Source organism: Planococcus citri, chromosome 4, assembly GCF_950023065.1.
Source record: "Planococcus citri chromosome 4, ihPlaCitr1.1, whole genome shotgun sequence".
Lineage (NCBI taxonomy): Eukaryota > Metazoa > Arthropoda > Insecta > Hemiptera > Pseudococcidae > Planococcus > Planococcus citri.
Window position 1 is genome coordinate 63,379,897 of NC_088680.1, and position 1,153,433 is coordinate 64,533,329.

General features: G+C 33.9%; 29 protein-coding genes and 6 long non-coding RNA genes across 77 annotated transcripts; 12 read left to right on the plus strand and 23 right to left on the minus strand.

Annotated features, from left to right (window-relative positions):
* Window positions 1–8,308: 8,308 nt before the first annotated feature.
* LOC135842824 (uncharacterized) lies at window positions 8,309–10,649 on the plus strand. Its single transcript, XM_065360473.1, has one exon. The coding sequence runs from the start codon at window positions 8,328–8,330 to the stop codon at window positions 10,404–10,406; it is 2,079 nt and encodes a 692-aa protein (XP_065216545.1). The 5' UTR covers window positions 8,309–8,327; the 3' UTR covers window positions 10,407–10,649.
* Window positions 10,650–34,314: 23,665 nt separating this feature from the next.
* On the plus strand, window positions 34,315–143,792 carry LOC135842772 (serine proteinase stubble-like). Of its 2 annotated transcripts, none has more exons than XM_065360399.1 (10): window positions 34,315–34,677; window positions 99,183–99,261; window positions 125,868–126,002; window positions 132,010–132,763; window positions 132,864–133,255; window positions 136,713–136,801; window positions 136,883–136,989; window positions 137,079–137,376; window positions 138,420–138,545; window positions 142,982–143,792. In XM_065360399.1, the coding sequence occupies exons 3-10, from the start codon at window positions 125,885–125,887 to the stop codon at window positions 143,138–143,140; spliced, it is 2,043 nt and encodes a 680-aa protein (XP_065216471.1). In that variant the 5' UTR covers window positions 34,315–34,677; window positions 99,183–99,261; window positions 125,868–125,884; the 3' UTR covers window positions 143,141–143,792. The 2 variants fall into 2 exon arrangements, with proteins under 2 accessions (XP_065216471.1, XP_065216472.1); XM_065360400.1 differs by having other exon boundaries at window positions 125,868–125,996.
* Window positions 143,580–153,018, minus strand: LOC135842774 (collagen alpha-1(III) chain-like). 3 transcript variants are annotated; one of them, XM_065360404.1, is made up of 12 exons: window positions 152,870–153,018; window positions 151,807–151,960; window positions 151,406–151,459; window positions 150,737–150,844; window positions 150,308–150,433; window positions 148,078–148,221; window positions 145,112–145,171; window positions 144,951–145,013; window positions 144,739–144,856; window positions 144,454–144,626; window positions 144,134–144,355; window positions 143,580–144,037 (listed from the first exon to the last, which is right to left on the minus strand). In XM_065360404.1, the coding sequence occupies exons 2-12, from the start codon at window positions 151,873–151,875 to the stop codon at window positions 143,891–143,893; spliced, it is 1,284 nt and encodes a 427-aa protein (XP_065216476.1). In that variant the 5' UTR covers window positions 151,876–151,960; window positions 152,870–153,018; the 3' UTR covers window positions 143,580–143,890. The 3 variants fall into 3 exon arrangements, with proteins under 3 accessions (XP_065216476.1, XP_065216475.1, XP_065216477.1); XM_065360403.1 differs by having other exon boundaries at window positions 152,823–152,980; XM_065360405.1 differs by having other exon boundaries at window positions 152,837–152,977.
* A 4,424-nt stretch (window positions 153,019–157,442) lies between these two features.
* Window positions 157,443–166,064, minus strand: LOC135846011 (collagen alpha-2(I) chain-like). Of its 2 annotated transcripts, none has more exons than XM_065364939.1 (10): window positions 165,924–166,064; window positions 161,358–161,493; window positions 160,994–161,086; window positions 159,207–159,332; window positions 158,968–159,039; window positions 158,803–158,865; window positions 158,594–158,711; window positions 158,340–158,512; window positions 157,951–158,172; window positions 157,443–157,856 (listed from the first exon to the last, which is right to left on the minus strand). In XM_065364939.1, exons 2-10 carry the CDS (start codon window positions 161,457–161,459, stop codon window positions 157,710–157,712), a joined length of 1,116 nt encoding a protein of 371 aa, XP_065221011.1. In that variant the 5' UTR covers window positions 161,460–161,493; window positions 165,924–166,064; the 3' UTR covers window positions 157,443–157,709. The 2 variants fall into 2 exon arrangements, with proteins under 2 accessions (XP_065221011.1, XP_065221012.1); XM_065364940.1 differs by having other exon boundaries at window positions 165,785–165,925.
* Window positions 166,065–179,912: 13,848 nt separating this feature from the next.
* On the minus strand, window positions 179,913–189,344 carry LOC135846012 (collagen alpha-2(I) chain-like). 5 transcript variants are annotated; one of them, XM_065364943.1, is made up of 13 exons: window positions 189,154–189,344; window positions 185,514–185,595; window positions 185,277–185,437; window positions 185,044–185,179; window positions 184,710–184,784; window positions 183,141–183,233; window positions 182,170–182,214; window positions 181,712–181,747; window positions 181,556–181,618; window positions 181,347–181,464; window positions 181,090–181,262; window positions 180,613–180,834; window positions 179,913–180,527 (listed from the first exon to the last, which is right to left on the minus strand). In XM_065364943.1, exons 4-13 carry the CDS (start codon window positions 185,143–185,145, stop codon window positions 180,381–180,383), a joined length of 1,074 nt encoding a protein of 357 aa, XP_065221015.1. In that variant the 5' UTR covers window positions 185,146–185,179; window positions 185,277–185,437; window positions 185,514–185,595; window positions 189,154–189,344; the 3' UTR covers window positions 179,913–180,380. The 5 variants fall into 5 exon arrangements, with proteins under 5 accessions (XP_065221015.1, XP_065221017.1, XP_065221016.1 ...); XM_065364945.1 differs by lacking the exons at window positions 185,277–185,437; window positions 185,514–185,595 and having other exon boundaries at window positions 189,172–189,344; XM_065364944.1 differs by lacking the exons at window positions 185,277–185,437; window positions 185,514–185,595 and having other exon boundaries at window positions 189,210–189,342.
* Window positions 189,345–189,971: 627 nt separating this feature from the next.
* LOC135846013 (collagen alpha-1(II) chain-like) lies at window positions 189,972–197,498 on the minus strand. Of its 11 annotated transcripts, none has more exons than XM_065364950.1 (12): window positions 197,300–197,435; window positions 195,650–195,808; window positions 195,223–195,368; window positions 194,904–194,978; window positions 192,532–192,621; window positions 192,173–192,217; window positions 191,536–191,571; window positions 191,380–191,442; window positions 191,171–191,288; window positions 190,922–191,094; window positions 190,415–190,636; window positions 189,972–190,309 (listed from the first exon to the last, which is right to left on the minus strand). In XM_065364950.1, the coding sequence occupies exons 3-12, from the start codon at window positions 195,340–195,342 to the stop codon at window positions 190,163–190,165; spliced, it is 1,089 nt and encodes a 362-aa protein (XP_065221022.1). In that variant the 5' UTR covers window positions 195,343–195,368; window positions 195,650–195,808; window positions 197,300–197,435; the 3' UTR covers window positions 189,972–190,162. The 11 variants fall into 11 exon arrangements, with proteins under 11 accessions (XP_065221022.1, XP_065221021.1, XP_065221025.1 ...); XM_065364949.1 differs by having other exon boundaries at window positions 195,223–195,454; XM_065364953.1 differs by lacking the exons at window positions 195,650–195,808; window positions 197,300–197,435 and adding an exon at window positions 197,470–197,498 and having other exon boundaries at window positions 195,223–195,302.
* A 10,756-nt stretch (window positions 197,499–208,254) lies between these two features.
* On the plus strand, window positions 208,255–241,313 carry LOC135845225 (uncharacterized). The gene is made up of 8 exons (XM_065363689.1): window positions 208,255–208,637; window positions 237,058–237,216; window positions 237,833–237,925; window positions 240,159–240,229; window positions 240,326–240,427; window positions 240,507–240,744; window positions 240,829–241,044; window positions 241,138–241,313. Exons 1-8 carry the CDS (start codon window positions 208,583–208,585, stop codon window positions 241,311–241,313), a joined length of 1,110 nt encoding a protein of 369 aa, XP_065219761.1. The 5' UTR covers window positions 208,255–208,582.
* LOC135844088 (collagen alpha-2(I) chain-like) lies at window positions 212,609–217,610 on the minus strand. Its single transcript, XM_065362196.1, has 5 exons — window positions 217,381–217,610; window positions 216,576–216,648; window positions 213,825–214,003; window positions 213,498–213,719; window positions 212,609–213,398 (listed from the first exon to the last, which is right to left on the minus strand). Exons 1-5 carry the CDS (start codon window positions 217,441–217,443, stop codon window positions 213,252–213,254), a joined length of 684 nt encoding a protein of 227 aa, XP_065218268.1. The 5' UTR covers window positions 217,444–217,610; the 3' UTR covers window positions 212,609–213,251.
* Window positions 220,672–226,949, minus strand: LOC135844543 (collagen alpha-2(I) chain-like). The gene is made up of 5 exons (XM_065362762.1): window positions 226,582–226,949; window positions 222,499–222,568; window positions 222,225–222,397; window positions 221,250–221,471; window positions 220,672–221,168 (listed from the first exon to the last, which is right to left on the minus strand). The coding sequence occupies exons 1-5, from the start codon at window positions 226,639–226,641 to the stop codon at window positions 221,019–221,021; spliced, it is 675 nt and encodes a 224-aa protein (XP_065218834.1). The 5' UTR covers window positions 226,642–226,949; the 3' UTR covers window positions 220,672–221,018.
* Window positions 227,533–229,752, minus strand: LOC135843730 (collagen alpha-2(I) chain-like). 3 transcript variants are annotated; one of them, XM_065361701.1, is made up of 6 exons: window positions 229,636–229,752; window positions 229,224–229,358; window positions 228,840–228,948; window positions 228,561–228,745; window positions 228,245–228,466; window positions 227,533–227,914 (listed from the first exon to the last, which is right to left on the minus strand). In XM_065361701.1, exons 2-6 carry the CDS (start codon window positions 229,284–229,286, stop codon window positions 227,756–227,758), a joined length of 738 nt encoding a protein of 245 aa, XP_065217773.1. In that variant the 5' UTR covers window positions 229,287–229,358; window positions 229,636–229,752; the 3' UTR covers window positions 227,533–227,755. The 3 variants fall into 3 exon arrangements, with proteins under 3 accessions (XP_065217773.1, XP_065217775.1, XP_065217774.1); XM_065361703.1 differs by having other exon boundaries at window positions 229,224–229,272; window positions 229,636–229,746; XM_065361702.1 differs by having other exon boundaries at window positions 229,647–229,743.
* Window positions 241,314–248,861: 7,548 nt separating the features above from the next.
* Window positions 248,862–251,548, plus strand: LOC135844172 (uncharacterized). The gene is made up of 3 exons (XR_010558463.1): window positions 248,862–249,029; window positions 249,114–249,272; window positions 249,384–251,548. It is a non-coding gene; the product is annotated as an uncharacterized LOC135844172 (long non-coding RNA).
* A 2,601-nt stretch (window positions 251,549–254,149) lies between these two features.
* Window positions 254,150–283,096, plus strand: LOC135844742 (fibroblast growth factor receptor 1-like). The gene is made up of 11 exons (XM_065363075.1): window positions 254,150–255,496; window positions 274,277–274,429; window positions 275,026–275,112; window positions 276,895–276,959; window positions 277,060–277,164; window positions 277,248–277,485; window positions 277,642–277,821; window positions 277,930–278,051; window positions 280,558–280,731; window positions 280,816–280,974; window positions 281,055–283,096. The coding sequence occupies exons 1-11, from the start codon at window positions 255,442–255,444 to the stop codon at window positions 281,235–281,237; spliced, it is 1,521 nt and encodes a 506-aa protein (XP_065219147.1). The 5' UTR covers window positions 254,150–255,441; the 3' UTR covers window positions 281,238–283,096.
* Window positions 258,921–262,284, plus strand: LOC135844094 (collagen alpha-2(I) chain-like). Its single transcript, XM_065362204.1, has 6 exons — window positions 258,921–259,134; window positions 260,082–260,172; window positions 260,509–260,584; window positions 260,685–260,860; window positions 261,412–261,633; window positions 261,718–262,284. The coding sequence occupies exons 2-6, from the start codon at window positions 260,113–260,115 to the stop codon at window positions 261,862–261,864; spliced, it is 681 nt and encodes a 226-aa protein (XP_065218276.1). The 5' UTR covers window positions 258,921–259,134; window positions 260,082–260,112; the 3' UTR covers window positions 261,865–262,284.
* On the minus strand, window positions 265,501–267,587 carry LOC135843647 (collagen alpha-2(I) chain-like). Of its 2 annotated transcripts, none has more exons than XM_065361599.1 (5): window positions 267,308–267,587; window positions 266,991–267,099; window positions 266,705–266,895; window positions 266,418–266,574; window positions 265,501–265,868 (listed from the first exon to the last, which is right to left on the minus strand). In XM_065361599.1, the coding sequence occupies exons 1-5, from the start codon at window positions 267,365–267,367 to the stop codon at window positions 265,864–265,866; spliced, it is 522 nt and encodes a 173-aa protein (XP_065217671.1). In that variant the 5' UTR covers window positions 267,368–267,587; the 3' UTR covers window positions 265,501–265,863. The 2 variants fall into 2 exon arrangements, with proteins under 2 accessions (XP_065217671.1, XP_065217670.1); XM_065361598.1 differs by having other exon boundaries at window positions 266,353–266,574; window positions 267,308–267,580.
* A 5,788-nt stretch (window positions 283,097–288,884) lies between the features above and the next one.
* Window positions 288,885–292,977, minus strand: LOC135845034 (collagen alpha-2(I) chain-like). The gene is made up of 5 exons (XM_065363478.1): window positions 292,594–292,977; window positions 292,214–292,283; window positions 291,972–292,144; window positions 289,290–289,511; window positions 288,885–289,207 (listed from the first exon to the last, which is right to left on the minus strand). Exons 1-5 carry the CDS (start codon window positions 292,654–292,656, stop codon window positions 289,058–289,060), a joined length of 678 nt encoding a protein of 225 aa, XP_065219550.1. The 5' UTR covers window positions 292,657–292,977; the 3' UTR covers window positions 288,885–289,057.
* A 1,433-nt stretch (window positions 292,978–294,410) lies between these two features.
* LOC135844162 (collagen alpha-2(I) chain-like) lies at window positions 294,411–296,145 on the minus strand. Its single transcript, XM_065362293.1, has 5 exons — window positions 295,932–296,145; window positions 295,673–295,742; window positions 295,397–295,569; window positions 295,056–295,277; window positions 294,411–294,967 (listed from the first exon to the last, which is right to left on the minus strand). Exons 1-5 carry the CDS (start codon window positions 295,989–295,991, stop codon window positions 294,821–294,823), a joined length of 672 nt encoding a protein of 223 aa, XP_065218365.1. The 5' UTR covers window positions 295,992–296,145; the 3' UTR covers window positions 294,411–294,820.
* Window positions 296,146–299,151: 3,006 nt separating this feature from the next.
* LOC135844428 (collagen alpha-2(I) chain-like) lies at window positions 299,152–301,277 on the minus strand. The gene is made up of 6 exons (XM_065362632.1): window positions 301,052–301,277; window positions 300,830–300,920; window positions 300,507–300,576; window positions 300,257–300,429; window positions 299,925–300,149; window positions 299,152–299,830 (listed from the first exon to the last, which is right to left on the minus strand). The coding sequence occupies exons 2-6, from the start codon at window positions 300,887–300,889 to the stop codon at window positions 299,684–299,686; spliced, it is 675 nt and encodes a 224-aa protein (XP_065218704.1). The 5' UTR covers window positions 300,890–300,920; window positions 301,052–301,277; the 3' UTR covers window positions 299,152–299,683.
* Window positions 301,278–303,377: 2,100 nt separating this feature from the next.
* Window positions 303,378–307,221, minus strand: LOC135845252 (collagen alpha-2(I) chain-like). Of its 4 annotated transcripts, none has more exons than XR_010558712.1 (5): window positions 306,994–307,221; window positions 306,510–306,621; window positions 305,011–305,113; window positions 304,706–304,927; window positions 303,378–303,796 (listed from the first exon to the last, which is right to left on the minus strand). XR_010558712.1 is itself a non-coding variant. In XM_065363716.1 (5 exons), exons 1-5 carry the CDS (start codon window positions 307,069–307,071, stop codon window positions 303,635–303,637), a joined length of 744 nt encoding a protein of 247 aa, XP_065219788.1. In that variant the 5' UTR covers window positions 307,072–307,221; the 3' UTR covers window positions 303,378–303,634. The 4 variants fall into 4 exon arrangements, 1 of the variants encoding a protein (XP_065219788.1); XR_010558711.1 differs by having other exon boundaries at window positions 305,011–305,162; XR_010558710.1 differs by having other exon boundaries at window positions 305,011–305,183.
* Window positions 307,222–312,078: 4,857 nt separating this feature from the next.
* Window positions 312,079–693,063, plus strand: LOC135842355 (uncharacterized). Its single transcript, XM_065359776.1, has 15 exons — window positions 312,079–312,235; window positions 338,363–338,828; window positions 497,064–497,263; window positions 611,078–611,218; window positions 616,297–616,499; window positions 651,625–651,803; window positions 667,023–667,146; window positions 667,268–667,485; window positions 668,246–668,379; window positions 671,141–671,437; window positions 686,604–686,816; window positions 687,234–687,419; window positions 687,797–687,892; window positions 687,968–688,160; window positions 688,263–693,063. Exons 2-15 carry the CDS (start codon window positions 338,467–338,469, stop codon window positions 688,462–688,464), a joined length of 2,748 nt encoding a protein of 915 aa, XP_065215848.1. The 5' UTR covers window positions 312,079–312,235; window positions 338,363–338,466; the 3' UTR covers window positions 688,465–693,063.
* On the minus strand, window positions 525,862–527,115 carry LOC135842649 (uncharacterized). Its single transcript, XR_010558165.1, has 3 exons — window positions 526,671–527,115; window positions 526,459–526,572; window positions 525,862–526,310 (listed from the first exon to the last, which is right to left on the minus strand). It is a non-coding gene; the product is annotated as an uncharacterized LOC135842649 (long non-coding RNA).
* On the minus strand, window positions 529,408–540,733 carry LOC135842650 (uncharacterized). The gene is made up of 3 exons (XR_010558166.1): window positions 531,037–540,733; window positions 530,833–530,943; window positions 529,408–530,676 (listed from the first exon to the last, which is right to left on the minus strand). It is a non-coding gene; the product is annotated as an uncharacterized LOC135842650 (long non-coding RNA).
* Window positions 557,974–560,788, minus strand: LOC135844329 (uncharacterized). Its single transcript, XR_010558496.1, has 3 exons — window positions 560,577–560,788; window positions 560,331–560,490; window positions 557,974–560,219 (listed from the first exon to the last, which is right to left on the minus strand). It is a non-coding gene; the product is annotated as an uncharacterized LOC135844329 (long non-coding RNA).
* A 242-nt stretch (window positions 693,064–693,305) lies between the features above and the next one.
* Window positions 693,306–694,297, minus strand: LOC135842356 (protein FMC1 homolog). 2 transcript variants are annotated; one of them, XM_065359777.1, is made up of 2 exons: window positions 694,148–694,297; window positions 693,306–693,912 (listed from the first exon to the last, which is right to left on the minus strand). In XM_065359777.1, exon 2 carries the CDS (start codon window positions 693,906–693,908, stop codon window positions 693,600–693,602), a length of 309 nt encoding a protein of 102 aa, XP_065215849.1. In that variant the 5' UTR covers window positions 693,909–693,912; window positions 694,148–694,297; the 3' UTR covers window positions 693,306–693,599. The 2 variants fall into 2 exon arrangements, with proteins under 2 accessions (XP_065215849.1, XP_065215850.1); XM_065359778.1 differs by lacking the exon at window positions 694,148–694,297 and adding an exon at window positions 693,985–694,131.
* A 3,581-nt stretch (window positions 694,298–697,878) lies between these two features.
* Window positions 697,879–861,814, plus strand: rols (rolling pebbles). 6 transcript variants are annotated; one of them, XM_065364256.1, is made up of 27 exons: window positions 715,311–715,562; window positions 721,062–721,482; window positions 843,317–843,514; window positions 843,881–844,041; window positions 844,332–844,458; window positions 848,632–848,745; window positions 849,338–849,466; window positions 850,370–850,606; window positions 850,679–850,807; window positions 850,903–851,010; window positions 851,179–851,448; window positions 854,347–854,480; window positions 854,566–854,685; window positions 854,778–855,070; window positions 855,159–855,471; window positions 855,552–855,680; window positions 855,754–855,875; window positions 855,956–856,184; window positions 856,274–856,536; window positions 856,621–856,777; window positions 858,808–858,966; window positions 859,100–859,268; window positions 859,360–859,541; window positions 859,937–860,106; window positions 860,183–860,372; window positions 860,478–860,578; window positions 860,656–861,814. In XM_065364256.1, exons 2-27 carry the CDS (start codon window positions 721,419–721,421, stop codon window positions 860,822–860,824), a joined length of 4,437 nt encoding a protein of 1,478 aa, XP_065220328.1. In that variant the 5' UTR covers window positions 715,311–715,562; window positions 721,062–721,418; the 3' UTR covers window positions 860,825–861,814. The 6 variants fall into 6 exon arrangements, with proteins under 6 accessions (XP_065220334.1, XP_065220328.1, XP_065220332.1 ...); XM_065364262.1 differs by lacking the exons at window positions 715,311–715,562; window positions 721,062–721,482 and adding an exon at window positions 697,879–698,052; XM_065364260.1 differs by lacking the exon at window positions 850,903–851,010.
* Window positions 793,354–795,695, plus strand: LOC135843327 (uncharacterized). Its single transcript, XM_065361164.1, has one exon. The coding sequence runs from the start codon at window positions 793,513–793,515 to the stop codon at window positions 795,031–795,033; it is 1,521 nt and encodes a 506-aa protein (XP_065217236.1). The 5' UTR covers window positions 793,354–793,512; the 3' UTR covers window positions 795,034–795,695.
* On the minus strand, window positions 795,422–797,119 carry LOC135843328 (uncharacterized). The gene has a single exon (XM_065361165.1). It carries the CDS (start codon window positions 796,874–796,876, stop codon window positions 795,443–795,445), a length of 1,434 nt encoding a protein of 477 aa, XP_065217237.1. The 5' UTR covers window positions 796,877–797,119; the 3' UTR covers window positions 795,422–795,442.
* Window positions 799,730–806,703, minus strand: LOC135844034 (uncharacterized). 3 transcript variants are annotated; one of them, XM_065362117.1, is made up of 2 exons: window positions 806,288–806,703; window positions 799,730–801,844 (listed from the first exon to the last, which is right to left on the minus strand). In XM_065362117.1, the coding sequence occupies exon 2, from the start codon at window positions 801,692–801,694 to the stop codon at window positions 800,147–800,149; it is 1,548 nt and encodes a 515-aa protein (XP_065218189.1). In that variant the 5' UTR covers window positions 801,695–801,844; window positions 806,288–806,703; the 3' UTR covers window positions 799,730–800,146. The 3 variants fall into 3 exon arrangements, with proteins under 3 accessions (XP_065218189.1, XP_065218188.1, XP_065218190.1); XM_065362116.1 differs by having other exon boundaries at window positions 806,276–806,703; XM_065362118.1 differs by lacking the exon at window positions 806,288–806,703 and adding an exon at window positions 802,405–802,433.
* A 21,885-nt stretch (window positions 861,815–883,699) lies between the features above and the next one.
* LOC135844623 (uncharacterized) lies at window positions 883,700–885,423 on the minus strand. Of its 2 annotated transcripts, none has more exons than XM_065362864.1 (5): window positions 885,203–885,423; window positions 885,071–885,125; window positions 884,848–884,942; window positions 884,679–884,726; window positions 883,700–884,438 (listed from the first exon to the last, which is right to left on the minus strand). In XM_065362864.1, the coding sequence occupies exons 1-5, from the start codon at window positions 885,245–885,247 to the stop codon at window positions 884,229–884,231; spliced, it is 453 nt and encodes a 150-aa protein (XP_065218936.1). In that variant the 5' UTR covers window positions 885,248–885,423; the 3' UTR covers window positions 883,700–884,228. The 2 variants fall into 2 exon arrangements, with proteins under 2 accessions (XP_065218936.1, XP_065218935.1); XM_065362863.1 differs by having other exon boundaries at window positions 883,707–884,438; window positions 885,044–885,125; window positions 885,203–885,409.
* A 27,602-nt stretch (window positions 885,424–913,025) lies between these two features.
* On the plus strand, window positions 913,026–982,929 carry Hex-A (Hexokinase A). 5 transcript variants are annotated; one of them, XM_065363099.1, is made up of 9 exons: window positions 913,026–913,279; window positions 950,656–950,818; window positions 956,359–956,498; window positions 956,908–957,123; window positions 973,110–973,209; window positions 977,606–977,795; window positions 981,611–981,766; window positions 981,865–982,141; window positions 982,287–982,929. In XM_065363099.1, the coding sequence occupies exons 1-9, from the start codon at window positions 913,166–913,168 to the stop codon at window positions 982,356–982,358; spliced, it is 1,428 nt and encodes a 475-aa protein (XP_065219171.1). In that variant the 5' UTR covers window positions 913,026–913,165; the 3' UTR covers window positions 982,359–982,929. The 5 variants fall into 5 exon arrangements, with proteins under 5 accessions (XP_065219171.1, XP_065219172.1, XP_065219170.1 ...); XM_065363100.1 differs by lacking the exon at window positions 913,026–913,279 and adding an exon at window positions 940,491–940,887; XM_065363098.1 differs by lacking the exons at window positions 913,026–913,279; window positions 973,110–973,209 and adding exons at window positions 945,878–946,030; window positions 963,445–963,544.
* A 10,701-nt stretch (window positions 982,930–993,630) lies between these two features.
* LOC135844475 (uncharacterized) lies at window positions 993,631–995,405 on the minus strand. Its single transcript, XR_010558540.1, has 2 exons — window positions 994,476–995,405; window positions 993,631–993,833 (listed from the first exon to the last, which is right to left on the minus strand). It is a non-coding gene; the product is annotated as an uncharacterized LOC135844475 (long non-coding RNA).
* A 2,980-nt stretch (window positions 995,406–998,385) lies between these two features.
* Window positions 998,386–1,000,743, minus strand: LOC135845388 (uncharacterized). Its single transcript, XR_010558749.1, has 2 exons — window positions 999,531–1,000,743; window positions 998,386–998,889 (listed from the first exon to the last, which is right to left on the minus strand). It is a non-coding gene; the product is annotated as an uncharacterized LOC135845388 (long non-coding RNA).
* Window positions 1,000,744–1,000,814: 71 nt separating this feature from the next.
* Alg12 (Alg12 alpha-1,6-mannosyltransferase) lies at window positions 1,000,815–1,014,068 on the minus strand. The gene is made up of 8 exons (XM_065363896.1): window positions 1,013,469–1,014,068; window positions 1,013,203–1,013,335; window positions 1,012,832–1,013,005; window positions 1,012,503–1,012,656; window positions 1,012,279–1,012,423; window positions 1,011,961–1,012,187; window positions 1,011,467–1,011,715; window positions 1,000,815–1,001,213 (listed from the first exon to the last, which is right to left on the minus strand). Exons 1-8 carry the CDS (start codon window positions 1,013,616–1,013,618, stop codon window positions 1,000,949–1,000,951), a joined length of 1,497 nt encoding a protein of 498 aa, XP_065219968.1. The 5' UTR covers window positions 1,013,619–1,014,068; the 3' UTR covers window positions 1,000,815–1,000,948.
* Window positions 1,014,069–1,014,282: 214 nt separating this feature from the next.
* On the plus strand, window positions 1,014,283–1,037,326 carry LOC135845385 (zinc finger protein 888-like). 3 transcript variants are annotated; one of them, XM_065363895.1, is made up of 7 exons: window positions 1,014,284–1,014,831; window positions 1,015,005–1,015,201; window positions 1,015,305–1,015,439; window positions 1,015,523–1,015,566; window positions 1,029,761–1,030,536; window positions 1,030,699–1,030,925; window positions 1,036,020–1,037,326. In XM_065363895.1, exons 1-7 carry the CDS (start codon window positions 1,014,822–1,014,824, stop codon window positions 1,037,028–1,037,030), a joined length of 2,400 nt encoding a protein of 799 aa, XP_065219967.1. In that variant the 5' UTR covers window positions 1,014,284–1,014,821; the 3' UTR covers window positions 1,037,031–1,037,326. The 3 variants fall into 3 exon arrangements, with proteins under 3 accessions (XP_065219965.1, XP_065219967.1, XP_065219966.1); XM_065363893.1 differs by having other exon boundaries at window positions 1,014,283–1,014,831; window positions 1,029,761–1,030,925; XM_065363894.1 differs by having other exon boundaries at window positions 1,015,021–1,015,201; window positions 1,029,761–1,030,925.
* Window positions 1,037,327–1,046,501: 9,175 nt separating this feature from the next.
* pasilla (RNA-binding protein Nova-1-like protein passilla) lies at window positions 1,046,502–1,079,188 on the plus strand. 4 transcript variants are annotated; one of them, XM_065363229.1, is made up of 9 exons: window positions 1,046,507–1,047,149; window positions 1,053,033–1,053,198; window positions 1,053,271–1,053,452; window positions 1,061,077–1,061,226; window positions 1,061,351–1,061,496; window positions 1,061,968–1,062,121; window positions 1,064,987–1,065,142; window positions 1,065,439–1,065,721; window positions 1,069,018–1,079,188. In XM_065363229.1, exons 3-9 carry the CDS (start codon window positions 1,053,305–1,053,307, stop codon window positions 1,069,628–1,069,630), a joined length of 1,650 nt encoding a protein of 549 aa, XP_065219301.1. In that variant the 5' UTR covers window positions 1,046,507–1,047,149; window positions 1,053,033–1,053,198; window positions 1,053,271–1,053,304; the 3' UTR covers window positions 1,069,631–1,079,188. The 4 variants fall into 4 exon arrangements, with proteins under 4 accessions (XP_065219300.1, XP_065219301.1, XP_065219298.1 ...); XM_065363228.1 differs by having other exon boundaries at window positions 1,046,502–1,047,149; window positions 1,053,033–1,053,452; window positions 1,065,463–1,065,721; XM_065363226.1 differs by having other exon boundaries at window positions 1,046,508–1,047,149; window positions 1,053,033–1,053,452.
* Window positions 1,079,189–1,079,499: 311 nt separating this feature from the next.
* LOC135845226 (regulator of G-protein signaling 7-binding protein-like) lies at window positions 1,079,500–1,120,282 on the minus strand. Its single transcript, XM_065363690.1, has 6 exons — window positions 1,120,228–1,120,282; window positions 1,115,429–1,115,628; window positions 1,104,367–1,104,533; window positions 1,091,461–1,091,597; window positions 1,091,190–1,091,366; window positions 1,079,500–1,091,081 (listed from the first exon to the last, which is right to left on the minus strand). Exons 1-6 carry the CDS (start codon window positions 1,120,280–1,120,282, stop codon window positions 1,090,960–1,090,962), a joined length of 858 nt encoding a protein of 285 aa, XP_065219762.1. The 3' UTR covers window positions 1,079,500–1,090,959.
* Between the last annotated feature and the right edge of the window lie 33,151 nt (window positions 1,120,283–1,153,433).

Here is a 1,153,433-nt window from a genome sequence, read left to right on the forward strand (position 1 = left end):
CCGTGTGGCCATGAGATACTTAGGTATTTTACCTCAGCTAGAAGAGGGGCACGATTATGCTTTATGTAAACCACGAAATGGACAACCGTTCAAAATACCTTACCTACGTGAGGACGAATATAGGGACGCCTTGTCCGTCTACCATTGTGAAGTTGAACCACAATACATGCACGAAATGGTGCACAACTTACACAGAAAATCGGGATACCTCGACCAAGAGCTATTCGATGAGCAATTCAAGGCTCAACAGCTCTATAAAAAGAATATGAAGAATGACTTAAACAACCTCGTTCTCAAGGGTAAAATTACCGCGAAAGAGGCAGACGATGCCTATAAAGAAGTTGAAGGCTACTGTGACATTTTCAGCAACTCGCCAGGTCGCTATGTTGGCGAAAGAGTCAACTTCAAGTTTGACATTGACCCAAAACTGGGTCCTTGGAGAGGTGAAAAATTCCGTCCTTCGCAGAAGATCATGGAAGCCTTGAGAAAGACGATCGCAAAAATGTTGCGAGAAGGTATAATAAGGCCCTCACGGTCAAAATACATTAATACGATGGCGCCGGTCATAAAAAAGAACGGTGACATTCGGTTGTGTTTAGATGCCGACGAACTCAATAAAAAACTACAACAAGTGCTTACAGAACCGAACCCGGTTGAATGGATCATCTTTGAAAACAAAGGTGATGAATTATTTTGCACTCTCGATTTTACTGCCGGTTTCTGGCAGCTGGTTCTCGACGAGGCATCGCGTCAATACACCGCATTCCAAGTATGCGGACAAGTTTATGAGTTTTGTCGATTACCGTACGGTTTGAAAATATCAAGTGGCGAGTTCGTTCACATGATAAATCAGGTGATTCCTGACATGAAAGGAGTGACTAAGTTTGTTGACGACGTCAAGGTGTCTGGTGCAACATTTAGAGAGACTTTAGATCGTCTGAAAGAAGTATTCGAAGCAATTCGAAAGAATGGTTTAAAATTAAACCCTAACAAGACGCAATTTTTCCGCGAATACGCGGAACATTTGGGCTTCATTATTTCAAAAGATGAAGTTGCCAAACAGAGTGAGAAAATAAAGAAATTTATGGAATTTGTTGAAAAACACACGAAGAAAGGGAAATTTGCACTAAAAACGGTGAAAGAAATTCTCACTCTGGTAGGACTGACCGGTCTTTATAGGAATTTTATTCCTAATTATATGCAAATTTTGCGACCTATCTATGACCTTACCAAGGGTAATGAAGACAAGGTCGTTTGGGGCAAGGAGCAAGAAAAAGCTTTTGAGCAATTGAAAGCTGAGTACTGCAAAGATTTCAAACTGAAACCACCGCCTCAAGATGGTGATTTGTATCTTGATACGTACGTATCCGAAGATGCAATGAACGCTGTGTTATTCTACATAGATAAGGTATCGAAAGAGAAGCATATCTGCTTATTTGTATCGAAACTTTTCGAAACACATCAGAAGAATTTCACGCTTTTCGACCGTGAAATGATGACACTGGTGCAAGTTTTGAAGAAAGTTCAAATGTGGGTCATTGGACGAAAAATTCACGTTCGGAAAAATTTATTGGCGATCGCTAATAGGTATAGAGAGATGGCGCAAACACATCGTAAAGCTGCTCATTGGATTACTTGGTTCAATTGTTTCGATCTACAATGGACTATGGATAAATCCAATAAGCACTTGTACAGTGTAAAAGCGCCAGAATTGGAATTAAAGAATTTTTCGACCGAAATACCACCTTTGGAAGTGTTATTTGTTGAAGAAAATATCACGATACTTCATAATCGTCTGAACGATATTCCTAAGTTCCAAAACGGAGATGAAAAATGTGAAGCGATCATGAAGATTTTAACTACGCATTATCCGGAAACGGACAAAAAAGAAATTGAAATAAAAAAGCGTAAAGCTAAGAAATTCGCGATTAAAGATACGCTCGTATATGAAAATTCAGGAGAAGAAATGGACTTGGATGATGAGGAGGTCAACGACCTCACACCTATCAAGAAACCTATGTTAATGAAAAGGCTAGATAACGGCTCGCTGGTACCCTACCTACCAGACACCCTATTCTACGATACGGTAGACTACCTGCATTATGCATATGGCCATTTGGGCGCAGCTAAGTTGGAAATGATATTTCGTCGTATGTATTATCATCCCAACTCTATGCACTACATACGCGAAATATGTAATACGTGCATTGTGTGCAAAGTAAATAAAAATTACACCAACCACAAGGTCTTAGAATACGGACAAATAGAGGCGTACGCCATAGGCGATGTTTTGTCAGTTGACATTTTTGGACCAATTCCGGCAATCGAAGGATACCCTAAATTTTTACTGGTGGTAAAAGACATTTTTACCGGTAAAACTTGGATCCAAACAATGTGTCATACGCGACAAAAGGATGTCTGCAACGCAATGCAAACCGTCCTTGCGGACATCGAACGTCGTGACGTAACCGTCAAAAAAGTAATTACCGATAATGGTACTCAATTCATAAGTGAATCTTGGTACAAGCTACTTGAGCATAATGACATCAAGGTAGCCCATACCAATGCCTACAACCCGCAATCGTCTTCGGTCGAACGTACGATGCGAGTAATCGGTGATAAGCTGAGGGTGAAATTGAATAAAATTCATAACCCTCATAAACCCCATACGGGATGGCAAGGCTTTATTGGAGAAATCCAAATTGAAATAAATAATACACCTACGTCATTCGGATTCACCCCGAACGAGGCATGGGGCATGGTAGATGCTATAAATGCGAAAATGCCTCATAAACGAAAGAAATTCGATTTTACCCATAAATTAATCGAATTGAAAGAGAATTTGAGCAAAATTAAAGCTCCTTCAATCCCTTTATCGGAATGCTTTACGAAGAAATTAGACCCTACGGTCGACTTAATTTTAGATCCAGACGGATACGCCCGCGTAACCGCCGACGGCGCGTGTTCGAAGAATGGAGACGCGGACGCGGTAGCGGGGATTGGAATCTGCTTTGCACCAGATTCATTGAGAAATGTATCCGATCGGATATCACCTACTGAAGATTTCCAACTGTCGAATAATTTTGCTGAATTGTCAGCCATTATTCAAGCATTGGAAATTTTAAAATTTAATGACGTGAAAAAAGTTAAACTTTTTTCAGATTCGAATTACGTCATTAAGGCTCTGAACCATACGGTTAACGTGTGGTTGAAAAACAAGTGGCTTAACGCCAGGAAAAAACCTGTCCACCACAAGAAGCTTTTTGAGCAAATTTTGGAATTGAAAAAATCGTTCGATTTCATTGAATTTCACCACGTCTACGCACGTAAATACGAATACACGAACGTGATAGCGGATCACTTGGCCAAAAAAGCTGTCTACACGATTGAACTGGCGAAATTCCAAATCGATAAAATGACTGACCGTCAAATAATTGAAACTTATATTCGGGAAAGAAGACGATTAAAAAAGATCGAAGAGGAGTACAAGTTCAACAAGGAGCACAAGGATCCAGACACGCTTAAGGAAGGAGATATGGTTTTGCTCACAAATCATAAATTGTCTAGTTCGGACAAGCAAACCGCGAAAAAATTGTACCAAAAGCGTATTGGTCCATTTAAGATTCTCAAACGAGCAGGTACCAACTCGTACCTACTTGAACCAACCGACGGTTCAAACGTGAATCGCATTGCGAACGTTAGACAACTGACGTTGTTTTTAAAAAAGGCTGAAATTTCAGAAATGGAAAAAGATCCCTGCCTACGTTCGTGGCTTGATAAACGTACGTTAGAGAAGAAAATTTCTGATTTTTTGAATGACCATAAAATTGAAACCAACAACGACGAATCATCGGAGGAGGATGAATTAGAAATGGTCGAAAAAATTCAAAAAATCAAGGTTCCAAGATCGGACAAAAATGATGAAAATACCAAAAACGCCACGAAGGTAATTTTGTCAAAATTAGAAAAAATCGCGCGAGATCAAAGACAAGCCGCTCGAGCTAAGAAACGTTCGGAGTACCTAGCTAGTAAAGCTGGCACTAGTAGTGAAGAGCCAATATACGAAGAATTGGACACACCTGTGAAGAAGAAGAAGAAAAAGAAGAAAAAGAAAAAGGAAAATACTTCGAACGAAGTACCTGTCATAGATCTAACCACGGATGACAAGGAGAAAGATGCTGCGAATGAAGAACCAAAGGAAAAGAAAACTCGAAGATCTGAACGTCTCGCAGCTACCGCCCTTCGAATGGGACAACGGTTAATTTTGAAAAAGAATGCCAAAACGGTAAACCAAATTAAAATACTTGATAATGAACAAAAATTCTACGGCAAGTATTACGGTACTGATCCAGATCCAAAAACTGAATACGAAGATGACCATTCGGTATCAGTTAGCGAAAGCGAAAGTGACTCGTCTGAATTGTCTTCGGACGAAGAAAACTCACTGGAATTCATATTAAATAATTCGCCAAACAACTCTGATACGGAGAAAAATGATAAGAAAGGTAAAAAAGCAAAATCGAAGATTAAAAAATTGGCGCTTTGGTTGATGGGTTCGAACAAAAAAGATTAGAATTAGCCAATTCAGCGACGCTCGTCGTTCTATCATTCGTATTCACCCGCACCCTCTCGCTACTTTTCGTACCGATCTCGTAAAATTCCAGGAAATTTTGCGAGAATCAGCCGTTCAGTTTTGGAAACATCACGCGTCATCTATCGATTGAAAGGCTATTATGTTGTGTAGATCAGTATCGAAAGGACGTAATTGTGCGTAACCAGAGCTAACGTGGCTATTTTTATTATTTAGCGCCTGATGCGGTGAAGTATAAGTTCGCGAGAAACCAGTACATGTGCGGTAATATAGTTTAATGTAAGATAAGTGCGTACGTATAATTATACAAGTACCTTACGGTGATAAAAAAACAGTGCTATTGGCAATTTCAACGATCGCAATGGATAACAATCGACCATTCCCATACCTGGCTCCCGCATTACGCAGACGTCGACCCTGGAACCTACGATTTGGGTATGTTACCGTTCGGATACGATTAAACGGAATGGTCCATGATCATATTATACCGGATGCGATTAGCGTTAACGTACGAGCTAGAGGACGAGCATGCACAAGAAGATTTTCCCGAATTGATCTACGAAACATGATCCGCGAGCTGTTCCATCAAGATCTATTGTTCGATTTTGACTATAATCCAATAGAGCTAATCATCATGGAGATTCACAATTTCTACTTCGCGAATGGTGATCGATTATTGGTAATTCGCAGAGAAAGCCGTACGGCACGGGTACGCATACCCATAACAGTCGTCGATGACTTCCTCGATACTTTCGGCTTTATCCCGGCGGAATTTATGTAAGTTTTAAGATGTTTAGATTAAGTAGGATACGTACGTACCACCTAGTATTAAGTCAAGATGTACCTGATTTCTGATTTTTTTCGATTTTTCGTTTCGAATAAAATAATTAATGTACACACGTATAGACTTCTTTATTTTACTTAAAGTACAATAAATGAACAAATTGACACACGTACAAAGCCAGAGAATAACTACTGTAACAGGTAAGTGAAATTGATTCTCTTGAATATCGCAATCGTGAAATATCACATCACTCTAGATCGGAGAATATTTTGCTAAGCAAAATTCGAATGTGCGTTCGTACGATTATCAAACCAAAATTTTGATAAATCAACCAATGTGCCAGTAGTTCGATTAAGTGCGTTCTCGCAAAGCATAATATTTCGAGCGTATAAGGGAGGCAGCGTGCGTATATCGAGTACTGTAAATTGATGTAAAGTGATCGCGTTTATAATATTACCGTACGGTTAATTTACGAGTGTTTTGCTACGCAATCTTTCTACGTTCGTGCGATGGCTCAGGAGCCGATTTTCCCCGGATTAGATCCGGCGCTTGCGGCCATTCGACCGCCAGAAATGCGACCACCGTTCCGATCGATCTTCTTACAATTCCAGCGACCTCGACACGCAGTACAACGACGCCCGCGTATCGTAGTAACAGTCGCTGCCAATGAGCGGAATATAATACGCTTCCTCCATATCAACGACTTCGACCAACGGCTAAATGAGCTAATTTTTCAAAATCTAACAGATTTCGCGTACGGAAACTCAGCAATCGTTATCGAATTTCACCAACATTTTAATGAAGAAGGTGCGCAGCTGATCATTGCGAGGCGAAGAGATCGTACGACAAGGGTCTATCGACCAATGGCGATCATAGACGAGTTCCTGCAGCTATTAAGATTAAATTACGCGGATTTTGCGTAAAATTTGAAGTTTTATACACTCGAAAAAGTAAGAACTCGTCCGGTAACTGTTTATAGGTAACTTGTACCTCGGTATTTAATTTTAAGATGTAAAATTTCTCAACGAATAAAACTGTACGGATAGTCCAGCGATATACGTATACGTATTACTTGTCCATGCCTACCAGGGCAAAACAAATAGGAACTATGTTCGAACAAATAGGTAAAAGCTTACATAAGAATCAACAAAATTATAGGAAGGGCAAACGTGGCAACAGGGGATAAAATTAACAGACTCAAAAATGAGTAAAAATTTAACGAAATGCTTCGAATAGAATATCACCAACGTGATAAGAGTTTAAAAATAAACTTGGTAACTATTATCTGAACAGATATGGGTAAGTATCAATTGTATTGAAACATTTTTCTCTACAGGTGGTATTACAGTTATGATACGAACGCAAGATGCACCTATGTGCAAATAACCGAAAGGTAAGTACTTTACAATTATACCTAGCTCGGGAAAATACGTAGAAACGAATGATTGAAAAATCTAAACATGTACGAAAACGTACACATTTTTTTGATTTACTATTTTAAAAACCTGAAACGCTCGTTCCGCCTCACACTAACCTACTCACACCTCACTCAAATTACTCGTACAGTTTCACTCCTGAAAACACATAAAAAACATCGTATATTTGAGACAGAAATAGGTGAGTTGAATAGAGAAGGCGAAGAAATAGGTAGGTACCTACTTGCCTTGAAATAATACATAAGAAATGCCAGTTAGAAACGTACGTTTCTTTTTTCTAACTCCACGCCCACCAAAGTGACTAATTACCATAAAAAGGTTCATTTTTTGCTGCAAATTACTCAAACACTCATCGTACGATGAATACAAACCTTTTTCGGTAACAATTCATCGACCATTAAAATGGTAATTAATGCATCGTTCGATGCCCTGCTCAGCGAAAAACAACCACGTGCGTTGACCCAAACATGTTTTCTACACACGTGATGACAGCGAATAGGTTCGTACGAACAATATAACACATCTCAGGGGTCGGTTTCAAGGCTAAAATTACAATCAAATTCCTTTCAAAGGACCAAATATTCACTAGCGTGACAACTACGGATTTATTACCTATAAAAAATCAACTTGAAACCGAATAAGATATCCAAAAGACCGCTTCCTAGTGCGTAATAAAATGAAACAATACGCACATTGCACGAACGTGCTTCTTCTGCTTTTCGTAGAAATTTGACTACGCCGCTTGGTCGCCACCAACCAGTCACCTAAGGGAGGGAGAAGGGCAGTTTTTGCGTTAGCAGCTCATTTCTGTCTACTGATATGATTATTCTCTTCTAGTCGCTCGTGTTATCATCATGCTTACGCTGGAAGAATGCGAAACGTTATCGCGCATTTTACTGATAATCAAAGAAATACTTGCTCTCGTTCGAGAGATGCTTTCCACCCTCCTCTAAATTATATTTATACAAAAAAGGCATCGAGCGACGCGCGCAGACGGATTCGAATTACTATCTATTGCACATATTGTAATCGGTTCCATTATATTCCTGTCTACCGCCCGGCTACAGTTCGATCTTTACGTTTTTAAAATTATCATTGTATTTTTTATGTATGTTATTATCGTGTGTGAACGTTTTGCGAAGTATCAGTGTTCGATGAATCGAGTATTTTATTACCATTCTTGTAAATTGCGCGAATAATATGAATTTTTTGTGCGTACATTACGTGTTATATGTGTAAATACTGCGAGTACGATAATCCTCTAGTGTCGGTGTGTCGCGAATTATATATCTACGAACTCAGAGTGTTCGACATCTCGGGTACGTGTGTACGATTCGTGGAAAAACTTTACCGATCGCGAGTGAATTCAACCATGGCCGACGACCAAATTACGGTAATCTTGTGCTCCAAATGTCACAAACCGATTTTCGACCCAAACCAACGAGTAAATCATGATAATTTACCGACGCTGGCCGCCACGCGCTGCCACGCTTTTCACCCGTTTTGCCTTAGCCAAATGCGAGGTGAGTCGATGGCTTCCGACGAAAATGGCAATTTTGTATTATGCCCAGAGCTGAATTGTAACCGAGCGATAAGGCCACTCGACGCGAACTTCATTAGTCCGGCAACCGATCAAATCGCCGCAGCTCCAATTGCCCGTCCGGACCCACAAATTGAACTCGACGCGGCCCGCCAACGAATTTCGAGGTATGAATACATCATGGAAAATTATCGCGAATCGGTGCAAGATAGAGATGCGACGATTCGCCGCTTACAAAATCAATTGCAGCACCAGCGAGAAGTCAATCGCCAACTACGTAACGAGAACGCTACGCTCGTAAATCGTAACCAAGCTACCAGGCCGCCGCGAGTCAATGTAGCCAGTCGCAATATGCCTAATCGTAACGCAGCTGTTACTAGTACCACCGATCAGCGACGTGTATCCACGACTTCGACGACTTCGACGAATACCGATACGACTCCGGCAAATACCGCCACAAACGCGGTGACGACTTCGACGACCAACGCCACGAACGTGACATCGCCGACACCTGGTATGTCTTCTGGAAACGTAGCGACCGTACGGCCTTTCGATAATGCTACGTCTCACCGCCGACCTACGAATTCGCACGCTGCTGCCGCATTGTCCAACTACGAATACGATACGCCGATGCGAGATCTACCCCAATATAATGCAGATGGATCGATCGCAACCATGGGCTTCCGACCCCTTCGATCTGGTCCAGCGCCAAGCAACGACAGATACGAGGCGATTCCACCTACCGCACGCAATCCAACGAGCAAATTCATCACCGAGCCTGCGAAACCTGCCGAGAAACAAAGACCGCATTGCATGGCAAATCTTTCGAAAAGCCACAATCGTTTCTACAAAAAATTCAAGATCGACTCCAAAATGCTCAAGCCATTCTATCCGCTCAACGCCCTACCTCACGAGTTTACGACACTTGGCGTATTCGTCGGCGAAAATGACGCGAGATCGGCGGTCGCCGCACAAGACGTGTTATTGGCTGGTGATGGATTTGTGCTAGGTGTAGCTGAATGGATTATGTACCAACGCGATATACGCGAATACATGCATCCCGGTCTGTATGGACGCGAGATTCGTATTCGAGAATTCATCAGCACGCTCGCAAGTTTCAAACGGCTACCGCCTCGCCTCATCATCTCCATTGGTAATCTTGATGCGTTCGATAATTTCGACAGCGAAGAATTCAAAGAACTATTTCGCAGATTAATCAAGATTTGCCGCGACCGCGGAGTGCGTGAAATTTACGCTGTGCCAATTATTCAACACGCGGAGCAAGATGAAACTGTATACGCTTCGGTCATGTCAGTGTTTGAGGTGAACTACAGCACCATGCTCGGCGGACGCTACGCATTGATCGACCCTTATCCGTGGTTCGTGAACTACACCCCGACAGTAGGTGAACGACCTCCCATGTACACGATACAGGAACATGAGGAGTTCGCGGTATGGATACGGCACACGTTCATTCCGCCAACCAACGATGCCAGCGAGGCAATACGTCAACGGTATCGAGAACCCGAAAATCTTCTTCGCAACCCGACGGCAGAATCGCAGTCCGAAAATGAATCTTCGTCGACGACTGACAACCGCCAGCTGACGCATGGCCCAGCTTCGACGTCGCGCGACGCTCAGCCGCACCAGGCCGTCAACGATTTGACTGAAGACGATGCCCAACCTGGCCCATCGACGAAAGCCGCACACACCGAGAGTTGGGTAAACCTTACCGCCGGCCAAGACTCCGAAAACCATACCAACGACGACGTTTCAACGGCCGAAGAAAAAATTGACGAAAGCGAAGGTTTTTCGGGCGTTCGAGCGAACGAACAGGAAGCACGGCCACCAACGCCTCAACCGGATAACAACGACGATGCCGATAACGATTCTGTCGATTCCAAACTCCATATTGACGAGGACATGAAATCGCTATCTACCACGGTCTCAGAGCTGAGCGACGATGAAAATCAGCAAGCTGAAAATACTGGAAAAACCGACGGCGATGCGACAACCGCTCCAAATCTAACCACGGACGAAGAAATGCTCGAATAAGGTTCGTTTGTACAATTTATCAATTTCAAACTAACAGCATGATATTGACGTACGTCATTGTTATTGCTTACGTTTGCATGGTACTATGAAGCTCATGCTGGAAAAATGTAGACCAGAAACAAAATTGAAAAAGAGGAATTGTCCCATCTCTATTCAAAATCAATACTCGTACGAGTAATTTTGCATCGATCTTTTGGTAATAAATTTTAAAAATTTGGCAAATAATAACTCTTATCGATGCGACATGTCCTATTAATTAATCAAAATCTCTATCGTTCAGTTTGAAATTGATAAATTCATCGTCGTGTTCGTGAATAACCCCAATTATGACGTATAGACTTTGTCTAAAATTCTCTCGATTCGTGACCTATGTAAATATTTTATACCGATCCATGACATATGCTTAATAAGCAAATTATTCATTAATTTTTACTTTGTTATGTAGTTGTTTGAGTTAAAATTAAGCAAAATCAAGATTTTTTTTTTTTTTGGAGAGGTTATTACTTTGGCATTAGTTGTAAGGCGTACGTATGTACCACATTTAGAGTCTTAGGACTAAATATAACCTCGAAGATTTGTTTATTGTTTTTCAACAAGTAGTACCCATTTTTATATTTTTTTTATATTTTTTTTTTTTTTTTCTTTCTTTTTAGTATCATGTTATGTTTGTACTTTACGTTATAATTTTTCTACACGTTCGAGGTGGTATAACAGTTCGTGTATGAATTCAGTGATTTTTTTTTTTACGCTATGTCTACGTAAGTAGCATTTCTTTGTCTTAACGACCTTATTTTTTATCGTTGATTATTTTCCCTATGTTTAATTTCAAAGACTGAAATTTTAAGACTGAGTGTCTAAATTAGTTAACGAAATAGTATTGATATTTATTTTTATTTTTTCTCAATAAACAATAATCAGTATTGACAGTGCATGTTGTAATAGTACAATAAATAAAGAAGTACAAACTTATTTTTAATTCGCACATTTTTTCTTCCTAAACGTTGCACTTAATCGTAAGAATGAATACGAACGTAAATACAAACCGGCTCGGAGGCATTAATGACCCATAAACCTGAAACATAAAAATAGAAACAATTGTGTTAGTATACAAGGTGTATAATTACGAGCCTAGTTTAAATCCAAATTTAATATTTTTTTTTTTTGATTATTATTCACAGTAGTTATATCGAAATAATAGCAATAGTTGGTAACCGGTTCTCACCTGTTTTGGACATGTTGACTTGGACATCGAACTCGCAGCTACGTACGTAGCTCTTATTCGCTTCATCGTTCAGAGCTCAGACGGCTTATCTTCAATCGATCCATATTCTCACCTTTTTGGACGGATATCTGAAACAAAAAAGGATCGTATTATTGCTAACTGGCAACCTTTTCGATGTCGTGTATTCTAGGCTAGAGCTAGGTAGTTACGTGTATTTGTTGAGTACATTGGATTTCGAGTAATCGATCTCTGGTGGCTCAGTGGGTCACGTACGTGCCTGCGTCGACACCTAGGGTGCACTGTGGTTCCAAATTTGAGAATTTTCTTTTTTCTTCTCTGCTCACCAATTTCTCATCCGAGAAACTCATGGGGGGCAGCAGGGTCCGTACGGACAGTGTTATCATTAAGTCATGTCTATGTCTCACACCGTGATTTCCTCTGCTGGGAACTTAGCTCGCTGAGTCATAGCTGAGTAAACCTCGGAGGGCATATGTTAGACGGATATGCCTTAATGGTAACACGTATGTGTATAAACAGGTAATTTAACCCTTCCAGCACCGTTCGGTGATGTGGTTGGTAACAATGAGTGGTCAAGGTGTCAAATGAGCCTTCCAGCTTCTTTGGCAACTGGACCAACTTGTAGTTCGAATCCGCGAGTATACGAGTTGCCAAGTTAATATGTCCTTAATTCTTTAGAGCTCCGGCCCTAGGTTTAAAGTGTTTTTGTATATTTTATAATTTAGTAATAATTTAGTAGTGTTAACGTAATTTGTAATTCCCCCCGAATAATCGTTGTGTTGAACCCTTTGAAGTGCTCCGAGTCGGTTTTAAGTTGTCTTTATTGACAAATACATTCGTTTACACGAACTTTGCGTATGATAATTTATTGTGTTCGGTAGTGTACTGTAAAACCCATAGCCGAGGTAAGTAATTAGCTTTATTACAATTACACTAGTACATCTCCGTATCCGATTACCTGCTTATTCGAGTAGGTAATTAGTCAGTAGGTATCGAATATACGAACGTATATTTAGTAGGTACCTACGACACAATATTATTTTATCAAAATCATGACCACATTTCGGCCTTACATATTATTATTGATCAAAAAACTCAAAAAAAAATTGAAAAAAATGTTTGTTTTTCCCTCCTAACATAATCCATATTTTTTGACACTTGTCGATCGTGACCTAATTTCAGGCGCAAAAGTCTTGAACAATGTTTAAAAACATCTTGCGCAGTTCGCAAGATCAACCGACTTTGCTCTAAATATACCCCAGTAATTTACCAACATTTATCTCAGTAATTTACCAGACATTACTTAAAAATTTACCAATTTATCAAAATGCGCGGAAGTACCCAAATTTACCGATTTAATGAATACGAAAAGTCGAAAACATCGACAAAATAAAATAGTCAATCATAAGTAGCCATCATATTACACTTTTATGAAATTGATTTTCAAATAAAAATTAGCGTACTTATGAAGACGTAACCGTCATATTACAAGTGGAATAATATATCAGGAAAATTGTTGACAAAAAACAAAATTATTACCGAAATTTACCAATTTACCAAAATTTAGCTATTTACCAAAATTTACCAATTTACCAAAATTTACCAATTTACCTATTTACCGAAATTTACCCATTTACTGAAATTTACCTATTTACTGAAATTTACCTATTAACCAAAATTTACCTATTTACCGAAATTTACCAATTTACCAATTTACCAAAATTTACCAATTTACCAAAATTTACCGATTTACCAAAATTTACCTATTTACCAAAATTTACCAATTTACCAAAATTTACCAATTTACCTAAATTTACCGATTTACCAAAATTTAGAGGTTTTTAATGGCTTAATTTTTATCCAGAATTGAAATTTAGCTATTTACTGAAATTTACCTTACCAAAATTTACCAATTTACCAAAATTTACCAATTTACTAAAATTTACGAATTTATCAAAATTTATCAATTTACCAAAATTTACCATTTTACCAAAATCTACCAATTTACTAAATTACCAAAATTTACCAATTTACCAAAATTTACCAATTTACCTAAATTTACCGATTTACCAAAATTTAGAGGTTTTTAATGGCTTAATTTTTATCCAGAATTGAAATTTAGCTATTTACTGAAATTTACCTTACCAAAATTTACCAATTTACCAAAATTCACCAATTTACCAAAATTTACCAATTTACTAAAATTTACGAATTTATCAATTTACCAAAATTTACCATTTTACCAAAATTTACCAATTTACTAAAATTTACCAATTTACCAAAATTTACCGATTTACCAAAATTTACCGATTTACCAAAATTTACAAATTTACCAAAACTTACGAATTTACCCAAATTTATCAATTTACCAAAATTTACCACTTTACCAAAATTTACGAATTTACCAAAAATTACCCCAGCAATTTACTAACATTTACCTCAGTAATTTACCAGACATTACCCACTAATTTACCAATTTTCCATTTTACCAAAAATTACCCCAGCAATTTACCAACATTCACCTCAGTAATTTACGAGACATTTCCTCACTAATTTACCAATTTTTTACCGAATTTTAATTACCCCAGTAATTTACTGTCAAAGGTTTTTACCAATTTACCAAACTTTACCAATTTACCAAAAATTACCCAAGCAATTTACCAAAATTTTCGACCAACTTTAATTACGAGTAATTCACCAAAAATAACTAATCATTTTATTTACTAAAAATTACTATTAACAAAAAAAAAAAATTATCAAAATTTACTGGCTATTTACCAAAAACTTAATGTTTTTTGTTAAAACAAAAATTACACTAGAAATTTTTGAAAAATTTTGATTTTTTATGGCAAAAAAATTTTGGACGGATAAAATTAACAAAAAAATTAACAAAAAAATCAACAAAAAATTTTCTCCTCTTGACTCGCGCGGGATTCGAACACCCGACCTTCGGCGTACCAATCTGCAACCTACACACCCTAACCACCCCATCTGTTTGTTGGGGGTGAGCCGTTTGCGAGATATAAGGGTTTACACAAATTTCTGCTTATCCATAACGTTGAAACACACTTAAACGTTCATATCTCGTAAACGGCTGAACCGATTTCGACCAAATTAAAAATCCTGCTTATCAGTTTAAAAGTGAATTTTCAATCAAATTGCAAATCCCTCCCCCCCCCAACCCCACGAAAAAAAATGAAACCAAATTTAGATTTATGAAAAAATGTTCAATTTGCTATTAGTTGATTTTTCGTCAATTTAATGCAATTTTTGAACTGTTTTGGGAACTTTAAATTCTGGGAGAACCTTCAATTTTAGGTATGCTTAGGCTTAGGTTGTTGGATAGATTTTTAAAAAATGAGCAAAATGTTTGACCAGGGGACCGAGAGCTTCCCTCGTCCGTTTTATAAAATCAGAACTTAAATAAATATCCCAATTCCCCAAGTAATACCTAGACCTACAATAGTCAATGAATCCAGCACAACTATTCGTTTACTTACTTAATCGATTAACCGCTATGTGAACCTACTATAGGTACTATTGTAAACACAGTATACAACGCAATGCTGCAACGTTTAAAACTTTCGAATATTGACCACTTTAACACGATCTACAGATCTGACGAGTTGAGAAAAAAATAAAACAAACCGATAAATCGTATCAGCTTGACAAGATTACATTGTAAATCTTGCCATAGATACTCATCAACATGTAAAATTTTCGCACGATTAAACACCATCATCGCGCGGAGCAGCATCAAATTAGTCGTCATTTACCTACAGCTACAGAAGAAAAGTGAAACGTACAGACTCGAAAATTTCAACCAACCTCTTGTGAACTGGCCACAAAGCTATGGAAAAAAGCCGAATTAAAATATATGACATTGTAAGTTTTATAAAACAAGAAAGCAAATTGTTCCATGTTCCATGTTGCTTAAAAATGATACCGCGAATAAAAATCATACCAGAATTAGCGTCAGTAGATATACGAGAAATTGTTATTAGAATGTTGCGGCCAAGGATCGTTATCAATGTAAGTATATGCATTGATAACCGGATATAATCAACGCGCCAAACTAGTTTTTATTTTATAACATTTGTACATGTTGGAGATAATTTTATTTTTTTTAGGTAAATTCTGCATTTGTGATTTCATCCAAAAAAATAAAAAATAAAACCGTGAGACAATATATTTCACTACCTATTAAATACTGGATTATAGACCGTTCTCGATGAAAGTATACCTACACGTTGTTATAGAAGTCCATACTTGTAGATCTAGCTCTATAGCTGGTGAGTATATTGGTACGTACAATTTCACCAGCAACACAACGACCACCAAAATTCAATAGCTCAGTGGAGAATTTCGCTAATTATCACCAATCGAGGATATAGCACGATTTAGACAAGTCTTGCCTTACCTACCATAGAGAAATACGTATACACGAAATCCACATTATTATTAGGTTATCTTTTTTTATTTTATTTTATTGTTACGACCAGAGAGTAAAATTCTTCAACAAATTAATTGCTGTAGGTACAATACGATGCTCTAATTGAGAACCAGGCGTATAAAAGCGTCGCTAATTAACGCCGTATATACTTTCGCAAGTTTTTATCGAATATTTTCATCGGCTGGCGTCTATAAATGTCGTTTACCTACCTATTCTAAAATCGAATAAAATAAATTTTGTTTATCGTTTGTTTTCATTATAGACAAGAGTGATAAAGTAATAGAAATGATGCCGACACCGATGTTGATGATGAAGGTAAAATTATACCTGAATATGTGGTGTAGAAAAAATGGTAGCTAGGATAGACTATACCTAGGTATAGGTAGGTATACGAAGACTTTCAATGAATCACGTGAGTTGGAGCTTTCTCGATAATTTTTTCTCGTTATCGTTGAAAAAATAGCATAAATCGTGGTTTTCTGTACACCTTCGAGACACATTCTTGGATGTTGCGGCGGTTCGATGTGTATTCACACAGTATTAAATATTTTTCTAATTAATCATCGTCATCGTCGCTCGTCGGCGTCTTCGCAGTCGTCGTCGTCGTCGTAGTCGGTGGCAGCCAGCATAACGTTGCAAAACTCAACAATGCCTCTTCAAACTGGTTAAAAGCAGAGGTTCAATGGATCGCGACCAGTTTGCAATGGACGAGTGTAGATATAGGATTCGATTTTCAATTATTTCGCCGGAGTTTAAAATCTTCCCATGAGTGAAAAGGAAGGTAGGTACGTAGGTAGGTATACAGGTAACTATATAATGAGGGAATGGTCAGAAGTCATGGTTGCTGATTGGAATACAATTCTGTTGATCGATTATGGATGGAAGAAATGGGATGATTTTTAAAATAAATATACTCTGAAATAGAAGGAAATTCTTTCGTGATTCTCAATTCTGAGGCAACACCCACCAAGCAAACGAAAATTGATTCCTCCCCCCCCCCCGATCTTCTGAGACAACTTTTTCACAAAAATGACTTCCTACTAAGAACATTTTAAAGCAAACTTGCCGAAAAATTGATCTTACTAGCGAAATGGCGACCATTTTGATTGACAGGTCAACCGAAATCGCAAAATTTTGCTTTGCAACATCGACATTTTTTTGATTTTTGGGGAATTTCTGAAAATCAAGGAAATTCAAGTCAAAAATGAGAAAAAAATCAAAATTTTTCTAAATTGACTTGGAAAGCTGAAATTTGAAATATAACCTATTTTCAACCAGCCAAATCGATTGGAAACAGTTTCAACCAGTTTTCAGCAGTTCTGGAGCCTCCAGCATGACCTTGAAAATCCGAAATTCGGAGAATTTCAACTTACACACGCTATTAAATCGACTGCTGGTAAGTTTAAGTCATTTTGGAGGCTCCAGCAACTATTTAAAAATTCTTGGAGCCTCCAGGAGATTTTTGAAACTTGAAATTTCCACTAAATAAAGCTGAAATTCATTTCGTGAACTAATTTCAAAACCCTATGAAGTCTACTGCAGGTGAATTTTAAATCGTTTTGAAGCTTCCAGCGACTTTTTGAAAATTACTGGAGTCTCCAGCAGATTTTTCAATGCTCGAAACTTCCATAAAATTTTATCAACTGAAATTTATTCCGTGAACTAATTTCAGTACCCTGTGAAGTCGACTGCAGGTGAATTTCAAATCTTTTTGGAGCTTCCAGCGACTTTTTGGAAATTACTGGGCCTCCAGCAGGTTTTTTGATGCTTGAAACTTCCATAAAATTTTACCAACAGAAATTTATTTCGTAAACTAATTTCAATACGCTATGATGTCGACTGCAGGTGAATTTCAAATCGTTTTTGAGCTTCCAGCGACTTTTTGGAAATTACTGGAGTCTTCAACAGATTTTTCAATGCTAGAAACTTCCATACAATTTTACCAATCTAAATTTATTTCGTGAACTAATTTCAGTACCCTGCGAAGTCGACTGCAGGTGAATTTCAAATCGTTTTGGAGCTTCCAGCGACGTTTTTGGAAATTATTGGAGCCTCCAGCAGGTTTTTCGATGCTTGAAACTTTCATAAAACTTTACCAACCGAAATTTATTTCATGAACTAATTTCAATACCCTGTGAAGTCGACTTCAGGTCAATTTCAAGTCATTTTGGAGCCTCCAGCGACTTTTTGGAAATTACTGGAGTCTCCAGCAGATTTTTCAATGCTCGAAACTTCTATAAAATTTTACCAACCGAAATTTATTTCGTGAACTAATTTCAATACGCTATGATGTCGACTGCAGGTGAATTTCAAATCGTTTTTGAGCTTCCAGCGAATTTTTGGAAATTACTGGAGCCTCCAGCAGATTTTTCAATGCTCGAAACTTCCATAAAATTGTACCAACCGAAATTTATTTCGTGAAATAATTTTAGTACCCTATGAAGTCGACTGCAGGTGAATTTCAAATCGTTTTTGAGCTTCCAGCGACTTTTTGGAAATTACTGGAGTCTTCAGCAGATTTTTCATTGCTAGAAACTTCCATACAATTTTACCAATCTAAATTTATTTCGTGAACTAATTTCAATACCCTATGAAGTCGACTGCAGATGAATTTCAAATCGTTTTGGAGCTTCCAGCGACGTTTTTGGAAATTATTGGAGCCTCCAGCAGGTTTTTCGATGCTTGAAACTTTCATAAAACTTTATCAACCGAAATTTATTTCATGAACTAATTTCAATACCCTGTGAAGTCGACTTCAGGTCAATTTCAAGTCATTTTGGAGCCTCCAGCGACTTTTTGGAAATTACTGGAGTCTCCAGCAGATTTTTCAATGCTCGAAACTTCTATAAAATTTTACCAACCGAAATCTATTTCGTGAACTAATTTCAATACGCTATGATGTCGACTGCAGGTGAATTTCAAATCGTTTTTGAGCTTCCAGCGACTTTTTGGAAATTACTGGAGCCTCCAGCAGATTTTTCAATGCTCGAAACTTCCATAAAATTGTACCAACCGAAATTTATTTCGTGAAATAATTTTAGTACCCTATGAAGTCGACTGCAGGTGAATTTCAAATCGTTTTGGAGCTTCCAGCGACCTTTTGGAAATCACTGGAGCCTCCAGCTGGTTTTTCGTTGCTCGAAAATTCCACAAAATTTTACCAACAGAAATTTATTTCGTAAACTAATTTCAATACGCTATGATATCGACTGCAGGTGAATTTCAAATCGTTTTGTAGCTTCCAGCGACTTTTTAGAAATTACTGGAAGATTTTTCAATGCTGAAAACTTCCATAAAATTTCACCAAACACAGTCAGATATCCAAAATTCACACTGCATTTCATTTTCAACACGCTATCGAGTCGATTGCAAGTAGGTACAAGTAATTTTGGAGCATCCAGCAGATTTTTGAAACTTGTAAGGAGGAGTCGCGATAAGGCCATTTTTCGGCACCAGACTTAAAATGTTGTAATAAATGTGCCAAATACGAATCCGTGGTTATTTGATCCAAAATTACCCTTTTTAGGGCTCCAGGGGTTCCCAAATTTGTGAATAATTTTTTTTTTAGGAACCACTGAGTATTATTTTTAAAAACGTTCTTAGCGTAAGTAGGACATCCGTTTAAATCCTATAAACGTTATGCAAGGCGATTTCTATATATTCGACCCTTGGGGCACAAATGGGGAGGGGGGGGTTAGTTTTTGGAAAATTTTGGAACCACTATTTTGAGCCTATCAGTTTATTATTATCTAAAAGACCTCCATCTTACCAAATTTTGAGCTCAATAAAATTTTGCACTGGTACTCAAAAATCCAATTTTCCAATTTTTTGTAATTTATCGATATTTGGGAACCCCTGGAAAACTAGAGAAACCTGCGATTTGCGCCAAACGTAACTTTTTGAGGTATATATTCAATTATCTAGACGAAAAAGTTTAATTAAGTTCCCTGTATTTGTAATTTTCAACCCTTTAATAGAGCCCTCCACTTTAGGCACCCCTAAAAAAGACATTTATGAAGTATTTATTCAAATAAATTGAAGAATTCACATATTTTGAAACACACTAGCAAGTGCTCGATAATTTTTCATTTGGTTTTTTCTGTAACATTCATATTGAGCTTTTTTGGGTCAAATTCTGAGATTTTAATTCATTGAAATCGTGAAAACATGATTTTAACGTTTTTTCGAAGAGTAAAATCTCAGAATGGTAAAATTTTATGGAAATTTTGACCATTGAAAAACCTGCTGGAGGCTACAGTAATTTCCAAAAAGTCGCTGGAGGCTTCAAAACGACTTGAAATCTACCTGCATTAGACTTCATAGCGTATTAAAATTATTTTGGCTTTCCAACTGCATTTTGATGAAATTTTGGCGAAATTTCTAGTTTTAAAAATCTACTGGAGTCTCCAAGAATTTCCAAAAAGTCGATGGAGGCTCAAAAATGACTTAAACTCACCAGCAGTCGATTTAATAGCGTGTTCGAGTTGGAGTGCAGCGTGTATTTCAGATTTACAACTTCATTGGATAAAATTTTGTGGAAATTTCAAATTTCAAAAATCTGCTGGAGGCTCCAGAACTGCTCAAAACGGTTTGAATCCGTTCTCAATCAATTTTTCAGGTCGAAAATAGGACATATCTCAATTTTTAGCTTTCTAGGTCAATTTGGTAAATTTTCGATTTTTTCTCATTTTTGACTTGAATTTGATTTTCAAAAATTCACCAAAAATCGAAAAATGCATCTTAGACTTGAAATTTTGACTGATGATGAATTTTTGTTTGCTTTTTCGATCTAGCTTTGTCCAGTTCAAAAAATTTCGTGCAAGTCCTATGTTGGAAAGCAAAATTTGCGATTTCAGCTGACCTGTCAATCAAAATGGCTGCCATCCTGTTTGTAAAGTCAAATTATTTTGACTAGTTTGTGCCTTAAAATATTCCTTAAGATGTCATATTTATGAAAAAAGTTATTCCAGAGGATCGAGGGGGGATGCAATTATTCCTGTTGTCATATGCCGGACTATCAAGATTACTTTCGTTTAAGAAAAACACTCGTATTATATGTACTATTCAATGTTGCATCTCAGCGATCGTATCTCTTTGATTCAAACACGGGTACCTACAGGTCAGTAAGGTGTACTTATAGGTAAGAAAAGTAGTTATTCTAGATCTCATACAACGTACCTCTACTCCTAATAGTAACCTAATTGACTCTATTCAAATTTCGATTAAACGATAAATTAAAATGTTTCTAATCTTGTCTCATTTTCCATCTGTCCATTGGCTGACATATAAATACGTTTCCATTTTGCTGGAGACTTTTTCAACAACAACAACAACGACAACGCATTCAGCATGCACTATCGCGTAATTAACATCTTTATTCGTCTTCTACGTATACGCAATCTGTTTTTAACATACATTACTTCGTTTCTCTCTGTTAAACCCATTGTCACCAAAAAAAACCATTAAATTATCATTTCTCAAAGATATTTTGGCAATTATAGTCACGAATAAGCAACGATAATTTTTTGCCTTCTTTTTACCATTACCATCCAGCGTACTGGCGTACTTTCGGTTTTACATTTTTACTTTCTTATTTTACGGCAGTTAGGGAAAATGGGTCGAACATACGGGTATAGAACAGAACGTGTAGGACACGTGCTTTTTTGACCGATCAACGATAATTAGTCAATTTTCTATTATTCGCGGTGTGGCTCTTCGGTGTTAATTAGTGATTTTTGTTTTAACGCTTCGCGTTGGTATGCGCATTGCACATCTCACCTGAAGGCTCAAGTCCCGTCATAACCGATGGATACGGTTGATACGATGCCAATTAGAGAAGAAAGTTTTGGATTTACCTACCCAGTGTTGCAGTTGGGAGGGTTGTTTGGTTTGGAGATGTTGTATTTGTTTTGATCTTTTGAAATTTTGACGTTTGAAAAAAGATCTTGCTGGAGATTGATTTTTTGGAGTATTTTAAAATCAACTTGGGCCATTCCATTCCAAATTGGGTCGGTTTATAGGGTTGGTAGGTATTCGGATTTTGCTCAACATTTTTTTATAAGTTTCCTACACTTAATGAAAAGGATGAAAAATGTTCATCTTTGGCTCCCCCCCCCAGAAAGTAGGAGGGAGGCTATTCTTTTTCAGAAATTGAAATTTGTTGTCAGAATGTCCAACATTGGAGTCTAAATTGATTTTAAACTAGAAAATTCAATCCGTTGTTTTCAGATTCGAATTCAGTGAGTTTAACAAGATTGATTTAGATTCATCAGACCATAATTTCTTCTGAAATATCAAATTTCAGTATTAACTTATTATTTTCAGTTTTTTTTTTCATGGAAGATAGAGGAGCTTGAGGCATCTTCGAGCACCACATTCAAGGTGAGAAGAAAATGTTGAATTATTCCGGTTCAAAAAATGAGAAAAATAGATTTAAGGGAGAAAGGGAGGTTTCCCACCAAGCCTAAGCTTTTTTTTGAGTGCCTGCAAAGGACTCGCCATCGTGTTAAAAAAAGCAAACAAGGAAACAAAAAAATAAGTTTTTATTAGTAACGGATTCTAAAAAAATTAAGTCAATTATTTGTACTCATATTGTTTATTTTACGGCCGTAATTTGTCGCTGAGACATTTTTTTTATGATCGCATTTTTCTTCAAAAAGGTGATTTTTTGAGAGAAAAAACTACAATTTTTTGAGATTTTGATCAAAAATTGTTTTGAAAAAAACAGGCTCCTTTGTAACAAAAATGGGTCTTTTTTACAGTTTTTACATAAAAGTAGAATTTTTAGCATTTTTTGCAAAAAAAATTAAGATCTTTTATGTACTTACCCAAGTTTGGTACCTAAAAAAAGTAATTTTTTAAGAATTCTGGCCACAAGACAGATTTTTTTTTGACAATTTTGACAAAAACTGACTCTTATTTTTTACAGTTTTTACAAAGAAGTATGATTTTTTAAAAATTGATTTTGGGTGCCCATTTTTTTCAATTTTCACCAAAAAAGCAGATTTTTTGCGAGCGAAACTTTCTGCAAAGCTTGACCCAAAAAATGGTGAATTTTTTGGAATTTTGACAAAAACAAGATGATTTGGTTTTTTTTTTGATAATTTTGATAAGGAATAAGGGTCTTTTTTGTAGCTTTTATATGAAAGTTGAATTTTTTGCGGTATAAAAGCAAATAAACTTTCGGTAATTCTTATTTGAAAAAAAGAACTTGAAAAAAGTATTTAATTTGCGCCAAAAGCAAGACTTAATTTTAGAACATTTGACAAAAAAAAGGGATTTATTTCTGCAATTTTGGCCAAAAACGAGACTTTTTGACAATTTTATTGAAAAAATAGTACAATTTCGAAAAAAATTGTTGTTTTTTTACAGTTTTTACAGAGATATACATAGGTAGGATTGTTTGTACAGGGTGAACAGAAATATTGTTGTAGCGGTAGAAATGATCACTTTTTCCATTATAGGCGGTAGAAAATGAACGTTCCTACATAATTCTACAAGGTAGTTGTGACGTCATACTCATTTTATTTAAAGTATTTGTGATGTCAGTTGCCGGAAATATTAGCGACTCATCAACCCTTCCACAATATCGCCACCAACTTGCTGCCGCCGTCATGTCCCTACTTTCACACCAAATATCCGTCATCCCTGCTACTTTTACATTGAACTTTCGCACTTATAAGCTCCTACACAAGCGTTTTTTCCTCAGTTGTTAGTTCCAACAACTCACCACGGACGCTTTCGACTTCTTGCTGCCCAGTGGAATACCTTGGTGACCAAGACTTACGAAATACCAATTTATGCTGTGGGTACGCTTTCTAAGGATGCTGGGACCAACATATCGAGTCACACCTTACGCGTTCTTATATCTCCACTGTATCATGGGATATAAGTCATGAAGGATCATAAATGAGGAATCGTGGAATGTAACTAGCACTCGGGCGTCGGGGTTAAAAGCTCGTCAGTAGACACGGCACTCCAGAGAACACGATGTCCTTAACCAAGACCCCAACATGGGGTTGCATATAAGCTTTTCAGTTTTGGGCTCAAGTCAATATGCAACTAAAAACGTTGAAAGCCTACCACCAAATTACGCATTCGATTTAAGTTATTACATTTTCTACCAGAAGTTTATAATTATCATTTAATTATAGAAGTCTCATTCATGTATACAATTTGAGCAACCTGTGATATTACGTGTTTACGCTATCAATACATGAATTTATCATTTGGCTAATTGAGATATCATAATTTCCTTTGTACGATTTAACCCTGAGAAGATCTATTATCAGGGCTTCCTACCTGAACAACTTATGATGTTTTCTACTATTTTATGACTTCGCACTTCACAATATCAAGTTCCCCGTTAAATCGTGTAGGTATCTGTTTTGGTTCATGAGGCTCCTTAGGAAAGAGTCAGAGGACAGAATGTTGGTGGATAATTGCATTTATGCGAAGAAATGCAATTATATCGAGAATCAACAAAAGTAATGCGTTCAAATATGCAATCCACCCCCTCTACATTGCGGACGAGGACCAGATAATTACTTTCTCCCCCTACATCGTGAACCCCTAAAAAAGATTTTCTGCTAAATACATATTTTGGGTGTTCACCCTGAATAATGATTGCGTCACGATTGGTTGTTGGACTGAAATGACAACCATATGCATCTATTTCACGTTGCCAACATTTATATTTTTAATGAAAAACTTTCTGTGGGGTTCACGTTATTTCTGTCTACCCTGTATATCAATCTTATCATAATTTTGATTTTAAAAAATTCATTTTTCCTCCGAAATGTTTGCCATAAAAATCAAATTTTTGCGATTGGACTTTCTGAAAATTTTAACCCAAAAAAAGAGGCGCCTCTGCAATTTTAGAAGAAACTAAACTTTCTAGACTTTTTTGATAATTTTATGTAGGTAGAAAATGTGTTAATTTTTCAAACAGTTTTTTTTTTTGCATAAAAATAAAATTCTTTGCAATTTTGACAAAAAAGTAGAATTTTTTGATAATTTGGATTCAAAAAAAATTGTTTTTTTTTCAAAGTTTATCAAAAAAACTGATTTTTGGTGGCAACTAAAATTAGAGCCGCCTCTGCAATTTTAGAAGAAACTAAACTTTCTAGACTTTTTTGATAATTTTATGTAGGTAGAAAATGTGTTAATTTTTCAAACAGTTTTTTTTTTTGCATAAAAATAAAATTCTTTGCAATTTTGACAAAAAAGTAGAATTTTTTGATAATTTGGATTCAAAAAAAATTGTTTTTTTTTCAAAGTTTATCAAAAAAACTGATTTTTGGTGGCAACTAAAATTAGAGCCGCCTCTGCAATTTTAGAAGAAACTAAACTTTCTAGACTTTTTTGATAATTTTATGTAGGTAGAAAATGTGTTAATTTTTCAAACAGTTTTTTTTTGCATAAAAATAAAATTCTTTGCAATTTTGACAAAAAAGTAGAATTTTTTGATAATTTGGATTCAAAAAAAATTGTTTTTTTTCAAAGTTTATCAAAAAAACTGATTTTTGGTGGCAACTAAAATTGTTTTGGCAATGAGGGTATTTTTTTACATTTTTTTAATAAGGTGGGCACTGAGAGTGCAATTTTTAAAATGTTGGCAAAAAATTGAGATTTTTTGGTTGATTTTGATAGAAAACTGATTTTTTTTTTTTGCAATTGACAGACCAGCACATTTTTTGCGAGCGAAACTTTCTGGATATTTTGATCCCGAAAAAGGGCGTTTTTCTGCAATTTCTGATTCACACTGGCCAAAGAAAATACATTTTAGTAAAACTGCAAGTACCAACACCTTAAATGAACGTCGATTTCTTCACACTTGCACTCTCCTATAAACAGAATAATCCAAAACAATTATACAATTATCTATCAGTTTCCATTTGGTGGGTGTTCACCTAACACGAAGAAAAGGCACATAAACCCATACGAGTAGATAACGGAGAGATTTATGGAAGTATGTATCTAACCTATACACATGTACCATGTACTCGTGGATGCACCTCGTCCTCGTTTTTTTATTATCAAAAAAATCGCCAGCTCCACGAAGCTGGAAGATTCAATGAAGACGTCGATTTTTCCATTGAATCTCTTAGGTAGGTACGCGCTGATTTCTTGGCAACTTTCCTGCTCGTCGTCGAATGATATACGCTGGAAGGTCGATTCGATTCGTTTGAAAGAGAGAAAAAATACCGCCGAGCTTCGCAGACGTTTTCAAAGTATGGTATCTGGACGTGGTTGGAGGCGATGTGCAAAATTTGAATAATAACCTCGTCTGTTGTGGTAGTACGAGTATAAGTATTTTTTGATAAATGCGAGATTTAACGCGGGGTATTCAAATGAGCGAGATCAAGTGCGCCATCGTTTAGACTTGATTCGTCGATAATGTATCAATTAATCGATACACGATTTGACCTATTCACCTGGCGAGTGTATAGGTACACAGAAAACGTGCGTAAACATTATAGCGTATACCTATACAAATGATAGATATGCCCGAAAGGAGATTTTCTTTTTTTGGATGTCACCTTTCTCGCTGTAAACCAATGTGTACATAGTTTTCGAAACGACGCTTTCAGGTTATGTGTGTCTGAGGAAAAGGAGATGAAGAAAAAAAAATTATCGGCGATTCGTCTATACAGCTATCGTCCAGTATAGGTACACGAAGAGATGTACACACTGTACACAGGTATACAAGAATACCAATTGTTGCTAAGTCGGTCATTGTTCTGGTCGTATAATCGTATTCACGATCGCTGCGCAGAAATTTCAGCGAGAAAATCTTTCGTAACTTTACTACCGTTCGAGATAGATTTCCTATTAAAATACGCCAAGTTACTTTTATTACGCTATGAACGTGGAATACAAATTAGCATCAGTACTCGTCAACTCACGAAGGTTCGCAGCCAGAGAGACCATCGAGAGCCGGCTAAGGAAACAACTTGACAAACGGCTTATAGCGAGGTTTTGGCCTAAAATTTGCCACTGGTGAGATTTTTTCCAATGTGAGAGCTTCCATGGTACGCATATATCTACGATACCAACTCGGAAGCTCGCTTACTTATATCGTTGTAGAAAACTGCTGCTGTGGCCAGATGTAGGTAGACCATTGGTTTTATAGTAGGTATAGAAGTAGGTAGAGGTATAACTAGGCCTATTATTATAATGTCCTCGCGTTTATACACCGGAACGCGAGGCGATCGTCGAACTTAATCGATAAGTTGATAAAAGCAATTAATACGTGTTCGTGGATGTTTACAAGTGTACGCTTATATTTATACGACCGTGCTTATCAGTTGAGGAAAAAAAGTCAATGACTGGTTTTATTACGAAATATACTCGCAGGCGCGGCTTTTAAAACCATCGTTCGACGAGATTTTTGCATGCACTTGCACCGTTTCGAGTGTTTATTAGTGACTCTTGGATTAATTTTTTTATTGACGAGGAAGGTCGTTTTCGTTTAGGTACCATATCGAACCTATCGTAGGTACTAACGATACGAAGGATCATTTCGAGAACTAATTTTTAAAACGTTTAAAGACTTAGATAAGTAAGTAGAAGTACGTGTCATTCACACGTGTTGTTTTGTTTGGTATTTTTTTCAATCTGCGTTACCTAGCTAACCTGTAGAAAACGTTTCAACTCAAAACCTCCATCTACTGCAGTCCTCTCAATCGACAAAAAAATTCAGCAATTTGAGGATCTCGAAGTAATTTCATGTCAAATCAATCACGTTTTGGGCCGAGGTCGTCCGAATTTTGCTCAAAAAGTTATTTTAAATGTTTCTTATGTTTGGAAAGAAGGAAAATTGTAATCATTGGTCTCCAAACATGATAGATCAGAGTTTTTTTTTTGACATGGATATGTTTTTCAGACCGAGAGGCCTGTCCAAAATTTTATCACGCTGACCTGCGATTACTTGATAAAAAAATTGCTCAATTTTTTCGTATCGTGTCTGACTTTTAAAAACTTGAAAAAAATATGCGATGGATTCTCATTGTAATTTTAGATCTTTAAAATGAAAAATAACTAATTTCTGCTGGAATTTTAAGATGATGTCACGATAATATTCTCGTTTTTTTTTTTTTTTTTTTTATTATGTAGTCAATATTAGCATCAGACTTTTAAAATTACCTTTAACAACTTGAAAAAAATTGAGTTCAATTCCAAACATTAGGTACCTATACAAAACTTTAAAAAATTTGAAAAAAAATTACCATTCTTTGAAATTTTTACTTATAGTCCGGCATATGACAATAGAAGTAATTGCACCCTCCCCCCCCGCCGATCCTCCGGGACAACTTTTTTCTTAAAGGGGACATCCCAAGGAACATTTTAAAGCAAACTTGCCAAAAAAAAAGTTGGCCTTACTTACAAAATGGCGGCCATTTTGATTGACAGGTCAGCCGAAATCGCAGATTTTGCGTTTTAATATAGGACTTGAACGAATTTTTTCAAACTTTACAAAGATAGATCGAAAGATCATACAAAAATTTATCACCTGTCAAAATTTCAAGTGCTAAAGTGCGTTTTTCGATTTTTGGTGAATTTTTGAAAATCGAATTTAGGCCAAAAATGAGGGAAAAAATCAAAATTTTACCAAATTGACCAAGAAAGCTGAAATTTGGGATATACCCTATTTTCGACATGCCAAATCGATTGGAAACGGTTTCAACTCGTTTTGAGCAGTTCTGGAGCCTCTAGCAGATTTTTGAAACTCGAAATTCCCACAAAATTCCATCGAATTGGAGTTGTAAAGCTAAAATTTATTCTAAAAACTAATTTCAATACGCTACGAAGTACTGCAGGTGAATTTCAAGTCGTTTTGGATCCTCCAGTGACTTTTTGAAAATTCCTGAATCCTCCAGAAAATTTTTGAAACTTTAAATTTTCATAAGATTTTATCAAATGGAGATGGAAAGCTGAAATTTACTCTACACTCCAATTTTAACACCCTCTGAAGACGACTTCAGGTGGGCACAAGTCATTTTAGGGCCTCCAGCGACTTTTTTAAAAAAATTACTGGAGCCTCCAGCAGATTTTTGAAATTTTAAATTTTCACAAAATTTCATCAAATGGAGATGGAAATCTGAAATTTACTCTACACTCCAATTTTAACACCCTCTGAAGACGACTTCAGGTGGGTTCAAGTCATTTTAGGGCCTCCAGCGACTTTTTTGAAAATTACTGGAGCCTCTAGTAGATTTTTGAAACTTGAAATTTCCCCAACATTAATTTATCAAATGGAGTTGGCAAGCTGAAATTTACTTCGCAGACTACATGGTGGTTTCAAATGGTTTTGAAGCTTCCAGCTACTTTTAGGAAATTTTAATTTTCCAAAAAAACGTCATACAACCTTTCAAAAAGTTGCTGGAGGCTCCAAAACGACTTGAAATTCACCAGCAGTCAACTTCGTAGCGTATTGAAATTAGTTTGCAGAATAAATTTCGACTCTCTATCTTAGTTTGATGATATTTTGGGGAAATTTCAAGTTTCAAAAATCTACTGGAGGCTCCAGTAATTTTCAAAGAAGTCGTTGGATGCTCTAAAATGACTTGAAATCCACCAGAAGTCGTTTTCAGAGGGTGTTAAAAATGGAGTGTAGATTTCCATCTCCATTTGATGAAATTTTGTGAAAATTTAAAGTTTCAAAAATCTGCTGGGGCTTCAGAAATTTTCTAAAAGTCACTGGAGGATCCAAAACGACTTGAAATTCACCTGCAGTACTTCGTAGCGTATTGAAATTAGTTTTTAGAATAAATTTTAGCTTTACAACTCCAATTCGATGGAATTTTGTGGGAATTTCGAGTTTCAAAAATCTGCTAGAGGCTCCAGAACTGCTCAAAACGAGTTGAAACCGTTTCCAATCGATTTGGCATGTCGAAAATAGGGTATATCCCAAATTTCAGCTTTCTTGGTCAATTTGGTAAAATTTTGATTTTTTCCCTCATTTTTGGCCTTAATTCGATTTTCAAAAATTCACCAAAAATTGAAAAACGCACTTTAGCACTTGAAATTTTGACAGGTGATAAATTTTTGTATGATCTTTCGATCTACCTTTGTAAGTAAGGCCAACTTTTTTTTTGGCAAGTTTGCTTTAAAATGTTCCTTAGGATGTCCCCTTTAAGAAAAAAGTTGTCCCGGAGGATCGGCGAGGGGGGGGTGCAATTACTCCTATTGTCATATGCCGGACTATTACTTGTATTGAAGTGGACTAGATATTGTAATGACAACATATAAAAGCTACTGCATTTCTGTTTCATCACTTCTTTCCAATAATTTTAATATATGTGTAAGTACATACAGGGTGCCCAGAAATATCGAGCACCCCTAAAGAAGTTTTCTACTAAAATACTTTGGTTGGTCACAGTGAATGATAATAATGATAGCATATAGAGATAACATTCCACCAACCATATGCATCTATTTCACGTTGCCAACCTATATTTTTAATGAAAAACTTTCTTTGGGGTGCTCGATATTTCTGGGCATCCTGTATAAACAAGAGCTGCCTCTTATTATACCATTCCTTCATAAACTGAGTTATCTGTGTCACCACTTTTTTCCAATATGTACTTTATTCCTCCTTATAAAAACAAGCTGCTTGAAAAGTACATTTCTATACAAATAAAGAGCTGCTTGTTATAAATACACATCCGTTGATTTACCTAAAAAAAGGGAGCTGCTTCTTAAATCCATATCCATAAGATTCTATACTAAAAAATAAGTGCATGTTAGATTTCCCTATACCTTCCTATACCTAAAAACAAGCGACCACTAAAGTTCTCCTTTGGAATTCAATTCATAAAAAGTGAAGCGGTCTCAAACTGTGAAATTCCATAATCTTACAATGCAACCTTTTCCCAATAAATACTGAGCTTTGAGTAAGCTAATTCATCAGTTCAACTTCAGCTCTTACCTTGCTGACTTATTTTACTTGTACCTATTTATTGTTCTACCTAAAAGTACTTAACTTATGAATTATTCCATAACTTTATCAAACTTTGTGAATCGTGTTGAACTTACTTATTTGTGCTTAACTTTTTACTGAAACTTTTATACAATTGTGTATTTTTCAATAATAAAAACATTATAAAAAGTGAATATTTCAGAGTTCTCAATTTTTAAATAAATCTGACTTACAATAAATTATAAGAACTTGAAACGAAATTACTGAATTACCTACTGAGAGGCCGGACAGGTAGACAGACAACCGTCTTCTTGTTTGCCAAAATTTCTAAAAAATCTTGCCCCTTGCTGCAAAAAAATGACTTTTTTTGCCAACTGCAAAAAACAATTTATGTTTTCTATCAAAATTAACAAAAAATTTCACCTTTTTGTCAAAATTTTGAAAAATCCAACTTCCAGTTTCCTTTGAAAAACTCTAAAAAAATCCATTCTTTTCACCGAAATCGTGAAAAAAAACTCATTTTTTAAATCAAAATTGCCATAGGTAAGGTCTTGTTGTTCGCCAAAATTTCAGAAAATCCTTTTTTTTCGTTGTCAAAATTCCCAGAAAATCTTGCCTCTTATTGCTGCAAAAAAATTGAGTTTTTTTTTGGCCAATTGCAAAAAAAATTAATTTTCTATCAAAGTTAACAAAAAATTTCGCCAACATTTCAAAAAATTCTACTTCTAGTTTCCTTTGGAAAACTGTAAAAAGACCTGCTTTTTTGTCAAAATCGTCAAAAAAAACTTATCTACACCTAAAATAAAAATTGTCTCAAGTCATGTTGTTGGTCAAAATTTCAGAAACTCTTTTTTTGGTCAAAATTTCTAGAGAATTTTGCCCCCATTTCCGCAAAAAAATGAGTTTAAATTTTAATTTCTTGCCATTTGCAAAGAATTTTATTTTTACTTAAAAACTATTAAAAAAATAACCCATTTTTATCAAAATTACCAAAAAAGCCTAGAAAGTCTAGTTTATACACTAAAGTTGCAGGGAACCCTTGCTTTTTTTAGGTTAGGTAAAGTTTTCAAAAAAACCAATCGCAAAAATATGTTCTTTTTGGTGAAAATTTAAAAAAAAACAGTGCTTCTTTCAAAATTATCTGCACAAAAAAAAAACAGTTTTCGAAAGATCCTACCTTTCTCTTTCTAAAAACTGTAAAAAGGCCCATTTTTTGGGTGGGGGGGCAATTGCACTATTTTTCATCAAAAATGCCAAAAAGTCATGTTTTTGGCCAAAATGGCAGAAAATTCCTATTACTAAAAAAGCCCAAAAAGTTTAGTTTGGTTCTTCTAAAATTGCAGAGAACCCATCTTTTCTTGGGTTAAAATTTTTAGAAAGTTCAATCGCAAAAAATCTGTTTTTTTGGAAAAAATTTTGGATAAAAAATAGTTTTTTTTAAAAAAATCAAAATTATCAAAAAATCGATTTACAAAAAATCCTACCCATCTCTCTGTAAAAACTGTAAAAAAGAACTATTTTTTGTCAAAATTGCACTATTTTTTCATCAAAGTTGCCAAAAAGTATCGTTTTTGGCCAGAATTGCAGAAAATTTCTTTTTTTATCGAAAGCTCTGTAATGTCTTGCTTTTGGCGCAAATTGGGTATTTTTTTTTTAAATTGAAAAAAATAAGTTAAAAAAAAAAGTAATAACCGAAAGCTTTTGGTTATACCGCGAAAAATAATCCACTCTCATATAAAAACTAAAAAAGAGACCCTTCCTTGTCAAAATTACCAAAAAAAGTCCAAAAAGTCTTGTTGTTATGAAAATTGCAGAAAATTACTCATAATCACTGTTTAAAGTCAAAATTACCAATCATTCAAAAAGCCTACTTTTTTGTAAAAATCATTCATTTTTTGTTAAAATTTGAAAAAAATCAAATCCCTCATATCCAAAATTTTAGCTATTCAAAATTGATTTTCTTTTATTTTTGAAGATTCAAAATTGAAGATATATTTCCAGCGATTTATATTATGCTTTCTTTTTTTCTTTAAAAAAAAATCATTTTGATAAGCACAGAAAAAATGACTGAAATTGGTCCTGAAATTGATACATACTCATCAATTCCCCCCCCCCCCCAAAACGAATTCCACCACTTTCATCCATTCTGGAGCCTCCAGCGCAATTTTCGATTTCTCCAGTATTTGTGATATTTTTTCAAACGAGAGTAGCTCGACCCAGCAATTGTCATTTGGGCCGTCGAGTGAGCTTTTTTGACCATCACACGTTTGAATAAAGGAAAAAAATGTTTAAAAACCAAAAACTTCCTGTTCGAAGGGAAATTTTTGAAAGTCAGATAATCACCATTTTTTGTCCAAGACCAACACCTACGAATCCGAATTTCATCATTTCGAGTCATTCTGGAGCCCTCAGCAAGATTTTCGATCCCTTCCTGCAGAAATTTTGAATTTCGCCTCAGAAAGGAATGGGACATCTACAAATTGAGTTGTGGCTTACCCTAGATCTGATATTAACGAGTTTATCCACATTTGGGTCAATTTCCTGGCGAACATCTGAAGTGTTGGGGTCTCGATCGTACTCTTTTCAAAAATCGTGATTTCTCTCAAATCGAAGATGGACTTCTTCGTTGATCTAATCAAAAAAATACATCAGTATTTTGAACTTGGGAAAAATCGCGTAAAATCGATCATTTTTGGCGGGATGCCAAACCAATACAAACGTGTTGAAAATTATCATACCACTAATGAAATGATAATCATTACACACATTTTTTGATTAATTTTCGCGAAAACATTTACCGATCGAGTCGCAGTCTCACTTTTACCCGACGAAATGCAGATACTAGTAATTAATTACACCGTAATATGATAATTGATAATCGTCAGATATAGCGATTTTCTTGAATAAATTAACACCTCTCGACTCGATTACGCGTTGATCGAAAACAATCGCAAGATGCGGATATTGAATAATACTCGTAGAGGTACATGAGACCACCTAGAGATAATTATCGTCGACATTTGAGCAGACGAGACGTCCCTGGTCGCCCGTCGCGTCGCACGCTACGAACTTTCACGTTCATTTGAGCACAGTTGGCGTACTGTTCATCTCATAAACGGTACCTAACAAACTGAATACTTTTTTATAAAAAGTTTGTACGAATTTTTTTCATGTTATTCTTCATTACTTACGTATAATATTCTGTCAAATAAGTACATCCTGCAGTTCATTCTGATACCATTAGGAGCGCTGCCTTCCATCTCCAGTCAGGCTTTCTTCAATACCAGTCTTTCTTCGGACGAGAAAATGGTTCAGTTCTGGTCTCGCAGTTGCCGTTAACGGTGCAAATATTTATTGCATGGTGTCGGCGTTTTTGCGTTTTTTTTCCTCCGTTAATTAATTACGTACTTTGGAGTTGAATATTTTTTTTACCTCGGTTTTTCTCCTATATATGCTAACTCGTGTGTTGGGTTTATCGCGTTGATTTTTTTTTCTCATTATTTTGTTTCCATTTGTTTGTTTTGCGATAAATGTGTCCGAAATATTGTGCGTTTTTTATATCGTCATTTATGCGGTCCAGTTGACGTGTTTTGAAGCATTAATGCGAAAATATTATGCTGGATACCGGACCGACCTGATACGTGGTTTTTATCAGGTGAGTTTTGCCACGCCATGGTTTTCACTTTTTTGGGTAATTTTTAGACGAATATGGGGGGTTTAGATTATTCAATGATTGAAAAACGAAATTTTAAAATATTTCTCAAGACATTTCAGAATTTTTAAATTTAATTAGACGTACCTATTTATAGCAAATGAATCGTGTTGAAGGGAATATTGACGAAAATTGAAGAAAAAATTGATGAAAAATTAGTTACTGAAAATACTGCTACTGCTGGTCTTGAATTGATCAAAATTAAACTACAACAGCCGCTAAAATCGAAAATATGACTATTAGAAAAATTCGAAAATTGTTGAAAAAAGTCGAATTTTCACTAAAATGTCACACATTCTAAAATTCCGCAGAAAATACCAAATTTTCAAAATTTTCGCTAAATAAAAGAGCGAAATTTCACAATTTTTTTATTGATTTTTGCCTCAAAAATAATCATGGATGAATTTTCACAAATTTTACAGAAATCTCATAAAATAAACTTCGATGGTGAAAATTGTTGTTTTAGGATTCTCTTTTTTGAAAAGTGATCTTCGTTGAAATTCGAAATCAAGACTTTTAAAATCAAAAATTCTACCAAAATCTCAAAAAATGAACTTCGATATGTAAACATTTTTATTTCGGGATTCTCTTTTTTGAGAAATGATCTTTGTTGAAATTTGAAATTACATTTTTAAAATCAAATAAATTCTACAAAAATCTCAAAAAATGAACTTCAATGGTGAAAATTAATCTTTTGGGATTCTTTTTTTTAAAAAAATGATCTTCGTTCGATTTCGAAATTACACTTTTAAAATCAACAACTCTACAGAAATCTCAAAAAATGAACTTCAATGGTGAAAATTTCCATTTCGGGATTCTCTTTTTTGAAAAAAGATCTTCGTTGAAATTCGAAATCACACTTTTAAAACAAAAGTAGGTACTTACTTACCCACTTTATCAGAAAATTTTCTGTAAAACAAAATATCTACTTAATACGAATTTGAATTCGTATAGATCATTCTAAAAATAAGAATTTACCTCAAAAATTGATTTTTTTCGACACGTTTTCCTCAAAGAAAATAAACAAAAAACTGATTAAAATGATAATAATTTCTGAAGGGGATAAATGCCAAACCTATTTAATTCAATTATTAGAATCGATCTTTTCTCACATTTTTTTAAACGCTGATTTGGGTCAAAAGTGCATTAAAATGTTACACATTGACCAGAAAAAACAAGTTATTCATCAACTTCAGCTCTTGAATATTTTCAAAATATATTATTTGCAGGAACATTTGCCTACCCATTACACAAACTTGGTACTTTTATCAAAAAAATCATCTGCCCTGATATTTTAGGTAGGTACTTTTAGTTCTGCTTCCTTTTTGTATTTTGAAACAAAACAAAAATTAGAATTTTTTCAATTTGAATTTTATTAAATCTCAAACGTATTTTTTTGCTTTCACAAAAATATTAAGTAAGTATTTTTAAATACATATATTTTTTATGAAAATTGAGGTAGGGGGGGGGGGTTCAAAAACGTCATAGAGGGTCGTCTGTCAAAATGTTTGCAGGTCTGAATTTCATAAATACTTACTCATCATGATTATTTTGTGACCTGCAAGAGAGAGAAATTGAGGTTTCAACAAATTCTCAGGAACTCTTATAGGAGGGTCCATTGTGGGCATGTTGAACAAAATCTCAGTACCTACCTAAACTTTTATTGAAAAACAATACTTTTTTACACAAAATGGAGTACTTCAGAAATTTTTTTTGTGTTTAATCTAATTTTTTGCTCTATTGAAAAGTTTACAGGAGGTAAAAATTTATTGAGGAACCTCATAAACTTTTTTGCCCTGACACCAACGCTAGTTCTCGCCCTCTCTGATCATGTTTCAGATGAGTATAGAGTATTTGGGTGTATCAATTTTGGAAAAATATTTAGATACACGAAACTGACTTCTTATTCTATGTAGATCAAATTTGGCAATTGAGATATCTTTAGATTACCTTTGTGGTAGTTCATTTTATTACTCATTTGATCAAACTACAAATATAATAAATATTGATTAAAAATGAAAAAAATTGTTAAATTTGTAGGATACACTCTAAAAATGTGTCAACAAACCAGAAAACGAAAATCATAAAATAATAGCCCAATTTCTCAAAAGTCTGAAATGATAATGAATTGATAAAACTGAATTATTAGATAGGTGCCTAGGTAAATAAATCAATTTGAAGGGTTTCAACTTTTTCAAACAGAAAAATGATCAGATTTTCCGTGAAATAAGTACTCATAATTTTTATTATTTTTTTTTTAAGTTGAAGTTGAGCCTTTTCCCAAGCTCTAGATTTATAATTTTGGTTTTGTCATTTTCATTCTATTGTAAATATTTGTAAATTGAACTCATCTGCCTAAAATCATGAATTAAATTATATTTTCTCTTTCAGAATTTATTCAATTTTTATCAGAGGAGGAGAGGGGAGGGAGGGAGGGAGGGAGGGAAGGAAGGAAGAATAAAATAGAACCTAATTGACAAAATTCCATTTTCGTTGGGAATAAATTTTAGTTCTATTTAGGCTGGGAAAACTATTGCCAAGAGAGATGAACTTCTGTCAAAATTTCCACGAAGGATGAAATTGAGATTACCAGATTTTCAGTACCTGGGCATTTTTGTTTCTTTGACCCACATATCTAAACATTTTATCATCTCCTTGAGTCACCAAAAACTCCAATCTATCATAAAGTCCCTACTACCTCAAACCAAAATGACAGTTCAACCTTGAATTTTTTTTTCATTTATTAATGTCTACTCAGCCATCTACTTTTGAAATCCAGACACATTTATTGTTATTACTGTTGTTTTTTCTAACAACCTAACCGTTAGTTTTCTTAAATTATCAAACTTTTACTTTCTCCAAAGATACTTACCTATCCACCTATACCATTATGAAAGCAAAAATTACGAAATCTCGTTAAAGTTACCGGATTTAAAATATTGTTACTCAGACATACACTATAGGTACAGACATTATTATGTTCAAACTCGAGAATAAAAAAAAAAACATCAACGTGTGATGAGACACTTTTTAACACGTTGGAAATTTTTGTCATTTTACCTATAAACAGTTTGTTTACCGTTGGTCTTGGTATGGTAAAAGTAAAAGTACATGTTTTGCAAGTATGGACAGAGGTACCTCTACCTGCAGGTACATAAACCTCACAGGTGATAATAGAATTTGCGAGCTTTAATGTGTCAGTGTGTATAGATGACGAGTACATACACGATTGTTGGGACAGGGCAGGGCAGGGCAGGGAAGAAAGAAGCGATACGTGGAAATGAAGGATTAATGATTAAATATAACATAATTTCTGCTACATTAATGGAATAATGTAGTCCTATATAGGTAAGCCGTAGTGACGGTTTCAAGTTCGAATGACATCAAAATTACTCGTGGATTATCTATAAACTACATGGACATTTTTCTGTTAGGTACTACGTTATTCGTTTTTCTTCAAACAAGAGAGGTATCTCAACCAGTACTTGACATTTTTGAATCGAATAAAGCTAAATTAAAATAGCTGGGAAAAATACATCGCCAGTCAAAGTTTCAGATGCTGAGGTGCATTTTTCGATTTTTGGTAAATTTTTAAAAATCGAATTTGGGTTAAATTTTCAAAAAAAAAAAAAACAATAAAATATCACTAATGACCTAGAAAGCTGAAGATTTGAATGCATCTAGGTATTCTATTTTTGAACCCCTTCCTAGTCTTCACCCAATTTTATTGGAAACGGTTTCAAATTATTTTGAGCAGTTTTGGGTCTCCAAAAATTGTTTGAAAGTTGAGATGGCAGAAATTGAATTTGTAAAAATATGTTTGATCAAATAGATCACATATACACGTTCTAAAATTAATTTGGGCATTTTTTATGACACTTTTTGAAAATCTGGAATTTCCAAATATGGCTGGAGGTTCCAGAATAGCGTGAAAGAACCTCCAATCGACACAATAACGTGTTGAGATTAGGAGATGAAGTAAATTTTAGATTTTCAACATCGAATCCTGGATTTACATTTCAACTTTTGAAAATTTGCCAGAGGTTTCATGAACTGCTCAAGTGGTTTTCCGAAACAGTTTTGAATCGGTTCAGAAGTTCAAAAAGTAAGACGAATGATTAATTTCTGCTTTCTAGGTCATTATAGCAATATGATTTTTTTCTGCATTTTTGGCCAAAGTTTGATTTTCAAAAAATTACCATAAATCTAAAAATGCACTTTTGTGCCTGAAACATCTTTTCTCAGTTCAAAAATTTTTCTATCTTTGAAATTTTTGTCCAGTTTCCTATGTTTAGTACCTATTCAAAGATAGGTACCTAGTTTTGAAGCTCATCATGACATTTCACCTCTTTCCAGGAGGGGGATGTGACCATATGTAGATGTACATATTTAAAATTTTCACACTTTTATAGCTCAATCTGGGACGCTTCTTGGTCATTACTGCGAGATTCAACAAGTAAACAAAACTTTCTAGAGCAAACACCACCAAATTTTTTCTCCACATTTTTTGATCTCATGCGAATCATTATGGAAGCTTCTGAGTCGATTACGCTTTCAATTTTTTTAAAAATATTTCTCATTCACGAATAAAAATCACCTGACAAAATCCATCTCCATACTTGATAAAATTTATAAACAATTAAAACCTTGTGGAGCATGACTTTATTTTCTTTCAGTCGTTCTACATAAATGAACTCTCAAAATCCAATTGTTGAAAAAATATAATTTTTGTAAAATGGTTATTTTTTTGCAAATTTTTAAAAATTCAAAAATCAATCATTTCATTTATTTTGGCAAGTTGAGCTGTTTTTTTTTGTTTTTTTGTTTAAAAAAATGTATTCTTAATCATTAAAAATGTAATTCTCAAAAAAAATTTAAAAACCATGTAACAGGTGGGGTTTACTTGAATACTATTGACAATTGAAATTTTTTTCAGTGGTATTGTGTAGATACCAACTCGGGCATCACGTGCATATAGTTTAACGACCCCCAACCCCCCTCCACTATGGGTCAAGTCCCCCCAAACCCTGAAAACTTCATCGTCGTGGCCTGTAACCTCTTAAATTTTTCAACTTCATCTTCAAAAATAAATTACACCAAGTATCACTTTTTCTGAAAAAAAAAAAAAAAAGAAATGGTACATATTATTGTATATGATATGAGAGTAAATGACAGAACTGATATAAATTTTTGGAATGATGCTTATACCCTGAAACCGAGGTCATAAAGTGATGTAACCAGTTTTTTGTCCATCGCCGTGGCCAATTTTTGTTTATTTTTTCCTGGCTCTCCTATTCAACTTTTTTTGCGGTGAAATGGCTACACTGTATTGTTTCAGTGATAGCAGTACAGTGCCCATTTCACATTGTACAGATTACCATTTTCCAGATCCATCGCCGTGGCTTATCATTCTCACGTTTAAAAGAGACATTTTTTTTCTTGAAAAAAAAGAAAATATTCAAATAGTAAGTACTTGATGACCACAACTTTGAAAATTGAAAAATTATTGATTCTATTACCGGTAAAACAAATTCTAGTTCTTTTTTTCTTACGTCGTGGATAGTACAGTTTGGTATTTCGTCGTGGCTATCATGATTTTTTTGTCCACGACGAAGGAAAGTACCTACCTTATCATGTTTGAATACTCCCATTAAAATGTACCTGGTACCTACTTGATGAACTTTTTGTGAGCTAAAGCTACTAATAACTGCTCCAGTTATATGTACCTATACCTACCCAAAAGTAGTGAACAGCCTTTTTTTTTCAACATGTGACACCAATTTTTTTAAAGCCCCTCCCCCCGCCCCTATTGAAGATGACTTGGGCCTGAAGTCATTTTTGGGGTGCTGGGTATGCCTAGAATCAAGTCCCTTTTGAAAAAAAATCAAAATAAAGGTTTTCATTTTCGAAAAATTTTAGTACAGAAATTTAAACTTTTTTTGAGAATTACCCAAAAATGATATGATGAGAATTAGTCCTGAAACTAAAATCAACTCTTCTGAACCGAATGTCACCATTTTTGACAATTCTGGTTCTGGAGGCTCCATCAGCGTGATTTTCAATTTGTCTAGAATTTTAAATTGGAAAATTTTTAAAATTTGTTAGAGACTCTAGAATGGTTAAAAAATCATCAAAAATGTTTGTGAGAAAAGAATTTGGAACTTGTTCTCTTAATCTAACTTGATCTTGTTCAATTCAAATTTCAAAGAGTATCAGTTCAAGTGCGGTCCTTATTGAAAGTTTTGGTTGTAGAAGTTGGAGTATCGAAGACTTTTGTAGATTTGGATGAATAGTGCAAGGTTCATTGATAATTTTTTTGTCGCAAAGATCTCTCAAATCGAGATGAAATTTGACTCACTGAAAAAGTAGGTATAGTCACTCTCACTTCACATAGGAAGAACTCAAAGCATCCGCCTTCCATTTGAGCAGTACTGCAATTTCTGAGAAAAACATGGTCTGAGACCCTCCCCCCTCCATAACCCTAATTTCACATATACCTAAATTTATTTTTAGATTTTTTTTTCAATTTTTGAAAATATAAAAATAATTATCATGTGCCAATTTTTGCCTTAAAAAATGATTAAAATCGATTTGAGAATGACCCAAAATTCGATTTTCAGATACCCAATTTGATTTTACCACCTTCGAAAGAAATTTAAAATCCAGTCCTAAAAAATCTAAAATCGAGTTGAAGGGTCTAGAACGTCCGGAAATGGCGGAATTTTATTTCGGAAGTGATTTTCAGTCACCCTTTCTATTCAAATGTGTCCAGAGTCAAATTATGTTTTATGATTTTTGGAACACCCTATATGTAAATCTTGATGTCTTTCTCATCGGCCTCCGAAAATTAATCTCAGAAGAAGTCTTATAATAACACCGTGTCCTGCTCAAAAGATTATTAGAATTTCTATTCGACTTTTGAGACACACTATACCTTCCATTATACCCTGTAGGACAATTGGTGAAAATATTTAACACTCGCGGATCTATTTTGACTGAGGCATCGCCTCGTAGATGGATATTCGGTTACCTTTACGACCTTGCCACTACTTTCTTGCATCTCGATATTTATTACAGGATTAAAAGGTCAACTCTCGATCAGACGGATACCTCAGTTCGTAACGTAATGTGCAACGTTCATTGTCCGAAAGTTTTACCCAAGCAATTATTCGTCGTCAGTCACTCGGTCGAGGCGATCATTATAAACGCCAGCCGTGCCTCACGAATTACTAAATTCGCTGTGTAGAAAAATAGCTAGTAGACTGACAGCAGGGAAAAAGTGAGGGGGAGGGGGAAGGGGGAATACGAATACGACAGTAACACATTGAATTTCACTGTACATACCGGTGCGTAACTTTGAAAATACTGACGCCACCATAAACGGTCAGGTTCATGAACCTTGGCTATTAAAAAAATTTATTTTTGAAAATTCTTCTCGCTCTAATGATCGAGAAAGCATTAATGGTAATGGAAATTTTGAAATAATCATGATGAGGGCATCGTCGCTCGCAACCATTACGAATAGTTACTTAACTTACTTACATGCACGTCGGTTTAATATTTATTATAAGATTGCATTTCCGACAACCGCACTTCACCTGTTGGACTGTTGGGTTTGCAAGGGTGTCGAAGATGAGGCGGAAAAAAAAAAGTATAAAACGAGCTTATTTAGTACTTTTGCTTATTGCTTTGGTTCGTGTGTATCGAACGATAGGTAAGTAATTTATAAAATATTTGCCAAGAGTAGTTCGATGGCGACGATCTACCGCGCATTAATCGTCGTATGTAACTTAAAAATCTTCGTTTTAATCGTTCTCGTCGTTCGATGTTGGCATTTGATTTATAATCGTTGAAATTAAATTCAGCCCGTACCCCACCTTTCTCTAACAAGTGGTTGGAGCGGGAAAGAAACTAATCGCTCGGATGTCTTCGTTATCATTCGAGTGGCAAGTGCTTGACCAGATAACCTTTCTAAGTATTTGGTCTCGTTAGGTAACGGTCCAATAAAAAAATGTCAGGTACGAGGATAAGGTCACTCAGCGATGTATTCATTCTTCATACGATACTTTGTACTTTTCAGCTCAAAATGTACTTAGTACTTCTAAGTCTAGGTATTCATTTTTACTCAAAATAAACAACGTTTAAATCGCTGGTTGCTGCCACGGCGTAGGTACTCTATTATATGGGTCATTGAAGCGATAAGAACATTTAAATGAATTTCATAAATGAGCAAATAGCCGAGTTATAATGCATAATTATGCGTGAAGTGGTTAATTAACGTGCGCTACAAAACGCCACCTTATGGGCCGAATAAATGCAGACGCCGACATCGCCACAACGTCGTACTCGTATTTTACTTCCTTCCATCTTTGTTTCCTTTGCTTCCTCGTACAAAGTAGCGAATTCGAACCTGCTGTAAATGTACCTAGTCGTACGAAAGGTGAAATTTATTTCTTTGCAAATAATACTTACCAACGTATGCATATAAAACTTGGTGTAATTGAATACGAGAATAGGTATAACTCGCAAGTAGTTGGGTATACCGTGTGTTTTTCAATTAAGTCGTATTTCATTTCATGTCGACTTCTTCAAACACTGGTGGTTACAGATTTTACAACATGTAAGTATCAGTTTGAGTGGATATTTCTTACTTTCCAACAACAGCATACGCATATTGTGATGATTGAGCAACAAAATTACAAGTGTCATTAAATCTAAATCTAAAAACAATATAAGCAGCGGAAGATTATTGAAAAGGCCAGTGTCCAGTTCGATTTTTCTTTTTGAGTGAGTTTTTTTTTGGGCGAGGGGAGCGAGTTTAGTTCTATTTGGATTAGGAAAGGAAGGATGAGGGAGAGGGGTCGTTGAGAGAACAAGTAGCACTTTGTGCAATCTAGCTGAGAATCTGTGGGAAAAGAAAGATGAAAAAAAATTTTGAAGTTGAAGGACTTTTTTCATCAATTCAAGTGCACAAATAAAGGCTCACAGAATTGCAATGCTTTTGAAGCTCAATTTTTTTATAATTTCAAGTTTCATCCTAAATTTGTGAGAAAGCAGAGTAATCGAAAATTTGATAAGCACATTATTGGCTCTCGTGTTCTTCGAAAAAAATAAGGAATTCCGCGAAGAATTAGAAATTTTGCTTTAAAATCAGGAAAAACCAAGAAGGGAAATTGGCTTTCTGGAAGAAAACTTTAAAATAGGTACTAGAAACATTGAGAATTGCGTCGATTGAGCGTCCAAAAGTGCCCCCAAATGGTGACATTCGGTTTTACGGAGTTTATAATATAGTCACAAGACTTGTTTCCATCATTTTCACTGATTAAGTACGAAGTAAAAAAACAAAAAAAAAACGCTTTAATCGCCAAAATATGTAAGGTAAAGTGGGGTAATTCCGATAGCAAGCCCTAGCTTTGTTGCAAAACACATTTTGGCACAAATGACGAAGAAAGTAGGTAGTTTTAGTGCCAACCTACGCCCACTAATGATCAGATGGTCCATCTGTTCCGTTTTGTCAAGTCTGTGCAGTGTTCAAAATCTGAATGCCCAAAACCTTTGCTGCAAAAAGCAGTGCATTTTTGAAACTACATAGTTTTTATCATTCAAAACTTGTTGAAAAATTCTGTTTAGAAGTTGAAATTTGATGGATACGTGATAAAGTGTCAGTACCTCTTTTGATTTTGCTTTTATAATTATTTGTTTGGTGGTATTGAATTATTAAACATGTCGATCATTTTTCATGCTGTGGGGTAATTCCGATAGCCCCAGCAAAATTGCCCTGCAATGTTTTTTTCTCTGTTTTGATTAGGGTGGTCCTTAACTACATGGCAAAAAAAAGTGCGATTTTTTTTCGCTCCCATCCTCTAAAGTGGTGACCTCGGGTGAGAAAATGATTACCCATTTTTTATTTTTTCCATTTTCGAAAAATTCGGGCTGCGGTGGGCCCCTCAATTTTCAAAAATTTGAAAAAAACCTAATTCAAAGAAAAATTTTTGAAATTTCAAAATTTTGAGTTCCATCATCTCTAGAAGGTCCTTTTTGAGTAAAGAAACCTCTCATGGCGATTTTAGCCCCCTCCCATGAAAACCAAGCTGACCCCCCCCCAGAATGGCTGAAATTCATAGGCCTATATTATGTGAGATGTCCTAAAATTGGTTGTTTTTGGCCTTTCCTCCTTCCAAAACCACAAAGTGGCGTCCTTTTTGGTGAGAAAATAATTCCCTATTTTTTATTTTTTCCATTTTCAAAAAATTCGGGTTGCTTGCGGTGGGCCCCTCAATTTTCAAAAATTTGAAAAAAAAACAATTCAAAGAAAAATTTTTAAAATTTCAAAATTTCGAGTTCCATCTTCTCTAAAAGGTCCCTTTTGAGTAAAATAGACTCTCATGACGATTTTAGCCCCCTCCCATGAAAACCAAGCTGACCCCACCAGAATAGCTGAAATTTGTATTTTAGCTTTTCTGGTGGGGTCAGCTTGGTTTTCATGGGAGGGGGCTAAAATCGTCATGAGAGTCTATTTTACTTAAAAGGGACCTTTTAGAGACGATGGAACTCGAAATTTTGAAATTTTGAACATTTTTCTTTGAATTAGTTTTTTTTTAAATTTTTGAAAATTGAGAGGCCCACCACAGCTTGAATTTTTCGAAAATGGAAAAAATAAAAAATAGGGAATTATTTTCTCACCCGAGGTCACTACTTTAGGGGGTGGGAGCGGAAAAAATCCCAATTTCAAAAATAAGGACCACCCTTGTTTTGATGTAGTATTTTTTGGGAGGGGGGGGGGTCGAAATTTTCAAAGAAACCCCTCAAAAGGGGGCTTTTTTCTCTAGTTAGTCTAGTTTTCAAAAATTATGCCTCAAAAATGCATATTTGTAAAAAAAATTAATTTTTGTTCTACCCGCGTAGCACTGGGCCTCGACAAAAGTATCGACATGATTTTACATGATTGTTGATTAAAAAAAGTCCAAACATTATCCACAAAGGGGTTAATCTAACTACGTTTAAGATGATTAATTAAAAATTGACACTTTTTTCAAAAATTATGATGAAAATGCTGATGGTCGTCATTGCTGTCTACATTTGTATCTACAGTCATGTGCAAGATTTTGATACATTGTAGATATCTTTGTAGACCCATGATCGATATCGAAATTCAGATTGTCTTGTCGATCCGAAGTTGATGTCGACTATAAGATCGACAAAAGCATCTACAAAAATTTTGATTATGTATAGTTACTTTTGTCGATCTAATAATTGTCATCAACTTTGGTATCAGCAAGACGACCTGAATTTCGATATCGATTATAGGGTCTACAAAAGTATCTACAAAATGTCGTCATCGAGTAGATACTTCTGTAGATCTTGTAATCGACATCAAACATCTGGTTAATATTGATGAGGAAGTTGATGTCGATTACAAGATCTATAAATTTTTTTTAGAAATTTCGAAGTGTTGCCGACTCATTTGTCGATGTCAGAGTCGACAATACAATAAGAAACATTTTCTAAGTCCAGAATAAGATGGACTGAATATTCTTTTGAGGCTATTCCACTCAACATCGGCAATGGTCTAGTGGTTAGAGAACGTGACAGCAGTGATGGCAACCTAGGTTCAATCCCTACTGAGGGCAACTTTTTTTCTTTCAAAAAAAATATTTTGGGGGAAATACTTTTGAGAATAATTTTACTTGAATCAAAAAAAGAGGTTTGGGCACATTTCGCACATTTTTCAATCAAAATTTGCTTACGTTAGACTCAAAAAAATTACACCAATGTCGAGACCTCGTCGAGACAAAAAATGAAGGGAGACGACAGTCGATTTTGATATCAACTTCTCACTCGTCATTTATCGACATTGGTGTCAACAAATGTCGTGTCAACAAGTGACGGATTAGAGATCTCGTCTTTTCCATCGACTTTGGCATCGCTTGTGCTACGCGGGTAATGATTCAATTTACATGAAATAAAAACCTAAGTATGCAATAAATGGTATATTTCAACATTACTGGCTCGGAATTACTCCAGGAGAATTACTTATAAAATTCGTTATCGGAATTACCCCAAAAATGGGGTGCATCCGATAACTTGACCTTCCAAAATGTTTTTTCAATTACGTATGTATGAAGCCTCCGCACAAATCACTCTTCGATATAGTCAATGTGTAGCTGAAGGATGTAGGAATAAAGTTGTTTCATCATTTTTGCCCCAAAATGTACAAGAAATCCAAAAAATGAGAAATTGCTAAAATTTTGAATTTTGCCATCAGAATTACCCCACTTTACCATCATAAATTATGGAATTTTCAAAAATTTTCAAAAAATAGCCATTTTTGTCAAAATTTTATTTTTTTAAAAATACTTACTCTGCTTTTCATGTTTTGGATTCTTACGAATTTTAAAAGTTCAAATTTGGCTGATTTTTCATGAAAAAAATCAAAATTTAATCAAATTGAAGTAAAAAGCTGAAACTGTTGGTGAGATGGTAACTTCATATACTCAGCTGTTTTGGACCCTCCAGTGAATGTTTCGATTTCTCAGTTTTGAAAAATTTAAAAGGGGGGGGGGGACTTCTGGTGAATCTTTTACCAAGAAATTCACCAAAATGTCACCAGATATTCAAAATAATTTTCAAGGGCCATTGGAATATTCTGCTGATTACTTGAAAATCAATTCAACATCTGGAATAAAATTTTGTAAAATTCAACATTAAAAGCACCTCCTTTAATGACTGAAAATTTGCATTTAAATCACCCTGATTCACCATAAAATCTGATGGAAAAGTTTTTTTTTTTAAAATTAGTGACATGCCAACTATAAAATTGCTTAAAATTTGTTAAAATCTCATGAAACGATGAAAACAGTAAAAAATGAGCTAAGCATAATATGTTGAAATTTTGACAAAATATCTCAAAAAATGTCTGAAATTCTTGAAAAATTATAAAAAATTGGTAATAAATAAGATGAAAAAATCATAAGAATCGCATAAAATTGGCATGAAAATAACCGAAAATTGCCCAGACATCCGTGAAATTGTACAAAATTTATCAAAAACTTCATAAAAGATTGTTCTAAGAAAATGATAAAAATCGTAAGTTGGAGAAAATTTTGTCCAAAATTGCTCGAGTCATAAAAAAATTGGAAACAAGCGTGAGCTAAGAGTCATTGAAAATCGCCAAAAATTGAGAGGAATATTTATGCTAAATTGAAAAACTTCGGCCCAAATTAATTTTCTACGAAGTTTAGCAAAAAATTGTGGCCAAATTATCTCAACAAGATGTGGAAAAAATTCCAAATTTTCGTGTAGGTGAATTAAACATTTTTCGAAATATTTCAAACTTTTTTTTTCATTTTTTGAACTTTGACTTTCAGTCTTTGTTCAGATGGTCTCTTGGTGTTTTTACCTCGCAAGTTCATTTTGGTAACGTTTGGAAGGCCTCAAAATAATAGCCCTTCCTTTCAATATGGTAATCATTTTTACGTCTTGTTGACTTGTTGAGATCATTTGACCGTGTTTTTTTTTTTTTTTGTTTTTTGGTAAGAACCACTCAAATTTTTAACAAAAAAAAAAAAATAAGTGACAAATGACTTTTTTTTAAAGGTGATACAAAATCAAAATTTTGAAACTGCGTGTAAAATATGTAACATTCAAGATGTCAAACAGGATTTTGAAGTCGAAATAAAAAATCTATTTTTGAAATTTATTTCATCTACTACGTCCAAAGCAAAGGGTCAAATCCAAATTTCGAATTTTTACATAAAAAAAATAAATTAAATTTCAAAATTTTACAGTCACTTTTCTACTCATTACATCGAGGATGAGTGACAACAGAACCAAATTTAGAATTTGATGCGAATAATGCAGTATATGTGGCATATAAAACTCTAAATAAACTTTTTTTTTTCAAGATTATTTCGCTAGACAAAGTTGCAAAATAAGCCAGTGTACGATATCGAGTACCTATGCTAATGTTTATACGCTAGACTCTTTTCATTCGCTTGAAACCCGATGATTTTCTTGTTCTTGTTCGCATCTTGCGACCCTGGCACCTGAATTTTTGTTGGTACGTCAAACGTCTGGATTTTTCACCAAACCTTTCAGAAGCCGTCAAAATCACCTTCAAACAATTACTTTCATCTGGACGAAGCGTCTAAATGGACACTCCTGACCCACATTTAAATATTCCCTCAAATGTATGTCACCGAATATACAACTAGGAAAAAATTTATACACTATGACAGCAAAACTGCCTAGTTACTCTACGCATCTAAAAGTGATTAGGTATATGATTATTAAATATGTAGCTAATAATAAATTACATGCTTCGAATATGTACGAGAGGTACCTCTACCTGCCTATTCTAAAGGCATATGTGGTAGGTAAGTACTTTTCCCTACACTCGAAATCGTCGACCTGTTTCTCTATTCCGTCAAAATATTGCGTAAATTTTGCCTAGATATGCCTTTGCCCATCACCAAACACGTAGAAAGTTACACCGATCAAAGCTTCCAAAAGATTGATTCGCTCAGCGTGAAAAATACCAACTCCAGCTGCGAATTTTGTACATTCAAGAATAACCAATGAGCCTTACGTAGCAGTAATTAAAAACAAATACGTTATCAGTGCATGTATTCCAGACATCTGTGAGTATATATATTTATCATTCGACCAATCCTCAATCCTCATTTCAAGGCATGAAACAGTAAGAATAAGAAACTAGTCCGCGATAGAGAAATGATTTTAGCGCCGAGCCAAATTCAAATAAAACGTGGAAATTATTTCTGTGCTCGTATCAGAAAAGAAAAACCTATACGCACGTAAATTAGCAATCAGTCACAGTCTTAATGCGTTCGATACAGAAGAGAATTTCCGAGCTAGAAATGACATAAGGTACTGGCAACGTGTACAATACATTCGTATAAAACCAAGTCACCCAGTTCTCGTCCACATTTGATGATTCTTTCTAATGCTCTATGACCATATCGTCAAAGATCACTTGGTTATGATTCCATTTGTGAGCTTGGGAGTTTTGATGAGATTATCACAGGATTGGATAAGTATATTAAGCTTATACGATAGAACATCACATCCATCAAATGTGTGTTAAGATATACCTATACATAGACCTGCTTCTCATTGGCACCATTTTTTTCAATTCTGGACTCTATGTTCGTTGATTGTTCAGATGACTCATTCATCTTCTGTACGGATACCTAATCAACGAAGAAGATGACACACTAATGAAGAAATTAGGCAGTCAGTGAGATAAATTAGCATGAAAATCGACTCGGCAGGTTTTCCATTTGTCGATTCAACGTAAACGGAATCATTCCAGTTCAATTTCAAGTGCAACGTTGTTGTTGTTGTGATGTCGATTGTCGATGGTTAAACATGCACGTTGGAAATTCTCTCCTCATCGTAGTATTAATCCGCTACGAGCAATTTACCTCGCCGGTTGTAATTTTCTTTACACATCGAGTGGAAAGTCCAACTACCTGTTGTATAATTGAATACCCTCCGCCATCGTTCATCGTTGCAGCCTGTGCAAATGGAGACACGATGCCATATACAAAGAAAGCATTCGGCACGTGCTACAATGAAAGGACACGACATCGCGCCATTGCCGTTAGAAAATTATCTGTTGTGTTCGTCTTCGATTAGGTATATATCCTACAAAACGACGAATCGATTTATCGAAATGCGTAACATCTGCTCTCGTAATGTTCGCGCCGATGGTCGTGGCCGTTTCGCATAGGAATGAGGTTCGACTTGGTATAGGTAATCTGCGAACTGGATTGAAAGATGGAAACCCACATAAATTGATACATCAATCGCCGATTATCATTAGTAATTTGCTGCTATAATCGAAGGAAGTATAGATAGATAGGTATTCTTTCCTGAACTAGTTCTTCGCTGTTCTGTTGCTTGCTGATGTGACACTCCTTTTACTTGTATGTACGTGTATATCGGGCCCTGAATAATTGATACACTGTAGAAGAGCAATTTGTTCTTTTTACTGAAAGCGATATTGAATCGTTTCCATTTATAGTAGAAAAAATCTTCATACACATAATAATTCATCAGATAATGAAATAGGTATATCGAGATTTAATAAAACAGATACGCGTATTATATTAGGTATCTATATACTTATTACTATTCGTTTACAAATGTATACCTTTACCTTTACTTTGCCACAATAACAAGCAAACTAGACTCGAAGTTGTTATTTACTATCTACACGTATACACAGTGGTATATCTACCTTATTAGAGGTAGATACCTGTGTATAACAACTGATACTTAATTACGTGTAAAGTGACTTCATGTTGATTCTTATGTGTTCGCTATATAAATGCAGTTTACTTAATGCGAAACTGTGCTTGAACAATGCACAGTGGCTGTAATAGTCATATATGTTCGATAATTCAGATTTTTTTTCAATGGTGTTAAATATACCTATCTACTGTTTAGTAGAGGCACAGAGACTCAGAAATGTTGATTATAGAAGTTCATGGGAAGACTGAAATAATACTCAATTAACATGGAAGTGCAAAGAACGGAATGCACTGAAAAATCCTGTGATAAATTCAACATTCTTAATCGATTATGGCAGGTGAATCTTGAATCCAAAGCGAGAGTAGAAACGCACATTTCTTTACAAATTTAAAATCTGAAATTGAAAAAAATATATTCGATCCTGAGAGGAGGGCAGAGGGAGGGGGGTGAGACTGGAATTTTCCAACTTTTTACTCTAATTCTTTGATTTTTCCTGCACACACAATTTCTTCATTTTTTCCCCAAATTTCCTATTTTCCAACGCACTCAGTTGTTCCCAAAAAGTCTCAACTTTTCTCCTAAACTTTCCTGTCTTGGTGGGGGGGGGGAGGGACATCCTTATTTCCCGTTTTACACGATATCAGTTACATACAGCGTACTGTTCCTGGCGAGATTCATAAAATCATGAATCATTTTGTTTAAAGTGTGAAAAAATTGAATTTCTGGAAAATGGACAAAATCACGTGACAAAAGCCATCTCCTTACTCGATAAAATTTATACATGACTAAAGCCTCATAGATCATAATTTTATTTGCTTTTCGTCGTTCTATGAACTCTCAAAAATCCAATTTTTGTAATTTAAAATTTTAAGCCGAGTGGCTATTTTTTGCGAATTTTTGAAATTTTAAAAATTGTTCATTCATTTTGGCGATTTAAGGTGTTTTGTTTTTTCATTTGTTTCTTTTAAAATATCTACTTGATCGGTAAGATAATGTGAATTAGTCCTGAAACTATAATATCAACTCTTTAGTACCGAATTTCAACATTTTTGGCCATTCTGGAGGCTCCATCGGCGTGATTTTCAATTTTTCTAGAATTTTAACATTTATCCAGAAAGTATAAAAATTAATTTGAGCAGTTGAAAATCGAATTGTTACTCATCCTCGACCTGTTCAAAGAATTTATCGGAATTGGAGTCGATTTACAAGTTGACAGGGACACCTCAAGTGAATTTTTTTCACCAAAATATGATTTAAGTACATTTATCTAAAGAAAAAATTCAAAAAATCAATTTTAAACAATGTCTGTCGCAAACACCGATTCTATGTAGTGTCTGTCACTACCGCTGATTTTAATTAGTGCCTGTCACTACCACTGTTTTTAAACAGCGTCTGTCACAAACACTGATTTCAATTAGTGTCTGTCACTACCACTGTTTTTAAACAGTGTCTGTCACTACCACTGGTTTCTGGTTTCAAACAGTGTCTGTCACAAACACTGATTTTGAACAGTGTTGGCCATTATCACTGATTTCAAACAGTGTCTGTCACTACCCCTGGTTTCAAACAGTGTCTGTCACTACCACTGGTTTTAACAGTGTCTGTCACAAACACTGGTTTTGAGCAGTGTCCGTCACTACTACTGGTTTTAAGCAGTGTCTGTCACTATGACTAGCACTGTTTTTAAACAGTGTCTGTCGTTACCACTGCTTTTAAACAGTGTCTGTCACTACCACTGGTTTCAAACAGTATCTGTCAGAAACACTGGTTTTGAACAGTGTCTGGCACTACCACTGGTTTTAAGCAGTGTCTGTCACTATCACTGGTTTCAAACAGTGTCTGTCACTACCACTGTTTTTAAACAGTGTCTGTCACAAACACTGATTTTAAACAGTGTGTGTCACAAACACTGATTTTGAACAGTGTCTGTCACTACCACTGGTTTTAAACAGTGTCTGTCACTACCACTGGTTTAAAACGGTGTCTTCCACTACCCCTGGTTTCAAACAGTGTTGGTCACAAACACTGGTTTTGAACAGTGTCTGTCGCTACCACTGGTTTCAAACAGTATCTGTCACTACCACTGGTTTTAAAAAGTGTCTTGTCACTACCACTAGTTTTGAAAAGTGTCTGTCACAAACACGGGTTTTTGAACAGTATCCATATCTACCACCGGTTTTAAGCAGTGTCTGTCACTATGACTACCACTGTTTTTAAACAGTGTCTGTTGTTACCACTGCTTTTAAACAGTGTCTGTCACTACCACTGCTTTTAAACAGTGTCTGTCACTACCACTGGTTTCAAACAGTATCTGTCACAAACACTGGTTTTGAACAGTGTCTGTCACTACCACTGGTTTTAAGCAGTGTCTGTCACTACCACTGGTTTCAAACAGTGTCTGTCACTACCACTGTTTTTAAACAGTGTCTGTCACAAACACTGATTTTAAACGGTGTCTGTCACAAACACTGATTTTAAACAGTGTGTGTCACAAACACTAATTTTGAACAGTGTCTGTCACTACCACTGTTTTTAAACAGTGTCTGTCACAAACACTGATTTTAAACAGTGTGTGTCACAAACACTGATTTTGAACAGTGTCTGTCACTACCACTGGTTTTAAACAGTGTCTGTCACTACCACTCGTTTAAAACGGTGTCTTCCACTACCCCTGGTTTCAAACAGTGTTGGTCACAAACACTGGTTTTGAACAGTGTCTGTCGCTACCACTGGTTTCAAACAGTATCTGTCACTACCACTGGTTTTGAACAGTGTCTGTCACTACCACTGGTTTTAAACAGTGTCTGTCACTACTACTGGTTTCAAACAGTGTCTGTCACTGCCACTAGTTTGAAAAGTGTCTGTAACAAACACTGGTTTTGAGCAGTGTCCGACACTACCACTGGTTTTAAGCAGTGTCTGTCACTAACACTGGTTTTAAAATGTGTCTGTCACAATCACTAGTTTTGAACAGTGTCTATCACTACCACTGGTTTTGAACAGTGTCTGTCACAAACACTGATTTTGAACAGTGTCTGTCACTACCACTGGTTTTAAACAGTTTCTGTCACAAACACTGGTTTTGAGCAGTGTCCGTCACTACTACTGGTTTTAAGCAGTGTTTGTCACTACCACAGGTTTTAAAAAGTGTCTGTCACAAACACTGGTTTGTAACAGTGTCTGTCACTACCACTAGTTTTGAAAAGTGTCTGTCACTACCACTGGTTTTAAACAGTGTCTGTCAAAAACACTGATTTTAAACAGTGTGTGTCACAAACACTGATTTTGAACAGTGTCTGTCACTACCACGGGTTTTAAACAGTGTCTGTCGCTATCACTGTTTTTAAACAGTGTCTTCCACTACCCCTGGTTTCATACAGTGTTGGTCACAAACACTGGTTTTGAACAGTGTCTTTTGCTACCACTGGTTTCAAACAGTATCTGTCACAAACACTGGTTTTGAACAGTGTCTGTCACTACCACTGGTTTCAAACAGTATCTGTCACAAACACTGGTGTTGAACAGTGTCTGTCACTACCACTGGTTTTAAAAGGTGTCTGTCACGATCACTAGTTTTGAACAGTATCTGTCACTGCCACTGGTTTTGAAGAGTGTCTGTCACTGCCACTGGTTTTGAACAGTGTCTGTCACAAACACTGATTTTGAACATTGTCTGTCACTACCACTGGTTTTAAACAGTGTCTGTCACAAACACCGGTTTTGAGCAGTGTCTGTCACTACTACTGGTATTAAGCAGTGTTTTTCACTACCACTGGTTTTAAAAAGTGTCTGTCACAAACACTGATTTGTAACAGTGTCTGACACTACCACTAGTTTTGAAAAGTGTCTGTCACTACCCCAGGTTTTAAACAGTGTCTGTCAAAAACAGTGATTTTAAACAGTTTATGTCACAAACACTGATTTTAAACAGTGTCTGTCATTACCACTGCTTTTAAACAGTGTCTGTCACTACCACTGGTTTTAAAAGGTGTCTGTCACTACCACTAGTTTTGAACAGTGTCTGTCACTACCACTGGTGTTGAACATTGTCTGCCACCACCACTGGTTTTGAACAGTGTCTGTCACAAACACTGATTTTGAACAGGGCCACTGGTTTCAAACAGTATCTGTCACAAACACTGGTTTTGAATAGTGTCTGTCACCACCACTGGTTGTAAGCAGTGTCTGTCACTACCACTGGTTGTAAGCAGTGTCTGTCACTACCACTGGTTTCAAACAGTGTCTGTCACAAACACTGATTTTGAACAGTGTCTGTCACTACCACTGGTTTTAAAGAGTGTCTGTCACTACCATTGGTTTTAAAAAGTGTCTGTCACTACCACTGGTTTTAAACAGTGTCTGTCACTATCACTGTTTTTAAACAGTGTCTTCCACTACCCCTGGTTTCAAACAGTGTTGGTCACAAACACTGGTTTTGAACAGTGTCTGTCGCTACCACTGTTTTCAAACAATATCTGTCACAAACACTGGTTTTGAACAGTGTCTGTCACCACCACCGGTTGTAAGCAGTGTCTGTCACTACCACTGGTTTTAAAAAGTGTCTGTCACCACCACGGGTTTTAAAAAGTGTCTGTCACAAACACTGATTTGTAACAGTGTCTGTCACTAACACTAGTTTTGAAAAGTGTCTGTCACTACCACTGGTTTTAAACAGTTTATGTCACAAACACTGATTTTAAACAGTGTCTGTCATTACCACTGCTTTTAAACAGTGTCTGTCACTACCACTGGTTTTAAAAGGTGTCTGTCACTACCACTAGTTTTGAACAGTGTCTGTCACTACCACTGGTGTTGAACATTGTCTGCCACCACCACTGGTTTTGAACAGTGTCTGTCACAAACACTGATTTTGAACAGGGCCACTGGTTTCAAACAGTATCTGTCACAAACACTGGTTTTGAATAGTGTCTGTCACCACCACTGGTTGTAAGCAGTGTCTGTCACTACCACTGGTTGTAAGCAGTGTCTGTCACTACCACTGGTTTCAAACAGTGTCTGTCACAAACACTGATTTTGAACAGTGTCTGTCACTACCACTGGTTTTAAAGAGTGTCTGTCACTACCATTGGTTTTAAAAAGTGTCTGTCACTACCACTGGTTTTAAACAGTGTCTGTCACTATCACTGTTTTTAAACAGTGTCTTCCACTACCCCTGGTTTCAAACAGTGTTGGTCACAAACACTGGTTTTGAACAGTGTCTGTCGCTACCACTGTTTTCAAACAATATCTGTCACAAACACTGGTTTTGAACAGTGTCTGTCACCACCACCGGTTGTAAGCAGTGTCTGTCACTACCACTGGTTTTAAAAAGTGTCTGTCACCACCACGGGTTTTAAAAAGTGTCTGTCACAAACACTGATTTGTAACAGTGTCTGTCACTAACACTAGTTTTGAAAAGTGTCTGTCACTACCACTGGTTTTAAACAGTTTATGTCACAAACACTGATTTTAAACAGTGTCTGTCATTACCACTGCTTTTAAACAGTGTCTGTCACTACCACTGGTTTTAAAAGGTGTCTGTCACTACCACTAGTTTTGAACAGTGTCTGTCACTACCACTGGTTTTGAACATTGTCTGCCACTACCACTGGTTTTAAACAGTGTCTGTCACTACCACTGTTTTCAAACAGTGTCTGTCACTACCACTGTTTTTAAACGGTGTCTGTCACTACCACGGTTTTTAAACAGTGTCTGTCGTCTAGGGATCGGCGCTTTCCAGTGTTACCTTCATATCGTTTCAAACGAGTCGTTCGCAAACGACTAGGTAGTCATTTCGTTCATGGCTGATTTGCTCACATTTGATCATTAGTTCGCGAACGATTTATGTGTGAATCACTCTCAACATTGGATCGTTCGTGAATGATTTTTTCAAGCTCGTACTCCAATGAATCGTTCGCGAACGATTGGGCAGTCATTTCGTTTACGACTGATTCATTCACATTTGATTACAAATTCGCGAACGATCTATAAATGAATTACTCTCAAGATTCAATCGTTCGAGAATGATTTTCTTAAGTTCATTCAAATGAATCGTTCGAAAACAACTGCTCATGCACTTCATTCACGATTGATTAATAATTCACAATTGATCATCAATTCGCCATCAAGACCATATCGTTCGCGAACGACCGATTTTTCACCATTTAACTTAAATTCATTCAAAATTCATCACAAGTTCGCGAACGATCTGTGAAATGTAAATGACTCAATTCACGATTAAAATTGTTCAAAAATTATTATACCTTAAGTCGAATCAGATTGAATAATATTCTAGCACGACTACTCATTTCGTTCGCGATCGATTCATTAATGTTTGATTATCGGTTCACAAACGAGTTTTTACTGACTTTCCCAGGATAAACTCGTTCGCAAACGATTTTCTCATGTCTTACTTTGTGTAGTCAGGTCTTCCCGTTTAAAACATTTATCTGATCTGATCACTGATCAGATTAGATTATATCTGGTCAGTTGTGATCAGGCCAAATTAGATCCAAGAAATCCAATTACCAATTTTTTGCCCTGGGACTCTGAATCATTTTGATTGCAAATGATTCATCTACACGATCTATCATTCTGAAAGCATTCTCTCAAAAATAAATAATATAATTCGCCAACTTTCCATACAAAAAGCTGCTCAATACGAGTCGAATCATCCGTACGAAGCTGACCACATACAAAATAAACCAATCGCATCCATCTCGTATCCTAATCGCGAATAAAATGTTATTTGTTTACACTTGAAACGACTCGTCGATCATTCACAACGACGTGTCTATGTACAAACGATACCCAGGTACCTAAGTAATAAGTACACCACGACTTTCAAGATCTCGCGTTAAATGAAACAGTTAACACTTTCACCAAAAACACCCGTTTGCGGTTTTGCGAGAAGTTTGTTTAAAGATTAACTCTAACGAGCGGGTCAGATGATGATAATAACTAAAGGCAATGACTCGATAGGCTATACGTCTCACCAGCCATTGGTAGGCAGGTTGAGGTATCGAATATCGATGATTTTATGACTGGTGCGTAACAACGCCAGAGATGCCTCTTGCGTCTCTTTCGACGTCGACGGGTAAAATGCATTGAGACGAAGGAGACCTACGATAGGCTCCATTTCATCGGCTAACATGTTCTTACGCGTATAATCCGCGCGCCTAAAATGAAACGTGACGCTAGTGAAATCTGCTCGCGATTATGGATTATCTTGGAAAAATCATCTCGAGCAAAAAATTGGCTTGTTTGTTAATGAAATGAACAATCGAAAAGGATAGACGCGGATAGGTCTATAGGTAAATAGGTCGTGATCGTAGCAAAAGCTCCTATTATGACTCGAATGCAAATTATAGCCATTTATTTTGTCATAGATTGATTTAGAACGTATCCGAATAAGGATCTAAATAGTTCGATGTTTCCAATAAGTAAATATTTCGTAGTGAAGGGATTAACAAAACCAATATTTTTACACAGAATCGTGAGATGTTGCGAAAATTATGGCGAAAAAGAAATAGGTACTTAGGTATGGTGGGAAAATACGTCATGTTCGTAGAATATTTTTGTGCAGCTATTTTCTATACTTAAGTACATTGATTAGAATATACTTTTTAGATTTCTTATTGCCACTTGTCCGCGTGTACGCCGATTTCATGGTTCATAAATTACGAACCATCGTACATCTACATAGGTACTGGGTAGGTATATAAACTATAAAGTAGTGATACGTTGCGAGTATAGCGAGAATTAAAGTGTAGTGTTACAAATCGCCCGGCGAAAAAAATAAATAAATAAATCAACTTTCACGAAAAACTAACTCACGGCGTTAATGAATTATTAAAAAATATTAAAAAAAATACCTAGTAGCCGGGCCGCCCAAAGCGGAACTTTTTTCTAAATAAATTGCCTTATACGAGTGTACCATAACTACGTATGTTGCTGATTTCAATGTTTATTTATTGTTGTTGCTTCTTGAATGCTCCATCGCCATGTGAAGCTGTGCCGGATTCGATGCTCGTTTTGTGACACGACACGCGATGCGAATGTCATAAATTGACGAGATGAGCCGCCGGATGAGGTGCATGATGCGGAGAGTAAACGTGATTTATACAGGTGTAGGGTAAATTTTCACTTTTTTAATTTGAATATGTTGACCAAGTTTTTGCAATTGATTGATTCGAGAAGTTACTGAAACGTAGTTGTGAAAAGCTCCATGATTTTGATAGGTTTTTAGAGTATGAATTTTCTTGTGATTTTGCTCTATAAATTGATGGGTTGCATTAGGTGTTTGCTTAATCATAGGGTAAAAATTAACCAGATACATTAATTCGATTTTTAGTTTCCCTAATTGAATTTCATGCTTTCTGGCGAAATTTTAAAATTCTAGAAGAATTGAAAATTGCGCCGATGGAGTCTCCAGAACGGCCAAAAATGGTGAAATTCGGTTCTAAGGAGTTGAAATTAGTTTCAATTACCTACTTAATTAAGCATGTAAGTAAGTAGGTATGTATATATTTTAAAAAATAAAATGAAAAAATAAAACGGTAGCAGCTTAAATAATAACTGTCCAAATAAATGATCAATTTTTTAATTTTCATGCGAGTTCGCGAAAAATCGCCATTTTCCCAAAAGTTGGATTTTGAGAGCCCGTAGAACGGCGAAAAACAAATAAAATTATGCTCATCCACGAGGTTTTAGTCGTTTATGAATTTTTTATCAAGTAGGAAGATCGCTTTTAACTCGTGATTTTTTCAATTCGAAATTCGATTTTATTACTAACACTTTTTGCCAAAATTATGGAGACTTCTAGTAAATCTGTCACCAAGGAGTCACCAGACATTCAAAAAAAAATTTCAAGGGCCATGAGAACATTCTGGTGATTTCTTCACCAACAATTCACCATAAGAAGGAAGAAACCCCTCGGCCCTCATGGTGGCTTCTGGTGAATTTGTCAACAAGAAGTCGCCAGAGTTCAACAATGAGACACATGATATTCAAAAAAAATTTTCAAGGGTCATGAGGATATTCCAGAGATTACTGAAAATCAATTCACCACAGAAAAGACAAAAACCCTCATGGTGACTTCTGATGAATTTGTCAACAAGGATTCACCAGAATTCATCAAGGAGTCACCAGATATTCAGAAAAATTTTCAAGGACCATAGGGGCATTCTGGTGATTTCTTCACCGACAATTCACCATAAGAAGGAAGAAACTCCTAAAGTGACTTCTGGTTGATCTGTCAACCAGAACTCACCCGAATTCACCAAGGAGTCACCTGATATTCAAAATAATTTTCAAGGGCCAAGAGGACATTCTGGTGATTTCTTTAATGACAATTCACCATAGGAAGAAATCCCTCATGATGACTTCTGGTGAATCTGTCACCAAGAAGTCACCAGAATTCACCAAGAAATCACCAGATCATCAAAATAATTTTCAAGGGTCATGAGAACATTCTGGTGATTTCTTCACTGACAATTCACCATAAGAAGGAAAAAACCTCCCATGGTGATTCTGGTGAATCTGTCACCAAGGAGTCACCAGAATTCACCAAGAAATCACCAGATCATCAAAATAATTTTCAAGGGTCATGAGAACATCTGGCGATTTCTTCACTGACAATTCACCATAAGAAGGAAAAAACCTCCCATGGTGATTCTGGTGAATCTGTCACCAAGGAGTCACCAGAATTCACCCAGGAGCCACCAGACATTTAAAAAAATTTCAAGGGACATGAGGACATTCTGGTAATTACTTGAAAATCAATTCACCATAAGAAAGACAAAAACCCTCATGGTGACTTCTGGTGAATCTGTCACAAGAAGTCACCAGAATTCACCAAGAAATCACCAGATCATCAAAATAATTTTCAAGGTCTATGAGAACATTCTGGCGATTTCTTCACTGACAATTCACGATAAGAAGGAAAAATCTGCCATGGTGAATTCTGGTGAATCTGTCACTGAGGAGTCACCAAAATTCACCCAGGAGTCACCAGCCATTCAAAATAATTTTCAAGGGCCATGAGGATATTCTAATGGTTACTTGAAAATCAATTCACCATAAGAAAGACAAAAACCCTCGTGGTGACTTCTGATGAATCAGTCATGTCACCAAGAAGTCACAAGAATTCACCAGGGAGTCACTAGACCATCAAAATTTTTTTTAAGAGCCATGATGATATCCTGGTGATTACTAAAAAATCTTTCGTGCAATTATCAACATTACATGCCAAGTACCGTGGGACTACCAGTTTAGCCGAGCTAACAGATAATGCACGCCATCTGTTAGCAGAATCAAAAAGCTGAAACTGGTTCGAGCGTCTATAGAGGTCAACACTGAGGAGCTCAGGGTCTCTAAACTACCCGGCTGGCTCCAAGGTGCTTGTGTAGATGTCACTAGAAAGCAACGGGAAACTACTAGTGGAAGCTCGAAACAACGTCGATTCCCTAGAATAATGGCAGTGGCAATAGGCATACGCCTCACCCTGATAGGGTACCACAAAAATGCGATTTCCAATGTCCTGTAAAGGATAAGGAACCACGACGACGACGACTAAAACTCAGTTCACCATAGAAAAGGCAAAAACCCTCACGGTGACTTCTGGTGAATCTGTCATCAAGAAGTCCTCAGAATTCACCAAGGCGTCTCCAGACATTCAAAATTTTTTTCAAGGACCATGGGGACATTCTGGCGATTTCTTCATCGACAATTCACCATAAGAAGGAAGAAACCCTTCATGATGACTTCTGGCGAATCTGCCACCAAAAGAGTCACCAGAATTCACCAAGAAATCACCAGACTGTCAAAATAATTTTCAAGGGCCATGAGGACATTCTGGTGATTTTTTCACTAAGAATTCCCCATAAGAAAGAATATACCCTTCATGGTGACTTCTGATAAATTTGTCACCAAGAAGTCACCAGAATTCACCAGGGAGTCACCGGACATCCAAAAAATTTCTCAAGGACCATGGCGACATTCTGGTGATTACTGAAAATCAATTCACCATAGGAAAGACAAAAACCTTCATGGTGACTTCTGATAAATCTGTCACCAGAATTCACCAAGGAGTCACCAGACCATCAAAATAATTTTGAAGGGCTATGAGAACATTCTGGTGATTTCTTCACTGACAATTCACCACAAGAAGGAAGAAACCTACCATGGTGACTTCTTATGAATCTGTCACCAAGGAGCCACCAGAATTCACCCAGGAGTCACCAGACATTCAAAAAAATTTCATGGGCCATGCGGACAGTGGTGATTACTTGAAAATCAATTCACCATAAGAAAGACAAAAACCCTCATGGTGACGACTTCTGGTGAATCTGTCACCATGAAGTCACCAGAATTCACCAAGGAGTCACCAGATCATCAAAATAATTTTCAAGGACCATGAGAACATTCTGCTGACTTCTTCACCAAAAATTCACCATTTTAAGGAATAAACCCTTCATAATGACTTCTTGTGAATCTTTCACCAAGAAGTCACCCGAATTCACCAGAGAGTCACCAGCCATTCAAAACAATTTTCAAGGGCCATGAGAACATTTTGGTGATTTCTTCACCAACAATTCTCAATAAGAAGGAAGAAACCCTTCATGGTGACTTCTGGTGAATCTGTCACCGAGAAGTCACAGAAATTCACCATGGAGTCACAAGACCATCAAAAATTTTTACAAAGGGCCATGATGATATTCTTGTGATTACTGAAAATCAATTCAACATAGATAAGACAAAACCCCTCATGGTGACTTGTGCTGAATTTGTCAGTGAGAAGTCACAAGAATTCACCAAGGAGGCACTAGATATTCAAAAAAGTTTTCAAGGACCATAGGGACATTCATGGTGTCTTCTGGTGAATCTGTTACCAAGGAGTCACCAGAATTCACCAAGAAATCACCAGACAGTCAAAAAGGTTTTCAAAGACAAAACCCCTCATGGTGACTTCTGGTGAATTTGTCACTCAGAAGTCACCAGACATTCAAAAAAAAATTTCAAGGGCCATGAGAACATTCTGGTAATTTCTTCACCAACAATTCACTACCTATAAGAAGAAAGCAACCCTTCATGGTGACTTCTGGTGAATCTGTCACCAAGGAGTCGCCAGATATTCAAAAAAAGTTTCAAGTGCCATGAGGACAGTCTGGTGGTTTCTTGAAAATCAATTCTCGACAAGAAAGACAAAAACTCACATGGTGACTTCTGGCGAATCTGTCACCAAGAATTTCATGGGAAATGGGCCATACTTGAATTCTCAACAATTCGCCAGAAATCAATAAAGTCTGACTTTGACAGCTGAGCATTTCATATTCTTCAAAGTAGTAGGACTCCTACTAGACTTGAAAATATATATTTATCATCCATTCGACATTTTCTGGTCGAATTTCTTCGAATATCCTCAATCACAATACCTATTTGTAAAGTTTTAGCATTTTTTTTGGACGATTGTTCCATTTTTTCTCTGACAATTTTTGCCAAAATTATTTCAGTCATTTTCTAATGATTACAGCTAACTTCACAAAAAAAAAATTGTAAAATTAAAGAGACCAAAAATACCTAATTGACCATTAAAGCTATGATAGGTAGGTATGATATAAAAAATAAATGTAAACAAAATATACTTAGTTCCTTTACCTACCTTATTTGATATAAGGCATGAGCAATACATGGATATCTATGTATTATACTCTTATTCCAATATAATAATTCATCACGTTTTTATTTTCAACCGGTTACATATAACTACGCGTACATCTGTGGTAAATAACTATGGTACGCGTGTAACGTTATGCTCTGTTATAGTTATTATAACATCTGGTTATATTTGCATGGGATTTTCTTGTTTTGATAAATTTATTGCTATAAAACCGATGCTCGATACAGCAAGTACATTACAAATCACTTTCACTATGACCGTTTATTTTTCATCGGTCGGCTAATTCGTAAAATCGTTCGTTGACCGTCTAATTAACGGAAAGTTTTTGATAATGATCGTATATGTTAACATTTTAATGCCACAAGTGCAATAATAATCTTTCACAAGTCCAATTAAGTTGCTGTATTACCTATAGGTGCACATCTCTATAAGTATAGTGAAAGGTGGGTAAATATATACGAGTGCTGCAATGCACGTTGTATGTAGGTATAAACTAGAGCTATACTATATAAAGCAGACCCTGATTCTGGCAATTTTGTATCAAAAGACACGACTGCAGACGCCGACATGGCACACAGGACCCTAACCATCTCACACAGATCTATGACCCGAGTCCATCAACCCCACAGTCGTGAATATTTCCAAGTACCTCGTAAAAATGAACTCCAATTAAATAACAATTTTCACCAAATACCGTTTAATATACTCTATATGCTATCTTATCGTAATTAACATCTGATTCCGCGCATCACCGACACACAAAGACAATAAAAAACCGTATCTCGTAATACCTATACTATATGTATATTTAATTACAACTATCCGCATATATATACGATTAACAATCTGCATTCTTTGTAAATTCACACTCCTTTTTCATGTTCTCTGTCCTTATTCATCGCTGCAGCTCGCACCACACCACGCAGTGCCATCTAATTTCTGATCTCGTTTATGCATATATAGGTACGAGTATTCTGTGTATCTGCACTCTGCAGCGATGATTCCCAAACAAGCCCCCATCATAATCGAGTCATCATCATTGATCGAGCTCTCCTCTCTCTCGAGATAATGCAGCAGCGGGCGCTATGTATCAATCAGTTCGCCAACATCGTTCAATATACCAATACCTATATCTAGCCGACGTTTTATCATTAATAATCACAAGTCGGTCAAACATGATCGACGATAGATAATCAATTTGTTACATTTATGCTTCTTACACTACTTATAGATGATCGTACCTATAACTTTTACTCTTTGCCAGCATCTCAATCGCCTTCGTTGGCAAATAATTATGATTTTTATATGATGGATAGGTCGTCTTGGTTTTTTTCTTCTTTTTCTTTTCAGCAGACGATAAATTATTTTTGAAATTAGGTATCCCTACTTACCTATGTCTAGTATTTCTCGCACCTGGTTGTAAGATACGAACAAGATGTGGAAAAGTAGGAAGAAATTAATTTACCTATAATTATGTCAGTGTTGATTGGAAAATGCACTTGGATTGTAACATTTCCCAGAATATTGACAGCTCTGGCATATTTTCCGATTTTTTGATACCGGAGGGGGGAGGGGTGAATTGGGAACATTTTATTAAATTTTTGAGATTTTATGAAAATAAATTACATACCCTACACTACTTTTCAAGAATGGGTCTAAAAACGATACAAATCATGAAGAAAAAATTCAACTTTATTCCTCCACTTTTTTCCCAATTTGCCATAGACAGCCAAATAAAACATTTTCTTTTAATTTTGTTCTATTTTCAACCATTTCTGTTGCATTAGGTATGTTTTCAATCAAAATGAAATTTGTCCTTTGAGCTATGAGAATTATGATGTGATTGTCAATTCACTAATCGATAATTAATTTTGTTTTTTGTTTCAGGTGAGTTCAAAGTTCTGTCATAAGAAGAATGAGAGAAGAATTACAAATTTGTGAGTAAGCCAATCTTTGGCAATTTATTCAATAATCTATACCTGAAAATAATCCATAAATTGAAATGAGTACCTACAGTTTTATCAAAAACACAATTTCAGAACAGTGGCCAGAAATGTGTACAAAATGGCATTTGGAGGACTTGAGAAGCATTAAAATTATACCCATTCAAAATGACCAACAATTGACGAATTATTGACAAAATCTAGCAAAATTTGCATAATTACTACATCACGAAAAAATGTTGAAAACAAAATAAAAAAATTCTAAAAAAAAAATTCTAAAAAAAAACACATCAAAATCAATGATAAAATAATTATTAAATGACGAAATGTCTGTGAAATTTGTCAAAACATAGCAAAAAATGGAATAAAACGATGATATCAAAACCGATTAAAATCATGCAAAAACCCAGAAATGTCATTAAAGTTATTAAAAATCACAAAAAACTGATGAAATTTCATCAAAATTTGAATAAAAATACATAGAACATGGTTAAAATACTCGTATGTCCACATGGCATGAACAAATTTTCAAAAGCATCAAAATTCATCAAAAATTGATGAAGATTATGCAGAATTCTGTAAAAATTTCGTGAAAAACTTGAGAAAAATTGCCAAAATTAGTTGAAAATTATTAGTGAAAAAAGCAAAAAAGATTTATAAAAGGTGTGGAAAAATTAACAAAAAACCCCCAAAATAACATAAAAACACGAAAAAAGCAATAAAGTTACTGAAATCAGGTATAATTACTACATCAATAATACCTATTGACGAAATTCAAGTGAGTTCTTTCAAACTTTTGTAAAAAAAAACTGCACAGCTTAAAACAAGAACTATTTTGTAGGTATGTTTTTGTATAACTTGAATCAGTTTTTCATTAATTTTTATCCAATTTTTGCCAACTTTTACCAAATGTTACTGAATTTTTGTCATTTTTTGATAATTTTATTGATTTTAATGCATTTTTACACATTGTTTCAAAATATTGTTTCACGTAATTTTATGCAATTTTCAAGTTTTCATCTTTTAGTGACTTTTAATATTTACGCACTTTTGATGTACCTACCTAATTTTAATGGGTTTTCAACTTCGACATTTTTTTTTTTGCAATTTTTATCAAATTTTGCCACCATTTTTTGATAATTTTTGTTGATTTTTATGCGTTGTGAATTTTGAAAGTTGTGATAAACGAGGTAAAATGATTTAAATGGTTTTTAAAATGGTAGGAAAGCACTTAAAAACCCATTTAAATATTTAAAAATAGATAATACTTTAGTAGAAATATAGACAGAACCATTTGATAATTTTCTTGGTATCATCTTTGAAATTTCCATTTTTTCTACAAGCTTAATTTTGCATTTTGGTTTCAATAAAAAAAAAAAAAAAAATTCAGCAGGGTCAAAAAGTGTAAAAAGTATCATTTCACACTTTTGGAGTATAATAAGAAAAACTCAAAAACTATGCATTCTAAAAAAAAAAACTAAGAACATTTTGACGATTTGAAATTTAATTCTCTACAATTTTGCTCCGATCTAATTTTTTTGTAGGATGCTTCGTTTTATGTACCTCTCCAGATTGATTTCAATGAAACGTTAAAATTCGAAATATTTTCCAAACATTGAAATATTGTTTTCTCTTTAAGAACTTATTATTTTTCAAAGTATGAAGGTACGATATTCAATCTTTAAAATGAGGTACCCCATCTACAAAATCTTTCTCCCACTGTTTTTTTCTCTGGCTCAGGTATATTTAAATGCAAGTTGTACATACAATAGTTTTTTTTTTAATTTTTGTAATTCAATTTTGCAAAAAATATAAGTCAACCTCATAAGAAAAAAAGCCTGGATTTTTTGGAGGGGGGGACTTATAGGTACGAGAAAAAAATACCTACCAATTCTGTCGATTGAAAATACAAGTTTTTAAGATGAAATATGTACAAAATATAAAAAATGAAATGACAATTTTGCCAATTGATAATTACATATGTAGGTACCTACTTTCATTAAGTTAGGTTCATTAAAAAATTATTATTTTCTATTTTTGAATTCATGGAAGTTTTAAACTGGGATTTTTTTTAGTAGAGATAAGAATTGGCCCGAGTGTAGCAAAGGCAAAAGCTTTCAAAAATTCGGGTTTCGAGAGGTGAAAAACAATGTTTTAAAAATTTATTTATTTCTTTGATCCAAAATTTCAGAATTATGAATAATGAGTTTTTAAAAATTTCAATGTTGAAAATGAAAAGAAGCGAGGGGCAAAAGCTTGTTTCGAGAAGTACCTAAAATGTTTTCTGGTGAAAATTGCGTTTTTGGGCTTACACATTAATTTCCTAAAATTTGAATAATACATTTTTTCAAAAGTTCAATTTGAAATAGAACATAAAGGACCTACGTCAATGAAGCGAGGGCAAAAGCTTTCAAAAATTCATATTTTGTCGGATTAAAAGTGATGTCTTTTTAAATGATGGGTCTATTTTTTGACTCCATAATTTTAGAATTTTAATATTGAGTACCTAACTAAAAATTTCAATATTGAAAGAAAAGAAAACACTATAGACTACTATTCTGAACTTTTCTTTGAGACTTGGGTTGAAAATGAGCTTAATCGATAGTTTAGACCCTAAAACAAAAAACAGAGTGAATTTTTAAAGAGTTGTTTTTGTGATCAGGAAAGACTGTCAAAAAGTTGCAAAAATGGCCGTTTCTGTCCTACTTCAGGAGTTCGTAGCGACATCTGTATTGTTTTGCGAAAAAACCAAGGTCATTTTCGGATTCTACGTACTTTTCTAAGTAAACTACTTTCCCCGATTTTTGATTTTCAAAGTTTCAAGCGCGTAAGACTAATTTTTCTAAATAGGAAAAATTCAATTTGAACTCCGGGTGAACACAGTTCCGCGCCACGATTACGTCGTGGAGTAACGCCAGCGTCGCGCGCTCCGAAATACAAAATATTTGTACAAATAAAAATCTTTTGTGTGCGCTTGAAACTTCAAAAATCAAAAATCGGGGAAAGTAGTTTACTTAAAAAAGTACGTAGAATTCGAAAATAACCTTGGTTTTTTTCGAAAAACAATACTGATGTCGCTACAAACTCGTGAAGAGGGCAAAAATAACCATTTTTGCAACTTTGACAGCCTCCCTGACCCAAATCGACTAAAATTGAAAAATCCCACTCTGTTTTTTGTTTTAGGGTCTAAAGTATCGATTGAGCCCATTTTCAACCCGAACACAAGTATGCAGTTGCCTAGTGTTATTTTGAAAAGGTATATGCGAGTAGATCTAGGTACTTGGAGATTTTGTTCACAAAATTTCTGCCAGCTCTAGGGGTTCCTTTCTTTTTGTATAACGTGTTTGTACTCAACTCATTTTTCCCAATTCTTTTTCATTCATTGTAGATCATTCGACCAGAAATGGCGCTCGTCTATTAGTACGTTTATTTTGTTATATTTTCACAAGAAATTATACCCCAGAAAGGTTTAATTTTTTCCGTAAACATACCCATAAGACTCGGTTAAGTTAAAAAATAATGCCACACATCTGACGACATACAGACTGCATTACTCTGTTACAACGTGTAGATATGCGTGGTTCGGTATTCGGTAAACGTCTATAGTAGAGAGGATTTAAAAAGTGGTTGAACTTAAAAGTCAATTACATCTTGTAGCCGGCGAGTGTGTGCGGTAGTCACTTGTCAGCACGATTACCATAAAGTCGACGAATGCGGTAAGGCACGCGGCGGCGCGCCGTAAACAGGTACTTGTCAGGAATATTTACATCTCTTTGATACCTACCGATCGAAACATACTCGTATAATATGCTACAGACATACACCGATGAAATATATTTCGCCATTATTGCCATGTGTAATTAGCTTGTCAAAAAATACGCGCAACAAATTAGAAAAAAAGCAGCGGAAATTCGCATACACATATACGAAGAGTAAGCTCGTTCACCACCTTTAAACCGGTTCCCCTGTTCCGACTTGGAGTCGCGATGCATGCTGCGTCGTCGTACGCTACTCACTCAATAAATCGTGTATGAATTTTAAATTTGGCAGATTCAGATTTGCGTACCTATATATACGCGAATCAAATGCTCGCTTCTGACTCTGCGAGCGCCAGTTGCTGACTTGCTAGTGTTATCGTCAACGCACACGCGATGTGCGAGATTTTTAATTTTAACGCGGAGCTCTCAGATTGAGCCCCGAGGATCAATTTTTGTAATTAGGTCGGATTTAATGAAAAAAAAAATTCACTTAGGAGGCAATCATTGCAGCTGGAAATAGTACATACCTCTGTACATATAGCTAGATCGAGTTATATGTATGTGTGCCTTTACGCGCGCATTTTTCCCATCGACTAAATCACTGCAGCGATGGCGATGGCGCATTTGTTAAACTTTGCCAGCAGTCACATACGAGTACGAATGTGCAAAAATCCAGTTCTCATTAATCTGTACACTTGTAAATTACCTACGTTTTGAATTAACAGAAAAAAAATTAACCTCGAATCATTTCTCTAGTATTTTTTTGCTCTCGTCCCCTCTTTCGTTATGTTAACTCCGCTATCATTCCGATTTAATAAATCAAAGTAGGTGATAGGATGAAAATGTAAAAAGGAGCACGAGTAATGAGGAATTAGCTGAATTGAAACATTATCCGAACAAATTTCATATTTTATAATATCTTCTGTAGACAAGTCGATTGGTATTTTCAACCTGTTTGGAGTTTTTTTTTCTCGAATTACGTACTTGTATTTGTGTGAATTTCTAGAGAGTTTCATTCGTATTTTGATATTTTCAAAATCGATTTATCTAGAGATTAAAATGAATGTATGAGCAACGTCAACGCTGCGGTGAACTTTTAATCTCATTAAAATTCGCACAGTGGATGGTTGAGTTTATTTCAGAGAATGCCAATAATTCCAAGAAATTTGTCTGAATTACTACAAAATCATCAATTAAGAAGGTACCTACTACCTATTTATGAAGATTACAATTTTGAAATTTTTTGATGATCATACAATAAAAAATTCAAAATTCTCAGACATTTCGAGGATTTTTGAAGAATAATACTGACACCAAAAAAGGTTGTTTAGAAAACTGGAATTTTCAAAACATCGATGTGGGTTTCAAAACGACTTAAAATCACCTCTAATTGATTCAGCAGACTGAAAAAAACGAAATTTTTTAAATTTCTCCTTGATGAAATTGTTGGAGAAATACGTAATCGTATTTTTGAGACCTCCAAATTACTTATTTAACCACTAGACTTCCAATCGATCTGAAAGTTTGAAAATCTGATATCTACATGCCAAATTTCAGCTTTCCAACTTGTTTGAATTAAATTTCATTTCACAAGAAATGAAATTTTTATAAATTTGCTGGAGGCTCCAGAACTACTCCAAACCTGTTCCATCGAACTTTTTGAGAAAGGGCAACCTCAGCACACCTACGTTTGAAATCCCAGCTTATGTCTAGCTCTATTAGGTCAAATTTTGGTTTTTCTCCTTTTGGCTTTTTGATTTTCAAAATTTTCTCAAAATTTTGGCTGATGGAGGAAAATTTGTTTACTTACCAAACAAATGTTGGATCTTATGGAAAAATTATCTCTCATTTTTTTTTTCTAGAAAATCTGAAAACTTTGTTCCACAAGGCGTCTAGAGTTTAAGAAAGCAAAGTTCTTCTAAAAAATCGATTTTTCTAGATAATCCCTCGTCAGTTTCCAAGATTTTTGGGTGTACAAAGCCCTACCTACAATTTGAAAAAAAAATCAAAAAAAGTGAAAAATTTTCATTTCTGATCCAGGGGTACGTTCCTGACCCTCTGCCTCCCCCCCTGAGAAACGCAAAACCAAAAAAAAAAAAACGAGTAATTTATTTTAAATTTAATGAGACAGCTGGTCTTACAATAAATTCTTGATGTTGATTTTTAAGGGAGAACGCTGAAAATTTGGTTGAGAAAGGGCTGTTTTCCAGATCATATCGTTATAGGGTACGTTTTATTCTGGAAATTTTGAAACAATTTGTTTTATGTGCAAAACAATTCAAATTAAAGTCGTCCTTGCGTCATTTTTCTCCAACCGAACACACGTTTTGCGTCGGCAAAGGAAGCCGCGGGGAGAGGGAAGGACTGAATTTTTTCGGAGATTTTTTTTAGGGGTTAGAATTGAAAACTTCATTCAAGAAATGAATAATGCAACCTTCAGTGTTGAAAAAAAAATTGATTTTCAAGATAGGAAAATGAAAACTTCATTTGATTTTTGGAAAGAAAAAACTGACCTAGGCATATTTCGGGGGGGGGGGGGGATATAAAAACTTCGTTTTTGAAGATGAAAAAGCATAAAATATTCAAAAAAATTTCATAAATCTTAATTTATTATTAATTCAGGAATTTCTGATGATGTCACATTGTTACAACAAAAAAAATACAACTGACCTAAATTAGCGCGTTAACGTTACGAAAAAAAAACTTTTTAAAACTTTGAGCAACTTCGAGGATACAGGTATATCAATAGTGAGATCGCATTTTCTTGGCACACTAACATTACAAAAAAAAAGTTTTAAAATTTAGAGATCAAGGTGGCGCGTTAACGTTAAGAATTTTTTTTTTTAATTTTGAGCTACCACGAAGATATAGATAGATCAAGTGAGTTCGCCTCTTTTGGCACATTGACATTACAAAAAAAAGTTTTAAAATTTGAAGATCGAGGTGGCGCGTTAACGTTAAGAATTTTTTTAAAAAGTTTTGAGCTACCACGAGGATACAGATAGATCAAGTGAGTTCGCCTCTTTTGGCACATTGACATTACAAAAAAAAAGTTTTAAAATTTGGAGATCGAGATGGCGCATTAACGTTAGGAGAAAAAGCTTTTTACATTTTGAGCTACCACGAGGATATAGATAGATCAAGTGAGTTCGCCTCTATTTGGCACATTGACATTACAAAAAAAAGTTTTAAAATTTGAAGATCGAGATGGCGCGTTAACGTTAGGAAAAAAAGCTTTTTAAATTTTGAGCTACGACGAGGATATAGATAGATCAAGTGAGTTCGCCTCTTTTGGCACACTGACATTAAAAAAAAAAAGTTTTAAAATTTAGAGATCAAATTGAATGGATTGAGGGAAGTTTGGTTGCGGAAGGTCAAGAATTTACAACCCATCTCTAACCAGCTCAATCGAAGCATTTTGATTGAAAAATATACCATTGAACCAGGACAGGGACTGGTACGATTCGAATCAAAAATGTTGTGATTTGATTCTTGTCTATTGAAATCATTTTTTCAGAAATGATCCATGATCCACGATTAGAATCATTTTTTAGTCATGATTCGTGATAAAGACGAATAGGTACGTCGAATAGCAAAAAAAACACTTATGTTGTTTTTTTGGTTGTTTGAGGGACAGAGGGAAACTTTCTATTGGAAAAGAGGCTTATCTATGTAGAATTCTGGCATTCGAATTGTAAAATTTTCAAAAAACATTTACCGACCATGATTTATTTAATTTTTCTTGATTTTCCATACAAAACCAACTCACCAGAAGCATTCTGAAGCAGAAACGAAAAATGTTTTGTTAAATGAAAATTTTTCAATCTGTTCAATGTTTTTTTTTTTTTTTTTTTTTTCTTAATTTAGGAGCTTCTTAGCACTATTAAGTACGAGTATCTAACTTTCAAGTTGAAAGACCCAAATTTTCAGAGTTTTTTTTTTTCCATAAAAGCTAACATTATAGATTTTGTGAACAAAGGTGTAAAATTTTTCACTAGCACAAAAGTAGGCCCACTGTCCACATTTTTCCGACTTTTTTCAAAAAGGTGGGGTGAATTGAAACATTTTGAATAAAAAGTTGAAAATAGTAATAAAAGTAGGTACCTACCTATGGAATCAAATTACGAAGGCACTGATCTGATCTGAAGATCGCTTGTCTAAAAAAGGAAGAAGTGTTTATTTTTTTATTTTTATATTCAAAAATGCCCTCCAAAACAAGAGATTTATTACAAAAATTAAGTACGAATTTCCCCCCTGGATTTTCCAATTAGACATCGTGAAGAGTTTCATTGATTTTAGATCAGTCATGAAAAAAGTTCTCAATTTTTGTGACAATTTTTTTCAGGTGTTTAAAGGGTTGACTTTAGTGAAAAGTCTTATGAAAAATCAAACTGGTGGGTACAATAATAATTGAAATATACACGTATATATTTTTTTGGAAATGTAAGTATTTTGGATGTTTCTGTTCTTTTGATGTCCCAGTCCCTTAATTAACTTTTGGCCAAAAATTTAAAAACCAGCTAGCTCAAAACTGATTTTTTGTGAAAGTTCCTAATTTTTTTCTGGGCTCTGTATGCACTTTTTTGGGTGAATAGGGAAAAAAAGTCAGCGGATTTTGACCAAATTGAACAGAAACCTTAATTTCAAGTTGAAAGTTACCCTGAAAATTTTTAGCTCCGGAGGTGCCTCTGGAGGAGAAAGATAAGGTCTCAAAGAGGGGGGATTTTCGAAAAAATTGTGATGTTTTTCGCTCATGTTACTACTCAACCTATTTTAGGAACATTGGCTCAGTCCCAAATGAAAGTATGTTCATGAGGTTCAGAATCGATCTATGCTATTGTTGTCAAAATCCAAGACCACTTCCATGGTTCTATTGAGAGGCTGAAAATTTGCAAATCGCTCACTATTTTTGGATGAATTCGACCCAGTCCACGTCTGATCAAAACCCTCATTTTTCGAACACTTTCCCAATAAACCAAAACTAAACAGCTGATAGATTCAGGGGAGGGGAGTTGAAGGAAAAGAAATCAGAGTCTAATAAAGAGCAATCATCGCTCACCATCATTCTAATTACTCATCCTGCCCTATACGACGAATCGTATACGCTCGCAGAACCACATACAAGCTGGCAGAGCACGAAAATTATCGCATTAAGGATCATAAATCACAACAAAAAATCTAATTTTCAGACCACATGCGAGAAAAGTGAAAATACTGACGGGTAATATAGCATAGGTGGATAACTTTTAATGAATAATGCAAACAACCGGTGCAGTGGTAATTAAAACCAGCGATTTATTTTTTTTTTCGCGAATTTATTCGCACCGCCAGTAACTTATAACTTATACCTACACTTATAATTATATCAGTAAATGTTTGGCAAAAAGATCATCGCGTCGCCTGCTTTCACTCTTTAAGAGTCCAGATTGAAAAATTACAGCTTTGAAGCTCTCCTACCTACCTACCTAGGCATACAGTTATGTCAAATGACAAATCTGTGACAATGTCAACGATTAGGTCTACTTATCTGTGCAGACAAACGTAATCGATACACTAGGAAATTACTCGCATCTTGGAACTGGTTTCAACAAAAAAAAAAGTTCAAGTTTGAAATGCCAAACCAACATTAATAGAGGTTCGATTCATATAAAGACAGCTTGTAATTGACGGTTTTATTTTTAATTACAAGTTAGTTATATCGCATTCGCAAGATTCGGTTATTCGATATGTGCAGCGTAAAAATATACATAACACGAGTGCTGTTTTAACACCGAACACTTTAATTTTTACGTATAGGCTCGTCTATATGTATTCTATATACCTACTATACTCATCGGTAAGTAGATATATTTTTTTCTATCCAAATAACGGTAAATACTTGTAATGATTGTAATTTTTCATCTGTGACTTGGTCTATACGGTAGACAACTTTTAATAAGTTAATTACACCGCCTGACGGTAGGCAAGGTATATATCAGAAGAAACAGATACCTACACTACGAAGAGGGAAGAGACGATATGTTTCCTCTGTGTGTATAAAATAACCACGTTCACGTTCGTAGAACTGGTTTTTTTGCGTTATTTTTAAACTTTTTTTCCTGCTTCGAGTTTATAAATAGGTATGAATTTGATGTAGAGCTTGTATTCGCGAGGCGACGACCCGATTTATTCGCGTAGATTTGCAATTGACGATAGCTACACGATTAATGATGATGGCGCCGGCATCGGCAACGCGAATTTGCGAAGAAAAAAATTATTTAAAAGAGAAACTGATTTAGAGTCGGACCTGTATAGGTAGGTTAGGTTAGGTACTGGTTTTTTTACGTGAAAATGTCAACTCGTGGAAGGAATGCGATATATTTTTTCGGTGGATAAAGACTACCTACCTAAAGAGAGTTCACCACTGACACAGAATTTGCATCGAGTTCGTTCGAGTGGAACATACGAGTACGATGAGTAACCCGCGTATTAGTTTGATTTTCAGAATTCACCTATCTTTACTCGATAGGTACTACTAAACCTAAGAGTAAGATAGAGAGATATAATATATATAGCACCTTATGTGTATATCTATTAATTTGATAATAGTGTATACTTAGGCCCACCTCTCTGCTCCTCTTCTTGGCATCTAGTATATGAGTATATCCACCTTCTTATATTCGGAAACATCTTGAAGAAATAATAAACACTGTCTGACGTGTTTTCAACTAAAATTCCTTTAACAGCTTAATTTTCTATAGCTCTATGTATGTAGCTTAGCAACGCCTCTAATTACACAAATATCCATCATACTCTTCCGCATTAGCTGCACTAATCCGAAACATCGGTAAATGCGCCACGAGTTTGGAGATTTCCTCGAAAAAATCAAATACGAGTATAATGTTCACAGGCGTATAGGTAGGTACTACAGGTGTATATACTTACCTATGACATACGTGAGAATTATTACAGGTTGATACCTATGCGGTTTCGTACTTGCCCATTTAACGTATACCTACGTATAAAGTTTGTACAAGAGTTGTAAAAAAAGCATAAAGGTTACCTGTGGGCTACCTATGCTAATATTATACCTATGCTTTGATATAGGTGCATTTATTAGACGATTTCAGACTCGAATTAGGACTTGAAAATTTGAAAGAGACTTGATTGGGTAGGTATAAGACTACACGTCGAAAAAAACACCGAATTCAAAATGATATAAGGTAAAGTGGGGTAATTCCGATATGGGGTAATTCCGATAGCAAGCTCTAGCTTTGTTGCAAAACACATTTTAGCACAAATGATGAAGAAAGTAGGTAGTTTTAGTGCCAACCTACACCCATTAATGATCAGATGGTCCATCTGCTTCGTTTTGTCAAGTCTGTGCAGTGTTCAAAATCTGAATGCCCAAAACCTTTGCAGCAAAAAACAGTGCATTTTTGAAACTTGTTTTTATCGTTCAAAACTTGTTGAAAAATTCTGTTTAGAAGTTGAAATTTGATGGATATGTGTTAAAGTGTCAGTACCTCTTTTGATTCTGCTTTTATAATTATTTGTTTGGTAGTATTGAATTATCAAACATGTTGATCATTTTTCATGCCGTGGGGTAATTCCGATAGCTCTAGCAAAATTGCCCAGCAATGTTTTTTTCTCAGTTTTGATGTAGTATTTTTTGGGGGGGTCGAAATTATCAAAGAAAAACCTCAAAAGGGGGCTTTTTTCTCTAGTTAGTCTAGTTTTCAAAAATTATGCCTCAAATGCATATTTGTAAAAAAAAAATAATTTTTTTTCTAATGATTCAATTTACATGAAATAAAAACCTAAGTATGCAATAAATGGTATATTTCAACATTACTGGCTCGGAATTACCCCAGAAGAATTACTTTCCTTATAAAACTTGTTATCGGAATTACCCCAAAAATGGGGTAATTCCGATAGCTCAACCTACCAAAATGTTTTTTCGATTACATGTATGAAGCCTCCGCACAAAATCACTCTTCAATATAGTCAATGTGTAGCTGAAGGATGTAGGAATAAAGTTGTTTTATCGTTTTTGCCCCAAAATGTACAGGAAATCCAAAAAATGAGAAACTGCTAAAATTTTGAATTTTGCCATCGGAATTACCCCACTTTACCTTAGTGAGATTAGGAATTACTGAGATAGGGAGATATTATCATTTGAATTGGGTTAAGGGGCGAAGTCAAGAATATTATTCCCTAGAGAGTGAATAATTACTTAGTCCTGGATAGCTCTGAGAGAAAAGACCTTACCTATGTAAAACCAATCCACCATAATATACACAAAAATCATAATAAAATACCAAGAAAGTACTCAAGATCGCAGAAATATTCTTAAAAGCAATATATTAATATTTTAGCACAACAAAATACACATAAGGATTTAGGAAAATGTAACATAACAAGCATTATTTTATGTTCGATAAAGGACTTAACCTCTATTTGACATCTCGCATAAAATAGAGACTCGTAATCTAATTAAGTTTAAGCTTAATTAACACTACTTGGCGATGCAGTTATGTATTATTTAATTAGACTAGGTGTGTTACATCCCTCGAAAATATTATTAAGTATTTAACTAATAAGTCTATTTCACAACTTAAGACGCTATGCTTATTTTCTGCCTCTCCTGTGATCCACTCATACTAAGATCGGCGACAGAATTGGGTTATTTTATTTCATATTTCCCGATAGGTACCAGATCAGAGAAATATCCGTGAAATGGTTAATTTAAATGACCGTATTTAATTAATTTACAATAATAAACAAATTATCCACAGTGATAGTGGGCAAAAACAGTTAAGAGGGATGAAGGTTTTAAGGCCTTCATTGCCTATACGTCGTTCAGGGCATATTTCCTCATATCAAAAATATGTGGTACTTATTGCCCACTTGACAATAGATTCGCCGGTTGAAAAGCCGGTGAAAAAGCCGGCCCAAAAATGACAGTAAATTTGCTGGTAAAAAAACGCCGGCCGTTTAAAGTGGCTGTTTATTTCATTAAAACGCCGAAAAATCTACCAAACTACAAAAAATTTTGAACCCAAGCGGGGATCGAACCCACGACTCCTGCGTGGAAGTCCAGAGCGCTCACCATTCAGCTATCACAGCAACGTTGAAATGTTTGTTTTCAAGCGGTATACATGTACCGCACTTCGTACTTTCCTTTAAATTTTGTGAAAATGAGTAGTGAAACATACGTTGCGCATGTGCATTGTAATCAGCGAATCAACACGCGGCTGTTTCTATAAAAGTAGCCGGCGACTTTTTACTAGGGCTAACCGGCGATTCGGCAAATAAAAAAAAACTGCAATTCGCTGGCTGTTTAAGTAGCTGTTTTCTTAAAAGTAGCCGGCGTTTTTTTCACCGGCAAATTCACTGTCGTTTTTGAGCGCATTTTAAGTGGCAGTTATGCAAAAACAACCGGCGTTTCGGCTGAAAGCGGCGAATTTATTGTCAAGTGGGTGGTTTGCTTACATTTTTAAATTTTTGAGCAATTTTTAAAAATTTGGAAATAATTGAAGAAAAATTTTTCAGATGGTTCTTTATACATTTTGAAAATATTTTTTGAATTTTTTTCTCTCCAATGTGGAGAAGTGGCTTGGGTTTTATGGGAAAAAAGGCCCTGAAAATTTTAATGTCCAAAAATTTGATGTTGAGTCGTTCCAAACTCCTCTCCTCCAGGCTTAAGTTTTAGAAAACGAAAAAAAGAAAAAAAAAAAAAAAAAATTAGAAAAAATCGATTATTTCTATGTGTTAATTCTTTTGAATCTGTTTTGGTTTCTTTGGCGCAGGGCAAAAGATTACAAAAAATTGAGATAGGTAAATCTGAGAGAAATTTCTGAAAATTTTCCATTTCCATGCCAGAATTTCTCTAAATAACACATTTTTTTTTGAAAAAAGAAAACCTTCTTCGTTGCTGCAAAACATTGTCGGTTTCTTTGCATGAAGTCCCCCCCCCCTCCCTCAACACCGCTTTGGAGATCAAGTGAGTTTTTTTAAAGGTATTGTGTGAAGAAAAAACTTGGTACAGAAATTTAAAATAATAATAAATTTGAAATTTCATCAGTCTTTGATAATTTTTTATGGTTTAGGTAACTACCTATGATGTATGTTTATTTTTAGCCTTAAAGGCTTGAACCAAACTAGAAGTGATCCGAAAAAATGCTTTCAATTTATTTAATAGGGCTTACATGAATCTCATTTTAATGTGTTGTATGCCCCCCGCCACTCAAAAATATTTCGTAAATGAGGGGTCAATTTTTTCAATTTTTTATAAATTACCTACGAAAAAGAAAACTACCTAATTGGCCCAAATTTGAGGTAATCTTATACGTATAATCACTTTCCATACACCTGATTATTGAAAGCAAATCCTTGATGAGCCCTGCCCTATTTTTGGTGGGGCATGAATTGGAAAACGTTGAGGTAAAATATGGACCAATGTCCTCTATTTTCAATTTTATGAATTTGTTAATATGCTTTAACAAAAAATATTTCGCACTGGACAAAGATAGATCGAAAGAGCATGCAAATGTTCATCATCAGCCAAAATTTCAAATGCTGAAATCAAATTTAACCCCAAATTGAGAAAAAAAAACAGAATATGACCAAATTGATATGGAAAGCTAAAATTTGTGACTATTTTCAAGCTGCCATATCGATTGGAGACGGTTTAAAATCGTATTGAGCAGTGGAACCTCCGGCAGATTTTTGAAACTTGAATTTTACACAAAATTTCATCTAATGAGCTTGGAAATCATAAATTCAGGCTGCACTTCAACTAAAAACACGCCATCATGTCAACTGCGGGTGAGTTTGAGTCGTTTCGAAGCCTCCAGCGACTTTTTGAAAATTTCTAGAGCCTTCATCAAATTTTTGAAACTTGGAATTTCCACAAAATTTTACCAAATGGACTTAGAAATCCGAAACATACTCTGCAAACTAATTTCAATGAACTATGAAGCCGGTTGCAGGTGAATTTCAAGTAGTTTTGGTGCCTTCCAGCGACTTTTTGGAAACTACTGGAGCCTCCAGTAGATTTTTTAAACTTGCAATTTCTACAAAATTTCATCAAAATGGAGTTGAAAAACCAAAATTTACTCTACACAGTACGTGCTAAAGTTGATTTAGACAGATTTTGTAGCATTTTTTGAAAAAAATGAAGTTTCTAAAAATATACTGGAGGCTCCAAAACGGATTGAAATTGTCTGCAATCCACTTTGAAATTTATGTCAAAAGTAGGGTGTAAACTGAATTTATTTCACCTTTCTACCTCAAACGGATGCGGTAGATGGAAACTTTAAAATGATTTGAAATCACCCGCAGTCGACTTCATAGCGTATTGAAATTATAATTGCAGTGTAAATTTCGGCTTTCTAAGTCCATTTGATGAAATTTTGTGACAATTTCAAGTTTCAAAAATCTGCTGGAGGCTCCAGAACTGCTCAAAACAGATTGAGATCGTTTTAAATCAATTTGACAGGTTCAAAATAAGGTATATTCCAAATTTCAGCTTTTTAAGTCAGTTTGGTAAAATTTTGATTTTTTTGGCATAGATTTTGATTTTTAAAAATTCATCAAAAATTGAAAAATACGCTTCATTTTTTGAAATTCTGGCTGATGGTGATAATTTTTGCATGCTGTTTCGATCTAGGTTTGCCGAGTTCTTAAGTTTCAAAAATCTGCCGGGAGCTCTAGGAATCTGAATTTGATCAAAATCCGTCGACTTTTTTTCTAGATCTATCCTAATAAGCCTAAATCAATCGAAATGGTAAAAAAGATAATAAATTCGAGTTCATAGGGGCTCAATTTCATTTTCCTCCTATTTACTTACATCATTTTTTCGAAAACTGGAGTTTCCAAAAATCCACTAGATGCTCCAAAAGAGCTCGAAACCACCAAAAATGTATTACAGAGGTAGAAAATGGGGTACCTACAAACAAAATTTCGGTTTTCTAGGACAATTTGGTAAAATTTTGATTTTTTCCAATTTTTTACCAAAATCTGAATTTTAAAAAATTCACCAAAAATCAAAAAATGAATTTCAGCATCTGAAATTTTTACTAATGGTATATTTTGTAGTCCTTTATTGATTCCATTCTGTCCGATTTAAGAAATTTTCTGCCAACTGGAATACGTCCCTTGTCTGGTAAAAAAATTCGAAGTTTGTTTGAGACAATTTTACAAAGATCAAAGTAATCTTTCAATATTTTTCCATTTTCCCTCCACCAAAGCTAACGTCTCAAATAAACTTACAAAAGCTCAACTGAGCTGGGTTTTTCCACCACGAATTACACACATTATCAACAAACCGATCAACATTTCACCATACAAATTAACGCAGTCACGCCCCACGTGCCTCAGTACTACATAGTAAAAACCCCAGAAATCTACTCGTATAGTATCCGTACAACAAATCGAAAAAGAAAAAAAGAAAAAAAACCATACCTCGAAACGAAACTAGGTAATATTTACGATCAATTAAATATCAATTTTTCACCCATCGCTCTGTATAGGTGTAATTTATTATTGCCGAAAATATTCGGAATATTTATTTTTTACCTCTCTTTAATAATCGGTTCCTTAACATTGTACATACGTATACTTAATTTGTTCACAAACATATACCCAACCGGTTTACCGATGCCTATAAAAATCCAATTAATGACACCAGATTCTTATCGAAGAAGAAAAACGAAAGGCGCTATTTAAGTAATCAAATTATGTTAATTTTTATATCGAAGGTGTATATTTTTCAGTCACATTGATCTGATTTATTGAAGCAGACATTGTATTTAAAAAATAAAGAAAACTAGGTACCTTCGTGTGAGGTTGGTGGGTTTGAAATTACTCGCTATATTTTCTCCATACCTACCTAAAAGCAGTTGGATTTCTATGTATGTGTGTTTGTGCGATCAGCGGAGTAGGTAGGCATATAATATGATATGATTTTCGATTTCAATTCAACCGCAATATATGCACGTGTGTTCGCATATATAGTGCACCTTTCACTTAAATAAAGAGTTGTATATCTCATTCATTGTCTCAGGCAGTTAGTGACCAATAGAATAAATTTCATTTTCGTTTGCGTGATTTATTACGCGTCTATTTAGAAGATTTCAACGTATCGTACTAAGCCCATGAGATGATTAATCACACGCTCTCGCGGGATGAATGAACGTGAAAATGAAAATTTTTGTCGTTTTTTTTCGCACCGAGTACAAATATATTGTCGTGCTCGCACATTCTATGTACTTAGAATTTCTCGCAGTGTATGAAAAACTGGTTTAATTTGAATTAAATTTTCGTCTCCGAGTAAATTATTCGAGTACACGTAAATCGTACTATGTGTATGTGGTTTGATGATCCTATAAGCATTTATACAAAAGGACAGTTGCACGAGAGTATATATTTGGGGAATTCAATTTCACTTTTAAAATGTCTCAGTTTGGGGTCAACATTGTAACGATTTTATGACTTTACAGTTATTCTCTCGCTCGTCTTTCCCATTATAGAGATGGAAAGTCCAATGACGTCAGGGACTTTTACAAAATGCCGTATCTCGGCCTCGGCGTTGTAAATACCGATCGAGCTGTGCCGCATCGCTAGTCATGTCAACATTGACAATGAATAAAATCTTCGATGCGCAAGGTGACACAGTTTTCGATGCGTTATTTTGCCGCTACCTGTACTACAGAAGAAGCGGCAAAAAAAAAAAAAAATGCACCACGTAACATCCATCCTCGTTGTTGGTCATAGAGAAAAAGTACCTAGGTACCTATAGTGAGATGAGAGAAAAGATGCTTAACCAAGCATGACGCGTCGAAGCGTAAATAAATCAATAGTCGTAAAAACAAAACGTTACCGAGCTCGTACACCTGTTTTATTTATTTTTAATCTCGCCAATTATGTCTATCGACGCTAGGTTAGGTAGGTACTTTCAACTGGTTACGTAACCTCTGTGGAACGCGTGTACCTGCGTCAAATTGCGGCCAACTTGACCCTTTGGAAACCCTTCACCGCGGAGAAAGTCTTTCGAATTACAAGTTCAAAGCAGCGGAAAAATTTCGCTCAAGATTACCTAGTTATTGTAGATGGTATTTTACCACAAAGTCGAGAGAGGCTTAATCGGTTAAACCGCCAGACTGCAACGTTTGCAGCCAACACTCCGTAGCCCTGCGGTTATATAGTTGATCAATAAAATACTTGAGTATGTGTATACGAGTGTGGTATAGGCAAATAGTAAGTACTGAATCGTAATTCACCGTATCGTCTTCATCGTCAATGAATGTTACCGAGAACGAATGAACGAGTCGCAAAGTACAGCTTTATGTTCGCCGTATATGTGTACTTTTGATGTGTGTGCGATGATCGTAATTTACCTATAAGTAAGAGTCTCTGAGGTACACTTGGTTAATCTCTTTCGTCTTTTACGTATGTACTAGCTTGATAATAATGGCAAATATTGGGATATTTGTAAAATTACGCCGGATAAATTTACTTAATCGAGCCGGCGGAGAAGAAATTGTTCGACTCGACTTCGAGGTGAAAATAGTTTCTATCCAATGATGGAATGTTACGGTATATGTCAATTAAAAGTTGCATAGGTAGGTAGATATATTTGTACCTTGAAGATGGGCGTGACGAGTTAAATGACCAGGTTCATGATTAAATTTAATCACGTGTCAGTTATCTATGAGTTGTTAGGAGTAAATATACGTAGTTACATCGAATTATAGTGAACGTGGATACGTTTTGTTAAGGTGGATTTTTCCAGGTAGGTATGCTGATCCACACGTGAACATTTTTGGAAAACTCCAGCGAATGTTTTCTTTTTGGCACAAAATCAGGATCTGCACGTGGATCTGAGCAAAGAATTGAAAATGATTGAAATCGCATGATTCGAGGTCCTACTTATTGTTAGTTTAGGGATTGGAATTTTTTTCAAGGTCCTCGGCCTTTTTTATTTTTTATATCACTTCAAAGTGAGATTTTACAAATTGAAAACTCGTAACAAAAAATTTCAAGAAAATCATAATATTTTCAAAAATGGCGCACCTATGTGGGCAATTTTTTATATGGAAGGTAATGGTATGATTGAACTCTCCCACCTCTCCCCCCTATCTCCTCGGATCTTCTGGGACAATTTTTTTCTGAAAAAGGACGTCCTAAGGAACATTTTAAAGCAAACTTGCCAAAAAAAAGTTGGCCCTACTACCAAAATGGTAGCCATTTTGATTGACAGGTCAGCCGAAATCACCGATTTGCTTTCCAACATAGAAGTGGCACGAAATTTTTTGAACTGGACAAAGCTAGATGGAAACAGCGTGTAAAAATTCATCAACAGCCAAAATTTCAAGTGTTAAGGTGGATTTTTAAATTTTTGGTGAATTTTTGAAAATCAAATTTCAGTCAAAAATGAGAAAAAAAATCAAAATTTTACCAAATCGACCTAGAAAGCTGAAATTTGAGATCTACCTAATTTTCGACCTGCTAAATCGACTGGAAACAGTTTTGAACCGTTTTGAGCAGCTCTGGAGCCTCCAGCAGATTTTTAAAACTTGAAAGTTACACAAAATTTCATTTAATGAACTTGGAAATCAGAAATTCACGCTGCACTCCAACTTAAAGAAAATGAAAGAAGTTCCTTGGGCAAGCGCGTGAGTCAGAATTTTCCCACGATAACACCGTGGGAAAAACTTGAGCATCGGGGTAGTGATTTTTGAAAATTAGAAAATTCAAAATTTTACTTGATTGTTTCAAAATATTGAAAGATATCATTCCATCATTCCTGAAACTGGAGAAATATTTTGCAATGGTGCCAATTTTTTGATCATTTTCGCCCAGTTTTAAAAAAAACCGAAAAAATAGCTAAAAACTGATGTAGGTACCTACTTACTTAATTTTTAATTTTTTAAAATAGACATAGGTCTCTGCTGAATTTGGTCAAAATCTGTCAATTTTTTTCACAATCTACATGATGGCTCATATTTTTAATTTTTTTTTGTACCAGTTCAAGTTCAACTTTTTTTTACCTACTCATTTTCGAAAAAAAAGTGAAAATGATCAAAGTCCGCTGGAGGTTTTACAATGGTTTGAAATCATCAATCGACATAAATCATTTCAGATTTTTTTCTTTGCTCCTTTGCGATTGATGAATTTCTCATTTATTTTTTCAAAAATAGGCGAATATTTACCTGGGGTGGTTAATATCTACCTAGTTATAGAAAATTTTGAATTTGAAGAGGAACAATTTTTTTTTGTTGAAAATATGAGCCCAACTCAATCAAAAGAGACACAAAGATGATAAACACAACTTTATGGGGACTGAATTTCGTTTTCCATCTACTAATAGAATTTTTTCATTTGAAAATCCGCTGGAGGCTCCAGAACAGTTAAAAAACATCATCGATCAACTTGGGACGAGGTCAAAAACTGCATACAAACCAAATTTTAGCTTTATACTCGTAGGTTAATTTTGTAAAATTCTGATTTTTTCCTATTTTTAGCCAAAATTGAATTATTTCAAAAATTCGTCAAAATAGAAAAATTAATTTCAGCTGGTGATGTGTTTTGTGGTCTTCTTTGGCTTTCCTTTTGTTCGGTTCACAAATTTTTGAATAACTAATTATTGCAATTTCTTGTTTATATTTGGCCCGTTTTTTTGTTTTTTCTTTCTGTAACAAAAAAAGATAAAATCTCCTTGATTTCAGGTCACAACTTGTGATTTTTTGGATGAATAAAATTTCTTTAGAAATTTCAAGTTGTTCTGGAAAAGCCAAAAATAAACTTCAGTGCCTATAACTTTGGATTCGAAAATTCGCTGGAGGCTCCAAAAAATCAAATTGCGATTATTTTTGAACAGGTAGAGTGATTTTTTCACATTTTTTGGAATTTACCAATTGGTTAAAAATTCATTTTTGAGGCATCCCCGGAATTTCTTATTGGTAACCACTTAAAACTGCCAAGAATGAGCCTATTACCACTGACCAAAGTTGTAGGTCCTAAAGTTCATTTTTAGCCCATCCAGAGAAATTTGAAATTTCTGGAGGTAGATATTTGAAAAATCACTGGAGGCTCCGAAAATGTCAAATTGCGATTGTTTTCGAGTCGGGTGATCTCATAAACTCACCACTCACCACACGATATGTTCCTGGAAAAATTGCTTAGGTATTTTGAAATTTATAGAGAAAAATGAAAAATTGCTGGAGGCTCCAAAATGGTCGAAAATCAGGAGTTGTTGATATGTAAGAAATTAAGAATTGAATCGAAGAAGTTATTAGGTACGACTTCAAAAAATTTATTCTTCTTGAAAACGTTTACAAATCGCCTTTAAAACAGTTTTTTTTTTGCATTTTTTAAATGTTCATAAATTTGCTAAAAATCCAAAATTTAGTTTCTGTTTTCTGTTATTTTGAAATTCGAGGTTCCCAGTTTTCCAAAATAGGCTATTTCCGCCATTTTTGAAAATTCTCAAAAAATCCAGTTTAGCAGCAAAAATTAATCAAACATTATTTGCGTTGCCTTCATCGTCCCTATCAGCATCTTTCTTTCCAACAATAAAAATTTCTTCTTCTGTAAAAATGCATCACAAATCTTCGCTCACTATAGAGCAATAAATCATTCATTTATTCACGTGCTGCGCGTTCCGCATCTATATTAAGTGCCAGTAGTGAGCGCGTGTTTACATTGTGACATTATCCTAATAAAGAATCGACTGATTAATTGTCATTGTTCCAGTCTAGTAAATTCATTATATCCATCGATCGGCTCCGTTTTATTTACTCAGATATGAAGCAAAGGGCAAATGTATCTACGAGTAAAATGCAAATCGATTACAATGATTAACCGTGCAATTATTCAAATTCGAATAACGGTTTACACGGATTTAATCAACGTATATTTCGTCGAACACAGATGTAAAAATACCTTCTTCTTACCCCATTGCGCAATCCCAATTATCATTATACGATTGCGAATTTGTTGCTGTGTCAATTTGTTAGTCTTAGTGTAGGTATCGTGTTTATTTACTTATGTACCGAGGTACCGTAGAGATACCCGATACTTATTAAACTGCAACGTTGCACGATGACTCGGGTTTGCACAAATTAGGCTAGAAGTGCATTCCATGAGCGAATTTGTTTATAGCTTTTTTTTGTGCATCGTGGAGCGCGTGCTCGCTCATTCTGTGCTATTAAGTAACGGAGTAAGTTGAGCTGATCGGATGTAATTCTAATTTTCTATTACTATTATTACCGTTACCATTGGTATGTGTAAGTAATAAGTATCACTCGGTTAATGTCATCAAGTGATCGTCGGCGTGTGTGACAAGTTGACTCGAAGTACTAATAATTGCCGAATAATTGGGCGAATATTATTATGGATGACCAAATGTACCATATTCTTGTTTGGTGCTTTATTTTATTTTTTTCATAGTTAATGGTTTTTTATTTCGGTGGAACTAACGAGAAAATCCACTTAGTTGGGTTAGGAACAAAACTGAAGGTTTTGTTGGGGGGATGAGGGTGAGAAATGAATTCGTGTTCCGATAAATTTTGTCCTCTTGAGTTGTATTTTGCATTAATTAGGAAATAGCATCGAAAAATGTCATTTCTGAAACTGGATTGTCGATCTTTTCACTCATTATGCGAGAGAAGATCGACTTTCTGTCAAATTAAAGTGATATACGTCAAATATATTTTACAAACGAATCGACCAATTTTTTGTGATGCATCCTAATCAGATCCGATCATTCTCTCCTGAGTGATCAAATAGGTACAATGGGAACGATCTGATTGGATTTGGTCAAATCTAAGTGGATCTGATCAGATTTGGAGACTCCACGGATTTTGAAGGAGACTTGACCTGATTTCAGTAGATCTGCATAGATCAGATCAGACCTTACCAATGTAGACCAGACCTAATCAGATCCGAACATTCACTTGTTCCAATCACATCTGACCAGATATAATCAGATCGGAGTTGGGAGTTCTGATCAAATCAGATCTGTTCAGACCGGATTACGTACAATAATTTTCTTCTTGAATGATTTAAAACAATAGGAACGATCTGATTGTATTTGCCAAAATTTGAATGGATCTGATCAGATTTGGGAGATTCCATAGATTTTGAAGCAGACTTGACCTGATTTGAGTAGATCTGCATAGATCAGATCAGACCTGACCAATTTAGACCTTTTAGATTTTGATCAGATCGGGACATTCCCCGGCTCCAATCACATCTGACCACATATCCACTCAATTAGATTAGAGTTTTGATCGGATTGGATCAGTTCAGACGAAATTAGATCTAGTAGAGGAGATCAAACTGGATTTACTTGAAATCAGATCCAGACACTACTGGGATCTAATTCTGATCTGGGATTTGACCTGAAGGTACAATCTTTTCCCTTGGGTATTAAAAAATTAAAAAACTTTTAAAAAATAGAAAAGGGTATAGGAGGATAAGGTACAGTTTTGGGCCCAGAAATGGATTTCGACGAAATTCACACCAAAGGTTACCCATGATGAGAAGATACGCTCAAAAAATTTTCAGACCCCCAGACCTTTTTTTCAGGGGGGGGAGGGGCCAAAATGTGTTTTTTAAACTTTATTTTCCAGTGTTTCGCCAAAAGTAGATAAAAATTTCGCGTTTTTTTGTTTCGATTCTTAAGGGTGAGAGGAAGCCCCTGAAATTTTTTCAAAATTTTTCGGACCATTTTTCACCAAATTGTGGCGTTTTGAAAATTTTGAGCGGCCATTTTGTAAAGAAGTTGCGGAGGTACAGTCACCATTTTTTTTCCTAAAATACGTTATTTAGTCAAGATTATACCATAAAAGTTTCAACGAGTTTGAGTTGGTGCAACATTGTCAAAAAAAATAAAAACTGACCACGCGCCATATTTGCCGGGGGTTGGGCATGATAGTCCACGGCGCTATCGTGGGAAGTTACGTAGCGTTCGCGCGCGTTACTGTCGTTCGTGGTTGTCTCATAGTCCAGTCAAATAGGGGGAAAAATGGGTGAACCACATACTCGTTATTCCGATCAAATATTTTTTGGTGAATATTGTCAGAAATGTCAACCCCCTCCCTTCATATATACCCCTCGAAATGGCGTTTTTTCGTCTTATTTCATGTTTTTTAACAATGAAAATTGCGAGGAACAATTTTCTAAACATGTTTTTTGGATGTATTTACGACCCCTCAATATCATATATTTTTTCGAAATTTTTGTTTTGGCAGGTCCGTCATGGTGAAAATTTGAAAAAACGAGTCATAGAGGGGGTAAAATGAGTATTTTGGAAGAATCAACTATTAATGAGTGAGGTGTCGTTTCCGCATGATTCGATACCACTAAGCACGAATATGACGTCAGATTTTCTGCTGCACTCATCAAGCCCCCCCCCCAAGTGTCTTCACTCCTTCAGCCTCCTCCTCAATTTTTAATATTTTTGAAATATAGTTATTTTGATGATATTGGTGTTTTCATATGTTTCAAACCTACGGAGCACAAATTTTATGTCAGATTTTGTTTTGCACCTACCTGGCCTCTCCAGGGTCTCAGTCCCCTCCTCAATTTCTACTGTTTTTTAAACGGAAGTACTTTTATAATATTGGTGTAGTTTTCAAGTGAACCGAACTACCCGAATGGAAATACAAACGTCAGATTTCGTTTTACTCGCACCCAGCCTCTCCGGAGCTTCTACAGGGGCCGGGTAAGTGTAAAACAAAATCTGACGCAACATTTGCGCTTGGGAGGTTCGAACGACACCAGTATCATAACGTCATTATGAGGGGGTAAATATGAAAGGAGGGGGTTGAAATTTCTTATGGGTACACCCCTTACAAATGTTTACAACGTACTTAAAAATGAGAAAAATCGGTTCACATGGGGCTGAGAAAATAATTTTTATTCCATTCCAGAAAAAGGGTGTTTTTCAAAAATGGGATGAGGGGGTCTGGAGATCTGAAACTTTCAATGCGGAAGTTCCTCGTTAAGTACCTTTACCTACCTAGTACCTACCTACCTAACATGCAAATATCAATCCAAAAGCTCACGGAGCCCATTTCTAAAAATTACGTCACTTCGAGGGATCGTAGCGCCACCCCCTTGGGGCTAGGGAGTTGGTTGATAGATCATTCGATAGGTATTTGAGAGGACATAAAATGATCGCAAAGCTCATTCTACTCGAAAGTTGATATTTTAGAAGTTTTTAACGAAAATCTGATTTTGAAGGGGTGTGATCCACTGTGGGAGGGGTCGGGGGGGATTTTAATATGTTGTTCACCACACTACTCTTGACAATATTCACCAAAAAATATTTGATCGGAATAACGAGTATGTGGTTCACCCATTTTTCCCCCCTATTTGACTGGACTATGAGACAACCACGAACGACAGTAACGCGCGCGAACGCTACGTAACTTCCCACGATAGCGCCGTGGACTATCATGCCCAACCCCCGGCAAATATGGCGCGTGGTCAGTTTTTATTTTTTTTGACAATGTTGCACCAACTCAAACTCGTTGAAACTTTTATGGTATAATCTTGACTAAATAACGTATTTTAGGAAAAAAAATGGTGACTGTACCTCCGCAACTTCTTTACAAAATGGCCGCTCAAAATTTTCAAAACGCCACAATTTGGTGAAAAATGGTCCGAAAAATTTTGAAAAAATTTCAGGGGCTTCCTCTCACCCTTAAGAATCGAAACAAAAAAACGCGAAATTTTTATCTACTTTTGGCGAAACACTGGAAAATAAAGTTTAAAAAACACATTTTGGCCCCTCCCCCCCCTGAAAAAAAGGTCTGGGGGTCTGAAAATTTTTTGAGCGTATCTTCTCATCATGGGTAACCTTTGGTGTGAATTTCGTCGAAATTCATTTCTGGGCCCAAAACCGTACCTTATCCTCCTATACCCTTTAAAAAATTAAAAAATAAGTTAACAAATGAAAAAAATACCAAAAGAAACTGAGAAACAAGCTTATACGATTTAATTCGTTCGTGAATGATTCACCAAAAATTGAGTAAATAAATCGATTTGTTCGCGAACGAGTCACTTATACGAACCAATTTGTTCGTGAATGATTTGATTTACCTAAAATTGAGTAAATGAATCGATTCGTTCGCGAACGAGTCACTTATACGAATCAATTCGTTCGCGAATGATTCACCTAGAAATCAATCACTTTGTTCAATCACCAATCACTAATCGGTTGTAAATGACTCGATTCGATTCGATTTGATTCGATTTGGTTCACTATCGCTTGAAAACAGGTCAATTCCTAATCCTATACAATAGTTTCACAAAAATCGAATCAATCGTAAATTAGTTGATCCGTTTGCGAATGATTCGCCTAGATTAATCAATTTTTTTAATCGCCAATCGTTCGTTAATGATTCGATTCGATTGTAAACCGATCAACTGCTATACAAATATTTAAAAAAAAGTGAATTAGGTAATTCGTTCTTAAACGATTTTTATTTGAAGAAAATAGCGTGAGAGGTTTTTTTTTCAATAACATTTTAACAATTTTTAAGCATTTCTTCCTTTTACTCAATTTTGCTGATTTTTCATTATTTTTGCTCATTTTAACAACTTCTAACAAGGGAAACTCTTGAGGTGTCACACTCCGATTTGAACAGGTCCGCGTTTTTTGGAAAAAGCATAGTCTAAACCCCCCAAAACCAAATTTTCAGCTGCCCAAGTTCATTTTTCGATTTTTGGCAAATTTTTGAAAATTCAAAATTGACTGTTTTTGACAATTTATGCGTTTTTTTCAAAAAAGTACGTACTTGCTCAATAAAAATGGCCAAATAAGTCCCAAAACTAATATTAATTACCCAAATCCAAATTTCGCGCAAATTTCAAAAATTTCCTCACCAACGGTGATCTTTTGATTTTTTGGATTTTTTAATTTTGAAAAAAGCTGGTCAAAAAGCCACTTTTGAGGTGTCACTCTCAAAATCGGCTCAAATGTGGATAAACTTGTTAAACAGGTCGAGTGTAATATACAACTCGATTTTTAGCTGCCCAACTTCATATTCACGCCTTCTGGAGCAAATTCAAAATTCTGGAGAAATGGAAAAATCGCGCTGGAGGCTCCAGAATGGCTGGAAATGGTGAAATTTTAATTTGGGTAATTAATATTAGTTTTGGAACTTATTTTGACCATTTTTATTGATCAAGTACGCACTTTTTAAAAAAAAGCATAAATCGCCAAAAAACAGACAATTTTGAATTTTCAAAAATTCGCCAAAAATCGAAAAACGAACTTGGGCAGCTGAAAATTTGGTTTTGGGTGTTTTAGAATGCGCGCTTTCCAAAAATCGCGGTCCCGTTCAAATCGGAGTGTGACACCTCAAGAGGTTGCCTTGTAAGTATAATGTAAGCAGTTAATGCAATTTTAACAAAATTTCATCCGGATTTGATAATTTTTGATCAATTTTTGGCCATTTTCAACAAATTTAGTAGACTTTTGCAGGATTATTCGCTCAAATTCTGAAACATTGACCGTTTTATAGTCATTTTAAACTATTTTAAAGGAATTTCAAGAAACTTTAATGATAAATTTTATACCTACCGAAATTTCATAAATTCTCATATTTGTTTGGCATACCCAAAAATTGAACATTCGAAAAAACTGATGCCAATTCATAACACGATAGACTGAAATTAGCAAGTAAGTAGGTATTCTTTTAAAACAAAAGTCGAATTGTAAAAAAAATGCACCGACCATTCCATTCAACAATCGTACTTTCTCAAAATACCATCACACATGAAGCTTTTTTCAACACAAGTATCCCAAGTTGTTGTTTCCCCTTGAAATCCTCACCATTTAAAGTGAAAAAAAATCATTATTCTCGCAATCACGTCCATCACCAGCCAGTTAAAAAGTGAAACCAAACATCGTTAGAATAAAGTACTCGTATCATCGACTCATAAAAGCCTGAAGAAATCCACAGCACTCAAACAGCTTCGCACAGTACGAGAGTGCATGTATCGCACAGCGAGGCTGTAATAACAAATTAAATACTACTCAACAACTTCATCGTATAATTCAGAACTACCCCATTAATAATTTTATTGTATACCTATTAAATCTCTCAATCCAGTCTCCATAGGATACGAAATCTTTCGAATTCGTTCGGATAAAATTTCCGCCTCCTAAACCGGAATTTTTTCGCACGTAGATCATTGTACATTAGTCTCCTCGTTGAAACCAGGTTACTGGGTAGTAGTTTTTTTTTTATCACTATTATGGATTTTTTTCTCCAAAACCAAATACAAATACACGAGGATTTCGTATACAACTATAAACATTTATACACGATTTTTTGATAAGTTTAACTTTCAGAAGTACGAGTATATAAAGTCTGGGTACCTACTCTAAGAAGTCCGTTTATAGATAACGCACGTAATTCGCTGTCATATATTAAATTTTACTACGTGAGAAAATATTAAACTGGAATAACGTTATAGCCTATGGTTTTTTTTCCACTTTGTCCAAATCATCGGTTAAAACTTGTTTTTAATTAAAATCAAATAACAATAAAACGACCACCCGTATTTGGGCTTGAAAAAGTGCGACTAATAAATTATCGTAAACGAATTTTTTTTACCATCTTAAGATCTGCATAGATTTGGATTCAGTACTCGAAACTAGTTTTTTAGACGAAAATATCTACAGTGGTCATTTTGCTTCTGTGTTAATTCGGCAGCTTCTTTTAAATACCCCTATTTGACTATTATAGATAGCAAATCATAGGTAATAATTTTCTTAATGAAATTCTTCCGCAAACGTCACACAAAGCAGCCGCGATACCTTATTTGTTATAAAGCAGCTGACAATATAGAATCGCTAAGTAAGTCGTGATCACGTACTCGCCTTAACAATTGCTACTGCTCTTTAAATACCTGCTCGTTACGAAAAAAAAAATATCATATACCGTTTAATTAACATTCCGTCATATTAACGACGATTACGTTAATTAGATAATCGCCGGTATAGTATTTAAAATATATAACCATTTGTTCTATGTATTATAGAGAATTCCTTTCCTTTGAAAGCCAGTTTTTTCACACGCGTGTATTTACTTTACTATACCTAGACCTACCGCACACCGCACTTCATCCTTATCGTTGTAATATGTTGCCATTTAACACGCGACAACTTTTGCTATTCTTGTACAATATATGAGAGGAACTTTATTTTATACTAAGTTGTAAAATGATGCTATAGCTCGGGTTTAATTTGTATTAAATCGTGTACAAATATGTAAATTTTTATCTGCCAAAAGCAATCGAAATGATCGTAAAATTCCCGTTAACGATGTTTTATTATACTTAATACCTAATGTTCCTAAAATCTAACAAACCGTGATGTGATTAATTAATAGCCATAATTCCTTTTTTTAATTGCGTTTAAAATGATTTTTTTTCTACTCGTAAAACATACGAGTATACAAGAAAGTATAATCGTATAATGGGAGATTTGTTTGGTTATTTTTTTTTTATTGGCCATCTTTTCTAATATATTAAGTAGAGACAATTTTTCAACTTGATTCGCTTATGCCAGGCTGAAGATACACGCTACTGAAGATTAGCACCTACTACATAAACTGTGTCTGAAGGGCATGTTTTTATTTTTAATATTTTTCAACTTGATGTAGGACAAACAGAAGCTAGAAATTTTAAAAATAAAATCGTGATATGTATTACTTTTTCTGAAGTAGTAAAACTTGAAATTCACAGAGTAGATGGGTTCTTTTAGGTTTGAATTTGTGCAATGATCGAAGCTTTTTCTTTGATAAAAGAATAAGAAAAGTAGTTGATAGTTGAAACATGGTTCAATCCAAATGAAATGTTGAAGATCCTGCGAGAAATTATATTCTGTAAAATAATCCAAAAATTGCACAAATCGGTGAAAAATAAATTTTCAAAAGGGAAACCTTTATTTCTAGCCACTTTTAAATCGAATCGTGATTAGAAGTTCCATTTTGACTTGAAAACTTCGGAAAAACAAATTATTCTAGGACCTCAAATTGAAAAAAAAATGAATTGTGAAATATGTACGTATATCGAACAGGCATACTCAAAATGTGTTATTAGTGTTTGAAATGACCCCAGAAATAAGGTTATCAAGATTGCAGGTACTCAAATGCGCATTTCGAGAATTTAGGAAATTGTTTTGAAAAAATTTGGACTAAACAAAAAAGTAAAAAAGGTATTTCTATTCACTCATGTCGAAACGTGGATCTCAACAAATTAATTAGTTTTTTAAAAGAACCATTCACGAATGAATACGAGTACTTATATAATTCACCAAGAATTATTCAATTTGTTCGAGAATATTTCACCAAAAACTATTCAATTCGTTCGTGAGCGAATCACCCAAAATTATTCAATTCGTTCGGGAATGATTCACCAACAATTGATTAATTCGTTCGCGATTGATTCATCAACAATTATTCAATCTGTCCGCAGATGATTCACCAAAAATTATTCGATTCGTTCGCGAACAATTCACCTGAAATTATTTAGTTTGTTCGCGAATGATTCATCAACAATTGATCAGTTTCGTTCGCATATTAATAGTAATTCACCAAAAAATTTTCAATTCGTTCGCGAACGATTCAACTAGAATTATTCAAATTCGTTCGTGAATGATTCATCAAAAATTGTTTAATTCATTTGAGAATGATTCGTCCAAAATTATTCAATTTGTTCGCAAATGATTCACCAAAAATTATTCAATTCGTTCGCGAACGATTCACCTAAAATTATTCAATTCGTTCGAGAACGATTCACCTAAAATTGTTCAGTTCGTTTGCGAATGATTCACCTGAAATTGTTCAATTCGTTAGCGAATGATACATCAACAATTGATCAATTTGTTCGCGAATTAATAATAATTCACCAAAAATTATTCAATTCGTTCACGAATGATTCACCAAAAATTATACAATTCGTTCGGGAACGATTCACATCAAATTATTCAATTCGTTTGGTAACGATTCATCTAAAATGATTCAGTTTGTTCGCGAATGATTCACCAACACTTGATCAATTCGTTCGCGAACGATTCACCTAAAATTACTCCATTCATTCGCGGATGATTCATCAAAAATTGATCAATTCGTTCGCGAACGATTCACCTAGAATTATTCAAATTCGTTCGTGAATGATTCATCAAAAATTGTTCAATTCATTTGAGAATGATTCACCTAAAATTATTCAGTTTGTTTGCTAACGATTCACCTAAAATTATTCAGTTTGTTCGTGAATGATTCACCAACAGTTGATCAATTTGTTCGCGAACGATTCAGCTAAAATTATTCAGTTTGTTCGTGAATGATTCACCAACAGTTGATCAATTCGTTTGCGAATGATTCACCTGAAATTGTTCAATTCGTTCGCGAATGATTCATCAACAATTGATCAGTTTGTTCGCGAATTAATAATAATTCACCAAAAATTATTCAATTCGTTCACGAATGATTCACCAAAAATTATACGGGAACAATTCACAACAAATTATTCCATTCGTTTGGTAACGATTCATCTAAAATTATTCAGTTTGTTCGCGAATGACTCACCAACAGTTGATCAATTCGTTCGCGAACGATTCACCTAAAATTGTTTAGTTCATTCGCGATCTAAAATTGTTCAATTCGTTCGCGAATGATTCATCAACAATTAATCAATTTGTTCACGATTTAATAATAATTCACCAAAGTTATTCAATTCATTCGCGAATGGTTCACCTAGAATTATTCAGTTCGTTCACGAATGATTCACCGACAATGATCAATTCGTTCACGAACGATTCACCTAAAATTGTTCAGTTCGTTTGCGAATGATTCAGCTGAAATTGTTCAATTCGTTCGCGAATGATTCATCAACAATTGATCAGTTTGTTCGCGAATTAATAATAATTCACCAAAAATTATTCAATTCGTTCACGAATGATTCACCAAAAATTATACAATTCGTTCGGGAACGATTCACATCAAATTATTCAATTCGTTTGGTAACAATTCATCTAAAAGTATTCAGTTTGTTCGCGAATGATTCGCGTAAAGTGTTCAATTCGTTCGCGAATGATTCACCTAAAATTATTCAAATTCCTTCGTGAATGATTGATCAAAAATTGTTCAATTCGTTCACGAATGATTCACCAACAATTGATCAATTCGTTCGCGAACGATTTTCTAAAAGTTATTCAATTTGTTCGTGAATGATTCACCAAAGATTATTCAATTCGTTCGCGAATGATTCACCTAAAATTACTCAATTCATTCGCGGATGATTCATCAAAAATTAATCAATTCGTTCGCGAATGATTCATGAAAGTCCAGAAATTATTCAATTCGTTTGCGAATGATTTGCCAAAAATTGTGCAATTCATTCACGAATGATTCAACAACAGTTGATTAATTCGTTCGCGAATGATTTACTAAAAATTAGTCAATTTGTTCGTGAATAGTTCACCAAAAATCATTTAATTCGTTCGCGGATGATTCACCAAAAATGACTGAATTCGTTTGCGAATTAATAATACGTACCTAATTCTCCAAAAATTATTCAATTCGGTAGCGAATGATTCGCCAATAATTACTGAATTCGTTCGCGAATGATTCATGAAAGTCCAAAAAGTATTCAATTCGTTCGCGAATGATTTACCAAAAATCATTCAAGGCGTTCGCGAATGATTCACCTAGAAATCAAACAATCGCTTCGTTTGCAAACTAATCAATTCCTATACATGTTTCGCAAAAAGTGAATCGATTCGTTCGTAAAAGATTTATATTTGACGAAATGTCGGTCTTCTCACGCATAATGCGCGATGCGTGAGTGTTTTTTTTTTCAGGAATTGTGCCTTTAAGCGCCATTGAAATTTAAATGTGACCATTTATGAAATTTTCCATGATCATAATTGACTATTCAAATTTTTAGCAGGTTCGCTCGCGCTTTTTTTGAAAATGGGTAACTGGTAAGGGGATATAAAAAACCTCGAAAGAGCACTTAATTTTCCGTCTGGACTACGGATGATGATTTTTTTTTTTTTGAATCTAGCAAAAAATGAACAAAATTCCCTTTGTTAGTTTTCCTCAAAAGTCGATGTATTGAGAACAACTGTGAGCTCTGGAGTGAGGGAGTATGAGTGAGTTGAGTGAGAGGATATGTGGTATGAATAATTCGAAATTCTTACGCTTGATTTTTGTTCAAATAAAGATGATACACAACAACGAACCCTCTTTTTTAAAATTTTGTAACAAAGTATTAGGAATGGTATACCTATCAAACCTACTTACTTACGTATCTCATATTTGCAAAAATTTCATAAATTACCACCCTAGCTGACTTATTTGTCATTAAAATTAGGTACCTACCAAAAATATCGGAAAAATCAGCAATATTTTGCTGAAAACTAACTGAAATTCTATGGAAACACTTTGAAAGTGGGCGATTGAAACAATTGAAGTAACATTGCAAAATTTTAGCAACTCTCCCTCTCTTACAAAATATGTAGTGTAACTCCTCCAAGTAAAAAATATTGCATTTTGTGATCGTACACTTCTCATCATTCAAGAAATTCTCAAAATTCAATAAAAATGAAATAGTCCAGAATTCTAGCCCTCTTCTGCCTATAATTGATAACAAAAGACATCTCTTTAGAAATTTCAAAAATTTTGGCTCATCTCTTCATCAATAGGTACATCTGTATTGCTTATAGATAGGTACTGGTATTACTTTATACTTGACCTAATGAACTATTTACTTATGTTACAGATCTGAGGCATAGAAAATGAATAAAATCTACCTAGACGTATACGACAGATTAAAGAAAACAAACGGTTGAACATAATCGGTAAGTTAGAGACTTTCTTATAAGCCCATTACATTCATATTGGTTAGCACATTTTATGTATACCTTTACTTCACCTATTACTATACTATACGTTGGTAGGTATAATAGAAAAACTTGACAGTCGGCGCAACGTCATAGTAAATACCATATACCCATAGTCTCGTATATTATACGTAGCATAGGCTATAGGCTTATAGGTATATATGCGATGCCGACGTATAATTCCATTAAATATGACCCGTGGCTACTTTTACTTTGTTCCACTCTAATTACAGTCGTAAACAATATACGATGCATAAGTTGGTGCGTGTCTTTTTCCGGTAATGCACCTGCATCGGACGTTAGATGATGGATTTTATAGCAAACAACGACAGTAGCTGGTATATTATTTCATTATTTGTACGATATAGACGACATGTTAGAGTCTTAATTCTGAAGTGATCGAGTCGTTTGAAGAAATCAACATCAGCTTTGGTGCTTATATTTTGTTCAATTTTTAGCATTTTTTTTTCATTCGCATAGGTATAAATCGGATCTTTTTTTTCATAGACTAAAAAGATGAATTTTTATTGCATTGGTATAGACTGGACACACTTCATATCATTTATGAAGTAACCTACAGTATACTTATAGAGAACCTATCTATAATAATATATTGATGTATCACAGAGAAAGTACCTACAATATATTCTTTGCCGAAAACCTTGTCCAGCAGATAACAGACAACCTACATCTTTTTACCATTTTTATAATAATCCGTGAAATTACAATATTTTATGCATCAGAAACCTATAAACGGTCTTATTAACCTAAGTCTATCATCATATCGAATATATTTTTTTCGATGCGTTTTTTTTTCTCCCTCCAGCACTTGTACACATATGTGTTCGAATTATGATCCACGATTGTCCAGATCGAACGATAAGTTTGGATACAAATTACTCACTTACTCGTACATAATGGGTATTCTCGTTCACACACAATTTGGCGACATAAGTGTGCCCGATTGCATTTTGTTGTAGCCATAAAATTACTGTCGATTTCACGATCGAGCTTTCGGATGTGGATTTTTAGGTCGTGTGGGGAAAGATGAAGAGTACAAGCAGGAGTTCTCGGTGAGCTGGGATGGACGTAACTATTCAAGGTCAGGTTTTTTGAATGAGTAAAAATAGATAAAAAGTTCTTGGTTTTGAAATTTTTATTTTTATTTTTTTACTCAAATTTTTTGAAGCAGAAAAGCTATTTTAACGCTACAAGAAAATGAATTAAAACTCATTTATTGAAATTCTATAGAAATTTATTGTAATATGGACAACGATTCTAAATTTGAACTCATTGAAATGAAGTACTTACCCAATCGCAATTCTTCAAAAATTGTTTAGGAATCTATTCCAAATTTCGAACACGTGATTAGTATCAAAAATTATTTTAAAATAAATTGTTTAAAAATCCACTCAAAGTAGTAAAAATTTGTTCAAATGTCAGAATTTGAAACTAAAAGTGAAAATTAAGTTTTTGATAAAGTAAGAGTAAAAATTGATTTTCAATCGTGTAGGTTGGTAGTAGGTACCTGACTACTTATTTGTATTTACCTACATTATTTACATTAAAAAAAAGAAAATATCCCTGCATGACTTTTGATCTAATCTTGAAAAATTAAAAGAGCCATGAACAATTTTGAGAAACTAAAAATCGCGCTAAAAAGTACTCATCAAGAGAAGTTTATCATTATTTAGAACTTTTTTTACTCAGAGCTGAAACTTTCCATCTTTGTGAATTACAATTTTTTTGATTTTTTAAACAATGTTGAGCATATAAACAATTTTTTGAACTTCAATTTTAGACAAACCTCCCAGGAATGTTCGAATTCTATGTTATTTTAACTGAAATAATGTCAAAATAATGTTATTTTTGTCTACTGGCACTTTTAAAATTTTTTTTTCATGTTTACATTATGTAGGTATACTTTGGAGGAATAGAGATTTTCGCCTTATTTTGGAACCGGGGCTTGATTTTTGTAAATAGAATGGTCTATGAAACCATCACTAACAAAATTTAAGCTGCCAAAATTCATTTTTAAATTTTTGGAGAATTAAAAAAAATTCAAAATTAATCACTTTTGGCAATTTTTCTTTTTTTTAATGCATGAAAGTTTTAGCCTTTAAACTAATGTTGTGTGTTTCCTGAAATGAATTTCACTTTTTTCGAGGACTTCGGATTCTTTAGCACGATTTGGGATTTCTCCAGAATTTTAAAATTTCGCCAAAAAACAAGTTATGATTAATTATTCGAGCCAATTTCCTGACGAATAAGTGAGTGATTATTTTTTTTCTTTTTGATCAGCACATTCATGACAAAGAATTCAAAAAATCAAGATCTCTCAATTTTGGATTTTAAAAAAATCGCCCAAAAATCGAAAAATGAATCTAGGCAGCTGAAATGTTTGATCATATGAGAGCTTTTGCCAATTTTGTCATATTGTTTTTGAGAAATGACACAAATACTTGATTTTTTCTCCAATTTTCTGTTTTCACTTGTTCCAGATTCGAGTTTTTCCAAGTCTAATTCGATTTTTTTTTTCAATTATTAAAATTTGATCTCGTCATCCACATTATATTGCAAATTGAAATAGGTACTTACTTTATTTTTCGAAAATGTAGAAATAATTGTATCAACAAATCATCAAAAATAGTTTTTTTTTAGAGTTTCAATGCATTTTTACATATGATTTAAAATAAAATAATAATAAACCCATTTTTTTGCAATAATTCAGAGGGGAGGGCGCAAAGAGGGCAATTCGTCTCGAGCTCTATAATTAGGTACGTATCATGAAGGGCCAAAGAAACGAAGAAAATGAAGTAAATTGTCAAATCTTTAAATGATGATCTTTCAAAAAAAAAAAAAAAAAAAAAAAAAAATTATAGGTACATATTAAAAAAATGAATCATTTTTCGTGGAGTTGATTTTCATGCAAAGGGAGAGGAGAGGGGAGCTCTAAATTAAATTTTTTCTGTAGGCCTATCTTCCGCGGCTGGTCGATGTTTTTTCAAATTTTCATAACCACATTTCAAGTTTTTTTTTTCAATTTTTTCGAAAATGAGTTTTTATTAATTCTTTTTGTTCATTATTTTTATTTTTAAAAAAAGCAATGGTGAATGAGTTCCAAAATTCATCTTTATTAACTCCAGAGCTGGAAAATTCGAGAGTCTGTGTTGCAAAATAAGTTGAAAAATAATCTCAAAATAATAAACTTTGTTCCTTCAATGATGAATCAATCCAAAAATGCAGCCAGATTTTCTAATATTGGTAAATTGTTTGAATCAATTATAAAATTTCCAAAATTATGGAGGCAGTGCGTAATTTTCTTCTCAGAATAATAATTTTCAAAATAACATCCAAATTACCTTAGATTTTTGAGACAAAAAGATCTTTAGTTTAATTTGATCGAAAAAAAAATCTTGAAGTAACGTGAACGCATTGATTGTTTCCAACTTCAAAGTGTCAAGTTCAAAAATGGTCTCTTTTTATCGATCTGTTCTTTCTGTGACTTTCTTCATCTTCTTCCCCTTAATTGGCTCAATTAAGGTAGTATTTTAACTGATAGAAACATTTTTGAACTCGATAAAACTGAAGTACTGAGCAGTTTTCGATTTTCGATGAACTTTTTAAAAATCAAGTTTGAATCAAAATTCCAAAAAACTCAAAATTTTATAAAATTGACCTAAAAAGCTGAAATTTGGCTTGCAGACTATTTTCAACTTCCCAAATCGATTGAAAACAGCTTCATACCCATTTTGAGGAGTTCTGGAGTCTTCAGCAGATTTCTGACAAATTGAAATTTTCTCAAAATTTTACACAATCAAATTCTAAAACTAAAATTCACATTTTCAAGCTGTTGTGAAGCCTTTAATCATATTTTGGAAATTCCAGATTCCCAAAATCAGCATAAAACGTTGCAGAAATTGTACATAATGGTTCCGAATTGGCAGCAATCGATTTTGGAAAAATTGAATGTAGTTAGTCAATGGGGTCATCAAAACAAGCACAAATCACATTTATGGGTGTCAAAGTTAATTTGGACAGATTTTATGATACCTACTTTTTCAAAAATTTGAAATTTCCAAAATATGTCTGGAGGCTCCAGAAAAGCTTGAAACTTTCACAATTGAATTAGTGCATTGAAATTAGTGAATATAACAAATTTTACCTCTTCGACTTTATTTGATGGTAAAATTTTTAGAAAACCTCAATTTTCAAAAATTTTCTTGAGGTTTCAGAATTGCTCCAAATGGTTTAGAGCAGCATCCAATCAATTCAGAGGATTAATCTTAGAGTAGATTCCAATAAATTTCATCGTTCCAAGATAATTTGGTAAAATTTTGATTTTTTCCCATTTTTGGCCCAATTTGATTTTCAAAAATTTTTCGAAAATTTTCTTATGGTTTCTGAGATTGATCAAAATGGTTCAAAGCGGCATCCAATCGATTTACGAGATCGCAAATAGGGTACCCAAATGTCAAATTTCAGCTTTACAAGTTGGTTTGGCAAGATTGCTTTTTTTACACTTTTGGCCCAAATTTGATTTTCAAAAATTTTCCAAAAATCAAAAAATGCGCTTTTTGATACCTGGAATTTTGGTCAATGATGTATTTTGGATTATCCTTCAATTTAGTTTCGTCCGATTCAAAAATTTTTTCTGTCGTTTGGTACAGCTACTTTCTCAAGGTCTGTGAATTTTGTCAAGATTCCAAAAAAATTTAAAAGACTGTGTGACGTGGGTATTGTTTGTTTAGTTTTAGTGGGCATCCAGTTCGAATGTTGGCTTATATTTTTTGTACAGAATTCCTCAATTTCCTTCCATAATCCTCTCAAAAAAAAAAAAAAAACTTGAAAAACTAGAAAACCCATGAAAATTTATAGAGATACAAGTTGGTTCCTTCTGATTCAAAGTCGCCGAAGTGAAATACCCACTGAATTTTCCAATTCGACCCCTCCAATCTCTTTCCAGTCCCCTTTGTCCATTTTGAAAAATCTGGTCAACTCTGCGATGGACACCCTGAGGAGTCAACGAAGTTCTTCCAACTTCTTCAATCACTTCAAAAAAAATCTCCACCACAGACACCTTGACCTATTACCATCTAACTTCCGTAACCCATCACGTTAACCATTTAGGGGCGTATTATTCACAGTTCCCGAAGGCGTAGGTGTCTTAATCTCATATAGACGAACGTATCCAAAGTGAAATACACCGAAACGAAACGAGAAACGCGAACGTTTAGGTAGGTACTTCGCTTCTTCTAATTACACACGTTAAAAAAAACATCCAATGATTGACATTTCGAGTAGATAATTCGCAACAGGAGTACTTCAGACAGCTTACTGCGAGTTTCGGTTGCAGAAATATTAGCAAATTGGTTCAATTTCATTGGCAGGCATGAGGCATTAGCTGACACGTGGGCGAAAATCCACGTCAGCTTAAATATATAGGTGGCTGGAAATCTGCCTATATACTTATATACGATTAACCTTTGCCACATACAGAGACGTATATTTTAATAATAAAATCTACTATAGCCCAAGAGGTAAAAAAAAATTCAATTTACCAATTTACTAAATTCGTGCGTGGAATTACAACGTTTCGTATATCGCCAGGCACGCGGTTCCATGTACCTACTCATCGTGTATGTATTTTAATACGTTTAAATTCACTATCACGAATTCACAAGTTAAAAAGAAAGATTAACTTTATGACCGCTTGTCATATCTTAATCACCTGTCCATTGCAGGGAACCTGCGATGAAAAGAAGTAACAAAAAAAAAAAATCCCCGAATACGAATGAAATTCTAAAACAAATAATTAATTTTCAGCGCAACGATCATTTAAAACACCATTATAGTAACTTTCTACACGCGGTTTTTTGAAACGTTCCGCAGACGAAGGTACACCTTCATGACGGAGCATTTACACGCTTTTAATTTAGGATAAAATCAATAAAGTCGACGATTTAATTGCATTTTACGAGTTGTTAATTTCGTTGCGTTCGCGTCGGATTTTTTTCACTGTGCGAGGCTTCAACTTTCATCATTATAAATCAAAAAGAGAAGAAATTTTATAGCCTAACGAATTCTCGCTAAAGGCGAAAACCAATAACGAGACTAATAAAAAAGGTATTAATTTCCGATAAATAAAGCGCCGGTCGCAGGCGCAGCGTCTTCGAATTGAAATTTCATCGAATCTATAACACATCCCGATGGGTATTTGATCCACCTTACGAGGTGCAGGCAGACACGATCGAGGTGTTCAATTACATCATGAGCGTGCTTAACTAGTTCTTAATTACACGTGGGTAGGTATAGATTCATCGTCGTCGTATCGATCAAAAAGAACGCAGCTATAAAAAAAAAATGCTTTCCTTCGACGAATTATTCGTAGAATAGCTCGACGTGTAATTGTATAGGTATTTGTAAGTTTGAAACTAGTCTTACATTACAGTATGCTCGTAGCTAGGTCTACTACTAGGTCTATAGGTACATCCTCCGTGATCCGAGAGTAATTCATTATGCAAGGAATTGCGAGAGGAAGAGAGGAAGAGAGCAGAGAAACTTGCATCTTTATCATGGTATCGTAGAATAAGATGCATCTCGTCTTATCTATTTCATTCTGCGTCCACTGTCGAGCTACCAGTGTTAAAATTAGCAAACCGAGGTAATAACTGGACGTGGAAGTTGCCAGTGATTAGAAGTAGAAAAAAATCCGTTAGCTAATTGCGGTCACTAGTGCTACGTTTGTAATTCACGAGTAGATATACGAGTATTAGGTACATTTCAAATAAACACTGCGAACATCGAAAAAAAAACAATGCTGTGGTTTTTGATCTTGATTTATATATATGCATCAATTTGAAAGTACGAGTATATATCTGGATTCTGGATAGGTAAGGTATATCTATCGAAATCAATTGGTGGTTAATTTAGAGTGAATTTAATCCGACGTATAATTATTAGACTAGGTTGGTCTCGGCCAAATTTCATTTCGCCTCGAGCTTTTTTCGTATGTTTACTATTTTTAATTCTTAATTCAGTTAATCGAATGTCGATGAACGTGTATAGATATTAATATAAGATATAACCGGACAATGTAGAGACGTTGGCGGCGGCCAATTTCATTATACAATATATAATCAAAGCTAAGAAGTCTATGATTAATGTGTTACTGAAGTTTGATTGATGGAGATGGGTTAATATTTGTATTTGCTTGAACGTTGTGTTAGGTATGTGTGTGGTTACTTGCTTACCAGGTTGAGGTTTCAGTAAAAGTCCAGATGTGTCATGTGATTTTCAAATTTTTGGAATTGGTGTCCCCCCCCCTGATTGAAATTTCAGCCACTCTACTTGAGTTCGATTTCTGATTGTTGGTGAGTTTTTGAGAACATTTAAATTGAAAATGGCAAAATGGCAATTGCTCAGGAGTCCAGTTTTCAGTAAAAATAAGATAATTATTTTTGAAGCAGAGCTTGAGATAAAAATTTGTTATATTCCTCAAGTTTTAATTAAATAAAATTCGAAAATTCAGTTTTCAAAATTTAACTTGATAAATTCAAGATTGAAATTTACAAAATTTTGGATTAAAATATAAAATTTTAATAATTATATTAAAATCTAAATTTATGATTGAATTTGGAAAATGTTTAAATCGTTATTCACATAAAAATACAAAAATTTGAACTTAAGTTTAAGCGAAGTAAGAAAAAACTTGATAAACTAAAATTTAAATAAATAAAATAAAACTCCAAAAGGAGACTTACCAATTGTTGAATAAATTGAACTAGTAAAATATACAGGAAATCTCTAGTGCCTTAAATGGATTCGCAAACCAAAATCAAAATTCTCAAATGATCTCATGAAAAATTATAAGATGCGCGATAAAAAATATTCTTTGACTCGAGAGTGAAAAATAATTGACCAATAAATTGATTTGGGAATAAATTCGATAAATCTCCGAAAAAAACGATACTTGAAAATTAGTGAACAAATGAATAAAAACCATGAACTCGAAAATTCAATAATGTAAGTAAGTAAGAACTTGGAAATTCAGTAGTCGAGAAACGAACCATTAAACAGAACTCGAAGTATCTATTTTGGTAGTCCAAAACAACTGAGGATTTGTAAACTCACCCTAATTGTATTTATATTAAAATTTGGTTTGTTTTGAGAGGGAGGGCTGCGAATTGGGCAAATTGGTAAGACAGTTTGATTTAAATTTATTTTGGGAAAGGATCAAAAAGGATGCGCGATTTCAAAATGTGGGCGACATTTATAACATTGTAAAGTTGCAATCTGGAGGGTAAGTACACGCGGCAAATGAAAAAGGGTTACAATTCTGAATAATTAGTAAGTGATAAAAAAGTCGTAAATGTCATGCATGTCAATGTTTTGAATGTACTTGTGGTTTATTTTAAAGGGGTTTAAAAAGTACTTAGAGCTCATTAGCTCTTGTACAAATTGTTACAAGTGTCGACTTTTGGTATGAGAAAATATTAACGTATTCAGATTTCGGTTTTTTTCATATTGAAAATGGTCACGGGTGTGAGGTGGAAAAGGTGAGCCCTGAGACATAAAAATTTCAAAGTTTTGACATTTATGAGAACCGAATTATTGTGTGAATCGGGGGTGGCTGTGGGAATCAAAGAACCCACAGCTATAAAATTTTACTGTTTATTAATTGACTCAAAAACCGTGGGTAAGTATTTGAATTTTGATTTTAAATTTATAACGCTTAATGAATTTTGAAAGCGTGAGCAAGTATTTTGATTTAGAGTTTTAATTGAGTTAGGGGATGAATGAGTTGAACCGATTAGTGACAAGATTAAAGTTAGAGGGTGAAAATACTGATGAAATCTAGCCAGAATATTAAAAATTATTGATGATTGATGAAGGTATTATTAACCACTCAAAAGTCAAAACCAAATTTCATTATTTCCAAGCAATTTGGACTCTGTAGTTATCAGCATATTTTCTGATAATTATTTCTTCATCATTTTCAAATTGTTCTTAAAAACGTGAAAATTGATAGGTACTGTCATGTCATTTGGAAAATTTTGAGCATCCTCAACTTGAAAGTTTTTTTTTTCGTCCATTTATACAAAATAAGGCTTATTTATGGTGAAAAATGGACGCATTAAATTAATATCACCTATACATACACGACCATTTTTTGAGATGAGCTTTTCAAAAAATGACGAGTTTGCTGAAAAATAATGTTCCTCAAGGTTTCTTGTGTAAGTTTTTGTATCGACCACCATTTTTTTTCATGACCTCGCCCTGTCCTTCAAAAAAAGTGAACTTTTTGATTATGTTCAACCCATTAACCACTCAGAATTCAAAAACCAAATTCCATCATCTGATTACTTTTTCATTATTTTCAAACTTCTCTCAACAACGTGAAAATTTATACATAGATACCTGTCATTTGGAAAATTTGGAGCATTCTCAATCCCAATTTGAAAGTTTTTTTGTTTTTTTTTCAAGCCCACTTCAACAAAATGAGGCTTATTTTTGGTGAAAAATAGACACGTTAAATATCACCCTATACACGACCCTTTTTTGAGATGTGGTCTTTAAAAAATTATGAGTTTTCTGAAATAATGTTCCTCAAGCCTTCTTGTGTAAGTTTTTGTAACGACCACTATCGCCATTTTTTTCAAAACCTCCCTTTCCTTCAAAAAAAGTGAACTTTTTGATTATACATATATGTTCACCTCAAAACCCTTTCAGTCACAGCGGTCACTGTAGTGGACGCCACTTTGAATGCTTCTAGGTAGACTATAAATTAGCGTACAGTGGTGACTGACATATCGTTGGAAAGAGGAAAGAAAGGAGAAGCAGAATAACGAAGAAAAACGACTCTATCGTCACAATAATGAATTAGTTGACGTGTATGAAACCATCCAGGTTGGAGAAAACGCCAAAAATGAAATCAGCCAACTTCAAATGTTCATAGCACTTCTATCGGTGACTTTAGGAAGCTGGAAATAATTTTCCCGTATTCTACACGGTTTCCTCTTTCCAGCGATATGCTACATGCCTATGTTTACTTTTGTTATCACTTCAGAGCAAAGTGGAGAAAATATGTCCACCTGAGTGGACGCTGTGACTTCAGGATACCCAAAGTGTTACACTCAAAATCTATTTTTGAGGAGTTTTATGTAGTTTTGAGGCGTATATGCTATTTCAATTCAAATATTGATGAATTGTAATAGTTATGGTGATGTATCAACGTGAAATGTCCCAAAATTATTGTTAAAACCCCCTTACAGATAGTAAAGTGTATGCATTCTGAGATAAAACCTCAGACTCAAAATTATTGAGCAGTGACAAAGATGATATAATTAATGGTCTAGATCACGAGAATGAGAGTGATTATGTGAAATAATCATGGTTCATGAGAAGTGAATGCTTTGTGAACATATGTTATCAGCAAGTGATTATAATAGAAAAATGTACATGTATAATACAAAAACTCAAGTTCATCTGTGTTCAACTCATGAAAATAATGGTTTTGGTTCATTTTATTTCAAGTGAACATCATTTTTGTTGTTTTAAAACATTAAACGCCGAATAAATTAATGAATCATTTTTCAAAAAAATGAAAAAAGAGCTCCCATAGTCACAGTGTCCACTCCAGTGGACATGCTGTATCTCGGTACATAATTGAGCTAGAGAGTCCGGGAAAAAGCTAAAATGATCAGGATGATGCCCTGAATTCAAATCCATCATGAAAAAATTTTTATATAGCGAATCAAAAATTCGTGACTGAAAGGGTGTCATAATTCTTGAATAGTCAAAATTATGCTAAGACGATTCAGTTGGATACATTTTTTTGAAAAAAGGCAATCGATACCTACTCTTTTGCAAAATTTAGACTCATTTTTGTGAAAAAAAAATAGACATAATTTGAGATGGTCAACAAAGCTGCATTTTAAGCTACTTTGGATTCGCATTTTTCCCTCTTTCAAAACCTTCTCTTCAGACAAAGTAACATTTTGGTGATTTTCTACGTCTATTTTCCACTGAATTTGACCCATACGATTTTCTGAAGTGTGCGCTTCCAATTTTCAAATATTTTTTTCTACTTAGGTACCTATATAATTAGGAAGGCGGATATTGCCTTGTTTTAAAGTTTCGCTTTTCTACACTGTCATCCTCGAGAGTTGCTGGATTTTATTAGAAAAAATAATTGCATGTTTTCTGAATTTCCTCGAGTTTGGAAAAAAGTTGTGCTAATCCTCCCCTTCTCTCCCCCCCTCCGTTTGAAGAAAATCATAAAAAATCCGGTTTGTCCAAAAAAATTATTCTTGAGCCTAGAATTTTTCCAAGTACTCAATCCTTTTTTAGGGAAAAAAGTTTTTACCTTTAACGTTGGAAAAACATCAGAAAAAAAAATGGAATACTCAAATCACAACTTGTCAACATTTTATTGAAAATTTCTCATTTTTGATCCGAATCCTTCTAGGTACGAGTCGAAATGAATTTTCCTTCAAGAAAAAACCTTCGTCGACCATCAAGCAAAATTTTGGTCTTTTCAAACCTTTACCTTTAAGACTCTTCAAAATTAAAAAAACGAAAATTGTAGTAAGTATGATTTTTTTTAAAATTTTAATTCCCAGTTAAAACACTTCCAAAAATCCAAATTTTTTAAAAGGAAAAACCTACCTAGGCCTCACTAACAACGCTAGTCTTCTATTAAAAAATTATATTACTTAATAAATTAAAATTTGTAACAATTTTTAAAATTTTTAAATTTTTGTGTCAAAACTCTTCTTGTGCATGTACTTAGATAACTCCCTTTTCAAGAAAAACCCTCTCACGGGCTTCCAATCAATCAGTGTTGATCGCCCAGTATAGGAGCTGATAAATAGAGTAGAGAAGGAGCCTCCATTCAAGAAAAGCAAAATATAGTTCAGGGGGAGGGGGAAAGTTTCTCCCTGAAATCTGGGATCAATTTAGAAAAATTTCGTCGCAAAAGTAGGTATAAATTTTTTTGGGTATTTTTTTTGTATTTTTTCAAGGGAGGGAGGGATTTTGAGCATGATTTATTTTACTGCCAAAAATGCGAAAATTTTCAGTTTTTTCCCAATATACATTTTATAAAAACCAAAAAATATGGAATAGGCGTTCAAATATTTCGTAAAAAATAAAAACTTTTCAAGTAGGCAGGTACCTTCTTGACTTTATTTTCAAATTTTTAGAAATTTTGAAAATTTCAATTGGCCCAATTTCTATTTCCGACCTTCCTTATAAGTTATAAAGCAATGGATTGTGGTCTCATGCAATTCTGAAGCCTCCTTCGTTCTACTTTTGAATCAAGTCCAAAAAACAAATTTCAGCTTTTTACTTCAATTTTATCAAATTTTGATTTTTTCATAAAGAACGAGCCAAATTCAAAAATTTTTAAAATTTGATTAAAATCAAAAAATGATTTTTTGGTACCTAGTTGTTTACAAATCATACTTTTGAACTGAAACCAGACTATTTGTAAGAATTTTCAAACTTTTGACCCATAAACTCCCTTCAGTTATAAAATTCAAGGAAGACTAATAAAGTAACCACTCAAAATATCCTCTGAATTTTTTTTCAAAGTTTTCCCAAAGTCAGATTTGAAAGGTGCAAGTTGAAAACTCTCGAAATATTTGTGAATCGAGAATATTGACCAATTTTTTAAAATTTATTGGAAGATCTAACACAATCAGGGAACTTTCCGCCAGATTGGTCATCATTTTTTCCAAGTTTCAAAAGCCATGCAAAGGATTGTAAAAACATAGACTACAAGTGAGTTGATGTAGATGATTTTGTATCAATATGGAATAATAGCACGAAGGTGTCAATTTACTCGTATTCATGGGAATGAAGATCATTTATGTGTGTTTTTTTTTTTGCATTAGCCACATTCTCTCAATATTCTGTTTTTTTTTTTTTTTTTTTTTTTCAAATACTAAAATGCTACCACAATATACTGATGATTGGGGGGGGGGGAGTGGAATCGATGTAGGAAGCAATGACCCTATGAACATTTTTAAAAGACCAAGAGTATATAAATATTGGACATGTTTCATTGCTGTTTCTAACTTTTTGGTAGAACGTGAATCTGTTCAAAATTCTTAAAAAAGTAAAAAATATGAAAATTTTAATAAATTTCAAGGGAAAAAAATCAGAGCAATTTGGGAAGTGAGAGAAAAACTGTATGAACAAAAGGGAGTGTGCTGTCTACGTTCACTTTTCCTGCCACAACTCTCATAAGTCATAAACTTTCTGCTCTTTCAATGGGATTAAACTGGGACACCCTGTATAACATATTAATCTCCTTGCGTAGGTAATTGCTCATTCAATTTTAAGCAGTTTGAAAATTTCAAAACCAATTAACAAGTAGCGAAAATTGGAGAAACTTTGAAACACACCTGGCACACCCTAGGCAATGCTGTAGGTACCTACTGCACTATTACATTCACCATACATCTGGTTACATTCGCAAACGTTCAGATGAAATGTGCAAAAAAATCGTTAATTTCACTAATAGCCCATTGCTTCAACATCCATGGTATTAAAATCGAGCTTGAAAAAATTCCCTTGAAAGGAAAAGTCACTTGCAAATTGAACTTCTATTCATTTATATTTCAGTAAAGTGAGAGAACACTCAATTTATGTAATTCTTGAAGACTTTATTCGATATTTGAGTAGCATTTTTAATTTTTTACCAATTTAGCTGAAAAGTGCTATTGAAATATCTCAATAACCCCATCCTTCGAACATTTTTGAAACACCAGGTACTCGAATTAATTTTTTTAATAATGGTATCGACATTTTAATGACACCCTGTATGCGTAAAGGTCCGCAAAATGAAGTCGTCTCCCAGCATCTACAGACATATCCTTTCAATGTGCAAAAATTAGTTCAACAACATTTCACAAATGGGAAAAAAACACACCCAGCTGTACCCATACAGACTTATAGTACGCGAGATGGTCCTTAAGCGCCATTCTTGACGAGGTGTACCTGCAAAGAAACTCTCATTTAATCTGATATTCAAAACCACTGGGAGTGTCTAACCTATAACCCTTTTTTTTTGCAGCTGATTACCGCACGTCTCGAGTTTCTGCAAAATAAAAATTATACCTAACAATTCTCTTCTACACCAAGCTGGTATTTCGGATACATTGGGCGATAATTTGATAATTTGGTGTAAAGCACGCCCCTTTGGCCTCGTTCAAACTCGTATGATTTTTCGCGGCTGGCCAAGTTTCACCGCGTGTCACTAATGCTAAATTCGGTCGTCAGCGAATCTGCAAAAAAATTTCTCTGTATTGGTACGCGATGTGTCCTCCAGCTCCGGCCCATACTTTCGATTCGTTTCCCGCAGCGGTGCAAGGTTCTTAATGCCCGAATCCGGCGATCCGACAGAATGTATTTTTTTTATTGCGAATCGTCTACGTCTGTCTTGTTCGTGTGTTGTGATGAGATTGAGCCTGAGGTTATATTTAGGTATCCTACCTATGCCAATGGACGATGGACGGATGGCCATAGTTATAGTTAGAACGTATTAGCAAATTCTCTATATGTGTAACCTTGTTGTATAGGTAGGTATCTCATTGTGAGTGCATCGAGTTTGTATAAAATGAAAGAGAAAATTTTTTCAGTTTCGATTTTTCAACTGTACAAATATTTCGCTACACAGCAACAATTATCATTAACGTCAATATAAAATCATATATCATAGATTATAATGTTGAAAAAAATTGCACGAGTGAGGCGGTAGCGAAGGGAGTTAATAAAAGTCACGATTGCTGGAAATGATGACGAAGCGGCCAGCTCCAGGTACCTAATTCGCATCAGAATAATGCATTGTTGCTTTCGAATGCCCAGTACAGTTCGGGATTACTTTCAAATTCGAAACGAATACCTATATGTAGCTGTAGCTACGCGAGTAAGTAATTTGTAAGCGGATAGACTTTCTTTCATTAAAGCGAGGTTTTTTTTTTTTCTCTTTATTCTTACAATGCAAATGGTACATAGCTAAATGAATACGAGAGGGTTTCTCACAGAATAAAGTCGCAATATCTCGAGTATTTCTTTTGCCAACTTGTAGAGAGTATGATATGCCATGTTTGAAGACAAATTCTTTGAATTGGATTTAAAAAGAAAAAGAAGTGCTCTGCACCAGCTTACCTGTCTGTAGAGCTGCGTATTATTATGCTAACTTATGCAAAGCGATCGTTTAAGAGTTATTTACATTATTGAGATTTGAATAAGATTTTGCGACGAGTTATTGTGATCATGTAGTATAAGTGTATTTTATTTTCGACTTGGAGAAGTTAACAAAGTATTTGAAGAGGTTGAATCAATAAAACTGATTTTTTCTCAATTCGGTTCCATCATTGATTTAAATTTCAACTTGGAATAATCAGAAGTGATGGTTGCCAATAATTTTGCTCCTCATCATTAGCAGAAGGGTCATTCCATGTCAATTCGACCAAGAAGTGGTGAAGGGGAAAGGGGGGAGGGGGTTCAACGATTTTTTTGAAATTTTTCCTGTGGAAGGCTTCCCGAAGAGATGACTAATGGCGCAAATTGCAGCCTCCTAGCCCTTTTTTAAAGGCTGCCAGGGGGTGTCAAAGTTTTCAGTGAATTTGAAATATTACTTGTCCATTTCAGCAGTGAATTACTCGATAACCGCGATACCTACCAAAATGGATTTTTTTCCAATAGGTAGGGGGTTTGAAAGGCTTTTTGGTGATGTCATAAAAATCAGTGTTGCCACTTTTTTTTGTACGAAAAATTGGCTGAAAAATTCAAAACGTAGTTTTCATATCGTTCCGACTCTCAAAAATTCTGAAAAATTATATTACAGACAACTTTCCATGCTGAATAACATATTAGAAAATTGGGATGACATTATGTCGTTAAGTCAATTTTAAAAAATTGAAAGTTTGTGAAAAAATACAATTTTTTTGAAAATAAGTTTTGATGGGTGAAATTGGCCCATTTGGCCCCTATTTTTACATATCCGTTGAAAAAGTTGAAAACCCCCTTTCACTCAATGGATTAAACTCATCACAAAAAATCAAAATTCAAAAAAATTCCAAAAAAAGAATTTAAATTTTTTTGCTATGAGTGTGATTTTTATCAACTTTTTTTATGATTGAAATACCTACGTCAGAAAGAGACCAAGATAAGTCAACAGAATGAATTTGTAGCGGTAGAAATGATCACTTTTTCCACTATAGGCGGTAGAAAATGAATGTTTCTACGTAATTCTAAAGTAGTCGTGACGTCATACGCATTTTATTTATGGTATTTGTGACGTCAGTCACCGGAAATACTTGCGACTCATCAACCCTTCCGCAATACCACCACCAATTTATTATGCCAATAAGACCTACTCGACGCGCGCCGTTATGTCCCTACTTTCGCATTGAATATCTGTCATCCCTGCTACTTTTACGTTGAACTTTCGCCCTTATAAGCTCCTGCGCAAGCGTTTTTTCCTCAGTTGTTAGTTCCAACAGTTCATCATGCTAGCTGTTCCAGTTGTTGTACGCATTCCTCCTCACGCTTTCGACTTCTTGCTGCCCAGTGGAATACCTCGGTGACCAATACTTCGAAATACCAATTTATGCTGCGGATACGCTTTCTAAGGACGCTTGGAACTTATCCCATTCATCATGGACCAACATATCGAGTCACGCCTTACGCATTCTTATATCTCAACAGTACCGTGGGATATAAGTCATGAGGATCATAAATGAGGAACCGTGGAATGTAACTAGCACTCGGGTGTCAGGGTTAAAAGCTCGTCAGTAGACACAGCAATCCAGAGAATGCGATGTCCTTAACCAAGACCCCAACAGGGGGTTGTATATGAGCTTTTCGGTTTTTGGCTCAATATGCAACTAAAAACGTTGAAAGCCTACCACCAAATTACGCGTTCAATTTATTATGTTTTCTACTAGAAGTTTATAATTATTATTTAATTATAGAAGTCACATTCATGTATACGATTTGAGCAACCTATGATATTACGAGTTTACGTTATCAATACATGAATTTATCATTTGGCTAATTGAGATGTCATAATTTCCTTCGTACGCTTTAACCCTGAGAAGATCTACCATCAGGGCTTCCTACCTGAACAATTTATGATGTTTTCTACTTATTTATGACTTCGCACTTCACGATATCAAGTTCCCTGTTGAATCGTGTATCTGTTCAGTTCATGAGGCTCCTTAGGAAAGAGTCAGAGGACATAATGTTGGTGGATAATTGCATTTATGCGAAGAAATGCAATTATATCGAGAATCAACAAAAGTAATGTGTTTGATTTTGACATGTGCCCCCCACATTTTGGACCCGGATGTGTGCATTTTACAAGTAGGTACAACCATAGACAAAGAAAGAAAATGTACCTAATTACTTTCTCCCCCTACTTTAAACTTTTTTTTTGATGTTTGGAATTGAAAACTGGGTTTTTTTGAATTTTGATTTTTTTGTGATGAGTTTGTTTCATCAAATTCATCGAGTGAAAGGGGGTTTTCAACTTTTTCAACGGATATGGGAAAATAGGGGTCAAATGGGTCAACTTCACCACTCAAAACTTTTTTTCATGTTTTAAACCAAAAAAATCACATTTTTTCCCGCAAACTTTTAATTTTTTAAAATTGACTTTACGAGATAATGCCATCCCAATTTTTTAACTATGTTGTTTAGCGTGAAAAGTTGTCCATAATTTATTTTTTTCAGAATTTTTGAGAGTATAGGAACGATATGAAAGCCTTTCAAAACCCTTATCTATTGGAAAAAACTCCATTTTGGTAGGTATTGCGGTTATTGAGTAATCCATTGCTGACAAAATTGTAGGGGTATGTGTGATCGTGTGGACAAGCAAGAGCCTTTTGTGTTATGTTTGACTCGACCTAATGGAACTCCAGGTATCTGAAAGCAGCTCTTGCAGAGTCCGACACATTCCACATCCACCCCCATATTGTACAGTGATACATATGCATTTCAAACTCGCTCTTTTTGTATTTGTATCACGATGTAATACCTTAGTGAAGAACACTGGCCAGTATACCTAAACTGAACCTTTTTCTTATACAGTTTTCTGTAATGTGATTGGTTTAACCATCTGCATTAGAAAACAGCATTATTGAAAAAGGTTGCAGGCTAGCTTCTTCCCTATTGGTCTATAGAAATAAGGGTTTTTGTATATATATAAGCTGTATCCAGCTTAGAAATTAGTCTATGATGGAAACTTAGTGGAATAAACTTCACTGTTATAGTACTCTCATTTCTTTCGTGACTCAGTCTCTCTTGTCAGTCATTTAGTTAACCATTACAAGGAAGTCTGTAAGACCATTCAGTTGGTCACCACAGAAGATAGGCATTAAGCATAGCAGCCTGTGTTTGGCCATTCAGTTGGCCACTACACAGAAGTCTGTACAGACATTTAGTTGGCCACAATGGAGATAGGACCGCAGCCTGTGTATAGCCATTAAGTTAGCCACAATGCAGAAGCCTGCACGGCTCTTCAGTGAGCCACCACAGGGACAGGGGTACATATCATCACGGCCGCAAATCCATATAATTTGCGACCAAATAGGTGCATAAGAAGGTCTATCTCGCTCTCCCCTCCACGACCTCGTACCAAACCTACAAAATTGATGATATTTTAAGTTCACTGAAAACTTTGACACTCCCTGACAGCCTTGAAAAAGGACTAGAGGGCTGTGATTTACAGAAAAAATGTCAAAAAAATCGTCAACCCCTCCTTACCACTTCTTGGTTTGAATTGACGTGGAATGACCCTGTAACCAAAATTTCAGCTGCTCAAATTGACTCTCAAATTTTTACTTGGAGAAGTTTTTGAGAATTTGCAAATGGCAATTTTCTGAAATTTGTTTTTTCTCTTTTTTAAAATATGCATTAACTTTTTTTAGTGAAAATAATGGAAATTAGTTCTAAAGTGAATATCGACTCTCCCCCAAGTCTAATTTCTCCATTTCCAGGTGCTTTTTGAAGTCTTTGGCAAGAATATTGATTTTTTCAGATTTTTGAACTTTTTCAGAAAGCACAAAAATTAAACCGGATGGTCAAAATTGAATTCTGGCGTATTCTCAACTATATGTTTAACTAGGCTAAACGAGACCATTTTTTGTTCAGTTCTATGGTCAATTGGTCATCAACGGATTTGTGTTGGGTTCAACCTGGTTTGGTGCTCTGGAGCCTCTTATATGTATATTTCTGGATGAGCTTTTGAGCAACTTTGGCTCTTGAGCATGGCGTGTCAACGTGCTGGAAATGATTTCTTTTTACAATCTTTTAGAAACTGGAAAATTCAAAAATCTGCTGGAGTCTCCAGAACAGCTGAGAATAGCCAACGATCGATTTGAGAGCTTGAAAACCAGTTGTAAACTTAATTTTACCTCTCTATCCCAATTTATTAAATCTTGTTATTTTTTTTTTAAATAGAAAAAACGCAAATTTGAAAGAAATAATTGAAAAAACCAGAAAATTAAATTCAGTAGATATAAAACAGAAATTTGAGTCGATCGTTTACATTTGAATACCACTTCAATTTTTCTACTGGCTGGGAGTGGTTTAGATGAAAAGTTCATCATGATCGATTATCTATTGATCTAAGCCCCAAAAATAATCATCAAAAATGCATAAATCTGGAAAAACTGTTCTAAAATATCAAAAAATATATACCAAAATTTAATGATTTGTACCAAAAATTGGAAATCTATCGAAATATCACCAAAGTGACGTAGAAGCTGTAAGACCTTCCCTCCTCCATTAGTCAGAAAAGGGATTTTGAACCATTTTGAACGATCTTGAAGCTTTAAGCAAATTTTTCAAAGTTGAAGTGAAAGAAAATGATTTTGAAAAAATATTAGCCTGTATAAACTTATGATCGGCCTATAGTGGGTCAGTAACAAACACTTTTCGTGTTCATACATTGTCTCCAAATTTATTCAGGCAGTTTTTATGGCTTTTTGTGAAAATCTGGAATTTTCAAAATAATGCTTGGAAGTTCCAGAATGGCTTGAAACCGCCTCCAATCAACTCAACATGCTACCCTTGTAGGATTAAAATTGAGACAAACTCGGGGGAAAATCACCAAAAATTCGTGAAAATTGCCTGATTTATGTTTTGACGATTTTTTAAACATTTGACTTAGACAAAACTAACTTACGTTCGTTTGTACTTACGTTCTATAAATTACACAATGATTACCACTAACCTCATCTTCTACTCGTGCATTCCAATTTACTGCATCGCTTAATACGTATTAAGTCAGAAATCCGTAGTTTCTGTACCGAACTTTTAAAAAAATAATACGTACCTAATAATTTAAATGAGATTTTCATCAAAACAGTATCAATCATCTAGATTTATGATCCTAGACTAGATTAGTCCATACTGCATACGTGATTTAGAACAAAAATGAGATATACTTTTACTTTTCCTCAATTGATTTACATTCTACGAAGGTTCGTTCATCGGTTTGTGTAGTTTTTAGATAGGTAGGTATAGGTATAGGTAAGTACAAATATGAGCCGCACACGAACGCGAACAAAGTTTTAGAAATTTCGCCAATATTCTCATCGTTAGATCCGCTTATCCATAGATTTAATGAGATTCTGGAGTTATGAATTCGTAATACGAGTATACCTGAGATACAGATAATTTAAGTACAAGAATTCAATTACGTTGGCCCGAGTGTAACAAATTATAAAATCGATTTATAATTATAGTTTTTACACGAGGCGGTGAAGTAGTAAAACGAAATATCGATTATTAGCGAGTTAAAGGTGGTGTTAAATAGTAGTCGGATGATTTATTAATGTGCAGAGATGTAGATTTTTTGCATGGGCATATACATTATAATTGTAACTTTTTAGCATACGAGTAGGTACCTTGTAGTATGTGTATAAGAGAATCCTAGACTGGATTTGCAACTGTGTGTATTATACCACGATACTCGTAGATGTAGTATGGATATTAATTATGGAACTGGCTTCCGATAATATCTATAATATTGTTGCGCATGTGATTGAAATTCATTAAAAGAAAAGAGTATTATGCGAAGCGTGTGGTGTGTTATTGCGAGTTCTGCGAAGAGGTTACGGTGGCAACTGGCAAGTGAAGAAGCCTAGGTCCCTTGGCGCGTATAAAAGAGAAAAGAAACGCACGTGACTGGTTTGAGTTGTACCTACGAGTATGTACTATGTGGTGTAAATAAGCCTGAAGGTGTAATGTTGCAAATAATTATTTCAGTATGGAAGAGAGAACTTGGAGATCAATCTGTATTGGTGACTTCCAAAAAATCAGCTGCAGAAAGTTTTCGAAGCAAAAGAAACTCAAGTTGGTATAATGACTTCGTATAAAGTTTTCAGCCTTTGGCATCACGTAACTCTCGTATCCAGCTATGGAAGGTATATTACGAGTTTTTGGTAATTTCCCCCTGAGTTTGCCTCAATTTTAATCCTACAATGAAGATATTACAACCTGTAGTATGCTGAGTTGATTGGAAGCGGTTTCAAGCCATTCTGAAACATTCCAAACATATTTTTAAAATTCCAGATTTTCACAAAAAGCCATAACTTAAAAATTTCCCAAATCAATTTTAGCATGGATAAACACGAATAATATTTGTTACTGACCCGCTAGGCTGATCATAAACCATTTTTTCAAAATCGTTTCCTTTAAATTCAACTTTGAAATCTGAAATCTCTAGAATAGCTCAGAACTGTTCAAATACTCTTTTCCAAATAATGGAGTAGGGGGAGGGTCCTACAGCTTTCTACGTCAATTTGGCGGTATTTTAATTTATTTCGAATTTTTGGTCCAAATCATGAAATCTTGGCCATTTTTTGATATTTAGAACAATTTCTCAAATTTTAAGCATTTTTGATACCTATCTAAGTAATTATTTTTGAAGGTTTGATGAAAGGTCATTCCACGTCAATTCGACCAAGATGTGGTAAGAGGGGTCGGCGATTTTCTTGAAATTTTTCCTGTAGAAAGACCTTCCGAAGAGATTAACAATGGCGCAAATCGCAGCACTCTAGCCCTTTTTTAAAGGCTGCTAGGGGGTGTCAAAGTTTTCAGTGAACTTGAAATATCATCCATTTCAGCAGTGGATTACTCAATAACCGCAATACCTACCAAAATGGTTTTTTTTCCAATAGATAGGGGTTTTGAAAGGCTTTTTGATGATATCATGAAAATCAGTGTTGCCACTTTTTTTTTCGCACGAAAAATTAGTTTGAAAAATTTCAAATGATTTTTTTGTGATGAGTTCATTTCATTGAGTGAAAGGGGTTTTTCAACTTTTTCAACGGATACGTAAAAATAGGGGTCGAATGGGTCAACTTCGCCACTCAAAACTTTTTTTCATGTTTTACATAAAAAAATCGCATTTTTTCGCAAACTTCATAATGCCATCCCAATTTTTTGATATGTTGTTCAGCATAAAAAGTTGTCTATAATATATTTTTTCAGAATTTTTGAGAGTCGGAACGGTATGAAAATTACGTTTTGAAACTTTTCAAGCTAATTTTTTGTACGAAAAAAAGTATAGCAACACTGATTTTTATGATATCACCAAATAGGCTTTTAAACCCCTTACCTATTGGAAAAAAAATCATTTTGATAGGTATCGCGGTTATCGAGTAATCCACTGCTGAAATAGATGATATTTCAAGTTCACTGAAAACTGACACCCCCTAGCAGCCTTTAAAAAAGGGCTAGAAGGCTACGATTTGCGCCATTGGTCATTCCTGCGGAACGTCTTTCCATAGAAAAAATCTCAAAAAAATCGCCGACACCCTCCCCCCACCCCCATTACCACTTCTTGGTCGAATTGACGTGGAATGGCCCGGTTTCAAGTCATTCTGGAACTTCCAAACAATTTTTAAAATTCCAGATTTTCACAAAAAGCCATACAAACTGTCTAAATAAATTTTAGGACGTATAAACACGAACAGTGTTTATTATTGACCCGCTATAGGCTGATCATTATGTACCTACTATTTTTTCAAATCACTAAAAACCACCCAAAATAGATGAAATTTTATTGAAGCCGAGCAAAAGTTGGCAAAAACGTTGCATTAATCTCCATTAAAATTTATTAAAGTGATATGAAAAGGCAAGAAATCTGGAGACCTTACTTAAAATGACAAAACTTGGATATTTTTAGACAAGAAATTTTGAACCAATGAAATCTTGAGGCATAAATATTGAGACCAAAGAATCTCAAACCCAGAAAATTTCGAGACAAGAAATCTTGGAGCCAAAAAATCTGAGACCAAGAAAACTCAGGATCAGGAAATCTTGATCCCATCACAAAACTTGAAAATCTTGAGACAAGAAACTTTTAGACCAAAAAATTTTGAGGCCAAAAAAATCTTAATAGTGATGAAACATCTCAGAATTTGAGCTTGTAAATTTATCATTACTGGAGCTTTTTCAAATTAATTTATGTAATCTAAGAATCGAAAAGGGCAAGTGTCCAAATTTGAGGATTTTGAAACTTTTGAACATGGTTTTTTGACTTGGCTTTTCAAGATAACGTTATTTAAACTGAGGGATAGTTTATCAACATTTTCAAAATCGAGAAAATTCATTAGCATTCAAGTACCTAATTAAAATTTCATGCAGCTTTCAAAAGTCATTTACTGGAGTGCCTAATTTTGAAGATACGTCTAATAAGACGTTGAATTGACTTGTTTTTCATTTTTTTTATTCAAATTTAATGCAGCCTTGCGAAATGGCCAGGCGAGAGTTCAGAGTTTAGGACTTTGAATTTTAAAATTTTCAAATGTTCCCAATTTTATTTAATTTTATTTTTGTTCAAACGATCTCTTGATATTTTTGGCACTTCCATATCATATAATTTAAAACATTACAGAAAAGTTCAAAGTTCATTTTTGGTAAATTTAAGAACTCTCAAAATAATTCCTTCTCTCAAAATATAATTTTGTGACTTTCTCCTTAAAGATGACACAAATTGAACAATCAATTTATAATTATTATTCGCGATAGTGGGCATCAAAATGTTCCAATTTTTCAAATTTTTGTGATCTCGCGGGGAGGAGGAAAGTAAGATATTGATTTTCAAATTTGAAATTATTTCTACGTCTTTTTGAGGTCATCTGACCATTATTTTTTGCAAGGCTTTATCGAATTATTCGAATTTAAAAAAAAAGAAAAGTGAAAAACAAAACACCCTAAAGCTCACTTTTTGCAGGGAAGAGGGGGGGGCGGGGGAAGACTTGATGAAATACACATTATATAATATTAGGTGAAACTAAAAAAGAACCACTTACCCTTTGCTCCCTTGATATAAAACATGGTTTTGAAAGTTTTCTGGTCCAAAAATGGATAAAAATAATCATTTTTGTAAAATTCAGAAAAAGGGGCTAGGAAATTAAAAAAATTATCTCTAACATTTAAATTTATACAAGAAGAAAATTTTATTTTCAAATTTTTCAAGAGAAAAAGAGTCAAGTTGAAAAAAAATTAAGTAAATTAAAATTAAAAAGTAGATACCTACTTTGTGATGATATCTGAAAAAATGCTCAATTTTAGAAAATTGGTCATCAACTTCATTTTCAGTTCCTCAAATAAAAGTTAGAAATTCGCTATTTTTATTCACAAAATTTAACTAGAGGGGCTCTGAAAAACACTATGGGAGAGGATTTTTTTTCTTAGCACCCCTCCGGCCGAACTGGGCTGTTTCTTTCAAAAAGCTGTGGCAGAAACGTGATCAGAAATTTGGTTTATGGGAATTCAGATACTCTTATTTGTCCAGAAGAGAGCTTCAAAGAAATAAACCACTTGAACGAAGAGATGGCAAATATTACATGAAATATCATAAAAAATGCTTAAATGGGTTTGAAAATAACTGAAAATTGCCAAAAATTGAATTTTTTAAAAGTCAAATTGAGATAAATTTGACAATAGTTGTTTGAAACATCGTTTAAATTTGATGAACTATCTCAAAATTTTACTAAAATGTTGCAAAAATCAGAAGTAATATAGCAGATGAATTCGTGAAGGTGATTAATGGCTCAAACCAACTTAATAATTATTGTTGTATCAAGAATCTCGAGAATCGCATCAAAAAAAAACAAAAATTATTCGAATCTTGGATTATGATTTATGCCTAAAAAACCTTGCCATTCTATGCTCCCAATCAACTTCTGGAGCAGGAATCGTGGTCCCTTTTAAACACATACCTATTTACCAGATTACCTAAAAATGTTGAACATCGATAGTTGAAAATGTAATTACTAATAATGTTTGAAGAAATCATCAATTTAGGGCAAAAATGCACAAATGCAAGAATTTTAATGAAATAAGAGAGATGCGGGTTTTCCAAGAACCGGGAGCCTCGAAAAAGATCAAAGTATGTAGGTGAAATGCATACCTAACTACTTTCGGCATCAAAGAAATTAAAAATCAAATTTTTCTAATTTCGTGGATTATTGATGAGGAATTTTCTAATTTCTTCGATGAACATCGCTTGTGAAAAAAACGACACTAAAACGAAAATTTTATGGGTTGCCAAAGTATCTGGGTAGGTACCTACCTGAGAATGTGGGCAGATATTTGAAAATTGACGTAAAAATGACCTTGAAGGTTGAACATAGGTACCAAGAAATGCTTTCAAATTCTAATCATAACGTTGAAAGTGTATTCTTTATATACAAGAATCCATCAACTTAATGGGCATTTTTTTCTTCTATTCCATTCACTTCTAATTTATTTTAAATGTTGATACGTAGTATGAACTAAAAACTTCTACTGCGAACGAGTATAAAGTTAATAGACTCGCGTTTGCAAAACGATTAAGTCGCTGAGAATATTTGCATCGGTTATTTTTTATGTATAGGTTTAGATATTCTGTAGTCAAACCAGATGAACATATAAGCACCTAGAAGCAATAAAGGAGGAAATGCTTTGCATTTGCATAATAATACAGGGCAGCAACTATATGATTTCATCAGAAAAAATGTTAATATGTATACTTCGTCCTAATCGATAAAAAGAATCTTCTGATTGATTCATCAAACGATTAAACAGAAAAGATGATAGGTGTCTACCTCTTTCGTTATGCAAATAAACAACAGTCTGTTAAACGATCGGATTATCGTAAAATTCGCAGAAGAAAGCATTTTTCGAACCCAATTACCTACCTACCTACTACGAAAGAATGCTTTCACAAACAAAAAACAAACTAGAAAGAATGAACAATTACACATCTGCGATATTTTACTCCTATAGTGTATAGTTAAGTGTAAAATGCCAAACAGAAGTCGCCTGACAGTTGGTCGCATGTCTGCAGCATTCTCTAACAAATAAATAGATGCGGCTTTAGAGCCATCACGCCGCGCTGCGCCGGCCCCGGTCGCTGTCGTTTTTCACACAGAATCGTTTTCGCCATTTCGCGTATTTGTACACTTATTGAATTAGGTCAATACGAATGACTCATCTGTCTAGATCATCCAGTTTTAGGTGAAAATTTTCAATATTTATATCGATTTCAGGGAAGCGGTACTAAAGAATGCCGTCATGGTTCACGGTGGTCTACGCCATGTTTCCTCTTCTGTGGATGTTGTTCAATAATTTTGGATTCACCGCTGCCGTCAGTCATTCCAGAAATTCAGCTTCCTCTGGTAACCGTGCGTATATGTTTAATTAGCGGGTATCTCTTTCCCTTTCACGAAAGGGAGAGATGGTTTGATGATGAGGAGGTGCTTTGTGAAAATGGCTCAGGTTCCTAGGATCAGTCAGATTCTTGGGGAATATGAGAAATATGATGTTTTCGTTAGTTTTATTTGAAATAAGGTATAGAGCTTCTTAAAAAATTTTAAATACACAGAACAGTGGAAAAATTTGTCATGGGTAGCTAATTATCTCAAAATTTGACAGATATACTTACCTAATAAATACATTGTATTTGAAAAAAAAAACGGCTGTCAAGAATTGACGTCCATATTAATTAACACTTTTTGTAGTAGGTATCTAAAACAAATGAAGGAGGAGGCTCAACTTTGACTAGCATTAAAGCAATGATGGAAATGTACAACGTTATGTTCAAATCTTGACAAATTATACAGAGGGAAGGAAAAAAATTGAGGGATTGTTTTGGTTCAAATGGAGACTATTGGGAGGGAACAGAACGAAACAAATCAAAAATGGATGAATTTTGCTTCATTTTCCATTTTTTTTACTTGGAGGTTGAAATTTTATAGAATTTATTTTTTCATCAAATGGAACCACTTGAAGGGGGGGGGGAGTAGAAAAAAATTGAAAAAAATCTCCATCAAGTATAAATAAGAACCACCCTAATGATCAGTTCTTTGAAAATTATTGCTTTCAATTTTCTTTGATTTTGGTTTTATTAAACGTTTTTTTCAATTTTAGAGTTTTGAAATTTTTTTGACTTTGTTGAATTTGAAAAATTTGTCAGTAAGTATCTTAAATTTTCAATAATTCTGTCAAGTTTGTTTATTTTTTCTATCACTCAGTTTTTTTCAAGTGATAACTTTTCACATTTTTTGATCTCTTTTTTTGAAGAAGAATTTTCATTCAAAATTTTAGAGTGTTTTGAATTTTGTCTTTTAATAATTTTTCAATTTTTCAGTTTTAAAAATTTCTCTAGTGAACTTATTTTTAAAAAAACTAGGTACATAGGTACCTGTAATTTTAATGTTTTCCCTTACTTTTTAGTCTTAAAAATTTGATACTGTTTTCAGTTTTCAATTTTTCCCCTTATTTTCTTGAGTTATCTGACATTGAAAACATTTTGAATTTTCAAAAATTGCAATCAAAATACAACAATAATTTTGTAAGATATGTTCATCTTCTAATATTGTACAGGTTTTCAGCAATAATTTTTCAATCTTTCTTAATTTTTTAATTTCATTTTTTGTGAATTGTTTTAAATTTTTAAATACCTATTTTCAATTTTTTGAAATAATTTTTCAAAACTGGAAATGTTTTAATCTGTTGGACTTAATTTTTTATCCTGATTCATAGATAGGTATGTATCAAAACGTTGCATTGAGGAGACGCGTTTTCTTTGTAATTTTGATTTTACAAATGCCAAAAATGACAAGAAAATACATTTTTTTCTTTCAGAGATTCAACTGCATCAGTTGACTCATTTTCATCAAGTTTTCATCACACTCTAAAGAAAAAGTCGCAGAAATCAATTCAACTTAAGGATACAATGTAGGCTATCACACATACTATTTTTTTTTTTTTGGTAGTCATTTCTTAAATATTATGCCATAAACTAAATCCACAGAGAAAAAAATTAATGATAACCAAAGTTGTATGGAAAACTATAAATTTAGACTTGTTAACTTTTTAAAATAGTTTTTCTGTTGTATTGTCTGCTCTTTGACCAGTTTTTTGTGGTGAAGATATTTATTTTACTCCATAATCTGTAGCTGACAAGCAATAACCTAAGTGTGAGAACAACGATAACATTTGATTTCTTCTCACTTTGAAAACTAAGAATACTTAAATTTTATCATTCTAATCTTCATTTAGAACGTTTTTAATGATTTTTGAACTGTGTTACACTGATAATTTATGGGTCAAAGATCCTACAAATGGTGCGATGGGTTTTGAAGGGAGAACATTTTTATCTGGATTTATCACTGTTATCAATGAAATCATCCTTGTTGTTAACCTAATTTCAGAATGAATGTACTTACATATGAGTATGGATGAGAGAAACAGATGCCCTGTGAATAGGTATTATGTATGTGTATAATGCCCGTCACATATCTACAGGTCCCTGTAACTCTTGAAAATGATTTAAAATTTGCTAGTGCCAATTAACCATGGTTGTTCAAGGCACTTTCCTTTAATTTTGTGATTGTGGAGGCCTACGTATTCAGTGTTTTTGATCACCTACCTACTTATACTTTTTTTCTTACTTCTCATCACTTACAATTTTCAAACAAGTTTTTCAAACTTTTTACCTTCAAGTACTTACCTAATATTGTTTTTTGGTCATCTAAATTTAGTACTATGAGTATAATGGATGAGAACCCTTTTTTCACGTTGCATAACATCTTTGTAGAAGTGTATCATCTCATGAGTGAGGCAAATTTGCAAAAGTGAAAACTTGAAGAATAAGTTGAAGAAGAATGAGAACACAACAAAAATGCCATCTTACACTTATTCAACAAACCTGTATCTGATGTCCAAGTAATAAATGAGGTAAATCAATTCCTAATGCTGGAAAACAACGTGTTGAAAGAAACCACGAAGAAGCAGAATTCAGAAATCCAGTCTATAAGAAAGCACAATGAAGAAACAAACACCAGTTTAGTTAGAACTGCTGAAGACACATTAAAGAAATTCTGAGAAACGAACAAGATCACCGACCTGCAGAAATGGATGAAATAAGAGAAGCACTGAGTATATTATTCAGAATACTCAACTACAGAGAAAGACTTCCTCAGTCCCCGACTGTGGTTTTTTTTGTTGAGTATCATCGGCAGATTAAAGATTTTCATCTAAAGGGGCGAGTTCAATAGAGGAGAACCCTTTTTTCACATTGCATAACAACATCTTTGTGGAAGTTCATCATCTCATGAGTGAGGCAAATTTGCAAAAGTGAAAACTCAAAGAACAAGTTGAAGAAGAATGAGAACACAACAAAAATGCCATCTTACACTTATTCAACAAACCTGTATCTGATGTCCAAGTAATAAATGAGGTAAATCAATCCCTAATGCTGGAAACACAACATGTTGAAAGAAACCATAAAGAAGCAGAATTCAGAAATCAAGTCTATAAGAAAGCATAGGTAATTAAGAAACAAACACCAATTTTGTTCAAACTTCTGAAGAAGCATTCAAGAAATTATTCTGAGAAAAGAACGAGATCATTAACCTGCAGAAAAGGATGAAATAAGAGAAGCGCTGAGTCTATTATTCAGAATATTCCACTATAGAGAAGACCATTTTCCTCAGTTGGTAAAAGGAGAATTAGAGATGGAAGATAAAGTGAACAAATTGATGAGTTTGAAGGAAAAAAGACGATTGCACTAAATATTGCTAAACTTCAAAATTTATGGAAATAAGTAGGGTAAAAGCATGTAATATGGGGTTGCTAGTAATATGGGGTACCCGCTTTTTTCGTATTCTGTGGGTGCTATCCAACAGGAAAAAATTTAAGGAGTGTTTTTAAATGATTCTAAAATGATCTGATCAGACCCGGAGGCGATTGGTCACGTGTACTCTTTTTTATTCGTCGGTGGTGACTTTTTCATGCAACCCCAAAACAGATACGTCAAGTTTTTTGAACGTTTTCGTGAAAAATACATATTTTTTTGAAATTTCAAGTAGAGTGTCGGAAAGAGCCATGATTTTACTATCTATTTCATACTTTACTTTTTCAATGAGTCGTTTTTCTGAATTGAAAAAAAAATAGAACATTTTTGGCGTTAAAATTTTCACATGCTGGTAATATGGGGTACCTTGTTTTTTTGCAGATTTTTGACATATTCTGAACCAAAACACTAACAAATGTAAAAATTATGAATAAAAATAATTTTTCCTGTTTGTTTTATTCGTTTATTTTCATTTTTACAAATACTTCATGTTATCTGCCATTTTTTGGTGAATTTTCAACAATTTTTTCAAAAAATCAAAAAATTATGAAAAAAATCATGGGAAACCATGTTTTGTGCGTGAAATAAATGTAAAACTGGAAAACATTTTTGTTTGGCTTTTCAAAGGTCATTTCATTGTTGTTGTTATTGGTACCCCATATTACCTGCACTTTTTCAAAAATGTCGATTTTGAACTTTTTTTTCAAAAAAAAATTAAAAATAGTAAACATGATTTTTAGTGACCACAATTTTTATCACAGATGGGTAAATGTTTGAATTTTCGAATGTCGCAAAAATTTTCATTTTTCATCAATTTCTCTCCATTCAGGAAGAGTTTGAACTTATGTACCCCATATTACCTGCACTTACCCTATGTTTAGAATAGATGGTAATAGGTACTACAAGTCGGGTATTTTATAATGTTGGTCATCATTTTCATTTCCTAATAACTAATAAGTATTGGTAGCTCTCAAGTTATTTTTCATTTTTTAACCATTGAATCAAGTCATCTACTTACATATATAGGTATTACGTTGTTTTTAAATATCCAAAACTGGGAAATACAAATAAACACACTTTAGAAAAAAAATTGAGAGAAATGAAATGGCCAGAGCAGAGAATTCCCCACAGAAACTGATAAATTTCATTTCTGGTCAGATTCTTTTAAATGCGATAAAAATGGTTCAAACTTGAGAAACCAATTTGTTCATGGATGATTAAAATGGACCATCCTCTGCTAATTAGGAAGTTGGGTAATTAATCTTAAAAGTTGTGATGTACCCCCTAGAAAAAAATGTTATGTTGATAGCCCAGTTCAAGCATTTGTAGAGTTTTCATGCAATGTCAGTGCAATCAACTCATTTTCCCATTGTATTCTTACATTTTCTTGAAGATTGAAGATAGAAGGAGAAGTCTTGAAGATTTTTTCCAAATTTTTCATATGTTTTAAATTAAATTTTTTTCTGGGTAATTTATTAATTTTGAATTTTTATACCTAAGTTTTTCTTTAGCATTCCAATCAAACATTCATTATTTTGTTCTGTTTTTCCATTTTCTTTGAATTTTTTTTTACCTTTTTACATTTAATAATTCTCCAATTTCCAAAATTCTTTACAAAATACAAAAACTTTGTCAAATAAGAAAGTTCATTTTTTATTGCTTGCAGGTTTTCTAGCACCAATAGGGTGTTTCTATAGTTTTCTTCATTTTTACAATTATTCACCTTCCTACCTACTTGTTTTCAAATTTTCAAATGTGGGTAGATAAGTATTTTATTGAGTGATTTTTCAAACTTGGCAATTTTTTTCAACTGTTGAAATAAAATGAAACTTCATGATTTAACTATATTATAAGGAATTAAAGATAGAGGAGTGTGAAATGAAATTTTAATATTTTTTTCAAATTTTCAAATTTAGCTTTTTGTATACCTACTTACTTGGTTTTCAATTTTTAAAAGGTTTTTTATTATTCTAATTTCAATGTACATACCCACTTTCAAGTTTTGATGATTTCTATTCAAGTGATGATTGCCGAAAGATAGATTTTTTTTAAAAATTTTGCTTTGAACTGTTGGTTTTAAAAATTCCATACCTATTTTTCTGGGTTTTCATTTTTTTTTCTTAAAAAATATCAACAAAATCTCTTTTTTTTCATTTTTTGTGATACCTATTTTTCTAGTTTTAAAACCTTTTCAAATTTTCAAAAAAAGTCCACAAAATACATTTTTTTTTCATTTTTTGATATGGAAAAATGTGAGAAAGAATTCATAACTTTAAATTTATTTTTCAAGGAAGTTCTCTTTTAAAATAATACTTTAAAAGTCTTCATAGCATCATTTTTGGTCTTATTTTGAGTAGAATTTCATTCAGTCCAAGATTTTGTTTGTCTTGGTGGCATTGTGAGTGAATTCACAAATTTCAAAAAATTAATAACTTTCAGCCAACAGTAGGTAATACAATGTGCACCTCCTCAAAAGCCATTTTACCTAAACTTTACAAATATCACTAAAATCGAACTTGAACTAATCAACTTACCCGTTGTATACTTTGCAGATCATAAAATAAATCCAAAACCGTGCTCAGTGAATGGTCTTGAAGGAACTTGCATGTTCGTGTGGGAGTGCATAAACACGGAAGGCCATCATATTGGAATGTGTGTCGACACATTCATGTTCGGTAGCTGTTGCGCGCATAATTTAACCACTAGCCAAATCTTGCAAATACCAGATTCTTCGGAGCCGGCGATCCTGTACACGCAACCGGCATCCGGTCAACGTCCGTCAGCCAGCAACAGGCCATCACGACCGCGACCAAAGCCATCGACGACGGCTCGTCCAGCTCTATATTTACCAAACCATAACGATATCGATCGCGTATCGTCGTCTAATGGACGCCCTGTACATAATCAAATCAGGCCGAATGTAAATTACAACGATGTAAATAATATGTACAATAGTATCGATAAGTCAGATGTGAATAATTGGAGCTCTTCTCAAAAACCCTCTCATGCGCCTTTCCCCACACCTAGTCAACATTTTCAAAACTCCTTACCAGACCGTGTTAATGTATATTCGAAGCCCAATCAATCAACTAGTCAACCGTCAACCAAATTACCAACATTGAGTTGGATTACGACCAATTCAACCGAAGCCACTTTACAAACAGCTGCTTCAAATTTGAGACCGAATTTCGTCTCGAGACCGACGATCTTGTCGACGGTATTGCCCGTACAGCATCGTCAAAATTCTAGTCATTTTTCTTCTACTAATACTCCTACTAGTACTGCATCTTCCACTACTGTTGATAAGTAAGCATTTGTTTTTGGTATATACTTTGTCAACAATTTTCCATACTTGAATCCGTCACTCTATATTTACCTTTTTGTTTTTTTTTGCATTTGTCTACAGCTGGAATAATCAAAACTGGGAATCAAACGAAATCGATGATGTTTCGAATCATATTGATTCGAACAACAACTACCAATATCGACCGCACTGGCACAGTTCTACCCAACAACCATTTATGACATGGACCAAACCATCCTCAAAACCGCCACCATTTGTTACTAAACCAAAACCATGGTATTTATTGACGAATAAATACCCTCAGACTGAATCTACCACTACCCACAAATACCATCCGCATAGGCCATTTACATCCAGCACATCATCAACCACCACAACGACGACTACGACGCCAGCGCCAACTACCACTCCTATGATTACCACTTCTACGATGAAAACCACGTCGCATTCGACCATGACTTTGGTTTCAGCTTCAACTTCTGATAAAAAAACACGTAAGTTGGCTCTTGCTTTAGATACAAAATGTGTTTGGATGTGGCCACGATGAACATAACAAGCGTGTTCAAAAAGTGAGAAACAAAAATGAAAATTTGGATGTAGGGTGCACAACTGACAGTTTTATCACTCAGTTTCCAACTCTGCTCGGCCTTTTCTTGAACTAGAGCATAAAAACAGATAGGGTAGCTCACCAAAAGTATTCAGCTGCTCAAAACGGAAAATTGAAAGTGAGTTTTTGAATTTTTCAAAATTATTAACCCAACGTAAAATTCATGAAAAAATTTAATGGTGGGATTATCCTGGAAAACTTCATTTATGGACACATTATTTTGAGTTGCTAATCACGTTCAAATTTCAAAATTTCGTATAAGAAAAATATTATTGCATTTCTAAAGTCTAAAAATACATCGTTCATGCTGGATTAGCTGATCAAACGTCGATTATTATTGATAATCGATTAATCGAATCTCGAAAATCGATTTCACACGATTAGTCATGTTTTGAAATGAAACATCAATTTTCACCCCAAAAAAAAAGATTTCTTGATCAAAAATTGACTACAATTAAAAATCGATTCATGTTCGGATTGGAAATAAAAAATCAATTGTAACCACAAAAATAGATTTCCTCGTCAAAATTGATCATGATCAAATTTCAGCTAATCGAGTCTTGAAAATCGATTCATTTTACGATTTTTGATGGCATGTGATCGATGAAGTTTGTAATGGAAAATTAATTTTAGCCTCGGAAATGGACGATTTCCTGTCTAAAAAATTGATCTTAAGGTACCGAAAATCGATTCATCGAATTCCAAAAATCGATTTATTTGTGATTTTCGATTCCATATGATCGATTATGTTTCATGTTATCATGTTCGAAAGGGAAAATTAATTTTGGACTCAAAAATATATTTTCTAATGACGAAAAATTATTCAGGGTAGAAAATCGATCTCTAAAAATCGAATAAATTCCGATTGTTGATTCTGTTCAATCGATCATGTTCGAAATGAAGAAATCAATTTGAACGTCGAAAAAAATTTTGGGATCGAAAATTGATTATTTCGAATTCCAAAAATCGAATCATTTGCGATTTTCGATGTCGTATGATCGATCATGTTCCAAAAAGGGAAAATAAATTTTACTCTCAAAAATATATTTCCAGATCACTGAAAATTATTCATGATCGAAAATCGATTAATCGAACTCCCGAACTCCTAAAATCGATTCATTTGCGATTTTCGATTCTGTATAGTCACTTATGATCAAAATGGAAAATCAATTTGTGCCTCAAAAAATTTGGAGATAAAAAATTGAGCTTAATAGAAAAATCGGTTTATTTGCGATTTTCGATTTCATATGATCGATCATGTTCCAAAATGGAAAATAAATTTGAGCTTAAAAAAATTTTTCGAGATCAAAAATTGAATTTGATTGAAAAATTGATTAATCGAATTCCAAAAATCGATTTATTTGCGATTTTCGATCTCATATGATCGATCATGTTCCAAAATTGAAAATCGATTTGAGCTTCAAAAAAATTTCGAGATCAGAAATTGAATTTGATTGAAAAATTGATTAATCGAATTTCAAAAATCGATTCATTTGCGATTTTCGATCTGATGATCGATCATGTTCTAAAATATAAAATCCAATTTTTCCCTCAAAAATAAATTTCCTGATGACTAAAAATGATTCATATTCGAAAATCGATTAATCGAATTCTCAAACTCCAAAAATCGATTTATTTGGGATTTTCGATTTTGTGTAATCGATTATGGTCGAAATGAAAAATCAATTTCAGTTTCAAAAGTAAACTTCCAGATCAAAAATTGAGCTTGATTCGAAAGTCGATTAATCGAATTTCAAAAATCGATTCATTTGCGATTTTCGATTCCGTATGATCGATTATGTTTGAAAAAAAATCCAATTGTAGCATGCATATCAGACTTATTGGGGCCTTCTGATCTAAAATCAGATTGTCACTTTTAATACCTGATAATGTAATGCTCATTGTGACGTTGAACAAACCATAAATATAAAAAAACCGAATAATTTCCGATTTTTCATGTAATATGATCGATCAATTTGAAAATTACCTATTTGGCCCGGTTTTGTTTTGTATTGTTTCGTTTCATTTGTGTTTTTGTTTGGTAAAAATTGACCAGCATTACGTTTTTATTCTCCAAGCAATCTTTTGATAATCGTTTTTTTAATCGATCTATTCAAAAATGATCGAGGGGCCCAGTCCATGTGGTAAGTGGCCCGTGGCTCTAAAATCTCGTTGAGAGGTGAAATGTGATCTGGAAAAAAGAATATTTATAATTGTAACTGCCCACAATATCTCACATTTTGGATATCTTGAAAGTTTTTTTTTTTTGAAAAATTGGGCTTAAAATTTATTTTTTATTCTATATTGTTAGAAGAGACCCTCAAATACATAATTCAACTTCAGAATTGTAATCGCTCAATCGCACTTTCAGATATTTTGAGATATTTTTTTGAAAAAATTGAGACCCAAAATTTGTTTTTATCTAAATCTGAACAATTTAGTGAAATTGTGTAAAATTGAATTGAAAAATTTTGTACCTACTTACCTACCCACATTCTGGATTATTGTTATTTTCACATTTTCCAATTATTAAAATACCTATTTATTTAAGTCCAAAAAAAAAAAAAAAAAATTGAAAATGAAAATTTCCAACGGAGTTTAAATGATTATCCCTGATGGAAATTCTAATCATTAGAAAATAATTCACTTTTATAATCAAAAGCCAGAGGAGTTCAATCATGGAAGAAGGTTGTACTTTGCGTAATCGTTAATTTTCCAACATTTTAATATTTATGTTCTTGCCCCTGACGCGTTCAAAGAGTAGGCAACCCATATCACATAAACGTTGCTCAAACAACTTCGTTTAATAAAATGTTGTTAGTAATTCTTATCAATATCTAGTTTATTTCGTTAGATCTAACATTTCGGTCTGAAATCAATTTACATTTTTCAATTATGACCCATCTTGAAAATTTCAAGCAGATGCTATAAAAATAGAAAAAAAAAAGGTAAATCATTTTATTTAAAATTTGGGTATTTTTTGATGAATTGGCATAATCTGCTTCTGCGATCGAAATTTTGATGAAATGAAACACAAATTCAAGGTTCAAAAATCTGTAAAAGAAGGTCTAATTATTTATGGGGGGGGGGAGAGGGCAAAACCCAAAATATCCGACCTCAAGATTTAAAATAAAAAGAAAACTGAATTTAGATTTCGAAAAAAAGAAAACTGCAGCAAATTTTTTGAAAGTTTTGACATTTCAAGGCAATATAAATCGTTCAATGTATTAAAATTTCCATAAACCTTTGATTTCAAGAAAATTGATCTTCCTTTTTTCTTGCGTCTATAAATAAAGTGCCTTCAACGTTGACATTTTCATAATAGATTCTCTAATTTTTTGCAGAATGTGGCGTATCACCTCTAACACCACCTAGACACGATATTCGAATAGTAGGTGGACGAAATGCCCAATTCGGTGTATGGGCATGGCAAGTGAGTATAATTCTCCTTCATCTTTCCCCTTTTTTCTCTGTATAATCATCGAACCTACCTATTTCATTTCTTATTCCACAGGTTTCTGTCAGAAGAACATCATTTTTCGGATTCTCTAGCACTCATCGATGTGGTGGAGCTCTGTTGAATGAAAATTGGATAGCAACAGCAGGCCATTGCGTTGATGAGTACGAACCATTCATTTGCTATTTTCTCTCCTTTATGTATTTTAATCAAAATAAACCCGAATTTTAATAAATTATTCGATTTTCCGCAGCTTGCTAACATCTCAAATCAAAATACGAGTCGGCGAGTACGACTTTTCAAGCATCCAGGAACCGTATCCGTTCGCCGAACGAGGAGTTGCTCGAAAAGTAGTGCACCCAAAATACAACTTTTTCACTTACGAATACGATCTCGCAATGGTCCGATTAGACTCACCTTTGGAATACGCGCCGCATATCGTACCAATATGTCTACCAGGATCAGACGATTTACTCATCGGTGAAAATGCCACCGTTACCGGATGGGGAAGGCTTAGCGAAGGAGGCACATTACCATCAGTTTTACAAGAGGTAGGCCTACACACACAACCTATCGACAAAATGTAATAAAAACTGCAACATTCCCACTTTCAAAAAGTCTTAAACAATAGCGCAGAAATAATAACTGATTCGAAGAACATAATAGAGAAGAAAAAAAAACCTATGCCGTACTAGTTAATCCGGTCCGATTGATATACTGGTTCAATGCTATAACGGAATGTTATTTATAATGAGACTGACCTGCCATTACATATTTCATTACCTGCTTTATTATATGTACAGACAATAATAACCGGATTATTTTGATATTTGAACAGAAAAAGAAAACATTTATTACGTGTATATGAACTTACTTACCTATTCTTCCCAATATATAATATTTTTTTTAATAAAAAAAACTAGGTACCTAAATAACCACATTCGAAAAAATATTCCATACAAAGTTTCAATTAAAAATACTACCAGCTAATTCAACACGTATCCTATCGATCATTTTTACTCGATTAAAATTTACGACAGATTTTCATTCTTTATTGGCCCAATAACACCTTTGAACTGGTTTTTTTGCTGCTCAAGAATCGACACTTTCCAAAATTACACTCTTGACTATTTTTTCAGCCTGAGGCATCGATATCAAAAATTCATCGAGCCTATTTGCCATTGCCCATTGGCAGTATATTTAATGTACAAGTTGCTCGCTCTTTTTTTTTCCACCGATGATATTTGTTGATCGATTTGCTACTCTCATTGTAGTGCAGTTAATTGGATTGATATCTGTATAGTGTCGAATTTAATTGAACCGTGAAATAGCATTGCTTTAGAATCAAGATTTGTTTTCACGATTCAATCAACATTTTTCCATTATCAACCTATAAATTACTTAGGTATTACTCGTATTTGAGAAAAAAACAGCCCGGCGATTAGGTTTCTAAAATATTGGCCCCGATTCGATAGTGTTCTAATTTTTATTTTTTTTGATCGATTAAATTGGTGTGATTGATTTTTTTTCTCAATGTAGTTAGAAGTACTGTTTCAAATGCTGGAATAACTATAACTAATTTTTTTCCCAACAGGTTTCAGTTCCCATAGTCAGCAACGACAAATGTAAAAATATGTTCTTAAGAGCTGGAAGACACGAGTATATTCCTGATATATTCATGTGTGCTGGATTCGATAGTGGCGGTAGAGACTCGTGTCAGGTACTTGGAAATTTTTTTTCACAAGATATTTTCAAGATTTGTTATTTTTATGTGACATACCTATTTAGTGAATTTATGTGTAGTGTGAGACCATTTCCTTCTCTTTTAGATAAATTAACAAATCTAACCAACCCACATTAACTGAATCCAAAAATCTATCCGAACCCTCCAAAATCGGTCAAATTTTTAACTATTCTGATAGTCCGGCATATGACAATAGGAGTAATTGCACCCCCCCCCCCGCCGATCCTCCGAGACAACTTTTTTCTTAAAGGGGACATCCTAAGGAACATTTTAAAGCAAACTTGCCAAAAAAAAGTTGGCCTTACTTACAAAATGGCGGCCATTTTGAATGACAGGTCAGCCGAGAAATCGCAGATTTTGCGTCTTAATATAGGACTTGAACGAATTTTTTCAAACTTTACAAAGGTAGATCGAAAGATCATACAAAAATTTATCACCTGTCAAAATTTCAAGGGCTAAAGTGCGTTTTTCGATTTTTGGTGAATTTTTGAAAATCGAATTTAGGCCAAATATGAGGGAAAAAATCAAAATTTTACCAAATTGACCAAGAAAGCTAAAATTTGGGATATACCCTATTTTCGACATGCCAAATCGATTGGAAACGGTTTCAACTCATTTTGAGCAGTTCTGGAGCCTCCAGCAGATTTTTGAAACTCGAAATTCCCACAAAATTCCATCAAATTGGAGTTGTAAAGCTAAAATTTATTCTAAAAACTAATTTCAATACGCTACGAAGTACTGCAGGTGAATTTCAAGTCGTTTTGGATCCTACAGCGACTTTTTGAAAATTCCTGAAGCCTCCAGAAAATTTTTGAAACTTTAAATTTTCACAAGATTTTATCAAATGGAGATGGAAAGCTGAAATTTACTCTACACTCCAATTTTAACACCCTCTGAAGACGACTTCAGGTGGGCACAAGTCATTTTAGAGCCTCCAGCGACTTTTTAAAAAAATTACTGGAGCCTCCAGCAGATTTTTACAACTCCAATTTGATGGAATTTTGTGGGAATTTCGAGTTTCAAAAATCTGCTGGAGGCTTCAGAACTGCTCAAAACGAGTTGAAACCGTTTCCAATCGATTTGGCATGTCGAAAATAGGGTATATCCCAAATTTTAGCTTTCTTGGTCAATTTGGTAAAATTTTGATTTTTTCCCTCATATTTGGCCTAAATTCGATTTTAAAAAATTCACCAAAAATCGAAAAACGCACTTTAGCACTTGAAATTTTGACAGGTGATAAATTTTTGTATGACCTTTCGATCTACCTTTGTAAAGTTTGAAAAAATTCGTTCAAGTCCTATATTAAAATGCAAAATCTGCGATTTCGGCTGACCTGTCAATCAAAATGGCCGCCATTTTGTAAGTAAGGCCAACTTTTTTTTTTTGGCAAGTTTGCTTTAAAATGTTCCTCAGGATGTCCCCTTTAAGAAAAAAGTTGTCCCGGAGGATCGGCGGGGGGGGGGGTGCAATTTCTCCTATTGTCATATGCCGGACTATTAATTTTGGGGAGAAAGATAATTTTTCCAAAACTGGAAAATTTAGGGAAATATTCTTTCAATTTTTAGTAGTTTTTCTAAAGTTTTTTTTTGAAAATTTCAACTATGATAATTTTAACAAGTTTTAACATTGTTTATCACTTTTTAATTATTTCCATACTTTTATTAATTGGCTAATCTTTATTTGAGTTTTTCTTGGTGTTTTTCAAAATTAATTTTTGACATTTTTTTTGTGATGTTTCATACTTACCTACCAATTTCACTGTACGAAAAAAATTTTGCTTTTTCTGTTATTTTAAACATCATTTCTTTTACAAAATTTTACCAACAAGTTTTAATGATTTTTATATATTTTTTTGGCGCTTTTATGTAATTTTTAACATGTTTATTGTTTTCAAAATGTTTTGTGAAACATTTGCCAAATTTCTTCATTTTGTTAAAATATTATCAAAATTTTGTCGTTATTGATAATTTTTATGATTTTTTGAAAAATGTTTTATATTCATCTTCATCATTATCAGAATATGTTGTGCAATTTTGCAAAAATTAACTTTGACCAAATTTTAGCAGTTTTTAAGAATTTTTAATGATTTTAATTTTCTGAAAATTTACCACTTTTTTGTCATTTACAATAATAATTTTTTAATGCTTTGTTAGTGTGCTTATGTCATTTTAAACACGTTTTATCGATGTTTTATGCAAGTTTTGCTAAATGTCACCTCATTTCAACCATTTTTTAAAAAAAATTTGGCTGTGATACTTTTTTAGATTTTTTTTTTGTTATCATTCCAACATTTTTTTGAGATTTTTGTGCAATTTTCATTAAAATTTCATCAGTTTTTTCATTTTTGTCATTTTAAATAATTTAAATGATTGTTAGAAATGTTCTTCTGTCATTTTAAATATGTTTTTACGATGTTTTGTGAAATTTCGCTAAATATTACAACATTTTCTGCAGTTTTTGAAATTTTAAAACTATTTAGATGCATTTTTATGTCATTTTGACACCTTTTTTGTCATTCTTATGATTTTAATGCTTATCAATGTTTTTATTAAATATGTTGTGCAATTTCGCTAAATTTTACAACATTTTCTGCAGTTTTTGAAATTTCAAAACTATTTTTATGTATTTTCATGTCATTTTGACACCTTTTTTTGGTCATTTTTATTATTTTAATGCTCTTTTAAATTCATTTTTATTTTGTTTTTGATCTGATTTTTATCATTATTTGTGATTTTAATGCTTTTCAATGTTTTTATTAAATATGTTTTTATGATGCTTTGTGCAATTTCACTGAATTTTAATCCATTTTCTGCGGTTTTGGAAATTTTTAAACAATTTAGATGTATTTTTATGTCGTTTTGACACATTTTTTTTTGTCATTTTTATGATTTTAATGCTATTTTAAATCAATTTTTATTTTGTTTTTGATCTGATTTTTATCATTCGTAATTTTAATGCTTTTCAATGTATTTATGTTGTATTGAACATGTTTTCTCAGCGAGATTTGGCTAAATTTAGCAGTTTTTTGAATATTTGTAATGATTTAAGAGCTTTTTTTTTCAAGTGTTTTTATGCAATTTGCAACATGGTTTTAGGAATTTTGTACAGTTTGCTCTAAATTTTACCAAATTTTGCAAAAATTTAATCACTTAATTATATTTTTTGAAATTATTTTAATGGTTTTTTAAGATTTTTTTTAAAAAAAAAACATGTTTTCTCAATGTTTTTGCAACTTTGGTGTGTTTAAAAAAAGATTTTAACAATTTTTTTAAATTCCTAATAATTTTATTGCTTCTTTGAAATTTTTTAAATTCCATTTTAAATTTTTTTATGACGTTTTATGCAATTTTCACTCAATTTTATAAAATTTCGTTAACATTTTTTCATTTTTATCATTGTTGGTGATTTAGTGCCATTTTTTTCAGTGTTTTTATGTCATTTTGAACATCACATTCTCAGAATGTTTTACTCAAAATTTTGGAAAGATTTTATCAGTTTTGAATAATTTTGAATTTTTATGATTTCAAGTGTTCTGATGTAATTTCCAACAGAATGTTTTACTCAAAATTTGAAAAATGTTGCAAAATTTTGGAAAGATTTTATCAGTTTTAAATAATTTAGAATTTTTATGATTTTTCAAGCGTTCTGATGTAATTTTCAACAAGTTTTAATTAGGTACCTATGTTTTGTGCAGTTTTTTAGCCAAATTTTTGTTGAAAAATGATCGCTATTTTTTCTTATGTTATAAAATTTTATCATAATTTCATTTGATTTTTTAAATTTTTGATGATTTTGATGCGTTTTTAAAAGTAGTTTTGTGACATTCAAGATTCTGTATCGATTTTTATGCAATTTTTCCTAAATTTTTCTCAACTTTTTTCTGAAGCTTCATGTTGTTCGAATTGCATAAATTCACAACTCACTGATTTATCAAAATGAGTCAAAACTCAAATCACTTTTTTGAGCAGTGATTCGTGATCTGAGATTTGTATCACATTTTTCGTGATTTTACTCAACCCTGGCACTTGGACTGAACCTAATGTCAGAATTTTTCCTGTGATCAAATTTTAGTCATTTTTGAAAATATAGAAATATGCTACATTCAAATTTGTGAACATTTTCAAAAAGTCAAATTCAGCACTTAAAGCTTAATCCAATTAAATCTTCCGATTTTCTTCAATACCTATGGGAAATGATAATTTAATTACTTACCTCTGGAAGCTGGTAAAAAAATTAATTGTAAAAAAAGGATTGTTCATCTTATCACCATTACATTGATTTCCTCCATTTTATTCAATATTTTTGTTTTTGAGCAGGATTAATATTATTATTGCTTACCCGCTTGAACTGAATAATTATAAATAATATTACCTATGTAATATGATAATTAATTTTCTTATGAAAAATTACAGGGAGATTCCGGCGGACCACTTCAAGTAAAAGGCAAAGATGGCAGATATTTCCTAGCAGGTATAATCAGCTGGGGCATCGGCTGCGCTGAAGCCAATCTACCCGGAGTGTGTACCCGTATATCAAAATTTGTTCCCTGGATCCTCCAAACTGTCACTTAATTTATTAGTAACCTATCAAAGGGAATATATCGTTTGCCACATTTTTAAATTTAATTTACTTACTATTTTGTATGGTAATGTGAAAAAAATGTGCCAAAGCGAACTCTTCCCTATCTTATTTATAATTTTGTACCTACCTACCAAAATGGAGATTCACCTAATATTATGCCAAGCATAATAATAGATCAAAAGTTAATTCCAAGTGCAATTTTATCTACTTAATTTGTATTTTATTATTAATGTTATATTTTTTTTTCTTTTTATATGTTGCCATCATACTTACTAATATTTGTTTTGTGTTGTAAATTTTGCATATTTTCAACCTTGTTAGTTGTTTTCAAAAGTTATACCAATATTTTGGTATTTTTTTAAATGTTTGTACAATTTTTTTTATTAATAAGTCAACCATTCTCCTCGTAATAATTATTGAATTTACTCATTGTTACGTATGTGAATAATTTATTAAGCAGTATTAACTCGAGCATTTACAACATTTGTAGGGTGCTACCAGTTTAACTGAAAATACTTGTAATATAATTTTTATATGCATATTCTGTGTTATAGTATAAAATACTACCTACTTCGTATAAATACCTGTATATTTTTGTCAAATAATGTAGCCAACAATATAAACAAATGTTCTTTTTCGTTATTTTTATACTTATCAATTTTATTATTCTATTTTCGAAAAATAATTTTAAATGCAGAAATAAAAGGTTAGTAGTGAAGCAGAATATACTCGTATCCAATTTAAATGAAACACACAGGTCCCATTTCAACAAAAATGCTCTGTTCAGGTTGACCAACATCTCGAACTGCAATATCAGTGATAGGAAGTCGAGATGGGTTATCAGTTGTATAACGAAGGATTGTAGATGACCATTCTTTGCGTTTGTACTACAAAATGACAAATATATTTTACAATTCATGCAAGAAAATTCAAGAGTAAGACGGCAATAAAATGAAAAAATCAATTATGGAATTGGAATTTACTTGGCATTCATCTTGGTCAGATATAAACTGTAATTTTGGATGACTTTGTGGAGATATTTCTGCATCATTCCATCCCAGTAATTTCACACTTTTTTCATAGCTCTTGCTGGAATTATCATAATGAGCGATAGCATTTTTGCAATGATACGTGATATTCTGTGTAGATGAAATGGAAAGTTTTTGCAAAAAAAGGAGCTGAAGATGATTTATTTTGTATGTTATCTGAAAAAATAAAAATCAATTGGTACAAAATTAAAATTAAAGGACTGGTTTTTTGTTGCAATAACTGCGTGAATTGTGATGTTTATTGGATATTTCACCTTAAACTCAGAATTGTTACTTCCTAACCATACTTCTGAGGTGGCAGAAGAAATATCAAAAATTTCAGAAAGATTCTTTCGTGGGTAAATGCAAGTCGTGCGTTTTTGAATATCACAATGGACTAAAATAGCATTCTTTATGTCACCTTCGCTTGGATTAATCCAATAATCTCCTATATTGAAAAAAATAAAGAAAAATTATTTTTTCTTCCCGGAAAATTGATACCCCACAAGCATAGATTATCAACTCATTTTCTTGGTACCTAAGTAAAAACTTTTACGCACCATTTGGGGAAGTTGGATCATTGATAGCGATTTCTCGACACGTTAGGGCAGGATTTTTTTTACGTCCAATTTCTTCTCGAGATATCACTTGCGGCATTGGTGAATCATTCTGTTGTGGCTAAAAGAATTCGTGGCAATTTTCCTCATAAAATTAGGTTTTAAAATAAAGTAGGTACCTACTTTTTTATGGCATTTCAAGTTATAATTATTACCTTACAATCACAGGTCCCTGGTAATCCAGGTTCACCTTTTGGTCCTTGGAACCCCGGATCACCCTGATAGAGAAAAATTGGAGAAATTGAGCGACGTCATTAATGTTTTGTACTTACATATAAATATTATTAGCAAGTATAGCAGTCACTGAAAAAATTACCGGGACACCAACTAATCCGATTCCTGGGAGTCCAGGAACTCCTTGATCTCCTTTAGCACCCTGCAATTCATTTAAACATAGGTACAATTTAGTGTTAGCATTAATCTACTAGTTTATACGAGTACGGTACATTATGTAGACATGTGTGCCGATACTGATCAATTATTCACGCCAAAATGTGAATGAACGGCGGTGCGCCGCTGCGTGAGAAACGCGCACTATGATTCAGATGAAAAATTTAGCCAACAACCAGGTTTTGCGCATTAATAGTGGAATATTTGGTTTCGAGGGTTCTGGAGGACGTCGATTTCATTTTCGATGACTTCTAAAAGCCAAAATACACCGAAAAATGAGGAGGAAAATTGATACGTCTAGGTTCCTATTAAGTATGAAAAAATACCACAAATGGTATTAAAGTCAGTCTAGTTGACGTCAAACTCCAAAACACGCCTTGAAGGACAGACTCAAATTGAGAATTTTCAAAAATACATCATGTATAAGTATGAAAATATTTGTTTTTGAATTTATTTGTGGTCAATGAATGTTTCAAAATCGTTTACACACAACTTTTATAGTTTTGGCAAGCATATAGATGAAATTTTGTAGGTACCTAATTACCTATTGTAATATTTTTTACTGCTTTTGGCATCTAAGTAGAGAATTTTTACAATTTTTGATGAGTTCACAAGTTGAATTTTCAAATTTTAACAACGTTAATTTTTTGAAAAATTGTGCTTACGTCAATGGCACGCCGGTAAAGTTATTGACGGTGGAGCGCCCGAGTGGCTGGTGTGAAATCAACGGCGGGCAACATCGGACAACATTTAAAAATCAATTCTGGTGGTAGGTATGTAATATTATAATACGAGTACATAATATGATATAGTTAGGATCGGATAGATTACTTGAGGGAGAGAAGGAAATGTTTGATTTTGTACTCAGTGAAGATAAGAATTATTCCTTACGTGGGGAATAATTGCCTATTGCCAGCTAGCTCAGAAGGCTGTAACCTATCAATTCAACTTGTGCAATTGAAGGGCGGTTTTCCAAAAGTGGATAAGTCAACTTTTTTGAAAATTGAGTTTTTCACGTCATTGTGTTCTATAGGTCGTATCTCACCTATTTAATGCCTAACCTACCCACAATACCTATTTATCTACGCACAATCCAACTTTTCTGTAAGTTGCGGATTGCAATCGTTTTTCCAAAACGCGATAAGTCATAATTACTTCGTTTTTGTTACTTTTATAGCCAAAATAGAGCTGCCAATATGGTTTTTTAATAGGTAGTACTGTAATATGTACTATATTTTCGTTTTTATTTCATTGCCAAAATGCAGATACATTTTTTTAAAATGATAGTGCTGTAGATAAATACTTAATTTTTGTCAATTTTATCGCCAAAATGGAGGTAAACATTTTTTTTTTCAATCAAAAATTTTTTTTTTCGTAAATTTATTGCTAAAATAGTGGTAAGATTTTTTTAAAACCAAAAATCTTTTTTTTCAATTTATAGTGTTGTAATAGGTACTTAATTTTTGTTTAAAATACTGGTAAAATTTTTTGTAATCATTTTTTTTTGGTCATATCCTTTTGTATTGTGAATTAGAGTTGACTTACATCGATTTGCAACACTGGTTCTATCATATAAATGAAAACATGAAAAATCGTTTTTCCAAAAAGCGATAAGTCAGTTTACTTTTTCTGCCGCAGAAGCGCTGCAAACTTGAGTTACACCACAAAACCAACACGTATGTGTTGAGGTAGATCCAATACAACATGTAGGATAGGTGGCATACTCCAAGTGCATCGCACCTTGGAATGGGCACTAAAAACATCATTTATCTCGAAATCATAATTTTTGACTTATCGCTTTTTGGAAAACCGCCCTTCAATTATGTTTTCACATAGCATTTGAATGAATGATATTTGGAGATGTAAATGACTTGACTCTACCTATAGTGAGAAAGCCTGCAGAGAGATATGTAATTTTACGAGTATTACTACTTCGTCCATGCCACTCGCAGGTGGAATATGACGTGCAAATTATATACCTATTAGGCACCTGATAATATAACTAAGGTATTCATCTAATTAAGGTCGTGGGACTAGACATTTTAGTCAGACGTACTATGACGAAAAAGCTTATAATTAAATAATATACATATTTCACAACTTACAGAACACTATACGCTTTTTTCCATCTCTATTGGTGGCCTCCCCAATACTAAAGGCATCGATGGAACCTAACTAAACGAGACTGCACATAGCACTTTGCATAATCCGAATATGCCGCAGAACATAACAAACTACCAAAAAAGATACTATTTATCGATCACTGGATCGATCAATATAATAAAACAAATTGAATTACCTCGCTAGAAGAGGGTACAAATAACCATCACTCAACTGTGGCCTCCCCTGGGGGCGCATCCACAGTCTGTTATATTAACAGGCGACAAGGAACCAGCTAATGTGTATTTGCCAAACCAAATGAGGATTTTTCTCAAGAAATCTCTAATATGAAGACGTACATAGCAGCAAAATCCCAACCCCTAAAGAGTGGTGGTATATGCGCAATGCGCGAGAATTGCTATGTACAAGTACAGAGCTAATAGATAATTTTCTTAAACCCTATCTTCGATCATAAATGTCATCACGACGCGAGCCGCGAGATCATTGATTAATTGACCTGTCACAGGGGGTGGAATGCCGCCACATACGTTGCTAAATAGAGATCTCATAAATCTGTCATTCTATCATCCTTGTTGCGAACTCTTTAATAAAGGGGGTTTGGACAACGACCTGACATCGTGTATGTGAAGTACAGAAGAATGCGAGATTTTTTACATTTCTTAATAATTTACACACGTTCCCAATATTTTCAATATAAGGGGTCAGTAAAATAAGCACTACCTTCGGCAGTGGGGCCAATCTGCCCTATGTCAAATATTTTGGAAAAATTACCGGATATCCAGTTAGTCCAATTCTTCCGGGTGGTCCGACGATTCCAGGTTCTCCAGGATATCCACCTGGTCCGGGCAACCCAGGTTCTCCTGATGGTCCAATAGGTCCAGGTGGTCCAGGATATCCTGGGTTTCCTTTCTGACCCTGCAATTTATTCAAGCATATTTCAGTAGTGGACCCTCTGAACTACCAGAAAAAACTCGACCCTCCTCCCCCTGGAGCTAATTTATTTATGGGGCTAAATCCGGTTCCGATTTAGGTTTTTTGTGATTTACTCCGAAAATATTAGGTTTACGAGAAAAACTATCAGAACTAAAAACGTTCCCCTTCCAATTCTCGACAATAAGACGACAATTTGATACGACGCTCAACACCCATCCCTCAAGAGGGGTGTCTAAAAAAAGGGATGGAAAGAGTAGGTGTTTCAAAAAAAGTCAGTCCAATGAATTGATCAAAGTTACCACTTAATATCATTCGTTTTCTCTCAATTTTTTTTTACAAAGTGTAATCACCCAACTACTAAACATCACCATTGATAGGTCTTCAACCCTCTCCGGGTGTTGTGGGGGGGGGGGTGCTTGATTTTTCAAATAACATACAACTGAATCATACATTTGAAAAACGAATCCGAAAGTGCGATTTATCGAATGTTATGTTTTCCAGATCGCTGAATACGAATATGAACCTATTTTCTGAGTCCAACTCCTCAGAGCACCTTTGTGCCCCGAAATACATTTTTAAAAATCATGAGAAGTCGAGTGATATATCGAATGTTATGTTTTCGAAGTCGATGAGTACGAATATGAACTTATTTTTTGGGTCCCACCTTCAATGTCCCTCTGTGCCCCGAAAAGGGGGCCAAAATTTCAAAAAATCATAAAAAAGTCGAGTGATGTATATCGAATGGAATGCTTTATCTTTTTAAATTTTTCCCAGGTAGTTGGTACGTGCCACTGGAATTGTTTTTTTTTATGGAGACATCATTTCTTTATAAGACTCCATCTCCATTCCGAAAAAAATAAAAATAAAAAATAAATGAAAATCTCAAGACCTGGTGAAGATACTCGTTACTTAGGCCCACCTACTAATCAATAAATCACTTCGGGAAAAAACGTTGGTCTTTCATCATAAAGAACAAAAAACTCAATTGATTAAAATTTCAATAAAATTAATTACCTATTTATAATTTTTTTTCTGCTGGAAAACTCAAAAATTGATGAAATATTTCAAAATAGAATCTCCAAAACGTACCATTTGATATATCACAAGATTTTTCATGATTTTTCGAAATATTGACCCATTTTTTGGGGGCAAAGAGGGACATTGGTGGTGGGACCCAAAAAACAAGTTCAGATTCATACTCAGCGACCTCGAAAACATAACATTCGATATATACATATATCACTCGACTATTCACGATTTTTAAAAATGTTTAACCCCCTTTTTGGGGCACAGAGGAGCTCTGAGGAGTTGGACCCAGAAAATAAGTTCGTATTTATATTCAGGGACCTCGAAAACATAACATTCGATATATCGCACGTTTGGATTCAATGTTAATCTTTCGCGTGAAAAAACGTAAACCGCTGAACCGCAAGATGTGCAAATAAATTTTTCAAATCATACTCGTATATGATTCAGTTGTGTGTTACTTGAAAAATCAAGCACCCCCCCACCAACCCCTGGCGAGGGTTGAAGACCAATCAATGGTGGTGTGATTAGTAGTTGGGTGATTAGGCTTTGTAAAAAAATTTTGAGCGAAAACGAATGATATTAAGTGGTAACATTGATCAATTTATTGAGCTGACTTTTTTTGAAACACCTACTCTTTCCACCCCTTTATTCAGACACCCTTCTTGAGGGATGGGTATCGAGCGTATATAAGCAAATCGTCGAGAATTTGAAAGGGAACATTTTTACTTATGGTAGTTTTTTTTCGTAAACCTACGTAATAATTTCGGAGTAAATCGCAAAAAATGTAAATCGGAACCGGTTTTAGCCCTCTAAAAAATAGCTCCAGGGCTAGGAGGGTCGGGTTTTTTCCTGGTAATTCAGAATTTCCCGAAGAAAAAATTGATGTGCCAATTTTTTTCTTTTCGCTCTCGCTTTTTTACGTTATTTTCCCGCTCTTTAGTGCATTATTTAACCTACTACACTTCCTATGTATATCCGCAACTGGTATGTACTTTACTTCAGGTAAGTATACCTTTAGCTAATAACAATAAAAAATTACCGGAAACCCATGTGTTCCATCAAGTCCGGGTGGTCCAATAGGCCCAACAGCCCCAACAGGTCCCTGTTCTCCTTTCTGGTCAATTGGTCCGGGTGATCCAGGATATCCTGTGTTTCCTTTAGCACCCTGCAATTTATTTAAACATAATTTGATAATGATAACAGTCCAACGCTACATCTTGTTTGAGGGATGAAAAGTTGATATTTTCATAATTTGTACCGGTATAATTATGAAGACAAGAAACCATTGTGGTCAATTTGGTGAAATATTATAGGTTTTTTTATTTCAAAAGTTCATATACTTACTTATATTCAACAAAAATGCACTTTTGGAAATAATGTAAGTAGGTATACAAGATACCTAAGTAATACTCCACAAGTGCCACGTTATTATTGAGTGCTAGAAATCAATATAGGGTAGTAGGATTACCGGAAATCCAGGTATTCCATCAATTCCAGGTGGTCCAACGAGTCCAGGTTCTCCTTTTTCTCCACTAGGTCCAGGTGGTCCAGAATGTCCAGTAAATCCTCGTGGTCCCTTGAAATAACAATAGGGAAAAATCGATTAGAGCGCAGGGAGCATGAAAAAAATTGTAGAAAGGGAAACTGAAAATAGCTTATTGGTTTATTAAATTTCTATAAAAGAGTAGATACAGGTACATGTCGAGACAAAAATCCGAAATTCTGGGTTTAAGTAAGTAGTAAATATACCTACGTAAAGATTTCACCCTACCCCTTCTAAAATCAATTCTGACCACTTTCAAGTCGATCTGAAGCCTCTAGAAAAAGTTGGCCATTCTTCAGCGTACTAGAATCACTCCAAAAGATGAACTGTACTCAACATCACCAGCTCTAAATTACTCTTAGACATGGGAAATTACGAACTACAGCAAATCAATTATTGAAAAAGTAAAAAATCAACTTTTTCTAGAAGTTTCACATTGCTTTGAAAGTAATCGTAATCGATTTAGAGGATCAAATTCAGTGAGTGGTGACTTTTCGATTTATTTTTCACTTTGACATTTTCATATAGTTTTATGCAAAGCTTTTACTAAGTAAGCTAAGTGTTGAAAATATGCACGTAGGTAGGTAGTATTACCGGTCCTCCTCTTTCTCCAGGAAGTCCAGGTTCACCTTTTGAACCAGCTAGCCCCTATAACGAAAACAAAAAATATCATGTAACGTTCATCAAATGATAGGTATTCGTAATCTAACAAACCCATTAATTATAATGTCACATCATACGCAATTGAATCTAATATGAAAAACACAATAGGTATTGCTACAGTGTGTTACTAGGATTGCAAAATTTTTTTTTCAACGACATCAGTTCACCTCTTTCATAATGAGAAAAGTAAAATAAGAATCAATATACTTACTTACCTACATCGCTATATAGGAAAATTATTGGTTAAAATATTGATAATCAGCATATACTTATCATCAGTAGAGATATTGCATTGTGTATGAATGATATATGTAGGTAGTCATAACACTTACTCGCTCGGGTTGAGCACTTGATGCGCCATAGAATATTGGAATAATTACGAATAACCAGAACAGTAACATTTTATTTTTGGTACTTTATGGACTGGAAATTCGTTTCTTATTGTGAAATTTAATTCATCAATGCAATTGCAGCAGAAGGCAAGACCTGGAAATTTGCATAGATCAATGGACTATGGTTGTAGTACACTTTTGAAGTGATGGGATAGGTTTTATTTTGATTTGAAAGTTACTATCAAAAAATTTTATCTCAGGAGGTGCCCTTGGAAGGGAGATTTGTGTTTTCAAAGAGAGGGCAGATCCATGCTATTGCAGTTAACATCCAAGACCAACTGTAGGGTGTTACTGAGCTTGAGCTATTTAAAATTTTCAAATCGCTTATTTTTGGATAAATCCGTGTTTTGAAAATTTTTCCTTATCAAATATTTCGCATTAATTTTATGGCAAAATATTGAAAAGTACAATATCAATCCTGAAACCGGGAAAATATTTTAGAACGCAGAGGAGGTACTTTTTCGATTACCTTGTTGAAATTGGTAAAAAAATGACCAAAAAATTGGCACCACTGCGTTCCAAAATATTTCCCCAGTTTCAGGAATAACATCTATTTATGTGAAATATTATAATTTGCCCAGAAAAAATTTTCAAAACACGAATCTATCCAATAATAAGCGATTTGTAAATTTTCAACCGCTCAATAGAACCCTAAAAGTGGGTTGACGCAGAATCTCAAATACTTTTATTTGAAAATGAACCATTTTCCCCAAAACAGGTTGTGCAGCGACAGGAGTGAAAAGTCACGACTTGTTTCGAAATGTTCCCTCTCTGAGAGTCCAAATCTCCTCTCTAGGGACATCTTCTGAGCTATAATTTTTGGTCGTAATTTTTCTATTTACTGCTTATAGGGATAAGTTAGTTAGTAAAAAAATGATAACATAAATAAAATCGAACTGGTTGAAGCAAAATGCAGAATTTATCAAACATACTCGTACATGCAAATAGATACCTACCTTCCCAAACTTACATGCAAAAACCAATAATAGGTAAGTAATATCACCTGTGCATTAGATGCAACGAAGAAGTACGTTTTCACTATCAGCATTACCACTAAACTGCATCACAAGCAACTAATTGTCTAAATACTTATTTAGGTACTCGTCGTCTTACATGTGGGTAATTATGAGTTTTTCGTATTTATTTATAAGCGCCTTGACCTACGATGTTTAAAAATAATCGCTATTTTATATGAAATCCCTTTCAATTTCTTTGGCAAATTTTTTCAAACAAACTGCATATTATTATTATTGTGCAGTTGCCCACTCATCTCATGATGACATTGTCGACATTTGAGTTTTTCTACTAATGTATACACGTGTAGTCGCTTGATTCATCTGAACATCTTATAATTAGAATGGTGTCTGTTCAAACACATAGTACCTATTTCAACGTTAACACTTTCAGTATTTAAATGAAACGTAACATATTTTTGTATCGTTGAAAAGATACTTGGACAGTATTTCAGCAGTTCGTGCTCATTTTAATCAAGTTTTTCTATAATTTTATGCGTTTTTTGCAATTTTCAAGAATTTATCTGTACTTCTTGTTAAGTATTTGTATTCAATTTTTTGTAACGTGTTTTATTTGATGTTTTATACATTTTTTGCCAACTTTTTAAAAATGTTAAAATTTCATTAGTTTTAAGGTCATTTGAAATGACTTTAATGCTTTTAAGTGTTTGTGTTTTCATATTATAATTTTTCATAAGTCGAATTGATTTTGATGCAATGTTTCCTGAATTTTGTCAAATTTTACTGAAGTTTCATGTTGTTTGAATAGCATAAATTTACGACTCACTGATTCGTTGAGTCGAATCACTTTTTTGACAGGGATTTGTGATCATGAGATTTAAATTACATATTTCGTGATTTTACCAACTCTTGGCAATTACCTAGCACTAACCAAATTTCAGCATTTTTCCTTAAGTGGCCAAATTTTGATCGTTTTTAAATTAGAAATAGCTAGATCAAATTCTAATTTGTAAATTTTTCCAAAGATGTTATTGGATTATCTTCTGATTTTAGGTAGGTACATAAATAAGGAAGTTTGTAACACATAACTAATTTATTAAGCAATTAACTCGAGCACATACAACATCTGTATAGGGTGCTACCAGTTTATTGAAAATACTTGTAATATAATTGTTATATGCATTATTCTGTGTTATAGTATAAAGTACTCGTACTACCTACTTCGTATAAATATCTGTACATATATTTTTGTCAAATAATGTAGCCAACAATATAAACAAATGTTCTTTTTCGTTATTCTTATACTTATCAATTTAATAGGTACCTATAATCTATTTTTGAAAAACCATTTTACGTGTTTGTTTGCAATCATGTTCGTTGAGTCAAATCATACCATGACATGTAATGACGATATTGAGTTCTTAGGTCCTGCAACTTTGAAATAAATTGAACTCGACGTGGAAAAGACGAATCTTCCATCAGCGATCTTATACCGGCCTGAAAATATTCAATATTTTAATTATTACAAATAGGAAAAGATGTACCTTTTGATGCTTTTTCAAAATATTTCATTTTCAAGATGGGATCTTTTGATGGAAGTGGAGCACCCCCTCTTCCAAATGTGGGCAAAACATTAAAAAAAATCTGGTGCTTGTGATACATCAAAGTAAATTTTGTAAAAAAAATTTGTGCCACAATTGAAGGACAGGACTCGAATACATTTGTCAAATTGATGTGTAATGACCCACTGGAAATTTTAAGAATAGCGGAGGTAATTAAAAAATTCCCTATCCATCTGTGCACACAAAAAATATGCTCAAGCCTAAATATCTGAGTCCTGTTATATGCTTGATGAGTTGCAAAAAACGAGTAGGGTATACTTTTTTCATTTCTGATCACTCATTATGCTTAATATAGGTAGATACATTACTTACTGGTACTCGTTTTGTAGATGAACTGAATTTTAAATATGCATTAAGGCTATCTTCATCTTCATGGAAGTCTAGGTCTACATTATACCCAGCCACAATTTCCATCGCAGTCCTTATCTTCTCATCTAAAAATTGGTTTTTCACAAACTCCTCTTTGGAAAAATCTATTTGTATCTGGTTTTCATTGAAGGCAATCTGATCAAGATTGGTATGCACTTCACTTAATGTGGCATTCAATAAGTTTTTCAGATCAGTCATTATCTGTTGTGCCAATTTGAAGTCTTTCAACGATTTACTAGTTGAATGCTGAGCTTGACTCAATACCCCGAGAATAAATAACCAAATGAATTCCTTGTCATTCCTTATCACATCTTGTTCATATGTAGGAATTACTATAAAATTGAGCAAATGATCAACCGACTTACAGCAATCGTACATTTTGTCAATACAGCTCTTGTATGCACCTCGAGCAGCCATGCTCAACGGATATAATTGGCGGATATTATTTTCAATTGTGTGCTTGTAATCAAATTCTGAAGGGTGAATTTCATGCATGGTATTTGTTAACGCAGAAAAATTCACTTTTGCACTGAATTCGTTTTCATATCTCTTAGCAATATTAAGCAAACTTGAAAATACATTGTCAAATACATCCAATTCTTGTTCTTGACAGTGACACGAAATGAACAATGTGCAAAAAAGCATTAAAAACACAGAAATTGTCATTTTCTTCATGATGAAAATAAAGTAGGTAACAGCCACCAATATCTACACTTCACTAAGCACAAACAAACTACCTATTGCTAAACTCTAGTGGACAAAACCACTTTGAATTGCTATTTGTTTTACATGTGAGAATATACCCAATGCAGATATTTCAGTTTCTAAATTTGAAGGTTATGCGGAAGCGGCAGTTCTGGCTATTGCGTTGAAAATAAACAATGTTTATTTGACAACTCGCCCACAAAGTTATAGGTCTACTATGTACTGTAATATTTTTTTTACTGCGTATAACAAATATGCCTACCTACTGGATTATGGTGCCAAAAATTTCTGGTTAGTTTTCATTACTTGAAATAATAAATTTAGAGAATCTTTAATCAAAATATTTCTGAATCAAATTAATCAAAGAGTGTTTCATTATAGTGGACAACGAATAGGTAAGGTACATACCTATCTATGGAGTACAGGGTGCCCAGAAATATCGAGTACCCTGAAGAAAGTTTTTCATTAAAAATAAAGGTTGGCAACGTGAAATAGATGCATATGATTGGTGGAATGTTATCTCTCCAGTCCAACAACCAATCATGTGCTATCATTATTATCATTCACTGTGACCAATCAAAGTATTTTAGTAGAAATGAAACTTTTTTAGGGGTACTCGATATTTCTGGGCACCCTGTATGAGGGTGTAGGAACTTGATACCCATCAAGAGTATAGGGAAGTATTTTGACCAATGGGTGATTCCATGTCAATTCGACAAAAAAAAAGCAATTTTGAAAGTAATGTCTTTTGCTCAAATTTTATTACAATGTCTACCCACCAAAAGTAAGAAACCCGCAATCTGTTTGGTCTGAGCCTCCTCTGCGAGCAGCTGGAGGAGGGTTTCAATTATTTTCACATTGTCTCAAGGTACTCCACTTCAGCAGCGCAAATGCCTCCGAAGCTGTGACACTTTAATCAAAACTGAATTCACAGTTCCAAAGGGCATTGCATTTTGAACTTTTTAAGCATTTTGAAATTTTAAAAGTTGAAAGTTGGACTTTCAAATTGAAAGTTCGAACTTCAAAATGGCGCTGCAAGTGAAAGCTACCATTTAAAATTCTGAAAAAATTTCCATATATGTACCTTTTGGTGCTTTTTTCAAATATTCAATTTTCAAAATGGGATTTTAATGGAGGGGAAGGATCCCCTCCTCTAAATTAGGGCAAAACTCAAAAAAAAAATCCGGGGCATGTGAATTATCAATTAATTATTGTGTTGCACAAACAAACAATTTTGAACTTTTACCCTGTTGGGGTGTTGCTGATGGATGTGGATGGGGCCCAAATAATGATATATCACATGCCCCAGATTTTTTTTTGAAAGTTTTACCCAAATTTGGAGACCTTTAAGTATTTTTGTGACCTTCAAGATTTTTCAAGGAGTTCTTACTCACTTTCATCAAATTTTCCTGAATTTTTGTGCATTTTTTTTGTTGTAATTTTTAAGAATTTATCTACTATTTTAATACCTATTTGTATTCAATTTTTAATGTGCTTTTAGCGATGTTTCAAGCAATTTTACCCTTTTTTTTTTCAAAATGTTACAACTTTATTAGTTTTTGTTCGTTTGAAATAAAATTCATGATTCATTGATTCGTCAAAATGAGTAGGATCACTTTTTTTGAGCAGTGATTCGTGATCTGAGATTTGAATCACATTTTTCGTGATTTTGTTCAACCCTGGAAATTGGCATGAACCAAATTTCAACACTTTTCCTTCAAGTGATCAAATTTGGATCACTTTTGAATTAGAAATCGACCGAATTCAAATTTGTAAAAATGTTCCAAAAATTAAGAAATCAAATTCAGCACCTGAAATTTAATCCAAAGATCTATTGGATTGTCTTTTGATTTTAAGGAAGTGCAATAGCTACATACATACCTACTTATCTATTACATATAATGAGTTTTTGACTCAAAAATAATTTATTAAGCAATATTACTCGAGCATTTACAACAGTTGTAGGGTGCTACCAGTTTATTGAAAATATATAGGTGGCAGTACAACCTTCAGATTTGGATATAACAGCCAAAAGTAACTTATAAACAAAATATATTCTTTATCGTTGCCTATATTTATCAATTTAATACCTATTCTATGTTTGAAATATCATTTTAAATGCAGAAATAGATGTTATTAGTGAAGCAGATATATTCGTAGGTATCAATCCAATTTAGATGAAACAAACAGGCCCCATTTCCACAAAAACGCTCTGTTCGCTTCGTCCAACATCTCGAACTGCAATATCAGCGATAGGAAGTCGTGATGGTTTATCAGTTCTATAATTCAGGATTGCAGATGACCACTCGTTGCGTTTGTACTACAAAATAACAAATATATTTTTCAATTCATAACAGAAAATATGTACCATAGAAAATGAAAAAATCAAGTCTATGTGTGGGTTTGGCATTTACTTGGCATCCATCTTGGTCAGATGTGAACTGCAAATTTGGGTGACTTTGTGGAGTAATTTCTACATCATTCCATCCCAGTAATTTGACACTTTTTTCATAGTTCTTGCTGGCATTATCGTAATAAGCAATAGCATTTTTGCAATGATAAGTTATATTCTGTGTTGATAAAATGGAAAGTTTTTGCAGTGCAGTGAGTTGAAGATCGTTTATTTTGTAAGCAATCTGTAAAAAAAAATGGTTGTAAAGTTTCCTCTCTAAGGATAGTTTTAAATCATGCACATAATTATATGTTTTTTGATCAAATAAAAATCAATGTTTAGAACAACTTCCTTTCCTGCGTCTGTGATTATAAATTATGAGTAGGTAGGTAAATAAAATGAATTTTTTACCTTAAAATCAGAATTATTACTTCCTAACCATACTTCCGACTTGGCAGAAGAAATATCAAAAGTCTTGGAACGAATGTTTCGAGGGTAAATGCACGTCATACGTTTTTCAATATCACAATGGACTAAAATAGCATTCCTTATGTCACCTTCGCTTGGATTTATCCAATAATCCCCTGTACATGGAAGAAAATAGTTTCAATTTATTTTTTTTCCTAGTAAATATTGGTAAGTAATTATTTCTACGGTGTAGGTACCATTCGGAGAACTTGGATCCTTGGCAGCGATTTCACGACACGTTAGAGCAGGATTTTTTGCAACACCGATTTCTTCCTTAGATATCACCTGAGGCATTGGTGCATCATTCTGTGGAGGCTAAAATGAATCGTGGAGTTTTCTACATTAAATTATCAGATTTAAATAAACATAATACTTCATTTTTACATCGCAATGTAAACGTAATTACCGGACAACCACAGGTTCCTGGTGATCCTGGTTCACCCTTTAGACCTGGAAATCCCACCGGGCCCTAAGGGGAAAAAATTGGAAAACATTGCAGAGCATAATTAATACACTTGTGCAATATCAATGGCAGTGATATGCAGCAGGGACAGGGACATTAAAAAATTACCGTTTCTCCAGGAAATCCAGGTGCTCCAGGGAATCCAGGTAATCCAGACTCTCCCTTTGAACCCTTTTCACCCTGCAATTTATTCAAAATATCTAATGAATCTAAAAGTAGGTAATGTATGAAAAGTTAAATTTCAAAAAATGAAAAAACTTTTGAATCTCTCACCACTTAGGAATTGAATTTTACATTTTAGGTACTTATGAACAATGATAATACGTAAGATAGGACTGAAAAATTACCGGATATCCAGGAAATCCAGAAGGTCCGATTTTTCCGATTTGTCCGGATGGTCCGATTGGTCCGGGTAGTCCGGGTAGTCCAGAAGATCCCTTTAGTCCGGGTAATCCTGGAACTCCATCTTGTCCCTTGAGACAGCATAAATAGGAATCAATAAAAGCAGGCCCCGTAGGTTGATATTGAAAATAATTTTACTCATTTGCTCACTTGGACCCACATTTACGAGTATTTGTGTAATAATTGATCAAATTTCCAAAAAATATTAATAACTTGTAGGGAAAAGCGTTAAAATCGTATTTAAAAGAAGGTATCTCAATTGGTAAAAAAATTCCCGAAATGTAGCTACAAAACTGTAGATCGAAAGAGCATGCAAAAAAAATAATATACAAATATCATCAGCTAAAATTCAAGATGCTAATGTGAATTTTTTGATTTTTGGTAAATTTTCGAAAATAAAATTTGAACTGAAATTAGGGGCGAAAGAAAAATGAATAATACTTAGTGCTGAGCACGTTCAAGGAATAACTTTTACGTCATGATTTTTCTTGTAGAAATAATATTTAAGATGGTGGGGATGAATTTTTCCGATCTACCTGATATTTTTGACCCTCCGAGAATCGATTGAAAACTGTTTAGAACTATATATATTGAGCAATTTTGAAGCCTCGTTATTTTGCCTAAAATCGATGCTTTTTGACATTTCTCCCCCCTCCACCCCCCCCCAAAAATGCACACTTTTCAACTTGGGTAAGTAAATTTCGTAAAAAAAAAAAAAAAAAAAAAAAACAGAACCTTGCAAGTTGGGCAAAAAACAGGACTTTTGTTTGGGAATAATTTTTTAACAAAAAGAGGATATTTTTTAAACAGATGAAGCAAAAATCAATTTTTTGGATGTTTGGAGTGGGAAAGGGGTACAAAAAAGAATTAGCGTGCCATCAAAAAATAACTGACTGAATATATACCTACTTGATAAGCCTTGTCAAAAAGTTTCCATTTTTGTCAACATTTTCTTAAAAAAGTGCCCATTCCTCGTAAAATCACTTACGTATGTATTAAAATAGAGGCCCAATTTTTGTCAAAATTGTCAAAAAATTTCCGTTTTTGCCAAAATTGTCCAAGATTACCAATTTTTGGCGATTTGACGTCAAGTTTTGGTAAATTTTTTTCTCGTAAAAATCCTCAGGACGTAGTTTTTAAAAAAAATAGTGTATTGGTCGTAATTTTTACCAAAATTTTGAAGAAAGTTTGTGTGTGTGTTTTTTTTTAACCAAAACGTCCAAACAGCATCAATTTTTGCCTTGTTTGCCAAAAAACTCCTGTCTTAAATTCTTTCACTTTTTTCAGTTTTCAAGGCAATTTTTCGATATTTCTGAAATTTTTTTTTGGGAGCGTCTCCATGAAAAAACTGAGTCTAATTAATTTTCAGCAAAAAAAAAAAGTGAATCTTGAGATGAAACTTCAAAAATCAACGTGTAGGTATGCTCAAGATGATCCTCTCTTCCTAAATAATTGTTTTTTTCCAGCATAAACCTATTGAACTGGCTCCAGAAAGTGCTGTAATCAATTTCGCCAGTTGTAATTTCATCATAAGTTTAAGATTTTGAATCAATTGACATTAAGACAGATGAATTGCGAATCCAAGGAGACGAATGGAAAAGTATATTCTTCTATTCAGAAAAGTGAGCTTTTGCTGGAGGTTCCAGATTGTAATCGACTTCAGTGAGTGCTTTAAAATTAAATATCGTTTTTTCAAAACTTTTGATAGGCTACGAGTTGAAAATGGTATTACCGGTGGCCTAATCTCTCCCCTTTCTCCTTTCATTCCAGGTATACCGGGTACACCGGGTACACCAGGTGGACCACGTAAGCCAGGTTCTCCGCGCTGTCATGAAAAGCAAAAAGAAATATATTAAAAACGGTGGTTATAAATTAAATAAGTATCTTAATCAAATGAATTTTATTTAACAAAAAAAAAACACAAACAAACAAACAAACAAACGAAGTATTAGGTACCTAGGTAGCTATTTACCTTTAAAATTATGATTACTAGGATTATAAATAAATTTTTCAAAGTGATCACTGATCATTTCAGTATTGCGTCCTCAATGAATATGTAAGATTAAAGGTAGGTAGGTAGGTAGGTATATACTTACTGGAACAGTGTCAGCATTTGATACGCTACAGAATAATGGAATAATAGCGAATAACCAGAGCAGTAACATTCTATTAGGTCCTGGAAATGTATTTCTCAACATAATTGCATCAATGTGATCGCATCAGGTCGTAGATCTAGAGATTTGCACAGATGATTTAGAAATCAGCCGTAGAAAATATTTTGAGTGATGGGGTATATATGCGAACACGTCTCACTGATTTTGGAGTCATTCCATGTCAACTCAACCAAAAAAACGCGATTTTGAAAGTCATGTCTTTCGATTTCGCTCAAATTATATAGACATCCAGTAAGTAAGAACCACGCAATTAGTTTGGTCCCAGCTCCCTCAGGGGGCAGGTGGGGGGCTACCATTATTTTCACATTGTCTCGAGGTACTCAACTTCAGCAGCCCATTCCTCCAAAACTATGATACTTTGATCAAAACTGATTTCACAGTTCGAAAGGGCATTGCATTTGAAACTTTTTAAGCATTTTAAAATTTTCGAAAGTTGAAAGTTGAACTTTCAAATTTCAAATTCAAATTTCAAAATGGCACTGTAAGTGGGAGCTACCATTTAAAATTTTGAAAAAATTTGCATAGATATACCTTTTGATGCTTTTTCGAAATATTTAAGTTTCGAGATGGGATCTTTTAATGGAGGGGGAGCACCCCACCCCCAATTTTGGGCGAAACTCTCGAAAAAAAATCTGGGGCATGTGATATATCGAATTCTATGTTTTTGGTGACGCTGAACACGGATCTGACGTCAGATTTTTGATAGGACCCCATTCATGACCCCCAGCGCCTCCCCAAAAAGGGTAAAAGTTCAAAAAAGTGTTTTGTTCGTGCGACACATGGAATAGTATGTTTTTGGTGACGCTGGAACACGAATATGACGTCAAATTTTTGATTGGATCCCATCCATGGCCCCCAATAGTTTTTTTGGACTTTTACCTGTTGGGGGACGTTCTGGGGGCCATGGGTGAGGTCGATTTAAAAAACGATGGCTATATATTCGTGTTCAGCGATATCGAAAACATACTAAATTAATGTGTCACACAAATGTAATCCTTTTTTGGGGGGTTATCCCCTATGGGGTTGGTGCTGGGGGCCGAGGATGGGTCCAATTAAAAATCTGACGTCATATTCGTGTTCAGCGTTACTAAAAACATTCTATCTCATGTGTCGCACGAACAAAACACTTTTTTGAACTTTTAGCCCCTTCAGGGAGGCGCTAGGGGCCATGGATGGGGTCCTATCAAAAATCTGACGTCATATTCGTGTTCAGCGCCACCAAAAACATAGAATTCTATGTATCACATGCCCCAGATTTTCTTTCGAAAGTTTCGCCCAAAATTGGGGGTGAGGTGCTCCTCCTCCATCAAGAGATCCCATCTCGAAACTTAAATATTTCGAAAAAACATCAAAAGTTATATCTATGGAAATTTTTTCAAAATTTTAAATGGTAGCTCCCAGTTACAGCGCCATTTTGAAATTTGAACATTCAATTTGAAAGTTCAATTTTCAACTTTCGAAAATTTCAAATTCTTAAAAAGTTTCGAATGCAATGCCCTTTTGAACTGTGAAATCAGTTTTGATCAAAGTATCATAGTTTTGGAGGAATGGGCTGCTGAAGTTGAGTACCTCGAGACAATGTGAAAATAATGGAAGCCCCGCACCCGCCCCCTCAGGGGGCTGGGACCAAACTAATTGTGTGGTTCTTACTTACTGGATGGGTATATATATATTGTAAAAAAAATTTGAGCGAAATCGAAAGACATGACTCAATAACGTTGGTTGAGTTGACATGGAATGACCCTTTTGAGCAAAAGTGGCAATACCACCATTACTAGTTGTCTCAGCATGATGAAATCAATCTGCAGAGTGAATTCCTACTTTACAATTTTATTTGGTAAAATCTTGTGGAAATTTCAACTAGGTTTCGAAAATCTGCTGGAGCTTCTGGAGCTGCTATAAATTATTCAAATCTGTTTCAGATCGATTCAGAAAATTTTGGGATGTTATAGTAGGTACCTATCTAAATGGTACCCCGCCTGTATGGAAATGATTAGCTCTTTAAATTCAAAACAAGAAAAGAAAAATCGAAAAAATTAGGTTTTCAGTTCCCATTAAATTTTTTGAACATAAAGACGTGATAATGACTGCAACTTTTGCTCAATTTCAATGGCAGTGCTCTCCATCAAAGATTCTTTATTGCTTGGTTGTGTGAATCACTGAAACAAATTTGTTAAACAAATTCAGTGCAATAGGTACATAGATCATCAAAATCAGTTTTTACAAAATATGAAACCGTTTTATGCACCTGAAAATGTACAATTAAAGTTCATTTTCGGATTTTTTAAAAATTTTTAAAAATTTTAAAAATTCAAAAAAGGTGTTTCAAGGGCAATTATTTTAAAGTTTCAAATTAGTACATAATTTTTTTTTTTTTGGGGGGGGGGGGTGTTTATAATTACAAGATTATTACACCCGTAAGGGGGGGGGGTTAGATTTGGTTTGTGAGGCCGATGTTTTCTACTAGGGAGATGAATTTTTGTATTTCTGAGGGTTCGTCAGGGATAGTAGGTGGGTTTTCTTTTATCTGTAGTGTAAGTCTGTTTTGTTTTAGTTGGGGACAGTTGAAAAGTATGTGTTGGATGGATATGGGTTCGTTTCTGCAAAATTGGCATGAGGGTTTTGGTTCTTTTTGGTATAAGTGGTTATGAGTAATTTTTGTGTGGCCTATTCTTAGTCTGGTAATCAGGATTTCTTCTTTTCTGTTCAGGTGGCCTAGATTTTTCCAGGGGAGAGTAGTTTTTTTATGTTGGAAGAGTTTGTTTGAAGTTTGTTGTGACCAGAAGTTCTGCCAGTTAGAAAATGTGTTGTGAGTGATTAGAGATTTAATATCATCAGGAGTGAGAGTAGTAAGAGGGGAGGGGGTAGCGGCTGTTTTTGCTAATCTATCAACAGTTTCGTTTCCAGTGATACCTATGTGGCTGGGAACATACATGAAGCTAATTGAGTAATCATAATATTGGAGGTTAAAAAGGGACTTATGTATGTCTTGGACTATGGGATGGTCAGAAAAATGTTTTGAATGGATAGCAGTGAACTTAGTGAGTCGCTTTGGATTAAGAATTTTTTATTTTCTGATTGAATGGAAATTATATCTATTAGGCAATGATTTATGGCAGTGAGTTCAGCAGTAAAAATTGAGGCACAGTAGTGAATTTTGAAACTGAGAACTTTGTCATTAATTGAGTAAGCATAACCAGTATGAATATTAGAAATTTTTGAACCATCTGTGAAGCATAAGTTATATTCAGTATAGTTTGATAACAATTCTAAGTAATGACTCTTGATTAATAATGGGGAGTGATCATGTTTTGGGTAGTTTCTTAAGTAAAATTCCATCTGTATAGGTTTGAGAGACCAAGGGGGATAAGATATTGGTTGATGTATTAAGTTTTTTAGGTCAATTTGTAGGTTGTTCATATTTTTGATAAATTCTGGGATTGGGCCTGAAGAATGGAGGAAATGCTGAGAGCTGTAGACATTGAGTGACCTTTGAAGAGGGTGAGATGGATTATTTGCAACAGTTGTTAAGAATTTGTTTGTCATGAGAATTTTCCTAAAATCAGGAGGAAGCTCTGCAGCTTCACAATAAATACTATCAATTGGAGACGAATAGAGAGCACCTATGCAGATGCGCAAGGAGGAATTTTGAACAGTTTTGAGAATGTTAGTAGTTTTAATTGACAGGTTTGTAAAGCATGGACTTCCATATTCAATTAGGCACCTAGGTTGATGTGCGGAAGTCGAATCGAGTGAATCATTCTGATTGGTTCACTTTCCTCTGAAAAATGTACCTATATACCTGAGTATTTTAAGAAAAAGTTTCAAAATCACCCTTAAAACAGTTTTTTTTAAATTTTTAAAATTTTCAAAAATTTTCAAAAATCTAATAATGAACTTGGGATCTAGAATTTTGGTTACAGAGATGTTATAGGACAATATTCTTTTGATCTAGCTTAGTTTTGTTCGGATCGGAAGAGCATGAGTTGAAAAGGAGACGGAAATTGGAATTTCAAAAAAAAAAAAATTGAAAATCCTCGAAATTGTGGCTATCTATCTACATATTTATCGTCCAGATTCACAAATTTGAATAAGTATCGCAAAAAACAATTGGTAGAAATATTCTTTGAATCAAAATTATCGAGGTATAGGTAAGTATGGTATACTAGCCAAAAAATAAACTACCTAAAAACATATTTTCAAAAAAAAAACAACAACATTTTTCATCAAAATTTAAAAAAAAACTTTGGATGAAAAATGAAATTAATATGCAGGATTGCAGGTAGACACTCATTGAATGGGTAAGCCCATTTTAAAATTAGTGGGATAACTAACGTAAGTAAACTCACCACTGAGAAGTAAGTATATAAACTGGTAGGTACTTAATTTTTTAAAAAAATAGGTAGCATCAAAGATATTCATATATTATTCGTTTTCACAAAACTGATATTGTTTAATAAACACAGAAACACTTAAACATGTACCTACCTATCCAAAATCACACACAAAAACAATTCTCTAAAGGCAACGAAGAACTGTGTTTATTTTTTATTTTTATATTAATTTTGTTATCACGATAACTTCGTGTTTTTTACTATACCATCAAGTATGTACATATGTAGTAGGTACCTAATAACTTAACTGCATCATCACAAGCAACGAATTTTTCGAATACTTACTCGTTGTTTATTTTGTAATCGTGGGTTTTTCATATTTATTTATATGCGCCTTGAACTACCATCGTATGAAAATAATCTTCATTTTATACGAAATAACTTTCTTTTTCTTCGGCCAATTTGTATCAGTTTACTAAAAATTTATTTTGCATTTGCCCACTCATTTTTAATATGGCACTCGATGCATAAAATGTTTTGCATGATCATTCCTACGATTTGACAACTTAATTACGGTACCTACTTGATTCATCGCGACTGTTTATAATTAGAATAACGGCTAATAATAATAAAACCCACGTGGAGTTAACACGATTAGCAGTGAAATTAAACGGAATGTATTTTCGTCTCATCGTAGAACACAAATTATTCGTATGTTCGCAAGAATTTTTATATAGGTACCTACTCAAGTTTTTTTTTGATTGAATTGAAGATTTAATTTAAACGACATCGACATCGACATACACAATTCGATGACAAATATTTCAACATTTTTCAATAATTTTCATCAGGCATAAACCACATTCTTGTAAATAAAACTTAAATTCAATTTATTATCTAATACTCATGGATGGTGGAACTATTTATCAACTAGAAGAAAAAAAAGAAATAGAAAAACTGCCTTCTAAAAATTATTACGATTTAAGATAGGCACATCGAAGATTGATAATTAAAAATGGATTTTTTCAAAAAAAATAAAATAAGAAGTAAGGTATAGAATTTATAGTTAATTTCTCAGCAAACGGCTGAATCAATTTTGATCAAATTTGAAATTTCACAACCAGGCAACTTACCGGACATTTCTCCATCATCATCAAGTTCCAAAAGCTCAAAGATTTCAAATTTATCGAGCGACAAAATTTTTTTTCGATATTTTTCACTTGAAAATGATTACCCTGATGAACGACTGAACCAATTTTTATGAAACTTGAAGCATGCGAATGATTCGCCAAGAAATCAATCAATCGCCAATCGTTTGTAAATGATTCGATTCGATTGTAAACAGATCAATTGCTGTACAAATATTTCAACCAACTTTTACTATCGCAAAAAATACAGTGCTCCACTTTTCTAAAGAAAAGTCGGTAAAAGGGAAGCTATAAGTTTTTCAAAAAAAAAATCATTGATGAGTCAGCTTCCCATCATCTAATTTGTTTTTTTGCAAGTAAATAAATAGGTATCAAAAAAAAAAAAAGGAAACTCAACAAATGTTACCTTTTTACAGTTTTAAATGATGAGATTTAAAAATAACAGCATTTGATATTATAATATTTATTTTAATAAAAAACCACAATTCCGAAAAAAACAAAATGAAATAATTATAGGTAATTGGTAAAATGGTAAAAATAACGTAAACCGTCTCAAAAAAAAATATATCACCTTAGATACCTACACAAAGTATGTACTCAATTTGTTGAAATTTATTCTCTTATAAAAAATTAAATAATTCTCCACTCAGTACTTATACTTACCTATCAATAAAAAAGATAAATGTACGAGTAGCTAAGGTACCTAGGTATAAGACACAGATTATGTTTTCAGTCATCATTTTCTAAAAATATTCCCAAAAATGATTTTTTTTCATTACCAACCTAGAAGCTATAAGAATTAAGTAGGTGATCTACGATAAAAATTAAACTAAAAAAAAAACAAAAAAAAAACAATAAAAAGTAGGTAAGTAGGTAATTATTATTTGTTTGCGGTACCATGGTAAATAGGTATATATACGAGTACAAAAAAGGTGGGTAGGTATCTCAATCAGTAGAAGAATTGTTGAACTAATGTAGATACCTTATGCAGAAATATTCCATTAAGTCACACTTCCAGCGTTTAATTTTATTTTTTTTTATTTTTTGGTAAATTTTTGAAAATTCAAAATCCATTTTTGAGGTAGAAAGCTAACATTTGGTTTATATCTGCACTATTTTTCGACCTACTGAATTGATTTTGATGATTTACAGATCCGTTTTGGAGCCTTCAATGAATATTGACATAAAAAAGGGTTGAAATAAAATTCAACGCCTGTAAACTCGGATACATCGTCTTCGTGGAGCTATTAACTGTTTGCGTTTTTTGTAAATCATTTGCGCTTTTATACATCGATAATTCGATATACATCGATGTGCTTTTGGAAAGCAAAATCAGGGGTTTCCAAACTTGTCACTTCTAGACACCTACTGGAATGGTATACAGTCTTACAGATTCATGCGGAAGCATTTCTTGAGTGAATTGCCAAAAAAAAAACAGGCTTTCATGCATGTTATTCTGCTCGAAAAATGCATTCTTTAGACATTCATGTTGATTGTATGTACATACATACGTTTGCATTTGAAGAGTGATATTCCAAAACTCGCTTTGTCCATTTTCACAACTTTTCAGGAGAGAGGAAAAACAGTTTCCCTTTAAACGGGTAAATTGGCTTTTTAGGCGAGTTTAGCACTTTATTTGGGTGGATTTATGATGTAGGAGTGTAGGTATACATTTCATCCACTAAATACTGCTGAAAAAAATTTCAATAAAAGTGGACAAAACGCGTTTTGGAACATTATTTTTTTTTAAATTTTTAGTGAATTGGCTATTTAGGTGAGCTTAACACCTCATTTTGGTAGGTTGATGATGTAGGAATGTGAGTTAATACTTCATCTACCAGGTACCACTGAAAACCCAACTTTGATAAAAATGGACAAAGCGAGTTTTGGAATATCACTCTTCATTTCTTGAAAATAGATGCAAAATATATTTACAGCTTATTTCAGCCACAATAAATGGGGGACCGGCAAATTGCACGTATGAAATTGCACGTAAGAAAATTGCACGTGCGAAATTGCACGTATACAATTGAACGTGTGTGATAATTGCACGCATGTGAAAATAGAACGTCTGCAAATTTAACGTCTGAGAATGATTTAATAATGTGAGATTTTCACCAACCCAAATTACAGTTTCGAAACGTTCTGAGCAGTTCTGGAGCCTCCAGCGGATTTTTGAAAGTTGAAATTTTCGCAAAATGTTACTCAAAGAAGGTGGAAAGCTAAAATTTACTTCAACATGCTGAGTCAATTGAAGACGGTTTCAAGGCGTTCTGGAACTGGTACAACCGGTTGTATTTTGGAAATTTCAGATTTTCACAAAGTTCCATAAAAACCGTCTAAATTAACTTTTGAATGTTCGAAATATGGCTACCAGCTCCTTGAACAGGTTGAAACCATCTGAAATCGACCACATGTTAAATTTATGGTATTACTTGAAATTTTTTCATTTTTTCTGGAATTTATGAGCAGATAAAAAATTTACTTTTGAAAAATTGAACTCATGGAATTTCGCGACAACTCCCTAAAACGGTCGAGAGGGTGCTCAATGTGCACTGACCAAAATTATAGCGGCTGAACTTCATTTTTAGCCTTTTCAGAACAATACAGATAGTTGAACGTAATAATTGAACGCTGTAAACGTTCTATTTTCACATGCGTGCAATTATCACACACGTTCAATTGTATACGTGCAATTTTTCACGTGCAATTTGAAACGTTCAATTTTCACCAACCCCAATAAATGCATCTTTAATGAGTATATTTTCAAGTTTTTCGCGCATAAAAATCCGTAGGTAGGTATTTTACTAATAATTAAAGAATCAAGTGTTTAACGTTATTAATGCTGTTTTTGGAACCCCTGCTACACTGATGGAATTTTAGTCAAAAGCGAAAACGATGATTTTCCCTTCGTGGTCCCTCTGAACAATCGTTTTTGCCAGTTCAAAATTCAGTGTTTTTTTAGGTGATTTTTTTGAGGATGGGGTGTAAAAAACTCATCGTTTTCATTCTGTTTGGAACAAAAAGTGGAAATTCGATTCAAATGTATTTATGACTTTCAAAATTGATTAGGTGCTAGGGGGTTATTTTGAAACCTCCAGTGGATTTTACAATGTTTTATATCTTGAAAAAAAAACCTGGTATGGATTTCAACTGGCAAGGGAACCTCTTGAGGTGTCCGCCTTCGATTTGAACGGGACCGCGATTTTTTGAAAGAGCATGTTCTAAAACCCCCAAAACCAAATGTTCAGCTGCCCAACTTCATATCTCGATATTTGGCGAACGTTTGAAAATTCAAAATTGACTGTTTTTGGTGATTTATACTTTTTTCAAAAAAGTACGTATATTATCAGTAAAAATCATCAAAATAAATCCTAAAACTGATATTAATTCCCCAAATCCAAGTTTCACAATTTCCAGCCATTCTGGAGCCTCCAGCGCGACTTTTTAATTTCTCCAGAATTTTTAATTTGCTCCAGAAGACGTTAATATAAAGTTGGGGAGCTGAAAATCGAGTTGTGTGTTATACTCGACCTGTTGAACGAATTTATCCACATTTGAGCAGATTCCGGAGGGGACACCTCAAGAGTAATTTTTTGACCAGCATTTTTTCAAAATAAAAATATCCAAAAATTAAAGGGAGGCCCCAGAAAGGCTAGAAATGGCGAAATTCGCTTTCGTGGGGTTAATTAATGACGAAATACAGCGATTCGCGCAAATTTCAAAAATTTTCTCTCAAACGGGAAATTTTTGATTTTTGAATATTTTTATTTTGAAAAAAAAACTGGTAAAAAAACCACTCTTGAGGTGTCCCCTCCAGAATCGGCTCAAATGTAGATAAACTCGTTAAACAGGTCGAGTGTAATACACAACTCGATTTTTAGCTGCCTAACTTCATATTAACGTCTTCTGGAGCAAATTAAAAATTCTGGAGAAATTGAAAAATTGCGCTGGAGGCTCCAGAATGGCTGGAAATGGCGAAATTTGGATTTGGGGAATTAACATCAGTTTCAGGATTAATTTTGATGATTTTTACTGATCATGTACGTACTTTTTTGAAAAAGGTATAAATCACCAAAAACAGTCAATTTTGAATTTTCAAACGTTCGCCAAATATCGAGATATGAAGTTGGGCAGCTGAAAATTTGGTTTTGGGGTTTTTAGAACATGCTCTTTCAAAAAATCGCGGTCCCATTCAAATCGGAGGCGGACACCTCAAGAGGTTTCTTTGTGAGAGATATAATTTTCGAAAAAATATACCTAAGGGTAAGGGCACCAATTATGGACCAGTCCACAATATGGACCAGCACCCGTTCTCGTTGGTAATTAGCGCAATCTGTCAGGAAAAAATGTTTTCCGATGTATTTTTCACCAAAAAAACGAATGAGACAAAAATTACAACTGTAAAGTCAAAACTCGCTAAGAAATTTTCAAAAAACTGTTTTGAGACACTGAAAAATTTTTTTAGTGTGATTTTCAACTTTTATTAAAATATACATGTGGTGTAATTTTCCAAGTGTTATAGACCTTTATAATATCAAAAAAGGATGTAGTTTCTGCTGGAGTGATCAGTTTTTGCTGAAAATGAGGGTATGAACAGAAATTTTTGGTGCAAAGTTTCTTTCAATAGGGTGTGCTATTATGGACCACCTGTGATATTGATTTTTTTTACTCATTTTCATAATTTCTTACAACAGCTGAAAAGAGAAATGCTTGAAATACTTTTTAGTGTGCGTAGCACACTATTGGTTTCGCTTTGAGAAATTGAAATCTCAATTGCAATGAATGTTCTCTTAAGCTATCCAACCATTTTTTGTACCTATTGGACACCATTTGAGAATCATTAAGGCGGAGGGTATAGATTTATTTTCATTCAATTCGGATGGGTAATTGCTGAGTAATTGCAATTTTAGTTCATTATTTTAATGCATAAATTCCTAAAAAAGGAGAAAGGGGACTTGTAAACCACCTGCCGCTCATTGTACCCTGCTATACCCCCAGCCTTATCCTTTCATCATTTTATAAACAGCTGCATTGCATTGTACCCTGTTACACCCCCAGTCTGCCAGCTGTGTATTTCAAGTGGGAGTGGCTTGGTGGGGTGTTTACCAAACAAATATATTATTTTAATGCCGTAACCCTCGTAGTGAAGTGGTGGCTGAGTGGATAGGGCATGTAGGTAGGAATAGGAAATTTAGGGACCCAGGTTCGAATCCCCGTGAGGTAAGTAGGTAGGTGACAGATTTTTCATAGGAAAATTGGATAGGTAAATGCTTTGGAGTTTACTACCTACGTAGTATATGATAATGGGGCAAAAATAATGCTGAAATTGAGTTATGAATTATTATATCATTTGCTAACTAAAAATTCATTTCATTAATTTTCTGCCTACCTATAGCCATAAGTATAGTAAGAATTACCTTGACATGAATAATTTTTAACTTTTTACTTATAATTTAAAAATTACTTCAAAATGAGTAATTAAACTAATTTTTGTACAATTGAAACATGAAATTTTTATTATCATGATTTAGTAAAAATTATTAAAACAGAATGATTTTTACTATTGGTACCTATAGCAAAATTTATTAAAATGATAATTTTTACTAAATGATTACAGTAAAAATTATTAAATGGGATCTGGTACTTGATTGTGCTAAATACCAGTATTTAGTTAAATTTTTTTGTAAAAATTACCCATATTTTTTTCCGTGTAATTTAGAGGCAATTCAAATTCTTAACATATTTTATAAGATTTAATTCTTAATTTAGAATAAAAAGCAAGTTCTGAAAGTTGGTTTGAAAATTTATAAATTTGAAGACAATGGAAATTCTAAAAAAAATAGTATGAAAATTTGTATTTAGAGACGCTGAGAATTCCAAAAATTGAGCAAAAGTTCTGTAAGTTGCAGATAATGTGAACTTGAAAATTATATAAAATAAGTATTGTAATATTTATGAACAAGATGAGAATTCTGAAAAATTGGAGGCAATGTAAATTCCAAAAATTGAGTAAACGTTTTACAATTTGTGAACAATATGAACTTGAAAATTGAATTTGAAATTTTTTAATTTAAAGACAATACGAATTCTGAAAAATTATTCAAAATTTGACTATTTAGAGGCAGTGTGAATTCTAAAAATTGATTGCAAATTTCCTAACTCAGCAGCAATGCAAAATTCTGAAAATTTATTGAAAACTTTATGAAATTGTAGCGATGGGGAATTCGGGAAATTGATTTGAAATTTTGTAAATTTTAAAACAATGCAAACTATGAAAAACAACTAGAAATTTCTTAATTTAGAAGCAATACAAGCTTATAAATTATTCTGAAATACCTATTGTAATTTGGAAAATATGAAAACACCGAAAAACAATTATTATTTTGAAGCAGTGAGAGTTTCAAAAATTCTCATTACTGTGACATGGTTGATTCACTTATGCACTACCTAGATGTAATAACGGTTATAGCTGTAGAAAAGGCAGCTAGCTACGCACACTTTGGAGCTAAGCTTTGCTTAGCTGTCTAGTTTTGTTCATTTCTACAGATAAATATGATGTTTTGAAACGTAAAAATACATTTATTTTGAAATTCTTAAGGTGGTCCATATTAGGCATCCAAAATTTTGAACTGTCATTTTGACACTCATCAGTCAACAATTTTTTTAAAAATATTCAAAATTAACCTGCACTGCTTAGAACATATTTTTTTGTTTATTTCTACAAATAAATATGACGTTTTGAAGAATGTGAAAGTATGTTTATTTTAAAATTTTATAGGTGGTCCATATTAGGCGTTCAAAATTTTGAACTGTCGTTTTGACACTCCTCACTCAACAATAAAAAAAAAGCATACTTAAAGTTGACCTTCACCCCTGAAGTTTTGTACCTACAGTGTTAGTGGAAGGATGGAACTTCATTTTAAGCCTTTGTGGAGGTTTCTACCCCCTATAGTTTTCAACTGGTAATCCTCCAAAAAAAGTGGTCCATATTAGGTGCCTCTACCCTTATCATACAACCGATCAGATGAAGGGCCACAAAGTCGATGTACCCAACCTTCTCCTCTGAAACCTCCAACAATTGTTTTTGAGGTAACAAATAAGTAGGTAGTGTAACAATTTTTCCGTTTTCTACCTCAATTTCACCCTGGTGAGATATCTACCAACCTTTTTTGCTTATAAACATTACCTATATATAATAAATTAAGTAACTGAACTCTGACAATAAGCATGAAATATGTAAATTAAAACATACCCAAAACTGGTTAGTTGAAGAATATCAGAAAATTTGCTTTCTTGTGAATATACGCGTTTCTATCCTCAGCATCAAAGACAAATCTACCGTCACGAATCGACTCACGTTCCTTCTCATTGGGCAGAGGAGCAGCGCACATATGTGCACCAGATAACGACGATGACACTACATTGTTTTCTGTATTCAAAGTCCATTTATCTACGCTGTTCTCAAATTCATCCAAAGGTAATATTGTCTTCCCTGCATCAAAATCTGGCCACATTGGATTACGCTGAAGTTTTTCTTCCAGAATTGTCCTGATTGTACAATTATCCAAGTTGATAATATGCTGCAATCGCGCAATTTCCCCTGTTGGAATTTTCAAAACTTGCAGTTCGTGTTTAGTTTGTTCAATTTCATGAGGGTTTACATCAACCAAACTGTATCGAATACCCAATTCTTTGTCTCCTTTGCGATTATCAATTTCTAAATCTATGACCACGTATGTTCTATTACGATGTGAGTAACGAATGTACTCGTATACACGATATTTGCCATACTGTGGTATTTCATAGTTTTGTAGCAGAAAATATTGCCGAGTTTCCTCTGTGAGACCTAAACTACCAACAATGCTCCACGAATCTTCGGTGGGATAATTAATATAAGGTTTGTTGACGTAATATTTCAGTTCAGTGTAATCATCGTAACTTGTGAAAAATATCAAACCATAGGCGTATTTAAAATTCGGAATTTGAAAATTGGATTCGGCACTGTAAGGTATACGGGATTGAACCCAATACTGGGAATACAAGTTGATATTGGGCTCTCCCATATGGAATCCAAGACCTGCTGTCACACCTCGCACAAAAAATCTGCACTTGGGTGTATTGATGCGCAAAATTCGAGCTAGTGGCATGATTTTACCACCCAATGGTGCTTCCGGATCACTATCAGAGTAAAAATCATCACGAATATTTAGTATACCAGGAGGACCACGATTAATATTGGGATGAAGTAGAAGTGATGAGATTCTCTTCCAGTGCACTGGTGGTGGAGACTTATTGGCCAAGTTTTTGTCAAATGAGTAAGCGTACATGGCATGAAACGAGCACATCAGTTTCAAGTTTCCAAAGTCAAGAATCGTATTCTGAGATATATATGTTCCATCACGATGGAGTCCTAAACCAAAATGAACCTCACTATAAGGTAATACTATCTCCTTCATCATTTTTCCATACACTTCACCATCGATTATGTTTTTCTTATACATTGTTTCGTCACAATCTACGTCGTAGATCTGAGCTATGAGCCATGGTCCAAATATTCTTACTGCATTTGCACCATCAAGTTTATATGGAAAACTTTTAAATGGTGTTGGAATGATTTTCAATATGTTCGTTGTAATTTTTGTAGATGGTATTTCACGTAATTGATAAGGAACCATCATATAATGAGCCAATAAGCTAGAAAACGTGAATAACAATTGATACATATTGTCCCACGTGTTATACCACGTCTCGTGATTCATCTCATACTGGTTGGTTTCCTGATTAAACGGTATCGTTTCTTTGACAAATTCAATTACCAGATTGATGAAGACCTCTGCACGATTCATGTACGTTTTAATTTTCATGTCAAAGTCTGGGTCTTTTTTTGTCACATCTGCAACAACTGACCAATTTCCATATTTGAGCGTTTTAGCCAACTCTTTGATGACTACACGTAAGTCATTTGCTGCTAGGCATAAACAGCTATCAAAATCATTAACATTTTCTCTCCAATTATATATTTTAATTTGTGTTTCATCAGTAGTCTTATAAGTATCACTTTCAAATTCATAAGATCCAGCCTTCATAATTTTTTCCAGCAGAAATCCGTAGTCCCAATCTTGTTTTATTATAGCTTCACGTGCTTTGCTAACCGACCAATACTTATTCGATTCTTTTTCAAATTTTTCATCTAGTTTTCTGTTCAACAAGAATGCATCGCTTGATGAAGTAGTTGTACTCAAGTATGGCCACTGACTGGAATCCGGCGCGTTGACAGATTGGAAAACAATCACGAATAACAACGATAAAGATTTTGCTGAATTTTTCAACATTTTTCCTGGATTCGGATAATTAAGGCCACTGAGTTGAATTCTGAGCAGATATTTCCTGATTGAAAAAAAATCAGTATCAAAAGCTGTGGAAATTTCCTTGAATTTTCCTACATTTTCAACTTTGGTTTTTGTAATGCATTATTAATTGTTGCATAAAAAAATTACATCTAGGCAGGTCTGTTTTTGTGGGAGAGAGAGTTCCAAAATGTCAAAAGATTGCCACAAAAACTAAAAAAAATGAAAGAATTTTTTAAAAAAAATAAATAAATAAATTTATCCAAATACGAAATATGTCAAGATTGTCACTTGTCACATTGAAATTTTTGAATTATGGAACATCATTACTTGAAGAGCAAAAAAAGTAGGTAATCAAAATTTTTCATTTAAAAAAAGTTAGAATTTTTTCAGAAAATAAAAAAATAATTTAGGTACCTACTTTGATTTTTTTTCTGAGAACGCAGTGGGGGCGAGGCGTATGTTAAAATTATGGACTTGAAGCTTCAATTCAGCGTCCCCCTCCCAGGAAGGAAATACAAAAAAAGGCCTGCATCTAGGTACATATAATGTGTGAGTTTGGGCCCACTGATTTCAAATTTGAACCATTCCTTCAGGACAGCCTTACTAAATAGGCATAGGTAATTGATTAAAGATGTAAGTACCTACACAATTTTATTTTTGCAATAACTCACACTGGATGATTTTTGAACAAAAAAAATCAAGATTGAACTTGAAAACGTAGGTCTATATGCATTTTACATTTATATCAATATGAGTGAATCATCCTTTCACGATTTTTTCTTAGAAATTTCCACATTGATTGGTTCTGAAAACGAAAAGAAAACAAGCCCGAGTGAAGCGAGGGCAGAAGCTTTCGAAAATTTGTGTTTCGAGAAGTGAAAAAACGGTGTTTTCTTTTATCACAGACCCATTTCCAAAGTCTTGCCGAATGTTACCCAATTTGCCGAATTGCCGAATAAAATTAGCCTGGGGAGGGGGATTATCACCCCCATCCCCCATTAGCGACGCATCTGCTGGTGACTTGAGGAGTCATTTTCAACATTTAAAAATCGGTTCTAAATTTCAGGAAAAATAAAAGAAAGAATCAAAGGAAGTGGCATTTGTTCTGGGAATCTTCACCCATAGTCATAAGGTTATCCCAAGATACTACTTAGAAAATGTATTGATTCGTAAATCTATCTATACCTACTTACCTAGTTACATCTACTACCATGAAAAACCCAGATAATTCTTCAAACGATAATTTACCTAAATTTATAAAAAGTTGAAATGTGCTTACTTACAATATATAGGTACCGGAAAAATCAGATGGTCACCTCGAAAATTAAATATCATGTACTAACTTCAACACTTCATTAAATTTGAAACGAATTGAATGCATTAGCAAAGGTATCCCATCACTGTAGATAAACGACGTATCAGATCAGAAATATGTGGGGACAATTATGACTAACACTAGATAACAAAAAAAAAAAAAAAAAAAAAAAACGGAGATTTACTTGTGAAATTATTTGCATTTAAAAATGAGCGTTTTCAGGAAGAAGATAAATTGAAAGAGTGATATGGTTACGAGTAGGTACACAACATAGTTTTTAAAATTTTAATTACATTGAGTAGCTACACGGAGGGGGAGGGAAGAAGGTATCAGACAAACTGGATCAAAAAAATAAGTCAACATTTCTTTATCTATAAAAAAAAAATCTAATAAAAAGAACATCGATCATTTTTTCAAAAAAATCGTTGCCCAATAGGCAAGGTAAATCAAATGGGTGGGGAGGGGAGACTGAGGATTTGTAACTAAAAAAATAAGTCTATACCCGTTTGAAATGTTTCAGAGCCCTGATCAGGGAACATCAGAAGGGTTTAGATTGAAAACATTTAGCCAACATTATAACTCAGTGCTTCAAAATATAAGTAAGGTAAACCCGGGTAAGATGACCATGTTTTGCCAAAACCGCTCTGGAGTCAACAGAAATTGTCCGATTCTACTTTTTTTTTTTTTTTTTTTTAATAAACCTAAGTTATCCCTCTACAACTTCCCTTAATTGAAAAGTGGTTTGGTGAACTTATTCATATAAAAAAAAAAAGAAATTGGAAAAGTTGATTTTTGGGCTCTCAAAAAGATGGCCATCCCATAAAAGTGATTAAAAATGGAAATAAATTAACAAAATCAAGTTTCGGGGGTTTTTATTACCTATATTTAAATTTAATAACTTGAGAAACTTGCATTTTGTTAATTTATTTGCAATTTTTAATCATTTTTACAGCGAGGTGGAAATTTTACCCCAAATGGGGTACAGATTCCAACTACCCATTTATCATAATCTATCTTATTTTTATAGGATTTTCTAACACAGAGACATGTATTACGATCACAGAGACATGTACTAGATCGATTAATTTATTTTCAGCGTGAATTTAACAGGTAAAGCATATGGCCATCTTCCCCTGGCCATCTTTCCCAAATGACACAGTCACGTATTTTTGATTCTGGTTACTCTGTGAAGTCTTGAAATGACTAAAACTTTATATGAAAATGAAGCTGAGAGTTCTAGGTTTCGAATGATATATGAAATATTTACTTATTACTTCGTTAAATACGTTTTGGCAACGATAATAAAAATCCGAAATTCTTCTTTTGGCAAAAAAAATAGCCTTAAAATGTTATTAACACTTCTCACACAGACACAAATGAAGTACTGAAAATGTTTTTATGTCTGGTATGTTCTTTTGTTATGAGGAATAAAATATATTTTTTGCAGCGCGATCCGCCGTCCCATATTCGAGTAATGGCCCCCTGGCCATCTTACCCCGTTGGCCATCTTACCCGGGTTTACCTTATCAATCAATGCGCTGGGTCACTCCACCTTAATTCGACCAACGTTTTTGACCCATGTCCTTCGACTTCGCTCAATTTTTTTTACAATGTTTACCCATCCAATTTCAAGTCTTTGCTGTCCTGCACACTCAGTTTCAATGTATGTAGGTACATCTTCACCAGCGCATCACATTCTACTCACTACAAATCGACTGTAGACCCTGCGTTCATCCTCTCGCCTTCATTTCCTGACAGAGTTGGGCATCTTCGTGTAGAATAGCCTATTCTACATTTTGGTGTAGAATACGTAACATTTGATGTAGAATGCGTAAAATGCGTAGAGTGCGTAGAATGCGTAAAATATGGTGTAAAATGGGTAGAATGCAGCAAAATCACCCATCTGAAAACCAAAAAATTGTTTATTCAGCGAAAATGCGCCGGGTCATCCCATGCCAAATCGGCGTATTTTTGCACGAGGGGTCTTCGATTTTTTTGAAAATCATATCATTTGCAGAGGTCATCAAACGATGATGAATGACGCGAACCGGGCATTTTTTCAATTTTTTTGAAGGAACTGTGGCGCTTCAAAGTTCTCCAAAATGGCTGAAAATGGCCGAAAATGGAAAATTTCAGTTGCAAATTGCTCCGGTTGTACGCGGTATAGAATTTTGAAATTTTTTCAAATTGTAGTACTTTGAGAGGGTAATTGACGAATGATGTCAAAATCAGTGGTGCCACTTTCAAAAACCTAAAAAATTCGATTTGAAAACTTATATTTTAAATATAACCATGATGTCCCCCAGAAAAAATTCTGAAAAAATACTCAGTTTTAGTCCTTTTCATGTTTAATAACATATCAAAAAATTAGACTGGCATTTTTTTTCATTTTCGAGAAAAAAAATTACAAGTTTTACAGTTGTTGTAAAAGTACAATCAGAAACCTAAAAAATGAAATTTTTTGCATTTTTGAAATATTTTACCAATGTGTAGACGAATATGTGAAAAAATTCCACTCTCCTCCAATTTGTCAACGAATTGACGAAAAATGTCATTTTTCATGCTATGTATAATTGTATTTCAAGAGTGACATGTAGGCTACTTATGCATTTTTCGTCAATTCGTTGACAATGGTGGAGAGGGGATTTTTTTTATATTTCAAGGTTTTTCTGCAAAGTTCTTTTAATAGAAGATTCTTATTTATCAATTTAATATTCTATATTTGAAAAATCATTTTAAATGCAGAAATAGATGTTATTAGTGAAGAAAAATATACTCGTAGGCATCTATCTAATTTAAATGAAACAAATGGGCCCCATTTCCACAAAAACGCTCTGTTCGCTTCGTCCAACATCTCGAACTGCAATATCAGTGATAGGAAGTCGAGATGGGTTATCAGTTCTATAATTAAGGATTGCAGATAACCACTCGTTGCGTTTGTACTACAAAATAACAAATATTTTTTAAAATTCATGGTACATAGAAAATTACAACAAAAAATGAAAAATGTGAAGGTTTAGCATTTACTTGGCATCCATCTTGGTCAGATGTGAACTGCAAATTTGGGTGACTTTGTGGAGTTATTTCTATATCATTCCATCCCATTAATTTGACACTTTTTTCATAGCTCTTGCTGGCGTTATCATAATAAGCAATGGAATTTTTGCAATGATAAGTAATATTCTGCGTTGATAAAATGGAAAGTTTTTGTAATGCAGCGAGTTGAAGACGATTTATTTTGTAAGCAATCTGTAAAAAAATGATTACCTACCTACATAAAATTGCCTCTTCAAGGAAAGTTTTAAATCATTGATATGATTTTTGATCAAATTAAAATCAATGTTTAAAATTCCTACAAAATGAATTCTTAAAAATTATGAGGAAGTCTTTTTTTATAACTTCAGTTCAAAAAACATACCTATCCATGTTAATAAACTCGAGTATAAAATTACAAGTTTCTTGCTTCTGTGATTATCTAAATGATGAGTTGAATGAATTTTTTACCTTGAAATCAGAATTATTACTTCCTAACCATACTTCTGACTTGGCAGAAGAAATATCAAAAGTCTTAGAACGAATGTCTCGTGGGTAAATGCACGTCATATGTTTTTCAATATCACAATGGACTAAAATAGCATTCCTTATGTCACCTTCGCTTGGATTTATCCAATAATCACCTATACATGGAAGAAATCATTCTCAAATTACTTATTATTTTTTTCCTAATAAATTTGTTAAGTTATAATATTTTTACAGTCTACCATTCGGAGAATTTGGATCATTGGCAGCGATTTCACGACACGTTAGAGCAGGATTTTTTGCAACACCGATTTCTTCCTGAGATATCACGTGAGGCATTGGTGCATCATTCTGTGGAGACTAAAATGAATCGTGGAGTTTTCTACATTAAATCATCAGATTTAAATAAACAGATAGGTACTTCATTTTTACTCAATGTAAACGTAATTACCGGACAACCACAGGTTCCTGGTGATCCTGGTTCACCCTTTAGACCTGGAAATCCCACCGGGCCCTAAGGGGAAAAATAGGAAAACATTGAGGAGCATCGATTAATACACTTGTGCAATATCAATGACAATAATAGCAGAGGCATTGAAAAAGTTACCGGATATCCAGCTACTCCAGGAGATCCCATTATACCCTGCAATTTATTCAAATATACATATTTAGAAAATAGGTAAGTAACTATAGTATTTTCCAACGGGATGTCGATCTTTTCAATTTTTTAATATTACACTAGCATCCTATTTGAGGGATGAGAATTTTATTTTATTCTACAATGATAGTGACAAAAAATCCTTTAAGAAATGCATAAATCTAAAAGCAATGTATGAAAAGTTGAATTTCAAAAAATGAAAAAACTTTGAATCTCTCACCACTTAAGATTTAAATTTTGCATTTTACTTATCACAATATCAATGAACAATGATAATGAGCAATGGAGAAGCGTGCATTTTACTGGTAGGGAAGCAAAGTTGCAGTGAAAATTTTCAATAAATGAAGTAAGTACTTAAACTTTCATCAATTTTAAATCAAGGTGATAAAAGGCATTGAAAAAATTACCGGCAATCCTTTAATTCCTTTTGGTCCAGTTTCTCCTTTTTGGCCCTGCAATTTATTCAGACACAGGTCTGTTAAATTACTGTAATTTATTTGCTGGTAAAATACATCGGTAAAATACCTGTATGGTATTTTACTGTAGGTATTTTACCAATTTGGATATGCAGAATTATTTGTAGTTTGACTTCGAAGTCCTGAACTTCTGACCTGCACCTCATCAGTTAGGTGTTATTACAGAATATAGGCAATTTTCCATGGAATTTTTTTGGAAATTCACTGGGAAAATTCTTTTTAATTAACTTTCAAATTATAAATTTCCCTGGAAATTTGGAAATTTATGACGGAAATTTGGAAAAAAAGTGTTCCGTTTTGCTTTTTGGAAAATTATGGTAAAATATGGTAATAAACTTTTGGTAAAATACCGTAAAATTAGGAAATAGTTAAGTAACTAGTATTTTTCTAGGAGATGTCGACCGTTTTAATTTTTTAATACATTACATTACTATGGCTAGGATTTTTAAGCGCTATCAAACACGTTTTAATAGCGCTATAAAAAAGCATTAAAAATGTAAGAAAAAAGCAAAAAAAAAGCGCTATCAAATCCGACCATGTTACATATCAAAATGAAGGTTTTTTCAAACCAGCAAGATACCTTCCTTAAACATATGTACAACATGAACCAAAATGAACGAAAATAAGAAAATGAATTTAAAAAAAGGAAAAAACTGAGACTAAAAAAATCCTAGCCCTATACATTACACTAGCAGCCTATTTGCGGGTGAGAATTTTATTTTATTCTACAATGATGGTGACAAAAAATCATTTGAAAAATGAAGAAATCTAAAAGCAATGTACGAAAAAGTAAATTTCAAAAATTGAAAAAATTTCGAATTTTTCACCACCTAGGATTTAAATTTTGCATTCTACTTATCACAATATCAATGAGCAATGATAATAAGATACTAAAAAACTACCTTATAATATCCAGGAAATCCAACAGGTCCGGGTTGTCCAGGTGGTCCGATCGGTCCGAGTGATCCGGATAGTCCAGGAACTCCAGTTAATCCCTGGAGATAGCATGAATAAGAATCAATAAAAGCAGGGAGCATATGATGCCCAGTATTCAGTAAGTTGATACATATTAAAAATAATTAAGCTTATTTGCTTACTTGGATCCACATTTCGGTATATTTTGTAATAATTAATCAAATTTCCAAAAAATGTTCATAACTTGTAGGGAAACCCGTTAAAATTGATTTTAAAAGAAGGCATCTCATAAAAAAAATATACAAGCATCATCAGCCATTTAAGATGCTAAAGTGAATTTTTTGAGTTTTGGTGAATTTTTGAAAATCAAATTTGGGCCAAAATAAGGGGAGACAGCATTCAAAATTTCATAGAATTAAACTACAAAATATGAAAGCTGAAAGTCGGGATACATAGATTTAGATAGTCTATTTTTGACCCATCGAATTTCGATTGAAAATGGTTTGGAACGATTGGATCCTCGGTATTTTCCCAAAAATTGACGTTTTTTGACATTCCTCCAGAAAAATCAACACTTTTTGGCTTGGGCAAGTTCGAAAAAAAACAGAACTTTGCAAGTTGGGAAAAAACAAGACTTTGTTTCACAATTTCGGAACAAAAAGAGGACTTTTTAAACAGATAAGACAAAAATCAATTCTTTTTTAACGTTTGGAGTGGGGAGGTGGTACAAAAAATTGTCGACTTACATCTTTAAATCCTATACGTACTTAAGTGTCCATCTTTGGCATGATTGTCAAAAATTGTTCATTCTTGATAAAATCATCAGAAAGGGTCGATTTTTGCCGAAATTGTTAAATATGTAGTAAATGTTTTTTGGTCAAAATTCTCAGGAAGTAAGTATAGGCATAGTATTTTTAAAAAATAGTCAAATGGTTGTAATTTTTATCAAAATTGCTAGAAAATTTGTGCTTTTTCTGCCAAAACTTTCAAAAAAGCATTGTTTTTTGTATTGTCTACCTAAAAAGTACCCTTCTTGTTTCAAAGTTTGTCAAACAAAAATTCTGTTTTTTTTTTTTTTTTTTTTTTTTACAAAACTGCTTTAGAGTCTCCTTGTTTGCTGAAAGAAGCTTTGAGCCTGATTAATTTTTGGCAAAATAAAAAGTAAAACTTGAGATAAAACTTCAAAAATAACCGTGCGGCGTGTATTATGCTCCAAATGATCCCCTCTCCTCCTAAATCAATTGTGACCACTTTTGAGTCAATCTAGAGTCTCCTGCAAAAGTTGGATTTTTTCCATAATATTGAAATCGGTCAAGAAGGTGCCGTAATCAATAATTTCCTCATAAGTTTGAGATTTTTAATCAATTGGATTGGGACAGGTAAGCTGCGAATTCAAGGAAACGAGTTTAAAAGTGTATTGTTCTGTCCAGAAAAGTGAGCTTCTGCTGAAGGTTCTAGATTGTAATCAATTTCTGTGAGTGCATTAAAAGTATGTAGGTAAATAGGTATCATTTTTTCGAAGGTTTTGATGGGCTACAAGTTAAAAATTGTATTACCGGTGGTCCCATCTCTCCCCCATCTCCTTTTGTTCCCGGTAGACCAGGTGGACCATGTAAGCCAGGTTCTCCATGCTGGTATGAAAAGCAAAAAAAAAAAAAAAAAAACATATTAAAACGGCGCGGTGGATTTATTTGTTATAAATTAAGTAGGTACCTACTTATATCGAATCAAATGTTTAGTTGAAAAAACAGAGTATCTTTGTACGCTTATAATCTCCAAGATTATAGATAAATTTTTCAAAGTGATCAAGTGATCACGTATTGCTTCAGTATTGCAACCTCAATGAATAGGTAGGATCAAACGTTGGTATATATGTACTATTGTACTTACTGGAACAGTATCAGCATTTGATACGCTACAGAATATCGGAATAATAGCGAATAACCAGAGCAGTAACATTTTATTAGATCCTGGAAACGTATTGCTCAACATAATTGCATCAATGTGATCGCATCAGGTGATAGATCTGGAGATTTGCACAGATGAGTTAGATATCAGCCAAAGAAAGATTGGGTATCTTTATGCGAGCATGTTTCACTGATATTGAGCAAAAGTTGCAATACCACGAATAATCAGTCGACTCAGCGATCTGCAGAGTGAATTCCTGCTTTGAAATTTCGTTTAGTAAAATTTGGTGGGAATTAAATTTGCCAAAAATCTCTTGGAGATTCCAAAACTGCAAAAGGACATTTCGTGTAGGTAGGTATCCCACGAGCACCTGTATCTTTAAAATTGAAAACAAGAAATGAAAAGTCGAAAAAAATTAGGTTTTCAATTTAAATTAAAACTTTCGGCCATACTGATAATGAGTGCGACTTTTGCTCAATTTCGATGGTAGTGCTCTCCATCAAAGATCCTTTGCTTGGTTGCACGTGAGAATCGCTGAAACAATTTATAAAACAAATGCAGTGCAATAGGTACTTAGATCATTAAAATACGTGTTTACAAAATATGAAACTGTCTTAGGCACCTGAAAATGTTCAATTAAAGTTCATTTTCGGATTTCTGGTGAATTTTTAAAAATTTGAAAAATTCAAAAAAGGTGTTTCAAGGACAATTTTTTTAAAGTTTCAAATACAGTGGAACCGCGATAAGTGCAACCTCAATAAGTGAAAATTCACGTTAAGTGCAACCAAAATTAATCCCCGGTCCCTACAGTCGATTTACCATGTAAATTCACCTCCATAACTGCAACAGTACCTCGATAACTGCAATGAATTTGACGAATTTTTTTGTGAAAATCATCCAAACTAAAGTAAAAATTTGAAAAATACAGTAAAAAATGTAGAAAATATTCAGAAAATTGTCCAACATTGACACTAAAATAGAACAATGTCCAAAAAAATTGTATAAAATTGAAAAATGGGTAAAGTTGGCATAAAATGGATGTATAGGTAACGTAAAATCAAATGAAAAATCATCGAAATTGAGTCAAAAAAAGGAGGTACTTGTCGCGTAATTTATTCACCTTGATAAGTGCAAATTGCAAAGAAATAACCTTGCTTAGTGCAAACCCTTCTAAGTGAAAAACTCAATAAGTGCACTAATTTTTCCGGTCCCTTGAGTTTGCACTTATCAAGGTTTCACTGTAGTACATAATTGTAGGCACCTATGTTCATGTCACCGCCATGTGCAGATGTTGAATCGAAGGAATTGAGGAGCTCATTGCAAAAGTAGCCCTTGTCACATGAACTTTTAGACACGTTTTACTCGATTGCACCTATTGCCAACTGCGGAGATCATGTTGTAATGATGAAATGACCGTCAAGTTAGTCTACCCTGAGTAGCCCTGAGAGGAATTGCTTTATAGAGTTTACATTCGTGATACTGGGTACGCTCAAGGGAGAGCTTTGGAGATTGCATAGGTTCATGTGACAAGGGCTACTTTTGCAATGAGCTCCTCAATTATTCAATTTGGTTCACTTTCCTCTAAAAAATGTATACCTGAGTATTTTAAGAAAGAGTTACAAAAAACAAGTTTTTAAAAATTTTCAAAATTCTAAAGAAATTTAATAATGAACTCGGGACCCAAAATTTTGATTACAGAGATCTTATTGGACGTGTTCTTTTGATCCAGCTTAGTTTCGTTCTGATTGGAAGAGCATGAGTTGAAAAGGTTTCCTCGTTTTTAAGAAAGAAATTGGAATTTCAAAAAAAAAGTTGAAAATCCCTGAAATTGTGGCTATTTATTTTTTTGTCCGGATTCACAAATTTTAATATTGCAAGAAACAATTGGTAGAAATTGATCTATCTTGCAAAAGCAAAATCGATCTAAGAATTTTTTGAATCAAAATTACCGAGGTATAGTAAAGTAAGGGTATACTAGACAAAAATAAACTAAAAACATATTTTCAAAAAAAAAAAAATGTTGGGGGGAAAACCAACTATGTATCACCATTGAGGGGTGCCACTCCCTGCTCTATCCGATCCCGGGGGCACCACTAACTTGGTGATTCTACGTCAGACCCAACAGATATTTGGGGACCCTTATACCCAATAACCAATAAGGAGCTATATAGTTGCTTATGTAACGTTTATTAGGTATAATGGTAAATGGTCACCCGGTCATACAGGTGACACGGTACAATACAATGTATTATTCTGCTGAGCGTTGTATACTAGTAGTAGAGGCCAGCGTTAAAGCTCTGCTACGTCAAACGAATGATATACAACTGCACGGAGGCAGGTACCATCGGCTGTGGCTAGCTCTGGTGGAACCAGTCCACCAGAGGGCGCTAATCCAGTTAGCCTACCCCCAGCCTGGGCATCAAGTTCCCTCCTTAGGTGGGTAACTTGGAGTCCCAAGTCCCCACTACAAAAACAAAAAACAAAAAACAATAACAATAATTTTTTTATCAAAATTGAAAAAAAAACTAACGATGAAAAAAAAATCAATAATGCAGGTAGATACCTATTGAATTGGTAAGCCCATATTAAAACTGAAGATCTCATACCAGCAGACTTGATCAAACATTTAACACCAGAGTATGAAAAGGAGCTGCTGAAGATAATAAACAAAATATAGGATGAAGGCACTCTGCTTAAGGACTTCAAAGCAGTAAATTTTGTACCAATACCAAAAAAGAACAACTCGCAAAAATGCTCTGAATATAGAACCATCCCACTGATGAGCCACACACTGAAGCTACTACTCTCCATCATAAATGCCAGAATTGAAAAGAAGATAGATGAAAATCTAAGTGAAACACAATATGGCTTTGTAGCAAAAAAAGGGACGAGAGATGCAATTGCCCTGCTGAAAGTGATCATTCAAAGAGCACTGAATGCAAATAGGGAAATCATTGCTTGCTTCGTCGATTATGAAAAAGCATTTGATCGTGTCAACCATGAGAAGATGTTGGAGATCCTGGGAAAATACAATATCGATAACGAAGACCTGAAAATAATCAAGAACCTGTACTGGGAGCAAACCGCTAACATCAAGATTGGAACAGAGTACTCGGAGAATGGATGTGGCAGAAAGAAAGGTGTGAGGGCAAGGATGCCCCCTCTCACCCAGGTTGTTCAATGTGTATGCAGAAGAAATAATGAGAGAAGCGCGAATCGAACGAATGGGATTCAAGATCAACGGCAAGAGAATAAACAAAATAAGTTATGCAGATGACAAAGTGATCCTTGCTGAGACAGAGGCGCAGATGCAGAAAAATCAACCAAATCAACAGTGCTGGATTAAAATATGGAATGAAAATAAATGCAGGCAAGACCAAGGTGATGAGATTTATGAAAGGAGATGATAAAGAGGTCAAAATCAACATCGGATCACAAGAAATTGACAACGTAAAGCAATTCAGGTACCTTGGAGCGCTGATAAACAACGATGGTAGAGATCATAAAAAAATTAAATCACGGATTGGAATGGCAAAGACCGCTTTCAACAACCTTGCCAATGTGCTGGGAAATCGAACGATGAGTATAGATCTGAGGAAGAGAATTATGCGATGCTACGTATGGACCGTTCTGAAGTATTCCTGTGAAACATGGACCATGAGTGCAGAATGCGAGAAGAAAGTATCCGCTTTTGAGATGTGGTGCTATCAAAGGCTACTACGGATCTCATGGAAGGACTTCATTACCAACAAGGAAGTACTAGCAAGAATAGGAAGAGGAGCGGAAAGTCGTAGTTGAAGACATCAAAATCAGAAAGCTAAAGTATTTAGCTCATAAAATACGAGAAAACAGTGTTTTCATGCTAGTGGTACAGGGGAAAATCCAAGGAAGATCGACGCGAGGGAGGAAACGATCGGAACTGTTAACAACAAACTCACCGGCCAACTCTCCCTGCAAGACCCTGAAAGAAACGATTAGATACGCTAGATACCGGCTAATATAGATGGACATATACGCTATCTCCTGTAAAGGAGCGCGACCACTACCACAAAGATATTAAAACTAGTGGGATAACAAACTAAGTAAACTCACCATTGAGAATAAACTGACACTCAATTTTTCAAAAAATAACATATTCAAAATCGTACACATTAGCAATTCTCTAAAGTATACTCTAAAGGCATAGAAGAACTGTATTTATTTTGTATTTTTAAATTTATGTTGTTATCACGATAACTTCGCGCTTTTACTATACCAAGTGATAGATACCTAACAAATTAACAGCATTACAAGCAACGAATTTTTCGAATACTTACTCGTTGTTTATATTTGTAATAGTGGTTTTTTCACATTTATTTATACCTACGCGCCTTGACCTACCACGTATAAAAATAACCGTCATAAGATTAAATTTGTGCAGTTGCTCACTCATTTTTAATATGACACTCGATGCATACTATGTTTTGCATGATCATACCTACTATTTGACAACTTAATTAGGTACCTACTTACTTGATTCATCGCGATTTTTTATAATTAGAACAACGGCTAATAATAATGAAACCCACATAAAGTTAACACCATCAGCAGTGAAATTAAACAGGATGTATTTTCGTCTCGCAGAACAACTGTTTTTGAGCTTCAAAAACTTTTTTGAATTTTAGAGTAAGAATACAATGACCATAACAAAATTTGTTTATTTTTTCGTATTAATTTCCGCATTTATTTTTTTCATTGCGATTTTTTGAAATTAAAAATCTTGGACTTTGAAAACGTATCTACTTTTTTCACTCCTTCAATTTTGAAGATAGGCAACACCTTCACATGACCTTTTTTCTTAGCAGTAGGTACCCGGTTGTATTCAAATCTAATTCTGTGTTATAGGTAGGTATACATGTAAAATACATACCTAATTTGTATGAATATATTGTATATTTTTGACAAATGAGTTATAGCTAACAATATAAACAAATGGGTGTTCTTTTTCGTTATTCTTATACTTCATCAATTTAATATTTTACTTTTGAAAAATCAATTAAAATGCAGAAATGGATACGGTATCATTAGTGAAGCAGAGTATAGGTACTCGTATTTATCCAATTCAAATGAAACAAACAGGCCCCATTTCCACAAAAATGCTCTGTTCGCTTCGTCCAACATCTCGAACTGCGATATCAGTAATAGGAAGTCGAGATGGGTTATCAGTTCTATAACTAAGGATTGCAGATGACCATTCTTTGCGTTTGAACTATAAAATAACAAGTACATACATAATAAATATGTATTTTTAAAAATTCATGATAGATAAATTATTACAATAAAAAATGAAAAAGTGAAAAATGTGTGCATTTACTTGGCATCCATCTTGATCAGATGTGAACTGCAAATTTGGGTAACTTTGTGGAGTTATTTCTATATCATTCCATGCCAGTAATTTGACACTTTTTTCATAGCTTTTGCTGGCATTATCATAGTAAGCAATAGAATTTTTGCAATGATAAGTAATATTCTGTGTTGATAAAATGGAAAGTTTTTGCAAAGCATCGAGCTGAAGACGATTTATTTTGTAAACAATCTGAAAATAATGGTCGTAAAGTTTCCGCTCTAAAAAAAAGTCTTGAATCATGAATAGATATGTTTTTTGATTAAATTAATAAATGTTTGGAATTTCAAATTTGAAAAAATTATTGAAAAATTTCAAAAAGTCTGTTTTTGAAATTTGATAAGTAGGTATGCAGCGAAAAAAACATATCCGTGTTGATGAATTCAAGTGGGTACAATACTAAATATGTACAAAATTACATAGTTTCTATGTACTTCTGTGGTTATAAATTAGGCATGAATTTAATCAATTTTTTACCTTAAAATCAGAATTATTACTTCCTAACCATACTTCCGATTTGGCAGAAGAAATATCAAAATTCTTTGAACGAATGTTTCGAGGGTAAATGCACGTCATATGTTTTTCAATATCACAATGGACTAAAATAGCATTCCTTATGTCACCTTCGCTTGGATTTATCCAATAATCCCCTATACATGGAAGAAAATAGTTTCAAATTATTTTTTTTCCTGGTACATTTGGTAAGTTATAATTTCTACGATCTACCATTCGGAGAACTTGGATCCTTGGCAGCGATTTCACGACACGTTAGAGCAGGATTTTTTGCAACACCGATTTCTTCCTGAGATATCACCTGAGGCATTGGTGCATCATTCTGTGGAGGCTAAAATGAATCGTAGAGTTTTCTACATTGAAATTATCAGATTTAAATAAACGGATGCTTCATTTTTACATCTCAATGTAAACGTAATTACCGGACAACCACAGGTTCCTGGTGGTCCTGGTTCACCCTTTTGTCCTGGAAATCCATCCAAGCCCTAATGGAAGAAAATCAGAAAAGATTGCGGAGGATAATTAATAAACTTGTGCAATATCAATGGCAATAATAGCAGAAGCATTGAAAAAGTTACCGGAAATCCAGGTAGTCCAGGTATTCCCTGTAGACCCTGCAATTTATTCAAACATATTTATAAAATAGGTAAGTAACTATAGTACTTTCCAACGGGATGTCGACCTTTTTAATTTTCTAATGTTAGGTACACTAGCAGCTTATTTGAAGGATGAGAATATTATTTTATTCCAAAATGGTGGGAACAAAAAATCCTTTGAGAATTGAATAAATCTAAATGCAGTGTAAGTATGAAAAGTTATAATTTCAAAAATGAAAAATTTTTGAATCTCTCATTACTTAAGATTTAAATTTTGCATTTTACTAATCACAATAAAGCGTGAATTTTACTGGTAAGGAAGCAAAGTTGCAGGGAAAATTTTCAATTAATGAAGTACTCGAACTTCCATAAATTTTAAATCAAGGTAATTCGTATAACAACAGAGCTATGAACATGCGCATGCGCAAGAAACGCAGGAGGCAGGACCATAAATAAGAGCTAGCAAACAACTAGAAGCAACTAACGAATTGCTTCCAAAGAATCACCGTTCGACACTCCAAAACCGGTTTTTTGGAAGCAAGGTACAGTTTGCTTCCACCACACAGAATTATGATTTTTATAGGTAGGTAATAGAAAAGAGAGGCATTGAAAAAATTACCTCAAATCCTTGCTCTCCATAAAATCCTTGTTCTCCAGGTTCTCCCTGCAATTTATTCAAACATATTTATGATATATCTACTTAGGTAACTAGTATTTTCCTACCGGATGTTGATCTTTTCAATTTTTTAATACATTACACTAGCAGCCTATTAGAGGGATGAGAATTTTATTTTATTCTACAATGATGGTGACAAAAAATCATTTGAGAAATGAAGAAATCTAAAAGCAATGTATGAAAAAGTAAATACTTATCAAAAATTGAAAAAATTTCGAATCTTTCACCACCTAGGATTTAAATTTTGCATTCTACTTATCACAACATCAATGAACAATGACAATGAGGTACTAAAAAATTACCTTCTGTCCAGGATATCCAACACGTCCGGGTTGTCCAGGTGGTCCAATCGGTCCGAATGATCCGGATAGTCCAGGAGCTCCAGTTTGTCCCTTGATATAGCATGAATAGGAATCAATAAAAGCACGGAGCATTTAATGCCCAGTAAGTTGATACTATATTAAAAATAATTAAACTCATTTGCTTACTTAGATCCACATTTATTTTTGTGATAATTGATCAAATTTCCAAAAAATATTGATAAATTGTAGTGAAAAGCGTTCAAATTGGCTTTAAATGAAAGTATGTATCTTATAAAAAAATTGCTGAACTTGATAAAACAGTAGATCGAATATGCAGGCAAAAATATACTTACAAGCACCATCAGCTAAAATTTGAGATGCCAAAGTGAATTTTTTGATTTTTGGTAAATTTTTGAAAATCAGATTTGGGCCAAAATGAGAGGAGAAAAAGTTCAAAATTTTGTAGAATTAAACTAGGTACTCTTATGAAAGCTGAAAGTTGGGATAGAGTCATTCCATGTCAACTCAACCAAAAAAAGGCGATTTTGAAAGTCATGTCTTTCGATTTCGCTCAAATTTTTTTTACAATATCTACCCACCCAGTAAGTAAGAAAGCCGCAATCAGTTTGGTGTCAGCCCCCTCAGGGGGTGAGTGGGGGGCTTCCATTATTTTCACATTGTCTTGAGGTACTCAACTTCAGTAGCCCATTCCTCCAAAACTATGATACTTTGATCAAAACTGATTTCACAGTTCGAAAGTGCATTGCATTTTGAACTTTTTAAGCATTTTGAAATTTTCAAAAGTTGAAAGTTCAAATTTCAAAATGGCGCTGTAAGTGGGAGCTACCATTTAAAATTTTGAAAAAATGTCCATAGATGTTCATTTTGATACTTTTTTAAAATATTTAGGTTTCGAGATGGGACTCTTGACGGAGGGGGAGCACCCCCACCCCCAATTTTGGGTGAAACTTTCAAAAGAAAATCTAAGGCATGTGATAAAAATGGTTACATTCGTGTGACACATGCAATAGTATGTTTTCGATATCGCTGAACACGAATATTGCCTTAGTTTTTCGAATCGACTTCACCTATGGCCCCCAGAACCTCCCCCAATAGGTAAAAGTCAAAAAAAATTGTTGGGGGCCGTGGATGAGGTCCAATCACAAATCTGACGTCATATTTGTGTTCAGCGTCACCAAAAACATGCTATTCCATGTGTCACACGAACAAAACGCTTTTTTGAACTTTAACCCGGGGGGTCACCCCCTTTGGAGAGGTGCTGGGGGCCGTGGACGGGTCCAATCACAAATCTGACGTCATATTCGTGTTCAGCGTTACCAAAAACATGCTATTCCATGTGTCACACGAACAAAACGCTTTTTTGAACTTTAACCCCCTTTGAGGAGGTGCTGGGAGCAGTGGATGGGGTCCAATCAAAAATCTGACGTCATATTCGTGTTCAGCGTTGCCGAAAACATCAAATTCGATATATCACATGCCTTAGATTCTCTTTTGAAAGTTTCACCCAAAATTGGGGGTGGGGGTGCTCCCCCTCCGTCAAGAGTCCCATCTCGAAACCTAAATATTTCGAAAAAGTATCAAAATGTACATCTATGGAAATTTTTTCAAAGTTTTAAATGGTAGCTCCCAATTACAGCGCCATTTTGAAATTTAAATTTTCAAATTGAAAGTTCAACTTTCAACTTTTAAAAATTTCAAAATACTTAAAAACGTTTAAAATTTAATGCCCTTTTGAACTGTGAAATCAGTTTTGATCAAAATATCATAGTTTTGGAGTAATGGGCTGCTGAATTTGAGTACCTTAAGACAATGTGAAAATAATGGAAGCCCCCGACTCGCCCCCTGAGGGGGCTGGGACCAAACTGATTGCGGCTTTCTTACTTGCTGGGTGGGTAGATATTGTAAAAAAAAATTGAGCAAAATCGAAGGACATGACCCAAAAACGTTGGTTGAGTTGACATGGAATGACCCGATTTGACCCATCGAATCGATTGAAAATGGTTTAGAATGGTATTGAGCAATTTTGAATCCTCGGTATTTTGCCAAAAATTGACGCTTTTTGACATCCCTCCCAAAAAAAAAATCAATCGCTCTAGAAGGTGTGGTGATCAGTAATTCCACCAGCTGTAAATTATTCAATTTCCTCATAAGTTTGAGATTTTTAATCAATTGGATTGGGACAGGTAATCTGCGAATTCAAGGAGACAAGTTTGAAAGCGTATTGTTCTATACAGAAAAGTGAGCTTTTGCTGGAGGTTCTAGATTGTAATCAACCTCGGTGAGTGCTTAAAAAGTAGTCAGATGAATAGGTATAGTTTTTTCGGGCTACGAGTAGTTAAAAATTGTATTACCGGTGGTCCCATCTCTCCCCTATCTCCTTTTGGTCCAGGTAGACCAGGTGGACCACGTAAGTCAGGTTCTCCATGCTGTTATGAAAAGCAAAAAAAAAAAAAAACAACATTAAAACGGTGGGCTTATTCTTTAGAAATTGAGTACCTACCTACGCATCTAATCAAATGTTTCATTATAAAAAAAATAGTATCTTTACGCTTATGATTACCTACCTACTAGGATTAGATACAAATAAATTTTTCAAAGTGATCACTATAATCACTCCAGTATTTCATCCTCAATGAACAGCTAGAAATAAAGGTAGGTATTTATACTTACTGGAATGGTATCCGCATTTGACACGCTCCAGAATAAAGGAATAATAGCGAATAACCAGATTAGTAACATTTTATTAGGTCCTGGAAACGTATTGCTCAGCATAATTACAAATATGTACATCAATGTGATCGCATCAGGTGGTGGATCTAAGATGTGCACAGATGTGTTATGAAATCAGCCGAAGAAGGTATACTTTTTGAGTGGCGGGGTAACTTTATGCGAGTATGTCTCCCTGATATTGAGCAAAAGTTGCAATACCATCTATTAACAAGTCGCCTCAGTATGTTGAAGTCAATCTAATCTGCAGAGTAAATTCTTGCTTTACAACTTCGTTCGATAAAATTTGGTGGGAATTTTTGCCAAAAATCTCCTGGAGATTACAAAACTGCTGAAAGACATTTCGTGTAGGTATCCTACGAGTACCTACCTGTATCTTTTAAATTCAAAACAAGAAATGAAAAGTCGAAAAAAATAGGTTTTTAATTTTAATTAAAAGTCTTGGCCATGCTGACAATGACTGCAACTTTTGCTCAATTTCAATGACAGTGCTCTCCATCAAAGATCCTTTGCTTCGTTGTGTGAATCACTGAAACAATTTATAAAACAAATGCAGTGCAATAGGTAGATCATTAAAATACGTTTTTACAAAATACATATAAAACTGTCTTAGGCACATGAAAATGTACAATTAAAGTTCATTTTCGGATTTCTGTCGAATTTTTGAAAATTTGAATAATTCAAAAAAGGTGTTTTAAGGCCAATTTTTAAACAATTTCAAATACAGTGGAACCTCGATAACTCGAAGCTGAAGGGATAGGAGTTGACTTCGAGTTATCGGAGTTTTCGAGATAACGAGATGAATTTTACATTGAGTCTTATGGGGAGTTGAAGAAACAGACCTTCGAGTTATAGGGGTTTTCGAGTTAACGGAGTTCGAGTGTAGTAGGTACTTAGTTTTAGGCACCCACGTCGATGTGCAGAAGTCGAATCGAAGGAATTATTTAAATTGGTTCACTTTTCTCTAAAAAATTTATAGATACTGTATTTTTAGAAAAAGTTTTAAAATCGTCCTTAAAACAAGTTTTTAAAATTTTTAAAATTTTCAAAAATTCTAAAAAATTCTAAAATATGTAAATGTCTTAGGCACCTGAAAATATACAATTAAAGTTCATTTTCGGACTCCTGGAGAAGTTTTAATTCGAAAAATTCAAAAAAGCGAAGGGCAATTTTCTTCAAGTTTTAAATACATAGTACGTAATTTTAGGCCCCTAGGTTGATGTGCAGAAGTCGAATCGAAGGAATTATTCGAATTGGTTCATCTTTTTTCTAAAAAATGTATACCTGAGTAGTGAATATTTTAAGGAAAAGTTTCAAAATCGTCCTAAAAACAGTTGTATTAAATTTTTAAAATTTTCGAAAATTCTGAAAAAATAGAATAATGAACTTGGGACCTGAAATGTTGGTTACAGAGATCTTATAGGACGTGTTCTTTTGATCTTGCATTAATTTCGTTCTGATCGGGAAAGCATGATTTGAGGTTCCCTCGTTCAAGTTAGAAATTGGAATTTCAAAAAAAAGAGTTGGAAATTCTCAAAATTGCGGCTACCTACATATATTTATCGTCCAGATTCACAATTTGAAAATCGCAAAAAACAATTAGTAGCAATTAATTTATCTTGCAAAAGCAAAATCATTCTAAAAATTCTTTGAATCAAAATTACCGAGATATAGGTAAGTATATGTTGTACTATCTAGCAGAAAAATAAACTAAAAACACATTTTCAAGGAAAAAAGAACAATAACAACATTTTTCACCACAATTGAAAAAGAAACTTAATATGAAAAAAGAAATTACCTTATGCAGGTAGATAGGCACCTACTCGTATTGAATTGGTAAGCCCATATTAAAACTAGTGGGATTATCAACGTGAGTAAACTCACCATTGAGAAAAAGTATCAACTGGCACTTAATTTTTCAAAAAATAGCATCAAAGATATTCACATAGATTTAATATTATTCATTTTCACAAAACGCATATTGTTTAATAAACACAAAAACATTCAAACATACACCTACCTATCCAAAATCACAAACAGAAACAATTCTCTAAATGCAAAGAAGAACTGTGTTTATTTTTTTTTAAAATTGATTTTGTTATCACGATAACTTCGCGTTTTTACTCGTACATATATAATTATGTATGTATACCAAGTAGTGCAAGTAGTACTACCGACCTAACAACTTACTTAACATCATCACAAGCAACGAATTTTTCGAATACTTACTCGTTGTTTATTTGTAATTGTGGGTTTCTTATATTTTTTTATACGCGCCTTGAACTACCATCGTATAAAAATAATCGTCATTCTGTACAAAATATCTTTATTTTTCTTCGACCAATTTGTATCAGTTTACTAAAAATTTGTGCAATTGCCCACTCATTTTTAATATGGCACTCGATGCATACAATCTTTTGCAGGATCATACCTACTATTTGAAAACTTGATTACTTACTTGATTCATCGCAATTTTTTATAATTAGAACAACAGCTAATATCGCACCTCGGGAGTAATATGGTCATATCTCAAAAAAGTGAAATTTTACAGGAGAGTGATTTTCTTTTTTTTAAAACTTGATTCATTATTTTTATCAACTTATAATTAATTGTGAGGAATGAATAGCACCTCATTATAAAGATCTGGTATCCTACCTTCATTTAGCATAAGAACACTTTGAAAAATAAAATCTTAAAGAGATAATATTTCAATGTTTGGAAAACATTTTGAGTTATAACCTTTCATTAAAGTTGATGTGGAGGCGAAAGGAAGCGTCCAAAAAAAATTTCATCGTAACAAAGTTGTAGAGGATTAAATTTCCAATCGACTTAATGTCGTTAGTTTTTTTCTAGAGTGCTTAGTTTTTGAGTTTTTCTCAAAAAACTAAAATTTCATGATATGTGCAAATTCATTTTTCTGAAAAGTGATCAATTAAAAAAAAAAATTCCATTTGGTACAAACCAATAAAAAATGCACTCCTTGTGACTATTTCTAACTGACATACATTCAAAACAATCAAAACTATTTGTTAACACTTTGTATGTACGAAATTTGCTCAAAAAAGGTGGAGTTTTTTGAGATGTACCCTTATAACTCCAAACAACTTGCAATGTTGTTGAGATTTTGAGTTAGGCCATTTGCGTTTTTTACAAGATCTTGATAATGTACCCAACTCAAAACGTAATTTTTGGTTGAGGAGGGTCATACAAACCCCAAACATGCAAAAACGTCAAAATCAATTTTTTTTTGAGATGTGACTTTATTACTCCCGAGGTGCGATATGTACTTTTAGTAAAACCCACGTAAAGTTAACATGATCAGCAGTATTTTTCAATCAAATTCGCTAATGGTATTCGAACGATGATCACTTCTCGAAATTTAATAATTGTGCTGATTAATGCAGGTTCATTGAAAATTACGTTCGTGTTTGAAAACCACGATTTCTTTGTTTAATAGGCCTAGGTATGTGCTTTTTTGCGAAAATGCCTATATTGACAGGAGAGCGTTATTTCGCGATCAATCTCAGCTATACTTATTGATTCAGAGCTATATCGATGTTATCGTAATTTTTTATCCACACAGGGACAGATTATGAATACCTACCTATCGCATTGTTCGTTTATCACGAATCATTTATTTTATAAACGAGATTAATCCGCGTTTTCAAACTTTCAAAGGAAATGAGGAAATCAACTATCGCATAATTTTCATGAACCATGATGGTATTTCAGGAATGCAGTTGATAATATGTGTATCATTTTGCATAGTTTCAAAATTACCTACCTTATTAGCGTCGCATAAATGTTGATAAAGCTGAAGTGAACTTTTATTTGAAAAAAATAATAATAATAAAAATCGGAGAATGAGTGTTCAAAAAACTTGAAAATTTTTTAAATTTTTTTTCATTTATACAATGTAGGTTTCTCCTGTTTCCAATTCTCCATAACATTCCACCAATCATATTATGCATCTTCTAGTTGTGGTAAAAAATTTAAGAAACAGGATATTTTTTGTCTCTCGTTTCCCAATCGATTATTTATCAAGACGAATGAATTCTACACTTTAAGCTACTTTTGATTAACGCAGCTCCTTTTCGTGATATATATCTAGGTACTTATATCCTTCAGCCATTTCTTAAGATAAATTGAGAACTGGTTATGAAACAAGCCAGTTTCACAAATTCATATCCGTTTTTAATCATTTGTCATTAGTCGCCGCTTGATTCATTTCGCATCTTCAAAAATTAAAGAAAGCAAACAGGTCCAATGTGCACTTTAAGGAGTTGTCCAGGTCTCCCGACATCTCGAATTGCTATATCAGTGATGGGAAGCTGGGAAGGTATGTTAGTTGAGTATGCGATGTCCGTATATGTATACCAATTGTGCTTATGCTGTTTGAACAAGACATCGATGAATTTTAAAAAATGAAAAAAAAAACCTTGGTACATACTTATAGATTGAGTATGTATTCACCTACCCGACAATCGTCAAAACCGGACATGAATTGTAAATTTGAAAGGTTTTGCAGGGTAATTTCTTCATTATTCCATCCCAGTAATTTTACGCTTTTCTCAAAATTGTTGTTGATACTGTCGTAATAGGCAATGACATTCTTGCAATGGTAACGAATACTTTGTTTTGCTGATTCGGACATTTCTTGCAACGTTTTCAGCTGATTATTATCTGATCGGTAAGTGATCTAGAACATCAAACGTAAAATTACTCATGGGCCTTTCCACGTAAATTCGACCAAAAAGTGGTAAGGGGAGTCAGCGATTTTTTAAAAAAAATTTTGTTGAAAGATTTTTCGAAGGGATGACCAATGGCGCAAATCGCAGCCCTCTAGCTCTTTTTTAGAGGCTGCTAGGGGGTGCAGTCAAAGTTTTCAGTCAACTTGAAATATCCTCCATTTCAGCAGTGGATTATCGATAGGTAACCGCGATACTTACCAAAATGGATTTTTTCCAATAGGTAGGGGTTTTAAAAGGCTTTTTGATGATAATCATAAAAATCAGTGTTGCCACTTTTTTTGTACGAAAAATCAGCTTGAAAAGTTTCAAAACGTTATAGTTTTCATATCGCTCCGACTCTCAAAAATTCTGAAAAAATATATTATGGACAACTTTTTATGCTGAACAACATATTCAAAAATTGAAATGGCATTATGTTGTAAAGTCGATTTAAAAAAATTGAAAGTTTGCGAGAAAATGCTATTTTTTAATTTAAAACATGAAAAAAAGTTTTGAGTGATGAAGTTCACCGATTTGACCCCTATTTTTACGTAGGTATCCGTTGCGAAAATGTTGAAAAAACTCTTTCGCTCAATGAAATGAACCCATCACAAAAAAATCAAAATTCTAAAAAATTCAATTTTCAATTCCCAACATTAAAAAAAGTTTAAATTCATTCAATTGTCTTATTTTGACCTTTTTCTGACGTATTTCGTGGAGAAGTTGATAAAAATCACACTTATGGCAAAAAAATTAAAATTCGTTCATTTTTTGAATTTTTTCGAATTTTGATTTTTTTGTGATGAGTTTCTTTTCATCAAGTGAGAGAATTTTTCAACTTTTTCAACTGATACGTAAAAATAGAGGTCAAATGGGTAAACTTCACCTATCAAAAACTTTTTTTCATGTTTTAAATCAAAAAATTGTATTTTTTCTCAAAGTTTAAATTTTTTAAAATCAACTTTGCAACATGGTACCATCCCAATTTTTTAATACGTTGTTCAGCATGAAAAGTTGTCCATAATATATTTTTTTCAGAATTTTTGAGAGTCGGAACGATATGAAAACTACGTTTCGAAACTTTTCGAGCTAATTTTTCGTACGAAAAAAGTGGCAACGCTGATTTTTATGATATCACCAAAAAGCCTTTCAAAACACTTAGCTATTGGAAAATGTTCCATTTTGGTAGGTACCGCAGTTATCGAGAAATCCACTGCTGAAATGGATGATATTTTAGGTTCACTGAAAACTTTGACACCCCCTGGCTGCCTTTAAAAATGGGCTAGAGGGCTGCGATTTGCGCCATTGGTCATCTCTTCAAAAGGTCTTTCCACAGGAAAAATTTCAAAAAAATCGCCGAATTCCCCTACCACTTCTTGGTCGAATTGACGTGGAATGACCCCCATGTTTTTTAAGTGTATACTTAAATACCTACTCGGGAGTTAGAGGTAGACTTCTCGATCAGAAACTAGACAAAGTTGTTTTTTTGTGGTTATGTTTCAAAAAAACAGAAAATTCCTTTACAGTACCTATAGGTGGGTTTTTCAGAGGCATCCAAAGTTGATACAGGTACTTGCCAATGAAAGTAAGTTTTTTAAACGAATAACAAAACACTAAAATTTTTACGCATGCTCTTTTGATTACTTTGTCCATCGATTATGATTCCTGTTCATTAGGGTGGATCGGAAAAAAAAAAAAAAAAAAAAACATGGCGTAGGTACTCAATCTTTCACAACTAATTTTGGTCAAAATCAAGGATTCTTATGACAGCAAATAAACACATTTAAAAAAAAAAGAAGACAAAATGAACATTGATAATCACACGCTGGTTCTAAAAAATCTCAACTTGATCTACTATCCCTGTAACTTGAAGGTTATGTGAACATACACACACATATGTGAAAGTGGGTAGTCTAGTTTTCAGTTCGAAAGTCTCATTTTATCCTTAGCTCCACTTTGTGAGTGTATAAGTAAAGTAAGCTGTTTAGGTAGAGGTACCAGGTACCTACTTGATTGGTCGACTACTCACCTTGTAACTGGGACCACTTTTTACTAACCAAACTTCTGATTTAACCGCAGAAATATTAAAAGTTTTCGATTGAGCTAATACCGGATATACACATGTTTCGCGTGTATTATATATACAACGAGCGAATATAGCATTTCCACTTTGGCTGGGATTTATCCAATGGAAATCTACATAGGAAAAAAATGATTGAATTAGATATCAATTTCTATCAAAAGTAAATGATACGAAGGTATTAAATCAACTTTTCAACGTGATGTTTACCGTCTCGTATCCCTCCCATAGAACTGTCGAATATTTCTCGGCATGTTTTTGGTAGCTCTATACCTGAGAAGTTCTATAAAAAATATGATAGATAATTATTAATTACCGTGGTTCGCAAAAGAAGAAAATGGTCAGAGATTTTTTAAAAAATTAGTGGAGATTTTCATTTTGAGTTGAAAGTTATTCAGAACGTTCCCCCACTCCGATCTCCGTCCAACCTGTTTCGGGAAATGGTTCTGCAGTTCCTTAATATAAATTATGCTACGAAACATACGCTAAATGTCTTCAAAATCCAAGAACAAGATTTTAGGGCTCCACTGAGCGGTTGAATTGTACGAAAATATGTTAACTATGGTACATTAAAACATCAAAAAATATCATTTTTGAAACTGGCGGAATATCTTGGAATATAGGTACAGCGGTGTCAATTTTTTATTGTCATTGTTGCCAATTTCAAAAAATCGAGAAAAATGTCCTAACAATTATCAAATTTTTTCATGTTTTCAAAACACGAATTCACCAAGAAATATCTAGGTAAGTAAGCGATTTTCAAATTTTCAAATACTTACTGGAATCTTCAGAGTAGTTTTGGATTTTGACGACAGTGGCCTTAGTTTTGCCACAGAATTTCGATTACATACTATTTCTTTGAACTGGTCCATTTTTTCCAAAAGAAATGAGATGGACGGAGACTTGAGAGTAAGTAAGTATACTCTTATTATTTATGATCAAATGCACTCACTTGACATCTTGATACTCCATGGAATGTTGTAATGATAATGAATGTCAAAAAGAGAAACATCACGAGTCGAACTATCACTGCCAGTTGTTTGCTTTTCACACAATATTCTAATTTGAAAAAAAAAAAATTGAAACAGACATCGTTAAGCATGTTATGTGACTTTGGGTGTATACCTTATTTTGCAATGTTAAAATTTTCCACTTTCCACCCCTCCCTCAAAAGTTGTACCCCCTGTTTCGGAAATAATTCTCTAATTTTCATTTTCACCCTATCTAGAAAAGAAGAGGTGCCGGAAGTCCCCCGCTCCCGGCGAAAATATTTTTAAAAAGTTCAATTCACCAAAATATGTAGGTACAGGTACTTCGTTTAGCTGTTTCAGAATAAATTATTCTTCAGAAAAAATGAGTGTAATTAGGTACATACCTAAATTAAAATCAGGGATTTTTTTTGTTGAAAATATCGCATTCTCACATTAGAATTGTTTTACATACATATGTAGGTAATCCTGTTTTCAAGAAAAAACTTTTGTTAGACTTCCAAATGATGTTGGATCTCTTGTGTGAAGCCAACCAAATTTGGGAAAAGGGGCTATAATTGGTATATTGTGTATGGCTAGGTACGTTGATTTTACACAAGTAGAGACTTGACTGAGGTGTTGGAACTAGAAAGTTCACAAGTTTAGATATTTGATCTGATTCTTCGATTTTTCGATATTTTGTAAAATTGTGGGAAGCTCACCAGCACCATTTATTTCTCACCGAGGGGACTAAAAATTTCATGGCGTTATTTTCTCAACTAAGGTAACAACTTTTGGGAATGTGAGCGGAATAAGGCGAAAAAATTACCATTATACTCGTACATATATAAATAAGGTACACCCTAATCGCGACTAATCAGTACTGACGTAAAACGCATGCAACTTGACATTCGTTAAAAAATAAATTACTACCTACCTGCTATAGTTAAGAGTTACCTACCAGAAGGCAATTTTTAGTGAAATGCAGAATCCTGCTCTCTTAATTAATTGTATCAGTGAATTCGAAAAAAGCGTAATTGATCCACAATCAAGCAAGGAAAATACAAAAATGAACAACTGCACAAATGTATAGGTACGTACTGTCCGCGAGCAATTGAAAGAGCACTGGAAGGAACGCAAACTCGAACCCTTTTAGGTGTACGAGTACCTATATGCAGATGCTTGGAACATCGCCGAGATTTTAGTTGCAGATGTTCCCAACTTGGTGGTTTAAGTTGTGTGGAATCTTCTCTCGTGTGAACGCATAGCTTGATCAATTAACATAGCTTCCGCTAAAGCTAGGTAATTTTTTTATTTCTTGATTATTGCAAGTGGAGAATATTTGTTAAAATTATTTAAAATCACAAAGATTAGATAGGTAATTGACTTTTTGTAAAAAAAAAGTGATACCTATTACTTCTTGAATTACGAATTTTTGAAATTAAAAATTAGAAAATGTTTAAGGAAGCCAAAAAATGAACTCGTATAAAAAACTTTTTTTTTCTCACGTACAGAAGAGTGAATTTTTAAAAAGTTTAGCCCTCACTGCGTTCAGGCCGCCCATTCGTTTCTAAGTATTTCCTGGTGAAATATATGTATAGCTTCAAATGATTGGTGAAATGTTAAATTAATTGTTAATCAATTCGTTCGCGAATGATTCATTTAAAATTATTCAATTTGTTCGTGAATGATCCACCAGAAATTAATCAAATGAATCGATTCGTTTGCGAACGAGTCACTTATACGAATCAAATCGTTCGCGACTGATTCACCAACAATTAATTGATCAATTCGTTCGCGAATGATTCGCCAAAAACTATTTCGTTTACGAATGATTCACTAAAAAAATATTCAATTCGTTCTCGAATGATTCACCAACAATTAAATATTAATCATTTTATTCGTAAATGATTCACTAAAAATCGATTCGTTTACGAATGATTTACATAGAAATCAATCAATTTGTTCAATTGATTCGCCAAAAAAAATATTCAATTCGTTCTCGAATGATTCACCAAACATTATTCAATTCGTTCGTGAATGATCCACCAGAAATTAAATAAATGAATCGATTCGTATGCGAACGAGTCACTTATACGAATCAAATCGTTCGCAAATGATTCACCAACAATTAATCAAATCGTTCGCGAATGATTCACCAACCATTAACCAGTTCGTTCGCGAATGATTCACCAACAATTAATCAACTCGTGCGAACGATTCACCAAAAATACTCAATTCGTTCTCGAATGATTCACCAACAATTGAATATTAATCAAATCAATTCGTTCGTAAATGAGTCATTGAAAATTGATTATTTCGTTCACGAATGATTCGCTTAGAAATCAATCAATTTGTTCAATTGATTCACCAAGAATTAATTAAATATACTTACCTACGTAAATCGATTAGTTAGCGAACGAGTCACTTATACAAATCAATTCGTTCGGCTCGTTTTTTCTGCGAAATTCTAGCACTAACTTATCGAAAATTGCAAAATCTTGTGCTTTGAACTTTTGCAACTTTTGATTGATTTCTTATTATTTCAAAAAAAAGTTGAAATCGTCAGAAAAAATGGAACTTTCCGTCATGACGATTTGTCAAAAAATGTGATTTTAAAAAAACGATATGGGTCGGTAACAAAAAATTAGAACTTTTTCCTGACAATTTTGATAAATGGGTGCTTCTGTGAATTTTGACAAAATTATGACAATTTTGTCAAAAAATGTGATTTTCTTACGATGTTTCAAAAAGTTAGCACTTAATGGGCAATTAGGTAAAGTAAAAATCAGGACAGTCAAAAAGCCTCAATTTTACCGAAATCGTCACAAAAAGTACAACATTTTTTTGACAGAATTGTAAAAAAAGTTTTTTTTTGCCCAAAATTGGCGGAAAGTTCTATTTTTAACTAAAACTGTCAAAAAATATCATTTTTCATTAAATTACCAAAAAAAACCTAAATTTAATGTTTTTCAAAATTGCGAAATATCACATTTTTTGACAAAATTATTGTCAACCGGCCGTTTCATTTCACTCAAAATTCAATTTTTCGCCAATTTTGACAAGAAAAGGACATTTTCTAACATTATTTGTCAAAAAGGGCGAATTTTTTTAAAAACAATTAAGTCAAATTAGACTTCGTGACAATTTTAGTAAAAACTGATACCTACTTTTTGACGGTTTTGGTAAAAATGAAGCCATCTTGACAAAAAAAAATGAATAAATAAAAATTAAACAGGACTTTTTTATGGCAATTTTGTCAAAAAATGTTATTTTTTTACAATTTTGGAAAAAATTGGATTGCAACTGACTCAAGAAAAAGAATTGAGTGACTGGACAACAGATGCTTTAGTTGGTACACCTGCTGATAAAGCAGATGGTCCTGAGTATGTGAAAGTGAAAGTGAGAAGGAAAATATGTGCGTAAATGAGTTCTTTTGTTCCTATGCATCGCTAACCTAAGTTTCCTATGCGCAAACAAGTCTCAAGTTGATGCGCAAACGATCAGTTACGATGTTTAGGAATGTGCGCGAACCACTTCCGCATATAGCAGGCTTCTAAAAGAGAATTACCTTCTCTGTCCCTATTGTTTGTTTCCAGTTAAAGTTGATAAAGGATCTCCCTGTATATTATATTGCATATACGCCATACGGATTGCCAATCCTCATCAATTTCCACGTAATTATGCATAGGCCATGTTTGTCCTCGCGAAGTCATACCTACCTACGAAAAGTATGTACGTACCTTTTCAAAAAAGGTACCTACCACTGGAAACGTCAACCAATCACAATGCTCCTTGTGTGCGTCAGGTTAATGAATGTATTCAGAATTCAGATATTTTTTATCATAAATGGTGGCTTATAATATGTATGTAAATGGTCGAACTCTAAAATTCGAAGAGATCTCATCCTATTATCTCCAATAATATCGAGCCAAGCTAACAGGAATTTCCACAACAAAAAATAGGTTGGCAGCATTGAACCGATGTATTCTGATCAAATTCAGTGCTACCAACCCACATTTCGTCGCAAAAATTCTCGCCTTGCTCGTTATTATTGATGACCTGTACCTAATCAGGTAATCATACCTTGGGTAGGAGGGTTGGAGGGAAAGAAGATGGAATGGTAGTTCTGAGATCATGGGGGAAAAGTGTTCTTCATTGACGTAATATTACGTAGGTAGTTTATTCTTTTTATTTTTTAGTTGTTTACCATTTTATGGAAAAAATCAACTCTTATTCCCAGCTCCCACACTACTGAAGAAAAGTTAGAAAAATTGAAACTGATGAGTGATGAGACAAAAATTTGCGATTAAAAATTTATGATTGGCTTACAAGATCATGATTTCAGAAAAATCGATTTAATACGACGACATTCGCCATTTTTATACGTTTGTTTACACATAAACACGTATTAGAATGATATTATAGATACTTCCATAAATATCATCGGTGGTGGAATCACAATTTTTCCATCAATAGACACTCTTCAAACAATAATTTTTTCCCTGGAATTACCCTAGATGAATTTTATTTGCGAATTGCAAGTAAGTAAAGTAAACTCCTCGAAGATTGTTTTGGTTGAAATACCTTACCATAATGTTTAAGAATCAGGATTATCAGGTAGGTATACACATGAATAGATAGGTACCTACGTGATACTTTCGATTGGTTTCATCTTGTATGTAACTGTAAGTATGTCCATCATGACTTGAAACCAAAAAATAATAAACCAAATCAACATTAGCAATAGCATAGCATGCCTACAACACACACGTAATTATTCTCCCAATTTTAAAACGAAAATTTGAACAAAAAAACTAACAGGATGAACTGAGATAACGATTCAAGTAAAAAAATTCTCGTATGTATAGATAAGAAATAGCTGAAAACGGTGCGATGTGGTTAGGGTGATACAGAATCTATCTATGGTTGCAGGTGTATTGTGGGAGACTGCGGAAGATAAAACAATAGATGAATGTTGCTTGGAAAGAGATAAAGAATGAAAAGAGATCTCAATGAATGCATAATTCTGTGAAAATCAGGATTGAAACTGTAAACGGATGGAAATGAAGGCAGATGTTCAAAAATACAAGTTAGATAAGAAAATTGAAAGAATTTTTTTGGACAATAGGCAGCTTGGTTTGGGGGTTTCTAATTTTTGTGGCTGTGGCATGTCCTTCTGTCAGTTGCGATTCGTCCTAGGTACAGTGTACATACGAGTAGTAGAAAAATTTCGCGTGAGTGTATTGGTGTATGTATACCTAATTGGTGTTATATCGTAATTAATATTTTTGCATTGTGTTATAATTAATAATGTTGTGTTGTCGTTTGTCGGTGTACTATTTAGTTTTAGCATTTTAATGCAATTTTTACTCCTCTAAATTTGACATTTAGTGGCACATATTCCCAATAATTAATATTTTTGGGTCCGTCGTCGTGTATATACTTCTTCGTGGTTCCTCCTGGTGTACTATATTTAAAGTTATAATTAGGTACCTACCTAATTCTTCGTTTCAACTCTCAAGATGGCAGGAGTAAAGAAATCGCGTTTAGAAGTGCTGATTGGAATCATAATTCTATGTAAGTACATCTTTTGTTAATTTTATTAACATTTTTCAAATAAGTTACATTTTAAATGTAGGTACTATTACATTATTTTATATCTCTTTAAATACCTACATAAATACTTGGGATGCTGAGGTAGACTTTTTGCTCAGAAACTAGACAAATTGCACTTTTTTTTTGGGAATATCACACGTTGGATTTGAAAACATTACTTAAACTTGATATCTTGTCCCTCTAACTCGAAGGGTATGTGAACATACACATTTACGTGCGTAGGTGGGTGGTCTATATAGTTTTCAGTTCAAAAGCCTCATTATTACCTTAAGCTACACCGTGAGAGTGTAAGTAAGCTGTCCAAGTGTTTAATTAGTTGCCTACCTCGTAACTGGGGTCATTTTTTACTAACATAATATTCTGATTTAACCGTCGAAAAATTAAAAATTTTCAAATTCTATCAATATCTAGTAAATGGTACGGAGCTAATAAATCAACTTTTCACCGTGATACTTACAGTCTCAATCCTCTAAAGTATCGTCGAACATTTCTCAGTATGTTTTGGCTCGTTGTATTTTTGGAAGATTCTACAAAAATATGATACTTAGATCTTACTAAGGATGGTTCGCTAAAACAAAATGTCAGAGAGTTTTGAACGAATTTAGATGGTGACGATTTTCATTTTACGAGTTGAAAGATTTTTAGCGTCGGAGGGACCCTACAGGAGGGATGGGTCTTCGATTTTTTTCGAAATCAAATGAATGTCACGAAAAGAAACATAATGAGTCAGGTGATCACTGTCAGTTGTTTGCTCTTTACACAATAATGTATTTCAATTTAAAAAAAAAAAAAAAATGAATTCGAAAAAAGTGTTAGTAATTGATCCACAATCGTACAAGTATGAATAAAATTCAAAAACGTACAAACTGTACAAATGTATGAGTTATTTATGTACTATCTGCGAGGAGTCGAATGAGAACTGAAAAGAATGCAAACTCGAGCTCTTTTTGCAAATTGGAGGATGATTCGTGGACTACGAGTACCTACCTATATTATTGAGTAAGTCCTGTAAGAATGCGACATCGAGCATGTTCAGTCCCAAATTAGATCCAAGACGGTCCGGATATGATTAAGGTTTGATCTGATTACATCAATCAGATCTGCGAAGATCTGTTCAAATTTACACCCAATCGTTTCTCCTTCGGGAAAAATTTTGAAAAAAAAAAAAACTTGAAAAAGTGTTAAAAAGTGTGTTCAACATTTTCAATTTTCAGTGATTTTAATGAATTTGACATTTTTCCATCATTTCAACACTTTTTTATGATTTTTGGACAACTTTTATTGAAATTTCATCGCCGTTTTTAAAATTTTCATCTTTTAGTAATAGGTACATAATTTAATGTTTTTTTTTTCAATATGTTTACTTCTTTGGTTTTTGGTATTTTCAATGCTTTTATGCTTTTTTTCAACATTTTCACGTAATTTTAAGAAAAATATATAGTCGGTAACATATACGTGAAGATGACTCAAAAACGCTCAAAAATAACATTAAAATCACTAAAAATGACTGAAACTATTGAAATTTTGCTAAAAGTTGCCTGATGAAATGCATAAAAAAGGATCGAAAATGTGTTGAAAAAGTGTGAAAGCACTCAAAAAAAGCTTTAAAATAACTGAGAGTGACCTGAACAATGGTAAAGTATTGAAAAACTTTGCCAAAAATGCGTCAACAAATGTCAAAAACCTCTTAAAATGGTTGGCGAATGCAACGCTATTTGATATTTCACGAGAGGAAGAAAGAAGTTGCCTAATTCAATTTATGAAGGCAGCACGACAGTTGAGGAATAGGTACTTGGTAGTTATAAAGAAAACAAAATAATGTTTGTTTGACTACGCCTACCTGAAAACAAGTACTTACAAGTATTCACCTTAAGGTGGCGTTATTGTATGAAGTCTTATAGACACGATCTGCTCCTAACGCCTTATGATAAATATTTTTCAATTCGTTCTCCCTCAAAAATCACCTTTGTGACCAATCAAAGGGAGTTAAAATTTCCTGAGAACAACAAAAATGGCACTGGTTTTTTGTGTTTACCACCTCCAAAAAAATGTTGGTCCAAAACTTCATGCAGAGCATCGAGGAGCTGCGATTCTCCATAAGGGAATTGGATTCTTGCAGTGCACGATTCTTTCATAGCAGGGAATCGCGATTCGAATCGGGTTCTTTCTTGGTTCTTTTCGATGATTCGAATAGCCCCAACTCTGCTCGCACACTTTAAATAATAGTTGGATTGGGTCAAGGGACAAGGGTGAGCTGATGTTTTCTCAGTTAGGTAAACATGGGAGTGAAACCAGCACACAACCTCCCCCCCATCCGACCACGCTTGCGTTCTCCCCTATTGTGGATCTTGCCCCCCCCCCCAAATTCAGTGGAAGAGTGCGAAGAGTGGCATTGAATATTGGATTCAATTAAACCGTTAAGAATGTTTCGAAACTCATCAAATTGCAATTTTTGAGGTTAAACACCGAAGAACTGCACAGGTTATATCCCGAAAAAGTCAGACACGATATTTTCTAAAATGACCCCAATTTGAGGACCACTGGCTTGATCGCATGAACCGCTGCGCCACTCAAAAATTTTTCTGGATAATCTCCCACTCAAAGTAAACTTCTCCACTAATTTTCGTCAAAATCTAGAATATGTTTTTTTTTTGATGCACCCAAATAAACAGGATTGACAGTCGATAGGCGGATCAAAAGAGCTTTTGTGTGAAAATTTTCGATTTCACGTGTGCCAGATAGTTTACCCAGTATTTGATACTAATCAGATGAGAATATTGCAACAAATATCCAAATTTGGATAGTAAAAAGCAATCCCAGACGGTACCAGGTATGCAACTATTTAAACACCTAGATACGAGTAGCTTACTTACACTCCCAAGGTGGAGTATTTTTTAAAGCGATAGAAAATGTCAATAATTTCACCTGTTCCAACTTTCAGTTCGCTTACGAAGTAGATGCTAATCAGCTAAGAATTTTGCAACAAATATCCAAATCAGCTTCACAAACTATTATTTATCTTTGTAAAAATGCCATCGTCTATTACGACAGTAGGTATCGACAAAAATTTTGAGAAATGCGTGAAATAACTGGGATGGAATAATTAAGAAATTATTCCGCAAAACCTTTCAAATTTACAATTTATTTCCGGTTATGACAGTTGTCAGGTAAATACTAAATCTATGAGTACCTACCAAGTTTTTTTTGGGGCTTCTTCAGGGGTCAAAAACGCGTATCATATACTGAACTAACGTACCTTCCCAACTTCCCATCATTGATATAGCAGCTTTAGATGTCGGAAGACCTAGACAATTCTTTGTTTAATTTTCGAAATCAAAGTGGATTGAGTAGCCCATGATGAGGGTTATGGATGTGAATTCATCATAGTGATCAGCTCTCAATGTATCCTGAACCAAAATTTCATGCAGGGCATCGAAGAAGCTGTGATTCTCCATTAATAGGGAATCAGATTCATGCAGTGCACGATTCAATTTCATTGCAAAGGAATCACGATCCGAATCAGGTTCTTTCTACCCATCAACATTCAATTTTTTTTTTTATTGCATACCTAGAGTCAAAATTGAAGATTAAGCTAAAACAAAATTTTTCGAATGCAGTGAGATCTGTCAAGCAGAACTTTCGATAAGTAATCGGGATTTTTAAAATTATCTTTCTACGACATTATTGTAATTGGAGCCAGAGACTTTCCAAAAAAATCAGTTACAGCTTTCAGATCATTCCCATGCTAAATCAGCTTGGTTTTGAGTTTAAATTCTTCGATTTTGATCAAAATTCTTTCTTATGTTAATATCGCTATCTTTAGCTTCTTAATTCTTTTTGAAGCAGGTGTGGTGGGGTCCAAGTTCGAAGTTATAAATATTTAATCTGAAAATTACGAGTAGAGAAAAAATTAAGGAAGCATAAATTTTCGTAATATTAGAAAATTTTTTATTTCATAAATTGTTACATTTCGAAACAGTTCAAACGAATGCTTTTATAAAATCCTGAAAATCTAGTTGTGGAAAAAACTTTCAAATGCAAATTAATTTCGGAAACAGAAAAGTTGCCTCTCGAAATTTTTTTTTCATTCTCTCAATAGAGATACATAATTTTATTATACCCCTTCTGAATTATTATTCTATATTATGCAAGTACACATTTTGTTAATTTTATTAACATTTTTCAAATGGTAGCTTAAGTACTGTTAACTCTTAATGCTACACCTATAGCTTACAGGTATCTAATTTGAAAATTTAAGCAACAATAATTCAGGATGCATAAATTGTTGTGATATTATCTAACATTTTCTATTTCATAAATTATTACATTTCGAAGCATTTCAAACGAATATTTTTTTCAATCAGTTGTCAATAAAATTCTGAAAATCTATTCGTGGTAAAAATTCAACAAACCGAATATTTTTTGTCTCTCGAAATTTTTTTCCTTCTACGAATAGAGTTGCATAATTATACCCAATCAATTAACCAATTCTGATCAACGCAGCTCCTTTTCGTTGACTTACTCAAGCGTCTTGATTCATTTCGCATTTCCACCAATCACTCCATTCTTCGAAAATTAAAGAAAGCAAACTCGTCCAATGTGCACATCAATAAATTGTCCAGGTCTCCCGACATCTCGAATTGCAATATCAGTGATGGGAAGTTGGGAAGGTATGTTAGTTGAGTACAGGATGCGTGTATTTGACCACCAATCGTTTTTATGCTGTTTGAACAAGACATCGAGAACATTAAAAATGAAAAAAGCCGACCCCCCCCCCCCCAAAAAAACACTCTGTACCTACTTCTAGATTTAGTAAATTACCTGACAACCATCATGACCGGACATAAATTGTAAATTTGAAAGGTTTTGCGGAGTGATTTCGTCATTATTCCATCCCAGTAGTTTTACACTTTTATCGAAATTTTTGTTGATACTGTCGTAATAGACGATGGTATTCTTACAAAGATAAATAATAGTTTGTGAAGCTGATTTGGATATTTGTTGCAAAATTCTTAGCTGATTAGCATCTACTTCGTAAGTGAACTGAAAGTTAGAACAGGTGAAATTATTCACATTTTTTATCGCTTTAAAAAATACTCCACCTTGGGAGTGTAAGTAAGCTATCTAGCTGTTTAAATAGTTGCATACCTGGTACCGTCTGGGATTGCTTTTTACTATCCAAACATCTGATTTAACCGTAGAAGCATCAAACAAAAGTTTACTCGTGGGTGATTTCAAATGTAAGCATGTTTCACGTGTTTCAAATATACAATAAACATAGATGGAATTTTTTGGATCGCCTTGGCTGGGATTTATCAAATAGAAACCTAATTGCATTTGAAAAAATGATTAATTGAGGAGCTGAGAATCAAAACTCACATTTGCCAAAAAAAAACCGTTTTATGGCAGATTTGGATACACCGTTTTACACTCTATAATGTGACATATTCGTTTTTTTTGGATCAAAGTCATTTTGGTGTGAAATTCACTTTCAAAACCAAGGGTTAGAATCAAAACTTAGTTTTGTTTGCAAAATTCCATAGGGAAAAGTTTGATAACAAGCTGAATTTTGGTACACGGGGGTTTTTTGATACGCTGAACACGAATTTGGGGTGTCCAGGTCCAGGTGAATCCGGTGTACGCTTCCCCCTTTTTTGTGGACCTTAAGCCCACAAATTTGTTTTTATGCGTTCAGGTCCGAAAATATGCAATTTTATGCAAAATGCTTCTCATCGATTTCGTTTTACTATTCCACGTCGAATGAAGAGTCAGCGAAGTTTCCCACCCCAAAGGGGTGGACCTATGGTCACTCAAAGTAGGGGTGCACAGTGGACTGTGAGCACCCCCAAAACGGGCGTAATTAAAAAACATACAATGAACCCTAAAAAAAAAGTACAATGGTATCCTCCCTTATGTTTATTGGGTCGCAGAATACGAATTTGACAATATTTTTTTTGTAGGGGTGGGAGATGAGGAGTGAGAGGGCGAGAAATTCAAAATTTCACTGTAATGATGTGTGATATGTCGAAATGTATGTTTTTGAGGGTGTAGATCACGAATTTGACAATATTTTTTTCGTAGGGGTCAATGGTGGGGGCTGAGGGGTGAAAATGGTTAAAAATTCAAAATTTGACTATAATGATGTGTGATATGTCAAAATGTATGTTTTCGTGGTTGTAGATCACGAATTTGACAATATTTATTTCGTAAGGGTTGATGGTGGGGGATGAAGGGGTGAAAAATTCAAAATGTGACCATAATGATGTGTGATATGTCAAAATGTATGTTTTCGAGGTTGTAGATCACGAATTTGACAATATTTTTTTCGAAGGGGTAATGGTGGGGGATGAAGGGGGTGAAAAATTCAAAATTTGACCATAATGATGTGTGATATGTCGAAATGTATGTTTTTGAGGGTGTAGATCACGAATTTGACAATTTTTTTTTTCGTAGGGGTGAATTGTGGGGGATGAAGGGGGTGAAAACGGCGGACAATTCAAAATTTGACTATAATGATGTGTGATATGTCGAAATGTCCCAAGTATGAATAATTCAACTGAAAGTGAGTAATTTTCATCAATTTATTCGATTTTAGTTGTTATAAAGTCATTATAGAGGTTTAATTTACGTTAAAACTCCGTTTTTTGCCTACTCTGCCACATAAATAGGAATAGAACAAATTTTTGCACGTAGATGCACGGGAAATCCCAGGGGCTAGTACTTAAGGTAGTGTATTTCAAGATGTCATTTGCCATTTTTGCCCCCGAATGCCCCGGAGACCACAACAGTCAATTATAGTGAAAAATCATGGTAAATTTTGTTTAAATGTTACAAATTTTTTCTTCCAGGAACTTTGACGGCTCTCCAATAGAAAATTCTACATCGCCCACCCTTCACCTTTTCTACACCTTCAAAAACATACATTTTGACATATCACACATCATTATGGTCAAATTTTGAATTTTTCACCGTTTTCACCCCTTCATCCCCCACAATTCACCCGTACGGAAAAAATATTGTCAAATTCGTGATCTACACCTTCAAAAACATACATTTCGACATATCACACATCATTATGGTCAAATTTTGAATTTTTCACCCTCTTCATTCCCCACCATTCACCCTTACGAAAAAAATATTGTCAAATTCGCGATCTACAACCTCGAAAACATACATTTCGACATATCACACATCATTATAGTCAAATTTTGAATTTTCAACCATTTTCACCCCTCAGCCCCCACCATTGACCCCTACGAAAAAAATATTGTCAAATTCGTGATCTACACTCTCAAAAACATACATTTCAACATATCACACATCATTAATAGTCAAATTTTGAATTTCTCGCCCCCTCACCCTCTCATCCCCCACCCCTACAAAAAAATATTGTCAAATTCGTATTCTGCGACCCAAAAAACATAAATTTTGCATAAAATTGCATATTTTCGGACTTAAACGCAAAAAAACAAATTTTGGGGGCCTAAGGTCCACAAAAAAAGGGGGAAGCGTACACTGGATTCACCTGGACACTCCAAATTCGTGTTCAGCGTATCAAAAAACCCCCAGTACCAAAATTCAGCTTGTTATCAAACTTTTCCCTATCATCGTAATTAAAACAGTGAAAAAAAATTTGATCGCAAATCTTGGAGTCAAAACTCACATTTGCCATTCTTTGTCTGGATATTAAAGCAGAAGGGAGCTAGGTGAAAATCAGCCAACACACGGAATCGTGTGCTAGTAGCGCTATCTAATGATTCATTTTGGTATTATAAGTTTTTTCAACTGGCAACACTACTAACTCAGTTTTTCGCGTTTTTCTCAAAATCGTTTATGGTGGCAAATGTGAGTTTTGATTCTCAGCTCCTCAATTAGATAAGTACCAAACGTGATGTTTACCGTCTCGATGCTTTCCGAAAGGACCGTCGAACATTTCTCGGCATGTTTTTGCGTGATATATGGTTGGTGGTTTCTATAAAAAATATAATAGATAATTAGAGCGAATGTCGGAGTTTTGAACGAATTTAGATGGTAGAGATTTTCATTTTGGTTTGAAAGATTTTCAGCACCAGAGGTGACCGTGGAGGTGGCCCCGGAAGGGAGTTGGGTCTTCGAGGAGGGGGCATTTCCCAGAAAATCGTGTTTTTCCCACTCTAATCTTTACCTAACCTGTGGGAAATGGTCCATTTCCTTGATACATCTTGCTTCGAAACATTTCAGTTGTCCTTAAAATCCAAGACAAATTTTAGGTTTCTACCGAACCGATCGGTTGAATCGGACTCTTAACTATCTTTTCGAATAGCCCTCGTTAATTATGGGTACTTATTTCAAATCATCAAAAGATATCATTCTTGAAACTGGTGGAATATTTAGGAGTACAATGGTGACAACTTTTTTGTCATTATTGTCAATTTCAAAAAATCGAAAAAAAGTCCAAACAATTATCAAATTTTTTTCACCTATTTTCGAAACACAAATTTGCCGAAAAACATTTAAGTGATTTGCAAATTTTCAAACACACGTTAGAACCTTGAGAGTACGAGTAGTCTTGAATTTTGAAGACAGTGGCCTAGGTTTCGGCAAAGAATTTCAATTACATAGAAGATACGTACTATTTTGTGGAAATTGCCCATTTTTTTCAAAACAAGTGAGATGGAGAATGGGGGTAGGTATATTACAAATATTTATAATTAAATGCACTTACTTCACTTCTCGATGCTCCATGGAGTATTGTAATAATTATTAATGTCAAGAAAAGAAACATCATGAGTCAGGTGGTTTGCTTTTTACATAATAATATAGGTATTTCAATTAAAAAAAAAAGAATTTGAAAAAAGTGTTGGTGAAAATACATACAAAAACGTACAACTGTACAAATGTACGAGTACCTATACTGTCTGCGAGCAATCGAATGAGAACTGGAAATAATGCGAACTCGAGCCCTTTTTGCAAGTTGGAGGATATAATTTGTGGACTACGAATATGATTGAATATAAGTCCTGAAAGAATGCGACATCGAGCCTGTTTAGTCGCAAGTGTTCCTAACTTTGTGGTTTAAGTTGTGTGCAATGTTCTAATGTAATTTTCGTCCTTACTTTAGTGGTCGTCTTTTTCACATAAGATTTAAATACTTACAATGTCATGTATGGTGATGTTGGCATTAATTCCATCTTCTCCTTTTTAATTATACTCACTCCTATAATTTGAATGATCATTCGAATAAAAAGAATACTACCAAGGTGGCTTCAAAAAACCTTTGACGTTTTGATGACCACTCGTCGAAGACCAAGCGAGATCATCGAGTGGCTGGTAAATGGAGCACCTAAACATGGTTTCGGTGAATGAATAGTAGGTAGACATTAATATTTGTCAATAATCACAGAGATGCGTAGACGGTTGCGCAGCATGCATTGACTGAAATGTTTTTCAATAGGTATTTGTATTTAGATATCTACAGGTCCATGGTGATATAGAGCATAGTACCTAGGCGAGTCTGGAAATGTTTTTTTTTTTTAGAGTGGTATCCAGGTACAAATTGCGTGCTGTGGCCCTTCGAATGCATTTTCTTGGCGAATTCCCTTTATTTTCGGTACAATACACCCCAACTTTTATGGGGGGGGGGTTCACATGTACACCACTTTATCCTACATCGATTAAGCCAAATGAAAATATTCATCAAAAAACGCGGGCACAACAGGCCGCAGTGAATTTCTGAAGTTCTACATACAGAGCATTTCAACAGAAAAAGTGGTTGTTTATCTATAAGTTTCAAAAATCACCCTTGTGACCAATCAAAGGGAGTTAAAAATTTTCCGAGAACAACGAAAATGGCACTGATTATTTGTGTTGACCACTTCCAAAAAAATGTTGGTCCAAAATTTCATGTAGGGCATCGAGGAGCTGCGATTCTCCATAAGGGAATTTGATTCTTGCAGTGTACGATACTTTCATTGCAGGGAATCGCGATTCGAATCGGGTTCTTTCTTGATTCTTTTCGGCGATTCAAATCGCCCCAACTCTGCTCGCACACTTTCAACAATAGTGGGATTGGGTCAAGGAACAAGGGTGAGCAGATGTTTTTTCAGTTATTAGGTAAACATGGGAGTGAAACCACACCTCCCCCTGACCACGCTTGCGTTCTTCCCTATTGTGGATCTTGGCCCCCCCTCCCCAAATTCAGTGGAAGAGTGCGAAGAGTGGCATTGAATTTTGGATTCAGTTGGGCCGTTATAAGAATGTTTCGAAACTCAAATTGCAATTTTTGAGGTTAAACACCGAAGAACTGCACAGGTTATATCCCGAAAAAGTCAGACACGATATTTTCTAAAATGACCCCCATTTGAGGACCACTGGCTTGATCAACCTCAACTGCGCATTCCTCCAAAGCTGTGATATGTACTTTCATCAAAACTGATTTCACTGTTCGAAAGGGCATTGCATTCTGAACTTTTTAAGAATTTTTAAATTTTCAGAAGTTGATAGTTGAACTTTCAAATTGAATGTTCAAATTCAAAAATGAAGCTGTAAGTGGGAGCTACCATTTAAAATTCTGAAAAATTTCCATAGATGTACCTTTTAATGATTTTTTTCAAAATATTCAATTTTCGAGATGAGATCTTTCACTGGTGGGAGAGCACCCTCTGCCCCAAATTTGGGTGAAACTGTCAAAGAGAAATCTGAGGCATGTGATATATCGAATTGTATGTTTTTGGTGACGCTGAACACGAATATGACGTCAGATTTTTGATTGGACCCCATCCACGGCCCCCAGCACCCCCTCAAATGGGGTAAATATTCTAAATGGGGGGTTTGTTCGTGCGACACATAAAATAGTACGTTTTTAGTGACGTTGAACACGAATAAGACGTCATATTTTTTGTTTAGACCCAGTAAAATGGCCCCCAGAACTTTCCCAAGAGGGGTAATTAACCTAAAAAAATATGGGTTCATTCGTGTGACACATAAACCGTGTTTCTGGATAATCCCCCACTAAAAGTAAGATTTTCACTAATTTTCGTCAAAATCTAGGATACCTACCTATGTTGTTGTTTTTTTTTCTATGTACCCAAATAAACAGGATTGACAGTCGATGGGCTGACCAAAAGAGTTTGTGTGAAAATGTTAGATTGTTGTTGTTGAATTTTCTGCTGTTTTGAAGCATTATAGGAAATGCACTATTTTGTTTAAGTACCTAGTGTCAGATTGAGAATTTAGAATTATCTAGTCTAGCTCTAAATTCCGACGAGTACCTACTTATTTATAGCGATAAAAAACTTCATTAATTTCACATGTTCCAACTTTCAGATCGCTTATCGAGCAGATGCTAATCAGCTGAGAATGTTGCAACAGATGTCCAAATATGCAACACAAAGTATTACTTATCATTGTAAGAATGTTATTGTGTACTACGACAGTATCAACAAAAATGTTGAGAAAAGCGTAAAATTACTGGAATGGAATAATGATGAAATCACTCCGCAAAACCTTTCAAATTTACAATTTATATATGGACCACATCCACGGCCCCCATCCCCTCCCCAAATGGGATAAAAGTTTTAAAAAAAGTGTTTTTGTTACTGCGACACACGAAATAGTATGTTTTTGGTAACGCTGAACACAAATATGACGTCAGATTTATATTTTTCATTTTCATATTTTTATTTATTTTTTTAATAGGTACTTACCTACTTACTTTATACCTTTTCAAATTAAAAGAAAAATTATCAGAATGACATCATTAGATCATTCCATGCAAAATCAGCTTGGTTTTGAGTTTAAATTCTTCGATCATGCTCAATTTTTTTTTTTTTTTTTTTTGTTGTAAATATCGCCATCATTGGTTTCTTAATTCTTTTCGAAGCATATGTGGTGGGATCCGTCTTTTTCAGAATATTATTTGTCAAAATTTTTTGAAAGTTTCAAGTTGTTATATACCTACCTAATCTGAAAATTACGAGTAGAAAAAAAATTCAGGAAGCATACATTTTCGTAATATTAGGACATTTTTTATTTCATAAATTTTACATTTCGAAAAAATTCAAACGAAAGTTTTTTACAGCCAGTTGTCAATAAATCTTGAAAATCTAGTTGTGGTAAAAAACTTTGAAATGCAGATAATTTCGGAAACAGAAGTTTGTCTCTCGAAATTTTTTTCAGGATATATTGATAGCTGGTCGTGGAAACCGTATGATGAATTCACATCCATTTTTAATCGTTTGTCACCAGTTGTTTGTTGTTCTCTCCGAAAAAACTGCTTGAATTTTATGCATACAACTAGAAATTTTCAATCTAACTTTCGGAAACCCTCATCATGGGCTACTCAAGCCGCTTTGATTTCGAAAATTAATGAAAGCAAACAGGTTCAATGTCCACGTAAATATATTGTCTAGGTCTTCCGATATCTCGAACTGCTATATCAGTGATGGGAAGTTGGGAAGGTACGTTAGTTGAGTATGTGATGCGCGTTTCTGAGCTATGAGGATGGTTTATATGCTGTTACAACAAGACATCGATGAATTTTAAAAATTAAAAAAGCTCCCAAAAAAACTCGGTACTTATAGATATAGTATTTACCTGACAATTGTCGTAACCGGACATAAATTGTAAATTTGAAAGGTTTTGCGGGGTGATTTCATCATTATTCCATCCCCGTAATTTTACGCTTCTCTCAAAATTTTTGTTGATACTGTCGTAGTACACAATAACATTCTTACAATGATAAGTAATACTTTGTGTTGCATATTTGGACATCTGTTGCAACATTCTCAGCTGATTAGCATCTGCTCGGTAATCGATCTGAAAGTTGGAACATGTGAAATTAATTATATGTTTTCTATTGCTATAATATAAGTACTCAGAATTTAGAGCTAGATAGACTAATTCTCAATCTGAAACTACCTAGGTACTTAGGCAAAATGGTGCATTTCCTATAATGCTTCAAAACAGCAGAAAATTCAACAACAACAATCTAACATTTTCACACAAGCTCTTTTGGTCAGCCCATCGACTGTCAATCCTGTTTATTTGGGTACATCGAAAATGGTATTTTATCCAAACGTGGGAAGAAAACGCATATTTGATCACTCGAGCGACTAGCGAGAGTGAATAAAGTAGTGTTTTATTGTACTAGTAGGATAAAAAAACATATCCTAGATTTTGACGAAAATTAGTGAAAAAGCTTACGTTGAGTGGGAGATTATCCAGAAAAATGTTGAGTGCCACAGCTGTTTAGGGGACTAAGCCATTGCCAAAAAACTACAATTTTTTCAAAAATAACCCTGCATTGAGGATCCCTGGCTCCGCTTCCTGAATAGCTATGGGGTTTATAATTTTTCTGAGTTGTCTCCCATTTAAAATAAGCTTCCCCATTCATGTTTGTCAAGATCCAGCCGATTCAGGACTTTTTTTCATTTTTTTGAGAAACCTCACTCTTACTTGCACAGGTGCAGGGTATAGTCCAGTTTCTAGTTCGAAAATCTCATTTATATACCCTAAACTCCATCTTGAGGGTGTAATTAAGCTATCTAGGTGTTTATATTGGTTGCTTACCTGGTAACTGGGATGTCGTTTTCCTAACCAAACTTCTGATTTAGCCCCAGAAATATCAAACTTTTTCGAACGATATGGGTACGAGGATATACACGTTTCACGTGTTTTGAGTTTACAATCAGCTAAGATCATATATTTTTCATCACCTTGGCTGGGATTTATCCAATAGGAACCTACATTTGGAAAAATAATTGAATTAGATTTCAAATTCTATCAACAGTAGGTACGTAAATGGTATGGAGGTAATAATTCCACTTTTCAACGTGATATTTACGGTCTTCATTTCCGAAACCACCGTCAAACACTTCTCGGCATGTTTTTGGTCGATGTATTTTTGAAGGATTCTACAAAAATATGATAGATAATTAGGAAGGATCATTGTTTATGTTTTCAAAACGCCAAGTCATCGAGTACCAAAAAATATTTAAGCGATTTGCAAATTTTCTAACAGTCAATAGAATCTTATAGAGCAGGCAAATAGCGGGTTTAAAAAGGAAAAAATTGGCACATTAATTTTTTCTTCGGGAATGTGTTCAGATGAACCCCCTGAACTACCAAAAAAAAACAGAACCTCCTATAACCCTGGAGCTAATTTTTTTATGGGGCTAAAACCGGTTCCGATTTACGTTTTTTGCGATTTACTCCGAAAATATTGGGTTTACGAGAAAAACTACCAGGACTAAAAATGTTCTCCTTCAAATTCTCGACAATTTGATACTACGCTCGATACCCATTCCTCAAGCGGGGTGCCTAAAAAAAGGGGTGGAAAGAGTAGGTGTTTGAAAAAAAATCAGTCCAATAAATTGATCAAAGTCGCCACTTAATATCATTCGTTTTCACTCAAATTTTTTTTAACAAAGTCTACTCACTCAACTATTGATCACACCACCATTGATTGGTCTTCAACCCTCCCAAGGGGTTGGTGGGGGATGCTTGGTTTTTCAAGTAACACACAACTGAATCATATATTTGAAAAACGAATCTCATGCGATATATTGAATGATATGTTTTCGAAGTCGTTGAATACGAATATCAACTTATTTTCTAGGTTCAACGCCTCAAAGCCCCTCTGTGCCCCAAAAAGGTGGTTGAAATTTTGAAAAATCGTGAACAGTCGAGTGATATATCGAATGTTATGTTTTCGAGGTCGCTGAGTACGAATATGAACTTATTTTTTGTGTCCCCCCCCCCAATGTCCCTCTGTGCTCCAACAAGGGGACCGAAATTTCAAAAAATCATTAAAAAGTCGAGTGATATATCAAATAGAATGTTTTTGAGGTCACCAAGCACAAATATGAACATATTTTTTAGGTCCAACCCCACAATGTCCCTCTTCGCTCCAAAAAAGAGGCCAAATTTCTAAAAATCTTGGAAAGTCGAGTGATGTATCGAATGGTATGTTTTCGAGGTTGCTGAGTCCGAATATGAACTTATTTTTCGGATCCAATCTCACAATGTCCCTCTTCGCTCCAAAAATGGGCCAAATTTTGAAAAATCATGAAAAGTCCAGTGATAAATATATCGAATGGTGTGTTTTCGGGATTCTATTTTGAAATATGTTATCAATTTATGAGTTTTTCCAGCAAAAAAAGAAACATTATAAATGATTAATTTCATTTAAAGGAGGAGTTGCGATAAGGCCATTTTTTGGCCCCACCTAGTTTTCAACTAGATCACTCTAAAAATGTTGTAATAAATGTCCGAAATACGAACCCGTGGTTAGTTAACCCAAAATGACCATTTTTTGGGCTCCAGGGGTTCCCAAAGTTGCGAATAAAAAAATAATTTTAGGAACCACTAAGTATTATTTTCAAAAACTTTCTTGGCGTAAAATATCTGTTTAAACCTGATAAACATTATGTGAGGTGATTTTCCTACTTTCGACCCTCAGGGGCAGAAATTGGGGGGTTTTGATATTTGAAAAATTTTGGAACCACCGTTGTGAACCTACCCCTTTGATCCTCGCTAAAAAGCTTTTCACAGTTTATTATTAGTATCTGAGAGACCTCCATGCTACCAAATTTTGAGCTCAATAAAAATTTTCGCTGGCACTCAAAAATCCAATTTTCCAATTTTTCGTAATTTCGATATTTTGGGAACCCCTGGAAAGCTAGAAACTTGGGATTTGCGCCAAACGTAACGTTTTGAGGTATATAATCGATTCTGTATGAAAAAGTTGAATTTAGCTCCCTGTGTATTCGTAATTTTGAACCCTTTTTTCAGAGCCCCCCATTTTAGGCACCCCTAAGAAAGGCGTTTATGCATATTTTTTGAAATACATTGAAGAATTTACATTTGAAGTACACTAGCAAGTGCTCGATAATTTTTCGAATGATTTTTCCACTAACTTTCAAAATTGAGCTATTTTGGGTCAAATTCTGAGATTTAACTCTTCGAAAAGATGTTAAAATCACGTTTTCACGATTTCATCAAAGTAAAAATCTCAGGATTTGACCCAAAATAGCTCAATTTTGAAAGTTAGTGGAAAAATCATTCGAAAAATTATCGAGCACTTGCTAGTGTACTTCAAAGGTAAATTCTTCAATTTATTTCAAAAAATATGCATAAACGCCTTTTTTAGGGGTGCCTAAAATGGGGGGCTCTGAAAAAAGGGTTCAAAATTACGAATACACAGGGAGCTAAATTCAACTTTTTCATATAGATAATCGATTATATACCTCAAAACGTTACGTTTGGCGCAAATCGCAGGTTTCTAGTTTTCCAGGGGTTCCCAAAATATCGAAATTACAAAAAAATGAAAAATTGGATTTTTGAGTACCAGCGAAAATTTTTATTGAGCTCAAAATTTGGTAGCATGGAGGTCTCTCAGATACTAATAAACTGTGAAAAGCTTTTTAGCGAGGTTCAAAGGGGTAAGATCAAAATGGGGGTTCCAAAATTTTCAAAAAATCAAACCCCCCCCCCAATTTCTGCCTCCGAGGGTCGAAAATAAAAAAATCTCCTCTCATAACGTTTATCGGCTTCTAACAAATATTTTACGCTAAGAAAGTTTTTGAAAATAATACTCAGTGGTTCCTAAAATCATTTTCTTATTCGCAACTTTGAGAACCCCTGCGGCCCAAAAAATGGTGATTTTGGGTTAACTAACCACGGATTCGTATTTCGGACATTTATTACAACATTTTTAGAATGATCGAGTCGAAAACTAGGTGGGGCCAAAAAATGGCCTTATCGCAACTCCTCCTTTCCCATAAAAATATAATTCGAGTGGCACGTAAGTACATACCTAGACAAAATTTAAAAATATAAATTAGTTGGATGATTATACATGTCGAATTTCATTGAAATAACATATATTTGTGCTTGGCGACCTCAAAAACACTCTATTTAATATATCACTCGGGTTTTTTGATGATTTTTTGAAATTTCGGCCCCCTTGTTGGAGCTCAGAGGGACATTGGGGGATGGGACCTAAAAAATATGTTCATATTTGTGCTTGGCGATCTCAAAAACATTCCATTTGATATATCACTAGACTTTTTAATGATTTTTTGAAATTTCGGCCTCCTTGTTGGAGCACAGAGGGACATTGGGGGGTGGGACACAAAAAATAAGTTCATATTCGTACTCAGCGACCTCGAAAACATAACATTCGATATATCACTCGACTTTTCACAATTTTTCAAAATTATAACCCCCTTTTTGGGGCACAGAGGGGCTTTCAGCAGTTGGACCCAGAAAATAACTTTGAATTCGTATTCAGTTGTGTGTTACTTGAAAAACCAAGCATCCCCCACCAACCCCTTGGGAGGGTTGAAGACCAATCAATGGTGGTGTGATCAATAGTTGGGCGAGTAGACTTTGTAAAAAAAAATTGAGTGAAAACGAATGATATTCAGTGGTAACCTTGATCAATTTATTGGACTGACTTTTTTTCAAACACCTACTCTTTCTACCCCTTTTTTTAGGCACCCCTCTTGAGGGATGAGTATCGAGCGTGGTATCAAATTGTCGAGAATTTGAAGGGGAACATTTTTAGTCCTGGTAGTTTTTCTCGTAAACCCAATATTTTCGGAGTAAATCGCAAAAAACGTAAATCGGAACCGGTTTTAGCCCCTTAAAAAAAATTAGCTCCAGGGTTAGGAGGTTCGGTTTTTTTTTGGTAGTTCAGGGGGTTCATCTGAACACATTCCCGAAGAAAAAATTATTGTGCCAATTTTTTTCCTTTTTGCCCTCGCTTTTCTACGTTATTTTCCTGCTCTATTAAGAGTACCTAGTCTTGGATTTTGATGACAGTGGCCTAGGTTTTGCCACAACATTTCAATTAGATATTATTTTTTCGTAACTGGTCAATTTTTTCCAATTATTTATAGGTAGGTAGTCAAAATGCACTTACTACACTTCTTGATGCCCCATGGAATATTGTAATAATAATGAATGTCAAAAAAAGATACATCTTGAGTCACTGCCAGTTGCTTGATTTTTACAAATAAATTATTTCAATTCGAAAAAAAAGTAAATTAAAACGGGCAATGTGACCAGTCACCACTGAGAAGCATAAAACTTGGCATTCAATGAAAAGAAATGAGTACTTAGGTTAAAGTAACCCTGCTCTCTTAATTAATTGTATCAATGAATTCAAAAAAAGCGTAATCGATTCACAATATTGTACAGAAAAATCATACAACTGCACAAACGTATACTATCCGCGAGCAATCGAATAAGCACTGGAAGGAATCCAAACTCGAGCCCCTTTAGTTGTATGTACATATAATGTACTTGTTTATAGATCAGATGTTTACAACTTGGTGGATGATTCGTGGACTACATTGAATGAGTCCTGAAAGAATGCGACTTGGAGCCTGTTTGGTCGCAAGTGTTCCTAACTTGGTGGTTTAAGCAGTGTAAGTAAAGGGTTCTAATGTAATTTTCGTGCTTTAGTTTGGTGGTCGTATTTATAATGTAAACTTTCATGTATGGTGATTATGGCATCATTCCCCTCTTCTCCTTTTTAAGTATACTCACCCCTATATAAATCTTAATGATCATTCGAATACAAAAAATACTATACCGAGGTGACTGCAAAACACCTTTCGCATTTTGAAGACCACTCATGGGAGACCAAGCGAGATCATTGAGTGGGTGGTAAATGGAATACCTAAACATGGTTTCGATGAACAAAATAGATGATGTTTTTTAGTCATTAATATTTGTCAACTACTACGGAAACGCGTAGCACGCATTTACTCAGGTATTTTTCATGATTTAGGTAGCTATAGGTACCTGTACTACACAATGTATGTAGGATTGTAGGTATAGGTACACTATTTATAAAAAATGGGCAATGCGTAGATAAAAAATTATAATAAAACATGAATTTAGATGAAATTGAAGATTAAACATCAGTCAACACAAAATAATACAAAATTCAGATTACAAAAACAAATGCAATGAGAATAATTATATATATACATATGTATGTACATGGTAAGAAGTAGGTTGAAAAAAAAACAAAAAAAAAATCAAAACAAGTTGACTACACATTTAAGTAATATTTGTGGATACATATATTACCATGAAAAACGAACCGGTCCCATCTCTACATTGAACCACTGGCCATGTCCTCTCCCCCCGTCTCGTATGGCGACGTCTGCGAAGGGGAGTCTCTCACATCTTGTAGTGGAGTATTCAATAACAGTTTCTTTCCATTCATTCGAATTGTCCCTATACTGAAAAAATAAAAATGAAAAATAGATTTAAAAAAATTAGGAGCAATAGGTAATTTACGGTATTTTGTTGTAGCAAGAGACACATTCATGAAAATTTGTTTTTAAAAAAATTCAAAAACAAGTTGAACTTGAAAAAAAAAATTGAACTAACTTTTTCGAAAAAATGTTGCTTACTCATAAAATAAATGGGTAATATGGGAGGATTTTCAGAAAATTTTCTCGAATTTTACATTTTTCAAACTTATAAATCTTGTTTCGCATTACTCATCTTGAATGGGTCCTTTGCTAGCCACAGAAAAATATAGATATCCAGATTCAAAATTTACCTACCTTACAATCATCTTTAGCCGATTCCAGTTTTAAATCTAATGGACCCAGTGGGGTCAGCTCTTTATCGTTCCATGCGAGAATCTTGATACTTTTGTCTAAAGTGTTTTGGACAGCGTCATAAAACGCCACCAGATTTTTACACTTAATAGTGATGTTTTGGTAACACCATCTCGAAGTTTCTTGAAGTATTTTTATCTGGCTGTTATCGAATGGATAATATATCTGTAATCACGATTAAATACATACTATAAAGTGACGAGTTCTCAGTAGAATATGGCGGGTATGCACAAATCGCACATGTGGTAAATTTACTAACCTCCATACCGATGTTTTCTATCCATACTTCGCCTCGTGCAGTTGACACATCAGTCGGTACTCTTATTTTTGAGTCTTTTAATAGAGGATAGACCACGGTTTCATTTCTACTGAAGTCGCACCACACTGGGAACTCGGAGTATTCGTCGTCTTCGTATTTGGTCATGGGGTTTATCATAAATAAGCCTACACAAAAATGGAAATAATTTTTAAAAATGGGTACCTACATACAAGTAATTTACATGAATAAGTTACATGGAAGATAAATAACTATGCTCACCGTCTTTAACATTCGGATCCTTCTTCAGAATATCCAGACAAGTGGAATTACGAGTATTTTCGCTAGAACTTATATTTTTTGCTGCTACTGTTGGTGTTGATGGTTCTTCCTGCATAAAAAAAAACAAAGCTTCATGAAATGTCTGCATTTTAATGATAGGTGCCTATGTACATATTACGTAGGTAGGTACATTGTACCTTTCTAGTATGCAAACCTAGCTGCTATGATACTTTAAAGATACCTATCAAATTGTTTCTTTCAATCTACCTTTTTTAAAATTATTATTAAATTGAAATTTAATGAAATTTGGAAGCTAAAGCTTGTGTGGTATTTATATTATAGAAATTCGATATCTAACTCATTTTTAGCTGATGGAGTTCTTACCTGTGCGAACACAATTTTACCGATTACAACACTAATGATCATTATTATACTGTTTATAAACATTGTAAAAAAAATTACTTTACGAACAGCTTTAGGTAAAAATTAGAAGTAACTCCAAGCAGAACTACGTACGGTCTGATGGAAAAAAACTTAATTACTTAAGTATAGATTTAAACTTAGTCATTGTGGTGCCCGTTTTAAGTATACGTAGTCATTGTGGTGCCCGGTTTTGGTCTTGAGGTGCCCAAATCGGGCACCACAAGGTCTTTCTATATAAAACGATGTAGAATCTCATGAAATGCACTCTAAGGTGAAAAAAAAATTTTTGAGGCAGGCACCGCAAGTACCAAGTTTATATAACGGGCACCACTATGACTAAAAATACCAAAAAAACTAAACTGCTCCAAAACACCTTTATCATACATATATATGTGATCCTCTATGTACGCGGGCACCACAATTACCATAAAAGACCCGGGCACCACAAGGTACTAGGTACGTGTATTTATATATAGTATGGTTAGTGTTGGCTGGAGCACATGCTCGATGCGCAAAAATGCGCAAACGTGCGCATTCGCGACTCACCAAACATGAGAAATTCCTTTCAACTGGATTACTTATCTACACATGAATAGATACCTACGTGATATTTTCGATCGTTTTCAGTTTAAGTCTATTTTGGCTTGAAAACGAAAGATAAACTAAATCAAGATAAAAATTACTGTATACTAGCTGATAGCAATACTTAGGTATACCTCAGACACGCACGTACTTATTTTTTAAATTTCAAAACGAAAATTCGTACAAAACAAAAAAAAATAAAATAACGATTTGTGCAAAATTCTTTACCTATAGAATTTTAGGTAAGGTTAGGTTAGGTATATGTAGAAAAAAGAGAGCTGAAGACGCTATGGTTGCAGTCGTGTTGAGAGAAACTGCAGTGAAATATAGTGGGTCATTCCATGTGAAGCTTCAAAGTTCTCTAAAACGTATGAAAATGGAAAATAGTTGGAAAATGCTCCGGTTGTACGTGATATAGAATTTTGAACCTAATTTTTTTCAAATTGTGGTACCTACTTTGGGAGGATAATCGACAAATAATGTCAAAATCAGTGTTGCCACTTTCAAAAACTTAAAAAAAATCGATTAAAAAATTATAATTTGAAATATATTACTACGATGTTCACATTGTCCACGAGTTAAAATTCTGAAAAAATTCTTAGCTTTACGTACTTAGTTCTTTTTACGTACGAGTAGAATAACGTAGGTATCAAAAAATTAGACAGACATTTTTTTTCTTTTCCGAGAAAAAAATTGTAAATGTGGCGCTTATTGAAAAATACCATCGGAAACCTAAAAAATGAATATTTTTGCATTTTTGAGATATTTTTACCAATTTGTAGACGAACATGTGAAAAAATCCCCTACCCCCCCCCCAAATTGTCAACGAATTGACGAGAAACGCAATTTTTCATGCTATAATTTTATCAGTGAAACATTGAAAACATTTTCCCGCTGTTTTAAACAAAAACACAAACTTAAAAAATGAATAAGTATTTCTGAATTTTTGAAATATTTCACCTGCAATAGTCGGGGAGCCTGCATCAGGATCTACTGCACCCCCCTTCCCGGGTCGATCCTCTGGTACAACTTTTTTCTTAAAGGGGGAGTCCTTAGGAACATTTCTAGCCCTTTTACTAAAAAAAAAAGTGGTCCTACTTACAAAATGGCGCCAATTTGATTGACAGATCAGCCGAAATCGCAGATTTTGCGTTCCAACAAAGGACTTGCACGAAATTTTTTCAACCCCACAGAGGTAGATCGAAATATCAGGCAAAATTTTATCACCTGTCAAAATTTTAAATGCTGAAGTGCCTTTTTCGATTTTTAGTGAATTTTTGAAAATCTTTGAGCCAAAAATGAGGGAAAAAATCAAAATTTTACCAAATTGTTCGAGAAAGCTGCAATACGCCAAATCGATTGAAAACTTTTTCAAACCGTTTTGAGCAGTTCTGGAGCCTCCAGCAGATTTTTGAAACTCGAAATTCCCACAAAATTGCATCAAATGGATTTGGAAAGCCGAAATTTACCCTGCGAACTAATCTCAATACATCACGAAAACAACTTCAGTTGGATTTCAAGTCATTTTGGAGCCTCCAGCGACTTTTTGAAAATTGCTATAGCCTCCAGTAGATTTTTGAAACTTGAAATTTCCCAAAACTTCATCAATTGGAGATGAAAAGCCGAAATTCATTCTGCGAACTAATTTCAATTCGCTAGGAAGTCGACTGCTGGTGGATTTCAAGACGTTTTGGAGCCTCCAGCGACTATTTGAAAGGTTGTATGGCGTTTTTTGGTAAATATAAATTTCCAAAAAGTAGCCGGAAGCTTCAAAAGCTTCAAAACCATTTGAAATCACCATGCAGTCGACTTCATATTGTATTGAAATTAGTTCGCGAAGTAAATGTCAGCTTGCTAACTCTATTTGATAAAATGTAGTGGGAATTTCAAGTTTCAAAAATCTGGTGAAGACTCCAGTAATTTTCAAAAAGTCGCTGGAGGCTCCAAAACGGTTTGAAATCCACCAGCAGTAGACTTCGTAGCGTATTGAAATTAGTTTGCAGAATGAATTTCGGCTTTCCATCTCCGTTTGATGAAATTTTGGGAAATTTCAAGTTTCAAAAATCTACTGGAGGCTCCAGTATATTTCAAAAACTCGCTGGAGGCTCCAAAATAACGTGAACCCATTCGAAGTCGTGTTCAGAGGGTGTTAAAATTGAAGTGAAGAGTGAATTTCGGCTTTTCAGAGGAAATTTCAAGTTTTAGAAATCCACTAGGGCTCCAAAATGACTTGAAATCCACCTGCAGTTGTTTCCGTAGCGAATTGAAATTTGTTTGCAGAATAGATTTCGGCTTTCCATTTCCATTTGATAAAATTTTGAGGAAATTTCAAATTTTAAAAATCTACTGGAGGCTCTAGTAATTTTCAAAAAGTCGCTGGAGGCTCCAAAACGACTTGAAATCCACCTGCAGTTGTTTTCGTGGTGTATTGAAATTAATTCGCACCGTAAATTTCGGCTTTCCAACTCCATTTGATGAAATTTTGTGGGAATTTCGAGTTTCAAAAATCTGCTGGAGGCTCCAGAACTGCTCAAAACGGTTTGAAACTGTTTTCAATCAATTTGGCATGTCGAAAATAAGGCATATCCAAAATTTCAGCTTTTTTGGTCAATTTGGTAAAATTTTGATATTTTCTCTCATTTTTGACCTGAAATTGATTTTCAAAAATTCACCAAAAATCGAAAAAGGCACTTTAGCACTTGAAATTTTGCTTGATATTTCGATCTACCTTTGTAAGGTTGAAAAAATTTCGTGCAAGTTCGTTGTTGGAACGCAAAATCTGCGATTTCGGCTGACCTGTCAATCAAATGGCCGCCATTTTGTAAGTAGGACCACTTTTTTTTTGAGTACAAGGGCTAGAAATGTTCCTCAGTTGTACCGTTGCGTATACTTATCCAGTTACCCACGTATACTCGTAGGTAGCTAATTCATGCATGGTGTACAGTGTATACTTTTTTTGATGCGAGCTTATGTCAACAATTCGTTGCGTCGATATAACCTCAATTACACAGTTCATTTTTATAGGTATCTAGGTACGTGTTGTTTATCAACAATCAATAATAATCAACATTACCTACTTATAATATGTATGAGCGGCAATATGTTGTACTTGTATCACGTACGATCTTAGACATGTATACATATTTACCAAGGGAAAACTATCTCAATTCACACGCTTCAATCTGAATGAAACCAAGAGAAAAGTGAAAATCAGCTTGAAGTTCTAGAATGATTGGAGGGTTGGTACGTTATTCACACGGGTTCGTGTTGTTCATACTTACAATGTAGGAATTATATTTTAGGGAAAAACTAATAACTTCTTTGTTGTACTTATTTTTCAATTTTTAAATGCGTTTTTTTCATGTCCATGTAAATTACATTGGTAGAGGGTCATCCCATGTCAATTCGACCAAGAAGTGGTAAGGGGGTCGGCGATTGTTTTGAAATTTTTCCTGTGGAAAGACCTTCCGAAGGAATCATGGTAATGGCGCAAATCGCAGCCCTCTAGCCGTGTTTTAAAGGCTGCCAGGGGGCGTCAAAATTTTCAGTGAGCCTAAAACATCATCCATTTCAGCAGTGGATTACTCGTTAACCGCGATACCCACCAAAATGGAACTTTTCCCCTTAGTTGGGGGTTTTGAGAGGCTTTTTGGATAAGTAAAAATAGGTATCAAATGGGTCAACTTCACCAATCAAAACTTTTTTTCATGTTTTAAATCAAAAAATCGAATTTTTTCGCAAACATTAAATTTTTTCAAATCCTCTCAAAACCCCCAACTATGGGGAAAAGTTTTTTTTTGCGAGATCTTGTAGTGAAAGGGCGGAGCTTTTGAAAATGTATGATTTGAAAACTATAAAATGACATGGTTTTTATCACCCCATTTTTTTCTTCGCCTGTGTAAAAGTCTTGGTGAACATTTTCAAAAGAGAATTGCTAAAATGAGAATAGGTCAGCCCATTCAAAAAATCGAATGAGAGGGGGCAAACACTGCATACTGCATAGTGCATAGCCATGAAATTGTGGGCTTCTGTTATCAGTAGGTATGTACCTACTTGAAGTGTTAGTGATAACTCTGAATGATGAAGAAAACAAATGGATTGTATGTTGTCAGTCCAACTTTGTCTTACAACAATGTATCCAAAAAGTATGGAGAACCCACAGTTTTTTGTTTTGTAAGCCCAATTGTTACTTATTTTAAAAATTCTTTCCAATTAAAAAATGTCCTATCGTTTTATCGGGTTATTGCTGCCCTTTATTTGGTAATCTACACTGCTTACTCTTCTCGAAAAATGTTTACACATAAGTATTAAGTAAACATACACTTAGGCCTAATAGTCTACAATCCACGAGGCAAAAAGTGCTCTAGAAATCGATGTTATCGAGATTTTTTTGGGGACAAAAAGTTTACCTTGCTTGACGTTAGTATCACTTCAGCATTTACGAAAATCACAAAAAAAAATTTTCGCTTGCACATAAGGTGGGGGGAGGTGGAAAAGGGGTATTTTTTGACCTAGAAGGGGGACAAAAAATTCGACCGGGGATGGATAGGCTGGCTGGTGTCTTGGGATGTTGAAAATACAAAATTTTCTATTATCAGCCTCCTGCACAATCAAAAGTTATGCAACCCTAAACGCAATTTTTGCCCATTTTTTGAGGTTTTTCCGCCCTAGTGCCTGTTGTATTCGGAGGGGACAATTTTTTCTCTCATATCCCGTTACATCTCACCTCTACCTTTCCAAAATCACCACATTCACGAAATTCGACCGGCACATTTCGTTGTAATTAATTTTCAAAGTTGGGTAAGTACGACTTTTCATAAAATACAAACTTCACAATTTTATTTCAAAAGTGGCCGAGTGACCTATCAAAATGGGTTAAAATTTTGCGCTGAACTCAAAAATATCAACAGTTTTTGTGTTACCCCCCTTCCCCCTGTACTAACCCCCTAAAACTTGAAAAAAAAGTCAAAATCACGTTTTTCCTATTTTTATGGGAAAATATCGAAAAAATGAAAAACTGATAATCACTAAAAGTGTCCAGAATTAAATTTCCTTTCACATGAGCTATATCAGAATAGATTTCACCCTCCCTCTCCTCCTTGAGAATCTACCCCCCCCCTTTCCGACCATCAATTGGTTGTACGTGAAAATTTTTCAAACAAAAGTTGTTCCTTGATCATTTTTCTATAACTTGTTATTTGCAAATTGTGTTTGAAGCAATCTTTGCGCCTCAAAAAATCCAGAAACTCAAAAAGTCAACAATTATAATTTTTGCATTTTTGATGAACAATATCGACCAATACTTAATGAAAAATTTGTAATCGGCATAATTGTTCAAAATTGGATTTCCTTTCAAGTGAACTATCACACTGTAGATTTCATTGCTCTTTTCTCACTTTGTGAAGTGCGTTCTCGACACAAAATTTATTCATATTTGCTCATTCTGATAAAATAGGAGTACAGTAGGTGTTTGTACTATAAGACCGAAAAATGGGATGGGGAAGGTGAAGATGAAGAACCATCAGAAAACATCGAACATCTTGTTGAATGTTTTTCATACCAGTGTAAAATGATCAAAAATGGGTGAAAACCCCCTCAAAAGGTCAGTTTTTTTGGATTTTTTACTTATTGAAGATAATGAATGGCTCAAGATCAACATGTAGGCAACAAATTACCTAGGTGTATGTGAATGTGTTTGTATAGTTCAGAGCCTGATACAGCAGTTTGATCTTTTATTGTGAGCTTTCTGACTAGAATGTACCTAGTTCAAAAAAAAAAAAAAACATTGAAAAAACATCCATAAATTGGTCCTTATTGAATCTAAATTCCACATAAATTTTAAAACTTTCACTCAACTTGATATAATGAATGACAATTTTTTATACTAAAATCACAATTTTTCAAATTGTGAAATTTTTCGGCTTTTCAATTTTTTAAGCCTTCGTTCGTGAATACATACACCTTAATCAAAATTTTATTCAAGTAATATCAAACTTGAAACAAAAATCTGGTTTTGGCCGGTTTGCAACATTCTTTTCACACCATAAAATCGATTGAAAAAGCTTCCAAAGCCTTTTCAGTACCTCCAAAGAATTTTAAAAATTTCCCATCTCTATTTTTTTGCAAGTTTTTCATGAATCCCTCTGTTTTGGGTCGGAAAAGAGGGGGGGGGGGTAGGTTCTCAAGGAGGAGGGAGAGGGTGAAATATATTCTGATATAGCTCATGTGAAAGGAAATTGGATTCTGAACACTTTTAGTGATTATCAGATTTTCATTTTTTCGATATTTTCTCATAAAAATAGGAAAAACGTGATTTTGACTTTTTTTCAGGTTTTAGGGGGTTAGTACAGGGGGAAGGGGGTAACACAAAAACTGTTGATATTTTTGAGTTCAGCGCAAAATTTTAACCCATTTTGATAGGTCACACGGCCACTTTTGAAATAAAATTGTGAAGTTTGTATTTTATGAAAAGTCGTACTACCCAACTTTGAAAATTAATTACAACGAAATGTGCCGGTCGAATTTCGTGAATGTGGTGATTTTGGGAAGGTAGAGGTGAGATGTAACGGGATATGAGAGAAAAAATTGTCCCTTCCGAATACAACAGGCACTAGGGCGGAAAAACCTCAAAAAATGGGCAAAAATTGCGTTTAGGGTTGCATAACTTTTGATTGTGCAGGAGGCTGATAGAAAATTTTGTATTTTCAACATCCCAAGACACCAGCCTATCCATCCCCGGTCGAATTTTTTGTCCCCCTTCTAGGTCAAAAAATACCCCTTTTTCACCTCCCCCCACCCTATGTGCAAGCGAAATTTTTTTTTGTGACTTTCGTAAATGCTGAAGTGATACTAACGTCAAGCAAGGTAAACTTTTTGTCCCCAAAAAAATTCCGGTAGGAGAACACTTTCCTATTTTTTGAGACGAATTAAAGGTATTGATTACCACGTTTTTTTGCGACTCTCCGTGCCACATCTTCCAATACTATTTTCGCCTGCTGGTGCAGGTACTGCTAAATTTATCTTGGTCATGTTGCTTTTTGAAATATAGCAGCTGAAATACAACCTAATAAGCTCCTTTATGTATTCATGATGACGTGTATTACCTATACTCAACATTGAACTTTCCATATTTTTTACTTCGCTAACGACGATTTGATGGTATACATATAAATCAAAGGAGACTAAATAATTGTTGATGCATTTTATGTTTCAGGCGAGATTGTTCTTCCAACAACAGCAATTGCTCCTTGCTCACTGGAGCCAAGCGAAGATAATTGTAAGATCGTAGGAGTGAAATGTAATCGAGAATTAAAAGTATGCGAATGCTGGGACAATCGCATTTTTACTGCAACCGGCACTTGCTCTAACAATAGTAAGTTGGAAATTGATTTCTACAGTACTGTTATCGAGTTTACAAATTTCACGAATTGACAGAAAAAGCTGTCTGTTTTTTATAATCAGACAAACAGCTATGTTTTCTCACTCAGAAATTTGTGACAAGATTAAATTGATATTGTTAGAGGCGATTCAAAGCCATGTTAATATAGAGGGACGTTCATCGCACGGGATTTTACCATCAAAAAATTGTAATTTTGCCGACAAAAATAAGAATTTTAACGTGCTAAGCACAATGGTAGATGACAAAAATTTCGAAAAAATTAGTAGTTCCAGTCAAAAAAAAAAAAGAATGAAAAATTATTATTTTTCAAAATTTTTTGGGTATTAGGTGCCTATTTATTTAAGAAATAAGTGCAAAAACTTCGCATAATTCATAATTCGAAAAATGAAATTTATCAATTTTAATCAAAAAAATAAGTAGGTATGTAAGTAGTTGATTTTTCGGATCTCAAAACTTTTCAAATTTGATCAATTTTTTCTTAAAATCCCTAGATGACTACAGGCAATGGAGAAGCATACTGTAAATACCTAGGTACTTGCCTACATTTATAACATTCATTCAAGTAAGATTTTTTTGTATTCTCTTTCAGCTTCCGCCAAAAACAGAACCGTCGCGTGTAAATTTTACAAGGATTGCCGTGATGCATGTATGGAAAGTCCGTGTGGGTCCGAAACAGAAACAGGTACGTGATAAAAAATTTCATAACCTTATTAGAGTAGTTCATACATTAATTTGGGTGAATCAATTTTTGACAATTTTCCACTTTTTGATATTTGTCTTGAGCAACTCATTGCCTAAGAATGCACCAATCAGCTGAGAAATTTTCATATAGATTATGTTTTAATGATAATACCTATTTTCACTACTAAAACGCTAAAATCTTGTTTTTAAAATTTGTATTGGATTTTTCTCCCTCTCTTCAGAGAGTTTTTACGAGCAACGTTGAACAAAAAACGAAAAATATGATTTCTGAATCAAACCATAAATTACCAGTCATTGATTCTAAAAAATCATTCAAATCCATTTTTTATTCAACGCGTCTTTTGTTAGTGGCAAATGCTGAAAATTGATTAATTCTATACTGCTTTATATAGTCGGGGGGCCCGCATAAGGATCACCTGCACCCACCTGCCGATTCTCCGGGACAACTTTTTTCTTAAAGGGGAAGTCCTAAGGAACATTTCTTGCCCTTGTCCTCAAAAAAAAAAAGTGGCCCTACTTACAAAATGGCGGCCATTTTGATTGACAGGTCGTCAGCCGAAATCGCAGGTTTTGCGTTCCAACATAGGACTTTCACGGAATTTTTTAAACCGCACAAAGGTAGATCGGAAGAGCAGGCAAAAATTCATCGCCTGTCAAAATTTCAAGTGCCAAAGTGCCTTTTTCGATTTTTGGTGAATTTTCAAAAATCAAATTTTGGTCAAAATGTGAGAAGAAAATAAAAATTTTACCAAATTGACCTAGAAATCTGAAATTTGGGATATGTCCTATTTTCGACCTGCCAAATCGATTGGAAACTGTTTCAAGCCGTTTTGAGCAGTTCTGGAGCCTCCAGCAGATTTTTGAAACTCGAAATTCTCACAAAATTTCATTAAATGGAGTTGGAAAGCCGAAATTCATTCTGCAAACTAATTTCAATACGCTATGAAGTTGACTGCAGGTGGATTTCAAGTCGTTTTGGAGCCTACAGCGATTTTTTGAAAATTACTGGAACCTCCAGTAGATTTTTGAAACTTGAAATTTCCCCAAAATTTCATCAAATAGGGCTAGCAAGCTGAAATTAATTCTGATCTTTAATTTTAACACCCGAAGACGACTTCAGGCGAGTGCAAGTACTTTTGCAGCCACCAGTGACTTTTTGAAAAGTTTCATCGCGTTTTTAGGAGAATTGAAATTTCGAAAAAGTAGCTGGAAGTTTCAAAACCACTTGAAACCACCATGCAGTCGACTTCATATTGTATTGAAATTGGTTTGCAGAGTAAATTTTGGCTTTCCACCTCCATTTGATGAAATTTTGGGGAAATTTCAAGTTTCAAAAATCTACTGGAGGCTCCAGTAATTTTCAAAAAATTGCTGTAGACTCCAAAACGACTTGAAAATCACCTGCAGTCAACTTCATAGCGTATTGAAATTAGTTTGCAGAATGAATTTCGGCTTTCCAACTCCATTTGATGAAATTTTGTGAGAATTTCGAGTTTCAAAAATCTGCTGGAGGCTCCAGAACTGCTCAAAACGGTTTGAAACAGTTTACAATCGATTTGGCAGGTCGAAAATAGGATATATCCCAAATTTCAGATTTCTAAGTCAATTTGGTGAAATTTTGATTTTTTTCTCACATTTTGGCCAAAATTTGATTTTTGAAAATTCACCAAAAATCGAAAAATGCACTTTGGCACTTGAAATTTTGACGGGTGATGAATTTTTGCCTGCTATTTCGATCTACCTTTGTACGGTTTAAAAAATTCCGTGAAAGTCCTATGTTGGAACGCCAAACCGGCGATTTCGGCTGACCTGTCAATCAAAATGGCCGCCATTTTGTAAGTAGGGCCACTTTTTTTTTGAGGACAAGGGCAAGAAATGTTCCTTAGGACTTCCCCTCTAAGAAAAAAGTTGTCCCGGAGAATCGGCAGGGGGTGCAGGTGATCCTTAAGCGGGCCCCCTTGTATTCGTGTCGTGAGTTACAAGCTTCAAAAAATGTGCATTTTCTTCCTTCATCTTACTATTCGCATATACTCGTACTTTGAAAACTTTCATATGAATATAGAATTTTTTGATTTTTTTTCTCTATTATGCTGGCCAAGAAGTTTCGAAAAAGATTCACCCATTTATGCAAATTTCAAAAATCCCTATCTAATTCCCATTTGGGAGATGTACAATATTTCGTGTAACTATAAGTAACTAATAGTTTTTTTTAGTTTCAGAAAATTCGTCTAAAGCACCGGAAAAAGTATATGTAAATCGTGGCGGATTGGGGTTCTCTGAATGGGTAAGTTATCTAGGTACCGATATGTTATTGCTTGATTGTCATTGGTTGTGTATTATGCTTACCTAATGTTTTTGAATGTGTGCTATTTTCTACCAGGTTATCATCGCAGTTATAGCTGCAATTGTGACCTGTGCAACAATTACGAGCTTAATAGTTTCCTACCGGTTTTATTTTTCAAGAATCGTGGATTGTAGGAGGGTGAGTAAATATTGCTACTTTTGAACTGAGCTCGCTATTACTCATGTCAATAATTTTTTTACTCGATTTTTTCCTATAGTTTGTGGAGGGCAGTGAGGATATGGAAATGAACAATCAGAATCCTGAAGCAGTCGTCTCTCCACCTGGCGACATCCTGACCAGAGAGGATATGGGAACTGTTCGTGATGCAGTTATTGCTGCAAATGTGACGACTACGATTTCATTTCTGAGGGCATCGGAGATTGAAGACATGTCATCTTCCATCATAACAAATATTCATAAAGTCTCGGAAGGCAAATTTAGCAATGTCCATATAGGTAAGAGCATTACAAAGTTTTCCCATAATCTTCTATGAAATGCCTATTAGCATTATAAATAATTTTTGATATTATGTATGATAGGTGAGCTACAGCTACATTCAGAAACTGACGAAACTACGAATGAGCTACAGCTACATTCAGAAACTGACGAAACTACGAAAACACGAGTATTAGCACTGAAAGAAATCAAATGTGATTATGATTCGGAGTCAGTAAAATGTACATTACGGGAAGTTGAATGCATGAGAATGGTTAACCATGTAAATCTCATACGTTTAACTGGTTTTTTTAATAGAGGTACGTAACTTCACTTATTCCTCGATATTATTAATCAATATATTAAAAATTTGATTACCTAGAACTCTATTGATTTGAATTTATATTCCACAGGTGTTTCTAAACTACCATGGATCGTTTTTGATTACGTTAAATATGGCAGCTTAAAAGATGTATTACTTGACAGCAATACGCGTTTTCCACAGCTTAAAAGAGAGGAGCCCCATGTTATAACCGAGGTAAGAGATGACTTAGTTGATAATGAACATGTCCAATTGTCTACCAATTAGAAACATAATATAGGTAGCTGCTCAATTTCAAAACATTCCCACACAACTTGAAAAAAAAAATGAATTTTGGAACAAAGCTTCAATTGAGAATATTTTTTCAATAAGGTTTACCTATTTCGAGTTGATATAAAATACGAATTTCATATTTGAAAAAAATTAAAGAATTTCTACGAATGGCCGTTCGTTGTTTTATTCACGTTCAGGTGCTCTCCCACTGAACTTTCTTTGAAGCTCTCTGCTCCTTTCCCTCAAGTCGTTGCAATTTATATTGGGGTGCTTTCCATTATTTTTCAAAACTTTGCTCAACCCATCTCCCACCCACAAGAAAATTTTTAAAAGTTTTGCTAAAAAAAAAAATCTCTGCTGATTGCACTTATAGTTTTACTTCACCTAGAAATTGTGTTTCAAGATAATTACGTAACATTGGTACCTACTCTAAAATGTTGTTATTTATGTTTATATTCAACATATAAGGTTTTTTAAAAAATATGGAAAGAAAATGATGGAGATTGAAAAGCATCATTTTTTATGATGGAAAATGATGTTACTGACCTTTGAATTTTTCTAATTTTGGAAAATTTTCGTGAAAAAAGAGCACAGCAGGTTGTGTGGGATGATGATGAATCATCCTCCACTGGGATTTTAAAATTAATTTACATACTTACTTACTTGGAAGTGTGATCTTATGATCCAGAATTCCTGCAAATGAAATTTCAAGTCACTAGATCATCATTTTGATGCCTTTAAAAGCGGTAAAATTGACGTATCTTTCAAAAATTTCTATCTTTGGTGGTTTTCTATTGGGGGGGGGGGGGGGGGGTCGGTCATTCCATGTCAATTCGACCAAAAAAAATGCGATTTTGAAAGTCACGTCTTTCGATTTCGCTCAAATTTTTTTTACAATATCTACTCACCCAGTAGATATGAAACCTGCAATTAGTTTGGTCTTAGCCCCCTCAAGGAGCGGGGGAGTGGGCTTCCATTATTTTCACATTGTCTTGAGGTACTCAACTTCAGCAGTCCATTCCTCCAGAACTATGATGCTTTGATAAAAACTGATTTCATAGTTCGAAAGCGTATTGGATTTTGAACTTTAAAAGCATTTGGATATTTTCAAAATTTGAAAGTTGAACTTTCAAATTGAAAGTTCAAATTTCAAAATGGCGCTGTAAGTGGGAGCTACCATTTAAAATTCTGAAAAAATTTCCATATATGTACCTTTTGATGCTTTTTCGAAATATTTATGTTTCGAGATGGAATATTTTAATCGAAGGGGAGGCCCCCCACCACCAATTTGGGGCAAAACTTTCGGAAAAAAATCTGGGGCATGTGATATATCGAATTGTATGTTTTTGGTAACGTTGAACACGAATATAACATTAGATTTTTGATTCGACCTCATCCACGGCCCCCAGCACCTCCCCAAATGGGGTAAAAGTTCAAAATACGTTTTTTTTTTTGGTGCGACACGTCAAATTGCATGTTTTTGGTGACGTTGAACACGAATATGACGTTAGATTTTTGATTCGACCCCATCCACGGTCCCCAGCACCTCCCCAAGGGGGGAAACCCAAAAAAATGGTTTCGATCGCGTGACAAATGAGATAGTATGTTTTCGATATCGCTGAACACGAATATAGCCGTAGTTTTTCAAATTGACCTCACTCATGGCTGCCAGAACCTCCCCAATTAGTAAAAGTCTAAAAAATTTGGGTGGAGGGCGTAGATGGGGTCCAACCAAAAAGCTGACATCATATTCGTGTTCAGCGTCACCAAAAACATGCTATTTGACGTGTCGCACAAAAAAACCCTATTTTGAACTTTTACCCCATTTGGGGAGGTGCTGGGGGCCATAGAGGGGTCGAATCAAAAATCTAATGTCATATTCGTGTTCAGCGTTGGGTCATTCCATGTCAACTCAACCAAAAAAAGGCAATTTTGAAAGTCATGTCTTTCGATTCCGCTCACATTTTTTTTACAATATCTACTCACCCAGTAAGTAAGAAAGCCGCAATCAGTTTGGTCCCAGCCCCCTCAGGGGGCGGGTGGGGGGGCTTCCATCATTTTCACATTGTACTCAACTTCAGCAGCCCATTCCTTCAAAACTATGATACTTTGATCAAAACTGATTTCACAGTTCGAAAGGGCATTGAATTTTGAACTTTTTATTTTTTTTGAAATTTTCAAAAGTTGAAAGTTGAACTTTCAATTTGAAAGTTCAAATTTCAAAATGGCGCTGTAAGTGGGAACTACCATTTAAAATTTTGAAAAAATTTCCGTAGATGTACATTTTGATACTTTTTCGAAATATTCAGGTTTCGAGATGGCACTTGTTGATGGAGGGGGAGCACCCCCACCCTCAATTTTGGGTGAAACTTTCAAAAGAAAATCTGGGGCATGTGGTATATCGAATTGTATGTTTTCAGCGACGCTGAACACGAATATGACGTCAGATTTTTGATAAGACCCCATCCACGGCCCTCAGCACCTCCTCAAAGGGGGTAAAAGTTCAAAAAAGCGTTTTGTTCGTGTGACACATGGAATAGCATGTTTTTGGTGACGCTGAACACGAATATGACGTCAAATTTGTGATTGGACTCGTCCACGGCCCCCAGCACCTCTCCAAAGGGGGTGACCCCCCCAAAAATGGTTACATTCGTGTGACGCATGCAGTAGTATATTTCGATATCGCTGAACACGAATATTGCCTTAGTTTTTCGAATCGACTTCACCCATGGCCCCCAGAACCTCCCCCAATAGGTAAAAGTCCAAAAAAATTGTTGGGGGCCGTGGATGGGGTCCAATCACAAATCTGACGTCATATTCGTGTTCAGCGTCACCAAAAACATACTATTCCATGTGTCACACGAACAAAACGCTTTTTTGAACTTTTACCCCCTTTGAGGAGGTGCTGGGGGCCGTGGATGGGATGCTATCAAAAATCTGATGTCATATTCGTGTTCAGCGTCGCTGAAAACATACAATTCGATATATCACATGCCCCAGAGTTTCTTTTGAAAGTTTCACCCAAAATTGGGGGTGGGGGTGCTCCCCCTCTGTTAAGAGTCCCATCTCGAAACCTAAATATTTTTAAAAAGTACCAAAATGTACATCTATGGAAATTTTTTCAAATTTTTAAATGGTAGCTCCCACTTACAGTGCAATTTTGAAATTTGAACTTTCAAATTGAAAGTTCAACTTTCAACTTTTGAAAATTTCAAAAAAATTAAAAAGTTCAAAATTCAATGCCCTTTTGAACTGTGAAATCAGTTTTGATCAAAGTATCATAGTTTTGGAGGAATGGGCTGCTGAAGTTGAGTACCTCGAGATAATGTGAAAATAATGAAGCCCCCCCACCCGCCCCCTGAGGGGGCTGGGACCAAACTGATTGCGGCTTTCTTACTTACTGGGTGGGTAGATATTGTAAAAAAAAAATTGAGCGAAATCGAAGGACATGACCCAAAAACGTTGGTTGAGTTGACATGGAATGACCCCGTTACCAAAAACATACAATTCGATATATCACACGTCCCAGATTTTTTACCGAAAGTTTTGCCCCAAATTGGTGGTGGGGGCCTTCCTTTCGATCAAGAGATCCCATCTCGAAACATGAATATTTCAAAAGAACATTAAAAGGTACCCCTATGGAAACGTTTTCAGAATTTTAAATGGTAGCTCCCACTTACAGCGCAATTTTGAAATTTGAACTTTCAAATTTTGAAAATATAAAAATGCTTATAAAGATCAAAATTCAATATCCTTTCGAACTGTGAAATCAGTTTTGATAAAAGTATCATAGTTCTGGAGGAATGCGCTGCTGATGTCGAGTACCACGAGACAATGTGAAAATAATGGTAGCCCATCCACCCACCCCCTCAGGGGGCTAGGACCAGTGGGGGCTGGGACCAAACTGATTGCAGGTTTCATATCCACTGGGTGGATAGATATTGTGAAAAAAAGTTGAGCGAAATCGAAAGACATGACTCAAAAACGTTGGTTGAATTTACATGGAATGACCCATGGGATTTTTTCAAACTTGTGGAGATTTAAAGAAGTAAAAATTCGCATTTTACATTCGAGAAAAATTAAAGAAATTTCCACGAACAGCCGTTAGTAGTTTCTGGCATCTCCGCAAGTTTGAAAAAATCCAATAGAAAAGCACCAAAGATAGCAATTTTTTAAAGATACGTCAATTTTACCCATTTGAAAGGCGTAAAAGAGTGATCTACCGATCTTGAAAGTTTATTTGCAGGAATTCTGGATCACAAGGTCAAACTTACAAGTAGGTATGTAGTTCATTTTAAAATTCCAGTGGAAGATGATTCATCCCACACAACCCGCTGTGTCTTTTTTCATAAAAATATTTCCAAAATTTGAAAAATTCGAAGTGCAGTAATATTGTTTTTCATCATAAAAAATGATGCTTTTCCGCTATCACTTCGCTCACGGGTCATTCCACGTCAATTGGACCAAAAAGTGGTAGGTGGGTTCGGCGATTTTTTTGAAATTTTTCCTGTGGAAAGACCTTCCGAAGGGATGATCAATGGCGCAAATCGCAGCCCTCTAGACCATTTTTAACGGCAGCCAGGGGGTGTCAAAGTTTTCAGTGAACCTAAAATATCATCCATTTCTGCAGTGGATTGCACGATAACCGCGATACCTACCGAAATGGAACTTTTCCCAATAGTTAGGGGTTTTGAAAGGCTTTTTGGTGATATCATAAAAATCAGTGTTGCCACTTTTTTTCGTTCAAAAAATTAGCTCAAAAAGTTTCAAAACGTAGTTTTCATATCGTTCTGACTCTAAAAAATTCTAATAAAAATATATTATGGACAACTGTTCATGCTGAACAACATATTAAAAAATGGGGTGGTAACTTGTAACAAATTTGATTTAAAAAAATTTAAACTTTGCGAAAAATGCGATTTTTTGGTTTAAAACATGAAAAAATGTTTTGATTGGTAAAGTTGACCCATTTGACCCCTATTATTACATACAGAGTGGGCCAAAAGTCAGTACCCCGATTTTCACGTTTTTGTTTTTCTTAAAAAAATCAAAAACTAAGCATCCTAGAAAAAAACTAACGACATTGTGTCGATTGGAAATTTAATTCTCTGCAACTTTGGTAACATGAAATTTTTTTTGGACGCGTCCTTTCGTCTCCAGATCAATTTTTATGAAGCTCAGTTGGCAAATTTTTCGAAAATTTTAGTTTTTTGTAAAAAAAATCAAAAACTAAGCATCCTAGAAAAAAACTAACAACATTATGTCGATTGGAAATTTAATTCTCTACAATTTTCTTCCATGTATTTCGTAGGATGCTTCTTTTCATCTCCAGATCAATTTTAATGAAACTTTGCTTGCAAATTTTTCAAAAATTTTAGTTTTCTGTAAAAAAAAATCAAAAACTAAGCATCCTAGAAAAAAACTAACTGCATTATGTCGATTGGAAATTTGATTCTCCACTACTTTGTGATCATGCAATTTGTTTTGGACGCTTCCTTTTACCTCCAGATTGATTTTAATGAAACTCAGTTTGCAAATTTTTCAAATGTTCATCACAAAAAATTTTAGACTCTTGGTTTTTTGACAAAAATCAAAAACTAAGCATCATAGAAAAAACTAATGACATTCTAGCAATTGGAAATTTTGAAATGAACTTTTGAAAAATTCAATTTTTTTACTTTCTTATTTCCATTTGGCAATTTGCCAAAAATTCAAAATCTTCATTTAAAGTTTTTTTAAAATTATAACAATGGTAAAAAAATGGTAAAAAAGTAACAAAGTTGTAGAGAATCAAATTTCCAATCGACATATTGCAGTTAGTTTTTTTCTAGGATGCTTAGTTTTTGATTTTTTTTACAAAAAACTAAAATTTTTGAAAAATTTGCAAGCAAAGTTTTATTAAAACTGATCTGGAGATGAAAAGAAGCATCCTTCAAAAAAATTAGATAATAGAAAATTGTAGAGAATTAAATTTCCAATCGACATAATGTTGTTAGTTTTTTTCTAGGATGCTTAATTTTTGATTTTTTTTACAAAAAACTAAAATTTTTGAAAAATTTGCCGCAACTGAGCTTCATAAAAATTGATCTGGAGACGAAAGGAAGCGTCCAAAAGAAATTGCATGTTTTCAAAGTTGTAGAGAATTAAATTTCCAATCGACATAATGTCGTTAGTTTTTTTCTAGGATGCTTAGTTTTTGATTTTTTAAAGAAAAACTAAAACTCTTTGAAATGAACTTTTGAAAATTTTTTCATAAAAATCATCAAGTCACAAAAATCTATCTGGTGGCGAAAGGAAGCGTCCAAAAAAAAATTTCATGAAAACAAAGTTGTAGAGAATTAAATTTCGAATCGACATGATCTTGTTAGTTTTTATCTAGGATGCTTAGTTTTTGATTTTATTAAGAAAAACAAAAACGTGAAAATCGGGGTACTGACTTTTGGCCCACTCTGTATATGTTGAAAAAGTTGAAAACCCCCCTTCACTCGGTGACATTAACTCATCACAAAACAATCAAAATTCAAAAAAAAAGCAAATTTCATTTTTTTTTGATGTGAGTGAGATTTTTATCAACTTTTTCATGAAGTACGTCAGAAAGTGGTCAAAATAAGACAACTGAATAAATTTAAACTTTTTTTGATGTTTGAAATTGAAAATTGAATTTTTTCGAATTTTGATTCTTTTGTGATGAGTTCATTTTATTGAGTGAAAGGGGTTTTTTCAACTTTTTCAACAGATATGTAATAATAGGAGTCAAATGGGTCAATTTTACCAATCAAAACTTTTGTCCGTGTTTCAAACCAAAAAATCGCATTTTTTCGCAAAGTCTAAATTTTTTTAAATCGACTTTGTTACAAGTTACCATCCCAATTTTTTAATATGTTGTTCAGCATGAACAGTTGTCCATAATATATTTTTTAGAATTTTTGAGAGTCGGAACGATATGAAAACTACGTTTTGAAACTTTTTGAGCTAATTTTTTGTACAAAAAAAAGTGGCAACACTGATTTTTATGATATCACCTGAGAGCCTTTTAAAACCTCTAACTATGGGAAAAAGTTCCATTTTGGTAGGTATCGCAGTTGTCGAGCAATCCACTGCTGAAATGGATGATATTTTAGGTTCACTGAAAACTTTGACACCTCCTGGCTGCCTTTAAAAATGGGCTAGAGGGCTGCGATTTGCGCCATTGGTCATCCCTTCGGAAGGTCTTTCCACAGGAAAAATTTCAAAAAAATCGCCGAACCCACCTACCACTTCTTGGTCCAATTGACGTGGAATGACCCTCACACGCCAATTAAATACATAAGTACCTATTTATGTATCCCAAAAAATACAAAAAAAATCATTACTTCAATTTTTAAAATGTTTTCCCCGTTTACTTTGAAATATTGAAAAACATAGGTACCCACCTAATATTTTTGAAACTACCTACAATTTTCTTAAACTTTAGGAGAAAAATTCCCATTTCGAATTTTTGATTTATTGTAGATACATACCTATATCATATCTAATAAAGAACTGGTTACGTTACACGACGATTTCCCAGCTATTCTTCATCAAATAGCGTGCGGAATGGAGCACCTCCATGCCAACCAGATCGTCCATGGTGATTTGGCTACGCGGAATGTTTTGATCGGAGAGGAAAACCAAGTTAAAATAGCAGATTTCGGATTAAGTAGAGTCTTGCATGCTCAAGACCACTATGAAGTAAGTCCATTCTCAACTTTTTAGTTTTAAAATAGGTATACTTACGTAACTACATACGAGTATTTTATTTTGCTCTTTGAACAGACTAATGATAAAACACGTTTTGCATTTCCTTGGATGGCTCGTGAAGTTCTGGTAGACCAAAAGCTAATGTTGGCATCCGACGTGTGGTCGTTCGGAGTTCTTTTGTGGGAGATGGCCACATTCGGAGGGGATCCATTTATCCACCTCAACGGCATCGAGGTAAGTTCCAGCAGCTTAACATGGAAAAAGCTGTATTTAAAATTATTATACTTTTAGGGTATTTTAATTTCAACTTGTTATAAATTGATCATGATGTTTTAAAATTTTTAGTTTAAGAAGCGTGTACAGACCAGAAGAGATGATCAAGAACTACTGATATTTTATGATTACATTTCGGAAACCATGAGGGAGATGATGATGAAATGTTGGCGAACGGACCCTCTTCAGCGGGAGACGTTCACCGACATTAAAACATTCTATTCCAACCAGTTGCCTGGAGGATTGAGGGAGGTCTAGCCGAATTTCATGGGGTATACGGTGCTCTATTTTAATGTATTGTAGGTATTCTATGAAAGTCTTCAATTGCTATTCTCTCTTTTGGAACTACTTTTAGAGGTTTGAGCTGTATTGGACTTCGAAAATACGCAATATTCTGCACCTTTAAAATCTATATATAACAGTTTCAAAAATCTTTAAAAACTACAGATTTTCATGCTAATATTGAATTTTTAAAAAGAGAATTTTCAATTTTGAATCTACCTTTTGGGGTTAATTTTGATACTCATGTGTGATATAAGTACCTAAAGGTAGCAACAATTCACCCACAGGTTTTTAAAATTGCGAGGGTAGAAATTTTGAATCACACGAATACTTAATGTTTTTTTTTTTTTTTTTTGGTTTCTTGAATTACGAATTTCCGATATGCTCTGGCCTTGTCTTGCTAGACCCAGCTTGGTTTTCTTTTTTAAAATTAAAATTTCTGAAAAGTTCGTATTCAAATTCGAAGTGTTTAATTTTAATACAGTAATCAGTTATATTAGGTACGTTATTTATCTTATTGTTAGTGTGCCAAACAATGGTCCAAAATTCGAAAAATCCTCAGAATATAAAAGTCTCAAGTTTTTTTACATTATATCCATTCCATTTCCCTTTCTGTGATTTCAAACTATTGAATTGGGGCATACCTACCTCTAAAAAGTAGAAAAAAACTGAAATTTCAAAATGCTGTAAAACATGCCAATTTTAATTTTTTTCAAAACTTTATGGGGTGTTATATCAAAATATGGATATTTTTGAGTATAAAAATCGTTGACTGCATTTTTTCAGAAATATTTTGGTTTCTATCAGCTGCTCGTCACAAAAAAACTCAATTGGAGGGGGATGGGGTATTTTTGAAAAAAGCATTCGAGAGAATTTGAAAATATCATATTCCATGGAGTACTAAGTAACTAAGGTACCTATGTAAAGAAAAATATCCACAAAAAATTTTCTACCTTAACTTGCCTCATTCGCAAAATGAAAAATTCCATGTTTTGCACCCCCTCTTTCCTTTAAAAGAGCTCATTTCGAAGTTAAGGGGGAAAATGTATGGCAAAATGGACTTCTGCGATTGAAAAAAACCTATTTTGATACCCATATCAATTTTTTTTTAAATTTCATGTTTTGCACCCCCCCTCCCTCCCTTACTCGATGGCTCATTTCGAGGTCAAAGGAAAAATGTATGGCAAAATCGACTTCTGCGATTTAAAAAAAATCCTATTTCAATACTCAAGTCGAATTTTTTTGAAATTTCATGTTTTTCACCCTCCTCCTCCTCCTCCTTCTCCTCCCCTGTTGGAGAGCTTATTTCAATATTAAGGCGAATAGAAATACTAAAATCGACTTCAGCGACTCAAAAAATTCCTATTACACTACCCATGTCGAATTTTTCGAAAAATTTCATGTTTTGCATTCCCCCCCCCCCACCCCCCTCATTTTGAGGGTCATTTTGAGGTTCCCCTTTGAGAGCTCATTTCAAAGTTGAGGTGAATATGAATACTGAAATCGACTTCAGCAACTCGAAAAATCCCTATTACAATACCCAAGTCGAATTTTTCGAAACTCCATGTTTTGAACCACCTCCCCCTTTTTCTTTAGAGCTTGTTACGAAGTTGATAATGAATGCCGAAATCGACTTCGGTGATCTAAAAAAAACCTCGTATGCGAAATTTTACCGATTTACCTTAAAATTACATTTTTGGTACTTAGCTACTTTTTCATTTCAGATCTCTGCGCCACCACCTCTGTCAAAAATTCATTGGCTACTCTCAGCCATAAAATTTTGTAAATGTGATCAATATTATTGATGTTTTTATTGTAAAGCATAGTTTATTGCTCTTTTGACTGTCTTATTGTAATGTCATGTAAATAGTTTGTCAAAGTTACTTAATCAAAGTTTAGTTTTTTTATTGTAAAATATTTTCGAATTTTTAATTCGTTAAAAATAAAAATTAATATTATAGAATTGTGTGGAGTTTTTTATTGTGCTGTACTCGGTAACCGTGATACCTACCAAAATTAAAAATTTTCCAATAGGTAAGTGTTTTGAAAGGCTTTTTTTGATATCATAAAAATCAGTGTTGCCACTTTTTTCGTACGAAAAATTAGCTCGAAAAGTTTCAAAACGTAGTTTTCATATCGTTCTGACTCCCAAAAATTATGAAAAAAAGATATCATGGACAACTTTTTATGCTGAACAACATAGGTATTAAAAAATTGGGATGGCATTATGTCGTGAAGTCGATTTAAAAAAATTGAAAGTTTGCGAAAAAATGCGATTTTTTGATTTAAAACATGATAAAAAGTTTTGACTGGTGAAGTTGATCCATTTCACCCCTATTTTCACGTATCCGTTGAAAAAGTTGAAAAAAAACCTTTACTCAATGAAATGAACTCCTCACAAAAAATCAAAATTCGAAAAAATTCAATTTTCAATTCCAAACATCAAAAAAAGTTTGAATTTATTCAGTTGTCTTATTTTGACCTCTTTGTGACGTGTATCTCATGAAAAAGTTGATAAAAATCACACTCATGGCAAAACTATTGAAATTCGGTTATTTTTTCTATTTTTCGAAAGTTTGCATGTACAGCATTATTCGCAAGATTATTCAACTATTCATTGTACATATTTACCACTTTTTTTTGTCATAATAGTAGGTACAAAAAATGATATTTCTCGTCAAATGGTTGATAAATGGAGGGGAGGGGGATTTTTTTCATATGCTCGATAATGTATAGGTAATTAAATGCACTTACTTCACTTCTCGATGCTCCATGAAGTATTGAAATAATAATGAATGTCAAGAAAAGAAACATCATGAGTCAGGTGGTCATTGCATAGTTGTTTGATTTTTACACAATACATATATATATTTCAATTAAAAAAAAAAAAAAATGAATTCTCTGCGAGCAATCAAATGAGAACTGGAAAGAATGCAACTCGAGCCCTTTTTGCTAATTGGAGGATGATTCTGGACAACGATGAGTAGGTACCTATGCTGTTAGAACAGATCTCCTATCATCTCCAATAATATCGAGCAAAGCTAGCAGGAATTTCCACAACAAATAGGTTGGCAGCATTGAATCGATGTATACTGATCAAATTCAGTGCTATCAACCCACATTTCGTCGCAAAAATTCTCGCCTTGTTCGTTATTATTGATGACCTGTACCTAATCAAGTAATCATATCTTGGGTAGGAGGGTTGGAGGAAAAGAAGATGGAGTGGTAGTTCTTAGATCATCGAGGGAAAAGTGTTCTACATTGACGTAATATTACGTACCTACTTCATTCTTTTTCTTTTTTTACTCGTTTACCATTTTATGGAAAAAACCAACTCCTATCCCTACACTACTGAAGAAAAGTTGGAAAAATTGAAACTGATGAGACAAAAATTTGCGAAAAAAATTTCCGATTGGCTTATATAAGTAGATTATGATTTCAGAAAAATCGATTTAATACGACGACATTCACCATTTTTATACGTTTGTTTACATACAAACACGTATTAGATATCTCCATAAGTATCATTCGCGATGGAATCACCATTTTTTCCATCAATAGCTACACACGCTTCAAACAAGAATTTTCCCCCTGGAACCCTCAATGAATTTTATATGCAAGTAATATAAGTGAAGTAAACTCCTCAAAGATCGTTCTAGCTAGTTGAGATCCATAATGTTTAAGAATCAGGATTATCAGGTAGGTACACATGAATAGATAGGTAGGTACCTACGTGATACTTTCGATTGGTTTCATCTAATGTAAGTACATATGTCCATCATGACTTGAACCCAAAAAATAAAACCAAATCAACATTAGCAATAGCATGCTTACAACACACACGTAGGCAATTATTCCCCCAATTTTAAAACGAAAATTTTAACAAAAAAACTAACAGGATGAACGTAAGAGAACGATTCAAGTATACAAAAAAAAATTCTCGTAGGCGTAGATAAGAAAGGTGCGATGTATGTAGTTGGGATGATACAGGACTATCTATGGTTGCAGGTGTATTGTGGGAGACTGCGGAAGATAAAACAATAGGTGAATGTTGCTTGGAAAGAGATAAAGAATGAAGAGAGATGTCAATGAATGCATAATTCTGTGAAAATCAGGATTGAAACTGTAAACGGATGGAAATGAAGGCAGATGTTCAAAAATACATTACAAGCGAGATAAGAAAATTGTAAGAATTTTTTTGGACAATAGGCAGCTTGATTTGGGGGTTTCTGATTTTTGTGGCATGTCCTTCTGTCAGTTGCGATTCGTCCTAGGTACAGTGTACATACATACCCGATTCGCGCAAATGGCAAAATATTTTGCCAATGCCACTAGGTGTACTAATGGCAAAAAAAAGGCAATATAATGGCAAAGCTCCAACCAATGAGAAGACAGCATTTTAACTTTGCCAATGTGGCAAAAGATTAAATTTTGCCAATAAGATTGCCACTGGTGGCAATCTCATTGGTAAATGTTTTGCCACCATTCTGCCACTAGTGACAATTTAATTGGCAATTATTTTGCCTCTGTTTTACCACTGCTGGCAATTTCATTGGCAATTATTTTGCCAATGATTTTGCCACTCAGTGGCAATCCTATGGCAATTGATTTAGGTACCTGTAAAGAACACATTTGAAATTTGAAAATCGTTTATTTTAACGGTCAAAGTTGCAGGGAATGATGCAATTAATGTCTGAAGTCGAAAATCAATCTGTACCTAATTATATGTACCTGTATACATTCATTGTAGCATTAGTACCATGTGCTTTGTTTTATCTTGTTGTAAGTAGGTACACGCATATTATGTAATTTGGTTTTCAAGTGATTCAGACGTTGTTACAGTATTGTTTTCATTAGACTATCATTATGGAAACTGCATAATCTAAAGACTTGGCTGGTACATGGTGAGCATAAATACACCCAAGTTATGATACCAGATGATGTGATTTCCTCAACGATCACTGTAACATAACGTCTGAATCACTTGCAATCAATTCGCAAAATACATACGTGCATAGGTATAGGAAGTTACAGATACCCACAACAAGATAAAACAAAAGTCATGGTACCTATCCCATGATAGATGTATACAGATATATGGTACTTACCGATTCATCTTCGACTTCCAGACGACATTTTCACGCATCAATTATAACCAAATTTCTATACAACGTGTTCACTACTTCACCATCAACTGAAAACTGAACCAAAGTATGAAGTAAGTGTAACCAACGAGGCAGAGTGGAACATGCGCTCGACTCTGCCTAATCTCATCTTATCTTCCCCACTTCTGCGAATAGATTATTTTTTGAAATTTAACGGACAAAGTTTTGTCACTATTGGCAAAATGTTGTAAACGTTGGCAAAATTTTGTCAAAACTAGCATAAACAGAGTGTAATCTGTATTGTAGCAAGTTTTCAAAATTGCCATCACTGGCATTTTCGTCTGGTTTTCATTTCAATTTGAGCTTTACCACTCTTTTGCCAAGAATGGCAAAAAAAAGTGCCAATCAAATTGCCACTGCGCGAATCGGGTAGTAGAAAAATTTCGCGTGAGTGTATTGGTGTATGTATACCTATCTATTGGTGTTATATCGTAATTAATATTTTTGCATCGTGTTATAATTAATAATGTTGTGTTGTCGTTTGTCGGTGTACTATTTAGTTTTAGCATTTTAATACAATTTTTACTCCTCTAAATTTGACATTCTAGTGGCACATATTTCCAATAATTAATATTTTTGCGTTCGTCGTCGTGTATATACTTCTTCGTGGTCCCTCCTGGTGTACTACATATATTTAAAGTTATAATTAGGTACCTACCTAATTCTTCGTTTCAACTCTCAAGATGGCAGGAGTAAAGAAATCGCGTTTAGAAGTGCTGATTGGAATCATAATTCTATGTAAGTACACATTTTGTTAATTTTATTACCATTTTTCAAATAGTAAATAATATAGGTACTACATATTACGAGAGTACATTGGTATCATTTACTTCGTAAGCTATCTCTGGAATAACATGTGAATTTATTGATATTTTAAATTTTCATTTATCGCTATAAATACCTACATAAATATTTGGGATGCAGAGGTAGACTTTTTGCTCAGAAACTAGGCAAATTGCACTTTTTTGGGGGAATATCACACGTTGGAATTGAAAACATTACTAAAACTTGATCTCTTGTCCCTCCAACTCGAAAGGTATGTGAACATACACATCTACGTGCGTAGGTGGGTAGTCTATAGTTTCCAGTTCGAAAGTCTCATTATTACCCTATACTACACCGTGAGAGTGTAAGTAAGCTGTCTAAGTGTTTAATTGGTTGCCTACCTCGTAACTGGGATCATTTTTTGCTAACCAAATTCTGATTTAACCGTTGAAAAATCAAAAATTTTGGAACGAGTTGATTCTGAATATAAACATATTTTACGTGTTTTGAGTAATGTATATTTGTACAATAAACAAAGATGGACTTTCCTACATCACCTTGGCTGGGATTTATCCAATAGAAAGCTACATTTGAAAAAATGATTGAATTAGATTTCAAATTCTATCAATAGTAAATGATATAACGGAGCTAATAAATCAACTGTTCAACGTGATATTTACCATCTCAATCCTCTAAAGTATCGTCGAACAATTCTCGGTATGTTTTTGCTCGTGGTATTTTTGGAAGATTCTACAAAAATATGATAGTTAATTCTTATTAAGGTGGTTCGCTAAAACAAAATGTCGCAAAGTTTTGAACGAATTTCGATGGTGAAGATTTTCATTTTTTTATGAGTTGAAAGATTTTTAACCCCGGAGGGATGGGTCTTCAAAGAGGGCATACTCCCGAAAAAATCGTGTATTTTACCACTCCAGTCTCTACTCGCCTTTAAAGTTCTCTAAAATGACTGAAAATGTAAAATTCCATTTGCAAATTGCTACAGTTGTACGAGGAAAAGAATTTTGAACTTTTTTTCAAATTGTAGTACTTTGAGAGGGTAATCGACCAAAGATGTCAAAATCAGTGTTTCCACTTTCAAAAATCTAAAAAAATTGATTTCAAAACTTTTAATTTAAATATAACTACGATGTCTGCGAGTAAAAATTCTGAAAAATTCTCATTTTTAGTCCTTTTTATGTAGAATAGCATCAAAAAATTGGACTGGCATTTTTTTTCATTTTTTATAAAAAAAATTACAAGTTTGGCACTTATTGCAAAAATACTGGCCATCACGAACCTGAAAAATTAAAATTGCTGCATTTTTGAGATAGTTTTACCGATGTGTAAAGTGCATTCAAAAATGTGTTTATCTTTTTTCCTGATTGCCATTGTGGAAAAGGTCGTTGACAAAATGGGGGGGGGGGTTCTTATGTTCATCTACACATTAGTAAAATATCTCGAAAATACAAAAATTTAAAATTTTTAGGTTTCTGATGATATTTTTGCAATAAGTGCCAAACTTGTAATTTTTTTTCTCGAAAATGAAAGAAATTGGCAGTCCAATTTTTTGATATGATATTCTATGTACTTACATGGAAATGACTAAAACAAAGAATTTTTACAGAACTTTTACTGGGGGACATTACGGTTATATTTAAATTATAAGTTTGTAAATCGATTTTTTTTTAGGTTTTTGAAAGTGGCAACACTGATTTTGACATCATTCGTCGATTACCCTCTCAAAGTACTACAATTTTTAAGAAATTTCAAAACTCTGTACCACGTACATACAATCGGAGCAATTTGCAACTGAAATTTACCATTTTCAGCCATTTTGGAAAACTTTGAAGCTCCACAGCTCCGCCAAAAAAATTCCAGATACTATTTTTTGGAACGAGTCCATTTGTTTTCAAAACAAGTGAGATGGACACTGAGAGAAGGTAGGTCTAGGTATATAATTTATTTCAATTTTTTAAAATCAAGTGATCAAACGAATAAATTTGCGATCAAAAAACAATTCCAATAAAAAGTATTCAGAATGTCATGAGTCATGAGGATTCTAAAGATTTACTCGTATCATAGTTTTTGATCTAACATCGATACCAACCCAAATAAAGGGTATTGAACTTGAAAAAACGTGATGTGGCAGATGAAGTATACATTTTAACTTGAAAAATTGCTTTTATTATGAGATGTAGCGGATCTGTAGGTGAGATTATGGCATTGTGTTGCGTAAATTAAACCTGGGATGGTACATACTAGATACCTACACGCAGCGACATAGCCTCCTACCCCTCTTTCATTGACTGAACATTGTCTTTGAGGGGGTTAGACCTCCCCAGTCCCCACCCCGAAACACTTTTTGGCGTTTTTCTCCTAAAATTAGGAATTTTCGATCGTATATAAATGACAATTACAAAAGTATTCTTTTATTGTTTTTAAAATTTGCAACAAAACAGGTTTCTGTCATTTTTTTTTACCTTGTTATGTGGGTAAAAGTTCCTGAATCCTGAAAATCAAGATAAATAAAATGTCAACATTCTTCCCCCTTTCTAAAACTGTCCACTGTTTTCAGTTTCTAAGCCACTTTTGAAGAAAAATGATACAGGTGTCAAAAGATGGTTATACCTATTTGAGATTTTTTGTCAACTTAGGCCATTCCGTTAAAATTTAAGACCACTTTGAGAGTTCTACCGAGTGGTTGAAAATTCACAGATCGCTTATTTTTGTGGGAATTCGTGTTTCAAAAACATTTTTTCCCTAATGCATATCACCTAATACTCAAACATCGAACTACCTAGGTACATATATCATTTTTCAAACTGGTGCCAACTTTTACCTACCTATACCTACCTACATATTTTTTATTGTAAACTACCATGCTCTATTCCTCCGTCTTACCTGTAGGTACCTAAACCTTGAAAAATATCTCAGTAAATATAATGCTACGCAGTCGTCTACACATCTCCATGATTGTTGACAAATTCATATTATTAATGACTAAAACGTCATCTAGATATTTTGTTCATCGAAAACATGTTTAGTTGCTCCATTTACCACCCACTCGATGATCTCGCTTGATGTCCTATGAGTGGTCATCAAAATGTGAAAAGTTTTTTTGGAGCCACCTTGGTAGCATTTTTTTTATTCGAATGATCATTCAAATTATAGATAATGGAGCAATAAGAAAATTGACTTGTTGTCCATACAAGTCGAAGAGAAAGTTGACCATTTCTAGCTTTGACACGAGAGAAGATTCTACTCGTACATAAGACGAATCCTCATGTTAGGAACACTTGCGACTAAATAGGCTCGATTTCGCATCCTTTCAGGATGCATTCATTATTTATGCAGTTCACAAATCATCCTTCAAGTTGCAAACATTTACATTTATGTACAGCTAAAAGGGCTCGAGTTTGCCTTTTTTTTTTCAGCACTCATTCAATTGCTCGTATGGGCAGTATACATTTGTGCAATTGCACGTTATTTTTTCTTTGTGTGATTGTGGATTAATTAGACTACATATTTTTCGAATTCATTGATACCTACAATTAATTGAGAGAGCAGCATCACTATAAACATTGTCCACGGATAACTCTTAACAATAGCAGGTAAGTACTCATTTCTTTTTATTGAATGTCAAGTTGCATGCGTCTCCCATCAGTGGTGACTAGTCGCAATTACATAGAGTGTACCTTATTTATGTATACCTACTTAATGGCAATTTTTTTTCGTATTTTTCCGCTCACATCCCCTAAAGTTGTTATCTCGGGTGAGAAAATCACGTCATGAAATTTTCAGTCTCCTCGGTAAAAACTAATTGATGCCGGTGAGCCCCCCCCCATCTTACAAAATATCAAAAAATTAAAGAATCAGGCCAAATGTCTAAAATTGTGAACTTTCCAGTTCCTACACCTTAAAACAAGTCTCCACTTGGGTAAAATTAACTTAAACCTATACATAATATTATGTACTAATTATAGCCCCCCTTTTTCTAAATTTGCTTGGCTTCATACGAGAGATCCTACATCATTTGGGGCTCCAACAAAAGTTTTTCTTGAAAAGAGGATTACCTTAAAATAATTCTAATGTGGAAATGAGATATTTTCAAAACATTTTCCCTGATTTTGATTTAAGTAGGTACCTACCTAGTAACTATATACTCTCATTTTTCTGATTTTTCCAATCTTGAGGGGCTCGTTATAGGAGGTCAATAGGGTTTGAAGGACCGGGCAAGTTTTTTTCTTGAAAAGGGGATTATATTATGAAAAATTCTGAAACAAAAACAAAAGCACATAGGTATTTTGATAAATTGATTTTTTTACCTATTCTTTTCAACTGAGGGGAGGGGACTTCCGGCACCACTTCTTTTACATATAAGATGAAAATAAAAATTAGAAAAATATTTCATAACTCGAGGTTACAACTTTTGAGGGAAGGGATGAGAAATGAGAAATTTCAACTTTGTAAAATAAGGTACACCCAAAGTCACGTAGCCTGCTTGACAACGTCCGTTTTAATTTACTTTTTTTTTTTAAATTGAAATATGTGTAAAAAGCAAGCAACCGGCAGTGATCGCCTAACTCAGGATGTTTCTTTTTTTGGCATTCATTATTATTACAACATTGCATGGAGCATCAAGATGTCAAGTGAGTGCATTTGATCATAAATACATAATTACCTACCTACTTAGTACTTGCTTACTCCCAGTCTCTGTCCATCTCATTTGTTTTGGAAAAAATGAGCCAGTTCTAAGAAATAGTATCTATACGACGTACGTATGTTTCGAAGCAGAATAAATAAGTTTCAAGGAACTGAATCATTTTCCCCATATTTTCTGAAACAGGTTGGGCAGAGATCGGAGTGGGAAAAACACGTTCTGAATGACTTTCAACGCAAAATTAAAATTTACACTAAACTTGTTCAAAAACCCCGACTTTTTTTTGTGAACCGCCCTAATTATTAATCATTATGTATTTTTATAGCACCTCCCACGCATAGACGAGCATCTAGCAAAAACATGCCAAGAAATGTTCAACAATACTTGGGATGCACGAGACGGTAAACATTACGTTGAAAAATTTATTTATTACTTTCATATAATTTATGTAGGTACATTTGATAGAATTTAGTATCTAATTAATCAATTTTTCAAATGTAGGTTTCTATTGGATAAATCCCAGCCAAGGCGATATGAAAAAAGCTATCTTCGTTCATTGTGTATTTAAAACACGTGAAACATGTATATATACGAAATCAGCTCGACGTTTGAAAATTTTTGATATTTCTGCATTTGAATCAGAAGTTTGGTTAGTGAAAAATGATTCCAGTTACGAGGTAAGCAGTCAACCCTTAAGACATTCACAAAATGGAGTTTGGAGTAAAAATGAGACTATCGAACTGGAAACTAGACAACCCCAAAGTACATTTTTTTTCTTTTTTTTTGATCAGGTGTTTATTCGTTTTTTTTTTTTTTTTTTTTTTTTTTGAAAAAGGGGTCTTTTAGTTGGAGGCACAACATATAAAGTTGAAATTGGTCTTCAAAGTGCAGTTTGTCTCCTTTTTTTGATGTGTTAATTTGCTCTCATAAAAATGAACAGCAGAGTTGCTCGGAAAAATAAAAAATGTCCTGGATTTTGATCGAAATTAACTGGGGAAAGTGTATTTTTAGTTGGAGACTATACAGAAAAATTTTGAGCCCCCTTCCCTGTTATTCAGTGGGCTGAGCCAGTGGTCCTAAAAGTAGGGTTATTTTCGAAAAAAATTGTTTTTTTTTTAGCACTCAACAACGTTGCCTAGTTTCTGATCGAAAAGTCCGCTTCCAAATCTCAAGTAGGCAAGTAGGTATTTTTAATGACCGAAAATACGAGTAATTTCACATGTGCCAGATCGCTTACCGAGCAGATGCTAATCAGCTGAGAATGTTGCAACAAATGTCCAAATCGGCAACACAAGCTATTACTTACCGTTGTAAGAATTCAATTGTCTACTACGACAGTATCAACAAAAATTTTGAGAAAAGCATGAAATTACTGGGATGGAATAATGAAGAAATTACTCCACAAAACCTTTCAAATTTACAATTTATGTCCGGTCATGACAACTGTCAGGTGAATACTAAATCTATATAAGTATACCGAGTTTTTTCGTTTTTTTTGTTATTTTTTAAATTCATTGATGTCTTGTTCAAACAGCATAAAAACGACGAATGGTCACATACGGACATCACCTACTCGACTAACATACCTTCCCAACTTCCCATCACTGATATAGCAATTCGAGATGTTGGGAGACCTGGACAACTTCTTGAAGTTCACATTGGACCTGTTTGTTTTCTTTAATTCTCGAAATCAAAGCGGCTTGAGAAGTCCATGATGATGGTTTCCGAAAGTTAAGTTAAAAAATTTCTAGTCGCATGCACAAAACTCGAGCAGTTTTTCCGGAGGGAGCAACAAACTGGTGACAAACGATTGAAAATGGATGTGATTCATCATAAGACTGGCTTATTGTTTCCACGACCAGCTTTCAATATAGGTATCCTGAAAAATGGGTGAAGGATATGATCATAGTTATATAGGTAAATTTTCATGAAGAATTTTGAATCAACGCGAAAAGGAGCTTCGTTGATCAGAAGTAGCTGAAAGTGAAGAATTGATTCTGTTCCTCATTCTGTTTCCGAAATTATATTTATATATATTCGAAAAATGTTTACCACAACTTTCGAAATGTAACAATATAATGAAATAAAAAATGTTCTAACATCACGAAAATTTATGTTTCCTGAATTTTTCCCCCATTTTTACTTAGTTTAGGAACACAGCAGGAAAAAGTGTTCATTGAGTGAGCAGTTTTGGAGGGGGAGGGGGAAAGAGTTGGCATTTTGTAGAGTTCAGTTGTCCACGTGAAAAAACGCGTATTTTCAATTAAATTATCGGGGAGATTAAAAATGGGGCCGGATGAGCCTCAACCCCCCCTCTCCGAGGTTGATGGAGGAGCAGAGTTGGGGTGATCCAAATCGCCGAAAAGAAACAAGGAAGATTCCAATTCGAATAGAATCGCGGCCTCTTGATGCCTGCATGAAATTTTGGATCAACAATTTTTTGGAAGTGGTCAAAATAAAAAATCAGTGCCATTTTCGTTGTTCTCGGAAAATTTTAACTTTGTTTGATTGGTCACAAGGGTTATAGATAAGCAACCACTTTTTCTGTTGAAATACTCTTAGTATTGGGGGAGGGGGGCGCATAAAGATCACCTGCACGTGCAGGTATCACCTGTCAAAATTTCAAGTGCTAAAGTGCGTTTTTCGATTTTTGGTGAATTTTTGAAAATCAAATTTAGGTCAAAAATGAGGGGAAAAACAAAATTTTATCAAAATGACAATCAATTTGGCATTGGAAACTGTTTCAACCCGTTTTGAGCAGTTCTGGAGCCTCCAGCAGGTTTTTGAAACTCGAAATTCCCACAAAATTTCATCAAACGGAGATGGAAACTGAAATTTACTCTGCAAACTAATTTCAATACGGTACAAAGTCAACAGCAGGTGCATTTCAAGTCGTTTTGGAGCCTCCAGCGACTTTTTGAAAATTACTGAAGTCTCCAGTAGATTTTTGAAACTTGGAATTTCTCCAAAATTTCATCAAATGGAGATGGAAAGCCGAAATTTACTTCGCAAACCAATTTCAATACAACATGAAGTCGACTACATGGTGGTTTTAAATATTTTTGAAGCTTCTAGCTACTTTTTAAATTTAAATTTTTCAAAAAACGCAATACAACCTTTCAAAAAGTCGCTAGAGGCTCCAAAACGACTTGAAATCCACCAGCAGTCGACTTCGTAGCGTATTGAAATTAGTTCGCAGAATGAATTTCTTCTCTCCATTTCCATTAATTTGATGAAATTTTGGGAGATATCAAGTTTAAAAAATCTACTGGAGGCTCCAGTAATTTTCAAAAAGTTGCTGGTGGCTCCAAAACTACTTGAAATCCACCTGCAGTTGGCATCGTAGCGTAATGAAATTAGTTTGCAGATTAAATTTTTGCTTTCCAACTACATTTCATAAAATGTTGTGGGAATCTCAAGTTTCAAAAATCGGGTAGACTCCAGTAATTTTCAAAAAGTTGCTGAAGGCTCCAAAATAACTTGAACCCACCTGAAGTGGTCTTCAGAGGGTGTCAAAGTTGGAGTGCGGAGTAAATTTCGGCTTTCCATCTCCGTTTGATGAAATTTTGGAAAGATTTCAAGTTTCAAAAATTTACTAGAGGCTCCAGTAATTTTCAAAATGTCACTGGAGGCTTCAAAACGACTTGAAATCCACCTGCAGTTGACTTCGTAGCGTCTTGAAATCAGTTTGCGAAGTAAATTTCGGCTTTTCCATCACCGTTAGATGAAATTTTGTGGGAATTTCGAGTTTCAAAAATCTGCTGGAGGCCCCAGAACTGCTCAAAACGGGTTGAAACAGTTTCCAATCGATTTGGCATGCCGACAATAGGGCATTATTCAAAATTTCGGCCTTCTTGATCCCTCATTTTTCAAATTTTTGTCCTAAATTTGATTTTCAAAAATTCACCAAAAATCGAAAAAGGCACTTTAGCACTTGAAATTTTGACTGGTGATGAATTGTTGCCTGATCTTTCGATCTACGTCTGTACGGTTTAAAAAATTGCGTTCAAGTCCTATGTTGGAACGCAAAATCTGCGATTTCGGCTGACCTGTCAATCAAAATGGCCACCATTTTGTAAGTAGGGCCACGTTTTTTTAAAAGACAAGGGCTAGAAATGTTCCTTAGGACTCCCATTCTAAGAAAAAGTTGTGCCGGAGGATCGTATCTGGATGCGGAACTTCAGAAATTCACTACTGCCTGCTGAGCCAACAATTTTTGATGAATTTTGCCATTATTTGGCTTTATTGATGTAGGATAAAGTGGTGTCCATGGGAAGAACCCCCCCTCCCCGCGCAGAAGTTGAGATCATTTGTACGGAAAATGAAGGGAATTCGCTAAGAAAATGCATTCGAAGAGCCGTTGCACGCAATTTGTGCCTGTATACCACTCTAAAAAATACATTTCTAGACTTGCAAATTTTTACGTATTTTTTCTTTTCAACTGGGTATCATGCTTTATGTCTCCATGTACCGTAGATATCTAAAATAATATTGAAAATATCTTAATGAATGCATGCTGCACATCCGTCTACACGTCGTCGAGATTGTTGACAAATATTAATGACTACCTACTATTTATTCATCGAAACCATGTTTAGGTGTTCCATTTACCACCCACTCGATGATCTCGCTTGGTCTTCCACGAGTGGTTATCAAAATGTCAAGTTTTTAGGAACCACCTTGGTAGTACATATTTTTTTAAAAATTCGAATCATCATTCGAATTATAGGGGTGAGTATTGAAAAATTCAACTTTGAAAAGGACTGAAATATTGAAGATAACTGAATATGAATGGTTACAGGTTAATATTTTAAGAGCGGTCCAATATGAGTAATTTGAGACTACAATCACTTCTCTAGGTACCTCTTTTTGGTGAGGACGTATTGGCCAAAATAGATGATCGAATTTTAAAAAATCCTTTCTTCCATCTATTTCAAAAAATTCGGGTTTTAAGGTTCCGGCTCTGTTGATTAGCCACCCCGAAAATTTAATTACTTACTTAAAAATATACCAGTTTTCACATGGCCATCAACTTGACCCTACGAAATGCCATCTACATTTCCTATTCCTTCCTCCTCCTCCAAAACTTCTCAAGTGAACAACTATACGAGTATGATTTTTTCGAAAACGTCTTTTTTTGAAGCCCACATCCCCCGCCATGAGCATCTCCTCAGATGAAAATTTTTCTAAATGACTTTTGAACTCATAATGAAGGTTCCCACTGAACTTGGTCAAAATCCTTTGACATTTTTTTTTTCTTGATCCACCTTAGGTACATAATGTAGGTACACTATTTATAAAAAAAATGGGCAATGCGTAGATAAAAAATTATAATAAAGTATAAAAGATCAAATCAAAGATTAAGCACCAGTGAACACAAAATAATACAAAATTCAGATTAAGTACAGAAACAAAAATGCAATGAGAATAATTATAAATATTATACATATAAGTACGTTGAAAAAAAATCAAAACAAGTTAACTATACATTTACTCGTACATAGATATGTCTCTACTCCAAGAAAAACAAACTGGCCCAACTTTCACATAGAACCACTGGCCATGGCCACGGCCATGTCCTCTCCATACATCTCGGATCGCGACGTCTGTGAAGGGTAGCCTGTCACATCTGTCAGTGGTGTATTCAATAATAGTTTCTTTCCACTCATTAGGATTGTCCCTATACTGAAAAAAATAAACGAAAAATCGATTTAAAAAATTAGGAGCAATAAGTAAGTAATTTAAATGTAGCAAAATACACATTCGGTCAACGCTGAAAAGGGTGTATTGGTTCAACTCTTGAAAAATTAAAATAGCCAAGAGGAGGTACCATGGGCAATCGCGTAATCACCCCCCCCCCCATACAAAAATACGAGGTTGAATATTTTTTTTTTTTTTAATTTGAACCAAATTTTTCGAAAAATGTTCACTCACTCTTCGTTTAAGCATATTATGTACTTACATAAATCCCCATTTTCATAAGATAAATGCGTAATATGGAGGATTTTCAGAACATTGTTTTTCGAATTTCGCATTTTTTAAACGTATAAATTTTGTTTCGCCTTGCTCTTGAATGGGTCTTTTGCTAGCCGAATGCCACATGAGTATACCTGGATAAAGCAGTAGGTAAAATATAGGTACCCACTACCCAGATTCAAAATTTACCTACCCTACAATCGTCTTTATCCGATCTAAGTTTTAAATCTAATGGACCCAGTGGGGTCAGCTGTATACCGTTCCATGCGAGAGTCTTGATGCTTTTGTCGAAAGTGTTCAGGGTCTCGTCATAAAATGCCACCAGATTCTTACAATTTACAGTGATGTTTTGGTGACACGTTCTCGAAGTTTTCTGAAGTATTGTTATCTGGCTGTTATCAAATGGATATGAAATCTGTAATCACGAATACCCAAGTACATAAGTAGGTACACATACATACCTTACCTATACTATAAAATGACGAGTTTTCAGTAAAATATTGAGTAGGTATATGCAAAATTGCACGTGTGATAGATCTACTCACCTCCTTACCGAGGTTAGCTATCCATACTTCCCCTGGTACAGTTGACACATCAATCGGTTTTGATAGTGATGAGTCGTCTGGTAATTGAGGATAGATGCAGGTTTCATTGCTGTAGAAGTCGCACCATACTTCAAATCCTAACGCGTATTCGGAGTTTTCGTATTCGCTTTTGGGCTTTATCCTAAACCAGCCTACACAAAAATGTAAATAATTTTTAAAAATGGGTAAGTACCTACAAGTAATTTACAAAGATAAGTTACATTGGAAGATAAATAACTATGCACACCGTTTCGAACACTCGGATTCCTCTTCAGAATATCCAGACAAGTGGAAAATTGATTATCATTTTCGCCAGAACTTGTATTTTTTGCTGATACTGTTGGCACTGGTTCTCCCTGCAGACAAAATCAAAACATGAAATTTATGCAGTGCTGCATGATGTACTTACTGAAAAATCCAGATGTGTAGATTTTGCTCTGTCCCGTTAAAAAACTCAAAATTCGGAGCATTGATTCGAAATTTAAAAAAAATGCACAGTACCTAGGCACTGGGTACAAATAGCTAGGTGGTATTTTTATAGAAATTCGACATCTAACTTCTTACCTGTGCTAATACAATTTTACCGATTACAACACTAATGATCGTTATTATGTTTATAAACATTGTAAAAAAATTCGCGAACAGCTGTAGGTAAATAAAAAGTGGCTCGACGCAGATTTATGTACGGTGTGATGAGACTAAAAACTAATCACTTAGATACGTATAGTACAATATGGCTATAGTGTTGGCTGGAGCACATGCTAGATGCGCAAAACTGCGCAAAAATGTGCGCATTCGCCCCTCGCTAAACGTGAGAAATTCCTTCCAACTGGTTTACTTATTTACACACATGAATAGATATCTACGTAGGTGATATTTTCGATTGTTTTCATTTTATGTCCTTTGTGGCTTTAAACCAAAAGATAAACTGAATCGAGATAAACAATCACTGATACTGATAGTAATTAGGTACTTATTATAATTATTGTATATGAGAGGCAATATGTTTTGTACTTTGTATCTCGTACGATCTTAGATACATATGTTTATGTAGTATATAGGTATACTTATTTATCAAGGGAAAACTATCTCAAATTCACACGGTTCAATCTGAATGGAACCAAGAGAAAAGTGAAAACCAATTTGAAGCTCTTAGCCCAGTCAAAGTACATACGATTTGACCCGGACATAATTGGGATCAAAGGTGTTTTTTTTTTTTGCGAATATTGTCTAGGATGGTGTGGTGAACAACATACTAAAAGCCCCCGCCCCTACCCCTAGAGCTAATCACCCCACAGTGGATCAAAGCCCCCCCAATCAGTTTAAGTAAAATGAGCACTGATTATTTAATCTCCTCTCAAATACCTATCAAATGAACTGTTCGCAAATGAGTGAATGAGAAAAGCAGAAATTGGTTTGCACCCTCAGCATGAAATTTTGCTTGATGCACATTACAAGGACTCCAAAACAAAATTTTCAAACAAGGAAGACATTCGCTAAACCTCATGGAAGGGGTGCGGTGAGGGACGGGTCAAAGAGAGGGGGCACAGTGGGCTCGTGAGCACCCTCAAGACACCTGAAATTCAAAAACTTACAATGAATCCTGGAACAATGGTACAGGGATATCCTTCCTTATGTTTATGGGGTCGCAGAATACGAATTTGACAATATTTTTTGTGGGGGTGGGGGGTGAGGGGGTGAGGGGGGTGGAAACTTCAAAATTTGACAATATTGATGTGTGATATGTCGAAATGTATGTTTTTGAGGGTGTAGATCACGAATATGACAATATTTTTTTCGTAGGGTTGAATGGTGGTGGGTGAAGGAAGGTAAAACGGGGAAAATTCAAAATTTGACTATAATGACGTGTGATATGTCGAAATGTAGGCATGTTTTCGAGGTTGTAGATCACGAATTTGGCAATATTTTTTTCGTAGAGGGTAATAGTGTAGGATGGAGGGGGTGAAAAATTCAAAATTTGACAATAATGAAGTGTGATATGTCTAAATGAATGTTTTTCAGGATGTAGATCACGAATCTGACAATATTTTTTTCGTATGGGCGAATGGTGGGGGGTGAAGGGGGTAAAACGGCGCAAATTCAAAATTTGACTACATATAATGATGTGTGATATGTCAAAATGTACGTTTTCTAAGGTGTAGAAGGGGTGAAGGGTGGGAGATGAAGAATTTTCTGTTGGGAAGCTGTTAAAGTCCCAGTAAGAGAAAATTTGTTACATTTTTACGAAATCTAAGATTTTTCATTGTAATCGACTGTGGAGGTCGCCGGGGCACTTTGGAGCAAAAATGGCAATTAACATCTTGAAATACACTATCTTAAGTATTACCAGCCACTGGAATTTCCCGTGCATCTACGTCCAAAAATTTGTTCTATTCCAATTTATGCAACAGAGTTGGCAAAAAACGGGATTTCAACATAAATTATACCTTTATAATTACTTTATAAAAACTAAAATTGAGTAAATTGATGAAAAGTACTTACTTTCTGTTGAATTATTCATACTTGGTACATTTCGACATATCACACATCATTATAGTCAAATTTTGAATTTTTCACAGTTTTTACCCCCTTCACCTCCCACCATTCGACCCTACGAAAAAAATATTGTCATATTCGTGATCTACACCCTCAAAAACATACATTTCGACATATCACACATCAATATTGTCAAATTTTGAAGTTTCCACCCCCTCACCCCCCACCCTTACAAAAAAATATTGTCAAATTCGTATTATGCGACCCCAAAAACATAAGGGAGGATATCACTGTACCATTGTTTTAGGATTCATTGTAAGTTTTTGAATTTCAGGCGTTTTGAGGGTGCTCACAGCCCACTGTGGGGGGTCAGCTCCCTATTTATATAAATTGTATTTTTCTGACTTTTCTTCGTCAGTTTTTTAACTTGAACAATATTTTCTCAAAGTCGAGCTAAAAAATAAAATGGAAATGGCCCAAGTACTTTGTTTTACAAAATCTACCCAAAAAGTATAGGGGACCCATTTTTTTTGTAAGCCCAATCGTTACTTGTTGTCAGGCCTTTTTTTGTATTTCTTTTCTGAGGGGAACGCTAAATTGAAGTTGCAAGCCCCTAATTTTCATACCACCCCCCCCCCCCCCCGGCCAATGGAGATGGAAAGCAGGTTAACACCTTCTGAAGCCGACTTCAGGTGGGTTCAAGTCATTTTGGAGCCTCCAGCGACTTTTTGAAAATTACTGGAGCCTCTAGTAGATTTTTTTGAAACTCGAAATTTCCACAAAATTTCATCAAAATGGAGTTGGAAATAAGCTGAGAATTATTCTGCAAAACTAATTTCAATACGCTACGAAGTCAACTGCAGGGGGATTTCAAGTCATTTTGGAGCCTCCGGGGATTTTTTGAAAATTACTGGAGCCATCCAGCAAATATTTGAAACTTGAAATTTCCCCACAATTTATTTTATTTATTTATTTTTTTATTTTACAATTTAGGTCTCTCCAACAGCTAGAGCCAATTACAGGAGAGACCATTTATAATTATAGAGATAAGACTAAGATTTACTCCAGAGAAACAAGTTTGAGAAATACAAACATACAAAAGAAAGCAAAAAGGAGAAAAAAAACAAACAAAAACAAAAAAAAAGTAATATCTATAAAAGTAGTTCTTCCTATCTAAAAGAGAATGTAAGAAGTAAGCAAAAAAGTATAACACCAAACAGAAGAAATACTTATTAAAAAAAGAAAAGAAAAAAAAACATAGAGAACTAAAAAGAATAAGATACAGAATATGAAATGGTTCACAAACAGCTCCCACTGCACCCCCACTCCTACTCCCATGCCACCCCCACCACACGCTTGAAAGCAGACCTACCCATACTAAAAATATCAGCATCTGCACACCTACAGAGGAAATTGTCAGAGATACCCATGACGTTGTTCATAGGAGATACCTTCATCCTAAATGTGTTGTAATTGTTTAAGGAGAATATTTTTTTCTGCCTGGAGTGGATTTTTGGGGCCCAGAAATTGATTTTTCCCAAAAGGTTACTGTCATTTATGTTGCAGTGGATAAGGTCATACAGAAACATTAATGCAATTGTTTCTCTTCTTTTTTCTAATGGATCCACTTCAAACCCTTCCAAAAGTTCTTTTTGTGATAAGTCATAAGGATAATATTCAAAAGTCCTCAAATATAGGTACTTTAAAAATCTAGTTTGAATTTTTTCAAGCTCTTTTATAAATTTTCTAGTATGAGGGAACCAAACTAGTACACCAAACTCCAGAATTGACCTTATGAAGGAGAAGTATAGGACTTTAAGTGTACTTATTCTCTTGAAGTGCACAGAATTTCTGACAACAAAATAGGCCATCCTCCTTGCCTTTGCTACCACAATGTTAGTGTGATACTTGAAAGTAAGTCCCACATCAAGGTATATACCCAGGTCCCGAACAGTAGTTAAACGACAGAGTTCTTCCCCACAAACTGTGTACTTATACTCTAAGAGAGTTTTTTTCCTAGTAAATGTCATTGTTGCACATTTAGAAACATTAAGGGGCAGTTTGTTCTCATTACTCCATTTTATGAACATATCCAAATCTGCTTGAAGACCCTCACAATCCTTTATATCTTGGATTTTCTTGTATATCTTAGCATCATCAGCAAATAGCTCTATTTCAGAATTACTTATCACAGATGGAAGGTCATTTACGAATAAAAGAAAGAAAAGGGGACCCAAGTTGGAACCCTGGGGAACACCTGATGGACAGGAGTAAATACTAGATGCTTTATTTCTGTAAGAGACATATTGGGTTCTACCGATGAGATAAGACCAGAACAAATTACACAATTCACTGGAGAAACCAAGTCTGGCTAGTTTTTGGATCAGTACTCTATGGCTGACACTATCAAATGCCTTTTTAAAATCTGTATATACTGCATCTACTTGAGCACCACCATCTAGGGAGCTTAGACTATATTCGACAAAGTTCATTAAATTTGTGCTAATTGATCTACCCTCAACAAAGCCATGCTGGTTTGCTGAAATAATATTCTTAATTTTAGGATATATTCTGCTGTATATCACCATTTCAAACAGCTTTGCCGGTATAGGAATTAATGAGATAGGCCTATAATTGATAACATTTCCTGATGCCTCTTTTTTAGGAACAGGAATGACTTTTGAGCATTTCCATCCAGTTGGGAACTTGCTCCTCTGGATTATCAAATTGAATATATAGGTAAGGGGCTCAATCAGAAACTCTCCCACTCCTTTGTAGACATACGAGGGTACATTGTCTGGTCCTAGTGAGTGTTTAATTTTGAGCTTTGAGACGGCAAGATCAACTTCTTTAGCACTTATGTTTTTGATAAATACTGAGGCATCTACTCCTGGGAGGGTTGAATCACACACTATGTTGTCAATATTATCATCATCATCTTTTATATAGACTGACTGAAAGAATTCGGCAAATGAGTTAGCAACATCGTCTCCCCGTCTCTCTATTCCATGAATATCAACCATAATATCAACAGAGTTATTTTTTGAGATTCTTTTTGAATTTACTTCTTTCCAAAAATTTTGAGGATTAGCATTATAATTCTGTTCAAGTCTAGAATTATAGTCATCAAGAGCAACTCTAGTCATATTTTTTGTTTCCTTTCTTAGGCTTTTAAACTTCTCCTGGTGCTCCAGCAGGCCAGTTTTGATAAACAACTGTCTGGACCTCTCCTTATCTTTCAATTTTTTAATAATCTCCCGACTGAACCAGGGGGGATATTTTGGCCCATTTCCTTTTTTCTTTTCCCTAAAACACGGTACATGACAGGAAATTATTTCGCCTATAACATTTGAGTAGAATTTCTCTGCCTGATCTACCTCAGTTAATTTGTATAAGTCATCCCACTTAAAGTCCCTAAATGCACAGTACAACCCCAAAAAGTCAGCCTTGGCAAAATTTAGCCTATAAAAATCCCTGTAGTAATGCTTCTTAGCTTTTGGAACTCTGAGGTGGGGTATTTTAACCAACAGGGGAGGATGGTGTGAATCTTCTCTTTCTAAGAGGGACTCTCCTCTCTGTACAGAGACCAGGGGTAGACTGGTGATGACAATATCCAAAAATTTGCCATGAGCATTTGGGACTGTGTTCACTTGTTCAAGTTGACCCACCCGAATGAATTCTAGCATGTCTCGGACTTTTCTGTCATAGGTGTGCAGCTGAGATTGCCTATACTCTGATATGTTAAAATCGCCTAGTATAATTTTGTTGCACTGGCAGAGAGTTGGGGAGAAGGAAATCAAACGGAGATGGAAAGTCGAAATTCATTCTGCAAACTAGTTTCAATACGCTACGAAGTCGACTGCTGGTGGATTTCAAGTCGTTTTGGAGCCTCCAGCGACTTTTTGAAAGGTCGTATGGCGTTTTTTTTGGAAAATTGAAGTTTCCAAAAAGTAGTTTGAAGCTTCAAAACCATTTGAAACCACCATGTAGTCGACTTCATATCGCATTGAAATTAGTCTGCGAAATAAATTTCAGCTTTCCATCTCCATTGATAAAATTTTATAAAAGTTTAAAGTTTAAAAAATCTCTTGGAGCCTACAGTAATTTTCAAAAAGTCGCTGGAGGCTTCAAAACGACTTGAAATTTACCTGTAATACTTTGTAGCGCATTGAAATTAGTTCGCAGAGTAAATTTTGGCTTTCCAACTTCATTTGATGAAATTTTGTGGAAATTTCGAGTTTTAAAAATTTTCTGGAGGCTTCAAAACTGCTCAAAACGGTTTGAAACAGTTTCCAATCGATTTGGCATGTCGAAAATAGGGTATATCCCAAATTTAAGCTTTTTTGGTCAATTAGGTAAAATTTTGATTTTTTCCCTCATTTTTGGCCTGAATTTTATTTTTAAAAATTCACCAAAAATCGAAAAATGCACTTTAGAACTTGAAATTTTGACAGGTGAAAAATTTTTGCCTGATCTTTCGATCTACTTTTGTAAGGTATAAAAAATTTCTTGAAAGGTCTATGTTGGAACGCAAAATCTGCGATTTCGGCTGATCTGTCAATCAAAATGGCCGCCATTTTGTAAGTAGGGCCACTTTTTTTTTGAGTACAAGGGCTAGAAATGTTCCTCAGGACTCCCCCTTCAAGAAAAAAGTTGTCCGACAGGGTCGACGGGGGGGGGGATGCAATAATTCTTGAGCGGGCTCCTCGACGTGCAAGATAAGTACTGAGGTACAAACTTGAATGCTAAATTTTAGATTTACGAATTTTCATCATAATTCAAAATTTATTCATTTTTTCATTTTTTTCTAATTCGTTTATTTTTTTTAGTTTTTATGGAAATTTTTTGATAATTTCGAACTTTCCTTTGGGGTCCCCCTGCGTCCCTCCACAATAAAAGCCCTGCTTATTGTTAAGATTATTTCATAATGACGTATTACTTTGTATTGAATTATCAATATTTTTACCTCCCTTACGGCGATTTGATGGTACATAATCAAGGGACACTATATAATTGTTGATGCATTTTGTGTTTCAGGTGAGATTGTTCTTCAGACAACAGCAATTTCTCCTTGCTTACAGCCAGGCAATAATTGTAAGTTCATAGGAGTGGAATGTCATCCAAAATTAAAAATATGCCAATGCTCCAACAATCGCTCATTGACTACAATCGGCATCTGCTCTAATAGAAGTAAGTTGGAAATTGTTTTCTACATTACCTTAAGTAGGTATACCGTTGTCGAGTTTACAAGTTTCACCAATTGACAGAATCTGTCTGTTTTTTATAATTAGACGAACACAGTTATTGTTTTCTCACTCAGAAATTTTGTGACGAGATTAAATTCATTTATGTACTTAGGCAGAGCCAGCAGAGGCGGTTCGAAGCCATGTTAACATAGAGGGGCGTTCATCACGATACTTTACCAACAAAAAATTGTAACATTGTCGACAAAAATGAGAATTTTAACGTGCTGAGCACAATGACAGATGACAAAAATTTCGAAAAAATTAGTACCTACTACCTACTTCTAGTAAAAAAAATAAATAAAAAAATTAGCACTATTCAAAATGATTTGGGTAGGTATTTATTCTGGAATTTTTCTGCTTGATTATTGAAAGTTTGAATTATCTTGAATAGGTACTTCGACAAGGGAAAAAACTTCGGATGATTCATAATTCGAAAAATGAAATTATATCAATTTTAATCAAAGAAATAGTTGGTTTTCCCTACCTTTATAATACTCATTCAAGTAAGATTTTTTATTTTTTTTTGTATTCTCTTTTCAGTTTCCGCCCAAAGCAGTACCATCGCTTGTGACTCTCACAATACTTGCCATGATGCATGTAACGATAGTCAGTGTGCGTTCGAAATAGGTACGTGTTAAAAAATTGCATAACCTTTTATTAGCGTAGTTCATACATTAATTTAGTTGAATCAATTTTTGACAATTCTCCACTTTTTGATATTTGTCTTGAGCAACTCATTACCTAAAAATGCACATATCAGCTGAGAAATTCGCATAAATACTTGTGTACGTTCATATGTTTTAATGATAATACTTATTTTCACTGCTAAAACGCTAAAATCTTGTTTTTAAAATTTTTATTGGATTTTTCTCCCTTTTTTCAAAGAGTTTTTACGAGCAACGTTGAACAAAAAACGAGAAATATGATTTTAAAAAAAAGTGATTCGACTCATTTCAACGAAGTAATGATTTATGATTCACACTATGAATTACGAGTCATTGATTCTGAAAAATGATTCGAATCAATTTTTCATTCAACGTGTTTTTTTTAAGGGCAAATGCTGAAAATTGATTAATTGTGATCTGTCACGAGAAAACCAACTTAGTGTCCAAAAAATCGATATTTTTTTATGGTGGATATTGGTAGTGCTCAGGGTGCTGAATCTACCTGCGGTGCTAAAAACGTTCGCGAACGATTCTTTTGACCCTAAATTTAAGGCCAAAAAAATTGAGCAACTACAAAAAAAATGAAAAAATTTTTTTTTTTGATTTTCTCGAAATGTATGTCCGGGGGAGTCAACATACAAATTTTTGTGGATATCGGCTCACATTTGTAGGATTTAGGCCGTTTTTTTGAAATTTGAATGAGGTTCACTCTGGAAAAATCAACTCTTTTCACCTTGAACAAATTTGTTAAGAAACGTGATAAATTTAATAATAATAACTTATTCTTCATTATTTCATACTCGGGTAGTTTTTGCAACATTTTTGGCAAAAAAATTCAAAAAAATCGAAAAAATCGATTTTGGGAAATTTCGATTATTGGACTTGGCAACCTTGAATGTGATGATTCTGAAAAAAAAAAAATATCGGGTTATGTTGGCACTCATGGGGGCCAAAAGTGGTGCAAGTTTCACGGACCTCCAAATTTTAGATCGCCTGATACATAGACTCAAAACTTCAAATGCCCTTCCTGTAAAATTTACGTTTTGGACACTAGGTTGGTTTTCTCGTGACAGATCACAATTTTATACTGCTTTATCTTGTATTCGTGAGTTACAAGCTTCAAAAAATGTCCATTTTCTTCCTTCATCTTCCTATTCTTCTATACTCGTACTTTGAAAACTTCCTTATGAATTAGGTATAGAATTTTCTGATTTTTTTCTCTATTATGCTGGCCAAGATGTTTCGAAAAAGATACACCCTAGGGTGACAATGAAATACACGGGGAAAAATTTTTTCCAATATTTTTTTTACAGCACACCTGAAAAATGTGCTATGAGGTGTCAAAAAATGATCCCCAAAGTTTCATCCCTCTAAGTTGATTTTAACCCGTGCCTCAAGGGCCCCAAAGTTTTGAACATAACGTCCGAGCGCGACCTTACGAGTTCCACCACGCGTCGCGGTGGAACTCGTAAGGTCGCGCTCGGACGTTATGTTCAAAACTTTGGGGCCCTTGAGGCACGGGTTAAAATCAACTTAGAGGGATGAAACTTTGGGGATCATTTTTTGACACCTCATAGCACATTTTTTAGGTGTGCTGTATTCAAAAATCCGAAATTTTAATTTCATTGTCACCCTAATACACCCATTTATGCAAATTTCAAAAATTCCTATTATAATTCCCATTTAGGAGATGTACAATATTTCATTTAACTATCAGTAGGTAACTAGTTTCGTTTATTTTCAGAAAATTCGTCAAAAGGATCGGAAAAAGTTAATGAAAATCGTGTCGGATTGACGTTCTTTCAATTGGTATGTTATCTAGGAACCTACATGTTATTGCTTGATTGTCATTAGTTGTGTATTATGCTTACCTACCTAATGTTTTCGAATGTGTGCTATTTTCTACCAGGTTATTATCATCGCGATTATAGCTGTAATGGTGACCATTACAGTAAATGCGGCCTTATTAGCATCGTACCGGTTTTATTTTTCTAAGAACTTGAATTGTAAGAGGGTGAGTAAATATACCTAGCTACTTTTGAACTGACCTCACTATTACTCATGTCAATAATTTTTTTACTCGATTTTTTCCTATAGTTTGTGGAGGGCGGTCCGGCTATGGAATTGTCCACTCGGAATGCTGAAGGAGTCGCCTCTCTATTTGAAGATATTCTAAGCAGAGAGGAAATGACGACGGTTCGTGAAGCAATTATTGCTTCAAATGTGACGAGTGTCATTTCATTTTTGAGAGTATCGCAGATTACAGACTTGTCATCTTCCATCATCATAAATACTAAAAAAATCTCGTCAGGGCATTTTAGCAATGTCCTTATAGGTAAGAGCATTATAATAAGTGTTTTGCTTTTTTTTTTTGGCTCCAAAAGACTTGGGTGCCTACATTCCAGTACTAGTAAATTTCCTTCCCAATTTTCACAATAATCTTCTAGAAATGACTAGAATAATTATAAATAATTTTTGATACGTATGTTAGGTGAGCTACATTCAGAGTCGGGCAACACTTCAAAGAAGGACAGAACTAGTACAGTAGTACTGAAAGAAATCAAACGTGAATATGATTCGGACTCAGTAAAATGTGCCATACGAGAAGTTGAATGTATGAGAATGGTTAACCACACGAATCTCTTAAGTTTAACTGGCTTTTATAGTAGAGGTAACTTCATTTATTCCTCTTTTATTGATAAATATATTGAAAATTTGATTAATGATTACCTAGAATTCTATTGATTTAAATTTATGTTCCATAATCATATATTTTCAGGTATTTCCAAGCTACCATGGATTATTCTGGATTTCGTTATTCATGGCAGCTTATTAGAAGGATTACTTGACAACAATGTACTATGGAGCCCTAAAAGAGACCCGCCCCACGTTATAACCGAGGTAAGAGATGACTTAGTTGATAACTAATTATAAGTACCTACTTACCTATGAAGGCATGAACATGTCCACTGAGCTTCATTTTTCAATATTCTGCTGGAAAATGGCGAAATTCGCATCCATTTGTGTATCGAATTGCGAAAAATTTGAGATTTTTTTCCAAACTTTGAAATATTATATTGTAAATTGTCACGTGAGAGTCGTTTTTTCCATCCTTATTCGCTTAGGAATCATTTTAACGAAAAAATAATACCACCATCGCGATCAGCGACCTTGAAAACCATGGAATCGATATGCATGATGATATTTTACCTCGATAGCTCCCCTCTCCCCCCTTGCTCACCACCTATCCTCATCCCCACTTTTTCCTCTGGAACCCAAATTATCACAGATAACTGAGAAAATGAGTTGAGAATTTTGAAAATGTCTCGATTCTCACTAAGTTGGCTCCCCACTACAGCTATATCAATAGAAGCATGGAAGGAGGGAGAGTATATGTACCTATCCCCACCTAATTGGCTCCCCACCTACTATGAATTGAATGGAGTACGGGACAGGAAAGGAGATTTTCCACGCCACTCCCACATTATCTTCAATTCAACGTTCACATAATAGGGCAAAGCAGTTGATCATGAGATTTTGGTCTTATTGTGGAGAGAAGGGGTAGGGGGTGAGGAGGGAGATTTCAAAAAATGATAAATCGATTGTTAGGTTTTCGAGGGCGTAGAAACCGAATATGAAATCAATTTTGGGCTACTATCCCTTCTACTTCGATTAAACGCCAATTTCAACTCATTTAATCAGATTTGATGAGATATTTTTTTCCAAACTTTGAAATATAATTGCAAATTCCCGCATAAGAGTCGTTTTTTTCCATCATTATTCGCTTAGGAATCATTTAAACGAAAAAATATCACCATCGTGATCAGCGACCTTGAAAACCATGGAATCAATATGCATGATGATATTTTACCTCAAAGCTCCCCTCTCCCCCACCCCTTGCTCCCCACCAATCCTCATCCCCACTTTTTCCTCTGGAATTCAAATTATCACAGATAACTGAGAACACATGTCGAGAATTTCGAGGATATCTCGATTCTCACTAATATGACTCCCCACAACTGATATTAATCAATAGAAGCATGGAAGGAGGGAGAAAAGCTGTATATCCCCATCTAAGCGGCTCCCCAGTCACCACCATAATTACGAATTGAATGGAGTATGGTACAGGAAAGGAAATTTTCCTCAACAATGTTCAAATCGCATGTTTAACCGATTTGCTCTATTTCGGGAACATTGGATTGAGGATAATGTGGGAGTGATATGGTGAGAAGGGGGGAGGGGGATGGGAGGGGATTTCAAAAAAATGATAAAAAATGATGTGACATATCGATTGTTAGGTTTTTGAGGGTGTAAAATCCGAATATGAAATCAATTTTGGGCTACCATCACTTCCACTTCGATTAAACGCTAATTTAAACTCATCAAATCAGACTTGGTGATCTTATACATCATCAAAATCCATTTACACACATTTTTTTCTCAATTTACAATCTCAAAACTCAGTTTTAATCCCAAATTGAGCGGAAAACTTTTACAATCGCGTCTCAAATTTCAAATTTTTTCACCTCATCGCAGAAAATTCCACCTCTTATAGGTAGCTGCTCATTTTCAAAACATTCCCACACAATTTGAAAAAAAATGAATTTTAATAATTGTAGAGCGTGAATAATTGAACCATTTTTGCTGATCAGATTTTGAAACCGGTTCATTAAATCGCAGCAAGCCATCAAAAGTTACCTGGTTGCAAGTTGATTAGCCATTTTCAAAATCCGATCAGCAAAAATGGTTCAATTTTTCAAGCTCTACAACTTTTGTTCGAGCTTGTTTCTCTGTCTTAAATTTTTAGGTGATTGTCGAAAACTAGTTGCTAAATGCAAACCAATGAACCGGTTTCAAAATCGAACAGAATTGTGTAATTTTTCAAGCCCCACAACTTTTGTTGCGAGCTTTTTTCTCGATCTTCAATTTTTAGGTAATTTTCGATGACTGGTTGCAAATTAATGAACCGGTTCCAAAATCCGATCAGCGAAAGTGGTTCAATTTTACATGCTCCACAACTTTTGTTGCAAGCTTTTTTCTCGATCTCCAATTTTTAGGTGATTGTCAATAAAAACTGGTTGCTAAATGCGAACCAATGGACTGGTTTCAAAATGTGATTATTTGTGTCATACTGTACCTATAGCCAGCTAATTGTTTGGACATTATGACCCCAGAAGGTGGTAGAATCACAGAAATATCATTTACATTGACTTTCTTTCTTTTTTCTTATTACAACCCTTCTGAAAAATTATTTATTTCAACATTAAAATGAGTGTCTTCACTCTCCACCCCAAAATACTTGCTTTAGGGGTCCAAAATATTCACCACAGTTTTTTCTCATCAATCCTATCTCCAATTTTTGATTTACCTACTGAATGTATCTAATGAAAAATTGGTAATGTTACAGGATGATTTTCCAAACATTTGTTCCCAAATTGCGTGTGGAATGCAGCATCTCCACGAGAACAGAATTATTCATGGAGATTTGGCCGCCCGTAACGTTTTGATCGGAGACAATAACACTGTGAAAATAGCAGATTTTGGGCTCAGCAGAAACTTGCATTCCAAAGGCTACTATCCAGTAAGTTTATCATTAACTTTTTAGTTCTGAAATAGGTATACTCACTTGACTAAATACCTATTCTATTTTTTTCTCTTTGAACAGACCACTCCTAGAACACGTTTTGCATTTCCTTGGATGGCTTATGAAGTTCTGGTATTCAATCAGCTGTTGTTACAGTCGGATGTTTGGTCCTTCGGAGTTCTCCTGTGGGAGATGTCCACTTTTGGATCTATTCCATTTAACTTCATCGATCAAAATGTGGTATGTTTCAGCTTGAGAAAACCGGTATTTTCAATTAATATGTACTTAGGTAATTTTAATTTCAACTTGTTTATTTTTAGGTCGTGGAAAATATGAAAAAAAGGACCGACGAACAAGAACTCTTGGCAATTGGACAGGACTGCCCTGAAATGATGAGAGATATGATGATGAGATGTTGGAGGAACAACCCTGAAGAGCGAGTGAGGTTTCCAGAGATCAAAACTTTTTTCCTTAGTCATATGGCCGGAGGATCAGGAGTGTAGCCTTTTATTATTTCAATTTACGTATCAAATCACAGGAATAGAGGAATAGGTAATGTTTTTTTTTTTTTTTTTTTTTAAATTGCTATGCAAAGTTGCATAACTGCTATTCTTTGATTTTTTTTAGTATTTTCTACATGAAAAGTTCGTATTAAGGTAAATGAAAAATACAAGGGAATAAGAAAATACCACGTCGTGTCCTTGGTACCTTTGCTTAAAAAGAAAAATATTTTTAAAAAATTTAATTTCATAAATCGCTCTTCAGAATACTTAATATGGAGGGCTAGGAATCCAACTTTCCAGAAAATTCAATTTAGCATCCTAAAAAAACCATACCTATGTTGGTACCCATGGTAAATTTTTCGAAATTTCACGTCTTGCACCCCCCCCCCCTTTGAGGGTTCATTTCGAGGTTAAGACGAATACGAATGCTAAAATCGACTTCAGAGATTAGAAAAATCCTATTTCGATGCCCATGTCGAGTTTTTCGAAAAATTTCATGGTTTGCACCTCCCTCCCTTTTTAAGGGCCCATTTCGAAGTTGAAGGTAAACTTATATTATGCCAAAATCGACTCCAGCAACCCAAAAAAGCCTATTTCGATTCTCATGTGGAATTTTTCTTTGAAATTTTATGTTTTGCACACCCTTCTTCCCTTACTTGAGGGCTTATTTCGAGGTCAAAGGGGAAAATACATGGCAAAATCGACCTGCTATTTTAAAAAAAAAAAAACCTATTTGGATACCTGAGTCGAATTTTTTTGTAATTTCATGTTTTGCACACCCTTCCCCCTCCCTTACGTGAGAGCTCACTTCGCGGTCAATGGGAAATATATGGCAAAATCGACTTCTGCGATTAAAAAACCGATTTTGATACCATGTCGATTTTTTTAAAATCCACCCCCCCCCCTCTTGAGGAGCTCATTTCAATATTGAGGCGAATAGAAATACTAAAATCGACTTCAGCTACTCAAAAATCCATATTACACTACCCATGTCGAATTTTTCGAAAAATTTCATGTGTTGCCCCCCTCTTCTGAGGGTCGTTTTGAGGTTCCCCTTTGAGAGCTCTTTTCAAAGTTATAAGACGAATATGAATTCTGGAATCGACTTCAGTGACTCGAAAAATCTCTGTATTACAATACCCAAGTCAAATTTTTCAAAACTTCATGTTTTGAATCCCCTCCTCCTTCTTCTTAGAGCTCAGTACGAAGTTAAATGTTTGGTAGCCACGTTTTCATTTCAGACCTGTGTGCGCCACCGCCTCTGTTATAATTGATTGATCTCTGTTAGTCTGTTAGTCTTAAAATTTTGTTAATGTGATCAATAGTAATATTGATGTTTTTATTGTGAAACGTATGTAGTTTATTGCTCTTTTGACTGTCTAATTGTAATGTCATGTATGTAAATAATTTGTCAAAGTTAATCAAAGTTTTGGTTACTTAGTTTATTTTTTGTAAAATATTTTCGAATTTTCAATTTGTTAAGAATGAAAATTAATAGGTACCTATTATTGAATTGTGTGGAGTTTCGTATTATGTTGTAACATTCCATAATCTAAGTTTTGTATAGCAAAAAAATATTATTTATAACTTTCGTTGAAGAGACGACGTAAGTTTTGGTTGGTTTATTTTTTGTAAAATATTTTCGAATTTTTAATTCGTTAAGAATGAAAATTAATAGGTACCTATTGAATTGTGTGGAGTTTTTTATTATGCTGTAACATTCCATAATCTAGTTTTGTAGCAAACAAATATGTTTTATAACTTTCGTTGAAGAGACGATTTAAGTTTTTTTTAGTTTATTTTTTGTAAAATATTTTCGAATTTTTAATTCGTTGAAAATAAAAATTAATGTTATTGAATTGTGTGGAGTTTCTTATTATGCTGTAACATTCCATAATCTAGTTTTGTAGCAAAAAAATATGATGTATGTACAACTTTCGTTGAAGAGAAGACTTATTCTCCATTTTGATTTTCTATTCGAAATTTTCCACAAAAATGAAATTCATAAAGACTAGAAAACCCGTTAAAACCGCGCATACTGCGCGGTTCTCCTAGGGCGTGGAAGTATAAAATTTGAAAATTATGAGAAATGTAATTGTGTGTTTAGCAATATCAAGCTGATTGAGCATTTTGATATTCTTTTAAAAAGTAGTACTTACCAAAAAATTAAAACTTTGGGATTTAAAATGTTGTTTAGAGATCAACAATTAATAAAAGTAGTGTCAAGCTTTTTGAGCTGGTAAAATTAGGAGTTGAACTCGAGATCAATAATTTGTCCGTCGCCTTAACCTGTTCGGCCACCAACGCTGATGGACTACTTGCTAAATGCCGCGTTGTGATTGGCCGCATTGTTTCTCGGCCTTTTTGAGTGTTTTGACCAACTTTTAAAACTTTCAAGAATACCCAGCAAATCAATGCTTCACAAGCTTTCTATTGAGTGATCTTTTATGAAAATCGGTTGAGTACTTACTGAAATCTCATAGAATCAAAAAAAACTTTGATGAATGCAGCGCTGTAATTGGCCGAAATAGTTTCTTGAGCTTTTTGAACTTTTGACCTTTTTCGAACTTTTAATAATAGCCTGAATATCTAACTACACATTCGCAAGCTTCGTATATTGAGGGGTCTTTTATGAAAATTGGTTGAGTACTTACAGGGTATCTAACAAGTAGTGAAAGTGGTGAAAAAGTAGTAAATTTTGTTGAAAAGGTGTGAAAAAATGAAAAATTTAAATGCGTTCCTTTTTCTCAATCTTCATTCTGTAGAAAAGATCTCATTTGTTGACTTTTTTAGAGCTTGAATTACACACTTTTGAGAGCTATTTGCTCTTCTCCCTGCATGAAGAAACTTTTATTATTACTCGTACTTCTCAAAACGTGAATTTTTGAAAGCTTTTTGCCCTCGCTTTGCTCAGGCTCGTTTTTTTTTCAATTTTGAGTTTTTCAAAATACCTCTCAAAATACTGATTTTTGAGAGCTTTTGCCCTCGCTTCGTCAGGGCCGGTTTGTTTTTCTTTTCCGCAATTGAAAAATTCCAGACTTGAAGGAGAAATCAAAATTTTTATACCTACGTTCGTTGTATGAATAGGTATTAGGCAAAATTGTACCTTTCAAATGACAGAATTGTTATTTCATCTCCTACTTATTTTACTTTAAAACTCGCCGTTTCATTTCGAATAATTGGTATATTTTCCCCCCTCAATATCGTTCAAGTTTTCCATAAAATTTTTGTAAGTATGCATGTATATTTTTTGAAAAATTTTTATATTGAAAAAAGTTTTTTATTCGCCCCGTTTCATTACATTAGCACGAACCTTGAAGTTGAAAATAATTTGGATTTTCATAGCAGATAAGGTTCCAGTTATTTGTTTCAAAATTGGTGTATTCCAGTCTCAAATATATTTTTGTCCATCGATTTCATACTTCTTTGAAAATTTGAAATATTATCCTTCAGCCTCTGCTTGAGGAAAGACAAAAATTTGTTATTTCATCTCCTACTTATTTTACTTTAAAACTCGCCGTTTCATTTCGAATAATTGGTATATTTTCCCCCCTCAATATCGTTCAAGTTTTCCATAAAATTTTTGTAAGTATGCATGTATATTTTTTGAAAAATTTTTATATTGAAAAAAGTTTTTTATTCGCCCCGTTTCATTACATTAGCACGAACCTTGAAGTTGAAAATAATTTGGATTTTCATAGCAGATAAGGTTCCAGTTATTTGTTTCAAAATTGGTGTATTCCAGTCTCAAATATATTTTTGTCCATCGATTTCATACTTCTTTGAAAATTTGAAATATTATCCTTCAGCCTCTGCTTGAGGAAAGACAAAAATTCAGTTAACATTCCATTTTTAACATTATTCCGAAGTGAACTGCAGGCCATTTCAATCCGCTTTGCTTCGGTTTTTTGAAAAACGTCACAAAAATTTGTCCGAAATATTTTTTGATTTCATTTTGCATCAAAACTTAATTTCTAGTCAGCAGTAGGTAGCAAAAATAACAAAAACTGAATCGCGAATCACGATTTTTCGGGAGAATTGCCCCAATTGAACTCAATTAATTTTTTTTGTTAATCACCCCTGCACTGGTCTCGTGGAATCAAAAAAACTTTGCTGAATGCTGCGTTGTGATTGGCCAAAATGGTTTCTTGAGCTTTTTGAACATTTAGTCAAATTTTTTGAACTTTTAATAATAGCCTGCATATCTACACTTCACAAGCTTTCTATTGAGGGGTCTTTTATGAAAATCGGTATCTCTGGTCTCGTGGAATCAAAAAAACTTTGCTGAATGCTGCGCGTTGTGATTGGCCGAAATGGTTTCTCAAGCTTTTTGAACATTTAGACAAATTTTTTGAACTTTCAATAATAGCCGCCTGCACATCTACACTTCACAAGCTTTCTATTGAGGGGTCTTTTATGAAAATCCTTTTATTTTATTTATTTTGTTTGTAATGTATCTCCTGGGAATTATAATTGCCAAATGCTACGTTGTGATTGGCCGAAATGATTTCTCAAGCTTTTTGAGCTTTTGGCTAAACCTTTCGAACTTTCAAGAATAACCAGCATACCTACATTTCACAAGCTTTCTATTGAGGGGCCTTTTATGAAAATTGGTTGAGTACATACTGAGGTCTCATCGGAACAAAAAAACCAACATCATTCTAATCGCCAAATGCTGCGTTATGATTGGCTGAAATGGTTTCTCGAGGTTTTTGAGCTTTTGGCCAAACTTTTCAAACTTTTAAGAGTAGCCTGAAAATCTACACTTCACAAGCTTTCTATTGAGGGGTCTTTTATGAAAATTGGTCAAGTATTTACTGAGATCTCATGGGAATAAAAAAACTGACATCGAATGCTGCGTTGTGATTGGCCGAAATGATTTCTCGAGCTTTTTGAACTTTTGGCCACACTTTTCTAACTTTCAAGAGTAGCCTGCAAATCTACACTTCACAGGCTTTCTATTGAGGGGTCATTTATGAAAATCGGTTGAGTACTTGCTGAGATCTCGTGGGAACAAAAAAACCGACATCATTTTAGTATATAGGATGTACAGGGTCATTCTACGTCAATTCGACCAAGAAGTGGAACGAGGGGAGGGGTCGGCGAATTTTTTGAAAAATTTTCTGGGGAAAGACTTTCCGAAGGGATGACCAATGGCGCAAATCGCAGCCCTCTAGCTCTTTTTCAAAAGCTGCCAGGGAGTGTCAAAGTTTTCAGTGAACTTGAAATGTCATCCATTTCAGCAGTGGATTACTCGGTAACCGTGATACCTACCAAAATTAAACTTTTTCCAATAGGTAAGTGTTTTGAAAGGCTTTTTGGTGATACAATAAAAATCAGTGTTGCCACTTTTTTTCGTACGAAAAATTAGCTCGAAAAGTTTCAAAACGTAGTTTCCATACCGGTCCGACTCCCAAAAATTTTGAAAAAAATATAATATCATGGACAACTTTTTACGCTGAACAATATATTAAAAAATTGGGATGACATTATGTCGTAAAGTCGATTTGAAAAAATTGAAAGTTTGCGAAAAAATGCGATTTTTTGATTTAAAACATGATAAAAAGTTTTGACTTGTGAAGTTGATCCATTTCACCCCTATTTTCACGTATCCGTTGAAAAAGTTGAAAAAACTCTTTCACTCGATGAAATAAACTCCTCACAAAAAGATCAAAATTCGAAAAAATTCAATTTTCAATTTCAAACATCAAAAAAAGTTTGAATTTATTCAGTTGACTTATTTTGACCTCTTTGTGACATATTTTATGAAAAAGTTGATAAAAATCACACTCATGGCAAAAAAAATTGTAATTCGATATTTTTTCTATTTTTTCGAATGGGTAAGTATGTCAAGAAAAGTTTGCATGTACAACAATTTGCAAGACTACTCAACTAATCATTGTACATATTTACCACTTTGTTTGTCATAATAGTAGGTACGAAAAATTAGATTTTTCGTCAAATCATTGACAAATGAAGGGAGGGGGATTTTTTTCACATGCTCGATAATATACATATAGGTAATATTAAATGCACGTAGGTACTTCACTTCTCGGTGCTCCATGAAGTATTGTAATAATAATGAATGTCAAGAAAAGAAACATCATGAGTCAGGTGGTCACTGCCAGTTGTTTGATTTTTACACAATATATTTCAATAGATGATAAAAAAAAATATGAATTCGAAAAAAGTGTTGGTAATTGATTCACAATCGTACAGAGAAAATACGAAAACGCACAACGGCATGAATGTAAGGTAGAGTGGGGTAATTGCAAAGCACTTTTTGATTAGTGACACTTTGAGAGGGCTCTGAGAGAAGACTATTGCACGGATGAAGCTGAAATTTGTACCACTTATACTTCAGGGGGTTCTCTATCAATGGTAAAATTATGATACAATTTGGTCCACAAATCGTAGAGAAAATTTTAATTTGAAAATTTGAAAACCGACTTTTGCATTTACCCCATGTTGGGGTAAATGCAAAAGTGGGCGATATTTTTTTGATTTTTTGCATTTTCAACACACTCACTGTATTCTACGTGTCATTTGCTAACTTTTGATGTATTCGTGGTCTTGATTCAGTAAAAACTTCGATAACTTTTCCACTTCCCAAAAAAATGTTTGGGGGAGTGAAAAAATGTCGAAAAATTATTTTTTTTAACTCGCTAAAAAGAACAAAACATCAACTATTGATCATTTCTGATGTTTTTTATGTAAAAAAACTCGTCATAGAAACACATTTTTTGTCAAATAAGTATATTAGTAAAACATTAAAAAGGAGCAATAATTTTAAAATTCAGTAAAACTGTTAATCACTTCTCTAACGTGTAACTCATCATGTGACCGTGGAAGTTTATTTTTTTTGTAATTTCGAACCATTTTCAAGTCATTTAGTACAAAAAAATATTTGTGGTAAATGCAAAAATGAAAAAAAAAATCGTCTAAAAAAATACTACCAAGGTGGCTCCGAAAAAACTTTCACATTTTGATGACTACTCATGGAAGACCAAGATTTGTAGATGTCGTTTTAGTCATTAGATAATATTTGTCAACAATTACGGTGATGCGTAGACGATTGTGTAGCATTTATTGACTGAGATATTCTTCAAGATTTAGACATTTAGGTACTGGTACATGGAGACTTGGAGCATGGTAGTTGGCAACAATTGGCAAGCCTACAAATAGAAATGTATTTTTTTCAGGTACATACGTATCTACTAAATTTGTATGCAGAGAATTGAAAAAGCGCGATAATTTCTCAATTATTTTCGGCGATTTGATTCGGTCCAACTGTGTGCTCCCCTATCAATTTCAGAAGGGGAGAAGGTTAAGGCTCCAGCCGCCTGTTTGGTCATCCCCTAAAACGTTAATTTAAAAATAGGTTTTTGAAAATTTGTTCACATGGACAACCGATCCCTACGAAATCTTAACTCCATCTCTACCCTAAAAAACTGCTCACTCAACGAACACTTTACCTAATTGAGCTGTAAACTACATAGTAGTGTAAAGGTCACAGTGAGCATATGATTTGTCAAAAATGCGTCTAATTTTACGACCCATATCTCCCTAACTAGAGATGCATCTCCACGGATGAAAAATTTTCTCAGTGACTTTCAACTCAGAATGAAGGTTCTCACTGAATTTGATCAACATTGTTTGACATTTATTTTTTCTCAGTAAATCTTACATAATGAAAGTAGGTACTAGGTAGCTACACTATTTCTGAAAAGTGAGCGATAAAGATCATTCCATGCTTAATCAGCTAGGTTTTGGGTATAAATTCTTCAATTTTGCTCAAAATTCTTGATGGAAAATCGCTATTAAAGATAGCAAACAGGTTCAATGTCCACGTAAATATATTGTCTAGGCCTTCCGACATCTCGAACTGCTATATCAGTGATTGGGAGTTGGGAAGGTACGTTAGTTGAGTACGTGATGCGCGTTTCTGAGCTATGAAGATGGTTTATATGCTGTTACAAAAAGACATCGATGAATTTTAAAAATTAAAAAAGCCCCAAAAAAAAACTCGGTACTTATAGATTTAGTATTTACCTGACAATTGTCGTAACCGGACATAAATTGTAAATTTGAAAGGTTTTGCGGGGTGATTTCATCGTTATTCCATCCCAGTAATTTTACGCTTTTCTCAAAATTTTTGTTGATACTGTCGTAGTACACAATAACATTCTTACAATGATAAGTAATAGTTTGTGTTGCATATTTGGACATCTGTTGCAACATTCTCAGCTGATTATCATCTGCTCGGTAAGCGATCTGAAAGTTGGGTCATTCCATGTCAACTCAATCAAAAAAAGGCGATTTTGAAAGTCATGTCTTTCGATTTCGCTCAATTTTTTTTTTTACAATATCTACCCACCAAGTAAGTAGGAAAGCCGCAGTCAGTTTCGTCCCAGCCCCCTCAGGGGGTGGTCGGGGAGTCTTCCATTCTTTTCACATTGTCTCGAGGTACTCAACTTCAGCAGCCCATTCCTCCAAAACTATGATACTTTGGTCAAAACTGATTTCACAGTTCAAATGGACATTGAATTGTAAACTTTTTCAGTATTTTGAAATTTTCAAAAGTTGAAAGTTGAACTTTCAATTTGAAAGTTCAAATTTCAAAATGGCTCTGTAAATGGGAACTACCATTTAAAATTTTGAAAAAATTTCCATAGATGTACATTTTGATACTTTTTTGAAATATTTAGGTTTCGAGATGAAGCTCTTGACGGATGGGGAGCACCCCCACCCCCAATTTTGGGTGAAACTTTCGAAAGAAAATCTGGGGCATGTGATATATCGAATTGTATGTTTTCAGTGACGCTGAACACGAATATGACGTTAGATTTTTGATAGGACCCCATCCACGGCCCCCAGCACCTCCCCAAAGGGGGTAAAAGTTCAAAAAAGTGTTTTGTTCGTGCGACACATGGAATAATATGTTTTTGATGACGCTGAACACGAATATGACGTCAGATTTTTGATTGAACCTCATCCACGGCCCCCAGCAATTTTTTTGGACTTTTACCCATTGGGAGAGGTTCTGGGGGCCATGGGTGAGGTCGATTTAAAAAACTTTGGCTATATTCGTGTTCAGCGATATCGAAAAAATACTATTTCATGTGTCACACGAATGTTACCATTTTTTTTTGGGTTACCCCCTTTGGGGTGGTGTAGGGAGCCGTGAACGGGTCAAATCAAAAATCTGACGTCATATTCGTGTTCAGCGTCATCAAAAACATATTAATCCATGTGTCGCACGGACAAAACACTTTTTTGAACTTTTACCCCCTTTGGGGAGGCCCAAAATTGGGGGTGGGGGTGCTCCCCCTTCGTCAAGAGTTCCATCTCGAAACCTAAATATTTCAAAAAAGTATTAAAATGTACATCTATGCAAATTTTTTCAAAATTTTAAATGGTAGTTCCCATTTACAGAGCCATTTTGAAATTTGAACTTTCAAATTGAAAGTTCAACTTTCAACTTTTGAAAATTTCAAAATACTTCAAAAGTTCAAAATTCAATGCCCATTTGAACTGCGAAATCAGTTTTGATCAAAGGATCATAGTTTTTGAGGAATGGGCTGCTGAAATTGAGTACCTCGAGACAACGTGAAAAGAATGGAATTGAAAGTTCAACTTTCAACTTTTGAAAATTTCAAAATACTCAAAAAGTTCAAAATTCAATGCTCATTCGAACTGTGAAATCAGTTTTGATCAAAGTATCATAGTTTTGGAGGAATGGGCTGCTGAAGTTGAGTACCTCGAGACAATGTGAAAAGAATGGAAGACTCCCCACCCACCCCCTGAGGGGGCTGGGACCAAACTTATTGCGGCTTTCTTACTTACTGGGTTGGTAGATATTGTAAAAAAAAAATTGAGCGAAATCGAGGGACATGACCCCAAAACGTTGGTTGAGTTGACATGGAATGACCCAGTTGGAACATGTGAAATTAATGATGTTTTCTATATTGCTACCTATATAGGTAAGTACTCAGAATTTAGAGCTAGACTAATTCTCAATCTGAAACTACCTAGGTACTTAGGCAAAATGGTGCATTTCCTATAATGCTTCAAAACAGCAGAAAATTCAACAACAACAATATAACATTTTCACACAAGCTCTTTTGGTCAGCCCATCAACTGTCAATCCTGTTTATTTGGGTACATCGAAAAAAAAAACATATCCTAGATTTTGACGAAAATTAGTGGAAAAGCTTACTTTGAGTGGGAGATTATCCAGAAAAATTTCGAGTGCCACAGCTGTTTAGGGGACTAAGCCATTGCCAAAAAACTACAATTTTTTCAAAAAGAACCCCGCATTGAGGATCCCTGGCTCAGCTTCCTGAATAGCTATGGGGTTTATAATTTTTCTGGGTTGTCTCCCATTTAAAATAAGCTTCCCCATTCATGTTTGTCAAGATCCAGCCGATCCAGGACTTTTTTTCATTTTTTTGAGAAACCTCACTGTTTATATACTTGCACGAGAGCTGATGAACACACTTATCAAAAAAAAAAAAGAGAAAATGTACCTACTTTCAAGGTCACACGCTGGTTTCGAAAACATTTCAACTTGATCTGCTATCCTTCTAACTCGAACGTTATGTGAAAATACACACTTACTTGCACAGGTGCAGAGTATATAGTCTAGTTTCTAGTTTGAAAATCTCATTTATACCCTAAACTCCATCTTTGGGGGTATAATTAAGCTATCTAGGTGTTTAATTGGTTGCTTACCTGGTAACTGGGATGTCGTTTTCCTAACCAAACTTCTGATTTAGCCCCAGAAATATCAAACTTTTTCGAACTATATGGGTGCGAGGATACACACGTTTCACGTGTTTTGAGTTTACAATCAGCTAAGATCATATATTTTTCATCACCTTGACTGGGATTTATCCAATAGGAACCTACATTTGAAAAAATAATTAAATTAGATTTCAAGTGGTAATAATTCAACTTTTCAACGTGATATTTACCGTCTTCATCTCCTAAACCACTGTCGAACACTTCTCGGCAAGTTTTTGGTCGATGTATTTTTGAAGGATTCTACAAAAATATGATAGATAGTTAGGAAGGATCGCAAAAAATAAAATTCTGTTTATATTTTTCAAAACACGAATTCGAGTAGGTACCTACTACCAAAAATACTCGAGCGATTTACAAAATTTTAAAACACTCAATAGAACCTGAAGAGTAGATACCAGGTCTTGGATTTTGATGACAGTGGCCTAGGTTTCGTCACAAAATTTCAATTAGATATTGTTTTTCGTAACTGGCCAATTTTTTCCAAAACAAGTGAGATGGCGACCGGAAGTAGGTAGGTATAATTTATACGTAGGTAATCAAATGCACTTACTACACTTCTTGATGCTCCATGGAATATTACAATAATAATGAATGACAGGAAAAGATTCATCATGAGTCACTGCCAGTTGCTTGATTTTTACACATAAATTATTTCAATTTGAAAAAAAGACTTATTGTGAATTAAAACAGACAATGTGACTAGTCACCTCTGAGAAGCATACCACTTCACATTAAGAGTTGTCCTTAGACAATTTTTATGGTAATCCTGCTATCTTAATTACAAGTAATTTTATTTTATTAATGAATTCGAAAAAAGTGTAATTGATCCACAATCGTACAGAAAAAATACGAAAACAACTCATACAACTGCACAAATGTACACTGTCCGCGAGCAATTGAATAAGCACTACAGGGAATGCAAGACTCGAACATATTCAGCTGTATGCAGGTGTTTGCAACTTGGTGGACTATACATTGAATGAGTCCTGAAAAAATGCGACATCGTGCCTGTTTATAGTCGCAAGTGTTCCTAACTTAGTGCATAGTTTAAGTTGTGTAGAATCTTCTCTCGTGTGAACGGGTTTGATCTGATTTGTATGGGCAATAAATCAATTTTCTTATTGCTCCCTAATCGGATTGTTCAGTTCACCGTATCTACCTACCTGTACTTATTTTTTCCCCTTTCATTTTCATAATTAAGAAGATTACCTAATGATAATTTGTTTTCTACTATCCTTTTGATGTCTTAAATCGCTTACTCTGTCAAACATTAAAAAAACTCATTTTTTTAGTTTAAAAATATTAATTCAAGAAGTTATTTGACGATAAAATATGGAGAGTCACATTGAAAAAAATCTGAAAAAAATGTAATTTTCGTGCTTACTTTGGTGATCGTCTTTTTCATGTACCTACTTAAATATCATAATAGGTACATATGTCAGGTATGGTGATGATGACATGAATCCCCTCTCCTTTTTATTATATGTAGCATGTACTCACCCCTATGATTCGAATGATCATTCAAATACTTTTTAAAAAAGACTACCAAGGTGGATTCAAAAAAATGTTTCACATTTTGATAACCACTACCTAATTAATTGAAGATCAAGCGAGATCATCGAGTGGGTGGCAAATGGAGCATCTAAACATGTTTTCTATGAACAAATATGTATAATGACAAATGTAAAGAACAATAACACTGTGCATTAGTCACTTCGACAACACACAAAGAAATAATTTCATAAGTAGATACGAATCTTAGCATTTTAAGCACACGAATCCAAAAGGATGGGAAAATATATTTAAAATCGCGAACAGCTATAAATCAAAACTAATGAATCAATGCCGAACTACCTACGGTGTAATGACAAAAAGATCGATGACTTACTTACTTATGCAGGTACCTACTAATAATGTAGTAAGTAGACGATGATTTTTTCGTTCTTTGAAAGATTTGGATCAATAAACAACACGTCAATTTTACTTAAGGAAACAAAAATATTGTTGGTTGTCTCAACTGTTGACAAATGAAATAATTATTTTCGGAGCTGGTGTGGTAGGGTCCGTTTCAATTTCGGAAGTTTAAAGTTGCTGTGTTCCTAAGCTAAAAACTGGAAAAAAATTCAGGAACCATGATATTCGTGATGATTTTTAATCATATCTTTCATCAGTTTGTGGTTCTCCTCAGAACACCAGTTAGAATCACTCAATGAAATAAACTCGTCACAAAAAAATCAAAATTCGAAAAAATTCAATTTTCAATTCCAAACATCAAAAAAGGTTTGAATTTATTCAGTTGTCTTATTTTGACCTCTTTGTGACGTATTTCATAAAAAAGTTGATAAAAATCACACTCATGGCAAAAAAAATTGAAATTCGGTTATTTTTTCTATTTTTTGGAATGGGTACTTACGTCAAGAAAAGTTTGCATCTACAACATTTATTCGTAAGATTATTCAATTGGGCCACAGTGAGCATTATGATTTTTCAAAAATGCGTCTTCTTTTACGACCCATATCTCCCGGACTAGAGAGCATCTCCACAGAGGAAAATTTTTCTCAGTGACTCTCAACTCACAATGCAGGTTCTCGCTGAATTTGATCAATATTCTTCGACATATTTTATTTTTTCTCAGTAGACCCTTACATAATGAAAGTAGGTACTAGATACACTATTTCTGAAAAGTGAGCAATACAGATCATTCTATGCTAAATCAGCTATAGGTTTTGGGCTTAAATTCTTCGATTTTGCTCAAAATTCTTGATGAAAAATTGCTATTAAAGAAAACAGACAGGTTCAATGTCCACGTAAATGAATTGTCTAGGTCTTCCGACATCTCGAACTGCTATATCAGCGATGGGGAGTTGGGAAGGTACGTTAGTTGAGTATGTGATGCGCGTTATTGACCACTGATTGTTTTTATGCTGTTACAACAATAGGTACATCAATGAATTTTTAAAAATTAAAAAAGCCCCCAATAAAGAATTCGGTACTTATAGATTTAGTATTTACCTGACAATTGTCGTAACCGGACATAAATTGTAAATTTGAAAGGTTTTGCGGAGTGATTTCTTCATTATTCCATCCCAGTAATTTTACGCTTTTATCAAAATTTTTGTTGATACTGTCGTAATAGATAACGGAATTCTTACAATGGTAAGTAATATTTTGTGTTGCTGATTTGGACATCTGTTGCAACGTTCTCAGCTGATTAGCATCTGCTCGGTAGGCGATCTGCAAGTATGGAACATATAGTCTAGTTTCTGGTTCGAAAGTCTCATTTATACCCTAAACTCCATCTGTGGGGGGAGGGGGTGTAATTCAGCTATCTAGGTGTTTAATTGGTTGCTTACCTGGTAACTGGGATCTTTTTTTGCTAACCAAACTTCTGATTTAGCACCAGAAATATCAAAAATTATCGAACGATATGGGTCCGAGGATACACACGTTTCGCGTGTTTTGAGTTTACAATAAGCCAAGATGGAATATTTTTCAGCACCTTGGCTGGGATTTATCCAATAGGAACCTACATTTGAGAAAATAATTCAATTAGATTTCAAATTCTATCAACAGTACCTACGTAAATGGTATGGAGGTAATAATTCCACTTTTCAACGTGATATATTTACCGTCATGATCCCCTAAACCACCGTCGAATACTTCTCGGCATGTTTTTGGTCGATGTACTTTTGAAGGATTCTACAAAAATATGATAGATAATTAGGAAGGATCGCAAAAAACAAAACTCTGTTTATATTTTCAAAACACGCGAATTCGAGAACCAAAAAATATTTAAGCGATTTGCAAATTTTCAAACAGTCAATAGAATCTTAAGAGCAGGTTGAATTTTGACATGATTAATAGGTACCTATAATCAAATGCACTCACCACACTTCTTGATGCTCCATAGAATATTGTAACAATAATGACTGCCAAGAAAAGATACATCACGAGTCAGTGCCAGTTTCTTGATTTTTACACATTAGAACGTACAACTGCATAATAAATGTACCTAACACTATCCGCGAGCAATTGAATAAGCTTTGGAAGGAATCTAAACTAGAGACCCTTTAGTAGTGTGTACGTAGATGTGGTGGACGATTCGTGGACTGCATTGAATGAGTCCTGAAAGAATGCGACATGTAGCCTGTTTAGCCGCAAGTGTTCCTAACTTGGTGACTTAAGTAGAGTGTAGAATGTTCTAATGTACTTTTTGTACTTAATTTGGTGGTCGTATTTATAATGTAAGATTTAAAATGTCATGTATTATGGTGATGATGCCATCTTTCTCCTTTTCAATTATTACTTCCACTCCTATTTTGAATGATCATTCGAATAAAAAAAAATATTATCAATGTGGCTTCAAAAAACCTTCCATATTTTGATGACCACTCCTGAAAGACCAAGCGAGATCATCGAGTGGGAGGTATAAATGGAGCACCTAAACATGGTTTCGATGAACAAAATAGATGACGTTTTAGTCATTAATATTTGCCAACAATTACGGAGATGCGTAGATGGCTGTGTAGTATACATTTCGCTGAGATGTTGTTCAAGAATTAGATTAGATATCTACAGGTACATGGAGACTTAAAGCATGGTAGTTAACAAGAAAAAATACGTAAAAATTGGCGAGTGTACAAATATAGAGATGTATTTTTTTTAGAGTGGTATCCAGACACAATTGCGTGATGCTGTGTCCTTCGAATGCATTTTCTTGGCGAATTAAGTACCTTTATTTTCCCTTAAAAAAACCTCAAGAAATTAGCTGCTTCACATGTAGGTACACTATTAGTCCGGAATATGACAATAGGAGTAATTGCACCCCCCCCCCCCCCGCCGATCCTCCGGGACAACTTTTTTCTTAAAGGGGACATCCTAAGGAACATTTTAAAGCAAATTTGCCAAAAAAAAAGTTGGCCTTACTTACAAAATGGCCGCCATTTTGATTGACAGGTCAGCCGAAATCGAAGATTTTGCGTTTTAACATAGGATTTGCACGAACTTTTTCAAACTTTACAAAGGTAAATCGAAAGATCATGCAAAAATTTATCACCTGTCAAAATTTCAAGTGCTAAAGTGCGTTTTTCGATTTTTGGTGAATTTTTGAAAATCGAATTTAGTCCAAAAATGAGGGAAAAAATCAAAATTTCACCAAATTGACCAAGAAAGCTGAAATTTGGGATACACCCTATTTTCGTCATGCCAAATCGATTGGAAACGGTTTCGACTCGTTTTGAGCAGTTCTGGAGCCTCCAGCAAATTTTTGAAACTTTAAATTTTCACAAAACTTCATCAAAATAGAGATGGAATGCTGAAATTTACTATACGCTCCAATTTTAACACCCTCTGAAGACGACTTCGGGTGAGTTCAAGTAATTTTAGGGCCTTCGGCGACTTTTTTTGAAAATTATTGGAGCCTCCAGCAGATTTTTGAAACTTTAAATTTTGACAAAATTTCATCGAATGGAGATGGAAAGCTGAAATTTACTCTACACTCTAATTTTAACACCCTCTGAAGACGACTTCGGGTGAGTTCAAGTCATTTTATGGCCTCCACCGACTTTTTTGAAAATTACTGGAGCCTCCAGTAGATTTTTGAAACTTGGAATTTTCCCAACATTAATTTATGAAATGGAGTTGGCAAGCTGAAATTTATTTCGCAGACTACATGGTGGTTTCAAATGGTTTTGAAGCTTCCAGCTACTTTTAGGAAATTTCAATTTTCCAAAAAAAGTCATACAACCTTTCAAAAAGTTGCTGGAGGGACCAAAACGACTTGAAATTCACCAGCAGTCAACTTCGTAGCGTATTGAAATTAGTTTGCAGAATAAATTTCAACTCTCCATGTTGGTTTGATGAAATTTTGGGGAAATTTCAAGTTTCAAAAATCTACTGGAGGCTCCAGTAATGTTCAAAAAAGTCGTTGGAGGCTCTAAAATGACTTGAAATCAACCAGAAGTCGTTTTCAGAGGGTGTTAAATCTGGAGTGTATAGTAAATTTCAGCATTCCATCTCTATTTGATGAAGTTTTGTGAAAATTTAAAGCTTCAAAAATCTGCTGGAGGCTCCAGTAATTTTCAAAAAAAGTCGCTGGAGGCCCTAAAGTTACTTGAACCCACCTGAAGTCGTCTTCAGAGGGTGTTGAAATTGAATTGTAGAGTAAATTTCAGCTTTCCATCTCCATTTGATGAAATTTCGTGAAAATTTAAAGTTTCAAAAATTTGCTGAAGGCTCCAGAACTGCTCAAAACGAGTCGAAACCGTTTCCAATCGATTTTGCATGACGAAAATAGGGTGTATCCCAAATTTCAGCTTTCTTGGTCAATTTGGTGAAATTTTGATTTTTTCCCTCATTTTTGGACTAAATTCGATTTTCAAAAATTCACCAAAAATCGAAAAACGCACTTTAGCACTTGAAATTTTGACAGGTGATAAATTTTTGCATGATCTTTCGATTTACCTTTGTAAAGTTTGAAAAAGTTCGTGCAAATCCTATGTTAAAACGCAAAATCTTCGATTTCGGCTGACCTGTCAATCAAAATGGCGGCCATTTTGTAAGTAAGGCCAACTTTTTTTTGGCAAATTTGCTTTAAAATGTTCCTTAGGATGTCCCCTTTAAGAAAAAAGTTGTCCCGGAGGATCGGCAGGGGGGGTGCAATTACTCCTATTGTCATATGCCGGACTATATACTTCATCCTACATCGATAAAGCAAAAATTCATCAAAAGTCGTTGGCACAATAGGTGAACTTTTGAAGTTTCAAATCCAGAGCATTTCAACAAAAAAAGTCGTTGTCTGTATAGTTAAGTTTTAAAAAGCTGCCTTGAGAGTTTGAGACCTATCAAAAAGAGTTAAAATTTTGCGAGAATAAACGGAAATGTTGGTTTTGACCACAATCAAAAAATTTCAGGTCCAAAATTTTTAGAATGCCATTCAGATCATTTCATACAAAATAAGTATGGTTTTGGATTCAAATTCTTCAATTTGGCTCAAAATCCTTTTTTTATTTTTTGTAAATAATCTCGTAAGTTCAAAGTTTTGCTGTGTTCCTAAACTAAAAATTGGAAAAAAAATCAGGAAACATAAATTTTCGTAATATTAGAACATTTTTTATTTCATAAATTTGTTACATTTCGAAGCAGTTCAAACGAATATTTTTTCAGCCAGTTGTCAACAAATCCTGAAAATGTAGTTATGGTAAAATTTTTCAAATGCAAATAATTTCGCAAACAGAACGAGAACCAGAATAGAATTTTTTATCTCTCGAAATTTTTTTCTATCTTTGAATGGAGATGCATAATTTAGTATGTAGGTACCCCACTAATTAATTTTATCAATAAGACGCATCAATTCTTCATTTTTCAGCAAAGTACATCTGATCATCACAGCTCATTTTCCCGTTAGTTCAAAATTCTCCATGAAAAAATGATCATATCTTTCATTTCAGCCATTTTTCAGTATATATGTATTGAGAGTTGGTCGTGTAAATAAGCCAGTTTCATGAATTCACATCCATTTTTAATCATCTTACATCAGTTTGTGGTTCTCCTCAGAATAACAGTTTGAAATTGAATAGGTATAAAAATAACAACCTATCGTTTGGAAATCCTCGTCATGGACTAACGCTTGATTTCGAAAATTAAAGAAAGCAAACAGGTCCAATATCCACATAAATGAGTTGTCCAGGTCTTCCAACATCTCGAACTGCTATATCAGTGATGGGAAGTTGGGAAGGTACGTCAGTTGAGTATGTGATGTCCGTATATGACCACGAATTGTTTTTATGCTGTTTGAACAAGATATCGATGAATTTTAAAAATTAAAAAAGCCAAACAAAAACTCGATAGGTACTTATAGATTTAGTAGGTATACCTATTTACCTGACAATCATCGAAACCGGACATAAACTGTAAATATGTGAGGTTTTGTGGAATGATTTCTTCATTATTCCATCCCAGTAATTTTACACTTTTATCGAAATTTTTGTTGATACTGTCGTAATATGCAATGGAATTCTTACAATGGTAAGTAATAGTTTGTGTTGCTGATTTGGACATTTCTTGCAATATTCTCATCTGATTAGTATCATTTACTTGGTAAGCTATCTGGAACACGTAGTTTATTGTTCAAAAGTCTCATTTTTACCTCAAACTCTACCTTGGAAGCGTAAAAGTAAGCTATCTAGGCTAGGTGTTTAATTGGTTGCCTATACCTGGTAATTGGGATTATTTTTTGCTAACCAAGCTTCTGATTTGACCGCAGAAATATCAAAAATTTCCGAAGGAGTTGATTCCGAATATATACATGTTTCGCGTGTTTTGAGTATACAATAAACGAAGATGGACTTGTCTACATCACCCTGGCTGGGATTTATCCAATAGAAACCTACATTTGAAAAAATAATTGAATTTTAGATACCTAATACATCAAATTCTATCAAAAGTAAATAAATCAACGTTTACCGTCTCGATCCTCTAAAGTACCGTTGAACATTTCTTGACATGTTCTTGCTCGTGGTATTTTTGGAGAATTCTACAAAAATATGATAGATCCTTATTAAGGCGGTTCGCTACACATTTTTTGGATAGTTTTGGAAAAATTTGTAGGGAATTGATTTTCAAATTTCCAAATACCCAGGTAGGTTTCTTTGATGTTTATCACAGTAACTTAGATTTCGCCTCAGAATTTCAATTGGATATAATGTTTTGGAACTGGGCCATTTTTTTCAAAACAAGTTAGATGAAAACTGGAAGTAAATCTATTATGTATGATCAGGTGCACTTACGTAACTTCCTGATGCTCCATGCAATGTTGTAATAATAGCGAATGTCCAAAAAAGAAACATCTTGAATTAGGTGATCACTGCCAGTTGCTTGCTTTTTACACATGTTTCAATTTGAAAAAAGAAACAAAAAACAACGTGAATTAGAACGACAATGTGACTAGTCACCAGTGCTGAGAAACATACAACTTCACATACAATAGAAAGGAATGAGTATATAGCTACCTGCTGTTGTTAAGAGTTATCCGCAAACAATTTTAAAATTAATCCTGCTCTCTTAATTAATTGTAGGTAGGTGTCAATGAATTCGAAAAAGTGTAATTGATCCACAATCATGAAGGGAAAATAGAAAAATGAACAACTGCACAGAAGTGTACCATCCGCTAGCAATTAAATGAGCACTGGAAGGAATCCAAACCCGAGCCCTTTTAGTTGTACCTATGAAGATGTTTACAACTTGGTGGACGATTCGTGGACTATAAGTACATATTGAATGAGTCCTAAAAGAATGCGATATCGAGCCTGTTTAGTCGCAAGTGTTCCTAACTTGGTTTGATAAACTTTCTGATCTATATTTGTACATGGATAATAAATCCATTTTCTTATTGCTTCCAAGTTGGATTGTTTAGTTCAAGCGTATTTTTCCCTCTCCTCTTTTTTAATTGTAGTTATCTAGGTACTCCCCCCTGTGATTCGAATGATCATTTAAATACTTTTTAAAAAATACTACCAAGGTGGGTTCAAAAAATCGTTTCACATTTTGATAACCACTTAAGAAAGATCAAGCGAGATCATCGAGTGGGTGGTAAATGGAACACTTTGGTCATTAATATTTGTCAACAATTACATAGATACGTAGATGGCTGTATTGGCATACATCCTAACGAGATGTTTTTCAAGATTTAGGCACAATATGTACCTATTGTAGGTAGTGCATGGAGAGATGGAGCATGGTAACTGGTAAAAAAAAAAAAAATACGTAAAAAATTAGCACAAGTTTCAAAATGATTTCGTTCGATATTTGGGTGTTATTAATTTGAATAGGGTGTCCTAAGGAACATTTCTAACCCTTGTACTAAAAAAAAAAGAGGCCCTATACTTTCAAAATGGTTGCCATTTTGATTGGCAGGTCAGCCGAAACCGCAGATTTTGCATTCCAATCGCATAGAACTTGCACGAAATTTTTTAAAACGTACAAACATAAATCGAAAGATTAGGAAAAAATTTATCACCTGTCAAAATTTCAAGTGCTAAAGTGCCTTTTTCGATTTTTGGTGAATTTTTGAAAATCTGAATTCAGGCCAAAAATGAGAGAAAAAATCAAAATTTTACTAAATTGACCAAGAAATCTGAAATTTGGGATATACCCTATTTTCGACATACTAAATCGATTGGAAACTGTTGCATACCGTTTTGAGCAGTTCTAGAGCCTCCAGCATATTTTTGAAAATCGAAATTCCCTCAAAATTTCATCAAATGGAGTTGGAAAGTCGAAATTTATTCTGAAAACTGATTTCAATACGCTACGAAGTCAACTGCAGGTGGATTTCAAATCGTTTCAAAGTCTCCAGCAACTTTTTAAAAATTACTGGCGCCTCCAGTAGATTTTTGAAACTTGAAATTCCCACACCATTTTATCAAATAGAGTTAGCAAGCTGAAATTTACATCGTAAACTAATTTTAATACGATATGAAGTCGACTGCATGGTGGTTTCAAATGGTTTTGAAGCTTCCAGCTACTTTTTGGAAATTTAAATTTTCCAAAAACACCACATAACCAATGAATTTGGAAATTTTGGGAAATTTCAAGTTTTAAAAATCTACTGGAGGCTCCAGTAATTTTCAAAAAGTTGCTGGAGGCTTCAAAACGACTTGAAATCTACCTGCAGTTGACTTCGTAGCGTATTTAAAGTAGTTTGCAGAGTAAATTTCGGCTATCTAACTCCATTTTATGAAATTGTGTAGGAATTTCGAGTTTAAAAAATCTACTGGAGGCTCCAATAATTTTCAAAAAGTCGCTGGAGGCTCCAAAACGACTTGAAATCTACCTGAAGTTGACTTCGTAGCGTATTCAAAGTAGTTTGAAGAGTAAATTTCGGCTATCCAACTCCTTATGAAATTTTGTAGGAATTTCGAGTTTCAAAAATCTACTGGAGGCTCCAGAATTGCTCAAAATGGTTTGAAACCGTTTCCAAACGATTTGGCATGTCGAAAATAGGGTATACCTCAAATTTCAGCTTTCTTGATCAATTTGGTAAATTTTGATTTTTCCCTCATTTTTGGCCTAAATTTGATTTTCAAAAATTCACCGAAAATCGGAAGAGGCACTTTAGCACTTGACATTTTGACAGGTGGCCCCAACTCTGCTCCTCAATCAACTTTGGAAAAGAGGAGTGTGGGGCTATAGTAAGCAACTACGAATATGATTTTTTCAAAAATTCCTCTTCTTTTACGACCCATGTCTCCCCGACAAGAGCATCTCCAGTTCTCCACAGACTTGTAAAAAATGGTCATTAAGCAATATGTAGAATGATAAAGAATTACTAACGAGTACTATGGATAAAGCATAGATTTGCATACAAATAAAAATGGTATTAAAGATTGAACACCAGTGAACACAATAAATACAAAATTCAGATCAAGTAGGTACAAGAATCAATACAACGAGAATAATTATAAATATTATAAATAAGTACTTGGTTGAGAAAAAAATAGTGATTACTCCAAAAAAAACTCTTCACTAGCCAACAGTACGTGCCTAGTGATCATCCATAGCGACAAATCATAACAAGATGGACTGTAGATAGATCACCAAGAAAAACAAACTGGTGCAACTTGTACATAGAACCACTGGCCAAGTCCTCTCCTCCCTCCGTCTCGTATCGCGACATCTGTGAAGGGGAGCCTGTCACATCTGTTTGTAGAGTATTTAATAACAGTCTTTTTCCACTCATTAGAATTGTCCCTATACTGAAAAAATAAAAATTGATCATAAAATTGGCATTTTGCTGTAGCAAAAGAAACATTCGGTCAGGGCTGAAGCTTGAAAAATTTTAATTTATCTCAGTTCCAGTTACGTAGCCAAGAGGGGACACCGGAGGCAATCGTCAAATCTCCCTCACAGAGGAAAATTTGTTCAAAAAGACATCCAAAAATAAGCTGAATCCAAAAAAAAAACTGAATTAACTTTTTCAAAAAAATTTTGCTCATTCTTCGCTTAAGGGGATATTCTCAATACACCAAATTTTCTCATAGCATAACCAAAATGCCTTAATTTTACATTGGTCTTATGGGACGGAATGGGACAAACTTCAATGTTATAATTTAGAGCCGCGGATGCATGGAATGGGCTCAAATTTGAAATACATGTTTTTCAAGACATTTTGAACAATCCTGTGCATGCATTTGTCAATACGTTGAATAGTTTTTCAATAAATACAGTTTCAAGAAATGTTGGATTTTTCTCAAGAAGTCCAACATTCCATTAAATCGTATTTTTTCGAAAACTACTCAACGTATCGACAAATGCATGCACAGGATTGTTATAGGGATCTTAAAAAACATGTATTTCAAATTTGAGCCCATTCCATGCACAAATGGCTTTGAATTATGTGTTTGAAGTTTGGCAGGCGGACAGATATACTACCATGTATTGAGAATATCCCCTTAAGCATATTACTTATATCGGTATTTTCATGAATTAAATGCGTATCTACTTAATAATAAGGAGTATTTTCGGAAAATTGTTTCGAATTTCATATTATCTAATCTGATAAATCTTATGTCGCCCTGATTTTGATTGGGTCCTTTGCTAGCCGAAGGTCACATGAATACGCCTAGTATATGAAACAGTAAAATATACCCAAATTTAAAATTTACCTTACAATCATCTCTAACTGCCTTGAGTCTTAAAGTATATGGACCCAGTGGGGTCAGCTCAACATCGTTCCATGCGAGAATCTTGACACTTTTGTCGAAAGTGCGTTGGGTAGCATCATGGAATGCCACCAGATTTTTACAATAAATACTGATGTTTTGGTGACAAAGTCGGGAAGTTTCCTGGAGTACTCTTTTCTGGCTGTTATCAAATGGATATGAAATCTGTAATCACGAATAAGTACGAAGTGATGAATTTTCTATAGAATGGCAAGTATGCACTATGCACAAATTGCGCATTGTCTCACCTTCTGACCCATAGTTCCCATCCATATTTCCTCTGGTGAACATGCCACATTAACCGGTACTGATACTAATGAGCTTAGTTGAGGAAAGACGCAGGTTTCGTTTCTGTGGAAGTCACACCACACTTTAAATGGCTTGTCTTCGTAATCATTTCCTGGGTTTATCCAAAACCATCCTACACAAAAATGTATGGGTCATTCCATGCCAAATCGGCGGATTTTTGCACGAGGGGTCTTCGATTTTTTTCAAAATCAGATCATTTGTAGAGGTCATCAAACGATGGCGAATGACGCAAACCGGACATTTTTTCGATTTTTTTTGACGGAGCTGTGGCGCTTCAAAGTTCTCCAAAATGGCCGAAAATGGAAAATTTCAGTTGCAAATTGCTCCGGTTGTACGTGGTATAGAATTTTGAACTTTTTTTTAAATTGTAGTACTTTGAGAGGGTAATCGACGAGTGATGTCAAAATCAGTGTTGCCACTTTCAAAAACCTAAAAAAATCGATTTTAAAACTTATAATTTAAATGTAACCACGATGTCCACCAGTAAAAATTCTGAAAAAATTCTCAGTTTTAGTCCTTATTATGTAGAATAACATATCAAAAAATTAGACTGGCATCTTTTTTCATTTTCGAGAAAAAAAAATTACAAGTTTTACAATTGCTGCAAAAGTACCATCCGAAACCTAAAAAATGAAAATTTTTGCATTTTTGAAATATTTTACCAATGTGTAGACGATAATGTGAAAAAAATCCCCCTCCCCCCATTTGTCAACGAATTGACATTTTTCGTGCTATAAATTTTTATTTCAAGAGTGAAATTAATGCATTTTTCGTCAATTTGTCGACAAATTGGGGGGAGGGGGATTTTTTTCACATTATCGTCTACACATTGGTAAAATATTTCAAAAATGCAAACATTTTCATTTTTTAGGTTTCGGATGGTACTTTTGCAGCAATTGTAAAACTTGTAATTTTTTTTTCTCGAAAATGAAAAAAGATGCCAGTCTAATTTTTTGATATGTTATTCTACATAATAAGGACTAAAACTGAGAATTTTTTCAGAATTTTTACTCGCCGAGATCGTGGTTATATTTAAATTATAAGTTTTAAAATCGATTTTTTTAGGTTTTTGAAAGTGGCAACACTGATTTTGACATCACTCGTCGATTACCCTCTCAATGTACTACAATTTGAAAAAAAGTTCAAAATTCTATACCACGTACAACCGGAGCAATTTGCAACTGAAATTTTCCATTTTCGGCCATTTTGGAGAACTTTGAAGCGCCACAGCTCCGTCAAAAAAAATCGAAAAAATGTCCGGTTTGCGTCATTCGCCATCGTTTGATGACCTCTACAAATGATCTGATTTTGAAAAAAAATCGAAGACCCCTCGTGCAAAAATCCGCCGATTTGGCATGGAATGACCCTATATCATTTTTGAAAATAGACACTTACGAGTAATTTATAAGTTACATGAAAATAGAATATAAGTGCTAACCGTTTTTAATAGTCGTGTCTTTCTTCAGAATATCCACACAAGTGGAAAATTGAGTACTATTTTTGCCAGAATTTAGATTTTTCGCTGATGCTGTTGGCGTTGGTTCTTCCTGCTGACAAAAACAAAACAGTATAAGCACGAGCCATATGATTTATGTAGGTATTTGGTTTTCCAAAGGGGTAATTATTTTGCTCATTCGACCTCTCCAACTCCCTTCCTTGCGGAAATCGAAAATTCACTGAAAAACTGATAGGTACCTACTTTTCAAATTATAGAGTCAAAATCAAGTATTTTCCCAATTTTCTAACATACTTTTTGAGGGAATACTATTTTTTGAAGTTGGCACTACCTAGTTTTTGGAACCACTACCTAGCGATTTTTCTTCAAAAAAAAGTGATAAATACTATTTTGGGTCTTTACTGTTGCCTGAATAGGTAGGTACCTCCCTGACTTATTTTTTGTTTATGAATAATTCTGTTCTTACCTGCGCTAATAAGATTATATTGATTTGAACACTAATGATTATTAATTTTACAAACACTATATTAAAAAACGTATGCATATTTTTGATAAAATAGAATAATTGTCGATTTATAAGTCACGACTTTAAAATTCCACCCACTGCTACGGCCGACATTAATAATTTATTTAAAATCGCGAACTGAAATTAGAACTGAATCAATGCCGAACTATACCTATGGTACATAGTTAATCATATGTACATTTTATTCTCCATGTAAAATGAATCTTTACTATCTTTTTCGATACCTTATCTTTTGTCAACAATTCATAGCGTCGATATAACATCAAGTACACAGTTCATTTCTACAGATATGTACCTGATATTTTCAATAAATAGATAGAAATAATCAACATCACTTGTGTGACTGGCAAACTTTGTATCAAATATCTACTTTTTACTCTCTAAATTTGAAACAGTGAAATTTCACTGCATTAGCAGTCACAACTGTAAGAAGTCATTTTTATTACAACTATATTTTGTGCATTCTCACGCTATTTTCGTCATCTTGGTGCGTTTGGCGTTTCCAACACCTCCTAAGGTATCAGCTCGCAGAGCCATTCGTGACTATGTGTTTGCTATGTATTTTTATGATGCACAAATATGCAGTTGCATTGCAACTGCATAGAGTTGCATTTATTATGAGGGGTTATCTTAGCGGCCATGGGTGACGGGGACAAAGGTTCACCCCCTTATTGGGCTGAGCACAGAGATCTCAGTCGATGTAAGACTGTGCTGTAAGTAAAGTGCCTGTGCTCGTTGCTGCTACTCGCACAACAATTGTCGACGTCGACATTTACATTGACTACGTTTTTTTTTTTCAACATAATGATGGAAAAGTGATCAATTAATTATTTAGTAGGAATCTTCTGTCCGTACAAAAGCCACTAGGTAAATGAAGAATTTCGAAATTTTCTCATTATTTCTGATATCTTGACATGTAGATGTAAAATTTGATGCTCAAAATTTACATCTACAACTATGTCAATGTCAACCAATTTTTCAGAATTAAAATTTCTGTTTTAGTGTTTAAAAGTTTAGTAAACATTCAAAAATATGATCTTGTTCAATGAGGAAAACAAATTTTTTAGGGCATTGGTGAAAATATTCATTTTTCCACAGTTTGGAGTTGTAGATGATATGATGTTGATATTGTGGATGTATTTGTTGATGTCGAATTTCACATCAACATTAACATCGACATGTCAACATGAAAAATGGATTAGTTTCCCATACAACAATGACCATGCTAATTTTGATGTGAATGTCGACCCATCCACATCCATCACTTTTGGATGCCACGTGTCGATGTGAATTTTGACCCTGTGTCGAGCTAATTGTCGATGTAATTGTCGACTGATGTTGATCTGCATTCGTTTCAACAATTGGCTCGACACAGGGTAGAAAATCACTTCGACATGGGGCATCCAAAAGTGACGGATGAGGATGGATCGACATTCACATTGAAATTTATGTCGACCTCCTGCTTTGTAAAGTTATAAGATTTGAGTTTAAAAATTTTAAATTTTTTTCCCCAAAAATGATTTCCTCTGATGTGGCTATTGCTCGTGCTGAAAACAGCATTGATGCAAACTCCACTTCCGAAGAAGTACAGACAAAAAGTCTGTATAGTCAAGAAGTTAAACAGAAATTCCTTATATCAAAGATGGTGCAATACTTTATCTGCGAGTACTATACTAATCCATTTTCATGTCGACATGTTGATGTTAATGTTGATGTGAAATTCGACATCAAAAAATACATCCACAATATCAACATCATATCATCTACAACTCCAAACTGTAGAAAAGTGAATAATTTCATCAATTCCCTAAAAAATTTGTTTTCCTCATTGAACAAGATCATACTTCTGAATGTTTACTAAAATTTTAAACAGTAAAACAGAAATTTTAATTCTGAAAAATTGGTCGACATTGTTGTAGATGTAAATTTTGAGCATTGAATTTTACATCTACATGTCGAGATTGCATGTCGAGGTATCAGAAATAATGAGAAAATTTCAAAAATTTTCATTTACGTGGCTTTTGTATGGACAGAAGATTCCTACTAAATAATTAATTGATCACTTTTCCATCATATGTTGGAAAAAAACATAGTCAATGTAAATGTCGACATCGACAATTGTTGTGCGGGTTAGTACTCTAAGATAAAGTATTGCACCATATTTGATATAAGGTGCACCGGGGGAAGTTGGAATTCGGGGTAAGTAAGTTTGAAAACTTGCTCTAGCGCCTAGAGGTTTATATCTGGCGAAGTGCCACTAAAGGTGACTTGATGGTACTACCCCTACTTCATCACGGCATAAAAATTTTCGCGATTCAGTTTCATTTTAGATGTCTTTGGTTCAATTGTATTTTGTTGTTGTTTTGAACTTGTTTTGAATTTGGTCTAAAATACAGACTTTCTATTTCTTAGTTTTTCGCATATAGCGGACAAACCGTGCGTCCTAGTGAAAATCTGATGAGAGTGATCTCAAAGAGAATTAAATTCTCTACAATTTTGTTAGAAAGCAATTTTTCCAGGATGCTCCGTTTGTGATCTACGCCTCTGCAAAGTTTAGCCTGTTCAGACTTCCCCCAATTGGGGGAAGTCAGAACAGTTTATATTTTATTCCACTGAGCGAAAGCTACTGTGTCAATCGCGCTCAAATTTTCACCATAGGTCAAGAACCCTTATGGGAACCTACATAATAAATTTGATCCATATTGGTTCATTAGAAGGGGAGTAACAGCTGGTCAAAGTTGAAATTGCAGAAAAACATTCTGACTTGCCCTGGTGCACCTTAAGGAATTTCTTTTCAACTATTTGATTGTACAGACTTTTCGTCTGTAGTTCCTCAGAAGTGGACTTTGCATTAATGCTGTTTTTAGCACGAGCAATAGCCACATCAGAGGAAATAATTTCTGGAAAAAAAATTTTTAATTTTTAAACTCAAGTAGAATTTTACAAAGCAGGAGGTCAACATAAATTTTGATGCAAATGTTGATCCATCCACATCCGTCACTTTTGAATGCCCCATGTCGATGTTAATTTCGACCCTGTGTTGAGCCAATTGTCGACACAAATACAGATGAACATCAGTTGACAATTACATTGACAATTAGCTCGACAGTGGGTCTAAATTCACATCGACATGTGGCATCCAAAAGTGATGGATGTGGATGGGTCGACATTCACATCGAAATTAGCATGGTCATTGTTGTACGGGTATTTTCCGTATTCACCTAAGAGATACCTGCTTCATTGACGCTGTATTGATGATTATGAATACAATACCAATTATGCAAATACTTAAGTTATCTTACTGAGCGCACTGATACATGAATACTTGTTTAGAATATGCTTTGCTTTGGTTGTTTGAATGATATTGTGGTGCATTGCACATGCAATTTGTCACACATACTGCATAGTGGTACACCTTTGAGTCTCCTGCAGGATCCTGACTCACTGACAAGATGTCCCAATAATTGGGACAGTGATTGTGATTAGTACGGTGGTCACCATTTGATACGCGCATTGTACATCTTGTCAGTGAGTCAGGATCCTGCAGGAGACTCAAAGGTGTACCACTATGCAGTATGTGTGACAAGCCATACAGGCGACGATGTGGTCCTCTCGGATAAATCTGTGTTTGGTGCCAACGTGTTGCTGTTACCAAGCGGCTAGTTGGCAATTGAAGATCATTCCATTATACTAACACTGATGGGTCTGAAGCATCCCCACAGTTGGCTGTGGCTGAGACTGTGCGGCCTGAGACATAGGTCTTTCAGAATTGATTGAGATTATTTACGAGTTATCCACAAGTTATGTACTTACAAGCCTTGCATGATCTATGAGTAGTACATGTGTGTACTCAAAAGTGATTATTTTTATTATAGATTGCTTATCATCCATCCGAATTCCAGCTAAGCCAGAACTCCGGACCTGACAACCTCAATTGATTGATTGCTTATTGATATTGATTTAGATAATTGACATACGTTCATACTCTTCTGATGATGTTTTATTTACCTGACAATTGCGTACATTTAATAAATTAATAAATAGTCGAATGGTTTGTAATGGCTGTTTCCTGATGTATTTTTGAGCTACTTTTCGAAACACTCTTTTACAGGACATTTTGCCTTTTTAAAAGCAGTAGTTTTTTACTGCAAAACAGTGAAAAATCTATACTGAATCCTTATATGCGGGGGCACATACAAAAAGGGTTCAAATGACCAAAAAAAAAAAAATGTAACAATTTCAGGGAATTTGAACCGATTTTGCTTCAAGTTTCTGGTTTAAAAACACCAAACTCTGATCATATTAAACTCAATCTCCACTCTCAAAAATAACAAAACGAAAGGCTTTCTAGCCATCTAAATTATACCCACCGAACCACACACACATCTCATTAAACGCATCAATTCGCGAATAAATTCCACTCAGATCGCGAAAACCACATCGTGGCTCGAATAAATCACTCATTACTTTAGTTCGGGATAAACGACGATACATCATCGTATCACCCTCGACAATGCAATAACGCGAAAACCGAGTCGGCAATAAAAACTATACGCGCGAATCAACCACCATAAAAAAAAGTTTTAGTCCATCTTCGAAAGCTATAACAAACGCCATAAAATTCAAATCAATTTTTACCAATACTTATGGCCGAAAATTGTAAAACATTGAAAAACTTATTAAATACGTTTTATTAGATTTCCAAGGCGTATTTTGCCAAACACGCTCGTAAATTCGCTTTTATCGTCCATTTATCCCAGTTTGCAACTTTTATCCGCATTTTCGCGCGAAATTTTTCGCTTCTGAAAACAAATACACCTGTATACTTATATAAAGACGATGTATCGCTAACCTCCCTTCTTTTTTCTCACAATCACCTTCATCACCACCCTGTAGGTACTCCTCTCTTACCCCCGATGTAGACGAAAACATTACGAAAAGTTGGCTTAATTCGCACACGTTATCGTAGACCTATCCTGTAATACCTATGCCGAGTAATTTGCTCAACTTTGTCGGACACGTTGACGAAGACCTTTTTATTTATACCGCGCAAATGCAAGATATTTCTTGCCTTTGGTCTTTTGCCGGCGAAATTTCGACGTTCGTTTCAGTAGTCTCGCGTCTTTGTGGTTTACGAGTTGCTTGTCGAGTTACGCCAATTGTGGGCTGGATTTTCATACACGTGAGTATATTTTATTAAATGTTTATTTATTTATTAGTCATTCGACCCCTCCTCTCTCTTTCTGTATCGAGACGTGCTTTCTTTTTCGATAAAATATCGGTGATTTTAACTAGTTCGTGAATTTTACTCGAATTTATGTACGAATATCGAACGTATTTTGTACGAGATGCAAATGTACACGTACCTTTTTCCTGTCAAATTTACTCAGCTGGTTGTCTAAAAATTGCTCAAGAGATTCATTTTTTATAGCAAAAATCCTTCTTCAACTCATCTGTCATAATTTTATTGACACGTTTTTTCCCTTATTTTTTCCACTTCGGTATTTCCAGAGCATTTCTCTCTTATTAAAGTCGAAATCGTTGTATCCCATCAGTCGATTTTTTTCCATTATTCAATTTGAAATAAATTGATCAGCTTTTTTTTTCTGTTGCTAATTTTTCAAGCGCAGATTGAAACGTTTTGGTGAAAGTTTTCAATAAAAAAATAATCCTTTTCGTTGAATTTTTTCGAGTAATTGTTTCAGAATATTGTATAAAAAATTACAAATTAAAAAAAATCCTAGTTTCAGAATTTTTTTTGTAGGTAAGTATTTTTTTTTTAAATTTTTAACTGAATTTTAAAAATTTTTCTCAATGATACTGGAAAAAAGCTTCATCCTTTTCTAAAGAAAAAAAATTATTTCAGGATTAGTTCATTCAAATTTTCTCAATTCGAAAGTACCTAAACAACAAAAGTTCTATAATTTTTTTGTTTTCAAGAAGCACACCTCATGGTCAAAAATAGAATTTTGGTAAAAAAACAAAAAATTACATTTTATTTCTCTATACTTAGTTCCTCAAAAAAATCACTCTGAAAAAAATCCAACTCGATAAAAAAAAGTCCATCTTGTTCAGCCTAAGTTAATTAAACGAACTCGAGAATTCCCAGTGACCTTTTTTTTTTCTTTCTGTGTGTTTTTTTGCGCTATTTTTCTAATCCTTATTATCACTTTTTCGCATCAACTAACCTATAAATTCGTCACAAAGACTCGCTCACAACACAAGCACAATGCAGCGAAGAAGAAGAAAAAAAAAAGCCAGATACCTAAATGCTTTTTTTCCCTTCTGCTAGAAACTCCATTATTTATAGAAGAATATCCAAAAAGAGACTATACAAAGTGAAAAGAGTGTAAAATAAGAACAGTTTTTAATTACGTTACAATCAACGTCTTCGATGCTACGAGAATTAGCTGAGAGTTTGAATTACTTAACGTAGTATTTCGCACTGGCTGTAAAAACGAAAAATATTTCACGAAACGAAATTTTGTGACGTTGTTTGTGGGGTGAAAAAACCCATGTAGTACTTGGAATGTAAATATCTCGCAACGAGGAAAAAAAATTCCGAATAGGGCAATTAAATATTAGAAAATCTTAGGTAAATAGAAAGCTTCTCGTAAAAGAAAAAAAACTCCTTATTTCTGAAGAGTGAAAAAAATGATTTTAAATTGAAGTAAATATTGAAAGATGGCAGCATTCATTTAACAATATTGTAGTCGAAAATGGATGTAGGAGGGATGCGTAGTTTTCCATCATGACTGGAGGACTTGAAAGGGAATTATACAACTCGTTCCATGTTCATCGTCTGTGCTTTCGCAAGTTATCATTATCATCACCATTAGTCTCTCTCATTTCGATGTCGTACAACTTAATTATCGAAATCGATTTTCCAGTTGGAATTTCATTTGAAAGTTAAATTCGAGTTGTCTGGTAATCAAAGATTTCGCGATGGTTATTATAAAGTTTCGAATTGATTCGTTATCTGTTTTGTTGTTGCGATTTTTGGAGGAGGTGAGTATCTTAAATGTGTTTGAGAATTGTAAATTTTGCCATAGTTTGGTGCAAACTAAAATTACGAGTAGGTGCACGAAAAAAAGAAAAAAAATGAAAAATTTAAATTTTCAAAACACTGGGATTGTTTGGGAATATTCTATCAGTAATTTTCTATGTTTACTTACCTCTTTTTATCTATTATCGTGAGACTAGACTTTTTTTAAAATCAATGTTTAATATTTTGGCAATAAAAAAGTACATACGACATTATAATCGGGGGGTTAATTTAAAGAATGAAAGAATGAAGCATTCGAAATTTTGAGATGCTCTGGAGCTTTGAACCATGTTTTTTACCTACTATCAATGTAATGAGGGCAAAATTTGCAAAAAATAATATTCTGCACCCTTAAAATCTCAAATTGTGAACATATACAAACGGTTTTAAAAAATTTTCAATTTTGAAGCATCCCTTTGGGGTTTATTTGGGGGTTTGAGGTAAAATAACTAGCTTTTAAAAATAAATTATGTGCCATGAAAAACTTCAGATTTTGTTGCCAATAATTATTGTATTTTTTAAAAAGAATTTTCAATTTTGAATCTGCCCTTTGGGGGTTATTTTTAGCTTTTGGTCGAAATGGTGCTTAAAAATGAATTATTGCGCATTCAATCACCCCCCCCCCCACCCATTTTGATGCGCATAGTGTATTTTTTTTTAGAAATTTCAAATTTCGAACCTCTTCTTTTGGGTCAATTCTAGAATTTTGCGTCGAATCTTCTTCAGAAATGAATTTTTTGCCCCCAAAAACTCAAATTATGATACCCACGAATTGTGTTGTTTCATTTTTAATTTTGGACCTCCCCATGGGACAATTTCAAGAGATTTGAGGGGTAAAGTGTTCTTCAATAATGAATTTTGCGCCCCCAGGATCCCAAATTTTGATACCCAATTGTATTTTTTGAAAATTTTTCGGTTTTGAATCTCCTCTTTTGGGATCATTTCAGAGTTTGCAGTCAATTAGTTCGCAAAAAAAAATTTTGCGCCCTCAAACACTCCAAATTTTTTTTTATCCATGTTTTTTTTTTGAAAATGTCCACTTTAGACCCTCCTCTTTATGCCTCATATCGAGGTTTGGCATTACCTGGCCTTTAGAAATTAATTCTATGCCCTTATAAATCCAAGTTTTGACATCCGCGACATTTTTTGGAAATATTTTGATTTTGAACCTTCGCTTTTGAGGCTTGTTTTAGAGTTTTGGGTGAAATGGTTTTCTAAAAGAGAGCCAGATATTTCGCCATCATCATCATCATGTTCCAAAAGCTCAAAGCTTTCAAGTTTACCGAGCGAAATAATTTTTCTTCAACATTTTATAAAACTCATTAGGTACCCTGAAAACGGCTGAACCGATTTCGATGAAACTTGAAATCTCAGTAGCCCTGCACGATTCTTATACGAAGAACTAATACGACCATCAATTTTTGGTGAATCATTCATGAACGAATTGATCAATTTTTTGAATGCAGCATTCACCAACGAATCGATCAATTCTTTAATTTATGAATCAATTTTTTCGCGAATAATTCATCAAAAATTGAGTAAATGAGTCAATTCGTTCGGGAACGAGTCACTTACACGAATCAATTCGTTCGCGAATGATTTACAAAAATAATTCAATTCGTTCGTGATTGATTCACCAAAAATTGAGTAAATGAATCGATTCGTTCGCGAACGAGTCACTTACACGAATCAATTCGTTCGCGAATGATTCACAAAAAAATTAATTCGTTCGTGAATGATTTACCAAAAATTGAGTAAATGAATCGATTTGTTCGTGAACGAGTCACTTGAACGAATTAATTTGTTCGCGAATGATTCACAAAAAATAATTCAATTCGTTCGTGAATGATTTACCAAAAATTGAGTCAATGAATCGATTCGTTCGTGAACGAGTCACTTATACACGAATCGATTCGTTCACAAACGAGTCACTTGCACAAATAAATTCGTTCGTGAATGATTCACAAAAAATTGAGTAAATGAGTCGATTCGTTCGCGAATGATTCACTAAAAATAATTAAATTCGTTCGTGAATGATTTACAAAAAATTGAGTAAGTGAATCGATTATTTGCGAACGAGTCACTTACACGAATCAATTCGTTCGCGAATGATTCACCAAAAATTGAGTAAATGAATCGATTCGTTCGCAAACGAGTTACTTAAACAAATTAATTCGTTCGCGAATGATTCACAAAAAATAATTCAATTCTTTTGTGAATGATTCACTAAAAATAATTCAATTCGTTCGTGAATGATTTACCAAAAATTGAGTCAATGAATTGATTCGTTCGTGAACGAGTCACTTAAACAAATTAATTCGTTCGCGAATGATTCACCAAAAATTATTTAATTTATTCACGAATGATTCATCAAAAATTGAGTATATGAATCGATTCGTTCGTGAACGAGTCACTTATACGAATCGATTCGTTCGCAAACGAGTCACTTATAAGAATCGATTCGTTCGCGAATGATTCACAAAAAATACCTAATTGAATTTGTTCGTGAATGATTCGCCAAAAATTGAGTAAATGAATCGATTCGTTCTCGAATGATTCACTGAAAATTATTCAATTCATTCGCGAATGATTCATCAAAAATTGAGCAAATGAATCGATTTGTTCGTGAACGAGTCACTTATACGAATCAATTCAGTCGCGAATGATTCAGTAACTATTGATCAACTCGTTCGCGAATGATTCACCTATAAATCAATCACTTTGTCCAATCGCTAATCGGTTGTGAATAATTCGATTTGATTCATTTCGCTTGAAAAGAGATCAATTTCTATACAACAGTTTCACAAAAACCGAATCAATCGTGAATTAATTGACCTGTTTGCGAATGATTCGCCAAGAAATCAATCAATTTATTTAATCGCCAATCGTTCGAAAATGATTCGATTCGATTATAAACAGATCAATTACTGTACAAAATATGCTTCAAAAAAAGTGAATCAATTCGTTCGTAAAAGATTTTTATTTGAAGAAAAGTCGGTCTTCTCATGCACGCTAAATGCGTGAGTGTTTTTTCGGTTCTTTTTTAAGTCCTTAAAACATACTGGTATTTTTTTCAGTCAAGTCAATTAAGTACTTACCTAAAGAAAAACTGCAAAAAATTCTCCTCTTTTTTTGAACAAACCCATAAAGTAGATTACTAAAATTTTTCACCAGTGAATTTTCATATTCAATGGACCAACTTCCAATTCATGCCTTGAAAAACTCTAGCAGAAGACTAAATCAACTCCCCTTCTCTTAACTCGAATCTATTCTTTTTAAAGTAAAATACAATTGAAATAAAAATAAACTTCGCCTGAGCTGCGTATATTTTCGATGACACGTTTTTTTCATCATTTTATTCGACAAATTGGCATAATTTTTAGGCATCCGCAAAGTTATCATGGCAAATTGCCTTTATACATATGTGTGCTTCATATACTTCGGCAACTTTATTAAGTTACAAGACTACACACGACCACGAAACGAAATCTAAATATTCGAAATTTCCTGCGCCTACATCGACGAAAATACAATATATCTTAATTCAATTTCACTCGTACGTACAACTTTTCAAGTCGAATGCAATTCGTATACTGTACAAGTCGCGGATTTTTCCAACAACGTGGTCAATTTTTTCTTCTTCCTTACTGACAAAACACTCGTTGAAGTTTATTTTGTAGGAAAAAAATTGACGGAGTTTGAGCCATTCGATATACTTTTTTTTTTAAGAAAGAAAGAAAAAAGAATGAAAACGTCAAGTTTGTGCGGTTCGTACGATTGCCATCTATAAAACGTTACACTTTCGCCACGACCAATTACTTTAATCTTATAAATGGAAAAATAAACAGTAAAAGTTTTAGATAAAAATCAAGTTTTAACTTTGAACTTTAAAGTAAACTTGCTAACCTAGATTGGCCAGATAAATTTATACCCATTTTGAAAATTTCATAAGAGTTTCCTGAACTATACGTTTGTGAAATAAAGCGTTGCGGTTTGCGGCGATGAGTTCCTTTGTTACCAGCTGCAGCTCGTATGGAGTGGAAAATTGCAACCATTTTTTTTCTTTTATGCAATGATTTTTTTGGTCAAGGTAATCGGTGATGAAACTAAAGGTTGGGGTGGGGAGGGGGGCAAATGCTTTTGAAAATTCGAGTTTCGAGAAATACGATTAAAAAATTATTCATTTTTTATGTGAGTTTTTTTTTGATTTAATCATTTTTTGGCTCTAAGTTAGAAATGGAGCTACGAGTACAATAAGATGATATTTTATTTCAGATCAAAACCGAATATTTTATGCAAGTAGGTACCTATTTCATAAGAACATCAGTACGTATTTATTTCGGTCACACGACATCGTATTATAGGGTTACCAAAAACCCATGCACTCGAGGAGGGTTAATTAAGTACCTATTTAATTATTCGACGCATCAGCATTTAAATTTGCAAACCAGTCATGTTGAACTTTACCAAGTTGTTCATTTAAAATAGAATTAATTTCGATGGAATTTTCTCGTCATCTCGGTAACAAGCGGATTAAAACCATTGAAAATGTATTTGTCGAATTTATATTCAAAATCAACATCAACAACATTTCGCGATGAGGTTAAGAAATACTCCACGTAGTACGTACCTCATCTTGCTCTCTAAAACCGCACATACAACTCGGAATTTATCAATTGTGCTCAACAGAAAAAAAAACTACTATACGAACCAAGATGCTTTTAAAAGATAACACTGCATTTTGAATTTTCGCATCGACGCTTCGAGTAAAATTATTTTTATTTTGTTGTAGGTAGTACCACGCGAATTCCCTTCTGTAAAGTACCATTGTAAATTTATCTCTTTTTTTCGCTCTCTCTCTCTCGCACTCTTTCCATTCTATTCGTGTAGAGAGTAAAGTTGTAATCAAGTCTGTTAGGTATAGAGATCAATGAAACGATGGAAGTGTATGGTGCTTTTTAGCTCATAATGAGGGTACCAGTGAGTCGTTTTCGAGCTGTCTAGATGTTGTAATGAGTTTTACCTTTTTCGCATTGCCCGCTGGGATTTACCAAAGTTATAGGAATTGTTTGATCGAGCGAATAAATTTCAAATAATCTTAACGCTATTGTGTAGTAAGTTTCTTATGAAAAATCCATCGCCGGAAATTTGTTGTCGTATACGTCAATGAACCTAAAATAAGAAAACGAATTAAAATGTCTCAGCATTCGTGAGACTCGAGTTTCGTATCTATATTTATCGACTCGAGAGAGTTTTTTTTTACGTATATACTTTTGGTTTTAAATGCATAATTGGTATAAAAAATTTACACCGAAATAAAGCCTGTGTTTTTTTTTTTATAGCATATTGAGAGAAGATGCAGTAAAATACTCTACATAGGTATAAAGTACTTATACCTACGTTGGGTATCTAGGAAAAAAAAAGAGAAAAAAGAGGAAAAAAATGTTTTTACGGTGGCTAATATTATATTCAAGGTAATAATGTTTAGCTGCGATAGGTCTCCGGAGACATTTTTCAAACAGCAGTTACCGCGTTAATTGGGTTCTGTTTCGTTAATAATAGAATAGCATAGAAAAAAACAGCCAACTCTTTGGTTTTAATAAATTATAAATTCTTTTTAAAAACTTTGTACGTGAAGCGATAGTAGGTAGGTAGGTACCAGGAGGTGTAGGTACGTAGTATTACGCGTAATGTTTGTACTTTGTACAGACCAGTTAAACGTTTATCCGTATACGAGATCCATGATTTAAAAACTTTTCCCGTTACACAGGAACCGAGTTTAATTGTATTCTGCACTATAATGAACATACTTGGTTGCATAATTGATAAACTGATACACCTCGTCGGTTCTGAAATTGCTCTTTATTTTAGATTATTTAGATTCATCTGACTGCTGAATACGTAGGTACTTTAGCTGAAATTTCATACTGGCGGGGAGATTAGGTGGATCTTATTTTGAAAGTTCGGTTATTTGTGCTCCAATTTCTTGAAGTTGTCGAATGATTCTTTGTTCTTTGATTTCCTTCCCAGTTCCTCTGAAGTCTCAAGTGAGTCTGGAACTTTCTAAAGTTGAAAAAAAAATCAATTTAGGTACTCGAAAAATTTTAATTTTTACGTCAACATTTTAAAAAATTTTTCTCATTTTGAGAAAAAACATGCCTCCAGTCTCTAGGGAAGTCATTGCTACTGACGATGAGCATCCTTCAAGCAGACTGGCCCTGTTCTCACTCCAGATGACTTTTTGATGATCTATGATCCCACGAGAGTGTTTCACGCTCTATAATTTTTCCATAGGACTCGTACTTTATTTCTACAAAATCAACTTTTAGTGATAGAAAAGAAAAATTGGAAAAATTTCAAATTTTTTATCACTATAACAATTGAAGACGTCATAACAAAAAGGGGTATATATGACACATATGTCCTTTTTGAGACGAATCCATATTGTTATTCTTCAGACCTTCCTCTATCATATGAGACCACCCCCACTTCACAAAGTCAAAAAACCAGCGAGATATTGCCATTTTAAAACTGCGAAGTCGATTAAAAATTTATTTTTTCAGAGATAATGGGTTACTCATGGTCGATTTTGTGTTGTCAACCATTATTTACCTGGTTTAAATCCAAAAATTTGCTCAAAAACATTTTTAAATCAATAAAAAAAAATTGGCCAAAAAAACTTGTCTTTTTTGTTTTTTTTTTTTTACTCAACATAGCGATCTTTTTTCAGAGATAATGGGTTACTCATGGTCGATTTTGTGTTATCAACCATTATTTACCTGGTTTAAATCCAAAAATTTGCTCAAAAACATTTTTAAATCAAAAAAAAATTGGCCAATTTTTCGCTTCAAAAAAGACATATAATTCGAAATGTTTGAGCGCTTACCGCTAACACGCAGTTTCCTCCAGGCTGATGATGCACAGCATTTCATATAGTTAGATAGTGGGAAAATAAGATAAAATCGTCACCATGTTCAAATATGCACATTTCTAAACTTCACAAGCACTCAAACTTTCAAACAGTTCTTTCTCAAAATACAACTTTCACACATATGTCCTTTTTGCTATGACGTCTTCAATTGATTTAAATTTTACTTTCTGAATTCAGCTTAAAATATCTCAAAAACAAAACCTTGATATAGTTAGATAGGGAATTACCTAGATGGTGGGAATAGTGTTATGTTATTCCTACTGGATCGGGACAATAATTATTCCTTAAATGGGGAATAATTACCTACCACTTACCTGGATAGTTATAGAGATGATATGGGGTAGATAATCCGTCCTAATAATCACATATGTACTCTAATAATAATAAAACACATTAGTGGTGACTACTAAAATGTTTTTATTAAATATTAGTTACATTTGAGAAGGTATGTAGAGGGCAATTACAAAGTACACGGTTGAACATAATGAAATGGTCATGCGCGTTATCTGCCACTTATGACCTGGATAAATATAATAATTCTAACCAGTTACGTATTAAGTGAGTACCTAATACGTAACTAGCCAGAATGTCACAAATAATTGAGATGTAGTTACAATTATTACGAGTTAATTTGGGTAGGTCTCATAAATATAATATTCCTACTTCAACTAACTCAATTAATTAATACTAAACTATAATTAATTGAGGGAACCATCAGGCCCAAATAAGTATTTCTCAATACTTACCAAAGACACTGTACACATTACCTATCCAATCGATGTACTCACTAAATCCTGGTACTTGATAGGTACTTACTACACAAGGTTTGATATATTGCGAGAAATGCCTTTGATGCCCGGGTTGATCATATGCATCCAAAAGAGCCACATTGATTAAGTGGAATCAATCAATGTGTTCAGGGAAACACTAATTACCATGTTAGAAGTGGGTTAAACACGATAAATAGGACATTGTTGTAAGGACAATGCACTGTCACATTTTCCAGTGCCAAAGCGAGAATACATATTTACAACATTGACTTAGCTCCAGAGAGCTTGAGATTCCAGTGCTAACTGAAGAGCCTTGCTTGTGATCTTGCAACAGTTGTCGGATCCACGAGCAGAGAATCGCCCACGTTCCCCATACTTCCAGTATAGATATAATTTTAGAGAGAGCAAGTAACGAAGTCTCTCTTTATAAATAGATCGAGTAATATTGTGCAAAAAGATGAGTTATACTAATAATCGCCAAGGCGGTTATGGGCATCCTGCTACTCACAACCTTGCAGAAATAAAAATCAATCATAGTGGTTCATTCATGATTCACGAGAAATTTCATGCTTTAAAATTTTGTTCCTCTTCATTTTTTTCATAGAATCCATGTTAGGGAAGTATAGTACTTCAATTAATAAAAAGGTGTTGGATATCCAATAAAGAAAAGTCGAGTAAACATCCTAAAATATTAAGCAGGTATCTATGTACACTGCCAGAAAATTTCAAATGCTAAATTTTATTTTAGGTTCCGTGCTCTGATTTTTGGGAAGAGAATGATGTGAAAGCCCCATAATCAAAATTCCAGATTCTCAAATTAACCTTTAAAAAAAAATTCAAAATTGATCATTTTTGGCGAATGCTTTTTTAAAAAAATAGTTGATGGATTTTGATCAAATTCAGCAGAAACCATCATTTCGAGTTGAAAGTTACTCAAAATTTTTTTTTAGCTCCGAAGGTGCCCCTGGAAGGGAGAAATTGGCCCTCCAAGAGAGAAAATTTTTCAGTCATTGCAGCCAATTTCAAAAAATTGAAAAAATTGTGAGTGAGATGATAATGAGATGATGAATTCTTAACACTATAATAGATTTTAAAAACTTTTTTTGAAATTTGAATTAATGACCAAAAAACTGGCACCACTGCGTTTCAAAATATTCCCCCAGCTTCGGGAATGACATCCTTCAATATTTTGGCCAAATTAATTAATGTGAAATATTTGTGATTTTTTTTTTCAAAACACAAACTATTTATCCTAGAAATAAGCGATTTTCAAATTTTCAACCACTCAGTAGAACCCTAAAAATGGTCTTGGATTTATTTGAGACGGGGCCATTTTTTCCATAACAGGTTGAGTATAGCGACAAGAGCAAAAAAAAACATTTTTTTCGAAAATCCCCCCTCCTCCAGTTGAGAGATCCATTTCTCACCTCCAGGGGCACTTCCGGAGCTATAATTTTTTTCTGAGTAACTTTCAACTCAAAGTGAAAGTCTCTGCTGAATTTGGTCAAAATCGGTCGACTTTTTTTTATTATCTATGATGAAAAAGTTATACTTGTCAATTGTCAAACTCCCTCGGACCGGATTTCGCCATTTCTGACCATTCTTGAGCCTCCAGCGCGATTTTTGTTTTTTCTAGAATTTTAAAATTTTTCCAAAAGGCGTGGAAATCAATTTTCAGCTGTCTAAATTTACTTCTACGTCTCCTGATTATTTTTTTTGAAATTGTGAAGAAATGGAAAATCCAATTTGGATGGAGGGGGGGGTGTAGTTTTAGAAAAGCCACGCCCATTCGTACAAATTTCAATAATTTCCCCACAAACATAAATGTTTTGGTTTTTTGAATTTTTTTTTTGAATAATTTTCTGTCCAAAAAAACGCTAATGAGGCGTCCATTGTCTGGAAATCGGCTCAAATGTGGATCAATCCTTTAAGCAGGTCGAGCGAATCAGCGAATTTCAAAAATTTCCTCACAAACAGAAAAGTTTTGATTTTTTAAATTTTCATCTGATGAATTTGTTGGTCAAAAACATACTTGAGGTGTCGGTGTCCGCCTGGAAATTGGTTCAAAAATGAAGAAAGCCTTTAAAGAGGTTGAGGATAATCCTGCACAATTCAATTTTTAGCTGCTGAAATAATTTTTCGAGTGTCTTAAAGAAATTTTTAAATTCTGGAGGAATCGAAAATTGCGCTAGAGGCTCCAAATAGCTCAGAAATGGTGAAATTCGGTTTAAGGGAGCTAATATAACATTCAGAACTAATTTCCATGAATAAGTAATGTAAGTTGATTTTTTTTTTAAAAAGCAAATTCGCCAAAAATAAAATTTTAATAAGTCTCTAAAAATCTATTTGACCACCTGAAATTGGGAGTGTAAAGGTTTCTAATCATGTTCTTTCCAAAAATCACAGTCTTGTTTAAATTGAAGCCGGACACCTTGAGTTCTTGCGAGTTACAAAGACAAAAATTGAGTGAAAGGGAAGGCATCATAACTGGCCAAAGAATTTTTGAACCGGACAAAGCTGGATCGAAAAAGCATGCAAAAATATACCACCAGCCAAAATTTCTCTGAAAATCAAATTTGAGCCCAAAATGGAGAAGGAATCATAATTTCACTAAATTGATATAGAATACTGAAATTTGCTTTAACTTTTTTCGTTCGCGCGTTCGCAAACGACAATCATTTTATTTATTTTTTTTCAAAAATGATCCACGCTTTTTCGAAAACTGAAAAAATCGAAAATTTGCTGGAGGCTCTACCAAATTCCAGCTTTCTAGGTTCATAAGATAAAATTTTGATCACCAAAATTCGATTCTCCAAAAATTTTACAAAAATCGAAAAATGGATTTCAGTGCCTGAAATTTCAGCTGGTGAACATGTTGAGGTTCTCTTTCGATTTCTGTTTGTCCAGCTTGAAAATTTTTATGTCGATTGGGATACTTTCATTATTAGGTAGGTAGGTAAGTAAGTAGGTACATTTTTTAGTCGATTTTTGTTTTGAGAGAAAAAATATATCTAGGTATAGAAGCATAAAATTTCTCAGAGCTCAGCAAAGTTAAATGTGATGCATTTAGCTGGAAAAATTAATTTAATTATCATCTGTGGTAGGTACTAAAAAATGTTGAAAGTGAGAAAGTGACAGCAAAAAATTAGAAGCCTGTAAAAAAAGATACCTACAAATTTCCAAAATTTATCTAATAAAAAAATTACCTACCACGTAGAACGCACATTTACATTGAACACATATTCCATTACGTTAATTCCACGAATTCCGCAGTCTCTCTTGCTGCATTTTATTGCGTATAAACTGCTGGTAGGTACCTACTACCTAGTTAAGAGTTACTTAAGAAAATAGCTTGTGCTTTGCGCTATTCAGACTCCAACAACGCTGTCTTGCTTGACGTGCGATGCAATAAATCTTAACGTTCCCAAAGTCTGTTACACTATTCTTGAGAGTCAAGAAGAAAAGGCTTACACAGGGTGTCCGGTAAATAGCTCTATGAATTGAGTGTCAAATCTCAAAATTTAGCAAAAAGTTAACATTTTCAACAAAATTTTCCTCCATGAATATACTCGTAGCAAAAAATAAAATAATATATTTTTTTTAGAGTTATTAAATAGGTATTATTTGCGGTGAGAGGAATGGGGTCGTCCTAAAAATCCTCATGAGCAATATTTTTTAACGTTTCGAGAAAAAAAAAAAAAAAACATTGGAAGTTTGAAAAAAAAATGACGACCACCTTATCAAATTAAAATATAAACCCGAAGTGAAATTTACTCATCTTCAATTTCATTTCACTCGAAATTACGTGTACATGACGTGAAAATGTATATACCTACCTCGCCATACAACCTCGCAAGACGATACCTATTTACTTATTCATTTGAAAAAAATTTCAAACACTGAGTTTAAAAAAAACGACTCGTAACAGTCTTTTATTTATAAATAACGCTAAAAAATTTAGAATTCATCGAGTAAAATTTCAAACTAGGTACCTACTATGTACTACCTACCTAAAGATGCAAACGTCGTAATAGATTTTCGGGTTTCAAACGTCTTCATCTATTACATTTCGTATTTCGTTGGCAAACTTTTTAAACTGCTTTTTTCTCTTGCTTTGAAAATTTTCAGCTACGGTTCTGCAGCTTTTTCGATGAATAATTTACTTTTTCACATTCGTTCGATTAGGTTTGTTAGACGTTCGCGTGGCGTTGATTTGAAGACGACTGCAATTTACATTTTCGTGATGCCAGCGTGGTGTTCATTATTGGACATGATGAAGTAGGTGAAGGAGGGGAAAAAAGGTGCAGTTGATGCAACGTGCGTTGTTTGAATTGGATTTAAATTATCTTTAATTCGTAATCTAACTAAATCGTGAGGAGATTTTACGAAGAAATTTTTCTTTGGATTTATTGAAAATTTTTATCATTTTCTTCGATGTTAAGTTCAACAATTTTTTCCTCCAGGTTGAAATATGTATCTTTTTTTTGGCTTTTTTCAAAAATTAATTTTCTGTAATTTTTGGAAAAAATTGAGACATTTGAAAAATATTGATTTTCGAGTAAATTCAGGGATGCTTCAAATTAAAATAAAATTTCAATTCCTCTGTTCAGAATTTAGATTAAGGCACACAATCAATTACCTATATGAATCTGAATCCAGATTTAAAAATATAGAAATACATCTCGTCGTGTTTAAACTTCTCAACGTATAATATTTCCACAACTATCTACACAAAATCCGAATAAACTTCGCCAATAATAATTCGTGCTCCGAACTCCAGAAAGGAAAATGAGAAAAGAAGGCATATCTACAGCTAACCCACTCAACACAAGGATTTCAACCATATGGACATATCCTGGAAAAAAAATAATAACACGAGGGGAGATTCGAATCGAATTCCAGTCGACAAAATTGGCGCGCTGATAAGAAGTGCAGAGAAAAAATATTTATGTTTTTTTGCGGCCGTTGTGAAATCCTCGGAGAGTAAACATCGGTGGTGGTATTTTTCGCAAATATCGTAACTATGAAGGTATTCATAAAATTTAAACGCGCGCATATTCAACGTTCTTGCTTATACTACAGTTCACTTAAGGGTTGCTTGGTTATATGTACTTGGTTTGCATGGATAGGATGGCGCAGCATTTTGACCGGATATTTTTCCCGCAGTGTGATGGGTATAATTTGTACGATTTTGGTGGTGTGTTTTTTTTTGGCTGCAAAATTTTGGCGCAGAGTAATATGTATATGCCTGAGGAGAAAAATTACCACAGGGTGTGGATTAGTGTGTAGGTTTTACATACAATGGTGTATCCACATTTGGTATTCTATTCGCGATGGTAATATGTCGAGAGTGTGCAATCTTGATGGAAGCGATGCCAACCTCGACCCATGACCCCTACAACCATGTGGTTTTATTGCATACACGATTCATATAGGTATGAGAAGTTATTGACCGATGTTTGTTCGAGTTTTTTGATCGATATGGCCCTTTTGTAAATATTATGCGAGAAGGAAGTAAAATATCTTTCGAATTCTTGGTTATAGGTATTTGATTTTCAGAATGATGTTTTCTTGTATGAAATGAAAAATAAATATGTATTAAACGATTAATATGTGCGTGAATGAAATATATATAGGCTACATACGTTTTGAAATTTGGAAAATATTTGCGGATGTTTCTTTTTCCTTTTTTTCCATGGAAGTAAATTGAGCGAAACGTACGAATTTTTTCGCTACGTTAAATTTGTATTTTACAACGAATGTTATGTTTTGACCTAAAATTGAATTCGTATGACGTAAAATTTGTTTGGGTTTTTTCCTTGATTCTACATATACGTCAAGGAATGTAGGTATGTACTACATATAAACGCAAAATATACGCATTTCTACTGTTATGAAAATCGACTAGAAATATATTTATGATATTATGACGTCACTATATTGTATAATAAAATAACAGTTTGTTTTTCTTTGGTGAGAAATTTTTTTGTGATTGGGATGCCTTGATTTTCATGTAGTTGATTTTGAATTTTGATGATGAAAATGAAGGAAAAATTAGGTACTGCTCGAGCGATGGGAGAGCGAAATTTTTTAGAAAAAATAGGTCCGAACAACAAAAAAAAAAAACGTTCATTTTTGCATGTTTTATTTCAAGTCAACGCTAGCAAGGGGGCAATGGCTCCCTCGCCCCCCCCCTCGGCGACGTCATGGCGCAAAAAGATTAATTAATTTATGATTGATTCGGTTTTTGTGAAACTAGGTATTTAAGTACCATAGCTTCAAATAGCGGGAAAAAATGGGTGAACCCAGACATAATTGGGATTAAAAGTTTTTTTTGCGGATATTGTCTAGGATGGTGTGGTGAACAACATACTAAAAGCCCCCGCCCCTACTTCTAGAGCTAATCCCCCCACAGTGGATCAAAGCCCCCTAAAATCAGTTTTTTGTCAAAAAATTCTGAAATGTCAACTTTTGAGTAAAATGAGCACTGATTATTTAATCTCCTCTCAAATACCTATCAAATGAGCTATCAACTAACTCCGTAGCCCCAAGGGGGGTGGCGCTACCACCCCTCAAAGTGATGTGATTTCAATAAGTTCACATTTCATGACTTTGGGACTTGGAACCGGTTCTAATCGATCAAATAAAGCCAAACTTGGGGAATGAGATTCTTTTGGGACATAAAGTCGACCCCTAGGGTGGGGAGGGTCAAATTCGAAAATTACGGTAAGGTCATTTTTTTGGAGGGGCATAATATGGCCCCAAATGGATGAAAATGGTCCAAATTTGTATCATTGGTGGGTAATTCTCAAAAAAAGTTTAAATTTCAACACTAAAATTTTTCAAAAATGAAAACCTTTTTTTGATTTTTTTTCAAAAGGGACTTGATTCTAGGCATACCCAGGACCCCTAAAATGACTTCAGGCCCAAGTCATTCTCAATAGGGGCGGGGGCAGGGGCTTCAAAAAATTCGGTGTCACATGTTGGAAAAAAAGGCTGTTCACTACTTTTGGGTAGGTATAGGTATAATTGGAGCAGTTATTGGTAGCTTTAGCTCACAAAAAGGTCATCAAGTAGGTACCAGGTACCTTTTGATGGAAGCATTCGAACATGATAGGGTAAGTGTTTTCCTACGCCGTGGTCAAAAAATCACGATAGCCACGACGCAATACCAAATTGTACTATCCACTACGTAAGAAAAAAAAACTAAAATCAGTTTTATTGGCAATTGAATCATTAATTTTTCAATATTCAAAATTGTAGTCATTAAATACTTACCATTCAAAACATATTTCCTTTTTATTCAGCAAAAAATATCTCATTGGAACCGAGGAATGATAAGGCACGGCGTTGGATCCGAAAAAAGGAAATCAGTACAATTTTCACTGATTATAATTTGCAGACTGGTTCACTGCATTTGCTTGATGGATTTGAAATGGGCGCAGCACTACTATCACTAAAACGATACAGTGTAGCCATTTCACCGCAAAAAAAATCGAATAGGAGTGCCAGAAAAAAATTAACAAAAAATGGCCACGGCGCTGGACACAAAACTGGTTACATCACTTTATGACCTCGGTTTCAGGGTATAAAGTATCATTCCAAAAATTTATATCAGTTCTGCCATTTACTCTCATATCATATAATAATATGTACCATTTTTTTTTTCAGAAAAAAAGATGGTGTACTTCATTTTTGAAGATGAAGTTGAAAAATTTAAGTGGTTACAGGCCACGACGTTGGAATTTTCAGGGTTTGGGGGGACTTGACCCATAGTGGAGGGGGGGTTGGGGGCTGTTAAACTACATGCACGTGATGCCCGAGTTGGTATCTACACAATACCACCGAAAAAAAATTTCAATTGTCAATAGTATTCAAGTTAACCACCGGTTACATGATTTTTAAACTTTTTTTGAGAATTACCCTGGTCAGTACTCCCATTGTGATCAACATATCCAAATTTGAGATTCCTAGGTCATCCCCACTTCTTTTAAGGAGGAAAAACCCGAAAATAGGGGTAAAATGAGGGGTTTTCCACCTTAATTCCGCCTTAAATGGGGCGGGGATGACCTAGGAAACTCAAATTTGGATATGTTGATCACAATGGGAGTACTGGCCAATGATATAATTTTGGACTATTTTCATCCATTTGGGACCATATTATGCCCCTTCAAAAAAATGACCATTCCGTAATTTTCGAATTTGACCCTCCCAACTCTAGGGGTGGACTTCATGTCCCAAAAGAATCTCATTCCCCAAGTTTGACTTTATTTGATCGATTAGAACAGGTTCCAAATCCCAAAGTCATGAAATGTGAATTTATTGAAATCACATCACTGAGGGATTGTAGCGCCACGCCCTTGGGGCTAGGGAGTTGGTTGATAGCTCATTTGATAGGTATTTGAGAGGAGATTAAATAAATCAGTGCTCATTTTACTCAAAAGAATTTGTTGACAAAAACTGATTTTGGGGGGCTTTGATCCACTGTGGGGGGGGGGAGGGTTAGCTCGAGGGGTAGGGACGGGGGCTTTTAGTATGTTGTTCACCACACTATCCTAGACAATATTCACCAAAAAAACCTTTGATCCCAATTATGTCCGGGTCAAATTGCATTTTGCCTAGGCTATAGGAATTGATCAGGATCTGTTTTCAAGCGAAGTGAATCGAATCGAATCGAATCGAATCATTCACAACCGCCAAGGTGGATCATTCGCGAACGAATTGAATAATTTTTGGTGAATCATTCGCAACCGAATTGATTCGTATAAATGACTCATTCGCGAACAAATCGATTCAATTACCTATTTTTAGTGAATCATTCGCGAACGAGTTGAATAATTTTTGGTGAATCATTCGCAAACGAATTAATATAAGTGATTCGTTCGCGAACCAATCAATTCATTTACTCAATTTTTGATGAATCATTCGCGAATGAATTGAATAATTTTTAGTGAATCATTCACGAACGAATTAATTTGTGTAAGTGAATCGTTCGCGAACGAATTGATTCGTATAAGTGACTCGTTCGCGAACGAATAGGTTCATTTGGTCAATTTTTGGTGAATCATTCACGAAAAAATTTAATCATTTTTATGAATCATTCGCGAACGAATTGATTCGTGTAAGTGACTCGTTCACGAACGAATCAATCCATTTACTCAATTTTTGATGAATCATTCGCGAATGAATTAATTTTTATGAATCATTCGCGAACGAATTGATTCGTGTAAGTGACTCGTTTACGAACAAATCGATTCATTTACTCAATTTTCGTTGAATCATTCGCGAACGAAAGGAATAATTTTTGGTGAATCATTCGCGACTGAATTGATTCGTATGAGTGACTCGTTCGCGAACGAATCGATTCATTTACTCAATTTTAAGTGAATCATTCACGAACGCATTGAATAATTTTTGGTGAATCATTTACGAACGAATTGAATTTTTTAGTGAATCATTCTCGAACGAATTGAATTTTTTAGTGAATCACTCGTGAACGAATTAAATGATTTTTGGTGAATCATTCGGGACCGAATTGATTCGTATAAATGACTCGTTTGCGAACGAATTGATTTGTACAAATGACTCGTTCGCGAACGAATCGATTCATTTACTCAATTTTAGGTGAATAATTCTCATTCACGAACGAATTGAATAATTTTTAGTGAATCATTCGCGAACGAATTAATTCGTATGAGTGACTCGTTCGCGAACGAATCGATTCATTTGCTCAATTTTTGGTGAATCATTTACAAACAAATTGAATCATTTCTATGAATCATTCGCGAACGAATGATTCGTGTAAGTGACTCGTTCACGAACGAATCGATTTATTTACTCAATTTTTGTTGGATCATTCGCGAACGAAATGAATCATTTTTAGTGAATCATTCGTGAACGAATTAATTTGTATAAGTGACTCGTTCGCGAACGAATCGATTCATTCACTCAATTTTTAATGAATCATTCACGAATGAATTGAATAATTTTTGGCGAATCTGTTGTGTACGAACTGGATTTTTTAGTGAATAATTCTCAAACGATTTACGAATTGAATCTTTTAGTGAGTCACTCGTGAACGAATTGAATAATTTTTGGTGAATCATTCGCAACCGAGTTGATTTGTACAAATAATTTGTTCGTGAACGAGTCAATTCATATACCTAATTTTCAGTGAATCATTCACGAACAAATTGAATAATTTTTGGTGAATCATTCGCGACCGAATTGATTTGTATAAGTGACTCGTTCGCGAACGAATCGATTCATTCACTCAATTTTAAATGAATCATTCACGAACGAATTGAATAATTTTTGGCGAATCTCTTGTCAACGAACTGGATTTTTTAGTGAATAATTCTCAAACGAATTGAATCTTTTAGTGGTGAGTCACTCGTGAAGTCGTGAACGAATTGAATAATTTTTGGTGAATCATTCGCAACCGAGTTGATTTGTATGAATAACTTGTTCGTGAACGAATCAATTCATATACCTAATTTTCAGTGAATCATTCACGAACGAATTGAATAATTTTTGGTGAATCATTCGCGACCGAATGGATTCGTATAAGTGACTTTTTTGCGAACGAATTGATTCGTACAAATGACTCGTTCGCGAACGAATCCATTCGTTCACTTAATTTTTAGTAAATCATTCACAAACGAATTGAATACTTTTTGGTGAATCGTTCGCGAACGAATTGAATAATTTTTGGTGAATCGTATTCACGATGGAATTGAATAACTTTTGGTGAATCATTCGAACGAATTGATTCAGAAATTGAATAATTGATCAATTCGTTCGCGAATTGTTCTTTCAAAGAATTAATCAATTCGTTCCTGAATGACAATTCACTGAGAATTGAAATTTGAAAACATAATTTTTTTTTATATTCGTCAATTTTCCTCAAGTAAGTAAGTAATTGTCAGAGTTATTCTTTTATTTTTGATTTTACCTATTCATTTTCTATTTTTTGACATTTCTTTTGTAACTTTTTTCAAGATGGATAAAAAATTTCTAATTTTGAAAATGGTTATACAGAAGGTCACAAAAATGAAAACAATAAAAATAAATTCAAAAATCTTGATAAAATCTAAAAATTGAAGAAAGTTGATTGGATTTAAGAAGATGAACGATAATTGCATGAAAATATTTGTTAATATGCCATCGGTACTTATTAATAATTAGAATTGAAATAGCTGAAAGAAAAACGATAAAAAATTTGAAAAATTAAAAACAAATTAAAAATTTAGAAAACTTTTGAAATTAGAAAATATTGACGAAAATAAGACTTAAGTAGCTAGGTAAATTGAAGTTATACCTATACCTATTCGTATGCAAAAGAATTTTATTGCAGAATCGCCAAGTTTTTAGCAATTTTTGTTGCGATTTTGACATTTCTTGTTTTTTATTTTGGTCAGTTTCCTTCTCATACCTTTCATTTTTGATAATTTTTTGTTTCTAGAGAATCAGATGATTTTCTATCAAGATTCAAGTAGTGAAATTTGTACCATGCACCCCTATAATTACCTATAGACGAAACATGCCCAATTTTGCTGCTTTACTTTAGCCCTATTATTATCCGAAATTTAAACGAAAAGTGATCACATGAAATGAGTTTGCAATTTAACCTTCCACCTTTGTATTAGTGCATTGTGGGCTTATTCCATGCATAATAATACCTACGTGTAAGAATGAAGGTAACATTCGGTATAGCTTAAGGATACCGTTTAAAATTTCAGAATCGGCAATCTTGCACACACTACTGCTAAAATGTAGCTTATACCTAATCCTCAAGTTGCAGCATCATCATCATCATCAGATGAAAGCCAGTGAACCGCGACCAAAATTCCCAATCAAGGTTCAGCCTTACGTATATCTCTTTCGGGTGCACATATGTTGTTAAAGGGTATAAGAATATGCATAAGGTGGATTCGCCCAACCCGTTGAGAACGATTTTCGAATATAAAAGTAGTAGCCCTTCGAGGTGACGTGGCACATCGTATAAAGTGGCAAGTCGAGCTTTAATTTTAACCGCTTCATTATTATGTTCGGCTCATTTTATCAGCCCTCTATTTAAACTTAAAAGGTGCCTGGTAGGTACAACTACTACTTCTACTGTGTATACTTGTCTTCGTTAGAAATAATCTTCCTTTTAGGTGAACTTTTCGTTCGGTCTTGTGATCCCTTTCTTGTGTCTTTATTATTGGAGCGTGCTAAAATGTGTACGAAAAAGCGTTCAAAGGTGTGAACATCGCATCAATACAGATTACAACGATTGTGTATTGCTCCGGCTCGTGAAAGAGCCAACGTACTGCGCCATTTTGTAACAAAATTAAATTCTACCACACAACAGTGGATTTTATTCGGCTAATACTCGTTAGAAAAATTATTTCCAAGAGTATTTTCTTCTCGATCACTTCTCTGTGCAGTGTTTACCTGTTGAGTGTGTGAGCAAAGATTGGAGAAAAATCTTCCAACGATGGTGTCGTCGAGGCGTGAAATTACATAATTTAATTAATAAAATATGAGCAGCGAATGCCCGAAGAATTGACGTGGAAATTCGAGCATTCATTGCGAAAATTAAAGACTCGAGTGTACTTTTGACTTACCTATTTCGAGCGAAATTTCAAACTCGTGTGAAAATAAGTACACCAGAAGTAGAAAAAAAAATAGAAAGATATCTTAAATCTGAAAACATTTCCACAATCCGAACATATTTTACCTAATTCGTTTTGATAAAATAATCCGCGACCAAATTGTTTCATTTCGGATTGAAAAATGTGCGGCGAGGAAAACTTGTACGCTGGTTTCCGTAAACATACACGAATACAAACGAAACAAGTGTCTTTCTCGTTTCTCCATAAGCTGAAAACTTTTCGATTACTGTTTTTAGAATTCAACCAACGTGGTGCTAAAATTAGGTTAAAACTTTGGTAATATTTTTCACGGTCCTTTTGCTGTTCACATCACCTGGTCTTTTAATTAAGAACACTCTCGGTTCTCCCAAAATAAAGTTTTTCTTCAATTCGATTTTATGTCAATGCGATCACAAAACGAATGCATAACTCTCAAAGACCAACGAATATGGGAAGTAATATTAAGTACAATATGGAAATGGAAATGGTCAGAATTATAATGCAAAATGAATTTCGATTAGGGTTCCTGCGGACTTGGGTGAGATGGGTAGAATTTATGTGTTATACAAATGAGAAATATGCTAAATTAACTCTTGACAAGCGGACTTGTGAATAGAAACGTGAGATGTCTTATTTCAAAATACGTGGGCGTAACTTTAAAATCGTGATGTATATTCATATCGTTGTTTCTTGCATTTATTGTTGAGATAGAGCCAGATGTGCAAGCTGAAGACTCGAATAGATTTTTAAAAATGCTAAAATACCCCCTCCCCTACCCAAAAAATCAAATAAATTTTCCTCAATTTTTGAATTTTATCAACATTTTTAAAATTTATTTTTGATTTTTGGACCATTTTAGTAACTTTTTTCAAAAATTGAAAATTTTCATCAATTTTGAAAAAAATTACAAAAAAAAGTAAAAAAGTACAAAATAAATTCAAAAATTAAAAAAAAAGTAAAAAGTTGAAAATTACCTACCCGAAGAAAATTAATGAAACTTAAAAAAAATCACATTTAAATGAAATATTTGTTAAAATGCCATGAAACTTTTTGAAACAACTAAATGAAAATTGAAAAGAAAGTTGCGTCAAATTAAAGGGAAAAGGCGCAAAAAATCTTTGAAACTGTTTCAAATGTCTCTATAGTATTTGAAATGTCAGACAGAAGTGGGTGAAAAATTTTAAACTTTGATAAAAAGTTACAGAAAATGTCAAAAATGTCAAAAATGTCGAAAATTACAAAAAAAATTTCTTAAGATGTCATAATGATGTTGGAAACGATCAAAATAGCTATCGAAAAGATTCAAAGTTTGAAGAAAAAAAATGGTCACAAACAAGAAGGCCAAAAAAATTGAAAAATTACAAAAATTACAAAAAATTGAACAAAAGCTGTTTCTTAAATTATCATAATAATGTTCAAAATGACTAGAAAATTTGACTGAAAATTTCAACATTTCATAAAAAGTCACAGAATAAGGTCGGAACATTTGGGAAAATTCCGAAAAACAATCGAATATTGCCAAAATACATGTTGAATGACATTTCAAAGAAAAAAAAATACAAAGAATTGACAATTCCGCAAAACATTATCTTTGAAATTTGATAAAAAGCCACAATAAAATTTGAAATGATGGAAAAGGTTGGTGAAAAATTTGTAAGTTTGAAAAAAGGTCACAAAAATGATAAAAAATTTCCAAACATTCAAAAATTGGAAAAATTTAGCAATTGTTGTCAAAACGTACCTAATTGGAATTTTGAAGAAAAAAAATGCACGAATCATTACTCTTTAAAGTATGTAAAAATGAGCATAAAAATTGCTGTAAATTATAAAAAATTGACGAAATTTGGAAAAATTAGCGTGAAATTGCATGAAACATTTTTTAAACTTGTTGAAATATCGTGTTAAAATTTTAAATGGTTGAAAATTTTTTGAATATTGCAATATTTAAGAAAAAAAAAACATGAAAAGGGCTTGAATAATATATTTTGAAAAATCACAAAACTCTAATCAAAGTATTCAAAATCAAAAGAAATTTTGAAATAATAAATATAAATGCCTGGAAAAAGCGAAAAATTGACAAATAGGTAATCTCAGAAATTTAAAACGTCATAGAAATTTGAATAATTCCAAAAATTGATTGCCCACATAATCAGATATTTTTTCCAAATGAGACGAAATTTGGCAAAAACTGCACAAGTGTTACAAAAAGTTGAAAAAACTTCAAAAAGTTCAAAATCGATTAACAAATCTCAGCACAATGAGCAACAAAAAATTGATGATTTTTTCTTGTGGTCCAAAAATGCATGAAATATTGCAAAATTCTGGGAAAAAAATCATTTAAAGTGCCAAAAATATCAGAAAAATTTTAAAATTTGCCAAAAAAAAAAAAGATGAAAATGACCAAAATTAGGTGAATAAAATTCGCTAAAATTGCAAGAAATATCACGAATCAATTTTAAAATCAACATGAAAATTATAATAAGTTACCAAACATAGCTGATGAAATTATAGAAAAATTGAGTGAAATTCAGCAATAATTACAAAAACACCTTTAAAATGTGTTATACTTAATGGCATAAAAAGGTTTAAAATTATGTATAAGTTAATTAAAAATTGTAAAACTTCAGAGAAAACACACATTTAAAAACTTTAAGAAATTCGAAACATTTAGAAAAATAAAAAACTGATTAAATATTATTAAACAGAAGAAATATTGCAAAAATTGTGCGAAATGTGGTAAAAATTGACTCATAAATCAACATAAAAACTACTTCAAGTCGGTAAAAATTGGACAAAATATTTTATAAATGTGTTGTTAATGTGATAAAAATGTTTAAAGTAATGAAAAGTTTATGAAAAATTGTAAAACTTCAACGAAAAAACGTTTAAGAGGTATAAAAATCCAGATAAATTTGGAAAATTGCAATAAGTTAATGATCAAATGTTTTAAAAAATTAGATGAAATTTCGCAATAATTTCATAGAATGTAATGAAAATTGATGAAACTCCAGGAAAGTGGATACCTAAATGAAATTGGTCAAAAATGGCATAAGACATAAAAAATACTTACATACATATTTAAAATTTGTTACATTGTCATAACTGTTTAAAATGACCAAAAGTTCATGACAATTTACAAAATTTGAGCAAAATTTCATGAAAAAAGTCTGATGTAGAAAAAATAATGCATGCAGCATGAAATTTCGCTAAAATTTCATAATAATGAAAAACTTGTACGTAAGATCTGTAAATAAAATCATTTTTTAGATTATTGAAATTTAACATCACCTTTTAAAGAAATCAATCAAAATTGAGCAAAAAATATGTTTTATAATTTTATTTTTTTGGGAGGGTGGAGAAAGAAAGGAAGGAACGAAGGAAGGAAGGAAGGGTAGGAAAAGGGAGGGAGGGGTGGAAATTTAATTTAGTACATAGGTATGTTCCAGATTGGTCTTTGTTAGACTTGGTAGGTAGGTAGTACAAAAATCCCATGACTTCATCAAGTCTAGAGAATCTTGCATTTAATAAATCTGTATTTACCCTTCCAGCCCTTTCAGTCATCAAACACGATCTTATACTCACCCGCAACGGTCGAACAGATTATAGTACGAGTATAAGTACTATTCGAGTCTCTCGAGTGAAATGCTTTGAATTGCAATCAAAAGAGCCATTACCTGTAACCAATTAATTCGCACATCGTCGTGTGAAATGTTATACCATACACTACATCCTACTCGTATAGAATGGCATTGCGTGTAAAAAATAAATTTACCGCACTGATGTATGAAAAACTGCGGATACACATTTTATACCTATACCTACCTACCTATGTATAGTAAAGAGAGAGGTGTAATTTATTCTATTGAAATCACAATTACCATTGAAACGAGATTACGATTATAATTCGTATTTTATGTTTTTGCAGGGGTCGCGCGCGAGCCAACATCACATTCGTCGGAAGCCATTCCGTTAATTACTTATTGAGCGGACTATGAAAATCAGCAGTTAGGATACGTTTTTAAATCGAAGATGATATCTGGTAAAGGGTTGAACACGATAATGGTTGGTTTTATGGCGATTGCGGTGTTTATATTGTTCGACATTTCGCGAACCACCGGTACGGTCACAGTGTTCGGTAAAGAGGTGAATTGTAATTTGCAGAAAAGTCACGAGATAACGGTCGAGGATAAAGCTAAATTATCCCCTCTTGTGTTACATACTTTGGCTGTCTATACTAATCCTTTGAATTTAACCGCTCAACAATCCTCCGCCTCGTTTTCCTATTCGGCGCATTTCTGGTTAATCAGTGTCTACAAAGGAGCTGAAGACGTTGCGAGGTATTTTCAAATTCCGGACGTCGACGATGTCGCTATTTACAACGTACACGACAGGTGAGTGTTTCACTATTCACTATATAAAGATATACCTATACTATGGTTCCTTTCACGCTTATGTAATCGCGAGCCAGCCTACAATGTACGTTGGAGAAATAATAAACATTGATACGAAAAGCGTCGAGAATGGATTATTCGTAGGATGGAATCTTCGCTTTTCTATTTTCTTATAAACGAATCGATGATTTATTCGATGGAGGGAGTAATATTTTTTTTTTCAGTACCCATTATACGAAACATGCAACCAATGTAGTTATGTACATTGATTAAAAAATTGAAGAATGTTCAAAATATTTTGATGATGCTTAATTGAAATTGAAAATACTGTTTTGAATCTCTCAAGGGAGGCACTTCCAACTGGCAAAATCAAAGTTACATCTCCAGCCAAAATGTGTGAGGTGTTGAAGTGCATTTTTCAATTTTTTATAAATTTTTAAAAATCTTAAACCAAAAAATGTGAAAAAATCAAAATTTTGCCTTTGATGCGCATTCTATTTTAGAGTATCTGAATTAAATAGAAACGGTTTTGAACCATTTTGAGCAGTCCACGGAAGCTCCAGCAGATTTTTGAAAGTTGAAATTGACACAAAATTTAACGCAATGAAGTTAAAGAGCTAAAATTCACTTTGAACGCTAATTTCAACGTGTTGAGTTGATTGAAGTTGATTTCCAGCCATTTTGAAGTCTACAGTAATGTTTGGAAATTCTAGTTTCCCAAAATCTAGTCTACAAATGCCCCAGAGGGAATTTTCATACCCATGACTCGGGTCGTACAAACACTCTATAGGAGAACGTTTTTATACTCGAGACTGCATGGGGTTCAAAAATGCCTCAGGGGGACTTTTCATACCTTGTGGCTTGGATCTCTATACAAATGCCCCAAGGCCAGGGTACTTTTCATACTCGAGACTTAGGATTCACAATTTCATTCCTGAGGCTCGGGCTTAGGGAGAAGAAAAGGGGGACTAGATAAAAGTGTGAAAAAATTGGGTATAACTTGATTCAGAAAGCAAGATAGAAATTGCAGATCTCAGACTTGACCCCCCCCTCCCCTCATTTGGTAATTCAAATTCAAATTCAAAATTTTGACTAATTTCGAGAAAAAATTGAGAAAGTTTCGGATTGAGATTAATATACCTAGTTGATGTAATTACATTCAAAGACAATTTGAAATGATTTAAAAGGGGATTGAAAGGAGTGGGGGTTGAATACACATTTTTTTGCGTTTCTGAACGAAGAAACATTTCAATTCAAGGGATGATGAAACAACTACTTACATCAAATAGAACCGAAATTTATAATTTAATTTCAACTCTTTGATTTTAATTTCAAATTTATCTGTTTATTTCTTTTACAGATTTTGATTTTCAGAAATTAAAGTTTCACTTTCGGAATTTTCAACTTGACCTCAGTTTTTAATTTCATTTTCAAAATTTGTTTGCAAAATTAATTTAAGAGTTTTCGGAATATTTTCAGTTTTTGATTTCACTTTGAGAGTCGCCAATTTTGTTCAGTTTTAGGTTTTACTCGTATGTTCAGAATTTTCAGTTTAATTTTAGTTTTAGATTTCATCATCAATGTTTGATTTTATTTTCTGGGGTTTTGATTTCATTTTCATAAATTTTGCTCAATTGATCATTTTTTTTGGGGGGGGGGGTAGAAATTAGCCAAGAATTCACTTTTCAATCAAAACTCCTGGAATTTTCCTGTAGAATTTTCAGTTTGATTCTAGTTTTTGATTTCATCATCAGTGTTCGATTTTATTTTCTGAGTTTTTGATAATTCATTTTTAGAAATTTTGCTTAGCTGACTAGTTTTTTTTGTGTGAGGGGGGGAGGGGTAGAAATTGGCCGAAAATTGACTTTTGAATCAAAACTCCTGGAATTTTCTTGTTAACCACCTCACATGGCCGATCTTACAGATTAATTTTTCAAAAAAAAAAAAAAATGATAATGATAAATGCAAATAACTTAATTTTAAAAAAAGAAAAAAGAAAAAAATAGAAGTAGGTAGACGAAAAATTGAAAAAAAAAACGAAATTCCAACGATATTCTGCTAAAACAATGAAGAAATAACGCTTCAAGAAAAAACCTTTGGCTCAAGAGGTCGAGACCTGGCCTCTTTAATTAGGAGGTGAAGCTTCAAAATGTTGGTTTTAATTAATTTTTCGCACTTTTGAAGAGTTTCAGTGATTGAAACTGAAAGAAGGAAGCATCAAGAGTGTTTAATGTGTAATGGCCTGCAGAAATTTGCAATTTTGAGCTTTTTACTTATTCCATTTTCATTGAAATCTGGTGATCTTCATCCTCTAAAGATTCAATCAATCAGCAGCGAGTATTTGCCGAATTTCGGCGATACGAGTTTTTGATTTTGTGTATTAGTCGAGGAGCCCGCATAAGGATCTATTGCACCCTCCGTCGATCCTCCGGGACAACTTTTTTCTCAAAGGGGGAGTCCTAAGGAACATTTCTGGCCCTTGTCCTCAAAAAAAAAAGTGGCCCTACTTACAAAATGGCGACCATTTTGATTGGCAGGTCAGCCAAAATCGCAGATTTTGCGTTCCAACATAGAACTTGCACGACATTTTTTAAACCGTACAAAGGTAGATCGAAAGATTAAGCAAAAATTCAACATCTGTCAACATTTCAAGTGCTAATAAAGTGCCTCTCTAGATTTTTAACGAATTTTTGAAAATCAAATTTATAGGCCAAAAATAAGGAAAAAAATCAAAATTTTACCAAATTGACCAAGAAAGGTGAAATTTTGGATATACTCTATGTTCGATATGCCAAATCGATTGAAAACGGTTTCAACCCGTTTTGAGCAGTTCTGGAGCCTCCAGCAGATTTTTGAAACTTGAAATTTCCACAAAATTCCATCAAATTGGAGCTGTAAAGCTAAAATTTATTCTAAAAACTAATTTCAATATGCTACGAAGTACTGCAGGTGGATTTCAAGTCACTTTGAAGCCTCCAGCGACGTTTTGAAAATTACTGGAGCCTCCAGTAAATTTTTAAAACTTGAAATTTCCCCAAAATTTCATTAAACGGAGATGAAAAACAGATATTTATGCTGCACTCCTTTAAAGTCGACTTCAGGTGGGTTCAAGTCATTTTGAAGCCTCCAGCAACTTTTTGAAAATTACTGGGGCCTCCTCCAAAATTTTTAAACTTGAAATTTCGACAACGTTTTAGCCATTGGAGATAGCAAGGTGAAAATTACTTCGCAAACTAATTTCAATGCGATATGAAGTCGACTGCATGGTGGTTTAAAATGGTTTTGAAACTTCCAGCTACTTTTTGGAAATTTCAATTTTTCAAAAAACGCCATACAACCTTTCTAAAAAATCGCTGGTGGCTCCAAAACGACTTGAAATCCGCCATGCAGCCGACTTCGTAGCGTATTGAAATTAGTTTGCAGAATGAATTTCGGCTTTCCATCTCCATTTGTTGGGATTTTGGGAAATTTCAAGTTTCAAACATTTACTGGAGGCTCCAGTAATTTTCAAAAAGTCGCTGGAGGCTCCAAAACGGCTTGAACCCATTTGAAGTCGTCTTCAGAGGGTGTTAAAATTGGAGCGCAGGGTAAATTTCGGCTTTCCATCCCCGTTTGATGAAATTTTGGGGAAATTTCAAGTTTAAAAAATTTACTGGAGGCTCCAGTAATTTTCAAAAAGTGGCTGGAGGCTCCAAAACGACTTGATATCCACCTGCAGTCGACTTCGTAGCGTAATGAAATTAGTTTGCAGAATAAATTTCGGCTTTCCAACTTCCTTTTGATGAAATTTTGTGGGAATTTCGAGTTTAAAAAATCTTCTGGAGGCTCCATAACTGCTTAAAACGGTTTGAAATAGTTTCCAATCAATTTGGCATGTCGAAAATAGGGTGTATTCCAAATTTCAGCTTTTTTGGTCAATTTGGTAAAATTTTGATTTTTTCCCCTTATTTTTGGCCTAAATTTGATTTTCAAAAATTCGCCAAAAATCTAAAAAGGCATTTTAGCACTTGAAATTTGGACAGATGATGAATTTTTGCCTGATCTTTCGAGCTACTTTTGTAAGGTTTGAAAAAATTCGTGCAAATTCTATGTTGGAACGCAAAATCACTGTGATTTTGGCTGACCTGTCAATCAAAATGGCCACCATTTTGTAAGTAGGGCCACTTTTTTTTTGAGGACAAGGGCTAGAAATGTTCCTCAGGGCTCCCCCTTTAGGAAAAAAGTTGTCCCGGTGGGTCAACGGGGGGAAGGATGCAATAGATCCTTATGCGGGCTCCCCGACTATATGTAATATCTACCACTATACCTGTGGCTGAATGAATACCTTCCATGGTAAGTGTGGATCGGAAGTGCGGATTTACGGCAAACTGGTTATGCAATTTAATTAACACCTATACCTAGAATGATGCGTTAATTTGTTGTAACTCCACATTCATACTTGCTACCTACGTCCTTCATGAGGCTTATTCTTTCGATAAGTTTAAAAATGATGTTTTTAAGGCGGCTCTAGTAATTTCCAAAAAGTCGCTGGAGGCTCCAAAATGGCTGGAAATCTACCTGCAGTTGACTTCATAGCTTATTAAAATTAGTTTACAGAAAAAAAAAATCGGCGTTGCAAGTTGCAACCTCATTTGATGAAAATTTGTGGAAATTGCAAGTTTAAAAAACTTACAGGAGGCTCCAAAGTGACTTCAACTCGCCATCAGTCCACTATATAGCGCGTTTGAGTTGACGTGCAGCTTGAATTTCGGATTCATAACTTCATTTTAATGGCATTTTTTGGAAATTTCAAGTTTCAAAAATCTGCTGGAAGCTCCAGAACTGTTCAAAGCGATTTGATACCGTTCACAGTGGATTTGCCAGATTGAAAATAGGGTACATCCCAAGTTTCAGCATTCGAGGTCAATTTGGTAAAATTTTGATTTTTTCACCTCATTTTTGGCTGACATTTGATTTTTTTAAATTTACCAAAAATTGAAAAATGCACTTTAGTACTTGAAATTTTGGCTGGTGATAAATTTTTGCATGCTCTTTGATCTAGTTTTGCCCAGTTCAAAAAATGTCGTGCAAATTAGCAGAGCCAACTTCTTTTTTTGGCAAGTTTGATTCATTTTAAAAATAAATGTTCTTTAGGATGTCTCCTTTGAGAAAAAAGTTGTTCCAGAGGATCGGGGGGGGGGGTACAATTATTCCTATTATCATATTATGCAAGACTATATAGTCTCATGTTCATGTACAATCTTTTGAGGATGAGTAATTTTTCCTAAAACAGGATGAGTGAAGACTGGAGCAAAAAAATCAACACTTTTTCAAAAATGCCTCCTCTTTAAGGACCCAAATCTCACTTCAGGTCAACAGGTGCACCTCCGGAGATGAAATTTTCTTAGGTGATAACTCAAAATGAAGGTCTTCACTAAATTTATTCAAAATCCTTTAACTTTTTTTTCGCAATACCCCCTCAATATAAGTCGAAAAAATACAACAATTTTCGAAAGAAAATACAAAATTTTCCTCTCCTCTTAAATTTATGCCTTCAACAACGGATCAACAAATTGATGCAATTTTCACAAATACGAACGAACAATACGAACGTACAAATACACCAAATTCAATAATACCACTAGATTCGTTGATTATTCTTTCCTATACCCAAAATCACGTCCAACTTGATAAAACACATAGTGAGAGAGAGAGAAAGCGAGAAAGAAAAAAAACACCTCGCGTACACACGGTTTCAATAAGGTATAAAAGACGATAAAAAAATTACCTACACCGTCAAACCTATCGCAGCAGCAATTTCTCCACATCAAGTATTATCGTTGTCGCATACGCCTACATACGTACCGCAAAATTACAACCATCACAAACGACATCCGAAATACACCCCAATTGCCTGAACAATTCAAAAGTCACGTATCAAAGTATCCTAAACTTCGCCTCTCGCCACCACTCGCACCGCATCCCTGATCCCGGCGCGTTTAAATTGAATTACGCGCGTAAAATTATGCCCATTGTGAAAAGTAAATGAAATTCGAAAACATTATTAACATATTGGCATGGTAGAATAAAAAAAAACCACGCACCCTCGCACTCGCGTAACCTCGATGGTATTTTTTTTTCATCGTTATGCTCGCGGGGTATGTGTAGGAAATACCCGTCGAATAAATAACAAACGAATAACGCGCGCGACGCTTATTCCTTGGAAATTCTATTTTTACAAAATGAAAAAGTAAACTGCGGATGATTATGCGAAAAAATTGTTATATATAAATGAAAATTTACGACGAATTCGGCGCGTATTGCGCACACAGACCGAGAGGTAAACGTATATACGACGGGGCGCTGTCAATTCAAGTTTTCTTGTAATATATGAAAACTCGGTAGGATTTTTATTTCCATTCGCAGGTGTACCGACCGCGAAATGCGAAAAAATACGGAAAAGAATTTCGCGAAAAGTAATAACATAAGGTATCATTTATAGTTTTAATATGAAAGTCTCGCGTTTACCTTTGGGGTTTTATAAAACTTAGCGTGGCAATTTGAAAAAAAATGGATATTAAATTTAAAAGTGGTAATATTTTTTTTTTACCCTCTTACTCCTCGATAAGGTTAGCTTTACACTATTGACGTTATTTTTGCGAATGCGTACTGTTTTGTTTTTATCGTACCTATATACCTACTTCTTTTCTAGTTCGAATTTTTTTTTTTTTACATTTTCCGGCGTGTTTTTTTGTTTTTTTGCACGTGTAATAATATTCGCTTCAAACGGGCTTTGGCGCGAATGGAAACAAAAAAAAAAGGATACGAGGACTATAATTTCCAGGTGACATAGACACAATTTCATATGCGAGGTTTTTTTCAATTCGTGTTTGTAGGAGTGTGCTACGCTAACGCAGCTCGGAGCTGTAATTTCGAATTCTATTCGCTTCGTTTTAACGAACAAATTAAGCCGTTCGCGGTTTTCGTCGCATATATCAACGTTAATTTTATTCTTGACTGCAGTTTTGCCTATATATTGATGACGTATAATCGTATGATGAAAAAAAATTCAGAGGTGTTCGTTGTTTGAATTTTTATGATTTTTTTGCACGTACCTTAGTGGAGTAATTTCGTCGATCGTGCAGTTTGCCAGATTGGTTGGTGGAAATTTCCTTTGATAATCGATGCTCTAAAAAAGTCATGCAATGTACTCCTGATATAGCTCTTGTAGTTTTGAGTCATTTGTTTCTATTTTTTTTTTGAAAATTTTTAAAAAATTTCAAGAATTAAAAACAGTTTTTATGTACTTGGTAATTTTCTGTCTTACCATTGAAAAAAAACAAACAAAAAAAAACGAACTGAATAAAGCCCCAACTTGACTTTTAGCTGCTCAAAATAATTTCCAAGTGTTCTAGAGAAATCAAAAATCGCGCTGGAGGCTCCCGAGTACGTAAGCAGTATCTGTAATAATTTTTTGAAAGAACCATTCGCGAACGAATTGATCAATCCTGCAATTTATGAATCAATTATTTGATCGCAAATGATTCACTAAAAATTAAGTAAATGAATAGATTCGATCGCGAACAAGTCATTTGTACAAATCAATTCGTTCGCGAATGATTCACCGAAAATTAAGTAAATGAATCGATTCATTCTCGAATGAGTCACTTATACGAATCAACTCGTTCGGGAACGATTCACCAAACATTAGGTAAATGAATAGATTTGTTCGTGAACGAGTCATTTATATGTATGTTCGCGAATGAGTCATTTATACAAATCAATTCGTTCACGAATGATTCACCGAAAATTATTCAGTTTGTTTGTAAATTATTCACCAAAATTTAGTGAATGAATCGATTCGTTCCCGTACGAGTCACATATACGAATCAAATCATTCGCGAACGATTCACCAAAAACTAGGAAAATGAATTGATTCGTTAGCGAACGAGTAACTTATAAAAATTAATTCGTTCGCGAATGATTCACCGAAAATTAATTCGTTCCCGAAAGATTCACTAAAAATTATACAATTCGTTCGTGAATGATTCACCAAATATTAAGTAAATGAATCGCAGCACGAGTCACTAATACGAATCAACTCGTTCGCGAACGATTCACCAAACATTAGGTAAATGAATAGATTCGTTCGCGAATGATTCACCAAAAATTATTCAATTTGTTCGTGAATGATTCACCAAAAATTAAGTAAATGAATCGATTCGTTCGCGAACGAGTCACTCATATGAATCAACTCGTTCGCGAACGATTCACCAAAAATCAGGTAAATGAATAGATTCGTTCGCGAACGAGTCATTTATACAAATCAATTCGTTCGCGAATGATTCACCACAAATTATTCAATTTGTTTGTGAATTATTCACCAAAATTTAGTAAATGAATCGATTCGTTCACGAACGAGTCACACATACAAATCAATTCGTTCGCGAATGATTCATCGAAAATTATTCAAATCGTTCGTGAATGATTCACCAAAAATTAAGTACATGAATCGATTCGTTCGCGAACGAGTCACTCATATGAATCAACTCGTTCGCGAACGATTCACCAAAAATCAGATAAATGAACAGATTCGTTCGCGAACGAGTCATTTATACAAATCAATTCGTTCGCGAATAATTCACTGAAAATTATACAGTTTGTTCGTGAATAATTCACGAAAAAATTAAGTAAATGAATCGAACAAGTCATTTATACAAATCAATTCGTTCGCGAATGATTCACCAAAAATTATTCAATTTGTTTGTGAATTATTCACCAAAATTTAGTAAATGAATCGATTCGTTCACGAACGAGTCACACATACAAATCAATTCGTTCGCGAATGATTCATCGAAAATTATTCAATTCGTTCGTGAATGATTCACCAAAAATTAAGTAAATGAATCGATTCGTTCGCGAACGAGTCACTCATATGAATCAACTCGTTCGCGAACGATTCACCAAAAATCAGATAAATGAACAGATTCGTTCACGAACGAGTCATTTATACAAATCAATTTGTTCGCGAATGATTCACTGAAAATTATACAGTTTGTTCGTGAATAATTCACGAAAAAATTAAGTAAATGAATCGAACAAGTCATTTATACAAATCAATTCGTTCGCGAATGATTCACTAAAAATTATACAATTCGTTCGTGAATGATTCAATAAAAATTAAGTAAATGAATCGATTCGTTCGCGAACGAGTCACTCATATGAATCAACTCGTTCGCGAACGCTTCACCAAAAATCAGGTAGATGAATAGAGTCGTTCGCGAACGAGTCATTTATACAAATCAATTCTTTCGAGAATGATTCACCGAAAATTATTCAATTCGTTCACTAATGATTCATCAAAAATTAGGTAAATGAATCGATTCGTTCGCGAACGAGTCATTTATACAAACCAGTTCGTTCGCGAATGATTCACTAAAAATTATTCAATTCGTTCGTGAATGATTCACCAAAAATTAAGTAAATGAATCGATTCGTTCGCGAACGAGTCACTCATATGAATCAACTCGTTCGCGAACGATTCGCCAAAAATCAGGTAAACGAATAGATTCGTTCGCGAACGAGTCATTTATACAAATCAATTCGTTCGCGAATGATTCATCGAAAATTATTCAATTCGTTCGTGAATGATTCACCAAAAATTAAGTAAATGAATCGATTTGTTCGCAAACGAGTCATTTCTACAAATCAATTCGTTCGCGAATGATTCACTAAAAATTATACAATTCGTTCGTGAATGATTCAATAAAAATTAAGTAAATGAATCGATTCGTTCGCGAACGAGTCACTCATATGAATCAACTCGTTCAGGAAAGATTCACCAAAAATCAGGTAAATGAATAGAGTCGTTCGCGAACGAGTCATTTATACAAATCAATTCGTTCGAGAATGATTCACCGTAAATTATTTAATTCATTCACTAATGATTCATCAAAAATTAAGTAAATGAATCGATTTGTTCGCAAACGAGTCGTTCATACAAATTAATTCGTTCGCGACTGATTCACCGAAAATTGTTCTATTCGTTCGTGAATGATTCACCAAAAATCAGGTAAATGAATAGATTCGTTCGCGAAAGAGTCACTTATACAAATCAATTCGTTCGCGAGCGATTCACCAAAAATAATTCATTTCGTTCGCGAGTGATTCACCTAGAAATCAATCGATTTGTTCAATTCAATCACCAATCGGTTGTTAATAATTCGATTCGATTCACTTCGCTTGAAAACAGATCAATTCCTGTGCAATAGTTTCACAAAAACCGAATCAATCGTAAACTGAATTGATCTGTTCGCGAATGATTCACCAAGAAATTAATCAATTTATTTATTCACCAATCGTTCGTAAAAGATTCAAAATAAGAATTTTCAGGGAAAAATAAACCACTTAATTTGGAGTTGGGAAATTCGAGTTTTCAGCCTCTCTAGGTGAGAGAGTCAAATGTGAAGGTTCAAAATCTCGCCATAAGACTCGCTCACTAATATTGTCAGACGATTCTTTTTAGAACCGATATTCCATAATTTTCACCAGACGAATTTGCCTTGTCGAAAAAATCTTTTTATTTCCTCATATCTACTCCACCTACACTTACAATAGTAATTTTTAAAAGAAAAACGCGTATTTCCGAAGGGTGTTTCATTCTGTAAGAATATAATATAAAGGTAGCTCGCACGCACGCACACCGAACGTATTTCAAAATCAACAGGCATCGCGTCGTAACTTGGGAAAAAATCCAATAAAAAGTCACCACCTTTTCGGCGAAATATTGGCGAAAGCGTCAACTTGGAAATTAATAACGAACTCGATATTGCAAAGGTTTTAAGAATGAGCGAAAGAAATAAAAGAAAAAAAAAGAACGATAATGCTGTCTGATTTTTAACCCTCTTACGAGTAGGTAGGTACGTTTATTCGTACGAAGAAGAAATATGTCTCGCAGCAACATCAACTTTTAGGTCAAGTGAGAAGACCTTATATCTGTCAACAACCGAAACGGCCGGTCAATCGTTTAAAATGATAAAGTACCTATGTGACGAGACCCTTAAATTCTGCAAGCAATGGCGAAATAATACATTGATATACTCGTTCAAAAGTTAATTATGATACGACGAACGACGAACCGAGAGTCACAAAAAATCAAGTAGGTACAATATAAGTACGTTACCTACCATACTCTGTACCTACGTAGTATACATCTCAACAACCAATTATCTTTTTCCTTCTGTGCGAAGTATAGGTACTCGTAGTAGTCGTCGTACGCTGAGCTAAATAGAGAATAAGTATGTGTAATGTACAGTCGATCGAATGTGTTTAAAGTTTCTTCGACAATTAAAAGTTTTTCATGTGTGCCAAGCTACCTCTATCTACTCGTTAAGGATTCCAATGATTGTCATTTTGACGTGATGCACTATTCGAAATTCTAAAATGGTACGTGCGCGAAAAATGCTTACTGACCTGTTTTAATTTGCGGATCGAGAATCGAGTGCTATAAAGTAAAGAGTATAAATCTATATAGCTACCTACCTAACGTACCTTTTACGTATTCTATATACCTATAAAGCGAATAGCTATAGAATATCTTTTATAAATAATTCAAGTCTGATAGAATAAATTAAATTCATGAAAGCTTTGTCAAATTTTTCGCATTATCGATTTGCTTTTTTCTTATGCTGCACCTATCTGAAACGTTTCTCGTGTATAAATCAAGAAAATATAACCTCCCAGTGGTCATTTTAGTAGATTGACATGGCGTAGGTATCGAAGTGTTACGATTTCGAGACATCTTCAGGTTTTCGTTGTTTTGTATTATTTTAAGTGGTTGTTATCGTGATAGAAAAGTGACGTAGGATAGGGTCTGATTTTGAATTTTTATTATTCGTTGAGTCAGCAAATATTATTAGTAAACCCAAAGATACAATTTGCGTTCCAAAAACAAAAAAAAAACAAAACCCACATTTTTTAAGACCAAAAAACACCCCTAAGTTCAATTACCATGGCACCTAAACCTCTATTAATCCGGCACCATCTCTAAATCAACTTAGATAGAGTTATTTGGAGTAGATTTTGGCGCAGCTTGCTGCCTACATCTACTCATTCAACGTGTCGTAAAATTACCGCAATCTCGTTTAGGGGAACAACGTTTCTTTAAAGTTCAACTTTCATATAAGGAACTAAATTCGCTTTTCGTACTTACTCGTATACGTTTCGATGTCATCGGTGAAACCGCACACCAACGAATTACACGTTTTTATATCGTGGACACAATACCTTCCTACGTCTACTGTTATAAACTGTTTAGCAACACTTTACAAGCACATGTACCCACCTATAATAGTATAACTTGTTGGAAGGAAAATTAAGTTAGGTACCTACACGTAGGTATTTTTCTTTCTTTTTTTATATACTTAGGTGGATATTTTATTTTTATTTGGAGAGTCGCGTGTTTTGTGTTTAAATTACAAACACACTTTTGTAAATTGAAGTGGCGAGTGGTGTGAAATTTTTTGCAATTTTATGATCCCTAAGATTTCATAATAAGAACACCAAGGTGTTTTAAAGTAGACACAGAACCGTCCTGCTGTAGTGTAACATTTCTCAATTCGACCATTTAAAAATATAAAAGTAAAAAAAAATCGACAACTTATGTGTTGAACAGGTACGACAGTTATTTTACATTTTAAATTGAGAGGGGTGTCTATGTCCGGAAGGTCAGGTAAACAAAATTTTAAACAATCAACAAAATGAATTATTTTATGGAAAAGTGACACATACACCTCAAAATATAGACTTTCTACTATTTCTCGACCTAATCACTTCCCCACCATATGACCCATTTTTCTCACCATATTTTCAATTTCAAAATTCCATCTTCAAAAAACTGTAGAAACACGCTGATTTTAGACGAATTCCGTGACCACTAAGTATCTGCAGCTTCTCATCATCTATCAAACTTCTGACCACTCAGATGTTGCCTTAGTAGATCCAGATTTCATCTCCCATTATGATTTGCTCCAACAAATTATCCTCATTCGTCCACAATATTGAAGATTTTGTGGAGGGAGAAATATTCGCAAAAACCCAAAAACTACCATAAAATAAAAAATTAAATTTTTTGATTTTGAAGTTTTTGATTTTTCACCAAGAGTTCAAAAATGGAAATTTTTGAATCTTGATTTCTTCGAAGATAAGAAAATATAGACTAATTCAAATCCTCTTTGGCCATCTGGATATCGGATTCATGCACTCTCGTTCTGTTGGAAAAATAGTGATGGAAATATTGGTGATGTCAAAATAATATCTCTCGCGATTCTATAACTAGCTCATTGAGATCTCAGGATCGGACGAATCGCGGATGTAATATGGGTTCTCTCCCCAATATTTACATATTTATAATATGTGGGGTTAAAGTTTGATTAATTGAAGCTTGAGCTAAGATATGATTGAACTTTCGATGGAATGATATATTTATGGTAAAGTTGGAAATATTCATTGAATTCTCAAAGTCACGAAAGTTGAATAAAAGTCCAAGACAAATTCACATTTAGGACATTTATTCTTATACTTAAGGGATAAAACAAAGACAAATAAAAAGGATCGCAACCCTGCGGAATTTTGGGAATACTTAAACTAGGAGCAACAAAAAGGAAAATAAATATTAAAAAAAAGAAAAAAGAAAGGAAGACACCCCGAGCGATGCATCTGTACTTAAAACTAAAATGCACGTCCTGAGCGATATGTCATTTTCAAACAAAAAAGAAAATAAAGAAAGACAATGTGAGCCAAGGTCTTAAAACTTAAATCTAAAGTTGGAATGTGAACCAAGGCAACTTGTTATTAAAACCTATCTCTGTGCATTTCAAAGAGTGATCCGAGACAGCTGAAGATTCACTAATTGACCCATAGGGACTTAACTTGAGAAACAATGTCATCGCAGATGATGACAAAGTCTGAGGCTGCAGACGCCAAAATTCATCAAAGTCCAATAAATCACGAACTGAAGGAAGCTAAAGCTGGAAACAGTAGGAACTACAGTTGGAAATATTGAGCTAAAGATGGATTTATTGGTCTCTTCTGGCAAATGGGCTCCAGCCCATCCGCCACTGAGTAGGAAGTTTAAATTGTCGAGGCTTGGTCACTGACGTCATAATTGGTCACTAAAATGATCGAAAATCTGTCGCTTAGGGGGTAGAAAAATATTCTGCTGCTATGGCGAATGAGAATTTTCCTCCCAATTAGGAGACAGGAAAATTTTCTCCCATTAAGGTGACTGAACTTTTTGTATGTAAATTTCTCCCAGTGTAGGTGACGGATAAAAATATTTTTCTCTCACATAAGTGGGAGAACTGCGTGTATTTTTCTCCCACTACAATTTCTTTGTGCGCATTTGAGCCTCCAGCGCTTGCGGTCAACCATTAGCTGTTTACGCGCAATTTCACACAAATTTTTAAAAAATTTCAAGTCACCTTGCCCAATTTTATGAACTACAGACTTCAAAATACCTACTTACTTTATTGGCAATTTCTCGGATTTCGATTTGGCGATTGTAAGGACAGTCATGGATCAACTTTATCCTCCAAATCTGCCTCTCCACAAACAAATTTTGTACACTAGATTGATATTTGTTTAGTGGACATCGCATTACCACCATGCAAACACATGAATTTTTTTTGAAATTTTGTAGGGGATCATTTTTTTGCATGATGTACACTCAGACTACACTACACACATACCGCATCAGCGTGTACAGTGGTATCAGCAGCAATATGTATACTCAAAAGGGGATAGAAAAAATACGAGTACTACTGCATGCATCAACAAACATTTTTCAGCAGCTAAAAGTGGAACCCCCTAGTCTATCACCATACAAAATTTCAAGTCGCTGGCGCAATTCCTTCCCAGTTCCCAGTAAAAAAAATGTGTACCTGACTTTCTAGACACCCCTATTTATCAATTTTTTCAAAGCTTTTGCTCTCCCTTTGCTATGGCAAATTTGAATTATGGCGTTGAAACTTCTTATACAGTGGAACCTCAATAACTCAAAACTCTTCAACTTGAAAACCTGTATTAGCCAAACCAACCTGCATTCCCCTTGAAATCTCCATAACACTCAATGTTAATTTTACTTCAGATAAATCAAAATTGACTACACAAACCAGTCGTACCTTGAAGCCAAAATTTTGCTGAAATAGCGAGAAAGCCTCTATAAGTCATACGTTGTCAGGTGTTTACTTCTATAACTCGAATATTTCAATTCATACTTCTATGCACTTACCTATCACAGTTGTAACTTGAAGCTAAACTTTTGACAAACATAGTGAGAAAGCCTCTATAAGTTGTACGTTCTCTGGCATTTACCTCTATAATTCAAATATTTCAATTCATACTTCTATCTTTTATGCACTCACACATCTCTCAATCCATTCATTTTGTAAGACCTCCATAACTCGAACACACTCAAAATCTTACCGCCATAACTCGAAACTGATTATCTCGAAAACCTCTATAAGTCAAATGAATGACCATTCCCCTTGGATTTCGAGTTATCGAGGTTTCACTGCATTGAAAATTATTTTTTGCACCTTGTAAATTTTCTGGAGCTTTTACCCACGCTTCCCTGGGACAAAATCAGAAATATTATTCTCTTCTATTTTTAAATTTGATTTTAAATGCCAAAAGGCAAAAAAAAACATGAAAAAATTGTGAATTTGATATGGTGCAATATGCCTTCATGAACCACACCATTGCACAGTATTACCTGGAAAGGAGTATATCTGAAACACTTTGACATACTTATTTATTAGTTTCAAGCATGGTAGATAATAGATATACAACATAAAATAGTAATATAGCACAACAATATAAATAGCATAAGATGGATTCACAGGCTTGGTTAGGCAAGGCACTCTTGTATTTGTTGTAGTCTGATTCACATACGCTCAGTAAGTTTGATCACGTGATTGGAGCTATTCTCGTGATAATGATTGCAAGGAAACGGGAATTGCCCGTTTCCCTGCATATGGCCAAGTTTTGACTTCAATTATGAACGATCTACGGTAAATTTTTGTAGTGTCAGAGTTTTAAATTGTTATTTGTGTCGTCCTGAAGAACAATGAACTGAATTGTACGAGCTAAGTACTTACGGAAGGATTTTACGATCGTTTTAGTGTCTCTGAGAGGTCAAAATTTGGTAAAAACTCACCAAATAATAGTGTAAATGCTTTCATTTCTTGTGATATTGAATCCTTTCGTTTCAGAAAACATTATTTTAAAACACGAGTTCACAAAAGTTGATCAATTGCAAAAATTACGCTCAAATTCACTTGTAAAATACGAGTTCCCATTTACCTGTTATCATTATCATGAGAATAGCTCCAAAAAGTGGGAGTCACGTGATCAAACTTACTGAGCATATTTATAAGTAAATCAATGGGTTGTCAAAAATTGAGATAGAATAGATGGATGGTGAGTTCCAGCACCCTGAACCCCTGTTGGAGATCAGCTACTCATTTGGCATAAAGATACACGTATCCCACAAGTAAAGGCAACACGCGTGGATGTGAACACCTATCAATGTGTGGTCAAAACAGCCTGAGTATAACTGTAGCAGTACCAGACACCATCCGGATAATAAAGATGGTAAGGAAGGATGTAAGCCCCACTATGACATCACGGTTGTAGTATGTGTGACAGCGTACCTATATCAAAATTGAGCCACATCATGAAGCTAAACTCTCATCTGATCTCACCCTCATCTTCCCAATCATAAAACCTAACTTAGTTAGTCTTAGCCAGACTCACAAAGGAAAACTAAGTAGAATCAATGAGGTATACAGAAGGAAGGGTATCAACAAACATGGTTGATGCAAATGTTGATCCATCCACATCTGTCACATTTGGATCCCACATATCAATGCAAATTTTGACCCTACGAGTATGTCGAACCAATTGTCGATATGAATGTTGATCAACATTAGTCGACAATTACATTGACCATTTTGGGTCAAAATAGGGTTGAAATTCACATCGACATGTGGTATCCAAAAGTGACGGAGGATGTGGATGGATCAACATTTACATCGAGATTAGCATGGTCATTGTTGAACAGGCACTTTGTCACATCTCTGCCCATACAACATGGTCGACATCGACATTTACATCAACTATATTTTTTTTTTCATCATAATGACAGAAAATGATCAATTACCTAGTTATTTAGTAGAAATCTTCTGTCTATAAAAACAAACCCTGATTAATAAAAATATCCAAAATTTTCTCATTATTTCTGATACCTCAACATACCACATTGACAAGTTGATGTAAAATTCAATGCTCAAAATTTACATCTACAACTGTATCAAATAGTACGGGTACCACGGCGAAAATTTCAAAAAGAGTTCAACCCAAAAGATATAGAATTTTCGTGATATTCCCTCGAAAGGGGACCATTTCCCGACCCCGAAACCACCATTACATTTTTGAGATCGAATTGCAAAACCGATTCAGGGGTTCCCAAAGTAGTGAAAATTGAGCACCTCTGTTGTCATCTGTTTCAGCCAATAAATCCTGACGAAATGGGAGTAGGGGGCTGGTTGTGGTCTCAAATGACTCGTATTGGATCACTCTTGAAATATCTACCCACGACCTTTCTCATTGAGTGATACTCAACATTTCAGTGGTTCCCAATGTTGAACTTTTAAATTTCAAGTTTCTCAAGTAACGCATTCAAACGAATATTGTCGGTAAATAACTTTTGCAATTGAAAAATATTTCAAATACAAAAGTTGCGGAATTTCATGACGATTTCAAAAATGTGTCATTTTTATTTTTACTTTTTAGCATCGATAGGGGTTGTGATAAGGGGGGTGGAACGTCAAAAAATTCGATGTAGCAAAATTTAATTTGAACCTGAATTTGCAGCTTTGAGCTATCGAACTGTTGACTTCAACCGAACTAAAGATTGTTGAGATTGTTCTCGATACATGCCGCCACCACCCACTTCCCCCACGCCCCACCCCCCTCACGAAAACTGGAGAAATGCGCTCTTGAACCGGAAATTTTTTTTCCAATGAGGTTATGCTGTGACATTGTTGACTCCAAATGAACTTTCAAGATAGTTCACTATGTATGTAGCCACAATCCACGTCCCCCTCCCCCCTCCCCCCTCTAAAGCTTTAATAACCACTCTTTAACCTGAAATTGTTCTTCTTATGAAGTTATGCTGTTAAATTGTGCCCTCCAAGTGAACTTTGAAAGATTCTTTATACGTGTAGTCACAATCCACCCCCTCCCCCTCCACCTACGCCACCATTATCGTGGAAAGTACATTGTGGTTGTGTCGTTGAATTTTATCCCAAAAATCGCCTAAAAGCCTTGCTTTTTAGCAAGACGTTGCCTGGTGGTGATGCTACTTTATTTCGTTTTGTACCCCAAGAGGAACTTGAGCTGAAATTTTCAAAAATTTTCTATGCATAGGAGGGAGGAACAGCATTTAAAGTCGAAAAATGGCAATTTTGAACGAAAAATCACCACATTTCGACTTTAAACGTCCCTCTCTCTCCTCCTATGCATAGAAAATTTCTGAAAATTTTATGGTAGGTTCCTATCGAGGTATACTACATATAACGCAGCATCGCCACCTTCACTTTTTGCCGAAAATCAACAAAAATTCTCGCTTTTTACTCAATTGTTAGGAAATTTTTCTAAAATCGAAAAATTGCAAAATAAATTTATCATTTGACTAGAAATTGCTATAAACTTTCACTTAAGAGCTGTCGCTATATTGCAAAAATTAATCGCTTGCCTATTACGAGTTTTGTTTTTCTGCCAAAAAAAGCTCTACATTTCACCTAAATTGTGGAAGTCATATGCTTTAATACCAAAAAGTTGCAACAGTCTTACTTTTTTCGCAAAAATTGGAAACAAGTGAAATTTGTTGCCTAATAATGCCCAGAAAATGCCTTTTATCTTATTTTTTTAAACGAAAAGTTCTACCTTTTTGTGATTTGAAAAAAAAAATGTTTTCCTCGCATCATTGTAACTTTTTTCCTTAGGTATTTTTCAATAGTTCATTTTTGTGGAAAAAAGTAGGGTTTGATCCTTACCAGAGGGGTTTCTCACGGAAAAGGAGAAGCGTCGAACCAAAATTTGCCGATAAACATGTGAAAAAAATGTCAATTTTTTTTGTAAAAATATTACAATTTCCAGAATGCTTTAGTGCAATATATTATTTTTTCATCTTACGTGTAAAAGGAGTGAAGGGATGGGAGAAAGAACAGTGGCTACATGCATTACTTACTATCACAAGTTGAAGCCGAATTCAACAATTCGAAGACACAGCCTCGTAAAAAAACAATTTTCAAGTTCAAGAATGGGTGAAGTTTTTTTGTAATTTTTCGATTTTAGAAAAATTTTCCAACAGTTGAGTAAAAGCGAGAATTTTCGTTGATTTTCGGCAAAAAGTAAGACTTTTTGTAAATAAGTGGCAAATACGATTTTTATAGAAAAAATGAGGCTACTCTGCAGCTTTTTAGTTGAAAAGTGACATTTTTTGGGTAAATGTTGAAAACATTTCAAGGCAATGTCTTGCTTAAAAAGTAAGGCTTTTAGGCGATTTTTGGGATAAAATTCAACGACACAACCACAATGTACTTTCCACGATAATGGTGGCGTAGGTGGAGGGGGAGGGGGTGGATTGTGACTACACGTATAAAGAATCTTTCAAAGTTCACTTGGAGGGCACAATTTAACAGCATAACTTCATAAGAAGAACAATTTCAGGTTAAAGAGTGGTTATTAAAGCTTTAGAGGGGGGAGGGGGGAGGGGGACGTGGATTGTGGCTACATACATAGTGAACTATCTTGAAAGTTCATTTGGAGTCAACAATGTCACAGCATAACCTCATTGGAAAAAAAATTTCCGGTTCAAGAGCGCATTTCTCCAGTTTTCGTGAGGGGGGTGGGGCGTGGGGGAAGTGGGTGGTGGCGGCATGTATCGAGAACAATCTCAACAATCTTTAGTTCGGTTGAAGTCAACAGTTCGATAGCTCAAAGCTGCAAATTCAGGTTCAAATTAAATTTTGCTACATCGAATTTTTTGACGTTCCACCCCCCTTATCACAACCCCTATCGATGCTAAAAAGTAAAAATAAAAATGACACATTTTTGAAATCGTCATGAAATTCCGCAACTTTTGTATTTGAAATATTTTTCAATTGCAAAAGTTATTTACCGACAATATTCGTTTGAATGCGTTACTTGAGAAACTTGAAATTTAAAAGTTCAACATTGGGAACCACTGAAATGTTGAGTATCACTCAATGAGAAAGGTCGTGGGTAGATATTTCAAGAGTGATCCAATACGAGTCATTTGAGACCACAACCAGCCCCCTACTCCCATTTCGTCAGGATTTATTGGCTGAAACAGATGACAACAGAGGTGCTCAATTTTCACTACTTTGGGAACCCCTGAATCGGTTTTGCAATTCGATCTCAAAAATGTAATGGTGGTTTCGGGGTCGGGAAATGGTCCCCTTTCGAGGGAATATCACGAAAATTCTATATCTTTTGGGTTGCACTCTTTTGCGATTTTGAAACGATAGACCGACTTGGTACCCGTACTAAAACAATTTTTCATGATCAAAATTTCTGTTTTAGTGTTAAAAATTTCAGTGAAACATTCAAAAACATGAGTTTGTTCAATGAAGAAAACAAATTTTTTATGGAATTGATAAAAAAATGATCTATGTTTTCCTTGATTGGAGTTTTGATGCTATGATGTTGATTGTCCACAAATACGAGTAGGTACCTACATCAACACCAAAGTCAACCAAATCAAAGATCTCTCAAATTTAGAGAATGACATGCTGCTCATTAAGTATGAAAATATTGAATTGTTGGTTCACTTTTGGTCAACATTTAGCCATTTTGAAATATAAAAACCGCTTACATATCTGACACCTTTACAGTTTTATTACAACTATTTTGCTACCTTTTGAATCTTGTTGACCCTTTTAAAGCAATTAAGTCAAGTATAAAAAAAATATCCTCTGAAATGCTTTGATTCATCATCCTCCATACTTTTGAAAAAGTTACTATAGGTAGGTATACACTTCTGCTTAATTTAAATTCTAGTATAAAATTCTTCAAATTGAACAGGTATCCTCTCGTTCAAGAATTTTGCTGAAAAAAGTATTCGAATTTTCTCGAGTAGATAGAGTGAAAGAAAAATGCAATCAGGCGTTTGACATTTGATATTATTGTTTTTCACTACACCTTACTTGCCTTATTTTTCTCCTACTTCAAATTCGTTATATGTACATCCAAGCAAAAAACATTTTCATTCGTTTGCAAGATTTACGCCTGGGGGTTTGATTTATTTAAATTTTCGTTCGAATTATGCCCTCCTGGCTCCTTTGGTCCGATTTCTTCACAAAAATATCAGTGGGCATGTTCAATGTGGTTATTACACAATGAGAAAAGGGTAGGAACCCCTCAATGTCAAGTTTGGTTTTCCCTAGAGCCTCGAAAATTTATATTTCGATATCTATCTCATATCTACTCGTACATGCAAAGCTCATACCAAAAAAATTGTATGTACCTATATTTCGTCTCAAATATTTAGAATGTGGAGTAGGAATAGACCTTTTCAAAGTATCCTCAAAAAAATCATAAGGTTTTTCATTTTTATTTTCATACATAAAATACTTACTTGCAATAAAAACAAGTTTATGTAAAAGAAAATATAGCTTAGTAAATGGTAAAAGGAACCACACGACACAGGATATCTCATTAGCTTCAGTATACGTAGCATTGGTTAAAACGTTCTATTGTCCATTTGGCTACGGATTTACCTTAATTACGAAAATGGGGTAGATTTTTGGGGCAGCGTCTCGCATTTTGTAAATTATCGCCAAATTATACTCGATTTTAGTTAATTCGCTGTAAATGAGGGTTACCATTGTTGTGGTGTATGCAAAAACTGATACGTATTCCGAATGATTCCGGAAACGACGCCACTCCTGCCCACAAAACAGATTCGCAAAATTGGCGATTTTTAAGTCGAAGCAAAAAAAAATTATTTTATCCGATTACCTGGCTTTAGTTAACTTGGTCGTATTTTGTTTTTAAACGATTTAGTAATTGGATGAAGGGGCTGAGCAGGGTACAACTCGGCGAGATAATTTGGTGATTTGGATTAACACAGGTTTGTAATTTTCTTCTCGAGGGAGCTTTTTTTTTCCTAGACATTTAATTTGATAGGTTGACACTTTTTGGAAATTGTGTGTGGTTATGTTGGTGGATACCTGGGACGAGAATTTGAAAAGGATACAGCCTGGTTTATTTTATCGAAGTCGAGCGCGAATTTCCGCATCGAATGAGTAAAAAAGTGGTCGAAAAATCGATCTTGTAGCAACTTCCATCGAACAATTTTAAACCTTTAACATCTTAACACTCAATGTAAACTTTCGCTATTGATAGAAATTAACCGAGCTCGAGGTAAAAAGTTTTAAAGCTTTATCGTTCGATGGCCAGCACATTTATATAAATGACAACGGCCGCGTGTGTAGTACTATAAGTTTTACTACAAAACGTTTACTATGTAGTGGGCGCCTCCGTCGGTCCAGTGTATTGTGGACTTTACTCTAACACTCTGGCAAAAGATTAAACAATTGGTTAAATTTTAAACGTTGTTCGCGACACTGCTCGGAATTTATGTGTTTAGGTGAACGAGTATAATACTGCGACAGCGTGCTAATAACCAAACCTCTTATGGCACGTAGACACGTATTGTTTACTTGTATTGCTGTAAGTTCTTTTGCAACGACCTTTTTCCGGTCCGCTTGATGGAGTTTGGTTTCTTCAAAATTGTACACAGGGTGTGTTTCAGAGTAAAAGGAAGTCTTTCCAACCATGTAATAGTGAGTTTTATGTGGGTATGTTTGTCAAACCTTCACACTACACAGAGAATATAGGTTGATCAGAAAATGCTTGTCGTCAATTTCAACGTATATTTTTTTCAACCTCAAAAAATTGATAAAATTTTACTATTTTTACACCCAAAGTAACAACTGAAGGGAGGAGGGGGTGGGGGGGGGTGGAAAATTCCAATTCTGCAAAATATGTAAGGTACATTCTATACTTAGTAGGTAGAGGTACTTGAAGGTGATTTTTCAAACGTCGTTCGAAATTATGAAAATTTTCACTTTCGTTTCCCAAAATTACCTTCTCATCTGTCATTACAGTTTTAGCTACCTATACACGTTTCAAACAACTAGTAAAACCTGACAAAGCCAAATGGCTCGATAAAAATACACTTTCGTCATCGTTATATTCGTGCACTATGATTAGTTTTCAATTCTTTTTCCATTTTGAAAATATTTTTCAATTTTGCACACTCGTATACTTACCTACATCCATATCCCATGCGCTCGAATCCATCAACGATGTTTTTTCCTCCGCCAAGTAAAAAATTCGCGCGCCAAGGAAATATCCTCGCGAGATTCGCCATTTTAAACGTCAAATATTAATTCTACTCAAGACGATAAGCAGAGAGAGCGCAGATGAAACAGCTACGTGATGCTGAAATAAATTTTAATATCAGAATTTTATACGAGTAAACATGAAATTTAATGTAAACAAAGAAGAGAGAGAGAAAAAAAAGGCCAGCTTTATCCTAAATATGTACAATCCACAACGTAGGTATACTTCTCGCCCTGTTTACTCTTATTTATACAAAATCTCTCAGCCTCTCGTAGTAATTTTTTCTACTCGCAGGGATGCAAACGCGCTTATTTATAGATAGGAATTTAATGATTTTAGTTTTTTTTTTACTCCAGTTTTTTCCTCTGCATTGGTAACTACGTCACGAGCGAGTTATGTGTACTGATTTAATATAAACATAACCTAACCTACCCTAATTTCGATAATTTTTTTACCCGAAGTGAATTTACTGCATCTCATCTCATCTGTATGCAATGGTGATTTTTTTATATTAATAAAATGATTGACTTTGAATACGTACGTATTAGGGCCAGTTTAGTCTGTTAACATGGTTGATTTTTTTTTACCACTGGTATATGAAAAATAATTGGTTAAATGTTGAATTTTTCGATGAGCTGGTCGCGGTTAAAATCGTGTTAATGCGAAAACGAACGTTCGGAAATTACAACCGTATAAATTAATTTTACTCGAATTTTTTCAATTGGATAGAATGATCAGAGATTCCATTTTTGACCTCTCTAATTTATTGGTGGTAATTTTAAAGCCATTATAAAACCTACCATGATTTTTTGGATTTTCTCATTTTGAAAAATTTTCCATGAAAAGGAATTCATTAGAAAATATTCTTCTCAAGATTGGTCATATTTTCATTTTTATGAACCATTGTTGTGATGATGTTTTGGAAGTTAATCCATGTGCCTTGTACACCGTTGAACTTTGGAAAATCAGATTGTGGAAGTCGAATTGACAAAGTATGTTGATTTTGATTCTTTTTTAGCAAAGTGTGATGAGCAGTTAGTCGATTACAAAGATATTTATATATTTGCAGAAATTCATTTCATTCTTCCAGGTCAACGTTGTTATCCAATTCGCAGTCTATTGAGTTCGCTTGGTACTTCTCTTTTAAATTCTGCAGTTCTTTCAACTCTTTTGTCAATAATTTCAGGTAGTTCAGAGAGGGGCTGGTTGTTGGTTTTAATCTTTTTCAACCTATTGAATATTATCTTACAGTGGCACCAATTGCCATCTGCAGTCCTTGTCAAACTGGTATTGCCCATACAACAATGACCATGCTAATTTCGATGTGAATGTAGACCCATCCACATCCGTCACTTTGGATGCCACATGTTGATGTGAATTTTGACCCTGTGTCGAGCTAATTGTCGATGTAATTGTTGACTGATGTTGATCTGCATTTGTGTCAACAATGACATCGACATTTGGCTCTACATAGGGTCGAAATTCACATCAACATGGGGCATCCAAAAGTGACGGATGTGGATGGATCGACATTCACATTAAAATTTATGTCGACCTCTTGCTTCGTAAAGTTATAAAATTTGAGTTTAAAAATTAAATTTTTTCCCAAAAATGATTTCCTCTGATGTGGCTATTCCTCATACTGAAAACAGCATCGATGCAAAGTCCATTTCCAAAGAAGTACTGTTATAAGGGGGATTGGAATTATTGCTATAGGGGAATAGGGTCGACATCCCCCTATATGGTGTGTAGGTTAAGAATTATTCCTTACATGGGGAATAATTACATGGTCCAGACTAGCTCAAATTCGGACACTGGGATAACTCCAACCCTCCATATACATCATACTAGAGAGTGTAACACAAGAAATAAATCATACTCGTAAGGTGTACTGAATATGTTTAATTGTCGTAATACACGGTATTTATAAAGCAGAGTCTTTCGGTAATCACACAAATATGTGATTCCAAGGTTAAGCATAATTAAAATGGCACGAACATTAGGGTGACAATGAAATACACAGGGAAAATTTTTTTTCATTATTTTTTTTACAGCACACCTGAAAAATGTGCTATGAGGTGTCAAAAAATGATCCCCAAAGTTTCATCCCTCTGAGTTGATTTTAACCCGTGCCTCAAGGGCCCCAAAGTTTTGAATGTAATGTCCGAGCGCGACCTTACGAGTTCCACCGCGACGCGTGGTGGAGAAATCGTTGAATGCGCGCTACATGTACAAAGTGAAATGGAGTAACAATATACTGTATTTTTTGATCGCTTTTTTTTTCTCAGTCACAAGTTGACTTGAAAACAATTTATAAATTATATTTTCTATGAAAAAACACAACTTTTTTATTTTATTCTGCTATGAAAAAAAATTGCGCTTTCAACACACTTCTTCATCACCTGCATAAAATTCAAAACGTTACAAGGATATGAAATTCACTTATTCTACTAATTCAATATTTTTTCACTCACTATCATGTTCAATGGCCATCAATTACCTTATGAAAATCTCGTTTTCATTAATAAAGTCATGTTCATTCAGTGGAAGTAGTTTTTAGCAAGAATATGAGGTAAATATTGGACAATGGACATGGATAGTGAGTAAAAAAATATTCAATAAGCATAATAAGTGAAATTTATATCCATTTAACCTTTCGAATTTATTGCCGGTGTTGAAGAAGTACTGAGAAACGTACAAAAACGAAAACAGAAGTGCATTGAACACTCAATTTTTTCCATAGTGGAGTAAAATTAAAAAATTGTGTATTTTCATACAAAATATAATTTATAAATTGTTTTCAAGTCAACTTGTAACTGAGAAAAAAAAATCGATCAAAAAATACAGTATATTGTTTACTCCATTTCACTTCGTACATGTAGCGCGCATTCAACGATTTCTCCACCACGCGTCGCGGTGGAACTCGTAAGGTCGCGCTCGGACGTTACGTTCAAAACTTTGGGGCCCTTGAGGCACGTGTTAAAATCAACTTGAAGAGATGAAACTTTGGGGATCATTTTTTGACACCTCATAGCACATTTTTCAAGTGTGCTGTATTCAAAAATCCAAAATTTTTATTTCATTGTCACCCTAACGAACATATTAAATGGGAGATATAACATATTCATGTTATTCACTGGGGTCAAAGCATTATTATTAAACCAACACAAATAGATCATATGAGACATGTAAAATATTCATGCAGACTTACTGAGATTTGTTAATTGCAACTCATTGCAATTAACTGGGGAATATGCAATATTTACTGACACTGTCTCTGTCCAGCCGTCTCTCTGTTGCACTCCTAATACTTGAGGCATACGACGACAATTAAGAGTTGTTCGCGATATTTAATCTAAGTGATAATTTTATTCAGCATCGTTTAGCAGAGATATTTAAATTACGTTAATGCGTTATTTGAATGAATTTCAGAGTTATTTATTTAGTTTTCACAAGTTATTTATGAGAGTTATTTTCACGAATTCACAAGTTATTTATAGAGAGTTAACTATTTAGATGGATTTTACAATCAATACCGCGAATATCGAGAATAAAAACCAATGGCACGAACCAATAATAGATATTTTAAATAGCTATTGTCATGGTTAAATTTCCACGCTAGAAGTGGTACAGACAGTAAAAAGAAAGACACAGGCAAGATGCCTGTGCGTTTGTGCATCTGATATGCCAACAGATTGACACACCAATCGAAGGTGACTTAGCTCCAGAGAGCTCGAGATTCCGATGCTAAGTAAAGATCTTATTTTTTGCGATGTACCTGGTAGCTACCAGAAAACATCGCATCTATTAGAAACGCCCACTTTACCATACTTCCAGTATAAGGGTTGTTCTTTCGGAAGAAGGAGAACAGATCGCACTTTCTCCTTACAGGGATGCTTCTCATCATTTCCCATACTGTGATGATTACGAGAATAACTGCTAGGAGGTTGGGCCATACTTGTACCCTACATAACAGAGAAAAAATCTGTATAAACAAAAAGTTGAACAGAAATTCCTTATATCAAAGATGGTGCAATACTTTATCTAAGAGTACTAAACTAATCCATTTTCATGTCAACATTAATGTTGATGTAAAATTTGTCATCAACAAATACATCCACAATATCAACATCATATCATCTACAACTCCAAACTGTGAAAAAGTGAATAATTTCATCAATTCCCTAAAAAAATTGTTTTCCTCATTGAACAAGATCATATTTTTGAATGTTTACCAAACTTTTAAACACTGAAACAGAAATTTTAATGCTGAAAAATTGGTCGACATAGTTGTAGATGTAAATTTTAAGCATCGAATTTTACATCTACATGTTGAGATGGCATGTCGAGGTATCAGAAATAATGAAAAAATTTCAAAAATTGTCATTTACCTGGCTTTTGTACGGACAGAAGGTTCCTACTAAATCATTAATTGATCACTTTTCCATCATTATGTTGAAAAAAAAATGTAGTCGATGTAAATGTCGACGTCGACAATTGTTGTGCGGGTGGTATCATTGTCGCTATCGTTGCTGATTTCATTTGCTTGGAGATGGTCTCCATTTTTGGATGGTGGTGGTAAGGGTAAAGACATCTAGCCCCAAGGACCAATTTGTTACATAAGAAGGAATAACTTTTAGAAGTGGATTGTATTGATTTTGAAAACATTATGATGGCATTTTACAAATACATCTCACTATCATACATAAGCTTATTTAATTTTGCTCAGAAATACAATATTTAAGTAGTATTTTACCACATGTTTTTATGTACTTTTTCCAATCCATAATCTCGTTCAGGGACCATTTTTGAAAAATTCCTCTTTTAAGAGCATGTTCATGAAAAACATTGAAATTCAATTTATAATCCATTTAGAGACTCTGAAAATGGATTGATGTCAGTTTCAAGTCATTTAGCACCCTCCAGCGAATGTTGAAGGTGCCAGGACTGCCTCAAATAGTTTTCAACTGATTCTGATTGATTCAAGAGCTTGAAAATGAGATAGGTACATGCCAAAATACTACGATTTTACAGGTGAATTTAGTGACTTTTTTTTTAAATTCAAATTTAGACCAAAAATGAAAAGAACCAAAATTTTACCAAATTGACCTACACTGCTTAAATTTGGTTTATATTCTATTTTCGACCTCCTGAGTCGATTTGTGATATTTTCGAAACGTTCTGGAGCCTCCAGCGGATTTTTGGATTCTCCAGTTTTCGAGAAAACGCTTTATAGTGGAGCAAAAACGAAATCCAGAACTTATAAACTTGGCTTTAAAATGTTTGTGACCATAACGATCAATTTTGGCACATTAAAAAAAAATAATTTTATGACAGTTCAAATCCAAAAGTTTCTCCAGTCATTTGGTAGGTACCTATTTTTGAGAAAAATTAAAAAAATAATAATCCGAAGGAGGCTCCTGAACAGTTTGAAACCATCACCAATCGACCCATGTGAGGGAGGGGAGGGTCATAAATAGGATGCAAACCAAATTTCAGCTTATTTTGTCAACGCGAGTTCACGAATGATTTTTTTGGTTGACAAACAATAAGTGTTGCACTCTGATGGTGGAATGCATGAAATATGTACATGTTGACATGCTGAAAGGGGAACGCACGCTTCCACACGCACACACTGGACTTGTCAAGATGCCATTTTCTACAAAATTTCCCCCTCAAAAGTAACTTTAGCAACCAAAACGTTAGAAAAAGTACCTACCTAATCAAAAGTTACCTTTAGTAGGTAATTTTAGTATTAACTTCGTTACTTAAAAAGTGACAAAGTACAAGCCCTGAGCGAGGGCAAAAGACTAGGTACCTATTTGGAGAAGTAGAGTTCTTTCAGGAGAAAATTGCGTTTTTTGAGATTTTTTTTTTTGCCAAAGCAAAAACAAAGTCAAGTTTACAACTCGCATTCAAGTACATATCTTAATCTGGAAAAAATAGGGTAAAATTTGAGAAGCCCCATTCGGTGCATCCGCCAAGGTCCCCAAAACCAACCCAGTCCACACTAGGAATTGAGAAAACCATGTTGACTATTTTTAACGAAATTAATTCGGGTATACTCGTAAATTGGCATTCGAGCTCGGCTCAAAATTCGAACATTGACAGAACACAGAAATAAGATGCGGAAATTGCTGCTCTTGCGTTACTCACCGCAAAAGGTATGAATAAAATTAAATCCCAACAAAGGGTTCATCGAGCTATAAAAGCCTTTTCAGGTGCTTTCACTTGAGTAAGTTATTCGTTATATTTGAATTCTTCGTGTTTGTGAACCTTCAAAAAGTATTATTAGATATATTTGACTCAGACTTACATAGCTACGGTACGCCAACTATGTAGTTATACAATTTTTCAATCACCCTTGTCATAAAATTTTTTTCTTTCAAAAGAAAAGTGAAATTTTTCATTCGAGTACACAGCTTTATAGCGAGTTCATCTTTGGAGTACCTCTACCTTGCTATAGATATACATTTTTAAAATATCTCTTGTGACGACGACGACGACGAGGACGTTGTGTTGGTTCAACATGTACAGTAAAAATGATCGCTTATGTTACAGAGAGAGAAAGAGAGAGTGTGTGCGAGCGTACCTATGCTATAAATAATTTTTATACTTTTCTACGCCTTCTTTTTAGTAGCCGAATTTTAGATAATGTTTACCGGAAATGTGATGAATTTTTTATACGAGAAAACTCGCGCTAAGACGCGTTGAAATTGAGATTTAGTACGTTTTTCCCCTGCAGTTTAAAACGTTGAAGCGAAATTCTCGCCAAAATTACATTTTCTCAAATTACCCACCTACTTGTAGTATATAATTTCTCAACTTAAAACTAAAACACATCTAATACCGGTGTTTTTATGTAGGTATTTTAAAATTTAATAGTTTGATGTTATACCTATCCTATCATGAAACGATGAAGGTTTGCTTTATACCATTGATTTGGAAAGCATGGTTAAAAATTAACCCTCGAAGGCGTCTATTTGAAAAGAAATTAATTAGGAAAGAGAAATTAATTTCAGAAATACCGAACCGAGTTTGTTTTCGCTTTGATTTTCAAACGTAGTAATAAGCACTTTAGGGTTTTTATAGTTTTTTATTCGCTCTCTCGAGGAAAATCACGTTTGGCTTTGTTTTTCCACTTTTCTATGGTATTTTCACTCAAGTTGAAATGTTCATCGCAAACGGATTGTGTTAACAACGTTTAGGCTGCGGAATAAACATGGAAAATTTACGCCGTAATTTATGGTCTAGAAATTTCGTGTAAATTTTTGGTAATTTACTTATGGAAATTTATGGTAATTTTACCGATGTGTTGAGGCCGAAAGCGTGTGGTTTTAATTTACAAACGGTGAAATTTGTCGAAATTTTCGTCGTACTTTGGAACTGCTAGTGTAAGGTGTAGAATGTAGGTATAGATAAGGGATTGAACATGGTTTATCACTTAATAATACCTACAGTTTTGCTGAGGAAAAAATGAAATTACTTACTGATAAATCAAACAAATCAGAGTGAATTTCGATGGTTATATTCCTCCAGTGAAAACTGCATCTCAGTATTTCAATTTATAGGGAGCGAATTGGCAAATATATTTTCTGAATATCACAGAAAAAGATCAAAATTGAAAGCTGCTTTTTGAATATTTTTTTTTTTGGGGGGGGGGGAGGAATGTTGTCTGAGATCGTCCCAGATAACCAAAATCTCAACTGCCAAATTGATTTTTCAATTTTTTGACGAGTTTTTGAAAATTCAAAAGTGACTATTTTTGAAGATTTATGGTTTTTTGAAAAAAACGTAAGTAGGAAAAACTTTTTCATGAAAACTTATGAAAATTAGTCCCAAAACTGATATCAACTTTCTGGAACCGAATTTCATCATTTCTGACCATTCTGGAGGCCCCAGTGCGATTATAGATTTGTTCAAAATTTTAAAATTTCTTCAGAAGCCATGGAAATTAATGTGGATAGGTAAAAACCGAATTTTAACTTGGGCTTGAACACATTTGAAATGACCAACTGGAAATCAAATAAAATGCACATAAACTCGTTTGAATAGATCGAAAATGATCCACAACTAGACTTTTAGCTGCCCAAATTGATTTTCATGCTTTCTGGAGAAATTTTAAAATTCCGGAGGAACCTAAAATTGTGCTGGAGGCTGCAAGATGGCCAAAAATGGTGAAATTGGAATAATAGGAGCTGATAGTAGTCTTGGAACTAATTTCCATCATTTTTACTGAAAAAAATATGTACCTATAAGTCTTTAAAAAAAATAAAATAAATCGTCAAAAATGATTAATTCTAAATTTATTTTCAAAAATTCATCTAAAATAGGAAGATCAATTTTGGCTTCTGAAATTTTAGTGGCGGGGGTTTCAGACCATGCTCTTTCCAAAAATCGCGGTCCTGTTCAAATCTGAGACCTGAGGCAGTCGCCTTGAGAGGTTTCATTGTCAATGTAAAATTCTGGAATTGAAAAAATTTTGATTGAAAAGTGAGACTTTTCAAGACGAGTGCTTCTTTTCGAATGGGAAACTTCCTAAAAATGCTTAAAAACTGATCCCTCACTCGCAGTTATAACTTTCAAATTTTTTTCTCTCAAAGATGTGGAATATTTCAAAAGCCCTCTCTCCATTTGCAGAAATGCATTTTTAACAATTATTGCTTCAATTGAAAATCTCACAAGTTTTTTGAAAAAGAGTACAAAATCTGTTTCTACTTTAATTGCTGCTTTTAAAAGCAATTCCCCCGAAAATTCGTAACAAGGGAAGTAACAGAACACAGAGGAATCGATAAGGGATCCCAAACTACACCACAAGCCAAAATTTCAGGGACTGAAATTCATTTTCCAATCGTTGGCGAATTTTTGAACATTCATATTTGGACCAATAATGGGGAAAAAATTGAAATTTCACCAAATTGGCCTGAAATGGTGAAATTTGCTTTGTACCTTATTTTTACCACGATCAAGTCGATTGCTGATAGGATCAATTCGAACTGTTCTGAAACCATTTTCTAGCCTCTAAAATTGATTGGCACCAGTTTAAAGTCATCAGCACGCCAAGACTGCATCAAAATGGTTTGCAACTGATTCTGATGGATTCGAGGAGTTGAAAATGAAATACATGCCAAATTACTACAAATTTTCAAGTGAATTTGATGATTTTTTTTTCAAAATTCAAATTTAGACCAAAAATGAAAAGAACTAAAATTTTACCAAATTGACCTACACTGCTTAAATTTGGTTTGTAGTAAATTTTCGACCTCCTGAGACGGTTGGTGATATTTTCGAAGCTTTCTGGAGCCTACAGTGGATTTTCAGATTCTTCAGTTTCCGAAAAAATACTCTCAGAGATACGTAAATGAGGTTAAAATAATGAAACTCAGTACCTACAAACTCGAATTATTTTTAACATGATGGTGACCCCTTCGATCGATAATTAAAAATTGTCTCCACTAATTATTTTTCAATTTTTCTCAAAAATAGGTACCTAAGTACCTAACGACTTGAGAAAATTTTGGATTTGAACTGTCACAAAATTATTATCAAAAAATGTGCCAAAATTGATCGTTATGGTCACAAAGATTTTAAACCCAAGTTTATATGTTCTGAATTTCATTTATGTCTCACTATAAAGCATTTTTAAAAAACTGGAGAATCCAAAAATCTGCTGGAGGCTCCAGAACGTTTCGAAAATATCACAAATCGACTCAGGAGGTCGAAAATAGAATATAAACCAAATTTAAGCAGTGTAGGTCAATTTGGTAAAATTTTGGTTGTTTTCATTTTCGGTCTAAATTTGAAGTTTGAAAAAAAAAGTCACCAAATTCACCTGTAAACTTGTAGTATTTTGGCATGTATCTCATTTTACAAGCTCTTGAATCAATCAGAATCAGTTGAAAACTATTTTGAGGCAGTTCTAGCACCTTCAACATTCGCTGGAGGGTGCTAAATGACTTGAAACTGGCATCAATCCATTTTCAGAGTCTTTAAATGGATTATAAATTGAATTTCAATGTTTTTCATGAACATGCTCTTAAAAAAGAATTTTTTCAAAAATGGTCCCTGAAAGAGATTATGGATTCTAAAACGTAAAAACATGTGGTAAAATACTAGGTACCTAAATATTGTATTTCTAGGCAAAATTAAATAAGCTTATGTATGAGATGTATTTGTAAAATGTCACCATAATGTTTTCAAAATCAATACAGTCCACTTCTAAAAGTTATATTTATTTTCCTTGTTATGTAACAAATCGGTCCTTGGGGCCAGATGCCTTTACCCTTACCACCACCATCCAAAAATGGAGACCATCTCCAAGCAAATGAAATCAGCAACGATAGCGACAATGATACCATTCGTGTGATTTGCACTCTGCTTCTTATCTCAGCTTCACTCCTTTGTTATTTACAATGGATTCCAAATATATAAATTGATTCACCACTTCTATTTCCTCAATCTCCTGGATTTCAGGCGAGTTGTTCTCTGGCTGATTCACAATCATGATCTTCATCTTGGCTTTATTTATCAGCAGGTCATATTTTTGATACTTAATTGAGGCGATGAGGGTTGTGTCATCAGTGCCGATTCACCCATTAGTTCCAATAGTTCCGAAACTTGGACCCACAAAGGTTTAGGAGCCCACGAAGGTTTAGGGGCCCACGAAGCTGACGAGCTTTTTTTGGCTCTCTCTCTAAAAAAAAAAATGAAAAAAAAAAGACGCGAAGTATAAGTATTTTTATTCCAGCACCACTTTTGTAATTACACATATAACTATCTTTTTTCACTTATTTATTAACTTTCTGACCAGTACTACTTGGTTTCACTTTTTTAGTTTTTGGTGGAGACATTTCGTATTTTGTAGATCATAGAGTTCTAAAAATTTAGTACCTGAATGAACTAAATTAACATTACGTTACGTTTATATAACTATTAAATAATAACATCATGATTTCAGCTTTCAGGAAAAATAATTCACAATAAAATTTTTGGAAAATGATAGCGTTGAAACCACAAAATCAAATTTAAAGGCCAGACCAGAACGACGATGATTTTACAATGATTGTAGTGTTACTCTGTTACATATTTGCCCGAGTTGAGCACTAAATACTCTTTTTTCTAGTATTGCCAAAAAAATTGAGTTGAAATTTGTTTGTTGGATTGTTTCTTTTGTGGGAGGGGGCACAAAATTTTTGGAATTAGGAGTCAGGGCATAGGGCCAACCATCGGTTAGGAACTAGGGCCCACGAAACCCTTAATGCGGCACTGTGTGTCATCACTCATCAGAGTAGTGAAGGTTTGCCATTCGTACACCTCCAATTGATACTCCTCCCTGCCACTCGCCCGAGACATCGTCAAAAAATTGGTAACAATTGTTGAATGATTTTCAAAAAGGATCAGATGACATGGCCCAATTTGGAATGAGAAGAATGGAACCAGACAGTAAAATGATAGAGATGATCACATAAATTTTATTTCAGTTAAATTATTATAATATTTTTTTCTTTAAAGGCTCGACAACAATATCCCAAATTAAATCGTACATTTCAATTCAATAAAACTTTGAGAGGAGTAGGATTGCCCTCACAGCCTAGGTGATTATTCGCATAATTTCCCCTTATAAGAAGCTTCTGTATATATTTCTATAATAGAGTCTGCGCTTTATTCCATATACTGTAAGTAGGGTAACGTGATAAATTCTTCTAAACTTATACGTGCGCTCATAGGATCCCTAAATAACTGGAAGGATCCCCCTAACAATCGTACGATAATATGATAAGATCATTCGTTCCCGCCAAATGATCTATTCTTTTGATGAAAATCTGCTAAGCAAACTTGCTTTGGCGAGCCACGAACTTTACTTGGTCTCGTAACTCCGCGGTAACTTGTTCCTCATCAAAACGATGATGTGTTAACTATATTGATGCAATGAATATGTGAGAACAAATGGGGTTCTCCCCTGCTTGTCCTTTTTTACGTTTTACCCACCTTTAGTGTGGTAATTAGTGTTTCTCTGAACCTTTTAATTAATTGTTATTAAAAAATACGGTTCTTTTGAATACACTTCGATTTTCCGGACATTTGAAAGTATTTCTCGTCTATACATCGAGCCTATAATTAGACGTTCCTACCAACGCACCTAGTTTTGGTTAGTGCATCGGAAGAGGTAGGAAAAATGCATAGTGTCCACGTAAGTGTAAGGTAATTAATTATAGTTAGATCATAATTAATTAAGATGGATAAAATGAATAATTATACACCTAGTATTAGTGGCTGTATAGGAGGTATTTATTTTAGACATAATTTCACCATGTTTTAGTTAGAGTAGGATAGCAAAGCTAGCACATAATTATTTGAGCTAACACTTAAATGGTTACATGTACTTTACTCGATACGAGTGTGCACTCGTATTGAATTACATAATAATAGTCTTAATTACCCTTTTATTATTTTGTATAGAACTCGTTCGGTATATCATTCAATAAACATATCGATTAGCATGAATATATGTTTTTATTTGGTGAAGAACTGGACAATGTGCTTATAGTGTATTGGTTAATGCCGAAGTCTCCTATCTGAGCTAGTCAGGGACAAGGAGTAAATATTCACTGCCTAGGGAATATTTCTTAGCCAACTTCAGGGATAGATCATGCTGATATCTACTATCTCGCCGGATTAAGACCAATCCCACTATATCAACTTTCTCATAATTTTATCGAGATCATTCAAGTTTGAAATTCGCCAAAGAAGTTCATTTAAACGAACGGAAAAATACTTGCGAAGTATACCAATTCGAATCCTTCCACGACAAAGAATCAAAACCACGCTTTATACATAGGTACCTATATTGGCTTGTTATACGAATTGTGAATTCATATATGAAAATTTCTTCGCCAATTCGATAAGCACGATATAAAAATTTAATACACGAGCTTTCAGATGTATAAACGTAGCTTGATATTATTATAATTCCGTGGAAAAGCGAATTTTCCAAGTAATACTCGTTCATTGCGTTGGTAACACTTTATTTTTCGAGTGAAAAAATAAGATTAACTTTTAATGCGATGATTTTCACGCGTATCGACAATCAAATATAATGAAAATATTTTCAATCGTAACAGGTGAAAAGTTGTGTCAATGTAAAAAAAACAAACCTCATTTTATTTCTTTAGATTTTTGTTCGTAATTTTTTCATTGAATGAGTATGTGTTCAAATTTCGTCACACTTACGTTATACATATTTTTCCACTTTTGATACAAAGAATTATTACAATCTCAAGTCAAATTTTTATCGCTCACTTCCGCCCCTCTCCCGCTTCTTACTCCTGAAGAGAAGGTGAAACCAGGGAATTTTAATACTCACACATTTTTAGTCACCCATAATTGATTTTTCGATTTTTGACTAATTTTTAAAAATTCAAAGTTGACCATTTTTGATAATTTATGGTTTATCAAAAAATTATGGAAATTAGTCTGGAAATCAAAACCAACTCCTTCGAATTGAATTTCAGGGTTGTTATCCTTCCCACTGTTCACTTTTAAAAATTCAAAATCAAAATTGTGGTGGTTTGAACAATACTATGCCCCTGCAATTTGATGGATAGGTAACGACATAATATTATCTACCTATCGTATTAATTAACTTTTATATCAAAATTTCTCCTCTCTAGGCATTCAATTACCAAACAAAGACACCCTGTATGCGCGTTATGCGCTCAACGAAGCGAACATTTATGCATTTTGAGAATCACTGATTGGAAAACTGCATGCTTTATTGGGCGGATTAGGTGTATAGTCGATTCTGGGCAGACTAACGGAGCATTATGTTGCAACGAAATTATATATTGGAAGGTGGGCTGCTGCCACGGCAATATAATAATTTGAGGATATGAAATTAATGGATCCAAAATTGACTCGCTCGTACCGGTACATTAGTGTTAATATGAATACACGAGTGTACTTTACGCGCTCCATCATCATTCTATTAATTAATAAATTAACCGCCCGAAAGCTTTTAAACGAATTAACCAAAATATACGACAATTTTTTTTGTTCGCTTCGTCGGTTTCCGAACCGCACTGTATTATAATTTAATTTCGCGTAAGATTTATAAACGAGAGTCTGCTGCCGTTCTGCGAACGTAAACAGGGTGATATCGAGACACGTAGGAGGGCCGAAGAGGGGTTTAAATTTCGGTAAATTGAAAAAAGGGAAGTTTATTGCGACGATTCGAAGAATTCGTTATGTAGTTCGAGCCTGGAAATAGCCGACGGCTCTTGCCAACCAATAACAACACGAAGGCACAAAAAACATGGAAATTAAAGCCGGCCTGGCGCAAAAATATCACGAATACGTTTCCTTATTAGAAAATTTTTGAAATTTATAACCGCTCGTGTTGCTCTCTCTCTCTTGCTCTCTCTATAGGCCTATTTTTACAGGATGGCAAAAAATTACTATATATTTTGAATCGTAGAGGGCTCGCGATACTCGACCTGTCTGTAGTACGCACAATATTTTACGAAATTTTCGTTTTCACGCACCGATATGGTAGAAATTAAAATGATGGCGAAAATTTCGTCGACGAGGGCATTTTCATTTTAAAAATTTAATATATTGTTCTTTTCGTCAAAAGACGTACATTCTCGAAATTTTTAGCTATTTTATGGTATTTTTGCTGTAAATATCGTTAATTACGGACGCTATTAGTATGGTTTACGAATTTCGCCAACTTCTAAAACATTCCGTATTAATTGAAAATAACTTCTAAGCGTTTGAAGAATGCGATTACAAATTTACCGGGTATAGGAAAAAAGGCCCTTTTATTGTAAAGTAACGTGGAATAGTTGAGTGCTTATCGATTAACACGTTAATTAAAAGTTATGAGCGAGCGAAAAGTTGGTAATTTATTTTCTGTGGCAATTATTTGTGAAAGCGGTTTGGCACTTTGATTAGATTATATTTTCATGGAGCAGTTTACCTTTTTTTTAAATGCTGGGTACGATTTTGATACCTGTGAGAATTAGATGATGAGGTTTCAATTTTATGGTATAGGTAATAAGTAGGAGTATTTCTGCAGAACTTTTTGCATTTTTGAACACAATCAAAATTTTATATGCTGATTTTAATTTTTTGATTTCTGGTGAATTTTAAAAAATTTGAGAACTCAACTTGAAATTAAAATTTTAGAAAAGTATACCATATTAGGGCGACCCTTATTTTAGAATTTGGGATTCACCCACTTCCAACCCCCAAAGCAGGGCTGTATACCGATATAAATACCAAAATACCAATACCGGCAATACCGACAAATCGCATCTCGGGAGTAACAAGGTTACATCTCAAAAAAGTGAAATTTTACAGGAGAGCAATTTTCTTTTTAGTGTGCGTAGCACACTATTAGTTTCGGTCTGAAAGTGGAAAAATTCTTTGGAACGAATGTTCTCTTAGATGGATGGGCCGATTTTTTTGAAATTTTCGCACGTTGATGTGGTCTAACGTGAGGCATGGAACGCCGTAATTATAATTGCAATTACTCAATTAGCTTCTTGAGTAATTGCAATTAATTACGAAAATTTGTACCAAAAAAAGAATAAAAAGGGGAAAAGGGCCATATCAAAAGGGAAGCCGACAAACCCGAAGCCGACGTCAGTTAAATTTTGAAATTTATTAACACCACAGGGGTTCTAAAAAAGATTTTATCAAAAGCGAGGCCGACACCCTTTGTGTTCGCTTATCTGCCGGCTTTTATTGCATTGAGCGAACACAATGGGTGGTAAAAATTCAATTTTGAAGGGCATGTTGGGGCTCCACATGGAGCTGAATTTTAAACTTTCAAAATTGAACAATGAGAAAGGGTATTAAAAGCGGCGCCGACAGTCAGTTGAATTTCCAAATTTATGTAACTCCACAGGGGTTATAAAAAAGATTTTATCAAAAGCGAGGCCGACACCCTTTGTGTTCGCTTATCTGCCGGCTTTTATTGAATTGAGCGAACACAATGGGTGGTAAAAATTTAATTTTGAAGAGCATGTTGGGGCTCCACGTGGAGCTAAATTTTAAATTTTAAAAATTGAACAATGAGAAAGGGTATCAAAAGCGGTGCCGACAGTTAGTTGAATTTCCAAATTTATGTAACACCGCATGGGGTTGTAAGAACATTTCCCATTGTTTAAATTTTGATCTTAGGAAACTTAAACAATGGCTGAAATGTTTTAGAACCCCTGCGGTGTTACATTTACACAAGTTTGATACCTAAACCTATACAACAAAAGCAGGTGGCTACCCTTTGTAATCAAATCTCCACAGTCATTTGCGCTTTGGCTGTGCTCCAGAGAAGTTCTATCCGTGTCGCCTTATACTTTGGAGCTTTCGTATTTGCATAGTGCTTTCAATATCGCGTAGTGCTTTTTTAATCGTGTTGTGCTTTTGAGCTTTTGAACTTTCAATATTGCATTGTGCTTTTTTTCAAAATCGCGGTGCTTTTTTTTCGAAAGTGCATGGTGCTTTTTTTTTTGAAATTGCGTTGTGCTTTTTTTTCAGAAATCGTGTTGTGCTTTTTTTTTCAAAATCGTGTTGTGCTTTTTTTTCAAAATTGCAGTGTGCTTTTTTTTGAAATCGCGTTGTGCTTTTTTCTCAAAATCGCGTTGTGCTTTTTTTCCGAGATTGCGCGGTGCTTATTTTGAAATCGTGTTGTGCTTTTTTTTTCAAAATCGCGTTGTGCTTTTTTTTTCAAAATTGCAGTGTGCTTTTTTTTGAAATCGCGTTGTGCTTTTTTCTCAAAATCGCGTTGTGCTTTTTTTCCGAGATTGCGCGGTGCTTATTTTGAAATCGTGTTGTGCTTTTTTTTTCAAAATCGCGTTGTGCTTTTTTTTCAAAATTGCAGTGTGCTTTTTTTTGAAATCGCGTTGTGCTTTTTTCTCAAAATCGCGTTGTGCTTTTTTTCCGAGATTGCGCGGTGCTTATTTTGAAATCGTGTTGTGTTTTTTTTTTCAAAATCGCGTTGTGCTTTTTTTTTCAAAATCGCATTCTTTTAAAATCACGTTGTTTTTATTTTTCATAATCGTGTTGTGCTTTTTTTTTCAAAATCCCGGTGTGCTTTTTTTTGAAATCACCTTGTGCTTTTTTTTTCAAAATTGCATGGTGCTTTTTTTTGTTTTTTCCGAAATCGCGTTGTGCTTTTTTTCAAAATCGCGTTGTGCTTTTTTTTGAAAATTGCGGTGTGCTTTTATTTGAAATCGCGTTGTGCCTTTTTTCTCAAAACCGCGGTGTGCTTTTTTTTTCAAAATTGCGGTGTGCTTTTATTTGAAATCGCGTTGTGCTTTTTTTTCCGAAATTGCGTTGTGCTTTTTTTTCCGAAATCGTGTTGTGCTTTTTTTCAAAATCGTGTTGTGCTTTTTTTTTAAAATTGCGGTGTGATTTTTTTTGAAATCGCGTTGTGCATTTTTTCCAAAATCGCGTTGTGCCTTTTTTCCAAAATCGCGTTGTGCTTTCCCCCCCCCCCCCCAAAATCGCGTTGTGCTTTATTTATTTTGATTTTTTTTGAAATCGCATTGTGCTTTTTTTTACCAAAATCACGTGCTTTTTTTTACCAAAATCACGTGCTTTTTTCCCCAAAATCGCGTTGTGCTTCATTTTGTTTTTTTCAGAAATCGCGTTGTGCTTTTTTTGCTTTTTCTTCGAAGTCGTGTTGTGATTTTTTTTACCAAAATCGAGTTGTGCTTTTTTACCAAAATCGCGTTGTGCTTTTTTCCGAGATCACGTTGTGCTTTTTTTTTACTGAAATCACGTTGTGCTTTTTTTCGAAATCGCGTTGTGTTTTATTTTGATTTTTTTCAAAATCGCGTTGTGCTTCATTTTGCTTTTTTCCGAAATCGCGTTGTGCTTTTTTTTGCTTTTTTACTAAATCGCATTGCGCTTTTTTTTGTACTGAAATCTCGTTGTGCTTTTTTTCTGTAATCCCGTTGTGCTTTTTTTTTCAAAATTGCGTTGTGCTTTATTTTGCTTTGTTTTGAAGTCGTGTTGTGCTTTTTTTTTGAAATCGCGTTGTGCTTCATTTTGATTTTTTTAGAAATCGCGTTGTGCTTTTTTCCGAAATTGTGCTGTGCTTTTTTCTTTACTGAAATCGCGTTGTGCATTTTTTTTTTGTAATCGCGTTGTGCTTTTTTTTCGAGATCATGTTGTGCTTTATTTTGCTTTTTTTACCAAAATCGCGTTGTGCTTTATTTTGATTTTTGTACAAATCACGTTGTGCTTTTTTTTCGAAATAGTGTTGTGCTTTTTTACGAAATCGCGTTGTGCTTTTTTTCAGAAATCATGTGGTGCTTTTTTTTGAAGTTGTGTTGTGCTTTTTTCCAAAATCGCGTTGTGCTTTTTTCCAAATTCACATTGTGCTTTTTTCCAAATTTGCGTTCTTTTTTTTCGAAATTGCGTTTTAATTTCAAATTTGCGTTGTGCTTTTTTTAAAACAAGATGTGTTTTTTTCCAAAATCATGTTGTGCTTATTTTTTCGAAATTACGTTTTTATTTTCGAAATTGCTTTGTTTTTTTTTTTGAAATTGCGCTATGTGTGCTTTTTTTAAGAATCGTGTTGTGCTTTGTTTGGAAGTCGTGTTTTTTTAAGAATCGCGTTGTGCTTTCAAAATCAAAATCGTGTTCTGCTTTTGAAATCCCAATTGCGTTTTTTCAAAACAGCGTTGTGCTTTCAAAATCAAAATTGCGTTCTGCTTTCGAAATCCAAAATTGCGTTGTTCTTTTTGAAATTGGGTTGTACTTTCGTAACAAAATAAGCTAGGCACACTGTTACAGCGCAGCGCAGCTGTCTAGTTTTTTTTAAAACTTGATTCATTATTTTTATCAACTTATAATTAATTGTGAGGAATGAATAGCACCTCATTTTAAAGATTTGGTATCCTACCTTCGCATAAGAACACTTTGAAAAATAAAATCTTAAAGAGGAAATATTTCAATGTTTGGAAAACATTTTGAGTTAAAACCTTTCATTAAAGTTGATGTGGAGGCGAAAGGAAGCGTCCAAAAAAATTTCATGACTACAAAGTTGTAGAGAATTAAATTTGCAATCGACCTAATGTCGTTAGTTTTTTTCTAAAGTGTTTAGTTTTTGAGTTTTTCTCAAAAAACTAAAATTTTATGATATGTGCAAATTCATTTTTCTAAAAAGTGATCAATTTAAAAAATTTTTCTATTTGGTACAAACCGATAAAAAATGCACTCCTTGTGACTATTTCTAACTGACAAACATTCAAAACAATCAAAACTATTTGTTAACACTTTGTATGTACGAGATTTGCTCAAAAAAGGTGGAGTTTTTTGAGATGTGCCCTTATAACTCCAAACAACTTGCAATGTTGTTGAGATTTTGAGTTAGGCCATTTGCGTTTTTTACAAGATCTAGATGATGTACCCAACTCAAAGTGTAATTTTTGGTTGAGGGGGGTCATACAATCCCCAAAAATGCAAAAACATCAAAATCAATTTTTTTTAGATGTGACCTTATTACTCCCGAGATGCGATATTTATCCTCAATTTTCCCCTTTAAGAAACCTGTTTTCCCCTCTCGGAGGTGACTTCTTCAAAATTTGAGTGGAGGTCCTTCAATCATCCTCAAAAATGCGAAGGATGTTAATTTTCAGGTAAAAACCATCTGAGAACGAAGTAAAGATCCCTGGCAATCGAATCTGGGGAGTAGAAATGGTGAGGAGACACTAAGATGTCTTAAAAACCATCTGAGAACGAAGTAAAGATCCCTGGGAATCGAATCTGGGGAGTAGAAATGGTGAGGAGACACTAAGATGTCTTGAGGAGGTGAATATTCCTCAAAGAAGTTATTTTCAACTTTCATTTTTGCGACGTGGTTCTGTAAAACTTGCAAAATTCACCCGATCGACTTGAAATTTTGCATAGTACTAGAGAATCCACTCCTCTTTCGAACGAGACCGCGTTCGTTGTTCTGGTGTTACCACAACCCAATCTATGGCCAAGTCTCGTTTTCAAATTGCCACACCTCGTATGTAGGTACTAGAGCTGAAAACGGTTACGCTACCCGCTAACCAGTATCTGGTTAAAATACCAACTAAACCTGCTAGTGGTTGTATCGGGTTGATTCGGATATAGATAGTAGCGTATAGCGAGTACAACCCGAATGTTTTTGCACTTAGTCTGTGCACGCACCCCAAAATTTGATGATGCATAAGTGGGAGGAGTTACACTTCGACACCTGTTGTTCGTATGTGTGATTGACGTTTGACATGATTGATGACAATGATGATGTCATGCCAGTACACCAGCTACACATTCAATGCGCTACGAGTTATATCGTGAACCTGTGTGACATTTTTTCAACTCGTTACCCGCTACTAGCAAGAAGCGAGAATTTACAATATGGGTACAGTAGTTACCCTCTGTCAGCGAGTACCGTTTTCAGCTCTAGTAGGTACAATATGCAAGTCCAATAACTCATCTTTTTTTAATTTTTTGCTTAATGAAATAATTTGGTTAATAAGAGAACATCCACTCCGTCCCAATCCAAAGACATTAAGAGGCACCTAGGTACTGTAATTAGATATAAAGGATCAAGGTCGATGGATTTTAATAACATTTTGAGCAATTGATAACATTAACCATGATAATAATAAGCAGCTTTCACTATAGTATGTTGTCAATTTTAATATCACTGAGCACAAATATAGCCTCAGGTTTTCAAATTGACCTCACCCATGGCCCTCAGAACCTCTTCTAATTAGTAAATGTCCAAAAAATTTGTTTCAATCAAGAATGACAAATCTGAACATGTAGGTAATAATATGTATTTGCTAATGGAACCATCAATTACACACCTGTATTCCTAAATGGGCAAATAATACCAGTAAAACCGAGCACAAAGTACCTGGGTATGCATCTAAACAGAAAACTTACATGGAGAATCCATATTGAAAAGAAACCAGATGAAGTCAACCTAAAGATGCCTAATACATCCTAGCTACTGAGTAAGAAAACATCACTTCAGAATAAGCTATTGATTTATAAAACAATCATTGAACCAATTTGAGGGATAAAAGCATTGACTTTTTTGATATGGACTGCTAGCAGCCCATAAGCTTAACATATGGCTATTGTCTTGAACATAGTAAGTCAAGGGTTGCAATCTACGCATGTGCCACTTGCGCCAGCTCTGTAATGACATTATACCACCCAGGTATGGTTACACGGAGGTGCGGGAGATGTAATGTTGTCACCTAGTACGACATCATTTTTCAGATTCCAGCATGTGCAAAAGCCAAACCTCGACTAACTGATGAACTATGTTCAAGACCATTGGCTTATGTACCGCTAGTAAGAAACTAAATACCAGGTATGGAAATACACCATTTTTGGTTATACATTTTGTAGTTTTGACAGTGATGTGATTTTTTTATTTCAGTTGTATAATGAAATGGAATTTAAAAAATGGTGGGAAAATGTTTATTTTGTGTATTAAAATGAATATGAAGTAAAAAAATAACGTAAATGGGCGGTATTATTAATAAATCTAGTCCTTAAAATTTGTTTCCTATAGGTAACCAAAGATGGTGTATTTCCATACCTGGTATTTAGTTCCTTACCGCTAGCAGTCCATGTCTAAAAAGTCAATGGATAAAAGAGAGATTCTACTGTCCAGTTGGGCCAGCTGCTGTGGGTTGTCTACTGCCATACAGTGATTACCTACAGATGGGCCAAATAACCCCGGCTGGGGTGGCGAAAGTTCTCAAACAAGCTGAGAAGGAACTAGAAAAGAAAATCCAACACTCCAACTGGGGAAAGATAGAGACCAAATCAAATGGGATCTTCACCCTTGAGGAATAGATAGAGGAATCAACAATGGAAATTTTTCTGACCAAACACCGGAATCAGATGGCTCTTGCTCAAGTGTCAGTAACTTATGCATACTCATATATGCGGTCACTTGCCACTTTTATCATTTTTCTGTGAAAAATTTGAATGTTTTGGCCAGCTGAGACATGCGCATTCAAATTCTGGTCTCTCTATTTAGATCCACCTTCAATTAGGTATTCCTATACTTTGATTCCTCTATATAAGTTAGTATAGCTACATGCTCTAAGGGAATATCTAAAAAAAAGTAACATTGAAAAAATACAGCGATGCCAAAATAAATGTCTGTTTAAAGTTATCTGTGCACCCTGGTATGTTCACAATGATCAAATTCATCAAGACCTCCAGGCACCTAGCGTGATAGAAGAAATTTGTTGCCATAAGATACCACTAGTTACTACCTGGCCCTACCTGGCCATCCAAATGCCGAAGCAAGACAGCTAGTGGATGCTCCACAAATTTTACGATTAATACAATGTAAAACACATGACCTAATACGATACTATAAATTTAAAAGGACTACTACTACTTTAGATAGCAATCGCTAGGAAAAGTGATAAAAATGTTGTTGATGATGATGATTTGTGCTGAGGGCCGTGGATGGGGTTCAATCAAAAATCTGACATATTTGTGTTAAGCGTCACCAAAAACATACTACGTACATACCTACTCGTACTTCATGTGCCGCACAAAAAAAAACACTTTTTTGAACTTTTACCACATATAGGGAGGTTCAGGGGGGCCTGGATGAGGTCCAATCAAAAATATAACATCATATTCGTATTCAGCGTCAATAAAAACGTACAATTCGATATATCACATGCCCCAAGTGTTTTTGAAAGTTTTGCCCGAATTTGAGTAGGTACCTACTCGACTTTTTGATATTTTTTTTTCTCGAAGCACAAAAAAACAATCTTTGCGAATTCGAAAAAAAACCTGTAGGTATCCTAAATTCTGCATTTGAGAATTAAAATTTGAAAAAAAAAACTCCCATCAACTATACGAGTCTGAATCTCGAGGCTAAAAATCTACCTATTCATTATGACGCTTTGTACGGATTACAAGATTATACAAAGTCGAATAATATAACCTTGAAAATCTTCAATATCAATACGTACCACACAGCGTGTATCGTTGACTCGGCAGAAATCCTTTCGTAATAGTTTTGCACTGCAAACATTATTTGCTAATTCGATGTTACACAATTCGCTCGTTCGCTAGCCAGGTTTCAGGTCGTTTGGTTCAAAAAATAAATCGAATTTGCTAAGAATTTCTTATCTTTTGCAAGTTAGCTGGTACTTTTTTGCGCCCATCACTCGGGGGCGTACGGGTACCCTACCTACGTCGGTACCTAGCGTAGAATAATTCGTGTTTCGCAAGTTGGAACGAAAATTTCTGTAAACAAAACTCGTTCAATTTGTCCCACAGATTAAATCTTGTTTGTAAAGGATGCTTAGAAAGCCTGTTGCGGTGTAGGCATTAGGATGTACCTTCGTTACGTTCGATGTTTTCTTTCAAACTACCTATAGTAGGTACATATAATTTTCAACAATCGAGTTTTTGTTCAACTTTGCAAACTATACCTACACACATATAACGATGCGATGCCAGCCAGAGAAACCTTGTACTGTTCGATGAACTGTTGCTTTCTATTAAACAGTTTTTTTCTTCTTTTTTTCCCCCCTATTATTATATTATATGTTCGGTACATTCTGTATAGGTACTCGTAGTATCTGTATAGAAAATTATTCTCACACCTCGAGAGAACTGCTGCTAAGTACCTAAATCTATTATATGTACTCGTACAATACGGGCGTAGGTATATTTTAGACAGCACTGCATTACACGCCTTTATTAGGCTGTCTGGTATTTGTAAATTATGCTAAAAGCTCCAAGTATATCGAGGCTTGTCAGCGATAATATATACCGATAACAGCTTTATACACGCTGCTCAGGCTGATTTAGCTAAATTTGTTGCCAACTTGTCGATAGCGAGATTCGACGCTAAAAGGGTTGGGTCCTTTGATGCAGTTGCAGTGTTACCATTGTATACATTTTTTCGTGTTTATTTAATCAACCTTTAATTTTTTTTCTTTTGGAGTAATGTACTCGTATTTTTGTCAATGGATGCTTCGGAGGTCTTCGTTCTTTTTTTCATGCAGTTTGTGAGGTCTTTTTTTTTTTGGTGAGAGAGGAGTCTTTTTGAAAGACCTCTGAAGTAAGCAAACCATATTATGCAGAGTTTATTTTTTCTATCACCAATAATCAATCGACCATCTGTACAGGAGGCACGTTTGTGTTCGAGCAAAGAATGAAATATATCGAGTTGCATTTTCAACGCTTTTCATCAAAGCAAATTGCAAATTGCGAATAATAAAGTACAGGATTTGCGTTACCCATACCAAAGTATTTCAGTCGCGGTGAACAAACTGTTCCACGTGGTGATACTGAAATTCAAACCGAGTGTGTGTTTATTATCAGATTTGAAGGGATGAAAATAACGAAGTGTATCGTGTATTTTTTTTCTATAACATGCGAAGCCTAACTTCATCTTAAGTTATTACAGGATGGAAAGAATTCTCATTGGGGGAAAAAATTGTCGAATTTTTTTCGTCGGATCTTCGATGATAAGTTGCCTCGAGTTATATGAAAAAATGCTTACAAAGGGTGCTTTAGATTTTACAAAATAAAAACAAAAAAAAAATTTAAAAATGAAAAACGAAACGTTACCTTGAAAATCTATTAATTTTTTGCTAAATTTGAGTTTTTATTCTTCGAGAGAAAATCTTACACTCATCGATAGATATCCTTGACTTGAAATGCAAATAAATTAGCTTAATTTCGATTCGTAACAATGTGAGGGTCTCCTTGATACCTTTAATTGACCCCAAAATCCAAAATTTGTTCTTTTTTCGGAATGTTTTCTTCGAAAAGCTCCAATTTTTCCCTCTGATTTCAATTAGTCACTGAGAAAAATTTCAATTTTTTTCCTCCTCCAAGATTCATAAGGAATGCCTAATTTCAAGTGTCGAATGATTTGCGTAATGATGCAGCGATTCAAACTTTTAGTCGTAAAAAATTTGAAAAGACAAAGTCATAAGGTATTTTTTTTTCAAAGTAGCTCAACTCCTTGAGCTTTACATGATTTCAAATTGAATATAATTTCACTATACGTACCGTTTAAGAGCTGTAAAATGAGCCCCAGAATTATTAGATATCACTTGACAGTTCATTTTGTTTTTTTTTTTGTTTCAGGTAAGCGTGAATTTTCCGTAGGTATAAGAAGGTGCAAACGTGTAAGTAAATCCATTTTTTGTAACTTGCCAACATTATGCATATTTTTACCAGATCCCTAATTTAAATACTACCATGTTTCAAGTGCATCAAGCATTACACCTTGAACTGACCCCTCTACCAATTTTCCAAATTATATGCCCACTTTAGCCTGCAGTTGATTTTATGTTTGGTATATTAAATTAGGTAAACAATGGGAAAATTTTCAGACCTTATCTAAAGAAAAATACAATTTCAATTTTTTTTCCTCATCTATGTTCTCAAGAACATCTGAAAATGGATCATTAGATCAAATATTAGAAGTTGCATTTCATTTTCCAGTTTTAGAATACTTTTTTAAAAATTTAGACTTTGCCAATTTTTGATGAAAAACTCGAAATTTTACTAATAAATGAGATAGAAGGCTGAAATTTTTGCTTATCTTTTATTTTCGACTTTCCTATAAGATTTATGGTAGTTTTGAACTGATCTAAAACTTTAAAATGACTTTGAAATTTCGCAATACTTTCAAAACATTGCATGAACAGCAGGCTCTATTGCTAGAGTTATGAAAAATGGAGTTTTGCCTTCATTTAATATTCCTCATCCTCACGATTGATTTAAACATAAAACAGCATTTTACAGAGGAAAAAACAATCATCTTCCCCTACCGTCTCCCTCATCCCCCCCCCCCATTTGTAATGTTAGGAACTTTTTCCATCCAAACTCCAATAATAGGGCTGCATCAGTTCATAATCCAATAACTTGATTTTGATTTTCCATGTTTTACGATTTTTCTGGATGCTGACGAGCACCCCAAAATAGACCACCAGCATAAACAGCTGCTGAAATTCATTTGTCGATTTTTGACGAATTCTTAAAACACCAAATTTAGCCCATTTTCCGTAAACAAAAATCAAAATGTTACCAAATTGACCTATACTGCTTGAATTTGGTTTATATCCTGTTTTTGATCCTCCGAGTTGATTCATACGAGTATGTAGTTTCATGCCATTCTGAGGGCTCAGACAAATTTTTGAATTCTCCTGTTTTCAAAAAAAAAAAACAAAAAAAAAATGCAGTAAATAGGATCAAAATGAAATTCAGCTTCTGTGAACTCATATTTACTGTATTTGTGACCCTTTTGATCAATTTTGTCACATATTTGTATTTTCAAATTCCTTTGGAGTATGCCGATTGAAATTTAAAAATTATCTTTAATTTATTTTTGAAAAAAGAAAAAAAATGAAAAATTCACGATTTGCAAACGCGTGAACAAAAAAATATAAAATTTAGTTTGATCCTATTTTTGGCCTTCCCAAGTCAATTGGCGATGGTTCCAATTCGTTTTGGAGCCTCAAGCAGATTTTTGGATTCTCCAGTTTTCAAAAATGATATCATCCATCAAAATCTGCATGTACCAATTCAAATTCAGTATTTTCTCCAGCAAATATTTTTTTAAAAAGTCAAAGTTTTGAAAAAATATGCCTTGATCAGGGTTAAAATAAAATTCAGCTACTGTAAACTCAAATTTTTAGGACCATTTTGACTGATTTTGGCACTTAAAAATCAGTTTATGTCGGTTCGAACCCAAAATTTTCTCTATCGAAATTTTTTTCATCAATTACCTATTTTTTAAAAGATAAAAAGTTCAGAATTTACAAACGTGAGAATCATCCGGAGTTGAGTAAATCCGCAGGAGTTGAATTTTTCCATTTGTATCTATACCCTGATCATGGAGGCTCCAAGATGACTCAAAATCATCACAATCGACTCGGGAGTGGACAAAAATCGCAGGCTATCCCAATATCAGCATTTTACGTTAACTTTGTAATAGTGAGGGCTAGAATTATTCGGATAATAGGATAGTTATCTTAATTATTGTCCTAAAAGTGAGGTTGAAAAATACTTCTAAGGAAAGGAGATTTTTCCTTAGAAGTGCTAGCTTGAGAGAATGAATCAGAATGGAATCCTACTACAACTACACTATTCACCAGATATCAAAATAGGTGTGTAAATAAAAACAATGTGAAGACTATATACCTACACCTATTTTAATGAAATAATTTACAATTTCTACAGATTATACTCATAAGAATGAAATAGTATATTCACAAGCGCTTATGGACATTTTGTCCATCTAATATTAGAAAGTGTATCTTAAAAATATAGGGACACTCTGATGGAGTTAGGCCCTTCGTCGGTGTGTTACCAATCAGGGTTCACACTAAATCCCCCAGTTTGGTAGCACTTCACGTTAGTATGCGATGTATTAGATTAGTATCTAACTAAAAGGCAAAGGAGGAAAGTACCTTTTGATACTTTCATCAAGGCACTGTTCACTTTCACATCCCTTCTGCACGGCTCACTAATACTAGGCCTTAATGGTGTGTCTGATTAGATAAATACCTTTTTTCCTGGGTATGTACTTGTGTGTCCGGATTCACAATGACAATCCTGCGGTACCTCACCCCTCAATGATATAACTGAGGGTGAGTTGTTATAAAATTACGTTAAACATCTTTTAGTGGTACACTAATGAAAAAAAGACAAGTTGCAGCATATCCTTAATTACACAAAAGTCACTGTTACTTGACGAGGATCTTGCCATCGCAAATAGCTAGAGCCAAGTAATTTGGCTTGATCGCACGATCCTTGACGGAGCGCCCGATTGTCATAGAAGATTACACGTTGACCTTGACCATGAAGGAGGTGGATCTTATATGTAGTTCCTCCTACGAGGGGAATACCTACATTAGAACCGCCGGAGGGAAATTATGACAATTCCCTCCTTAGGCAGTTGTGTCATACCTGTACCTTACAACTTGATGGAATTTTGATTTTTTTTGTAAAAAATAAGCTAAGTTTGAATTTTTTTTAATTCGTCAATAATCAGGAAATTAATTTCAGCTACCTATTGAAATTTGTTATGCATATTTTAGGGTCCTCTTTTGATTCTTTCTTGTTCGTTTCGAATAAATTTTTCATGGCAGTTTAGGTAGATACCTCCCTTATTAAGCTATAGGGGGTTCCAATTTTCCAAAAAAAAAAAAGTTCAAATACTTACCTAATTTTCTATGTTTACTCGTAGAACAACATGGCTGGCTCATAAGTAAAAAAAAATTAAAATTTTCGAATTATTCTCCTACATTGAACTTTGAATATTTATGTATAATCCAGTACACTGAAAGAAATGATTTTCAAAACACATTCTTAAAAAATATTCAAAATCCATTTTCATCGCGATATTTGAATTTGTCGCCGTTTCAAACCATTTTGATACGTGTAGCAATGAAGGCAAATCCATCTCACTCGTTCGATGATGTGCAATTTTAACCATTCCCTCGTAATTTAATCTCACACATGTAAGCATTAAACACTAAACCAATTTTGAAAACGCGTCCAATAGTGCAACAGGAAATTAAAATTCGCAAGATGAATTGCGTGCATTAGAAAACGTCGTCGCGATACGTCCAGACGAGCACATTAATATTTCACAGCCTTATTCAAGCTACATGCACCAGCACAAAATACCTACGTAAGTAGATACACTGTAAAAATACACAGATATTCTTCGTTATTCTATAAATTCTCGGGTGTTTTTTCCCTGTTGATTCCAATCATAAATTTTTTAAAGTGTTCGTTCGTTTCGTTTACAATTGGTCATATGTATGTACTTTAAATGGTTTTTATATTTTCGTTTTACCCTATTTTTCTCAACTTTCACAATACACGAATATTCGCCAATATGCTTTTTGAAAGCAGCTAATAAATTTTTATCTCAATTTATGCCTTTGGTAATAGTTATGCAGATTTTTTTCGTCGCGTAATTTCGACAGACAATGTAAACTTACAAGGTCACCAAGAGTTTCCCATTTTCCGCGTTCAGGGATTGCTGCGTCGTTGGAATAATTTTAAAAAATAATAGAAAGCAAAACGGAACAATCGACGAAAAATTTTCCTCATCGCCATTTTGGTTTCTTTTTTTTCTCTTTATTCAATTTGAGCTCGGCCTTGACAGTAAAAGGCTACCTAGTTTTTTTTTGCCAATGGTTGAAAGCACCATTACATAAGGCTTCCAAAGAGAGAGATAGAGAGAGGGGAGTTATTTTAAACGATTGCTGGCATTTTGTGTGTCGGTTTCTTCTTCTTCTGCGAGAGTCTTGAGAATTTGATCAAGCTCGTTTATTTTTCGTTTATTTGCTCGGTTTAATTTTAATAATGAATAGGTAGGTGCATGAAAAACCCTCGTTTCTCTTTGAAAATCTTCTTCATCTGTATATATTAAAATGTTGAATGCTGATTTCTCATCAGACTTCTAAAACCTTTAGAACGAAATGGTGTATAAAAAATTCACACTCGAGCCTACTCGATGAAATTTTCCTTCACCAGACATAGCAAACATTTTACCCAAATTGTCAACGAGTTTGGAACATTTGCATATAAAAATTTAAAAAATTCAACTTTGAAATCAGAAATTCCAATGCGAAAGGGAAAAGTAAAAATTCCCACAGCAACAAAGGTATTCGCCATTCTCTTTGGATAGAATTTCGCGTTAATTACATAAATATTATGACAACGAACGAATACCTCATCGTATCTAAATTCGAACACGATAAATCCAAAATGGCGGGAATTCCTCCCGCGGCAAATTAATTCCATCGGTTGGAATCTGATTGCAGTTCGTCGCCAAAAAGACACAGTCTGCAAAATAACCCACACCGAAAACTTTTTTTTTTTGTTACGAGGGGAAAAAACCAGGCAAAATGTCGCTGCCATTTGCGGTGCTTTTTTATACAACCCATCATAAAAGGCTTAAAATTATTATTTGGTACATTTTAAAAACGCAACTACTCGTTTATAATTTTTATACTGGCGACGCGAAGTGGAGATTTTACAAGCGGAAAATAATTTTTAATGTAATTAATCATCGGATTCGTAAAATATTACAATTTCGCTGCAGTCGTACATGGCGCTGACAGTTGAATAACAAAAGTGCTATATAAACGCAAACAATGAAGCTCTTTTAAGAATATTGTTTCGTTGTGGAGAAATTTTTTCGGTGTTTTGTGAATGCTTTTTGTTCCACGCGAATGTTAAGGAAATGTTTAATTTGATACGAGCTTTTGTATTACTGGTACACTTACACTTTACAGTTTAATTTTATTTTTCATTTTTTTTTTTTTTTAATGCAACGTCACTCAACGAGTAAAATTACGAGTGAAATTTTTAATTAACAAAAAAACGATTAATTGCGATACTTGAATAATAGTCGACGATTAATTCGGAATGAAGAATTGAAAAAATTTATTCGCGAGATGATTTGTTAAAGCAGGCGTGTTCGGATTTATACTTTACATAATCGATAAAAAGCACGTATCCGCGTGTTCGAAATTTATTATTACGAATTATTTTTTTGCATAGATATAAAAATATGTATCGAGAAATGGATTCGTTTTTAGCCAGTTTGCGTTTTACTTTACCTACCTAACTTGAATATTATCGAAATGGAGTTTACTTTAGGTGTACTAGGGGTAGAATGCCGGCGTTTATTTGTAATTTGAAGGGTGCGATATTTCCACTCGATTGAGTAACACTGGATTGAAATTGGTGGAATTTTCGGAATATATTTTTTCTACTCGAGAATTTTCATTTTTTTTTTCGGCTGGAGGTCAATTTAAAAGTAAAGTGGGGAAAAAGCTGTTCCAATTGCTGTTTAAATTTGTGTTGTGGGCATATTTTTGAATTAGAGGGTAGGTATTCATGCACTATTATGATGGTTGACGAAATATTTTAGGAAAATTTTGTAAGACTTTTTCATTTTAGGACAATCTTGTGATTATTTTTTTATCCATAAGCACACATGCTGGGGTCATTCATTAACCTTTATGATAGTGGATTCAAATTTCACGAGAAACTCATTAGTAGGTAGGTACCTATAATAAAATACGTTGCACAATTCGAAATAGAAGATGTATTCTAACATATTAATAAATACAAAAATATGTACATTAATCGAACGAAAAGAAAATCGCCATAATGCGATCGAAAAACGTAATAATAAACGAATGAAAATCGGATATTTGAATAGAAAAAAAATCTCAAGGTCACGATTGATGTTTGTTGACTTTACACATATGTACATTGTATCTTGATAATACAAAGTAAATAAACAATTACAATGTTGACACAAATTTTTACTTTATTTTCAACATTTTCCCTAATTCAAGAATTATCGAGCAATAAATTGTCAGCAAAAACTGCTCTGTACAAACATGAAGAACGTTGATCATGTTTCCTCGAATTTGGTGGATGTTAAAGATGCTTCATAAGCGGCGATGAATGCGGATAAGCAACTTGATCAGCTACCTGGATCCACAAATCGCCGCATCAGCATTTCTGAAGAAGATATGCCAGTTGTCAAGTGAAACATACTCAGACATCCGGCGAGCTGGAACACTAGAGCTGTCTTCAATTACTTGATGTAGACAGCTGACGTTTTCGGTGGTAGGATTTTCCAGAGAGATTTCGACCTGTCTCTGGCAATGTAACAGCAGCTCGTCTACTGCTGATCAATGATTGATTGAAAATATCAGACTTATCGATGTCTGATGACTTTCCTGGAGATCTAGAGCTCAAATCTGGTGCATTGTTAGCGACTATGGATTTCTTCAAATTATCCATAGATTTGGAATGGACTTGGTTTCAAACAGCTTCTGCATACAAATTCGGAGAAGCTTCTAATTCAGCCACAAAAATCTCAATCTCAACACAATTAGTGAGATTGTTGACATCTTGCGACTTCAAACAACTTTTGCAGCGTAATAATCGCCATTTAGTCAAGTCTGTATCTCCATCGACCTTTTATTCCCTATCTGGACAGCGATTCCAATCGGAATTCAAGCAAATATTTGAAGCAAACCTCCCAAATCGAGTCTGTAAAGAATGCCTCTATGCATTGCGCGAACTCGTCTCTTACCTTACCCCACTTCCCAAGTGTACAATCATAACGCGTGTGGACGGTGGTTATCTCCTTCCACACGCGATTATGATTGTACGCTTGGGAAGTGGGGTAAGGTAAGAGACAAGTTCGCGCAATGCGCAGAGGCATTCTTTACAAACTCAATTTGGGAGGTTTGCATCAAAATGAACCCTTGGAATTGCGGTCCAGATGAGGAGAATAAATGGTTGATGTGTATCTCTCACAGAATTGTCTCGACTGTCATCGTTGATATTGTTGTTGATATTATCATTAGCATCATTGAATTAGTCATTCCCAAGCCAGGAACTATTCGATGATTTTGGTGAACTTTTCAGTGTTGATTTGGTTGAAGATTTCAGCGTAACAGGCAATGACTTCGACATAGAAGGTTCACTTTTATTTGGCCTTGACGTAGTGCTTTTAGTTTCCTTCGCATCCCTGATTTCGGTATCAATCGGATCTAACATGTAACGAAGTCTTCTTCGTCATTTCAAACACGCATTTAAAAGAACTTTCAATTTAATCGGAACAATTTAATTTCAATTTAATTTGAACACGTTTTATCATAAGGTTTTACAAACTTAAAATTTACATAAAATTTCCTTTTTTGGCTTTTTCCGAGCGCGCTCTCGCGACACTCCCACAACAATAATTTGAGAAAACACTAAGCATAAGGGAAAAAAGCTACGCAAACTTAAATTTTAGACAATAAATTTCTAATTTACTTCAATGGGGTGTAATAAATTGATCGGCCTTTCGAAATGTTTCCCATTTCAGTCCCAAAACAGACACGATTTCATCTTTATTCCATTCAACATTCGGATATTTCGAAATAAGGGTCTTATTATTTGTCTGCCATTGACATAACTTCATCGATGCTGCGGCCAAAATTTTGATAGCGTTCTCCAGTAACAGTTCCAGTTGTTCGAATAATTTCGCACCTGATACCAAGTTATCAGCGTAGAATTCTTCCAATAATTTCAGAATTATCTCCACAGGTACGTTTGGATAGTTCTGTATATGATAACGAAGTGTTGCTGCGAGTACATATGGACATGCATTTACTCCAAAAGGTATACGTTTACTTCGAAGAATACGAATGTTGTTTTTAGTCGTCTTGCATGTAACATCTTTTATCCATACAAAACGTACTACATCGCGGTCCTTTTTGACAAGTCCGATTTGAAGAAACGCTCTACTGATATCTCCAATAATACCATCGTCATACGAACGGAAGTTGATTAATAACTTACTGAGATTGGCATACAAGTTGGTTCCTTTGTAAATAAAGTCATTCAAACTCTTATCACATTTGTTTACTTTTGCGGACCCATCGAATACAATACGCAGTGGAGTTGTTTTTGACTCTGATTCAACGCCATGATGTGGAATATAGTGAATTAAATTTTCCGTTGGTTCGAACTCATCGACTACTTCGAAGATATCAGCTTTTATAAATTCTTCGATGATGCTGTTATATTTGTTCAGGTACTCTGGAGTCGATTTTTTTAACAAACTTTCTAATCGGCCGACGGCTAGCCCATAGTTTGGTTTTAGATTGATATCTTCTTCAGGTTCTTTCCAGGGCCAGGATATCTGATAACGATTGTCTTCAAACTTTATATTTTCATTGAACGCTTGAAGTACTTGATCTTCTTTGAAATTTGGAGGAATTTTTATACCGATTGTATCCAGTTCCCATAGCATTTTTAGATCATCGTTTGTGTCAGTACGTATTGCATTGAGAAGTAAACACTTCGTCTGTTTTTTGGTATTCTTCGGATGTTGAACATTTACTTTTCCTGCAAATAACCAACCAAGTTTACTATTCAGCAGGTACTGGTGCTTGTTTATTTGAACTATTTCGGAAGTGAGGAAATCGAAGAGATAATCTAGCCCAACTAAGATATCAACATCAGTTCGTTTTGTGTTATCAGCTAATTGTTTCCCTTGTAGCACTGATTTATCATCGAGTTGATTTGGATCGAACGTTTCAATATTATCAATTATAGTCGAAATTGTGTTGGCTTGGATTGCAATTGGATCTCCCTTAATGGGATGTACTCGGAGATTTACCACCTTTGACATAGTTTCTTGTTTGTTATCACCAAATGTACCGATGAGCAACGTCTCTTCATGCTGAACTGGTAATTTCAATTCGTGTGATAGCTTTGACGTGATGTAGGATCGCTTGCTACCGGCATCTAACACCAACCTGGCTTTGTAAGTTTTATTATTCGAGGTGCTGGAGATTGTAGTAACAGCTGTAAGTAACCAGTTATTTTCTGACTCTGATAATAAACAGCTGTGCGTCGTTTCTGGTTTTTGCTGCGTTGTGGAGGGTGATTCCTTCGAGACATCTCCGTCGCCGGACTTCGTCGTATTTTCATTCAATAATTTTGAGCATAAACTCCGGTGGTGGTTTTGCCGTTTTCCACAATGCACGCACGCACGGTCACTTTTACATTCTTTAAAGGAATGATTTTTTCGTAGACAAATAAAACATCTACCCTTGATTTTTTCCTTTCGTGTCTCGATAGTTTTATACTTGTCACATTCATCGGACCAGTGTGCTTCTGAACTACAAAAAATGCATTGCATTTTCACTGGCTTGAATTGTTTATCGTTATTTGTCGTATTACTCACAGCTAGTGCTTCGGTTGTAGTGGGTTGTTCTTCTTCATCAGCTGGGTCGAAGTTCAATTCTTCTCTTTGAAGAATGAGTTTCTGTAGATTGTTACGTAGTTCGAGTAAAGTCAGTCCAGACTTATCTTTGTGAACCTCAAAGATAATATCTTTAGAAAATTTTGCAGCAACGGTGTTGAACAGTATGGTGTTGTTTGAGAATGATTCGCCAAAGGATTCTAAGTTTCGAAGGATTACTTCAATTTGATCGTATTTTTCGCGTAGTTTTTTGGTACTTTTGCTCGTTGTTTTTGGTAGTTGTTCAAGATTATTATATAAAACTCGTATGACGCGATTTTTATTTCCGTATTTTTCATCCAACATCTTAAGAGCGACTTGGTAGTTTTCATCGGTGGCTGGCATACCTTTCAAATCGTTTTCGGCGTCGTCAATCAACATTCTCTTTAAGTAGGTGAGTTTCTTATTATCTGGTAAGTCTGTGCAGTCAATCGTTGCATTAAAACTCTGTTTGAATTCGTGGTACATAGTTATATCCCCGTCGAATGTTAATTCTGGTAATTTCGGCAGCTTGATGGTAGAAGAGTTTAAAAATGATCCCTCACCACCACCGCTTGTGCGTTTGTAGGTTTTCTCCTCGTTTCTTTTCTTTTCGCGATGTTCGCATTTTACGGTTATTTCAGCTAAAGCTTCTTCGACATCACAGTAAAGTTGCTCGTATTCGGGTATTTCTTTCTCAAATTTTTCGTTTATGGATTTCGGAGAAGCGGCATCGGTTACAGCAATTTCTAAGTCATTTCGTAAGCTAGTTACACGTTCGTGATAAACTTTCAACTTTCGCGCATTTACCTCTAAGGCCAGAATATCGCAGTCTTCGTTTTGGAGTTGAGCTTGCACAACTTTTAGTTTTGGAATCAGTCGATCTTTGGCAGTCTGAAGTTTGGTGTCAATAGTTTTACTTGCCATTTTTCGAATATCTTTCGGCCTCGGACATGAAGAATAAGAAATTCAAAGTGGATGCTGTCACTTTCTGCTACCATGTAACGAAGTCTTCTTCGTCATTTCAAACACGCATTTAAAAGAACTTTCAATTTAATCGGAACAATTTAATTTCAATTTAATTTGAACACGTTTTATCATAAGGTTTTACAAACTTAAAATTTACATAAAATTTCCTTTTTTGGCTTTTTCCGAGCGCGCTCTCGCGACATAACAAATCTCGATTGATTGGTATGGTAACTTATTGGTCACAATAATCTCAAGTTTCTCATTGAAAGTGACATCTTTCGAAATAACAATGTAACATTTCTGCGGAATGTAAACTTTGTATTGCTCATCACCTTCGTATCTGATGAGGTAACCTTCAGGTACCAACCTTTTTATCCAGATTTTGACGTGACTGGATCAGAACGTTAATGTAACACTTTGAACTAACAATTTGAAGGTGCTTTATTTGCAGTGGTATACCAAACCACAACTCATAAGGAGTCAAACCATCGATCGATGATTTGCCTACTCGATTCAGCAAATACATAGTGGTGGTAACGTGTTCAGCCCAGATTTCGACCAGATACAAACTATATGGATTTTGAGATTATTTTGAGAATTAATCAATCTGTCCGACATTCCTGTGTTATTGGAGGATAATGAGAATACCATTGGAATAGCTGAGAATGTCGAATTTCATAGCAGAACAAAGCATATCCACAGGAAGTACTTATTCATCCATAACCTAATAAAATATGTTGCAGGATTCGAAATAAAAGATGTATTCTAACATATTAATAAATATAAAAATATGTAAGTACATTAATCGAACCAAAAGAAAATCGTCATAATGCGATCGAAAAACGTAATAGGTAATAAATGAATGAAAATCGGATATTCAAAATAGAAAAAAATCTCAAGGTCACGATTGATGTTTGTTGACTTTACACATACATTGTATCTCAATAATACGACGAATTACGAGTAATTATGAAGTAAATAAAAGATTACAATGTTGATACAAATTTTTACTTTATTTTCAACAGTACCTAATTCAAATTTAGGTAATGTACTTAACGAAACTAATTTTTTTATAACGTCCTCTGATCATTGTCCTAATTTTTTCTAATTCTAATGATTCATAATCGTGATATTATATCAAAAACATTTTGTAATATATTGACACCATATTAAGATATCACATATTACCTACACTGTGTAATGAAATTTTCACACCATGTGATCTATTATTCCATCTCAATATCATCTTGCATGATATCATTTGGGCATTGAATATAATATTCGTATTGGCGGATATTGGCTACACATCGACATCCAGCCTATATTTCGAATATTACACCGCTTGAGAGGGAGTGAGCAAGAGAACTATACGTCAACACAATACCACTATTACCGAGCTACATTTACAGGAAGGTTTTTTTTACAGCTGCAAAATTACAACGATGACGCGAATGCTTGTAAATTATGCCTTATACGCGACAGCCTCGCCTCGGTCTCGTTGAATAAATAAAATATGAAAATGATTGCACATTTCGAACATCGCGTCGTCGGTCGAGTTGAGTTGACATTGTTTAACGACACCCAGTCAAAAACACAGGCAAGGTGTGCAGTGTGTACCAGGGGTACATTTACGACCGTCAGGCGAAAAACACGGTCTGGCGCAAATTTTAAAATCTCACGTTTAATTTAGCGCATTTAGCGCGCCGAGCGAGTGGTTTTCTACCAAGTTATAGTACAATGCGAAGAAAACCACTGGAGAAATTACCAAGGCATCCTTTAATTTAAGGTTTTCTTCGTCAGTAGCTACGTAAACGATTAATACTATTAATTTTGATCTTAAGGGCTTAATTTAGACTTTCGTAGTAGCTAATCTTTCAGAAGCCGCAAACCCACCACTGCTCTACCTACTGCGTCTAGAATCTACCAGATATCCGGTCGTCGTCGCGAGAGCATATTTGTCGTATACGAGAAGAAAGGCACGCAAGGTATGGTGTAGGTTAAGGTGACTTCGCATATTGTACAAATTTCAGTTCGATGTTTACACACCGCAACGATCCTTTTGACTCGAATTAAAAATCATACTGGTTGACATGTGTAGGTATAATACGATGACAGCTTTATCGATATATTAATTACTAGCATTCTTCACCTAGTTTTAGAGACCATATTTTGTACCTGCGAGTAAAATATAGGTCGTTCTCTTAAAAACGCAATATGATGTGAACGTTTTGTACTATTTTTTTCGGAGGGGAAGGGAAGAATTTTAGTTGAAATTATCACAGACGATATTTTAGAGTTGAAGCTACCTATTAGAAGTCAAGCTGCTCAAAATTTTTCCAACTACTTTTCAACTGTACCTGCCAATGGCAGTCAGAGATTTTAAAATCAATTATTGTTGCTAAGCTAAAAAAAAAAAAAAAAAAAAAACTTTCGTGATATCACTAGGGATGTATCTAATTTTCAGGGGAAAAATAATTTGGTCAACATTTTTATTGGAAAATTGGACGACAAAAATTCAAAGAAATTTCCGGCTAAAAGCACGATGCACGTAGTCATAATCCACCCACCTCCCCCCTCGAGCCGCTATAATCATTCGAAGTTCACTTTTGGCCTCAAAATTGCATTTCACACAAGATAGTGAAGTCCCAGATTTCGTGAAAACTGCCAAAACGTGTTTGTGTCTAGTCAAAAATTGCTAAGAGTTGTTGTTTCTTTGCGAACTATCTAAAATCTTTCTCTTTTTTTACTTTAAAAATCGTTCAAAAGTACCTATTGCTTTTTAGCTAGAAATTGTCTCGAATTTTTGTCATCAATTTCCAAAAAAGAGACACATTTTAATCAAAAAATTGAAAAGCAGGTTCATTTTTTCGAAAAAAATTGCAAAAAAGTTTCACGTTTGTTTGCCAAAAGTATTACTTAGTATCACAACTTGAAGCCAAAGCCCCAAGAAGTCACCAAGATTCACCAAAGAGTCACTGGACATTCAAAAAAATGTTCAGAGGCCTTGAGGACATCCTGGTGGTATTTTCACCCACAATTCACCATAAAAAAGACTATAAATCCACTTGGTGACTTCTGGTGAATCTGCCACCAAGAAGTCAACAAGATTCACCAAGGAGTCATCAGGCACTCGAAAAAATATCTGGGGTCATGAGAACATTCTGGTGATTTCTTCACCAACAATTTGCCATAAAAACCCCACTTTGTGACTTCTGGTGAATCCGTCACCAATAAGTCACCAGGATTCATCGAAGAGTCACCTGACATTCAAAAAAATCCAAGGGTCATGAGGACATTCTGGCGATTTCTTCACCAAACATTCGTCATAAGCCATAACAAAGGCGAAAATTCACATGGTGACCTCGGGTGAATCTGTCACCAAAAGCCATCAGAATTCACCAAGGATTCACCAGACATTCAACAAAATTCCAAGGGCCATGAGGACATTCTGGCGATTTCTTCATCAAAAATTCACCATAAAAAAGTCAAAAACTCACTTGGTGACTTCTGGTGAATGTGTCACCAAAAATCACCAGAATTCACCAGGGATCACCAGACATTCAAAAAAAATGTTCAAGGGCAATGAGGACATTCTGATGATTCTTCTCCAAACCTTTGCCATAAAAAATACGAAAAACCCACTTGTGACTTCCTGGTGAATCTGTAATCAAGAAGTCACCAGAATTCCCCAAGGAGTCATCAGACATTCAAAAAAAAATTTCCAGGGCCTTGAGCCTTGAGGACATTCTGGCGATTTCTTCACCAACAATTTGCCATAAAAAACCCACTTGGTGACGTCTGGTGAATCTGTCCCCAAAAAGCCACCAGGATTCATCAAGGAGTCACCAGGAATTAAACAAAAATATCTGAGGTCATGAAGATATTCTGGTGGTTTTTTCGCCAACAAATTTCACGTAAAAAAGACTATAAATCCACTCGATGACTTCTGGTGAATCTGGCGTCATGAGGACATTCTGGTGATTTCTTTACCAACAATATGCCATGAAAAAGACTATAAATCCACTTGGTGATTCCTGGTAAATCTGTCACCAAACAGTCACCAGAATTCACCAAGGAGTCTCCAAGCATTCAAAAAAATTTCAAGGGGCATGAGAACATTCTGGAGATTTCTTCCCCAACAATTTGCCATAAAGAAACCACTTGGTGACTTCTGGTGAATCTGTCATCAAAAAGTCACCAGGATTCACTAAGGAGTCTCTTGGAACTTAAAAAAATTTCTGGGGTCATATTTTTTTTGAATGCTTGGAGGCTCCTTGGTGAATTCTGGTGACTGTTTGGTGACAGATTTACCAGGAGTCACCAAGTGGATTTATAGTCTTTTTCATGGCATATTGTTGGTGAAAAATCACCAGAATGTCTTCATGACTCCAGAAATTTTTTTAAATCCTGGGTGACTCCTGGTGACTTTTTGGTGACAGATTCGCCAGAAGTCACCAAGTGGATTTAGAGTCTTTCTATGGTAACTTGTTGGTAACAAAATCACCAGAATGTCCTCATGGCCCCAGAAATTTTTTTGAATTCCAGGTGACTCCTTGGTGAATCCTGGTGACTTTTTGATGACAGATTCACCAGAAGTCACCAAGCGGTTTCTTTATGGAAAATTGTTGGGGAAGAAATCTCCAGAATGTCCTCATGCCCCTTGAAATTTTTTTGAATGCTTGGAGACTCCTTGGTGAATTCTGGTGACTGTTTGGTGACAGATTTATCAGGAGTCACCAAGTGGATTTATAGTCTTTTTCATGGCATATTGTTGGTAAAGAAATCACCAGAATGTCCTCATGACCCCAGAAATTTTTTTGAATTCCTGGTGACTTTTTGGGGACAGATTCACCAGAAGTCACCAAGTGGGTTTTGTGTCATCTAATTGGCGAACTGTTGGTGAAGAAATCACCAGAATGTCCTCATGATCCCCAAGAATTTTTTAAAAGTCCAGGTGACTCCTTGGTGAATCCTGGTGACTTTTTGGTGCCAGATTCACCAGAAGTCATCAAGTGGATTTATAGTCTTTTTTATGTGAAATTGATGGTGAAGAAATCACTAGAATGTCCTCATGACTCATGAGGGTATTCTAGTGACTCTAGATCCACGTGGTGACTTCTGGTGAATCTGTTACAAAAAAGTCACCCGGATTCTCCAAGAAGTCATCAGACATCCAAAAAAAAATGCCCAGGGTTTTGAGGACATTCTGGTGAGTTTTTCACCATAAATACACCCAAATACAGTCGTAAACTTACTTGGTGACTTCTGGTGAATCTGTCACCAAGAAGTCACCACACATTCAAGAAAAATATGTATCTAGTGTCATAAGGATATCCTCGTGACTTTTTCATCATGAACTCACCTGAAAAAAATTCAAAAACTCACTTGGAGACTTCTGGTGAATCGATCACCGGGCTTGTCACCAGGATTCACCAAGGAGTCACCAGACATTCAAAAAACATTTCTAGTATCATGAGGACATTCTGGTGTTTTTTTCATCCACAATTCGTTGACTTATCAGCTCTTTTGCGATTTTGAAACGATAGACTGACTTGGTACCCCTACCAATGACAACGACCTAGCAAAAATTATACCTCGGGTTAGTCAAACATTAAACCTTTTTGATGCGATTATTTTTCAAGTTCTTTTTTTTCAACTAACATAAGGATTATTTCGAATTGAATATTTCGCTCACAATACCTATAGTAGGCATTTTACCTACCACAAAACGTTTTCTGTCTCATTTAAATCGTAATACATTGCCATTTTTCTCTCTGTTGTTCTCCGTTGTTTACCATGCAGCGAAATGACAAAAAGACTTTTCCTCAGCAGCGACGATGTAAGCTTCGAATCCCTCATATTACATATTATAGCCGTCGGTTAATGTATCAACTTTCAAAACGTACCTGACACATGTTTGTACGGTATCGTATTCTAAAAAGCCGAATGTTTTTATTTCAGACGCTCTAAATTAAAAGGTAACATTATCATAATAAGCTTTTGCGCGAGTTTTTATGATAATTTTATTCGCAGTACCTACGTACGTATGAAAACTAGGTCATAATTTTCTCGGTGTCTTTTCTCTTCTTCACCTCTTCTTCATTGTGCTCGTCGTCGCGGCTAACAGCCTATAGAGAATCTCGCTATGAATTTTTTCCCCTTCTTTTTTATAGTATGCATAAAAATGGCGAAATTGTTGATACAGAAGGATGAGACGCATTATTGAACAGGCCAAAAGTGTGGTGACATAATTTCACCTTTTATAATTATCTCGCTATATTACAATAGAGATTTCCGTACATTTAGTAGTACCGCAAAATGGGTATTCGCGTGGCGATGAGTGAATTGATTTGAGTAAATCGGATTATCGATATTATCAGAAATTATTACTAATCCGGGTTTATAAAATAAGTGGAGAGTGAAGCGAAGATATATAGGGTGTCCTATATGAGTGGATAGAGGCATTTCAGATATGTATCCTTCAAGAGTGATTTAGGCACACATAACATTTTGCAGTGAAATAAGGCAATCATTGAATCTTATATTTACTCTCTTAAAAACTCTACAAACGAATTTTCTCCATGCTCAAACAGTCTTGAAATATGAGCCCTCAAAGTTAAGCAGCTTTTTGTAAAAAATTGCGAAACTCCTTCCTCTCTCCCCTCAGAGGAATAGGTCGAGAATGACAGTGATCATTTCACTGGACCATTAAAGAGAAATCGTGAAAAAATTGAGGGATGAGAACGTTAGGGAGAATGAACTTGTTTATTTACAGCAAACTGGTTATGCAATTTTATTAACATCCATGAAATTGATAGATTTGAAGGCAGAACGATACCACACTGTTTAATTGTCGAAGTGGCTTCGATTTTGATCCAGAGAGAGATTATCTTACTGAACAACATACTAAAGAGTCCGCACCCCTAGGTGTCATTTGATGAAATTTTGAATTTGCTCAAAATGATTCGACGTCGTTTCCAATCAACTTGTGAGGTTAGAATTAGGGTATAATTCCAAATTCCAGCTTTCTACAAGTAGATCAACTTAGTAAAATTTTAATTGAATGAAATTTCGTACTAATTTAACTTAAAAAAATTTGGCTGGAGGCTTTCAAACCTCTCCAAGTGGCTTGAAAACATTTTCAATCGATGTGGGGGGAGAGGGGGTAAGGAGATACCTTTCAGCTTTCTAAGACAATTGAATAAAATTTAAAAAACATTTTTGGCAAAAATTTCATCGTTAAAAATTTGCCAATAATCAAAAAATGTGGGTTGGCACCATAAATTTGGCTGGTGATGTACATTCAAATACTTTTTTCTTTTTTTATGGCTCAACATAGTAACGCACCTTGTTTTATTTTCAATTGTTAACTATGGATCATCGCTGGTCACTTATAATTAACTTTAACTTAATACAGTAAAAGCTCGTTATAACACTTTTGGATATAACGCTGATTTTGTTATAACGCTGATTTCTTTCAGTCCCTTGACATCCCCATTTAAACCATTGTAAAATTAATCTCGACATAACGCTCATGAGCGATTATAAATCGCGTTCTAACGCTCTAAAATTTAGGAAAAATCACATTTTTTCACAATTTCAACAACAAGAACCCAATTTTTTGTGAAAAAAATCTTACTCATGTGTAAAAAATCATCACTTTCTAACAATTTTGGCAGTAGCAACAGTTTTTTTTTGCAATTTTTGTAGTTTTGATTTTTAAAAAAGCACAAAAAAACTTTTATGGCAAAATTTTTCCAAAAAATAATTGATATTATTATAGCAGACCTCAAAATCAAAGTCAAATTTCAGATTTTTCCATTTCCAACTGGAACAGTGGATTAAAATTCAAAATAAAGTTCACGTTTCCGCTTCCTTTACTTATAACGCTTTTTTCGCTTTAAAAAAGAATTCGCGATATAACGCTAATCAGTGTTAAAATGAGAATAGGTTATAATGTGCTTCAGCTTATAATGCTCTTTTTCTTCAGCCCCTTCCCTGTTGACAAAAGAGCGCTAAAAAAGTTTGGCGAAAACGATGGCGACATTTTGACACTGTTTTTGAGCGCGTAGGAAGGCGCATCCAATTTTACGTCAAGGGAGCGCGCATCAAAATTTTCGCTCTGCACGCACGTATTTTTGATGCGCTCTCTTGTTTTTGATACGCCCGCGCGCGCCCTGTTGGCGTAAAATTGGATGCGCTCTCGTACGCACTCAAAAACTGTGTCAAAATGTCACCATCGTTTTCGCCCTGCTGTTTTTGAAGGAGTTTTTCGCCTATTTTTCCGTTACAGTGATTCATTATTTAAATAATGACCCGCATTTTGACTATGTTTTGAACAATACAAATGAACTTTTTTATAAATCGAAAAAGAAACGCATCATTCAATAAAATCCCCTCACACTCGCTGCAATCTCTCACACTCAACACACTAACCTTATTTCGTACCTCAGCCCACTACACACTCGCTTTTTTTTTAGCCAAAGATATCCAAAATCCCAACCTGCCCAAAAACTAAAAACTGAATTCAGCCAATTCCATAAAATTTGGAGAACCTCACATAGGAGAGCAGTCACGCCACCGGCCCTAGGAGAAGGTGCCGGAGCAAAACATTTACTTAAATGGAAATAATCTTAAAGTATCACACGATCACATATCAAAAAATCACTTTGGGCACACTCAACATTGAATTTACACTTTTTTTATTCAAAAAATAAAATCAATCCCACACTGCACTGATTGGAAAACATATTACCCATAATACTGACACATTTAAAAAATTCATTTCTAGTACACAGCACAAACACACAACACACGTTTATATTATGTAATTTCAATGGACAACTATTAAGTCTCGTAAGCAGTTGATCAGTTTAGAAATGCGAAGTTATCAGTAGATAATCGGTAATGCTAACAAACAACCGGATATTGACGTCACCACACATTTCTAATTTTAGCGAATATTTGTCACGAATACACTGATAACCGCATAAGTATACACAAGTCATTCACAAATGAAAATATACGATCAAATATCCGCACATTCACAAAAAATACATTCAAAAAACATAAAATATTTTGAACTGTCCCTACACAAATGCGTAACACGTGTAAGCATATGCATGGTACATCAAACACTGATTTAAACGTAACGGAAAAAATTCCATAAAATCTGAGTACAAATAAAAAAATTCGCCCACTTCATGGCGCTAAAACAAACGATCGCCCAATAATGGACGCAAACTTTGAAAATTCGCCCTGCAGATTGGCGTAGGCGACAGAGAAATGCCCAACAATTTATTATAGCGCCAAGTGTAGGGCGAATTTTCATAATTTTCGCCCTTATGTTGCGCGATAATTTATTAAAGCGCCAAATGCAGAGCAAATTTTTACAATTTGCGCCTATGTGTTGGGCGATATTTTGTTCAAGCGCCATGAAGAGTGCGAACTATCTTGACTTGCGTCATATGTTGGGCGAAAGTTCATTTTAACGCCATAATGAGGGCGAATTCGCAACATTTCGCCCAGATTTCCTTGTAAACGGACTTAGGAGAGCGACCATTTTGTCAATTGGGTTGAAGAGCGTTATAAAGAGCTTTCACTGTAATTCTAACAAAATCAAAAATTTACAATCTTTTTCAAAACTTTAACAAAAATAGGTAAGTAAGTAACTTCTTTTACTTTCTGGTGGTTAGCAGCTTGGTTTCCTCTCCCTCCACTTTGCTGCTTGAATCCGCTTCAATGGGTGGTGATTGACTGGATCAGTGTTTCTGCGATCTCGGCTTCCTCTTCATCCACTTTGCTGCTGGTGTCGTCTTCGGCTTCGATAATGTTGATTGCTAGCTCAGCTTCCTCTTTGTCCTCTTCACTGGGTTCGTCTTCAATGGTGCATTGATTTGCAAGTCAGGGGTAGCATGCCTGGCCCACGCGCACCTATTAGACACTATGAGTCCTTGATAGGCCAGATCTCACTACTAGCTAGCTCCTGCTGCGTTTGGATACTTGATCATGCAGCATCGCTTTCACTTTGCTGATGTGTTTTCACAGTTAATGCTTTGCTGGCAAAGACTGAAAATGATCTGCCTCCCTGTCCGAGCTAGTCGGGCAGTTTGCAGGGCCATTCATCCAACATCAGGGCCTGCTTGAGCCAGTCTCAAGCTTCGTTATGTCTGGGACATCTCCACACGATGTGAGGAGTATCTTCAGCTTCTCTGGTGTCGCATCTCTTTATTAAAGACTCTTTTTTTAAGGTACATTTTGTGAAGAAAAAACAGAGAAATTCTCTGGAATTGTACAACAATATAATGCTTACCATATTCTAAAAAGCAAATTGAAAATTTCAAAATTTAATAGCCCACGCAAAATTGCACGGAAAAAACAATTTCTTTCGTTTCCGGTTTCGTGGTATATCTGGCCATGTTTTTTCTTCTGAAAAACAAGCATATTTCTCATTTTAAACAGGCCAATGTAATAGTACCTAACGTAAACATAACTCGGCATTTTAAAAATTAAAAGTAAGCAAAAAATACGCGGATGTATTCCGTGCAATTTTTTTTCACTCGTATTTTTTGTAATACGAAGCATCCGTCCGCCCAATTCACGCATAATATTACAAATAGGTATAATGTTGGAAAATGTGAATACCTATCAGATAAAATACCTGTTATATGTATACCTAAGTAAGCTATTTTTTTCATTTTTGCAAAATGTTGTTTCAGAACCTGCTCCTAAGTATAGTATAGGTTGAGTGTGAGAGTAAATTAATTGAAACATTATTTAAATAACTTTGTTTTAACAATTCATCACGGTAGAATTAGACTAAAGATAAGGTGCAACTGGGTACCTCTACCTACAGAATATGGATAGCGTGTTGAAAAACGTTGTTGGCGCAGTCGTATCAATCATTTTTGCCTTAAAATTGACGTGTTTCAAGGTGGCAGCATGGTAAAGAGTAATACTTGAAATTACATTCGAAGCGTCCCCGCCACACTTCGCCATTCCCTATCGTAAAATAAAATCAACAACTGGCCTGTTGCTAGTGGTATTTTTCGCGGATTATGCTCGGATGTTTGGCGTAGGTGACGTTTCATGTTTCAAGTTTTCTAACCGTTTAACAAATTGCTTTTCGCATGGTATTTTCCAAACACCGAACGAAATTCGACATGGTATACAGTACACACGTCAATGTTATTAACATATAAACAAGATATACCTACTACCAGTTACATTTCAGTTATTGCCAGAAAAATAAAATCTCAAACGTCATTTACGTAGGTACCTAGGCAAACTTAATAAAATGTAAAACGCACATATTGATTAGAATTCGCCAAGCTGAAACCTCTGCGTATACTTTAACAACAAATTGCCCAAATTGATTTATTCGCAGATTGTTGTTTTCGTCTCTGCACGATTCGCAGATGCTGAAATGGAAAAAAAATTGAAAGGTTTTACTATACTTACCGTAGTAGCAGATGAGATAAACGTGGCAAGGAATTATTTTTCTTTAATTTTATTTTCGTCGCTTCAACAAATTCTCTTCGTGATGGCGAAAAAATTGGTAAACGCGTAAACGAAAATAACTTTAACGTGTGCCAAAACACGAGCTAGGAAGCGGTTCAAATTAAATGTAAATATTCCATAACGTTATCGTTCTGAATACAGAAAGCTACAGTTTGGATGAAACTGAAAAAAAAAATAATAATAATAACCTTGAATATTGCTGGAGAAAAAAAGTATACCCAGAACGTGGTTTCATTTTTTTTTTTCAAATTTAATTTTTTGTTTTTTAGGCGGTTGTGTATCAAAATAAACCTACTCTACTTATATACGAGTGTATATCCTGCTATTTAATATGTAATGTTGAATGTTGTATAGCATGAAATATTTCCAAGATGCCTAATAATGATTTGGATTTGTTAGGGAGGCCCTTCTGTACGTAACGTACTGTGTAGGTAGAGGTAGACTATAATGATGATAAATTCATCAAGAATTCCATCGGTAAGTGGTCATTTTTCATGTACCCTTTGCCAATAAATATTTAAACGGGTGGTTGGCCCGTTCAAGATATGTAACAGGGATTTATTCGTTCCGTGTACGAATTTACACAGCAGGCAACAGATTAATGAATATTTTAGGTATAGGTCAGTAGTAGTTATAACTTTGAACGCGTAATATGCAAGTTTAAATACCTCGTTGGATAATATTACGAGAACGAAATGTGATATTCCGGAGAATATCTTTTTGAAATTAGTTTATAAATGTTAAAAAGTTATACATGAGTTGAACCGACATCGCTCGGACTTGATGGTCTTTCAGCTGGGTGATTCTAACGTTGAAATAAACAAATATGAACACGTGTACGAAGTGTGCAAATTACTTGGAGTAAATTTTTGATGATTTTTGTTTCATTTTGTGCTGATCTTTTTTGTGATTACAAGAGACAAGCTATTTGTTCAAATAATAAAAAAATAAGATACCTGCTTACCTTAATTTTAAAATCTTTGAAAATATTTTTGTTCGCATGCAATTTGAATTTTTCTGTTCAAGATTTAGATTTTTTTTCTTTTTTACACAGTTTTTTGAAAATGGAAAAATGTTGAAGCTTCTTTCCCTCTCCCCCTCCATTGAGATATTCGGGGGAAAAGCTTCAAAAATGTAATTTTTTTCAATCAAATCCAAGAATTTTTCATTGCTTTTTTTCGTTGTTTATTAATAGTTCTCTTTGAAAATGGAAATATTTTCACTAGAAGCGAATTTTCACCTCCCCTCTCCCTCTTCGCCTTCATGGAAGAAAATGTATACTCTTCCTCGGCAGAAATTCGTTCTTTTTTGCCATGATTGCAGAAAAACTTCATTTTTTATTCCCTCTTTTTTTCAATAAAAACAGTCAAAAATTCCCATTTATTTCTTTATTTTTGAGATGTTTGAATTTTTTTACTAATTTTTTATAATCAACTAATAAAGATAAATTTTGACTACGAATAAATTCTGCCACCACCTTCTCCACCCCTTCATTTCTCTCTCGGAATTTTTATTATTCAGGCCTTCAAAACTGAAGTAATAAACTTTGATCTCCCTCCTTCCCCTCCACAGCCCAAATCGAAATGTTTGAAAAAATTCACCATCAAGAATGTTTGCTTTTTTGCCAAAAAAAAAAAGGAAAGAAATGGTAGCACTGGATTTTTTCTATTAGGTATGTTTCATTTTCTAGAAAACGGAAAACATTTTCCTGGAACAGACGGTGACCCCCCACAGTGGGACGAATTCATTTTTTAGGTTATCATAAATCATATTTCAGAAATGAATGCAAATTTTGACGTCAATCTATTTGCTACTGGGATACTTTGTGACGCCAAATTCATTTTTGACGTCATTTTGGTTCGAACCCCAAATGGAGTCAAAAAATGAAGGCGAAGGGGGGTGCAAAAAAGCAAATTTTTGAAAAAGTCGAGTGAGAAATGAATATGTACTCTTTTTGGGTTCCAGAATTTATATTTGACGTTATTTTGGTTCGAAATTGGAATGGGGTTCCAGGAGGGGGGGTGCAAAGGAGTAAATTTTTGAAAAAATCGAGCGGGGGTATCATATGATATGTACGTTTTTTGGGTTCCGGAATTCATTTCTGACGTTATTTTGGTTCGAAACCCGAAGGGGTCTTCAGGAGGGTGGGGGAGGGGTGGTGCAAAAAGGACAAATTTTTGAAAAAGTTCAGTGGGGTATCGATAAGTAGGTAGGTAGGTACGTATTTTGGGCTCCAGAATCCATTTGCCAAATTAAGAAAATTGATGAAGAATAATATTCATATTTTACATTTCAGAAGTATGTACTTAGAGCAATTTTCACCATAAAACGGGTAAAAAATGAAATTTTTGATAATTTCATTGAAAATCTGTGATTTTTCCAAGTCTATCATTTGTACATGTATTTTAGTAGGGGTACTTTACCTATCATACTTTTCATTTAACTCTGACGACTCTATTTTTTTGATGTTTGATACCCTATAAAAATATGAATCCATCCGAGTGTGCGTCTCTCCCCCTTCTCCAAAAATTCCAGCTAAAAAAGTTTTTTGCCAAAATTTCCAAAAAAAATTTAATTTTCTTTGATGTTTTTTTTTTCTAATCAAGCTTTACAAATTTTCCTTCAAGTTTTATGTTCTTGAAAAATTTTCAATTTTCTTTTTTCAAAAATAAAACAATATTTGATATCTATTTATTTAAAAAAAACTTTCAGCTCCTCCCTTCTGCAAACCCAAATTGAACTATACATATTTGAAAAAATTTCCTGCCAAAAATTGTATATTCGGTTCGAAATTTTCTAAAAGGTTCTGATTTTTCGTTTTCATCTGAGTTGATTGGACTTTTTTCAGAGCCTTTGTGAAGAACTTTCTTCTGCTGTAACATCAGTTATGGTTAAAGTTGGTTTTTGACTCAAATCTGTTGGTTGTAGATTGGTTTCTTGAACTTGAGTGGAAGGAGCCACATAAAATTCACATGATTGTGAGGTATGTCCAGATTGATGACAGACAAAGCATTTAATAATTGAATCATTGTAGAACACCCTATACTTTTCATCATTATGTTTTATAAGCTCAGAGGAAGGTAATTTAACAACATCTTCTGCTGGTACAGTAGACTACCAATTATCCGATGTCAATTGGGGTGGAGAGGCATCAGATAACCGATAAAGTCGGATAATCGATTTTTGATTTTTTGCAGAAATTAAATGAATAAATTTTGGGACACGAAAAGAGGATAATTGAAAACTTTGAAATTACATGTCTAGGTAACAGAAAAAATTTATACTCATGTTAGGTATGAAAAAATGAGGAACTCAATACATCAGATTCATCAATTTTTTATCAAAAAGAATGTGTGTTGGTGTTACTGTAATTTGCATTGCAATAAAAATGACTGTTCATGCTGGGTACGAGAAAAAAAAACTGTAATTTGACATGAATTTGGTCAAAAATTCAGCATTAGTCGGATAAAAACCGTTATCTGACCATTTTGGTCGGTTAATCGGGAGACTTTGGATGCACTTTTTTGATCGGATAATCAGAGGTCGGATAATCGGGAGTCTACTGTACATACACAAATCTGCATTCAGAGATGTCAGTAAGATTGTCTTCTTGAGACAAATGTAAGAACTTTATTTTGGATGAGGGTGTAATACCATGAGAGGTAATGATGTTTATAATCTCATTGTGAGGCACATGGGGAGGCACATTGGAGATGATGATTTTTCTATCATTTCTTTCTTGTTTATACCACCATCCCTTGATAAGTTTTCTGTCAATTTCAATTTCACCTCCAGATTTGAGAAACTTGTCAGCAATTTCTCTGCTTCTGAGATACATACGGACACGATTGTTTGAGATTTTAGCACAATGAAGAATATTGTTACCTATTATTCCAATCATTTTTTGAGCATAATACTGGATTGGTACTCCTTCAATGAAGGGGAAGATGATAGCTTGGTCGGCAGATGGAAAGATTTCATTTTTTGCAGCTGATGAGTATGACATGTCTGGTCTGTTCTCAGTACCAGTTGTCCTTTGGTTGTTTGTTGATAGATAAACCAGCTCAGCTGAGCTGAGACTGGTACACTTTAGTTGTGATAAAAATAGTTCACTAGTAGGTTTTATCTGAAGATGTTAGAAAATTAAACACACTAACAGATAAGATAAGTAATATATAAAATATACCACAATAAAAGCAATTCTTTGCAACGCAAGCAACAGACGACTGTTCGGAACACGTTGGTCACAGGCGTCAAAATTGCTAAAATGAAAAAAAGTCCTTCTTTTGGAATTTTTTAATCATGATTTTGAAATTTTCCACTTATTATTTTTTATATTAAAAATATCCAAATTGAATTTCATTAACTCTGGTTCTTTTAGAAAACACAGCTCGCTAGTATTAGACATTAAAATGACTATCTCAATTGTCATTCCTACAAGATGCTCATCAAGGAGTTCATTAATGAATTGTATGTAATTGACGAATTAGGTAGGTAGTTTTAAAATTTCAAAATATGTAATTGTGATGAATAGGTACATACCTATATATTTGTTTAAGTATTTATTTTTTCAATTTTTTTTCCAATTTTTGGATCTAATGCTGTGTTAAATCATCAATTGTTCTGTTCTAATTTAGAAACTTGTCAAAATTGTGCGAAGGTGAAGGAGTCGATTATGAAAATATGCCAGAAAGTAAAGTAAAATTCGTATTCAACACCTTTGAAAACACTTTATATTCAGTTAGTTTTGTAGGTACATCACATGATTTTGACATTTTTTCTATGTTGCCTCGAAATTGTAGGGATAGCTATTTTCAGTTGAGAATGCTCGTTTTAAAAAGTACAACATTCAGAACCTGCATCAAAAAAATGGATCAGAATCGAAGACATTTACTTACAATTAGATAATGAAACAATGTGGTGTCATTCTACCAGATGTTAATAAAATTGCATAACCAGTTTGCCGCAAATACGCAAGTTCGTCATTCTCCTTAACGTTCTCATTTCTTTGAACCCGAATCAAAAGTAAATCTAAAGTTCTGATTTCCCAAAAATTTTTAAAAATATTTTGTAAGTTTCAGATAAATTGAATTATTTGTTACATTTTCTTTTTTTTCGAGACAAGAATTATTTACTTACCTACTTATTATTGAATTCCCTTGTTAATAATACGATTTGGCGCGCTTCGTATTTGATTTCAAAGTACGTAATCTGTCAAAAAATTTGATACTGCGGAAATTCTCGACAAACATCAGGAAATCGAATGAAAGAATAAAGAAATCCTCGGTGGAATTAACGAACACAAAAGTGTCGAGAAGGAAGAACTCGTATCTGCGGATAGCTTTTTGTACGAGTTAGCGAATCGTACGAGTACCCACAGATACTACACACGAGCTAAAATTATGTAAAAATAGTACACCGTAAACCGCAAAGTATCCGGCGAAACGTTAAAGGGTGAATTTGCCCACATCCGTTGAACAATAGGACGATAATTTGGGCCTTTGCAAATTGAGTATTTGCGAACTGACGCAGCCGAATAAAGTGTTAATAAAACCACGTCGAAAATGAAACCGCGCGAGTAATTGTTTTCGTTAATTTTCTCGAAACCAAATAATACGCGGAAACCGGAGTGCGAAGGATATAAAAATGTGTAAAAATTCAACCCTGCGAGATTCGTAAAAAAAAAATAGTACGAGTGCTAAAACACAATGAGGATGAAGATGAAAATAAAATTTTCTTTATAAACGTATTACAAAATAAGATTTAGTAAAGTTGATTTTTAAAAGCGTTTTTTTTTCACCGCTTCACCCCGTCTATAGTACTTACCCTTTTGCCTGAAGATTTTACGAAAATAATAATATCGCGCGTTTACAGCTGCAACAGAAAAGATGTTACACGCGCGAAAATATTTCTGACAAATAAAAAAGAAATTCCCGCAGTCATCGTTTTACATAAACTTCAAGACAAATGTTAATAAAGCACCGAAAAGAATAAGTAATTTCCATCTTTTCTTTTGTGTTCTTTATTTCCGAGAGAGTTAGTTGTCTTAGAAATAAACTTTTAACCCCTTCTTTTTTGGGAAGTGGTCGGAATTTCCGGTGTCGTACTTCTATACACGCTAACCCCTTACGTCGCCTTTGGGACACTACACCAGTACACCACCCCTTCGCAATGACTTCCTCGTTTAACTAGTAGTGTTGCGTTTTAAACGTTTTTCTGTTCTTTGGCGCAATTTACTACTGCGGGGGCTTGTTTTATTAAACTTTTGTAATTTATTTCATCGTGATATATGATACCGCGTGTTTTATCGCAGTGATTCGCAAAAATCTCCATATACAGCAACGAAATACTCGACGATAGTGTAATTACGTATAGTAGATACTCGTCGTGTATACTTAGTGAACCTATGAGTTGTTGTGCATTTCGTTTTAAACAAAGTAGATATCTAACAACGAAATGTTATCCAGGATGAAAGAAAAATAGCTAGGTACTTTTTCAAGATGTTTGTACACTGTACAGCCAAAAGGCATTGTACTGGGTCGTATTTCTCTATTTCAATATGGGTTTCTTTTTCATGTTCTAATTATGTTTGATTTTATTTCGATTGTAGTATGTATATGCTGCAGTATCCTGATGAATTTAAATGTTGAATTCAATGTCTGTAGTAGGTTTTTCTGCAGTGTGAGTGTTTTGTTGGTGCACAAAAGATATCAAAAATGATGATGTAAATGAAAAAATGTCATCAAATTTTCTCAAATTAGGTTCCAAAAATTTAAGTAGGAACGCACCCATAAGAACATGAAATTTTGCTGCGGCGCCTGAGAATTGTTGGAAAATGCTTCGACATCGTTCACATTGTAATTATTTTGCGAGACATTGATAATTTGCATAAAATGTTAATGAGCCAACTTTTTCTTTTGGTAAGTTTTGGCTTAAAGTGTTCTTTAGGATGTCTTCCTTCAAGAACAAAGTGGTCCCAGAGGATCGAGGGGAGCGGGTGCAATTATTCTTATTTCTATATGTCGGACTATAAAGCATGATAATATATTTTTGAGATCGTTCTAAAATACCTACAGGTCATTTCCCAACAATTAGAGGCAAATTATTGACAAAAAAGTATCAATACTTTCATAATTCACTGGCCCTAAAAAAAAAACCAGTCATTTACAAAAAATCCACAGTAATTTGCAAAAAGTTACCCGTTATTTACTAAGAGTTACTCACCAGTTCGGTAATTAACCAAAAATTACATCAGACTTACCAAAAATTATCCGTAATTTACTAAAACAGTAATTTACCAAAACAAAAAATTGCACATAATTTACCAAAACAGTAATTTACCAAAAATTACCCGTTATTTACTAAGAGTTACTCACCAGTTCGGTAATTAACCAAAAATTACATCAGACTTACCAAAAATTATCCGTAATTTACTAAAACAGTAATTTACCAAAACAAAAAATTGCACATAATTTACCAAAACAGTAATTTACCAAAAATTACCTGTAATTTACTAAAACAGTTATTTACCAAAAACTACCTGTACTTTACTAAAAACAGTAATTTACCAAAAATTACCAGTAGTTTACCAAAAATTACTAGTAGATTACCAAAAATTATCAGTAGTTTACATACAATTTTACCTTAAATCACTTGTAACTTACCATAAATTATCCGTAATTCACTAAAAAATTACCTGTCATTTACCAAAAACTTACCCATAAATTACCATAAATTACCAGTAGTTTACTAAAACAGTAATTTACCGAAAAAGTAATTTACCAAAAATTACCTGAAATTAACTAAAACTCCGGCACAACAATTGTCGACATCAACATTTACATCGACTACATTTTTTTTCAACATAATGATGGAAAAGTGATCAATCAATTATTTAGTAGGAATCTTCTGTCCATACAAAAGCCAGGTAAATGAAAATTTTCGAAATTTTCTCATTATTTCTGATACCTCAACATGCCATCTTGACATGTAGATGTAAAATTTGATGCTTGAAATTTACATCTACAACTATGTCAACCAATTTTTCAAAATTATCTGTTTTAGTGTTTAAAAGTTTAGTAAACATTCAAAAATATGATCTTGTTCAATGAGGAAAACAAATTTTTTAGAGAATTGATGAAATTAGTCACTTTTCCACAGTTTGGAGTTGTAGATGATACGTATGATGTTGATATCGTGGATGTATTTGTTGATGTGGAATTTCACATCAACATTAACATCGACATGTTGACATGAAAATGGATTGGTTAAGTACTCTTAGATAAAGTATTGCACCATCTTTGATAAGTATAAGGAATAGGTTCAACTTTTTGATTATACAGACTTTTCGTCTGTACTTCTTCTGAAGTGGACTTTGCATCGATGCTGTGTTCAGTACGAGCAATAGCCACATCAAAAAAAATCATTTTTGGGAAAAAAATTAAAAATTCTTAACTCAAATTTAATAACTTTATGAAGCAGGAGGTCGACATAAATTTTGATGTGAATGTCGATCCATCCACATCTGTCACTTTTGGATGCATCATGTTTATGTGAATTTTGACCCTGTGTCGACCCAATTGTCAACACGAATGCAGATCAACATCAGTCGACAATTACATCGACAATTAGCTCGACACAGGGTCGAACTTCACATCGATATGTGGCATCCAAAAGTGAGGGATGTGGATGGATTGACATTGACATTGAAATTAGCATGGTCATTGTTGGACGGGTGGTGTCAATACGTGACGGATTAGAGATCTCATCTTTTCCATCGACTTTGGCATCGCTTGTGCTACATGGGTAATTTACCAAAAATTATCAGTTATTTACCAAAAATTACTAGTGATTTATCAAAAATTACCAGTAATTTACCAGAAAACACCAGTAATTACCAGGAATTCACCAGAAATTATCAGGAATTTACCAGGAGTTACCAGGAATTTACCAGAAATTACCAGGAATTTACCAGAATTATCAGGAATTTACCAGGAGTTACCAGTAATGCACCAAAAATGACCATTAGTTTACACAAAATTAACAGTACTCAATTTACCCAAAATTACCAGAATATTACCAAAAGTCACCAATAACATTGTACCCAACAATTCTGGTAAATTTCCAACAAAAACAATTAACATTTGTTTTCCAAAAATTACCAGTTTTTACAAAAAATTATCACTAATTTACTGAAAAATATCAGTAATTTATCAAAAATTAATCACTAGTAATTTACAAAAAAAAAAAAAAAAAAGTTCAGTAGATTGGAAAGAAAAACTAACCTACCTACTTTAAAATGTTGAAAATTTGACCACATTTTTCTGTTGATTAACAAATTTTTTTGTTGAAGATTTAATCAAACTTTTTTGTTGAAAATTTATTTTATTATTGCTTTGAAATAATTTGCTGGGCATGTTCCATTTACTTCTCAAAAGTATCTTACACCAAAATTTATTATTCTTTTATTTGAAATGTTTTTAATCATATTATACATATGTTTGGATGGAGCTGAATTGATATTTTTTTTTTGTATATTTTTCCATAGAATAGGGAAGAGTTTTCTTCACACGTCTGACCAACAATGATCTTGTTTTCATTTTGCCGAGAGGCTTTTGCATACTTACAAGATATATAGGGGTATGGTAGTATGGTTAGTATTATTTACAAGAAAGTCGAGGCGACGAGGCGTGCTTTAGACAACTGTTGTAAAATTTTCACAGACTCTGGATTCCTATTCGAATATTATAAGGAAGTAGGTACACGTATACTATAGCTTGAGAATAAAATTCATAATAATTGAAATTTTTCAACCGTCAATAAATTTCGCTACCGGTATTATTTTTGGCATTTGCAAAATCTGTACGTATCCTTATTGCAAGAAGTAACATATATTGAAAAGGTTACAACCAATAAGGCGATCTTTCAACATTGAAAATTAAGTTACGATAAATTCGCGCCAATTTAAACACCTCTCTGACTGGAAACGTTACGTTGTTGGTGAGCAACTAGTACTACGTATACCTACCTAGTTACCTACTGTGCCTATACCTTTCGAACCCTCCATTTCATTTACCACGTCAACGCAATTTGCTTAATAAAATTCTCTATGGATTTTTACGTGGCGATGCGCGTTTTGAAATATTCTCAGTTATTACGTAACATTAAATGAGTTTTGCTTTGGCATTTAGGCTTGATTGATTACAGCCTTATCGTTTCGAGGCGCTAACCTGAATCAAAGGCCCCGAACACTTGGCCCATTTAAATCCCTCACAGCCCATTAACTTCGGTAAACTGATTTAGCATGGGCGACCCTTTTCTACCAACCCAAATGAACCCCCGATAAAGCGAATTTATATTAATTTCCTAACAACGGGCAAACGCCGAGCTGTCATCGTCTATACCGCAGATAATATTGCTACCAGCATCGAAAATTCCCAACAATCCAGTACCTATTTCCGCAAATATATACTAATTTGTGGCCCTTTTTCGACGCGTAATTAAAAATTACATAAATTATGAGATTATAATTAGCTATAGGTACCGTGAAAACCAATCAATGTGCCAAAAAGTACCTTCTCGATCGAACATCTTTTGCAAAATTTAATAACGTTGTCGATATTCGGGATGCTAATAATAAGTGGATAAAATCTTTATACGTGGGCTTCTATGGGCTTATATTCCCGTTATAGTTCAGCTTTAATGAACATCCGGATTAATCGAAGAAAAAATTAACTCAATTTTTTTTTCAAAGGGTTCAAATATGTAGAAAAAAGTTAGCTTGGTAGATGATGAGAATAACCCAATAAACGTCTATTTTGCGAATTAAGTTAATTAAAACGAAGAAATTGGTACTTAACAACATCAACAAGAAAATTTGACGTAAAATATAACCCCGTTTTTAATCCTTTATGTAGACTTAACGTAGCGTAAGTCGACAATTACATAACATGCCATCTTTTAAAATATCTACTTTTATTATACTTTTATAATGAAACATATAAACTTGTCTTTTTTGCGGAACGATAATAATTTTTCAGATTACGATTGTAGAAAATTTTCTTCGGCTCATCGTATTAGGCTGCTGCAATAAATTTCCACTTTCGTAATCTTTTTTTCCTTCTACTTTTAAGATTTTCTCAAATACAATGATAAATGTTTCTTGGTCAGTTTTTCACATCGGCAGATCTAAACTTTTCCGTTTAAAATCGACGACATTTCGCCTCGTCGTCGAGGAAAAATTATTTATTTTCGTAGCCGACTCGGTGGTATATTTTCAGCTTTTCAATGTCTATGGGTTTATCATCAATGGACAATAATATTTAATCGCGAATTTTACTTTAGTTTTACGTTAAAGCAGTTATTGTGTATAGATGAACAAGTTGGTACGATATAATAAATTTCATCGCGTATGCTGTAGACTGTGAAGTTTGAGAAACGGATCATAGGACGATGTTTTATCATATTTTAGTCATTTTAATGATGAAGTTCGATTTGAAAATTTCGTTTTCTCGACGATGTACGTGATACGAACTGCTTTATGTTCTTGGAATGGAAATTTATTGTGAATACGTTTCAGTGAGTAGCAAATCATTAGACTGATTTCTTAAATTAATTTTTTCAATTGCTAGTTTTCTTTCGTCTTAGGTTCAATATGCCCATAAACAAAATAATTCACAAAGTTCAGGACAAACGTTCTTTGAAGCTCTTCCAATACTGATCACAGCCAGACTGACTTTTGAAAATTTGGAAGAAAATAATTGAAATTTCCATCATTTTTTGAAACGGAGTTTGAAAATTTGCAATGAATTCATCACATTTTAGCAACACACTTCCAAAAATTCATGAAAATTGTAACAAAAAATTTGATCAAATCTTCCACAAAAAATTTGGTTATTCAACGGAAAAACGTTGTCAAATTTTCAACATTTCAAAGTACATAAGTTATTGTTCTTTCCAATCTACTGAACTGGATTTTTTTTTTTGTAAATTACCCGTGTTTAATTTTTGATAAATCACTAACAGTTTTTGGTATATTACTGATAATTTTTGGTAAATTACTGGTAATTTTTGGTAAATTACTGGTAATTTTTGGTAAATTACTGGTAATTTTTGGTAAATTACTGGTAATTTTTGGTAAATTACTGGTAATTTTTGGTAAATTACTGGTAATTTTTGGTAAATTACTGGTAATTTTTGGTAAATTACTGGTAATTTTTGGTAAATTACTGGTAATTTTTGGTAAATTACTGGTAATTTTTGGTAAATTACTGGTAATTTTTGGTAAATTACTGGTAATTTTTGGTAAATTACTGGTAATTTTTGGTAAATTACTGATAATTTTTGGTAAATTAGTGGTAACTGGTAATTAATTTTTGGTAAACAAATATTAATTTTTGGCAACTTACCAGAATTAGTAGTGACTTCTGGTAAATTAGGTAAGTACTGGTAATTATGGGTATATACTGGTGATTTCAGGTAAATTACCGGCATCCAGGTCAAAATACATAAATACCATGGCCCAGATACTGAAGGAAAATGGGTACATTCGACTTTGTTTAGATGCTGATGAACTCAATAAAAAGTTGAAACAAGTTCATTACTGAACCAAATCCGCAGTGAGGTAGCCAGAGCATATATGGGGGGGGGGTTGGTTGTTGGAGAAAGATCCAATTTTTTTCCATGATGAGAGAAAAAACAATTAGCCCTAGTGTATCGAGGGCAAACGGTTTTGAAAAGTATGATTTTGATATGTAAAACAACAATGTTTTTTTATAGGAAGAGATTCATTATTATTTTTATGCTTCAGAATTTCAGATTTTGAACGATTTTTTTTTTTTAGAAATTTCAGGCCTGGAAAAGAAAAGCAAAAATGCCCAAACAAAGTGAGGGCAAAAGCTCTCGAAATATCGTGTTTTGAGAAGTAAAAAACATTTTTCTAATGTGAGCAGTTTATTTTAGGATTTACATGCGCATTTTTTTGAGTTTGAATAACCTAATAAATTATGATGTTTTTATACAAGAAGTCAATTTTGTAATTTCATTCGACATTTTCAAGTCGAGTTATTGAGTTAGGTAGCTCTATCTTGAACAGGTTCAGAAATTTAGAAATAGAAAAACTGTATTCAACTCCAGCAAAATATTTCAAAAATGTGCTATCAAGTTCCAAAAAAGCGGTAAATGTCTGCTTCTTAAGACTGAAAATTTTAAAATAGGTACCTAGGAATAGCTAAAATAAACAAAAAATGTAAAATTTGAGAATTTAAGTAGCTAGGGGTGTGTTCACTTTGCATGTAGAAATCGGGTATACTCGATTTCATTTGGTAAGTATAAACAAACTTTATGATACACAAATTAGTTCTTTTGTTTCAAGAAATTGGAAAATTAATTGGCTAATAATAGGCAAATTTCTATAAATAAAATGATCATGTTTGGTATTTCATTGAAAAAACCTGATTGGCTAATGCTTTGTTTATACCGGCTGTACCTAACAAAATCGAGTATACTCAATTTCTACATGCAAAGTGAACGCACCCCTGAAGATATGAATGTAATACTAATTGATTGTAGTTCATAGCTATTGACTTACAGGGTGCCCAGAAATATCGAGTACCCCTAAGAAAGTTTTTCATTAAAAAAAAGTTGGCAACGTGAAATAGATGTGTATGATTGGTGGAATGTTATCTCTCCAGTCCAACAACCAATCATGTGCTATCATTATTATCATTCACTGTGACCAACCCAAGTATTTTAGTAGAAAACTTTTTTAGGGGTACTCGATATTTCTGGGCACCCTGTATTGTTACCTATTTATTCATTACTGTACCCACCTATGTATATGGCTTGTCATAGTTGTCGTAATATTATGCATGTGCAATGGAGAAATTTTAATCGTCAAATTTTAGCAGCGATCCTGCGCCCATGGGTGGGCCTCAACCCACCAACTCCGCTGGCTACGCCTCTGCAAATCTGGTAAGACTGGATTATTTTTGAACACAAGGGTGATGAACTCTTTTATACCTTGGATTTTAATGCCAGTTTCTGGCAATTGGTTCTCCATGAAGCATCCTGACAATATACCGCGTTTCAGGTTTGTGGACAGGTTTATGAATTTTGTACGAACGAACAAATGAACAAACGAACTTTGAACGCTTTAAAAAGAAATGTTCCATTGACACTGGCTCAGAAGACAAAGTTATGTCAATGTAGACAGTTTTTACATGCTTTGGTGCAGCCACCTCGCAAGTGGAAGAGTAAATGAGAGCTTCTTGTACTGAAAAGTGGTGCAATTTTACCAGTGCTAGCTGGAGCAGTTGTTAACTCTTTACTTTTACATTATTCAAACTGTGAAGTAGAAGAAAATAAGAAGAAGAAATGCAACATAAGGTAAAGACTCAATTATGGGTCACTTTTTTTCAATGAGCCCCAGTTCAAAAACTATACGTTTTTAGAAATAATGGACTAAGCAGTTGGATATGTATGTCATTTGAGTATAACATACTAAAAGCACAACCATTTTATATAGTGGGAACATATTTAAAAAATCATTTTTCTGAAGGGTATTTTGACCCGATTTCGGGACCCCTGTCCTCTAAAATGGGTCAGTGATTATTTTGCAGTCCATGAGGATAAGTACCTTGTATTTTAGAAAAAAAAGTAATTAAAAGTGATCCGAATGATTTTTGACAATAAACAAAAAAGTTTTTGAGAGAGAAAAAAAACTCAATTATGGGTCAACTCGGGCTGACCCATAATTGAGTACACTTTTTTTTTTCAATTTTTATCAATGTCACTGGTTGCTTTATTGCATTCTGCCGATTCGTTTGGTATACTTTCCTCCAGCACTCATTTTTGTGAAAAAAAAGTGCACTCAATTATGGGTCACCTCAATTATGGGTCAAAAATTTTGAAAAAAAATTTCGTAATTTTTATTAATAATCAGTTCTAAACTACTTAAAACACTATTTTACCTTTAAAAAATTTCAAAAAATGCAAAAAAACGCAAAATTTTGAAAAAAAGTTGCATAAAAAAATTTACTTTTAAAAGTTGGCGGAAATGATGAAAATTGGTCAAATGATAAATTTTTTTATGAAAATATGTTTAATGGAACATTAGTAATCGTACTAAATTGGTTTCGATCTCCGATCTTCTTTCTTTCTTTAAAAATTTCAACAAAACGTAACTATGAAAATCTCACATTTGTAAACTTTGATGATAGAAAATCACATTTGATAAGAATCACGCTTTTCGCCGGCTGCATCCCCACTATCGACTTTGGCCAAGTATTAATAGGTAAAGGGGTGTTGTACCAAAAAAAAATGCTGGTTGTGCAACTTAAAAATTATTTGTCTGTGCCCCAGATCACTTTGAACATTGACCCATAATTGGGCCCCATGACCCATAATTGAGACTTTACCTTATACCTACTAAGAAAATGATACTTATTTCACCACATATGTTATCTACTCAAAAGAATACAGGGTCTTCTATTGCTAATAATACAAATGATAGTGATGTAGCAAATAGGTATATAGGAATATGTGCCTGCTAGAAAGATTTACCCTCGTAGAAAATTTGGAAGAAGAAAATGTATACCTACTGTTTTGAATGACAAAGGTACTGGAGATAGAGATAAAGTGGTCAAAAAAATAAAATAAAATAAAATTTCTGTATTCAGTTCAATATTTAGTTCAGTACTTACCTATTCAGTTAAAATATTCAGTTCAGTTCAATGCAGCATTCAGGTTAATTCTGGTTCAGTATAAATGAATGGATGAATGGAAGATCGATGAGAAAATAAATGAAAGGCTGATTGAAAAAACGAAAGAAAGAATGAATGAAGGAATGGAACGAACAGACAGCAAGGCGAAAAGAGGAAAAGATGAAAAAGAAAGACGAAAAGATGGGACAGCTAGATGGAAAGAAGGAAATTTGAAAAAGCATTCACTTCCATTCAGCATTCAGTTCAGTTCAGTATTCTGTCCAGTTCAGCATTCATTTCATGTTCCAATGAAAGATGTTTGAGAGTTCAAATAAATAATAAAGTAACTTGAAACTTTTTTGAAAATTCCTCCAGGACTGTTGATTTTGAGGGGGAGGGGGGGTGAGAGCACACAGTGTTCACGAAATTTTTTTTAAAAATAACAAAAATTACCATAAAACCAGAAAAAAAAACGAAAAATACAACTTCTGAAAACTAGGAGGTCCTCCTCCTCTCCTCCCAAAAAAATTGACAAAAATGCCTTGAATTGACAGAAAATTTTTAAAACCCAGTTTCTTGATGAGGGGAGAAGGAGAGGGTAGCAACGTCCTCTTGAGCAAAATTTTTCAAAACTCTTTCACACTTTATAACACCCATAGAACTACAAATAGGTACGTATTTCCAAAGATCTAAGTACATAATATATTCTTTAAAAAATTTATTGTCAAAAGCTAAAATTTGATGTAAGTACCTATTTTTGAACTAAATATGAAACGTGGGCCAATAAAAATCTGGCAGTTTAGAAGACAATATGACTTTTTTTTCTTAAAAATTGAGTTTTAACACTTTGCCAATGCTGTATAAATCAAACAGGTTGTTCGCCAAACATACTTATATTTAATCAGAATTAAATCAAATTTCCTGCAGATAGTAAAGTTCAAAACATCGCCGCATCATAGAAACTTTTCAAAGATCAATACAAATACACGTTATTGCTGGAAGGAGTACCTACCAAAAGCCATAGGTAAAAATTCCAAAAGTAACAAAACACGATGTATACTTATAGCCTACGTACGTACGATATTCAACTGTGAGAACTTCGCTTGTTCCGAATCCACCTACATAACAGCCTTTATACTCGAACCGAGAGAATTAAACTTGTAGAACACTCGGATCGTAGAGCTAATTATTACTACGCACGAATCACGCAGAAATGAAAAATGATCGTGGCTCGAGGCTGCAGGCTATTCAAACGGATGGAAATCTGTGTGTAAAATATCAACTAGCCGGCAGGAAGCATACGCTTTTGAGAAGGCAACCCGACCGCGCGTTGGAAGAAAAGCGAGCCCTCCATTTGCGGAGGGCTGTACAAAAGAGCTGAGACGAAGAGGCACACCGGCTGGTCCGAAATATAATGTCAAACTTATGAAACTATTTCTACACGTTAACATCTCTTAGGAAATAAATCATTGAAATAGGCGCGCGTCGAGGGATACAGAGCAACGCCGAAAAACCACCGGCACCGGGCTAATATTTAAAAGAGGTCCGGAAAACGGTAACAAGTTAGCTTAGCCGCGATATGAATGCTAATAAATTTAAACCCGCAAAGCCGATGCCGTATCGGAAATGGATGGCTAAAGCCGTGCAAGTTACAATTAATTTACGGGGGCGAATTTTTAATCAGCTCGCTATAGAAGCAGAATACTAAGCGACAGATTGTTACGACCTTAGCTTATATAGGTACCCTTATACCCTACCAACCCCAACCCCATACCTCGGCGTACCATATCAGAATTTTTGATTAATATTCCACTATCGAGCTCGTTCCGTAAGTTTAATTTTTCGAACTTGTATTTTTCTTATCATATTCTTAGAATATTTGCAATTTACGTTTTTCCTTGATTAAATTTTTTTCTTCCCCTCTCGACAAAGACCATCGCATCGGCAGCGTTAAAAAACGGCAAACTGCGAATAAATTATAGTGTCGCCTTTATTTCTCGCGTTCGCGTTGCCACGCTAAAAAAAATTTATTAGCCGAGTCTCGTGTTATTCGTTTTTCATTAAAAATCTTCGTCGTAATGTATTATTTCTCCTTTTTTGTTATTTTAAAGTATATATCTGGTTGAATTTCTTAAATGTGTGACGAGTGGGGGAGGGGGTTCCGGGAAGTATAGGTAAAGATTACCTACGTACGTATAATTGTGTCACACAGTACATCGTTATCTCAATACTCTCAACTCAAATATCGCCAGTTGCTCTTCGAGCAAAATACTCGAGTAGTATATACGCCAACGCCAAATGCGATAAGAAATTCAGTCAGTTATCTACGCTACCGCCATTAAAAACTGCATATATACGATACGTTGGAACGAACGTCCTTTCCAGGTATACGCTCGAGAAACATTACCTGTATGAAAACTTTTCAACTACACTGCTAAAACAGAACTTTCTTCATTTATTCATCTATGTTTCTAATTAAAAAATGCATACCTACGCTTTAATGTTGACTCGACGAAATATAAGTGTACGAGTATAACCTAACTAGACAGTATCTCACTTTTGGACAATTTCGTCTCGCATCCAGTTTATCCAACCATCAAGAAGTTAACGATGAGCTTAAAGCTTAATGAAGTCGGAATGGAGGCGTTTTGTTGGTGACGTAATTACTCATCATATTATACATACGAGTACAACATCTCACTGCTGCTGTGTTAGGGTATCTCAGTTAGCATGGTATCATTGTCATTTGCGTTGATGAGTTTTGGCCAAAGTGTGTCAGGACTCGATGGATTAATTAGAGCTAAGGGGTAAGGTCAAATTTGTAGACGAATGTCGCTATTTCCCTAGTTCCAAGAACAATTTTCAAATTGTGAGTACCCTCGAGTGGAAATTTCAAAGCTGAAAGGAGCTTTTAATGGCTGGCCTTTGGAAAAAATTTCCAGAAAATGTAGCTTTTATCTGCGACGCCGTATATAATTTGATTTTTCGTCGAAACTGCCAAAAAAGGAGGGGTTTTCAAGTCAAAATTACCAAAAATTTCAATATTTTTGTCAAAATTGACAGAAAACGTGTTTCTTTTTTCTTTTGTTAAAATTACTGAAAAGATCAGTCTTTTCTTGTCATACTTCATTTGCCTGAAAGTCGCACCTTTGTTTGCCAAAATTGCAACAAAAAGAAGGGGTACTTCTTTACTAAAATTACAGGGAAAGACTCGTTTTCGGTCAATCGCCTGTAACTAAAACTGTAAGAATCATTTATTCTTTGAAAAAAAAACAAAATTTTTAATCCATCTCAATATGGTTTCAGAAAACATATGAACACTATGGATGCCATTTATAATGTGATTCATCAGGTATTGCATTCAATCAATAATCATGAGCAGATATGGCCCTCTTCTGTGACTTGTCTAAAGCTTTTGATCGTGTAGTTTATGATATCTTAATTGGAAAACTGGAGAGGTATGACATTAGGGGAGTAGCACTCTCATGGATAGAATCTTTCTTGGCTAATAGGTTACAAATAGTTGAAATTAATGATAATAATGGAGTTGTTTTTTTAGATGAGTTGGAAACTAAACAGAGTGTTCCCCAAGGAACGATATTAGGTCCATTATTTTTCATAGCATACATGAATGATCTACCCAATTTGTATCTCATATCCTTCAATGTTATTTGCAGATGATTCCACTGTTCTCTCCTGAAAGTAGATAAAAATAACCAAATTGCTATCCTTAAAGAGGCACCAACTGAGCTCACCTCATGGTTTGAAATGAATAAAATGGCCCTGAACCTAAAGAAAACTGTAGTAGTCCCCTTCACCTCTGGCATACAGCGCACTTTGGAGAACTCTAGAAATTCCTCTTTACCAGCATTCAAGGACACTGCAAAATTTTTGGGGATTACTATAGAAACTAATTTGAAGTGGAGTGGACTAACCATTTAATAAGCTTTCAAACAAACTACCATCTTATAATTGAAAATTTTAAATTTGTTTTTATTAAAATATAATATAAAAAATTTATTTATAATATATATTTTAATTACTACCTTCTCTATCAATTGAAGAAAACAGCATCCATTCCTACACTAAGAGTAGCTTACTATGGATTGTTTTACTCTAATATGTCATATGGAATTGCATTCTGGGGAGGAAACAAAACCCTTCTAGATAGGATATTTGTTACGGGTGCCATTTATCGGCACGACAGATTAAATGATTTGAACGACCAAAAAAAAGCGTTTTGCACGACAGATGCTAACGTCCAAAACCACTTTTTAGTATGCGTAGCACACTATTGGTTTCGCTTTGAGAAATTGAAATTTTAATTACAATGAATGTTCTCTTAAGCTATCCAACCGTTTTTTGTACCTATTGGACACCATTTGAGAATCATTAAGGCAGAGGGTATAGATTTATTTTCATTCAATTCGGATGGGTAATTGCTGAGTAATTGCAATTTTAGTTCATTATTTTAATGCATTAAATCCTAAAAAAGGGAAAAGGGGACTTGTAGAACACCTGCCACTCATTGTACCCTGCTATACCCCCAGTCTATTCCATCACCAGCTGTGTTTCATTGTACCCTGTTACACCCCTGATCTGTTAGCTGTATATTCCAAGTGGGAGTGGTTTGATGGGGCGTTTACCAAACAAATATATTATTTTAATGCCCTAACCCTCGTAGTGAATTTGTGGCTGAGTGGTTAGGGCATGTAGGTAGGAATAGGAAATTTAGTGACCCAGGTTAGAATCCCCGTGAGGTAAGTAGGTACCTAGGTGACAGATTTTTTGTAGGAAAATTGGATAGGTAAATGCTTTGGAGTTAACTATGTAGTACATGATAATGGGGCAAAAATAATGCTGAAATTAAGTTATGAATTATAATATCATTTGCTAACTAAAAATTCATTTCATTAATTTTTTGTCTACCTATAGCCATAAGTATAGTAAGAATTACCTTGACATGAATAATTTTCAACTTTTTACTTATAATTTAAAAATTACTTCAAAATGAGTAATTAAACTAATTTTTGTACAATTGAAACATGTAATTTTTATTATCATGATTTAGTAAAAATTATTAAAACAAAATGATTTTTACTATTGGTACCTATAGCAAAATTTATTAAAATGATAATTTTTACCATACGATTACAGTAAAAATTATTGAATGGGATCTGGTACTTAATTGTGCTAAATACCAGTATTTAGTTAAATTTTTTTGTAAAAATTAGGTGCTTACCCATATTTTTTTTCGTGTAATTTAGAGGCAATTCAAATTCTTAACATATTTTATAAGATTTAATTCTTAATTTAGAATAAAAAGCAAGTTCTGAAAATTGGTTTGAAAATTTATAAATTTGAAGACAATGGAAATTCTAAAAAAAATAATATGAAATTTGTATTTAGAGACGCTGAGAATTCCAAAAATTGATTAAAAGTTCTGTAAGTTGCAGATAATGTGAACTTGAAAATTATATGAAATAAGCATTGTAATATTTATGAAGAAGATGAGAATTCTGAAATATTGGAGGCAATGTAAATTCCAAAACTTGAGTAAACGTTTTACAATTTGTGGACAATATGAACTTGAAAATTGAATTTGAAATTTTTTAATTTAAAGACAATAAAAATTCTGAAAAATTATTCAAAATTTGACTATTTAGAGGCAATGTGAATTCTAAAAATTGATTGCAAATTTCCCAACTCAGCAGCAATGCAAAATTCTGAAAATTTATTGAAAACTTTATGAAATTGTAGCGATGGGGAATTCTGGCTTATTCTGTCGTTCAATTAAAGTTTTCCCCAAAAAAAATGTTTGAAAAAATCTTCGACACCAAGTCCAGAAAGTTTGACAGTTTAACATGGGATGATTCAGCATTTGAACATTGAAATTTTGATGGATAACTTATTCTAAAAAAAATACTTACAATGATAATTATATTTTAAAAATATCTTAAGTCAAAAATGGTGATGTTTTTATAAACAATTATTTTATTTGTTTGTTTCAGGTTAGTTGAATGTTGAACTTTCGCCTTCAATCTGAAAGAATCCTCTGATAAGTAAGTAGAGATTGTGATACCGTTAGATGAAAGAATGAAAAAAAAGTGAGTAGAGTCTCCTCTTCAAGAATAAATTTAATTAGGGAGGATTTTCAAACCGACATAAAAAATGATAATTTTATATCGAAATTATTCTCTACCAACGCTTCGTAAGAGTGTACGAGTCTTGTTTTGGCTTCAAATCTCCATTGAACGAACTGGAAGTGAATATTTTAAATATGTTAATAAAATTGCATAACCAGTTTGCCGTAAATACACGAGCACACTTCACATGGCTCATTTTCCTATAAACTAGAACCAAAAATGAAAGTCTAGTATTCTGATTTCCTTAATTTTTTCATGATTTATTCGAGTTGGATGACCCAGTGAAATATCCACTTTCATTCCCACCCTGACCTTTCAACAAAGGGTGAGGGGGGGAAGTAAACTTGCATTCTCGTAACCATTAACCAAACATTCGAAATTTCTTACGAAACTTTCAATCTTTGAAGACTCATATCTCAAAAATGGGTGAACTTTAGATAAACAAATCTGTTTATTGGGACTAAACGAGCAGTAATTAAATTGTGAAAATTTCAAAAGTAAACTTTCATATTGAAAACTCAAATTATGATTATAGATTCAAAAGTCGAAATCTGTCATTTAAAAATTTGAAAGAAAAAAAAATTGCACCAAAGTCCTTCGTCTGTTCTCTTTTTAACCAATTTACTTTTGAAGCAATATATCAGCATCATGAAGGGCACAAAGGCGGACCCTCCCTTCCCATTTTGATGAAATTTCAAATAAAAATTTAAAAGTTTTTCATCCGTCTGAAAATTTGTTAAAATGTGTTGTTTCAGTCTGTGGTGAGCTTAGATTAAATTTATTCGAATTCAGATTGAGGTTATTACGTATTATCATATATTGTTGTTGTTGTTGCTATATTATTCTCACTTATTTTTTATTCAGCATCAAGCCCTTTAATACAAAATTTGTTGGATTTTCTGCCATTATATTATAAATTCATTCAATAGTATTTATTTTTTTATTTTTTTTCTACCACGAATAAATGCCAGAAATCTTTGAAATACGTCTGGAACACTAAATTTAAAAGGTTTCAAATTTATTCTCTTCGTCAATTTCTATTCAACATTCGACTCTTGAATATCAGAATCAATAAAACACGTGAAATGCAGAGTTTTTTTTTGGTGAAAACTTTATCCTTGAATACAGTATATAGGATAGATACACTTCCTTTCCTACTTTCTAAACACCCTGTCATGGTTATATAGACATTTTTCTCATAAGAAATTCACTACCTGCCTACCTGTACCTCTACCTACCTTTGAATTAAAAATTACTTCTCTATTTCTTTAATACGAAGGCATTACAATCACGATTTATGAAGCATCCTGTACTTTCAGTATATTTTTTCCCATTTCCTCCTCTCTTCCACCTGTCCACCATCGTACTGCGGAAATATTCGTTTCTTATAATTATTTCATCGCGTTTTAAAAGATTAACGCGCGGACGAATTTAATAAGAATTTACGATTGGTAAAAATTGAAACTAAATGCATTAATTTCAAGCTTGGAAGGATTAACGTTTGGGGCTTAATTCGTAAATAGTCTGCAGCCGATTCAGTGCCATTAAAAAGAGCATTTTTTCGCCAAGAAATTTTTTCCTTAAATCCTTCAGCTCAGGTAAAGTGGAGGGGGGGAGGGGAGGGGTTGGAGAAATGTGCATGTAAATCACGAATTTATATAGTATAGTTTCTTCTTCTTCGATAGATATGCTATAAGGATGAAAGAGAGAGAGAGAGGTAGAAAAGAAAGACGTTTCGAGATAATATTTTCATTGTGGGTAAGAAAAGTAAACTAAATCGGTTAGAAAGCGAAGTTTTAATGTAGTAGATAAAGGTTTAATATAAGCAAAAGGGGGCTTACCGAATGTACTACGGTATACCCGGTTAAAGGACAAATAAACTTTTACGCGACGATGTAGTAAAATCTTTTCTACGTCGTGAAATTATTGAATATATTTATTCAAAAGATGTGTCTTTTGAAATTCGTCGAAACGTGACGGTGACGATGCGATGCGCTTTTTACTTTGTTGTATGTATACTTTTCGGCATAATATAATATGTATAGGGCCTTACCGTTTTGGTAATTCGACGTAAACGATATCTGGCGCAAAATTTCATATATACGCAATAAAACGACTGCGTACCGAGAAAAATTAACATAGCCCGCAGTTGGTATTTTTTGCGGCGCTTTGTGTTGCGCGGCTTTTTACGGGTATTTTCAAATGTTTATTTCAAATGTCGAATATTAACTTGGAAAATACGTCGTCGTATAGTCGTCGACGGCGTATGAGATGAAATTGCGAAACATAAAAGATATTTACATAGCGACTCTTTTTATTTTTTTCGCCTGTTATTTTTTTTTCTCCTTACGTCAACACAAAGCAGCTATACATAGACAGGGTGTATCTGTATATACCAATTGCCGATACGTTTGTGTAATTTACCGAATGCTTCCGTGTTTCGTCAAATGTTATCTCGTTCGCGCGATTTATTTCAATTTAAAATAGCAAAAGGTAAATTGTGATATCGCGGTTGTAATAATCCCACCGTCGTATACTATACGAGTATATGGGTAGGTACGTACCTTTTTCCTCGACGAATTTAAAACGAAATAGATGTTTTTCAAAATCCACCCGTTCAGTCGTCACGTATACCCTACTCATGTGTGGTAGGTATACCTACGAGTGGTTTTATTCGTGTGTTGCCAAAGAGCACCGAAGTACCAGCATAATAGTGTCAAGGTGAAATGTGCAAACGAGTCGTATTTCATTCATGTTCTTGCAATCGAAAAAAATAGAGAAGGAAACTTACAGGAAATTTTTTTTTCGAAACTTTTCACGATGGTGAGAAATTTATGTATCCACGTGAAGTCTGTTCGAACATCTTTATTAGGGTTTTATTCGAGGCATATCTATCGCAAGTTCTCGAGATGGAAAAAATTCAGTTCCGAATGAATCATCACGATTACACTGTCTACTAATTTTCAAAGTGGACTTTCGTGTTTTATTTCTGAATTTTTGCAAGTCTGGCATCCAAGGTGAAATTTTTATTGCCTTACTTGCAGTCTATACATGTACATATAAAAAATCATTAAAAATCAATACCTACATACAATCTCTTTGAAATTACAAAAAACAATAATGAAAATAAAAAAATCTCCTCCGCATAGATTTATTTTAGATCACTGTGAAAAACAGTATTTTAAATCACCAAAAAATCAATTAGCTCCCACAATTGGAATTCAACATCAAAACGTCATTTAAATCCAAAATTAGCAAGAAAAAAATTATCACTAAAAAATACAATGAAAATAAAAAAATTCATCAAATGAAAAATTCAAAGAAAATTTAAAAAATTCATCAAAAATTACTGGGTAGGTACAAAATTTATTTTGAAATCTTTAAAAAATGCCAACTAATTGTAAGCATAAATCGCCACCAAAAATCCATAAAAAAGAAATTTTTACCATATTACACGAAGAAAAGCTCTGATCTAATCAGGTCAGAAATTTGACCGGAAATGAACAGATCTGATTTGATTTGAGTACTTATTACTCGTATATCATATCTGATCCGAATATTCCATGAACCAATTAATTTGAAGTGACTAGGTAGATCTTATCAGATCGAAGTTTTGATCAAATTTCATCTGTTCAGATCTGATCAGGTTCAATTTCGGAAAAACTTGATGGGATCTGAGTGCTCAGAAAAAAATATTCTGGAACTGATCAAAACTCTGATCTGATTAGATCGGATTAGATTTATTAGGATCCGGAAATTTCCGGATCTGAAATGATGATTTCGATTACCAGCTATTATCTGATCAAATCCATGTTTAGTCAGCTCTAATCAGGTCTCCCCTATTGGATTTAATCAGCTCAAAAGTAGATGTAATCCAATCAAAACTGTGATCTTTTCAGATCGGGTGAGGTCAAAATTGGTTCCATGTAACATCCGAAATCAGGTTTTGATAAAATCAGATCAGACCCAATCGTACTTTGCTCAATACATCCAAGATGAACAACCTGATTAGATCTGAATAATGAAATACAATCATAACCTAATAAAATATGATGCACACTTTGAAATAAAACGATGTATTTTCTATTTTATTTTATTTTATTTTTAATTTTACAATTGAGGTCTCTCCAACAGCTAAAGCCAATTACAGGAGAGACCATTTATAATTAAAGAGATAAAACCAAGATTTGCTCCAGAAAAACAAGTTTGAAAAATACAAAAATACAAAAGCAAGCAAAAAGGAGAAAAAACCAAAAGAAATATTTATAAATGTAGTTCTTCCTATCTAAAAGAGAATGTAAGAAATAAACAAAAAAGTATAACACCAAACAGAAGAAATACTTATGAAAAAGAAAAAAAAACAAAAAAAAACGTAGAAAACCAAAGGATGAGATGAAAGGAATATAAGATATAGAATACGAAATGGTTCACAAACAGCTCCCACTGCACCCTGACACCTACTCCCATGCCATCTTCACCACACACCTGAAAGCAGACCTACCCATACTTAAAATATCAGCATCTGCACATCTACAGATGAAAGCGTCAGAAACACCCATGATGTTGTTCATAGGAGATACCTTCATCCTAAATGTGTTGTAATATGTTTAAGGAGAATATTTTTTTCTGCCTGGAGTGGATTTTTGGGGCCCAGAAATTGATTTTTCCCAAAAGGTTACTGTCATTTATGTTGCAGTGGATGAGATCATGGAAACAAATGAATATGTACATTAAAATAAAATGGAAGAAAATCGCCATCATACAAACATTAGTGTGATCGGAACATCATCATCATCATTGAAAGATCCGGTGGGCTGTTCAGCCCATCTCGGGAACTGTAGAAGAATTGCTCGCCGATGCATCATCAAGTTTTTTCTTTGGTCTTCCTCTGCTCCTCCTGCCAGTTGGAGTGTATTCTTTGACTTTTTGAGGGGAACATTCATCAGGCATTCCATTTCTTCCATAGCATGGGCTTTTTTGCCTGCTGCCCAACAGAGTTCCCTGATTTTCCAGCTGGTTTCTTCTTATTTTTGTTGTCTCGAGAAATTGTTTTTTTCCGCTTCTATAGGTTTTTAGCCCAAGGAAGTATAGCTTGATGAGGGGGCTGCCCTCTGGGCCATCAAGCTGACTTTCCCTAAGTTTGGTTATAGCACCAAATTCTAGCTTTCGTACAGGATTTGTGCCTAGCACTAGCAGTATTTCTGACGCTTTGCTGTGCTTCCTGTTCCTGCTTCAGGAATATTTTCCAATTGTCTTCTCCTCTCCCCTACTTCCTGAGATGGCTTGATGTTGTAGCCCATTCAGGTTGCAGCTTTGATGCTGGGCACACGCCAAGATGCTAGGTTTGGTCTTAGCCTCATCCTCAGCTTCCAGCCTGCTGAAGATGAGTTACCGGCCTCTGCGACGTGGACGCTCCAAACCTCTCTTAAGGTTTGTCTCTTCTACTACGGGGACTGGCAGTTGTAGCGTAGATTGTATGTACTTACCCCAAGTTGGCCCAAGAGGCGCGTGATCGGAACATTAGCTAGAATATTTGAAAAACGGAATCACGAGTATAAAAATATTACAAAGTCATGATTGATGTTTGTTGACTTCTGGAATACAATGTATCTCGATAGTTCTAAGAATTATCTGTATTTACGACAAAATAAATCAATACAGATAATGACACAATTTTACATTAATTTTAACACTGAATTCTGATCAATTGTGATTACATCTAATGGAATCGTTTGATCTGAACAAACAAATCAGATCAGATCTGAACATTTTTCTAGATCAAAAAAGTTTCATCAAATCAAGTTTAACCTAATCTGATCAGAATTCTCATCTGATTACGACTGTTAAAACCTGATCAGATCCATTATCAGTTTTTCTTTGTCTTCTTCTTCTTCTTTTTTCAGATATTTCACACAATGTCAGTGATTTTCTCAATTAGGTATTTTTCAACCTTATCCACAATTTTTAGGCAATTTTTGTGATTTTTTTCATAAATTTTCATAAAGTAAGTATTTTTTCCATTTTTTCCCCTGCTTTGCGAAAACTTTTATCTCGCTTTAGTCATGTTTTAAATAATTTATTGAGTCATATTCTTGCCATATTTTCGGCAATTCTGATCGTGACCACATTTTCATCAATTTCTATAAAATTTTAGATGGCTTTCGAGTCGACTTTGTTAATTGACTGGTATTTTCTGAAAATATAGTCGAAAACTGTTTCAAGTTTCTACTTCACGTTCATTAATTTTCTAACAAAGTTGGAGCACAACTTCTAATGAATTTTGGGGAATTTCTGTCTGATTTTTCATAACACTTTTGCAACGTTTAATTAATATTTTTTTTGACTTTTGGCAAGTTCTGATCCTTTTAAACACTTTCATTATTCTTATTTTGTGTAGTCAACGAAATATTTCATGAAACTTTGACACTACTTGTACCAAATTTTGGCATTTTTCTTAATTTTTATGGTAATTTTGCTGATTTTTGGTCAATTTTAGAAACTTTATCAATTTTTGGTGCCATTTTATGAGAATTTTAATAATTTTTATTCCATTTTTAACAAGTTTCAAGTGAACTTAGCAAATTTAGTGATTTTCATGATTCGCTCGTTTGAATTTCAGTGATGATTTTTCACAAACTTGGTCCACCTATTGTAGGTAATCAAAGTCTATCAGAATCACTTCTTCATACAGCATAGAATTAAAAATGTCAAGTCATTGGTCACCATGACTTTTGAAACACACTGTAGGTATGCTCATCTAAAACTATAAAAACCTTCCATTAGGATCTATTTTATACATTTTGCAGCCGTTTTAAAGGCCTCAATGTAAAAAAAAAAAGACTTCAAGTAAGGAATTATAATATATGTAGTACAATGCAATGGCATGGCAGGGGTATTAAGAGAGGGTGAGTAAGCTTGGCAAATGTATTGCTACATAACCTCGATGTAGTTTACTATTTCGAAGTCTATGAACACGAATTAAAACCTAAATCTGGCGAGCAGTATATCGGTGTGTTGCATTTTACGCTTGTGAATGTTTTTTGTGAGCACAAAATATTTATTCACGGATGCCTAATCTTTTATATGTACTAGAGAGAATTTTCAGAGCACCTTTCACTCATGTGTTTATGTCTGTATTTTTTTAAAAGTCCATTTAGGGTGAAAATATAAAACATCAGTTTATCGACAGTCTCCTACCCCCCCCCCCCCCATCACTCAACCAGCTCGTGCCGTCTCATTTGTTTGGAAAAAGAGTAGTAATGTAAGCTCTCTTCTTACAAATATAATGGGACATTTAAATTCTACAATAGATATCATTCTATTTTCCAGTGTTATTCGCCATTTCTCAACACCCAGATCAATGTTGATTCATTTTCTCTCTTACTAAATGTGCCAATATGCGTTTAATTGTCATTCGAGTAATATTTTTTCATGTATTTTTCAACAAAAGAGCCTCGTTAGGTCGAATAGAAATCAACCGAGAATTTGATATTTTGTTCTTCGATAAGTTATCTATTGTTTAAAACCATCGAACGTTCATTCTTTTACAATGTTTCTTTTCACCAATATTCAATCGGGTTTGAAACACTTGAAAATGCACAGAATGATGCTTCAACAAGCTCACCCACCCCCCCCCCCCCCCCAGTCTGGAAATTTTTCGATACCTACTCGAAAAATGTTAGAAAATGTATTTTTTTTCCTAAATTTGGTAGACGAAAGTGAGAAATTTTAAAAGTTTTAATTGAACTTGAAATGGCGTGAAAAATTTCGAGTAATTACTAATTGAGCTGGCACCTACCTTTTTCTCAATTTTCACAATTTGAAAAAAAAATTGCAATTCTGCTGAAACTTTGATAAAAAAAAAAAAAAATACTGAAAATTGGAAGCAATAATTAGGCAGTTGAAATGAAAATTGTGTCTACTTTCGACTAAATCGGGATCTCGTGCACGGTAATTCAATCCCACGTGTACGTTTTAAGCAATAAATGTCGAAATGATGGAGAATTTAAAGGCCTGTTGATGAATATTGTCACACACGAGCCTATTAAATCGTTAGGTACCTTACACGAATAGAAATAAAGCCATAAAGGCCTGTATCAAATTTTCAAGGTCATTTAAAGCCAAATTAGCGATAATACAGCTTGAAAAAAAAATCAAGCAAGTAGGGAGCAACCTCATTTTTTAGAGATGGCTTGAAAATAATTTTTTTTTCAATTATTAATATTTGATTGGAAATCCTATCTTACTTTTTAATTTTTTTGACTTATTTTTTGAACTTACAAATACTTGAGTACCTACCTAGATTAAAATAAAAATCCTCGAAGCAAATTTTATTCACTTTCAGCACATCTCAACTTCAAATTTTCTAAACATCTCGATTCAATTCTAAAATAAAGTCTACTAGTTAATCAAATAGAACCAAAGCAATTAAAATTTTATGAATATTTCAGTATTTGACGACACTCCTACCCTAAAAGTAGGTATTCATTGTTCATTCCAACACAGGCTCTTCTTTCATTCCCTTTTTTTGTTTTCATCGCGACAATTTTTAATTAAACGTAAAAATTACTTATGCGGTGAAATTTATTTCAATATCGAACGATTTTTTCCAACCCTCGCGTGAAAATGTGAAAAAATGTAAATTTCTGATAATTGATTCGAAACGAAGGAATAGAAAAAAAAACACCCCGTTAAAATAAATTTATTTTTTAATATTAAATTCGAATAAATTAAACCATATGCTGAACTATGTAAAGTTGGGATTTGAATAAAACCTCCAAAAAAGTCCCCCATTCTCAAATAGGTGGGTACCATTTTACCTTGTGACTGTTTTTCAAAATATCTACCAACTTTTCCCATATTTTTAGTACTTTTGCCTCAATTTGGTAGGTACTCTAGTAATTATAAATGGTGAAATTTCATCGCATCCACACAAGAAGAAATTCGTGCTCCTTATTAAAGGGGATTAGCTTTTGTGACAAGTATCGATTTTCGAATTAAACCTTATGCCAGAAATAATTTCTCATTACCCACCTACACGTGCAAAGTGTAATCTGCAAATATGTGAGCTGCGAAAAATCATCGAAATAAATATAAATACTCGTATAATCGTGTAGCTAACCATCTGAGGTATATTAACAACAAATTCTCTACTTTATCGACGTATTTATAAGATTAACCATAACCAAAGGTCAGTTTTCTTACACATTGTAACCATGTAATCCTTTAATTATGTCTGTAAAGAGATCAGCACGGTTGTGAAAAGGTTTTCTTTGAAGTACACATGCGGTAATTTATATTGGCGTGAATTTCTCTCTACATATAAGTACGATCTGCGAACACTGACGACGACGTGAAAGTGTAAAGAGCTCGAGTCCTTCGTCTCTGGTATAATCTTTAACCATAACAAGCTAATTTAATGAACGCTCGAGTATTATTTTAGTTTTTATTCCATTAATCACTAGCGCTTAATTTCTGACTTTATTTAATTTTCCACTATGCACGTGCGCTATCGTTTCTCGAGACAAAAGATAATAAGAAAGTAAAGGGGAAAAAAACTTTTTCTTTGATAAATTTTACGCACCGTGATTATTTAAAAAAGGAAAAAAATCAGACTACATTATTTTTAAACCAAGCAGCTTTTTACTAAAAAAAAAAAAGTCTCGACGAGTTTAATTTTTAGTATCGACTTGCTGGTTTCAAAGCTCTGAAATCCGATTAACTTTTTTTTTCTCTTCGACTCCACCAAGTTTTCCACGCCTGTAAATTTCTTCAACTAACCTTTCAAGGCTACTCGAGTTATTTAAAAAAATGCTAACAATGAAGCTTACAACAGTATTTTACTTTGTTAGAAGGGAAAGAATTAGTGGATTATGGTATTCTAATTTCTATGGTTATATTATTTCTGTATATATATAAGATAGCATGAGGCTACTTTTTAGTTTAACCCTGAGACGCGATGTAAATGCCAAAAATCTGTGGAATCGTTTTGTGCGAGAGTAGAGTTCAAATATTGTACAGGGATAAAGAGTGGAGGGAAATTTTCTACGCACTTTTACGCGTATAGTATAAACCGTGGCTTATTTTATGTTTTCCTTTACAAACTTGTTGTACGAGTTGAAACTTCCGAAAACTATTCGAATCGCGTATTACGAATATACAGTTGATCGTTGAACGCGAAATTAAATAGTTCACTTAGCTGTATGAAAACAAGAGTAGAGGATGTTAAAAGTGTTTCATTTGTGTATTAAGTGGTGTACTGTGGCATGGGTTGTGTACTTTCTTTGAAGATTTTCTTTTCTGAAAAGCTCGTAATGAGTAATTTTTTGAAGTAATTTTTAACATTGATTTCAAAATTTTGAAATGTTTTAAAATTCATGTCATTTCCTTGATGATGCGAAAGAAATGTGAGGGATAAATTCATTATTAACATGTTCCTGGAAGAGACTTCGCAGAATTTAGAAATAGGTATTAACTTTTGGATTAAAATAAACCACTGAAAATAAAATTTCAAATTGATGGTGAAATGGAAAACTAAAAATGAAATTGAAATTCTAAACTTTAAATTGAGGTCAAAAAAAATTTTGAATAGAAAATCAATTTTAAAATTCCGAAAATGAAACTAAAAACAAGGAAATGAAATCCAAAACTGTGAAAATAAAACATTTAAAAACTAAACAATGGAATCGAAACTGATAAGTAGACACTTGAATAATTGAAAATGGAAAACTGGAAATTGAATTAAAAGTTTTGAACTCAAAATTGAAGATTTAGAACAGAATTTAAACCTATTAAAATGAATTGGAAAACTTGAATCAGAATAAGAAGCTGAAACCTAAATTGAGCAGGGAAAATAAAATTGAGAATCTTGAAAAAATATGGTAGTTGACAATTAAAAATGAAATTGAAATATGTACTTACCCTATTTGAAAATAAAGCTGAACACTGAAAGCAACAATTCTGAATATCAAATCGAAAACACGAAATGAAATTACAAACTTGAAAAATTGAATCGAAAACTGTGAATAATATTGAAAATTAAGTAGGGTAAGTGCAGGTAATATGGGGTACATAAGTTCAAACTCTTCCTGAATGGAGAGAAATTTATGAAAAATGAAAATTTTTGCGACATTCGAAAATTCAAACATTTACCCATCTGTGATAAAAATTGTGGCCACTAAAAATCATTTTTACTATTTTTAATTTTTTTTTGAAAAACAGTTCAAAATCGACATTTTTGAAAAAGTGCAGGAAATATGGGGTACCAATAAAAACTACAATGAAATGACCTTTGAAAAGCCAAACAAAAATGTTTTCCAGTTTTTACATTTATTTCACGCACAAACCATGGTTTCCCATGATTTTTTTCATAATTTTTTGATTTTTCAAAAAAATTGTTGAAAATTCACCAAAAAATGGCAGATAACATGAAGTATTTGTAAAAATGAAAATAAACGAATAAAACAAACAGGAAAAATTATTTTTATTCATAATTTTTACATTTGTTAGTGTTTTCGTTCAGAATATGTCAAAAATCTGCAAAAAAAACAAGGTACCCCATATTACCGGCATGTGAAAATTTTAACGCCAAAAATGTTCTATTTTTTTTCAATTCAGAAAAACGACTCACTGAATGAGTAAATTATGAAATTGTAACAGCGAGATTGGGAGGGACTGCTAGAAGAAGGAATTATGGTAATTTTCTCCTGAGGTGGTTTTCTGAGAAATATTCTATTGAAAAGGAACATTTTCCAAATAAATACCTGGCTAGCTCTAGAATAGGCAATCCTTTCTACCTCAATGTACACAGTGAGAAGTTACTATACTATAAACAAAGAAAGCCTTCTTGTACCAATTACTTATGGTTTTTATTTACAGATGTTAGTGTAAAACAAGTAATTGAGCATATTATACCAACTAATTACAAGTAAAAGTATAATTAATCTGTGTGTGAGATAGGTACTGATATATAAAACTACCTATCTTCTAACTCTCTGAGTAGGTGACTTAAAATACACATGGGCACAGCCCAAGAATTAACAATTAGCGAGTATAATAGGAAAGAATGCGATGTATGTAGTTGCATCCTTTCTATATCAAATGCTGAGGTGATTAACACATCATCACCTAGCATTCGTTATAATGGGTTAATACAAAGTAAGGTAAACAATACACAAGTGTATGATTCGTGACATAAAATATAGCAAAGTACTCAGATGACGTTTATAACGTCATCTCAATAATTACTAAAAGGGCACTATGTAAGGGCGAACGCAACCCCGGTAAAAGAATTAAACGATTACCTTAGATAAGTAAGTACACATTGTAACTATACACTTTACCTGCCTCTCCTGTGCTGACCCCAAATATTAGTCGCATCAGCAGGACGCGTCAAAGACCCATTTTTGTAGAGACAAAGGCTCAAGTGTCCGGAGTAACCTGGCCAGTGACTAGAAAAGTACCGCGAACTTACGCAGGATTTAACGAAGTAAGCATTATAGAAAAGAAATCGAAAAGAACTATCCAAAGATAGGTATATCGCGAATCGCAAGCTGTATCAGCCTTGTACATATTTACCGAGAGCGACATTGATCTGGAGAGCTCGAGTGTCCTGGACCAAGTGATTTTTCTAGCATCACGATCCTAGCAACGAGGCTCAGATCATGAGTACATTACGTAGCTTATGGCTCCTCCCACAGGATTTATTACCATAAGCCACACTCATAAAAAGATTATACGAATAACTACATAGGCGAGCAGGGCATATCTGCTCATCACAAAATAGATAGTAAGATCATGGCTCTTTCTGACACTCTACTTGAAATTTCAAAAAAAATATGTATTTTTCGCGAAAACGTTCAAAAACCTTGACGTATCTGTTTTGGGGTTGCATGAAAAAGTCACCACCGACGAATAAAAAAGAGTACACGTGACCAATCGCCTCCGGGTCTGATCAGATCATCTTAGAATCATTTAAAAACACTCCTTAAATTTTTTCCTGTTGGATAGCACCCACAGAATATGAAAAAAGCGGGTACCCCGTATTACTAGCAACCGCATATTACCTGCTTTTACCCTATAAAAACAAAATTGAAAACTGAAAATGAAATAGAAAATTCTGGGCTTGAAAAATTAAATTTTGATTGGAAACCTCCGAAATTGATGAACTGAAATTTTCAGAGTATAAAATGATTCTCTTTGGGGAGGGGGGGGGGGGGTCAACCAAAAATTTGCCGACTGACATGAGAAAGAAAAATCAATTCTACCACATAAAAAGGTGAGTTTCTTAATGTGAAATAAAAGACGAGAAGACAATTTTTCCAATTGATGTAGGTAAATTTGAAGGTAAATAAAGTTATATTCATCCCGATGTGCAAAAACGTCGACACAATGTGTCTGCTGTGTCCGCGGATTTGTGACTGCTTGTGTCTGGTTTTTCAGACACATTGTGTCCGTTTTTTGGGTTTCTCCTAATGCATATACGTGTAGGCAAAATATTTCACCACAGTAGTTCTCATTATGTAGCCTAACAAAAGAAAATATTCTTTTGTGTGGGACTACAATAACAATAAGGTGAATTCCATCCCAAAACCTGGCCTGTACTTATATAAACTGTTTAGGGTAGTTGCACAGAAATGTATAGTGACAGAACCGGTTTTCTCTGCTCTGCATCTCTACTTTCTCTTGGATGTATACTTATTTAGTTTGGTTGATGCTGATCTCCTCTACCCCGCGCGTAAGGGATGTTTCAAAACTTAATTTACAGGAGTACACCCCTAATGAAGGTTTAGAAATAGGTATCAAATTGTGCATATATGCCAATCGAGCCTCATTAAAGGAGATAATTTTTTTTCATCAATTTTGACTTATTTATTCCCCCCAAAATATGAATGTGTAGCGAATAATTTTTCAAATTTATTGATGCGTGTTTGAGCAGTGTGTGATGAGTTTATGAGGATGAACTATTTTTTGGAAAAATAAAAAAAAAAAAAAAATTATGGGTGATCTGACAAAAATTAAAATTATAGTGTGCTGAACACCAGTGGCGTGTAAGAGACCAGGTTTTTAGACACAAAAAAAATTGAAATTTTTGGTAATTTCTCTTGTGATTACGGAAGTGAACATCAATTTAAATTTAGAGAATCTATTTTTCTGATCTCCACGTTTTTCAAATTCAATTACACTTGTAAGTTTCTTCAATTTGTAACTGGAATAACATCAATTTTAATGTAAGAATTCAGTTTTTCTGATCTTGACATTTTTAAAATTTTGGTTACTTGAAATTTTAAGCATGAAGAAGAAAATGAAATTGATCCGAGCAAAGCGAGGGCAAAAGCTTTTGAAAATTTGTTATTTGTATGTGAAAAAAGCCATTGTTTCACCTGTGACAATTTAAAAAGTATGAAGTAAAATACTTTTCAACTTTCAAGCACAATTTGAAAAATTGAAAACAACAATTTAGCTCAAGCAACGCAAGGGCTAAAGCTCGAGGCCTACAAAACATACCTACCTAAAAATTTTTAGGGTAGATCCCGTAGATCGATGATTTTGTTGGCAAATTGACTATTTTGCCGACTAATTTTGAATATTCAAAGTTTAGCTGGTAGGCCTATACTCCCCTCTTTGAATCTTCTCCCCCCCCGGCTATTTCACTTTACTAAAAGTAACATGAAAACAATCTGGAACTTATACATTTGACATTACTATACTCGTACCATGTAGCATGGTACTCGTATAGGCAACCATTCCATCAGCAGGCGGTCACATTGTGAACGTTCCGCAGCCACATTGTGTCTGTTTTTCACAACATAATGGGTATTGTTCTGAAAACAGACACAAAATGTCCATTTTACTGGATTTGTGTACCGTTGTGTCCAATTTTTACGGACACGCTTGCACATCGGGATAGCTTATCACGACTTATAAAAAATTTACGTTCTCATTTTTCAATTTTTAAAAGCCTCAAACAAATTTGTAGAATTTGTTCGTTTTATTAAAAAAAAAAAAACCAATTGAAAACTCATATTTTTATAAGTGAAAGAACATTGTTTTTTCATGGGAGGAGGTTGTTTTTTTTGGCTTAAAAATTTCAGAATTTGAATGATTTTTTAGGAATTTTAGTTTTGAAAAAGAAAAGTAAAACAGTTCGAACGAAGTGACGACAAAATCCCTAAAAACTTCCTATTTCAAGAAGTAAAAAAACCTTTTCTTTTCTATGAGGATGTGGAGTTTAGATTTAAATATTTTTTTGAGTTTATAAAAATAATGGATTTTTTGAAGAAGAAAATCCAAAAGGACCGAGCGAAGCGAGGACGTAAGTTTTCGGAAACTCATAATTCAAGTAGATAGTAAATTATTATTTTCTTAGAAAAAGTAAATTTCCTAATTACATTATTTACATTCGACATTTTTTTAAGTTAGGGACCTCTACCCAGAACAAATATTTTCCAGGTGCAGAAATTCAGAAACAGAAGGGGCAACAAGTTTCAAAACGTTGGTCAATTATCCCAGTTCTATAAAAAATTTGGCAAAAAAGTCTTAAAAATTTTCAAAATTCATCAACTTTGTCGTGTCTTGGTAAAGTTGGCGTCGAATTTTTCAAGATTTTACAACTTAGGGATGGTTGACGGGGGAAGGGGTCACCTCTTCTCACCCCCCGCATTGTTTCATCACTGTACAAAAGGAAAGTAAGCACATACATCATATTCTCAACCATTCTCAAGTCGATTGGTGATGGTTTCGAACCATTTTGGAGCCTCCAGCGGATTTTTGGATTCTCCTATTTTCAAAAAAACGCTGTAAGTATGGTAAAAATTAAATTCGGCCCATTTGAGCCCAAATTTTTTCTGTTTATGACTCTTTTTCGATCGATTTAGACACAAATATTTTCAAAATCTTTCTTATTTGCAGGTTCAAGTCCAAAATTTGCTCCAGCAAGCAAATATTTTTGGGGGAAAAAAATGAAAAAAATCCACTAGAGGTTTCAGACTGGTTCTAGACCATCACCAAATTAGGAGATGAAAAATAGGGAATCAGAGCAAAACAAGTTTTTTTTTTCAAAAATAATTGCTGAAATTTTTTTTTTTTTTTGATTTTGAAAGCATTTTTACTCATCTTATTTGATTGAAAATGTCACAGAGATGGTAAATCTCATTTTATATGATCTGAATTTCATTTTAATGCTACATTTATGGCGTTTTTTGACCACCAAAATCGATTATCTTGTGATCTTTTTGAGCTATTCTGGAACTTCCAACAGATCTTCAAATTTTTTAGTTTTTGAGAAAAAATCATTAAAATATGGATTCGAGCAAGCAGAAGTGATTTTTCATAATTTCTGCATAAATTGATGAAAAAAGTCCATAACAACAGTGCATCCAAGCTTATCGATGTAGAATTTCCTTTGGGCTCTTATATGGAATTTTTCCTAAAAAATTGGTTTTGTGTCAATTTCATGTTTTGACAGTTTTTTGCTCAGCAGGTAGCTCAAAACTCCCACCAATCAATCTGGGTGGTAAAAAATGGAGTACAAACATAATTTTAGAATTTCATATCAGTCTGACAAAATTTTGATTTTTTCCAAAAAAATGCATTGAATTTGAATCCTCTAAAATTTGACAAAACTCAAAAAATGGAATTCAGGTGCCTAAATTTGGCCTGTGAGGTATTTTTGAATATTTTTTTGAGTTTTCTCTCCTCCTTTCAAAATTATTTCGTGGGTTAGGATGCCTCTAATTGCTACATTTATAATGAAATGGCCTACAAAACGGTCAAAAACCTCTTAAAATACCTATCAATTATGATCAATTCCAATTTCCAATAGTTTTATCCTAAAACATTCAATCAAAATGATTTTAGTACGTATTTTTTCGCAATTTTTTACGCCAAATTTTTGTGACAAAATATTTTTTTTAAATAAATTCTCTGAACCATCACTGAAAAATTACTCATGCTGAATTTTACTTCTATTATAAGAAGTTAATGTCTATTCAAAGATATTCTTAATGCACGTACCCTAAAGATGGTCACATAGCGATACCATAAAAGGTATTAGCATGCTAAGAACATATACCCAGAGAGTACTACCTAGTTATAGAGTACCTAGCTCAATTATTGGATGATCGATGATAATAAGATATACCTATCAGTGAGCTTTATTTAGCGTGTAATGGAAATTTTATGTATTCGTCCAGATACCTACGATGTAAGTACCAGTACGTTTTATAGGTAGAACTAAAGAAATACATCGAACATCGGGTCGAAGAAGTGATAAACTAATTCAAATACCACCATCGCTCCCGACGGAATACAGAAGGTTGAAATGTGCTCCAGCAGTATACGAAGGCGTAGACTTCCTCTAAGAATACTAATTTGGTAATTTCGCTTACCAATGGGTAGATTATCTTTTTGCTTTTATTTCAATTTTTTTTCCTTATTCATTTGTAAGTATCCTACTCACAATTTCACCGGTGTAGGTAAAAATGACCCTTATAGACCTTTACTAGGTGAATAAATTATTCTAATTCGAAAAAATGATATAAAAATTTTGAATTACACTGATTATAAATTTCACACCTCGGAGCTACCTTGACCTTAAAGTAATTTTGGAAAAGTTTATAGGACCTGGTACAAAGTTCCTAATTCTTAATAACGCAATTTATAGGTTGGCATTTTTCAAGACACTTTTACGACTCGCTATTATTTATAAGTTTTATAACCGGCGACTTTTTTTTTCTTTTTATTTTATTTATAGACTTATAAAAAAAGCTTAAAAAGTCACGTTTTGCTGTAAAACGCATTTCTGCTCGAAATGAAGCACATTTACTTGCAAAAATAAGTTCCTCGGTTCCCCTTTTTTAAATCAGACAAAGAACGAAGCTGGATTTTTTGACACAGAACGTGTTATAATTACCTCAAAATTTATGAGTAATTTAAATTTGAGCAATCCTAGTTGATATTTAGATCTTTGGCGATTTTTTTCAGCTGCAAGTTGCCATAACTGCTCATAATTCGCTTCCGAAGGGCTCACCAAAAACTCGTTTTTCGTCGCTAGTGGCAAAAAACTCGCGTTACGAGTTCCCAAAAGGACAATTTCCGCGGAAGTGGAAAACGAGAGGCAAAAAAAAAGACCTCGAATCCCTCATGATTTTAATTTTCAAGACGTTTGTATCGCGACAGATGATAGGATCGTGTTTTGTGAATTCAGAGGGCTAGAAAAGAACGAGGAAAAAAGTAAAAAACGAGTCCGTTTATGAAATTTATTCGCGCCGTGTTAAACAAAGAAATTAAACATCTCCCCTGCGACGTTGTTTATCATACTAAAAGAATTTTACGTTCGCGTAATATTTAATAACGGTTCGTCGAGGCTATACGCGTTTTTATCTGGGTAATCTAAACTTGGAAGGCGGTACCGACTCTCTTTACGAATTAAAAATTAATTTCGTTTGTAATTCGTGTACACCATTTCTGGGGCTTATCACATCATCTTCTTTACAACTTGCCACCGACGACGAGAAGAGCGTTTTCCAAGACGACGTAAGGTACTTATTACGTTGTAACTTGTTGGCAGATTTGGTCGAATTAAGAAACAGTTTTCAAGCATCGTTTACCGTCAACCTGAATTAGCAAATGATCGATGCTACTTTTCATTCTCCCACTGCTATGTTGAAATTATGTTCTATACCATATCTTATATAGTTAATCGCGTGTCCCTTTTTATTCCACATCAAGCTATACTGAATGGGTGGAGGGGGGAAGTTGGGGGGGTTAATTTTAAATTGCAAACAATCAAGTGTAGAAACGAATCGAAAATTAATAATGGAATAATCAACTATAACGAAATACCCTACACCGCCGAATAATGGTTACCATATTTTTCGACTTAATTTTCGTGTATTCTTTATTCGACGTCGAATTTATATTAATAAAGATTAATTAACTTTAAACTCGAATTTTCAACGATGCGTTTCGATGAATTTCAAAGAACGTGCCTTTTGAAACGAATATTTTAATTACTCTAGTTCGTTCGCCTATCGTCGCTGTTGGTTAAAATTCTCTATGTTTTTTCGCACATTTTTTGTTATATATTTCGCACCACCTTAATTAGTTTTTGATCCTTGCCTTTTCACTAGCAGTAATATGTTTATTCGACATTTAAAAATGTTTTAATGGGAAATAATTTCTTTATGGAAATTTTTGTGTCAAGTTCAATATTGTACAAGTTCAAAGCTTCGAATCATACATTAAATGAAATGTACCTAGCTACATAATAATGTAGAAAATCAACCAAATATTTGAAAAATGGTTATAAAATTGTCGTTTCAGTTGGATGGACTGGGAAGATAATAATGAGGGGCCAAATCGGAGTAATGATAGGGGGTTTGCCTTCAGAAAACTCGAATTAATAAACATATTAACACACCCATGCATATTTTGACGATTTTTTTTTCAAAATAAGAGTGGGAAGCTAAAGAGGAACCTTGGGGTCGTATAGATATTCCAATTCAATATTCACAAATACCCAACGAATCACACACATCATTGTTTTGATTTTTTTCAATTTTGATCAAAATTTGGAACTTTTAACCACTCTTTCCCTCCATTTCTTCCCTCACTTCCTCTCAGACTATTGCTGGGATCACATTTTAAAAACTAAATACTAGTTTGTTCAAATAAAATGATAAAGTTTTAATCGTAATTTTTTCAAATTTTTAAATCGTAGGTTTCAATTTGAAAATTCATTTTTTCAGTTTTTCAAATTTTGATTACTATAATAACTCTCCATTTCAGCTGATGATGTGATAATTGATGCGCGTTGTAGTTGTGCTGACTTGAGTAGATTGGCTGTTTTTACAACATCGTTGAATGTAGCATGCTCATTGTTCATCTGGATGTTCGGCAACAAATTTTTCAAGCATTGATGAGTTGTTTATACCAACCAGGAATTGATCTCGCAACCTTTCATCCAATGTGTCGTTCTGAATTTACATGGCACTGCTTTTGATTGTAGGTTTTTAACTGAGAGATAGTTTGGGTATTTTTTCTGGTGGTTGGCCGAATTTTACTCGCTCTCATAGATAGTTGGTTGTAGGGCAGTAATAAGAGACGAGACTCAAGGAAGAGCACTACTTTTAGTTCAGTGGCAAACTGTAAGTAAGCAGCAAATTATGATAAAGCTTTGAAATTTGGTATGATGAACAAGGACACCAAAAGAAAATTTTTGAGCCTGGGAGGCACTCGCTAAGTCCCATAGGAGGGGAATGGGGGTGATTTGGGGGGAGGGTTCAACCCCCTATTTTACCAAATGGGGCTAACGGGATGATATTGGTGTCAATTCCATATGATTGAACCCCGCTGAATTCGCAAATACCATTGTAATGTTAGGGATAGGAAAGACTGGCTGTGGTGAGAATAATAGCTAATTACTTGTTAGGTAATTATCTTCATCTAACGGCTCATATGAAAAATCTAAGAATTATTCCTTAGGAAAGGAATAATTGCTCAGAACCTGGCTAGCTCTGGGAACAGGCTCTTAGTCAATCTTTACCCATGTATATTATAAATTGAGAGTATAAGTACCAAATAAATACTCGAAAGAACAAGTAATGTCTCCTGTATTGGTCATGAAAGTATATTACATGTTAAAAGACTAAGAATAAGGATGCATTACACTTACTCATAAAGAAGAGGGAATACAGCAGAACAAATTACTGTATCTCAAAAGAATATTAAAAAGGCTCAATAATCATATAAATATCAATTATTGATTAAGGTAAAATTACGTAGCGAGGGTGAATATGATGAAACCGCGTCATCTCGCTGCCTTTTAATTAATTACGATAAAGTTATAATTAATCTAGGTGGAGGAACGCACTCCGAATTGTTAAGCTTTTTCCATTACTTACACTGTTCGCTTTAATCATCTCTTCGGGGGCTCACCAATACTAGGCCCAGTGATGATTATGAATAAAATCTCTAAGTTCACATTAAGCAAGATCACACTCTCATGTCCGGATAATGAGAGGTAATCCAAGATTCCGAAATAAGGGTCGATCCCTTTGATATGAACCACAAATTTACGTTAAAATTACACATATTTAACCAAACAAGTAGGTAATAATGATTAGGTTAATCGAAGTGCAAGGATGGACATAGTCCATGGGTGACATAAAGTCGGTCCTTGACGAGAAGATCTACCATGGCCACGGATAAGAACTCAAGTGAGAATCGACCAGGATTCGCATAGAGACAAGCCCTATGCGAACCTGGGAAATGTAGGTAATTGTCACCTCGTAACCTTCAAATCTCAACACGTTAAAAAAGAAGTTTACGTGGTAGACGACTAATATTTTAATATCTACGATACCTAGTTATGTTACAGGGCTTGCAAACTGAAACCGAAACCCTCAAAAACCGATTAAAATTGCTCAAAACCGAAACTGAAATCGAATCTAGGAGCGTTATTTTCCCACAACTAAAACCAAAACCGAAACTAGGAGCGTTTATTTCTCAAATTCAAAACCAAAACCGAGAGCGTAACCGATTGAAAACTGAATTGGTTTTGGTTTTGGAATTTTTCAGGTAATTAGCCTGCATTTTTGGTAAAATTAAAGTAAAAACTGATGCTAAAGGTGAAAAGGCCTGAAAAATAAAAAAGTTGACAAATTTGGCACTACCAAAGTACCGCTTTCTAGTCACATACACAAAGTTTTTGAAAAACCCAGTAAGCATTGCAATGTCACTATAAGATCATGCAATATCACCGAGGAGATATGTAATATTGCATTGTGAGTTTCTGTGACTTACTGGTGATATAAAATGTACCCAGCAAAATGGTCACCAAGACATCACTCACACCATCGTAGGGACATTTCTGTGATTTTTTGCAATGTCACATAAATATTACACTGAAATATTTGAAAAAAAAAATTAAAACCATAAATATGATAGCGTACCTTTTAGTTTAACAAATTGAGAGTAATGTAATAAAATAATATGATGTACAGTGGAGTCTCGATAACTCGAAGCTGAAGGGAGAAGGAGTTGACTTCGAGTTACTGGAGTTTTCGAGTTATCGGAGTTCGAGTTATAGAGGTTAATTTTAATATATTTCGAGTTAGCAAAGTTTTGAATTAGATGAGTGTTTTTTTTTTTACTAGAATGAAATGGAAACACGTATTATACGTGGTCAAAAAGATTATAGTATGGAATGAGATTGTACAATAGGTAGAGGTACCATTGAAGATAACCGATATATGAATGTGAAAGAGTTTTGTATCAATGAGATTCGAATTTACCAGTGTTTTCAACTAGAAATTTGAGTTACAGAGGCAAAACGTTGGCAACGTTTGACTTACAGAGGTTTTTTATTGTCTTTTTCAAAAATTTTACTTCGAGTTATCGGAGTTTTTGGACTTTTTCCTTTGAGATAAAGAAGTGAATTTTACATTGAGTCTTATGGAGAGTTGAAGGGAAACAGACTTTGCTTCGAGTTATCGGAGTTTTCGAGTTAACGGAGTTTGAGTTATCGAGACTCCACTGTATTTTCTGCAAAAATATTCTCTTCTTTCGACTCCTGAAGTTTGGAGTTGAGATTTGAGGCTGTTGACTCCGCCACATTCGGCAAAGTCTCCAGCACCCATCATTAATGAGGGCAAATTCGCATGAGACAGTATCTTCCTTATATACTGATTTTCAACATACTAAGTGACCACTTTCTTGGCCTTCTTCCCTCTAAAAAATGGAGAAATAAAGAAAAAACCGAAACCAAAACCGAAACCGATTCTTTTGAAATCAAACCGTTTCAGCAAAACCGGAATGAGAGAGACAATATTTCAAAAAACCTAAACCAAAACCAAAACCGAGAGTGATATCTATCCGATTTTCAAGCCCTGTTATTTTAAAAATAACTAGGATGCGTGGTAAGTACAATAGGCACTACTATACGTAGTGGAGACATTCCTGCTCATCACACCATTACTTTCAAAATCTGAGGAAGAGGCAGATCAAATTTGAGATTTTCTGAGTGAAGTTTTTGCATTTCTCTCAAAAATACCCCAAAATGAATCATTAAATTTTTTTCCAAATTGGAATGCATAATTTTTTGAGCTCTTTTCAAGCGTGGAAAAAGCATCAGATTTATGTGTTTGGTGTTTCAAGAGTGTTTTTTTGTTTTTTTTTTTTGCAATTTTTCTAGTAGTCTGCTAGTCAAATTACCTCATAAAAATGCCTCTGCTCGCACTGAACGTAAAAAGGATCTGATGAATCCCGAAAAAAAAGCTTAGATACCATTTTTTAGACCCTACCCTTCCGAGAATCCATCCCCTTCTTAAAAATGTACATATCTTCCAGGCCATAAGTAGGTACATTGAAAAAATACATAAACCTCTTATAAAAGTAACGTTTTCTTGGCCTTCTGCAACGGACCACCTCTTATCCTTTTTTGACCCATAGAAATAGATTTTGCTTGTTGAAGAGGAAAACTTCTTTCAATGATTCAGTTTGCTTGGTAAATTTTGTTCAATTTAATTCAAACTGCATTCATTCTTGGATTATTTTTTAAAAATTCTTTGTTAATTTAATTATATTTTGAAAATTTTTATTTTTTGTAATTTTTACAATATTTCTTTTCTTTTGATGATATTTGTTCAATTTATCATCACGTCTGCAGGTTTTTGATCCTTATCAAAAATTTTTGAGTAATTTCCCAAAATGATATTTGGTTTCTCCCCTTTCAACAAACTTCTCGAAATATTTTCTTAAAATTTTTGTTCAAAATTAGATTTGCTGATTTTCCATAAACTTATGGCTAGAATTTAATCCAATTTTAATTCGAGTAATATTTGATAAACTTTTAGTGATTCTGATTTTCAATAATGTGTGTAATTTCACAAGCTTTATTACCTTTTCTGAAAAAACCTTATTTTTGAGAATTCAGCTTCCCCCTCTTTGAATAGCCCACGTTGACAAATTTTCAGCAAAATAGTCAAGAAGTGCCCATTTTTGACACAACTGTTGAAAAGTAGATAATCATTTTGTCGAAATTCTCAAAAAGTGTCCATTTCCGGTAAAATTGTCAAAAAGGGCCAATTTTTGCCAAAATTATCAAACAGTCCTGTTCTTGGAAAGATTGTTTTAAAAAAACTCTGTTTGCTAAAATTTGTCAATTTTTGGCAAGTTGACTAAAAATTACGGTACGTTTTTTCGTTCAAATTCTCTGGAAGTAGCTTTTAGATAAAATGGCCAAATGGTCGTAATTTTCGCCAAAATTGCAAAAAAATTTGTGCTTTTTTTACCAAAACGTTAAAAAGCCTGGATTTTTGGTTTGGCATGCCCAAAAAGTTCCCTTTTTGTTTCGAAGTTTGTCAAACAACTTCACTTTCTATTGAACAGATTTTTAAAAAAAAATGTAAATTCGGATTACGATGCAGCTGCAGTAAGAATACCTACTTCATTGAAAGTGCATATTTTCTCTGTTTAAGTACATAGAAATTTGTTGTTCTTGAAAATCACTTTTCGTAGCCTAAAATCTCACACGTTACCTAGTTACACTTGAAGAGGTAGAAAATGCCGCATATTTACGTAGGTAAGTTATTCACGCGAAGAAAGACAAAGTGACGTTGTGACAGTTCGACACATAATAAATTCTTACGCTGTCTGCACATACTTAAGAAAGATGTAAGTTTCTTATCTGAAATTTAAGTTGTGATGAGCTGATTAACATGTTGCCTGAAATATTCGTTTCACGATGTTACAAATTTCTGGTAGACGTGATTTTTCTTACCGAATATGAATAATATTTTGAGGTAGGTAAGTAGCTAAGTACCTACATTAATTATGAAATTTCAAAATTGGCGTATTTTTTAGTGCACTTTTGAGAAATCATACCAGTGCATCCAACTTTACAGATGCTGAATTTCATTTGGGCCCTTTCTGGAGCACAACCTCCCCCCTCCACCCCAAAAACAAAATATCAAAAATTTCACTAGAAACTCTAAAACACCTCAAACATTTGCGTACAAAAAAAATCATTTCCTCAGACCTCCAGCAATAGTGTTTTAAGCGCAATAAAAATCTATAATTAAATTATGAGTACCTACGTAAGTACCTAAGTATTTCTTAATAAAATTAGGTTCGATAATACACACGTAGTAGGTACCTGTACATAAAAGGTATCACTCGGATGAAGAATATTATCAGAGACAAGAACCAACACAAGCACGAGATCGGTAGAAAGTATCCTATTATAGTGGAAATTCTCTCGCAGAATTCATCCCCCGAGAAGGTAGTAATACGTACCCGTTAATTAATTCTTTCTACGAAACGTTATGGCTCGTATAGAAAAGAGAATGCAAATAGACGAATGTATTGTCGTTAAAGAAAGCTCGAATTAAACCCCTTAATTAACCATCTATCGATTTAATTACCAACCAAACGCTGCCATTTGGAATTCCTTTCATCCTCCCTCTCTATTTCTCTCCATCATCCTCCAATATGATAATTTTTCTTCGCCTAGGGATCTTCACAAGAACAAATAAGTTATTTCGTTGAAAGTCGAAACATTCTAATAAATATCTAAATTAATAAGTCTACTCGTAATGACTTTCATTGTAGCGAAAAGTTTTACAAACGTGAAAATAGTCCCAGCAATAAAATAACTGATGAGATTAACAAGTTTTACTATACTCCATTAATTTATTCAGGTACGTGGTGATTTTTTTTATTTTTTGCAACACACGAGCACGAATTTATTTCCACTTATTAAAACAATAATACGAGAAGAGAAAAGGCGAATAGAAAAACAATTTTTTTCCCTACATTGTCGGGTACGCTTCGATGAAGCAATGATCTGTTGTGAATTCTTCTCTCCACACTTCCTCTACATTTAACGCGAGATCGACGAGAGAAATTTCAATTACATACCAATGTTGAAAAAAAAATACCTATATTTTTTCGTACGCTTTTCACGTTGGTTTTGTATTTTTAAAATTGATTTCGTCTCGGTATTACGACGTATCGCTTCCATATTCGTAGTATACTACATAGTTTGCGGTTGTTGTTTTCTTTCTCTATTCGTTGTTTTCTTTTTTATATTTTATCGCGTCTCGAAAACACGGTGTCTTTTTTTTTTTCGGGTATAACTTGATCGAAAAATTTTTCTCATCAGTGTTCAATCTTTCATTTGACCAGATTTCAAAGTAGGTACTTATTCCCTGGAGATGAGTTACTCACTTTACACGAGACCGTTTCATTTCGATGGCTGGCGCTGGAGAACGTGTTTCCCTAAAATTATACGCCTGCAAATATAGTCATTACGCGACTTATCGCACATTTGTATAGTCCTGATCGCATACTCGATTACCATTATGAGCGATTTTTTTCCATAATATTCGTATAAAGCCTACGAAAATAGTGTAATATGATACTTTAATGCGGACTAACCTAACGTAACGTGTAACGAAACGGTGCATTCCCTGGGGATAATTCGTCGTAAATAAATTGGCCAGGGTTTCATATTAGATCATAATGTACATGTGGTGAATATTTGTGATGCGTATTATGAGTTTGCAAGTTGGTGGTGAAGAATGATCGCTCTATATATTGTGAGATACTGGGCGAAAAAGATTAGAAGAAGGCTAAAAGTGTAGGGGTGGATTACAAAAAAAATATATAAATATATATCGAAGAATTTTGACCAAATTTTGAAAAGGGTCCAATTCTAAAACATGATATTTCAGATTTACCAAAACTCAAAAAAAATAAAAAGTGAAATTCAGGTTCCTGACTTGGGTCTGAGTCTGAGAGGTATTTTCAGATGCTTTGCCCATTTTCTTCTGCCCGCCCAACAATTATTCTGTCAGTGAGGATGCTGCCATTCTTACATAATCTAGTCGAATTATCTCATATGGTTGCTCAGATGAATGTAAAAAGCAATCTGATGACTGAATTTCCATCTATGTAAAAGGTATTTGGGGGGAAAAAATAAGCTTGGGTGCCATTCTTTAGCCCTTCCCCCTCCAAGGATCTAGGCTCCTTTTTTAAAAATACACATTATCTCCTCTTCTGTTGGTCATAATATGAAACATCACTTTACAAATTTTACTCTCATTTCGCCGGAAATACTTAGGTCAAATTTTGGAAATTTTTTTTTAAAAAATTGAACATTTTAACTTTTTTGACCATTTAAAAAAGATTTGAACCCACACTTAGCTCATGGTTTTTGGAATTTTCTAAAAAGTTATCCCACAATCTGTTATAGTGAGAAGGTAAGAATTATCCGGAGGACTAGTGGATCTGTGCATGATTATCCTGTGATGTTCGCTAAGAAATATTCCCTAGGCAGTGAATACTTCCCTCTTGTCCCTGACTAGCTCAGATAGGAGACTTCGGTACCATAAGCACATAAGGTGCACCGGGGCAAGTCAGAATGTTTTTTTGCAATTTCAACTTTGATCAGCTGTTACTCCCCTTCTAATGAACCAATATGGATCAAATTTATTATGTAGGTTCCCATAAGGGTTCTTAACCTATGGTGAAAATTTGAGCGCAATTGACCCAGTAGCTTTTGCTCAGTGGAATAAAATATAAACTGTTCTGACTTTCCCCAATTGGGGGAAGTCAGAACAGGCTAAACTTTGCAGAGGCGTAGATCACAAACGGAGCGTCCTAGAAAAATTGCACACAAACAAAATTGTAGAGAATTTAATTCTCTGTGAGATTACTATCATCAGATTTTCACTAGGATGCATGGTTCGTCCGCTATATGCGAAAAACTAAGAAATAGAGTCTGTATTTTAGAACAAATTCAAAACAAGTTCAAAACAACAACAAAATACAATTGAACCAAAGACATCTAAAATTAAACTGAATCGCGAAAATTTTTATGCCGTGATGAAGTAGGGGTAGTACACGCAAGTCAACTTTAGTGGCACTTCCCCAGATATACACCTCTAGGCGCTAGAGCAAGTTTTCTAACTTACCCCGAATTCTGACTTCCCCGGGTGCACCTTAATCAGTTCTTCATCAAATAAAAACATATACTTATTCATGCCGTTCGATATGATTTTATTAATGATATACCGACAGTCATTCATACAAAATAATAAAGGATAACTAAAACTGTTATTTTGTAATTTAATACGAGCTCTCACTAGCATCAAGTAAAGCTTAATACACAATCATTTTAAGTTTTACCTCAAATAATCACCTGCTGTGTTGCTATTCTAATCTAACTAAAACATGGTGAAATTATGTCTTTTGTCTGAGATAAAATAAGTATCTCCTATACAGTCACTAATACTAGATGTATTATTACTCATTTATCCATCTCAATTAATTATGATTTATTTATAGTTAATTATCTTAAACTTACCTGGACACTATGCATTTTTCCTACCTCTTTCCAATGCACTCACTAATACAGTCGGCCCCGCTTATTATGGTCGCATTTGTCCGAGGCAAATTGATTTTATTAAGTGGGTGATTTTATAAAGCGAACCTTTGAAAAAACACAATTTTCACATGAAAAAATTTACTACAACTTCACAATGTACATGCATACTAAAAAGATGGATTAAAATTACGATAGGTACTCCCGAATTCGCGATTTAGGTACATAACACATCTATTTTTTAAATGTTTAGACCATTTTCCCTTTATCATCACTTGAGAGAAAGTTGTTAGAAATCAAAATTTAAAAATAAGAGAATAATACGTGAAAAATTTCAAAATTTTTGATTTAAAGTAAGTATGAAAAAACAAGCCATTTTCCCAAAAATGCCTCAATATTTTCACAAAATGATTCTGCTAAGCGGGGAGTTTGATTACATTAAACGAGTGATTTTCTGTGTAATTAGGTAAAAAAAATCGGGACCAAGCCATTTGATTACATTAAACGGGTGATTTTATTAAGCGGATCCATAATAAGCGGGGCGGACTGTACCAGGTGCGTCAGTAGGAACGTCGATTAAGCATGATGTATAGACAAGAAATACTTTCAATGTCTGGAAAATCGAAATGTATTCAAAAGAACCGAATTTAATAAACATTAAAGCGTTTCAGAGAAACACTAATTACCACACTAAAAGTGGATAAAACACGAAAAGAAGGACAACAGGGGAGAACCCCATTTGCGCTTATACATTTATAGTGTCAAAATAGCTAACACATCATCATTTTGACGAGGAACAAGTTACCGCACAGTTACAAGACCAAGTGAAGCTTGTGGCTCGCCAAAGCAACTTTGTGATTAAAGAATATTCATCAAAAAAAGATCATTCGGCGGGAACGAATGATATAATCGTATTATCATACAATGTTAAGGAGGATCCTTCCAGTTATTTTGGGATCCTATGAGCGCACATGTAAGTTTAGAAAGAGTTTATCACATTACCCTACTTTGTAAGGTTGCCTAAATTGTACCTCTTCTTGGTTATTAGGACCTGGAGAGCCCAATTTTCACTCTTTTTGACTGATTTTTTTAAAAATTGTAGCTTGAAACCTTGTCTATCAAATGACGTATCACAGTATTAATAGAGTAATTTATTCGTCAATGAGAAGAGATATTTCAGTTTCCACAAAGGTCTTCAAGTGGTACAATTTGGGAAACTAGTTTCCTAAATCGTACCACCAGTTCCTCAAGTTGTACTACACAGTCATTTTAGTCATATTTTGAAGGAAGTAGATGAAATGAGGTAAAAAAATTCAAGAAAAAGCATAAGGTTTTCATTTGTATTCATTATAACGCATATTTTGATTTGTAAAATGAAAAAAATACTACATGTTTGTCTTGAAGCTTTTTATTCAGTTTTCTTTTAGTTTTTACCTGGTACGATTTAGGGAACTCATTGCATATAATGCAAATGTAATGATACGATTTAAGAAACCACAAAGTGGAACAATTTGGGCAACTTTGGCATTTTTTGAATAACTGGCAGCACTGTCATAAAATATGCTTGTAACTGACATCTGTGCGCGATGAAACTTCAAGTGATATATTGAAAAAAAGTCCACTTGATTAATCCTATCAGGGCTCCAACACCTTACATACATCGAAAAAAAATATATCCCAACCACACATTTTCTTTAAATTGTGATAAGTTACGCAAACAATAGTCAATCTGGCTGATTTTTTTTGTATAGTAGGTGGCAACACTGACACATTTCAGTTAATACCCCAAAAAAATTATAGGAGTGCTACTTCCATGAAAAGTAGCAGGTGGTACGATTTAGGGAGCGGTACGATTTAGGCAACCTTACCCTACATGGAGAAAAGCACAGACTCTGCTATAGAAACATAATATACAGAAGATTCTCATGAAGGGGGAAATTACGTGAACAACCACCTAATGGGTGAGGGCAATACTACTATCTCAGATCCATAAAAATATTTTAAAATTTCAGCATAAAATAACAAATTCAACAAAAATATTAATTGAGCAACTTTAAATAATTTTTGACTTGAATTGGGTCGTGATTTTTAGGATTCTTAAAAAACTGTCATATTGAACGAGCATTTTTGAAAAATTAATAATATAGTATGAAGTGTGGCTAATTTTCAAAAATCAGTATAACTACCCACTCATAAAATTGAGTAAATTTCAGGCTCAAAATTCTTCAAAAATGCTCAAAAGAAGTTCAGAAATAAATTTTCGATTTTTAGCCAAAAAATTAATCCAATTTTGATTAATTTCGTGACAATGTTTTGGATCATAAAAATCGTTACTCAGTATTGAGCTCAAAATTCTTCAAAATTAGTCAATACTTGAATCAAAATTTTTAAATAAATTTTTTGGTCTGAATCGAAATGATGACCTACTTGAATTTCTAGCAAGATTTTAGTAAGTAGGAGCTACCATTTAAAATTCTGAAAAAATTTCCATAGATGTACCTTTTGATGCTTTTTTGAAATATTCAGTTTTCAAGATGGAATCTTTTAATGGAAGGGAAGTACCTCCTCCCCCAAATTTGGGCAAAACTTTCAAAAAGATAGCTGGGGCATGTGATATATCAAATTGTATGTTTTTGGTGACGCTGAACACGAATATGACGTCAGATTTTTGATTGGATCCCATCCACAGCCCCCAACACCTTCCCAAAGGGGGTGAAAGTTGAAAAAAATGGTTTCATGCCTGTGACCTATGAAATATAGTAGGTCTATGTTTTCGATATCGCTGAACACGAATATAGCCTTAGTTTTTCAAATTGGCCTCATCCATGGTCTCCAGAACTTTCCATAATGGGTGAAAGTCCAAAAAAGTTGTTTCATTTGTGTGACACATGAAATACCTAAGTATTATATTTTTTGTATCCAGCTCGTATGAACTGTCCCTCCTTGCTCACCACAGCTCTGAAACATAAACCAAATGTCAAAAAAAAGCAAAAAGAAGTGTAACGCATTTTTGTGAGGTTTCAAACACGTCAAGTCCTAATATTCACTTACCTTTCTTAATAAAACTTCCCAACGCTTCTGCAGGTTTCACAATTTTGAAAGAAAACTTGAAAAAATGATTTAAAAATAATCTCCTGTAGTCCATATGTTGATAGAGTCGCTGAGCTCGAATGAACATTTATGTACATCTGTTTACTTTCTGAATTTGATCCATCAATATCTCTACCAATTAAGGAAACGCGACTACACGAAATTAAATATAAAAATTCAAAAGTTGAAATCAAAGTTGCTTATTTTCCTTCTATGTACTTGTATTCGCTTCGCTACACCCACGATTTTGCTGTTATGATTCCAAAAATATAAATAGCCTACAGGTTTTTATTTACACGCCGAATTTGAGATAAAAAAAATCCATACCAAGGAAGCATCTAAAAAAACGTATTTTTCCTTATGTAGGCATTTCAACCTGGCAGGATTATTTTTTTATAATTATACCTACGTTTTGTAGTTTACACAATGGTAATCAAGTTGAAATGCTATTTGACTTGGAAACGAAGCCGCAAGGCGTGTTTGCACACAGCTTTGTATAAAGATGTTTGAAATCGCAAATATTTTATTATTATGTAGTCGTGTTCTCTAGTATCTGCTAAACTAATGGAGGTATGTTAATTTGGAGTAAGATAAATGACATTGTGAAAGTTTGGCTTCTTGAAATATCTCGTTAAATTTAATATACAAACGCTGGTACATTATACAGATATATAATAATTAAAAGTTGGAAATTTCCAGCTCATTTGTACACCAACGACCAACATTGTGTATAGATATTTGTCTATCTGTGTGTATATGTGAGATGCATGGGTATACTTGGGTGTGTATAAGTATTTCATTCGAGTTCGAAAATAGTATATTTTGGAGAACAAGCTCGCTCTGTGGAGAAATACCGCGACCGAGAACATGCTCCTGCTAGAAGCTGCAATAGCTGATACTCTTGCTTCTGGTGTATTGTACTTTTACAGATATAAACTTTCAATAGCCAAGCAGCACATTCACCTTATGCTCAACTCAACTATTATATAAGAAGAATACGCTGCTACAGTTTTATCCAGACAGTTATCAATATGCGTTGAATTTATCAACATACAGCAATTAGGTTTAAAAACAAACAGTAAACTTAATGCCAGAGCTGGTAATCAGATGGCGTGTATACGTTATTGTGGAACTAGAAGTACTCCTTTTTAGGTATAGCACGCTCCAAAAAGCCGACTGCAATATATTATTTCAGCATTTAAGGCAGCTGCTTAATTTATTACGAACATTAATCACAACGAACGGCAAAACACTGTTGCAGCCATGTTATTCGTTAACAGAAATTCACTATAGTAATTTTGCCTAGCCTGATGAATGTGTAAGAATTTCGCACGTGTTAAACTTTAGCTACCTACTGGTAATATGTACCTATATAGCTTGGTAACGTTTCTATAATTTTATACTATTTCACAATTATACTTCGATTAGGGATTTACTCCGTGTATGTTATTCTGACTGTTGGCGGTGTAAATGTTGATTTCTCTAGAGCAAATAGCATCGAAAATTGGTCTGGGGTGTTCGTTTTGTTTATGTTATACTGGTGTGGTGAGTATTGATGATAGTATGATATTTCACAAAGATTTGATATGAATACGAAATACGATATCAACAAACTAACGAGCAAAATTTTATATATCACTCAAACTGTGGAAATTTATTTTCGGTTTTGTTTCTCAATTCCCATGTTTTGACGTTTTTTTCTAGCAGTAGGTTTAGATACCCAGGTAGTTGCTGAAAAACACTGCTGAGCAAAAAGTTTAAAATTTTACACGAATAAAATTTCTCACTTCGTGACTTCAGCATTTTTATTTGAAAAAAGATTTCGTTTCGTTTTAAATTTCATCTCTCGTTATTTCGTACAAGTTTCATCAAAATAAATGGAAAAATTGTGAAAAATTTCGGTTTCGTTTTCGTTTTTTTTTTTTTTTTTTTTTTTTGGAGAGTTTTTAACCACACTTGGAAGCTTTTTTTATTTCTATTTTTTCAAAATTTTTGTAAAAGAAAGCTAGGTAGTGCTAAAAAGTTGAGAAAATTTCCTACGTAATTTATGTAAATTTGTGGGAGTATAATGTGCATAGTGTTATTGTTAAATATTGTTGAATGATGAATGAAATGTTTATACAGAGTGCTGCAGCAAAGTGTAGGCTTAATCTTCTTTTATATCTGTAGCGTAGGCGACCCATTGTAGGTACCTAAGTTTGAAGGTAACGTACTTTTTTTTCTCAATGAGTGATTGTTGAATTTTTATTGCAAGCCAAGGTTGTGTGTTTTATGAAGATTTATAAATTTTTTTACGTTATAGTCTTGGCCGGGGTAGTTATTATGATACCTTGGGGTAAAAGGTGGAGTAACTTGTGATTTGATTATTGTGACAACTGGATCAGTTTTGAATTGAGGGGAAGGGGAAGTGGTGAATTGAGCTTCTTTTTTTTTTTTAAAGAAAGAAACAAAAAGGTGATAGGTAGATACAGAATTTGGAGAAAAGCATCAGTCTTGAATTCGAACATAAAATCTGTTTTTCATGTAAATTCAGAATGTGTGATGCCAGGGACAAGAAGGGGGTGAAGGATGGGGAGATGTACCCCTCCCACCCCCCCCCACGAATTCATGGCAAAACTTTTTAAATTTTTTGTCGATTTATTGATAATTTTCACGACAACGTTTTCAGAAAAATCTCGAAAATTATGACCTAATTTTGAGCTGAAATGTCTTCAAAGGTCAAAAAATATTTCCGTTGAAATTTTTGGGTCTTTGTGCAAAATTTTGCGCTTAAAATTCTTCAAAATTACCTAATCAAAAAAATATTTCCGACGCTGAAATTTTTGTTTTTGTTGCAAAATTTTAACCCATTTCTAATCTTGAAAATCATGACTTCATTTTGGTTGTGACTTTCGTTAAAAGTATAGGCAGCAACTCAAAAAAAATCTGGTAGATTGATTTTCTGCTGAAATTTTGTAATAGTGAGGGATAGAATTTATAGACTATGAAGATTGTTTTTAGAATCAATGGACTTACGAGATGAAGGTAAGAATGATTTGACTGTGGTGATTATGTTTAAAATTACTCCCAGGGAAAGGAGATTTTCCCTGGTCGTTGCTAGCTCGAGAGAATGAGTGTCTAGTGTCTACGAATCCTACTTGACTATTCATCATTAAAAAGGAGAGGTTTAAATAAAGAACACCTCTAGGATAATATGCACATTCTGTTTATTCTGATTTTTTACATATTATACAAATTTATACTCAAAGAGTTATACTTATTAGATGCTATTTAATGTACAACGTACAACTAGGCAGTTTAATATACACTAGTGTTAGAGAAATAGCTACGTTATGTCACTAAAAGGCGTAAGGCCTTGTGTGTAAGAATATTTATATACTTACCCTTATGAAGGAGCGATAAAATCATTCCTTGCGTCTGTGTAAGCTGGTTAGACTTACTGCACATGATTTTATGACGATCACGTCATGAAACCCAGAAAAGAAAGGGAGGCAATTATCTTACGATAATTACGTCAAATACACTGTACACTTTCACACCCCTACTGAACGGCTCTCTAATACTAGTCCTTATTGGTGTGTACATATCCTACTCTGCACATTTACCTGATATCGCTGTGTGATGTCCGGAATCATTACACGCGAGTCGAAAATACCTTGTCCCACAACGACATAACGGGGGACAAGTTAATATCAATTATTTTCACCCTCTGGGGGGTTACAACGGGGGATGAATGTACGGCACAACCTAAATTATATGGATTGAAAAGCACTTAACTAGATCCTATCATCGTGAATAATAAGAACTTGGTCTATTAAGTTGGAGATTCGACAACCGGCGACACCACACTGGACCTCTGGTCCTGTGCATAGCGACGACGCACAGTGGGCGGCTGTGCTTAAGCACCCTCAAAATGGGCGTAATTCAAAAACTTCAATGAACTCTAAAACAATGGTACAATGATATCCTCCCTTATGTTTTTGGGGTCGCAGAATACGAATTTGACAATATTTTTTTTGTAGGGGTGGGGGGTGAGGGGGTGAAGGGGGTGAAAAATTCAAAATTTGACTATAATGATGTGTGATATATCGAAATGTATGTTTTTGAGGGTGTAGATCACGAATCTGACAATATTTTTTTCGTAGGGGTGAATGGTGGGGGATGAAGAGGGTGAAAAATTCAAAATTTGACCATAATGATGTGTGATATATCGAATTGTATGTTTTTGAGGGTATAGATCACGAATTTGACAATATTATTCTTGTAAGGGTGAATTTTGGGGGATGAAGGGGGTGAAAACGGTGAAAAATTCAAAATTTGACCATAATGATGAGTGATATGTCAAAATGTACGTTTTCGAGGGTGTAGAAGGGGTGAAGGGTGGGGGATGAAGAATTTTCTATTGGGGAGCCGTCAACGTCCCTGGAAGAAAAAATTTGCAACATTTAAACGAAATTCACCATGATTTTTCACTATAATTGACTATTGTGGTCGCCGGAGCATTTTGGAGCAAAAATGGCAATTGACATCTTGAAATACACTATCTTAAGTATTACTAGCTGCTGGAATTTCCCGTGCATCTACGTGCAAAAATTTGTTCTATTACTATTTATGCAGCAGAGTAGGCAAAAAACGGAGTTTCAACGTAAATTATACCTCTATAATTACTTTATAACAACTAAAATCGAGTAAATTGATGAAAATTACTCACTTTTAGTTGAATTATTATTCATATTCGGTACATTTCGACATATCACACATCATTATAGTCAAATTTTGAATTTTTAACCATTTGCACCCCCTCAGCCCCCGCCATTGACCCCTACGAAAAAAAATATTGTCAGATTCGTGATCTAAACCCTCAAAAACATACATTTCGATGTATCACACATCATTATAGGCAAATTTTGAATTTTTCACCCCCTTCACCTCCTCACCCCCACCCCTACAAAAAAAATATTGTCAAATTCGTATTCTGCGACCCCAAAAACATAAGGGAGGATATCATTGTGCCATTGTTTTAGAGTTCATTGTAAGTTTTTGAATTACGCCCGTTTTGAGGGTGCTCACAGCCCACTGTGCGACGCGAGAAGGCTCTTAAGAAGATGTTTCCACTTCGGAAGACTTGAACGAACTCATCTTTTTTTCTCATCCGATGATCCGTCGCGGTGCTCGCTTCGGACCATCGTGGGAGTTGACACGTAGACCTTGACCATAAAGAGGTGGATCTTATTTCTCCTCTTTCGAGGGGAATACATTAGAACCGGTATATTATTCAAAAAATGCTTTAAAAACAAATTATTCGGGATATTTGAATTTCTCTCGCTAAATTTCAACCCATTTTGATAGGGTTGTAAAGTAATTTTAGAATAATTCTAAGACAATTTACTTACGAGTATTTTTACTCAAAATTGGAGACCAAAAATTTATATCGACACGTAATTGAGAATTATCGAAAGATTGCAGCTAAAAGTTGATTGATTTCCGAGAATTAAATTGACTAAATTTCGAACTAAAAATTTGATTCAAGGAACTGAAATTGCTTTCAGTCGAGAGTGAAAATCTGATTCATGATATTGTTTTGTAAAACGTTGGAATTAAAATATTTTTGAAATTCCTTTAACTATGTTTGAATGCAATAATAAAAAATGTAAAAATAAACATCTGCAAATAACTCTGTAGGAGGCAAATCTAATAACTCGATTAACAAATAATTTCATTTGTAAATTCGCTTTCTGAAGAAAACTCAACATCTGAAAAATTCCTCGTGAAAAAAGCACGAAATTTATATTAACTTTTAATTAAAACTTGCAAAGGAAAAAACAACATTAATTAACAAGATGCTGGAAAACTTGAAACGATCGTGTGAAAACCACATCGCGTATAAACTTGCCTGTTATGGGTAGGTATACATATAAGTTTGAATAGGCACACCCACATATATTCATGTTCACACGTAGGTATATAAGAAAAAAAATCAACATGATATATGATAATACCTCATAACTCGAGGAAACACTATTCGGTAAAAAGTTTCATATATTAGCATGGGGGAAAAAAAATCCAGAAATGAAAAAATTCGCAAACTAATCGCACTCTGTAATCTCATTGTGGCTACGCAGCGATCGCATCCGATGAAGTTTTTTTTTTAGTCGAAAAAATTAAAAACTTTTCGAAAAAGAATTCCTTTGTGTTTTCAATTAGAAATGAGAAACTTATCAGCGTGGTTGGCTAGAAAGCAAAAAAAGGACCAAGAAAACCGCGTGCATTCGTTAATTAAAGAAGACTTTTTTTTTCATCCGCTGCTCGTATTGTTGTGTGAGGTAAACACGAGTGTAAAAAGAAAATTAGTAAAAAGCTGCTCTTTTCATTTGTTCGATGAAGCTTGAAAGTTTTCAGCAGAGGAGGTGAAAAATACTAACGAATGAAGACGGTAAAATGGCGGGGGAAGGGATGAGGGGAGGACGAAAGTAGCTACCTGCGCCTAATAGGACAGGATAAGAAATCAAAGTAAGTGCACGAACGCTCTCTAATAGTAATTTTACGAATTAAGTCCCGAAAACGTGGCGAGAAGACGTCGAAAGTTATTTGAAAATTATTAGAATTCCGAGAACGTTAGTTTCTTAAGAAAGAGCACGAGAATACCGTAGTCTCGTATACTTTTCTGCGCCCCGACAACAGGAAAAAAAAGCAAAGAGGAAAAGACCGAACTCTTTCAAGTGTGAAGAAGTGCGTTGTTGAAAATTCTACTCCCGCGAGTACAAACAGAGAGAGGATTCCACTTCATTTGCATTTGAAAACTGAATCTACAAATATTTTCACAGTTCGTTGGAAAAATAACCTTTTTTTTTTTTTTTTGCTTCTTTTACTTATAATTTTTTTTCGTGTTTTCCATTACACAATTACCAGTAAACAACGAGAATCAGTTTGCTGTAGCTTTTAACGTGATTTTTTCAATTGCTGGCTTCGTCGTCGTGATGAAGTTCATTCGATAAGTTTATTAGAACAATATTCGCAGGAAAGTGTTCGTGATAGGTAAAGACTTTTCTTCATTATTAAAGTCAGCAGGTGAAGGGAACTCGGTTGATGGATATTTTGACTTCAGGGTGTTTTTCTTTTTTTAGGAATTTAGATTGTTTATTATATCAAAAAGGGTTGCGACGAAATATTAATTTCTTATTAATGCGGCAAGGCTTATCCAATTTTACATATACAAACATTCATTCGCTTTTCTCTTTACCCTTATAGTCGTATAGGTATATTTTGTGTTTATTTGAGAAGGAATTTCGCTTTTGCACCATTACATGCTGTAATAAATGCGCTAGTAAACATGCTTCGAGGTTTACTTGGGAAATATTTTAGCCGTCGGCTGTACATTTATAGAAACACTATATCGTCAACGTCATCTTATAAATAGTTACTTACCTTACTGAACAAATAAACTGTTCGGTTGGTTTAGGGAGAGATATTCGATCTTTAATGTATTGCTGTATAAAGCTCATCGTAGTCGGCACAGAGCGGCGGTATGTTTATTCTTCCACAATTTCAGTACCTAATTTTCACTTTGCAAGCTTGTTTGACTAAGTTTTTTTCCCTTTTCGTAATTTTATTACGGAGCGAGAAATGCTGCTGTACAGCTTATATATAAAGCTAACCTTTCAAGGGTACCTACCTACTATGGAACTGAAAGTTGAATTATGCGGGGTGTAGTGGTACATCTGGCTTGTTTAATTTCCAAATTACTATACAGAAGTTGGTGAATTAGCCGATATAAAAAATTTTTTCATTTTTTTGCGAAGTCTTTAAAAAATGGAGGATTTTTTGTAGGTACGTAAGTACCTGCTCAATTTTTGGGTAAAGTTATTATCCGAGTGGTTGTATTTTGGGCTGTTTTATGGACCAAAGTGTAATTTAGGTTGTTGTGTGGTTGTCCTTGAAAAAGTACTCGAGTTGTGGTGTACTTGGAATACCTATGTAACTTTTAAGAGTGCCTTAGAGTTACACACGCGCTATGGTTTTTATGGAGTACGTGAAAGATTTTCGTTGACAATAGTTCCAGAATAAATAAGTGTAATAAGATTTTCAACAGGTGGCTGAAGTGTGGAAAAATTTTACACGGGCGAGATAGATGTTCTTGAAAATAAATAGGTAGGTATTTCTAAAGGAAAATCTTATTATAAGCAGATGAATGTAATTTTCGACATTTTTATTTAAATTCATGGTTCAATTCTTTTGCGTAGGTGTTATATTTTGTTGAAATTCTGTGAAAGTTGGTTTTAAAAATTTGACTGTTACGAGAATAGTTGCCTAAATTTCTGTTTTTGTTTTTATCATTTTTTTTCAAAGTCTTCTGACAAGGAAACTTCTTGAGATGTCACACTTCGATTTGAACGAGGCCACGATTTTTGGAAAGAGCATGGTTTAAAACCCCCAAAACCAAATTTTCAGCTGCCCAACACTGTGAGGAGCAGGATGCCCGTAACCACCTTAGCGATTATTAGTATAACTCCCTTTTTGCACAATATTACTCGATCTATTTATAGGGAGATACTTCGTTACTTGCTCTCTCTAAAATTATACCTATACTGGAAGTAAGGGGAACGTGGGGGATTCTCTGCTTGTGGATCTGGCAACTGCTGCAAGATCGTGAGCAAGGCTCTTCACTAGTACTGGAATCTGGAGCTCTCTGGAGCTAAGTCAATGGTGTAAATATGTATTCTCGCTTCGGCACCGGAAAATGTGAAAGTGCATGGTCCTTAAGACAATGTACCATTTATCGTGTTTAACCCACTTGTATCGTGGTAATTAGTGTTTTTCTGAACATATTGATTAATTCTACTTAATCAATATGGTTCTTTTGAATGCACATTTGATCACCCCGGGCATCAAAGGCATTTCTCGCATTACATCGAACCTTGTGTAGTACGTACCTATCAAGTACCAGGAATTAGTGAGTACATCGATTGGATGGGTAATATGTACAGTGTCTTTGGTAAGTATTGAAAAATACTTTTTCTGGCCTGATGGTTCCCTCAATTAATTATAGTTTAGTTTTAATTAATTGAGTTAGTCGAAGTAGGAATATTATATTTATGAGACCTACCCAAATTAACTCGTAATAATTGTACATAACTTCATCTCACTTATTGGTGTCATTCTGATTAATTACGTATTAGGTACTCACTTAATATGTAATTAATAGGAATTCTTTCCTTATCCAGGTCGTAAGTGGCAGGTAACGCGCCTGACCATTTCATTATGTTCAAATTGTGTAGTTTGTAATTGCCCTCTACATACCTTCTTATATGTAACTAATATTTAATAAAGACATTTTAGTAGTCATTACGAATGTGTTTTATTATTATTAGAGTACATACGTGATTAGTTAGGCAGGATTATCTACCCCATATCATCTCTCGAGCTATCCAGGTAAGTAGTAAATTCCCCACATAAGGAATAATTATTATCCCGCTCCAGTAGGAATTAAATACAACGATTCCCACCATCTAGATAATACCTAAACCCACTATATCACAACTTCATTTTTAGATTTTTGGAGAACGTTTGAAAATTCAAAATTGACTGTTTTTGGTGATTTATGTTGTTTTTGTGATTTTTTTAAAGTGCGTACTTGATCAGTAAAAATTATCAAATTAAATTCCTAAAACTGATATTAATTCCCCAAATTCAAATCTCACAATTTCCAATCATTCTGGAGCCTCCAGCGCAATTTTTCAATTTTTCCAAAATGTTGAGAATTTTGAATATGCTTGTGTGTTACACTCAACCTGTTTAAAGAGTTTATCCACATTAAAAGTAAGGTGTAAGCCAAATACTCTTACTTGATTTTTAGCTGCCAAAGTTGATTTCCACTCCTTCAGGAGAAATTTAAAAATTCTGTAAAAATTGAAAATCGCACTGGAGGCTCCAGAATGGCTCTCAATGATGAAATCCAGATTCTGGGGATGGTTTTGTGATGATCAGGACCGCCCTGACTGCCTGTAGGTATTCATAATGTAATCCCTCCACTACATAGTTTTATGATCTTGCCAACCTTAGGCAAGATTATGCGAATCTTACTGTAGGGGCGCGCTGAAGGCTATCATGCGATAATTCTGTTGAAGCTGGGGACCAGCTGCAGCTTCGTCCTATTGAAAAAATCAGTCTTCTGACGGAACAGTTCGCAATAGTTTCCTCTTAAGCTCAACCAGCTAAATAGGTGACCAGGGAGCCCTGCCTCGGCTCTCTGGAAACCACACATTTGATGTACCCATCCGTGGATGGCGATTCTGAACTTATAACGTGTCGTGTCGTTAATCCTTTGTACAGACATGGTACTATTTTATATAATGTGATACTTCGTTAATTTCCTCCTAAGATTGTGGTACTTTTTCGGCTCATCCCTTGATTTATCCGGAAATCAGGGATGATAACCCTACAAAAATGGAGCTACTAATCATACCTGCTGAAGCGACTATTATTGGGGTCGCCAGGGAGAGGCAGGCAATGTGAACAGTTAATCTAGAAATGTACTCCATCTCCTCAGGTAATCGTTGAACCTTTTATTCAGGGTTGCGTGCACCCACAATTTATCTAATTACCTAGACTATGTCATTAAGCATTATTGTATCAATCTATAGGCGATGAGATGTGTTAATCACCTATCGATTGATCTACTTAATTTAAAGACACTGTTGTAATTTATGATCATCTCCCTAGCTATTCTCGCGTGTGTTTTAAGACACCTGCATAATCTTGGCCAGTTATGCTGCCGCCATTGTAACGTCATGGCAATACAGAATAATTTACGTTTAAACTCTTGTAAACTATTTGGTACAGACATCTCAATTATTGTATATATTTCTGAATAAATTTATTCTACAGAATTGCTCCTTGAGTTATCATTTCATTTTATTTTTAAAAAGCTAACGAGGATATTTGTAAGATGAATAGTGAAATGAATCGACTAAGTCTCTCCATCTTGAGCTAAGCAGGCACCTGAGAAATATTTCCTCTCTAACGAATATTTCTCAGAATTTGCCTATAACAAAATTATAAGACTATCTCCTTTATTATGGTATTATCCATATCTTTCCCATTCGCAGTCTTTCTCACTTCCACTATGTATTACAGTTTTAGTCTAAAAACAGCGATTCGTTCAAATTTCCAAAATTTTCTTGTGAACAGGAGATTTTTGACTTTTCTAGGTACATACCTACTATATATGTATTATTCTTGTGAAAATTCTGGTAAAAAATAAAACGCATCTTGGGATGTTCACCTGAAAATTGGCCCAAAATGTGGATAAAATCGTTAAACAGTCCGAGTATAATCCACATATCCATTTTTAGCTGCCAAAGTTTATTTCCACGCTTTCGGGAGAAATTTCAAAATTCTGGAAAAATCGAAAATAGTGCTGGAGGCTCCAGAATGACTCCAAATGATGAAATTTGAATTCGAAGGGTTGATATCAGTCTTAGCACTACCATAATAATTATTATATTTCATTTTGACTGAATGAACATTTTTTTTTCTTTTTTTTAAAGGCGTAAATCGCCTAGGTGCATGTCCACGGCCCCCCCACCCCCACCGATGGACTTCAAACATATGCCATTCGTTTGTGCTACGTTTGTGCTGGTTTGTGCTGAAAAGATTTTCGTTTGTGCTGCCCCCCTTCCCGAGATAATTGAGAAAACTTTTGGGGGGGCTGTAGACATGGGAGCCCCCCCACTTTTAGCTAGGAAGTCCAAAATGGTGTCAGTCGTTTGTGCTACGTTTGTGCTGGTTTGTGCTGAAAAGTTTTTTGTTTGTGCTGCCCCCCTTCCCGAGATAATTGAGAAAACTTTTGGGGGGGCTGTAGACATGGGAGCCCCCCACTTTCAGCTAGGAGGTCCGAAATGGTGTCAATCGTTTGTGCTACGTTTGTGCTGGTTTGTGCTGAAAAGCTTTTCGTTTGTGCTGCTCCCCTTCCTGTGGTATCGAGGGGTTATTTGTGGGGGGGCCGTAGACATGAATTTTAAAAAAGGGGTTAGACGAAAGTTTGAAAAGAGAAAAATAGATGTATCTATTGTGCTTCGTTTGTGCTGGTTTGTGCTGCCACCCATAACCCTATAACTCCACCCCCTTCCTCCCCCCTGAAATAGGGCTTTTCACCATTTATCAAGATTTTTAAAAAAATCGAAATTTGATCTACGCCCCCCACAGGGCTGAAATTTTGCACAGCTGTTCTTGAGGGTTTGAGTAGACGACTCGATTTTTTTCGACCTCAAAATTCAAATTTATCCCCCCAAATGGACCCCCCATTGTTTTGGACCCCCCTACAGATACCTTACTGATTCCCCCCCAGGTCCATATTGAAGAAATATTCTATTTAAACCCCGAGGGACACTTCTACCAATTTTCAGATTTTTTCGACAATTTTTCGAAATTTTGTATTTAGTCAAACATAGACTGAAATTTCTTCAACTCAGACTCGAGTTTTTTGAAAATTTGAAAAAACATGAATTTGATCTACGCTCTCTAGAGAGCTGAAATTTCGCACAGCTGTTCTTGAGGGTTCAAGCAAACTGCTCGATTTTTTTCGACTTCAAAAATTAAATTCTACCCCTCCATCGGGGGCACCAAAAATTTGGACACCCCCCCAGGTCCGCTAGGGGTTGAAATTGAACGGGGCTAAATATGAATGAAGAATAAGCTCTGGAGAACAATTGTGGCCTCACATGAGTATCATGCTGGTCTGAATTGTTCCTCGAGGCTTTCATTTCTTACTTACGTAGTTGAGTCTCAAAATTTTTCCAAGACTCAATGAATATTTCCTGAATTCAGATTTTTTTAAAATGGTAAATATAAGCGAATCTTTATTATATCTTAGATACGGAACACCTGAGACGGACATGCAGATCCAAAGAGAAGAGGTAAGATAGCCCCCCCCCAAATACGTGGTCCTTAATTATACGCACGATGATTTTTTTTTTCAAATTTTATCGCTCCCAGTAGCTAGATTGATTCATAATCCCCAAAAAATAAGATTCTGAAAATAGCTCCAAAATATTATTTTGACCTGTGCCCAAAATCTCCCGTTTTTTATGAAAATTAACGTAGGTAGGTATGAGAAACACGGCAAATTTATTTTTCAGCATGATAATTCGAAAAAAAAAGTTTTTACTTGCAAATCCTATGCCTATATTAAGTGTACTTGCTTCATTATGATGCATTTTGGACGAGAAAGAATTGAGGTAGGAAGAGGGGAACTAAGCCGCCGAAATTGAGGTCAAAACTGGGGAAAAAATTCGATTATGAGTAAATTTTGGTATGGTCGTCTTTTTGCATCATGAAACTGGAAAAACCGCCTGGGATGAACATCGCAGAAAAATTTCTACTCTAAGTGGCTCCTGAGGCGCACCAAGTTTTTTTTAATTATTCGAATTTGAGAACTTTTCTGACTTAAAAGTCGAAGTGAATTCTCAAATAATTGTATGTATTTGGGATACGAAGGACTCGAGACAGACTAATGAGCGTGAGAAGAATAGGGGTTATAAATGTACAAAAAAATTTAAAATCGGTATTTTTGTGATTGTAGTACGTTTTATCATCACATTGACTTCTTGGACCGTATGATTAAGAGATACGAGCTGCGAAGAATAATTCTGATCCCGTGTGACCCTTTTTTTTAGAGGAAAAGGCTTCATGTACCACAATGCATATTTCGCCCGCATTTGTTTAAAAACTGTAGGCGCAAATGAACACATTTGCACAGTGAACGTATACTCATAGCATCCCTATGGGAGGGGGATAAAGTTCAATGCTCCCAAATTTCGAAATCGGGTATAATTATTGTAATTTATGTAGGTACGACATTGACTTCTTAGATCTTGTGAGTAAGAAATGCAAGCTTCGAAGAACAATTCAGACCAGTATGATACCCCTGTGAGGCCACAATTGTTCTCCAGAGCTTATTCTTCATTCATATTTCGCCCCGTTCAATTTCAACCCCTAGCGGACCTGGGGGGGGTGTCCAAATTTTTGGTGCCCCCGATGGAGGGGTAGAATTTAATTTTTGAAGTCGAAAAAAATCGAGCAGTTTGCTTGAACCCTCAAGAACAGCTGTGCGAAATTTCAGCTCTCTAGAGAGCGTAGATCAAATTCATGTTTTTTCAAATTTTCAAAAAACTCGAGTCTGAGTTGAAGAAATTTCAGTCTATGTTTGACTAAATACAAAATTTCGAAAAATTGTCGAAAAAATCTGAAAATTGGTAGAAGTGTCCCTCGGGGTTTAAATAGAATATTTCTTCAATATGGACCTGGGGGGGCATCAGTAAGGTATCTGTAGGGGGGTCCAAAACAATGGGGGGGGGGTCCATTTGGGGGGATAAATTTGAATTTTGAGGTCGAAAAAAATCGAGTTGTCTACTCAAACCCTCAAGAACAGCTGTGCAAAATTTCAGCCCTGTGGGGGGCGTAGATCAAATTTCGATTTTTTTAAAAATCTTGATAAATGGTGAAAAGCCCTATTTCAGGGGGGAGGAAGGGGGTGGAGTTATAGGGTTATGGGTGGCAGCACAAACCAGCACAAACGAAGCACAATAGATACATCTATTTTTCTCTTTTCAAACTTTCGTCTAATCCCTTTTTTAAAATTCATGTCTACGGCCCCCCCACAAATAACCCCTCGATACCACAGGAAGGGGAGCAGCACAAACGAAAAGCTTTTCAGCACAAACCAGCACAAACGTAGCACAAACGATTGACACCATTTCGGACCTCCTAGCTGAAAGTGGGGGGGCTCCCATGTCTAAAGCCCCCCCCAAAAGTTTTCTCAATTATCTCGGGAAGGGGGGCAGCACAAACGAAAAACTTTTCAGCACAAACCAGCACAAACGTAGCACAAACGACTGACACCATTTTGGACTTCCTAGCTAAAAGTGGGGGGGCTCCCATGTCTACAGCCCCCCCAAAAGTTTTCTCAATTATCTCGGGAAGGGGGGCAGCACAAACGAAAATCTTTTCAGCACAAACCAGCACAAACGTAGCACAAACGATTGACACCATTTCGGACCTCCTAGCTGAAAGTGGGGGGGCTCCCATGTCTAAAGCCCCCCCCCAAAAGTTTTCTCAATTATCTCGGGAAGGGGGGCAGCACAAACGAAAAACTTTTCAGCACAAACCAGCACAAACGTAGCACAAACGACTGACACCATTTTGGACTTCCTAGCTAAAAGTGGGGGGGCTCCCATGTCTACAGCCCCCCCAAAAGTTTTCTCAATTATCTCGGGAAGGGGGGCAGCACAAACGAAAATCTTTTCAGCACAAACCAGCACAAACGTAGCACAAACGAATGGCATATGTTTGAAGTCCATCGGTGGGGGTGGGGGGCCGTGGACATGCACCTAAATCGCCTGAATTGTTCAAATTTTGATTATCAATGAAGTGACATCGAAATTGTGTGTGAACTCGTCGTTCTTGAGCATTCGGTGACATTTTTCACGACTTGGAATTACTAGTCAGAAATCAGTTTCAAAAATGGAAAAAATAGCTATCTCTCGACCAAACCAGCAGATTACGAACGATGGGAAAGGCTCCTTGGACCAGCAAGCGACGGTGTTAATAAAATTGCCTAACCAGTTTGCCGTAAATACGATGCGCATTTTTTTTTTTTTTTTAGAACCAAATTTGGGGACGAATTGAATGGAAATTTTGGCCATGAGTGTTTTTGGAGGCTGAAAATTAATTTATGGTGTCAGATTTCCACCATGGTGTTTGCCTCTGCTACTGTACTAGAAATCGCGTATTTTCAATCCCAAAATCGGACCAAGAAATTGTTTTCAAAAAGTGCATTTTTAATGACGCTTTCTGACTAATTCCAGGTCACTGAGCACTGATATCGAAATTGTGAGTGTACTCGTCGTTCTTGAGAGAGTTGAAAGTTTTCGGGAGGAACAGAATTGTTTTGGAAAATATCGAACATAATTTTGTTTGAAAAAAGAGTATTTTTTCATAACAAAGTAGAAATGTTTTAATGAAGGAGTGACCGAGACCTGAAAATCTATTTTTAAAGCTATGGATTTTTGATTATGATCGGTTTTTATCAGAAGGTCTAAAAGTACTTCAAAAGTCAAAACATTGTGAAATCCCTGAAAATGTTGATAACTGGCCAGTTTTTTTTCCAAAATTTTCAAAAGTTTGATGAAATGTTAAAAAAGTATTCCTAAAATGACCTTCCGGCGCCCCCCCCAAATCTCTCGAAAGTCAGATGCACAGGCCCAAGAATTAATCGCAAAATTTTGATTTTTTTGAAGTTTTCAAAAGTCAGCGTCACACAGTTCAACGTCTTGAAAATTTCGAACAGACCTTCTGCATCAAAATCGTTTATGTCAGAAATTCCTTCGATCATTTTTTATACCTAGGATATTCTTTTTATTGTTTAAATCACAAATCTTTGAAACACAGTCATGTAAAAGATGAGCATCAAAAACATTCGGCATTTGTTACAAAAAAGACATCCACCTGCATTAAAAAAGAGGAAAGATTACTAGAAAGAAGGAAATGCTGCGAAATTTCCAATGTTCCTCTTATCGCTGCGAGAGAAATAAATTTGCGAATCGAAAGAAAACTAAAATTAAATGAAACTCATTCTTCGTCGTCTTGAGCTAAAAAAATTAATAATGAATTTCGACGACGAATCTCGCAAACTCTGCGAAATATCCGAGGGTGACGTAAAAATTGAAAATTTTCGAATCACCGAACAACAATTAAACGAGGCGGGATCGTGTTTCAAAAAACTTATTTAATTTAAAACCAATATCTACCTTTCGGTAATATGATTCGGTTTTATTAATCTTCGTCGACCTTTCCATCGAATTTCTTTTTGTTTTCCTTTTTAGCTTTCGCAAATATAGAAAACTTTTATAAACCAGATTGCGTCCCGTATTACTTTATCCTTATTTCTTCTTCCTTTTTTTTAAAACTCAATTTCGTATTGAAAAAGAGAAGTCTCAACTGTTGATAAGTGAGGTAAAAGAGAGCGAGGAGTATTAAAACAGATAGCGAAGTAAATGACGTTGAGTAATAATACGTTCTGTTTCGAAAACGTGAAAAGAAAGCCGAATGTCATAAAATCAATTTAATTGAAAGCAACATTGTTTAGAGCAAATGGCGAACTTTTTTCCTCTCGATGTGAAACTGAATGGTGTGTTTTTATTTTAAATGTGACATGTGCACTTCATTGTTTCTCGTCACACAGCCTATACAAGTCGACTCTCTTTCTCTTCAGGTAATTCAGTCCATTGGCCTTTTTGCACGAATTGCCTCGGCAATCACGTCTATTGACTTTGAAGGGTCTGTTCGTGTTCATTGCAAAACGTACACAAGGTATCCAGAGAGTTCGATATTTCTATTTCGAAGATTAAAAAAAAAAAAAGGAAACAGAAAACAACTTGCTAAAAAAAAAGCCTATAGCGTATCGTCGAATAGATTTCTAGTTTAAATATTTCTCCATTCGAATAGCAAAATGGATAAAGTTCAATGACAAGATGTTGACCTATAATTAAATTTCAACCTTTTGTCACCACAATGAGTAAATTTCACGGAATTTTAACGAGAGCACACCTTGAACGAGTTCGTTCATCGCGTTTGATTGGCGCGTCATGCAGTTTATCAAGTTTTTAACGCTTCAACTCGCTGCTAGAATTAAATTTACAATTCTGATCTGGCGCAACTTGAAACTTATAACTGCTGCCGATGTTCATAAAAGCACGGCTAATTTAAAGTTGTAGAAAATTTCGAATAATTGAACACAAGAGGTCGCGTGTTGAAATTCGCCGAGATGACACGATGAGGTGAAGGTGTCAGTGGGGGGTTTCTGTGAAGAAATCTCAACTCGAGCTGTCATTATAGCTGTGTCCAAATGCGTTTCATTAACCGCGAACAATGTTAACCAAAAATTCATTCAAACATTTCGTATCACGATAGTATAACTAGAAGTATTTACGCAGGGAGGATTTTTTTTTTTAAATTGAACTGAACCAAGTCTTGATAAATTTTAAAAATGTGAATACTTCAGAGGGAAAATGATCGAATAACGTTTTTAATCCAATTTGATATGATTAAGTACATTTAATCAGAACCTGTGTAATCGGATCTGATTGATCTGACCAGATTTTAATCAGAGTTTCTGACCATTTTTTCACAAAAAGTTGCATTTTCTAAAAAACTGTGAGGTGAGAAAACCTTTTTTTTAGCCCAATTTCGGGCTTGAAAATGGACCATTTCCGACAGAAGCGATCTAACACAGGAAATGAATTTGTCGTCTCGAAAAACATACTCTAACCCAAATTTCGACTCGATCTGCAAAAAAATGCATAAAAACTAACCACCTTTTGCATTTTTTTCTATTTTCAAAAAAAAAAAAAAAAAAGAATGAAAGGTATTTTTCAACTAAGTAGGTAAGTACATAATTTGAGAACGATTTTTTTTTCTCAAAAAATTTCATTTTCTTGAAAACTGAGAATTGAGCTGCAATTTAGACATCATTTTCGTGCTCAGAAACCTCAAATTGATCAAATGTTACAAAAAATGTACTTTTCAAAATTCCAATAAAAAGTTAGCAATATTCTGACATCTTGAGTAATACTGATGATTCCAAAAATCGATTCAATCTCGATTGATTTCAAATGATCGAACGTGTTTGAAATGAAAAATCGATTTTATAACTTCAGAGTTCAGAAACAGACTTCCAGATCAAAACTCGATTATGATGGAAAATCGATTAATCGAACTCCGAGAATCGATTCGTTTGTGATTTTTAATCTTATTCCAGTCAAACATGTTCAAAATGAATATTTTGCATAATAAAAATTTATCAATTTACTAAATTACTGATAATTAGGTAATGTTTGGTAAATTACTGGTAATTTGGTAATGCTTGGTAAATTACCCACTAATTAAATTTTCAAAAATCTACCAAAAATTGAAAAATTCAGTTTCGTACTTACATGAAGGTTGAAATTCATCATGACTTTTGATCTATTTTTTGCATGCTCTCTCGCTTCAGCTTTGTTCAATTCAAAATTTTTCTGTTGTTTTGGGTACCTTGTCGTTCGCCAATGAAGTTTCTGACTTTTCAATCGAAATGCCAGTCGTACAAATTTTTTTTAGATTGGTGAAAAATTCATGAAATCTGTTTTCATTCTCCTAAATACTGAAAATGGGCTCTTCTATTTCAGGTTTCCAATCAGGCTTTTCTCCAATCCCAAAATGTCTCAAAATTAGAGAGTAAAGTAAATTTTAACCTTCCAATAATTCATTTTCATTGGTTAAAACTCTGTGCAAACACTGAAAGCTTTAGAGTTACTCAAAACCGCTTGAAATCATTTTCAATCGATTCGGAGAGTCTAAAATGGAAAGCGCACCAATTTCAGCTTTCTTGGTCAATTTGGTGAAATTTTGATTTTTTCTTCATTTTTGCCCCACATTTACTTAATGTTTAAAAATTCACCAAAAAATTGAAAAATGCACTTCAGCGTCTGAAATTTTGTTTGGTGATGTATTTTTGCCTGCTCATTCGATTTAGCTACGTCCAGTTCAAAAATTTCTCTGCTGTTGACCAAAATTGAAGAAAACAACAATTTGGGAAAGTAAGATCAACTAATTTTTCAGTTTTCAACCCACACAAAATTCTTTTCAAGATTGTACTTATAGAATTTATTATTTTAGTTAATTTTGAGCATAAATTGCTTTCTCAGACCCTTCTATGGATACTTATACTCAAAGTACCTACATATTAGGAAATATAAAAGGTATCTAGATATTCGAGCTAATCTCATTTAAAACTTAAACACCGAATGGAATTCGTGATCGGTTAATTTTCCATGAATCTATCACGTTGCAAAATTTATTTTTATCTTCTTCGATAAAACATGGCGACAAAATAAGAAAAAATACGCAACATTATAAGACTCAAACACGTATCCTTTTTTTTTTCGGTTGTTTAATTGAAAATGTATCGCGTTACGAACAATAAACTACGTGCGAGTACACGCAGGTATAGGTAGGTATCCAACATCTATGTAACAAATCCCCAAATAAAGCAACGTGAATCGCAAGGAAAAAGTTATTAACTCGGAAAGCTGGATGGAAAAATTGTTCGTCGATCGTAAAAACTTGAGAAAAACGCGTTCAATTAATTACATTACACCCTGTTTATAGGTAAACACATAACGCTGTTGGAATACCTACTCGTATATAGGTATACGTGCCAGCGTGTTGGTGGGCAAAAGAATGAAAGAAAATGGCAATTCTAAATTGAAAAATCGGTCAAGTCTGTGGGAATTTTATAGGTAAAGGCGTTCGTAGACATTTTGTGATTGAAACGTACAAGAGGAAAATAATTTTTAATGAAAAATCGAAATTGAATTTGAAAAGCTTTCAGTCTAAAAGAAGCGTTTATATGGTTTATCTTTTCTCATTCATAAATCATTTCTAACAAAAGGATACATACGCGTTGCCGGAATTTCCTTATTACTTTTCTTCTGGATGGAATTCGACGATGAGGCGATATTTTTAACGCACGAGAATATCCTGCATACGATTCTTGGCTCGTAAACGGAATAGAGATGAACGAATATTTAGAATGTAACGTGTATAAACGTTAATTTTGATTTTTTTTTTCTTCGCCGAACCTTTGCAGTGCTGTGTGGTTCGTTGTGTATTTATAAGTGAAGCGAAAAGATGAAGATTTTTGTAACATCGTGTACATGTATAAAAAATGGTAATCGCGAAACAAACGCGGAATTGCTCATTCTTACACTTTTGCTGTTGTTTTTATTATTTATTACTATTGTTTTCGAATTGCGGTAAATTTATCTGTATAGGTTTTGTTTTTATTTACGCTTTGAGAGGCGGAATTACTGAGTGTAAATCGACGATAGAGCATCGAACCTATCTCTTGTGTTGACCATATTGCATACAAATTGTGTACTTTAATATACACTAAGCCAAGTTCAGAGTCCACAGAGTCTTTTATTTTGAAATTGTATCCGATTTTCGATAATTCAGAAAGAAAAGATCGGATCTGTTCAGATCAGAAAATCGTTATTATATTCCCAAAGGAAAATGATTAAAAGTCTGACCTGATCAAATTTAATCTGAAGTGACCTGATCAGATTCAATCATTTTTCGCTAGGATCCATCACATCAGTACCAATAAAGAGACCAAATAGCCTGTCCCCACACATAGATTGTGAACAGTTTCGTTCGAACTGTTTTCAGCAGTTCTGTAGCCTCCCCAACAAAATTTTGCAAATTGAAATTCTCATAAAATTTTTCTAATCTGACTAATGACGATTTAAGGCAGTTTTAGAGCTTCCAGAAATATTTTTAATAATTCTTGTTTCTTAAAAAGTTTGAAAAAAGTGTTGAAATGAACTTTTAAGCTTGAACATACCCAGGGCATGTTGTTGATTTACTTAATGGATTTAGCCATTTCATTTTTGAAAATTTGAGAAATATTCAGTTCTGAACCGACAGAAAGTATATGGCTAGAGACTTCAGAACAAGCTTGAAACTTCCTCTCTTCCTCCAATCGACTTGTAGTGTTAGAATAGGGGGAGGGGTTGAAATAGATCTCAGTTTGCCAGTAACTCTCTGCTGGAGGCCATAGAACTCCTCAAAATGGTTTCAAACCATTTCCAATCAATTTGCGTTTCCCCAAGTGACAACGAAAAACGCGATCCGCTAGCGAAAACGCTGGCGGATAGCTAGTTTGTCCTAAAAAGTCGCTAGCGTTTTCGCTTTTCGCCATTAAAAATGCTATCTGGAACTCTTTTCACATGGCGGAAATGACAGCGGATAGTGAAACCGCTACTGACAGTTTTTATCACAGAGCATTTTTGAGGGCAAAAAGCAAAACCGCTGGCATTTTTGAGAGCGAAAAGCAAAAACGCTATTTCAGGTATTAATTTACTTCAGCATTTCGCGTTTTCGCTAGCATTTTTGTGATACATGTTAGAATTTGGAATAGTTTAGCTACGAAAACATCTTTTAACATTTTGCTGTTGAATTTTTCGCGAAAAGGAACTTGAATTAAATAATTAATTCTAAAATGGATTTCAATTTAGAAGGTTGAAAAACATTTATTTTGATGCTTCATTCGACAAAGTTGAAAAATTTCATTTTTTTTTCGTCTCCCTCCCTAAAAAATTTCATTTTTTCTCCATCTCCCTCCCTGAAGATTGAGTCTTTAGTATGGGATTAGTGTTGTATCCGATTATAATCGATTATGAAAATAATAGATTAATCAAGGTGAAATGTAATGTAAATGCGATTTTTCTGATAATCAAGGATGAATTAATCGATTATTTTGACAAAAAATCGCACATCCAATAATCGCATGTTCAGTTTTTTTGGCAAAATTTTTCAATAATTTGAATAAGTTTTCTGCAAAGAGTTGGATTTTTAGGCATGAAAAATCAAAATGAGAGGTACTTTTTGAAAAATATTTCGTTATTTTATGAAAATGAAAGTAAAATCAAAAATTTTGTGGAAAAATGGGTCCAAAATACAAAAAAACGTTGTATTTTTGCATGATTTATTCCAAATTCCGATTATAATCGATTATTTTTGAACGATTAATTCAGACAGCAATTATTTTTTGTCGATTAATTTTTTTGCAATTATTTTAAATAATCACATTTGATACAACACTATTTGGGATAAAAATACATACCTATATTTTTTTAAAAAATATTTCACTTTCATAAACATATCACATACTGTTCAAACACATCTCAAAAAATCAGAATAATTATTGGCTACAGATACATATATTTGGGTGGATAAATTTCTCAAAATTGATCAAAAAAAATTACCTCCCTGAATGAGGATCGATTGCCATATATGCTTAATTTAATACCAATTTCTAAACCTGGACTAGTGGTGTACTCCTGTAAATGAAGTTGACAAACATCCCTTACAACAGTACCAGATACGCGGGGTAGGAGGAGATCAGCAAGAACCAAAGACATCCCAGAGTTACTTGTTCCAGCTACACATTACCCCCTACAGTGAATAGCATACCTTGTAGAGCGGATTCGCTATTCGCCAGCGAAAACGCTATAGTGAAGTGGTCCTAAAAAGTCGCTAGCGAAAACGCTCTCATATTTTGTCACTAGGGTCAAAAATAGGGTACCTAACGTGAATTTTGGGCTTATAGAATACAATATCGATGACAAAGACCTGCAAATAATCAAGAACCTGTACTGGGAGCAAAGCGCTAACATCAAGATTGGAACTGAGTACTCAGAGAACGGATGTGGAATAAAGAGAGGTGTGAGGCAAGGATGCCCCCTCTCACCCAGATTGTTCAATGTGTATGCAGAAGAAATAATGAGGGAAGCGCGAATCGAACGAATGGGATTCAAGATCAAGGGCAAGAGAATAAATGAAATAAGCTATGCAGATGACAAAGTGATCCTTGCTGGGACAGAAGCAGAGATGCAGAAAATGATCGACCGAATCAACAGTGCAGGATTAAAATACGGAATGAAAATAAATGCAGGCAAGACCAAGGTGATGAGATTTACAAAAGGAGATGATAAAGTGGTCAAAATCAACATCGGATCACAAGAAATTGAAAATGTAAACCAATTCAGATACCTTGGAGCGCTGATAAACAATGATGGCAGAGATAATAAAGAAATTAAATCACGGATTGGAATGGCAAAAACCGCTTTCAATAACCTTGCCAATGTGCTGGGAAATCGAACGATGAGTATAGATCTGAGGAAGAGAATTATGCGATGCTACGTATGGACTGTTCTGAAATATTCCTGCGAAACATGGACCATGAGTGCAGAATGCGAGAACAAAGTATCCGCTTTCGAGATGTGGTGCTATCGAAGGCTACTACGAATCTCATGGAAGGACTTCATTACCAACAAGGAAGTATTAGCAAGAATAGGAGAGGAGCGGAAAGTCGTAGTTGAAGATATCAAAACTAGAAAGCTAAAGTATTTAGCTCATAAAATACGAGAAAACGGTATTTTCATGCTAGCGGTACAGGGGAAAATCCAAGGAAGATCGACGAGAGGGAGGAAACGATCGGAGCTGTTAACAACAAACTCACCAGCCAACTCTCCCTGTAAGACCCTGAAAGAAACGATCAGATACGCTAGATACCGGCTAATATAGATGGACATATACGCTATCTCCTGTAAAGGAGCGTGACTACGACGACGACGAGATCATTGTGGAAAAATTTTGGTTTTTTGCCCTTTTTAGTTCAAGTTTGATTTGACTTTATCTGAGATTGATCTAAACCCCGAATCGGTTGCTTTCACCTATTTTTGCTCACAAAAGACATATTCACAATTAGCTGATAAATTTTGAACCAAACATGGCCTTCTCTGCAGATTTATTTAGCTCAATTGCCAATAAATTAAAACATCCCAAGTAAGTATAGGTAATTAGGTATCTTGGTTGTGAAGTGCGTGTTTACCGCCAAAGGATGGCTAAAACTGCAGATAGTCTCAAAAAAGGAAGAAGTCGCCAAAGCAATGAAGCAAAATAATTGTAGAGATTACTTAAAAAACTGGAGCATAAAGTGCACAAGGTCATTACTGAAAACATCACATACTCGTAATTTGTCAGTAATGCCTGGAACTACCGACTTAGATCTCATGGTACTTGTATAAAGTTGGCCATACTACAAAATGCAATCCACAATCCAGTTTAGTGAAGAGAACGATGAGAATCATTGGTGATAGGTTGAGAGTGAAAATCATTCAAAATGCAGAAGAATTTAAGTAAACCTACCATGGGTGGCATAAATATGCCAAACAGGTTGAGAATGAAATTAACAACATGCCAACTCGGCGTAGCAGATGACATAACATGCATGCCTTACTAGTACCTGTATGCACTGCACAAATGCCAAATTCGAATTGCAAAAGCTCTGAGACGAACAAAGGACTGGTGATATCCCCTCCATTACGTTAGAAGAGACATTTAAAAATAAAATGGATCCTAAAAAACTCATTGTTGATAAAAAAAAAGTTTTCACCAGACAGTGTCTGTTCTCAAAATGGCACAGATGAGGCAATCATTGAAATTTTATAGCTACCAAAAATGCACTTTTGCATGCTCTTTTGTTTAACTACGTTCGGTTTAAAAAAAAAATTTTCACCAGTTGAGATATTTGAAGAGTGATATTCCAAAACTCGCTTTGTCCATTTTTATCAAAGTTGGGTTTTCAGTGGTACCTGGTAGATGAAGTATTAACTCACATTCCTACATCATCAACCTACCAAAATGAGGTGTTAAACTCACCTAAATAGCCAATTCACTAAAAATTAAAAAAAAAATAATGTTCCAAAACGCGTTTTGTCCATTTTTATTGAAATTTTTTTCAGCAGTATTTAGTGGATGAAATGTATACCTACACTCCTACATCATAAACCCACCCAAATAAAGTGCTAAACTCGCCTAAAAAGCCAATTTACCCGTTTAAAGGGAAACTGTTTTTCCTCTCTCCTGAAAAGTTGTGAAAATGGACAAAGCGAGTTTTGGAATATCACTCTTCAATTTTTATTTGTTAGAAAATGACAAATGAATACCGCTGTTTGCAGAATTTTCAGACTGTAGGTTAAAATTTTGGAAATTTTCTACAATATGCATTAAAATACATATCTGGCTATAACAAAGGTTTTTAAACGCAATAATCAAAATAATGATTAAAAATTGTCGACATGATTTTATATGTACCTATTCCGTACCTACTATAATGAGTACAAAAAACGATTTGTATACTTACTTTGCCAGTGTCGCCACTCAATGTACGGGCTTTTATTTGTACTTTGATACTACAATAACGAGACAAATGCGGGTGTCCTGAGATCGCATACGACAATATAATATGTTTCCTTCATCGAGGATTTGTTCTGCTAACCCTTATCTTATGTGAAGATATGTGAAATTCAACATAATCCTCGCAAAGCTACGAGAAGAAACACTCTCAACTTCGCCTGCTGCAATTACAAAGGTCAGTCAACAAATAAGTTTCCCGCATTCAGAAAATTAGGAAGGGAAATACCTAGGAACTTGAAATTTTCAAGGAATCTTGATACAACCTTTGAGCATCACTCTGCAAAATTTTATTCGGATCCGTTCAGTTGTTCGTTTATAATGAGAGTTTGAATATGTGGTAGGAGTCTTATAGCGGGTCCGAGTTGAAACTTAAATTGATTTCTCAATGGGGATTGTTCCAAATTTGCGAGGCATAGTGATGCACTCAACCCTGTTTTTGGTTACCATTGTGTTAAGGAACTTGTTTTCATCATTCTTACACAAATTCTGACTATTCTTTTGACATGCAGCAAAATTTTGTTTGTGATGCAGCACATTCAAATTTTGCGGTATTGAAAATGACTTTCAAAGTTCAATAATGTTTTTTAGGTAGTCAAATATGAAGCATCATGCTCACATATGATGTTTTTGATACTGATATTAAGATTATTGTGTATAATTTCATCAATTTTGGCTGTTGAGTTCGTTTTTGAAACACTAGTTGTGCAACCTACTCTGTGATCACTTATCATGCTCGTGTGCTCACCTCTGGATTTTCGGCACCACTCACATATTGTTCAAATTAGAACAGTTTTTTCTTCATGGAGGATCAGTAGGCATCTATAAAAATCCATTGGCGTATTTTTTTCAAAATTAAAAATTTTTTTTACTCCTCCTTGATCCACTTGAACCTCGGACACGCTATAAAACTTCTATCACATCTTCAAACTCTCATTATAAACGAACTACTGACCGGATCCAAATAAAATTTTGCAGAGTAGTGCTCAAAGGTTGTATCAAGATTCCCCGAAAATTTCAAGTTCCTAAGTATTTCTCTTCCTAATTTTCTGAATGAGGGAAACTTATTTGTTGACTGACCTTTGTATGTGTGCGAAGGTAATTTCCAAGTAAAAACTTCTCCTTCTCTATTTTCGCGTATCTCACCTATTGAATTTATACGATATCGGCGAATGTTTCTCACTTTCCTTTGTTTAGGTTCGGATTTAACGTAATACCTATTTTCGTTCTGATTACTCTGAGAATAAAATTCACCATGTTGTGACGTGTTTCAATCTTGTTTATTTTTTCGATAAGTTTTTCGACACGTGAAACTTGGAAAATATTTTCTTGATCGAAATGTTTTGAATTTTTTCTTTTCAAAAAAAAAAAAAAAAAAAATACGTAGACGAGAAAATATTTCACGGACGTTGTTTGAAAATAAAGTCAAAACGAACGAACAAGGAAAAATGTTCAAAACTACGTAGTTAACTATACGAGTACCTACCTTTTTCTTCATTCAAAAACATATCAGTATATAAGGTACCTACTAAGTCGTCTTCGTTTGTGTGGTTTAAATTAAAACTTTTTTCACTTATTTAAAATTATTCTAGCACAGGAGATGCAAAAAGGTACAGATACCTACTTTGATTCGAAAAACAAAAGTTTAATGTATCAGCTCAGTTTTCAAATTGTTTCCAGCGTGGAATGCTTCAGTACCTACTTAATATTGTTGATATACTATGCTTTTGATGAGGTACCTATCAATGGTCCGAAGTACCTAAAATTCAACATCCTCACATTCCTCTCATTTTAACCATCGTCACCTTTTATGACCTACTTGTAATGCTTTAAACAGATTCAATATTCGCTAATTTTCAATTTCAAATAACACTTTAAATCGAACCCAAGTATCTGGTGGCGAAAAACAAGGCAAAATACCTATCTGTAAAACCAAATAAAGCTCAGTTTTCAAACAAGCTAGAATTATCTGCTAATTTCATTCACCGGAAAGTTCGATTGCTGTATTCTTGGCACGTGCGATTTTCCCCTCTCTTTTTTACTAATTAAAAAAAACTTTCTTTATTGTTTTTTTTTTATTTCTTTCCTCTTTGGTCAATAGGGTGCAATACTCGATTTAAGTCATTTTTTTCAAAGTTGAAACGAGAAATGAAAGAAAGATTCTTAATGATGAAAGTGACAAGATAAGGAGAAAATTATTGTACCTAATTTGTAATAGGTAACGAGGAAATAACTTTCCACATTGTTTTCGTTACAGATGTTTTTTGTTTTCAATCGAATGTTTTTTTTTACATTTTTTTTATTACTGACCTATTCACTTGTTTTCTTCAATGTTATGGAAGGGGAGGAGAGTGCTAGAGGAAGGAATTATGAACAAAATCTGCATTATTTCATAAAATATCACTCTTTTCACGTTTAATTTTTGCCATCCATATCTGTAATTCTTGTAACAAGACGAGGTGACAGGATACCTACTTATTAAACTCGATGATCTATAGCCAGCATTTCAACCTCCCTTCCTTAGACAACTTCTCCTACGGGTATATCGTTCTAATTGTTTTCCTTTCCAGTCAACTGACGAAACAATGACGAAGGCAGCGCCGAAGAGTAAAAAATAGCGAACAATTCAACACATCGTACTTATATCGTATACCTTCTTGCGTCGAAAAAGGCCACATAGGAAATTCTAAAAACAGGCCATTCTTCCAAAGTACCTATATTTTTCGTTAACGGTTAAGTGTATTTTCTTGTACGGCTACGGAAACTATTAAAAATATAAGGTGACTTCCATACGCGATATGTTTCTTTATAGCCATATTTGCGAAATGGTCAAACAAATTCATCACGCGAGGTGTCCTATAAATACGATTACACTCGTTGGCGTGTTCTTTTTATAAGCCGACTCTCTAATGGAATGAGATAGCCTGGGCCTTAAAAGTATCAACGTCTCCTCAACTTTGGCTTGATGAATAGATCACACTTAGAGGCAATTGATTTCCCAACGGAATCCGGGCCGGGTTCTTAAAAATAAACTTCTCTCTCTGGGAGTTTGATTTTTGCTGTGAAAATATCTCTCCGCGTTGGCAGAATGCGCATTCGTCAGTTACTTTTTCATTTCCCCGGTGATGCTTGCTTTTGTACCCAATAAACGAATGTCTATTTGAATTATGTACCTCACATTTCGCCTGCTTGTTTTTCTTTTGTATGTAGACGTGTTTATGGGTGTTTTTTTTTCTATTTGGGGTGTGGAGTTCTGTTTTTCGTTGCGATAGATAATTTGAGATTATTATAAGGGAATAAAATTTGATTTTACGATTTATCGGCGAGTCGAGATTTTCGTGGTTGAGAGGATTTTACGACGTTTCTATGGTGGCACGAAATCAGTATTTTGTAGGCTTGATGAAAATAAAAGTGAAAGTGTTCCTTTTGATTACATGATTTGTTGGATAGGTAATCGATTTGCTTGATCGAAGAAATGTGAGAAAATTCATTTTTATGTAACTTGAAATCTCACAAAGTCTCTACCATTCCTAACGGATCGTTTATTAACGAGTTGATCTGTTTTCTAACGCATTATTTACGTAAGTATAAATTGATTCATTTCTCAGTGAATTGTTCGTGAGAGTATTGATTCATCTTTTAAGGGAATCATTCATGAACGAATTGATTAATTTTTTGAAAGAACCATTCGCGAAAGAATAGATTCATTTTTAGCGAATCATTCGCGACCGAATTGATCACTTCATTGATTTATGAATCAATTCGTTCGTGATGGAGTAGTCACTTATACAAATCAATTCGTTCGCGAATGATTCACCAAAAATTATTCAATTTGTTCGTGAATGATTCACCAACATGCAACAATCAAGTAAATGAATCGATTCTTTCGCGAACGAAACACATATACAAATCAATTCGTTCGCAAATGATTCACCAAATACTATTCAATTCGTTCGCGAATGATTCACTAAAAAATGAATGAATGAATCGATTAGTTCGCGAATCAGTCACTTATACAAATCAATCCGTTCGCGAGTGATTCACCAAATATTCTTCAATTCGTTCGTTAATGATTCACCAAAAATTATTCAATTCGTTCGCGAATGATTCACCAATTATCAAGTAACTGAATCGATTCGTTCGCAAACGAGTCACTTAAACAAATCAATTCGTTCGCGAATGATTCGCCAATTATCAAGTAAATGAATCAATTCGTTCGCAAACGAGTCACTTAAACAAATCAATTCGTTCGCGAATGATTCACCAAAAATTGAATGAATGAATCGATTCGTTCACGATCGAGTCACTTATACAAATGAACTCGTTCGCGAATGATTCACCAAATATTATTCAATTCGTTCGCGAACGAGTCACTTGCGAACAAATCAATTCGTTCGCGAACGAGTAACTTGCGAACAAATCAATTCGTTCGCGAATGATTCATCAAAAATTGAATGAATGAATCGATTCGTTCGCGATCGAGTCACTTATACAAATGAATTTGTTCGCGAATGATTCACCAAATATTATTCGATTCGTTCGCGAACGAGTCACTTGAACAAATCAATTCGTTCGCGAACGAGTCACTTATACAAATCAATTTGTTCGCGAATGATTCACCGAAAATTGTTTAATTAGTTCGCGAATGATTCACCAAAAATTGAATGAGAGAATCGATTCGTTCGCGAATGATTCATCAAATATTATTCGATTCATTCGTGAACGAGCCAGTTGAACAAATCAATTCGTTCGCGAATGATTCATCAAAAACTATTTAGTTCGTTCGCGAATGATTCACCAATTATCAAGTAAATGAATCAATTTATTCGCGAACGAGTCACTTATACAAATCAATTTGTTCGCGAATGATTCACCAAAAATTGTTTAATTCGTTCGCGAATGATTCACCAAAAATTGAATATTTCGTTCGTGAATGATTCACTTAAAAATCAATCGATTTGTTCAATCATCAATTGGTTGAGAATGATTCGATTCGATTCAATTCACTTTGCTTGAAAACAGATCAATTCCTTTACAATAGTTTCACAAAAACTGAATCAGTCGTAAATTAATTGCTCTGCTTGCGAATAATTAACCAAGAAATCAATCAATTTATTCAATCACCAACCGTTTGTCAATGATTCAATTCGATTGTAAACAGATCACTTGTTACAATTTTTCAAAAAAAGTAAATCAATTCGTTCGTAAAAGATTTTTATTCGAAGAGGAGTCGGTCTTCTCACGCATTTGCGTGAGTGTTTTTTTGAACTGGACAAAACTAGATCAGAAGAGCATGCAAAAATTTATCACCAGCGAAAATTTCAAGTGCTTAAGTGCATTTTTTGATTTTTGGTGAATTTTTAAAAATCAAAATTCCAAAAATGAGAAAAAAATTAAAATGTTACTCATTTGACCTTGAGAGCTGAAATTTGGTGTGTAATATATTTTCAATCTGCCAGATCGATTGGAAACGGTTCCAAACAGTTTTGAGTAGTTCTAGAGCCTCCAGCAGAATTTCGAAATTTAAAATTTCCATTCTGGGCGAGGAATGAAAAAGTCTACTCTGATGGGTTGTGATCAGAAATTTTCACTATATAGGTATAAGCGGGTTCTGCGCCAGGAATAAACATTTGACTCTGAAAATTTTTGTGAAAAACTTTGATCGGATAGGTAAGTGAGTTTTGAGCCTGGAACGAGAAATTCTGACTGGATAAGTGAGCGGGTTCTGCGCCAGGAATAAAATATTCCACTCCGAAAGGTTGTAATGAAAAATGTTGACCGGAAATAGTGAGCGGGTTCTGCGCCAGGAATGAAAAAATTTCACCCCGAAGGATTGTGATGAGAAATTTTGACTGTATGCAGAGTGAATTTCAGCTTTCCAACTCCATATTATTGATAAAATTAAATCTACTGGAGGCTCCAGCAGTTTCCAAAAATTTGCTAAAATAAGGTTCAAAACGACTTGAAATCTACCTGCAGTCCACTTCATAGTGAGAGACACCTCATTTTTGACATTATTCTGAGGTGGATCGCAGGCAGTTTCAAACCGTTTTGGAGCCTCCAGCAGAGTTTTAGAAACTTCTGTTTTTCAAAAAAAAGGCCACAAACTCTATTCGAATTAACTTTCGGTTTCCAACTCCATTTGATGAAATTTTGTGAAAATTTCGGATTTCCAAAATCTACTGGAGGCTCCAAAAATTTTCAAAAAGTCGCTGGAAGCTCCAAAATGACTTGAACTCATCAGCAGTCGACTTCACAGCGTTTTTTGGTTCGAGTTCAGCGCGAATTTCGGATTTTCAACTTCGTTTGATTAAATTTTGTAAAAGTTTGAAGTTTCGAAATTCTGCTGGAGGCTCCAAAAATTTTCAAAAAGTCGCCAGAGGCTTCAAAATGACTCAAACTCACCAGCAGTCAACTTCATAGCGTGTTTTAGTTCGAGTTCAGCGTGAATTTCGGATTTCCAAATTCGTTTGATAAAATTTTGTAAAAATTTAAAGTTTCGAAATTCTGCTGGAGGCTCCAGAACTACTCAAAATAGTTTTAAACCGGTTCTAATAAATTTGGCAGGTTAAAAATAGGGTATACCTCAAATTTCAGCTTTCTAGGTCAATTGGGTAAAATTTTGATTTTTTTCTCTTTTTTTTGAAATTATATTTGATTTTCAAAAATTTATCAAAAACTAAAAAATGCACTTCAGCACCTGAAATTGATCAGATCCGGGCATCCTCAAATTCCAATTTGATCAAACTAAATGAAATCAGATCTAATACATCAAACATCAAATCAGAATTTTAATGGAATCAGCTCTACTCAGATCTGATCAGATCAGAACAGATTATGGCGTTTCCTGGATCTATTTGTAATTTAATCTGATCAAATCTGATTAGTTCAGAGCTTTGATCAGATCCAGCCCTGCCTTGATCCAATTCCATTTAACCTAAAAGTAGTCAAGATCATTGGATTTACATTTTATCTGATCAGATTTGTTCGATCAGGTGAATAATCAGATCCACTTTTTTCCTCATAATTTTTTTCTTGGACAGTTTGATTATTCGAACTTTCCATTTTGATCAGCCCACATTGTTCAACTATACCTACTCTTCATTTTCACAATATGTGAGCCATTGATTGACTGGTGACCATAATCAAATTTCTATAAATGTCACAAAATTCTTCTTCTTTAACGGAAATCAATCAACTTCACGAAGGTTCTTCTACATATTATGTAGGTATTGTAGGTGGAGTTGTAAATTATTATTATTAATACCTCACCATGCTTAAAGTAGGCTATTATATTGCAAATTTACATCGCGTTGACAATCGATAAATTTTAAAATGGCTTTACCCAATTCATAAACGTAATTTATAGGTAGCACGAAATAGCCTAAATACCTATTAAAATACTCCGCCGTATGAGTAATTACACATATATCTGACATGGCAACTGAAAAAAAAAATACTTATCAATCGTTTCTTTCGTGCCATTTTGTGAAATACGATCACATGCGAAATTGCGTGACTGCATTTTTGTAGTTATAGTGAGAGAAATTTCAAGCAGTTATCGCATGCATATGAGTTACCTACTCGTACAATATAAGATGAATAATTGCATTTTCACAATATTATCCTATATTGATCGAGTACCTACCTACCTACCTACCTATGTATGTATTTGGTAACTGGTAACTGTCGAAAAATGTATGTAGGTACTTAAATCTGATCTCATTCTACTGTGTGAGTAAACTTTTTGCAAGCTTCTGGAGTTCTGAACATAAAATCCACCTCGGTTTATACCTTAATACTCATTTTGTTGAACGAAAACTTTGGCAATTTTCTTTTGCTCTTAATTTTCCACGTGTATAGGTATGTTTACATTGTCGATATATTCGCTTACCTACCTATACAAAAAAAGGTACATACGATAGGTAGAAAACAGAGTTAATCATTTTAATTCGTAGTACACATATAAAACCGATACATGGAAATGAATTTTTTCGGATTACCAACCCTAAAAGCGAGAAGCTTTTCCCTTTGACAACCCCTAAATTATTTTAAACACAGTCGACGAATATGATATATTCGCATATACATATTTTCAACGCGAAACGCAGACGTACAAGCTTCAAAGAAATATCGTACGGTAGACGGTCACACGATATTATAAGAAAATATTTATTACGCCTCAAGCCATCTCTTTTTACTGCACATTTTCAACCAAACCGTTTTATCCTCTTCCTCATGTACTTATAAAATTTTTCTTCTTTTTTACAGGAAAGTTAACGTAACCGGATTTTACAAACCAGCAAACGACGACATCGATTCATCATGCTGGAAACCAGTAGTATCGCAAAAATATTACATATTATTCGCCGAAATCAAAGATGGCGGATTAATAGCGTATAAAGACGACCAATCGGGCGCTATTGTAGACTGGACTGAAGAAAACGAAGCTAGAGTATGGCGAGGATTAGGTAAGCAGCTTATATATACTCTTCGATAAAAAGAATTATCTGACCATGTAACATGCTAGCGAAAGAAAAAAGGCAAAAAATCCTACATTCGACATCAAAGGGATACAATATATGTACTATATACCTATAGCTACCGCAGAAATGTGAGAAAATACACGTTGAAATCAATAATTTTGCCTTTCAGCGCGGTTTATCGAAGGGTTTTTACGTTGAAAAAAAAATGTACTGAGGTACTTCAGCGTTGTCGATCTTTTTAATCGAATAACGTCGCAATTTGCAATCTAACGAGATGATTTCTCCGACGCCTTTTACCGTATATATTTTAATATTGTTACGATATGGGTGAAGTGTTGGGTATACGTAGGTATACATAATCCTCCTGTATAGCAAGAATGTAATACGATACAAGCTGTACCTTTCTTCATGTAGCCACTTATAGTATACTCTGCTGTTAACGATTATCCGCTGTCAGACCTATAGGTACCTATATCATAACGAGAATTTCCAGCAGTCTGTTACATGATTCCTATTCACCAGACAGCATCGCGCAACCACGTCTTTTGGTATATAAAACGTAATTTTCTACAGTGTTACTGGAGTCCTTCTCATCGTCAGCTTGATAGTGTACCATCTAGGTACACATCTAGTTAGCTACATAGCTACACATTTATGAGTTAACTGTATTAACGGACCCATAAGGTATAAGTGTAGTCCTTTAACGGTTGTGCACCAGCTTCCTGTTTATATTCTATCGTATCAGAATACGGAATATTTCACCGACTGACTGAAATTATGCGAAGTTTCGCCTTGAATATAAATAGGTAGTCATTTTAAACTTTGTCGCCTTCATCCGAATGTACCTATCTATTCATATAGGGGTGTCTCTTTCTACCTATACTTATATATGTGGCTAGGTATACTCGTAGGTAATCTTCTTTCTCTCTTTATGGCCTGTTACCAAAATAGCAGACTACCTTTACTGTAATTAAATATTCCATCTTCGTAATTTGCTCCGATAAAACTTGACGTTTCGAAGAAAGCTGACTCGGTGAGCCAAAAAAATCGTACCCATGTGCTCTACAAAAATAAATACCTAAGTACAAATAAATTTTCATTTTTACACTTTTCTTTATTGGTTTTGATTCCACTAACCTTACTTCAAATGAACTCGTTCCTTTTGCAAGAAAAAAAATGAAGGAAACAAATATGACGACAATTTATAAATTTGCAAAAAGGAGATGAGGAGGGGAGTGAAATAAAAATTTGAATCACTTCATCAAAAAAAAATAATGTATGAATGTAGTCATTTGTCAAAATGTTTTAGTTTAAACATCTCTGCTAAAATCACTTCAGGCAACATTGTTCGTGAATTTTCTATCCCAAAGGTAGAACATTTTTTGAATCAGACGAAGCCAAAGTGAAAAGTTTTCAAAAAAAATATGAAATTTTGAGCTCCAAAGTGCATTTTTAGATTTTTGGTGAATTTTTCGAAATTAAATTTGGTCCAAGAATAGGCGAAAAAATTAAGATTTTCATCAATTTGACCTGTGAAGCTTAACTTTGGTAATCCCTATTTCCAAACCTCTCCCATCCCCCCTCCTGGAAAATGAAAATGGTTCCGAACTATTCTGAGCATTTCTGGATCGTTCAACAGATTTTTAAAAGTTGAATTTTTACACAATTTTTCAAAATAAAGTTGGGAAGTGAAAATTTACCATCTAGATAGGTACTTTGTATATATAATTTGAACGTTGTGATTGTGAGTCGATTGGAGGTGGTTTCAAACCATTATGAAACCTTTAGCTGTATTGCTTTGGTAATTCTAGTTTTTGAAAAATTATCATGAAAACCGTCCAAATTAACTTCAGCCTGGTTTCAGAACAGCTTGAAACCACAGCTTCCATTGACCGTTTGCAATCGATGGAAAGGGAAGGGAGGCCAAAGCAGGCTACATACCAAATTTCAGTTTCCTAGGTCAATTTGGTAACATTTTGATTTTTTCTCATTTTAGGCAAAACTCGTCAAAAATTAAACTGAAATTTATAACTGATGAAATGTATTTTTTGCATGCTCTCTCACTTTGCCTTAGCTCAGTTCAAATGAGTAATTTTTTGTTGTTTTGGGTACCTCATCCTTTGTAAATGAAATTTAAGTATGATTTTTTAATCAAAATACCAGTCATACTTTCCTTAAAATTGGCAAAAAATTCAAGTAATCAGCTTATATCGTCCTAAATATTGAAGATTGGCTCTTCTATTTCATTTTTTTTCAGGTTTCAAATCAAGCTTCTAGCATTAAAATGTATAGTTAAGAAGCAAAAAATGGGCATGCAGTAATTAAGGGAAGCAATAGTAGTTAAAATAATTGACTTGACTCACCTCAGCTAAATCAAAGCACCAGCTACAGTTTGGTTCTTGATCCATGGTAAATTGCACTAGCGAAATAACTTGCACGACGAGATAAGAAATAAATAAATCGAGAATGTAAACAACACGCAATAAATAAAAAGAAAAACGGCCAGTGAATACCGGAAAGAATTAACAAACTAAACGAAAAAGAAATCGGCCAACGATTATTAAATTATAAAAGTCAAATAAACAATAACCGAAACGAAAACGCGAAACACTGAACTAAATCAAGGAAAGCGCGAATTAATAACAGCGAATTAATAAAAGCAAAGCACAAACATTACGTTAAACGCGAAGACACGAGCCACTAGTTGTGTACTGGTCGAACGAAAAAAGACAAATGAGGAAGAATCATCTGTCGCAATCGCGGAGGTAAACCTCGCCTGACCAGGTACTAGAACCTCTTAAGATTAGGTAGGGGGGGCCCCCTCCTTGGGGGGGGGTTCTTCCTGGCTAGCGAGTGGTTGAGATTTCTATGCGGGTGGGGGTGGCTTATGCTGATTGGCTTTCTCTGCCGTCTTCTCCCTCCTTCTCTTGCTCTCTCTCCTATCCCTGGCTTCATCCATGCTTCTCCCTACTCCTTCCCCCTCCTTCTTCGTCTCTTTTACCCTTCCCTATCCTTTACCCTCCCTCTCCCTCTCCTTCCCCTTCCTCTCCCACCGTGTATCCCTTCCTTTTCCAGTGAAGGTGGGGTGATAGTTTTGATTAGGTTAGGGGTTGATGGTTTGTTTAGGTTAGTTTAGACTGGGAACTTGGATGAAATAGCTTGGCCTGGTGTTGTTGACATGGGGTGATTAGTAATGTGTAAGCTATCATTGTTGGTTAGGTGGGTCTAGGCTAGCCTAGGGTGGTAAGCTTAGTCATGAGCCTATGCCTTTGCTGAGTTTAGAGTAGATATTGACCTGAGTTGGCATAGACTTAATGTAAAGACCTATGGGCTACTTAGGTGAAGGGACATATTTGGGGCCCTTTTCTGGAATGTGTGATCAGGTTAATGGTTTGGGTCTGATTAACACCTAGCTAGATAATTCCTGAAGAGTATTTTTCTACTGAATTCTGCTTTTGTTTTACAAATAGTCCTTCTCCTTGCTTGCCTAGTTAGTTATGGTAGATGTTTCATAGTATTTAGAGATGCTGTAACGTATGTGTATATTGTTATTCTTTACTATGTACTATCTCTATTATTTATTCTGTATCATGTAGTCTCGGTATATTGTTTAATCCTTGAATTTACTATCCTAAGTTGCTTTCTCCTATGTTCCCACACCTCATCCTATTAGAGGCAGATACCCCTTGTGGGTGGCCACAATAGGAACCTTCTCCCTCTCCCTCTCTGTTGATACCCCCTCCTTGCCTCTGAGCTTCCCAGCATGTAATATATTTAAGATTGTAAACGATATGTTGAGTCATAAGAAAAGATTAAGAATAAATAAATAAATAAAGATTGTCTGCTAGGGAAGTGTGAAGGAGAGATGTAGGTTGTGTGGTTTTCTTTCAGGGAGGTGCGTGCGGGGGTGGGGAGGTTGTGTTAGGTACGTGAGAGGTTAAATTTGTCTGTTAGGAAAAAAAAAAAAAAAAAAAAAAAAAAAGATTGAAACAGATCAGATTAAATTGAAACAGATCAGATTAGATTAGATTAAAACAGATCAAATCAGATCAGATCACATCAGATTATGCCAGATCAGATCAGACACCCAAGAATAAATCAGATCAGATCAGATCAGATCAGATTAGATATAATCAGATTAAATTAAATCAGATCAGATAAAATCAGATTTACATCAAATCGCAGATATTTCCTGAATTCAGTAATTTCATCTGACCAGACCTGATCAGAACAATAATCATTCTGCTTTACACAACATCTTTTCCAATTGTAATCAAGGAAAAAACTGAATCAGCTTGGGTTTAATTAGATCTAGGTGACTGAATAAAAACTCTGATGTGATTAATATCTGATCAGATGAAATTGAATCCAAAAAATTTCCGGATCTGATCTGATCTGATATAAGAACTTGCAGATGTGGTCAGACATGATTAAATCTGGGTAATAAATGAGATCAGTTTGATCAGAGCTAATGCGATCTGATCAGACCGGTTCAGACTCGTTTGTTTCATTTTGATCAGATCTATGTTCTATTTGAACCAATTTTTCAAATTTGATATGATCAATTTTAGTGGGGTAATCAGGCCCATCACATCAGTTTGATTATACGGGATTAAAATCATATTCACCCTGAAAATTTGACCACTCATCTACTTGGCTCTGATCAGATCTGTTCAAATTTGTTTGTCAAAATCTGATCAGATAAGATCAATAAATTCTGCCGGTCTCTTGCATCTGATGAGGCCTCAATTAATTAATCAACAAATTCCTGAGTGGGGCAATAATTTTGAACTATTCAAGAAAATGGCTCTCATGAACCCCTCCTCTCTTCTCAATTGAGCTAAAAAGTCAGCGAGAACAGTTTTATCATGAGTTATTTTCGTCTATATCGGCCTCATTTTGAATGGGGAGGGGGTTGATAGGGGTGTATACCCACTGAATTTCACCCTACATGCATGCAGGGGACTTGAGGATTCATTTTTCCTGTTCCCCAAAAAAAAGGTTAATTATTACTGATGTAAGGTACTCTTACTCCCTGCGATTATAGTAATAGGCAATTTTCGCTCGTCTGTGTTAATTAAGTTGTCTAATCACCTCGCATTTAGCGTCGGTTTTAATTAGAAAACACGATCTTACTATATTTAGCAGGATCCTACGTACGAAACACTCGTAAGTAGTTTTTCAACCACTGGCCATTTCTTTCAACTCTGTTTTATGTAAGTATAAATTTAAAACGTGCTCGGTGCGTTTTTTTATCCGCAAGATGCGAGCACATTTACAGGAGTGGACATACAGTGGCGTTAAATTCGGTAACCTTGGGATTATTACGTTGTTTCTTTTGTCCAAAGAACACGCTGAAAAGATTTTTTCGCCACGGAAAGTATAATTTTTAATGTATTCGTATTTCGTCTTCTGGGTTAAAAGAAGCGAAAGCTGAAGAGGAAAAAAAATAATAGGAAATAAGATAATGGAAAAAGACATAAAGATAAGCCTAAAGCATCGTTCTGTTCTTATTTTATTGTAGTACCTTATTCTTTGGCAAAGTTTTAGAAAATTTAATTTTATCGAAAAAACCCCTCTTTAAAAAAGACACTGTATTAATATTCCTCGAGCGTCGGGTATATTATACGCAAAGGAAAACTCGAGCCTGTTTTTCTTAAGTGTATTCATTTTACGATGAGAGGCTTTATTTTTGGATTACAATAATTTCGTATTTCAATATAAAGATCGTTTGTTCGTTTGACAACGTGCGGAGAAGTGATGCTTTATTAGAGATTTCATAATGTTTGAGTGGTTCCGCGTAAGCCCCGTTCAAATTGACATTTCGCTAATTAGCGAATTTTAATTATTTTTCCACTCGGTATTTCCTTTAATTTGTCTAATTAGTTAAATCGGATTTATTTGCAGAAGATGGATTCGTATATTTAACGAGGTTTGTTTTTTGGTCTTTTGATGTCAGTTAAAAGTACCTATATTTCGTAGATGGGGAAACCAATTTTTTTTCAGCTTTACGTTGACAGAAAGAGTATAAAATTTTTATCATACTGTAGGAACGATGATTTCGTTCGGTTTTTTAATGGATCACGTTGTGATAAAAATAGCAATATCTAGTCCAATACGTGCAAATTTATTCGCGAAAATGGCAATTTTATCGCCACATCGAATATATACTGCAGTGTTCTGGGTCATTTGAGTTTAAAATTGGAAAAGGTTGAACGTAAATTTTAAAACCCACCGTGAGAACCGTGAGACAATAAAAATTGGGAAATTTAAATTCAATTAAATTCTATGGAATTTCAATTATAAGTTTTCATGGTAAGAAAAAAAAGTTATTTTTTCTTTTTAATGGCAACACAGAATAACGACATGAGACGTGATATCGAAGATAATGATTCTTTTTTCTCGTATAGTATAAGGCGTTATTTTGTATAAATACGTGCGATCTTTGATGTGGAAAAATTCAATGAGGTTTGTGCCTTGTGTGTATGATTGGCACACTTGGAGCTTTTCTTCGTACCCTAAGATTTTTTAAATGTAATGCACTATTTACATGGATAGAATATAACGACGAAACTTTTTTTTGTATTTTTTTTATTCTGTGGGAAGAAAAATGAAGTACCTACCTATACGTTAGAATTCGAGCTTTAAATAATGAACTACCTACACAAAACATCATACTACCTATACGTGAAAAGTTTCTTTTGATGATCGTGCAAAGCAGATTGAATCTTTCAACTTTGTTGAATTCATATCAACTTTCTTTCGGGCGAATTTTTCAACCTGTAAGTTTATTTCGGCTTCCTGTGCAGCGTAATACTTTAAACCTTATTTCGAAGGGAGCTTTTTTTACTGGATGCCGGATCCGTTACTTTTACGCGCCATGCTCAATAATTGCGTGTTTAGATTCTGTTTTACGACGTGTTTGCGTACGTATAGCTTTTTGTAGCCCTAAATATTAATGAAAGCGTAAATTGCCAACAATAGGGTGGTAAAGATCAGCACAAAAGATGTTCGACTTGGAAATTTAAAGATATCTTTTTTTCGGATGATTTTCGCTATTCTTATTACTGCAAGGTTTTTTGCTCGTATTACTGTTGAAAATTTCAACGTGATACCTATTAGCAATGTATTTTTACACGTTATTAAGTCACAAGTTGGTAAAATATTTTTATGATTTCTAATTTATTGAGGATTGCTCATTAAAAGAATTACTTATTCAGATGGTTTGCATCAACTCTTTGTAGGTATTTCGAGTTTTTATTGCAGTTTGAAAAGTTCAATTTCAAATTATTTAATGCATTAATGAATGTTTTTAAATACGATTTTTAGGAATTTTTTTTTGAATTATGTAAATATGTAGCTTCTGGTCAAGTATGAGTGTCACGAGATATTGCAAAAATTAACAGAGTCCTACAATTTGATGGTGTTTTCCTTAATTGTTGGAAGAGTAGATGATGAAAAGAATGTGGATGTGGCGAATTCGGGTCACATATGACATCAAAACTCGCATTTGGTTGGTCCATATAGTCTACATGAAACGACCCATTTTAATTTGCAGCATGTACTGATAAGATGAGTTGCGAAGAAAAATGTTGGAGGATTTTGAAGAAATTCAGTGATAATGTTCATGTTGAGCTTGAAGTTGCTCAGAAATTTTTTTAGCTCTGGAGGTGCCTCTAGAGGGAAGATATGGATCCTCAAAAAGAAACAGTTCTTTTTTTTAGTAAATTTGTGTTTTGAAAATTTTCTTCTCGAATACCTATTTCGTATTAATCAAGCCAAAACATGAAATGATATGTATTGTTTTAGAAACTGAGGAATTATTTTGGAACACAGTTTTCTGGTCTTTAATAACCAATTTTCAAACATTGATAAAATAGCCAAAAGTAAGTAAGTAATGTAAATTTTTTTCTAATTTCTTAAAATTGGCAAAATACAATTGTTCTAATCACATCATCAGAGTTTTGATTGGATTAGATTCGTTCAAACCTGATCAGCTATTCAATCACTTCATGATCAGGGGAAATTGGTCGAATCTGATTAGACATGGCCAGATGCAATAAATTTGGCTCCAGAGAATTTCCTAATCTGATCTGATGTTATCCGGTTAGATTCGACAAAAAGGTCTGAATACTCGTATGTAGGTCTGATCAGAGCTACTCAGATCTGATCACTTTTTTGGATCGAATATGATTGTTGTGTTCAGATAAACAAAGGTCTGATTAAACGTGAGCTATTTTCCGATCTGATCAGATTCCATATTTTCACTTAGAGATCATATCGACGCAAGGAAATAATGATCAGAAATGATCTTATTCAATCAGATAAAACCTGCTTACTTACCTGCAGTTCAGACTTGTTTGTTTACATCTGAATGCATCTAATCTCATTAAATCAGAAGAATTGGTCCAAACAGAACTCAGGTGTGATCAAAATGAAGCAAACCGGTTTACACCGGTCTGATCGCATCATTTCTGCTCCGATCAAACTGGTATAACAGGACCAATCACCTTATGGAAAATGACCCAATCTGATCAAATCCAACTAGATTCAGGCAGCTCCTAGATTCAGTTTTATTTAACCAGATTTAATGATATCTGACTAGATATTTAAAGTTCTGATGCATTATATCTGCTCAGATCTGCTCAGATCAGGATATTTTTTTGGATTCAATTTCATCTGATCAGGTAAGTATAATCACTACAGAAACAGATGTTAATTGATTTGGTTACATCTGATCAAACCAGATCAGAATCAGTTTTTTTTCTAGGGTTGTCTTGACCTGATCATGTCTTTTTTTTTTTCTTTAAAGTGTTCCCATTCCCCATGAGGGGGTGGGGGGAATTTATTGTGCAATATAAGGTACAACTTATGAATACCTATTGGTTCTCATCATAACCATACCAAGTACACAACAAACAAGAAATAGTAAGAATTTACATCAACTACAATAAAATAGATAATGTGATGAAGAAACGAAATTATATCTAGGTCGGGAAAGGGGGGCCAAAAAAAATACAAGGGGAAAAAACAAGAGGGCGATATTAATTTATCATAATCTAGGAGAAGGTATGACATGAAATCGATTACGTTCGATGGTCCACAGTGATTGACCTGATCATGTCTGATCTGATCTGATACGTAATCTGATCTGATCTGATCTGATATGTAATCTGATCTGATCCGATATGTAATCTGATCTGATCTGATCTGATATGTAATCTGATCTGATCTGATATGTAATCTGATCTGATATGTAATCTGATCTGATCTGATATGTAATCTGATCTGATCTGATATGTAATCTGATCTGATCTGATACGTAATGTGACCTGTGATCTGATCTAATATATAATCTGATCTGATATCTAATCTGATCTGATCCGATATGTGATCTGATGTTTGATCTGATCCGATATGTGATCTGATGTTTGATCCGATCTGATATGTGATCTGATCTGTGATATAATTTGATATGTGATCTGATCTGATATCTGATCTGATCTGATCTGATCTGATGTGTAATGTGCTCCAATCTGATACATAATCTGATCTGATCTGATCTGATGTGTGATCCGATCTGATATATGATCTGATCTGATATGTAATCTGATCTGTGATCTGATCTGATATCTAATCTGATCTGATCCAATATGTGATTTTGATGTTTGATCCGATCTGATATGTGATCTGATCTGATATGTAATCTGATCTGATATGTAATCTGATCTGTTCTGATATGTTATGCGATCTGATCTGATCTGGTGTGTTATGTGGTCCGATCTGATACGTAATCTAATCTGATCCGATCTAATATGTAATCTGATCCGATCTGATATGTAATCTGATCCGATCTGATATGTAATCTGATCTTATCGGATGTGATCTGATAAGTAATCGGATCTGATCTGATCTGATCTGATCTGATATGTGATCTGATCTGATATGTAATCTGATCTGATCCGATATGTGATCTGAGCTGATCTGATATGTTATGTGATCTGATCTGATCTGATCTATGATCCGATCTGGTATGTGATCTGATCTTATCGGATGTGATCTAATAAGTAATTGGATCTGATCTGATAAGTACTCGGATCTGATCTGATAAGTAATCGGATCTGATCTGATAAGTAATCGGATCTGATCTGATAAGTAATCGGATCTGATCTGATAAGTAATCGGATCTGATCTGATATGTTATGCAATCTGATCTGATATCTGATCTGATATGTGACCCGATCTGATCTGATATAATCCGGTCTGATTTGGTGTAATCTGATCTGATCTGATATAATCTGATTTATTCTGAACAAGTTGGTATAAACAGATCTACCTGTTCAGATCTAATGAACTTGTCCCAAACTTATCTGAAATCTGTTCAGATATACCTAGTCAATTTTTTTGATGTCATTAGATCCAAATATTTCTTGTTCAAAAAGGTCCTTATTTAAGAAAAAGAAAAAAGAAAAAAAGGATGAGGGAGGCAGTAGGCACAAAAGTTTTGTTCAAAACCTTGAAAGGATTCGCTGATATAATTTTTCACCTATGCCTACTTACTCCTTTTCCCAAATAGTTCCAAAAATGTTTGCACAGGTCTGTTCAAACTTGTTTGTCAAAATCTGATCAGATTGAATCAAGAAACCCTGCGGATCTAATTGCATCTGACCAGGCCCATTGGAGTCAATTTCAGGTATGTGAATACCCTAAAGGGTCATTTTAAAACTCGAGTTTCAGGCCTGTGAATTCCCAGGGGACTTATTATCAACAAAAAAAAAAGTTGTTCAAATAGGATATAAATCTTTTTGTTAATAAATTTTTATCAGGTTTTGATTTTCTAAAAGCTTTTGTTTTTTAAGTTATTTAGAGCAAAAAATGAGGAAGCCTAATTTTATTGACTCATTTTTTATTGGAATTTAAAAGTACATAGATACATGATGAGCCATCTTACATGATTGAAAACTGCGCTTCCCAAAATCTGCATGCTTTGGGAAAACATCCTCTTTTCTCCTCACTCCTATAACTCCGAATATTTCCCTCACTTCATATGTAATATTTTCTACACTAAGGTGATAAAATACCCTGTGAAAGCATACGCAACAAAGTGATAAAGGTTTCACCCAGTTCGATATAGTATTTTCAATCGCACTCGGTGTGAAAACTGAAAAGCAAAATCAAGTTATGTAATGGGATACGTATTATGTCGCCAATTGCGAGAGAAAATGTTATTTTTATTGTTCGATTGAACAGCCCGTTATTATGATTCGCTTTAATCGGAAATAAGCTATAACGCGAGTGCTCAGCTCACGGAATTAACGAGCATTTGTGTGCACGTGGTGGCGATGGCGAGGAGGTTATAGCGTGGAATATACTAGGAGTAATAAATTAAAAAATAATACTTGTCTGAATGAAGCCGACGCTTTTTCGCGCAAAGGTTATAGCAAAAATAATAAGAACGGTAAAGGCAATAAAGCTTTTTTTGTTTGGTTGGTTATAACTGTGGAAAATCGAATCAATGTTTTGGAATTAAAGTAAACAGTTTTATAGGTCGGAAATGCATAGGCGAAGAGGGCAACAGCACCTACTCGTGTATATGTAGTCTTGGCGGGCATTTGTTTTAACGCGTCGACTAGCAAAAATTATTGTAAATAAAAGTTAGTTGGAATTTTTCAGCGAATAAATTCGACGACATTGCATGGTTGGTAGTGTAGTATGGCGCCGTATTTATAAGAGAGGGAAAAAGGGGGTTGATGGGGTTCGTGAATAGAGAGAGAGAGAGCAAAACGAGTTAATTTATCATTTGAATTGTAAAGTGTATAGGTATATATACAAACACCCGATGTCGTATGTACTTAAATTACATAAATATAGCGAATTTCTCGCAACAACGACGAGAAATGTAGGTACCAACGAACTGGTTTTTTTTCTGCACCCGAGTTGCACCAAAACGTTTCGAAATTCTGAATATGGAAATACAAAAAACTGACGCGTCGTTGCGAAAAGCATCTCGTCGGGTACACGATATGATTACTATTCTAATTTATTTCCGCGAATATAGGTAAGTAAATGGCAGAGTAAACTCGAACGTTCATTATTTGCAATCATCTCGAAAATTTTGACTCGACTAATGCGCCGTTAAAGTAGTCGTGAAATGTTTAATATTTTACCACAAATAAGAAAGTGTATTTCTCAGCGAGCAGTAAGCAGCGAGCACGAATTAAACGATTTTTATTTTTCGGGTCATGAAACACATTTTGGTTTCACGTTGGTCTCATCGTCATGATGCGATTCTGCCATCGCGTAGTGTTTCCAAAAAGTGTTATTTTTTTAGCAAAATTACTTTAGCTGTGCGTTATTTTTTTGTTTTTTTTCACTTCTTCTCTGACGAATACGTGGTGGCGGATACGTTGTTAATTAAAATTCTAATTTCGGGGTAGCGTTTTTGTTGGTATTTTTAAATTCTTTTTTGCCACCGTTGTGCGGCTTATTTCGGTAATTTCGTCGATCTTTTATAGAAGAACGTTCTCGCGTCGTGCCAAGAGCTGCGTTCTCTTTTTTTTCCTTTTTTTTTTTTTTACTGGTGAGAGGAAAACCGACATGTGGCGGATAAGATTTAAAAAACTTTCGTACCGGGAGTTTTCCTGCAACCCTTTTAAAAGGTACGTTAATTATGGTAGCGAAAATTTTTACGATAGTGGAGTTTGCCTTTTTCTTCTTTTTTTTTTCGACGGAATATTTTTATGATTATTTTTGATTGGCGTCGAACACCGCGAAACGTGAGACGTGAATTGAGAAAGTTTTTATTACGTGGGTATAAATGTCTTGTAGGTACATGCGGTGAAGATAAATTTAATAGGTGGATGAAAAAAATGCAGTGTTTTAAATTGAAAGATTATTATATGGGTGTGTAGCGTTTACGTGGTTGCTTTTATCGATATTAGTTTCTGATGAGAGATTTTGAATTTATTTTTTGATAGTACTTATGGATCTACCTGAGTCTAGAGGCTTGGTGGAGTTGATTTTCTTGAAGAATTTTGAGTGAAGTGAAGGGTCATAAAAATGTTGAAAAATTATCTCAAAAGCACGTGCCAAAAGTTTGATCTTCTCCGATCAAGATTTCATTTTTCCAGCATAGGTCAAAACTAAGATTTTTTTGGTCTGTCATAAAATTTATATGGTAAAAAAAATCACATCTGCAGTAGGCACCGATTTTGAGACAGAACATAATCTGTGTTGTAGGAGAAATCGAGAAAATATTTTCATTGATAAGAAAACTTTCCAGGAAATCGTAAAAAATATAATTCATTTTTTTCTAAATAGGTTTCTTTCAGAGATATTTTGAGCAGAAATCGTATGACTTTGAAGTTGAATTTATTTGAATAATGCTGAAAATGGTTCGTTTTTTTTTGGGGGGGGGGGGAGGAGGGCATGAATTTTTATTTGGGATTGATAAAAATATCTGGAGTGGCGAATTTTTGTTTAATTTTGTTCACATTTCAACAAAATATCAAAATTACACTCATGGAATTTAATTTTCTCAAATTTTTTGTAATTTTTTGTAATTTTTCGATTTCATCTTGTAAGTATTGGGGATTTTTTCAAATATTTGATTGAAGAAATGCTCCAACTATTGTAAGATTTTATTTCTTCTTAAAAAATTTATCAGCAGCAATTTTTGAAATTTTTTTTGAATTTTTAAAATTATTTTTGAATGTGTTTTTCGATTTTACTGCAAATTTTGTAGTTTTTATGCCAATATTTTATTTTCATACAGCAGATAACTTTTCAAAAAAATTCACAGTTTTCTACTTTTTTATTACTTCTGGTTTCAAGTTTATAAAAAAATGTATACCCATATTTTTATCAAACTGTGATGAGCAGGACTGCCCTGACCGCCTATACGTGGTCTTAACGTAATTTCTCCTCAACGTAGTTTTATAATCTTGCCGACCTTAGGCAAGATTATGCAAATCTTACTGTAGGGGCGCGCTCAAGGCTATCGTGCGACAATTCTGTCGAAGCAGAGGTTCAGCTCCAGCTTCGTATTGCTAGAAAAATCAGTCTTTCGAGTACTTAGTCCGCGGTAGTTTCTCTTAAGCCTCTAACCAGCTAAATAGGTGACCAGGGAGCCCTGCCTAGGCTCTCTGGAAACCACACATTCGTTGTACCCATCCGTAGATGGTAATTTTCATACTTATAACGTGTCTCGTCATTAATTTCCTGCGTACGGACATGGTACTATTTTATATAACGCGATCTTCGTTAATTTCCCGCGTAAGATCGTGGTACTTTTTTAGTCACTGGCCAGATTTATCCGGAAATCTGAGCCTTTGTCTCTACAAAAATGGAACTCCGGCCCAGACCTGCCGAAGCGACTATTATTGGGGTTGCCAGGGAGAGGCAGGCAATGTGAACATCCAAAACAGAAGTGTACTCAAACCAACCTAGGTAATCGTGTATCCTTTTAGTCAGGGTTATGTGCACCCTTACTTTATCTAATTACGTTAATAATTATATCTTACGTAATTGTATCAATTGGCAGATGACGATGTGTTAGTCATCTACCAATTGATCTATTTGTACCTAAGAAGCTGTTTTATTTCGCTTATATGTGTACTTTAATTATTTATCCCCCTAAACCAATCTTCCGAGCCTAGCTCGCATGTGTTGTAATCTTGCCGCCTAATCTTGACCGGTTAGGCAGACGCCATCGAATCTCATGGCAACACAGAATAATTTACGTTTTGACCCTTTGTAAATTATTTGGTATAATTTGCTCATCTATGTATATATTTCTTGATTAAAATAATTGTACATAAATGCTCCTTGCGTTATCATTTCATAATCTAAAAGGTAACAAAAGGATTGTTCTAAGTGAATAGTGTAGTTTGATTGACTAAAGTCTCTCCATCTTGAGCTAAGCAGGCCTCTAAGAAATAATTCCCTCTTAACGAATATTTCTTAGAATTAGCCTAACACAAAATTATAGGAATTTCTCTCATACTCAGTCATTATCATTCTCCTTCTTTATCGCAGTCCCTCTCACTCTCACTATTACAAAACTTCGTAGCCCTTCTCCCAATTCTTGAGAAGTTTTCAGCTGTTTTTTTTTCAAGCTGAGCTTCATTTTAGAGGTTTCCTATCTCAATCTTCTGATTTTGTGTAGATCCATTTTTCGATATTTTTTTTTTAATTTTTCGATGTTTTTGTCTAGTTTTGAGATTTTAATTTTTTTTAACATTTATTTTCAAATTTTTTGTGTTTTTTTTTCATTTTGTTTTAAATTTGTGGTTTTTATATCAATTTTATGCTCATCTGGCAGATCTTTTGAAAAAATTATTACTCGTAGAACATTTTTATTTCAATTTTTCGCAACTTACAACGAGTTTTAATTTGTTTGGAAATTGTTTTAATCATTTTCAACTATTTTCCTTCTTATTTGCGAGTTTTTTCCGATCTGTTACAACTTTTGAAAAAATTTCAGCTTATATCGTCACTTTTTTTAAAGACTTTGTAAGTAATTTTCATTTTAGTATTTTGGTTTCATGTACTGGTCCTTTAAAGAATCATTTTTGAACAGTTTTTCGATTTTTCACAATTTTTGAATTATTTCAGTTCGTTTGTGAAAGTTTTGCAACCCTTTTTTCAGTTTTTCAGTGTTTTTAGCAAGTTTACAACTTTAAATTTTTCTCAAATATTTTTCAATTTTTTTTTAAATTTCATTTTAAATTCGCATGTGGTTTCTGCGTCTATTTTTCTTGCGTATAAGAGATCTCATAAATACAATATGTTTCAAACTTTTTTTCTATTTCCACATTTTTTTAGAATAACTTTTAAATTGTTTACTTAGGAACATTTTTCAATATAATTTTCAGCTTCCTATTGTATTGAGCTGTTTTGCAGTTTTTTAAAATTTGTTTTCAATTTATTATCTACCAAATTTTTTCAACATTTTTCTACGTTTTTTTGCTGTCAATTTTACTGTTTCCATCTCAATTTGTCGGATTTGTGTAGATCTTCTGAAGATACCTACTTTCCAAACCTGTCTATCTTTTTCCTCTTAAAAAAAAAAAAAAAAAAATACCTCGACCAACCCACCAGATTAAAATTCTTTCGGCAATTTAACTATTTACTCGAGTATTTTTATCTGGCTAAGAAGTTTTTAACTCATCTTTTAAAAACAAAACAAATAATGAAATGCGTGGGTAGGTTTAGTAAAGACATAAGGTAGGCACATCTGGGCAATTCCACAACAAAATGAATATTCCGGTAAAATCTCTTCTGTGTCTTGAAAATAATAACCAATTTTTAAATATACGTATTTTTTTTTCGTTTCTTTTTTGTATGATTTTAAAAATTAGGCCCACGCGAAATTATTTGACTTTTGGTAAGAAAACACAAGGTCAGAAGGGAATACTAAGGTAGTGTAAAGAAATAATGAAATTGAAGAAAAAAAACGACCCTGGTTTTTCAAAGATGAAACAAAAAGAGGTACCTGAGATAACATTTTGTTTGTTGAGATCATCGAGAAAAAAATCTTAATGGCAAAAAAATATTTACCTACCTATTACGTAATGCCTTTTAAATTCTATTAAGTATCTACCTAGTTAAATACATCTTTACAGAAATCAATTGCCTGAAATTTCGTAAATTATTAGTCCTTAAAATAATATTAGAGGCAGGGTTATTTCGCGAAACATCATGTTAGTTACTCCATTTAGGATTTTTTTCATCTTAGTCTCGACAGTTCCTCGAATAAGAAATTCTGCTCGTGGTAACACTGTATCTGCTTTAATAAAAAATTAAACTTTTTTAATGCAAATTTCGTAATAAATTTTATTTAACATAGCAACTTTTACCGGGAGAGCTTAATTACGCAGTAAACGAAAACTACGTAGTGAAAAATTAACGACGTTTTGTACTATATTTTCGAAAGTGCAAGAAAACATTTTCAGGGTACCTAAAAAGAAGAAAAAAACTGAATAAACGATATATAGGTACTTACTTATTTAAAGTCGTCTTCTATTATTATTCCTCTCTGGTTCACGTGCTCCAATTCAGAAATTTTCTTTCGATATTGGGAACTGGGAAGGTATAGAGAAAATTATTTAAGCAGTTTATACTAAATATTGTGCTTCGCTATTGTCACCCTTGGCACGTTTGATCTGGGCGCGTAAAAATGTTAAATTTATTATTATTTTTTTTTTTTCGTGTACTATAAAGAAGTTTTTTGTATCGGAAAGTTTTATTAAAGAATAAGGTTGGTGCTTTTCTTTTTCTAATTTGAAATTTTCTTCGAGCTGGTATACTTAGGATGTAAATCGGTTGTAAGTTGACTGTATGGACATTTTTTTGGAGTTCAAATCCTTTTAGGAAAAAATTTTAAAAGATGTGGTGATGTTAAATACTTTTATTTTTAGGTATTTCATTTCTTAGAATTTATTTTTCTCTGATTTGAATCCATATCATCAGTATTCATTGGGTGAAAAAATAAATTCATCTATAATAATACTAATAGGTACCTACATACATATCTAGAAATTCTACCGGAATTGTCATCGTTCAACTTCCGCATATTTTTGAGAAACTAAAAGGGAATAATTTATCGAGCAAGTAGGAAGGTATATCTTGCTAGATGTATGTACCTACTTTCAGCAACCCTTGGGCTGACTGCTTCAAATTTTTATTATGTTTAAACACAAATCATACTAGAGGCACGTGTAAGTTTCTACTCAAATATTAGATGATACGATTAAGATGTTCAAATAGAGACTCACTTGCACGAGTTCTGCTTTGATGGCAATAACCTAATCTAGCATCTAGGTAAATTTTTATTTAATCAAAGTGTTCTCGAGCGAATAAAATTTTAAATTATTTTCATTTTTGGAATCGATTATCTTTACCTAATCTATCAAAGGAATTTACGTTAAGATTCGAAGCAAATATTTGATTAGCTATGGTGAAAGTTTCGTGAAACGTTTCTACTCGTATTTGAAGAGTTCCGACTCCTGGAGTATGAGAAATGGTTTCTATTTCAATTCTGTCGCTCAAGGTCGGATGTGAATTTGTATTTTCCTTCGTAGGTATGAGCTAATTCTGGCATCATTAAGCATCATTGCGATTTAATTTTTCGAAAATTGGGGGGAAGAAATTGAATAACTTAAACTTGACTTATAGTATGGTAGACCTACTCTTTCTACTACTTCTTAAAATTTATAGAAATAGAAATGGTCGTCTTTCCCTCCCCTCCAACAAATCTTTCAACTTTCGTCCGCTAAAACGAATTTTTGAGTACGAAAAAAATGAAGCAAAAATTGAAAGAATTTCAATATTTTTGAAAATCTTAAAAAATCGACTAATTTTAAGACCCAATTTGAGCTCAAAATTTTTCAAAAATGCTCGAAAAAAATTGTCTTTGAAATTTTGTATTCTCTCTCAAAATTGTACCAAACACTGATATAGTTGGTATAGGTATTATCTAGATGGTGGGAATCGTTGTATTTAATTCCTACTGGAGCGGGACAATAATTATTCCCTAAGTGGGGAATAATTACCACTTACCTGGATAGCTCGAGAGATGATATGGGGTAGATAATCCTGCCTAACTAATCACGTATGTACTCTAATAATAATAAAACACATTCGTGATGACTACTAAAATGTCTTTATTAAATATTAGTTACATATAAGAAGGTACGTAGAGGGCAATTACAAACTACACAATTTGAACATAATGAAATGGTCAGGCGCATTACCTGCCACTTACGACCTGGATAAGTAAAGAATCCCAATCAATTACGTATTAAGTGAGTACCTAGTACGTAATTGATCAGAATGACACCAATAATTGAGATGAAGTTACAATTATTATGAGTTAATTTGGGTAGGTCGCATAAATATAATATTCCTACTTCGACTAACTCAATTAATTAATGCTAAACTATAATTAATTGAGGGAACCATCAGGCCCAAATAAGTATTTCTCAATACTTACCAAAGACACTGTACACATTACCTATCCAATCGGTGTACTCACTAAATCCTGGTACTTGATAGGTACGTACCACACGAGGTTTGATGTATTACGAGAAATGCCTTTGATGCCCGGGGTGATCAAATGTGCATTCAAAAGAACCTTTTTGATTAAGTAGAATTAATCAATATGTTCAGCGAAACACTAATTACCACGTTAGAAGTGGGTAAAACATGATAAATGGTACATGGTCTTAAGGACCATGCACTTTCACATTTTCCAGTGCCGAAGTGAGAATACATATTTACAACATTGACTTAGCTCCAGAGAGCTCAAGATTCCGGTGCTAAGTGAAGAGCCTTGCTCGCGATCTTGCAACAGTTGCCGGATCCACGAGCAGAGAATCCCCCACATTCCCCTTACTTCCAGTATAGGTATAATTTTAGAGAGAGTAAGTAACGAAGTATCTCCCTATAAATAGATCGAGTAATATTGTGCAAAAAGGGAGTTATACTAATAATCGCTAAGGCGGTTACGGGCATCCTGCCTCTCACAACACATTTTGCCCGGTTGCACGACACCTTTTTTTTTTATACATTTCAGAAATCATGACCCAATTTTGGGACTTGAAATACTACATTTGAAATAATCAAAAAAAAGTTTCCACCAAAATTTTTCATCATCACTAAACATTGTGACCCATTTCAACAAGTCGCATGACATTTTCATAATATATTTTTAACATTTTGGCTCAACTTTAGGATCAAAACTTCTTCAAAAATACTCAAAAATAATTTTTGTTTAAAAATTTGAATTCTCATTAGTGAAAATGGTAAATTTTAAAGAATTTTTATAAGCTATACATGGTTTTTTTCAAACACATTAAATTCTTGGCTCAATTTTGAGCTTAAACTTGTCAAAAAATGCTCAAAAAGTTTAATTATGTATAATGATCCAATTTATGATGAGCTCAAAAATTACTTTTTTTAAAGATTTGAATTTTTCATAAAATGTTAACTCACTTTTATGGGCCAAATATGACACCTAATTCGAAATTTCTGAACATCGTGATCCAATTTTGTGCTTAAAATTTTTCAAAAATGCTCAAAATTAATTTTGATGAAATTTTCCATTTTCTCTGAAAATTGTAATCCATTCAGTGGAGTAGCCAAGGGGCTCAAAGTGGGCCAATTCCTCCTCCTCCCCCCTTGCTAGCGAAAATTTAAAATAAAATATGCAAAAATGGACGTTCTTTATTTTAGCCAGTCCACTGAACAATTTCTGTCAGTTGAACTGTGATACTCGTTTCGCTTTTCCTCAAGTCACTTCGTTGGCCAAAAAAAAACTCCACAATCGTCTCAGAGATCACATTTTCAATCCTCCTATAAAAAAATTACGAATCTAGCTAGGATTAAAACCACTCTGAGCGTCGTTGAAATACTCGAGAAAGCACTCGACTCTAAAGGGATACAAACCTCTAGGATAATTTTTCTTGGCTACGTTGCGAGTAAAAGACTCATTTCATCGGGTTAATGTTTCATTACCATAAATATGAAAAATACCACGCGTCATAACTGCGGCAAATAATTTGGCAAAATTCTTAATAAAGAATTATACAAGTTTGCGATTACTGTCAAGAGTATATGCGAATTTTCTTCTCATAGTATGAAAAAAAAAATCCAGCGAAATTTCCACTCCTGCGAATGCGAAATTTTTACGCAACGAATATATAAGATACTTTTTGTGTTTTCACTTTATTAGTATTAGGTCAACATTTTTCACTTTGGTCGTTATATTCGAGAGAAAAAATTCCATTTCCTCGGTTCTCTTCTCGCAGTTAATTACACAGTTGAGTTGTTTTTTCCGCTGCAAAAGGTACCTACTACGTAAAAGAAAAATAAGTTGGTTTTAATTTTTTGACTTAAGGAAAGAGAAGGTGACTTCCGCGCCCGCTGTTCCATTATAATTATGGAAGATAAGGATTACCGTCGTCGGCTAAACACTAAAGATACGAGTCGACGAAAATATACCATGACGATGAGGGTGTGCTCGAGCAGGATAAAAACCTGGCGATATCGGGTTATTTTCATTCGCTACAATATTTCACCGTCTTATTTATCTTATACGTACAATTGATATTCCTGCGGCTTGACGAAAAAAATTTTTTTTTCACTCGAGTGTATTATTTATTCAATGAAGGTCCTTTGATAAAATGTTATCCGGCGTTAGTGAAAACTTCATCTGTAACGAATGAATTCCATTGTGAAACAAGCCCGATTCGATAAATAACCAACCGAGATGATAAAAAATTACTCTTATCATTCAAAAGATGCCATTTCAATTGACAGCAAAAAAATCGACGTACACGTTTCACCTTTATTATCACTGGCATAAAGTATTTGCATCGTCCATTTACTCTCGTCAAATAAGTACCTACCTGGGTACCCGTACGCGTAATTACATCACCTAATACGTCACTCGGGGGGGGGCGATTCTTTATCCACGATATTCCAATTTCCAGCGTATAAAAAATATATGTATTTGGTATAGAACTGAAAATGAACGAACGCATGTAGGATAGGGAAAAAAAACATCCAGGCCAAGCAGTTTGTAAGTTGGTGAAATAAATGGCTATCCATTTCGAAGTCATTTCTACTATTTCGAAGGGACAAACAGCCTGCAAAGGATTATGAAGTTCGCACCAGATCTGAGCGTATTTTATCTTTGTCATTGCGCGCGACCAGAGTAATTCGCTGTGACACGTTCTTCAGCAAAAATGAACAACCCTTGAATAATACGAAACGCCAACGATTACCTACGTTTTCCCTCTTTCTGCTGCATGTTATTCGGCCGCATTTTATTTTATGCTACGATACGATAACCGACAAATTCACGCTGTTTGGAGAGAACCGAGTTGAATAGGATAGCAGTTCGAATGCCCAACTTGTTTGGATGATTTAATAAACAAATTGCGAAAAAGTTTTAGGGTAAAGGTAATTGTGGGGTATTTAAAAATATTTTTGACGCATTCTTTGAGGGTTTTAAGTAGATCTGATGACATTTTTTTCCTAGCAAACGTTTCGCAAAATACATGAAATCATATCTAATTGTGTTCCCAGGAATTCAAATTTTTGAAAGGTGGTATGCAAATTTTCAGAACAGCTGGTGAAGTTTGTGATCATTTAGTTCAAATATTTCAACGAAAATGATTTTTGAGCATTTTATGGCAGTTTTTGTACTCAAAATTGGTCACAAAAAGGATGTGTAATTAATTGTGTACCTAGTACCTCTACCTACCTTATATACACATGAAAAAAAAATATATTTTTTCTTCGGTCCCACCCCTTAAAGTTGTGTAGATATTATTTGTTAACACCCTACAGTTGTCTGATTTCATGTGAAAAATGTCTCCAAATCACGTTAGTAAAAATAAGTCTTGCCAGGAGCCCCCCCCCCCCTCAAAATGTATAAGAAATCCGAAGAATGGAACTTTTTGTGTTTTTTCACCTTCTAATCCTTAAATTTCGTTCATTTTCATTAACAATTGTTGAATATTTTTCACCCCTCTACATAATGAGAAAGTGGAACTTGTCCCTTTCCTCAATTTTAAAAAAAATTATTATTTTCATGTTTATTATTTTCCAATTTTAATCCTAGGATTTGGTTGATCTTCATCAGAAAAGCACTATTTGATGTTTTCAATTTGCCCTCCTGCCCCATCCTTCTACCTCCACAGTGAAAAAGTGGAACTTGATCCCTCCCTAAATCAATAAAAATAATTTGATTTGTTGAAACATTGATTTCGTAGTTATAAATGATTTTGATTTTTCAAGTTTTATTTTATCTGAATCAGTTGAACTATAGCCAGAATTTTTGCTTATGGGAGACCAAAATAATTTGATCACTTTCGGCGTTATTTTCCAAACAAATGAGACATATTTTTCTGGAGGAAAATTCATTTGAAATAGGTAAACAAGAGATGGTCAGCTTTTTGGACGTTTTAGCAAAAAACTAAAAAGTGAAAATTTCTGATCAATTTTCACAAAAATTTCGATCATTTGACTATACATTACCTCGTTGTTGTCGTGGTTCCTTCTCCTTTACAGGACATTGGAAATCACATTTTTGTGGTACCCTAACAGGGTGAGGCGAATGCCTATTGCCACTGCGATTGTTCTAGGGAATCGACATTGTTTTGAGCTTTCACGTAGTAGTTTCCCGTTGCTTTCTACGCTATCTACAAAGTAGCTCATACATCACTAGCCAGGTTTTTACAACCCTGAGTTCCATAATCACTGCTACCTATAGTTGCTCAACCAGTTACAGCTTTTTGATACCAGCAACAGATTGCATGCGTTTCTGTTGCCTCTGCTGTTCTGGTGCTTGGAGCTTAACGTGTAATAGATGTTAAATGCACTACAATGTATACTGTACATTACACATTAACGCCTGCATCTCTAGCAGGATTTGAACCCACAACCCGATTGGCACATTTCTGGTGATATCTGACTAATCATTTCTGCAGTCAGAAATTGCCGTTTGACAGTCAGATTCGCAGTCTGACTACAATCAACCAATCAGAAACAAGTATTTTTTTGAAATTCCAAGATGGCGGTGACTCGTCAGAAGACTGAGTGGAGATCTGAGCGTGGACACTCAGAACAACAGTCAGATATTGCCGTTTTGGCAGTCAGAAAATACATTCTGACTGATATGTGGTCATATCCCTATTCAGATGCACTGTCTAAAAAATGCCGTTTTGCCAACCGGGAACCTCTTGTTCAGAAAGCCGTGGCTCAACCCACTACACCACCAAGCCCATACATTACCTACTTCCTGAGAATTTTGATGAAAAAACATTACGACTTTTTGTCAACTTGAAAAAATTTCATCAATCTTCTTTTCAATTCTGGCATTTATGATGGTGAGTAGGTAAGTAGCTTCAGTGCATGGCTCATTAATGAGATGGTTCTATATTCAAAGCATTTTTGCAAGTTGTTCTTTTTTGGTATTCCCTATTGACAAAATTATGCATAAAAACAGGCGTGTAGATGTGTATGCCTGAATTTGGACTTTTTTCAAAAAAAAAAAACATGTGGTTCAGTCTGCAAAAAGCATGTGTAAAAGTAATGTTCAAGCATGTAAAATGAAAGAAAAATTGAAAAAATGTTTTGCCCTGGATCAAACCTGGGACTCGCTGTTTCTGTTTTTTGGCGTTACCTAGCCCACTCGCCACTTCACTGCTTGCAAAGAGTGGAGTTATTTCAGCATAAATGTTTGTATGTTGTGAACTCATTGAATTTTTACATTTTTCTCCAAAGTCCAAAAAATGCAAACATTTATGCGGAAATAACTTTGCTCTTTGCAAGCAGCAAAGTGGCGGAGTGGGTTAGGTAACGCCGAAAAATTGAAACTATGGATCCCGGGTTTGATTCCTACCCAAGGCAAAATTTTTTTTACAATTTTATAACTTTCATTTTACATGCTTTAACATTACTTTTACGCATGATATTTGCAGGCTGAATCGCATGCTTTTTTTGAAAAATGTCCAAATTCACGCATTGCTTGTGCTATGCATAAAAGCATGCGTTTTAGCATGTTATCTCATAATTTTTGTCAATAGGGTTGGTACGACATTTACTGCTTTGAAGTCCTTAGGCAGAGTACCTTCATTGTATATTTCATTTATTATCTTCAATTCTTCAACCACTGCTTTTTGTACTCTGGTGTTAGATGTTTAATCAAGTCAACTGGTATCAGATCTTCCCCCACTGCTTTGTGGTTTCTGGGATGAAACTTCCATTTGAGCCAGGGATGTTCCTTGACATGTCAAATAACTTTTTTGACATTACATGTCAAATAACTGTCAAATAACTATTAGTGTCAAATAACATGTAAAATTACATTTGAGAATGTAAAATAATTCAGCCAATCACAGACAAGGAAAATTCACTGATAACAACTGATAACTCAGTAATTTTTCAGCTTAAGAATGAATTATGAATGATTACGAGTCAAAATTCGTTTCAAAATGGAAAAATTTTAAATAAATTACCACCAGTAAGGCTGCAAAAAGTAACACTTTCATTTCATCTCATGAAATAACGTTTAAAACACAAAATCACAGTCGAGTCAATGAAAATTTATTCATTAATATCATTATTCGGATTTGTTTTCACAATGATTGCTCTTCCAACAGTACCCATTGATCTCATCTCATTCCTTTTCACATTTATTTTCACAAAACTTTCAAATCTAATTATACTCAAATTTAGTACTTGTTAATTGGCTTGTGAGAATTTGATTTTGAGCATTTTTGTAGTTTTTTTACATTTTTTTTAGTTATTTGACATGTGTCAAACAATTCGCATTATTTGACAATGTAAAATTACGTTATTTTACACAGTTATTTTACAGTAAAATAACTTTAGTTATTTGACGGAACATCCCTGATTTGAGCCAATGTGTGTCATCTCCATACAACTCTTGTATTTAGCTGATCCAGACCTCTTCTGTTTCTTGATTGTTAACACAATACTTTCCGTCTTTTCTTCGCTTATATGTGATCTGTCACAAGAAAACCAACCTAGTATCCAAAACGTCAATTTTATGTATCAGGCAATCTAAAATTTGTAGGTCCATGAAACTTGCACCACTTTTGGCCCCCATGAGCGCCAACATAACCCAATATTTTTTTTCAAAATCATTGCATTCAAGGTTACCAAGTCCAATAATCAAAATTTCCCAAAATCGATTTTTTTGAATTTTTCACCAAAAATGTTGCAAAAACTACCCGAGTATGAATTATTAATGAAAAATAAGTTATTATTATTAAATTTATCACGTTTTGTAAGAAATTTGTTCAATGTGAAAAGAGTTGATTTTTCCAGCTCAAGCCTTACTCAAATTCCAAAATATGGCACAAATCCTCCAAATGTGGGCCGATTGTTGCAAAAATCTGTATTTCGACTCCCCAGAACATACCTTTTAAGAAAATCAAAAAAAAAAAATTCAACTTTTACTGTAGTTGCTCTATTTTTTGACCTCAGATTTAGGGTCAAGAGAATCGTTCGCGAACGTTTCAACCCCCCACAGTCGGATTCAGCACCCTAAGTACTACTAATATCCACCATAAAAAAGATATCGATTTTTTGGACACTAAGCTATCTTGTTATTTAGTGCTGTGTATTCACTAATACTTGGTCTGTTTGCTTTTCTTCATCCTTCCATCAGATCCAGTATCTCTTGAGTTATCCATGGTTTGTGTTTTCTTTTTCCTTTGAGTGGAATAGACTTTTCTGCTGTTGTTTTAACCTTTCGCTTCCATTCTTGCCACTTTTCTTTGATACCTACCTTGTTCTTCTTCCAACTTGTCTTCCTTTCGTTTTTCCAGTTCTTCTTGCAATTTATTTTGCACCTACTTTGAGTTGATTTTACAGACTTGCAATTTTTGAGAATTAGCGTGCCCCTAAAAAATGAGTGAAAAAGGAGGCCTGTTTGGAAGTATTCTGCTAAGAGATGAAAAATTTTCAAATAATTTGAACCTGCAGGCATCAATTTTACATTTTTTTTGATATTTTATTTTTCAACTTTGGAGGCTTCATAAAAGTACAAAGGGGACCAACATCATTTGGAGGGCCAATGGGAGGGTTTTTCTTGAGAATGTGCTTATTTTGAAAGATTCTGTACATTGAAAAATTTTCAAAGAATTTCTACAGGTATCAATTTTTACCTTTTTTCCCCTAATTTTCAGGGCTCTGTACAAGAGAGACAACATCATTTGAGAGTCTAACGAAATTTATTTTCTTCAAAGGAGGATTATGTAGAACAATTCTAATGAGGAAATGAGATATGTATTTTCTAAAATTTTTCCTGATTTTGAATTATTCTCATTTTTTGTGATTTTTCAGCTTTGAAGGGCTCCTTATGAGGGAGCCAATATGGTTCAAAGGACCGGAGACATTTTTTACTTGAAAAGGGGATTATTCAGAAAAATGTTGACACAAAAAGAAAGATTTTTGATGCATTGAATTTTTTTGTGATTTTTTCAACTTTTTTGCAGATGGGGAAAAATGAAACAAAGGGAATTTTATTTTCTCACCCAAAATTCCAACTTTGCAAAGTAAGATGCACGGCCATATAGTCACGAATTATAATTTTTGTGATCTTTGAACGAGTGTCGTATCTATGAAAACTGGTTTAAATTTCGAGAAAGAATCAAAAATGGCAACGAAAATGCCTTAAAAGCTGTTCTGAGGAGTTTTGAGCACAAAATTATGTAGGTTAGATAAGTGATATTCAAAATTTTGAAAGTGTCCTGATCTGGTTAAAATTTTACGAAAAATTTAAATCTTTCAATAAAAATTATTTACGAGCATTTTTGAACATTTTTGAGCTCAAAATTTCTTATAATTTTCGAATACTGCAAATCACACTTTAATTTACCTAGGTATGGTTTTCAAAAATCTAAAATTTAGGGCTCCAAACTCAAACAAATAACTTCTCAAACGAACGATTAGGAATAATGAGAATCTTATTTCATATTTTACGCGAGTATGTTAAAAATAAAATATCTCCAAGTCAGCGAAAAGTATCTAGAAAAAACTACATTTATTATAAACAGCCGTTAAGTTTACTTTCGCTCGAACAGCAAAAATTATCGTCTGTGCTTCAGATACCTACCTACCAAAAAAAAAGAGTCTATCGCTGAAGTAAAAAACACCGCAAACATTTTGCAGTAATAACTTAAATTTTTAGTATCCAATAAAAATAACCATAATAATTCACGAGCCATGAAAACGGTGAAATTTAAATTAGTCGTTGAAGTGTATTTAAAGGTATAGAGAAAAAAAAAACACAAACTTGAAGTGGTCAATAAAATATATTTATTTTTTGCCTCGAAGGCGTTACGATTTGATAGAGAGATTACGCCGCAATGTCAAGTAATTTTTTTTTCACCTAGAGGAAATTTTTTTTCGCTTGTAAATCATTTTTGGCCATCTCATTTCACCGGCAGCGAGAACATTATAATTCTGAATTTTTGACACTTTAATTTCCCGTCCACTTGAAAAAATTTCCAGGAAATGAGAAAAAAGTATCTAGTTTGGTCTATCACGTGTACGTATTTTCTACACATTGTCCTTCTCTGGTGCGCGATAATTTGGCTGACTAGATTGCACCATCGAATAAATCAAGTGAAAACGCTCTCTCTGAGGCCTATATCTAGCATCTGTGTAAACCGGAGATGAAGCCGGAGGGATGTTCTTTTTTTCCTCTTACCCTGCTGGGCAATCGATGTTGAATTTATTTTTATAGAATGTATTCGCTAAGGCGGCTGTTTACCTTTTTTTTTTCACCCGGTCTAGGATAAGCTGTGGAAATAGAGTGATTTTTTCAAGTACTGGTATAAATCTTGTGCTTTTTTACATGCTTAAATTGAACCAAAGCGAGCAAACGCCTTCGCAAGTTCGAAAATTTTTACAAAAATCTAAAAAAATGATGACATACTGGGTGTGTAAATTTCACAGATAAAAATAGCTAGTCAGGATTGGAAAAGAAAAAAAAAACTAACTTTACCTAGGTATTTACAATGAATTTTAATAAACTCAACAACGCACCAGCCATAAATTTATTTCAACTAATCACATTCATTCATGTTTTCATAAAAAAATGAATTAGCTCTAATGTGATATTATCGTTAACTTTAAATTTAGAGCGCATTATTTCGTCTACTTCTTCTACATTGTATTGATGCAACGGAGGTATATCTTCTGATCGAGTTGTAAATGTAAAAAACCAAGAAATTCTTGTGCAAAACGAATCAAAATCGCCATTCAGATGATTCTTTATAAATAAACTTATTTTTATTACAAAGGGATCAGATCTGCAGTTCAGGACTATCCACTTCCATCGTTCTTTGTGTAAATCCACATTCACAGTGTTATCTTTCTGCTTTCCAAAAAACTTATAGTTCGGTGTCAGCATATCTTCCCAGAACTCAATTTTTGATTTTATTGATGCCATGAGACGTTCTTTTCTAAGTAGTTCCTCTAAATATATCTGAAATAGATATAAAAAACATGATTCGCAAACAGTGTGAACATAAAAAATCATTCTATATGATTCCTTCAATGTCTCATGTGAGAATGAACCTCCTATCTATACAATAAATTAATTATCAAGCGCCAACAAAAATTAATCTTCTTACATGTCTTCCTGCAAGACGTGCAAAAGCAACTTTCCAGTCTATTGCAGATGTATCGTTGTATCCTAAACGAAGCAATAACGCTTCATGTTCAGCATTTAGACCAGTAGTAATGTCCTAAAATCAACATAGCACTATTGCATAAAACCTGATATTAGGTACCTATACCTACAGTTTGACAATGAAAGTGATTAGTGATATTAGGTATTACTTACAGTTTGAGAAAGTGGAAGTTGAAAAACTGATGCAATTCTATTGAAAAATAAGAAAATTATGGCGCGTCTTTTCATCTTGAATGTTTTGTAAGAATGTTCAAAATATGATCATGTAGTACCTAGTCTATGTTAGGCAATTGCCACGATGATAAAAAAGTCTTGATTATTTTCTTATGATAATTTTATAATCAAATTTTTACAAACGTTGAATTGGTTACCGGTATTAGGAATATTTGATTTTGTCTCACTCCAACTGTACCTCTAGATAAGTTACCATACTTATGCATTTATTTAAAAACTTCAATGAAAAATTAAAGCAGTGATATTAATATTAAAGATGATTAGCTTAGTTAATTATAATAAAATTGATACATTAATAGGTACCTACTCAAGTAAATAGTAAGTATCTGAAAAAACAAATCCTCCAGAAATTGGTTTATTTAGTATAGGTAGATACCAATCAATTTTAAAAAAAAATTGGAACTAATTTTTTGGTCAATTTTTTCTGAACAAAAACAAATATGAATTTGATCAGATTGAAAATCAAAGAATAGTTTTTTTAGAGAGTCAAAATAACGTGATTTTTGTCAATATTGATTTTTGGCGTTCGATCAATCGATTTGAGGCTGAGATTAATGCATTTTATTGAACATGAATTGTATTTGAGATCAAAAATCGCAAATGAATCGATTCTTGGAATTCGATTATTCGATTTTCGATTATCGAGTTATGATTCAAAAATCTTCTTTTAGAGTTGAAAAGAGCCTTTCTTTCCGGGTAAGATAGTGAAATCAACACTTTCTCCGATTTGGTTAAAACTCACCCAAAATGTCAGTTTGGATGTAAAACCACCCCAAAAAATTGTTTGAGCTAACCCCCCCCCCCCCCCACCACTACCCGAGAAGTGTGCCTATACGTGCTTAAAATTAAGAATTCCCGTTCTCTGGAGGGGTGTCATATTTGTTTTTTTTTGGGGGGGGGGTTAAAATTTCAAAAATTGTAGAAAAAAACGGGAAGGTGGCCTACTGGCCTGTGCAAAATTTTCTCAGAAATTTAGTTACACCCTAAGGTATATCATATAATTTTCCCAAGGTCCCAAAGGGGGGTGCAACATGGTCAAAAAAAAGAAAGTTTGAAAAAAAAAATGTATCTCCACTCTCCAGTACTACCGCGCGTTTTGTCAACATTGTTCCACGACACCACCGTGGGAAAACTTCTCCTATCGCGCGCTCTCAAACTTGGATTTTTTTGAAAACCCTACCATAGTTTCCATCAAAGGTTTCTTTGGTGAATATTTTATAGAGTAGTGTGGTGAACAACAGAGCTATACCTACAAGAATTTTCAACTCCCTCCCTTCGTATTTACCCTTCAATATTGTGAGCGGTTATACGACTCGATGATGATGATTGTGTTTTCCAACTGATTTTTTATGCTTTTTACTAACAATGAAAATTGCGTGGTACATACAATATTTAAAACACGTTTTTTGGATGTATTTTTGACCCCTTAAGTATATTTTTTTCAAAACTTTTGTTTTGGTGCGTCATAGTGAAAAATTGAAAAAAAGGTGCCAAGGGGGGGGGGGATAAAATGAGAATTTTGGGAGAATCAAATAATAATGAATGTGGTGTCGTTTCTGCATGATTCAATACCGCTGAGCACCAATATGACGTCAGATTTCCTGCTACACTAAAATCTAGCCCCTCTGGAGTATTCAGCCCCCACCTAAATTTTTACTACATATTTTATGCCCTCCAGAGCGTCAGCACCCCCTCCCCCCGATGGAGAGTGTGTGTATGAGCAAAACGAAATAAGATGTCTGAATTTGGATTTAGGTCTCTTGGAAACGACGCCAATTTTGTGAAAGTAACTCCATTTCAAAAATAGTGGAAATTGAGGAGGGGGCTGAGGCTATGGAGGGGCCGGGTGAGTATAAAACAAAATCAAACGCCATATTCGTGCTTGGGAGGTTCGAACCATATATAAGAATGACACCAATATCATCAAAGTAAATTTATTTTAAAAGTTTGTAGTAAAAATTGTGGTGGGGGCTGAAGGCTGTGGAGGGGCTAAATTAGCAGAAAACCTGACGTCATTTTCATGCTCAGCGGTATCGAATCATGCAGAAACGACACATATTGTATCTCGCAATTTTCATTGTTAGTAAAAAGCATAAAAAATCAGTTTAAAAACACAATTTTGAAGGGTAAATACGAAGGGAGGGAGTTGAAAATTCTTGTATGTATAGCTCTGTTGTTCACCACACCACTCTAAAAAATATTCACCAAAAAAACCTTTGATGGCAACTATGGTATTTCAATGGGGTTTTCAAAAAAAAACCAAGTTTGAGAGCGCGCGATAGGTGAAGTTTTCCCACGGTGGTGTCGTGGAACAATGTTGACAAAACGCGTGGTAGTACTGCAGATACATGTTTTTTTCAAACATTCTTGGGAAAATTATATGTTATACCTTAGGGTGTAACTAAATTTCTAAGAGAATTTCGCAGAGGCCCCCCCTCCCGGTTTTTTTCTACTGATTTTTGAAATTTTGAACCGCCCCAAAAAATCTCAAATGACATTTTTTTCGAAAAAATTCCACACATGCACCAACCTAGTGACTATTTTCTGTGAAAGTTTCAAAATGTTTGGATCGCCCCCTCTGGAGAACGGGAATTCACGATTTTAAGCACGTATATCTAGGCACATTTCTCGGGTGGGGGTGGAGGGGGGGGGGGGGTTGGCTCAAAATAATTTTTGGGATGGTTTTACATCCAAACTAACATTTTGGGTGAGTTTCAACCAAATCGGAGAAAGTGCGAATTTCACTATCTTACCCTGAAAGGCTCTTTTAAAAATTATGACACGAATTTCTGAACATTTCAATGCAATATTTACACCCAATTTTAGAGATTTTTTAGAGCAGCCAAGAGGGTGTAGGAAATTACACGAAGTATACCTTTCTGGATCCCAAGAATTCATATAGGTAATCAGATATTTTAAATGATATGTATTCTGAATTTTTTTCTTCAAAATGACTACTATTTTTCGTTTTATGAAATTTCGGTCAGTTTGCAACACTCCAATTTCATACGAGTATTCCAACAAATTAACAAGTTGTAAAAATGTTTCATGAAATGTTTGTTCAATCGATATTTAATTTTTTAGAAATTCCATCCTTTTTTTCAATTATTTTTACAACAAGTACTTATTTTATTATATTTTTGTATGTGCAATTTTACTACAATTTACATGATTTTTTAATAGCTTACCATATACCTAGTCAATAATTTTTATGCTATCTATCTAATTTTAAAGCTTTTTTGAAACACTTTTTAAAATTTTTGAAAATTGTTATCCTGTTTTGACCATTTTTCTTTCTTATTCTTAATTTTTTGATCATTAATTTAATTGAAAAAATTTTAAATGAAAAAAATATAAATACTGACTTACTGCTCGAACGTTTAAAGCTAACAGAATATGTGTACCAGTGTACCTATATTAATTTTTTAAAAATTGTAGTAAGTAAATGTTTTTGCCGAAATTTATTCACTTATGTTTTCATAAAAAAATGAACAATTCCTAATGTGATATTATCATAAATATTAAATTTATTGCGCATGATTTCGTCTACTTCTTCTACATTGTATTCGTGCAACGGAGGGGTATGTTCTGATCGAGATGGAGCATACTTAAAAAAACCAGCAATTCTTAAGCAAAACGAATCGATATCGCCATTCAAATTATTCTTTATAAATTCATTCAGTTTCTTTACTATGGTATCTGAACTGTTCTTCATGATCCATACCCATCGTTCTTTGTGGACATACATGTAGGCCATGATATCATTTGATAACATCGCATATAGCAAAATATTCTGTCTTCCAAAAAACTTATACTCTGGGGCCAGCATAGCCTCCCAGAATTCAATTTTCCATGTTATTGATTCCATGAGACATTCTTTCTTAAGATCATCTTTCACCTTTTCAAAATCTCCTTGTAACTTCATCTAAAATAATAATACAAAAAACATGATTTTCAAACAATAAGAACATAAATCATTCTACATATTATGATTCCTGCAATATCTCATGTGTGAGAATGGACCTCTTATCTCTATACAATAAATAAATGATGAAGAGCTAACAAAAATAAATCTACTTACATATCTTTCTGCAAGACGTGCAAAAGCAACTTTCCAGTCTACTGCAGAGATATCTTTGTATCCTAAACGAAGCAACGCTTCATGTTCAGCATTCACACCAGGAGTAAAGTCCTAAAATCAACATAACACTATAGTATAAAATCTGATATTAGGTACCTACAGTTTGACAATGAAAGTGATAATTATACATATTGTATTACTTACTGTTTGAGAAAGTGAAAGTTGAAAAACTGATGCAATTCCATTGAAAAATAAGAAAATGATGGTGAGTCCTTTCATCTTGAATGTTGTGTGAGTTAATGTTCAAAATATGATGGTAATGGGTAGTCTACTTATGTTAAGAAATTGCCATTATGATTGAAAATTCTTGATTATTTTCTTATGATAATTTTATAATCAAAATTTTACAAATGTTGAATTGGTTACTGGTATTGTGAGTATCTATTTAATTTTATCTTACTCGTCTAAGTTAACATCTTAAATTATTTCAAAAAGACCAATGATACTAAATTTAATCAGCGGTTTTGATGTTAACAAGTTGATTAGTTTAGGTATTGATTGAAACATTATAATAAAATTGATACATTAATAAATTATCCATCATTCCATGTCAATTCGACCAAAAAAATGTGATTTTGAAAGTCATGTTTTTCGATTTCACTCAATTTTTTTTAGTGTCTGCACCCATATGTAAAGAAACTTGCAATCAGTTCGGTCCCTGCAGCCCCCTCAGGGTGTGGGTGCGGGTGCTTCTATTATTTTCACATTATATATATAATGTGAAAATAATTGAAGCACCCGTACCCCCGTCCTGAGAGGCCTGCAGAGACCGAACTGGTTGCAAGTTTCTTACTTATGGGTGGGTAGACATTGTAAAAAAAACATGAGTGAAATTGAGGGACGTGACTCAAAAACGTTGGTCGAATTGAGGTGGAATGGCCTATTACGTGGATAATATGTACATCTAAAATAACAAATCTTCCAGAAAAGTTTCATAGTTTTTGTTTTTCTATCAATAGAATACATTTTCCATTTGTTTTCCATTTGATGCCTAATATGGACCACTTATAAAATTTCAAAATAAACATACCTATTTTTATGTTTTTAAAAATATCATTACTTATTTTATTTGTAGAAATGAACAAAAAAATATTCTAAGCAGTGTACGTTAATTTTGATTTTTTTCAATTGTTGAATGACAAGTAGTGTCAAAATGGTGGTTCAAAATTTTGGACCCCTAATATGGACCACCAATAAAATTTCAAAATAATCATATTTTCATGTTTTAAAACATCATTTCCTTTTTTTGGTAGCTGTAAGAAATGATGAAAATGAGTAAAAAGTTTAATATGTATGTATCACTGGTGGTTCATATTAGTGCACTCTATTTAAAAAAAAACAAAAAAACTTTGCACTACATTTCAACAATTATAAGTACTCAAGAAACATCTAAATTTGCTAGAAGACATCAAAATCATTTACAAGATCATCCTATTCAACTTGCAAATGCTTTATTAGAACCAATAACTTATATTGTGGATTAAATAGAATTAAGCCTATACATACGGTACATCTAAGTTTTTAAAAAATCAAAAAACTTGTAAATAACTTTTTTGTGTTAGGAACAGAAATAAATGATATTTTTTTTAATAATCTGTAACTACCAATAGGTACCTTAACTTTTAACAAAAACTGATTACATTAGCAAAAATTACCTACTTTTTCAATATTATAATTTATATAAACGTCAGTAACATTTATAAAATTACATGATAAGTACATCATAATCATATTATTTCAACACAAGTTGAAGAATACAAGTAGAAAAGTGTGCAGCATATCCAAAAAGTTTTTTTTTTTTGTATGTAAGTACTTAGATTTCTCAGTGAGTTTTGACTTCATAGTTGTAATTTTTGTCATATTTTTGTCTTTTCAGTGAAAAATATCTACCTATACAGTATCACAAAACCTTTTTTTCTAACAGGTTGAGCTAATTACCAACAAGGTCTGGTGCTGATCCATATTGCAGACTGGTCCATAATTGGTGCCTTTACTCTTATACAGACCTTTTAAATTAATTATATTATGTAGGTACTTTGATCGCATTTTACCATTTTTCATCATTATCATCATTTATTCATGAAGTTTCTGTCAATTTAAATATTCAAATTATATTTCAACAAGTTAACAAGTTTAAAAATGTTTTATGCAATGTTTGTTCAATCGTTATTTAATTTTTCAAAAATTTCATCTTTTTTTTCAATTTTCACAATACTTATTTTATGATATTTACGGATAATTTTAGTAAAACTTCGAGGATTTTTAATGAATTTTCTTATAGTCGATAATTTTTAGAGTCGTACTATGGCTTCGGTATTGCCTGTATCAGACAAGTACCTACGGAATTGATAGATAAGTTTCTAAGTAGCTATTTTTTGGACTGGGGGAAGCCCGGGCAAGAGGAATACCTTGAATTACATTTTTTCTAATACAGGTAGGAAGTTGGTTAAACTGTCATTTGATAGCGTTTTGATTGCGGAATATTTTGCAACTAAAAAATTTGCAATAACTAGGTTTGTTTTTTTCTGAGAACCCACTTTGTGATTTCGAGTAGTTGAATTTCATAAAAAGGTTTTTAATTTTTCAAATGATTTCAATACCAGAGTACCTACAAACGTAAGTAAGATCTCAAATTGAAGTAAATTTTATCCACTCACACCATTTCTATCAGTTTGACTCTTATGGACGTAATTTTGAAAAAAAATTCAAGTCATGTGGTTTCGGGTGAGAGGAACAGGGCAAAAGGAATAATTAGATAGGCTTTTGTAATGGAAAAAATTAAAATTTCAAAAAAAATAGGATTTTGATGATGTGTTACTACCAAAATTAATTTAGAAAGCTAGCGAATACTCAAAAGTTCCCTTAACAGATCCAGAGGCAATGACAATCGTATCACATGCAACTCGTTTTTTTCTGAATTATGCGATGTATGATTACTATGCAATATCCACCAAAACTTACCCACAACACACTCAAAAATTTTTTTAAGAATTGGTTTTAACACTAATGACCTTTGTTTATCACCAATGTTATCTCCTTCACAATAAATTGAGTTTATCCTCACACTTTTTGACCAAATTTCATTGGTTTTCCTCTTGCCCGGGGTAATTATTCCTTTTGCCCGGGTGTTTTGAAAAAAATTGAAAAAAAGTTGTTGTGGGAAAACCAGAATTAAAGATCAAAAAAAAATTGTTCGTTTTGCCCGTATATGTGGAAGTGGCTATTTTTCCACTCAGAAAACAAAAAGTTCTCAACAAAGTCCAGATTTGGAAATGCAATAAGATATAGAAAAAGAAGGTTTAATAGAACCTGAGGCTGAGCATAGTATAAATGGTTGATTAGTCAACCAATTTTAGTAAAATTTTGACGATTTTTAATGACTTTCCTTATAGTCAATAATTTTTATGCTAGAAGTACAAGAAATGATCTTTGACTTCAGTATTGCTAGTATCGGACGATTCAGACTTTAGTTGAGAATCTGGTTCATTAATTATTCAATTTACACTTTCATGGTTAGACTGGACTAGGTATCTGTTGGTGGTTATTTTTCCACCTGAAAAAAAAAGTTCTCAACAAAGTGAAGATTTAGAAATACGAGATAAAGAAAAAGATACTTTGATCACATTTTAGTTTTTACCATTTTTCATTTCACGAAGTTTCTGTCAATTAGATCATTCAAATTACAATTCAACAAGTTGAAATTTTAAAAAAATGTTCATGCAATGTTTGTTCAGTTGTTATTTAATGTTTCAAAAACTTCATAATTTTTTTCCAATTTTTACAATACTTATTTTATGATATTTTCTGTCAATTTTACTAAAATTTCGAGGATTTTGAATGGCTTTCCTCATAGTCAATAATTTTTAGATACGTGCTTTGGCTTCAGTATTGCAAGTATCAGACAATTCAAACTTCAGCTGATAATCAAAGTTGGTTTACTTTTATTGTTATGTTAATAAGTACTTGAGTAAGAATCTATTGTACATATATACATACAATATATGATTTCAACCCCTGTAATGTCTGAAAAAATATACTGTACACTTCACGGTTAGCATGGACAATCTGGAAGTAGGTATTTTTCCACCCGGAAAACAAAAGGTTCTAAACAAAGTCCAGGTTTGGAAATGCAAGATAAAGAAAAAGAAGGTTTAATGCCTCAGGTTCTAGTAAAAGTGATTGATTAGTCAACAAGTTCAACGTTCGACTATTAACCATCAAATAATATTTATCAACTCGTTGTTTTTTCACAAAACGTGCTCTACATTGAAGACAACCTAAAATGCCAATGGTTGTCTCAAAAGTCAAAAAAATTGTAGTTTGTTGTTGGAAATTCTGAAGTAAATATGTAATTCTGCACTAATTGTAATTCATTTCCCTGAATACATTAGGTCAGCTGGAAAAAATCCATGTTAGGTCTCGAAACACCTCATTCATGGCATTATTCAAAAACTTTGACCTTTTATTTTTGAATGGGTCATATTTCTCCATTAATATTTCACTAAATGGAATTCCAAAAGCAAAGAATTTGTATGCAGGAACATTTTGTCTTTATGGAGAAAAATACATCAGAAAACATTTTTTCCTGGCAGATTACGCTTATTACCAGAACAAGATCTGGCGCTGTTCCATATTCGAAGTGGCCCCCATCATTGGTGCCTTCATACGTTTGATCAGATCTTTTAAATTATACTTTCATCACATATTACCATTTTTAATTTCATGAAGTTTCTGTCAATTTAAACACTCAAATTGTATTTTAGGTGGCTAACAAGTTTTTGTTTTAAAAATGTTTCATGCGATTGTTTGTTCAATCGTTATTTAATTTTTCAAAAATTTCATCATTTTTTTTCAATTTTTACAATACTCATTTTCTGATATTTTTGATCAATTTTAGTAAAATTTCGAGCATTTTTAATGACTTCCTATAGTCAATAATTTGTATGCCACCTATACTAGAGACGATCTTCGGCTTCATAGTATTGCCAGTATCCTACGATTCAGACTTCAGCTGATAATCTGAGTTGATTTTACTTTTATTATCATGAATTCATGATACTTTACATGGGTAAGACCCTGTGGTTTAGATGGTACCTATACCTACATACAACTTCAACCCATGTCAAAATGTAAACAATTTATTCACACAACATGGACAGTAGACGATCTGGTAGCAGTTATTTTTCCACGTAAAAAACAAAGTTCTCAACAAAGTCGAGATTTGGAAATGCGAGATGAAGAAAAAGATACTTTGATCACATTTTTCATTTCATGAAGTTTCTGTCAAATTTGAACACTCAAATTATGTTTCAGCAAGTTGACAAGTTTTAAAAATGTTTCATGCAATGTTTGTTCAGTCATTATTTAATTTTTCAAAAATTTCATTTTTTTTCAATTTCTTCGACACACTTATCTTATGATATTTTCGGTCCATGTTAGGTAGTTAATAATTCTTAGAGACGATCTTTGGTTTCGGTATATTACCAGACAATTTGGACTTCAGCTGATAATCAGGGTTAGTTTACTTTTTATTGTTATATGTTAAATGAGTAAAAGAATCTATCATTATATATAAGATTCAACCTCTGTCAAATCTGAAAAAAAATGTACGTAAGTACTTATTTCATTAATTCGATTAATTCTACTGTACACCCCTCGCCCCCTTCGTGACTTCATTGCATTAATTCTTACTTCACAGTTAGCATGGACAATCTGGAAGTAGGTATTTTTCCACCCGGAAAACAAAAGGTTTTAAACAAAGTCCAGATTTGGAAATGCAAGATAAAGAAAAAGAAGGTTTAACAGAACCTGAAGCTGAGCGTAATAAAAGTGATTGATTGGTCAACAACGTTCAACGTTCCACTCACAACCATCAAAAATTGATCAACTCGTTGTTTTTTCACAAAGCATTCCCTAGCTACATTGAAGACAACCTAAAATGCCAATAGTTGTCTCAAAAGTCAAAAAAATTGTAGTTTGTTGTTGGAAATTCTACTAATTGTAATTCTTTCCCTGAATACATTAGGTCAGCTGGAAAAAATCTCTGAAAGCAAAGAATTTGTATGTAGGAGCATTCGAAGCTCCAACTGATGGAACAACGTTCAACGTTCTACTCACAATCATCAACAATTGATCAACTCGTTGTTTTTTCACAAAACGTCAATTTAAGCACTCAAATTATATTTTACCTAGCAAGTTAACAAGTTAAAATGTTTCATGCAATGTTTGTTCAATCGTTCTTTAATTTTTCAACAATTTCATCAACTTTTTTTCAATTATCACAATTTAGGTACTAATTTTATGATATTATTGGTCAATTTTAGTATAATTTCGAGCATTTTTAATGACTTTCCTTTTAGTCAATAATTTTTATGCTATGAGGTACTAGAGACGATCTTTGCCTACAGTATTGCCAGTATCAGACAATTTGGACCCAAATGAGGGGGGGGGGTGAAGGGTCAAATTTCAAAATCTTATTCTGAAAGTTCAGAGCACTTGATGAGTAGATCCTAATTCCAAAATTTCTTCAAAATTGGTTCAGCCGTTTGTTCAGTAGCCGGCTATTGCAGATCCGGAAGAATTTGACAAAAATGACAAAATTGTGCTGAAATCTAAGTCCGCCAATTATTATTGTTGAAACTTTGTTATGGTATCAAAAGAAAGCGCTTGAAAAATTAGAAAAAATGGTACTTTAATTTTTTGATTCGACCAAGGTGAGTTGGTTGCAGAATATCAGTGCAACTGCTCGTCTTGGTTTTACGTTGATTTCAGGTTGTTTTCAGGTTGTTTTCATTGTTTTAGTTTTCCGTGTATCTCTCTCTCGGGGGGGGGGAGGGTGGGCTGGATTTATAAACGTCAATAACATTTAGAAAATTACATGTATGTACATAATTCTATTTCAACACAAGTTGAAGAACACACCGAAAAAAATATTTAGCATATCCCAAAAAGTTGTTTATACCTAAGTATCTCAGTGAGTTTTGACTTTACAGTTGTAATTATATTCCTATTATTTGTATTTTCAGTAAAAAAAAAAATACCTACAGTATCAAAAAACGTTTTTCCTGGCAGATTGAGCAAATTATGAACAAGGTCTGGCACTGATCCATATTGCAGTTTTTAAAATATTTCATCCAATTTTTGTTCAATCGTTATTTAATTTTTCAAAAATTTCATCATTTTTTTAAAAATTTTCACAATACTTATTTTGTGATATTTTCAGTCAATTTTTGTATAATTTCAAGGATTTTCAATGACTTTCCTTATAGTCATTATTTTTAGAGGCATACTTCATCTTCGGTATTGCCAGTATCAGTCAAATATTAGGCCACTAAATGAAGTTTAACGTGGAAGTAGCTATTTTTTGGACTACCTATCTGGAAGTGGCTGTTTTTCCACTCAGAAAACAAAAAGTTCTCAACAAAGTCCAGATTTGGAAATGCAAGATAAAGAAAAAGAAGGTATAATAGAACCTGAGGCTGAGCATAGTATAAATGGTTGATTAGTCAATTAATTTTAGTAAAATTTCGACGATTTTTAATGACTTTCCTTATACCTGTAGTCAATAATTTTTATGCTATACGAGAAATGATATTTGACTTCAGCATCGCTAGTATCGGACGATTCAGACTTCAGCTGAGAATCTGATTCATTAATTATTTAATTTACACTTTCATAGTTTGGCTGGACTAAGTATCTGTTGGTGGTTATTTTTCCACCTGAAAAAAAAGTTCTCAACAAAGTGAAGATTTAGAAATACGAGATAAAGAAAAAGATACTTTGATTACATTTTAGTCTTTACCATTTTTCATTTCACGAAGTTTCTGTCAATTTGAATATTCAAATTATAATTCAAAAAGTTTGATGTTTTTAAAAATGATCATGCAATGTTTGTTCAGTCGTTATTTAATTTTTCAAAAATTTCATTTCTTTTCAATTTTTACAATAAGTATTTATTTTATGATACGTATTTTCTGTCAATTTTAGTAAAATTTTGAGGATTTTGAATGGCTTTCCTCATAGTCAATAATTTTTATAGACGTGCTTTGGCTTCAGTATTGCCAGTATCGGACAATTCGGACTTCAGCTGATAATCAGAGTTGGTTTACTTTTATTGTTATGTTAGGTACTTTGAGTAATAATCTATCATACATATTCGTATGTATGTATGTACAATATACATGATTTCAACCTCTGTGAAATCTGAAAAAAAATGTAAATACCCAGGGAAGAAAGTTAAGAATTAGCCGTACATGATCATATGGACAATCTGGAAGTAGGTATTTTTCCACCTGGAAAACAAAAGATTCTAAACAAAGTCCAGATTTGGAGATGCAAGATAAAGAAAAAGAAGGTTTAATAAAACCTGAGGCTGCATGAGCGTAATAAAAGTGATTGATTAGTCAACAATTAACGTTCTGCTTACAACCATCGAAAATTGACCTTGTTGTTTTTTTTTTACAAAATGTTCCCTAGCTACATTGAAGACAACCTAAAATGCCAATGATTGCCTCAAACGTCACAAAAAATTGTAGTTTGTTGTTGGAAATTCTGAAGTAAATAATCTGCACTAAGTAATTGTAATTCTTTCCCTGAATACATTTGGTCAGCTGGAGAAAATCTATGTTAGGTCTCGAAACGCAACATTCAAAAACTTTGACGTTTTATTTTTGAATGGGTCGTATTTCTCCGTCGATATTTCTCTAAATGATATTCCAAAAGCAAAGAATTTTTATGTAGGAACATTTCGTCTTTGTGGAGAAAAATACATCAGAAAACATTTTTTCCTGACAGATTACGCTAATTACCATAACAAAATCTGGCAGTGATCCATATTTGAACTGGCCCATAATTGGTGCCTTTACCTTTGATCAGATCTTTAAAATGATACTTTGATCAATTTTACCATTTTTAATTTCATGAAGTTTCTGTCAATTTAAACACTCAAATTGTATTTTAAGTAGGTAGTTAACAAGTTTTAAAAATGTTTCATGCAATTGGTTATTCAATCCTTATTTAATTTTTCAAAAATTTAATCATTTTTTTCAATTTTTACAATACTTATTTTTATGATATTTTTGGTCAATTTTAGTAAAATTTCAAGCATTTTTAATGACTTTTCTTACAGTCAATAATTTTTATGCTATACTAGAGACGATCTTCAGCTTCATAGTATTGCCAGTATCCTTTAGTTTTATTGTAATGTTACATGGGTAAGACCCTATGGTATAGTTACTTATACATATGGTTTCAACCCATGTCAAAATGTGAATATGTACGATTGTTTGTACGATTTCCACAGAAAGCATCATAGTCTTAGGCTTCACTATCTGGTAGTGATTATTTTTCCACCTGGAAAAAAAAGTTCTCAACGAAGTCAAGATTTGGAAATGCGAGATTACGAAAAAGATATCTACTTTGATCACATTTCACCATTTTTCATTTAATGAAGTTTCATGTCAAATTGACCAATCAAATTAGATATAGGTATTTCAATAAGTTAACAAGTTTTAAAAATGTGTCATGCAATGTTTGTCCAATCCTTATGTAACTTTTCAAAAAATTCATTCGTTTTTCAATTTTTACAGTAGTATGTATTTATTTTATGATATTTTTGGTCAATTTTATTAAAATTTCAAGGATTTTTAATGACTTTCCTTATATGATGGTCAATAATTTTTAGCGATGATAAGAAAAAGAGGGTTTAATAGAACCTGAGGCTGAACGTAGTAATAGTATATTACAACACAGTAGACGAAAGTGAATTCATTCACTTTTGACTACTATCTTGTAAGATATTTTTCATTATAAATGCTACGAAAAAATAGAGCATATTTACTCCCGTTTACCCACCGCGAAAATTTTTTCCTACTGTGATTGAAAAAATTCTTTTCCATCCCTAGAGATGGAAAAGAATTCACATTGACTTATATATCGTAAATTCTTTTCCATCACACTGTGACGGAAAAGAATTTCTTTTCCATCCCTAGGGATGGAAAGAGGAATTTTTTCAATCACAGTAGGAAATAGTAGATTATGCAACTAGGGAGATAATGTGATTTTCAACAAATTTTGAGGTTTATTTCCCGAGTGAAGCGAGGGAAGTAACTCAAAATGGTTGAAGATCACATTATCTCCCTTGTTCCATAAAATATTTTACGTTTTTAAGGGAGAAAATCGCTAGTTTGTCCACCGAGCGATTAGCGAGCGGGAGATAATGTAGCGGATTATCTCCCTAGAAACGTAAAAGTGTATTTTCGCGGTGTGTAAACGGGAGTAAAATGCTGCATTTTCGTAGTATGTATAATGAAAAAGTGATTTATTAGTCAACAACGTTCAATGTTCAACTCACAACCATCAAAAATTGATCAACTCTTTTTTTACAAAGCGTTCCCTACATTGAAGACAACCTAAAATGTCAATGGTTGTCTCAAAAGTCAAAAAAATTGTAGTTTGTTGTTGGAAATTCTGGAGTAAATAATCTGTACTAAGTAATTGTAATTTTTTATTTTTATCCTGAACACATTAGGTCAGCTGGAAAAAATCTATGTTAGATCTCAAAACACCTCAATCATTCATGTCAACATTCAAAAACTCTTGATGTTTTATTTTTTAATGGGTCGTATTTCTCCGTTAATATTCCACTAAATGAAGTTCCAAAAGCAAAGCATTTCTATGTAGGCGCATTTGAAGCTCCAACTGATGGAACAGCATTCAACGTTTGACTCTCAACCATCAAAAATTGATCAACTCATTGTTTTTTCACAAAACGTTTCCTACATTGAAGACAACCTAAAATGCCAATGGTTGTCTCAAAAGTCAACAAAATTGTAGTTTATTGTTGGAAATTCTGAAGTAAATAATCTGTACCAATTGTAATTTTTACCCTGAATACAATGGGTCAGCTGGAAAAAATGTATGTTAGGTCTCGAAACACCTCATTCATGCCAACTTCGATGTTTTATTTTTGAATGGGTCGTATTTCAATGTTACGAACTGGAAGTGGCTATTTTTCCACCAAGAAAACAAAAAGTTCTCAACGAAGTCCAGATTTGGAAATGCAACATAAAGAACAAACAGGTGTAGAACCTGAGACTGAGCATAGTATAAATAAATGGTTGATTAGTCGACAACGTTCAACGTTCACCCCACAACAATCGAACTATTTTTTATAGTCCAGTAGAATTAGCAGAAAAAACAGGGCCTATAGGGAAAGACTTCCGGGCAAGCTGAATTTTGGTATATAGGGGTATTTTGATGTGCTGAACACGAATCCGGCGCGTCCGGTCCTCTCCAGGCTGTGCGTTTTCCCCCATTGTGGATCCAAGCCCCCCAAAACACGTTTTTGTCTTATATCTTCGCAAATAAAGGACGTAGCGCGTAAATGAGGGCAAAATAGTAATCTACGCTGAATTTCCTATCAGGAAACATTTGATTTGTTGCGCCAACCCCCAGGGGGGTGAGCCTAATGTCACTCAAAAGGAACAACTTTTGAATTTGAGACATAATGAAATGAGCATGAAAAATGTGTCGCAATGTACCATAAACAGAGATGAAGTGCGTAGAAATCAATACTGACCCCCCTTTCAAATTCCCTTGCGGACTCGGAGACTTGCCCCCTCCCCTCCCCCTCCTCCTCATAAAAGTTACTCTATCACTACGAGTCAGAACTAAGCTCAATTGAATAAATGACAGCGAAATTGTGAAATTAAAATAAGTTATCACATTGCTGACCAAAAATGTTGGCGCCATTTTTACCAATTCTCCCCTTTTGTGGATCACTGACCCCAAATATCGTTTTTGGCGTCTATCTCCTTTACTATCGCTTTAATCGAAAAAATACCTCAGTACAATTATTTCGTATGTAAAATTTTTTTTCATATGAGCTATATAACATGTCCCCAACCCCCCGGGGGGTGTACCCTCGAAATTTTAAATTTGGGAATTCGAGCACAACCATAACAGAAATGCGTAAAATGTTTTTGGATCCAGGTTATGGTCATTATCATCTGTTTTATGTACTTGTACAAGGTGTACATTGCTTTTTAAAACTGTTGCGGATCATTTTCGAGTGAATAGGAGTATTTTGGGAAGAAAGGAGTGTTCAAACAGTGAGAATGAAACTGCGGAGATTTGGAGAACTTTCTGAAAGTTTGGTTGAAAAAAAGTACATAGTTAAAAATTTAGTGAAAAAATTGTGATACATATTTTCAAAAAAATATTCTATTAGATACCATATGGAAGGAAGTTTAATCATCTTTCTAGAGGTATCAATTATTTTCAAGATCCGCATCTTTGAGAAAATTATAATTTTACGCGCCGAAAATGCGAATAGAAAGCCATTTTATGTGCAATTTGATCTACGTATAACTTGCCATAACTTTTATACTATCCTGAGAATCGTTTGGGGGGGGGGCAAACTGTCCCAAATTTTCTTTTGTTTATAAATGGGATCACATATGCGCATCTTGAAAATAACTATAGATACCACTGGAAAGGGGATACAAATTTTTTTCATATGGTACCAAAAACATTACGGGGTCCGCGAGATTGATTTCGAGAAAAAAAAATGGCTCAATTTATGTATCATATCTCCTGCAAAATAATCCATCAAATGAATATGCTATAAGCTTCTGATTTTTCAGGAAAAGATACTGCTATACCGATGATGACGTCTATTACAGTAATATCAAGTTTTTTTTAAAATTGTCTTTTTTTAACAATAATTACCATTTTTATATCCAATAATTTCATTTTGATAGGTACTTGTGATTATGTGATATATTTATCTTGTGTTGTTTAAAAATTTAAAAAAATGCATTTACTCGTACATTTCGTAGCATAAATTCTACGTTTTTTGAATAATTGCGACCAAAAATTCCCAAACTTAAAATTTTGAGGGTCCACCCCCCGGGGGTTGGGGACATGTTATATAGCTCATATGAAAGAAAATTTTACATACGAAATAATTGTACTGATGACGCCAAAAACGGTATTTGGGGTCAGTGTGTGAGAATATTATTACTTTATGCCTGTTACCGTAATGGGTTAAATCACTACTTCAAAGGGGAGAACTAAGAAATACTCCGTAGAGGATAACTTACCTGGCTAGCTCAGCAGGACGGCGTTATAATAATAGACCACAAGATGTGGATAAAATACACGCACATGCTACACAAATGGTATATTTTATCACGGATTATGTCACAATAGACGATTAACACGGATTAAGAACAGATTAACACAATTAAAACAAGATTATCAACATAATTAACACGATTCACAGATTACAACGTATGTTGGTCTATGAATATAAATATATCAGTGCATCCCAGCACTTCTTTAACACGGAAGACCGTTGACGTGATCAGTGTACAACGAACTACACCGTTCCACACGCTCGTAGCTGCGTCTAGGGTGCAGCTCCGAGTAGGACAACGCAGTGTTACCATGAGGAGAAATACATAATAGTACTACATAGGCAGGTTAGGCATATGCGGATATAACATATGCCCCTCCGAGATTAGCTTTGATGGAGCTTCTTCATCGGAGACAATTACGGATACATTATATACCACATGTGAGCTAGGACCTGACTATGAGTAATATCATGGGTATATCCTTCTGCCCCCCGTAGTTTCTACGATGAGAAATTACGAGAGAGACAAAAGTGTGTTAAATTTAGAAGTGTGAGGTTAAGCGCTATTCATAACGCCGTATTGCACCAATTGGCCACCAGTAACTGGCACCCTAAGGCACCAAATCACCGACGCACCAACCAATAACAATACCACGCCATGAACGCATACTAAACGACACGAAGACAGGATCAAAAGAGAGTTGAAGAAACTCCGGCAGGTAACACCACGTTTTGATCACAAATGGATCGTAACGTTTTGATCACAAATGGATCGTAAAACAAGGGAGGGGTGTGGAAGGTGAGTTCCTTCCTTCGTTGAACACAAATGGTTCGCGGAAGGGTGTGAGCTGTTTTCATCTCATACAATGATATGATGAAAACAGCTGATGTTGATAAAGGGAAAACCTCATCTAATTGTGCTAATTTGTTGGAAAGGTTGCACAAATGGCATTGCACAAATGGCACTTTGCTACAATGAGCAGTAAGGGGACACAAAAGGTCACTGGAAGTCAAATGCAATCACAAATGGCTGCATTTGAGTAGACATTACAACTTACAATCTAGTTCCAAATGATTTAAAAATAACTTAAACGTAGCTGTTAACCTTTCCAATTTTGAAAAAAAAAAAAAAATAAAGAATCAAAAAAAATGCAGAATATGACTGTTTTCAAGTTACACGTGATAATAATAAACGATTGTTACTTTTTGAGAAAAAAAAAAAATAAATTCACATTACAAAAAAAATAATAAGATAAAATAAATAAAAAAGGCAGTATAAACGTATAACGAAACAAAAACAGCAATAACGGAGAAAAAACAACAGAAAAAGCGTATTGACTCATACAACATTATTTACAAAGGCATTAAGCCCAGGGAATTATAAAGAGTTTTTTCTGGGGAAATAAATAAAAATCTGGGGGGAAAGAAAACAAAACTTAAGGATAACATACTATATACAAACATGGAATTGGATACAAATTGCAAGGTGGGTCTCGCAGCAGTCGAATAAAAACAAAAAAAAAATTACAAAAGAAGAAAAAAAAAGAGTTTTGACCTAGTTAAAGTATTGCATAAATATAAAATACATACACACGGATAAAAACAAAAAAAAAAAAAATACATACAAAAAGAAAAATGCAAAAATACATTTTATCAATGTTCCAAGAAGAAAGCTTAAAAATAATGACATAAATTGTAGACGCCAGACGTGAATGGAACCGAACAAAACAACAGACAGCAGCAGCAGTACATTGTGTCGTTGGTATCATCATCTCTCGAACGAAAAAATTTTAAAAATAATACAAAAATATATAAAACAAAATTGAAATGAATGAAATGGAGAAAAAGAAATCAGACAATGAGAAATAAATTTAAATTAAAAAAAAAAAAAAAATTGAAGAAATCTTGAGGGCAAAATGATAGCGAAATATTGTGTTGTAAAAATAAAAGAAAAAATAGAAAGAGAGTTTAAAAACAAACACAAAGACCAAAAAAAAAAAAAAATTTAAAAACGACAAATTTAGAGTATAACAAGTAATTATTAGGTACCATTGAATCTTTTTCATAATACATTTAACAATTTTACCAAAACAGTTCATTGAAATGAAAGAAAATCAAAAATAAAAAGAATTTTGAGAACAAATTTCGAAACGTACGTAAGAACTAAATGACTGAAGTTCGAACAGTTTTCTACTTTTCGCTCACCAAAAAAAAAAAAAGAAAACTTAAAAATAAAACGTATAGTTAAGTGAATTGAACTACAAAAATAAACTTTTTTCATTAAAAAAAAAAAATTATTTTCTGTAACATTACTGAAAATAATCCCTGAAGTTACGTACAAATGACGTCCGCAGGTTAAAAAATTCACTATTGTACAAATGACAGTGATTTGTTTACAAAGTTAAACAATTTTCAACTGATCTCTAGCATCAGAAATCGTTGAATAATTGCCTGTTATTCTCAAGTTTCATAATAGAATCGAGAGATGAAATGATCGGATCGAGGACACCGATTGAATTAATGGGATTTTGCACAGATGGCAATTTGGGGGAGGGGAGGTAGTAGAAGATTCCAAAATTGGTCTCCTTCGCTCTGAACTCGATCCTAAAAAAAAAAAAAAATGAATAAAAGAGAAAAACTGTATCATTTTCTTTGTAGCCGGCTACCATAGTGTACAAGTAGCAAGCGAAACAAGAAAAAGATTCAGAGCTGAAGGGAGAGCCAAATTTGGAGATCAAACTACACCTCGGCAAGGAAAAATCGTGGAAAAAAAAATTTCCAATTAGGGAGTTGGGTTCAATCGCAGTTGGAAAATTCCTCACTGAGCCTCTAGCCAAAAGTACAAACAGCATGCGAGTACTTTAGCTAGAGCAAATACCGATCGTAATCTTGAGGGAGGGGGGTTGGCTCTTCTAGGATCGGTGAGCCAAGACATGGTTAAACAGTGCATAATAGCACGGATGTTGTTGAAAACACGATTGTAGAAGCCATAATAGGCTCCATACAAATACGTGATTTCGAATAGATGGGACCAAACCTTGATGAATTTGCAAGTCCATCGAACGATAATGACTTCGTGGACAAACTCGCCATTCGGCGTACGCATTGGCTGGCGGTTAGGGTGCCACCAATAGCGACAGTTTTCGCTGGCCATAAATCGATATCGATTACGAAACCAACCTCGTAGCCAAATGTCCAACGGGGTATCGCGTTCCATCTTGGAAAAGGGAGGTCGAAAGGTAACAGAGAAAATGCGCACAAATGACGTGTATATTAAAGGGGAAAGGGGAGGTTCCAAAAAGGAGAAGCTTTGATTTCGCGATGATCGAAGAGTCCTAGAACAATGCAAAAAAGAGAAAAAAGATTACTGTAGCATTTTCTAGTTATGCTTAACTACTATACTGTACGTAGTAAGCTGAAGTGACTCTCGATTAAAAGCAAATCAAACTACCACAAAAAAAAAATATCAACAAAAAGAAGAATTTTTTGATTTTGGGAAGTTTTTAAAGTGGAGGGGGGAAGGGTGGAATCCAAATTTCGCCACAAATGGGCTACTTTTTGACGGAGGCAAGTTCGTGTACCTATTTCGAGAAATAGGAATAGGTGATGATTTGGGCCATGAGATTCATGTTTCGAAAGAATCCTCGGTAGTATGCGAGAAATTTGCGATAAATAAATATCACGTGAAACATGAAGTTGAAAATCTCAATCATCCCCCAAACCATGTCAACAATTTCGTCACGATGGACAGTTTCGTTGACACTGATTTGGATGTATAGTCGATCTGGATTCCACTCTGGACTTCCTGACATATCTGTGGGCAAAAATCGAAACAGGGTAAGGGTTACAAAATATGTCTCGAGATGATAGAAAGGGGGCGAAAAAATTTGGAAAATTTTGAAAGTATACCATGATACTTTTTCTTGGGTGAATTTGGAGCGTACAAATGACGCATTAGACGAGTTTAGGGGGTATGCACGACGCCTTGAACGAGCTTGAAGCGTACAAATGACGCATTGAACGAGTTCAATTAATCGTAAAATTACAACTCTGGTTCAGAGCCGTTCAAAATTGCGTCTTCGGCGTCGTCCGTTAACAACTGCTGAGGAGGGGAGGAGGAGTTGGTGAGGTCGATGTCATCGCTCGCGTGGAGTTGGACGACTCGCCACTCTTCTGAGGTGGAGGTCTCGGTGCGATTGAAGTTGAAAGCTATCGTACCTTCGGGATTCGTTACCGTTGCAGTTCCATCGGGGTTGAGGGTAACATTACCCTGAATCAACGTCTCGTTTAGGAATTCGCTAGGATCGATGACTCTGCGCGAGGGATGGTCTGCTTCGGTAGGCAGTTGTTTGGGTTCAAAAGGTTCGGGAGCAGAAGGGGAGGGAACCGACTGGGAAGAAGCTGACGGCGAAGGTACCGGTCCACAAACGGGAGTTGGTTGCCTTTTCTGATTCTTCGGCGTATTCGGGCGAGAATCCGTCTGCGATTTTGAGCTTCGCGCTGAGCGAGAACGAGACGATGCTCGAGAGCCACGCAAAGGTTTGCGAGCTCGACTTCGCGTTTGGCGATCGGCGCGTTCCTGCTCATGATTGATGTCTTGCATCGCGTCGCTGATTTCTCGCTCGACGTTGACATCGGGTTGCGCTTTGGGCTGGTAACGCGGGCACTTAACGACGGGGCCGATGGATTGGTCATCGCCGCTGACGGCTTCGGTGGCGAATGTTGCATAGGCAACGGAAGCTGAAGCAGAGGCCGAAGATGACGAATCGTTAGCCGAGTCGCTTGTTTGAGAGGCAGCAACGCCTTTCTTCTTAGCAGACTTGGATTCGGCTTTCTTCTTGGCATTATCAGCCTTGAGAGCGGTCTGCTTAGCTTTCGTGTCGGCTTTCCGGGCAGCTTTCTTCTTCGCAGAAGCGGCTTTGGACTGGGCGATGGCGTTAGCTTTTTCCGTCTTGAGACGAATTCTTTCATCATTGATGCGAATCATCTCTTGACGTTTAGCTTCCGCTTCCGCGGCTTCCTGCTGGATGGCGGCGAGACGAGCGGCTTCTGCTTGTTCGCGATCATACGCTTCCTTGCGTAGGCGCTCGTCTTCCGCTTGCTGGGCCGCGATGTCGGCTTCGCCTGCTGAGAGATTGGCAAAGGTTGGGGTGAGAGTGGACGACTGGGTCTGAAGCGGCATCTGCTCGTCGTGATGCTGCGGGGGAGGTTGTACGTGTTGATTCGTCTGCGCGTAGTACAATGACGATGACGCAGGCGGAATCGGTTGAAAGCCAGTCGGAAGGTTCGACGGTGTCGCTACTCGGTATTGGCCAGTGATCGGGTTCTTGACTACCTGGGGAATACCGGCAGAAAACGCTCGCGGTTGACCGAACGTGTACACAAATGGTCTCACCGATCCGGGTGCCGTTTCCGGTGCCGGTTGCGTGCTAACGGTGACTGGAATCGGGCCTCGATATACCGGAGTGCGAGGCTGGAACGGCGGGATATTCTGGACAAAATAGGGGTTTGGGGGAACGATCGGTCGTGGAGCGATTATCGTAGACGGGAACGGCGTCGTTGCGGCAGCAGCGCCAGTTAACGGTGTCGTCGTCTGCGATGTCGAAACAGTACGTTGGCGGTTCAATGGCGTGAATTCGGGAGCTTGAACGTTCAAAGATGACGTAGACGTCGCCGGGGAGACAAAATTGTCTGTATTCGACGCAACGTTGTAAGATGAAGCGAGCGAATCCTGAGAACTTACGACTGCGTTAGCATCAACATCGTCGTCGTCGTCGTCATCGCCGCCGCTGGAAGTTTCAGAGTCAGAATCGACCTGGATAACTTCTTGGCCGGTAGGTTGGGGAACGTACGGGGGTTCGTTGGCCACTTTACCGTCGGGAGTTCGCTTTTCCTTCTTCGTGATAGGGATCATCTCCTCGCGGATACGGTTGGCCATTCGCTGGTAGAGCGGGAGCGGGTAGTAAGCACCGAGCTCGTCTCTACTGGGCGTTTGATCGTGAAAATTGACTAAGAATCTAGACGCGTTTTCGACAATGGGATAGCCTGTACCAATCCACCGCTGATTGGTCGTTTCGGTTATCGCTTTAACAAACGATTTTCGAGCGGTTCCAACGATTGGTGGGATAAAGTACGCCCGTTGGACGCCAGCTTTTTTCAAAAGCTCGAGTAGTAGTATCCACGAAGACTGAAATGATCCCTTGGGAGTTCGCAAGTGGATGTCAGAGGTACCGATCGTGTACATGACTTTGGCGGGGAGACGTTTGAATTCGTCGGATGCGAGAGTTATCACTAAATCTGCTACCGACGTTCCTCGTTGGTATAAGAGGGGGTGAAGACGATCGACGAATGATTTGCCTTTGGATAGATATTCTGCCAACGATGCTATATGGCCGTCCCCGAGCAATAATATGTCGAAAGCAAATAGCACCGCTGCGCAGGTTTTATCCGGGCGTACGAATCCGGTGGCCGTGAAGAAATGCGGGAAAGAGTTTAGCGGGTAGCACGGTAGAAGAGCTGACGATGATACGCCGTATCGTTTCTCGTACTTATCGTGGTTGTCGCCAATTTCGACGCAGGCTTGCTCGGGAGGTGGATTTTCAGGCAGATTGTCGACCTGCATCTGGCCGTCGTCTTGCGGCGCGTTTGGCTGAGGGGGAGCGGGGTTCGGTACTTGGACCGCTGCCGCTGGTTGAGCAACCGAAGCGTTCGCCGCGTTGGCCGCTGGTGGATTGGCCGAAGCCTTCGCAGCGTTCACGTTGCGTTGATTGGCGGCTGGCTGTTGCTGGTTTCGATCAGGTAACGGCTGCTTGCCTTTCCACGGAATTTGGCGATGCAACGGAGATTTTCCAGGTTCGTCGACGTTGGCTTCATTTCGATTGCCGGAACTCTGACGCGGACGCTTCGGTTGCGAGGGCGGGGAGGGTTCCGGTCGCGGGGTACTCTGCGTACGAGGTACGCGTGACGGATTTACAGACATAAGCGAGGGAATCGACTTAGGCTGTTGTTTGGGCGTCGCGGGCAGCTGTTTCGGCGTCGCTGGCGGCTGTTTTGGCGGGTTTGCGGCCGTTTTTCCGCTGGCAGTATTCGCCTTGGAAAATGACGCTGAACCGCTGGGTTTCGGTGACGGTGCGGATTTTCCATCAACACAAACGGTTTTCGGAGTCTGCATCGTCTGCGAGCCATGCGACGTGGACGGGACGGACGTAACGGAACAGAACTCGTCGGTGCGTTTCTTAATCAGCAGATCATACCGCGATTTCGTTTGATGTAACTTTTCAGTTACGTCGTCGAGCTGTTTCTTAAGGGTTGCGTTATTTTTGTCTGCGTCGGCCAAATAATTGCGAGCGATAGTGAGGTCGGTACGAGTGTTGTTCAGAAGATCAGCACAAATGGCCAGACGATTTCTGAGCTCATCGTAGTCCTCGTGCATCGGTGGAATATCAACCCTACGTCGGTGTTCGGAGACTTGGATGACGGACATATTGATGAAAAGATTTGGGGTATCACAGCCATCGTGGACGCACTTGAAAAATTTCATGTCGTCTTCAGTGACTGCTGGGTTGTCGTCGAAGATTTTCTGCACGCATGATGAGTGGTACAAATGACAACACAACGTAATCATCGGCGGGTCGACAGGGATCGAATACGGGTCGTTGGCATTAGCAGCCTCTTCCGATTTCATTGGGCTCGAACACGTGATCGAGAGGTGACAAGATTCACAAAGGTAGTCGAGTATTTCGGCCATCTCTGTAAAAACCAAGAAACAGACGGGGGGGACAGGGGGGTCAGTCAGAGCGAGACAAAGAGAATATCAAAAATTTTACCGGAAAATGCGTGAAAAATCTATACAGTGGGTTCGAGCCCCACATTGGGCGCCAATGTGAGAATATTATTACTTTATGCCTGTTACCGTAATGGGTTAAATCACTACTTCAAAGGGGAGAACTAAGAAATACTCCGTAGAGGATAACTTACCTGGCTAGCTCAGCAGGACGGCGTTATAATAATAGACCACAAGATGTGGATAAAATACACGCACATGCTACACAAATGGTATATTTTATCACGGATTATGTCACAATAGACGATTAACACGGATTAAGAACAGATTAACACAATTAAAACAAGATTATCAACATAATTAACACGATTCACAGATTACAACGTATGTTGGTCTATGAATATAAATATATCAGTGCATCCCAGCACTTCTTTAACACGGAAGACCGTTGACGTGATCAGTGTACAACGAACTACACCGTTCCACACGCTCGTAGCTGCGTCTAGGGTGCAGCTCCGAGTAGGACAACGCAGTGTTACCATGAGGAGAAATACATAATAGTACTACATAGGCAGGTTAGGCATATGCGGATATAACAAGTGATCCACAAAAGGGGAGAATTGGTAAAAATGGCACCAACGTTTTTGGTCAGCAATGTGATAACTTATTTTAATTTCACATTTTCGCTGTGATTTATTCAATTGAGCTTAGTTTTGACTCGTAGTGATAGAGTAACTTTTATGAGGATTAGGGGGAGGGGAGGGGGGCAAGTCTCCGAGTCCGCAAGGGAACTTGAAAGGGGGTCAGTATTGATTTCTACGCACTTCATCTCTGTTTATGGTACATTGCGACACATTTTTCATGCTCATTTCATTATGTCTCAAATTCAAAAGTTGTTCCTTTTGAGTGACATTAGGCTCACCCCCCTGGTGGTTGGCGCCTCTTACATGAGTTTTTTAATTTTTACAAATACATTTTTGTACTCTACAATAAATTGTCAGATGAATTGTTTTTCTGAAATTACCACATCAGGTCATTCCATGCCAAATCGGCAGATTTTTGCACGATAGGTCTTCGATTTTTTTTTTGAAAATCAGATCATGTGTAGAGGTCATCAAACAATCACAAATGTTGGTAAATACATCAGAAAACTTTTTTTCCTGGCGGATTATGCAAATTACCGTAACAAGATCTGGTGCTGGTCCATATTCGAACTGGTCCATAATTGGTGTCTTTACCTTTGATCAGATCTTTTAAATTATACTTTGATCACATTTTACCATTTTTAATTTCATGAAGTTTCTGTCAATTTATCACTCAAATTATATTTTAACTAGTTACCTAACAAGTTTTTAAAATGTTTCACGCAATGTTTGTTCAATCGTTATTTAATTTTTTCAATTTTTTTTTCAAGTTTTCACAATACTCATTTTATAATATTTTTGGTCAATTTTAGTAAAATTTCAAGCATTTTTAATGACTTTCCTTATAGTCAATCATTTTTATACTATTCTAGATTCGGACTTTGGCTGATAATCGGAGTTGGTTTACTTTTATTGTTATGTTACATTGGTAAGAATCTATGGTACATTATATACGAGTACCTACATAAATGATTTCAACCCGTCTGAATGCGAAAAAAAGTATTTTATTAATTTCTATTAAGGCACTGAAACATGAAATAGAGAACGTACCAAATGGGTTAAACATTCGGTATTGACCATCTCGAAAGTCTGCCTATTTTTTTCAGACTATCTGGAAATGGCTATTTTTCTACCCAGAAAACAAAAAGTTCTGAACATTGGAGTAAGTCAGAACAGTTTATATTTTATTCCACTGAGTGAAGTTACTGTATCAATTGTGCTTGAATTTCCACCATAGGTTAAGAACCCTTATGGGAACCTACATAATAAATTTGATCCATATTGGTTCATTAGAAGCAGAGTAACAGCTGGTCAAAGTTGAAATTGCGAAAAACTCATTCTGACTTGCCCCAGTACACCTTATATGATTCCTGTAATATCTTATGTGAGAATTGAGCTTAATTTTCACTATTGAATTGAAATTCTCATAACTTATGCATTTCAACTCATACATTCCGTTTTTGATACTGGTTTTCAATTTTTCAAAATTTTTGGGCCCCAAACAGGGGGGTGAAGGGTCAAATTTCAAAATCTTATTCTGAAAGTTCAGAGCACTTGGTGAGTAGATCCTAATTCCTAAATTTCTTCAAAATTGGTTCAGCCGTTTGTTCAGTAGCCCTATTGCAGATCCGGAAGAATTTGACAAAATGACAAAATTGTGCTGAAATCTAAGTCCGCGAATTTTTATTGTTGAAAGTTTGTAGTGGTCTCAAAAGAAAGAAAAATTAGAAAAAATGGTACTTCAATTTTTTGATTCGACCAAGACGAGTTAGTTGCAGAATATCAGTGCAACTGCTCGTCTCGGTTTTACCTTGTTTTCACGCTGTTTTCATCGTTTTAGTTTTATGTGTGTCTCTCTGGGGGGGGGGCTGGATTTATGAACGTGAATAACATTTAGAAAATTACTTGATACAAATTATATTTCAACACAAGTTGAAGAACACACTAAAAAAAATGTTAGCATATCCACAAAGTTTTTTGTAGGTAAGTACCTACCTACCATTGTATCTCAGCGAGTTTTGACTTTACAGTTGTAAATCATTTTCCTATTATTTGTATTTTCAGTAAAAAAAAAAAAATACTTACAGTATCAAAAAACATTTCTCCTGACAGATTGAGCAAATTACCAACAAGGTCTGGCACTGATCCATATTGCAGACCGGTCCATAATTGGTGCCGTTACCCTTAATCAAATCTTTTAAATTAATATGGTAGGTACTTTGATCACATTTTACCATTTTTCATAATCATCACAATTTCATGAAGTTTCTGTCAATTTAAATACTTATTCAAATTATATTTCAACAAGTTAACAAGTTTTAAAAATGTTTTATGCAATGTTTGTTCAATCGTTATTTAATTTTTCAAAAATTTCATCATTTTTTTTCAACTTTCACAATACTTAAGTATTTTATGATATTTTCAGTCAATTTTAGTACAAGTTCAAGGATTTTCAATGACATTCCTCATAGTCATTAATTTTTAGAGACATACTTTGGCTTTGGTATTGCCAGTACCTATCAAACAAGAAAGTGAAGATATGGACAAGTATAGTTAGCTATTTTTTGGACTACTTATCTAGAAGTGGCTATTTTTCCATGCAAAAAACAAAAAGTTCTCAACAAAGTCCAGATTTGGAAATGCAAGATAAAGAAAAAGAAGGTATAATAGAACCTGAGGCTGAGCATAGTATAAATGGTTGATTGGTCAACCAATTTTAGTAAAATTTCGATGATTTTTAATGAATTTCCATATAAGGTAAGTGCAGGTAATTACGCCACCCTAAGGTTTGAGGTCATTTAATGGGGTTAAAATGCATCTTTGGCAAAAATGTGAATGAACCACCTCAAAGTACATCTTATTAGCTACCTTTCACGAAAAAAAATTTTTTTCTTACCCCTCCCCCAATACCGCCAATCTCCTCCTGAAAATTGTTTACAAAAGTGGCGTAATTATCAACACCTGCAGGTAATTACGCCACCATCCCAAAAAACTATTTAAAATCTATGAAAACATTGGTAAAAATCATTTGGCATTTTGGGCATCTTATTGGCTACCTTTCCCTAAAAAAAATGTTTTCCATTACCCCTCCCCCTATCCCATCCCTCCATTTCTGAAAATGTGGTGTATTCATCAACATATGCAGGTAATTCCGCCACTCTGCCCCCACCACCAAAAAAAATTATTTAAAATTATTGATAAAAACATCGCTAAAAATTATTTCTTAGTATTTTGGTCAAATATGTGAAAGTCCTGAAAGAGTTTTGTTAAAGTGGCGTAATTTTCAACATTGGTACTTTTGTATATTTTTCAACTTTTCGATACTTACATTGAGAAATGACAAAAAACTGTTTATCCCATTGAAATCGTCATTAAATTTACTACAGGAAACATATCTTCAAAAATTTTTTTCGCCCTTATTACAAATTACAGCACGTTTCCAAACTGTGGTCAATTTAACATGACGTTTTTTTTTGGCATCAAATTTACGAAAAAGCGAGCCACAGATCAGAAAATTATCCGATCCGGTGATATTTTTGGTTTTCCTACCTTGGCTTCAACAGTACAATCACCTAAAAATTGTCTCACGGTGCCATCTACCCGTTTACTATGAAAACTGAGGTAGTGGCGTAATTAGCTGCACTTACCTTACGTAGTCAATAATTTTTATGCCATACAAGAAAAATGATCTTTTGACTTCAGTATTGCTAGTATTGGACGGTTCAGACTTCAGCTGAGAATTTGATTCATTAATTACATATTTAATTTACACTTTCATAGTTAGGCTGGACTAGGTATCTAGTGGTGGTTATTTTTCCACCTGAAAAAAAAGTTCTCAACAAAGTCAAGATTTGGAAATGTGAGATAAAGAAAAAAATCCTTTGATCTGCACATTTTAGTTTTTACTATTTTTCATTTCATGAAGTTTCTGTCAATTAGATCATTCAAATTATACTTAATTCAACAAGTTGAAATTTTCAAAAAATGTTCATGCAATGTTTGTTCAGTCGTTATTTAATTTTTCGAAAATTTCACTTTTTTTTTTCAATTTTTACAAAACTTATTTTATGATGCGTATTTTCTGTCAATTTTAGTAAAATTTCGAGGATTTTGAATGGCTTTTCTCATGGTCAATAATTTTTAGAGATGTGCTTTGGATTCATTTTGAGCATTTTTAATGACTTTCCTTACAGTCAATAATTTTTATGCTATACTATAGAGACGATCTTTGGCTTCATAGTATTGCCAGTATCCTACGATTCAGACTTCAGCTGATAATCTTAGTTGGTTTTACTTTTATTGTCATGTTACATGGCCCATGGGTAAGACCCTATGGTATGGGTACCTACTTAAACAAACATGGTTTCAACCCCTGTCAAAATGTGAAAAATGAAAATGTTTTTTTTAAAACTAGACTTCATAGTGTTACGCTAGACTTGGTAGTGATTATTTTTCTAGCTGGAAAAACAGTTCTCAACAAATTCAAGATTTGGTAATGCGAGATTAAGAAAAGGATATCTACATACTTTGATCACATTATACCATTTTTCATTTAATGAAGTTTCTGTCAATTTGAACACTCAAATTATATTTCAATAAGTTAACAAGTTTTAAAAATGTGTCATGCAATGTTGGTCCAATCGTTATGTAATTTTTCAAAAGTTTCATTTTTTTTTTTCAATTTTTACAATGGTAGATAAAGATATGTACTTATTTTATGATATTTTTGGTCAATTTTAGTAAAATTTCAAGGATTTTTAATGACTTTTCTTATAGTCAATAATTTTCAAAGACGATAAGAAAAATAATTTTTAATAGAACCTGAAGCTGAGCGTAGTAAAAGTGATTGATTAGTCAACAACGTTCAACGTTCGACTCACAACCATCGAAAATTGATCAACTCGTTGTTTTTTCACAACACGCTCCCTAGCTACATTGAAGACATCCTAAAATGCCAAAGGGTATCTCAAAAGTCCTAAAAATTGTGGTTTGTTTTTGGAAATTCTGAAGTAAATATAATTTGTACTACATACTTAATTGTAATTTTTACCCTGAGTACAATAGGTCAGCTGGAAAAAATATGTTAGGTCTCGAAACACCTCATTCATGGCAACATTCAAAAACTTCGATATTTTATTTTTGAGTGGGTCGTATTTCTCATGTTGATATTGCACTAAATGAAGTTCCAAAACAAAGAATTTGTATCAGATCTTTCAAATGATACTTTGACCACATTCTACCATTTTTACTTTTATGAAGTTTTTGTCAATTTAAACACTCAAATTATTATTATTATTATTATTTTGGGTTTTTATAATTACTAGATTATTACACCTCTAAGTGAGAAGGTTTATATTGAGTTTGCTAAGATATTTTAACAAGATAACAAGTTTTAAAAATGTTTGTTCAATCGTTATTTAGTTTTTCAAAAATTTCATCAATTTTTTTTCAATTTTCACAATACTTATTTTATGATATTTATTTTGAGCATTTTTAATGACTTTTCTTATAGTCAATAATTTTTATGCTACACTAGAGACGATCTTCGGCTTCAGTATTGCCAGTATCGGACAATTCCGACCTCGGCTGATGATCGGAGTTGGTTTACTTTTATTGTTATGTTTCATTGGTATTAAGAATCTATGGTACTTATATACGAGTACATAAACGATTTCAACCCGTCTAATTGCAAAAAAAAAAAGTATGTTAATAAAGTCTACTTATCTTTTTCGGACTATCTGGAAGTGGCTATTTTTCTACCCAGAAAACAACAAGTTCTCAACAAAGTCCAGATTTGGAATTGCAAGATAAAGAAAAAGAAGGTTTATAGAACCTGAGGTTTAATAGCATCGATAAATGGTTTATTAGTCAACAACGCTCAACGTTCTACTCACAAACATCGAAACTCAATCAACTCGTTGTTTTTTCACAAAACATTCCCTGCATTGAAGGACACCTAAAATACCAATTTGTTGTCTTAAACGTCAAAAAAATTGTAGTTTGTTCTTAGAAATTCTGAAGTAAATGATCTGTAGTACTAGTGAACCCGTGTAGCCTGGTGTGAATAGTGGGAGCAATGCCCCCCCCCCTTAGTATACTCAAGAGGGTGAGCTGTTTTTTATATTCATAAATTGCAGTAAGTAATTTACTTATCATTCGCGTGCGATCAAACTCAAACGTGAGTGAAATTTTATGTGTAAGTAATTTAATTTCATTTTCTGATTGAAAACACGTATGATACTTATGGGAAGTGTTAAAAATCGTATTAGGTCATTCCATGCCAAATACGTGGATTTTTGCACGATGGGTCTTCAATTTTTTTCAAAATCAGATCATGTGTAGAGGTCATCAAACAATGACAAATGACGTCAACCGGACATTTTTTCGATATTTTTTTCAGCTGAGCTGTGAATCTTCAAAGTTCTCCAAAATGGCTGAAAATAGACAATTTCAGTTGCAAATTGCTCCATTGCGGTAAAACATCTCAAAAATGCAAAAATTTTCATTTTTTAGGTTTCCGATGATATATTTTTGCAATAAGTACGAATCTTGCAATTTTTTTCTCGACAATGAAAAAAAATGCTAGTTCAATTTGTTGATATGTTATTCTACGTAAAATGGGCTAAAACTGAGAATTTTTTCAGAATTTTACATCTTGGACATTGTGGTTCTTATTTAAATTATAAGTTTTTAAATCAATTTTTTTAGGTTTTTGAAAGTGGCAACACTGATTTTGACATCATTCGTCGATTACCCTCTCAAAGTGCTACAACTTGAAGAAAATAGGTCGAAATTCTATACCGTGTACAACCGGAGCAATTGGCAACTGAAATTTTCCATTTTCAGACATTTTACAGAACTTTGAAGCCTCACAGTTCCGCCAAAAAAAATCGAAAAAATGTCGGGTTTACATCATATGACCTCTACACATGATCTGATTTTGAAAAAAAATCGAAGATCCATCGTGCAAAAATCCGCCGATTTGGCATGAAATGTCCCATCATTACCTTGAAGGCAATGTCGTGTGTGTCCATAAAAAAAAATCGTCTTTGTGCGTCACTGTTAAGAATCTATGATGCCCTGAATTGGAAAATTTGCATCTGGGTGCAGTGAAAATGCTCCATGGAAAATGCATGAAGCTAACCAATATTCAATCAGGACTCAACGAACCCTTCCGAGCATATCCGAACCTTATCAGTGATGCTTAAAATCGTACTTTTTTTATGGACATACATGGTTTTGCATTTAATGGTAACGATATTTACAATCACAAAACTTGAACTTTGAAAAGCAATAAAAGCTTCAAAGTCATTGGTATGAAAATCACCAAAAAATTGGTCAATCAATAACCACACTGAACAGTCAACGCTGTGTTTTCCCGTCAATGTCAGTTGAAGAAGCCAAAGAAATTAACTATTTTCTACTGGGCAACTGGATTTTAGTTCAAGTAATTAGATAGGTAGCTTATCTTAAAATTTTGTTTATACCACTTTTTAAAATTTTTAAAAATGTTTACCGTGTGTAAATTCATCAATTTTCTTTACAATGGCATCTGAACTTATCTTGACGATCCACATGCATCCTTCTTTGTGGAAATTCATATACACGATATTATCATATGAAAAATAGAATTTTGGGAGGATATGTTAGCCCCAAATCATAAGTTTGGGGCCAGCATATCCTCCCAGAATTCAATTTTTGATTTTATTGATGCCATGAGATGTTCTTTCTTAAGATCTTCGTGTCATCTAAAATAGATTGCCTGCAATAAACATGATTTTTGCAAACAATGTGAACATAAACCGTTCTATTTATGATTCCTTGATATCTCATGTGAGAATGAACTTCCTCTCTGCAGTAAATATGTACTTACCATGCTAGTCAATTATGAAGCGCTACGGTAAAAAAAAAATAAGTCTTCTTACATATCTTTCTACGCGACTGGCAAAAGCACCTGTCCAGTGTACTGCTGTGATATCTGTGATTCCCAAACTACATGCTTCATGTTCAACATTTACAACAGGAGCAACATCCTAAAATCAACATAAACTATTGCTTAGAATCTTATGTTACCTACAGTTTGACAATGAAAGTGATTAGGTAGGTATGTGTTACTTACGTGCTGTTTGAGGAAGTGGAAGTTGAGAAACTGATGCAATTCCATTGAAAAATAGAAAATCATGGTGCGTTGTTTCATCTCGAATGTTTTCCAAGTTAATGTTCAAAATGTGATCACGTAGTCTATGTTAAGGATAAGCAATTGCCATTATAATTTAAAAAATTTAATTATTTTTTCATGATAATTTTATAATGAAATTTTTATGTACAAAAATGTTGAATTGGTTACTGGTATTAGGAGTATTTATCATTTATCTAATCTTATCTCCCTCCCAATATACATTGCTCTAGATAAATTAGTCTATGGATTTATTTTTAAAAAGATCAATGATAATTAAGCAGTGATATTGATATTGAAGTGGGTAGATTAGTTGATTCGTTTTCCCTTTTTTCATAATGATTTTTCTTCTACCATCAAAAGTTGAATTTTTTAATAGGTAGGTCATCATCATCAACGTCTAGTGTGCCGCCAATAACAATTGCCACTCCTCTCTGTCTTGAGCTAGTGTGGCCGCAGTCGCTACTGAGCCAACTACTTTCCGGACTGTATCAGTCCACCTTGTTGGAGATCTTCCTCTCCCTCATGTTCCAGGGACCTTGGACCTTGCCAAAGAGAATTCCTTTTTCTATCTTTTCCTGCCCTCAGCCCTGTTCTGGTTATGTGTCCAAAGTAACTCATTATCCTGGTTTTACATATTTTACTTAGCCTGGTTGGTTCTTGGAATTGTTCCACAATTGATGCATTTGTTTGGTGCACAGTGTATGGTGTCCTCAATATCCTGTGCCATACCCACATTTCAAAGGCATCAATTCTTCAATCATCTTGCTTCAATGTCCAGGTCTCCGCTCCATATAAGAAAACTGGAAAAACTAGCATCCTGATTAGTCTCTTCCTCGTTTTTATGGAGATTTTCCAGTTGGTGGTGACTTTTCTCAACTGAGACATCGCTGCTTTTCCAAGAGCTATTTGTCTTCTAATTTCCTTGGCTGATCCTCCATCAGCATCCATAAGTGAGCCCAAATGAATAAACGAGTTCACTTTTTCTAATTCAATCAGGGCTTTGGATTCTGATAAGTATCCAGAGTTGCATTAAAAAGCAGGTAAATATAGGTAGGTTAAGAAAAAGAGACTTCTTCTTAATTTGATTCAACTCTCTGGCCTAAAAGTAATTCTCTTGCAGGTTGCCTATCTGTACTCTGTAGGATTCAGTGTCTTTGCACTAATTAGCATTGCTCTCCAATGTACCTAGTCTGGTGTAGTGGATGCACACTGTCCCAGCAATCCGGAGGGCCTGGGTTCGATTCCCAGGCTGGGCAAGAATTTTTTGTATGTTAGTTGCATTAAAAAGCAGGTAAATAATTATAGGTTGGTTAAGAAAAAGAGACTTCTTCTTAATTTGATCCACCTGATCAGTTCTGCTAGTTCCTCTTCATTTGTGGCTAATAAGGTGGTATCATCAGTGTTATGGAGATTGGAGATTTTTCTTCCTCCTACCTTGATGCTACCTTCCCAGTTCTCCAAGGCTTTTTGCATGATGTACTCACCATAGATGTAGACAGCAGAGGCGAGAGTATGCAGCCCTGCCCTACTCACTGTTCTGGCTGAAACAGGTTTAACTCTTCTCCACCTACTCTCACCATCATCTCATTCTTGTCATACAGCGATTTGATCAGCTCAGTTAGGTGCTCTGGAACTCCCATCTCACGTAGTATCTCATATAAGTAGATTTGTCCAATTGACGCAGTCAAAGGCCTTTGCATAGTCAACAAAGAATAGTACCTACCCCAGAGATGTAGAATTCATGGAATTTTTCTATTATTTGTCTGATGTTCAAAATCTGCTCTCTTCCCATACAACAATGACCATGCTAATTTCGATGTGAATGTCGACCCACCCACATCCGTCACTTTTGGATGCCACATGTCGATGTGAATTTCGACCCTGTGTCGAGCTAATTGTCGATGTAATTGTCGACTGATGTTGATCTACATTCGTGTCGACAATTGGCTCCACACAGGGTCGAAATTCACATCGACGTGGGGCATCCAAAAGTGACGGATGTGGATGGATCAACATTCACATCGAAATTTATGTCAACCTCCTGTTTCGTTAATTTATAGAATTTGAGTTTAAAAGTTTTTATTTTTTTTTTCCAAAAATTATTTCCTCTGGTGTGGCTATTGCTTGTGCTAAAAACAGCATCGATGCAAAGTCCACTTCCGAAGAAGTACAGACGAAAAGTCTGTATAATCAAGAAGTTCAACAAAAATCCCTTATATCAAAGATGGTGCAATACTTTATCTGCGAGTACTAAACTAATCCATTTTCATGTTGACATGTCGATGTTGATGTTGATGTGAAATTTGACATCAACAAATACATCCACAATATCAACATCATATCATCTACAACTCCAAACTGCGGAAAAGTGAATAATTTCATCAATTCCCTAAAAAATTTGTTTTCCACATTGAACAAGATCATATTTTTGAATGTTTACTAAAATTTTAAACACTAAAACAGAAATTTTAATTGTGAAAAATTGGTCGACATAGTTGTAGATGTAAATTTTGAACATCAAATTTTACATCTACATGTCGAGATGGCATGTCGAGGTATCAGAAATAATCATTTAACTGGCTTTTGTACGGACAGAAGATTCCTACAAAATAATTAATTGATCACTTTCCCATCATATGTTGGAAAAACGTAGTCGATGTAAATGCCGACGTCGACAATTGTTGTGCGGGTTGTACCTCTTCCAGGCATAAAACGTGTCAGTTTAGGTGGAATCTGTCTATGCAAGTATGTATGTATGCCTTGTTCCTGTTGTTGATTATTTGGAGCATCACTTTACTGGCATGTGGTGTGGAATCAGGGCTATCGTGAGATAGTTAGCACAATTTTTTGTATCACCTTTCTTGTGTAGCGGAATTAACACTGATTTGCACCAATCTTCTGGTCATTCTCTTTTGTGCCATATGTTGTTGCATATCTTCCAGATCACCTTCTCTGCTTTCTTACCCATGGACTGTAGTATCTCAGTCTCGATACCTTCACATCCAGGTGCTTTGCGTTTTCTCAATGCCTTGATGGCATCTCTTACTTCGTCGAGTAAGATTTCTGATAAAAATGTCGTCAATATTAATTCTATCATTTATTTTTCTGAAAATTATTTGGATCATAGACACAAATAGAGTTTTAATATTTTCAAATTTTGAAATTTTTTCATAAACTTTTGAACATTTAAAATATGGCATTTTTAAAAGTTTTCAAGATGTTTTACTTGGGCAAAAGAATTTTATTCGCAATTCGCTATTTTTTTCAATATTTTGAGTGATTGTCCCATTTGACAGAATTTTATTTAGGTACCAGCTAATTTTTTGACTTTCGAGTGCTAATTTTTTTAAATCAAAGTGGCCCTAAAATGGGAAAAAATCAAAATTTCGCCCAATTCATCTAAGTAAAATTTGGAATGAATATTTTTAAAAATAAGTTCCTTGTTCCTATAATGTTTATCCATGTAGAAAAACTCATCTAGTGTAGAGTGAAAACTGTCTATTTGCGACTACGGGTTCCCTTTTTGTACACCCTGTCAGGCCTGTCAAAAAACCACCAGATAAAATTTTTTTTAATGAAAACTATCGCAGACTCCCTTTGGAATTTTTTTGAAAATGTTGACCTTATCCAAGTAGAAAACTCAATAAAAATTCAGAGGTTTTGTACAAGAAAATAGTTACCTATATTTGTTGATGCTTTTTTTATACAGCTTTGCGAATCATATCAACAAATAAGTCTCAAGTTTCTAAGAACTCGTAACTCGTAGGTACTTTTAACTATTGTGTTGAATGAAATTGATATTAGCTACCTATCTATAGGTATCCCCAGCTATTGTCGAGTAAATATTATACCCATACTAAATCAGAGACTTTTTTTTTATACCTACCTATCTATTTTCCATATTCCTGTACGCGTCGGAAACGTGGACAGTGAAGAAAGCGGATCAAGGTCGGATAGATGCATTCGAGATGTATTGCTATAGGCGAATGCTCAGAATCTCGTGGACCAAGAAGAGAACAAATATTTCCATATTAGGAGAACTAGGTGTGAAAGACAGACTCAGCACCATAGTAAGAAGAAGGATCCTGAGATATTTCGGGCATGTAGTACGCCAGAATAACCTAGAGAAACTCACTGTTCAAGGACATGTGGAAGGAAAGAGGTCAAGAGGAAGATCGCCCACAAGGTACACGGACCTGATAAAGAAGGCTACAGGACTCACCCTGGGAGAGTGTACCAGAGAAGCCGAAGATAGGGAAAGCTGGAGGGAGCTAGTTGGGGGCGTTCCATAGTCACGATGCTCGGATTCGAGTGAACGACGAAGAAGATCTTTAAATATTCAAGTCCTTTTTCAATGACCCAATTTACTCCGCAGAATAAATATTCTTCGGGAAAAAAAAGAAACAGAATCACAATTGACGTATTTGTACAAGTGCTCGCCTCTTCTTAAAGAAAGAAAAAAACCACTCCATTGAAAAATAACAGCACGCTACATCAACCTTGAAGCGCGGAACAGTTTCGCAGCAAAAGCAGAAACACAAATAGAAAAAAAATTGTTTCGATGCGAATCAGTTGAAAATAAATTCGAACATTTTTATAAATTAAAAATCCACCAGCCAGCGAGAACGTCAAAATTTTCAATAAGAAACACAAACACAAGAGAGGTAAAAAAAAATCCTATCAATAATGAAGTTTATTGGATATTCAAAAAACAAAATCAAATCAAAGTTACCAACATCAAAAACACATAATTAAAAAAAAAATCTTTAGGTCACTGTGTGTACGAGTATTTTGATTGAAAAAGCTATACCTATAACAAACGTTATTTTAGACCAAGGCCAAAGTTTACCTCTTTGATTGTATGTAAAAACGAGCAGATTTTTAATGAGTTCACCCACTTTGGTGGTGGAAATTCGCTTTTGCTGTGTTTTTTTTTACACGCAGCAATTATCGAAATACAGAAATTCGCAAACAGTCGCTTTTCATTCACAAAGAGCTTTGAAAAGTTAACTCGCCAAAGTGCTCGAAATGGTATATAGGAAAAAGCAAATTAAATTAGACGTAAAGAAGTAAAATACTATGAAATTTTTTCCTCTGTGTATATTTAACGATCGGATCTTCACACGGAGTGAATTTCGATAAATATTTTTTCCCTTCGTCGAAAAACAAAAAATGACAACTCGTTAGCATTCATATTTTTTCACTTTATAATGTCAAAGTGTAATAAGCAATTGGTATGGTTGTGAAAAAAAAATAGAAGAATACTCCACGTTTATAAATAAATAAAAATAATCTATTCGAGTTAGTGGTTTTTGAGACACCCTGGCGTACAAAGTATGGCAGAAAAAACATCCTTAGAGGTACAATTGCTGCACAGTATCATCCAATTGTGAATATATTTTTCTAAAATAACGCAAAGTGAAGTATAACGTACTCGCAGAGCCTTATACAAAAGTGACGAGTTTAATTTGAAATCATCTCTTAAAACAGGTATTTTCTATGGTAACAAAGTGTGTCGTTTTAAAAGGGTTTTCCTTTTTAGCTCTCAACCTTCCTCTATATACTTAGCTATAGGTATAGCATCATCGTAAATAACGAAACATGCGAATAATTTATATCCTAAAAAAGAATAAGGGGAAATGTTGCGAAAACTAAATTAATAATACTTTTATCGTAGTATTGTTTAAAAATAACCTGTCTTGAATTACGAATGTGACTGACTATAGAAGGTATATTTAAAATTAAACCGTGTTGTTGTCTCGTCGTGTGAATTTAATAAAATAAAAACTTGGCTACCCCCACATTATAATAATATATATGATAAAATAACTCACTTATTTTCATTTTAAATTGTCTTTGTGTAATGATTGCTTTGCATATGACGAAGCATAACCTAATAAAATTTACGCATTTCTCGAACTCGCCCACATATGAGAGAATTTCATTCGCTGCGAGCAACAAAAAAAAAAGAAAAACTGTATGAATAATTCTCGCACGAATTTTTTTCACGAGAGCGTGACAAGAAAAAGTGCTTCCTTTTTACAATGTACGAATGTGATTTTGACGAAACGAGTAAATTTTTAATGCTGCGTCGAGTTTCGGGTAAGAAAATTCACTCGATCATGTGTAAAAGTTATAATGCTCGATTGAAGTTTCTCGCATAATTCAAATTTTAAATCGTGTTCCGGGTTCGAATTATAACGGTCGCCGATATACACGAATAATACTTGCGAGTTTAATCATCAATTAAATCCGTAATAATTTATTCGAAGGATCTAGTAATGATTTATTCGCGGGCGCGAAAAATTACTCGAGTAACTTTGTAATTCCGCTTTCGTAACCTATAAAAGGATTTTAATAGATTTGGGTGATTTTATGGCCCGCAAATACTCCGGAGAATTGCGAAATTTTCATAGCCTTTTGTATTGTACTATAATGTAGTAGTTTTCGGGCTATCAAAATTAGTATATATACTGCTGGGTTATAACAATTGTGTATCGTTATTTAAGGCACTTAAATGTTGAAAAAAAACTCGGGTCAGAGTGTTTTTATTTCCAATGTTATACGTAGCAGATGCGGGAAAAATGGAGCTATTTGGAAAATTATGGAAAAGTTGGGGCGATAAAAGTTATATTTTCATCGTCCTCTGTCAGTCATTCGAACGGTATTTTTTGTCGAAAATTAGGCTGGAAATTATTATGGCAATCGTGAATAAAAGTCTGTTTAAAATGAAAATGTGACATTTCGTCAACTTTTTCGAATTTGATTCTATTGTCTATTGGATTTTTTAAAAATTGTTTTATGCAAGTTCGTTCAAGTCTCAATATCAAAATAAAAATATGTAAAAAAAAAATAAATAAATCTAGCAGACTTAATTGAGTTTTTCAGTTTTTAAAAAAACTCGATCATGAGTAAAAGAGCCAGCATTTGTTTTGAAGTCCAATGTTTTCTAAGGTAGGTAGGTACTTACATAGATATTTATTTTTCAATTTTTTCTTGTCAAATCCAAGTTTTGTATGCCACTTTATTACATTTCAGAATTTTTTGGTACCTAATTAAGATTTTTTTAACACTCTGGAGAGGCATGAAATAGCGAGATCTTCTTATCAAAAAATCGTTCATATGATCGAAAATCGACTGATTGAATCCTAAAAATCAAGTTTATTTGAGATTTTTCCTTTGAACGATCAAACATATGTACCTAGATATGCATTTTCGAAATAAAAATCAATAATTTTTACCTTAAAAAATGGACTTCAAATTTCCAAAATGAATTAATCGTCCCAAAAATATCGTTTCATTTTCAATTTTCATTCTCATACGTATGATGAATTACGTTCAATTCAAAGGTACAGAGTGAAAAAAATTCAGCCTTCAAAATTGATTATACCTATTCGGAAATTGATTAATCGAATCCCAAAATTCGATTTTATTGTCGACTTTTCACTTAGTATGATAGAAAAACATGTTCGAAATAAAGAATCAATTTTGACCTCAAAAATTGGACTTTCGGATCAAAAAAATCGAAAAATCGATTTATTTGCGATTTTCAATGTCACATAATCCAACGATCCCACATATTTGAAATGTAAATTCAATTCCAACTTGAATTAATGGACATCTAAATCAAAAATCGATTGATCGGACTCAAAAAAAATAGATTTATTTTCGATTTTTGATATCATTTGATAAGCTATGTTCCCTATTGAAAAATCAATTTCATCCTCAAGAATGTGTTAAGACTGTATACGAGCATGTATGGTAATAAGAGAGAGGATGAGAAATATTCCTTAGCGGGTGAAAGATTACCAGTAGCCTTATACGGCTCTTTGTAATATCATGAAGGAACTATTTGCACTTACCCCTTGCTAGCTCAGCGGTTATACTACTATAGTGTCGGATACGTCAACATAAATACCAACCAATGTATAAATTAGGTCCACTTTCGCGGAATAATAACACATTCGTTAGTTTCTCCAATGTAATCGGTGTACCAAATTACATTCTCTTAATTATAAGGTTTTCTTCAAATATATACATTCACCAATTTAAGATTCACCAAATTACGAATTAGAACAGAGACACTATGCTCGACCGCCTAATCACGTAGAATTCACCAAGAAGAACTTAATTAATCACAATTCCACAACAGGGCAACTAAGATGAAGTGGTTGATTGCTTTATTAAGCCCAGAATTAACCAATGAAGATACTAATTAACCGAACCCTAAAAAGGGTATACTGGGAAAAGGAATACGTTTTCAAACGATTAAGTCGAAGGAAAACGGACCAAATGCTCAAGTCCACGATTCATAGATCTTTGAAGTACTATGATAGGTACCAAATTTACGTATCTACAACTCCGCAAATGAACAAGAAGTGATTTCGAGATCGAACCTAGCTAAAGTTATACCTAAAGCACCTAAAAGTTCCTAAATCGATCTCGAAAGCTGATAGGCTCGCGCTACTTTTACCAGAAGATGGGGGAACTATATTAGCCAATTATAAAATAGATGTAATTATGCGAATTCTCCGCCCATATAAATAATATTGGTGCGGACCTCCGGGTGTGATGGAATATTATCCGGAACCCCCTGCTGGTATTCAATAATATTCGAATTCGCAAGTACCTACACTTTACCTTAATAAATCAAACTATCCCTAAGTTGTCAAGACTTAAAGGATGGATTTACCAAGTCCTATAGGATCTTCCCCAACTTAAGAATCGTTACGAGATGCACTGAGAGGACAGTGAGACCATAATGCCACCTTACAAATGGACTTCCGATTCGAAAAATCAATTTACTTTCGATTTTCGATCATGATAAGGATGGCATTATGCTCAAAATGAAAAATACTCGTATAAGTGGCAGTCTCACAAAAAGTACGAGGTTTCCGGATTAAGAAAAAAAAAAAAGTACCTATGATTGAAAATTGATGAATCGAATCTCAAAGTCGATTTATTCGCGAGTTTTGATCTCATACGATCGGACAAGTTCAAAATGAACAAAAATCAGCTTTTGAATGAAAAATCGATAATTGAGGCGCAAATTACATTTAAACATTAATTAGACCATTTTCATACTAATTAAATATCACTTTTTGAAATGAAAGAATACAAGTTTGATATAATGTTATCCAAGTAAATCAAATTGTATGAGCTTTGATAAAATTTTATAGGTATGTAGGACGTAGGTACATGCTGGGCATAAAATTCTATGTAAAATTGTTCAATGTTTTTTTTTTTTTTTTATAGAATACTATAGAATTCATTTTCCATGGGTAGTGAGGCTGAGTTTTTTAGTAGGAAGTAGTTCATAGCGTTGTTACATCTCTGTTTAATGGTGTCGAAGTGAAAATTGGAAAATACACTAGAGATATGATTTTTTTTCAGGAAGAGAAGAAGGGGTGACGAGAAATTTTGTAATTGATCTTTGGAGTGAAATTTTGTGAGGTATTATTATTTTTTGCTTGAAATAAATTGGTTCAGCTACAGGAGGTGAAAAAATTCTAAATAAAATTTAAACCTCGCATAAATACCACACACCCTATACTATAAACGACTATCTGCATTTAGTAACCCCTAACTAAGGTATGCTATTTTTATTTTTCTACATTTCCACTCTCGAGTTAGGTAGGTACCTGAGGTGAAACACAAATCAACGGTACTACGACTGCCAGACATGATCTATATTTTCAATAAAATCTGCAAAAAATGTTGCCAGGAAGCGATATTTTTTGAAAAAGTTTACGCCAAAGAAACCATAACTAGAATACAAACCGTGTATAAAAAATATTCAAAAAACTTTTATGATTTATGTTCTCCAGTAAAAGTTGTTGTACTACGCGGTAGAAGAAGGCGAAAAGTTGGTAAAAAATTATGTTTCGTTGATATCGAAAAGTTTTTTTTTCCCACCATGTTACTATACATAGTATGGGTGTTTATTGAAAAAATTCGCCATACATGATTCGAAAGCTGTATACTGCTCTGTACCTACCATTCGTCGATTTAATCGAATTAATTCGTAAAATGAAAACATTAAGGCGAAAATGGCGCGCTCCAATCGTTAATTAAAAATAACATTCAGAATCGAAGAGCGAAAAGCATAGAGAAAAGCCGGTTCGTCGAAGTTGTGTTAACGTTGCGTTAAAAGCTACGCTAATCTGTCTTAAAGTTACCCGCAAAGCTGCTAAAATAAACAGTTCCGGAGTTAAGTAATGAATATAAGGTTTTAAAATGTACAATTGTTTATTTTGTTTTACAATGAAGGGCACCGAATAACTACAAAACCGTTGTGAAAAAATTCTCTTCACTTTTGCCAACTGAAACTTGAGAGTTTACAACCTTTGATGGTGAATTTCGCGCCATTTTTTTCAATATTATACACTCGTACCTACCAAGATGAAGAAGGAGAAATCGAAATTATAAGAAAGTACGTGAACTTGAACATCGAACACCATGCTGGAAAAATGATTCATTTCGAATTTAAGACACGTCGTCGGTGAAATATAAAAATAAACTTGCCAGCTTATGACCTTTGACTTTGCACCGGTAAAATGTAATTTTCTAATAACTTTTCAAGTGTTGGCTCAAGGGTAGGTTTTGAATAACACTTTCATCGTCGTACGAGTAGGCGTTGTTAAATCTGTTTTTCAATCGACTCAGCCTCCGTGCTAAAGGTGTAAAAATTTACTCTAAATATTTAATTATTTTCAAGATGAAAGTATCTGTTTGGTGTCTTGTACATTCGTCTAAATCTTCACTCGATTTTCAAACGTATCTTGCAGGTAAAGTATCTCGTTACAAAAATAAAATGACTGACATGAGATGTTCAAAATACTTCCTCAGTAAATTTCCATTACTTAGTCGCAAAATTTTCATCCTAGGTTTTCTTTCATCTACGAGGTAAACAAAGCTGAAAAATCATAGTGTTTCAATGTTACACAATTTGCAACAGACTACGATGACGTAAAGAATGTTGTTTACTATAATCTGCCTACGTTTACGTGTGTTCTATCAAACAACACAAGTCGTCGGCAATATGTGAAACGCGTAATTTTATTTCATTATTCATCATGTCACAATATTTACCGTTGTAAATATTTTCACCCAACGAATGAAAACTCATCAACGTAGGTATACCTAGTCGACGTTTCCGTATAAAAGGTGAAAATCGTGAAATACCTCGTTTCCTTGATCTATATTCAATGGTTTCGAATAAGAAAATGCGGAGGGTCTTTTGTGCCGAGTTATTTGTCCGTAAAAGGTGATATCGTTATACTAGATCGATTTTTTTTTTTTTGGTTGGGCTTTAACTATTGATAGAATTTGCATGAATCACACAGATTTTAAAAAATAGGGTAGGTACTACCATAAGTAACTCGTTGCTTAGCTTTGGGTATTTGCTTCCCGCAAATATTTTTCTCATTATTGAGTAATTGTGGTCATTTTTTCGGTGTGGAGTTTAGAGTTCGATAGTTTACTACCTATATGTAATTTAAAACGTGATATGTACCTACGTGTAATTAACTTGTTATTGATGAATAATCTAGAAACTCTGAGCAAATCACTCGCGAACGAATTCAGAGCTTCTTAAAGATACGATTTAAACGTTCAAAATTTCGTCATGTGATTCACACAGAATTTTGGCCTTCGGTGATTCATTCGTTCACGAACGATTTTTCCACTTTGAGCAAATCATTCGCGAATGAATCATCTACAATTTTCTTTGAAGTTCAAGATTTAAAAAACGTTAAGTTGTGTCTGGTTGCTGATGTATTATCTGATTTGGTTTACAAGTGATTCAGTCGTTCTCGATTGATTTGTTCAATTCAAGCAAATCATTCGTGAACCAATGAATCCGATTTCTTCAAGATAGGATCAAAAAGTTCAAAATTTCAAATTTTCCTCATGTGGTTTACAATTTACGCGTAAATTTCAATTTTCAGTGATTCATTCGTTCGCGAACGATTTTTCCAGTTTGAGAACATCGTTCGTGAACGAATCATTCACAATTTATATTGAAGTTCTAGATTTGAAAAAAAAAAACGTGAAGTTGCGCCTCGTGCTGACGTAGTATCTGATTTTATCTTCAAATGATTCAGTCGTTCTCGATTGATTTGTTCACTTCAAGCAAATCATTCACGAACGAATTGAGCCCAGTTTTCAACCACAGAGGCACAGAATTAAAGTCTGTCAAGTATCGTTTTGTGATTCCTACAAAATTTCATTATTCAACGATTCATTCGTTCGCGAACGATTTTCGCTCCTTTGAGTGAATCATTCGCGAACGAATCACACACAATCTTTGTTGAAGATTGAAAAATGTCAAGTCTTGTGTGGTAGGTAGTACAATTTTCTAGTGATTCAGTCGGTCTCGATTGATTTGTTCATTTTGAGCAAATCATTCGCGAACGAATTTATTTCAGTTTTAGACGATAGGATTGAAACTGTCCAGTTTCTTAATGTCATTTTTGCCGAATTTGATGTTACAGTGGTTTATTCATCCGTGAATGAATTTTTTCTCGTCTGAGCAAATCGTTTGCAAACGATTTTTCCACTTTGAGCAAATCATTCGCGAACGAATCGTCTACAATTTTTGTTGAAGTTCAAGATTTAGAAAACGTTAAGTAGTGTCTGGTTGCTGATGTATCATCGGATTTGATTTTCAAATGATTCAGTCGTTCTCGCTTGATTTATTCGATTCAAGCAAATCATTCGTGAACGAATTGAATCAAGTTTTTCTGAGATGGGATTAAAACGTTCAATGTTTCCTCATGTGGTTTACAATTTACGCGTGAATTTCAATTTTCAGTGATTCATTCGTTCGCGAACGATTTTTCCACTTTGAGCAAATCGTTCGCGAACGAATTATCCACAATTTTTATTGAAGTTCTAGATTTGAAAAACGTCAAGTTGCGCCTGGTGCTGATGTATTATCTGATTTTATCTTCAAATGATTCAGTCGTTCTCGATTGATTTGTTTACTTCAAGCAAATCATTCACGAACGAATTGAGTCCTATTTTCCACCACAGAAGTACAGAATTAAATCTGACAAGTATCGTTTTGTGATCCTACCAACTATAATTTTTCGACGATTCATTCGTTCGCGAACGATTTTTGCTCCTTTGAGTGAATCATTCGCGAACGAATCACACACAATCTCTGTAGACGATTGAAAAACGTCAAGTTTTGTGTGGTAGGTAGTAAATTATATTAATAGCCGCAACTGAACAGGAACTGGCAGAACTGATCAGGCAGGTCAGGATGGTCAGTGAGGACATGGGACTCCTCATCATAAATGTGGGCAAAACCAAGGTCATGGTTGTTGATAGAGCTGGATACACCAGAATCCAAAGCCCTGAATGAATTTGAAAAGGTGTAACTTACTCCTTTATGTTAACTTGTGGATGCTGATGGAGGATCAGCCAAGGAAATTGGAAGAAGAATAGCTCTTGGAAAAGCAGTGATGTCTCAGTTGAGAAAAGTCACCATCAACCAGAAAATCTCCATAAAAATGAGGAAGAGACTAATCAGGACGCTAGTTTTCCAGTTTTCTTATATGAAGCAGAGACCTGGACATTGAAGCAAGATGATCAAAGAAGAATTGATGCCTTTGAAATGTGGGTATGGTGCAGGATGTTGAAGATACCATACACTGTGCACCACACAAATGCATCAATTGTGGAACAACTGCAAGAACCAACCAGGCTAAATAAAATATGTGAAACCAGGATAATGAGTTATTTTGGACACATTAGCCAGAAGAGGACTAGAAAACATCGAAAAAGGAATTCTCTTTGGCAAGGTCCCTGGAACACGAGGGAGGGGAAGATCTCCAACAAGGTGGACTGATACAGTCTGGAAAATAGTTGGCTCAGTTGGGACTGCGGCCGCACTAGCTGAAGACAGAGAGGAGTGGCGGTCGTTATTGGGGGCACACTAGTCGCTTGCAACTATGACGTTGATGATGATGATGATGATGTCATGAAAACAAAAACAAAATGTGAGTGAATCTGTTGCCACATTGTTATTCCTTTATTGATAATTATGCCTTTGGCTGGAAATCTCTTCTGTAAATAAATTAACGTAAGGCCAGCTTTTAAAATTTTCGCCTGTTGTGGGCATCATTTGGTTTGATATTTTTAAAAAAGTATGAACGAATAAATTTAGTACACGGTGTTTTTGATGGTGAAATTCGATGTGGTGACAATTTTCCATTCGGTGGAATATTTTTAATTGCTGAGGTTAAAACGAGTAAATAAACAAGCGATATCTACATTACAGAGATTATACATTACGCGCCAATGTATCATATAAACATTTGGTACTGAGGACTTCGATTCAAGGAGGGGGGAGGAGGACGAGTGCGCTCATCAATTGAACGTTCGAATTAATTGGTTTTCGCGTTATATTCGCGTGGTATAGTTTTGATGAACCAAACAGAGCGCGGAGCACAGCACCGATTGCACTGGCCACAAATTATATCCTTACACGTATAGTTTATTCGGTTGGCGTGAAAATACCCGCGCTCATAAGTTATAATTTCGCGCTAATGATTTAGAGAGAGCAACGATTCGCAGAAATATTCGAAGGAGTCACAAATTTCGCAAATCCCCGATGTCGGTGGCTTATGCTGGTGTGTTGTATATGGTACACCATACCTACCTATAGCTAGCAGTAGCTAGACCTACCTAGCAAAATATATATATACAAGGGGGTTAACAAAACTACATGGTAATATACGTGCGATGGGAAAAGTAACGGAATTTACGAATAAGGAAGCTTATGTAGTTGAAACAATCTAAGTTTCTCACCGGAAAGTTAATAAAATAAGTTTAAACAGCGGTAGGTTATTTATGTTCATATAAGAAATCGGAATAACTTTATGGTGAGTTATTATTCGAAATATTTTTTTTTTTCAGCCTGCACTGTAAGAAAAATATACTGCCGAGTTACAATGGAGGTTAAATTTTTCTAAATTAATCTTACGCAGGCCTGTATTTCGTACGTTTTATCGGGGGTTAGATATTCAACATAATTTCGCAACGGTTAAGCCTACTCTTCTTCGTCGCGTACCATAAACTATTCTATTCGTACATCTTTGATGTCACCGAGGTCTATTCTAATACCGAATTTACATATAAAAAGAATAAAACCGCCCACTTAAATAATTTACAACAAATAGCATACTCTTCCGCGTGTACTTTGAGCTTTGAATGTTAACGATTTTTCAAACTGCCCATAAAATCAGCTAACTTCGGTATCGATAACGCATGAAAAATGGACGGACACGGATCCGAATAAAACAAACATACCGATAATAAAATAACGCAGTAAAAAGCTAGACATTAAAACTTGAGTATAAAAACTTCTTTCTACTCGTGATTACAATTTCATATCAGATATGTACCTTTCTGAAGGTTTGAAATTGCTGCGTAAAGAATATTTTAAAAGCGAAGATCTCGTAATTGCTGGGATGTTATTTCAGACCATCCAGTTTGTGAAAACAATTTCGAAAAGAAATTCGAAAATTTCTGTATTTTTTTAAAAAATTGAAATTTGGTTTTTTGATTTTAAAATATTACATAATATATATTAAATTTTTATTTGTGTTTTGTTTTCTTCGAATCAGTCCTTTTTTTTGATATTCTGGGTAGAAAAAAAATTACGTACGGAGTAGGAACCATAAGTGGACAACGTTTTGATGAATTTTACAAGCAAAAAAATTGAGGATATTCTGCCACTAGAAGAATAACTGATTAAGTACCAAAATAATCTCTAAATTAACAAGTTTTTCAACCCAAACATAAAATGTACTACGAAGATTTGGACTAGAACCAAACTTAATTGATATTATTGGCTGATTTGTTGCTTCTTCAAGGGTTAAATTATTAATTACGTGCGATGTTTTTCAAACAGATGATTATTCAATCACGTCTTCGAAGGATTTCTAATTCATTGTACGAGTACTTATACTCGTAGATGAAGTTATTCCAAACAGTGTCTCGAATTTGAATATCTAAATTCGAGCTGCATGAACGACTGAACATACCTATCTACTAGAATGAAAGTTAATTTGCAGCATCAGACGACGACGTACTACTTATACTATATAGTATAAATACGTAAATGCTGTGGATACATTAAGAGAAATTACTATTGTCTGAATGTCGTAAAAATGTCATTCTTTGGTATCCGCATTAAATACCTAGTTGTAATACGATGGCATTTTGAACAGAACGTCTAGTCGCATTTAATGGAAATTACAATTACAATGTGAAATTTTCGAGATTTTTGATTGAATTTAGTTCCTTTTTCCGGATGGTTTTTTGCTTCTTTCGTTTTCTTTGCATAATTTTTTTTCAAGTTGGCAGAAGAGTGACCATGAACTCATGAAGTGATGTGTCATGGGAGGGAGAGGGGTTGGAAGTGAGACTGGAATTTTTCTCAACTTTTGCCCCCAGATCTTCCCTGCAGAGTTTTTCCTGCTGATTGGCCAGATCTTCGAAAAAATTTTGGAAGGAGAGTTGGAAAAAATACCCAATGTTGAATAATTTTAAATTTTCAAAAACAAAGCTGCATTATTTTGGTTTTTGAAAATAGAATTTAAAAAAAGAATATCTGAAGCTAGTGTCAAAGTTTCAGAAAATCTACCATTCTTCATTTCTTTAGAATTTAATTTTTATATTATTTTTAAAAAGTAGGTACCTATTTTGGCAAAATATTGGAAATTGTTTCCGGATTCTAGTCGAAAAATATAGGACATTTTTCGATATTTTAGCAAGAGTTGGGACTTTCTGGCAGTACATTAAATATCTACTTTTTATGTGAGAAGTCAGCTTTTATATTTTTTGTACTCTAACTTTGATCAGAAAAAGGAAAAGGGAAAAGATCAGGCTCGAGCGAATGCTAGGCCAAATAAAGCTTTTGAAAATTTATATTTTCAAGAATGTGAAAACACCTGGTTTTCGGTGATTCCTTGATTTTCCCTGAGAATTCTTAAACTTTCCCAAATTTTCCAACTTTTTTTCCAACTCACCCAACGTATCCCAAAATTTGTCTATATGCTAAGGGGAGGGGGTAAACCCTCCTGTTCGCCTTGGAACGCCTCTGGAAGTCGACAATAATGGATATGAAAGGGATTTAATTTACCTGGGTGCTCGTTTAGTTTGATATTATTTATTTATATTGTTGTAATTTTCTGCAAATTTCAATTAATTTATTTGGTACCTCATCTCATGCATATTGAATTTGACTTTAAAATTAGGTAAACAAATTCTCTATGAGATTATTGCGTCAACATCTAATGTATAATTTTTTTTCTTTGTTTCAGGTGAGTACAAATTTTGTAAAACGAGACCAAAAGCAAAGGAAAATTATGATCTCTGATCAGTGAGTAAATTGTTCATTATGATTTCTGGAAGAAATCTTTCAATATAGTTGATAAAATAAAATTTTCCTAAACTAAAAACTGAAAACGCTGCCTGTTTAAAAATTATAAATTCCTCCAATGCGACATTGTCAAATTTTTTCAAAAATTCAAGTGCCTTGAATATTTTGAGTGTTGCCAAAATTGACTTAAGTATAGTTAGTTCAACTTCGAATGCTTTGCAAATTAAACCATTTTAAAATCTCGATTTCTTCAGAATTTTTCAATTTCTCCAGGGAATGGGCTCAAACGAATGCTAAAAATGAGTTTGGGTCCATTCTCGGCTTATTCTTTGACGATCGAGTTAATCCATTATACTCGTACATAGAAGTGATTTCCAGGTCAAGAAGCTGGAATTCAATTTTAAGCAGTCTGAATTTACAAATTATAATTTTAAAACTTTCTGGAGAAATTTAAAAAGTCTGGAACAATCAAATATCACGTTGAGGGCCCAAAAGTGGCCGAATAAAATTGTGAAATTCAGGTCCAAAGGGGTTGACTTTGAATAAAAAAAAATCATTCGTGCAATTTTTTTTTAATTTTTACAAAAATAATTTTTTTTTATAAGTTAGTATTTGATTCTGACTTATTCTGGATAAAACGAGAGCTCGCTGGATGCTCAAAAACGGCTGAAGAAATCATTACCAATCAATTCAGAAGGTCAAACGCAGGGTAGAAATCAATTTTCAGTTTTCCATCTTTGATAAAATATGAAGTAAATGTACAGTTTTCAAGGAAAATGGACCAAATTTGAATTTCAGAAAATTCGTCAGAAATGAAAAATCGAAAAATTAAATTGATAAAATTGAAAATTGCCGTTGATGTATATTTTTGGATACTCTTTTTTTTTCTTGGTCTGTTACAACAATTTTTCTACAGACATTATGAAAATGGACTAAAGAGGAGAGAAAAAGTTAAGTCTCAACTTGGTCATTTTGAGGTTTAGACTCTTCCCAGGCTCTTTCTCTGTTCAATAAACAAAAACAAAAACAAAAAAATACGAGTTTTTATTTTAATTTTATTGCCTTCCGAATATGAATCGAATTCGTATTTCGTACATGTTAATAAAATTGCCTAACCAGTTCGTCGTAAATATGACTTTCAAACGCAGTAGTGCAGCCCTATTTTGTGGAAATTTAACGTTTCAAAAATTTACTGGAGGCTCCAAAACGACTCGAAATCTACCTGCAGTCGACTCAATAGCATGTCTCAGTAAGAGTTCAGTGTGAATTTCGGATTTCTAACTTCATTTGATTAAATTTTATGGGTATTTCAAGTTACGAAAATCTGCTAGAGGCTTCAGAACTGCTCAAAACGGTTTGAAACCGTTTCCAATCGATTTATCAGGTCAAAAATAGGGATATCCCGAATTTCACCCCTTCCAGGTCAATTTGGTAAAATTTTGATTTTCCCCCTCATTTTTGGCTTAAATTGGATTTTCAAAAATTCGCCAAAAATCAAAAAATGCATTTCAGCACTTGAAATTTTGGCTTATGATAAATCATTTATTTGATGAAATTTTGTGGGTATTTCAATTTTGGGTAATTCTCAGAAAAAGGTAAAATTCGTGTACATGGCAAATTTCTCAACGGTTTTAGCATGAATTTTTTTTTTTTTGGTCCATTCAAGAATGACCCCGCACACATTTCACACATGGTATTGAGGTTTTTAGACCCTCCTTTCATTGGTGTACATTTGATTTTATACCCCAAATGTCCTTCGACTTGGCTGTCACACATCATGTTTTTGAAAATGAATGTTATAAAGTGTCATGAACTTCATTTTTTTTTGGAAAAATTGACACATTCTCATTATCATAGAACATGAAGGTCTCTTATTGTGCAAATTGCAATTGCAATAAGTCTATAGGAAGCTCACAATTCACATTTGAAAACTGTCACACACTTTTTGCGCAAATTCTCGAGCAATTTTCAATTATTTTTGGTAGCTTCCCAATCCAACATTTTTTTCTGGTGAGTGGCTGCACTGGTTCACTGTTCTCATAGAAATGTTACCCCGCACCGTTCTTTTTAAAAACTACATTACAGCTCGTTCTGATCGTACTTATCTGTGAAGTTTTGATATTTCGCAAAATCTGTGTCCTTCGGCTTGGTGTTTTCATTTACGCCAATGAACCCGCCAAAACCAATAATTGAGCACGGGAAGTTATTCTACATGATAAGTACACATTTCTTACGTGTTAAAAATCGAATAATGTCCAGTAGGTAAGGCTAGAAACGAAAAAACGTTGAGATTGTCCTTCGGCTTGTCCAGCGCCCATTTGTCCTTCGACTTGGCCAAATTTCAGACAGCTGTACTTTTATCGCGCTAGTCGGCATATTACACGATAATACAAGCAAAATTTTACATTTTCTCCCTCCCCACACTTCACCTCTACCCCTACCAAAAAAATAAGTCCAGATTCGAACTCTGCGGCCTGAAAAACATAAATTGACATATTACACGATAATATAAGCAAAATTTGACATTTTCCCCCTCCCCACGCCTCACCCTCCACCTCTACAAAAAAAATAACTCCAGATTCGAATTCTACGACTTTGAGAACATGTCAATCGACATATTACACATCGATGAGGGTCGAATTCTAATTATCGCCGTTTTAGGGGGGCCGGGGTCCACAGTGGGGGGGATTGAATTGAGGCCAACACTAGAAAAGGGATCTGGGACACATATACAAATGATTCCCACTTGAAATTTTCCAAAAAAATGATTTTCGTTTTTCAAAATTATGCATATCAAAATCGACCCTTTTTCTGAGAATTACCCTTTAGTAAATCTGCTAGAGGCTCAAAATATTCTTGTGTTGTAAGCACTTTAAAAATAAATGTCTTGTCTTGTCTTGTCTCGTTTCCAATCGATTTAACAGGTCGAAAATAAGGTATATCCCAAACTTCAGCCCCTTTTCAATGTCAATTTGGTAAAATGTTGATTTTTCCCCCTTATTTTTGGTCTAAATTTTATTTTCAAAAATTCACCAAAAATCAAAAAATGCATTTGAGCACTTAAAATTTTGTCTTGTGATGAATCATTTGATCAAATTTTATGGACATTTCAAGTTTTAAATCTGCTAGAGGCTCCAGAACTGCTCAGAACGGTTTGAAACCGTTTCCAATCAATTTAGCAGATCAAAAATAGGATATACCCCAAATTTCAGCCGTTCATGCTTAATTTGGTAAAATTTTGATTTTCCCCTCTCATTTTTTGGTCTAAATTTGATTTTCAAAAATTCACCAAAAATCGAAAAATGCATTTTAGCACTTAAAATTTTGGCTTGTGATGAATCATTTCATGAAATTTTATGGGCATTTCAAGTTTTAAATCTGCTGGAGGCTCCAGAACTGCTCAACACGGTTTGAAACCGTTTCCAATCGATTTGATAGGTCGAAAATAGGGTAGGTATATCCAAAATTCGAGCCATTCCTAGGTCAATTTGGTAAAATTTTGATTTTTTTCTCATTTTTAGCCTGAATTTGATTTTTAAAAATTCACCAAAAATCGAAAAATTCATTTCAGCACTTTAAATTCTGGATGGCGATAAATTTTTGCATGCTCTTTCGATCTAGCTTTGTTCAGTTCCAAAATGTCGTACGAGTCCTATTTTGAAAATCTGCGATTTCGTCCGACCTGTCAATCAAAAAAGCCACCATTTTGTTAATAGAGTCAACTTTTTTTTGGCAAATTGGCTTTAAAATGTTCTTTAGGATGTTCTCCTTTAAGAAAAAAGTTATATCCCAGAGGATCGAAGAGGGGGGGGGGTAAAATTATTCCTATCGTCATATGTCGGACTTCTGGATCCTACAATTAATGCAATTTTAATCAACTGCCCCTAAATTCACGATATCATTTCTGTCTTTTCCTTCTGCAGGCCCCCTCCCTATCAATCAATTGTGCTTCTTTTATAAATGGACTTTTAAAAAACCTCAACCATTCATTTTTTCCCCTCTCAATTCTTGATGTTTGAAAAATTAAATTACCTAATTCAGTAACCGACCATTTAATTCAAGGTTACCTGAACGAAAAAAAAAACTCGCAGTTTTAATTCGTCGTCTCGTTTACTTTTATGGGTTAGTTTATCCAAACATTTATCGAGCTCTTTTTTTTTTCTCCAAGTCTATGAAAAGTTCTCATCAGTTAGTTTTTCCTTAATTCAATACAACGTTGGTGGCGGTTCAACAACCAACGTTGAAAAATTCTCAACGAGGAAACTCTGCCGTCAAAACATCATCAGTTTTATAACTTTTTCAATAAATACGTATAAAAATTACACGATGTAATCAAAAGTTAGGGTAGGCTGTCTACAGCAGAGTGTAAAGTATAATAATCAAAACTTCTTTTTGAGTTTGATCTTTACAATCATTTTAGGTATTGGTTACCTTATGGTATATTAGATTATATGAGGGGTTAAATTCACAAACTGTAGGTAAACAAAATCGTGGTTAGTTTAGAGGCATTTAAAGACTCGCAAACTCGTAAATAATTATCTACTACGTGAGTGAGCATACCGAATATAGGAATAAAAACAAAAATGAAAAAAAAAACACGACACTGCACACTGAAGTGTGTGGGTGCGTTTGTCTTTTGATTTTTATACGAGCTTTAGGTGGTGTACTGCATACCGGGGCGTTGTGAATTTCAGTTTAGCGAAATTATGGAGAAAGTTGATAAAAGCTGTAATATGATTTATGTACAAAATTCCGAATTGTTTACACCGTCCGACGAAGAAGATAGTACGATAATTATACTCGACCTTTTAAAACCTTTAAAATGAGCCAAACAAACGAGTAGCCTTTTAGTAAAGGGTAATTAACTTGACGATAAAACGGAAATAACCAACCATTAAGGGGATCTTTTAGGTCCTTCGGTCTTTGTTTTTGAGAACAGCGCCATATTAGAGTAATTATAAAGGCTATACATTTTTTTTTCTTTCTCAGCCAAACAAAATGAAAAAAAAATTCGAATCGGGTGCGATGGCGATTTTTATTATTACACGACGATTCGAGAGAAATTTTTTCCCCACCTATATAATGCATATTTACACCGGTAGAAAAATTTCCTACATAGTTCTTTACACGTGGTTTTATGTGTGGTTCGGTTTTAATATCATCTTTTTTTTTCAACTTATCAACTCTCATCTTTGTTGGTTGTGGTGCATTTTGACTTTTCTTTTTTTCTTTTTTTTTTTGACTTATAATTCAGCACGGTTGAAAAAACACGCGTCAAAAAAAATAATGAATAGATGAAAAAAAAATTTACACTCGAGAAGTGAAAAAAAATCAGGTCTTTTTTTAATACTGTCGCGTTCCTCTTTCGACAGATGTTGTACAGATGTTGACAATTTAAATTGATAATCTCGCCAGCGAGATTTTTTCCAGTCGGCGACTCCTTGAAAAAAAAATCCCTCCCTGCTGTTAAACTGGAAACACCATCGGAGAGAGAATTTCCTCTCGAGTTATTTTAATAAACTGTTAATTAAATATCTTATTCGAAACTATCATTAGTGAAACGAAATTTCATTAAGAGACGAGTTAAAAGCTACACAGGCGTATTACAAGCTAAAATGCGATAACTGCAAAAAAATCATTAGCAAGGGTAACAAAACGAAATCATTTCGAAGCTCGTTAAGCAGCGTTTTTTTGAAAAAAAAATCATTACGAGTTCGCGTAGAACTTTAACGTTTCATAATACCTCTAATTATTGCAGATTTTTAAAAAACTATTCCACTATCATCTGCGGTTATACTCGTGAAAACTCGTAGAGGCGAGGAAAAAACTCAACCAAATTCGCAGAAAAATAAAACATTAAAACGTTTTTAACTTCCGAAACCTTTTAAGAAATTAACGGCGTTTGTTGTAAAATACCAGCAAAAGGAAAAAGAATCGAGTAAAAGTGGTTTAAACTGTTGTAAGTTTTCCTGTATATTAGCGAATGTTTCTAGTTATATAGTTCGGAAAAGAACTCTATATACATAGTTCTCTATATAGGTATAGGTACCTACTGAACTACCTACCTCGCTTCTCTTTACTCGACATTTTTTTTTTACATTCGCTCATTCTCGTCGAGACCTCTTATTCGTTCGTTACACGTGTTTTTGTTTTACGTGTGCTTTTTTTTCTCGATAGGTATACGATATACGTAGGTACGCATAAAACAATGCCATTTTTTTTTTTTGCTACCATCTACCTCGTGTATTACGCGAGGTCGTTGAAAGGAAATAGAAAATTTCAACCGTACTATACGAATGTGTAGCGAAATTATGGTTAAAAAAGTGTAAAGCAGATAAGTTGGCAAAAAAATGCAAACAAAACGGTCAAACGTACTTATCCAGCTTTCTATATAAAACGTACCTATACTAAAACCGCTCACACACAAACAAACTACCTACGAAAGCGAGTGTAACCCTAACCAGCAACCCTTTCGTGTACGTGGTTAAATAATGTTTTAAAACACATCTGCGCCTCACACACACTACACCGTACAGTGTACGTAAAACCTTAAATAGTTATTTTTTCGAAATTAAGGCAACTTTGTTATACCGCACAGCGTTAAACTCGTCTAACGTTTCTCAGTGTTCTACTCTCGTAACAGTGAAATAAAACGTGTGCGAGAGGCCTCATCATCATCGTCAGTGAAAATTTTACAAATTCGTGTTACACTGAAAGAAAAACCAGTAACCACCCAGCTACCGATCGTTTTCTATTATCTAAGTTACGACGACAGCTAGTTTATACCGGGTGTACTTTACAATATGGATCACGTTTAGCTGAAAACTCGCCATAGTGTAATTTAAATAAAGCCCAACAAACCGCAAACAGGTCCGCATCTAATGAGAAAACGTGTACTATAGCCTTGTCCGACCATTCGATATTATGCGATACACCGTATAATTTTACGTATAGGTTTAGGTAGTACGTAGCTTCGTTTGGGAGTTTGATGCTGTTCGTTTATGTAGCCCAAAGCTCACATACCTAAGTGTAAATGTATAGGTATCGAAATCCTAACCATCTTTATACGAGCTTTTGAAGTTTTCAAGATGTATTTTTCGTATATACGAGTATTCGTCATTTTGATTTGTAGTCTATATAAGTGTGAAAGTTGAGTTTTTTGATTAAGATTTATCGGATGAGTTTCTCGCCAACAGAGTAAATATAGCTGAGACTGTGTGAATGAGCATTGTGCAAGAGACTAACTGCCAAAAGTTTTGAATCGAAAGTCATAAAATTCATTTTAATTAGTCGACTCGCCGCGCTTAATTTTACTTATATATTTTGGAATGCGATGGAATTAAAATGTTGGTAAGTTTGCAGCGAAACTCGTTGGATTCATTATTTCTTGACTTCTCAACTCATAGTGTGAGTCAATCAATCCACAATAGCCAAAAGTCTAGTCGAATTGGCTCAAAAAATTCCTCCGCTCGCACTGAATGTAAAAAGCTCTCTGATGATTGATTCTTAATCTAGAAGATATTTGGAAAAAAAATGAGCTTGGTCCCATTTTTTCGACTTCTTCCTTTATGAGGATCTACATATTACTCCCTTTTCGAGTAAAAGGGTGGGGGATGTTGACTGAAGATGTTCTGACTAGTATGAGGGGGAAAAAATTCCAATTTTTCCGAATAAAATGACGAGTTTTTAAGATGAAATTACAATTTTGCCAATTTATAGGTATACCTAACCCCAAAAAAATAATTTCTTGTAACTGAAAAAGTTCGAAAAATTGATCAAAAAGTACATAATTGAAAAGTAATCGAAAAGTTGCCAAAAAGTGACAAAATGCGAGCAAAACATTTTGATACAAGAAAAAATCACACCAAAAAAACAGAATAAGGACATATGTATTACAAAATATTGAAAATGTATTACAAATGGAAAATGTATTTCAAAAATCCGCAATTTTTGTGAATAAAAAATTAAGTTTGTAGATTTGTACATCTTTTTGCAAGTTTTTTTTCGAAAAGTGAGATTTTTCACTTTGCAACTGATGGCAATTTTACGTAAAAAATCTCGACTTTTCTACTGCGAAAAAGTTAGCATTTTCAGCAATAAGGGAAGACTCGAACAATTTTCGGGAGAAACAAAAACTTTTGAGAATTATTTGCAAAAAACCGAGAATTTAGACAATTTTAAGCAAAAAGCAAGACTGACTATTTCTGGGAGTTGTTTCTCTTCAAGATGTATGCAAAAATTGAATTTTAAAATTAACCAAAAGTCACTTTTGGTATCTAACTTTAGTAACTTAGTTTACTTAAAAAGTGACCAAGTAAGAGCTCTGAGCGAGGGCAAAAGCTTGTTTCGAGAAGTATAGTTTTCTCAGGTGAAAAGAGTTTTTTTTGGCTTGACATTTCTTTAAATATTTGAATGATATATTTTTTTAAATTCAATTTGAAAAAAAAAACACAGGAGCCCGAACGGAGCGATGGCAAAAGATTTCAAAAATCCGTATTTTGAGAAATGAAAAATAATGTTTTTCATGACGGGGTTACCTAGCTATTTTCTGACTTCACGATTTAAAAATATGAATATTGAGTAATTGAAAATTTCAATTATGAAACAAAAGAAAAGCAAGCATGCTCCGGCAAAGCGAAGGAAAAGTTTGCAGAAATTCATGTTCAGATAGAGTGAAAATAGTATATTTTTAGTTTTAACATGGGGCCCCTGGCAATCGCCAGTCAACATCATAGGCCAGTCCGCCACTGTTTACAAAACATGGCGAGAATATGAAAAAATTACTTGAAATTGTCAAAAAAATCAATAAAATTGGCTTATGCATTGGGACGTATTGAGAAAGAAAATTCTGAAGGATTTTGACCAAATTCAGTCAAAATCTTCGTTTCAAGTTGAGAATGTAGCTCGGAGGGTGTCCTTCGAGGGTAGATATGGGTTCTCAAAGAGGGGGCATATTTTCAATAAAATAGTCGGTTTTCGCTGTAGCTTCTACCCAACCTGTTTTCGGAAAGAATGGTATACTGGTCCAAAAGATAATAGCTAGTATAGAAGAAAGATTTCCTAATCAATGAAGCCATTGGGAGCAAATTAATAAGATGTACAAGTGTAAAATTTCAACAATAAAAAATTCGTCAATGACTCAGGATTTGAACCCAAGGTATGCTAAAATTCTTACTTTTTGTGTGTTTGCAAAAATCCTTGCCCTTCTGGTCAAAAAAAAAAAAAAAAATGGAAAAAATCTAGCTTTTTAGTCAAAGTTACAAGCAATTTGTTTTTTTTTTCAAAATTGCTAAAATTCTTGGTTTTTTGTCAAAAGAGCAAAACAACGCTTTTTTGGGCTTGTTTGATAAAATGACAGAAACTCTAGCTTTTTTTTGCAAAAATTTTCAAAAATCTTGCTAACAAGTATATTTTGTAAAAAAAATCAAAAAATCTATCTTTTTTCAAAATAGTAGATAAAAAAAAGCTTCCTGGTCAACATTGCAAAAATTTTGGCATCTTGGCAAAATTTAAATAAATCTACCTACCTTTTTTGTAAAAATTTCAAAAAATCCTGTTTTTTAAATAAAAATTCCACAAAATAAATCTACTTAAACTTATTTTGTATGAAATTGCAAAAAATGTTTCGTTCTAGTCAAAATTAAAATATGTACTTACTTACGTAAATTTTGTTTTTTTTTGTCAAAATTGAAAACATTTTTGCTTTTTTGATCAAAACTGAAAATATTTACCCAGCTGCTTTGTTGAAATTTGAAAACAATTAAGCTTCTATACAGTCTAGTCTAATTAGCTCAAAAAAATGCCTCCGCTCGCACTGAATGTAAAAGTCGATATATTCATGAAAAGGATTTCTAAAATTATTCAAAATCGAAAGACTCTGCTCACATATTTACGGCAAACTGGTTAGGCAATTTTATTAACATGTACGAAAAACGAGCTCAATTCATGTTCATCAGAAGGCAATGAAATTAAAATAAAAGACAGATAATTATTTCTTACGTACCTTCCTGTTTTACTATAGGTAGTTGAACCGAAGACGAGCCCGGGAGAGTGTCTAGACCTTGAAATGACCAAGTTGAAATTTCATGCAAAAATCTTAAGTATACCTACCTACTTTTGTCATTCTTGCTTTTTGTGTTGAATTTGCAAAAATTCTTGCTGTTGGTAAAAAAATCAAAAAAAATCTAGTTTTTTTTTTGGACAAGCTTGCGAAAAATTCAATTTAATTTTTCGAAATTACTAAAATTCTTGCTTTTTGTCAAAATAGGAAAACAACCATGCTTTTTTGGTCAATAAAAAAAATACTTGCTCTTTTGGTTGAAACTGAAAAAAAATGCAAAAATCATGTTTTATTGCTAAAAAAGCTTTCTTGATCAAAATTGAGAAAATTCAGCTTGTTTGATAAAATTACAGAAACTCTGTTTTGTCTAAATTGCAAAAAAATTTTCTACCGGGTTAAAATTTAAATGAATCTACCTTTTTGTCAAAAATCTTGCTGCATTAGGTACTTATTATTTTATCAAAATATTCGAAAAATCTAGTCAAAATCAGAAAAAACCTGTTTTTTCTGGCAATTTCAAAAATTTAGCTTTTTTTGTTGAAATTTCAAAAAATCTTGCATTCAAAAAAACATTATTTCAAGTAGTAAGAAATAGTATTTTTGGGAGAAAAAAATTGGAAATTGAAATTCAATAAGTAAATAAAAATTTCTCCAATGGGATATTAATTTCAGAAAAGACATCTTCAAAAAAATGATTAATGTCAAAAAATTGACTGATGCATGCTCATTGCCTTCTAACAGAAATGTAATTCAAATTCTATTTCAAATCCCACATATGCGTAGATTCGATACCTATTGTATGCCACATGCCCACACCTGATTCGATCACGATTGAATCACCTCATTTCTTGGATTCACACAGACACGAGTTCGAACCTCGTCATACAAGATCAAGTCCTCATTCTGTTATTCTGAGTAAGTCACCCAGGTACCTACCGAAAACAGTTTATTCAATTTCCAATTCCATGTCATTCAAATGAAAACAAACCCACAGCGTAAAAGACAACGCAACGAGGAACCGGAAAAAGTGATGTAAACAGAGTACTATTTTCGCTTACTTTATACGCGAATCTCGTAATGCGTCAAATACATCATTTGAGATTTCGGTTTAATTGTACTAGGTGAAATATCGGACCTCAGAGGGTAGTTTTTCCGGTTCGAATGTTGCGCCTTCGGCATTATTTTATTGCTACATCGTCGGGGCATTTCAGGAGGAGGTTCGGGCACATCCGTAAAGAGCAGACCTATTCCGTTTTATTGGACGATTCATGTTTATGCGATGCTTTTATTGCTCTACTAGTGGCTTCTTATTTCGCTATTACTAAATTTCTTCGTTCGGCCGAAAAATAGGTCCCAACTATTGAAATAAAATTTTATGGGGACGAGTCGTCGTATGAATAAAATAAACGTCTTTAAACCGAGCTAACCTTTTTTTCGCTTTTATTCTAAGGTGGCTTTTTACACGTTCGGTAAAAGTTTTTAAAATATATCAAAACACACGAACCGATATTACAAATCTGATAGGTTTTTATTATGTATATTTTCTCTCACAGCGTAAAACAGATTGGCTATCGGGGTATTAAGAATTGAATATAAATTGCTGTTTTCTTCGCACTTCTTCTTTCTCTGGCTCGTTTTCTTATGAGAGAGATAAGACGCGATGGTTTAGAGAAAGGGGTTGGATTTCGGACTCCGGACTGTAACGATTTATTGCTGGAGGTGATTCGCTGTGTAGATTTTTACTCGGTGATATGGTATCGCGGAAGCTGCAATTTTGGTGTATTTATTATAACGGCAGTCTGCAATATAGAGAGAGACGAAATGGATAAATTTATATGTTTCATTTTTGATCTTATTTGTAGTAAATATGCTTGAAAAAATGTGAGTTGATTTTTTTGTAAGAGAAAATTACCAACAGGAAGAGTTATTTAAGAGAGTTGTGTTTTAATCATTGAAAAACATGGAAATAAAGCTGAATGTTCTGCAATTTCATCAAAAAAGCTACATTTCTTCTATTTTGATTAAAAATGCAAACATTTTAGTAAGGAACCTTGATTTTGGAAAAAGTAAGATTTTTTCCAACTTTCACAAAAAAAAACAGAACTTTTGCAATTTTTGACAAAAAAAGCAAGAATTTTTGTAATTTTACAAAAAACTGAATTTCTTGCAACTTCATCTAAAAAACTAGACTTTTTTATGTACCCATAGGTAAGTATTTTGACCAATTACAACCAAAGAAGCCAAAAATTTAGTACCTAATTTTGTAAGGAAGCAAAAATTTTTGCGACTTTTTCAAAAAAGCAAAAATGTTTACAATTTTGACATGGAAAAGCTGGATTTTTTCAAACTTCATCAAAACAGCTGGATTTTTTCAATTTTTACCATAAAAGTAAAATTTTTTAAAATTTGGACAAAAAACAAAATTTTTGCAATTTTGACAAAAAAATACATTTTTTGTAATTTCATCAAAAAGCTAGACTTTTTCAATCTATTTTGACCAATTATAATCAAAAAAGCCAGAATTGTGGAAATTCTGGGGAAAAAACCGAAATTTTTTGCAAACTTTCTCAAAAAAGCAAAGATTTTTGGAATATTGACTTGATATAAAGAAGCTACATTTTCATCAAAACATCTAAATTTTTTCTGTTTTGACTGAAAAAGCAAAATTTTTTTCAATTTAAGAACTAATTTTATATCTACAATTTGACAAAAAGGCAAAAAAAATTTGACATAGGGCAGATTGGCCCCACTGCCGAAGGTAGTGCATATTTTACTAACCCTTAGGTATATTGAAAATATTGAGAACATGTGAAAATGTAAACATCTCGCATTCTTCTGTACTTATGTACATGATGTCAGATTGTTGTCCGAACCCTCCTTATATTATTAAAGGGTTCGCGATAAGGATGTTAGAATTGCAGATTTATGAGATCTCTATTTAGCAATGTATGTGGCGGCATTCCACCCCCTGTGACAGGTCAATTAATCAATGATCTCGCGGCTTGCGTCGTGATGACATTTATGATTGAAGATAGGGTTTAAGAATATTATTTATGAGCTCTGTACTTGTACATAGCAATTCTCGCGCATTGCTCATTTGCCACCACTCTTTAGGGGTTAGGATTTTGCTGCTATGTACGTCTTTATATTAGAGATTTCTTGAGAAAAATCTTCACTTGGTATCAGTAAATACTTGTTAGCTGGTTTCTTGTCGCCTGTTGATATAACGGATCGTGGATGCGCCCCCAGGGGAGGCCACAATCAAGTGATGGTTATTTGTACCCTCTTCTAGCGAGGTAATTCAATTTGTTTTATTATATTGATCAATCCCGTGATCGATAAATAGTATCTTTTTGGTAGTTCGTTATGTTCCACGGCATATTCGGATTATGCAAAGTGCTACGTGCTATCTCGTTTAGTTAAGTTCCATCGATGCCTTTAGTATTGGGGAGGCCACTGATAGAGATGGAAAAAAGCGTATAGTGTTCTGTAAGTAGTGAAATATGTATACTATTTAATTATAAGTTTTTCGTCATAGTACGTCTGACTAAAATGTCTAGTGCTATGACCTTGATTAGACGAATACCTAGTTATATTATCAGGTGCCTAATAGGTATATAATTTGTACGTCCTATTCCACCTGCAAGTGGTATGGATGAAGTAGTAATACTCCTATAATTACATATCTCTCTGCAGGCTTTCTCACTATAGGTAGAGTTAAGTCATTTACGTCTCCAAATATCATTCATTCAAATGCTACCTATGTGAAAACATAATTGCGCACGATGTATGTTTATGACGATTTGTAAATAGTGTAAATATATAGCTTAAGTAAAACAGCGTTTTTATTTATGACTATAAACATTGAATGTGTATAGTTGAATTGATAGGTTACAGCCTTCTGAGCTAGCTGGCAATAGGCAATTATTCCCCTCATAAGGAATAATTCTTATCTTCACTGAGTACGAAATCAAACATTTCCTTCTCTCCCTTAAGTAATCTATCCGATTCTAACTATATCAACATTTTTTTACAATTTTGGCCAAAAAAATATTCACTTGATTCAATTTTGACCAAGAAGCAAGACTTTATAGTATCAGGATCATTTCAATGCCCCTACCTACTATTTACTTATTTTCAAACATTTTCCATCATTTTTGACATAATTTTTCGATTTTATGTTTTGGCAACACTCGCAAAAATTTTAATAGCTAATCAAAATCGACGAAAAAAGTAACGATTACGAGTAATGAGTTATAGTTTTTTTGATGTTAACAGGGCAATATAGGTATTTGGTAATATACGAGTAAAGTGCTCAAGTGGAAATCAGTTTCCAATAATTTATTGAAAATATTTTTATGAATTATCAAGTGAAACAAATCATTGCATTTTCATCGCCGAACTGTCAAGATAAAAATGGACAAACTGTAACATTTTTTTCAGAATAAAAATTTTGAAAACAGCTGACACATACATTTACCATTATGAAGGTCATGAACAAATAACAACTTTATAAAAACGTGCCAAATACCTACGTCTGCTAGGACACGTTGAAACAATACCAACGCATAATATAATGATAACGACACACGCACATAACATCTTTATCCACGTGCATCAGTATAGCAGTCTGGCAGAGGCAGAATTTGCCTATCTACCAATTTTAATATACTTTGGTAATTTGAAAAATTTCAATTCTTGTCTCGAAATAAATTGAATTTTTTTCCTCAAACGAAATTCTTTGTTTTAGGCATTTCGACGAAGTTACGAGGTAAAAAAAAAAGTTGCAAAGAAAAGAAAAAAGGTGTTCGCGAGTTCTCCATTCATATTAAGTAACTAAGTTCATTGTAAATTTATTCTCAATGCTGGGAAGAAGAAAAAAAAATTAAAATTGAAACACGGGCAACAAGTCACTCGGAAAGGTGAAAAAGGCGACTTTTATTCGCAGCACGGTTAATAACTCCTTGGGCTAAAGAATGAAAAAAAATTCTCGAGCTTAGTCGCCGCATACTTTACCTACCTATATAGCGAAGTAAAAGAAAGAAACAAAGTTTACCGAGCAGACACTTCGGTCATAAGGAGCAGTTCTCTACTAATTGCAAATTAAAGTGGCAAATTGTTGACTGTTGTAGGGTCGCTCGGTCGCTGGTTTGCATAGATTGTCTTCTTGCCTCGTGACAAAAAAACAGCTATCCAGAATGTAATGAAAAATTTAAGCCTGTGTGACAAAAAAAAAAGGTGTCGAATTGTGGAGCCTATAACACTCTACGAATTAAAACGATCCTTCGTATAAGGATTTTCACCAACCAAGCTGCCTTTATACCTACTCGATGTGTATTGTTGACTACGATGGGGGTAGGATTTCGCGGGGCATTAAAATTCGCTCCATCGCGATCGTTGAAAATACAATAGAACGAAAGCTGCTAAAACTATAAGATGCTTGGTCTATCACGTGCGAGAAAAATGAAGTATACGGTAACAAGTTAAAAGCTTGGTAAATGGCACATACGTACAAGTTCGATATAGTACGAGTAGGTAGGTATACCAAACATAGTCTATAGAGTTTGGATATATATAAGAGTGAAAAATCTTGACATGTGTTAAAAGTTAGAGACGAAGTTTTTGTTTGAACTTTGCTTGATTGAAAGGAAATAGTTTGTTCTTTCCGTTGATGGTACACGACGGTGGCGGCTGGCGGTATCCCCAAAAGAATGCATTCATCAAAATGACTTGTTAGAATTTAATTTCGTCGTTTTTGCGAAACTTACCAAGTTTATATGTTTTAGCGCTAATTGGCGTCAGAGTTTTTTGATGTAATTAAAACTTTTAAAAAGGATTTCTACGCTTATAAAATTCGCCGAGCTTTTTTTCCTCGGAATTTGCGGCGCAGTGGCACCCAAGTGCGAAGCGGAGGCGAGATGTGTAAAGCGTATTGCATACCATGGTGCGTAGGATGGTGGAAAGTTTAGATTTCAGGTGTTCATGTACATAATGAAAATATCGTCTTTGAGTGGACATTCTCGAGTCGATTGGGCGAATTGATGGCGTGCTCGAAGCGAGACGTATTATAGAAATATTTTGGGTTCAGACGAAAAGAAATTATTCTTTTTTACCCACAAGGGAACCCTCCCACATGATAATCTCCGATTTGAATGAAACTTGGACTGGTGGAAAGAGGGCCTCAAAAAAAAACCCATCCCCCAATTTTCAGCTGCTGAAGTTGATTTTTCGATTTTTGACGAGAGTTTGAAGTTTTGTGTACACAGGTAAAAGTTGTTCTGTGAATTCGAAAAATGGCCGTTTCTCCCCACCGCATGAACTTCAGCAGCTGAAATTTTGGGCAAAGGGTCTATGCTTGATACCTAATTGACTAATGCTACCACCGGCCGGATCTGAAATTATCATCAGAAATCGAATTTTTTGCCCAATTGCTAGTTTTTAAATGCCATTGAAAAATTTGAAAAATGAGTCAATTAAGCTCTTCTAATGAACTTCAAGGGCTCAAATTTTGGTCAAACAGTCTCTGCCGAATACCAAATCGACCCATGCCATCATTGGCCGGATCCGGCCATCCGTTCAGGAAACAAGATTTCTTACTGTTTTTTCCCATGTTATGAATGAATTCAAAAAATGGCCGTTTCTCCCCACCACATGAACTTCAGCAGCTGAAACTTTAGCCAAAGGGTCTCTGCTTGATACCTAATCGATAAGTACTACCGTCGGTCAAATCTGGAATTATCATCAGAAATCGAATTTTTTGACACATAACATGAGAAAAAGTATAAAAAATACACAAAACTTCACACGCTCGCCAAAAATATAAAAATCAACTTCAGCAGCTGAAAATTTAGGGATGGGGGTTTCTTGAGGTCCTCTTTCCACCTGTCCAAGTTTCATTCAAATCGGAGATTATCATGTGGGAGGGTTCCCTTGTCAGAAAAATTATTGATACCAAATTTTCCTGAAAAATTGCTCAATTTGTAGGTAAAAAAAAAAAATTCCTATAAAAATAACATAAGTATAAATTTTACGAATGGGAAGTCCTTCATTTTTTGAAAAAAAAACCTTTTTGTGAGTTGAATTTGAAAAAGTGTTGCTTTCCCCAAAAAATTTGATTTCTTGCAGATCGAAATTGCTAAAAATGGTGAAAAAGTTGTAGTTTTTTTTAGTTGGTAAAATCGTGAAAAAGTTTTGTTTTTTGGTCAAAATTTTCAAAAATTATCAAAAAGTCCTTCTTTTTGCCAAAATTACCAAATAAATTTTGCTTTTCAAAAAACTACCAAAAATCGTGCTTTTTTCCAAAAATTGCCTTTAGTTTTCTATTTTTTGAAAAATATTTTCTTTCGTGTTTTTTTTGTGAAACTCCAAAAAAAAAAAACTAGCCCAAATCGCTAAGAATTGATAGAAAGTTCTACTGTTGACATGCTCGTTTTTGTGGGATGAAAAATCGTAAAGAAATCTAGATTCGATAAGTCGATTATCGATTATAAGTTATAACCAATGTTTGACTGGGAAGTCTACTTCTGAGGTTAAAATCGATCTTTCATTTTGAGCATGGTCGATCATACTGAATGAAAAATTGCAAATGAATCGATTTTTGAGATTCGATAAATCGATTATCGATCATGATCGATTATTTTGTCAGTAAGTCTACATATTTTTGAGGTTAAAATCAACCTTCCATTTCGAAAGTGATCGATCATCAAGAATACAAAATCCCAAATACATAAATGAAGAGTGATATTCCAAAACTCGCTTTGTCCATTTTTATCAAAGTTGGGTTTTGAGTGGTACCTGGTAGATGAAGTATTAACTCACATTCCTACATCATCAACTTACCAAAATGAGGTGTTAAACTCACCTAAATAGCCAATTCAATAAAAATTTAAAAAAACATAATGTTCCAAAACGCGCTTTGTTCATTTTTATTGAAATTTTTTTCAGCAGTATTTAGTGGATGAAATGTATACCTACACTCCTACATCATAAATCCACCCAAATAAAGTGCTAAACTCGCCTAAAAAGCCAATTTACCCGTTTAAAGGGAAACTGTTTTTCCTCTCTCCTGAAAAGTTGTGAAAATGGACAAAGTGAGTTTTGGAATATCACTCTTCAAATCGATTTTTGAAATTCGATAAATCGATTATCGATCATAATCGATTATTTGATCAGAAAGTTTATTTTCGAGATTGAAATCGATTTTTCCATTTTGAACACGATCGATCATGTAGAATGAAAAATTGCAAATGAATCGACTTTTGAAATTCAAATAATCGATTGTTGATAGTTATCGATTTTTTTTTTAAAACGAGAAGTCACCTAGATCAATCTTTCATGTTGAACATGATCGATGTGAGATAAAAAAAATTGCAAATAAATCGATTTTCAAAATTTGATTATTCGATTATCGATCATGATCGATTTTTGTTCAGAAAGTCTACTTTTGGGGCGAACATCATCCCTCCATTTTGAACATGATCGATCATGCAGAATAAGAAATTGCAAATGAATCGACTTTTGAGATTCAATTAATCGATTATTGATAATTATCGATTTTTTTTTTTTTTATTGAGAAGTAACCTTATTGCTATTTTATGTTGAACATTATCGATCATGTGGAATAATAAATTGCAAACAATCGATTTTTGAGATTCGATAAATCGATTATCAAACATGATTTACATGATCGACTTCTGATCGTGAAGCATCGATATTTCATTTTGGGCATAATCGATCATATAAAATCGAAAATCGCGAATAAGTCCATTTTTGAGGTTAAATTAATCGATTTTCAATCGTGATCGATTTTTAATCAAGAGCACCACTCCATTTCTTAAGTCATTTTCAATTGCTCTAAAATTCTCGCAAACTACAAAATTTTTTCCAAGTTGTAACAGTCGAACTTCAAAATTAGGGATTATGACAAGAAATTGTGGGGGGAGAAAGTAATTATCTGGTCCTCGTCCGCAATGTAGGGGGGTGGATTGCATATTCGAACACATTACTTTTGTTGATTCTCGATATAATTGCATTTCTTCGCATAAATACAAATATCCACCAACATTATGTCCTCTGACTCTTTCCTTAGGAGCCTCGTGAACCGAAACAGATACATGATTTAACGGGGAACTTGATATCTTGAAGCGTGAAGTCATAAAACAGTAGAAAACGTCATAAGTTGTTCAGGTAGGAAGCCCTGATAAGAGATCTTCTCAGGGTTAAAGCGTACAAAGGAAATTATGACATCTCAATTAGCCAAATAATAAATTCATGTATTGATAGTGTAAACACGTAATATCACAGGTTGCTCAAATCATATACATGAATGAGACTTCTATAATTAAAAGATAATTATAAACTTCTAGTAGAAAATGTATTAAATCTAATGCGTAATTTGGTGGCAGGCTTTCAACGTTTTTAGTTGCATATTGAGCCCAACCCGAAAAGCTCATATGCAACCCCCTGTTGGGGTCTTGTTTAAGGACATCATGTTCTCTGGAGTGCCGTGTCTACTGACGAGCTTTTAACCCCGATGCCCGAGTGCTAGTTACATTCCACAGTTCCTCATTTGTGATCCTTCATGACTTATATCCCACAATACGGTGGAGATATAAGAATGCGTAAGGTGTGACTCAATATGTTGGTCCATGATGAATGGGATAAGTTCCAAGCGTCCTTAGAAAGTGTATCCACAGCATAAATTGGTATTTGTAATTCTTGATCACCAAGGTATTCCACTGGGCAGCAAGAAGTCGAAAGCGTGAGGAGGAATGCGTACAACAACTGGAACAGCTAGTGTGATGAGTTGTTGGAACTAACAACTGAGGAAAAAACGCTTGTGCAGGAGCTTATAAGGGCGAAAGTTCAACGTATGTAAAAGCAGCAGGGATGACGGATATTTGGTGTGAAAGTAGGGACATAACGGCGTGTGTCACGTAGGTCTCATTGGCAGTAGCAAATTGGTGGTGGTATCGTGGAAGGGTTGATGAGTCGCGAATATTTCCGGCGACTGACGTCACAAATACTTTAAATATAATGCGTATGACGTCATGACTACCTTGTAGAATTACATAGAAACCTTCATTTTCTACCGCCTATAGTGGAAAAAGTGATCATTTCTACCGCTAAAAAATTTCAACTCCTAAGGAAAACCACCCCACCTGCTCCCCAGGTGGGAGGAGGTCAATAATGGAAATTTTCCTTCTCTGTTAATGTGAGAAACCTACAGAAAAATTGTGAGTAAAATCCGAGAACTTGCACCAAAACCTGGGTAATTTGTCATGCCATGACCCAATTATTAATAACAAGTTATTGATTCGTGAAAATGAATCGAATCACTTTTTTGAGCAGTGATTCGTGATCCACGATTCGGCCTCTCCTCTACTTGATCCTTTTTTTTCGACGAGTTGGACGAAGTAGTCATATAGATTCGCGGAAATTTCTTGCAAGTAATTTTTCAAATATCGACCGGATCAACTTCTGAAGTAATTCAAGGCCCCTTTTTTTCTCCGGTGGGGGGGGGGAAGATTACAGAAAAATGCAACGATTTTCCAAGTTTTTCAAAAACAAAATTTAATTGATTCTCAGCAGGATTAATAAGGTTAACTCTGAGAATTTATAAAGAGAATGGCATGATAGTGTATTTACGGCAAACTAGTTATGCAATTTTATTAACACGAATGCGATGCTGATCAAAAACGAAATTACTCGTATCATGCAGAAAGAAGGATTAGGTACGTTTCCGCATTTAAGCGAGGTAATCGACTATGGGGCTGATTTTTTTATATTCACTCGACATGTGAGTTTCGTATTTATTTCTTTGAAGATCAGTTTTGAGCAAAAACATACAAAAATGTGCAAGGAAACCCCGTTGATGAAAGACAAAAATAGGACTAAATTGATAGAGAATAACATGCAAATAAGAATTTAGGTAAAAATGTAACTATATGATCTTCTCTTCTCTCTCCTTTTTTATTAGGTACTATAAGCAGGCAAATTTATTTTCTGTGCCTTTTTTCTGTTTTTGGAATCCTCCATCACTAGTTGCAGGAATTGCCGGATAATTAATGTTATGTAAATTTACATCGCGGAGTCGTATTACAATTAATACTCGCGATATGGCGCAATACCAACAACGCCACATACACAGTTCCACACAAACGCACACCAGCACTAAAATTTCGTGTAAAAATATTTCGAGCATCGGTATCCTACATAAAACTTCGTTTCTCTAACGTCTCCTCTCATCTATCTGGTGTAACCCCATTAGCAGACTTGTTTTCGTAACATCTCTCGAACAAAGTTTTCTTAATAAGACTGTCGCATCCTCATGGGGTTGCTGAAAGGATTCTACGTATAAGCTCGAGGTAAAATTATGCCTACTATAGCTTAAATAATCGAGGCATAAAAAGTACTTTTATCGTATACATGTGAGATGTTTCGCGTAATCAATCTTTTCGGCGATATATAGTCATAGGTATTACGAGTACGTAGGTAGGTATCGTTCGTCGCGATAACCTCTTTGGCGAAACTCGATGACAACGGTCTTCTCTTACTCGAAATTCTCTCGATTGGTTGAAAATGAACAAAGCACAACGTCATCGATTCCATTTAAAATGGTGGTAAGTAAGCAGTATATGAGGAGACAGGAGAGATAGAGAGAGAGAGAGAGAGAGAAAAAAACAGATCCTGTGTAGTTTCAAAGTACCATCATGTGACCTTTTTTTTTCCGCGATGAGTAACTCGTTGACCGATGAAACAATTCTGGAAACGTTTACGCTACATTTAGTTCTAAATTTTTCAGCAACGAACGTTTCCCTAAAACTTAAATAAATACGGAATTCGTATTCTTCGGCGACGATGCGATGCTGCTTAATGCGTGTAATTTTTTATAGCCTTGAATTTCGTCTCGAGGCTCGTGTTCGACAACACGTTTAAATTTTAGTGTCCGAAACTATACTTACACGAGAATTCAATATTGGAAACTCGATCGAGTTAAATTAATAATCGTTTATGAAATTAAAAACTTCAAAACAACCATGAAACTGTTAAATGTTTTAAATACACATTAAAACTTATTAAAAGTTTGCAAAAAGCTCTCGAATTTTGGTAACCTTGTGTAACGTTAAAAGTTTTCTTTATCGTAGATGGAGTGGCAATGGCGGAGAAAAATAACCTAACGAAATTGATCGTAAAACCAATCTGAAAGCAATTTACTACTTACGGCGGTGGTGTTTCTTAACGATTATAATTTATCAGCCTGTGTAGTAGTATGGTGAGCTGCACTCGTACTATTACTATAATAATCAACTCGCCATATTCGATTAGGTATTAATAGACCATTGGTTTTATACGATGAAAAATTAAAACCTCAATAGGTCCTTTTCAATAGCGCTATTACTCAAATTTTTATAGATACATTGACGGGAGGGGGGGTAGTGAACAAATTTTCGAAGGATTTCGACCAAATACAGTGTAAATCTTCTTCTCAGACAAAAATTTCAAAACTGTATTAGTGCCTCCGGGGGGGGGGCAAGTCCTCAAAGACGGGACATTTTCGAAAGTAATTGTGGTTTTTTCGCTCTTGCCCCCTCCCACTCAATTGAAACCGTTGGAAAAAATAGATAAAATCACGAAAAATGACAAATCAACCCGGTTTTAGGTTTAGGTTTTCGGATTTGGCTGAAAATTTCTCACATTAGGGCAGAAGGAAAATTGTCATTATTGGACTTATATCCCTCCAGAGGAGAGTGGAGGGGGGGAGGGGTGTTTTTTAGCAGTTGAAATTTCTTCTCATAATACCCAACTTCGAATGCAGCAACTTGTAGAAAATCAGTTCCCAGCAATTTGAGAATAATCGAGAAGTGGCTTCAAAATTGAAGTAGTACTCCCGATCAAACATCGTGATTGAAAATCGATCAATATCGTTCTCAAAAAGGGATTTATTCGCGATTTTCGATTTCATATGATTGATTATGCCCATTTTTTATTCCACATGATCGATTGTGTTCAACATAAAAGACCAATCTGGGTGACTAATCCATCAAAAATCGATCATGATCGATAATCGAATAATCGACTCCTTGAAATCGATTTATTTGCGATTTTTCATCTCACATGATCGACCATGGTCAACATGAAAGATCGATCTAGGTGACTTCTCAATAACAAAAAACGATCATGATCGATAATCGATTGATCGAATCTCAAAAATCGATTCATGTACTTGGAATTTTTTACTCTTCGATCATGTTCAAAATGGAGGGGCGATTTTAACCTTAACAAAACTAGACTTTCCGATCAAAACTCGACCATGATCGATAATCGATTAATCGAATCTCAAAAATCGATTTAGTTGCAATTTTTCATCTCACATGATCGATCATGATCAACATAAAAGATCGATCTCGGTGACTTCTCAATGAAAAAAAATCGATAATTATCGATAATCGAATAATCGACTTTTTAAAATCGATTTATTTGCCTTTTTTCATCTCACATGATCGATCATGTTCAACATGAAAGATCGATCTAGGTGACTTCTCAATAACAAAAAACGATCATGATCGATAATCGATTAATCGAATCTCAAAAATCGATTTATTTGCAATTTTTTATCTCACATGATCGATCATGTTCAGCATGAAAGACTGATCTAGGTGACTTCTCGATCAAAACTCGACCATGATCGATAATCAATCAATTGAATCTCAAAATTCGATTTAGTTGCAATTTTTCATCTCACATGATCGATCATGTTCAGCATAAAAGATCGATCTAGGTGACTTCTCAATGGGAAAAAAATCGATAATTATCGATAATCGAATAATCGACTTTTCAAATTCGATTCATTCGCCTTTTCTCATCTCACATGATCGATCATGTTCAACAAGAAAGGTCGATCTAGGTGATTTCTCAATAACAAAAAAACGATTATGATCGATAATTGAGTAATCGAATCTCAAAAATCGATTTATGTACTTGGCATGCTTTTTCTACATGATTGATATTCGATCATGTTCAAAATGGAAGGGTGATTTTAACCTTAACAAAAATAGACTTTCCAATCAAAACTCTACCATGATCGATAATCGAATAATCGAATCTCAAAAATAGATTTATTTGCAATTTTTTATCTCACATGATCGATCATGTTCAACATAAAAGATCGATATAGGTGACTTCTCAATAGAAAAAAAAATCGATAATTAGCGATAATCGAATAATCGACTTTTTAAAATCGATTCATTCGCCTTTTTTCATCTCACATGATCGATCATGTTCAACATGAAAGATCAATCTAGGTGACTTCTCAATAACAAAAAACGATTATGATCGATAATCGATTAATCGAATCTCAAAAATCGATTTATATACGTTGCATGTTTTTTCTACATGATCGATATTCGATCATGTTCAAAATGGCAGGGTGATTTTAACCTTAACAAAAATAGACTTTCCGATCAAAACTCAACCATGATCGATAATCGATTAATCGAATCTCAAAAATCGATAATCGATTAATCGAATCTCAAAAATCGATAATCGATTAATCGAATCTCAAAAATCGATAATCGATTAATAGAATCTCAAAAATCGATAATCGAATCTCAAAAATCGATAATCGATTAATCGAATCTCAAAAATCGATTTATTTGCAATTTTTTATCTCACATGATCGATCATTTTCAGCATGAAAGACTGATCTAGGTGACTTCTCGATCAAAAATTGATCATGATCGATAATCGAATAATCGAATCTCAAAAATCGATTTATTGCCAATTTTTCATCTCACATGATCGATTATGTTCAAAATCGAAAGTCAATTTTAACCTCAAAAGTAGACTTCTCGATCAAAAAATTCGATTAATCGATTAATCGAATCTCAAAAATCGATTTCTTTATGATTTTTTATCCCACATGAACGAGTGTTTTCTAAATGAAAGATCAACATTCAATTTTTATTAGCCTCGAACATAGACTTCTCGATCTTGGCCCCAAAAGTAGACTTCCCTTGAAAAAATCATTTTTAGTGAATTGGTTTTTGGTTACAAATTTTCGTAAGATAGGTACTCGTACTTGTAGATCTGATACTTTAATTTTATCGTATTATCCGATGTTCAATTTTCCGAAAATTCGACAGAAATTGAAATTAATTCAACTTATACAGTTGGAAATCAGAATTTTCAATTTTTTTCTGCGTATATTTTTCTCAAAAATAAACATCAAATTGAAATTTCGGGCCTATTACTTCAACTGCAAAACACGAATTATTTGTTTTGCCAAACTAGAACATCTCATTTCATCATTCTTCTATGTAAGATGCTGCCTCAAGACCTTATCAATTTATAGGTAAATTGAATCATCGGCGGAATTCAATTCTTTATTCGATGCTCTTAAGTTCGGTAAAATATCAATTTTCACTTTACACGCAACAACGATTCGGCAAATCATTTGAATTATAGGTCTATCAGGGAACGACTTCGTCCTGGTGCAAAATCGAAGAGAAAAAAAAATAACTCGCTGTTTTGAATGTATAATTTGAATAATAACGATGACGACGGGGGAAAAGCGTTAGAAAATTCATTATTTTTTTAAGGAATTTACCGTAAACGTTTAGCATTCGTTATGGCAAAATTTTTATACCTATATATCGGTTATTTTTGTCGAATGAACCGTTTTTGCATAAATTTTTCATCTTTTTGTAACCCGACGAGTTATGCTAGCTACTTTTAATTTTTAATTTATATTCGACGAGAAGTAAAGAGAGAGAAAAAAATCGAACTTTTAATTTCACTATAGAAAATTTTTCCAAATGTAGGTTGCTCTCGATGTAGTATACACAAATTGAAAAGTTGACTACGAGAAGCAAGAATTTCGTATTGATTTTGTATAAAGAACATATTCATCGACTATGGTGGCACAACTAGAAGAATCAGGTATTCTGTATCGAAATTCTTATTCGGGGTTTCGTAAAGTTCATCGTAATCGGTATAGGTTCAGCGGAGCGTGAATTTAGCTAACCGAAGAAATAACAATGAGGACGTCGCTCCTTTTCTGACGAATTCTTTTAGTCGCTGTATCAAACATCGCCATTTAATGTATAAAGCTTGCTCGCACATGAGGTTCGATGAAAAAGACCAAAGCTCCGTGTATTTGCGATGATTTGGTTTTTTTTTTCAAAGTTCAACGAGGCGTTAATAAGATGACCAAAGGTATCTTTTGACTGGCAATTAGGGGTTTCTTTTTGAAAAGTATACACAGATTAGATGTGTGGAATGCAAAGAGATGAGATTAGAGGCGACGTAATTTTTGATGAAAAATTTTTATACTCGAAAGGTGAATTTATGAAATTTATTTTCAAATCATCGTGATAGATTCGCAGCAACTTTCTGACTCAATCATTCCCATATTTCTGATCTGTTCTTTGGCTTCATCATCGAGATCTCACTTCTCGAGAGATTTCACTCCAAACTTCAAACCAAAATTCATCCTTCACCCAGTTCAAAAACAACATCAACGACTAAAAAATTAATAGCGGATGGTTTAGTTCAGGCTGCTGGATTTTCGCGAAAAAATAACCACCTTGGAGAATTAATAAAATTAAACTTTACCTAACTAGCGAAAAAGACTATAAAATACTCGTTTACGAATTACGACTGAAACTCTCTCAACAACCTTCTTAGCTTTCTATCTCGTTGTTGGGGAAACTTTTCACTAAAATCCAATTCGTTTATTCGCAAGAGCGATTTCTAGGGCGTGATGAAAGCTTCGATCCAGGTTGAAATATGATTTTAATGAACATTTTGAAATATTCACGTTACGATACGTACGGTTGGCGCTGGCGGAAAAGTTCATACGCAATAAGTATTTAATATTTTAGCAAAACGACTTGCTCTTGCCGTTTTCCCAGTTTCACAGGCTGTAACGATATTCGTAAAGTCCTGTATGTTAGATACTCGCGTATATGCTAAATGTTGTTGCCTCCTCGGCGAAAAACTTGAATATTTTGCATGAGTTGAAGTTTTCAAAGAAAAGCAGTCGGTAGAGTGAGTAGCGATTTACGAGTATTTGTTGATCTTGAAAAAAGCCCAGTTTAAGAGAGGATATCTACGTACCTACCTTCGTTTTTATGATAAACTTGAACAGCAACACAGATAAACGTTTATGTCTTCCATAAATATGTAGAATCCATCCTTACCCTCTCTTTGAAAATTTTTTTGAACTGCTTTGCTGAACTTTCCACGTTATTTTGTAAATGATCACCTAATATGGTAAAAACCTCTTCAGAAATAATTTTTTCTCAATAGGTAAGTAAGTAGGTAGTTAGTAAGTTAGGTACTTGAAAAAAAAGAAAAAAAATGTAAACTAACGACATTTTTTTCACAATAAGCTCTTGGAACAAAGTTACTGGGGGGGGGGGCGCGAGAATCTGTTTTACCAATAATCCTGAAGTCAGATTATCACAATTTTAGAATGGTGATCTGCTTTCTATAGTTCATGAAATAAAAATCAAGTTTGAGATTCAAATTCCTTCAAAATTCATCTCTCATGTTCCAAAATTGTTCATGGAAATGAATTGCGATTTTAATCCCATTCCCAACTTTTTGTTAGGTAGGTGCTAGGTATACTCGTATTTCTCGAAATTTTTGGAACGTGATCAGATGGGGGGGGGGCAGCATTGGATTTTTTTCGTTTTTGAAAATACTTATGATAGAGTAAATGTTCATGAATGGGAATTGATCTATGTAGATATAATATTAATTAATTCACTACATGCTATTAAAAAAAAACAAAAACGTCAAAAAAAATAAAATTCCTGAAGAAAAAAAATCTAAATCAGCAGGTGAATTTTTTCTTTAAAAATTTAAAAAAAATCAGGGCGCCCGATTTAAAAGGTCCAAAAAGTGTTTAACTTGATGAAGTTTGAGCTTTACAATATTTTTCAAGCAACGCACTCGCTTTTGAAAACTTGAAAAAAAAATGGTGAATTCTCAACACTTTGAGTGTATCCAATTTTAGAACTGTTTTGTAAGATTTTTGATAAACCACCCACCCATTTCTGAAATTTCAAGTTGGTAGCGATCGAGTAGATATTCAGATCTTTAGTTTAAACTTTAAGAAAGTGGGGGGGGCAATAAACTGCATACTTTACTTTCGTTGAACATTCAAAAATAATTTTCAGACTCTTCAATTTTCCAAAAACTTTGGAAGAAATTCCATACAGTTCTGATCAATGACACTTTATAATGAAATTTGAGGCAAAATTTGGGATATGTTATGAAAATTTTGGAAAATTTCTAGTAATTTTTCGTAAATTACTGTAAAGTAGGTGAATTGGTGGTAATTTTTGGTAAATTAATTACAGATAGGTACCTAATATTCGGACTGTGCATGACAAGAGTCGCCCCTAGCGGAAATAATGAAGAACTACAACAAGCGGTATAGGTGCTGAAATTTTAACATTGTCTCTTATGGAAGGAGTTAGTTTTCGATACGATTTTTCAATAAAATCTTCAAAAGTGCTCATTCTTGAGAGAAAATGATCGGAATTCTTGTTTTCCTCGTGAAATTACCTTTAAAATGACGTCTTGTAACCGTAATTTAATGCGCTCTGAATGTTTCTTTGATTATAAATGTGATGAAAAAGGTGATAAAAGTCTAATAATATCACGAATCACGAGCGATAATTCACAATTTCACATCACATAACAAACAAAGCAAAGAAGTGAGTACATATTCTAGTACATACGTAGTAAATTTCACGAGGAATTCAAAACTTCCACTCAAATTAGCTGAAAAACTAATATGGTAAATTACGGGTAATTTCTGGTAGATTACAGGGGATTTCTGGTAAATTACGGGTAATTTATGATAAATTATGGGTAATTTCAGGTAAATTACAAGTAATTTCAGAAAAATTGGGTAAATCTTGGTAAATTACGGGTATTTCCAGTAAATTATCTGTAATTTCTGGAAAATTACAGATAATTTCTGGACAATAACGGGTAATTTCTGGTAAATTACGGGTAATTTTTGGTAAATTACGGGTAATTTTTGGTAAATTACGGGTAATTTTTGGTAAATTACGGGTAATTTTTGGTAAATTACGGGTAATTTTTGGTAAATTACGGGTAATTTTTGGTGAATTACGGGTAATTTTTGGTGAATTACGGGTAATTTTTGGTAAATTACGGGTAATTTTTGGTAAATTACGGGTAATTTTTGGTAAATTACGGGTAATTTCTGGTGAATTATGGGTAATTTCTGGTAGATTACGGGTAATTTCTGGTAGATTACAAGTAATTTCACAAAAATGGGTATATTTTGTTAAATTACGGGTTTTCCCGGTAAATTACAAGTAATTTCTGGAAAATTACGGATAATTTCTGGTAAATTACGGATAATTTCTGGTAAATTACAGGTAATTTTTGGTAAATTACGGGTAATTTCTGGTAAAGTGGGGGTAATTTTTGGTAAATTACGGGTAATTCTGGTAAGTAAATTACGGGGATAATTTCTGGTAAATTATAGGTAATTTCTGGTAAAATGCGGGTGGTAAAATGCGGGTAATTTTTGGTAAAATGCCGGTAATTTCTGGTAGATTACAGGTGAGGACCTCATTGCAAAAGTAGCCCTTGTCACATGACCTCTTAGAACCTGTGCAATCTCCCAAGCTCTCCCTTGAGCGTACCCATGTATCATGAATGTAAACTCTCTAACGCAATTCCTCTCAGGGCTACTCAGGGTAGACCAACTTGATGGCCATTTCATCATCACAACATGATCTCCGCGGTTGGCAATAGGTGCAATCGAGTGCATAGGGTCTAAGTGGCGATGTGACAAGGGCTACTTTTGCAATGAGCTCCTCAGGTAATTTCTGGTAAATTATAAGTAATTTCAGGAAAATAGGATAAATCTTGGTAAATTACACGTTTTCCAGTTAAATACAGGGAATTTCCGGTTAAATACAGGTAATTTCTGGAAAATTACGGGTAATTTCTGGTAAAGGAAGGGTAATTACTGGTAAAGGAAGGGTAATTTCTGGTAAGTTACGAGTAATTCTGGTAGATTACGGGTAATTTCGGGTGAATTATGGGTCATTTCTGGTAAATTACTGGTAATTTCTGGTAAATTACGGATAATTTCTGGTAAACTACAGGTAATTTTTGGTAAATTACGGGTAATTTCTGGTAAAGTAAGGGTAATTTTTGGTAAATTACAGGTAATTCTGGTAGGTTACGGGTAATTTTGGTAGATTACGGGTAATTTCTGGTTAAGTGCGGGTAATTTCTGGTAGATTACGGGTAATTTCTGGTAGGTTACAAGTAATTTCAGGAAAATAGGGTGAATCTCGGTAAATTATGGGGTTTTCCGGTTAATTACAGGTATTTTTTGGAAAATTACGGATAATGTCGGGAAAATTCAGGTAATTTCTGATAAAGGAAGGGTAATTGCTGGTAAATTACGGAAAATTCTGGTAGATTACGGGTAATTTCTGGTAAATTACGGGTAATTTCTGGTAAATTATGGGTCATTTCTGGTAAGGTACGGGTAATTTCTGGTAAATTACGAGTAATTTTAGGAAAATAGGGTAAATCTCGGTAAATTAGTGTTTTTTTGGTAAATTACAGGTAATTTCTGGAAAATTACGGATAATTTATGGTAAATTACGGGTAATTTCTGGTAAATTATGGGTAATTTCTGGTAAATTATGGGTATTTTTTGGTAAATTACAGATAATTTTTGGTGAATTACGGATAATTTTTGGTAAATTACGGGTAATTTCTGGTAAATTACGGGTAATTTCTGGTAAATTACGGGTAATTTCTGGTAAATTACGGGTAATTTCTGGTAAATAGGGTAAGTTCCGGTAAATTACGGGTATTCCTGTAAATGACGGGTATATTTCTGGTGAATTTTTGGTAATTTTTTTGTATGTTTGTGATAGGTAGTTTTAATTTTTTTGAATTTTCATCTCCTCATTCTCAATCACATTGCTGGTAATTGTATGTTCCTAGTAATTTTTGGTGTAGGTATTGCCGGTAATTTTTAGTAAATTAAACGGGAAATCATGAATTATTTTTGTTAAATTGCTAATAAGTATAGGTAATCTGTGATGGATTACCTATTTTCAATAAATTATTACTAATTCCCAGTCATTTTAACACAGATATGTTCTTTGATGGTGAGTGAGGTCTGCCCAAAGACATGGCTCTGATTCTCATCAGGCTGAAGTGTTCCTGAAATTGTGTAAGACATTTTTGAAAAGTTGGAAAAAAGTCTGTAGTGTTCATATCAATGACTTTTACATGATCAACCAACCGGTTTCGAGCAAAAACCATATCCATAATAATTTAAGACTTGTTTCGAAGAGTAGACTTGACTGCCATTTTTGAATATTTTGAGACAATACACTCAAAAGCTCAGCTATGTTGAACAGTTTTTTCATGATTTTTAAGACGGCCTTTTCTATGTAACAAAATAATGGCACACAGGGCACGAATATCTCAAATTTTTCCCTTTTCAAAATTCGAATATAAGTTACGCCTGAAGTTTTACCAGTTACAACAAAATTACCTTCATTTTTCACCTGTTCTTCGCGCAAAACTTGAACTTTTATTCAATTTCCAGCCGGAAGTAAAGGATAAAAGTAGTCGACTAAAAAATTCGCGAGCATTTCCGCGTAATAATTTCGCATCAGTGATGATAATTCATTCGGTGTGCCGTAAAAATGAAAGATATTCCGAACTTATAGCACACCGTGAGCCGAGACATCATTAAAAATAAAAGAACAATTTTGAAAAAAAAAAAAGCAAACTCGCACCAATCAAAAAAATAATAACAAGCGTTCCGGGCCAAACTGTACGTACTCTTGGCACAACGAGTACGCTATTTGAATACGCGATAAAACGTTTCCACGTTAATGTTCGTTTAAACTTTTCGAACTCATTATTCAAACTTTCAAATAACTCATTCAATTAATTAAAATGCTGATGTTTGTTGCATTTTGAGAGCGGTAAAATTACGATATATTTTCGTAAACGTTTACACTTTTCGAGTGTTTTCGTGTACATTGCTCGCCTGCTCGGTGTATAGGTAGGAGTATCTAGCTCTTCAATGTAGGTATAGGTAGGAAGTTGATAAAAAAATGCGCAACTTTTCGCCTACCTAGCTTACGATTCATCTTTTGTGTCGGCTTATGACCCGAAATAAATCGCTATTTTAAACATTTCGCAAGATAGCGGAAATAGCTAGGCACGCAGTACGCATGGAACTGAAGGTAAATCAAAGTTTACAACTTCAAAGTAAACTTTCGTCCGAAGTTATGCTGATGCGAAGAAGGCACCGAAACGACCGCACATCTGTACCGATAAGCCGTATATATCAAGTACCTACACACTCCTACAACGCAATTAGGAATTCCAGATATGCCAATAGTACGAGCCCAAACGATAAAGAAAAAAAAAAGCACGAGAGGATAAAAACCTTGCCGAACAACAAATTACCTTCGTCGTATCGCTCCAACACTCGATAGATAATTCTGGAAATTACATTTGCCGCGAGAAAATATTTCTCTAATATAAAAAAGTATATACAAGCATCTTCCGGATGCATTCAACTTCACATATATATGGCTCTGGCTGGAACGACGATGGAAAAGAACACCGCGTTCTTACACGCGTCATTCCATTCCGCGCAACGAATTCCAGCCAAGATTTTACGCTCAAATATCACATATTACGTTCACACCAATCACATACTCTTTTTACATTTTCGTTATTGTGTTTTGACGTAAAGCATTTTTCTCACTACGTAGTTACCCTACTCCATTTACAAAACGTTGCAAAGATTTTATTCCTTCTCTTTCTCCCTGTTTTATTTTTTTTTCTGCTTTGCTTTTGGTTTAGGTGCCCTTTTATTCTGGGTGAAGTTCTCGAGAATAATTTAACGTATTTTTTTTCTTTTTTTTTGCTTTTTTTCAGGTTGGAATGACTGGTCAGATTGGGCAGCGTGTTCGGCTACTTGTGGCGAAGGAACGCAGGAAAGGAGGAGGTATTGTTCGCAGTCGTCGTGCGTAGGATATAATAAAGAACGCAGACGATGCAATATGTTCCCTTGCGAAGGTGAGTTTTGTGCTAACGTTTCGGATTAGATTTAATTTTTAGCTTATGGTTTATTCCATATATCAAAAGAAGAAAGTGGTTTGAGGCTTTTGGGTGTTGTAATTTTGCTCACGAGGAAGTTCTCGAGGTGTTCGCTCGGCCATTCTGATTTTCAACGTTGTTATAGGTTTTAGAAACGACGTGGTCTGAAATCACTATAACCAAAATTTCAGCTCATGAAATACGGGTCATTCCATGTCAATTCGACCAATGTTTTTGAGCATGTCTTTCGATTTTGCTCAATTTTTTTTTCAATGTTACCCACCCAGTAAGTAAGAAACCCGCAATCAGTTTGGTCCCAGCCCCCTCAGAAGGTTGGTGGAGGGCTTTCCATTATTTTCACATTGTTTCGAGGTACTCAACTTCAGCAGCACATTCCTCCAAAACTATGATACTTTGATCAAAACTGATTTCAGAGTTCGAAAGGTAATTAAATTTCCAACTTTTTGAGCATTTTGAAATTTTCAAAATTCAAAAGTTGAACTTTTAAATTGAAAGTTCAAATTTCAAAATAGCGCTGTGAGTGGGAGCTACTACTTAAAATTCTGAAAAAATATCCACAGGTGTACCTTTTGATGCTTTTTCGAAATATCTAAGTTTCAAGATGGGATATCTTGATAGAAGGGGAGCACCCCCACCCTTAATTTGGGGCGAAACTTTCAAAAACAAATCTGGGGCATGTGATATATCGAATTGTATGTTTTTGGTAACGCTAAACACGAATATGACGTTAGATTTTTGATTGGACCCCATGCACGGCCCCCAGCACCTCCTCAAATGGGGAAACCTGAAAAAAAAATGGTTTCAATCGTGTGACACATGAAATATTATGTTTTCGATATCGCTGAACACGAATATAGCCATAGTTTTTCAAATTGACCTCACCCATGGCTTCCAGAACCTCCCCCAATTCGTAAAAGTCAACAAAAATTGTTGGAGGCCGTGGGTGTGGTTCAACCAAAAATCTGACGTCATATTCGTGTTCAGCGTCACCATAAACATACTATTTGATGTGTCACACGAAAAAAAAACATATTTTGAACTTTTACCCCATTTGGGGAGGTGCTGGGAGCCGTGGATGGGGTCCACTCAAAAATTCAACGCCATATTCGTATTCAGCGTTACCAAAAACATACAATTCGATATATCACATGCCCCAGATTTTTTTTGAAAGTTTCGCCCAAAGTTGGGGGTGGGGGTGCTCCCCCTCTATTAAGAGATCCCGTCTTGAAACTCGAATATTTTTCGAAAAATCATCAAAAGGTACACCTATGGAAATTTTTTCAAAATTTTAAATGGTAGCTCCCACTTTCAAATTTTGAAAATTTCAAAACGCTTAAAAAGTTCAAAATTCAATTACCATTTTGAACTCTGAAATGAGTTTTGATCAAAGTACTTATCATAGTTTTGAAGGAATGCTGCTGAAGTTGAGTACCTTGAGACAATGTGAAAATAATGGAAGCCCCCCCCCCCCACCCACCCACCCAATTCGAGGGAAATGGAAAGACATAACAACTTTCAAAATCACATTTTTTAGTCGAATTGACATGAAATGACCCATACATTTTTCAATTTTTGACGAATAATCAAAAATTTTAATAATTTCAAATTGATTATTTTTAGCGATTTTTTTGAAATTTTTTAATGCATACCTTTTCAAGTCTAGAAACTACATAATATTGATTCCCACACTTCTCTTGGACCAAATTACATTTCTGGTCATTATGGACCCTCCTTCGCGATTTTCAATTTCTCCAGAATTTTAACATACTTATCTATCTCAATTAGTACAAATGTGATTTATCTACCTCGTTAAATATGTACATTTATGTAATTAGAGAAACCAAAACTCGACTTTTAGCAACCCTTGAACCCAAAGTAAATTTCACGTATTCTGGAGAAATTCAAAAATTCTGAAGAAATCAAAAATCGTGCTAGAGCCTTTAAAATAGCTCGAAATTCTGAAATTTGGATTTGAAGAACTGGTTGTAGTCGAATTTTTTCCTCATAATTAAATATTGTCAGAAAAATACCCTCAAAAAGTTCGCCAGGAAATCTGCTCAAACGCGGCTAAACACCTCAAACAGGTTGAAAATGAACCACGACTCGTTTTCAGCTGCCCAAATTGATTTTCATGCTTTCTGGAGATATTTTTAAATTCTGGAGAAATCACTCTGGAGTTCTTAGAACGACCGAAAATGAAGAAATTCGGTTCGAGGGAATCAATGTCTGTTTCAAGATGTTATGATCCATCGAAAATATTCAATTATTTATTTTCAAGAAATCTTTATAAAACAAGTTTTAAAATTCAAAAAAAAAAATGGCAGAAAAAATAGAAAATTCTAATGTTTTATTGAAAAATGGAAGAAAGCAGTCATTTTTAGTCATTTGCACCAACAAAATCAGGGAAAAACAGAACTTTTTTTCAAATGTAATTTCTAAAAGGTGCATGAAAGGGGAAAAGGGGGCAACATTTTTTCAGATCAAAAAATTTTCAAATCAAAACTTCTTTATTTTCAAAGACAATTGAACTATTTTTTTTTTCAATTTTAATTTCCTAAATTCCAAAAGAATGAGAGAAAAAATGGAAAATTTCAACGTTTTATTTAAAAACGAAAAAAGTAGGATTTTTTTAAGTCATTTTGATCAAAAAAATTGGGACAAAAACAAGACATTTTTTTCAAATGTTACTGTTTTTTAAACTTAGAAGTGGATGGGGAAGACGTAGATGTTTTTCGAGATCAAAAAATTTTGTACCCCAAAAAAGAGCTGAAAAAATTCAAATTTTATTAAAACAAAATCAAAACATTTTCTCAAGGTTTTCATTTCTTAAGAGAGTAGAGAGAGAAGTCCACATTTCTTCAGATCAAAAATTGTCAAGTCAAATTTTTTTCATTTTCAAAAAGAGCTATAAGTAATGTGCTTTCTGGAATAATTTCAAGAATTTTAAGAGAGGGGGACAGGGATAGGAAATGAAAATTTTAATTTTTTATTTCGGAAATGGAAAAAAGTAGGTTTTTTTAGCACTTGATAATTTGGCAAAAATAACAGCAGAAAAGAAGAACATTTTTTAGAATGTTTCAATTCTATTCAAAGGAAGAGACGAGGTGTCAAAATTTTCCCAGATGAAAAATTTGCAAGTCAACAATTTTCATTTTGAAGAAGTTAGAAGAAATAGAAATTTTTTCCAATTTCAAAATTTTAAAGAAAGATGGTTATATTGAAAAATTCTAAGTTCGGTTTGAAAAATTGAAAAAAAAACAACATGAAAATTGTTTTTTTGAATGTTGACAAGAAACAGACCATTTTTTGGGATACATATTTCAACTTTTAACGGGAGGAACAGAGGAGAAGAGGAAGAACAATAATAAAAAATTTCAAAGTTTGATTGAAAATAGAAAAATTGCAGCATATTTGACAAAAAAAGGAAGACAAAAGCACGTTTTTTTTTTTCAAATACTGGTATTTCCATTTCCTATAAGGGAGGGAGGGAGGAAAGAGGGAGGAAAGGACTACAGGTAAAATTTTTTCTGGCAAAACATGTTTTCATCTTCGAGAAAAGTTTTTAAAAAAATTGAAAATAATTCTGAAATTTTAATAAAAGGTTCAAATTGAATGGAAAATTTCAAAGCTTTATGGAAATATGGGAAAAAGTGGGACTCTTTGGCATTTTTGACAGAAAACATCTGCGCAACAACAAGATATTTTTCAAATATTTCACGAAAGGGATAGGGGGTCAAAAGTTTTCTATTTTCAAGAGTTGAAAAACTGTTTAAAAACAATTTTAAAATTCCATCATTTTTTGGCAATTATTGGTGAATAATTTCAATGTTTTTAAAAGTAATTTTATTTCAATGTTCAACATGTTTTAACGATATTTTATGCAATTTACAGGAGCACATATTCAACAATTACCTATCCATTGAAATATACTTTTACTCAGCTGACCTTTTTTTAATAAGTACACATTTCCAGCGATTTGAATGATCCATAAATTAAAAAAAATTCATGTTAAAAAAATGAAAAGGCAATTTCCAATTTTTTCATGATGTGAGGAAGTCAAAACTACAATAAACAGGGCTTTTCGGATGAAAATGGATCAAACGTAAGAATTTTAGGATAAAAAGTGAATATTTTGATTTTTTGAATGTTTCCTATTTTCGGAAAACTGGGGATCAGGGCTTCCCAACATCTCAGCGGGACTCAATTTTCCAATATTTTCAGAGAATTTTTTCCAAGAACCAACTACCAACTTTCAAATATGCGAGCCAAAAAAGAACAATTTTTTTCAAAAATATATTAGTAAGTACAAATATGATGGTATAAGAGCCATTTTATAATCCATATGTTGGTGGGGGAGAGGGAGGGGGCTAAAATTGATGAGTTGATTTTACTCAAAGAAAGTGGGCACTGTATTATTTGAAAATTATTTCAGATAGGTACTTCGATTTTTTATACATCTGATTGAGGAAGGGGTGGTTTTTTATTTCTGTCTGCCTACCCCAGTGAGTTGAATGAGGGATTCTCAATATTTGTGTATAGCATTTCAGTCTAAAAATACATATTAGGTATTCCTTTCAACGCCGAGTTTCAAATCCCTACAAGTCAACAATACATATAATGCAATAGGATCATACTTCTCTAGGTTTTGGTTTTTCATTCCACTCAAAACGACAACTACCTACCTAACCCAAAAGAAGCGTATTATTCAATCCGTATCTAATAATCCCATATAAATATACCTCCTACACTAACATCTCAAAAAGTACCTATTCAAAGTTCGTAATACGTGAAATTTAAACGCAACAATGCAAACAAACGTATCACCAAATTATGATTCCAGACTACAAACTTCTGCATAGAATGATAATGGAGGTTTTCATTTTTCCCCATACTACTCGTAGCAAACCCCAAAGGCGTACACTGTTGAATAAATACGTATATACTCGTACTTCGTATAGTTCGTATGTACTTCGTATCTTTGACTGTTCGCTTACTTTTTAAATTTATCTCGTAACATTTTTTTTTTTTTTTTTCAGGCACCATCGAACCTTTAGCAACGGAAAATCAGAAATATTTTCATCCGTCGCGTTCACTTTGGGAAAAAGTGCCAGATAGAGGAAGTGCATGGCGGATCAAACCTAGTTATTACCTATGGCTTCCGGCTAAAGAAGTCGCATTTCCTGTTGCTGACTTTCAAAGACATTTTGCTCTGATAGTTTCCGTCAGGGTTGATCCTACGGTGAGTTGGTTTTTGATATATTTTATGTATTTAGGTAAAGGGAAAACATCGTCAATCTGTGTGATTATCGAATTTTCAAAGATAATACGAGTAGCTTTGTTGAGGAAAAAAAGAACGAGTTTGTCAACAACACAATTTAATGTCTGCAGTTTAACCAAACTGTATTTTTAAAAAGAGTTGAATTATGAATAATTTCATTTTAATAAGTTAGGGGGCATTGATAAGAAAAATTTATTGAAGCTGTACAAATACATTTTTAATCCTCTTCCTAAACACATACAAATTTTATGCAAACTGAAAACTGGGTGACTTTTTGGAAATTTTTTCAACTCATTCTTACATAGGAAAGCCAAACAAGGAGGTTGAGAGGGGGATGTCTTACCCCCCCCCCCCCTTTATAGAAAAATTCAAGCGAAAAAATGTGAATTTTTGCAAAAAATTGAGTGAGTTGGAAAAAGTTGGAAAGAAATTGTGTAAGCAGGAAAAATCAAAGAATAACCAAAAGCCATGAATTTTTACTTCTTGACTCATGAACTTTCATCGAGCCAGATCATTTTCCTTTTCCTTGCTCTGACCAAGTTAACTACAATTCAACGTTTTCGTCAAGTACGAATAAAGACGTATAGTTTTTGAACATTTAAAATTATTCTACATTTTTGTTCCCAACTTCCCCTTTCAAAATTTGTTCGAATCACGTGGAGGGGGGGTTCTTGGATAAAAAGTTGAGAAAATCTGGCGAAAACAGTGTTAAAAAAACACTCATGCATTATGTGTGAGAAGACCGACTTTTCTTCAAATACAAATCTCTTACGAACAAATTGAGTCGATTTTTTTGAAACATTTGTGTAGCTATTGATTTGTTTACAATCGAATCGAATCATTTACGAACGATTGGAGATTAAATAAATTGACTGATATTCTTGGTGAATCATTCGAAAACGGATCAATTAATTTACGATTGGTTCGTTTTTTTTTGTTTTTTTTTTTAAATAAAAAATTCATATAGGAATTGATCTACGTAGTTGTTTACTAGCGAAGTGAATCGAATCGAATCGAATCATTCACAACCGCGATTGGCGAATGAATAAATTGATTGATTTCTAGATGAATTACTCACGAACGAATTGATTAATAGTTAGTGAATCATTCGCGAAAGAATTGAATAATTTTTGGTGAATCATTCCCGAACGAATCGATTCATTTACTTAATTTTTGGTGAATCGTTCACGAACGAATTGAATTTTCTAGTGAATCATTCGCGAACGAATTTATTCGTATAAGTGACTCGTTCGCAAGCAAATCGATTCATTGACTCAATTTTCGGTGAATCATTCACGAGTGAATTGAATATTTTGTGGTGAATCATTCGCGAACGAATTTATTCGTATATGTGACTCGTTCGCGAATGAATCATCAACTAGATAATAATCAATTCCATTTACTTAATTTTTGGTGAATCGTTCGCGCATAAGTGACTCGCTCGCGAACGAATAGATTCATTTATTTAATTTTTGGTGAATCGTTCACCAACGAATTGAATAATTTTTGGTGAATCATTCGCGAACGACTTGATTCATATAAATGACTCGTTCGCGAACGAATCGATTCATTTCCTTAATTCGAACAAATTGAATATTTTTTAGTGAATAATTCGCGAACGAATTCATGCGTCCAAATGACTCGTTCGCAACTGAATCACTAACTAATAATCAATTCCATTTACTCAATTTTCGGTGAATCGTTCATAAACGAATTGAATTTTTTAGTGAATCATTCGCGAACGAATTGATTCGTATAAATGGCTAGTTCGCGAACGAATCGATTCCTTTGCTTAATTCGAACGAATTGAATATTTTTAAGTGAATAATTCGCGAACGAATTTATTCGTCTAAATGACTCGTTCGCGAGTGAATCATCAACTGATAATCAATTCCATTTACTTAATTTTTAGTGAATCGTTCGCGTATAAGTGACTCGTTTCGCGCACGAATCGATTCATTTGTTTAATTTTTGGTGAATCGTTCACCAACGAATTGAATAATTTTTGTTGAATCATTCGCGAATGAATTGGTTATTAGTTGGTGAATCATTCGCGAACGAATTTATTCCTATAAGTGACTCGTTCGCGAATGAATCATTAACTAATAATCAATTCAATTTACTTAATTTTTGGTGAATCGTTCACGAACGAATTGATTTTTTCAGTTAATCATTCGCGAACAAATTAATTCGTATAAATGACTTGTTCGCGAACGAATCGATTCATTTACCTACTTAATTTTTGGCGAATCGCTCACGAACAAATTGAATAATTTTTGGTGAATGCTTCGTGAATGAACTGATTAACAGTTAGTGAATCATTCGCGAACGAGTTAAATTTTTTAGTGAATCATTCGCGAATGAATTGATTTGTCTAAGTAACTCGTTCACGGACGAATCGATTAATTTACTTAATTTTTGGTGAATTATTCGCGAATGAATTGATTCATAAAAATTGAAGAATTGATCAATTCGTTCGTGAATGGTTCTTTCAAAAAATTAATCAATTCGTTCATGAATGATTCCCTTAAATGAATTCATACTCCCACAAACAATTCACTGAGAAATTAAATTCAACCGAGAAACCACCCAACTAAAAAAATCAAAGAATCCCTTCAGCAATCCATTGTTTTACATTTCTGCATCAGAATTCTTCAAAATAATTTTCTCTCCCAGGAATAGCCTCTCCAAGCACATTTTCTGACTAATTTGAGGTAGCATGAGCACGAGAAAATGACGTTGAAATCGATCCTCGTTGCGTAGTTTTCGAGAAAATCGTCAGTTTTTGATAAAGGAAGATGCTGGCTCTCAAATTGGATGCCAGATTTGGACTCAGTGACCTCGAGTTGAAGGAATAAATCACTTTCAAAACCGGAAAAAATAATCGGATACGAGTTTGGACCACACCAGTAAATCAAGGCGTTCGAATTGATGAGCAACAAGGGCGTTAATAAAATTGCCTAACTAGTTTGCCGTAAATACAAAGTGCATTTTTTTTCTTCAAAAAAATGAATCTATCAATAATTTTAGGGTCAAACCAAACGGGAATTTCAGCCATGGGAGTTTTTCGAGACGGTGAATTCATTTTCGGTGTCAGATTTTCGCCATGGTGCTTTCTTTTACCCGAAATTGCCATAAAAGTCATCGGACTTCTGGATCATTCCCTCCTGCGATAGGAAAAGCATTGAATTTTTAGAACATACGGCCATATCACTAAGGTTGGATTGGTTGAGGGGACGGGAGGGAGTTCACTTGAAATTTTTTTGTGGTGGTTTTTCACCAAATAACCAATCTTTTGGGTGATTTTAGCCAAATTTGTAGAGGGTGGAAGTGGTTTGATTGCATCCTTTTCAGTTTAGTACTGCCCAAAACACTTTATGAACTCCCCAAGGCTAGAAATATACCTCGCCAGTGACTACCTACGCAAAATTCCAACCAAACAAAAATAACGATTGTTTTCTTACATCGTAAATCATCACGATAATCGACCACATGTGATGGGGTTTTTCAACTCGAAATCCGAGTTCAATCCCATTCCTTTACATTACTTTTAGCAAATTTTGTGCACATGTACGAAATGGGCGAAAAAATCCATCTGTTGAAATATTCTCACCCCCCCTCCCAATCACCTGACGTCTCAGTGTAATTTACACTACAGGTAGTTACGAATCAAGCAATTTCGGCGAACTAAAAATTATAGCTCGATACGCGAATATCCGAAGATAAAAAAATGAAAAAGTGAAAAAACATCTATAGCTTTTCGTCGAGTAGAAGTGAATACTCGTATAACGGGGTGAAATGAAAAAGCGAGTATTTTATGTGACCATTTTTATCACACGTTCGATATACTCGTAATAACCATTTCGATATATGAAGCTGTATCCAATATCATCCTCGAGACCACATGATTTTCATTTTCCACTATATGGATAGTACCTATTACTTTAGTTGATTTAACTTTCTTATCGAAAAACTACCATATAGCATTTCGCTGTAATGATATATCATCTGGTAAATTTTCTGTGTTTTCATTTTCTTCGATACTTTTTCATTCGGGTTGGACGTTAATTCGCGTATCCGATACGATAACCCACTTACACATAGGACCATACTCGTGTATAGGTACTCAGTATATAGAAGTTCATAACTTTAACGTTGTGTATTTACTACCTACCTACACATGCACTTGTGTACTATATTTCATCAACGAAAGCTGTAAATTGAACGAGAAAAAACAATAGTGTAATTTCTTAGAGCAACTTTTTCATTACAGTCATTTACTCTCTCGTTCGTCGATGAAGCTCGATAACTTCAGCTTTGGCTTTTTCACCAGGTAATATTTTGCGAGCTTATTGAATACAGAAGTATTTCGCGACTCGAGATCGAAGTAATTTTTTCCAAATTTGCTAAATTGAGACCAGCTAGTAATTTTATCTTCGGGTGTGTTTAAATTCAGACGACGTTTCGATGATAACTTTTTGATGTGCTCTTTTTTTCTACGCTCCTCTGAGAAAGTTGCCAGCGAAAAATCAACAGTTACGACTAATGTTTATTTTTTTTCCTCCTTTGGATGGAAAAAAAAGTACGATCTTTTGGCTAATTTAGAGTGAAAAAAAAACGAAAATTCGGTAGATAATTTTCAAATTAGATTGGACGAAACGTGCTTTGTATATTAATAGCGGTTTTTATTTAATTTTCCACTATTTGCATTTTATTGCAGCTACTGTTTAGCTCCTCTAACTTAAGTGTAATTAACAACAAACGTTATAATTAAGAAGTCGAGCAAAAGTGAAGTTGTATTTGGGGCAACGTTATCATTCGAGAAGTTTAAGCAGTATAACCAGTTTGGTAGAAATTAGTGTCAAAATATTTAGGTAATTGCCTAGTTTGTAGCTTTTGACGAGGAGTTATGTTATTTCATCGTGAGGTAGTGCGGAATTAGAGCTGAATTTGAACTGATGTAGGGTCTCGTATTTTGTATAGGATTACCTACTCCGAGTTCACTTCGACGATGGATGTAAATACCGTCTTGAGAACGTTATCTAGGTGCTTTTCGTGTGTTTATATTTAGATTTTAATAAAAACGTCGCCCTCTCCGGGGAGATTTCCGGCGCTAATATTTTTCTCGTTTAAATTAATCGTTCATTCGTGCCCTGTTTATCGAAGAGAACCGCACAATGCTTCGAGCTTCGAGCTTATTCGTACACAAGACAGGAGAGAGAGGGAGAGTCGCAGAAAACTTAGTTTTAGTATTTGCTGTGCTGCCTTGCCTTGGTATACGTATAGTATAATCTGGCGTTGATTAAATTACTAGATGACAATATGAAATGCAACTAAAATGCTCCAGTTAATTAATTTTTATACCCGATGTTCTTCAGAAACGTGTTCGAGCTCGTGTCATACAACGCAGCTATAGCTCGAGAGTTTTTAAAAACACCGAGCACAGCTCTCTCTCTCAGCTCATGTTGGTATATCTTATTTAAAATTCTAGACGTTTGTCGGAACTTTTTAAAAGAGAAAAAAGTTTAAACGTTTGAAGTTTTAACTTACAATTCTAACGGAGAATCTTTCCGTTCCATTTTACTACGACGACCGCTTATTGCGGAGAAAATTGGCTTTGAATTTTACAAACATGATTTTATGGTCTCTAGAGTCGGTTTTAGAAATGGTGTGAATTTTAAAGAATAGCGAATTCGAGACTTTTCAAGTTTCAACAGTTTGATACCGACTTGAAAGTTGGGCGTATTCTCTTCTTGGCGTTTTTTTTTCTCATTCATTTGTGTTGCTCTCTCGTTTATATTTCAACAAGTGTCCGAAGAAGCAGTTGAATGAATCGTGACTGATGCGAACGTGAAATGGAATTATTTTTATTGGGGAATTTCGAACTGATCGAAATAATTTTCGAAGTCTAGTTTGGGCTTGATTTTTGTGAAGAATGAGGAAGCGTGAAGAAGTGATGTGTCGTGGGGGGGAGGGAAGCAGAGGGTGAGACTGAAATTTGAAAAAATCGACTCAAAAATTTCATTTTGATGCCTCACGTCTTCACCCACCCCCCCCCTCACATGTTATTGTATTACAGAAACCAGGCAAAGATGCAAATGACCCAAAGAGTTACAGACCTATATCCCTGTTGTGTCACCTACACAAGATTTTTGAAAGAGTCATTTTAAATCGCATGGCTGACTGTATAGACAAGGGGCTGATCAGACAGCAGGCTGGATTTAGACCAGGAAAATCATGCACTTGCCAGATACTACACTTAACACAGCACATTGAAGATGGTTTTGAAAAGAAGAAAGTCACTGGAGTATTGTTTGTCGACCTCACAGCAGCTATTGACACAGTGTGCCATTGACTACTCCAGTATATGGTGTACCAACTTACAAAAGGATTTTAAATTCAAACAGATAGTCACTATGTTGATGAAGGACAGAAGATTCTATGTGACGCTCAGTGGTAAAAACATCACCTGGAGACAGTAAAAGAACGGATTGCCCCAGGGCAGTGTTTTGTCATCAATTCTCTTCAACATTTACACCAATGACCAACCAATTGGACCAGATACTAACCACTTTCTGTATGCAGATGATCTTGCACTAACCCGTTAAACAATGACCATGCTAATTTTGATGTGAATGTCGATCCATCCACATCTGTCACTTTTGGATGCCACATGTCGATGTGAATTTCGACCCTGTGTCGAGCTAATTGTCGATGTAATTGTCGACTGATGTTGATCTACATTCGTGTCGACAATTGGCTCCACATAGGGTCGAAATTCACATCGACATGGGGCATCCAAAAGTGACGGATGTGGATGGATCGACATTCACATCAAAATTTATGTCGACCTCCTGCTTCCTTAAGTTATAGAATATGAGTTTAAAAATGTTTACTTTTTTCCCCAAAAATTATTTCCTCTGATGTGGCTATTGCTAGTGCTGAAAACAGTATCAATGCAAAGTCCACTTCCAAAGAAGTACAGATGAAAAGTCTGTATAATCAAGAAGTTCAACAGAAATCCCTTATATCAAAGATGGTGCAATACTTTATCTGCGAGTACTAAACTAATCCATTTTCATGTCGGCATGTCCATGTTAATGTTGATGTGAAATTCGACATCAACAAATACATCCACAATATCAACATCATATGTATCATCTACATCTCCAAACTGCGGAAAAGTAAATAATTTCATCAATTCCCTAAAAAATTTGTTTTCCACTTTGAACAAGATCATATTTTTGAATGTTTACTAAAATTTTAAACACTAAAACAGAATTTTTAATTCTGAAAAATTGGTCGACATAGTTGTAGATGTAAATTTCGAGCATTGAATTTTACATCTACATGTCGAGATGGCATGTCGAGGTATCAGAAATAATGAGAAAATTTCGAAAATTTTCATTTACCTGGCGTTTGTATGGACAGAAGATTCCTACTAAATAATTAATTGATCACTTTTCCATCATATGTAGGAAAAAAACATAGTTGGTGTAAATGTCGACGTCTACAATTGTTGTGCAGGAACTGCCCAACATGATATGTTTGCGGATGTGGAGGACATACTGAACTAGGCTATAGCCCAGTTGGGTGAAAATCTGCTCTTACGCGACATAAAAACGCGGCAGGAAATTTAACACTTCACGCCATAGCTTTTTCTGCCCATTAATTGGTGCGTATTTTATTTAAGCTTAAAAATCTGCCATTGATCAATATTCTTGAAAAAATTTTCAGCACTAGTGGGGGATTGAACTCAAGTCCCCGGATCTGTAAGCTGAATCCTTGCTACCTACTCCACCAGATAACTTGGTAGAAGTGAATAAATATTTATATACTAAGCTAAAACACACGCCCAAAATACCACATTTACACAAGTTTTTCAGCAAATATGCGAATAAATACGCTACGAAATATTTGTGTAAGTAGCGTATTTTGTGGCTGGTTTTTTCAACACACAAAAATACGACACATAATTTAGAAGCATAGCAGCTTTACGCGATAAAAATACGTTACAAAATGAAGCGCGATTTTGAAAACTGTAAAATCTGCTGCATGGCAGCAGTTTAAAGTTGTGTTGCAGAATAAAACACCAATTAAACTGCTCTTTACCACGTATTTATTGGCAGAAGGGCAGATTTTCATCCAACTGGGAGAAGAACTGAACACATACTATAAAGATAACCACCTCAAACCAAATCCAACAAAGATAGAGACATGCTTTTTTCATCTCAGAAATAATCGTGAAGCAAAGCGACAATTGAATATTCGATGGGATGGAACAGATCTGAAACATGCAGATAACCCCAAATACCTGGGTGTACCCCTAGATAGGTCCTTGACCTACAAAAGGCTCTGTGAGGCAACTAAAATTAAAGTTACAGCCAGAACAAATATAATTTGCAAACTTGTAGGCAGCAGTTGGGGACCTAAACCCCAAGTTATGAGAGTATCTGCACTGGCACTGCCCCAGTTGACCACGTGCTAGCGAAAAGCTAGCGTTTTACTCGCGTTTTGATAAGTTGCTAGCAATTTACTCGCTTATTGTGGCCAGCATTAATTGTCTCGCTAAAAGTAAGCGATTTTCTTGCAGTTTTTCGCTAGCAAATTCAATTCTAGCAATTTTCGAGCTGTTTTCTAGCGACTCTCAGCTAGCTTTTACTTCACTTTAACTTGCTCGCCTTATGCTAGCGTATTACTGGCGGATACTTGCTCGCAATTCTATGCTAGGACAGTTCAAGCAATATTCTTGCATATCTCAGCTAGCTTTTACTTCACTTCATACATGCTCGCCTGATGCTAGCGTATCACTGGCGGATACTTGCTTGCTTGCAATTCTATGCTAAGAAAGTTCAAGCAATATTCACTTTTTGAAAATTACTGGAGCCTCTAGTAGATTTTTGAAACTTGAAATTCCCACAACATTAATTTATTAAATGGAGTTGGCAAGCTGAAATTTACTTCGCAGTCTACATGGTGGTTTCAAATGGTTTTGAAGCTTCCAGCTACTTTTAGGAAATTCCAATTTTCCAAAAAACGCCATACAACCTTTCGAAAAGTCGCTGGAGACTCCAAAACGATTTGAAATCCACCAGCAGTCGACTTCGTAGCGTATTGAAATTAGCTTGCAGAACGAATTTCGACTCTCCATCTCAGTTTGATGAAATTTTGTAAAAATTTAAAATTTCAAAAATCTGCTGGAGGCTTCACGAATTTTCAAAGAGTCGCTGGAGGCTCCAAAACGACTTGAAAGTCACCTGCAGTACTTCGTAGCGTATTGAAATTAGTTTTCAGAATAAATTTGAGCTTTACAACTTCAATTTTGATGAAATTTTGTGGGAATTTCGAGTTTTAAAAATCTGCTGGAGGCTCCAGAACTGCTCAAAACATGTTGCAACCGTTTCTCATCGATTTGGCATGTCGAAAATAGAGTATATCCCAAATTTCAGTTTTCTATTGGTCAATTTGGTAAAATTTTGATTTTTTCCCTCATTCTTGGCCTAAATTGGATTTTCAAAAATTCACCAAAAATCGAAAAACGTACTTAAGCACTTAAAATTTTGACAAGTGATGAATTTTTGCATGATCTTTTAATCTACGTTTGTAAGGTTTGAAAAATTTCGTGCAAGTCATATGTTGAAACGCAAAATCTGCTATTTTGGCTGACCTGTCAATCAAAATGGCCGCCATTTTGTAAGTAAGGCCAACTTTTTTTTTGGGCAAGTTTGCTTTAAAATGTTCCTTAGGATTTTCCTTTTAAGAAAAAAGTTGTCCCGAAGGATCGGCGGGGGGGGGGGGGTGCAATTACTCCCATTGTCATATGCCGGACTAAAATGTTGTTCAAATCAACCTAAGCGCTAGCATAATGCTAGCAAATTGCTAGCGTCGATCTCCCTCATGGTATACTTTGCTACTCTTAGATAAAGTATGTCATCAAGTTGAATATAAGCTCAAGGTGGTATCATGTTGAAAAGTAAGAAGAGTGACATCACTCATCTTACACTATCCCAAGATGCTAGTGTTATGCTAGCTCTGAGATAGCATACCGGGCCAGTCGCCTATTTTTGGAATTTCCTGGAAAACTACCACCTATTGAACGTAAACACTCAGTATTTTTTAAAATTAAATAATATTAATTACTTTACTGATCAACATTTTTCTACGCTAGCAAACTGCTAGCTTCACGCTAGCATAATTTGTGCTAGCGTAAATTTTGCCGAAATATGAGACACTTTTTTAAAAAAATGCTAGCAAATCAGTCGCGATTTAGTCGCATGTACGTAGCAGAATCGCAGAGCAAAGTGCTAACAAAATACTAGCTTTTTGCTAGCTTTATGCCAGCTACACGCTAGCTGTTTGTGCGCAATTCTGCTACGCTAATGCGACCTAATCACAACTGATTTGCTAGCATTTTTTTAAAAAAGTGTCTCAAATACCAGCACCATTCGCGCTAGCATAAAATTTGCTAGCATTTGGTCAACTAGGGCTGTGCTATTTAGTGGGGAGTGTATGCCTGCCCTGTTTGGAGTTGTTCAGCACATGCAAGTAAAGTTGATATACCCTTTGACGAAGCATGTAGATTGATGACAGTGTGCTTACGCCCAACACCATTGAATAACCTATATGAGTTGAGTGGAATTGCCCCACCAGCAGTGAGACGTGAAGTTGCATCCATGGTAGAGAAGACAAAGATGCTGAAAAATCCACTGCATCCTATGTATGAATATGAAGAACTGGCAGAAACCCGCCTCAGATCTAGACACAGTTTCATGAAAACAGTTGAAGAACTAAAAGATACCCCCAGCACAGATAGATGTCGCATATGGAATGCAGGTGTTGAGGGAAGAACTAGACAGGAAGCCCTACCAAGCGGAGAATATTTGAAATATGCACTGTGGAAAACACTTGACAGATTGAGGAACGGAGTTACACGATCTAAGTACAATCTTCACAGATGGTAGTTGGCTGATATTATCAGGAAAAATCAATCCTGGAAAATTAAATGGGACACTTGACAATGAGGCAGTTAGATTCCTAATTGAGATTAAGATTTAGATTGAGTTTTTCATGTTAATTTAGGCTTGTCGACCGGATACGAGACCCCCCCCCCTCAAAAAATCATCTATCTAGGTACTTGAAAACATTTTGATTTGTATGTAGATGAAATTAACACAAATTGGTTGGCAGGTATTATATTTTTTATTCGAAAATTGTAGGAAAACTAATACCCACTGAAACAGGGCGAATTTCGTATAGGAAACAGGTTGTATTGTTTTACAAATAGACGGGACGCTTAAACTATGCATTGTATACCACAATAACATATCCCTTTCGTAGGTAATCTAATGAAACTGCGGTTAGCGAGCGTGTTGCAAATTGCCGAGTTATTTAATTCCCGCGGGTATGGTAACATTTATCAATGTTGAATTTCATATTTTCGGTGCTTTCCTAGAGTAGGTACGTACGTATGAAATTCGAACAAAACTCGTAAAATTTCATCTTACGTGAAATTTCAATCGCGAGAGTAATTACTTATGTGTTTTTTTTTCCTTCCGTAGATATTACGATAGGTAGGTAGTGCGAAACACGAGCTAATGAAATATTAAATATTTTCATAGCAGATACCTACTTATATTCCAACGTGTAATGAGTCAGGCTGTATAAACGTTGAATAATTGACGTTGTATTTGCAAGTTTTTCTGCCTAGGAATAGGTCGTATCGCACGATGAAAAATTAAAACGCGTAAAAATCGTATACAATGAAATAATCAAGTCTAAAAAGGTGGTTGTGAAGTTGTAGTATAGATATTTAAAGAGAACGAGTATTTTTATACCAGTTGTTTACTCTTTCAGACGTTTATTATTTATTTATTTCGTGTCTTTAGATTTTCGGTGTAATTCGAGAATTTAGTCGAAAATTTTCCATTCGAATTTAATCGAGTTTATTAAAGAAATGAGTCACGATGGGGTTGCGTTTGTTTATCAAGTTTTTTTTTTGGAGGATTAATGTACCTAAATGAATAAAGTGTCATGTAGAGGGTAACCGCAGTAAAAAAATGTTCGAAGTGGACGCAAATTAGGGTAGAATGAAATGAACTCGCATGATGACGATGCATGTGTACATTACATATGTCTGTATACCTACTTTGCATACAGGGTGATCCCAAAAAAGATTCAAGTTCAAAATTGGGTTGTTCTTATGCTGAAGTTCTGTATTCGACTTTTGATTTTCCCTCGAGTCTGGAAGATGTTTTGCCGGAAGCCCCCTCAGTTGGAAATTCCTTTTATCCGAAAATTCCCTAGTTCTGCGTCAGAATTCTTCTCAAATGATCCCCTCTTTTGTTCCCCAAGTAACTTTGATCTCTCTTGCGTGGAACCCCAAGTTGAAAAAAAATTGGAATAAGTAAATCAAAATTGGGAAAACAAAAAAATTAAAATTGTTTGTAGAGTCAGAATCCTTTAAAATAGTTGACCTCCTTTTTATAAAAAACAACGTCCCTTTGCAAAAATTAATTTTTAGATTTTGTTTTTGATTTTTCAATTTTTATTGTTTCTGGATTTTTATAAACATCGCCCATTTTTCAGGGGAAAAAACTCCCTTAGACCCGAATATCTAATCATCATCATCATATGAAGGGTTCCTTTCCAAGTCGGCCTAAGTCCATTTTTATCATTTTTGAGTTAGCAGCGCCATCTGCTGGTACAGGTGGGTTAACACCTTTATCACCTTGTCCCAACACCTGGCGTTACTTTTTTCGCTCAGGAGCGCTGTTTTGCCGGCTCGAAAAAACAGCTGATTATTCCAAAGTGGCCTAAATCATACATTTTTTAAGAATTTGTATACAAGTGCGGTTGTGCCGGTTTTTTTTTCAAGTTTTTCGACGATTTTCGAGAGACGAAATTTGAAGGTGCTTCGAATGAAATTGTTTCAGAAATGTATTAAATTAATGATTCGTGAATTTTTTTTTGAAAAAACGCGTTTTTCAGCTCTTTTTCGAAATTTTTAACATCAGATAATTCCAAATGGGCCTAAGTCCACTTTTTCTGACTGTTTGACGCGCTCTGGAGCTGAAAATACGCAAAATTAAAAAAATACCAATATGGTACTTTAAAGCAGAAAGATCAAGCTTCACAACCATATAATCACATCATTTATTATTGAAGCGGAAGGGCGAGAAAAACACTTATTTGTGTTTTTCTCGAAACGAAAAAAATGGACTTAGGCCGACTTGGAAAGGAACCCTTCATCATCATCATCATATATATTAAAAGAATTTGTTAAATCTGGTGACAGTCCGCCAGCCTCTCCTACTGAACCGATTTTGCTCAATTTTTTTTAAAAATGTTCCTTATCACATGTAGATGTGTTATGAAACATTTAAAATTCAAAATTATTCATTTTCAGCCCAAAAAATTAAAAATGCATTTTTTTGAACAATTTTATCTTCAATTTGCGGCCGAATATTTTAGTTTGCTAGGCATTTTCTTTATCATCGAATAGTAAACAAAAACTTAAGGCTTCGCAGCCATGTATTTCCTCAATTTGGGGAGAGGGTACAAAACGTCCAATTTCGAAAAATTCAATGTGGGTATCGAAATAGGGGTTTTTAGGGTCGCTAATGTCAATTTTAGCATTCATATATCCACCTTAACCTCGATATAAGCCCAAAAAGGGGGCAATTAGTAAATCCTTCTAACTATCTTTGAACAATTTTTTTTAAAAAAATAAAAAATTCGAAATTTTCTGAAAAAACTGAGAATTACCTATTGGCAAAAAAAGATACTTTGGCAATTTCTGGCAAAATACTTACCCAAGCTTGGCTTTAGTTAATTTTGAAGAAAAAAAATTTTGTATGTTTAGAAACTTCGTTAAAAAGCGAGGATTTTTTTACAATTTTTGACAAACAGCAGGATTTTGACAATTTTAGCAAAAAGAACTTTGTGAGAATTACCTATTGGCAAGAAAAGATACTTTGGCAATTTCTGGCAAAATACTTACCCAAGCTTGGTTTTTAGTTAATTTTGAAGAAAAAAAATTTTAAAGTTGAAAATTAGATAATTTTAGTAAAAATGAACAATTTTTTAGAATTAGAAATTAAGTACACCTTTTCGGAATTTTTTTCCAAAAAGTGAGATTTTTCACTTTGAAACTTATGGCAATTTTACATTGAAAATCGTGACTTTTCAACTGCAAAAAAGCTAGAATTTTCAGCAATAGGGAAGACTTTTGGACAATTTTTTTGAAAAAAATAAAACTTTTTGAAAATTTTTGTAAAAAACTGAGAATTTTTTGTAAAAAACACTGAGAATTTTTACAATTTTAAGCGAAAAGCGAAACTGACTGTTTATGAAGGAAAGCACGAATTTTTGATTATTATTGGGCAAAATATTGATTTTTAACCGCTAAAATAATGGGCAAGTTTGCAGGTGGAGTATGCTTACGTATGAGCTTTAGCTTTCAGTGGTTTCGAGCTTTGATTCCAGAAAAGTGGAATTTTGGATTCGAAAATCATTTTTAATGGAAGCAACGTACACTTCAGTTGAAAGCCCTATTTTTAATGGGGGAGGGGGAGAAGCATCGATAAGATTTAGTGGTAGGGAAAATCACAAACGATTTACTGCAAAATTTTCTTAATTCAGAGACCAAAATGAAGGAATCTTCAGAAATAATGCCCATTTCAAAAGCTGTAGGAGTGTAGGTAGAAAAATTCAAAAATTTTAGTCATTGATATTTTTAATGCAAAAAACGAGATTTTTAGGTAATTTTTAGGAAGAGGAAATTACTTTTCCAATTTTTTTTTGCAAAATTTTTTTCACATGAAAAGTGCGTTTTTTGGATTACTATTTTTTTTTAAATTTCATGCTTAGTATTTAGGGGGTTTCGCCCTCGGAACTCGCATGGGGGTTGGGCCGCGAAGCGGCCAGGGGGCGTAGCCCCCTAGTATTTTTTATTTTTTTTTTACAACTTTGAAAAAATTGGGTTCAAGTTCGTTGTGTTAGACTTTTGAAAATGTGAAAAAAAATTACCAAGTGACTTTTGAAATTTGTTATCTACTTTCTCGAGAAGCTGGACAGATGGGTCAATGACCTTAGGAGGCCCGACAAGTAGACATGGTGTGATCTTAGGAAGTCAGACAGACGGATCAATGACTTTGAGAGGTCAAACAGGAAGGAAGACGACTTTGAGAAGTCAGACAGACAGGTCAATGACCTTGAAATATTATACAGACAGGCCAATGACCTAGGACATTCAGATAGACGGGTCAATGGCCTGGCGAGCACTGAAAGAAAGACAAACGATCTTGAGAAGCCAGACAGATGAGTCAATGACCTTAGGAGGCCAGACAGGCGAACATGCTATGATCTTAGAGGGTCAGACAGATGTGTCAATGACCTAGAGAGGTCAGACAGGAAGGAAGATGACTTTGAGAAGTCAGACAGACCGATCAATCACCTTGAGAGGCTGGGCATGCAGTAGGCCAGATGGGTCAATGACCTTGATATGACAGACATGAAGGATAATAACATAGAGAATCCAGATAAACATGTCAATAACCTTGAGATCTCCGACAGGAACCGGTCAATGACCTTGAGAGGTCAAACAGGAAGAAAGACGAGTTCGAGAAGCCAGACAGACAGTTCAATGACCCTGAGAGACCAGGCATGCATTCAGGCAGATGGGTCAATGACCTTGTGGTATCGGACAGACCTGTCAATGACCTTGGAAATACTGATAGATGGGTCAGTGACCTTGAGAGCATTGACAGGAAGACAAACGATCTTGAGAAGCCAAACATATGGGTCAATGACCTTAGGAGGACAGACAGGCAGATATGCTACGATCCTAGGAAGTCAGACAGGCAGGTCAATGACCTTGAGAGGTCAGACAGGAAGAAAGACAATTTTGAGAAGCCACATAGACAGTTCAATGACCTTGAGAGGCCCGACATGTATACCAGCAGATGGGTCAATGACCTTGTGGTATGGGACTGACCTGTCAATGACCTTGGAAATACTGATTGACGGGTCAATGACCTTGAGAGCCTTGACAGGAACACAAACGATCTTGAGAAGCGAGACATATGAATCAATGACCTTAGGATGCCAGACAGGCAGACACGCCAGGATCCTAGAAAGTCAGACAGGCGGGTCCATGACCTTGAGATGTCAGGCAGGAAGAAAGACAACTTTGAGAAGCCAGACGGACAGATCATTGGCCTCGAGAAGCCAGGCATTCAGATTTTCAAATGGGTCAATGACTTTGAGATGTCAGACAGGAAGAAAAATGACCTTGAGAATCCAGATAAACGGGTCAATAACCTTGAGAGCTCCGACAAGAAGACAATACGATTGTGAGAAGCAAAGTAGACGGGTCAATGACCTCGAGAGGAGAGACAGACACCAAACAACCTTGAAAGGCTAGACAGGCTGACAAACGACGATCTTGAGAAGGCAAAGAAACAGGTTGATGACCTTGAGAGGCCAAGCAGACGGGTCAATGGTCTCATAAAACACTAGACAGGCATACAGTCGACCTTGAGAAGCCATATTGACGAGTCAATGACCTCAAATGGCTCCAGACACAAGTCTCATTTTTTTCAATTTTAGAAGACTTCGTAGGAAAAAACCAACATTGCTTGAGAATTGTGGGAATTTTTTTCTTGAAAGAAAAGGGTGAATTATTTGAAAAAAATTATGAAAGAATAAAAAAAAATTAAAACGTTTTCGGAGGAAGGAGATTTTTTTGAAAAAGGCGAGTTTCAGAAGAATTTTGACCCAAAAATGAAGGGAAAAAAGTATTACAAAATAATTTTTTTCAAGTAGACATTTTAAAAAGTTTTTATAACTTTTAATTTAAAAAAAAAAAAAATGTAGGTACAACTTTGGGGATTTTTTTGAGCAAGGAGATCAGTGCTTTAGAACTCTGGAACATTTTTTCTTGAAAAATAGGTTTTTCAGAAAAATGTTGACACATAAATAATTTTAAACCATTTTTTACCGACATTTTTATTGAACTATTTTTAAAAGAAGGCTAAAAATTCAGCAATCGTTTAAATTGAAAATCAACAACTTGAAAGGGTAGGAGGAGTGAAAAAAATCACAAAAAATTTTCTCCTAATAGGATTAGGAATATGAGCCACCCTAATTAAAAACATGTAACTATTTTACTCATCAATTTACATCCAAAAAACGCTACTTTTTGGTACTCCGGGCCGGATCCGTGGAAAATTTGGGAAACTTATCAATTGTTGGAGTTCACAACATGTAATATCTTTCTGTTTCGATTATGAGTCCCTTACTGTCATTCTTTAAATCTTAATGGAGAGGGAAAGAGCAGTATGGAATTCTGAAATAGCTACCTAATTTTAGTTCTATTTTCAGTTTTAGTTTAATTTCTTTCTTCTTCAGTTTCAACTTCAGTTCTATTTTGTTGTCCCAAGGTCAGTTTTTGTTCCAGTTTTTAGTTCTATGCAACCCTCTCCCCTGGTTGGAATTTTTAATGGCTTCTTATGGAATTATTTCCTGAACAAAATATTTACATTTTATTTTATTTTTTTATTCTACAGCAAGACAAGTTCCAATTTCAGTTTCTTCATCAAAATTAATAATTTTTTTTTTCAGTTTGTAGCGAAAGCAGGTTTCAACTGTAGGTAGGATTGGAAATTAAGAATGGAACTGAAAAAAAAATGTAAAACAGAAACAAAAGCATAGATATAAAAATAATAGAACTGAAACTGAAACTAATAGAACTCGAATTGGAATGATTTTTACTATACCTGATGAGAATTCGCGATTTTAATATTCCACATTTCGCATGCGAGGATCACCCTGTATACATTCAGTACCTACCTTCTACATACATACTACGGTGATGATGAAATGTTTCCTTTCCAAAGGGGAATTCACTATTGCGAATTAAGACGAGGTCCCCGACGTCGTTGAATAGAGATTAATGACGAAAGGGTGTATTGTCTTCTACACAGAGTAATTTATGTGAGCATCGAGGTGGTGACATTTCCACAGTAAGTGATGAACGAATGCTTCCGTTATCGCGGACGGAAGAGATACTGTCCCTTCGCCGATAATCAGCATTCCTCCGGGATTGGCCCTTTTTTTTCGAAAAAACAAAAAAAAACATTATCAGAATTGGAAATCTTTCGCTCTGTGCACAGTTTTTAACGTTGATGGCGTGCGACTGCTTACGAAGCATGAATGCGCGTTTAACGCCAATTTATCGTCCACTCGGTGACGATTTTTCATTGTTTTTGAAACGCAGACGGTTAAAAAGCGTTGTCGTTTGATCAAACCGACCCGATAAACAAGCTTTTCACTTTGGCGTAGCAAAGTTCTCGGCTCAGATGGATTGCTAAAAATGAGAAGATTCAGAGAAACTGAGCTAAAGTTTATGGTGATTTTTTTCTCAAAAATAAGGTGTTTTCTGGGTGTGATTTATCTGTGATGAGGGGGGGGGGGGGTTCAGTGCAAGTGTTTTGTTGAAATGAAAGTAGCTAATGCATGTTCAATAATGATGCGACAAAATTTTTCTAAATTTTGAAGAAAAAAAATGTTTTTTTTTGGTAATTTTATTAGGTGCATTAGAACATCCTGAATAAATTTCATGTGCAGTGCACGTGGCATGGCATGAGACAGTCAACTGAGAAGGGTTCATAAGATTACGTATTTGGAGGCAGATTGATCAACTACGAGTATACGAGACAAAGAACTTGCGAAATTATGTTTAACCAAATCAAACACAACTTCCCACACACAAAGTACACTTCCAACATCAAGTTGGTCAAGTTCACAAAGCGAAGATATATTTCTCTGCTGTGTAGTAGACATTGAAATTAAAATAAATACGACATTGATTATCTCGTCTGCCCATTCTCTAAAACCGATACATTTTCTGGTCGACAAATTTTCTCCATGTTTAAAAAAATTACATAGCTTTTGCCTCACAACAGCAATCAACGTACGAAATAACGACAACGATATTTTCCAATAGCCTGTGTGTTTCATGGTTTAAGTATTTCAAAACAGCCGCAGCCGCCGACAATAAGAATTTATTAAAGTATTTTATACCCTTTACAGTATCATTTGTACACGGATCAAATTGCTCGTTAAACGAGTCTGGTCTTTTGTTAACGTTTATGTATAGAATGCTGTTGTCGTGAAAAAGTATTCATTACAAAAGTCAACAAAAGCTTACTTTTTTATTAAAAATAAACGCTCGTGTAAAACAATTGTCTGATTTTTACTTCTATTTTCGCGATGGGAACGTGTGAAAAGTTAAAAACCTTTATTCATTACTACAAAAGTAAAAATTAGTTTTGAAAAATTATTCAAAACTTTTTCGCATAGGTACTAAACCATTGGGCAAAAAATTCTAAACGAATGTGAAAAAAAAATCCTTCAAAAAGTAATCTTGAGTTTTTCAAATTAACGCGTAATTCCATTGTATTTAAAACGATTAAAATAAAAGAGAAAATTAAAAACAAAAAGAAAAACGTTGCGACGTGCGACGCTAAAAACATCGTACACGTTTTCTATCCATTTTAATTACATCAACGATACTTAATTATAATCTCGCCAAGTTACTAAACACTCTGCTTGACTAACTTTCTTGACCTTTAATATTTTAAAATCAACAGCCTGCTTTGTTTTGCTCAAAATCGCAACATAATTGAATTTCCTCAACGAACGTAAAAAGTTTATTAATTAATTTTTCTCACAAAGTGAAAATAAATTACCTGCTTGTATAAATATCATATTGATAAATGACGTAGCAGTTCCTCTATTGTCAAAAGGATTTTCAATTTTTGTCAAAAGCTTATCCTGTATATTCTCCTATTGCGATTTGAATTAATTTCACGAAAACAGTCGTCGAAAAATGATTTTTTTATAAGGTTAAAAGCAAAAAATACAAAGTAAATGTTGTTTAGGAAACGTCTGATTCGAAAAACATTGAGAAAAAAGTGTACTAATTTATTGCCATATAAAACGACATTTTACCATCGTAACCTTTTTATGGGTTTTAAATTTTTAATATTACCGGGTAGATATACGTTTCTATTCGCTATCGTGTCATTACGACGGTAATTTGGCGCTATTATTTGCGCATTTGTTCTCGTAAATTATCTCATTACCGTGCAATTACTCTTTATACAATGTTTAAACAACGGAAGATAAACGTACTTAGATACATTGAGAAGTTTTTAGATTTAAATTACCTTTTTTTGGTTAAAAAAAAATGTAAGTGAAATTTTTCAAGCAAGAGAATAAATGGATCAATTTTTTTCTTAATTAATAGATAGGTACCTACGTTTCTAAATAAGTTAGTTTGGTACCTGTCCAAATAAATTAATTAATTATAAGTCATAATCCATGTCGAATCAGTTTGGTTTTGAGCTTTACAGCTGTCTGCATCACATTATCTATGCGCAGGTCTTTTTTGGTCACTTTTTGGATGAAAGGGGAGGGCAAGCTAATTCTTCAATGTTGTAAGTCCATAATTTTTTGTACTCTTTCATCCACCCCAAACATTCAAAAAGAATTGATTTTTGTCGTATCTATTTAAAAAGTATTTTTGTTTCGAAATTTCCCAAAAAAAATCCTTGCTTTATAGCAACTTTTGCTCGAGGTTCTACTCTTTTTTGTTTTTTTGTTGCCAAATTTGCCTTTGTAAAAAATATGTAAATTTTCAAAAAGTTGACAAAAAACCCAATTTCTCGAAAAGTTGTCAAAAAGTTTCAATTTTTTGCAAAGATGACAAAAAATGCCAATTTTTAGCAAAGTTGTCAAAAAGTGTCATTGTTTTGCAAACATGCCAAAAATGATGATTTTTGAAAAGTAGATGAAAAGTGTCAGTCTTTGGAAAAGTTGACGAAATGTGTCAATTATTCAAAAAGTAGTTGAAAAATGTTCAAAAAGTGCCAGTTTCTGGAAAAGTTGGCCAACAGTGTCAATTATTTAAAAAGTTAACCCTTAAAGACCCAGGCTAATCCTGAGATGTTGTGTGAAAATGCTTTCAATTTCCTGAATTAGATCATCACAAACATCACTTTAACCCACAGTTTGCCCCCCAGTCCCTTAAAGCCGTCTCGTAAAAGCCGTACCAATTTATTTAATTTTCCTTGAAAACCGAGAAAGCAAAAACCCCAATGAGGTCAATCATGGAACTGAATGATATAGTATCATTAGGTGTACTGAATGAGTGAAAGCATATCCCCAATGAACACCCCACCCCTTTTTGGGGGGCAAATTTTCAAAAAAGTTGGGATAAAAAAATTGGACCCATGCTCCATTTTTGGATAAACATATTGATGGTAGACCCTTCACAAAATGAAATCATGAAAGGTGTGAAAATGGTGGACCAGAGCGATTTTTTGAAAATTTGATTCGCTTGTCTCGATAAAAACCCGAAAAAACAGAGCATGAATACGCAAAGTACATAATATGGGAAATATTATCAAGTAGGCTTGAAATGACAGAAACAAGAATTGAAAGGAACACAGATGCTTTTAACAGCACATAAGTTCAGATAATCTACAATCCACCCATCAAATCTGTTTATCACTCCGTGGATATTCTTTCTCGATAAAACCTATTTCGATATTTCTGCAGAAAAACAATCGTACTGCTAACCTTTGTAGGATGTAACTATTTGGTGACAAATATCGAGAAAGAATATCCACGGAGTGATAAACAGATTTGATGGGTGGATTGTAGATTATCTGAACTTATGTGCTGTTAAAAGCATCTGTGTTCCTTTCAATTCTTGTTTCTGTCATTTCAAGCCTACTTGATAATATTTCCCATATTATGTACTTTGCGTATTCATGCTCTGTTTTTTCGGGTTTTTATCGAGACAAGCGAATCAAATTTTCAAAAAATCGCTCTGGTCCACCATTTTCACACCTTTCATGATTTCATTTTGTGAAGGGTCTACCATCAATATGTTTATCCAAAAATGGAGCATGGGTCCAATTTTTTTATCCCAACTTTTTTGAAAATTTGCCCCCCAAAAAGGGGTGGGGTGTTCATTGGGGATATGCTTTCACTCATTCAGTACACCTAATGATACTATATCATTCAGTTCCATGATTGACCTCATTGGGGTTTTTGCTTTCTCGGTTTTCAAGGAAAATTAAATAAATTGGTACGGCTTTTACGAGACGGCTTTAAGGGACTGGGGGGCAAACTGTGGGTTAAAGTGATGTTTGTGATGATCTAATTCAGGAAATTGAAAGCATTTTCACACAACATCTCAGGATTAGCCTGGGTCTTTAAGGGTTAACTACATGTGTCAATTATTCAAAAACTTAACTGTGTCAATTATTCAAAACGATTTCATAAAGGGTCAGTTTTTGGAAAAGCTGACAAAAAGTGTCAATCAGATATTCAAAAAATTGACAAAAGTGTCAGTCCATGGAAAAGTTGTCTTCAAAGTGTCAATTATTCAAAAAGTTGACTAAAAGTGTCAATTATTCAAAAAATTGACAAAAAAGTGTCTGTTTTTGGAAAAGTTGACTAAAAGTGTCAATTATTCAAAAAATTGACGCGTGTCAGTTTTCAGAAAAGTTGTCTAAAAGTGTCAACTATTCAAAAAGTTGACAAAATGTGTCAATTATTCAAAAAGTTGACAAAATGTGTCAATTATTCAAAAAATTGATAAGTGTCAGTTTTCAGAAAAGTTGTCTAAAAGTGTCAATTATTCAAAAAGTTGACAAAATGTGTCAATCATTCAGAAAATTGACAAAAAGTGTCAGTTTTCAGAAAAGTTGTCTAAAATTGTCAATTACCTATTCAAAAAGTTGACAAAATGTGTCAATCATTCAAAAAATTTACAATAAAGTGTGAATTTTTGGGAGAAGTTGACTAAATGTGTCAATTATATATTCAAAAAATTGACAAAATGTGTCAGTTGTTGAAAACGTTGACTAAAAGTGTGAATTATTCAAAAAGATTTCAAAGTGTCAGTTTTTAAAGAGCTGACAAAAAGTGTCAATCAGATATTCAAAAAGTTGACAAAATGTGTCAATTATTCAAAAAACCGACAAAAAAAGGTCAGATTTTGGAAAAGTTTACTAAAAGTGTCAATTATTCAAAAAGTTGACAAAATGTACAATTATTCAAAAAATTCACAAAAAGTATCAGTTTTTGTAAAAGTTGACTAAAAGTGTCAGATTATTCAAAAAGTTGGCAAAATAAGTCAATTATTCAAAAAATTGACAAAATGTGTCAGTTTCTGAAAAAGTTGTCTGAAATTGTCAATTAGTTAAAAAGTTGACGAAAAGTGCCAATTTTTGGGGGGAAAATTTAAAAAGCGTCAATTTTTGGCAAAGCAGTCAAAAAAGGGTCAATTTGTGGCGCAATTGTGATAGTGTCCATTGTTGTGAAAATGGTCAAAAAGGGACCATCTTTTGCCAAAACTGTCAAACTATCCTGTTCTTACCAAGATTGCTCAAAAAATCCAGTTTTTGTCAAAATTGTAAAAAAATCCCTTTCAGAAAGTTGCAAAAAAGTTGAAATTTTTTCCCAAAATTTTTAGGGAGTAGGTAGTTTTTTGATGAAAGTGATCAAATTAATGGTGGTAATTTTTATTAAAATTTTTGAAAAATTTGTGCTTTTTTGTCAAAACGTTCATAAAGCTTTGATTTTCAGCTTGTGTGCCTAAAAAAGTTGTCTTTTTGTTTCAAAGTTCGTTTAAAAAAGTCCTATTTTTTAAAAATATTGATTTATTAAAATCTTATCTTTGTCAAATTTTATTTCTCCCAAAATTCTTTGATTTTTTTTTCAGTTTTTATGGCAATTTTTCAATGTATTTTTTGAAATTTTATTCAACTTTTTTTAATGGTGAATTCTGGTGTTTCTTTTTTTTTGTCTAAAAATTTCAACTATTCAAAACGTTAACAAAACGTGTCAATTATTCAAAAAATTGTCAAAAAGTGTCAGTTTCTGGAAAAGTTGACTAAAAGAGTCAATTAAATATTCAAAAAGTTGACAAAATGTGTCAATTATTCAAAAAATTGACAAGTGTCAGTTTTCAGAAAAGTTGTCTAAAAGTGTCAATTATTCAACAAGTTGACAAAATGTGTCAATTATTCAAAAAATTGACTAAAAAGTGTCAGTTTTTGGTAAAGTTGACTAAAAGTGTCAATTAGATATTCAAAAAGTTAACCAAATGCGTCAATTATTCAAAAAATTGACAAGTGTCAGTTTTCAGAAAAGTTGTCTAAAAGTGTCAACTGTTCAAAAAGTTGACAAAATGTGTCAATATTATTCAAAAAATTGTCAAAAAGTGTCAGTTTTTGGAAAAGTTGACTAAAAGTGTCATTAGGATATTCAAAAAGTTGATAATATTGTCACATTTTGTCAACTTTTTGAACAGTTGACACTTTTAGACAACTTGTCTGAAAACTGACACTTTTCAATTTTTTGAATAATTGACGCATTTGGTCAACTTTTTGAATATCTAATTGACACTTTTAGTCAACTTTACCAAAAACTGACACTTTTTTGTCAATTTTTTGAATAATTGATACATTTTGTCAACTTGTTGAATAATTGACACTTTTAGACAACTTTTCTGAAAACTGACACTTGCCAATTTTTTGAATGTTGACACATTTTGTCATCTTTTTGAATATCTAATTGACACTTTTAGTCAACTTTTCCAGAAACGGACACTTTTTGACAATTTTTTGAATAATTGACACGTTTTGTTAACGTTTTGAATAGTTGAAATTTTTAGACAACTTTTCTGAAAACTGACACTTGTCAATTTTTTGAATAATTGACACGTTTTGTCAACTTTTTGAATATCCAATTGACACTTTTAGTCAATTTTATTCCATTTAGCTTATTGTTTTATGATTTCAAATGAATTTTTTCAACACGATTTCAACTTGATTTCTTTTGTATTACCTGATTCTGATAATTCTGAATGAATTATTCTGCTATTATTTCAAATAAATTTTTCAAGATTCTCATATTCTTGTTTTTTTTCTGAACTTTTGACATTTCTCATGAATATTTTTGAAACTACGTAAGGTATCATGCTTTTTTAATATCTTCTTTATTAAAACGCAAAAACTGGATTTTCTCGTCTGAAGCAAATTTAAGAAACTCCACATTTGAGGATTTAACGAGAAATTTCAATTGTTGAAAAAAAAATGTCACCCCACCTTTTTTAAGGTGAGTTAGATGAAACCCTCCAAAAATTAGCAAAATTGAAGAATCCAAACCGAAAAACCGGGTTGATTTGACATGAAATGAGCCCTAAATAAAAAATTAAGTTATACACGTTTATATCTTCATTATCCAAGAACGATTTAATTATTTCAAGAATCCTCGTTTACTTTACTTTTTACTCGTATTAACACGTGAAACCCCAACAACAGAGCGTATAAAAGCCTCAAAAAAGTAAACACATTCAAACTTATACGATTAGGTATACATACAATCAACGCGAGTTGAATTTCACGTATAGGTAGCCTAGTTCTACACAGAGCATGCTAATTAATATTTTATCACAAAATTACACCATTTTACGTAGATAACGTGCTAGCAAAAAACAGCTCGGTTACGTGATAATTCTCGCACCTCATCGTATCACTTCGTCGGGCTTTCGTGGCTATAATGAAATGCGCATTAGCAAATTTCCAAAATATTTCCAAATTATTGCGCCGAGAGTTTTCGGGTTGTTATTTTTTAGTACACACGGTGTGGCTTTTATTAAAACTTATTTTTGTCTGCTGCTCATTACGCTGTGTGCAGACCCATATGCCGGCTGAATTTCAAATTTAGCCGGACGATTTGGAAACGGTTGTCCTTTAACTGGGGGCTCACTCTTACATGACCCATTAAAATGGTTAAATTTTTACAATCGCGTTACACTCGTAAAAATGTACGCAGTTTAGCAACACGATAAAAGAAAAACGCTCGTGTATTTTGACACTGAAAGAAAAAAAACAGGCTACGCCATCGTACAAGTGGTGCTTTTAAAAAAGATAATTTTAACACTACGGTACACCTGATGCCTCATTTATATCGTTGCGCGAATAAAACGATAATAGTTTTATTAAATTCGCATTTCGGTTATTAAAAAAACATGCTGAAATTGAACAATTCTAGAATTTCGATAAACTTTAATAGCCATTTTTATACCTAATTGCGTAGGTTGAGATAGGTATATAGGTGCTTCTGTGTGTGTAATTTGTTGACTCGATTCGTGCCTCGGTAAATTATAAAAATTACCTTTGCCTTTGTACATTATAGATATAGTAGGGAGTATACCTTACACGCAGAAGTAAATTTCGTAGTAAAATGAGACTCTCTCGTTACTCTCGCAAAACACAAAATTACCTTTCTAACAAATGATTTATAAATAGACGTAAAACCTTTTTAAATTAATTCCAATGAAAAAGCTTACAAATAATACTTTCAGACTCGTATCCTCTAAATCCAAATTCTACATTTAATCGAGCAAATATCGCGCTCAAACAGAGTAAAAAAAATTCAACCTTACGAACAGCAAAAACCTCATCTGCGATATAATATAAATCTTCTTATAAAGTAGGTATAGGCACAAGTAGGTAGGTAGTTAGCAAAATGAGAAAAAAAATTGAACGAAAAAAAAAAGATAACTACTTCGAGATACCAATTTCTTCATATTATTAATAAATTTCCTTGTAACTTATTCGCGAAAGAAGAGAAAAAAATTAAAGAAATCAATGACAATTTAAATCCTTTCATAACAGATAATAGGCTTTTCTTTTGTCGTTGCGTTGTCGATGAAGCTGATGCTGACTGGAGCACGGTGCTCGAGGCAGGAAAAATAAGTCGCATGTTGTTCTACTACGCTAATGTTTTCGTCGTTTATTAATGTCGAATAAATTAATTTTCAAACTGTATAACAACGTGCGAACGTTAGTTAAATTTTCTATCGCAGCACTTCCTAATAAATATTTCTTTTTCTTACGCCTTCGCGAAATAATCGCGTGAGCTGGGTCGTCGTGAGGTATTTCTTTGTGAAGGTGAAGGGAAAGTGGAGGGGGGTTTGAGCCTTGTCTGCCTACGTACGAGTGAGGATCATGTTGAAATATTAATTTTTTTACATATCGTTGAAATAAAGCTTATAATAGGAAGTCGACTAATTGTAGAGGAATTTGGATGAAAATTGGATAAATTTATTCGATGCTTTATCTGATTAAAATTTTTTTTCATTGTCGTAATCGAATTCACGGAATCAAAATCATTCAGAAGATTTTTATTATCATTAATCATTATTTTTTTCACAATGATTGATAATTTTACGACCAATTTTAGAAAAAGTTTTCGATATTTGGCGCAATTTTTGTACTCGTAGCATGAACGTTGAACATTTTGTGAATTTTTTCTCTGTTTTGTTGACGAATCGTGATGGCCTGTTTTCAAATTCATTATAAAGAACTAAAGATGATTCATTCGCGAACGATTTGACTAGAGGCGAAAAATCAATCAATCGTGACCTAATGAATCACCAATTTATCAAATTAGATGAAAAATTAGACCATAAAACTTGACATTACGAATCATATCGACAAAAATTTGAGTTGATTCGTTCGCGAACGATTGGCTTGAAAACGACGAATCATTCGAGAACGACCGAATCAGTTGCAAATCAATTCGGATAATACATTTGACGAGAAAACTAGACGCTCTTGAATCAGCCAATGAAAACTGAAAGTGATTCATTCGCGAACGATTTGCTCAGCTGAGAAAAAAATCATTCGCGAATGAGTTAATCACTGTTAAATCAAGTGCGGCAAAAATGACAGTATGAAATTAGGCAATTTCAGTCCTATTATTCAGAACTGAAATCAATTCATTCGCGAATGATTCGCTCAGAACGAACAAATCAAATATCAATCGAAACCGACTGAATCACTTGAACATTGAGTCATATAATTTTCAATCTACCACACAAGATGTAATATTCTTCAACCTTCAACAAAGATTATGAGTGATTCGTTCGCGAATGATTCGCTCAAACGATCAGAAATCGTTCGCGAACGTATGAATCACCGAAAAATCAAATTTGGTAGGAATGGCACAGAGACCCTTAATAGATCTAATTCTGTGGCTCTGAGGTCAAAAACTGGACTGAATTCGTTCGCGAATGATTTGTTTAAAACAAACAAAATCAAATCAATGGAGAACGACTGAATCACTTGAAAATCAAACCAGATAATACGTCACCAACCAGGCACAACATTACATTTTTTTAAATCTAGAACTTCAACAAAAGTTGTAGATGATTCGTTCGCGAACGATTTGCTCAAAGTGGAAAAATCGTTCGCGAACGAATGAATCACCGAAAAATCAAATTTGATGAAGATGACATAACAACGCTATTTTTGACAGATTCAATTCTGTGCGAAAAATGGACTGAATTCGTTCGCGAACGATTTGCTTAAAATGAACAAATCAGTCGAGAACGACTGAATCACTTGAAAATCAAACCAGATAATACGTCACACAGTGGGCTGTGAGCACCCTCAAAACGCCTGAAATTCAAAAACTTACAATGAATCCTAAAACAATGGTAGAGTGACATCCTCCCTTATGTTTTTGGGGTCGCAGAATACGAATTTGACAATATTTTTTTTGTAGGGGTGGGGGATGAGGAGGTGAGGGGGGTGGAAACTTCAAAATATGACAATATTGATGTGTGATATGTCGAAATGTATGTTTTCTAGGTTGTAGATCACGAATTTTGCAATATTTTTTTCGTAGGGGTGAATAGTGGGGGATGAAGGGGGTGAAAAATTCAAAATTTGACAATAATGAAGTGTGATATGTCTAAATGTATGTTTTTGAAGGTGTAGATCACGAATCTGACAATATTTTTTTCGTATGGGCGAATGGTGGGGGGCGAAGGGGGTACAAACAGTGAAAAATTCAAAATTTGACTATAATGATGTGTGATATGTCAAAATGTACGTTTTCTAAGGTGTAGAAGAGGTGAAGGGTGGGGGATGAAGAATTTTCTGTTGGGAAGCCGTTTAAGTCCCAGTAAGAGAAAATTTGTAACATTTTAACGAAATTCACCAAGATTTTTCACTATAATCGACCATGGAGGTCACCGGAGCACTTTGGAGCAAAAATGGCAGTTAACATCTTGAAATACACTATCTTAAGTATTACCAGCCACTGGAATTTCCCGTGCATCTACGTGCAAAAATTTGTTCTATTCCAATTTATGCAACAGAGTGGGCAAAAAACGAGATTTTAACATAAATTATGCCTCTATAATTACTTTACAAAAACTAAAATTGGGTAAATTGATGAAAAGTACTTACTTTCAGTTGAATTATTCATACTTGGTACATTTCGTCATATCACACATCATTATATAGTCAAATTTTGAATTTTTCACCGTTTTTACCCCTTCACCCCCCACCATTCACTCCTACGAAAAAAATATTGTCAGATTCGTGATCTACACCCTCAAAAACATACATTTCGACATATCACACATCAATATCGTCAAATTTTGAAGTTTCCACCCCCTCACCTCCTCATCCCTCACCCCTACAAAAAAAATATTGTCAAATTCGTATTCTGCGACCCCAAAAACATAAGGGAGGATATCACTGTACCATTGTTTTAGGATTCATTGTAAGTTTTTGAATTTCAGGCGTTTTGAGGGTGCTCACAGCCGGGCCCACTGTGCGTCATCAACCAGGCACACTGACACAACTTAACATTTTTAAAATCTAGAAATTCAACAAAAGTTGTCGATGATTCGTTCGCGAACGATTTTTCCACTTTGAGCAAATCGTTCGCGTACGAATGAATCACCGAAAAATCAAATTTGATAAATATGACATATAAACGACGCTATTTGACAAATTTAATTCTGTGCAAAAATTAGGCCCAATTCGTTCGCGAACGATTTGCTTAAAATGAACAAATCAGTCGAGAACGACTGAATCACTTGAAAATCAAATCAGATAATACGTTACCAACCAGGCACAACTTGACGTTTTTAAAATCTAGAATCTCAACAAAAATTGTGAATGAATCGTTCGCGAACGATTTGCTCACTGAAGAGAAAGTCGTTCGCGAACGAATGAGTCACAGAAAAATCAAATTTGATAGGAATGACATAACAACACTTGATATATTTAATTTTGTGCCTTTGTTGTGGTCAAAACTGGACTAAATTCGTTCGCGAACGATTTGCTTAAAATGAACAAATCAATCGAGAACGACTGAATCACTTGGAAAATAAAATTATACCTATGTCTCCAACCAGGCACAACTTTAGGTACATATAAAAATTGTAAATGATTCGTTCACGAACGATTTGCTCAAAGGAGAGAAAATCGTTCGCGAACGAATGAATCATCACAAAATCAAATTTGGCGGAAATGAAATAACGACGCTTGATAGATTTAATTTCGTGCCTTTGTGGTCAAAACTGGACTAAATTCGTTCGCGAACGATTTGTTTAAAATGAACAAATCAATCGAGAACGACTGAATCACTTGAAAAATAGGATCAGATAATACCCATGCCTCCAACCAAGCACAACTTTAGGTACATTTTATTTATCTAGAACCTCAACAAAAATCGTAAATGATTCGTTCACGAACGACTTGCTCAAAGGAGAAGAAATCGTTCGCGAACGAATGAATCATTGAAAAATCAAATTTGGCATTAATGAAATAACGACGCTTGATAGATTTAATTTTGTACCTTTATGGTCAAAAACTGGTCTAAATTCGTTCGCGAATGATTTGCTCAAAGTGAACAAATCAATCAAGAACGACTGAATCACTTGGAAAATCAAATCAGATAAATAATACGTCACCAACCAGGCACAACTTTGCATTATTTTTTGAATCTAGAACCTCAACGAAAATTATGAATGATTCGTTCGTGAACGATTTTCTCGCAGGAAAAATTGAAAAATCTACTCATCAGGAAAAAATAACATGATAAAACATGTCAGTTTTATCTTTTTGGTTTTTTCACAAATTTGGCTCAATTTGTTAGCGAACGATTTTGTTCCAAATGATCGCCGACAAAACTTGACGATCTTTAATCCATAAATAAAAATTCTGAGTGATTTGTTCGCAAAAAAAGATTTGATCACAGAAAAAAATCGTTCGAGAACGAATGAATCATCAAAAAATCGAACTAGGTGAAGAAGATATAACGAAACTTTGACGGTTTCAATTTTCTGTCGAAAAAAACTCGACTCAATTCGTTGGCGACCGATTTGCTCAAAATCAATAAATAATTCGAGAACGACTGAATCACTACTGAAAAAATCAAATCCAGTAAAAAAGAACGTGGCGAAATTTCACCTTATCATTTTCATCCATAAGAATTTTTGATGTTTCGTTCGTGAATGATTCACTGATGAGTGGCGAAAAAATGATTTGCGAATGAATGAATCATCAATTATTAATCAATCCAGATCAATAATTAGATCATACAACTTGCCTTAACAAGCTATTAACAGAAATTCGAGTTTATTCGTTCGCGAACGATTCGTTCATAAAACGACGAATCGTTGTAGAATGACTCAAAAAAACTTCACTGTCTCACTTTCAAGTAAACTTAAAATCTTTTTTACTCCTCCCCCTACCCTTTTCGCTCTCATATCAAAAATATTCAAAAAAATCTCATCATGGGAGAATCACTAAAAATCTTCACTGTTTCACTTTCAAATAAATTAAAAATATTTTTTACTCCTCCCCCTTCCCCTTTCTCTCAATCGCATGACGAGTTCCTCTAGCCATCTTGAATTTTAATTAAGGGAAAAGGAATTTATTGAGAAGCCCAGAGCACTCGAGCCAAAGAAGTGAGCTGAAATTTAAAATCAGTGCCTCCGAAAAATATATAACTATTCTTAAGTCATGCAGCCATGTCACACAAATTTTTCAAGTTTTTTAAATTTTCTTAAAATGGGGGGTGGGGACTTTCAAGAGATCCTGGGGGCTAAAAAGAATTTTAAAACTTGAAATCATCATGATTGAAAACAGTGCTTTGAAGGCGTATACAAGTATGCGAATCCATATTGAAAAAATTCTAAAATAAATCAGCCCATCTGGTAGGTATGATCTTCTGGGAGTGGATCTGGAGGAAAGGAATTTTCATCCGGTTATTTGAAGGTCCGAGCACCTCTTCTGTGTATTTCTAGTTCTTATCATCAACTTGAAATAAAACTACAATATGACGATCATCTGTTTTGGGAACTCTGTCGCCTTAAAAATGTGAACGAATTTGTATATGTTAATAAAATTGCCTAACCAGTTTGCCGTAAATACGAATTGATGCAGCTCATTCGTTCTGTAGGTACCTATTAATTTAAGTCGAAGCTGGAGCAGGTTCCTTCGATTTCATTCCGATTTTTTACTTCCTCTCCTCTGTGATATCAGTAAAATTTCCATTATCAATGAAATATCACTCAAAACCCTCCCCAAATTTGATAAAAATTAAAAATTAAAAAAAAAATCAAAATCGAATGGCCTATATTGATTGTTGCTAATTCAAATGCATTAATTCCAAGCATCGAATCATTCCTTCGATCCGACCCTTTCGAGCCCATCTCCACCCTCTACGCCTCTCACCCCCGATTTACCCCTCCCCCCAAAATTAGATGGTCGAAGTGTAGTGTGACATGTCGATTTCTACTAACTCAAGGACGCTGAGTTCAAATATGCTCATATTTTTTGGACTCGACCCTTCAGTGCCCCCTCAAATTCATCAATTTTGAGAAAAACAAAAAAAATTGAGATTATAACGAAAGATAAGAAAAAAATATCCGAAAACTGCATCATATGCAATCTTCAAAAACTGTATTTTCCCATCTCAAGCCCTGTTTACCTCATCGTCAATTAGAAATACCTAATTACCATCTACTTTGCTAAACACTGCGAAACAATTTACAAAATACAATCCAAATAAAACCCATTACGCCGTCGAGTATTTCAATTCGCCCTCTTGACGTTGGCATATCCACCTAAGCCTGCAAAGAGAGCTGAAAATCTCAGCATAAAAAAATATAATAAGAACAAATGCATAGTTAAAAATCCGCTTATCTTGTGCAACTTGGAGCAGCATTCTCTTTAGAATTCTTAATGAAGCTAATCTGCTAACAAGGAAACACGAATTCGCGAATAAGTAGGTAAGCAAAAACGTACTACCGACCTAAGTAGTCGAGAACCAACGATGTAAAAATTCTACACTCATTTCCACCTTATCCGAAGCTAATTAACGATTAAATCTCGAGAATATTGCGGCTTCGGAGTTCTGTTCGGATCGATTTGGGTATGGGTATAAAAATGCGCAAATCAAGTCTCTCTAATTTAGTGTGTTTTTCACAACCTTGGAGGAAATTTTTCGCTATCGTTGGCATGATGTAAGTAAAATTGGCTATTTCTAAACACTGTGTAGTCGGGGTAAATAAATTACGTAAACGTGAGCGTATATACGATGTATATATGAGAATCTCTCTTGGACGACGATGAGACGAAAACGAAGAAGAACAAGAAGAAGAAGGAGAAATAACAGAAGGTATATAGTAGTAGAATGGAGCAGATCTAAGCCATTCGTTTTAATATTCAGAACATTGTCCGAGATAAGAAGAAGCTCCCTTAGATAATAGTTACGATTTATTCGAGAATACTCGTAAGGAAAACATATAGAGCACTTCGTATCGTGTGCGCGACTTTTTTCCAAAAAAAGAAAAAAAAACCATGCCGCTTGGCATAATGGTGGAAAACCTGTGAGAGAGGTGAGGGGTGAGATGAAAGTGTGTAAACTCCTCTCTTTGGCCCCTTTGCTGGTCAAAGCGTGAAAAAATAACCTAAAAACTAGCAGCTAAAATGTGTATATTATTCGGTGACATAGAATACACCCCTTATCAACACCTTTATTCGCCATAAATTCAACTTTAGCGAGAGAATTCCGCAGCCAAAATATTCTTAAATAACATTTCGCTCGTATGCATAAAAAAAAGCAGCCAGCGATCTTGTGTTACTCGCGAGAGAAACCAGGGACGATAAACTTTTTATTTATTTATTTATTTTATCTTTTTGTTATACTCGCGTTCTTGGTGTTTTTATTTGTAGCTCGACGACGAGTATTTCTCTCTATACATTTAGCCTTATGTTTTCAGCTCTGTATATCGGTTTAGGTTTCTTCGTCGTTTTGAGATCTGGTATAGAGGAAAATTCGAGCTAGTTCGCAACAGCTGTCTAATTTTTAATCTAGTTGGGCTAATTATGCGCGATAGTAGCGAATTTGAAATGGTAAAAACCGCATCATAAATGAACAAGTACCACTTAAACCGAACTACTTGATACGTACCCCTATTGCTATGAATTTTTAACGACAACCTCACGTCGTAGTATATCCTCAACATACTACATACTATAAGTGTACGTATAGCACGAGAAGCATTTCTTCTCACTCTCGACGAATATCAAAATGGCCAAACTGGAAACTTTCAACATACCAAAGTGAATTTCCAATCATTCGAGCTATTCCGATGGAATTCCATTTCTCGGTAAATTTATTTCTCATAATGCCGAGTCAACCAAACTATACGAGTATACCGCGAGCCAAGTTGCAGCTTCGGGCAAAACTCGCTATCTTATCCAATTTAACTTACTCTATTAATTGTATCCGATCATTCATCGGTCTAACCTGATTCAAAATTACATCGCCTCATGCCTCTGTGTCTATGTCTCTCATCCGTGTGTTTTGGAAACAATAAGATGAGGGAAGAAAAAAAATATACAGCAGGCAATTAAGAACTCGCGCAAAAACAAACTTCGCCAACAAATTCAAACTGTGTAAAAAGTTTCTCTTCGAAGGGTAGAGAAGAGTTTTACTTTCGTTAGAACCAACCAACGTATTTCTTCAAACTCTCGAGAATGTTTTTTTTTTCTTTTCGTAATGAAAACGCACGAGTATTATCTATATGCGTTGAATTGTTCGCGTTTTAAATTTAAAATTTTCATTTGAGTGGAAAAGTTTGAATTTTTGTTTATTTTTGTTGTTTTTTTGGTTTGATTTGCAGGTTCGAACCGAAGGTACGATATTTAGTTTAAGGTCGAGAAGTCAGCCCAGTACGTATTTATCGTTGAATCTGGATGGACCAGATGTCATTAGACTGATACAATCAACACCAAATGGTACCCAAAGTGTTGCCATACCTGCTGCCATTGCTGATGGACATTGGCATCAGTTAGCTTTAGGGTGAGTACTAAAAAATATATAGGCCTATTATATTATATTTTTTTTTTCATAATCGATATTAAAATATTTATACATACTTGAGTCAGTCAACTCGAAACTCGAAATTTTCATCAATGAAATATTGTTTGAATTAGCAATAGGTACCTATAGATAGAACATATCTGACATTTGACAAAGGTTTACTGAGTTACGAATAAAAACAGAAAAAAAAGGATGATTTCAATTTATATTACGTAGGTACCTACCTTGATTGTGTTTATAGAAAGGGGAATATTCGCCATTTTCAAAAATTAATTAAAAATCAAGCAGTTGACGCAGAAAGATTGATTTCTTTTCAAACGAAAGCGCAAATAACATTTTACTTTTAAAAAATAATTTTGTTTCTTCGTTGTACGAGTATTTGATGAAGGGGAATAACAACGAACCGATTCCTTCTTCGTCGTAATTCTCATTTATTGTAAACTTAAAACTACACTGATACATGATTGAAATGTTTATTAACGATGAAGTTGAAAACTTTATTCTGATTTTTATATTATCTTTAGTGAAGAAGAAAAAAAAGCAATAGAGAAAAAGAAAAAAATAATGTAGGATTTGTTACGATAGCGATGAGATAAATGGAAGTTTTAATGGAACAATGGGACAAATGAAAAAAAATTATTTTGAATTTTAAAAAGTTGAAGTACCTACTTACCTAAACTTAAAGTTAATTGGCATACACATTGAGGTGGATCTCAAAAGAAAAAGTCAGGGGATTTTGACCTTATTCAGTGTATAGTAACTTCATTTTGAATTAAAAGTCACTCAGAAAAAATTTCAGCTGTCGAGGTGCTCCTGGAAGCAAGATATGTCCTCAAAGAGGCGACATTTTTGAAGAAATCTATGGTTTTTCGCTCTAACCTCCACGTAACCTGTTGGGGGGGGGGGAGAATGCCCACTTCCAAAAAATGGTATTTGAGATTTTGCATCGACCTGGGTCTTTTCTGTCAAAATCCAAGACCACTTTTTGGGTTCCACTGAGCAGTTTAAGATTTTCAAATCACTTATTTCTGGGTAAATTTGTGTTTTGAACATTTTTTCTTTCCAAATATTTCGCCTGAATTGAGCCAAATTATAGAAAGATATCATATTTCTAAAATTGGGAAAATATTTTGGAACGCTGCGATGTCAATTTCTTGGTCATTGTTGCCAATTTCAAAACATCGAGCAAAATAGCCAAAAAGTTGACTAATTTTTCTATGGTTTTTTGAAATTGGAAAAAATTATTTGAAAAATTGGCACCACTGCGTTCCAAAATATTTCCCAAGTTTCAGAAATAATATCTTCAGATGTCTTGTGTAAATTAAAGCGAGATATTTGAGAAGAAAAAAGTTTCAAAACACGACCCCTTTATATGTAGACCCCTCTGTACACCCAGAGTAGAGGTATGCAAAAGTATTAATGGTTGATTCGCATTGTAATTGACCTGTAGAATCCGAAAATGATCATAAAAATGTCGATGGAAGGTCAGCGTGTCGTCTAGGGTTGAAAAACTGTAATTTTATTTTGGGGTATTTTTGAGAAAAATGCAAAAACTTTACTCAGAAAATCTCAAATTTGAGGCATGCCTCTTCCTCAGATTTTAAAAGTAATGGTATTTTCGAACTCAGCGGGGTTCAATCATGTGGAATTGACACCAATATCGCCCCGTTAGCTCCATTTGGAAAAATGGGGGGTTGAACTCTCCCCCCAAATCACCCCCATTCCCCTCCTATGGGATTTGGCGATTGCCTCTCGGGCTTAAAAATTTTCTTTTGGTGTCCTTGTTCATTACACCAAATTTCAAAGCTTTATCATAATTTGCTGCTTACTTACAGTTTGCCACAGAACTATAAGTAAGCGATTTGATAATTGTAAAGATAGGGAGGGAGGGGGAGAGTTAGAGCGAAAAAGCCAAGATTTTTTCGAAAATATCCCCCCTTTGAGGACTTATATCTTTCTTCCAGGAGCATATACCTCCATAGCTAGAAAATTTTCTGGGTGACTTTCAACTGAATAATAATAAGTATAAAGATATCTACGGAATTTGATCGAAATCCCTTGACATTTTTTTCTTTTACAATCCACCCAAATGTTCAAGTAGGAGTGATCAAGTCTGATTAGATTTAAGTAGATCTTGGTATTTCGTATTTCTCTGTGGATGCCCAGTAGAAAATTATTTATTAATGAACATATTTGGACATTCCATGGATCTACAAATTTCACTTGACCGGATCAAATCTGTTCTGGCCAGATCAAAGTTTTGGCTCTGATCAGATCCACTTAGCTCTGGGATCCAAGTTTCGATAGGATCAGATCTGTTCAGATGGGATCAGATCTAATTATAAGTATACCTATTCGTAGGTACTCATTCACCTGCTTGATAATTACTTCATCAGTTTAGATGTTTAAATGGGTTCAAATACAGGTCCAATCAGATCTAATCTGATTAAAACTTCGATCTGATTGAATCTGAGAAGATCCCAGGAAAAATGATTGAATCTGAGTGGGTCTGAGCAGATCTATAGACAATCCGATCTGGTCAAAAATCGAATTGAAACAGAGGTAATCCCAAATCTTCAGATTAGATCACCTTATTCAGAGAAGATCTGGTCTGATCAAGATTGAATCTATTCAGATCTGATCAGACTTAATCTAAACTCGTCATTTCTCTCAAAATCCGATCAGAAAATTGATCCAACCAGATTTGATTAGAACTGGCCATTTCTGATCCGGTTTAAAAAATATAGATCCAGGAAATGTCCGGATCTGATGATTAGATTCAATCTTGATCATAATTTTTGATCTAACCTCGTCTGATCAGATCAAACTGAATTATTGAATCGGATTTGAACAAATCTGATCAGATCCAATCATTTCTCCCGATATCCGATCAAAACTATTAACTAAATTTGATTAGGTCTGATCAGGTTTAAATCAATCTAGGAAATGTCCAGATACGATCTGATCTGATCTGATCCGATCATTATCCACTGCCTCCACTGGGAACTCTGTTTGAAACATGTGAACAATATCTATGAGAACAACCTCGGAAAAAGTGATTGAATCTGATCAGATCTGATCAAATCCGAATATCCGATTCAATAAATCAAGTTGATCTGATCAGACTAGGTTAGATCAAAATTATGATTGAGATTGAATCTTATCGTCAGATTCGGACATTTCCTGGATCCATTTAAACCGGATCAGCCCTGACCAGCTCTAATCAGACCTGATCAAATTACGTCATTTCTCTCGAAATCTGATCAGTGATCAAAAATAAAATCCCACCATATCTGATTTGATCTGGTCATGGTCTTATCAGGTCTAAAAATGAATCCAGAAAATGTCCGGATCTGATGATAAGATTCAATCCCGATCATAACTTTGATCTAACCTCGTCTGATCATATCAAATTAAATTATGGAATGTCCGGATTTGATCAGATCTGATCAGATTCAATCACTTTTTCCTGGGTTATTCTCATAGATATCCTTTGCATGTTTCAAAAAGAGTTCCCAGCCGATAATGATCGGATCAGATCAGATCAGATCTGGACATTTCCTGGATCGATTTAAACCTGATCAGAACTAAACAGATTTGGTTAGATCACAGTTTAGATCAGATATCAGGAGAAATGATTAGATCTGATGAGTCCTGATCAGATATGTCCGGCCAAATCTGGCTACTGGTCAGATCCGATCACATATATCGCACCTCGGGAGTAATAAGGTCACATCTCAAAAAAAATTGATTTTGATGTTTTTGCATTTTTGGGGTTTGTATGACCCCCCTCAACCAAAAATTACACTTTGAGTTGGGTACATCATCTAGATCTTGTAAAAAACGCAAATGGCCTAACTCAAAATCTCAACAACATTGCAAATTGTTTGGAGTTATAAGGGTACATCTCAAAAAACTCTACTTTTTTGAGCAAATTTTGTACATACAAAGTCTTAACAAATAGTTTTGATTGTTTTGAATGTTTGTCAGTTAGAAATAGTCACAAGGAGTGCATTTTTTATTGGTTTGTACCAAATGGAAATTTTTTTTTAAATTGATCACTTTTCAGAAAAATGAATTTGCACATATAATGAAATTTTAGTTTTTTGAGAAAAACTCAAAAACTAAGCATTCTAGAAAAAAACTAACGACATTATGTCGATTGGAAATTTAATTCTCTACAACTTTGGTAACATGAAATTTTTTTGGACGCTTCCTTCCGCCTCCACATCAACTTTAATGAAAGGTTATAACTCAAAATGTTTTCCAAACATTGAAATATTTCCTCTTTCAGATTTTATTTTTCAAAGTGTTCTTATGCTAAATGAAGGTAGGATACCAGATCTTTAAAATGAGGTGCTATTCATTCCTCACAATTAATTATAAGTTGATAAAAATAATGAGTGAAGTTTTTTAAAAAAAGAAAATCACTCTCCTGTAAAATGTAACTTTTTTGAGATGTGACCTTATTACTCCCGAGGTGCGATATGTTATTGGATCTGATCAGGTCTGAACAAATCTAATTTTTATCAGGAGAATGACAAGATCTTATCTAGAACTGTTCTGATCTGGTTCAGGTGTCCCTCAATGAATCTGATCGGTCTTGAATAGATCCAATCCAGTCAAAACTTCGATTTGACTGAGTCTGATCAGATCTTGTCAGATCTTATGATTCCCCTTAGTAGATTGTAGTTGCATAAAATCATTTAATAATATTTGAAGAAAAAAATGAGAAATTACACTTTTTTTAATATTTTAAGAGGTAATCACTGCACGTGAAAGATCATGATCACAAAATTATACTCACCAAAAATTTTATCTTCGCGAAGAAATTTTTAAAACTTGCAGAAGTTACTTTATCACGTCTGAAACCAGTTCTTCAAATCAAAAATCACCACTTCGAGTCATTTCAAAGCCTTCAGCGTGATTTTCAATTTTTTCAGAATTTCAAAATTTCCCCAGAAGAGTTAAAATCAACCTGAGCGTCTACAAATGAAGTTTTGTCTAATTCTGGATCCATTTAACGAGTTTTTTGAAACCTTGGCACAATCTCAAATTGAGCTCATGGAGCTCGTTTTTGTGACCAGAATAAGTAGGTAGGAAGGTAGGTACATATGCATTTAGAAAGAAAAAACTCAAAATATCAAAAGTTGTTCATTAATGAGGGAATTTTTTTATTCGCACGAATGACTTTTTCTCGTCTAAGAACAATTTCCCGAATCCGAATTCCGTCATTTCGAGCAATCCTAAAGCATCCAGCGTGATTTCAGATTTCTCCAAAATTTTTAAAATGTTGCCAAAATGCGTTAGAATTAGTTTAGCCAGCCTGGAAATCAGCTCAAATGAAGATAAACACTTCAAATAGGTTGGGAATAAACCTTTAATTCGATTTTTAGCCATCAAAATTATTTTCCATGTTTTTTGGACTTTTAAATTTTTTGAAAAATCACTCTAAAGTCATCAGAATGACTGAAAATGGCAAAATTTGGTTCGAGGGAATCAATGTTAGTTTCAAGATTAACTTTTTTCATTGTTTCTGAAAAAATATGTATTTTTTTGAAAAAATTGCGAAAAATCGACAAATCAATTTGGGCAGCTGGAATTTTGTTTTGAGGGGGGTGGGGGGTTCAGACCGTGCGTTTTACAAACATCTCGCTCCTGTTCAAATCGGAGACCGATACCTTGAGAGGTTTCCAGTCATAGCACACTTCACAACAGCATTTCTTCTTAAAAGATTCAACTAAAAAAAAAAAAAAAAAAAAAAAAAAAAAAACCAAAAGAACCAATTTGTTATGTTTCTAAGGCAATGGCAAACTACATACGAGTACAAGAAATAATGTATTTCATCCCCTTACGCAACGTCAGTTTCTTCCCTCAAGGAAAAAAAATACTAACAAGAATATTTTCTCAATCATCGTTAGGAAAAAAACGGTTATGCAATTTCATAAGCATAAAACGCATATCCCGACACCGTGTATGGTAAGGTGCGAATTGGAGAAAATATATGTACCCCGTAGGAACGAGTTATGCAAATTTTCAAAACACACGTGTACGTGAACTTAGAGAGAACTGCATATAATATTTCGTTGCAAGATGTGAAAAACAAATTGAAGGGGATGAAAGTGGTGAAATTGGAAGAAAAATAAAGATACATATTTCGGAAGGAAAAAATGAGACAGATAGGGAATTAGATATCAAATTTAGCCCTATGTCCAAAAATTTCTGCTATTTTCACCCCAAAATTAGAAATCTCGATCTAAATTTTCACTTGAAAAAAAATTCCAACCGTAAAAAATGACATTTTTATTTCCTAAAACACCCAATAATAGCTCAAACATTTTTCGAAATTAATACATCACATCCGATACAAGAAAAATCATTCGCGAATTGTTAGCTCAACTATCGAGAACAATTTAAGAGGATTTTCATCTAAACTACTCGGTTTTTAAACCGCTCAGTTGTCACAAAAAGTGGCGAGAAAAATACTTGTTTTTTTGAAAAAGCTCATGATTTGTGATTTATCTCTTGTAGAAAAACTTTGGCGTAACCAACTACTCGCGTATCATAAACAACAAAAGTTATTGAAATAAAACTTTGACAGATTATCCGCTTTACCTCTAACATGTCTAACTTTTGTTATACCGTTTTATCACTTCAAAAATTTATAATGTTTCGCGACGAGATTTATTTTTCTTCTTGTTTAAGCACTTGAACAGTATAAACCATTCGAATACCAAGTCACAAATGTAAGTTAAAAGCTCTTGTACTAATTTCTTAAGACTTTTGTTATAAAAATGTGAGTGAAAATCAGTCCTAGTGATTTTTTTACGACCTACTTTTCTCACGTCGTCAGTTCAATGGTATTTTTCCGCATCAAAAAAAAGAGAAAAAAATATCTTTCAAAGTACCTAATAAGATTATTTCGCTGGCGAGAGCGAGAATCAGCATTAGTGATATAAATCTTCGAAACTTCGACGCGAGATGACCAAAATTTAATTAGAGATTTTGTCAAAAAGAAATCCGTGTTTCGGCGCTTTAACGTAATAAAAAAAAATCTTAACTCTATTATATTCCCTTATGTACTTTTACCAATCTTTTGTGCTTTTTTTCCCATTGGTTTCCTTCCAAAAGAAAAAAAAGATAGTGAAAAAAAACTATATGTAGCGGCATACTTGAGCTTTGAAAAATGACAAGATAAAACCTCTATTGCAAAAAATCTCTTGTGAAGTTTTAAGCTGTCTATGTTAACGTTTATTAACCTCACATCTTGGTAGCCTTCGTGAAATAAAACTCCTTTTTCCGTATCATTTTTTCCTCCCCAAATTCTTCAGTCTTGCCAAAATTATAAATAAGCAAAGTAGACCTACTCGCATATTTTCTGTAATCAATACATTTTTTTTTGAAATCGATTTTAATTTTATTTCTTATTGAAATGGTATCTTTTTACAATTGTTAAGAATAAGGATTTATTCCTATATTTTGAAGATTTATCATTTCATTTAGGCATTTTTCGAAGCGTTTTTTGTACCTATAATAGATAGTGGAAATTTTGTGTTTTCCATTCATCGTTTTTTCAAGAGGTTGCTTCATTTTTTCCTCTATACCACAAAAGGAGAATAAAGTATACTTGAGAAACATTTTGCATCTCTTTTCTTCGTTTTCCTTGCTTTCTCTGTTTTTTCATCCATCCGTTGAATTAAGCCTTAGCATAAATACTAATCTGCAACTTAATTTAGCAACGAAACTTAACTCGCGCAATTATTATAATTCGAAAAGGATTAGAACGAGTTCAAATTTAAAGATAAATACATCCAATTGCTTCGTTAATGTTTTGGAAAATAATGAACATTTTATTTACTATTGTGTAGTCAGCATTAAAATACCTAGTATAAGAGGCAGTATACAGTTTTTGAAAATTTTCCGCAAACATATTAAATGACTGAGATAATTTTCCAACGAAGGAAAATTTTTCCTCTTGGGAAATTTTTTAAAAGAGAGGCAAAAAATTTAGTAATTTTTGTACCGGAAAAACAATTTTTCATTAGGCTTATCCCAGTAATATATTTCTCGAATGGGAATATAATTTTTTTCAATTTTAGCGAACAGCTTCCTTCATTTGGGGGGGGGGTAAAATGGCATCAGGAATTGATTTCAAGAAGTAGGTCAAAAATTAGAAACTTAGAGTTTAGGTCGACAATTTTTTTAAAAATGAAACCGAAACCGGTTTTTAGCCAGTGCATTTATTTTATTTGACACTTGAAATAATTAATTTTGATTTCAATGAAACTTCGCTATGTCCATCTCTGGTACTGATCACACTATAAAAATCGATGAAAACATGAAATGATAAACAATTGAAATGAAAGACATGTAATTAAAGTATGTAGGTAGGTATCTGTTTTAAAAAAACGAATGTTTAAATGGCAGATGATATCAGGTATAAAATCTTCTAGTTACACATAAAATTTGACACTTTCGAAAATCGACAAAACTATTATAAACCTATAGATCTATGCAAAGTACTTGTGTGGGCGTCACGAATCCATACATTTTGTAATCTGCTGAACTCACGAGTCTATAGATGTTTTTTTCTTCTATGGCACTTTCAATTCTGTAGATATTTTTGATTAGGTACTGCATCCTGTTTCGATTTCATACATTCTTCATAATATTTGGTTTGTTTTCTCATTTCTGGTCATGAAAAACAACGAAACGTTAGAAACTATAGTTGAAGAACCCGAACTTGCTACTTCATGGAACAAATTTTTTACTGGTACTGATACAGAGATCACTAATTATTACCTACATCTTGAGTCTGTAACAGAGTAAAGTGTTATCAACGAAATGTTATCAGATTTCTCATAAAAATTTCAATTCCAATCTAAATTCTTGCTTCTGATTTATCTATCAATCGTTACTTAGCAGTATCTGAATGATGTCCAATATTACGTTATTTGATATTCAATGTGTGTACCTACATATGTAAAATAATCACTCGTAATTTCAAAACGCAGAAGCTTTTCAATCTGCTATAAAGTAGATTGAAAAATTTTACTGAACATATCATTGAATTTGAACATTATTATCCATTAAATTTTTTAATATTGTGTAATCGTGCCCTACATAAATAATTTCGACGAGAATTTTAATCAAAATAATTCATCATCATCTCTCATTAAAGGTTTAGGAATCTTGTACGATTATAGGTATAGACATCTGTGGAGATAAAATCTTTAAAAAATTTCAGTGCTCATCAAATGAAATAGATAAGATGGATATTGGGTAGGTATTATTACACTCACCAGACTCGTTTTAGAAAAAAAAACACGATCGAACATTTCTCTAAGAAAGTAATCCAAAAATCAACTAGGTAGTTGGACAAATTTTTATTTTATTTTTTACAAAAAAAATCCAAAATTTGGCAAGGAAGAGATGGGGGGACATTAAAGAGCATAGTCACATTATCTAAAACATAAAATCAGAATTTTGAAATCAATACCCCTGAAGATGTACAAAACTACACATCAATCGTCATTTTTCATTTCTTTTGTTTTAGTATTTTGATCATGTTAGGGAGGGAGCGCTAGAAGAAGGTCAGGAGAGTTGTATCGAAAAATAAAATCGATAATTTGAGCTCAGAGTCTTTGAACAGCTGCAACAATCAAATCAAAATTTCTAATGCTGAATTTGATTTTTTGATTTCTGACACTTTTTTGAAAATTAAAACCAATCCATTTTTCGTCAACATTTTCATATTATTTCAAACGTTTTTCAAAGTTTGTCAATTTATTGAAAATTTTGTCAACTTTATCAAATAGTATTATTTTGAAATTTGGTCGATCAACTTTTTCAAAATTGGGTTACCTTTTTCATGTTTTTTAAAAAACTTTTTCAAAATTTATCAATTTACTCGAATTTTTGTCAATTTTTTCAAAACTCTGTAAAGTTTATCAAAATTACATCAATTTGTTTCAAAATTTTGTCAATTTATTTAACTCTTTGTAAAACTTTTCCAAATTTTCTCAATTTTTTTAAACCTTTGTTAACTTGTATTAAATTTGTTTCTTTTTTTTCGAACGAAATTCGGTAACTCAGTTTTTTCAAAATTACGTCAATTTCCCAAAATTGTGCCACATTCTCAAAATTGTGCAATTTGTAACTCAATTGTGTCATTTTCCTCAAAAGTGTGTCAATTTTTTCATGTTTGATTAAAACATTTTCAAAGTTAGTCAAATTTCCAAAATTTGTGTCATTTTTTTCAAAATTATGCCAGATTTTTCAAAATTTTGTCAATTTTTTTCTAAAAATATTGTCAACTTTTTTCAAAATTGTGTCAATGTGACTATTTTCTCACAACTGTATTAATTTTCTCAAAATTGTGTCAATTTTTTCAAAATTGTGTCAATTTTTTCAAAATTGTGTCAATTTTTTCAAAATTGTGTCAATTTTTTCAAAATTGTGTCAATTTTTCACAATTGTGTCAAGTTTCTCACAATTGTATCAATGTGTCAATTTTCTCAAAACTGTGTCAATTTTTTGAAATTGTGTCAATAAATATTTTGAGATTGTGCCATTTTTTAAATTGTGACAATTTTTTTAAAAATTATGCAGTTTTTTTTGCAAAAGTGTGCGGTTTTTTTGCAAAATTGTGCAGTTTTTTTTTCAAAATTGTGTCAATTTGCTTAAAATCTTGTCAGTTTTCTCAAAACTGTGTCAATTCTTTCAAAAATGTGCAACTTTTTCCAAAGTGTGTAAAATTTTTCAAAATTGTGTCAATTTTTACAAAATTGTGCAATTTTTTCAAAATGGTGCAATTTTTTCAAAGATGTGTCAATTTTTTCAAAATTCTGTCATCTATTTCAAAGTTGTATCAATTTTCACAAGATTGTGTAATTTTTTTCAAAATTGTGTAATTTTTTTTCAAAATTGTGTAATTTTTTTCAAAATTGTGTAATATTTTTCAAAATTGTGTCAATTTTTATGTTTTTTGTTGAAGTTTTTCAACGTTTGTCATGTTTTTCAAATTCTTTGTCAAGTTTTCTTAGATGTTGTCAATAATAGCGCGCGCGCCATGGGAAAATGATTCGATAAAATTCAATAAAAATTTATCGAATTTGATCTTATTTGATCAAATTGGATGAAAAATTTGATCAAGTTTTGTAGAATTCATCAATGTTTATAAAATTATATCTGATTAGATTCAGTGGATTTCAACTGTGAATGTAAAGTTTTCTATAATTTCATAAAAATCCATAAAAATTGATAAAGTTTTATGAAGTTTGATGAAATTTGATGAAATATACACATGAAGTTTTATTCAATTTTATAAAAATTGGTAAAAATTGATAAAGTTTGATGTAGTAAACACACAAAGTTTTATTAAATTTTATCAAAATTGGTGAAAGTTGATAAAGTTTGATGAAGTTTGATGTAGTACAACACAAAAAGTTTGATGTGATTTTATAAAGATTTGTAAAAGTTGATAAAGTAGTATAAAGTTTTATAGAGTTGGATGTAATGCATTCTTGAAATTTATGTATTGTTTGATCAACTTTTATAAAAATATATCAAAATTGATCAAAGTATGCATCACTTAGTTGATTTGTTATACTTTTATTTTATCCAATTTTATAGAATTGCATAAAACTAGATAAAAGTTATGAACTTCTGTTTCACTGAAAAAATTTCTCTATGATAAAGATATTCATCTTGATCAAGTTTGATCAAAGGCTATAGGTGGATAAGTATGGCGAATTTGCCCCCGAGAGCTTCAGGGTTGATATTTGCATGGAAGGTTGGTACCCTTGAGCACCTTCCGTCACGAAAGTTTCAGACCCCCAGACCCCCCCGTTTTTGAGAAACCCCCCCTTTTCTAAAATTACAATAAAAATTTTTTTCTCAGCCCCATGTGAACCGATTTTTTTAATTTTTTGGTATGTTGTAAACATCTATAAGAGGCATCCCCACAAAAAAATTCAACCCCCTCCCCCCATATTTTCCCCTCAAAATGGCGTTTTTTAGTTTTGTTTGCCCGTTTTAGCAATGATCATGATTCGGCACAAAAATGCGAATAGCATTTTTAAATGTATTTTTGACTGCTACAAAACATATATTTTTTTCAAAAAAAAATTTTTGGTGGGCCGTGGTCAAAAATTGAAAAAACCAACAGAGGGGGTTAAAAATGGATTCTGGTGTAAATCATTGTTTTTGGTAAACAAGGTGTCGTTTCCATATGAATCGAACCCCCCGAACACGAATATAACGCCCAATCTTATGCTACCCTCATCCACACCCCTCCAGCGCCTCTGCCCCCTTCTCAATTTTTACTATATCAAAAGTTGAGCTATTTTCGTAATATTGGTGTCGTTTCCAAATGAATCGAACCCCCTGAACACGAATATGACGTCCAATTTTATGCTACCCTCATCCACACCCCTCCAGCGCCTCTGTCCCTTCTCAATTTTTACTACACGAGTTTTAAAAGTTGACCTATGTTCGTAATGTTGGTATTGTTTCCATATGGATCGAACCCCCCGAACACGAATATGACGTCCAATTTTACGCTACCCTCATCCACACCCCTCCAGTGCCTTAGCCCCCACCTCAATTCCTACTATATTAAATATTGAGCTATTTTCATATTGTTGGTATCGTTCCCATATGAATCGAACCCTCCGAACACGAATATGAATTCCAATTTCTTGCTACCCTCTTCCATTCGTGCCAAAATGACATCCAGCATTATGAAAATAGGTTTAGCATTTCAAATAATAAAAATTGTCGAGCTGGCTGTAGCCTGAAAGGCGATGGATGAGAGTAGAGCTAAATTGGACTTCATATTCGTGTTCGGGGTGTTCGACTCATATGGAACCAATACCAACATTACGAAAATATCTGAACTTTCAATATATAGTGAAAATTGAGTTGGGGCAGAGGCACTCGAGGGGTGTGGATGAGAGTAGCATAACATTGGACGACATATTCGTGTTCGGAGTGTTCGACTCATATGGAACCAATACCAACATTACGAAAATATCTGAACTTTCAATAAAGTGAATAATGAGTTGGGGGCAGACGCACTGGGGAGGGGTGTGGATGAGGGTAGCAAGAAATTGGAATTCATATTCGTGTTCGGAGGGTTCGATTCATTTGGAAACGACACCAATACTACGAAAATAGCTCAACTTTTGATATAGTAAAAATTGAGAAGGGGGCAGAGGCGCTGGAGGGGTGTGGATGAGGGTAGCATAAGATTGGGCGTTATATTCGTGTTCGGGGGGTTCGATTCATATGGAAACGACACCTTGTTTACCAAAAACAATGATTTACACCAGAATCCATTTTTAACCCCCTTTGTTGGTTTTTTCAATTTTTGACCACGGCCCACCAAAAATTTTTTTTTGAAAAAAATATATGTTTTGTAGCAGTCAAAAATACATTTAAAAATGCTATTCGCATTTTTGTGCCGAATCATGATCATTGCTAAAACGGGCAAACAAAACTAAAAAACGCCATTTTGAGGGGAAAATATGGGGGGAGGGGGTTGAATTTTTTGTGGGGATGCCTCTTATAGATGTTTACAACATACCAAAAAATTAAAAAAATCGGTTCACATGGGGCTGAGAAAAAAATTTTTATTGCAATTTTAGAAAAGGGGGGGTTTCTCAAAAACGGGGGGGTCTGGGGGTCTGAAACTTTCGTGACGGAAGGTGCTCAAGGGTACCAACCTTCCATGCAAATATCAACCCTGAAGCTCTCGGGGGCAAATTCACCATACTTATCCACCTATAGCCTTTAATCAAACTCGACCAGATTTTATAAAATTTGATCAAACAATCCTGAAAATTTTCCAAGTCCAGACCCTGGGGAAGAGAATATAAATTTCCTTAATACCTGATCTCTCATGGAACAGGGTGGTATAGTGGTTAAGATAACAGATTGAGGTGTGGGAGGTTGAAGGTTCGAACCCAGACACTGGCAGTGAAATTTTTTGAAATTTTTTTTTCGCTTTTTTGATGAAATTTACTAAACTACTTCACATTTTAAGCGCAAATTACATTTTAACATTAATTAGACCATTTTTACTAATTAAATATAATTTTTTAAAACAAAAGAATATGAATTTGATAGAATTTTATCCAAGTGAATCAAATTAAATGAGATTAGATAAAATTTTATAGGTACATTCTGGACATAAAATTCTATAGAAAATTTTTCAGTGTTTTTTATAGAATTTTATAGAATTATTTTTCCATGGAAGTATCAAAATTATGTCAATTTTTTCATATTGTGTTTTTTTGAAATTTTGTCAAAGTGTATGGTCAATTGTTTCAAAAGTCTATCAACTTTATCAATTTTTTTCGAAATTTTGTCAGTTCATTTTTTAAAATCATATCTACCATTTTGTCATGTTTTTTTTGACATTTTTCCGAAATTGTGTCAATTTCAGGTCAACTTTTTCATAAGTGTGTTAATTATTCCTCTTTAAAATTTTGTCCACTTTATCAAAATTGATTCAATTTTTCTATCATTTGTCTATTTTTTTGATAATTTGTCAACTTTTTAAAAATTATAAATCAATTTAGGTATTCAGAATTTTTTCAATTTTTTCCATATTTTTTCAACAATGAAACTTTTTTGATTTTTTCAAAATTTGGTTTACCTTATTTTTCCAAAATTTTGTCACTCAATGTTTCCAAAGCTTGGCTAATCTTTCCGAATTTGTAAATTTCTTACAATTTACAAAATTTGTATAATTTTTTTAAAATTAATCATTTTTGTTCAAAACTTCGCTAACTTTTTTCTGAATGCTGTCAACTTTATCAAAATTCTTTCAAAGTCTGTCAACTTTTGCTAAATTTTTTCATTTTTAAAAATGTTTATGAGTTTTTGGTAATTTTTAAAAATTTTACAAATCGTATTCCAGTTGGAAAAGGCTCAATGATAAGCTCAAGTAATGGCTTTTTTCAATCAATAAACTGAGAAGGAAATTTAAGGGAACAGAAAAATCATCTTCACCTTTCAAAAATCCAAACCTTCTATCTTTTATTTCACTAATACATAATTCTTGACTGACTCACTTTCAGTAATTTTGCTCTAGCTCACTCATCGTCAAAATCGTATCATTGTGAGCTCCATGAGTACCTAGACAGGTCTATTACACTAATATTATCTAATAATCACTCATCATGATTTCAGAATTCAAGACAACGTATCCGTACGCAGCTACTTAGACTGCAGATGGGTCAGCACAGATATCTTGAGGAGTAATTCACTAAGCGACACCGAAGACGCTGACCTCATAATAGGCTACTTATTCACGGTAATGTTTCACCCTTTGCACCTCTCTCTTATAGCCCTGCCCTAGCTCTGACGTAATTGAAAATTCTCGTTATTCACCCCATTCCCTATATTATAATTCCGTCATCATCAACACATTACAGGGAGACTTGGAGCATTTAATATTAGTGCCCGACTCGGCAGCAGTGGTACAACAATGCTCAACCTCAAAAATTTCCGTGTTAGATAAAGCGCTGTTGAAAAACGCCGTCTACACGACACTTTCGCCCGAAGACGATAACTCGCAGCGACTCCGAAGACGTCACCATTCCGCCACTTCTGATAATAGAAAACGCTTAATACCATCGTACTTCGAGATCAAGTATATATTTTAAGCCTCTTATAACGTATTCATATGTATGCTAATTCCATTGTTTTCATAATCATTTTGAATAGCATTGTGTATTCCATTTACGTTATGAAGTTTCTATTTCGCGGAGTACCTACTACCTCGCCTCTCGGCGTGTGTAGTACTCGAAAAGGCTACGTTTTATAGATACAAAAGAGGTCAGGAATTCGAGCCCGCAACATGCAAATTCAAGCATTTTTCTTCCCATGGTATACGTCATACGTGTACACGAAGAACCTATCAATAAAATAAAAAAAAAATGATGAAACTTTATTGTGAAAAAAATAAGTCAGGGTAAACGTGGAATTGTCTTTTAATTTTTTTTCCTTTTTTTCAATTTTAAGATATGGAGTAGGTATCTATAAAAGGGAAAAAACTGTTATAGATACCAACGACTTAGGTACCCACAACAAGTTGTATTTTTTTGACACCGCAGGAAAAAGCCCATTCCAAAGCATATTCGTATAAAAAGGAATTTTTCATTTCAGAAATTCAATTAAACTTTTGTTATATTTATTTTTCCACAGGGATACGATTCTTTCTTTTTTTAATGCTATAAAAATATAAAACCCCCATTCTGGATTCTGGTAACCCTCGACGAAAACATCATGACTTGGCGGTTGAAGGGGAGAGAATTTCACACCTTTAGATGTTACTGTTATGTTTTTGAGAACGTTTACACGTTTTTCAAATCGATAGTGGATTTTAATTCTGCGATGTTTTTCTCGAATAGAACCGAACGTATGATCGTCGATACTTTCGATGATGATGATGATAACGACGATGACGATGATGATTCTACAGATAGTATCAGTGATGATGAAGATGACAATCAAGACGAAGGCAGTGGCTCTGGACCGATATTTGGTAATGGTTGATTTTTAATACATTTCAATGGTATAGATTGAATGATAAATGAAGTGAAAAATTGGTGTATAATAATCCTCGATGCTAAATAAAAGATCCTGAACCCAGAAATGCATCAAAAATTTCAACCATGGTGCCATCAAAATAATTCAATGGCATAAGAGATCAGATCAATAATAAAGGTGGCCAAATTTTGGTAATCCTGTTCAATGTTCAATATTTTGCCACATGATTTAATTTTCAACTTCCCTCCAGTCTCATTCATTTTTTTAAATTTAATGAAGCTTGTATGGGGCTATCTCAAACTAGTACACTCCATTTCGAATGAAACTGAGTTAGATCGAAACAAATTTCAAGTGCTTAAATTCAATTTTAGATTTTTGGAAAATTTTGGAAAATTTTAAACATTTAAAAAAATTGCCATCTTGGCGATTTTTCAACTTTTCTACAATCATGTTTCTTTCTTTAAAAAAAAAAAAAAAAAAAAAAAAAAGTATGAATGATTATTTTATTAATTTCTATTCTCATATTTGAAATCTGATTTCTTAAGACGATTCTGGAGCCTCCAACGAGTTTTCAATCCTCCCAGAAATTTCAAATTGCAGCAAAGGAGCCAAAAATGAACTCTCGTTTATTTTCACTCAAGTACCAACCAAAGTTACAATGCTTAAATCCGTTTTTCGCTCATCACTCATCATCAGCAATTTAAAATTTCTGGAGAAGATTTTAAACTCACTGGTAGCTCTGGAATGACCCAAAACGGGTAGCTTTCGAATGTGAGGATTAAACTAAAGTAATTATCCACTTGATCAAAACTTGTTTGTCTTTGCAGAGCGAATTGAAATTTCTGAAGAGAATTGAAAAGTTTTTGAAGGTTTCAGAACAGTATCCATCAAAGTGCGGGAAAGAGAAGAGGGTCAGAATTTAACCTAAAATGTACCTTACTTTTTAAAAATTTGCTTTTTTTTTGAATTTTTAAAATTTTTCAAAAAATTTAAAAATGAACTTGAGCGCTTGTAATTTTAGTTATGAGAGTTTTAGCTCTTACTGTCTTTTTGATCTCGAGAGATTTTACCCAAATTTGGTGATGGGAACATTAAAAATGTCATAATTGTAGTTTTTTTCAATTTTCAAGAAAATAATGCAACAGATTTTTGGCGGGAAAATTTTTCTAAGAAAGTTGAGTTTTTTTTAATCAAAGAGAATTCACTTTTTCTGAATTTTGGAAGAATTTAAATTTTATTCTTTCCCCTCTCAAAATTGAAAAAAATCATTCAACATTTGGTAGATATTTTTCATTAATTTCGCCTTCAAAAATGAAATAAAAAAATTTCAGTGCACAAAAAAGAAATTTTTTTGTGATTTTTAGATTTTTTTTAAAAAAAGCTAATAATTGATTTTTTTTGAGAATAATGCTTAAAAGAATGTGCAAAGAGTGATAAGAAATTTGAACAAAAATACTTATTGTTGGAAAATGTACATAATAAGCTTCTGTTCTTGAGATTAATTTTAAGAAAAACCAAAATTTGTAAACATCTGAGTCTTTTTAGAGAATCAGCAAAGAAAGTGAATACCTAGATATTGTCTTAAGAACTTCATACATTTCTTTTTTTTGTTTCATTTTCAAGGCAATTTTGCAGAAATTTTTTGCAAAAGTCCTGTTTAAATTTCACGAGAGTTGATGATTTCTCTCAAATAATTTTTTTTCTCGAATGGATGCAAAAATGTCAATAAATTGTGAAAACCATTTTTTTTCCAGTTTTTCTACTTCTTCAAAAATATGTTTTTGGTCAAGATTTTTTTTATGTACCTACAATGATTTTTCTCTCGAATATCTTCACCATTTTTGTCTATTTCACTTGATTTTCTGATTAGCCTAAAATTCACATTTCTTGATGATTTTTTATCGATTTTGGGATTTTCAACTTTAGTAGGAAAAATTCAGATCAACAATGTTTGACTACCCCTCCCCTCTTCTCCCCTCCCCTCACTTGTCACACCTACGTTTACAGAAATGTTGGGTCAGTCAGTACCTATTTGGGTTCAGAAATGAGAGAGTAAAAATTGTTCTGTTCACAATCAGAAAAAATCAAAAAATTTAGTCAAGTGTTGAAGCATGTGATTTTTTCTGAAATTTGGCAGCTCTGCAATTCCCCCCCCCCATCCCTCTCCCCCCGTCCGTGGATATTTTCGAAAAATTCTACTCTCACTCGAACAAAATATTTTTTACTCCTCACGAAAATAAGGCTTCACTTTGGTGAAAAATAGACATGCTAAATATCACCAAAAGAGCTACTTTATTTGAAGAGGAGGTGCCAAAAATTATATTTCAAGACATTTTTGGAGCAAAAAACTGCATTTTTTTATGAACTCTCAGTTAGTAGAGGATCATGTGAAGGAATTCTTTATTTGAAATTTAAGGACTGGATCATTGAAACCAAAGGTACAAAAGTAATTCAGTACGTGGTGATCTACACCTTCAAAATTTCCAAAATCGAGCAAGTCTATAATTTTTAGAGATCTGATATCTTTAAATTTTTCCACTTGTGCCTTCATTTTGGAAATTTGAAGTTCCCAACGGCTATCTCAAAATTGATCATTGTTGGCATCATTGTTATCTATACGCCCATTTCCAAACTCTCGCCATTTTTCTAGCGCTATTTGGTCAAAAAACATACCTAACTTTCTGCCTCTTTATCATTCAACGTATACTTAGAGTAAATCCCAAGTCTTATTCACGCCATAAAAATAATATTTCCAGGCATGGAATGGAGCAGTTGGAGCGAATGCAGTACGAAATGCGGCGCCGGTATACAAACGAGGCATTTACGATGCGTAAACTTGATGAAAACCGACGAGCCTTGTCCTATATCGGAAACAGAGCATACGGAAACCAGGCCGTGTAAGCTGGCACCTTGTAAATCTAAATCCAAATGGAAATATTCGGCTTTTCGAAACCAGCATCCGTTTAAACATAAATCCGACAATTACGTCGACGACGGTATTAAAATGGATAAAAAAAAATTCTACATGCTCAAGAAACATCGTATTCACGAAGGTAAGAAAATCCAACGTTTGTATGTACCTACCTACAAAAACTTAAACCAAATGGCGTAATTTTAAAATTTCCATGCATCGTGGATGAGATCTTGTCTATTGTGAAAATTTAAGCTTCTAGATTTATTCGATTCATTTTTATGTATAGTACATTATTTATCCAACTTGAAAAAAAAAACGAAGTGGGAAATATATTCGCAATGAGACTTTACTGTATACTTTTGATAGGTTGGTACAGATAGCATTGCACATATTGCAGTAAAAGTTGAATAAAGAGAGTCTAATATTACAAATTCCCTTTAATTCATTCTTTTTATCGAAAAATTCCTCACTTTTAAGCCTGTATTTATTTTCGTTTACCACGTTTCTGCATAGACCTATTTAAAAAAAGGGCTAAGTATAATTTTTTCATTCACAATTTTTTTTCAACCACTGCATATATCTCTTACCCCTCTTCTCACTCTGCTGCTGCTCTTTTATCCTAATTACCTCGTATGAGGGTTTTTTGGTCCACGTACGTGTAATATCCGTGTGGTACACGCCGCACATTGCGTTGATTATTCTGACAGAGAATAAGCGAACGAATAAAAACAAAAACCAACCGCGATGACAACAAAAACAACAACAACAACAAGAGCTATAGGAAAAAAACACCATCATACATTGAGCTAGAGTAGAGTAGAGCTAACTTTCGCATATGTTGTTCGTCGAGGCAACACGTTCAATATATTGTTGAAGGAAGTACAGTTGAAAAACTCTCGCTGTAAGTTTTTCCCTGTATGTATATTGTATATAGAGACGCCGAGTTTTCAACATGTTGGATAAGTTTTTAAAAAGCCATATGTTGGTCAGGTCAGCGAAGCAAGCAGAGAGTATAATGCTTGGTATGTGTCTATTTGGATTCTTGCAGTCGGTGTATAGCTAATCGGATAACGATTTTTTGACCGAGTTTTTCCTCCTCGATTAACATTAATCAACAACGGTTCTTTATTGCGCGATAATTTAGTTGTCGGGGTTTCGAAAATTATTTAGTAGGGTTTCAGGGGTTTGAAAAATTCTGCTGGAAATTGTTTATTTTTGAGGTGTTTATTATTGATTGAGGTTACGATGCTTTCGAAAGGCCTTCATTTTGAGTAGAACGTTACTTTAAAATAATTCATCTCCAGAGGTACCCCTGGAGGGGAGAAATGAGCCCTCAAGGTGGGGACATTTTTGAAAAATTTGTGGTTTTTCGCTCCTGTAGCTACCCAACCTGTTTTGGGAAAAATGGCCCAATGTATTGATAGATATCACTCCTGAATCTAGGGAAATATTCTGGAATGCAACGGTGCTATCATTTGATATTTTTCTCAACTTTTTGAACCTGCAAACTCAATGAAGAGAACTGAAAAGATGATTTTTTTTCTCATAATCGATATTAAAATACTTACTTACATGAGTCAGTCAACCCAAAACTAGAAATTGTCTTCAATGAAATATTATTTGAATTAGATAGCTACCTATCTGACATCTGACAAAGGTTTAGTGAATTACGAATAAAAACAGAAAAGAAGGATGATTTCAATTTATATTGTAGGTACGTAGATATTTATTGAAATGGGAATTCGCCATTTTCAAAAATTAATTAAAAATCAAGCAGTTGACGCAGAAAGATTGATTTCTTTTCAAATGAAAGCGCAAATAACATTTTACTTTTAAAAAATAATTTTGTTTCTTCGTTGTACGAGTAAGTATTTGATGAAGGGGAATAACAACGAACCGATATTCCTTCTTCGTCTCAACTCATTTATTGTAACTTTAAAACTATACTGATACATGATTGAAATGTTTATTAACGAAGTTAAAAACTTTATTTTGATTTTTACATTATCTTTGGTGAAGAAAAAAGAAGCAATGGAGAAAAAGAGAAAAATAATGTAGGATTTGTGACGATATAACGAGATAAATGGGAGTTTTGACGGAATTCGTTCGCGAACGATTCACCAAAAATTAATTCAATTCGTTCTTGAATTATTTACTAAAAATTGAGTAAATGAATCGATTCGTTCGCGAACGAATCACTTATACGAACCAATTCGTTCGCGAATGATTCACAAAAAATTCATAAAATTGTTCAATTCGTTCGCGACCGATTCATTAAAAAAATAATTTAATTCGTTCGCGAATGATTCGCCACAAATTAAGTAAATGAATCGATTCGTTCGCGAACGATTCACAAAAAATTCATAAAATTGTTCAATTCGTTCGCGAACGATTCATTAAAAAATTATTTAATTTGTTCGCGAATGATTCGCCACAAATTAAGTAAATGAATCGATTCGTTCGCAAACGAATCACTTATACGAACTAATTCGTTCGCGAACGATTCGCCAAATATTATTTAGTTTGTTCGCGAATGATTCACAAAAAATTCATAAAATTGTTCAATTCGTTCGCGAACGATTCATTAAAAAATTATTTAATTTGTTTGCGAATGATTTGCCACAAATTAAGTAAATGAATCGATTCGTTCGCGAACGAATCACTTATACGAATCAATTCGTTCGCGAACGTTTCACCAAATATTATTCAATTCGTTCGCGAACGATTCGTTGAAAAATTATTTAATTTGTTCGCGAATGATTCGCCACAAATTAAGTAAATGAATCCAATTCGTTCGTGAACAATTCACCAACAATTATTCAATTCGTTCGCGAATGATTCACAAAAAATTCATAAAAATGTTCAATTCGTTCGCGAATGATTCGTCACAAATTAAGTAAATGAATCGATTTGTTCGCAAACGAATCACTTATACGAACCAATTCGATCGCGGACGATTCTCCAAAAATTATTCAATACGTTCGCGAATGATTCAAAAAACATTCATAAAATTGTTCAATTCGTTCGCGAACGATTCATTAAAAAATTAATTTAATTCGTTCGTGAATGATTCGCCACAAATTAATTAAATGAATCGATTCGTTCGCGAACGATTCACCAAATATTATTCAGTTCGTTCGCGAATTATTCACAAAAAATTCATAAAATTGTTCAATTCGTTCGCGAACGATTCATTAAAAAATTATTTAATTTGTTCGCGAATGATTCGCCACAAATTAAGTAAATGAATCGATTCGTTCGCGAACGAATCACTTATACGAACCAATTCGTTCGTGAACAATTCACCAACAATTATTCAATTCGTTCGCGAATGATTCACAAAAAATTCATAAAAATGTTCAAATCGTTCGCGAACCATTCATTTAATTCGTTCGCGAATGATTCGCCACAAATCAAGTAAATGAATCGATTTGTTCGCGAACGAATCACTTATACGAACCAATTCGATCGCGGACGATTCTCCAAAAATTATTCAATACGTTCGCGAATGATTCACAAAATATTCATAAAATTGTTCAATTCGTTCGCGAACGATTCATTAAAAAATTATTTAATTCGTTCGCGAATGATTCGCCACAAATCAAGTAAATGAATCGATTCGTTCGCGAACGAGTCACTTGGATGAATCCGTCTTCGCTTGAAAACAGATCAATTCTTATACTTACAATAATGTCAGAAAAACCGAGTCAATCGGAAATTACTTGATCCGTTTGCGAACGATTCAGCACCAAGAAATCAATCAATTTAATATTCAATCACCAATCGTTTGTAAATGATTCAATTCGATTGTAAACAGATCAATTTCTATAATACATACAATGTTTCAAAAAAAAGTGAATCAATTCGTTCGTGAAGGATTTTTATTTGAAAAAAGTCGGTTTTCTAACGTATTAACGTGACTGTTTTTTTGAATTCCTGCTTTTGGAATTCAAAGAAAGTTTCAAAATAATGTTCAAAAATGAAAATAACAAAAAATTACGAAAAATAATCAAATATGTACGATTTTGGTATAGATTTCAAAGAATAAAATTTTGCGAAATTATGCTGATTTGATGACGTTTTTGTGAAATGAGAAAAAGTCGAGTAAAAGTCAACTGAAGATTAACTTCCAAGAAATCATAATTTTTTTTGAAAAAATCGCCAAGATTATTAGTTTTGAAACAATTTATAAGCCACTAAGATATATCAGATTAGCTTATTCAAATCAGATCTGGTCTGATCAAGATCAAATCACTATTCATGGTCTGAATCCAGGAAATGTCTGGATCTCATAAAAATATAGTTAGGTATTGAAGCATGCGATTTTTCTAAAATTTAGCAGCCCTGTTATCCCCTCCCCTAACTGTGTGTATTTTTGAAAAATTTCTACTCTCACTTGTATAAAAAAAATTTTACTCCTCACAAAAATAGGGGTTCACTTTGGTGAAAAATAGACACGCTAAATATCACCAAAAGTACCACCTTATTTCAAGAGGATCGCTGAAAATTGACGGTATAGGTACATAATTATAAGAGCAACCCAGGAGAAAATTTTTTGACTGCATCGTAGAACCCTGAAGGTGGTCTCGGATTTTGAGGGCAATATTGTAGATAGCTCATGTGGGTCTGGATAATTTTTTCTAAAACTAGTTAGGTGTCGCCAGGAGCAAAAAAACAGAATTTTTTAGAAAATATCTCCTTTTTGAAAACCCATCCACCCCTCAAGGGGTACTTTGGGAGTTGAAAATTTTCCTGAGTATTTTCAGCTCAAAATGAAGGTTGCGGCTGAATTTGGCCAAAATCCACCGATTAATACATATTTTAAAAAATCGCAAAGTTATGAAAGTGTGGAGTTACTTTAATGTTGCTGAATTCGAACGGAAAAATGATTTTGAGAAGGGAGAATGGAAAATATTGAAATGAAAATCAAGTATGATGAGAAGACCACATCTAATATTCCCAACCTTGGAAAAATCACTTCGTCAAAAAAAAAAAATGAAAAATGAAAAACACGAGCATTTCAAAAAAAAAAAAAAAAAAAACACCTCAGATGGTTACACAAAGATTTTCACTCCCAAACTATACGAAATTTCTCCCCGTCTATTACAACTAAGAAGAATATTTTTCAACTTTGTACAAAGTTCGCCGTTTCAATTAGAACTTTCGAATGCATAAACTCGAATAAACAAAAAATTTTAATCTTTTAATCTCGCGCTTCACACGTATACAATTTTTCACTCGAATTGTTTAACAAATTTATTCGAAATTTCGTTGCCAAAAATAAGATTGTTCGGCTAAAAAACAAACCAAAAAAAAAAAAAAGTACAAGAAAACACCGCTACTTCGAGTTGAAAAAATGTTAAATTGCTTCGCAACGTAAATTGAATCAGAGCCTAACGTAACAGAAACTTTCAACAATTACGAAAACCACGACAACGATGTAAAAAAAAAAACACCACACCACATCCCGTCATATCTATACTCGTAAACTTGCGAAACGAATCGAAAAACACGTGTTCAAAATCAACCCTTTCGGCTACCTTAAAAATTATTAATTTCACAACCCCTGACTCGAAAGCGTGAAAGTGCTTTAAAAAATGATAGTGGCGGTTACGAAAAAAAAAAATAGCAAACGTATATAAAAATTCGATCATATAATATATTTTAACACGCCACAACGACCATAATACAATCGTAGGTACCTATCTGAACGAAATGAATCCACGTGTTGGAAATTTCACTCTTTGAAAATCTAGATGAACCATCACTTTCATCGCAGCAGCCTGTACCTGGAAATTTTTCATTCGCTAGAAACTGTACGTTGGCTCATCTATTGTTCGCCTGTACAGCAATAACTTTCAAGATTTTCAAAATGTTAAACAGACACGTCTTCTTGAATACATAAGTTAAATAGGTTTACAGAGAGAATTAAGCATCGAACACAAAGCGACTCGGGTTCTCGAACATGAAGGAAAATTGCATTTTCTATTCAATTTATACAATTCTGCGAAACAATTAGGTAATTCTAGAAGATAACCATTAATGGGAAATGGCGATTGTATTTAGATTTGTATTAGAATGTCTTAATAGAGTTTAACGTTCTTCTATTATGTTTATCACGAGCGGGGGAGAAAGCTTCGCGAAATAACAACAGTAGAATAAATAATCGGATACAACGGGGGTAAGATGAAGTTTAGGATAGCTTTACACATAGTGAGCTAATGTGTGTGTGTTGCAGAAGAAGATTTTGTACACGTTTTAATATGCAAACGTGAACTTGATTATTTCTTTGAACTTGTGTATTAGTCGTGAGAACAAAGCATTGCTTAATATAATCTAACAATATAACAGAACCCTTGCTATAGGTGTAAGAAAAAATAGAACCGATCACGTAGGTAGGTATACCTATAGTCAATTATTATAAAGAAATAAAGAGTTATTTAATCAGTGTAAAGGCTTCTTAAGCGTCACGCTCAATTCCAATTCGAATGGATTCGGTGTATTGTTGTATACGCATGTTCTTGTTAAACAACCCATAGTACACTCTATGTAAATCCCTAGAAATATCTTGTCAACATTGTCGCAACCCCGAACGTTTTACTTAAGCTTAATACCTACGTGTTGTGTCACTTGATTTAGTGCCAGCAAATGCCCCGCTTTGGCTGGGGGAAAGAACCTTTTGGTAGCCAAAATTTAAATAACTTCCATCGAATAATTTACATTAGGTTAAAATTTTTCACACTGTACAACACCAGGTACATCAACGTACGTTGTTACGTACCTATCTACTCGTATACTTATACCTTTATTGTTAAAACATGAGAAATGGATTTTCCCTCCAAGATGAGCAAATCTCAGAATAATTTTGAAATCGTGATATTTTTTTAGGTGACCGCAGTTGTCAAATTTTTACAAGACTTTTTTCATTTTGGATGGAGAATTAAATTTTTCTAATCAGTGTCAAAAGCGAGCCATGATAAATTAAATATCGAGCTCGTGAAACCATTGCCCAAAAAGTTAGAGAATTTTACTGCATTTTTAACAAATAAAGTGCAGAATAGTGGTCTGCTGTATATGAGAAGGTATCGTAAGTTCATATGTACTATTTACGGCGAACTGATTAGGCAATATTATTAACATGCATGAATTCAACTCATAATAATATTCAGAAGCCGAAGGTACCTAATAAAGTTTACAAACGAGGTTATTGTTGCATTTTTTTTTTTTTTTTTTTTTTTTTTTGAGTATAGTAAATGGGGAGAATACGGAAAAGGTGTCAGAATTTCGAAGCACCCGGATTAAATTTTGTCTCTCCTTCAATCCGGATAAAAGAAATATTCCTCGTAATTTTTCTCAATTTCTCGTGATTTTTAGCAATATTCTTTGTTGTTTAAGTTTACTTTTTAGAACTTTTCTTAGATTTTATTAGTTTTTATGTTGTAAGACATTTTTTTAGCGATTTATTCAAAAATGGGTCAATTTTACTCATTTTGATTTTTGTAAGTAATAATGTTGAAAGGAAATCTTTGCACGATTTTGATCAAATTTGGAGTAATTTCATCAAATATTGTCGTAATAGGTAATCCTTACAATTTTTCCCAAATTTTTTCATGCGGGTCATTCTACCTCAATTTCAGCGATCATCTTGAAATAAGGTAGCACTTTTGGTGATATTTAGCATGTCTATTTTGCATCAAAATGAATCCCTATTTTCGTGAGGAGAAAAAATTTGGCGATTTTTTTCAAAAAAAAATGTATTTCTTGAAAATAAATTTTCAGTGCTTCTTTTATAAAGTTTCGAGGATGTTTTATGCGACTTTCGCTCAACTTTTTCTAATTCCACGAAAATGTCATCAATTCTGCATAATTTTGCAACATAGGTAGTTAGGTACCTACTTATTCTTTAAAATGCATAATTCTTACATATTAATTTTTTATCATTTTCATTTTTGAGCATTATTTTGAAACTCTTTGAATTTCAAAAGCAGGTAGGTAATTCAAAAAAAACACTCTGAACGCAAGAGATGATCCATTTTTTCTTCAAATAATAAAAATCTTTTACGGACGGATTGATTCACTTTTTTTGTAACTTTTGTATTAAGTAAGTAGCAATTGGTCTGTTTACAATCGAATCGGATCGTTTACAAACGATTGGTGATTGAATGTGAATGAATTGATTGATTTCTTGACGAATCGTTCGCAAACGGATCAATTAAATTTTCCGATTGATTGGGTTTTTCTGAAACTGTTGCACATAAGAACTGAACCGTTTTCAAGCGAAGCGAATCAAATCGAATCATTCACAACCGATTGGGCGATTGATGATTGAACAAATTAATAGATTTTTTGGTGAATCATTCGCGAACGAAATAATCAATTTTGACTGAATCATTCACGAATGAATTGATTAATTGTTGGTGAATCATTTGCGAACGAATTGAATAATTTTTGATGAATCGTTCGCGAACGAATTGAATCGTATAAGTGATTCGTTTGTGAACGAATCGATTCATTTACTCAATTTTTGATGAATCATTCACGAACAAATTGAATAATTTTTAGTGATTCATTCGCGAATGAATTGAATAATTTTTAGTGGATTGTTCGCGAACGAATTGATTCATTTACTCGATTCTTGATGAATCATTCTCAAACAAAGTGAATAATTCTTGGTGAATTGTTCGGGAACGAATCGATTCATTTATGTAATTTTAGGTGATTCATTCACAAACGAATTGAACAATCTTTTAGTGAATCATGTGACAAACAATGTGTGAAATCAGCGGTAGTGACAGCCACTGTTTAAAATCAGTGGTAGTGACAGACACTGTTTAAAACCAGTGGTAGTGACAAACACTGTTTCAAATCTGTGGTAGTGACAGACACTGTTTAAAAGCAGTGGTAGTGACAGACACTGTTTAAAATCAGTGGTAGTGACAGACACTGCTCAAAACCAGTGGTAGTGAGAGACACTGCTCAAAACCAGTGGTAGTGACAAACACTGTTTCAAATCTGTGGTAGTGACAAACACTGTTTAAAAGCAGTGGTAGTGACAGACACTGTTTTAAATCAGTGGTAGTGACAGACACTGCTCAAAACCAGTGGTAGTGAGAGACACTGCTCAAAATCAATGGTAGTGACAGACACTGCTCAAAACCAGTGGTAGTGACAAACACTGTTTCAAATCTGTGGTAGTGACAGACACTGTTTAAAAGCAGTGGTAGTGACAGACACTGTTTAAAATCAGTGGTAGTGACAGACACTGCTCAAAACCAGTGGTAGTGAGAGACACTGCTCAAAACCAGTGGTAGTGACAAACACTGTTTCAAATCTGTGGTAGTGACAAACACTGTTTAAAAGCAGTGGTAGTGACAGACACTGTTTTAAATCAGTGGTAGTGACAGACACTGCTCAAAACCAGTGGTAGTGAGAGACACTGCTCAAAATCAATGGTAGTGACAGACACTGCTCAAAACCAGTGGTAGTGACAAACACTGCTCAAAACCAGTGGTAGTGACAGACCCTGTATAAAATCAGTGGTAGTGAGATACACACAGCTCAAAACCAGTGGTAGTGACAGACACTGTTTAAAACCTGTGATAGTAACAAACACGGGTTGAAACCAGTCGAATTGAATGATTTCAGGTGAATCATTTGCGAACGAATTGATTCATAAATTATAGAATTAATCAATTCGTTGGCAAATGATTCGCCAAAAATGAATTTATTCATTCGCGAATAGTTCTTTCAAAAAATTAATCAATTCGACCTATTTCTTCATCAATTTGTATATAAGAAACCTGAATGAAAACAGAAGCACATCACAATTAGTATCCATCTTGAAAATTATAAATTCCGCAAAATTATTAATTCTCTTTTAAAACACATATCAATCATGCGAAAATAAACGCGAATGGAATTCGCAAGTTTTTCGCCAGACAGCCCGAAAAACAAAACGCCAACAGATATCACAATGAACGAATGGTATAATATACCTGGTGGAGAAACTATTATGATAATTGTTTAAAGCGATGAAGTTAAGAAAAACTGAAAGTTTGCGCGTCGAAACGACGCTTTATAAAAGTTTTTAAAACACATTTGAGCTTCATTTCTCTCGTGACGAAGTAATATCATTTTAGTAATAAACTTGACGTAAGTATATACCGTGGTTAGTAGGTAGGTACTCGGTTAAAAAACTTTTTCCACTTTTGTATCCACTGTGAAATATCGCGAAATGCAAACTAGAATAATTTCTACGAGGGGTTTTTTCTCCTTCTTATTTCTCTCTTTTTTTACTATAAAATGGCTAGATTTTTTTATTGTATGTTGGCGCGAGGAGACTTGTGTATATCATAATTTTTACGACATAGATATACGCGAAATGACGGACGCTTATTCAAATTACACGCCGGAGTAGGAGCAAAAAAAAAAAAAAAAAGATTCTTTAAAATACAATTTATAAACTGTAACGTTAGCGAAAGAAAAAAATTATCGTTCATTTTGAGAATTTGCTAGTGACTTTGACATTAGTCAAATAAATCGCGTCGCGTTCCATACTCGCGCGTGTCTTACCCCGCCCCACGCACGTATAAGTTATATATTTTTGCCTTCACGTTGAGCTTTTTTCCATGAAAAGATTATCACTTTACGATATTTTAAAATCAGATAACATTCGCGAAAGACGTCTACGTAAAGTGAAAATCGATTTTTTTGTAAATTTTTTATTTAGCAAGAAGTTGGATTTTATGGGCAGGGTAAAGCGACGTGTAGAGTTAAGATAGAATCGGCATAACTGTGCCAAATTTTCCGGAAAAAGAGAAGTCATTTTTATACATTAAGCACCGAGTAAAGCCTGTCTTTTTTTTTCTTCTTTTCTAGGGTAACATTTGTAAAATTAGAGTTCGAATAAATGTACCCACGTTGTTGTTATTTATCACGTTTCTTTTCTTCTTCTCGTCGTTTCCCCTTTGGTATTTTTTTTTATTTTGAAAAAAAAAAGTCAATTCGCTGCCGTGATAAATAAAAGTTTATAATTAATGGGCGATAATCGCGATGTTCGCAATCGAATAGAATTTTTCACTTTTTCGCATCAGCGAATTGTAATTTATGCATTTGAAAATAACTTTACATCGTCATCGGTTTTATTAGATTGGAATTCGCCCGAGAATTCGGGGCTTGTTTTTTTTACTTTACTTTCTTGGCAAATATCGTTTCATAAATCAAATATGAGGATGTGTTTAATAAGAAATAAGTTTTACCCGTTTAGTGTATTGGGGTGCTACTCTCTCTTTCTGTTGCTTGACGTGTTGTTAACGCGGTGCCAGGGTTAAAAATTTATAATGGAGCATTGCACGGTGCCAGAAATTTGGATTCTTTTCTTATTGCTTGTGGCGAAAAGTATAATGACCTAATTTTTACTACTGATCTGGATTGTAATGCGTTTCTGTACACGTTTACCTGGATAAGGATACATTTAAGAGTAGTTTGAATTAATTTTGAAATTGGAGAAAATTCTACTATTGATGGTGAAAGATTTGTTTGTGGTCATTTTGTGATGTTTTTTTTTTTTTTGTCACTGATGCTTTTTATGCTAACGTTGTGGAATTGTGTCTGGCTTTCAAAATAGGTACATTTTGGGACAACTATAGGCAGTAGATTGAAAACAGATATTTATTTTTTAAAAAGACTTTGAATTTAATTTTATTTAGTATTTGACAAAATTTACACACAACAGCTGGAGAAAAATCCATTCAAATGTCCTACAATTTCTCAAAATTCAAAAGTTTTAAAAATACATACCATTTGCGAACGAATAAATTTATTTTTAGAGAATCTTCGCCAACGATTCGATATCAATTCTTCAATTTTATAAATGAATCAATTCGCTCGCGAATGATTCAACAAAAATTATTTTATTCGAATGATTAACAAAAAATCAAGTGAATGAATCGATTTGTTCGCGAATGATTCACTGAAAATTATTCAATTCGTTCGTGAATGATTCACCAGAAATCAAATGAATGATTCACCAAAAATCAAGTGAATGAATTGATTCGTCCATGAACGAATGACTTGGACAAATCAATTCTTTCGTGAATGATTCGCCAAAAATTTAGTAAATGAACCGATTCGTTCGCGAACAAATCACTTGTACAAATCAACTCTTTAGCGAACTAATCCCTTGTACGAATCAATTCGTTCGGGAACCAATCACCTGTACGAATCAATTACTTCCCGAACGATTCACTGAAAATTATTCAACTCGTTCGCGGATGATTCAACATAGGATTATTCAATTCGTTCGTGAATTATTCACCAGAAATCAAGTGAATCATTCACCAAAAATCAAGTGAATGAATTGATTCGTTTGTGAACAATCACTTGGACAAATCAATTCGTTCGTGAATGATTCGCCAAAAATTTAGTAAATGAATCGATTCGTTCGGGAACGAGAATCACTTGTACGAATCAATTCGTTCGCGAACTTATCACCAAACATTTTTCAAGATTCGCCAAAAATTGAGTAAATGAATCAATTTGTTCGCGAAAGAATCACTTGTACAAATCAATTCGTTCACAAACGATTTACCAAAAATGATTTAATTTGTTCGTGAATAATTTGCCAAAAATTGAGTGAATGAATCGACTCGTTCGCGAACGAATCACTTGTACAAATCAATTTGTTCGCGAACGATTCATCAAAAATTATTCAATTCGTTCGTGAATGATTCGCCAAAAATAAAGAGAATTAATTGATTCGTTCATGAACGAATCACTTGGACAAATCAATTTCTTCCTGAATGATTCGCCAAAAATTCAGTAAATGAATCGATTCGTTTGGGAACAAGAATCACTAGTACGAATCAATTCGTTCGCGAACAATTCACTGAAAATTATTCAATTCGTTCGCGGATGATTCAACATAAGATTAATCAATTCGTTCGTGAATGATTCACCAGAAATCAATTAAATGAATTGATTCGTTCATGAACGAATCACTTGGACAAATCAATTCGTTCGCGAACGATTCACTAAAAATTATTCAATTTGTTTGTGAATGATTCGCCAAGAATTTAGTAAATGAATCGATTCGTTTGGAAACAAGAATCACTAGTACGAATCAATTCGTTCGCGAACCAATTACCTGTACGAATCTATTCGTTCGCGAACGATTCACTGAAAATTATTCAATTCGTTCGCGGATGATTCAAAATATGATTAATCAATTCGTTCGTGAATGATTCACCAGAAATCAAGTGAATGAATTGATTCGTTCGTGAACAATCACTCGGACAAATCAATTCGTTCGTGAATGATTCGCAAAAAATTATTCTATTCGTTCGTGAATGATTCGCCAAAAATTTAGTAAATTAATCGATTCGTTTGGGAACGAGAGTCACTTGTACGAATCAATTCGTTCGCGAACGATTCACTAATAATTATTCTATTCGTTCGTGAATGATTCGCCAAAAATTTAGTAAATGAATCGATTCGTTCGGGAACGAGAGTCACTTGTACGAATCAATTCGTTCGCGAACGATTCACTAATAATTATTCTATTCGTTCGTGAATGATTCGCCAAAAATTTAGTAAATGAATCGATTCGTTCGGGAACGAGAGTCACTTGTACAAATCAATTCGTTCGCGAACTTATCACCAAACATTTTTCAAGATTCGCCAAAAATTGAGTAAATGAATCAATTCGTTCGCAAACGAATCACTTGTACAAATCAATTCGTTCACGAAAGATTCACCCAAAAATGATTCAATTTGTTCGTGAATGATTCGCCAAAAATAAAGTTTATGAATCAATCCGTTCGCGAACAAATCACTTGTTCAAATGAATTCGTTCGCGAACGATTCACTGAAAATTATTCAATTCGTTCGTGAATGATTCGCCAAAAATTTTAGTAAATGTATCGATTCGTTCGGGAACAAAAATCACTAGTACGGATCAATTCGTTTGCAATAAATCACGTCTACGAATCAATTCGTTCGCAAAGGAATCACTTGTACGAATCAATTCGTTCGCGAACTTATCACCAAACATTTTTCAAGATTCGCCAAAAATTGAGTAAATGAATCGATTCGTTCGCGAACGATTCACCAAAAATGATTCAATTCCTTCGTGAATGATTCGCCAAAAATTGAGTGAATGAATCGATTCGTCCACGAACTAATCACTTGTACGAATTAATTCGTTCGCGAACTAATCACTTGTACGAATCAATTCGTTCGTGAACTAATCCCTTTTACGAATCAATTCGTTCGTGAACTAATCCCTTTTACGAATCGATTCGTTCGCGAACGAATCATTTGTTCGAATCAATTCGTTCGCGAACGATTCACCTACAATCATTCAATTCATCAATGCGTTCATGAATGATACACCAAAAACTAAGTAAATGAACCAGTTCGTTCGCAAACGAATCACTTATTATACGAATCAATTCGTTCGAGAACGAAGACACCCAAGTAGAGATGTGCACTTTTCAGAAAAGTAATTTTGGTGAAATGAAAAGTGAAAAGTTCATTGAAAAGTGTGAAAAGTTGTGAAAAGTGTGAAAAGTAAATCGTGTGAGTCTCATTTTAAAGCTCTCTGTAAAGAGCTGTATTTTTTTCCTATCTAAAACACACAACAAAACAAAATCCTTTTTTTCACCTACTTAATCGAATAGTGGTAGTTTTGAGCCTTTCTAGAGCCTCTAACATTTTTAGGTTTTTCAGTTTTGAAAAAAATGTTGTGAAAAATATCAAAAATGGGTGCTGAATTGCGAAGGTGGAGGAGTGGAGAGAGTGAAACTTGATATTTAACTTCATCAATGAGGTCAGTGATCTGTGATGAGTAAACTGATTGGTCACTCGCTTTTTTTTAGTGAAAACTGAAAAGTGAAATGAAAAGTAGAAACTTTTCTTTTCAACTTTTCATTGGAAGGAAAGTACTTTTTACACTGCACATCTCTACACCCAAGGCCTCCCAAGCTAATTTTGATAAAAATTCAAAAAAAAAATTAAAAGTAAAGAGGTAGTATCAATCATTACTAATTCAAAGATGCTGAGTTCAAATATCAATTTATTTTTTTGATACGACCTCTTGGAACTCCCCCCTCTCCACCAGTGCTCTCAAAATATAATAACTATAAAATACCAAAAAAAATAAATAAAAAAATAAAAATGACAGGTGACGTGTGTTGATATAACAGAGCTTTGAGTAACAAAATAAAATATTCAAATACTTACGTAGGTACCTATTTTCAATGTACCTATCCTCTCAATTAAAATTTTTCATTACTTTGCTGTTTCAGAGGACTTATCAGACACGAAATCGTGTAAATGCCTAAACGGAGGTATCTGCGACCAAGAACAATACCGATGCAAATGCCCATCTCAATTCACCGGTAACCTGTGCGAAATCCCAATACAAAATACATGTTCGACAGAATGTCAAAACGGAGGCACCTGCATAGATGGAAAATGTAGGTGTCCTCCAGGCTACACCGGAAGTGATTGCAGCTCTCGTATGTATTCTCAATCTCATCATTTTAAATTCGCAAGCAAATGTGTTAGGTACCTACCACCTACCCTATCTACCTACCCACTTTGTCAAATTCACCCTCGAACGAAAAAAATAACGATACTAAGTTTATTTTGCAATAACTTTCGCACACGATAAAATTGATTACTCGAAGAAGAAAAAAAAAACGTGAAATTTCTCCTTTCTCGGTGAAAACGTGGAATTTTCGCCAACGTCAGCAATTTAGGTTACGTGGTGTAGGTACTTGGTTATCAGTCGACTCCCACGAATCCATAATATCAATTTTGCTACTTTACAGTTTACACACATATTACACCCAGTTCTTTTTAGAGATTTTTCAAAGACATGTATAAAAATTGGCTATATTTTAATGATTTTTTTTTTTTTTTTTTTTAAATAGAAATATGCGAATTGAAATGTGAACCAGGAGAAATATGTCCACCAGCGACCACATGCGACTGTGACGATAGCACAAAATTCAAATGCAATAATACAACTACTTGTAGACCGTGTCTAAATGGTGGAATTTGTAATAAAAATAAATGTACTTGCACGCCAGGATGGAATGGAGTAGACTGCTCAATTGGTAATTAAAATGAATACCTATTTTACCCACCTAACAAGAGGAGTCAGAGGTGTGTCAAAATGATAAGTCGTGGGGGGGGGGGTGAGGGGAGGGGATGGGACTGAGACTTTGAAAGAGAACTCCAAAATACACTACCAGCAAAAATTTCAAAAGCTAAAATTAATTTTCGATTTTTGGGCGAATTTTTAAAAAATCCAGTTTTGCACCTTCCTCTTGAAAAAAAAAGTCAAAATTTCATCAAACTTGTCATGCTGGAAGGGATACACCCCTCGTAAGTGAACATAAATAATACCTACTCGTGTACCTACAAAGCCACACTCTCGATACCTTGATACCTACACACAATTCATATCTAATCAATTTTACGAATATTACAGCGGTTTGTAAGCCATCATGCAAGAACGGAGGGTATTGTATTAAACCAAACGAATGCTTGTGCAGACCTGGTACAACCGGAAGTTACTGCGAAAACGGTAAACTAATTATTTCCCAACGCTGATTCGAGACAATATTACTTTCATTATTCAATAATAACATTTACATTTTAGATACTTGCGGTTCGGGTTGCTTGAATGATGGAGTATGTGTCGGTTACGGTATATGTAAATGTCCTCCAAATGTGACCGGAACCATGTGCGAAACTTTACTATGTGATCCACCATGTGAAAATGGTGCTACTTGTAGTGCAAATAATGTATGTCTTTGTACCGAAGATATGAATAGTCCACGTTGCGCTACCAAGTAATTTGACAAAAATTTATATTCTTTATATATTTAGCAAACCAGCATTGTTTCAAAATCAACTAATACGAGTATGTTCTACTTTTTTCTCTTTTATTACAGAAAATGTAATTACAAAGCAATTAGAAAACCGTACACAGTCGGGGTAAGAAGATTAGCCAAGAGAAAATACAGTTCGGAATGCAAAGAAAATTTACCTGAGTGTAGTAGTAGATTAGTTCCAAAATTTCAAACTGTATACAGAACGTTGTACAGAACTGTATACGAATGTGAAAATAATGAAAGTAGTGTGACATTTTCGTAAGTCTCGTACATTTTGTATAATTAATTCGTCTTCAACGCTATTGTTGTAATTATGTGGATACTGTTAATTAAAGGTTGGTACTTTTATAGGTAGGTAGCCACTGCAGGCTCTTTTGTGTACTTTTACGACTAAATTTTGAGCTAATTTGACCACTCTTGTACCTACGTATTTTTCAACAAAAAAAAAAACAATTTTACAATAAGTATGAATGTTTTTATGTTAAAAGCCCAAAATGATTGTTTTGATAGGTACCTACTTACTACACTATGATGTAAGTATTTTTGGCGCAGAAAGATTGTGGGAGAGACAAAATTGAAAAAAAAACATAGGAAAAAATCAAATTCAGGTCTTATTGACTTTCGCTGTCTTTTTGATGGTTCAGAAATTTTAGAAAATAGGTACTTGGTAAAAATTTGTCTGATTTAAGATTTTTTGCTACGAAAAATTAAAATTATAACTTCAAATATAACATTTAAGATGCAAAGTATTTGTAGCAGGAGAAGTTATATTCGCCAGACATTTTTTAAATCAAGACTTTCTGTCATTTTTGCCCACTCTGTCACATCAATAACTTTTTTGATCTCGTACAACTCTTTTAATAGAGGGTCTCTGTAGTTTCTGAAATTTTTGAAAACGAATAAAAATTTTTCCACTTGGAAATCTGTCCAAAAAAAAATAAATAATTTGAAAATGGTTGAAGTCAGAGAGACTTGAGGGGAGCTGAAAAAGTTGTGATGAAGCTAAATGGCTCATGTGATACCGGAGATTGGCTGGGAAGAGGGATTTAAATGTGCCAAAAAGTTGAAAAATTGGTGAGAATTATTTTGTTACTTTATTCAAATTTCCAAATGGACCCTTGGGAGATCAAAATTATTCTCTGTGGCTAATTCTTCATACAGAAGTGACAGAATATTCAGAAATGACTGAAATACATAGTTGCCTACTGATTTATAGTATTTGTCTGAATAGCTGTCAGATCACATCTAATCAGATCTGCTTAAAAATTTTATGATCCTGATCTGAAGAGACTTGATCTTTTCCCCTGACAAGTTTGATCAGATTGAAATGTTGATCTGATCAGATTTCATTATTCAGAGTCAGAGGTGCGAATAAGTATCCAAATCTGATCTGAAATAATCAGAACTGATCAAATTTGCCTGATTAGATCGAATCAGCTCTACTCCGGAAAGGATTTTCTCGATCTGAGGAGACCTGATATTTCCCTGGAAAGTTTTATCATATATCTTATAGCATTGATCTGACCTGATTTCATTAAATCTGATCACTTCAAATTAGAGTCAGGCAATGCCCAGATTTGATCATTCTCAATTTTCATCATCATCATTTCATTTGTTGCATACTCAGAACTGATTAAATTCGTCTAAACAGGTTTGATCAGATCCAATCAGAGCTGCTAAGAAATGGTTGCACATTGTCGAGTTGAAGTAAAAAAAAAAAAACAAAAAACAGAAAATTAAATTTTGACTTGGCCATATTTTTCTGATCTGATGAGACCTGATAAACCTCCTACTCCCAGTCTGATTGAATCCAAACGTTGATCTGATCTGATTTCGTTGAATCTGACCAAGTTTAATTTTTTGGGAGATTGTGCAGATCTGATACCTACCTAATCTGATCAAACATCACTTTGCAAGTCTGATAAGGTCAAGGTCTGATCAGATCTGCTCATATAAAGTCCTGAAGTCGTTTTTCTTATCTGATGAAACTTGACCGGTTTGTCTGGCTAGTATTTGTATGATCAGATCTGAACTTTGATTTGACCTAATCTCATTGGATCTTGTCATAACCAACTTAAATCCTGAGAACTTTTACATCTTATCTGACCTGATCTGATCTGGTCTGGTCTGATCTGCTCTAGTAAATCTGATCAAACATGACTAAACAAGTCATGAAAAAATATAATCAAATCTGCTCACATGCCTGAGATTATTTACCCGATTTGATGAGACCTAACCTGTTTCTCTGACAAGTCTGATCAGATCCAAACGTCAATGTGACCTGATCTCATTAGTCATTGGATCTGGTTACATTTTTATCCAGGGAACTGAGAGAAGGCCCTGATTTGATCTGATCTGATCTGATGTAGTATAAGTATCTATTTGATCCAATATTACTGAATAAGTCTGATAATGATCTCATCAGATTAGCTCAGAAAGGGCTAGGTATTTTTCTGTTCTGATGAGACCTGATTCTTTTTCCTGGCAGGTCTGATCAGATTCAAATTCTAAACAGGGATCTGATCATGACTATTTGGTAAGTTGTTGGTGATAGATTCATTGAGCTGTGACTATGACTATTTCTGATTGATTTTGAAGTAGACGACTATTGGTGAATCATGGTGGCTTCTGATGAATTAGTCATCAAAACGGTGACTTTTGGTGATACTTGGTGACTTCTGGGGAATCAGTAACCAAAAAGTCACCAAAACATAGAAAATTCATACTTTACTATCTGGCGACTTCTTGGTGACAGATTCACCAAGCAGTGACCAATTCTGATCGATTTTGAACTTGGTGACTTTTGGCGAATCTGTCACCAAGAAGTCAGCAAAACATAGAAACCTCATTTTTGACTATCAGGCGACTTCTTGGTGACAGATTCACCAAGCAGTGACCATTTTTGTAATCGATTTTGAACTTGGTGACTTTTGATTAATCTTTGGTGACTTTTGGTGAATCTGTCACCAAAAAGTCACCAAAACGTAGAAATTTCATATTTGCCTTTCTGGTGACTTCTTGGTGACATACTCACCAAACAGTGCCCATTTGTGATCGATTTTGAACTTGGTGACTTTTGGTGAAACTTGGTAACTTCTGATAAATCAGTCACCAAAAAGTCACCAAAACATAGAAAATTCATATTTTACTATCTGGCGACTTCTTGGTGAAAGATTCACCAAGCTGTGACCATTTTTGTGCTCAATTTTGAACTTGATGACTTTTGGTAAATCTGTCATCAAAAAGTCACCAAAACGTAGAAATTTCATATTTGCCTCTCTGGTGACTTCTTGGTGACTGATTCACCAAACAGTGATCATTTGTGAGAGATTTTGTTGTTGGTGACTTTTGGTGATTCTGTCACCAGAAAATCACCAAAACAAAGATATGTATTTCATATTTACCCATCTGGTGACTTCTTGATTCATATTTGACTGTCTGGTGACTTCTTGGTGACAGATTCACCAAGCAGTGACCATTTGTGATCAATTTTGAACTTGGTGACTTTTGGCGAGTCTTGGTGAGTGTTGGTGAATCTGTCACCAAGAAGTCTAAGCGAGTCTTATCATTGATGAGACCGGATTTTTTTTCCTGTCTGGATTAAGTAGATACAATGGAATGTCAGAATCTAATCCGACCTGATCTGATCAGATCTAATCAAACATGTCTAAACAGGTCTCATCAAAAGCTATGTACCTAATCAAAATGTGATCGGATAAATCCTGAAACCTAGTCTTTCCCCCAATGAACCTCAATTGAAGTTTTTAGTTTCAAGGTCAAAAAGTCAACGAAATCAGAATTTATTTAGATGTTTCCACTTTGAACTCAATTTTAAAAGTTTTTTAGGTTGAAATAATTAAATTTGATTAGTGAACTTGCAATTTTTGAGCCAAAGTTTTCAGAATCTGGGACGCTAAATCAAAAAAATGCTCGCCAAGTACCTATTGATTTGATTAAAAAAGTATCAAAAATATTTATCATGGTCAGAATTCAGAAATGATTGTGATCTCTAAAAATGTATTTCCTATGTATCATTGGAATGAATCCTGATTCCTTTTCAATCATTTAACAGTATCCATTTCATTTTATATTTGCATGTAATGTACTAAGTGGTACACCTTTTTTTTTACTGTACATAGTATTTTACCTACTAAGGAGAAAAATCAATTTTAAGAATTTATTATAAGTACGCTTCCTTTTTTATGATCATGTATGTACTTATATTTAGTTGACACTATCGACCTAATTCATCTTCGCGATAGATATAGAAAAATAACATTCTTTTTCTTTAAAAAAAAACCATTTGTACCAATAATTATAAAATTAATGTAAGTTTTTCGTCATTTCATCTTTAAAATTTTCATTTTTAAACAACAATGTTATTTAACACGAAAAAAAAAAGAAAAAAATATACGCCATTTTATACCATACAGCATTTCAATTATTTATTTTATTTTTCATTTTGAAATTTGAATTTGAAATTGATCGAACAGCTAAACTCGATTTTATTTGTATAAACTGATCTCATTTCTTATTTTCTTTCTTTTTAAATACCCACAACTTTGCATTAAAGCCCAACTGCCTAATGCAGTGTTATAGTGACCAATTTATCAGTGTAGTGTAAAACTATATCTATTTGCACAAAATAATATGATTTCATGCGATGAAAAATACGTACAAGATAAGATGCTGTATGAAATTGTAAACGGTTGTGATTTAGAATGTTTAGTATAAGATTGATTCTTAAAAATAGGTAATGGCGAAGAAAAAAATCATTTTGTAAATATTCTTCTTTTTTTTATACATTGTTTTATTATTCTTCATTGCAATAAACATTTCATCATTGTGTGCTTGAATGAAATTTGAATGTCATTTAATTTTTATGATCAGGCTATACTTCTGATTTTTCTTCATATCTCACGCAATGCAATATTTGATCCAAAAAAAAAAAAAAAAATCTAAAAAAAGGCAAATTGCAATATTCATTTGGAAAAATAATTATAATAAATAAACAGTTCAATCAAGTTCTGAATTGGCTGGAAGCAATTTTCAACGAGATGAGAGTAATTGAGAATGAAACACTCACGTACAAAAACTACGAAATAGAAAAAATTAAACATTTATTCATAGTAAATGAATGCAATTATTATAACAAAAAAAACATCACTTCTACTAACATTATTGTTCTAAAAAAAAGTTGAACAAAAGTGGATTTTAAAAAATATCCCAAATGTAATAGATTTTTATACTTCCAATCTCAAATTAACGATTTTTATATCAAAAGAATTAAGAACGAAAGTTCCTTTTCGACTACCTACATCTTTTCTCAAGAGTCAAGACACATCCGAAACTTTCTTTGGATTAAACTTATGTACAACATGAGTTTACTTTACTTCATTACTTGGGATCATGAGGTAATTTGAACCCAACCATATCAGCAGTTTGTTTAATACTACGTTCACCTCTACCTTGATATTTTTCACATAGTTCTTTATAACGTCGAGAGCTCTCCAAATAACATCGATACGTATCTGCTAAATACACCATTTCATCTTGTTTTCTACACAGTTGAGCATCGGTAACTTGAAATTTCTTGCATAATTCCATGATATAAGGTCCAATTACTGAATTCTTGATACTCTTATCGAGTGTAGCGTCTTTCACTTCGTATAACAGGTTTCGAATCAATCTAGAGTTTTGTGCCATTTTGCTGTAACAAGAAAATCAATTTTTACGTAGAGTTAGAATTATTTAGAAACCGAATTTTGCAAATATCAAGTACCTAAGAGCTGAATGATGAAATGGAATATTACGAGAGGAATTTTACAACCTCACCGACAATAACATTGAGATTTGAGGGCAAGTATCCAACAGAGGGAAGCAATCTACGTAATGGTAAAGTTGATTACAGGAGTACGAAGTATTTAAAATCAAGAATAACTCACCCTTTAGAAACTATAGTTCTATAAAATCGCTTCAAACATCCAACTTCCACAATTCTGTACAATTTTTTGAAAAGTTCAAATTTCTTATCACTGTTATCAAAATTATAAAGCTCCGGTATAATTCAATTTTGGCCAAGTCTTTCGCAGATTTTTAGAGCGCCATCTACGGTACAATAAATCAACTATTGCATAAACTCATTTTTTTTTCAAAAAAAACATTTTTTTTTTAAATTATTTTAATGCAAAGATAGGTAATAAGAGATAAATGACAAAAAAATCCGCCTGATTATAATTTTAAAAACTTGGACTAATTTTGCAACATTTTGGCAATTTTTTGCAATAAACTAAATTTTTGCAATTTCAGGCAAAAAAAAGAAAAACAAACGATTTTTGGCAAAAAAGCAAGACTTTGACAATCTTGGCAAAAAGTGATACTTACTTTTTAGTTTTTAAGCCATTTCTAGGAACTAGGAAAAAAACAAAAACCAAGAGATTTGGGCGATTTTCAAGCAAAAAAAACCTTGGCTAAAAAAAACAGAATGTAAGACTGTGACAATAACTTCAAAAAAACAAAAAGTAGGACTTCATCTTGTTAGATGTTAGATAATTAGGTAATTAATTTAAGAGTTGTACAGTTGCACTGTACAAGTTTAAAACAAATTAATAAACAAAAAAATCCTTTTAAAACTGTTTTTTTTTTGTTTTAAACGTGTTTTTTTTCAACTCCAATTTATTTTGAAAAATAAGCGGGTTTTTCAGTTTCTCGTTGAAAAAGAAGTGGAATTGAATAAACCGTATTTTTCGAGACAAATTTTGTGTTTTGATTTCAATTTTCTTGAGCCTTACAGCTATTTTGTGAGTATGACGTCACATCTTAAAAATTAATGACTGGTGAATCCAAAGCAAATGGATTTGTGTTTAAGACAGAGAGAATAAAACTATTTTAAAACAAAAAAAAAAGTTTTATTTGTTGTTGTTTTTTTAAAAATACGTTTTTGTACAACTCTAATTATTATGGGTTCAAAAATAATAGATACTTACATATTTTGCTTGCAATTTCTGTCAAAAAAAGCTAGACTTGGACAGTTCTTGAAAAAATGAGAGGCTTTTTGGCATTTTCTCCAAAAAAATTAGCAGTTTTTCTAAAAAGAAGAAATTTTTGTCGTTTTTGAAAAAGCGAAAATTTTTGAGAATTTTTAGCAAAATGCAAGATTTTTATAATTTCAACTACCTACCTACATAGATGAGGAAAACCCCTTTGGCAATTTCTGGAAAAAAGGCTAGAATCTTGGACAATTGTTTTTTCAAAAAAAGGAAGACTATACATTTTGTATTTGGAATTTTTGTACCAAGAAAAAGTGAAATTTTGTCAAAATTTTTACAAGAACACGTCGAGTTTTCGCCAATTTCTTGTAAAAAGCTAGACTTTGACAATTCTAGCAAAAAGCAGAACCTTTGGTTACGCAATTTAGGGGTCAAAACACGATACATTTTCGTAGTTCTTGTCAAAAAAAAAAAGGACTTATGATTTCTGAACAATTTGAAAAAGAATGAAACTTATTGGAACTTTCTGCAAATAGACGAGACGTTAATTATTTTCTGGTCTTTCAGAGCAATTTGAAAATTTTATAAAAAATAAAAATACTTCATTTTAAAGATTTTTTCAATTTTTAAAAATTTGCCAGAAATTTAAGAATGAACTTTAGATTTATCACGGATGTCTTAGTCTTTAAGAATTAAGAAGTAGCAAACGAACGACTTTGGAGGAGGAGGAGGAGGAGAGGTCGAATTCAGAAAAACGAAATACGTCGGTTAATTTTCTGTAAAAGTAGACGAATTTGTATTCTTAATTAACGTATTTTAAAATTAGGGATTTTCTACTCGTAAAAAACTCATAAATTTAATTCATTTTTTCAATCCGTTACCTTGCAGGCTGTTTTCAACTCCTCGATTGGCAAATATATATACATGAAAGTGAGATGGGTTGCCTATGTGAGTGGTGAAAGAGGCACTCAAAATTTACAAAGCATATTCCTACAATTTTGATGAAACAAGCAGATTTTTTGCAAAAATAGAACCAAAGAAACTGATTTTACTGAAATTTTGGCAAAAAAATATCACTTTCTGGCAATTTTGACAAAAACTGATCTTTTTTACAAGTTATACTTACCAATAGGAGGGTTTTTTGCAATTTGGACGAAAAAAAAGTGATATTGACATTTTAATTAAACCTGATTTTGGTAGGCAATTTTTTTACAAATATAAATTTAACAAAGAAGCACAAATTTCCCAGAAATTTTGACATTTTGGACTGAAAAGAAGCTCAGCAATTTTGGTAAAAAAAAACACAAAACAATTTTGATTTTTTTTTGACAATTTTTGCCGAAAATTGGTCATTTTTACAGTTTGTACAAAAAAGTAAGATTTTTCGCAATTTTGGAAAATATGGTAAGATTTTTTGGTAGTTTAGGTAAAAAATGATTTCTTCTTGCAATTTTTACAAAAGGCTGTCTGGAAATTTTGACAAATATAAATTTTTAGCTACTTACAAAGAAGCACAAATTTCCCAGAAATTTTGACATTTTGGACTGAAAAGAACCTTAGGGATTTTGGTAAAAAAAAAAAAATACAATTTTAATTTTTTTTTGACAATTTTTATTGAAAATTGGTCATTTTTACAGTTTGTACAAAAAAGTAAGATTTTTCGCAATTTTGAAAAATATGGTTCGATTTTTTGGTAGTTTTGGTAAAGAATGATTTCTTCTTGCAATTTTTACAAAAGGCTGTCTGGAAATTTTGACCAAGAACAAATTTTTCTGTCTTTTTGCAAAAAAACAGAACTTGTAGAAAATTTTGATCAAAAAAATAAGTATTTTTTGCAATTTTAAGTTGGACAAAAAAGTAAAATTTTTTGGTAATTTTGATTTTGAAAAAAGCTGTTTTTTTTGAAAAATTTGACACAAAATGGCAAATTTTTAGGCCACAAAAAGTGAGAATTTTTGGAAATTCTGGCTGAAAAAAAAATATGTTTTTGGTAATTTTGACAAAAACAAGACTTTCTGGCAATTTTAAAGAAAAGGACATTTTTTTGACAATAAAAATAGAAAGTAGAAAAATAAATTCTTGTCTTGTTTAATTTTTTAAATCAGTAGGTATAAAATTGATTAAGGCTTTGGGATTCAATAACAATCACTGAACTCTCAAATCATCTGTACGTACAGTGAGCCGAACACACCAAAAAATCAAGCATAAATTACCTTCCTAAACCCTCTCCATACATAACTAACCATCGAAAATCAACTATTAATAAATCCAAAAACCCACATTCACTCATTCTCTATCAGTATCTCGGATACTTTCAAACCATAACCTAAGTTATCCTGTTTCTAAAATATCCATTTCCTTTTAAAATTACTCAACGTGCGGAAGTTGATATCAAAAATCAACGTATTCTTCCCTCTCGTCGTCGTCAAATATCTCGTCGAGTAAGCATCATTCATACGTAGCTTTCTCGAACCTATTTTTCTGGCAAGTGGCTACCCAACTGACTGGAAGTGGAATGCCAGTGACATTTAATGTCGCATTTTCATTAACAATCGAAAAGGGAAGAGGATTTTCAGGTGGTTATTTTTAACTATAATACCAGACGTTTAATTTTAAACTTGGTCTTTTCTAATACACGAGATAGTAAGTTCATTAAAAACATGCGACATCTTGCATCAGTCTTTCAGTTCGACCATTGTTTGTATCCAGAAAGGTTCTCCAAATTTTCGTCATCGTCACTAAATACTTGTATTAGATTTTCTTCGGAGATTTACTTCGTACTTTCGCGAACTGGTGCAATCAATGAGATAAAGACGTAGCTACAGGAACAAAGAATACGAGTATAAGACCCTGCTTAATTGGTGAGTTTGTTTATTGTTGGTAAAATTAACCTTTTTTTTTTTTTTTTTTTTTTCGTTAAAATGCAAAATATTTTTATTTTTCAGTTTTACCAAAATTGAATAAAAAAATAAACATTTTGCAGAATTTGCCACAAAATAAATTACTCGATAACAAATTCTCTTGAAAAAATTTAATTTGAATATTTCGACGTTTTTTTTTTCGAACAAATTGAATGCCCTGTTTTTTTACTGCTTAAAAGTTGTTGCTTTAAATTTCGAAAGTTCAGTTGAAGTATTCGAATTGAAAGCTGGATGTAATTTGCTTTTTAAATTTGTAGGAATTCCGCCGAAATCTTTGTTGTGTAACTTTTTTTGTTCCTTAATCACGAAAACTAGTCGAGAATATTTTACTGTATCTTCGAATAAACTTACCGACAAATTTTTCCAACCAAAAGTTGGGTAAATAAAAGAAACTGGGTGTTTAAAAATAAATTCTTTCAACAAAAAACACAAAATGGAAAATTTTTCTGTTTTTTTATTTAAAAAATGAGAATTTGTTAGGTTGAATTTTTTTATTAAATTACTTGGTTACATATTCAGGTAATTTTTTGAATGATAATTGAACGTAGACAATAAATTCCAATTCAAATGGACAATACAATGGATATTTAAATATTTCCTTTTTTTTAAAAATAAAGAATATAAATTCTTTATTCGTATTATTAAATACCCAACTATTTAACGAAGAATCTAACACTTTTCTAAATAATTCTAATTATAGGATAGACCATTTCATTACACCATTATAGGGCTATGTAACTCGATGTAAAAAATACTCAATGGTATGGAATAAACATCCTAACACGAATCCAAATAGGCACCGTGCTTACCTATCTATTTAAAAAGTGAAAGAAAAAAACCACGCGTGCATTCCTCCGCGTACTAATTCTTTCATTTATTCATCTTAAGGTGCACTTTTTTCGTATTACAGTATGAATAAAAATAACTCTACGATGCACATTAATATTAACGAAGTACCAAAACAATGTACCAAAATGCTCACTCCCCCCTGCTCACCTACCCTGACCATAGTGTTTAAATGATTTAATGTTAGAATTTGTCAGTACTGTGTGTCTATAGTGTTACCCTCGTCCTCCCTCTGGAGTGTGGACGACGATGAGATAGAATAGAACTTGACGTTTTGTTACAATTCCTGTGTGTTGTGTTTGTGTTTGCTTACCCTTAAATTCTTTTTACTTTGCTGGAGGTATTACGTCTTATAGACATCCGTTTCCGGAGTGTGGGCTGCCAACTTTTGATCATAATTAAAAGATGAATCTTTTGTCTTTGCGGTATGCTTGAATTTTTTTAAAGCAGGAATATTTTTATGCATAGATATTGGAGCGTTACACGACGCCGTATAATTATGATGAAACGACACTTAAGTATTACGAGATATGCTTTATAAAGCTAATAAACGAACTGTAAAGCTCTTCGTGTTACTTAGAAATTAATACATTCTGAAATTTACGATATTATATAGCACCGAAACCATATATATATATGATAATTATCGCTATTTTCAAGCTACATAGACTACAACTTAAGCATTTCTAAACAAAAGTAAACTCCATTAACCGCCAGACATCTTGAATAATTAAATACACGAAACTATTTCTTATGCATATCTACGTACATTGGTGTTGGTTGTGAATTAATGTTCGATAAAGATGCCTTAAGTGCGAGGGTGAATTATCTAGTTGATTTTGAACTTGGGAAAAAATGATAAATATGCCCTACTTATAAGAATTTCAGCACCGTTTATGAATAGGTATTGGATTTTTTTTTGAAATAAAAATAACTCGTCTATTTTTGAAAATCATTCACCACAAAAACTAGATAATTTTTCAAATGAGTTCTTTAAAAAATCAACCCTTTTGAGTTGCAGTTTTCAATTTCTTGGTGGCTTCAAACACGACAAGTTCGGAATAAAAGTTAACTAGTTCACAATGCATTTTTTATGATGCAAGGTGTGAGAAAAAAGTAGAAATTTGGATACCTACCTAATTGGCGAAGTTTAATTGAGCAAAGTTGATACGAGCAAGATGAAGGAAACTTATTATAACTACGAGTACAAGTTAAATAATACAGTTTCCTTCCTTGAATCTAGAATAGGTACCGAAGTTTCTCGTTCAAAGTTCAACTGCAGGTATTTTCATTTTTTATTTTTCGATTACCAGACAGACGTGCCCTATTGGAGCTAGACTGTGTGTGTCGTCTTTTATGCAGTGGCGTGAGAGGAGGTAAGACTGAAATTTTCCCAAATTTATTCGCCTTATTTTCTCAACTTTTTCCCTCAGACCCCACCCCTTCCCCCAGCTTCTCTAGTTTTTTTCATGCTAATTAGTCAGATGTGTTTTGTACAAATTTCGAGAGGAGGAGTTGGAAACAAAAATGTTGAATAATATTTCAAATGTTCAAAAACGATGCTTTTATTTTTAAACTTGACAAAAAATTTGAATTATTGCTCTATTGCAAGGTTGGCATTGAAATCCAACATAAAAATTTCACTATTTTTTTATTTTTTTTTCGTGTTTTTTTCGGCTTATTTTTGACGTGAAAAGTCCATTTTTCTACTCTGTAACTCTTTGGTCGAAGAAAGCATGTAAAAGGAAAATGATTCGTAATTCAAGAAGTAAAAACCCACAGTTTTTGGTAATTTTCTTTGATTTCACCAGCTTACACAATTTCTTTCCAATTTTCCCAAATTTCTCAACTTTTTCCAACTCATTATCCAATTTTTTCCAAAAATTCCCTCTTTTTCGTCTAAATTTTTCTATCTGAGGAGACACCTCCCCCCCCCACATCCCCTTTTCCGCACGTCTCTGCTTTTGTGCGATTTTTTCGGTTTTAAATAATAAATTTTAAAACGAGAGTGATGTATTTGTTAAACCAGGCTTTTAACATGCTTTCAGTAACTGTTATATGTTGGGGTGGAGGAGGGGGAGGGAGTGAAAAATGTGAATTTTTTCAAACGTCCATGACTGAGAACTTCATCGATTATTCCACAAAATTTCGCCGAGTGTTTGTGAAAATGGAATTAGAAAAAGGAAGCAGGGTGGTTCTAATTTTGGGAGTTGGAATTTTTTTCGTTTCCAATGAGTGAATCGTCCTATATTAAGAATTCATTTGTCTGGTCAAAAAATCTAAATATGTAGTGTTGTAATATGAGAGTGTGGACTGTGGAGGCAAAGGACGAACTGGCGAAAAAAAAGATGGTTAAAATAAGTATGGCCAAAAAAATTTGAAAAATTGGTATTTCAGTAATTTTTAGAAATTTTGACACAAATGCATGTTTAAATGCCAAGAGGATTCAGACTATATTGGAGAATGTTGACTAAAAGTTAATTTGGACAAATTTGAATGTCGTTTTTTGAAAAACTGGAATTTAAAAAAAAAATGCTAGAGCCTCCAAAATAACTTAAAACCACCTTCAATCGACTCTGAATATTAAAAATAGGGCATATAAGCTGATTTTCAGTATTTCACACCCAAAAAAAAATTTAAAAAAAATGATGAACAGTGAACTTTTGACATTTTTAATCATTAGGTAGGTAAATCGCTGTACAAATAAATATGGTTCCAAATTAAAACATACTAATTTTGAAAAAATTGTGCAAATCAATTTTCAAAAATCAAAACGATTCGAAACATTTTACAATCGATTAGTCGAGTTGAAAATAGAACAGGTATATACTAAATTTCTGCTCTACGTGTCAATTTTGATATTTTCTCATTTTTTTGACCCTTTGATTTTCAAAAGACCCACATAAAATGGCTCTTCCCTAAAATTGTTGATTTTTAAGAGAAAAAAAAATCACTAAAAATTTTCGCTCCTTAACTTGAAATCAAATCGTACCAAAACATCCTACCTACCCAAATTTTCAAAAAAATAAGAAAAAAAAACAAAAAATTGAAATTTTTAAATTTTTACAGAAAATAATTGCATAAAATATTGTTTAAGATGACTCGCAAACAAAATCATGAGAATCCCCAATAATTAGCAAAAACCTCGATAAACCTTCTGTAATATTTGACAAAATTGAGCAAAAATTGCATAAAAAAGTCCTAAGAACGTTTTTAAATCACTGCTAATGAAAAAAAAAAAATGTTGGGATTTTATTGAAATTGTTTACAGATTTGGCAAAAATTATACAGGGTGTCCGGAGGGTGGTAGTAAGAGTACAACCAGGTACGAGTAAAAAAAACGCAAGATAAACAAGTTGCCTATCTTGAAAATTGAAGTGGCAGAATACGTTTTCAAAATTCAAGAGCCAAAATCTAATTTTGACCTTATGGGGAGGTAGTGCTTTGAAAAATGAACAAAATTACCTATCTATTATAACGTTTTGCCTAACTTGCAAATTAAAGGAGCTAAATGATTTTTAATTTCAAAAAATCACAATGAAAAAATAAATGCGGAAATGACTTTTAAAAAATTAAAAAATTTTGTTACGATCATTTTTTTTCCTTACTCTAAAATTTAAACAGATCTCAAGTTTGTACCATCACTCCCTGGACACCCTGTATAGAACATCGCTCGTTGAAACTCTTCAGAACAACTTTAAATCTGAAAAACATATTAAATGCCAAGCAACCTCTGGATTTTCATGCTCTACTGAAAAAAAATGAACGTAACCGATACCAATTACCATCCGCTTATCGAACTCGGACACCCTATATAATTATCATAGAAGATCATAAATTAAAAGCTTGAATCCCATACACTGCGAATAATTCGCATGTAAATCCAAGTACATACGTGTCAATACATCTTACAATGTTAATTTAGGGAGTTTCAAACTAGACTCAAGGATATTTATACAGTTAGTTCTACATTTTCCATGTAGGTATACCTACAATATTACGGATTTTTTCGCTCATCGATATAAATAGGTTCAGGTACAACACAGGTACATGTTAACATACAAACTAAAAGCGTCATAACCGCATTCGAGCCCATAATTTATGATCCAACAGCGACGACAGCGAATGCAAAATGTGCAATACGAATGCACCTATTATGATACATTCTCACTCTCAAAATCACCAATAAACTTAGCAAACTCAATAGTTTACAGACTAAACACGCGCTCGAATTGAAAATTCTTCTAAATTACCCACCGCCCTTATACTTATACGTGCTTGGATATTTGCCCCATTCACTTATGGAATCATTATTACATGTACGCGCGAGTATACGAGTAAATGGGAATAGAAAAGTGTGAAATATGTCCGAGAGTTGGAGTTGTAGTGTTCTAGATAGGTAGAGAGTGTTTTAGATCACGATATACAATCCAATATAGCCTACCTCTACAGTCTACCTCTACACCTAACGTGATAATCGAAATTCGCCATTTTATTTCTGCACATACATCATGTAGATGTCAACGCGGTAATGCGTTTCAAAAGTGAATTCGTGTTGAAAAATGTGATACGGTAGCGGCTCTTCAAAGAGTATAACAAACTTGTGGACAGGCGTAATGACGGCGTACATCGATTTGCGTTTAATCTGGTTTCTGCATAACACGATATTACGTACGTTCGAATATATTTTATGCAGATTTCTTCTTCTCAAATTAACAATTATTATGGCGTAACCAGTGCACACTGCACAGCGCTGCTTTTATACCACGTTTCCATATTAGATAAGTGGATAAAACTATAGGGTACGTAAATATTTACGTCGTATACTTACGCTATGGAATTTTTCATTATGATATCAGTTCAGCCTTACGTACTTACGAGTTGTTTACTGACATTGACTGTAATAATGTAGGTATAGGTAGCCTGAAAATGAGATGCGAGCTTGTTCCCAGGGGGGAGTGACCCCTTGGACGGCTTGCCACAAACCAATACGGTAGCAATCTGACACCAGAAATAAATAATCCTGAGGTCAAAATTATGACTTAATTCACGACAAAGAGTGTTTTTCTTTAAAAAAAAAAAAAAATGCGTGCTTCAACCATTTTGCATTTTTGGCAATTTTTTCAATTTTCAAGAAAATAGAAAATTGGGTAGGGTAAAAAGTGTTTTCTGACAAACTTTAGGTTCTCGAGTCATATCCAGTGTCCATTCGAAACGTTAGGTAGTCTATTCTTGAGAACCATGAGTTAGGATGGAATTTGAAGTCATTTCGTGCTCAGCGACTTCAATTTAATGAGAAAACGTGCTAACTTACTTACTTATATAATAAAAAAATGCCCATTTTTGAAAACAATTTTGGCAACTCAATTTTGAGTTTCAAAATAAACAATTTTTAATTTTTTTTTCTCAAAAAAAAAAAAAATGTCAAAACTGAATAATTATAACCTTAGGTATAAATTATCTAATTCCCAAATCTCTTTAAATTGACAAAATAATTGAAATGAAATCGCAGTAAAACTTGAAAATAAGTACCTACAAATAGTTGGAAAAATAGCATCATCATAACACATTGTTGAAATCTCCTCTAGGTAAGCAGAAGTCCTAGGTAAAAGCATCAAAACCACTATTTTTACCAAAAACTGATTTCTTTCAATAAGTGTGGTAAAATGAATGGAGATATTGAAAATATGTAAGCTTCGATTTAAAAAACGAAAAAAGCATTAAAATCAGTGAAAATCACAGAAAAGTAATGAAATATTATATCTGAAAAACTGAAAAAAATTTACATGAAAAGATATTAAAGAGCAACGAAATTTCAGTGAAATTTGACAAAAACTATTTAATTACTGTTTGATATTTTTTTATCAATTTTAATGCTTTTTTTCCTGCTTTTTTTGGTCATTAAAATGATACAGGTATGTAGGTATTTTGTGTTTTCAAGATGTAGGCACCTAGGTAATTAATTTTTACAATATTTTGTACAATTGTTGACTCCTTCTGTAAAATTTTCTTTGAATGAATTTTCATTGGATTTTTCAAAAACTATAATCTACTGAGGGGTAGATTTTCGAATAGATTTAAAATTTTTGATATCAGTATCTGTTTTGTGATGAGCTGATGACCTTGAAAATAAAATGAAAGTACATATATGTACTTACAGAAGTAGTGAAATTCTATATCGGTTGAGGTTTCATTTCAACGCTGAAAATTTTCATTTCTCAGTTAAAAATTGGATTTTTTGTGATTTGATATCGGATTTTGGACAGACTTTGGAATTTGTATGGATTTGTAACAGGCTTATGATCCTGCAGATTTTAGATGTCATGCAATAATCTATAATCTGGATTGTAAATATGTAGTTGAAAAATTCGTGTAAAAAGAATAGATCTTTCCTCAAACTTTTTACAATATTTCACGCAACATCGACCAAAACTTATTTTCAGTTGTACAAAAAGTGCTCAATAGCTATTATATTTTTAGGGAAAAAATCCAAATCAATTCAATTAATTTTTCAAACAAAAATTAAATTTAAGTAGATTTCATGGGTCTGGAAAAATTTTAATTAAGTACCAGGTATTCCGAGTGAAAAATTTGGTGAAATGTTTTCAAACGCCCCAAAATTTCCCAAACATAAAAAAAATCAAAAACTGAAAAATTGTATTTTACCTACTTATCTATCATTTTAATTTTTTATTTTGTTTTCACCTTTAAGATACTTGCTAATGTAATGAAATTGGGCGAATAAAAAACTTTTTTCAACATAACAAATTTTTCAAAAATATACAAAAATTCAATGAAAAATTTGAACGACATTTGGGAAACAAAATAATTATACCAATTCTTCGAAGTGAGATGGCGAATAAGCAAGGTATAAAATAACAATTTTGTCATTTGAAAGGTACAATTTTGCCCAATATTTATACAACGTACAAAATAAAAATTTTGATTTCTCTTACAAGTCTGGAATTTGTTGCGGAAAAGAAAAACAAACTGGCCCTGGCGAAGCGAGGGCAAATACATAAAAAACGATGCTTTTTTGTGTGACGAGTTAATTATGTATAACAAGTTTTTTATTTTGCTTCAAAACTTTGAAATTCAAATGATGATTTTTTTTTGTTGAAAAATTGAAAATTAAAAAAAACGCTTTCTAAAATTCATGTTTTAAGAAGTGAAAAAAAAAGTTTCATTTTTCTGATTCAAGCTTCCTTTGAACATTTCTTGAATTTGAACAATCAGTTTTTTATGCGGATAAAGAGGGGGCAAAAGCTCTCAAAGATGTGTAATTCAAGCTTTACAAAAGTCGACAAATGAGCTCTTTTTTACGGAATAAAGATTGAGAAAAAGAAACGAATTTGAATTTTTTCGTTTTTTCACTACGTACTTTTTTGACAAAATTCACTACTTTCACAACTTTCACTACCTGTTAGATACCCTGTAAATAGATAAAAATTGTTTCCGTTGTTTTTAATGTGTTTTTACTAGAAGTTTTCCAGGTGTTGAGAATATCGAAAATTTTCCAAAAAAAGGACATGGAGCAATGGCTTGATTTTTGCTCATAAATTTATTGACGAACATTTTAAAATGAAAAATACTTTTTCGGAGTCAAAAAGAAAAATTGAAATTGATAAAGAAAATACGCTCCGAGTCGTTTTTTTTTTTTTTTTTTCATAGCCTTGAAAGAAAAATTTTGATCAGAGTTTGAAATTTTCTATGATTATTTTTTACTTCTCGAAATAAACACGAAAAAATCAGGATTGGGTGGCAATTTTTGGACTTTTTTTACATACTGACATCAACGCGTAAATTTATTGGAATCTTTTTTTCGGCCTCCGTTCCTCTCATTTCAAAAAAAATATCAGTCAGACCGAAAAACTGACCGTATATCCGGAGATGTTTGTTCAGATCTAAGTAATTAAATTTGAGCGCATTCAATTAAATCTGGTTATATTTAGATCACAGTTTTGATCGGGCTAGATCTGACCAGACCACATCTCATCCAATTATTATTCTCAGGAGTATTATTGAAAAAAAAAAAATTAATTTTTTAAAATAAAGTTTTGGGAATTTGGGAAATGGGATTTTAAGGATTTGGGTATTCAGGAAAATGGGATTCGAGGGATTGGATTATGGGAAGAAGGTACCCAACAACGTTTCATCAAAATTTCAATAATTTGAGAGCAGGGACATTCCATCTATTTTACCAGGGGATACCCTTTGGACATGATTTTCGTCATTTCGTGCACAGCGGTCTCACACTAGTCAGAAAAGGTCACCAAAAAAATGCACATTTTGATAACTACTTTTTGGTCTCACCATCATTTTGAGCCATAAAAAATGAGGAGTTTTTAGGAGAATCGATAATGCTGGGGAAAATTTGACACCGGAAATGAAATCGCTGAGCCCTCCTCTCCCCCTACCAGCCGAGATTTTGACTCAATTCGTGACAATAAGTTTTTTAAAAAAATACAAAATACTTACCTTCATACAAAGTACTTGTACAATGTACATACCTATATATTTTACAATCAAAGTCCTGAACACATCTCGAAAGCTTCCAATAACATAAAAGAAAACGTCTTCATCGTTATAGATATATCTATGACCATCGATATGAGTAATTAAGTAAACCGGTAACCGGAGCAATAAATAAAACGAATCCCCTGCAGAATGCTTTTATAGTACTTACATCTTACATCTGTACATATTTTTTCCATTATTAAAAAAAAAAACTAACAACAACGTATTACCCTACGTAGCGCATAGTTCATCTCAAATAATAATAAACTAAGATTAGACCTATCCAGTGGTTATTCTGTTAAATTATTGTTCACTGCGTCAGTATTTTGGTTCAATAGGCACACTACCTATACCTATCCTATATCTATCATAAAAAAGACCTACAATGTCAATATGTATGTAGTTCAATAACATAGTTTTGGTTTAATGTTACCATGAAATGAAGAAATCATACGTGAAGGTCCCCTCAGTCCCCCTCCCCCTCCCCACACTGTAATACACACGAATCGTACATACAATAAAAATACCATTGGGTAAAACTTCATCTTTTACATCAATAATACGTACGTAGGCTTGAGCCTCTATATCGTTGACTTATACTACACAATCGTACAATGCACCGAAAATTAATTTTAAAAAAACTATTTTATCGCGGAAATCCGCCCAGAGAACTGCTGTTGAGTGATTGAGAGTAGCGATAAGCGATAAATAATATTCGAATTAAATTCTTTATCGCATTCGAACAGATGAATGAATGAAATGTAATGTTCGACGAAACAAAACAAAAACAAACAGACCGTTTATACCTACATATAAGATGAATTGATTCTTCATCGTGTAACAATTAAATCTAAATCTACACTTGGAGATAAAAAATGGCGAAATAATTCAACCTACGACTATACGAGTAGGTACTAGGTACCTAAGTAATTCATCGAGCTCATTCGTTAACATCAAATGTTATCCTATTTCCGGCCTTTTGAACTTACAATACAGGATATCTCGAAAGTCTCACGACTTTACAGTTGAAAAATCATATAAAGGGGGGCGCCCCTGCCTTAACAAATGAAAATCAACATGCAACTGTATCTAAATTTTACCTACTGTTTTCAATGTTTAATTTCACCAGGTGCTTATAGACTTCTGACAAATCGACTAATTTTTCTTCCTAGTCGAATATTCATCACATGGAAGTCTATCGTACGTAAAACAGTAGAGATTAAAATGAGGATTGATAGATCTATACGTACGTAGACGTGCATATGATTAATCAATGAATGACGTAGGTCATGCTACGTATACTATTCGTATAGATGAAAATCTAGTGAAACTCGACAAAATCTCAACAACTTAATGGCGAACCGTGTACAATCCTTATAGTCTCTACCATACGAAATATAACCTGAAACCGCTTCAGGCTGCCAGGTTGAAACCGAATTAGGAAACTTGTCGGTAGGATAGTCGCGTACAGCAGCTAATAATTAAATAAAAACCTATTTCTGTACTCTTTTATCATCTCGTCTGATGTCAATTCGACTTTTAAAATCGTTCCGTGGTTCGCGCAGGAAATGCTATTTTTATTCGTTTCAATTAAAAATTGCTTTTTAAACGAATACCTACCATGCCCATATACTTACCCAAATATTTACAATCCTCAAGGGATGCATGCACGAACATCTGACAGGTTCGACTCCTGCTTCCTTTTTTTTTACCATTTTTTTCCCTGGCAAAAAATACATTGGAACACGTAACGAGATAACGGTCATACTTGTGCTCGCCGCAGAGCTCGTTTTTCCACAGCTTTACGAGCCGATATAGAGGCAATAAAAGATGAATATTTATGAGCTGCTTTGGCCGCCGATATTATTCTTCTTCAAGTGTAGGTCTTCATAGGTACTGCGGGCCTGCGAAGTACGAGCTTTCAAGAAATTGACGAATGAGTGTTGCGGCTGCATGGTCAATTGATTGAGATATCTATTTCTGTCCAGCGAGTCCAGGTCCAGGTCCAGGTATTTATTTTTTATTTTGATCGCGAAACTTTCTAATCTTCTGTATCCGTTGCGATTGCGAATGTTGATACTCGTAAATGATAAATTACGATTTTTAATCGTGGTTTTAGTTTTATCTTCGATTATACAGGGTGTCCCCGATATCTGGAGAGTGTTGGGTTTGGATTGAATTTGCAAGTTGAGTGAAAACTTCTCTGATTGAGTTTTAGTACTCATTGTTTGACACATTTCAGTATGGTCAAAAGATCATTTCAAGTGATTTTCTCTAATGATTTTCAATACATTGGAACTTAGGTATCAATCTTCACTATCAATTTGGTGGCAGCTTGAAGCCCAAAATTTCGAAAATTGCAATATGAGTATCTCGAATTTAGGTTCTTAAAAGTCCTGATTCTGTTTTAGAAATCCATTTGGTGAGTCCCCCCCCCCTCACGAGACTCAAAACCTGAAGTTCAAGGCACAAAACTTCGAAAAATGCAATGTGGGTACCTATTGAATTATAGGTTTTCGAAGACACTGATTCTGATTTGAAATACTGTTGACTTTAAAAACAAAATTGGACCTCACAGAAAAAAGCTTAAGCACAAAATGACAACAAAAAAAATGCAATCAATTTTAATTTTGGGTTTAGACGGATTTCAGATTCAGAATCAGTGTTCCAAAAACCTATAATTTGATACTCAACTCATGGAGCATTTTTTTTTTTTTCAATTTTTGATTCAAGTCTCCTCCGAGGGGAGAAAGGGGGGATAGGGAAAGATAATATAATTTTGGTTTTTAGGTAAGACAGATTTCAGAATCGGGATCAGTTCTCTCAATACCCATATTTCGATGCTCATAAAGTCATAAATTCATAATTATTGCATTTTTCAAAATTTTGGGCCTGAAGTGTCCTTTGAAAATCAATTTTGATAACTTATGTATAATTGTAGAGTCAAACTGATTTCAGAATCAGAAATGTCAATGCCCATATACCTTTTTCAATATTGTGAAATTTTTTCCATTTTCTTCCCCCTCCCCCTCCTTTTTAAGCAATTTTTCGAAAATATTTAAGTAGGTACTCGAAAATATTTATATGTAATGTGATAAACGAAGATACCTACGACAGCCTTTTTTTTTGACATTTTACTGTGATGTGGCTAAAAGTTCACAAAACGTGAGCAAAACATTTCAATGCAGAAAAAAAAATGATTTAAAAAAAAATTCAAATTGAATTAACTTTGTGGTTTTTAATTTTGAAAAGTCAAGAGTACTTTGCAATTTTTCGTAAAGAAAAGTGAGAATTTTCAGCAACAAAGAAAGAATTTTCGCAATTTTTGGCAAAGAGGCCAATTTTTTGCCTGGAATCAGTCTTTGATAATTTTAGCAAAAGGATCGGAAGACCATTGTTGCAATTTCTGGCAAAAAAGGAACACTTCGGGTACCATTTTTAAATAAAAATAAGAATTGTTGGATTTTCTTTGGGAAAAAAAATGACAATTTTTATTCATTATTGCCAAAAAGTGAGAATTTTTGACAATCTTTGGCGAAAAGCTAACTTTGACAACTTTAGGAATAAGAAGTCCCTTACTGTAATTTCTGAAAAAAAAGAACATTTTGGGACCTTTTTTTAGAAAAAGATGAGCAACACTTGGGGATTTTTTACAAAAAACTGACAATTTTTATTCATTTTGCTAAAAAGTGAGAAGTTTTGACAATTTTTGAGGAAAAAAATAGACCTTGAAAATTTTAGGAATAGCTAAGAAGGCCTTTTTATGCAATTTCTAGTAAAAAAAAAAAACTTTTAGGACCATTTTAAGTTTAGAAGTGAAACTTTTTGGATTTTTTTGCAAAAAAAAGACAATGTTTTAATTTCGTTTTGCTAAAAATTGTGGGCATAAAGTAGACTTTGAACATTTTAGGAGTGGAAAGGTCTTTTTTGCAATTTTTGCAAAAAAAAAATTGAGACTATTCAGATAAAAATGAAACTTTTTGGATTGGTTCTTTTTTTTGCAAAAACCAACAAATTTATTCATTTTGCTAAAAAGTGGGTTTTTGTGATAATTTTGTTGGCAAAAAGTAGACTTTCACAACTTTAGGGATGGAAGGTCCTTTTCTGCAATTTCTGGTAAAAAAAAAAAAACTTTTTAGGGCCATTTTAAGATAAAATGAAACTTTTTGGATTTTTTTGCAAAAAAAGACAACTTTTTAATTTTGTTTTGCTAAAAATTGAAAATTTTTTGAAAATTGTGGAGTGGAAAGGTCTTTTTTGCAATTTTTGCAAAAAAAAATTGAGACTATTCAGATAAAAATGAAACTTTTTGGATTGGTTCTTTTTTTTGCAAAAACCAACAGATTTATTCATTTTGCTAAAAAGTGGGATTTTTTGATAATTTTGTTGGCAAAAAGTAGACTTTCACAACTTTAGAGATGGAAGGTCCTTTTCTGCAATTTCTGGTAAAAAACATTTTTAGGACCATTTTAAGATAAAATGAAACTTTTTGGATTTTTTTGCAAAAAAAGACAACTTTTTAATTTTGTTTTGCTAAAAATTGAAAAAATTTTGAAAATTGTGGGCATATAAAGCAGTGTTGGCAAAACGAAATTATTTCGTTTCGTAAAACGTTAAAAAAAGGCGGAGATAAGCCACGCCCTCCGTAGATATCTTTGCATTCACCTCCGGAAAAAACGCAAAACGAAACGAAAACGAAATGAAAACGAAACGAAATACAGACCAAGAAAATAACGTTATGACGAAAACGAAACGTTTCAAAAATTTTCGTTTTGAAGACGGATTTTCGAGAAGCAAAACGTTTTTTTCGTTTTTTTTTTCGTTTTACCTACTTTTTCGTTTCACCTTTTTTCGTTTCGTTTCACCTTTTTTTCATTTCGTTTCACCTCTCTTTACTTTCGTTTCACCTTTTTTTCGTTTTGTTCCACATTTTTTTCGTTTTTTATAGTATTCTTTGCAAGTAATATGCAATGATTACTTCACAGAAGTTGTTTTAAAACTCTAGAAACGTTATTACAAGGCAAAACGTTATCGTAAGGCAAAACGTTATCATAGGGTAAAACGTTTCCATAAGGCATAACGTTATTTTAAAGCATAACGAAATGAAAACGAAAAAATTTGAGCAAAAGTAGGCAAAACGAAATAAAAACGAAATAGAAAAAGGCATAACGCGAAACGTAACGAAAAAAAATCAGAGACATAACGAAAACGAAACGAAACGAATTGCTGTTCCATTTTACATAACGTTATGAAAAACGAAACGAAATTGATTTCGTTTTGCCAACACTGATATAAAGCAGACTTTGAACATTTTAGGAGTGGAAAGGTCTTTTTTGCAACAAAAAAAAAATTGAGACTATTCAGATAAAAATGAAACTTTTTGGATTGGTTCTTTTTTTTGCAAAAACCAACAGATTTATTCATTTTGCTAAAAAGTGAGAATTTTTGATAATTTTGTTGGCAAAAAAGTGGACTTTTACAACTTTAGGGATGGAAGGTCCTTTTCTGCAATTTCTGGTAAAAAAAAAAACTTTTCAGGGCCATTTTAAGATAAAATGAAACTTTTTAGATTTTTTTGCAAAAAAAGACAACTTTTTAATTTCGTTTTGCTAAAAATTGAAAAATTTTTTGAAAATTGTGGGCATTTATAGCTGACTTTGAACATTTTAGGAGTAGAAAGGTCTTTTTTGCAATTTTTGCAAAAAAAAAATTGAGACTATTCAGATAAAAATGAAACTTTTTGAATTGGTTCTTTTTTTTTGCAAAAACCAACAGATTTATTCATTTTGCTAAAAAGTGAGAATTTTTGATCATTTTGTTGGCAAAAAGTAGACTTTTACAACTTTAGGGATGGAAGGTCCTTTTCTGCAATTTCTGGCAAAAAAAAAAAAAAAAAAAAACTCTTTAGGACCATTTTAAGTTTAGAAGTGAAACTTTTTGGATTTTTTTGCAAAAAAAAGACAACTTTTTAATTTCGTTTTGCTAAAAATTGAAAAATTTTTGAAAATTGTGGGCATGAAGCAGACTTTGAACATTTTAGGAGTGGAAAGGTCTTTTTTGCAATTTTTGCAACAAAAAAAAAATTGAGACTATTCAGATAAAAATGAAATTTTTTGAATTGGTTCTTTTTTTTTGCAAAAACCAACAGATGTATTCATTTTGCTAAAAAGTGAGAATTTTTGATAATTTTGTTGGCAAAAAGTAGACTTTCACAACTTTAGGAACGGAAGATCCTTTTCTGCAATTTCTGAAAAAAAAACAACTCTATGGGACCATTTTTAAAAAAAGTGAAACTTTTTCAATTTTTTGCGAAAAGCTGACAATTTTTATTAACTTTGATAAAAAGTGAGAACTCTTGAAAATTTTTGCCAAAAAGTAGATTTTTACAACTTTAGGAATGGAAGGTCCTTTTCTGCAATTTCTAACAAAAAAACAACTCTTTGGGACCATTTTCAAAAAAAAGTGAGACTTTTTGGGTTTTTTGCGAAAAACTAACAATTTTTATTGATTTAGGTAAAAAGTGAGAATTTTTGACAATCTTTAACAAAAAGCACACTTTGACAATTTTAGGGATAGGAAGGCTCTTTAATTCAATTTCTGCCAAAAAAACAACACTTTGGGACCATTTATAGAAAAAAGGTGAACTTTTGGACTTTTAATTTTTGAAGAGCAAGACTGACAATTTTAGCAATGATCAGGATTTTTTGGGAATTATATTTTTTTAAAAAAGATATTTTTTGACAGTTTTTGGCAAAAAGTTTGGACTTGGGAAAAAAAGGAATTTTTTGACAGTCGTTTTGCGGAATTGACGAGAATTTTTATAAACGATACTTTGTTTACTGATTTTTGACAAAAAAGCAAGCATTTTAAATAATATTCAAAATCCTTAATTTTTTTTGATAACATTCACTGAAAATCGAGAATTTATACATCATTTTTTACGATTTCTTTGGCAATTTATGGCAAAAAAGCAAAACTTCTGGAATTCTTGCAAAAATTAAGAATTTTTAGCCATTTTTAGCATGAAACGAGACGTTTAGAAATTTTTACAAAAGGTGACATTTTTCGCCATATTTGGCATTTTTGAAGAAATCAAAACTTACAGCAAGACAGTGTTATTGATTTGAAAAAAAAATCATTCCAAACACCACTGTAAGTAAAAGCTTAGATTTTGCAATAGACCTAAAATCATTTCATGTTTTCTACCTTCTTCCACTGAGGCAATGTTGTTATTGATATTGAACCAGAGTATGACTTTAGTTAGGTATTATTGATTCAGCATCAATTTTAGATAAATGAAAAATGTTGATTTTCATGTCTTCAAAACCCATAAACATACAAAACATATTAAGTATATGTGAACATACCAAAATCAATTGTTTTGAAAAAGTAATGTTGAATTTTATTACCCAAACTAATGAAATAATTCAACAGGTGAAAGTACACACGTGTCTAATTAAAATTAGCGAAGAAAATTATCTCTTAGCATTGATTCCGATTACCAAATCCTATTTTAATGCCTGGTATATCGGTAAATATTGAAAAAAATCATAAAGCTATTATTTTTATTACGCAATGTTAAATGTGAATCTACTAATTGCTAAATTTAGTAGTCAATTAATACCTATAATTATACGTAGGTACGTGTCAGAATACACATTTTATATTCGCACAATATCCATCACATCGATCAACGATCACCGCAGCATCTTCCCCCTCGATCCTAACCTTCCCTAAGCTGGTGTTTCGTCTCACAAGAGTATTAAATAAAATCGTATTGGCAACACTGTTCAGTATTCTGTGAAGTCGTTATCCTATATCGCCGGCATTCTAGACGCCCAGACTTGTTTTCGTTTAGAGTAAGTGGTAATGAGACGTGCTGTTGTGTTGTAAAATTTCGTTCTCGGATATTCTCGTTTTCGAAGTAATTTTCGTATTCGTTATTTTTCGTTTTAATTAAAAATTTTCAATTTTGTGCAATTGTTTAGTGATTCAGTGTGAAATATTTTCGAGTGTTCGATCGGTAGTTATTACCTACTTAAATGTTATTCGAGTGTGAAAATTTTAATCAACATCGTGATTGAAAAGTAAGATTCGCTTTGTGTGATTTTTTTTTGTTTTTGTTTTGTTTTATTAAAACGCACTAAGGTGTTTTTTTTGTGTAATATTTTTTTCTATTCGGTTTGATTGTAACCTGTTTGCTGTGTTCATCGTGAAGTTGAATAATATTTCACCATTCAAAAGAATTGAATAGACGAATTTCAAGGTTGATTATGATTTGTTCGCGCATTTTTTCACCTGGATGCGATTTTACTTACCTACTCGTATTATACAAAAGCAAAAGGTAGCGATAGATAATTAATAGGTTTTGTTTTCTCGTTTATTGGCAGCTTTTGTGATGAAAAGCTCGTGCGGATGGTTAAAAAATTGAATGTAGTTGCCATCAGGTGTGTAATTGGGAATTTACAAGGTTAATGGAATTAGAATTTCTGATGTCATTTAGCTATAGCCATAGCTATGCTATGCACTTCTTATGCAAATGTGGTCATATTGAGTCATTTTTCGTTTAACAAGAAAGTTGTCTTGGATGTTTCATTAGTATCGCGAATATACCTACTTAAAAGGAGAAGGAAGTTGTAAATACGAGTAGAATGCATTGTCATAATGTGATGAAATTTTTTATGTAAATTTGCCATTTTTTTACGCAATACTGGTTCCATAAATACAGTTGCTCGTTATAACGCCTTCGTATACTTACGATAAAATATGAAGTGGATTTTTTCCCCATTTACCTACTTGAAGAATTCAGGATGTTACGGGGGTGTTTTCAATGATCTCATTCCATCATAAAGTCATCAAAATGTACCCGAATTAGTAAATGAAGACAAACTTCACATTAATGAGAAGATTTTGCTTCAAAATGTCCCTTAATAAATTCATCTGCGAACTTATATTTCTCGTCCCTTATAAAGCTGAAAATTCAGGTCCTTTGGAGCATCATAGGACATAGGTAGGTAGGTAGGTAGGTAGGTAACATTTTCAAGGTTCTAAAGGCCAAGTTTACAGTCTATTACGCCTGCATTACCACCACATGATGTAATATTATAATTTGTATAAGATGAAGGCGCCGATACGCTAGTATTCGTTCATTGATAAAAATTAATTTCGCGAAATTTCTATACTTGAATGAATTTCTCATCGAACATCTCTCGCGTAAAAGGTAGATAAGCTTTGAAAGATATCGCACGACGGCATAATAATTATAATATTGTATAAACAGGTTAGGTTTGCATATCAGAAAATTCTCTAAAGAGCCCGAGCTGTTTCCGGTTGAGCAATAAATTCATTTATAATTGCAACTCTGTGATCAGGTGTATTATCTTGGAATATAATTAAACGCTGAATTGACCTATTAGTTTGGTAAATTGATAAATAAGGTTGATTTAAAATTCTGAGTCGTAATTATTTCAAATAAAAGAGGCATTTTTTAGCATTTTTTTTTAAATTTAATTTTGAAAGGGCGATTCTCATAGGTCTTAAGATACTTACTGAACAAAAAACAGAGTTCAAATGTTTTGAATTAAAAAGTGACTCCTGCCTGGAAAAAATTGCAGCTCAATCAACAATATTATGATAGGAAATTTTCAAAACACTCTCTAAACTCTGATTAGGTAAGCTGAAACTTTGTCTAGTGAAAAAAGCATACCTACTTTTCTCACGTCTCACCATCTCACCTCAGAACCACATTTTGAACTCTTAAAATTGATTTTTCAATTTTTGACGAATTTTTGAAAATGGAAGGAGTCTTTCAACAAAAATATATTGAATCTTTGAGATTGAAATTTAAAAATTAGGTCATGTGTTAAATGTCTCCCTCTCCCCCTCCCCCCAAATCGACCCGAATCATTTTTTAGCCGATCAAGAATGTCTAAAAAAAGGTTGAATTTTCGGCTCCAGCTTGACGTACTGTGTTGCTAAGTTGCATCAACTGTTAGGGCCATTTTTCATTTTTTTTCATGACATTTCAACTAAATTTTCAATCTTTTTTTTTGCAAAATTTCAATTTTTGGCAACTTTTACGAATTTTTATGCCACTTTTGATCAACTTTTGACAGGTTTTTTGTTTCAAAGCATTTTTAAGGAATTTTCCTCGAATAATGTCATGCTTTCGTCCACTTTTAGTGATTTTTTTACCATTTCCTCAACTTTTTAATCACCTGCATGGGCATTTTTGCAAAAGTTGATGAATTTTCAGCTGTTTTAATTGATTTTCAAGACAATTTGAATCGATTTTTCGTAATTTTCACCTACTTCTTTTCATTTTATGGATTTTTGCGATGGTGTTCTTGAATTTTTGAATATTTCAAATACTGGGGCACCAATCACTTTCATGACACTTTATTCAATTTTTAAAAAATTTTCGCAAAAATATCAGAATTTAAGGTAGAATTTTCGTGGATTTTTATGACGATTTACCTGAGTTGATTTTTGCATAATTTTCAGAAAAAGTTCATGATTTCAGTCATTTTGTGAAATTTTTCCAAGATTTTTCTGCTTCTTCAACTTTTGATAATTTTCAACCTTTTTATGTCAAATGTCAATGACACTTGAATTATAACGTTCAAGATATTTTGAAAAAAAAATCATTAATTTTTGGTAATTTTCATGAATTCTGATTTTGATTTTGATCGATTTAATTTCGTAATTTTCAACATTATTTAATCACTATTTTAAACAATTTTGCGGAATTTAAGTCGATGTCTGTCATTTTTTTATTTTTTATCAATATTTAGTAATTTTTAACTGTTTTCGTAACATTTTAATTAATTTTCCAAAAAGATGTTTTCAAGTTGTTGAGTTAGGAAAAAATGAATCTGCAATTGCAACCTGCCCTGTTAACTTCACAGTATCAAATTTACAACAAAATCAAGTTTTTTGCTAGGCATAGTTGAATACAACATTTTTTCGACAAATTGCGTATCTTCAAAGCACTGGAGAAAAATCAAACTTTTCTAAATGACTCCATATTTTGGTTCAAAAGTGATCAAGATCGCTCCTGGGAGCTCACTTTTTTCAAATAAATCAATTTTTGGATTCATACTTCAAAATTCATTTTTTTTTTTGCTAGAAATTTTTGCTGCATTGGAATGTTTCCCCATTTTCAAAAATTCACACAAAATTGAAATATCAATTTGAACTACTCTATTTCAAAGTAAACTAAATTCCTGAGCAGTTTATATTTCAAGACCCTCCCCCCCTCCCGCTTATAAATTTTTTCGATTTTCAACCATTTTTCTAGCTTGAAAATTTCGAAGATTATTTTCGATGTTTCACGACCTCCTCTCCCTCCCCCTCTCTCCCTTCCTCCATTTACCAAAATTTTAGCTTTTCTTTCGCGAGTTTTTTGATTTTTAGCAATTTCGATAAGAATTTCACAAAGATTATTTTTATAGAAATTAAAGAATTTGTTCGAATAATTTTCCAGTGAGGACATTTCATGGAATTTTAATTTTCAATCCATTTCAAAAACAAAATAATGTCAAAGATCAGGATCCTCCAATAAGTTTTCTATTTTACCCATAAATTTTTGGAATCAACTCAAAGGCATGAAGAATTCATTTGGCGAGCCCCACCTGCTTGTTAAGAATTTCTGGACAGGCTGTGTTTCGAGATCCCCTCCCCTCCCCAACCACATCAAATTTCTAGCCACTTTTATGATTTTGTGTTTTTTTTGTTGCAAATTTTGAAAATTCAAAAACCACAAAGATTATTTCTTTGGAAATGAAAGAGGTGCCAAAGTCATTTTTCAGTGAGCACATTTTATAAAAAATTAGGTTGTCTTTAATCAGCTTCAAGCTTCATAGGCAAATTTCATCAATCTAGATCTTCTAGCAATATTTATATTTTCTCCATAAATTTCAGTAATCCACAAACGAGTAAAAAATTCATTTGCCTGTTGCTATTTTAGTGACCATCTAATTGTTGAAAATTTCATAGATAATTTTTTGACCAGATTTTTTATTTCAAAATACATACATACAAGAAACTGAAATGTAGTAAAAGCTATTCAGACATAAGGATTTTTTTTCACATCCAGTCCCCTTCAGTCCCCAATTTTATCATTTGCAAGACGTTTAATCAATTAGACCACTTTCAGCTCTTTTTTTCAGCAAAATTATATGGTTAAAAAATAAATAACTGTTTTTTTTGTTTTTTTTTTGGATCAGCATTTGGAAAGTTTTTAATTGTAAAAATAAATTTTTAGGATTTCAAGCTGAATTTCAAAACTTCACTTAGAAAATCAAAATCTCGATAAAAACTCCAAAACAGCTGAAAATGATAAAATTTGTTTTTTAGAAAATCGAACATTTTTCAAACAATTTTCAAATTCAAAAATGATGGATAAAAGATTTTTGAGTAGAATTTCCAACGTTTCAGAAATTTATCGAGGAATCACTGAAAATGGACGAAAATTACTCTCTTCACCTCACCTCTCCTCTCCCAAAAAAGGGAGTGGGAAAAAGTTGTATTTCTATACTCTTTTCGATTAATGAATGATGCACAATATTTTGAACAATCTATTTCTATCTTGAACAAGCAGCCTTCTCCCCCCTCGTCCCCCTCCCCTTGGAAAATTTCCACGAGTTCATTCATCATGTAATGAATCAGAAAACTATCACATTTCGTGGAGTTTGAGTCCCACTTTCTTTCAAATTGATTAAATTTCAAACCTATGAGCTATTCATTCTGCTATACTTGACGACATATAAATACGTTTTAAAAACTATTACAAAGTCTCGTAAAAATTTCAGAATACGAGTAATTACTTCGTATTTTTTGATGTCAGCGAAAATGAAAATGATTTCAGTTTTATTTTGTTCGTTTTACGAGACGTGGTAATGAGTATGTTTGTGATTGATTTCGAATTACATCACGTATTATAATACAATGACTAGTGATTCTATTTTTATGAAATGAAAGGTTATGTAATTACATTTTGGTCACCCTTGCAGCATTTAACAAGTACCTACCTATTTTCATCCGTACAGAGAGATGTAGGTTACGTCTACGTCTGTCATCGAATCATTTTGTACTATTGTTGTGCAGGTATTATTTTTATTACCTATTGATAAAAACAGTATAGAAATTAGAAACAAAGTCAAGGTCATTATGGTTGAAAGTTCTCATATGTGAAATAAACTTGAAAAGTTCGGAGTTGAGAGTGTAGTAAACTCCTGAGTATTTTTGAAAAAATTTTCAAATGCTTCGAAGGCACAATTAGGAAGCTTTTGAAATGATACGAAATCATTATATAGGTATAGGAATATGTGGTTAGAAGAGATGATTTTCTTGTAAACTATAATAGCGATGGAAATTTGCATTTCACGCTCGAGCTGATGAGTTGGTTGGTAGGTAGGGTACCTACTACGAGTTCTCATAGGCATATAATCACGTTACGCTTCAGGTTACAATCAAACTAATACGAAGAAGATGTTCGAGTTGGTTAATTAGAATAAAAATGAGGTAGAAAAATGCCAAAGCTCATCTTACCATCAATCTGAAACACGTTGGAATTAATTTTTCAGCATGAACGTATAACCTCATTATACGCTACGTGTACATCGACGATGGTCAACTACGAGTAATTACGGTCTCCGAGCTCTCCGAGTCCGAGTCGTCGAAAAACAAAAGCAGAAAGGAAACTAGACACCACCAATCCCAATCGTTCCAACAACGTCGTAATTGGTTAAGAGAGTAAAAGGTTAATCCGTTTTAATTCCGCTATCCTGATTATCGACGAAGGCGTTAAACATATTATAAACTCACAATCAGTTTGCGGTCTCAACATAATATAACTAGTACGACTCGATGAGTATAGTATTATAGTTTCTCAAGAATACCTACAACAAAAAAAAAATCTACGTTGAAAAAAAAAGATCAAAATGCCGGTGGGAGACGCCGAGAGGAATTTCAACGACGACGATTTCTGGCCAGCTATTAATGCAGGTATGTTATTTATATACTTTTAAACAAATGCACGAGTAAAGACGTATTGTACCTTTAAACATTTCAAGGGATATATTTTTTTAACTTTTGTACATAATATGGGTGTGAGAAGAAACCATCTCTAGACAGTGATCATAATTTATATTACAGTACGTCGCGCTATCTGCGATCTAGAACAATATTTCTTTTGAAAATTCTTTTTCCAACTGTGTCTCATCTCACTAGAGTCTAGAGATACTATATATTTTGGTATAATTCGCGTACCTACTACTCGTATTCGTATTGCTGGAGTTTTTGTTTGTTTGTTTTGTCGGTTTGGGTTTTAAAACAATGAGCAATGGTGAAATTGAGATGTTCGATGGTGCCCGTCAGCGTAATACACTACGATGGGATAACTTTTTAGCTAACTTGGTTGGTATTAATGCACGAATTTATACACATTTTCTCCATTGCACTGTCCGATTCAATAAACGAGTAGAAAAAGAGATGTGGTCACGAGCGTGAAAAGTAAATTCGCCTGAAGGGCGAATGGCTTATTTTAGATGTTATTTCCATACTACGATATCGTGGTTTTATAGAATCGTATCGTATGTTATACGTTATAGATAGGTAATGTAATAGAATAAACTTCGAGTGAAATTTGAATAAAATTCGACAAAAATGGTAGAAAATTGGGGTTTAGAAAGTCTTCACTCGGTGGAGCGATTTTTGTTCAGGATGATTTACAGAATCGATATTTTTTAAGAAAGTTTCTTCTTAAGTAAGAGTTTGAAAGGTTCGATGGTGTGTGAAAATTGAGTTATTTGTTTTTTGAATGGGGTTTTGAGAAGCAGAAGGCTCACTGTCAGGGATATGTATTCGAAAGGACCTGAAAAGGGATCATAATTTTTGGTATTGTGAGTTCAAAATGATTACCAGGAAACTGCGTAGTATATTTAGGCAATTTAGGGAATGAATCGATTAATTTAGGAACAGATTGCTAATAATACTTTTAAAAATTCAAAACAAAATTAGTCTGAAAAGAAGTATAGGTATATGAAAAAAAAAATTGAATATTAATTATGAAAATTAGAAAAAAAAAATCAAAAACACGAAAAAACGATTAAAATTGCATTTGACAGAAATAGACCATCTTGAGAGATGCTCTAAGCATACTTCAACTCGATTAACCAAGAAAATATGCCTCAAAATAACATATTAACTATCAAACAAATTTGTATATATTAAAAAAAATCAACCCAAGTTTTGTTATTTTCCATCAATATATACCCAAACTGCAAAACAAAATTCAAGGTAGGTAGGTAGATGCTTAATTATCAACCTAGCAAAAAAAAAAAATGTTAATTTTTAAATCAATATTTAAATGTAAAAAACATAATTTATCCGCTCGCTTCTTTTTTTTCATCGTAGTCCTATGCAATAAAGCGATGAGTATACAAACCCATTAGGGAAAAGTTATATTTATTAAAGAGGGTGGAATTCGTCAATCAGTGAAGGGGATTAGAGAAAACTTGGCGAAACAGCCCTCTAACGGATTAACCATGTTTTTTGCATTAAAAATGAAAATAACCAATGTTGTGGCAAGTTTTGTATAAGAATATTTCTCATTCCTTATTGCTATTTTCTTCGAAATTCTCCAGAAGTTAGGGGAAGACGACGTTATAATATAAGGTATTTGTTTTTTGAAATTGAATCTTTTGAAAAGACAGTCGCGTATAGTCTGGAGATTTTTTAAACAGAAGGGTGAATAGAATGGAAAACTGGAAATATGCTCAGTTTTTTTTTGCATTGGTTAAAGAAATGCTTTCTATGCTTGCGATTGCGTTTAAAATGTAATGAGAATAATTTATTTTATAAATATATTACAAAGTTCCTGCATTCTCAACAAATTACTTATGTAGAATAGATTTCAGGAGAGAAGATTGGATTTTTGAAAATTATTTACTGAATTTCTAACTTAAAGGTTAAGTTTACTGACAGCATTTTTTCAAGCAAAATCTATACCTGCAAATTGCTCAAGAATCGTTAAATGTTCGAACTGTTTTAAATATTGTGTGGTGTGGGGGACAGTCCTTGGTTGTCAGAGGGAAAGTCCAAGCCACGTTTACATATAGTAAGCCCAGGAAACCTAAACTTGCCCGATATCCTTACGAAAGATATCAATCAGCAAAGGTGACGAGACACCGCAAAATAGATCATAGACCGCAAATAATGTGACAAGTTTTATTGTAAACATCTCTGATATAAAACCGATTATGATAATTACAAATAAAACGCACAAACATTATAGCATAGGCAAAATGCAATTTGACCCGGACATAATTGGGATCAAAGGTTTTTTTGGTGAATATTGTCTAGGATGGTGTGGTGAACAACATACTAAAAGCCCCCGCCCCTACCCCTCGAGCTAACCCCCCCACAGTGGATCAAAGCCCCCCAAAATCAGTTTTTTGACAAATAATTCTGAAATGTCAACTTTTGAGTAAAATGAGCACTGATTATTTAATCTCCTCTCAAATACCTATCAAATGAGCTATCAACCAACTCACTAGCCCCAAGGGAGGTGGCGCTATGACCCCTAAAAGTGATGTGATTTCAATAAGTTCAAATTACATGACTTTGGAACTTGGAACCTGTTCTAATCGATCAAATAAAGTCAAACTTGGGGAATGAGATTCTTTTGGGACATAAAGTCGACCCCTAGGGTGGGGAGGGTCAAATTTGAAAATTACGGAAAGGTCATTTTTTTGGAGGGGCATAATATGGCCCCAAATGGATGAAAATGGTCCAAAATTGTATCATTGGTCAGTACTCCCATTGTGATCAACATATCCAAATTTCAGCTTCCTAGGTCATCCCCACCCCATTTAAGGCGGAATTAAGGTAAAAAAACCCTCATTTTACCCCTATTTTCGGTTTTTTCCTCCTTAAAAGAAGTGGGGATGACCTAGGAAGCTGAAATTTGGATATGTTGATCACAATGGGAGTACTGACCAATGATACAATTTTGGACCATTTTCATCCATTTGGGGCCATATTATGCCCCTCCAAAAAAATGACCTTTCCGTAATTTTCAAATTTGACCCTCCTCACCCTAGGGGTCGACTTTATGTCCCAAAAGAATCTCATTCCCCAAGTTTGACTTTATTTGATCGATTAGAACAGGTTCCAAGTTCCAAAGTCATGTAATTTGAACTTATTGAAATCACATCACTTTTAGGGGTCATAGCGCCACCTCCCTTGGGGCTAGTGAGTTGGTTGATAGCTCATTTGATAGGTATTTGAGAGGAGATTAAATAATCAGTGCTCATTTTACTCAAAAGTTGACATTTCAGAATTATTTGTCAAAAAAACTGATTTTGGGGGGCTTTGATCCACTGTGGGGGGGTTAGCTCGAGGGGTAGGGGCGGGGGCTTTTAGTATGTTGTTCACCACAGCATCCTAGACAATATCCGCAAAAAAAAACTTTGATCCCAATTATGTCTGGGTTCACCCATTTTTTCCCGCTATTTGCCTAGGCTATTATTAAAAAAAGCACTTGCAATATCGATTGCAAGTGGAAGCTCTGAAATGCATCCGAATAGGAACACCAGTGAAAATATACTCAACGTATTGTAACGTCTCTAATGGCGGAGTGGCTATACTCGAACTAATCCGACAGAGTGCACTACTTCGTCAGTGCTGCCACTCCGGAGGAACACATCTTCCCTCTAGGTGGAAGCTGTGGGCGCATCCCCTACCGTCACAATTGGTCAACAAATTTTTAAAATTTAAATAGTTTAGCACAACATTTAAGAAAAAAACTCAAGATCCAATATCGTTACCTTAATGCCGAATCCGAGTATGTCCATACAAAAAAAGGACGATTTTACGCATCACTGATAAGGCTCGGATATGGTCGGAAGGGTTCGTTGAGTTCTGATTGAACATCGGTCAGCTTCGTGTATCTTCGGTGGTGCATTTTAGCTGCACTCCGATGCAAATTTTTCAATTCAGGGCTTCCCAGAGCCTTATCAGTGACGCAAAACGACGATGTTTTTTTGGATGGACATACTCGGATTCGGCATTAAGGTAACGATATTAGATTCAAATTTACCATGAATTTCATCAGAAGATGAATTCTGATGTAATTGGATCAACTAACACCTGCATTAATTTGGCGATCCAAAATTTTTTTCTTATGATCAAAATTGGAAAAAGTTTAGGTAAGTGTTTGAAAACGACAGCAAAATTGATCAAAAGTAACCTAAATAGCTCAAAACGACATTTACAAAAAAAAAAACATAAAATGGCATGAAAAATGTTATAAAATTATGAAACTGGTTTAAAAAACAGTTGAAATCAAAAAAAAAAATTTGAAAATTTTTGAAAAGACAGTGAAAAATGCTTCAAAAAGTGTTGAATGCACAAATTCAAACATTTGATGTATCCAAAAAAATTAGTGAAGTTTTGTGAAAGTGATTCAAATTTTCATACAAAATTCTGAAAATTGCATGAAAAATTTCTTAGAACAAACTAAAAAAAAAGTGTTTATAGAATTCAAAAATCATCAAAAACAGTTACTTAAATAATTTAAAATGGAACAGAAATTGATAAAATGACAAAAAAAAAAACTGAAAATTTGTAGTGGTAGAAATGATTATACTTTTTCCATTATAGGTGGTAGAAAATGAACGATTCTACATAATTTTATAAGGTATTCGTGACATCAGACGTGAGAAACATTCGCGACTCTTCAACCCTTCCACAATACAACATCATATTTGCTGCCGCCAATGAAATATACACGACACGCGCAGTTATGTCCCTACTTTTACGCCAAATATCTGTCATCCCTGCCGCTTTTACGTTGAACTTTTGTCTATAAAAGCTACTGCACAAGCGTTTTTTTCTCAGTTGTTAGTTCCAACAACTCACCACACTAGCTGTTCCAGTTGTTGTATGCGTTCCTCCTCACACTCTCAATTTCTTGCTGCCCAGTGAAAGACCTAGGTGGTCTAGATTACAAGTTTGAATTTATGCTGCGGATATGCTTTCTAAGGACACTTGGAACTTATCCCATCCTTCCCAGACCAACATACTGAGTCACGCTTTATGTGTTCTTATACTCGTATCTCCACCGTATGGTGGGATACAAGTTATGATTATGAAGGATCATAAATGAGGAACGTGGAATGTAACTAGCACTCGGGTGTTGGGGTTATAAGCTTGTCAGTAGACACAGCAATCCAGAGAACACGATGTCCTCAACCAAGAGCCCAACAGGGGGTTGTAAATGAGCTTTTTGGCTTTGAGCTCACTTTGCAATTGAAAACATTGAAAGCCTGCCACCATATTACGCATTCCATTATTTACGCATTTGACTAGAAGATATTATAATTATCATTTAATTATAGAAGACTCATTCATGTATCTGATTTGAGCAACCTATGATATTACACCTTTATGTTATCAATACATGAATTTATTATTTGGCTAATTGATGTCATAATTTTCCTGCTACGATATATACCTGAGATAATCTATCACCAGGGCTTCCTACCTGACCAATTTATGACGGCATTCTATGTAAGTACAGTAAAAGCTCGTTATAACGCTCTTCAAGGGACCGGAGAAAAAGAGCATTATAAGCCGAAGCGCGTTATAACTGAAAGTCTCATTTTAATGCTGATTAGTGTTATACAGCGAATTCTCGTTTTAAAGCGAAAAAAGCGTTATAAAAGAAGTGGAAACGAGAACTTTATTTTGAATTTGAACAACTGTTCCAGGTGGAAATGAAAAAATCTGAAATTTTACTTTGATTTTGAGGTCTGCTACAATAATATAAATGATTTTTTGGCAAAATTTTGCCATAAACGTTTTTTTTTTTTGCTTTTTTTAAAATCAAAACTACAAAAATTGCAAAAAAAACTGTTGTTGCGGTCAAAATTTTCAGAAAGTGATAATTTTTTACACATGAGTAAGCTTTTTTTCACAAAAAATTGGGTTTTTGTTACTAAAATTATGAAAAAATGTGATTTTTTTCTGAATTTTAGAGCGTTAAAACGCGATTTAATCGCTCATGAGCGTTATATCGCGATTAATTTTACATCGGTTTAAATGGGGATGTCAAGGGACCAGAAGGAATCAGCGTTATAACGAAATCAGCGTTATATCTGAAAGCGTTATAACGAGCTTTTACTGTATTATTTTATGACTTCGTGTTTCACAATATCAAGATCCCTGTTAAATCGTGAATTACTATTGGTTCACAAGGCTCCTTAGGAAAGAGTCATGGGTCATAATGTTGGCGGATAATTGTATTTATGCGAAGAAATACAATTATATCAAGAATCAACAAAAGTAATGTGTTCGATTATGAGATGTGCGCCCCCCCCCACATTGCAGACGCGGACAAGTGCATTTTCCGAGTGTAACCATAGAAGAGGGTTAAAATGCGCCTTAATTACATTCTCCTCCCACAAATTTTTAAATAAGTAAGTCAATTGTAAAAAAAAAAAAACTTCGAGAAGTATTAAAAATAGCGATTAAAACACTTGAAATATCGGGGGGAAAGTCTATAAAATGTTGTATGTAAATGTGCTTGCAGTTTTCAAAAAAAAAAAAATTAGTACAATGCAGGAAAAGTTTTCTTAACAATTCAAAAATGATCAGAAAGTGTTAAAACAATGCAAATATGGTCAAAAACAAAAGAAAATGATTCAAAATGGAATGAAAATAAATAAAGTTGCAAAAAAAGAGCTAATGGATTGTAAAAAAAAATGAAAAGTAGAATTTTAATACATTTTAAATTTTTTTAAAACGTGTAAAATTTTGTAAAAAAATCAATCTTAGAAAACTCAAAAATTTTATAAAAATTCATAAAGATGTATCTATTTGTAAGTTTAGGAAGTTGTTTTAAAAATGCAAAAATAAAATTTGTAACATTTCTGTAAAAAAAAAGTTGATACCTAATTTTGTAAATATTGCCAAAAATGCTTCGAAAAGAAACTTAAAATCTAGAATAAAAACATGTAAAATGTCAACAAAAGGATTCAAAATTTTTCATTGCATTATAAAAACCCACCTCAAAATATTTAGCTGTCTCAAAAAAAAAAAAAAAAAACAAATCACACTTTTCCACTTTTATGGAATTTTTCTGAATGGATCTTGAAAATGTATTTTTTCTCACTCATTCCGAAAATGGTCCTCAAGACGTACTGCAATGGAATATCATTAGAGTTGCAGCTGTACAGTGAATTCTTGGGCATTGTGCATGATTTTTGAACCCCCCCCCCCCCTCCTTCTCAATTACACAGTTTCCTAGTAAGATATTACAATTAAACCTCGAAATCTGATTGTTGTAAAACAATACCAAAATCAACGCTTGCAGAGTGATAACCAGTCAAATTATTTTTTCACCTACGGTTTATTTAATTTTTGGATATTGTTGGAAAATTTAAAAGCTGTCTTATGGGCCTTTATACTTCAATGAAAAAAAAAAATACATACAGGTACATATTCAAATCGATCAGTGACTGAAGGTTCCAGGGTAATTGATCTCTTCAGGTTTGCCATTTTTCCAACTAATTATTCAATCAGCTTATAGATACCTAATAATTAAAGATGTATCTATATATTTGTACCTATCTTGTCAACTTGACTTAAGAGCCATATTTTTCTCTAGTCAAATTCACCCAAAAGCTACCCTTTCAAGTTCCACATATTTGTACAACAATAAGCGTATAGTAACCCTTTTTTTTTTGGCTTCCCAAACGATTAAAGCATAGTTGTTTCCTTCTCAATATACCATAAGGTTATAGAATATCACTTTTCCACCAGATTATCGTACCACACCCACTATTTACTTTTCATTTGGGTAAAAAAGCCAGTTTTTCAGACAAGGCGACGTTTCAAAGTGAAAAAATACCCATCCAGTAGTTCAAATAAAATGGTAATTTATTTGGAAAAAATTATCCCTACGTTATATGCTATGCTACACCCTGCACCTGCTTCATCCAGCATTATGTACCAGGGAATCCTCTCAGTCTCACACACGTACATACATATACTTATACATAGTCGCAGTAGCGTCAGTAGTAGACATTTGAACTTGGGGTATTAAAATCTTATCCGTGTAACTGAAGCAAACTGTGAGTTTTAAGAGGGATATGGAGATACTCGTACAGCACTAAACGACGATAATTTACACACTGTTCGCGGGGTAATGCTATCAAAAGCGACAGAAGCCGTAATAATGAACATCACGATTACAGTTTTTTCCTTCTCTTTAACTCGTTCGGATTTTTGCTTTTGCCTCATCGTCGTCATCGCTGGTCGCATTGAACCGGTTTCCACTTTTCATAACTACGCACTTTATAATCTGTCTGCGGAACTTTTCAAAACTCGTACCTTTGTGGATGGAATGGTTGATGGTCGTTGTGCACACTGCACACTGCACATAGTGTCAAGTTTGGTTAGCGCAGGTTTGTGTCAAGTGTACCGTGTCCACGGGTACTCGTAATAAGATACAATAATTTTCTATAATAATATTGGCCATTTCGATTCATTTACAGAGGCGCGAGCGGGGACTTTGTCGTATTTATACGGGTGTCTTTGTGACAAGTGCAAACTGGTTTAACGGACTCGAACGTTGAAACAAAAAAAAAATCCTCGCGTGTATTACGATGAAGTATACCTATACCTACCTATAATACTTTCACCTGAGCGGCCATTTTATCGAGCTTATATACAGCTTAACTCGAATCATAGTGAGTATAATAATGTCGAACGTGGGACATGACAGGGATGCTGGACACTGGGCACTGCTACAGAGGCAGTAAACTACCAAAAATATACATACGTTTTTGGATGAAAAAATTAACTCAGCGAGCTGCACAGCGGTTACCTCGCAAGTTATTTGACTTCTATGCAGGATGCCATCGAAATTCGAACATCGAATCGTCAGAATGAAGGTTGCTGTCGCTTGTCGCAAGCAGCGAATACTTTGTAACGGTATCACACCAAGTGTCACAGTCTTTAAATCACCTTTATTGGTCTATATGTCTCAATTTCCTTTCCCATCGTATTGTTCTCTGCATGGGCGAATAATGCTAAGAATTTCGCCTAAACCTTACCTATTCTTTCTACTACGTGTAGGTACACATCTTGGTGTTTTATAGGTTTTCCAATACACGTCGAGAGGGTATGCCATGCCAAGTGTTATTCGTTGAAACGTATTTTACTTGATTTCCATTCACTTAGGGTGATTTGAATTCGACTATTTTTTTTTTTTTTTGCATATTGACAGATTCGTTGATCTCGTGGCGGATTTCGGAGGCAAGATATCGAATAAATTGTATTCGTATTTCGAAGAATTCTGTGTACATTTCACCACGTGAATGTGATTCGAAAAAATTATGTGTTTTGGAAATTGGAAATACTCGTAGGAATTCATTTCATGCTGACTCGAACCTCTCTTTTTTGATCAGAGCATGACGTTCCATCGGGTAACTTAAAAAAATTCAACTGCCCAATTAATATGTACAATATTAAGAGTCCCACAAAGATCCAAAATTTCCAAAACGTCGGTTTTGGTCATAATCCGGTTTCGAGGAGAAATGGTAACATTTTTTAATGGAAACAGTCTTGATGGGGGGGGGGGGGGAGGGATTTGTCAAAAAATTATGCACAATGCCCATATGATCGCTGAGATTTCTGGGACTTTTTTTTTTTTTACCAAAAAATCAAAATTTCACCAAATCGACCAAGAAAGCTGAAATTTTGGATAGACCCTATTTTCGACATGCCAAATCGATTGGAAACTGTTTCAAACCGTTTTGAGCAGTTCTGGAGCCTCCAGCAGATTTGTGAAACTCGAAATTCCCACAGCATTTTATAAAATGAGTCAGCAAGCTGAAATTTACTTCGCGAACTACTTTCAATGCTATATGAAGTATAGGCTGTATGGTGGTTTCAAATGATTTTGAGCTCTCGGCTACCTTTTGGAAATTTTAATTTTCCAAAAAACGCCATACAACCTTTCAAAAAGTCGCTGGAGGCTCCGAAACGACTTGAAATCCACCAGCAGTCGACTTCGTAGCTTATTGAAATTAGTTTGCAGAATGAATTTCGGCTTTCCATCTCCATTTGGTGAGATTTTGGAGAAATTTCAAGTTTCAAAAATCTACTGGAGGCTCCAGTAATTTTCAAAAAGTCGCTGGGAGCTCCAAAATGACTTGAAATTCACCTGTAGTCGAGTTCGTAGCGTATTGAAATTAGATTACAGAATGAATTTCGGCTTTCCAACTCCATTTGATAAAATTTTGTGGGAATTTCGAGTTTCAAAAATCTGCTGGCGGCTTCAGAACTGTTCAAAACGGTTTGAAACAGTTTTCAATCGATCTGGCATGTCGAAAATAGGGTATATCCCAAATTTCCGCTTTCTTGGTCAATTTGGTAAAATTTTGATTTTTCCCCTCATTTTTGGCCTAAATTTGATTTTTAAAAATTCACTAAAAATCGAAAAAGGCACTTTAGCACTTGAAATTTTGACAAGTGATAAATTTTTGTCTGATCTTTCGATCTACATTTGTATGGTTTAAAAAATTTCGCGATTTCGGCTGACCTGTCAATCAAGATGGCCGCCATTTTGTTAGTAGGTCCACTTGTTTTTTCGAGAACAAAGGCTAGAAATGTTCCTTAGGACTCCCCCTCTAAGAAAAACGTAGTCCCGGAGGATCGACCGGGGGGGGGGGTGCAGTAGATCCTTTATGCGGGCTCTCCGACTATCAGTAAGAAAAATGGAGTTTTCTGGTCCATTTGCAATGTTCTCAAAATGTTCACGTTTATTTCGAATTAGGTAGATACTTATACTTTACTCAAGTAACTTTTTTCGAGACAATTTTTAACGATTTTTAAATTTATTCTATTCTGTATTTGTTTTCATTTCCTTTAAATAATTATCTAAATGATTTCGACGAATGTTCTTTAAAATGCAATTTCATCAGTTCTATTCCATTTTATATACAACTTTCAGCTGTTTGTACATCATAATTCAATTTTGAATATTTTTTGGTCACGTTTTCGTCGTTTTTCTACAATATAAGTACTTCTACAATTTTTTCTCATAGCTTAATGAACTTTCCCCATAGTTTGAGTTTTTATTCAGTTTTAGAAATTCTCAGAAACTTTTGAAGGATTTAAAATCCTTTTTACGAAATTTTACACATTTTTATTGACAGATATTATACATGTTTTTACGCACTCTTTTTTTGAAATTTTTGCATTTTTCAAACATCTTTCTGCATTTATAAATTTTTATAAAACACTTGAAAGTTTTTTGATTTTTTTTTTTTACAAAAATTTACGTACACATTTTTTTAAAAATTTGAATGTTTTATAATTCCACTTTTCAAAATATCTCGCATTTATTCTGCCAATACATCTGAAAATATCGTTTCTGAAACGGGAAAAATATTTTAGAACGCAGTCGTGCCAATTTTTTTGATAATTATTGCCAAAAAAACCTAAAAAAATTATCAACTTTTTCACGATTTTTCTCAATTTTTTTAAAATTAGCAATAATGGTGGAAAAATTGGCACCACAGCGTTTCAAAATATTTTCACAGTTCTACAAAAATAATATCTTTCAATATTTTGGCATAGGTAATTTAAAAAAAATATTTTAATAACACTTCGGCTCTAGATATTCTCTCTTCTCCAATGCGATTTCAAAAAGCAAAAAAAATTATTCACTCGAGAGAGCAACAAGGAATCCAACTCTTCAGTTTCAAAAATAACAACTTCTTCACCATCTGACGAAAAAAAATTTCAAAGACTCCACCAATTAGGCACTATCTTGTACTCCCAAACATCCTGGACCAGCACCACCACAGCTATTCAAAGACCAACACTGTTAAACAACAATGACGCAGAAACATTCTAAACATGTGATATTCACAAGATGAACCCAGACCCACCCAACGAACAAATGTGTCGAAAGCATTAAAAAAGGTGGAATATTTGGTACATTTGCGAAACATGATACTTACTAAAGTACTTCCGGTACCTATATATTTATAATACACACTGATACAAATATTTATAAAAAAAAAAAAGATTTTCGTACACATCTTTATACAGTAAAATATTAATCAAGTTGAATGAATGTTAGTGAATGCCTCACGGTATACTTTCTATCTACTCGTCTATAATAATACACAAAATCCTATTTGTTTAAAATCTGAATCAGGCGAGAGAAAGGCCGCGCAGAGGAAAATAATGAAAATAACGTGATCAATATACGAAAACAAAAGCTCAGAAAATGGACAAAATTTGTATACACGATAAAGTAGATAATTCAATTCATTATATTTTTCAAGTTTTATTCGAGTAAAGAATTACCTACAGCAGCAGCAGTAGCAAAGTATAAAGAGGGAGAAAACCTGGTAGCTCGAGAGACGTATGCCATTTCATCAGTCCCCCTTTTCTTTAACTTTTTTTTTTTTTGAAAAAGTACGCAAACGCCATATCCCTTAGGATCTGTAAACAACAATCAAATAGTCGGCAAATTTATCTAGAAAGCTAATAGAACAAGTGGCAACAATGATCCGATGGGATTTTGGGATTTCAAATAAAATATCATGTCGAGCATTGTTAAAAGTAAAAACTACTGTAATCGAAATTCCTTTCTTTTCCCTCCTCTTCCTCTCTTCGTCTCACATCCACCTCACTAAATTCAATTTTAATTCAAATCGAATACTCGCTTCTTGCGAGAAAAACTCCAAGACGTCGACATTTTTCCTCTATTTTCATCTCGGTATAAAAGAAAAATTGACGTCGAAGATGAAAATAGAAAAAAAAAATCATCCAGTAATTAAAAATACTTACGTGTTACGTAGAGACGATGAGCGAGCCAGATGATGAATTTCAATTGGTATAAAACGAGTCTCTTTTTTTTCCTACGCAGAAAAATAATATTACAACCGAGTCGGAAAATTTATGAATTTACGAGAGGAAAATAAACACTGGAGAGAAAAGTCTAGCTGATATTTGTTCGTTTTTAGGACTCGTCGTCCTCGTATCTAAACGGGCGAATATAAATTGAAATACTTCGGTACGAAGAAATTTTCTAAACGGCGAATAGAATGAAATTCTTCTTTCAAGTTACGTAATTAAATCAAAAGCTATTTTATCCGCCGACCAAGAAAAGAGCAACGTAAAGAAAAAGCTATATAAATCGCAAGATGTATTACCTATTTTAGTTTTTTATTGGCGACATTTCGACGTCGTCGTCGTAGTAGTCGTTTTTGAGGTCGAGATAAATTGATTTAACTGTAATCGAGTATTTTTCAAGGACCACATATTGCAATGGTAAAAAAATTTATTCGAGGATAATACCTCGTGTAATGGATATTTCACAATTGGGAGCTTTTTATTTCCTCTTCGAGATTTTTTTTTACTATCGAGAGAAAAAAACATCTTCCTCGAACTGTAATTTTACTGCTCATCATCTCGTGTGTAGGTTTTCTTGATGACAAAGCGTAAATGGGACCCCCCCCCCACCACTCACTTCTTCCACAAATTCGTATATGAGAAAACTCGATGATTGATTTTCGCTGCTTTTCATCATCATGTAAGCATATACGAGTATACGAGAAATTCTATAATATAAATAATAATGACGAAGAATTTCAACCAGGCTGTGCAAGTTTTCCAATACTTGGAAATATTCACGTTCACGTCCGATTTAATTTTACGGTCGCAATATTTGTACGTAAATTCGTTTTGCCAAATTCAAAGGCGAAAAAATTATTCGCCTTTCGAGTTTCTTTGGCTCTAAGCCACCTTTTTTTTTCTCGCCAACGCGGTTATGAAAATTCGTGGCAATAAAGGGCCAAAAAAAACGAGCACTTAACATCGTACATTACATTAATGGAATCAAATTATGCGATGGGGGGTTTCCAAAATACCCCCTCATATATTGTAGTTGTAGGTACCTACGTAATGTTTATGTAGGTCAAGAGGTGAATTTGCAAGCTGACGGAAGAGGGAAGCTGTGAGGACTGAGGAGTGAATTATTATAGTTTTATAATTCAATTTTTATCCCGTGGTCTGATGACGGAACGAAAAAACTAGCAAACGTGCTCTTAGAACGCTTTCAAGACGAGTTATGGAAAGTAAACAAAATAAAAACACTCGAGAAATATAACGTTAGAAAAAAAGCAAACAATTACACCACTGTTTAAGTTCAAGGTACATAAGTATTGAAGAAAATCACGATGGAAAATTTTCGAACCGGAATCAAAACAAACGTGGTTTATGAGTGAAAACAACACGAGTGCAGCTGAGATATTTTATTGGTCGAATTTCGATGAATTTTAATTGGCAAATGATGACGTAGGTCGTTGAAAAAAATTCGGTGGGGTTTTTGAAGACCTTCGAGGAATAATTTTGCTTGGATAAATTCTGAAAAATTTTTGGATATGAGAATTTTCAGAAATTTTATGGAGGATTTAGAACTGCAGGGGAGGGGGGAGACCAAAGATAGGGGAGTTTTTGAAGATGAAGACCTTCAGAGGATAATTTTGTTTGGATAAATTCTGGATCATTTTTGTAAACTGGAATTTTTAGAAATTTGATGGAGGATTTAGAACTGAAGGGGAGGGGGAGGTCAAAGATAGGGGAGTATTGATGATGAAGACTTTCAGAGGATTATTTTGTTTGGATAAAGTCTGGAAAATTTTTGTTAACTGGAATTTTCAGAAATTTTATGGAGGATTTAGAACTGCAGGGAAGGGGGAGGTCAAAGATAGGGGAGTTTTTGAAGATGAAGACCTTCAGATGATTATTTTGTTTGGATAAATTCTGAATAATTTCTGTAAACTGGAATTTTTGAGAATTTGATGGAGGATTTAGAACTGCAGGGGAGGGGGAGGTCAAAGATAGGGGAGTTTTTGAAGATGAAGATACCTTCAGAGGATTATTTTGTTTGGATAAATTCTGAAAAATTTTTGTAAACTGGAATTTTTAGAAATTTGATGGAGGATTTAGAACTGAAGGGGAGAGGGGAGGGGGTCAAATATAGGGTACATATCAATCTCAAGCTGCCAGCTAAATTACGAGTAGGACTAGATGAAATTTGGGTTCTTTACTCTCTTCCTCTTCGGTCCAAATCTACTCGTAATTCTGCTACATCAACGATGAATGAACCACGTTCAAAAACTCTTCTCCAAATACGCATGCGCGAAAAAAGGAGAATACCAACATGTAGATGGTTTGTACACCTTGTCAAGGTATTGTAGAGAAGAGAGTGAGAGACGAGACTCACTTTTTCGGTAAAGTAAAATATACCTACATTGAAAATTTTACATGGTAGCCTGGCAGGTATGCGAGTCGTGCTGGCGCCTCTACCAGGGGATATGGTTTTTGTATACATGTATAGATAGGTAGAAGTAAAACGAAAGAACCTGCGACGTTGTCGGTCTGCTCTATATAGTATAAAAGACCAAAAGCAGTGGTTATTAAAACGATTCATCAACTACCTCGTAGGTACAAGTGTAGTCAACATACCGCCATAATGTGTATCAACAGACAGGAATGTAATGGAAAAATTAATCGAGCGTTTCGAGTGTACCTACACGTAGTACCTACGAGCGAGAAAAACTATCGACTATCGGATAATGGGTAAAATAGGTGTCCTCGATGGCTCGATGGACCGCCGCCAAAGCATCGTGGCATAATCAGGTCGACGACTAGGACTTGGAATCACTGTGGTAATTATCGTCGAGATGAACGGAAGATCCTTTATGTGGATCTTTTGTGGTCTCGTATAGAACATATGGGCGTATTGGGATTGGGAAGGTTACCGGAATTGGCGGTGGAATGAACCAGCAACCAGGCGTTGGGCTGGTGTAATATTTTGCACGATGTAAGGTGACAGTGCGGATAATCTGTGCACGTGTTTTTTTCTTTTCGTTCTTGTTTTTTTTTTTTTGTCACAGACTAATGAGTTGATTATTTTATTACTCGAAAATGCTAAAAATTTGCCCAAAGTGGAAACCAAAAATAAAAATGTTTTCTACTTTGAGAAAGATATTTACATGACAGAAAATGATTGGATTTGATCAGTCCAGATTTGATGTGGATATTTCCTACAGTTTTATCTGACCAGATCTGATGCATTTTCGGAATTTAATTTGACCTGGCCAGATTTAATTAAATCTGATAACAGAAATGATCAAGGTCCCAACATTTCTTGCATTCATTTCGATCTGACCACAAACCTGACTGAATTTCATGAAATCTCATCCCTCCTCAGATGCAATGTGATCTATCTTGGAGAGATTTGATCAGATCTCAACATTTCCCAGATGCAATTTAATCAGACAAAATCTGACTGAATTTAATCGGATCTAATCAGATCTTTCTTGGATTTTCTCAGCCTTGATTGGATTAATGATCAACATCCCGATTTCATTACTTTGGATCCAATTGGACTTGGCCAGATATTTTTGGTTTTTATTAGTCTGTTCCAATTAATGATCAGATCTCGACATTCCTGAAATCCAATTTGATCTGATCGGATTAGACTGCATTTCATCAGATCTGATCGGATCCCATGATTCCTTGAATCTAATTTAGTCTCACTGAATCTGATTGAATGTCATCAGATCGGATGAGATCCAAATACGAGTATTCCTTGGATCCAAGGTGATTTCACCGGATGTGGTTGCATGTCATAAGATCTGATCTGATCCCATGAATTCGATCTGGCCGGATCTGATTGAATTTTTGATCTTATCCCTGATCAGATTCCAACATTTTCTTGATTCAATTTAATTTGACCGGGTTCGATCAGAGCGAATGAGTAATGGTCGCAGGGCTTGTAATTAATTTTTTCCAAAAAAAAGTTACTTGAGTCACCAAAAAGTATCCAAAAAATGTCGAAATGCGAGCTTAACATTTTAATGCAGAAAAAAATCACAAAAAATGAAACATTGCGAGTGGAAATGTTCTGGTTTTTGATTTTAAAAAAGTAAACTAAGTACATTATTTTTAAACGTTTTGGATGAAAAATCTAGACTTTTTGACAATTTTTGGCAACAGAGTAAGGATTTTGCCTATTTGTGGCAGAAACAAAAAAAACAACTACAACATTCTCCTTGGAAAAATAAAACGAGACTGACAATTTGAGAAGAGGAATGGTTTTCTGGAAATTTCTGGCAAAAAAAGCGAAACTTTGGGGACAGGTCTTAAAAAAAAAAGTAGGCACCTAAAACTTTGAAATTTTTTACAAAAAACTAACATTTTTAAAGATTTTTTTAAAAAGCGAGAATTTTTGCATTTTTTTTTTTTGGAAAAAGCAAAAAAGCAAAACTTTGATAATTTTAGCAAAAAGCAGGACTTTTTGCAGATTACTGGCATAAAACTGAAACCTTTTGGAAATTTCTGGCAACTGGCAAGTATGGTAACTAAGGAAGACTTTTGGATAATTTTTGAAAAGTGATTTTTAAGAATTGTGTATACTTAATGGCAAAGAAATTACGACGTTTTTTTGCATTTTTTTTTCCGACGAAAAATAGGTAGTCTATACTTACCTACTTATTATTTTTATATTGTAATTTTTAGCAACTTCGAGTAGATACCTAAAGAAGCGAGACTATTCAATTGCTAAAAGGCTATAATTTTTGACAATTTTTGGAAAAAATAAAGTCGTTTTTTTTGAAATTTTTGCGAAAAATTTAATTTAATTTTGGATTATTTATATATAAATTTAAGGAATTTTTCTAAAATATTTCAACCAATTTTTTGTACCCTGAAGCAGTTTTGATAAACATTTTCAGAAATGTTTGAAATTGCAAAATTTGAAATTCTTATTTCAAAAAATGTCATTCATTTTCATTGACATTTTACCATGTATGATTTATTTCCTTTTTTTCGTTTTTTTTTTCAGGGAATTCTTGGCAATATTTATGAAATTTTCAATATTTTTTTCTCAATTGTATCCTCTTGGTTTTGATAATTTTTGATTATCTGTTTGAACAATTTTTGCTGCATTTTAGTGAATTTTTATGAAAGATCTGACGAGATCTGACCTGATCTGACCGGATTTAATCAAATCTAATCAGATTAATGAATTTAATCTCAAAATTCCTCGAATCTAATTTGATGTGATCTGATTTTATTGGATTTAGTCAAATCTGATAAGCTCTGTCCTAAGATCTCAACGTTCTCCGAATTCCACTTGATTTGACCAGATCTGACTGGATTTTATTAGATTAGATCTGTTCAATGATCAGATCGAATCAAATTTGATTTGACCAAATACTAATCAGATCTGAATTTTTATCGAATTACATCTTCAGACTTGATCAGATCCAATCCTTTTCTTCAATTTTTTTAAACCATGACTTACTAAACACCCTATACTTAATTACCACCGGAAAAAAAATTAAAAATATAACGATTTTGAATGAATGTACATAGCCTAGTCTATACTATAAAGGTTTCCATCGAAAATTAATTTCCAAAAAAATGCCAAGTCATTCATTATTCGTAAATAATGGTGTTCTATCTACCTACTCTTATTAAACGTCGTAAGACGTTGTTGTGGGGTCGTGTTTTTTCCCCCATTCATTTCATAGTCTCTAACCTTCCGCAAAAAGTATTATTGTCGCCATCACGTTACAGTTGTAAAAAAATAAAAAAAATAAAAAACAAAATCTTTTGAAAACCGCTTCAGCACTTTCTCATAACAATAGAATACGTTTACGTATCCACCATTACCATTATCATAGCTAGAATACCTATTTGTCTGCTTTCCCCACAAACTCACCGCCGTGTTTAATCTTCGTAACCATCGTAACTTCACGAAGTCACCTTTCTTTTCAAATAGTACTTCGTCTGTGGTCACTGGTCAGTCAAAAAAAAACACAAGGATAGATAATACCTTTCGATGATTTCACTACACATACCTTTGCCTATTACCTACCCCATCGTAAAACTATTCATTGGATAAGGCACATTAGACAAATTTACAACCTAATACAATAGCTCCAAATAGCTTTTAAATCGTCGAAATTTTTATACAACAATTCAATGAATAAGTCGGAGTAAAAAATCACATAGCACAGCACACGCACACAGGTGTAAAAGAACGGTCGACGATACCTATATAAATGACCAAATAATGCAACTTGGAACCTCGAGTTGGTTGTATGACTAACATATAAGCAGGTAGATACGAAGCCAACAAAAAGATGTTATTAGCGAAAAAGAAGAATGGGAGAAAAGAACACGATAGATGGATATTTGAAACCCTCATCGAGTCGAACTCGATTCTATAAGCAATAAGCATCGCGACCAAACCGAGTGCTAATGATACAAAATCGATATAACTCGGGTCATTTATTCCGTCTTGATTTTTCACCACCTCTCGACGCACTTTTTTTTTTTTATTCTCGAAAATGTTTTAAAAAACCTAAAATACTACATAAGACGATGACTTCGAGTACGTTTCTATAAATCTGGCAAACGATCAACTCGAAAATTTTCCCCATTCTGTGTTCTCTTCTTATTGGGTAAATTTTTCATAACCATAGTTCGGCGATCTGTATTCTAAACGCGCCAAAATCGTACGTACGAAGTACAAGGCTGCCTATGAATCAAATCCCCTATTTCAGTTTACATAGTAATAAACTAGTTAACCCTTCTATTCGTCGCTGATGATAAATGCTTCCCTCGTATTTTCTTTTGTATAACGAACCCCTCGTTTAGCACTTTTTTTTTCATTAAACGCCAACTTGGTCGTATTAGTCTTTGATATCGAAAAACTCGATGTATCTTGCGATTTAGTTTCCTTTCTTTTTTTCTACTTCTCTTCGGTGCAAACTCGAGAGCAAATATTGTTTCATATTGACGATGATGCTTTACGAGAGAGGAGAGCTTTTTTTCATTTTAGTACGTTTTGACCTGAATACCATATATACGCCAACGTTGTTCCTTTCCTTTGCGGACTTGTGGTGCTTGAAATCATATCGTTTGTTTACCTCAGCTCTTCAAAGTGTTCGCGCTTTTTGGTTCTCTGCATCGATAACGAATAACGAAGGTGTTATTTTTCGATTTTTTATACGATCAAGATACCATACCATGTGTTTAGTAGAAGACTTTGGTATTTTCAAAAACCAAAATCCTCCTCATCCTATCACATACATCACATCGAGTGTATTGTACTGTGCTGTGTGCTGTTTTCAACTCTCGAAGCGTATCAATTATCTCTGACAAGGAGCCATGTACCTTATTACCAGGTTGACGTGAAGACAAATGAGTAAACGTATTGTTTCCTTCAAGTTCGGTCATTTTCACAGCTTACCAATTAGCTTATCAGTACGTTGTGTAAGAGGGTCGTGCTCGTTTACAAAAATAAGTCTACCTTTCCGTGTAGGTAACCCTTTTCATCACAAGTAGGTACGTCGTACTATCTGGTAAAACGTTGCGTTAAAATGTCAGTTCGTTACCATATCGTTGAAATAGTTCTTCAAGTTGCGATGAGTAGTATTATTAAAATAAAGTTTACCTAATTGTCGCATACAGTTGTAGGTACGAGTATTTCTACCAAACGTGACCATTCCATCAACATACATAATAATGAATCTTTTGATAAGAAGTAAGTACAATATGGCTGACTCGAGTCAGCCGGAAACAATCGAGAAAATTCTGATGGTTTGTATTCAACACAATGAGTACCTTAGAGTCAAACCCAGAATTCTCCAAATTTTTCAAAAATGAGGTTATGATCGTTTTGGGTAGAGTTAGTAGGTACGCATCGATTGCCATTCTCCGTTTTTACCTATCTGACACAATGACGCAGTCAGGGGGGTCCAAAGTACTGGGTACTGGGTCAGAGTCAAATTCCGAAAAATGTCCAAAATTTTCAAAAATGAGATTATGGTCGTTTTGGGTACAGTTAGTAGATACGCATCAATTGCCATTCGACATTTTACCCCATTCGATACCATGATGGTTAGGGGGTCCAAAGTACCGGGTTCGAGTCAAACTTTGAAAAAAATACTTCAAAAAAATTTTTTTTTCATTCTAGTCGACTATAAACAACCTTGAGATACTTTCAACAGACTTGAATCTAGAATTATCCCTCATTTTATCATGCATTTTCGTGTATTTTCGATATTTTTTACAGACTTGGAGTCAAAACCAGAATTCTCCAAAATGGTATCGTGAATTACTGCTATGGAAAGACTTGAAAAAAAAAATTTTCTGTCAATTCGATTGTTACCCGAAGCACTTTATATAGGCGAGATCAGAAACCTGCTACTACTGATTCCCACCTTTCATCAGTTTTTTGCGTTTTTCCCAAAATGGGGAAAAATGGAGAATTCTGGGTTTGACTCTAAGGTACTCATATTCGAGTAGGAAAATGACTAGATTTTTATTTAAAATTTTCGACCAATTGAAGGGTTTAATTCCAAGTCGGCCTAAGTCCATTTTTTCCGTTTCGAGAAAAACACAAATAAGTGTTTTTCTCGCCCTTCCGCTTCAATAATAAATGATGTGATTATATGGTTGTGAAGCTTGATCTTTCTGCTTTAAAGTACCGTATTGGTATTTTTTTAATTTTGCGTATTTTCAGCTCCAGAGCGCGTCAAACAGTCAGAAAAAGTGGACTTAGGCCCATTTGGAATTATCTGATGTTAAAAATTTCGAAAAAGAGCTGAAAAACGCGTTTTTTCAAAAAAAAATTCACGAATCATTAATTTAATACATTTCTGAAACAATTTCATTCGAAGCACCTTCAAATTTCGTCTCTCGAAAATCGTTGAAAAACTTGAAAAAAAATCGACACAACCGCACTTGTATACAAATACTCTTGAAAAATGTATGATTTAGGCCACTTTGGAATAATCAGCTGTTTTTTTGAGCCGGCAAAACAGCGCTCCTGAGCGAAAAAAGTAACGCCTGGTGTTGGGACAAGGTGATAAAGGTGTTAACCGACCTGTACCACCAGATGGCGCTGCTAACTCAAAAATGATAAAAATGGACTTAGGCCGACTTGGAATTAAACCCTTCAATTTGTGGACATTTTTTTGAACATATTAAAATCAAATTCAATGATGGAAAAACTTGTTTTCCTTATTTGCTAAAAGATAATGTAAAACACAAAAAACAAAAAAATAATTTATGTTCCTGATAAGGGAACCTTTCTGTAACTCAGTCACTTATTCGTGGTACTATATTTTAAGCGAACAGGGGTACCCAAAATATAGAAGATTATTTTTTCAATCGGTTACTCAATTTTTGTAATATTTTCTAAATTTCCATTCCATTTTCAGTTTCAGTTATTTTTTTCAATGTTCAGAAATTCTTCTCGATTTTTGGTATACATTTTTTCTCCTTTTTTATTCAATTTAAAAAATTTATACATATATTATTTTTATCGTTTTTTTAATAACTTTTTTTGCTTTTATTCTGTTAATTTCAAAAAATGTCAACGATTTTTGAATTTCTGGCATTATTTCATCAATTTTTCTTAATTTTTTCCAATTTTTTTGGTAAATTTTTAGTTTTTTTGCCTATCCGGTAATTTTTGAAAAAAATGAAATATTTTGGGCTATTTTTGGAATTTTTTTGAGTTTCCACTTCATATTTCAAAACGTTGGCCAGTTTTTCATAATTTTAAAGGGCGGGGTAGAAGGTGAAATTTGGTGAAATTTTTGCGAAAAATTTGAAATACAACGATGTTTTTTTCAACTTCAGAACAATGTGAGCAGGAGTACCACAATGAAGTGTATTGAGCCCAATTATATCATTCTCTACACGGGTGACATCCCTTTGACAAGCGACATTACAATGGCGACATTTTCTGATGACACTGCAATTACCATTACCACACAAGATTTTGATCCAGATGTTTGCAATGCACAAATTACAAAACAACTTAAACACAATAAACAAATGAAGAGTGATATTCCAAAACTCGCTTTGTCCATTTTCACAACTTTTCAGGAAAGAGGAAAAACAGTTTCCCTTTAAAAGGGTAAATTGGCTTTTTAGGCGAGTTTAGCACTTTATTTGGGTGGATTTATGATGTAGTCTAATAGGAGTGTAGGTATACACTTCATCCACTAAATACTGCTGAAAAAAATTTCAATAAAAATGGACAAAGCGCATTTTGGAACATTGGGTATTTTTTTTAAATTTTTTAGTGAATTGGCTATTTAGATGAGTTTAACACCTCATTTTGGTAGGTTGATGATGCAGGAATGTGAGTTAATACTTCATCTACCAGGTACTGCTGAAAAAGGCACTTCAATAAAAATGGACAACGCGAGTTTTGGAATATCACTCTTCAAATGGTGTCAAACTTGGAGAATCAAAATCAATAATGAAAAATCAAGCTATGTCCTTTTTACCAGAAGAAAAGTCAAAACAACTCGCTCACTAATGTTTAACAACATTGAAATATTCCGAACAAACGCTGTCAAATATCTGGGATTTCACCTTGATGTGAAAAGATGATATTCTGAGGACAAGAAATCAACTTGACAAAAAACTCAAATCGCTTTATTGGCTTCTTAGAACTAATACGAGTATTGCTGAACCAACAAAACAAGATCTTAATATACAAATGTTTATTCAAACCAATTTGGTCTTATGGTATTGAACTATGGGGTTCTGCTAGTGAATCCAATATATCTTGATTATCAAAAGGTTCTAGAACAAAATTATAAGAAAACTTATAAACACGCTGTGGTATGTGAAGAACAACACAATTCCTGAAGATTTGGAAATACAGTAAAAGCTTGTTATAACGCTCTTCAAGGGACCGGAGAAAAAGAGCATTATAAGCCGAAGCGCGTTATAAGCGAAAGTTTTTGTGTGAACAGGGCTGTCCAGGGACCAGAAGAAATCAGAGTTATAACGAAATTAGCGTTATAACAAGCTTTTATGGTACCTAGTGTGAAATCAATGATATCCATTAGAATTAGCATCTATCAAGAAAGAATTTCTAACCATGATCAGATCTGATTGGGTCTGAACAGGTTAAATACCTGGTCAAAACTCTGATCTGACTAGATCTGGTGAAATTAAATTAGATCCAGAAAATGTGCAAATTTGACGAGATCTGATTAAACATGTCTGATCACGTGATCAGATAAGTATTTTCAGATCCTATCAGGACTTGGCCATATCAGATCTGATCTGATCCAATTATATTATGTCTCCCATAATGAATCTGACAACCTGCACAGATCTAATCTGTCCACAACTTTGACTTGATCAAACCTGATCAGCTCTGCTCAGATCAAATTGGATTCTGGAAATGTTCAAATCAGATTTGATCTGATCGAACTAGTCTGATCAGATTTATTCAGACCAATGACATCTGATCAAATTCAATGAAGCCTCCTGTATCAAATCTGATCAAATTGGATGATCTGCAGTCAGATTGAATTGGATCAAGGGAATATTCGGATCAGACAAGATCGAATCTGATCTGATCTGACCTGATCAAGTCGATCTGATCAGATCAATTCAGATTGATTTACATGTGATCAAATTCAATGAAGTCTTTCTGTACTGAATCTGATCATGTCTGAACTGGTCTAATCAGACCAGAACTAGATGAACCCTGATCAGATGGAACTGAACCTGAAGAATATCCTGATCTGGCCAAATCTGATTAAATTCTTTCAGAATTGATTGATTTGGATTTGATCAGATTCAATCAGATATTCTCCATTAGATTTAATCCAGTCTGAACATATATTCAATCTATTCAATGTTACAATCTGATCAAATCTGATCTGATTGTATCTGACCACATGATATTGGATGCAGGGAATGTTCAGATCGGATCTGATTGAACAGATTTGATCAGGTTTATTCCGATCAAGTCAGATTCGATCAGACGATCCAATCAGGTCTTTCCTCAATCCTCTCTGACCTGATCAGATTCAATCATTTTCCGTTACCAAATTTCAGAAATAAAAACTCAATTATTTTTACGAACAGAACTAATGGAAATGAGCATTAATTACTGCAGTTAAACAAATAAATACGTTTAAAACTTACCCTCTCATAATGTACAAAATCCATCACATGGTAAAAACTCCCAAAAGTGAACCAATCCCATCATTATAAAACAACTAAACGAAAAGGGTAAAAGTATACTACCCCTTTCCACGCATTCCATTGCGAATCATTTCCTCTCCTCCGATTATGTCTCTTTAGTAAACTTTTCCTTCTCGTTATCACTGGTCGTTTATCCCATACAATGAGCCGCAACTTTGATTCTGCAAAAAAAAAAGGTATCCTTTAAAAAACAATACCACTGTCGTAAATTTCCACCATTCGAGTCGCAACTCGCAATGGAATACGAAATGGGCCCCCGATCCCAATACACTCGTTTGATTTATGAAAAGTTACACAGAACTGTCGAGCATTTGTGCGATTCTTTTAACATATATGGCTCGCCAAATTAAAATTTTCTTTTGCTCGCTTAGTTTTTGTTTAAGTACATGAAAAAAAAACACTACGTGAAAAACTTTTTCCGCAAAGTGATTTTCGCTCTATAGCTGACTATAGGGGTACCATATATACGGAAGTTTCAAGTTGAAATATGTTGCAAATGTAGGGAAAAAATGCGACTTGGGTTTTTTTTTTCAATCGCTGAAACTTTAAAAACCATTAATTTGAATTTTCAAATCGTATTAGAAGAATGATAAAAATCACTAATGCTGTTTTAAATTCACTTTTGACACCTTTTATAGAGAGTTGAAATTGTATGCTTATTCTCGAGACGCCTTTGCCTTTTGCTTTTTTTTTTTTTTTTTTTTTTTTTTTTTCGTTTCTGTGGGAACATGAAACAAAAGAGTTTACCTACGCGCTACGTTGCTCGAATATAATACCCACTTTCGTGGTGTTACCCTTTGAAGAGAAAATAAAAGTACTCGAGATTATTTGTAATTTTTACCGCCTTGTAAAAAGGCTATCGGAGGTGGTTTTTTTTTTCATTCTTACGTTGGCGTGTTGAGAAGGAAAAAAGAGCTTATCTCGTTCGGGCAATAATTTCGTGTTATTATTTTAGCTAGCAGGAATTCATTGCGAAGATATTACACTCTCTAGGTTATACGGTATGTTTCTTGACAATGATTAATGAAACTAAGCTTTTAAGATTATTTTGTACAAGAAAAAGAAAATTCAAAGCACCTGGTTCGCAGAATTATTTCACAAGTGTGTCTAAATAGTGGCTCAAGTTGGACGGTGCAGAGCACGTACCTACGCAGGTACCTACGGTAATTTCGTTATAAGATTACACTGGCGTTGAAAATATTGCATGTGGATTTGTAAGATGATATAAGAGATGAGTTTAATTTGTCGATGAAGCGGTTTATTGGATTAGAGTGGTCTTAAAAGCTTCGAATTAGAGATATAGCCCATGTGTAGGTAAGATTTCGGGAAAAGAAATTGTTTGAGATGAGTTGAGCTTTTTTACATTTTGCCAAAAATATTTCAAAAACTAATAGGTAGGTACCTAAGCCTCTCAGAAAAAACTCGACGTTTTCCCAATTTTTCATCGCGAATTTGACTATTTCATTCATAATTAATTTCTCCTTCCACAATCAACAAAATTGGTATAATTTTTAGGTCCAAATTTGGTGCCAAAATTGACGAAAATTCCTCATTTTTGATAGCATTGTCCAAACGCTCTAATTTTTGCCTAATACTTGGACATATTGATTTTTCCCAAAATTGTCAAAATGCTCAGATTTTCGCAAAAATTATCAAAAAATCTTAATTTTTGGTCAAAATTGTGCAAAAATCCTCTTTTTTTGCCAAAAACCTAATTTTTCTAAAAATTGAAAAAATCCCACTTCTTTCCAAAATTTTCAAAAAAATCTGAATTTTTGGCAAGTAGATGCCATTCTTTCCAAAGTCGTTAAAATTTCCTAATTTTTGCCAAAATTGCCAAAAAATTTTAATTTTTGGTCGAAATTGACAAAGAATCCCAATTTTGGTTAAAGTCTTCAAAATTTCCTGTTTAAGTGTCAAAAAATCATCATTTTTGGTCAAAATTGACAAAAAAGCCCCAATTTGTGCAAAAGTTGTCAAAAAGTTCTAGTTTTTGCCAAAATTGTCAAAAATCCTAATTTTTGATCAAAATTTACAAAAATTCGTAATCTTTGACAACATTTTTAACAAGCACTAATTTTTGCCATCATTGTCTATAAATCCTAGTTTTTGCCCAAAATTGACGAAAAGTACCAATGTTGGCTAAAATTGTCAAAAAATCTTCATTTTTGGGCGAAATTGTGCGAAAGTCCTTTTTTTTTTGCCGAAAACCTGATTTTTCTGAAAATTGAAAAAAATCCCACTTCTTGCCAAAATTTTCAAAAAGCCTGAATTTTTACCAAGTAGACGCCATTTTTTTCCAAAATTGTCAAAATTTCCTGTTTTTTGCCAAAATTGTCAAAAAATCCTAATTTTTGGTTAAAATTGACAAAGAATCCCAATTTTGGTTAAAATCTTCAAAATTTCCTGTTTTTTGCCAAAAGTGTCAAGAAATCCTCATTTTTGGTCAAAATTGACAAAAAAGTCCAATTGGTGCAAAAGTTAAATAGTTTCAGTTTTTGCCAAAATTGTCAAAAATCCTAATTTTTGATTAAAATTCACAAAAATTCCTAATCTTTGACAACATTTTTAACAAACCCTAATTTCTGCCATCATTGTCTAGAAATCCTAGTTTTTGCCCAAAATTGACAAAAAGTATCAATGTTGAGTACAGTTGTCAAATTCTTCCAATTTTTGCCAAAATTGTCAAAAAATTTTCATTTTTGGGCAAAGTTGTGCAAAAGTCCTCTTTTTTGCCAAAAACTTAATTTTTCTAAAAATTGAAAAAATCCTACTTCTTGCCAAAATTGTCAAAAAATCCCAAGTTTGGATAAAGTTTTCAAAATTTCCTGTTTTTTGCCTAAATTGTCCAGAAATTTTCATTTTTGGTCAAAATTGACAAAAAAGTCCCAATTTGTGCAAAAGTTGTCAATAAAAATAAGGTCTAGTTTTTGCCAAAATTGTCAAAAATCCTAGTTTTTGTTCAAAATTTACAAAACTTCCTAATCTTTGACAATATTTTTAGCAAACCCTAATTTCTGCCATCATTGTCTAGAAATCCTAGTTTTTGCCCAAAATTGACGAAAAGTACCAATGTTGGCTAAAATTGTCAAAATCTCCTGATTTGAGTTGGTGAAAGATGAAAAGACGGAAAGACGAATGACCATTTGACCCAAATCTCAAAATTGGCTTGAAAGAGGAGATAAAAAATTCACAATTTTCAAAAAATGCAATATGGGTATCAAAATTTGGGTTTTTGAGAGCGCAGGATTCAGTTTTGAAGACCATCTGACCTCGTAAAACCCAAAATGAGTTTTATAGGAAAGTTTCAAAATTGACGTTTTTCCAAAAATGCAAAATGAGGGTTGAATCTGAATTTTTTTTGTGACCATTTTGGACCCAAATCCCAAAATGGGTTCCAAAGGGGTGGTACAAAATTCAGAATTGTCAAAAAATACAATATGGTATAAAAATCTGATTTTTTGAGGACGCAAAAAAATTATCAAAAATCATTTAACCCTCCCCCTCCCTCTCCAAAAAAAATTGGCTCCAAAGACAAGGAAGTACAAAATTGAAAATTTCCAACAAAAAAACAACATTTGTTTCAAAATGTGTTTCGAGGTTTTTCAAACAAATTATTAATTCTCCTCCTGTTTTGATATCCAGAATCGAAATCAACCCATAATATCACCACCAGACACAACTGTAATTACAAAATGACTTAATTTCATTCCATATAAACTAACCTCACAGCTGAGTTTCCAATTTTCGAATAGTTTCCAATTCGAATTTCAAACCAATGCATCGTGTTTTGAACATCGCATAGCGTAGATATCTTGACGTTTAATTATCGTGTACACGTCGCTGTATACTTAGATGAGGTAAATTCTATCACCGTTCGCTCCTTCGCTCAGTGGTCTGCTAATAACTTTAAACCCACCGCGTTTATTAAATGAATATATAAATAAAACGCTGCGCCTATTTAACTTATGTTTCTCGACTGTACACTGTACAGTACACTCATTTCTTCTTAAGCACAACGACGCCTAGGTAAATAACTTTACAATATGTAGGATTTTCTACTCGCATCCTACGCCTCTCACTCTCTTCGTGTATCATACTGGTATATGGTCTGATTGTACTCGTATAAGCCACCTCTTCGTGTTACACGTATAAAATCATTTTTATTTTTATGCAATTGGAAATGGAAATGTCTCTTATGAAGAGCAAAATCTTGCTTGTTTAATCTATGAACCATATTTGTCGAGATTTTTTCAACGATAACGTATCAGAGTTGGACTACAGGGTGTCCTGTAAAGCATCTGCTTTTTGTTTTGGATTTTGGGTGTGTATAGTCTGATCAATTTTTTCTAGTTCTATTTTGGAAAAATCGTAAGCACAAGATTCGTCACAGTTTTTTGAAATTGGAGTGAATATAAATTTTGAAATGAATTTTTATGTATAAGACTATTTTTTTTTTTAAATTTACAAATGCTCTAGAGATGAGGCATCCTTATTGCATAAATCCAAAGTCTAGCCAAAATTTGATGGGACAGTGGGACACCCTGTATATATTCAGATGCATGATTTGTATCTCCCTTGCATTTTTTCACTCGTTAAATTAATTGAATCATTGATTATTTAATTTTTCAAAGTGATATTAACAGTCGAAGTCGAACGCAAACGCAGTCGTATATTTCATCCAACTGCTTCGATTTTTTAAATAATTAATTATACTGGATGAACATTTTGACAAAATATTACCAGCGTTGAAACAATAAATTATTTATTTCGTCGCTCTCGCTCTCGTTGAAAACGAAACGAAAATTACTTCAAATTAATAACTTCATCTGTCCTATACTCTCAACCTTGATTAATTTTTTATTCAATTAGGAAACCACGTTTGTATTCATTCGTTTATTTTAAAAGACTAGCGCATAGCATTTTTCATTGTGACTCTCGACGACTCTGTTGCTGAATGCACAACGATCCTTGTACATACAACTCTTTCATGTTCTCACGAATGATTTTTTTTGAATATGATAATGTGGTTGTCATGTGGTGATTATTTCCATAATAACACCAGCGTACAAATACATGGGTTTAAATTGATGTGTTGTGACTTTATCATATTTTACCACATGCGAAGTGTTCCAGAATGAAATTATATGAGACAAGTGTCGATGTAATTTCTTAGAAGTTGGTGCAACGAAAGCTGCAAAGTTGTTCTAGAAATAAGTAACTTGATGAAAAAAATCATGCAGGAGAATTCTTTTGAATAATTTCTTATACAAAGAAAAAAAAATTGATGTATCTATTGTATGTATCCCCCCTTCCCCCCCCCCAATGGTAAAAAATCAAAAAAGGGCTTTCAATCTCCGGAAAATTAGGAAAACTGAGAAAAAACTCAGTGTGTTTCGCTCTTTTGAAAATGAATTTTTGTAAAATATTCACCGGTCACTAATCCAGCATTTTTTCGTTTATTTGTTTCAGGTGAGTGACATTTAATTCGACTTTGAGTATGCTGTAAATGAGTAAGTTGCTTTTTAATGCTTCGTTGATATCCGACATTTGTCAGGTTTTGCCATTTTTCACTCCAAAATAAAGAAATTTCACAAGGTAAGATCGTCATTTTTGAATTTTTCCTCTCAGTCCCGAAAAGGTCGCATCAACCCCCCCCCTCTCTTCCCCTGAAAAAAATTAAAAAAATCAATTTTTTCAAATTTCTTGAAAATGTTGCATTTTGAAGTCAGAATTCAGAATTATTTTATAAAATTTCCTTTTCAAGGAGAAACTTTCCTCAGTCTCCCAAACAATGTTGGTAACCTTGTATAAAGTCCTCAAAGTTAGAAAAAAAATAAGAAAAAAAAATAATTTTAGTAAATTTTTTTTGAATTTTTTTTTGCTAGTCAGAATTTTTTTAAATTAACCTTTTTTAAGAAAAAACGTTAATTAATTCCCTTAAAAAAATGTTAGACTCCTTGTACGGAGCCCCCAAATTTGTAAAAAAAAAATATTTTTTCATTTCTGGTTAGAATCTTCTTGACTATGTATTACTTCTGAAAGAAACGTTTTGTCGGTCTCCCAAACAATGTTGACTTTTTTATAAATATATGCAAAAGTTCCCAAAGTTAGAAAAATGAAAAAAATAAAACAAAAAAAACTAGGTAAGTACCTAATTCTTTTGAAAATTTTTTGAAATTTTTCTAGATTTTTTTGGTCAAAACCTTGAGCAAAAATTCATCACCTGTCAAAATTTCAAGTGCTAAAGTGTCTTTTTCGATTTTTGGTAAATTTTCAAAAATAAAAATTTGGCCAAAAATGTGGGAAAAAATCAAAATTTTACCAAATTGACCTAGAAAGCTGAAATTTGGGATATATCCTATTTTTGACCTGCCAAATCGATTGAAAACTGTTTCAATCCGTTTTGAGCAGTTCTGGAGCCTCCAGTAGATTTTTTATACTTGAAATTTCTCAAAAATTTCATCAAATGGAGTTGGAAAGCCGAAATTTATTCTGCAAACTAATTTCAATACACTAAGAATTCGACTGCAGGTAAATTTCAAGTCGTTTTGGAGCCTCCAGTAGGTTTTTGAAACTTGAAATTTCCCACAAATTTCATCAAATGGAGTTGGAAAGCCGAAATTCATTCTGCAAACTAATTTCAATACGCTAAGAAGTCGACTGCAAGTAAATTTCAAGTCGTTTTGAAGCCTCCAGCAATTTTTTGGAAATTACTGGAGCCTCCAGTAGATTTTTAAAACTTGAAATTTTCACAATATCTCATCAAATGGAGTTAGCAAGCCGAAATTCACTCTGCAAACTAATTTCAATACAATATGGTTTCAAGTGGCTTTGAAGCTTCCAGCTACTTTTTGGAAATTTCAATTTTCCTAAAAGCGCCTATGAAACCTTTCAAAAAGTCACTAGAGGCTCTAAAATGGCTTGAACCCACCTGAAGTCGTCTTCAGAGGGTGTTATCAATATTGGAATGCAGATTAAATTTCGGCTTTCCATCTCCATTTGATGAAATTTGGGGAAAATTTAAAGTTTCAAAAATCTACTGGAGGCTCCAGTAATTTCCAAAAAATCGCTGAAGGCTCCAAAACGACTTGAAATTTACCTGCAGTCAACTTCTTAGCGCATTTAAATTAGTTTGCAGAATTAATTTCGGCTTTAAATTCCAACTCTATTTGATGAAATTTTTGGTAAATTTCAAGTTTCAAAAATCTACTGGAGGCTCCAGAACTGCTCAAAACAGTTTGAAACAGTTTCCAATCGATTTGGCAGGTCAAAAATGGGGTATATCCCAAATTTCAACTTTCTATGTCAATTTGGTAAAATTTTGATTTTTTCCCACATTTTTGACCAAGATTTGATTTTTGAAAATTTACCAAAAATCGAAAAAGGCACTTAAGCGCTTGAAATTTTGACAGATGATGATATCTTGCCTGCTCTTTCAATCTACCTTTGTACAGTTTGAAAATTTTCGTGCTAGTCCTTTGTTGGAACGCAAAATCTGCGATTTCAGCTGACAGCTGTCAATCAAAATGGCCGCCATTTTGTGTGTAAGGCCACCTTTTTTTTGAGGACGAGGGCTAGAAATGTTGATCCTTAAGCGGGCCCCTCGACTATCTGTGCATTTTTGGAGAATTTTGATTTTTTTAAAATCAATATGAAGCTGATTTTATAACTTTTTCACGGCCTGGATTTATTTTTCATAATAATTCAAGGTTTCCCTCTACCCTCCTCTTGAAAAAAAATGGGTGTCAATTTTTATTAAATTTTTTAAAAAGATTTTTGGCTATTATCATTTGTTTGATTTCTGTCTTCAGAGGCATTTGGCAATAAACCCCTCCAACCTTTGAATGAATAATTTTGAAATTGAGTAAACGAATACGTTAAAGAGTTTTGAACGTATCTCAATTTTTGGAAGATCAACAACAACAACATTTTTGCTTACAGAAGATTGTTGTTTCAAAATAACAATATCCTCGAAACAGGACCAATTCAAAACCGAAAAATAAACCAAATCTTGATCATTTCCAACCCCTACGCTACTTATAAAAAGCTTACACAACCCACAGCATAAAAATAGTCCCACTTAAGACCAACTATTCGCGTAAATTCGCCCTTTTCCATACACATTTATCATTCTACAGCGAAAACTCTCAACTAGTATAGCCACAAGTCGTAAAACATACTAGCCACGACATCGCAACCCCCTCAGCTCAGCCCTTCATGCCCTTGCAGCAGAAAACCTCGACATAGAAAAGACTGCGAAAATACAGTTTTAAAACTACACAAACGTGCGACCCAATGACCTCCAATATTATCCGACCTTTAATAAATTCCATTCTGGTAAAATTTCGTATTCGCGACCGATCGAAAATGACGATGACTTTAATCCCTTAAAATATACAAAACACGAGGTTGTGGATTTATACTCTTCGAAAATGGAAAAGACGAAAAAATAAAAATCGCGTTTTGTTACAAGTCCAAGGTTACCATAATATACTCGTAGGTATGAGTAAGTAAACGCCTCTAGTGTGCGAGGAAAACTGCACGATTTTGCTCGATTTTAAAAACACATTAGCTCGTGAGTAATGTACCGTACCTAAAGGTACCTTATGCCTACATTATAATACATATAATCGGCGCGACCAAACAAATTACACTTTGGAGGCCATTAAAAAAAAGTAGATAATAAAATACACGACGGCGAATTTAAAGTATAGTTTCTCTGATCAAAGGTGATCTCGAGTTATTATCATAAGATGACGTTATCTAGTTACTACACCGAATTCGGTCATACTCGTATAATGTTCAACTGACGACAATGTTGATGTTGCGATGAACTTTGATCAAATTTTTACCTTGTAAGTATTGAAATTAATAGTATACGTTCGACATCGAGTGATAATTTTTCCATATCAGAGAGCACAGACGCCAGTATACCATTCAGATTAGAACAATTTTTCAATATTTTTAGATAAAAATGATGCATAAAAAGCTTTTAGTAGAGATAAAAATAATGCAACGTGCAAAACACGCGTTTGCAGTTTGATGGAAACAGCTTTCATCGGATTTATCTTCAATGATAACCACCTGATAACGATTGAATGTTTGCAAAATGTAGGTAATCTTTTCCCTTTTTGAAAAATTCACTCGTGAACTCGATCGGCTGCTTTCTATATAGACCATCAAAGTAGGTAATTAACACGAGTACATTAAAAAACACTGGATTTAGAAGGAAAAAAAGTTATCTACGAACAAAAGAGAGGTTTTATAGGTTGTTTACATTTAAACCCCCCGAGGATAAGGGAGAGGTGAAGGGTATCGGTAGCTTTTTATTTTACACGAGAATGTCGAATTGATGAGAGAACGTTTGCGGTTCCGTTTTAGTACTCGATCTGTTTTCTCAATATGTTGAAAATTCGTTTTAATGAGAGAGAATTTAACGGCGTATCGAGCCATCGAGATAAGTGCCAATTTCTATTAGGTACTTGAGAGATAGGTACGCGAAAACACTCTTACTTATTGTACATCGAACATAGGTGAATTGAATTTTTTCTCCAAATATAACCTGATCTTAGGTTCGGTTTTCGTATTACTGCAGATGAGGTAGAGACTAAGACCATGTGCCAGATAATGAACCCATAAAGGATTTCCGTTTAATGAATCTGGTTTTTTTTTCACGTTTTTTTATATGTCTATAATGTACTTGTACTTGCACGCGAGAAGAATGTACGAGTATACAAATGTTTCACTTTTTTCGTTGTTGTTTTTGTTTTTTAATCTAGAACGTTTTCGAGGTTTGATATTAAAATAAGGCATATACGGTGTGTGATTACAATAGCAAGAGCAAGAGAATATCTACATGTAGAATTGTGGGCTAGACGTTCTCGTATTCGAGTTCGAGCGATTTCATTCGCATGCTACAATTGCCGGAAGTAGATTGAAAATTTGACAGAGACGACGAAGACAACCAGCAAATTCGAGACGACAATGGAAACTGAATTTGTTTATTTGAAAATACTTTTCTCGTTGATATATTAAAAAATACCTACAATGTTCGACTCCTCGCAATGCGGTGCAATGATCCTATCGTATTTTTATCTACTTACTCGTGTGTAGGGGAAATTGCGAAATGTACGAGAATCGAGGATGATTTTTATTAGGCAAGGCACCCAAGCATTTAAGTATACGAAATGAAGACGAATTGAAATATGCGAGCAAGTGTATAAAATAATGTAGAAACATGAGTATTTTTGTGCTTGTGTCATTGGAAATGGAAATGCAAACGAGAGACGAATCTTGGTGACTCATTGGGTTAGGATTTTGACGCCAGCTTTCTTATTATGTAGGTACTTATGTGTATATGTAATGTACTGACACACCTTGGCGCGACATGGCCATGATTTAGGTACTGACTGGAAGTGCAAAAGTATCGTCACATCCTTCTTACAAGGGAACCCTCCCACATGATAATCTCCGATTTGAATGAAACTTGGACTGGTGGAAAGAGGACCTCAAAAAACCCCATCCCCCAATTTTCAGCTGCTGAAGTTGATTTTTCGATTTTTGACGAGCGTTTGAAGTTTTGTGTACACAGGTAAAGTTGTTCTGTAAATTCGAAAAATGGCCGTTTCTCCCCACCGCATGAACTTCAGCAGCTGAAATTTTGGTCAAAGGGTCTATGCTTGATACCTAATTGACTAATACTACCGCCGGCCGGATCTGGAATTATCATCAGAAATCGAATTTTTTGCCCAATTGCTGGTTTTTAAATGCCATTGAAAAATTTGAAAAATGAGTCAATTAAGCTCTTCTAATGAACTTCAAGGGCTCAAATTTTGGTCAAACAGTCTCTGCCGAATACCAAATCGACTCATGCCATCATTGGCCGGATCCGGCCATCCGTTCAGGAAACAAGATTTTTTACTGTTTTTTCCCATGTTATGAATGAATTCAAAAAATGGCCGTTTCTCCCCACCACATGAACTTCAGCAGCTGAAATTTTGGCCAAAGGGTCTCTGCTTGATACCTAATCAATAAGTACTACCGTCGGTAAAATCTGGAATTATCATCAGAAATCGAATTTTTTGACACATAACATGAGAAAAAGTAGATATAAAAAATACACAAAACTTCACACGCTCGCCAAAAATAGAAAAATCAACTTCAGCAGCTGAAAATTTAGGGATGGGGGTTTTTTGAGGTCCTCTTTCCACCTGTCCAAGTTTCATTCAAATCGGAGATTATCATGTGGGAGGGTTCCCTTGTTAGGTGCATTGTTCCAACTTCTAAACGATATTAACTACCTATAGCAATACTTTAGGTGCATGTAACAATAACATAATCGTTTGAAGAGAATTGGTACATGAAACATGACGAAGAACTTTGTGAATTTATCCGTGTTTGAAAATGGTTTTTGTTTTCTACCTTTTTCACCACACAGCTTAACTAAGCCTAATGTAAGGCAAAGAAATTGTTTCGAGTATGCCCTCAAATTTCTTTTTTGAGGCTTCGAAATGTGGTGAAGTGTATAGGATAGGATTATGTCATAGAAATGGTATGTTTTGGTTGGTTTGGATGGCTCTTATTTGAAGCAGTTTTTTTTACAATTTTTTATTGTTGCTCCCAGACCTTAAAGTTTGTTTTTTTTTTTGTAAAAAAAATCGTAAAAATTTTAGCCCCCCCCCCACTCAAACTGTTTTGGAAAGCCCTATCCAAATATCTCAAAAAATGATAAAAATTCAAAACATTTCAAATTACGTTTTTACCCATTAGTACAGTATAATTTTTGAATTCGGCCTCTTTTCACCCGAAAAGAACAGAACGTTTCAATAATTACAATTTGGACAAATTTCATGGCATTTTTTGGAAATCTGGAATTTTTTTTCAAAATTTAGCTGGAGACTCCAAAGCAGTTTGAAACCACCAAAAATTCACCAAAAGTTGAAAAATGTGCTTTTAAGACTTGGAATTTAGGGTTGGGGTGTATTTTTGTGATCTTTCAATTCATCTTTGTCCAGTTCAGAAAATTTTTGAGACAAGCTCAAGTCTCCAGCAACAGTTGACTCTCCAATTTCGTGAAAATTTTAGCTCTTTCTCCCACTTGAAGATAAGTCAAGCCGGAAGCACCTCCCCCTTCACTCTGCAGTCCTCACAAAATAAGGAAAATCCTAATGAAATTGTCACAAAAGCAACAAGTTTTGTAAAAAAAAGTGTTGGAAGCGACTTGATTTAAAAATAGTGTTATTAAGAATACTTGGAAAATTTTGCCAAAATTGCGAAAATAGCAAAAAAATGCTGCTTTTTTTTGAAAAGATTGAAAAAAATAATTATCGATTGTCTAATTTCTGCCAAAATTGTAAAAAATAAAGCTTTTCTACCAAAATTTCCAAAAACTGTTGCTTTTGCTTTTTTTCAAAAATATGTAATTGCGAGAAATGTTTTGTTTTTTTTAATTTCAACAAAGGTGTGTTTTGGCCAGAATTACAAAAAATGCTGTATTTATTCCAAAAGTTGCGAAGTATTTTGTTTTATGATTGTTTTCTGAGTAGTAAATTACGTTTATTTTTGTCAATAAAAAATGATGTTTTTTTGGCAAAATTTCAAAAAAGCTACTTTTTTTGTCAAAGTTGCTGAAAATTCTACATTTTTGGAGTTACTTTTTGCTAAATTGCAAAAAAGTTGTGCTTTTCAAAAATTTTGGAATACCAAAACTGTAAAAAATGAAAATTTGCAAAATATGGTTTTTTGCCAAAATTGAAAAAAAATGTTTTTTTTTGACTAAATTTATAAAGCTGTGTTTTTATGTTGTCAAATTTTCTAAAAATTCTACATTTTCAAGCTGTTTCTTGTCAAATTTTCAAAAAAATTTTGAAAAAAAAAGATTTGTTTATCAAAATTGAAAAAATGAAGGTCTTATTTCAAATTTGCAAAAATTTACCTATATTTTTTTGCGAAAATTGCAAAAAGCTGTTTTGTTATCAAAAATTTGATAAAAATTCTGCACTTTGAAAAAAAAGTCAAGTTTTTCAAAAGTTGTAGAAAGAAAATATTTCTTTTTTTTTACGAAATTTGCAAAACATGAGGAGCCTTATTTCAAATTTTCAGAAAAGGTTTTTCGATGCCAGAATTGTAAAAAAAAGTGTTTATCGAAAACATTTCCAAGAAAGATGATTTTTTTTTGTCAAACTTGGTAAAAATTCTCCATTATTAAAGCTGTTTTTTTACCAAAATTGCAAAAAATGAAGATCTTTTTTCAAATGCAAGAGAAGTTTTGTTTTGCCAAAATTGAAAAAAATGATGTTTTTAACAAAATTTCAAAAACCTGTTTTTTTGTCAAATTTGCTTAAAATTCTGCATTTTTAAGTTTCGTTTTGTAAAATTGCAAAAAAAGTTGTGTTTTTCAAAAATTTCAAAAAATGTGGCTTTTTTTATAAAGGTGCGAAAAATTTGGTTTCTCGATTTTTTAAAGATTTTACAAAATGCTGCTCTTTTGAAAAAATTGGTTCTTTTTTTGTCAAAATTGCAATAAAGTTTTGTTTTTTTTTCATTTCAAAATTCAATTTCAAAATTTTACCTTTACCTACAATCCTACACATTTACTTATAGGTACTTTTTCATTTAGAATTTCAATTTTAATTTTAATTTCTCCCAGTGTTCCCTTAAAAAATGAAAAAAAAATCTGGTTTGAATAAGTTTTGATCGCCCTTCTCCCCTCCCCCTCCAAATTTATCTTTAATTTTAGACCATTTGAGAAAAGTTTATACTTTTGTCAAAATTGCAAAAGATTCTATTTTTTTTCCTATTTTTTCAATCAAACTATCCAAGTTTATATTATTTTACTCTCTTAATATAATTTTTTCAGAACTTTTCATTTTTGAAAATTTTTTCAAGTTTTTTTTGCAAAGTGTAATTTGACTTGAAAAAAAAATGTTATCTTGAATCAACCTCGGCCCAACCTTCTTCTCTCCCCCTCCACCCCCGAAACATTTTCCGAAAATTTCCAGTAGAAAATTACGTTTTATAAATTGTCTTGATTTCGCTTCTTCAATTGGAAATTAAAATTGAGAAATACCCATAATCCTAGAAGCTTTTTTTTTTAATATTATAAATCACGAATTCGCCAAAAATCTAAAAATGAACTTTTGGCATCTGAAATTTTGGCCAAGTTCGAAGGATTCCCTTGCATAGTTGCAACCTCTACAATTCTTTTTGGCTAATTTGGTGTCAGAAACGTATTTTATGGCACTTTTTTTTCAGTTAATTTATTCAAAAAAATAAAAAATAGTGAAAAATAAAACAAGAACTAGGTAACTAATTGATAGATCGGCTCAATTTTCCATAAAAATCACTCTTTTTCAACGGTTTGAAACATTTCTCAAACAAATTCACGTATTTAAAAATAAAATAATCACCGTTCAAAATATGTGGGTATTTAGAAAACTTCCATTCAAAAGATCATCGTATTCATTCAAAAACGTATAATGCAACATTTCATTAAGGCATCACAGTTTACACCGAGAAGTAAATTAATATTTCAATAAAAATGAACTTTATCACAATAAAAATAGTCGACGCTATATTTACATTAGATAAGGCCCCTATTGCTATACCTACTTATTCTATCTTAAAACATCACTCCACAAAAATATCCAATATCAACTTTTCTCGAGCAGGCATTGAGAATTTATTATTTTAACATGAAAAATTCCGCCATATTAGGTACGTGTTTCAATTAAATGTTAAGACTTAGGTAATAAAATTCGCCTTTTTGGCCTTTATTTTAAAAAGATTGAAAAAAAGCTCTTCCTCATACCCGTTGTAGCGACCTAGCATCTCCTTTTCTTATCATAATTACCATTATAGTAGCACATGCGGATTGATATTGTAAAAAAGTGATAAACCACGCGTGTTGATTATAAATATAGCTTCATAATAAATGCGCGAATGCGAAATCATACCATATAAAATAATAATAACGGGATTAAGTGGGTACAGTTACCCTTATCTATAACACTATAGGTTTATTATCAATTAGCCAGAAATAAAAAAATAAAAAAAGAATACCACGCACGCGGTTATAAATAGCTCGCATCGGTTTAAAATATAAGGGCACAGAAAAAAAAAAATACATCCCTAAAAATATGAGGAAAAAAATAACCTTATTCGGTGCGTCACCGAAGGTACCTACGTAATTTGAATAAAACGGACGTCTCGTTAATCTTTTCCATATCATATCATGTATATGTTCATCTTTGTCTTGTTTTTTCTTCTTTTAAAAAACGTGGGATCATCATAAATGAGACACCTCACACACGCTAATGAGTCGAAGGAGAAAAAAAACCGTAGGATAAAATAGGAAAAAAATATAAGGCGATAGAGAAATTTTTCAAAACTAACAATACGAATAAACCGAGACAGGTACACGAGTTGAATAAATTAGAAAAAATGTGCTTTGATATTTTTTACGTGTCACCGATTTACTTACGAACAACTTTTACGTGTGTATTTTTTCTCGTCAATTAAAATCTAAATTTGTTTCAGTGTTTCGAGAGTGTGTGTGTGGTTTTTTTTTAATCAAAGAAAAATTACTCGTAATATTACAATAATTTTCTATTCGAGAGACGATTAAAGGAGAAGGTATTTTTCGATAAATATTTACTTCGCAGGGTATTTTTATCCTTTTTGAAACTGGAACTTGTATTTTTTTTGAACGAGTTGAGCTGTTTTATAACGAAATTGGCTATTTAATTTAGTCCAACGACTGTATAGAAATTTTCTTCACGCTGTGTAAATTTTTTCGTTCGTTGGCAAATAATTTTTCGAGTTCGTTGACACGGCTGCTACGATATCGTATTCTGGCAACGAAACGACCGTTCGTAATATTAAAACAAATTAGAATTTTTTTTCTGCAAAAGTATAAGGTTGTGAAGGACACGACTGTATCTATGGTATTCGAGGAGCCCGAGCCAAAGACCGAATTGTCTTCGAGTCTATTGACAGCAGCTAAGTCGACTCTCGAAGTTCGCGAAGATGTTCCTTCGAGAAAATGTTATTACGTTTTATGCGACGTATATTATCATAAATATTTATGGTTTACTATTAGAATGAAGGCGAATAGGTGGTACATTGTTGGTATAACGACTTGAGGAAGGCAGCTTATAAAGTGAACCTCCTCCTGTGGATTTTTATTACGGTACATGAATAGATAACTCTGTGAAGCTATACGAGCCGAAGCTAAAGCCAACTTATAGAGCTAATCCGCTAATTTATGGCGGTATTTTCAATACCAACGTATCATCCGAGTAAATGTTTACTTTCCACCTGATTACGTTTGATATTCGGTGTGCTAAATGAAGTGGTCACCAAAATGATGAATTAATCAAGGTCGTCTCTGTATCATTTTTGGACTCGAAGAGACGTAGATCGTATAGGACTTTTTTTTCTCCATATCGTGCGATGAGTAAACAAGTTCACAGTATCACATTTGGTCCAAATACTAATATATTTTCGGTACACGAAACCGAACACGAAGACGTATAATAAATACAACAGGTACCTACCTGTACAAGGTAAACAACTAAACGAAAAAGATTGAATCATAATTGTGTATTTACCCTCCCAACAGTCGAAAAAAAATCGGCCCCTTTGTCGTTTGTTTGATGATCGATAAATCAATGGCCAATGGCGAAGAAGACCATAGTCTGCGCTACAGTGTGTGATTAAAGGGTGGAATTTTTTGTACCTGTCTCGAGATGAATGATTTACTACAACAGACAGTGTTTTTTTTTAAAGCTTGAGAGTACCTATTTGTGAGTTTGGTGGACGTCACAAGTTTCACACAAGTGGTTTTTCTTTTTACGTTTTGAAAAAAGAAACGATGTTGGTTCTTGTTTAGAGATCATAAGGAATAACATCTCAAGCACAAGGTGTTCGCGTTCAATTTGAACGTGATTGCGATTTTTAGAGAGAGCATGGTCTGAAGGTCCCGTAACCAAAATTTCAGATGGACGAATTAATTTTTCAATTTGGGGAAAAATTTTTTAAAATTCTAAATTGGCTATTTTCGAATTTTTTAAAAAGTTGATTCAAAAATGAAATGTTATGAAAAAATTGAGAGAATAAAATAGTAAACTTGGAAAGTTTGATTTAAAAAATTGGGAAAAAAGATCCTCTTACAATTTTGACAAAAGCATAAATTTTTCTCAAATTGTCTAATTTAAGATGAATAGGGAAGAGAATGGTGATTAAAATTTATTCAAGCCAGATTTTTTTTCATTTTTAAAGAGGACATGGGATGAAATAAAAATTGCAATTGAAATTCTAATAGAAAAAGTAAGTAAATGTGCAAATGGAAAATTTTGATATTTAATAATAAAATGAGAAAAAAGCAAAATTTTATTGCAATTTTGACAAAAAAGAACCCATTTTTCCAAAAGAGCAGCATTTTGTAAAATCTTAAAAAAAATAAAGAAACCAAATTTTTTGCAATTTTATAAAAAAAAACTCATTTTTAAAAATTTTTGAAAAACACAACTTTTTTTGCAATTTGGCAAAAATCAGCTTAAAAATGCAGAATTTTAAGCAAATTTGACAAAAAAAACAGCTTTTTGAAATTTTACCGAATTTTTTGCAACTTTGGCAAAATAAAACCTTTTTTGCATTTGGAAAAAGATCCTAATTCTTTACAATTTTGGTAAAACAATCGGTTTTTTCTAAAAATTAGGCAAAAAACAGCTTGAAAATGCAGAATTTTCAGCAAATTTGACAAAAAAAAATTTTTCTTGAAAAACACTTCTTTTATCTATTTTTATAAAGATAAACCTTTTCTGCAAATTTGAAAAAAAACTTATTTTTTGAAAAATTTGATATAAAATTTTTTTTGAAAAACACAACTTTTTTTGAAATTTGGCCCAAAGCAGCTTAAAAATGCAGAATTTTTATCAAATTTGACAAAAAACAGCTTTTTAAAATTTTGTCAAAAAAAACACTTTTTGTAATTTGGCAAAAAAAATTGGAAATTGGAAAAAAGCACCTCATTTTCTGAAATTTTGGTAAAAAAAACTTTTTTTAAAATTTTTAAAACACCTAATTTTTTTGCAATTTGACCAAAAGTACCTCAAAAATGAAGAATTTTTAGTTTTGACAACAAAAAAGCTGCTTAATAAATTTTGTCGAAATTAAAAATGATTTTTTTCAATTTTGAAAAAAAAACATTTGAAAAACACAACTTGTTTGCAATTTGGCAAGAAGCAGCTTAAAAACGCAGAATTTTTAGGAAATTTGACAAATTGAAATTTTGTCAAAAAAATGTCATTGTTCACAATTTTGGCGAAAAAAGAGAACTTTTTCTGTAATTTTGACAAAATAAGTCAATTTGCCACTCAGAAAAAAATCTCAAAGCAAAATATGTACTTTGCAACCTTTTCAAAAAATACAGCATTTTTTATAATTCTGACAAAAACACACTTTTTGTAATTAAAAAAACAAAACATTTTTTGCAATTACGTACATATTTTTGAAAAAAGGCAACACTTTTTGGAAATTCTGGTAGAAAAGCACTGTTTTCTGCAATTTTGGCAAAAATGATACAATTCACTATTTTTGGCAATCTTTTCAAAAAAAAACAGCATAAAATTTCCCTAGTGAAATAACATACTTACTATTTTTCAATCAAATCGAAGTAGGTATTGTAAATATTTGTCTCATTTCAACCCACTAATTCGAAAATTACCAGCTGTAGGTTATTCTGAAACTTCCAGCGAGTTTTTAATTTTTTCCAGGATTTCTAAATTCATAAATTGGGAAAGAGAGAGGACGAAAAAGGAGACTTGATGTGTCATGTGTCCAAATTTTAAAAATCTGCATTACTTTCATTTTTAAACATTCTGTTAATACCTACTGTGTTTTTTCAACTCTAAAAAAATTGAGCGAAGCTTTTATCAAAGTATTAAATTCTCCCTCCCATTCTTGAACAATTTTCCATACTTTTTCTTTCAAACAGTTTTATCAAAATCCAAACTAGGACAAATTTTACTACCGCACTGATTGTAACTCCTTTATCAGTAAACTTCACACGAATATTTTTCAAGAATTTCCATCACCTTGATCCACATATTTTTTTTTAAATTTATGAAATTTACCTACACGTACTATTACTCATACGTTTCAAACAAGAAATACCACGACGTAAGCAAGTTTCATTTCCTGAGTACCTCGTACTCGTATGTACTATAAGCATACTGTACCTAACTCTTCATATAAACACTGCAGTAATTTCACATTATGCTGACACAATGAACGATGAATCGTGGTTTTCTTTACAGCTATATACCACTTTTGCAAACTTGTAATGTCTAAAAAAATTTCTTTCAAAAATGCTTGAAAATACGAAAAATATATAATTCACTATGGGAAAAAACCAAAGCTGCGTTTTCAAAGGTATAAATTATTCCGGGTGAAAAAATTGAACGAATTTTTTTCCAAGATTGGAAAATATTTCGTCGAATGGCGAGCATTTTTTCAGACACAAAAATAGAAACTGATTTGAAAGCAAAGTACGAGACTGAGAGTGAGTGTACTGTACAGTGTACCCTACAAGAGCAAGAGCATGCTAAGCAATTTAATGTTTTCTTTGTTAATTTTTTTTCTTCGAGATGTTGCTGAGAGTGGAAAAGCAAGTACTCTCATTTGAAATGCTTTGTTGTATAAAAAGGTTTTTTTTATTATTAATACACGATAAAAGAATTATTAATCTGGAAAAGTTATACTAACATTTGAATGAACTGAACGTAACATTTCAAAGTTTGTGAACTTTCGCGTGGATAGTTCTACGTAGATAGGTATTCGTATAAGTACTTACTTTATAAATAAGAAAAATATGATTATTTTCCAAGTTTTCTAATTCCGTTGTTTGTGTTTTTGTTGCAGGTAAGGAACTTGTTTTATTATTGACCTCGTGGATTGGGATCGATTGGTGGTAAGTGAAGTGGTTCTAATGAATTGAGCTCTGATTACGTACTCGTATTATTTATAATGCTCGTATTTATTGATCGGTGTCATATTACCGTGATTTAATTACGTATTATTCGAAGACTGTGTATACATAAGTAAGTAAAGGTGGTTATCACGTTGTGATGTATTACTTAGGCCTGAATAAAATGCGTAGTGTTTTTATTTCTAACCACAATTCGATGTCAATGGTAATGATGAAATGATTACATTGGTGATAGGACGTTTAAAATTGCGATTTTGGACTGTCATAAAATATTAATGAAGGCTTCGGGCTGAGCTGAAGAAAAAAAGGGCTCAGAGGTCAATTTTTCCTGGACCTAGATCAACTGAAGAATTTGTGTTTCGAATTCGTCGATTCAATATTCATAGGGTTCATAGGACTCAGTTTTCTCCTAAAAAATGTAACAATTTTAAAAACTTGAACAATTTTGCAACTTTTTTTTTGAAAAAGCGAGACTTTTAGTAAATTTTTGACAATAAAGTAAAAATGTTTGGAGTTGAAAAAAAACAATTTTTGAAAAAAAACGAGACATTGACAATTAAGTATTAGACCTAATTAAAAAACTTGACCTTACCAACTCGATTTAAATCTCATACGACGGGTGTAATAATCAAGTAATTACAAACACCCAAAAAAAAAAAAGTATTCTAGCAAAAGAAAAAACTTTTTAGCCATTTCTGTCAAAAAAACAACTTTTTAAAATAATTTTTGAAAAAAGAAACGTTTTTAAATTTTTTTGCTGAAAAAACGAGAATTTTTGGCAATTCTGTAAATAAGGAAGATTTTTATCCAATTATATTGAAAAAATGAAAGTTTTAAACAATTTTCAAAAAAAGCAGAATTTTTACAATTTTAGCAAAAAGAGGGGCTTTTTGGAAATTATTGGCAAAAAAATGATACTTTTTGACAAATTTTTGAAAAAAAGCAAGACTTTGGATAATTTTTGGAAAAAAGGTGAAAATCTTCAACAATTTTGCTGAAAAGCAAGAATTTGACATTTTTAGCAAATAACAGACATTTTTGGGAATCATTGATACAAAATTGTAGGTACCTATTATTGTGCAATTTTTGTAGAGAAAATGAGCTTTTTTCTCAATTTTTTGGTGAAAAAGAGACTTTTAGCCCATTTTTTTACAATTTCTGGTAATAAAAAAAAATCAAAACTATTCAATTCATCTAAAAAGCACGATTTTCAGAAAAAAAAAAACAGAAGTTTGACAATTTTAGCAAAAAGCAGGACTTTTTTGAAATTTTCTGTATTGGCAAAAAAGTGATACTTTCTGACCATTTCTGAAAAAAAAAAGTAAGACTTTGAATAATTTTTGGAAAAAAGGTGAAAATTTTCAGCAATTTTTCTGAAAAGCAAGAATATGATTATTTTAGCAAATAACAGAAATTTTTGGGAATCATTGGTAAGAGAATAAAGCGAGTCTTCTTTGCAATTTTTTGGTAAAAAAAGACTTTTGGGCGATTTTTCACAATCTTTGGTAAAAAAAAAGCAAGACTTATTCAATTTTGCAAATAAGCGTGAATTTTTGACAAAAACAAGACTTTGCAATTTTATCAAAAAACTTGACTTTTTGGCAATTAAGTATTGTGAAGAAATGATGATTTTTCGCAATTTTTGTCAAAAATTAAGGTTTTTTTAAATTTTAAGGTGAAAAAGTGAAAACTTTTAGGCTGTTTCTGGAATACCATAATCCAGACTTTTTGGAGTTTTTTGAAAAAAAGTGACAATTTTTAGCAAAAAATAACACTATTTGACAATTTTTACAAAAGGCCAGATTTTTTGCTATTTTTTGCAGAAAGTGAGACTTCGACAATTTAAATAAAAGGCAGCAATTTACTGAACCTCAATTTTTATAAAAATTTGTTGCTTTGAGCAAAAATTGGAAACTTGTAGCTATTTTATCGACCGTTTTTTCCACTGGCGTTTTAAAATTATTAATCCTCCCCTCTACGTACTTCTCAAGATAAAAACGTCTGGATCGCCAAATGAGTGATGTTGGCATAAAAAAGGTAAAAAATTGATGTCTGTGGAACTTTTTGAAAATTTTTTATTTGCGGGCAGAATATTTCTAAATAAACAGTTGAAAGAGAAAATTTTCACCAGTCTACCAAATGATATGAATCCTTTACATAAAGTTCCTCATGGTCAAAAAAAAAATAACAAAAAAATGAAAATTTTTCATTTTTAAGCAGAGTACTTTTAAATGGCTACATTTTCAAGGAAACCCCTCTCTTGGTCCTCCAAAATAATGTTGGTCCCTTTGCATGAAGCTCTTGAATTTGAAAAATATCGAAAGATATTAAAAATAACGATGTCTGTAGGTACAAATTATTTGAAAATTTTTCATCTCTTGGCAGAGTAGCCTACTTTTAAACAAACACATTTCAAGAAAAACCCTCCCTTGGTCCTCCAAATGATGTAGGTCCACATGCATGAAGTTCTCGAAGTTGGAAAATATCTACAATTAATGCTTGTATATGTACAAATTACTTTAAAATTTTTCATCTCGAGAGAGAGAGGGGCCAAGTTTTACTATTCCATCGCAGAAGTAGGGGGGGGGGGTCAAATGAAAAACATCAAATAGTGCTTTTCTGATGAATATGGGTTAAATCCATTCATTAAAATTAAAAAAAAAAACGTAAAAATGTATTAATTTTTTCTTTTTTTGAGAAAGGGTCAATTTTAAATTTTTTCATCATGCATAGAGGCCAGGGGGTCAAAAATATTTAACCGTATTTCTGATGAAAATGGACCAAATGTAAGGATTTAAAAAAAGGAGGGATATGTAAATTTTTCGAATTTTTTGCACATACATTTTGAGAACTAGAGGGGGAGAGGGGCTTCCTGGCACCACTCATTTCTACTAACATAATGGGAGAAATTTTTCTCATGAAACCCAACAATTTTGGGGAATTAACAAATATTTTATTCACAAGCAAGTATAAATGAAGAGCTCTCGATCCCCTCTAATCCACAGGTTAGTCATGGATTACGATAGGGGGTTAAAATTGGTGTATATTTGTAAGTTTATTTTACTCAAGTACGGACTTGACTGAGGTGTTGGGACTAGAAAGTTTACAATTTATATTGAAAATTTTGTCTCATACTTCAATTTTTGCATATTTTGGAGAGGGGTGAGGGGCTCAGAGGGCTGAAAATTTTATGGTGTAGTTTTCTCACTCGAGTTAACAACTTTTAGGAGTTTTCTCACTCGAGGTAACAACTTTTAGGGTGGGGGGGGGTTGGCAGCAAGGGCTGAAAATTTTATGGTGTAGTTTTCTCACTCGAGTTAACAACTTTTAGGAGTTTTCTCACTCGAGGTAACAACTTTTAGGGTGGGGGGGGGTTGGCAGCAAAAAAATGAAAAAAGTTTTCCAGCATAATATGGATATAAGGTAGGAGTTTTGAGGTGGGAGGGGGGGTTGTTATTCTAAAATTGAGCTCAAAGGTCACCGAGTCTTCTCGCGAGCACTTCGCATCGATTTTTTGTGTGCATTTGGATACCGATATAATTTCCTACGACATTTCCATAATATAATTTATTCGAAGAAATGATCGAGTTCAAGATACACACGTAGCAACTTCGATTAATCCAGATGTATTAATCGAATTTTCAAACCATACGGGGGAGACCTTTGTTGGTACTCTTATGAGATTAAATTAAATCAAGTGTTTCCTATCCTACGTGTACATGAAAATTACCCAACACGGGAATATGATTCTGAACACGAACCAGACCCATTGGCTAAAATCACTGTTAATATTTGTAACATCCTGTCTGTTATTCCCTTTATGGCATTCGGCTCATTTATGTCGGAGCGTGGATTTGTATATACTCGTAAGTCGTCGTATGCTGTATTCGAACGTGGAGTGGTGTCGTGTTCGCACGTGGGTACATGAGACGAGTTGTTCGTGTTACGAAGGCCTACAGTTTCACCTTTGCCATATTTATATTCGAATTAATTGAGATAACGCATTGGCGGTTAATTTTATCGCGCCCGAGCAATATGTTGTGCTGCGAGAAAGCACCGTGTGTTGACAATAATTTGTAATTTGCGTAGTACTAAATGGTCGAATTTTACCGGTGACGTAATATTCATATTAACGTAATGGTGGGTTGAGGGGGGTGATTCGTGTGATGAATTTGATCATTTTCTGCGCTGGTAATTATGGTACTTGGTACAGTTCGCGAAGTGTGAGCAGAAATCGTGTATGTGGTTTTTATTTCGCGTGATCGACATTGTTGGAAACCGGTGCGGCATCTTCATCGATATAGTACTAGTACACGTCGACGAAAGTGTAATTAAATTTAATAGTTTGATTTGCGAAGCTATTAAAATTAATAACGCGTCTCGGGCTTTATTGTTTTCAAATGAAAAGAAATGGCGATATTTGAAATAGGTAAGATGGTTATCGTTGCCGGCATATTCGTTGCTGCCTTAAGGGTACCTGTATAATAGACCTCCTGGGATCGACGAGTTGATAAGGTCATCAGTCTGCCGAGATTTTACGATGACTTATAGAGTTGCAGGTGATTTTTCCTCGCTTTTTTTTTCTTTCTCTTTTCTTGTAGGTTAGGTATACATTTTATAGTAATAGATTTGTAAAGTATATTCCGGTGATTTTAAATGTGATGGGATTTAAGACAATATTTTATGATAATGGGATAGAAAATGGGTATAAATGGATGGGACTAAATGATAGCCGGTTGTGATTTTAAAGACGATGGTAATCGTTGGGGTAGGTTTCGTGTCACTGTCGAGTGTTTTATTTTTGTAAAAATATTCCGGTACCTATTTGTAAGTATTTTAAATATGCATGATGTGGATCAAGATATGAAATTTATGTAAGGGAGAAATAATGTTTGATCGAGTTTTGTTATTTTTTGTTTCCTTTGGCGTTGGAAAATTGAAATACTATGGGAGGTGACCCTCGGGGGCTTATAGTGGACTCCAGTGGACTTGTATACCAAAAAAGTGAGTCAAAATCCGAAATAAGCAAATCTGAAACCCCAACAAAACATATTTCTTGCGGATTTTTTCATTTTTTTTTCGATTCGGGGGCTTATTGAGGGTCTTAGCGGGCTTATGTCAAAAAATGGTGCCAAAATTCGAAATCAGCAACTTTTTTGAAATTTGAGACCCTAATTGTGGGGCATTTTGGGGAGACTTGAATCAAAAATGTGCGATGAAATTCGAAATAGACACCATTGAAAATGTAACAAACAATAGCCTATGTCACGTGGTTTTTGATTTTTTCCCCAAAAATTTGGCAAAAATTGGGGAGGAGAGGGGGCAGGGGAGTGATACTTTTTATCAGTACTGAGATTCGAAAATGAAACATAGCTTATTCATATCTATTTAACGTGAAAAAATGTATGTGCTCGGTTTTTTTTTCAAATTTTTAAACGATAGCCCAGAATAATTTGGCATTAATTTGAAAATCGAGATTTTTCAGAAAAATTCGGTTTAGAATTTTCAAGTTTGCAAAAAATTATTTTAATTCTCATTTAAATAAGGTTTGAAATTGTACAAACAAAAGTTATTCTACCTTCAACAATTTTTTTCTGAACTATGAAATTTGGCAGTGAATGAGTGAAAGAAAAAATTAGAAGTTCATGCCAAAAAAATTCGAGACCCACTTCCTCAATCCTCAAGGAGGAGGGAAATTGGGTGAAATGATGGCGCTTTCCCATCATATCTCGTTGCAGGAAACTCATATCAAAAATGCTAGATTAGATTTTTCAAATTGTCAATTTTAAATAATTTTTAGTACATGTGAATTCTCCTGAGCACCTTTTCTTCATGCACTATTTTTGGAGGTAGAGCATTAAGACCAATTTCTCAGTTTTCTGACCTCTTTACCTAAGTTTTTTTAAAAAAATTGGCAATTGAAATTTTCGTCTGAAATTTACTTTAGGTACCTTCTCCATTTTTTGTAGAACCACACCTGAAAAGTTGTTTTTTTTAGCTTGAATCCAAAAAATAAACAAAAAATTTGAACTCAGCGACCTAAAAAAAGTGGAAATCAACATCTCACATCACATTTTTATATGTATTTATTAAAAAGTTTTCATAAATGGGGGGGGGGAGGGAGGGCTAGAGGGACACAGAGGAGTCGTATCCAAAAAATAAGTTAATATTTGAACTTGACACTATCAGCAATCAAACAAACGACACGTCACGCGTTTTTTTCGATTTTTTCGGACTTAAGTACATTTGTGGGCACTTGGAGGGGAGGGGGAGGAGTAAGAAGGGTCCAATTGAAAAAAATAACCATATATTCGAACTCAGGGCCTTCAAATCACCAACAATCGACATGTCACTCGATGTTTAATTTTTTTTTACCTTTACCCCAAAATCCCCCTCCTTGATTTTTGGGCAAAGGTCAAAAAAATTTAAAAATTGAGTGACATATCGATTATTGGTGATTTGAAGGCGCTGAATTTGAATATATACTTGATTTTTCAATCTGACCCGTCTGACACCACCCCTCCCCACCATCAATACAAAAAGTGTCGAAATGAAGTACGTACTTGAACTACATACTTACATTCATGGGCGCTTAGGAGGGGAGGGAAGGAGTAAGAAGGGACCAATTGAAAAAATGAGCAGTTATTCGAACTCAGCGCCTTCAAGTCACCAACAATCGATGTGTCACTCGATTTTTAAAACTTTTTGACCTCTACCCCAAAATCCCCCCTTCTTCGTTTTTGGGCAAAGGTCAAAAAAATTTAAAAATTGAGTGACATATCGATTGTTGGTGATTTGAAGGCGCTGAATTTGAATATGTACTTGATTTTTCCATCTAAATCTTCTGACACTGCCCCTCCCCACCCCCAGGAGCGAAAAGCGTCAAAATGGAGGGACCTGGAGGGGCACAGAGGGGTCATATTCAAACAAAAATTTGATATTTGTACTTCAACACCTTCGGCAATCAAACAAATGACACAACACACGTATTTTTCAATTTGTTTGGACTTGAACTGCATGGACGCTTGGAAAGAGAGGTGGAGGAGTAAGAAGGGTCCAACTGAAAAAAATAAGCAGATATTCGAACTCAGCGCCTTCAAATCATCAACAATCGATATGTCACTCAATTTTTTGAATTTTTCGACCTTTTTACCTCAAAAATCCCCCTCCCCCTTATTTTTGGGCGAAGGTCAAAAAAATTTAAAAATTGAGTGACATATCGATTGCTGGTGATTTGAGGGTGCTGAATTTGAATATGTACTTAATTTTTCAATCTGACCCCTCTCACACTCCCCCCTCACCACCACCAGAACCAAAAACGTCCTCTGATTCGTATAATTTTGGTTTTTTGAAGTTTGATCGCAATTGGAGGCCATTGTGCCCTTCGACGGTGTTATGAGCTCATTTCAAAACTCATATTTTGAAATGAGGGTGAAGCCCATCATGAAAACGTACGACCTTAATGTTTCAAAACCAAAAAATGTTATTATTGAGTTCAACTTCTTTTGAGGGGTTGAAGTAATTTTGACCAAAATTCAACAAATTTCAAAAGTGAAGTAATCTTTTGATTATTACTATTTCTAAAGCGCTGATTTCGAAAAACGAATTATTTTTTTGATTCAGCATCTCCGAAGTCCTCAAAAGTGCCCTTAAAAATGGTTAAAATTATGAAAAATTGAAAAATTGCATGTGACATGTTGTTTGTTTGAGTTTCGAAGGTGCTGATTTCAAATATTTGGTCATTTTTTGTATACAACTTAGTGGCGCCCTTCCAGCCCTAAATTTGGAACAAAACTCGAGAAATTATGAAAACGAGGTGTTATAATATCAATTTTCGCCAAGTCTAAGACGATTATTATGTAATTATTTTTTATATTCAACTCTTAGGTGCTCCATCCAGTCTCCCAATCTTTGAAAAAAATGAACGACGAGTCGACAATTCAAAAATGAATAAATTTCCAAAAGTATAGAGCTGCATACCATTGAAAAAATTGAAAATATATCAGGCCATTTTAGCAAGTAAACCTCATCAAACCACCTTCCATTTTTCTACAACACACACAACGACCTCATCGCCAACGTATTATCCCATCATTAAACCGAAACGACAGATACGATCGCGTTGAAAACCATCACAAGCAGAAAATCATCAACTAAACACCTGCCTCCGAGGTCTGATGGTACATATAAAAATCATACCAGCGAAACACTGGAATAACGCAGCTAGGGCGCGTTTAATTAAAACTAGATATATATACCTACTCGTGTATACGTAACGTACGCATACAAACCCATCGTATTTCGTTCAAATTCCCCAAAGAGCATTCAAAACTGAAATTTTTAAAACTTTCCAGTTTCCATAGGCGACATACTCGTATACGCGAAAATACTCGTGCAACGCTTCACCGCCTCGTGGAATTCTCGTTTCGACTTTATTAAACATTCAGAGCCTATCTGTCTCGACAATACCATACGCAGGGACCAGAGAGGAAAAAAAACAAAAACCAATGTAACTCGGCTAAAATACCAACGCAAATTAGATTTAAATAAACGAAAAAAAGTGATAAGAAGAAACAGCGAAACACGATTGTGCATGGTGTGTATTTTTGGCCGGATAATTTTTTCGTTTCGGGTTTCGATTCTCATCTCATTTCATCGTGTAGATGTAGAATTAGAAAACACGAAGAGCTGAAGACAGCATCATCAAGCCATCGTATCTTCTCAAATGGCAATTTTCTTTCCACAGCACTCTTTTCTTCTATCCAATTACACGCTAGAGTCCGATAAAAAAAATAAACGTGTCGACGTTCTGAATATTGTACTATAAATGAAAATATTTAGCTTCAGGTACCTACCTATAATATTATCCAGATGTAATTCAAATTACACTTTCATTAATACGATGGCGTGCAGTTAAGGTCGATGTATAGGATACTTACGCTAACTCTTTGCGACAAGTGCTCCTTATAATCCCGATATAGTCCGATGAATTATTATTATGGACGTTACGAAATCTCCTCACATCTTGACTCGGTCACGGTGTCTTTTTTTTATATATATACCTGCTTGCTTCAGTTCATACTTACCTACCTATAATATGGTGTACGAGATGATACCATTTTACAATGCCAATACACAAAAGTACCACAACATACAAAAACGGTTAACTTGTTAAAATCGCATTGTCGTGACTAATAAAACTCCAAGTCCAGATAGCGTTACAATGAGCTCGACAACATGATATTTTAATTGGGCGACATTTTTTTTTTTCTTATTTATTATTATAATAACGAATTCGATGAGAACGACTCGACCTATAACCGTATGTATAACGTTAAATATTTCGGACCAGTTCATGTCCAGAACAGAGATTCGCTGTACGAAAATTGCACTTGTAAATGCTGAATAACTGATCGTTCGATTTCTATCATAATAATAATGCGATGATTCTGTAACTATCTTCGATCGTGAGTTGGTTGACTTGCTCAGAAGAAAGCATGATTTGCATGACGAATAAAATCATCGTGATGAAGGATTAGGATTATGAGAGAGAAACTTTTTAATCATTATCTCAAAATTTGACATTTTTAGCACAGTTAGTGACGATGGACAATATATGTCACGATTGATTTGAAGGGACACCCTGTATATATGATCCATTACCATGGAATTAAAAATTTTATTCGAATTTAAGTTCATAAGGGAGGCAATTAGAAATTTAAATGGGTCCATTTCTACTCATCAACATTTTCAAGCCCTCCAATTTGAACATTTTTTGGACTTCTTGATTTTTCTCTTTTAAATACTATAGTTATTATAAAAGGAAAATGGCATAAAAAACAGCTTTCTGATTTCTGAATCCAGCTCAGGACTTTTTTTCTCGATCTCCTCTCTGCTAGCTTTATAACGTATGTAGAATATACTCGTAGCATAGATTGATGATGAAGTAGGTATACTAGGTCTACTTCTCTCGTAGTTGTCGGTTTGTTGAAGTCTTTCGGTATCGTTCTGAAATGTTTTTCTACGCTCTTCTGTGAGAAATGAGAATCGTATGCGTGAAAGATGAGATTAATGACCAAGTATGTAAAGTTCGTGTATAATCTTTCAACCATTTTTGAGTGAGTTGTAAAAGTGAAATGCTAGATTAAATCGTATACGAGTATACATATAAGTGTACGTGTCTCACAAACATGATTTTCGGGTGAAAGCAAACCACGTGCGTTGGCTATAGGCTAATGGGTGCCTAAACATTTGAGCACGATTTCGTTATTGCAATATTTCAAAATTGAAAATAAAAGTGGGTAGGTAATTATAAATGTGCTACATTTTGTGTTTATATTTCATATTCATTCGGTTCTTGATACGTTTTGGATCGTTTTTTGATGCTTCGAAGAATTTTTTTCATATATCGATTACTTTTACTCACCTAAAAAAATCGTTGAAATCATTTATTTGATTTTCTAGTGATAATTTTGAAAAAAATCATTGGAAAAAATGATTGAAATGAGGTACTAAATAATTTGCAAATAACACCGGAAAAATCAGTAAAAAGGACGTATGAGAAAAAACAGTGAAAATTTCACTAAAAAAATTTGAGAGGACTAATAAAAAAAATCAATGAGAATCACATTTATTTTACAGACTGTCGGGCGATGCATCACTTTGAAAAATTACAAATCTGAAGACGGATGAAGAAAATATCAATAAGAATCTATAATTTTCTAGACCACTGAAAATCCAATTTTAAAAATCATCGAAAATCACTAGAAAAATCAGTGGAAATTGGTAGAAATTGATGAAAAATACTGGAATGTTGCTAAAAAAAAATTGGAAAGCTTGATTGAAAAAAAAAATCAATGACCAGTCACCAGTTTTACAGATTTTCTAGTGTTGCATCACTTTGAAAAAATCTCAAAGAAAATCAATAAATTATTGAGAAATTGATGAAAACTACAAGAAAAATCGAATAAAAATCACTACAAAAACAGTGAAAAAAACACTAAAAAATTGGAAAAGACTGAAGAAGAAAAAAAAATCAACCAGAATCGATATTTTCACACGCAAATATTTTTTAATAATGCTTCACTTTGAAAAAAAATTACAAAAAATCACAAAAAAAATTAGTGAAAAACTGAAAACTGATGAAGAAAATATCAACGAGAATCGCTGATTTTCTGTATAGCTGAAATACCTGGAAAATTGATAGATAAAAATCACTATAAAAACAGTGAAAATATTGCTAAAAAGTTGGAGAAGACGGAAGAAAAAAAATCAACGAGAATCACTAATTTCATGCACCTATTTTTTAATAATGTCTTACTTTGAAAAAAATCACAAGAAAAATCATCGAAAATCACTGAAAAAAATTAGAGAAAACTGATGAAAAAAATAGCATATTAATGAGAAACGCTTATTTTTTGTATCACTGAAATCTCTAGAAAATTGATAAAGAAACATTAGAAAACGTGAATAAAAATTACTGTAAAAACAGTGAAATGACTGAAAAAAAAGTAAGTGAAAATTATTAGAAAATTAGTGAAATCGCTAGAAAAAATTTCATGAATCGGTGACCTTTTTTTTTATAAAAATGACCTGAAGAAGATCAGTGAATGATGATCACTTGGAAATAAGTAAATAAAACACTAGAGTATGAAGGAAAAATCGCGAGAAAAATGGGCTGAAAAAATGAAAAAATTGACGAAAATCGATTTAAAAAATCAGAGAAAAATGTCGGAGAAAAAGCAAAAAAAAAATATCTGAAAATCAGTCGTTTAAAAAAATGGGTAAAAATCACTTGAAAATCAGCGAAAAAAAAATCACTGAAATAAAAATCAGTGAAACATTGGTGAGAATTGCAGCAAAAGTAGTGAAATTTTCCTAGAAAAAAATTAGAAAAAAATACCAGAAGATCTCTGAATAATCACTAGAAAATAAACGAAAACGGTTGGAAAATTGGTGAAAATGTTCAGAATGGTTTTTGAAATTTTTTTTTTGAAAATCACTGAAAAAAACCAGCGTAAAATGAGTAGAGGAGAAGGTAGGTACAATTATGGACCCAGGTACAAATATGGACCCCCCATGGTTTAGTGTACAACCACTAGCACTACGGTTATGCTGGGTACTAAAAATTATACTAGTAGTGTAGTATAGATGATCCATGTACTTATTTCGGATACATGCAAACTTGGGTGTCTCTCATCAGCAATTGTTTTTTTTGCGCATTATTTTCTTGCCAATGGAAAATTTTACAAGTTTTTCATTCGGTAATTCATCAACTTCAAATAAAGTTTGGAAAAAAAATTATTAGCGAAATAAGTAGCTTACAATGTGTACTTTCAAAATATACTTTCATATTTGTCTGTACTTCAACTGATTTTCATAATTTTTTCCATTTTTCATAAACTGTGCCGATTTTTTGCATGGGTATAAATATGGACCCCTAAATTTTTTTACCTAATTCTGTTCAATATTTTTTAGAATGTCGAGAAAAGTGTTATTAACAAAGAAGACAAGTCCATTGTGTCTAAAATGGAACCATGATTTTTTCATTTTTCATAAACTTGGCCAATTTTTTGCATGGGTATAAATATGGACCCCTAAATTTTTTTTTCATCTAATTTTGATTCAATGGTTTTTAGAATACCAAGAAAAGTGTTATTAATAAAAAAGACGAGTCCAAAGCATCAAAAAACATCTTTAAATAAATTTTTGTTCAATTTTCTGAAATTTTTATTCATTTTTTGAGGGGGGGTCCATATTTGTACCAGAGTCCATATTTGTACCATTTTATGTCACTTTTCTAAATTTCAAATTTCTCCGTGAGTTTTCAACAAAAAAAATAAATTTTTCTACACAATATACTAGAGTCTTTGGCCTTTCGAATGGTATACTCGAAAAACAATTTTGATAATTTTTTCTACCCTTTAAAGCCAAAAAGCTAGAGGGGGTCCATATTTGTACCTTCTCCTCTACCTAATGAATGACTATAGGAAAATAACCAAAACATAATGTGTAAAATCTTGAGAAAATTGCAGAAAAGCTCCGGCGAAATACTTGGGCGAAAATCACTAGAAAATCTAATCTGTTTTGTTTTGGCACTTTGACGTTACAAAAAAAAAATATCAGAAGGTTATTGACATGTTTATTTGCATTTCAGAACAACTTCGCTCAAATTTTTTAGTCATTGGATTGTAATTCTGATACATTGACGCAGTCATCTCAAAATTGAAGATTGGTGCATTTACATTCCAAAAAAAATATTTATCATTTTTTTTAACGTAGTGGGATTTGTAGTTTTACTACATTGATGTTACGAGAAAGTATGTACCTTATGTCCGATTGAAAATTGGCGCATTTACATTCCAAAAAAAAATCACATTTATTTTTTATTTTTTCCAACCTGTTGGGATTGGTATAGTTTTACTAAATTGATTTTACAGGAGAGTAGGTACTTTATGGTAGAATTGCAGTTTGGCACATTAACGTTCCAAAAAAAAGTTTCTCTATTTTTGAATGTTATTGGATTGCAATTTCCATTTCGAAAAAACTGAGTTGATTTTTTCCACCCCCAGCCCATCTCTGTTGGAACACCCTACGTTTTCAGTTTCTCTGTCAAAAATCCCTCATTTTTACCCGAAATTATTTCTCAAGCCAACTTACAATGCTCGATAACAGAAGAAAATTAATGAAGCATGCGAACAATGTGACTACACAATAGTATATCAGTTCAATTAAGACTGTAATTCAAGTTATAAAAAGGGGTCCATTTTGTAACCCTGCTAACGTAATTGCTGCACGAATTAATTCAAACCATACGACGTCAATTCCTTAAATCGGCTCAATTAAAGTATTCAATAGCACACAGAGAACGACAGCTCGACGGTATTCTTATTCCTTTCTTATACGTACGACACTGGTAATTTGTATTTATCAAATCTATAATTTAGGTGCACCGAATACCAACAGGCCGGAAATTCGCGATAGCTCTCAAAACTAACGCACAGTCTAATAGTCGCAACCTTGGCAATAATTCCAGCAGTATTAGGAACGGGTGCGACGACAGTGCAGTTCTGCGACCGGAAAGCGATAATTTACACGATTTAGAGTATACACGTTTAATTTGTATTCCGATGTCGCTTTCTTCGACTTATACCGTATAAGGGGAAAACAACAACAACGTACCATGAAATTTGTACCGTACCGAGCAGACATGGTGAGAGGAAGAAAAGCATCTTAGAAGGGAAAAAACCACCGAAGGAACTGGTCTTTGACTCATGTCAGTATTAAGTCTGTTTGGTCATTTCGAGAAACCCGATGTCCCAACTCGTCGCTACCTTTTTTCTTTACGGTATCATAACCATAATACCTTTACCTTTTACCTGTGTCTATTTAGTAGGTGATGTTATGTTCCATATAAATCGTGTAATGTACCTTTACCTTTACCTTTACCAACAGTTCGACTGTCAGCGACGTTGTCACGTGTGTGTGTTTTACTTGTATGTGCAAGTCGAAGTCGAACGATCCGAATTTATTTTCTTTAAAACGATAAGTCTTCTTTGCTTGGTCGTTTAACCGAGACCAGAATTTTCGATAATTACCCGCTCGTTGGAATGAAAAAAACATCTGCTATAAAACTCGAAATGTTAGCAGCAGGTTGTCGAATGTATTTTTTGTTCTTTTTACATGTCTTTTTACCTTTACCTTCGCTAATAAGCTAATTCTGTTGGTATATCTACGAACTATTACGACAAATCACAACATCTTCCATTTCGTACATTCCATGTAATAATATCACAGACAGCAATTACCTATCTCGTAAGGTTATCTCGTCAATCGTCATACATTTCGAAGCATATATAACGTCATCGTCAGTCAAACAACTCAAAACAAACTTCGACTCGTACACATTTTCAAGCACATTTAACTTGAAAACGAGCAAAAAATCCGATAAAATCGCTGACATAATGCGAACCACAGAGTATCGTATTTACGATATAGGTAGGTAGGTACTTACCTATATAGGTATACGCAGTACAGTACATTTAAAGTGCCATTTAAATGGAATGTTAACTCATTTATATTACCAACGACCTCATTACAATACATTTACAATATCAGTCAAAACTGTTTGAAAAGAAAACCATTTTTTACCAAACTGGTTTCTATATAATTATGATTATTTTTAGTCCTTACAGTATATAGGTAGAGGTACCGTGAAAAACGTTCAACTTGAATTACGAATCTGAGAATCTGAGTGAGTTCGAGAGGGCATTTCTACGCAGCGAGAAAATCGCTAACGTATACTTTTCACCGCTACTCCATTCTATAAAGTGTAATTACCTTAGTTACAAGTTGCTATACTCGAGTTAGGTGTACTCTATAATCGCCCCTCTTGTATATTCATTTAATCGTTTGTAATAACGCCCACGAAGAATTATATCATTAAATTACGTAACGAATCAGAGAACGCGTTAAAATTGAATTGAAAAACTTGTTGCGAGCTTGAATTATTTCATCGTCTGTACGAAGAACCAACCAGGTATTCGGTGGTGATAATTTCTATCGGAATCGAATTCAATTTTCGAATATACAATTTGAGAGAGAAACTAGACAGCTAAGCAAAGCTTAGCTGCAAAGTGTGCGTAGCTAGCTGTCTTTTCTACAGCTATAACCGTTATTACATCTAAGGTAAACCCGGGTAAGATGGCCAACGGGGTAAGATGGCCAGGGGGCCATTACTCGAATATGGGACGGTGGATCGCGCTGCAAAAAATATATTTTATTCCTCATAACAAAAGAACATACCAGACATAAAAAAAATTTTCAGTACTTCATTTGTGTCTGTGTGAGAAGTGTTAATAACATTTTAAGGCTAATTTTTTTGCCAAAAGAAGAATTTCGGATTTTTATTATCGTTGCCAAAACGTATTTAACGAAGTGATAAGTAAATATTTCATATATCATTCGAAACCTAGAACTCTCAGCTTCATTTTCATATAAAGTTTTAGTCATTTCAAGACTTCACAGAGTCACCAGAATCAAAAATACGTGACCGTGTCATTTGGGAAAGATGGCCAGGGGGAAGATGGCCATATGCTTTACGTGTTAAATTCACGCTGAAAATAAATTAATCGATCTAGTACATGTCTCTGTGATATAATACATGTCTCTGTGTTATTTTACAGCTATAAAAAAAGAAAATCCTATAAAAATAAGATAGATTATGATAAATAGTTGAAATCTGTACCCCATTTGGGGTAAAATTTCCACCTCGCTGTAAAAATGATTAAAAATTGCAAATAAATTAACAAAATGCAAGTTTCTCAAGTTATTAAATTTAAATATAGGTAATAAAAACCCCCGAAACTTGATTTTGTTAATTTATTTGCATTTTTAATCACTTTTATGGGATGGCCATCTTACCCTGGGTGGGTTGGCCATCTTTCCCGGGTACTTTTTTGAGAGCCCAAAAATCAACTTTTCGAATTTCTTTTTTTTTCATATGAATAAGTTCACCAAACCACTTTTCAATTAAGGGAAGTTGTAGAGGGATAACTTAGGTTTATTTAAAAAAAAAAAAAAGTAGAATCGGACAATTTCTGTTGACTCCAGAGCGGTTTTGGCAAAACATGGCCATCTTAGCCGGGTTTACCTTAGGTAGTGCATAAGTGAATCAACCATGTCACAGTAATGAGTATTTTTGAAACTCTCACTGCTTCAAAATAATAATTGTTTTTCGGTGTTTTCATATTTTCCAAATTACAATAGGTATTTCAGAATAATTTATAAGCTTGTATTGCTTCTAAATTAAGAAATTTCTAGTTGTTTTTCATAGTTTGCATTGTTTTAAAATTTACAAAATTTCAAATCAATTTCCCGAATTCCCCATTGCTACAATTTCATAAAGTTTTCAATAAATTTTCAGAATTTTGCATTGCTGCTGAGTTAGGAAATTTGCAATCAATTTTTAGAATTCACATTGCCTCTAAATAGTCAAATTTTGAATAATTTTTCAGAATTCTTATTGTCTTTAAATTAAAAAATTTCAAATTCAATTTTCAAGTTCATATTGTTCACAAATTGTAAAACGTTTACTCAATTTTTGGAATTTACATTGCCTCCAATTTTTCAGAATTCTCATCTTGTTCATAAATATTACAATACTTATTTTTTATAATTTTCAAGTTCACATTATCTGCAACTTACAGAACTTTTAATCAATTTTTGGAATTCTCAGCGTCTCTAAATACAAATTTTCATGCTATTTTTTTTAGAATTTCCATTGTCTTCAAATTTATAAATTTTCAAACCAACTTTCAGAACTTGCTTTTTATTCTAAATTAAGAATTAAATCTCATAAAATATGTTAATAATTTGAATTGCCTCTAAATTACACGAAAAAAAATATGGGTAATTTTTACAAAAAAATTTAACTAAATACTGGTATTTAGCACAATTAAGTACCAGATCCCATTTAATAATTTTTACTGTAATCATTTAGTAAAAATTATCATTTTAATAAATTTTGCTATAGGTACCAATAGTAAAAATCATTTTGTTTTAATAGGTAATTTTTACTAAATCATGATAATAAAAATTTCATGTTTCAATTGTACAAAAATTAGTTTAATTACTCATTTTGAAGTAATTTTTAAATTATAAGTAAAAAGTTAAAAATTATTCATGTCAAGGTAATTCTTACTATACTTATGGCTATAGGTAAACAAAAAATTAATGAAATGAATTTTTAGTTAGCAAATGATATCATAATTCATAACTCAATTTCAGCATTATTTAGCAAATGATGTAATTCATAACTCAATTTATTTTTGCCCCATTATCATTTGTACTACATAGGTAGTAACTCCAAAGCATTTACCTATCCAATTTTCCTACGAAAAATCTGTCACCTACCTACTTACCTCACGGGGATTCGAACCTGGGTCCCTAAATTTCCTATTCCTACCTACATGCCCTATCCACTCAGCCACCACATCACTACGAGGGTTAAGGCATTAAAATAATATATTTGTTTGGTAAACACCCCACCAAGCCACTCCCACTTGAAATACACAGCTGGCAGACTGGGGGTGTAACAGGGTACAATGCAACGCAGCTGTTTATAAAATGATGAAGGGATATGGCTGGGGGTATAGCAGGGTACAATGAGCGGCAGGTGGTTTACAAGTCCCCTTTCTCCTTTTTTAGGAATTTATGCATTAAAATAATGAACTAAAATTGCAATTACTCAGCAATTACCCATCCGAATTGAATGAAAATAAATCTATACCCTCCGCCTTAATGATTCTCAAATGGTGTCCAATAGGTACAAAAAACAGTTGGATAGCTTAAGAGAACATTCATTGCAATTGAAATTTCAATTTCTCAAAGCGAAACCAATAGTGTGCTACGCACACTAATAATGAGAAAGAGGAAATATTGAAAGAAGATGAGCTATGAAAGAGAATGCGATAGGCTGTGGTATAAGATGAGGAAAATGACCTGTCGAAATGTGTATGTATATGGAACTTACCTATTTATATATTTATGTTGAATTAAAATCTACGTTTTGAATTTACATAGATACACATTTTATTAGGCAATATAAGTCCAACCTGGTATTCGAGTACCTACTAATACAAATGTTCCAAAAACGCAATTCAATAATTTTGAAAAAATGTGCATTTTTTTGGAATGTAAATGCGCCACTCATCAGTTACAAAATGGCTCTTTTTGTAATTTTTATGACGATTTTTCACCATTTTTTTCAGTGTTCTTTACTATTTTAGTGACTTTTATTAATTTTTTTAATAGTTTATACGAACTTTTTCTAACGATTCTCACGTACTTATTCTTCAAAAAAAAAATTGGTGATTTTTTTCGGCCTTCCTGATTATTTTCACTTTCTTTTTAGTGACATTTCAGGTGGAAAAAATTGACTCAATTTTCTCGAAATTGTGACCCAATAATGTTCAAAATTCAAAAATATGAAAACTTTTTTTTGGAACGTTAATGTGCCAATGTGCAATTCTACCATAAGGTAAGTACCTACTCTTCTGTAACATCGATGTAATACAACTACCAATCCCAGTACGTTGAAAATTTTTTACACATTAAATGCTTTTTTTTTGGAATGTAAATGCGCCAATCATTAATTTCGAGATGACTGCTTTTTGTTGGTTCAACGTCAATCTATCAAAATTACATTCAATGACTAAAAAAGTTGAGCGAAATTGTTTTGCAATAACCTTCTCATAATTTTTTTTTGTAACGTCAAAGTGTCGAAACAAAAAAGCTCAGATTTTCAAGTAATTTTCGCCCAAGTATTTCGTCGGAGCTTTTCTGCAATTTTTCAGTTGCCTATTTTCCTATAGTCATTTATTATAGATAGGTATGTATTCATTTTACGATTATTTTTTTCAGAGATTTTCAAGAATTTTTCAAAAACCATTCTAAAGATTTTCCCCAACTTTCCAACCGTTTTCGTTTATTTTCTAGTGATTATTCAGAGTTCTTCTGGTATTTTTTTCTAATTTTTTTTTTGGTAAATTTCACTTGTTGTTTGAACATTTTCACTGCTTTTCTTGCAATTTTCACCAATGTTTCACTGATTTTTACTAATTTTGCAGCTGTTTTCACCAATTTTCGATTGATTTTCACTCATTTTTCAGTGATTTTTTTTGGCTAATTTTCTAGTGATTTGTTCCCATTTTTTAATAATTCAGTGCTCACGACTGATTTTCAGGTAAATTTTTCTGCTTTTTCTCCTACATTTTTTGCTGATTTTTTGAATCGATTTTCGTCAATTTTTTTAGTTTTTCAACACATTTTTCTCGCGATTTTTCCTTTTCTCTCTATAATGTTTTGTTTACTTATATTTTCAAGTGATCATTCACTGATCTTCTTCTGGTCATCTTTATCGATTTTCTAGTGATTTTTACAAAAAAAGGTCACCGATTCTTGAAATTTTTTCTAGCGATTTCACTAATTTTCTAGTAATTTTCACTTACTTACTTTTTTTCAGTCATTTCACTGTTTTTAGAGTATAATTTTTATTCACGTTTTCTAATGTTTTTTTATCAATTTTCTAGCCAACTTTTTAGTAATATTTTCACTGTGTTTATAGTGATTTTTATCACTTTTCCAGGGATTTCAGTGATACAGAAAATCAGCGATTCTCGTTGATATTTTCTTCATCACTTTTCAGTTTTTCACTATTTTTTTTTTTTTGTGATTTTCAATGATTTTTCTTGTGATTTTTTTTTTTAGTGAAAATATCGATTCTCGTTGATTTTTTTCTCTTCTTCAGTCTTATCCAATTTTTTAGTGATATTTTCACTGTTTTTGTAAGTAGTGATTTTTATTCGCTTTTTCTTGTAGTTTTCATCAATTTCTCAGTCATTTATTGATTTTCTTTGAGATTTTTTCAAAGTGATGCATCACTAAAAAATCTGTAAAACTGGTTTTGCACATTTTCAATAATTTTTCTTGCAATATTCACCAATGTTTCACTGATTTTTACTAATTTTGCAGCTGTTTTCACTAATTTCCGATTGATATTCACTCTTTTTTCAGTGATGATTTTTTTCGATGTTTTTCTAGTGATTTGTTCACCTTTTTTAATTATTCAGTGCTCACGACTGATTTTCAGGCAATTTTTTCAGCTTTTTCTCCGACATTTTTCGCTGATTTTTTGAATCGATTTTCGTCGATTTTTTCAGTTTTTCAACACATTTTTCTCGCGATTTTTCCTTCATTCTCTATAGTGTTTTGTTTGGTTATTTTCAAGTGATCATTTTTACTGATCTTCTTCAGGTCATTTTTATCGATTTTCTAGTGACTTTTACAAAAAAAAAAAAGGTCATCGATTAATGAAACTTTTTCTAGCGATTTCACTAATTTTCTGATAATTTTAACTTACTTTTTTTCCAGTCATTTCACTGTTTTTACAGTAATTTTTATTCATGTTTTCTAATGTTTGTTTATCAATTTTCTAGGGATTTCAGTGATACAAAAAATGAGCGTTTCTCATTAATATACCTACTAATTTTTTTCATCAGTTTTCTCTTAATTTTTTTTTAAAGTGATTTTCGATGTTTTTTTGTGATTTTTTCAAAGTAAGACATTATTAAAAAATAGGTGCGTGAAATTAGTGATTCTCGTTGATTTTTTTTCTTCAGTCTTCTCCAACTTTTTAGTAATATTTTCACTGTTTTTATAGTGATTTTTATCAATTTTCCAGGGATTTCAGTGATACAGAAAATCAGCGATTCTCGGTGATATTTTTCTTCATCAGTTTTCAGTTTTTCACTGATTTTTTTTTGTGATTTTCAATGATTTTTCTTGTGATTTTTTGTGATTTTTTTTCAAATTGAGGCATTATTAAAAAATATATGTGTGAAAATATCGATTTTCGTTGATTTTTTTTCTTCACTCTTTTCCAATTTTTTTGTGATATTTTCACTGTTTTTGTAGTGATTTTTATTCGCTTTTTCTTGTGGTTTTCATCAATTTCCCAGTTATTTATTGATTTTCTTTGAGATTTTTTCAAAGAGATGCATCACTGGAAAATCTGTAAAACTAGTGACTGTCATTGATTTTTTTTCAATCAAGCTTTCTAATTTTTTTTTAGCAACATTCTAGTATTTTTTTTTTATCAATTTTCTAGCAATTTTCACTGATTTTTCTAGTGATTTTCGATGTTTTTTTAATTTGATTTTCAGTGATCTAGAAAATCATTGATGTTCGTTGATATTTTCTTCAGATGTTTTCTGATTTTTCTCGTGATTCTTTCAAAGTGATGCATTACCTGACAATCTGTAGAATATGTGATTCTCGTTGATTTTTTTATTATAGTCTTCTTTAATTTTTTTAATGACATTTTCACATTTTTTTTGAATGTTTTTTACTGATTGTTCCGGTGTTATTCGCCAAATATTTAGTGATTAAGTACAATGATTTTTGTTTAATCAATTAAACATATTTTTTTGTAATTTCAGTTTTTATCAATTTTCTAATAAGTTCTTCTGACTTTTCCTGGTGTAGATCCTTTTTATTGATTTTTCTAGTGATTTCTCAGTGATTTATCAACAAAAAAATTAGTGATGCATCAATCAAGACATGAAATTTTAGGTATCATTTCATTATAAAATATGACCATACAGGGAAAGTCAAAAAAAATTTCAAATTGTTCTCATCTCGTGTGAAGAAAGATCACGAAAGGTTCCATATTAGTATACTTTCCATAAAAATATGAACCACATAGAATCGCACGGAACACCAAACGCCTGCTTACGTTCATTAATAATGACCCTTATTAAAATTCAAAATGTGTACCTTTTCCAGACTTCCAAACAGTACAATAGACCTTGGCGAGGCTAGATTCGGATTCGTTTAATAAACACAGAAGGCTGTAATCAAAATAATATCCATATTTTGCCTACCAAATGAAAAATCATCGTCGCACAGCACGTCGTAATTACTTGTAGACCTACGCATACAGTTCGGCGACACTTCACAACATCATAGGCCATAAATCACCAGCATCATTGATAATCACACTCGCATCCCGAAGCATGAGAGGATGCGATAGGAAACACGACACGGCGTTTTAATTCGTCGACTCCTTCCTTCGGTTTTTCTGTTTCTGCATAGTACACGCGATAGAACATTTCCATGTCCCATGCGCCATCTTATACACTCGTACATATTCTTTTCGCTGCAAGAAAGAGAAATTCCTCGAATATTTACCAGTAGACTCCGGTCCAAAATTCTAGACAATTTGAATTTTTGGCCGTTGTCGCGCTCGAGAAGCTGCTTAAATTTTTCAAAACATCGACCAGGAGCGCAGCGAAGCCTTCCATGTAATTCAAACGCATTCATTTCATGCCTGTACAGCGATGGCATTCTTTCGCATTATAATCGTGTTCGTGTCTAATGCATAAGCATTCTTCCGCATCTACGAGTACCAGCTCACAAAACCCACACACCGAAATTTTAGTAAACGCATCGGTATTCGCAACCTCGGCGAAAATTCTTCGTTCGATCGAAACGTAAACACAATAACGCCTCGTTAATTGTATCGTAATTAGCGACTGTAAACGTTCACGTCATTCAATAAGCATCGCTAACCTGTATTGCATTTAAACGTCACGCTGAAAGTAATTTTTTAATTACCATACAACAACGCACATGGCGAATTCGTGAGCTGAATTTTATACCTGGTATTATTCTCTCTTTTTTCTTCTTCTTTCGAGACCACCTTAACGAATGGGCTACGCAACGTAGGAACTGTGCGTACTGCGTATACCTGAACTTGAACTTGGCCAATGTGTATGAGTATAAATCAATAACCTCTCTTCTTGCGTTGGTTGGTTTGGTTGTCAGTGGAGCGTTATAATTATAGTAATTTAACGTAAATCGCATCATTTCATTCTTCTCGTTGTGTTGCTTCCTTAAATTACTTCATTCATCTTGTAAGTATACGACGCGTATTGAACACTATTATTTTGAAAATTTCATTTTGTATTCGACAGCTTCTGAGGTCACACCTTTCTGAAGAGGGTGATAAGATTGCGAAGGTGGGATCTGAAACCATCTTGAGCCATCATGGGAGGCTGAAATCCCAAGATTGCTCTTTTTTTTGCAAACGTGTCAAACATTTTTGGAAGTTTTACTGATTCTCAATTTTTTATATTTTTTTCGTGGTTTTTGGTTGATTTTCTAGTGATCAGTCACTGACCTTTTCCAGGTTATTTTCATCGAATTTCTAGCGATTTTCACGAGCCATTCAGGATGAGATAGTGAAATTCGTACTTTTTCCAATTTTTACAAAACTCACCCAAAATGTTGGTTATGGTGTAAAACCATTCCAATCAAAAAATTTCGAGTTGACGCCCCCCCCACCCCACCTCACCCAACCCCGAAAAAATGTACCCATACGTGCTCAAAATGAAAAATTCCTGCTCTCCGCAGGGGGTGCTTCAAAAATTTTGAAATTTTCATGAAAAATAGTCACCAGGTGGGTGCGAATGTGGAATTTTTTTCAAAAAATTTTCATATTGGAGGGTTTTCTCTTCTTTGGGGGTTGGGGGGAATTTCAAAACGAGGAGGGCGAGTCTTTAGAGGAGAAGACTCCGAGTTTTATGCGAGTCTGAGCCGCATTCAATTCCTTTTTTCGGGTCTCGTTCAATCAAATAAAATTTATTCAATTAGTGCTATTAATCTTAATATGTCAATTAGAGCAGACTCATCGCAAAGAAAGACTCAGAGTTGTAATTTTCGAAGACTCGTACAAGTCGTACAATCTCTGGTGGGATCGAATTACTTACATGAAAATAACGCCAAAAAGGCCTCAAAAGAAAATTTCGAAAAATGGGAGGCTGGTCCCCTCTGACCTTCCCCCACCAGCCCCTGGAGGTCCTTGTCTTGGGCATCAAGCAAAATTTCATGCTTTTATCATGAAATCCAGTTCACTTGCTGTTTGACCTTCAATAATTTTTTTTTATCTACGTTTGAGGCTCAAAAATGGATAATTGTCATTTTCGTTTCTTTTTACATACCATACCTGCCTAATTTGGTTGAAATTTCATTTTTTCCAAAAATTTTAACGTTGAAAATCCAAACAAGTCCAAAAATGTAAAAAAATTATGAATGAAAGCACTTTTTTGCAAGATTTTGAATTTTTTGAGCATGTTGCACCGATTATTGAGGACCACAAAAAATATATGTTATACCTTGGGGTGTGAGTAAATTTCTGAAAACGAATTTTTGAGATGTTCACCCCCCCCCCCCTCCTCACCAAAAACCCACCACACCACCAAATATAAGTCCTTTTTTAAAAAAAATTCCATATGTGCCCTACCTACTGACTACTTATCATGTAATTTTTAGTAAATTACTGGTAACTTCTGGTAATTATTCATAATTTTTGCTAAACTACTGGTATAGTTCTTAGTAAATTAGAAACTGGTGATTTTTGGTAAATTACTGGTAATTGTTTGGTAAATTACTGGTAATTTTTGGTGAATTACTGGTAATTTTTGGTGAATTACTGGTAATTGTTTGGTAAATTACTGGTAACTTTTTGGTAAATTACTGGTAATTTTTTGGTAAATTTCTGCCTTTCTGGTTATGTTTTGGTAAATTACTGGTAATTTTTTGGTAAATTACTGGTAATTTTTTGGTAAATTACTGGTAATTTTTTGGTAAATTTCTGCCTTTCTGGTTATGTTTTGGTAAATTCTTAGTTATTTTTTGGTAAATTGCTGGCCATTTCTTGGTAAATTACTGGTAATTTTTGGTGAATTTCGGGTCTTTTTTTTTTAGTAAATTTCGAGTCATTTCTTGGTAAATTTCGGGACATTTTTTGGTAAATTTTGGGTCATTTTTTTGGTAAATTACTGGTAATTTTTTGGTGAATTACTGGTAATTTTTTGGTAAATTACTGGTAATTTTTTCGTAAATTACTGGTAATTTTTTCGTAAATTACTGGTAATTTTTTGGTAAATTACTGGTAATTTTTTGGTAAATTTCGGATCTTTTTTTAGTAAATTTCGAGTCATTTTTTGGTAAATTTCGGGACATTTTTTGGTAAATTTTGGGTCATTTTTTTGGTAAATTACTGGTAATTTTTTGGTGAATTACTGGTAATTTTTTGGTGAATTACTGGTAATTTTTTGGTAAATTACTGGTAATTTTTTGGTAAATTACTGGTAATTTTTTGGTAAATTTCGGATCTTTTTTTAGTAAATTTCGAGTCATTTTTTGGTAAATTTCGGGACATTTTTTTTGGTAAATTACTGGTAATTTTCGGGTAAATTACTGGTAATTTTTGGGTAAATTACTGGTAATCTTTAGTAAATTACATCAAAGTTTCAAAACTTTTGCACCACTTCCTCCAGAGTGAGAATTTTGAATTTTGAGCTCGTATGGGCACATTTCCTGTGGTGGGGTGCGGTAGGGGGTGGGATCGATTCAAAAATTCTTTGGGATGGTTTTACATTAACATCGGGTTAGTTTTGCCAAAATTTTAAAAATTGTGGACTCGTCTAGGTACCTTATACCTATGTAATATTTTTGTAGGTACCTAGTGTTTTTCCAGTGATTTCCGCAACATTTTCTCAAGTTTTCCCCCCTTTCTGGCAAATTTTCATCAACTTTCTGGTGATCTTTCACTTTTATGATGTCATTTCGCTGATTTTCTTTAACTAACTTTTTGATGCATAACTTTTTCAGATAATTTTCATTTTTCACTGATTTTCTGGCTATTTTTCCCAGTTTTTCATTGATTTTTTTTGATTTTTCTATTGGTTTTCTTATTTTGATTTTCGCTCATTTTTTCCAGTGATATTCAGTTATGTTTTTCCAATCTTTTTCAGACGATTTTAACTGATATTTTTTCAACTGAAAAATCTGAATATTTTTATTGAATGTGGTTTTTCAAATGAGAGAAAAGGAGGGGGAAGGGGGTACCAAATTCGACTATCTTATAAACAGGTAGCTCAGAAAAAGCCAACACGAAAATATTTCATACTGATTCGTCTTCGTTTTCTCTGAAACCTCAAATTTATTTATAGCTCAAAAAAATTGGGAAAAGACTTGAAAGTCGACATTTTCTCTATGCCGTGTACGTTCCACCTCTCTTTCCCTAAAAACCTCTCTTCCAAATTGAAATCAACGCGAGAGGGGAAATTCATATGGGTAAATTAACCTCGAGATCGAATCGAAAAATTGTTATCTCTCTGATAAAATTCGATTCGAATATTTCAAAAGCATTCGTCACGATGAAAGACCGCGTATTTCTATTTCGTGTACAAAGAGTTTCGATGAAAACAGAGTGTTTTTGGTTTTTCGCTAATATTTTCGCAAATCACTTTCATACGGTGCTATCGAACTGAACGTTTAAAATGACCAAATGTTTGAGTTTATTACTCGTAATCACTGTAAGCCCGGTAATCGCATTATGGGACGATGCCACCAAAGACCACGAGATTTTCAATACATCGTCCGGTGTATTTGTTGATAAAACATTACTCATCGAAGCGTTTTTCCGGCATTCTCAGATGTGCAAATACCAAGTAATCACGAGTCCTCTGGGATTTGGCAAAACTACCAATTTAAAAATGTTGAAACGATTCGTTGAACTGGAAGTAGATGAATTTGGTCGAGTGAAAAATAAAACGCGAACATCCAGCTATAAATTATTCTCCGATAGGCGACTAAAAATATCCAAACACGCTAAAATTATAGAAAATTATTTGGCCGAATACCCAGCTATTTATTTTAGTTTCGATGACATAATTAAATCCGAAGATTTCGTTGTAAATGAGATGAATTTGTTGAAAAAGTTCAAAAAATTGTACCTCCGGTATAAGTGGCTTTTTGAGCATTTTTTGACAAATTCCACCAGCAACGAGACTACTCGAGAAGATGGAATAGAAATGAAGCTTTCAGAACGAAAAAATTTTATACGTGATTTAATCGATGAAAATGATCCTACATCGTCTCAAGTCCCGAGCATGGATACTTTGAGCATTCTAGCTGAGATTTTGTACTCGTACTTTGGGCGAAAAGTTTTCATCTTTATTGATAACTACGACTCGGTGTGGGTCGATGGATTGAGGGATAACGTTGATAAACTTTGGTACGTAGATGTTGGCAGACACTTGCATGAAATTATTCGCGTACTCTTCGGACCAGAAATGAAAAAATACATAGAATATATTTTTATCACCGGCACCAACACGATATTTTTACACGCGATGAGTAATAATATAAGTTATAATCGCTTCTTAGATGATAATCATCCATTTACACGGTATTACGGGTTTAGCGAAAATGAAGTTCTCGAGTTACTCGAACAACATGATATCGATACGAAAAACATATCAGATCTGAAAATACTGCATAACGGGTATTCGACGAGAACGTCTGAAATGCAATTATTTCAATCGTCTTCGATCGTCGACTACGTAACCAAATCTACGAGCAATAAAAGTTCATCTTACAAGAATAAGAAATATCTATGGTTAGATAGCGGTTCGTTGATTGGCCAATGGAAAGCTTTATTCGATGGTACGGTGTATGAAAGAGTTAAACGTCTGATGGACGTCAAAAGCACGACCTTTGAATTGTATCGATTTTGCGACGAAAAGGGGACAGGCGAATTACAAAATTTGAGTAATGTTTTAAAAGTACAACAGCCTTTGCTCAATGTAACAGTTGACTGGTTTTTTTCTCTGTTGTTTGAAAATGGATATTTTACGTATAGCGATAAAGCAGGGGGGTTCAAAATACCTAATCGAAGTAGAGAGAATGCTTTTATCGAGGTATTAGCTAAAGTCGATAAAATACTCGAGAGTGTCATGAAAGCCGAACGATACTTCAACTACACAACTGAAAGTTCGATGCAAGTTTTCGATTTTTAATCATTATTTTTAATTTTAAGCTGAGACATTATCTTGTTTTGTTTAAGTATTTACTTAATTGATAGGTACCTAGACATCTAAGTAGGCACGAGTAATAATAATTTTGTGCAAACAGAAAAGTTCATTTTTATTGTTTTTGAAAATTTGTACCTACTTATTCGTGATTTCCTGCTCCTTCTTTTGATTCGCAATTATATTCAAAGAAGAAAAATATTCATATGGTAATAAATAAATCTGCGACTTCATCATTTCTCAAACTGATTCCAAAAATTTTTAAAATCCGAATAAAGCAGAATCAAGCTGGAGATAAGAAATGGCGGGGGACTTATACGTAAGTAACCAATCACAAGAAATCAAAAATTTTACAATCAGAAAAAAATGAAACCAATTCGATAGAAATTCATTTTATTCAAACCGTAGTAATCGAAAAAGCCTTCAACGAGTTCATTTTTCTTTCATTTGGCACCTTATAAAAATCCTGCTCGTCTGTGTACGTGAAATATCCATTTTCGAAGAGTAACGTGAAGAACCAATCCACAGTCAAAGTTTCAATTTGATCTTGAGGTTTTAAAACCTTTTTGGCTGCGGCTATGTCCCTTATATTGTAACTTAACGCTTGCAATTCTTGTTCGTTGATTTTTGGTCTCATTTTGAAAGTTGTATTCCCACTAGCTGCCAATTTCTTGATCTCTTCGTTTATTTCTTTATTGACCAGAGCAATTTTCAAAAGAGTCATCGAGTCTCCATCGATCCACGGTTTCAGGGTCATTTTCTTTTCAGTAGCACTCAACGTGGTAGGTTCGGACGGTTGGACGGTGGGAATTAGGTATTCTATGATTAAAGATGGCTGAAATATTTGCAGTTTTGTGGATTTGGTGGTGTAACCGTTGTAGAGATTTTGTAATTGCTGCATTTCGGTTTGAGGAACGTGACGTCGGTCGAGTAAACGAGACACTTCTTCTTTGGTAAATCCGTAATAATTGACGAATGGGTGAGCATCTAGGAAACGATTGTATACAAAGTCTTCGCTTTTCAAGCTGATCGTATGAGTACCGGTGATGAAAACGTAAGCGATGTATTTGCTGAATTGTGGAGTGAACATCAAATTAATCAAATCGTGTAACCAATCAGCGTATCCCATTTGAAAAGGGTCATTATGGCGTAGACCATCGTACCACAATGAATCGTAATCGTCTACGATGAGGAAAACTTTCTTTTGGAAATATTCGTGAACCAGTTCAGCCAATTGGCATAACGCGTAAAGCATTCCATGGATATAGATATGCTGACTTTCGCTGATCAATTTACCCATTGCGAGTACTTTTCTGTGAAGATCAGTCTCTCGTTCATCTCTTCGTTGAGCGTATCGTTTTTGCAGAATGGTGTAAAGCCATTTATATCGTTTGAACGTTTTGGATATTTTATTCATCAAACCACGTTCGGTCTTGTAGCTGTTTTCCTTCGTTACATGGCTGTAATCGAAATGAATTACGGGGTATTCGGCCAAATGCTCTTGAATGATATCAGGGTGGTTGGAAATTTGCAGTCTTTTATCGGTGAATATTTTATAACTCGATGTATCGGTTTTATTTTTAACTTGGCCCGATTCGTCGACCTCGATTTGAACGAAACGTCTTAGCATGTAAGCATTGGTCGTCTTACCAAATCCTGGAGGACTTGTGATCACTTGGTATTTGCAAGGTTGGCGGAAGAACTTCTCTATCAGGAGGGTTTTATCGATGAAGGTTGAGGTGGCATCGAATTTTGAGTAGTCTCCGGCAGGTTCTCGCCAAAATATAGCTGATGCGCTCGCGATGTGTAAAAGTACGCAATAGATATTCATCGCGAAAGCCAATTTTACGAATAAGTTTCGAATAATTTACAGCATGGTTTTACCGATATGTGACGTAAGTTGAGGTATTTGATGAGTTTTTGCAAGTGCATTAGCCATAGAAACGAAATTTAAAGGATTAAAATTTCAATAAAAAATTCGAGTATTTGAAAATCACTGAAAAATAGCAGCATTTAAGAATTTAACGTGGTGATTTGAAAGTCATACGTAGATAATTTGACTCATTTGAAATAAAGATATGCATACCTACCTACTATTAATTGATAAAGAATTAATGCGATATGTGGGTTATCTTCGTTAGCAATTTGATAATTAGGTAGGTATGTACTTCGATTTTTTTTTCAAAACGAGATTCGAGGTGTTTTTAATTTTTGCAGAGCATTGTACTGAAATGGAGAAAAATTAAGTGGGTGTTTGGTGGACCAAAGTCATACTTGAAATGGTCAGTTTCCCAAGTCTTTAGAAAAAGAAAAATTTTATACGATTGGAAATTTACCAAAAATTTCCAGACCCATAATTTATCAAAAAATACAAAATGATAATTCAAAAATGACTAACCGGTAATTTACCAGAAAATACTAACTGGTAATTTACTTAAAATTACCAACTGGTTATTTACCAAGAATGATCGACTGATAATTTGCTGAAAATTACCTGCTGGTAATTTACCAAAACTTACTTGTACTTTACAAAAAATCACTCGTAACTTACCAAAAATTATGGGAAATTTACCAAAAATTACTTGCATTTTACCAAAAATTACAAATGGTATTTTATCAAAAATGATTTGTATTTTTCCAACAGTTGCTTGTAATTTACCAAAAATTACCTTTAATTTACCAGAAATTACCTGTAATTTACCAAAAATTACATGTAATTTACCAAAAATTACCTGTAATTTACCAGAAATTACCTGTAATTTACCAGAAATTACCTGTAATTTACCAAAAATTACCTGAAATTTACCTAAAATTACCTAAAATTTTGTAATATTTAGGTTTGGAAAGACTGGCAGTGGTCAGAATAATAGCTAATTACGTGTTAGGTAATTATCTTCGTCTAACGGCTCATATGAAAAATCCAAGAATTATTCCTTAGGGAAGGAATAATTGCTAAGAACCTGGCTAGCTCTGGGAACAGGCTCTTGGTCTTTCTTTTACCCAAGTATGTACATTATAAATTGAGAGTATCAGTACCAAAGAAATACTCGAAAGAACATGTAATGACTCCTGTATTATTTCGTAAAATACATTACATGAGAAAATACTATATAAAGGGATGCACTATTCTTATAGTTAAAGAAGGGAGAATGCAACAGAACAAAATATTGCATCTCTAAAGAAGATTAAAGGCTCAATAATCATACAAGTATCAATTATTGATTAAGGTAAAATTACATAACGAGGTTGAATATGACGAAACCGCGTCATCTCACTGTCTTTTAATTAGTTATGATAAAGTTACAACTAATCTAGGTGGAGGAACGCACTCCTATTTGAAAGGCTTTTTCCATTACCTTAACTGTTCGCGTTAGTCATCTCTTCGGTGGCTCACCAATACTAGGCCAGGCGATGACTATGAATAAAATCTCTGAATGCACATTGATACAAGATCGGTGATCACACTCTCATGTCTGGAAGATGAGAAGTGATCCAAGATACCAAAATAAGGGTCGGTCCCTTTGATACGAACCACAAATTTATGTTAATAATACACAAATTTAACCGAACAAGCGGGTAATAAGAAATAGTTAATCAAAGTGCAAGGGTGGACATAGTCCACAGGTGACATAAAGTCGGTCATTGACGAGAAGATCTATCGTGGCCGCGGATAAGAACTCAAGTGAGAATCGACCAGGATTCACATAGAGACTAGCCCTATGCGAACCTGGGAAATATAGGTAAAAATCACCTTGTAACCTTCAAATCTCAACACGTTAAAAAAGAAGTTTACGCGGTAAACGAGTAATATCTTAATATCTACGATACCTAGTTATTTTAAGAATAACTAGGATACATGGTAAGTACTATAGGCACTACTGTACACATAGTGGAGGCATTCCTGCTCATCACAATTTACCTAAAATTACCCGTAATTTACCAAAAATTACCTGTAATTTACCAAAAAATACCAGTAATTTACCAAAAAATACCTGAAATTTACCAAAAAATACCTGTAATTTACCAAAAAATTACCTGTATTTTACCAAAGATTATTTGCAATTTACCATAAATTACTTGCATTTTTACCGAAAATTACTTGTATTCCACCAAAAATTACTTGTATTCTACCAAAAATTACTTGTAATTTACCCAAAAATACTAGAATTTACTAAAAATTACTTGTATCTAATTCACGAAAAATTACTTGTAATTTACCAAAAATTACTGGTAATTTACCAAAATGTACTGGTAATTTATCAACAAAATTACTGGTAATTTACAAAAAAATTACTGAAATTTAACAAAAATTACTTTGTATTTTTTCAAAGTTTACCAATTGGTGTTTTACCAAAAATAGTTTGTATTTGACCAAAAATTACTGGTATCTAATTAACCAAAAATTACTGGTAATTTACCAAAAGTTACTGGTAATTTACCAAAAATTACTGGTAATTTACCAAAAACTACTTGTGTTTTACCAAAAATTACTTGTAATTTATCAAAAATTACTGGTAATTAACCAAAAAATTACCGGAATTTACCAGAAATTACCTCCTGGTAATTTGCCCAAAGTTACTTGTATTTTTCCGAAAATTACCAACTGGTATTTTACCAAAAATAATTTGTAATTCACCAAAAAAAAACTGGTAATTTACCAAAAATTATTTTTTGGTAATTTACTAAAAATTACTTGTATTTTCCCAAAAATTATTTGAAATTCACCAAAAATCACTTGTATTTTACCGAAAATCATCAGTAATTTACCAAAAATAATCTCGAGGTCTGTTTGGTGAACCAATGAGTGATTCAAAGAGAAACTATTCTCATTACATTTCAGAAACTACTTTAAAAATTGAGAGAAATAAGAGATAGGCAGGTAAAAATAAAAATTCGACAAAAGCACTCGAGAGCCAACGTCCATTTATATGTATAGGAGAGGAAGGTAGTCAACATTTCAAAAAGTACTCCTAAATAAACATTACAAAATGAATTGGAGATTTTATCAAATTTACGTAGGTTAATTGTATTGTATGTATTACACAAATGAATGCTTGTCACATTAATTTAAAAATCTATTTACTTAGGTATAGGTAAATAATTATCGTACAAGTCGATTTTGTTTCATATACTCCCTCCAAGATCTAAGTACTTCATCCGGCTCATCATTTTGCTGACGTTCCACAAAAATTCTCAAATAATGTTCCAGCACGTTCAACCTGTTCTGATTTGGAACCCTGTAGCATCCAGGAACTTCAGTATAAGTAAGATAACCATTCTCAAAAAGCATCGAAAAAAACAACTCGCTGGTCACCTTCTGCGTTTGTGGCTCATTTTTCAAACCCTCTAGTAAATTTTCCTTCACCTTGTGAGAGCTTTCAAAACGTAGTTGAAAAGTAACATTTCCTTCGGATACCAAATTCTGAACTTTTTCACGTATCGATTCAATTTTCAACACTTTCCATTGACCATTCAATGGAGGGGGATCGATCAATAGATATGGTTTCAACTCGTACGACGCCTTCAAAGTCCATCCTTCGGGTGAGTGTTCAATACTGGAAGATGATCTCGATTGAGGGAAATAATTAATAATTGAAGATGGCTGAAATAATGCCAAATCTCCTACTTTAGTTGAATAACCGTTATGAGAAATTCGTAAATTGCGAAGCTCTGTTATTGGAGCTTTGGCTCGAGGATTGAGTATTCTAGTCACTTCTTCGGTGGTAAATCCGTAATACTTTGTAAAGGGGTGATCGCCCAAAAACGAGTTATAAGTGAAATTATCATTTTGCAAGTAAATAGGATGAGTTCCGGTGGCGAACACGTATTTTATATATTTACTCATTTTTGGTTGAAATAATTGATACGCTAAGTCGTACAGGACACCTTGATACATTGAGAATTTCGTCTTCGTGTACATATCCCATAACCTGCAATTTTCATTTTCACCATCGAACCAATATCGATCGTAGTATTCGATGAAAACAAATACCTGATGTTGAAAATATTCGTACAATATTTCAACCATCGCGCATAAACAATCTTTTTGAATATAGTCGTTCTCGAATTGGCTCGTGTTAATCATTTTTTGCACGAGTGAAAGTTTACCATTGAATTGTTCCGCTTGAGCATCCTGCATGTTCGAGTTATTCGAATACCTTTCTCGAAGGATTTCGTAAACCCATTGGTAAGATTTAAACAACTCGTGTACTTTGGAGCATATTTTTCTATAGGTTTTAGGAAACGAGAACTCCATCACTTCGCTATAGTCGAAATAAAGTACAGGGTATTCGGCTAAATGCGCTTCTATAGTGTTAGGATGGTTCGAAATAGCGAGCTTTTCATTGGTGAATAATTTATAACTCGAGGTTCGCGTTTTATCCAGTTTATGGCCAAATTCATCGATTTCAATTTGCACGAAACGTTTTAACATTTTCAAATTCGTCGTTTTACCGAATCCCAAAGGGGCGGTGAAGACTTGATATTTTGATTCGGTATCGGTGTAATGGAAGAATGTATCTATCATCGATGTCTTATCAGCGAACATGCAGATGCTCGAGTTGAAAATTTCGTGGTCTTTGTCTGCATTATCCCATAATGCGGTTGATGTGCTTACAAGCGACAGTAATTGAATCCAAATTACGATCATTTGGGTCTTATTTTCTCAATTCGACTTGATTTGAATATTGCATTATTGCTACTACGTGAATATGTTTGTATGACTCATGTTATGGACGATTGGCAGTTTACTGATTTCGTTATATTATGATGGTGCCACTGATACATTCCAACATTATTTCTGAAACGATGAATCAATGGAAATTACATAGGTACTAAATATATTCGATTTGTAGATACCTATTTTTGCAACACGAATAAGTTTACTTAATTATAGATAGGTATCGGTTAATTAGGTAGCAAGTGATAATTTTGCAATTCTGAATGGTCGATTGATTATCTAAACAATTAAGCTAAAAATTTTCAAGATTTTAGTACAGAGTCATAAAAATTGAAAAGTTTTAATATTGCTGCATATTTTTGGGCAAAACGACTTTTCGTCGTGAATCGAGTCTAAATTTGGGCTGAAGGGGTTTTTTTGAGACGCCGAATTTATTTCCGAGGTCAGGTTCTCGCCATCTCACTTCCTTCTCTCGGAAATGGACCATTTTTGAGCTCAAAATTAAGTCTAAAAAATTTGGCAAATTTTGAATTTTTTAATGACGTTTTCTGACTAATTGGAGGCTTGAGCACGAAAATGACATTCATATTGCTATTGGTTGAATAAAATATTGGAAATTTGTGAAATGATTAAAATTCTAAGAATCAACTAAAATAAAGAGTAAAATGAGATGAATGTACCTTAAAAACGATTTGAAGTAGTAAAAAAATGCTCGAATTTATAACCAAATCATCTGGAAAATAAAAAAAAATCAAATCGAAATTTCTAAAAAAAAAATAAGTTATAAAAAATATAAAAAAAAGCTAAATATAATGATTGAAAACAATAAAAAAGTGCTTAAATTTCCAAACAAAAATTATTAAAAAAAAAAAAAAAAAAAAAAAAAAAAACTGAAAACAAAAAATGGGAAATCTTAAAAATTATACTAGAAACCATAGAAAGGGGAAAAAACAGGTTTAAGGAAAATAATTCAAGTTTTTGACAAATTTTACTTCATTTGAGAATGGTTGCACTGCAATAAAATTATTCTCAAATTTGATATTCACAGTTCACAGCGTTTGAAATGTTTCTCTGGTAATTTGTGGAACAAAATTAAATTTTCATCAAACCATAAAAAAGAGAATCAGGAATTATTGATATCGGTTGTCATTTGATAACCTTTTCTTCCTTCTTGTAATATGTAATTATTTTTCGACATCTTTTTTTAAAATCGAGGAAGGGAAGGAGAGGGAAGAGCCCCCCCAAAAAAAAGAATCTGAGATGAGATGAAATGGCAGTGGGAATATTTTTCGATGGCAGGTTCACAGGCTCCATTTTTTAAACAAAGCTTAAAACTTTCAACAAAAATTTCATTCGGTTTTTCTGCATGACAATTGATTTTATCAACTTATCAGGAAGTGAGGAAAAAATGAGCAGTTTTCTTTCTTTTCAGAAGTTTTTTTACAAGAGATCAATCTGCCCAAAATTGTCATTTTTTTCATAAGTGGTACGCAATAAACTACATAAAAAGTGAAGAAGTTTCAAAAACTGTTTTTACTCTTCCATAAATGTCAAAAAAATTTTAAAAATCAAACTTGTTTCTCTATTTTTTTTTAATCTCCTGCAGTGAATACCTAAAAAAAATTCGTCAAGTTCAATTTTCTCAGTTTTTTTTTTTTTTTTTTTATAGAAGTTTTTAATTTTGAGTTGATCTTTAGACATATCAGAATCATTTACCCAACTTTATCTGAATAAAATTGAAGAATATTTAGTCATCATTTTCGATTTATGCGATACAAGATTTTAAACAATGCTGTGATCATTTGTAAATTTTGAATTGACTTTTGGACAGTTTTGAATTAATTTTGAAGACTTTAAGAATTTGTTTTCGATCAACGAAAATCTTGTGATTTTCAGCTAATTTCTAGATAATATGGAGTAGTTTTCTGACTAATTTGGAATTAAACAGACGATTCAGAAATCATGCTCCATTTTCTCTATAGATAATTTCAAAAAAAAATCATTGATTTTGAACTTGATTACCAAAGTAGGTTTCTTAAAAAATTCTCAAGTTACTTCTCATTTTAATAGAATTGTTTTTCAGACATGATCATAGACGGGCCAATTTTGAACAGCATTTTTTCATTCGTTTGGAATGTTTATTTTTGACGATTTTGCAAAGATTTTCCATTGATTTGGAATAAGTTTCCATTTTTGGAAAAGTCTCTTCAAATTCAACGCGAAAGTCTGGATTAATTTTTGTGCGATTTTTTTGATCGATTTTATCAGTCAATAATTTTGGGACCATTTTATTCTCATATTGATGAGAACATTTTTGAGAAATTTTGATTTTTTTTTTAAACGTTAATTTGAGGGAAATTATTAGACGATTTCGAGAATGATTTTATAGATTTTGAATAAGTGGGTCATTCCACGTCAATTGGACCAAGAAATGGTAGGTGGGTTCGGCGATTTTTTTGAAATTTTTCCTGTGGAAAGACCTTTCGAAGGGATGACCAATGGCGCAAATCGCAGCCCTCTAGCTCATTTTTAACGGCAGCCAGGGGGTGTCAAAGTTTTCAGTGAACCTGAAATATCATCCATTTCAGCAGTGGATTGCTCGATAACCGAGATACCTACAAAAATGGAACTTTTTCCCATAGTTAGAGGTTTTGAAAGGCTTTTTGGTGATATCATAAAAATCAGTGTTGCCACTTTTTTTCGTACAAAAAATTAGCTCAAATCAAAACGTAATTTTCATATCGTTCCGACTCTCAAAAATTCTGAAAAAAATATATTATGGACAACTGTTCATGTTGAACAACATATTAAAAAAATGGGATGGTAACTTGTAACAAAGTCGATTTTTAAAAATGTAAACTTTGCGAAAAAATGTGATTTTTTGATTTAAAACATGAAAAAAAGTTTTGATTGGTAAAGTTTACCCATTTGACCCCTATTTTCACGTATCTGTTGAAAAAGTTGAAAAAACCCCTTTCACTCAATAAAATGAACTCATCACAAAAAAATAAAAATTTGAAAAAATTCAATTTTCAATTTCAAACATCAAAAAAAGTTAAAATTTATTCAGTTGTCTTATTTTGACCACTTTCTGACGTATTTCATGAAAAAGTTGATACAAATCTCACTCACGGCAAAAAAAATGAAATTTGTTTTTTTTTTGAATTTTTTGAATTTTGATTTTATTTGTGATGAGTTAAGTTAATTTCACCGAGTGAAGGGGTTTTTTCAACTTTTTCAGCAGATACGTAAAAATAGGGGTCAAATGGGTCAACTTTACCAATCAAAACTTTTTTTCATGTTTTAAATCAAAAAATCACATTTTTCCGCAAAGTTTACATTTTTTTAAATCGACTTTGTTACAAGTTACCATCCCAATTTTTTAATATGTTGTTCAGCATGAACAGTTGTCCATAATATATTTTTTTCAGAATTTTTTGAGAGTCGGAACGATATGAAAATTACGTTTTGAAACTTTTTGAGCTAATTTTTTGTACGAAAAAAAGTGGCAACACTGATTTTTATGATATCACCAAAAAGCCTTTCAAAACCTCTAACTATGGGGAAAAGTTTCATTTTTGTAGGTATCGCGGTTATCGAGCAATGCACTGCTGAAATGGATGATATTTTAGGTTCACTGAAAACTTTGACACCCCCTGGCTGCCGTTAAAAATGAGCTAGAGGGCTGCGATGTGCGCCATTGGTCATTCCTTCGGAAGGTCTTTCCACAGGAAAAATTTCAAAAAAATCGCCGAACCCACCAACCACTTCTTGGTCCAATTGACGTGGAATGACCCTGGTGTCAAATTTTAAGAAAATTTATGCATTTTGACATTTTTTTTTACATTTTGTAAAAAATGGCATAATTACTCAAAACAAACATAGGTAAGTATCGATTTTGCAAAAAAAAAAAACGAAAAAAAAAACATTCAGAACTGGATGCTCAAAATCCCCCTCCCCCACATTATGGCAAATATTTTGCCAATTTTCAAATTTTTTACTACGAAATTCGATCTTTGGTGAAGTATTTTCTCCCCAAAAATAAAAATATTCCAAACTGTTTTTTCAAAACTCATTGATTGAATCCACGTTATTGTACGACCTTTCGCTTCTCATTTCAAGTGAAAAAAGTTCAACTCACCTCAAATTGAATCAATCGAGAAAAATGAACGAATTTTTGAATGACATTTTTAGGCAATTTTCAACATCATCAAAGGCAACTTTTCTACACCTTGTACAAGTAAAAAAACCCGATACGAAATTTTTTTACTTCACACGGTTCTTGATGAAGCTGTATAGAAGTACATAAAATTACGTCAAGTTATTACCTTGACTTCGATTAAACCATCATTTCTCTTTTCATCGAAATTTTTCGCGATAAGCAGTTTCATGAAATACACATTCGAAAAATTATATTGTTTCACTTTCATATCACTGAGCAATAATAAGTAAAGATAATCAATTTACTTGGAATAAACGTTGCCATGATCTTAAACTACATATATATAAAAGCAAGCAAGTTGAAAGTTCTGTTTAAAGAAGTTTGTATACCTACTGACGTACTTGAATCAATGTTTCTTCACCAATTTCAAAAAAAAAAAAAAAAAATTAAAACTGAGTACAAATTTAAAAAAATTGAATTCCTGTTCAAAAAAAATTCCTCAAATTTAAACAGCATCAAACTGATTGGCACATTGGGTCAAACCTGAAATGATATGTACAGGTACATAGATCCATCATATTAGCCACGTTGTTGTGGTTTTATGCCATAAACCAACATACACTACGTAGTACGTACATTACTTTATGACCACATTATAGCTAGATGACCGAGAGAGGTTCGTGTTCTACACAGACCAGTCGATGTTATCAATTCGATATTATCGTAGCATATACAGTACTAGGAAAATCGACAGCTTCATGATCATCGCGCAATCTACGTCTGGATCGCTACCGGTCATTGATAAAATGATTGAATTCTACGATACACGAGTACAAGTTCATTTTATGTACGTTCTAGTACAGTACATTTGACATTGTATGTATCTCTATCTTCATAGCTCTTCAGACTGTACCTGTACAGAAGAAATCTCGAACAGTAGCTCGCGATAGGTTGAAAAATCAAGATTTATTTCAGTATAAGTACGTGTTGGAAACATATCCGAGGCGTTTCATCTTTCATCGAATCAACGATGCGATAAACGATTACACTTCTTACTCTTGATGCAGACATGTGCATTTTTATGTATTTTATTTTCAAAGCTAGGCTATAGATACCTATACACAGATACACTTGATCACCATCAAGCATCATAGAGGATAGGTAAACACGAACATGAGTCTTTGGTACAGATACCTATAATTTTTATTTCGAGACATTTTCTCTTAGGATATAATTTGATTTTATACTCGTGGACCGGAGACCCGAGAGCTGCAGAAGAAAAGAACTAAAGGAATACGAGAGACTGAAGGTTCATCCACCTAACTACTCGTATCTGGTTTGTTGGTTGCTCTTGCTCTTGGACTCTGTATACTCGTATGCGTGTACAGAGAGTGTTTCGTACCGGTTGTGCTGCCATAAAAGGATTCCACAACATTATGAGTCACATCTGATAAGTGGTTCGTTCAGGTAGATAACCTGCCCTAGTTGCGCAATCGTCCAAGATTCTCTCGTGATCGTTTATCGATTCACGCGCAAAATTACTCGATTTTCGATACCTACCGTAGCTATAGGTAAGTAAATCGAATATACAGACAGCATGTGGATAAAATCCGGTAGCAGATTCGGAGTTGGTAAATTAATTTAAAACTTTTTGACGCCGTTTTGGAACCTGTTCGTGGTATGGTTTGCGGGTATTTACGCCTCGATTGGGTATTAATAGCGAAGTTTATTTTAAACCAAGGTTTAGAGATGAACTTGTTGCTATATTTTCGTAAGGTAATTGAAACCAGTCTTAGAAGACGAAAACTTTTTTACTTCATCGTGTATCAATTCGAAACAACAGAATGAGAAAAGAATTGGATATAAAAGTCATTAAAGCACACTAACGCGATAAACTCTTGTACCAAAAAGTCGATTCGATTCGAGCTGTATCAAAAAATACGAAGAATTTCAAACTTCCGTTTGATGAGATAGAATGAACGATGTGAAATTGCCCGTTTTTTTCGCCTTATCGTCGAAAACAAACCGTCGGAATAAAATCTGTGTTTCCGAGATAGATAGGTATAGAGAAACAGTGGTATTTGACGAATACCCGTCTACAATGAAGATTCCATTGTATCTGCCGCTCTCGAACCCTTTTAATTGGACACACAACAAACGTTGTGTAAAATTTTCTCAAGCTATGTAATATATGTTCGAGTTCCATAAATTTTTTTTCCTTTTTAAAAACAACCTTTTTGTCTCTACAGATTTCGATCCCATACATAAATTATTATATAGTGTCTCGTATGTACAAAGCTATAGCTATAGCTACCAATACCATACGACATGGTTTTATACATACGTTAAAATGATATTATAGTTGTAAAAGTTTTACCAACTTGGGCACCCAACTAGACAAAATACCAGTAACTATGGGTATGTGTAAGAAAAGTTAAAGTCACGTCTTGTCTTAGCAACAATGTTTTATTGTATTTTCGAGGTTGTGTCGATGTCGGTTTGTCGGTCCAATGCGTATATTTAACGTATGTAGGTACTCGAGACGTCGATATTTGTTTCGAATGAAAATATATACGAAAGAGATGAGGGTTTTATAAAGGTTTTGTTTGAGGTTTACTTCTATATGCTCCTTGTGTTTGGAGTTTTGTGGCGAAGTTTATGGAATGTTTTGTAACGAGAAATGCATAAATTACTTTATATGAGAGGTAACTTGGAGTGATCGTTGTCGAATTTGGAAATTGAGCCCATTTAAATGTTAAATATGGGGCCAATAATGTTGCAGGAATACTTTTCTTCGATTGCATTACTCAGTCTGAGTAATTTCATGATAAAAGAGCAATTATGAATTCGTATATTTCCTAAGAAATGTTTACGCAGGGCTCGAATCTTGAAAATGAATATTTTTTTGAACTCAGCGACCTCAAATTAGTAGAAATCGATACGTCACATCAAATTTTCAAAATTTTCAAAATTTTTCACAAATGGGGTGAGGGCTGGAGGGGAACTGAGGAGTCGTACCCTAAAAATAAGCAGATATTCGAACTCAGCGACCTCGAATTAGTAGAAATCGACATGTCACATCAAATTTTCAAAATTTTCAAAATTTCTCAAATGGGATGGGGTTGGAGGGGAACTGAGAGGTCGCATCAAAAAAATAAGTAGATATTCGAACTCAGCGACCTCGAATTAGTAGGAATCGACATGTCACATCAAATTTTCAAAATTTTCAAAATTTTCCAAAAAACGGGGTAGGTGCTGGAGGGGAACTGAGAGGTCGTATCAAAAAAATAAATAGATATTCGAACTCAGCGATCTCGAATTAGTCGGAATCTATATGTCACATCAAATTTTCAAAATTTCTCAATTTTTTTTGAAGAATAGGGCGGGGGAGTGCGGGGGGAGAGGTCAACTGAACGGTCGTACCCCAAAAATATGCAGATATTCGAACTCAGCATCCACGATTACCCAACAAACGACATGTCACACATATTTTTCAATTTTTTGCTACTTTGGCCCCAATTGTGAATGTTGGGGGGGGGAAGAGGGGAGGGGATAAAAATAATCCAAAGTAGAAAAATTGAGTCGATTGTCAAACTCAGCTCCTTCAAACCAAAAGCAATCTATGCGTTAAAAGTTGATCAACTTTTGAAGTATTTCTGAATTTTTTGATATTGATTGATTGATAAAAATGAGGGGGACAACTCCCCCACCTCCATTTAGGGCAAATGCCAAAAAAAATGTCAAAATGATGCGACATATCGATTTCTACTGATTTCAAGGCGCTGAGTTTGAAAATGAGCTCATTTTTTCAATCTGACCCTGTCTGAACCCTCCTCCTCCCCTTCCACCTCTTCCCCACGCAAGTGTATCAATTAGAGTTCCCGAATTTGAATGTCGATCAATTTTTTGAATTTGACCCCCCCTTCGTGAGTAGTGGAGAGGGGGTGGGGATAATTTGGTTTCGAATTCAGAAAAATGAACAGATATTCGTGCCCAGCAACCTTGAATTATCAAGAATAGACTTGTCACATCACATTTAATTTTCAGAATTTTTCAACTTCTTTTGAAAAAAAGTGAGAAAGAGCATCTAGAGGGGCGCTGAGAAATCAGGTCCAAGAAATGAATAGATATTTGAACTCAGCGCCTTCGATAACCTAATAAACGATATGTAACACAGATTATTCAATTTTTTGATACTTGGACAGTTGGACCATATTCATGAGGAGGGGGGGGGGTGGCGAAGGGATCTTATTAAAAAAATTAGTCAATATCCGAACGTCTTAAAATTAGTTAAAAATCCATACGTCATATAATTTTTGAAATATTTTTACATTTTTTGATGAAAATTGGGGGGAGGGGGGACAAACAGCTCTCCCCGCCCCCCCACCAATTTATGGGCAAAAGTCGAAAAAAATTCAAAAGTGATGTGACATATCGATTGCTACTGAATTGATGACGCTGAGTTCGAATATGAGCTCATTTTTTAAATCCCAGTCTTCTGAGCCTCACCCCTGCCCCCTCCACGATCTTTGGTATGGTCAAAATACCAAAAAACTTGAAATGAAGAGTAATATGTTGTTTGTACGGTTTTTGGAGGAGCCAAATTCAAAAATTACTCATATTTGAAAAACGACCCATTTATGCCCCTCTTGCCCCTCACCTTTCTCCCAATTTTTTTTCTAAAATTTCATAAACTAAGTATTTGAATGTGATGTGACATATCGATTCCTACTAATTCGAGGTCCCCGAGTTCGAATATTTACTTATTTTGTGGATTTGACGCATCCGTGTGCTTCTTTGACTCTTTGTAGGAAAACTCGAGTGACTGAATAGGTCAACTAGAGGTAGAATTCAAGAAATGAATGGATAGGTATTTGAACTGACCAGCCTCGAATCCCTTAATATTGAGGGCAGACCGACACATCTCAACTTCGACACAGATATTATTGTTTTTTTAAAAAATGGATCTCTAGTCTAAATCCTGACTCCTGAGTAAAATAGATAGATCTAATGTAAAAATAGGTAATTAAAAAATGATGAGATGAAGATGACTAATCAAAATAAACTAATCTATCATTATACTTTTTTTTCTGTTTCAGGTGAGTTCAAATCTTGTGCCCAAACATGGGAATAAAATTAAACGCACATCAGTAAGTAATTTAATGACTTATAATGTAGAAAAATCTCTCACTCGTCTAGATGAAACAATATTAAACGAAGTACCTACAAATAATTGTGATTTATGCAAGCAAACATCCTTCGAACTTCATTTCGATTTCAAGCACTATAGTAAAGAATTTCATCCAACAATGAAATGAAATCGAGTATTTTCCTCCTTCAAAAACCTAAGAAAAACATTTTCAAAATTTTTGTAATATTTTTCACATCATCCCCAACTCCCTCTTGGTATACTTACACCTTGAAAAGGGCATACCAGCCCAATTATTTTCAACAATTCCATTTCTATTTCCTCTCTTATAATTTCATTTACCCCAGTTTATTGGCGAGCTTTGCTTTATCAGCGGTTTTTAATTTCCGGATTGTGAAATGATTTTCACCAATTTGGTTTGAATTTCTCGAAAATAGTTTTCTTTAACAAATAGTAGATTACTGCGATGTGAAATTGACCATTGGTAGAAATGGTTCTCACGCGAATCCGCCGAAGAGCGTATATTATCCTTGAACTGTAATACAACTCGAACGTTGTTTCGTTTGTGTTCGAAAAAGAGAAATAATTCGCAAAGTTCGTAAAGAGAAAAAAAAGAGGAACGAAACGAGATAGAAAAAGTTGAGGAAAAAATTGAAAAAGCTATCAACATGTACATCTGGTGCAGCCGCCAACATTTTGCATATTGAAACAAGCTAGGAGGATTTTTTATAACGAAATAGAAAAAATATAAATAAATAAAAAGAACCGCGTTTTAGAAATTGATTTTTTTTTATACTCGAGTAGATAATATTTATATTGTTCTTTTAGTATAACGTTTATCATCGTGCGAATTTACTTTGTACACTAACGTATAGTTTAATAGTATGCATTTTATGATTATATGATTGAGATAATTGGATACTCGATAAATATATAAGACAAGTATTCGACACGTTATGAAAAAATTAGACCAATAGTACGAAAATAGAATATTAAAAGGAAGAAAAAACCGTAATAAACGCTAGCGTTAATTTGTTTAATAAACACGACCATAATACATAGATAGATATGTATGTAGAGAGATGAGAGAAGGAGACGAAAAGGGCTGAAAGTTGCTCTACCTACTTATTTGTCGAATAACACGTTACTCGAGATTAATTTACTTAGTATACGGAGTAATTACATGTTACAAACTTAATTCGTTTTTCCGCTGAGAAGATGTGAAAAAACGGTCGCCATCGTGACTGCCGCGTGTTTGAAAAAAAAAAAATTGTAGTGAATTTACGACGCACGTCCCCATAAGTAAGTCGATGGCATGAATTCAATGTTTAAATGTAGAGTTAGGCTGCATCTTGTGGTCGGTCGTTGGTTTGTTGTAAACATTGTAAATGATGGGATAGCGAGTAATGACCGAGGAAAAATTTGTTTTCATTTTGAGACACGGCTTTTTTTCGTATGAAGCGAAGACGTAGTTCGGTTGCATTTTTTTTTGCCTATTTGTATGGTTTTAAGTGAAGAAGGGACAGTGATAAAAGCTCAGAGAGAAAGTTTTGTTGAAGAAAAATATCGTATGTAGGAGTGAAAAGATGCTAACGTAATCCTTGGGGAAATATACAGGCTGTTCCATAAATGAAATTCCCTCTTTAAAGTTCGATTTTGAGCATTTCGAATTTTTTTGACCACTGACTTTGAGTTTTTCATTTATTCGATGGAAAGTTTTCTCATCCATATTTTTGAAAAATTATTTTCAACAAGGGCCCCCAAAATTTTAATTGAAGTTCAAAACAATTTGAAAAGTGAAGAAATAAGGTACCAATTTATTGGTTTTTAGTGCATTGAAAACGCTAATTCGAATATCAGAATCGAAAAATCGAATCCAAAAGATGATATTTCATCACCTTTTTGATCATTTTCAATGACTTGGTTTTCATTTTACGAAATTTTCAATTCACCCCGAAGAATTTTATTTATTATTCAATTTTAACTGATTTTTTCGTTGGTTCAATGAAAATACGTACCTACTTTAAAAAAGAATAAATTTTCAACAGTTTTGTACAAATTTTAAAAAAATATATATTTTACTCATGCCTTGTTTTGAAAAAAATGTTGCTATTTTTCAGCTAATTTTAAACGATGTCGTCAATAATTTGGGCAATATACTGACAAAAATTGAACATCAATTTAATTCGCAGCATTTTCGACACTCATGATGTACCTATAAGTAAATTTGAATAATTTTTAGGATGTTTTTTTGGCCAATTTTAACACATTTTAATAATACTGATTTTATGTGCCATTTATGCAAATTTTCTGAGGTTTCAAGTAACTTTATCAGCATCCAAAAATATTTTAATCTGTACAAGTACCTCCTTACCTCCACTTTTCTCAGTTTTCTCTGCTGAACTATTTGCTCTTCTTGAAGCTACCAAATCTGCTGCGAATTCGAAAAACAAAACTATATTAATCTGCAGTGATGCATTGTCTGCTATGCTTGCAATTCAGAATAGTGATAATCGACACCCGTTTGTTCAAAATATCAGAAAAATTGTTTACGAAAATGATGATAAAAATTTTGCCTTCATATGGATTCCGGCTCATGTTGGAATTTTCATGTCAGAATTTACTGATGAAGAAGCGAAAAAAGCTACTCATCTTCAACCTTTCAACTTAATTCATATTCCGTTATCAGACTTTAAATCATCAGTGAAGAACAATATAAAAATGTTATGGTCTCAAGAATGGAATGATACTCCTCAAACAAATTGGCTAAGATCTATCACACACAAACCCAGAAACTTCAACAAAATTAAAAGCATTAATCGTCGATCTCAAACAAAAATGACTAGACTTTTAATTGGTCACACTAGATTAACTCATAATTATATTTTGAAAAAAATTAATCCCCCTTTATGTTGTAATTGTAACGTAATTTTTGATAACAACCACTTGATTATTTGCCCCTTTTTAAACCTTCAAAATCTAAAAGATGATTTAAACAAATTCATTGATAATAAATTAAATTTTAATAATATTATTAAGTTAATCAAAAATGATAATTTACTCTATCTAATTTAATTTTTCAAAAAAAATTGTATAAGTGCTTTTAAAACCAAAATATTATTGTGTTGTAAGCACTTTAAAAATAAATGTCTTCTTCTTCTTGATTTCAACAATTTTTCAAAGTCCATTTTTCACCTAGAAGTTCCTATATTAATTTTAAGCAGTTTTTAAAAATTCCTTTGCACTTGGAAATTTTTACATCTTTTTATTCACTTTATTTATTTTTTTCTTTTCATTTCAAGGCAATTCTTATCATTTTTTTGTGGTTGAATTAAATTTTACTGCAATTTACATAATTTTGGCATCAATTTAATCTTTTCTAATAAGTTTTCTTCACATCTGATGAAAACTTTATGTTATGACTTTTTGATGAATTTTGAGAATTTTCTGCAAAATTTTGGCTATTTTGATATTTTATTAGATTTTACATTATTCATCCCTATTTAATTAATTTTTGAATGTGTTTTTGATAATTCAACTGGTTAATGCTTCGATCAATTTTTAAAACTTTTCGAAATTTTATTTTTTTGCACTCCTCTTAACCCAAAATTGTTGGATTTCATGAAGAAATATTTCCATCTTTTTTTATAATCTGTCAAGTCCAAAAAATTGAAAAAATGTATTTCTATGTTAAAAATACGTAAATTCACTCAGAAGTTTGAAAAATCAAGAAAAATGAAATCTACTTAATAAATTGAAGTGGTGTTTTCTTTGTCGCTCAATCACTGCAAAACGGCTGGACGGAAAATTTTGAAAAAATACTCAAAATGTTCGGCGTGATGCGTAGATGGTTGTACTGAAATTTTTTTCGCGATTATAGGCTTTAAAAAGCTGTAATTAAGCTTCAAAGTTTTGATGACGTCACGAATATCTTTGAGCTTTCATTTCGTTGCCAAATATTTCCGATTTGCTAAGCATTTTACAAAATCATCAAAGCTTCAATTTTTAACATAGGTATTTTGAGAATAGGAGATCGAAGGTGCATCTATCCCTGAAGAAACTCGAAAAGTATGGATGAACTCATTGGCCAATCATATCTCTTCAACTCCAATTTTTTTCCACTTTTACACAATTTGGAATTTTTACTCCTGGCATAAAAATCAGTTTCAAAACATGAAATTTGATAAGTATAATATCCCAATAGTTTGATTTTTTTTGATTGTCAACTTAAAATTTTTACACCTTGCATAAAATCAGTTTAAATACAAGAAATTTGATAAATATATCCAGAATGGTCTAATTTTTTTGAATGTCCAGTGTAAAATCACTTCAAATTCAGGGAATTTTGAATTAAAAATTGCCAAAATGCCTTGATGTAGGTAAAATGCTAAACTTGCCCTCATCTTATGTAGGTATAGGTGCACGTCCATCACTATGCATGGCAGAAAAGATAAGTGATTTACCAATTGTGGAAATTTCAGTTCTACAAAACAAAAGCAAAAAGATCCAAGCGAAGTGAGAGTAAATGCTCTCAGAATTTTGTAATTTGAGAAGTAAAAAAAAATTACTATGTGAGAAGTTTATTTATCTATTTTTTTGAATTTGAATATATATTCATTAGCTTTTTAGAAAGTTTGATTTTGAAAACAAAAAAAACGAACAGGCCTGAGTAAAAAATGTGCTTCAAGTTCAAAAAAAGTCGGCAATTTAATCCTTTTATTAAGACTAAAATTTGATACTTGATACATCTAATTGGATAATTAGGTTATATTCATAGCCTATTATGACTTATAAATTTTTTATTTTGATAATTGAGATTGAGAGAATGATGTTTTTTTTGATGGGAAGAATTTGATTTTCTGGCTTTAAAATTTAAACATTTGAGTGATTTCTTTTGTAGAAATTTCAGTTTTAAAAAATATAAGAACAAACACACAATCAAAAGGGCAAAAGCTCTCAAAATTTTGTATTTCGAGAAGCAAAAAAACCTTTTTTTTCTGGTAAATAAATCTCTTCATTAAGACTAAAAATTTACAAAACATTACGACTTCGTCGAGTCTGGCAAAACGTTTTCAAGATTCAACAAATTTAGGGAGGGAGGTCTATTTAATCAATAGCTTATCCTCTATAGTTTCGTGTATGTCAACATTGAAGGACCAAAAAGTAACTAGAAGCTTCCAAACGATTTGGAAGCACTTGCACCAGATTTCATAGGGCATTGAAATTAATTTGCAGATTGAATTTTGGCTTTCTAAATCCATTTAATAAAATTTTGTGGAAATTAGGTACAAATTTCAAAAATCTGCAGAAAAATTTAAAATTTTTTAAAAAATCGATGGAGGCTACAAAATGATTTGAATCCACCGATTGGAAAACTATGTACAACGATTCTCTTTTGTTTCGAATACAATTCAGAGTCTGATTCTGATTCCGATCCAAAATTGATTCGCGATTCATTTCTGCGATGCAAATCGCACAATTTCCAATTTTGACCATAGACTCAAGTATGGTCCACTGGACTTTCGATTTTCAAAAATGCCATCCAAATTTGGGATTCGTCCAGGAGAAATTGGCCTTAAAGTGAAATCACAAATTTTACAATTTAGCCAAAAAATGACAAAAATGTCAAAAATTATCAATTTTTTATAATTTCTCAGTAACTACATAATGTATATGGAATTTTGTGACATTTTCATTCGTTATTATATACCTACTACATATCTTCATGAAAATTTGAAGGTTATTACTTCAGTATAGGTACATATATGTACGAGTAGGTATTAAATTATTCTATTCCCTGCCCGAAGGGCGGGTAATTTTGCTTGTAAATTGATAAAGTTGGTAACAAATTTTTGAAAATTTTCCATTTTTGTGTCACAATTTTCCTGGATGGCCTTAAAAAAAAAAAAAAAAAAAAAAAAAACAGCTTTCCTCTGTCCTGAAAACAATGTCAATTCCCATGAATGGAATACCAGCTACTCAAAGTGTGAAGAAAAGACAAAAAGACAAAAAGTCTAAAAGACAAAAAGTCGAAAAGATGAAAAGATGAAAAGACGTAAACATGAAAAGACAAAAAGATGAAAAGACAAAAAGATGAAAATACAAAAAGTCGAAAAGACGAAAAGTCGAAAAGACAAAAAGTTGAAAAGATGAAAAGACAAAAATACAAAAAGACAAAAAAAAGAAGACAAAAAGTTGAAAAGACAAAAAGATGAAAAGATGAAATGATGTAAACATGAAAAGACAAAAAGATGAAAAGATGAAAAGTCGAAGACTCGAAGAGACAAAAAGTCAAAAAGACAAAAAGTTGAAAAGACAAAAAGTCAAAAAGACAAAAAGTCAAAAAGACAAAAAGTCGAAAAGACTAAAAGTCAAAAAGACAAACAGTTGAAAAGATGAAAGGACGTAAACATGAAAAGACAAAAAGATGAAAAGATGAAATGATGTAAACATGAAAAGACAAAAAGATGAAAAGATGAAAAGTCGAAGACTCGAAGAGACAAAAAGTCAAAAAGACAAAAAGTCAAAAAGACAAAAAGTTGAAAAGACAAAAAGTCAAAAAGACAAAAAGTCGAAAAGACGAAAAGTCAAAAATACAAAAAGTTGAAAAGATGAAAAGACGTAAACATGAAAAGACAAAAAGATGAAAAGACAAAAAGACGAAAAGATGAAAAGTTGAAAAGTTGAAAAGACAAAAAGTCAAAAAGATGAAAAGACGTAAACATGAAAAGACAAAAAGACGAAAAGTCGAAAAGACAAAAAGACAAAAAGAAAAAAAGACAAAAAGACAGAAAGTTGAAAAGACAAAAAGATGAAAAGATGAAAAGATGAAAAGATGAAAAGATGAAAAGATGAAAAGATGAAAAGTCGAAGACTCAAAGAGACAAAAAGTCAAAAAGATGAAAAGTCAAAAAGACAAAAAGTTGAAAAGACAAAAAGTTGAAAAGACAAAAAGTCAAAAAGACAAACAGTTGAAAAGACAAAAAGTCAAAAAGACAAAAAGATGAAAAGACAAAAAGACAAAAAGTTGGAAAGACAAAAAGTCATAAAGACAAAAAGTTGAAAAGACGAAAAGTCAAAAAGACAAAAAGTTGAAAAGATGAAAAGACAAACATGAAAAGACAAAGAGACGAAAAGATGAAAAGTTGAAAAGTTGAAAAGACAAGAAGTCAAAAAGATGAAAAGACGTAAACATGAAAAGACAAAAAGACGAAAAGTCGAAAAGACAAAAAGACAAAAAGACAAAAAGATGAAAAGACAAAAAGACAAAAAGTTGGAAAGACAAAAAGTCATAAAGACAAAAAGTCGAAAAGACAAAAAGACAAAAAGACAAAAAGACGAAAAGACAAAAAGACAAAAAGACAAAAAGACAAAAAGACAAAAAGATGAAAAGACAAAAAGGTAGAAAGAAGGAAAGACAAATAGACCAGTTCAGCATTCATTTCAGGTTCTAATGAAAGATGTTTGAGGGTTCAAAAAAAAATTTTAGCTTTTTGAAAATTTGAATTTCTAAAAAATTGTTCTTCTTTCATCATATACCCTTATTTTTCCGGGCCCTCTAGAAAGTGAAGGCTCTAGGCAAGTATTCCCTTTGCCCCCCCCTCCGCCTCTACAGCCCTGCGCAAAGTGGAACCCTCGCGTTGATTGTCACCATTTTTGAGATCTGTGGGAGCCTCATGAATATGAATTTTCTCCAGTAATTTGAAATCGCTCCAGAATGCATTAGTCAACTTCAGCCGCTCAAAATGTTGTTCTGAGGTCTGGGTTACATGCTCTTTTAGGGACCCAAATTCCAGCTCAATCGAAGTAGACAGTTTGTAAATATTCCTTTGTAAGAACAAGAATTATTGAATATTGTTATACTCGTATGTAGAGAACTTCATCAAAAACATTCAGACCTTATATTGTAGCTTTTCTTACCTTATTGTACGAATTAAATACGCTTGAAATTTCGACCTTCATCTCACGTCAAACCTTATCCAGCATAAAGTCATTTACAAAACCATCCACACTTGTTCCCATATCACATAATCAATACACCATAAGTGAGTCTTCAAAACGAAAAAAATCGCCAAATTGCATTAGGTACACCTTATAATAATATACTGTCTTATTAATACATCAAGACTTATGGCTCCAGAATTATTCGCCATGGCTGAAAAGCCCTATAATACGAATATTTAATAAAATCACCATCGTCCCATCATCATAATGATCAAACATCTATATCATATATGTGCGAGTATTTGGTCACGGTCCATCGAACACCAATCAAAATTCCATCTATAATATTTAGCGAAATAAAAAGTCGTTTTCCCACCTGCGGCATGTTCATTACAAACCTTTAGTTACCTATAGATAAGCATTGTACGTATTAAATTACAATTCGAATACAGCGGGCGTAGAAAGTGAATTCGATTACGAGGCGCGAAATCGTAGTACTCGAAACTTTCATTGTTCTATTTCGATTATACCAATACACTGTATAAAGTAGATATAGTAAAGGTACCAACAAAGCATACTATACATAGGAGTACATACGCTACATATGTATCTTGTCTCAGAGTGAAAATGTATACAAACAAACGCCTGGTGAAAAATACCTGCTACTTTGGCTCATGGTTGAGTTGAGAGCTAGGTACAATCTGCATTGTCGGATATTTGAAATTTTCTTAGCAGCTCTGCTCCTATATACGAGGTACAATGTACTACATCTCGACCATACACAGCAAAACATGGCGTAAAAACAATTCGTGATTTTGCAATATACTCGACATCTTTTAGTATACACAGCTAACGTATAAGCTGTATAGAGAAATATAGCGGTATCAGGTATAAATACATACAAAAATACCATCGTGACCAACGCTTGGCTTGTACCAAAGGGGGAAAAAAATTACACGCATCGTTGTCCAGCATCGTTCTGCAGGCTTATCATACCATCCAGCATCCATGTTCCAGCATAGCTGGACAAGTTGTAAGGTGTAAAGGTTTCCTGTAAGGTGTATAAGGTGCCAAGATCGCCAGTTATAAACATTTTGCGTGCTGGTACATCGTATGACCAAGATTTATACCGTAAATATTGCACCTGTAAACGTATCCATATCTCTAGAACTCTTTCTCTAGCTCAAACTTATTCATCTCATCGTGGTGAAAATTAATCCTAGCACGAGCGATGTTTTCACCTGCTATACGTTTACCTTTGAAAAAATTTTTTTTTAGTTATGGTCTTCTCCAAATAGGGAATTTACACATATAAAACGAGTATTTGATATTTTCAAAATACCATCGAGCACCCTACGGATATCTAGTCGGCTATATACTTTCTCATTAGGGTATCAGATTCTACGTGGATACCCAAGTTGGTCGTTTAAACTTGGCAAACACTCTTGAGTGAGTCTCTGACCTAGCAGTATAGCATTGTGTTTCATATGCGAATAATTTCACTCTCTTATCATTTATAAATCAATTAATTTATGCGTTTCGAGTTTTAATATCATTTAAGTCTCGGTGAATTCCGCGACGATGTTCGCTATAGGTACCCTCTTTATCAATTTATCACACGATATTATAGCGTTTTGAAATTTTCCGCATCCTTTCGTCTGGTATTAGGTAGGAGTGTGTATAGAGAGGTAAACTTGAAATTCTATTTGCCAGTCACGAGACTCCTAAAGGCTATTTTTTCTTTGACGTTTGGATATAGGTATGTGTTCGACGTACGTGATTCGATGAATTTTTTAAATTCTTTTGAACGCCACACTCGTTACGTGGAGTAGATTTTATTTTAGGAAACACTCAAAGCTCGACTAGCTCGATGTGCCTTTGAAAATGTATTATCGAAAACTCGTCTGTTTGTGCGGTATCAATGTGGGGTGGTTTTTTCTTTTATGATTATTTATTATACGAAGTAGGTACATCGAGTACATAAAAGACGAGTGCATGCTGTACTGAGCCGAAACTTATCGTTTACCTGTCTATATGGATTAGGTGAATTTTTAATACAGGGTGTTTTGTAAGTCTGTGTGGTCCCTTAGAGCTGGAAAGTATGCAACTTATTTGAAAAGTGATCGGGAATATTTGCAAAAAAAAACAACCCTACTGGCATGAAAATTTTTCAACTGGATGAAGAAGAATCGATAGAAGAGCCCAAAATATACCTCCAGCCAAAATCCATGTGCTGAGAACCATTTTAAGATTTTTGATGAATGTTTAAAAATTCATTTAAATTTTACTGACAACCTGGAAAGCTGAAATTTGGTTTGCAGTCTATTTTCGAGGTCTCTAGTCGATGGTGATGGTTTCAAAATGTTTCTGAAGCTTCTATAGCGTATTTTCTCAGTCTCCATTTTTCGAAAAAAAAGATCACGAGCAGCGTGAAAATGAAATTCAGTGCCTAAAAACTGAGATCTTTGTGACCCTTTCAATCGATTCAGGCCCATAACGAAATCATTTGATGCCGATTCAAATCCCAAATTTTCTCCAATGATTATTATTTTTGAAAAAAATGATGAAATCAAAATTCACTGGAGGCTCCAAAACGGTTTTAAACCATCACCAATCGACTCAGGAGAACGAAAATATGATACAAACCAAATTTCAGCACTCTGAGTCAATTTGGCAAAATTGTGATTTCTTCTCTTTTTTATTCTTACAAATTAAGTTTTTAAAAATTCGCCAAAAATGAAAAAAATAAATTTCAGCATTTTGAATTTTGGCTAATTGGTGTTCATTTAAATCCAAATTTTTATCCAGTGACAATCTTTGATAAAAATGAAAAAAACGAAAATCTACTGGAGACTCCAGAACGGTTCGAAATCATTACCAATAGACTCAGAAGGTCGAAAATATGGCACATACCAAATTTTAGCTCTCTAGGTCAATTTGGCGAAATTGTGATTTTTTTTCTCGTTATTCTTACAAATAAGTTTTTGAAAATTCGTCAAAAATGAAAAAAATAAATTTTAGCATTTTAAATGTTGGCCAATGGTGTCGATTCAAATCAAAACTTTTCTCCAGTGATAATTTTTGATAAAAATGAAAATCCTCTGGAGGCTCCAGAACAGTTTGAAATCATTACGAATCGACTCAGGAGGTCAAAAATATGGTACAAACCAAATTTTAGCTCTCTAGATCAATTTGGCAAAATTTTGATTTTTTTTCTCATTTCTCGTACAAATTTAGATTTTTAAAAATTCGTCAAAAATCGAAAAAATAAATTTCAGCTCCTTGAATTTTGGCTAATGGCGTCGATTCAAATCCAAATTTTTCTACAGTGATAATTTTTGATAAAAATGAAAATCCGCTGGAGGCTCCAGAACGGTTCGAAATCGTTACCAATAGACTCAGGAGGTCGAAAATATGGCACAAACCAAATTTTAGCTCTCTCTAGATCAATTTGGCAAAATTTTGATTTTTTTCTCGTTTTTCTTACAAAATAAGTTTTTTGAAAATTCGTCAAAAATGAAAAAAATAAATTTTAGCATTTTAAATGTTGGCCAATGGTGTCGATTCAAATCCAAATTTTTCTCCAGTGATAGTTTTTGATAAAAATGAAAATCCGCTGGAGGCTCCAGAACGGTTCGAAATCATTACGAATCGACTCAGGAGGTCGAAAATATGGCACAAACCAAATTTTAGCTCTCTAGATCAATTTGGCAAAATTTTGATTTTTTTCTCGTTTTTCTCACAAAATAAGTAAGTTTTTTGAAAATTCGTCAAAAATGAAAAAAATAAATTTTAGCATTTTAAATGTTGGCCAATGGTGTCGATTCAACTCCAAATTTTTCTCCAGTGATAATTTTTGATAAAAATGAAAATCCGCTGGAGGCTCCAGAACGGTTCGAAATCGTTACCAATAGACTCAGGAGGTCGAAAATATGGCACATACCAAATTTTAACTTTCTAGGTCAATTTGGCAAAATTTTGATTTTTTTTTCGTTTTTCTTATAAATTAAGTTTTTGAAAATTCGTCGAAAATCAAAAAAAAATAAATTTCAGCATTTTAAATTTTGGCTAATGGTGTCGATTCAAATCCAATTTTTTTTCCAGTGATAATCTTTGATAAAAATGAAAAAATGAAAACCTACTGGAGGCTCCAGAACGGTTCGAAATCATTACGAATCGACTCGGGAGGTCGAAAATATGGTACAAATCAAATTTCAGCATTCAGGGTCAATTTGGCAAAATTTTGATTTTTTTTCTCGTTTTTCTTACAGATTAAGTTTTTGAAAATTCGCCAAAAATCAAAAAAATAAATTTCAGCATTTTAAATTTTGGTTAATGTTGTCAATTCGAATCCAAATTTTTCTCCAGTGATGATTTTTGATGAAAATAAAAAAAATGAAAATTCTGTGGAGGCTCCAGAACGGTTTGAAACAATTTCCAATCGACTCAGGAGGTCAAAAATATCGTACAAACCAAATTTTAGCTTTCTAGGTTTATTTGACAAAATTTTGATTTTTTTCTCATTTTTCGTACAAATTTAAGTTTTTGAAGTATTTTGGGATCTTCCATCGATTTTACTTTTGTCCAGTTCGAAAAATTTTCTGATTGTTGGGATAACCTACCTACTCTTCTTATGTATAGGGTCATCAAAAAATTTGAGCTTTCTAACTCAACTGGGTAAAATTTTTTGTTTTTTTTTGCATTTCAACCCAAATTTGATTTTTTAAAATTTTCAAAAATTCTACAAATGAACTCAAGCACCTGAAATTTTGAGTGAGAGGAAGGAAGAGGGACCTGAATAGTATTACATTTCTGGTTTGTGATACTTATTCTCACTTGAGTTTAGATTTTTTGAACAAGACTGAAAATGTCAATTCAACTAATTCTACTCGTATTTATGTATTTCATAACTATGGGTAATATTTATTTTTTAAATTTCGAATTCAGAAAATTTTTTCTTTCATTGCGTTATATGTTGAAAAACTAATAAATAAACCCGATTCCAAAATATTATAAATATACTGGATTATTCAATTAGTCTAATATTAGGCCTAGGGCTTGACGAGAGGTTAATGCGTAAATTCGAACTATTGCATAAATTTGAAATTAATTTCAACCTGATACCGCGAGAATACGTAAGATGAATTAGGAACAAGACGACACGAAATTTACATTTCTTTCTGGCCCTGAAGCAATTTCACAACTCTACGAAAATAATCCTACGTGTGGTGTTGAAAATTAACCCGACGATAAGTCAAAAAATATTATTCGAGGTTCAAGGTTTTGGTTCACTTCTGTTTCGTACGTACGAGTAGCTCTGACACTGTAGTTTAATTTCATCTTAAAAGCGTTTTTTTTTGTCACATTCCAAATTGATAACGCGACAGCTAATTTTTTTTCGAGCGAGAAAATTGCGTTCTCGAAAAAAAATTACCAAGACGTTCAACGAGTACAAATTTTTTTTGTGTTTTTTCTCTTATTTTGCCCTTGAAATTGTTGATTTTCGTGACAATTTTTTTTTTTTTTTTTTGAAAATTGTATCACACCTGCGGAATATCTAAGTTTACTGTTTCAAGCCTTCGTAAATTATTTTGTTCAACTGGCAAAGACGAAAACTTTATTTGAACTTGTTTTTTTTTCTTCTTCAAAAAAAAGTCTAATATGCCACCAATTTTCAAATTGTGCTATTTTTGCAACAAAAAAAAGATCTAAAAATTGGATTTAGCAGCTAAATATTTTTGATTATTTTTTACTTCAATTTTCCTAGCTTTTTGAGGATCTTTTCGGAATTTTTCAAAATTTTTCATCATCTTCCCAAATTGAAAAAAAAATAGAAGTTATTAATGAAGAATGTGGACTTCAAAACGGTAGAAAAACTTTTAAATCAATTCTTCGAGTTTTCAGTGCTCATGATCAAAATTTAATTCCCCCCCCCCCCAGGCAGTTTAAAAAATTACAATTTTGATTTCTTAAAAAAATTCTTTGGTACAAGATTTTGCCATTGGGCTTCTAAAATTTTCAATAAAAACTGTTTCGTATCATATCACACCGAATACATAATGATAATAGCCCAGACCCATTCGAAAATCACAGACTACGCGACGCTTTCAGAAATTTTTCAACCACATCGCATCTCGGATCTCGAAACCGCGTAATGGTTATACAAGAATGATAAATTGACCGTGTGAAATAAAAGGGAAAAAGAAAAGGTGCCCGTCATCGTGATTTTATACATTCAGAGACCTACCTGTCTACCATATACTTAAGAAATATATTTTTAATGATGATCGTGTCCGTGCTGGTGAAAGACGTTAGATGACGTTTATGAGGGTGCATACCGTATACTCCATAAACACTACTACACAGTTTTTCAAATATTCTTTCATCATTTGGTACGTATAATCGGACTAGGCTAGATTTATCGATCATCCTGTACGTGGATCGTTATACACCGCAACATCCCTCATCAATACCCACGTCTACCTTTAACCTTTCTCCCTACGCTTATAACCCTTTTTCTTTTTAGTCGTTTCTTTCTAGAGCATATCTAATGGTTAATATGCTACCTTGCATTCCACCTGTGTGACTTGGCTCTACACACCCGCACCTTCATCATTAATTTTATATTCTTGGTCTCTGAAATATAGGTACCAACTACGTACATATATAGCCGAGCTTGAGGTATCTTCATTTGTATTTTGTCTTTATTCATTTCCCTATTATTTATCGCCTTCTTCCCCGCAAGGTGCCACGAAAAACACCTTGTTATTTACATAACTATACCTATTCTATTCATCGTTATTATTTATAGAAATTTTCTCGAATTTCGCGTCATAATAAGTAACCCAGCGTTATTATACGAGTATTTTCCAAAAACATCTCGATGAATAAATCCTAATTGCCTGAGAAACATTTCTCTCGCGCGGTAAACCCGGAAAAAAGCGTCAACATTTTCAAACTAATCCTTTGGAATCCATTTCCACCAAAATGCTTCATCAGCGTTATACTAACTCGAATACTCGTTAATTTCTTATTTTTATTTAATTCTTGATTAAAATTTACCCTCGAGAGGTTTCAACTTATATAGGTAGAGGTACGCATCTCACACAATAAGAGTATACGGAGCGTTCTAAATATGGATCAAATTTACCATCTCGAATATGCTACTCGAGGCTAAATATAATTTTCCTCGCATCTTTGATACAAAATTATATAAATTCCATTTTCAAAGAAGTAAATCGACGATATCTGGGAAAAACCTCCCAGAGACGATTTGCAATTAACTGAAAACAAAGTTCGTCTAAGTATCTATAAAATGTATAGATATTTATAGGTTGTGTATACTAACGAGCTTTTTTGTTCAATTTGCAACAGTTTTGAACGAAAAAAGCTTTCGAGTAGAGTATTTCTTTATTTGCTGGGTTGCTGCGTTTGTTTGTTTGTTTGTTTTTTTTTTTGACACAGAAGTGAGTATGAAGTTATATGGTACTTACGAACTCGCAGTTGTATTATAAACTATTCTTGTCGTGCCAATTTATTAAATATGATGGATGCGAATAAGTATTATTCGCCCTCGATACGGAATGAAAAAAACATTCATCATTTTCTCATCTTCCTAACAGAGATACCTAATTTACGACTTTATTAGCTTTCAACGATAGATAAGCAGAGTAAGTAATGTGATTTTAAAAGGACGTTTGTGAAATACACACACGTTAACGAATTTATACTTTACCTAGTGCAGTTCATCAATAACAATGTGTTTTATAAATTTGAAAAACTGACGGATGTTATTTCGATGTGTTATTTTTACATATGTACCTCATTTTAATCCCCTCGTGAGTTTTAGATGTTTGAGGTTCTTTTTCTTCCTCCTCGCCAACAAAATTATTAATTTCGTTCGTGAATGATTCACCAAAAATCAAGCAGATGAATCGATTCGTTCGCAAACGAGCAACTTATACGATTCAATTCGTTCGCAAAAAATTCACCAAAAATTATTTAATTCGTTCGTGAACGATTCACCAAAAATCAAGTAAATGAATCGATTCGTTCGCGAACGAGTAACTTATACGAATCAATTCGTTCGCGAAAAATTCACCAACAATTATTTAATTCGTTCCTAAATGATTCACCAAAAATCAAGCAAATGAATCAATTCGTTCGCGAATGATTCACCAAAAATCAAGCAAATGAATCAATTCGTTCGCGAATGATTCACCAAAAATTACTTAATTCGTTCGGGAATGATTCACCAAAAATCAAGTGAATGAATCGATTCGTTCGCGAACGAGTCTTTTATACGAATCAATTCGTTCGTGAATGATTCATCAAAAATCAAGCAAATGAATCAATTCGTTCGCGAACGAGTCACTTGTACGATTCAATTCGTTCGCGAACGAGTCACTTGTACGATTCAATTCGTTCGCGAATGATTCACTAAAAATTATTTAATTCGCTCGTGAATGATTCACCGAAAATCAAGTAAATGAATCGATTCTTTCGCGAACGAGTCACTTATACGAATCAATTCGTTCGTGAATGATTCATCAAAAATCAAGCAAATGAATCAATTAGTTCGCGAATGATTCACCAAAAATTATTTAATTTGTTCGTGAATGATTCACCAAAAATCAAGTGAATGAATCGATTCGTTCGCGAACGAGTCTCGTATACGAATCAATTCGTTCGTGAATGATTCACCAAAAATCAAGTGGATGAATCGATTCGTTCGTGAACGAGTCATTTATACGAATCAATTCGTTCGTGAATGATTCATCAAAAATCAAGCAAATGAATCAATTCGTTCGCGAATGATTCACCAAAAATTACTTAATTCGTTCGTGAATGATTCACCAAAAATCAAGTAAATGAATCGATTCGTTCGCGAACGAGTCACTTACTTATACAAATCAATTCGTTCGCGAATGATTCACCAAAAATTATTCATTTCGTTCGTGAATGATTCACCGAAAATCAAAAGTACCCAGATGAATCGATTCGTTCGCGAACTCTCAAAAAAGTCACCTCATCTACTCAAATTTCGATTTTGACCCCCTCAGGAAGCCCCAATTTTTCGAAAAAGTTTGAACCACGTTCATTAGAGAGCAATTTTTTTCATCAATTTTTCGCACTTCTGCTTTACCAGATTTTCACAAAAATTCAGCTAGATTTGTACTTGCCCAGCCAGTTTTTTTTCAATTTTTGAATTTTGAATATTTCTTCACTAAATTTCATTTCTGAAATGTAATCTGATTTTTTTCACCTTCAAAACCAAAATTTACCTTTTCATCTCCTCAAATTTGAACATTGACCCCCTCAGGAAGCCCCTAATTTTCATAGAAAGTTCAAGCCAAGTTTATTAATAGGCATTTGCAATGAGCATAGCAAGTTTAGGCATTTTTCATCAATTTTTCGCACTTTGCTTTACCAGATTTCTACAAAAATCCAGCTACTCGTAGATTTGTAGCTGGCCTGTTTTTTTTGAATTTTTAAATTTTGGCGAATTCTTCGACGAATTTTACTTCTTAAATCTGAACCTAATCAAATTCTTTTTGATTGAAAAAAAAACTAGGACCTAAGCATGGCTAGAACCCTGCTCCTGTTTCTGCCTCCAAATCTTAAATTTACCCTCCACCCCTGCTCCAAATTTTGATTTCAACTTCCTCAGGGGCCTCCAATTTTTCGAAAAAAATCAGTCTGTGTTTAGAAGACATTCGCAACGGTGCAACAATTTTGCAATTTTGATTTTCTGTTCACAAAAATTCTGCGAGATTTCTGTTGTCAATTGTTTGTTTTTTTTTTTAAATCGACATTACAAAACTTTGAAAAAATGTTCGTAATAATGATTTTTCAATAGCATTTTGGAAATCTTTGGAGGCTCCAGATTAGCTCTAAGTGCTTCATTTTGATGTAGGACGTCGATATCAGATAGGTAATCTTTTCGAACAATTCTTAGCAGAAAAGCGAGACTTTTGGGCAATTTTCATTTTAAAAAGTTGGACATTTTGGAATTTTTCGCAATGAAGCGACAATTTTTTGGAAATTGTTGAATGAAATAACATAAATATCAATAATGAAATGCGGATAGGCAAGCATCAATGTTTAAGAAAATTGATTTTTTTGCAAATTTTAAAAAGAAAACAAATCAAACTTTTTTGAACACACTCCTCTTACATTATTAAGATTCATTCAACAAACAAAATTACAAATCACAACTCTCACTAAAATAAGCAAATCACCAATAGTATTACAACCTTGATTGAAATCCTCACACGTACACAAACCTACTCACTCTTTGAGCAAATTTGATTTACTTAACATCATTCATACCTACACGAGTACGAGTACGAGTACATATGTAATACCCACACTAGGTAGCAAACAGCAATTGGCGTATGTAACGCCGAAAATTCACTTTATTACTGAGCACGCATCGACATCCTCAATCTATTCAATGATACATAATTTCGTTTTTCGTTTATAGTTCTGTTGCATCGCGTATAAAATGTGTTCAACATTACGCATCCCACTCGACAGGAAACACTCGACTAGATTGAAAAAAAAAGAAAAAAGTCGAGAGTCGAAACCTTATTCTTACGTCGGCATCAGTACCTATACTAACGCGTAGAAAAACCTCTTTTCGTTCATAAATCTTCGCACCGAGACTCCGGCGTATATTCGCTCGGCATGAATGATGTAAATATGTACGAGTACGAGTATACTTGGCTTCGTTCATTGAAAAACGATAAAAGAATCTACCGTAAGACATCCTACGCTAAAAAACAGTCCGGTCAAACGTGTAATAGTAAATATTGTCCACAAATCCGTCTCCGCATGTACCCTGCGTACTGCGATCTATACATCAAGTCTTAGCCAGTATCAGCCTATATTTGGAGAACACTTTATCGCTAGCGTACAAAAAACATGAATGAATTTCATGACCTATTTAATTCGAATCCGCGCCGATATTCAAATTAACACCGAGGAGATAATTCACCGCGTGTTTGCGTTTATCTTTATGTATCTACGACGATATTTACGGGGAGTACGTAGACTATGTTACGTACGATGTGTAAGTATTATGAATCGTAGGGTCTACCTACGTGTGAGTGCATTGGGTGAGATCATACTGATTTTTATCATCAATGTACTTTAGAAGAGTCTAAAGTTAGGTACTACGAAAAATAATATCGTTCACGAACGAACTGAATAATTTTTGGAGAATCATCCGCGAACGAATTGATTTGTATAAATGACTCGTTCGTGAACGAATTGATTCATTGAATCCATTTTTGGCAAATCGTTCACGAACGAATTGAATCATTTGCAGTGAATAATTCGCGAACGAATTGATTCATTGAATCAATTTTTGGTAAATCGTTCACGAACGAATTGAACAATAATCAGTGAATCATTCGCGAACGAATTGATTCGTATGAGTGACTCGTTCGCGAATGAATCGATTCATTAAATTAATTTTTGGTAAATCATTCACGAATGAATTGAATAATTTTTAGTGAATCATTCGTGAACGAATTGATTCAAATAAATGACTCGTGCGTGAACAAATTGATTCATTTAATTACCTAATTTGTTGGTGAATCGTTCACGTGCGAATCGAATCATTTTTGATGAATCATTCGCGAACGAATTGATTCATTGAATTAATTTTTAGTAAATCATTCACGAATGAATTGAATCATTTTTAGTGAATCATTTGCGAACGAATTGATTCGAATAAGTGACTCGTTCGCGAACGAATTGAATAATAATCAGTGAATCATTTTCGAATGAATCTATTTATTGAATCAATTTTTTGTGAATCGTTCACGAACGAATCGGATAATTTTTGATGAATCATTCGCGAACGAATTCATTCATTCAATTAATTTTTGGCGAATCAATAATCATTCACTAATGAATTGGACACTTTTTAGTGAATAATTTGCGAACGAATTGATTCATATGTCAAATCAATGACTCGTGCGTGAACGAATTGATTCATTTAATTACCTAATTTGTTGGTGAATCGTTCACGTACGAATCGAATCTTTTTTGATGAATCATTCGCGAACGAGTTGATCCATTGAATTAATTTTTGGTAAATCATTCACGAATGAATTGAATCATTTTTAGTGAATCATTTGCGAACGAATTGATTCGAATAAGTGACTCGTTCGCGAACGAATTGAATAATAATCAGTGAATCATTTTCGAATGAATCTATTTATTGAATTAATTTTTGGTGAATCATTCACGTACGAATCGAATAATTTTTTATGAATCATTCGAGAATGAATCGATTTATTGAATTAATTTTTTGTGAATCGTTCACGAACGAATCGAATAATTTTTTATGAATCATTCGCGAACGAATTCGTTCATTTTATTCATTTTTGGTAAATCAATTATCATTCACGAATGAATTGAATCATTTTTAGTGAATCATTTGCGAACGAATTGATTCGAATAAGTGCTTCGTTTGGGAACGAATTGATTCATTCAATCAACTAATTTTTTGGTGAGTCGTTTACGTACGAATTAAATAATAATCAGTGAATCATTCGCAAACGAATTGATTCATTGAATTAATTTTTGGTGAATCATTCGCGAACGAATTGATTTGAATAAGTGACTCGTTCTCGAACGAATTGATTCATATAATTACCTTATTTTTTGGTGAATCACTCACGTACGAATCGAATAATTTTTGATGAATCATTCGCGAATGAATCGATTTATTGAATTAATTTTTGGTAAATCGTTCACGAACGAATCGAATGATTTTTGATGAATCATTCGCGAACGAATTCATTCGTTTAATTAATTTTTGGTAAATCAATTATCATTCACGAATGAATTGAATCATTTTTAGCGAATCATTTGCGAACGAGTTGATTCATTCAATCAACTAATTTTTTAGTGAGTCATTTACGTACGAATTGAATAATAATCAGTGAATCATTCGCGAACGAATTGATTTTCATAAGTGACTCCTTCGTGATTGAATTAATTGATAAATCAATTAATCAATTCGTTGGCGAATGATTCGCTAAAAAATAACCTATTCGTACGGAGTGTTTCTTTCAAAAAATTAATCAGTTTCGTTCATGAATGATTCCTTTAAATAAACTCGGTGGAAAATCACCATAAAAAAGCTCCTTTTGAATTTTGTAGCTTTTCAGAAACTCCCAAAAATCCAAAAATTAACTTAAGCCCTTGAAATAATTTTTCAGGTTCAGAAGTCTTAGAACATGATCTTTCGATCAAGCTTGATTTCATCCAAATAAGTATATAGAGGGTGTACCTTCATCATCAGTCCAGTTTATCAAACCATGACCTCAAACAGGAAATAACTTGTACAAATTTTCTCTTTTAGTCGTCGAAGAACTCGATGAAAAATACACCAAACTGTGAACTTGGCGCTTCGCTCATTTTCAGTTTCTCTTTTTAGCATAGATCACCGCATCGAGCAACGTGTCTAGAACAATATCATAATAACCGCCTACTCTAAATCGACGATTAGAAGGAAAAAAAAATTACTTAATATTTGCACTGAAACTGTGCACAAATGATGGCTAGCCAAACTGGTTCTTAAGATCAAGCTGCCAGTACCCTACCGAGCGAATGTACCGTTTATGATGGTTTTCTTTTTTCACTCTTGTAAAACTGTTTATAGTGTGCTCACATTGAATTAAAAAAAAAAATACTGAATGAAACCAGATATGAATTAAACCCGGGACACCGACTGACTGGTATCTATACAATCTATGCATTTGTAAAATTCACGAACCCGTCTGCCTTGTTACGCCTACATTCAAATTTCAGTAGCGTAGGCAGCGTAAGTGTAAACGCTAGACGATTAGACGCTCAGGTAAAATTAATTACGTAGGCAGAATATGTATGTACGAATGCGATCTATGCGTATGTGTGTGCAAAAGAGGGAACGGATATTGGCGCATTGCTCAGTACGATTAAACTCGTTTTTTTCTATTTTTCTATATGCAAGAGAATGCAACTGGGCTGGGATATGGTAGCCTGTGGATTGTTGCGGATTTGAAAAATCTATCCAGTCTTGGGAGTGTGGATTTTTTTCTGTGTAATTTCAACAAAATATTTGGACTCAATGATCACAGAACTGACCAATATCTCCTCTAATGTTGAGGGTATCAGACCCTTTAGTCTGAAAATGACCTCTCAAAATAATAATCAAATAATGAAAACTATAATTAGGTCTCAGCCAATATTCGTATTAGCCAAACGTGGAACAACCAACAGATATACTTCAATTTGATACAATACGTTAAGTTTTCCATACGCGAAAGACCAAGTTGCGTGACCTGATGGTAGCCTTTTCGGTGGACAAGTACAACAGGTTGCTTTGAAATTCACAGGATATTCCCACGCATCACAAACACGATCACGAATAGGTAGGTTCCTTATGAGGCGGCATTTTTTTTTCTAACCTACGATGCAACGTACTGCGTTTGTTGAATTAATTCGCTATATTTTCGTGATTGCAACGTATTGTTCGATTGTACCTATGTACGAGTAAAATAGTCGAATAACTTGCCGGTCATCGTTTTTGAGGAAATTGTAGCGGTCAATGTACGTTATGTGTTGTTTGTTGGTGTGTAATTAACGCCAGTATATCGTGATCGAGGAGAGGATAAATCATGCGTAAATCTCAAGGTCTTTGCAGATGGAGGATTCGAGATGCAGTGTGTGAAATTTCGTCTTATGGGTTAGATTTTTTATGCCAGAGTACCGTGAAGTGTAGCAGATGCAGGTATGGTTTGAAAATATGAGTGTGAAGATACAGATATACATGTATGGTGTGTTATTTTGGACAGTCAAGGTTCCTATGAAAAAACGCATGCAGAAGAAGCTAAGTATAATTGATGTGAAAGATGCTGGTGATTTTCTTATGGAATAAGTGTATTTCATCAAAATATAGTGCAATTTTTGCGATATTTTTCAATTTTTTCTGCAAATGAAAAACATGAATCGTTCGAGTAGGTACCTATTTCTCAGTAATTAAAATAAAAAATTATTCTAAACTCCTATCTAATTTCCTAGTGGTTATTTTCAATTCCCCTGAAAACTGCTGAGTAGGTAATTCCTCACAATTACTCTTTCAATTTCACTGAATTATCATGTTTTTTTTTCTTCAAAGAACTAGGTACATAATTATATCGCGTAACTGACTATCACCAAAAATGGCCGTGTAATTTCTCCTAATAACAGAGTAATGATGTTATTTTCCTAAAGTATCCAGTAATTTCTTAAAATTATCGAGTAATTTTTTACAATTACCGAGTGATTTCCCAAAAATACCAAGCAATTTTCCAAAATTACCTAGAGTAATTTCTCGGTAATTTTGAGTAATAACCAGGTAATTTTGGGCAATAACCCAAAATTACCGCGTACTTATTCAAAATAATCATATAATCACTAATTCCCCAAAATTACCAAGTAATTACCCAAAATTACCGAGCAATTACCCAAAATTACCAAGCAATTACCCAAAATTACCGAGTAATTACCCAAAATTACCAAGTAATTACCCAAACTCACCAAGCAATTACCCAAAATTACCGAGTAATTACCCAAAATTACCAAGTAATTACCCAAAATTACCAAGTAATTACCCAAAATTACCCAATAATTACCCAAAATTACCGAGTAATAACCCAAAATTACCGAGTAATTACTCAAGATTACAGCGTAAATACCCAAAATGATCATATAATCACCAATTGCCCAAAATTACCAAGTAATTACCCAAAATTACCGAGTAATTACTCAAGATAACAGCGTAAATACCCAAAATGATCATATAATTACTAATTGACCAAAATTACAGAGTAATTACCCAAAATTACCTGGGTAATTACCCAAAATTACCTGGTAATTACTCAAGATTACAGCATTACAGAGAATTTGCCCTAAACTACCAAGTAATTCTCCAAAATTATGTCATTTTCCAAAAGCATTTCAACAGCTCCTATAAAGTTGCCAAGTATGTAATTATCTTGTATTTACTCAAAATTACCGAGTAATGATCCTGAGCTGTAGATTTATTCCTGGAAATTTTCTAATCATTTTCAAAATGATTTAATTTACTTGCTAAAGAATTCTTCAAAATTTACCGAGTAATTTTCCACGGTTACTACTTATTCGAATTAATTCGTTCATGAATGATTCGCCCAAGTAAAATCATCTAATTCGTTCGTGAATGATTCACCAAAGATGAATTAAATGAATCAATTCGTTCGTGAACGAGTCGCGTATTTGAATCGATTCGTTCGTAAAAGAATCACTTATTTGAATCAATTCGTTCGCGAATGATTCACCTGATATTATTCAATTTTTTGGTGAATGATTCACCTAAAATTAATTTAAGGAATCGATTCGTTCGTGAACGAGTCACTTATATGAATCAATTCGTTCGCGAATGAATTATTCAATTCATTTGTGAACGATATACTAAAAATCAATTTAATGAATTGATTCGTTCGCGAACGAGTCATTCGTGTAAATCTATTCGTTCGCAAAAGATTCATCGAAAATTATTGTTCGTTCGTGGACGATTCACCAAAAATCAATTTAATGAATCGATTCGTTCGCAAACGAGTCACTTATTTGAATCAATTCGTTCGCGAATGATTCACCTGAAATAATTCAATTTGTTGGTGAATGATTCACCTAAAATTAATTTAATTAAAGAATCTATTCGTTCGTGAACGAGTCACTTATATGAATCAATTCGTTCGCGAATGATTCACCTGAAATAATTCAATTTGTTGGTGAATGATTCACCTAAAATTAATTTAATTAAAGAATCTATTCGTTCGTGAACGATTCACTTATATGAATCAATTCGTTCGCGAATGAATTATTCAATTCATTTGTGAACGATTTACTAAAAATCAATTTAATGAATCGATTTGTTCGCAAACGAGTTACTTATACAAATCAATTCGTTCGCGAATGATTCACTAAAAATTATTCAATTTGTTCGGAAATGATTCATCAAGAATTAATCAATTTGTTCGTGAACGATTCACAAAAATTCAGTTGTTCCGTTCGCGAATGATTCATTTAGAAATCAATCAATTTGTTCAATCATCAATCGTTCGTGAATGATTCGATTTGCTTCGCTTGAAAACATCAATTTCTATACAAATTTTTCACAAAGAAATGAATTAATTCGTTCGCAAAAGATTTTTATTTGACGTAAAGTCGTCTTCTCACGCATAATTCGTGAGTGTTTTTTTTTCTTTTTTCATTCAGACAAAATGAACTTATAGGTACAGCTAATTTACTCCATTTCAACCCCCCCTCCTCCACATTCACACACACTTCGAAAACTATCAATTTCAAACCATTCTGGAGCCTTCAGCTACTTTTCAATTTTCTCCAGGAATTTCAAATTGCTCTTAAAGATTCGAAAATGAACTATAATTCCTCTACCGTTGGGTAACCTAGAAGTATGAATATTTATCTCCTGTTCTAGGTACAATTTGCAACTCCATACTATAATTCATGTGGAATTTGAAAAAAAAATGTAACTCGATATTCTCACTCATGCAATCCCAAGCTCAGCTTCCTGGTTCAATCCCACATTAAAACACATACTCCCAACAAAGTGAAGGGTTTTCTGTTGGAAAACACGAAGCTCTGGTATAACCTCAAGCAAAAGTTGTACAGTTAAGTCAATATGCACGTGTGAGTGTACTTTTTGGAATGCTCGCTGCTCGCTCACTTACATGAGCTGCAGCTATAAGTGTTACACGGACATATAAAATAGTTATGCCGATGCTATGCAGAGCTCAAGAGTAAAGATATATAATTTACCACTGGTTAAAAGCAATTATCATTCGAATTGGTTACCGTTTCTGTAATGATTGGGTGTATCGATGAAATTGTATACTCGTATTTGACTCGTTGTTGGTCGGATAATTCACATATTATGTGATGTAGTTTTTCGATTTGAAAATCAGATTTTGTTCTCTCGTACGCATGAAAATGGGTAAATTTTCAGAATTCTGACGCCCATGCCTGAGGACATGTATACGATTAAACTTACCTTCATATAATGTACAAATACACACACAGGAGGAGTGAAAAAAGAGAGAGGAGGGTAGGTGAGGTATGATCTTCAGTTTGTTTTCAAATGAGTCAATGACGAGTAAATGGTTACAGATAAGTTGATGTGACCAGATAATACGCACTAGCACACTCGGAATATAAACAAAAATAAAACGGTCTGGGCCCAGCCTAGGTTCTCGGTTTAATGTGACGATAGCTAAGAGCGTTTATTAATAATACCAAGCCGACAAAATGTTGTTATTGCGTTTTATACAGTATAAGTAGGTGTAAAATACTTGTTAGCCGGATAGGTACCTTTGTAGATAAGGTGCCTGGTTTTTTTTTCATCGTCTTTTCGGTAGGTACGAGGTATGGTACGCGACGAGTTATCGATGAAAATGCTTATGGTAGGCCTGCTGGTTTTAATTAGATTTTAGTTAAAGGGTGTTGTGCGTGGAAAAAGCACAGATCTGAGGGTTTAGTTTGGCAAATAGTGGAAAACTTTGCGATTATATAGGACCCTTTGTAATATAACCTTACTTGTATAATCAAACTTGCTTCGTTCGGTGGAGTTTTGCTACCTAAGGAAATGGCTTTACTCGTATCCGCATATCCGCAACGCAGGAATTGGTGAAATGGTAATTTTTATGACAACTGATATTGTTTCAGTTGAGCAGGCTATTTTGGGGGTAAAGTGAGACCTTTTGACTGGTAACTTCGTAGCGTACAGTGAATTTGTGTAGGGACCAGAGCATTGAAATAAATTAGGAGTTGAGACGCGAAAAACATAAATCAGTGATATACCATGTCCATTCTCTGGGAAGAGCTGAAAACCCAAGAACATTTTGTATTCCAAAGCGAGGGGATTTTGTGGATTAGAAAGTCATACTTTGACAAAATTGTCAAAAAGTTCTAATTTTTGTTGAAACTGCAAAAAAAAAGTCTGCTTTGTACCTACGTATTTAAAAATGAAGGGCGGTTTTCCAAAAGTGGATAAGTCAACTTTTTTGAAAATTGAGTTTTTCACGCCATTGTGTTCTATAGGTCGTATCTCACCTATTTAATGCCTCACCTACCCACAATACCTATTTATCTACGCACAATCCAGCTTTTCTGTAAGTTGCGGATTGCAATCGTTTTTCCAAAACGCGATAAGTCATAATTACTTCGTTTTCGTTACTTTTATAGCCAAAATAGAGCTGCCAATATGGTTTTTTTAATAGGTAGTACTGTAATATGTACTATATTTTCGTTTTTATTTTATTGCCAAAATGCAGATAAATTTTTTTTAAATGATAGTGCTGTAGATAAATACTTAATTTTTGTCAATTTTATCGCCAAAATGGAGGTAAACATTTTTTTTTTCAATCAAAAATTTTTTTTCGTAAATTTATTGCCAAAATAGTGGTAAGATTTTTTTAAATCAAAAATCTTTTTTTTCAATTTATAGTGTTGTAATAGGTACTTAATTCTTGTTTAAAATACAGGTAAAATTTTTTGTAATCAATTTTTTTGGTCATATACTTTTGTATTGTGAATTAGAGTTGACTTACATCGATTTGCAACACTGGTTCTATCATATAAATGAAAACATGAAAAATTGTTTTTCCAAAAAGCGATAAGTCAGTTTACTTTTTCTGCCGCAGAAGCGCTGCAAACTTGAGTTACACCACAAAACCAACACGTACGTGTTGAGGTAGATCCAATACAACATGCAGGATAGGTGGCATACTCCAAGTGCATCGCGCCTTGGAATGGGTACTAAAAACATCATTTATCTCGAAATCATAATTTTTGACTTATCGCTTTTTGGAAAACCGCCCTTCAAATGATTTATTTTTGCCTTGCTTGTCTGAAAGTGCTATTCTTTTGTTTTTTTTCAAGTTGCCAAAAGAAGTTATGTTTGCTGGAAAAGTTGCTTAAAAGGTTCCAATTTTGCGAACACAGCAACAGTGTGATTTCAAGTTCGCAAGTTACGAACCTGCGAACAAGGTATGGTAGTATTTGCAGGTTCGCAAGTTGCGACCCTACGAACCTGTATGTGAAGCGTTCGCAGGTTCGCAAATTGGCAATTAAAAATTTGTTACGAGTCCAAAAGTACGAACATGCGAACACAGCAACAGTGTACTTTCAAGTTCGCAAGTTGCGACCCTACGAACCTGTATATGAAGCGTTCGCAGGTTCGCAAATTGGCAAGTGAAAATTGTTACGAGTCCAAAGTACGAATATGCGAACACAGCAACAGTATAATTTCAAGTTTGCAAGTTACGAACCTGCGAACTAGGTATGGTAGTATTCGTAGGTTCGCAAGTTGCGAACTTGAAATTATATCGTTGCTGTGTTCGCATTATCGTACTTTGGACTCGCCAAATTTGCGAACCTGCGAACGCTTCATATACTAGTTCGTAGTGTCGCAACCTGCGAACCTACGAATAGTACCATACCTTGTTCGCAGGTTCGTAACTTGCGAACTTGAAATTACACTGTTGCTGTGTTTGCAAAATTGGAACATTTTAAGCAACTTTTCCAGGAAACATGACTTCTTTTGACATTGACAACAATGGAAAAAATTCGAATTTTTAATCAATTTTGGCCAAGAATTAGGGGTTTTTGGCAGTTTTTGGCAGTTTTTGCAAAAATCTGGACATTTAGACAATTTTGGTAAAAATTTAGCATGTCTATTTGACAAAAATTAGGATTTTTTGCCAATGTTATCAAGAATTAGAAATTTTCGTTAGTTTTGGCCCCAAAATCCCGACTTTTTCACAATATTGGAGAAAATGGTTCTTTTTGGGAAATCTGGCTCTGGACAATTTCAGTGTTTCTGACAATTTTGCAAAAAATTGAGTGCTTTTTGACAATTTTGACAAATATTAAGCGTTCGCAGAGTTGTCAAAATCTCCTCATTTTTGCCAAAAATATCAAGAATTCTCAATTTTTGGTCAAAACTGATAAAAAGACCCAATTTTTGGTAAAGTAGTCAAAAAGTTTTGTTTTTTCCAAAATTATTTTAAAATCTCAATTTTTGGGCAAAATTGACATAAAGTCTAAATTTTGGGTAAACTTGTCAAAATCTCCTAACTTTGCCAAAATTGTCAAAAAAGTTTCATTTTTGGTCAAAATTGACAAAAAGTTCTGATTTTTACAAAAATTGTCAGGAAATCCTAATTTTTGTCCAAAATTGACAAGAAGCCTCAATTCTTGCTAAAATTGTGAAAAAGTCCTATATTTTCCTAAAACTGTCTAGAAATTCTAATTTTTGGTCAAAATTGACAGAAAGCCCTCATATGATTCTTGTCCAAAATTGACAGGAAGTCCCAATTTTTGAAAAAGTCCTTAATTTTCCAAAAATTGTCATAAAATTCAAATTTTTGGCTAAAATTGACAAAAAATTTCAGTGTTTACCAAAGGTGTCGAATAAAGTTGATTTTTGCTAAAAGTGTGAAAAAGTCCTCATTCGTACCAAAATTGCCAAGAAATCCTAATTTTTGGCCAAAATTGACGAAAAGTTGCAGTTTTTACCAAAGTTGTCAAATAGTCCTGATTTTTGTCAAAGTTGTCAAGAAATTTTAATTTTTACCAAAATTGTCAGGAAATCATAATTCTTGTCCACAATTAACAGGAAGTCCCAATTTTGGCTAAGGTCCTTAAAAGTTGTGTACTGGTAGGTCGTGCGCCCGCAGCTACCACCATAAGTGGAAGTTGTGAGCCCATATACGTAGCATCGCGCAGCTACATTAGCGGCGCAATCTAGCGGTGTAGTTCGTAGAAGCTTCACAGATCGGATGCTGTGAAAGCAGCATCAGTATGTTTTTTGTTAGCTTTGCTACACAACGTTGAGACTGAATACCTGCTACGCAGATGAGTAAGCTCAACTTAGGGACTTGTTTATTTACTGTAGTAATCGTGTCTTTACTCATTCGCTTGTATATTTCGTGTAGTCGTGTATATATTGTATGTCTCTGACTCACATAATAAAGCGTCTTAAAGTACCTCTGGTATCAACTTTATTTGTGTCGCGTTCGTCCTACGATCTTAGCAGCTGTACCTCAGCCTTGGCCTATTATAAGAGCTGTTTCCCGACACTCTTCCCCCATCGGAGTTTGCTACCCTTTATTCGTCACCCCAAGTAGCATCTTCGATACATGTAGCAGGTAACCACCCAGGTGGCAAGTGCGGTAACACCCCACACCTCTACAGTTGTCAAATGGACTTGATTTTTGCTAAAAGTGTGAAAAAGTCCTCATTCGTACCAAAATTGTCAAGAAATCTCAATTTTTAGCAAAAAATTGACGAAAAGTCCTCACCAAAGTTGTCAAACAGTACTGATTTCTGTCAAAATTGTCAAGAAATCTTAATTTTTGTCAGAATTGACAAAAGTCCTGATTTTTACCAAAATTCTCAAGAAATCCTAATTTCTGTCCAAAATTGACAGGAAGTCCCAGTTTTTGCTAAAGTTGTAAAAAATCCTCATTTTTGGCCAAAATTGACTAAAAATCCCAATTTTTACCAACGTTGTTAAATAGTCCTAATTTTTGTTGAAATTGTCAAGAAATCTTAATTTTTGGTCAGAATTGACAAAAGTCCTGATTTTTCTAAAATTCTCAAGAAATCATAGTTTTTGCCCAAAATCTACGGGAAGTCCCAATTTTTGCTAAAGTTGTGAAAAAGTCCTCATTCTTACCAAATTGCCGAGAAATCCTAATTTTTGGCCAAAATGGACGAAAAGTCCCAATTTTTACCAAAGTTGTCAAATAGCCCTGATTTTTGTCAAAGTTGTCAAAAAATATTAATTTTTGGTCGTCAAAATTGACAAAAGAACTAATTTTTACCAAAATTCTCAAGAAATCCTAATTTCACTGCAAAATTGACTGGAAGAACCAATTTTTGCTTATGTTGTGAAAAGTCCTCATTCTTACCAAAATTGCCAGAAAATCCTCATTTTTGGCCAAAATTGACAAAAAGTCCCAGTTTTTACCAAAGTTGTCAAATAGTCCTGATTTTTGTCAAAATTGTCAAGAAATCTTGATTTTTGATCAGAATTGACAAAAGTCCTAATTTTCACCAAAATGCTCAAGAAATCCAAATTTCTGTCCATAATTGATAGGAAGTCCCAGTTTTTGCCAAAGTTGTAAAAAGTCCTCATTTTTACCAAAATTGCCAAGAAATCCTAATTTTTGGTCAAAATTGACAAAAAGTCCTTGTTATCACCAAAGTTGTCAAATAGTCCTGATTGTTGTCAAAATTGTCAAGAAATCTTAATTTTTGGTCAGAATTGACAAAAGTCCTGATTTTTACCAAAATTCTCAAGAAATCCTAATTTCTGTCCAAAATCGACTGGAAGTCCCAATTTTTGCTAAAGTGGTGAAAAAGTTCACATTCTTACCAAAATTGCCAGGAAATGCTCATTTTTGGCCAAAATTGACGAAAAGTCCTTGTTTACACCAAGTTGTCAAATAGTCCTGATTTTTGTCAAAATTGTCAAGAAATCTTGATTTTTGGTCAGAATTGACAAAAGTCCTGATTTTCACCAAAATGCTCAAGTAATCCTAATTTCTGTCCAAAATGTACAGGAAGTCCCAATTTTTGCTACTAAAGTTGGTCCTCATTCTTACCAAGATTGCTAAGAAATCCTAATTTTGCTAAAATTAACGAAAAGTCCCAGTTTTTACCAAATTTGTCAAATAGTCCTGATTTTTGTGATTCTCTCAAATTTGAGCAGGTCCATTTGAAAGCTCACACCGCAAAGCCAACTGAACTTGCAAAAAATCAAGAGGGAGGAGGGGTAATAAAATGAACGGATCACAAATTCAAAATTCTTGCAAGTGATTCGACCTTTCAAACCCTTTCTCCTTCCTAACCGATTTCCGCTTTCCACCTAAAAAGTATTTACGTTTTGGAGGGTTCCAAGTTTTGAATATTTGCTCATTTTTTTTGGGTTTGACTCCTCAGTGCATTTTCAGCCGTTGCCCAATTTTGGGAGAAGCTGAAAAATATATGAAAATGTGGTACGACATGTCGATTCCCTCTAATTCGAGGTCCCTGATTCCAAATATCTATTCACTTTTTTTGAATTTTGCTCTTCATTGTATCCCCATCATCTCCCTCCCAATCGTTCATTTTTCTCAAAATGGGGGCTCCAAAAACAATTGATACAACCAATGAGATAAAACATCGACGAATAAGAAATTCAGTGTTTTTCTACAAATTCTAACCACTGGTATTTTTGATTTGTTCACAGATTTAGCTACGATCCACAAGTTACTCGACTGCGAAGAATACACACCGACTCCTCCAGATCCTGGTATTTGTCCAGGCTGCAACATGCCATTCGATAAAGGTAAAAAGAGGAAGTTGATTGATACTTGTGGACACGAACGATGTTACTCTTGTATGTTCCGAAACGAAGCTTGCCCATTGTGTACGTCGAACGATCAAGGTATGTTTACATATAGGCCTATAGAATGATCACGAATTATACGCCCTTTTATATTATAATAACGTTGTTCTCGAATCGTGCTTAAAATTTTAATTACCCAGAGTAATTTAACCGCGAGTGATGTATGTAATTATTTATAGTACCTACCTAAGCTTACATCGTACGTATAATATCTGACGAGGAGGGGAAAGATGACGACAGCGCCAAAAGGGTGTTATAAACATCCCTCATCTGGATCGATTCACATCTTCTTATAAACTTGAAGACTAATTCTAAACACTGAGAACAACGTTATTTAAATGCTAATCACGTGTAACCTGTTAATGGCATCGAAGTACAAGTTTCTTTGTTTTGTTGTCCGTATAGTAAAACCACCTAAAAAGTCAATCGGGTATCCAGATCTGTTACAAGAGCCAGTTAATGCCCATTACGGCGAAATAAAAAAATGCGCTTCGACTATGCTACCGACCAGCGGCTACACTCGTCCTAAAGTCAAAACCAACGGACATTTTACATCATTAATGCAAGTAAGTGAAATACCCTGCAACCTATCCGCATCATTGCATCCAATTTCTTAGAAATACTGTATCTTTAAGACGCCAGTTGGAGCCAAATTTCTGCACACTGTACTTTACATACTGGTATATAATTATCACGGCAATTTATAAAATGGAAATAAAAAGTACACGAAGCGGAAAGAATGAGCCAAATTAATATTCACAGCTAAACGTTCATTTTATGTATTTTGATTTCTCGGTAATGATGAATTATCATTTTACTTGCCAATTAACGGATGCATATTTGATTGCATTTATAGGCTCGTGGCATTCAAGATAGCGAATGTTGTTGGCGTGATGTATCTCCTAGCCGATTACCCAAACCTCTAAGACAGGGAGATCTTTGTTCGCAGCCGTCGTCTTCTACCAGCAACGTCATGACTCAAAGTAAGTCTATTGTCCAATATGTACATATGATATGTTTATTGTCGATGAGTAATTAGTTTTTCATCGAGACATGTGTGAGGTGAATGGCACGTGAAAAATGAACCGCGAATTTTTTCTAGAGTCGTTGTACTGTGTTTATAGGTTTCTTTTATCGAGACTGTGGCGATATTTTAGTACTAGGTATGGGTGAAGCATTCGCTGTGAGATGCGAAAATATAAGTTCAATGATCCAGTTTTAACACTTTTTCCTTAATGAAGATTTTTTTTTTAAAAGTTGGAGATGGTTTAAACAAAGACATGATTTGCATTGGTTCATTTTCTTGAAAAAAAATACAAACGAATCACGTTCGCAACCTTTTTAAATTTTCAAAAATTAGCCAAATTAGAATAAAAATTGGATAGGTCAATGAACGCTCAAAAATCCATCCCCGAATTATAATGGGCTCTTTTTTGCAAATTCGACAAAAAACAGAACTTCAGAAAACAGGAGATTTTATGACAGTCTAGGCGGAAATCTAGACTTTTTGACAACTTTGGGAAAAACTGGACTTTATTGTTAGCTGAGAAAAAAAAAACAGTAAAATTTTCTGATTATTATAACAAAAATAGGATCTTTCTGACAAGTTTGACAATCGCAAATTTTGGTGAAAAAAACAATAATTTTACAGCATCTTTAGCCAAAAAAAAAAAAAACATTTTTGACAATTTTGATAAAGAATGACACCTTTTGAAAATTTTGAAATAATGGGACCTTTTTCTACAATTTTGAAGAAAACTGGACCTTTTTGACAATTTTGATAAAAATGGCACATTCTAACAATGTTGTCAAAAATCAGGACGATTTTCAAAAATTTTGGCAAAAAGCGAGACGTTCTGCACAATTTTGGTAAAAATTGAGACTTTTGACAAAAACTCGAATTTTTGACAATTTTGATACCTGATGGTTTTTTTTGACATTTTTTGACAAGAAATTGAATATTTTGACAATTTTGATGAAACATGAGACTTGAAACTTCTTAAGAATTTTGTCAAAAAATGGGAATTTTTTCTCAAATATTTGCTAAAAGCGAAACTTTTGATCATTTTTACAACTGGATTTTTTTGACAATTCTGATAAGAAATTGAACTTTTTGACAATTTTTTCAAAAATGACACATTTTGTACATTTTGCCAAAAAAAATGATTTTTTTCTGCAATTTTGGAAAAAAGGGAAACTTTTGCCAAACTTTTTGATAAGAAATTGGACTTTTTGATAATTTTAGCAAAAATGGTAATTATTGACAGTTTTGACTGAAAACTCAATTTTTTGACAATTCTGATAAGAAATGAGACTTTTTTGGAAATTTTGGCTAAATGCGACACTTGTGACAAAAAACTGGAATTTTTGACAATCCTGATGAGAAATGAGACTTTTTGACAATTTTGGCAAAAATGTCACGTTCTGATCTTTTAGTCAAAAAATTGAATTTTTTCTGAAATTTTGAAAAAAATGGAAATTTTTGATAATTTTTCACAAGAAATTGGAATTTTTGATTATTTTAATATAAAATGACAGTTCTTGACATTTTTTGATTAGAATTGGAGTTTTTGACAATTTTGGCAAAAATGACACGTTTTGATCAATTTGTCAAAAAATGGAATTTTTTCCGCATTTTGGAAAAAAGCGAAACTTTTGATAAACTTTTTGATAAGAAATTGGACTTTTTGATAATTTCAGCGAAAATCGCAATTATTGACAGTTTATGACTGACAGCTCAACTTTTTGACAATTATGACTTTTCGGCAATTTTGGCAAATTGCGACACTTTTGACGAAAAACTGTAATTTTTGACAATCCTGATAAGAAATGAGACTTTTTGACAATTTTGGCAAAAATGTCACATTCTGATCTTTTTGTCAAAAATTGGATTTTTTTTGCAATTTTGGAAAAAATAGAAATTTTTGATAATTTTTACACGAAATTGGAATTTTTGATTATTTTGATATGAAATGGCAGTTCTTGACATTTTTTGATTAGAAATTGGAGTTTTTGACAATTTTGGCAAAAATGACACGTTTTGATCATTTTGTCAAAAAAGGGGATTGTTTCTGCAAATTTGGAAAAAAGCAAATCTTTTGCCAAACTTTTTGATATTTTTTGATAAGAAATTGGACTTTTTGATAATTTTAGCAACAATGGTAATTATTGACAGTTTTGACTGCAAACTCAACTTTTTGACAATTCTGACAAAGAAATAAGACTTTTTTTTGGCAATTTTGGCAAATTGCGACACTTTTGACAAAAAACTGCAATTTTGGACAATCCTAATAAGAAATGAGAATTTTTGGCAATTTTGGCAAAAATGTCACTTTTTGATCTTTTTTTGCAATTTTGAAAAAAATGAAAATTCTTGATAATTTTTACAAGAAATTGGAATTTTTGATTATTTTTATATGAAATGGCAGTTCTTGACATTTTTTGATTAGAAATATTGGAGTTTTTGACAATTTTGGCAAAAATGACGATTTTTGACATTTTTGGCAGGAAACTGCGCTTTTTTAAAATTTTGGCAGATGGAACTTATGTATTTAGTCACTTTATGGGTGATAAAAATGAAATTTTTTGGGAATTTTGACTGGTTTTGGTCAAATTTTACCCAAAATAAGAACCTTTTGGGACAAGTTTAGCAAACAACGAGTTTTTCTAATAATTTTTGGGCAATTCTGACTTGAAAAATGCTATCTTTTTGGACTTTTTTGTCATAAAATAAGGATTTTTTGACACTTTTTTTTCAAAAAAAAAAAATATATATATCTCAGGCAAATTTTGCAAAGAGGACTAATTTGGCAATTTTGAAGAACATCCTGAATCTGTTTTAAACGATTTCAAACCTTTTGAACAGTTTTGCAGCCTTCAGCAGCTTCCTAAAAGTCGAAATTTTCACAAAATTTTACCCAAAATTATGGAAAGTCAAAGTTTACAACTTTATATTCGAATTTCAACATGCCAAATGCATTGGAGGTGTTCTCGAACTTTTGGTGAAGATCCCGATTTTCAAAAAATGCCAGTCTGTGATTTGCACAATTTTTATGGCACTTTTTAAAAATCAGGAATTTCCAAAATATGGCTGCAGGGTAGTGGTGTTGATATATCGATATCTTAAACGATATATCGATATGAGATCCAATATCGACATATCGATATGAAAAATCAATATCGACGATATATCGTATCGTCAAAAATTGAGGAAAAAATGCACGAAAACAGCCAAAAATATGAGTAAAAATTGAAATTAGAAAGAAATTTTTAAAAAATTTTCAAAAAAAAATTTTCTCACTTTTTTAAAAATCTATAAAAAAACTTTTTGTCGTACCAAATTTTTTGCAGTTGTTAGTTCGCAATTAAACTAGAATGACTGAGTATACAAATGGGAAAAATAGGTACTTTTAAGGCAATATTGAAGATATCGATATATCGTCGATATATCGATATCTGTTGGAAAAATATCGTGATATATCGATATGAAATTTTTCTAAATATCAACATCACTACTGCAGGGTCCACTGATGGCTTGAAATGTAACTTCAATCGATTCAGCTTAAGTGTTGAAATTAAAATGTAAAATTTCAAGCAGAGGTACTCAACTATATTGGGTAAAATTTTGTGGAAATTTCAACGTCCAAAAATTTATTGGAGGCTTCAGAACTGACCAAAATAACTTGAAACCATTTTCAATTGATTCATAGGGATTCAAAAATTGCACATACAAAATTCAAGCTTTATAAGTGGAAAAATGTTGATTTTTTTCTCCCAGTTTTGAGTAAAATTTTGTGGAAATATCAACTCCAAAAATTTTCTAGAAGCTTCAGAACTGGCCAAAATGATTCTAAACCGTTTCCAATCGATTTAGAGAGGATCAAAAATAGGATAAATACAACATTCAAGCTTTATAAATCAATTTGGCAAAATTTTGATTTTTTTTCTCCCAATTTTAGGATAAGTTCGATTTTTAAAAAATCGTCAAAAATCGAAAAATCTGAAATTTCGATATGGTCTTTCGATTCAGCTCATCTGTCCATTTCAAAAACTTTTCTACCAGTTAGGATACCTCCTTTATCAGATTTTTTTTTCACTTTTATCAAGCATCAATGTAGTTAGGTACCTATTTAACAACATTTTTAATCATCTTACAGGTTGTCCAACACCTCCAAACCGTCGACGATTCTTCAGCTCCCGAGCACTAAAAGGATCAGTTTGGTCATTCAAAGGATTATCTCAATCATCAAACAACAACAATACGATATCAGGTCAGTTATTTAAAATAATATATTGAAAGGTAATCGTCCTCACACACTCACACACACCTCCAAACACATCGAGTGTGAGGATAAAAACAGTGTTGCAATAAACCCACAACCATTCTTTAGACAGTTGATTATCCCAACATATGATAATTCTTTTTCAAAGGTATCTAGCACGTTATACTAAAAAGATACTAGTACACAGGAAGAGAGGAAACGAGGTAGAGACAGAGAGGTATTAGATAAAACGAATATCAAGTAACACGTAATAAGCATTAGGTTTTATTGGATGGAAATAATTCGAGCTGCGGACTACCCTTTGAAAAGAATCCGCGAGGGCAGATTTTTACCCATTTACAATACGATTCCCCCAAGAGAACGAGAGCTGGAGCTATGTTGTTATAAAGAGTGACAGGATGACTAGGATGAGGGACCTAAAGTTTAGGTAATCCAGCTGCGTTTTTACGTTTTCGATTCGCGATGATAATAGTACCTATGGATGAGGAAAAGCTTCTACGTAATTTTTTAATGTGTGCTTGGAAGTTGAAAAATATGTTTATCGAGCTCGTAATATTAGATGATATTATTATTATTGTAGATGAAATGACCACTTCTGCTCCTGTGGTCGATACACGACGATGGTCTACGGTGGTGTTAGGTAAAATCAAAACATTATGGTCGTACAGCAGCAGCTCCTTGATGGCTGGATTGAACGCTATTTCTACAGGCAATTATGATGAGTTTGATGTGTGAAGAAATACCTAATAACCTCGTCGAGTGTGAATGATTTTTGTTTTTTCTAACTCGAGTGGTTTTTTATTATTATAACTTCCCGGAGGCTTATCATAATAATTTGGTGTTGTTTGATATGGTCTGAATATCCATTCTGATTACCTACTTCAATAATTTTGATTATTTTTAAATATTTAATCAAATTAGCCATTACCAATTTCGAGATAAAAATACTCGGAATAATTCGAGTTTTATCAAAGGCTGCACGTTTTCGTGTTACAATGAGAACACTCTAAAACATTGGTTTCTCCAAATATACTCGTACCCTAGTCTAGGTTGCTTTCAACTTGAGAAATTTCTCAGGATGAGAATTTGCATTTTTTTTCACGAATAAATAAAATGAAGTGGAAGAGAAAACGATTCGGGCGAGTAACTCGTGTTTGAAATGCTAGTACTAATTTGAATAACGATCCCTTATTTTTGCTGTTAAGTTTATAGCATACGATATAACTCTGCTGTGTGTTCTGTTGGCTAATTTTGACGATTTGAATTTCGCCTCCGACGAATAAATAGGCTCACGAGTGCTTTTAGCTCGTAGTACGTTTCAGCTTGCGTCTACTCTTTTCATCAGAACGACGAGAAAGTTTAGTATTTTTTCAATTTTTTCGGCAGTTTGCAAATTAATGCGATTCTTTTTCGACCAGACGGTTGGAAAAATTCAAAATTCCGTATAATTATGGTAATTTGCATTATTTTATTTTAAACCACGAGCCCTGAGGTGACCTGTAATAATTGCTGGGTGCTACCCAGAACCAAGACTAGACGCAAGCTGACAAACGTATTATGTAAATTGAAAATACCTATCTGATTATTAACAATTTTTTACCCAATTTTCCAGACGATGAAGGTGGAGCAACGAGACAAACTTTCACACCAGATAAAAAAGGCTCTCAAAATGATCTTTACACTCGTCTCGGCCTGCTACTTGGAGATAAAGCTAAACGCAGTTCATCGTCTAGTAGAAGTCGATCGTGTAATCGTAGCATCGATTCGGCTGCTTCTGTCACATCTTTGGCCACCTTAGACGTTAATAATTTTCCTTCTAGTAATACGAGTCCGGTATCTACACTCACAGGTATAATATTATCGCACCTAATCAACATTTTATTAAAAAATATGTCATTTTTTCATCTTCTGTGGATCTCAGGTTCATCAGAAACTGATCCAAATCGATCGAAAAAGGAACAATCCTCAGACAGCGTGAGCTCTCTGATGTCCATGTCCAGCCACAGTAATTGTTCATCGAGTCCTTTAACTAGAAGACATTCAGTAACCAGTAAGTATCGATTAGATCTACAACTATAATGGTTTTAGTTTGCTGTGTGGCTTTTCTAACCTCATGCTCCTTTGTGCCCTCTTTTTTTAAAAAAGCATCACAACCTGGTCAAATCGAAGAACTGACATTATTCAAGAACAGAAAATCGTCTATAAGAAGATCTGCACGTTCTGGTACAATCAAAGGACCTATAGACCCTAAAAGTAAGTATCGTGTGTAGGTGTGCAGTGTGCACTAACATTAAGAGTACTTTAGTTTTTTTTTTTTTTTTACTATTGGGCGAGGTTATCACACAATAATAAAAATAGGTAAGTTAGTGAAATTAAACGTGAGACGAATGAGAAGTTTAATCCGATTTACGTGTATTACAGTTAGGTTCGCCCAGTACAGAACGCATCAGCAAATGGTGTCGCGACAGTTGAATTTAAAGCCTTTATTTTTCGAAGTTCCATTACAAGAACCAGACCCAATGTTTCTCGGGCGCGACTGGTTGATCAGAGAGGTAGAAGAATTAAATAGCTTTGAAGATAATCCCGGTATATTGATTACTGGTCTACCTGGTACCGGCAAGACGGCTTTAATACTGCAATTAGTCGAACATAGTTGTTTCGGACGTCACAGAGAACCGATTTATAAACAAGGTAAGTGTTTTAGGACTACTTGATGAGGGGGGGGGGTGTCTGAGGTGGCTAAGAAATACGAAAAATTGCGAGGTAGTTTCACTTTGACTGGAAGGAAAATGATTTTTCAATGTTCTATTGTTATTATGTATTTAGAAAAACAAAAGCTCAATATTCTGACACCAAAAATCTAAAAAAAAAAAAAAAAAAAAAAAACTGAAAAATAAATAAATAAGTAGACTGATGAGGGGAAATCTTGATGAGGAAGGGAAAGAGGACGGGTTATGTCAAAAAATATAAGAAAGCAATCGATCAAAATAAAATTTTAAATGATGTTTCAAGAGATGAGAAAAAAAAATGCAAAATAATTCTATGTAACAAAAGGAAACGATTTTTCAATATTTTATTGAAAGGTCAAAAGTAAAATCTCTGTATTCTGGAGCAGAAAAAAAATTGGAAAAACAGAACAAAAATTACTGAAAAATAATACCAATTGACTATATAAAAAAATATTGACGAAGAGTGGCGGAAAAGGGGATAGGGGAGGGAAATTTCAGAAAAATAATAAAAGAACGTGAAAAAATTCATTATTCATTTTCAAATAACCTTCCGATCAAAAATTGATAAATCAAACCGAAAAAAATCGATTTAGTTTGATTTTCAAATCTATTTACGGTCAATCAAGTTCGAAATGAAAAAATTTGATTTTAGTTTTGAAACAAAAATTCATACCAATCGATTCATTTGCGATTTTCAATCTAAGCTCATAATTAAAAATCGATTAATCGAACTCGAAAAAATCGATTATTTGCGATTTTTGATCCCCATGATCAATTTTGATTTAAATTAAAAATCAATTTCTGACTGAACCCCAAAAATCGAGGCATTGAATCTTAAAAATCGATCAATCGAATCCCAAGAATCGAAATCGATTCACCGAACTCGAAAAAAATCGATTATTTGCGATTTTTGATCTTCATGATCAATCATGTTTTAAATGAAAAATCAATTTATGCCTGAACCCCAAACATCGATGCATCGAATCTCAAAAATCGATCAATTGAAACCCTAAAAACAAAGTTGATTAACCAAACTAAAAAAAAAAAAATCGATTTTTTGCGATTTTTGAATTTTTGATCCCGATGATTTTGTTTCAAATGAAAAATCAATTTCTGCGTGACGAATCTCAAAAATCGATACATCAAATCTCAAAAGTCGATACATCAAATCCTAAAAATCGATACATCGAATCTCAAAAATCGATACATTGAATCTCAAAAATCGATTAGTCGAATCTCAGAAATCGATCAATTGAATCCCAAAAATCGATCAATCGAATTGAAAATCGATTATTTGTGGTTTTGGATCCTCATTATCAGTCTTGTTCCAAATCAAAAATCAATTTCTGCCTGAACCTCAAAAATCGATATATCGAATCTAAAAAAATCGATTTTGTTTTAGCGATTTTTGATCTCATAAGGTCAACATTGCTCAAAATGAAAAATCAATTTTATTCATAAGAGTTGACTTTCGAATCAGAAATTGGTCGTGATCAAAAATCGATTAATCGAACCTCAATAAGTACATAGTCGATTGATTTGTGATTTTCAATCTGATGTGATAAAACATGTTCGAAATGCAAGATTATTTTCTACCTCAAAATAGACTTTCCGACCAAAAATCAATCATGATCAAAAATCGATTATGATCATAAGTCGATCATGATTGAAAATCGATATATCGAATTCCAATACTCGATTCATTCCCTAATTTCAATCTCATGATGATCATTCTAGTTCAAAACGAAAAATCAACTCAAGCCTTGACAGTAGACTCTCGATTTAAATATCAATCATGATCAAAAATCGATTATCGAATCCCAATAATCGATTCATTTCATATTTTCAATCTCATAGTGATTATAACCTTGTTCAAAACGAAAAAAAAAACAACTTAAGTTTTAAAAAATAGACTTCGTGATCAGAAATCGATCAAAATCGATAATCGATTATCGAATTCCAATGATCGATTCATGTCATATTTTCAATCTCATAGTGATTATAACCTTGTTCAAAACGAAAAAAAAAACAACTTAAGTTTTAAAAAATAGACTTCGTGATCAGAAATCGATCAAAATCGATAATCGATTATCGAATTCCAATGATCGATTCATGTCATATTTTCAATCTCATAGTGATTATAACCTTGTTCAAAACGAAAAAAAAGCAACTTAAATTTTTAAAAATAGACTTCGTGATCAGTAATCGATCAAAATCGATAATCGATTATCGAATTCCAATGATCGATTCATTTCTTATTTTCAAATTTCATAATAATCAATCTTGTTAAAATGAAAAATCATCTCAAGCCCTTAAAAATAGACTCCCTGTTCAAAAATCGATCAAAATCGATAATCGATTGGTCGAATCTCAAGAATCGATTTTTCTGCAATTTTCAATCTCAACTTTTGATCGAATGTATTGCAAATAGAAAATCAATTTCAGCCTCAAAAACAGACTTCAAGATCAAAAATGGATCAAGATCGAGAATCGATTGATCGATCGTCTAAAATCGAATAATTTTATCGATCTTGTTGAATTTAAAAAAAATTAAATTATAATTTAAAAATTGGCAAAAATTAGATTTTCCTCTTTAAAAAGCAATTTTTTAAATTGGTTGATTTTTTACTTTTTATTTTGATCTTTTCGAGGACGATCGAGAGATCTATTTTCAAATACGTCAAAAAATTACAAAAATTGTGGATCTAAAATAAAATTATAATTTGGGAAAGATAGAATAATCTGAGTTCAAAGTGAAATTTATTATGAAACGTTTTGTATTCGTAGCACTTTTTGAAATAAACATTGTCTGTTTTCATTTTAAACAATAATTATTAATTTTTTTAAAATGATTTTGCAGTAGATCTACACACAATAAACGGTAAAGACAGGCCAACTTCTTCAAGTCAATATTCAATTTACTGTCAAACGAATCTAGTCTCAGAACGTCTAAAGGATCTCGCTTCAAGAGTTGTCGCCTATCATTTTTGTCAGGTAAACACGAGTGTTGAATTTACCATTATTCGTCAGTGTGCTTCTCATTCTGGATAATCTAAACGAGGCTGGTTATTGTTTACAGGCTGACAACAATAGCACTTGTATGGTTCCTGATTTTGTTCATTCAATAGCTGCCCAATTATGCCAAGCACCAGTACTTTCCGATTACAAAGATTACCTTTTAAGCGAATCTTATTTACAAGTAAATAAATACCTATGTACTTACCTATCTCGATTTAATAGCAGCCAATAAATTTGTATCACTGATATTAATACAACAAATCACGTTCACAGGGATCTTTATCGATGAAAGAATGCATCGCTGATGCCGACCTAGCATTTACCAGAGGTGTCCTGGAGCCTTTATCGAATATCCAGAAACTGGATGGTTTAGCTCCTGGCGAACATGTGTTCATATTAATAGACGCGCTTTGCGAAGCCGAATATCACAGACCAGATTATGGCGATACAATCGCATCTTTTTTGGCCAAGCATACGCCTAATTTTCCTCCTTGGTTGAAAGTCATCGCAACCGTTCGTACGCATTTGGAAGAAGTGTTACCAGCCTTGCCTTTTTCAAAGATCAGGTACCCATAACACCTACCTACAGTAACATTCTCGCAAATTCAACTTGAAACCGTACCTATCTAATTAAAACCGTGTTCTTGCCCACAGTTTGGATATCAATAGTCAACACGTTGAAAACGTTCAAAAAGATTTATTGAACTACATTAACTTCAGAGTAACCAACAGCCCGAGTATTCAAAGTAATTTGGTTACCGGAGCTGCGGGACAATACAGATTCTGTCAGCATTTACTGGGATTATGCCGAGGGTCGTTTTTATTCGCCAAATTAACGTTGGATTTATTCGAAAGAGGGCATTTGGTTGCGAAATCGACCAGCTTTAAAGTATTACCTGTTACGTTGGCGCAAATTTATCAACTTCATTTTAATCTCAGATTTCCTACCGCTAGTGCATTCCAAAAGGTAATACGAAGACCGACTTTCAAAGCTTCTCAGACAAAGAATTCGTTTTCAATTTTTTTTTTTTTTTTTTTTAAATACAGGTTTCGAGCATTTTAAGCGTATGTTTGGCGGCTCTATATCCTTTGACTATCAGCGAAATATATTATTCGGTGAATTCGTTGAATGTTCATACTTTTGTTCCTTGGGAAGAATTCCTTCAAAGATTTAAGGTAAATTTAAGTCGAAATAATGAACTACAATGTAATGTGCCAAGAGAGGAAATAAAATTTTATTTTTTTACAGACACTTTCAGAATTTTTAGTCAAACGTATGGATAATACCTACATGTTCTTTCACCCTTCGTTCAGAGAATGGTTAATTAAACGCGAGGAAACAGAAAGCAATAAATTTCTATGCGATTTAAGGTAAAAATAATTTCTCCAGACGTGAGAATCCTCATACAAATTTGAATTTGGTAAAAATAACGTTGTAATATTTCCTGCAGAGCTGGCCATGCAGCGATAGCTTTCCGATTTTCGAGACTAGAAGCTCCTCTGGACGCTGAGAAAACTCTGGAATTAGGACATCACATCTTGAAAGCTCATATTTACAAAAATATGACGCTACATAAATATTCGTCGCGTGATTTGCAATCTTACTGGGTCGTGTCGGTATCTCGTAATGTTTCTCAAGCATTATGCTGCCTTCGAAATGTTTACAGTCCCAATATCAAAGTAAGCTAGACACAATAAATGTTCAATTTTTGAAATTTTCATTCCAACGAATGCATTTATTTTAAAAACGTATAATTTCTCACAAACAGGTGTCCAGATTAATGCTGCTCTCTGGCGCATCTCCTAATCATATCACAGAGTACCTTGGTCAAGCACCGATCCTGTGCTTATTCGCTAACGAAGGTGTTTCCGAAATGGTAGCCTTATTGTTGGAATTCGAAGCCGATGTCGATCTAGCCAATAACCAAGGATGCACACCTCTCATCATGGCTGCCATTAAAGGTCATCAGGATATTATCGAACAATTAATCGGAGCTGGAGCTATTTTAGGCAGAACTGATACAGCTGGCAGGTTAGATAGCAAATAGACCTATACCTAATGACCATAAAATGTGACTAGGTTTTGAATTAAATTGAAAAAATTGTACATTTTTAGATGTGCTTTGGTACACGCTGCTCGTAATGGTCATTTGAATATTCTGGCGTATTTGTTAACTTGTGACTGGGTAGTGGATTCTCAGCAACGTGAGGTTGAATTATCTCAGGCGACTCAACAAGCGTTGGTAGCTGCTGCATCTCAAGGACATGAAGAGGTGAGTGATACTTACCTTTACCTACCTTCTTTATTCAGCTTCAGAAATCAGCACATGGTAAAAAAAAATGACGGATGAATACTCTACGAACTTCGAATCAGAGTTTTAAAAAAATATGCTTCAAAATGTAAATTTTGAAATTCAATTCATCTCAATTTTCACCAGCTCAATTTTCACCAGCTCAATTTTCACCAGCTCAATTTTCACCTTCAGTAAAAATGTTGTCAATTTAAAGTAACTCATTTTCATTTTTTTTTTTTTTTTTTTTTTTTCAATTGGAAAACTGGCTGATACTTTAAAGATTAATTTTTAAACAATTTTGAAGCTTTTTTTTTTTTTTTTTTGAAGAGCCAAAATTCCAAGGGGCCAAAAATAAAGTATAAATAAAGTTTCAGCTTTCTGTCTCAATTTGATAAAATTTGGATGTTTTTTTCTAAGAAATGGGGCAAAATCTTCGGCAATTTTCCAATAATCGTAAAATGACGAAATTCGACACTTTAGATTTCAATTTTTTTTTCTTCAAAATTTAGGTAACATTCAACAAAAAATATTCGAACAAGGCAATATTCTGCAAAAAACTTGATGAATTGCTATTTGCAAAATATTTCAATTTTGGACAAAGAAATTGAAAAATTTTCTGTTATTTCCCTGAATTTCCAGAAATTAAACACCCCTGCTCTTAAAATGAGCCTACTCGGGATATTTTTGAATTTTTGGAAAAAAATCAGAATTTTCTCAAACTTCTAAAAACAAAATCAGGTCGATTTCAGAATTGAGACTTTTTTTGAGTGTCTGTTTGAAAAAATAAAGACTTTTCTCCAGTTCTCGCTGAGAAATCGAGGTTTTTTCAAATTTCTGACAATTCTTAAAATCTTTGGTTAGAAATATCGAGACTTTTTCGCATTTCCAGAAAAAATCAGGACTTTTTCGAACTCTGGCTGAAAAAATCGAGTTTTTTCTATCTGACAAAAATCATGACTCTTGTGTAATCCTGAAAAACAATCCAGGGGATTTTTTTTACTCCAATAAAAAACCGAGGCTCTTTTAAATTTCTGTTGAGTAATCCTGACTTTTTTGAAAACTCGACTAAAATCAGGACTTTTTTTCCATTTCTGGCAAAAAAATCTGGATTTCTTAAAATCTCTGGTTAGAAAATGAAAAAATTAGGACTTCTTTGAAATTCTAAAAAAAATCAGAATTTTCTTGAATCTCACAAAAACCAAGTCTTTTTTTTGAAATCATGATTTTGGGCAAAAAATCAGGATTTGAAAATAAAGGAGAAGAATACTCACTCAAAAATACCGAAAATGTTACTAAAATTGCTCAAAATTACGATAAACCTACCGAAAACATGTCGATGTATTTGAGAATATTTTTCTACTTTTTGTCAATTTTATCGAATTGTTTTTATTTCATTTCGTGTAATTTTCGCAAGAATTTATGGTGATTTTTGTGTGATTTTAATGTCTTTTGAGTGCTTTTGCATCACTTTTCTGTGTTTTATAATTAGCTGAATTTCGATAGATTTTGGTGATATTTCATCTTTTTTTGTCTATTTGCTGCAATTTGAACGATTTATTCGTGTTTTTAATAATTTTTAACAAAATATTCAATTCTTCTCTCATTTGGTTCTATTTCGATAAAATTTCTGCAACTTTTTGGTAATTTTTATTAATTTTCATGATTTTTACCATATTTGCAATTTTTGTCAAATTTTAATGAAATTTCGTCTCATTTTGAAAACAAGATTCATTTTTTTTACATATTCAAGTCTTCAAAAAAAAGAGATAAAAAATCAAACGAAAATTTTGCCCAACCAAACACACGTTTACAATTTTGCAATGGAGCTTTTTTCCTTTTGGAGTTGAAATGCATAACATTTTTAAAACATCATTTTCCAGAATAGGTTTTTGAACTTGGTTCAATTTTCTCACATTTTTGTGAATGAGTTCATCAGAAGAGTTCTCTGCTTTCAAAATGATTTTAATTGAAATTTCCATTTTTTAATCTTTTTTTTTTGTTCTACACAGATTGTCGAGTATTTATTGGATATGAGCTCTGTTGATATCGATGAACAATGCCCATTAACTGGAGAAACAGCTTTAACTATTGCAGCAGCAAATGGCTGCCATAACGTGTGTTCCCTATTGATAAATAAAGGATGCAGAATATCGGCTACAAATAGAAAGGTAGAGTATACATTTTCAGATTGATAGATACATACATAGATATTTATTTAAAAGTGCTTACAACACAACAATTTTAGAAATTGAAAAAAAAAACAAATTGACATTCAATTTTTCATTTTGTACAATCTTTCAGGATATGTCTGCTTTGATGGTCGCTGTCAAAGAAGGTCATTGGGCCGCTACCGAACGACTGATCCAATACCAAGCAGCTTTAGAGCAGTGCGATAACGTTGGTCGAACACCATTGATGATGGCTGCAGCAGAAGGTCACGTTGCCATCATCGATCTACTGTTAATCAAAGGTAAACCAACAAATTCCGTTAGCAATTTATGATTTAAAAAAAAAAGAATCAATTCCAAATTCTAATAATTCTTTAATACCTTTGGTTTTAGGAGCTAATATAACTACAGAAGATTGCGAAGGTATGACTGCCTTGAGCTGGGCATGTTTACGAGGTAAAATCCAAGCAGCTCAATGTTTATTGGATAACGGGGCTGATATCAATCATGCGAATAAGATTGGAAGAACTCCTTTGGATTTAGCTGCCTTCCAAGGCAATCCTGGACTGACTCAAGTACGTTGCGATGGTTCAATCTAAAAATATTAGAGCACCTGGAAAATTCGTAAAGTTGAATTAGGTGCTGAACTTTTCAGTGCTCAAAAATTCAGGTTCAAGTACATATAAACCACTCCCCTTCCACCTTCGAAAAATTCTGAGAAACAAAAATTCAATAAAATGACTTATGAAAAAAATTTGTTTTTAATTTTATTACACTTTTTGCGAGTTTGTCATTTTTTTGAATTCATTTTTCAATTTTCATTTTTTTTTTATTTTACCAAAATTTTATTTCCCAATTTTTCTTTGAATTTCTCAAAATTTTCAATCATTAGACTGATCATTTTAATTGAAAAAAAAAAAAAATGAAACAAAACGTCAAACACATTAATCAAACTAATTATGATTCACAGCTGTTGATGGATAGAGGAGCGATGATCGAGCATGCTGATCTAGAAGGAGTACGACCTCTAGATCGTGCCATTAGCTGTCGAAATATACCAGTCGTTCAATGTTTCCTTCGCAAAGGAGCTAAATTAGGACCCACCACTTGGAGCATGGCTGCTGGAAAATTGGATATAATGTGAGCATTTCTAAAATACCTCTCACTTCATTCATCACTGAATTTTATTCTAACCAACTCGGTTGAAATTTTATAGGCTAGTTTTGCTGAATAAATTACTCGAAGATGGCAACGTATTATATCGTAAGAGCAGATTACGAGAAGCAGCTCACAGGTATAACTACGCTCTAAGTAAATTTCCGGCGTATCAGGAACTCGATTCAACTTTCAAACAACTACGATTAAACTTCCTCCTAAATTATTCTCGTTGTAAACGTAAAATGAACGTGAGTACAGCTTCCTCGATGAGGATTTCTTTTCATATATTTGAATTATTACTCGAAATATGTACGTACAAATATATAACGTACGATGATTTTTTTTCTTCGCAGGAACCTGAAAGTGCTGTTGATCTGGCTACAGAAGTTTTAAAAGTACGTCCTGATTCGTACGAAGCTTATTATGCCCGAGCCAAAGCAAGAATGGATTTGAGGTTGGTGCTGATGAAATTAATTTAGAACCTTCTCATGATGTAGGGAATGTTACTGAGATGGTAAATTTTTGTTACAGAATGTACGAAGATGCTCTTTCCGATATCCAGGAAGCGTTGATAGTATTACCTCCTCAGAACCGCGACGTTAGACGAATCCTGCTTAAATTAAAGGATGAAATTAAAGGAGGTACTTCTACAGCTTCATCTGTCGACACGTTGAATTGTCCTACCGAAACGTCTTTGTAAATGTAAAAGCTACTATCCAGAATAGTTTTTCTATCGACGAATTTACGACTTGATAATCGAAACGAGTACAGTGTTGAAAATTATTATTTTTCAACCTGTTAGTATGTGTTTGTTCTCTCTACTTTATAAATATCTACGTAATGTTCCTATATAAAATGCAACGCAATAATCTGTGGAATTTTTTCATTTTTATCCTAAAACACGATGGTATTTTTTTTTTAAATTTAAGAAACCCAAAATGTACAATGAATTTTTTTTTTATTTGTTTGTGATTTTCAAATATTTGTGTTTAATTTTTCGATAGTGTGTGTACGTTAAACAAAGTATCGATAGCTGTATGTATTTAGGCTTATCATTGTTCGTTTAAATTATTATTTCGATGAAGGTTTTATCTAAATTATTTCAAAGATGCCAAAGTCCGAGTGTAGACGTTTGCGTATCAATTTTCCTACATTTATTCCCAAATATTTCTTTATAACATATTCTTTCGAGTTTTGGGTGTTGATGCTTTACTAAAATTGGAACAAAAAATGGATTATTGTAAAAAGTATTATTTTTTCTCTCTTTTTTTTACCAAATAAATATACCGAAGTCATTAAAGAAAATTTCCAAGTTCTGTGGTAACTATTTTCAACGCCACTTGATTATACTATCGTATGAATTCAAAATCGAATATTTTTCGAGTTATTATTGTACAAATGACTTTTATTGTAGGTATATCACACGAATTATGTAGTTGAAAAATATAGAAATGAATATTCGCGATTAAAATTACGAATTAATATTTTTTATACTTCGTAGATTTAACGAGTTTACGTGTATTCGAGTAATTTTTAAATCGTAGGAGAGATATCGTTAGTTAATTTATTATTGTGCAATTATTTATTCTTTAAAATGAAAAAAAAAAAAAAAAAAAAAAACATTAAATGTCAGCCTTTGTTGAACGTAACCACTTGGTAGTTTTCGTTTTGCAAAATAAAATTTCAGAAATATTTTAGTGTGTTATTTTTTTTTTTTTCAATTTTAGGAGATTGATTTATCATAATTTGCCAAATTTTTGTCAAGTTTGGGAAATGCTCCATTCATAATTTTCATCATAGAGAAAGTATCTCAAATGGTAGGAAAATTTTTGAACAGACAAAAAGGAATCGATAGAAAACCCCAAAATACACCACAATCCAAAATTTCAGAAGCTGACAATTCAATTTTTGAATTTTGACGAATTTTTAAAAATTTAAATTTGGCTCATTTCTTATGAAAAAAATCAAAATTCGATCAAATTGACGTGAAAGACTGAAATTAGGTTTTCTCCCTTTTTTCGACCTCCCAAGCCGATTCGTGATGATTTTGAATCATCTGGAGTCTCCAGCAAAATATTTTCAATCGTCTGGAGTCTCCAGCAAAATATTTTCAAAAAATTTCCAGTTTTGAAAAAAAAAACAAAAAAAAACCAGACTCGGATTTACCATTTGCGTGACTCAATTGATCAATTTAGGCACATATCTTCCTAATATTTCTGTGTCGGTTCAAACTGGCAACTTTTTCCAGTGATTGCCTGATTGGGTACTTTTGAAAAAATGAAAAAATCAAATTCCGCTAGAGACTCTATAATGGTTTGAAACCCTCGTAAGTCGACTCAGGTGGTCAAAAATAATGTACCAACCAAATTTTAGCTTTTTTCGTTCACATGTGGGCGAACAATGATTTTTTCATTTTTAAAAAAGTAATTACTGGAGAAAATTTAGAATTTGAACCAGCACAAAAAGATTTTGGAGACATGTGCCTACCAAAATCAATCGACATGGTCACGAAAATGGTCAATTCAAGTTTATGGGAGCTGGATTCCATTTTTACTCTATCTATAGAATTTTTTTGAAAGCTTGGAGAAACCAGAAATCCACTGGAGGCTCCAGAGCGATTCGAAACCATCACTAATCGACTCAAATAAACGTCGAAAATAGTGAACAAACCGAATTTAAGTCTTCTAGTGAAATTTATAAAATTTAATTTTTTCTCCACTTTTTAACCCAACATTTGAATAAAAATTCGCCAAAAAAATTCAGGTTCAAAAAATTTTGAGACGCTGGAATGCCAGTCGTCGGAAAGGGAGGGAAGAGGAGGGGATTACTAATGAAATGAAACATCTTATGAACAACTATATTATCCAGAGTTGATATGATTGCGAAGTTGAAACAGCTGAATTTTTGAAATCAGGTAAATCGCTAAAGTTTAAAAAAAAAATTCAATAAGAAGAAAAAAGATCGCTGATTGATGGAATTTTCAAGCTTTTTATTCATTAGAATTTTCAGACAAACGAGATTCTGGCTAATTGTCTCTTTGTTCTTCCAGGTAAGTCAAAATTATACTCAACAAGTAGGTAGAAATATTTATTTGCTTATAGGTAGGTAGGTACTTCAATTTTTTGAACATCAAGCATTAGAATGACAATGAATGAAACACTTTCTACAACACACCCTAGAAACATGTGACTAGGATGCTAGCACAAAAAATAGTCGACGAAAGTAATTCACAAATCCTCTGAGAAAAAGATCAGCTCAAAAATGAAAACTAAATAGACGAATAAAATAAATAATGAAATACCTAATCAAAAAAATTTCTCAAAAAATGGGCATGAAGGATACCCTGCCAACTGAAATTCAATCAGTTCAATCAGCCAAAGTCAAAAAATTCACTAAAAAACATCAACGTGACAAATTACCATATTTCATTTAAAAAAATCATCGAACTTGACAATCCACTCTTTTTTCTTGGCATAGAACGCCTACAAGGCACAGACTCGACTACTCTTGCAGCATTCAAATAGTTTCTGCTGCATCTTTCTCAATTTCATGGCATCAAACTAAAAACTTCATAGAATACTACTTTACAATTCTCATCAAAATCATTTTGTTTCCTGTCTTCGAATTTTTTTTCCATTTGCAACAAACAAATGATTTTTCTCTTAACCAAAAACCCACTCTTGTCATGTTTTTTCCAAAATTGTAAAAAAATCTTCAAAATGCAAAAATTTCAAACAAAAATATAAAAGTTTACCTAAAATTGATTTTTTTTTCAAAACTACGTCGACATTTTTTTATTGCAAAAATGATTTAAAAGCTCATTTAAAATGATCGTAACGAATAAAAAAATTTCACCAAAATACTCGTAGAAGTATTTTAATCTTCAAAAAATCATAACCTGTTGAAAAGTTGAACAAAAGCTATTCTTAATAAACATGTACTCATTAAAATTGTGAGAAAATTCGTTCAAAATAGAAAAATCTTTAAAAAATATAGATTTAAAAAAGGTAAAATCCCAAAAATAGCTCTCGAAAAATAAATCTGAAAATAGGTAATCACAAATAAAATTATCAAATCAGATATTATCTTCAAAAAATCAAAATCTTTTTTAAAAAGTCTTCCCCCCCCCAAAAAAACTATTCTAACTTACAAATATTCAATAATTCATCAAAAATTCTATTAAAAAATAAGTAAAATACCTACCTCCACCTTGAAAATTAAAAAATCTGCGAAAAATAGCTTACGAAAATAGTAAACTTTGAGTCGAAAAAACTCAAAAAAAAAAAAAAAACAACGCTTGAAACATTAATCCGTAAGCAATTTAAAATGACGATTGTTAGGTCAATAACCTAATTTCAGTATAATAAATAAATTCGACCCTAACTTTCAAAAATAACGAAAAAGCTGGAAAAATTAGAAATGCAGTAAATCGAGAATCATAATTTTTTTCATCAACTGAATTTTCAAGCAACGAACTTTGTACCTAAATGAAAATTGAAAAAAGAAGGGTAGATCGGCCAAAGAACACTAGAGTGGGTCGTTTTACGAATTTTTAAAAATGAAATTTGTTGGAGCCAAACAAAAAGTGATACTGAAAAAATGATTTCAACAAGACGTAGAAAAGATTTCAAATTTTTAATATCTTTATTTACCTACACCCTCATTTTCGAGCAGAACTCAATGTTCGACAAGTTTGAACATTTTTCAACCTACCAACTTCAGTTTCTAAAAAATTTTTTGATTCAAAAAATCTTTTAATGTTGACAATTGCATATAAAATGAGATTAGTTCTTGTTCTTCAATTTTTAATTACTTATACCCTTTTAAGGAAATAACAACAAAATTAGATATAGGTAGGCATCATAATTATTTTCAAGTAAAGAAAACGAAAATTTTGAGAGCTCCTAAAACTGGCAAAAATGAACTTTGAACGTTTTTAATGACCTACCTAAAAGTGATAATATAGACGAGTATCGAAAACATCAAGAAATCACTCGAATAAAAATAAATTACCTACCTACCTAAAACATTTGAAACGATTTTCAATTTTTCCAAACTTTTGGCTCTCATGAAGAGAAATGAGAGTCGAACATGAACGTAAAAATGTTGAAATTTTTTCATTGAAGTTCTTTAGTCATAAATTTTCTGCTGGGATTCATAAAATTTCAAAAAAAAAAAAAAAAAAAAAAAAAAATGAGAATGAACCACGTCATCCAAAACCTTCACTTCAAGCTAAGTGTTCATTACTCAAGTTTTCTGCTTCTTCTCTTCCTTCTTCTGGCAATAAAGCTGCCAAGGGTGAATTTCTGATTTTTCAAATTCCAAAAATGAGAGATATTTTGAAGAATTTATCATAATCCAATATTCGAAATCTTTCTTTTCGTCCAAATTTGGCAAAAACTTCAAAATTGAGAATTGAGATTTTTAAATTTTCAAAATTTCAAATCATTATTATTAGGATGTACGAGTAGGTAGGTAAAGTACTTACTTGAGAAACATTTTGGGAAAAAATGCGCAATTGGACTCATGCCTAGGTATTGTAAAGTTACTCGGTACAGAAAAATCAGGGTCAAATTGATCCCCAGGCCAGTACGTCAATATTGATGAAATTTCGGCTCCTTTATATTGCGCTGGAATTTGATTGGTTTTCTCACGCATGTGAGCACTCGATCGTGTGAAAAGAGGTAATTTTTTTTATCACAGATAGGGTATAAAATCCATCTGTATAGTAACAGAATCTGTCGTAGCTTTCACACGAATCTCCCGCAGAAATTGTGCACACAGTTTGAGAAAACATTACGATAACCGTATCGTATTCCAACGCCATAATTTATGTATTAACTATCTCCGAAACAAAATGATAGTTATTTCCTCCCAAAAAATTATCTACATGTGAGTAGCGATTACTAATTAGGATGCTCGCTTTACAAATGGATTATCAACACCATAAATAAAAATTTCAACGGACTAACTTTTATTATCTTATCTGCGAGAACATTCAACTTCGAAATTATCACACTTCGTTGTACTAATCATTGTTTTTACAGGAGTTTTAAAATGAAAACCTACAACATACATCGATACGATTCTGATTGCTGTAAAATGTTAGTTGATTATGATTCATGAAAAGTATCCCAAACGGCGGAAATTTTTTCCATTGGCCAATGTAAAAATCAAAAAAAGATCCAATTTCCCTTTGATTTTAATTTCAAGGGTTGGATTTCAGTTTGTTGATTTTTTGACTAATATTTCAAAGTTCAAAAGTAGGTATATTTTCAATGAAAAAAATAAGAAATTTGTTAAACTTGAGATAGAAATCAGAAATTCGGTTTATACTGCATTTTCGATCTCATAAAATTTTTTGATAGGTTTTTAATGATTTCATGTCCAGAAAAAAAAGTCGTGAAAAAGGTCAACTAATGTTCAGAACCTACAATACATAAATAAACTCTTATTAGCCATTTTTATGGTCTTGATGAGATTGGTTAATCGAGTACAAATATTCAAATTTCGCTTCCATACATTCAAATCCAAAATTTTCTCCGGTGGTTATTTTTGGAGAAGGAAAAAATGAAAAATTCGTCATTCACGAACTTGAAAACGTAAAATATGAAACTTGATTTACTCATAATTATTATTTTATTTCAACCTCGTTAATCAAATGAACTAGCTTCCAGACATTTTGAAGCATATCCAGAGGATTTTTATGTTTTTCAGCCCAGAAAAAACACCATAAATACCTACCTTAGGTATTAAAAACTAAATTTAACTGTAGCTCAATATTAAGATTCAAAAATCCACTGGGGGCTCTGAAACAGCTTCAAATCACGCCCAATTGATTCAGAAACTTACGAACTTTCAATTTTTTCCTTTCCAAAAATAACCGCTGGAGAAACTTTATGATTTGAACGGAAAGAAACGAATTTCGAAAATTTGAGGTTAAATCGATCTAAGGAAGATAGTTAGTTCGAGCTCACAGATGCTGAATTGTATTTCAGCATTTTCATGACACATGTTGGAGAACCCAAAAATCTTCTACAGACTCCAAGACTCCCTTGAAACCATCATCAATGAATTTGGAAGGTCGAAGATAGCCTATAAATTCAACTTCAGCTTTCGACCTCAATTTTATCAAATTTTGAGTTTACTGGGACTCGTATTCTAATTCATACCAATTCAATGGAAATCTAAATTTTGGCAAATCAGTCTCGGGTTAACTTGCATAAGAAACTGACCAAAAATCTATGTTAAAAATATAATAGCTACCTGCTACTTACTTATAGGTATGTAGGTACCTACATGAAAAGAGATAGGTACATGAGTATACAGAATATATAATATTAAAAGGTACCTATTCAATATCAACAAAACCTATCCCATAAAGGATTTTCTATTTGAATAGGTGTTCGTTGAAACCACAATTCGTAGAAAATGTATTGCAAGAAATCAAATATATCAACTCATTTTATAAACAAAGTATTGAATGCACTTTATTTTAGGTATGTACACAGAAAAGTAGAAAATATGTAAAACTAAGTAATACATATAATACTCGTAGCAATTAAATCTATTTGAATTGTGGCTCATAAAATGTACAGGGTGTCTTAAAAAAATTCCAAACCCAAAAGGCAGGTTTTTGCAGTAGGTACTCCGTAATTCGTATTGCAAAATAAATTAATAAATTAAAATTCTAATAAGTAAGTACATTTTTTAAAATATTTTTTCTTGTTAAGTAATTTTAATTTTATCTTTTGAAATTTTAATTTAGGTGACTTAAAGCTATTTTTAAAAATTTAATTCAATTTTAAAGTAATTTACCCAGTAGATTAGTATTTTCAACAATCCTTTCATCAAGGGGCCTAAGTCAAATGAAGACGCTTAAAAACCATTATTCTATGTGGCTAAATAAAATCACCTCACCACGTAATAAATGGCACATAGTTAATTCCAGCAGAATTTGGTCACATGTATTGTAGTTGTTTCTCATCTAGGAATCAGTTCTCTTCTGAGCTGAAAACAGCTGCCTGCATCATAATACTCAGGAGGATGGTACCAGGTGGAACATCAAGTGGGAAATGCCCAATGCTGCTTTCTATTAGGAGAAAAATTTTTTGCACAACTCGATAGATTGAGGCAAATCAAAGCTGTGTTGAATTATTACTGTAATCATATTTATGTAGATCATCAATTATGCATTAAATAAAAGTACATATAATGGTATCAGCCCTATTAGAAGTTACCACAGAGAAGTTAGAAGGTGACAAACATCAGAGTAATGGAGTCCTTTGAGAACACCCCTCTGGGCACATACACAGCATGGTAGGTTATAGGTAATATTTTAAACAAATACGAAGTATCACAATGAATATTTATAAAGCACATTTATCTCTTTCAAAAATGCAGTTAGTTGAACCATCTGAGGTTAATAATTTCTTGGCTTATGGAATTGTATGTAATATCCAGCACATAAAATATGGTGATGGCTCGGAAGTGCAGGTCATCTTAGGAATTGCATGTCATCTCAAATTGAGCTAGAAAGTAGTCTTCACTCTTACCCCTGCATGAATTACTTGTACCTATGGTAAATTTGAATATGAGGGAAAATATCTCTCACACTGAATTTATCACGGAGCCTTTCAGATTTTATGAATTGTTGCTGAACAAGTCTATAGATAATAAATCATAGGTACATTCATTCATCTCTGATGAATTAATTCAAGTAAACTATACTTACTTACAAAGATCAATTCATCAATAATAGGTAGTACCTAGTTTCAACACAAATGTACTTATTGCTTTGTATACCACTGTTAATGCTTGTTTATGTTTACTTGATGTCTTGGATAAATTAGGTATAGGAATGTCATCTTAATTGAAGAGTTGATTATCAATGTCGTCACTAGATTAAGATAAGTATTCCAACCCTTAAGAAGTAAGATAAGTCAATATCCACTATCCAGTCATGTTTGACTAAAGTTTCATTTTAATATCCTTATGTATGTACTAATTCGATGCTCTATAATAATTTTTTGATTGTTGATTGCCAATTTTTCTTTTTTATGATTTGATATGTACCTAAGATGAAAACGCTTGTAAATTACAATTATGGAGAATTTGAAAAAAAGAAGGTGTAGATAAAACATAGAATAATTTAAGATGCTAAGAGTACCTACAATTTTTACAATGTTACATATAAACTGTGTCTATTTATATGTACATCTTGTAATACTTATCTGGCTTGCCTTTGAGTCACGTTTGCTTCTTTGTCTATTGCAGTATTTTTATAAATATGGTCAACTAACCGATATATGTAATTACATAAATGGATAATCCTTTGGCATATCTCGACATTCCTACCTAATGGCAAACAAATTTCAAATTTATAATTTTTCTGGTAAGTATAATAAGGATTGTTGTAATCCTGTAAGAATATTGAATAATCTTTGAGCTATATAGTCGCATCAACAGGAAACCAACGTTCCTTAAAAATAATAACGAAAATGCAACCAGCACAACAGAGAGTAAAGTTCCAATTGTAATTTGTAAGATGAACGCATACTTTTGGTATTAACTCAGTATGGTGCAGTTTCGTTTCAAAATAGTTAAAAAATTAATTCCAATCATCGAATTTGAATAAAAAAAGGTAGACTACTACATATCAACTAAGTATAGGATTTTTCAAATTTGAAATCATAAATATATCCAATAACCCAACGCTATCATTATTTTTAAGAGGTTCTTGCTAAAACTAAAATTTTTTCAACAAAATATTTAGATTTTATGTAAGTAGGTACTTACTTATGTAGGTACTATATTATGAAGTAAGTAAGTATATGCATGTACTGTATGTAAGTAACATAACCAGAAATCCTCTTCAAACTACTACCAAAAATTATTGAATAACTACTGACCAACATCTACGCTGCCTGTTGTTTCAAAAGTTTATGAAAAATTATTAATGGAAAGGATGCTCAACTTTCTTCAGAATTCCTACTTTTTTTTTTATTGTAGGCAGTTCAGGGTTCTCTTCACTGTCTCACTGTTTCTGGATCCTGATTAGTCGAATGAAGAGCAATCAATTAATGGTCGCCAATAAGTGGACCAAATCGCATCTCACATGTTTTTTAAATTTTTCAAATAATTTTTATACGTTTTATTTTAGGTACCTAATTAAAGTTTGGTGCAGTAAAGAAATTTAATTTTCAGTGAGTACATGCATATAGGTGTAGGTATAAAAAAAATGGAAACGTGGTAATTCGTTAAGTTTGATTAGTACATATGTAATCTCCTTAGAGTAGGTACTTATACAGTTCGCTTATGTACCTACATAATGCTAATCTCACACAGTAAATAATTTTTTTTCTCTAATAACATAAATGGGTTATAAATAGCCCATGGTATTATGTACTTGAACATTTTTTAAAAATTCTAACATTGATTCCTTATACATACTTATTGAACTGTACTTTTCAGTCACACTGCAAAGGAAAAATGCTTCAGTTGAAGATATTCTAAGAACGTTCAAAAATTTTAGAAAAATGCATAATTTTTCTGTTCTGCACAAACAAATTGTTCCCCTTGAGAGCACTACAAAAGGGTTGATAGAACTGTGCGATGGCCGTTTTTTTTCCTCAAAAACTTTTTTGTTTATTGTCAGAAATCATTCGGATCACTTGTAATTACTTTTTTTTCTAAAATACTTTCAACGTATTAATCCTCATGGGCAGCAAAATAATCACTGACCCATTTTAGAGGACAGGGGTCTCGAAATCGGGTCAAAATACTCTTCAGAAAAAGTTTTTTTAAAATAGGTTACCATTAAAATAGGTTACCATTGTATAAAATGGTTGTGCTTTTACTATGTTATACCTAAATGACATACATATCCAACTGCTTAATAGTCTATTATTTCTAAAAACGTATAGTTTTTGAACTGGAGCTCATTGAAAAAAAGTGACCCATAATTGAGACTTTACCTTATTGCATTCACTGTGCGCTTGACCTGGGTTCGGTTCAAACTCTAATGACTAGGTTTATCCTTTCTATTAAAAGACATACTTATGGTTTACAAATATTTGTCTAGCCAATTCTATCTTGAGTAGGTAATATTTCCTATTAGGTACTTATTATTTAAAAAATTCTAAATTTTTGAAAAACTTGTCTTCCCAATTTTATTTTTAAATGTCATTTGACATATTGATTTTTCATTTTATGGTTATTTATAAACTTTTCCAACTTTTTAAAATGTATTGTTATTTTTGTTTTTAGGTAGGTATTCTTATTTTTCATTTTCTGAAAAAATTTACAATTGCGCAGTGCACATCCTCTCTGTGATCTTTGTGCATGGTGAAACGATTAGTTGAACTTGAAGATGAATAAGAACTACTTTTTATGAAGTAGGTAACAATATGAAATTAAAGCTCGAAGCTGATTTCTATTCATTTCACTTTTGATTTCCATCTCTCAGTTAGAATGACTCATAAATTCACGGTAATTGGATTTCAATCATTTTATTTATTTTTTAATTGAGAATTGCGCCTACGCGATTACACGCTCACAGCAGCAAACAAAGGAATAAAACATGCAAACGATCATAAATAATTCCAGCAATAACTCATTTCATTACAAATTTATTCATTAAAACCTACATATTTTTTTGCAAATAATTAGCATTGGCAACTTCAAAATGAGAGCTGGAGGTGCTCCTGCAGCCCCAAGGAAGGCTTAGAAAAACCAAAATATGTCGGATATGATTTCATCATGCCTTCATTAGTTACGAATTTCTATTGAAAAGTCGAAATTTTGACAGGGAATTAGACTAAAATAAGAGTATGTTCACTACGCTTCCCTCGGATAGTTTACTGGCGCTAAATCGACCCCATTGGGATCTGTAATAACCATGCGATGACACCAAGAGAGACTGATGGTGTTGGTGATACTGATTGCAGGAATACAGAAGCTTTACTTAAGCGTTCTCAAGACCAAGTATTCGAACAAACATTGGAGACCATTGCAATATTCATTATGTCCTGCGACAGTATTTTAATGTTTATCTTTATTACAGGAGTTTATTAACAAAATAGGATTCCCATATGCCGATTTAAAAGAGTTTTCCAAGAATATATACCTAGGTACCTCGCAATATCATAATCAGTGGATATTTCATAATGGAGTAATTCTTCAAACTATCAAAAGTAAGTAATTTAGGTAGTTTAATTTTTATCTTTACATATGTATTCAGACGTTACATAATCTATTGATTTTCTTAAATTTCTCAGGAGAAATTTGAAAGATCCGCTGAAAAATTGTCTTTCAGACTTCTGAGACTTCGTAGACATCAGTTGTGCAATGGGCTGCATGGGAATGCAAACAGTAACAACCTTCAGATGACACCTAAGGCAAATCTACATATTATGCTTTATATGATTCTGTGCAAAGGTATGGCATGTTGGTATGGGATGGAGTAGCAGATTAGCATCTGAAACCATTTGAAGTCTTCCAAAACTGGGAAATTATACATCTGACTGGGTTTGAGGGTCAAAACGACAGAAATATTAGACCCAGGTAAACTTTACAAAGTAACTACGACATCCCTTGCACATAAGAGGAGATCTTGGTTTGAGGTTGGAGTTCATCACAAACATGCAGGACTGAGAAGAACACTTGCTCGCTGATACTTTGACACCCCTCTTCCCACATTGAGTTCTTATTTCTCAAGTACTTGTAATCTTCTTAGAAATCTACCAATGTCCCTTAATTATGCGAGGTTATTATTTATTTGTGAACACTGAATGTCATTTTGTGTCACAAAAATTCGCATTTTAATGAAAACAAATAGCTCCACATGGAACGTCAAGTTGATACCATCCTCATGCAAAAATATTCATCAGGTGGAAAACTGAAGGCAAAATAAGTGAAAATCGTCTGAATATGTGGCGACTATTGGCGATTTACCGTGATTTTTTTTTTCAGGAACAAGGCCTCGCAGAAGCCATCAAAAAACTGGTGAAGGGGCAGAACACTGAGTTTGTGCCAGAAATTGTTTCCCCATTCTTGTCAATTAAATTATACTTGATTGGATCAGTGTATCAAATAATTTTTTTGTATCTGCTTCGCTACAAAATTATGATCTCATTACATCTACAAGCAACGGATATTTGGCTTGAGTCAATTTTGATAAAAATTTGTATCGTAATCGATGGTGTTTTGGAAGAAGGGCCAAACTGAATTTTTCAAGATTTTTTTCTCTTGGTGAAACACTGCTCTAACAACCGGAGATGGAAAGGTAAAAGGGCCAAACTGTCTCACAGCTAAACTGAATAATGCAGCTTGGCTCTGAAACAGTTTGGCCCTTTTTATCTGTCCAACTCTGGCTGTTATAGCACTGTTCCCCTGAGTGAAAAAAATCTTGAAAAATGCAGTTTGGCCCTTCTTCCAAAACACCATCGGTATGGTGACTGGAGATATTTACTTTATTGATCCACTGACCCATCACATCACAACCTGTATATTCGATCAGGTATCACTAATATTCTTAAATGTGGTAGGCAGCAATCTTGTAATCTTTTTCTTGATATAACCAGCAAACTCATAACATTTTGGCAAACTTGTAAGTACGAGTAACCTTTTTCAGATGTGACTTTGCCATGAGGTGCCATATGAATCTACAAGGTGGGGAGTCTGCTGGCAACATTTGAGCAGGGATGTGAGATTGCTGGATATACTTGGAAACAAATTTTTTGCCAGATATTCTACAGTAGACAAAAAAAACAGCTCTTATTGATAGGTAACCAATAAGAACCATTCTTAACGACAATTGATTACCTTTAGCCCTGAAAATTAGAGATAGTAAGCTACATTATTGGGTAAGACTCATTTTCTTGTTTTTTGATTTAATTTTATACCATTCCACCCCTACAAGCTCCAATCTTCTAAATTTGAGAAAAATGAAAGAATAAATCAAATTATTTTTCAGAAATGTAAAAAAAATTATACAACAAACTAGTAAATTGTTATTTTCTATAGTTACTTAAGGTCAAACCAGTCCATTTGGTGAAGAGTAAAATCATTCCAAATTGATGGAGTGAGGTATTGGTTTTTATAGTTGCTTTTAAATGAATACAAATTCATTCATTTCTTATAAGTTTTATTTCTTGGTGAAATTACTTGATGAAATTCACTCAAAATAAAAAAACCTGTTCTTTCCTTCTTTCTAAGTAAGTTAGTGGTGTCAAGTTCAACGATATCAATGAAGATGATAAACAGAAAAAGGAAAAAATTGAAAAACTGACGATTCTGGTAGAAAAATTTGAGTGCTCATGAGTTTGTATTCAATGTGTGTACTTTTTATAGTTTTTCTTATAAACTTGAAATTTTGTCATCCATCTTTGGAATTATAGGCAATTAAACATTTTTCTTGGGCTCACAGTCACAGCAGTAGTCGCAGCTAGAACACCTTTTTCTGCTGTTGAAATTATGCAATGTCCAATTGGTTTGGTCATTTATTATTTACTTAGGTACACAAGTACATGTGTAGAAAAGTACCAGTTTAATGAGTTTTTGAAAAATGTTCATTCAAGTGGTGGAAAATTTACAATTATTAGAAGAGCAACGAGTCAAACTTAAGGGAGCACTTGCCTACATAACTGTTAAAAGTACGGTTATCTGTACATTATTTTAACAATCACGTCAGTGGCATGTAACTTCATAGAACAAGGAGGAGATGGCAATTCACTACTGGATTTTAGAAGGGAGCTAGACCCATGTATGAATGCAAACATATGTTGTGTTTATCTCCAACTGTATAGTTTGCACTTTTTTAGTAGGTAAATTGACCAATCCTGAACTGAAGGTTTCAAAAAATAGGTAAGGTAACAAATAACTTCAATTCAACGCGACTTGAAAAAAAGGCTAATGCAACATGAGACAGGTAGGTTTGTTAGTCAGGTGTCCTAAATAGGTAAGGTACCATAAATCGTTTATTCATTTCAATTTTTTTTTCAGATGCCAAAAAATGTTGAGAAAAATTTGCATATTGAGTGAAGGCTTCCGCATGGAGAAATTATATTTTGTCCACACAAATTTGGAATACTTACTTAGGTACTAAAAAAGTTGTTTTTGAAAAAAATGATTTTTTTTTGAATGAAAGAAATCATATTATTATTTTTTATACCCTTAAATGTAAAAAAGTACACAAAAAACCAGTAAATTGATACCATATTTTTTTAAAAGATAGTTCATTCGGTGAAGAGTAAAAATCAGACAAATCATTACAAATTGGAGTAAAGTTATTAGTTATTGATTTTTATAGCTGCTCTTCCCAAGTTAATGGTGTCAAGTTTAATGATATGTAAGTATCAGGTAGGTATTTATGAAGATGACAAGCTGAAAAATGAAAAAAAAAAAGTAAAAAAAAACTGGCCAGTCTGGTGGAAAAATTTGTTTGCACATGAGTTACCTAGTATTCAATGTACTTTTTATAGCTTTTCTCATAAACTTGAACTTTAGTCATCCAACTTCGGAGTTGGACAATTGAACATTTTTCATGTGGCCCGCAGTAGCCGCAGCTAGAACACTTTTTTTGCTGTTGAAATTATGCAATTCAGAATTTGTTTGGTCATTTTTTTATTTTACACAAGTAGAAGTACCATTTTAATGAGTAGTTAGGTACCTATTTTTGAAATGTTCGAGCTGTGGAAAATTTACAATTCGAAGAACGAAGTGTCAAACCTCAGAGAGTTATATCTGGCTTAGCTTTGAGCCACATTTGCTTCTTTGTCTATACTTTATTTTTATAAATATGGCCAACTAATCGATTTAATAAATGGATAATTCTTTGTGATATCGCGACATTACTTTTTCTGGTGTAATGAATAAATTGTATTTTGTAAGATAAACACATATTTTCGGTACCTATCAACCATGGTGCTGTTTCATTTCAAAACAGTTACAAAATTCATTTCAAACATCGAATTATCATTATTTTAAAAAGGTTCTTGCTACATTATGCAAGTAATTATATATTATGTATGTATTTATGACATTAGGTTGTGCATAGTTTGCAAAGATTTGCACCCCAAAATTGATCTATTAATAACACACAGTGTCCAAAAGGGACAGTCGTGATGAGAAAAACATAAACTCAAAAAGAGAGAAAAATTCTCAAATTAGAAAAATTAATAATTTAATGATAGGTGCCTATGTATAAAACTGCATAAAAATAATTAATCGACTCTACCTTTTGAAAATTATAATATTAAAATATAAAACGTTTGAAACCATTTTTGACGCTTCAAGGTAAAGATTTTTTTCGAAAAGTTCTTATGATTGAGTTTTCTGTTTATGGTAGGTACATCAAACGAGAAATTCTTCCCACCATTCTTTTCTTAGCCTATCCCCATTTTTTTTTTTTTTTTTTTTTAGAAACTAGGTACCGATCTATTTTGTTAGATGGAAATATGTGTCCCTTACACATACTAACTCACTGTTTTTGAATTCTGATTGGTTGTTTGAAGATCAACCAATTATTGGTCGCCAAGTGGACCAAAACGTGCCTCACATGGGTTTTTAAACTAATTTTTTTGCTTGTTTAATTAATTACCTAAACTTTTGGTGCAGTAAAAAGATTAAATTGATTGAAAATGTGTGACAAAGGATGAAAGGAAGACAACACTGTACATTCCTGTCATCAATTGGGTAATTTCAAACTCAAACTTCTAAGACCTTGAATCAATTTTACTCAAAAATGTCAGTGAGCACATAGGTGTGTTTAAAAAAAGTTGAAACTGGTGATTTGTCAAGTTGGATCAGTGGTTCAGTTTGATCAGCAATGAGAACAATGGACACCAAATAGGATGGTCGTGTCTTGCAGCAGTAAGTATAGAATTTTTTTCTTTTCTGTTTTTTAAAAAAATGTTCCAATTTTAAAAATATTTGTCTAGCTGCTTTTATTTAATAAATTTTTTCTCACATGAAAAAATTGTGCTGTACCTACCTACATTTATTTTCAGAACATGTGACGCCAAATTGTATTGTTCATAGAATTGTATCTATCTAGCCCATACTCGCATATTGCTTTCACTGTGCGCTTGACTTGAAGGTAACTTTTCTTATTATTATAAAAAAAATTCTTAAATTTTTGGAAAACTTGTCTTCCCAATTTTATTTTTAAAAGTCATTTGACAAAATGATTCTTCATTTTATGGTTTTTTATAAACTTTTCCAACTTCTTAAAATTTATTGTTATTTTTGTTTTTAGGTATTCTTATTTTTCATTGTCTGAAAAAAATTTACAATTGCACAGTGCACATCCCCTCTGTGTTCTTTGTCCATGGTAAAACGATTAGTTGAACTTGAAGATGAATAAGAAGTGTGCAATACGCAATAAGGTATTAAAACTGGGGATACTGACTCCAGGGAATACAGAAACTTCAAGCGTTCCCAAGACCATAAAGGTTATCCATGAAAATACTTAGTAATTCTTCGAATTTATCAAAAGTAAGTAATTTAGGTAGATTATTTTTTGTCTTTACATTTATGTATGTACTTGGACGTTACATAATCTATTGATTTTCTTGAATTTTGCAGGATAAATTTGAAGGATCTACTGAAAAATTGTCTTTCAGACTTCGTAGACATCAGGTGTGCAATGGGCTGCATGGGAATGCAAACAGTAACAACTTTCAGATGACACCTAAGGCAAATCTATTATGTTTTATATGATGCTGTGCAAAGGTATGGCATGTTGGTATGGGATGGAGCAGCAGATTAGCATCTGAAACCACTTGAAGTCTTCCAAAACTTGGGAAATTAGACATCTGGCTGGGTTTGAGTGTCAAAACGACAGAAATATTAGACCCAGGTAAACTTTACAAAGTAACTACGACATCCTTTGCACATAGAGGAGATCTTGGTTTGAGGTTGAAGTTCACAGACATGCAGGACTGAGAAGAACACTTGCTCACTGATACTTTGACACCCCTCTTCCCACATTGAGTTCCTATTTCTCAGGTAGCCTACTTGTAATACTCTTAAAAATCTACCGACGTCTCTTAATTATGCGAAGTTATTATTTATTTGTGAACACTGAATGTCATTCTGTGTCACAAAAATTCACATTTTAATGAAAACAAACATCTCCACATGTTACACAAGACTGGAACTTCAAGTTGATACCATCCTCATTCAAAAATATTCATCAGGTGGAAAACTGCAGGCAAAATAAGTAAAAATCGTCTGAATATGTGGCGGCTATTGGCGATTTTACCTCGATTTGTTGTTGTTGTTGTATTTTTTCAGGAACAAGGCCTTTCAGAAGCCATCAAAGAACTGGTAAAGGGGCAGAACACTGAGTTTGTACCAGAAATTGATTCCCCATTCTTGTCAATTAAATTATACTTAACTGCGGGTCAGTGTATCAATTTTTTTTGTTTCTGCCTCGTTACAAAATTATGATCTCATTACATCTACAAGCAACTGATATTTGGCGAAAGTCAATATTGATAAAAATTCGTATCATACAGTGAATGAAGATATTTACTTCATTCATCCACTGACCCATCGCATCAGCACCTGTATATTCGATCAGGTACGACTAAAACATTTTTCAAACAATTGAGAAGTGATTCTCTAGGTACTTACTCAGAATCTTGGAAAGAACCAGATAACTCGAAAATTTATCAAAAACAAGTTCAGGGTCAAATTATACTTATTTATATTTGTAAATGTGCTTGGCAGCAATCTCGTAATCTTTTTCTTGATATTCCTGTCAACTCATAACGTTTTGGCAAACTTGTAAGTCGTAACCTTTTTCGTATGTGACTTCGCTATGAGGTGCCATATGAATCAACAAGGTGTGGGAGTTTGCTGGCAACATTTGAGCAGGGATGTGAGATTGCTGGATATACTTAGAAACTAATTTTTTACAAGATATTCTACAGGAGACAAAAAGCAGCTCTCATTGATAACCAATAAGAACGAATATTCAAAGACAACGAATGAGAGATAGTAATCTACATTATTGGGTAAGACTCATTTTTTTGGTTTTTTTGATTTCATGTTATACCATTCCACCCCTACAAGCTCCAACCTTCTAAATTCAAAATTTTATATGCATAGGTACAAATTTAGAATACTAAAAAAATGGGGTTTGAAAAAAATAAAAGAATAAATCTAAGTATTTTTCAGAAATGTAAAAAAATTGTACAACAAACTACTAAATTGTTATTTTCTATAAGGTCAAACCAGTCCATTTGGTGCTGAGTAAAATCATTACAAATTGATGCAGTTAAGTATGGGTTTTTACAGTTGCTTTTAAATGGATACAAATTCATTCATTTCTTGTGAGTTTTATTTCTTGGTGAAATTAAACTTGAAATTTTGTCATCCAACTTTGGAATTATAGGCAACGAAACATTTTTCTTGTGGTCACAGCTGTCACGGCAGTGGTCGCAGCTAGAACACCTTTTTCCACTGTTGAAATCATAAGATGTCCAATTTGTTTGGTCATTTATTTATTTACTTAGGTACACAAGTAGAAGTACTAAACTAGTTTAATGAGTTTTTAATAAATGTTCATTCAAGTGGTGGAAAATTTACAATTAAGTATTAGAAGAGCAAAGAGTCAAAACTAAGGGAGCACTTGCCTACATAACTGTTGAAAGCACGGTCATCTGTAAATCATTTTAACAACCACCTCAGTCGCATGTAACTTCATACAACAAGGAGAAGATGACAATTCACTACTGGATTCTGGAAGGAAGCTAGATCCATACATGAATTGTATATGTTGTGTTTATCTCTAACAGTACCTGTAAGTTCCACTTTTTCAGTAGGCAAATCAACCAACCCGGAAGTAAAGATCTCAAACAATTCAATTATTCGTTGGTCGGGTGTCCTAAATAGGCGAGGTACCATATTGTTTATTCATTTCATTTTTTTTCAGAAGCCAAAAAATGTTGAGAAAAATTAGCATTATTAGTTATTGATTTTTTATTTTTATAGCTGCTCTTTCCGAATTGATAATGTCAAGTTCAACAATGAGTATTAATGAAAATGATGAACAGAAAAATGAAAGTAAAAAAACTAGGAAGGCTAGCGGAAAAATTAGTCTGCATATGAGTTAATATTCAATGTACATTTTATAGTTTTTCTCATTAACTTGAAATTTTGTTATACATCTTCGGAATTAGGCAATTAAACATTTTTTATGTGGTCACAGCCACAGTAGTAGCCGCAGCTAGATCACTTTTTTTAGCTGTTGAAATTATGCAATTCACAATTTGTTTGGTTATTTATTTATTTACTTACACAAGTACGAGTAGAAGTGCCAGTTTAATGAGTACTTAGGTACTTTTAAAAATGTTCATTCAGGTTGTGGGAAATTTACAATTGGAAGAACAAAGTGTCATACCTAAGGGAGCACTTGCTTACATTATTGTTAAAAAAGGTAGGTTATCTGTCCTATGTCATCAACATAGCCAGAAATCTTCTTCAAACGACTACCCAAAAATTATTGAATAACTACCTATTATTGACCAATATATTTTCTGTCTATTGTTTCAAAAGTTTATGAAAAGTTAACAATAAAAAAGATGTTCAACTTTCTTCAGCATTCCAACTGTTTTGATTGTAGGCAGTTTGGGTTTCAGACTTCTTAAATTTTTGAAAAACTTTTCTTGTCAATTTTATTTTTAAATGTCATTCGACAAAATGATTCTTCATTTTTATGGTTTTTTATAAACTTTTCCAACTTATTAAAATTTATTGATAATTTATTGTTGTTTTTGTTATTACCTAGGTATTCTTATTTTTCATTTTCTGAAAAAATTTACAGTTGCACAGTGCACAGTGCACACCCTCTTCTATGTTCTTTTTCCATGGTCAAACGATTAGTTAGACATACTTATACTTGAAGATGAATAAGTTCGAAAATGCCCTCTCTTTCAAAGCCCATTTCTCCTCAGGGGCACTTCCGGAGTTCCGGAGCAACGATTTTTTTCTCAAAAACCAATAAGTATGTAATGTGGAGAGTAAGGTACGGTATCAACACTTTTTATGATGTAGGTAACAATATGAAATTAAAGCTCGAAGCTGATTTTTAATCATTTCACTTTTGTTTTCCATCTTTCAGCTTGAATGACTCATAAGTAAATTCATGGTAATTGGCATTCGATTTTGTTTTTAAATTTAATGGAGAATTGCGCCTATATGATTACAGTATGCTTACAGCAGCAAACAAAGGAACAAAACATGCAAACGATTATAAATAGTTACAGCAATAACTCATTTCATTTCAAATTTATTCATTAAAACCTGAATTTCCAAATAATTAGCATTGGCAACTTCAAAATTGGAGGTAGAGGTGCTCCTGCAGCCCCAAGGGAGGCTTAGAAAAACCAAAATTCGTCGGATATGATTTCATAATGCCTTTATAATTAGTACAGAAAATGTCATCAAAAAGTGTAAATATATAAGGTACTTGTAGGTACTTTAAACGAATTTCTATTGAAAATTAGAAATTTTGAAAGGGAATTAGCCTAAAATAAGAGTCGGGGGGGGGGGGATTGCGTGTTTTTTAATAATCTTATTTCGCCACGCTTCCCTCGGATAATTTACTGACGCTAAATCAACTCCATTGGAATCTGTAATGACCATGCGATCCCACCAAGAGAGACTGATGGGGATACTGACTGCTGGAATACAGAAGCTTTAAGCGTTCCCAAGACCAAGTATTCGAACAAACATTGGAGACCATTGCAATATTCATTCAGTGTATTCAAATATCTATACAATAAAAATTAACTCCCAATTAATAGAACGCTTGAATGATGTTTTTTTATTCGTTTTTTAATGAAACATTATTTTATTTAGCTACTTAACCCTTCCCTCCTCCTGCATCACAATTCTCAAAATGAGTATTTTATGGGAAAATGAAAAATTTAGAAAGGTGACCATCCTAAAATAGCATAGGGTGACAAAATTCTAATTCCGCCTCTGGATCTACGATCTGATATATAAATCTTCCTAATTAGATACTACGAGTAATTACTTACCTCTCGGTTACGTATTTTTTTTCTTTGTCTTCATCAGCTTCTAATTTCTCTAGTTCTGGTAAATTGTGCTTTAACCTGTTGAACTTGGAATTCTAGATTTCTGGAACAGGCTTAGGTATTCTCAGATCATCGTACACAAAGAAAAATGACAAAAATTTCGACGATTTGAACACAAAGATTTCTTTAATTCTTTCATTACGGTAATATTAAGTAACGCACCGAATTTATCTGATTTTAACTCCATTTTAAATTCATAAAACTGAAGAGGACAAAGACGAAGACCGGCGAACAAGTCCGAAATCAGACGTTCAAACTTCAAACTAAAGCGGCAAACCACTCATCTCAACCAATCAAATTGCAGCTTCTTCAGATTCAGAAACATACAGAAACGCACTCTGGTGGATTTTTTTAGATGTACTTGGCTTTCATTGATTGGTGGACGCGCACGAGTCTACAATTATTTTTCATTTTTATTATTTTTGCGAAAAATGAAAGATAATGAAATGATATTCTATGAAATAATTTTTTAGAAATCAAATCATTCTCAACAATTACAACTGAATGATAATTTTTTTTAAGAATTTTTTTTTTTTTAGTTGGAAACTTTTTTGATAAAATATTCGCTCGTGAATCCGGCGAAGGTGAAGGAACTTTTTAGCTGCATGATTCACAATTCTTTTACTTACTGGCAAGTGGCAATCGAATATCGAGATTTCAATATAAAATATCTACATTGAGCTGACTTTACCTACGTAAGAACTCTTTAATAATTTTCATTTATCAAAATAAAAATATCCACTAAGTAGTTATTTTTTCATAATTATATTATGTATACTCGTGACTAATGCCAGCGTTGTTTCACAAATTACCTCCGACTGGTAAAGTAATAAAAAGCTTCGTGAATAATGATAATGAAAAGTTTTACTGATCTCATGCATCTCTTTTCCAGAGGATGATTCGGACAATTTTTTTCAGTCGGACTCTGGGGGAGAGGCGAGATAAAGAACAAAAATTCTAAAAAATGTCAAATAAATTACAAAAAAACGGTGGATTTGAAACAAGAAACTGGCTTTTTTCATTCTTCTTTTTGTTTTAATTCTAAAAAAATAATTGTCATGTTTTGAAAATTTTAGGAATAGAATTAAAATCAGTTTGAGCTGAGCGAAGTAAGAGGAAATGTTTTGGAAAATTTATGTACTGAAGAAGATGAAGCCAAACAGAACGGATTAAAAATTAAAATCATTCTTTATGTTCTGTGGTGAAGTCTAATTTGACTTGTTCTACTTTCTCTTTGTTGCTGCAGCTAATTTCATTTACAAATTTCAAAGTTTTTGGCATTTCATCAGCATTTTGTTACTTTCAGAAGTTCTAAGAATTCAATGTTTGCTTGAATTAGAGTTTTCTATCAGTTAAATGAGCACAAAACAAAACTGAGCACTAGAATAATTTGCAATTATTATTTTCTAATTCAGACTAATTTTTTAGAATTATTGTTTATTTATTCATTTTAATATTTTTTTTTTTTTTAAATTGGCTTTTGGACGAAATAGTAGAATACATGTTTACTGTGTAATATATTTTAAAATTTTAATAATTGAAATACTTAAATTTTATTTAAATTTATTCATAACCTTATAGTAAAAACATCACATTTTCTTGTTTAGTTATACTTACTACAATACAAATAAACTCAATTTTCATACTTGGTAAAGAACTTCTACACTTATTTAGAACAACTTATCAACATTAGAAATTGAACGACAACTTTATTAGGTACATCTTTAGGTTGATTGTAAAACAAAAAAAGTTTACATTCCAAGTACATACAACAAAATACTTGATTAAAATTATACAGTTTTAGGGGTTTTACGCAATAATACATTTATAAATTTACGGTACTCCGGCTTTATAGTACCTTCAAATGGAGGTATTTTCTCGTCAAAGAAAAATTTTAAATCGTGTACAAAATAATCGTTCAAATCATTTCCTATATCACCCATTGCAAAACAGAAATCATTCACTTCTTTTGGAGTCGAGAGAAATTTCTTCAATTCATTTACCGAAACATGGTTTTGATTCATAATAGGTAAACACCCATTTGAGATAGCGACTTTGAACTCTTCTAGCTCCATCATCTTTAAAACCTTGCAATTTTGTCTCATCCGCAACGAATCCTGATGCTATCATATTTTCATACCACTCCATTTCCGATCGCAGTTTGATTGGATATTTTATCAAATCAAGCTCGTTTTTTGCATCGGTCTGAAAATAAAAACAAAAGATTAACAACTCCAACTCTCAGCACTACATTTTTAATCCTAGGTGAAAATTAAGCTTCTCTTATTGAAGTGACTTGAAAAGTTTTGTATCGAATAAGAATGAAGTTCATTCAAATATGATCTATTGATCTACATTCTAAAAATCTACGATTTGATACTCTTTTCTTTTGAAACGTGTTCTAAAACAAATGTACCTAATTCACGAATTTCATTTTGTACTAACCAATTTTCCATATTTGATCAGCAATTCGTCGTAAAGAAATTTGGGAACCTGAAACGAAAAGAAAAATCATTTAAACCTCGAAAGAATTATCATAATCCTTAGTTGAATGTAGAAAATATTGTAGAGTTACTCAGCTGTACGAGTGTGAAAAAGTGTATACTCAACTCACGTAGTCTTCGTGCATGTTTTCAGCAGCAGGGGCACTATTGAACTTTTTGTCAGTAGGATCGACATTTCTGCTTGCAGCGTTAGTCTGAATGGGATCTGTTTTAAAATAAAGAACATTTGAGCTTATACGGGCAATAGCTGAATATAATAAACAATTGATAAACTTGTTCTGGCTCAAAAAAACACTACCTACTTACTGGATGGTAGAAATGAAGTTGTAGTACCTTGCAATAGACTGGATAATGGGCTGGCTATCGTCCATTGGTTATTTAAGAAAATCTAGAAGACAAACCCAGAGAGTTCTCATTAATTTTTGCAATCCATCTACTAGTGTAGTTGCTATGAAGATTACTTACAGCGGTACGAGACACCAAGGCAGCTCTTCTCGCAAGCACATACATGATGAATGATGTCTAGAAATGTGTTTCACTAAGATTGTTTATGGGAAAAACAAGAATGAACAACCATAAAAGCTAGCCCTGCTTACTTAGTGTTACGTATTCAATCAACGAGACTAATGATACTATTTATTCGAATAATAATCTGATGCAACAAGGAGCGGGACTTGCATTCCCGGACTTCCACCGGGAAAGAGTCATTTGCTCATTCAAACGATTCGTTTCTTGTTGCCGTCAACCACTTCACTCTTTTTACTTTTTTTATTTTTATTTTTTTGGAAATAGAAGAACTTGGAAAAAATTAAAATTTACGAATACGAGTGCAAAGCGTATTTTTAAAAATTAATATAATTAAATTGAATTTTTTTTTAGAAATAGTATTAGTCCGGCATATGACAATAGGAGTAATTGCGCCCTCCCCCCCCCCGCCGATCCTCCGGGACAACTTTTTTCTTAAAGGGGACATCCTAAGGAACATTTTAAAGCAAAGTTGCCAAAAAAAAGTTGGCCTTACTTACAAAATGGCGGCCATTTTGATTGACAGGTCAGCCGAAATCGCAGATTTTGCGTTTTAACATAGGACTTGCACGAACTTTTTCAAACTTTACAAAGGTAGATCGAAAGATCATGCAAACATTTATCACCTGTCAAAATTTCAAGTGCTAAAGTGCATTTTTCGATTTTTGGTGAATTTTTGAAAATCGAATTTAGGCCAAAAATGAGGGAAAAAATCAAAATTTTACCAAATTGACTTAGAAAGCTAAAATTTGGGATATACCCTATTTTCGACATGCCAAATCGATTGGAAACGGTTTCAACCCGTTTTGAGCAGTTCTGGAGCCTCCAGCAAATTTTTGAACTCGAAATTATCACAAAATTCCATCAAATTGGAGTTGTAAAGCTAAAATTTATTCTAAAAACTAATTTCAATACGCTACGAAGTACTGCAAATGAATTTTAAGTCGTTTTGGAGCCTACAGTGACTTTTCGAAAATTCCTGAAACCTCCAGCAGATTTTTGAAACTTTAAATTTTCACAAAATTTCATCAAATGGAGATGGAAAGCTGAAACTTACTGTTTACTCCATTTTTAACACCGTCTGAAGACGACTTCAAGTTCAAGTGGGTTCAAGTCATTTTAGGGCCTCCAGCGACTTTTTTTGAAAATTACTGGAGCCTCCAGCAGATTTTTGAAACTTTAAATTTTCATAAAATTGCATCAAATGGAGATGGTAAGCTGAAATTTACTCTACACTCCAATTTTAACACCCTCTGAAGACGACTACAGGTAAGTTCAAGTCATTTTAGGGCCTCCAGCGACTTTTTTGAAAATTACTGGAGCCTCCAGTAGATTTTTTAAACTTGAAATTTCTCGCAACATTAATTTATCAAATGGAGTTGGCAAGCTGAAATTTACTTCGCAGACTACATGGTGGTTTCAAATGGTTTTGAAGCTTCCAGCTACTTTTAGGAAATTTCAATTTTCCAAAAAAACGTCATACAACCTTTCAAAAAGTTGCTGGAGGCTCCAAAACGACTTGAAATTCACTAGCAGTCAACTACCGTAGCGTATTGAAATTAGTTTGCAGAATGAATTTCGACTCTCCATCTTGGTTTGAAGTTTCAAAAATCCACTGGAGGCTCCGGTAATTTTCAAAAAAGTCGTTGGAAGCTCTAAAATGACTTGAAATCCACCAGAAGTCGATTTCAGAGGGTGTTACAATTGGAGTGTAGAATAAATTTCAGCTTTCCATCTCCATTTGGTGAAATTTTGTGAAAATTCAAAGTTTCAAAAATCGACTGGAGGCTTCAGGAATTTTCAAAAAGTCACTGGAGGATCCGCAAAACGACTTGAAATTTACCTGCAATACTTCGTAGCGTATTGAAATTAGTTTTTAGAATAAATTTTAGCTTTACAACTCCAATTTGATGGAATTTTGTGGGAATTCCGAGTTTCAAAAATCTGCTGGAGGCTCCAGAACTGCTCAAAAGGGGTTGAAACCGTTTCCAATGGATTTGGCATGTCGAAAATAGGGTATATCCCAAATTTCAGCTTTCTTGGTCCATTTGGTAAAATTTTGATTTTTTCCCTCATTTTTGGCCTAAATTTGATTTTCAAAATTTCACCAAAAATCGAAAAACCCACTTTAGCACTTGAAATTTTGACAGGTGATAAATTTTTAGATGATCTTTTGATCTACCTTTGTAAAGTTTGAAAAAGTTCGTGCAAGTCCTATGTTAAAACGCAAAATCTGCGATTTCGGCTGACCTGTCAATCAATTAAATGGCCGCCATTTTGTAAGTAAGGCCAACTTTTTTTTGGCAAGTTTGCTTTAAAATGTTCCTTAGGATGTCCCCTTTAAGAAAAAAAATGTCCCGGAGGATCGGCGGGGGGGGGGGTGCAATTACTCCTATTGTCATATGCCGGACTAAAAGGACGGAATTTCGATGTGAAAAATAAACAATGTACTTTTAATTGAAAAACATCTTTACTTAATTGAAGAAATTTTCGTTATTTTTAAAAATTGTGAGCTAGTCACCTAAGGCTCCTTCAAAATTGTTCTCTGCGAAGACAAAATCACTCCTCGATGTTCGCTTTTCTCAAATTTTCAAAATTTCGTTAACTTTTAGCAATTTCAACTGTTTTTTTTTTTTTTTTTGATATTTGAATAACATTTTTTTAGTGTTTTTCAAAGCCAGTTTAGTTAATTTTACGGCACGTAGAGGGAGATATTGTGTTCTTCAAAAAAATCAAATAGGTAGGTAGGTAATTTTTATTTGTCTCTTTCCACATTTCGAAGGAGAAAAAGGTGAAAAAAACAATATTCGATTTAGAAGCCATTCATGGAAAACAATTTTCTTTCACTCATGATTGCTCACGAGGCTATACGATTCTTTCTTCTTTTTTTTTAAATTTCAATTATTTTCTTTTATACGAATACAATGTCATTTCATTCATTATTACGAATTGACGGGTCTATTTTCCATTCCCTCGAGTATACCTATTACAATAGGCATAAGTTACTTTGAATTTTTACCTTCATTTCATTCGACAAAAGAGTGCCTAAATTTTTGCGAAATCTCAAAAGATGTCTGGTACCTATTGGAGAAGCTGCAAAAACTACGAGTAAAATCCGGTTGTATTGTTACCATACCTACCTAGGTATACTCGTACCTGGTGTAAGCCATTGGTAGCATATGGTTACGAGTTGGTAAAGGTAAGGTATAAGGTAGGTACCTACACTACTCGCTAAGGCTAATAATGAAGATTTTAATAAACAGGAACTGCCCTCACGTGCAAGTTTTTCTACATCTGCGGAAGCTGAAGCATGTTAATGTGCTTTTGAAAAAGGGGTTCCTCCGGTACCTGCCTACCATATCCATGGCCATGGGTAATTTTGCCAACACATAATGGGGTGATTGGTATTGGCGACAGCGACAATAAGTTTTGCGAATTATTCATAAATTATGGTAATATAAAAGCCTTTCTCGGTATAGCCTACTCGCATACAGAGAGGGAGTATAACAATTGGGAGAAAAGAGAGGGTCAGATAAGGAGTATTCATCGGCTGACCTAGCTCAAGGGCACCATAACTTACGCATACGCGTGACTACATATCAACGTACAATGTATGAGTTTGAGCACATTTAGCTTCCGTTTTTATTAAAATAGGTCTACGTAGGCCTATTTTTTCGAAAAATTATCACAGCTTTTAAAGAACGATTTCTCACGTGGCTGAGTTCAAAACTGAGGGCTGAAATATCATAAAAGTTGTAAGTATTTATTTATCACAAAAAAAATTTCCAATACCATAGATAGGTACCTATTGATTACGAAAAACGTTTCAATATGATTGGAATTGCAAAAAAAAAAAAAAAAACAGCAGCATATAAAAATCATGAAAAATTTTCACACAATTTTTCCAAATCCAAATATTATTACAAAATTTTCCATCAGATTTGTTTTGAGTATTTATTTTCAAAACGCGTTCATTTGTTTTTCTAATTTCACTTTTCACCTTCATTCACGTAAAACGGTCATTCAGCTCTTGCGTACAATTATAGAATAAAAATACTCGCACGTGAATTCAACCTGAAAATTTAACGTTCTCTGGTCATCGTTCATACCATAAATAACAAGCAACGAGATGAATTCAACCAATCGTCGATACTGACAGAGAATAATATTTGACGCGAATTCAACTTTTAATGTACTTTTATTTACAACAGTGAAGATAACGAAGAAAATTTATCGCAAAATTGCGAACTTGAAACAATATCTCAAATTGACCCTCCTTGAAAAATCACACCTCTCTACACAGAATTTTATGATAAGAATTTTCACAATCACAAGCCAAGATCTTTAACAGGGTTTGTATCGTGTTCTTTCATTTTCTTTTTGTACCTATTCGTATTCTTTATTAAAGCATAAGGTCTGAAATTAATAAAAACTTTATCTCAACTCTCCTTCCACAAGAACTCAAAAAATGAAATTATTTGAGCCATTTTCTCTCCATTTCCGTAATCATTTCTTGGTCAGGTAGCCATCAATCAACTCAGCTTGTTGAAATCAGGGTTTAAAGTAAATTTTGTCTTACGTGCTTCATTCGGTAAAATTTTGTAGAAATTACAGCTCCAGAACTACTCAAAACAAAACCGTTTCCAATATCGATTCGATGGATCGAAGCATACCTACCTACTCGTATATTCGTTATATTATTATTTAATGCAGCAAAAATCAGTTTTCTTGGTCAGTTTTTCGAAATTTTATATTCTCTTTTGAGTGGCCATTTTTGTACATTTGAAATTTTAAAATGGTAGTTTTTTTGGACAAAATTTAAAAAAAAAGAAAAAAAATGTAAGATGACCACATTTGGGCAGGTCAATGACCTTGGAAGACCTGCCAGATGACTCTCTAGATGGTTCTTGAAAGCCAGGCAGACAGGTCAATGACCTTAGGAGGCCAAACAGGACGGCAAACGGCTCTCAAGAGCCAGATAGACAAGTCAATGACCTTTGAAGGCCAGACAGGATGCCAGACAGCCTTCAAAAACCAGACAAAGAGGTCATATGATCTTCGAAGGCTCGACTGGGAGCCAGACAGCTTTCAAAAGCCAGATAGACAGATCAATGACCTTAGAAGACCTGACAGGGCACTCTAGATGTACGTTGAAAGTCAGTCAGACAGGTCAATGAGCTTCGTAGGGCGGATTAGAAGCCAGACGGTCTTCAGAAGCCAGCTAGACAGGTCAATGACCTTAGACAGCCAAACAGGACTACAGACGGCCATCGACAGCCAGACATGCAGGTCAATGTCCTAAGGAGGCCAAACACGACTCCAGTCGCTCCAGACGGCCTCCTCTCATTAAAAATGTGTCATTATGTGTAGCCTGAGCCAGAGAAAAGTAATTTTCTACTAAATTATTGGTAATTTCTTGTAAATTGGTGGTAATTCATGGTAAAGTTGAAAGTGGTGGTAGTTTTTATTTTGAAATTACTGGTCAATTTTTTTTGTTAAAGTGATATGATAACTTTCCTTTCTTGTAAATTTTTGGTATTTTTGGGGTAAATTACTGGTAATTTTCTGGTAAATTACTGGTAATTTTTAGGTAAATTACTGGTAATTGGTAATTTTTTGGTAACTTGGTGGTAATTTTCTAGTAAATCACTAATAACTTTCTGGTGAATTACTGGTAATTTTCTGGTGAATTACTGGTAATTTTCTGGTAAATTATTGGTAATTTTCTGGTGAATTATTGGTAATTTTCTGGTAAATTATTAGTAATTTTCTAGTAGTGGTAAATTACTGGTAATTTTCTGGTAAATTACTGGTAATTTTCTGGTAAATTACTGGTAATTTTCTGGTTAAATTGCTCGTAATTTTCTGGTAAATTAATGGTAGTTTTCTGGTAAATTACTAGTAATTTTCTGGTAAATTGCTGGTAATTTTCTGGTAAATTACTGGTAATTTTCTGGTAAATTACTGGTAATTTTCTGGTTAAATTGCTCGTAATTTTCTGGTAAATTAATGGTAGTTTTCTGGTAAATTACTAGTAATTTTCTGGTAAATTGCTGGTAATTTTCTGGTAAATTATTGGTAATTTTCTGGTAAATTATTGGTAATTTTCTGGTAAATTATTGGTAATTTTCTGGTAAATTATTGGTAATTTTCTGGTAAATTACTGGTAATTTTCTGGTGAATTATTGGTAATTTTCTGGTAAATTATTAGTAATTTTCTAGTAGTGGTAAATTACTGGTAATTTTCTGGTAAATTACTGGTAATTTTCTGGTAAATTACTGGTAATTTTCTGGTAAATTACTGGTAATTTTCTGGTAAATTACTGGTAATTTCCTGGTAAATTACTGGTAATTTTCAGGTAAATTAAAATTATTGGTAATTTTCAGGTAAATTAAAATTATTGGTAATTTTCAGGTAAACTATTGGTAATTTTTAGGTAAATTACTGGTAATTGGTAATTTTCTGGTAACTTGGTGGTAATTTTCTGGTATTTTATTGGTAATTTTTGGTAAATTGGTGGTAGCTTTCTTGTATGTCATAACTGGACCAATTTCCAACATTTTCAGTGTAGCTACTTGCATGTTTTCGTATCAAATACCATATTTCGTCCAAATTTTAGGAATTTCGAAAAAAATTACCTGCCAATTTGTACGACGACTTGAAGAACTGTTCGCACCAGTACGAGTAGGTATAGGTACCTACTTATCAACTCGAACTCTCAAAAATGACTTTCTGACATTTTTTCAGATTTTTAAAACTCGAAAAAATCTTACTCAATTCGGTCCTTAAAAAGATGCCAAACTTCTGAAAACTTGGAGAAAATCCTTTGGAACTCAATGACATTTCTTAAACCAAGTCTCATTTCTTAAAGAGCATATTTTATCCCCACTTTTGAAATATTTCGTTACCACGTTGATTTGATACCAAAAAGAGAAGTATTTTTCTAAAAAAAAAAAAAAAAAAAAAAAAAAAAAAAACTAGAACATAAGAAGAAAACATTGTCAAAAAAAGGGTTGCGTAAGTGTTTCAATATGAAAAAATGAAAAAAAAATGGAAGTATCATCTATATCTAGACATACGAGAATTTTTAAAAATCGAACTTTTTCATAAAACTGAGTACCTATAATTTTTTTTTGGATATGGGTACCTACCTATTTTAAGAGCTACATATGTGCATTGAAAAAAAAAAGGTCATCGAAAAGGAACCTATATAATTTAGTTAAGTAGGTTAGGAAAACTCAACTTGAAAAAGCACGAGATAAAAATTAGGGTAAAGAAAACTAGGTTATACTGTATACTCGTATCCTTGTATAAACTTCGTAATAGTTGGTATATTTCATTAAAAGTATTGAAAAAAAATACGATAGCGGAGTTTTTGCGGTAAGAGCCGAAGACGAGTAACACAAATGCAAGAGTTGAACGATATTTCACATCAATAGGGTTCCTATTTTGTAAAAGCAAGCTACTTTTCATCATGCATAGGCTGAAACCGAATTCCCAATGCTGTAATAACTCACTTTCGTTGCATGTACATATAATGAAAATTAATTTTATTAAAATTTTTTTCATACCTTCAATACAAAACCGTATTGCCTGAAAGCAATTTCAAGACTCAAGACTGATTTACGTCTCGATCGTACCTGCCCACCATTCCTATTCCGATCATCGATTCATTCTTGAATTTGTAAAAAGGTGAACGATACTTGGTGAGTTGGTGTAATATTACGTCATTGTTTCAAATCCATTGAATCGTGTTGTATAGAATTTATTAATGAACTTGCTCGCGTAAACTATACGACTCGAGTAGTAGGTACGATACACACAGGCAATAAGCAATAAGCGATCTCCTAGCGGCCAACTCGTCCTATGACCGAGGTCATTTAGACACAGTAATTGAGCGAATTATTTTCTAGAAACGAAACGATTATCAGGTTGTTTCTTGTTTGGTGTTAATTGAAGTGACCATTTGTTTTAAAATCAACTATATTGTACATTATGTATATGTTGACAATTACGTAATATAAACGCGTTTGTCGACGATGAACTTATAGTTTGCTAGGGCAATATGCATGGCGCTGGCGTCAAGTGTGCAATAATAACGTATGATTCAAACTCGAAAGAATTTCCTGCAATACCATAGGATCCTTTAATCTCAATACATACCTACTTAAAAATTGGTGAACCGAATGATGAAGCGATTGATTAGATAATATTCAAATTTTATGGTTGATTAAGAGCTGTAGGTAATAGTTAGTTGCAAATCGAGCTTTATTGCCAAGTTATATGAGTGAAACACTTTGGATTAGTGATTTTGCTGGGCCCCCAGACCCCAATCCTCCTAATCTACTGGCTTTTGAACTACGAAAATTACTCAAGCATCGATCAATGACCTTTCCTTTGAAGATAGTATTCATGCAGATAAATGTGCTTTGCGAAGGTAATGATCTGAATCGATGAAAAACATCCACTTTTAAATTAATTTGCTCGTAGAAAACTAAGTAAATAAATTACGAATTTGAAAATTAGGATGATGAAATAGAAGGGAGAAGATTCACTATTGACCATGTTACGTCATACGTGAAAATTAATTTTTTCGAGTCGATTGATAATTAACTCAATCGATTTCTACGATGTTCCTATTTTCGAGAAGCTTCTATCAAATAGGTATACAATATACATCTATTACTTATGTATTACTTATTATCATCTATTTCCGAAAAAATCATCAACTTTTGCGAGGAGCAGTGGTTTGTTAGAATTCAGAGTAGGTACCTACTTAACTATTGGTTAGGTTACTAGAATGGATTCAAAATAATTTTAATACAGGTACCTACCCAGACGTACGAGTGCATAACTGAGATAGGTTATGTGTTTCTGTATAGATTCCATGAACTTGAAATTATGTATTAAGTAGATTGGAACTAGTAATACCGCATTCTTATCCTTGATTTTTAAATGTGTACGTCTACGTACTTCGGAAGTATTTTCCCCTATTTGAATTTATATGGGTATATCTGTACACTGTACCTCCACCTGTCCGTTCTCATAATTTAATACACACGTACCTACTTTAATGTCCATTACTGGATGATTTTTGAAAAAATAAGGTAGGTACCGTAATCTACGTATCAATTTGATGTAAAATCGATGGGCAATTGCTTCAAAATTTTATAGCTTTGGAGAGGAGATTATGTGGCTAAAAAATTGTGAAAACAATGAACATTACTCGTATCAAAGATTGATTTAATACGATTGTAATTTATTTTTGGAGTCTTTCAAAGGAATTTCATCAATATTTCAGGCAATTTTTGCACAATTTTGTCAAATTTTATTGCAAATTTAGCTATGTTTTTCGTGTTGATTTAGAATGAATGCTTTTTGACATCTTTTTCTGAAATTTCATCATTTTTTGTTGATTTTTTTGCAATTTCAGTGTTTTTTTTTTAGTAGGTATTTTCACGTAAGTAATTTCAACTCGCATTTGACACTTTCATGGAGTTTTGACAAATTGCACTGATATTGCAGTAGATATTTTTTTGCAGTTCTTGAATATTTGAATGATTTCCTGAGTATTTATTTGAGCGATTTTGCAAACTTGGTGACTTCTGGTGAATCTTGGTGACTGATTCACCAGAAGTCATCGAAATTCACCAGAACGTGGAAAAGTCACATTTCATACCCTGGTGACTTTTTGGTGAAAAAAGTGGACTTATTTGAGCGATTTTGTACACCTGGTGACTTCTGGTGAATCTTGGTGACTGATACACCAGAATTCACCAGAATTCTCCAGAAAGTGAAAAAGTCATATTTCATACCCTGGTGACTGTTTGGTGAAAAAAGTGGACTTATTAGAGCGATTTTGTACACCTAGTGACTTCTGGTGAATCTTGGTGACTGATACACCAGAATTCAACAGAATTCACCAGAATATAGAAAAGTCATATTTTATACCCTGATGACTTTTTGGAGACAATTTTAACGTGAGCTGGTCATATTTTGTGCGATTTTATACACCTGGTGACTTCTGGTGGACCTTGGTGACTGATTCACCAGAATGTTGAAAAGTCATATTTCATACCCTTAAGTATAACTTTTTGGTGAAAAAAGTGGCCTTATTTGAACGATTTTGTACACCTGGTGACTTCTGGTGAACCTTGGTGACTGATTCACCAGAATTCACCACGATTCGCCTGAATGTTGAAAAGTCATATTTCATACCCTGGTGACTTTTTGGTGAAAGAAGTGGCCTTATTTGAGCGATTTTGTAAACCTGGTGACTTCTGGTGAATTTTGGTGACTGATTCACCAGAAGTCACCAGAATTCTCCAGAACGTGGAAAAGTCATATTTCATACCCTGGTGACTTTTTGGTGAAAGAAGTGGCATTATTTGAGCGATTTTGTAAACCTGATGACTTCAGGGGAATTTTGGTGACTGATTCACCAGAAGTCACCAGCATTCTCCAGAACGTGGAAAAGTCATATTTCATACCCTGGTGACTTTTTGGTGAAAAAAGTGGGCTTATTTGAGCGATTTTGTAAACCTGGTGACTTCAGGGGAATTTTGGTGACTGATTCACCAGAAGTCACCGGAATTGGCCAGAACGTTGAAAAGTCATATTTCATACCCTGGTGGCTTTTTTGTGAAAGAAGTGGCATTATTTGAGCGATTTTGTACACCTTGTGACTTCTGGTGAATCTTGGTGACTGATTCACCAGAAGTCACCACGATTCACCTGAACGTTGAAAAGTCATATTTCATACCCTGGTAACTTTTTGGTGAAAGAAGTGGCATTATTTGAGCGATTTTGTAAACCTGATGACTTCAGGGGAATTTTGGTGACTGATTCACCAGAAGTCACCGGAATTGGCCAGAACGTTGAAAAGTCATATTTCATACCCTGGTGGCTTTTTGGTGAAAGAAGTGGCATTATTTGAGCGATTTTGTACACCTTGTGACTTCTGGTGAATCTTGGTGACTGATTCACCAGAAGTCACCACGATTCACCTGAACGTTGAAAAGTCATATTTCATACCCTGGTAACTTTTTGGTGAAAGAAAAGGCCTTATTTGAGCTATTTTGTACACCTGGTGACTTCTGGTGAATCTTGGTGACTGATTCACCAGAAGTCACCGGAATTCACCAGAACATTGAAAAGTCATATTTCATACCCTGGTGGCTTTTTGGTAAAAGAAGTGGCATTATTTGAGCGATTTTGTACTCCTTGTGACTTCTGGTGAATCTTGTTGACTGATTCACCAGAAGTCACCACTATTCACCTGAACGTTGAAAAGTCATATTTCATACCTTGGTAACTTTTTGGTGAAAGAAAAGGCCTAATTTGAGCTATTTTGTACACCTGGTGACTTCTGGTGAATCTTGGTGACTGATTCACCAGAAGTCACCACGATTCACCTGAACGTTGAAAAGTCATATTTCATACCCTGGTGGCTTTTTGGTGAAAGAAGTGGCATTATTTGAGCGATTTTGTACACCTTGTGACTTCTGGTGAATCTTGGTGACTGATTCACCAGAAGTCACCACGATTCACCTGAACGTTGAAAAGTCATATTTCATACCCTGGTAACTTTTTGGTGAAAGAAAAGGCCTTATTTGAGCTATTTTGTACACCTGGTGACTTCTGGTGAATCTTGGTGACTGATTCACCAGAAGTCACCGGAATTCACCAGAACATTGAAAAGTCATATTTCATACCCTGGTGGCTTTTTGGTAAAAGAAGTGGCATTATTTGAGCGATTTTGTACTCCTTGTGACTTCTGGTGAATCTTGTTGACTGATTCACCAGAAGTCACCACTATTCACCTGAACGTTGAAAAGTCATATTTCATACCTTGGTAACTTTTTGGTGAAAGAAAAGGCCTAATTTGAGCTATTTTGTACACCTGGTGACTTCTGGTGAATCTTGGTGACTGATTCACCAGAAGTCACCACGATTCACCTGAACGTTGAAAAGTCATATTTCATACCCTGGTGGCTTTTTGGTGAAAGAAGTGGCATTATTTGAGCGATTTTGTACACCTTGTGACTTCTGGTGAATCTTGGTGACTGATTCACCAGAAGTCACCACAATTCACCTGAACGTTGAAAAGTAATATTTCATACCCTGGTAACTTTTTGGTGAAAGAAAAGGCCTTATTTGAGCTATTTTGTACACCTGGTGACTTCTGGTGAATCTTGGTGACTGATTCACCAGAAGTCACCGGAATTCGCCAGAACATTGAAAAGTCATATTTCATACCCTGGTGGCTTTTTGGTGAAAGAAGTGGCATTATTTGAGCGATTTTGTAAACCTGATGACTTCTGGTGAATTTTGGTGACTGAATCACCAGAAGTCACCGGAATTCACCAGAACGTGGAAAAGTCATATTTCATACACTTGTTACTTTTTGGTGAAAGAAGTTGCATTATTTGAGTGATTTTGTGTACCTGGTGAATCTTGGTGACTGATTCAGCAGAAGTCACCGGAATTCACCAGAATGTGGAAAAATCATATTTCGTACCTTGATAACTTTTTTGTGAAAGAAGTGGCCTTATTTGAGCGATTTTGTAAACCTAAACCAGCTGATAGGTAGGTACTTATTTTTAGTAGGCAAATTTTATATGTATTATTTTGATAATTTTGAAATCTTTAATCGACCATGCAGATTATAAGGCCAATTTTTAAGTTCTTTATAAATAGGTAGGTAATTTACGCAATACACGAATCGTGAACTTATTCTTGTGTTATCATTTGAAATTATTCAAGCGATAAAAAACGCGCAAAAATCAAAGATAAATTATTTGAAATTCCTCGAATAATCAATGATATCTGATCGAAAGTTTATCTGTTGTCTGGCTTTGATCATTTTTATCCAAGAAAATAAAGACAAAAAAAATGTGGATTTACCAACCAGAGATTTTATTTTGTATACTGCTAATTCTAATTAAAAATCAAGATTACCGATTAAGTATGAAGAGAAAAAAACTCGACAAATGAGGAAAAAAAATTTCCACGCAATTTTTTCAGTAGGTAGGTATAATTTATCTTTAAAATTTCAGCCATATTTCATATTTGCAAACTTATCACTTTCTTTGTTGTCTGTTGAAACAAATTATCAAAATTTGCAGAAGACAAATAAAGATGTGACTTGTCTGTCTGAGACTTGACTTTTGAAGCACCCGTTCAAATTTAACTTATACCTATCTATGTTATCTTTTATCTTTATATTTTAATTAAAATATTGGATTAAAATTTTCCGAGCAATTTAAATAAAACTTTCAAGCGTAAGTAAAGTATAAAGTATAATTCATCACTCATCAGTCTCGCACATATAATTCCATCACTCAACGTTCGGAATGTAGACCATGATAAATATACCTCTTAAAAGTTGAAATATATTCGCTTTCTAAGTATAACCACACTTGATCGAATAAGTATTTAAAAAACAACGTAGGTATACCCAAACTTAATCTTTTTGATTCGAAATTTTTAATTCTCTCGATCGCTTTGCGTTGAAAGCCCTCTCATGTGTGTGGAGAATAAGTAGAAGTATGAGTACATGAGGCGTGAATTTGGCAAATTGCTGTCTTATCTCGTTTTATTGTGTAATTCGATCGTTCAGACGTTTTTGAAAAACTTGCATGTAGGTATAGGTACCTAGCTAGATATTAAATAATCGAAAGCTCGAGTTCAAAAATCAGACACTCGATTTGATAATCCAGTACATATGTTGGAAGTTTACAGAAGTTTGCCATAATTGCACGCCACACATGCCAAAGAATATCTTTTATACTTTGTTCTGCGATAATGAGTAGTACTTTTGTGCCCTCGATGCGATTATTTAATATGGGAGTTGCCTTTTTTTGGAACTTACGACGGTGGATTTTATTCGAGATGTTGCGATAACTTTCTTGTATTAATTAGTTTATTCGATGTGATGAAATATTCGGAGAAAATCGAATAATTTGTTGGACATAAAAATAGTACATATAAGGGAAATTAAATTAATTAATGGGATTTTTTAAAAATAATTTGAATACTTTTTACGTACCTACCTATTCATTCATTTAGAATGCAAATAGGGAATGTAAAAATTGAAGTAGAAAGAAATGTTGGACTAGGAAAATATACCTATTTTCATTTTACTCTCCACATAGCACAGCAAATGCATCGAATTTTTCAAAAAATTTACCATTCGAATACCTAATCGATAATTTTATTGAGTGACCAAAAATTCCATGATACACCTTTTATTCATATCTCTTGATCCAATAAATCGATAAACTAGGTAAGTTAAGTATCTTTGAAAAAGATTATAAACTTGAAATGTTTTTCAAACCATAACCTCCCTTTATCTCTACACAAGTATCTTGGAGCAATATATCAAATAGAATAAAACTCTCTAATATTCTTTCAGCAGAGGGCAGCGGTCAAATTTACACTCGACGAAGAAACATTCTTATCTTTTAATTGTCACACTCTCGGTAGGTATCTTCAAGTATTTGTCTTCTTCCGACCAATCGCATAACTGAACCGAAATTGGTTTATTTGAACAGACAACATTTTTGTCGATTGAAGTCTTAGAGTGAATCACTTACTCAAATAAACCTTCACCTTGACAAATAAACTCCACGTTTTGAGTATTTATTTTTCACGATTTTATGAAAACTGAAATCTTGTATGTGGTACCTACGTCGAACGAGTATATTATTATTGTTCTTACGAATTAGGTAGATAAGTTTTATGTTTTTGTTGCTTGCTGTGAATTCTGTGAACTCGTGTGAAAGAGTTCAAATGGAAATTTACCCACATGGATGAGCTTAGAGATATCTCTGTAACTGACAGGAAAATTTCGTATTTTACCTGTTTACGTTTATTCTCAATTAAGGTGACTTTCAAGCAAATACCTCAACGATTGCATTTTAATTGATGGAAACACGATTAATCAAAAATTTCTGGTTATAAAAACGCATGAGGTGTCGTGTAAGTCTCCCAAATTGTGAATTAAATGATCGTCAAATAGGTTGAAAATAATCCAGAGTTCAATTTTTAGCCCCTTAAATTCAGCTCCAATATCCTCTGATAAAGTTCAAAAATTTTGGAAAAAATTTAAAATCATGGTGAAAGCTTCAGAATGATTGAAACTGAAATAAATCAGCCTGAAGCGAGGAGTCAATATACTTAGTATCTTTAGAGCTGATTTTAATCATTTTTAATGAATAAAATACCCAAAGGCCAAACTTTAAAATACCTACCTATAATAATATTTTTAGGAAATCGTTTTCTTTGGTTTTTTGAAAATTTGCAGAGATATCAATTTGAGTAGCTGAAATTATGGTTATATGAGAGGGAAGAAGGGGTTCAGACCATAACACATCTGAAGTACCTACCTCATTTCCTTATGATAAGAAAAGTTTTAATTTTATTTCTTTTGATTTTTTGAAAAAATTATTAAAAATTCTGATTTAATCTATTTTTATGAAAAATTGAAAATTTGATCAAAATTAGGTAGGTATGTAGAAAACTGCAATTTACCTATTATATATTTTTGAGTACCCAAATTAAATGATGGTAGCTTTAATAAGCCCTTTGTAAGCAATCATTTTTTTTTAAATTACTAAAAAAAACCTCAGGGGAGGGCATATCATGGATGACCTTGAAGCCTTCAGAGGAACATTCCAAGAGATCTTTTTTGAAAAACAGTCAAGTGGAGGAGGATGGGGAGACATCTTTTGAATCCAAGAAGACAGACAAGAAAACAGACAAGATGCTAGACAAAAAAACGTACAAGAAGCCAATAAGACAGACAAGAAAAACAGGCAACAAGACAGACCAGAAGACAAGCAAGAAGACAACAAGACAGGCAAGAAAATAAACAAGAAAACACCATTACAACAATTGTTGATGTCGACATTGACATCGACTACAACATTTACATGCAACAGAAATGTTGATCGCCAAAGAATTAATACCGTGTTAGTGTTAGTGTTACGATCTCCAAAACCACTGGAAAAATACAATCTTACAACATACTGGAAATTTGAATGAAATCAAACAAATAACAATCTAGAATCATTCAAAAAGGATAGAGTAAGTGGTAGTAAAATGGACCCGGGTAGTAAAATAGACCACCAGTAGTTTCAGTGATATCCACTAGCGCAACCTGGTGAGAAATGACAGAAACTGGTGTTATTTGTACCTGATACTTCATTTTAGGTGACCATCACTCATTATTTCCGACTTTCGAAGTGATAAGGCAGTTTGTTTGAAATGTGTGAATTTCTCATTTTCAATAAAAAATTAAACATTTTGATTGGAATGCAGATTGTGTTTTTTTTAATTTATTTCTTGCTGAACGATAGCTTGAGTTAAGTAGTACTTACATACTTTCAGCTTTTTCATCTATTGGACATATTTTTTTGGCTCGAGCTTTCATAATGAAATTATTCATCTGTAATGTATTTGTATCTTCTGTCATACTTTGTGAGGTAGTAAAATGGACCACAACAATAATTCCTATTTTTTGATTTGATTTAGGCAATTGCGAAGTAATTTGATTCAATCTTCTTAAACTAGACAAATTTACCTATCATTTAAGCCCTCGATGACCAAAAATGGCCAATTTGGTGAAAAGTAATCACAAAAATAAAAAAAGCTAAGGTGCTCTATTGTTCTACCATTTAAGTGTTTTCATGAGTTTTGTAAGGTGTTTTTTGCTGCGGTCCATTTTACTACCCCACAAAGTCAGACCCCCTTTTTTATGAAAATTGCTCCACCTGTATATAAATTGTGAGGTAGTTTTATTAAATATTATTAAACTAGACAAATGTATCTATCATTTAAGCCCTCAATGACCAAAAATGGTCAATTTGGTGAAGAGTAATCTCAAAAAAGGCTTAGGTGGTCCATTTTACTACCACTTACTCTACAAAATGCCTTAAAACTGTTTGTTTACAAGAAACCAAAGAAAACAAAATCATGTGATGTATGTAGAAGATGTAAAAGACACCAATTTTGACAATAGGTTTGATGATTTTTCTAAGGAATTGATTACGTGGCTCATCAAATTCAACTCCACACTGGCAAGACTAGCTGACTCAGATAGTGGCTAGTATCCCAATTAGGACTAATATGAAATAGGTATTCTTCTCTTCTCCAAGTCGAGAGGTCACTCCCATACTTTTTTATTTTGTTTATTCTATGTAGAGTGACTCTCCTTCCCTAGTTTTCCTTCTTTATATCTCGTTGATTCTACCTAGTTTTCCTTTGTTGGTCTGGCTAAGACTCAAGCTGGTTTTATGATTGGGAAGATGAGGGTGAGATCAGATGAGAGTTTAGCTTCGTGATACGGCTTGATTTTGATGTACAAATACGCTGTCACACATACTACAACCGTGATGTCATAGTGGGACTTACATCCTTCCTTACATTCTTTATTATCCGGATGGTGTCTGGTGCTGCTGCGGTTATACTCTGGCTGTTTGGACCACACATTGATAGGTGTTCATGTCCATGAGTGTCTTGTGGGATACATGTATCCTTGTGCCAAATTAGCAGCTGATCTGCAACAGGGGCCTTCAGGTGCTGGAACTCACCATCCATCTATTCCATCTCAAATTCTTGACAACATGTTGATTTACCTGTTGATATAGAGCAAACTGGGACAAATACATACAAGAGTGCCTTGCTTAACCAAACCTGTTAATCTACCTTGTGCTATATATTACTATTTTACGTTGTATATTTACCATCGTTGTCGTGGTTCCTTATCCTTTACAGGACATTGGAAAGCGCATTTTTTGTGGTACCCTAACAGGGTGAGGCGTATGCCTATTGCCACTGCAATTATTCTAGGGAATCAACGTTGTTTCGAGCTTCCACTAGTAGTTTCCCGTTGCTTTCTAGTGACATCTACACAACCACTTTGGAGCTAGCTGGGTAGTTTAGAGACCCTGAGCTCCTCAGTGTTGACCTCTACAGATGCTCGAACCAGTTTCAGCTTTTAGATTCTGCTAACAGATGGCATGCATTATCTGTTAGCTTGGCTAAACTGGTAGTCCCACGGTACTTGGCGTGTAATGTTGATAATTGCACGAAAGATTTTTTAATTACACGCACAAGCTTGCCTCTGTAGCTGGGTTTGAACCGGGTACCTCGTGAACGGAGGTCCGCGGCTCTACCTACTACGCCACCGAGGGACATATTTACCATGCCTGAAACTAATATAAATGTCAAAGTTATAGACATGGATCTGTTCACTCTGCGGAGTAAGACAACCAACTGGCAGCCATCTTGCCAAAAAAACCTGTGTAGGGAAAATTTCTCCCACTGAGTGCTCTTGGCTGCGCTGCTGTCGATTTCTTGAACAAACTACATGCAAAATACAGCGCAGCCAAGAGCACTCAGCGGGATAATTTATCCCTACACAAACGTTCTTTACCGTTTCTGTTCCCCTTGGCCTGCAGTTGGTTGTCTTACTCCGCAGGTCCAGTGTCTATAGTCAAAGTGTTTTCAGATACTCTTTTTATTTAGGTAATATGGTGCAATGGTGTCCTTCATAGCAGTACCAACAAACTTTCCCCTTCTGCCTGGAGGCAAGACACCACTGGTCAGTAGCCACCGAGTGGGGCCCCTGCTCCTCACCGTCTCTGCTGGGAACCTGATCAGGATTCATATAGGCTCCTTTCCATCTTAGTTGAAGATTGTATGTTTTCATGTTTATGCAAAAAAAAAAAATGAATGTGGAAATGTATTAATCTGTCAGGGACGTGTGAAGTGGGGCTTGTAGTAATGGTGTGAATAGCTTTTTTCAGAGAGGCGTGTGTGGAGGTGGGGAGAGCAAAGTTTTGTGAGAGATCTTAGTAGGTATCTTACATTCACTATGGTCACTTGTTTGAAGCTTGCTTCAACTACACCCCTTCCACAAAAAAAATAAAAATAAAAAAAAAACACCAAGAACTCAGGCATGTTCCTTTTGTCTAGAAACTGAATTTGACGTCAAACACGTGATTCTACATTGTAGGTACCAACTTCAACAGTGAAAGAAAGTAATACAAAACAAATCTTCTTTCTCTTAAAAATCTTTCAAATCTGGCACATCATCTTTTAGACCCAAAATCGCATAGATTTATAGTTTAGATTATTATGTAGGTACCTATTTTTGAACTAAAGAAATAACCTTAGTTGAAGTGAGTAAGTATAATTTCAAATAAGTAAACAAACAAAAATAGTTAATTGATTTAAGAAATCAAGAACAGTCCATATATTATGTAGGTAGGTACACCAAATTCTAGCTTTCTATCTCAATTTGGTTAAATTTTGATGTTTTTCAAGAATCAGAATCAAATTTTTTTCTCAGTCTTGAGTCTTGACTCAAAATTTTTCCATCAGTATGAATACGTTATATTCTTCGTGATTTTTTCTTTTGGAGTCTGAGGTGTTATATGTATTTAAAAAACAGATGTTACAAAATTTGAAAAAGCTCATTATTTATTCCATACTTAGCACCTATCTGATCAAGAAACACATATGACAATGTAGAATCAAATTTAATTACTTTTGAGAATACCTACAACTATTGAGTTGTCACATTTCAAATTTTTTATATACCTAGGTACTTATACCCGAGACTTCTCTTATAGATAAATATACGTTCGAATATACTTACCTATACTTATTTAAATTGAAAAAGGAAATTGATAAAATAAATAAATTTCAAAAAAGTGATTTCAAAGTTTCTCGAGTATCAGTTTGATGACGTCCGTAGTCTCGATTGTATAATATTTGGGGGATTAATTGTGCATGAATTGACTGGATGTTACGTATATCTTCTCATTACTTACCAAAACATTATCCGAAGGTTATTATGTATTTTACTGTGCACTTTTAAAAATGGGACAATTGTTTGTTTTTCTGATAAACAGTTGGTACCTATTTATGTACTTTTTCTATTTCGAAAAGAACTTCGAATCTTGCACGCTCAAAATCGTATTTCAGCCTTTCGAGAGTAAGTTAAAGATTACCTACTCGTATCTAACGATGGGATTAAATGAGAAGGGGTGAAAAGACGATGGAAAAATAAATTTGTTCTCGAAGCAGAGAAAAGCATGTATCTGTCAAAAAAAAAATGATCATCTACCTAGTCAATTTAAATATTGCCAAATCATTATTTTCCCATCCACTGAAAAACAATTTAAATTTCGTCTCCCCTAATCCTAAAAAAATTGGATTTTCCATACCCTCCCCTTCCCCTACCCACCCTCTTCACAATCACACTCACGTTTTGATTCGTGTCTTGAGCCCTTTTTTATCATCGTACCACTGCACCATCGTCGTAGACAATTTAATCAGCCACTCTGGTAAAAAAGCTCTCGATACCTATCATACTTACATAAATATGCAATTAATCTTATACACAATATATATACGAGTAGCTAACGACAGCTTATCAATAAAGCATAAAGCGAACATAAATTATCAAAACTGAAGTATAAAGATGGCGTAAATTAAAGAGGCATTCACTCTACGGTCGGAAAGAACCAATCATGCTCCTCAATCGTCATTCGGAGCATGATTTTTCAACTGCGGCCAAAGCCAGACTGGTGTTAATTTGATTGCGAAACAAACTCGAACGGTGAAAATTTTACTGCGACCTTTCACCTTTCTTACACTTATATGTATGTAAATGTTGCATATAGGTATAATCTTTAATAATTATCAACAATACATTTTTTTGATAAGAATTAAAATAATAAAACTATTGTTTCTATATGTGCGTCAACCTACCTCTCTATCTGTAGTGGTACTAGAGAGGCATAGGATGAAATTTGAGTGCCCTCAGTGTGGAGGGTTTTTTGAGAATTTTTTTGATGGGGAAATACACAGGATAAGAGTAGATATCGCAGAATTTGATAACAATATTGCTCGGTTTGGGGTGAATTATCTCGACCCAAAAGAAAAAGATACGCTTTCAGGCACAATTTATAAGATTACGAAATCACCGTCTGGAGGTTATTACAATGTTGAAGAAGGTATTTATTATTCATCAGCCTACTGAAATTTTTCACCAACGCCTTTCTTCTTTTACGAGTATTAATGTTTATTTTTTCAAAATTTGGTATCCTTTTGAAAAATAAACTACATATTTGTATAACGCAACGTGACGTTATATTGGCGAGTTGATATAATTTTAGAAAAAATTATGTCTGCTCGAATTTTATTGATTTACGTCAATTCGCGAATTTCCGGTGCTAAATGGTAGGATCGTAGTCGTGCCCTGACACATTTAATAATTTTTCTCCGCTGATAACGGTTGAGATTTCGCCTTACTCTCATTTCATTGACCTTAGTGATAAACTTGCGCAGTGATCATTGGTCACTGGTCACTTGATATACACGTAAAACAATAGGTAGTACTTCTAGAAAACAGACGATTACATCTCGTGAGGTAAACACGTTTTTCAATAAAAGAGGCATGTTTATTATGCTTTTATCTCGCGATTAAGCAAACATTGAGATGGAGGAAAGTTTGATGCAAGTTTTATTGAACTTATATTTCCGCTAAGGCGTTTACTCGTATATTTATTTTCAACGTCATAATGTTTATTGTCTGACTCGGTGTTGAAAGGCTGTTGAGAGGCGCCAGGTAGGCATTTCGTAATGTTTGGAAATTCGAGGGTGGAGAACGAGAAAATTGGAGAAATTAGTGGGAATACTTGATCATATTTCATCATATGTATTACTAGGGTGTAAGTAGGTACCTTATTTTGCAAATTTGGAATTTTCTACCTCCCACACCCCCCCCCTCCAAGTTGATACCACGGATGAGAAAATAATTCTCTATTTCTCTATATTTCTCCTATCTGCCAAAAAAAATGGTGCCAGTGTATACCCCCCCCCCCTCGGTTGATAAAATAGCCAAAAAAAAATGACAAAAAATTCAATAATTGATTACAGTGTTTTCTTTCTGCACCAGTATTTTTCTAAGTAATCCCTTTCTCAAGAAAAAAATTTCTCCAAGCATTTAAACAATATTAGCCCTCAAGTAAGGAGCCTCAAAATCAGGGAAAATTTTTTGAAAATATCTCATCTCCACATTCAAATTGTTGTACATAACCCCCTTTCCAAGAAAAAACCTTCATTAGACCCCAAAATGTTGACGCTCTTGTATGGCTTCAAATTTGGAAAAAATAAAAAAAATGGAAAATCGATGTCTGTAGACATTTTTTGACATTTTTTCAATGTGCAGAATCTTTTTGAATAAGCACATTTACAGGAAAAATCCTCTTTTGGCCCTCCAAATGGTATTGGCTCTCTTGTATAAAGCCCCCAAAGTTGAAAAATATCAAAAAAGGTGTAAAATTAATGGTTGCAGGTACAAATTACCTATCTACTTATTTGAAAAAATTTCATCTCTGAGTAGAATATTTTAAAAAAATCGCTCAAATATGGCCAGTTTTTGTTAAATTTGGCACCAAAAAGTCGCCAGGGTATAAAATATGACTTTTCTATGTTCTGGTGAATTCTGGTGAATCAGTCACCAAGATTCACCAGAAGTCACCAGATGTATAGAATTGCTCAAATATGGTCACTACTTGGTTGATCTGTCATCAAAAAGTCACCAGTGTATAAAATATGACTTTTCTATGTTCTGGTGAATTCTGGTGAATCAGTCACCATGATTCACCAGAAGTCACCAGGTGTATAAAATCGCTAAATATGGTCTTTGCTTGGTTGATCTGTCATCAAAAAGTCACCGTATAAAATATGACTTTTCTATGTTCTGGTGAATTCTGGTGAAGGGTGACTGATTCACCAGAATTCACCAGAATTCACCAGAACATAGAAAAGTCATATTTTATACACTGGCGACTTTTTGGTGAAAGAAGTGGCCTTATTTGAGCGATTTTGTACACCTGGTGACTTCTGGTGAATTTTGGTGACTGATTCATCAGAATTCACCAGAACGTAGAAAAGTCATATTTTATACCCTGGTGACTTTTTGGTGACAGATCCACTAAGCAGTGACCATATGTGAGCGATTCTATACATCTGGTGACTTCTGGTGAATCTTGTTGACTGATTCACCAGAATTCACCAGAACATAGATAAGTCATTATTTTATACCCTGGTGACTTTTTGGTGACAGATCCACTAAGCAGTGACCATATTTGAGCGATTCTACGTTCTGGTGAATTCTGGTGAATCAGTCACCAAGATTCGCCAGAATTCACCAGAACATAGAGAAGTCATAGATATTTTATACTCTGGTGAATTTTTGATGACAGATCAACCAAGTAGTGACCATATTTGAGCAATTCTATACATCTGGTGACTTCTGGTGAATCTTGTTGAATGATTCACCAGAATTCACCAGAATTCAGCATCATATTTTATACCCTGGTGACTTTTTAGTGACAGATCCACCAAGCAGTGACCATATTTGAGCGATTCTATGTTCTGGTGAATTCTGGTGAATCAGTCACCAAGATTCACCAGAATTCACCAGAACATAGAAAAGTCATATTTTATACTCTCGTGACTTTTTGGTGACCAATAAAAATTCTCTTTTTGTTTCACAATTGGTCAAACAACAGTCCTGTTTTTTTACAAAATTGCTTAAAAGGCTTCTTTTGTTTTGTCAAATTTCATTTCCCCCAAATTTTTTCATTTTTTTCAGTTTTTATGGCAAGGAGAGCCCCCTCTATCCCCCTCCCTCCCTCTCTCAATGTTGACCTCCTACATAGTGACCTCCAAGATTGAAAAATATCAAAAAAATTGAAGAAGTTTAGTTTTTTTTTTTGGAATTCAATCTCTCAGATTTCTGTTGAATGTTTTTTCTTCCAGAAAAAAAACCTTAATACTGTCTTGTTTGATGTTTCATTTTTTTATTTTGACTTTGACAATTGGAAATCGACGCCGAAAGTAATCAATTACTGGAATCAATCTAATTTGATCTCCCAAGCTGTAATATTGGCTAGTTTAACTCATTCAGATATGTACTTGTACAATAAAACTTGAACAATCAAAATAAATAAAACCATGAAACTGATTTTTTAACAGATCAAATTAGGTATGTTTAGAAGCTTAGGGACTTGGAGGGACCAAGTTCCACTTTTTTTTTATCGTGAAGGTGATTAGGAGTGGGAGGGGCAAATCGAAAACATTAAATAAATAATGCTTTTCTGATGAAGATGAACCAAATCCAAGGATTAAAATTTTTGAAAAAATAAACATGAAAATACTCTGAAATGTTTTCCTTTTTTTTCGAATAGCGGATACCTAAGTGTTTTAATTTTCCCAGGTAACAACTTAGAGGGGGTGGGAGAGAAAAATTAATTTTTTCCCACTATTATACCTACATGTACATCCTAATATATTCACTCGACATCTGCTCACATCTTTGTTTAATTTTTAATAAAATTCGGCTTAATCAAAGCAAATAAAAATATTTACGAGAAACCTACCTAATATGGCATGTTTTTCATGGAAATACTTAACCTAAAAGAGTTTAAGATACATACGTATTTGAAACCTACGTATCAATAAAACAATTATTCGTAACGTGATAAATTTTATTCGAGGAAGTGATTGTAAATGATGAAAACATTTCTAAAGAATTACCCCCCTACTTGTAATTATCCGAACAGTGAAGACATCGGTAATTAAATTGTAAAAAAATATCATTCACCTATTATAAAATTCATGGAAACCTTAAAGTTTTAAAGAAATTATTGAAATCATCGAGTGAAATATAACTATCGATCTTTAAACTGGAAATTTCAATTATTTTCGTTGAAAAGTATACCTACAAGGTAAGTAGATATGAAAAATACGTAAATATATTGATCTCATTTTAATATCTAGAAGCTCAGAAGGAGGTCACTTTTTACTTGTAAGTTTTGTGTGTTCATCTGTTTAATAAGTTTTCGGGTTTTTTCCTATAAAATGTTTCCGAAAAGTAAGCATATAGGTAGGCAGGTACCTCGTTTAAAATCACATTATTCTTCTAAGTACGTATCTAAGATGTATTTGTACTTCTTTGTATTGTATATTTTGCCTCTGTCTAGACATTTCAAGTTGCAATGAAATACGACGATCTGCTGTCATGCTTGCGTGCATAAAATTTGCAAATTGCTGATAAGGGAAATTTGATAGGTGTAGCCGTAGCGTGTATATTAGTCACGTATATTCACGAGAGCATGAGACTATTTTTAATTACACGTGAGTTCATTTGCGAAGCATTTTTACAATAGAAATTAAAAAGTAATTGTTTCAACTATGGCTGCTGACTGAGTTTTCATACTATTAGGCATTTGGGAAATTTTCATTAGCCTAAATAATAATTCTCTCAATTTAATTTAGGAATGAATTTGGTGCTGAATTTATTTTTTGATTTCTGAGAAATTGTAAAAAATCCAAGTTTCTCATGAAAAACTCACAATTTGATCAAATTTGGGTAGGAAGTTTGAATTAGCCATATTTTTTGACCTTCTGAATTGAATTGTAGCAGTTTTGAGCTCTTCTGGAGCCTTCAGTGAAGTTCTGCTCTGGATTTTTCCATTTCGAAAAAATCGTCACCGTCTCTGTGAACTTTTTGATCGATTTAAGCATATGTTTCAAAATCCAAAATTTCCTAAGTAATATTTTTTGAAAAAAAAAAAAAAAAAAAAAGTTCCAGAACACATTAACTAATATAACAAGCTGAAAATGAATTTACCCACATCCTATTTGTGGCCTTTAAAATCATTTGGCGGTAGTTTGGAAATATCCTGAAGCTTCCATCAGATTTTTTTGGGTTTCTCAGTTCTTGAAAAAATACGATTGAGTTAAATATGGATCAATAATTTTACCATTTATGACTTGGGACTCGGAACCTGTTCCAATTGATCAAATAAAGTTTAATTTAGGGAATGAAATTCTTCGGGGACCTAGAATTGACCTCTGAAGTAGGGAGGGCCAAAGTTGAAAATAACAGAAAGGTGATTTTTTTGGAGGGGCATAATATAGCCCCAAATGGATGAAAAGAGTCCAAAACCATATCTTTGGTCAGTACCCTCATTGTGATCAACATACCCAAATTTCAGCTTTCTAAGTCATCCTCACTTCTTTTAAGGAGGAGAAAACCTTATTTTACCCCTATTTTCGACATAAATCTTGGGTCAAAATATTATGTTTGGGTTCGCCCATTTTTTGCCGCCCTTTGACTGGGCTACTAATCGATTCGGCATGCTGAAAATGGGGTATAAACTTCATTTTAGATGTCGTACTTCAATTTAAGCAAATTTTGATTTTTTTTACTTATATACTTATAAAAAATGTGTCTTTAAAGTTTTTAAAAATTCACCAAAAATTGCAAAATTAAAATAATTCAGCATCTTAAATTATACCTGGTGGTGTATTTTTAGATAGGATTTCGATATTTCTGTGTGTTAATATTTTTAATAAGTAGGTAAGTTATAGTACTGCAGTACTATAACTTACTCGTATTATTTTTTTTCAAAGTATGAAAGATTTTTTACACTCATTTTTGAAAAGTATCTGGATATTTGGATCCCTACATCCCCAAACTTTGACAAGAATTGATGCACTGACCACTGAACGTTATTTTTGATTTTGTTTAATGGGTGTTTTCATTTGACCATGTTATTTAAAATCAGTAGAAAAGAGAGGAGGAAGGGAGGGGGGTGGTTGAAGGGTTTGAATGGAAAAAAAATCCCAATATTTCAACTTGAAGTCTTCAAAGCACCAACCGTCAACGTGCCTTTTTTGATTTTGATTTTTTTTCGATTTTTCGCCAAAATTGGGGTCTCTTTAGTCTCTTTTGCGCCCTTTATTGAGGCGCTTTAATTACAGTTTTGCTCCAAAAGAGGATAAATAATTATCTTTAGTTTATTTTTTTTTCAAGTGCACTCTAAATTTTATGTCCAAATTAAAATTTTTTAAAAATTATCAAAAATCTAAAAATTGAATTCAGCACTTGGAATTTGATCTGGAGTTATATGTATTATTTATTCATGCATTTTTGATCTTTGTGTGCCTAGTTCAAAAATGTACCTGTCATTTGGAATGTCTACCTCCTTCTTCAAAAACTTCAATTTTATTTATGTGACGTAAAGGCTCCATATTTTTTTTTTTTTTTTCATTTTAGTTATAAGTAAGTAATTGAAGTTCAAGCCCCCAAAATGTGTTCACATTCATATGTACCTTGTCATGATTTTGCAAAAAAAAAAAATCAATCTTTCAGGGAGATTTGTCTAAAAAATAACACTTATTCTTTGACTTACTCGTCACTATAAATTTTATCAAAAAAATCATAAAAAATTTCCACCCATAAATTTTTAAAAATTAATTCGTCGAGCCAAACACGTGTACGAGAATATCTCAAATTCTAAAATAAAAATAAATATCTACATCTATACGTATCTCGTGAAGTTCAACAACACGATTTCAATTTATCATATCAAAGCCAAAATAAATAGAGAATCGTGAATTTTCTAGAATCGATACCCAATCGAAAGGAAAAAAAATCAGCGATGGAAGAAGACGATAAAAAATGTTACATAAAATCTACGTATAAACACATCGAAGTAAATATTGAAAATGAAAATTAATAATTAAACCAACAAATTCACGACTACGAATTCGTGAGACCAGCCAGTGTAGCGCCTACTGATAAGACGTAAGTAAAATTCTCGTTTACGTTTCCATATAGCATTGGAGGGGGGATTGGCTGATATAAAAACCTTTATAAACGGTTTACTGATAGCGTGCTCTTTCTAGTCGCTCAGTGCCGGTTTCGAAATTTTTTCTGTCGAAACTTGTTGACTCGTCGTCGGTGATTTCTCTCATTCGAAGTATTTTTTTTTGAGTTTTTTTCTCAACATCTGCAATACATATTCAAGATGCGTACTAAGACCGAAATCATCGAACAAGTGGATGGTACTTGCTACTGCGATGCCCTCATCCATGTCAAAGACGAAGAATACTTTTGCGGACACGATTATGTCAATTTCCCGGTAAGCGATAAGAACATTCGATGTTTTAAATTTTTGAATTATCGTGTTTGCGTATAATAAGCGTAAAATTGACCAGATTTAGGGTGTTTGAAAAATATAATTTCGGTCTAATGAACGAATAGAGCGACGATTTGCATATTTTTTACATTAAATCGTATTATCTGGCAATTTACGAGTTGTTTTGGGATTGGGAAAAAATTAAATCTTTTCATGGGTTTTGAAAATAATAATATTTCGAGTTTTGAAAATTAAAGTAGCACAATGAGTTTGTTGTTTGTCTTGAAATTCTATTTTCAATGGTTTTTTGTAGGTACCTAGACCTACCTGAGTCTTGATTAAGTTCTCTAATACCTATCGTTTGAAAATACATCGGATTAATTAAGCTTCTATCTTAGTTGGGATTTAAATTTCATTGTGAAACTTTAACCAACTAAATTGCTGGGTTTTCTATTTCGTAAATTCTTTGTCAACTCACTTTGTAAATTCGAAGAATATTTTTAAATTCAAAATGAGCTGAGAACGATTCGGTAATTTCAATAAATTCTTTAGTATAACTTTCCAACAACCTTGCCTCCATTTTACAGTAAATTTTGAGACAAGATTTTGGATACTTTGAATGGGGAATTTCAATTTATTTCTCATTAAATGCAGGTTTAATGCGACGAATTTGCATAAATAACCCGCAACTTATAATTAATGCAAATTGATGAAATCAATTTTTTACTCATTTGCTGAAAAATTTCCCATATTGAAAAAAAAATCCATTTTCTGAATTTTCCTTTTCACAGCAGCATTATTTCAAAACCTGATATTTTGGCGGGAAAACGTGAAAATTTTCTCAACCTTGTTTACCTTGATTTAAGACCCATTTTATGTGAAATTTTTCCCACAAAAATCTACCAATACCTGCTGCAATTCGTAAAATAATTTTTTTCCGATAAATATCGAACATTTACGTTATCAGTATATATTTTTTAAATTCAAAACTATTCTCTCATCTGGTTCTCATTCGAACACCTTGAAGTATACGAAACACGTACCGTAGCCTAATCAACATTATTTTAGATAACAATCATCGAAAAAATTACATCTCCCAATTACCCGCCCTTTTCCTCCACCGATGTGAACTTGAAACTTGCTCGATAACGTGAAAATTTCCAAAAACGTGCCCCACGATTCTAATCGCAAGAAACATGCCTTACTTGTGTCAAAGTTCGAAAGTCCTTACCTTAATTACTCTCTTACGTTATCTACTGACTTGAGGATTACAAGCTGTTAATATTTGATAAATAATTAACCAGAGATTATCGTCGAACACCTCCATATAATACGACGAGTACAATAATCGTATAGTGTGAAATTTGCAACGGAATTAAGCCGGTAAAATATACGTTTTTTTCGCGCGATATGGCGATGGCGCGGCGGTGGTTTCGTGTTGTATAGTACGAATTAGATAACCTTCGAATGTAATTTTTATATCAGAAATTACTCTTCGTTAACCACCATTACTTTGTATTGCTTTAAAGTATATGGTGAGTGTTCGATTCTAAATGAACGATGTAATTGACGAATTGCTGGTAATTTAAATTTTTCGATCATTAAATATGGGTATGTGAGCAAAAAAAGTGGCTCGGCTGATGATGGAGTGTATTGGTTGGTTAAATAATTTGTGTGTTTAGTTTTCGTTGTTCTGAGAATTGACACTTTTGTCTCGAGTTCTTTTTTTACTTGAAAAATTCATTAGTATATTAGCATGTATTAGGTATGTTAATATGGTTTGAAAATGGGGGGAAATCGGGAGAGGGGGTATGGTATGTGAGGTGAACAGCAGAAAATTCTACAAGAATGGGCAGATGATTGCCTCTTTTGTAGTCACAACAGATTTTGATGATTCACGATCAGTGAGCATGAGAGTTTTATTTGAAAAATTACCTGGCAAATGAATCGAAGTTTCCATTAAATGTGGTGAGAAATGAACCGGAAGCTCTTGCTGAGAAATGCTGCTCTAAAGTCCATCTCTTTTGATTTCTTTTTGTCCCATACTTTGTACACGATGGTCCAAATTTCAGTTTATTGTGAACCTTCAATGCTGTTTCACCTCCTCGTGAAGTAAAAAAGTGGATATTGATAGAATCATACTCCAGGATGAATACAAATAATGTCAAAATTTAATCGTAGATAGTACCTACTCGAGGAGATGAAAACAAGAAACGTTGAGACACGCGAATTTACTCATTATGAAAAAATCGACAAAAATAAGAAAATGTTTGAATCATTCAAATGATGCCCATAACTCGTAGTACTGGAGTGGACGATAAAAAATTTACTTTGACAAATTTTCTATCTTCAAAATTGAAGAGGCAAACGTAATTCAGAATTTCCAAATTTGTTGTCGCCCAGATTTTGAACATTTTGAATTTTCAAACTGTCTGCCCCTTCAATTTTGATGATCATAATAAGTTTTTTTGTTTGTTTACTAGTCAGGTACCTACACAAAATTCTAAACAATATAGGTACAAATGTAGGTACCTATTTTATGAAAATGTGATACATATACACCTTAAAATACAGAATTTCTTAACCTATTCAGCACCACCCTCCCCCCCGTTCCAACGCATTCCTCCCTGTTTCTTCAATTTCAAAATTCTGTCTTGGATAACCTGTACATACTACACACCGATATTGGAAGAATTCCATGACCACTGTCTGCAGCTGTTTATTGCTATCAAACATCTTCTGACCACTCAGGTGTTGCTTTAGAGGCCCAGGTTTCATCTCCCATTATGATTTGTTCCAAAAAATTCTCTTCATACGCCAAAAATTGAAGATTTCTTTGTGTGCATTTGAACCTCCAGTGTGTGCGTTAAGCCATTAGCTGTTTAGGCTCCTATTTCCCACAACTTTACAAGATTTTAAGTCACCTTGCAAAATTTTATGAACTTGTCATCGTTGTTGTCATAGTCGTCGCACTCCTTTACAGGAGATAGTGTATATTTCCATCTATATTAGCCAGTTTCTGGTGTAATTAGCTAATTACATTAGCGAGTTTTCCAATTTTGTACAAAGTTCTCACATTCCAGGTTGCGACGTTGATGTTGTTCCACCTTGTTTTGACTCCATGTATTCTTAGCACCCCATCCAGCTGCCTTGGTGGATGAGGATCAGCCTGATGGCGACTTAGGGCCATTGCTAAATTGATGTCCATATAATTCTGGGGAAATGTAATGGTGTTTGTTTCCCATTGGGGTCTACTCCCTTAGCAGAATTTGCTAATTTTTAGGTGCTGGTATTTGCCTTCTCACTCTGAAGCTCTTGCGCTTCCCTGGGGCTGGAACAAGTGAGTTGTTGGTATTCTACAGCTCTTATGCATTCTTATTCGTAATCCGCATTTATATAGAGGCTGGGCCTTCCACTTGCTACTCCTCCCCATTGTTCCACCAACTGGAGAGTTGCTTTAGTCATGTTTATCAATTCAGAGTCCATCAAACAGCAACATGTTACCACCCAGCATGATGTGGACATGCAGAATACCCTTGGCGTTGTCTTCACTTTCTCATCTGTCCTGGGGGACTTGCTCCTCTTGATGATCCGTGCTACTTCCAAGAGACTACCTCTAGCGCCAACCTGTGCCCTTGCAGGGTATATGAACTACAGACTGAAATATCTATTTCATTGGCAATTCTTGGATTCTTATTTGGCAATCAGCATAAATGAGTTGCTTAATGCATCTCATCTATGGACACTGGACCTGTGGAATAAGACAACCAACTGCAGGCCGAGGGGAACGGAAACGGTAAAGAAAACTTGTGTAACACAAATTTATCCCACTGGGTGCTCTTCTCAGCGCTGATGTTGAATTCTTGATTGAAGTACCATGCAAAATACAGCGCAGCCCTAGCGCAGCCAAGAGCATACAGCGGGAGAAATTGGCTGTACACAAAATATCATTACCGTCCCTCTTCCCCGTTGCCTGCAGATTGAAGTACAGGCAGTACAGTGCTGCCAAGAGCACCCAGTAGGAGAAATTGGTGTTACACAGGATACTTTGCCAAGATGGCTGCCAGTTGGTTGTCTTATATGCAGGTCCAGTGTCTATAATCTCATCTATTTGGTCAGTACAGTAGTGGTCTGCATGGGCCGAGTACTTGAGCAAAAAGCCCAACCTGAAAGCCCAAGACAAGCCCAAGAAGCCCATGCCTGACTTGACATGAATCCATTGATTCACAGCGTAGTGTTGCATTTGGTAGCGTTCAGTACCATTGTGTACCAAGCCTGCGAAGGCTCAATTGGCCTGACAACCCTCGCCCAACCCAACCTGTTTTATATTGAGCTCAGCCTGTGTGCTTTCAGACAGGTCTGTGCAGACCACTAATGGACAGTGTGTTATGGGTCACAACCTCTTTGATGTTTATCCTCCAAATCTGTCTCTCCACCATCAAATTTTAAGCACCAGATTGATATTTGTTTATGGGACATCACACCATCACCAAACAACATGCAAATCTTTTTTGAAAATTTCATAGGAGATCGTTTTTTTGCGCGATATGCTCAGACTACACTATTTACTACGCCATAGGTGTATATGTTAGGTACCAAGTCCGAAATTGTACAATTCGGGGTTGGTACAGCCAATTTTGTACCATTTCCGAAGTGTCCGGACCAAGCGTGAATATTACTTTTTCATCGGACTTGGTTTGTACCATGCCCGGAGGGTCCGGACACTTCGGAGATGGTACAAAATTGGCTGTACCAACCCCGAATTGTACAATTTCGGACTTGGTACCTAACATATACACTGATATCAGCAGCCACATACTCAAAACATGATAGAAACAGTACTACTGCAGTTATCAACAAATTGGGTTGAGGCAGCTGGAAGTAGAAACCCTAGTCTAACACCATACAAAGTTTTAAGTTGCTAGCGCAATTCCTTCCCTGTAAAAAAATTGTGTACCTGACTTTCCAGACACCCCACGTATATTATGATTATGAGTTGGTGAAGTTAGTTAAATTTACTAATCTTTGTCTCTTCCCATTTCTGCCCCAACAGAATTGACTAGCTTCAGCATGATCAACTTCAATTGAGTCTGAGGCGAATGTCCATACACACCTAATTACCTATGCTTGCACAGCGCTGATTTGGTACAGCAGGGGCAGGAACAAATTGACATAAATACACATTCATTTTGCTAGACTACTGTGGATTACCCAAACACCTCTATCATACATTATGAATTCACCTATGCCCCTTCCTTTTTTAAAATTTAGCCAACAGTTCTTTGCTGATTGAGGTTATCATACATATTAGATGATGTGGTGTCTTCTTCTTTATTGTTCCCTCATATCCGAGCATCGTGACTAGGGAGCCTCCCCAATCAGCTACCTCCAACCTTCTCTGTCTTCTGCCTGTCTGGTGCATTCCCTAAGGGTAAGCCCTGTAGCCTTTTTGATAAGGTCTGTGTACCTTGTGGGCGATCTCCCGCGCAACCTCTTTCCCTCTACTTGCCCTTGTACAGTCAGCTTCTGTTGGTTGTCTTGCTGCACTATGTGTCCGAAATATCTCAGGATCCTCCTTCTTATAATGGTGCTGGGTTTATCCTTCACACTTATAGCTCTTCCAGTGTTGACCTGTTTGTTCTTTTCTTGGTCTATGAGATTCTAAGCATTTGTCTGTAGCAATACATTTCAAATGCATCTATCCGGCTCTGAGGTGCCAAATTCATTGGCAATGTTGGATTACCTAATGTATGATTTTTGATGGCTCAGTAATACTTAAGGGCTGGTCCACTGTGACAGAGATATTGCACAAAGTGCTGGAAAATCTGTCAAAATTGGAATTTTGGAAACCAAAATTTTGAAATTTACATATTCAAAAAAAAAAAACCTTGACCAATTTATTCAAAACGTTTCTAATCGATTTGAGGGGTCGGAATTTCAGCTTTCTGAATCAATTTGGCAAAATTTTGACCCCCCCCCCTCCCCCACTCTTTTTGGGTTCAAGTTTATTCATTAAAAAATTCACAAAAAAAATCGAAAAATGCATTTTGTGGCCTGAAATGTTGGCTCGTGAAGCATTTTTGTCTGCTTACTTCCCTCTTTTCCAGGAAAATAAATGAAAATGGCACAAAAGTTGTATTTCCAGATAGTCGAGACCTTTCCTCTTTGAAATCGGTGAATATGAGCTCGGACTTATCCTTTGTTGGTTTTTATTTAGTCATTCCCTAATTTTTGAGCCAAATTGCAGATTAAGTGGATAAGATCGTTTTCTACACAAAATTAGCCAAACAACCCCCTCCTCTGTCCTCCTTCCCCTCATCCTGAAAATATCACAACAATCATGCTGCATACACCTTCCGTTCACATAACAATAGATACAGTAAACTGATACCATTGCCGTGCTACTGTCTCATGAGTCACCATGACCTTGCACAATGCGCATCAGGTCAATAGGAATAAATAATACCGGTCATACCTAAAGTATCGTTCGAATAGACAACACGTAAACAGTCGAGTCTCGGAAAAAGTGCGAATTTTTCCGGGAAAATTGGATTTTCTCTCGTTTTTTTTCGCGCCCCCAGGTGCGGGTTGTGATTCTCTTCGGTTTTGGCGCAATCGTGGTCAAAAAATCGGACCAAAATCACGGGATTTTCGGGATTTTCGCGTCATAACAGTTCGGACACGCCTATACTGCCGAGCATATCGCGTTTCGTGTGTGTGTGGTGCTGATGACCTACTTAAAAAATGGCCAATACTGACGTCGAATCTACGGATAATAACGTCACCAACAACTCGTCAAATGAGCACAAAAAACGAAGAAATCGTAGGAAAAAAGGGACACCGCCCCCCTCCTTCACTGACACCTACCTAAAAGCGACAAACGACCTCATTGACTCCTGCCTCGAACTGCTGGACCAGTCCAACAACCTGAAAACCAGCATAAAAACAGGTATGAAGGACAATCTCACAAAACTTAAAGAAAATAGCGTTAATTTTGCTAACTCCGTGAAAACCCAAATCAAGGAGGCTGCGGCTAAGCTCGCCGAAAAGGCTGCAGGCAGCCGCACACAGCTTCCAAACAGCTCTGTATCTAACCAGCTACCCAAGCTAACCTTCTCACATACTCCACAGCTACCTCCGAAAAGGCCTACTACCTATGCAGCTGTAATAAAAAAACCAGTTCAAATGCATCAGCTCAAGCAGCAAAACCCAGAAATGGTACCCAAAACTCCCACCAAACCCAACTATAACACTATGGTCTTAAAGCCCAAAATTACAGGCCAAGATGGATTCCAGCTAGTGAAAAATGCTATCAACCCCTACACTGATGGGGTAACTTTCGCAAAGCCCCTACCTGGAGGTGGAGTACTTATTGCATGCCAGGACCAGTCAAAACTCAAAAATGTACAGCAAAAGCTGCAGCAAAATCTCACCCCTATCTTAAAAAAGGAAAAAAGGAATCCAGAAATAGTGATCCACCGCCTGCCAAAATTATGCACAGTCCACGAAATTGAGCAAGCAATAGTTAATAGTACTGGCTGCAACCCTCAGCACACCAAAGTTATGAGGTATAGGCATGACGATCCAAACTCTGGGATTTTTGCAACTGCTGTGGTAACCCCTGCAGCATGGCAGCTTTTAGTGGGTACCCATGAGAAGATATTGATAGGGGGAGACAGTTGGGCAGTCTGTCCAGTTGCTAATAATATACCTCTAATCAAATGCACTCAATGCCATCAGTATGGCCATCTTAAAAAATACTGCAGAAATCCTGCAGTAACTAAGGAAGCTGGAACCTGCCTAAACTGTGCTCGTGTGAACCAAAAAAATCCCTCAGCCACCCCCTTGGACACCAATCATGATACTCATAGTAAGAATTGTACCTGCCTAATTAATCATCTCAATGCAGTTTCTAAAACCATCCAATATGAGTAGAATGGCATATCAAAAGAAAAACTCAAACACAAAAATAGCCCAGATAAATATAGGTAACAACCAGAAATATCTCTCCACAATAGCTGATATAATTAAAGAAGGAAATATTGACGTGATTGCGATGTCCGAGCCATACACATGTAATAATAAAATTCCTATCTTATCAGACAACTATCGAAGCATATGTAGTGGCAGTGCATGTATGCTTGTTAAAAAAAACATTCCGCTGACACAGACATTCCATAGTGTCGGCGGCATCGTTGAAATTGAAATAGCTGGTGTGACGTATGTCTCTGTATACGCCTCGCCTAATAAGCCCATTAATAGAATAACACAGGTACTGAAAACTATTGCGCTGAGAAAGCAAAATGATAAACTTATTATGATGGGTGATTTTAATACCTATTCGTCTCTACTATATTTCTATAGGCACCATGCTATTAGAGAGAGAGATGAATTATTTGACGATTTTATAATATCGTCTAACCTCACCATACTAAATGATGATACTCCAACCTTTGTTAGAAGGGAGTATAAATCAATACTGGACTATACAATAGTCTCAGACTATATGATAAGTAGGGTGAGAGACTGGAAAGTAGTACCTACAGCTCCTAGAGATCACCAACTCATCACCTTTGAAGTCACTGTACAACCTACCTACTGTGTGGGAGAAGACAAATACATCTATGATTATGATATGATCGAGGAGGCAATCCTAGCCAATCCCCTACCAAGCGTGGATCTAGATTGTGGTAGGGAAGAAATAGACCAGTTTATCCAACACTTTGAAGAGCTGGTTAGTAATCTGAAAGAAATGGCAAAAATCTCCTCAAAGGACTCCCCTCTTCCTTGGTGGAATAGTGACCTGGAGAAAATTAAGCAATCCAAAAATGACCTTGTCAAACGCCTCCGCTCCATCCCACCTGAGTCAATCCAGTATGAGCTATGCTATGAAGAATTCAGAGCTATAGAGCGCAAATATACCTACGAAATAGCAGGAGCCAAGCGTAAAGCTTGGCGAACGTTCATAACAACCAACCAGGCATGGGGAAAACCCTATAAGATACTAAAAATTGCAACAAGTAATAACAGTAGAACAATACCGCTACTACGCAACTCTAATGCAAAAACTGATAATGAAAATGTGAACTTCCTCCTCCACCACCTCTTCCCTCAAGATGGGCACCCTGTAGATACTGCTAACCTGCACCAACACATTAATACAAACAAGGATATCCATAACATGCTTGGATACCCTCAACAACATGACTTTGAAGAGCCTACTACTGAAGAAATTGAGGAAATCATCCGCAATTTGAAAGATGGTAAGGCCCCTGGAGTGGACAATGTTGACAACAAAGTAATGAAAATCATTTTTCGCCATAATAAAGAACAGGTCACCAATCTGTTTACCTCCTGTCTGAAAAGGGCATATTTTCCGGCTGCTTGGAAGGTGGCTAAACTAGTTGTCCTCCAAAAACCTGGAAAGGACCCAGATGATCCTGCAGGATACAGGCCAATATGCTTGTTGAAAACCACATCGAAAATACTAGAGAAACTAATATACAAAAGAATTTTTAAATACCTATCTAGTAATAGCCTCATTGCTCCTAACCAATATGGATTTCAGCCTGGGCTCTCAACAGACCATGCCCTGGCAAAACTAATAACTGAAATTGAATCTATACAGGCTAATGGAGACATAGCTATGACTATAAGCTTTGATGTTGCCAAGGCCTTTGATTCCATACCTCATCAGGTGATAATTGATGCACTTATTGATCATGGTATACATCCAATACTAATCTGGATGCTAGTTGAATATCTAAAAGACAGGACAGTGCAGTACCAGTACAATGGTAAAACATTTAAGGCCAAGGTAACCAAGGGGTGCCCCCAGGGGTCTAACCTGGGCCCCCTTTTATGGGTCATCATCTACAATGTAGTACTCAAATTCATGTTTCGGGGCTGCAGGTCAATTGGCTTTGCTGATGACTTGCTTTTTGTATTTGGAGCCAAGAATATCAGTACCCTGGAACAGAATGCCAGAACTGCCATCACCCAACTCACTGTCATGCTGAGTAATCTTGGTCTAAGCCTAAATGCTGCAAAAACTCAGGTGATGGTTTGTACTAGGAAGCACCACACTGAGCCTATAGTAACAGTAAATGGTCAGCTAGTCACCACCTCTAGGGAAATCAAGTACCTGGGAGTGATAATTGATCAAAAACTCACCTTTATACCACACTTCACTAACATACACAAGAAATCTCAATTGTCACTCAACATTATAAATAGATTGTTTGGACGCACCTACGGCTATGGTTATGAAGCAAGGAAAATCATGTCGCAGGGGCTGATCAACTCACTCTGGTATTATGGGTCAGCAATCACGCTGCCAGCCCTGAAGTACACATGCGTTCTAGAAAAAATCCGCAAAACTCAGAGAGCAACAAACCTGAAGATTATCTCAGCTTACCGGACAGTGTCTGATACTGCAGCCTCTGTTATTGCTGGGATGCTCCCACTTGACCTGGCAATAGCAAAAATGGCCCTTAGAAGAGCCGCCGACATAGGGTATTGCACTCAAGCTCCAAACCTAGACACAGGACCCATTACCTTACTGCACAAAGATTCCAATAGGACCAAAAATGCCTATATAATGCAAAACAGATCATTCTCAAGGCGTCAGCTGGATAATGAACTCACCTCAATGGCTTACCAGATGTGGCAGAGCCGCTGGGATTTGGCTACAACTGGAAGAGTCACTCATGAATGGATTCCTAATATAGCTGAGAGAATGGAAGGTAGCTGCGCACACCTCAAACCAAGCTTCTTCCTAACCCAGGCCCTTACAGGCCATGGTTTCTTCGCCGATTACTTGAAGAGATTCAAGATAATAAGGAGTAACCTCTGTGTATGCGGTAATCTACAGAGTCCACAACACCTCATCACTGAATGTACAAATACCCAAATTGCTGAGATCAGGGAACGGTACCCAGTAGAAATGCTTGATGTCACTCCCACTAACTTACAAAATCTGAATCAACTCATCAAAGAACTCTTCCACATCCGGGACTCCATCAAAGCTATAGCTGACAAATCTACCACAGATACTGAGGGAACGTCAGATGTGGACAATCCATCACCTATAACCACACTATATAGTCCACAAGAACTACCTCCTACTACCAGTATCACCAGCACACCAATACCAATGCACCTGCAGTCACCATCACCAGTCTCTATGCACCAAACACAACTAACACAAGTACCAGAAACCATCAATAAAAACAACGTAGCAACAAGCTCACCTACCTACTCACCATCAGCACTGAAACTTGTGCCTAGAACAGTGCTGATAGCTAGAGAGGTATACAAGAGGAACCAAGAGGTCTCCAGCAGCCCAGTCACACAACATCCAACTGAATCCTGCATTAGTTCTGAGGCCTCACAAGGATGTCACCAGCATCATTCACCAGGGTTCGAAAACGAATGGCTAGCTGCAAGGAGAAACTTCACAGCAGTTAATCTACCCAAATTCAGTCCAATGGTGCAACCTATTAACCCAATCCTGCAGCAAACAGACCACATACTTGGCCCACTTTCTTCACCAACCTCATCCCCTAGGAAGAGAATCATGGTATCCAACTCCCCTTTCCAACATACTACAGCAATGCCACACCCTGGACACAACATACTATATTCTTCTGCCAACACAACTACAACAACATCAACAACCACTGCCCAACATGGCCATGTCATCCAAAACTGTAAAAGTCCACCTGCAAACAACATTAGCACAACACTGGGAACGGGAAGATATAATATTCCTGTTGTACACACCAGTCCAGTTGAGGGACACAGCACATCAATACCAGTGTACAATGGTTGGAACAGCCCAGGCTTTCAACCTTACAACTTCTCACCATTAACTCCCACACCAACAACTCAACAACATAGAATGGACTACATAAGCAGCTTTGAGGTCCAGTGCTCCCCAAATCTGATCCAGGTACCTATCAGCAAGGTGCATCCACCAATCAACTTTAACAAAACATCGCTGAAAGCTAAGCAGGTAGCAGACGCCTTTGAGAGTCACAAAAACAGAATACAGTTCATCCACGGAGGTGTGACTCCAAGCTCTGTAGCTGAGGAAACACCAAAACAAGATCATTCAACCTTCTCCATTGGGGAGAAGCTGGGCATCAAAAAACCCCTATCAAACTACATACCAATGGGACCATATGTAAACAGACACATCTTGGAGGATGTAAACCGACGAATAATATTCCTAAGAACCACCTTCCCCCCAACTCCCAGAAAGAGTAGCACTGAGCTCTCCACTTCTGTGGCGTACCAGCACTGGGAAGAGGCCTCAAAGGAGGCTGAACCCAGGAGGATAATCTCAACAGCCCAGAGACAGTTGCTCAATCAAGGAGGCCTGGATCATCCATACTCCCTGATATTCAGTGACCACATCTACATACCAGCTATGCAGTACCTGGTGCTCCGCGGAATCCAAGAGCGCTTCTACGCCCCAGTCAGTGCTGCCAGTGTGGGGGACCTTCTCCCATATGAACAATATCTTGACATGCACGAACCAACACCTCGTGATGTCGAGACCAGACTCATCGCCTCTGCTGCAGAAGTAATGAGGAGAAGAAGCTTGGGAAATATGGCTTTAACAGCGGTTGAGTCCAACGGCCTACTCACGCTGGAGGAAGCCAACGAAGACATATTTCTACAGGGACCCTCCTTTGCACTGGCACACTGTGTCAGCCAAGACCTCAGAATGTCCGCTGGGATAGCGAGGGACTTCGTCCGCCACTTTGGAGGCAGAGAGATGCTGCTGACCCAACCACACAATGTGGGGGAAGTGGCAACTCTAAAGCGGAAAGTCGAAGGAATAGTGAGCCAGGGACATTATATAATATTCTGTGTCGTCACAAAAATCCATTGCTATGACAAACCAACATATAAGGACTTCTCCCTTGGCATCCAAAATCTTGCCAGGGAATGTACCAGAAGAAAAATAAAAAAACTCGCTATCCCACGGATTGGATGTGGGCTGGACCAGCTTGACTGGGGCCAGGTACGGCCAATCATCGTAAGAGAGTTCAGGGAGATACCTATCAACATCAAGGTATGTAACTGGACCTCCCCCAACACCCGCTCTAAAACAAATTAATAGCACTTGTAAATAGACCATTATAACAGTGTAATAAATTAGCAACTATTCTCCCCAAATATATCTTATTTAACTTAATCTATATAGTACAATGTATGTATATTTAGCACTACCCTAAAGCTGAAGGATGGAAGAAACCTATGGTATGTGTCCATCCTCAGCATTCCAAATTACTTCAACTTTATCCACTATGTAAGGTGGGACCGAGTGTTCCCACTTTCACACATAAGAAATAATATCCTTCTGGACAATCCTGCTCTAGGAGATCTCTATCTGAGGTAGTTAAGGGTACAGTGGTGCCCGGAGACCTCCTAGGCCTACCCCTAAATGGGAGACGGGTCGGGGGTCGCTCCAAATCCGCGGAAGGGGGGAATGGGCTACATCCTAGGGTGACCAATCCCTCAACCCCAAAGTGGTGGGAGCGATTCTGGGATACTGCCTAGGAGCTCCGGGCCTTTGGCCTGGTGCTGGGGGGGTGGGTCAGCAGTCCCAACCAAAACTGGGGCCCCCCACTCACCGCGGCTCCAGGACCACTGGGTGGCCGAACCGTCCCCTCCCCCTCCTAGTTTTTAAGCAAAATTGAAACACTCCCAATCTTGGCTTAGTTTTAAGTTGTACATAGTTTTTATAGCTAAATTTTAGTACTAATTGTAAGTTTGTCATTTAGCATTAGAATTCACATCACCCTCCCCTTAAACTTAAGATTGTACTGGTATTATTCCTGCGGAAGGGGCGGGGCTTAGGCCCCGCCCCCTCACCGCAGGGATAAGTAATTATAAGATGTAAATATTATTCAAAATAAACCCTTTTTTTTTTAAAAAAAAAAAAAAAAAAAAAAAAAATAATACCGGTTGTACGTTTATAAATACGACACACCTACGTGCGATCAAGCGCCAGTGCGCCACATTGCTCTCATTTTGCCCTTCAGACATCGCAAAGAGTGCAAACTTAATTAAGTATGTGAATATTATGTTATCAGAACCACATCTGAGCCCGTCATCTGAACAATGTGTCTTTATAAGAATGAGGTGCTACTGTTTCGTGCGTAATAATGACCTTGAGTTGTGTACATTCAGGGTCAATATCAATCATATTATTGTGTTGTTGTTCTTCTGTAAATAAGTAAATACCAAGTGTCCTATAGTAATAATAGGTATGCACCTTTCATGCAGCTTTTATACTCGAAGCCATGGTAAATTTCTTTCACCTTTGAGACCCAAGAGTCGAGAGTGTTGCAGATTGTATTTTGCATAATTACAACAATGAATCGTTTCGTAGCGATTTTATGTATTACAGAATGGGTATTGTTGATAGAGAAAAATTATTTCAAGTTGTGACCATCATTGATAATTGAAAAAAAAACCTTATTTGTTCGAAAAATATGCAAATATTTTCAATTTAGACATCTAGCTGGCATCGAAACAATATCAAACGCTATTTTAGAAGATGCGATGTGAAGAACCTATGCTTCAAGTCCATTTGGTAGCATTAGGATTTTTTCACACAAATTTGATTTTCAAAAATTCACCAAAAATCGAAGTATCTACTTATTCGTGGCATTTTCATCAAAAAACTTTCCCTTTTGAGGTTCCAAGCCAATGAGAGGGGGGCAAAGGGGGCAGTTTACCTCAGGCTTGGCAAAATAAAGGTTTGGGATGAAATAAAAACATCATTTTTTACTTCCCAAAACACAAATTTTCAAATTCTTTTGCTCTCACTTCGCTCAGGCTTGTTTTATTTTCTTTTTCATTCTCAAAATAGAAATTTCTAAAAATAAAATCAAATTTCAAAGCCAAAAAATAAGCTCTTTAAGGCCCTGTCCGAGAATCGCGTGATTTGGTATTAAAAAGTTCAAGATTCTTGTGGAAATGAGAGCAGACTTTCTGGCAAGTGAGGATGAAGGGGCATGATAAATTATTTACTGCTCTATTTTTTTTATTTTATTCAATTGTAGGTACAATTTTGATTTGGTCGTAAACTTTTCATGCTGTAAAATAGTGCGCATTATTTTTTACGACCACTTATTTAATTTCCTAATCAGCCAATGCATCAAGTATTAGGTCTTGAAAGATCTGAGAAGTAGTTTGGGGCGGAGAACGTCTTGTAGGAACATTTTAATTACTTTATTATTCCATATTTAATTGCAAATGCAATGTAAAGTCGATTTGGTGCATCTCACAATCATTCAATATTACAACAATGTGAGATTATAAAATACACTATGCATGCATAATGCACGATTACAAAATCATAAAATAAGAATTGTGATTCGAATAACCTGAATAAAATTGCATCACGCGATATTTTCTTTCAAGTACTGTACTCGTACTTTAACGAACAAGTTGATAAGTTATAAGTTCAAGTGCCAGTGTCTATCAACTCACACCTACCTTTACCTACCTAACTACCTAGAACTGATAAATGATAAGGTACATATTTTCTCGTCGAAATGTGATTTTCAAATCAGTTAATGACTCACGTGTCGTCAAGTTGTGTTAATGGCCCGAAAATGATAAAAAAGAAAGGCGTTTGATATGCCAAAGATCGTAACATTGAACCAATTAGATTAACAATTGAAAAGAAATAAAGAGTGAGATACACGTTTGGGTTTGTCTTGATCACATTCACAATATTCTTATCATAGAATTAAGCGAGCTAATTGATGAAAAAAATCCTGTATTTCGATTTTTGTAAGAGACAAACTACGTCGTATTTTTAGCCTATGGCGAAATGCATATTTTTTTGAACTGTTTGCAATTTTTGCTATAGGGCAAAAAAAAAACTGGTAGGAACCAGTTAATATTGGAATTTGGTTTCGATGCATTCGGACGTGTGAAATTATGATAAAGCACTTGTTGCCAGAGATGCTCGTTGACATAGACATAGGTCGTTGAATTTCCATTCCATTCGATTCTTGTGCCTTGGAAAATTGTTCAAAAGGTACCTTGGAAACTTTCAGAAGATTTGCCATATTTAATCTCGATTCCCGCCAGTTCGGAAACGACTACGCAGCTAGTTCCGCCCGATTACGTCGCAACCGGTTTCAAGGCTTTGCTACAATTTTTTTTCGCGCTTGAAAAGGACATTGTTACGCTTCCGTTTTTTTTCACCTTTTACAGCTAGCGATGATTTTGGATACCACTGCCAATGATCACCTTGCTATTGGCGTCGCGTCGTGTTGTGTAACTTTCTAAAACAATCAAGCATTTAATTTGAAATCACACGGCGAGTAAATTTAGCTGAGGAAAAAAGAGGTGTGTCGCGCATCTAAGCGTATTGACTTATCGCGCACGTGTATTTTCGCTAATTGCTCATTTTAATTTTTTTTTTTTCGTCAATGAAGGTGACCTTTTTGTTAGTCGTGTTGCTCTCGCGACGACGACGACATTATACTGTGTTAATTAAACGCAGAACTAACTTTAAACGTACCCCCCCCTCCCTCCCCCGTATCGATGTAGTATTGAAGTACCAATCGGCTGAAAATTTCAGTTGACAAACCGGTGATACCAGAAGAGCTGCGTCGAGCCGAAAAATTTCCACCGGCTGGTAAATTGACAAATTGTACTGTGTAAACTGTTGGCGAAATTTTACGTAGACCTACGTAGCCATGGCATTGAAAAAATTCACATAGGGAAGCGTTACCCAGCGACTAAACAGACTATAAAATTTCAAGGTTGCCTTTATCCACTTATTCTCAGTCTTGTAATGTGTGTGACTGTGTGTGCTGGTTCAAAAGCATGTCTAGTCTGCGTCTCGTCGTGGTGCCTAAGGGCTTTACGAGTATACGTATTCGGATACATTGTCGTTAAAACAGAAGCTGTGTAGAAAATTTCTACGTAGTTTTATCTGGTTTTTTTCTCTCTTTCTCGTTCTCTCAAGTATGTATTTCGGAATTTAAAATGTTGAACAGAATTGAGAGTACTACGAAAGCATATTAGAGTAAAACCTGATCCATTCAGAGGATCTCCCTGAGAGTGTAGGTATACGATAATAATTTCAAAATTCGTGGGAATATTAAACGTTTAAACGAAGCGAAGCGATGGTGGCATCTCAATTAGTTCTAATTTCAATAGGTAACGTAATCACTGGCTTCGGGTGATTTCAATTTTGAAACGTAGTATTTTATAGAATTTTACGTGTAATTATTCAGTTTCTCAATGGAGTTGTTGCAAACCGATCCTCGAGGGTTTTTTGTCTATTTTGGTTTGATTTTGTTATGAAATTGTGGAGCAGCAAACCTGGTATTTATTTTAGAAAAAAATGGCGGGAAAAGATGTCTTTTTGGAAATTTAAAAAAAAAATTGTTCAAAAATTTATTTGATTTATACTTAATAGTAGGAGGCCACCTCGAGGATCTATTGCACCTCCCACCCCTGTCAAAATTTCAATGTGTTTAAGTGCTTTTTTCAATTTTTGGTGAATTTTCGAAAATCCAATTTTAGCCAAAAATGTACCTACCTAGAAAAAAATCAAAATTTTACCAAATTGACCTAGAAAGCTGAAATTTGGGATACATCCTATTTTCGACCTGCCAAATATCGATTGGAAACTGTTTCAAACCGTTTTGAGCAGTTCTGGAGCCTCCAGCAGATTTTTGAAACTCGAAATTCCCATAAAATTTCATCAAAATAATAAAGTTGAAAAGCCGAAATTCACTCTGCACTTCAATTTTAACACCATCTGAAGACGACTTTCGAGATCCCTGCATGATTGGAAAGAGGTTGGTTCTATGGGTTCCCAAAATTAGGGTCCCTTCTAAAAAGACATAAATACTTTTTTTTACAATTTTACTCTATGCTTCATGTGAAAATGAGCCACTTTCATAAAAAAATGAGTTTTTGAGTTTCTGGATCTCCAGATACCTACAAAGAGATCCAAATTCAAGACTAGTTTGAAGCCTGAAGGTGGCAAAAGAGGTTGAAAAGTTGCAAATTGTGTAAATGAAAGTTATTACTGGTTGAAAAAAAATAAGAAAACTGGTTTCAATTTGTTCAACAAATCAAATGACCCCCCTTCCCCCTTCTTAAACGATAATTGCAATTAATTTTTCAGAAATTGTTTTTTTTCTTTCGATTTTCAAAATATGATCGGTGAAGAGGTCTACATCTGGATTATTTGGTAAAAATAGATTTTTTCGAGTTTTTTCCAAAGAAGAGCTGATTTTTCACGACCTTCAACTTTTCACCCCTCCCCCTCCTTCCCTCAAAAAAAGAAGTGGTCTCGGATTTGAATCGCCTTACAACAGAGATGCACTGAAGCTCATAAAGCACCTTTTTTTGGTGGAGTGAGAGAGGGTGGAGGGAAGGTGACTATTTCCCACATAAAAAAATAAATATTATAATTATGTATGAGGTGAAATTGAAAAAAAATCGCTCTTTTAAAGAATTACCCTACTTTGTGAACCCATAACTCTTTTACCCTTCATCTAGAAATCAATGGTAACAATATTTTATTGTATGTACATCGCTTCAACTCAACAAGAACTTTCTCAATGAATTCGGTCAAAATCATTTTTCTTTCTCAACTCACTGTCCATGCAGTCTCCGAAAAACTTGGAAAAATGAAGAAAATCAGCAAACAATTTCACTCTTTTGGAAAACTCAGGAAAATATAAAGGAGTTTTGTCATTTTCTTTCCAAAATCAGGAAATTTAATAATTCTTTAGAGTCTTTTTTTGGCTCAAAAACTTTTGAAAACTGCGAGGAATCGTTCAAATTTATGAATTTCTAGGGATAAATTGAAATGAATACTCATGATTTGGAGCACGAGAGGCTTGAAATTAGCAGGGGAAAAGGATTCACATGCCTTGAAATTATTACAACTTTTTTCAAACGTTAGATAGATAATTTTGTAGTAAATAAATTCTTAAAAATTAAGGAAGTACTGATTTTTATTTTTTAAATTTTGTGGTTTTCGAAACACCCCCCGCCCCCTCGCTTTCTTCAGGCAATTAAATGAAGTGGGTTTTTGAGGGTTTCCAAAAATATGTAATATTGGTTTTTTTTTTTGCAAATCCCTTCAAGTGGGCCTTGATGAGTTCAAAATTGTTTTTTGAAGTTAATTTCTCATGTATTTGTTTGTTTTGGGGTCGAGCAGTGAATTCGAGGCCAAAACGTGACAAAAATTACTAAAATATTGATTTTTTAAGTTTTCAGTTTATTTTAACTTCCCTTTTTCCTCCACTCCTTCCGCCTCTGGCCGTTTTAAGATAAGTACTGATATTCCAAATATGATTGTATTGCCTTATGGTTCAATTTTTTAGTTGAGAGAATTCTTCAAATTAATCGATTTATAACTTTTGAGGGTTTGACCTCCTTCCCCTCGCTATTTTTTGTGTGCAGTTTATATTTGAAAGATTTAGAAAATTGAGGAAATTTGTCTTGAAGACTGGAAAAAAGCAAGGAAAAATTATTTTTCTGAAAGTCGATCTAGACAGATAATGGAGAAGGGTCCTTCTTGCCTGATTTGTTTTTCATTTCAGAAATTTGAAGATGACTAGCAAAAAATTATGGCCAAATGATCTCAACATGGTGTATGAAAAAAAGTAAAATTTTTAGGTCAAATGATTACCTAATCCTTTCAAAAAAAGCTCAAAATTTAAAAAGTTTTGAACATTTTTCAAAAGTTAAATTTGAAAATTTTTTGTCCAGAATACTTGAATATCATTACATATGGAGCCATTAGATGAGCTCAAACATTTTCGTCAGGTTCAGGGGTTCTCAAAATATTGGGAGTTTGGTTTGATAAAATACGGTAATTTTATGATCAGGTATCCACTGGTTGGGGGGGGGGGGGTGTGACCAAAAAGTTTGTAATAATGGACACCAAAATATCAAACAAAAAAAAAATGATTTTTTGCCAAAAATTTCCAAATTTTTAAAATTTAGAATATTTTATTATTGGGTTGAACATCGAGTTGAAAATTTGAAATTTTTCCCTCATCCTATCAAACTTATTTGCCCCACTTAATTGTTTGCCAAGCTCCATAAAATTGAAAAAAAAACCAATTAATTGAAAATCATCCCACCACACAGGATGCTTCGTGAAAATTCCCACCCTTCATGCAACATTTCTAAAATGCCCTATGAGATGACGCACAGTATTGTTGATGAAACATTCTCTAAGAATTGCAAATATCTACATTTCGCAAAATATTGTGAGTAGGTGGATTAAGTAAGTACGATGGTATTTCTAAATAATATTGGTACCTGATAAAATTCAATTTTGGTTTTTATTGAACGGGGAAAACGTGATTTTTTCACAGGTAATGCATAATCAGCTGGAATGATTCATATTATGGATTCGTGTGAGTTGTGTCATATTTTTACCAAAATTACTCCATTTTCTTATCATAATAACTCTATTTACAAGAAGGAGGAAAGAATGAGAAAAGGGGTGGTGAATTGTAATAGATAAAGATCAAATTTTTTCTTGCTTTAGGAGGCTGCACAAAAAAGAAAATTTGTTGAAAAACTATTTTTGAAAACTGAAGAACAAAAAGCTTTCATTTTTGCCTCATTTAAAAGTGTTTTTTTTTTTTTGGTGTCTTGTTCATTTTGAATACAAATTAATGAGTTGGTGATGAGCTTCATCCTTTTCATCCCCCCACCCCATCCCTTGAGTAAAAAATCGCTCAAGAAAGTTCTTTTTTTCTGTTGCTCGAGCTATCATTTCATCAAGTTTTTTTCATGTAGAAAAGATTTGAAAAATTTCATGCTCTAAAGATCTAATTTTTCCATTTTTTTTTTATTTTTTTTTTTTTATGAAAAATCTGAGAATTAAGGTAAGTACCTACCCTAGAAAGTATTCTTCAACTTGAAACTTTTCTTTTTTTTTTAAACTTGCAATTTTTCATTTTATTGAATTAAAAATTAAAAACTTTTTATTCACGAATTCTTGTTTTTTATTAGTTTTTTTTTTTTACATATTTCAAAATTATTTCATTATTTCAGTTGATGAATAAAAATTTTTTAATTTCAAAAAAAATCTTCAATTTTGTTTTCTCCGTCATTTTATTAGAAAAAATTGTCAATTTTTTGGCATTTTAAATAAATTTTCAAAATAATAATTCCTATTTTGTAACATCTTCTTCAATTTTTTCTCAATTTTTTTTCATTTTTCAACTTTTTTAGTTGATAGATTCTTAAATTATACTGATTTGATGCCTTTTCATTTGCAAACACAATCTTTTTTCATCTAATGTGGCATGTGGCCCCCATTGAACACCCTCCCCTTTACTCAAGAAATTGTCACCATTCTTTCCCAATTTCAACGAGAATTTTCAAATTACTTGACCTATTGATGAAATATTTCCATTTTCCAACAATTCAATCGTAAAAGTCCTCCGAAAAGGCTTCGAGAAAAGCCTTACATTACACGTATGATAAAAAAATTACGTCATAGGCCTGATGCAAGGTTCAATAAACTTTTCAAATTGCTGATGTAATGCTACCAATTACCATTTCATTTTGCAGGCTCGTGTAATAGGTACGATAGATTTCATATACTCTTGTGGCATTGAAATAGTCGTAGAAATGTAGAATTACGTCGATAAATTAAAAAAATTGATACATTTTCCTCTACTCGTGTCACATGTTTGAATTATTTCCAGATTTATGAAAGTTTGCAATTTGATCATACGTACGTATAAACAGGAACGAATACATAAATAAATCGTCCATAGTCGAAACAAAATTTACCAGTACGATATACATGTGTATCTATACGTAATAAAAACAAACACGACCTATATAAGCCCATATGTTTCTATTTATACGATCAAATTACGGTACCAGCCCACCAAATTTTGTATAGGAAAACTGAATGCATTGCGTAACATCAGCACATAGTTTACATAGCTTCTTTTTTCGGATGTGATAGTGATAATACAAACGTGTAGGGCAAATTGCATATTACGAGATGCGAAGAGGGGGGGGGACATGGACGTGGACGGCGACGCCGCCAACGCATTTGTGATAACGCTGAATGCGCGTATTTTAATTTTTCAAACTGCTAGCGGTGGCAATACTGATCTGCTATCAGTGTGGCGTGATGAAATTAGAATCGCTATGACGTCATTTGTGCGCCATAAATCGATAAATGTGCCTTCGCAGACAGCCAATCAGCTTGTGGGGCTCGTCTTTAGTTGACACGGAGGAGAAAGGGGCTGGTATACGTGACCTCACCTTATACAAATCGAGCACCTTTCTCTATTCTGCGCGCATTTGTAATACCGCCGTCGCCGTTTATTCCAAAGGTAGGCTATTTTCGTTCGTTTCTCAACGTCGGTATCGGTGGATCCGCAGACTAGACGCATACAGGAGGACGCCTTCTCATAATAATAGTCGTACCGCATAGACTATAGTTTGGGGTGCCCACACACGGTGCGCATTCTCTCGAACACTTCAATGATTCGCCGATGTGGTGTGCAAAATCAATGTAAAGTCGAGCTTGGAGCTTCCTTCCTGCGAAGAGCTGAAGATGGTTTGAATTGAGTCTCTCTTCTTATCACTTATCAGGTTCTTGAGCTGTGTCGATTATAATTTGAATGGGGGTTTTGGGTGATGGAAAATTTTTACCATCGAGTGGTTTATTTGGGTTTTAGTCTCAAGGTAGGTATTATCATCATAATTTCGAGAGAAATTGAGGCAATGAAGGAAATAATGAATAAAAAACTCGTCTGGCAGGTACAATCACTGATCAGACTGTCATTTCCTTTCCTATAATTTAATAATGAGTAATTTAGGATTTTTTAAAAACTATTCATGTCCTAGGGTTTGAAAAAGTGCTGGACTTTAGTGTATGTATTTAAGGCAGCTTGGGATGAAGACCAAGTTAAACGAGAGTTGACTCGAAAAAAGCAACTGAAATAAGTAGGTACCTAATCCAAAATTTATTTTTCTGAATTAAAACCCACCATACTTAGTTGGAACTCGAGTCTTTCATTTGGCCGAATTTTATAGAGTTAGCCATCAAATAAATAACGGAATTTGGAACTGTAACCGAAACTTGTCAGTTGACGAAAAAATGTAAAAATCTATTTACGTAAAACAGTTTTTCAAACTTTCCGAAACACTTCAACAAATTTATGTGAGCAATGTCGAATATCTTATCAAATTTTCCTACCGTTCTCCCCTCCCCACTTCTGAACACCGTTTGGTTCGCCATCTGCTGTTCAGAGTCCATTCTTTTCCCATATATATATTTTTGACTGATATTTGTGCGATGAAGGGGTAAATTTGGTTGTAAAAGGAGAAGGAAGGGGGTAAGATGAAAACGGAATACTTTTTGGTGAAGAATTTTTCAAAATTCATCAAAAAAAAAATCTAAAAAATTGTACATACCTACTGATGAAAAATTAATTCTTTAATGTTTTTCAAACGTTTCTAAAAAATTGAAAAAATGATCATTTTCTTCGAAAAATAATTTTTATTTGTTCAGAAAAATCATCTACTACAATTTTCAACGATTTTATTCAAATTTTTGAAAAACAATCCCAACACTTCTTAATTTTGAAAAAAACAGCCAAAACGAATTAGAATTAATACATATGAAGAATCATCACTAATTAATTTTGTGCATAAAATATCCCATTTTGAGAAAAATTGTTTCAAAATGATTCCAATTCAGGTAGATTTTTAAAAGAGTGAGGGAGGGGAAGAGACTGATCGAGTAAAAAAAAAAATGAAACTGCATTTCAAAACTGGAAAGTTTTTTAAAAAAATGTTTTGTCAATTTTTCAACATTTTTAAAAGTTTTAAAAAGAGGGTGGGGCAAGATGGCGGATCAGGGTTGAGCTTTTTTAATAATTTTGATGTCCTATTCAATTTTTTTTGATGCAGTTCTTCAATGCAGATTTCAAAAATATTGAAAGGAGGGGGAGGGGATTACAGGTCAAGAAAATGAGGTGTAATTTTTACTGCTCATGTTGTCAAAATTGGAAAGTTTTGACAACTAGTTTTGTCAAATTTTCACTATTTTTTTTTTTAACTCGGTTGAATTTTTAAGATAGTAAGCCGAGAGGAAGCTGGGAGGGGGGGGGGTCAAGATCAAGAAAAGAAGGTGGCATTTTATCACTTGATTTTCACAACAGTTGTTTGTCAAATTCTTAAAGAATCAGACTTTGACAACAATTTGGGGGGGGGGGGGGTGAGGATTAAGTCGAGTAAAGAAAGTGAAATTTTGACTGTTCGGCTTTCAAAAAATGTTTCATCAGATTTCTAATCATTAAAAAAATGCATAAATATATTAGCTGAAAGGGATAAAAAATGAGTGAAGAAGATGAAAAATTTATCATTCTGCTTTGAGCACGGTTTTTTTTGGGTTGAATTTTCAAAATTTTTCAAGAGGCGGATTTTAAAAACAATAAAAGAAGGATGGGGAGAGGAGAGGGGAAGGTGGAGGTTGAGAAAAAGGAATGAAATTTGTATGAGTTGAATTAATTTCAAGAGTGAACATCTTTCAAAAGTGTTTTGCCAGATTTTCAACATTTTTCCAACAATTCGGTTTGAAAATTTTTTTAGTCAATTTTTCAAACAAATTTTAGTCAATTTTTCAAAAACATTTTAGTCAATTTTTCAAGAAAATTGTAGTCAATTTTTCAAGAAAGTTGTAGGTCAATTTTTCAAACAAATTTTATTCAATTTTTCAAACAAATCTTACAATTTGTCAATTTTTCAAACAAATTTTAGTCAATTTTTCAAAAAAAATTTATTTGATTTTTCAAAAAAAAAATTAGTTAATTTTTCAAAAAAGTTTTAGTCAATTTTTCAAAAAAGTTTTAGTCAATTTTTCAAAAAAATTGGTCAATTTTTCAAACAGATTTTAGTCAATTTTTCAAACAAATTTTAGTCAATTTTTCAAACAAATTTTAGTCAATTTTTCAAAAACATTTTAGTCAATTTTTCAAGAAAGTTGTAGGTCAATTTTTCAAACAAATTTTATTCAATTTTTCAAACAAATCTTACAATTTGTCAATTTTTCAAACAAACCTTAGTCAATTTTTCAACCAAATTTTAGTCAATTTTTCAAAAAAAAATTATTTGATTTTTCAAAAAAAAATTAGTCAATTTTTCAAAAAAGTTTTAGTCAATTTTTCAAACAAATTTTAGTCAATTTTTCAAACAAATTCTAGTCAATTTTTCAAACAAATTCTAGTCAATTTTTCAAACAAATTCTAGTCAATTTTTCAAGAAAGTTGTAGGTCAATTTTTCAAACAAATCTTAGTCAATTTTTCAAACAAATTTTAGTCAATTTTTCAAACAAATCTTGGTCAATTTTTCAAACAAATTTTAGTCAATTTTTCCCAAAAAATTTAGTTGATTTTTCAAAAAAAATTAAGTCAATTTTTCAAAAAAAAATTAGTCAATTTTTCAAAAAAAAATTTAGTCAATTTTTCAAAAAAGTTTTGGTCAATTTTTCAAAAAATGTTTGATCAATTTTTCAAAAAAATTTTCAAGGCAAAAATATAAGCGAGGTGTAATTTGTGCCACTATTTGGTTTCTTAAAGCGAAAAATTCTCCAAAAAAATGTTTTCTCGATGTTTCTCAAGTTTTTTTTCCAATTCTGATAGATTGTAAAAACTAATGGGAAGAAGATGGGGGGGGGGAGAAGTCGAGGACGAGAACAAATGTAATTTTTCTGTAATTCAATATTCGAGAATGAAAAGTTTTTGAAAAAAGTTTTGATTTTGTCAAATGCAGTACCTGAGTAAGATTTTGAAAGCATTTGGAAGGTGAGAAAAAAATTAAGTAAAAAGAGAAAAAATTTTACGATTTTATCCTCAAAGTTTGAAAAGTTTCAAAAATTGTTTTTTCTAATTTTTCTAATTTTTTTAGATAATAAATTATCTTAAAAGTAAATGGGAAGAGAATTAAAACAAGGTTGAAAAAAACAAATTTTGAGAAGATTGAAAATTTGTTTCTGAGGTTCCTATTGATCCAATTTCTAAATTTATCAGCATTTTTCATCGATTTGGTTGAGCGAAAGAAGGAGGATGAAGGGTGCCCAAAATAAAATTCTGAATTATCATACTAATAATTTTGTATTGCAAATGGAACATGAAACTGGATAATCATCCCTTATTTAAGTATACCTTTTAGAGATCCCATTTTTGATAATTTTGAGCTACGATTAACTCTCAAAAATTCATTGGTCCTTTCATGAGGTGCATTTTCTGAATTCCACTCCAAAATCTGACGATTCCTAACAATCCAAAAATAATTACGAATCAGGTTCAGATTCACTCATGGGGTGTTTTTTTATTCTCGTAAAGCACTTCTTAAGCCTTTTGAGAGGACCCTTGAAAAATAAATTTCAATTTCAAGATGCCAAATAAGCGAAAACTGAAGGCTCTTAATTTTAAACCAGAAATCCACTTCGGTGTTTCATCTGGAGATGTAGAGTTTTAAGTATTTTGTTTACTTATTTTTCAGTCGTAAAATTCTGAGAAAAACCGAATCTGTTAATTTTCTCGTAGGTAAGTGTCGAATTTTTTGCCTCGTTTAATTTATGGAGATTGGTTCGATCAAAATAGCATTTATATTTTTTTAAGGTGCAAAATTCGCGTTAAATTTCGAAAAAAAATTTCACAACTGGGATAATTTTTTCTTCGAATTTTCGTTACAAAATCTAAATTGCTTTTTTTTTAAAACCAACCAACTTATATGCATAATTCTACGCGTTAAAAAATCACGCTAAGGTCAAAAATACACCGCCATGCCAGTGCCAGTGTAGGTAATATGATTCAAAGAACCAATTCGAAGGTTCAAACAGCAATTACCTGGTGTCGATGGCTAACCGTTAATTATACTCGTAGGAAAAATAAAGCTCGATGGAAGTAGTGGGGGGTAAAAAATGCATTCAGAGACAACATAGTCACGCATATGGAATGAGAGAGGCATTTCACCGGCTCGCGGGCTCGATTCATATATTTTCGCGTAGGTATTCTTGAATGATAAGAGAGCTCGCGACCGCGAGAGGGAGAAAGAGCGAGACGAGACCGAAGCACTATCGACGGGCTCGACGGGCTTAGCTGAGGCTTGGCGGGCAGTCGAAATCGAACGAGGAACTGTCTCTTGGGTAGATAAAAAGCGAACGAATCATTCGCCAATTACCGAACCTCTTTTTCGATTTTTCTGTCGCGTTATCCACTTTACAAGCGTTTCGCTCCAGTCTAGTTTCACATGCTTTTCGGTATCGTGGTTTAGTTACTTTTTTAAAACAATTTTTTTTAAAGAGATACGAATTTTTTTCGTATATAAAAAAAATCTCGCTGATAAGAGATTGCGTTTCTGTACGGTTTGAAACGATAGAATTTTTTCGAATCGAAATATTACGTCCGTGCTGTGATTTAGTGGTTATTTTTATTTATTTTTTTTTTAGTAGATTTTCGTGCGGATTTTTTAGTTTTTTATCATGTTATTGGCTACTATAGCTTTGAAAAAATTATTCGCGTTTGCATCTTGCGAACATGTTGTTACGGTGAGTATTTCAGACTTGAAATTTGATGTAATATTGTATAAGGTGTGGAATCCAAGTCTTGCTCGAAGTTTGGAAAAATATGAGATAGGTAGGAAGAAAGTAATGTGTGAGAGGTACATTGTAAGGTTGTATTTCAAAATAGTCTAGACTACTGATAACAGGTGTAGAGTCTCTCTTTCAATTGGACAGGTACGATGTCTCGAAAGTAAACATCTCTTCTCCTTGTGAATTGTCGAATGTCACAGGAAATTTTAGTCTGCATATGAAAGAATAAAATAACCATAAAACTAGGCAACTATTTTGGCGCCAAAAATTAACAATGCTGCCTCGATACATAATACTCGTACCTATCACCTATCCAAAGTCTCAAGTTGAATAATGATTGTTTCTAGGTACATTATAAAGACGTGATGATATTTTTCAAAATATAATAGTCTCTATTCTAAGAACCTAGGATTGTAAATCTTTTCAAATATCACGTTTCTGAGAAACTTAACCAAAGCTATGTGAGAATAATCGCCCGGTAAAAGGATTAATTTTTCGGCTCGATATAATACCATATGTTTTATTAGGACACGTTCACCTTAAGGAAAGATTTCATGATCAAGGTCTCGACTCTCGTTCTCGAGCCAGACCTGTGATGATAAATCTTTAATCTTATACAACGGTATTTTAGCCTCGTGACTTTCTCGTCGTCGAGTTCTTTTGTCAAGTTTAATACACCGTGGGAAGAAGAAAAAAAAAACAACCCCTGGGGGTATTTAATAGGGGAACTTTACGTGTTGGAAATTCGGTCAGTGGTTTGTCCTAGTTTGAATATTGTTATGTAATCGATAGCGCGTGGTTGCACGTGATTCTGATTCGTCCACGTTTATATGATGAGGAAATTTTCCGCAAATTGAGTGGGTGAAGGTGACAGGAAGAGGGAGAGGGATGAAGGGAATGTTTTTAGAGGTATCGTGGAATTTGTACAGATTTGGTGGACACGTGTAAAAGTGGTTTTTTTGTTCAAAGACGAATTGGCGTCTCTTTTCATCTCGTCCCTCGTGTGGTGTGTGAGAGACGGTTTTTCATTCATGCGCGCCGCATTCTTCCTCCAGAATCCATACATTGTACGATAATACATAGATGAATATCGATTCATTCTGAGGTACCTATTCGAAGGTTTATATAGGAAGGAATATTTTGCTTTGTCGATAATTCCTGTGTTTTTTTTTCTCTCTGTTGTGGGAGAAATATGGTAGGTAGGTGGAAAAAAAAGTCATAACGTAGAGACCTGTTGCATTGTCATGCAATTTTAATTCATGTGTCGTATGGTTTTCAGATTTTCCAATGGTTCGTGTTTGTAAGACGTATCGAATGTGATGGGTTTTTTACGAGATGATTGCTTTTTATGGTGATTTTATTGAAACGGATTGCTTTATGGGTTATGTACGAGTTCGATGCGAACATGAGTGAAGAAAATGTGCGTGATTTGTGTGGTGTTGAGTGGATCCCAAATGTAGTGGTGGTGAAAGCTGGAATAATGGTTTGATTGGAGTTATTGGTGGTGGTTGAATTTACGAGAATTGTTTATGTCATCATTTTTTATGGGTTGGAGATTAATTAACGAATTTGATTGAATTTCGACTCGTCATTTGAATACTTGCAGTGGCGGACTGGTCTATATGATGTCGACTAGTGATCGCCAGAGGCCCCAAAAACCCAAGGGGCCCCATGTTAAAATCAAAAATATACTATTTTTACTCTTTCTAAACATGAATTTTTGCAAACTATTGCCCTAGCTATATTCTTTTACTGGAGGCTCCAAAATTAATTGAACTTACCTGAAGTCGTCTTCAGAGGGTGTTAAAATTGGAGTGCATAGTTGATTTCAGCTTTCCATCTTCATTTTTGATGAAATTTTGGGGAAATTTCAAGTTTCAAAAATTTACTGGAGGCTCCAGTAATTTTCAAAAAATCGCTGGAGGCTCCAAAACGACTTGAAATGCAGTCGACTTCATAAGGTATTAAAATTAGTTTGCAGAATTAATTTTGGCTTTCCAACTACATTAATTGATGAAATTTTGGGGAAATTTCAAGTTTCAAAAATTTACTGGAGGCTCCAGTAATTTTCAAAAAATTGCTGGAGGCTCCAAAACGACTTGAAATTCACCTGCAGTCGACTTCATAAGGTATTGAAATTAGTTTGCAGAATTAATTTTGGCTTTCCAACTACATTAATTGATGAAATTTTGGGGAAATTTCAAGTTTCAAAAATTTACTGGAGGTTCCAGTAATTTTCAAAAAAATCGCTGGAGGCTCCAAAACGACTTGAAATTCACCTGCAGTCGACTTCATAACGTATTGAAATTAGTTTGCAGAATTAATTTCGGCTTTCCAACTCCATTTTGATGAAATTTTGTCGGAATTTCAAGTTTCAAAAATCTGCTGGAGGCTCCAGAACTGCTCAAAACGGTTTGAAACCGTTTCCAATCGATTTGTCAGGTCGAAAATAGGGTATATCCCGAATTTCAGCTTTCTAGGTCAATTTGGTCAAATTTTGATTTTTTTCTCACATATTTGGCCAAAATTTGATTTTTGAAAATTCGCCAAAAATCGAAAAAGGCATTTTAGCACTTGAAATTTTGACAGGTGATGAATGTTTGCCTGTTCTTTCGATCTACCTTTGTACGGTTTGAAAAATTGTATGCTAGTCCAATATGTTGGAACGCAAAATCTGTGATTTCGGCTGACCGGTCAATCAAAATGGGCGCCATTTTGTAAGTAGGGTCACTTTTTTTTTGAGGACAAGTGCTAGAAAATGTTCCTTTAAGACGCCACCTTTAAGAAAAAAATTGTCCCGGAGGATCGGCAGGGGGGTGCAATTGATCCTTATGCGGGCCCCCCGACCCCCTACTAAATAGTTAGAGGGTTTGAAAGGCTTTTTAGTGATATCATGAAAATCAGTGTTGCCACTTTTTTTTGTACAAAAAATTAGCTAGAAAAGTTTCAAAACGTAGTTTTTATATCGTTTCTTATAGACTACTTTGCATGCTGAACAACATATTAAAAAATTGGGATGGCATTATTTCGTAAAGTCGATTTTACAAAATTGAGAGTTTGCGAAAAAAATTGATTTTTTTATTTAAAACACGAAAAAAAGTTTTGACTAGTGAAGTTGACCCATTTGACCCCTATCTTTACGTACCCGTTGAAAAAGTTGAAAAAATCCTTTCACTCGACGAAATGAACTCATCAGCACAAAAAAATCAAAATTCAAAAAATAAACGAATTTTAATTTTTTTGCTACGAGAGTGATTTTTATCAACTTTTTCTTGAAATACGTCAGAAATAGGTCAAAATAAGACAACTGAATAAATTTGAACTTTTTTTGATGTTTGGAATTGAAAATTGAATTTTTTCGAATTTTGATTTTTTGTGATGAGTTTATTTTATCGAGTGGAAGGTTCCATTTTCAACGAAAATTGCGAAAAAAATTGGTGCAGTCTTGCTTTTTGCTTAAAATTGCCAAAATTCTCGGTTTTTTGCAAAAAAAATTCTGAAAAGTTGAATTTTTTTCCAAAAATTGTCCAAAAGTCTTCCTTATTGCTGAAAATTCTAGCTTTTTCGCATTTGAAAAATCTCGATATTTTACGTAAAATTGTCATCAGTTGCTAAAGTGAAACTGCTCAGGTATTTGCCAGAAATTTTCCAAGAAAATCTCTTTTTTCCAGTAAATCTCACAAAGTTCTTTTTTTGCTAAAATTGTCAAAATCCTGCTGTTTTCTATAAAAAAAAATTTGAATTTTTACTTAGAAAAAAAAAATGTCCAAATGTCTCGCTTTTTTTTTAGCAACTGTCAGAAAACTATTTCTTTTGTTAAAATTGTCAATCTTGTTTTATTTTTCCTAGAGTTTGCTAAAATCCTTGCTTTGGTGTGAAATAATTGTCAAAAAGTCTCGATTTTTCGTCAAAAAGTTTCGAAATAGTTCGATAATTTTTTAACATTGAATACGTTTCAAATTCGTACTTAATACTTACTTATTATTTTTTTTTTTGGTGATTTTTTTTCTGTATTAAAATGTTTTGCTCGCATTTCGCCACTTTTCAGGCTACTTTTCAATTAATTTTTTTAGTTACTTTTCCAAGCTTTTTCAGTGACAAAATTACGTAATTTTTTGGAGGAAATCTTCGCTTCACTCGTCTAAAATTTTTCGATCAATAGAAATAAAACAAAATTTTTTCAAACATTGGTTTTACCTGTCGAAACACAAATTTTTTAAAAGCTTTTGCCCTTGCTTCGCTGAGGTCAATTCTTAATTAATCTCTAAACTAAAAAAAAATCAAAAATGAAAAAAAATTACAATTTTTTAATGAACCTAATTTGAGTGTGAGTGTTCTATCAATTGACAGAATTTGTCATTTCATCTTTAATTTGTACTTATTTTTTTCTCAGAAACTCGTCATTGTATTCGGCAAAATTTGCAACTCCAGATTTTTCTTGTCAGATCGACTCATTTTCGCAAAAATGAATAAAAAATTGAATAAAAAAAAAAACAAGTGTACAACTCGGGTTCGAAGTATCTGAACCTGCAAAAAAACAGTAGGAGAAAGATTCTTGTGGGGGGGGGGCGATAAACCGACCTAGTCCGCTCCTGAATATTTGCCACGTGCAAATAATAATTCAATGGGTATTTTGATCGAAGTGAAATCGATATTTTATTGGATTACCTACTCGTAGTATTCATATTATTATCTCATACCTATTTTCATTGATAGCTGATAGCTATACTTATGTTGATTGGCTAAGTATTAGGTCATTATTCGTAGAAATTGCCAGAAATCAGAAAGCACTAGATATTTGATCGCTATCACGATTATAGAAAAAGTTCAAACAGATTAAAAGATTACGTTATCAACATCACTCATCCGGCACCAAAATGGTAAAACTTCCGCTACCTGAAATGATTTTTTTGATACTTATCATCTTGAGTAATCTCGATTTTACTCGAATCCGAGTAAAATGTCAAAAGAAGCAACTCCACAGACTCGCTATGATGTGAAAAAAATCCTAAACGTGTTCGTGATTTTTTTGAGCTTGGTTTCTTTGTGCCCAGTTTCATGCGAATTAACTATTAGAAGTTTGTTTAATCATATCCCTGTAAGTATGAAATAGAAAACGTAAGTGTAATTCTACTACCTCTCGAATGCTTGATAATCTACTTACGTATTACGAGTTACACCTACGTGCATTTTATAGCATGATTGCATTTTTCTTTGAATTTCAATAGATCAGATTACAACTGGTGAATTAACACGTTTTCCTCGACTGGCTACCATTGAAATTCAGTGAGAAAATCAACCGTGTTATCTGTAGTTATGACTATGACATGCTTCCTGCTGAAAAAACCCCATGCGTTGTGTTGATTTAAATTTTACTAGAGCATGCATTTTGCGATTCCCTTGTTTTACTCGTACTAACGTTTTAGTGAAAAACATTCAGTTCTTTCCTATGTATAACGTAAAAGTTTTAAAGTACCACATGTAGGATGTATGAAGTCATTGTAAGTAAGTACCTATACTTAGTCAGGTGTCTGATTCTTGAAAATCTGACTGTTCTAAATGATATTTCAACCGGAATCAAAATTGAAAAAAATTGGAAATAATACGAAATCTGTTGACTAAATTAATTCGTATAAGTCGATTTTTCTGATTGAATTTTCTGATTTTTTTCGTGCTTGTAACTACAGGGTGTCCCAGAAATCGTTTGCAAAAATTCAACTGTGATAATACTCGAGGAGACGAACAAAAAACGTTTTTATGACTGATTGCCTATCTTGTGAATTGAAGGAGCCACGTGTTTCGAAAAACTCGACTTACTTAATTTTCAAATAGCGTTTGCCCCTTCAGTTTTGAAGATAGGCAATTTGTCTTGAATTCGGGCTTTTTTGTATTTCTTTCCGGGGGAGAGGGGGGGGGGCTAAATCGAAGTTGCAAGTCCCTTATTTTCATACCCCCTCCCCTTCCCCCCTCCACTGTATTTTGAGAAAAAAATCGAAGCAAGTATACCTACTCAAGTTATTTTTTTATTGTTTGAAATTGTTTTGAACCTTTTTGAAATATAAAATTTTGATCATTTTTTTGCTCTTAAAGTTTATAATGTTCCATAATTCAAAAATTTCAATGTGGCAACCCCGATAGATTTTTTGTTTGAATAATTTTGGCCTAAAAAAATTTGCCAAAATTCATTTATTTTTTCAAATTGTTTTATTTTTTTTAGTTTTAATGGAATTTTTTTGATATTTTCGAATTTTTCTTGGGGGGGAGGGGGACTAAAACCCCTGGTCTTGATAATGTTTCTTGTTCGTCCACTCAAATGCTACGAGTGAGCAAAATCACCAAAATAATCCAATGATCCAATGATCCAAACTATTTTCTCAGTTTTGGCGAATTTTCCACAATTGGTAAATTTTTTTCCAAAAAGGTGTAACTTTTTCAATTCACAGATAGTAAGAAAATGTTTACATCATTAAAATGACTTCAATAACCCATAGTGCTGAAATGGACAAACAATAAAAATGTTACTATGACAAATTGCCTATCTTCAAAATTGAAGGGGCAAACACAATTTGAAAATATGATATCTTCAAAATTTGAAGCATCTCAAATTTGGAAATTTTAAATCATGTTAGCCCCTTCAAATTTGAAGATGTGCAATTTGTTATAACTTAGGGTGAATCGCGATAAGAAATATCAAAGGATTTTGACCAAATTCGGTATGGAAACGTTCATTTTGAGTTGAAAGTTACTCAGAAAAATTTTAGCTCTGGAGGTGCCTTTTGGAAGGAAAATATGAGCTTTTAAAATAGGGGAATTTCGGGGGAAAAATTGTGTTTTTTTTGTTCTAGCCTCGCCCGACCTATTTTGGGTAATTGGACCAGTTCCAAAAGTCCCAAAATCCAAGACCTTTTGAGGGTTCTACTAGAACAGGTGAAAATTTTCAAATCATTTATTTTTGAGTGATTTCGTGTTTTGAAAACTTTCTAATATTAAAAGTGGGGAAATATTTTGGAATCCAGTAGTGCCAATTTTTCATAATTATTGCCGATTTCAAAAAATTGAGAAAAATAGCCAAAAACTTACCAAATTTTTTTTTTTGCATTTCACAATAATTTCCTAAACCTTTATTTTCCCAGTTTCAGAAATGATACCTTTTAATAAGTTTTTTGGCATAAGTAATTAATGCGAAATATTTGAAAAGAAAAAATTTTCAAAACACGAATTCACCTTTAGAATAAGCCTCATTTTGGCATTTTTTGTTGATTTTACTCGTTTTCGACAATTTCTTTCTGTTTTCTGAAATTTCTTCAAATTTTTCTCGAAAATTCAATTTTTTTATTTTATTTTCTCAAAAGATTTTTTTTCATTTCTCGAATTGTACCTAAGTTTTCAAAAACACGTTTGCCTTCGCTTTGTTCAGGCGAAATTATCTTTTATTTGAAACTTTCAACCAAAAAAAAATCACTCCTCACTCTAAAAAGTGTATTATTTTCCTTCGTGAAAATTTGTAAATTTTCAATAGCTTTTTGCTCTCGCTTCTCTCGAGCTGATTTGCTCACATTTTGAAACACGTTAGAATTTCCAGAAACTAAAATGCTGTTAAAATTTGAAACCGTTGCAAACATAAAAATCAACTTTTCGTTGAATAACTATTTTCTCAATTGGTGCCCTTTTTAATTGATTTTTTCCATATTTCTATCAAAAAAAAATTCATCGGTCGAAAAAAATCAAGTTATTTAATTCGTTTTGAAGTCTCATAAGCCTATTTTGACCATTTTAAACCATTTGCTTGTGTTTTTCCTTCCTTGTCTGGAGAAATAATTTCATGCAGCGCAGTTTTTTCATTTATTTTGACCATAATACCCCCTCTCCTCCTCCCCCAGCTCATCCACAGCTCTCACAAATTGGCCTTAGAGTTGGTCTTTCATCGTGTAACATACACTTTGTAAATTCAGGACCACTTACGATATGCCTTTTGAGATTTTGGGGTTCTTCTCCTCCTCCCCCTCCACACTTCTCGCAATAGCTCGTCAAAAACATCAATTTTTGGTAGGTAGATAAATATTTAAAAAAAAAAAATGATTTCAATCTTGTCGCTTTGATAGAACTTATGCTGAGTATGTGGACTTTTTGGGATGTCTTTGAGATAGGATTTTATTTCTGCCACCCCTCCCCCTCCCCCACCCCCATTGAACAACCCCAAACGTAAATTTACCTTCAAAATTAAAATATAAGTAAAAAATGAAAAAAATGAAACTAATTTTTTTTTAAATTAACGAAAGAGATGAAAAAATGAAAAAGATCAGTAGATATACTTCAGTAATTTGATTTTTGGGTCCACCATTTTGGCTCATACGTCAAAAAATATAAATTAACCAACGATTAATTAAAACTTTCCCCTTTTCAAAAACCATAAAAGTTCTCCACATTATTATATCTAACGGGGTTGAAAGTTCAAAAACACCACACCGATGATAAATTCAATTACCAGTCAACCCTGTTAAAATCTTTGTTAGACGATCAAAGAAGATAATTTATTATTTCGAACACTCGCCGTATAGTCGATAATTGATAGGTATGTCGAGTACATTACAAACCTATTAATTATTTATACCTTGATAATAAATTACCAATAAAAGGTAAAGCGGAAGTAAAGGAAATTTTTCCGGTATCGTTGAGCACTCTTGTAACATGTTCTTATAATAATGTAAGTTGGTATTCGAAGAAAAATAAATAAATGTCTCGATTCGATGGAATAACTGAATAAGAATCGATATCGAATAAATAGATTATGGCGATTTACAAATTACAAACCATTTTCGAACAGAATTTTATTCGATTTTCCTATTCTTGTGTTTTTTTTTTCAAATCGAATTTGTCCAATCGTCATATTTGTATTGTGGTTTTTTCTTCTATGTATTGTAAGGAAAAAAAATATGGAGTGAGGAATTGATTGATTAGAAACATCGAAAGTGAAAAAGAAATAATTAATTTCCCTATTGTAGTGCACAACTTACCTACTGACTTATCGTCTGTTTTATTAGAAAATCATTTGAATTTCGAGTAGCACATTTTTTCAATCACTATTTCTATCGATTCAATTTTATTCGATTACCCTTCGAAATCACCCAAACACCTTGCTCATCTCATCGCCGCAGACGTAATAGTAGGTAATTCAGCGTGTAAATTACAGGTCAAAAAAATCGATCCAATTATTTTCGAGATTTATTACTTTTGCGATTAATTTCACAGTCGCTTAATTATCCCCACACCGAGTCGACTTAATGATCCATGAAACGAATTAAGAAGGTAGTAAAACACATACCTACCTACCTATCTACCTACTAAACGAAAGAAAAAATCTAAACTGAATTTTATTACCGTGAAATGTGTCATATTGTTGCGATACTGATACTACGAAAAACCATCGCGTCGTTAAATAACATACAAATCAGAGCTAGATAAGGTAACCTTGGCTGTAAAGTAAAAACGAAACTTGAAAAAAAAGTTAATTAGTGCTACGAAAGTTGAATTTGCAAAAAGTTGTACGTTTTCAAAATGAGTGGCGGTGTTTTAAGCTACGTGAGTTGAAAAAAATCTGGCGACTTGACCCTCGAATCGTCGTATTATTCAAGCATATTTTTATGTATTTTAAGGTCGCACCCTCTGGTGAAAAAGAATATGCTTGGTTATTTATTTGGACGGTATTTTTTTGGTGTGTTTTAGATCCGGGAGGCATGTCAGGACATGGTGCTCTCAGACGAACAGCTGAAGGAGATTTCCACCAGATTGTTGAAAAGCATAAACGAAGGATTGGATAAAAATTCGCACGATTCGGCCGCTGTAAAATGCTTCGTAACTTACGTGCAAGATTTACCCAATGGAAAAGGTACGTAAATTTGAAAATTTTCTCCATTTTTTTTTTTTTTTTTAATGAATGTAGTATTTTACGTCGTACTCGTAATCGGAATCATCATTCTCATCGTAGATACATAAAATACGTAACAAGTGCCACTGCCAATGTAAATGAATCTTGTTAAATTAAAAATAGATTTTTTTAGGTTACGTACCTACCTACGTCTTGAAAATTTCATCGTTTACTTTCGTTATGTTGTATATGTGGTGTTGGTGGTATTCGAAATGGGTAAATATTTCGCGTAGTTCTATGCCAAGGACGAATTGAATCTTTCAACGACGACGTAGCTTTTTCATACTCATTGAACCGGTCCACAGGCCATCGACCACATTGTGATTTTGTGAAATTCAACATTCTAGTTTTGGGATGTGGCGAATAGAACTAGGAGTGTGAAATTTCTGAAATTGCGACGATTTTTTGGTCGACCTTCCGGTCATATGAGGTGATGCGGTATAATTTCACGTTCGTGTCTCTTATGGATGGTATTGTTGGCTCGTTCGATAGTAGAAAGAAGTGTCAATGCGCCGATGTTGGTTTGGGATGCTGATGCCTGAAGGTCATTTTATTCGAAAGGAATTTTCCTATGTAGATGGATATATAGGCGCCGGTGATCTGTAATTAAAATCAACCGAACGATTTAATTTTGACAGTTTTTATACTAAAAGGCTATGAAATGGTCGATCGAGTTTTAAAGGAAATTTTATACTCCTTTTTCCCTCTCTTTCTCTCTCTCGAAATGTTATGTCAGTGATTGAACTTTTTTTTTCGACTGGTATGAGATTTTATGGACGAGTAACCTGATTTAAATTATCGTTGGTGACAGGATTATTCGAGGGTTTCTTTTTAATGAGATGTTGTGCCATTAAAATGTTAAAACGAATATAATTTTGTTGATGTAATTAGGGTGGGGGGGGGAGGTTGAGAGCAGAGAATCCAAAAAGTTCAAAAAAATATGCCCAAAAATTGAGGTTGATCATCATCTAAACACAATATGGGAAAAGGGGGGGGGGGTTGAAAAAAGTTAAAGAAGAATCAATTTCAATTCAGTTAAATTACTGTGAGAAAGAAGAGGAGAAGAATAAGATTTATAGAGGCGTCGAAAGAGCAGATAAGAACTAATCAATTTTTTGGGGTGGAGGGGGAGGGGGGTTAATTGGTAAAAAAATCTGAATTCACTGTGAAAAATTTTCATGGAAGTTGACGGAATGAATTCATGCTCTGAAATACTTATCTTATTTCAAATCAAAATTGTTAGCAAAAAAGAAAAAGAAAAAAAAGGTTGAAATTATTTTGTCTTTGAAGTCCATATTTTGGAATTCAAAAAATCTCCCATTTTCTGATGATTATTTGAACTAAATTGAATAAAAACATTATTTAGTTACGCCGAATAAATATTTTCATTCAAGAAGACTATCTTGAATAAATTTGGAGAACACCACAAAACCACGTTATTTTAATAGAGAATCAGGGACCTAAAAATTTTGTAAGTAGGTAGTCAATATTTTTATTCCTCCAATTGGAGAATTTTTTTGATCTATATTTATATCGAAGTAAACACTCGAATAATGTTTGAGGTAGGCATTAGGGTCTTGGAATTGGCTGGAGCCTGGAGGGGGAGGGAAAGGGTGACTGAATTCTTTAAAATTTATGTAATTAGCATACCCAACTAATCTTCCCCTATCTGATTGAAGAATTTCTTTCAGCGTGAAATTCAAATAAACTCGTCCAGGCGCGTATGAACATTTTGAAATGGTCTGTAAGTGGGAAGGGTGGCGCTGAATCTTCAAAATATGTTGTTTTCAAACAGAATAGGAGGGTGTGAACCCCAGAATTTTTGAAAACAACCAAAATTCCTCTATACATAGTCAGAGAAATCTTCTGACTGAGAAATTGGAGTAAACTTTTCAATCAGGTTTAAGAAGAGTAGGTATAATAAGGTCATTGGAATGGGCTACAGGAGGGAGGGGGGAGGAGACTGAATACTTCAAAATTTGATAAATCAGTGTCATGTATGTTTGAACCGAGACGTGCGTCCGAAAATTTTTGAAAATCATGAAATTTCACCTACTATGAGAGGATTTTATGAATAAATTATTGAAATACATAAATATTTACAGCTCTGATTTCGGAGCATGTGAAAGGCTCAGAATGAGTAGGGGAAGGGGGTTAAAATACTCTCAAATTTTTTCAGTCATTTTTGAGTCACCAAAGAATCCTGATTTTTCAAATTTTGGGAAATTTCGAATTTCTCCCTCTTCCCTCCAGTTCATTCGAATCTCAAATTTAGATTATCAATTTCAATTTTTTAATCAAAAAATTGTCAAACCAGGTGAATTTTTGCCTTTTTTAATTCGTGGGAAGGGGATGAATTCCCTCAAAGGGGCCTCTAGGTTCAAAAAGCATTAATTTTTAAAATTTTTAGGGCATTTTTACTCTTGTCCTTCCACCTTCTGTTTGGCTCTAGATCCTTTTGGAGTATTTGCTTCAATTTTTCGGTAAAAAAAAAGAAAGAAAGTTTAAATTAAACAATTTAGGTAGGTACTTAATGGGGCCCGATTTCGAAGCATGTGAGAGGTTTAGAATGGGTGGGGGAAGAGGTTTAAAATACTCTTAAATTTTTTCAAGCATTTTTGGGTCACCAAACAATCGTTCCGATTTTTCAAATTTTGGGGCATTCGAATTTCTCCCTCTCCCTTCCTGTTCATTGTGAATATCAAATTTAGAATAGATATCAATTTCAATTTTTTAACCAAAAAATTATGAAATCAGGTGAATTTTTGCCTTTTTTAATTCGTGGGAAGGAGATGAATTCCCTCTAAGGGGCCTCTAGGTTCAAAAAGCATTAATTTTTAAAATTTTCAGAGCATTTTGACTCTCGTCATCTCATCTTCTGTTTGGCTCTAGATCCTTTTGGAGTACTTGCTTCGATTTTTCAGTAAAAAAAAAAAAAAAAAGTTTAAATGAAACAATTTAGGTAGGTACTTAATGGAGCGATAAAATTTGAACTTTCAAAGTACTCAAGGGTCACCTTTACTCCCCCCGCCCTCCAATTTGAAGGAGCTGAAAAATTGGAAAAATTCGTCTGGAAAACCATGGAAAAAAGGTCGGGAAAAATAACTTCTCTAAAAGACTGGACAATCATTGAGCTCATTTTGTGCAATATTTCCTTCAATTATTGTTTTAGAATTCCGGATAGTTCGATTTTCAAAAAAATTTTAAATCAATTTTTGTTTTGAATTTTTGAATGAGATTTTACACGTATTTTTTGGTTTAGTTCATAGACAACTTTTTTGTTCGTGGGCTATTTTTTTCGAGAGCTTCTTGATGTTGAAAAAGTTCTAGATCTTCTCGTGATCATTATTTTCATCAAAAATATGGTTCAGAAAAATTATAAAATATTTTGTTAATTGAACTTTGAAACTTCACTTTTCATCATTTTACTGGCAAATATATTCTGTAAAAAATATTCAAAAATAAAAATGAGACGATTTTAGTGGATCAATTTATTTTTTTTGAATTTGTTGACTGAATCCGACGAAAAATTGCCTTTCGAAAATGTAGAAATTGTACGCAACATTTTTTGAAGAAAAGATTCAAATTTTAGGGGGGGGAAACATGGATGAACAAACAAGATAATTTGGTGCAATTTCTATTATCCATTTACCTAAAAATCAAAAAAAAAAAAAAAAAAAAAAAATATGTCCGTGAAAAATATTTAATTTAAAAGACATTAATTCAACAAAACGTGTCCTTCTCATTCTTATTGCGGATCTGCACCTAGAAAAATTGGAATTTTTGTAAAATAATAATTTTAGGAACCCCTGAAACTAGAAAACAACAATGGAAATCCAATTCCGGTGCTCCTTTTAGATTACCTAGTCTCTCTTACGTCGGGTTTCTCTTCCCCTCTTTCTAGAAAAAGCCATTATCCATCATAAAAATTGAAACCATTTTCAACCATTGTTTTGGAGCTTTTTTTTGTTGAAATTTTGTTATTTTTGACTCGACTCCTGATGAAGTTTCAAGAACCAATCCTATGAGCTGAAGTATGTATTAAAGAGACAATTTCTACTCGTAGTGTGGCGAAATTAGCATCTACTTCGATTGGAAAAAATTCACCTAAAATTTTTATCTTGATGTGAAATCATTTTGAAAAATTCTCAACTAGTTTGATTGGGACAAAATTAACCTAGAATTTTTATTTTGCAATGAAATTGTTCAACACAATAATTTTGACCGCAGCAAACTTTCAAGAAGGGAAAACAAAAAAAATGGTCAATTATTTTGTTTTCCATTTTTTGTGGCGGGAGGGGCATTGCACCTCTTTTTGAATTTCTCAAAAGTATGTGAATTTTTTTATTCAAGTAAAGAGCAAAACGAGTCAAATTTTGGGTAAAAATTGAGTTCTGGTTCCATCCTTATTTTTTGGTAAATTTTCAAAATTTTCAACTCCCCAAAATGAATGTTTGAAATGAAGACAAGCAATTTGGGTGAGTTTTTTTTCGAGAGTGAAAGGAGGTGTTAATTTTACCATTGTATGATTTTTTAAAACTTGGATTTTCATTCTTTAATCAAATTAAATGCCCTAAAAAAAATTAATATTTGTCACTTAAAAACCATAATTTTGGAAACTCGTAATTTAGCAATTACTTAGGTAATGAAAAATTTCAACTTTTAATCCTCCATTCTATTCATTTATCGCCTGCCAAGAAGATAATAATGGTCTTCACGAAGCACTGCTTCAATTCAGATATTCAATCCACGTTCAGCCAGTTCCACGAAAGAACATTTTCGAGATACTTTTTATTGTAGGTCTAATCACATCCCAAGAATATTAATCACTTTACCAAATGCTAAATACAAAATACTTACCTACCTAATAAAAAAAAATCACGTTTCTTTGAATAAACTCGTTTTTCAATTGTTGGAAATGGTTGTAAAAAAAATCAGTTTACTCGTATTTTTACCGTAGAAATTTTGATTGATGGTATTTTCAACGAAGTAGTCTAATACACACTTCAATTTAAAGGATTACATTGTCAGAAAAAATTCGTATACCTTCGTAATGGAAATGCACGTTTTTACAAGTATAAAACAGTGTTATCTAAGCCTGAAGTGCGTTTTCACTCCATTAGTTTACTTAAATCTGCCTAAAATTCGCTTCTAAGTAAATAATTTATTATCTAATATCTCTTTTGGGTAGGTAAGTTATCGCTTAAATGTGAACAAACAACGAAAAAAAAAACCGTACCCATCTAATTCGCCCTTGATGCTTTTGTTATACGTGAACATCTCAACAAATACACAAGATAAGCGTAGATAATCCAAGTTTTTTTTTAAAAAAATTGCTCGCCACAAAACAGGGCACGTTTTCGAGTTCGAAAAAACATATTTTTCAAACACCTACTCGTGCTTACAAAGTTATATTGGCTGAAACGAGCAAAATATTTATTTTGTAATACGATCCCGAATGAAAGAGACAAAATAGGTAATAATGTAATTAAATTTTTCAGAACGTGGCAAATTTCTCGCTTTGGATTTGGGTGGAACCAACTTCCGAGTTTTACTCATCACTCTGGATGAAAACCATTTCGACATGAAATCGAAAATCTACGCTATTCCACAAAGCATTATGATTGGTCCTGGTGCACAAGTAAGTTAATGTAACCTTTTTCTCATACTAAAGAGAGCCAGTTATTTACTCAAAAGCTTTTTTTTTTGTTCTCGAGTAAACATTAATAAAGTGGCTCTATACGTCGTCGTCGGTCGTCTAAATTGAAAATATTTAGGTCGCTCGAAAATTTGCTTCGAATGAAGAAATTCATCAACGAAAAACGTATAGGAAACTTACTGTGAAAAAAGTAGACGTAGGCATTATCGACTTTGAAGAAGCGAATTTACAAACAGTCTTTTATAATATTTCCAACCTTAGCAGATTTTCGTATACGACGCGACGACGGACGAATCCGGCTATATTTTTATTGATTTTTTTTTCTCGTTCAACATTTTATAAAAGTTATATTAAATTTCTCTTCTTTAATATAAAATTTTATATTTTCCAGTTATTCGATCATATCGCCGAATGTTTAATAAATTTCATGAAAGATCAAGGCGTAAGTAACGAAAGGCTGCCGCTCGGATTCACTTTTAGTTTTCCACTCAGGCAACTCGGACTGACCAAGGGTCTTTTATCACAATGGACCAAAGGTTTCAATTGTAGCGGCGTCGTAGGCGAAGACGTAGTGCAGAAGCTAAAAGAAGCGTTAGAAAGACGAGGGGTAAGTTTCCTTTTAAGGTTTCGTTTAATTGAAATATTTTTATATTTATTTTGCGTCCATTTTGCAACCAAAACCAAAACTTATCGAAAAGTATGTTTTATTGGTCATGCTTATGACGAGAAAATTGTGTAATCGGGTGTAGCTTATTGAAATTTCAAAATTTTATCGATGTATTTAATTACTGCGGCAATTTTTCACAGCTATTGAATTCGAGCTATTCGGCGATGAGTTTTGTATAAACAAGACCACGTACCGTATTTGCTCAGTAATCAAAATAATAACGTATGACCTTGCGTTTGACCGATGAACTTATCGATTTATATAGGTATGAAGTATAAATTATGTACACCTATGTCTAATATGTTGTACAAACCACAAAGTATGCAAGTTTACACAGCCTACTGTGGCAAAATAATAACGTGTCTGCGGAAGCTTATACCTATACCTTTACCTACTACTACTACTACTACTGCTACACACTAAAATATACTACATAGTTTTAAGTATGTCACTAAGTTACCCGATTATTTTTTTTCACGATGAGGTGGTTTTTTTGTGTGTTTTTTTCTTTTTTTCTTTTTCATTCGCCAAATTCATCGTTTTATAAAATGGTATTGTGTTCTTCAACTCTCAGAGAGGAGGAAAAGAGATACTTGTGAAAATTATTGTGCTTGCTTTTTTTTCTTACCATCCTTTTTGGCTTTTTTCCCTCTTTTCAGACTTGTGTTAGCTTTGCTTATTGATTATGTGCTGTGTGTTCTGGTTTCTTGAAATTCGTCCTTGTCTGTCTTAATATGCTTTTTAATGTGTTGAGGAAGTTGGTCCTGGGGAGGAAGTGTTATGGATTTTTTTAAAAATTATTGACTTTTATCGGGTGATCTTTGTTTTTGAGATGGTGTAAGTTCTTCTCAAAATTTCAATAAAGCTCCTTAGTCTTTGAGGAAAAATTATTCCTTCATATTGTCAATTTCATTTATATTACTTGGGTAAGGTAAGTTTTAAAAAAAGAAAAAAATTAGGTCATTGAAGTTTGAGTGCCATCTTTTTTCTTTACCCCTTGTAATTATTCCCTTTGCAAATCTCATCATTTACTGATAATAATCATGATAAATAATTTTAAATTAACGTTCTGAGGATAAGTTTTGATCTCATTGTTTCATTTTAAAATTCTAATTTAATATTTAGTTCGAGTTGAATCTAGAATTGGGAGAAATTTTTACTCGTACTCAATAGCTCATATTGATTCGTGTCCCTCTTTCTTCATTTCGCCTTTCTTATAAAAATTCATTGAAAAACGATGTTGAAAATTCTTACTGATCACCCTGTTCAAAGTTTTTTACTTCATTCAAATAATAAAATAAAAAATAAAATTCAAGAGGAAAACATTGAATTTGCTGAGAACTCTGATCAGATTACATTTTTTATCAGATCGAATTTGTATCCAGAGAATGATCTGATCTGATCAATCTCAGACAGCTTTGATCAGATCCAATCAAGTCCTCAGTTTTGTACTTGGTCAGGTCCAATAGATTTGATTCAGTCAAACCTTAGATTTGATCAAACGTGATTAAAAATGGTCAGTCCTGTCAGAACGTCGATCTAATCAGAATAGATTAGGCCTATATCAGTAATTGAATTCAGGGAGTATTTGGATTTGATCAAACAGGTCATTTCTAAATGAATCCAATCCAGTCAAAACTGTTTTGGTCTAATCACATCGAATAAGATCCAATTGTTTCCTTCATTGCATCTGAACAGATCTAATCCAGTCAGAAGTTCTGCTCAATCACATCTGATTAGGTGAAATTACCCCGAGGAATTTTCGAATCTGATCATAGAAGTCTGATCATATCTAATCAGGTTTCCTGTATTTTTAATCTGATCAATCTAGTTCAATTTTTGATCTGATCAAATCTGGTCAGATCAGGTTTAATCCAGGAAATGTTGAGATCTGATCGAATAGGTCTCATAATTTCATCAGGTTTCTTCTCTTGGATCTGATCAACTCTGAAAGGATCTGATTCAGTCAAAACTTTGTTCTGATCAGATCTGATTTGAACTGGTCAGAGTGGTCAGATTGAATCAGATCAAAAAATATTATACTCGTATTTCGATCTAATCTGATCCAAACAAAATGTAATGAAGTCAAAACTTTGTCCTGATCACATCTGATTTGATCTGGTCAGATTAAATCGTATCCAAGGAATATTTGGACATGATTTGATTTGATCTGATCTGATCTGATCATACTGATTTGATCATACTGATTTGATCTGCTCTGACCACATCAATTTGATCTGATCTGATCTGATCTGATCTGATCACACTTATTTGATCTGAACTGACCACAGTGATTTGGTCTGATCTGATCACACTAATTGGTCTGATCTGATCACACTAATTGGTCTGATTTGATCACACTAATTGGTCTGATCTGATCACACTAATTGGTCTGATCTGATCTCATTGATCTGATCTGATCACATTGATCTGATCTGATCACATTGATCTGATCTGATCACATTGATCTGATCAGATCTGATTACATTGATCTGATCTGATCTGATTACATTGATCTGATCTGATCTGATTACATTGATCTGATCTGATCACATTAATATGATCTGATCTGATTACATTGATATGATCTGATCATATTGATTTGATCTGATCACATTGATCTGATCTGATCACGCCGATTTGATCTGATCTGATCACGCCGATTTCATCTGATCTGATCTGATCATATTGATTTGATTTGATCTGATCACATTAATATGATCTGATCTGATTACATTGATCTGATCTGATCACATTGATCTGATCTGATCACATTGATCTGATCTGATCACATTGATCTGATCTGATCACATTGATCTGATCTGATCACATTGATCTGATCTGATCACGCCGATTTGATCTGATTTGATCATACTGATTTGATCTGCTCTGACCACATCGATTGGATCTGATCTGATCTGATCTGATCACACTGATTTGATTTGATCTGATCACACTAATTTGATTTGATCTGATCACATTGATCTGATCTGATCTGATCTGATCTGATCACACTGATATGATCTGGTCTGATCCGATGGTCTTTGCAGATCTAATTCAATGAAAACTTTTTTTGGTCAGATTTTAATGTGGTCAGATTAAATTGGATCAAAGAAATATTATTATCTGATCAAGTCAATACTTTACCGTGATTGGATCTGGTCAGATTAAGTTGAATCCAAGGAGTATCTGGATCTAATCTGATGGTCAAATCATATCCGATCTGATCTGATCGGCTCGGCTCTGGTCTGCCCTGATTTGAACAGATCTTGATGTGGTCAGATTAAATCAGATCAAAGAAATATTATGATCTGATCTGCTCTGATCTGAACAGATCTTAAAGTGGTCAGATTAAATCAGATCAAAGAAATATTATGATCTGATCAGATTTGAACAAATCCAATCAATTCAAAACTTTACCCTGATTGGATCGCTGGTCAGGTAATCTTTATCCCAAGAGAACTGACACCACTGTGGAAATCTCCGGGTTTAAACCCGGAGATTTCCACAGTGGTGTCAGTACCCATAAGAATTTAAATGGGTACTGACACCACTGTGGAAACCTCCGTGTGGAAGTTAATGTATACTGACACCACTGTGGAAATCTCCGGGTTGGATATGATCTAACTTGATCTGGTCTAAACATATGTATTATCTAATTCAGTAAGCAAAAAAGGTCAGCGAACAAACTTCAGATTCTTGGAATCCTATTTTCTCATTATTTTACTTCCTTTTTCCATTCATTGTTGGTCTCTCTTAAAATTGCTGATGATCATCCAAAAGGTGGGAAAGGTCATCTTTTTCATAAATTTTAGTCTTTTATGCTGAAAAATTGAAGTTAATCGACTTTCTATTGACAAAAATGGTCACAATATAAATAATCTTGTGACCAACAAGGAAAAGAGAGATGGAGAGGGTACTGCCCTCAACGTTTTAAAATTCAGCATTTCATCATGTCTGTACATTCTTGTGAGTACATTGGTGTTTTTTTTTTCACCCTAAAACCCAAAATGTTGACCCTTAGGAGTCCATTTGTGGGAGTTTGGGGAGTTTCAATTTTTTTTCAAAGTGAAGAATAAAATTTGGCTCTTTATAAGGAATGTTTCACCAAAAATCAAAAACTTCAATCATATTTTGAGTCTCTGGTCTTGAGATGAGCATTAGAGAGGGGAGTAAGTTGAATACCCTGAAAATTTTTAAAATCAGTATTTTTGATTCGAGGAAGATGCTAGGAGGGGGGAGGGGGTTATGTGTTTCGAAATTTTTGAGTGGTATAAAAACCCTCGCAATTGAAATAGGAATTTTTTTCATCTTGATAAGGTACTCTGATCTTTTCGGGGCATGAGAATCTGGGAGTGGTCTGTTAAAGGAATAGAGGGGGGAGGGTTGAATACTCTCAACATTTTTAAAATTAATATTTCAGTAATATTTTCCACTTTTTCTTGCTACAACTGGCCCAAGATTACGTTCCATGTTTGAAATTTTTAGGATGGATGTAAATAATTTTGTCCTATAAAAAATTGTGTTTAATTTGAAAATATTTTTACGTGGTTACTAATCGTTCTTTGAGGTGGGGGGGGGGGGTACTGATGAGAATGTTTTCTTTCTCCTTTTCTGACAGAGTTTATTATTTTCATTATTGGGAGAATTGCATTTCAATTGAAAAAATGACTCTGTTCGCCCAGCCCTTCTCGCCTCTCTTCCTCTAATCTGATCCATCGATCGGTCAGCTATGAAAAATAATAGTTATAATCAAATATCGTTAATTTTGGCAAAACTGAAAAAAAAAATGAAAAAATCAAGTTTAAAGAAAATCACGTTAATGGAAAAATGTCAATCAAAAATTTGAAACATTTTGAACATCCGCCAAATTTAATTGCGTTTTTTCATAATTATAATTTATCTCTCCAAAATTAAAAACCTCGAGTTTTACCTGTTGAAAAAACATAATTTCGTAATACAAAACACGTCTCTACTGTTTACCCAAGTTTTAAAATACTAAAAAGGGCCTATATCGATTACTTTAGCGTAGGCTGGTCTAGGTATAGTTGTCCCGAAGAAAAACATCAAGGGTTGGAAACGCTGCTGTCTCATTACGAAATCCTATTAAGTAAGTTTATTTAAATATTCGTCGGCTATTTTTGGATTCGAAGAAACAATGGTTGTAACTTGTTGGTCGTTGACTCGTTTTTTAGTTCATGTGAAAGTACATTATACCTACCTACGTTGCAGTACGATAGAAATGATGAATTTGGCTTTAGTTGTTGTAAATGCTAATTAAAACTCACACAATGTCTTGTGTGTTCTACGTAATAGTAAGATGACAAGGTTCATAGATTGTCTACCACGAGTTAGAAAAAAAAAGTAAATAAATAGAATGGTACAATAATAATAATAGGTGAAGAGAGTTTAAAGTGAGACGTAGGTAATTTTTCGTCATAGTTCTTAGTTTGTTGACAACAAAATTCGTTTTTTTTTTTTTTTTTTTTTTTAAGAAATTGCTACGTAACAAAAATGACGATTTGATCCAAAGTCTACATTCGACACGTTGATATTGAAAATGGTCTCTGCTCGAGTAACAAATAGTGTCAGCAAACTAAAGACAATATTTACACGATGTCTACTAGGTTTGGCATTTAATTAAACGCCTAAATTGTTGAACTGAAATTCGCTGAAATTTTACGACTGAAAAGAAAAATAAAACGCACTTCGCTTTGTACTATATAGTAACGCTATACAGATGAGGTAAATATTGGCTCTGGTGGAAAGTGTGGTACTTTGGTGCCAAATACGTGTACATGGTGATAGAATATGTTACGTTGATTTTTTACTATAGCTTCTGTGTCTGTGTCTGTCTAATGTCTATGTATGTTATACTCGTATTTGATGGAACTCTTTGTGTATGTATATAAATGTTGTGTAATATGCCATGCCAAATAATGATTCTCAATATTATAAATGCAATGAAGCGTGATAATAAATATTTCGGTGCTTTGAAAAGAGACACACAAAAAAAAACAAAAACAGAGATTGAAAAAAAAAGACTCCCAAATGCAATATTATAACCTATGGTGGATTTGCATACCTCAACCTACATAATTCGGGATCGATTTTTTTTTTATGACGAGATACTTTATACAACTAGATATCTATTCTAGGTATAGGTTAACCTATTTTGTACAGAGGGAAAACCCTAGCAATAAAAAACGTGTTCCTATCTTGAGGAATAGGATTTTTTACTCGTTTGCATTATGTTCTTAGGACAATCATATAGAAGTATTTGCCATCATGAATGATGCTACAGGAACGCTAATGAATTGCGCATTTCAGAAATATGACTGCCATGTTGGCATTATCGTCGGTAAGATTTTGTTGTTTAAAGGTTATTCTTGCGCTCATGCGAACTGGTTTTGTTGTTGGAATATAGCATGGGGCGTTTCTAATATCTGCCATTATTCGTTATTAATACCTATAATATTATGTATAATTCTTCATTCTTCTACAATGTTATAATCGTATTTTTATGTGTATTTTGCGCTTTGTGATGTTTTTTTTACGTATCGATGGGGTGTAACTGACTAAGGTGCTGTGAAAAGGGTATGCTCGTTTGTTATTTTGGAAAATTTCGCATTTTTTGGAATATTTTTTCATTTTTTTCATAAGTGTTACTTTCTTGTTAGAGTTTTTTTTTTTTTTTTTTTTTTTATTTAGTCAAAATACTTGATTTTTAATTATTTTTTTCAAATTTTGCAAAACTTATCAAAATTTATCAAAAAAAAATGTTTTTTTTTTTAAAATTAAAAATACAAGAAGTAAAGAATTCGATTTTCAAATTTATAAAAATGAAAAAAAATCCTGAATATTGAAAATTTTTCAAAAAAATGTCCAAAATATGTGACGAGTAAACCCATTTTCTCAATAAGCACCTTAGCATAACATGCTTTTGTGATTGTTGTGACATTTTTGTGCGCATTTCACTTGTAGGTTATTTCTTAAGTTTGTATACTAACACGTTTCAGTGACTGTTTTTTGTGCTTTTATAGGTAATTATTTTACAAACGTGATTTTATTTTTCGATAAAGAAAAAAACACTTTGCTAAAAGATGCCATCTTTATTTTCGAATAGGTAGGTATATGTTGATGCAGGTAGTGCATTTTTATTGAAATTTTGAGTCAGTTTGAATTTAGAAATTAATATCAACGTGAGGTTGATTTAATTGAGAAATTTTTAGGGATGAAATATTTTAGTTTTTGGAAATTTTAAGCAGTTGAACCAAACCAGTTCCAGCAAAATTATGAAATTTTTTCGAAAATCAGATTTTACGTAAACGAAGCATTGGTTTTTAAGGACAGGAAATCACAAAATGGGATTTAAAATAATTTTCTTTGGCAAACTTTTCAAATTTTCATCCAATTCAACTTTTGGGTTATTTTTTACCTCAAAATTTGAAAAATTATCCAATATTTGTGAGGATTTCTTCACCTACCCCTTCGATTTTTCTTATGCCAGCTAATTCCTTGAACTGTTTCATTCAGGAAAGAGACGAGTAGGAGGGAAGATCTAACCCGACAACATTTTTGAACGTTGTTTGCACTTTTTTTGTTGAGGGAGGTGGGGGGGGGGGAATCATGAGAAACACAATGCCCAAAGTTCTGCAGACATTTTTAAAAATTTTACAAGGATTTTTTTGGGTTTTGATTTAGAGGTTCTATTGGACACCCTGTTCGATTATTTTGATAGACACTTCAATTTAGACAGATTTGAATTCTTGAGAATTTTCTTATAAGAACTGGTTTGAAACTGAAAATTGATTGGTGATTTTTAGGAAGGTGTTGGAAATAAGGGGGAGTAAGTGACGCTATTTTATTCTATACGATCCTAGGGAAGTTTTCTGTTTCGCCAAACTCCCAACTGAATAATTTAAATCTATCTGCATTCGAGAAAGTGAATTTCCAAAAAATTGAGAAATTGTTGAAAATCTTCATAATCTCTAAAAACAGAGATAGTTCCACAGAAATGCTATTTTTGCTCCCTTTGAAATCACTTTTTTTTCAATTTAAAAATGAGATTTTTTGTCAGTTGTTTTTTATTTTAAATGTCCAATCTATTTTGAAAGTTCCAATTTTGGAAAATAGATAAACCAAGGAGCAAAAAATAGCATCTGATCGGGTTTGAACTGATCTGATGCGATCAGAGCGATCAGAACTCTGTTGTGATTAGGTCTAGTCATATTCTTGATTGAATTACATCTGTCCAGATCTGATCAGGGTCTGTTTTTAAACTGATCAAACAGATCCAATCAAATCTACTCAGATATGATCAAATTCAATCAAGTATCCCACATCAGATCTGATCGGATCTGAATGAACAAATCTAATCCGATCAAAACTCTGATCTTATTTGATCTGGCTAGATCAATAATTGGAACCAGTAAATGTTATGGTCTGATTTGATGTCATCAAAGTTTTGATCGGATTAAATCTCTGAGGCCTGATCAAATTTCTGAATCTAATCTGATCAGATCCAATTACAAAATATCTGGCAGGATCAAATTGGATCCTAGAAATGTCTTGATCTGATGTGATTAGATCAGTGTTTTGACTAGATTAAATCTATTGAGATTTGATCAGATGTCGTTATGTAGGTAGTCTGATCTGATCTGATCTGATCTGATCTGATCTGATCCTTTTCAATCCGATCAGTTTTCATCTATAAGTTCTGAGCAGATCTAAACTGATAAAAACTCTGATCTGCTCGCATATTTAATGAGATAAAATTGATCCTGAAAATACTCTGATCTGATGTGATTTGATCAAAAAGATGTGATCGGATTTCAGTTAGTCTGATTAGATGTGTAGAATGTCTGGAACATGATCTGGAAAAACAGACATGATCAGATTCACTTAAATCTAATCAAATCTAAAACTGACTTCTTTCATCAGATCTGACCTGATCGAAACAGATCTGATTTGATCTGCCCAGATCAATTGAGTCGAGGAATGTTTTGGTCTGCACTGATCAGATCTGATGACATCGAGTTTTGATCGGAATAAGTTGATCTGCTCAGATCTGATCTGATGTCTGGATCTGATCTGATCAAACAGAACTGATCAGATCTGCTGACTGGCTGATTCAATCATGTTTCTTCCACAACATCTGATCTGTTCAGACCTTTCCAGATAAAATTGGATCCGAAATGTATCCTGATCTGTGTAGATTAATCCTTTGATCGGATTTGATAGAATTATATTTATGGTTTGATCGGATTAGATCTGTTCAGGTCTGACCAGATGCAATTAGTTTTCTTCTATCAGATATGAAGAGATCTCATCTGATCAAAACTCGGGTCTGATGTGATCTGATCAACACTTTGATCCGATGTGATCTGATCAGAACTTTGATCCGATGTGATCTGATCAAAACTTTGATCTGATGTGATCGGATCAGAACTTTGATCTGATGTGATCTGATCAAAACTTTGATCTGATGTGAACTGATCAAAACTTTGATCTGATGTGATCTGATCAAAATTTTTATCTGATGTGATCTGATCAAAATTTTGATCTGATGTGATCTGATCAAAATTTTGATCTGATGTGATCTGATCAAAATTTTGATCTGATGTGATCTGATCAAAACTTTGGTCTGATATGATCTGATCAAAACTTTGATCTGATATGATCTGATTAAACCAGTGGCGTATTCTGGATGGAATCATGGAGGAGGTTCAAAACTAAGTTTTTAGGCAGGAGGAATCAAAATTTGAGGTAGTTTTTCAAAATCCCTTCAAATCACACCTGTGATTGTTTTTTTAAAATGGAAGTAGTAGAGCAAAATTTTTCAAAAAATTGTATCTAGAGACGAAAATACCACCATTTTTGTATGTTTTAATTTCATTTTAAGCGTAATGGGGGGGGGGGGGTTCGAACACGAAAAACTCCTTGTATAGATAGGTCAGTGAATCGTACAGACCTGGTCGGATTTCAGTAAATCTGATGAAATTCATAGAACATTCGGAAAAGATCTGATTTGATCTGAGATCTGATTCGATCATTTTTTCGGAACAACGTATTCAACTAGGATCGTCTCATTCTTGTGGATCCCCAAAAAATCAAGCCTTGGAGCGAATTGCTTTCTTTGCCCTGTCTAGAGTTTTTGGTCATGGTCGAGACCACTCTAAGACTACCAACTTACATATTAAAATATTAAAATTTCTAGGGCCATTTCTTCAATTTTTCTCATTAAAAAATGACTTGAAAAAATTTTCAGCATTTTTTTCATTAAAAATAATTTTTTTTCAGAACCAAAAATATCAAAGTCAAGGTACCCCTGGACTCTGATATTTAAAATTGAAAACGAAGGAGTTTTTGAAGTATGAACCACTCGTCTTCTGAAAGAGTATGGAGGGGGGGGTTGATTTTTCTCAAATTTGAATTCAATGTGCCGGAACATCGATCGTCTGCCATTTTTGTTTCATGTCTTGGTTTTCATCTATTCCCTAGAATTCTATTCTGCTAATACCAACTCATAGATATTCGATTTCTCTTCGAACACGAGTTACTCATGAATTATTATTAAAATTGAAAAAAGGGCAGCTGTCATTTTGATATTTATTTGTTCAGAAATAATGATAAGATCGCAATGTTGGAGATTATAAAATTTTATCTCGGCATGAGTAATGATCTGCCGGAATAAAAGATAGTATATGTACTTTTTATCTCCTCAATTCGAGTGCGCATCTGAATGATTATTTGAAAACGTACTACACAAACTACGTAGTAGGCTACATGCCTGATTAAATTTGAAAAAAACACAGATAAGTAAAGCATCGCAAGCACCAGTGTTACATATACATATTCACATTTGTAAAGTAATTAGTCACATAATAGATTAGCCTAGTTTTCTTTTCTTTGAAGAACTTTGCACCACACACATTACTATACTGTAACCTTTTAGAGTAGGTATATACTTAAGCTGAGTTTTTAGCACGTAAAATGTATACCATACATAATGGTACCGTATATACTCGAAGAATATAAAGGAAAACTTACTGGTAACATTTATCACGAACGAGTCTTCGAAAGCATCGAAGTGTTGAAAAATTGCCAATGTAGTTAGTTACTAAATAATATTTTCGTTTTTTTAGCAACGCTTCGGCCAACTCAATGGCGCAGCGTGTATGACTAATGGGTGCCGATTTTTTTCCTCCACCATACGACAGCATGTACCTACCTAAGTTTAATTACGTGCTTTGACGGACTCGGACTGGCAGGCTGCATGAGTGAGACAGAGGGAGATTTTCTTTCGGTCATAACTTCATACATATGAGATGAAACATATTTTGTGGTATGTTCTCTCGTACATGTGCCGGTGCCGACGGTTGCCACCGCTACCAGCATCACGTTTTGTGAGTATCATTATGATGCTACGAGACGTAGATAGCGACACGTTGTGGGCATGGTGGTTTAAAATGTGTTATTTTTAAAACACGTCTTAAAATACCCGCGCAGACAATGGATGTAGATTGTAGACAGAAGGCTAAGGCCCTGTTCACAAGTGCCCACTTGAGGCTCGATACTCGGAAATGCACGTTCGGGTTGCATTTGCTCGGTGCTCAATTGATCTTGATCTTGCATGGTGTGGAAATGCACGATGATGCAGAGTTTAGTGCGGAAATTTAAAGTGGCCTTAGGCAAGGTCGCGTAGTAATGCCTGAAAAAATTTAGTTTTTACATATGTGGGCTCATTCTTGAAGAAATTGTACGCAATTTAATTGACGGTGACGTTGATTTTTTATTCGAAATTAGAAGTAGGTCGAAGATTTGTGCTTGAATTTCATGTGAAATGTACAAATTTAATATTGTGTGCCAAATTTGTTTCAATTTAAACCTCAATTCCTACATTGTTCAAAATTAATTGAAAATTGATGAAAACTTTAGTAAAATTGAACACCATTTAGCGAAAGTTGTATGAAACGTTATTAAAACATATTAAAATCGCATGAAATCCACTTGTTAGAATACCTCAGAATTTGTGAAAAAATGTCACAAAAATTGTTCATCATTAAAATTCGTTGAAATTGTTTTAAAATCATTTAAAATTGCTACATAATTGATGAAAAAGTATCAAAAACTGGATGAAATTTTGTTAAAATTGCATCATGAAATGACCAAAAATTAATGAAAAATCAACAAAATTGAGAGAAATTTTGAAAATATGCTCAAAAATTGTTAAAATGTTAAGTACCTATTTTAAAAAGTTTTGGCAACTTTTTTTCAATTTCACTGAAATTTTATGAGGTAACTTTTAGTGATTTTCAGTCAAATGTATATTTTTTAACATTAGGTGGTTTTCTCTAAACTGCTCCAAATGAACATCTAAATTGACAAACCCATTTCAAAAGTAATGAGTCTTCTCTTGGATTACGTAGTTTCCAAAAACTTTCTCAAATGAATGTCTAGAACACCCCAAATTGAACATCTGAATGGATGAAACTACTTTTTTTTATATTTTTAATTTTTCATTATTTTTTTAAAGTTAATTTTCATCTTCTTCGTATATTTTTTCATTCATCAAGAACACATATTTTGAAATTTATTCCTTTCTTTTCATTTTAATTTGTAAACCAATTTTCTTACCATTTTTTTTAAATTTTTTTTCTCGTTTTTTTAATTTTTAATTTTTTAAATATTTTCCAAGTTTTATTTTTTATTATTTATTTGTATTTTTTACATTTTTCATGATTTTTTTACACTTTTTAAATTTATTTTTTTTTACAAATTTTTTTCACTTTTCACATTTTTTTTCATTTTTTTACATGTTTTTTTCAATTTTTTTTACATTTTTTTACAATTTTTTTGTTTTTTTTCTACTCATTTTTTTGATTTTTTTCACTATTTCATCAAAATTTTTACAATTTTTGTATTTTTTATACTTTTTTTTTCATTTTTAAATTCAATTTTGTTCATTAATTTTTTTATTTTAAACGGATCTACAATCCGATCATACAACACTGACCTTAATTAGATCTTGTCAAATCAGATGGGATCTTGAGAATGTCTACACCTGATCAGATCTGTTCTAACCGGATCAGATATGCTCCCCGGTTCAGATCTGACCATATCTGCACAGGTTCAATCCGATCACGATCAGATCCGGTCGGATAAAATTGGATCCAAGGCATCTCGTGATCAGTCTGATTTGCTCAGATCTCATCATGAGGATAGCCATGTCCAGACCTAATCAGTAATCAGATCTGATCATGATCAAGCAAGTCTGATTAGATCTGCTCCAATTGAATCTGGTCAGATCTGAACAGATTTCCAATGAAAAACTGCAATCAAATTGGACCAAATTAGATCCGTTCAGATGAAATTGGATTCGGGAAATGCTCGCATTTAATTCAACTTGACCTGATCAGATCTGGTCAGACCAAGATTTTAATCAGATTTGCCTATTGGGAAAATGATCGGATTTGATCACGTCTGAACAAATGTAATCGGATTTGGCCATGTCTGATGGATCATGTGAATATCCGAATCTGATTTAGATCAGATCAGATCAGATAAGGTGTTCTAATCAGATTTGATCAGTTCTGAATGGATTTAATCTGTATTATCAAAATTTTGAGCTTACCTGATCTGATCAGATCTGGTCAGGACAAATTAAAATTAGGTATAGAATATCCTGAACTGAATCTGATCAGATTTTGATCAAATCCTGACATTTCCTGATTGGATCTAATCAGATCATGCAGTTTTGATGGGATTAGATCTGTTCAGAGGTGATCTGATCCGATAGGAGAGGTCTATTGGGTTTGACCAGATCCAAAAAGATCTCAGTCATTCAGACATGATCACAGATTCTGATCAAATCCTGACATTTCCTGATTCAGTCTAATCAGATCACCGTTTTGATCGGATTAGATCTGTTCAGACGTGATCTGATCCAATAGAAGAGATCTATTTCGGTTTGACCAGATCCAAAAAGATCTCAGTCATTCAGACATGACCACAGATCCTGATCAAAGCCTGGCATTTCCTGATTCGGTCTAATCAGATCACCGTTTCGATCGGATTAAATCTGTTCAGACTTAATCTGATCCAATAATAGAAATCTATTGAGTTTGACTAGATCCAAAAAGATCTCATCAGACGTGATCAGATTCGGATTTCCCTGATCCAATTGCCTACACATGAACAGTTTTGATCGGATTAGATCTGTTCAGACGTGATCTGATCCAATAGAAGAGATCTATTTCGGTTTGACCAGATCCAAAAAGATCTCAGTCATTCAGACATGACCACAGATCCCGATCAAAGCCTGACATTTCCTGATTCGGTCTCATCAGATCACCGTTTTGATCGGATTAGATCTGTTCAGACGTGATCTGATCCAATAATACAAGTAGAAATCTATTGAGTTTGACCAGATCCAAAAAGATCTCATCAGACATGATCAGATTCGGATTTCCCTGATCCAATTGCCTACATATGAACAGTTTTGATCGGATTAGATCTGTTCAGATGTGATTTGATCCAATGAAGGGCATACCTGATTGGACCTGGCCAGATCCGAATAGATCTGATCAGATCTTGGCATTTATCGAATCCGAATATAGATCTGACCCGGTCTAATCAGACTGATGTTTTTGATAAGATTACGTAGCTCTGTTCAGATAGAATCAGATCCGATTTTTTCCTGAGTTTGTGCAATTTTTGCTGAATATTTTCCAATTTTACTGAAATTTCATCATTTGAGGTGCAGATTTCCACGCTCAAGAAACAAGTTTTGGAACTAATTAGATCCAAAGCAATCTAAATTATATCAGATTTGATCATACAATTGAATCAAATAGAGTCTGATCAGATTCATTTTGATCAAATTAATTCATGAATCTGTTCTGATCAGTTTAGATGGCGTCATTTGTTTACCTTTTCAGATCCGATTGGACTGAAGGCTTGGCCAAAAAAAATTTTGAGGGGGGGCAATTTGATTCTTAAAATTAAATTTTATTTTACTTACTGCAGAAAAATGAAACTAGAGTTGTGTTTTTTTACTCGTGTACGAAAAGGATGGCGTCTTTTGCCTAATGTTAAGTTCAATTTTTCTAAAAGTTGTCTTTTAAGGAAAGTGAAAAGGACACTGCTTAAAAATTTATACCTGCCTATCAAAAATGAAAATTTTTTGTACCAATTTTGGTACATTTTTTGAAGGCAACCAAAGCCAGTTTTTGCAAAATTGGAGGAGCCGTGGATTTGAATTGCCATTTTATAAAGCTGCTTCAATTTTGATGGCAGATTTATTTTTTTTGCTGTGGAATTTTTTTGTACATCTTCAAATATTACACTAAAACTGATGTTCAGATTCCCAAAAAATTCAATTTGAAAATTTGTTGAAATTTTTTTTATGTTATTTTGAATTGTTTATAGTTCTTTTTTTGAAGATGAGTCCTTTTACTGAAGGACCTTTTCATAATTTTGAAAAAATAAGCCATATTTTTCTTTTGAAGTGCCTATTTTTGAGCGTTTTAAAGTTACAGCCCCTTTAATTTTGAATTAGGCAATTTCCAAAATCTGAAATGTGTGAACTTTAAATGATAGGTATAGGTAAGCAAGATCACTTCAGCATCGAGTCTTTTGAGCACCTTGAAGGGGCACTTGGCCTTGTATCACGTTCTGAGTCCAAAATCGTGGAAATCGCTTGCTAGTCCGACTCTCAAGCACTTCACCACTTCTTCCATATCTTTCGTATTCGATAACAATGTGAAAAGTGACGTTCCTACCTTTTGAAAACCCCTGGGATTAAAATTCTGTTTATTCAATTGAGATTTTTTGGTCAATGGACGCAAACTCGATAATATCTACTCCTACTCGTACATGACAATTTAACTTATCCCATTCGGGGTTGATATTTTGCCTTGTAGGATAGAACCATTGATCCATGCGCGATTTTGAACGATACTACAGGAACGTTAATGTCGTGCGCTTGGAAGAATATTAATACCCGTATCGGAATCATCGTAGGTAGGTTAATTAATAGTCGCCCTATCTTCAGTATTATGTAGGTATACATTTTTTTCTAACCGTAGTACGCTCATTTAAATACTAGTACCTGACCTAACGGCTGCTGAGCGCTTATATGCATTACAACAAGGCGACAAAAAATTGGCAGAGTAAAATTTTACGAACCCATGTTCGTCGCTAGCGCCGCGTAATGCAGCTCAGCGCCGTTCCTATGACCTTGAACTTATCGCCGGTGAAAATTTTATATACTAATACATTGTATTGTCGGCGAAATTTTCTCGTGCATGGTGTACCTATTTTTATATTCTATATACGAAGATTACTTACTTATATACTAATTATATACGCGATAATAATTTATACACGCCCGCCAATCATTTCTTTTATGGGGTTTGCAAAATAAACCTCCAAGCCAATGAAGTATAAAACGTAGAAAAGAATTTACTAAATAAAAAATTGGCAGGCTGGTTTTTTTATGTATTTGTGGCTTTTTACTCACTAACAAACAAAATATCGTACGCGTTTATTTTCTCTCGCTCTTTTTTAATTATCGACCTAGGTAATAAAATCGATGCATGTGTGGCATGATTTAACTCTCTCCTCGTCCCCCTCCCCCCACTCCTCCCTCTCGGCATCGTCGTTGCCAACGAAGCATTACCCAGATAATTTAATTACCGCGAGAATTCGCGAATTGCGATATATTTCTTTAAAAAATTTTATGAATCGAAATACCTACCTACCTAATCTTATACGAAGAATATTTTCATCATTGACGTATAGTAGTAATTTATTGCGAAATTCTTGACGCGCGAAATTTCTTTTCTTTTCGATTTGATTAAAAAAAAAAAAGTTCACATTGTTGGTTAAAATCTCCTTTCTCGTCAGCTTTGACTTTTGATAAACTTTTTTCATTTTACGCCAGTTATACAATAATGCGATAACTGAGGTCGTTTGGGTTTACGTTTGTTTTTGACCTTCAACTTACGAGAGGAGAGATGAAATCTGACGAAAATATTGCTAAAAGATGAGCTGTTAGAAACGTGTCGAGTTTATATCCACGTCAATATAAGTGATGTTTTTGTTGAAGCTTTATCCAAGTTGTGAGCTGAAACTTTGATTTGATGGGGAACAGATTGTTGGAAGGATTTTTTTTTTTTGGAATGGAAACGCGTCTAGAGGGGAATTTAGTCCGTGTTATTTAAAGGAAATATGAGATTGAATAAATTTAAGTCTTTATGAAGAGTTCGATGGAAAAATTTATTAGGAGGTGTAATTTAATACTTTTGATTTGTTTTCTAAAATCAAAATGTTATTTAGAAATTAAGTTACCTACTTTTATCTCCAATAAAAACTTTCATACCTACCTACTTATTTTCAATGTTTTAAAAATTTTCAAGTTGATTTTTTGGAAAAAATATTTTAAAATTTTTTTTTATTACTTACCTAATTTTAAAAATCAATATTTTTTACGTCTTTCGGGAAAAAGAATTTTGAAAAAAAAATATTTTGAATAGAAATTTTTGAATGAAATTATTTTTTGTTCAAAAATTTTCAAAATATTTATGGGCTTTTGGTGGCTTTAGAAAAAGGAAATTAGTTACAGTTTCCAAACATAGGGTGATTTGGAAAAAAAAGGTATTTCGCTGTTGTTATCAACCTTTGAAAATCTTTTTAGAATTGAAAAGGTGGCACGCCACTTCAGGGCTTGCTTTTGGACATATTTTTCTTACAAGGTGGCCTTAGCTTCGTTATTTCTTACCTAATTTGGATAACTCACTACTCCTGGGCTCGCTTTTTTTTAATGATGCTCCTCGCTTTGCTCGAATCGTCTCCTTCACTTTAGATAGGTGCTTCATTTCCAAAAGAGGCTTGCATTCATCTATAACAGTGTAGAATTGGGCAAAAATCCGTTTTTTTGTTGCTGGAGAGAAGGGAGGAGGTGGTTGAAAAATTAAATTTTCAAAAAAACTTACTTTTAGTGTTCTTTGGTGATCTGAACGCCAAATTTTAGCCTCCTGGGTTAATTTGGGAAGGCTCCAGCGATAAGAAGAAAAATTAAAACCCATCAAAAAAGGCGCGAAAGTCCATTTTTTGTAGCTGTAAAGGAATGGGGGGGGGGGTGGTTGAAATGCTAAAAGTTCAAAAATGCAAATGTAGGGTAGCCTCCGGACGTGCATGTCAAATTTCAGTCCTTTACAGATCAATTTGAACTTGAAGGGATGAGGGACGTGACAATGTTTTTCAAGGTCAAAAAACACTAAAAAAATAGACTATTTTTCCCTCAAATTACTTTGAGAGGCTGATTTTTGAATATGTTATTCGACTTTTAATTTTCTATCGAGTGATTTCTACTTCGACTTTTTTTTCACTTTTTACCCTTCTCTACACTGTTCTAAAAAATTTAGGCTTTTGCGAATTTTGAGTCAAGGTCATTCTCACTCAAACTCCTGAAATCTTACAATTAGATCAAATTAAGTCTAAATACTCAATTTAGGCGACTTTCATGGAAATGCCTTCAGCTGAGATGATTTTAAATGCAATAGTTCAATAAAAAAATTAAAAAATAAAAAAAAATTAAAAAATAAAAAAAAATTAAAAAATAAAAAAAAATTAAAAAATAAAAAAAAATTGAAAAATAAAAAAAAATTGAAAAATAAAAAAAAATAAAAAAATAAAAAAAATGAAAAATAAAAAAAAATTGAGAAAAAATATCAGGCTGGTGTAAAATTGATGAAAATGATACTCTGAGACATAAACAGAAATTTTGTGAGCGGTTTCACCTCAATCCTGAGATTGTGATTGATCAATTTTGAATATTATATAAGTAAAAAAAATTGAGGCTGTATTTTGGGTTAAAAATTTTATCAATCTGTGAACTTTAAGAGGATTGAGATAGTGAAATCGTTATTTGATTTGAAAGATCGATTTTTTCAAATCAATAGTGGTCTTTTCTGATATTTTCAGGATTCTGATTGGAAATGAAAATTGAAGAGCTTCAAAATTTCTAAAACGAAATATAAAAATACTATTCTTGCTTTAGGAAGGTGCAGTTCATCCCATACTCCTTCTTCCCTCCTCCAATGTGATATAATATAGTTCAGGAATCATAAAAAATTTGAACACCAAATCAACAGGGTGTCCGATAAGTCCCAAGACAAAATTGTACTAAAAATGGGTGAAAAATAAGGCAACTTTTTTTTTGAAAATTCATCTCTTAAAATTGACTTAATTTATAAAATTAAAAAAAAAAACATTTGATAATTTTTTCCTGTTGTTTCTTCGATTTTTATATAGCCAGGAAAATATTTAAAATTTGATTTTTTCGATGATTCTTTCTTTCAATTTGATAGATTTGTGACGTGTCACGTTTCATTGGAAACTTGGAAAAGGTCAAAAGTTTTTAATTAGTGGCAAATTGGCCGATCTACTTTCAGAACACCCTGTTTATGACTCCAGTTAGATAAAAAATATCCGAGGGGGAAAATATGGGGAATCGCGCGATTTTCTGCCATTGATTAATTAAAAATAATTCCGACCAAAGCGAAAATTTTGTTGATCTTCAAAATGAAGTTTGGAAGGGAAGTACGAAGTAGAAAGAGGAACTGTAGAAAATGTAATTCTCGCTTTCCAATCAACACGACCAAAAGCTTTAATTAATTAATACCTCTGGTAAATTGAAATTACAACGAGACGCAAAATGCAAATTCATTCCAATTGATACATTTAATTTACTCGATTAAGTTTGCCAAATAGTTGATTGGATTGGTTATTCGCTATTCGGTGCCCATGTGGAATCAAGGCTCTTCCATTCATAAATATTTTCGCGTCATTCAAGATTTAGATTAAAATTACATATACGTCGAGATAGCCTCGACTGTCTTTCAATCAAGTTTTAGGCGAATTCTACGAAAAGTAATTTATACAATTTACAATCGCGTTGTTGTGAATAAAAACCGTAAAAAATTCAAAGTGCTTGGAAATGAAATCTGTTTATGTACCTTTGAAGTGTAAAAATTCAACCAGCGTATTTTCCAAGGTTACTAGTATATGGTAGGCTATTTATTTTATGGGAAATTTTTAGAAATTGCCAAGCCTAAAAATATTCGCGATAGTTATAATTTGAACCTTGATCTTTTCCAATTTAAAAAAACTATTCGTTTAATTAAGCGAGAAGTTGGAATTCGAAATTCTAGAATATAAGTTAAGCCACATTTTTTTTTTCTATTTTTATTGGGCGTTTTTTTTTCGATTTCATTGTAGAAGGAATAAAATATAATTAACGCTTGTTTCATATTATCGTCGCTTAGCTTTTTGTGTTTTATAACTCGTTCAACACGTATAGAGTTATGTGAGAAAGACGAAATGGTTTTTAATAAATTGCGTTTTGTATTTTCAGGTACCGGATGCAACGCTTGCTACGTAGAAAAAGTTGAAAATGTCGATTTATTTGACGGTGATAAATCGAAACCGTATGTTATTATAAACACAGAATGGGGTAATTTCGGAGCTGATGGCGCATTGGATGATATATTGACCGAATACGATAGAGAAATCGATGAGAAATCTTTGAATCCTGGAAAACAAATGTAAGTTTTTGTGCATAAGGTACCTAAGTTGGTTTTGAAAAGTTAGATTTTGAAGGTTCTTTCCTTTTAAACAGAATAAATAGGAAATTTAATGCTGATGATTAAAATTTGAAAATTGGAGACGCGAAAGCTCAGTTTTTTGTGATGAGTTCAAATATTTGAAAAAATTGATAAGGAGATCCTTCTTTTATTCTTCTAGAGGCTACAAAGCCTTCTTGCAGTTTTGAAATAAATTTAAGAAAAAATAAAAAAATAAAATAAAAATAAAAAATTATTTAAAAATCGATATTAAATTAAAGGCACTAAGTTATATATATTTACTTTTCTTTTTGCAAATCTCTCAGTAGGTACTTCTTCAGCCCCTCCCCGCCTAAAATTATGCAGCTCTGATAAGACCTCGTCAATTTTCACTAATTCAAAGTTGCTGAGTTCGAATGTATTTATTTTTTGACCACTCGCTCACTCTTATCAAAATGGGATGGGAGAGACACTGCCGGGGGAGGGGGTGATCGGATCTGATAAGGTCTGAACTGGTATGATGATCCGATCAAAGCTCTGAGCTGATTAGACTAGATATCAGCCACATCGAATTGAATTCTTGGAATGTTTTATGATCAGATCCGAATCAGGTCTCTTCAATTGGATCTGATTGAATCTGGTCAGAAGTATAAATCCTGAGAATATCCGGTTCTGATCAGATGTTTTATGGCGTGATCAAATTGTGGTCTATTCAGATGTGATCGGAACCAATTTGACCTTCCCTATTGAATTAGATTCGGTCTGAACAGATCTAATCCGATCAAAACTCTGATCTGAATAGATTTAGTCCAGTCTGATGGGATCCTGAGAATGTCCTCTGATCAGATCTGATCTGGTCTGATCAAATAGGAAGGACTGATCAAATCTTAATATGCCGGCATCTGATCAAACCTGATCAGGCCTACTTTGGACCTGATCAGATCTGAACAGACCCAATTTAGTCGAAACTCTGATCTGAAATCTGGTCTGGCGTAATTTGATCCTAAGAATGTTCAGTTTTGATTAATTTTTGATCTATTCAGATCTGATCAAATCTGAACAGACCCAATTTAGTCCAAACTCTGATCTGAGATCTGGCCTGGTCCAAATTGGATCCTGAGAATGTTTGGTTCTGATGAGATGTTTTATTGCCTGATCAAATCTTAATCCATTCAGATGTGATCAGATCAAATTTGGACTCCTCTATTGAATTGAATTCGGTCTGAACAGATCATAATCCGATCAAAACTCTGATCTTATTAGATTTAGTCAAGTCTAATGAGATCCTGAGAATGTCCTCTGATCAGATCAGATCTGGTCTGATCAATTAGGAAGGACTGATCAAATCTCAATCTACTGGCATTGGCATCTGATCAAACCTGATCAGGTCTACTTTAGATCTGATGAGATCTGAACAGACCTAATTTGATCAAAACTCTAATCTGAGATCTGGTCTGGTCTGGTCCAATTTAATCCTGAGAATGTCCAGTTCTGATCAATTTTTGATACATTCAGATCTGATCAAACCTGACCAGGTGTACCTACTTTGGATCTGATGAGATCTAAACAGACATACTTTGGTCAAAACTGTAATCTGAGAATTGGTCTTGTCCAATTTGATCCTGAGAACGTTTGGTTCTGATCAATTTTTGATACATTCAGATCTGATCAAACCTGATCAGGTCTACTTTGGATCTGATGAGATCTGAACAGACATAATTTGGTCAAAAAACTTCAATCTGAGATCTGGTCTGGTCCAGTTTGATCCTGAGAATGTTCAGTTCTGATCAATTTTTGATATATTCAGATCTGATCAATCCTGATCAGTCCTACTCTGGATCTGATCAGATCTGAACAAACCTAATTCAGTCCAAACTCTGATCTGAGATCTGGCCTGTGGATCCTGAGAAATGAGAATGTTTGATTCTGATGAGAAGTTGTATGGCCTGATCCAATCTTAATCTATTCAGATGTAATCAGATCCAATTTGGTCTCCTCTATTGAATTGAATTGTGAATTCAGTCTGAACAGATCATAATCCAATCAAAAATCTGATCTGATTAGATTTAGTCAAGTCTGATGAAATCCTGAGAATTTCCTCTGATCAGATCTGATCTGGACCAACCAATTACACATAGATCTGATCAAATCTGAATCTACTTACATCTGATCAAACCTGATCAGATCTACTGTGGATCTGATGATATCTGAACAGACCTAATTTGATCAAAACTCTAATCTGAGATTTGGTCTAGTCCAATTGGATCCTGAGAAGGCTCGGTTCTGATTAATTATTGATCTATTCAGATCTGATCAAACCTGATCAGGCTTACTCTGGATCTGATCATTCAGTTGAAACTCTGATCTGAGATTTGGTCTGGTCCAATTGGATTCTGAGAATGTTTGATTTTGATCACATCTGTTCTGATCTGATCCTCTTCTTTATCTACGTATTCAGATCTGATGAAACCTGGTCAGACCTTCTCCGGACCTGATCAGATCTGAACAGATTTACTCCACTCAAAACTCTAATCTGAGATCTGCTCTGGTCTGATTGTCCAATTCTGATCAAAATTCAAATCTTGTCTGGTATGAATAAATCCTGTTCTAATCAGATCTGGCCAAATCCAATCTGGCCTCTCCTCTTAGTTTTGTATCCGATCAGGACTAACACAGCAAATTGTTTGGAATATCTACCTATTGAGGCTTTTTCTTGTAATTTTTCACCACAATTTCCATCAATAGGGAACGCATCTGGAGTTTTTTCGCCACTTTTGACAAAAAATAATTGCTAAAAGTCTGAAATCTTCACATTTCTTGCAGAAATAAAAATTATTCGCCGAAAAACTATTCATAAGTTAGGTAATTATGAGAGATCTTCAAGACTCTATGTAAATTTGTCAATTTTGAACGATGGTTTTATTCCTATTATTTTTTCTAAGCAGAAAATTAAAGTTTTCAGTATTTTTTATTTTAGGAAGGAATAAAGAAATTCGAAAACTTTCTGGTCTATTCGATTTTTTTTTTGGTTTTTGGAATAATGAAACCAGTAAAAATATCATTTGAAATCTTATTTATAGAAAAAAAGGTAAAATAAAAACTTTGTTAAGAATTTAAAAAAAACAAGATTGTATTTCCTCCTCTCCCCCATTTCTTCGCTTTCAGACGAAATATGAACATTTGAAAAAAAAAAAGAAAGAAAGAAAGAAATAAAAAGAAAAACAACAAGGTTGTGTTTTTTCCTCCCTCCCCCTTTCTCTGCCCTCAAACAAAATGTGAGAATTTCAAACAAGAAAAATTATGAGAAACTTTGCTACCTAGCTCGCGATTTAATGTTTGAAATTGCAAAAATTCGATGAATTTGGCCAGCTTAAAATTCCAAATTTTTAAAAAATTAAAAAATAATAATTTTGTGTTGAATTTTCTCTTATTTTCTATCCTCAAACAGTCAAAATCTTTTTCTGAATGAGGTTTTTTCAACGGGTCAGTCAGGATTTAAAAATTGGTCAATTTTTTTTGTAATTCTTGAAGATGAAAAGGAGTAGTGCTGAGTTTACAAAAATTACAATATGTGTACTTAAAATGAGAGCAGGACTTAATTCAATTTTCAAAATCATTTTTTTTCGAAAAAATTTTCAATTTTAATACTTTCAAAAATTATTTGATTGTTTTGACTTAAAAACTACTGAAAAATAGTGGCAAATATTAACACAGCATACCAACATAATTTTAAACTAGAGAAATGATATTACGTGAATACATTTTTATTGATCTTGTGAATTTTTATTTGATTACAGATTCGAAAAAATCATCAGTGGAATGTACATGGGAGAAATCGTGAGGTTAATGTTGGTGAAATTCACCAAACAGAAGTTACTCTTCAACGGACAAGGATCTGAAAAATTGAGCACGAAAGGATCGTTCCTGACTAAATACGTTTCCGATATTGAAAAGTAAGCTAAAAACCCAATCCAATCGACTCTTACCTTTCGACTCTTTAAATCGGTCAAAAATTTCCAATCTTACCCTAATTTCTGAATTTTTTTTCTAGCGACGTAGCCGATTCGCACGTCAAATGTCGCGAAGTATTCGCCGAATTAGATTTAAGCCACGCTTCAGACCAGGACTGCGTCAATGTTAGGTATATTTGCGAAATAGTCTCGAGGAGAGCCGCTCATCTGGTCTCGGCCGGTGCAGCTACTTTAATCAATAAGATGGATTTCAATTCGGTTACTATCGGTGTAGACGGCTCGGTATACAGGTTCCATCCGCAATTCCATCATCTAATGGTTGAAAAAATCAGCCAAATGATCAGACCTAAAGTGAAAGTAAGTAGCGTGAAAAATTTATCCGGAAATGACGTTCCGTTCAAGGGTATCTTGTACAAACACCAGCCCTGAGCCCACACGTCCGTGAATTTTTTTTCGCCAACGAATTTATTATTATTAATTTTATTTATTTTTTTGTTCGCAGTTCGACATTATGCTGTCGGAAGACGGTAGTGGTAGAGGAGCTGCCCTCGTAGCAGCTGTGGCGAGTCGTTGATTTACCTGTGCGCTTTGTTAATGTTCTCTCCATTGTATATGTATACTATCCATACAGTTATGTACGCAGATTTTCTGCTATATAAAGAGCTGTTTCGCCTGAGTATTTATTTTACACTTGTATGTTAATTTATTTTTTAAGACTTTTTTTTTTCAATTTTTTTTTTTTTTAGTCACTAAACTATAGTCGATATTTTTCGCGTTTAAATGATTATATATTTTTGAACAATAATAATTTATAAATACGCTGTTACCATAACGCGGAGGATATTCATGAAAGAGTTTTTAAAGGCCTTCATTTTTTTATTTATTTATTTATTTAAAAAATAATGACGATACGATGATTATGATGATTGATGTTGACGAATAGTGTAGATAAGTTTCCTTTACTATTATTATTTTTTTATTTTATTTTTGTAGCGTTTGTATATAGTTTTTATTTAGTTACCATGTTGTGATGATGTATTTGGAAATTGTACGAATTGTGTTAAAAATATACGTTTTATTTATATGTAAAATGCAAAACGTGTTGTTTATCGTGAATGCCTAATAAATTGTGTATTTGTTGATCATTCCGATTAATTGATGTGTTTGTACTATAGTTCGCTGTTTAGTGGCTGATTTTGCGTCTTTGAAAAAAATAATCGTATTGTTTCGATTCATTTTAGTTGGAAATTTAGTTTTTTCTGATTTGAAGGGTATTTAATTGGAGTAAAGTTTTCTCTTATTTTTCAGTTCATATTTCGAGGTGTCTTTCTTCCCTTGGCCTGCCTCATTATTTTGAAAAAAAAAAAAAAAAAAATAGGACTGAAAAATATCAATGGGCAATATGAGTCAAAACTGAACTCTCTTTTTTAGCTTCACTTGATTGAAGAAATCACAAATATCAATTGTTCAATGAGGCATAAATGAAAGTAGAAAATTTATTAAAAATCTATATCTTAAACCTATGTATTTACAAGATTCGTTGTTTATAAGTAAGGAACTCGTTCAAGATTGAAATCTCAAATTCGAACAGTTAGGTATTTTATTTCTGCTCACCAAAATGATTTTTTAGATTTTTGGCAAACTTTTAAAGATTTGAAATTAATTGACAGTTTTTGAAGATTGTTTTTTTTTTTAGAAAAATGCAGTGATGGATTTGAGGATTAGGGCCCAGATAGAAAATCGAAGAAAAGGACCCAAAATTTGAAAGAAAAAAAAAAAGTCCAAAAGTAAAATTTTTTATGTGACACATCATTTGGCAGGTTTTCTGAAGTGCTATGTCTATGGATACCAAAATCCCCTTCATTTCTCTCAATGAGCCAAAACATTGATGGAAAACTTGAAAACGCACGTAAATTTTAAGCAAGGTTTTTGAAATTTCCTTTGTAAATTTTTTATAAAAAAATCTTTCTAATTCAAGAGTCAAAAAAAAGTTATTTCTTGATATGTGAGTTTGGATTTTTCTACATTTAAATTTTCATATTTCAGATTTGAATGAAAACTTTACAAAACTTTAAATTATAAAAAGGAAATCGAACTGGCTCGAGTAGAGCGAGAGTGGAAACGTTTGAAATTTTCCAATTTGGGAGGTAAAAATAAACAATATTTTTGATGAGTAAAATTGTTTTTTCTCGATTTAATTTTTTTCACTTTTTACATTTGGGAATAAGTTTTTCGGAAATTTCAAGCTTGGAAAAGGGATGTGAAGTGAACCAAGCAAAGCGAGGGCAGAATTTTTGAAAATTTTTCGATCTAAGGAAATTAAAAAAAAATTATTTTGAGAAGTTGATTTTTATAGATTTAAATGCTTCTCAGAAATTTCAAATCCAAGCACATTAAAAAAGCAAAAGCTTTTGAAAGAAAGTGAAGCAAGTTTTTATGCGAGACAAATTTTCTACCTTTTGTAATTTGAAAAAAAAAATCAATAAATATTTTGCGAAATACTTAGGTGCTTACATAAAAAATCGAGAAATTTTTTTTTGAATTTTTTGAATTTGAGATTCAAGAAGTGAGAGAAAAGTGTTTTTATATCTGATCAGAAATTCCGAAACTTAATCCCCCCGCCCCAGCTCGTCTCACGGAAGCTGTAATCTGTCAGGTCACTTTGGAATACTTACTGAGCCTCCAGCATGATTTTCAACTCCTTTGGAATCTTCAAATTTCTTTCAAAAGGTGTGGAAATCAATTTAAGCAGGAGGACACATTGAGTGCACTCATAGACCAGAATTTATGAGAAATCAATTCAAAAAAATCAACATTTTTCTGTTCGTAGGGAAATTTTTTGAAATTTTCACGAATGGCTGTATCTAGTAACCCTTCCTCTCTCGCTTCGTCCAAATTTCACATTTTCGAGCCATTCTGGAGCCCCCTGCGCGAATTTGAATTTCTCCAGAAGGGATGGAAATTAATTATTGAGCAGATAAAAATCGAGTTGCAGCTTTGGCTAATGCTCGACGTTTTCAACGAATTTATCCACGATTGAGCTGATTTCCTGAATACATTGAGTGAGTTTTTTTTTACCCAGAATTTATTTTAAATTTCCAAAAATCGATCAAAAATTGAAAAATGTGATTTTGGTAGCTAAAATTTTGGTTTTAGGGGCTCCAAACCATGCTCTTTCGAAAACTTGCGATTCTGTTCAAATCAGAGGCGAACGTTTTGAGAGGCTATCTTGCAAGCTAGATCGACAGTGCATGTCTTAAAACACTCGTAACCAAAATGTCATGTCTAAAAGTTCACTTTTGAATTTTGGACGAATTTTTGAAAAATTCAAAAATTCAAAAAATAGTTTTTGACGTGGGAAAATGATTTTTCTGGATTTCAGAAATTTGAAATCCAAGCACAGCGAAAGCAAAAGTTTTTAGTCCAGTCATTAAAGACCAATTATGTCCCATCTACGGGAAAAATTATTATCAAACAGATCTTTCGCAAATATTGTTCACAGAGGTCCCCTCAACAACATACTAAAAGTCCTGGCCCGTACGGGGTCCGGAACCCCCTCAAAGGGGGGTGGAACCTCCCCCAAAATCAGTTTTTCGCCATTTTCTCCCCCGCATTGTATTTTAGCGAAAAATATGTAATAAATAAAAGAATCTACGTCAAATTTCCGATCTAATGATGTATCAACTTTCCTTGTATATTCAAGGGGGGCGGAACTGCAACCATTTAAATGAGGGGGGTTTTCTGAAAAATAGATAAAGGCTATAGGCGCCTAAGAGGGGTGAAATGGTCCCCGAAAACGTTCGAGTTGATATTAGTATGGAAGATAGGTACCATTGAGAAACTTCCGCGTAGAAAGTTTCAGATCCACACCCCCTCCTCTTTTTGGGGAACCCCCCTTTTCTGAAACTTCAATAATATTTTTCTCAGCCCCATTTCAACCGATTTTGAAAATTTTTCAGTATGTTGTGTATATCCTTAGTAGGTATTCCCACAAAAATTTTCAACCCCCTCCCCTCATATTTACCCCTCAAAATAGCGTTTCTCAACTTATTTTATGCTTTTTAACAATAAAAAAAATTGAGGGGGCCAAGTGCTCTGGAGAGGGCTAGATGAGTCTAGCAAAAAATCTGACGTCATATTCGTGCTCAGCGGTATCGAATCATAAGAAAACGACACTCTATTCATTAATTATTAGTTATTTTCCCCAAAATTCCCATTTCACCCCCAACCCTCTCTAAGACTCATTTTTACATCATTTTGAGGGGTAAATGTGAGGGGAGGGGGTTGAAAATTTTTGTGGGAATACCTACTAAGGATATACACAACATACTGAAAAATTTTCAAAATCGGTTGAAATGGGGCTGAGAAAAATGTTATTGAAGTTTCAGAAAAGGGGGGTTCCCCAAAAAGAGGAGGGGGTGTGGATCTGAAACTTTCTACGCGGAAGTTTCTCAATGGTACCTATTTTCCATACTAATATCAACTCGAACGTTTTCGGGGACCATTTCACCCCTCTTAGGCGCCTATAGCCTTTATCTATTTTTCAGAAAACCCCCCTCATTTAAATGGTTGCAGTTCCGCCCCCCTTGAACATACAAGGAAAGTTGATACATCATTAGATCGGAAATTTGACGTAGATTCTTTTATTTATTACATGTTTTTCGCTAAAATGCAATGCGGGGGAGAAAATGGCGAAAAACTGATTTTGGGGGGGGTTCCACCCCCCTTTGAGGGGGTTCCGGACCCCGTACGGGCCAGGACTTTTAGTATGTTGTTGAGGGGACATCTGTGAACAATATTTGCGAAAGATCTGTTTGATAATAATTTTTCCTGTAAAAATGTCTTTAATGACTGGACTATTTTGAAAGAAAGTAAAACAATTTTTTATGCGAGACAAATTTTCTACCGTATAATTTGAAAGAAATTGAATAAATATTTTGCCAAGTACAATATCAACCCCCCCCCACACAAAATGTTCCAATTTTTGGTCATTCCGGAGCCTCCAGCACGATTTTCGACTCATCCAGTAGTTTCAAATTTTCTCACAAGGTGTGGAAATCAATTTGAGCAAATATTTAAAAAAAAAACAAATTTTTCTATTTTCGTGGGGAAATTTTTGAAATTGTTGCAAATTGCAGTATATTGTCACCCCACTCCCTTCCTTCCAATCCAAATTTCACATTTCGAGCCATTCTGGAACCTCTAGCGCGATTTTGAATTTTTCCAGAATTTTGAAATTTCTCCAGGAGGGGTGGAAATTAATTATTGGGGGGCTAAAAATCGAGTTGCAGCTTTGCCTAGAGTACTTACGTTTTTTTTACCCGAAATTTGTTTCAAATTGTCAAAAATTCGTCAAAAATTGACAAATTAAATTTTGGAAGCTGAAATTTTGGTTTTGGGGGCTTCAGACCATGCTCTTTCCAAAACTTTCGGTTTTATTCAAATCAGAAGCAAACATCTGGATAGGTTACCTCGGAAGCTAGATCGACAGAGAGTGTCTTAATGCACTCAGAACCAAAATGTCATGTCCAAAAGTTCATTTTTGGATTTTGGGCGAACAAAGTTTCAAAGTAGAATCTTTCTTTTTTTCTTTCTCATTCCATGCTTAAAAAATTCAAATAGTGGATAACACGTCTGACGTTGAACTCTTTCAAAGATTTAATTAATAAATCATTTCATTTTGTATAAAGATTATTGAGTAATAAAACCAAATTTAGACATTTATTTAAACCATCTATGCATAAAAAACTTATTAAAATATATATTCACATTCACATGTTTTTAAATCATTTTTAATGCACACAAAAATATTCTATCCCTACCTACGCAAATCTCCAGCAGTAGGTAGGTACTTATCTAATTTATCTAATCAACTGTTTATAAGGGATTCTTTTGAACTGGCACTCTCCAATTTGAACGTGGCCACGTTTTTTTAGAAAAAATACGACCTGAAACTTCCATAATCAAAATATCTGCTGACCAAATTGATTTTTTAGATTTTTGGCGAATTTTTGAAAACTTGTAATTGACAGTGGAAATTAGTCTTGAAATGTGAATTTTCAACCAGAATTTATAAGAAAAGAATTCAAAAAGGTCAACATTTTTTTGTTGGTGGGGAGTATCTTATCTCAATCCACCACCCCCCCCCCCCCATTTAAATGGATTTATTGTTCGGTACAAATTATGATCTAAAAATATACTTTTCTAAGCCTAATTTCGCCATTTTAGGTCATTCTGGGAGCCTCTAGCACGATTTTCGATTTCTCCAGAATTTTAAAATTTTTCCAGAAGGTGTGGAAATTAATTTGGATGACTGAAAATCGAGTTGTGGAATTGTGAGCTGTTAAAATAGTTTACTCAGATTTGAGTGAATTTTCAACCAGAATTTATGAGAAAAGAATTCAAAAAGGTTAAGGTGCACCGGGGGAAGTTGGAATTCGGGGTAAGTTAGAAAACTTGATCTAGCGCCTAGAGGTTTATATCTGGCAAAGTGCTACTAAAGGTGACTTGAGGGTACTACCCCTACTTCATCACGGCATAAAAATTTTCGCGATTCAGTTTCATTTTAGATGTCTTTGGTTCAATTGTATTTTGTTGTTGTTTTGAACTTATTTTGAATTTGGTCTAAAATACAGACTTTCTATATCTTAGTTTTTCGCATATAGCGGACGAACCGTGCGTCCTAGTGAAAATCTGATGAGAGTAATCTCAAAGAGAATTAAATTTTCTACAATTTTGTTTTTGTGCAATTTTTCTAGGACGCTCGGTTTGTGAACTACACCTCTGCAAAGTTTAGCCTGTTCTGACTTCCCCCAATTGGGGTAAGTCAGGACAGTTTATATTTTATTCCACTGAGCGAAAGCTACTGTGTCAATCGCGCTCAAATTTTTACCATAGGTTAAGAACCCTTATGGGAACCTACATAATAAATTTGATCCATATTGGTTCATTAGAAGGGGAGTAACAGCTGGTCAAAGTTGAAATTGCGAAAAATCATTCTGACTTGCCCCGGTGCACCTTAACATTTTTTTTTGGTGGGGAGTATCTTAACTCAAATCCACACCTCCCCCCACATTTAAATGGGTTTATTGTTCGGTACAAATTATGATCTAAAATATATTCTATTATCGATTAGTAGACCCGAACCACCAGCAGTAGACTGAAACGTTTCTTTTTTGAATCTCAGCAACAGCATTATAATTATTCCTTCCAAAAGGTATTCCAAAAAATGTGTCAAAAAACACACCATCATTGTGATTTGTCCATCGCTATCATTCTTGAATACCTCTAGGATTGCGTCTAAAATATTTATTACGACAGAGAATCCGCCAAAAATAGTAAGAATGCGAATTTGCAGGCTGTATTTTGACCATAACTCCAGTCTAGTCATACCAGCTGATCTGATGTACCAAAACGCACCAATAATTACAATTATTGCAGCGATTCGAATAATTTCCATAACTGCAAACGGATTAAAATACCAGTTTGTGTTGAGGATTCCCGCATCTTTATAATATTTGAACGAGAATAATGTGTAAAGTAAGGGTATGCAGGTGCCAAGTACACAATAAGGAATGAATTTCTCATCTTGAGAGGCCCATTGAGGTGATTCATGGTAGATGGCAACTTTGCGAAAGAATAGTACTAGATCCGAAGCGATTATTAATTTGATGAATGCCAATGTCACCATCAAGTGTAGAATAATTGCGAATGAAATATTTGTGGACAAACCTGCGGCTAATGTAAATGCATAAATTGGTGTGAAAATGTAGATCAGCAGTAGGAAAATTGAGTAGAATGTGAGATTCTTTGCTAACAGATTTTGTGGCGTTGATGTCTTGAAGATGAAGTTGTACAAATGAATGATGACGTCGATTGTTGAAAGTAAGTATAGGCTTTTGCATATGACCACCAGTATCAACAGTATGCTCATCAGTGGTTTTGTGGTTTCCATGCTCTTAATTGGTGGATATCAGGTAAAAGTGAATCTGATTTGAATGAAATGAGTCTAGCTGGAAGAAAAAATTCAACGTCAACAACTGATCGAAAGACAAAAGAAATTAAAGTACGATAGGTAAGTTCATAAAAATTTGTAAATTTATTTACTTACCTCAATGTGTTTGAATTTATGAAAATAGTTCTTGCTAAAAACAGCTTGTTTTTTTTCCACCTTAAATAATAAAATAATTTATTATCACGTCAATTCTGTTCGGATTTTGCGAATAGATATGTCATGTTGTTGGTTATGTAAGTTGATACGATTCGTTTTCGTACTTATGTACATATTAGAAATTAGTCATTGAATTCATCATTTTTTCCCCTTTTGCTGTTGACTGATTAGGTATCTTTCTACATCCTGGAAATACCTACTACGCTTTTATGTTTGTCACCATATCACTCATTATAAATGAACGATGATACATTAAGAGGATTTTGACTAAAATTCACACAGAATTTCGTTTTGAGTTCGAAGTTACCCAGATAAAATATCTGCTGCGAAGGTATATCTTTGAAAAAGTACGTATAGGTACCTGAACTCACAAAGAGGAGGCATTTTAACGAATTTTTTTAAATGGAAAATGGATACGTTATAAACACCCTTCAAGATTTTGTGTCTACCTAGACCACTGCCTTCACAATTCAAGACCACTTTTCACTTTTAGGGTTTAAACGGTGATTGAAGATTTGCAAAAAATGATTTATTTTTGAGTAGGCAGACAGGTAATTTCATGTTTTTAACTTTGAAAAATTATTTCACCCAAAATGATCTTTGAAGGTAAAGGCTTGACAAAGTATAATTAAAAACGTTACTGAAACTTTCCTTCAAATTGATAAATAGGCAATTCAACCTTCGTATGAGTAGGTATGCATATTTGCACTAGAATTTGAAGGGGCGGAGTTACTCGTACTATTTATGTTTAGGTACATGAAATATTCTTGCTTTTAATTTTAATGACGAGGATAGCATCCCAAGTGGAAAACATTTTTTGAACTGGACAAAACTAAACCGAAAAAACAAATAAAATACATCACTAGACAAAATTTCAGGAGCTAAAGTGGATTTTTTGTGATTTTTTAAAAATCCAATTTCATTTGAAATGAAATTGGGGAAAAAATTGAAATTTTGACTAGAAATGGTTTTGAACCGTTCTGGAGCCTTCAGCCGGTTCTTTAAAGAAGAAATTTCCATAAAATTTGACCCATAACTACCTAATGAAGTTGAAAACATAAAATTAGGTTCTTAATCGTACATTTCAGTGGGCTGAGCCAATTGAAGGTGGTTCTCGAGTTGATGCTGGAGCATCCAGCTTTGTCTTAGAAATTTCAGATTTTCAAAAAATGCCATAAAAACGGTTAAAATTAACCTTAGCTTGAATAAAGCGATACTTTATACTTTGACGCGCCGTAACGTAAAACCAAATCGCGGACCTCACTATTTTATTACCTATGCTGTTTTATAGAAAATTTTATGGCCTTTCCAATGGTATATAATTTTTTGAAATCCTCGAAATTCTTCATCGAGAAAATTGCGATTTTTCAAGCTCAAAAAGGTAGCTAGACTGAGGTTACTGGTTTGCCTACTTTATACTTTGATGCGCCGTAACTTAAAACCAGATCGCGGACCTCACTATTTCATTATACCATTTTGTAGAGAATTTTATGCTCTTTCCAATGGTATAAACATTTTTTAAATCCTCGAAATTCTTCATCGAGAAATTTGCAATTATTCGAGGTGAAAACGGTACCAATTGGCTATTTTGTACTTTAAGTTGTCATAACTTTTGAACCAGATCGGGAACCCGGACATTTTATTGCGTCATTTTGTGCAGAATTTCATCAGCTTTTCGATGATATAAAATTTTTTCAAATCCTCAAAATTTTTCATCAAGAAAATTGCAGTTTTACGAGATGTAAAAGGTTGAAAATTAGCAAAATAAATGTTGATACTTCTGCGCAGCGTTCTAGCTTACATGCCAACTTTTTCACGCTTCACCACTGAGTCTCTCTGATGCGTACAGGAACACACGAGATGACCAGTGCATTGATTAGCCAAATTTTAAGAGTCCTACTTATCTCTGAATTACTCCATATTTGTTTCAAACAAGTCATCCCAGTTTTGGTGAGTTGGCAGCGGTGATAGATCTCAACTTTACATCCGTGAGCGTTCTCACAATGATGCATCTAAGGTAGGAGAATCACTTCATAATTTTGATTCCACCGACATCCTAGATCTCTGACAAGTTATTGGTCAATTATCATCTTTGTTTTTATCTGGTTGATCAGTAGGACCATATCCTGGCCATTATGCATCAGCTCCATCTGAGTCATCTATGATCTTTTGCAGCATTTCCTAGATGATGTATTCTCCATAGTAGTCGAATAAAAGAAGAGACAGTATGCAGCCTTGGCAAACTCCTTTTTCTGGGTGGAACTCCCCTGAAGATGTCCTGCCCGAGCAAAAATTAGCTGATCCCTTCTCGTACAGTTTTTTGATCAGGCACACAGGGCACACTAGATGCTTTGGAGCACCCAGCTCCAGCAGGATCCTCCATAACTTCTGCCACTGGACACAGTCTAATGCTTTCTTATAGTCCACAAAGCACAGCACCGCAGGAACATTATACCCATGAGCTTTTTCAATGAGCATTCTGATGTTTGAGATTTGTTCTCTAGTGCCTCTTCCTTTAGCAGTGTTGGTGTACCGTAACGGAAACAGTAACAAAAAATGATAATAACAAAATTTTATCCATTACAGGTAATGTAACTGTTATGAAAACGTTATTGTGATCATGTGATCTTGTATAACTGAAACGTAACATAACAATATTTTTTGTTTTTGCAAAGTGACGTTAACGAAAAACAGAAAAATTTTGTCAACTGTTTTGTTATTTTTCAAGTTATAAAAACCCATAAAGCTCTGATTTGTGACTAATTTTAGCTGTAGCTGTTAAAATTCTAAGTCAAGTCAAATAAAATGAGTTTTCAGTGTTTTCACTCGTCTGATTTTGAGTGCTGCACTGTTATGTATATTTTATTTTTTGTTATGCTGGTATTTGAATTTTATTGTTATGTTTTTTCATTATTTTTGTCACAATTTTTTGTCACGAATGCATTTTACATCAAATTATACGCTGAAAAAACTTCTGTAAAGAAAAATTTGTGACGAAAAAATTGTAACAAATAACGTAATGAAAAAAATGTAAATACCAGTGTAACGAAAAATACGTACTGTTATACTTATACAGCAATTTTTTGTTACAACATACTAAGTAGGTATAAGGTATAACAAAAAACTTGACTAAAAAAATATCAATTTGGTAATGTAACAGAATAACAGGATGAAAAAAATGTAGTCAAGTCCAACACTGTCCTTTGGTAAATCCGGCCTGTTCTGAGGGATTTGAGACTGTATGAGTGGATGACTACAGATGATCTTGCTTGTGTGTGAGATCAGTGATATGGTGCAGTAATTCTCACAGTTTTCTGGTGAGCCTTTTTTGTACAATGTGATGTAAGTTGACTGGATCCAATCATCTGGCCATTCTCCAATTTACCACACGAGGTGAATTCTGCGAGTGACTTTGATAAGTAAATATTTTGAATACACGCCAAAAATTCAAAATTTTTTATTATTTTTCTAACAGTCAGAAGTGTTGTACTCAAGGGTAGATATCCAGTTTGCTGACAAGAAAAAGCTTTCTTTTTTCAAGTTATATTGCAAGGCATACACAGCTTGATTGATGAATTATTCTTGGTGCTAGGGCATTTGATGACTAATACATATTTGGTACAATTGTAAGAACAATATTGTGAGCTGGAGAAAGTACATAACTCAAACAGAAGAGTAATAGAAACAGTCATATCTTTATTTTTAAAAAATGAACTTGAATACAATTATCTACTTAAGAGTTTAGGGTAAATATGTATTTACAACTATATCTTCCGAGTTCTTCGGGGTGATGTTGGATGCATGCCATTTGCGAAGTTCATTACAATTGTGCAACAAGTCTTGCATCTTTGAAAAATATTGATCTTCTGTGAACTGCTCCTGAGAATTCCGATGAGTAATTATCTATTAGAAACGACATTCGCATAACTTCAAAGCAATTTGTTAATGTACCTATGCATTTCGGTTGTTATTTCATATTCCTAAGAAAAAATTTGATTAAGGGTCTTGCCATCAAAATTCCAGTCCTTTTTCAGAGTTATACATATACTGAGCGGTTGAAAATTTCAGGTACCTAGGTAAGACTTAAGTACCCATTTTTAGTGAATTCTTGTTTTGAAAATTTTTCAATCATGCCAAAGCATCCAAAAGATACAATTTCGGAATGACGTCGTTTTCCAGGTGGGAGGGAAGGTAACCTAAAACTACCAACTTGTGACTTTTTTTGCCTTCAAATTTCCAACTCGAAGTTTTTGAAGAATGAAAATACAGACAAATAAAACTACATAAGTACCTATTTTTATTCCAACAATAATTAGATGTGTTCATATCTTTTTACACGGATTTTTGATAATTAGTTTTATGGTCATTATTACCAATTTCAAAAAATCGAGAAAAATAGTCGAAAAGTAGGGTTTTAATTTGCTGGCCCAAAAAAAAAACACTCTAAAATATGATTAAGCCTAAGTACCTACTAAGCAAGCATAATCGAAATTATACCTATACTTAGATTTTAATTCTTACCATGGTATTTTCATCATAATTCAAGTCTCCATTGAAATTAGCAACAATTTCTCTAGCTGTATTTAGTTCTAATATTTCTTGCTTCTGCGGTCCGTAAAAGCCACCTGGACCACAATCATTATGCAGATCATTTGATATAGCATCCAATGAGTTTTTTAACTCGATCAGTTTGGGTGGTATTAATTTGAATGATTCTAAGGATTTAGTAGCATAATATTGAAGAGAACTTGTTGCCACGCTAATCTCAGTCAACAATGTATCTCTCTCCTTCGGTAGCATATTATCTACTATACCGTCATTGGCTGGTATGTTCTCAATGACAAATTGACAGCCCCAGTCGATAGTGTTAATACAGTCTCTGTATGTGTTATGAACATCCGTGCTTAACCAGTATGATCGCAAGATATTTTCTCTGGCGGTACCACTGTAATTGAAACGAGATTCGTAAACTGCTTCCATACTATTTTGTAACTGAGAAAAATTCCGAAATTCATCAGCGTATCTCAAAACAATATTACATAAACGTGAACTGATTCTGTCAGATATAGTAACTCTATTTCGTTTTTTGGCGTGACACGCGGTGAAAAAAGTGCATGAAAGTATTACGAGTACAAATAAATAGATTACTGTTTTTCTCATGATGAAAATAAATTATAGGCACACTTCACGAATGATGAACAAAATAAATCAGAATTTACATAAACAGAGTCACTCCGAACAGAGGTGCTGCTAGGTATACATACCTACATTACATACTATTTGAAAAAAACAACGCATGCAATGTGTTAACTTTGAAGAACTGTTACGCTTTATGGCGTAAAATATGTAAATTAAAATGAACACAAACTTTAATCTTTATCTTTAATTTTGTTATCTATTAATAGACATTGTCGATGTGACGCCACAATGCACTTGTAATTGAAGACTGATAAGAGGAGGCTAAGCGGGAACCAATGCGAGGGCCTCGAGTCAACAGCCGAAAATGCCAACACGGGCTTCTCGTTGGTTCCCGCTCACACGATTTCGAACGCTCAGCCACCTATACAAATAAATTGCACGGACTATATTATGTAGAAACCACATTTTTGGTCATTTTTCAGTAATTCATTGTCAGTTCTGAGTTTTTACGTTGAAGACGGGTAAGGGAATTACGCGAGAGGAATTGATCCTGAATTTTCGATCATATTTAGACGAATTTTTGTAAAAAATGATGGCCATTGCAATAGCGCCTCACAGATATAGGTACCTATATAAGTTTCAGCCCAACATTATTGAATGACTTGGAACGTGTTCTAAATGATCAAATAAAATCAAATTTGGTGAATAAGGTTTTCTTGGAAATCATATTTTTTTGGAGGAGCATATTTTGGCTCCCAATGGATGAAAAGGGTTCAAAATCATATGTACCATTATTGGTCAACACCTCTGCAATCATCATATCCAAATTTTAGCTTGCCCGGTCCTCCCCATCTCATTTAAGGTGGAATTAAGGTGGCCGAAAAATCCGATTTTACCCCTATTGTTGACCCCTCCTTACCCCTGAAATTGACCTAGGGGGCCCAAATGTTCATCATAAAATGAAATGGGAGCAACTTGAGTGCTTTTTGTAGGTTTAAAACCTTCCAACTCCATTTGACCCCTTTCCGCAGGGTCAAAAAAGTGGATTTTTCATTTTAGGGCTATTTTGTGTACTTGTTTTTCGACTTTTATGAAAGCCTGCAGCCTGCAGCCCCTCCAAATTGACCTAGAGGGTCCAAATTTTTACAGTACAGGGAGATGATATGCCTGTAGTGCCTTTTGCAGGTGTTAACCTTCCAACCTCATTTGACCCTTTTCCAGGATCAAAAAAAACGCATTTTTGGACTATTCTGTGTTTTATGAAGTTTAGGAAAGCCTGCAGTCCCTCCAAATTGACCTAGAGGGTGCAAATTTTCACAGAACAATGAGAGGATGCGACCTTTCAACCCCGTTTGACTCCTTTCCAGGGTCAAAAAAAGTGGATTTTTGGGGCTATATTTTGTGTTTTTGACTTTTAGGAAAGCTTGCAACCCCTCCAAATTAACCTGGAGGGTCCAAAATTTTTGCAGTACAATGAGATGATATACGTACCTGAAGTGCCTTTTGTAGGTTTACATCGCCCGACCCTATTCGACCTCTCTCCATGTGCCAAAAAAGTGCATTTTCAGGCTACTTTACCAATTTTATGTGTCAGTGGGGATATTTCCCTTCTTAGTGGTTAGTTCCAAAAGATTTGAGATTTTGAATCGACCTGGATAATTTTCGTCAAAATTCCAACCCTCTTTTGATAGAAATTTGTAAATTGCTCAGTTTTGGGTAGATAATTTTTTGTTTTGAAATTTGAAATTATTCTTGAAATTTTTTTCACAAAAATCTTGTAGGTAATTAAAAAGCATGTCCAATTTTTTCGTGCTCTGAAGTTTGTAAATGAGTCATTTCTGTAGGTATTCCGCAGTATAGGTAGGTATGATTATTTTCTTAATTTGAGAAAAAAAATTATTTCATTCAAAGTGATCTTTTGAAATGTATTACTGGGTGCAGTCTAAATTTCAGCTATTAAAGCGCATTTTTCAATTTTTGATAAATAAAATTTTTTAAAGTCAAAGGGTACGGCCCCTCATTAAGATAAGTGAAATGCCCTCGAGCTTGGATTTTGATGAAACTCGGGTATGTTTATTGTTTAGTACCCTCAAAAAATTTATTTTGGGCTCATAGCCCGCGCCCCACCTCACCCCCTTCAGCCAGGGGAGGTGGCAAAAAACACTTTTTCAGGGGAAAAATTCTGCATCGACGCGTGTTTGAGATAAATTTTTTCTGTGAACGAATATAGTTAGAGCATACATGAGGGTACCTCCCTGAATTTTTTCGGAATTTTTCATCGCATGGGGGGAGAAGAGGAAACAAAAGAAAACTTTAAATCGACATTACTCCGGAACGAAAAAACATACCAAAACGATTTTTTTTTTGTAAAATATGTATCTTCAGGTACACTTTCTATAGAAATCATCACCCTGCCATTTGAAGTGGTGGGTCAATCTCAAAAGCTCAAAAAACTCTCAAAAAACCACAAAAAGCGTTTTTGCCCCCCCCCCCCCGTGGCTGAGGGGCGTGGGATGGAACGTGGGCTATGGACCCAAAATTATTTTTTGGGGTACTAAACATACCCTGTGAGTTTTATCAAAATCAAAGCTTGAGTGCATTTTGCCTATCTTAATGAGGGGGGGGGGGGTAGGTATAAGGTACACTTTGGATTAAAAATGAAAAAATATCGAAATTTTACAAAGTATGACCTACACAACTGAAATTTGGTATAAATACCTACCACTTTTTCGACCCACTAAATCGATGGGAAAGGTTTGAAACCATTTTGAGCAGTTCACTGATCATTCAGCAAATTTTTGAAACTTGAAATTCCCACAAAATCTGGTAAGTCGAAGTTCACATGGCACCTCCAATTTGAACATGCTGAGTGGGCTAGAGCTGGTTTTAATTTTTATTTTGGGGCCTCCAGCGATTTCTAAAAATTCCACTTTTTAAAGAAAATGCCATAAAATGCCCAAATGAGCTTTAGAGAACTACCAGAGAAAGAAATTTCCACGTGTAATGTTATTTTTACCCCTCTTAGAGAAGTTAGTGCTGATCTATAATTTGAAGATTTTCATCTTTTGGTCATTTGCTGTAATTTTAATGCTTAATGTAGGTATTACACTTTTTCATGCATTTATGACAAATATAATATTGATAAGTCATTTCCATAATTTTCAAAAATTTGCTAAAAAATTAGAAAATCAACTTCGGCACCTGAAAATTTGTTTCTCAAGGCTAGGTAGTATGGTATGCTCTTTCAGTGAGCCCACCGCGTTGAAGGAAAAGTAGTATAGGTATGACCAGAATTAAATAATAAAATATAAAAAGGTTTATTATTTGGTATAGGTAAGTACACTACATACATACATATTTTGAGAACATGCCAAATATTAATCATTTTTTATTAATTTTTTCAACAGCCATAAGTGTGGTACCTACTTACTCGTAGATAGGTATCTAGTCTACCCACCAAAAAAATTCTTCCTTTTTTCAAGTTGTGTAGGTACCTAAGTTTTTTTTTTCATTTTTTGAAAATACTTACTATGTAATACTGGCAGTTATTCAACAAAAATGATTTTGATTCTCTGAGAATAACAGATAATAGTTTGAAGGTAGGTATACATTATTTATAATTTTCATCCATCGAATCTGACTTTTAGTTTAGTGGTCGCATTCATGTTATTCGGGGTGATGTTGATGCATGCCATTTGCGAAATTCTTTACAATTGTTCAACAAGTCTCGCATCTTTGAATAAAATTGATCTTGGAATTGACTAGTTGTATTTTTCACCCATGACGTCAGCTGTTTCTGAAAATAAAGTAATTATATAATTTACCTATTAGAAAATACATCGACATAACTTCAAAGCACTTTGTTAACTAATAACATATATGTATTTCGGTTATTTTATTTCAGATTTTTTTTTTAAATGGAGTTTTGACTTGTTTGGTGAATCTGTCACCAAAGAGTCACCACACAGGTTTTTGTCATTCATATGGCGAATTGCTGGTGATGAAGTAGGTAATCGCCAGAATTTCCGCAAGTCCCTTGAAAAAAATGTTTGATGGTTTGGAGACTTCTTGGTGACAGACTCACCTAGCAGAATGTTTGAACTTTTGCAAAAGGTTCAAAATTAGCTGAAGAAATTAGAAATCGAGCGTTGACTATCATTTTGTCGATCTTTAATCAGAATTCGAGTGATTTCTAGTTTGTTAACCTTGTAAAAAAATATGAACCGAGCAAAGCTAGATCGAAAGAGCAGGCATAAATTTATCACCAGCCAAAATTCCATGTGCTGTAGTGCATTTTTCGATTTTTGGTGAATTTTTAAAAATCAAATTTGGGTCAAAAATGAGAAAAAATTATCGACTCTTGATGAGTTGCAAATAATGAATTGAGTATCTACATTTTAATTTTTACTTTACTGTTCGTTCATTCATTCAACCTACATTGCTTATCGCTCCGTCAAAAGGAGAAATTTTTGAAAATGCATTCAAGATGTCTCCATCGTCATCCAAGTCTCCATTGAAGCGAGCTGCAATCTCCCTCGCAGTACATATTTTTTCGTTCAAAACTCGACTGTTGTTCGCAATCTGTTCGTTTAATAGTATTTCTTGCTTCTGCTGTCCAGGAAAAGAACCGTTCGAACCAGAATCATTATAATGCAGATCATTTGACGTAGCATCCAATGAATTCTTCAACTCGACCAATTTAGGTGATATCAATTTGAATGATTTCAACGACTCCCTAGCAAAATATTGACCAGAATATAGTCCCTGGATAATGGCTCTCAACATAATAGCTCTCTCGTACGGTCGCATATCTCGTTTAGTTACATTGGTAGGTATATTCTCAATGACGTATTCACAGCCCCAGTCCATCGTGTTGACAGAGTCTCTGTATTTGTTTTGAACTTCCGTGCTTAACCAGTACGATCTCCATATATTTTCTTTTGCTGTGTCGTTGTATTTGAAACGAAATTCGTAAATTGCTTCCATTGCATTTTGTAACTGAGAGAAATTCCGAAATTCGCCAATATATCTCAGAACAATATTCGATACACTTGAAGCGGTTTTGTCAATGGTAACGATTTCTGTTTCGTTGCTGGCGTGACAAGCGATATTAAAAAATGTGCATGAAAGCATTACGAGTACAAACGAAGAGATTACTGTTTTTGTCATGATGAAAATAAATTAATATAGCCACAATTCGCGAAAGATGAACAAACTTTATCAGAATTTACGAGTACTTTAACATAGAGTCACTCCGCGAATTGAAGTCACGATCGAAAAAATGCACCAACTTGGATAATTTTAAATTTCCAACTTGAAGATCACTATAGGTAGTGACAGTAGCGGATACTGTTTTGAAAGAAAAAAAAACACCGCACGAGTGTGAATATCAAACGTTAATCAAATACAATAATTTTGAAAACATGCCAATAAAGAACGCGAAGTACTTTAGAGACAAAAAATTATCATTTTTTTCCAAGTAATTCATAAAATGCTGGCACTAATTACGCAAAGTAAAGTAAAAGTGACTGTAATCTTGAGAAAAATTTAAATCCATGCCAAAAAAATTCGATGCAGAACTCAAACAATCAATAGAAATCAAATCATAAGATTTTCCTAGATTGATACCTAATAGGTACTAAAATTTTGAACCGTTCTGGAGCCTCTATAGCATCGATCTGCGTAAAAAACCAGTAAACGTCAGCAATAATTAATATCATATTGAATCAATCTAATACATAAATTTTAATCAGTTCCTTTCCAATATAGGAATTTTATTCGTATTCAACAATATAATATTATTAGAATGGTAACAAAATAAATGCAACGATATTTACATATTATGTACAATAGAATCAAGTTGTTTTTTCGTGTTTACGAGAAAGACGATTGATTTTCTTCAAGATCAATATAACAGGTTTCGTTTTAATTTTAACTGGCCACAATGAACGATAACTGAACGTCAGATGTGAAAATCCTTCGACGATGTCCAATACTCGGTGCGTATTATCAACCAGGGGTTTCACAGAAGGCGAATACTTGTTGCGGCCTTCGATCAGAAGATGAGTAAAGGACATGATTTCTGGCGATTCGGCAGATAGATTTTCAGTTTTATTGTACCTAAAAAAATAAATCATAAAAATGAAAAAAAATTCTCAAAAGGGGAAATAGAGGGTAAAAGAGAGTAGGAGGGTGAGAATGGCGAAGATTACTTTTTTTTCTCAAAAATAGTTACGAATTTTGAATGCATGTGAAAATATGAATCTACATACAATATTTTGGAAACTATACTTTTAAAACCCTATCATACAAAAAAAAAAAAAAAATACATCACGACTGTTATTTATTTAAATTTTTATATTTTCTAGATACTTACTTCACACTTCAGAATGTCTCAAGTTTATTTTTAGATCATTAAGTCTAATTTTTGAAAATTGAAGAAGTCGAAAAATTGGTCTCCAGGAATTTTAAATCGCTCTGGAAGAGTCCAAAATAAACTTCAGTATGAAACGAAAACGATCGAGACGGTTGTCAGTATAAGCACCCTTTTTTTTCAAAAAAATATACCAAAAAACGTAATTGTGATCTGTCACGAGAAAACCAGCTTAGTGTCCAAAAAATCGATATCTTTTTTATGGTGGATATTAGTAGTACTTAGGGTGCTGAATCCGACTGTGGGGGTTGAAACGTTCGCGAACGATTCTCTTGACCCTAAATCTGAGGTCAAAAAATAGAGCAACTACAGTAAAAGTTGAAATTTTTTTTTGCGATTTTCTTGAAAGGTACTCGTATGTTCTGGGGAGTCGAAGTACAGATTTTTGCAACAATCGGCCCACATTTGGAGGATTTGTGCCATATTTTGGAATTTGAGTAAGGCTTGAGCTGGAAAAATCAACTCTTTTCACATTGAACAAATTTGTTACAAAACGTGATAAATTTAATAATAATAACTTATTTTTCATTAATAATTGATACTCGGGTAGTTTTTGCAACATTTTTGGTAAAAAATTCAAAAAAATCGAAAAAATCGATTTTGGGAAATTTTGATTATTGGACTTGGCAACCTTGAATGCGATGATTTTGAAAAAAAAAAAATATCGGGTTATGTTGGCGCTCATGGGGGCCAAAAGTGGTGCAAGTTTCATGGACCTACAAATTTTAGATCGCCTGATACATAGACTCAAAACTTCAAATGCCCTTCCTGTAAAATTTACGTTTTGGACACTGGGTTGGTTTTCTCGTGACAGATCACAATTTTTCTAAAATTATTAATGTCTTGCTTTTTTTCAAAAATTTGGGTTTTTTGGCCCGAAATGGCCGAAATTGCGAACATTTTCACTTGATTGCCAAAAATTGTCAATTCGTAGGTACATATTAACGAGTAAAGATTTTTGCTTCCAAGTTACGAACATGCGAACACAGCATCAGTGTAATTTCAAGATCGCAAGTTACGAACCTGCGAACGAGGGTTTGTACTATTCGCAGGTTTGCAAGTTGCGACACTACGAACTAAGTATATGAAGGGTTCGCAGGTTCGCAAATTGGCGAGTAAAAATTTTGAGGAGTCCAAAGTACGATAATGCGAACACAGCAACGGTGTAATTTCAAGTTCGCAAGTTACGAACCTGCGAACAAGGTATGGTAGTAGTTTGTAGGTTTGCAAGTTGCGGCATTACGAACCTACAAACACTACCATACCTTGTTCGCAGGTTCGTAACTTGCGAACTTGAAATTACACTGTTGCATGAGTTCGCATGTTCGTAACTTGGGCTTATAAAAATTTTCACTCTCCAATTTGCGAACCTGCGAACGAGGTATGGTACTACACGTAGGTTCGCAAGCTGGGACACTACGAACTACATAACAAGGGAACCTCTTGAGGTGTCACACTTCAATTTGAACGGGACTGCGATTTTTGGAAAGAGCATAGTCTAAAACCCCCAAAATCAAATTTTCAGCTGCCCAAGATCATTTTTCGATTTTTGGCGAATTTGTGAAAATTCAAAATTTTACTGTTTTTGGGGATTTATGCTTTTTTTCAAAAAGTACGTACTTGATCAAAGGAAATGGTCGAAATAAGTCCCAAAACAAATATTAATTACCCAAATCCAAATTTCACAATTTCCAGCCATTCTGGAGCCTCTTGCGCAATTTTTCAATTTCTCCAGAATTTTAAATTTGCTCCAGAAGGCGTGAATATGAAGTTGGACAGCTAAAAATTGAGTTGTGTATTATACTCGACCTGTTTAACGAGTTTATCAACATTCGAGCCGATTTTTAGAGTGACACCTCAAGAGTAGTTTTCTGAGGTGTCACTCTCGCTCCAAAACGGCTGGAAATGGTAGAATTTGCACTCCGGGGGTTAGTTCTTGAAGAAATACAGCGATTCGCGCAAATTTTAATAATTTCCTCACAAACGGTTATCTTTTGATTTTTTGGATTTTTTAATTTTGAAAAAAGCTGGTCAAAAAACCACGTTTGAGGTGTCACTCTCAAAATCGGCTCAAATGTAGATCAACTCGTTAAGCAGGTCGAGTGTAATATACAACTCGATTTTTAGCTGCCCAACTTCATATTCACGCCTTCTGAAGCAAAATTCAAAATTCTGGAGAAATTGAACAATCGCTCTGGAGGCTCCAGAATGACTGCAAATTGTGAAATTGTGATTTGGGGGGTTAGTTTTGGACAAAATACGGCGATTCGCGTGAATTTCAAAAATTTCCACACAAAAGGGAAACTTTTGATTTTTTGGATTTTTTAATTGTGAAAAAACCACTCTTGAAGTGTCACTCCCAAAATCGGCTCAAATGTAGATAAACTCGTTAAACAGGTCGAGTGTAATATACAACTCGATTTTTAGCTGCCCAACTTCATATTCACGCCTTCTGGAGCAAAATTCAAAATTCTGGAGAAATTGAAAAATCGCTCTGGAAGCTCCAGAATGACTGCAAATTGTGAAATTTTGATTTGGGGGGTTAGTACAGTCATTTTAAATTTTTTATTCGGACTAAATCCTACAAAAGGTTTTTTTGCGGGATACTGTAGTGGAAGGGGTCCTATTTAACATACTAAAAGTCCCACCCCGTACCCCGCGTGCGTCGCGTGCTAGAGCGTGAAAAGTGTCCCGCCGCGGCGTTTTTTGCGATTTTCTCGCGAGGGTTTGATTTTACGTCGAAAATGGCTTTATTTTTGTGTTCTACGTCAAATTTCCGATCTATTGATATATCAACTGCCCTTCTACCCCCAAGGGGGGTGGGACCAGAACCATTCAAATGAGAGGGGTTTTCTAAAAAAAACAAAAAAGCTATCGGCGCATATGGGGGATGAAATGGTCCCGGAGAGTGTTCGAGTTGATACCAGCATGGAAGGTGGGTACCATCGAGAAACTTCCGCGTGAAAAATTTCAGATCCACGCCCCCTCCCCTTTTTGGGGAGCCCCCCTTTTCTGTAATTTCAATAACACTTTTCTCAGCCCCATTTCGACCGATTTTGAAAATTTTTCAGTATGTTATGTATATCCTTAGTAAGTATCCCCACAAAAATTTTCAACCCCCTCCCCTCATATTTACCCCTCAAAATGGCGTTTTTTTATATTTTTTATGCCTATTAACAATCAATATTGCGAGGTAAAATTTTGGAAACACGTTTTTTGGATGTATTTTCGGCCCCCAAACATCATATACTGTTTTAGAAATTTTTGCTTTGGTGCGCCGGGGTGAAAAATTAGATGAATGTGTTTTAGGGGGGTAGGGGGTGAAATGGGAATTTTGAAAAAAATAACTATTAACGAGTAGGGTGTCGTTTTCATATGATTCGATACCGCTGAGAACGAATATGACTTCAGATTTTCTGCTACACTCACCTAGCCCCCTCCAGAGCCCCTCAGCCCCCCTCAATTTTCACTATTTTGGAAATAAAGTTATTTTGATGAAATTGGTGTCGTTTTCATATGATTCGATACCACCGAGCACGAATATGACTTCGAATTTTCTGCTACACTCTCCTAGCCCACTCCAGAGCCCCTCAGCCCCCTCAATTTTCATTATTTTGGAAATAAAGTCATTTTCATATTTTGATTATCTCGCGAAATATCGCGTTTTTCGACAAAGTTGTTATTCAAAAAATGTTCTCATATAATTTCCTATAAGAATGGTTCTTATCATGTTTTTGAAAAAAACGCAATTTAAACTCCCAAAAATCGTAATTTTTATATGGCAGTTTCTATCGCGGTGCACATTCATTTTCTTATTCCATGGTACATAGCTGCACTCAACATGATGCATATTTGCGTTTTTATTTCGTCATTTCCATGTCTGGATGACGTTTTTCAAGAGATAGTGAAAATTGAGGTCGGGCTGAGGGCTGTGGAGAGAGCTAGGTGAGTGCAGCAGAAAATGTGAAGCCATATTCGTGCTCAGAAACATCGAATCATATGAAAACGACACCAAAATAACTTTATTTCCAAAACAGTGAAAATTGAGGGGGCTGAGGGACTCTGGAGTGGGTTAGGAGAGTGTAGCAGAAAATTCGAAGTCATATTCGTGCTCGGTGGTATCGAATCATATGAAAACGACACAAATTTCATCAAAATAACTTTATTTCCAAAATAGTGAAAATTGAGGGGGGCTGGGGGGCTCTGGAGGGGGCTAGGTGAGCGTAGCAGAAAATCTGAAGTCATATTCGTTCTCAGCGGTATCGAATCATATGAAAACGATACCCTACTCGTTAATAGTTATTTTTTTCAAAATTCCCATTTCACCCCCTACCCCCCTAAAACACATTCATCTAATTTTTCACCCCGGCGCACCAAAGCAAAAATTTCTAAAACAGTATATGATGTTTGGGGGCCGAAAATACATCCAAAAAACGTGTTTCCAAAATTTTACCTCGCAATATTGATTGTTAATAGGCATAAAAAATATAAAAAAACGCCATTTTGAGGGGTAAATATGAGGGGAGGGGGTTGAAAATTTTTGTGGGGATACTTACTAAGGATATACATAACATACTGAAAAATTTTCAAAATCGGTCGAAATGGGGCTGAGAAAAGTGTTATTGAAATTACAGAAAAGGGGGGCTCCCCAAAAAGGGGAGGGGGCGTGGATCTGAAATTTTTCACGCGGAAGTTTCTCGATGGTACCCACCTTCCATGCTGGTATCAACTCGAACACTCTCCGGGACCATTTCATCCCCCATATGCGCCGATAGCTTTTTTGTTTTTTTTAGAAAACCCCTCTCATTTGAATGGTTCTGGTCCCACCCCCCTTGGGGGTAGAAGGGCAGTTGATATATCAATAGATCGGAAATTTGACGTAGAACACAAAAATAAAGCCATTTTCGACGTAAAATCAAACCCTCGCGAGAAAATCGCAAAAAACGCCGCGGCGGGACACTTTTCACGCTCTAGCACGCGACGCACGCGGGGTACGGGGTGGGACTTTTAGTATGTTAAATAGGACCCCTTCCACTACAGTATCCCGCAAAAAAACCTTTTGTAGGATTTAGTCCGAATAAATCTTCCCATATCATCTAAAATTCCTGTACTAGGTTAGTTTTGGACAAAATACGGCAATTCGCGTGAATTACGAAAATTTCCACACAAAAGGGAAACTTTTGATTTTTTGAATTTTTTAATTGTGAAAAAACCACTCTTGAAGTGTCACTCCCAAAATCGGCTCAAATGTAGATAAACTCGTTAAACAGGTCGAGTATAATACACAACTCAATTTAAATCACAATTTCACAATTTGCAGTCATTCTGGAGCCTCCAGAGCGATTGTTCAATTTCTCCAGAATTTTGAATTTTGCTTCAGAAGGCGTGAATATGAAGTTGGGCAGCTAAAAATCGAGTTGTATATTACACTCGACCTGCTTAACGAGTTGATCTACATTTGAGCCGATTTTGAGAGTGACACCTCAAACGTGGTTTTTTGACCAGCTTTTTTCAAAATTAAAAAATCCAAAAAATCAAAAGATAACCGTTTGTGAGGAAATTATTAAAATTTGCGCGAATCGCTGTATTTCTTCAAGAACTAACCCCCGGAGTGCAAATTCTACCATTTCCAGCCGTTTTGGAGCGAGAGTGACACCTCAGAAAACTACTCTTGAGGTGTCACTCTAAAAATCGGCTCGAATGTTGATAAACTCGTTAAACAGGTCGAGTATAATACACAACTCAATTTTTAGCTGTCCAACTTCATATTCACGCCTTCTGGAGCAAATTTAAAATTCTGGAGAAATTGAAAAATTGCGCAAGAGGCTCCAGAATGGCTGGAAATTGTGAAATTTGGATTTGGGTAATTAATATTTGTTTTGGGACTTATTTCGACCATTTCCTTTGATCAAGTACGTACTTTTTGAAAAAAAGCATAAATCCCCAAAAACAGTAAAATTTTGAATTTTCACAAATTCGCCAAAAATCGAAAAATGATCTTGGGCAGCTGAAAATTTGATTTTGGGGGTTTTAGACTATGCTCTTTCCAAAAATCGCAGTCCCGTTCAAATTGAAGTGTGACACCTCAAGAGGTTCCCTTGTTATGTAGTTCGTAGTGTCCCAGCTTGCGAACCTACGTGTAGTACCATACCTCGTTCGCAGGTTCGCAAATTGGAGAGTGAAAATTTTTATAAGCCCAAGTTACGAACATGCGAACTCATGCAACAGTGTAATTTCAAGTTCGCAAGTTACGAACCTGCGAACAAGGTATGGTAGTGTTTGTAGGTTCGTAATGCCGCAACTTGCAAACCTACAAACACTACCATACCTTGTTCGCAGGTTCGTAACTTGCGAACTTGAAATTACACCGTTGCTGTGTTCGCATTATCGTACTTTGGACTCCTCAAAATTTTTACTCGCCAATTTGCGAACCTGCGAACCCTTCATATACTTAGTTCGTAGTGTCGCAACTTGCAAACCTGCGAATAGTACAAACCCTCGTTCGCAGGTTCGTAACTTGCGATCTTGAAATTACACTGATGCTGTGTTCGCATGTTCGTAACTTGGAAGCAAAAATCTTTACTCGTTAATATGTACCTACGAATTGACAATTTTTGGCAATCAAGTGAAAATGTTCGCAATTTCGGCCATTTCGGGCCAAAAAACCCAAATTTTTGAAAAAAAGCAAGACATTAATAATTTTAGAAAAATTACGTTTTTTGGAAGTCCAAGTTACGAACATGCAAACACAGCAACAGTGTAATTTCAAGTTTGCAAGTAACGAACCTGCGAACGAAGTATGGTCCTATTCGTAGGTTCGCAAATTGCGACACTACGAACCAAGTACACATATGAAGCGTTCGCTGGTTCGCAAATTGGCGAGTGAAAATTTTTACAAGCCCAAGTTACGAGGGTACCATTTGTTTCGCCGCGGACGTTTCGCCGCCGCCGAAAAAAGGTCATTTATGAAAAAGCGATCATTTTGCCGCCACAGTGATACATTACGCAATACACATCTGTTCATACATGAAATGAACCAAATGAGAAGTAGATGCGTAATACAGGGCTTCAACAATACGACAGGCGTTCAATCAGTGAATATTTAGAAGTAATTGCCCATAATTTGAAGGGCCTGATGGAAGAAGGGTTCCCTCGGAAAAACACAATTTTGAGAAAAACGCGTTCAAAGTTTTACTTTAGTTGCCAATTAAAGACTACCTACTCAACGTATTGATTTGAGGTAGGTGGTTTTTTTTTTTTTTTAATTAGAAGTTTCAGCAACAAGTATTGATCATCACCTGCCAAATAATTTATCCACATTTTCGAAAAAAAAATGAGATTTAAAAACTCGCGTCGGAGGCCCTTCTTCCATAAGTTGATTTTGATGTACCTACGGTATGGCGGAACGCCTATTGAGATGTTTTATTCAAAGATATATGAATAAAACATCATGTAGCTTGCTCTAGGAACAAGCTCATGAACTGAAACTCACACCTTAGGTAGCTGAGACTTCAAGGAACTCAAATCACCAAAGTGCGGAAAAAGGGCCTCCGGCCGAGGAGACCCTTTTTCCATCAGGCCCTTCATTGTACTCGTAAACATGTGAATAATGTTCCTATTTCCTACCTACTTATACCTAATTTTATAATTCTCATTCTTATAAAAATATAATTCAATTTTTTATCATTACGTAATGTTTTACTGTGGCGGCGAAACGATCGCGGCGAAACAAACAGTTCCCAAGTTACGAACAGGCGAACACATGCAACAGTGTAATTTCAAGTTCGCAAGTTACGAACCTGCGAACTTGAAATTACACCGTTGCTGTGTTCGCATTATCGTACTTTGTACTCCTCAAAATTTTTACTCGCCAATTTGCGAACCTGCGAACCCTGAACCCTTCATATACTTAGTTCGTAGTGTCGCAACTTGCAAACCTGCGAATAGTACAAACCCTCGTTTGCAGGTTCGTAACTTGCGAACTTGAAATTACAATGTTGCTGTGTTCGCATGTTCGTAACTTGGAAGCAAAAATTTTTACTCGTTAATTTGCGAATCTGCAAACGCTTCGCTTCATATTTCGTAGTGTCGCAACTTGCGAACCTACGAATTAAGTAACTTTAGAAACTAAAAAAGCGGCAGGCACTCAAGTGAGAATGTTCGCAATTTCGGGCCAAAAAAACACAATTTTTGGAAAAAAGCAAGACATGAAATAATTTCAGAAAAAGGACGTTTTTTGGTTGATTTTTGGCAAAACAGCGAGACTTGCGAAAAATTTTTGAATAAAAACAGGATTTTTTTAACTATAATTTCTTACAAAGTTTAGTTTCTTTTTTCAGATTTGTCCAACTCAAAAAGTGCTTATTTTTGCAAAAGTTGCCAAAAAACTGTTAATTTTTGAACATAAAATGTCAAAAAAGGGTAAATTTTTGGCCAAATTGTCTAGAAATGTCCATTTTTGGAACAATCCTCAAAAAATGATCATATTTGGATTTGGAACAATATTGTCAAGAAATGTTCAATTTTTGGTAAAATTGTCAAGAAATGTCCAATTTTGGTAAAATAGTCGGGAAAATGTTCATTTTTGAAACAATTTTCAAAGAGGTCGATTTTTAGTAAAACTGTCAAGAAATGTCCAATTTTGGAAAAATAGTTGGAAAAATGTTCATTTTTGAAAAAATTTTCAAAAAGGTCAATTTTTTTGGTAAAACTGTCAAGAAATGTCCAATTTTGGCAAAATAGTCAGAAACTGTTCATTTTTGGAACAATTGTCAAAATATGTCCACTTTTGTTGAGTGTCAAAAAGGTCAATTTTTGGTAAAATTGTCAAGAAATGTCCATTTTTGGAACAATTGTTTAAAAATGTCCACTCTTGGTAACATTGTCAAAAAAGGTACATTTTTGGTAAAATGGTCAAGGAATGCCAATTTTTGGAACAATAGTCAGAAAATGTCCATTTTTGGCAAAATGATCATTTTTGGAACAATTGTCAAAAAATGTCCACTTCTGGTAAAATTGTCAAAAAGGGTCAATTTTTGGTAAGTAATTGTCAAGAAATGTCAATTTTTGGAACAATAGAAAATGTTTCTTTTTGGCAAAATAGTCAGAAAATGTCCATTTTTGGATCGATAGTCAGAAAATGTTCATGTTTGGCATTGACAAAATAGTCAAAAATGGTTCATTTTTGGAACAATTGTCAAAAAATGCACATTTATGGTATAATTTTCAAAAAAAGGCCAATTTTTGTAAAAATTGATAAACAGTCCTATATTTGTCAACATTGCCCCAAAAAATACTTCTTGTGCCAAAATTGTCAAAAAATGTTTGTTTTTGGTCAAAATTGCCATAGGATGTCAATTTTTAGCAATTTGAAGAAAGTTGTAATGTTTTTTCATCAAAATTTCAGGAAGTTCTTTTTTTGACAAAAATTGCCAAACTTGCTAAAAAATTGGATTTTATTTGTCCAAACGTCCAAAAAGCGTTGATTTTTACTTTGCCTACCCGAAAGTCTTCTTTTTGTTTCAATGTTTGGCAAACAAAAATCCTGTTTTTTAAAAAAATTGCTCAAGTTTTTTTTCTAATTTCTTTTTAACCAAATTTTTTCATTTTTTTCAGTTTTTATAGCAATTAGTCAAATATTTTTGAAATCCTCGTACGTCCATAAAAAAGCCCTACTTCATAGAAAGTTTGAAAATCACTCTCAAAACAGCTTTTTAAAATTTTTAAACTTTCAAAAAGAATCCAAAAATCTAAAAATGAATTTCACTGAAATGTTGGTAAATCGGTCGAACTAAGTCATAACTACTTTTGAGAAAAATTGGTTTTGTTCGAAAACCATCACAATGTGGAGGTCTGAAACTTTGACGATCAAAATATCACTGCCAGAGTTTCACTTCGCTGACTCCAAAAAGTAATTTCATCATTGTTAATGTTCATTTACCTCCATCTGTCATTGAGTTGGGTAAATCTGGTAACTCCGGTCTGGGCGGATAAATTATCAATATGCACGTTCACCAAACTATGCGACTCCTCTAGCCCATGTAATCTTGAAATAGCCATTCCACCGGCGTAATTATGCGAAGCTATCCTCAACAACAGCATGGAAAAGGCGAAATTCGCGAATAAATGCGATATGGTGCCGGTTCTGAATACAATTGCGTACAAATTCGACGTGAAAGTCCAATTCCAACTGAAAGCACAGGCACACCACTAAACGGTGTTGAAATGAATCTTTTCAGTTTGAATTCGTATCTTTACCTAACCTATACGAAGGTAGAGTAGAGGTACGTAAACGTATAACACTATTCTAATTGAGAATGAAATGAACAATAATGAAAAACAATTTCCATCGAAATGATAATTTGAGGAGGTTCCAATTCATTCTCAACTCGAACGTAAGTAAAATGATGAATTAAATTTGAGAAATTTACTCACATTCGATCACATAAAATAGCAGCGGAGATGTTGAATAAAGGAAACGTGTAGATTATGAATCGTAGTTCCTTATGGGGTAAGAATGAGAATAGAAGAACAAATACAACGGCAGGAATTAATAAACGGCGGACACGTTTTTCGTACAATGCGGCAAATGGAATCAAAAACACAGTGCTTCCAAGACCTCTGGGTATAGCTGAATAAAAGTACCATAAAAATGGCGAAGTCTAGATTTCAAACGTAGTTGAGGATATACCATAGTAATATATATTTTTTTAAAACTATCTATGAGATTAATTATTGAAATCGAAAGGATACACCCCAATTGCTACTTTTATTAAGGATCGTATTGAACCAAAAAACTTCAGCTTCTGGCCAAATCAACCGTCTCCAGAAGAACGAATCCACCGCCACAGTACACAAAACGCAGACTAATCCAGCTGGCACAGCAGTAGTAATCAGTCTGTAACACAAAATACACCGGTAAGAATAAATCGAGGCAATTTATACCTCGTAATATGTAATTCTCTGCGAATACTCACTTTTTTATCGTCAATCTTCTAAAATACAACTCGAATAACGCCAATAATCCAAACAACATGGCCAGTTCGGCTCTAAAAATAATAACTGCGGCTGCTGAACACCATATAAACAACGTATAACGTTTTCGGATCCATGCATGAAATGCTATCAGCACTAAAACATGAAAAAAGGATTTGAATAGCATACTTAGTATTCAAAAATAGTTTTTATGATCTTCCTATTGACACAGGGATGCGAAAATAAACTACGACTACGAGTAAGCAATCTCGAGTACAAGATGATTAATTGTAGCAGAATTGACATCTTGCCAAGTACGTCTTGTTCTCACCTAAAGGAAGAACCATGATGTTTGGTAAAGGCCTGCTCAGATAGAACATGAAATGATATTGAGAAATAGTGATGAACATGAACCAAGTAGAGGTGGTTTGACCGAAAACTCGACTGACTGTGTCTTTCAACTTCAGAAAAGATAATATAACGCTAAGTCCCAGAACTGATCGCACTGAAACATAACACCATAGGAGATTATTAGACATACTCCATTATAAGGATAGATTGGTTGATTTTTGAAACCCAAGGAATCCAGATTATGAAGATTTTACAGTGAAGTTTAGCTCAATTTTACGATATCGAACCATGAAAACGTTGTGAGTGTGTTAGTCAATGAATGGATGAATACGATTCGAAGCAAGTTCTCACCTAAAATTTGAGCTGCGAATTTATACAGATTCAAGTAACGTAGAATTACGAATACTGGCGAAGACAAGAGTGATACCGAAACAGCACCGATGAATGTCCTTGGAACAACGCCTGGGAACTCGAAATGATCATACTGTGAACAAAATCAATGCAAAGCAATTAATGAATACGAATGTACGATGAAAATTGAGTAACGTTCGTAAAATGAAGACCAATGTTCTCCATCGATCGATCAATTTACTGCAGATATGATAATAATTGATTACATCGGTCAAATTATGTCGATGGTACAACATATCATGCATCGCTTGCATGTTGAAACTTTCTTCGACTTTGGTGAATGGGCAGGATATCAGATGTAATGCACCAATGAAGGTGACTATCACAAAATCACGACAGGTGCGAAAATCAACCATTCTGTCTCTTCTTCTCGATCCAAAACAATTCGACCAGTGGTAGTGGTTCGGTTATTGAGTTACAGATACGATATGCTATACCGGCATCCAAATATTTACACCGGTTTTGCTTTCTGATTCTGATTCTTCCTTCGTAGATGAGTTCGACATTCGAACAGATGCTTCGAGTGCAGCCTGAGCTAGAGTAACATGGTTTGAGATCACAATACAAACATTACGTTCAACGAACAATTACTTGATGATGAACTTTTGATGGAAATTAAAATTGAAAGTTCAACTGGACGAGCGTTATCAATAATTGGAAATTCGGTGTCATATTTCTTCGTAGAACACACAAGTTTAATTTTTAGTTCTCATAATTCCTCAATATATCAAAATTACCCATTTATACTCAAAAATTGCTTCGAATCGAACGGTCAACTTTCAAACTTTTTTATCAAACACTTAAAATTTTTGATAAGAAAGCTTCTCCGTGCTTCAGTCACGAAAAAATTTCATTCGTTACGTTTCTCGTGACGTGATCAGAAATAAAAAACGAATTCGTTACGTTTCAGTTAAAAATACACAAAATTCGAACGAATTTCCCCATCGTTTCGTTCACGATTCGCGAATCGAATCTTTATTTCGACGTTTTGTCGTTTTTGTGATGCAATCGTATCATTGAAAATGGTTTGATATGCAAATTTTTTTTCAAAATTTTCGAAAATTGATGTCGAATTTTTTATATAATTATGTTTTAATTAAGTTTAAACTTTCCTAAATGATTAATACTTTATTTACTTCAGTTCGGGTTGATTGTACTTTGTAAATTGCATCGTGTTGTTGGTTTCAACGTTATTTCACCGAAGGTCCTCGAGCATTATTTACGTCGCTTTGTTGCTTGTTATCGCCATTCGTCAACGGTAAACGACTGGAAGTTCATGTCGTTTCTCAGTTTAGCATTATTCTAATTATGTTGTGACGCTAATTCAAAATGATTTTAAAAGACTACTAAACTAACCAACGTTATTGGACATTGAAGAACGTTTCGTTTTCGCTTTCGCATTGGATGCATCCTTCGGTAATGGTAACATACACACGTCTAATCAGCCGAAGCAATAGTTGATGAGAAGAAGCAAATCCAGAAACCAACGTTATAGCATCGTCTAGTTTACAGATTTATATCTGCTTCGGTCGTCTCAACGAGGCATATTCATGTAATGAATGGTGATAGGTGAGTATTTATTTGGAATTGTTTCAAACGTCCATGTGTGTGTGGATATTCAAACTGCTAGCTTATAGTTACTCAACTAATAAGTGTACAATGCTTAATTATTGATGCATGATTTGATTCGAGAACTAATCCATTCGAAGTAACTCTACGTCTTCGTCTATATCTAAAAACAGTTACCGTTCATTTCAGACTCACCTTTACAAACTTACTAACATCTATACCAAGAAACATGGAGATTGACGCTTCATCAAGCGACGTTTGTCGACTTTGTGCCGAAAATTACGACAAACGGTTTTGTTATCCACTGTATGATGAAAATAAACGTGAACGAACCATAGCCAAACAAATTAATCAACTAGTCGTAAATTTGGTAAGAAAACCGCCTCTGATTCAGTATTAACTTCGTAATGAATGAAATTTCACGTTTAATGATCGCAGATCACGAATAATTTATGTATTTTTATAACCGATAGGTATCACCGGACGATGGTTTACCTCAGAAAATCTGTTTTAAATGTTCCAAGAATGTAGAAATGTGTTATTCATTCGTGTGTAATGTGATCGAGACACAGAATAAGCTAAAACGTCTGAAAAGTGTGACTGACCAGGTGGGTAACATCGTTGGTGAAAAAATTCATGTAAACGTTTGTAATTTGACGATGATTTTAATTTTGGGGTTTGTTTATTACAGAAACAGAAACGCAGCTCGGGTGAAGATTTCATAGAAAAGTGTCGGTAAGTAACGTTCAATCTTTTAAAGTATTTTTTGGTTTTATTTTGTTCTTGGAAGTGAAACAAAGTTGCGATGAGTGCGAAAAGGCCTAAATGTAAACGGCCATTGTAATGTGAGGTTTTATTACAGTGGCAGGAGTGTGTTAGTGAGAGATAAAGTAAATTGAGCTGTCTAAAGGGGCTTACCACTTGTACGTTTATTCCTACAGTATCTGGTTTTATCGAATCCAAGCTTACGTGTGATTCCTACGTGCGAGGATCTTATTTAAGAGAGGATTTCGATCCAGAAAGCTATTTTATACCGATTACTGTCCTTTAATTTCATGGCTGACATTTTTGATCACTCGTAGTACTCGTTTGTTTTCCTGTGTTTATGTAGCACATTACGTGTAATCTGTATTATGTGTTTTAGTTTACCTAATGTTGGAAATTGTTTTGTAACAATATTAACAATAGCGTTATTAAGGTACTTACTAGTTCGAACTCGTGGTTACAATTTTCATTATGATTTTGTATTCGTATTTATACCTATCGCGAATCATTTGTTACGTATTTTCCATTAATGGCAGCTTGTATCCATTTTACATGTATTTTTATTCGTTTTCGAAACGAAATTAATGTACTGTGCTGTCCATTTAGAATAATATGTGTATTCTTATAGAAGAGAAAATGTTGATAAAGTCTTCGTTACGAATCGAAATTTGAATACTGGAGCTCGAAAATATGCAATCTCCTGTACCTGCCCATCATCAATCGGCCTGTATTTCAATTCTAACGATTCAAACATGAAATAATTCACGAAATTAGAGCTGAAAAATACGATTCTTTCGTTTCTGGAAATACTCATTTCTCATTTTATAATTTCTAATTCTTATAATTTCATTATCAAACTCAAAATAATTTTTTAAAAAAGGGCGAAAAACTCGAAATTTGTAAAATTCCGAAATGAAAACTAAAACATGTAATTTTTGAATATTTTGATGTCGGTTTTCAAGTGATCAGATCAGTTAAAATTGAAATCGAATCTAAAAATTGAATAGATTTTTTGACAGCATCAGTTTAACTTGGGTTCAAGTATTGATTTTGATTCAAATCTTGTTACTTGTCTGGTCAAATTGATCTTGAAGATCAAAAAAATTAATTTCAAGTGCTTAGGTCTGTCCCCTTCCCCTTCACCCTTTCATTTCAAAGTATAAAAGAACGTTTGCTTATTTGAAGAAATTTTCAACATGATTTTCTCAATTATTATTTGTATATAAATCTCACAAGCGAACCTTTTGTTTTGAGCTAACACTGTCCTATTTGAGCAAAATCAAGCTAGAACAAGAGAAAATGACCTAGAACCTCCGTAGCTAAAATTTCTAGTGTCGTAAAGTTCAATTTTTGAAAAATTTTCGAAAATTGAAAAAAGAAATTAAAAATATGTTTTTGTAATAATTTTGTGAAATTTTTCAATTTTTTTCAAACAAAATGAACGAGTAATCCCCTCCCCTTCCCTCTCTTTGCTCCCCTTCCAAAATTGCCTGTTTTTGAGAGATTCTGAAGCCTCCAGTAAATATTCGATTTTCTCCTGAAATTTCAAATTACTCTGGAAAAGTCAAAAATGAACTCGAGCATGTATAATATTTTAGTTGGTGCTATTCCAAGAATGCCAGTTCACTTCAAAAGCAAATTTTTAACCAATTTGTGTAAATTTCTGAAAAAAAAAATTGAAAGTCCATTTTTCGAAGCAGCATTTATTATGAGTATTTTTTTTTTTATTAGGTATCGTTCGATGAGTCTACGTTGCTTCGAAGGAATCGCTCTCAGGTAATTTTGTAGTCTCCAGAGAAATTTGACATTTTTGAAAAAAATTGAAACTATACTAGAGACTCCAAAATGGTGTAAGAACACATTTTTTCGAGTAATAAACCAAATTTGATTTTTTGATTTTTTCTTTTTGAATTCAAGAATTAGTCAAAAATTGATTTTTTGGAGCAGTTGAAATTTCTTGAAAAAATTTCAAAATTTGCTGCAGGCTTCAGAACGTTCTAAAACTGGTAGTTTTCGATAAAGTGGATGGCGAGGAGAGGGGGGTAAGGGTTTAAATGATGTAATAGTTTACTTCGTTTCATTTTGTTTGAAAAAATATGCATTTTTTTTATAAAAAAGTGAGCTACTCTTTAAATTTTTGAATTATCGAATTGCTACCAAAAATCCAAGTATGAACTTCGGCACTTCAAAATTTTTATTGAGATCTTAGGACATGCTTTTTTGATTCTAAAACCACCGCGAGCAAAAATTCTAGGTGCTAAAGTTCATTTTCAAATTTTTAGTAAATTTTTGAAAGTTTGAAAATTTTGAAAAAACTTTATATTTTTTGAATTTTTAAAAATTCACCAAAAATCCAAAAATCAACTTGAATAGCTAAAATTTTTGTTGTGGGGATTTTAGAACACGCTCTTTTAATGCTAAAACCCCAATGAGCAAAATTTCACCTCAAAGTTCATTTTTGAATTTTTAGTAAATTTTTGATAATTTAAAAAAATTCAAAAAAAGCTGTTTTCATCACGATTTTTAAAAAGATCTTTCATAAAATTAATTTTTCAAAAAAAGTGAACCGGGGTGAATGATTGATTCGATTTGAGCCCCCCCCCCCCCCGTTCTCATCTCCTCTCCTTCCTTCTTGATCTATCACTTTTTTAGCCATTCTTGAACTACCAGCGAATTTTCGATCATCTCTACAAATCGAATTACCTACTTTGAAAGCATCAAACATGGATTTCAGATGTACATCTTTACTTGGTGGTTCTTTGGATATCCATGCGACCATTTTACGTGTTTATCGAGAAATTCCAGGAGTGTCAATTCAAAAGCTAATTTTTGACCAAATTTTTAATTCTAGAAAAAATTTAAAAATTAATTTTTTAAAATCTGTAAATTATTTTATGTGCGATTTTTTTTCACCAAAGAATATCGTTTGTTGTGTCTACATGATTAAAGGACTTGAAAACAATAATTTTTTGAGCCTCCAGAGCAATTTGAAATTGATTCCTGGAAAAAATTGAAATTATTCTTGAAGCTTCAAAATTTGATTTTCAAGGAGGGGGGGAGGAGAAGTTTGAAATTGATTAATATTCAACTTTGAACGAGCACCCACCAAGGTTTTAGGTGCTCAAGTTCATTTTTGAACCTTTCAGAGCAATTTGAAATTTCTGGAGAAAATCGAAAATTCGCTGGAGACTCCATGAATGACCCAAAATTGGTGGTATTCAATGGAGGGAGGAAGAAGTTCATTTTTGAACCTTCCAGAACAATTTGAAATTTCTGGAGAAAATCGAAAATTCGCTGGAGACTCCAGAATGACCCAAAATTGGAAGTTTTCAATGCAGGGGGAGGGTGGGGTGTGGGGAGAGGACTGAAATTGAGTAATAGCTGGTTCATTTTGTTAGAAGAAAAAAATATGATTATTTTTGATTAAATAAAAGTTGAAAAAAGTCGTTCTGGAAACAACTTTTTTTTAATTTTTAAAATTTTCAAAAATTTTCAAAAAGCTGTTTTCATCATGATTTTCAAAAAAACCTTTCATAAAATTTGTTTTCCAAAAAAAGTGAACCGGAGTGAAGATTAATTCGATTTGAACCCCCCCCCTCTCTTCTCATCTCCTCTCCTTCTTTCTTGATCAATCACTTTTGAGCCATTCTTGAAATACCAGCGAGTTTTCGATCATCTCTACAAATCGAATTACCTACTTTGAAAGCATCAAACATGGATTTCAGACGTACATCTTTACCTGGTGGTTTTTTGGACATCTATGCGACCATTTTACGTGTTTACCGAGAAATTCCAGGAGTGTCAATTCAAAAGCTAATTTTTGACCAAATTTTTAATTCTAGAAAAAATTGAATTTATTTTCTAAAATCTGTAAATTATTTTTATGTGCGATTTTTTTTTTTTTGCTAAAGAATATCGTTTGATGTGTCTACATAATTAAAGGACTTGAAAACAATAATTTTTTGAGCCTCCAGAGCAATTTAAAATTAATTCCTGGAAAAAATTAAAATTATTCTGGAAGCTTCGAAATTTGATTTTCAATTTTTTTTTAAGGGGGGAGGAAGAGTTTGAAATTAATTAAAATTCAGCTTTGAACGAGCGCCCATCGAAGTTGTAGGTGCTCAAGTTCATTTTTGAACTTTCCAGAGCAATTTGAAATTTCTGGAGAAAATCGAAAATTCGCTGGAGACTCCAGAATGACCCAAAATTGGTGGTATTCAATGGAGGGAGGAAGAAGTTCATTTTTGAACCTTCCAGAACGATTTGAAATTTCTGGAGAAAATCGAAAATTCGCTGGAGACTCCAGAATGACCCAAAATTGGTGGTATTCAATGGAGGGGGAAGGTGGGGTGTGGGGAGAGGACTGAAATTGAGCAATTGCTGGTTCGTTTTGTTTGAAGAAGAAAATATAATTATTTTGTATTAAATAAAAGTTGAAAAATTCGTTCTGAAAACAACTTTTTTTTAATTTTTAAAATTTTCAAAAATTTTCAAAAAGCTGTTTTCATCATGATTTTCAAAAAAACCTTTCATAAAATTTGTTTTCCAAAAAAAGTGAACCGGAGTGAAGATTAATTCGATTTGAACCCCCCCCCCTCTCTTCTCATCTCCTCTCCTTCTTTCTTGATCAATCACTTTTGAGCCATTCTTGAAATACCAGCGAGTTTTCGATCATCTCTACAAATCGAATTACCTACTTTGAAAGCATCAAACATGGATTTCAGACGTACATCTTTACCTGGTGGTTTTTTGGACATCTATGCGACCATTTTACGTGTTTACCGAGAAATTCCAGGAGTGTCAATTCAAAAGCTAATTTTTGACCAAATTTTTAATTCTAGAAAAAATTGAATTTATTTTCTAAAATCTGTAAATTATTTTTATGTGCGATTTTTTTTTTTTTGCTAAAGAATATCGTTTGATGTGTCTACATAATTAAAGGACTTGAAAACAATAATTTTTTGAGCCTCCAGAGCAATTTAAAATTAATTCCTGGAAAAAATTAAAATTATTCTGGAAGCTTCGAAATTTGATTTTCAATTTTTTTTTAAGGGGGGAGGAAGAGTTTGAAATTAATTAAAATTCAGCTTTGAACGAGCGCCCATCGAAGTTGTAGGTGCTCAAGTTCATTTTTGAACTTTCCAGAGCAATTTGAAATTTCTGGAGAAAATCGAAAATTCGCTGGAGACTCCAGAATGACCCAAAATTGGTGGTATTCAATGGAGGGAGGAAGAAGTTCATTTTTGAACCTTCCAGAACGATTTGAAATTTCTGGAGAAAATCGAAAATTCGCTGGAGACTCCAGAATGACCCAAAATTGGTGGTATTCAATGGAGGGGGAAGGTGGGGTGTGGGGAGAGGACTGAAATTGAGCAATTGCTGGTTCGTTTTGTTTGAAGAAGAAAATATAATTATTTTGTATTAAATAAAAGTTGAAAAATTCGTTCTGAAAACAACTTTTTTAAATTTTCAAAAATTTAATAAAAATCAAAAAATGAACTTATGTTTTCGAAATTTTGGTTACTGGGGTTTTAGGACATGTTCTTTTAATCTAGCTTTGTTTCGATGTCAGTTCAAAAGGTTCTCTTATCAGTTAGCTGTCATAATATTATGATTTACGCTTCGAAATGCATTTTAATTTATTTATTATGTAAGTACGCGTATGATAAGACGTATTCTTTTGTTCGTTATCTTTTTTAATTGTTTTCTTTTCCGGCGGCGTATAGCCACCTATACCCTTCTGCCTTCTAACGACTCGTTTCTCGATATTCAGCTCTATTTTAAAAATACGGAACCCGTCGACGACGAGAATCGAACGACTCAGAGAAGGTCCTTATAGAAAGGAGAAAAAACAAAGAGAGTAAAAAACTAACTAAATATAAAACCTAAACGGCGCGAGAAGACCGCCGATGAAAATGCGAGCAAAAAAGCGCGGCGGATTAACGAGAAAAAGTATACGATAATAACATAACGCTTGTTATTATTTGTGTTGTAGATTGGAAAACGGTACTTCGAAGGATTACGATAATGGTTTAAACAACAACGCCGCCGCCGCGAGTCGAAGAAACATTTCGAAATCAAGCCCATACCCTAAAATAATCAACAATGGTCAAGACTCGAATTCGATCGAAATCGATCGTGAAAACGATGTATCGACGATCAACCCCGGCCGTGCTTCTTTCTCACCTCGACAGTCGCAGTCGCAGAACCAATCGAGCCAAGTGATGGTTAACGGGACCTCGACGAAGTCTAAAACCGTACCGTGCCTTTATCGTTGCGGAGTCTGCTTGGAAAAATTCCCCACCAAGGACGAATGCTTGAGGCATATGATGTCGTCGCATACACCACCGCCTAACGTATTCCCTCCAAACGAACCTCGCAAATCGGTCTCTTTCGACGTAGTTTGTAAAAACACCGCGGCCGAGAAGGCTGCTCAGAGTAATCCGAATGTTCTTCTGGTTCGAGACGATGCCAATAATTCTCAACCTCGAAGTATTCTGAAAAACAAGCAACCGCAGCCCGAAATGGAGATATCGCCTATGTCGGGCAAATCACGCGCGAGAAAAGTTCTAGCCATTGATTCGTTCTACAGAGAGATGAAGAAAAGCTGCGTCAGGTTCGAGTGTGCTATTTGTGGTCGACTGATGGTCTCGACTTTCGCATTCAGAAGGCATATGCGCCAGCATCGAGAAGAAACCAAGGAGCAAGATAGTCCTGAAAGTAGTCTACATCGATCCATGCCATCGGTGACCAACGCCAAACCGGTGGTTGGTTATTGTAAAATATGCAGTAGATTGGTTAAGAATTTCCGACGTCATAATATGTACCATTCTATCGTGAAATTAGAATCGGATAATCCGAATTTTGGAAAGAAGCTACCTTTATGAAATGAGCAATTGGAGTGTTTGTGTTTTTTTTTTTTTTGCAGGGATAACTATTTTAGTTTTAAAAGATTTTTTAAGTTTTCTCGTACATATTTTTGGTATGAATAATTTTTTTATCGATTGACGAATGTATTGATGTAATAATAGTAGTTGCAGTATTTTACGAATCTGCGTTCACCCACCTTTATCTCAGCTGTATTAAGTTTTTCATATTTTTATTGCTATAAGTATGTACTTGGTGGTCTGTTGGTAACCAATGGTCACACCTTATGTTTACCTGATTCCTGGTTGGAAATAAGTTCACGTTGATTAGTATCTCAATAGATGTAAATCTGTACCAGTGTGCCTAAGTTGTGATTTATTTATGTACAGGTTTCGACATCACAAAATTGTAATGATCGCCTATTTTAGAGGTATGGATCGATTAAACTGATTGTATTGGAAAAATGTTGTAGTTTTTACGAATTATTTAAACTCTTAATTGTGGAAAACATTCGAGTGCTTGAAAATTAGTGTTTTATGAGCCTCCTGTGTGAGTTCGACTAAAGGTGACTGGTCTAGTGGTTCCAATTTCAACAAAAATTGGATTTTTAGAGAAAGTATATTTCGAATCTTTTGTAATTGAAATTTCAGATCATCTGAATGGGTTTTTTATTTTTTGACGAATATTGACAGTATCTAGGCCTATTTTTCAACCGGAATGTGAGTATAACATCTTCGTTGTGAAATTTGTTCGGTTAAGGAATTTCTGAACTAAAAATGGACAACCTGCTTTGTCAATCTATTTCAGATTCCTACCTCAATTTTTCCAAATTTTGATATCTCTTTCAAAAAAATAGACCGAATTTGGATTTTCAAAAATTTACCAAAATTCAGCGTTTTGTATTTGGCTTGGTGGTCAACCTACAGATGTGGAAATTTTGATTTTGTAAGCTCCGAAACTTGATTTCTATCTATTTTAGAGGTGGTCAAAATCGAAAAATTTTCCAGTGGATTCCAGTCGAATATCTCAAATGTGATTTCATTACTAGAATAATACAAATTTGGTCTGTCTAACCCTTTCATTATTTCCAGCTCATTTGAAAAAAAAATTTTTCGGAATGAGCTCAAAAATTATCTATAAACCAAATTTTCAGCTGCCCTGATCACTTCAGAATTTTGGAAGAGGAATATAGAATCAATCCGAAAATGACAGAAGCCTTCAGATTAGCCAAAAATAATGAATTTTGATTTTAAAGGATTGGTAAGAGGAAAATAATGAATTTGCATTCTGTTGAAAAAATGGTCCACTTCAAGGAAGAAGATTTACTTCAAGGGAAGTATACAACTTCTGCAGGGTGTCTATCAGGTACTGCATTGAAATCCTCGGTACTGCAAGTACTATAAAGTACTGCATTTTGCCTGAAAAGTACTGTATTTTTCTCAAAATCATTGATTTAAAATTTTTTAAAAAACCTCAAAATGAATTAATTGGTGAAAATTAAAAAAAAAATGTTCATTTTGTACCTCAAAAGATGCATGGTGTCCACAAGCCTGGAAAACCTGGAAAAGTCAGGGAATTTGGTCAGTCTGGAAAAGTCAGGGAATTTCGTAATTTTCACGCGAAATCCCTGGAATTTTGAAAAAACGATCAATTGCAAATTTCAGATAAGGACCTGTTATGAAAGGAAAACATTATTTTACTTCTCGAACCACAAATTTTCAAAAACGTTTGCCCTCGCTTCGCTCGGGCTTGTTTTCTTTTCTTTTTAGACGGCCAAATGGACATTTCTAGATAATAAAAATCAAAGTTTTAAAGCCAAAAAATAAACTCACGAAAAAAACATCGTTTTTATGCATCTCAAAGTATAAATTTACAAGAGCTTTCGCCCTCACTTGGGCCTGTTCTGTTTTTTTTTCAAAATCAACGTCCTTTAAAATAGCATTATTCAAATTCTAAAATTTTGAAAGCCAAAAAAAACCTACTCGTTCTCACATAAAAAACCTCGTTTTTATGCCTTTTGAAATGCAAATTTTCAGAAGCTTTCGCCCTCGCTTCGCTCGACCTTGTTCTCTTTTTTTTTTCAAAAGTAGTTAACTTCCTTCAAAAAAAACATCATTCCAATATTAAAATTTGAAAAATCAAAAAATAAACTCTTCTCATTAAAAAAAAAACTCGTTTTTAGGCATCTAGAAATGAAAATTTTCAAAAGTTCTCAGGGCCAATTTGTTTCTCAATTTTAAGATGAACAAATTTCACATTTTGATGCCTCCAAAAATCCATAAAAGAAAAGAAACATTTTCAAAAGTTATTACATATGAATATTGTAATCAATTGGCCAAACTTGATGCATGTTCTATTCATTTATTTATTTATTTTCAATTTAAAAAGTTGATAATCAAAGTTGAGCTGTTTTTTACATCCGAAGAAGTATCCAGTTCGAAGAAAAGCTTATAAAAAAATACACCCCCCAAAAAAATTTGTTTTCTTTAACCAAAGTATGGGATAAGCACAGAAAATTGAAAAAAATAGTCTGGAAAACCTGGAAAAGTCAGGGAAAATCATTTCCAGAAATGAGTGGACACCCTGAAGATGGACTTCTGTAATTTTAATTTGTTTCGATTGAAATACTTATAATTTTATCAACAAATTCCAACTGGTTCAAAAATATAATTTTTTTCTTTGGGGGGGGGGGGTCGGTGTAAGCTGGATTTAAAAAAATATATGGTAATGCAAAAAGTACTGTAAAAGTACTGCATTTCTTCGGAGAAATTTTGTTAGACACCCTGTTCTGGAAAATTTTCGAACCGAACGGGTGCTGAAATTAATTTTTTGATTTTTGACGAATTTTTGAAAATTTACAGGACTAAAAATAAGTAAAAATCAAAATTTTATCAAACTGACCAAGAAAGCTGAAATTTGAAATCCGGTTTGTACCCTTTTTTTTAACCTTTTGAGTCGATTTGTGATGGTTTCGAAGTGTTTTGAAGACTATATACAGCAGATTTTCGAATTGTCCAGTTTTTGAATGAAAGTTAAATTCAACACCTATAATCTTTGATCATTTTGATCGATTCAGGCACATTTTCAAAATTCATATTTTTGTACCGATTTGTTTGATTAAAATCCAAATTTTTCTCCTGCAATTATCTTTGAAAACAATGAGAAATTGATCGTTCGCCCACATGAGAACGAAAAAAGCTGAAATTAGGCTTGCACCCTATTTTTGACCACCCCCTCCACAGGTAGTCAATTGGTGATGGTTTCGAAATATTTTGGAGGCTACCACAGTTTTCCAGATTTACCTACCGGTTTCAGTAAACATTTTTGAACCCGTTCAACAATTTTTCTGCTCTTACAACCCCAAAGTTGTTCAATTTTTTTTTTAATGCTGAACATTTTAGCCTTCCAATTTAAAATTATATAAAAGTGCAAATTTAAAATTAAATTTGTCAAAATTTGGCACTTTAAAATTGCATTAAAATGTTATAAAAACAGAGAAGAACTCATGAAGCTTTATCAAAAATGGCAAAAAAATCACTTATTACGGTGTTAAAAAACATTTAAATGCCATAATAACATTTTTAAAAGGGTTAAATTTCATCAAAATTAAAAAAAAAAAATGGTGTAGTGTAGAATGTTGTTAAAAGATGTTTAAAATGCCATGAAAATTTTAAGAAGAGCAATAAAATCATTCAAAGTGACAGTACCTTGAAGCTGATGAAATTTCAGGAAAATATGGCAATATTCAGTGAAAAATGCATAAAACTTGATTAAAACATGTTTAGAATGGCATAAAAATACTTTAAAAACATTTAAATTACGAATCGGAAGTAACAAAAAAACTGATGAAATTTCAGCAAAAATTGAATTCGATAAAAACTGCTAAAATCAGATCGTTTAAATATTTCAAAAACGAAAGTAAACTGTCTAAAATGCATTAAAATTTTTGAAATTTGTCGAAATTTTGCAAAATTTGCTTCAAACATTATAAAAAGTTAAAAACATGTTAAAAATAAAAAAACTGAAAAAAAATTATCAAAATTATTGAAAACTGGTGTAATTTGGCCAAAAAGCATCAAAATGATCAAAAACTACGAAAAAACTGGTTAGTAAAGTTTGGTGAAAAAATGTTGAAATAACGTTAAACTAAGTACTTGAAATTCTTTCAGATCGTTCAAAACTACAACTAAAGAATGATGCAATTTCTGCAGAATGTTGCAAAGTTTGCATAAAACATCGTGAAAACGTGCTAAAAATGACAGAAAAACTCTAAAAAAAAAAAAATTGTGCTAAAAAGTGATGAAATGCTATCAAATTTGGCTAAAATTTAACAAAATTAAAAATGACGTTAAAACACTGAGAAAAAAAATTATTAAAATCATCAAAAATTGACCAAAAACTGATAAAATTTAGTCAAATTTAACATAAATTGTACAAAATATTGTTCAAATGTGCTTATAATGATGCAAAAAAAAAAGGAATGAAAAAAAAAATGTTGGCAAAATTCACGAAAACATTACAATATTGCGAAAAATGGACGAAGTTTCCAAAAAATAGTTTAAATTGAGCTAAAGTTATGTAAAATGCCATTAAAACATGCATTAATCAACATGGGATCACCTAAGAACATAGGCGCCGCAACCAGGGGGGGCCAGGGGGCCGTGCTCCCCCAAAACTCAAAATTGCACCACCCCCCCCCCTCCAGCAAAAATCCGTATTTATGTAAAAAAAAAATTAACACTATCGTCAATCATTATCTTTACATGCTTGAAAAAAAATGAAAATCTCGAAAAGTCAAAAAGTCTGGTTTTTTAGGAGAATGCGAATCAGTTCAATATTTGAGTGACATCTGAAAATGGCTTCTTCAAGGAAAACATCAGCAGTGATGAAGTTTTGATCACACCGAAAAACCATCGTCTTTTATATGAAGAGTGATATTCCAAAACTCGCTTTGTCCATTTTCACAACTTTTCAGGAAAGAGGAAAAACAGTTTTCCTTTAAACGGGTAAATTGGCTTTTTAGGCGAGTTTAGCACTTTATTTGGGTGGATTTATGATGTAGGAGTGTAGGTATACACTTCATCCACTAAATACTGCTGAAAAAATTTCAATAAAAATGGACAAAGCGCGTTTTGGAACATTTTTTTTTTTTTAAATTTTTAGTGAATTGGCTATTTAGGTGAGTTTAACACCTCATTTTGGTAGGTTGATGATGTAGGAATGTAAGTTAATACTTCATCTACCAGGTACTGCTGAAAACCCAACTTTGATAAAAATGGACAAAGCGAGTTTTGGAATATCACTCTTCATATGTACATACCTCTTGAAACACTGATTTTTAAGAGCTTTTGCCCTCGCCTGTTTTGCTTCATAGATTTAAAAAAAAAATCATCATTCAAATTCCATTGTTTCATGCTTCTCAGAATACTAATTTTTGAGAGCGTTTGCCCTCGCTTCGCTCACGTTCGTTTGCTTTTTCTTTCATTTTTGAATTTAAAAAAAATAATTATCAGTTGAATTTCAAAATTTTTAAGCAAAATGATAAAGTTTTTACTTTTAGAAACAACTCATCATTGTGCAGCTCCAAAATTTCCTTAGGGTGAGCCCTGATCTTTAAATTTTTCATTTTTTCAAAAAGTTTTTATTTGCACCAAAAATATATATATATTTTTAAAATTTTGAACGAATATAGGCACTTGGGTACCCAACTAAAATCATATTATGTTACGTAAAAAAAAAAATGTGCTCCTGGTAATCTGCTTTTATGGCTCCCCCAGTCCCCCCCCCCTTCCCAAAAAATGTGTCAAAATTCAGCAACTGCTCGTGAAAAATCGTGAAAGTATGTTAAACATAATTAAAAAACGTAAAAAAAAGAACATGGGCTTAGAAAATTGAACCACAACTTTAATGGACTCAGATTAGTTTTATTTTCTTAATTTTTTCCATTTTTTTTTTTTTTTTTTTTTTTTTTTTATTCATTAGAAAGGGAATTATTTAGAAGAGGTTTAACGAGAAATGAAAATTTTAGAAAACATGTTCTCATACCTAGTTATTACAATTCTTTATTTATTGCAAATGACTAATGAGTCAATACTTTTTAAGAATCGCTAAATCGATGAAGGATTTTTCTCGAAGAAACGTTTATTCAGAACAATTCGGACTCCAAAAATGAAAATTTTTCAAAAAAAAATATAAAACTTTCAATTTTTTATTCTCTTTTAAATTTTTTTCGTCCTGAAAAGTGTTTATTCAAAGTAATTATGACAAAAATGAAAAATTTTCAAAAAAATGTCGAGTACTTCAATTTTTCATTCTTATTTTTTCAGAATTTTTAAGGGCTTTGTACGAAGGGATCAACATTGTATAGGGGCCAAACGAAAATTTTTTCCTGAAAAAAAAATAATCCAGAAATTTTTTCACAAAACTTGAAAAAATTAATTTTTTTTCAAAATTTTAAATTTTTCAATTGTTTATTTTTTAAAATTTTTGGGAGGCTTCATCAGGGGATCGAACAGGTAGTGAGTGTGGTGAAAAGGTAGTGAATTTAGTCAAAAGGGTAGTGAAAAAATGAAAATAGGTATGCAAACGTGCAACAAAAACCTTCAAATCACTAAAAAAAAAAAAAGTTATTTTTGATGAAAATAAAAAATACTTTGCGTATAAATTTTCTTTCAATTCCAATTTTTTGAAAATTTTCCTGTAAAAATTTGACTTGGAAGAGGGGGTCGAGTGGAGAGCTTCCTGAAAATTTGGTTGAAAAAAGTGTATTGAAAAAGTAGTGATGTTTTCAAAAGAAGGACTAACATTGTTCAGGGGGCAAAGGGGGTTTCCTGAAAGGGAGTTATTTAGAACAATTCTGACACCAAAATGAAAATATTTCCAAACAATTTAACCGACTTTGATTTATTTCAGATTTCTTGATTTTTTTCTGATTTGGAGAGCTTTATGTAAGGGGAATAAAACTGCATAGCAGATTGTTTTTTTTTCAAGAAGTGGATTATTCAGAAGAATTTTGACGTAGAAATGATAAATTTTTGAATAAATTAATTATTTTTTTTTTTGATTTTATAAGCGAAGAGGAAAACCTTTTCAGCTCATATTTTGTTGAACTTGGAAGAAAATTGAAAAATGGAATCATTTCATCATGAAATCCAAAAATGTTCGGTCGTAGGAGCGCAACAAGTTTCCTTTCCGTCAATCACAACTTTTTTATTTATTATTTTTCTAGTTAGATTTTCATCTTTAAACCTGTATGGCAACTTTTTTACTTAATGATAATTTTTGTTTTTTTTTTCAGATCGTATACGACATTAAGATGCGATGAACTACCCTCGTCGACGGGCGATCAAAGTTGCATACTGAATGGCAACGAAGACGGCGACACCATCATCAGCTTCGATCAAAACGAGCGCGAAAATAATACAACAGCGGTGGTCGACGACTTCATTGAGTTATTGGTAGTTCATCCTGAAGAAATGGTCGACGTCGATGTGAACGGTATGCTGGAAAGTTCGCCTCATTTCGTCGACGTCAATCAACAAAACAAAATGGCGATGGCTAATGAAGCTACTACTACGATAGACCAAATCAGACCATCGCCAGCACCGCTATTGAGCTCATCTTCGATAAGCTCGAAACCAGACAAATCGCAATGGCAGCCTACTACCTGTGATCAGACAGGCATAACGGTCATCGAAGGACTAGACAATGTAGCTTCGTCCAACGATCAGCAAACGTTACTAGTGATCGATAGTCAAAGTTATATGGACGAGGATGAGGACGATGGCGATGACGCGTTCGATGACGATACAATGGCTGCCATTAAAGAAGAACCCAAAGAGATCGCTTTTACCACCGACGAGTTCGACGAAGAGATTTTAGAACTACAAGAAGATCACCAAGTTACCTGGGTATATGACGACTCGCCCAAAGAAGACGGCGAAGAATGCGAAATAGTTTACAAATGCGGATCGTGCGGCAATACTTACCAGAACGAGGCTCTGTTCCAGTCTCATAATTGCGAAGGCAGCGGCGACGATTACGGCAGCGCTGAGATAGTCGTGCAGATTCGAGGTAACTACGACAACGACGGCGGCGGCGTCGTTAGTAAGAATAAAACTATGTTCCAATGCGACATATGCAATCGTATTTTCAAATCAAAACTCGTATTCAAATTGCATTACGCGCAGCATAAAAAGCCAAACGTATGTCAGCTCTGTAACGCGTGCTTTTTAGACCCCGAAGACCTGCAGAACCATTTGAATCAAGCTCATCCGGGCGCCAATTACAATCTAGATGATAGTGCGGTTTACGAAGAGGTGATCGATTCGGAGAAGCAGTGCGACGTTTGTGGGAAAATCACGGATAATCTGAAGCAGCATAAGTTGTATCACGCTATCAAAGAACTCGAGTATTGCAAAGCGGAGAACAAAAAGTATCTGAAGAAATGGTTTTTTTGCCAGGTGAGAAAAGCGTAATACGAGATGGAGCTTTATTACTAGAAACGTCTCCAAAATTTCACTGATTTAATTAAATTTGAAGAGTATCTCAAGTATCTGCATTTGTTCAAGTCTGAGGAGATCAATTCAGATCTGTCTGATCCAATCAAGTCTCCCTACTGAATCTCATCAAGTCTAAACAAATCTAATCTGACCAAAACTTGAATCGAACTACACTGATTAGATCTCAGATCTCATTTGAATCTGGTCAGGTTAAATTGGATCCATGGAGTATTCGGATCTGATCAAATCCAATCATTTTTCGCAGGGTAAATTATCAAAATTACGTAAAATTTTGCATAAATTGTTTAAAATGAACGTGAATGATAATTCTACAAAATATACATATTCTTCAAATCTGATGAAAAATTAGTTCAAAATTTGATCACTTTAAATTACATAAAAGTGATAAAAAGTTTTTCTAAATCGAGCAAGGTCGTACTTTTCGAACAATTTGTTCAATTGCACAAAAAATTGTGAAATTAGTATAAAATTAATGAAATGAATTGAGCCACATTTTGTAAGAACTGGTCAAAAATGATCCTTTTCCAAAAAAAAATAACATCTGCCTGTTTTTTTTTCATTCATTTTCAGTCTGTTACGAAATTTCAGCAAATTTTGTGGATTTTCGTTTGATATCATCAATTTTAAAACCATTTTAAGTACATTTTTTTGCAAATTTAGCAATTTTTGCTCTTAGTCTTATTGTACCTAATTTTTGCAGCACTTTCAGAATGTTTCGAGATATTTCACCAATTGAACATAATTTTGTTATATCCCCTCCCCCCCGCCATCAATTCAATGATATTCTATTCTGGTCGTTTTACTGCTCAAAAAATTTTGTGTACTTTTGCTTTCATTTTGATGATTTTTTCAACCAGTTTTTTACAATTTTGAACAAGTTTCTCGAATTTCTATTTCGACAAGGTTTTTTTTTGCAAATGATGACATTTTTGTTTCGAATCAATAGGGTGTCTAAAAAGTGCTGCTTTTTCCGTTTTATTGTTATGACATTGATCAAACTTTGAAATTTTTCACTTTGAATTTTTGGATTTTTTTCTCGTGTTTATTGAAAAAACAGCTTTTTTTAAAATCAATTTTTATGTGATTTTCAACCTGTTTTGGAGATGTTTCAGGATTTTTTGAAAAAGCTCATCAATTTTTATGTAAATTTCACTATTTTTTATTGATACATTTTCTGAATTATTTATATGTACCTAGTCCGAGAAATTTTTCTCCAATCTTTCTCTATTTTTACGATATTTCGTCAAATTTTAAGCAATAGAAGTTCTGGTATTTAAAAATCCATTTTAAAAATCATGAAAATTTGAGTAAAATTATGCTAGGGAAATCCTGCAAAAATTAATAAAACCTCATAAAACTGCTTGCTTAAAAACTTGAAAAAATTCTAAAATTTTTCTTTTTTTAATTATTGAAAATGTTGCAAAAACTATTTGAAATGTCTCAAAACTTCTTCAAAATGCATGATGCAACAAACCATCATGAAAATTGCCAACAGCTGTGTAGAAATTGATGCAGTATCATTAAAATTGAAAAAAAAAAGGTTTAAATTTCTTAAAAAATCGAAACAATTGTATTTTAATTTTAAAAAATATGAAAATTTGCTAAATCGTCTTGAAAATTTGTTGTAATCATTTTTTTTATAAAAAATAGTTCGATTTCTTCGAATGCCAAAATATTTTCGTGTCAAAAAATTGTGCACAGTTCGCAAAAAAAAATTAAAATACATACATAGTAACATCAAATGGGAGAAAATTTGTAAAAATTGGTGAAATATCATCAAAAGTTAGAAAACGTATTCCCCCTTCCCATCCCCTCCACACTCCAAAAAACTGGTAAAAATGACATATAATTTGAACAAATCGTGTAAAAATTATCAAAGGACTTGAAAAAACGTGAAAATTGAACTAAATTCTATAAACAATTAGTTGAAAATTTTTATATGCAATTCGTTGTAAAGTGCCTAAAAATGAATAATTGAGATATCAAAAATGCTATAAAAATCATCTTAAACTTTTGTCAAGTATCAAAAAAGTCAAACCAAATAATTCATTAAATCGGTTTGAATTTATTGTACATATGTTTAAAAATTGATGAAGTAGGTAAGTATCATGCAAACCTTGAAAAGAACCTAGTGAAAAAATTACCAAAAATTACCTGACCCCGACTCATCTGTAAAAATTGTTGATGGAGCTTTTAAAAACATTTTGGTAGTTCCAGTTTTTCAAAAAAAAAAAAAAATGAATGAATAAATAAATAAATAAATAAATAAATAGATAAATAATCACCATACAAAACATTCAACGTAATTGACCTACCTAGCTCTCCGAAATCGTCTGTCTGCCTATATGACCTCCTAAGGTCATTGACCAGTTGGAGTCTCAATATCATTGACCTACTTGTCTACATAGCTCCCTACCAAGACATTTGCCCGGTCTCTCGGGGTCATTGATTTATCAGTATGGCTTCCCAAGGTCGTCTGTCTGGCCTCTCAAGGTCATTGACCTGTCATTATTGCTTCCCAAGGTCATTGACCCAGTCTGAACTCTCAAGATTACTGATCCACTTGTCCAGCTTCCCTAGGTCGTTTGGCTGTCTGCCTGGCTTTCTAAAGTCAACGACCCGTCAGTTTGGTCGCTCAAGGTCACTGACCTATTTGTCTTGCTCCCTAAGGTTGCATGTCTGACCTTTCGAGATCAGTAAACCATCGGTGCATTATCCCAAGGGCCAAGGTCGTATGTCTGGTCTCCTAGGGTCATTGACCTGTCTGCCTGGATGCTCAAGATCACCTACCTACTTGTCTAGCTTCGCAAAGTCGCATGTCTGGTCTCTCAAAGACATTGGCCTGTTAGTATGGCTTCCCAAGGTCGTCTGTCTGTCATATTGAGGTCATTGACCCGTCAGTATGGCCTCCCAAGGTCGTCTGTTTGGCCTCCTATAAGTAAGGTTATTGACCCAGTCGGAACTCTCAAGATCGCTGATCCACTTGTCCAGCTGCTCTAGGTCGTTTGCCTGTCTACATGGCATCCTATAAAATCGTCAGTCTGGATGCTCAAGGTCACTGACCTACTTGTCTTGCTCCCTAAGGTTGCCTGTCTGACCTTTTGAGGTCGTTAAACTATTGGTACAGTATACCAAGGTCGTATGTCTGGCCCCCTAGGGTCATTGACTAATCCACCTGACCTCTCAAGGTCACTGACCTACTTGTTTTTGCTCCCAACGTCGCATGTCTGGTCTCCAAAAGACATTGACCTGTCAGTATGGCTTCCCAAGGTCGTCTGTCTGGCATATTGAGGTCATTGACCCATTCTGAAGTCTTCAGATCACTGATCCACTTGTCCAGCTTCACTAGGACGTTTGCCAGTCTGCCTGGCCTCATAAAGTCATCAACCCGTCTGTCTGGACGCTCAAGGTTACTGACCTACTTGCCTTTTTTCCTAAGGTTGCCTGTCTGACCGTTTGAGGTCATTAGACCATCGGTACAGTATCCCAAGGTCGTCTGTCTGGCTTCTTATGGTCATTGACTTGTCAGTATGGCTTCCCAAGGTCGGCCGTCTGGCATATTGAGGTCATTGACCCATCAGTATTATATCACAAGGTCGCCTGTCTGATCTCTCAAGGTCATTCACCCATTCTAAACTCTCAAGATCATGGATCCTCTTGTCCACCTTCCCTAGGTCGTTTGCCTGTCTGTCTGGCCTCCTAAATGCATCGACCCAGCTGTCTGGACGCTCAAGGTCACTGACCTACTCGTCTTTTCCCCTAATGTTGCCTGTCTGACGTTTTGAGGTCGTTAAACCATTGGTACAGTATCCCAAGGTCGTCTGCCTGGCCTCCTAGGGTCATTGACCCATCTGCCGTACATCTCAAGGTCACTGACTTACTTATTTAGCTTCCCAACGTCGTCTGTCTGTCTCTCTAGCCTCTTAAGATCAATAATTCGTCTGACTGGCCTCTCAAGGTGGCCTGTATCTAACCTTTTATGGTCATTGATCCATCTGTCCGCCCTCTCAAGGTCACTGACCTACGTTCCCAGCTTCCCATGATTGTCTGTCTGGGCTCTGAAGTTCATTAACTCGCCTGACTGTTCTCTTAAGGTCACTGACCCACCTGTATAGCCTCTCGGCTCTCATAGCCATTTTTCCAATTTCATTCGGTTAAATTTTTGGAAATTTCAAGTTTTAATAATCTGCTGGAGGCTCCAGAACATCTCGAAACGGTTTGAAACCGTTTTCGATCAATTTGACGTATCGAAAATAAGACATAATGTCAAATTTCAGCCTTCTCGATCAATTGGATAAATTTTTGATTTTTTTATCATATTTTTCAACCCTAATTTGATTTTTAAAAATGCCAATTGCTAAACATCAAAAAAATGTACTTTTAGCACCTGAAATCTAGTTGGAGTTTAACAATCAAGGATAAACTTTATTTTGAGGGGTAGCATATCTGCAAAATTTTCAAGTCTTCTTGCCTTACAAGAGGCCAAGGCTGAGCTCCTAAAAATCGCATTTTTTTTCTCACAATGGCAGAACCAATATCTCTCTCACACTTAAAAAACTAGAAGAATTCATCAAATTTGTGTGAAACATTTTGAAAAAAAACTAAAAAAGATGTAACATCTCCAAAATCATGTAAAATTCACTCTTTTGAAAAAAAAAATATGTACCTGTATTAAAGTGGTGTGAAATCGTTGAAAATGGCCGTAAACAGTAATAAAATAGTATCGACATTGAGCTAAATCTTGCTAAAATCGTTGTAAAAAAATTATTCGAATTTTTTGAAATGTCAGAAAAAGTTGCTTTCATGTATAAAAATTGTTGAACCGATGTGAAAATTGGTAAAGTATCGTAAAATCATTTTTAAAAACACAGCAAAACTATTTCTCGCTGGAATTTATAAATTTCACAAGCTCGCCAGTGGCCTTGCATATTTTATTCATTAAGAAATTTCTTGAAATTGAAAGTAACCTATCCTAACCTAACTTCAGTCCATTGCGATGATAACTAATACCAAATTTATTATATTTTTCGACAGCAATGCAACAAGAAAATCTTCTCAGAAGCCAATTTCCTGTTCCATGTGGCGAAGCACAACGGCGAAGACACGGTGACCTGCAGACAATGCGACTTCGTAGCAGTCAATATTCAAGATTACAATATGCACATAACGACCCACACCGGCGGCAAGTATTTCATCTGTAACGATTGCGAAAAATGTTTTTTCACCAGGTCGGCTATATCGGACCACGTGCTCATCCACATGGACGGTACCCGGTACATGTGTGAAATCTGCGGTAAACGTTTCAAAACATCTAGATCGAACGCACAGCACAAGCTGCTCCAGCATAAGAAGTATTTCCGGTGTAATCGTTGTAATCGCGGATTCACTCACGAGGCGAAATTAAAAAGTCACTATAATATTTGCCGAGTCATCAATCAAGATCAAAAAGAATCCAAAGTGTTCGAGCCGGTGGAGAAATTCTTCTGTAATATTTGCAATTCCAATATAAAAAGCTCGTCCGAAATATCGATCTTGTTCCATAAAGCCAAACACGAGGGTAAAGAAGGCGTCGTGTGTAAATTCTGCAACCTGCTGTGCAAAAACGCCTGCATGTATAAGAATCACCTGCTGATACACACCAACCAGCGACCTTACGCTTGTACCCAGTGTCCGAAAAGTTTCCGCACTAAGGGTTGCCTAGTGCAACATATGCTGGTCCATGGCGACGAATACAAGTACACGTGCGAGTATTGCGGTAAAAAGTCAAAGAAGCTTACTACTCACGTGAATCACGTCAATATTCATACCGGAACTAAACCGTACAAGTGTCCGGATTGCGATCGTCCTTTCAGACAGCTCAGCGATATGAAGAAACATCGCAAGACGCATTTGAAGTATAAAAATGATGCTAACAATGTGCACGCGATGGCGTCCAATGCCTCGAATACTGTCACTGTTACCACCGATCTACCTTATTTGACTATTAAAACCGAAGTCGAAGATATGATCGCTGCAGAGAGCATTCAACAGTTACAGCTGGCCTAATATGATCGAAATGTCGAATTTGTATTTTAATATTACGATTTTATTATGAGGAAATGATTTTCTCCCCCTTACTATTATCAATACCTAATGTACACAAGTACACATACTACGTATAGTTTAATGTACATATCTGTTAATGTTAAATAGATAAGTATTAATTGTTTATTTATTTACCTACGTCTTTGTTTGGTTGCGTTTGGTGTTTCGTAGAAACTACGAATACGAGTGTATATTTTTTTTCTGTAAATACTGCAATTTGTTTATTTATCTGATTAGAAATTTCCTTTTTTCTTGTAGTGTACGTGTATTTTTTTTGTGCTGGTGTGAAAATCGTGTTTTTTGATCCATTCTACCCTATATTATGTGGAAGAGGGGGATTTAAATTCTAATAATTTTACCTCCTAAACTATCTGAAGTCTTAAGATGATCCAAAAATTTATGGAGAGAAGAATTTTACAAGAATAAACCGTGAGCTTTCGATCGAGAATCAGTTAAAATAGAATCTCAAAATTTGTTTTTTTTTTTTTGGATTTCCGATCCCATATGATCAATCATGTTCAAAATGAAGAATCGACTTGAGTTGAGTAGCTTCACCGATATCTGGAAAGACCTAGACATCAGCTTTTCACCCTGTAATGTTATGAATTTGAGAAACGATGTATTTTGATAAAGAAATAAGTCCTGTAATAAGGCTAGAAACTTTATTGAACATATAATTCAAGACAAAATAAGCATTCACTGAAGGAAAATAGGAATTTGGAAAAGTTGGAAAGAGGATTCAAAAAAACTTTTATTTTCAAAATCGAAACTTTCATGGATACAATGGTCCTCAATGTTGATTGTTGATCAACATTTCAAAACATCGGTGTAATATTCCCTCTGCAAGGAAAGTAGTTTTACTTAAATCAAGAATATCTCAGAAATTGATAAATTTTTCCCTGCTTCAAAAAGTCCAAGATGATAAATATAGATTACATAATTTATCCTCCCAAGTCTTCAAAAGTCATGCAGTGGCACGTGCATGAAATTCAGAGTGATGCTAGAGGCGGATCAGCGTCTTGAAGATTTTGGACAGACAAAATACCTAAAATCATTCGATAACCATCGAGAAATGCCTAAATTTTCCACATTCAAGCGGAGTTTCAGGCAGGCACATCAAGTGTATTTTTTTGACCAACATTTGGATAAACTCGTCAAACAGGTGAAGAGTGATATTCCAAAACTCGCTTTGTCCATTTTTATCGAAGTTGGGTTTTCAGCAGTACCTGGTAGATGAAGTATTAACTCACATTCCTATATCATCAACCTACCAAAATGAGGTGTTAAACTCACCTAAATAGCCAATTCACTAAAAAATTTTTAAAAAATAATGTTCCAAAACGCGCTTTGTCCATTTTTATTGAAATTTTTTTCAGCAGTATTTAGTGGATGAAATGTATACCTACACTCCTACATCATAAACCCACCCAAATAAAGTGCTAAACTCGCCTAAAAAGCCAATTTACCTGTTTAAAGGAAAACTGTTTTTAGTGTTTTTCCTCTTTCCTGAAAAGTTGTGAAAATGGACAAAGCTAGTTTTGGAATATCACTCTTCAGGTATAGAATTGGCCATGTAATTATTTTGAATATTATTTAATTCAAATAATATTGTGACTATATTTAAACAATATAAATTTTTTAAAAAATGAGTTACACACTAATGACTTAATGAGTAATTTACTGTAAATTACCAATTCTTGAGTTATTTATCAAAAAATAACAATTTTCAAGAAACTTATCGTAAATTACATAAGTATAAAATTTTGTGTAATTTATCTTGAATTACAAAATTTTTGAGTAATTTACTGTAAAATACCGATTTTAGAATAATCTTACCGTAAACTTGTTGTTTTTTTGAGTAATTTACTAATCTTCTCATAAATTACCAATTTTTTAAGTAATTTACTTTACTGTAAGATGCCGATTTTTGGGTGATTTACCACAATAAAATATCAATTTTTGAGTTATTTACCATAAATTACCAATTTTTGAGTAATTTACAGTAAATTACTTTTTTTTTGAATTATATTTTAAATTGCCTATTTTTGAGTACAGGGTGCCCAGACCCAGAAATATCGTGAACCCCAAAGAAAGTTTTTTATTAAAAATATAGGTTGGCAACGTGAAATAAATGCATATGATTGGTGCAATGTTATCACCTTTTAGTCTAACAACCAATCATGTGCTATCATTATTATCATTCAGTGTGATCAACCGAAACATTTGGCAAAAAACTTTTCCAGGAGTTCACGATATTTCTGATTCTGGGCACTCTGTAATTTACCAAAATTACCAATTTTTAGTGGTTTACTGTAAAATGCTGTTTTTTGAGTAATTTACTCTGATATCAATTTTAGAGTAATTTACCTTACCATAAATTACCAATTTTTGAGTAATTTACCGTAAATTACCAATTTGTGAGTAATTTACCTTAAATTATCAATTTGTGAGTAATTCACCGTAAATTACCAGTTTGTGAGTAATTTACCGTAAATTACCAATTTTTGAGTAATTTACCGTAAATTACCAATTTTTGAGTAATTTACCGTAAATTACCAATTTTTGAGTAATTTACCGTAAATTACCAATTTTTGAGTAATTTACCGTAAATTACCAATTTTTGAGTAATTTACCGTAAATTACCAATTTTTGAGTAATTTACCGTAAATTACCAATTTTTGAGTAATTTACCGTAAATTACCAATTTTTGAGTAATTTACCGTAAATTACCAGTTTGTGGGTAATTTACCGTAAATTACCAATTTGTGAGTAATTTACCATAAATTACCAATTTTTGAGTAATTTACCGTAAATTACCAATTTTTGAGTAATTCACCATAAATTACCAATTTTTGAGTAATTTACTGTAAATTACCAATTTTTGAGTAATTTACCGTAAATTACCAATTTTTGAGTAATTTATTTACCGTAAATTACCAATTTTTGAGTAATGTACCGTAAATTGCGTATTTTTAAGTAATTTAAAGTGAATTAGGTACCTATTTTTGAATAATTTACCAATAATTACCAATTTTTGAGTAATTTATTGCAAATTACTTGGGTCATTCCACGTCAATTGGACCAAGAATTATTTTTTTTTTAAATGAAAAAAAGTTGTGATAAGTGAAGTTGACCCATTTGACCCCTATTTTTACGTATCTATTGAAAAAGTTGAAAAAACCCTTTCACTCGATGAAATTAACTTTTCACAAAAAAAATCAAAATTTGAAAGAATTCAATGTTCAATTCCAAACATCAAAAAAAGTTTAAATTTATTCAGTTGTCTTATTTTGACCTCTTTCTGACGTATTTCATGAAAAAGTTGATAAAAATTACACTCACAACAAAAAAAATTCGTTCATTTTTTGAATCTTTTCGAATTTTGATTTTTTGTGAAGAGTTCATACTTCATTTCATCGAGTGAAAGGGTTTTTTCAAATTTTTCAACAGATACGTAAGGGGTCAAATGAGTCAACTTCACCTATCAAAACTTTTTTTCAATTTTTTAAATCAAAAAATCTCATTTTTTTTCGCAAACTTAAATTTTTTTAAATCAACTTTGAAACATAGTACCATACCCATTTTTTAATATGTTGTTCAGCATGATAAGAAGTTGTCTATATATATTTTTTTCAGAATTTTTGAGAGTCGGAACGATATGAAAACTACGTTTCGAAACTTTTTGAGCTAATTTTCTGTACGAAAAAAGGTGGCAACACTGATTTTTATGATATCACCGAAAAGCCTTCAAAAACCCCTAACTATGGGGAAATGTTCCATTTTGGTAGGTATCGCGGTTATCGAGTAATCTACTTCTGAAATGGATGATATTTTAGGTTCACTGAAAACTTTGACACTTCCTGCCTGCCTTTAAAAATGGGCTAGAGGGCTGCGATTTGCGCCATTAGTCATCCCTTCGGACAGGAAAAATTTCAAAAAAATCGCCAAACCCCCTACCACTTCTTGGTCCAATTGACGAGGAATGACCCACCTATTTTTGAGTATTTTACCATAAATTAAATACGTATTTTTGAATAATGTAGGTACTGTAAATTATTAATTTTTTGAGTAATTTACTGTAAAGTATCAATTTTTTGAGTAATTTACTGTAAAATACCCATGTCTTCTGGAGAATCGAAAATCGCGCTGGAGGCTCTAGAAAGAGCTTGTTGGTGCGAAGGAGTTGGACAGTTGGTACCTAAGTAATTAATTCAGGACTAATTTTTATCATTTTGTACTGAATAAATTACCTATACGATTTGCAAAGCCCGAATAGCTGAATTTTGACTAAGTATACCTAATCTGAACTGGCTTAATGGCCAAAGGGAAACAATAATTAAGTATTGAGCATCTTTTCAAAGTCGTCAGTTCAGCCTTCAGCCATGGGTATCGGACTTACATCAGGGGACTTACTTGGGATTAGGCGTACTATAATTTTCTGTTATTCCCATGAGTGAACGAGCTGCATAGATCATGAATGGATCTTTGTATGCAATCAATAAGTATTCTAGAAACATCTCATAATCCTCAGACCGTGGTTTACATTCCGAAAGTGCTGGGTAAAGTGTGGGTTTATGATGAAATGCGACCGAAACCGCGTTATATAATTGCAGCCATTTGCTGCAGAATACGCCGATTCTTCTTGATTCATCTGGCATTTGCGACGACCAATCTTTCTCTAAATTACTCACAATACGTTGGACTTCCGGTCTTTCGGTTTCCGTATACAGTATCCAGATGCAGGTTTTTTCAATTTCCGAATTGTATTGATTACCGTACAAACAGTCCAATTCCAGTATAGCGTTGGCGTAATTCACCTCTTTTCTAGAAGTGAAATATGGAGCATTTTTGTTTGTCTGGAGTCTATTCAGGTCTTCTTTAGAATAAGTCACTAATTTTCTTATATCTTCGCATTCGTCCGTTGTGATGACTTTTTCCGGTTGCAGTTTCCACTTCGGCATTATTTCCTGATTCCATTTTTCTCTTGCGAGATCTTCGTCTGCTGAATCTATGAGATCATGAACTAGGGATATAATGTCGGTGCCATTAGTAATTTTCGAGACGTTTGTATTTATAAAGCTGCTTTTTAAAATGGAAAATGCTTCTGAAAAATTCATTCTGTAGTTTTTTTTGGTGTTGGAAACCTCTCGAATTTTTTCAGTGGTGGATTTATATTTATGCAATTCATATGTATATGCTAAACTACTCAAATGATTTATAGCTCGTATAACATTATTAGTTCTAGTGGTCGTCAAGTTTTTTAGATGCAATATAATTGCGTCCCTTCTAGCTTTAGATGACAAACTTTGCATCATAGTAGAAGCTATTTCCAAAGTAAATCGAATATTAGCGGGACATGCTAAGATTCGGGTGAAATTGGCTGCAATTATCTGTAAACACATTGAAACAATCAAGCATCAAGCAAATTAAATTAAGTTGCCACAACTTTGGTCTAATGGAGTCGAGTCGTATTTTTACAACGAACAGTTAAACTTACCAAGGATGTGTTTAGAGATCCTATATTTTTATTCGCTTGGGATAATTTGCTGTGAAGTTGCCTTATTTCTTCATCTTTATTTTTCATAGCGAATAATTGTGACAGGTAAATACTCCGTATTTCATTTTCAACTAATTTCTTCAAATTCTCATCTAGTATTCCATCGAGAAGACGTTTATGGAAATACATGTGTTTGTGGATCTGTTTGAAAATGTATAAAGGAGAGGTAGGTAGGTAATAAGAAGCATTACGAATAACCCAATTCTTATAATGAACCTATTTGTAGAGTAGGTAGGTAGGCCATGCTCACAAGTCACAGGGTTGGAGTTCTACAATATAAATTGAGGATTGAGGACCCTACAGTGATGCACTATAAAGTTCAATAAGCATAGGTATAAGCTTATACTCACCTCTGCCGACACATCAGCAGCCTCAAATTCCTTATCCATTTTTTTCTTTGAGATAATTGCATCCTTCAAGGTCTGATTATGAACGAGCGTTAAATCTATGTCTGTTATTGCAAATTCCGTTGGAGCTGTACATATGAAAGCAGAAATCGGCAGAGTCGCAAGAAGTAAAATTCTTAATGTTTTCATTCTCCTGAAAAAACACAGTTTTCATCTGCAAGTATAAAAATACGTTACCTAAGTATTAGTTTTAATCCTTATCAACTACCTATCCAAACCAATTTAAAATTCGTATCTGATAATATTACCCATATCAGTGAAGTTGAAAATGCGATATCTACCAAAGAATCAAGATAGGTACCTACCTACTATGAAATATCTTACCTGGCCAATATTGCGTTTAATTAAACTAGGTATAGGTAATGATTCGCATGAATCGAAAGTTCTATACCCACCTACTTCTTGACATGACATTTACAATCCTATCGTATTTTTTTTCGAATTTGAATGAGATCAAAAATCGAAAATGAGTCGATTTTTGGTATTTGATTTATCGATTTTCGATAATATTCTATTTTTGAGGCAAAAATTGATCTCCAATTCAGATTTTATTTATTATTTATTTATTGATCATATGGGATCGAAAATCGCAAATGGATCGACTGTTGAGGTTAGGTCAAACAATTTTCAATCGAGTTAAAAATTTTTATGATCGAAATCAGAAATCATAAAATCTATCGATTGATAAAAAAAATCGAGATTCAGAAATCGCTTTTCGAGAAGATTATCGTAATTTAGTCTATTTTTGCCAAACAGAAAACAAATTATGATGAAATCAAAAATTGGACACGAGATGACGAGACACGAATCGATTTTTTTGGGTTTGATTGTGATACTACATTTTTGGAGTTTTATCATTTTTTGACCACGTCTGATTTTTATGTAAGTAGTTGGAAATTGTAGTATTTTAGAGGGTGAAAATAATCGTTGATTTTGGACAGGATCGATCACATTGGATCGATTTCTGATATTCGATTATTCGTTTTTTAGATCATGATCGACTTTTGATCCAGAACATTATTTTTAGTTTAAAATTGATCTTTCATTTTGAACACGATGGATCATACTGTGAGATCAGAAATCGCAAATGAATCGATTTTTGAGATTCAATTTATCGATTTTTGAGATTCGACTTATCGATTTTTAAGATTCGACTTATCGATTTTTGAGATTCGATTTATCGATTTTTAAGATTCGACTTATCGATATTTGATCATGATCAATTTTTGATCGAGAATGAGATTCAATTTATCGATTTTTAAGATTCGACTTATCGATATTTGATCATGATCAATTTTTGATCGAGAAGTAAATAGGTAAACTTTTGATGTTGAAATTGATCGTTCATTTTGTACATGATCGATCATGAACAGGATCGAAAATCGTTAATAAATCGATTGTCAAGGTTTGATTTGGACCATTCTTAACCGTGATCAATTTTTGATTGAGAGTTTATTTTTTATATTAATATTATTGATCTTACATTTCGAAAATGATGGAGTAAGTATATGAGATTTAAAATTTCCAATAAATCGATTTTTAAGGTTTAAATCGAACGATTTTCAATCGTGATCGATTTTTAATGGTAAGATCTATTTTTGATGCTGAAATTGATTTTTTGTTCGGAACATGATCAATCAATGGACAGAAAATCAATTGATTTTTAAATTCGATCGATCGATTTTTAATCATGATCGGTTTGTGATCAAGGAGTTCATATTCGAGGTTGAAATCGATTTTCTTACTTCGAACATGGTCGATCATACTATGAGGTAGAAAATCGAAAATGAATCGATTTTTGAAGTTTGATTTGTCGATTTTTGGTAATAGACTTTTGATGGGGAACTCTATTTTTGAGATAAAAATCGATTTTTCAATCGAAAATCAAAAATAAATCGATTTTTTGAAGGTTGATTTGTCGATTTTGGGTAATGATAGACTTTTGATGTGGAACTCTACTTTTGAGACAAAAATCGATTTTTCAATCGAAAATCGAAAATGAATCGATTTTTGAAGTTTGATTTGTCGATTTTGGGAAATGATAGACTTTTGATGAGGAACTCTATTTTTGAGACAAAAATCGATTTTTCAATCGAAAATCGCAAATGAATCGATTGTTGAAGTTGATAATTTCCCAGCGTGATTGATTTTTTAAAGAGAGATCCATTTTTAAGGCTTGAATTAATTTTTTATTTCAAACTTCATTGATCATACTTGATCAAACATCGTAAATGAATCAATTTTTTGAAGTTGGATTATTCGATTTTTGATTAGGAAAAATTATATTTTTTAAGCTGAAATTGATTCTTTATTTTTGTGCATGATCGATTTTTGAAGGCGAACTTCATCTTTTAGGTTGAAATTGATCAGGGCCCAATTGCCCAGCTATTTTACCCGGCTATGCTCTTTCCATCTTTTTTTGTGGTAAATATGTACCTACCTACCTAAACTATTCAAAAATTTGTCAAAAATCAAAAAATTTCATTCGCCTCTGAAAAGTGGTTTTTGATTTATTTTTGAATAAATATTCAAGGATGGAAAAATTGACTCATCGTTAAAATCGAAGTGTTTTATTTCTTTAACTTGATTAATTGTGCATTTTTAAAAGCTTCAAATTGTCGCTTTGCTCGGGTCAATTTGATTATCATTGAGAAATGTTATCTACTTGAAAAATTCACGATGTTTTATTTAAATGAATACACTCCAGAATTTTGTGATTTATGCTTCCTTCCCTCCCCTAGAAATAATTACTCTCCACTTCGCCCAGTCTTTGGGTGATTCATATGAGCAATTGAGCATTACTTCGGGATTTTCCTAAATACCTATCTTAAAGTTCCTATTCGTAACGTATGTAGGTAGATAACTAAATAGTTACAGGTATTATTCATGTTGAACTTTAGTCTATTACATCTAAACCTGAACTACACATGTGGATTTGCAGATCTCTTAGTAGCCTATACCCACTTCTTGTCTCGATCATCTGATATCAAGGGCTCAAACACGATATCCACCGTACTATCAATACCTACTCAGGCCACATGTGCTTGTGCACGAACGTACATACATGATACAATACGAATAAGATTCGATATTCGCTACGTAGTAGGGAACTTGGCTTTACGTAGGTAGGTAAACGTATCGTATTCGTATATAATGCTCGTTTGATATTTCATTATCAACAACGTGCGCTTAATTATCACAATGATAAAAACTTTTCGTTTAGTTAGCTAATTATATCAATTTTTTTGTTTATTAAGTTTGATTAATTAACGATCTTTATTAATTATCTTACGTAATTTAAAACACAGTAGCAAAGCAACTTGAAACTTTTTTAGTGTACCAGTTATACTTAATTCCCCTTCCATCTTCGAGCGAATTTCAAGGCTTTTTTTAACAGCATCAGGTTTGGATTGAAGTACATTATACCTGTGTAGGACAAGGTTATATATGTCAGTTGTGAGATATTATTACAGAAATGTAATTTTAATAGCGAGAAAATACTTTTATTCAAACTCGCTTTTGAATACCACCGCATAAAACGTACCCAACTCATACCTACCTGCCGCCGTATACCGTATATTAACTTATTTTCTTATTCGACGAATAATTTTTTAATTTACAGTACGTATACAATACGATCAGCCTGCGTATCGCTGCATTTCGATGTCGGTGTCGCCGTCGCTTTACGATCTGTGTGACCGGTACGTCTCGTCTTTCTCTTGACAATCGATTGCATCCGAGAGTCGATGTGTAGGTATCGCGTACATCATCGAGAAAATTTACTATCATCGTTCGAAATTTTTCGTCGTTGTTAACAACATTTTTGTGATATGTGGAGTCGATAATCGTAATCGTTATTTCAAATACCTTACCAGTTTTAGGTAAAAAAATCAAACGAAGTAACTCAATTTACTGTTTTTAAACTTATATAAATTGTGTATATTGTGACAAAATGATCCTGGGAAAGGAAAAGGAAACTCTTTGAAATATGCAGCAATCAACGAACATACGAAAAAACCGCCAAAAAGACCAGTACGTTTAAGGTACATGCCTACCTTTGTTGATAAAGGAGAAAATAAGCGATAAATTGATCCCATCGAATGATTTTGCTAAAAGGTAGAAAGCTATAATAAATGCATGTTTATTATTATGAAAACAGTTTCAAATTTAGAAAAGTAAAAGTCCAATGTGACTAGATAAGACAATAAGTTATTTTATCTAGAAGTACTACTTACCTACTTATATTAAGAAATCTGTTTTGAGCAAAGTATACCTACCTATATAGTTCTTATTCACCCACGTGGTCTCATTGTTCGCAGAAATTGTCGATTTTTTACGAAAGAAATCCTCATAAGACCTCCCCCCTTTCCCTAATCTTTGATATACCTAGGTAATATTTTAATAAAGTGTTACTCGAAATTTCCTATTAATTTTCCAGAACATTAGAAAATATTTTAAAACTATTTCGAAATACTTCTAAAAATGATCTTATTCTGTAAAAGAGGAGCATTGGATTGAATTTTCAAATTTCAAACACTCAAGTGATGTACCTAGCGATTTTTTATAAAAATGGTGAAATTGCATTTTCAAGTTTTTAAATTCCAGTTCCTAAAGGTGACCGTCATTTTCCAACTTTCAGACCCCATGTGTAGAGATATTGATAAAATGACCTCTACGTGCTCTCATTTGGATAAACGTGGAAAAACAACTGCGATAATCTGATTTTTCAGATTCATATAATCCGACACCTTTGATCAGCTGTTTCTTTTTTCTTGAAAATTTCTCATTTCTCAGGAAATTTGTTTATTAGAATTTTAGGTTCTCCTCTGTGGAGAAAAATGAAATTTTCAGTGACTATTGAGGTTAAATTGATTTTTTTTTTTTAATAATTGAGTTACTTAAACTACAAATTATTATGTTTGGAAGACCCTGAATCTCATTCTCCTTGAAGATTTTGAAAATTGTGATGATTATTACCTATAGAATGCATAAATTCTCCTTTTTTCGACCAAATTGACTCCTTCAATTTGTCGTTTTGATGGAAAAGATAGAAAGCAGAGGTGTACTGAATTTCCAAGGTTTTCAGGAGCAAACCTGAGCTGTTTTCAAAATTCTCCTGCTCTCGGTATTTCTAATGAGTAAATTTTTGGACGTTAAAAAATTGGAACTATTTTTGCTCGAAATATCCAAAAAACAAAGCTCCTAAGAGAACACAAATTACTTTTAGCAAATGATAAATTTCATGCTCAAACACAATCCTGCAGAAACTGTCAAATGAGATTAAGCTTGATTTTGGAAGGTACCCATGAGCTCCTACGCTTTGGGGAAAAATCAAGTAGGTAGCCAAATTAGTAACTGAGTGACCAAACACGTTCTTTGCGAGGTTATCCATCTGGGATTAATATTGGTATTAGGTACTTACGAGTAACTGACCATTCAAATTTTTTCATCTGTTTGGGTATTTTTGGGCCAATCTTGGAAAATTAAAAACCTGTCGAAGAGTCCTACAAACAAATGAGAAAGAAACGAAATTTGTAAAGTACAAAATTTCTCACCAACAAAATACTTATGATTTATTTTCTCTTAAGAAGCTTTATTCTTCTCGAGCTTTTGGAGTTGACGTTGACGAGCTGAACTGACATTGAGTGTTCATACTTTTTTTACAATTTTCCCATCACAAAAAATCAATTTTGAGAAAAACAAATGGTTCTAGGAGAAAAATGAGAAAAATGATTAAAGAACGTAAAATTGCTCAGTCTCCCAAAATCTTTTTGGGGGAGGGGGTGGAGGGGGAAGATATTTTTATCAACAATTATAAAAGAACTCAACTTGATTGATCAATTTTTTTCGAAATTTTACATTTGATAATGAACCACCAAATGCATACACCTGCAGCGAAAATCTCACCCCTCCTCTGCTTTCTATGCCATTGCATTGTTGTGATGAAAAAACTGAAAAAAATTAAATTTCACCTTAGAAACAATCGATTCAAATTGGATTCTTAACTTTTGCTAAACATACTTATTTAAAAAACAAAACGTCTTAAAGAAAAATGAATCTTTTTTACTTTATTTTATTTTTTACTTTTCTGTAGAATTCTTGATCCAGAATTGATCTTTTGTGATTTCAAATTTTTCACCATAATATGGACTGATTTTTGAAAAAAAAATACAAAATTAATATTACAAAAAAAAGATACAGAGCGTGAAACTTCTTACTTTTAAAATTTGTTCCTTTCAGGGTATTTTAGTACAGTGGGACCTAAAATTTGAGTGCTAAGAAAGATTTTTTTTTTCAACAAAAAACTGAAATAATTTAAATTTTACATTAGAGGTAACTAAATCAAGTGGAACTTTCCAACTTTCGCTCAAAATATCGCAAAAATAAACCCTCTTTTTTGAAAAAAAATCATTATACAAGACGTGGGAAATTCTTTGTTCCGCAATAATTTTACTTCTTGTAATTTTTTTAGTAGAACCTTTGTTTCGTTTTCGAAAATTTGATTTTAAATAATTTCAGAGTTTTGATCCAGACGATCAATTTTTGAGAAAAACTAAGGATCCTATGAAAAAAAAAAAATTAAAGCACAGAATTTTCTTACCAGCAGAATATATGGTTTGTTTTTATTTACTTACTCTTTAGAAATCTTTGTTTTTGAATCTTTTTTTTTTTGAGCAAAATTTAAATGGCTCAAAATCATAAATGATCAAGTAAGTACTTACAATTTTTGAAACGTTCACTCTCTTGGGGTATTTTTGGCTGTGACTGATGATTTTCAAAAAAAGTAATAAAATTGGAAAACGTGTCAGGGATCCTTTGGACATTTGAGCATTCTAAATAGTGGAAAGGAGGATACTTCTTATTGCTTTAGATTACATGAATATTTATTTACCATACAAATTGAAAGAAAACGAGGTGGTTGTTCATTTTTACTTTTTTTAGGGGGGGGAGGGGGGTTGCGTAGAAAAACATCGCTGTGTATATAAATAACATTTTTCAAAAACAAAGTCACTCCATACCCTCTTCTTACACCTTCAACGAGGAGTTTTTTTTTTCTTTTTTAGAATGGTTAGAAGAAAAATATAGCAAATGTCAAAGCTAAAAAAAAATTTATCTGTATTTTTTTTTTTTTGAAATGAGATAAAGGGTTTTTGTATCAACTTATTTAGTCTTGGCTTGAAACAAAATGCAATAAAATTCATAATTTCTGAAAACAGAAGGAAAATAAATCGAAAAGTTTTAAAATAAAAACCATCCAGGTCCCAAATAAAATTTCAGTGACATGAATGGGAAATTGATAATCCTATAGGTTTTAATTTTCCAAGATTGGTCCAGAATTGCCCAAACAGATGAAAAAATTTGAATGGTCAGTTAGGTACTTGTAAGTATCTACCTACCAATATTTATTCCAGATAGGTACATAGATAAACTCGCAAAGAAAGTGTTTGGTCACTCAGTCACTAATTTGGCTACCTACCTGATTTTTCCCTCAAAGCATAGGAGCTCATAGGGTACCTTCCAAAATGATTTCATGTAAACGAATAGAAAATTGATGGGCTTACGAGGTTCTAAATTTTCCAAAATTTTGTCCAAAAATTAAAGGTAAGTAGATACTATAAAATTGATGAATTTTTCTCCAAAAATCCAATTTTAATATGCAATAAGTACCTACCTAAATGAATTTAAATCGCGTTCAGAGGCTCAATTTTGATATTAGTGAGGAAAATTGTAAGTACCTATTTTTTTAGGTCAAACTTTTCTTAGAAAAACATGTCAAAATACTATTAAATTTTCTCTTTTCCCTTTGACAAGAGCTATGACCTACCTAGATAAAATATTCTCAAATTTGTAGCTAATCAATCTCTCAGCATTTTGATATTTTGGGGCATTTTTTTTTTTTTTTTTTTTTAATATGGAACTCAAAAATATACTCATGTTGAAAGTCACCCTCAAAACTGGTCAGTATCTAGTCGTAATATGAACAAGAGCTGGCAGAGTTGTAGGTGCTCAATTAATTGCTCATTTTGAGATTTTGGGAAATTTTTTCGAAAAAAATAAGGGGGGCTTGAAAATATGTCAACTTTATCCCATTCATGTACTTAGTAGGTGACCTATGATCTAGAAAGAAGGTTCTCAAAGCTGTAAATTCTCAATTGCATAATTTGAGATTTTGGGGAATTTTTTTGAAAAAATATGGGCTTTAAAAATATACCTACTTTTCCCCATTCATGTCGAAAATGATCCTCAAAACCCGCCACAGTAGCTGAAATACGATCCAAAGGAAGATTTCCAAATTTATAGTAGCCTAATCTCACATTTCGAGATTTTGGGGTATTTTTAAAAAAACGAAATAATGATAGATTCCAAAAATATGCCTTATCTCACTCAGCATTGTCAAAACTGCAGACCCTCAAAACTCGTTAAAAGTCGAAATTTAACCTAGAAATTGAGCATTCCCATGAGTTGTAAATACCCAATCACGAACATATTTTGAGATTTTGGGGCAGTTTTTTCCTTTTTTAAATACGAGGCTCAAAAATAGACCTACTTTTCCCTGATCATGTCTTAAAGTAAACCTCAAATTGTTTTAGTGGGTAGTTGAAATATGTATCTAGTAAGATGATTCTCAAAGTTGCAACGTCCATATCACCCATTCTAGAATTTTGAGACAAAAATGGTGATGATCCCTCCAAAAAATAAATTACCAATTAATATTATTAATCGTACCTTCTTATGCTAAAATTGTATCTTCTCTTTGAAATGTGATTTTATTCAAATGTGATCCGAAATAGGTAATGTGTTTTTCAAGGATAAGGACGATGTGTTTTTTTTTCAATACCTATCAATGTCAATTTTAGACTAGGTAGGTATCTATTTGGAAAATTCAAATCTCCTCAAAACTCTTGATTTTTCCTTTGTTAGAGGCTGCCTTATGGGTCCTCATCCCATCCCCATGCTCTATTACTAAAAAGTAAAAAAAAAAAAAAAAAAAAGAATAAAATTGACAATTAGTTGGGATTTTTGTTTCTAAAATTATGGCACAATGAAGGCAATAACTTCGAATGAATTGAAGACGCACTTCAATGTTGCCAACCTAATTCTGTGAATTGAAAATTCTCAACTTAAAACTTGCAATTATTATACGACAATTTTTTCATGCTGAGTTAGCAGAAAATAGATGTTGGAAACAATTCACCATTAAATAAAAAAATTGAACTTACATCTAGCTATTCTATTCATTCAATGTTGCCAACCTTTTTTTAAAACCTATCTATCAAAACCTGCTATTCCACACATTTTTAAACTAATTTTTGCCTATATAAAAATAATATCGTTACGTTTAAATGTGCTTGCTATTTAAAAAAATTAATGAATAAAATAATGTAGGCTCTTATTATTCTGTTTTGGTCCAAAGTGCGCATGTAGGTATTTGGATGTTTACTGTATAGGTAACTGATAGTTTCCGAGTTGAATAAACCTTACATTAATTGGAACATGTTGGTGCATATTTTTTTGGGGAATTTTTTAATAATTTTCTCGTCATGATAATTCACACGTTTCAATCTGTTTTCGGGCATATTTCTTCAATTTGTAGGCTATTTTTATTTCAAGCATTTATAATTTTATACCTATAACTTTTCACGAATCCATTCATTTTTTTTAACTTCTTATTTCATTTTTGATAAATCGTGAGGAATTTTCTATTTTTTTAAAAATATATTGAACTAATTAAATTTCAATATTTGAAAATAACTAAGCAACATTTTTTATCCACATTACTCAGATCTAGAGATGCTTTTCTTCGATGCTCAATTGCTCATCTTAATTTCAGTATAGGCCTGACCTATACAAATTTTACAATTTTTTAACACATCTTGGTCTCGAATTATTACCCTGTTTTTATTTATAACTTGAAATAAAATAATGGATTATTATAACAACATTATATTTTTCATTCGCATTTTATATCATTACCTATCCGTACATTTTTTTTTATAGGTAAACCTACATCAGTACAGGTTGCTCATCTCGATGTAAATTTCACACACCATACAGCCCAGTATACCCGATGAAAAAAGCAAGAACCCGAGAATAAAAAATAAACATTTAAAAATATTCATATCAGCCATCCAGACAGGAAGAGAAAAATTCACACCATAAAAAGGTAAAAATCGATGAGAATGCAATTTATTACGAGTTCGCAATTTGGTTTTGATTCTGCGTTGGGGGAAATCAGCTGTTTGGGTAACCCTGATCAATACTACCGGCGTATGTGGTGCGCAATGCAGTTCGACTCTTTAGTGGCTAGTGAAACAAATATGGACACTAGTTCTTCGCCTGATAACCTTGATTCGAGAAAAAGACCCTTGGAAAATGAAACTGAAAATGGAGTGATAAAGAAATCTCACTATGCCGCAGGTAATATTCGAAACCATCTTTTATACGTGTTAATTTCAACCTTTATTAATTAATTCGTTTTGTTGATAAAATCCATTGGCTGCGTATTTTTTTACATCATTTTACACTGTGTTTCGCAACCACTCGTGAACTGTAATAAGTTTATTTTACACTTAACTGGCAACATTGTCCACTCATTCGCTACTTACGAATACTTATTTACTTATTTGCATACTCAGGTGGTGTACTTACATTTTATGCATGATACCAATACAAAGTAACCTTTCTACGCATACGCACTCACACACTATCAACACTGTACTCACATTTACGAAACATACAATTTTTTTTATAGCTTTAACCGTTGTCTTATGTACTGACTGATAAACTGATGTACATTTGGAAACTGAACTGAACTGAATGTTTAAACTTTTAACTCAATATATAAAATAATTTACATGACATACTTAAATATTCACCTACATAGGTACATATTTTACTTGTAAAAATAATCCACCTTCGTCGATGTGTTTTGTAAATATAACTCTGTGTTTTTGCAGAGATCGTCGAATTCATACCAAAAAAAAAAAATATGAATGTTAATTTGATAAATGGTTGTCAGTGAAATACTTGTCTTATCTGTATAACGTTGTCTCGATTTATTCTATTTACTTTCGTATAGAAAGAATGCTCGATATTCACGTCTATGTACTTTCTGTCTTGTATTTTACATGTTCAAAATTTCACACCTTGAGTCGTTCATTTCCGCAATCATTTATTTTTTGGCAAAAGTCTCGTCTAATGAGTAATGCAAATATTACCTATATTGCATATTGCACCATGTCGTATATTTTTCGTAGTTAATTTTTTATTTAAATCGAATTAGGTATTATAAAACTGTATTCTTTAGGTTGATTTTAATCATATTGCATATGGAAAGAATAAACCTTAAGGTGAAGTGGTGTTTAGTCTCGTTTTATGTACGGTTTTTATTATGTTTATGTTAAAAACTTGGAAAGTTTTCACATACCGGAGCACATCATGAATTGCTGAATTTTAAATCGGGATGTGTTTTGAAATATGTTACAAAATAGTCGAGGAAAATTATATAATGAAAGAACAACGTTGGGTGGACGTTTTTTTCATTTAGTTAACGTTGTTTTTACTTTTAAAAAGTTGATTCGATTTGAAACGTGATTTTCAGTTTTTTTAACTGTATTTTTCAGTCTTGAATTAATATTTTAGCCATTTAAAATTTAAAAAAAAATTAAATAATGATGAAATGGATTTCAACGCAATTTGAATACTTTTTGAATCGTTTTCCAATGATGATCAGTATTATTCGAGTATTTAATATTTTATTCAGAGAGTTGAACGGTTTCAGTTTTCATTTCTACTTTTACAAGTCGTTAATGTTTCTAGGTATAAATTATTAATTTTGATTAATAATCAACGTTCCATTTCTGCTTTTCTTTCTGTCTTCTTTAGAATACTTAGTTTGTATTTGTACCATTTTTTAGGTTCTTCAAATTTCTTCTTTCGTTTTGGTCCGAATCTCTTTTATTTCTTTTTGCTGAAAGGTTTGATATATTTTCATCAATTTTACTCCATGTTCAAAGGGAAAGAACTGATGAAATCAGTTCAACTGATCAACTCTACTCAACATCGTTGATATGCTGTTGAAAGTAGATTTTTGTTGCACTTCTCACGTTTTTTAAAATCACTTTTTGAATATAATGCTAGGAGGATATAAAATGCTAATATACCAACTTTTTAGCCTACCTTTTCTCAGAACAAAGGAAAAATAAGGCTTATACATATACACAGCCTATCATGATTTTGGAATTGGAAGTGGACCATCACAGAATTCGTTTTAGGGCCACAGAAGTCCATTACCATTACGTGTAATTTTTTTTTGTTTTTTTGTTTGTCAGAACATAAAATCATCTCAATTGTAGGGATTTCAACAAAATTTGCTCAAATTTGGTATTTTGGCTCAGTTTGGCGTACAAATCAGCTGACTTGAGTAGGGATGACCTTAGGCCAAAATTTGCGGATGTTCAAATTTTTGCGAGAAGGTAGAAAAAGTTGAAAAAAAGACCAAAAAAGTGAGGCTAAGAGCTAATCAATAGAAAATCAAAAGTTATGTAACATATCCAAAAACCAGTTTCTTGGAGCAATTTAGAAGGGATAAAACCAGTTTTTTGACCTTGAAAAATCACTTGTCACGCCCCCTCCTTTCCAAATTAAACTAGAGAAGACCAAAACTTGACATTTACATTAGGGGGGAGGGGATGGGAGGGACCTAGATGCTCCCTTAGATGGTTTCACTTTTGAACCTCTCCTCACTCCTTCAAAGTTGCAAAAAAGTGAATTTTGTGCCCTTTTTTTCACGGGTTTCAAATTTTGTGTCATCGCTGAAGCCTCTCCAAATTGACCTAGGATGCTGATATTTGGTATGTACGTCCTTTGGGTGTCCTGTGTGTTTCTTTTGGAGGTTCCGACTTTTCAACCCCTCTCCACTCCTTCATAGTCGCAAAAAAGTGGAATTTTGCATATTTTTTAACGGGTTTTGACTTTTTCGCAGAAGCATCTTCAAATTAACCTAGAAGGCTGAAATTTGGTATCTACATACATCCTTTGGGTGCCCAGGGTGTTTCTTTTGGAGGTTCTGACTTTTCAACCCCCCCCCCCCTTATTCATAATTGCACAAAAGTGGAATTTCGCATATTTTTTCACGGGTTTTGAATTTTGTATCATCACTTGAGCCTCCCCAAATTAACCTAGGATGCTGAAATTTGGTAAGTACATCCTTTGGATGCCCGGGATGTTCCTTTTGGAAGTTCTGACTTTGCAATCCTTCCCCCCCCCCTCCTACATTGTTTTTGAAAAGTGGAATTTTGCCTTTTTTAAAATGGGTTTCCAATAATTTTGTGTCATCCCTGGAGCCTCTTCAAATTAACTCAGGAGGCTGAAATTTGGTGTGTACATCCGCTGGGTGCTCAAGATGTGCCTTTTGGTTGTTTCGATTTTTCAATCCCTCCTAGCCCCTTTGTGGTTGCAAAAAAGTGGAATTTTGCATATTTTTTTAATGGGTTTTGACTTTTTGAATTTTGTGTCATCACTGGAGCCTCTTCAAATTAACGTGGGAGGCTGAAATTTGCTATGTATGTCCTTTGGTCCTTTGGGTGTCTTGGGTATTCCTTTTGGAGGTGCTGACTTTTCAATTCCCCTCCCTCCTTCATAGTTGCAAAAAAATGGAATTTTGCGCATTTTTTTCACGGGTTTCAAATGTTGTGTCATCACTGGAGCCTCTTCAAATTAACGTAGGAGGCTGAAATTTGGTGTGTACATCGGCTGGGTGCCCCAAATGTGTCTTTTCGTGGTTTCAACTTTTGAACCCCTCTCGGCCCTCTCCACCCCTCCCTACTTACAAAAAGTGAAATTTTGCATATTTTTCAACAGGTTTTTGAATTTTGTGTCATCCCTAGAGTCTCTTCATATTAACCTAGGAGGCTGAAATTTGGTATGTACATCCGTTATATGCTCTAGAAATGCATTTGGGGAGAGGGGGTTTCAACTTTTCAACCTAAACCGACCCCTCCCCCACCCCTTTGTTTTGTAAATACTTATGGTGTAAAATTGATGAAAATATGTCTATTCCTGCAATTTCAACCGTCCAGGGAGAGAAATAGAATTTTCTGGTGGTCTGTGGAATTTTTAAATCTAGAATACGAGAAAACATCTTCCCAATTTTTTTGATTCATTGATCACCAATTTCAGAATTTTTGAGCACGGTGGTCGCCTTGAAGAAATACTTTTTTCAACTTTTTCAGTCAATTTTTGGCGCTCAAAAAGATGGTAATACTGATTTTCATCACATCTTCAAAAAGCTCTTCACATAGGCGCACAAACTGGTACCTAAAAGTTCCAAAAATGTACCATTTGTGCTGTAGTTTTCAAATTAACCTTTCTCGAATTTCATGACCTTATTTTCCTCAAAACGTTGAGCACCCCTAGTCCTATTTCCTCTAAAAATGCACTTTAAGAACTGCAGTTTGCGCCATTCGTTATCTATCATCATGGTCTATTCACATAGAAAATAATCCCAGGGGCAAAAAGCTTGGCGATTTGACATTGTAATGATTCAATATTGAGAACTTGTTAAGCACACATTTTTCGACTTTGAACCATCGATGGAAAAATTTTGAGAAGAAGACGGATCAATCCATTGTCCTTGAAATCGATCTAAATTCCTGATCACTGATAAGGTACACTTGAGGAAGATGACTCTCGATTATCACCCTTATCCAACAGACCCATTTCTGACTACATAATTCAGTAAAATAGGTGACTAGGTCTGCGTACCTCTACCCACCTAGCGTATTTTGTGACAATTTCCTTAACGACTCCCATTCGTGTTTTTACTAGGTACCTAATGTTATTAGGTGTTATAGGTATCGATATATATTTAATGAATGGTACCTGCTCCGTTTGTGTTGCCTAGACTACGACGACTTACACTACACTTTTGATTGACCTGAGCAGCTGGCATTAATCAGTATTAGGAATTACAATTTGCATAAATGTGTACGCGAGTAGGCCTACCTAACGTACGATTTATGTGTAACAGTTGGATAATTATTATGCTGCCTATTCGTAACACTATAGAATTTCCAACACGACTGTGTAACAGCTACTCGAGTACCTTAGTTGTTTGTTTTTTTTTTTTACCTTCTCGTTACATTTTTTTTTTTTTTTTACTACAAAATTACAACTTGCTGTGAAAAGTGGGCATATGTAGATACTTAACAGTAGAATGACGGAATACGAATGTTCACAACAAAATTACGATCACCGACAATCAACGTCTCAATTAACCTTACCTACTACGTATAATTTTCACGATGAAAAAGAACCAGTTGAAAGTTTAGTCTATAAACAATTATTTCCACTGATAGGTGCTTATTAGTTTGTTACTGGTAATAATTAAGACAAAGGGTACCGAATACATACCTCTAGGTATGCATTATTATGCATTATTTTTGTTCTTTTTTTTGCACCTCTTTCGAGGTTACACATACGAAAAAAAAAAAAACATTACAAATATTGGTACAATTGTACACATACATTGTATTTTTCCTTGATACTTTTTATTAATTAATTAAAAATAAAAAATTCAATAATTAAATCGAAATACCTAGAAAAATTAGTTGGCGCCCTCTGTTGATGGAAATTTATGACATTTCTGGTACAAGCCGGATAGGATCACTGTTGTAAAATCGCTCAGTGAATTTTTCCCTTTCGTGTAAGCTTTGTGTAATTTTATTTTCGTCGACTTTGCCAACACTGATTAGCAAATGAAGTTACGAGTAACCTTCGCCCAAAAAAAAATTTGAAAACAATGTGAAATAACTTTAGATTGTGTGTTTCTGAGTTAGGATTAACAGAGATGTTTTTTTTTTTGAAGGTCTTGTAGTGTTTCGAACTGTCCCCTTATTACGTCTTCTGCTGTTCTGAATTATTCGGTTCGGTGTGGTTTTAAAAACCTTATTTTTGATTTTAATGTAACTCATTGTACAAGAAGTTTGAATTTTATCGCTTCTGAAACAGCTAAATTGGCATATTTTTATTTTTGACTGAAAAATGAGGTCTTGAAAATTTCTGTTCTGAAGAATAATTCGGAAATGAGAGGTACTTCAGGAGGAGGGGGGAGCTGGAGCTCCTTAAAATTGAGACCAATACAGAAGCAAGTGAAATCCGAGGCTAAAAACTGGCAAGAGATTCTCAAGATGATTCTGTTATTTTGATCCAATGATGTTGAATTATTGAGTGGTAGATTAAAATTTAAACAGTTACAGGCAAAAATGAGAAAATGAGGAATAGATAAATTGAAGAAAATTGAAATTTCCAATCAAAAATTAGTCACGATGGAACATGAAAAATCGATTAATCGAACTTCAAAATTTGATTCATTCGTGATTTTCAAGCCCATATGATCGATCATGTTTAAAACGAAAGATCAAATTTCAACCTCAAAAATATCGAGACTTCCCGATCAGAAATCAATCATGACAAAAAAAATCAATGAATCGAACCACAAAAATCGATTTTTTGCGATTTTCGATACCATATGATCGACTTTGTTCGAAATTGAATTTCACCTCGAAAATATACCTCTTAATAAAAAATGAATCATACTTAATCAAAAATCGATTTATTTTCGATTTTCAAAATTCAATCTCGATCTTTTTTTTTAGAAAAATTGAAAAAAATCACGTTTTTTCTCCCCAAAAAACAATATTTTGAAAATCAATTTTTTTCGAGTGATCAGTTTTTTGATGTTTGATCTCAATCATAAGCAGCTTGATCAATCTTTTCAAAAATTATCAGGAGGTTTATAAAAAAATGGTCAAAGATAATTGAGAATATTCTTCGGATGGAATTTGGAAAAAATCGTCAAATTAAAAAAAAAATGATTGTCATTTTTGTCAGTGTTGAAAAAATTATAATGATAGATCTTTGGGAGATTTTAATAATGAGAAAATCCTGTGTGGCCTCGTTGAAACCAGAAGGAGAAGAGAGAGGTGGATTGTGTGACCCAAAATTTTTGGAAATTTGAGTCAATTTTTGTGCTGTACGATTTTTATGGGTTTTGAAAATTTTGTGGCACGTATACTTTTTTTATAGCTCATTTTCGGATCAAAATCTTTTTCGCAGATTGAATTTGATTTTTCAAATTGTTAGTGTAAGTATTTTACTCCTCTTCCTTCCAAAATTCTTAATCAAAATCACTGTTTTTTTTTTAAGTTTGGGGTTCGATCAACCCCCCCCCCCCCCCCACCAAAATTGGCTTCTATCAGATCAAAATTATTAGGTACTTAGCTTCTGAGGTTTGCTAATTACGGAATTGCTGTGGGGGGGGGGTCAAAGAAGTTCAGTTCATGTGAACTCAAAAAGTTCAAAAATGGTAGAAATTATGATTTTCCAGCTTTTTGAAGCATTTCGTCCCTTTCTTCAATTTATTTGATCAAAAAAAAAAATCACGAATCAGGCAAAATTGTATGAAAAATTATTCAAACCTATTCAAAATCTTATTTCTCACCACAACCTTCTTATCCTTCTTCAGCTTTGGTCGAAAATCATTTTTAAAAATTTTAAAATATTTTCAGGAAATGTTGAATCAATTGAACGCCATTTTTGTGAGATTTAAAAAAAACGAAAAAAAGATTGCATTGTTGAAAAATTGGTCTTGATCATAGTTTTGATGATCTTGTTGAATCACAGGTTCTTTTTTAGTTTCTAGAGTGTTAGAATTTCATTTAAATTGGTAACAATTATTGGTACCTACCTACTGAACCAACTTGATGAAAATTTTCTGAGAATGTGTTTTTTCAAATTTTATTCAGTGTTGTGCATCTTAGTGTTCAAAAAATATTCATTGCCCTAAAATTAGGAATTTTTGAGCATTTTTTTACCAAATTTTAAAATTGATGAAAGCATTAAAACAATCCAAAAGGAAAAAACTGACGCTTTTGTAATTTAATCCATTTTAAAGTGACTTGCATATTTTCATTTGAACTTTTTATTTTTCCTATTCGTATCTAGCACCGTATTAATTTTTTTTTTCAATTTTTATTCACAGACAGCGAAGCTGGAACCTATCATTTTAAGTTACTGGTGCCCGGCGTGGCAGCTGGCGCCATTATTGGTAAAGGAGGAGAAACAATTGCTCAATTACAGAGGGAGAAACATGCCAAAGTCAAGATGTCGAAATCGAACGATTTCTATCCTGGTATGTACATTTGTATTTTCGCACGAATATTTTTGAACTGAAGTATCTTACTGACAGAATTTCTGCGTGTGGGAAAAAATATTGTGTTTACTCGTGCTGATATTTTGCTTTATTTCGATTCAAGGTACAACCGAACGAGTTTGTATAATCTCTAGTAATTCACCAGAATCAATCATGGACGTGTTGACGTTTATTATGGAAAAAATTCGAGAAAAACCTGACGTTACGAAACCAGTAGTCGAGCCAATAATGACAGAAAGAGAAAAACAGGTATGTCAACAGTAATGCAAATGTAAATAATATGCTGTCTACAGTTTTTAGTAAGTACCTTAAGGTACGTACCTATATCTGAGGAATGAAATTTAAAAAAAAATACCTACTCGATGTAGTACTTCGCATCTCTCTGTTGGATGGTCTGGTGTTTAATTGTCTGAAATAAGTGTACGACCCTCGATTGTATGTACCTACAATATTGTACATGTATCTACTCTTATACAGTCAGCTATAGGTCAAGTAAAGTACATTGTACATTTTGGTAACTTGATGTATCTCAGTAGGTACTTTCAAATCCTACATGAATGGGTACTGTTCGCTGTACAGTGTACAATGTACCTCTGGCTACCAGGTTATATGTATAGTGTGAGTGCTTCTGACACGACTACTTATGAATAGTTTTTATCCCACTACTACTCGTATATCTGTCAAATGACTAACTTGATGCGGTCATTTTGGTTGTTACAGGTTAAAATTTTAGTACCCAATACGACAGCTGGTATGATCATTGGTAAAGGTGGCAGCTACATTAAACAGATCAAAGAACAAACCGGTGCTTATATACAACTTTCGCAAAAACCAAAGGACGTCTCACTGCCAGAAAGATGTATTACTGTCAGCGGTAAATATCATGTTACCTACTTGATAAAGTTGTCATACCTACTCTACTAATAGGTGTTCCCAGATAATCTGAGTTTAAATTTTTGAGTTACCTGGGAAGATTCAAGAGGATTTTTGTTTTTGAGGTGAAGTCTCCGTCGTTGATTTGGAAAAAATGGATTTGGAGGGGGGGGGGGATATTTCAAAACCCCTGCAGATTGAATTTTTCAGCTGCACAAGTGAATTTTTTAATTTTTGGTGAATTGAAAATCTAGGAATCATAATTTTTTGGAATTAAAAATGGACATTTTTTCAACAAAAAAATGTGGTTTTGAAATCGAATTTTTCTTTTGTATATTAATGATTCACCCCCCCCCTCCCGGACCCCTCCCCGACGAACCTCTGGACAACTTTTTTCTTATAGGGGATATCCTGAGGAACATTTTAAACCAAAGTAGTTTTTAAAGAAAGGTGGCCTTATCAACAAAGTGGCGGTCATTTTGACTGACAGGTCACTAGGTCAGCCAAAATCGCAGATTTTGTTTTCCAGCAAAGGACTCGCACGAAATTTTTCGAGCTGGGCTAAGCTAGATCGAAAGAGTATGCAAAAATTCATCATCAGCCGAAATGTCTAGTGCTAAAAGTGCATTTTTCGATTTTTGGTAAATTTTTAAAAATCATGCCAAGAATGAGGAAAAAATCAAAATTTTATTAAATTGACCTAGAAAGCTGAAATATAAGATATACCCTATTTACGACCTGCCAAATCGATTGGAAACGGTTTCAAACCGTTTTAAGCAGTTCTGGAGCCTCCAGCAGATTTTTAAACCTGAAATGTCCACAAAATTTCATCAAATTTAGGTGGAAAGTTGCAATTTACTCTGAATAGTACGTGCTAAAGTTGATTCGTACAGATTTTGAGGCATTCTAATTTTTAAAACCTGCTGGAGGCTCTATAGGAATTTTCAAAAGGTCGCTGGAGGATCCAAAATGACTTGAAATTTACCTACAGTCGACTTCATAGCGTATTGAGATTAATTTGCAGAATGAATTTTAGCTTTCTAGCTGCATTTTATGAAAATTTCAAGTCTCAAAAATCTACTGGAGGCTCCAAGAATTTTCTAAATTGTGCTGGAGGCTCCAAAATGACTTAAACTCTCCAGCAGTCGACTTAATAGAGTGGTCAAGTTGGAGTCCAGCGTGAATTTTGGATTTCCAACTTCATTTGATGAAATTTCCAAATTTCAAAAATTTTCTGGAGGCTCCAAGAATTTTCAAAAATCTGCTAGAGGCTCAAAAATTACTTAAACTCTCCAGCAGTCGACTTAATAGAGTGGTCAAGTTGGAGTCCAGCGTGAATTTTGGATTTCCAACTTCATTTGATGAAATTTCCAAATTTCAAAAATTTTCTGGAGGCTCCAAGAATTTTCAAAAATCTGCTAGAGGCTCCAAAATGACTTAGACCCTCTAGCAGTCGACTTGATAGAGTGGTTAAGTTGGAATGCAGCGTAAATTTCGGATTTCCAACTTCATTTGATGAAATTTCCAAATTTCAATAATTTTCTGGAGGCTCCAAAATATCTTAAACTCTCCAGCAGTCGACTTGATAGAGTGGTCAAGTTGGAGTCCAGCGTCAATTTTGGATTTCCAACTTCATTTGATGAAATTTTCAAGTTTCAAAAATCTACTGGAGGCTCCAAGAATTTTCTAAATTGTGCTGGAGGCTCCAAAATGACTTAAACTCTCCAGCAGTCGACTTAATAGAGTGGTCAAGTTGGAGTCCAGCGTGAATTTTGGATTTCCAACTTCATTTGATGAAATTTCCAAATTTCAAAAATCCACTGGAGGCTCCAAGAATTTTCAAAAATCTGCTAGAGGCTCCAAAATGACTTGGACCCTCTAGCAGTCGACTTGATAGAGTGGTTAAGTTGGAATGCAGCGTAAATTTCGGATTTCCAACTTCATTTGATGAAATTTCCAAATTTCAATAATTTTCTGGAGGCTCCAAAATATCTTAAACTCTCCAGCAGTCGACTTGATAGAGTGGTCAAGTTGGAGTCCAGCGTCAATTTTGGATTTCCAACTTCATTTGATGAAATTTTCAAGTTTCAAAAATCTACTGGAGGCTCCAAGAATTTTCTAAATTGTGCTGGAGGCTCCAAAATGACTTAAACTCTCCAGCAGTCGACTTAATAGAGTGGTCAAGTTGGAGTCCAGCGTGAATTTTGGATTTCCAACTTCATTTTGATGAAATTTTAAATTTCAAAAATCCACTGGAGGCTCCAAGAATTTTCAAAAATTTGCTGGAGGCTCCAAAATGACTTAAACACCCTAGCAGTCGACTTAATAGCGTGTTTAAAGTTGGAATGCAGCGTGAATTTCGGATTTCCAACTTCATTTGATGAAATTCCAAGTTTAAAAAATCTGCTGGAGGCTCCAGAACTGCTCGAAACGGTTTGAAATCGTTTCCAATCGATTTGCCAGGTCGAAAATAGGGTATATCTCAAATTTCAGCTTTCTAGGCCAATTTGTTAAAATTTTGATTTTTTCCCCCTCATTTTTGGCCTAAGTTTGATTTTTTTAAATTCCAACTTTTTTTTAGCAAATTTGTTTTAAAATGTTCCCTAGGATGTCCCCTTTGAGAAAAAGGTTGTCCAGAGGATCGACCGGGGGGGATGCAATCATTCCTATTCCTCGACATTTTGATTCTTTCCTTAAATTTTGATTTTCCAAAATTTCCAATGAAACGTATCGATTCTTAAATTTTTAAAAAATCGTGTTTAAGCTGCCGGAAATGTTTTTTCTACGTATTACTACAAACTTATTTTACTTACCTGTGCTTCATAATCTAGGCCAACATTATTTATTTTATTTTTTTCGTTTTCAGGTGACATAGAAACGAATGTGAAAGTTTGCCAAATGATCTTACAGAAAATTGTCGAAGATCCTCAAAGCGGATCGTGTTTAAATTTAAGTTATGCCGATGTAACCGGACCCGTTGCAAATTTCAATCCGACCGGATCTCCTTATGCTACGAAATCAGGTTGGTCTCGTATATTTTGTTGGTACAAACTTAAGTGAAAACGTATAAAAATATCGTCGATATTTATAAATTTGTGGCGGCCTTTGCATCATCTTTATAAATATCAAGAGTTGATTTGTGAACTGACGTGAGATTCGTATCTAGACAAATACGAATCGATTTCTTGAGCTAAAATGTGAAAATTTTATATTAGTTTTAAAAGCCTTCGATCATGGCATTTTCACTATACGATAAGTTGTCCTTAAACGTAGAATAATTTACGTCTTATAGACTGATTTTATTTCGCATTTTTACAGTTTTAACGAACGGTGTATTCGCAGGAGGAGGCCCGACTCCGGGTGGCGGTGGAGGTGGCGGCGGCGGCGCTGTTGGAGGAAGCGCCAACGCATCTGGCTGTGCTAATGAAAATGTGATAAACGGTGGATTAAACCTATGTTTGAATATGCCTTCTGTGAATTCGAATTTCGATAGCGCTTTAACTACCAAGTTACTGGAAAATGTTAATCTCATTCTTCGATCTGCTGGTTTCTCTGAACAATCAACCGCCGAAATTGCCGCTGCTTTGGCCATCTTAGCCAAGTATGTTTAGATTTTCTTATATTTACATAGGTATTATTTGTTCAGTTGTGAAGTGTGCTAAATTTTTAGAAATCATTACAATACAAGAGTGAAAAAATTTGCTTAGCCCAAGTACCTAGACTTCCTTCTTTTCGGTTGAAAATTTGGGAGAAAAATTATTTTAAAATGTTACTATAAGAAAATTTATGGGCTTGAAATATTTGCTTGAAATGAATTCATTTTTTTTTTTAGAGTCATGTCACTTATGTCACAATAATTTTTTGTCAAACAGTCAAATTTTCATTTAAAAAAAATGTAATTTCAACTTCTTAATAAGATGTTGTTCTACGTATAATTCATCGAATATTGCAACAATTGGCCCCTTTCTTCATAAAATTGTTAACCCTCCCCCCCAGAATTATTTTGAAGTGGTCAAAATCTCTTGAATCGTTGTCTACTAAACTTTCAAGGATTTTCTGCGTTCGAAAATCACCTCATTTTCTGAATTCTGCCTTTCAAAGCTCTTTCAGTTCCAAATTTCTGAAAAAAATAACAAATTGCGATAAAATCTTTAAAAAATACCTACCATAAAATAATTAAATTTGATCGAAATTAGAAAAGAAAGCAAAAAACTCATCAAAAAGACTTTAAAACATGAGCAAATTAATAAAAGCTCTGTAATCGACGGAAAAAATCAGAAAATTCAGTTACATTCCACGAATTTGGCAAGCAATGTCTGTTCAAGTGTTGAAAACATGTAAACAAGTTTAAAAACATGAAAAAACAACATTAAAATCATCAAAAATTACCTTGTGAAAACCAAAATTTCTGAAAAATCATCAAACTTGGTAAAAAGGTGAAAATGACCAAAAATCATTGAAATTTTAGTAAAATTAACCAAAATTGCATGAAAAAATATGCTAAAAACGACTTACGAGTAAGATAAAGTAAAAATACCTTCCCCCTTCCTTATTAAAAAAAAAAATATTAAAATCACTGAAAATTACTAAAAAAAAGAGTTAAACTTGCTGAAAATGAATTTTGTAAAAGTAGTTGAAAACGTTTTCAAATAATGTAAAAGCACTCAAAAATATTGAATCAAATGTTTCAGAAAACACCGAAATTTCAGTACAATTTGACGATAATGCCTGAAAAATTGTTGAAAACTGTTAAAATGAGATAAAGTAAATCCAAAAATACCATCAAAAAATTATAAAATTGGTAAAATTTTCAAAAAAATGAATGAAAATGTGTTAAAAAGGCTTGGAAATTGTATAAAAACACACAAAGAAAGCATCAAAATAACTAAAAATTACCAAAAAGCAATAAAATTGTATTGAAATTTTTTAAAAATGCAAAAATTTGTATAAAAAATTCTATGCATCAATAAAAAAATAAACTTGGCAAAAATTGTGTGAAAAAAATGATGAGAAAAACACTCAAAATAACTCTAAAATCTTAAAAATTTCTTAAAATCAAAAAAATGCAATTGAAGTTTGAAAAAATGTACAAAGAGTTACACAAAAAATTATTAAAATGATTTAAAACCATGAATAATCATATTAAAAACATGTTGAGATGATAATATAAGAAAACAAAAACAAAAAAAAAAGGATCAAAATCACTAAAAATGTCCAAAAACGATGCATTTTCATTGAAATTTGAAAAAATTTAAGAAACATTGTGCACAACTTTAAACTAACAATTATTTTGCTAAAATTGCTTTAAAAGATGTTGAAAAGTTGTTGAAATGATATCTAGTAGATATAATTTCAAAAAAGTAACCAAAAATGGCCAAAAATTAATACAGTTTTAGATCCTAGTGCATAGCTTGAAATTCTGAAACCGGAAGATTGAGTGAGCTTCTCTGCTTGGGACTTTGAAACCGGTTCATTAATTTGCCACCAGTTATCGAAAGTTTTCTAAAAATTGGAGATAGAGAAAAAATAAAGCTTGAAACAGAAGGTATAGGGCGTGCAAAATCGAACTACATATTTTCGCTAACCGGATTTTGAAACCGGTTCATTAATTTGCAACCAGTTATTGAAAATCGCCTAAAAATTTTATTAGAGCTAGATAGAGAAAAAAGCTTGAAACAAAAGTTGTAGATCGTAAAATGAACTATTTCTGCGAATCGGATTTTGAAACCGGTTTATTAATTTGCAACCAGTTATCGACAATGACCTGCTTTCAAAATGTGATCTGGCAGAATTGTATCATTTGTCAAGCCCCACAACTTTTTCCAAGCTTTTTTCTCTACCTCCAATTTTTAAGTAATTTTTGAGAACTGGTTGTAAATTAATGAACCGGTTTCAAAATCTGATTAGCGAAAATAACTGGTTCAATTTTTCACGCTCTACAACTTTTGTATCAAGCTTTTTTCTCCATCTCTAATTTTTAGGTGATTGTTAAAAACCGGTTGCTAAATGCGAACTAATGAACCGGTTTCAAAATGTGATTCGACAAAATTGTGTTATTTGTCCCCCCCCCCCTCTACAACTTTTTAAACACTTTTTTCTCTATCTCCAATTTTTAGGTAATTTTTGATAACAGGTTGCAAATTAATTGACTGGTTGCAAATTAATGAACCGGTTTCAAAATCTGATTAGCGAAAATACGTAGTTCATTTTTTTCACGCTCTACAACTTCTGTCTCAAGCTTTTTTCTCCATCTCCAATTTTTAGGTGATTGTCAAAAACTGGTTGCTAAATGCGAACCAATGAACCGGTTTCAAAATATGATTAGGCAAAATATTGTGTAACTTTTCACGCCCTACAACATTTGTTTCAAGCTTTTTTCTCTATCTCCAATTTTTAGGTGATTGTCAAAAACTGGTTATTAAATACGAAACGATGAACCGGTTTCAAAATATCAATTTTTTAGTATTTTTTGATAACTGGTTGCAAATTTATGAATCGGTTTCAAAAAAATTTATATGTATCACGTTTTTGTGGCCTCAGCGTGTAAAATACACTGCACCAATAAAAACCGGATCGAATTTTTTGATCAAACTGGTTTTTTAATTTGTGGAGACTCTGAACGTGAGCTTACCTAAGCCTAAAATTTTCAAGTTCGCTTTTGAAAGCCTTTTTTTCGCTACTCAACGCCCCCTCATTCATCTCACTAGCTCTTTCCACTTGGAAATTAAAGCCACCGGGCACTACTTTCATGTCATCCCGTAAGGGTTTAATATCTTCTTTATTTTTTTGAGAGGTGGGAGGGGACAGGAGCACCTTGAACCCCTGATCTTTGTAAATCTATTTTAAATTACACTTTTTTATTCGCGAATTTCCAACTAATTCCTTCATTTTCTCCAGGTACGGAATGCTCGGTATGGGCTACGGTCTGCCCGGAAACAATTCGAACAAAACGATGAACAGCATGCTGAGCGGCAACGCCGCCGCAGCCGCTGCCGCAGCCCTCGATATTTCAGCTCTAAACGGCGCTATCCAAGGCGGCGGTATAAACCTGTTCGGACCGGTTGGCAGCGCGATCGCATCTCGCAGCGCATTCGATCTCACCGGCGCCGTCCCTGCGGCCGCCGCTTTCGATATGTTCCATCCTAGTCAGCTAACTATTAACAACAATTGCCTGACACTGGCCGCCACCGCCACATCTCCGGCCACTGATTTATTAGACATCAATGGGGCCGCCGATTACAAGAAAATCGATCTGGAAATACCCGAAGAAGTAGTTACTAATATCCTAGGACATGGCGGCCGATCGCTGCTAGAATTACAATACCGTACCGGAGCCATAATTCAGATATCTAAGAAAACATTGTACTCTTCCGCCGGCGGTATGAATAACCGAATAGTTACCCTTTCTGGTCCTTCGAACGGCGTAGCTGCTGCACAACTTTACATCGAACATCAGATATCGGAAATCGATTTAAAAAGACTTAGAAGTAACGTTAACGCTATTGAGTAGTAATTCCACTCACTCGATTTACCATTTTTTTTTCTTTTTTCTTTTTTCTTTCTTTCTTTCATCTTTCATTTACTTACTCAAGTTTCTCCTCTCTTATAAGTATACTTCTACACGCGTTCACACTCGCTCCAGCTCCAGCTCCGCTCTGTTTTTACTCAGTTATAATCTCTCTCTGTCCGGTTTGTTATTTTACAATCGTTGCGTTTTGTCGTTGTTACGTATAGATTTGTTTTTTGTTTTTTTTTCTTTTTGAGTTAGTATTACTCGTATTTTTTAAGACATGCCATGTCGCATAAAATGGGACGTGATGTTGTAGGTGTTACGTGTGTAATAAAGATAGGTACGTTTGTAGGTATCCAGTTTTAGTAGGTACCTGCGTAATCGTTAATAATGATACATAATGTAAGTAGGTATTCGGCCATTATATGTACATTGTAGTCGTCGTAATACGCTTTAGTATTCGCGAATACCTACCTTACTATATTGAAATAAAATTCATCCAGCCTAATTACATACCATAGGTATACTCGTAATTGGCTACATTATCGTAATGCATACGAGACGACGACATTTATCGTGACGACCATTTTTTTTTAGCATTTTAAAAATATTTTACCTACCTATTCATTTCTATCACCATACTCTCCCTTACCCTCCCCCAAACCATCATTGATAGAAAAATATTGTACGAGATTTTCTAGCCTGATATCATAAACATTACATATATAGTGCTCTAGGTACCAGAATTAGGTATTGTTGCCATTTGCCATCGTCGTCATTGTCGTCGTCTTTGTTTTTGTTGTTTTTTATATAATTGTTATCGTTGTTATTGTTGTTGTTTGTTGTTGTTGCTGTTATTTTTAATATTATCTACCAATTTTTGTCTTTTTTCCCGTTTCGTTTACGTCCATTTTTCATTAATTTTTTTCTTCTCTCTCTTTTTTGAGATACTTACTCGATTACATAATAATAATAATAATTTTATCGAGTGTTTTACATACCTTAAGTACGTATTAAGTGTACTTCGAAAAGCCGCGTGTAACGTATCGGATTTGACGGTGTGAAGATTGTAAATTTTTTTGACCCACGTGTTGGTGTCTGGCGTAGGTATTTTGGTAAAGTGATTTTGTGATAGATGAGATAAGAAATACTCAAAAATTCTACACACATTAAAAATTACTGCACAATTTTCAAAATTCTCAAAAAATGTTGAAATTCGACCAAAAATGTTACAAAATATCTTAAAAATTCAAAACTGTACATGTTCAAAATTCTTCAAAAATTTGAGAATTCAAAATTTTTCAAGTTTAAAATTTCATTTTTTTTTACAAATTTATAAAAATATTAAACATTTTTAGAGTACTTATCCAATGTTGAAAAATTTTCCAAAAACATTGCAATTTTTCAAAGATTTCCACAACTTTTGAAATTTTTAAGAAGTGTTCAACATTTCAGAAAAACATTCCAAAATTCCAAATTATTCAAAAATCTTCAAAATTGGCCAAAAATATGTTTAAAATTTTCAAAAAATTGAAAAAAAAACAAAAATTTTTAACAAATTTGAAAATTAATTTTGTCAATTTTTAGAAGTTTTAGCACCAAAAAAGTATGTTAAAAATTGACCATTTTCGGAAAAATGTTCCAAATTATCAGAAATTATTTAAAGTTTTGACCAAAAATGCTCAAATTCATCAAAAATAATTCTTACAATTAAAATAAATTATAAATGTGTAACAAATTTTTAAAATGTTTCAAAAATTGTTTTAAAAATGTTAAAGGCACTCAAAAGTATTTTTCGGATAAAAATTCTTGTCCAAAAATGGTCAAAGAAATGTTCTACATTATTCCCCCCTCTCCCCACCAAAATTTTTTTTTGAATTGTCTAAAAATGTTCGAAATACGTTCCAAAACTTTCCAAAATTGTTCAAAAAAATATTCCAAGTTATCCAAAATTTTTGAAATTGTTCCAAAATGTTTTTGAAAATTTTTTAAAATTAATCGAAAATGTTCAAAAAAAAGTTCAAAAATTTTCCAAAATAGGTAGTTTCAAAATTGTTTAAAATTTTTCAATACCTAATTTGAAAATCTCAAAATAGATCAAAAATCTTATAATCTGCATATTGAAAAAAATCCCATCTTATTCAAAAATTTTGAAATTTGAAATATGAGTAAGTTTTTAATGTTTCAAAAATTATGCCCAAAATTGTCCAAAAATACTCAAAAAATTTTCAAATTTTTTAAAAATATTCCAGTGTAATCTAATAATCTTTGGAGATGTCCAAAAATGTTCAAAACTATCCCAGTTTCAAAATCTCCAAAATTGTTCGAAAATGTTCAAACATTTTTTTTGTTCTAAAATATTTTGCAAAATTTTGTTTAAAACCACTCAAATCTTTCAAATTATTCAAAAACTTTTAGAACTGTGTAAAAACGTTTACAAAAAGAGGTTTCAAATAATCTTCAAAATTGAACCTGCAAAAACGTTCCAAATCAAAACCTTTAAATATTGTTCAACATTTTTCTGACTCCAATAATTCTCAAAATGCATTAACTTTAAGAATAATAAGAACTTACACATTTTTTTTACATTTTCAGTTTGACCCAACAACTCTCAAAATTTTTACAAGTTTTCGTTGTTTTCAAGAGATATTTGTGTGTTCAAGAAAGTGTCCAGAAATGTTGAAAATTGTCTAAAAATGCTCAAATGAATTATTCAAAAATTTTCAGAACTGTCCAAAAACGTTCATAAAGATGTTTCAAATAATCTTTAAAATTGTGCAAAAACGTTCCAAATTATCCAAAATCTTCAAAATTGTCCAAAAATGTTCAAAATTTTTCAAACTTCAAAAGTTCTCAAAATGCATCAACTTTAAGAATGATGAGAACTTACACATTTTTTTAAAATTTTCAGATTGACCCAAAAATTTTCAAAATCTTTACAAGTTTTTGTTGTTTTAAAGAGATATTTGTGTGTTCAACTTCAAAGTGTCCAAAAATGTTGGAAAATTGTCTAAAAATGGTCAAAAGAATGTCTCAAATTATTCAAAAATTTTCAGAACTGTCCAATAACGTTCGTAAAGACGTTTCAAGTAATCTTCAAGGTTGTGCAAAAACGTTCTAAATAATTCAAAACTTTAAAAATTGTCCAAAAATGTTTAAAACTTTTCAAAAACTCAAAAATTTTCAAATTGTTGAAAAAGTTTTAAAAATTTTCACAAGTTATTGTTGTTTTAAAGAGATGTTTGTGTGTTCAAAAAGTGTCCAGAAATGTTGAAAAATTGTCTGAAAATGCTCAAAAGAATATCTCAAGTTATTCAAAAATTCTCAGTACTGACCAAAAAACGTTCATAAAAATGTTACACATTATCCAAAAATCTTCAGAATTTTTTCAAAAATTAAAAAGTTCTGTATTTTTTTCAAGAGTATAGCTACATGTTTTTCTAAATTATTTACAACTTTGAAACATTTCTCAACTTTTTCCCAGATTTTTTTGGGGGGAGAGGGGGTGTTTATAATTACTAGATTATTCCAATTGTTTAAAAAGTTTTCAAAAATTGTTCAGATTATTTAGAAATTAAAAAAAAATGATTGTCCAAAAGAATTCAAAAACTCGTGAAAATTTTATAAGATTTTCAACGAAAAATTGAGAATCTTATTCTGTTTTTGGAATTTAATATATTTTTACAGTCGTGTCATTCTGCCTTCCTCTCCCATCTCATTTTTTTTCTTGACTCGTTGCTACAAATGTCACCAATCGATTAGTTTTGCTTCCTTTTGCCATTTTTTTTGATAATTTTTCAAAAATAAATACTATTTTGAATTACTTTTACACTCCCCCCCCTCCCCACTGATTACAATGAAGCCATCAACAGTACATTTTTTGATGGATTCGTCGATCCATATTTTTGAGTCATTTTAATCCTCTTTCCTCTCCCCCCCCCCTATCAATCTCAAAGTGCGCCAATCATCCACTATTTGATCGGTGAATCCAAGAAAATACTCCAGTAAAGGTATCAAAGTACCTAGATATACTTATGTGAATTTTTCTCAATGATACCTCGTGCCCTACGCTTTACACCTTCACCGAGGACGTATTAACTCAGTAACTAAGCATCCACAACTCATTAATATTTTTTCTCTTTCTCTCTCTCTATTTCTTAAATTATACGTGAATAAATCAGCCATGTTTTTCGGGTCAAATTCACCGCATCTGTGATAGTTCATGACTTTGTCTCATTTACATTGCAGTGGCGTCGCTAGAATTTGAAAGTAAAAAAGGCTGTGCGAGTTTCAAATTGGTCTATAAGGTCTATACTACGTTCGGTGCTATCTTGGTGCGTTGAAATTTATATTATGTATAGTGAAAAATGGTCATCAGTATTTTGAAAAAAATTAAATTGATAAAAATAATAATAAATACGTGGGATTTGTTTCGGAGAGAAACATTTTCTTGGAGGGGTTAAGGGTTCGCCTCCCTCTTGGACTGTAACTCTGAGCGATGCCACTATATTCAAAGTGTGGGCCTGCCTGGTGTACTCATACTTTACTTATTACCTACTGTTTATACGATGTTGATTGCTGATTGTTGGGTCTTCATTATGTCGTCGATTCGAATATTCCTTTCCTCTCTCCCTTCAGAAACGCACAAAAAATTCAAAACGATTTGTTTTCAGCTAGGGCTTCCAAAGCTAGCACATTACGAACAAATCTACATATATTTATTATTGATTAAGGGAGGTGAGGGATAAAACGTGCGTCTTACTTTTTAAGCATGCAAGAATAACATTGAAAAATTCTCACGAGACTTTTTGCAAATTAATACGAAGGTATCTGACGTACCTACAATCTACATTTTTGTAAACCACTCGTTTAAATGAAATTTAGATTTGGAATTGAATTTCCACAAGGGACTGGGATTGGAAAATTATTTCTAAATCATTTTTTACGTAGGTACCTTTGAGAAAACACTAATGTCATTCAATCAAAAGTAGGTAGTAAGTCAGGGTATACTATGGTTTGGTCTGCAGCACATAATAATATATAGGTAACTAGGCTATTCATATTGTAATTTGTAATGTAATAATACTGGTGTTAGATACCATTTGTATTTTCTTTATTTTTTTTTTCGTGTTCGTGTTCGCATTCGTAGCGTTTGCATTACCTAGTTAGTGCTGAGGATACCTTTCTGTAATATATTGTGGTTTACCTAGGTTACCTACTCATTTAAGTTCATCTAGAGATACAATACCTATATGTACGAAGTGATTATTAGTTGCATAGAATGATATTCATACAATAAGGTCTTTACATATACCATAAAAACAATGTGTATACGTAGGTGTGTATTTCGAGCGATGCCTATATTCTGAATAGGTATGTCTTTATATTCGTGTAAGTTTGCATGTACCTATCTTACTTACCTACCTATTTATCTTTCTGTCTGTGTGTTTGTGTAGTGTCTATTTACGTAGGTTACCGTAATTTTATTCGTAATGCTGTGGTTTTGTTATCGTAGTTTGGGGAAAAGTAGCACTTGTTTTTATGCCTAAGTACAAATATCTTACAAAATCTCATCATCGAACAAAAAATGTTTCTAATGAAATTTCCTGAAAAAAAAAAAATGTTCTTGTGTTTTGATTAATTGATTGTGAAATTTAAAGAGTAGATGAATCAAAAGATGAGAAGTGCTTTTTCTTTTGACCTATTTGAGTCACAGTTTTTCCTCCTTTCACTGCTAAGATCTTCTTGACTTCATTAATAATTGTAGATCTGAATGGCATTTCGATAGACTGCTGCATAGACTGACTGACTGAGAATATCAGATAGTTCTCAAAATCAAAATTTCAGGTTGTATCTTTGAAGTTCCAACATTGAGTTGGAGTCGTCAAGTTTCGAGTCGAGTTGAAAGCACAATTCGTGATTTTAATTTCAGTCAAGGCTTCAAAATGAGCCTCAAAATCGTAAAAATAAGAGTGGGAGAAGCAAAGACTTAATTTTATGGGCTCGAAAAATTTTCAAAAAATTCTTCTTCAAACTTTTTAAAAAATTTTGAAATATTTTGAATGTCTATTTATAGAAAATTTTTAATTTAAAAATTTTTTGAAAATGTTGAGAATTTTGAAAATTTTTGACAAGTTTTTAAACAGTTTTTTTTTGTGGTTTTGGATGATTTTTAAAATTTTAAAATAAATAGGACAACTTTTGAAAACTGTTGAAAATTTTTGGTAAATATTGAAAAAATTTTCAAAGTTGTCATATTTATGGACGATTTTTAAAATTTCAAAATGAATCAAATAGTTTTTGAAAAAAAAATTGATATTTTGCTGAAAAATTTTTTATACTTCGTTGTGCAAAAAGTGTTGAAAAATACATTAAATTCTTGAAAAACTTGAACTTTTGAAAAATTTAAATCACAATGTAAAAAATAGACCATACCAAAAATTGTTGGAATTTTGAACATTTTTAACCATGTTCGGATTATTTTGAATTTTTTTTTGAACAACTTGGAGCACTTTATCAAACGGTTTGGTCAATTGTGAAGATTTTTGAATAATTTAGGAGATCTTTTGATCAATTTTTGAACATAGTTTTGCAAATTATTTAAAACATGCAGAAATAAGGTAAATTGAAAACTTTGGTAACAATTTAGAACAAGTTAACCCTATTTTAAAAATGAGTAATATTTTTATTATGTACCTAAATTTTGACAATTTTCATGTTTTTAGCCATTTTTGAACAATTTGGATACTTTTTGAATGATTTGTTACAAACTTAAAAATTTTTAAAAATTTTACATTTTTGAAAATTTTTTAAATTTTACATTTTTGAAAATTTGAAAATTTTACATTTTTGAAAATTTTGAAAATTTTACATTTTTGAAAATTTTGAAAATTTTACATTTTTGAAAATTTTGAAAATTTTACATTTTTGAAAATTTTGAAAATTTTTACTCTTTGAAATTATTGAACATTTTCAGACAAATGGGTGCCAATTTTGAAAATTTTGGAGAATTAAAAATGCTATTTATTGCATAGATAGACACTTTTTTGAAAAATTTTGAACTTTTTGCGCAAATTTGAAAATGTTGCATAACTTGGAACATTTTTTTGAGTTTTTTTGAGCAATCCCCAAACATTTTTGGCCAATAATTTTGAACTTTTTTTTCAAAACTATAAACACATGACAAAGTTTGTGAAAAATTCAAAAATTTTTACATTCTTGAAAAGTTTTGAACATTTTTTAAATTTTTGAGCAATTTGAAATTTTCAAAAAATGGGGGAGTTTTTAGTGTATTTTGAAATTTTTTTAACGTTTTGAACGTTTTTAGACTAGGAATACTTTTGAACAATTTTGAAGATTTTTGAATAATTTCAGGACTTGTTTCCGTAATTTTTGAACACTTTTGAATATTATAATTTTGCAAAACATCAAATTTTTTTTGAATTTGAAGATTTTTGAAATAATTTGAACATTAAAATTTCTGAGAAATTTTCAACATTTTTGAATTAGGAATACTTTTAAATAATTCTGAAGATTGTTGAATAATTTAGGACATTTTTTGAGTATTTTTGAACACTTTTTGGCCATAATTTTGCAAAATAATTTTTTTTTAATTTGAAAATTTTTGAAAAAAAATATAATGTGTTAAGTAAGTATTCAATTTCTGATGCATTTTAGAAATTTTCAAATTTGTGGAAAACATTCAATATTTTTGAACAAATGAAGATTTTAAAATGATTAAGATAATTTTTTGAACTTTTTTTCTTGACAATTTCAGATCTTTTTGACAGTTTTGGACATGGAAAACATGTACCTACATTTTTCTATCCAAAATTGAAAATTTTTGGGAACAAATGAACAATTTGGAGAGTTTTAAAAAATGTTTTCAAATATGTAATTTTGACAGAAGATTTGAAATGATTTTTTTTGAACATTTTTGAACCTGCTCTCTCCATCACTCGATATTTTGCTCAGATTCAAGATATTTAATGAGGTCTCGAAGTTTCTTTGCCTGATTGAATTGTATTCAAAAGCTGGTTTATGGTTTTGTAATTGTAAATCAATCCCAATTATTCTATTTTTCCCATTGGGAGTTTAGTTATTACCAACAGTGGAAAGAATATACTTAACACAATCCACTCAAAATACACATTAATTTTATCAAAAATCAATTTTGATTCCAAACCAGAATTCTTAAAGCAATAAGGCCAAGTGATGTGACGTTGACGCTACTGAACCATTTTATCCGTCTTTTTTTTTTTTTTTTAAATTACGATATTGACTTTTTTTTCATAGTTATTGTTATCATGTTGTTGTTGTTTTACTATTGTTATTGTTATCGTTGTTATTGCTGTACGTATCGGTATTATTTTAATTTTTAAATAATACTGATCAGTGATCTTCATCGTTAGCATCGTTCGATGTCACTTTTGTCATCATCATCACCATCATCATCATTCTCATACCTCGTATACTCGTAGTTCACCTATATTCATCATCATCATCGTGGTCATCGTCTTCGTCTTCATCATCAATCATCATCGTCATCATTACGTCTTTTTGAGTGAGTTTTTACTTCTTTTTTTTTGTGTGTGTGTTTTTTCTCTTCTTTGTGTATACTCGTTTTACGCTTGCAATTTCACTGTCAGCTGTTTTGGCACAAAATAAGCTCAGCTTATCGAAAAGATGGATAAACTATAGCCAAGTGTGTGAACATTCAATTTGGAAAAATTAAAAATTAGGGAAAAGAAAGAAAGCGACGCTTTTTTTTTGACATTATGTTAGCCATTTTTTGTCGTTGTTATATTGTTATTGTTGATTATTTTATTGTTTTAAGATTTCTTCAAGTTGTGTACCTACTTTCACTTTTTTTTTGATCTAGTTCTACATATAAATTTTTTTGCGTACAAAATTTAAGCTATAAGGCTAGGGCACCTACCTGTACCTAATATACCTATATTATTTAGTTGAGAAAATGATAGTTACTCGTACGTTATTTAAGTAAATGGATAGGTAAGGTAGATAGGTAGGTAAGTAAGCAAGAAATAGGTACTATAGGTGGTAGTTTATGTATGTAGATTGTATGATTCGTTGATTTATGTATGTGTATACCTCGGACATACTTATTTAGTACCTATATGTACCCGTATATGAGAAGAAAAATTGATACATTTCGATGCTCAAATCAGTAGATTATTAAGGCTATAATGGTTGTGCGTTTATTATTATAATAATTACTATAATATTTTGTTACGCGCAATACGCAAAACACGTTAAACATGACAATTATACTTGACTTATTCATTTTTATTAACGGCGATCTTGTTGCGTGAGTTTACCATTACCATATATTATGTGTATACACTGTAATATTAATTTTTATTTACCTACATAATATATTTGTTAATATTATAGGTACTGTATCATTTTCGTTTGTTTATTTGTTTATTCTTTTTTCTTTTTTTGTACTGTTTTCGTTGGAACTTGTTTTTGTTAGATTTAAAGTTATTTTGTACTTACAATCGTAGTTACCTTGACAAATATACGTATGCAAACGTTGCTGGTGTATTTTTTCATTTTTTTTTTTTTTTTTTTTTTTTTAGTGTGAGTAGCTCACTATTGCTATTTTTGGTTTGAAAAATGAAAACATTTTTACTCTTGGCTCGGATGTTCTCTTGAGGAATGGGCCATTTTTATTTTTATTTTATTTTATTTATTGGGTCAGCCCTGAGATGACTGTAAAATTTAAAATCTACTTACCTACTTTCCCATTCACTGAATAGGTAGTTCTTGCCTCAAAATCTTGATCACATTCAAATCCCTCAAAGTATGTACCTACACAAATCAGTGAAAATAATGGAAACTAGACATTGATCATTTTTCATGTTTTAAATTTTTATTTTTACTTATACGAATATTATTGTATGTATACAAATGAATAAACGAAACAAGAATATAAGAAAAACGTAATTGCATATTTAAATTGGTGTCAGATGTCGTTTTTTGGTCCCTGTACACGCTGAGATTTTCAACATAACACAATACAACATAACATAACGTAACATAACATAACAAAACAACAAAACAAAACATACAAGTAACTTACACTTGTACTTATGTGAGCTACAAGTATGTACCTATATAATGCATACTCGTCTAATGCGTACAGCAGCTTACAAATTAGGTAATTTCAACTATGCAATGCGAAAGTATTGACTCGAGTAACCTACACTCCTAAAGTGAGTACGTAGAAGTAATTTCTGGCACACGTATAAGTAATAATACATTTTATCTACGTGTATAATTGCAATACGTAGAAACGCATTCGAAACCCCGAGTTCTAAACTTGGGTGAGCACTCAATTTTTATGGGGCAAGTAAGTATGCACTTAAATAATTATTAGTTCACTGACAGCTGCAAAAAAAAAGTTTTGAATTCTAATCCCAAACAGTAGAGACAGAACTTGAAATGTTTTCTAGAATGAATAAACTCTATAGTAAAATTGTATGTGATAGAAAAAAGTATTTCGCCATTCAGCCCAGAAAAAATTGAAATGAAACCGTTATCTTTTTCTTCGGGAGCTTCCAGAGGAATTTTGGAAATTTCAGTTTTTGAAAAAAGAATGCCTCAAACGTTGTTTAAATGAATTTTGGCACGCACAGATGCCCCTCCAGTCATCTCAAAATGTCGAAAATAAAGCATAAACTAAATTTCAAATTTAATTGGGTAGGTAAAATTTTGTAGAAATTTTGATTTTAAAAATTTTTTAGAGGCTCGACCTAAGCTCCTCAAAATGGCTCGAAACTGTTTCCAATCAATTTTCCAGGTCAAAAATAGACTACCACTAAATTTTCAGTATTCTGGCTGAATTGGGTAAAATTTGGATTTTTCAGTTTTTTGGCCCTTTGGACCCTTGATTTTCAAACATAGCCCAAAACTCCAAAAAATGAACTTTGAGACCTACAATATTGGCCAGAAGTGCCCCATCTAAAATTAGATTTTTTTACTGAAAAATGATTTTTGAGTTACAATCAACCTATCCAGCTTTACCTGTTGTTCAGAAATTTTTGACACGTAAGGTGGTGATTAAAATAAGACTAGAATTAAGTACAGTTTTCTAAACTGAAAATATGATTTCATTTTATAGCTTTTTTGTCTACCTATCCCTGATTAAATTCAGACTCCCCCTCTCGGCTTCCTTGAATTGGCGATCAGAATATGATCAGACTAGATCAGATCACATCAGATTAGAGCAAATCAGATCAGATTAGAGCAAATCAGATCAGATAGATCATATCAGATCAGATCAAATTAGATCAGATCAAATTAGATCAGATCAGAACAAATCAGACCTGATCGCATCAGATCAGATTAAATCGAACCAGAACAGATCAGATCAGATCAAATCAGATCCATCATATCAGATCAAATCAGACCAGATCATATCGCATCAGGTCAGATTATATAATATCAGATCAGATAACATCTGATAAGATAAGATCAGATCACATCAGGTCACATCAGATCGCATCAAATCAGATCAAATTGCCTCAGATAAGATTGTATATTATCAGATCATATTACATCAGATAAGATCAGAACAGATCACATCAGATTAGGTACCTACATCGGATAATATAATATTGCATCAGATCAGATTAGATTATATAATATTGCATCAGACCAGATCATATCGCATCAGATCAGATTATATAATATCAGATCAGATTACATCAGATAAGATAAGATCAGATCAGATCAGATCGCATCAGATCAGTTCAGATCGCATCAGATCAGATCAGATTATATATCATCAGATCTTACTACATCGAATAATATCAGAACAGATCACATCAGTTAGGTACATCAGATTATATAATATTGCATCAGACTGATCAGATCAGATCGCATCAGATCAGCTCATATTACATCTTACATTAGATAAGATCAGAACAGAACAGATCAAATCAGATCAAATTAGAATGGATCAGATCGGATTGCATCAGATAAGATATGATAAGATCAGAACATGACCGACCAGGTAAGATCAGATCCACTTGTTCATTGGATTAGATTTGTTCCGGCCTGATCAGATGATGAAATGTGATCAAATCTGATTACATTTGATCAGCTCATATTCAACCAATTTGAAAAATCGGTTTAGATTTGTTGGATTATTTTTAATCATAATATGATCAGATCAGATCAGATCAGATCAGATCAGATTACATCAGATAAGATCAGATCAGAACAGATCAGATGAAATCGCATCAAATCAGATTATATATTATCAGATCATATTACATCAGATAGGATCAGAACAGATCAGATCACATCGCATTACATCAGATAAGATATGGTAATAACAGATCAGATCAGATCAGCTTTGTATGTTCATTGGATTAGATTTCTTCAGGCCTAATCTGATGATGAAATGTGATCATATCTGATTAAATCTGACCAGCTCACATTCTCATTCTACCAATTTGATAAATTTGATTAGATTTGTTGGATTACATCTGATCAGAATATGATCAGATCAGATCAGACCAGACTATGATCAGATCAGATCAGAATATGATCAGATCAGATCAGACTATGGTCAGATCGGATCAGACTATGGTCAGATCGGATCAGACTATGGTCAGATCGGATCAGACTATGGTCAGATAGGATCAGACTATGGTCAGATCGGATTAGACTATGGTCAGATCGGATCAGACTATGGTCAGATCGGATCAGAATATGATCAGATCAGTTCAGAATATGATCAGATCAGAATGTGATCAGATCAGACCAGACTATGATCGGATAAGATCAGAATTTGATCAGATCAGATCAGAATTTGATCAGATCAGATCAGACTACGATCAGATTATGATCAGATCAGATCAGATCAGATCAGACTATGGTCAGATCAGATCAGAATATGATCAGATCAGATCAACATCAATACGTTCATTCGATCCAATTTGATGTGATCAGATTTAATGAAATAAGAGAGTTGTGATTGGATTACAGATCTGTTCTAATCCAATATTATAAAAAAATGTGATCTGATCATATCTGAGCTGATCTGAGCAGATCACGTTTGACCAGTTTGATATAATCTCCACCAAATATGATAATCAGATCAGATCAGATCAGATCCGCACAATCCATCGGGTCTGATCTGATCTGATTAATTGTAATCAGATAAGAAAGTTCTGACATCATCGGATCTGTTCAGACCCGATCAGATGAGAAAATGTGATCAGATCTGATTAAGTGTGATCAGGTCACAGTTGACTAATTTGATCAAATCTTATTAGATTTGTTGGATTATATCAAATCACAATATGATCGGATCAGATCAGATCCACACATTCATCGTGATCAGATCCAATTGGATGCGATTGATCAGATCAACTGAAACCTGACCAGATATCGATCTGATTCAATCATTTTTCTCGAGCATGTGCTTGCTTATCTGAGCACCCAGTAGAAAGTGATGATATTTTCTGATCAGAACAGACCAGATCTGAGTAGGTATTCCCTGGATCTGGTTCAATCTGACCAGATTTAATCAGCCAAGTTAGCCAAGTGTTAGATCTGTTTGGATCTGATCAGATACAGTTTTTTTTTTTCAAATGCACATCTAAAACCACAATATCTACCCAAAAGAAAGTGATCAGATCAGTTCAGACTTTAGATGCGATCAAAAGGTTTAAATAACCGTTTGATCAGATCTTTTGAATTTCTTCAAGGTAAGTTTCCATTCCAATAATTTTTTTGTTCAGATAAGCGGATACCAAATCAAATCTGCTCAGACACGAATTACGATCAATTTCTTGATCTGATCAGATTCAATCCCCCCCTTGCTGAGTAATCAAATTAAAGCTTTTTGACCTTAGAAAGCTGTGCTCCTCCGCCCTATACTCATAAATTAAACAAATTCAATTGCACCGTTTCCACTAAAAATTATACCTCAACCAATAATTTACATCGAATAGGTCACTAACATAATTGACATGTCACCTCAACTATTTATATAAATTTTCTAACGAGTACTTTTTCAGCTCTCGCTGCCACTACTGCTTCGCTAGGCACTTATTAGCCATTGAAATTAAGAAAAGAGTGAGAGTGCAGGCCTGCAGGCAAACGCAGTGGTTAGTATTGTTTTTAAAGACTGGACCAGGAAAGCAATTAGACAATTCTCTCTTTTTAGGTAAACAAAATTGACTTTCAAGTTGAAAAAATTATTACCAACAGTTGAATTTTTTTTTCAATTTAGTTTTAAAAATTCATGGTTTGCCCCTCACTCCTTATAATAATTTTTCTTCGATCTAATTCCTATCGGAATTATCTACATAAGACTTATCTATAGGTAAATGAGCTTCCCAAAAATGGGCAATATTTCAATGTATGCAACGCATTATACTCTTTTTGAAATTATACAAACTACATTATTCCTATTGTACTATTGTAAATCAATGTGCACTATTCTTTTCGTGCATTAAACTGATTCGTATACCTAATACCTATACCTAATGCTTACTCGCCTATCTATAGCACCAGTGATGGGCGCTTTAGGTTTTTTTTTTGGCCATTCGTTCCACTTGAATAACTTTTATTACCAATTTCGTTCTTTACTTCGTTGAAAAAACAATGTTGGAAAACCTCGCCTTGATTTAGGACCTTGTAAAAGTACATAGTATAGGTAACCAAGTGTTGTAGACCTCGAGTAGGTATTATACGTGTAAAGAAACTTTTGGCAAAAAAAAAATTAGGGGAAAGGTTCGATTTATTCTCCCGCAAACTGTAAACCGTTCGCGAACACGTCCATCACTGTCTAAAAAGTACCTACTTAGGTACTTTTACCTATCGATAGGTACGTAAACAAAAAAATATATATATGAGGGGGAGAAAAGTACAATTAATATACACTTAAGAAATCTATGTAAAAAAAAACTTGAAATAAAAGAGGGGAAAAAAAGAACAAGAGAAAAGATACTACGTAATCTACATACAGTATAGTATATAAGTACAATAATCAAGTTTAATACGTTTATAAAAAAAAGACGTAAAACAAACAAAAAACAAAATAAACACGTTCATAGCCTCGTTAGCTCGTCTAATTGAGAATATAAGTAGGTAAGGCGAGGTAACCTATACCCATTTATACATTTTAAAGTTTTCTTTAACAATAGGTAAAAATAATTCCTAAACAAGAAAGGAAGATAACAACGATCACTTTTTTAACTATATAATGTAAATACAATACCTATATATTGCCTACACGTACGCCTAGACGCGCGTACAGTAATATAAAATCAAATTTGACTTACTTAACATACGAGTAATAAACACTGTAATTATACTGTACTTGAACGTGTATGGAACATGGCCGATTCGTCGCAATAAAAAAGGATATTAATTAATGGATAATGGATCTTGTAGGAGAGATATAACTCGAATTTTATATTCGCAAAAAGGTTAGGCACTTACAGAATTTAATTATCTTTAGTGTTCTGGAAGTAATTAAAATCCGAATAATTTATTGTTTGTAATAATTATTGTACTTATTGAATTTCTCGACAACTGTACTGGTATTTCGAGTACGAGTAAGAGAATGTAAAAAGGACATTTTTATTTGGGAATTAATTTTTCAACAAGATCCGCCTTTTATTTCAACGAATTTCGAGCCGATGAATTTTAGCTAGAAATTGTAATAAAAACGTTCAATGCCAAGTTTTTATAGATTTCGTTTTAAGAAGGTTCGAAATTTGATTACTGATGAAGGATTTTTCAAGTCGAAAAGTGTCGATATGAAGCTATAAATATATTGTAAATTGATGGGTAATCGAAACCTGCGATTATGTAGAACAGGAGTTAATTGACGAATTGACTATTTTTGAGAGCATTTCAATAATCCCATTCGTACATAATCGATTATTCTGGTCAACTGATCGAGTAAAAACTACAAAATTACCTATTTATTCTGCCAAAATTATACCTATACTGTGAGAAAACATATCGAATTTGGAAACAAGCTTTGCTCACGTTCTCCATCCATCTAAATTTCGCTTAAATTGAATTAAATTGTTAATTAAATTTCATTTAAAGATTGAGGGAAAAAACGATGAAATTTAATTTAATTTATCGTTACAGTATTAGAAACCCATTATAAAAAAATGATGTGAAATAAGTTGCCTACCCAGTTCGCCGTAAATACGAACAAGTGATGTAGAATAAATTGCCTACTCAGTTCGCCGTAAATACGAATTATTGTTTTTTAGCCTACGATATTCTGAATATAGACGGTAAAAACGTACTTTAACGAGGTCATTTGAGAGTCTGTGACGGTCCTTGCTTCCCCCTCTTGTCAACCCTCCCTTTCCGTGCATTTTTCATCCCTTTCAGTTTCCTCTTTTCTTCTTTCGAGTAATTTTTTCACAAACACTTTTTTTTGGCCTGAGGACTTGCAATTTTGTTCGGAATTTTTTTATGGGGTTCGCTGTCGGTGGATAGGGTTAGAAACTACCACAAACCATTTCGGGCCCCCTTCCCCCCTAGCTTCGTAAAAAGTGAAGGTCTCCATGCATCAATTTTTCTATTTTTTTCGTATCAATTTCAAAGCAAAAACCTGCAAAATGAATTCAGTTGAAGTTGGAGTATTTGAATTTTTTTTTGGGATTGCTGAATTTTTATCAAAGGACAAATCTGAGGGTTACCGATTAAAAATTTGGGAAAAAATTTCGTACCAATGTACATTTTTTTAAACTCGTATTTAGATCTGTCTGAGTTTCGTTCAAGAATCTCAGGTCAAGCCCCCCCCCCTTTCCAATTTTAAGGAAAATTTTGAAAAAAAAAATGAAAATATGTGGCATATCGTTTATTATGATTTTGTCAACACTGAGTTCGAATTTTGACTTAATTTTTTGATTTGGGCCCCCTGACCTCCGCAATGAATCCGCAAATTTGGAAAAAAATGACAAAGAGTGACTTATGGTTTGTTATCAGGGTTTTGGAAGTTTTGATTTCAAATTATTCTTTTGATACGAACCTCTCAAAAGTTAGACTAAGCTCAAAAATCTTTAAAAAATTGAAAAATTTGGAAGACTCATAATTGGCCAAGTTTTTGGGAGCGCTGACTTTGAATTTTGTCTCAATGTTTTGATACGAACACACTAAGCTCCAAAAAGTACAATCATGAATTTCAAAAAAAAAAAAAATGAAGAATTTGAGTGACCTACGAGTTATTGACTTTTTTGAAGTGCTTAATTTCAAATTTCAAGTCATTTATTCGATACAAGTCTCATAAGTTCGACCATTAGGATTACAAATCAATCCCCCTCTCCCCTCCAATGAAAATCGAGTGCCCCTGAGCTGCTGGATTTTTGGAGAGTTTAAACTTCAACTCCATTTTTTGATGTTTATTATGAGTCCACTAAATCCCATAAAAACTACCAAATTTAGAAGAAGAATCCGAATGGGTTCAATTTTATTTGGTTTGATCAGAATTTTGATCAGATTAGAACTGTCCAAACTTGGTCAGATTCAATAGGAGAGACCTGATTGTATCTGACTAGATCTGATAAGATTCGAATATTCCATAGATCCAATTTGTTCTGGTCATCAGAACGATTTGATTAAAAAAGATCTGTTGAGACTCGATCAGATCCAATAGGGAAACCTGATTGGATCTGATCACATCTGAAGAGATTTGATCAGACTTCATTGATCAGACTCAGACTATGTCAGATCTGATCAGATTCGAATATTCCATGTATCCAATAATTTTACCTAGTCAGATCGAAGTTCTGATCGGATTCGATTTATTCATACCGGGTCAGATCCGATAAAGACGTCCTGATTGGATCTGATCACATCAGTACAGATTTTATCAGATCATGTCAGATCAGATCAGATCAGATACATGATCAGATCCGATCAGATACACGATCCGATCAGATCAGATACATGATCCGATCAGATCAGAACATTCTATGGATCCAATTTCACTTACTCATATCGAGGTTTTGATCGGATTAGCTGATCAGATCCAATTAGGGAAACTTGATTGGACTTGAGAAGATTTGAACATATCCGATCATACATGAAAAATAAGACCAGAGACTAGATCAGATCCGGATGTTCTATGGATTTAATTTGACCTCGTCAGATCCAAGTTTTGATAGGATTTATTCTTAGGCTTGATCAGCTGAAATTGGGGGAATTTGATTAGATCTGATCATATCTGTACAGATTTTATCAGATCATGTCAGACCAGATCGGATCCTGATCAGATCAGAATATTCCATGGATCCAATTCCACTTAGTCAGATCGAGGTTTTGATCGGATTAGCTGATCAGATCCAATAAGGGAAACTTGATTGGGCTTTGAGATGATTTGAACCGATCCGATTATACCTGATTGATGAGACCAGCTCAGATCTGATTAGATCTAATCAAATCTGATCAGATTCAGATGTTCTATGGATTCAATTTGACCTTGTCAGATCCATGTTTTGATCTGATTTATTATTTTTAGACTTGATCAGCTGAAATTGGGGAAATTTGATCGGATCTGATCATGCCGGACCAGATCAGATCCTGATCAGATCAGAACATTCTATGGATCCAATTTCACTTATAGTCAGATCGAGGTTTTGATCGGATTAGCTGATCAGATCCAATAAGGGAAACTTGACTGTACTCTGAGATTTGAACAGATCCGATTATACCTGATTGATGAGACCAGCTCAGATCTGATCAGATCTGATCAATTCTGATCAGGTCCAGATGTTCTATGGATTAAATTTGACCTTGTCAGATCCATGTGTTGATCTGATTTATTATTTTTAGACTTGATCAGCTGAAATTGGGGAAATTTGATTGGATCTGATCATGCCAGACCAGATCAGATGCTGATCAGATCAGAACATTCCATGGATCCGATTTCACTTAGTCAGATCGTGGTTTCGATCGGATTAGCTGATCAGATCCAATAAGGGAAACTTGATTGGACTTGAGAAGATTTGAACAGATCCGATCATACCTGATTGATGAGACCAGACCAGATCTGATCATATCCGGATGTTCCATGGATTTAATTTGACCTCGTCAGATCCTAGATTTGATCAGATTTATTCTTTTTAGGCTTGATCAGCTTAAATTGGGGAAATTTGATTGGATCTGATCACATCAGTACAGATTTTATCAGATCATGTCGGACCAGATCGGATCCTGATCAGATCAGAATATTCCATGGATCCAATTTCACTTGGACAGATCGAGGTTTTAATCGGATTTTCTGATCAGATCCAATAAGGGAAACTTGATTGGACTTGAGAAGATTTGAACAGATCCGATCATTCCTGATTGATGAGACCAGATAAGACCACATCAGATCTGATCAGATCCGGATGTTTCATGGATTTAATTTGACCTCGTCAGATCCAAGTTTTGATCGGATTTATTATTTTTAGACTTGGCCAGCTGAAATTGAGGAGATTTGATTGGATCTGACCAGATATGAATAGATCTGATTGATCAGACCTGATCAGATCTCATCAGATCCGGATATTCCATGAATCGACTTTGACTTGGTCAGATGAAAGTTTTGATCGAATTCAGCATAATGTTCAGATTTGACCAGATGAAAGAGAGGAGATCCGATTGGACCTCATCAGATCTGAACAGATCTAATCATACGTGATTGATTTGATCAGATCCGTACATTCTTTGGCCCAATTAGATATGGCAATTTCTAATCAAATCAGAGAGTTTTAATCAGATTAGATCAGTTGAAGCCTGATCAGATTCAATTTCTTCTCCTTGAGGTTGTTTTTTAATGGCTTTTTAGAAGTACTGATTTCAAATTTCAACTCAATTTTTTTATTTGTGTCTTCTGATGATCACGATAATCCCAAACTTCAAAAAATGAATAAATACCCAATTCAAATACACGTTTTTTTATGTTTTTGAACTCAATTTTTTTATTTTAATCTACTGGAAGTCACACTGAGCTTCTGAATTTCGAAATAAAAATGAAATATTTGAGAAATCTGAGTTTTAATGAATCTTTTCGATCGCTGATTTCGAATTTCGAGTTATTTCTTGAATACGAGTTTTCAATAAAGCCTCACAATAAGCTCATAAAATTAAAAAAAAATTGAAAAATTTCATTTTTAAAAATTTTTTTGAAGAGCAAATGAAGAGTGATATTCCAAAACTCGCTTTGTCCATTTTTATCAAAGTTGGGTTTTCAGTGGTACCTGGTAGATGAAGTATTAACTCACATTCCTACATCATCAACCTACCAAAATGAGGTTTTAAACTCACCTAAATAGCCAATTCACTAAAACTTTAAAAAAAAATAATGTTCCAAAACGCGCTTTGTCCACTTTTATTGAAATTTTTTTCAGCAGTATTTAGTGGATGAAATGTATACCTACACTCCTACATCATAAATCCACCCAAATAAAGTGCTAAACTCGCCTAAAAAGCCAATTTACCCGTTTAAAGGGAAACTGTTTTTCCTCTCTCCTGAAAAGTTGTGAAAATGGACAAAGCGAGTTTTGGAATATCACTCTTCAAATGTCGATTTTTTTCTATGAATTTGAGCCTTTAAAGACCCACACCGACTCTCAAATGTACAAAAAAAAATTCGAAAATTCAAGTGACCTATGATTTTCTGGATTTTTAAAGGCGCTAATTAATTTCGAATTTCGACTTGTTTCTTCGATAGGAGACTCCTACGTTCCATAATAAGTCTCAAACTGGAAAAAATTAAATTTTGAGAAAATTCAATACTTTATCATGGTTTTAGAGTTGCAGATTGATGAAAATTATATCTTCATATTTCATTGAAAGAAAAGTTCTTCGAAGCATCTGTACAATACCAGTAGGTAGGTATGTAGGTAGGTATAGGTAAATGGCTCTAGGTACAGTATAAACAGCGTAATAAAATTAACTTACGTAAACGAGAGTAACTGTTACCACTACGAATTTACGTACTTATAACATTTGTAAAATATCTACGTAGGCTAAAAGTTATACTTAAACATACGATTTATAAAAAGTACCCTTTTTTACGTTTTTCTTTTTTTCGTTGGTTTTTTGTTTTTGTTTTTTTGTTTTTATCCCCTTCATCGGAATAAGTTTACGAATAAGTATAGTAAAGTTGAAGTATGTAAATGTAAAGTTCTACCTTCGCGTTTTGTGTATACGTAGTTTTGCTTTTCGTTTGTCGCACAGAACGTAAGTATAATGTAGCGATGGGATGTGGAATGGAAATGTCGAATCACTCGTATAGTCGTAGTCGTATGTATGTAGTTGCTCGTAAATCACAGATAGTTTGGTCGACAGAAGCAGCAAAATGATCCGACGTTATTGTATATCGAGTTTCGTCTTTTTTTGCGTGTCCATTTACTGGCGCCTTCTTCCAATACTAGGGCCGATCCTTTTTCTGAAAAAGAGAACGAAAATATTATAGATGGAGATATTCAGGGGATGACTTTTGAAAAATATTTTCTTATTTTGAAATAGGTAAATACAGAACGAAATGTGACATTACCAGCGTTCAAGTCTTGCTGCGGAAGAAATTCTTGTATTTCTTGTATAATTCTGGTCAACTCTTGGGAATCTTTGGCTATGCTGCAAATTTCTTCTTGATTGAAATCAGGAGCAATTTGTTTACATAGTAAAATTTGGCTTATCACATTGCCTATGTTGGATGGCCCGGCACGATTTTCTATCCGAAGAAAACGAAATGTTAACTTTAAACATCAAATTGAAATTTTCACAGGTTAGCAAAAGTAGGTACCTAAATAAATACGAGTACTTACCAAAATAACCGGACATATCCATTGGAATCAGCTGTACGAGTCGGCTACATTTTGCAAGCTCACGTAAAAATAATTGGCACATGAAAAATAAGAACACCAAATGCGGATGGTCCATCGGAATGCCTTCGGCTAGCGAGCTGTAAGAAATTCAACAAACGTTCAAGAATATTAATTTAAAATTGTTTTAAACAAGGCGAAAAATTAAAGAAAAAATAATATAGAAAATTAATGAGTACATTTTCAAGAAAACCCCTCCCTTGGTCCTCCAAATGGCGTTCGTCCCCTCTTGTATAAAGACACTGAAGTTGAAAAATATTTTAAAAGATGTAAAATTGTTGTCTGCAGGTACAAATTATTTGCAAATTTTTCATCTCTGAGCAGAATACTTCTAAACAGGGTTCTTTTCAGTCTTTTTTTGGGAGTACGCTAATTTTTGAAATTGTAAGTCCATAATTTTTTGTGTCCCCCTCCTCACCACAAACTACAAAAAAAAAATGATTTTCGCCTTACCTATCTGTTTAAAAAGTCCATTTTTTGTTCTAGAATTCCGAGTTTTTGACTAATTTGCTCATACGTATAAGGTAAGGTTCTGTTTTTACTTTTTTTTTCTGTCAAATTTGCCCAAGAGAGAAAGTGTCAGAAATAGTCAAACAGTCCTGTTCTTGCCAAGATTGCCCAAAAAAATCACTGCTTTCGCCAAAATTGTCAGAGAGAGAGACAATTTTCGTCGAGTTGACAAAAAGTTGTGGTGTTTTTTCATCAAATTTCTCAGGTAGTAATTTTTTGATAAAAGTAGTCAAATGGTCGTAAAACTTATCAGAAATTTTCACTTTTTTCCAAAACGTCCACAAAGCATTAATTTCTGCTTCGCATGCCTAAAAGGTCATTTTTTTTTGTTTCAAAGTATGTCCAACAAAAGTCCTGCTTCTTACAAAATTGCTTAAAAATTTTCTTTGTTTCGTCAAAATTTATTTTTCCCTTCAAATTCTTTAATTTTTTTCAGTTCTTATAGCAATTTTTCAATATTTTTGAAATTTTTTCAAGCATGCACTGCGTGTCCCCTGGAAACGCCATGTGCTTACAAACAATTCTTTTTTCAAAAAAACTCCCAAATGTATGATGTAGAGACCTCCAAAGTTGGAAAAAATCAAAAAATTGAACAAACTGGTATTTTTTTTTGTTTTTTAATTCAGCAATCTCACAGATTTCTTTTAAATGACTTTTCTTTTAGAAAAAAAAACACCTTAGGTACTTATTTGATGTTTCATTTTTATTATGTCAATATAGGCCATCAACCCTGAAAGTGATTGATTACTTAGTAAGTATTGAAATCAATCTCTTGATATCCCAAGAAAGAGTTTTGGCCAATTCAATTCATTCAGATACAACAAATCTTGATAATCAGAATATGTGACTTGAAATTATGAAATATAGGTATTATTTTTAGAAACTTAAGGAGGGGTGACTACAATTGTCTGATTAAAGACGAAAAGACAACAAGACAACAAAAAGATGACAAAAAGACAATGAGAAGACGAATTGACGACAAGAAGACTTTAAAGACAGAAAGATGACAAAAAGATGATGAAAAAACGACAAAAAGGTGAAAAGCCGACAAAAAGGTGAAAAGCCGACAAGAAGATGAAAAGACAATGAAAAGACAAAAAGACGACAAAAATATGAAAAGACAAAAAGACAAAAAAGCAACGAAAAGATGAGAAGACGACAAAAAGACAAGGAAAAGACAACAGAAAGACAACAAAAAGACAACAAAAAGATGAAAAGACAAGAAAAAGGAGAAAAGACGACAAAAAGGAGAAAAGACGACAAAAAGATGAAAAGACAAGAAAAAGGAGAAAAGACGACAAAAAGGAGAAAAGACAACGAGAAGATGCAAAGATGATGAAAAGACAAAAAGATGACAAAAAGGCAATGAGAAGACGAATTGACGACAAGAAGACTTTAAAGACAGAAAGATGACAAAAAGACGATGAAAAAACGACAAAAAGGTGAAAAGCCGACAAGAAGATGAAAAGACAATGAAAAGACAAAAAGACGACAAAAATATGAAAAGACAAAAAGACAAAAAAACAACAAAACGATGAGAAGACGACAAAAAGACAAGGAAAAGACGACAGAAAGACAACGAAAAGACGACAAAAATATGAAAAGACAAGAAAAAGGAGAAAAGATGACAAAAAGGAGAAAAGATGACAAGAGAACAAAAAGACAACAAAAAGGTGAAAAGACAACGAGAAGATGAAAAGACGATGAAAAGACAAAAAGATGACAAAAAGACAAAACATGACAAAAAGATGAAAAGACAAAAAGGCGACGAGAAGATGACAAAAAGACAACAAAAATATGACAAAAAGACAACAAAAATACGACAAAAAGATGAAAAGATGACAAAAAGGAGAAAACACAACAACAAGACAAAAAGATGATAAGAAGAAACAAAAAGATGACAAAAAGATGAAAGGACAACAAAAAGGTGAAAAGATGGCAAGAAGACGAGGAGATGACAAAAAGACAAAAAGACAACGAAAATACAAAAAGACGACAAAAAGATGAAAAGACAATGAAAAGACTACAAAAAGACAACAAAAACTACAAAAGCATGGCAAACAGACAAAAAGACAAAAAGATGAAAGACTGAAAGTTGGAAAGAGTGGGCGAACAAAATGAATGAATGAATGCATTAATTAATAAAAAAAACAACAGAAAAAACACTCACGCATTAAGCGTGAGAATACCGACTTTTCTCTAAATAAAAATATTTTACAAACGAATTGATTCGTTTTTTTTTTAAAACACTTGTACAGCAATTGATTTGTTTACAATCGAATAGAATCATTTACAAACGATCGGGGATTGAACAAATTGATTCATTTCTAGGTGAATCACTCGCGAACGAGTTAATCAATAGTTACTGAATCATTCGCGAACGAATTGATTCGTATAAGTGACTCGTTCGCGAACGAATCGATTCATTTACTCAATTTTTGATGAATCATTCGCGAACGAATTGATTCGTATGAGTGACTCGTTCACGAACGAATCGATTCATTCACTCAATTTTTAATGTATCATTCGCGAACGAATAGATTCGTATAAGTGACTCGTTCGCGAACGAATCGATTCATTCACTCCATTTTTGGTGAATCATTCACGAACGAATTGAATTATTTTTTGTGAATTATTCGCGAACGAATCAATTCATATGATTAATTTTTGGTAAATCATTCACGAACGAATTTATCAATTGTTAGTAAATCATTCGCGAACGAATATAGTTGATAAATTAGTCGCGAATGACTCGATTCATTGAATTATTTTTCGTAAATCATTCGCGAACGACTCGATTTATTCAATTTATTTTCGTTGAATTGTTCACGAACGAATTGACGGGTCTGTTAATCAATTGCCAATGAATCATTCATGTATTAATTTTTCATGAATCATTCGCGAACGAATCGAATTATTCGATTAATTTTTGGTAAATTATACAGGAACGAATTCGAAATAAGAAAATCGATAAATTTCAACATTTTCTGTCAAAAATCCATTTAATTAATTTTTGGTTAATTATTCGCGAATATATCGAGTAATTATCGAGTCCAAAATTGATCCGCGTACATTCGAAATAAAAAAATCGATAAATTCCAACATTTTCTGTCAAAAATCGTTAAAAAAATTTTTAAAAAAATTTGCTCCTGGGGTAAGATTTGAACCGTGTACCACCCGCTCATCAAGCCAACTCCTTCGCCACAGGTCCACCGTTGTACTTTTCCAAAATGCAATTTTAAAAGGTATACATGTTGACTACCTATTTGAAATAAGAAATTCGATAAATTTTCATTTCTATTTTCGTGAAATTGATCGATAAACGTATCGTTTAAACGTACATTGTATCAATAAAAATATCCTCGATTTTTTGTCGAACTCGAATTTCCAAAAATTCATCCGCGAATATTCGAATTTCGAAATAATACGAAAATCGATAATTTTATTTGGTAAAATGGCACATTGAAAAAATCATCAACTTTAAAAATTAATTACTCAAGAACAGCTTAACCGATTTTGATGAAATTTAAATTTTCACCCGTTGGATACTTGCCTAACATTTTGTCATCATCAGCATGTTTCAAAAGTTCGCAGCTTCAGCGTTTATCGAGCGACAAAATTTGCAGGGTGACTTTGCACAAAATTCATTAAAAATTAAATTTCTCAGGAACGGCTGAACCGATTTTGATCAAATTTATAATCTTATAACTAGGTTACAAGCCCGATTTTTTGACATAACCATCATGCTCCAAAAGTTCAAAGTTTTCGAGGTTATTGAACTTTAAACTTTTTTTTCACAATTTTTCAAAATTCAATATCTAGAAAACGGCTGAACCAATTTTGATGAAACTTTGCATACAACTAGGCCTTTACCGTCCCTACAAACCAAAATTATCACCACGATCCAAAAGTTTACAGCTTTTGAGTTATATCGAAAAAACCAAAAAAAACTTATATATATATACTCATAATTGATGTACTTGTGGCACCATTTTATATACTTTACACACGTTCAGGCACCAAAATTTACGTTGTGGCACCACCAAATGGTGCCACAACGTATTTTATTTAAAATCGTGTGGAATGTCATCAGGGCACTGCCAGGGGTCGTTAGGCAAATTTTTGTAATGGTGCCACAACGACATTTAAAAGTCCCTTTTAATATATTGGAAAAATTATATAGTCAACAGACGTTGTGGCACCATTTTCAGGTCTCATTGGTTTTCGATGTATTCTTTTGTAAAAATTCGTTGTAAAATGTTTCGATTATATGGCGCTATTGCTTATACCCTTAATCATCACTCTATACTCATATAATACATATAGAGGCACCAGTTGGTTTTTATTAATAAATAAACCGTTGCCAGAAAAACGCTCGCGTAAATGACTATAAGTTTTCTTCACTTGCTACCTGGTGCCACAACAACGTTCAACTAAATGGTGCCATAACGTTACAAAAGTAGATATTGATATATCTATATATATATAAACCTTATATAAGGAAACCTGAATTTTCGGGAATGGTCGTATCGTGATCCCAGACCCTCAAAACGTAAAGAAAAGTCACTCCCCGACCCAACTTCCACCATCGCAACAAATACAGTACTCCACTTTTCTTAAGAAAAGTCGGTAAAAGATATGAAATAAAATTTTAGTACCTATTCAGTTCAGGACTTGGTTATGTATTATTTTTTACATTTTTTGAAGAAGGGGAAGTTCCTAAAAAACATTGATCAAAAAAATTGGTCCAAAAAAGCTTCATTTTGAAAGTTACAGGAAAAATCAAATGAAAAAATATCGAGCACTTGCCAGTGTGGTTCAAATAATATAAATTCTTCAATTCATTTGAAAAAATTTACTTTTACAGGGGACTCTAAAAAAAGGGGTTCAAAATTTTGAATATACAGGGAGCCTAATTAAACTTTTTTTCATCAAGATAATTGAATATATATATAGCTCAAAACGTTGCGTTTGGCGCAAATCGCAGATTTCTAGTTTTCCAGGGGTTCCTAAAATTTCGAAAAAGTGGAAAACTGGATTTTTGAGTCCCAGCGGAAAATTTTATTAAGCTCAAAATTTGGCCGCATGAAGGTCTTTCAGATACTAATAAACTGTAAAAAGCTTTTTAGAGGGACTCAAAGGGGTAGGTTCAAAATGGTGGTTCCAAAATTTTCCAAAAATCACCCCCCCCCTCCAATTTCTGCCCACGAGGGTCGAAAATAGGAAAATCATCTCGCATAACGTTCATCAAGTTCAAACAGATATTTTAGGTACGCTAACAAAGTTTTTGAAAATAATTTTCAGTGGTTCCTAAAATTCTTTTTATACTCACAATTTTGGGAACCCCTGGAGCCCAAAAAAATGGTCATTTTGGGTTAACCAACCACCGATTCGTATTTTAGATATTTATTACAGTATTTTAAGAGTGGTCCAGTCGATAACTGTCGTGAGGCCAAAAAATGGTCTTATCGGGACTCCTCCTTTGTGAAACAAAAAACACGCCCTGGTTCACCCTGACCTCTCCTTTCCTGATTTAATTTCATGAAAGCTCAACAACCAATGTGTTCATCCAAAAGTGAAAATGTTGCCCAATAAGGGGTGAGGTGTTTATCCAAAGTATGCTTTCACCAATTCATTACGTCGAATAAAACCACATCAGGGTCATTCCATGTCAACTCAACCAAAAAAAGGCGATTTTGAAAGTCATGTCTTTCGATTTCGCTCAAATTTTTTTTACAACATCTACCCACCCAGTAAGTAAGAAAGCCGAAATCTGTTTGGTCCCAGCCCCCTCAGGGGGCGGGTGGGGGGCTTCTATTATTTTCACATTGTCTCGAGGTACTCAACTTCAGCAGCCCATTCCTCCGAAACTATGATACTTTGATCAAAACTTATTTCACAGTTCGAAAGGGCATTGAATTTTAAACTTTTCAAGTATTTTGAAATTTACAAAAGTTGAAAGTTGAACTTTCAATTTGAAAGTTCAAATTTCAAAATGACGCTGTAAGTGGAAGCTACCATTTAAAATTTTGAAAAAATTTTCATAGATGTACATTTTGATACTTTTTCGAAATATTTAGGTTTCGAGATGGGACTCTTGGCGGAGGGGGAGCACCCCCACTCTCAATTTTGGGTGAAACTTTTAAAAGAAAATTTGGGGCATGTGATACATCGAACTGTATGTTTTCGGCGACGCTGAACACGAATATGACGTCAGATTTTTGATTGTACCCCATCCACGGCCCCAAACAATTTTTTTGGATTTTTACCTTTGCATGTGTCACACGAATGTAACCATTTTTGGGGGGGTCACCCCCTTTGGAGAGGTGCTGGGGGCCGTGGATGGGGTCCAATCAAAAATCTGACGTCATATTCGTGTTCAGCGTCACCGAAAACATAAAATTCAATATATCACATGCCCCAGATTTTCTTTTGAAAGTTTCACCCAAAATTGGTGGTGGGGGTGCTCCCTTTCCGTCAAGAGTCCCATTACGAAACCTAAATATTTCGAAAAAGTATCAAAATGTACATCTATGAAAATTTTTTCAAAATTTTAAATGGTAGCTCTCACTTACAGCGCCATTTGGAAATTTGAACTTTCAAATTGAAAGTTCAACTTTCAACTTTTGAAAATTTCAAAATACTTAAAAAGTTTAAAATTCAATGTTCTTTTGAACTGTGAAATCAGTTTTGATCAAAGTATCATAGTTTTGGAGGAATGGGCTGCTGAAGTTGAGTACCTCGAGACAATGTGAAAATAATGGAAGCCCCCCCACCCGCCCTCTGAGGGGGCTGGGACCAAACTGATTGCGGCTTTCTTACTTACTGGGTGGGTAGATATTGTAAAAGAAATTTGAGCAAAATCGAAGGACATGACCCAAAACGTTGGTTGAGTTGACATGGAATGACCCTTCAGTTCAAAAATTGACCCAATAAGATTTTTTGCTTTTTCGGATTTGGAGTAAGTGAAATCAAACAAATAAACACATCATCTCCGAAATGGTTTTAAAAGGCTGGGAGGCGAACGGTGAGTCAAAATGAAACTTGTGTTGATCTAACTCAAAATATCAAACGCATTTTTACATCGCATTTCAGGATTCATCTGGGCCTATTTTCTCAATCGAAGTAACAACTTTAGAAGGTGGGAGCGAAAAAAAAATCTCTCAATATAGATAAGGTAAGTACACCCTAATACCTACTTCATTTCTATTCTTTTTTCTGTGAGTGTGTGTATTTTTTTTTTTCGTTTTGAAAACTCGAGAATTCGATTTGTAAATATTTTAATAATGCACCAATGCTTCTGAAATTATGGCTGATGATGTATTTTTATATATTCTTTGCATTTAGCTTTCCAATTCGTGCAATTTTACTACCAGTAAATTTGAAAAAAAATTACACGAGTGGACCGACCAATTTCGTGTCACTATTATGGGACACGAGACATTTGATTTCATTTTCTACACATCACATTATACAGCACCAATTTACCTATTATTCGTTATACCTGTATGCCTTGTAATAATGCGTAGGCTTTAAATACGAAATACAAAATAGAGAAAAAAGTAGGTAAACTGTATGCGACGACGTAGCGGGATCGAGACGGGAGTATACATCCTGTCGTTATATTAAGCATATGTACCCACTGCGCCATTGCTTGCCGATAAATTAATGAGTAATTTTTTTGTTTCAACTGTTTTTTTTTTCTTTTTCGAAAAAAAAAAATACGTACGCACGCACACAGGGTTAGTGAGATTTTATCGCGTCTCGCTGTAAGCTGTACGATAATAAAAGCGATAGCGCTGCCACTATCCGCGCCCGCGCCCGCTACAATGCCACGGCCAGCACGCACGCAGAGGGTTTTGGGTTCGCGCTCACGCTCACCATCGGTCTGTCGGTCGCGAAATACATATTCAAAATACCGCAAAGGGCACAACAATAATGAAAAGTTGCTGTGTGTAGCGCGATATTGTACACGTTACTCGTGTTTGCGGTTTAACCTCCCTTACTATTAAACGACAATATATAGGTAACAGAAAGTAGAAGTAGCCTATACGTCGAAATGCTGTACAATGTACATGCTATTTTATACTGTTGCTGTACCTATATACCTAGTGTACCTGCAGGTATACTATAGGTACACTAACTTACTGGCTATTTGGTGGCTGGAATGGTCGACGTTATAGTTTTTATTTTTTTTTATTCGCCGTATGAAATATGTGACGGGGCGGAGCGGAAGTGGTTACCATGGGCTACTCGTATACGCATACGCATATTCGGCACACTTTTGCTACAATTTATGTGCCATATTGTACCTACGATATCAAAAACCTTTACACGTATCGATACACAAAGGGTGTCCTAAAACTACACATTCGGCAGTAAAACCGCACTCAATTTTTCAAATTTAACGTTTTTTCCTTTTAAATGTATAAGTAGGTAGGTATTTCTTTCGTCAATCGGCTAAAAGGTGGACAAGAGTGAAAGGATTGTTTTGACAAAGCCACATAAATATCATTCAGTAAGTTGTATGTTCTAAAATTTAGGGAAAAGGCCATAGGGGGATGAGAATGGTGATTTGGCCATCGAGAGCTTTGGGGTTGATATTTGCATGGCAGAAAGGTACCACCGACAAAACTTTACGTGGAAATTCTAGACACCCAGACTCCTTACCCTCTCTATTTTCAAGACATTCCCCATTTTGTGAAATAGATATAAGAATTTTTCTCAGCTTCATGTGAACCAATTTTTGCAATTTTTCAGAATGTTATACGTACCAACTATGAGGGTCACCCCCAAAAAAATTTACACCCCCTCCCACCAATAGGTAAATTCCCCGAAAAAAATTGCGTCTTACCGACTTTTTTAAACGATTTTGATCAAATTTTAAATTTCACCACTTGGCCACTAGCCTGACATTTCGTCATCATCTTCATGTTTCAAAAGTTCAAAGCTTCCAAGTTTATTGATGAATCATTCGTTTGCGAACGATTCACTCACACGATTTAATTCGTTCGCTAATGATTCACCAAAAATTATTCAATTCGTTCGCGAATCATTTACCAAAAATTAATTTGATGAATCGATTCGTTCGCGAACGAGTCACTTAAACAAATCAATTAGTTCGTGAATAATTTACCAGAGATTATTCAATTTGTTCGCGAATGATCCACCAAAAATTAAGTAAACAAATCAATTCGTTCGCGAACGAGTCACAAAAAATTACTCAATTCATTTGTGAATGATTCACCAAAAATCAAGTTGATGAATCGATTTGTTCGCGAACGAGTCACTTATACAATTCGATTCGTTCGCGACTGATTCGCCCAAAATTATTCAATTCGTTCGTGAATGAATCACCAAAAATTAAGTTGACGAATCGATTCCTTTGCGAACGAGTCACTTACACGATTCAATTCGTTTGTGAATTATTCGCCAAAAATTGGGTTGATAAATCGATTCATTCGCAAATGATTCACTAAAAATTGACTATTTCGTTGACGATTGATTCACCAAAAATTGAGTTAATGAATTGATTCGTTCGCGAATGATTCACCAAAAATTATTCAATTCGTTCGTGAATATTTCACCAAAAATTATTCAATTCGTTCGTGAATATTTCACCAAAAATTATTCAATACGTTCGTGAATGATTCACCAAAAATTAAGTTGATGAATCGATTTGTTCGCAAACGATTCACTTACACGATTCAATTCGTTCGCGAATGATTCACCAAAAATTATTCAATTTGTTTGTGAATGATTTACCAAAAAATAATTCAATAAAACCATTCGTTCGCGAACGAGCCACTTATGCGAATCAATTCGTTCGCGAATGATTCACCAAAAATTAAGATAATAAATCGATTCGTTCGCGAATGATTCATCAAAAATTATTCAATTCGTTCGCGAATGATTCATCAAAAATTATTCAATTCGTTCGTGAATGATTCGCCAAAAATTTGGTTGACGAATCGATTCGTTTGCAAACGAGTAATCTACACGATTCATTTCGTTCGTGAATTATTCACCAAAAATTAGGTTAATGAATCGATTCGTTCGCGAACGATCCACTTACAGGATTCAGTTCGTTCGCGAATAATTCACCAAAAATTATTCAATTTGTTTGTGAATGATTCACCAAAAATTAATGTAATGAATCGATTCTTGTTCGCGAATGATTCATCAAAAATTATTCAAATCGTTCGTGAATGATTCACCAAAAATTAGGTTGATAAATCGATTCCTTCGCGAACGATCCACTTACAGGATTCAGTTCGTTCGCGAATGATTCACCAAAAATTATTCAATTTGTTTGTGAATGATTTACCAAAAAATAATTTAATGAAACGATTCGTTCGCGAACGATCCACTTATGCGAATCAATTCGTTCGCGAACGATTCACCAAAAATTAATGTAATGAATCGATTCTTGTTCGCGAATGATTCACCAAAAATTAGGTTGATAAATCGATTCGTTCGCGAATGATTCACCAAAAATCATTCAATTCGTTCGTGAATGCCTCACCAAAAATTGAGTTAGTGAATGGATTCGTTCGCAAATGATTCACCAAAAATTATTCAATTCGTTCGTGAATGATTCACCAAAAATCAAGGTAATTAATCGATTCGTTCGAGAACGATTCACTTACACGATTCAATTCGTTCACGAATGATTCACCAAAAATTATTCAATTTGTTTGTGAATTATTAACCAAAAATTAATTTAATGAATCGATTCGTTCGCGAACGAGCTACTTAAACGAATCAATTCGTTCGCGAATGATTCACCAAAAAGTAAGGTAATAAATCGATTCGTTCGCGAATGATTCTCCAGAAATTGTTTAATTCGTTTGTGAATGATATACCAAACATTATTAAATTGATTCGTTCACGAACGATTCACCAAAAATTTGGTAGACGAATCGATTCGTTTGCGAACGAGTCACTTCTACACGATTCAATTCGTTCGTGAATCATTCACCAAAACGTAGGTTGATGAATCGATTCGTTCGCAAACGATTCACTAAAAATTGATCATTTCGTTCGCGATTGATTCACCAAAAATTATTCAATTCCTTCGTGAATAATTCACCAAAAATTATTCAATTCGTTCGTGAATGATTCACCAAAAATTAAGTTGATGGATCGATTCGTTCGCGAACGAATCACTTATACTAATCAATTCGTTCACAAGTGATTCACCTAGAATTTAAACAATTTGATCAATCATCAATCGTTCGTAAATGATTCGATGTTTTTTTAACTGTGTTCATTTTTTTTGTGCGTGTGATAATAAATGAGCACATTTTTGATCCCCCTTCCCAATTTGGTTAAGAAATTTTTTTGAGTGATGACCGAGGTGTACTTTCCTCATAATTTGATGCCTCCCAACATGAATATCGAGTCAAAATTGAAATGTCATTTAACCTACCCCCTCTCCACACTGGAACCCTCCATCATAGGGTACCTATCCGAGGGTCGAGAGTAATGAATTAACCCTGAATTGAAAAATCAGAATAAGGATTTTTTGGAGAAGGGGGAGGTATTCTGCCCGGGGACGCAAATATGCTAAATCCATATCCATTGACCTCACTAATTTATTGATGTTATTCAGAAGCCCTAAGCAGATTTTTGGATTTTTTAGTTTTAGAAAAATTATCACAAAAAAAAAGCCAAAATGAAATTCAGCGTCAAATAAACTCGGATATGTCGTCCAATTTTCAAAAGCTTTTTTTGTACGTTTGAATTCAAAAACTTTCAACAAAAAAATTTCAAAACCTGGCTGGAGGTCCCAGATGCGATGGAAATTATAAAATTTAGTTTCAAGATATACTGAATACTGATATTATCTTTAAAAAAATGAATTCCCATCAATTTCACCAAAAAATGTCTTCATATTTTTTGTCATAAATTATGACAATTTCAAGTTTTTTTTTTAATTTGTAGGAAGTTGAAAAAATGGTTCGATGAAGTAGGTACCGCCCATCTTTAAAATTAAAGGGGTTTCGTTTTCTCTGAATTACGTCGATTGCATCAAAGTAGGTACCTGTTGAGCTACGGACACCCTGTACATACTTATACCGATTGGTAATTCGAGTAAACTATAATTTGAAACAATAAAGACCAAGCACAATCTACCACCACAGTTCGTCTGTGTCGAACACGTCGGGACGCGTGTCATGTCTACTATGTAAACTAAAATTACAGGTAATTCAAGTATAGCTAAAATACAAGGTAGGTAGGTACGTCTACATACAACCAGCTACATTACTACTAACCATATAACCTACTATAGGTATAGGAGTGCGAGTACTTCGCGTGTTTTTTATATTATCGTACCTTCGAATTTGCGGTAAAAGTAATTGGCAGGTATGTTTACAAGCGTCTACGCAATTTCTTCTCAATTTCCTGATTTTTTCCCTCATTTCCGGGCAGTCTTTGGCTGTTCCGATGTGGATTAATAGATCACGAAATAACGCCACTTGACTGTTTATCTCCGAGATTAACTGCAAAAACACAATTAAGAAAACTTACATTACAGTCGAGTGAGAGTCGCGCGTCGCTTCTTTATCGGTCACCGAGTAGTTTTTCCATTAATGCTCGATGATTATCGCGAATTGCGACAGCGAGCAAATTAGATTAGCGTTCAATTATTCATTTTAATATCAGGCAACAGGCAACCTGATGCTTATAAAATACGTGCTTATACTGCTTATATATCTATAGTACGTATTTCAACGTAGCATTCGAAAAAGTTTTCAAACTTCGACGAGTTTCGAGTAGGTATATGACAAGCTTTCAACGGTTTTTTTACTCGGAGAAGACAAGATTTCAAAATTTTTTTCACTTTTATTATACGCAAATGACGATTTTCTACCAATAAATTTTTCAAATGAATTTTTGGGCTGCGTTTTTTTTTTCTCTCACGTATTCTTTTCATGTGTATAGCGACGAAGCTGCGTTCAAACTCTAGAATCGAGATAAATGACGACGTCGAGAGGGGGTTTCCTTGTCAGACATGTATGTAGGATTTATAATGGATGGTAGTCTACATATGACATATGACGAGCATCATACCGCGTTCGTCTACGCCTACTCTCACTTTATTGTAGACGACAAACTAGACGGACAATATGTCAATAGTTTTGCATAATCAAACGCCATAAATACGCTCACACACACACGTGATACCATCAGCAACGCTGGTTGTTCTCGCTTTTGACAGATGATCTGTGTCCGCTCAAAACATCCTCCCTGTGCCCTATCATGGTTTCTTTTTGTATCTATTCGATGAAGCGTAGCCAATCATGTTTTATTTCCTCGCAGATGTTACGTTTGTTTTGTATTTTTCATTTTTTTTTTTTTTGAGTAGTGAAACGCTGGAATTTTGACGAGTTAACGAGTATCAGATTTCGGGCACATAGTTTTCGTTTGAGTTATATTGATATAAGTATCCGGATATTGGCCAAAGAAAACATTTTTCTAGTATGTAGTTTGGGAGATATTTGAAATTCCTGGAGAAATTGATTTTGCGGTGGAGGCTCCAGAATTTGCAAAAAAACACATAAAACAAAAGAATCGGAATTTTTAGGTGATCTAGTGAACGATGAACGAAATTCCAACTTTTCACTGAATTATATGTACCTACCTATCACAATTTAAAATTTAGATTTAAAAAAAATACAATTTTGAGGCCATTTAAACATTTTTGAAAACTTGTAAAAAATCAAAAAATGAATTTGGGAACAGGTAAAATTTGTATTTGGGTTTTTTCACCTAATATTCTCAAAAGTACACAAATTTTTCAAATTAAATACGTAGAATTTAAGTGATTTTCTCGTAGGCTGTGAAAAAATTTGTTTTCAATTTTCTTAGACGTGTTTATACTCAAGATTAAAGTAAGTAGGTAGGACTTATTCAAAAAAAAAAAAAAAAAAAAAAAAAAACTAGACAGCTGCGTCCAACAGCATGCGTAGCTCAGTTTGAAATTGAGATCGTGAAAAAAAAAACAATCTAAAATTAGCAACAAAAAAAATAACTAACGAAATCTCAAGAAATTCATTTGAACTTGCGAAAAAAATTTGAACTGAATTTCAAAACAAAATTTAAAATTACTATAGGAAAATTTATTTTAAAAATAACAAAGAAAAGAATGGTAAAACTTCTATTGAACGACAGATTACGTGAATTGCACGACAGGAAAATCCCACGACGAAATCTTGGTCATTAAAACAACAGCATTGAACGACAGACCTCGAACGACGAACATAGAAAATTCACGCCGCGAGAAAGGAAAAGCCCGACGAAATAAAAAAAGACACACAACTAACTTGGTAGCTTCTAGTGAATCTGTCACCAAGAAGTCACTAGAATTCACCAAGGAGGCACCAGACATTCAAAAAAAAATTCCGAGGGCCATGAGGACATACTGGTGATTTCTTCACCAAGAATTCGCCTAAAAAAAGGTCAAAAACTCACTTGGTGACTTTTGGTGAATTTGTCACCGAACGTCACCAGAATTCACCAGGGAGTCACCAGACTTTCAAAAATATTTCTAGGGCCTTGAGCCTTGAGGACACTCTAATGGCGACTTCTTCACCAATAATTCACCATAAAAAAAACAACAATAAAACCATTTGATCACTTCTGGTGAATCCATCACCAAAAGTCACCAGAATTCACCAAGGAGTCACCAGGCATTCAAAAGAAATTCAAAGGGCCATGAGGCCATTCTGATGATATCTTCATCAAAAATTCGTCATAAAAAATACAATAAAACCACTTGATGACTTCTAGTGAATCTGTCACCAAGAAGTCGCCAGAATTCACCAAGGAGGCAGCAGAAATTCAAAAAAAATTCCAAGAGTCGTGAGGACATTCTGGTAATTTTTTCACCAACAATTCACCTTAAAAAAAAAGGTCAAAAACTCACTTGGTGACTTCTGGTGAATTTGTCATCAAAAGTCACCAGAATTCACCAGGGAGTCACCAGACATTCAATAAAATTTTCAAGAGCAATTGAAGGTGATTTCTTTACCAACAATTTACCATAAAAAAGACAATAAAACCACTTGGTGACTTCCGATGAATCTGTAACCAAGAAGTCACCAGAAATTCAAAAAAAATTCCAAGAGCCATGAGGACATTCTGGTGATTTCTTCATCGAAAATTCGTCATACAATAGTCGAAAACTCACTTGGTGACTTCTGGTGAATTTGTCACCAAAAATCACCAGAATTCACCAGGGAGTCACCAGACATTCAAAACAATTTTCAACAGCAATGAGGACATTCTGGTGCTTACTTCTCCAAACTTTTGCCATAAAAAATACGAAAAACCCACTTGATAACTTCTGGTAAATCTGTAACGAACAAGTCACCAGAATTCCCCAAGGAGTCATCAGACATTCAAAAAAAATGTCTAGGGCCTTGAGCCTTGAGAACATTCTGGCGATTTCTTCATAGTACAGTTACCATGTTGGTCTATCGTTTCAAAATCGCAAAAGAGTGGGACCGGAAAGATATACTTTTTTCGCGATATTTCCTCGAAAGGGGATCATTTCCCGACCCCGAAACCACCATTACATTTTTGAGATCGAATTGCAAAACCGATCCAGGGGTTCCCAAAGTTGTGAAAATTGAGCACCTTCGTTGTCATCTGTTTTGGCCCATAAATCCCAACCAAAAGGGGGTAGGGGGGTGCTTGTGGTCTCAAATAACTCGTATTGGATCACTCTTGAAATATCTACCCATGACCGTTCTCATTTAGTGATACCTCACATTTCAGTGGTTCCCAAAGTTGAACTTTTGTATTCCAAATTTTTAAAGTCACGCATTCAAACGAATATTGTCAGTAAATAAATTTAGCAATCAAAAACTAGTCTAGATAAAAAGTTGCAAAATTTTACGACGATTTCAAAAATGTGTCATTTTTTTTCTTAGCATTGATAGGGGCCGAGCTGAGGGGGTTGGAACGTCAAAAAACGTGATGTAACAATAGTCCAGTAACTTAAGCAAAAAATAGGGGGTATCGTGAATCTGTAGGTGGCAAGCTGATTTTTGATATACTGGTCCATTTTGATGGCCTGAAAACGAATCCGAGGAGTCCCTTGCGGTCCCGGGTGAGCTTTCCCCTAAATTGTGGATCTTAGCCCCCCAAAATCGGTCGCCATAATGTTGATGGTTAATATTGATTGTAATACCTTCAATCGTTCCAAAATGGTACGGGGGGTGGTTTTCTTTGTTTTTCTGAGGTACAGAGCGGAGAACAATGTTATCCCGCCCCCTCCTCCCCCCTTCACTATTCAGTTATTTGCCTATATACGCACGTGAGATGAATTGAAATGCACTAAAAAATGTAAAATTGTCGAATGGAATGTTGATACGAGTTTCAAAAACCAGTTTTAGCGTATTGTGACCACTTCTCCCCCTTTGTGGATCTTAGCCCCCCCAAAATCGGTTTTTGACCAATATATCGAAAAGTATTAAGTCCAGCTCAAAAATGGTTAGGACGAATGCGGCTCTACATCTAATTTCTCATCAGATGACCCATTGATCAATTTTCCAGTCTCAAGGGGGTTGAACCTACCCCTTCTGACCTCTCACCATTCAATTATTTGCCAATATACGTATATGAGGTTGATATGAGGAAATATGCCTTCATCGCCTAAGCGATGATTAAATTAATCATCACTCTAGAGAGGATTAATTTAATAACTCCCTTAAACTGCAAGTTCGGTAATGTGTTAACTCCTACTACTGTGCTACTCCTACTACGTAGCTATAACGTAATCGCGCGCAGCAAACGCATAGAACGCATCCGATGCACCCAAAAATAGTATAAATAGAGCAACACGGATGCGAGCCAAATTAGTTGTATTTAAAATGGGTTGAACTTCCAAATAAGTTGAGCTTCCAGATGATCTTGGACTCGGCGGCGCGTAGCTGGTTCCTTGGTCAAAAAGTGTATTTATGTAGATGCGAGTAGATGAGGTCCTCTTATGGGACATTCATCCCTTTTATTCAATAATCGCCCACTTCTTTAGTGGTTAAAATGTTTTTCGTCTTCGTGAATTAAATTATCGATCGAATTTAATCGCGTTCGTATTGGGTATCATCCGATTATGCTAGCCATCGGGGATACTTCTCGTAGAATAGGTACCTCGTGTAATACATTGCTGTCGACCGGCCTAGTATTAGTGAGCCACCCTGAAAGAGACAGTAGAAGCGGACATTATGTGAACTGAGGTGAGTATGTCTCACCATTTATTCCGAAATTGCATGCAATTTCTAGGGTATAAATTACCCACATTCTGTAATCCACTATCGCGCGTCGTAAGGTATAAGCTTGTGCATGTACCTATTATAAAATAACTCTATGGTTATTCTATACTCTATGACCTTTGTACCCTTTTAATATGTATTTGATTTCATTATTTCTGATTAACAATAAACATATTATCACTTTAGTGTAATTAATATGAGTTTTATTGATAATTAGAGATTATTGCTGTGAAGAATGAGCTACATGACTGAAACCTCTCCGATATATTGAGCTAACCAGGCGAGGCATAAAATTACTACCTTAGGGAATATTTCTTGACTTAATCACGTAGGTAGGAATTATGATAAAAACCATCTATGTCAATAATGCCAGATCTCACTCTATCAAGGTGAATTGAAATTTACTAAAAAAAAATGTAAAAATGACGAATGGAATTGTGCGAAAATGATCAAAAAGTGCGATTAGGCTGCAACTTTAGAAATTGTCTGTAGCTCAACTGAGTTTTTGAAAAATTTTGGGCTGAAAAATACCTTTTCGTACGTACAGATTCGAAATCGTACCCAAACCTGAGAAAGCTCACCTTGTGACCAGATCTCAGATTTTTTCCCTACGAGGGGCTACCAAAAATCAACTCCTCCAAACCCATAACTTTGATACAAGTAACAGTACAGCAGAGATATGGGAGATGCAGTATTGTGTTCTATGTTTAATCCTGAACCAAAATTGCAATTTTCCGAGAGTCAGTACCACTGTTTAGAAGCTCAGATTTTCAAAAATTGGTGTGAAATAAGCGCTGTGAATGCTCAAAGAATTCATTGCTCGCTCCACCGACCAACTTCCAAAAGTACCATTCATTCTAACAAACTTGAAACACGAGCATATCGCATAAGCATAGCAAAACTTGGCATTTTGGTTCAGAATTAAACTAGGGACACGATGCTGCATCGCCTACCTCTTTCTCATTACCCGTTTCCATTTTTCATTAATTGAATTTACAATAAAATTTTGAAATTTTTTAATGCATCTAATTTATAAAATTACCTACTCTCAAATTTTTACTTTGCCTCATTGCTCTTGAAATGTTTTTGAATGTCTGGTGACTCCCTGGTGAATTCTGGTGATTTTTGGTGACTAATTCACCAGACATCACCAAGTGAATTTTTTACTTTTTTTGGCAAATTTTTGATGAAGAAATCACCAGAATGTCCTCATGGCTCTTGGAATGTTTATTGAATGTCTGGTGACTACTTGGTGGATTCTGGTGACTTCTGATAACAGAATCCCCAGGCGTCACCAATTTGATCACTTCTGGTGAATCCGTCACCAAAAGTCACCAGAATTCACCAAGGAGTCACCAGACATTCAAAAAACATTCCAAGGGCCATGAGGACATTCTGGTGATTTCTTCTCCAAAAATTTTTCATAAAAGAGATGAAAAACCCACTTGGTGACTCCTGGTGAATCTGTTACCAGAAGTCACCAGAATCCACCAAGGAGTCACCAGGCGTTCAATAAATTTTCAAAGGCTCTGAGGACATCCTCATTCATTTTTTCATCATAAATTCGCCTAAAAAAAGTCAAAAACCCACTTGGTGACTCCTGGTGAATCTGTCACCAGAAGTCAACCAGAATCCACCATGGAGTCACCAGGTACTCAAAAAAAAATTCAAAACCTCTGAGGACATCCTTGTGGTTTTTTCATCATGAAACCCCCCGAAAAAAGTCAAAAACCCACTTGGTGATCAGAAGTCACCAGAATCCACCAAGGAGTCACCAGACATTCAATAAACATTCCAAGGGCCATGAGGACATTCTGGCGATTTCTTCTCCAAAAATTTTTCATAAAACAGATGAAAAACCCACTTGGTGACTCCTGGTGAATCTGTTACCAGAAGTCACCAGAATCCACCAAGGAGTCACCAGGTGTTCAAAAAAAATTTCAAAGGCTCTGAGGACATCCTCATTAATTTTTTCATCATAAATTCGCCTAAAAAAAAGTCAAAACCCCACTTGGTGACTCCTGGTGAATCTGTCACCAGAAGTCACCAGAATCCACCATGGAGTCACCAGGTATTCAAAAAAAAATTCAAAAGCTCTGAGGACTTCCTCGTGGTTTTTTCATCATGAACCCCCCCCCCAAAAAAAAAGTCAAAAAACCACTTGGTGACGCCTGGGGAATCTGTTATCAGAAGTCACCAGAATCCACCAAGTAGTCACCAGACATTCAATAAACATTCCAAGGGCCATGAGGACATTCTGGTGATTTCTTCATCAAAAATTTGCCAAAAAAAGTAAAAAATTCACTTGGTGATGTCTGGTGAATTAGTCACCAAAAATCACCAGAATTCACCAGGGAGTCACCAGACATTCAAAAAAATTTCAAGAGCAATGAGGACATTCTAGTGATTTCTTCTCCAAAACGTTTTCAAAAAAGCGATGAAAACCCCACTTGGTGACTCCTGGCAAATCTGTTACCAAGTCACCAGAATCCACCAAGGAGTCACCAGGCGTTCAAAAAAATTTCAAAGGCTCTGAGGACATCCTCGTGGTTTTTTCACCATGAATCCCCCTGAAAAAAGTCAAAAACCCACTTGGTGACGCCTGGTGAATCTGTTACCATAAGTCACCAGAATCCACCAAGGAGTCACCAGACATTCACAAAACATTCCAAGGGCCATGAGGACATTCTGGCGATTTCTTCATCAGAAATTCGCCAAAAAAAAAGTAAAAAATTCACTTGGTGACGTCTGGTGAATCTGTCCCCCAAAGTCACTAGAATTCACCAAAGAGTCACCAGACATTCAAAAAAATTTTCAAGAGCAATGAGGACATTCTCGTGATTTTTATTCAAAACTTTGCCACAAAAAAACGAAAAACCCACTTGGTGACTTCTGGCGAATCTGTAACCAAGAAGTCACAAGAATTCAGCAAGGAGTCACCTGACATTCAAAAAAAATCCCAAGAGCCATGAGGACATGATGGTGATTTCTTCAACAACAATTCACCATAAAAAATATAATCAAACCACTTGATGACTTCTTGTGAATCTGTCACCAAGAAATCACCAGAATTCACCAAGGAGGCACCAGAAATTCAAAAAAAAAAATCCCAGGGTCATGAGCACATTCTGGTAATTTCTTCACCTACAATTCATCTAAAAAAAAGTGAAAAACTCACTTGGTGACTTCTGTTGAATTTGTCACCAAAAGTCACCAGAATTCACCGAGGAGTCACCAGACATTCAAAAAAATTTTCAAGAGCAATGAGGACAATCTGGTGATTTTTCTCCAAAACTTTGCCACAAAAAAACGAAAAGCCCAGTTGGTGACTTCGGGTGAATCTGTAACCAAGGAGTCACCAGACCTTCAAAAAAAATTTCCAGGGCCTTGAGCCTTGAGGACATTCTGGCGATTTCTTCACCAACAATCCACCTAAAAAAAAGTCAAAAACTCACTTGGTGACTTCTGGTGAATTTGTCACCAAGAAGTCACCAGAATTCGCCAAGGAGTCATCAGACATTCAAATAAAATTTCTGCGCCCATGAGTACATTCTGGTGATTTCTTCGCCAAAAAACCTTGTTTGAGACTAATGCTAAAATTTGTTTAGTCCACACCTATGTAAAACCATGTCAAAACTTTTTTTTTAGGTCACTGACGATCTGGTCGGAGCTCCAATATAATACATTAAAAGGCAATAAAAAAACTTGTCACACAATGGGGATAAAAAATACGGGGAAATTAAATTTCAACAAAAGAAATGTTCCAAATTCTCACAGCAGGTACCTGATATAAAAATTCTTATCTCAATAGAATCTTGACAGAATTTACTTCGCAATAGGAATTAATTTTCAATATAACGGAGGGAGATATTTGAACACAATGGGTGATAAAAATTCTAATATTTGAAAATTTTATTGTAAAGTAATATTTTTTATTGTCAATTTTGAAGATTCAGCATCTAAGTATCCTTCCTTGCTGGTTGTAAATTAATAAAACTGGCGTCGGCTTTTCTTTTGATTTGGCCCCTGTCCTCTTTTTGTCTTTTTTTGGTCCGAATTTCTGCAATTAATTGCATATAATAACTCAAGAAATTGTTAAAGTGATATTTCAATTTTAATTACGGCATGCACTGCTTCTCATTACGCCTCGCCTAGTGTGAAAAGCCACATCTAGAAGTTTTATCTGTCCAGATAAATATCCACGCTTTATAGAAAAATGCGCAAATTCTGAAAAAATCGAGTTTGGTGGGGCCTACCCCCCACCCTCCCCCTTCAAACTCTCCGGAGGGTTGAAGCAAAAATTCTGACGGATCATCGAATAAAACTCGTTAAAAAATCGGAATGAAATCGAAGGATCCGACTTGATTTTCGATTTCAGTGTACAAGAATGGAGTTAAGTTTGGGGACCACTTATGGTGTTAATAAAATTGCCTACTCAGTTTGCCGTAAATACGGAAGCGTATTATTTACGGCGAACTAAGTATGCAATTCTTTCGACATCTACTTATTTTTCTGTAGCCCAATGGCCATAATTCGTCGCAAAACTACCGAATTATGAACATTGAGGTTCATCTTTCACCTACTACATACTTGAACTGGGAGTAAATTTGTATAAACTATGCTTAATTTATTCTCCACTTTAGAAAATACATTCGTACCTAATTTTTAAGCTTTTCCTTTACATGAAAACTTATACTCTTATCTTTCTTCCATTATAATTTTTTTGACAGACGAGTTCTCATGAGACCTGAAAAAGTTCTGTTCCACTGAACCCGACGAATTAAACCTACACGAGCCAAACAAGACGAAAAAAATATCAAAAATAATTTTCCACTGGATTGAAAACAAACTCGACTTGTTTTTCATCTCACCAAGTTTCCGTTCTTCTTGCATCAGCATAATGAATCCTCTAACTCAATCCGGCCCACTTCTTTCAAACAATCGCGACTCAACATTTCACAATTCGCGAAATTCTTTAGAAAAGCATAAAAAAAATTACGTTTTTTCACGCGCCAATTTCCTCGATTTGCGAGAGAGACTACGGTCCTACGACTCGTTAGTATAGTCGAGAATATTGCGAAAGTGTATGCCTGGGGTATAAGCCTACTCGCTCGTAATTGTGTACGAATATAATAATTGCGTGCTTTTATCTGTACGCGTCGCGTCGCATTGTGTATAGATGCCCTATACAGGGATGGGACGCGAGACCACACCGCAAAAACAAGTTGATGAAAAAATGTCAAGAGCACTCGTGTAAAGAAAAAGAATGCCGCGACGTTGTACTACTACGTACTATATGTACTAGGTACACTGTGGGTATTAATAATGCAACGCCGAGTAATGAATTTTTTTCTTTCTTGTTTACAGTATTCGCGTCTGTTTTCTGTATAAATTTTGTTGCAACAAATCTACGAGTGTATAGGCAGCAGGTATCTGTATCTATTAACCCGAGTCTGTGTACTCGTGAATATTTCATCCGGTTGTTTTTTCCTTCTCTGGCATCATCTCGAATAAGAAAAAATATATCGGTACGTTGCGGATGCATCTACCAAAGCGAAACGAGTACTTAAATATTTGTATTGAAAATTGGAGAATTCCTTTAAATTACTTCCTTCCTTAAATTGAAAATAGAAATTCGAACGAGAAATCAAAAAATCATGAATTATAGAGCTCGGAGAATTGAAAACATTTTAGAGTTGAATTTTGAGTGAAAGTTGAGCTTGAATGTTAGAATCTTGAATGCAGGATCATTTCACATAAACTCGACCAAAAAATTCAATTTTAAAATCCATGTCTTTCAATTTCATTGAATTTTATTTACATCCGGGGCTCATCACGCAGGGGTCCAGAGGTCTCAAAATTTTGATTTTTAGACCATTTCATACCCTCCCCCCTCCCCATCGAAAAATCAACCTAGAGAGTAGAATAATGATTTTGGTTAAAAATTTTCAAAAAGTTGTCGAAAAGTGCGATTGGGCAGCTACAACTTTGGAAATCGTTTGTTCTATTAGAAAATTATGAAAATCGATTCACACAGGGCTGAGAAGAAATTTTTTATTTGTTATTTCCGGAAGGGGATTTTTTTAAAAATGTAAGTACCAAATTTCTGCAGTAATTACCTTAGCTGGATCTTGGCAAGTGATCCACCATAATCCGGCCGAGCTACGTCTAGCTAGAAGCGAACGACATCCGATTGAACTACTTCGGCGGCTGGTTCTGGAAGCTCGTCGACAACGACATGGTGTAACCGACAGCGACAGTGATAGCTTTCCTCCTCCAGTTCTGTTTCTACACCAGACTCCATTGCAGGATTCCTCCACTGAAATGCACACAGATTCAAAAAAAAATTAAATGATGAATTATGATTCTTCATCTACTAGCATCAACAAAAAAATCGTATTACAGTTTTATACGTCTCATAAAACTTGAAATATATAAGGCGGAGAAGATTGGATCTCATAAGGGATGACCACAATATGCAATCGGCTCAAAACTGATCTCCAAATATTCCATGGATCCTACTAAACCTGATCAAGCCAGACCAATAATCAGATCTAATAATATCAAAGTTTTGCTTGCATTAGATCTGTTCAGACCTGATCAGATACTGACGTCCTTCGGATCCGATCAGATCTGATTAGAACTAATCAGATCAGTAATTTGATGGGATTAGATTATTCAGACATGATCAGATTAGATTCATCCAGGCAATGTTTGGATCAGTCAGATCAATAGGATTTCCCTATTGGATCTAATCAACTTTGAACAGCTCAATCCTACCAGATCAGCTCTGATTAAGTAAAATCGGATGGAGGAAATGACCGGATCTGATCTTATTAGACCAGTCTGATCAGATTTAATCAAGCCTGATCAAATCTAATCTCATCAGATCTGATTACATTTTATCTAAATTCTGAACGTACCTACTTTTACCAGAGATCTGATCAGATCTGATTGGAACCGATCAGGCTTGTTTAGACCGTTTTGATTGAATCTCATCAGACCTATTTAGACCTGAGTACATAGAACTGTTTCATAAGATGTGATTAGATCAGATCAGATCAGATCCACTCACTCTTTTTCTGGAAATACCTGAAACTTATCAAAAATTGAAACTCTACGATCGAGAAAACTTCATTCAGTATATAAAATCATGGTTAAAACCTGTTAAAATGACATAAACCCCCCCCTCTCCCCAAAAAGACTAAAATTGTATAAGATGTCTGAATGTTTGAGTTAACTCCTGCTTAAAAGTCATTGAAATTCGTTAATTATTCACTTTGGTTCACTTTGTTTGAAGAAACAACAGTTTGAAAAATTGCCATATAACCGATTTTTTAAAATCTCCAAATTTGCAAAAATTCGCCAAAAAAAAAAACAAAAATGAACTTTGGCACCTACAATTTTGATTTCGAGGGGTTTCAAAACATAATCATTCGATCTAGATTGGTTTTATTCAAATCTGATAGTGCCAGTAAAAAAGTTTCCATCGAAGAACGCAATCCTAAGTTCAAATTTTTCTCCTCCTGGCGCAGAACCCGCTTGCTTCTAAAGTAGAGATTTTTCATCTCTGCTCTTCAAACACTTGTTAACTCGTAATAAACATCTGTACAAAAATTGAATGAAAGTTTGTTAAGACCGTATCAAGTCATGAAAACAGTCAAAATTTAAAATAATATGTATTGTTGAAAATGATATGAATAAAAAATTAATGAAATATCATCAAAATGAAATGAAATTTAAGATTTTAGAAAACTTGCACAAATTAATCAATTTTCAAAAAGATGTAAAAAAGTAAGTGAAATAAAATGAAATTTGACAACAGTTGCTTAAAATTTTCACAAGATTAATACTTATCAAAAGAAATAATTATTGAAAATCGCAAAAAATTTAGTTATAAAATTACCTGGAAAAAATCCCAGAAAAATCAAAAATAAGTAAGTATTTCTGAAATAGCTCGATTTCGATGAAACTTGAAATCTCACTAGACCTGCACGATTCCAACAAAGTACTAATACTACCCTCAATTTTTTGTGAATCATTCAAGAACGAATTCGTCAATTTTTTGGAAGAAACATTCGTCAACGAATTGATCAATTCTTTAATTTATGAGTGAATTCATTCGCGAATGATTCACAAAAAATGATTCAATTCGTTCGTGACTGATTCACCAAAAATTGAGTGAATGAATCGATTCGTTCGCGAATGCGTCAATTACACAAATCAATTCGTTCACGAATGATTTAACAAAAATTGTTGAATCGATTCGTTCGTGAACGATTCACAAAAAAAATTCAATTCGTTCGTGATTGATTCGCCAAAAATTGAGTGAATGAATGAATTGATTCGTTTGCGAATGAGTCACTTATACAAATCAATTCGTTCGCAAATGATTCATTAAAAATTGTTCAAATGAGTCGATTCGTTCGCGAACAAATCACTTATACAAATTAATTTGTTTGCGAATGATTCGCTAAAAATTATTCAATTCGTTCGCGAATGATTCATCGAAAAATATTCAATTCGTTCGTCGTGAATGATTCACCAAAAATCAAGTAAATGAATCGAATCGTTCGCGGATGATTCATTGATTCCCCAAAAATTATTCAATTCGTTCGCGAATAATTCACCGAAAATTATTCAATTTGTTCGCGAATGATTCACCAAAAATTAGGTAAAATGAATCGATTTGTTCGCGAACGAGTCAGTTATACGAATTAATTCGTTCGCGAATGATTCGCCAAAAATTATTCAATTCGTTCTGAAATGATTCACTAAAAATTGATTATTTTGTTCTTGAATGATTCACCAAAAATCGAGTTAATCAATCGATTCGTTCACGAATGATTCACCAAAAATCGAGTTAATCAATCGATTCGTTCGCGAATGATTCACCAAAAATTAAGCAAATGAATCGGTTCGTTCGCGAACGATTAACTAATATGAATCAATTCGTTCGCGAATGATTCACCAAAAGTGATTTTATTCGTCCGCGAATGATTCATTAAAAATGATTGAATTCGTTCGTGAATGAATTAACCAAAAATCGAGTTAATGAATCGATTCGTTCGCGAGCGAGTCACTTATACGAATCAATTCGTTCGCGAATGATTCACCAAAAATTATTCAATTCGTTCGCGAATGATTCACCAAAATTGATTTTATTTGTTCGCGAATTATTCACTAGAAATTATTCTATTCGTTCGCAAATGATTCACCAAAAATCGAGTTAATGAATCGATTCTTTCGCGAACGAGTCACTTATACGAATCAATTCGTTCGCGAACGAGTCACTTATACGAATCAATTCGTTCGCGAATGATTCACCTAGAATTTGAACAATTTTTGTTCAATCACCAATCGTTCGTAAACGATTTGTTTCGATTGTAAACAGATCAATTGCTGTACAAATGTTTCAAAAAAAATGAATCAATTTGTTCGTAAAAGAATTTTATTTGAAGAAAAGCGGTCTTCTCACGCTAAATGCGTGAGTCTTTTTTTTCAAATTATTGAGAAAAAAGAATAAAAATTTACACTGCCCTCAAGATTGAAATTTACGTCACAGAATAATTATTTTTTCTCGTATTTTGAAAATTTATATTAAAAAAAAATTAGTTTTGAAAAATAAGCATTTTCAAATTCCAAAATAAAATTTTAATTATTATGTATCAAATCTTTTACACTTTTGTTGAGTAAAAAACATCTACTTCAATTCAAACTGAAAAATAGGTTTTGCCCATTTTTAAAAATTGCAGTTCCAGAAAAATTGTTTCCACACATCAAATTGCAATGTAAAGTTTTTTTTTTCAAAATCAACTCAAATGAGATTCTTCATTCTTCGTTTACATACTTAGATAAAATTAGAAAATTGGAAAACGAGTAGGTAGATTTTTGAAAATTTTCGGTTTTGAAACATAATTCTTCAAAATCCCGGGTATCGTCGATTCCTCGTTCAAGTTGCATTTCAATCCCTAATTGGGGATCTGATTTTGAGACAATCTTCAATTTTCAATAAGAGCATTGAAGCAATCTGATTTCTTTTCGAAAATCCCAATCCAATGTTTCCTCATACGTTTTGTGTTTGAATTTTAGAATCTTAATCTTTAAATTACTGGGTAAAATACGAGTATCAAAGAAGGCAAGTAAGCTCAAAAAATTTATTTTGGCAAAATTTTTTTCGAACCTCAAATTTTAAACTAACTTTTTTTCTATGTACTAAATGATCTTATATGAGTACGAACTTACAAAATTTTCTTTTCATTTGTCATCATCCCAACAGAAAAATGAAACCAGGAGTTTTTTTTTGAAAATTTCTCAAATTTTATTTTTCGTAAATATTTTGAAACCAATTTTTTTTTCAAACCTCAAACATTTTTGATTCCCCATTCAATCTCCATTTCAAAATTTAAAACCCCCATTTCGAAAAATGCCACCCCCTCTCAACATTTTCCTCAAAAACCCAATCCAATTTCCCCTTCCAGCTTCCCAGTAGGAATTATAAAAACCTCGTGCTTTAAATTATACAGGGTCAAGTACCCTATACGAAGAAGACAAATAAGCCTATTAAAACTTGCATCTGGATGCTGGTAGTGCTGGTAGCAGCGTTGCAAGCGTCAAACATTAAACCGTCGCGTCTTAGCCGTGCGTACTTTAATCGCCACATCGCCCCCCCACACCTCCCTTTCTGCATCTCTCAGTGCTGGCCAAGTTTCAACTTTTAGCGCCACTCAGCTCCGCTCCGCGCCCCAAAACTTGTCAATAAGGCGAGTGACGCTAGCGGCGCAGTTTATTCAACTCGCTGACAAAAATTTTGGTTCGATCGATACCCGCGCAATATCCGCGCTACTGTCGTAGCAGTGTAGTTTCTATGCTGGTGGAATATAACTATACGAGTAATACATGTGTACATCTGTCGTACTATTAGCTGCCGCACGCTGAGTACCAATGGGATTTGTCGCCTGGGTATTGGACATTGGGTACCCCTCCCCCTCCCCATCTATTTTCGCCCTTTAGCTAATAACTTTCTTTCCATTTCTATTTTCGGTTTCGTTTGGCTTTTTTATTGCGGTCAAATAGCCTTTGATTTGTTCATAATTTGATCAGAGCCCAAGAGCCTGAAAATTTGATGTTTAACTCTGCGGAGAATTGACTATACGACTCGTCGTCGTCACACTGTCTATTTATTTTCGGTATTTTTATAAAACTCCTGGAGGAGCGCTAATGATTGCATTCCTAATTACAGACTACACACACTCCTCTATAATATTGAGATAGAGGAGTCGTAGTACGTTACACTTTCAACTTTATGTATAGGTAAATGAGGCTATATACGAGAATTGATGGCAAAATGCCTACAAAAGTTGTTTGCTTTAAGCAAATGTAGGCCACAAAGTACGATAAGCCTTTTTCTAAAGCTCTTCAAAATTACACTTTAAATTCACCTATAGTTTACCTACCTACCTACCTAACCGAAGAGAGTGTAATTTAAGCGAGAATTTTCGTCTACAGGTAGACAGACACCGGTAGATACACACTATATACTTATTCAACCAATTAAGGCATTAAGCATCATGCAGCACTTCGTTATAAGGTAACGTTACCCCTAACGTGAAACACTAATGTGATTGTCAACACCAATATACCATTTTCCCTTCTCTCGTGTTTGACACCTTGTGATTGTGATTGACATTGAGGTACTTGTAAGCTGGAATTATTCAAAACTGAGTTTTAAGCGTTAGAACGGAAGGAATTTCTCGGAGTTTTATTCGTTTGTTTTTTAATTTATGTACTTGGAAATGTGAGTACTTGGTGTTTAAATATAGAGTATCTTTGGTAAGTTCTCTGACTAGTTGAATGATAAATGAAATGGTGATATCTATTGGAAAAAGACAGTCGTTCCTACCTCTTGTTCGGGTAATTTATTTTTCATGATGGTTTTTTTTCATTTTTTTTCTTAAGTACCTTGTTTAAAAATTTGTCAAAAAATACTGTTTTTGAAAAAAAAAAATATATCCAGAACACCAAAAATTTATTCTCAATATCCAAAAGAAAGAAAATCCAAAATTTCAAAAAGTTTAAATTTTGAAATCTCATTTGGAGACAAAACTATCCTGGGACTATCAAAATTGTTTAGTCTTTTCGTATGAGCCCCTCTCCAATCGGAAGAAACATTTCTTGAATCTTAACATCTTATTCTGATATTTGTCCCACGAGGCATTGGAAGTAAGGTGCACCGGGGGAAGTCCGAATTCGGGGTAAGTCAGAAAAACTGCTCTAGCTGAAGAGGCGTATATCTACCGAAGCGCTCCCCAGGGGTAACTTGAGGGTACTACCCCTACTTCATCACAGCATAAAAAATTTCGCGACCCAGTTTCATTTTACAGGCTTTTGATTGGTTCTTTTTTAGTTGCTGTTTTGAATTTGATTTCAAATTGTAACCAGTGTTTTTCAAACTGCTTTTTACCTCAGAAGAAATGATCAGTAAAAGTGATATTATAAGTGAAAGTATTCCTAAAACAATAATGTAAAACCCCAAGTATTCAATTTTTTTAAATTTTCAATTATTCATTACCTATTTATATCGCTTTTTCCGACTTACCCCCTAAATTAGTGCTATGGGGTAAGTCAGAAAAGTGAACATTGATAATTAGGATTCGACTTCATCGATGTGTAATACGTAGAATGATATGTTTTCGAGGTCGTAGAATCCGAATCTGGAGTTATTTTTTTTTGTAGGAGTGGGGGGTGAGGCGTGGGGAGGGGGCAATCCCAAATTCTCCCTACATTATTGTGTAATATGTCGATTGATATGTTTTCGAGATCGTATAATCCGAATCTGCAGTTATTTTTTTTTTGTAGGAGTGGGGGGTGAGGCGTGGGTAGGAGAAAATTTCAAAATTTTCACACATTATTGTGTACGTAATATGTCGAATAATATGTTTTCAAGGTCGTAGAATCCGAATTTAGAGTTATTTTTTTGTAGGAGTGGGGGGTGAGGCGTGGGGAGAGGGAATATTTCGAATTTTTCCAACATTATTGTGTAATATGTCGAATAATATGTTTTCGAGGTCATAGAATTCGAATCCAGAGTCATTTTTTGTGGTGAAGGTGAAAAGTGAGTCGCAGGTTCGTATGGGTGGGGGATTTCAAATTTTGCTTATATTATGGTGTAATACGTCGATTTATGTTTTCGAGGTTGTAGAGTTCGAATCTGGAGTTGGTGTTTTTGGTAGAATGAGGAAAGTAAAAAATTCCAAATTTGGTTTTTATTTATCTCAATGTTTTCTTATACCACTGATGTTCAATGTTGACAATTTTTTATATAAAATCAGAATTCAGAACATGCTATACAATCAGGCAATATCATGTGTTCTTTTCTGCAGGATGATGTCAGATGTGTATTTTGTAGTGGCGGTACTATGTTTTGGGGATTTTTTGCTTTGTTTTCTCAGATGATTATTATTTTTTCTCCTTGCATGAGTTTTTCAATTTTTTACAAATACATTTTTGTATTCTACAATAAATTGTCAGATGAATTGTTTTTCTGAAGTTACCACAAAGACAGCCAAAATGCCACTATGGGGGAATTAATAGGTAGGAGGGGGAGATTTCTACAAATCGCCATTTTCATACACATCCGTGTTTTTGAGCGGAAGGTGTTTCAAATAATCATTAGTTAGCTCATTTCATTACTGTTCCAACTTCCACGGGGCACAGTAGGCCACAACCCCTCTCTCCCCAAACAGTGATACTTGAATAGCACTCGACCCTAAAAACTAGCTCAAGATTCGAATTCTGCGACCTTGAACACATATCAATCAACATGTTACACAATATTATAGGCGAAATTTGAAATTTCTCCTCTCCCCTTGCCTCGCCTCCTACTCCTGCGAAAAAATAACCCCAGATTCGAATTATACGACCTCAAAAACATATCAATCGACATATTACACATTAATATAGACAAAATTTGTAATTTACTCTCTCTCCCCTTGACTCACCTCCCACCCCTACAAAAAAAATATCTCCAGATTCGAACTCTACGACCTCGAGAACATATTATTCGATATATTACACAATAATGTAGGAAAAATTCAAAATTTTCCCGCTCCCCACGCCTCACCCCCACTCTTATAAAAAAAAATAACTCGAGATTTGGATTCTACGACCTCGAAAACATATTATTCGACATATTACACAATAATGTGTGAAAATTTTGAAATTTTCTCCTACCCACGCCTCACCCCCCACTCCTACAAAAAAAATAACTCCAGATTCGGATTCTACGACCTCGAAAACATATCATCCGACATATTACATAATAATGTAGGAAAATTTCGAAATTTTCCCTCTCCCCACGCCTCACCCCCCACTCCTACAAAAAAATTAACTCCAGATTCGTATTCTACGACCTCGAAAACATATTATTCGAAATATTGCGAATTGATCAGGGTCGAATCCTAATATCACCAATTAATTTTGTAGATTTTCTGACTGGTGTAAGTCAGAACAAGTTACATTTTATTCGATTTTGCGAAAGCTACTGGGACAATCGCGCTGAAATTTTCACCATAGGTTAAGAACCCTCATGAAAACCTACATACCAAATTTCAGCCATATTGGTTCATTAGTACGAGAGTAACAGCTGATCAAAGTTGAAATTGTGAAAAAACGTTCTGACTTCCCCCGGTGGACCTTAATAAAATTTGTGTGAAAATGTGTCATTCCTGGCCAGAATATTTCTAAAAGTCTAAAAGTGAGTCTTCAACCCATTTTCAAAAAAAAATAAAATAAAATCAATATTTTTTTCTCTCTCTCACTTCCCTTTCCACATCCAACTTTTTGCTGTCTAACTTTCTTTCCACTTTTTAATGTCAAGCAATGTTTTTCGCGAATGAAAACATCTTTTAATTTTTTGAAAAATTACACGTTTTCCCCCGATTTTAATACATGAGTATTTTTTTTAGATAGGTATATTGTTTTCAAAGGTATATAACTTGGTTACCAACCTTCAAAAGACAAAAGTTGCGTCTTCTAAGTCATTTTTCTTAATATGTACTTAATTCTGACCAACGTTTTCTTTCTTCTAAAACTGGAAATAAAAAAGTTACCTACATCCATCCTTGAGAAAAAGAAAAATCTTTCGTGAAAAAAAAAGATGTAAGATAAGTTTTTACCTCGCCAGTTTGCCGTAAATACGCAGTATTATGTTTTAACAGAGGATTACCTTACCTGTAAAGAAGATTAAAACGTAATTTTACCAAGGCATTTGAGAGTCTGCGACTAAGTTCTTCCCAACATCGCTGACTTCCCACCCTCACATCCATTCTGCTTTCTCTGTTTTATTTCTTTTTTCCTTTCTCGCGAAAACTTTTTTTTTCCAGGTTCAATTTCAACTCCTTACGTAATAACTTGATTGAATTTTTTAAAATATTCTCCAATCCACACCAGGCGGTGGATGGAGGTACCCATTTTACATCAAAATTAGTATGGTCATTTCCTCTTTGGGAAGGTGCTGGGGCTGTGGATGAGGTCCAATCAAAAATCTGACGTCATATTCGTGTTAAGCATCACTAAAAATATACTACATATTTCATGTGTCGCATGAATGAAACCATTTTTTTGCTCTTTACCCCCTTTGGGGAGATGCTGGGGGCCGTAAATGGGGTCCAATCAAAAATCTGACGTCATATTCGTGTTCAGCGTCACCAAAAACATACAATTCGATATATCACATGCCCCAGATTTTTTTTGAAAGATTTTCCCAAATTTGGAGGAGGAGGTGCTTCCTCTCCATTAGAAGATCCCATCTTGAAAAATGAATATTTCTAAAAAACATCAAAAGGTACATCTATGGAAATTTTTTCAGAATTTTAAAAGGTAGCTCCCACTTACAGCGCCATTTTGAAATTTGAATTTTCAATTTAAAGCTGAACTTTCAACTTTTGAAAATTTCAAAATACTTGAAAAGTTTAAAATGCAATGCCCTTTTGAACTGTGAAATCGGTTTTGATCAAAGTGCCATAGCTTTGGAGGCATGCGCTGCTGAAGTTGAGTACGTCGAGATAATGTGAAAATGATTGAAGCCCCACTCCCGCCCTCATTATCACGAATTTGAGAAATATTTGGGTATGTTTTCGTTTAATCAAATTTTCGTCTCGAAGTTATCAGAATCATTTTGTTATGATTCAGTTTGTTATGTATACTCAAAAGTAAAACATTAATGTAGGTACTTGCTATGAATTAAAGCTAATTTATACATACATTTTAAATCCCTGGTGGGACTGGGATAAAGTTGATTGCGGGTTTCTAACACATTGAGTGGGTAGACCTTGAGAAAAAAATTGAGCGAAATCGAAAGACAACATGACATTCAAAATCACATTTTTTTTGGCTGAGTTGACCGGCAATAACCCCTCTTTGAATCGTTTATTAACAATTGGATCACTAGATCTGGATCTGTTTTGAAATGAATTATTCTTTACGTATAAACTGATTCACTAGGAGTGAATTGTTCAATGAGAGTAACTAATGGAATCAGCACTCGTGAACGAATGGATTCATTTTTTGAAAGAATCATTTGCAAACGAATTGATCAACTTTTCAATTGATAAATCAATTTGTTCGCGAATGATTTACCAAAAATTATTCAATTCGTTCGCGAATGATTCACCAAAAATTATTCAATTCGTTCGCTAATGATTCACCACAAATTATTCAATTCGTTTGTGAATGATTCACCAAAAATTAAGTAAATGAATCGATTCGTTTGCGAATGATTCGCCGAAAATGATTCAATTCGTTCGTGAATTATTCACCAAAAATTGAGTTGATAAATCGATTCGTTCGCAAATGATTCGCCAAAAATGATTCAGCTTGTTCGAAAATGATTCACCAAAAATTGATCAATTCGTTCGTGAATGATTCACCAAAAACTGAGTCGAAGAATTGATTCGTTCGCGAACGAGTCACTTATACGAATCAATTCGTTCGCAAATGATTCACGAAAAATTATTCAATTCATTCATGAACGATTCACCTAAAATCAAGTTAATGAATCGATTCGTTCTCGAACGAGTCACTTGTAGGAATCTATCTGTTCGCCGATGATTCACCAAAAATTATTCAGTTCGTTCGTGAATGATTCGCCGAAAATTGAATTGATAAATCGATTCGTTCGCGAATAATTTGCCTAAAATTATTCAATTTATTCACGAATGATTCACCAAAAAACAAGGTAATGAATCGATTCGTTCGCGAACGAGTCACTGAAGGAATCAATTTGTTCACGGATGATTCACCAAAAATTGAGTTGATGAATCGATTCGTTCGCGAATAATTCGCCACAAATTGTTCAATTTGTTCGAAAATGAGCCACCAAAGCAAAAATTATTCAATTCACTCATGAAAGATTCACCAAAAATGAAGGTAATGAATCGATTCGTTCACGAATGAGTCACTTATACAAATCAATTCGTTTGTGAATGATTCACCAAAAATTAAGTAAATGAATCGATTCGTTCGCGAATGATTCGCCAAAAATTATTCAATTCCTTCGCGAATAATTCACCAAAAATTGAGTAAGATGAATCGATTCGTTCACGAACGAGTCACTTATACAAATCAATTCGTTCACGAATGATGCGAATGATTCACCAAAAATCAAGAAAATTAATCAATTTGTTCGCGAATGATTCGTTGAGTCCGCAAAAATTATTTAATTCGTTCGCGAATGATTCGATAGAAATTGAGTAAACTGAATCGATTCGTTTGCGAACGATTCACTTACACAAATCAGTTTCGTCAAAAATGATTCAGTGAATGGCGAAAATTATTCAATTCGTTCGCGAATGATTCACCAAAAAACATTAAATTCGTTCGTGAATGATTCACCAAAAATCAAGAAAATGAATCGATTTGTTCGCGAATAATTCATTGAGTCCCCTAAAATTGAGCAAAATGAATTGATTCGTTCAAGAACGAGTCACTTATACGAATTAATTCGTTCGTGAATGATTCACCGAAAATTATTCAATTCGTTCGCGAATGATTCACCAAAAATTGAGTAGGTAAAATGAATCGATTTGTTTGCGAACGAGTCACTTATACGAATCAATTCATTCGCGAATGATTCGCCAAAAATTGAGTAAAATGAATCGATTTGTTCGCGAACGAGTCACTTACACAAATCAATTTCTTCACGAATGATTCATCGAATGGCGAAAATTATTCAATTTGTTCGCGAACGAGTCACTTACACAAATCAATTTCTTCACGAATGATTCATCGAATGGCGAAAATTATTCAATTCGTTCGCGAATGATTCACCAAAAATCATTCAAATCATTCGTGAATGATTCACCAAAACTCAAGAAAATGAATCGATTTGTTCGCGAATAATTCATTGAGTCCCAAAAATTATTCAATTCGTTCGCGAATGATTCGTCAAAACTTGAGCAAAATGAATCGATTCGTTCACGAACGAGTCACTCATACGAATTAATTCGTTCGTGACCGCTTCACCAAAAATTATTCATTTCGTTCGCAAATGATTCACCAAAAATTGAGTAAAATGAATCGATTTTTTTGCGAACGAGTCACTTAATACGAATCAATTCGTTTGTGAATGATTCATCAAAAATTATTCAATTCGTTCGCGAATGATTTGCCAAAAACTATTCAATTCGTTCGCGAATGATTCGCCAAAAAATATTCAATTCGTTCGCGAATGATTCACTAAAAATTGAGTAAAAGGAACCGATTCGTTCGCGAACGAATCACTTATGTAGAATAATTCATTCGTGAATGATTCACCAAAATCAAAAAGCATTCAACTCGTTCGCGAATGATTCACTAAAAAATTGAGTAAAAGGAATCGATTCGTTCGCGAACGAATCACTTATATAGAATAATTCATTCGTGAATGATTCACCAAAATCAAAAAGCATTCAATTCGTTCGCGAATGATTCATCAAAAATTATTCAATTTCATATGTGAATGATTCACCAAAAATTAGGTAAATGAATCGATTCGTTCTTGAACGAGTCACTAAATTTAGTTTGTTCGCGAATTATTCCCCAAAAATTATTGAATTCGTTCGCGAATGATTCACCAACTATTAATCAATTCGTTGGCACCTAGAAAACAATCAATTTGTTCAATCGTCAATCGGTTGTGAATGATTCCATTTGATTCACTTCGCTTGAAACAGATCGATTCCTATACAATAGTTTCACAAAAACCGAATCAATCATAAATTAATTGATCCGTTTGCGAATGATTCACCACTCACCAAGAAATCAATGTATTTATTTAATCATTATCTACTGGTTCGTAAATGATTCGGTTCGATTATAAACAGTTCGATTTGCTACAAAAATGTTTCAAAAAAGGTGACTTAATTTGTTCGTAAAAGATTTCTACTTATTCGAATTTCGAAGAAGATTCGATCTTCTCACGCATCATGTGTGAGTGTTTCTTCTAAGTCAAATCTCAGCCAACGAGCGCTGCTGTGCCCTTCGTTAAGCACTCGTTCACACCCCTGAATTTTCCCAAACACACCCAAACATCTCTCAGCATGCATTCACACCCCTGAATTTTCTCAAACAAAGCCGAACATCTCTGAGCATGCATTCACACACCTGAATTTTCCCAAACACACCCGAACATCTCTGAGCATACATTCACACCCCTGAATTTTCCCAAACACACGCGAACATCTCTCAGCATGCATTCACACCCCTGAATTTTCCCAAACACGGCCAAACATCTCTGAGTACGCATTCACACCCCTGAATTTTCTCAAACACAGCCGAACATCTCTGAGCATGCATTCACTCCCCTGAATTTTCCCAAACACACCCGAACATCACACCAGAACATCTCTGAGCACGCATTCACACCCCTGAATTTTCCCAAACACAGCCGAACATCTCTCAGCATGCATTCACACCCCTGAATTTTCCCAAACACACCCAAACATCTCTGCGCATGCATTCACACCCCTGAATATTCCCAAACACAGGCGAACATCTCTCAGCATGCATTCACACCCCTGAATTTTCCCAAACACAGCCGAACATCTCTGAGCACGCATTCACACCCCTGAATTTTCTCCAACAAAGCCGAACATCTCTGAGCATGCATTCACACCCCTGAATTTTCCCAAACACACGCGAACATCTCTGCCCACTTGACAATAGATTCGCCGGTTGAAAAGCCGGTGAAAAAGCCGGCCCAAAAATGACAGTAAATTTGCTGGTAAAAAAACGCCGGCCGTTTAAAGTGGCTGTTTATTTCATTAAAACACCGAAAAATCTACGAAACTACAAAAAATTTTGAACCCAAGCGGGGATCGAACCCACGACTCCTGCGTGGAAGTCCAGAGCGCTCACCATTCAGCTATCACAGCAACGTTAAAATGTTTGTTTTCAAGCGGTATACATGTACCGCACTTCGTACTTTCCTTTAAATTTTGTGAAAATGAGTTGTGAAACATACGTTGCGCATGTGCATTGTAATCAGCGAATCAACACGCGGCTGTTTCTATAAAAGTAGCCAGCGACTTTCTACTAGGGCTAACCGGCGATTCGGCAAATAAAAAAAACTGCAATTCGCTGGCTGTTTAAGTAGCTGTTTTCTTAAAAGTAGCCGGCGTTTTTTTCACCGGCAAATTCACTGTCGCTTTTGAGCGCATTTTAAGTGGCAGTTATGCAAAAACAACCGGCGTTTCGGCTGAAAGCGGCGAATTTATTGTCAAGTGGGTGAGCATGCATTCACACCCCTGAATTTTCCCAAACACAGCCGAACATCTCTCAGCATGCATTCACACCCCTGAATTTTCCCAAACACGGCCAAACATCTCTGAGTACGCATTCACACCCCTGAATTTTCTCAAACACAGCCGAACATCACACCAGAACATCTCTGAGCACGCATTCACACTCCTGAATTTTCTCAAACAAAGCCGAACATCTCTGAGCATGCATTCACACCCCTGAATTTTCCCAAACACAGCCAAACATCTCTCAGCATGCATTCACACCCCTGAATTTTCCCAAACACAGCCGAACATCTCTCAGCATGCATTCACACCCCTGAATTCTCCCAAACACAGCCGAACATCTCTGAGCATGCATTCACACACCTGAATTTTCCCAAACACACCCGAACATCTCTGACCATGCATTCACACCCCTGAATTTTCTCAAACACAGCCGAACATCTCTCAGCATGCATTCACACCCCTGAATTTTCCCAAACACACCCAAACATCTCTGACCATGCATTCACACCCCTGAATTTTCTCAAACACAGCCGAACATCTCTCAGCATGCATTCACACCCCTGAATTTTCCCAAACACACCCAAACATCTCTGAGCATGCATTCACACCCCTGAATTTTCTCAAACACAGCCGAACATCTCTGAGCATGCATTCACACCCCTGAATATTCCCAAACACAGCCGAACATCTCTCAGCATGCATTCACACCCCTGAATTTTCCCAAACACCGCCGAACATCTCTGAGCACGCATTCACACCCCTGAATATTCTCAAACACACCCGAACATCACACCAGAACATCTCTGAGCACGCATTCACACTCCTGAATTTTCTCAAACAAAGCCGAACATCTCTGAGCATGCATTCACACCCCAGAATTTACCCAAACACAGCCGAACATCTCTGAGCATGCATTCACACCCCTGAATTTTCTCAAACACAGCCGAACATCTCTGAGCATGCATTCACACCCCTGAATTTTCCCAAACACACCCGAACACCTCTGAGCACGCGTTCACACCCCTGGAGGGTAGCTATCAAATCCGACCTATCAGTCCGTAAAACCACTCTTTCACCGCCCTTAGTACCAGGTAAATTAGAGGAGGTGTATAAATGAATCGGTGGGAACGGAAAGGTAACAAGTCACATTTTTGGAAAAAAAATTTTCACGGATATAGGGGGTTTCAAAGTACGGCAGATCGACTGGTGATGTCAGATTTCCGCAAAACTGCCGGGAAAGTGGTATTTGGGCGCAGAAAAAGGGCGGATCCGCATATATGACTTTTTTGTAAAAATTTTCTGATTCCTTGAAAAATAACTAACATTTTTGAGAAGACCATTTTTTGAAATTTAAGTTAATCTCTGAACTAAAAAATGATGAAAAAATTAACAACTTCGGCAAAAAGTCTTAGAATTCAAGGGGTTTTTGGTCAATTTAAACGAGATAGCAGTCTAAATGATGTACTTAGATGTAGAATCAAGCCCCATTCGTGCCCGAGCAATTTCAAAAGAAATTTTGTCGATTGGGTGCAGAAAGGGTCTAAGTCCCATTTGTTTAGGCAGCAACAGCGCCGGCGCACGTGAATATTTTTTTTCTAAACAGAGCTAAAAATTGTGTCTTGGGGTCCTCTTTCAATGACCTTAAGCATGTTTACCAAAAATTTTTGATTTTCAAATAAATCAGTTTTTTGTTATTCCTGAAAAGTGCGAAAATGGATTTAGCCCCTTTCCGTTCCCACCGATTCAAATGTGGTATGTAAATCAAATTAAACTGAATATAATTTCTTCCAAACTGTATTTATTTTCACTTCGTTAGAGATCATTAAAATCCCACAAACACACAATTCCTATAACCTCATAATTCACCATTTTAAAAATCTTAGCGCAAGTTTTAATGCGATTCAATTCATCAAAATTCGATTGCTTTGAAATCCAACTTCACACGTATAGGAACGAAGCGAAATATATAGCAAAAAGAATGAGAGAAATTCGCGTTGAAAGTTTGAATGAACATTAAAACGCCATCAAACACACTTCACAAACATGTTAGCGGTTCTGAACCTATCAGTTCACGCCAACTGTACAAATACGGAGTACGGCGTGAATAAAACTTATACTAGAGAACAAATCGTGAAGGCTATACGTACGTATATTACAGTACTACGTCGGTCGTTTGTTCCACTCAAGATTGGAAAATTGCTAGAGTTTGTAGATAGACCGAAGTGTAGAGACTGACAGCAGGAACCCCGCTACAGTCTATCGCTATTCGAGTGAGCATCTTGCGCAGCAAACAAGACGTAAATTGATGGATTAATAACGTAGGCTACGATACCGTAGTAGGTACGAGTACGATTCGCAATTAATTTAAACTTCATTCGCTACAGCTACGATTAGATTGCGAAATTTTTAGAGCCAGAGAAGACGAAAAGGCCGCCGAGCGCCGCGCCAATTTAAAATCACAAACGAACCTACACACAGCTTACACACAGATGAAAATGAAGATGCGAAAACTACGAAGGCAGACGAGCAGTAAAAAGGCGACGGCGACGACGGCCGCATCCTACGAGTAGTAAAACTAGTAACTACGTTGCCGGAAAGTAGAATCGTGCCGATGAGGGCGAAGAAAAGCGGAGTAAAAAAAAAAAGAAGAAAAGTAGATTACAGCACAAGTACCCACACCACGCGTAATACGTATTCTTTCGCGGTCCATTGTAAGAAACATCGATTTTTGAACGCGAGCAGCAAAGAAACCAAGACGTTCATCTGTGATAAGAAAATCTGCCTTCGCTATCGCGATAATGGTATGTTGGCTACAAAACGCAAATTCGTCGTACGCATTCCCTCATTTCATCGCCAAATCATTTATACCATATACCCATCTCGTACTTACCATACAATGTGGAATTCGATATACTAAGTATAGCTTTTTCACAGCCATTCCATCATTGGCAATTTTGCGAAACCACGCAGAAAGCTAAATTTCCCGCTTCGAGAGAAAGATACGAGGCTTAATGCGAATACAAATCGAGCATTCGCTTACTCGCACGAAAAGAGACAATTTTGATTATTCCAAAGTAGATAAATACGCGAGCAGCTGCGTAAACTAGATAGAAAGTATTTCTGCAGGGTATTTTCAAAGTGGAAATGTAAGAGCTTCTATCTAATGCATATGCAACGTTACTAAATCTATCCTTACTATGTTCAGTACCTATATAAACGTGCACATTATTCCATAAAAAAATAGAGGAAGAAGAGGCAAATGCCTGTAGATAGAAAAATGTGGTAGGTGAGATGATCCCCTTTCAGATTGTTTAAATACCCACTTGTAATTTTTTTACGATTTTTCTGTCATCACCTCCGAGAGTTTTTGTTCTTTTGAAATATAAATTTCTGAAAATACCCCCCCCCCCCCACTTAAAGTTAAGTCGGGTTGAGAGTTCATCAAATTCGAGGACGAAAATGCAATAAACGAGATTTCACTTAAAATTCTCAATTTTTCTTCAGAATTCTTCCACGTGACCCTCCCCCCTCCACCCCCCCACAGAGCGTTAAAAGGAGAAATCAAAGGAGGTAGTTTGCCCTGGACCCGTGATTTTTGGAGGGTCCGGCAAAAAAAGAGCCTGTGATGAAAGATTGTTCTACTTCTAAACATACGAATTTTCGAAAACTTTTGCACTGGCTTCGCTCGGACTTTTTGCTTTTCTTTTTCAAAATTTAAATTCCTAAAAAAATATATAATTTAATCTTTTAAGGTTGCAAAGTGAAGAAATAATTTTCTCGCATAAAAAGTATCGTTTTTATGCCTCTCGAGCCTCGATAAGTATACAAAGAGCTTTGTCCTTACTTTAACCTGTTATCTGTACTTTTTCAAAATTAACATCCTAAAAAAAATTTTCAAATTCTAAAATTTTCAAAGCCAAACAGACCAATTTGTTTCTTGTTTTAAAATTGAAAAAAATCATATTATGGGCTTCCAAAAATCCAAAACAGACAATGAAAATTTTTATAAATCATACGAATATGATATCAATTGGCAAAATTGGTATTTTCCTCCTATATCCGTCGGAAAATTTCCAGTCAAACTCCCCCCCACTCTGAAGACTTTCTCTAGGTCTCTCTCTCGATCAATTCGATCCCTAGGGAAGCTCTCATTTATACTTGGGTCATTCCACGTCAATCGGACCAAGAAGTGGTAGGTGGGTTCGCCGATTTTTTTGAAATTTTTCCTGTGGAAAGACCTTCCAAAGGGATGACCAATGGCGCAAATCGCAGCCCTCTAGCCCATTTTTAACGGCAGCCAGGGGGTGTCAAAGTTTTCAGTGATCCTAAAATACCATCCATTTCAGCAGTGGATTACTCGATAACCGCGATACCTATCAAAATGGAACTTTTTCCGATAGTTAGGGGTTTTAAAAGACTTTTTGGTGATATCATAAAAATCAGTGTTGCCACTTTTTTTCGTACAAAAAATTAGCTGAAAAAGTTTCAAAACGTAGTTTTTATATCGTTCCGACCCTCAAAAATTCTGAAAAAAATATATTATGGGCAACTTTTTATGCTGAACAACATATTAAAAAATTGGGATGGTAACTTGGCGCAAAGTCGATTTAATAAAATTTAAATTTTGCAAAAAAATGCGATTTTTTTATTTAAAACATGAAAACAAGTTTTGATAGCTAAAGTTGACCCATTTGACCCCTATTTTTACGTATCTGTTGAAAAAGTTGAAAACCCCTTTCACTTGATGAAATGAACTCCTCACAAAAAAAATCAAAAACTTTTTCATGAAATACGTCAGAAAGAGGTTAAAATTGTAGTGGGAGAAAAACACACGTAGTTCTCCCACTTATGTGGGAGAAAAATATTTTTATCCGTCACCTACACTGGGAGAAATTTACATACGAAAAGTTCAGTCACCTTAATGGGAGAAAATTTTCCTGTCTCCTAATTGGGAGGAAAATTCTCATTCGCTATAGCAGCAGAATATTTTTCTACCCCCTAAGCGACAGATTTTCGATCATTTTAGTGACCAATTATGACATCAGTGACCTAGCCGCGACAATTCAACTTCCTACTCAGTGGTGGTGGCGCTTACGTCCAATTATAATCAAGAAATTATCAAACATAGCCAATTATACTCGATTACATCATCGTTTTTTAGGTGGTGGCGCCAAGCTGTCCACCACTCTCGCGATAATAACCAATAGAAAACCAGTTCAACACGAATATCGCCGAGTTTAATCGAACATGACGTAATTCTAGCGCCAGCCGCGAATGATAGCGCCGCTAGTTCGTAACTTTGAGAATTCAATGAATATTTCGCACCTCGGGAGTTATAAGGTCACATCTCAAAAAAGTGAAATTTTACAGGAGAGTGATTTTCTTTTTTTTAAAAACTTGATTCATTATTTTTATCAACTTATAATTAATTGTGAGGAATCAATAGCACCTCATTTTAAAGATCTGGTATCCTACTTCATTTAGCATAAGAACACTTTGAAAAATAAAATCTTAAAGAGGAAATATTTCAATGTTTGGAAAACATTTTGAGTTATAACCTTTCATTAAAATTGATGTGGAAGCAAAAGGAAGCGTCCAAAAAAAATTTCATGACAACAAAGATGTAGAGAATTGAATTTCCAATCAACGTAATGTCGTTAGTTTTTTTCCAAAGTGCTTAGTTTATGAGTTTTTCTCAAAAAACTAAAATTTCATGATATGTGCAAATTCATTTTTCTGAAAAGTGATCAATTTAAAAAAATTTTTCCATTTGGTACAAACCAATAAAAAATGCACTCCTTGTGACTATTTCTAACTGACAAACATTCAAAACGATCAAAACTATTTTTGTTAACACTTTGTATGTACAAAATTTGCTCAAAAAAGGTGGAGTTTTTTGAGATGTGCCCTTATAACTCCAAACAACTTGCAATGTTGTTGAGATTTTGAGTTAGGCCATTTGCGTTTTTTACAAGATCTAGATGATGTACCCAACTCAAAGTGTAATTTTTGGTTGAGGGAGGTCATACAAACCCCAAAAATGCGAAAACATCAAAATCAATTTTTTTTGAGATGTGACCTTATTACTCCCGAGGTGCGATTTCCAACTTTACTATAAACATATCATTCCATGGAAAGTTCAATCATATCTTAGCTCAAGCTTCAATTAATCCAACTTTAACCCCATGTATTATAAATATGTAAATATTGGGGAGGGAACCCATTTTACATCCACGATTTGTCCAATCCTGAGATCTCGATGAGCTAGTTATAGAATCGCAAGAGATATCATTTTGACATCACCAATATTTCCATCACTATTTTTCCAACAGAACGAGAGTGCATGAATCCGATATCCAGATGGCCAAGAGGATTTGAATTAGTCTATATTTTCTTATCTTCAAAGAAATCAAGATTCAAAAATTTCCATTTTTGAATTCTTGGTGAAAAATCAAAAACTTCAAAATGAAAAATTTAATTTTTTATTTTATGGTAGTTTTTGGGTTTTTCCGAATATTTCTCCCTCCACAAAATAAGACAACTGAATAAATTTAAACTTTTTTTGATGTTTGAAATTGAAAATTGAATTTTTTCGAATTTTGATTTTCTTGTGAGGAGTTCATTTCATCAAGTGAACGGGTTTTTTTAACTTTTTCAACAGATACGTAAAAATATGGGTCAAATGGGTCAACTTTACCTATCAAAACTTGTTTTCATGTTTTAAATAAAAAAATCCCATTTTTTCGCAAACTTTAAATTTTATTAAATCAACTTTGCGCCAAGTTACCATCCCAATTTTTTAATATGTTGTTCAGCATGAAAAGTTGTCCATAATATATTTTTTCAGAATTTTTGAGAGTCGGTACGATATAAAAACTACGTTTTGAAACTTTTTCAGCTAATTTTTTGTATGAAAAAAATTGGCAACACTGATTTTTATGATATCACCAAAAAGCCTTTTAAAACCCCTAACTATTGGGAAAAGTTCCATTTTGATAGGTATCGCGGTTATCGAGTAATCCACTGCTGAAATGGATGGTATTTTAGGATCACTGAAAACTTTGACACCCCCTGGCTGCCGTTAAAAATGGGCTAGAGGGCTGCGATTTGCGCCATTGGTCATCCCTTTGGAAGGTCTTTCCACAGGAAAAATTTCAAAAAAATCGGCGAACCCACCTACCACTTCTTGGTCTGATTGACGTGGAATGACCCACTTGCGAGATTTTTTTGCTGTTTTTTTCGGTCTCTCCCCACTCAAACTGTGTTTTCATTTGTTTGTCAATTCTCTGAACTTTTTTACTCTTCAAGACCCAAATGGGTTCCACAGAAGAGGTGAAGAGTTGAACATTTTCAAAAAATACAATATGATTAGGTTACATAGGCATTTAAATTTGAATTTTTAAATACCACCTACGCAGAATTCATTTTTGATACTCATTTGACCACAAACCCTGAAATGAGCTCCGAAGTATATGTGAAGGTGAGGAGAGAGGGCATAAAATTGGAAATTTCCAAAAATATGAATGGGTCTTTAAAGTGCAAAGAACTCGTTATTAAAGACTAGCTGTAATTAATTCCAACCCCGCAAAATGGTGCTCGAAAAGAAGATTCAAAATTGAAAATTACCAAAAGATATATAGTAAGTATCAAGTTACCTATCAAAATTTGGAATAGAAGTGAGGGGGAGGGGTATAAAATTCAAAATTTCAAACTAGAACGTAATATGGCCATTCATTTTTTGAGACCATTTGGGCATGATTTGCTAACCATGTATTGCATTCTAAATCAGCGTTCTCAAAAACCTGCAGATCGATATTAAACATTTTAGGTAGATTTAAGGTCACTTTTCAGAGCAACCCCCCCCCCCATATTTTTTCAAAAAAGGCAAGAACATATGTGACAATAATTTCGGTAATTTTTCTTCTCAATTGAAAATTTTCCCATTTTTGTGAGACAAATTTTTTAAAAATAACCCCATTTTCAAGAATAATCTTCTTTGGCCCTAAGCAACGTTGTCTTTTTGCAAGATGCCCCCACTCCAAGTTAAAAACTTTCAAGAATTCCAAAAAATTAGAGAGACCATTTTATCGGTCAAGATTTTCTCAAATTTGACACAACAAAATTTGTAATTTTTCTAAGAACTAAAAAAATTAGTTTTTTATTACCAAAATTGCTAAGAAAAATCTGCCTTTTCACCGAAATTGCCAAAAAAATTTTTTTAGCTGAAATGGTCAAAATGTCTTTTTTGTGACAGAATTGCAGATTTCTTTTTTGTAAAAATTGTCACAATGATTTGCTTTTTTGATCAAAACGGGAAAAAAATCATTTTTTTTATCAAAATTACCAAAAAATCAAATTTTTTAACCATTTTCACGAAAGTCTGTTTTATTTTTTTTTTTTTTGGTGAAAATGACCAATGGCTTGTCTATTGTCAAAATTGGAGAAAACATTTTTTTTAAATTAGGTAAAAACTTACCCAAATTTTTACTATTTTGGTAAAAGAAACTCAGTTCTTTTTTTTTTTACGAAATCTCAAAAAGACCTGTTTTTTGATCATAATTTGCTTTTGTCTAAGAACTGAAAGTCTTTGTTAGAGTGTATACGTGCACGTAAGGTAATAGTGTAGAGGATGAGAATTATTCCTTAGCGGGTGAAAGATTGCCAGGTAGTCTTATATGACTCTTTGCAATATCAAGAAGGAACTTATTCTCACTTACCCCTTTGCTAGCTCTGCGGCTATTACAATAGCGACGAATACATCAACATAAAATACCAACTAATGTATCGATTAGGCCCACTTTCACGGAATAATAACACATTCGTTAGTTTCTCCAATGTAATCGATGTAACAAATCACATTCTCTTAATTATAAGGTTTTCTTCAAATATATACGTTCACCAATGTACAAGTTTAATACGAATTAGAACAGAGACACTATGCTCGACCGCCTAATCACGTTGATTCACCAAAGAGGACTTAACTACACAATTCCACGACAGGGCAACTAAGATGAAGTGGTTGATTGCTTTATCAAGCCCCGAATTAACCAATGAAGATACAAATTAACCGAACCCTAATAAGGGTAAACTGGGAAAAGGAATACGTTTTCAAACGATTAAGTCGAGGGAAAACGGACCAAATGCTCAAGTCCACGATTCATAGATCGTTGTAGTACTATGGTCGGTACTGAATTTACGTATCTACGACTCCGCGAACGAACAAGAAGTGATTTCGAGATCGAACCTAGCTAAAGTTATACCTAAAACACCTAAAAGTTCCTAAATCGATCTCGAAAGCTGATAGGCTCGCGCTACTTTTACCAAGAGATGGGGGAAATATTCTAACCAATCATAAAATAGATGTAATTTGCGAATTCTCCGCCCACATAAATAATATTGGCGCGGACTCCCTGGTGTGGTGGAATATTATCCGGACCACCCAAATGGTATTCGATAATATTCGAATTTGCAAGTACCTACACTTTACCTTAATAAATCAAACGATCCATAAGTTGTCAAGACCTAAAGGATGGATTTACCAAGTCCTATAGGATCTTCCCCAACTTAAGAATCGTTATAAGATGCACTGAGAGGACAGTGAGGCCATAATGCCACCTTACATCTTGCTTTTTGTTTTCCAAGAATTTCAAAAAAAAGTACCTATATTTTAAAAACCACGTTAAGAGTAATAATTCTCTATCTAGCTAACGTTGTTTCCCAAAAACTGTTGCTAATACAATATGTATGTATTCTGAAAACCACATTAAGAGTAACAATTCTTTATGCAGCTAACGTTGTTTTCTAAACAACTACCCCAAATAGAATGTATATGAGAGGCGTTTCGCGATATGGGTCCTTGTGGTGATTCGATGTTTTTTTTTTTTTATTGGCGATTCCTACTTACTTTTTCACGAGAAATCGAATGGTGCAATCAGATTTCGCCTATCTCATCAACTTCTCGTTTAAAAATTACTTGAACATGAATACTCAAAAACTCACATTTTTGGGAAATCGAAAAACAAAGTCTTTGTTTGTTTTTGATTTTTTTTTTTTTTTTAAAAAAGGTCGATGGAAAAATTATTTTATTGTTGTTACCTATGTAAAATTTCATGGCGAATCCGAATTTCTCGGTATTTTTTTGCGGGGTAGTCTGTAACGTTGTGTAAATTCGCCTTTTCACCACAAGGTCCCTTTTCTAAATCACGGATATCAGGCGATGATGAACGAATTTCGTCAAAATTTCCCATCCAACCTATGAGCAAGACAACACTGTACCCAAAAATCAAAAAAAAAAAAAATCGAAAAAATCGAAGCAATTCGATGTTTTCTCTCTCCTGAAAAAATCGAAATATCACCACAAGGGCCCTTATCGCAAAACCCCTCTCATATTTTGAAAACAACCTTAAGAGTAACGATTTCCCATTTAGTTAATGTTGTTTTCAGAAAACTGTTTCTAATACAATGTACATTCTTAAAACCACGTTAAGAGTAATAATTCTCTATCTAGCTAACGTTGTTTCCCAAAAACTGTTTCCAATACAATATATAATGTATTCTGAAAAACATGTTAAGAGTAACAATTCTCTATGCAGCTAACGTTGTTTTCCAAAACAACTACCCCAAATAGAATGTATATTTTGAAAACCACCTTAAGAGTAACGATTTTCCATTTAGCTAGCGTTGTTTCCAGAAAACTGTTCCTATAATACTGTCCATTCTAAAAACCACGTCAAGAATAACAATTCTCTATCTAGCTAACGCTGTTTTGCAAAACAACTACCCCTCATAGAATGTATATTTTTAAAACCACCTTAAGAGTAACGATTTCCCATTTAGCTAACGTTGTTTCCAGAAAACTGTTCCCATAATACTGTCCATTCTGAAAACCACGTCAAGAATAACAATTCTCTATCTAGCTAACGTTGTTTTCCAAAACAACTACCCCAAATAGAATGGTTATTTTCAAAACAACCTTAAGAGCAACGATTTTCCATTTAGCTAACGTTGTTTCCAGAAAACTGTTCCTAATGCTATGTATATTCTAAAAACCACGTCAAGAATAACAATTCTCTATCTAGCTAACGTTGTTTTCCCAAACAACTACTCAAAATAGAATATATAATATTCTGAAAATCACGTTAAAGGTGACGATTCAACATCTGGCTAACGTTGTTTTCCAAAAGAACTACCCCAATAATAGAATGTACATATCTACTGGTGAACATTCAAAAAGTCAATCCCATTAAGACCTTAGCTCATTTTGAAAAGTCAAGTGTGAAAAATAACGTATTTACTCGCTTTCATTGATCGAATTTGTTCATTTTTTTTTCAACTTTGGGAACTCTCGGTTCGACTTTTTTGGACCTTGATGAAAATAAATAAATAGGGAATTATTTTCTCGTGAAAATAAATTACTTCAAGTTTCAAGAGATGGGACCAAGACCATAAAGAAGTGAAACTTTGAAAAAGATTGAAACGTCGTTCACCAGCGAATATTCGATTAACTGACGTATAAGATGAAATTATCGTCCCTTTGTTTTTTACTACAGGTGCCCTGGGAGATCATTAAGTAAGTTTTAATTGACAGCAAAGATACGTACGTAGGTAGTCTAAAATTTCAAAATAAACCTTGACCGACAATTCCTTAAATAATAAAACTTGACTGGACGATCGAAAAAAAATTGGATCAATTCAGTATAAAAAAAAAATGTGATCCCTTTCAAATGGGTTATAAAATTGACGAAGTTATTCGATGAAAAATTCTGAGCTGATTGGTCTTATTTTCACCTATTATCATAAGACATCTTGCAATTAATAATGAAATTTCTGAATATGAGGATGATTTCTTTTCGATTTCGATTCAATTCCTATCCTGTGCATCCCTCCTTTGTAAGTGTCCTCGTGAGAACTGAACGTTCAGAATTAATTAATAAAGTTTCAAAATTGAATTTTGCCAAGAAGGCCGGGGGATGGACTGACAGAGAAATGGTGGGCGAAATATTTTAAAAGGTTCTTTGCACGTGCCCATGTTTGTCTGCAAATTTAGGTACGAATTTTTTGATCAAGTTATTTACGTAGGTGGCTGGTAAATTCCGAACTGTATTTCAAGTTTTCTCTGTGTGTTTTTATATTAGAGAAATTTTTTATTCCTGACTTATTCAATGTCTTAAATATGTACTAAAAAAATTGCAACTCTGCGTATTTTTTCACTCTAAAAACATTAAAAGAAGAATCCGTCGAACCATAAAAAAATAAATGCTTACATAGTTCATTTTTTTCCAATATCAGGGTCAACAGGGATACCTAAAACGTACAGATATTTTTTAGATAGACGTGTTTTGGGTTCCCTTATCCCAGAGGAGAAATAAATGAAAAATTCGAGCTCGTAAAGAATAAAAATTCGACATTGATGGTTTTAGTGGGCGAAGGCCATTTTCATGAAAATTTGATCGGAAATCATGTTCCTTAAAATTAATGTGAAAAATACTGAAACATTAATATTTCAACCTCTCTTCCCCTCCCTTTAAAGAAAATTGGTGCGATTTTCGAATACGAGTAGTAAAAGTTTAAGCAAGAAGGAGAAATAAAAATAATAATTTTCAAAAAAAAAAAAAAAACATTTTTAAATTAAACTCTTGCAACTAGAGGTTGGTAAGATATACAATTTTTGCAAGGTTTCCGAATAAAAGTAACTTAGATTCAAAATAGCTGTAGGTACCTTTGTCGATTCGTTAAATTAATTAAATCGCGATACGACTACAATTGTCACATAAAACATCAACTGAATCACATGAACGGAAACGTTTTAATAATTCAACTAGTTATATGTATTTAATGTTTACGAGCACAAGAGTTATGAATATGTAGGCAAATGAATCGATAACACATAGATGAAATCAGATAGGTAGAGAAAATAATGAAAGTACATAAATTTGAAACGAATATAATGTTATGTGTTGCTGAGCTACACGTACCTAATTGTTGTCGTCGTATTAGCTTTTGGTGTGATAATATGTCATTAATTTGCTCGCAATGCCGATATTTTTTATTAATTTTTCATGTAAGCTGACGTGTTTCAACGTGCTGCTAATGAATCGTGTATGGTGTCGACGTTATATGAAAGTTGCAAAATTTCTCGAGCGAATTTCTCTATTGTTTGTAACATTATTGTACACGATGTTGTGAAAATGAAGTGAAATTTCCATAAAAGTTGAATTCCATTACGACGAATAAAATCCATTGGCGTAAGTGAACATTTTGTTTTGAAGTTTTTCGTTGAAATTTACGTCAAAAAATATGGGTTTATAAAATTTCCAGATTTTAATACCTACCTGAATGAAAATAAGTATAGAATAAATTTCTAAAAAACCGAGGCTCCATTTAAAAAAACGACTGAGTTTTAATACTAATTATACTGCCCTAACTGACCAGAAAGGGGTCCCAAAAGTCGGAAAAATTTTTGAATCAAGCAAAGCTAAATCTAAAGATGAAAGAATACACCACCACCCAAAATTCCAGGAGCTAAAGCGATCTTTGAATTTTTAATAAATTTTTGAAAATCAAGTTTTTTGGCAAAAAATAAAATTTTTACCAAATTTACCCCGAAAGCTAAAATTTGGTTTGCATCTTGTTTTTGATCCATAAAATCAATTATAAAAGGCTGAAGCCTCCAGCAGTTTTTGGGGATTGAAATTTCCATAAAATTTTACCCCATGAAGTTGAAGGGTTGAAGGGTATAAATTTACTCATTACCCTAATTTTAACATGCTGAAGAATGATGCTGAGTCGATGAGGGGAGTTTCAAGCCTGCTGGAGCCTCCAGTCGTATTTTGAAAATTCAAGATTTTCTAAGTGTCAAAAAAATTGTCATTTTTCCAGTAAGCCTACCTAATTTTACAATTGAAAATTTGAAAATTTCAATGTCCTTATGACAAAAAAAAAAGGTAAAATGAGGTGAAATTCAGTTTATGCTCTTTTTTTGACATGATGAATGAACTGGAGGCGGTTTTAGGCCATTTTGAAGCCTCCAGAATTTTTTTTGTGTATTCCAGTTTCCCAAAATTTGAAATCTGGAATTGCCAAAATATGGTTGCAGGCTGCAGAACAGCTTGAAACTGCCTCCAATCAACTCAGCATGTTGGAATTAGGGTATAAAATGAAAGTTCATCACTTTTCAACTTCGTTGGGTTTAAGTTTATGGAAATTCAAGCATTCAAAAATCAACTGGAGGCTCCAGAACTGCTCAAAACGGTTCGAAACTGTTTCATATCGATTTAGAGGATCATTAACAAGTAAGGTGAATACCAAATTTCAGATTTCTAGATTAGTTTGATGAAATTTTGACTTTTTTCATCCATTTTTGACCCAAATCTAATTTTTAAAAATTTATCAAAAATCAAAACATATGCTTCAGTGCCTGAAATTTTAGCTGATGATGGATTTTTTCACGCTGTTTTGATTTAGCTACGTCTGGTTAAAAAAAATAATTTCGGTGAATGGGGATGCCTATCTTCCTTGTAAGGCTTGATGATACATAAATGTAAATTGAATTACTTATTTGATCAAAATTTGAATGAATTTCGAGCCATAGAAAAATTTGACTTTGTTTTATGATTCCTTGACTTGTCAAAGAAGGTTTTCATTTTTCCGGTATTCTTTGTAAATTACTGGACATTTCTTTGCAATGGTAATTTACGGATTAGTGATAATTTTTAAGGCAATTCAGGTGGCTTTTCATGAATTATTGGTAATTTTTGAACAAAGTGGCAAGTTTCAGTAAATAACTAAACAGTGAACGTTTTTGGAAATGACGGATATTTTTAAATACATTTTTGGTAATTTTTTTGGTAAATTAGTGGTAATTTACCAAAAAATTAGTGGTAATTTACCAAAAAATTAGTGGTAATTTACCAAAAAATTAGTGGTAATTTACCAAAAAATTAGTGATAATTTACCAAAAAATTAGCGGTAATTTTTTGGTAAATTACAGGCAATTTTTTTGGTAAATTAAAGGTAATTTTTTTTGTAAATTACAGGTAATTTTTTGGTAAATTACTGGTAATTGTTTGGTAAACTATTGGTAGTTTTAGGGTAAATTATTAGTATGTTTTTGATAGATTCTTGGTAATTTATAATAATTACCTACTGGTAATTTTTTGGTAAATTACTGGTAATTTTTGGTAAATCACTGCTAAATCACTGATCATTTTTGGTAAATTACTGGTAATTTTTGGTAAATTACTGGTAATTTTTGGTAAATTACTGATAATTTTTGGTAAATTACTGGTAATTTTTGGAAAATTACTGGTAATTTTGATAAATATTTGGTAACTTTTGTTAAATTACTGGTAATTTTTGGTAAATCACAGGTATTTTTTGGTAAATTACTGGTAATTTTTGCTGTTGGTAAATTACTGATATGTTCTAGTAAATTATTGGTGATTTTTGCTGTTGGGTAACAAATTATTGATATTTTTTGGTAAATTTCTGGTAATTTTTGGTAAGTTATAAGTAATTTTTCTGGCAAGGTACATAGGGGTAATTTGTTGGTAAATAAGCCATAATTTTTGGTAAATTACTGGTAATTTTTGGTAAATTACTGGTAATTTTTGGTAAATTACTGGTAATTTTTGGTAAATTACTGGTAATTTTTGGTAAATTACTGGTAATTTTTGGAAAATTACTGGTAATTTTGATAAATATTTGGTAACTTTTGGTAAATTACTGGTAATTTTTTGGTAAATTTGATCACAGGTATTTTTTGGTAAATTATCGGTATTTTTTGGTAAATTACAGGTAAATTTTGGTAAATTACAGGTAAATTTTGGTAAATTACAGGTAATTTTTGGTAAATTACAGGTAATTTTTGGTAAATTACAGGTAATTTTTGGTAAATTACAGGTAATTTTTGGTAAATTACAGGTAATTTTTGGTAAATTACAGGTAATTTTTGGTAAATTACTGGTAATTTTTGGTAAATTACTGGTAATTTTTGCTGTTGGTAAATTATTGATATGTTCTAGTAAATTATTGGTAATTTTTGCTGTTGGGTAACAAACTATTGATATTTTTTGGTAAATTTCTGGTAATTTTTGGTAAGTTATAAGTAATTTTTCTGGCAAGATACATAGGGGTAATTTGTTGGTAAATAAGCCATAATTTTTGGTAAATAACTGGCAAATATTTCATAAAATGAAGCTGGACGATATCATCTATCTATTCAATCCATTGCAGATAATATGTATTCAGTAAATTATCCATCATTTCTCCTAAATTACTTAAAACTTCGTAATTTTTTCATGATTTTTGGAAACTTTGAAAAAAAAGGCTAAACTTTTGAAATACCTGTCAGATTTTTTAAAATTTGAAAAAAAAAATGATCACTTTTGGTCATTTTTAGAAAGATTAAAGTAAACTTTTAGACCACAAAGCTTCTGGAAAAAATTAAAATATTTTTTATAAAATTGTTATCAATCTTTCAAGAACTGTTTTCTGACACTTTGTTAAACTTTTGGAAACTTGGAGAAAAATGAAAATTCAGTGGCGTTTTTATCGACCAAAGGAGACTTGACGACAATTTTTTTGAAAATTTTTCTATAAAATATAGGCATCGCGGTAGGCTTATGAGCCAATTTTTCAAAATTTCAAAATTTTTAAAATCATTTTCAATTTCTGTTCTAATTAACTAATTGAAATTCTAATTGCACAGTCATTGAAATATATAATTTATCTGTATCAAGAAACAGAATAAAAAATTTTTGGAGAAAATTTTTTCAAAAAAATTTTAAAATTTTTTGAACTATATTGAATTTTGTGAAAATTGCTTGGTTGTCAAAAAGTCTGAACCACATCAAAATTTTTGGTATCAACAGTATTCCCATAGAGCAATAAAATGCAGAAAAATCATTAGTCAAATTTATCATCGTGCATACCCAATTTCAACAGGGCTTTGGGTATGCCGACCAGTACTTCCTATTCTATAGGCCTCATGTTAGTACTACATCTAGCGAACATCTCTGAGAAACATTTGGTGCGCGCAGCTAACTTTGACAAAACTAGTTTGAAACAGGTGGCTGACTTGTTATGTAAGATTAACCTTTACAAAGTGAGCCAGGCTGGTAAACCTACTGGTTCACTTCTTATGCAAGATTAACCCATACATGGGTTCATAAGTGTGCTGTCGTGAACATATATAAATATTTTTCCATCAAGGCAAAGTGCCTAATTTTGATCAAGGATGTCAAAATTTCGGTTTCGTGTAACGTCAAAGATCAATGATAGAAAATTTAGAACTAATTGCCTTATTTTTTCCAAAAAAACTGTTTTTCAGTCTAAAAACACGACGAAGTGATTTCGAACAATTGCCAAAAAACTAAACAAATAATTCAAATGGAACGAGAAGAAAAATCTCACAAATCTGTAGGTAAGTAGTAAGTACCTAATAAAATATTTTAATTCGAGAAAAATTAGGTACTTTTTCTGCTTTTTCAGGGCAATTTTTCTTAACGAGTTCGGTTAAAAAATTTTCCTCTTTATTTTCCTTTTAATCAATATTTTACAAAGAGAAAAATACAAAGATCTAATAGGTACGGAATTTTAAGTACAAAATTTTAATTCATGATCGAATGGCAAGATATTGAGCTTCATTCCAGCCTCCCTCTCACAGATCACAACACAAGCATAAAAATAATCTTCTCGACGAGCTATCTCTAAGGTACCCAATCATGAAATTTTATCGAACAAATTCTTCATCAATCCCAGACAAACACTCTCGATAGGTACGAAAATAGCTAAAATTAAGTGAGCTGTCTCTCGTAATAAAGTACCTAACACAATATCCAAATTCCGACCAATTTCAAACCCCGAACCAACGAATAAGTTAAAAAGGTATAAATAATCCATCCGAAACAAGTGCAAATTTCCACTCTTAACTCACACCTCGAATGATGGATGATTTTCTCAAACCATCACCTCCCAAACTGAGTTGTTTTTTTTTGGAAAACAAAGCGTCTTACGAAAAAATAAAAAAAAGAGGGATAAGAAACAAAGTTGTAAAGTATGAAATATCCTTTTCTCGCGAATAACGACTAGTTTTTTTCTTTTCTTTTTACTCGTATTTTTTCCTAAGAAGCTTACATTTTTGCAATATTTTAGATTAAAATTTCAAGTTTTCAAAGTTTTTAGTTTTCCCAACTTTCTCCTCGAATATGGCAAATGGCGAAAAAGTAAGCCTTGCAGAAAAAAAATTAATCTCGTCACACGAAAAGTAAATTTCATGCTGTACAATTTTGTTTCGTAAGGCATTTTCTTCTTAAAACACTTTGTTTGGTGGGAAAATCGACTTATGAGAAGGAGGAATTGAGCCGCGAGTGAATCGTTTCTGAGTTTTAGTAGATACAAAAAATGAGGATTAGATTTTAGGTACCTCTGATAATTTTGCCAGAGGATGATGAGTAGATTGCTGAGTAAATTTATAGTCTTGGAGCGAGAAAGTTGTGCTAGTGGATCGAATTGTCATCACTACGAGGAGGGGAATGGCGAAAGGGGCTCAGAGAAGAACGAGAATCGACTCTAAGGTAAAGAATCTGATTTTTTGAGTTGAAAAAAATTGGATCTATCAATTTTGGAAAATTATTTGTTTTCGTCAAATTGGAAAAAAGTGCCATATTTGAATTTTTAAAAAAATTGAAAAAAAATCATTCTTCGAGAAAAAAATTCAATTCACAGAGGTAATTTCCATTTTCAATCTCCGTTCAAAATTCTCCTCAATTTATCTCCTCCGGTAATTGGCAATAAAGGAAAAAAAACACACCAAACATCATCTTAAACAGCTTCTTAAGCACTCTTAAAAATTTCACCAAAATTGAAGAATAAAGATTCGCTGTACCTATTCATAGAGGATTAAATTAATCAAAATTTCCTTCTCGTAATCTCTATTTACAGTAAACGTTTGTTCGTACAATATAAAACGCTTGCATCCGAAAAGATACTGCCAATAAATACCTTCTCACCTACGCACGAAATAATGAATGAAACGAATACCTGTCTACGTCGGCGATAGATAGAAATGAATGAAATATGAGCAGGAGAGAATGACGTGATGAATGAGAAATTGAAAAAGAGAAAAAGTAGGTAGGTATAGTCGGCTCGGATAGAATTTAAAGGCCAGGCACGGATTTAAAGTACATAAATATTAAATACCTTTGGTATAGTTTGTTGAATCGAATCTGAGGATCGACTTTGGAAGGCAACTGTGCAGTATTTAAGAGTAAAAATACTAACACCAACTCGCGAAATTATTTCATCAACGCTTATAGCACAATAACGCGACGACGACGAGGAAATGGAACGATGAAGATGAGAAAAAAAAATTAAAAAGAAAAGAAAAAATAAAGGAAAAAACAAAGGAGAAAAAAAACGTAACAATTGAAATTAAAAAATAAAAATTAAAAAAAAAATAAAAAAAACAGGCGCGCGTGAGTTTAACAAACGAATGGATGTTCGAGCGGAGCGCACATTACAAACTGTCGGAGGCGACAGCGGCGAATACGAATACGAATATTTACGAAAACACTACAAACTGTACGCCGTACGGTACAATTTCTAGCGTCGCGTCGCTCCACCACTTTCCACGTCTTCGTCTTTTCTCTCATTGGAACCCCTTTCTTTGTTTCATTTTTAGTCGCGGCCCTGCTTTTGGTGGTGTGACGCTAAGCTTTTACGAGTATAAAGATACACGGTTGTACACGATGCCGCACAAAGTAGGTCTATATAGTGAGGTACGCTGCGCCCCTGATGCCGAAGCCGATCCCGATCCCGATCCGACCCGCGGTCGTTTGAAATCTCGTAATTTCACTCGTGGGATTACGACTAAGGCTCTTTGGAATATTAGGGAATTAAAAATTGGCCCAAAAAGCGTCGTGCTTTTGAAAGGAAATGCTTGCGGGATGGATGGTACGGTGAGCGAAGAATGGACGAGGACGAGCTGTTGAAGGCCTCGTTGTGGTGTTAGGATTTTATCTCGGGGAACGAGTAATTAACTTATTGAAAGCCAGGTCTGGGAAAAATTGGGGCAATTTGGACGAAATGAGGTAATTGGATTCAAATTTTAGAATACCTAAGTATCTGAGTTGAATGACTGTACCTATTTGTGTTTGGACAAATGTGCATAGCAGGGTGAAATTCCAGTCAGTAATTGAGCAATAGGTAAAGTGCCAAGTGAGTCTGCATGCGAGTATATTATTAGCCCAAATCTGAAATCTGCAAAACAGATGTAGGCTCATCCCATGTATGTATTTGTATTACCACACATTTCTCAATTATTCCGAATATTTAACAAAATTCATGGAGGTATAGGTATTAGGATAGATTGCGAAAAAAAATATTGGAGAATTTTGACCAAATTCAGTCAGAAGCGTGCCGAACGGGAGTAAGTCGTCTCATTCCCCACAGACAGAAAAGTTTAGGTGAAAATTTGTGAATTTTTGGAAAAATTGCGTGAGTTGGAAAAATATGGAAAATTTGGGAAAGTTGGGAAGAAATTGTGTAAGCAGGGAAAATCGAAGAATTACAAAAAATTACCTACTTTTTCTAATTTATGCCAAATTTGGTTGTTTTTTGAAAATAGGTACCTACGTATATTTTTGAAAGCTTTTGTCCTCGTCTAGCTCAGGTTCCATTCATATTTTTAAAAATTTTACAATTTCCGGAAAACTGAAAATGTTTGTTTCACTTGGGTTAGATCATTGAGGGTTGAAAAATTGACATCTCAAATCGAAAATAATGTTGTTTTACTTTTGAAAAATTATTAAATTTTCGAAAGGTTTTGTTCTCGCTTCACTCGGGCCTTTATTCCTATTTTTGAAAATATTATAATTTCCTGAAAGATATTGTTAAAATTTTGAAATGTTGAAGCTTAGGAAATCAACTTTTAGCATCATCTACGTATGTTACTTTTCAAATTATCAATTTTTTCATAAGTTTTGCTCCCGCTTTGGCTTCGCTCGGGCAAATTTGAATTCTAAGGTGCAATTTTTCAAAAATTTTCAAGAATAAAAATTAACTTCAGAAATTTAAAAAACATAACCAAATTAACAGAGTAAGTACAGGTTGGTTTGTACTGGTGCAAAATAGTGCAAAATAACGAAAAAAGTGAGGTAAATTTTAGTTCAAAAATGAGGTAATTTCTTCAATTTGCAAACAGAAAGAAAATGTTTGTGCCATTTAAATAATGCTCCTAGCCCATAGTACTTGAGTGGATGAACAAAAAATGTTATCATGGCCAATTGCATATCTTCAAAATTGAAGGGGCAAGCACAATTTCAAAACTCAAATTTGGGACACTCGAGATTTGGATATTTTGAATCAGGTTTGTCCCTTCAATTTTGAAGATAGGCGATTGGCCATAATAACATTTTTTGTTCGTCCACTCGAGTACGCTAATGGGTTAGTAGCATCATTTGAATGATTCAAATATTTTCTTGTTTTTGATAAATTTTTCAAAAGGGGTAAATTTTTGATTTTGCGGAGCACGTAGCCCCTTCATTTTACAAGATAGGCAACTTATCATAATAACGTTTTTTGTTCGTCTCCTCGAGTACTATCTACAGTTGAGTTTAACCAGACGACTCCGGATTCATCCATGCATAAAAGCATCGTTTTTGAATATTAAAAATTATTCAAAGTTTTTATTTCCAACGCCCCACAGTGACTCGGATCAACGAGGATTTCGAATCCGATGTTCTTGTTTTTCGCCAGACCCCTTGGGGGGGGGGTGGTACCAAAATCAAATTTTGTAAAACTGAAAAAAAATCGAGTGATATGTCAAAATGTAGGTTTTTTGGATCGAGAAACGTGAATCTGAGGTCCTTTTTTCCCTCAGACCCCATGGGGAGGTGCTACCAAAATCAGATTTTGTAAAAATGAAAAAAATCAAGTGATATATCAAAATATAGGTTTTTTGGGCCGAGGAACACGAATCTGAGGTCATTTCTTCCCTCAGGCCCCTCGGGGACCCTTGGAGAGGTGCTACCATTCTTGAGATATCTCGTCTCAAATGAGACTACATTTTAACTAAATTAATGCGAAATATGTAGTAAGTGAATAAGGCATAAGTTTTTTCATTCAACTCCCTTCAGAACCGCGATTGCGTGAAAATGTGTGTTAAATTATGCAGAATTTGGGCGTGGTTAGTTACATTGCGATTAGGTCCGATTTTTTAATTTATGATATAAAATAACGGACGATATTGGGTCGAATGAATGAAAAACTGACTAATGAAACCCCTCAACCAAAAAATCTAAATTTTGATAATCTATTCAAATTTTTGTGATTTTTTCAAAATTTGATTTCGGTAACACTTCCCCTAGGGGCTGAATGAAAAAAAGGACTTCAGATTCGTGTTTCTCGACCCAAGAAACCTACATTTTGACGTATCACTCAATTTTTTTATATTTTTACAAAATTCGATTTCGGTAGCACCTCCCCAAGGGCCCTCGAGGGGACTGAAGAAAAAAAGTACCTCAGATTCGTGTTTCTCGACCCAAAAACCCTATGTTTTAACATATCACTCGATTTTTTCATTTTTCAAAATTTGATTTTGGTAGCACCTCCCCAAGGGCTCCCACGAGGTCTGAGGGGGAAAAAAGATCTCAAATTTGTGTTTCTCGACCCAAAAAACCTATATTTTGACATATCACTCGATTTTCTTCATTTTTGAACATTTGATTTTGGTAGCACCTCCCCAAGGGCGCTCAAAAGGTCTGAGGGAAAAAAGGACCTGATTTTGAATGAATGAATGAATGAATAAATCTTTATTTAAGGACGCCTTAGAATCTAGGCCTTTTAGCGTCCACAGTTTGTTCACAAAATTTTTTTACATATAATAATAATATAGTGGCTCAAAAGAGCAAAATGTATAAACCACCAATAGACAATCAGATACCAATTAAATAAGTAGGCGAATAAACAAATAATAAATGAAAAGGATAACAATTTTGGTACCACCCCCCTTAAGGGGTCTGGCGAAAAAAAGGGCATCGGATTCGAATTTTTCGTTGAAAATTACCGCGAAATCACTACTTTTAACATGTGATATGGTCATATGTAGTTTTGTTGTAAAACGCCATGCGCGCATTTTTTTCGCCATCGGAGTCACTGTGCCCCCCCTTCCAAAATTTGTTCGGACCACATCTGGATAATTCGCATGAAAAATCCTGGAGAGGGGGATGGTTGGTGAAAAAAGTTGATAAAATTTCAGTCTCACCTCCTCCCTCCCCACGATACATCACTTCGTCAAGCCTGTAAATTCAGTAAAGACCGTTTTTTTGAGTTGAAAAGT

Bases quoted from the DNA above. Each gene is read 5' to 3' on its own strand.
- LOC135842824 (XM_065360473.1), top strand. From the start codon at position 8,328: ATGCGAGGTGAGTCGATGGCTTCCGACGAAAATGGCAATTTTGTATTA.
- LOC135842772 (XM_065360399.1), top strand. From the start codon at position 125,885: ATGCCGTCATGGTTCACGGTGGTCTACGCCATGTTTCCTCTTCTGTGG. The intron at 132,764-132,863 runs GTAAGCATTTGT...ATTTGTCTACAG, and splicing joins TCTTCCACTACTGTTGATAA to CTGGAATAATCAAAACTGGG. The intron at 136,802-136,882 runs GTGAGTATAATT...CTTATTCCACAG, and splicing joins TCGGTGTATGGGCATGGCAA to GTTTCTGTCAGAAGAACATC.
- LOC135842774 (XM_065360404.1), bottom strand. From the start codon at position 151,875: ATGTTACTGTTCTGGTTATTCGTAATTATTCCAATATTCTATGGCGCA. The intron at 144,356-144,453 runs GTGAAATATCCA...TTATTTTTTCAG, and splicing joins GTAACAATTCTGAGTTTAAG to ATAACATACAAAATAAATCA. The intron at 144,038-144,133 runs GTAAATTCCAAT...GTCATTTTGTAG, and splicing joins CTGACCAAGATGAATGCCAA to TACAAACGCAAAGAATGGTC.
- LOC135846011 (XM_065364939.1), bottom strand. From the start codon at position 161,459: ATGTTGAGAAATACATTTCCAGGACCTAATAGAATGTTACTGCTCTGG. The intron at 161,087-161,357 runs GTAAGTATATAC...TTTTCATGACAG, and splicing joins CAAATGCTGACACTGTTCCA to CGCGGAGAACCTGGCTTACG. The intron at 159,333-160,993 runs GTAATACCATTT...TGCTGTCTCAAG, and splicing joins GGGGAGAGATTAGGCCACCG to GGACAAGATGGAGTTCCAGG.
- LOC135846012 (XM_065364945.1), bottom strand. From the start codon at position 185,145: ATGTTGAGCAATACGTTTCCAGGATCTAATAAAATGTTACTGCTCTGG. The intron at 184,785-185,043 runs GTAAGTACAATA...TTTTCATACCAG, and splicing joins CAAATGCTGATACTGTTCCA to CATGGAGAACCTGGCTTACA. The intron at 180,528-180,612 runs GTAAATGCTAAA...GTTATTTTGTAG, and splicing joins CTGACCAAGATGGATGCCAA to TACAAACGCAACGAGTGGTT.
- LOC135846013 (XM_065364947.1), bottom strand. From the start codon at position 197,479: ATGATGTTAAGTAAGTTGTTAG. The intron at 195,369-197,457 runs GTCGGTAGTACT...TGCACATCTTAG, and splicing joins GATGTTAAGTAAGTTGTTAG to ATCCACCACCTGATGCGATC. The intron at 190,637-190,921 runs GTAAAAAATTGA...CATTATTTTCAG, and splicing joins GTAATAATTCTGATTTTAAG to ATTGTTTACAAAATAAATCG.
- LOC135845225 (XM_065363689.1), top strand. From the start codon at position 208,583: ATGGCAGGAGTAAAGAAATCGCGTTTAGAAGTGCTGATTGGAATCATA. The intron at 208,638-237,057 runs GTAAGTACATCT...TTTATGTTTCAG, and splicing joins GATTGGAATCATAATTCTAT to GCGAGATTGTTCTTCCAACA. The intron at 240,230-240,325 runs GTAAGTTATCTA...ATTTTCTACCAG, and splicing joins GATTGGGGTTCTCTGAATGG to GTTATCATCGCAGTTATAGC.
- LOC135844088 (XM_065362196.1), bottom strand. From the start codon at position 217,443: ATGATGTTTCTTTTCTTGACATTAATAATTATTACAATACTCCATGGA. The intron at 216,649-217,380 runs GTAAGTGCATTT...TATTTTTTATAG, and splicing joins ATGGAGCATCGAGAAGTGAA to AAACCACCAACCATATATCA. The intron at 214,004-216,575 runs GTAAACATCACG...AAATGCAATTAG, and splicing joins TTTCGGAAAGCATCGAGACG to GTTTCTATTTGATAAATCCC.
- LOC135844543 (XM_065362762.1), bottom strand. From the start codon at position 226,641: ATGTATCTTTTTTTGACATTCATTATTATTACAATATTCCATGGGGCA. The intron at 222,398-222,498 runs GTAAATATCACG...TTCCAAATGTAG, and splicing joins TGGTTTCGGAAATGAAGACC to GTTCCTATTGGATAAATCCC. The intron at 221,169-221,249 runs GTAAATACTATA...TTGTTGTAACAG, and splicing joins CCGGTTACGACAATTGTCAG to CATATAAACCATCCTCATAG.
- LOC135843730 (XM_065361701.1), bottom strand. From the start codon at position 229,286: ATGTTTATAAACAGTATAATAATGATCATTAGTGTTGTAATCGGTAAA. The intron at 228,949-229,223 runs GTAAGAACTCCA...TTTTTTATGCAG, and splicing joins GTAAAATTGTGTTCGCACAG to GAAGAACCATCAACACCAAC. The intron at 228,746-228,839 runs GTGAGCATAGTT...ATTTTTGTGTAG, and splicing joins GGATCCGAATGTTAAAGACG to GCTTATTTATGATAAACCCC.
- LOC135844742 (XM_065363075.1), top strand. From the start codon at position 255,442: ATGGCAGGAGTAAAGAAATCGCGTTTAGAAGTGCTGATTGGAATCATA. The intron at 274,430-275,025 runs GTAAGTTGGAAA...TTCTCTTTTCAG, and splicing joins CGGCATCTGCTCTAATAGAA to TTTCCGCCCAAAGCAGTACC. The intron at 280,975-281,054 runs GTATGTTTCAGC...GTTTATTTTTAG, and splicing joins ACTTCATCGATCAAAATGTG to GTCGTGGAAAATATGAAAAA.
- LOC135844094 (XM_065362204.1), top strand. From the start codon at position 260,113: ATGTTTCTTTTTTTGGCATTCATTATTATTACAACATTGCATGGAGCA. The intron at 260,861-261,411 runs GTAAGCAGTCAA...CACATGTGCCAG, and splicing joins AAAATGATTCCAGTTACGAG to ATCGCTTACCGAGCAGATGC. The intron at 261,634-261,717 runs GTGAATACTAAA...TTGTTCAAACAG, and splicing joins CCGGTCATGACAACTGTCAG to CATAAAAACGACGAATGGTC.
- LOC135843647 (XM_065361598.1), bottom strand. From the start codon at position 267,367: ATGTTTATAAACATAATAACGATCATTAGTGTTGTAATCGGTAAAATT. The intron at 266,896-266,990 runs GTGTGCATAGTT...ATTTTTGTGTAG, and splicing joins GAATCCGAGTGTTCGAAACG to GCTGGTTTAGGATAAAGCCC. The intron at 266,575-266,704 runs GTGAGTAGATCT...TCGTGATTACAG, and splicing joins TAGCTAACCTCGGTAAGGAG to ATTTCATATCCATTTGATAA.
- LOC135845034 (XM_065363478.1), bottom strand. From the start codon at position 292,656: ATGATGAATCTTTTCCTGTCATTCATTATTATTGTAATATTCCATGGA. The intron at 292,284-292,593 runs GTAAGTGCATTT...ATATTTTTGTAG, and splicing joins ATGGAGCATCAAGAAGTGTA to AATCCTTCAAAAATACATCG. The intron at 289,208-289,289 runs GTAAATACTAAA...TTTTTGTAACAG, and splicing joins CCGGTTACGACAATTGTCAG to CATATAAACCATCTTCATAG.
- LOC135844162 (XM_065362293.1), bottom strand. From the start codon at position 295,991: ATGTATCTTTTCTTGGCAGTCATTATTGTTACAATATTCTATGGAGCA. The intron at 295,743-295,931 runs GTGAGTGCATTT...ATATTTTTGTAG, and splicing joins ATGGAGCATCAAGAAGTGTG to AATCCTTCAAAAGTACATCG. The intron at 295,570-295,672 runs GTAAATATATCA...TCTCAAATGTAG, and splicing joins TGGTTTAGGGGATCATGACG to GTTCCTATTGGATAAATCCC.
- LOC135844428 (XM_065362632.1), bottom strand. From the start codon at position 300,889: ATGTTTCTTTTTTGGACATTCGCTATTATTACAACATTGCATGGAGCA. The intron at 300,430-300,506 runs GTAAACGTTGAT...TTTCAAATGTAG, and splicing joins TACTTTAGAGGATCGAGACG to GTTTCTATTGGATAAATCCC. The intron at 300,150-300,256 runs GTATAGGCAACC...TACGTGTTCCAG, and splicing joins AAAATAATCCCAATTACCAG to ATAGCTTACCAAGTAAATGA.
- LOC135845252 (XM_065363716.1), bottom strand. From the start codon at position 307,071: ATGCATACGTTTTTTAATATAGTGTTTGTAAAATTAATAATCATTAGT. The intron at 304,928-305,010 runs GTGAGACAATGC...TCGTGATTACAG, and splicing joins TGGGAACTATGGGTCAGAAG to ATTTCATATCCATTTGATAA. The intron at 303,797-304,705 runs GTAAATTTTAAA...TTATTTTTTCAG, and splicing joins CAGTTAGAGATGATTGTAAG to TATAGGGACAATTCTAATGA.
- LOC135842355 (XM_065359776.1), top strand. From the start codon at position 338,467: ATGATATCTGGTAAAGGGTTGAACACGATAATGGTTGGTTTTATGGCG. The intron at 668,380-671,140 runs GTAATGGTTGAT...TAATATTTCCAG, and splicing joins TGGCTCTGGACCGATATTTG to GCATGGAATGGAGCAGTTGG. The intron at 687,893-687,967 runs GTAAACTAATTA...TTTACATTTTAG, and splicing joins CGGAAGTTACTGCGAAAACG to ATACTTGCGGTTCGGGTTGC.
- LOC135842356 (XM_065359777.1), bottom strand. From the start codon at position 693,908: ATGGCACAAAACTCTAGATTGATTCGAAACCTGTTATACGAAGTGAAA.
- rols (XM_065364256.1), top strand. From the start codon at position 721,419: ATGCCGGTGGGAGACGCCGAGAGGAATTTCAACGACGACGATTTCTGG. The intron at 850,607-850,678 runs GTATAATATTAT...TGTGGATCTCAG, and splicing joins TCCGGTATCTACACTCACAG to GTTCATCAGAAACTGATCCA. The intron at 856,185-856,273 runs GTAAGCTAGACA...TCTCACAAACAG, and splicing joins TTTACAGTCCCAATATCAAA to GTGTCCAGATTAATGCTGCT.
- LOC135843327 (XM_065361164.1), top strand. From the start codon at position 793,513: ATGACCAAATGTTTGAGTTTATTACTCGTAATCACTGTAAGCCCGGTA.
- LOC135843328 (XM_065361165.1), bottom strand. From the start codon at position 796,876: ATGAATATCTATTGCGTACTTTTACACATCGCGAGCGCATCAGCTATA.
- LOC135844034 (XM_065362117.1), bottom strand. From the start codon at position 801,694: ATGATCGTAATTTGGATTCAATTACTGTCGCTTGTAAGCACATCAACC.
- LOC135844623 (XM_065362863.1), bottom strand. From the start codon at position 885,247: ATGTATGTGCTTGCGAGAAGAGCTGCCTTGGTGTCTCGTACCGCT. The intron at 885,126-885,202 runs GTAAGTAATCTT...TTTGTCTTCTAG, and splicing joins CCTTGGTGTCTCGTACCGCT to ATTTTCTTAAATAACCAATG. The intron at 884,943-885,043 runs GTAAGTAGGTAG...ATTTTAAAACAG, and splicing joins AACTTCATTTCTACCATCCA to ATCCCATTCAGACTAACGCT.
- Hex-A (XM_065363098.1), top strand. From the start codon at position 945,893: ATGTCAAAAGAAGCAACTCCACAGACTCGCTATGATGTGAAAAAAATC. The intron at 963,545-977,605 runs GTAAGATTTTGT...TTGTATTTTCAG, and splicing joins CCATGTTGGCATTATCGTCG to GTACCGGATGCAACGCTTGC. The intron at 982,142-982,286 runs GTAAGTAGCGTG...TTTTGTTCGCAG, and splicing joins TGATCAGACCTAAAGTGAAA to TTCGACATTATGCTGTCGGA.
- Alg12 (XM_065363896.1), bottom strand. From the start codon at position 1,013,618: ATGGTTGATTTTCGCACCTGTCGTGATTTTGTGATAGTCACCTTCATT. The intron at 1,013,336-1,013,468 runs GTAATCAATTAT...TTTTGTTCACAG, and splicing joins ATCGACATAATTTGACCGAT to TATGATCATTTCGAGTTCCC. The intron at 1,013,006-1,013,202 runs GTGAGAACTTGC...GTTATGTTTCAG, and splicing joins ATTCGCAGCTCAAATTTTAG to TGCGATCAGTTCTGGGACTT.
- LOC135845385 (XM_065363893.1), top strand. The intron at 1,015,202-1,015,304 runs GTAAGAAAACCG...TATAACCGATAG, and splicing joins ATCAACTAGTCGTAAATTTG to GTATCACCGGACGATGGTTT. The intron at 1,015,440-1,015,522 runs GTGGGTAACATC...TGTTTATTACAG, and splicing joins TGAAAAGTGTGACTGACCAG to AAACAGAAACGCAGCTCGGG.
- pasilla (XM_065363226.1), top strand. From the start codon at position 1,053,209: ATGAGAATGCAATTTATTACGAGTTCGCAATTTGGTTTTGATTCTGCG. The intron at 1,053,453-1,061,076 runs GTAATATTCGAA...TTTTATTCACAG, and splicing joins GAAATCTCACTATGCCGCAG to ACAGCGAAGCTGGAACCTAT. The intron at 1,065,143-1,065,438 runs GTTGGTCTCGTA...GCATTTTTACAG, and splicing joins TCCTTATGCTACGAAATCAG to TTTTAACGAACGGTGTATTC.
- LOC135845226 (XM_065363690.1), bottom strand. From the start codon at position 1,120,282: ATGTCCAATACCCAGGCGACAAATCCCATTGGTACTCAGCGTGCGGCA. The intron at 1,115,629-1,120,227 runs GTACGACAGATG...TGTGCATTTCAG, and splicing joins TCAGCGTGCGGCAGCTAATA to TGGAGGAATCCTGCAATGGA. The intron at 1,091,082-1,091,189 runs GTAATGTCACAT...TCTCTTTTTCAG, and splicing joins GCAGCAAGACTTGAACGCTG to AAAAAGGATCGGCCCTAGTA.